We start from the raw sequence: 1148814 nt of genomic DNA, 5'->3' as shown, positions 1-1148814 counted from the left end.
CATTAAGCTCCTACAGTCTGTATCTAAGAATATACTTAAATGAAATTTTTGTTCTAGTAAAGTCTTTAAAATGTAATTAAAATATCAATGATATGTTTTTGCTTTTTTTAATCAACTATTTTTTCCAAAGAAGCCTTTTCTAATGGAAATATCTTTTAAGTTTGAAAAAGGTTACACTGTGTTCTTGCATTCTTTTGCTCTATGGATGAGAGTTTGGTGGGAAAGGATGTAGTTGTAAATATACTTCTGAGTATACTTCTAAATATGTTGAAAGTATACATTATACATTAGGCCCTTGATTATCTCAAACTCCTTAGCCAGCACCCTGTTTTGTGAAATGCGGTCATTACTTCTTCTTATGTTGGAGTTTTAACACATTTTAGAATATAATCTGTCATTTGGAAAAAGAAAGCGAAATACTGAACATCCAGCTTGGTACTAGGTTCTTGAATGGGCGTGCTTTTCTCATAAACTGGGGACTTCTGTATCACCACATGTAACTTTATACATCTCAAAACCAATAGGATTATTTAACTGAAATGTTGATGTTTTCAGATGCAAGCAAATTACCCCCCCACACACACACACACATACACATAAACACAGAAAACAACAGTAAAAGAATGTTAATATTGTAAGATAAAGCACCCAAAAGTTAGGAAATGCCAGAATTAAGGTTGCCCATGTAACCTTAATTTGTCCCCTTGTGTGTATGCATTTTGATACAGTCTTTAACTGCATGATCACAGACTATATTTTCAGCAGAACCTCATTCATTGCACAGGATGTGAATACTCAGCACTTATGCAAATCATAGACCAGCTGTCTCAAGTTGGGCATGCAGAAATGAGGAACATAGAGTTAATAGCATTTGTAAAAAGTCTGGTTGAAGTGAGTTGCCCAGCATCACATAGGAACTCTGTGGCAGAGGTAGGGCTAGAATCCAGTTCTGTAGGGTGGCATTCAATCTCCAACCCTGCCCTCCTCTCATTAGCTGTATATCCCAGTCTCCCCCTTTTCATCCTCCAGGCCTTGCTTCTGATTCCTCTATATTCCAGTCAAGTTGACTCATTTCTTCTCCATGCTGCCTGGACACCAGGAGCACTGAGAACACAGGGGGGATAGTTCATGTGCCTTAGCTGCAAGAGAAGCAATGCAGCTTGGATGGAGCATGCTCAGTACAGACGGACTCTTCAGAGAATTTTGCTGCCAAACTCTAACGTCTCTACTGAGACAGCGATTTCCAGAGGCTTATAATTTAGCCAAATTTGGGCAGAGTTTCATGGGAACAGCAAAAAGCACTTATCTGGCACAGAGTGAGGTCCTTGCTCCAAAACCTGCAGGCATCAAAGCTTATCAATGAATCAGTGTAAGAAATTTTAAGAAACTTCCCCCAACCTTGTGCTGAGAAACAGCTGAACCGTTTTTACTATAATTTAAAAAAATATATATGTAAACCTGAGGCAGACATCTGGCATAGAAAATTCAGACTGAGCAGTTATGTATGTTAAAATAAGCCTTTTTTCAATTGCTTATAATGAAAAGTGTTGGCAACCCTTATCTACAGGCTTCACTGTGTATGTCGCCTATATTGACCTGGCTAGCAATGTCAGATTTGTAAGCGCAGCTGTAATTTATGACAAGTGATTATTTTATGTGTCAGAGCAGCACAAGTTTATTTCTGTATGTATCTGATCAAGTAAGAGAGTTGTTAGAAGAACCGTTGAAATGGCTTCTGTGGCTGTGGACTGATCAGAGGATAGAGATGTTAAGATGGGAAAAGCATTAAAAACAGAATGAATGATGAGAGAGTGGAGGTGTTTAAAACAGAACAATGATGGGCTCACTTTTAAACAGATTTATCTTTGCTTTTCTGGAAGGAAATGACTCTGAGGGATTTGTGAATATTCAGGCTGAAACAAGTTGCTGAGTTAGGAGTATTGAAATAGTAGGTCTGCAACGTAAAATGTGTTGAAATAAAATATAATGTGATCACTTTGGGCTTTGGTGAAGTGCACATTTCAACACTTTTTACGTCATTGCTAAAATAATGGGATTCATCAAGAGGAAATTTATACACTCTGATGGGGTGTGTGTAATATGAACACATACAGACTATCAACATCTGTTTTATAGATTTTGAGATATAAAATAGAGAGTTGAAGGGAGAGAAAGCGCTTGTATTATCTTGTTTACAGAAAAGTCCTTAATAAGAACACCCTGAAATATTAACCTGTGATGAGTAAATGTGTGGTGGTATTGCTCATAGAAACCAAATCATTTTACTTCTGATTTACAAGGGATTTGTATGTAAATGACCCTTACTGAACTATAAGCTTAATACAGTTTTGTGTAAGAAAAGAGATGTGTGCACAGGGACTGAGCCAAGTCTTGATTTAGCATATTGCCCTTTTTTTTATTCTCTCTGCTAAGTCCTGCGAAGCCTGCAGACTTTATTTACTAGCATATCATTAAGCATCATTTCCCACAGAGCATACTTAAAAAGTCAGGTGGAAATAAAATAATAATTAAAGCATCTTTCAGCCCACTGATAAAAATTCATTGTGACGGATGTGAAATCCTGGCTCCATTTGAAGTCCATGTCAAAGCTCCCTTTGACTTTAACAGCATCAGGATTTCAATCAATGGGTCCTGCAGCAGATAATGGTTTGTCTGTCATCTTCATCATGTTTGCTGTGACTATCTTGGGCTGTTTCAGTTTTGCCATTCCTTGATGTGTTTATTGTTCTGAATGCAGTGCTCGGTGAAGCCCATTGAAGCATGCAATCTTCTCTGTTAGCTCGGTGGAGAGCTGGTTGTTGTACCCATGAGTTTGTTCTCAAATAGCTGGTTGTTGTATTTGAGCCTCAGTCTGGAAGGGAGTAATGGCTTAACACAATGCCACTGAATGGCAAAACAGTTGTTTTCATGCAGTACTGGTGAATAGCATGAATCCCAACACACTGAACATGGGACATTTGTTCAAAAATGGGACACAATAGACAGAGACGTGCACAACTCTGTGAAAATAATTTAGGAGACTGACAAACTTTTTCAGTGGTTTATAAACTGCTGTTAGCTGAATGTTCCCAATGTATCTATCTGTGTCCATTATTTCTGATCAGGTACTTTGTATGAGAATAAAATAGCTTTAGTGTTCATTCCAGTGCTCTTTTACCCTGCCAGTCTTAATCTCTCATCACCGTTGCTTGTTCCTCTCTTCTTTAAAAGAAAGGTGAAACAAATGCCTATTGACAGCTGAAAATCCCTGTTCACAGAGAATTAACCTCTGACAGTAAAGCCAAAAGGACACCCAGATTTGTGTCATTTGCATTTGTTAATGGGAGAAAAGAACTTTGTGGCTCAAGAAGTGAAGCCTGTCTGTGCACCATCAATGACAAAGCAGACAGTTGTAAATAGCCAGAGACTGATCACAACATTGTAAATCCATTAGGTGAAAACCTGGCTTTACTGAAGTCAATGGGAGCTTTGACTTTGATTTTAATGGGGCTGGATTTCACTCACTGACTTCAATAGAATAACTCCTGACTTACCTCATGGTAACTGTGATGTGAATCAGACCCAGTGCATCTATGAATGCAATGAAAATGATATTTTCTGTGTAGCCCATACAACCTCCCACCCTGGTATTAGAAGAATATTAGAGCTGCAAAGTAAAACACACAAGTCAGGAGACAGTGTTTTAGGCTGAAATTTTCAAAGGCTCTCAAGGCATTAGATACCCTAATCTTACTGAAACAATGGGAGCTGGGCATCTGTCTCCTTTAGGCTCCCAATCCTAAAACCTAGATCCTACATCAAACACCCCACGATGGGCCTCCAGCTCCATGCAAAGTCTGATTGACTTAACAGAGCACCTTGCAGGAGCCAGGGTCCACTTGTATGGAGTCAATTACAGGAACAGAGTCTTAGGTTGCCTTGCCTTATCTCTTCCCCAGTGCACCCGCATTGTGATACAGGCCATGATTCTTAGCTACACTCTGCCTGCTTTGCACCTCTCCATGGGTACAAAATGACCGAGGATTTCACCTGCATAGGGAGATCTGTTGGTGGCACAGAGCTGCCGTGGCTAGCATGGCTTTGGCTCCCCTGAGCTCTACAAGTACCGAGCTTCCATTGGCAATGGGGCTAGGTTAAAGCCCCCCAGGGTAGAGGAAAGATGCTCTTAGCAGGCAGGAAAGAGTCCACTTGATTTTCAGATCCCGAGTTGAGTTTACAGGGTGGGCATCTTTTTGCTGGTAAGCTGAGCCGATGTGATATGCACATGCCATTGTTCGGTTACCACTCACTGTTCATCATCATGCTGCATTTCATTGTAAAGGCCACACCTTGAACTGGATATGTAATTCCAGCAAGGGGACTTGTGAGTGGACCCCACTTCCCCACAAGGCAGAAATGCTACCGATAGCATGGCTGAGCAGACACTTCAGATTTGTTGCCATCCCAGTGGAGTACCATGAGGAGTGCTTGAATGTGAAAAGGAATAAGCATGTAACTATTATAACTGTGAAGACATAATGAATGAGTGATGCCTATTTGTTGCTGTGCTAAGCTTGACTGAAGCCCTAAGTGACAGCTCCCTGTTAAATAGTGTAATGAAATTAGTCACAAATTGATTATGACTCAGGGAGATCAAACTTTTTGCTACATATTGTCAGACAGTTTCATTTACAGGATATGCCAAAAGTGGTGATTTTTTTTTTTTTTTTTTTTGTCAAACACAACTTAGCCAGCTCCTACCTGCACTTGTATAAGAGCACATTTCATTGAGGGAGGGGTGTCAGGAACCAGGGTCTGCAGCTGAGTCAGTCTGGAAGCAGGCCCTACAGAGCAAATCTCTGGGCCACCTAATGGGCGCAAACAGTAGTAGGCTGTTTGATTGGCAACACAGCCTGATTGGTTGGAAGAATCAGCCGACTGGCTCATAAGCCCAGCAGCAGCAGTAGTTCGGTAGCTGCTCAAAGCACTTGCCCAAGGCTGAGATAACGTCTGCTTCTGCTTGTTCCCAGCCCCGCTCCTGCCTTACCTCACTCCAGGAAATCTGCTCCTGACCCTCAGCTCCGATTCCAGACTTCAGCCTACGGCACCTGGCCCCCAACTCAAGCTCTGACCCTGGGCACTGATTCCTGGCTACTGACTCCTGCTCTAACCACTAGGCATGATGGCCTATGACCCACTCACTGACATGGGGAGACTCTCACTTTCTTACATGCTGTTACAAGTATCAGTCACGTGAGTGACATTTTTTATTATAATCTCTGAGCGTATCAATGCCCTTAACATCAAGCCGTGACACATTACTGCAGACTTCCAGGGAATTGCCCTTTAAAAAACAAAACAAACCCTATGTTTACCTTCTTTCACTAGGGCATGCTTCCACATAGTGAGCAGATTTCATACATTTGTTCTGTGTTTGACACATACCCTATGGTGACAATCGCCATATAAGCAGGCTTGGAAAGTTTACAGTTTTATTGGTCGATATAGGTAAATGTCGATTTCATCATACACACACGAACCGATGGGAAAACACTCCCATCAGTAATCTAAATTTAGATGGGGAAAGTAAGAAAATTGTTGCTTGAGAACTCACTAGAGTTTGACTTAAGGATATTTATAGAGACCCTGCATGGATACAAATGTATATTTGCAGATATACATCGGTATCTGCGGAACCGCAGGGCTCTCCCGGGAACCGCAATGGTGAAAGGAGCAGAACGTGGGGCTGCCGCTCCCAGGAGCCAGCGCCCCATGATGGCACCTTCTCTAGTACAGCTGTACCGCCCCCAGCCTGCCCCCGTCCCTTCCATGCAGCTGTCTGCATCTCCCGTTTGGGGGCAGTACAGCCATGCCGGAGGGGTGCTGGCTTCTGCTCCTTTCGTTGCTGTGGTTCCCAGGAGAGCCCTGCGGTTCCGCAGATACCGATTTATATCTGCAGATATCCGCATCCATGGATATAAATTTGTATCCCTGCAGGACTCTAGGTATTTACTCTATTACGACAATTTATGTCTGAACAGTTACAAAGCTTTAACTTTTTGAATCTCAGTGTCCATTGTCATTAACTAATTCTTATCTGGCCCCCTCCCTCAGAATTACCTGCAACTGTGAAAATTTAAATCAATAAAATTTGTGGAGAAAATGCTTAAAACCCAACTGTGAACTTTAGACAGATAAAACTGGGAAAACAGTGCTTAAAAATAAACATGAATATCTGTCAAAATTATAAAAAAAATAAAATAAAAATTGAATTCTGCCAAGCCTACAAGGAAGCATTTTGAGGGTGCTGGTGGGAGATCAATTAGAATTTATTTTGCCAAAGTGGCTTAGAAAAATAATTACACAGAACCTCTTCAAAATCCTTTCAGACAAACAATGAAAATGTCGCTGTGTTCTGGGGTACCACATTGAACAATACAATGAAGGTCTGAATCCAGCCTATGCAAGCTCCTGCCTAAATTGTAAGCAGGCAATTTTTATTCAGCAGATGTCCATGTGCTGTATACAAATTGCTGTTTTTGAGATGAGGCAGTTTGGCTCATAGTTTTAATGTGGAAGCAGGGGCCACCTTGTAACTCTTTATTAAAAGATCTCAGCAGATGTGATCATATGGGTACAGATTGTTAAAGAGCCCCACAGTCTCTATGGTAGCCCTTCGTTTTCCTTAATACCTGCAATTTTCTGCTGTGCACAGTAAAGTATTAAATTGCTACTGTTTCTACCCAGATTTAGATAATTGTTTTATATAGTACTTTACATATTAAGTTCTTTCAGTATAATGGTACAAAATGTCATTTTCTGGGAAATTAGCTACTCTATGTAATCAGCCTCCGGGGACAGCTACACGCTCATAAATAAGGAAATCATGGTTCATATTTTTAGTGATGTCTGGCTTTTTCTCCTCTGGGATTTGATCTCTTGTTCTTGAGCTTTTGTTTGGCCAAGTGGAAATGGGAGAGGTCTCGGGAAATAGCAAAGAGGACTTAGAAACATTTGCCATTCAAAGTAAGAGGAAAAGTAACAGTGGAGAGGAACAGCAAATACTGCTGGCTGAAGGGGACTGGTTTATGAGTAAAGGGATTACTTGTCTCACTTTGGCTGGGACACTCCCAGTTTTACAGATGATGTGCAAGGAGCTTCTTTGAGGACACCTGAAATGTCCCATTTTTTCATGTAATCAAAGCATTTGTTTCAACTACAAATTATTTGATTTAGATGTATTGCTATCACCAGTAGAATTGGAGTACTTGTGGCACCTTAGAGACTAACAAATTTATTAGAGCATAAGCTTTTGTGGGCTACACCACTTCTTCGGATGCATATAGAATGGAACATATATTGAGGAGATATATATACACACATACAGAGAGCATGAACAGGTGGGAGTTGTCTTACCAACTCTGAGAGGCCAATTAAGTAAGAGAAAAAAAACTTTTGAAGTGATAATCAAGATAGCCCAGTACAGACAGTTTGATAAGAAGTGTGAGAATACTTACAAGGGGAGATAGATTCAATGTTTGTAATGGCTCAGCCATTCCCAGTCCTTATTCAATCCTAAATTGATTGTATCTAGTTTGCATATCAATTCCAGCTCAGCAGTCTCTCGTTGGAGTCTGTTTTTTAAGTTTTTCTGTTGTAAAATAGCCACCCACATGTCTGACATCATCATAGGACCTAATCACATCAGCCATAACATCAGGGGCTCGTTCACCTGCACATCTACCAACATGTGATATATGCCATCATGTGCCAGCAATGCCCCTCTGCCATGTATATTGACCAAACCGAACAGTCTCTGTCAGGACTGAGATCCCCACTTTGAACTTTAGGGTACAAATGTAGGGGCCTGCATAAAAACTTCTAAGCTTAATTACCAGCTTAGCTCTGGTTCGGCTGCCACCATTTTCAATGGATTCCCTCCCTGGGAAACCTTGAAAAACCTTCACCAAATCCCTGGTGAAAACAAATCCAACCCCTTGGATTTAAAACAAGGGGAAATTAACCATTCCCCTCCTTCCTCCCACCAACTCCTGGTGAATCAAGATCCAAACCCCTTTGGATCTAAAACAAGGAAAAAATCAATCAGGTTCTTAAAAAGAAGGTTTTTAATTAAAGAAAAAGGTAAAAATCATCTCTGTAAAATCAGTATGGAAATCAACCTTACAGGGTAATCAAACTTAAAGAGCTCAGAGGACTCCCCTCTAGTCTCAGGTTCAAAGTACAGCAAACAAAGAGAAACACTCTAGTAAAAGGTACATTTACAAGTTGAGAAAACAAAGGAAAACTAACACGCCTTGCCTGGCTATTTACTTACAAGTTTGAAATAGGAGAGACTTGCTTAGAAAGATGTGGAGAACCTGGATTGATGTCTGGTCCCTCTCAGTCCCCGAGAACGAACACCATCCCAAAACAAAGAACACAAACAAAAGCCTTCCCCCCCCAAGATTTGAAAGTATCTTGTCCCCTTATTGGTCCTTTAGGTCAGATGCCAGCCAGGTACCTGAGCTTCTTAACCCTTTACAGGGAAAAGGATTTTGGAGTCTCTGGCCAGGAGGGATTTATAGTACTGTACACAGGACAGCTATTACCCTTCCCTTTATAGTTATGACAGTCTCTATGCAAAAGAATTAATGGACACAAATCTGACATCAGGAATCATAATACTCAAAAACCAGTGGGAGAACACTTTAACCTGTCTGGCCATTCAATGACAGACCCGCGGCCAGCACATCCTTCGGCCCGGGCCGCTTCCTGCTGCCCCCATTGGCCCGGGACGGCGAACTGCGGCGAGTGGGGGCCGCGATCGGCCGAACCTGCCGCGTCAGCAGGTAAATAAACTGGCCCTGCCCACTAGGGTGCTTACCCTGGCGAGCCGCGTGCCAAACGTTGCCGACCACTGATGTAGAGTTTGTCAAAATGTTAGCTATAGGATGAAGGACCATGATGAGCCAGATTCTCAATGCAAATTGATGTAATGCCATTGACTTCAAAAGAGCTCTGCCAATTTATACCAACTGAGGATCTATCCTGATAATTAACCAAACATGTTGACCTATTGGAGGACACTGGATTGTTATTCTTGCAATGCTTAACTAACTAGCTGGGGGTTGCTATTTTGGGGGGAAATGAATCTATCTTAAATGCTTCAAAGGGGACCATGAGCAACTAGACACCAAAGTCCCCAAGCAAGAAAATGTAAAAAAAACCCTTCAACTTTTAAATCCTTCTCTCTCTAATCACCAGTTTTCCTCTCACACGTTCACTTTATTCCAAATATGTCCCCTTTCTTTTTCTTTCTCCGCTGCGGTGGAATTATGTTTGTATCCATACGTAGATAAATGTGTACACCACATGTTCATGTTTGTTTTCTCAGTAGAGAAAGCAAATTCTTTTTAATCTACTTAAGAGATTTAACCAGCATATTAACATGAGCCAGAAGGGATAATGATATCATTCAATCATGGAATCCTTTAATATAAGGTAATAGGGTATACTTTATACCCCACCTTTGGTATATTTTATTATTTCCGTCTCTCACTTGTTCCTTTGCTTCCACTGTGGAAGACTATCCCCAATCTCTCTCTCTCTCTCTCTCTCTCTTCCCACATAGGATCAATAATTACATATGGAATGATAATATCATGCTATAATCCTGTTCCCCCAAACAGAAGGATAGATGGAACTAAAAACTCTATAACGCGGCCCCGAGTTCTTAGACTATAGACTACTTTTCAGCAAGGTATTTGAATGCATGTCTAACTCTACTCCCATGCTTAAAGGTAGACACATGCCTAAGTACCTTGATAAATTGAGGCCTTAATCCCCTCAAATTGGAGAGGCAGGAGATGAAGCTGGAGTCAACTTTCTTGGATAGCTGCCTCTCCATGCAGCTCAGCCAGTTTTCCTTTCCCCAGGCATTGCCACTCCACCATGAACCCCGGGTCAAGAACCCAGGCCCTACATAAGACTTGGGCCTGTCCACAGTGACACTGGCGTTCTGCACTAGGCTGATGATGTGCTGCTTAATTCTCTGAGGAAATGGTTAAACCATAGGCGTAAATTAGAGATTTGAAGGGAAAAAGGAGAGCTTCAGTATCCTGGCTACTCTCATATGTGTACGCATCCTAACGGCCAAGCCTGGGTCAGAGCAAATCACTCGTACTTCAGAGCTGCCCCATCTCCACATAGGTATACTCAGCTGTACTCTGCTGATAATAGGGATAGTGCCTTACAGGTATATATTCAGCTGTACTCTGAATATCCATTCATCACCTTGTAAAGTTCTTTGAAATACGCTGAGTGTGAAACCAGAGGAAATCTGCTGTATTCATGCCAATGTCTCTGAAAAATACTACCTATTATCCCATATGGCACTGGGCATACACACACACACACACACACACACACACAAAAGCTGGCATTTACTGTACCCATCCCCCAGCTCCCAAGACAAAATGGCAACCTTATTTTAGGCTGACTCTTTCTTGCCTCCTCTGAAAGTTTCTGCCCCAGGTGCAGCGTATGCACCTTGTGTGTTCTTATTTCTCTTTCCGCCGACGTTTCCTCCACTTACTTACCTTGTGCATTTCCAACCGATTACACTGTATGAGCCCTATTATGAAGTGCATCCTTTCATTTAGTTTTACTTTTGATTGCTCCACCTCACTTTTCCCCTCTCACCTTCTCTGTTACATTTCTGCACTATTTAAGAAGAGTTCTGTACAAGCTCAAAACCATGTCTCTCTCATCAAAAGAAGTTGGTCCAGTAAAAGACATTGCCTCACTCCTTTTGTCTCTCTAACCTTTATTGCAACCTTTTCCTGTTGGACTTTTTCTTTTCCCATTCACACTTCTAAAATTCCCTCTAGTCTTAGTATAGCTGCACCTCTTCATCACTCTCCGATATCCACCCAATTGTGCTTTTTTTTCACATTCCTCTGCATTCCATATTCATATTTATCTGGATAATATACGATAGGCATTGTGAGTTAGTATGGTATTATCCTTCTGCAGAGCAATAGCAGATGTGGAGAGCCTTACAGATCAGTTTTCTATTGGAAGAGAAATCAGTTACATTGTGTCTGGGTATGTTCTTAGGATAAATTGTTTTATTTACACCGATCCTGGAACAGAGGTGGTCAAAAACAGCACAGAGGCAATCCCCTCCCCCAATACTCAGCCCGAACACCAATGCCCAGTTTCCAGTTATTGTACCCCAAGAATTGACTCTAGATAGAGTCTTTAAGGCAGAAAGCAAACTCTCTTGTGTTGTCACAGCTTCCCGCAAAGGAAACCACATCACAAAACTAACATTTCTTCAAAGTTTTTCTTCAAAGACTGAACATTGCTCACCCCTCTCCATATGCTTCAGGACCTGAGCTGCAACTTCAAAGCACTGTCTATACAGCTATTTTTAGAGTGCTAGCGTGGGCCCTGCTAACCCGAGTCCAGCGACCTGAGCGGGGAGGCTCTCTCTTGCTCAATCCCAAACGCTGTGTAGACATACCCTGTGTCTCTCTCAGTAAACATATAAAGTTAGATAATCCTTGCTTTCTACCTTTTTTTTTTTTTCCAGGCTGCATTTTTTCCCTTTATAGCTCATCCCTGGAGAAGGATTCATGAGTGAAAAATCATTGCTAACTTCATTTTCTGCCTTCAGTGTGCATTTCTTTCCCAGTGCAATAATAAGGAGTAATAGGTAACACTATTTTGCAGAGCCCATAGTATGTAACAAATTGTCTCTTGTTGTTTTTAGTTATTGTTGCCATATTTAACTTATTTGAAGTGTATTACTTTTTCTCCTTGTCTTACCAAGTTGTGTTTACAGTTACTGGTCCTTTCAACCCTTTCTGTAATATTAGGAGCCAGAATTTCTCTAATGATACGAGCTGGGAAATGGGATTTGGGTCTTGAGTTTCTCCCACTGTTTTGCTATGTGACCTTCAAGTAGTTCTGAGGTTTCAAAAGTGGCTACTGGTTTGAGATTTTGGATGTCCAACTTGAAACACTGTTTGCCGGAGCTATCAGTGCAACTTCAAGTGCAGGTTCTCAGCACCTCTAAAAACCAAGCTCATTGTCTCACAAACTGAACCCCCCCAAATCTGTAGTCACTTTTGAAAATCTTGGCCTTAACCCGTCTTTGCCTCATGTCAGATCTCCCTTCCTCCCTCCCCGTAGTGCCCAGTCAGGTCTCCAAACATTACCTGTCGCTGGACAGGAACCTTTGTCCACTCCTTTCTGACTTGGAATTTTATAGCTGCACAGCTCCCTACACTGTGATATCCCCAGCAAACCAGTCTGCCTAACAGCTCTCTCTGAGGGCTATGAAGAGTGTGTTATCAACAGTTAAAAGTTACCACACACAGCTCTTTCTAAGGGCTACCGGGGTAAGTCAGCCTAAGATACACTAGTCCAACTACGTGAATAACGTAGCTGGAGTTGACGTAGTTTAGGTCTACTTACCCCAGTGTCTTCACTGTGCTGCATTGATGGGAGATGTTCTGTGGTCGACTTACCTTACTCTTTTTGTTCTGGTGGAGTACTGGAGTCGTCTGGAGATCGCTCTGCTGTCAATTTAGCAGGTCTTCGCTAGACTCACTAAATTGACCCCTGCTTCATCCATTGCAGCAGTGTTGATCTCCCTGTAGTGAAGATAAGCTGTAAGCAAGCACATTCATAAAGTAACAGCATTAGAGAGAAAACATACAAACCAATAGAAGTTGCTATTTGCGTGCTAAAAGCTTACCAGAGGTCACTTGGCATTATTACTAATGTATTAATATTATTACTACAGAACAACACCACAACACCAATTTAACCATACATTCCTTTTGTTAAATTCAAAGGCCAAATGGCATTTATACAGCTGCTCCAAACATGCCGTAAATGCCTAATTTTCTCTAGACCAATTTTGTCCTCAATAACGGCAGGGTATTGATTTTGCCACACCCAACGTGCCGTTATAAGTATGGATCAGGTGCTTACAAGAGGACTAGCTCTGGGGTTCTCGGAGCCTGGCTCCAACTTGGCCAGGCAGGTCCTAGTAATAAACCCTTCAGCCGTTCACTCTTTTATACCTTACCTGTTGGTCTCTACGTGACTGTTTGAGAATTTCTTTCTTTGCTTAAACCAATTGGAACAACCCTTGGGAATTGAGGCCTCTTCTTCAAGGCCTTTTCCTCCTATCTTACAGTTACCTTCCAGGTCCAGTCTTTCCAGTGAAGCCACATTCTTTGCAGCAACTGCTAACAAGGCCTGCACGTTACACAACCTGCAAAGCATTCTTTAGTCAACCTAATTTAACCCTTTATATACCTATCTAATCCTACTGTCACCCATCTGTCTTATGGGGTCCTAGGAAACCAAAGTCTTTCCAAGCCTGCTGCCAGGGTTGTGGCTCCCTTAGACAGAAGGCCCTGTCCATTTGTTGGAGCAGAAAGAAGGCCCAGAGTCTTTTTAAACACAGCCTTTTTATGTCAAAAGCCCTTTCTTTGCCTGTTGGTCTCTGGAAAATCCATGTGTTCATGAAAGTGTGGTTCTCCCCTCCAAAGGGACTCCGTAAATTGGGCACGGTGGAGGTTCTGTTACGGTGTGTGACAAAGTGTGAGCAGCCTAAGGCCGAGTCTCCACTCTGTGTACTTGGCAAGCGTCTTCACATGGGCCAAACTGAGAAGACAAGTAGTTAAGGACTGTGCAATTTACCAGTTAACAAGGTGATTCAGCTTGTCAGTGGAGGACAGTTAAAAGAGAGATACGAAGAGGGAGGAAGAGAGGGCAGACCTAGTGTTTGCTCTCAGTGCATGTGGATGAATTTCTTAGGCCTTGTCTACACTACGGGGGGAGATTGATCTAAATTATGCAACTTCAGCTACGTGAATAATGTAGCTGAAGTCAACATACTTAGATCTACTTACCATGGGGTCCACACTACGCTATGTCGACGAGATGCTTTCCCGTTGACTCCCCTTGCACTTCTCGTTCAGGTGGAGTACAGGAGTCGATGGGAGAGCGATCTGCAGTTGATTTAATGGGTCTTCACTAGACCTGCTAAATTGACTGCCGATGCATGGATCGCCACATGTCGATCCCCTGATAAGTGTAGACAAGCCCTTAGGCTACATCTACACTATGAGCTGGGGTGTGATTCCCCTGCTCAAATACACATATTCGTGGTAGCTGGATGAGAGCTAACCCAACTATAAATAGCTGCAGTAGCCCAGACAGCGGCAGCCTGGCTCAGCTGCATAGGTTTTTAGGAGTGTTTGTAATCAGCATGGCTAAGCCATGCCAGTGCTGTTGCTGCCCATGCTATTGCAGCTTCCCTATTTATGCTTGCACTAGCTCTCATCAAACTACAGCGAGTATGAGTATGGGAACTAGGGAATCACACCCCTCGCTCGTAGCCTTGGCGAGTCAGTGGGTGTAGAATGCTGATCTCTTCATTCACAGTTTGGTGACCTAACCAATGCACCAGGCTGCCACCAAGACAACCAGTTTTCCATACATAACCACTGTCCAATCAAACCTGTTCCCAGAGGTGCGTGAGCATCACCAATGACGGTGAACACAGGCATGGAAGTTAAGGAAAGGGCTATGTTGATTTCTGGTCCATGTCAAATGTGGAGGAAAATCAATACTCTGCAGTTATTGAGGACAAAATTAGTCTAGAGAAAATGATTGGGGGGGGGAAATGGAGAGTAAATAACACACATGAAAAAATGTGTTTAAAAGTTCATGTCAGTGTCTGTTTAGATCTAAGCAATATATGTCCACAGTCGTTCTCTAGGGTTGTTGTTGTTTTTTCTGCTCCTTCAGGTTGTTGAAAATATATGTCTGCTTGCTCAACAGAGATAATGAACTCTAAGGCAGGTGTTGTTCTTGATTATACTGCAAATAATCCAAGACCTTTTTTTCTCCCCCTGTGATGTCCTTGCAGGTTCACTTTTATATCTAGAAGCAGATTAACGGCTTGTATGCCTCATCCAACAAAGTGGCGTCTCCAGGGCTGTATGGATGTGGGAGGCAGAAGAGTCTCGGAGAGAGGGAGAATTCAGTTGAATTGAAGTCATCTAGTGGCCAGAGTTGGAAGGAGGAGCTGTGTATCTTGGATTCTATTTCTGCTGGGATATACAGTACTGAGATGCGGAAATGAAGGATGCTACATAAGTGCGAAACACTCTTATAATTATTATCTTAAAACTACAAAGGGACAAACATAATGAAGGATGGGTCTAGATTTGGAAGTGGATTTTTCAAAAAATCAAAGGATTTTGGAGGTGGTATTCCAGACTGGATCGTTCACGTCTTAAAACCTTACTGCATTGTACTTGAAATTTAGAACACTTTTGTACTTCATCCAGCAATGCCCAATAAAATAATGCCACTCCTTGGACACCGGGGTTTGAGGGCTTCATCTGGGCCACAGTATTTGATAAGGCTAGTCAATTGTATTTCTTGTGTAGTTCCCATGCTCAGCTGAAAAATACCATCTTCCCCCCCCATCCCCAGTCAGTTCAGGCAGTGTAGACTTTGACAGCAGTGCCTTATAATGAAAATAGAATATATAGCATTGACCTTATATGAACTCACTATTATATTTTATAATCCTCTCCATTTCTACATTTCTTTCCACAGCTGAGGAGCAATTTTCTTTCTTGGTGAGTATTAAACATGCATTTTACTGTATTGATATTAAAAGCCACTTGTTTCACTGGCAATGTAAACAAAGAATGGTTGCTTTAAAAAGTATGTTATTTGCAGTTGGTTTCCCTGGGTTTCAGCTACCAGTAATCTCTCTTCTAAACTGCAAAAATATTCATAATTATCTTCTAAAAAGTTACACGTCACCAATGTACATTTCTAAATATGATCTACATTTCTGCTGTTGCCTTGCTGATGGTTTGGCACACATAATCATTTTAGAACTTATAAAACCATATGTCTCAAGCCAACAAGCACACAGCTGTTTAAAGCAGGTTTTAAATTATGTTCCTGGCCTGTAGCTAACATCATCCTTACAATATATAACAGTAACAGTAAATAAAAGGAAAATAGCTAACTGGGAAATATAATCAAGAAACAAGAAGAAAATCTCCCTTAATAAAAAGGAGATTGCATTGCATAGTCATGACTGCAAGTGCCATTAAGATATCAGCACTCCATTATCTACAGTACCCTGACTATTTAATTTGCTGCTCTGAGCGATCTTTAATATGCAAAACAACAGGGCTCATGAAAAAGTAATTTAAATGTATTCCAAATCCTCAACTTTTAGCTTATTTATATTTTCTCATTTGTGATCACTCTAGTTGGGAATGTATTTTTCAACTGCCGGATTCTTCATTTATTTATTGTGTTCCTTCAACTACTGGTTCCCACACTTCCCCGCTCTCTCTGTGACTACACCAAACTCATTACTTGCGAGTTGCCGTTAAGGGGAGGATTGCCGCCTTGTAAACAAAACTATTGTGAAGTCAGGAACTCAGTCACAATACCTCAAAATGTAAAATCTGGAAATTCGAGTCAGTAACAAAATATCCTAGCATGTATATTAAGAGCATGATTTTTTTCAAAAGCTGACTCTGGCAAGCTCTTGGATTGCATGTATATTGGGGGTTGCACCTATAGAAGTGAAACTCTGAAATTCCAGCATATAGTATTAAAAATATACTAAATGGGAAAATATTAGGGCTGTCAATTAATTGCAGTTAACTCACGTGATTAACTCAAAAAATTAACCGTGATTAAAAAAATTAATCACACTTTTAATCGCACTGTTATACAATAGAATACCAATTGAAATTTATTAAATATATGTGGATGTTTTTCTACAAACAAAAAAAATCCACATTTGTAAGTTGCACTTTCATGATAGAGATTGCACTACAGTACTTATATTAGATGACTTGAAAAATACTATTTCTTTTTTTTTTACAGTGCAAATATTTGTAATAATAATAATAATATAAAGTGAGCACTGTACACTTTGTATTCTATGTTGTAATTGAAATCAACATATTTGAAAATGTAGAAAATATCCCAAACTATTTAATAAATGATATTCTATTATTAACAGCATGATTAATTGTGTGATTAATCATGATTAATTTTTTTAAATCACATGATTAATCGCTATTAATTTTTTTAATGGCTTGACAGCCCTAGAAAATATTGCTGTGAAGAGAAGAACGTTCCAATGATGAGCTGAAGTTTCCATTGTTGTACTGGTGGCTGGTATTTCATGAGTAAGTTCTGAGATATTCACCTCTTACAGGAATAAATAAGAAATGATAAGCAGATCATGAGTGGGCAAAGATAAAATAAGACTTTGTTACACCTTGAAAACAAGTAAAAATAACTTGATGCATAGAGATTTTCAATGTGGTATTAATTTTTAAGATCCATTGGCCTGTTCCTCAGCTGGCAATATGGCTGAACTTCATTATCTTTACTTAAGTTATGGTGACTTACACAAGTTGAAGATATGGCCCCATAATTCTAGGTCTATGGAGAGAGAACTTCCCCTTGTTGACTTTGAGCCAAAACAGAGTAGGCTTCTTGCAGTGGTGAACTGAATTAGACAGATGTGAAATGTATTGGCCAGATAATTTTTACACCAGAGCTTTGCTTAGCACAGGAGAGAGGTGGTGAGGACTTGGGGAATCCTAATCAGGCCCCTGATTCTATGTGCCAACACTAGCCCTAAGGCAACTTAGAGCTGCTTCCCACCAGCCAGACACCTGCAAAAGTATTTTCTGTAGTAACTCAGAGCTCTCCCCATTTAAGGTCCCATCTCCAGCCATTGGAGATATTTGTTTATAGTAGTCACAGATGGGCCATATGCCATTGTAGGCAATCTCATCATATCAACCCCTCCATTTCAAGATCAGCCTTGAAGCAAGTTAGGTTTTTTGCCCCCTCTACTCCCCTTGCAAGGCTATTTCAAAACTTCACTCCCCTGATGGTTAGAAAACTTCATCTAGTTTCAAGTCTAAACTTATTGAAGGCCAGTTTATATCCATTTGTTCTTGTGCCAATATTGGCCCTTAACTTAAATAACTCTTCTCTCACCCTGATGTTTATCCCTCTGATGTATTTATAGAGAGCAATCGTATCTCCCCTCACCTGTTGTTTGTTTAGGCTAAACAAGCTTATCTCCTTAAGTTTTCTTTCAGAAGGAGAGTTCTCCATTCCTCTGATCACCCTAGTCGCCCTTCTGTGCACCTCCTTCCAGTTTGAATTCATCTTTCTTAAATATGGGAGAGCTGAACTGCACACTGTATTCCAGATGAAGTCTCACCAGTGGCTTGTATAATAGAAATAACTCTTCTCTATCTCTACTGAAAATACTTCTTCTGTTGCATCCTAGGATTGCATTAGCCTTTTTCATGGCTGCATCACATTGGCAACTCATAGTCATCCTCTGATCAACCAATATAACCAAGTCTTTTCCCTCCTCTGTCGCTTCTAACTGATATGACCTCAGCTTATAGCAAACATTCTTGTTGTTAATCCTTCAGGGCATGATCTTGCCCTTTGGACTATTACATTTCATCTGATTTCTATTACTCCAATTTTTTAGGTCATCCAAATAATCTTGTACGATATTCCAGTCCTCTTCCATTTTGGCAGTACCTCCCAAATTGTGTCATCGGCAAATCCACACTTGTACTTTTTGTGCTATGGTCATTAATGAAAATGTTAAATAAGATTGGTCCAAGGACCAATCCCTGAGGAACTCCACTAGTAACCTTTCTCCAGCCTGACAGTTCACCTTTCAGTATGATCCATTGTAGTCTCCCCTTTCATTACTCATCTTTTGGTTCTTGTACTAAACCCTATCTTCTCCAATTTAGCTAATGATTTCCCATGTGGTACTGTATCAAATGCCTTACTGAAATCCACGTTGTTTAGATGCACTGCATTTCCTTTGTCTAGAAAATCTGTTTTCTTCTCAAGGAAAGCGATCAGGTTGGTTTGGTATGATCTACATTTTGTAAAACCATGTTGTATTTTATCCCAGTTACTGTTTACCTCTATGTCATTAACAGGGCCGGCTCCAGCATTTCTGCCGCCCCAAGGGCAAAAAAAAAAAAAAGCCGCGATCGGCGGCAATTGGGGGGAAAAAAAAAAGCTGTGATCGGCGGCGGCAGTTCAGCAGCCGGTCCTTCGCTCCCAGAGGGAGTGAGGGACCCGCCGCCCCCGAATTGCCGCAGGTGCCGCCCCGCTCCCTTGGCCGCCCCAAGCACCTGCTTGTTAAGCTTGGAGCCGGCCCTGCTCATTAAATAGTTTCTCTTTCCAAATTTGTTCTAAGTCTTTGCATACAATTGAGGTCAAACTAACAGACCTGTAGTTTCCCAGATCACGTTTTTTCCTTTCTTAAATATAGGTACTATAATTCTCCAGTCGTTGTGTATGACCCCTTAGCTTACGGATTAATTAAAAATCTTTGTTTTGGGGATTGCAATTTCATGTGCCAGTTCCTTTAATATTCTTGGATAGAGAGTATCCAGGCCCCTGATTTAGTCCCATTAAACTGAGTTTGACTTCCACCTTGGATATGGTAATTTTGACTTCCATATCCTTGTTTCCATTAGCCACCCTGCCACTGTCCCCAAGCTCCTCATGATTCCTATTAAAAAGTGAGACAAAGTATTAATTTAGGTTGTGGCCATGCCTAGATTGTCTTTAATCTCCAAATTTCAAATTATGAGAGAGCAAATAATAAAGGAGTTGAGATACTTTTCTTTGCGGGTGTTATGAGGCTAGAAAGAGGCTGCCGCATATCATAGAATCATGGAATCTCACGGTTGGAAGGGACCTCAGGAGGTCAGCTAGTCCACCTCCCTGCTCAAAGCAGGACCAATCTCCAACTAAATCATCCCAGCTAGGGCTTTGTCAAGCCTGACCTTAAAAACATCTAAGGAAGGAGATGCTCCCACCTCCCCAGGTAACCCATTCCAGTGCTTCACCACCCTCCTAGTGAAAAAGTTTTTCCTAATATCCAACCTAAACCTCCCCCACTACAACTTGAGACCATTACTCCTTGTTCTGTCATCTGGTATCACTGAGAACAGTCTAGAGCCATCCTCTTTGGAACCCCCTTTCAGGTAGCTGAAAGCAGCTATCAAATCCCCCCTCATTCTTCTCTTCTGCAGACTAAATAATCCCAGTTCCCTCAGCCTCTCCTTATAAATCATGTGCTCCAATCCCCTAGTCATTTTTGTTGCCTTTCGCTGGACTCTTTCCAATTTTTCCACATCCTTCTTGTAGTGTAGGGCCCAAAACTGGACACAGTACTCCAGATGAGGCCTCACCAATGCCGAATAGAGGGGAACGATCACATCCCTCGATCTGCTGGCAATGCCCCTACTTATACAGCCCAAAATGCCGTTAGCCTTCTTGGCAACAATGTTGCAACTTCCACACACAAAGATTTACATATGTACTTAACTTCAGGCACTGTGACTAGTGCCACTGACTGCACCCATGACCCAGTGCTCATTATTAATTAATTAGTATTTCCATAGCACCTGGATCCCTCGCCATGGACAAGAACCCCTTGTGCTAGGCACTGTACAAACTCAGAACCAAAAGATGCTCCCTGCCCCAGACAGCTTACAGTTTCAGTATAGGACAAGAGACAACAGGTGGATACAGACCGATGGAGAAGCACAAAGAAACAATGAGACAACACAGCTCAGCGTGTTAAGCAGTGGTCTCAGCACACCAGCAGCCTGTTGTCAGTAATTTTGTACATTTCACAGCAAAGGAGAGTTTTAAGAGGGCTTTGAAAAAGAATCATGACGTAGCTTTGCAGATGTTCATGGCGAGTCCAGTCCTCCCAACTGAGGGGCAGCCTGGGAGAAAGCATGAAGGTGCTTGTTCAAAGTGAGCAATGAAGGATGAAAGTTAAGCAGGCATGTACGTTTTTGCAGGATCAGAGTCTTAGTGCGTAGGGAGATTTTGCTTGTATTTCTAATTATTTCTTTGACTTGTACCAGGCCAAATCCAAAGTACTGTTTAAATAAAATTACAGATCAAAAGAAGGTATTCAAAAATCCTAATCGTGAAAAGGCAGAGTTTTTAAACTTGGGCAAGTGCTGAGTGTGCACACACAGGAGCAATGCTTGAAGAATTTCACAAAGATTTATTCTGCTCAAAGGAAACTGTAGGTTTCACTGTTTATAACCCTTCTCCCACCTTCTATCTACGCAGTGTCTTTGATTTTAAAAACATTTCCTGGTATTTTCTTGATTTTTTTTTTCTTCTCTCCCAGTCATTCTCTCTGAGGCACAGTTGAGGAATTGCTACCATTAATATTTCATAACCCCTAGAGTAGATGCTAAACACATGGAAATGTAGACACAAATCACATATTGGTGTTAATGTAATATTTTGGTGTGTGACTCTCAGGTCTCTGAGAAGGAAATTTAGAAGCTGTCTCTCTCTCTCGCGTGCTCCAAAAAAAAAAAAAAAAGAAAAAAAGAAAAAAAACTATCAGTAAAAATATGTCTGGCAAAAACACACTGAGAGTTTTCCAACAGTTTAAACAATTTTATCACATCCTGTAGTGACTTATTAGCAGTGTCTTCAACCTTTATATTTTCCAATAACAACCTGATGTCTTCATCATATCTTATGGAACTATAATTGGCTGAATCCAGATACCAGTGCCTGGAGGGCATACGTTCTTACAGACTTTAATGGCTCATTAGGTATTTATTCACTTTAACTTAAGCAGCTCAGCCATTTGTGGAAAATGAGCCTTTAAAATAGAATTAAGGATTTTTTCCTAAGCGTCGTGTGTTACCTGAACTGTCGCTGAATTTAAATGTCCAAACCTGCCGGTTTAATTTGGCTTTCCTGTCTTTCTTTTTCAACAGGAGTTATAGCTTTATAATAACCTCTTAGGCTTTAAGCTTAATGTCAGCTAAATCTGCTTGTATTACATAGAATTGTTTCTTTCTTGTAAAAAAACCCCACATTTTTGGTCCGTATTTTGATTGTTTTTGCTGACAGGTGTGTGTCGTTCATTTCTCGGCAGATGACCTACACAGGTCATGGCTGAACTCTTTAATCATCCAAGAAATAAGGAAGGCAGGATTGAGGCTCAAGGAAGATTAATCAATGTGAATTTTTGCTATGGTGCTGGGTGGTTTTGCATCACCATATAGAAGTAGGGCTCAAACCTCTATGCACATGGTGCATTTTAAATTGTTTCCAGCAACATATGTTTATTTAAACAATTGCTTGTGAGTGAGGGAGGCAGACAGAGCAGTGAGGATGGGGGGGGATGGGGCAAATATGAGCTGAATTGAATAGTGCCAGTTAAACTGTGCACTCTTCATTGGGACCAATTAGCGCACAATGAGGCAAATCCAGTTCCCTCTGCCCCTCACAGGCACAGAGGACCAGAGACAAAGCAGAAGTCGTATGTTTGAGTCCTGGCTTCACACCCCAGCCCAGTATGAGATTATAGCTAGAGCTGGGTGAGAAATGTTTTATCCATTCAGCAAAGATTTTCATGATTTCAAAACTTGTTTCCATTCTGCACCGAGATGAAACTGAGATCTGTCCATTTAGTTCTGTGTAAAAAAACCCAAACTCTCCTCTGTGATGTGGAAGACACGGGAAATTGAACCTGGGTTTCCCACATCCCACTAACCACTCTCTTTCTCTGGCCAGAAATAACCTCCTGGACCTTTTCAATGAAACTATCATCTAAACCGCTCCTTTCCCGCAAAAAGTTTAAATTTTGATTAAATGGTTCAAAACTCTTCTAATTATACTCCACAGGGGTCCATATGACTTAGCACTGGCAGGGACACAATTATGAAGATCCATCTGCTAAACCACATACCTCCTACCCCTGTTATAGGGAAACTGGGCTATACTGACTGGGGACTGTGCCCCTGTGGCTGAAATTGAGACTGTAGAGGAGTCTTGGTGGCTTGGAGGGGTATTGACTCTGTTGCAGCCTCAATCTCTCTCCTCTCCTGCATTTGCAGACCTCCTCCATGAACAGCCAAAGCTGCTAAGGCTGAGAGTTGGCCCTAACGTATATATATAATGTACATGTATGTTTGGGCGCATAGTAGCAAAAGTGTATTTGCGTTGTGCTGTTTACCTGTGTGATGTGTAACTGTGGAGACAATATTTGTATAAATATAATAAAGTTCGGCAGTTTCTTGAATTGTTTGTTTGGAAATTCAGCTTATAGTTCAGTAAAATTGTAATGTAGCCACGTCTTAATAATAGTATTTATTTGCTACAAATATTAATGCCTGTGAAAGCATGCATGCTTTAGGGATTCAAAGGAAGCTCATTTCCGTAATGTGGTTAGGTAATATGGTAAGGTTGTTGTAGTAATAATCAGTGGTCATTTCCTCACCCTCACCATTGTTGCAAATGCTTTACCACCCACATTGCCATACCAGCGACAGTGTCTATATGGACCTACACTGTGTGAAGGGAAGGTGTCAAATGAAAGTGGCTGTATAATTTATTGATGTCCTGGGGCAGCTATAATCATGCACCCTTTTTGTTTTTTAGATGATCAGGTTTTGTAGATGAGGAAGAATGTGTAAAGCATCTCCCACTTTAGCTCTGCTAGGTTAGTGGTAATGGCATGCATTGATTTTTGGAATGGTGGTTGATATGCACTATAGTTAAATTACAATTTTCCCTTCTGATAACACCTTACTTCCTTCAGGAGAAACCAATCCCTTGACATTTCACCTGGGGCATCTCAATCCAGGATACATTTCCAGCCCCCACCCCGAGAAGATTAGAAAATCTCTGAAAAGACATCTTACTCGTAGTGTTTTTGCTGTTTTAAGTTTCCCTATTGGTAACTTTTTGAAAAACGTACCTGACTTTATTGGCACATCTCATCTTGCTCATCACCAAAATGGCTTGGCCTAGAAACTTTGTTTCTTTTGTTCTGCTAGCCTTGTTGAGGAAACATGCCGTTTAGTAGGGGTTTTTTGTTTGTTTGGCTTTTTGGTTTTTTTGCAGGACTTGGAGGAGGAATTGAAGAGATGAATCAAATACAAACAGCTTACGATGGGGTGTATAAGGCAGGCAGGGAAAAGATTCAAGGGAGGCTCATTCGACCAGTGATAGAAAGAAGAGGCAGTGGAAGCTCAGGAAAAGGGAGTAGAAATGCTTGCCTTGCCCTGCCTTTAGGAGGCAAGGATCAGCTGGGATACTGAAGGACTCTACTGCTTATAAGATAAACAGTAAAGGTAAGTCACTCACGTTCACTTACATGTAAAGTGGTAAATGAACTAGTGATTGTTCCTGATTCTCCCCTGCTGGCTGAAGCAAACACTTTCCCTCTCTTCTCCTCCTTTTTCTCCCTGAGTCAGGTTGAAGGAAACTTTGCCCTAACTCCACTTATACTGGATGAGGGATGAAACTGCTTTGGCAGAGATGTATGTTATTTCCAGTGGCAAGATGCAGTATTTTATCTTTCCCTCTCTTTCCTGTTACCTGTATGTGTATAGAGAGCATTTTTTTCAATATTTATAAATAATACATGGACCAGCTACTGCTTCCAGGCATGAGCAGATGTCAGGACCCGATGGCTACCACCACTGCTCTTAGGAAAAAGTGCCACGAGCTATTTAATGATCACAAGCAGTTGGGAAGGACCTCAGATTTTTTTATCTCAGTTGAAAGACAGCATATCCAGTGCCAAATTAGGATATTGTTTCTTTAATGACTCAGGGAAGATTGCTACCTGCTGAACTGACAACACTACTTCTTAATGCACCTTGGTTTTCCTTGGAGGTCTTCAATCCAGGCCCAGCATGCTTAATTTGAGGTAACTGTGTTGCCGTAACATATGTAGACTTCTGCAATGCATTCAACTTAGAACTGCACAACATTACGATTAAAAACATTATCACTGTTCAATATAAATATAGAACATATTAAATGCATTCAAAATTGCCTAAGTGATAGTTTTCAAATGGTGAATCATCATCCAGAAGTGGAGCTTCTAGCCCACAGGGATCTGTTTGTCCCAATGCCAGTCAATAGCTTTATTAAAGATTTGCTGATTAAAATTTGCAAATGACACTCAATTGCTGGAGCGGAAAATAATGAAAAGTTCATGTCATTTCTACAGAGCAATCTGGATCGCTTAGTAAGCTGGGTTCATTTGAACAACATGTGTCGCAATGTAGCAAACAAGGTCATACATCTGGGGGGAAAAGAATGTAGGTCACATTTAGAGGAGAAGGGATTATATCCTGAAAGCAGTCACGCTGAAAAGGACTTGGGGTCATGGTGGATATCCAACGGAACGTGAGCTCCCAGAGCAATGCTGTAGCTAAGAGGGCTAATGTTTGGCTGTTTATGCAGGGGAATATCAAGTGGGAGTAGGGAGGTGGTGTTACCTCTGTAGTTGGTGGAACCAATATTGGAAAATACTTTTAGGGTCTCCACTTCAAAAATAATGTTGACAAACTGGAATGGGTTCAGAAACGAGCAAAAAAGAATGGTTCAATGTCTGGAAAACCTGCCTTGCAGTGAGACTAAAGAAGCACAATCTATTTAGCTCATGAAGAAGAAGGTTAAGAGGTGACTTGATCACAGCCTACAAGTACATACACGGGGAGAAGATTTCTAATAGAGCGCTCCTTAATCTAGCAGATAAAGGCAGAACAAGATCCAAAGGCTGAAAGCTGAAGCCAAATAACAGGTTAGATATAGGGTACTAATTTTTAACAGTCAGACTCAAGGTGATTAATCATCGGATCAACTTCCCACAGATCTGGTGGATTTTCTATCACTTTGAGCCTTTAAATCAAGAGTGGATGTCTTTCCGGGAAAAAAAAAGTTTTATCTCAACCTAGAACAGCCACTCCTCCATTATTAAACCAGACAGCCCCTTTTTTTTGAGAGGTTTGTCCTCCATCTGGTACTGGGACAAAACTGAGCATGGTTTTGTCTGGTATTGGATGGGGATGCCACTCTGCCCCTTACAATGGTGCCTCCCTGTGTGATGTGACCTCGCACACACCGTCACGCTGAAATGTCTTTATCTCAACCACAAGTTATGGGCTTGATGCAAGAATTACTAGGTGCCATTTTCTGGCCTTAGTTATACAAGAGGTCAGACCTGATGATCATAATGATCCCTTCTGAAATAAAAATCTATACGATGAGATCACAGCCCAAGATGTTATGGCTGATTGTTTCCCATGCATCACAAATGATTGAAAGCAGAACTATTATATTGGAACTTTCATGTGAGAGAACCATATTTTATGACTTATTCAAATCACATGATAGTGGAAGAAACTGAATGTGAACTATGAGTCAGAGCAGGCTGGGAACCTGCTTTTGGAGTGTCTTTCTGTGACACTGATTTAACTATAAGGCATTCTTGAAATACTTATACAGGTAACAATTTTCTTGCCAGTATGATCACCCAGAAACTGCACAGAACGTTCTACCAAGGTGAACATCTGAGATTCAGCTGAGGCCAGAACAGACCGATGGCCTAAATGTTACCATGGAACGTGCTCTTTTTGTAATGTTAATGAGGGTGGTAATGACTGATGATGAATACAGGGTGGCTGTTGTTTGACCAGGTTGCTGATCTCAGACAGCAGGTGTTCACATGGAAGTTGAATACTGTGTGCAGATGTGGTCGCTCCATCTCAAAAAAGATATATTAGAATTGGAAAAGATTCAGAAAAGGGCAACAAAAATGATTAGGGGTATGGAACGGCTTCCGTATGGGGAGAGATTAATAAGACTGGGACTTTTTAGCTTGGAAAAGAGATGGCTAAGGGGAGATATGATTGAGATCTATAAAAATCATGATTGGTGTAGAGAAAGTAGAGAAATGTTGTTTACTACTTCTCATAACACAAGAACTAGGGGTCACCAAATGAAATTAATAGGCAGCAGGTTTAAAACAAATAAAAGGAAGTATTTCTTCACAGAACACACAGTCAACCTGTGGAGCTCCTTGCCAGAAGAAGTTGTGAAGGCCAAGACCATAACAGGGCTCAAAAAAGAACTAGATAAATTTATGGAGGATAGGTCCATCAATGGCTATTCGCCAGGATGGGCAGGAATGGTGTCCCTCACCTCTGTTTGCCAGAAGCTGGGAATGAGCGACAGGGGATGGATCACTTGATGATTACCTGTTCTGTTCATTCCCTCTGGGGCACCTGGCACTGGCCACTGTTGGAAGACAGGATACTGGGCTAGATGGACCTTTGGTCTGACCAAGTAGGGCCGTTCTTACGTAAGCTTCAGCAGGCAGACCAAGCAATAAAAGACTCACTCATTAAAGAGACTATGTGGGTGAGGTAATATCTTTTATTGGACCAACTTCTGTGGGAGAGCGAGACAAGCTTTTGAGCTTACACAGAGCTCTTCTACAGGTCTGGGAAACTAACTCAGACTATCCCAGATGTGAAGAAGGGTTCTGTGTAAGCTTGAAAGCTTGTTTTTCACAGAAACAGAAGTTTGTGCAATAAAATATATTACTTCACTCACCTTATCTCTCTAATATCCTGGAGCACAACACTTACACCTTAAATACATTCTCACCTTCTCACTATCCAGATCAGTATTGAAGACCTAGGTGGGATAGGGCAAGGACTAAATTAACCTTGTCTTGTACATATGATGTAGTGACAAGCACAACCATTAACTTTCTATTGTTGCAATTGAATTTTTTAATGGGTACTACATTCACTTTAAAACGAGTTCCTTGTTAGTATGTAGCTTCGGTCAAATTAACCCACGAATATCACATCTTCAAAGGTTATGATGTTCTAATTAATGTAGCAATATAACATCTTCAATGGATGCATGATTTGCCCCTGGGTTCATAAAGAGCTAGCCAAGCAGTATTTCCAAATGTTTGATTACCTTGTTAAGTTAATTAATGGGCTGCATGTGATCTCCATTAATTAGACCACGCTCAAGTCTTGATAAAATGTATATTCTTATAGTATAGCATAATGACGGCAGAAATTCCCTACAAACAATGGTTAATTACAAGCTCGTTGTGATTTTGGGATTCAAGAGAAAAGATTAGACACTTTTTTTTTCTTTTTTTATGGCTGTAAAATGGTTCTGAAAAAGAATCTTCCATGAAGTGAAAGTGGAGATGGTGGTTTGAAGATGAAATGATTTGGCAGAAAAAAAAAAACAATTTCTTTATAGAGAAGATAAAATAAATATTTATTATTTTTATTTTTCTGTAACAGCATTATCTTGGGTGTCTATTTTATGTAATACAAAGTAAAAATAAATGAATACACGTTTCTCTAAAACTCTCTTCTATATTTCTGTATGTTTATTGACAACAAACTGAGATTAAAATTAAAAAAATAGGAAATGTTACTTGATAAAATATTTGGTTTCTGTTTCTGTAACGTTTATGGTTAGCTCTGTTCAGTGAACTTCAAAAACATTCATAATGGCACAAAATCTCCATCACATTTATTCACATTACAGAGCCCAGTCATGTACATGGGGCCCTGTTTCCACTCCTGCAATTTGCATTTCACACTACTCATTGTTGGCTTCAACACCTATAAGTGCTAAGCTCTCCTCTGGCTTTGAGATAAATGTTCATAGTTATTTTTGATGTGGTGGGAATACAGTGTACAGGCAGAGGACCACACCTGTTCACTCTGCTTGTCTACAGACACTAAAAGGGGCAACATCACAATTAAAATAGAATATTAAAGAAAATTATTCCACAACGGTGCATGCGAATGTACCTGATTAGTTATTTGTGTGTGTGCAGCTTAGGTGCATAAGTGGGTGCTTAAAGCTTCTGACAACCTGTAACAGAAAATCTAACTTTTTACCACTAATGCTGTTTATTTGCTTTACTTTGCTCTCCCCTTCACTTGAGCTGTGAAACTGATCGATCAGTTTCACTTCTGGACATAGTCCCCTGTGAATTTCTCTTTCTGTGCCTTAGCGCAAAGCTGTTGTGTTTGGTGTGGGATGCTGCAGGGGAATGTTCAAATGGGATAATAAGCAATTTTATCTGACTAGTTAAAAAAAATCCCAACCCTTTTCCGTGCACCTTGGGCCAAACCCTCCAGTACTTAGCCCTTATTCAGGCAAAATTCCCATTACATTCCATAGGGTGGTGACATGGTATTTAAGTTAAAGTTTCACTCTTATAATATTTTCCTCAGTAATACATTGCCCACAGTCAATCCGCAGTGTTAAATTATTCCAGATTTATACCTGAGCAACACAGCACTGTGTCCCCTCTCCACAGAATGATGGATTATTGCACCAAGAGACCAACACAGCAGTCATCTTAACATTAAAATATAACATCAAAGCAGATCTGAGAGGATTTTGTTCATTTGTTGTCTATCCAAGTGATTTTTACAGTACTTGAAAGGCAAACGGCTTCATTTCAGGAATGCGATTTCACTTACAAAACACTTTGATTAAGATATGTAGCAAGGTTTGTATTTGCATATATCTTTAAAATAGTGGCTGATCATAACCATTTTACTCTAACATCTGATCTACAATTACCAAGGGGAAATGTAATGGTTGGTGGATAATCAGCAGAAAACTACATCCCCAAAAGAAGGTATGCCTAGGTAGGCTATAGAAACAGTAAGATTTTTTTTTTTAAACTCAACAGGAGTTGAGGGTACACAGTATTTCTTCTAAGAAAGCAATGAGAATCATATTCAGCTTTCTCAAATCAAAACATCTTAACATAAATGTCAGTGTCTTGTAAAGATAAACAAGAGAAACTTTCCCTTTCTCTATAGAAACCAGCGACAGTGAGGCAACACAACAGATTTCGGATTATTTTTAACATATTGGAATGTGGCCAGTTGATGGACATAGACCTAACTACACCATCTGCCTACAAAAGACAAGGAATGTTTAGTATTAATGTAAACCAAGCATGCAACAGGGAATTATCTTCTGTTTCCCGTATTATAGGAAATACACAACAGCTAACAATAGTATGAGAAACAGGGTGTGCCTGCAGCTAGATACATGAAGGCCGACAACTAATATGAATAAGAAGGAAATGTTGAAGAGGACGGTGTGTGTGTGTGTGTGTGTGTGTGTGTGTGCGTGTGTGTGTGTGTGTTAAATTTGGGAGGTCTTTATGTGCAGGCTAAAGTTCTGTACCAAAACAAGCAAAAGGAACTAAATCCCCCCCCCGCCCCCTGTGATTTGGCCAGTAGATGTCTCTGTTACACACATAGCTACTCCTTCAGCTGTAACTTCCTTCCCCAGTTAAATCACATTTTGTCTCAAGTGAATCTTTCAGCATAAAAACATATGCACCCGTGCCTTTTTATTTTGGGGAGTAGTGTCAAACGAAGGGGGTCTTTTACTTTTTCTCTTTTTCCCCAGCCACCACATAGAATTAGGAAATTACCATGACAATATAGGAAACTTTTTCACATTTGACTTAGTACCTCCCAGCATATGGGATAAAGCAGCATTCGGTAAACTAATAAACTAGGTAATGCTTGTCAGATTGATGTAGAGAGTTCTGCTCAGTTATCAGTGGCAAATATCTATATCTAATTTATATCTATCTCAGAAGGCCAGTCAAAGCCTTATGTTGAATGTACCATAGATGGTATATTTCTGCTAACAGAACAATATGGTATTGATGAATCTTGTCATTTTTGCCTATAAAGAGAGGGTTTAAATGCTCACAAATGCCTGCCAAGTGCAGCAATTCTGTTCTACACCACAGACCTAGATTAGTTTTGTTCGAGTTATAAAATGCATTAATTTAAGAATATATCCCTGTATGCCGGGGAACATATGTAGGTACAGCACATAACTGACAATTTGTCAGGCCTCTTTCCCAGCCGTTTACGTGAAAAATGGGATCCAATCTGGATCAGTTACAACTGAATAAACATAATCAACTCAGAACTATGCCTCTGTTGCTTAACAGTGCAAATTATTTTTGTGCCGTTCTCTTGCCCTACGCCATTGAGCCGAGTGTGAGTTCTAACTCCATCTGGCCCTGACCCAAGGCCACTCCACATGTGGCTCTCAGGATCCTAATCTTTCCATTCTGGGGATCAAGGCCCGTTTTTATCCTTCAACGTCTTAAGTCTCCCCTATGCAAACACAAACATGGTTCAGGTTGTCAGTGGCCTTCTGCAAAGTCCAATGCTGATACCATTTCATTTGTCATGCAACAAAGGGTATTTGTTTTGTGAGTGGCTATATTCCTTTCCCAAGCATCTAAGATCCAAACCTATGTCTTCCACAGCTTGCTGCATGGTCATACTTCAGCAGGTCAAGTTGTTGTTTTGGATCTATAAAACCATTTATAGACTGAGGCCTGTGTACTCTGTATAGGTTCTTATAATGTGGTCATCCCTGTGGTATCTGAGTACCTTCCAGTAGTGTATTAACCAATGTGTCCAACATCCGTCACCAAGTAGTTATTCTCTCATCCTCTCCCCAGGAGGAGAAATGTGTGCAGGGGAGTGTATTGTTTTCGTTGGGGGTGTGTGCGTGTGTACATATGTTCTGTATGTATTTGCTAGGGAAAGACAGGTCAAAAAAATGCGCCTGGCACATGGAGCAGAAGGTGATGAAATTGATGATGGTCCTCAAGGCCGCCCAGAGGATTCAGGGGGTCTGGGGCAAAGCAGGGGAGCGGACTGGGCTGCGCTCACTGGGCGACTCACTGGGCGGCGCTCCGAGTCTGCGGGGGCGGTGGCGGCGGCGGGTCCTTCAGTCGCTCCGCATCTTCGGCAGCACTGAAGGACCCACCGCCAAAATGCCACCAAAGACCCAGAGCGACTGAAGGGCCCCCCGCCGCCAAAATGCCGCCGGAGATCCGGACCGCCACTGAGTAAGTAAAAAGGTGCCTCTAGCCAGGAAAGGGATTCTCAGCCAGGACTCGTGGGGCCCGGGGCCTGGGGCAAATTGCCCCACTTGCCCCCCCCCCCCCCCCCAGGTGGACCTGATGGTCCTTAGTTCCTGTGTGAGTTTTGTGACAGACATGGCAATTTCCTGCAATATCCTTGAAAGACCTAAGAGTATTAAGTGTATGTAGTATTGTGGGTCAGGAACAAAAAACATTGGGGGGTGATTAAGACAGATCAGCTAGATTGTAACACCCCGGAGAGGTACATGTATACTAGTTCATACTCGATTCTCTGGAAACCAACTGACAAAGAAAGGATTTTTGGATAAATAGGTCAAGTTTAAATTTACTCAGCGCCTCCTTTCTGATCCACCAAGCGGTCAGGATCTTCTGTCCAAGAGGGGGCCCCAGTCCTTACTGAGAGGGGTTGGAAGGACTTTGGGCTACTGGGGCTTTATAAGACGGATGGGTGACCTCTGGTAAGATTTTAGCATGCCTGTTGGAATGCTTATTGTTTTTCTCTCCAATGCTTTCACCTTAAGAATAAATGTGTTTGCTTTTAAAAGGCTTTGTCGTAACTTCTTGTTGCTGGCAATTACAGGTGTTCGTAGTCTTCAAAGAGAAAGCAAAGCACGGTTTGCTGGAGAATTCACAGTGTAAGCAGGGAACTGTGCAGCCTGGAAAAACCCCGGTCAGGCAGGAGAGAGATGTTAATATCTACCCAAGAGGGTGATGGCTTAGGAGCCTGGACTTAAGAATGGGTGCCCTCGAGGGACCATGGAGGAAGAATACTGGTGCAGTTGTCCTGAACTGTGACAAGTTCGTTTCACAGTCTCAGACCAGCCCTGGGGAAGCTCTGTCTCCTTCTCAGTTGTGCTTTATCCTTATGGTACAAAGTTCATAGTGCCAGAGGAGAGAAGCCGTTGACCAAGGTCTTCATTCTGGATTTTTAGGTATCATGCGCCCAGGCCACTGAGCACACTGAAGTTACGGACTGAGACCTTGAGCATCGCTTTCTCTGGGAAGTGAGTGTAGAGAGTGGCGGACATGTTTGATGTGCAGCGTTCTCTACTAGTTGGAATTTCCTAATGGTTCAAAGTGTCATGCCCAGGTATTAAAGACTAACTATCTCAGGACTCTGGACCAGCTGGAAAGTTCAGTTTGACAGACCTTAGATTTGATCAACTGGGGGCACAAGGTGGTGTTTGTGGAAGAGCCGTGACCTGGAAGTTCACTCTCCACTCTTTTCCATTGGCGTATGCTGCTTTTCCCAAGGGAGATGGCTCAAGAACAGAGGAGTTTGTGGTTGGGGGGGAAGTTCTTTGTTATTAATGAACTTTGGGATTTACTGTATTGTTTTTGTCTGTAGAGGTCACTATAGATGTAATCTTATTTAGCAAAGGTACAGGGATAGACACTACCTTCATATTGTTTCATTCTATCAACCTCTAGGGGCATACGGTTATGTACATTCCTTCCTCAGGAATAACTTGGGAAAGCTGCTCTACGGGCTACATCATAGAAACAATTGCTAAAATATGTAAATCAGGAAAACTAATGATGTGTAATACTATAATGTTTTAAATGTCTTAATTTAGTTTGTAGACTAGCACTCCAAAAGTCTCTTAAGGAGAAAAGCATCAATAACATGAACTCTTGTGTTAGCTGAGTAATTACTTCTCAGAGCTGGATTCTTAAATATTAATTTGCTATATGCCATTCATCATGTGGAAAACTGCATCTGTAAAGGCAAAGCAAAACTGGGGCTCCAACTCTGAAGATATTGGAGGAGAATGGCTTTTTGCGGCTAAGTCAGTGCTTGCTACATGCATCTTCTCAACTTCCTGATACATACGCATGTGACCCGTTTGCCTGTTGCCTTTTGCATGGCAAGTAGAAATGTTGCATTAGCCATGACAGATGCTATTCCACATACTGCAACGTGCTCTCTAAAAGCGTTGCTGTACTTAGTCACCCAGGCCGACGTGACTGCTGCGGGAAAAAGATGCTCTTTCCAGGGATCTGACATGGCCTTGAAATTATTGCAACACAGTTTTGGTTCCCAAATAACATGGCCAAAGAAATGCCATATGTTCTATTCTGACCTCAGCAAAGTGAGTGCTGCTCCAACTGACTTCAGTCACAGATAGGGTGACCAGATGTCCTGTTTTTAAAGGGACAGTCCCATTTGTGGGGACTTTTTCTTATATAGGTGCTTATTACTCCCCACCCCCGTCCCGTTTTTTCACAGTTGCTATCTGGTCACCCTAGTCACAGAGCTCAGTGAATGGCTTCAAGGAACAGCACCAACATAACTCAGGATTAGGGCTCACTTGCACCCTTAGATCCTGGGCCAAATATAGAAGTGACTCTAAATTACTATAATTCGCACCTTCTTCCAGTCCTCGCAGTCTGTAAATTACACCTGTTTAGACTTGGTTAGACTCCCTTAGTCGCTCCTGAATCAATTAGGAGAGCCTGACTGAGTGTAAAGGCGTTAAACCGAGTCCAAGGTGATGTAATTTACATGCTGTTAGGGGATGGCAGTAGAGACAAATTGTGCCAATGTGGAGAACTTGGCGCAGGCTACTATCTATTTACTGGAGTGGCTATATTTTTGCTTCACTTATACACTGTGTTGCTGTGTTTATATAGCTGTTGCTAGTTACAGTGGCCACTAATCTAACTGATTTTTGGGATGAGCCATGGCAAGCATCTGCCCCAATGGAACTCTCTAGTACCAAGGTCAAGGCCATCACTCGAGGAGAGTATTGCCTAGTGGTTAGCAGGTGACGTGTGAGGGGAGAGATTTAATTCCTACTTTTGCTACTGTGTGTGTGATTTTGGGCAAGTGATTTAACTCTGAACCTTCATGTCACCATCTGTAAACTAGGGATAATAGCACATGCCTCACGGGTATACTGTGAAGTTGCATTAGTAATCCTAACATATTTTGCAATCCCTGCAAAGTGTGATACTGAGCTTGTACGTGGATTTACAGTTCCACTTACCTATATTTGCAGCTGCCCCAAGAGGCTCTACACAGCAGTGCAAGATTACGATTCAGTGCCTCCACTGGAGATTGCAGATATTTTTTATCCTGTGAGAGTTCAAGGTTGTGTGTAAAATCCATGCAGAAGAAATGACTCAGCACTTGGGTTCACTTTAACACCTTGTCGTCTTTCAGTCAAGACCCAGAACATGTCCACCTCCCCTACCCGCACATCCCTTCCTATCCCATGCCAGCAAGAATACTCCTGGAACATGTACGTGCCAGGAATATACTCCTGCTTCCTGAGGAGGAGCTAGTTGTGTGGAAGTGGAGAACGGGATAAAGGGAATTTGAATGCAGATACCTTAGTTCCTAGAAAAAGAGCAAGAGTCGGGCTAACATGAACTCTGAAGTAACGCGAGACTGTAAGGCAGGGCCTGGGCGAGTGGGGGAAGAAAACTGTGAGAGGTTATTTTGACCGTGTGTTAGATAAAAATGGAACGCAGACTGTAGCAGGAACTGCTGAGGAAAGGGGGGGGTACGTCTATACTTACTTCCTGGTCTGGATGTAAGCGATCGATCTTCTGGGATCGATTTATCGCGTCTTGTCTAGACGCGATAAATCGATCCCAGAAGTGCTCGCCGTCGACGCCGGTACTCCAGCTCGGCGAGAGGAGTACGCGGCATCGACGGGGGAGCCTGCCTGCCGCGTCTGGACCTGCGGTAAGTTCAGACTAAGGTACTTCGAATTCAGCTACGTTATTCACGTAGCTGAATTTGCATACCTTAGTCCGAAGTGGGGGGTTAGTGTGGACCAGGCCTAAGATAGCAGGAAGGAATATGTATAAACAAGATGCGGCTGTTGATCATTATTGTATGCCACAAAAGGTATACATGCTTGCCCTAATTGTTTATCTGTCAGAGACCTGCCTAGGAAGGGGGAATCCCTGGCCGTGCGCACTCTCCCCCTTGCAATTGCTTGAGAATAAACTGTCTCTGACATGTTGCAAACAACCTAAGAGTGAAGACTGTGTTTTCTTCCACAGTTGACAAGCATGCACGTTCTCTCCCATCAGCTCTGCAACGAGCAGAGTCCCTCCGGAGGCTAGCCCGATAGCCTTGCAGCTGGATAAAAGCAGATCTGTTATTCTTACTGATTAGTATTAATGTGGCAACTAGGAGCCCTGGGTGTGGCCAGACCCCATGGTGTGAAGCGCTGTACAAATATATGGGCTGGTCCTTCAGCCATTACTGCTCTTCCCATTTTGGGAATTGTTTAGCTTTTAAAGTGAAATTTTAAATAAGACTTAATCGCACTAAAGAGCTTTCTTTTCCTCAAACAAATTATATATTTACACACAATTCTCTAATTGCTTACAGTATGTTGCCTTCCAAATGTAACACCTGCTTGGGGATGCTGTTAATTTAGATATAACAAGATAAATGCAAAAATTCTGTATTGTACAAGGCAGGAGAGGAGTAATTTCTTAAAAGTAACTCATTAACATTACAAATTAATAGGAATCAAAAGAATTTTTTTTTCATTCACATCAACTTTTATATCAAAGGATTTCAGAGCACTTCGCATTCACTTAATTCATCGTTGATTGGGGGGACTGTTCTAGCAGCATAGCTACACTGCATGATGGTTTCGGACAGGAAGTGAAGAAGAATCATGTACCGGATTTAAAGGCATGGAGATCTGCAAGAGACTGAGAGTCTTGGTTTAGACTTGCGCACGTGCCCCACAAAAGTGAACATACATGATTCATGTACACAAACCCAGGATGGTGCACCTGATTCTGGCAACAGCACATGCAAATTCAGTCCATACATTTTGTCTGTGTGCAATTCCACATTTGCATCTCTGAAAACTGAGGGGAGATGGCGTGCTGTGCCTCTAGGAAGCACAGCTCAGGGCTTTCAGCCCCGGGGGAGTGGAGGGTATGGTGGCTTGCAGCCACCGTTGTGCTCTGGGGCAGTTCTGAGGACTGGCAGAATCTCTGATTCAAACTCCATTGAAGTCAGTGGGAGTCTTTCCATTCACTGCAAAGGTTTTGGATCAGGCCCTAATTCCCTTTAAAAAAGATACTTCATTTAAATTGCAACAGAGACCAGAATCTCTATATCACTCTCAGCTCCGCCCCCAACCCCTATAGCACCATGTCTTGCATTCTCTTCAGCACTGGTTTTTTGTTTTTGCATATTTTTTTTCTCCTGCCCCTAGACATTTTTACTGTATTATTTTCTTGGGATCTTCAGCATAGTTACTGAAGTTAGCTCTGACAACTGGGTTCAGAGATTTCCTTCTCGTTTAGTACTTGTATTAAGACTGGTGAAAGGGGACATGAGAACAAGCCATCGCTTCTGTTTTTGGCTTGTGAGTCAAATATTAAAGAGCAAATGAAGATCGAATGGGGAAGCCACTCGAGAGAAGAATGACTCCAGCTTGAATTCTGATCCAAGTGAGCCTAAGAGGATTGATGAGTACAGACTGTGCTACAGCAAAGGAGCAGGCAGAACAAGAAAGCCAGGCTGAAAGCAAGGGAGAGGAAAAAAACCAAACAGCAATACAAACCAAAGCAGATAGGCAGGCAGAAAACACCCAGCAAGGCAGTCAAATTAATAAGGGCTTCGAACAATCATATTATCATTTGGTTGGAAACCCCATCAATGTATTTGGCAGGAGAGACTTATTTAGATATAACTTCAGAAATTCTCGCAAAGACCCAGTTTGACATGCAAATGCCTAACATTATCTGTGAATACACAGGTGGCTTTTGGATGCAACATGCTGTATAACAGATGCCACTGTGAGTGTCTCAGGAGCCCCTCTCTGTACATTCATTTTGAGCCAAAGTGCTCTTGCAATGCGGAAGATTTGGGAAAGGCTGCTTGGCTAATGCTCGTGTTGTGAAACAAGCCTTTAGAACAAAAAATCTGGATTTTTTTCATTGGTTATTAGAGGATCTTTTCAGTAGCATTCTGTCTACTGTTCTTAATCCCATAAATTACTTAATATAATTGTGGAAATTGAACCATTGCAAAATAACCCTTGTTCATATGTATATATATTGACATCAGTGTCCAATTTGGTCTTTGGTACAAGTTTCATTAGCGCAAAATGCATCAGCACAAGTCTCAAACAGCAATCAATACTTCACTAATATGCCATAAAGTGCTGTTCCACATTTCCATAAATGATAAAAAATCCTGCTCTGCTTATACATCCAAACGTGGTGCAGTGCAGATAAAAATGCTCCACATATGGTGTAGGCTAGCATTGTCTTTGGCATTATGGACTTCAGAGATAGGGTTCAGAGAACCATGTTAAAGTGCAACAGTAGAATGAGTGTGCTTCGCAGAGAATACTTCCATGAAATGCCAGAACACTGTTCAAAGAAAATAAATAATTTTCTCTTGTTTTAAGGAAAACAATAGCCGAGAAAGCATAAGCGAGTGAAAAAAGGTTGCTTCATTTCTGGACATTGTTGTGTTTAGTTATTTGCAGGGATTCTGTGGGAAGAAAGATATTGGTGCTATTTCAGTGATCCGCAGTTTGAAGATGCAGAGAAGAAAAGTTGAAGCTCTGTTAGAAGTGAAGGACTGTAATGCATGTCTTCATCGAAATTCCGCTTCTGGCCCATTGAGAGTCCTGCTCTGAATTCCAGTGACTTACACATTTATGGTTGTATTGACATAGACATGAGTAGTAGTGATTTATATTAGTTACTGTGCCTGCGTGGATGGTGGTGTAGATGCTAAGATGATGGAGACACTAGAGTTAGGTGGTCTGATAGACTAGATAGGCCTTCATGGTAGTCAAGGTGAATATGGCTCTGGAAGTTCTTCTCTAAGGCCCTATCCAAAGCCCATTGAAGTCTTTCTATCTATGTCTATCAGCTTTAGCTCAAACCACAAAAATAAAGGAATTTATCCATCTATTTATATCCAATCACCATAATACCGAGTAACTCTGCATCATTTAAAAATACATAGAGATGTCTATTGCTATTTTTCTTCCTCTCCGACCTATAGAAGAAATAGTTGGTTCATTTATACAGTGTTTGTTTTGCTTATTGATATTTTCTTGTTTTCCTGCACTGCAAGAAATCTTGTTGCGTAATACTATGGTCCATAAGACTCCTGAGTGCCAAATACCAAGTCAATTTAAACTTGAGACTCTTGGCTGTAATTGCCTTTGTGAAGATGGAAGGATGAATATGAGTTTCTGGCTCTGACTAAAATGTTGCTACAATACCAGTATAAAATACAGACTCTCCTCTCTGTCTGCCTTGCATTGCCACCCTGCTAAATAGAATGCAGTTAGGCTCGGCATTGTCAAAGATGTAAAACTGGTACATTCTCACATGGGACATGGTAATGTAGTAAATCAGGAGAGTTGCCCATATTTCTGTAACATATTCTAAGATGCCTTTGCTCAGGCCCCTTTAAACTAACAGCTGCAGAGATCATAAACCTCAGATAGGTATGTTTAAAGTTCATCTTATGATATGGCACAGGGCACATGCCAGAAGATGAAGGTGGAATTCTACCACTGTAAAACATCTGGATAGTTATTGTCTACTCTTCTGGCATGTTAACATAAAACAGCAATCTTCAGGAGGGCTAAGCAGGGGACACATTTTGTGTGATCTCCTGCATTAGAAATACTATGTGCCGAATGCTCTGTTGGTGTAAATTGATGCGTCTCCGTTGACTTAGGCTTATGACAAATGACTTAGAACAAATGACTAAGGGTTCTGATCCAAAGCCCACTGAAGTTCATAGAAAGGTTCCCATTGACCTCCAGGGGCTTTGGTTTCGGTGCTAAGCGTTGCTCCTCGCACCTGTCTTTGTGTAACTTTACCCTTATTATTAATTATTTTACTGCGCACGAAATAGCGCCGTAGTGAAACAGTACCTCGCACAATGTGTGCTACGGCTGATAAAACATCAGCAAACTGGTTAATGAAAAGGAAAATGTATTTATTTTCCCTGAAGAGGTGGGCTGAGATGAAAGCCCCATTGTCAGCCACCTCTTGGGGTAGGCAATTAACAACCAGCAGCATACTATTCACATTCGGAGCTTAATTCAGTAAATACATGCTGCATAGTCACATTCTACAATTAGTAATCACAAACCGATGCAATCAACAGGTCCTTTTCAACATCTTTCTAAATCTCCGTGAACTGCTGAGAGACCTCGAACGAGAGCTAATTCAAAGGTACACCCACGCCTCAAACACACTGTGCAGATGTACTGGCTTTTTCTTTTTTTAAAGTAAAGCCAAATCTAACAGAATTGGAAAAGGCCTAGAGATGGGAACAAGAGTGAGTGGAGGCATGTGGGCAGGGTGGATTTACATGTGAGGAGGAGAGAATTGAAAACCTCGGCTTATTCAGGTTGGACAGGAGCGGTGAAAGAAGAATCAAGGTCTATGAAATAAAGCATAGTCAAAAGTCCGTTGTCTCTCTCATGGTTTGAGCCATTAGCTTCCTGCTGAACCTGAGAGGCAACAGCTTTAGAGTGGGTAAAGCTAAATATCTGCTATGCTGTATATAAATGACCCATGAGGTTGGCTGCCCTGAGAAATCATGGAAAGCAAGTTAGAATATTTTACAAAGGCCTATGGGTGTCAGGCATCCAGTTCCCATAGGGTCCTTTGAAGATCCCTGCCTGGATGTTTGTATGAACACAAATAAGGTTTTCAGTTACATTCACAGAGACGTAAAACTCCTGGGGATTTCTTCTCCTGCAGAATGGATTTCCTGTAATAGACACTGCCTCCGTACCCAGCAATTGTGGGTACCAACTTTTAAGACACCTGGGGTCAGATTTTCACAAGTGCTCAGCCATCCCGCATGTCCCAGTGTGACACTTAACATCAACGACTGTGTTGCAGCTTGCCTAGGATGTGGTGATTCCTTGATGTGAAGGAGATAAACCAGGAGCCACCCCTGAAAGCTCTGTATGCAAAGCACTTGGGAAAGGAAATATAAAGGATGTGTGCATAACCATGCTGGTTTGCGTCTTCCTTCTCTTTGCTGTCATGTGCTACTCGGAGAGTACTTGCTTACTAGGTGTGGGGGGGAAAAATCCCACCTGAACCTCAATATTAATATTGTAAATTTTAACAGCTTCTGGAGCAGAGAGTGCTTGCAACCCAACTGCAGTTTCCTTTCTGCCTCCAAGGATGGCATCAGACATAAAGAAAGCACTTGCTTGATGTGATTACAACAGACTTTGCCTTTTGTGAGTGATGTAGCAATTTATGTCACAGGAGACAAGTGGCCTAATCTATGCGTGTGGGAGACTCTGGGGTGAATAACAAATGCTGAGTAGATTTACCTGATTTTTCAATGAATAAACCCAATGCATTATCTTAATTGACTGTATGTATTTAAAACATTAGAAGAACAGGAGTACTTGTGGCACCTTAGAGACTAACAAATTTATTAGAGCATAAGCTTTCGTGGACTACAGCCCACTTCTTCGGATGCATATAGAATGGAACATATATTGAGGAGATATATATACACACATACAGAGAGCATAAACAGGTGGGAGTTGTCTTACCAACTCTGAGAGGCCAATTAATTAAGAGGAAAAAAAAAAACTTTTGTTTTGTAATATAGCCTATATTACAACAGAAAAACTTCAAAAACAGACTCCAACGAGAGACTGCTGAGCTAGAATTGATATGCAAACTAGACACAATCAACTCCGGTTTGAATAAGGACTGGGAATGGCTGAGCCATTACAAACATTGAATCTATCTCCCCTTGTAAGTATTCTCACACTTCTTATCAAACTGTCTGTACTGGGCTAGCTTGATTATCACTTCAAAAGTTTTTTTTTTTCCTCTTAATTAATTGGCCTCTCAGAGTTGGTAAGACAACTCCCACCTGTTTATGCTCTCTGTATGTGTGTGTATATATATCTCCTCAATATATGTTCCATTCTATATGCATCCGAAGAAGTGGGCTGTAGTCCACGAAAGCTTATGCTCTAATAAATCTGTTAGTCTCTAAGGTGCCACAAGTACTCCTGTTCTTTTTGCGGATACAGACTAACACGGCTCCTACTCTAAAACATTAGACAAAGTTCTAAAATCCCCTTCTGTTTTCCTTCACAATGGTATCAATTTTAGTCTCTATTTATCACTCTTGATAAAATGCAAACACATATTCAGTTATGCCAGGTGAGCAGCATTTTGTTTTCCTGCATTTAAATTAGAAACAGATTGCACTATGCCCTAGAAACTGCAGAATCGCTGACCTAAGACCTCTGGTGGCCTAAGAAGAGAAGGATATTTTTCTTCCCGGTGCAACTTCCCTGTTTAAATAGTGAACAAAGGTTTTAATTGATAAAAGAGGCAGTGTAGGTCAGTGGATAAGGCATCAGCCTAGAATTCAAGAGAGCTGGAGTCCATTCCCAGTTCTGCCACTGACCTTGCTGTGAAACCCTGGCTTCCCGAGCCTCACTTTCTTCATGTGTCCCTTGGAAATCATGCTCACTTATCTGTGCAGAGTACTGTGTAATTGTAGTAGGTCCTAGCCGGGGCTCGACCCTTCCGGGCAGGAGGGGAGCCACACCGACTCACTACTATGGGAACAAGCAGTCAGTTAGTCCCGAATCTCCGGCTCTTTTGTGCAGAGTCGGAGCAAACACAGTAGGCTCAGGCCCTTGTTGCAGGGCTGAGCGAGCAAATAGTTCAGAGCCCAGGCCCTGGGTCAGGGCGGGGCAAACACAGTTAGCTCAGGCCCTTGGTTGCAGGGAGCTGAGTCAGCAAGCAGTTTAAAGCCCAGGCCCTGGATCAGGGCGGGGCAAACACAGTTAGCTCAGGCCCTTGGTTGCAGGGAGCTGAGTCAGTAAACAGTTTAAAGCCCAGGCCCTGGATCAGGGAGGGGCAAACACAGGTAGCTCAGGCCCTTGTTTGCAGGGAGCTGAGCGGGCAAATAGTTCAAAGCCCAGGCCCTGGATCAGGGCAGGGCAAACACAGTTAGCTCAGGCCCTTGGTGCAGGGCTGAGCGAGCAAATAGTTCAAAGCCCAGGCCCTGGATCAGGGCGGGGCAAACACAGTAGGCTCAGGCCCTTGTTGCAGGGGCTGAGCGAGCAAATAGTTCAGAGCCCAGCCCCTGGATCAGGGCGGGGCAAACACAGTAGGCTCAGGCCCTTGTTGCGGGGCTGAGCGAGCAAATAGTTCAGCGCCCAGGCCCTGGATCAGGGCGGGGCAAACACAGTAGGCTCAGGCCCTTGTTGCAGGGCTGAGCGAGCAAATAGTTCAGCGCCCAGGCCCTGGATCAGGGCGGGGCAAACACAGTTAGGCTCAGGCCCTTGTTGCAGGGCTGAGCGAGCAAATAGTTCAGAGCCCAGGCCCTGGATCAGGGCGGGGCAAACACAGTAGGCTCAGGCCCTTGTTGCAGGGCTGAGCGAGCAAATAGTTCAGATAAGGTACGCCTAGGCCTTCTGTAGCCGAGCGCTGGGTGAGGGGGAAGCCTGCCACCCGTGAGCGGAGGGTGGCAGGGGGGAACGCAGGCCCACCCACTCCACTGCGTTCCAGCCCGGGGCCCTAACAGCGGTTGCTGCCGGTCAGTGGGGTATCCAGACCGCAACACACTGACATAGGCTCACACTCAGTTGCAGCCGGACCAGGGTCGACTACCCCCGGGCTACTTCCGTGATCCCCCTCAAAGCCTACCTCGTTCGTAGCGCCGGGATCGGGCCAGTCCACCTGCATGGGCTCCTCTCTGCCCGGGCTCGGCGGCAAGTCTGGTAGCTCTGCTGGGAAGTCCGGCCAGTGGTCCTCAGGCGGCTCCTCTGGATAGCAGCAGGGGCGAAGGGGTTCGGGTCCAGTCTCACCCTCAGGGTTAGTGGGGTGCGGTTCCCAGGGATTCTCCCAGTAGCGGGCGTGAACGGGCTCCGGCGGCTCCTCCTCGTAGCGGGCCCGGGGTAGCTCGGGCCAGCTAGGGTCCAGGCCTTGGTCTTCCACGGTCTCCTGGCCGGGAGCTCCCGGCCGCACATCTGCTCCCTGTGGTGGCTGGCCGCAGACTGAGCTCTGGCGGCCGGCCTTTATACTTCCTGTCCCGCCCCTTGACTTCCGGGGGGCGGGGACAGGCGGTGGTGGTCCCGCCCACTCTGGTGCCTGCACGTGGGCTCCCTCTTCTGGGCAGGAGGGGAGCCACACCGACTCACTACAGTAATCAATGGATGAAAAGTGTCTATTAAGCCCCAGGCATTATGATTTGTATTCTCTGACCTAGCTAGTGGCTGTGTTATGCTGGATTACAGTAGAGTCACACATGTTAACTAAGGCAAAGAGAAAGAAGCTATCTTTGAGCAGTGTGGTCTAATGGATAGAGCACCAGACTGGGACTTGAGCACTGGGCTCTGCCACTGGCCTGCTGGGCGACCCTGGACAAGTCGTTTCACCCCCATGTGTGCCTCAGTTTCCCCAGCTGTAAAGTGGGGATAATGCTACTGACCCGCTTTGAGATCCACTGCTGAAAAGTGCTGCGTAAGAGCTAGCTGCTGTTATCACACAGCTGCACTCCAAATGCAAAGAAACATGATTCTGCAGATGAGTTACTGTGTGAAATGCAGATTTTTTTCATTACCCCTGGATATAAAGGAAGCATGTGGGGGGTGGGGGAGGTAAGGGAAGAGGAAGGGCAGCTGTGCCAATCACTCCCGAAAAACTCTGTTCCCACTGTCTTCCAGCGAATATCACCCTTCATCCCAAAGCGCTTTACAGTTTCTACACACATACAGGCACCACCTCCCGACACACAACCTCTCCTAGGATGGAACATGGCAACTGCTCCGCCATGAATAGCAACATTCTCGTGTGACTGGCAGAGGGCCAGGCAGGGCGTCCCTGAATCTCAGGCTCTGTTTACGCTGCAATTAGACACCTGCAGCTGGCGTGTGCCAGCTGACTCAGGGTCGGGGGGGCTCGGGCGAAGGGGCTGTGTAATTGAGGTGTAGCTGTTCGGGCTTGGGCTCCAGCCTGAGCCTGAATGTCTACCCTGCAGTTAAGCAGCCCCTTAATCCGAGCCCCGTGAACCAGTCAGCTGGCATGGGCCAGCCGGGGGGTTTTAATTGCCGTGTAGATTTACCACATGCTATTATTACAGGGGAGGAAGATCAAGCTCTCCTAGAAATAACTCGCGGCACAGTTCCCCCTACATTAAAACACAACCCACCAATGAAAAGGGGGTTTCTTCACTGTTTAATGGAAGTGACTGATGGGCACCTTTGGTTTACAGTGTGACATTCAGCAGGAGTGTTTCAGGCTCAGAATGATGAGGGAGTTTAGAGGGGAGATGCAGTGGTCGCTCTGGGTCAAAATTTAAGGAGGAGCACTACAGTTAATTGTCGCTGTAGGTTAAGCCAAACTCCCATTGACTTTAATGGTAGCAGGGTAGGCCCAAAGGTTCTCATTTTGTGTTCACCTTTTGCTGAGTTTTCTGCCTTCTGGAGCCACCTCTGGGTACGTAGCATTGACCCTAGAAGCTTTAATTTGCCACAGCTCATCTTTTCATGTTGGATCTGCATTTCCCACATCACATCGCATTTGATCCATTTTGTTTCCCTTAATGCAACCAGTTGTGTGTTCATACACCCTGGTTTACTCCAACAAGGAACCTCTTACCTGTGTGCTGCTACAGCATTCAGCAAGCCACAAGAAACAACGATTTTCTGCATTGCCACTTCCAACTCAGCTTCGTTGCTCGCCAGAGCTTGGGCCAATTTTTTATACCTTGAGGAGTGGTGGACTGCAGAAGGAAGGAAGGTGGCAGCAAGAGCAAACTAGATTGTTCCAGTTCCATCTGATTTTTTATTTTAAAATCTAAGCACAGTCTGCTGCTTTTCAGCTCTGAGAGTTAATAATTTCCTTCTCTATGTTGTCGCCAACAATCATGGGATGGTGAAAGTGAATATCTCCCTATACTGCCACGTGCCTGGCAAGCATAATAGAAGCCTTGCCTTATCGATGAAAGGGTGGATTGTGCATCTACTTATTTTCAGTCAATTTGCCACAAGGATTTTCTTTGGAAAACAAAAAAGCAGTAAAATTTGCATCTCTAGCATCCTTAGCAGCATACTCAATTCTTCTAAATCTAAAGTGTGTTATGCAAACTGCTTGTCATGGTACTTACAAAAGCCCCTTTAGTAGCTAATGTAGGCAGTTCTCTGAAACATTCACATACATGGGTCAAATGAAAGATTGAGCACAAGGACTTTTTTCATGTCCTAGCTGCACTGAGCGCTGGGTGGTAGTTTTCCTTATGTGGCGATGGTGGTTATGATATTAGAGGCGAGTTGGAGAAATTTCCTTCAAGTAATAAAGTGTGTGGTTTGGGCTGGAGGGAGCCGAGATTGGAAAGAGATTTAATTGTGTGTGTGGTGGATTAAAGGGGAATGAAATTTAGTGAAACCCTAAATAGTGTGTGAGGAATTCTGCCTCCCCACACTACAACTCGTCTACTCCACTGTGGTAGCACAGAAGAGCCATAAACACCCCACAAAAAGCCAAGGTATAATTCTTCATGCGCAGCTGGGTTGTGGCAGGTGGCAAAATGCAAGCCTTGGCATGGGGAGCATGCTAGGAGCAGCCTGGGATGAGGAATGTCCACAATCCATGGTGCTATGGGGACTCTGGGCAGCACCAGACTACAGAGCAGCCCATAGGCAAATCTCAGGAGATTCCTGCAAATTAGAGCAACCCAGAATCCTGAGAGCACAAAGATGGTTCAAAGCATCTTTACCCTCCTCTCTCTGAGCTGCACCTTCTGTGCTGGGGGCTTTCTGGAAAATGCCAGCCCATAACCAGATGGCTGCCAGGGGAAGAGAAAGAAAGACAGAAAGAGAAAGTCCCACACAGGACTGGAAGGGGTTACGGTGATCAGGTAGGCCTATTAACTCCATAGGCTGCACCTGGAGGGAAAGCCAGGAAGGTGGCAACAGACAGAGGCTGCTGCTGGGAAAAGAGCAGTCACTCCCTGGGAAGAGGGAGGAGCATTTGGAGCTGGTACACTCAGGGCAAGGAGGGAAACTAGGAGTTGTAGGAAGCAGTTCAGGGAAGGAGCATTTAGGGCTGGGAGAACTGCTGGGTTGAGGGTCCCTGGACTAGAACCGGAAGAGGATGGGCCTAGATTATTTTACTAGCCACCAAGGGCATGGCATAGACCGTCGGGGCAGTGACCGGGAAGACTGCCTGGGTCACTGTGGGAGTGACAGAGAATTGAAGGACAGTGCCCTGGGAAGGGGGAAACACTGAGTAACCTAGCTGGAAGGCTGTGTCATGAAGAGGACTCTGCAGTTCTGGGGATGAGAAAGGAACTGCAGACCTGAGAGAGAGACGGTGTGAGGGTAGGCAACCCTGAGAAGGGATGTCGCTCTAAGAGCTAATCCCCAGAGTGACCAGGAGAAGGCATCGACAAGCAGTGAGTGGAGAACCCCTGTCACAGCCCTTAATATTATGTGTTAGGGGCTTTCCATAAATTACATTACACAGCTTTGGGTGATTTTCAAGACCCACCCACTCCCTTGTAACACTTTGTAACATTGAAACAAACATGCAAAATTAAGGATCAACCCACCCCCTAATCCGTTATATAATTTATGGGCAGCCTTTTAGCGATACCTAACTACCAATAGAGGTTCTTTGCATGGTAGCATTTCTGAGTTTAATGATTAAAGATGCAAAAGTAGGTTTTTGTGAAAACCGGGCCCTCCGGAGAGTATGGATAAATGGCTAGATCTCCAGGACTGTAATTTGAGCTGGTTCCAGACCACTGACCAGAAGAAAATTCAACTCCTGAACACAAAGACACGTTTGCAGCCATGCACGCCATCTGACAAGGTAACTAGATTATGTCAGATTTTGCTTACAGGCAACCGAACGTAAATAAACCTGAAAGATTACTTCACAGTGTATGACTGTAGGTGGTGAAAAATACCACTCATGAAGAATTATGGCCTAAACTAGAATTACCTTTATGTTCCTAATCCGCTCTCAAGGCTTGCTTTGTGTCTTAAAAAAACAAAACACCACATATTTCTTATATGTCAGCTCAGACCCCCCCTTGGGTTAATACATTCCACAGTCTCGTTGTTTACTTCTCATTAAGCTAAATGTTTTATGCAAATCATCTGACATAAAGCCAGACGACCAATCTAGAAAGGCTGTAATTCCATTTGATGAGTTCATTCAACTGAAATCTGTACTTAATTTCCATAATTATACTACCCTATTCTCATAATGTGAACTGATTGCTGAGAAAACACAAAATAACTAAAATGCATTCAGATTTAAAATATGAAAATGATATGTCCCTTTGGGCATATGAATTATGTTTTACAAACAGTTTCTCTATTTTCTTATTTCTCCCCCCCTCAGATAATATTTCTTTATTTAAGACTGTGGCAGCCTAATTTAAAGACCATTAAAATAACACCCATTTCTGATGCACTTTTGTCTTAATGGGAAAACACACACACACACACACACACACACACACACAAAACACAAGCGCATTAGCAATGGTATTAATGTGTTATGCTCAGGAGTTTGAAGATTGCCATCTTCAGAGTCATGCAGCTTAAACCTAGAACAAACGGGCTGCATTGCTGCTGACAAGTCTAAGCATTTTCTTAATTATAGAATCAGCCAAATTAAGTCACCGCTGCACCAGTCAGTTTGCAAAAGAACTAGCATGGCTGCTTCCTACCCGGCTTGAAAAAACTGACATGGATCTAGGTTTCTTTTGAGAAACTTTGGTCATTTCAACTACATCTTTCTTGGTTCCCCAGAATTAACAGACTGCTGGCTTTCATTTTTGCATTGTGTATTCTATTGTTCAGAGGACTCTTACTATAATATTTGGTCATATTTATTCAGCATGCTTTATCCCAAAAGGATCCAGAAGTGTTCTACAATATGGACCTAATGTAGTTCCCATCAAAGCCAACTGATGGACATGACCAGGAAGGATCAAGCCTTTTGGCCCGGATCCTCAAAGGTTATTTAGCCGCATAACTGTCACAATGGCAGTTATGTATCTAAATAGCTTTGGGGATCTGGGCCTTTGTCTCTCTACATTTGGGGATTTCAATTTTCATTTTAAACCAAGACAAATTGATAAAGCAAAACCAGTTCTAATCTACCAGTGTCATTTCTAATGCCCACATCACCCTAGCAAAATTACAAATTGGGTTAAGTATGTCCATAAAGGACTCTGCTCTCAACCATTTCTTTATGCCTTGTAAATAGGAAAAGACTTCTGGCAACTATAAATTCCAGCAGTGCTCTGAAAATGTTCAGACTTGGGCTTGTTCCGAAAACATTTGCATGAGTTTTGCCCTGGGCTCCGCTATCCATAACATTCCTGTTGAGTACTGGGGTGCCTCATGAATGGAGAAGTGACCACTAAGGTAGCCATATCTTATCCCATTAAGTGCCTTTAAAGATAAGGCCCCAGACAATTACCTTGAGGAATTATTGCTGGTACAGTAGCATCTTTGGAGCGCCTTCTGATGGACTCATTACTTTTTCTTCTTCTTGCTTAAAACATGAGTTGTTGTGCGTTGCACATATTGGGCTCTCTCAGTTGGGATCCCACCTCAGTGATATTCCTTTAAAAGCAATAGCATCAGTCATTTTCTTCCTATGGAAATTCCCTGCTGCAAAAGGTTTGCTTTCTATGTACAGCAACATCATAGGAACCAGCACAGGAAGGGTTTTGGGTGCACAAGTACCTAGCCCCCAAAGAAACTAGGGCTAAAATTTTCAAGCCAGGGAACCTAACGTTAGACTTTGTAACCACATTTAGGCGCCTAAATATTGCCGCTGATTCCACAAGAGGGCGTCGCTCTGAGTGCGCCAGTAAACCAATCCTAGAAGTTTGGTAGCTTGCTGACATCCCATGTGCTCAGAGGCAAGTGCTGTAGATGCTCCAAGCTCCATGTCTGCCGGGCTGTAGCTTGCAGTGGGTTTCCATAATCACTCAGACACTCTGATGAATAACAAAGGATGCTTTGCTAGGGCTGCCAGAAATAAACCTTGCAATTACCCTGGGCATGATGGCTTAAAGTTGCGAACAAAAGCTGAACCAGGAGTTCTTGGGTCAGCCGCTAAGGGCAGTGCGGTAGAGGGGTAGTTAACCAGGATGTCTTAAGAAATAATGATAATTACGCTTTGCAATGTCTCATTATATACACGGGAATCATGCCACCCACCTATGAAGTGCAGCCACCTCTGGGATGAAGTGCAGCAATACTTAACAGCACATGGCAGTTGTATGCATTAGATCAGGACAGCAGGTGCCTGATTCTGAGATTGTCTGATCACCCACAACTTACCATTGACTGTAGCTTGGTGGAAGTTGTGGGTGCTCATTCTGACTCCGGATCTGGCTTGAAAGGGAAGAAGGAAGCAAAGGGGGAATTTAGGCTGGCACAATGTAATTAACTAAGCAGGGTTATCGATCCCTTTCCTTAGTGCACACTATCCATCATTAAGGTGAACAGCTCACCCACAGTGGTAGATGAGATCTTGTAGTTATTTCCTGTACTAAGTGTAGGGGGAAATAGGTTATCTCAGATACCACTGTATGATAACTGTTGGCAAATGGAGATGACAATGCAGATGACATGTAGACAAAAATAGACATAGAGCTCAATCTTGCAAAGAGTTGAGTGCTCTGGCTCCAATCCAGCAAAGCACATAAGTATATGTAAGCATTTGAGTGTTCCCTTTGATTTCAATGGGATTCCTCATTAGAGAAAGGTTAATTCCCTGGTTAGAAGCTTTGCTAGATCAGGGTTATAATAACCAAGAATCATCCCTTTCCATTTGACTACATAGAGCGTGATCACAAAGAAAGTTGGATCTGACAAATACAGCACATCCGACATTTGGAACCAGGCCTATTTTTATAGTTAATGCTGAGAACTTGTAATTTGTTTGTAATAGAAAGAATTGTATTTTTTCAGTCTCCTGATTAAACTAGAACACTTTCCCCCTCAGATGCTAAAAAATGGAGTCGCCACACTCGATAAAAGGCATTCGCTCCCACTCTCATGTTAAGGCAGTTTACCCATTAAGAGGAGGGCCCAAATTCTTCTCCACCATCCAGTATTGCCGAAGGGTTCTTCACTGTCTCGTAACTCTGTGACTGCCCATTTTGCTGTCACCCCTAAATGTATTACTAGGTCAAAGGTTTCTCGTGGGTACACATCCTTGATTTGTATCCCTGGAATAATCACGAGAGTATCAAGAAACAGTTCAACTCTGCTAACTGTGGCCACGATTCTGCCGTTTGAAACCCAGGCACTACCTTGAGGTTAGGAGTATTTTGTGTGTGTGTTTTACTCCTATTACATTTTTAAGCCCTCTAAGATGTTTTCTCTTCATTTAAACCTTCCCTTCATTTAAACCTTTTAGGATTCGCTGACCTCTACATGCTCTTAACTTACATGGAACTAAAAATTGTAGTTCACTTGTATGAATTCTTCCTGAGGCTTGAATGTGTGGTAGACACTTTTGTATGATTGACTGATGGTGAAGCTGGTTTAATATGCAATACCACGTTGAATCTATGCAGTAATATTGCTCCAGGAATTCTATACAATGCAGTCACCACTGCAGTTACCAAGATGTCCTTTCCAGAAAAAAAGGAGCAGAATCTCATTACAGTTTTTTAATAAAAGTAAGAAATAATCCTGTTAAAAATTCAAACATTCAAATAAATCAATGTAGAAACTTTCTCACATATCCTACTTCAAACATGCTAGTCTTTCTTCCTTGAAATGACAAATAGCACAACTGAGAACCATGCAAATGGCATAGTCTCGGTGTGTTTGGCAACAAGAATTCCTGCTCAGTTAGGGCCTGGTCAAACTCTTATTTGAAGCCTCTGGGAGTCTTTCAAATTCGATTTCAAAACCAATTAGATCAGGCCAATGCTTGGCAGGAATGGGTGAATCTGAAGAAGTTCAGGTTCCACTTTTGGCCACGAAGTTCAACAAACTCAAACTTCAACCTTCCAGGAGTGGAGTCCCACTCTAGTGTCCACTTCAGGGTCAGCCACATGGAAGCTACCATCCCTTTTTTGCCACAGCACTCTGAGAATCAGACCATAGGGCATGGACTCTTCCAAATCACCTTTTAGTCTCATACATCATGGGCCCAATCCATAGCTGATGTATCTGTGCCTTGCTCCATAATGTAGCAGTGCCAAATTCAACCAGCCTCAGGATCTGGCCCCAGCAGTATAGTTTTGCAAAAAACTCCTCCTTTACCCTCCAAATCACAACCAAAATCTCTTCCCCCCTGCCCCTCTCTGCTTCCCCAGTCACCCTGACTTTCCTCCTCAACGTATCCCATCTTCCTTCTTTGCTCTGCCTGCCTCAGCCACCCATTACTTCAACTCACTTCTCTCAGCCTCTTTCATCCCTACTCCGCCAATCATGGTGAAACTCCTTGCTCCGTTCAAGTAAAGGTGAAAATTCCAAGGATATTAAGACCTTTTTAACAGGATTGTAAAGTCTCCTTTGGCATTTTTTGGTTTATTTGTCTGATTTACTAAATTGACATAATTTGTGGGCTTTATTGTATATATCAAATGTTTCATGTAGTTCATAATTGTGCCCTACACTGATATAATGTAGCACCTTGAAATCCAAAAGATTCTAAAGCACTTTATATAATCAGGGATCTAATCCCCATGTGGACAGGTGGCCTGAATTCTGCACCACAACAATACTGACTTGAACCCAGTCACATTTTTGGGTTTGGAAGATGGAGGGAGAATTTACATATGCACCATGTAATTGCTGGACTTGGCATGTGGCCAACGCATTGGGGTAAATACTCCTAACTTTGTGAAACAGTGGTCACAGGAGACACATGCAGCAGGAAAATTCCCTGCTGCATATTGGAAAACTGGCTCAATACTGATTCAGAAGAAAGAGTGTCACTTACTGAATCATCAGCTCACTTCCTGTAGCAACTAGTTATTCCAGAAGAATGAATTCTCACTAATTCAATTAAAGTAATGGACGGAAAGAGTTTAAAAGCTAAATTCTCATTCATGTTAGTTGAAAAGAGTTATTCAGCAAGTGAATACAAAGGTTGTTCGCAGGATTATAGATTATTAACTTCATACTCTGTAATCAGAACCCTGAACAAAATATTGTCCTATAACCAAAGTCTTATGAATTTTACAGCTGAAAGAAGTCCCTTTAAGAAAGTAAATCACCTTTTACTTGAATGTAGCTTACAACTATCAAGCTCCATTGAATTAATGTCTCACGGCAATGGAAGGGCTAATGAAACCTATTTGAGAGAAATGTCATTTGTTCTGAAAACTGACGGTCGCTGTGGCTTTCTTCATCTGAGTGAGAGAATGACCTCATTTTACAGAAGATGAGTCTGGTTGGGGAATCAGCTGCTTGTATTTGCATAAACCAAAAGAAGTTGCTTTTTACTGTGCTTATTTGCACGAAGCACTTTAGATGCAGTTTGGTGATCAAAAGGCTCGTCTCTGAGTTTCAGTGGGTCTTTCTGAAAAGTAAAACACAGCAATTACTTAATGGGAAATATAAGAATATTGTTCGACGTCTATAACTTCCTTGAATTGATACCAGCTGGCTAATTTAATGGCTTTGGATCACTGAACATATTTCTAATGCCTCCCTCCACCTCCAATTCCAAATAGATCTCTTAAGTTTATCTAATTTTAGCTCACTTGAAATGTCCAAGGTTGACAGAGTTGATTTACATACCAGCTGAACAATATAAACAGTTAATACCATTTTTTATTAAGTGGCTATATAGCTGCTGAGGACTATCATTTTCACTGCTGTATGAATGCCACAGCTGTTTGAAAAATCTCATATTATATTTTAATGAGATACATTAAATGCAGAAATAGAACTTGGTGTCACAAGTATTTTGCTAAGAAGCTCTCTTATCTATATACAATGTATTGGGCACGTTTGTATTAATCATGGCAAATGTCCTCCTGTGTGCATACTGTACTTCTTATTATTTGTTCCGTTAATTAATTTGCTGGGTATCCAGACAAAATAGACACAGAAAATACAATAATTAAACATTGGGTCTTATGGTCCAGCTATGGATCCCCTAATAGCTTTGGAAATGGAGCATTCCACATGGTAGTGGGCAATTAGATCCTTGATTATACAAGTGCTCATGGACAATACAGCCCAAAGCAGGATTTATGGTAAATTCTGAAAACCTCTGAGCGATTTTGTTGGACACTGTGAGGGGTGTTTCGCCCACACTTGCCCTGAAAGGGTTAATGAAGACTGAGAAGGGGGCTCGATAACCCAACAGGACACAGCAGAGACAATCAGGTGGCTAAGCAATCCCCAGATTGAATGAGGGAGCCCAGCTGAGGAGGACTGAGCTGGGCTGGGACTATAACGGCAGGAAATTGGCAGCAGAAAGGGGCTGCTAGGAAAGTCTGTCGTCACTCCCTGAGAGAAGGGAGGTGTGTCTGTGAAAACGCAGAGAGGGGAGGTGCCAGGAGGGTAGGATGGGGCTCAGGGAAAGGCTTTAAGGCCTAGAAGGGAACAGACCCTTGACCGCTGGCAGCCAGAACCTGGAGCAGAGGAGGAGGGCTTGGGTTCTTTCCCATTCTTGAATGATATGGGAAAGACTTGAATGAGTGACTACCGCAGACTTTCACCTCGGGCAAGTCACTGAATTTCTCTAGCCCCCAATCCAGCAAATCACTTCAGCCTATGCTTAACTTTTAAGCATGTGCTCCAGTCCCTTTGGAATTCAACGGTGCTTACATGCATCCCTTTAAATAAAAGGGTTATATTAAACCTTTAAACAAACCTGTGCTTAAGTCCCATTGGCATCAAATGGACTAGAGTGCCGTCAGAGGGATATCAACAACTACAGACAGATTGTGAAGGGTTAGTGGGACACACAAGGAAGGGAGAAAAAAGTTTAAAGCAAAAATAACTATTATGTGCAAATATAATTGTAGCAGCATTTATGGGGCATCACTTGTTGTTGCTTAACATTTTTTCCAGCTAGAGAGAAATTTAATACAGAGCATAGTTTTAGCTGAGCTAGCTAGCTTTTAGGGAAGAAACAATGGAATCATCTTGTGGGGAAGAAAGGAAGCTAAATTTCAGGGGTCAGGAACTAGTGGAGTTTCCAGACCTCATAATTAGTTCAAGAGATTCAGGAGACCTTCAGCTCCTGGAGAGACTCATCCCTGATTAAAAGTTTAGTGGAACTACACTTGCTGAATACTAGATGAGTAATCAGAGATCACACCTTGGCTACTAATTGGGTAGCTAATTAAAATACTGCAGTTCCTCCCAGAAAGAGAGATGCTCTGGTGGTGATTCAACCCAAGTTACCTACCGTGTTCACAGATTCTAATCGGCAAAGAAAGAATTGTGCGGTGCAAATATTGACATGGCATGTACATAGCATGTTGCAGTCTCCTCTGCTCTGTCTTTAATATTAAATATTCTGAATAAATTTGACTTTAATTTTCTCAATCTAATTTGGGAATCCAGGAATATTTACCACATTAAAGGGGAATTCTAGCTGGGGGTTTTATAATTAAGTTCCAGTGTAGAATGGACATATTGGGTCAAAATTTCAGGCAGCAGATTTCTAATTTTTCACTCAACATTTCTTGTGACCCTAGGCAGTATCCTTATTTGCAACAAGCAAAAAGGCATTTAAGTGCCAGCTAGATTAGTGCACTTTTGACTAACAAATTTAATAATATTATGATAGAAGGTGTAATATAAATGCAAGGTACTATTTGAATAAGAGTAATGAGTTTAGCCTCACAAATCCCTGTGAGTTATGAGATAATTGAGGGGCAAGGATTTTCAGTGGGGTCAGTCTGGCTGGAGTTAGGGTCATAAAAAGGACCCTGCACACATCCTTTTGTAACACTTTCACCTGCATGTGCAGATGAAAGCTTCTAACATCTGCACATAAGGATGATGGAATTTTCAGTTGTAGAAGGTATGGTGATGGGTATTCATTATTATTGTTGTTGATAAAATATCTTTTATATATCACTCTTCATCTGTAAGATCACAAAGCTCTTTACAAAGGAAGGAAGTATCATTATTCCCAGAGAGGCAAAGGGATATGCCCAAGGTCACCCAATAGGTCACTGGAAGAACCAAGATTGGGACTGGGTCTCTTGACTCCCATGCTAATGCCAGTTGTATGCTCAGGCAGAGTAAAGGCTGGGTTTTGAGTATTAGGCGCCTCAGAATAGATCCTCAAAGATATTTAGGTACATAAGCTCTGTTGAAATCATAATTACCTTTGAGGATCTAGGCCCTAATGACTCCCTTAAAGCTGCACAGGAAGTCTGTAGCCGAAGCAGGAACACATTCCAGGTTTCCCGATTTCCCACCTCATCTGCTTTCACCAAAAAAACATCCTACTTCGCCATGCCTGTTTTGATGCACAAATGTGGGTTTTGCATACACAGATGGCCCACACACAAACAAAGAAATGTACGCCACTTATGTAAAAATGCTGTTAAATACTTTGAAAAAGTCATGTGGACACTTCGTAACACTGTATGTTGCAGGAGACCATGTTCCTGTCAACTCACCCCCTTGATTTATGGCAAGAATGATCGAATTATTCCTGACAGATCAGTGTCAAGTATTACTCGGGGTAGCTCCAGTGATGGCCAATTCCACTCCTCCTCTCCGCAACTTCTTATATTGCTGAGCTGTTCTTCTAGATCAAAAGATTTTCCTAATATACAAACGTTCTAGTCTGAAGCTTAAGTCCATTATTTCTTGTTCGGTACTGACTGATTAATGAGAACATTTGATCCCTGTCCTCTTTATGTAATCGTGTCTCCTCCTTGTTCTAGGACAGGGGTCGGCAACGTTCGGCAACGTTCGGCACGCGGCTCGCCAGGGTAAGCACCCTGGTGGGCCGGGCCAGTTTATTTACCTGCTGACGCGGCAGGTTCGGCCGAGCCAAACGTTGCCGATCCCTGTTCTAGGACAACTTTCACATCTCTTAAAGGTGCCTGCAAGGGGTTTAAAACAATTGGTTTGGCTCTTTCTTTCTTGATGGTGTATAAAGAAAGTCCAAATATCCCCGCCCCCCATACACACTTTTCTTGCTGCTTTTTACCTTAGAATTAACTCACAAATATTGTAATGTACAGGGAGAAGACACTATCAGGTTAGATAACTGGTGAATCCTCCAGCGGTGGTCACCATGTTCCATGCATCAAGGACCTTCTGCAATTAGCCAGAGCAGCAGGATGTAGATAGCTAGGCCGTATATGTTTATGTATGGTTAGTAAATGTGGTTGTCTGGAACCCAGCTGGGCTGCTGGGTTTCTTATAATTTTTCTTAAGTAGAGAGCAAAAGACACAAATCTGATCTGTAACTTATCTATTAAAAAATCCTAGCTCTTTCTCATGGTGGTTGGTACTCTTTATGGACTCAAGCCAAACTCCATTAAACTCAATGGGAGTCTTTGTATAGTTTTCAATGAGAGTTGGAATGGGCCATCTGCAAATGGTAGCTGTAGTGGGGGGAAATGCACCTTCCTTTTAATTGCTTGTTTCTGCAGATTTGGCAGTTATGCTTTGTAGGCTCACTGTCTGGTTCCACAAAGTTAAAACAAGGACATATTACCAAGTTTTAGCCAATACCCAAATTACCTTTGATATGGTTCTTAATGATGCTTCATTCATTTGTCAAAGAACATTCAGCTATGAGACTCAGATGAGCAGGGTATTAGAAGCCAGAAATATTCCATTCTGATTTTCAGAAAGGTGACAAGCCGCAGGAGGGCTGCGGGTGGCCAGCATGCACTGGTTAGGTACCAAATTGCAGTCAGGGAGATGTGTGGTGGAATCAGGTTCAAGCCAGGTCAGGATACCAGGAAGTCAGGGTCAGGCACTGAGTTGCAGGCTGGAGGCTAGTAGCAGTCAGGGACAAACTGGGGTCAGGAGCTGGAATCAAAGGTTCACAGTAAGAGGTGGTCTGCAGAAACAAGCAAGCAGTCTTCATCATTGCTCAGACAGCTCCCTTTAAAAGCTTCATGGTTTATATACATGGGGGAGGGGCAATCAGTGGGCTCCAGGAGGCCACCACTCAGGCCCCACTGGATGGTACTTCCTGCAGTGTCTAGTTTCACAGGGTCCCCCAGTGGAAGCCCAGACTGCGCTACCAGTGGTGATGCAACAGCGTTAGCAGCCCTGCACCTCCATGGTCCCATGTTTCACTCTGGCAGGTGCTTATATCCCTTGTATAATCTGAATGACTGAAGCAATAAGCCTCTACAGCAGCCTATATTCTAGCTCTAGCCCATTGACAGTCTTTAAAATATCTTCACTGTAATTTGGCTCAAAACATTCTTTTTAATATCTTGTATTGATTTTACATTACAGCTCCTGTGGAAAGAAACTTAATGCAAGCTTATGCCTACGTTACCTATATACAAATAAATTAAACATATTCTTTTAATTCCCCTTTTTTCTTTATTGCCCATCATGTCTGGATGCCAATCATATATATATAATGAATTGCATTACTGCTTAGGATATTTGCAGTTGCTTGATTGCATCACTGATTTCTATTTATTAAAATATAATAAAGATGAATATTGAAAAAGATACTTCCACACTTTTTTTTCTAGTTGGGAGGCGCAATCAAACAGAGTACACTGATTGCTGCATCAGTGGCTATAGAGATTTATTGTTGGCGTTAGCTTGTGGAAGAGGAGACAGTGATTGTATTGAGATTGTTTTGGTTGGTAGCTGTCATCTCGGGAATAGATAACATGATGATTTCCTATGCAGAGGGAAGGTGCATGGGTCTCTCTGAGGGGTCAGGCACCCAGCCTCCCTGTGCTAGTCTCTGCTAAAGAGAAACAGCCAACCACATCCACCTGGGGATGATTAATTGGATAAGTAGCTGGATGGCAATTAATTTTTATACGGAACCCCTGGCCTTATAAAGAGTTATGAGTGCTCAGCAAGAGAGGAAACTGCAGAGGAGAGAGACTACGAAGCTCTCCAGGCAGGGAGGCCTGCATGACCCCCTGATTCAGCAGGGGAGAGACTGCAGAGCTCCCAGGCAATGGAACAGCCTGCTGACTTACAGCAGAAGGAGAAGGTTTGTTTACACAAACATTTGGCGGTTGAGTAAATAAACTAGACCCCTGTAGGGGCATTGTTCACTTGTGTACAAGCCTCATTAAACTTACTGAAAACCCACTAAGGGAAACCGAGGGAGGGATGTAACCACAGTTCCACACTAGGCCACCAGGGGGTGTTCCAGGAGTGAGTGCCCACCATTACAAAAGGATTATGAGCCTCTTAGGCCTTGGTTTAGAAAAGAACTTAAGTCCACACATAAGCACATGAGGCCTCCCATTGACTTTGATGGCTCTATTGCATGTGTAAAGTTAGACACATGCTTAACTATCCTGCTTAATCGGGAGTTCATCCCTGGCTGTCACAGACAAGCTTTTCTCATGCTAAGGGCAAGTAGTAGGAAGGTGACTCACAGCCTTGGTACCCCTGGGAAGCGCCACAAGTGGTATGGGTAGCACAGGGGTCGGCAACGTTCGGCACACGGCTCGCCATGGTAAGCAACCTGGCAGGCCGGGCCAGTTTATTTACCTGCTGACGCGGCAGGTTCGGCCGATCGCGGCACCCACTCGCCGCGGTTCACCGTCCTGGGCCAATGGGGGCGGCGGGAAGCCGCGGCAATCACATCCCTCAGCCCGCGCCGCTTCTCGCCGCCTCCATTGGCCCGGGACAGCTAACCGCGGCGAGTGGGTACCGCGATCGGCCGAACCTGCCGCGTCAGCAGGTAAATAAACTGTCCCGGCCCACCAGGGTGCTTACCCTGGCGAGCCACATGCCGAACGTTGCCGACCCCTGGTGTAGCAGAACATATGCCACCTCCCCTCCCATGGCTCACATAGGGGATGTGGCTGAGGGAAAAGGAATGTGGCTAGATCTTCCCTGCAACCCAGTGATCTCTAGCTGCCATCGTAGTCCATAGGGACTATTGGAAGCTGGCATAATGTAGAACAGCTCTAGGGATGCTAAAACTGGTGCTGGCCACTTGTGTGGGCACATAGCCAGTCCAGGTTCAAGGAAGGACAAAGCTGACTTAAAGCCACATTGGCCCACCTCTTGCAGTGCTGGGCTGTGTGCTCCTCGGCTGTAGCTGAGGATCAGGTTGTGGTGTCAGTTAGGGTATGTCTACACTACGAGAGTAGTTCGATTTTACTTAAAGCGAATTTGTGGAACCGATATTACAAAGTCAAACGTGTGTATCCACACTAAGGACAGTAATTCGACTTTGTGAGTCCACACCAACGGGGCAAGAGTCGACATCGGAAGCGGTGCTCTGTGGGCAGCTCTCCCACAGTTCCCGCAGGCCCCGCTGCCCATTGGAATTCTGGGTCGAGCTCCCAATGCCTGCTGGGGCAAAAAATGTGTCAAGGGTGGTTTTGGGTAATTGTCATCATTCAACCCTCACTCCCACCCTCCCTCCGTGAAAGCGCCGGCGGGCAATCAGTTCGCGCACTTTTCTGGTGATTGACAGCATGGACGCCACAGCACCGCGAGCATGGAGCCCGCTGCAATCATGGCTGCAGTTATGGCCGTTGTCAACACCTCACACCTTATCATCCACCTTTTTCAGAGGCAGATGCTGAGAAATCGGGCGAGGAGGCTACGGCAGCGTGGTGAGGACATTAAGTCTGAGGGGGCACAGACCTCTCACAAAGCACGGGACCCCGCGCCGTGAACATCATGGTGGCAATGGGTCATGTTGATGCTGTGGAACGGTGATTCTGGGCCCGGGAAACAAGCACAGACTGGTGGGACCGCATAGTGCTGCAGGTCTGGGATGAATCACAGTGGCTGCGAAACTTTCGGATGCGTAAGGGAACTTTCCTGGAACTTTGTGAGTTGCTGTCCCCTGCCCTGAAGCGCAAGGATACCCGGATGCGAGCAGCCCTGACTGTCCAGAAGCGAGTGGCCATAGCCCTCTGGAAGCTTTCAACTCCAGACAGCTACCGGTCAGTCGCGAATCACTTTGGAGTGGGCAAATTGACCGTGGGGGTTGCTGTGATGCAAGTAGCCAACGCAATCGTTGAGCTACTGCTCTCAAAGGTAGTGACCCTGGGAAATGTGCAGGTGATCATAGATGGCTTCGCTGCGATGGGATTCCCAAACTGCGGTGGGGCTATAGATGGAACTCACATCCCTATCCTGGGACCGGCCCACCAGGCCAGCCAGTACATTAACCGAAAGGGCTACTTTTCAATGGTGCTGCAAGCACTGGTGGACCATAGGGGACGTTTTACCAACATCAACGTCGGATGGCCGGGCAAGGTTCATGATGCTCGCGTTTTCAGGAACTCTGGTCTGTTTAGATGGCTGCAGGAAGGTATTTACTTCCCGGACCACAAAATAATTGTTGGGGATGTGGAGATGCCTATAGTGATCCTTGGGGACCCAGCCTACCCACTAATGCCCGGGCTCATGAAGCCCTATACAGGCACCCTGGACAGTGAAAAAGAACTCTTCAACTACCGGCTGAGCAAGTGCAGAATGGTGGTGGAGTGTGCTTTTGGACGTCTGACGGGGAGATGGAGAAGCTTACTGACTCGCTCTGATCTCAGCGAAACCAATATCCCCATTGTTATTGCAGCTTGCTGTGTGCTCCACAATCTCTGTGAGAGCAAGGGGGAGACCTTTATGGTGGGGTGGGAGGTTGAGGCAAATCGCCTGGCTGCTGATTACGCCCAGCCAGACAGCTGGGCGATTAGAAGAACCCAGCGGGACGCGCTGTGCATCCGGGAAGCTTTGAAAGCTAGGTTCCAGAGTGAGCAGGGTAACCTGTGACTATTAAGTTTATTTAAACAGAAGCTGAACCTGCCCCCGTTTCTTTACCCAGTTAATGTTGACTATCCTCTCCAATTACCAACCCCCTTCCCCCCCTTCCAACACACCTTTAAAAATAAAATAAATGAAACTTTGTTCATTAACACCGTTTTCTTTATTAAGGATTTTGTGGTAAAGTGTTGAAACTGGGACGCAGACTGTGGTGGGGAGTGGGTGTAGTGATGGAAAGGATGCTTCTAAACTCGAGGAATGACAGGCTTCTGCTCCTAGAGCGGTCCGCAGTGGTGGACTGGTTGTTTCAACGGAGCCTGCCACCCCTCCTTTTTGGGACTCTGTGTGTGGGGGTTATGTGACTTTGTGGCGGGGGAGGGCGGTTACAGATCCCCTGCTGTGTGGCTCTGTCATCCAGGCTAAGGACCGCTGCATAAGATCTGTAACCGCCCTCCCCCGCCACAAACTCACATAGCCCTGACACAGAACATGAAAGCCACCTCCCAGACTGACCAGGGTGCCTAGTGACTGCAATGTGTGTGTGACCTTCTGCTGAACCTGCCCCCTTGTCTGTACCCTGGTAAAGGTGACTGTCCTCTCCAATTACCAACCCCTTTCCCCCCCCTTCAAACACACTCTTCTCTAAAAGAACATGATGGAAACAGTAATTAACAGAAACATATTTTTTATTAACAACTACACAGTTAGGGGATGAAACTGGGACGGGGGCTTGGGTGAGGTGCTTTTGGAGTGAAGGAAAGGACTTAGCAAATCTTTGGGAATGAGAGTCTTCTGTTACTTGAGCAGTCTGCAGGGGTGGAGTGACTGTTTTCACAGCCCCTGCCGCCCCTCCTTCTTGGGACTTTGGGTGAGGGGGGGATGGGACTTTGTGGCGGGGGAGGGCGGTTAGAGATAGAATGCAGCAGGGCTCTGTCATTCTGCCTCCGGTCCTGCAGAACGCTGGAGCGTGTCCCTTTGCTCCCTCATTAGTCCAAGCAGCGTTTGAGTCACCTGCTGGTCTTCCTGCCGCCACCTGTCCTCCCGTTCGCTGGTATTGCAACATGTTCTCCCTCCACTGGGTCTGCTGTGCCACCTCGGCTCGGGAGCAGCCCATAAGTTCTGAGAACATCTCGTCCCGTGTCCTTCTGATCTGCGCCAGCCTTTGGGAGGGGGATGCCGGGGTAGCTCGGGAGACACTTGCAGCTGTGGGATGGGAAAAAGGGAGTGAATTCCTCACAAAGATACAGTTTTGTGAACAATGAATATAGTCTTTCTCTGTGAACAAGACCATGCACAGCATCTATCACATGCGCACTCAGTACAAGGTTGAATTTTCGGCCTTCCCATTAAGTGCTTGGGGTCTTGCAGATCACACAAGCGGGGCCGGACAACGGAATTCGGCTAGCAGGTGGACATGGTAAGCCGTAGACTTTTGGCTGCTTAAAGCTTAATTTATAGCAGTGCCCTCCTTTCACGTTTCAAGCAATGCTCCTAGCGTTGGCCAGTTCCTGCTGCCGGCAACCCGGCCAGCATGAACTCTGCCCCTGTCCCAGCCCCCTCGCGGCTGTCCCCGGGAAAGATCCCTGCATGCTGCCCCTGTCACACCTCCACCGCGTGGCTGTAAACGGCCGGTTACAGTTATGTAAAGGAACAGGCAATCAGTCCCAATATTAACATTCCCCTAATTCAAAGCAGGTCACCATGAGTGATATCACTCTGATGAGGATTTCGGAGACAGAGAAAGACCGCATGCTGCGTGAATGCCAGCAAGCACCAGGGCCGTATGCCGCCATGCTTTGCGAGGCAATGATCCCGGAGTACTTGCTGCTAGCCTGGCGTGGAAAAGTTTCCTACCATGGAGGATGCAATAAGGCCACTCTCCTCAGGAACCTAATGGAAAGGCTTTCACAATACCTCCAGGAGACCTTTGTGGAGATGTCCCAGGAGGATTTCTGCTCTATCCCCGGACATATTGACAGAATTTTCCAGTAGCTGCACTGGCAAGGACTAAAAACTAAAGCGCCTAGGGCAAACTCATCATGAAAAACCCATTGTTAAGATACCATTCCTATTCTGTTCAAAATAAATGTTTAAAACACTTACCTACTGATCCTTCCCCTGATTCACGGTCTGGGTTACCACCTTGGGAGGGTTGGTAGGGGATCTCCGTGAGGGTGATGAAGAGATCCTGGCTGTCGGGGAAATCAGCGTTGAAAGCGCTGTCGACTGCCTCGTCCTCCTCATCTCCTTCCTCATCTTCCCCGTCCGCGAACATCTCAGAGGAATTGGCCATCGACAATACCCCATCGTCAGAGTCCACGGACAGTGGTGGGGTAGTGGTGGCGGCCGCACCTAGAATAGAATTCACTGCCTCGTAGAAACGGCATGTCTGGGGCTGGAATCCGGAGTGTCCGTTTGACTCTTTGGTCTTCTGGTACCCTTGACTCAGCTCCTTGATTTTCACGCGGCACTGCGTTGCATCCCAGCTGTATCCTCTCTCCGTCATGGCTTTTGAGATCTTCCCGTAGATCTTCGCATTCTGTTTTTTCGATTGCAGCTCCAAAAGCACGGACTCATCGCCCCACACAGCGATCAGATCCAAGACTTCCCGATCAGTGCATGTTGGGGCCTTCTTTCTATTCTGCGATTGCATGGCCATCTCTGCTGGAGAGCTCTGCATCGTTGCCAGTGCTGCTGAGCTTGCCACGATGTCCAAACAGGAAATGAGATTCAAACTGCCCAGACAGGAAAAGGCATTCAAATTTTCCCGGGGCTTTTCCTGTGTGGCTGGTCAGAGCATCCGAGCTCGGACTGCTGTCCAGAGCGTCAACAGAGTGGTGCACTGTGGGATAGTTCCCAGAGCTATTAGCGTCGAATTCCATCCACACCTACCCTAATTCGACATGGCCATGTTGAATTTAGCGCTACTCCCCTCGTCGGGGAGGAGTACAGAAATCGATTTAAAGAGACCTCTATGTCGAAATAAATAGCTTCGTTGTGTGGACGGGTGCAGGGTTAATTCGAGTTAACGCTGCTAAATTCGACATAACCTCCTAGTGTAGACCAAGCCTTAGTTTCTAGCAGTGGACCCTTTGATCCAAACGGATTGTCCTCAATTCCTGAAACAGTCCTAGAATTATAGCCCAACCTCATTATGTCATTCCTGCTTGGCAGTACCCAATCAAAAACTGGACAACCTTCCATCTGTTGTTCATCTCCTCTACAGTACAGTGCAATGCATCTAATCCTAATACATCTTCTGAATGGGCTCACACAACACATACCTTAACAGGAAAAATGCATTTCAAAGATGGGCTGAAATGCCGGATCTCTGAAATGTATTTTTCTCCTCTAATGTCGTTCAATAAAAAAACAGTCTCCAAGAATATCTTGTCCTGCTGGTATTTATACCCTACAGTCATCACACTTATCCCTTTCCCTGACCTCATTATTTGGATGGCAGCACTATAGAATTTAATTTTCAGTCTTACAGAAGCAGATTCTCCTTCTATCACTGTAGGTTTCTATTCAAGGAAACTGCTAAATAGGTCCTCTTTTGGTAGCAGCAGACAAAATTAGCTCGTGCACAACCTGATGTTATTCCATCTAGTTGGCTTGACATACACTGTGTATTTCAAAGGATCACGCCTCTACAAGACGAACCCTGTTTAATAAGGACCATAAAAATCTGAGGTCAAACAGTGCCGTGAATTCAGCAACACAATGTCGTATCACAGCACCCGCGGTTGCAGACAGGGGACAGCGTGCAGCAAGAAAACCCCACAGACCTTTTTTGAAATTGCATAGAGGGCATGCCTGGTGATTTAATAATCATATAAAAGTGAAAGAAAGTCCCGGAAAGATAAAAGGTAGAGACAATCCAGACCTGTATGGAAAAAGCTGTTTCCCCAATCCCTTAACACTAATAGAAAAGCAGATTTTCTGTGAGTGGAGAAAAGTGATTGTCTTGACTCCCTTTTAAGGGAAGCAAATTGAAAGAAAGAATTCAGAGGAGCCCATTATAGTCCACGAAGGGGCCCAAGACCGAATTTGGAATAGCCTACGAAGGAGGAAGGATTCTTGTCTTCCCGGACTTTAGCCCTGCCATTCAGTCAAAAAGCAAAGATCTGAGAGCAGTTAACATTTCACTGCAGAAAAGGAGAAGAAACAAGTTTATTATAGCAGCCAAGCACTGAGGAAACCTTTAACTGAAAAACATAGTGTCTCTGAGAGGAGGAGGTTGTGGAAGAGCCTATGTACATAGGGTACACTGGATAAGTAAAAGATGAAGAATTACACTTTTTGATATTGAAATGGCTGTTTTAATTGACTGAACACTTTGTTCCTGGAGCTGCATGGCATGGTAGTACTGAAGTAACGTGCTTGTTAAGGACTCCCTTTTCCTATGAAGAAATTTCAGAAAAAAATACTTTTGAAGTATCTGGAGACTGATATTCTCTTGGACTTGTTATAGCACACAGCATGATGGTGAAAGACAACAGATACCGGCTGTATAAATTCTTCAAATGATTTTCATAGAGTTTAAAGCCAGAAGGGACCATTAGATCTCGTCTGACCTCCTGTATACCAGAGGACATAACATTTTACCCAGTTTCCCTGTATTGAGCTCAATAACTTGGGTTTAACTAAAGCATTGTACCAGAAAGATATCCAGTGTTGATAAGAGATGGAGAATCCACCTCTTCCCTTGGTAGTTATTCCAGTGGCTAATCACTGTCACGGCTCAAAATTTGTGCAGAATTTCTGTTTTGAATTTGTCTGCCTTTAGTTTGCAGCCATTGGTTCTCATTATGCCTTTCACTGCTAGATTAAAGAGCCTTTTAGTACACGGTATTTTTCTCCACCTTAAGGTACTTGTACATTGTTGTCAAGTCACCTCTCAACATCTTTTAGATTAGCTAGATGGAGAGAGCTCTCCATGTCTCTCGCTGTACGGCATTTTCTCCAGCCCTTTAATCATCTTTGTGGTGCCTTACTGTACCCTCTGTAATATTTCAACATCCTTCTTAAATGTGGCCTCCAGAACTGGACATAGTATTACAGTACTGGTCTCACCAGTGCTGTATACAGAGGTAAATGACCAACTCGTACTCATTTCTCCTGTGTTTATTCATCCCAGGATCACATTAGCATTTTTTGCCCAGCTTCGCACTGGGAGCACATATTTAGCTCCTTGTTCAATATGACCCCTAGATCCTTTTCAGAATCACGTCTTTTCAGGAGATAGCCCCCCTTTCTGTAGGTATGGCCTGCATTCCTTGCTTCTAGATGAATAACGTTGGCTGTATTAAAATGCATTTTGTTTGACTGGGCCAGTGTATCGAGTGATCCAGGTCATTTTATATTACTGCCCTTCATCATTATTTACCACTCTGCCAATCTTTGTGTCCTCTGCAAATGTTAGCAGCAGCTGTTTTATATTTACTTCCAAGTCATCGATGAAAAGGTTGAATAACATCAGGCCTAGTAATCTCTGCAGAACCCTCTAGAAATACCCTCCCCCCCCATTCAGTGACGATCCCCCATTGTCAACTCCTTTCTGAGATCTATCAGTTGGCCAATTCTTAATCCATTTAATGTGTTTTATTGATATAGTATAGTGCTCATTTTTTAATCAGAAGGTTGTGTGGCACCTGACAAAAGTTTAAGTATAATATATCCATGCAGTTACCTTTATGAACCCAATTTGTAATCTCATCGAAGGATGAAATCAAATTTGATTGACAAGACCTATTTTTGATAAAACCATGTTGAGTGGCATTAATGATATAGTCCTATCCTTTAATCCTTTGTCAGTTGAATCCCATTTCTGCTTTTCCATTGCTTTGCCAGGGAATGATGACAGGCTAACCCAGAGGGGTGCACTAGGAGACTCTGCAGAGGGGCGCGTCTCAAAGATGCAACTAGCCCTGCAGCTGTGACAGTACAAGGTGAACATCCCATAAATCAATTGGGCGTTCCCAGTATATAGGGACCTTCTCCAAAGCGGACTGAAGCCAATGGGAGTCTATTTACTTCACTGGGCTTTGGATCAGGTCCTCAATATAAGATATTATTGTTATCACGTGGTTTATACTATTCCTTGAATTCAGACCGATGGCACCTCGGCTTCTGGGATTTCACAGGAAGAGCTCCAGGGCAAAGGTTAATGGCTTTTAGCAAAAAATCTCTTTTAAACTGAAGAGATCTCTACCTGGTCTGCCCTGGGAGCATTTATGGAAAGGAAAGGAGGCTCCTGAAGTGATGCATCATAATTGGTTTTGTTGCTGCATAGTGCTTCTGAAAGCTTTAAAATGTGCAGAGACTGTTTTCTGGATTTGGTGACAGCTGTCAACAGTCTCTCCATTAGCAAAGAGGTGACAAACACACGACCCTTATAAGACCAGTTAATGTAAATGTCTTTAGCTATCTTCCGGCATATTATCTTTATTGAAATTCCAGATGTGCTCTCATTTCATAGATCGTATTACCGGCATCACCTGTAGGGCTTGCACCACTGGGTCAAATAACGCACTATATTGGGTGGTCACACTTCAAGTGGCAAGATATGGAGGCGGGCTTGGTGGGTTTAATAGTCATCTCTAATAAGCAAATACGAACCTGTAAAAGGGCCCCATTTCTTCCCAAAGGTAACTACAGCCTCATCGTGAACATCTTCGTTACATTTCAACTTGCATGACAATCCTGCTGAGGTTTAATACAGGACTGGAATTGGAAGGAAAACAATGTTTGCTTTCTAATTGCCCTGCTCATTTCTAGTTTCATCTCATTTATAAAGCATTAAAATGAAATCTTCCCCAAGCAACTGCTTCATAAACCAACATGACAGCACTTAACACTGCTCTAGCACATATGTCTGTCACTCAAATAGACAGCACTGTGAAAACCTGTGTAAGCAACTTCACTCTTCCATCAAAAACCTCGCTGTTCCCCAGTCAAAACAGAAACATGGGTAGAATTTAATTGTTATGAGAACCCATTCCATTGTCTCCATGCTGCAATGCTGGACTAATTTCACTGGGGAAGAGTGGTGTTTTTATGGGGCTAAGGGAACCAGTGTTCAAAAATTACTTGTGATTTATATGTACCAAACAGTACTTCTGGCAGCCTAATTATTCCTTGTTTCATTATCCCTGGATTCCTGGTAGCTGACTGATTCACAGCTTTTACTTTCCCTTGCTCTAAGATAATAGTGGGAGAGGTAAAGCAGCCGCTGTTTTCAGCAATAGCTGTCATGAGGGAAAATTCTGAGTACTGCCTAAGGGAGTTCTTTTGAAGAAAGTCTATTTGATATGCCAGGTTCTTTTGAGGAGTTGGAGAATACTTTGAAAGTCGGTTTAATGATGCTTACTGTTTAGTGGGAGTGAGTCACTGAAAAATGCAGTAGTGGGGGTGTCTAATTCCCGTGCGTCTGGGAAATAGGGACTGCTGGTGAAAGGCTAAATATATGGGGCACTGTTGCAAACAGAGACTTACAATTTCAATGGCTGTCTCTGTAATAAGGTGAACATATAGCAATATCTATCATATTGGCTGAATTCTGCTCTGGGGTCTGTATCCATATTCACGGTACAGCTCTTAGCTATGTATTTTATACATCTGAAGGTTGAGGTACAAACATCAGTCTCATCTTCATTTGTTCTCTTGTGTGTCTACACTCGTGCTTTACTTGGAGTGCAAGTGCCAAGTGGATAAAGTCCAATGAACTAATTTTAAAAGGAAAGACCCATCATGCACCAAACAGGTGTGTGCTTCATGGAAATTGAAGGTGAGGAGAATGAGAATTTGCAGGGAGAATGAGACACTTGAACCATGTGTTCTATTCAGAATCCAGTGGGGTGTTATTGGAAAGAGAATTCAAGTCAAGGACTCCAAAGCCCAAGGAGTGCAGAGTTCATGACTGCTTTGCATATGATGAGGATCTGGGAAGAGGAGGTTAGGAATGAGTAGGCTTTGGAGCTGCATGGTATAAGTAGTACAGTGAGGTTGGGAACTGCATGATAACCAATCATGGTATACGGTGAATGTAAGTTATAGGTCTCATGCTGGAATTTTTGGATGAGGTTCTCTAGTCTGTGTCATGTAGGAGTTCAGACTAGATTATCATAATGGTCCCTTCTGGCCTTAAAATCTATTAGTGTGGTGTTGTGCTGTTTTGAAGTTGTATAAGTAAGTTTGGAAGATTGGTTAGATTTCTGTCATATATATGAAACTTTCATTCGTGGCTGTCAGAACTCATTTCTGCTTGACTTGAACAAGCACCTAATTTAGAAAGATTAATCAGGATTGGCATAGTGGTGATGTCAATTTTTGACGAATGCTTCTTTTTCTCCGTCTTCCACTCTTTTTAAATCACTCCACTTTCTTTGCCAAACTGAGTTGAAAGGGGTTCAGAGTGGGATTCTTCTGTTTCTGGGGGTTTCATCTCTTCATGGGTTTCTCAGTGTTGCTTTCCATTTGTTCATCATGGGATAGCTGTAGTAGCTAAATTAGATTTCTAATGATCAAAGACAGGTTTCTTTTTTAGTATCTTGACTTGTCGGTAAAGTGGCAATAAGAACTGGTTGATAATTTTCCATCAAATCATTTTTATATGGAAAATGCCTTTAAAAAAAAGATGTTAGCAAAAACATCATTTTTTCTTGAATGTTTTCTGTTTTCTTAAAACTAATTTTTGCAGGGTTTTTTTGACAAAACTCCCCCAAAATTCAAGTAAAAATGTTGACAAAACAACAAAAAAAGTGGTTGTCATGTACATTTTGTGCATGGGGAATTTTTTTTCCCCTCAACCAACTCTAATAACAATATTTCCCCAGTTCAGTAAAGGACTTTGAGATCCTCCAATGAAAGGTGTTACTAAAGGGCAATTTATAACCTTATGGACTTCATATTTTACATAGTATTAATCCACCAAGCACGGCTGGTGATCTACCATGAGAGAGGCTACATGTGTGCTGAACAGTAAACACAGAAATTTAGAACTGAGCCCCTTAGTTCTCCCAATGTTTTGGGGTCTATCTGATTCCAACCATCACAAAAAAAATTTTTTTGTGTGCCAAACCTGTGCCTCTTCATACATTAAGGATTCTCAAATTCAGATGAGGTACATCTTCCCACACAGATTTTATCATTCTACTTTTTTTGGTTCTTGTGTAGCAAATAACATCACTTAAAAAGGTAATGGGGTCAGCTGGACCCCCTCAATGTTAGCTAATGGGAAAAATGAAGCAACTGCATTTCCAGTGTCTATGGGGGTCTCTTGGACCCCAACCTTTTACAAATATTTAAATAAAACATGATAGGCAAACCACAGTCTGTTCTTTCTTTAAGTATTCTCAAATTATGCTAACCTGTTAGCATTGGTTTTTGTCTGCATACCTGTTGTGGTTTTAGTAAAGCAAAAAAATCAAAGTAGAGGGTGTCAGACCCCAAATTCCAGCATTGGATTATTTTTATTTTGAGGCAGCAGCTATATGGTTAAATGAATTTTTTAGCATTGTTTTTATCCTCATAGCTCCAGTTTTTGTTTTTGTTTTTTTTTTAAATGCACTTCTAGGGTCTTCAGGGGGGAGGTGTCTTTGAGACCCTGGATAACATTTGCCTCAAGTATCATCACAATTGTCCAGCAAATTGAGTTTCTTTGAAGATAACTGTCAAACTGATTTTCTGGGAACCCGACACTTGCTAGCAAGAGTTTCTGGTAGGGTTCCCAGTTCTCCAGGATTGTCCTGGAGTCTCCAGGAATTAAAGATTATGCCATGTGATGAAACCTCCAGGAATACGTCCAACCAAAATTGCAACTCTAGTATCTGGGGAAACCACAACTGTCAGATACATTTTCTAGCATGCCCACGTTTGACAGAGGATGCTGTTGGGGCAAAGACTTGCTGTTGCATTTCACGTGCACATTGCACATCTGAATGCATATGTGGTTTGGATTTTGTTGACTGGCACTTGGGATAGTAAATCTTTCTGAGGGACCTGGGCACAAAAATGGTGCAGGAAAGGAACACTACAGCCACACCTCAGGCTTCTAGGGAAGTAAGGTCTAGTGTGCTGGGTACTGATCCTGAGCCTAAGAACCGGGGAAGATGTTACGTCTGTTCCAGAGAACAAGACAGAAAAACACATAAAAAATGTGGGAAGTGTAAAAACGTTGTTTGCCCAGAACACGAGTCTTGTATTTGCTCTGTTTGTTCAAAGTAGTAGGCCATTTGCTGCCACTTTGCTGTATTTGTGCTTTCTATATAATTGCTGTTGCTATCTATTTTCATTGTCTAAACATGGGGTCAGTTAGACTTTGACCACCTGTATAGCGTTTAATCATGGGAGTCAGTTAGACCCCAACACGAGTATTGTGTAGCGTGCTTTAGAATCTTGGAAAATTTTAACCTGTTCAGAGCGTTATGGGTCACCGATTACAATCAAGTCAGTTTTAAATGCACCCCAGGTGTCCCCCCCAATTTTGACATAATGGGGGTCTCCAAGACCCCAATACGGAAATAGTTGGGTGATTTTTGGTCCAGTTCAAGGGTTGCACTCTTTGTAGATTACACTGTGATTCATTAGTTAAATCCAGACTCTAGCATTTATTTTTCAATCCCATTTTATGCATATCAAGACTGTTAATTCTCAGTATATACAGGTGTGTCATCTTTTAATTACCAGAGAGTGTCATGCAGCTTCTTTGTTCCATACTTGGTTTTTTTGTTGCAATCTTTGGAGCAATGTAATGTGATTTACATTACAGAGATTTTTTTTTCACCCTGTAGTCAAAATGCTCTCATTGCTGATCAATAGGTAATAGCAAGGACAAAACATCCCAGGTATTCTGCAAGTTCATTTAGAAGTCATACGTGATTTCGGCCTCCTCCTTCGCCTCCTTTCCACCCCCCCCCTTAAATGGGCACCTCATTTGTTCTCTTTCAATCTGTATATTTTTGCTCCAACTTGTGGAGAAGTGTGTTCCCTTCCTCCCCCAACTTTGCACATTGTTATCTGCATATCACCTGTAAATAATTTATTCATACTTGGATGGTTCTATTTATAGCCAGGTAAAGCTTCTCTATCACATTGTGCATCTTCTTTTTAAGCAGAAGGAAATTTTACATTTCACAAAACCCAGAGACTATATTATGGATGTGCGACCTGATGAAAATAAAATAAGAATCAATAAGAGCCTCTGTTTGAAATTTGAAGATGAACCTGGAATGAACTTTTCAGGAGATTCAGATATGTTCAGAGACCTCTTGTCTCCAATATTCTCCACCGTGTGCCCCTGAACTACCTGCTTCTGGAAAGGACAAAGGGCATGATCCTTAGAGCGGCTGAGCACTTCCAAGCATTTCTGGCTTTATTGGAAGTTGCCAGTGTTCAGCTATTCTTAAAATTAAGCCCTGAGGCTAAAGTTCACAATTCTGCAGACAGACAGCACAATCCAATGCACTACTTATATTTCACTTAGACCCTCAAAATTGGACTTATATGAGACATAAGCGGTGGTCTTCTGCTCAGCAGTGATATCTACCCTAAAAGCAGAAATGCCACAAGGAAAGCTTTCTCCCTGCATCGCTAGCCCAAACAGATTAGGCATTTTGAACGTTTATGAGATTTCCAGCCAAGTTTTGTTTCCCCAAGAGATCTGGGTAGTTTGGATAAAGAGCTGCACTTTTATGAACAATGATACTAATTGATTTCAATACACAATGCCATTGATGTGCATAGTACTTTACAGAAACATAAGGAGACAACGCCCCCATGACAATGAGTTTACAGCCCAAATTAAATACACCTCTACCCCGATAGAACATGACCCGATAGAACATGAATTCAGATATAACGCAGTAAAGCAGTGCTCCGGAGGGGCGGGGCTGCTCACTCCGGCGGATCAAAGCAAGTTCGATATAACGCGGTTTCACCTATAACGCCATAAGATTTTTTGGCTCCCGAGCACAGCGTTATATCGGGGTAGAGGTGTATAGTAACAACAGAACTCCCAGAACCTTTGGGTGCCTCTGCAAACTGACCTCCCCCCGAAATTCTATGAGGTTCACCCATCACTAGGCCACATACAGTTCTTGTATCTGATCCTTGTCTTGAATGGTCTATCAAACTGACACCCACCAAACTTGTCATTGTTGTTTATTGTTACGGCTTGTTTAATTTGTATTGATTTTGGGCTTGATCCTGCAACCCTTATTCATTTGAGTAGTCTTCCTTTTACCTAGATGTAATCCCAATAGTTCCGCTGCTCTGACAGAGTAAAGTTGCAGGCTCGGACCTGAGACTGCTAGAATATGCCAGAGATCCCTTCTGTGCAATGACAGTTTTCCCCAGAACGTCCTCTTGCAAAAGCAAAACACAAAGACGTGTCATTTTAACTTGCTGCTTAAATTACTTTTTACAAATTTCATTGAGACGGTTTTAAAAGGGCGTAAAAATGTAATCAAGAATTGTCAACCTGCTCTAAATCATTCAAACTTCTGCTTAGAAAGGGGAGGGGAGAGGGAAGGGAAAGGATCTGCTAATGTTTCTGGTTTGTCTTGTCTCGCTGTGGAAATTATACTTTCAAATATGATGTGCAAGGACCGTGTGCATAATTGATTGATTGGTGAATCGGAGAATGAGGTACCTGTGCTTCACTAGTTAGGTTCTTGGAGTGTTACACAGCTAGAGAGAAGGTTTCAGAATGGAACCCAGGGCTGACAGACACAGGGTGATCTTGGAACACCCCTGGCTCTGAGGGGAGATCTCCGAGAGCAAAGGGAAATGACCACTCCTTTCAGTTCCTTCCCGAGAAGCAGTTGACGGGGAGCCAACTCCTTCTGTTAAACAGTTTTTTATTTTGAAGGAGGAGAAGCTTCTGTTTGCTTTTCTTTTTTACTTTAGCAAACTGCGCTCACCTTAAACCGCACAGATCACACAACAGCCAAGCAAAAAAAAAAAAAAAAGCATTGTCTAGGACAAAGGCTTTCCAGCACATAGATCGAAAGCCTGACCTAAGTCAGTTCTGGGGTCACTAGAGTGGTGTCAGATACCTCTCCAGAAGGGGAAGCGATGTGGAGACAGCTGGATCAGTTGCTAAGCTTAGGAAAGCAGGAAACAGCCAGCTACAGCTGGAAAAGTGGACCGGCTTAGGAATGCATGGGCAGCTTTGTTATCTGGGGTTTGATTCTTTTAGAAAGATTTGCTACAAATCCACATGTGCGCTGCACTCAACTCTTTCTTCTCCTTCTCTGAGCTTAGGGGCAATGGTTGGCCAATGTTGGAGCATCTGCCTTCCTTTTCCCCACTAACCAATTACCACACAAGCCCAGCTCGCTCTGTAGACTTATACAAAAGAAAGCCCCACTGCATGCGTCATTTAAAAGGAAACTTCACAAAACATTGATAAAGATCCTATATGGAACAATCCCCCTAGCTTGGTCAGGGTGTGGAGGTAGAACATATGATGTAATACAGTGGGTTTGTCCCATCTCCATTTGCTAGGACTGTAGAGATGAATCACAAGGAGTGGTCCCATAATTCTCTGTCCCAGCTAATCTATGCATTTAGGAGGGCATTTTCAAAGGTGTCTAACAGAGTTAGGCACTCAGCTCTCGCTGAATTTCAGTGGGAGATTCACCCTTGTTGGACAGCACTGTCAAAGTTGTCCAGCCCAATCTGCCCCAATTCCCTCGCTCCATGCCGTTAACCCCTGGGAAGGTTTGTCTCTTGTGGCCTGTGTTATAGACAGTCACGGGAAGCAGAGAGTGTTGGCTTGAGCACCTGATAGGCAATGAGCCAAAATCGGCCCTGGTGCAAGTGGGTGCAATCCTGCTAACTGCAAAGGAGTTAAATTTGCCGACACTAGGAGTGAATTTAGCTTGATATCTCTTCCCCTTCGGGACTGATCACATCCTGCCTTTCATTCTACTTTGATAGATTTATTTCTTGCTCTGGAAAGTAAGAGGCAGGGCTAGGTTATAATGAATATAAAAGGGTTTATATATTAAGTCTGCTGGACACAGATAGACCCTGTGCTTCCACATGGCTTTCTATGCTGCTAGAAGGACTGCACCCAGCCCGTGCTGCTTTGTGAAAACATGCAGAATCTCCCTGCATCTTGGCCAGGAGTTAGCAGTCGTAGAAGGGACTACATATTTTTCTGACTGCCCTTGCTTCTGTGATTGACGTGTGGCTAGCCCCTTATAATTGTTTGTAATGTCTCTTTGGGGATTTAATATATAATATTACATTGAGTGTTTTCCTTTCCTCCAACTGCCAAAGATCCTATTTCTTGGCAGCAATGGAAAATTAATTTCCACTTCAGAAATTGCTTTGAAACAGACAATACAGTACAATATGATTTTTGGTAGAGCACTTTTCCTACAAACTGCGTCCCAAAGCACTTTAGTGGGTTAAATAACACAAGACAATGGATAGTATAATTTATCACTCCCCTCCTTCCCACAATTCTTTCAAAAGTTAGAAATAGCCCAGGGAGTTGATTCTTCTGACCCATCATTTAGGGTCATTATCATTGCATCTTCTGCAAAGCTTGTAAAAAAAAAGGGCATTATCCTGTCTTAGCACCACTTAGAGAGATATAAACCACTAGGGGGTTAATAACATAGAGGAGGATCTTGACTAGCGCAGACTTGACGTTTTCGAGGTTACGGACAGAATAGTTAAATGACTCAGTTATAGTCTCATCTCCATAAAAAGGGATTTTCATGCATTACTCCCAGCTCTCTGAGATCTCAATGTACCTCAGTCTCCATTTTAAGATGTCCTTGATAAAGTTTCCAATGACAGCATGTTTCGATCTAAATGCAACAGAAATCCATTATTCATATATAACTACATCTAATTAAGGGTAACGGTTGTTGTCCCTCCAAGTTGATGAATATATTTTATGTATTGAGATGGCAGATCCAGAAAATGAAAACTCACAGGTAGCATCACTGTTGTCTCATGGTTAGAGTAGAGGAGCAGATATGCTGGGTTCCATTCTCTGACGCTGACTTACTTTGAAAACTTGGCCATGTCACTTAACCTCTCTGCCTCAGTTTCTCCATCTGTTCAAATGGCAGCAATTCTACTTGCTTAACTCACAGGCATGCTGGGATGTGTAACTGATGACTTATCATGCCCTTTAAGATCCTCTAACAATATCTGGGTGGGAAGCACTGTTATTAACATTTCAGTCCATAGCTGTTGCAAATTAAATTAAAGGAGTAAGAAAAACAGAGAGAAAGATATTGAAGAATTTGCAACTGTGCATATAGCACAAAAGTGAGAATTAAGGTGCAAATCTATGGGTAGGGGGAGACATAGAGGTGTCCTGTGAGGGGAAAATCCCAACAGTGCAATTTTTTCCATGATGCTAAAAATTTAATGTAAAAGAATATCCCAAAATTGGAGCCAGAATGGTATCAGACATGTAGAAAAGGAGCGATCTCTTAATATGCGTATTCAAAGTGGGGAGGTAATTAAAAGAACAAATAAAATGTTTGGTGAAGAGCGGGGGAATTATTATAGTCTGGATGGCTGAGGTTGCACCGCGCTCTGGCAGCCCGCAATCGAAGCGATAAGTTCCAGTCACTGCATTGCAAAACACATTACAGCACTTGAAAAAAAACCCAAACCCCATAACAACAGAGGAAGGCACTGGCATTGTTGCCTCTAGCTTTAAAGGAATGAGTTATGAGGACAAGTTAAAAAAACCTTAACCTTAGAAAAAAGTCAACTAAGGGGATCTAATTAAAGAGCTCAAACTCTATAATGGTTGAGCTAATGTCAGCATTATTCATAACTCCATGCAGAAAATTTGACAAAAGAGCACAAATGGAATTTAAATTAAAATAAAGACACAAGGGAGCATCTTCTCTGTTTGAAAGTAATAAATGTTTGGAACGAACTACCTGGCAAGGTTTTGGAGGTGATGACACCAAGGGCATACTCAAGAAGCACCTAGATTTTGCTCTGTGGAAACAAGGTATTAATATGGATGATCTCAGATGAGCCAAATGCTAATTCTCATCCTGGCCAATGCTGAGAATGCCAACAGCTGCTCGATCTCTAATGAGCACCTGAATGGCAATGGCAAAGACAAACTGCTTCCCATTTTAGGATGGTGACATGAACCATCCAAGGGACAAAGGACTGTTTACCTTGGATTCAGGGCCGGCTCCAGGCACCAGCTTAACAAGCAGGTACTAGGGGCGGCCAAGGGAGAGCGGCAGCACCTGCGGCAATTCGGGGGCAGCAGGTCCCTCACTCCCTCCAGGAGCGAAGGACCTGCCGCTGAACTGCTGCCGCCGATCGCGGCTTTTTTTTTTTTCCTCAATTGCCGCGGATCGCGATTGCGGCTTATTTTGTTTTGTTTTGCTCGGGGCGGCAGAAATGCTGGAGCCGGCGCTGCTTGGATTGGCACTTGATGACTAATTTATTGTGATCTTTATGCAACCCTCTGGGCCAGCGGTTCTCAAACTGTGGGTCAGGACCGCAAAGTGGGTCGTAACCCCCTTTTAATGGGGTTGCCAGGGCTGGCTTAGACTTGCTGGGGCCCAGAGCCTGAGCCTCACTGTCCAGGGCCAAAGCTGAAGCCCTGGGCCGAAGCCAAAGTCCTAGGGTGTCAGCCCTGGGTGTCAGGGCTCAGGTTAAAGGCTCCCTGCTTAAGGCTGAAGCCCTTGGGCTTTGGCCCCCGCCACCCAGGGCTTGGGCGGCCTCAGGCTTTGGTCCTCCCTCCTGGGGTCGTGTAGTATTTTTTTTTTGTCAGAAGGGAGTTGTGGGGCAATGAAGTTTGAGGACCCCTGCTCTATGCATTTGCCCCCCTCATTGGGAGAGGTTTTCCAGACCATTTTCCAAACTCCTGCACATGGTCCTGAAATATTTAGTGCTAGGGCAAAGAATTAGTTTCTTCCATTTACTGAATAGCTGAAAATAAACAATTCACTGTTATTTATTGATAAAACAACAGGGGGGATGGCTTTGAGTGAGGTTTGCTGAAAGGCATTTTAAACTAATCAGTTTTTACCTTCTGTTCACCCTCACTGCGATCTGATCTTGCACATCAGAGTTCATCATCAGTCCCAAATGAAGCTTTGCCCGGATTGGCATTTGGTCTGTCTCTTAAAATGAACACTTCTCTCATTCTTCACTGGTTTCTGGCTGTCTCTGAACTGATGGATCCTGTTCTATTTTTGAACATCCAGCCATTATTTTTTCCATAGGAGGCCAGTACTAAAGTTTTAGGAGGCTTGCAGAAGGAATTTAATTTAATACCATGTCAGAATAGTAGTTGTTTTGACAACCTTTTGACGAAAAATGTAAATCCAGTAATTCTGTGGGAAATCACACGAAGCTTCATTCTCATCCAAACAAAGTAGTGAAAATTCACAATTGTTAACCAATAATCTAGGAGCCATTGCTAGCCCCTCATTAAAGGAACCCATGGCCCACAAACTGGATACCCAATGTGTTTTCGCTGCCCTGGATTCCCTAAATAGTCATCTTACCAATTTTTAAATCAAGACTGGATTTTTTTTTAAAAGATCTTTTTCAGGAATTATTTTGGAGGAAGTTCTAGGGCTTGTGGTATACAGGAGGTCAGACTAAATGAACACTATGGTCCCTTCTGGCCTTGGAATCTATGAAATAATTACAGTAGCGATACAATACTACACAGATAATGTGCATCATGGGTACAAGCTTTCAAACTGGATCCATGACTTTTGGTTGCCTCCTTTTTTTGCAATTGCAGATGCTTTAAAGGGAGCTGATTTTCAGAATGTGCATGCTCTGTGACCCCTTTATGTGTCTCATGCTGGGCACCCAGACACTGAGGCATCTGCCTGATTGTTGAGAACATAGATACGCTTAGAGTCTGCCTGGGTCTAACGGTTTGGCAGCCTAGGCCTGGTCTACACTGGGTGGGGGGGGATCGACCTAAGATACGCAACTTCAACTATGAGAATAGCGTAGCTGAAGTCGACGTATCTTAGTTCGACTTACTTCACATCCTCATGGCATGGGATCGATTACCGTGGCTCTCCCGTCGACTTTGCTTCCGCCTCTCGCCGAGCTGGAGTTCAGCAGTTGATGGGAGAGCCATCGGGGATCGATTTATCGCCTCTACACTACTCGTGATAAATTGATCTCCGATAGATCGATCACTACCTGCCGATCCGGCGGGTAGTATAGACATACCCTTAGTAAAAGGAGAATTGTGCATGTGTACGAAAATTCAAGTAATCATATCTGTGAAGAAAGCAGAAGATACAAGTAACCACAAAGCCAGACAAGTCTGGGCTGAACTTGCACAAAACCTGAGCTGACAGGGAGGAGAGCAAATAGGAAAATTAGAAGTTAATAAAAACGTATAAGGAAAGATAATATAAAGTTATATGGAGTCAGCATAACAAAGGATCTCGGAAGCTGTGAATTGACCGGTCTTGGAGGCAAGTATGGTGGCATTGTCCCAATGTGCTTCCCACTTGTAAATGATTTAATTAAGATTTGTTGGTCTTCTCTGCTGAGTGCGAATTTCTGTCCAACAATGATGATTCACTTTTGAAACTCTTGGCCCAACTCTTTGTCAGTTCCAATAGAACTGCCTCTAAAAGTCACATTTTGCTGATGCACTGAGGTCTACTAATTGGGAAGAAGTGTTGTCTAATAATTAGAGCAAGGGGCCATGAAACAGATCTCCTGGATTCAGTCCCTGAATCTGCCACTGATTTATTATATAACTTTGAGTAAGCCACTGATTCAGGGCCTGCACCAAAGCCCACTGAAATTAATCAATGTCTTTTCATTGACTTCAATGGGCTTTGAATCAGCTTTTTAATGTCTCTGGATTTGATGATGATCTCTCACACAGTTTCATACCACTGTAACATCATTGACTGCACTGCAGTTACTCTTGATTTACCCCAGGGTAAATGAGATAAAAATCAAGAGTTCAGTGTCTTGCAGAGGCATTTGTGATAATTGATGTTTGGGATCATCGTATACAAGTTCGGATGAAAGGGTAAAGTTTAATCATTACACTGGAAGTTGTACTTTCAGTGGATACTTCTTGTGAGAATTTTGGCATTAACAATGGGGGCTGGCCCTGAGGTGAACATGCAGGTACTCTACCTGGGAGTAGATGCTCAGCAGGTGTTCATTGTCATAGCTCCACTGAAATCAAAGGTGTAAATTGCTCTAGTACTATCCGAGGAGCTATTTCTTGATGCCTCTCTGAGTCGCCAGATCCCACCGTGTTCAGATGCCCCCACAATTCTGCCAAATGTTAATGGAGTGAAAGGGAAGCTATATAACTTCATCACATCACTTTGCTATTGTGCTCTCCTACCATGTCCTACAACTCTATTTTCATTAGCAAAAGTCCTCCCCCCAGCCCTGGACTTTAAGTTAAATTGTACCTTTGTCAGTTGGCCGCTTCAATTGTGCAATACCGCCGCTTTCGTAAATTTGGTCCTTAATGAAATCCTTTGGAGCAATCACCAGAGTTGGGGAAAGCCAGTGAGGGTAAGAATCAGCTATTAAAAAAAATCAACCTTTAAAAATAATTAATTCCCTGAATGCCATATTCATTGGGCTACTAAAGAACTCTGCCTCTTTTGCACTAATAAAGGCCTCTTTAACAATGAAGACTTGCTAAACGAAGCTGTTAACACCTTGAAAGAACAACTTTCTTGATCTGGAGTTCTGTTTTTAACAAACTTCTACTTCCAGTGTGCAGGACTGGAACTGTACCAGCAGAACTGGAGTTATGCTTTAAATTAAGCCAATTCAGTCATGCTAATGTATTGACATTGACCTCAGCCAAAAGTACGGAGCTCTTTAATTAAATGATAATCTCACAGAATGAAAAGAACATCTTATTCACAAAGGATGCTGACTATGATTATTATTATTATTATTATTATTTTATTTTATCATCATCTTTTATTTCATTCATGAGAGAGATTTTCAAAGCCACTAGAGTCACTTATGGGCCTTTCACACTGAGTAATTATCCTAATTACTCTTCAGGGACTGCAGAGCACCATTTAAACTGTGTGTTTGTGGTGGTGGGGGGAGGAGGGAATACCATATATACTTGTTCATTAGCCCGTTAGTTTATAAGCCGACCCCACAAGATGGTTAGGTAAAAATAGCAAAACCTGTATGACCCTTTCATAAGCCGACCCTATATTTAAGGGGCTGGCAAACTTTGGCTCCTGGCCCATTAGAGTAAGCTGCTAGCAGGCCTGGACATTTTGTTTACCTGGAGCGTTCACAGGCACGGAGTCCCTCAGCTCCCTCTTCCCGCAGCTCCCATTGGCTGAGAACGGTGAACCACGGCTACAGGGAGCTGAGGGGCTCCATGCCCGCAGTCTCTCCAGGTAAACAGAACAACAATGTAGTAGATATTCAATTCAATTCAATGATTCCATAGAGTTTAAAATCATCAAATTTTGGTGTAGAACCATTTATAAGCCAACCCCCGCTCTTTGATGCATCACTTTTTTATCAAAAATATTCGGCTTATGAACAAGTATATACGGCATATTTGTCCTCGCTAGCTCATGAGTCCCTACCACCACCCCCTCCACAAAAGACTGTATCCACAAAAACAACAAGGAGTCCGGTGGCACCTTAAAGACTAACCGATTTATTTGGGCATAAGCTTTCGTGGGTAAAAAACCTCACTTCTGAAGTGAATGCCCAAATAAATCGGTTAGTCTTTAAGGTGCCACCGGACTCCTCATAAATAGTGATAAGTGTGTCCCTTTAGCCCCACTGTAACACAGGTCCCTGGTTAATTCAGAGTGTCATACCAACTTGTTCTGTGATTTTATCACATAAACTAAACAGGGTCGAGCTAGCTCAATATTTGGATGGGAACTTGTCGGCCACCACGCTGAGTGCCTTAGGATAGGTCTACACGGCAATAAAACCCCTGCAGCATTGAGTCTCAGAGCTCGGGCTCTGCTGACTCGGGATCACAGGGCTTAGGCTGCAGGGCTAAAAATTGAAGTGTAGACGTTCAGACCTGGGCTGTGACCTCCGCAAGAGGGGCGAGTCTCAGAGCCTGAACGTCCACACTGCGATTTTTAGCCTCGCAGCCCAAGCCCCATGAGACTCGGTGCCACTCTGAGACTCGGTGCCATGGGTTTTTCATCGCAGTGTAGACATACCCTTAGAATTACCGTAGGTAGGCTACATAGAAACAGCTGGGCAGGAGGTGTTCAGATACAACGGAAGTGCTGGAGGAAGTGATGGTGGTTATTCAGTAGGGGGCAGGCCATATTACGTTTCCAATAAAAGCAAGAAGGCACCCTCTGGATCTGCCTGCCCTGAGCCCTGTGTAGATCTCTGCTCACAGAACTCTCCAGGCCCCCAGGAAAGAACATAGACAGTTATAAATTGTGGTCTAGAACAGCAGTTCCCAAACTTGTTCCGCCGCTTCTGCAGGGAAAGCCCCAGGCAGGCCGGGCCGGTTTGTTTACCTGCCGCGTCCGCAGGTCCGGCCAATCACGGCTCCCATTGGGCGCGGTTCGCTGCTCCAGGCCAATGGGAGCTGCTGGAAGCAGCGGCCAGTACGTCCCTCAGCCCGCGCCGCTTCCAGCAGCTCCCATTGGCCTGGAGCAGCGAACCGCGGCCAGTGGGAGCCACGATCGGCCGGACCTGCGGACGCGGCAGGTAAACAAACCGGCCCGGCCCGCCAGGGGCTTTCCCTACACAAGCAGCGGAACAAGTCTGGAAACCACTGCTCTAGTGGATTGAATTTGGAAATTAAGAGAGCCAAGAAGTCAGTCAAGTTCTATCTCTGGCTTTTCCACAGACTCACTGTGTGATTTTTAAGCAATCACTAAGGTCCAGATCCTCAGAGATTTCAAGGGTTTGGGTTTTAATCCCTTTGGCCTTCAGTTTCCCCATCTATTACATGGGATTAAGTGACACCTTGGAAGAAAAGCGCCATATACAGACAGAGCATTATTGAAATTAACATATGGGAAGAGTGAACTAGCCTGTGTGTCAGCTTACACATTTTATTTCTGGGTGGTGCCCTACAAAAATATCATGTCCAACAGGCAATTTATCTCCAGGAGTCACAAATTACTTCTCATAGAACGGATTATAAATCTCAAGTAAAGCTAGTCAATTCTACGAATGATGTATTTCTATCATTACTGACCCTTTTATTGATGTTCTCTGATTCATATCTATCTTTTTCCTTGGGCAGAGGCAGTGTCATAGTGCATCAATATATTAATCTCAACAGCTAGGCTAACATTCCCCATTGTCTTTCCTTTTTGCATGCAGATACTTGAATCTAAACTTTTTTGTCAATATTAGTTTACCTAGGTATTTAATAACATGATTCAGTGACCTTAAAGATATTTAGCAGGACAGGTTCAACATTTTTGAATGAAACATTTTCCCATAGGAACATGAGCTTTCATTCAAAACTGAAATCTTCCTCCAGAAAACATCAATTTCAGTGGAATTTTCCACCAGGAAAATCAAAGCAAAACATTTCAGTTCAGGAACATCAAGATGCTTTGTTTAGATTGAAAATGCCAAAACAGAGTGGTTTGATATTTCCAAATCAGTTTTTTTTAGAAGCGTCTCATTCCACGAAAAGTTTTGTTCTTTCAAGTTTTTATCCTTACTCAGGATGAAAACAAATGCCAAAAGAGTGGAACTTCCTACAGCACAGAAATGTTGTTTTTTCAATCAGCGGCAATATTTACACAGCAATTTGTGACCAAACCAATCAGCTGCAGCTGGAGGGACAGCTTTTCCAGGCGTGATCAGTGTGTGCAGGTCAGGCCAATCCGTGCTTTTTTTTTTTTTTTTTGCATATGTCCATGTCCAGTGACAATTTCAGAGGCACATAGTAAGTGCAAACCATAGGACAACTGATCCTGATGATGCATGTAGAGAACAGAGGTAACTTTACAGACACAAAGTGTTCATTACATTGTGTGTGCACAAAAACAAAAAAAATACACACCTCTAAGTGGTTTGTATGTGTCACTTTAACAACCTGGTTGGCTCTTTGGCCCTGAACAATCTGAAGCTCACTGTACATAGATCAAAGGAGGCATTGAAACAATAGAAAGAACCCAAACTTTGCCAAGCAGCATCATCGCTAAAGAAGGAAAAAGCCAAGATTTTAGTTCCAGGGTGTTCAGCCACTGCATGGCTTCTGCGTCATGGAAGACGACTCTGAGCCCTCCCTGGTGACAGGCAGTAAAGTCCTGTAAGGTACTAATTCAGTTCTTACTGTTTTGATGTTGGAATAGAAAAATGTCTAGAAACAAATATCTGAAGCATGCTACGCTGGAGAGAGACAAATCTCTCCTATACCCTCAGGGACTGAATGCAACTTACAACTGCTGAGTGAATAATTAGTTGTAATTAGCACTAGAAATTGATGCCTTTGGAGATAGTCTGCCAAGTTTTTAAGCACTTTAATACTAATGGATTTTTTTTTTCTCAGGAATAAATCTTTATAGAGGAAGCAAGCGCAAATTGATTTTTAAAGAGCCTGTCCAATGCTGAATTTATCTTTCAAAAACATTAGGTTTAAAAACAATTACATTTACCTTTACTGTGTTTTAATGTTTTTTCAATAGGCTCATTTTTCTTTAAATATTTTTTTCTGTCACTTTTTGTCCATTTTCTTGGAAAACGAACATATGGAATGCATATACAGCTATAGAAGGTATTAGGATAAAATATGACACATACTACAGCCATTTAGTTTCTAAATCATTTTTCATTTATGAAAAAGTAGCATACTTTAGCAATAATGGAAGTATACTGACACTTTGAAGTATATGAGTTAAGTTCACTTCCTTTTTATAAAAGAGTTTTAAGTAGGGAAAAGGCAAAGGTGTAAATATTAAGACAATTGTCTACGCAATTTCCTACTTACTCTGTATTTGTATCTTTCAGATCCATGCAAACGTAGAGGCAAGGCAACGGGAGTTTGAACAATGACTTGGGGAAAGACCTCAGAGTTTAGTCCTATTCAATTGCATGTGCAATTGCAGCAATTGTGCAGGCAAATGACCAGTTGTACCAAGTAGACAAACTTTGCCACAGCTGGTGAACTGGTACATTTGCAGGACAAAGAGCGACTCAGGTTCTGATCTTGCAATTGGCTTTGCATAGAGATGGTGGTATGCCGACACTGAGCCAATTGCAGGGTTTGGCTTTGAGTGCTAGACTGGAAGTTCAGAGGGAAATACAAAAGGCTGATTTTTCAGGAGTGATGAGCACTCTCAAATCACAACTGAAGTGATTGGGGGAAGGAGGTGTTCGAGGCTTCAGAACATCAGACCCCAAAAGGTGAAGATACCGTGTTTTGATTTAAAATAAATTGTTTATTTTTTTGTATTGTGGTAGTAGCTAGATGCACCACTCAGGAACCAGGGCCCCATTATGCAAAGCACTGTACAAAAATAACAAAAATATGGTCCCTGCCCCAAAGAGTTTCCAGTCCAAGTAGGTTGATGGGTGATGTGGCTACCGCTAACATAGAGACCATAGCAAGAGATACTGTACGGTAGCTAGAAGTCAGTGCACTAAATCAGTGCAGCAGCTACTTTGTTGTTACTACCAGCAATAAAATGAAGATAAAATAATAGCCATTACTGGAAAATCAGAGCTAAAAAAAAGTTTGAAACGTACAAACATTTCAATATTAAATGCATTAACTACAACAAAATGATATATCTTTTACAACAGGTGGTGTGGACATTAGGCTTATAGAAGCAGTCTGTTGTGGCTTTTAACTCTGAATCATGTCATGCAGACATCATACAAATCAATTTAATTTCCTGCAGCAAGAAGGTGAATTTCCTGCAGCAAGAGAGTGGTCCTTTTTCACTGCCAGCTTGAGTGCCCAAGCATTTGTTCACGGCAGTGTAAACAGGAGTGTGACATAATGTACAAAGGTAGAAAGCAGACTCCCTCCATCCCTTTGGAGTAAATATGTTTTCTTATAGGATCACGTTGAAGTCAGCGAAAAAGCTCTCATTGATTTCAGTTGGCTTTGGATCAAGCCCTGTTCTAAGACTGTCTACTCACCTCACTCTGAATCATCTAAATTCCAGGTACCTACTAACGGGCCTAGTTTTGTGCTGACATGTTACCAGTGCAATTTCTGTTAATACCAATGGAGCTTTCATGTGTAAAGTGTATAAACAGGAGGACAGACCCCAAAATTTACATCATGGACCATAAAAACCTCAGATTAAATTAAATTTGCAAGAAAAAAATGAAGACTTCATCAAAGCAATCCTCTTTCAAAGGACCCTGATTGAATACGCTAGTGTCGTTCTGACAAATACACATTTTGGTTATGTGCAACCAGTAGGTGAATAGCCCGTGTAGTGCAACTTCAGATTACATCAGTAATATCAGCAGTCTAAAACGTCATATGCGAGAATGATGGCACAGAGAAGTAATATGACCAACAAATATGTGACGTGGTGTGCAGGTTTGCTAATGGCTGCTCTGGTCTATGTGCTATTATTAGCCAATGGCTTATCGACAATTACATTAACATCTCTAGGCCCAAATTTTCATTAAGAAATTCAAACATTTCCCAGGTGCTGTGGGACCCGCCAAATGTCTGAGATTTTCACCCATAGGATGGAGGGAGCTTTCATATATTTCTGACATATGAAACGTGCAAAATCTTCATTAAGTTTTGAGTTTTAAACATCTTGCATGGGAACATAGGACTGGAGGGATCCACTTGAGTCATTGATTCCCGTCTCCTACTATCAGGGTCGGCTCCAGGAACCAGCGTAGCAAGCAGGTGCCTGGGGCGGCCAATGAAGAGAGGGGCGGCACGTCTGGCCGTTCGGCGGCAATTCGTCGGTGGGGCCATCACTCCCTCTTGGAGCGAAGGACCTGCCACCGAATTGCCGCCGAAGAATGAAGCGGCGGTAGAGCTGCCGCCGATTGCAATTGTGGCTTTTTTTTTTTTTTTTTTTGCTGCTTAGGGCAGCAAAAACGCTAGAGCCGGCCCTGCCTACTATCACATGAAACCACATCATATGTTCTCAGATAATGGTTCCTACCTATGTTTTATTTATAAGAAAGAAAGAGTGTGTGAAGTGTAAATTAATTATAAAAGAATTTTTAGCTGGCTATTCCTCCACCCAAACAGTTCATGAACAGAAGAGATGCTACTGCGTAAGTACTTAGTGTCTCTTCACTATTCATTATTAGATGGTTCAGACACTTGTAGACAAATTACCAAGGTATAGTAGATGCATGCATGCTCCTTGCTTTGCCTTGTGGTCTGGAAGGAACTTGTGTTTACAGCTGCTAACATCAAAGGTTAACTGGGGATCATCAAGCCTTTGCCTGTAACTCTGAGGGCACCAGACCTTGTGTTGCAATGTCAGCTGTTCTTAGTCGTTCCTTCTTCCTAGTCAAAAGGAACATTTGTGCTCATTGCCTTCTTCCACACCGAATTCCTCTTTTTCACTTCAAACACTGCTCCACAGTGGCCTTTGCTTTATGGAAACAATGAGTACAGCATGTTTAGTTTGGAGGTTACTTTCTCTTTCTGATTGTGTATGGTGCAGTATCACTCTTCATTAGGGTATCTTTAACTCGACCTCCGTTACTCCAGGATTCAATGCCGGCTTGAGGAAAAAAGCAAGGTTTCTTTCCTTTTCTTTCTATTGGCTTTTGAATTATTGGCTTTAGTTGATTTCTGAGAAAGCAAACAAGTCCGCTTTTTGAGATAAAGAAGCATTTAATTTGTGCGTTTTCTTGAAGGAAGTTGTTTATGGGTCTGAACTTGGTAGCGTGTTTTTCATCCTGACTATAAAGTAACTCACATCTATTTTGGGAAAGTACCAGTGTGAGCGAGATTTCAGGAGAAGAAAAGAACATGTTTTACTTTCTACTTTCTACTTTCAACCTAGGTTCAATCCCAAAAAAGTCCCCACAATAGCTAGTGAAGGTACCAGGAAGGTGACAATATCCACTGGTGTTATGACGCTGAGCCAACCAGCAGGCTGAGTGACCGATAAACAATCTTTAAGGACATATTAGAAGAATATTGAAATGGTAAACAGGGCCAATCCTTGTAGATAGTTAGCAAAGCCCTGTTAAATAGACTAGAGTCCTTAAAATATAGGCCTATATTGTCAGAGAATCAGAATAGATACTAATTGTATTTGTTTGTTAAACTTCTAACAAGATATAGGTACACAATGTGATCTAATTAGCTTGTAGATGCTAAACTTCTGTTCCTGCCTATAATGTTTTATTACTGTAATCTATTGATTCAGAGATCAAATGGGGATATTGCCATTTAGATGTGGTGTAATAATATTATTGTCTTCATTTCTCTTTGAAACATGTAGGATACTACTTGTGAACTGTTACCCTATGCTAATGAATGCAACTAGCTACTAGTGTATGCTTAGGAAATAGATAAGCTTCAAAGCAACAATATACATGACCTATTCTGCAGCTCAGGAGGACCTTCTCTGACCACAGCTGAACTACACCTATAAAGAAAGTTTCAGGCCTGGTCCTTGCTATCTCAGATCTGCTTAAGCTTGGACAGGGAAAGTCTAAGTCCGTAAGACTGAGGTCTCCGGTCTATTCTGGATTAACCCCTGCAATTTCTCATAGAAGAAACTCTGCACGTGGACTCCCTTTGGTCTTAAATTGATTCCAAAAGGATTTCTACAAATCAGCTGACCTATGAACTTTAATGATATCCGTCTGTATCATGATCTTTTAACCATAGCAACTTTCTTTTCTTTTAAAATAAATCTTAGATTTAGTTAAGCTGTAACTAAAACTGTAGGCTATAAGTGTGTATTTGGGTAAGATCTGAAATATTCATTGACTTGGTGGGTAATGTAGCCAATCTCTTGGGATTGCTAGAACTTTATATATGGCAAATAAGGTTTTTAGTAACCCTCGCTATATTAGACTTGGCTGTCTGGGTGGGAGCCAAAGGGTGGATTGCTTAAAGCAATTAGGGTGCCCAGATGTCCCGATTTTATAGGGACAGTCCTGATTTTTGGGTCTCTTTCTTATATAGGTTCCTATTACGCCCCCAACCCCATCCCGATTTTTCACACTTGCTGTCTGGTCACCCTAAAAGCAATGGTTCTCAACTTGTTTATCATTGTGGGTTGCAGGCTGAGAACCACAGGGACCCCCACCTAATCCCCCCCATAAACCGCTCTGCCCAGAGACCCCTCCACAAAGTGGGGCCAGGAGCCAGACCCGCACAACGGGTGCAGGGGGCAACCTGGACCCTGCCACAACCCCAGACCATGAGCCCGCTGTGTGAGGTCAGGTGGCAGCCAGGACCCCACAGCCTAACCCTGCCGGGCAGCAGCTGAAACCCCGCAGCCCAACCCTGGACCACGACCTCGCTGCACGACCCTGCCACATGACTGCCAGAACCTGTGGCCGTTAGCACACAGCTGAGGTGGGTCACAGCTGTGTGCTAATTGGGCTGCATGTGGCCCGTGGGCCGCGAGTTGAGAACTGCTGCTTAAAGGGAACTGTATTTTGGCTTCTTGATAACCAGTCGGGTATTACAGAAGCTGTTTGGTTACTGGCTTGGTGAAATCTAATTATAGACTAAACCCCCAGTTTTTGGGATCGTCTGCCCTATTATTTGCAGTTTGCCCTGATTGAGCATTCTCAAAATAGCCCCTCCAGTGACCCCGGTCACAAGTGTTTTAACCATCGTGTCACGTAGACCTTCCCTATGCAGGGCTAAAGAACATGATGCTGAAAATGCCTGTAGTCCTATGGCTCTCCGTACGCTGGCACTCCCATCATTGCTATCGGCCATGGAGCTGCACTGACAATAGGAATGGAAGACTTTCTTTAGGAAGAAGGCTGTGGGATAGACACAAGCTTGGTGTGAGCAAGACTTCTGAATCTGAATGTGTGAAATGTTGGTGAAGCACAGAAAACAGAACTTAAAGAGAAATGCTGCAAAGAGACAGCCCTGAAGAGATGGAGAGCCTCAAATGAGAGTGTCCATTGGATAGCACGTGTCAGTGAAAACTTGAGAATATACTGTAGGGAAGTGCTTCCGGATGGGTTCAGGAAGCAATGATGGCTCGCAAAGCTAAGATCTTGTCATCATATCTGTGCCATAAAGAAGTGAGTGTACCTAGGATGCCTGGCTGACATCTTAGGGGAACCCAGGCTTATTCCTTGGATAGCCATCCCGCTTGTTCTCTCTCTTTAGAACCTAGGGGGCGGATCTGGAGGCAGGGGCAATTTGTATAGTGGGGGTGCTGAGAGCCATTGAACCAAACTGTAAATCCTGGATATAATGAAAACTGCTTCAAGCCAGGGGGTGCAGCAGCACCTGTACGGCCAGCACCTGTGTCTGTAGGCAGAGCGCTCACATACCCCCAGCCACTCCAAAATCTATGGGGATGAGACCTGGTCCTCCCATGCCTACCTCCCATCTAGTTTCTAGGTAGTGTGTGTGGGATCTAGGGCAGTAGAATTGTCAATAAAGTGCCAACAGCCCTGAAACCGAGTACAGGAGAAGGAGAAAGCAAAGAGAAAAGTCTCGTAGCAGTTTCAGGAAAGGGACAGTGAAAAGAGAGGGGGGAGGGGAAATCAGTTATAAACAGCTTAAGAAAAGTCAGCTGGCTGACATCTGAGACAGGAGCCCAACAACAAGGAGCAGACAAAAGCACAGGAGGTCGACCTGTCTAGAAACCGGAAGGAGTGGGAGGGCCAAGTTTCAAGTTCACTGTGAAAACTTAGGCCACGTCTACACTACCCGCCGGATTAGCAGGTAGTAATCGATCTATCAGGGATCAATTTATCGTGTCTCATCTAGATGCGATAAATCGATCCCCGAATCGATGCCCGTAGTCCACCTCGGCAGGAGGAGTAAGCAGAGTAGATGGGGGAGCCACGGTGGTCGACTTGCCGCCATGAGAACGGCCAGGTAAGTCAAACTAAGATACTTCGACTAAGATACTACGCTATTCGCGTAGGTGAAGTTGCGTATCTTAGATCGATCCCCCCTCCCAGTGTAGACCAGCCCTTAGAAAGAGCTGTGTGTAACCTTGTAACTGCTGGCCATGCACTGTTCATAGCCCGTGGAGAGAAAGCAGTGCAAGCCTTTCGGCAGACAGGCTTCCTGGGAATATCACAGTGTAAGTCAGGGAGCTGTACAGCCTTAAAATCTCCCGGTCGGAGGGAGTAGGATAAGGGCTCCTGCCCAAAGATGTGTGATGGGTGGAGACCTGAAACCTGATTGGGCACTCCTGGGATGGACCCTGGAGGTGGGGAAGGGGATATAGGTGCAGTTACCCCAAAACTGTGCCCCACATATCAGCCAATGTCCATGCCCTGCCATTCTGTGAAACTGGGATATGGAGCAGGACAGACACCACTGCAAGTGCAAGATGGCCTAACTGAATGGGAGAGGAGAGCGGTGGCAGAGGCGTGGAGCCCTGCAGCTCATCACAAATGCAGGGATAGGCAGCCAGCGTGGAGTACTTGACATGGAAGCCTGAAGTATCAATGCTACCGTTGCACATTTACTGAGTGTTCTACAGAACAGCCCCACACTTCCGAGGGGATGGACTAGATCAGGGGTCGGCAACGTTTGGCACATGGCTCGCCAGGGTAAGCACCCTAGTGGGCCGGACCAGTTTATTTACCTGCTGACACGGCAGGTTCAGCCGATCGCGGCCCCCGCTGGCTGTGGTTCGCCGTCCCGGGCCAATGGCGGCGGCGGGAAGCGGCGTGGGCGAGGGATGTGCTGGCCGCGGCTTCCCGCTGCCCCCATTGGCCCGGGACGGTGAACCGCGGCCAGTGGGGGCCGCGATTGGCTGAACCTGCCACGTCAGCAGGTAAATAAACTGGCCCGGCCCGCTAGCGTGCTTACCCTGGCGAGCCGCGTGCCAAACGTTGCCGACCCCTGGACTAGATGAACTAACAGGTGTTTTCCATTTCCCTGGTTCTATGTATGTTACCTCTGTAGCCCAAAGAAAGAAGACACACCAAGAGACGCCAGATCCACAGCCCAGTGAAGTCCATTGAAAAATTGCCATTGACTTCAGCAGGTTTTGGGTCAGGCCTGAATTAAAGCATCTATTACTCTTTCTATTTGCAACTCTCCTATTATGCCCCTTAGCTCTTCACATGTGAAGGAAGTTATAATTCTCTCCAGGATGCACTCTGAAGGGGCAGAAAAAGAGAATCTGGCCACAGCCATGTTCCCCAAGTCACAGTGGAACATTAGAGTTGTAACCCGCTGCCTGTTGATCTTTTCACTTCTCAATAACAAAGGTATATGACTATTTTAGTTGTTTTATAGTTTTCTTTTTTTCCTTGAGAGGCGGAGAAAGAGACCAAGAATCCAAACAAGGCAGCCATTGTGCAAGCAACCTGGTTTCCTTAGCAACAGAAATTCTGGGAGAAGTTGCACATTTATATCTTTCCATTTGTGCTACGGGCCTTACTTTGGGGGTGGGTCACGCACACTTAGATGGACAATCTCTATTCAGAGACCTAGAAGGGAATTTTCAGAGCCTTACATAGAGCATATCTAACCCACGCACACAACCTGTCCTTTGATGACTACATTCGGATGTTCCTTACTTTGTGTGAGGCAAACCGGCAGCTCGCTCATCTCCAGAACTTCGATAAGTGTACTGACTCACCCTGTAACCACAGTCTGCAGTGACTTAGCTCTCAGGCATGCTGCAGCAGCCTATCACGGGGCAAGGCCTAGGGCCAGATGATTCCCAAGCACAGGTATTTCACTGATCTCACAAGAGCTGCAAGCTAATCTATGCAACAGTGCTATCCGGCCAGGAACTCTTCTGCTGCCTTGCAGTGTTACAGACTCCCTAGGCTTCCAGCCAGTCCCATGATCCAGTTCCTGTTCCTGCCCCAGCCTTGCCGAGCCCTCTTCCAACCTGCTTCAGCCTTGTTCGTACCCTACTCCGACCTTGCTCCAGCGCTGAAGCCTTCTTGTGACCCCCAGACCCTTGGACTGACTCCATTTTGGCTTCGACCTGACTCCAGTCCTGATTTGGCTTGTCTGTGGATGCTGACCTCAGTTCTGACCCCCAACCTGTCTGCTGGACATTGGTTTCAGCTCTGACTTCAGTTCAGTTCTGACTACATGGCTGACTCCAGCCACCAGGCCTGACTGCCTACAACCCAGAGCCTGACACTGTCCTATTTTAAAGATTCACACACCTACACAGAATGTAATTTTCAGAAGAGCTGAGCATGCAGAATTCTACCTGGTGCTAGTGGAGGCTGCAGATGCTTAGCACCTCTGAAAATCCGGCTCCTACAGCTAGTTCCCAATAGGAACACAACCCAGCTTCCTTTTGTACAGGCACAGTTCTGTGCATGGAGAAAGCTGTATTTGCACTTTTCAAGCACTAGCACCTGGATGTAGAGTGGATAGATTCTGTCCATGCAAGTCTTAGGACTTGAAAAGGTTATATTTGCATGTAGGAAGTTGTATATGCACAAGAAGCATTATTTACCCTGTGCTATATATATAAAAAACTGCTGTTACCCAATTACCATACATTTTGGACAAAGTGCATCATGTAAGGTGTCAATGGAAAAGTTACAGTCTATCAAGTATTATTATTATCCTGGTTAAATCCACGTATCGTCTTTGTATCTAAAGTACCTCAAACATGTGTTTTGTTCCTGGGTGAAACCCCCATTTACATCAGGGATAGATGGCTCTGTGTTGATGGCCTGTTAAGGACACTGTCACAATGGGCCATAGAAGAAACTCATCCCACCCAGATAGCTTTTCCTGTGGATGCCTTAGACAGCAAGGAGCCAATGGCCACCCTTGTGATTCAGTAAATGATGTAAGGACATGTGATGAGGACATGTGACCTAAGACTCCATCTTTTACCAGTAACTTTCCATGCTCATGTGACCCTGGACTCCATCTTGGGCCAGTAATTTTCCATGCATGTGGCAGAGGGTCTAAAAAGACACCTGAGCTATCTCCATTTTGCCTCTTTCCTGCTCTAATTCTCTGGACTGTGGATTTACAACTAAAAGGAGCATCTTGAAAGATGGACTGAGGACCTTCCAATCATTTGGAAGTTACCACAGAAACTTTTGAAAACCAGCAGTCTATTCCACCATTGCTACAAACCTGATATAAAGACTTAGCAATCATTTGTATGTATATGATCTATTAACCATTTATAACTCTCTTCTTTTTTATTAATAAATCTTTAGTTAGTTTACTAAGGATTGGCTGACAGAGTGGTATTTGGGTATGATCTGAGATACATATTGATCTGAGGGTACATGTCTAATCCTTTGGGATTAGTAAGAACCTCACACATAGTGAAATGGGTTTTCAGTAACCTCTCACTATATTAGACCTGTTTGTCTGGATGGGAGCCAAGGGCTGGGATGCCTAAAGAGGACTGTGTTTGGCTTCTGGTTCACCAGTGTGGTACTGCAGAAGCTCTTTCGTTACTGCCTTGGTGAGTCTAATTATAGATTAAACCCCCAGTTTGGGGGACTTTCTGTGCTATTTCTTGCAGTTTGCCCTGAGTATGGCATTTTCCATGTGATCCATCCAGGGACCCGGTCACATATCCTTTCCCACAACACAAAATTAAAAGCAGTCTCCCAATGGAATTAACAGGCAGCAGGTTTAATACAAACAAGAGAAAGTACTTTTTCCACACAGCACTCAATTAACCTGTGGAACACATAGCCATGGGATGTTGTGATGGCCAAAGGTACAAATGGGTTTAAAAAAGAACTAGATACTTTCATGGAGGACAGCTGCATCAATGGCTATTAGCCAAGATGGCAACCCCATGCTTGGCGAGACCCTAAAGCTCTGAATACCAGAAACCAGGAGTGGAAGACAGGGTGAATCCCTCAGAATTACCCTGTTCTATACATTCTCCCTGAAGCTCTGGTCCTGGCCACTGTCAGAGACAGGATACTGGGCTAGATGGACCACTGGTCTGACCCACTACGGCAGCTCCTATGTAAAGGAAAACTGTTTTTGAATAGCAAATCCATAGTATACCGTCTAATTTGACCAACCAATATAGGGGAACAAAAGAAGTGTGAGAATTGTTTGAACCCAGTAAGCATCTCCTGTACAGCAAGGTCCAAAAATGACAGTATTTTAAATCTTATAGTAAACATCCAGATGCACTGTAAACACTTTTCTATTGAGGATACACTTGTTTTCCAGGCACTATAAGACCTGGAAAACAAGTAAAGAGATCAGGATTTTAATTTGTTGTCTCAACTCTTTGACCGATTTGGTCTGTATGTATCTCTGTCCAAAAAATATGGGAAGAGTTGATACAAAATAATTCCATCCTTGGTCAATTGCCCCCAATATTGATTATATATATATATATGAAAGGCTCTTGAGAGATTTTCCTCACAACTGCCCATTCATAATACTTACAGCTGGATGGGAAATGGTTTTCCTGTCCAGCGCACATTTTTGAGATTTTGAAAATTTTCCCCATCTCTCACTGGGACAAAGAGATCATTTTTCTGAACTGAAAATTGGGGGTGAAAGCCATTTTGAACTGGAAAACTGGAGCTTTTTGTTTCTAAAAGGTCTAAACAAAATGTATTGACAATGTCAACACTTTTTATTCAGAAGTATTTGCATAATGAAAAGTTCACTGAAAGCAACCCTTTCCTGCTAAAAGTTTAAGTTTAAATAGATAGACTTTTTCCTATGAAAAAAAACATTTCATCAAAAAATCCCTGACCCACTCTAATAATAATAACATCTCATGGGGAATTAGTCACAAAACAGCAGGGGTACATTCAAGCTAACGCTATGTCAATATTTCTATCATAAACCTCTTATTTCCAAGGGCCATAAAACTTCACTCTGAGCTAAAGTACAGCACAGAAGGTCATAACTTGAAAAAGAATTTTATTTTTAAAGAAAAGTTGATACACACTGAACTGATAGTTTTCAAGTTAGAGTGGGGCAAAGGACAAGGTTTTTTATTTTCTATTTCAAATGCATTTCTGTCCTAATCTAGCTCGATAACTGTATTGGTTTTTCTTGAAGAAAAAGTGAATTTTTCTAGCTTGTAACTCACTAACGCGGATGGCTCTTTTAGAAGGATTTTAAAGAGTAAAGGGAAGAGATCTCCATGTTTGTGGATGTGAGTATTATTAAGCATGATATTATTCAAAGAATAAAGTTTAGCAATGGAAGAGTTACTTATGTTTAAACATAGCTATGCAGCAAGTTGTTTGCCAGGATAAATGTCCAAAAGAGTCTGTGACACCTCAGGAATGAATTTCAGAGAATCCTATTTCTTTTGGAGTCTTCAATTCCCACACTCTAGCTTCACGGAAAAGCAAAGTTCATTTATTAGACTTTTACTGTAGCAGGCCTATTTGCATGACATTAACTTTGGCGTTGTAGCTACACGATGCAAGGGAAATGATACAAGCCTGCTAGTCAGGGTTATGATTATCAATGCAGTAGAGACCAAGAAGATGTGGCCATGAGCACTTTATTAGCAAGCAACTATTAAAAAAAAACCCTTATGTATATTTCATAGCTACTCATCTAGCTGTGGGTTTGTCCATTATAATCATTGACATGATCATTTTTGTATTAGTTTTTAGCAAACTGATGAGCTCCGTACTGAATCATGTCATGAAGTGTATATTTATGTGCTTTCAATTATGATCACATTAGGATTTATGACAATGGGACCAGATGACATGATGACAAGTTGATTTTTTTTTTTAAAGAGTGAAACCAATGACGTTGCTTCAGAGTGAAACTAGCGTGTTTCATGCAGCTGGGGCATGCAGCTCGCTATCTGAATGCATGAGAAAGGCAGGCACTTTTATAGTTATTGTAATGCCATTTTTCTTGGTTTGTTTTTCAGTTGAGAAATTTGGGCCTAATCTCCAGCCTGTTAAACTCAGGGGAGCAGCATTTCCTGTGTCATATGCTAAAATATCAGACTGTCAAGAGGACAGCTGTCTGTTTCCTAATGACTCTTTTGTTGTATTTTATTTGCAGTGCACCTCACTGATTTGTTTTAATTGCAATATATTCTTTGTAATTAGCCACCGTGATTAGAACATATTTAACGTTACACTGCAGTTTTTCTTGTCATAACAATGTGAAATCCCAGCCCCCCTGAATTTTTGCCTTTCACCAGGTCCAGGATTTCCTGCAAGGTTGTTTTTTTTTATTTAACACCATCCCTAGAGAAACAGTGGGCCATGCATGCTAAATTGAAACAATGGTGAGCAACAACTATCTGGAGCATGTTAAAGTCAAAGCCCTACATTCTCCAGTGTCGCTAGCAGTGTTCCAGGTTAGACAGTGGATATACCATGCAGCTAATTACAGAATCTGCAAGTTGAAGGGAATTGCAGCTTTGTGTCATGGGGGGAAGAATATGATACATGCAAAAAATTAAACACATTGGGGGGAGGGGTGAAGACAAAAGAAAAATACTGAATAAGATATACCAGAGAAGTACAATTACATTTGTATTGTTCAGAAATTTCCAGGCAGGGAGTCCTTTGTTATAGAGAGATGTGCTAGCTGAATTCTTTACAGTTTGAGGATTTTGCTGTGGGTTTGTCACCTGACAGTTTTTGGAAATCCCTGTGAAAGCTATTTCCGGTGTTATGTGGTTTCTCTGACACTTTCTACTGGTAAATAATATCCTGATGTGCTTCTTGTTTGTGTTAACATTTAAAGACTTATGCATGGACTAGCTCAGGGGTCGGCAACGTTCGGCACGCGGCTCGCCAGGGTAAGCACCCTAGTGGGCCGGGCCAGTTTATTTACCTGCTGACGCGGCAGGTTAGGCCGATCGCGGCCCCCACTGGCTGCGGTTCACTGTCCCGGGCCAATGGGGGCGGCAGGAAGCCGCGGCCAGCACATCCCTCAGCCCGCGCCTCTTCCCGCCGCCACCATTGGCCCGGGATGGTGAACCACGGCAAGTGGGGACCGCAGTCGGCCGAACCTGCCGCGTCAGCAGGTAAATAAACTGGCCCGGCCCGCTAGGGTGCTTACCTTGGCAAGCCGCGTGCCGAACGTGCCAACCCCTGATCTAGGCCCTGATCCTCAAAGGTATTTATGTGCCCAACAGTCATTGAAATCAACAAGCAACTGTCAACTAGTAATGGGGGTGAAAGAGAAAAGGCCCAGGTTAAGTAAAGATAAGCGGTTGAAAGTATGCTTAGCTGAACTACACCATGATATCCAGATCTTGCAAAATAGGATTGGAAATTTCAGGAAAATAAGCTCCTTAGTTACAGTCCAGAGATCCGACTACTGGCAATAACCTGAGATCCTCAGTGCCTAATGAAAAGCTAAGTGATCATTCGACCTGCAAACACAGTGTTGAGCTGAGACAATATAATTATATAATTTTCTCACGCTATTCACTGCAGTGATCATAGCATGCTGATGCTTTCCCAATACAAGTGATTATGGCAAACTACATTCATTGTTACCAGAACAATCATCCATATTATATTCCAATTCATAACAGGCATCGACAGATTTCCTGCAGGCTTTCTTTTCTTTTCCCCTGGTTATAATCAAAATCGGCAATTCATCCCCCAAATTTTGTTATGGCTGGTAACACCAACGCAGCACAATACCCACCTCTGCTTATTCCGATGTGCTCTTTAAAAGATGGTTATATCCCCTTTTCTCCCTCCTCCTTTGATCATAGCAGGAAACAAGAAACAAGCCCTCCAGTGCTGAAGTATAGTTGTGACAATTCCTCAGTCTATTGCCTCTACTGGTTGAGAGCCTGATCCAAAGCCCATTGAAGTCAGCTGGAGTCTTGCCACTGATATTATGAGATTTGGATCAGGCCCTGACTTTTTTTAGATTATGTCCCTAAACTCTCCCTGGTGAGTAGACAGGCCCAAGATTTAATCCTGCATTAACCATATTGTTTGTAGGATTTAATATTTTCCCCTACATTTTGATATGTCGGGAGTGTTTATCACACAAACAGACAAATTAAATTTTATCAGTCTCTCAAATGCCAAGACCTTTTGTGTTCTCTCTGCATGCGTATCCAGAATAACAGTGCTGCAAGGAGCAATGCTAGGAGACTAGCCAGAACACAGCTTTGATTAATACTATAAATCCATTCCTAGATTAAATATATTGAAAACATTTAATAATAACCTTTTTCCTGGATGAGATGATGTGCTTAGCATTTGATTCTTCTGTGTTTGGAGGCTACAGTTTTGATTTCTGAAGGTTACATTGGAAATGCTGCATTTCTCAAGCCACACAGATGTGGGTGTTATTTCAGTTGATGAGCTGTAGAAATATCTATTTGCAGCTTTATTACGGAACAGCTATAGCTGCAACACAAGTTATTATTCACATAGTCAGGTGGGGATGTGGTAAACATGACCATAAGTTACAGTTACAGAAATCCTTTGTGCATATGCAGTTAGCTTGGGGACATTAAATAGCCTCTGCAAAAATAATATGTAGCATTTCACAGCAACTAATCTAACTTGCATAACTTGTATCATCACTGCAGTTCATTGCTGGCTTTCTCTCCAGTTGAAATACTCAGGAATATTACTTAGGTGACTAACAGAAATAAGCTCTTCTATTGTGTGCTTTTGCATGCAGCATGTGGTTGAGCCTTGGAACTCCCTGATGCAGGGAATCAAGTCAAATAATATGGCTGGATTTGTCAAAAAGACTGGTTAATTTTATGACCAGAAGCAATTTTTCAGTAAATGTAGTAAAGTGAATATGAGAGGGTTAACTGGGTTACTCAGAGTATTATGGGATGGAGCCAGGCACCACCCTTCCTTTATTTCCTGTTTAGTCATTGGGAGTTTTCTCCCTCGCTTTCTGTGATGCCGTTAAATAAAGCAGCAAGTTCTCAGCCTGCAGTACTGTGAGTAGATTTATTTTTGTGGCACTGAGTGGTCCCTTTCCAAAGTAAGCATGGTAAAATCGTCTGCCTTCTGATGTAAGTAGCATACATGAAGATAAGGAATTTTCTTCCTTGAACTGCAGCGCAATGATGGATAGGTGCCTTTATAATGTGAGGGACAGGATGCATGTGGAGAGCAGAGACCTATGACACTGACCTAGGTGAATGAAAGGCTGGCTTTATTTCCTATTACCTTCTAACCTCCTGTCTGTATCCCCACTAAACATTCACAATTAATGGGATGCATTGTCTTCCTCTGAATCGTGAGTTAGGGCCCACTTTCAGAGCCAGCCTACTGGACTTTAGGCCCATATTCTGATTCGGTAATGGCACATCAATGGGAATATACGATTGGAAGTCAGGCTGTTCCATTTATTAAATATTCTGGCTAGGCAATGTTGCTATTTCCTTTTTTAAGTATTCTGGTTAATTTCAGATAGATGGGGGTGTTTGTGTGTAATTCTGTGCTTCTAGACAATAACTCAAGAGACTCTGCTGCTGATTCCAAATCCAGGTAGCACATGAACTTTATCATTTCCATTCCCAAAACTTTTTCAAAATTTAAAATATTAGACAAGCCTAAACAAAGCAAGGAGTTCACGGATTTGAAGTGAAGACTAGAACACTTGCTGGAAAGAAACCTGAACAATATTATTTCTTCACTGATAAGATCCCCAAATCCCTTGCAGTTGAAAAATTACAGAGGATTTAAAAGACTTCATGCTCTAGGTTATAAACCGACAGTGAGCCAGTCACTCTGAGGAGTTCTGTCTTCCAGGGACATTGAACCACTATTTCTTCAAGCTTTCTAATTCTCTGCAACCTGAACTTTGACAGATGACTGCAAAGAGAAGGCAGAAATGTCACTTGTTCCACCCCCTATCAGGTTTAATTATTTACTTAACTGCTTCCCACACCATCCTCCAGGAGAGAGGAAAGTAGAATAAAGAACTAAAGGAAATCTGTCTTGAAAGCAAACTGAACACCTTCCGAGAAGCTGCATCAGTGCACAATAGGGATAGTGTCTTAGGGGGGAAAAATCACCCAGATATTGTAGTGATGGGGAAGCCGCAAAAGATGGAGATTCTAATTTTTCCTCTTGCTCTGTACCTTGTGCAGTTATTTACTTTGGTGCAAAATGGTGGCAGAGCAGCTATGTGGACTCCTAGTATGATACAGCCCCTCTGTGTGCCCTCCTTTGCAAACCTTGCCTTCAAAGCTACAATCTGGCCCTAATTAATTACAAAAAATGCTATTTAAATATAGAATTTGTGGTAACCAGGTACTACTGATGTGTCAACAGTTCTTACTGATCAGTGTTGTCTAGTGATTAGAGTAGGACCTAGGCGTTGGAATTCTTGGGGTTCGGGTTCTGATTCTGGCACTCATTTGCTTGGTGTCCTAGGTGAATCACTAGAATTTAAAGGTGTGATGTTAGCATGCTTTAGCTCATATGTACAAACTAGAATGTTTGAAAAGTCCAGTGCAGAAAAGGTCACATAGACTTAGGCTTTAAATCAACCAGTTCTGCACACATTAAAGGTAGCATGCTTTGTCTACGCTAGACTATTAAAACCTGCTATTTGGCACGTGCTAGCTAACATGCCAGCATCCCAGCTTAATTTCTAATCTAGACACGACCTTGGGGCCTGACTTTCAAAAAAACATGTGTGCAATTTTGTGCTAATTGGTATGCATAATTGCATGGCTGCATGCACAGCTCCGTATTTGTGCACACAATTGGTTTAGTTCCGTTTCTAACTGGCCATATATATGTGCTGCCTAATTTGTACAAGGCAATCATTATAAATGCCTGTGTAATTGCAAACACATGCACTTTTATATGCCTGTGACCAGGGTTCTAGAGAGCCACACGGAGGTTACTTAATTAGGGTAAACTGCAAAGAATGGGGCAGGCAATCCCCAAAGCTGTAGGATATTCCAATACTTAGATTTACTAAGCCAGCACAAACCAACTTCTATAATACTTTAGTGGTTACCCAGAAGCCAACAACACAGTTCCCTTAAAGCAACCCAGCCTTAGGCCTCCATCCAGACATCCAAGTCAAATATCATGGGGATTAACGAAAATCGTATTCATCATATAAGAAAGTTCTATGTCTCCCAAAGGATTGGATACATTACCTGCCAGGTTAATGAATATTCCAGATCTTACCCAAATACACGCGTACAGCCAATTCTTATTAACCAAACTAAAATTTATTAAAAAAGAAAAGAGAGAGAGTTGGTTAAAAGATCAGTATACATACAGACTTGAGTACAGTTCTGAGATAGCAGAGATGGTGAGCTTTGTAGTTGAAAAGAGTTCTTTCAGAATTAGTTCGTAGGTTATAGTCCAATGTTCATATTCAGGGTGATCCAGATGGGACTGGAGATCTCTGTCTTACAACTCAAGCTTCCCCTGCATGAAGCATCAAGCAGATCTGAGATAAAAAGGATCAGGACTCAAGGGGTTTTTTATACAGTTCCAGGCCTTCTCTTGACAGCGCAGAGTTCTTAGGCGAACAATAGGCAATCATTGAGACTTTGAAGTAGATCTATTTCCTAAACATCACCGGTAATTAGCTACAAGGATTAACATAAGGCGATTGCCTGTTTTCCACCATTCGCAAGTGATTTGCTATACATTTCAACGAGAAACGAATACAGTGATAGCACTACGTTTACAGTTCATTTAAATATTAAGATCTTCTTTTGATTAACAGAAATACAGCATAGACAGGGACTATTTGATTACATTGTTAACCTCTAGCAATAAACACACAAAACACAAACATTATCTACCAATATGTCCTGAAAGGTTGAATCTGGGTCAATTAGCCAGCAACCTGCTTAACCCTTTCTGGCCATGTGTCACAGTACCCAATAAAAAAAAATAGCCTTAACCACTTTGGGCTCCCATTTCCCTATCTGTATAAAGGGGATAATAAAACTTTCCTACCTCTCTGAAACCTTAATTAATTAGTAATCTGAAAGGGCAGAATTCTCTGCTCCATGCTGGTTAAAGGGACTCTTAAAGCCCCATGTGATGCTAAGGGAGAGTTTCCTTAGTGCAGGAACTGAGGAAAACAGCCCCTCACAAACTGCAGTGTAAGGAGTATGCCAGGACGGGAGTGGAATTTTCGGGCGAGGCTGCAGCATGTAACATTGCAACAATTTTGGACAGTGCTGTCCTCATAGACAACCGGAGACAGGATGCCATTTGCCACAGTACACTTTGGCCCGCAGATCACTCCAGAAATATGGTTTAGAGACACCTTAAAACCCCTTTCCCCCCCCCCCCCCCCCCCCCCGGCCCGCTACAGTGTGAGTTCTCTGCTGTGCTTCTTAGCAGCATAGCACAGAATCTCATCCAAAGTATTTTGGGCTCCTCAGATGAAAGCTAATCTATTAAATAAAGTATTATCATTTTTAATGGGCAACTGTCCTAGTAAATGCAGATGAAATTCACAGCTAAGTGGATTTACAATAGTTATTTTAAAGTGTTGCACAAATCTCCCTAAAGGTTCTTTCCTTTCAGATCCCAATAGCATTGATAATGGAGCAAAATGGCTGGAAGAATCTTCCCAGATGTGAGGATGTTTTAAGATGATTTCTGGAGCCCCTGTTTCTCCTAGGAAAAATAACAGCCCAGAGCTAGAATAACTAGATCCATCCTGCCTAAAAGAGGTCCCCACCGATGCGGGTTTTTGATCAGTTGCTGACTGTAAACCAGATCCTCTGCAGGTGTCAGTTGACATTCCCTTGAAGCGAATGGAGTTGTGTTGATTGACGCCAGCTGAGAATCAAGCCAGATATGTACCAGTGATTCCTTTAATCAAAACAGTGTCTGGTACAGAGGAGGAATGTGCTTTCTCTGGAGACGCTAGGCCTAGAAATGCCCAGTATGCTCATGTCTTGCTGCAAGCGTAGGGAACTATCTCATACTGCATCTGAATAGCAGTCTCGGAAGCACAGTGAGATCTTCAAGCGAGGCCTCCAGAGTGTTGAATCAACACATCAGGACCCCCGGGGACACTATTAATACTGTGCAAGATAGCAGAATTTAATGATGCAAAACTGCAGAGTTTTGCATCTATGAAAATGAGCGATACTAATTTAATGAACGCATGTGCTTCCAGATAGTTATGGTTCCCTCCCTGGCTATTCCTGTTGATATTAGCTACACTCTTAGATTGTTTTCTTAAGCTTATAATTATTATTATAAGTCTATCAGGACAATTTTATTCATCATTATTTTGAACTTAACAATTTCATGTGTCTATAGGAGGCAAGTTTAGACCTCCCTAAGGACAATGAATCAAGGCATTATTTTTCTTTTATCTAAAATACTCTTTTTTCCACATGAATTACCATCTAGCCCTAATCAGTTATCAGCAACTCAACTAACTCATAGCCTCAGTACTTCAGCAAATGAATTCAACACAATGTGCTAGCACTTTTCAAGCCTTAATCAAGCCCGACTGAGAATGTGTTTTCCCCTAGCAGGGGTGTTTGGAAATGCTTGGATCAACCAGGGCCACCCAGAGGATTCAGGGGGCCTGGGGCAAATCAATTTCGGGGGCCCCTTCCATAAAAAAAAAGTTGCAATACCATAGAATACTATATTCTCGTGGGGGCCCCTGAGGATCCCGGGGCCTGGGGCAAATTGCCCCACTTGCCCCCCACCCGGGCAGCCCTGGGATCAACTAGTTCAAATACTATTAATAACCTTCACGTCGTCTGTGGAGAATACACTCTATGGCAGGGTTCTCACAACAAATAAATTGGTGGCCTCAGGGTGCAGCAACCAACTCTTGCTACTGGCCGCTCTGACAATTTTTCCTACCATGCTTAATTAACTTTAGAAAAAAACAAATAAATATGCATATATTCAGGTCCAAATCAGTGTCATTTATTTATGTAGCGTTTTTTTGCAGACCTAATAATAAAAATAATGTACAGTTGTCTGTATTCTTTACTGGATCTAAACAGAATAGAAACACCAACAAGGTACTTTGCAGGTTCTTTTGTTCTTTTTTGGTTGCTTTTTTATGACTTGCTAGCTAGTAAGTCTGCTTCAGTGAAAAGTGGGATGTGTATGTTTGTTACTATCACTTTTCACAGCAGCAGACTGGAGAGCTAGAGGACAGGGAAAAGTGATAGAAACAAACATACACATACCACTTTTCACAACAGACTTACTCAGCCCTGGCAAGCCGGAGGACAAATTAAGCCCTGGATGGGGAGGTGGGTAGGGAGACAGAAGGGGGGACAAGGGAGGCAGCAGGATCCAGGGGCTATGGGGTGGTGAGCCCGGGGCTGGGACCAGAGGCTGAAGCTTCGTAGTTGTAATGGAGCCTGCTGCCGGGTGGCCGGAGGACAGAGCCCGCCATCCCAGAGATGAAGCCAGAAGCCTGAACCCCACAGCCCCTGGGAAGGTGGGAAACTCACACTGGCTGCCTGCTTCTCTGGAGTTTGCGGCTCCACTGCTTCCCCACCCCCAATCACATGGGTGGAGAGTATAATAGGCCAAGGGAGGCTCTCTGCGGCCGCTGGACCCCAGGTTGCAGGGTTTGGCTGTGAAGTTTTTGCTTTATTATGCTCCATGCAGGTTCCAGGGCAGCTGAGGCGGCACATACAGTACCATACCACCGCCTCAGCCGCCCTAGAACTTGCATGGGCCATATCAAAAGCATCTTCTAACAGATGCTTTTCCCCTGGGCGGGTTGGGTCCGGGGAGGGGAGGCAGGGTGCAGCTGCGGCCAGCCCCAGGCTTCTCCAGGCATGGAGGGGGGATGTTTGCCAGGAGGGTGGCCCTTGTGGCTCTGGCCACGGGGCCGGGGCGGGCAGGGGGTCTTGGGGCTCCGGCCATGGGAGCGTGCGGGAGGAAGGGGTGGACCCAGGGGCAAGCCTCCCCAAAGGGGGCTCCACCCGCCGTCCATACCCCATCACTGCCCAAGAGACTGTGTCCACAACAAAAGCCCCTGGTGGCCACATGTGGCCATGGTGGCCGCATTTGAGAAACACTGCTCTATAGGGTTAATGAAGTAGATTCACAAGCTAAGTTATGGCCCTTTGCACCCGTAGGTGGTGCAAAGAGGCCATAACGCAGTTGCAAATGCCCAACAGAGAATTATCCTGCCAGAGGGGAACTCCCGATGTTGCATCTATGCTGCAGTTGGACCCTGTGTCTCCCTCTTCCACTTCCAAACATTAGGGGAGGTGTCAGGGGAGGGAGGGAGGCTGCTGAGTGTGGAGCTCCTCCATAGCAATTCACTGCTGATTTTGAGTCCATTCGGATTAGGCTAGACCCTAATCCTAGAAGATTAGGGTTGGAAGAGACTTCAGGAGGTCATCTAGTCCAACCCCCTGCTCAAAGCAGGACCAACCCCAACTAAATCATCCCAGTCAAGGCTTTGTCAAGCCAGGCCATAAAAACCTCTCAGAATGGAGATTCCACCTCCTCCCTAAATAACCCATCCAGTGCTTCACCACCCTCCTAGTGAAATAGTTTTTCCTAATATCTGACCCAGACCTCCCACAATGCAACTTGAGACCATTGCTCCTTGTTCTGTCATCTGCCACCCCTGAGAACAGCCGAGCTCCATCCTCTTTGGAACCCCCCTTCAGGTAGTTGAAGGCTGCTATCAAATTCCCCCCTCACTCTTCTCTTCTGCATACTAAACAAGCCTAGTTCCCTCAGCCTCTCCTCATAAGTCATGTGCCCCAGCTCCCCTAATCATTTTTGTTGCTCTTAGCTGGACTCTCTTCAATTTGTCCACATCCTTTCTATAGTAGGGGGCCCAAAACTGGACCCAGTACTTCAGATGTGGCCTCACCAGTGCTGAATAAAGGGGAATAATCACTTCCCTCGATCTGCTGGCGATGCTTCTAGTCATGTAGTGGGAGAACTGAAAGCTGTTTAGCAGCAGCTTCAAATTATGCCTGGGTTGGGGTTACCCCAAGATTCACAGAGATGAAACAGGAAAAAAAAACAACCTACTAGCCAAACCTCTTTCAGTGTGAATCTCTTTGTCCATTCTCTACCAGCCTTTCCTGAAGGTTTCTATTTGGAAGAGCACAAGATAAAGTTGCTCATGGATAATTCATGAACTAAAGCTAACCACTGAATATTCAGATTAAAGGTTTAAGATTTTGCAAAACAATTTAATGAACTGAACAAATACTGAAGACATAGGTGGTTCCCCCCCCCATGCCAATCATGCTCAAACTATGCTTAATTAAATTTGTATTTTACATTTTAATGGCATCTCATTATTCCATTAATGGTCTGCAGCAGGATTATCTGTGTTTATTTTCCACTAGCATTTATACATCATGGCATGACTCAACAAGTATTAAAAAGCTGATCTTTGCCTGGAAACATGGAAGACTTGGGTACATTCTGCTGAATTCTTTTCAACATGCATATTTAAATGGTAAGCTCTCATTTACATCTGCTTTCTGCTTCTTTGGACTTCACTCTTTTAACCTTAGGCATCAATTTAGTGTTTGTGGCATTGCAATTTGTTTATTTCTGGGATATTAGGATGAAGAGAAACGGTGTTAATTACAACTATTACCATACAACAGGCTACATCGTCAACTATTATAAAACAAATGTATCTCCATTGATGTCAGTGGAGTTATATTTTTTTACTCCAGCTAAGGATCTGTTCCTACAACTCTAGGGCTGCTTCAGTTGCCCCACATGGGTTTGGAATCCCCCATACGTGAAGGTACTTGATCCCTGGATAAGGAAATTTCCATTTGTGATGGGTGAATAAGCTCAGGTTTGGTTTGGATAAGCACTTAAAAATAGAACATTTTTTGAGTACTGATTCCCAGGGAAGCTCACCACAGCAGTACTTTTTGCAACTCTCTGGATTTTGACTTGCAGGCTCCCAAGCAAGTGCTGACCCAATTTAGTTTATGAGAACCAATAAGTTCACCAAAAGGCTGCCCGAAAAGGTACATGGATTCAAGTTAAAGTGTGATACACTTGAAAATGTTTCCCAAGGGTGAATTCCCCTTTAGAAAGCATTTATGCTGACACATTTCGCCGAGAGGAGTGGAGGAATGAATGTATCATGTGTGACCATTTCAACTCAGCAATGCTAATAGTTGTTTAAAGGTTGTCATGCTGTGAGACTTAAACCAGCCGGCGACCTTATCTGCTTCATTGTCGTCAGACAAAAATAACTTGTCATTTTACAAAATAAGGGGCTGTGGCTTTTTCAGAACTGGAAAGTAGTAATGAAATATGACATTTGATAAATGGGTTTTATGCTGCATGCAATTCCTGTTTTCTCCACATCTTTTTCGGTATCATTTACTGTTCCTTTTTTTCTTTATCTATTTCTCCTACTGTTTGGAATGTGCATTTTGGCCAATTGTTAAACTTCTTCTGGGCAATTAGGAAGCTGAGACTTAGTCACAAAGCTCTCTGGGGCATGGAATATCTTCTTTGCTATTACTTGTTTGTTCATACAAGATTATTGCAATGTACTCTTTGTGGGGCTGCAGCATAGGTCAATGTGGAACTTATGTTGGTGCAGAATGCAGAAGCCAACCTATTAAGCAGTGCTTCTCAGTGGCAGCATGTGCATCCAGTGCTCCATGATCTGTTTTGAATGTATGGTCTCTGGATTGAATTTAAGCTGCTGGTTTTCACCAATAAAGCTCTACATGAGTTGGGACCGTGCTACTTGAGAGACGACCTCTCTCCTTGTGCCATACTGCCATGGTTGGGACTGATGTAGGCATTTGAGCTGCTTCTCCATTAGTTTAAATAATCAGGGACATTTTCCATATAGGACCTTCAACTCTGGAACAGGCTTCCACCCTGGTTTGAAAAAGCCCAAGTCTACTGATCTTCAGGGAATGCGGCAAGATGTGTCTATTTATATGAGCAGATAGCTGGGGGGATTTTGAGAGAAAGCTAATCTGTGGGGGAAAGGGGAGCCTGGTGTTCTGCCAGTAAGCTAAATTGTTTTGTAGTTTATGGCAGGAATGCCTAGAGTCTTGAGTAGGGGGTCCCTTTATATTTTTTGTATGACTCTAACCGGAATAATTTCTCTGTGCAGCTCCTACACAATGGAGTTCTGGTCCCTTATGGGGATTCCCAGGTTCAACTGTAATGAATGATTATACTTTGCTTTATGATCTCACTCATGAACTTGTTTTAAAAAAAATTCTCAGCCACATCAGCCCATATCATCTCGCCTTGATGTTGTTGAAAGCAAAAGGAGGACTTTGAAAGACTGGAGGGCCAACTTTTCAGCCAGCTTCTGAGTTTTCATGCCCATGTTTGTGCACGTGCCAGGAAATGTGGGTTCTTGCCAGAGCTGGTTGAATAACCGAAACAAAATATTTGCAAATATCTCACAAATACGAAGGCTTTGGTTCTACTGAGCCACATTTATGCTCTTTAGTATTCATGGAGCTTTGAAACTGGTCTGCATGATTCAGTTGAATACATTCACCATTGAATACATGTGTGTGACCCACTGGTTGTCAGGGTTGAGCACCTTCAGCTGAGTCTGATACTAGCCAGCCCAGCCTCCAGGCAGATTAATGAGCTCAGCTGGGTGCGGGAGGGCTGCCTAACTGGCTGAAGGGAGCCGGCAGGCTTGCTTTTAAGCTTAGCAACAGCAGTGGGTCGCTGGCTGCTCAATACTTCTAGCCGCAGCTGCAATCAGTCTTGTCCCTGCTCTGCTCCAGACTTGCTCTGGTCCAGCTCCAGCCCTACATTTCCTTCCTAGTTCCTGGCTCCTGACTCTGGCTCTGACCCTTGCTTCTGGTTCCTGGTTTCAGACTCCCATTCCTGGCCCCCTCAGACTGGTTCTAACCACTAAGTCGAATGGGCAGTGCCTGGGATCTCCTGAGTTTCTGACTCTGGATTGGCGCTGGTTCCTGATTTCTGGCTCCTGGCCCCCTTCATACAGTTCTAACCATTAAGCGGGGCTGCTGGCACCTGGGATCCTGACACTAGTCACTTGGGTGACCCATTTTGAAGCTGAAGTGCTAATATTAGGTACTTCACGATTAACCCGCTGGCTGCCACTTATTTGTGTATGACATTGATCGATGATTTTGCGCGCCACATTGAAAAAAAATTACAATATGGGATTAATCTTTGCATGCAGTGACTAGTCTTCCAACAGCCCTATTGCGTAGTCATTTTGCAATCAATGTGGACAGTTGGGTGCTCACTTCTATGGTTGTTCATAAACAGGGCATACCTATTTAGCTAGCAAAATCAGCTGCATGTGCAAAATTAGAGGCAAAAAAAAGACAGTTCTCTTAACAGGTACCATCAAGTAGTTAAGCCCCAGAGATGAATTTTCCATAAAGGACTTCAGAAAACCTTGTAAGACTAGATATTTTTCCTTTTTGAAAATTTGGATGAAAAGTCCATTGATTGTTCCCTTAAAGTACTGGAAACCCCAAACCCAGCAGTAATATGCAAATATATGAGAAACAGAAAGTGAAACTGACCAGTCGAGTTTCATTATGTAAGCTGAGTATTGTAGAAAAATAAACAGAATAAAAGATGAAAAGTGAATTTGATTCTTTCACTCCTACTAGCCTGAAGGCAAGGATGTGGGGCCAAAGTTAGTTGTATTCTCTAGCTGCTTAGTGTCACGCTGATGAACTTGGCTCAACCATCCATCTAACCCAGGCATCGGGCCAATTTACACCACCAGCGTGGAACAAAGATTGCAAACCCTGATGATGAATCTGTCTCTTGGTTTTTACCTTAGTAACATATTTATTAGCAAATGACCTGTAAAATATTTGCACCAGTTTTTCCTCCTGACTGTTCACAGTTGTATCCTATAGTATTTTGTTGTCCTGATATGTCTAAATCCAGTTTAAAACTATTGATACTTTTCACCTCTGTGGCTTCTAACTAGCTTTTGGTAAAGAAATTCCATTGGGGCCTGGCCTTCCATCATCTCTGCTCTTCTGGCTGAGAGCACCTTAAAGTGCTTGATCAATTCTGTACTCCTGAGGTGTATCTCAGAGGACGTAAGTTGGACAGTTCAGCTAAGAAAGTATAAAGTAATGTATTGATAATGGTTACCAGTAGTTAACGCCTCGCTTGCTCTTTGTTCAGTTCAGCTATTTCCAAAAGAATACACGAAGCACACCGGATAACCAGGTAATGGGTACTGGATGCTACATTGTTTATGACACCAAATAAAAATAATGGGACGTTTTACAATTTTGTGTATATATTCGTGTCACACAGACAAAATAGCCTGATGTGCACTTCAAAAATGAACTTGCTTTCCCTTTCCCTGGCACAGAAAAAAAACTCAGAAAAAGTTTTCTGTGCAGGGTAAAACTCTTGTATATCTTTACCTTGTTTCCTCTAAGGATACCTCTACACTGCAAACTCCTTATGGTGGCATAGAATCATAGAATATCAGGGTTGGAAGGGACCTCAGGAGGTCATCTAGGCCAACCCCCTGCTCAAAGCAGGACCAATCCCCAGAGAGATTTTTGCCCCAGATCTCTAAATGGCCCCCTCAAGGATTGAACTCACAACCCTGGGTTTAGTAGGCCAATGCTCAAACCACTGAGCTATCCCTCTCCCCATGTAGAGTACATTCACTGCATGCTTCCCTAGCGTGGGTATAAATAGCAGTGTCAATGGTGAGGCACTGCTTAGGGGAGTAAAGACACACCTGAACCCTCTGGGTGTGCCCCTGCATGGCTCTCTACGTGTCCAACCACTGCCTCCCACGTCTGCAATGCTATTTTTAGCAGGGTAGTGTCCCTCTGCCTTCCCATTTCTAGAGTCTTTCCTTGTAGACTTTCCCTGTCACCAGAACATTTCACTGACACATGTAGCTACATACCTCAGTGTGGATGCAGCTGCTTTTCCCTGCACTGTGTAGCTACAGATAGCCTACATGCCACCACCAGTGATGTGCAATGTAGACAGACATACCCCAAGACTGTCCCATTAACTCTCCCTTTTCTTCCTTTCTATCACCCCTTCTTTCCTTTTTATCTCCATGCCCTTCCTCTTCTCCTTCTTTTCCCTTGCTTCCCATCATTCCTCCCCATCTCTATGGCAACCAGAACAAGGATTGGCCCAAAGACTTATTTCTCTTGCTTCTAGGGTTATGATCATTCATCGGGTTCTTTCAGTCCAAATGGTCAAGTGCTTTAGAACACTGAGTTTGAGGGAGGGGCAGGATTGGGATTAGCATTGGATAAATACTTCTTGGGCTAGAGAAAGCAAGGATGACTCTATCACCTGGCTGTTAGCACATTCACCCGGGAGCCCCAGGTAGGTTCTAGTCCCTGCTCCAATGAATATTTAAGTAGTTGTACAACGTGAAACAGCTCCTGAAGTAGAGATTGAGTGACCCACCCCGAATACTCTAAAACCTCATGAGCAGGGCACTCACCTGGCAGGCAGGAGAGCTGGGTTCAAGTCCCTGCCCCAAATCAGGGATGCAAACCTTGGCCTCCCACATCCCAGACAAGTGCTCTAACCATGGGGACTCACCTCTTCCTCATGTTGTGTGGGTTAGGCATGATGCCTATTGGATTGCCCCTCCCAGGCAATATAGGTGGGGGAACACCTAATTTGTGACTCCTGCTGGGGCTTAGGTGTGAGTTAGGTGCAGAGAGTCTCAGCCGTGTCAGGAGTTAGGTAGCTATGTATATCTGCACCAACAGGAGTTTAGGTACCTTTAAGATTCGGCAGCAGCTGAGCTGGAGTTGTAAGGATCTAAATTGTGGACTTTGTGGCTAGTAGGCACCTAACTCCCTATGTGCATCTAGCCATCAGTCTGCTTGACTGGCTCCTAAATCATTTGGGCACATTTGAAAAAATGTATCCCTTATCTCTTATGAACATCTTCATATGGGGCCTGATCCAAAGCCATAGAAGTTGATGAAAAGCCTTCCAGAGGATCTCAGTGAGCTTTGCACCAGGCCCATCATGTCCTTTTATGGGTTGACCAGAGCAGGTTTCATAGGTTTTTTAAAGCCAGAAGAGACCATTGTGGTTATAACACAGGCCATATTCCAGTCCAACCATCCCATAATACTGTGGTGGAATGACTTCTCCAATCTCCCATTTAATGTGTGAATGCAACTTAGCGTTTTGTTGACTTTCATATTAACTGCTATGAAGGATTTTTTAGGGTTTTATCTGCTTCCGCTCCCAAAGCGCTCTCCCTCCCAGCACTTGACCATTTGAATGATCTTCTCTTCCTCTGAATTGTCTTGCTCATGCATTTCTCCAAGGCGTCAAACCACCTTCTGAAGGGCTTTGATAAAGAAAGAATATATCTGAGACAGAGAGAGACTATTCTGGGATGGGAAGGGGACTGGGGTGGGAGATGAGTTAGAGAGACAGAGAATGAGAAAAAGGGGTGAAAAAGCACTTGATGATTAAGTACAAAAACTTCATTGCATATTCTGAAGGAGTGGATATACAGTAGTTGATGGGTTGGATCAGAGGACTTGAGTTGAGGACTCCTGGCTTCTGTCCCTGGTTCTGACGCTGACTTGCTGTGTGGCTTTATAGTATGCAGTTGAGGCAGTCCCAGGAGAGCAAAGTCAAACAGACTCTTAGACAGCTCTGTTAAGTGATTCTTCTCCTTTGTAGAATTGTTTTGTTTTACAATATTTCTGAGATTATTTAGAGAGGATCCAGAAGGCCTTTGCACAGCTGCGACTCAGTTGTAATAAGCAGCAGGAAACCGCTAGAGAGGTAACTACAGCAGACACCATGAGGAATATCATGCAAATTACATTCATGCATAATTCCTATTGATTTTCATGGTAGTTCCTCACACAGAATTATGGTAGCATTTGGCCCAATGGCCTGTTTATATTAGCTTTGGTGGTTATGGAATCCACATTTGATAGTTTCTATAGTTACTCAAGCCATAACACACTCGTGGGTCACTCATGGCTTCATTCATTCCTTCTCCAGGGTTTTTTGATGGGCTAAAGAAGGTTCTCATCAGCTTTCTGTGTAACCCCACACTGACATCAGAATCTTAGCTGACAAAGTTAGTGTCCTTTCTGGTATCAGTCAATCTCCCAGCAGTGTTTGGAGATGCTATGATGAAGTGGGGGATTTTCTTAGTTTTTCTTGTTTTTTTTTTAATGGTTTGCATGCCGAAGGGGTGGGACGCAGTTTCCCTGGGTGTTACTGGTTTAACAAGGTGATGGGAGAGGGATTTTGTTGTTACAGAGGACCAGTGATGGATCTTGGGACCCCAGCCAATGGCTTGGAGAATGGATACCCCAGCGACTGGTGACCAGGAGGCCCAGCTCAGGAGTCGCAGCCAGTTCTGGCCAGTGGGAGGACAATGGGCTGCAAAGAGAGGACCCTGGTGATCTGACCAGCCAGTTACAGCCAGAGGGGAACAAAGGATGGCTGAGAGGAGAGGAGACCCAGGCGACCCTGTTTACCTGGATAGAAGACAATGGACAGAGGTGGGGCTTGGGGGGGAAGGTGATATCAGATGTCCAGCTGGAAAGCACAGGGGCTCAGGACTCTCAGAGAGAGAGCAGGCAGAGTCTGCTGGATGCAGGAGAGACTTAGATCTGCTGTGCTGAGGGAGGCCAGGACTGAGGGCCCCGGGAGTTTCCTGTGCTGCGTTCAGATGCTCAATAAACCCTCCTGTTTTACGCTGGCTAAGAGACACTCTGGTCTAGAGAATAGAGTTGCATTATTCCCTCTGGGAGTGGAGGCCCCATGGGTCCAGAGCGAGTGGATTCCATGAGGGGGCCCACGGTGAGAGACAGGCGTGCTAAGGCTCAGAGAGGTGCAGTTCCAGGAGGCGGCGGGGCTTAACCCCCGAGAGAGAGTGGGCCCCTGAGAAGGGCTGTCGCACTGAAGGGACCGTACTGGGCCAAGAGTGGGCATGACCTGTGAGTCCGTGACAGATGCTATGATGTCAACTTGCCCAGAAAGGAAGACAATGTGTTAGTAGAGCTTCTGGGAAATTTTCTGATGAAAACCAGTCAGGCAGAATGGCCAGAGTACCCACATGGATTCCTGCCAACATAGGCTCCTCTGGGCACTTGCCTTTCCAGGCTACCCAACTTTCCAGGGAGCTGGTAGCATGGCTGTGCAAAGAGGACACCGCCCAAGGAGTCAGGCAGCCAGAAGCAAGCTGAAGAATTCTGTATTGGGTACCCTGAAATGAAATTCATCAGAATTTTCCTCCCGGGAAAAATTTTAAGTTTTCATCATGATTCAGGATGAAGAGTTAAAAAAAACCCATTTTCCACCCAGCTCTACATGTTAGTGTCACAGACAACTTATTTCCAATGCAATAAGTCAGACTATACCTGCATGACAAGATTATCTGGAATGTTTTCTTGCCTTTTAGTGATAAGCCAGAAATAAACATGCATTTGTTATAGACATTAAGAAAGGATAGATCCCTCATGGAAACTTTTCAGCTCTGACACATTTGGACACAGTCATCAGCCAAGCCACTCTATTCTCCATAGCAGTGGTTCTCAAACTTTTTTGTGTGTGGACCACTTGAAATTTGCTGAGGGTCTCGGCAGACCACTTAATGATCTTTCCAAATGTTGTTTGTACCATTAGCTAACTATTGTAAAGCGTTTTGGATAAAAGTGCTATATAAAAAAAAACTTTAATTATTAATTACAAATAAAAGCACACAACTCATATTTTAATATCAGTTCAGTAGTCTTATGTTTCGAATAAATGCGATGGATGTGCCCTCTCTCCCCCGCCACGGCAGCCCCCGAGCTGGGGCTGGGAAGGAGGTGGGGAGAGTCTCTCTCCTGCCATGGCAGCCCCTGAAGTGGGGCTGGGAAGGTGGGGGGTCTCTCCCCGGCAGCCGCAGCCCTGGAGCTGGGGAAAGTCAACTCTTTCTCTGGCTGCCACAGCCCTGCATATCCCAAATTCTCCCCAACCCCCTCTTCTCACCCTATTGCCCCCTACCACCTACCCCCTATTCTCCCCACGGCCACCACCTCACCTTACATGTGTGTCTTCTCCAGGGTCCAGGCACCTAATTAGTGAAGCCGTGCTTGTGTGGCTTCACTAATTAGGTGGGTGGCCCTTCATTCTTTTGTGTGGCCACCCAGGTGGCACCTTAGAGAGAACTATCTGCGGACCACCTGAATGGAGCTCGCGGACCACTGGTGGTCCACAGACCACAGTTTGAGAACCTCTGCTCTATAGCAAGAGTATCTAAAGCATAAGAATATTAGCTCTCCCTTGTTTCAACTGCTTTTGCAATGCGGATACACTCGGTTCCCTTCTTCCTTACCCCAAGAAGTGCACAGCAAAATATACGACTTGAACCCTATTCTCCTGATGCAACATACAGATAACCCTCTGAAGGCTGGTGGACAGCCTTTGTCAGCAGCCTAAGACAAAATTGGCCATGTCCAGTTTAGTTTGTAGCCTTTACCTCAGGGCTGTGTATTCCTCAACACACACACAAATGTGGAGCAATAATACGAAGCATCAGTCCTGTTCTCCCCTGAGGGTGAGGTGACCCCTGGCCTCTGGTAGCTTAACAATCTCGCCCTTCCCGAGCCTGGGGGGAAGAGGGGGTTGGGATTGGGGGCACAGTCCACAGCGTCAATTGGTCTGCCTTCTCATAGCATTCTGCTGCATTCACTGAAGAGTGTATTGCCCGCCCTTTCTTGGAGCTGGGGGCGGGAGGGTAGGGGGCTGCTATTCATAGCTGGAAATCATCCCACCCAATCACTAGATGCTGTCCAGCTGAGTCAGACAGTTCACAATACCTCCTGCTGGGCTCCTCTCCAGAACGGGGTTGGCTGCGCCCCGGTCCCCTTGAATCGCCAGACACCCTGTAATGCCCTCATTGATTCCAATGGAGACTAAACCCTGCTGTACAGACTGTCCGATCCCAGCTTTATCAATTTAATTCTTCCTCAACCAATCCTGCTGCAAACTTTAGCAGCCCCAGTCCACCTTTCCATTTCTTTGGCTGTGTTTTAAAGGACTGTCTTGCGTTCACTGAGAGGTTATTTTTACCCATCAATTTGCCGAAGGTCCTAGAGAAGCCATAAGTAAAGAGCATACCATGGGGCATTGTAGGATAATTCTACCCTTACATCCTGAGTAAAGAAGTCAACCTAATTAATGACTTCCCTCCAACTGGCCGTGTGCGGAATAGTAATTTGGGGACTGGCAAACCAGGACTACTGTCAATTCACAAATGCCAGCACTGCAGTTCTCTACATCTCAACTTACAACAGGGATCAATACTGCACTCACAGCAAGCCCTTGTATATTTTATTTATGGCGAACATATTTTGAAACTTTTTTCCCCTCGGTTGTTTTTAAGAATTATTGCAGCCACCACACTTGATTTACACCCACCCAATTTTAGTCTCTTCTCTCCTGCAGCCAGAACCACAGGTGATGATGTGTGTTTGTGTGCATTCATGTGTGCGCACATTTTTGTGTCTATTGGGGGTGGGAGGGGGTGCGCAGATATATGTGTAATGGCATATGTAAATCTGTGGTTCTTATTCTCAATTAAACTAAGGCCTCTTTACACTGCTCGGGCAGTATTTTTGTAATTTAAAGCCACATTTACACTACCAGAGTAATGTAAAATAACCTTAGAGCAAATGAGAATTGGCCCTTTTACATAGGTGTGTGTGCACATTTCTACATGTGTGTCAGAATACAATCTATGGAACAGGGATAGGTTGCAACCAAAACCCCATTTCTGACCTCCCCCAAACTTTAAGGGAGGTCAATTCCATGTCCATATCCTAACATTATAACTCTGCCCTGCCTCCACCCTTGTGCTCTTACAAGTTACACTTGCTTTTTTCTTTCATGGAGATTGACATATATTTACTCAATAAAATGAACAGAGCAACTTCCCAATCCTACAACCTGTTATATATTTATTTCTTTGGTAGATTCCAAGAAAAAATACTTTGGTTAGATAACAGAGGTTTCTGGGTTCACTGCACATTTTGAGTTAGTGCTACATTATCACAACAAAATGATAAAGCACTTAACTTTAGCAGGTGAAGGAACAAGATAAAACACATTTATTTTAAAGTCTAACATAAAAATCCCTGGCTAAATATGTACGAGAAAAACAGGGAATTTTAATATAGAAGCTGAATTATATAAAGTAACATGCACATTCAGGCAGGAAAATAACAGTGTTATAAAACTCTTCAAAAATAACATTTATTAACCAAAAAGATCACTAGTCTTTACCTAGATCTCTTTTGTATAAGATGTGTGGCCACTAGCATTCTATAAAGAGCTCACTCCGGAGTCATCATTTGGGTGTCTGTTTATGGGACTCTCAAAGCCCATCCCTCTATTTCCTCAGGCTGGTGAAGTTTAGTTCAAGACTTCCCTTTTTAGTAGACTATTGAGGTTGGGCCAGTTTAACCCTATCACACCTTCTGCCACCCCAGTGAGTCACAGCAGCCAAATATCCTCTTTTGGTGGCTTCCATCTAGAACATGAAACTTAGAATTGGCCCATCCCTAGATCAATGATATGTACATCAATCAGTTGCCATATGGACATCTTTTACGGTTCTGAAGAACCTGGCTGTAACCCTGTGACACCACGTTGTGCCCTCCATCAGGAAATGGACTTTAACCACCCAACCAGTCTGCTAGTGAACACACATCAGAGGATAAACAATATGGGATGGATTTGACGCTGTGCCATAGTAATGAAAGGCTCTGTAGCCCAGTATCGATCCCCTCAGCTACCCAGTCCCCCACAAAATAGGTACCTCTAATCATTACTGTCTGAATTCTTCAGTACCTTATTAGTTTACTTCTCAATCTTAACTTTGCATGAACAATGTGGTGGTGGTGGTGTTTTGTGCAGGGAAGATAATTGCATTACTGTTGTCTGGATGGGAAGGACCATTGTTATGGCCTTCCATTAAATATCTGTGAAATCTCTTTCTGCACCCTGGAAAGAAAAATAACAGCTGAACCAAATGCAAATCAGGCACAGTTGTACTTACTCTGCATTCTTTATAATTAATACACATTCGTTCTCCAGGCCACTTGCTTAAATGGTGATAATAACTGTGTTTGTATCAGGCTGCAACATCCCTGGATTCCACGGAGCACTGTATTTATATACTGGTACTTCATACTTGTTTAAAGAGACCGTTTTTAAAAACTGAACTAAGCAAGGTTTTTTGGGGTAGGAAACTGTTCCTCAGCTTTCAATATTCTATAAACCATGGAGCATCAGTTTAACCGTTACCTAAAAGGTAATGTGATGGACGATTCACTATAGATTTGATATATTGCAGGAAGACTGCAGTCATGAATTCTGAATAAGAGCAACAATTTTTCAAATATATATTGTCAAAGCTATTTTCTCTCCAATAACATTTCACATAAAATGTTACAAGTGTAATGGCTATTTTACTTGCAGTTAAAAAGTGCATACCATTGTAATATATCAGCTGTTGTTAAGATGACATCAGTGAATATATGAAGGTTGTTTTTTTTTCTTATCCTATTTGAGCCTTCTTTACTACCAGTGTTTCCCATTAAATAGACTAGTATTAAAGAATTACTAGAGAAAGTATACTGCCTATATATTACTTTTTTGTTCTCAGTAGATTTTGGTACCTACATTTAACATACATTACTATATATCGAAGGGCATAGTGGCATCTCTCTATAGCAGGGGTCGGCAACATTTGGCACGCGGCTTGCCAGGGTAAGCACCCTGGCGGGCCGGGCCAGTTTATTTACCTGCTGACGTGACAGGTTCGGCCGATCGCAGCCTCCACTGGCTGCGGTTCGCCGTCCCGGGCCAATGGGGGCGGCGGGAAGCCGCGGCCAGCTCATCCCTCGCCCACGCCACTTCCCGCCGCCCCCATTGGCCCGGGATGGCGAACTGCGGCAAGTGGGGGCTGCGATCGGCCGAACCTGCCGTGTCAGCAGGTAAATAAACTGGCCCGGCCCGCTAGGGTGCTTACCCTGGCGAGCCACGTGCCAAACGTTGCCGACCCCTGCTCTATAGACTGCATATCTGAGCTTATTCTAGGATTTCACTCACATCTGTCAAATAATTAATTTCTTAATCAGCCTACGGTTGTTTTGAATGGTGGCTTGTTCCCAAATTATATTTAATTGGAGGGTTGATCTAAGCTGCCAATCCAAAGATCACAAAAGTAGGATGATCATCATAGTTCAGTACACCTGGGTGTTAACAAGCAGTCTGTCGGAATAAAATTACAGCCCTTAAACAGTATGTGTTCAAAATTGTTGTAGAATTAAATTAAAAAAATGTTAGAGTTCTAAGGGGCTAGCAAAGAAATCCAGAGTTACACAGAGATAGGTAAAGCTGCATATTTATAAACACTTAGGGTGAAATTCTGGTTCCATTGAAGTCAATGGCAAAACTCCCATTGCTTTGGATAGAGACAGGATTTCACCCAGGGTGTGGGGTTTTTCAAAACTGCTCAGCAGGGAATGGGTGTTTTTCCACGGACTTCAGTGGGAACAGAGTTAGGCGAAAGCTGAATGCTTTCGAACATCCCACTTATAGCTGTACTATTAAGCAGAGCATATAACAAACCTGTGTGGCATTATGATGTTCCCTTCCCCCATCTCCCCATTGGTTGTTGCTTTCACTCATTGCATCAGCATTACAGTTCAGCCTTGATCTTGCATTGGAATGTGTTAGAATGGAGTCTGGGCACGGGGCCAGATTAGCAGATCCCTGATCAGGATCATGACCTTAGAAGTAAGCTCTTCAGCACAAGGGATAATGGTGTCTATTTCTTTACCTCACTTTGGGTGCTGTGCATTTATTAAACAACTCTAACAAGAATTTCAATATATCTGGAGGTTGGGTTCAATTTACATAAGCACCGAAAAGATGAGGAGTCCGGTGGCACCTTAAAGACTAACAGATTTATTTGGGCATAAGCTTTCATGGGTAAAAACCCACTTCTACAGATACATGGAGTGAAAATTACAGATACAGGCATAGATACACGGGGAAATGAAGAGGAAGGAGTTACTTTACAAGTGGAGAACCAGTGATAACAAGGCCAGTTCAGTCAGGATGGATGTGGTCCACTCCCAATAATTAATGAGGAGGTGTCAATACCAAGAGAGGGAAAATTGCTTTTGTAGTCAGCCAGCCACTCCCAGTCCCTATTCAAGCCCAAATCAATGATGTTAAGTTTTCAAATGAATTGTAGCTCTGCAGTTTCTCTTTGAAGTCTGTTTTTGAAGTTTTTGTTGTTGAAGTAGGGCTACTTCTAAATCTGTTATTGAATGTCCAGGGAGATTGAAGTGTTCTCCTTCTGGCTTTTGTATGTTACCATTCCTGATGTCTGATTTGTGTCCATTTATTCTTTGACGTAGAGACTGTCCAGTTTGGCCAATGTACATGGCAGAGGAGCATTGCTAGCACATGATGGCATATATCACATTAGTAGATGTGCAGATGAATGTGCCCCTGATGGTGTGGCTGACCTGATGGGGTAGCTGATGTGGTTGGGTCCTATGATGGTGTCACTAGAGTTGATATGGGGACAGAGTAGGCAACAGGGTTTGTTACAGGGATTGGTTCCTGGGTTAGTGTTTCTGTGGTGTGGTGTGTAGTTGCTAGTGAGTATTTTCATCAGGTTGGGGTGCTATCTGTAAGCGAGGACTGGCCTGCCCCCCAAGGTCTGTGAGAGAGGGATCGTTTTCCAGGATAGGATGTAGATCGTTGATGATGTGCTGGAGAGGTTTTAACTGGGACCAGTGGTATTCTGTTATTTCCCTTGTTGGGCCTGTCCTGTAGTAGGTGACTTTTGGGTACCCGTCTCGCTCTGTCAATCTGTTTCCTCACTTCCCCAGGTGAGTATTGTAGTTTTAAGAATGCTTGATAAAAATCTTTTAGGTGTTTGTCCCTGAGGGATTGGAGCAAATGCGGTTGAATCTTAGGCCTTGGCTGTAGACAATGGATCATGTGATGTCTCCTGGATGGTTCGGTAAGAATAGTGGTCAGTAGGTTTCCGGTATAGGGTGGTGTTTATGTGACCATCACTTATTTGCATTGTAATGTCCAGGAAGTGGATCTCTTGTGTGGACTGGTCCAGGCTGAGGTTGATGGTGGGGTGGAAATTGTTGAAATCCAGGTGGAATTCTTCAAGGGCCTCCTTCCTGCGGGTCAAGTTGTACTCAGATCTGAAATGGTTGTGGGTGAAGACAAAGTTACTTGAAAAGATGCTTCTCCAATCCTCATCTGCTAAGGATCACACATGCAGGTTTTCTCATGAGTTACAAGTCAAAGTCCATATCTGGCCCCAGCTGGAAATGTTGTTAGAAGACTCTCTCGTATGGTAATCCAGCCACAACAGTTCCATCCCTGGACAGAAACTAGAAGGAAAAAAAAAGTCAAAGAGGTTCAGGTTGAGAGTAAAAATAGATGAAGGTTCTTATTATTTTGAAATTATTTTGAAATTAATGGAGATATCCCATCTCCTAGAACTGGAAGGGACCTTGAAAGGTCATTGAGTCCAGCCCCCTGCCTTCACTAGCAGAACCAAGTACTGATTTTGCCCCAGGTTCCCAAGTGGCCCCCTCAAGGATTGAACTCACAACCCTGGGTTTAGCAGGCCAGTGCTCAAACCACTGAGCTATCCCTCCCCCCCAAGTTTGCTCTTAACTCATGCCATTGTGCCTGGGTGTTGTACCTTGTAATATATCACCTGCTGTTCTGAGATCTCTGGAACTAGTCACTCTGGGGTTGGTTAAGTATTTAATTCAGACCTGTAATATATCTGAAAAGCTTCTGTATTTGATTTCTTTAGACTTTCAGTAGTGGTTTGACAAAATTTCTAAATGATTTGAAATATAAGAAAAAATATATAATGACAATCTCTAAAATCAGCAATGACCAAATATCTTAAATTTTATTATTATTATTATTATTATTTATGATTAATGATTTATTTTGTCTGACACATTTGCATTGGAATTGATGATTATATGTCAAAATGCATCACGTTCTTATTTTTCTAGCATAATGGCTGAAGGCAGATCACAGACGAGGCATTTGTACTCTTACCCCCAAATAGATTGTAAAAATGCCTTTTCTTGTCATGCTTAGTCAAAGCAGTTGACTTTTATAGCTTCAAATCCTGCTAAGATAGAAAAGCAGACGGAGGTTGAGGTAATGTTGAGTCAGGTATGTGCCACTAGACAATAGTTTATCACTGACAGCATCCCACTGCTTGAGGTTTAATTGCTCCTCATTTTATCATGCACTCGTCTTCTTCAAAATAATTTAATAACACCAGCCGTTGCCATTAAAATCACACTCAAAATATGGTAGAAAGCAGCGCAGCTGCCATCAAAGGCTTGTGGGGTTTATTGTCTTTTGTTTTCCCTGAGCACAATCTAGGCTACATTTGATAATAAAATTGTGCGCACGGCAGTCAATATGAAGAAGCTGCTCTTGTTTCTGTATCACAGTGTTTTTCAAGGTGTCATTTAAGAATCAAAGTGTGTTTTGCAAGGCTAGCTTTGAATAATGTTTCCTGCCTCTCAGAATGTCTGCAGGTGACGTACCTCTTCCAGAGCAATCCAAATTAACCTTGAGCGGTACATTTTTAAGCAGTGAATGGCAAGCTCTTGAAGGGGCTGAAAGAACGATGCCATAAATCTGACCACAATAAAAGCGAATGTGGGACGGTGCCAACCAGCATGCTTGGTGGCATGGAAATTGTGGAAGCTTATGGTTTGTGGGGAGATGTTCCTACGCTCTTGCTTGCCGCAGTGAGCAGAAAGCCAGCTCCACCTGGAGGGACTGAAGATAGCATGCCTGATTTGGTCTCACTGAATAGCTTTTGGCAGAACCTGATGCTGTGCCATCTTTAATGAACGTGGTGGTGCTTTAGAGGACAGAGTAATGAAACAGTGTAACTAATTTGACTATCCCATAAGGTCAGGGAGTACTAGGGCAGCAAACACGATAACCCTTTTCTGATGCCGTTACCTTTCAGCAAGTGTCGAGCAGCCTTTTCTCTCTCAGTCACGTCATCAGTCAGTCTAGTCTGCATAGTCTTGTTCATTGCTGCCACTCATACTCATGAGGAGTTGTGCCTTACTCTTCGGACAGCCCAACAGAAATCACTGGCGCTCACCGAGCCGTTAAATAAAGAGGAGTAAAAGTAGCAGCATCTGGCCCCTTGCTGGCTATCTTGGATCTTGGCATGTGCATTAATAAAATAGACAAACACTACTAGCTTAGAATATTTAAGTCTTTGCCAAGGACTAAAATATATTGTGTGGTGTTGAGAGAGTCAATGGCAGAGAAAGAAAATCTATAAAGTAATAAGCATTTTAAAAGGTCGTTATTATATCACTTAAATAAAAATGAGGCCTGGATTCATCCTCTAAGAAATCCTTTTATTAAAGAAAGTGTAATTGACACTCATTCCTGAGCAACTGGAAAGCAATAAATCATTCTTATTTGGGACTAAATAGAGAGGATTCAGAAGGAGCTAAGCAAAAGGTCTGTTCCAAGCACAGCTCGGTTTGTTCATAGATGCTCCAGGAACAGGGGATCTGTGGGATGGGGGGACACAGATGGAGACACTGAGATGTTTAGTGGTTCAGAAATCCTGGATAACATTTTGTCTCCCTGATCATTTCCAGGCATCTCATATCCTGCAATTTCCTCCACAAACAAGCCCCAGTCAATACCGTATTTTCTTGGAACCTTAATGCGTCCTGCCTTTGTTGATGAAGGTGCTGTGTGTCTGGCAGACTCTGTGTTGTGTCCTAATATTTCTGAAGTCAAACATCACATGTCCTGGGGCTCTATCAGTTGCTAGCGAACAGGAGCAGCTAACGGGGGAGTTTGGCAAGGGACTTCTCCAGGTGAAGGAAGAGCGAGTGTGGGACCCTTGGGGTAAATTTGTTGTCTGTAGTGTTTGTGGTGTGCTTGCTGCTTGACTGAACTATACCGTGTGGTCTGTTTGTTTGGGGGACCAGGTGCTGACCATGTGTGTGCTGAGCCTAGCAGCCTGCTAGGCGAGGCTGAGAGCTAGGAGCTTCTTGACGAGGCATCCAATCAACCCTTAACCAGGGGGAAGGGTTACTCAGGCAGAGCAGGGCTTTAAAAAGCATGCTCCTACACAACCAGAGGAGCTAGCAACCGGGAGCGGCTAACAGGGGAGTTTGGCAAGGGAGTTTACAGGGGGAGTGTGACCAGGCTCTAGATACACCTAACATTCTTTGCACTTAAAGGTTAAAACACCACTTGATAAAAACAAAGCACCAACAGGGGAACAAGCTTCAGGAGTAAAAAGAGAATGCAAGCAGCAGTCCAGCAACAGAGTGGAAGCTACCCAGTTTATTACACCTAATGCAGCATGTATGGGCTGGTGTGTATGTATGCATTCGATGCAAGGAGCTCCTGGCCCTCAGAGACCGTGTACAGACTTTGGAGACCAGGGTGGCTGACCTGGAGGAACTAAGAGAGACAGAGAGGTACATAGATGAGACTTTCCGGGACACAGTAGAACGGTCCCACCCCCAGTCTGACAGCCTCTGTGCTGTTGAGGAGGATGAAGGCCTCAGGGAAGGAGAATATCTAACTGGAGCAGAGGGAAACGATCCCATAGTTGGGACCCTCCTCCCAGATGGTGTGGTATCCTGTCGCACTGAGGATACTTCTCCGGGAGACGCAACTCCAGTTATTAGGAAGAGATAGGTATTAGTAATGGGCAATTCGATCATTAGAAACATAGAGAGCTGGGTTTACGATGACTGGGAGAACCGCATGGTGACTCGTCTGCCTGGTGTGAAGGTTGCGGATCTCTCGAGACATCTAGATAGGTTTATGTGTAGTGCTGGGGAGGAGCTGGTGGTCATGGTACATGTAGGTACCAACGACATGGGGAAGGATAGGAGAGAGGTCCTGGAGGCCAAATGTAGGCTGCTAGGTCAGAGATTGAAATCCAGGACCTCCATGGTAGCATTTTCTGAAATGCTCCCAGTTCCACGCGCAGGGCCAGTTAGACAGGCAGAACTGCAGGGTCTCAATGCGTGGATGAGATGATGGTGTAGGGAGGAGGCATTTAGATTTATTAGGAACCGGGGAAGCTTTTGGGAGAGGGGAAGCCTATACAGGAAGGATGGGCTCCACCTAAACCAAAACAGAACCAGATTGCTGGCGCTTAACATTAAAAAATGTTGTAGAACAGTTTTTAAACTAAGGGCTGGGGGAGAGCTGATGGGTGTGGAGGAGCATGTGGTTTGGTCATTCCTTAGGGGAGAATCTATAAATGGTGATTCCCTATGTCCTAATAAGGAGGAGAGGATGGAAAATGATAAAATACAGGGAGGATCTGATGAGAAACAGTCAAATGAAAAAAAGTCCCATTCAATTACATCATGCAATAGGGGACAGCCAAAAATGACAAGTTTTTTAAATGCTTATGTAACAATGCTAGAAGTCTAAATAATAAGATGGGTGAACTAGAGTGCCTAGTATTAAATGAGGATATTGATATAATAGGCATCACAGAAACCTGGTGGAATGAGGATAATCAATGGGACACAGTAATACCAGGGTACAAAATATATCGGAAGGACAGAACAGGTCGTGTTGGTTGGGGAGTGGCACTATATGTGAAAGAAAGCATAGAATCAAATGAAGTACAAATCTTAAATAATCTAAATTGTACTACAGAATCTCTATGGATAGTAATTTCATGCTTGAAAAATAAGAATATAGCAGTAGGTCTATATTACAGACCACCTGACTAGGATGATGTTAGTGACTCTGAAATGCTCAGGGAGATTAGAGAGGCTATTAAAATAAAATACTCAAAAATAATAATGGGGGATTTCAACTATCCCCATATTGACTGGGTACATATCACCTCAGGAAGGGATGCTGAGATAAAGTTTCTTGACACCTTAAATGGCTGCTTCTTTGAGCAGCTGGTCCTGGAACCCACAAGAGGAGAGGCAATTCTTGATTTAGTCCTAAGTGGAGCACAGGATCAGATCCAAGAGGTGAATATAGCTGGACCGCTTGGTAATACTAATCATAATATAATAAAATTTAACATCCCTGGGGTGGGGAAAACTCCACAGTGGCCCAACACTGTAGCATTTAATTTCAGAAAGGGGAACTACACAAAAATGAGGAGGTTAGTGAAACAGAAATTAAAAGGTACAGTATCAAAAGTAAAAACCCTGCAAGCTGTGTGGAAACTTTTTAAAGACACCATAACAGAGGCTCAATTTAAATGTATACCCCAATTTAAAAAACATAGTAGGAGAACCAAAAAAGAGCCACTGTGGTTAAAAAACAAAGTAAAAGAAGCAGTGAGAGGCAAAAAGGCATCCTTTATAAAGTGGAAGATAAATCCTAATGAGGAAAATAGAAAAGAGCATAAACTCTGGCAAATGAAATGTAAAAATATAATTAGAAAGATCAAAAAAGAATTTGAAGAACAGCTAGCCAAAGACTCCAAAAGTAATAGCAATTTTTTTTTAATACATCAGAAGCAGAAGCCTGCTAAACAACCAGTGGGGCCACTGGACAATGGAGATGCTAAAGGAGCACTCAAAGATGATAAGACCATTGCGGAGAAACCAAATGAATTCTTTGCCTTGGTCTTCACTGTTGAGGATGTGAGGGAGATTCTCAAACTTGAGCCATTCTTTTTGGGTGACAGATCTGAGGAACTGTCCCAAATTGAGGTGTCATTAGAGGAGGTTTTGGAACAAATTGATAAGCTAAACAGTAATAAGTCTCCAGGACCTGATGGTATTCACCCAAGAGTTCTGAAGGAACTCAAATGTGAAATTGCAGGACTACTAACTGTCATCTGTAACCTATCATTTAAACCAGCTTCTGTACCAAATGACTGGAGGATAGCTAATGTGACACCAATTTTTAAAAAGGGCTCCAGAGGTGACCCTGGCAACTACAGGCCAGTAAGCCTCACTTCAGTACTGGGCAAATTGGTTGAAACTATCGTAAAGAACAAAATTGTCAGACACATAGATGAACATAATTTGTTGGGAAATAGTCAACATGGTTTTTGTAAAGGGAAATCATGCCTCACCAATCTACTAGAACTCTTTGAGGGGGTCAACAAGCATGCGGACAAAGGAGATCCAGTGGATATAGTGTATTTAGATTTTTCAGAAAGCCTTTGACAAGGTCCCTCACCAAAGGCTCTTAAGCAAAATAGCATTCATGGGATAAGAGGGAAGGTTCTCTCATGGATTAGTAACTGGTTAAAAGGTAGGAAACAAAGGATAGGAATAAATGGTCAGTTTTCAGAATGGAGAGAGGTAAATAGTGGTGTCCCCCAGGGATCTGTACTGGGCCCAGTCCTATTTAACATATTCATAAACGATCTGGAAAAAGGGGTAAACAGTGAGGTGGCAAAATTTGCAGATGATACAAAACTACTCAAGATAGTTAAGTCCCAGGCAGATTGCGAAGAGCTACAAAAGGATTTCACAAAACTGGGTAATTGGGCAACTAAATGGCAGATGAAATTTAATGTTGATAAATGCAAAGTAATGCAAATTGGAAAACATAACCTAATTATACATATACAATGATGGGGTCTAACTTAGCTGTTACCACTCAAGAAAGAGATCTTGGAGTCATTGTGGATAGTTCTCTGAAATCATCTACTCAATGTGCAGCGGTAGTCAAAAAAGCGAACAGAATGTTGGGAATCATCAAGAAAGAGATAGATAATAAGACAGAAAATATCATATTGCCTCTATATAAATCCCTGGTACGCCCACACCTTGAATACTGCATGCAGATGTGGTTGCCCCATCTCAAAAAAGATATATTGGAATTGGAAAAGGTTCAGAAAAGGGCAACAAAAATGATTAGGGGTATAGAAAAGCTTCCGTATGAGGAGAGGTTAATAAGGCTGGGACTTTTCAGCTTGGAAAAGAGGCGACTAAGGGGGGATATGATAGAGGTCTATAAAATCATGAGTGGTGTGGAGAAAGTAAATAAGGAAGTGTTATTTACTCCTTCTCATAATACAAGAACAAGGGGCCACCAAATGAAATTAATAGGTAGCAGGTTGAAAACAAACACAAGAAAATATTTTTTCACGCAATGCACTGTCAACCTCTGGAACGCCTTGCTAGAGGGTGTTGTCAAGGCCAATACTATAATGGGGTTCAAAAGGGAGTTAGATAGATTCATGGAAGATAGGTCCATCAATGGCTATTAGCCAGGATGGGCAGGAATGGTGTCCCTACCTGTTTGCCAGAAGCTGGGATTGGGTGACAGGGCATGAATCACTTGATGATAACCTGTCTGTTCATTCCCTTTGGGGCACCTGCCATTGGCCACTGTCAGAGGACTCGTTACTGGGCTTGATGGACCTTTGGTCTGACCCAGTATGGCCATTCTTATGTTATCCCAGAGTGCATTGCGTGTCTGAATGCCCGCTCAGGAATATGTAGGGGCTGTCAGATATGTCCTATGAACTGTCACACTATCAACAAATGTAGGCAGAACTGAGGGGAGCAGAGAGAGATTCTTTTATTAGCAACAGTTTAAAAAACAGTTCAAGTTTGGTTCAAATCAGGGAGCAAGCTGTGGTTCAGACTGCAGTGAGACAGCATCCCGGCACCTCTTAAGGGCTGTTACTCTCCAGAATTTCATCTTTCTTTCTTTCAATTCTCTAGCTGTTATGGTTGTAAGGAAACCTCTGAAATGTGAACTCCTCATTCCTCTCTGTGAGGGATGACCTCAGATGTGCATATACATTTCATCACGGTTAACTCAGTATTCCTCATATAAGGAGATGGGGATGGTAGATTTGCAAAATTTATCTCATTTTGCTGCCACAAATGGGTGATGTTTATTTCCCTTCTCCTCCCCTTACAAGGGACCAACCCAAGGAGTGTCACAGTTCCTCTGGGCATATTCAAACCCCACTGACAAGGGGACAATCTCGGGGAGCATGCACGGTCACATTTAGAACATCTACACCAGGGGTCGGCAATGTTTGGCACGCGGCTCGCCAGGGTAAGCACCCTGGCGGGCCAGGCCAGTTTATTTACCTGCTGATGCGGCAGGTTCAGCCGATCGCGGCCCCCACTGGCCGTGGTTCGCCATCCTGGGCCAATGGGGGCGGTGGGAAGCCGCAGCCAGCACATCCCTCGGCCCGCGCCGCTTCCCGCCGCCCCCATTGGCCCGGGATGGCGAACCGCGGTGAGTGGGGGCCGCGATCGGCTGAACCTGCCACGTCAGCAGGTAAATAAATTGGCCGGGCCCGCTAGGGTGCTTACCCTGGTGAGCCGCGTGCCAAACGTTGCCGACCCCTGATCTACACCATCGACTCTGAGTGGAGTTCCATTTTGATGATTCACAGGGATGGGTCTTATTTTGTGGGTGGAGCTTGGAAGAGTATGGCCTCCCCCCTCTGCCCCAATTCTACCCTGGTTTAGACCTGGTCTGCCCTTGACCCCTTCTTTAATTCTGACTGACATTATTTGTGTAAGCGGAGAGCCCCAAAAAATGATTCTAGCATCCTTTTTAATAACTCACCATTCATTGGCATCAAATTACTACAATATGGATATACAGGGCAGGGGAAGCGGGGAAACTAAAGACACAATTGTGCCTTCTCTTTCCAGCAGAAGAAAGATGTTTTAGTTTTACAAGAACTAACCAGCTTCAGAGAAAAGAGAAAAAAAAATTCAAGTTGCTAAAGGACTTAAAATTATGCTATCTATCACTAGGAGGTAAAGCAGAGATGAGCAGGACATTTCCACAGGGAATCCTTGCAACAGCAACTTGTATTGCCAGGAAAAATAGCCACAACAAATCTGAAAGTAGGTTCTGGTCAAAACGGAGTAAACACATACTTATGATTGAATACACATCCCGTGGGAAGACATGCTTGGGAAAGCATATGAATTACAGACAAACACTAGGAGAGCCTGCGAGGCGTGTGCAGAAATTGTGATGCTGAGCTAGTAGAAAGAAGATACTGCTAAATCTAACTGGGGACAAATGTCAAGTTGGCAATTTTCCTTTGCATAGTCTACAGACACTGCCTCGGTCAATAAAATGCAAGGAGATAGGGGATTGGTCCTGCTTTTAGCAGGGAGTTGGACTAGATGACCTCCTGAGGTCCCTTCCAACCCTGATATTCTATGATTCTATGCTTCTACCTGCAGGCTTCTGTAGCTGACTGGGGGTTCAGGTTCTGCCACTCTTATGTTACCGAGCACTTACTCACACCAGTAGTCCTGTTGGAGTCAGTGGGTGAGTAAGTGCTATGCAATGTGAGTAAGGGCTTGTGGAATGTAGCCGCTGGGAATGAAACTCATTGGCTCAGAAGTAATTGCTGGATAATCTACACTCTGGTTCAGTAGTGAGATGGTTGATTGACAATTTTCAGATAAAAGAGAAACTTCCCCTTTACCTTCACTTGACAGAAATCAGATTCAAGCCTTTTCAGAGATTCAGAAACCTAAGGCTGTGTCAACAGTAGAAAGGCAGCAGCGGCACAGCTGCTCCACTGTAGCGCTTCGGTGTAGACACTTATTACAGCAATTGAAAGGGTTCTTCTGTCACTGTAGTAAGTAAGCCCACCTCTCTGAGAGGTAGTAGTTAGGTGGACGGAAGAATACTTCCATCAACCTAGCGCTGTTTACACTGGTGCGTAGGTCAGTTTAGCTACTTCTCTCAGGGGGGTGATTTTTTCCACACCCCTGAGCAATGTAACTGGGTCAACCTAACTTTCTAGAGTTGACCAGTCCTAAGTTGTCATCTTATATGTTTTTTTTAATGATTGTATGAGCTGCTGGGCCAAATTCCTCTCTCTCCTATATTCACTCAACCCCAGTGACTTAAACTGGGGTGCCTGGATGTAGGAGAGTGCAGCATGTGGCCCACTGCCATTTCAAGATAAATTCTTCAGTGAGGTTTGCAACCCCTGCATTCCCTTTGCCTGTTTATTCTGGAATTGTACCGCAGAAATGTGAATTGAATGTGTGGCACGATTTGTTCGTCAGAATCCACGCAGCTTCTTAGCAAGCATATGGCATGGACCCGATTCCGCCCTTTGCACTGCCAGAGGAGTTTTAAAGCTACCCTGAAATGGGTAGCAGAGCATTCCCTCAGGACTGAGAGGGAGCTGAAAGGCATCTTCAAGCTGCCTTCGCATACCCCCACCTTCAGCTGCACCAAGGTCAGTTTTAAGCACTGCTGGGGTTTGAGCCCTGAGTGCCTACTTCACTTATCCCATTGGGATCCAAAAATGGCATGTGCATCACATCCAGTGGAAACTGGAGAAAGCAGGCAGGGCAGCAGTTCTTTTTGCTCTTTTATGTACTTCTTGGAGTGAGTTTGCCTCCTTCAGGAGCAGTTAAATTTTTAAATTTTTTTTTCTAATTGAGGACGTGGAACAGCTTTGATCTGAAACAGCTCCAGGCTGGCTCTGTGATTTTCTGCCCACTAGTAATGCAGCAGAAGGAGTGGGAAGTTTACAGGAGAGCTTTGGTTATGGAAGAGGAGAGGCCTCCTCTGAAGTGCTGTTGTCGGGGGTGGGGGGCGGGGAAGGACCTCAGAGAGCTGAAGGGAGTTTTGTAGCTGTGTAGAAGTCTGTGACAGCAGAACAGTGTGAGGGCTTTTGCCACAGAAGGAAGGTAATCTGGGTCCCAGCCTCCGGTGTGATTATGGAGTGCTTTCTGACTGATATAAGAATTTGCCTGATATTGGTCAAAGAAGCTGCCAATATCACTCACAGCAGGCTGGATAAGCATGGTGCAGGGGATGCTCTGTCTGCTGCCTTCTCACCATTTTGTTTTTCTTCCCCAGGTTGCTTCAGGGTTTCCTGGGCAGTCAGGTAGAAAGTTCAGATCCTTGGCAGCAGTGTGACACTGTGACAGTAATGCAGACAGACACGAGTCTGCAGTTTGAACATTCTTATTCAGTAGCTTAGGAAGCAATGCACGGCTCTCACGGGTGAATCGAGACTAGAGAGAACTTCACACAATAGCCAGCTGCTGGAATCATACCACTGTCATCTACTCCCTGTTCCTAACACCAACCTGGGGGGCATAGCTGGCCCCAGAGACCCAAGGTTCATCTTCTGGCCCTGGGTCCTGAACAGCCCAGCAAGTGGCTGGTTGGTAGCAAAGAGCTATACACTTTGCTGTCTCCTGCGAGTTATTTCAGCATCAGGGTCACTTCTAACTACTTGTGGCTCAAATTCCAAGATTCTTCCTTATTCCTTTCCAGTATCACTCTTGGCTACAAGCGATTGACTAATAGTCAGTCTGCTAGAGACTCAGATTAATAGATCCACACTGTTAGGAAGTTATAGTGCTCTCTAGAGGCTGAATGGCTGTCTCAACAGCTTTCTGGCACTTTGTAACATACAGAAATATAGATTGAGCCTATGGATTTTACAGGTTAGGACTAATTTTGCTTTTCACCTTGAATTGTTCCCTTTATTGACACTAGACGCTAGTGTGGAGTACATACATTTCAAGATAAATTCTTCAGTGAGGTTCCTTTGGAGTTCTGGCTTGATTGGAACTGTGTGGGTGAAAGGAACCAGGAAGGTGAGTGAAAGCATCTGAATGTGACTGAAATTGCTGTTGATGTGCAAAAGAAAGGAGTGCCAAAAAGGGCTCCCTGTGAAGGTGGCCTGTGATCTGAAACTTTATAATAAGAGCCAAAAAAGCAATTCTGTCAAGCCAGCCTTAAGGAACTGAACAAAGAGGGACACAAACATCTGTTGATTGGTGATCTCATGGGTGACTTAAGGGGAAATGGGGCCAACCATAACTGTGCCATAATTAATTAGTTGCTTCCCAGCCTGCAGGAGATGGGATTGATGAGAGCCAGATGATAGCGTAATGGACACCTGGGCCTAATAAAAATGCTGAGTCAGTGAGAACAGTCTGAGAGTGGGAATTGGGGAGTCAGTAGGTTCTCATGGAATGCCCTGAGCCCAGGTCTGCAGAATGCTTTAGGGGAGCAGTCTAAGGCCCAGTTCTCCATACCAGCACTGGGAAGGATTCAAGGAACAGAGCCCAGCAGGGGCTCAGAACAAGACCCCAGGGGAACCGGCCTGAGAGCTGAGTGCTTGATCCTGGAGCCATTATGAATCTCAAAGGTAGTTCAGGAAGGGGCGGGAATAGGGCCTACAGGGTGGGCTGAAGAGAAGCCTGGAGGGGCAGGGGGAACCTTCTGGTTTGGGACTCTTTAGGTGGACATTTAACCTCTTCTGAGATAGCAAGTTTATTTGTGACTTTGCTGGAAGGCTAAGCCACATCTCCAGCATTGGCTTGTGTGGAGAGCTCAGGAGACCCAGCTCAGGGGGGGAAACTGAGGCAGGTACTGCCAGCCATACCATGCTTGGCCAGCCGAAGCTATGGGGTAGCCACACCCCCTCACAGGTGACATAAGAAAATGTTCCATTAACTCAAAGCTTTTTCTGTTCTTAGTGACCTAGTATGTTACTAGAATTCTCCCATTCAGTACTTGGTAATTCAAACACTTCGCTTATCCTTCAGAGTTGATATTTTTGAGTAGTCAAATACTTGAATGAACCCCCTAAACTTATAAATTACTCCCATTGTATTTGTTTTAAAAATATTGTCTGTGTTGATTCTCTCCACAAGTGATAATATTTACAAACAGGATGTGCAAACAAACAAAATACATCTTGTGACAGTTGGGTGTACATGGATTATATCACCAGGTGATTATGCAAGAACAATTGGATGGCTAACAGGGCATCCATTATATGCAAATACTAGTTGCTTTAGAATAGGGCAAAAGCTCCGTGCCAAAGGTGTTTTTCCATTTCATTTAGATTGATACCAGTTGGAGCAAAGCCACTATAATGAGAAATCTGGTAAAGATAAACTGATAGTCACTAGATCCCATATTCTGTCGGTTTCTACTTTCCAATTCCCTTTTAATGGCTCCTTTCACTCAAGAGCACCAGGAGTCCAACCTCCTAGGCCGTCCTTCAAACAGGGTAGGCTGACAGCTGACTCAGAGATTTATAGGTTTGCCTTAACTCATTGGGCTGACAGGTAGCAAGGCTGAGAATTATGGGCATCATTCTGACTGCAGGAACTGGTTAAGGAGGGGACTTGTTTGGAGTGGGAGCTGATCACACTGGAGACAGGTCCTCTGACAAGTAAAGTGTTATAAAATATGTGCAGATCCATTTGGGTGTGGCCTCTTAGGACAGGAAGTATTTGGATAAAGGTGAGCCCTTGTATAGTTTCCCCTGGGAATAAAGAACCAGTTATACAGGAGCACAAGCTGGAGGTATTCTTCTGATGCCTCCAGGCACTGTGCTGGCTCCACGTCTGGTAGTGGATCTGGTTTAAAGAACTGGTCTTGCTCTTCAAGGCCATGAATCCCCAAAGCCCTGACTATCACAGGAATTGCCTCTCTCTTTCTCACCGATCATGCCATCTCCTCGGACGCTGGAATTGACAGTGCCAGAAATATGTACCTGGAGAGAAACAGCCAGCTTGCAGATTTTCAGGTTCCTTCTAAAAGACCTTAAAATGACCACTTTCAGCCTGCAATACAATATCCATCTTGGGTGGTATTTTTAAAGGTGCCTAATGAAGTTAGATGTCTGAATCCCAGTGACATTTAATGGGAGTTGGGTGCATAACCTCCATAGGAAATACTTCTAGCCATTCTAGTTTTCTCAGTGCACCAGGAGACTATTGGGAGAATTAGCCCCGGGGTATATGGATGTTTTCATAGTTCTGGTAACATTCAGTGATGGCTCTGTTATGAACAGAGAGAAACCAAGACATTCTGTCTTCAACCTAGTAGGAGCTTGGGGTCAGGAACTGTTTTGGAACATGATAAGCACATTGTTGGCGTATAACAGATAATAATTAGTGAATAACTAAAAAAAATAGAAAAACTGCTCAATTTTTTTCATTCAAAAAAACTTTTATTTGGACAGGAGCCTTTTTGTCCAATGACTTTCTATAGAAAATTTTCATTTCATTCACAATTTTCTGGATTTTTGATGAAAAAATAAAAAATAATCTGTTCAGCTTTTGATTTTCATTTTTCTTTCTCTCTCCCCTTTCTTTTCTTTCCCCACTTGAAAAGGAGGAAAGAGCAGGAAAAACAAAAGATGATTTTCATTTTTTGATTAAAAAAGAATCCACACAAAATATTCTCATGAAAGTCAAAAATGTCCATGAAACACAATGACACAATGACATGAATAACGTAGCTGAAGTCGACTTATTGCAGTCTCTACACTGCGCTGGCCCGTTGGCTTACCTTATGCTTCTCGTTCCGATGGAATTCTGGAGTTGACGGGAGAGCGATCGACGGTCGATTTAGTGGGTCTTCCTTAGACCCGCTAAATCGACGTCCGGTGGATCAATCGCTGCAGCATCGATCCATGCTCTGAATGACTAGCAAACCCAGCGCCTCGTCACTCCCTGCTTACAGCAGATGCCAGGAGATCAGGAGCTTATGTTTCCCCTTTATTCCTGGGAAGAGTGGCAACTTCTCCTTACCGTTTTCCTCTGTTCAGCTAGGGCAGTAGGGAGCAGTAAGGAATGGGATAATCTCCTTGGAAGGCAGCATTTGGCACCTGTCTGCTAGGCGATAATTGCTTCATTCCAAGGGGATTAGCACAGTGGAACTTTATTATAGTGGAGTGAAACTGCACCGGCTATCACTCACCAGATGGATGTCAGACTGTTTGTCACAGTAGACACCGAGCACAGAATGGAAGACATGAGGATGAGCTGCATCTCTGCAGATGAAATGTGGCCTAAGCTACCCTCTCTGCTTCAGAACTAGGTGCAGACTTTCTCACTCACCTGCTGCCTTACTTCAGAACTTTTTCTAGGAATACTCATGTATAACTACGTTTCTTGAGGCTCAATCCCAGGCCCACTGAAGTCACTGGGCGTCTTTCCACTGACTTCATTGTATTTTGGCTATGGCCCTTCCTGCCTCGCGGCTCTACCAACTTTCAGTTAAATTCAGTGAGAATTAAAAAAAACAAAATCCATCCACTGAAAAATTGAAGCTTCCCTATGAGAGTGGTGAAAGCCTGTTGAAATGAACTATGCAAATGAGGACATTTTGTCCAGTTCACTGCAATTACAGTTTCCCTGTGGTTGGGTTCAGTATTGTATTGTGCCTATCTATAGATTTAGATCTAATGTATGTAGAGAAAGGAAGGTAGAAATTTAGGAAACAGAAATGCAGAGAGGAATATGCTCTGCATGGCACAAATATGCTCCGCTAGTCAGATTCCTTATGGATCACCAATTCAGTATCTCTAACTGTGAGTGAAAGAGCAAGCTGACAGTTAGTACCATTGCAAGCCAAGTGTGTTCTGCAACAGAAAAATAAAGTGGTGCATTCTCCTTGCTATAGGTCCAAAGGCAGAATCAAGCCATATAAAGCTGAATCTCGTTCAGATGATCACTTACCTGTACTGAATGGGTTAGCAATGTAATGGAAAATATCCTCCAACTTTGTTCTTCTATGACCTGTCTGTCTTAAATTGGGATGAGCCACATGTGGCAGAAATTAGAAACTATTTAAAGCCTTGCCTGGCAGTTTTATATTATACTGGTGTTAAAAGTGGTGTGTTGGCATTTAAATCACACAGTGTGAACCTTGATTTAGATCATGTTTCCTGCTGTAGGACAGTCTTTTGCTAAATATAAGTGTGTGTTGGGTTTGGGGCTATTGTTAGAACCTCAAGCAGTGAAAGTTCATGGTAGCAAAAGAGTTCTACTAAAAAAAAGTAAACATTCTTTCCCAGTGTTTGGTTTTGTGAAGAAGAAAGTTGATATTCATATTCAATATGCAACCCAGTCATTTCAGTAATGGGATGGCGACATTTCTCTAGGTTGTTTTATGACTTTTCTACTTTAGTTACTGCTTCCCTACCAGTACAGAGCTCCAATAATACTCAGAGGGCAAAATTGTGTCTTGATTTACAGCCCACTGAAAGGATGTAGATCAGGCGAGGACTTCCCCCAAAATTTCTAAATTGACTGAAGACTTTTGTCTGATTGTGGTGAAAGGCTGCAATTTTGTTGTCGTGTGTGCTATCCTGCATTTGGTACAGTACACATTGATTGTATTGAGTTTGAGGCTGTATGCATGGTTTGGGCAGTTTACATGCAGCATGCCCATTATTTACACAGTGCACACCGTTTGTAAGCTGCACACTATTTCGTCTTAGATGTAAGAGCACTCTTTCAATTCCCGGACTGTTTTGTGAAGCAGCTTAAAAGTCTGGTTGTTTCAGCACAGCTCAGAACTTTACCGAACAAAATTGTTGCTTGCTCTAGTTAACTGTAGGGAGGCAGAGTGCTGTAGTGGCTAGAGCATGGCACTGGGGCTCAAGAAACCTGTGTCCTACTCCTGGGTCTGCTGCTGGACGACTGGCTGACATGTCACCTCTCTCTGCCTGCTCCCCTCATTTGTACAGTGTTTTGAGATCGACTCATGAAAAGTGCTAAGAACTGGGTATTACTGTCTCTTTGAAGGCTAGCCTCTGGTAGCTTTGGACAGTCCTGGTTCAAAGACCTAGAATTCACAGCCCTGGAAGAATCAGGGATCTAATTATTACTGCTATTTGTATTACAGTAGTATCAAGAGCCCCATTGACCTAGGCACTATAGGTACAATTAGGAAGAGACAATCCCTGCCCTGGAGACCTTTCCCCTCCCATTCTTTGTCAGTAAGCAGGCACCGAAAGATCTGTCTCAAGTCACACAGCAGGTCAGTGGTAGAGGAGCGGAGTAGGACTCAGAGTGAGAGTCATCTCAGTGCCTTAAGCACTGGACAACTTTGCCTCAAGTTAGTACGCCATAAAAGATACAGTTTATCAAACACCTAATACGTTGAGGCTGATGTGAAATCTGGAGCCCCCATACTGAGTCTGAAGACAGACCTGTATTGGGGAGCAGAGGGGATAGCGCCCCTGAAATGGAGGCCCGGCTATGTTTCCATCCCTGCCTGGGGCCAGCGGAGGTGAGAGCGGGTCCCAGAGGATGGGCTGTAGTGGCCTTCATAGCTCAGGAGTGGCTGCCGGGAAACAGGTAGCCTTTCCTCTCCCAGACACCACAGGTCCCAGTAAAGAGACGCGGCCTGGGCCAGAAAGTATGTGCCCGAGCTGCTGGGGTGGGGGACAGGGCATTGGCGCCTGGGGGGAAGACAGGTTGCCAGAGTCCAAAATGGGGGAGCACTGGGCAGCAGCCAGCAATATGGGAACTGCCCGGATGCCCCTTCCCAGCCTAGAGCCTGCTGCCTTCCCCGTCTCCACCCGCCAAGTCTCAGTAGCTTCCCTCCTATTGATTCCCTTCCTCCGACCCCTGCACTCTTCACCTCCCCAGCAGCAGTGAGACACTGTGTGTGAGAGTGAGGGAAACACATAGAGCAGAGCAAAAGTATACCCAGTACTTCTGAAAATGGAAACTGTCCTAAATCAGTAATATAGCAGTTAACATAAATACTTGACAAGCCTACTTACAGTAGAGAACACAGTGATTGCCATGACAAAGTTGTTAATTAGTAGTTAATGAATAATTATTGTTACTGCAGTATTGTAGGTATTTCTTATACCCTGACAACCCTAATTGGGATTGGTAATGGTACCCGCTCTTATTCTGTCATGCAGATATACATGTTGATGGTTTTGAATACTCTGTCCCCCACACCCATAGCCTAGAAGACACTTTTACTTCTACTTTTATTCGGGCTCACTGTGAATGTATTTCATTTTCATGATTTACCACGGTTGTCTGGAGACATCCGTCTCATGGAATCTCCTAATAAAAGACTGGAGTGATGTTGGCTCCTGGTATTGGAAACGAACATCTGTAGGTCAGACAACTGCCCTTTTTTCCAGCATTTCTTGTTGATCTTGAAGGAGAGACTGTCTCTCTGTTCCCTCCTATATTATAAGGACCAGAAGAGCGTAACTAATGCATATTGCTAGAGAGAATTAAACCTATAATAAGTTTGTGACACCTCCAATATCTAACAGTTCTACTTAAGCAACATGTAAAAACAGAATCTATTACTGTGAGAATATTAAATGCTAAGTGCTTCAAATATGAAGCAGGTGAACAAGGTTTAGAAGAAAAATAATTTGATCTCTTTCTAATATGTGTACTCTGCCTGTTACCTAAAGATGGAACATGTCAAGAATCTATAGCATTCCAGATACTTTTGAAATCAAAGAACAATAGAAAAAGGAAATAAATAATAATAATAAAAAAATTAAAGCAAGATGCCTGCATGAAATGATTGTACCTATGTAATAGTTCTCTGTGGGCCTGATGTTTGCCTCCACTACCTACAGTAAGTAGTAACTTACCACAAGCAGTTTCAATGGTTTCTAGGGGACTGTTCAGGGACTAAGGTATTACTCAATGTAAGTAGAAGAGGTGGCATCAATGTGATCAACTGGTGAACTTAAAAGGCAATTCTCTTAAAAAAATTGCAGTTGGAGATACTTTGTTATCTTGTTTTGTACTGCTAGAATTAGTTCAAAGGCTGCGCATCGGTAAGAGGAATGGTGTTTTGGTAGCCTACGTCTAGCTGCTGTTGTAATGCTTGTGGAAGTATTATACTGCTGCTACAGTAGAAATGCTTAAGGAGTAAGTCTCCGGGGAACAGCTGGCAAAAATCCACAAGATTTATTGTATCTTAAATGGAATCGGCTGCTTGGTTGAAAATCAGAGGTAGTACAATTGTTGCTGACTCTGGGAACTTGAATGCAAAGATCTAGTCTCTCTCTTTCCTCATCTTATCCTGAAAGAATCTGATCAGACAAACCCAAAGAAGGGACAAGACAGATTTACATGATTTTGTATCACCCCTGCCAGAAGATAGGGTGTGGGTAGGTAGTGGTGTCTTTGATGTATCATAGCACATACGTTGAGCTGTGTAATTACAGCAGTAGATGAAAAATTTAGTTAGTGCTCTGGATATAAATAGTAAAATATGTCATTCTTAGAGTCTTCTAAAGTGAAGTTATTTCTTGATATGACTAACCTTGTCTAGGAGGATGCAGCATCTTGAGGCTTGTCTACATGGTACCACAGTCTGGACTATGGAGGTGTGAAGTGCAGAGGGCTTAATGTCTTGCATTCTAACTGGTCCATGTAGACCCTGCTGGTGCAGACTAAAAGGTACTTAATTCTTGTTAACATAGCCCTGGTTCTAAACAAGATGACGTCAAGATGAACTAGGTAACTTTTAGTTTGCACCTGCAGGGGCTACACAGGCCACTTAGACGCAATCCGTTGAGTGCTCTACACTTCACACCATAGGTGCCAACTCCGTGGGTGCTCCAGGGCTAGAGCACCCACGGGAAAAAATTGGTGAGTGCGCTGCACCCACTGGCAGCCAAGCTCCCCTCCCCACCCTCCCTGCCTCACCTCACCTCTGCCTCCGCCTCCTCCCCTGAGTGCGCCGTGTCCCCGCTTCTCCCCCTAGCTCCCAGCGCTTGTCCCCACGAAACAGCTGTTTTGCGGCATACCAAGCTCCGTGAGGGAGGGGGGAGGAGCAGGAATGCAACTCGCTCAGGGGAAGAGGTGGGGCCGGGGCTGGGATTTGGGGAAGGAGTCCAATAGGGGGAGGGAGGAGGCGGAGTTGGGGCTGGGACTTTGGGGAAGGGGTTGGAATAGGGGCAGGGCAGGGGCAGGAGGGGTGGGGCAAGGCTGTAGTCGGGGTGGGGCTGGGGGCAGAGGTGGGTTGAGCACCCACTGGCACCAGCAGAAGTTGGCGCCTATGCTTCACAGCACTATAGTTCAGATGGTGGCATGATGTAGACAAGCCCCGGTACAGAAAAATGGTTCTCAACCTCTTTCATAGTGGGACCCCTGAGATTCCCCTCTCATCTAGCTAATGTCCTTCTGGGAATCCCCTCCCATTTAGCAATATGGAAAATCTAGGGTAATCACAACCCCCACACCTGTTCATGACCTGAGAACCCGCCTTATGTCACAGGTTGTCTCTGCAGTTTTGTGTGACGTGTAGAATTTGACTTCACCTTTTCCTTTAATGTAGAGCATGGTTGGTTTTGCCAAAGATTGCTCTTGCCATAGGCTCTACCCTTTCTCCATTGTGCATAATGGCTGATGCACAATTACTGCTAGTCACTGGAATACCCTTTAGGCATGGTTCAGGTATGTAGACAATTAACTTCATACCATACGTGGCTAAATGTCTACAGCACCATTCCACCATATCCATATGAACCCAAACAACTGGAAAATAGTGGATGAGCTAGTCATCGGAATCAGCAAGTAGAGCTTAGCTCTTTTATCCATGGAGTGCTTGCCAATGCACTCATGTAGAGCTTTCTGCTGTTCCAAGAGCCATTTGTGCATATAATAATTAAAGTACCAATGATCTGGAACAGCTTGATTCAGCTACTCTTTTGGCAGGTGGTTGACCCACTGAAGCATATTCAAACTGTGTTAGCCTTGATAAAGTAGCCACAGATTATATGCATGCCTGAAATTTTGGTATTGTTACAAGAAGTGAGAAATCAAGGGTGAATCCATCAGCTATGTATATGTAGCTATTGTTGACGCCACATATATTACTTGCAAGAATGAGTGATAGGGTAAGGGGGTGTGAAATACGGTATTCTGCATTTAATTTATTATAGCAGTGGGATATTTAATCTTTCCTCTATATATGTTGACATGTAATATACCTCGCATTATCCACAAGCCTGATTACCTGTGGGATTGCTTTGTACATGAGTCTAGATGTAAACACACCAAAAAAATGAAACAATATCTTTCTACACAGAGCCCAGGTATACCTAGCCCTAAAGACCTTCCTTATTTCTTTGATTGAATGTTCTGGGCCTGGATTTGCAAAGTTCCATGTATGGGAAACGTCATGTTCGCCACTGGATGCCAATTAAGAACCAAGGAACTACACTGAGGTCTTAGGTCGCTTGCTAAATATTGTGGCCACTCTTATCAGAGCAACTAAAGTTCCCATCTGGAAAGTTTGGGGGCTTTGATAAACTTGCCTTGAGCGGGTCAAGTTTTTCTGCTGGGCTGCATAAGTGCTGAACGCATCCTGCAGTCCCTTACCCAAGCAAACCTCCCCAAGGCCAATGTGAGTTTTGGCTAGCTAAGGTCTGCCAGCTCTGACCTGCCTGAATTCCAGACCTATTCCAGGAGAGCTATAGATATGAACATAAAAATGACTTTCTGGTGGGGAACCCACAAGCATGGCCAAGTGCCCCTCCCCAGCAGTGTGGGTGCGTGGTCGCAGCCAGTAGAGAGGTAAATCATTGCGAGAGGGTGAGGGGGTGGAATAGGGCTAAGGATGCCCCAGTCCATCCACCCCCCATACATCTGGACCCTCCATACCCAGACCCCCCTCCCATGGAGCTCCTGCACCAGGACCCTCCCTGCTGAACCTTACCTCCTGCACCTGCACTGGGTGGGACTGGGGATGCCCTGGCAAGTGACTCCTACCCTGTGCCAGGCTCAGCTGCTAGTCCCCGAGACCCACCCCATAAACTTCTCCCGGCTCTGCATCCCCCCTACTTCTTGCCCCCATCACTCGTTCTCTGTGGAGGGAGGAGTCACTATATGGGAGCTGCTCCCCTGTTCACCCAGCCCCCATGCATCTGGACCCCCACCCCCATATCCAGACCCAACCCCCATGCACCCGGTTCTCTCCAATGAGCCCCACCCTCCTGCATCTGGACCCTCACCCCTGCACCCAGACAACCCCCCACTGAGCCCTCTGCACTGGACAAGGCCCATCCCCTATGCACCTCTACGACCCCAACAAACCACCCAGCACCTCCTGGCTCACCACCCCACTGAACCCCAAGCAGCTGTACACAGATCCTGCACCCCACCAAAACCCACTCCTCCAGGAACCAGACCCCCCCCTGCAGAGCCCCATCCTCCCACACCCAGAACCCCATGCTGAGCCCCAACCAACTTCACCTGGACCCCCTATCCTCACACCTGGAACCTTCGTGCATCCACATCCCCCACTGAGCTGCCCGCACCCAGATAGCCCCACACAGAACCCTCTCACCCCACATCTGGATCTCCCCACACTAAGTCCCTCCACACTTGGCTCCTGCCTGCCCACACCTAGTGCTCCTGGTGCAGAGGGGCAGGGCTTGGGGGGGGGTTCTGTGGCAGGCCCAGACCGTGTGCTGTGTCAGGATCGGGTGCAGCCTCACCACCAAGTCCATGTCCTGGAGAGGGTGGGGCTGCAGGGTGATCTCCCACCTCTGTCCAAATAAAACATGCAGAATTTTAAACTATTGTGCGGAGAATTTTTATTTTTTTGGTGCAGAATTCCCTCAGGAGTTCTTTCTAATGTCTCACGGGAAGGCTGTGATGGAGCAGGGACTTGAATTCTGGTCTCCCAAGTCCTGGGGTAGTGTCTTGACCACTGAATCATGCTTACGTTCCAACACTCTTTAAATAGAGCTCTTTTAGTGATGATTACTGATTGCTGCTGATGGTGATTAGTCAAGTGGGCTGCAACTTATTTACAGATGCCCTTTGGTCAGTCTTGCCTTGCTAGTATCAAGATGGCTTCCTACAGAACACGGATTGGAAATGCCAATGGTCATTAGAGTCTTTAAATGACATTTCCTGCTTTTAACCAGGATGACAAGTGTTTCTTATTCTGCAAACTTGGGTAGGGCCGGGCAGAGAAAAACAAGTGGAGATTTCCAGTAAGTCTGTTTGCCGTCTGAAAATAATAAAAATATAGTTACAGAAAGGATTATCCATCTTCTGAAATTACTATACTGCTTAACAAGGTCAGTCACATCTTGGCGTGCAACTTACAAGATAAACACAACTCATTTTACGGCTTCTTCTTCACATTAAAGGAAGTCCCAAGCAAGTAGGGCATTCCCCGTGAAAAGAATGCGTGCACAAGCCTCTTCGACCTTCACAACATGAACCGTGTCTGAGTCATAAATCATGGAGAAAGGGCAGAGAGACAAAAGCAGCTATGCCGTTCGGCAAAATAATTTCTGTACTTTTTTAAGAGGTTCGAGCCACCGTGAGCCTTGTCAACACAAATATGACACAAAGGGCAGCTGATGTTAGCAAGGCACAGAGCAGAAAAAAAGAGAAAATGATGTCCAGTGGGCAGTAGCTGTGCATTGCTGCTTGATTGTCCTCTTGTGAATGTACACTATCTGTGGTCCTGCAATTAACTTCCTGGCCTGGCGCCTAGTCTACACGTTGATGCATTTAGTCACATATTCTTATTTATGCCAAAATACTTTGATGATGCTATTTGGAACTCAAATAGTGCCACTCTGCTTGCTGAAATCAAGTGATACCATGAAAGAGAAGAGAGATCAGTCCAAAGTTATTATTCCTCCTGGTGCCTTGCTTGACCAGTGTGCAGTTGGATGATGTTAGTTGCACTTGGTTACTCTTTGCAATGCTGCTTGTATGGCTATCTGCTTTTGATACACTGTTGGCATTTAGAAAGGTCAATAGGGCAAAAGTGAACAAACTGTGTTTTTGACACTGAGGAGAGCTGACACTCAGTATAGGGACTACCTGCTAGACAGACAGGTGAACATAGTGCACCCATGCAGATCTGCTTGAGAAATTTCAGTGGGAACATACTGCCTTTGTTCACATGGATATAGTGGAGCCTTCCTTTAATATTAGGACCAAATCTTAGAGCTAGATCCTTGAGCCTGCTGAACTCCGCTTTGTGTAGGACCAGAGGCAGGGGCAGCTCTATGTATTTTGCCGCCCCAAGCACGGCAGTCAGGCGGCTTTCGGTGGTGTGCCTGCGGGAGGTCCGCTGGTAACGCGGATTCGGCGGCATGCCTGAGGAAGGTACGCCAGTCCCGCGACTTCGGCAGCAATTCGGCAGCGGGACCGGCGGACCTCCCGCAGGCATGCCGCTGAAGGCTCCCTGACTGCTGCCCCTACAGCGACCAGCAGGCCGCCCCCGCTGCTTGCCACCCCTGACCAGAGGAGAGGGGAGGAAAAGGTATTTTTGAGCTACTCTCCTGATTCTGGGACCATTTTTCACCTGGCACAATTTAGAGCAACCCCCATTGGGTACCTAAAGGGGAACTGGCCTCTTTAGAAAATCTAGCTGCAAGCTGTGGGTACTGAGCATTAGAAAATCTGACCCTTAACTCTTGTAAAATCTAGTACTGGTCAAACATTTTCCTCTGGAATGTTTTTCCATTGGAAAATGCCATTTTGTCGAAATCAGAAGTTTCCTCAGGAACATGTAGATTTTGAAGAAAAAATATTAAAAAAAAAATCAAAACAAAGCACTTTGACATTGTCAAAATGGTCCGTATCCACATTTTCAAAATGGAATGTTTCAATGTTTTGTTTTAGAAATAACTTTTCTTTTCAAATTGTATTAAATTTTATATTTAAAAAAATTGAAATGAAAATGAAATGTTTTGATTTTTATTAAAACAAACTGAGCCAAAATACAATTCTTTTGGAAATTAAATTTAATGGGAAATTTTGTCTTTTCCTTCCAACTCAAAATGAAGAAAAAGAAAACAAAATTAGAGATGTTGGAATTTTTCCACAGGATGGAAATTCTGATTCCCAACTAGCTCGCATAAAATCCTTTTTAACACAAAATCTGAGCACGGGGCTTTAAAACTAGTTGCAGGTTTCTTCTTTAATATGGATGGATTTTTATGATCAAGGATAGATAGTCAATATTGTTTTGCTAACTGATACAATATTTTGGAAGCTGCAGATTTTTCTTTAAACCATAGCAAGTATACATACGGTCCTTATGCTTTTCAAAGCAGGATTCTAACTATTCATTTTTGATGCAAGGGCTGGCCTTGCTTTTGTTGAAATGCCCATTGGTGGAGTCCCCGGAGTGCTTTGTCTGTCTTTTGTCAGCACTTGTTTTACAAAATCTAGCTACTACGTGACCAAGATGATTTGGGCTAAGGCTGTGGAAATTTCATCCCCAAAGAAGTGGTAATCAGAGAAGTTCTCGCTTTATCCTAGGCATATGTATTTGCTATACATGGCTGCACATGGATAAACCCTTCTACCTTCCCTAAGGCTTCTGGCCAAAGAACTTGGTTCCTCACCAGGGACATAATTAGTAACTGCAGGGGATAATGGTAGTATCCTCTGTACTACACACATTTAATTTCTATTAAATTGCTACTTTCTTGTCCTCCTTTTATTCTGCCACAGGCACCTGCCTCATCTCGGTGTCAGAACCATCCCTGTCATGCTTAGCTACCACTGCTGTCATTTCTCTTATAATCACCTAAGGAAGGAAGATGAAGTTTAGGAAGCTAAAAAAATCAGAAGCATACAGTGAATCTCCCTGTATTGCCAGTGAACAGGCAATCAGCAGGTAGCTTGGCTGGGTTGTTTGTTGCTTAATGGAAACCGCTCCTCCCTGCTCTTTCTGTGTTTTATATCACTAGTTGCTGTGCTGAAACATCACTTAGTGCCTCTGTAGCTTCTAGTAAGGCAGTTTTCATTTTAAGATAGGGTTCTGGGGCAGAACAAAAAAAAAACAAAAGCCCCACTACCAACTCGTTTCTCCTTTGATGATGCATCAGAGGAATTTTCATCAGAGAGTGAATTCTATTTTCGTTCGCTTGCTCATCCTACATTCCCTAGAGTGGGTTATGCCTCACTTGCACTGTGTACAAATTTCTTCCTCAAACGGAAGAGAGAAATCAACTTTATTTGGGGAAATTTACTTCACACAAAACCAGTACTTCATCCCAAAGCCACGGTCAGAGCATGGATTTGATTGTGATTTAAAGAAAAAAAATATGCTTTAGAAATATCAGAGAGGAACGGCTGTTAGGACTCTCAGAAATATGTTGCTGCAATTCCTTTTTTCCGTTTTCATGCCCACAATAAAGAGGAAAGAGGAATAGAGTTCTATCTCTGTGACAAGTGCAGAAGCCTAAAAAAAAGATGCAAATTTAAATTCACAAAATTCAAAAACATGAAAAAATTAAAGGCTTCATTGCAACATTAACTTGCTCACAAAGCTCCCACTGAGAAACTAAAATGCAATAGAACTTGAGCCCGTAACTCCTTCCAGCTCCTTGGAAAATCCCAGTGTAAAAATACTACATCTGTACAATGCAAGTGAATTAATTTTGGATTGAACAACCATAACCTTTCAGGGCCAAATTCACAGCGTATGTAAGCAGGTGAAACTTCTGTTAGAGGTGATGGAGCCTGATTCTGTGGGGCTAAGTTGGTGTAAGTGGACATGAGTCTAATGGAGATAAAGTTGGTGTAATGTTAGGGGCACAGTCACATGTACCACTTACTGTTAAGAACCTGTGTCACCTCTGAACTTTGCCCACCTTTTGGTTGAAACTCAGAGAAGAAAGTTAATACTAAAAAATTGAACGAAAAAAACCCACTGAGTTATAAGGAAATTCAATTTACAAGCTCTATCATAGTATTCTCACTATGGATGCTAGCGGGAAACACCCATGTGCTACAGGTACTTCTTAGTTTGTGATAGTTTGCTCCTTTGAATATGTAGGACCACGAAGAATGAGGCCATCTTTCAGTTGTTGGTGTTCATTTACGTTCAACACAGTGATGTCCTTAGTCTAGAAGTGTGTTTAAAAGTGTTAAACTGAATATTTTTTCAAAGATAATTGGGAGGCATAGTTCTAAATTGGACAGATTACGGGCATCTGTTCTGACCGACTAGCACCACCACTCTGGGAAGTATGAGAGTTTGCATGCGGGGATAAGGTGTGAGACAACGGGTATGTCAACACAACATAGAAAAACCTATGGCTGGCCCGTGCCTGCTGACTCAGGCTTGCGGGACTTGGGCCGAGGGGCTGTTTTATTGCTGTGTAGATTTCTAAGCTCAGTTCTGGGACCCTCCCACCTTGCAGGGTCCTAGAGTTTGGGCTCCAACTGGAGTCCAGATGCCTACACAACAATGAAAGAACCTGCAGCCCAAGCCCCACAAGACCAAATCGGCTGGCATGGGCCAGCTGCGGGTGTCTAATTGTTGTGTAGACATAGCCAAAGGGGTTTGGTGAGATACGGGGAGAGGATTGGTCTTTTCACTATGACTGGGAGTGTGTGGGGCTTTTCCCCTTTATGGGGAAAATTGCTGGAGAATCAGAGAAACCCAGTGCAAAAGGGATTCAGAACACATCAAGACTAGGGAGAGCACTGCCGAGAAAGGAGAGAGTCCTGCTCAGGGAAATTAACAACATCCCTGGAAAAAATTACTGTAGGCGGCAGTTTTGGTCTGTCTTACTTATTTTGTTCAGCTGCTGAGGTTGTACAGCATTTCAATCCCTTCTTTCTGTTAAGAGCGAGACACTTTCTTTTAGGATAATAATGTGCAGCTTTATGGAAATTTTATGTGTCTTTACCGAAGTCTAACTGAGGCTTTGCTAGTGAAAGAGACAAAGATGTTCAACAATTACCTTTAAACCCCCTAATGAACTACTTTTGCCAAGCCAGGATTGCAAGCCAGGGATGAGCTTTCATTGTTGAGACTAGCTTCTACAGCCGAGGAAGAAATGGGTGATTATATATACAGTTAAGAATTCAATCACGAAGAATAACAATTCTAGGAATTATTGTCTAGGTTCTCCGTAGACCATAATTATACCCTTTAATGCATGATCGTGCAGACCTTATGCAAGCAAATTTCCCATTAAAGTCAATGTGATATTTGCTTGCTCGAGAACTGTGACACTGGGCCATTAGCATGCATTGATTTACAGGCTTCATTTTGCACGTATTAGATACACATGTGATGCACAGCATTTAGAAATGGTAGTTTTGAGCTTTCAGTGTCCAAGTTTGCCTCTTCTCCAGAGGGCTATCATTTTGGGGTAAGGAAGGGCAATGCTGCCTTGTTCTCCAGACCATTAAGATGAGTCTGGGCACTCAGTTCCTTGGCTCAGTTCACGCACCCCTGCTTTTGAATGATCATCTTCAGAACCTGCTCCAAAGGAATGTGACTTTCCTGGGATAGGAAAGATCACCATAATGCAAGGTCCTAAAAAGGGAGAAAAGAAAGCAAATGTAGGAGAAAAAGTGGTGGGGTTCCTGGGAGTCTCTCTGGGTGAACGGGAGCGATTGGGATGACTAATAGCAAGATGGATCAGATAATAGAGGCTGAACAGGAAGAGCATTGTTGAGTTGTCCTGAATCTTTATACTCAGGCTTCAGCAGTTATTAAAGGTTTTTACTACACTTGATACAGGAAGTGGATAGTAGTGGAATAGCAGAGGGGAAGTGAATAGGAGAGGTAAGTTTTTGGCAAATATTCATTGATTCACAAGTACTTTTCAGTTCTTCTGGGTTTGCCACTCTCTCCATGAATATCTGAGTAGGGATGATAAAAAAATTTCCATCAGAATTTTTTTTCAACAGAAAATTGGGGTTTCCATAAAACACATTTCAGTGGAGAAGTCTGCTTTCTTCAACACTTTTTTCATCGGAAAACTGAAAAATGGAACATTTGGGGGCTTTTGGTAGTTTCTCTTTTTTTGATGAAAAGTTGAAATTTTATGTTAAAGGTTGTTAAAAAAAAAGAAAGAAACAAACAAACAAAAGTTATTTGTCCCCAAAAATTCCATGGGGGGAGGGGAGGATGCAGGGGTGGGGATGAAGATATTTTCTGACACGTTCTATATCTGAGTGCTGAAGCTTTGCTAGCATGAATACTCAGGGCAACACCCATTTTTAGATTGAACGTTCAAATATTCACTGAAAATGAATTTCAAATTTGTGTATTAAGTTGTTAAAAGTGCAAGTTATGCAGTGCTGAATTTGTGCCAGGGCTGTACCCTGACACCTCTAGGCCTGGCAGTTCATAGCCCCGGCACTTCTGGGCCTGGCAGTACAGAGCCCCGGCACCTCTGGGCTTGCTGCATCAGTTATGAGAGTAAAAAAATTGCTTGAGCCCCGGCACGTCTTTCATTACAAATCAAGCACTTGAACTCATGATTCATACTGAGTCTGTGCAGATGGGTCACATGGACTGTTTCTGTTCCCTGACTGGATGATGTATATAACTAACCAACATATCACAACTTTCAGCTGATTAAAATGAACGTATAATTCAAAATGTGGGCTGTGCTGGTTAAAATTCATTATATAAGTTACAAAGGGAACTGTGTGTTTCCCTGTAATATTTGCAACTTGCAATTCAAATGATCTGCAGAGCCAAATTATTCATGCAAGTAACTTCCAAATAATTGTGAATAATGAATATATTCAACAAATTTGTGGTCAAAGCCTGGATTGTTAGCAAAGGGGAAGGAGTAGGCAGAATGCTAGAATCATGCATGGGGGATGTTCACACCTGGGGCTTCTTTTGTGCTGTTATGGGAGTTGTGAGGAGGAGGCAAAGAAGGTGTAAAACTTGGCTGGTGGATGGACAAATATATAGATTCACTGGCCACTTCCTCCAGCAGAATGTGGAAACAAACCAAACGGAGGCTGTTTTAGTCTGGATGCTTTTGCTCCATAGCTTGAGGGTAGTGGAGCCATCCTGCCCCCTTACTGTTGCTGAGTTCTCAGGGATCAATCCCTGTATTTGAGCTTGGCACAAGCTTTACCTAGGGCCTTGTTTTTACTCAGAACTAAACCCGATTCAGCAATCTGTGGCCACCAGCTAGTATAGCTACACAGGCTCTGACCTCTAACCATAGACAGCCACAGGCTGGGGTTAGCAATGATTGAACTTCCTGGGGTTTGTTCCACCAGTGCAGCTACACTTCTGTTGGTTACTGATTGCTGAACCAGTGTTATCCTCCATCATAGACAGGGCCTTATTAGAAGAGTTTATGAATCAATCATTCCCATCAAACGTGCTATCTTGAATCACGTCGCTTGGTTGCTAACCATTCTATTGTCTCCACTTTTATGAAAAACGTGCTTTCACAATAACAAAAACCAATAAAAAGTAATTTAAAAAGTAAAATACACAGAATATATATCTGTCTGTGCAGCAATATTGGCACGTTTAGCTGTCTTGACTTTGCAGTTCCCCCAAATGTATTATAGCTTAACTCGACTGAGCCAACCTCCTCTGAGAGCAAAAAGATCTTATTAAGGAATGCAAAGTTCTTGTGTTCAAATTGGTTTTAGTTTTAGCCCCTGGAGAAAAACAGGCCTAATGTTCCCAGCTACCAATAAGGGAATATTTTCCAGTTCTACAACAATGCCAAACCTTGAGGAGGCAAATAAAAATCAAAGCATTTTCTAGAAAACAGAGAGTTTCTTTTCCTTTTCTTACATTGCTTTGGTTGATGACCTTGACAGAGAAGGTGTTCACCAATCACTTCACCAGGTCAGGATCAACAACTGCTGCTATTACACAGCGAAAGACAAATCTTAGGGCTTGGCTACATGGTGCTTTTGGGCACACCATGAGGGGTGTACAGTCTAATTTGAACGGTATGTTGTGCACTTACTGGCCCATGTACATCCTGCTGGCACGCACTAAGAGTTCCCTAGTGTTTATTATTGTAGTAGTTTTGAAAGAAGGGCTGCATTAGCTCACATTAAGGAACTTTTAGGGTGTGCCCGCAGGATCCACATGGGCCAATTAGGGCTCCAGGCACTGTGTGCATTAGAATTTATATCCCTGTAGTGTGGACTAAAACAACGTGTAGACAAACCATTAGTATTACTCTTAACTCTCTGTCTCTCACGCACACACCAATGATGCAGACACACACCACACAGGTGCACACCATATGTGTAGAGATTGACACACATATTTAGTGCACACCATAGCACAGAGCATATGGGCATACAGCCACCATAATCATTGACACAAGCATGAGCACATACCCACCGATGTACAGCCCTGTGCACAATGTGGAACAAATAAAGGCCTGTGTTCTGTGGTGCAACCCCTTGATGCCTCAAGGACAAGAGAGTTTGGCCCATCTAACACAGGATACATAGCTGTGACTTTCCATTTTACAGAAGACTTTCATATTGAACGTGCCTGGGACTGTCCTGCAGCTTGTTCTGTCTGTTAAGTGGTAACGTTTTCAAAGCCTTCTCAGGCTTGGTTACTGTGCTATAAAAGGCACTGCACAGAGGATGTACTCCCCATGCATAGCATCCCTGGATGCAACCGCTCCACCATCCATCTGCTGCCAAGGGCTACAGAGGAAGGCTCTGAAAATCCACTAGTCTCATTATTGATTTGTATTGCGGGAGCACTTAGGGGTTCCAATCGGGAATCGGGTCCTATAATAAAAAGACAGGGCCTGCCTCAAGGAGCTTACAAGCCATGTATAAGCAGATGTCTATATTGCAATCCATGGGTGTGACTGCAGCTCGAGGAGACATACCCCAGGTAGCTGGCTCAGGCCCTGGATCACTGAAGCATGGCAATACAAGCATGGCAATACAAGCTTGTCCAGACAGCAAGTGTGAAAAATCGGGACGGGGGTAGGGGATAATAGGTGCCTATATCAGACAAAGCCTCAAATATCGGGACTGTCCCTATAAAATCGGGACATCTAATCACAGTACAAGCTGCCCTGTGAGTAATTATCCAGGGTTCTGGATGGGTTTCTACAGCCTGGGCTGATGTTCATGCTGCTATGGCTTCAATGTTCTGGCCCAGGCTAGTGAGATTAAAGCTATCTAGGGTATGCCAGCACAAACTTCAATCACACACCCTGACTGTGGTATAGACACACCCTAAGATGGCAGGCGGATACAACAGACACACAGGGGAGTGCAAGGTACCAGTGAGATGATGATAACAGAATGATAAGTCATCATAGTACACCAGCCCCTGTCCTGAACAACAACTTTAAAGCATCCACAAGCTTCCCACTGCTATTCTGATTAACCTTCAATTAAAAGCAACCTCAATAAGTTGTCAAGTATCAGAGGGGTAGCCGTGTTAGTCTGGATCTGTAAAAAGCAAGAGAGTCCTGTGGCACCTTTAAGACTAACAGATGTATTGGAGCATAAGCTTTCGTGGGTGAATGCCCACTTCGTCGGATGCAATAAGTTGGTTGATTTTTGTGAGTCCTTCTTATGGTCACTTACTGGCCTAATGTTTTCTTAACCTTCTATAGAATTTTAGTTCCAGTTCTGAGTAAAGGCACTTGTTCACATCAGGTCTAAGGTCCAGATTCTGCAAAAAGATCTGCCCTGGCAGATCTACTGTAATTATGATTCTAGTTAGTGGCAATTACAACTTTTCAGAAGCATGATTAAAGTGTTAATAGATAAGGGAAAGATAATTTTTAGCATGTCAAATTGGCCCATTATATCTGTGTGTGTTAAGAACATAAACATAAGAGTGGCAATACTGGGTCAGATCAATGGTCCATCTAGCCCAGTATCCTGTCTTTAGACAGTGGGCCGTGTGAGATGTTTCAGAGGGAATGAACAGAATAGTGATCCATCCCTTGTCTTCACACCCAGCTTCTAGCAGTCAGAGGTTTAGGGACACCCAGAACATGGGGTTGTGTCCCTGATGCTCTTGGCTAATAGCCATTGATGGACCTGTCCGCCATGAACTTATCTAATTCAGTGATACTTTTGGCCTTTACAACATCCCATGGCAATGAGTTCCACAGGCTGGCTGTGAGTTGTGTGAAGAAGTACTTCCTTTTGTTTATTTTAAACCTACTGCCTATTAATTTCATTGGGTGATCCTAGTACTTCTGTTATGTGAAGGGGTAAATAACACTTCCTCATTCACTTCCTCCACATCATTCATGATTTTATAGATCTCTATCATATCCCCCCTTAGTCCTCTGTTTTGTAAACTGAACAGTCCCACTCTTTTTCATCTCTGTACTTTTCCAATTCTAATATATCTTTTTGAGATGAGGTGACCAAAACTGCATGCATTCTTCAAGGTGTGGGGGTACCATGGATTTATATAGTGCAATTATATTTTCTATCATATTATTTTTTTCTTTCTTAGTCAATCCTACCATTGTTAGCTTTTTTGACTGCCACGCATAGTGAGTAGATGATTTCTGCGAATTATCCACAATGAATCCAAGCTCCATGTCTCGTATGGTAACTGTAGTGAGGAGGTGTGGTTCTCTGCCACCCCGGAGAGAGACGAGTCCCTCCGGACACCAGAGTGGGTGGAGCCAGGGAGCTCTGAGCCCGCCCCCCAGACGGTCAGGCGTTGCCCCGGAAGTATCAAGGCCCAACTTCAGAGCTCACGGAGGGAGCAGCTGCGGGAGAGGCCAGACGCCTCTGGCCTAGCTCGCGATTGGGAAACCCCAGCAGCCAATGGTAAACCTGAGGACTGGCCCGACCTGCCCCGCGCCAGCTACCCGGAGCAGTTGCCGAACCTGCCCTGAGCCAGCTACCAGAGGGAGTTGCCAAGTCTACCCCTTGCCAGCTATCCCGAGGAGCCCATGGTGCTGGACCCCCCCTGAGGACACCACCCCGACCCAGGTACCTTAAGAGGGGGAGTCTGGAAGTAGCCTGGGGGCAGCTGACCCCAGTCTGGCTGCAGCACTGCCAGAGCTGATGTCAGTGTGTTGCGGCCAGGATCCCCACTGATGCAGCAGCGGGTCTTCTGCCGCTGCTAGGGCCCCAGGCTGGGACGCAGTGGAGTGGGAGGGCCTACGTCCCCCCTGCCACCCAACTCACGGGTGGCCGTCTCCCCCTCTCCCAGGCCCTTTGGAACCTAAGGCCTGGGCCTACTGTGTATATACTGTTATTGTTCAGCCCCTGCCTGAGGGCCTGAGCGCCTGACTTACCATTACCCCGCCTTGATCTAGGGTCTGGGCTCAATGTGTTTATTTCTATCTTCACAAAGGCCCCAGAGGAAGAATCCTGCAGCTGGACTAATTCCCCACAAGAACTATTCCCAAGTTTAGTGAGGTGGTGTGGTTCCCCGCCGCCCCGGATAGAGATGAGCCCCGGCTAACCTCTCTACAGTAACAGATAATTTAGACCCATTATTTTGTGTATATATTGCAGGGGTCGGCAACGTTCAGCACGCGGCTCGCCAGGGAAAGCACCCTGGCGGGCCGGGCCAGTTTATTTACCTGCTGGTTCGGCCGATTGCGGCCCCCACTCGCCGCGGTTCGCCGTCCCGGGCCAATGGGGGTGGCAAGAAGCAGCGCGGGCCGAGGGATGAGCTGGCCGCGGGTTCCCACCGCCCCCATTGGCCCGAGATGGCGAACCGCGGCGAGTGGGGGCCGCAATCGGCCGAACCTGCTGCGTCAGCAGGTAAATAAACTGGCCCGGCCCGCCAGGGTGCTTTCCCTGGCAAGCTGTGTGCCGAACGTTGCCGACCCCTGATATATTGTTTTCCAATGTGCATTTATTAACACTGAATTTCATCTGCCATTTTCTTGCTTAAGACAGACAAGGTGGTCACACAGTTTTGTGAGATCTCTTTGTAACTCTTTGCGGTCAGCTTTGGACTTGCCTATCTGGAGTGCTTTTGTGTCTTCTGCAACCTTTGAGACCTCACTGTTTACCCCCTTTTCTAGATCATTTATGAATATGTTGACCAGCACTGGTCCCAGTACGGATCACTGGGGGACCCCACTAATTACCTCTGTCCACTTTGAAAACTGATCATTTATCCCTATCCTTTGTTTCCTATCTTTTAACCAATTACTAATTCCTGAGAGAATCTCCCCTCTTATCCCATGACTGCTTACTTTGATTAAGAGTCTTTGGTGAGGGACCTTGTCAAAGGTTTTCTGAAAGTCCAAGTACACTATATCCACTAGATCATCGTTGTCCACATGTTTGTTGACCCTTCAAAGATTGGCAAGGAATGATTTCCCTTTACAATTGCCATGTTGACTCTTCCCCAATATATCATGTTCACCTATGTGTGTGATAATTCTGTTCTTTACTATAATTTCAACTGATTTGCCTGGTACTGAAGTAAGGCTTACTGGCCTGCAATTGCCGGGATAACCCCTGCAGCCTTTTTATAAAAAATCAGTGTTACATTAGCTATCTGCTAGTCATCTGCTACAGAGACTAGTTTAAATGACAAATTACATACCACAGTTAGTAGTTCTGGAATTTCATATTTGACTTCCTTCAGCACTCTTGGGTGAATACCATCTGGTCCTGGTGACTTCTCGCTGTTTAATTTATCAACACCTCAATCTGGGACAGTTCCTCAAATATGTCGCCTAAAAAGAATGGCTCAGGTGTGGGAATCTCCCTCACAACCTCTGCAGTGAAGATGGATGCAAAGAATTCACTTAGCTTCTCCACAGAGGTCTTCTCTTTCTTGACTGCTCCTTTAGCACTCGATCATCCAGTGGCCCCACTGATTGTTTGGCAGCCTTCCTGCTTCTGATGTCCTTAAAATTTTGTTGTTGTTAGTTTTTGTCTTTTGCTAGTTGCTCTTCAAATTATTTTTTGGCCTGCCTAATTATACATTTACACTAGTTGTACCTGTAATTGCAAAGATCCAATTATCATACATTTTGTGAATGGAGCGATAAGGTTTCTGGACTGGAAAGTGATAAGAGATAATAATTGCCTAATTTCTCTTAAAAGCTATCTACGCCAAATGTATGATTCTGATAAAAACCAGAGGCAGATGACTTTAAATCCTGATATCTCCAAGTAAACAACATGAAGAGAGAGCAGAAGGAGAAATGCCAGCATTTGGTGGAGATGTTTTAAACATATAAGACTGTTACTCCTGACAATCTACCCACACTCCTCCTATACAGTGCTGTATCAGTGACAGTACAACAATGACATTCAAGACCCAGGATACAAGAGAAATAACGTTTATAGAAATCATGCATTAGAAAACCAAGACTTTAACCTACTTTAAAATTCTTATTTTCCATTGGTGAACTGTCTTTCAGATTGTAATTATCCTACTGAGATTATCACCTCCATAGGAATGGTTATTATGTATACTGAAAATGTTGAAATCTTCTGTAAGTTCTTTTACAAAAAACTTTGGGGCAAGACTGAGATTTGGTCAAACCACAGAACAGTGGAAATGCAGTCTTAGGCCTTGTCTTCACTACAGGGGTAAGTCGACCTGAGTTATGCTAGTCCAGCTATGTTATTAATGTAGCTGGAGTCGACGTACCTTAGGTCGACTTACCCCGGTGTCGTCACTGCACTGCGTTGATGGGAGACACTCTTCAGTTGACTTCCCTTACTCTTCTCGGAGAGCTGGAGTACCGGGGTCAACTGGAGAGCGCTCTGCCATCGATTTAGCGGGTCTTCATTAGACCCACTAAATTGATCCCTGCTGTATCGATTGCAGCAGCATCGATCTCCCCGTAGTTTAAGCACTGGCTGGAGTTGGTTCTCTGGGATGGGGGTAAGGGGAGTCGCCCATGTTGCTGCTGTAGTTCACAAATATAGGTGTATCGTCTAATATTGCCATTCTTTTTCATCTAAATCTTAAAAGCAAGAGCTGGAGAGGCTTTAGAAAGCTTGGAATTCAATTTGCAGAGGAGTGTAAAGGTGAGAGAGTGTGTGTGGGACCAATAATTTTGAGACATACATAAAAGAAATAAAAGGGCAGCCTTAAGAACAGGAAAGATAAAAGGATTGCTGTTATTAAGCAGAACTTACTTCACAGAAAAACAATATTGAATTGCCTGCTATTAGCGAGAAGGGGAAAAAAAAGGGAATATTTTTTTCCTAAGAACCCAAGAGGTTTTATCCATTTTAAAACCAATTCAGTGCAAAATAAAGGCAAGCGAGCATATGTATTCTAAATAGCACTTCAACCTCCCTCCAAAGAAGTCATCAGTGTTACAATAGGAGTCGTTACTGTGTTCTTGCAGTCCGTGGATTGCAAATGACAAGCCTGCTTTCTAATTGGTTTTAGAACTGTGCGCACAAAGTCTTGCATGTAAAGTGAAGGAAGCCAAATGTGGCTGGTTGCATGCAATAAAATACATTTAAAAAAGAAAGAAAGAAAGAAATCAATTTTGCACCCATTGTAGTTTTCACAAATTTGGCCAGAGACTAAGAAATAGTTTTTGGTGACTGAGACCAAAGTAAAAGACTTTTGGCTTCAAGAAATTAAAACGTGAGTCACAACCAAGGGAAGGCTGAAGGTCAAGGAGTTATAACTGCATCTGCTCTAATGAGTTCTTGAGTTAAATTGTATCCAGGTGGTCAGCGGTATTCACATGTTGAGTTGGAAGTGCTCAGAGAGAGATGGGATGGCCAATTGCCAGTGAAGAGAAATCAGTCGAATAATAGATACAGTAGTAAAACTTCATTGTAGTTGTTTTGCTTTTCCTCTCATGCATCTTCTGGATACATATTTGCAGCTTTTTAACTTTGCAATGAGAGTCAGTGAAGAGGAAAAAGGTGATTGCAGCATAGTGTGAAAGGTCAAGGGAGGCCGGGGACAGGTGTGCATTTGTGACAATGTAAGATGGTGGCATATGGCACAGTCATGACAACAGGTGAGCCATTTATTTCAGTCTTTAGTTCAGGAAAGACTTAGGGATTTTTAGAATAATGTATTTACTTAACTAACAGTGAATAATGTAAGTCTCAGTCCTGGAATTGCATCTGTACCGATGTAGGGGGTCTGCCTGGGCAGATCTACTTGTAGGATCAAGGCATTATAAAGTCAACACTGCTCTGATGCTTCAATAATCAAACCTAGGTGCAGCTTCTGTCTCTGATTATGTCTATATAGCCTGGCCTAGCCTAACCAAGCTAGCTTGAATCCAGCCAGCATGAGTAACATGGCAGTGATGACAGCACGTTGCAGGTTGCAGTGAGGGTAGGCACAGGCTATGAGTAAGTATTTGGCTCACTATCCCTGTATGAAACCTGTGCTGCACAATCTTCTCTACTACTGATGCCTGCACAAGCTGGATTCAAGCTAGCTCGGGTAGGCAAGCCTGTCACAGCTTTTGCTGTTTAGACATACCCTCAATCTCTATGTGGAATCTCCATCTCTGGAAATATTTAAGGGTAGATTAGATAAATGTCTATCAGGGATGGTTTAGACAGTATTTGGTCCTGCCATGAGGGCAGGGGACTGGACTCGATGACCTCGCGAGGTCCCTTCCAGTCCTAGAATCTATGAATCTATGATTGGTTCCTTTCTCGGCATGTGTGTGTCTGTGAGGTTCAACTGGATGTGTGGCACTGCCCAGCATCCTGCAGGATGCGAGGCAAAAAGGAAAAAAGGGTGAACCCCACACTGAGCAGAGGTCTGTAGTGACAGTCATAACAAACCCTCTGCTGGGAATTGTTTGCCCATCTCTGAACCTCATGGTGGCAAGATCTGTGATTTTTGCCATCACTACACAGGTGCGTATGAAAATGTGAGCAGATCAAAGAGGAAAAGGAGGTGATTAAAGCATTCTTTAGCGTTGCTAGGGAATCAGAGTCCTGATGTCAGTTGAAATAACTCTGGCGCATGTCAGGACATTACAAAGGCACCGTCATGAAGAAAAATAGTCCAGCATCACAATTTTCTCACCACAGGTTGGTACCTCAATGGCAGTGCTTCTAAAATTATAGTCCAATGGGCATAATGTTTTTCTGCTTTGTTCTTGCAAACGTATGTCCACTTATCAAAGGTTAAAGTTAATAAGGGATAAATCCTATTATTTTTAGTAGACGTAAACCACAAGGCCCAAAACTTCATTATATTATTTAGCTAAGGAGCCGGAAGATCTGTCCAAATTGGCCTACAACCTTATCAGCTATATGGAGGCAGCAACTTGCAAAGTGGGTGCATGGGGCATTTTGCAAAAATAGGTGAATTCACACCGATATCTGGCACAACTTTTACTTTGGGTAAATAGATTCTGCCTACCCAAATCTCCTATACAATTTCCACTGGATTTGGTACTCTTCTTTGTTCTTTGCCCTAAACAGAGCCACAATACTGCAAACACACATGAGTAAAGATATATACCTGTTTAAGTATTTTCATGACCAGGGCCATGGTGTGTCATGTTACTGTATGCTGTTAATCAGCAATCTTATTCTGCTCTAGAAGTAGCTGCACTTCAGCTCTGGTGAAGTGATTTGTGTATTTGCAAAATACTGGGGGATCCTGGGGAGGGAGTGTGAAATATAAGATGTTAGTAATACTAATAATCCATGCTCAGTTACAAGCATCATCTGGAACTTGGGTCTGATCGTTAACAAAAGTCTTTTAAATCTGGAGAAGACAAAACAGTCTGCAGTGACAGCCATAAGAAACATGCTGCCAGAGAAGACAAAAAAGTTTGAAATGACAGTCATAACAAACACGGCGCTGTAGAATAAAACAATCTTTCCTAAGCAATTTTCAAATTAAAAAAAAAAAGTTTATATTAAAGCCATGCACTTTGGCTGCACATTTTGTAAACACTTTTTTTTTTTCCGGGGGAAGTGAAGGATGACTTTTGATCACATAAACAGCACAGGCGAGAGGGATCTGCAGGGAAATCAAACATTCTTGCAAGAATACAAAATCCTTTCCCCGAGTTGCAGCGGCAAAAGGAGGGCTTCAGAATTCTGTGTCATGTTAAATGTTCACAGCAGGAAGAGATCCAGGCACTTGAATTGACATGATGGATTTCCTTCACACCTGCTGCCTCTATCTCATTAAACTGAAGTGATTAAAGAGTTATCAAAATTTGATACTTCAAAATGACTGCACAAAGCAACTTCTTTTTTATGAGAAGGCATCCTTACAATGACACACACACACACACACACACACACTTTTCCAATTGGTTGGAAAAAGTAGTAAAAACTTTTTTACCCTTGAAAGCAAACAAGGGCTCTAAATTCTTGTGAGCCCACCAGGCATTTTTGATATTAAGCCTCATCTGGTGGAAGAGGGCAGATGGATGAGCTGTGTCACCCCCAGCTATATTAATTGCATGCTAAAGATTTTCATTTTTTTCAGATAGAAAATATGGATCGGAATTAGCTCAGACTTATTCAGATGGCTCTGACAAGCTGCAGCTTTAGAGATTTATTGAAGCAAATTAGTAGTAGCTTAGTTTGATCGGATATTGAACTCTGTCACCCTGCTAGTTTTTAACATTCTGCTATGCAGGGTCTTCATGCTTGCAAATTGCACACACAGAATGTGCACAGCAAATTCAAATACATCTGCAGGTGTGGCCCTGTGTATGTGGTTGTGTCATGTATTATACCTAGCTCTTATGTTTCACTTTGTGGCAGTAGATCTCAAAGCATTTCACAAAGGAGGTCAGTATCATTATCTGCTTTTTACAGATTGGGAAACTGAGGCACAAAGAGGTGAGGTGACTTGCCCCAGTTACCCAGCCAGCCCATGGAAAAGTCAGGAGTCAAACCCAGGTCTCTGGAGTCCCAGTTGTCCATCCACTAGGCTGCACTGCCTCCCCATATATAACCCATCAGCCGGAGAATGGAATACCTTAGGAGAAACATAATATATTGAACTGTGTCTGAGTCCTGGTAAGTATCATCTCAAAGGAATTAGCAACCTAGAAAAGGGGTGAGTTAGCATTGACTCATCACAGCAGCTTGCAACTGGAATCTAGAGCCTGTACTGTGAAACCATTGTCGGACAATGGCTACTTTGAAGAGCCAATGTCACCACTGGGGAATAGAGGTGGGGCTAGAGAGTGGAGCGCTTGAAAACATGAATAGCTGGGAGAAGACAGATCCACTGGGGAGCAGGTGGCTGGGATGGAAATTAAATTGGAGGCTTTTTCTTAAATCCCCCAAATTCATAAAACAAATACTTACTGTACCAGATACTTGGCTTCCCTTAAATTCCTCCTGTGTTGTTTGAGTGGGGCCATAATTCTGCTTTGGGGTAGCAGCTGAGGGTTATTCTAGTGCAGGAGAATCGTGAGCTGGCATAAGGCTCCCATAGGCAGTTCTACGCTGGTCTCTCTTGTTCCCCTTCTATCTGGCATATGGAGTGGGAATGGGGCATATCAGGGAGTGGAGCTGGAGTGCAATAGTTCTCTGGAGATCTTAACCAATAAAGTAGCCCCTTGAGGACTATTATTCACTGGCACATGTTAGAGTAGCCCTGAATTTGCCCCCTGGTAGGCTTGAAGACCAGGGGGACAGAAAGGTGGGAGAAAGTCACCAATACCTTCCCATTCCCCAGGTGTGCCTAAGGTCTGCTGGGAAATAACAGTACTGTGTTTTCCCTCTAGGGTCCATAATTGTGACATATGGGCTGGTGTGTTTTCATTTAGAAATGTAGGCTCCGTAGCCTTATAATTAATTTGGGATGCAAAATGCTCTTGTCACTAATATCAGGTTTGTTCTTTGGTGGCTACTTAGAGACTAATTAAGACGACGATTGGTGAGACACACAGAGACTTGGAGTTTTATTTCTATCATGATTAATGTAAGCAAAATCAGATAACTAGAAAAACCAGACAAGAATAACAGCAGAATTCACATCATGCATACTTACAAATCTGCAGGACTGTGGAGGGCCCCTTAAAGTGACATTAAGTATTAAGGTTTTCACCATCCTGCTATCCTGATGTCCCGGTGAGGGTGGTGTTTGAGTCCCTTTTAACACATCTAGTGCTTACCCCTCCCTATTGTGCTGAGACCATATTTGATTAAGTCTTGGTCTCTTGTTCCTGCCTGTTATTCCTGCTACCCATTTGTCTACATTCCTGCTACAGCAATTGTCGTAAGCATTTGCGCAGAGAGAAGATTCTTTATACAATGTGGTTAAGGAAGTCTGACTAAATAAAGCTAGGGTTGCCAGGCATCTGGTTTTCGACTGGAATGCCCGGTTGAAAACGGACCCTGGTGGCTCCAGTCAGCACTGCTGACCGGGCCGCTAAAAGTCCAGTCGGCAGTGCAGCAGGCCTAAGGCAGGCTGCCTGCGGCTCCCGGAAATGGTCGGCATGTCCCTCTGGCCCCTAGGCGCAGGGGCGGCCAGGGAGGCTCTGTGTACTGCCCCCACCCCAGGCGCCAGCTCTGCAGCTACCATGGGCCAGGAACTGTGGACAATGGGAGCTGCGGGGCTGGTGCCTGCAGGCAGGGGTAGTGTGCAGAGCCAACTGGCCGTCCCTAACCCTAACCCCGAACCTTCTCTCTCACCCTAACTCTCTGCCACAGCTCAGAACCCCCTCCCAAACCCAAACTCCTTTCCGGAACCCACACCATGCACCACCTCCAACACCTCAACCCTTCAGGCCAACTCCTGAGCCTCCCCCCCCGGCATCCCAAACCCCTCATCCCAAGCTCCACCCCAGAGCCCACACTCCCAGCCAGAGCCCGCACCCCCCTCTTACACCTCACACCCCTGCCCCAGTCAGAGCCTCCTCTGCACCCTGAACCCCTCATTTCTGGCCCTACCCCTGAGCCCGCACCACCAGCCAGAGCCCCCACTCCCTCCCGCACCCCAACCTCCTGCCTCAGCCCAGTGAAAGTGAGTGAGGGTGGGGGAGAGCAAGTGACGGAGGGAGGGGATATGGAGTGAGTGGGTGGGCGGGGGCCTCAGGGAAGGGTGGGGCAGGGCCTCTGGGAAGGGGCAGGGGCGGGGCAAGGGTGTTTGGTTTTGTGTGATTAGAAAGTTGGTTACCCTATATAAAGCCTTTACAGTCTAGAGAGTTTATCACAAGATATATATATATTTACTAAATCTTCTAACTCAAGGTTACTTACTAATGCTAACTTTTATTAGACCTGATGTGGACTTATGCTAACTATTACTACCAATAGGCCTCAAGGCTAGACGTTCAGCTTACTGCAAAGCCTATTTTAAAATAATATTTAATGTTCTTTCTTTATTTCTACTTGCATTATAGCTCTAGTTTCATTTGCACTAATTTCGCAAGGACCTGAACTCTTTCTAAGATATACACGATTATTTGCCTGATCACCTGGGTTCAAGTCATGGGTCAGAGGTCAAAAAGTCCAATCCAGCATCACTGATGTCAATAAAATCTTTGCCATTGACTTCAGTGGAAGCAGGATTCCTCCCTTAAACTACTATTTGCGCATTGATCCGTTCTGTCCAGTCACCCCAGATAACTTGGGACTGGCTGCTTTGTGTATAATATTTTTCCATTAACCACAGAGGATTTCCCAGAGGCTAATAATAAGAGAAAACCACAGGGATCAGAAGAGGTGAAAACCTCCTCCATAAAAAAACAATCTTACTGAAGCCTGCAGCTCTGCTTTCATAAGCCACAGCAGCATCAGCATTCAGTAATTCACATCAGTGGATATCAGAGTAGAAATTCAGGGAAATAATTTAAGGCAAAATAGCTAGCGTTTTAGCCTGGAATGTTGCACGGTATTCACCGGTTTAAAAAGCAATTTTGAAAATTAGTACTATCTAGCCCATTTATCATCATTAACTATTAATTATTATTATTATTTATTTGTATTGGGGTAATGTTTAGGAGCACAGACCCAAAAGACAGTCACTGTCCCCAAACCTATACAATCGAACTATAAGGCGAGAGACAATAGGTGGATACGGACAGATGGTGGAGCACAAAGAAACAATGAGAGAGTATCCATCAGCATGATGGACAGTGATGTCAGCAAAAAGGGAGGATTCCCAACCCAATCTGATGCAAATATATAGAAACGTTCACTTCCGAGGTTCCCCTCAAGTGCATTAGCAAGTCCCATTGACTGTCATAGGTGCCAAGATGTTACACTTTTATTTATCCTGGCTGTCTGTGAAGGAGATACAATAAATACCGTGGCCCAAAGACCTCATCAGGCAGTGCTGAGGCAAAACACTTGTACCGTTATTCAAGCTATGAGGAAAGCATGTCAAAAGTCAAAGTAATTAAATTTACTGAGTCAGACAGAGACAGCAAGGGGTAGTCATGCTGATGGATATCTTTTGGACATGGCCACAATGGAACAAAGTTGGTCATGTGATATTTTTTTACCTGATAGAGTAAAGGAAGGAAGAATGAGACCTCTGCTTTGTATAGAAAACATTTTACTGATTAACCCTAATCGCCATATGTCAATCTGCTCACATTAGGAAGGCCAAATGATGGGGTTGATACCAATAGCAGGAGCAGCGTGCATTCTACAATAATCTTTTCTGTATAAATATCTTCAGTCAAAAAACATGGGAGTATTAGTAGGTAGTGGGCGATGAAAAAATATGGGGAAGACATGATTAAAAACAGGCACAACACAACCATGACCGGGGATTTGTGCACATGTTCAGTCAGGGGACAGAAACTTTTTCCTGACCCTGTGATCTGGTGGGTGAGCAAATCGTTTTTGTTGACATTATTAGCTTTGTTCACTGAGTGCATGTAGTACCAATGATGTATGTGGATTTTTATAGACAAAATCCCCGTCGGCATGGCACTTAGAGTTTAAGGGCTTGATCCTGTGAGGTGCTGAGGACCTGCAACTCTTATTGATATCAACACTCTGCCCCTATTAGGATTTCACACTAACTACAGAAATGAAGGGCTTGATTCTCATTTATATGAACATCCCTTAGCATCATTTTGGTAGTGTAATGGGATCTTGAACACCATGTAAATTACCTTGTACAACTCATTAAATGTACGCCGACCTTAAAGCCCCTTTATATTGCCAGAGCAGTGGGCCTTACTAGCTGCAAAGACTAATACGGACCCACAAAAAAAGTTATCTATCCATTATATTTTGGATGAGGGGGAATTACAAATGGTAGCCAAGAAGATCAGGTGGCCACATAAAGAAGGTTCTCACAGTTTGCTGAGGTTGTGGTCCTGGCATGACATAGCAAGGCACCCATTTGCCCTTCTTTGTTTGCTTCACTCTAACTGAAAATGAGAATTCTCTACTGCTAGCTGGAGACCCCAGTGCACTCAGAGCCATTGACTTTAAATATATGAGAGCTGTAGCCCTTGTGCACAATAAGGAACTGTACAGAAGCAGGGAGAATAACGATGACATGAATATGCAAGTAGCTCTCAATGCCAACATCATAATCACAGATGTTGTTGCCATGCATCTGGGGTCCATCCCTGAGTCATTCATTTTGCACATGTTCCAACTCCACCAGCTACTCCAAATATTTTCACCCAATAGGGGATGGCTGATTGTTCAGCCTTTATCATATTTTTCTGAAGTTTACTTTGCTAACATCTGTGTACAGTCATTATGGAGCTGGCACTGGTTCTGAGACACTGCTAATTTTCTCTATTTTGGTGACAGGGAATGCTGTCCCTTTCTATCTCTTTGAATAAAGATATATTATAAAGCGGTCAGAATCCGTCATGTGCTAGAGTTACTCCATGGTGGCTGGAAGTGTTGAAAGCCACCTACAGCAGTTGTTCTCCTGGGGGCCAAAGTGACCACAGTTGGCTCAAGTGGGTAGGGTTGGCCCCAGAGGGGCTGGGGCTAGGCCACCTTGTACTCAACATTGCACTGACTCACAGCATCGTCTGGGCAACACATGTAAACAGAATTTACAGCCCTCCTCCCACACTGGTACACCCCGAGAGGAGAAACGTAGCAGCACTACTGCCATTACATTTCTCCAGGGGTGAATCCGCTTTGGCGCATTTGCCACATAGGCAAAAAGAACAAGGTGTTGAATTCCGCTGTTTGTGCAGATGAGGGTTGTCACAGTTTTGGGGTTAACTACCTCTGTCACCCTGCTCTTGATCTTCCTCAAGGGCACCTGCTTAAGGGTTCAGGCTTCCAGCCATTCCTTCCTTTGGGTAGAGACCTGCAGCTCTCTCTCCCTCCAGAGTGGGGGTGTGTAGGCTTGAAGTCCCTTTGTACTGATTTCCCCAGCCAGTCTGACCAGGGTCCAGCACCTGTGGTTAGCCTTTCTCCAAAGGTACAACCAGCCTTCACAGAACAAAATACATGTATTCTTAGGGTAAAAGCATTACAGAGAACACACATAAAAACAATTGAAGTTACACTATGTATGCTAAAACCTTACTAGAGGTCACCCATCAATTCTAGAGAGTCCAAGTAAGCCAAAGTCGTTCCAGTCCTTTCCCTCCTTCCCACGCTGGACAGAAGGTCCTCTCTGTTTGCTGAATCAAACGAAGGTCCAGTGGGAGTTCAAAGTCAGCCTTTTTATAATCAAATGCCCTTGCTTTGTGCGAGTCTCTGGAAAACCCAGTTTGAACTAGTATTAGCCCTTGCAAACCTCTCCAGGGGCTGGTACCTCTCTAGAGTTGTTTAGTCTCAGTGACTCAGCTCAATCACTTCCCATGTTTTTAGTTCCATGGAGCAGAACACAATCATACATGAACCATTCACAAATTTACTAAAATGGTCCCCAAAGATACTGCATGGGTTTGTAAAATGTGTCACAAGGGTAAATTTAACATGAGTATAAATATGTGTTGCTATATGTGAGGCTACTCTTAAATGGACAAGGCCATTGTCTTGCATCTGGAAGGCCAGCCTGAGAAGGCAGCTGCAAATATTTGCAGTTTGAAGGAAATTGTTCTATCTGTTGTTCTTAAGGGTAATACTGGGTGGTCTTTTTTTTTTTTTTACATTTTTTGAACCAGTGGCAGGAGGGGATAGCTTCTGAGGGCTGCGATGGTCTTCAAAATGTTGATCTTGCTGAATTAGAAGTGTTAATTGACCCATTATATAGAAGTATATTGAACACTAAGTTATTAATCATTGTGACTAAAGCTATCACAATCTGGTCCATAGTAGTTATCCAAGTATTTGCTGGGGAGTAGTTTTGCAGTCTGGAAAGGAGGCAAAATACTTGGCTTGTTTGTTGTTATGTTTTATTATTTTTTCCTCATGAGTGATAACTAGTACTAAACTTCTTTCTCTGGAGGGTGAGTCATTTATTTTATAGTAAATTGATATCTGTTGATATATGAACATTAGTTATATATTATTTATATGTAGATCTGCATCCTTGAGCTGAAAAATGTAATTCTTTATTCTGTAATTTACTGTTTAAAATTTAATGAAATGTTAATTATATATATATACACACACACACACACACACACACAAAAAGATTTATGTAGCACAAAACAAGTGCCGTATATTACTGCGAATTGTTCATGCTGAACAAATTGTGTCACAAAGGGAACAGGAATAAATTAGTGAGCACAAAACAAAAGCATCTGCAGTTGGCCTATTAATCCTATGTAATATGGCAAGTGTCATTTAGAAAGATGCACCTGAAGACAGTGTTACTGCACTTGGAGATGGCAAAGCCAGAGGAATTGGTATCTTTCTCTGCCTCTGAATAGGGCCCAGTAGCAATGGGTTTCTGGACTCTCCAGCGTGCTCTACTAGTCTGGCATTACATTGTTTCATATCCCTTTGTTGTTAAAATTGGGAATTTTTGGTTTCCACGATGCGGTTATATTATTTGGCAGTGTCCCGATGACTTCAGGCGGACAAAGTAATTGGCCTGAAGGCCCATGTTGTGACAATGTACCCGAGGCACCAACTGTAGTCTACAAAAGACCAGCAAAGGCTTTGAATTAAGTGATACAGGGAGAGACCATTTTGTTTCATATACTTTTACTAGCAATAGTAAAATGCTGTGTTAACAACTGATTGCACTGTGAGGCCTCAAGTCACAGTCATCGCTTGATTCTATATTAATGTCTATGTTGAACCTTGATATCTCCTGAAATTTTGTATCCTGAACTGAATGACATTTCAGACAAATAACTGTATTTCCGTAGACAGATAAATCACCTTATGGCAATAGCTACAATAATTTGCTGCCACAATTTCTTAAGGTAACTTATTTGAAGAATTGTGTTTACGCTCCCAAACTGAAACCTAGATGATTTTTCACATTTCTATAAAAAAAAATGGAAAAAAAAAACCTCTTGCTTGTTAATTTTGAATAGTTTTGGTCAAGCTGTTTTTTTTTCTTAGAAAACATTTTCACCGCACTGCGCTTTAGCCTTCACAAAACTGGTGCCATTAGGCTTTCATAGCTTCCAACACAAGAATGGTAGTTCTATTTCTAATGTGCTCTGTGGCTTTATAAATGGCAAGGTCATGTCTTTGTAGGATTTGTGACAAAGATGAAAGTTCTCTCAGAGCCTCTTCCCTGAGAACTAAATCCACCATAAATCCAGGGCTTTCAAGATTTTTCTAAGCTGGGAAATGTTGAGCATTCTGATAAAGATCATACTTTTATCACTGCAGCAAATGCAAAGAGGAATATATATGTAGAGAATCTATGAATGAAATACTGCTGGGATTGTCCTGTAACTATTGCCTTCTTTCTGCAATCACTTTAATAGGCGGCTAATCTTACATAGCACTAGTGATCCTTCCTATGCACGCTACATGTTCCTGCCAGCTGTTCGTTGACTGAGTAATAATGAATACTCTGTATCTCAGAGCTGATGATTCTTGCAACATCCTTGAGTGCTTTTGATTCTTAACTGTCAGTTCAAGTTGGTGTGCAGTAGGCAATTGTAAAATTTATGGAAGGAGGACAGATAATTCTGGACTGTATCAAACAACTTTTTAACAATACTCTCCAAAACATTACAAGCAGATGTTCATCATGTGTCATGTGTCATTGCTCTTCCACCTTGTTAGAGCCAAAGCTCCTTCTAGTATTATATATATTGCTGCATGTACCAACAGGTCCAAGGTAAAATGATTGTTTTGGGACATTCCATCTACCATGTAACAGGAAAATTCTAGCATGGTGCCTCGTAATAATTCAGGATGATTCTCATTTATTAGATATTTGAAAATATGAAGATAATTTATCTATATTTCCTCTGTTTCTGTGAACATCCAAGAAGAGTGATAAATGCCACTTTATTAAAAAATATCCTGTCATCTAGCAGCACAAATAAAAAAAGCGTTAGATGAATTGAGCGTTATGTTCTTTTGTATTTCACCAGCAACATACTAAATGTGTTTAATACTGAAAGAGCTTCTGCTCTACCCACCACACCAGTTTTAATAGTGAGTCCGATTCAGTGTCTGTAACTACAGCAGGTAGCTCTGGCAATAACAAACACTGTCCGAATGTAGAGTCTCTGCAGATGGAAGCAGGAATTCTTTCATTTGGGCATGCACTGTCATGAACATGTTAAATTAATGTATGCCTTTGAATGAAGATGTACAGATATTTTCTCATAGGAATGCTTTTGGGATTCTATGTGGTTGTCGTAACATTGATCCAAGCAGTCTACTCCAATGAATTTGTTAAACAGGTTTTTACATCAGCACATAAAATCAGGAATTTACGGTTTGCCATAAGGCTTGCAAAGTGAGATTTCAACTCCCTGTGGTGCACAGCACATCGCGCATCAGGAATGTCACTATTCCTTGTAGCAGCTATTGCTATGACCTGCTGCTAAAATGCAATTCTAAGCTGTACTTGGTGTATCTCGGGAGCTGGAATAGACAGAGAGATGGATACATTGCCTTGGGAAGATGGCATAAGGGTGGCAAAGCTCATCACATTCCCAGTTTTCCCCCCCTAACATGGCTATTTCTAAAACCACTTGTAAAAAGCGTAATTGCTCGGATATGCATAAACAGAACAAGCTACGCTGAGGGACCGGAGAAAAGGCCCAAGATACGGATCTGAAATGATAAAAAACACATTTGTATGTATTCTCATTAGCATAAAATGGAAACCATAAAACTGATCACCAGGCTAAAATACAATGTTTTCTCTTTTAGATGCTGTTATACTATGTCTTCCAACTGCCGTAAACTCTACTGACAATGCCGTCCATACAACAGCAATCTCACTCTAACGTGGAAAGTGTTTGTCTTTCAGAGGAAAGTCAAGTAGAAACAACCTTGGATACAAATGAGAGTGGTGGAAATACTTCATATGTATTGCAATCAGTACAGAAAGGTCAAATGAAAATATCTCAGTGCACCGATGGAGAATCCACCCAGCTCCAAAGAAAAGCTACGCACTCATAGACTCAACGTGTCGCCTTTCCTTGGGTCTGGTTTTATTAACAAAAAGGTAACACTAAATGAACCTCAGCCTAAGCCTTCTTCTCAGGCTTGGCTGCTCCTAGGTTCCTTCCTGCAAGATGCCTCTGTTCCCAGGCCCTAACTCCCACTGGTGAAGAGCTATTGCCACTTTCTTTTCTATTCAGTGAGAAAGCTAATGACCCCCACTTGCCTTAGAGAATGTAGCCCCGAGAAACAGTCTGCAACTCAGGAGAGCTGTGTTCAGGTCCCACCTCCCCGTTAGGTCATCTTGGGCAAATCATGTCCCTGCTGTGTGCCTCAGTTCCCCCACCTCATATAAAATGGGGATAAAGATAGTAACCTCCTTTGTAAAGTGCTTTGAGAGCTGTTGAGAGGAAGCACGGTATAAGAGCTAGGTGGTATTATTATTATTTATTAGAATGTCAGCAGTAATTCACTGGCAGCTCCCTGCTGGATTCCAACACTTTCTAACAGGGTTTGGCAACAGGAGACTTATTCCACCTTGTTGCAATGTCACATACTAAAGATTTGACAAGCATTAATAAATATCCCTATATTACTACTTTTTTAAAAGACAGAGAAAAATGTATTTCACATCTCAATAGCATAATATGGCATAACTCTTAATTATTTGTATGGTGGTAGCCAAAATTCAAGGTCCCATTGTATTAGGCACTGCAAATGCACTTAACAGGAAACTAGCCACTGACCCAAAGAGTTCACAATCTAAGTATGGGGCTGTCTGCTGCATGTTTTGTACTCTTTAAATATGTGAAAATTCTATTGATGGTTTTGCTTGGGAATCCGGTGCTCTATACTGAGTCCTGGAAGTTTTAATTAGCTTTGATCTACATTTTCTCCAGAAGTCAAGGTACCATACCCATCTTCAAGAGTGTTAAACTCCCCTAAAATAAACAAGATTTAAAATTATTCACAACTTCTGTACCTCTCTCTTCACTGACCTGAAAGTACTGGTCTCCCAGTCTAGTTGACACTGCTACCTGTGCAAAGGTACCATGGGCATACGAACAAACAAATAAACGAGGAAAAAAGAAAAAAATAATAAATGGACACAAATTGGACATTAGTGGGTAACATACAAAAGCCAGTAGGTGAACACTTCAACCTCCCTGGACATTCTATAACAGATTTAAAAGTAACTATTCTTGAACAAAAAAATTTCAGAAACAGATTTCAAAGAGAAACAGCAGAACTAAAATTCATTTGCAAATTTAACACCATTAATTTGGGCTTGAATAGGGACTAGGAGTGGCTGGTTCATTACAGAAGCAGCTTTGCCTCTCCTGGAATTGATACTGCTTCATCTATTATTGGGAGTGGACTACATCCACCCTGATTGAATTGGCCCTGTCAACACTGGTTCTCCACTTGTGAGGTACTCCCTTCTCTTCATGTGTCAGTATATAATGCCTGCATCTGTAACTTTCACTCCATGCATCTGAAGAAGTGAGTTTTTTTACCCATGAAAGCTTATGCCCAAATAAATCTGTTAGGGTATGTCTACACTATGAAATTAGGTTGATTTAATAGAAGTCAATTTTTTAGAAATCAATTTGATACAGTCGATTGTGTGTGTCCCCACTAAGGGCATTAAGTCGGCGGTGTGTGTCCACAGTACCGAGGCTAGCGTCGACTTTCGGAGCGTTGCACTGTGTTAGCTATCCCACAGTTCCCGCAGTCTCTGCCACCCATTGGAATTCTGGGTTGAGCTCCCAATGCCTGATGGGGCAAAAACATTGTTGCGGGTGGTTCTGGGTACATGTCGTCAGGCCCCCCTCCCTCCGTGAAAGCAACGGCAAAAAATCGTTTCTCGCCTTTTTTCCTGGGTTACCCGTGCAGACGACATACCACAGCAAGCATGGAGCCCACTCAGCTCACTGTCACCATATGTCTCCTTGGTGCTGCTGGCAGACGCAGTACTGCAGTGCTACACAGCAGCATCCCCTTGCCTTGCCTTGCGGATGGCAGACAATACAATACGACTGCTAGCCATCGTTGTCGTCCTGTGGGTGCTCGTGGCAGACCTCAGTTAGGTTGGTCGGGGGGGCGCCTGGGCAGACATGGGTGCTCCCGGCCGGCCTCGGTTAGGTTGGTCGGGGGGGGGAGAAGCGCCTGGGCAGACATCGGTGCTCCTGGCTGGCCTCGGTGAGGTCGGACCGGGGCGCCTGGACAAAAATGGGAATGACTCCAGGTCATTCTCTTCTTTAAGTTACGTCTAATGGAGATTCAGTCCTGCCTGGAATATCATGCCAGCTGGAGGCTTCTGCCTCAGGCTGCTCTCCCAGTCGGCAGCACCGCACGGTTCCACCTACCCCATTCCTCCCCTTGCTCCCATGGCTCATGAAGCCTGGACAGTAGTAAGGAGCAGTTCAACTATAGGCTGAGCAAGTGCAGAATGGTGGTAGAATGTGCCTTTGGACATTTAAAAGCTCGCTGGCACAGTTTACTGACTCGGTTAGACCTCAGCGAAACCAATATTCCCATAGTTATTACTGCTCGCTGTGTGCTCCACAATATCTGTGAGAGTAAGGGGGAGACGTTTATGGCGGGGTGGGAGGTTGAGGCAAATCGCCTGGCTGCTGATTATGTGCAGCCAGACACCAGGGTGGTTAGAAGAGCACAGCAGAGCGTGCTGCGCATCAGAGAAACTTTGAAAACCAGTTCCATGACTGGCCAGGCTATGGTGTGAAAGTTCTGTTTGTTTCTCGCTGATGAAAACCTGCCCCCTTGGTTCACTCTACTTCCCTGTAAGCCAACCGCCCTCCCCTCCCCCCTTTGATTTCCGCTTGCAGAGGCAATAAAGCCATTGTTGTTTCAAATTCATGCATTCTTTATTAATTCATCACACAAATGGGGGGATAACTGCCAAGGTAGCCCAGGAGGGGTGGGGAAGGAGGAAAGCACAGGGGTGGGGTAGTTGTAGGGGCACCCCCTAGAATGGCATGCAGCTCATCATAGAAGCGACATGTCTGCGGCTCTGACCCGGAGCGGCCGTTTCCCTCGCTGTTTTTTTGGTAGGCTTCACACGGCACTGCTGCGGGTCCCTGTTATAACCTCTGTCCTTCATGCCCTTGGAGATTTTTTCAAATATGCCAGCATTTCGTCTTTTGGAACGGAATTCGGATAGCATGGATTCGTCTCCCCATACAGCGATCAGATGCAGTACCTCCTGTTCGGTCCATGCTGGAGCTTTTTTGCGATTCTGGGACTCCATGGTCACCTGTACTGATGAGCTCTGCATGGTCACCTGTGCTGATCAGCTCGCTACGCTGGCCAAACAGGAAATGAAATTCAAAAGTTCGCGGGGCTTTTCCTATCTACCTGGCCAGTGCATCTGAGATGAGAGTGCTGTCCAGAGTGGTCACAATGGAGCACTCTGGGATAGCTCCCGGAGGCCAATAAAGTCGAATTGCATCCACACTAACCCAAATTCGACCCAGCAAGGTCGATTTCAGCTCTAATCCCCTCGTCAGGGAGGAGTACAGAAATCGATTTTAAGAGCCCTTTAAGTCGACAAAAATGGCTTAGTCGTGAGGACGGGTGCAGGGTTAAATAGATCTAATGTTGCTAAATTCGACCTAAACTCGTAGTGTAGACCAGGGCTTAGTCTTTAAGGTGCCACCAGACTCCTTGTTGTTTTTGTGGATACAGACTAACACTAAACGAGTCTTGTGTCTTTCTGAGTTGTGTGTGCTCATCTGCTAGTTTCCCCAGGCTACAAGGGCTAGTTTTGCCATGGCAGAAGGGAAGCTGTGTTGATATAGGAGAAAAAATAAATGAAATAAAATTGGGGAGAGTGTTTGTAACCAAAGCCGCTCAGAGCAAGTCATTGTTACCTACATTTGTACAGTGCTGTATGCATGCATGGCACTTTTGTACAAGCAGAAAGTACCTAACAAAGAGCAGGATCTCTGCCTTGAAGAACTATGGCTTCAGTCCAGCAAAGCACTTAACACTAAGTACTTGAGTGGTCCCAGCTTTGCTGGATCAGGTCCTACAAGCACAGATGTATTCAGCGCAGTGCAAAGCAATCTAGACAAGAAAAGCAAAGGAAAACATGAGTCTCTATCCTAGCATTTACAGCAGGAGTCCACATAAAAGTGGTGGGGTCTAGGAACTATGTTCCAGTCAGTGGATGCACTCTGGCTGACTCAAGGTATGTCTACACTGCAAAAAATAATCTACAGCGGTGAATCTCAGAGTCTGCGTCAACTGACTCAGCCTTATGTGGCTTGTGCTACAGGGCTAAAAGTAGCAGTATAAATGTTCCCGCCTAGGCTCTGAAACCTGGTGAGGGGGAAGGGTCTCAGAGTCCAGGGCTCCAGGGACTGTCTACACTGCTATTTTCACACTGATAGCAAGAGTCCCCCAAGTCAGTTGACCTGGGCTCTGAGACTTGCTGGGTTTATTTTGTAAATGTGCCCTCAGCCAAGGAGACTGCTGAGACCTTGGTTTCACTAGAGCAGGATTTCTCAAACTGGGTCTGTAGACCCCAGGGGGTCTGTAAGGGAATCCAGGTGGTCCACGGGCCCTGCTGATCAACTCCTACCTCAACTTCTCCCCCTCCCTGTCAGTGCCTCCTGCATGCCGGGGAACAGCTGTTCAGCGGTGTGCAAGAAGCAATGGGAGGGAGGGGGAAGAGTGGGGTGGGGGCGTTCTCGGGGGGAGGAGGCGGAAAGAGGCGGGGAAAAGGAGTGGCAAGGCTGGACTGGAGGGCGTGGCCTGGGGCCAAGTGGGGGGCTTGTGGTCTGTAAAAAAATTTAGATCAAAATGGGGGTCCTCGGGTTGTTAAAGTTTGAGAACCGCTGCACGAGAGAAAAAGGTGAGTTTTTACCCTGAGTTCGCTAAATCAAGCACACTAACGAGGTAAAATAAGGCAGGCTGAAGTTTTCACATGTTAGCAGGTTGAGTTAAAAGCCAGCGTACATGTGAGAAAATGACAAATTGTCTTCCCCAGGATTTTCCCTCAGGTTAGTTACCTCACGTTAAGAACACAGCTTTTTTCCCTAGAGAAGACACTGTCTGAGAGGACTGCAGGACTGTGGCTTTGAATACTAAGCATCTGATACACCCATCTATATAGGCCTTCCCTTTGAGGGTCAGTGTCTGTTACCCAGCTGCAGACTGTAAACACACACTCACACTAGCTTGGAGCAGAACTGCAAGGAACACCCAGCTTTGAATCTTGGGCTCAGGGTACAGTAGCCAGACATCCTGATTTTATAGGGATCGTCCCGATATATTCGGGAATGTGCTGATTTTCCTTTTCACTAGTCACAATAGTCTTCCAAGGCCGATACACCCACCTTCCCAAGGGCCAATCCAGAGACCGCAGTAGGGAAAGGCGTAGAAAGAAAGCTCAGATGCTCCCTGTGTTTATTGTTTCATTGTCATTGCCTCAGGCTGAGCGATGCCAGCAGTCAGGGCTGGCGCTTCCACTAGGCGACCTTAGGCGGTCGCCTAGGGCAGCAGGATTTGGGGGGGGGGCGGCATTTTGCCACCCTTGATGGAAATTTGGCAGCAGGGGGTCCTTCCGCTCCGGGTCTTCAGCGGAAATGCGATGGCGGGTCCTACACTCGCTCCGGGACCCGCCGCCGAAGTGCCCCGAAGACACGTAGCGGAAGGACCCCCGCCGCCCAATGCTTAGAGGAGGAGCGCCGCTGCCTATGGCGGCAAAAACTCCTGCCAGCAGTCACATGTGGCTGGAACCTTCCCCCCCAGATTAGGCTCCTGCTCCCATAGGGGGAACTGCTGCAGGTTGGGAGCTGCTGATCTAGCCCTGAGAGTGGGGTGTGGTTATGGGAGCTGGAATGCCTCATGGAACAGGCATCTAAATGAAGCCTAGTTACAACAGTACTAAAACCTGTGTTTGTAGTGTCCTGGAAAGGAACACCCTGGGGCTCCTGACAAATCCAGGCAGTGTTTTATACAAGGCCCACTCGAAGCGGAAACAAGAAGCAATCAGTCACTCGATGGCCTAAATCTCAGCAGTACAGTTGCCGGTTCTTTCCCCCCAATGCAGTTTGTGGCCACTGAAGGGGCCCGCTGAGACACAACAATAGTCTGAACAAAATACAAACTCACAGACAGTGGAATATTGGGCCAGATTAATCCCCAGTCTAACTCCAGCTATGAATGTGAGGTGGGGGGACTCCACTTGCTGGTAGTTAATTCCAAACTCCCATCCCTTGCCTTGGGGTAGAGACCACTCCGACAGCTGGTGGGGAGGCAGGAATTCACCCAGAAATCACCCAGCAAACAGTCCCAGTTCACAACCTATCCCACCCTCAGTACCAGCTCCTCAGTTCCTGATCAGGGCACCTCTTTCCCACTGGCTGTCTCTCACATGTGGTGCAGGCTCACTGTGACCACACAGACAGGCTGCTTGCTGAACCTGTCCTCTGACCCTTAGCCTGCTGTGTCCCTTGGGAGCATACACACTCCACTGGCAAGCCTATCCTCCAATCAGAAGAGACCTGGACATAGGGGCAAGGTTCCTGCCAGCTCTCTCGCCAACCAGGGCTCTGGCAGGGTGGAGCAACCAGCTTCCCTATCTCATTGCCACACAATCTCAGGTCACCGGGAGAAAGGCCAGCCTGCACCTCCATAAATGGTGTTATGAGTGGAATGAACATGGCACATTATATATGTCCTCTTCTTGATGGCATTCAATCACAAGGGACGAAGCATCCTAGCTCACATGCAGATTTGCCCTCAGGGAGCACAGATTCCAGTGTCACAAGTTAGCAGTGACGAGGAAAAAGTTTCCCTACTGTCTACTATTATATAGAGTCTCTCTTGCTCATTTATTTTGGCATTGACAAAGCCGGTGGAGAGACCGGTATATCACAGTTTTATTATTTGGATTGGTTTCCAAGAGAAACATAATGGATTGAGGTTTTCTGGTAAGGGCAGCTGGTGTGTGTTATTGCAAGGGGATTTCAAATAGTTTCTGTAGTGGAACAGCATTCTGCTGCTCACGCAGCTGGGGACAGCTTCTGAGCGGTGGCTGAGGAAAGTTCAGGAAAAGCAGTGATAGGGCAGGTGCAAAGGTGCCTTTGTACTGCCCTGCTTCAGGGACTGTTCTGCCTTGAAGGCTGCTTTAGCTTGCGCCTTCTCCTGATATCCCTACAATACGGAGCTGCTCTCAAAACCAGTTGCACTTGATTTTGTTGCCCTACGGCAGTTTAGCAGTACAAAGTGCCCAAAAAAACCCAGGATCAGGTCCATTTCATATCCTGACTGAAATTCTAATCATGCTCATATGTAAATGTTACTGCACAACATAATCTCTTTACTGGATACATGAATTTGGGAATGATATGGCCACCCACCCTTCAATGGGGGTATAGAGGGCAACCATCAGACCAAGCACATTCATTGACTCTTGGATTCATAGTAAAATCCACTAGGTTTATACTGTGAATTAGTGCGCTTGCAAATTCACCGCCAGCCTCGAGGCCGCACAAGATCATTGCTTTGGGAGAGGTTTGACATCTGGATGGTAGAAAGAGTCTGACGAATGGCTTGGCAACTTCTGCGGAGAACAATGACAAGTTCCCAGTCAGGTGAAGGCTGCAGAGTGGGTTTTTTTCCAGGAGTCTGTAAACAGAACTCTTTCATTTGAGCAAGCTTCTATAAACACACACAAAGAGCAGACATCTTCCCTGAGGAATGGAAAGCTTGCAATGTGTTAATCAGTCAGCCACAGATATAAAATCCTCTGTGCAAGTGCAAGGGATGAGTGGGCCAATTTAGACACAATAAGAACCAATCTGAGCCGTCATCTGCAGCTCAGTTCTCTTTTTCTTTTTGCTTGGAGGCAAGGGGGTTGAGAAAGTTTAGTTAACTCCCTTTTATGTCTGTTTTTGTGTGTGTATCTAGTGAATATCCAGAAATCAAAACTGGGACTCAGTTACAGTAAAGTGGGGGCAGGAGGAGCAATGGACTTGAGAAGCATTATGCTTTAGAGGCTGGGTGCATCTCCAGGGATGGTCTGGGAGTGTGCTCACAGGGCCTCAGTTCCTCAGGACAAGGACAAGAAACTCACTGCTGTGTGTTTGCCCAGCAAAGTCGCATCTCCTCTAATGTTCCACTTTGTTCTGGTGATGCCACTATGATGGTGCGTGTGACTTTGTGTCCTGGGCAATGGCACCTCCTGATGCTTTGTTCAGCACCTGTTTGCAGAGTGGGGTAGAGGGTCTTATAACACTGTGCCATTTAAAATTGGCCCTTTCAGCAGGCATTTCCTCAACAATGCAATCAAATTCTCCCTTGCTTGCGCTGCAACACATGAGGCTTTTTAACGATCACTTTCGTCTACACCATTGAATAACTGGGGCTAATATAGCCAGCTATTAGTATTCTGCTAATAGGATTTAGAGCTCACTCTAACAGAAAATGATGTGGGGTTGCTAATGATGATGTGCCAATGTTCCCCAGTTTGCTGCTCAAGCAGTTTGCTATTTGCAAAGGTTCGGCTTTAGTAGAAAACACATCCTTGAAAATAAATAAGACAGATCCATGCTGAGTATAACAATTGAGTCCTTGTTATAAGAGCAGGGGGAGAAAGAGTGAGGTTTTTTTGGATGCTGTTTCAGACATTATTATTCTTGAAACCCTGCACACATCAAACTAGGCATCAGCTCCTAGACAGCCTGCAGACCATGCAAGCAGGAGTGCCAACTCCTTCTGAAACCCAGGTCTTTCACGCAGCAAACAGATGTGCTGCCTGCAGTGCTGAGCTGCTGGGTACAAAGGTTGGATCTATTTCTAGGAAATTAACATTGCGTAGCCTGGTGCAGCAAAATGCCAGCCCTTGTATTCTTTTAGTAATTTGCCTAGTGGCCTCTACTTCATTTGAATGTCTGCCCCAATCTAATTTATATATCTGTGCCGGATCCGTTGAGAAGAACAAACAGAAGCTGAAAATATGAACATAAGAACATTGGTGATATGGCAGCCAACTGCAATCCTCTTACTCTATTGACTACTGTCATGTGCACAACAAAGAAAATGCAATACGGTAACTCTGTAAGAAGCCTATTCAAACTAATGGTGGACAAGCCTCAAAAGACCCCAAGATTCTGTTTGGCTTAGATAAGCTTCAGAAAGCATCTGAGTGTTGAGATGATTATCTGAACCTCTTTGGTCTGCCAGGTTGGGCTAGAAAGTTCACTAGAGCTGACTTTCTTCTGAGATTTCTAGTGCTCACTGGGTTGGGCCGGATGTACTGCACGAAGGTGCTTAGGTACAGTGGTGATAGGCACAATTTAAAGAACAAGATCAGACAGAAGCACCAATTCTCATAAAGGAATTTGACACATCTGCTCCTGATCCCAGTTGGGACCCAGAGGTGCTGAGGAGTTGAAAACAGAAGAGAATGAGGTAAAGGGGGTGGGGAGAATAGCATAGTTTTCAGATAATAATAGGAAAAGAATTGTTCCCTTCAATTTATGGGTGAAAGTTAGTTGGAAATCTTCTTATATCTGGGCCAGTTTCCCCATTCCTAATCGAAACCAACACAGAGTATAAATTCTTCTGCCATCTATCAATGTGTTTGTACAGCACCTGGCACAGTAGGTGCTCCTAAGTGCTACTGAACTACAAACAATAACATAAAATAATAATATTTACCTACTGACTTAGATGGCCCAGCCACCTTAGTATTTGAGCTCCAGAGATGTGTCCTGCTGGCGTTGTTCCCTGCTTTTGCTAGCTGCCATCATCCTTCTCCCTCGCAATCATTCAGTGAAACCCAGTAAGAAAATTAGGGTTATATGCTGGAGAGGCCTGCAAATATTGCTGCTTGTTGCACAAGTCATTTGTGGACATCCTTTTGGGGAAACATTCAAAAGTCTTTCTTTTTTTATCTTGCAATGACAGATCAGATCTATATAGGCTATCTGTAGTATGATAGTTGCACGAAAGAAGTACAGATTTTTAAATAGGCTGCAAGAAGAGAAAGTATTCTACAAAAAAATTAAAAAAAGAATGAAAAGTATTATGTATATTACAAGGCTTTTGCATTCGGTGAGCTCCAATATAGCTTTTCATTTAGTTACATTCATCATTAGGCTTTCCAGCTCAATGAATCTAGGGACCTTAAAAAAAATAGTGAGTTGTCCTTTCTGTTGTTTTGTTATATCTCTGTGCTTTATGAAACAGTTCTGATGACTGAGCTGTTCTGATCTAATAGGTAGCATATCATGGGGACAGTTCCACATTTCTGTAGTTGCTAGGCTACCAAGAGTAATTCCTGGTATTCTACAGCACAACTCAGTAAATACAATGGTCACGTCAAACTTGTCTGAGGGCCTCATCCTGCTCTCACCAGAGTCGATGGCAAAATTCAGATTGATTGAAGTGATGCAGATTCAAGTCCTTAGTTACCCTTTCCAGATCTGGCCCATTCTGGCCTATAATGGGCCCCCATTCTTGCTTTTAAGAACTTCCACAACATCTAAATTCTAGGCCTAAAAGTCGTTGGCAGTGCCCCTTTAAACATGGACAAACACCCAGTATGTGGAAAGTTCAGGCCCCATCAATATTCAAAAGTAAATCTCTGAAGTCTTAGTATCCGTTAGTGGGAAAATCCTTGAGTTATAAATGGGATAGAGAAATTCATTGCAATCATTAACCTTTAGTAAATCTGATGCCAAAGCTAAAACATTTTGATTAAAAAGAAATTAATCAGCTATTAACAGATTACATTTTCTTTGGTGAAAGTCCAAGACAGCGTATATTATGGAAAGAGTTTAATTACGTTCAGATGCTGTTTCTGAAGTAGATGACCTTTTATTTGGGGATCTATCTGCCTTTGCCCTCTGAGGACCTGATCCCAGAGCTAACCTTAGCATTTTATGGAAAAACATCCTGCCACCCAGAACCCTGAAACATAACTGACTCCTGTCCCCTTTTACTACACCTCTGTGCACAGGAACAATGTGAGGATTTGGAGAGGGCTAATGAGATGATTAAGTGGACACACTTTAATTTTGCATTAAAATATCTGTGTGTGTATGTGTTTGTGTTTCAGGGATTTTAGGGTTTCCTCAACTTCTTGAGCCCCAGTCCATGTAGTTAATGTTAGACACATGTGTAGTCCCATTGCCTGCTCCTTCCTTTCAGTTGGAGTGATTGGGGCCAGATCCTCAGCTGGTAGGAACTGTCATAGCTCTGTTGATCTCGAAATATTGCCTATTACAATATACGCAAATTGTGGTTTTGGCCCTGGATTCCATCTAGTTAACTTTTTTCAAGTCTATCTCTGCAAGGAAAAACCCTTCAAACGTACCTTGATTTAAAATGAGACCTGTTATTATCCTTTGTATTTCTATTTCTCCTAGATCAGAGGGGCCATTGGCCACTGGCTTCATCCTTGTGCTTTCCACGTAACCCACAGATGCCAATCAAGTCAATGAGAAGACTGGACATGCAAAGAATGCCAGAGAAGATACCACACCTAGTATAACGAGGGCAATTAACTAGAAAGCTTGAACATTAATGCTTAACTTTCAGGCTTCTCTTGGTTTCAGCTAGCCCGCAATCACTATTTAAATGTATTTTTGCGTGCATGGTATCAATAAATTATTCTCTCTGGTGATCTGTGATAATGTGTTGCATTGTGTGAAAAGGAACATTTCGAAAGAAATTTCATGACACTATTGCTTCAGAGCTCACTCGCTCCCTCTCTCCACACACACACACACACACACACACACACACACACACACACACACACACACACACACACAGCTTATTAATACTTAATGCTGCTAATGAAAACATTGCCTGCTACTCACAAGGGAAGGAAAAAACAAAGGCCTGTTTGTTTGTTTTTGAAATACTTGCAGCAGATATCTACAATAGTTCATATTTGCCAGTGGTTACCATGCACTGGTATCTGAACCACTGCATTGATTTCCTCTTCTACATAAAGGGAAAAGTTGCATCCAGCTCAGGTAACACTGTGTTGCAAATATGATGATTAATTAACATTTATATGGCAGTAGCACCTGGAGAACAGGCCTTCACTCTACTGCGCACTGTACTAACACATGGCAAATGACAGTCCCTGACTCAGAGAGCTTAATAGTCTAAGACTCCCATAACGGGTGGATTAGATAAACAAGCTGGCCACCGTGGATGAAATGAAGTAACAAAAATAATAGGATGGGCACAAATCTCAGCCATTCAGGAGCAGGAATCACAAGGCTGGCAACGCTGTAAACCTTGGCAACTGCTGACTTTTTAACAATAACCATGGGCCATTGTAAGAGAGAGAGAAATGAAAGGGGTTTGAGATTTCAGCACAATCTGTAGCGATGCAGGGGTTAAAAAAAATCAGTTTAGGGATTTTGTGTTAGCTCTCTCACAAGGCCTGACTCCTTCACCCCCATGGCACATCCTCTATCAACCCAGAGTGAAACTAAACTGCCAGATATAAAATTCTAATTTAGATTCTTAATTAGCTGCCCTCAGGTAGGCTCCTGGTTCACCACAGGCCAAGGAACATCTGCAAAGGATGTATAATTTTTTTGGCTTGGCAGTAAATTAAACAAATGTATCAAGTCAAAGAGTTTCCTTGTAGCCACTACCTTGGGGGCAAACTTTCTCCCAAGCGCCCATCGCTGTGTCTGACCTAAAGGCAGCGGAACTGATGGCAGGGTTGCTATGCGGTATGGGCATGAGGCAAACATGTGTTCATGTGTGTGGGAGTGGGGATGGTGCTGAAACTTTGGTAGACACAATCTGAAAGGCAGTGCTCTGTCCTCCTCCTGCATTAGTGCAGGGGAGTGTTTTGAAGGCAGGCAGGGCATGACCTGTTCGTCTGAAGCTATGTCTATCCACCAGCCAGACCCGCCCACTCACTTTGCTATTGTTTGCAAGCTAGTGGACTGCATTCTGTCACCCTCACTGAGCTAAGGTCATTTAAACCTGTGCACAGGGGATGTGATTTTAGGGCCAAATCATCCTCATTTTACTCATGCAACTGGTCCCATTGCCTTCAGCAGGACTACTCCTGTGAATAAAGCATGCCGGATTTACCCAGGGGCATTAGAAAGGTAGTAACAACTGCTCAAACCATGCATCACTCACTTGGCTAGAGCAGCATAACTGACTTTTTCCTCCATTTTACTAGCAAAATCTTGTTTGATACATTTAGTCAACATTATTGGTTATGCTAATTCTAATCAATTAATTTCAACCATCCAGGAATACAAATGAATCCAGAAGGTCTCAAATCAACAGCTGCAAACTAACTAAGAAATGCAAGTCAGCTAGAAACAGGCTCAAATAGTCTGACAGCAATTGCTGCATGAGTGACATTTACAATTGCAGAACATTTCTTTCTTCAGCCCAGTGAATTCCATCATTCCCCCTCCCACCTCTACCTGTCCTCCTCCTCCTCCTCCCCCCATTTCCAATCAGATTCAGTAGATGATATTGGACAATGGATTTTTTTTTAATCTTGTCATTGTCAACCACAGTACTTTTCACTCTAGGCAACTGAATTTTTGTCTCCAGACTCATTGGCATGAGAAATTTCATGTTGATCTTGCTAATCATTAACTAATAGAACCATGCTTTTACACTGCCATATTCAGAGTTGTGTTTAACCATCAATTTAAATGGAAGGCTAGGGTCCAAGTTGTCTTTGTCAAAAAGTAAATGTAGCTGCGTTGAGGTGGGTTACTCTTTTTTCCTGTATTTTACACTGTCTGCAAGAACTATTTGATTAGTGCGTGTCAATGAAGACTTTAGTGCAAAAGGTTCATCCCTGGTATATTCGTCGTGCAGAGCTTTATAAACCAGCAAGTGCAAAACATGATAAACATTTTATGTTATGTCATAGCAGCGGGTATTGAACAAAAGGACCCTTCTGAAATGTTTTTAAAGGAAATATATTGCTGTAGTTTTTGGTGTCAATATTAGGGCAAAATTCTACCCTTACTGACCTCTGCACAAAAGGGGCAGGGGGGGAAGAGGGTATTGCTGGCTGTGACTCCTCTGGCTGGAAAAGGCCATATAGCAGAGGGCGGATGGAGTGTCCTCTTAAGTGAACCTTGTTGCTGTCCCCCCTGCTGCCCCTGCCCCAAAAAAGGCAGCATATAGGCCCCCTTTCACATGTTTAACTTGCACCCATATACACGCAGGGAGTGGTACCGGTCATGCTCACCAGATGGCAGACCACAACTCTTCGGGCCCAGTGGCAGCAAAGGGTGTGTTAACTGGGTCTGCTGTAGGGCTCCCGAGAGTGTCAGGAGGGACTCATGCTCTGCTGAGGACTGGGGGATGAAGCGTCTCCCTGAACCCCCACACAAGAGTGAAAATTTGTTCATAACCTTATGCTGTAGCTCTAGACATGCAGGTGTGTGATGATCACTTTAGAATCTTGCACTCACATTTGTAGGAATATCCAGGCAGAAACAAAAACAGGTTAGAAAGGAGCTGTTTGCTAAGGGACCTGGCATTGGTCACGGTCGGAAGACCGGATACTGGGCAAGATGGATCTTTGGTCAGATCCAATATGGCTGTTCTTATGATGTCAGCTACCTACCGAACTGATTTGGGTTCCATTAAAATAGCTAAGGCAGAGTCTTGTTTGAGACAGGCCAAAATCAGGGCCGGCTCCAGGCACGAGCCGAGCAAGCTCACACTTGGGGCGGCAGATTCTACGGGGCGGCATTCCGCCCAATCCTAAGGTGGCATGGCTGCTTTTTTTTTGTTTGTTTGTTTTGTTTGCCGATCCGGCAGCGTGGAGGAGGGGAGCGCCCTGCTGGGAGCGGGCTGCGCACTCCGTCTGCCCCAGCCGGTGCCGGGTCTGTAGCAAGCCCGGCAGGGCAGCCCGCGTCCTTCCCTGCCTGCTGACCGGAGCGGAGTGGAGCCCTCCTGGCAGGCGGCGTGGCAGTGGGGGCCACATGGCGAGCGCCCCGCTGAAGCCCTGGCCGCCCCCCTTCTCTCTCTGCCCGCTCCCTCCCACTACCCCCCACTAGCCGGGGCACATCTGCAGTGCAGGGAGTCCCCCAGCACTCTGGTTCCAGCTGCCCCGCAGGTTGTTTTTTTTGCTTTGCCATTCTGGCCACTCTGATTTTTTTTGCTTGGGGTGGCAAAAAAGCCAGAGCCGGCCCTGGCCAAAACACACTGAAAAGGAACAAGGACTAAAGTGAAGGCGATACAGTCTGCATAGGTGAGGAGTCTAGGGCTTGTCTACATGACAAAGTTGCATCAGTTTCATTTAAATAGGTTTAAAAATCAATTTAGTTTAATGAGTGTAAAATCTGTATAAACATTCTTATTTTGGCCTGAGAGTGGCTTATTGCAGCTGAGCTTAAGAATCGACAGAAGCTAAATTGGTATAAGCCATTTTAAACTGAAATAGGCGTCTACACAGGGTTTTGCACTGGTTTGATCAAATCAGTTTTACAACATGCAACTAGATAAACCAATGCAAGTTTGTGAGAAGATAAGGCCCTAGCGTTGTTTTGGGTAGTGCTATTAGTTGTCAATCAAATAAAATACAGTCTGAAAAGACATTGGAGTATGTCTGATCTTTCTTTAGCCAATCCAGAAAAAAAACAGTACTGGGAAAACTATGCAGTCGGTGCCAGATTCCCTGCCTAGCATCTCTTATTCACTATTGAGAGGTCAATTTCCACCTACCATTGGCCCATGATGTCAGTTTCCATCTTGGTACATTTTCAAAGGAGTGCCTTTGTGTTTTCTCTCATGCTTGGGAGGATCAACCTGTGAACAGGGCCAGCTTTAAGCCGATTCGGCCGATTCCCCGGAATGGAAACCCGCGCCTAAGAGGGCCCTGCAACGTCCGGGGCTGCCGGCGGAGTGGAAAAAAGAAAAAAAAAAAAGCCGCGTCCTGCTTCTCGCCCCTCCCTCCAGCGCTTGCGCCGCCATACAGCTGATCAACGCAAGCCTGGGAGGGAGGGGTGAGGAGGAGGAATGCGGCATGCTTGGGGAAGAGGCGGGGATTTGGGGAGGGATCCAATGGGGCAATGAGGGGACGGGGCTGGGGGCGGGATCAGGGTGGGGATTTGGGGAGAGATCCAATGGGGCAGGGAGGGGGCGGGGCCAGGGCGGGGATTTGGGGAGGATCCAATGGGGCAGGGCGGGGGCGGAGTCAGGGTGGGGCCGGGGCGGAGTTGGGGCGGGGGGTGCGAGACAATTTGCGTCCTGGTGTGGGGCCCCGCACCTGCTAAAGCCGGCCCTGCCTGTGAACATCTGCAAAGCCACCTCATAGATTTCCTTCAAATCCCACCTTAAAACTCTCCTTTGTTATGGCACCTTCAAAACACTGGTCAACAGCTAGGCCAATATTGTCTCATTGTTTCCCTGTACTTCTATGTGTGTCTGTCTGTATGCAACTGTTGTCTCTTGGCTTATACTTTGTTTGTAAGGTCCTTGGGGTAGAGGCTGTCTTTTTGGTCTGTTTGTACAGCTCCTAGCACAGTTGGTTACTGATCCATGAATGGAACTTCTAGGTGTACTACAATACAAATAATCAATCATAATATGGAATATTATTTTCCACCACAAGTGCTTCAATTGAAATCAGTGGGGCTACTCGCTATTCAGTGAGTAAGGATAGGAGAGTCTGTCTGTCAGATATCAAATGGAGCATAGAAACATCAACTGCAGTTTAAACTTACAGTGTACACCACTACCCCAATTTCCCTCAGGTGTCAAGAATAGATCTGTGTGAGACTTTCCTCTTGAAACACATAACCAGGTGAGTCAGCCCAGGTTTGCTTTGGTACCAAAGGGTTCAGTAAAGTCCCCAAAGCTGGGCTGAGTTTCATGTGAAACCTGAGGGATGAAATGAGCCAACACTTTGCTATTTTCATGAGTTCCGCTTTGAATTCTGAAGCTTGGGGTACGTGAACAAACATGAAACTAAGAAAAAGTTCACAGCTCAAGCTGAACCCACTGTTTAATACCCAGCTCTAATCAGAAGTAACCTTAAAGCAGAATCACCTAATTTAGAGCCCGATTTCAAATCCCACTGGAGTCAGTGAGAGTCTTTCCATTGACTTCAACAGGCTTTGTTTTATAATTTAATCAGAGAATGGGTTTCCATGGAACAGGCCATGTTTGCTAGTACACTCCAAGTAGTATTTTAGATGATTACATTGCTAATATAATGAAACTTTCCATTTCACAGTTGTTTAATTTAATTGAGTGAGAATCAGATAATCTGCACATGCTTAATGGGGTATATGTGTAAGGCAGGTGCAAAAAATACCCCTATGGTAAATTAAACTAACTCAACAGTCAACAAAATAATGAGATGCTGTGGGAGTTGCATTTCAACTAAAGCCCACACGGATATAGCCATCTTAACAGAGGTTATTCATTAGCTTTCCTTGCCTTCAGTAGGAAGAGAAGACAGTTTGGGGTTCTATAAACGCATGACTGAGTTTGATGTGAAAAGTGAAAAATTTGTTTTAATGAAAAAGAAACAATTTCTCTTGAGTGATTTCCATAGAAACTGCCATCAGTTATCCCAGCTCTTAGCAACTTGTCTGGCCCTGACTCACATTCCACAGACAGCAACTTAGATTTTCACATCACTTTTTATGAAGGGACCCCCCTGTGGAGAGTGATCTGTTTAAACCTCGACTCATTACAGGCATATCAGAAGCTATCAATGTCTAAGAAATCCATATAGGGTATGTCTACACTGGAAAAAAAACCCAAACTGACCCTGCCAGCAGTGAGTCTCAGAGCCGGGGTCAAGTAACTTGGGCTTGTGGGGCTCATGCTACAGAACTAAAAATAGCGGTGTAGATGTTCCTGCTTAGGCAGGATCCCAGGCTCTGAGAGACTCTCCAGCCCAAGCAGGAACTTCTACACTGCTATTTTTAGCCTTGCAGCATGAGCCCGATGAGACTGAGTCAGTTGACTGGGCTCTGAGACTAGCTGCAGCATGGTTTAGTTGTTGGGTTGGTTTTTTTTTCTCAGTGTGGAGAAAAGTCTAAGTCTAAGCCCACAGACCCAAAGTATGGGCTGCTCCTGCTGTGCTTGCAGTGGGTGAAGGGGATTGATCTCTAATGGTTTATCAGGCATGCCATGAATCATTCAGCAGTGACGGAGCCACAGAGGCTGCAGGCAAAGCAGAGCTGTAGGACCACACAGCTAGGAGGAGACTTATGTTTCAGCTTTGCCGGGGTCCAATGAGACTTTAGATGATGGCATTTTTCAAAGTAATCTGTTACAAGTGGGGCCACCAAAGACAGAATAAAAACAACAGGGGAAAGATGCACTTATAGTTCCATTAACATAGCTTTTATGGGCCAAAGTCCGTTGAAGTCAATGGGAAGCTTTCCACTGAATTCAGGGCCAATCATCTCTTTGGATCTGACCCCATAGCTCTTTCCCTTGGTGATAATGTTCAGTCTTGGAAGTTTAGATTACCATATATCCCCCATAGATAGCTTGAGTCCAGTAGTAATTCTCTCGTCATCAATGTAATGTTCTCTGAGTCTGTAATGTTGTGTAATGAACTTCTTCACTACTGTCTCCCTCTTTCTTAGATAATGATGAAACTCAATTATTTTATGTTGGTTTTTGGTGGCTGCATTCAAATACTGATCCCACACCTGCAAAGGTCTCTTGATCCATAACTGCAGAGACCCTTTTATGCGTCTCTGTGTTACTAGTGTACCTCCCAAGTAGATAGCATAGTGTAAGTCTTTGCACCTCTTCACTAAGGTTTCTCTCCACTGGTTAGCTGTGTTCCAGTAGGGACTCTTTATCCCTCTTCTATTGCTCCATTACTAGGCAGGCTTCTACTGTGTCTTTCACGCTATGGTTTTGTCCAGAACATCTTCATACATAGATTGTTTCCCTGTTGAGTTTACCACAGTGGTTCTTATGGCATTGGTCAGTAATCTCTCATGGTATTGCTCAAAATTTGTTTTTATGGAGACTGATTACCCCTGGCCTTTCAAACATTAGCTAATGTAGACCTATGTTATTGCATTGACCTAGGATAAAATCCTAGTCCTACTGAAGTCAATGGTAAAGTCACTGACTTCAGTGGGGCCAGGATTTCACCACTAGTGGCCATGGTCTGTTTCCATGAGTAAACTTGTCATGTAGTACTCTGAATGTAGTTCAGTTCTGCATCTCTTTTCATTGTAGACAGAGCTAGATTAGAACTGTAAAACTTTATTAATAACAACAAGTAGGAAGAGGAAGCGGAATGGATGGATGATCTTCTGGTTAAGGCACTGTACTGATACCCCCAAGATCTGAGTTCAATTCCTGGTTCTTCCTCTAACCTTGGGCAAGACAGAATTTCTCTGTGCTTCAGTTCTGTAAAGGAGGATAATAATACTGACTTGTCTATTAAGATCTCTGGGATAGGACTTGCTTCATATGTGTTCAAATAGCACATAGGCTAATGGGATCCTCATCTTGGTTGGGGGCTCTAAGCAGTACCAAAATATAACTAATATTAATAAATAATGACAGTTACCAGTTATCTCCTTTACCAGCTAGAGAGTTTTTTCCTATGTATACTCAATAAAGAACCAGCCAAACCTTACATTACCTGTCAGATTTCTGATTCCTGGAATGCAAAATTTCTCCAGGGTTAACATATCCCTGAATACTTTATCAAAATGATGTTACTGGGTGCTCTTTCCACCTTACACGTGACTCCATAAATCAAAATTGTAAGTGAATTATTTATTATAAATCTCTCCCTGCAATAAAGTAAAATTGATCCTCTTACACGGGCCACAGTGAGACTCTGCCACCAAAGGGTTACACATGTACATTGTCTTCTAACCCAATAAAATGAGAGAAGGATTGCTTTGCACCAGAGAGCTAAATTGCCAATCAACTTATTATGGAGCTTGGAGTCTGCTGTTATTTTGTCAGCCTTAATGCTTATACATGTCAATTTACATAGGATTATTCTTGACAATGTGACCTGTTATTTAGTTTATCAGTCTTTTTTGTTATAGAAATTATACTATACACCATAAAACAATTATTTCTCATAGCTGACATGCCATTGTATAAAGTCTTTTGAAGGCTGCCCAGAACAGATGCTAACCAAACACCTTATGGCATTACAGTTCAATATTGTAGTATACAAAATACTAAGTTGCAAGCTTATACCTTGGAAAAATATTGTACTTTCTTTGACTGTACATGATTCTTAACTCCAAGTTATGCACAGGCCTATTCCAAAACCTACTGAAATCAATGAAAAAAATTCCCATTGATGTCATTGGGCTTTGGATCAGGCCGCTTATCCCTTTTTCAAAATAGCAGATGAAATCCTGTCTCCATTGAAGTCAATGGCAAACTCCAGTTGACTTCAATGAGGCTTAGATTTCACTCACAGTTTTTAAAAGGTTCCATTTTCAGTCTGTAGATAGGTACAAATTCACCAAGGAATGGGGATTTCTGTAGATAGATAAAAAGAACAGGAGTACTTGTGGCACCTTAGAGACTAACAAAGTTATTTGAGCATAAGCTTTCGTGGGCTACAGCCCACTTCTTCAGATGCTGTAGCCCAGGGGTCGGCAACGTTTGGCACATGGCTCGCCAGGGTAAGTACCCTGGCGGGCTGGGCCAGTTTATTTACCTCTGACATGGCAGGTTCAGCCAATCGCGGCCCCCACTGGCCGCAGTTCGCCGTCCCGGGCCAATGGGGGTGGCGGGAAGCCGCGGCCAGCACATCCCTCGCCCGCGCCGCTTCCCGCCGCCCCCATTGGCCCGGGACGGCAAACCGCGGCGAGTGGGGGCCGTGATCGGCCAAACCTGCCGCGTCAGCAGGTAAATAAACTGGCCTGGCCCAGGGTGCTTACCCTGGCGAACTGCGTGCCAAACGTTGCCGACCCCTGGTGTAGCCCACGAAAGCTTATGCTCAAATAAATTTGTTAGTCTCTAAGGTGCCACAAGTACTCCTGTTCTTTTTGTGGATCCAGACTAACACGGCTGCTACTCTGAAACCTGTAGATAGGTACAAATTCACCAAGGAATGGGGATTTCTTATGTCCTAATCATTACATGGGATTCACACTCCTTCTTTAAAGGTACTTTTTTTTTTTTATTAAACCTCAGGCTTTTGTTATTTTACAAGTGGAACTATTAATCTCAGCAATTTTGGTGTGTGGTGTGGTAGACAGAGCTTTTGTGGTAGGTGTTGCTTCCTTTCTCAAAAGACATTAAGGCTATGGTACTTACTATGTTAATAACAGACTCTCTTAATAGATGGCAGAAATAGACTTTAAAATATTGATCTAGTCTTGTGCTGTCAATGAGGCAAAATATTTTCCAGATACTCCCAGAGAGTTCAGGAAAACAGGTGTTTCAGAGCAAGCATATCTCTCTTTGATGAAATGCTTATTTTAAAGCAAAGACATTATCTGTATTACATCCTTGTACGTGTTGGGGTTTGCATAATTTCTAGCAATCTCAGTGTCTGAATTCCTCTCCATTATGCATTCTGCTGGTTAATTTATGAAGTGTAAAGAATAAAGCTGGTTAAAAAATAAATTGACTTTGGTGATACTTAATCTTTTTCTCACACTGTGTGTGGTAATTAACATATTAATCTGTACCAAAACCTAAAAGTTTCCTCCTTATCACCCTTCCATAAATTACATTTGACATCTCAGTTATTTTCAGTTATATTTCACTGGCTTCTCCTGGGTGTATGAAGTGATGAAAACTTGCAATGAAATCTGACACTTTAGTACTAAGGGTCTGATTTTTTTTAAAGAAAAAGATTAATTTGATTTTTGTAAAAATAACAGTTGAAAAGAATGTGTTTTACATGAATTAACATGGATAAAAATACCATTTGCCGAATGCCACCGGTAGGGAATAAAATTTGAACTTTGAAAATGATTATGTAACAGTTTAGCTACACTGAGCTATCTCAGCATGAGTTAAGTGTAAAACACTGCACAGGCACATTAAATTGCATCTTTATAGGGTACAAAAGGCTTACAAATCACAAAACCTGCCATAGTTTGAAAATGAATGAATAAATATGCTGGCTTAATACAACACTCCGGGTCAAATTCCTCTCTCAGTTACATCGGCCCTGATCAGCTTAGTTTACATGATGGTTTGAGGAGATCTTGTAAGATTGATTGATTGACCGTTTTCTTACAAAGACAGCAATGTTTTTGGATTTAAACTTTCTCCTAAAATGTTGTGAACTCAATGACAACAGCATTGTGCTAACACATGAGCACTACAGAGTGAAAGAGAGTACAAAATACCTTGTCTAGTTTCATTGTTCAAGCTGTGTGTTATCCTGTACCAGTCCCAGGGCCTTTTTCGTTATTTTGGATGCCTCTGAGTTTTTGGTAGACAAATACCAGTTCATTGACACTGCAAGGAGGACTAGTTTCTTTTAAGCGATATGTCCTAGTGCACAATTGCCAAAAATAATATCATGGTTCTTGCCATTAAGTCAGGGGCATTTAAAAGGAGTTTGGGAGGCAGGATGCTACCCTCGGGGGCAATTAGGAGCCCAAGAAAGTCATTCATTTCTACCACCTTCTTTTAAATAAAACAGCATATTTATGACTAACAGAAAGCTAAAATAATATATTTGAGAATAGATATCCTTTTCTACATTCAAATATATACTTTTTTCAATAGGCAATGGAGCAACTGGGCACTCGGATGCATTTATTTATTACAAAGAAACTTTACGGTCAATGTTCAAATGAGCTCCGGAGGCAAAAGCATCACATCATGTTTAGGGAAGTGACAGTCCCTGCGGGAAGAAGGAGCCTAGTATACTGCATACACTTCTGGATGCTTCAGTCCCATGGAGAAGTGAACAAAGCAGTGTGGAATTTGGTGGAGAGGAACAAAAATGAACAAGGGGTAGGAAATTGATCATGGAAAATAATCAAAAGAGTCAAGGGAGCAATTTTTTAAATGATTTAGGAACAGAAATTCCATTTACTTTTAATGGAACTTGTGCTCCTAACTCATTTAGGTGCTTTTGAAAATCCACCCTTAGTACAGCTAGTCCGACTAAACAATGACAAAGGAATAATTGTCTTCAAGGATGTTAGTGCCAAGGAGGAAGTGAAATATATTCAGGGTGGGCTAAGAAGTGAAATGGACATAATTTGGAGGAATGGGAGGAAATTAAGCAAAGAATAATTTAGGCTAAGTGTAAGTAAACATTTCCTAACAGTGACATCACTCTATATATGAAGATTCCTTTATGGCCTCCAACACCATAATATCTGAATACTCTTAGACTGGAATCGTCCCCAAAGTTTGTAGTGATACATCAAGATCAGGATGTTTATGAAAGAGTCGCTACAATTTGTTGAGTCTGAACTGATACAACAATTACCACATTATTAAGTGGCTTGACATAATCGACTGTAAAGACTCCTGCTGCTCTTTCAATGAGCTTTTTCTGTATTAAAAGTAAACTGGAAAGATTAAAAAGAGAAACTGTTTGTAAGACAAAAATAGGAAAATAATCAGAGTACAGACATTGAAGGCCTGGTATAGAATGCAAAGGAAGGGATTATTTCATTTTGTCTTTTTTAAAATAAGTGGGAAGAATCAAGAAAGCAGAGGTAACTTGAGTCCAGTTTGTGCGCCTGTATATTGAAAGTATGCAAGCCCAAGTCACAAGCACACAGTACTCATGCGAGATAATCTGGGCCTAAATTACTGCATTTGCTAGATCTGCATGTTCAAATTAGGATCTAATGATTTTCCATTAGAGTATAGCTGAGAACACAAACTTAAATCAGGGACAGTAACAAGAGAAACAAAAGAGCAATTTCCAGATGAGGCAAACTTAGCACAGCTTTTCGGCCATGTTAGAGCAGCTGTCTTCACACTATGGTGGACCCAGATCTTCCCTGTAGTAAGAATATAATAATATACAAGATGGCCAACATTCCATTTGTGACCTGTACTGTTTTATCCTGTTGCCATACTAACCTTCACACAAATACAACACAATAGTGTTGTGTTGTAACCTGTAACTTTGTTGTTATATAGTGGAGCCCATAAGATATGTTCTTTTGATCATAAAAGAGGCAGTTTTCTTGCCATGGTATGGACAGTATCAGACAGTGCTTGAACCCTAGAGTTCTCCTGAACCTATTTGTATCTTTCATGTGACATACCTCTGGCTAAGATCAATGTTAACTTTGCCTATGTTGTAGATTATATATCACCTAGTTTTATAATCCTCCAGCAGTGTGAAAAATGTACCTCTGAAAAATACAGATCTGGGGATCCATGTTTCAGTGTCAAACTTCCTGCGCCCTTCCAGAGGTATTTCCCAGAGTGAAGTCTTCTTTCTGTGAAGTCAAATCTTCCTACAGGTAGAAATACAAGCATCCATAGGCACGGGAACTAGGTGTGTGTGTGTGTGTGGGGGGGGGGTGATGCAGTACCCCAGGCTTTAGCCGGGGCTCTGCTGCTGGCCCCCCACACCTGGGTCTCAGCTGCTCGCCCCTCCACAACCCGGCCCACCAGCCCCCAATATCCCCAGCTCCCAGCTTCTGGCTCCAGAGGGGGAGGGCAGACGGGGTAAAGGGGCTGGTTTTCAGCACTCCCACTATTTGAAGTGTTGCCATGCCACTGAAGCATCCCATGTTTGGCTTGCAGTTACAGCAGTTGCTTGACTGGCATCGGGTTCTCTGCTTCTCTGGATATTAGCATTTGAAAGACACAGCAGCAACTACCACCTCTCCTTTCATGGTTAATATTTAAGTAATGACTGGACCAGAAAAGACAGAGATGTCCAGGATTAGAGTGATTATAATTAAAGAAGAACAAAGTAACTGAGAACAAAGTTTAAAAAAAAAAAAAAAAGACCTAGAAGTGGATCTCTCGACTTTATTCATCAACTTGGTTTTTACATTATTTTTGACTTTGGGTGTCTCATGGTTTATTTATTTATTTCTCTTCCCCCCCCATTCCTTTAGGAACAGAAGACAGAAGTTCTGCTCCATTTTGTCACAGAGAAAAATGTACTGGGATTTCCTTGTTATCAGCCCACCAGTCGTGAGAGATGTTGTATGTTTTTTAAAAGTTTTAATCACCTTGCTGGCATTGTTACGCCCTCCACTTGTTGGTAGCTACTAGGAAAACTGATTTCATTTGTAAAATTGACTGTGTGACAACCTGCACATCAGATTCCAATGTGCTTCGATAACAGTTTAGCTACTGAAAGGAAAACATGTTAATAGTTAGTATTAGATATTTGGTTTAAACCTTGCATATCATCTGTTGTTACTGATCTCCTGTAATATCCTTGTGATAAGATGGCTGCCAAGAGCCTGGCCCATTGTATAGGACACCAAATTGGGGGTTAGACAGTTCTAATCTAGGTTCTAGTCCACCATCTGCTACCTCAATTACATCACTTAACTCTCTGTACTTCAGTTTCTTCAGTAAACCGGTAGTGCATTTTCACTTTGGACAGCGCTTCAAGATCCATGGGTGAAAATCATTCTGTAAGTGCCGTGTACTATGTTATTCTTACAGATATTCCAACTGTAATTTAAATAAAGACATTCAACTGAATTCACAATGAGATGCTTCCTGGCTTTTAAACTCTTAGGTTGCTGGATGGAGTTTTCTTATATCTCTTTTGCTAGAATTAAATTAACAGCAGTAATAGCCAGACTGGGTATTTGAACAGATTTTCACTACAGATCAAATAGATTGGCTCATCCTTCTAAAACATACACTTGTTGCTTAGCATCTATACAAATCAAGACACTTCACTTCTAACCTCTCTTTAATTTACAATATGTCCTGCATATATCAGTCGAAGGCCACTTGTTCTTATGGCTGAAATCCCCATGAAACAAAGAAGTGGGTGACTTTCAGGAAGCACAGCCTGGGAGTTGGGAGGAGGAGAGAAAAAAATATAAAAATCACCCACTTATTCTTATGTGTACTTTCATTGATTTTTGCTTTAACTCTGAGGGGGATAATTTTCCTACTTTGTTTGATGGTTTCTGTTTTTCTAGTTAACGACATCAAGGTTGGTATCCTTTTGCTGTGGGCTGTCTAGAGGAACACCCACCTGGCCCCCAAAGTTGCTTTCGAAATACATTGCACATCTTTGAAACATAGCCTTTCAAAGAACATCAGAGACCTGCACTGCCTGAACTCTGGTCTCTCATTTGCATGAGGCTTCTGGCTTAACTGAGGAAATATTTTTGTCACGCTAATAATAAACCCTTTCATGAACTGCAGAACTGATCCTTGATGACAGATAGTTCAGCAGTATTGGTGGTGACATGATTGATCTGAGGTGGACCTGTGAAGTGGAGACGCTGTGTCACCGAAATATGTCTCCGGAGATAAATGCACTGAGAGCAGAGCAAGATAATAGCAGGGATGGAATTGGGTAAAGTGGGATGAAGGCCAAAAAGTCACAAAAGGAGCAGCCGTCAGGTATGCAGTGTAAAATGCCTCCTCCCTTTTCTAAGCAAAGAAAACAAGAGAAACTTCCCATTTGGGTTTTGCCATGCAATTTGCAAGAACAACAACCACCAACTCTAATTACCTCTTGCATAGAACAGGACACTAAATTAGGAAATGACATAGCTAATGAAAGATGAATGTGCCAGCCAATTGCCCTGAGAGGATAAAGAAAGAAATCTCATTCCACAGGTCCCCTTATCTACCTCCTTTTCAAAAAAATATGAACAGAAAATAAGTCTTTTATGGCTACCCCTCTAATTGAACCACAATCTGGGAAGCTTCTCCCCATATTAAGCAAGAAAAAGGAGAGACTCCTCAATATGCCTTCAGCAGAGTTGAAAGCATGGCACTCAAGCAGACATGAGAGAGAGGAAAAAAAGATCAGCCTACAATAAAAGCAGAGAGATAATGGCAGAATGTCTGGCAGCGGGCGCAGATATGAATACTGACCTTCTGGCCATAAAGAACAGCAATAACTTGGAAGTTGGAAGGGCAGATGCTCATTTGGCAAAAATCAGCATAGTGCCAGTGACTTCAATGTAGCTATGCCAATTTACACCAGCTGAAGATCTGAGCCCAATGTCTTCAGGATGGAGACCAGTGCAGGCTAAAACTGGGGAGTTTGCGCTGATTTACAGAAAAGAGTGAGAGTTATGGAAGCTATAGAAATCCAGTGAAAATTGGATGGCATTGAAGACAAGGATGGGAGGAATAACAAGTATCTGAATCCTCTGAAAAAATGTTTCCTATTGGATTTATCCAACAGCTATTAAAAGAAATACTAGATGTTCAAAGTACAGATGAGTAAACTATTGTAGTACATACTGTCCTCCAAATGCTGGTCAAAGACCAGAAGACTTTACAATAAGGCTCCCCTATTATCAGCCAAAAGAAGCTATAATAAAAAGGACAGCAAAATGAGTGGATAATCTTTTAAGGAAATTGGTACAACTCATTTTGAATGAGAAGAGAATGAAATGGAGAAACAGTTCCTGTGGGGAAACAGAGACTGTTGAAACATGGTCTACATTTTTCTTCAATATGCGCTGTGCAGTGCCTGTGTCATTAGGCAACATTATCAGCAGGGTTTTGGCATGTCAATAGTTGTCCTCATAATTCTTGTCTCGAAGGCTTTCCAGAAACCTGGCTATTGTAGGAACATTCCTACAACGTGGGAGATTTGAAACAAGTGTGGTGGTGGTGAAACCTAAAGATAGGGGTCTGAATATGAAGAATGAAGATAAACTGCAGGAATTGCTAAAAGATAACTCTGAAATTGAATCAATAGTTTAAAACTGGTAACTAACAAAACCAAAATAAAGAAAGCTGGACAAAGAAATACTAGTACTAATAAGGACCAGGGTTCCCAGGATAAAAAGGAATCAGATAAGGAAGAAGAGTTGGATGCAGGCGTGCGCTCGCATGTGAACTTTGAAAAGCTTTTTCCAACAAAATAAAGTTGGATTTAAATTGCTGTTGCATTGATGGGTTTAGCATTTGTACATATGTAAAGAGGTTGTTTTAAAGTTAAGGCGGAAACAGTTCTATGTGATAAGCGTATCAAAGTAAATATATAGAAAATGCTGTATTTAATAAAAAAGAATTGCATCAGTAATCTGAGTGGTTAAAATGGGAAGGGAATGGCACTCATGGGAGGTGTGAGCTAAATTGCTCATAATGTTTGAAAAAGAAAAGTATGGGAATAAAAATAACTAAAAACATTTGTATTAGAGGAAGGTCTCAATGATGAAGAAAGGAAAGTCCTTCAGGGAAGACCTTCATCTGAGGTAAATTATAGCTCCATTGCCTTCCATGGAGCTAAGACAATTTATACCAGTTAGGGATTTGTTCTCAAAGGTACCATGTAAGGGGGGAAAGAAACCTTTGCATCACTACATGCTCCAAATCAGGGATAATTGTAATAGAATGGTAAAATGTACCAAACTTGAATCTGTTAAGGAGGGTGGTATAAACAATACTGCTGGATGAAAAACAGAAAAACTCTTTCACAGGAAATTTCAAAATGGCTTTTGTTTTGTAGACTTTGAAATGGACCCATTTCCTATTTTTTCGTAAAAATTTCTGCAACATGTTTACTGACATTTTAAATCAAAACTTTCATCAAAACCATGTTCAACATCTTTATCAAATATTTTTGTTGACCAAAAAATGTATTTTCAGAAAAACCATCATGTTCATATTGTCATCAAACAATTTCAATTACTGAAACCTACGTAAGCATTCAGTAATTATGTGGAACAAGTTTTTTTTAAAAACTTTACAAAGATCTCCTGTGCTCAGGGAATTCTTTGCAGGGTATTTGTAGTTTCCGGTCCCAAAGGAAATTGATCTCAGTAGAGAATTTGAGCCTGTAGGTCCGATACACTCAGTGGCTGTTACTGTGAAAAATTCCCATTGCACGTGCTTAGCAATGAGATGTTTTGCCCTCAAATTTGGAGACAACTAGTTAATTAAAAGATAGAGAGGTGGCCAATGTTTACCATATGCTAGTCCTTTGTGCACGAGACCTCCATTGCTGTTTGTGCCAGAGTGAAAAGGGCTGTTAAACAAGAGATTAAAAGCTCCAGGTTTGCAGAAGTAGGGACTGACTTGCTACTTGTTGCTGCAGCATGGGGAGAATGCAATTTCCTTTATCCCAGAATACCCTTCTGGATGGGAAGAGATATAACGCTGTCTGATGACCTTGGCCCAGGAGTCAAACATCAGCCTTCCATCTGGCAAAGAACAGAGTCAGAGGCTCTGGTCCTTTTCCACCAAGAAGACAACATCTATTGAAGCAATAGGAAGTTATGTTGCAAGGCCTGTTGGCGAGAGGTGATATGATGAGACAGCTGGCCTGAGGCATGTTGCGAAGTCAATAGCTTCAAATGTCAGAGGTTTTTATGTATAGTTTTACTGTGTTGACGCTGACGTATTGAGTTCTTTGCTATGCAGCTCTGCTCAAGTGAGACTGGTTCACTGTATGGGCTGAGTCTAGTTTGGCTGTGTTAATAATGGTGGGACTTGCATGCTCTTTTAATTTTGATCCACTCCCAAACATAGAAGCAGGGCACCCATTATTTAGATCCACAAAGGAGAGAGATTGCTTCAGCAAACTGTGGCCATTGGGAGCTGCGGGCAGCTGTGCTTGTGGACGGTCAATGTAAACACTGTCTCTCAGCCTGCCAGCAGATTACCCTGAAGGGCTGTGTGCGGCCCGTGGGCCACAGGTTGCCCACCACTGGTGTATATTCAATGAAGAGCAAGTGTTCTCTGTAGCATCTACCCATATAATACATTCAGCACTACTCTCACCATATATTTACAATAGTGGGGGATAGCTGGGTGGGGGATAAAGACATTGGAATGCATGGCTCATCACTTCTCCTATGCTGGGCTGTGTACATTGCAACGCTTACCTAATGCTTAGGGTGAACTATGGGTTTTCTCTGGGAGCCTGGCTTACTTAGGTGCCACTGGTGATGAAAATGCAGGTCTGTGTAGCAACTGTGGAGATAAAAATTTAGGCAGTCTAAAACTGTGCAAAAAGTTACTGCAACTACATGGGGATTTCATATGCAGATGACCAGTTACGTAGCTAATGGTAAAGGAAAAAAATAACCCTTTGTCAGGCCCATAGGGCACACTAGAACTTCCCCAATCTAGCTCAGCTGTCCTGTATGCAGCTAGAACTCCTGCTGTTGCTGTCTTGTGAGTATAGTCTAATTTGTTTGAAATGGCATCTGCCATTTTTCATGCTAAAACTCCATCTCCTCAGTTTGCAACACCTCCAAGAATTGTTGAGTTAGATGCATTTTACCTCCCATTAATCACTGTTAGAAAATATCACACTTTATTCACCCTGAACCCACGGTCTGATCTCCATCATTAACTGCCATCTGCTACTCTGGGATACAGTTGTCCTCAGTCTTCCGCCATCTGAGTCAGGTAAGAATGCCAGAATAGCATTACTAAAATCAGAGAGGACTGTATGAGGGGAAGCATTGTTGGAAGCACAAAGAATGGATTTTAAATTGTGGGCTAGGCTGTTTACATTTTGCAGCTTGGCTTTGTTTGCCAGTGGCTGGTAATGCTAACATCCATCATGTCTGGCCTGTCATGTAGTCAGAAGCAGGCCCTGCCACTACTGTGCAGGCCCCGTCAGGACATAGAGGGACCCCATCTGGTGAGAATAGGCAAGTCTGGGAGCTAGAGAGAAGCCAAGGATCTGTCTATGTCCAGCAGACTCAATAAATCCCTTAAAACTGAGCACTGCCTCCTCCCTATCATGAACAGCGGTCCTGAGATGGACTTTCCAAGGTGCTGAATACTTCCAGTGAAGTTCTCAAGTACTCTCAACTCCCGCTGGAGTTGAGGGTGCTCAGCTGCTCACAGGATCAGACAGCATCAGTAAACATCCCAGTGAACATACAGAGCAATTATATCCAGTGCTTCGGGCTTTTTAATATTAATGCCATCCCCAGAGCAGCACCCCCTAAGAGTTAATGGAGATTAGATCTCATCTAGAAATATAGCTCCAATTCACTGAAACTTCCTTAATAAATTTTAGCATAGACTTTAGTGCGGAATTACAGTGTAGGTCTCTAGCTATTAAAAAATGACTTATTGCCACTGGTGTAACTCAGCAGCAGTGCTCTCTGACAGAAATGGCCTGAGCTAATTCCCTCAAAGATTACTCTCTGTTCCTGGAAGATAAGTGCTTTTGCCTTGTTTCCTTATGTTGGATTTTATATAGTAACTTGACTAGCACTGCACCATTTTCATTTGCATGTACTGTATTGTCAATAGCAGAGCAGGTGTTACATCACATCAGATTTGAGAAGACTTAGTGAAGGTTCTCTCAGCCTACCCAGTACACTGGGCCAGGTATAGAGCTGTGAGAATAATTTGTAATGAATAATGTATATAGAAAATTTCACCTCTTTTTTTCTCTGTTCATTAATTGCTTGGGAACTGCTCTCAGCTTTCCCCAATTAAATCAGTGTTTGAAGTTATTTGTTGAGAAATTTCTGCCAGTTACTTTTGAACTGTAGGTCACTGGCGAGCTGTTTGCTGTATGTATTTGACGTTCCGAATTCAACTTGTTTTAATTAGACACACAGGCACATATGCTACTATGTCTACTCCCACAAGTGACCGAGGGCAGATCTACACTACTGCTTAAGTCGATCTGACGTGCATCACTCAGAGGTGTGAAAAAGATACCCCCTGAGCGACGCAAGTTACAAAGATCTAAGCGCTGTCCACACCAGCGCTATGTCGGCAGGAGATTCTCTCTCACTGACATAGCTTCTGCCTCTTGCCGAGGCGGAGTAATTATGCTGATGAGAGAGTGCTCGCCCTTTGGCATAGAGCAGGGGTAGGCAACCTATGGCACGCGTGCCGAAGGCGTCACACGAGCTGATTTTCAGTGGCACTCGCACTGCCCGGGTCCTGGCCACCGGTCTAGGGGGCTCTGCATTTTAATTTAATTTTAAATGAAGCTTCTTAAACATTTTAAAAACCTTATTTACTTTACATACAACAATACTTTAGTTATATATTATAGACTTATAGAAAGAGACCTTCTAAAAACGTTAAAATGTATTACTGGCACGCGAAACCTTAACTTAGAGTGAATAAACAAAGACTCGGCACACCACTTCTGAAAGGTTGCCGACCCCTGGCATAGAGCATCTTCACCAGACGTGCTACAGCAGCACAGCTGTGCTGATGTAGCACTTTTAGTGTAGACTTGTCCTGAGTCTACACTGCCAAATGTTTAGAAAATCATTGGGTTTAGAGGAAATACTGATGATTAGGAATTTGAAATGCAGTTTACACATCTAAATATGGTGAACAGTAAACTCCTCTTCTAAAATATTTGCAGAAACAAAAACACAAATGGGGCAAAAGATGAATTATTTAAAAAAATATGAATAGGTATTTGTGGATAATTCTTTGTAGCATTCGCCTAAATCTAACCAGGAGGAAATAGTGGGGTTGCACATGCTCTTAGAGAGAAAATATGTACGGAATATGCTCATCAGCAGTCTCTGTGCAAACATTCCAGCAGCGGAAGGTGCATGACATATACTACTGCATACTAGCAGTTTTGTCAGAGTAGTTAGAAAGCTAATATTATGATGTTCCCTTTCCATTACAATCTCCCCTTCCCCAGCTTCCAGGCCCAGAGCCTAATTCTGCGCTCACTGACACAGGTGCAGCCCAGACAATGGCATTTCCTACGTGTCAAGTAAGGGTAGAACTGGTTGGAAAATGAGGGAATTTTTATGAAAAACATTTCCAGTGTTTCATCTCATTTGTCAAAATTTGCCAACCAAGGCAGAATGTGGACTGCTGAATCTTTATTGCTGGAGATGAGGCTGCACACACTGGAAAGCACACAGCTTGACTTTCAGATGCCAAGATGAGATTGCAGGAATGACAGTTTTTTACTTAGAAATTGGAAAAAAAAAAACTATGAGGGAGAAAAATAACTTAGAATCCTCCAATGCTGCTTTTACAGAGTTATCTTCAGAGCCAAGCTGCCTTTAATGATTTAGTCCATTTCTGGTTGAATTGCCTTTGTTTCCACGCTAAAGTTTAATAATTTCCCTTTTTTAGCAATTTTTCCATGTGGTGGTACTGATGTTGCAATTGCCTGTGATTTTATCATAAGGATCATGATATTTGGTGTTTTTCTTCAAGCCCCAGCTCCTGAACTCAAGTGATTTTGAGAAAATCTCAGCTTTCATATTTTTTTAAAAGTAAGTTTCTAGCCATCTTGGTGCAAAGAAAAGCTTGAAAATATGACTGGCACTCAGCCTAAAGGCTCAGAAACCCAAAGGCAAATAAAAAGAGCCCCACATTTATTATTTGTTAAAATCTCATGATTTTAAATAAATCACGTGATTTTTTGGGAGGTGGGGCTGCTCATGATTGTTGAATGCTTGAGGTTGGCCATACAGTACCTTGAGTTATCCTGCACCCAGAAGACTTTGAAGAATTAGACTATTGTTATGTGACCTGTGGTCTCCTGATTGACGGTCATGCGGAGTCCTTGGTGTAATGACTCTGGCACGAGATCAGTTTAACCACAGAACAGAATCTGGTACTTGCTGTTGGTGCAACTGGTACAGCTTTCCTCTCCTTAAAACATGAAGCACACACCAGAACGTCCGTGCTAAGAAAGTGGTACTTTTCTTCTGGGAGTTTCCAGAGTGGAGTTGCTCTTCACTCTAGAGGCTGCTTGTGGATGTGCCAACATACACTCACTCACTTAGCTAGCACAACAACTGTGACATTGTTCATTGATGATGCTGTGAAGTGCTCAATCGTCCCAAATAAGCATTTTTGGTATATTTGCACTTTAGACACAATCTTCTAGGACATGGTTCACTGGAGTTGTTCTGTGGTATATATATATATATATATATAATAGGCTTGCTTGTGTTACCAAATTTTGTAAAGCTCCTTCGGAAATAGCAATAGATCATTGATGCCAAGTTGCTGTAATTTCACGGCAGAGACTATACTAAGGTATCTTTCTTCAAACAGGGAAGTAAAGATGTGTTGATGTATTCTTCTCATGCTAGGCAGCTACACCTTTATTTTAGTAGCAGCAGTTTCCTAGCAACCTCTCCCCATTTAGGATTTGGGGGATTTGGGGGATTTTTTCCTTTGGTTAAATCAGGTTTAAAGTTGTAAGTTGTAAGTATGCTGCGATGCATATGGTATACTTCAGAAAAATGAGATTAATTAATTAACATAACCTCCAGACAAAGCTCTTAATGTTTGAGTCTGTTTCACTGAGGGAATACACAACACAACCTCCATCATTTTAAGTAAACAGGAACAACAGTCATTTGTACTTTAAATTAAAAGGGATGATTTGTAGCCAAATGGTATCTAATGCACAACTTAGTGGAACATCAAGCTAAGCTTCACTTAGGGCCAGGTTCTGCCATCCTTTTCCCATGAGTAGTACCATCTTGGCAAGAAGTCTCACTGATTTCACAGATCTCAAAAATAAAACCAATCCCCATCAGTACCATATATATCCTTAACTAGATGATCTGGGGAAACAGATTGAATATCATACAGTCTCCTGGGGTCCTGGGGGACAATTAAATAATGCAGCCTCGCTACCCGGTATCTGCAGAATTTGACAGGACTTGAAATCTTTGCTCTATTTGGGTATGGCAGTAGCTTTTATAAATATTTTTCTTCATTCAGCTAACTACACTTGTGCTGCTGAATTGCAGGAAAGATCATCTCTGCTGAAAAGAAAGATCTCTGACAAACAACTACGAAGCTAATAAACAACAGCTATTGTACAGAATAGAGGTTCCCAAATTGCACTCCATGGATTACTGGTGAGCTGCAGAGTACTGGCTGTGTGTATGGTGCTGATTCTCTCCCTTATTTCCAGCTGATAAATTTTCACTAAAAGACAGCTAAAAAAGCCATTACATGTTTTCCTAATAATGCCAGAGAAAAAAATACAATCAACTGCAAACAGCTAAGCTGCTAATACTAAGCATGTTCTCTCGTAGATATTCCCCTCCCCATTGTATAAAACTCTGTTTTGATATGGTCTCACTCTCTCTGTCCTAGATTTAGTGCTAAGCTGCATTCAGTCACAATATAGTCACTTTTTGCTACAACCACATACTTTCCCCATTAAAATTAGTAGGAGCAAGGGAGGTGATTTTGCCTCCATATATGGCATCGGTGAGACTGATACTGGAATACTGTGTTCAGTTCTGGTGAGCACATTTTTAAAAGGATGTAGAACAATTGGAGTGGGTGCAGAAAATAGCCATAAAAATCATTCAAGGGCTGGAAAAAATTCCTTCCTTTGAGAGACTTAACAAACTCAATCTGTTTAGTTTCTCAAAAAGAAGACTGACAGCTAACTTGACTAAGCATGCGTAGCTTCATGGGGAGAAAATACCAGGTACTAAAGACCTCTATAACCTCGCAGAAAAAGACATACTAAAAATAATATCTGGAAGTTAAAGCCAGACAAATTCAAATTAGATATAAAGGTGCAATTTGTTAATCGTGAGCGTGATTAACCACTGGAATAAACTACCAAGGGAAGTGGTGGATTTTCCCTATCTTGAGATATTCAAGTCAAGCCTGTCTGCCTTTTAGGCTGCTGGTGTACTGTGACCATTGTCATAACATGACATATCATATTGTGCATTGCTATTACCGGCCTGTCACAATATGATAGTCACAATATTCTATTAATTTATTTTATACTATTTTATTTTTAAATTATTTTTAAAACCATCAGGGACAGCTGTTATTTAGCATTGATTGAAACATCTTATCTTATTTTATGTCTCTTGTTTGCATTGTAATGGAACAGTTTGACATTTTGTCTCCATGAACAAGAAAAGAAGATAAGCCCTCAGCCCCAGGTGAGAATTAGATGCCCAAGTACCTTTGATGATCATTGAATCATAGAAATGTAGGCTGCCAGGTCAGGCCAGCAGATGGATGCCTCCATCCCCCTTAGAAGGGAGTCACCAACTGCCACCAGTCTTCGTTTCCTCTTGAGAGTGGTGACCGTGATCCTCCCAGCCTCGGAGATATGTGGCTTCTCCCCCTCCACCTTTGTGGGAGAGTCCTCAGCCCCATTGGCAGGGCAGCATACTGGATGGACGGTGTGCTGGGACAAAGATGGAACACTGCATGGTGCCAGAAGTAATCAGCAGCCAGCTTTCTCCCTGTGAAGGAGCTGTTCTCCCCTCCCGTGGTGGTGCTAGTGCAGTCCTCTCCAGCTGGATGGTTTCCTCACCCTTGGAGGTCTCTGTATGCATGTTTTCAATGAATTGCTGACGTGAACTGATGCTCCTCCGCCTAGCCACCTCCCCCTGTAGCTCTCCAACCTGCTTCCTGAGAGCAGCGTCTACAAGTGGACACTTCTCACATTGGATGGTCTTCTCAGCCTGGCTTTCTATGACAGGAAATGAAAGCCACAGTCTCTGAAAAGCCACACCAGGACATGAGTAGAGACATCCATGGTTAGGTTTTCGGTCTAGACGCAGGTGCAGCTGGAAGAGCCAGTGGTGGTGCTGGCATTGGTGATGTGGCCTTTCCATATCATGCTGACAAACTCCCTCTCAGACTTTCCTGTTTGCTAACTCCCCTTGATCACTTAACATCTGACTTCTAAGCCCTTCTTTCCTAGGCAAGCCCTGACCCCTCCTCAACCCACAGGGGAAGGATGAGCACAAGGGCGATCAAGGATCAAAGGACAGGGGGCTAGAGCCTTCCCAGTGTCCATTCAGCAAGCAGAAAGTAGGCCTCAGACCCTCACTGTCACACAGTCCACACTGCAAATGTTAAGCAAGCCAAAAGAAAAAAACAAGCAGACAAACAAGCTTGCTCCCTCACTCCAAGGATTAGTGCCCGTACCTTCTTCAGCAGGGGAGATCCCTCTTAAACTCCCCGGTTTGCCTTGGTCACTGAGTATCTGGCTTTTAAGCCCTTCTCTCCTAGGTCAGCCCTTCTCCCTCATTAACACTGGGCCTCAAAGTACTAATGAGATGAGCAGCTGTTTTCAATGTCCTTCTGTTAGCATGGAATCATTTTTCTAGGATACTAAAAACAGTTGGTCCTTAAACTAGTGTACTGAGCGCTTATCTTCTTTTCCAGATCCAAGTGTCAAAATGCCAAACCATTTCCTTACACCACAAACGGTAAACATATTGTTTTTGAATATAGGATAAGTAGTTGTCATGTGTCATGAAATAATGGAAAAAAAAAGTAATCTAATATAAAAATTCCAGCACCAAAAAAGGCATTTGGAAACAAAGTTTCAATTGTTTTCTGAATTGAAATTACTCAAAATGAAAAAAAAAATTGTTTGATTTTTTTTCCCATGGGAAATTTTGTAAAAATCCATTCAATTGCACAAAAAACAATTGGTTTAATCCAATTGGCATTTTCTATGTTAAACTCTTCCAATGAAAAATTTCCAACCAACTCTGGACCTTACCTGTTCCCACCTCTGAAGGAGAGAGGATGGTTCAGTTTTCATGTTTATTCAAATTTAATTCTCTCTGCTGACACTGCCAACAAAGGTATAAATGACAGCATTGGTTCTGTGATGCAGACTGGGTCCATCAACTTACCTTACATACCCCACTTTACAACTATCATACAGTAATGACTTTTGGCTTATCACCCAGCTGTGTTAGATGCTAACCAGCAATCTCAGTTGAATGGTTCAATATCCTTGAGCCATCCAGTGCCTTGCAATCATAGTCTATTCTTTTATCTTCAAAAAGAAGTTTAATATTGTGGCAGGTTTCTTTTTAACACAAACATCAGAGAAGAATCTATCCCAGCTGCTTCGCGGTTTCATTTACTCTTCAGAAATGTTCTCTTTGAAGGTTTAATCTAACAGCTTTCAGAAATGTTGCAATAAACTTGTTCATTTGTAGATTCACAAAAAAAAATCTCTTTTGTTTTTTGCATTTCAGTTGACGTTCTGTGCTTGTGGAACATCAACTAATTAGTTTTTAGGCAAATTAATCTTCAAGTAACACTAGGAGGTGAGAAGTTAATTCTCTTGTATTTCTAATTTCTTTATGACTATCTAATTATTCATGAATGTTTCTTGGGCACAGTTATAGAAATGGAACTCAACATGGGGTCAAGCAGTGCCCCAATGGAGGGAGAAGGGTAAAAGCTTTGCAAATTTACATGCATGTGGGTTACTTTGAGATTGGCATTTACCGCCCGTCAATACCATCTTTTGTTTGGTAATTGTAAAGTATTAATCATTAACTACAATTTTCTTTATAGCCCTGTACATTTCCAAAGAGTGTTACAAATACAAAAGAAGACTCATTTACTTGCCCAGAAGAATTTACAATCTAAAGGACAAATTTTGCTCTGGCTTAAATCAGTGCAAACATGCTGCTGAATCAAGGCGAGCAAAGAGGTTGGGAAAATGCTGTCAACAGAAATGAGAAAGGAGATGCCAGTAATGCAAGATTTTCTAGGCACTTGTAGGTGGGGATGATTAAATTTCAGGTGGTAAGAGATAAGAAGCCATTGGAGGGATTCCAGGAGGGGATGCTATGTGATCAAAGAAGTGAAAGAGGAAGATGAGTTTAGAAGCAACATTTGAAAGTGAAAGAGGATGATGAGTTTAGCAGGAATATTTGTACAGTCTGAAAAGCAGAAAGACAAGGAAACAGGATAGGTAAAAACTTATGCTCCATCAACTGTTTGTTGTATCCAGCTGTTTGCTCTCATGTTGTACTAGGTTGTAAACTCTTTGACACAGAGACCATCTTTTTCTGTGCTTGTGTGTAAGTTACATACATAGGTTTTAACTAGGACTAGTCAAAAAATCCAAATTATTTTTTGTGAAAAATTTAGGTTTTTGTTTCCTTGATTTTTTTGATAAATGTTTGAGTTTTTAAGAACAAAAAATAAAACACAGATGCATTCCAATTTTAGAAACTACTTGGGGACTAAGTTCATCAACTAACGTTCTAAAACTGAATATTTCAAAATTACGCTAAGCACATCAGTACAATGCACTGCATTAATTTTTTCTTCTCCTTCAAACTACTGCGAAGTGATTCCCAATGCATTGAAGACATCAGGTGAAAGCTCATTTGACTTGCTCTTAATCAACATCACTTTTATTATGTGATTTTTTTTGTCTTCTGGTGAGGAAAAATGGTTCCTGTGACTGAGATTGGTGTTAGGAAAATGGAGGTTCTATGGTAAAGCCAAACAAATGATTTTACTTCATTTTGTTTTATTTCAAATTTTTGTTGCATTTAGGTTTTTGAAAACTAAAAAAAGTTTTTTTAATCTTTGTTTTGTTTTCTTGGTTTTTATTCTCTCTTTTCAGTGGAAAAACATTAAAAAGGGAGAGAAAGTGAGGCAACCCCCCCCCCCCAACATTTTTCATTTTTCCCATTGGCCCACCCAAGTCTCATTAAAGCCAATAGAAAGATCCTTGTTAATGTCATTGGCAATTAGATCAGGCCATAGATATGAAGGGAGATCAAGAGCAAAGAGAACGGGATGGAGAGCCCAATTGACAATGGAGACAAAGAAAAGCAGAGGATGGTACTGGAGAAGTAGTAGAAACCCAAAGTAGGTGCTAAATTCATTACCCATAAAACTCTTCACTATCATTGAGAAAGGCAGAGGGGCTACAAAGCAGAAACAGCAGGCAAAGAAAAGCCCTGTACCATTCCAATAAGGCCCATCCATGTTGAATTTATTTTTCAAACAATGCGTATCCAACCAATTGCATCACCTACTTCTCCTCTAGACAAAATCAAAGCAATATAGATTTACAAAAAAGCCTAATATCTCAATGGTTTCTTCAGAGATTTCTTCACACAGTTATAGGTGTCATAGACAGGGAATTGATATATCTTGCTTTCTTCTTTGCATGTTCTTTGTACCACAAGCTGTGCGCAGCATGCTTTCAATTAATTTAAACTAACTTTCCATCTGCTCCAACAAATGTAGGATTTGAGTGAAAGACAGTATGATGGAGTGACATGAAATACGCAAATAGCAAGCACTAATGTGAAAGGCAGTCTTCTGTGGAAAATGTAATAACCATGGTGCATTCTTTCTACTCCATGTTAAAGGCTCACTTTAGTGAAAAATGATTATTGTTCTCAATATTTTCCTAACCAACACAAGAGACAAAAGCTTTCATGAAGGAGATGGAGATTTAACTTTTTTACATAGCATTGTAATTTTAAGAACAGGATGCGTCAGATCAATTTCTTGTTAATTACCACTTTAATCAAGCTTTATGTTATGGAATTATTTCATTACCTTTCTGCTGTTAAAACAAAACAACACAAATGCCAAATGTGCTTAGAACTCTGAAAGCTTGGGGCTTGTTATCAACTTGATTAGAATACCAGTTTGAAGAAATACTATGCTCGCTCAGCAAATAAAAGTTCCAACAAAGGGATTTAAATTTCACAAGCAAAGGCCACAGTGAAACAGCTACAATTCAATTACACTCAAGTAATGACACAGACTAAATGACTGCAAGTACATATAACAAAAGCCTTTTGCTAGCAGATGTACACACTTTTCAGGCATTACTGTAGTCCTTTGTGTCTTCTTAGTATAAAACAGCAACCTAACATTGATTCTGACACTGGCCTTTGAAACAATTACTATTTAAAAGCTTGCGCTAAATAAATTCCACTGGGGCCCTGCTCCTGCTCCCACTAAACTCCATGGCAGTAAAACTGCACACTCGACTTCCAACTTTTATATAGTATGAGAATTTGCATAGCAACTTCCTTTCAAATTCTGGTGCCTTCTCCTTAAATGGCTAGCTTTAAGATCTGTACTTTTAGCCTTGCTTTGACCACAGTAGCTGTTGGCACAGTTATCAAATACAACTCAAATCAAAATTCTAGGCCTGGCAAGGTGGTAAGGGTGAAGATGGTTCTAGCATTAATAGATAGGAAAGGTGGTGAAAAAAGAAGGCTCTGATTCACATGTAGGCCCAGAACCTCAAAAGTATTTAGGCACCCAACTGATATGGAGCTAGGCTTTAGTTCTTCATAAAATTAACCTATATTTATACACACTCTTTCCAACTATGCATATATGGAAGTTAATTATATAGAACATAGGGAATACCATACTGAATCAGACCAGTTGACCATCTAGACCAGGGGTCAGCAACGTTTGGCACGCGGCTCGCCAGGGTAAGCACTCTGGCGGGCCGGGCCAGTTTATTTACCTGCTGACGCGGCAGGTTTGGCCAATCGCAGCCCCCACTGGCCGCGGTTCGCCGTCCTGGGCCAATGGGGGTGGCGGGAAGCAGCGCGGGCGAGGGATGTGCTGGCTGTGGATTCCCGCCGCCCCCATTGGCCTGGGACGGCAAACCGTGGCCAGTGGTGGCAGCGATCGGCTGAACTTGCCGCGTCAGCAGGTAAATAAACTGGCCCGGCCCGCTAGGGTGCGTACCCTGGCGAGCCGCGTGCCGAACGTTGCCGACCCCTGATCTAGACCCATATTCAGTCTCCAATACTAGCTGCTTCAGAAGAAAAAATCCTGCACTTATGGAGTAACCTACCCCCAGGGAAAGCTGCCTCCTCACACAATAGTTAGGGGTTGGCTTATACCCCAAATCTTGAGGATTTCCTATCTCTTCCCAAACTCCTGGTGTTTTGTAATATTTACTATTATAAATCTGAATGTTCTTGTTATCCATAAAGGTGCACAATCCTTTTTTACAATTCTGCTAAGCTCTTCAATGATATCTTGTGACAATGAATTCCACAGGTTATTTTTACATTTTGCATGAAAAAGTGTTGCCTGTTATCAGTTTTGAATTTAACACCTTTTAATTTCATTGATTGTCTCCTGCTTCTTGTATTAAGAGAAATTCCTGATTGCGTATATTCTATATGGTGGGGGTATTCTGAATGTATGTGAGTGTGGCAGGACTTCAATTCCCCCTAGACCATTAGATGTCATAGGTCATGACATTTCTATTCAACAGGTAATATTCCCTTGTTTAGATATAAATTCTGGGATTTGACCTCTGACCTAAGTGTCGTGAAGTATTAGTAATTAGAATTTTCTGACAGCGTCACTAGATCGCTTGCTAATGTCCACTTAAAATGAAAGAGCTCTCTAGCAAGGTATTTTCCTATAGAATACATCAGATCTTGTGCAGATCTCTGGCTTCCTTGATTAGACTCATTCAGCAGACACCGTTAAAAAAACCAACATTTGACAACAGTTATCACATGGCCCATAGCCTGGAAACTAACTTCTGACTGTACCGTTTAAAAGTCAAGATTTGCCAGGACACTTATCACAGAGTAATTATTGTGGAGTACTGCAATACTTGTTATCTGGATGTGATGGTGATAGCTGCTTTAGACATGGAAGAACAGAGATGGAAAGAGTCTCTGAAGGCCAGTTGCTCAAAGCCTTTCGTGCCTAACTCCCAATCAGTGGAAGTTTAGGTGCCTAAATACCTTTAAGGATCAGAGCTTCAGACAGTCATTAAAGGAGCAATTCTTAATTCCCAGCAGTCAACTCATAGTACACTTTCTTCAGTCTCCTCAATTCCCTTTCTAGTCTCAGTCTTTTTCCTTAATCTTCCAGATTCCCAGTTCCTCAAACTCCCCAAGAGGTTCCTCAGGATCTCCTGAGCCAAGGTGGCCCTTTTCTACCTTGCCTCAGAGCAAATGATCATACCCCTCATTAAGTATATTCTTGTAGACAAATATCCTGGCAGCAGTGGTGTGAAATAATTTAGTTTTCTTGTGACTTAAAGATGATTTTTCCCCCTACTCTCCAGAAACAAAATATTGGCACATTTTGGATCACCTGTATCACCTACTCCTTTTCCCTGTTATCTTTGTATTAACAACCATTTTTAATTTCATTTTCCTATTCCTTATTTTCCTGCATCTCATGTGTTATATCCACTCTCTGAATTCATTACTGGGAAGCCGTTTTTCTTGTGCTCAAACAATTTGCTGTTAATGATAAACATTTTAGCGCTCGCAATTCAGAACGAAGTCATGTGTATCAGCCACAACATTAATATTATACATTTTATACTCTGCTTGTGTTTAATAATTTCACTTACTGCTACAAACAGATCCAATCAGGGTTGTGAAGTCTCTTTGGTCAATTTTCAGTTAAAACTGTTACCTTTATTTTTAAATGGATCATGCTGTGAATGTTTTACAGGACACTTACACAGATACAGCAAATAATTTCTTAGAGAATTTATATGCTCACCCTGAAATCCTTGTCAGAGACGTGATTAGACAAGCTTAATTATAGGCAGCATGACAAAGTATGTGTCAGGGAAACTCAGCTCTTCTGCCTGCATAAGCAGTTTCAAAGGACGAAGGATGCCCTGCCAATCACACTGATGTTTCAGGTATCGCTTGCTGGTATTTTTTAACCTGCATGAAAAGTGTTTACAAATGGGACCGTTTCATGCACAAGTTTAACATTTAATCAAGATGTGTTGAATTTAGATACAAATTGAAGCTATGGCAGAGAGGGGGAAAAAAAGAATAAAAATGCATTGCCACATCAAGAAAGCAAATGCGAAAGTGCCAGATTAAGTAATTTAAAATGAAGGTAATTGAGGATGAATACGGGGGATATTTTATTTTATGCCTGAGCTGGATCATTGGTTGAAAATAATCACTTAGTGCAACAAAGACAATAATCCAGAAAGGAGATGGAACAGTAAGTTAAAAGGGAAGGCAATAGGATGAGTAATAGAGTTAAGAGACCAAGAATGCAGCGATGCAGGGATGGTAATGCAACTTATTTAATACTGGGAACAATGGCAACTAATGGTAATTAGCACTAATGTGAACACATTTTCTCCTCATAAATCCATTCTTGATGTCAATGAGGGTTGCCTGCGTGTAGATTCCGGGAAGAACATGGCCCTAATCCGCTAGCAAGAAAGAAGGGAAGAGCGCCATTGAAAGAAGAGGGCAGAAAGAGAAGGGAACCAAAAGGAAGGGGAAAGGTTTCAGGGGGGCAAATCAAGAAGGATGTGTAACTTACTGGGTAGTGTATGTTTCAGGTCTCCGCTGGGCCCAATTTGCAGAATATGTGAGTCTATCACAGACCCTCTTAGAGAGCTTGAATTGCAGCCGCTTGTGCATTTAGCTCTGGAGGCTCCTGGTTCAATCCCTGTGTGTTAGCCAAGATGGCGGTTGTCATAGATGCTCCTTGTAATATGAAGGGTGTTATAGCTGCAGCACCTTCACCCCTGCCTGGTCTCACTAAGGGCACCCCACTCAGGTGTTAGGCCCCTGGCCTTCAGCGCCCTCAGGGGGGAAATCCGACTATTCTACCATTCTTAGACCAAGCCCTGGGCTATAGTATCTGTGTACCACTCCTTCAGCACCTGCAAATCTTGCCATCAGGAACTGTGACCAGTGGTTAAAACAGGTGACCAGAAAGTTTTCTTAAAACAAAGTGTTGTTTTCTTTTAAAAGTAGGAACACAGCAAAGCACATCAGAAAAAGGATTTTAACTCAATAAAATATCTATCTTACCTAAAGCTTACCATACATAGACTCACAGACTCATAGACTCTAAGGTCAGAAGGGACCATGATGATCATCTAGTCTGACCTCCCGCATGATGCGGGCCACAAAAGCTGACCCACCCACTCCCGGAAGAATTCTCTCTCTTGACTCAGCTGTTGAAGTCCCTAAATCATGATTTAAAGACTTCAAATCGCTGAGAATCCTCCAGCAAGCGACCCCTGCCCCATGGTGCGGAGGAAGGCGAAAAACCTCCAGGGCCTCTGCCAATCTACCTTAGGAAGGCTTAACTACTTCAGATGCTCCCACAGGATCTGGGTCAGTTTGTTCCTCATGAACAACTCCCTGACAACTACTCCCCACATCTGGACAGAGAGAGAGGGGTTTTTTTAACCATATACAGACCTTTTGATCTGGGTGTTCTCAGCATTGGCAAAACAGCTGTTAGCCTGGAAGTAGCATCTTCCTATCTACTAGACCAGGTATTCTTTCTTAACCTCCTGACCCATTTGCCAGTTGTTGTTTTTTCTGGTGCCATTGTGTTGACTCTCTCCTTGTTTCATATTAAACTAAACCACATATGCGTGCAGTAAACATGCCTGTTACCCAATATAGTTATACACTAATATAGCCAGCTCATATGCAGTATTCATAAATTATTGTAGATCATTCCCATGTCCTTCACACAGGACAATGAGCAGTCACATACCTAGAAGACAGGAAAGGTTATTCTGAAGTTTGCAGATGTAGCTTATTCTGTGTTACTCACTCATTAACTCACATTTGTTTGGAGGGGACCCCCTCAAAAATTACTCGTGTCACCTCCTCCCACTCACCCAAATTAGATATGTGTACCAGTCCCAAAGAGGCGTGGAATGGAGGGCAAAGCCACATAGGTGAGCAAAGCTTGAGAATGGCTCAATTCAAAAGTAAAAGTCTTCTAGTTTAATCGTAAGATACAAATATACTAAGCCCCTGTTAGGGTAGATTCTGGAAACCAGATAGTTAACTGCTTAAAAGAGCTGAGATGACAAAAGGCGGATAAAAAAGTCAGTGCAATTTGGCTCGGAGTGTGTGTGTGTGGAAAGTACAACTTTTGAGTGAGCGCTGTCTGAAAGCCAGCTGCGATAAGGCTGTGAATTTATCAGTCATTCAGGAAAACAAACAACAAACTAAGCTTCCAGCTAGGGTGACCAGATAGCAAGTGTGAAAAATCAGGATGGGGGTGGGGGGTAATAGGAGCCTATATAGGAAAAAGACCCAAATATCAGGACTGTCCCTATAAAATCGGGACAGCTGGTCACCCTACTTCCAGCACACATGCCAGACATACGAGTGTATGGTGAACGAGCGAGCTTCTGGTTGATAACCCCAAATATGAACACGTTTACCTGCAGTCTCTGAGGTTCATTCACACACACAGGTTCAGGTCTGCTTAGCCTGGCAGCCATCTCTAGACACTAGTGGGTCATTGTAATGGCTGTTTCCTCTCCACTTGGCAGAGCTACACCACGTTCTTCGTAAAGGGCAATACTCTTCAGCCTGGGAGAGTTACCGGAGACCCATGGAGCTGCTGAACATTTACATGAAATTTTAATTGGAGCTTCAAATTTGCTGCAGCTCAAGCATTATGCCCTTAATCACTACATGAAAGCTCCCCCCAAAAGGAAAAAATAATTGCTGCATCTCAGTACATTCTAAAGAACTTGTTCTCCAAAGGACTCATTCCATTAAAATTCCCAAGTAATTATTTAAATCCTGTCACGTTTGGTTAAAACCCCCACACAGAGACAGACACCCGCCCCACCCCCAAACCTTTTGTAAAGCTCTTAATGGTTCCCAGGTCTAAAAATGTTGGCCATACATGTTAAATCTTCACTGCTATGAGGTCTTTTTTTCCTAGCACTATTTATTGTTTCCTTTGGTTCAGCTTAGTTTCTTTCCAGTTTCTTATTTTAAAAAAAGCTATTCAAACCTTTTCTACAAAATTATAAAATCTCCAGATCATTATTCAGATTGAGAACCTGAATAAATAATAATGTGACTGCAAAATATTTTGTTTTTAAGTAGCAAGAGGGTCTGAGTTGAGAGTCAAATGCTTAACTTTTTCCTTTTCATATAATTGAGGGTCTTCTGAGATCCTGACTTTTAAATGCTAAGCCATTCAGATTCTCTCTTTTTCGTTATTGGTAATTTTGCCTTGCCTTGAGAAAATTGGTTTTAAATTAGTAAACTGTTTAGCAGCCCCTGTGATATGTCTTGGATGATGTGCAAGGAATCACGCTGTTCTATAAGAGCTGCAAATTGAGTGTCACTTTAAGACTATTGCATTTCATTGTACAGGTGCCTTGGAAAAATACTTGTTATTTTCTGTGAACTTGATGTTATTGTTAACAGACTGTTAACAGGCCCCCAGGAGCTTTCACACAGTTCAGTTCACACCTGGACTTTGCAATAGTTGCAAAAATTTACAGAGTTCAAAAATGTCTAGGAGACTTTGACAGCCACACAAAATGTTAATGAGGAGAACAGAACAGAAATCTGAGCCAGGTTTAGAGTGTTGCCAGACTTTAATACTACATAATGTTGTCGTGAAATAACCAGGACTTTCATCAGTCACAGTCCAACTAGGATTTTATTTATTTATTTATTAAAACAAAAGTGGCAGACTGAAATACAAGGGAAGGTTTGGAAGAAACCCATTGTTTTAGGCTGATGGCATATGTCTTTCAAATTAACTGGTGTCCACCAATGGGTTTTGCTTCACATAAAGAACTTTCATGACGTAATGATCCACCAGTAAGATTTGGAGCCTGATTCTCCATTGCCCTGTAGTCATTTACATCCATGCAAAATGAGAGTAAAATGCTAGCAAATCAGAATGGTTGTGGCTTGCACTCACTTTGCATTGGCGTGGATGACTACACAAGGGGCAAGGCAGTGGAGAATCGACCTTCGGTCTTCCAAAACTTGAAAAACCTCTGGCCAGCCAAACCTCAGATCCAAAGAAGAATTTAGACTTCAGAAGCATTCAGCTTCAGTACCTTGGATTTGAACTCACCCGTACAACTTTGGCTTCTGATTCAAATACCTAACCATAAGGTGCCATTTTCTGGTTCCAATCTGGCCTGCAATGGCAGAAATCTCATTAAAAACTGGGGAAGCCCATGAGGTTCCCATCATTCAAGATGGCAGACATCTCACATGATTAAAATTTTTGTGAAAATAGTGCACAAGCACCAACAGTGCCATCAAATCGGATACAGAGCTCTGAACCAGAATCTCCATCCTTAGAGGTTTTTAAGGCTCAGTTTGACAAAGCCCTGGGTGGGATGATTTAGTTGGTGTTGGTCCTGCTTTGAGCAGAGGGTTGGACAAGATGACCTCCTGAGGTGTCTTCCAACCGTAATCTTCTATGATTCTATGAACCCAAATAGTTCATCCTAGTTTAAGCCTATGTTGGACCTGGCTGGGATCCTTGTCTTTGTAGCCAATCTCTGGTTGGAATACTACCCTTCTGCTACTTAACATTTTGTGTGATGCTTTTACAGGATGAAATGAATGGAGGAAGCTCATGCTCTCAATTCCTGATATGGCACCTTTCTTCTAGCAGGTTGACTTTTGGATTAAGCAGTTTTGGAGACAGTATGTGAGACTGGAATTCCATCTCTTTGGAGCTTTGACAAGTTCTTTTTCCTCACAACTATCAGAAATATATGTTTCATAAAAGTCTGGATTGTAATCAACAAACATTTTCTGAATCAGAAGAAATTGGCCAGCTTGTAAGACATCTTCTTGAATCAGCACTGAGAACAAACAGGGATCTCCCAAAGCTACAAGTTGTACACAAACTGAGCAAGGGCCCAGAGACTAGGCAGGCTGAGAGCCTCAGATTATTCTTCCTATTCCTAATGTTTCAACTTTATTGGAGGGATGAAGAGAAGCAGGAAGCCAAGAGATGGTCTTTTACAAATCCAAAACTGAACAGAGACTTGGGTTTAGTTCAGTGGGATGAGTAAGAGTTTGAGCCACTTTGCCCATCTCTCATTAAAACCCCCTAACAAACAAATAAAACAAAATGACCCCTCCAAAAAACAAAATCAACCCCACAATCTGGGGTGTCCAGCACTTCATTTAGAACCAAAGAACCAAGCCCATTGTGTGATTTTCTTACGTAACGACTTGCTGGGCCAAAGTGTGATTCTCTTATGTAATGACTTGCTGCCAGCAATCCCTGCTTCCATCCCAGTGTATATCTATGAAGCTTCCTCACATCGCCCAATTCCCATATTAATTAGTGTGCAATGCAAATTAATTCCATTGTATTACTTTTTATTTTCCTAATGAATTGAGGTCTTAATGAGCACTTGCTATTTAACACGAAAGTAACAAGAGCCTCACATTATCCTTTTTGTGAAATTGAAGGGTATGACTTTTATCTAAAACTGTCTTCTTTGATTTGAATTACAATTAATTTTAATTCATTTATTTACCCTTGTTATAGATTAGTGATAGCTCAGTCAGAAGAGAGCATTTAAAATGCACATACTCCTCTCATTTAGAGTCGAAGCAAGAGAGGAGGGCACTTTTTGATTGTCCCATTAAAAAAAAAAATCTTGGATTGCCCCAAAGGATGGAGCTATGTGCAGCAAAATGTTTTATTAGCTTCCTGTTCTCAGTGTTTATTTTACTAAAGAACAACGCGCAGAGTGCCAAGGAACATGAATTAAGAGACTAGGAAAGGGATGAAGACCAGGAGCTGTGTAAATGGTCACAAAAAGCTACAATTAAAAGTAGGTTTATTATTGAATTGATACAATAGCAAAATTCTGATGGCTCTTTAATGCGAAGGAATACAAGAAAAATTACTAGAAATCAAAGCACATGAATTAAATGATAGGGTGCCTTAATGGAGAGGGAGATGGAAAAATCAGATAATTCTGTATTTCTTTTGGTGGAAAATATATAAACATATATTCAGCTCCAAGCTATATTGATTGCTCACTAGCTCAGTGATATGTCAGGGATGGAATACCTATCAGAGCTAATAATCAGCAAGGTGGGGCAAAATTAGGCCATTTTTTTCCTGCTGTGCCTTAAGGAAAACATAGAAATTAGGGACTGAAAAGATTGATGCGGCCCAACTGGAGAATACAGTGTAGGAAAAATCCTATATTAACTGGAGGATAGACAGGATGATCCAACAGGTTATTCCCTTTACCATCTCTATGGGCTGTACCCAAAGAGTCTAATTTGTCAAATGTTTATAAAGAATAGAAGGAAATGATCAACCCCGGGGTGGGGTGGGGAGGTTCAAAAAGCGCCTAAAGGGTGTGAGAGCACAAGTCACATTGACTTTTCCAAGGGACAAAGTCAGTGGAACTTGTGCTCTTAAATCACTTAGGAGCCCAGGCTGAAGCCCGGTAAATGGGCCAGGGACTCAGATCCCAACCTCCAGCCTGAGCGGGAACATCTACACAGTTATTCTTAGCCTGGCAACTCAAGCCCCACGAGCCCAAGTCAATTGACCTGGGCTCTATGACTTGGTGCCGTGAGTTTTTCTTTGGAGTGTTGACATACCTGTAGGTGGTTTGGAAACAACACAAATATTTTTTAAAATTCTTCATCTTTCCCTTTCTTACTGTGGATATCTGTGTTGCACCTCTACCCCCATCATTGATACCTGGCACATCAGCATCTAATGTAGGCCAAGTCTGATGACAACTCAGATGGGTCAACAGTTATGGGCCCCAATCCTGGAAAAGGTCAGCATTTAGATGCTGCCCAAAGCCTCATTTATTGGGACAGGCAGACATCTATGCAGAGCTGATTGCAAGACCGGGGCTTTGGTTTTCAATTGGTTCAAGAGATTTCTTTACGTCGCTTCTTTTGCCTGGTTGGAGACTGAGCCCTTTTCAAATTGACTAAAGCATTTGGTGGTACCTGGGATGAAGTCCTGGCTCTCCTGAAGGCAATGGCAAAACTCAAGTTGACATTACTGGAGTCACGATTTCAGCCTTGATCTAGTTATTACAGTATGTATCTAATAAGTATCAAATTGTGACATATGACTCTCATGTAAATGAACATATTGAGGCCTGTTGTGCTGTAACAGCATGACCTCCCCTGGGCTTTGTTCCCAGATTCTAAATATTTCCTTTAGGTTTTTTATTTCCAGTAATATGAGTTATTCTAATTACTATAGTACCTTTTTTCTACTTTGCCTTGTTATTGGACTCTGCCACATTCCTCAAGATGCTGGTATTTTGGCAGAAGACAAAAACTGAATATAGCACATAATTTTTTCTGCTGCAAGCCAGTACATCAAAGATAGCATGTTGGTTAATTGGGACATCGGCTCGCTAGGGATTTCTCTATTTTTCCCAATATAAAAGCTGATGGCAAGAAGTTACCTTGTAGTTACTGCCAAAAAAAATCAGCTTATATTTTGGCTCATCACATTCTTCAAATAAAATAAAACATTTGTGGTTATTTAATAATTTTACCACCTAGGAAAATCTTTAGCTTTGGCTCTTAAACTGACATTTGCAGAGCAGTCTAATGGAGTTAGATGCGCAAATCCCATGGACAGTCTTATTGTCGTGATTTGTACTATCAAAATCATTAATGTGTACTGTGATTCCGAGATTGATTATAATGCCCTGTCTTATGGATGCGTGGCAGAGATTACAACTGCTATAACAGTTGATGTTATGCTACAGCTGATCAAATAGTAAACACAAAAACACACACCCAGAATAATTGATATTTTTGTGAATACATGTGATGAGTTTGATCTTCTGTCATTTGTGAGTATTTGGACAAGCCAATAGTTTAGCACATTATGTTATTCACATGCAATTTTAAGAACATAAGACTGGCCATATTGGGTCAGCCGTATGGTCTAGCTAGCCCAGTATCCTGTCTTCCAACAGTGGCCAATGCCCAATAGTTCAGCGGGAATGAACAGAACCGGGCAATTCTTGAACGATTCACCCCATCATCTACCCTCAGTTTCTGGCAACCAAAGTTTTATGGACACCCAGAGCATGGCTTTGCATCCCTGACCATCTTTGTCTAATAGTCATTGATGGACCTATTGTTCATGAACTTATTTAATTCTTTTTTGAACCCAGTTATATTTTTGAGCGTCACAACAGACCCTAGTAATGAGGTCGACAGATTGACTGTGCATTGTGTGAAGAAATACTTTCTTACGTTTGTTTAAAATCTGCTGCCTATTAATTTCATTAGGTTCTTTTGTCACGTGAAGCATTAAATAGTACTTCCCTATTCAAATTCTCGACACTATTCATGATTTTAGAGCTATCATATCCCCTACTTAGTTGTCTCTTTTCTAAGATGAACATTTCCAGTTGTTTTAATCCCTCCTCATATGTAAGCTGTTCCAAACCCCTAGTCATTTTTGTTATCCTTCTCTGTACCTTTTCCAATTCTAATATATGTTTTTTGAGATGAGGTGACCAGAACAGCTTGCTATAGTCAAGATGTGGGTGGACCCTGTAGTTGTATGGTGGCATTGTGATATTTTCTGTTTTATCATCTATCCTTTTCCCAATGGCTCTTAACATTACATTAGCATTTTTGACTGCCATTGTACACTGAGCAGATGTTTTCAGCGAACTATCCATGATGACTCCAAGTCTATGTCTAAACTTAATATGCTAGACTGGCACAGCTGTGCTGCTGTAGCACTTCAGTGTAGACACTCACTACAGCAATGGTAGTGATCCTCCCATAGCTGTAGTTAATTCACCACCCGAAGAGGCTGGAGTGGGTAGATTGATGGAAGAATTCTTCCATCAACCTAGCGCTGTCTACAATGGGGATTAGGTCGGCATAGCTACATCTCTGAGGAGATGTGGATGTTTTACACCCATGGAGACGTAGAAATGCAATGTAAGTTTCCAGTGTAGATCAGCCCCAAGATCTCATTCTTCAGTTGTAGTAGGTAATTTAGATCCCCATCATTTTGTATGTATAGTTGGTATTATATTTTCCATTTTGCATTACTTTGTACTTATTGACACTGAATGTCACCCGCCATTTAGTTGTCTAGTCACCCCATTTTGTGACATCCCTTTGTAAATCTTCACAGTCAGCTTTGGACTTAACTCTCTTGAGTAATTTTGAACCATTTGCCAACTTTGCCACCTCACTATTTACCTCCTTTTCCAAATCATTTATGACCACTTTGAACAGGATAGGTCCCAATACACATCCTCAGGGCCCCCAACTATTTGCCATTTAATAGTGTGAAAACTAACAATTTAGTCCTACCATTTGTTTCCTATCTGTGTCCTATTTTAGGCCAGCTGCGTTTTATTGGCTACTCATTATTCATCAGTCACAAACCTACGTGAATTAGGTGAACTACTACACAAAACCAATAGCAGTTCATGAACAACCTATAGTCTGAACATTATTCAGACAAATTATTCAACAGATGCTTAAGAATAACAATAATAACTTAGAAGAAAATTGGGAATAGTTTGCAAGTGATTCATTAACTGAAACAAGGGGCCAGCTCTAGTTTTCATGCTAACCAGGCAGTTTCAGCATGCCTTGCAATGATGGAGCAACTTAGATTTGACCTTCTTGTTTGGAAATGGCACTAATCCCAGATCTAATCCATGAAAAGTGCGACCAGATGCCATGATTAGGGGTGCCCTACAACTGCATGTGATAATAGTGAAACACATAATAAGTAATAAATCACAGCACAAAGTAATGCTGAAAGCTCTGGGATATGGTGACTACTTCCCTTTTGTGCTTACAGAAGCATTGCAGGTCAGAGCATTTGGGGAAAAGGCTGTGTGTCGTTCATCCAGAGACGTCATAGTTGAGGAAGACCATCCTGGTAGTGCTGCAGGAGGAGCAATGTCCCTTGTCTTATGTCTGCAGAGAAGGACTTTGTTCTGAAGCCAGAAGACATTGTACTTATTTATTATCGAAGGAGAAATCTGTAACTAGCATGAGTTGTGCAAAGTTACACAGTAAAAAATAACACCTCGGATTAGAACTTCTAGATGGTGCCTTTGAAGGTTGGTAGGGCAAGGAAATTGTTTAGCCTGATTAAAAAACTCTCAACATCCTCTACTCTCATTGTCATCCTTGTCCTGGCTTGTGGATTAACCTTGCACTGTTTCAAATTGCTCTTTTAAGATACAGTATGCAGCATCAGCTTAGGTCAATCATATCCTCATTATGGGACCAAATGAAGTCACGGGCAGGAGCCCTTTGTGGTGGCTTCCAGGTAATGGCCTTTTACTAAATTTAACTTCAGTTTCCATGTGTTTTATCTTTTGTTATTTGTAAAGAGCCACGTGCAAAGGTCCTTACTCATTTTATACTCAGTCTGCTCAAGCTCAGGTAGAACAAATATTGAGCGTGAAAAAGCCCATGGGAGCAGGCCCATGTGGGGAGAAAAACCACAGCAAGAGGAGTCCTATGGAATACACTTGAATGCTTCTTTTTGGAGGTGGGGTTAAATAGTTTTGCCCATCCCCGTAGGATAAGAAGCAGTTCCTGACGTTCTCTGAGATCTCTTGGAGGCAAAAGATTACTCGTGTGGTGACCTTGAGACTTCACCATCTCTACCTACAGGGTATAGAGTCAAATGCTTCCTCAAGCAGCAACATTCCAGGGAATTCCACACAGGCAGCTGCTTCTGGATTCCTCCTGGAAGAGAGGATTCCCCAGCATGGAGAGCTTTGATGCAGAATGAAATACAGCCTGGTGACCTTTTGGATGGATTCAATGTGGTACTTTGGCAGGAGAAGATGTACATTCCTCCTGACCCTTCCACTCCTGCTCTTGACCTCCAGCCTATTGTATTATTACTATTATTTGTATTACTGGTCTTGGAGCGGGCCCATCACCATGGTCTCAGAGCACGGTTAGAAACCGTGGTGATTCAAGTCAGGAAAAAGCAACAGAGGGTCCTGTGGCACCTTCAAGACTAAGAGAAGTATTGGGAGCATACGCTTTCGTGGGTAAGAACCTCACTTCTTCAGATGCAAGTAATGGAAATCTCCAGAGGCAGGTATAAATCAGTATGGAGATAACGAGGTTAGTTCAATCAGGGAGGGTGAGGTGCTCTGCTAGCAGTTGAGGTGTGAACACCAAGGGAGGAGAAACTGCTTCTGTAGTTGGATAGCCATTCACAGTCTTTGTTTAATCCTGATCTGATGGTGTCAAATTTGCAAATTTGAGCCTCTGTACACAAACATCCCACACACAGATGGAATACAAGCTGTCAGGAACAGTATCCCTGATGATGACACAGCACAACTTATTGCTGAGCTCTGTGACTTTATCCTCATGCACAATTATTTCAAATTTGGTGACAATTTATACCTCCAGACCAGTGGCACCGCTATGGGCACCCGCATGGCCCCACAATATGCCAACATTTTTCTGGCTGACCTGGAACAACGCTTCCTCAGCTCTCGTCCACTCATGCCCCTTCTCTACCTACGCTATATTGATGACATCTTCATCATCTGGACCCATGGGAAGGAGACCCTGGAAGAAATTCCACCATGATTTCAACAGCTTCCACCCCACCATCAACCTCAGCCTGGACCAATCTACACAGGAGGGCCACTTCCTAGACACCACCGTACAAATAAGCGATGGCCACATTAACACCACCCTATACCGAAAACCCACCGACCGCTACGCCTACCTTCATGCCTCCAGCTTCCACCCCGGTCACACCACATGATCCATCGTCTACAGCCAAGCACTGAGGTACAATCGCATCTGCTCCAACCCCTCAGACAGAGACCAATACCTACAAGATCTTCACCAAGCATTCTCAAAACTACGATACCCACACAAGGAAATAAAGAAACAAATCAACAGAGCCAGACGTGTACCCAGAAGCCTCCTGCTACAAGACAGGCCCAAAAAAGAAACCAACAGAACTCCACTGGCCATCACCTACAGTCCTCAGCTTAAACCTCTCCAATGCAACATCAGTGATCTACAACCCATCCTGGACAATGATCCCTCACTTTCACAGATCTTGGGAGGCAGGCCAGTCCTCGACCACAGACAACCTGCCAACCTTAAGCATATTCTCACCAGCAACCATGCACCGCACCATAACAACTCTAACCCAGGAACCAACCCATGCAACAAACCTTGATGCCAACTCTGCCCACATATCTACACTAGCAACACCATCACAGGACCTAACCAGATCAGCTACAACATCACTGGCTCATTCACCTGCACGTCCACCAATGTTATATATGCCATCACATGCCAGCAATGCCCCTCTGCTATGTACATTGGCCAAACTGGACAGTCACTACGCAAGAGGATAAATGGACACAAGTCAGATATCAGGAATGGCAATATACAAAAACCTGTAGGAGAACACTTCAACCTCCCTGGCCACACAATAGCAGATGTAAAGGTAGCCATCTTACAGCAAAAAAACTTCAGGACCAAACTCCAAAGAGAAACTGCTGAGCTCCAGTTCATTTGCAAATTTGACACCATCAGATCAAGATTAAACAAAGACTGTGAATGGGTATCCAACTACAGAAGCAGTTTCTCCTCCCTTGGTGTTCACACCTCAACTGCTAGCAGAGCACCTCACCCTCCCTGATTGAACTAACCTCGTTATCTCCATACTGATTTGTACCTGCCTCTGGAGATTTCCATTACTTGCATCTGAAGAAGTGAGGTTCTTACCCACAAAAGCTTATGCTCCCAATACTTCTGTTAGTCTTAAAGGTGCCACAGGACCCTCTGTTGCTTTTTACAGATTCAAACTAACACGGCTACCCCTCTGATACAAGTCAGGAAAGTTTCCTCTTTATTCCACCCCCACAGAGGAGTAAGTTGCATGAGAATTTTTTTTTATGTGAGTGTTCCAGAGCTGTTTCTGGGTTATGAGTTGCTTTGTGGGAAATCAAAGTTACAGAATAGAAGTGGCGAGGATTGTGAATCTTAATGTCTGGGGAAAACCTGTTGTCAAGCTCACGTGCGCTTCACCAGTAATGTGGACAGTTCCATTGTTCCTCCCGTGTAGAGCGGTCAAGTTAAAATCCCAGTGGGGGTCCTGGGCCCAGAACATTTAAGGCCTAGAAAATCAGGAATTTAAATTTGGGGATATGATTTTTGAGAGTCTCTGCAATGGCATCATGGAGTTCTGGGGTGCAGGAGCTCATGCTGCTATTCTGACCAAACTCTCCTTCCAGGCAGTCCAAGAAGATCTATGGGATGGAGAGTCCACCCTGTGCATGGATCAAGGGGAATGATCTGGCTCTGAGAAAGGTCCTCAGAAATGACCCAATACTAACAATCTGAACTTTAATTCTCTTGAAGCTTTGGTAGGAATGATTCAGCAGAATTGCAGCAGGTTGAGCCCAGCACCTTAGCATTATCGTTTAAATATATCAGGCTAAGAAAAGACTGTGACTGAGCAATCAATCCACATGGTGGGAGAGAACATTTAAGGGTTAGAATCACTGTAAGGTAATCCCAGTATGGTAACTTTATTGGTAAACCCCTTCCCTGAACCTCCCATTAAGCTCCCCAGGAGAACAAGAGGTTAAACCATCAATAAGATGCACACAGCAGAGTGAGTCTGAGCCCATCTCTTGCCAACTGTATTATAGAAACAAAGGCATGGGCAATTTTACCTTGGGTGAGAATTCCCTTAGTTTTCTGGGTCATTTTTGGAGCTCAAGAGAAGCTACCAGTACTTGCTGGAGGATGTCATCTTGGTATGCAAGTGGACCAGGGAAGCACTGCTGACATACAGCACTGCACAGTGGCAGGAATCTAGTACTGCAGCTTCCCGTAGCGTTCCTGGTGAATCTGCAGGAAGCTGACTTGTTGAACTTTTGTTCAGCATTTGATTTTATCATGGATGGCTTCTCTTGGTGGCCCTTAACTGCCTGCTGATAGAAGAAGGTGATGAGGGCTAGTTGGCTGAAGCCAAAGGGCGGTGAAGCCAAAGACCGATGAAGTTTCTTTGCAGCACGTAGCCATGAAATTTGCTCAGAGTGATGTAACAAAATTGGGGCTTTGGCAGGCATAATCCTTAACTGAGCTGGTGTATGCAAAGTAATCCACTCTCCCCGTCTTATGAAGTCTGGTGAATGATCTGTAGCCTTCTTCCATTCACTACACCCACCCACTCGATGGCCATTGTATGACAACAAACAGCTCAATTAATTGCCTTAATGGGGTGAATTGGGGGAGGATCTTCAGGGGCAATGCCAGCCTCTTCCTGGTTGGGGGCCTGAGGTGGGCCAGACCTAAAATTGGGTGGGCTGCGCCCCCCCACTCACCATGAGGTCCACCCCCTCCATGGCCCCTCCCCATGGCCAGGTTGGAGGCTGGAGCCGGGTAGTGTGGGGCACGGGCTACTCACAGCCAGTAAGAGCTGCCCAAGTGGGGCAACCTGGCTCTGGGGCCAGCAGAGCCCTTGGGGAGTAGTGACCATCGGGGGTGGGGGCCTGGACCCCAGTCTGGGTGGAATGTCCCACCTGGCCAGTAGCCACCACTCTCTCCACTCTGCCTTCACAGCTGGGCAGCTGGAGAGCAGCAGCTGCTACGGGGTGGCTATGGCAAATTTTGGGGTGGCTATAGCCCTTGCAAGCCTCCCCCAGCACTGCCCCTGAGGCTCTTGCTTCTATTTTAGCATGGGGTGGGTTCAGACCCCTGTGTCAGCCACAGCGGGGTGATTATACAGCCCCCTTCGTTCATGCAATGTTGTTTCAGGAAGATCTAAGCCCAGACAGAAGGATAAAAGCCCAGACATCCTTTATTTGAGCATTTCACAAATAAATTACAAGTTTCTTTGCAACCACATCATAAATCAAAACGTTTATTTACACCTCAGAAACAGCAAGCAATTCAGCAACTAGGGCCTAAAGGAACCATTAACTGGAAAAGTAGCTGAATAAAATATTCAAATCCAAAGAAAAATTCCTGGTGATGATTGAAGGAGACAGAGTTCATTATGGGGCAAACGTGACGCTACAGGAGGTTACCATTGGACGTTTCAATTAATCACACAGCATATCTGTACTGAATTCGCCACCATACACACTTTCATTTTACAATCCTAGTTCATGGGCAGGGCGCGTATGCATGCCCACGCATGCACTGTCCCTTTAGACTACATTCATTTAACCTCAAAACATCAAATACAGTCACTTATTAATGCAGAGGAGAAGCCTAACTTTCAGAGGATGGGTATAACTCCATATAGTCATCCTGTTAATATTGAAGAAAATTAGGATTCTTTCTGTATCCTCCTTCACACTGCTACTGACTTGCTGGTACATAGACAACTAAAACAAAAGGAGTCAGTAAACAAGTATGCATATCTTCAAATTATGTAAATCAATATAAAGAGAGAGAGAGAGCGCGCGCCGAGTGAGGCTTAAATCAATACAACATCAGAGGTGGGAATAAACTATTTATTTTCAGCAGTTTGGGTTGACCATGCATAACCCATGCCCCTGCTTGAGTTGTGTGTTCATCTGTAATTCATAGAATTAAACTGCTTATTCCAAATCCCCATGCTGTGTAGTCTCGCTCTCCCCCTCTACATATCTTATATATAGCTCTATATATGTATGTGTATATCTCTATATATCTACATATATACACACACATAGCAATTGTGCAACTAGTAACTTTCACTGAGAATGTATGTGTGTATTCATTTCATTTGGACATTGAGAAGTTAGCGGTCATCATAACTTGTGGTTAGGTAAAGTGTGGATAGTAACAGCAATGGGCTGTAAGTTTTACACAGTAAAATAGTTATCTGTATCTGCCTTATGTGGACTCTAGTTTGTTTTCTGAAATAATTTGCATGTGAACTTCAAGGTTACAAATCACCGAGAACTAAATGGGAAAGAATTATTGTTGGTTTTTTGGTTTTGTTTTTTTGCTACCTTTGGGAGACGTAGCACTTGGGACAACAATAGTTTCTACAGATACTGTAAGGGGAATACATAATCCTATATTTTCCCTTGGACCTGCTATTCTCGTGCCAGTGTCATTTTTTTATTACCATTCATCTTTTATTCAACTTTTTTACATGAAATGAGATAAACACATTTGTTAAGAATTTGGCTTCCGGACATACAATAATATGATCTGTGTACAAAACTCTGCTGTGTGATCAAATGGCTAAATGTATTGGTAGAAACAAAGGGGGGAAATTAGCAATCACCATGCTTTAGCAAACTACTGATGCAAAGGAATGACTAGTGGTAAAACAAACATAACCATAACACACTAGGAGGGTGGTGAAACACTGGAATGCGTTACCTAGGGAGGTGGTGGAGTCTCCTTCCTTGGAGGTTTTTAAGGCCCGGCTTGACAAAGCCCTGGCTGGGATGATTTAGCTGGGAATTGGTCCTGCTTTGAGCAGGGGGTTGGACTAGATGACCTCTTGAGGTCCCTTCCAACTCTGATATTCTATGATTCTATGATTCACACATGCTTCTCTTTTTCTGTAATGATAAAATAAAGCCTTTAAACTGGGTCACCTATCAACTGACTGGAAATCCTTAATTTAATAAATGAGATTGTATTACAGTTCAAATGATCACCCCAGAGACCAACCAGACTTACTTGACTAGAAGTGTGGTCATTCTAAATAAAAGTTAAACAAAATTGTACTGGGGATCTTTGGGATACTTTAAAGGGGTTAGTGAAGGAAGTGAGTCATCTAGAGTGTAGGTTTCCCTAAGTTCAAGCCAGACCTACAATAATAGATAAATGATTTCCTAGTGTCTTATGACAAGTTATGTTATTTTACTATTTACAGCAGACTGATAAAAGCAATGTATTGAGAAATTAGATGAAATATCTCAAGATATAGGGTCTTACAGACATCAGGGCGGATTTTCAGTTTTTTAAATCCTGAATAACTCTGGTCAATGGAGTTACTCTTGATTTATCTAGGTGGAAATGTGATGAGAATCTGGCTCCACGTTTATATTACCAAAACATTGTTCCACTGTGATCTAAATCTTATTTGACACCCACCATGAAATTCAGCTGGTTTTCTTTTGTTTTGATCTTCAGACCTACAGTTACTGAACATAATGTACATTAATATATGCACATAGGCATAATGCGAGCACACTCATGAGGTGTATTGACAGCGTTTCAGTTAGCAAGTACACTGAAAATGACACATTCACCCTGCTAATCAACACCATTCTTTGATTAACTTGATAACTGTCATATTGGATTCGTGTTTTACCAGAAAATACAGGGTTTTGAAATGAAATGATTTATACCAGTGCTGTTTTGCGTATGCTTCAAAATGAAAATGATTAAATTCAGTGTCTTTCAAAATACAGACAACTTTGCATGTATTACACACACACACACACACACACACAGAGAAATAACTGTTGTAGCAACTAAAATAGCTAAATTAAAATAATTGATGGATTATGAAAACAGCAAGGATTACCTGAACAAATTTTAAACTTAATCCAACATAAAAAGGAAGAGCAAAAGTTATGAAGTTTTTCTTTTTGATCTTTTCTAATTTTGCATGACATGAAATCCTTCCAAATTCTGCTAGTTCCTGAGTTTCAGGAAATAACATCATCTTGGGCCTTTTCCCTCATGTAAGGAAACCCATAAATGTTAATGTGGCTTCCCACTTGAATAAGGCTGTAAGATTTGGCCTATTGGGTTTCTTGATAGATGTTCTTTCTCAAATATGGGGAATTGGGAAATGAGGAAAAATATTAAGATGGCAGCTATGTCTCCTCTTTTCGTGCCTAGGATGCCCAGAAGTTAACTCAAGATGGAGCCCTTGGGCATATGAACAGGAGAGGTTGGGGATTGAGGTTTCAGAAACGCCCCCAATTTTGGATGAGAAAGTCAGGGAGGTATTGGTACCTCTGTGATCCAGAGCCTCCACTGGGGGAATATTCTCATTTATAACTACCCCTTGTATAGGTCATTTTTTTTGCAATATTATTTGGGCTGTTATGCTGCACTGTGGACTCTTATTGCACAGTAAAAGGGTAGGCAACTGGCTTTACCCAGCAGCTTGTCGCTAGGACAGATTCAAACAGAAAAGTTTTATTCCCGGATTTGGGCCCTCTTAGGAGGATCCATAATGTGCTAGGTTTTGAACAAGAAGCAGGGATAGCTTCTCATAATGACTCACACAAAGCGCAGCCAAATCAATGGGAATCTTTTCACTGGCAGACTTTGAATGATGCCCATATGCAGGGGGGAGGAAGCATCCCATTAGAAAAATATATTATGTGGAAGGATAGTTGTCGTTTCCATTACATTCAAGTGAAGAGTTTAGTAGATCAAGGCATGGGATGCAATTCCTCTTTGGGAAAGATCCACAATGTATTTCGCATTCATCTATTTTCATTTTGCAAACTTTGCATTTAACACTTGTTTATATGTATAAGTGATTGGTGATTATAAAGCAGCAGCATTTGCTTACCACAATGCCTGGGGCAGAAGATGTGGAATGGAAGCATGCCCATGTTCAGGTCAGAGTAACATTTGAGATCAGGCACTTCCTGCTTAAAGGCCTGCAGTGGCCTAATGAACCTTTCTGAAATTCTTCTCAAAAGAACCTCCCATTGACCTCTAAGTACTACTGTGGTAACTCAGACACCTGTGATATGCTGTGAAAGAAGCAAGGTCAGTGGGAGTTTTTCCTGGGTGAGGACTTCAAGAGTTAAGCTCTCAGAGAAAAAAACAGCTTTTTGTATCAAGGCAGTTTATATCTTATCAAAAAAACTAAAAATTGAGGGACGTCCACAACATAAACTAACTTTTTTGCTGTCACCATTATTAATAATTATTATTATTACTTTAGTTTAAAAGGACCTGTTGTAATATTTGGTATAATACAGGAAGTCAGAGAAAAGCTATTGTACAGCAATTTTTCACCACCAATACACATTTAATATCTAGTGTAACATCATGAAAAACTAAATGTGTGTTTGGAATTTATTTTTTATACTTCCAAAAAGCTTTAATATTGAAACATATACATGATGTGGAAGGTATGTGTATAATCTCACTGTAGTAATGACAACATACAGAATGACCCATAAGTACTGTAAAAATGCTAACCCAAAAATGCAGCTGGGAAGTTCTATTGCATAAGAAAGCATTGTTATTTAAACTTTAAATAAGCAAGTTTATTAAAATATTCTAAGACACTTACCTCACCCTAGTTACTGGCAAGCTCTAGTAAAAGCCACAGTCTGTCACTAGTATATTTTTGTGTGTGTGTGTGTTAATTTTATAAAAAATTTGGTGTGAGCTTTGATGGATCATTTACAATTTATTAACAGGATCGTCATCTTGATACAGTTAGAAGTTTTTGTTTACCTTACATGCTCACAGAATAAAAAAAGGATTAATATTCATACATAATGAACACCTTTTAATTCAATGTTTGCAAACAAGTGTGGTTATTTCACACACACACAGAAGTGATCTTGTTACTTTTAATTGAAAACTGTGTGTACATGTATATGTATGTGTGTGTATATATGAATATATTTATACAATAGGGCATCTATTTTCCTCACTGTGCTCAGGGATATCAATGAGAGCTGAGAACAGGCCTTTGTGGTTAGGGAGTCGAAAGAGAGATGATCAATGCATCTGAGAAATCCCTTTACTCCTACTATTCGCATAGGCCTTCTGACATGTAAACATCTTCCTACCTGATTGCCCCTGCAGATCAGGCACTAAGAAGTTTAAAATGTCCTCAACTGCGCCAGCAAATAATTATCGGCAGGAGCAAAAAGAGAGGCTGGGTTAAAGCCCCTTTAAATTCAGGCCCAGAGTGTCCCAATATTCTAGATAATGACCCACAGTGCATTTGACTGCTTTCAGCCCCCTTGCAAATCACAGCCTCCTTATCTCCCAGGGCTGCTGTCATTGTAATGTGGTGTGAAAAGCTGCTTTCACTGCTGCCTCATCAGTACCACCTGTGGCGGAAGGAAAGAAATCGTGATCGGCAATAAAGTGTTGGGAATTTGCGTCTCTTGTACAGAGCCTGAGGTAAAAAGTGACATTGCAGAGGACTGGCCCTGGCATAGCTGGCATCACTGACGCGGCAATTTTAATGGTATAGTCGCAGTTGCTCTTGCCTTTTGTGTTACACCATTGTATAAACAGCATATACAATGGGTTTAGCTATGATAGGACAATTATAACTCACCTGTGGCTCTGTTACTCTGCCCTGTTCCTCCCAAACTTCAGGCAACTGTCTCATAAAAGCTAACCCTATTGTGTATCTCTTCTCTGCATATAAATATATATACACACATACATTCATACATATACAAATACCAACCCACAGACAAAATATTTGTTTTTGAACAGTTGAATAGCAACAAGTCAACAGATAGAAAAAAATGGAGTCATTCTATATTCAGCTCCCAGAAGGTCAAGTTGAGATGTCATGGTCTTTTAACATTCAGTGAAAATTCGCATAAACCTTGCATCTTGCAAGAGAAATCCATTATTGAACAACAGTAAGGGCAGAGGTTGTCAAACACTGACGTACAGTCGGATAGACTAAGTGAGGTTGCAAATTAAATTGAATCTGGAGCAACTGAGGCCTAGTAGTGAAGAACGGTAACTGTAAACTGCGATCTTCGGATTTGATGTTTTCCTTTTCTTGTTGCCATGGCAACTCGGTAGGACAGCTTCAAATGTCAGGAGTTCTCACAGACCTAGGTGATGGGAAATGTGTGTGGTTATTACTGAGCAGGATCACAGCATTCTTTAACTATTCCTTAGGGGAAAAATACATCGAATTACTCATTGGGTTGCATGCATATTATTAAGCAATTGCAGCTAAATCATTCTGGTTCAGAAGCAATTATTTGAAGACAGAAATCTATGGGAGAAATGCCACTTCTGGCATTTAAGGATCTTTAGCAGTGTATAGTCAAGAGATCTGAGCTCAAAACAGGAGACAGGACCTGTGACCTGATCCTCTTGTACCTTGCCCCTTAGTCAATTACACCTGTGTAAAGTGAGATTAAAATACCAACCAATAATCTTTTTTTAACCAATGATCAGTGCAGGAAAAACAGGCAACTTTTTAAAGAATATGCACTTTTAAAAATTATAGTTCTATTGGCACTTTATGCTCCCTGCAAGCTATGGTTTGGAATAGCTGCTCTATTGATTACGTGGTAGGACAATGGAAACCAAGGATACAGACAAATACAAAGTATACTTCTTATTTTTCCTTTTAGCCAATTTAAAAACACAAATGTTTGCAGGTGTTACACCTTGATGCATAACTCTGCCTTTTTTAGATTGTCACCCTTTACATTGTATCAGAGAGGTGACTGCAAAAGACCCAAAGAAGCAGAAGCAATTAGGATCTGCTCTAACACCCACTGGAGTTAATGGGAGTCTTTCCATTGACTCCATCAGGCATTGGATGGGACCTTCACTGAATTGAAAATACTGTGTTTGAATTGAGAATGAAAGCACAAGGCTGTTGAAAGGATTCACGTCAAATCACGCAGGGTCTTGATCCTACAATAGTTGGACCCAATCTCAACAGGGCTCCAGGCAGATGGAAGGATCTGCTTGTGTGGAGATCACTGCATGCTTGGGCCATGAAGACACATGTCATACACCCATATCAAAAGAGACGAATGTGTTTACTGAATATGCTTGTCTAATCTATGTTAAATTTCTATTCCTTGATCACCTATTTATCATTTTGCCAGTTAACGATAAACACCTGCAGCCTATTCAGGACACAATGGGTATTATTTGGATGCTGGATTGCTATTTCTGTTTACTCATTTTTGAGTATTTGTTTTGTTCCTTTCAGACAAACTGACTTTCATATCAGTTTTGATAAAATTGATTTTGTTCTAATTATTTGCTTGTTGTTATTACTTTTGCATTATTTGAATGGAATTTAATGTTAAATTTCACTAACTAGGGAATTACATGCAGCACAACAAAGCAACCCGAGGAAACCTATAACAGCCTACCATACCCTATGGCAAAATATAAATTACGCAACATATGTTCCTCTAATAAAAATAAGTGGAGGGAAATGAAACAAGAATAAGAACCTGGAGAGAGGCTTTTGAGAACATGCACAATCTCTAGAGCTGAAGAACAGAGTTCAGCCACTGGCTATCTTCTACTTGCTTTTGTATTCACCTTCCCCACTACTTTCTCCTGAGTTTGCTTAGCTATCATCCATACTTGCTTATATTCTTTCCCAATTTTGAGAACATGCTGCTTTGTGATGTCTACTAGGACTTCATCTACCATTGAACTTCAGTCATTTTTGGGGTGGAATTTAACTAAAGAGAATACAGTAATGCTATATACTAATACAGTGTGGAAAGGAAGATACCATATATCCATTTTAACAATAGAGTGAATCTTATTAGGAAGGATGCAATCACCTGAAGTGGAAAATTCTCTGGATGGTAGGGCTAATGCCATCCCAATTTCAAACTGCCACAACATTTGGGATGGTTTGGTTTGGGTGTTCAGGTATGGTTATTAAAGGCAGAGATGCTAATCACAAAATTCTGATCCATGTTTGGATATGGATACTCCCTGAGCACCACCACCATTGTGTAGATGTGTTTGGATGAGGGGTTCAGATTTGGGCCAGTCTTTCATAAATGCCTCTGGTGATAGTGAAAAATAAATTTCACGTCTCTGAAAGGCAATACGATGCCTCTCAGCATCATGAAGGGGCTTTTATTCAACCATGACTCACACGAAGTTGTGCTGCCTTTTGAATCAAAAATCTACTCTGAGTTTCTAGGAGTCTCTTGGAGGTCTCCAGCTAAGGACAGCCAGTCACACATGGCAAATAAACAATAATCATAACACTCAATATCTGGATAATCCATAGGCTGAAATTTCTTCAGAAAATAAAATTTCAGGACACAATTATGAATCCCAACACAGTCAGGAAATTCCTAGTTGGTTCATCAGCAGCTTGTGAACAAGAAATAGGGGCTACATGTGTTGCATTAATCATTCATTCTAAATAGGTTGCCCAGCTCTAGTTTTGAGCATGATTTTTTCCATGCTAGTTTCTTCTCGACTGGATTCTAATATAACTGTAACATAATATATATTTCAAACCCCTGCTTCATGCAGTATTGACAGTTCCTACTGTGCAGTGCTCATGGAGAATAAAATATATTTTTATGATGTAATGGTCACATTTTGAAATTTTTCTCCACCTGCAAACAATCGCACAACTCCCCCCCCCCCCAAAAAAAACAAAATCCCATGCCCCTCACCTTCTATCTCTGAGTGCGAATTCCCAGTGGACTCACCCATTTACCAACTAGAATTTAGTTCCTCTGCTCAGCGACTCATGCAATATTCCCAGTGCAATTTCAACCAAATAAAAGAAATGCATTTAAATGTGCCTTGAAAAGTTGCATCAGCTGCTCTTCCTAATTGGAATGTCACCAAACTGATAACGAGAGGAAGAGCCAACGAAAGATGAGATCCTGAACATATTCAACTCCCATTGAAGTCGACTGGAGACCCTGGTGCTCCGCAACTCTTATGATCAGGCTTACTGGGTTACTGGAATGGTAAAATGGGCCATAGAGATTATTAGAGAGTGCACATTGGCTGAGAAGCTAATTGCACTGGGCTGCAATTTAAGTGAGGGTTTTAGCTGACGGCTAAGGTTCTGCTGTGTAGGGTTATGGAATTTAAGCTTTGAGTTTGTGCATGCATACACACAATCACAGACATACACACTTTTAAGAAACATTAGGGGGAAAAAACCCTGCCGTTTTTCATCTAACTGTAGCAGGTGGAGATTCCATCTGTACTGGTTTTCTTGAGGAAAAAATAGACTTATTTTTTATCAAGAGAAAGCTGTCAAGATTTTCAGTGGGAGTTAAGGTTATTTCTTTATGAGCCATGTAGTCTATCAAATGAAACCCTGGCAACAGTGAGACAAAGAAAACTGTTCATTCCATAGGTTCCAGGGACAGCACAAATGATGTACTGCTTCATTCTTCTGGATTTTGATGTGACCAGAAGCCCTTGATGGAACTCTTTCTTTTTATCTTTTTTTTTTTTTTTTTTTTTGCAGGCTGTACACTTCCTCTTCATTTTCTGATCTGGCCTTCAACACAGCCCTGTAGCCATCCTTAGCTTCAGGTGTGCAGATGACAAGGACAATCCTATTCTAAGCATTGTTGGTTAGAGCGGCATCAGCCATGCACTATGATTAATTGATTGGCTTAATTTTGCTGCTTCTTCTGCATGTAAATTGCCTGTGAGCTGCTTTCAGTTCTCTGAGATATATGTTTTTCCAAATTATGTGCCAAATAATTGCTGCAAATAATTCTCTTCTGTATCTTGAGAGCAAGTACTCAATATTTGAGTGTCAGTTAATTTTGATGGCACACAGAGGTAACATGATACAGTTTATGTTCCCTGATCGAATTCACCCAACTTTTCTATTCCAGTGTGAATATCAAAGTTTGCCAACTCAAAATTTGCTTTCCAAGAATATTCTCAAACAGTCACTTAAAATGTAGCATTTTCACAAACACTCTGGAATATTTGCAGAAATTAAGAAGAGCCAAAGTAGTGGGCAAGATGCTCACGTGGGATAAATGAGTGTAGCCTCACTGAAATCAATAATGCGATGCTAATTGAAATCAGCTCCCTTGCTGCAGATTAAGCCAACTACTTGTAGTCCTACTTTTAGTGGACATAGAGAACAATTGATCACCGTCCTCTTCATAACAGCCTTAACATAGTTGAAGACTGTTATCACGTCCATCCTCCGTCTTCTTTTGTCAAGTCTAAACATGCCCAGTTTTTTTAACCTTTCCTCATAGGTCAGGTTTTCTAAACCTTTTAGCATTTTTGTTGCTCTCCTCTGGACTCACTCCAATTTTTCCACATCTTCCCTAAATTGTCGCATCCAGAATTGGACACAGTACTCCAGCTGAGCCCTCCCCAGTGCCGAATAGAGTGGGACAATTACCCCCTATGTCTTACATACAATACTTCTGTTAATACAGCACAGAGGAGACCAGTCCTCTGAGGCCTGCCAATTCCTTCAGCTCTTAAGCGGCTGAACACCTTCAAACTCACACTGGACCTCAATGAGAATTGAAGTTGGACTATTCTATTTAGGTACTCACACCATGCCCATTACCCTAGTATTTGAACACCCCCAGTCCGTTGCATAACCAGACCAATACACCTATGAAGTTATGCCTCAAGATTAAAGGCTAACATCTCTGTTTTCTTGGCCACTGAATGTTAATGTGCTCTGCTTACAAGGCCTTGGCATTGACACTAGAAAAAAGCGTCATTCCTTGTCACAAAAGAGGTACGTTTTCTGATCTGAGAGCCATCAGCTGTAATGGCTGTAATTCAGGAGATCCAACACTTGCTCACAAAAGAAAGACATTATTTAAAATAATATTGACCAGTTTTTCGGTGCTGCTCAAGGTATGGGTCAGACTTCCTAATTTATGAGATTCTTTGGTATTCTTATAAGAAAAAATAACCTGACAAACTTCCAACAGGTTTCACTTTCAATTTTGGTGGGAAAATAAATTTCAAAGAAGGAGGGACAATCAAGCCCTTCTGATTTGGACAGAGAAGAATGAAAATGGAAAGATAGGAGAGGGATGAATTTCAACAGTATTGTTTCAACAAAGCTTTCTAAGAACAGTTATTAAGGAACCAATTCAACAGAAATTCAAGTCAATGGAATGCCTTCCAAGGGCTGTTCTAAGTGACACTGGGTAGAGCAGTCTCTTACAGACCATTCCACTGGTCAAGAACTGTCAGAATATGGGGTGCCCCCAATTTGCCCACTCCCACTGCAGGATGGGCAGGAACTCCCCTTATGCCTAGCTATGCCAAACTGATTGTTTAATATATGTTCCAGTATTTTTCCAGGTATTGAAGTTAGGCTGACCATCATTCCCCAGGTCCTCTTGATCCTCCTTTTTAAAGATAGGCAATATATTTGCCCTTCTGCAGTCCTTTGGAACCTCATCCATCCCCAACTTCTTTCTCCCAGATGCAGAACCGCCCTAATAGAGCAGCTGGGGAATCAAGATATGTAAGGGGAATCTGTAGTGACAAAAAGCAAAAAGGGGATAGAGGAGGAGGAGGAAGTATCTGGTACACAAACTAGCTTTACAGAGTCATGTGAGAATGGAACGTGTAGATCCTCTGCTTATTGTGCAAGGAGAGCTAATAACTGATGATATCAAGAAGGCTGAGGTGTTTAATGCCTACTTTGCTTCAGTCTTCACTAAAAAGATTAATGGTGACAAGATACTCAACACAATTTATATTAACAACAAAGAAAAAGGAACACAAGCCAAAATAGGAAAAGATCAGGTTAAATAATATTTAAATAAGATAGATGTATTCAAGTTGGTAGGGCCTGATAAATTCATCCTAGGGTACTTAAAGAACTATCTGAAGCAATCTCAGAACCATTAGCAATTATCTTGGAGAACTCATGGAGGATGGATCAGGTCCCAAAGGACTGCAGAAGGGCAAATATATTATCTATCTTTAAAAAGCGGGATCAAGAGGACCCAGGGAATGATAGACTGGTCAGCCTAACTTCAATACCTGGAAAAATACTGGAACATATATTGAACAATCAGTTTGTAAGCAGCTAGATGATAATAGAGTTATAGGGAAAAGTCAACATGGATTTGTCAAGAACAAACCAACCAACCTAATTTCTTTCTTTGACAGCGTTATTGGCCTAGTGGATAGTGGGGAAGCAGTAGATGTAATATATCTTGATTTTAGTACGGCTTTTGTCACAGACCCACTTGATATTTTCATAAGCAAACAAGTGAAAGGGGTCGAGATGCAATTTCAATAGGTGAATGCACAACTGATTGAAAAGCCATATTCAAAGAGTAGTTACCAGTGGTTCACTGTCAAACTGTATCTAATGGGGTCTTGCGGGGTTAATTTCTGGGTCTGGTACTATTCAAAATGTTGATTAATTACTCAGATTATGGAGTGGAAAGTATGTTTATAAAATCTGTGGATGACACCAAGCTGGGAGAGGGTAGCAGCACTTAGGAGGACAAGATTAGAATTCAAAATGACTGACAAATTAGAGAGTTGGTTTGAAATCAACAAGATGAAAATCAGTAAAACTAAGTGCAAAGTGTTACACTTAGGGAGGAAAACTCAAATGCAAAACTATAAAATGGGAAATAAATAGCTAGATGAAAGTACTAGTACTGCTGAAAAGGATCTGGGGGATATAGTGGATTACAAATCAAATACGAGTCAACAATGTGATGCGGTTGCGAAAAAGAAAAATCATTATCCAATCATAAGGGTTTGTCTAATGGATAGTTTTTAAAAACGAACTTGCAGAAAGTAACAATCCATTTTAAACAGCCTGCTTAAGTGTCTGTGTTATGGATTTATACAATGGTAGTAGCCACCTGTCTATTCCTAGAGGGCGAATCTAATGTTCACTCTCTATTCGAGGGTGTGTGATGGAAGAAAATGGCGAAAGAACACACATGCCATTCTTGAAGCCCAATATTTCAACCTGCCTTACCTTACCAAAAAAGCCCTATAGTTCATACCCTTGCCTAAGGGCCTGATTTCCAAGAGCTCATTGTCCAACAACTCCCATCTAGGTACCTCCAGCTTGTAGTGGAGGTACCTAGATGGCACTGACCATTCTCATATCTTGGCGGTTTTCTGATGCCATTTCCTATTTGTTTCGAAGAAACAGAACAGAACAGTAAAACTAAATTCCAGAACGTGGACCCATTTGCTAAACAGCCCTTGAATGCTTTGTTCCTCCCAAGAGACAAAGATCAGCCCTGTGCAGAGGGACAGTACATGCCCTATACACCACTTAAGTCCCACTGAAACCCTCCTGGGAATTAATGGTGCATAAGCTTTGTGCTGACTCTCTGCATGGAGATGAACTTTATCTAAGATGTGTGTTTGTACCAATTCTAATTTAACATACAGTAGGACAGCTAATAAAACTGGATTCTACAGTTCACTGCTTGCATGTGCCATTTTCTTCAGAGGAAAAACTTCAATTACCCTCTCATCGGAAACACTGAATTTAATCTTTGCATAATTAAAAAACCACATTTACAACATGGGGTTTGTTGAAACCTCAATACTGTTGCAGAGTTAGTAGGGAAATGGTATATAACATCATAACCACAGTCACCTCACCAACATTCAGATAATTATTTCCTGGGCTTACCCTCTAGAAAAGGGCACGGATTAGATACATAGTCACTGCTGTAGCCTAAATGTAAATTATAACAACAAAAACACACCACAGAAGTTTTCAAATAAATTATTTGGTTTTTGCCAGTGTCCCAGTGTGTGTGAGTTTTCCAAATATCCAGAACTATGCTCTCTTTGAGCCTTCTCCAAATCTATTTCCATGGACTTCAATAGGACTTGGATAACGCCCTTGGAAATTACTAATATTTCTTTGGGCATATAGAAAATAATCATTTAATAGCCACTTCCCAATGAGACCTAGGTCAAATCTCAGTGTAGCAAGATGTTCTATAAGCTTTACTGCAGGTGTCAGAAGATATAGGTTCCTGATCTTTGCCAAACAGGCATTTGCTTTTCTTAGGAAAGAAGGGAAATTTATTCCCCAAATTCCCACTAGACTTGGAAAGATGAAACATCTGCCCCAGTTAGAAAATGTGTTTGCTCATCTCAGCAACCAAGAAACCTATTTTTTGCATGAGCCAGGAGGTGTGCCTGTGGCCAGGGAGAATCCGTCATCTAACTGAACATACATACAAGGGTGAAGGGTCTAGAAGAAAGAAAAAGTAAATGATTTTCCAATGGAAAATATTCAGTTCACAGGTTCACCCATGTAGTTCATTGTCATTTGCTTTAGTAAAATGACTTCTAGACTCTTAATGATAAGAAAAATGCAGCATGTAGTAATTCTGTATGTCTGAAGTGAATCTGTCGTACCTACAACTCCACTAAAATCTTAAACACCAATGTCAATATTTAATTTCATGAATTAAAATGACAGAAGTGCTATACAAACGGTTGAGACCAAGCCTGGCAAGGAAGTGGAGAAACATGTCAGTTCAGGCAGATCAGCTACTAAAGGGCACACCAGGTCTTCCGGAGGCTGAAATAATTTCCAAAGGGAAGTCTCTTTGGTACTGCCAGCCTACTTTAAAGATGTTTTCACTTGCGCTATCAAGTAATTTGTTAATTAAAAATATAAATTGGCCAGAACTTCCATTGGAGTAACACTACTTTACACTGGCTGATGATCTGGCCTTCATCTTTTTAACTCATCAAGTTCCTCCTCCTTCGTTGAACCCTTTTTTCTTGATTTGTTTATTTGTTTGCTTTTATACAATGGGCAATTCTTAGTGTAAAATATGCATGTGACCTCCACTTATAGCAAAGCACATCAGTCCTATATGGATTAGTAGTGATGCTTCTTTTGTGGTTGAGGGAAACTTTGAAAGCTAGCCTACAACTTTTTATTACCCAGTGCTCAATGTGATTATGCAGCTACCTAATAAAGCAGCTTCCATAAACATTCCTGCTTATTATTTGTTTCGAGTATATTAATTTGGGGACTATACTTCCTACAGTAAAGCGCAAACATATTACAGGCCTTGGATATATTTTTTTTCTTTAAGTAATACAGTCACATCACCACAGCTTTGATAGACAATAAATATAAAGCTGCACTCTCTTTCAGTTAAAGTGGGAAATAGGAGGGAAGGGGAAGATGTCCAGTAAAATAAGTATGTAGGAAAGAATTCTCTCAAGCACTGAGCTGTTAAATCCCACTGAATGGCTGAAAATATTCATTTAATAAAACAGACAAGTAAATGTTTGAAGCAGACCGACTGAGTAGTCCTCTTTAAGTTTTCACACATATAGTACTAAAGTAAATGAAATACATCAAAGATGAGAGCCAGCCAACCTTTTAAAACAATGGAGAACTACTTAAGCAGTCTGCTCTCATCTTCTAAAGCAATACAGCTCAGTTTGCGAGCAGTCTTGCAAAAGTAGAGCATGAACATAATTAGTCCAGGGACACTTAGGTCTCTAGGTAAACTATATCCCAACATGAAATATTGAGAGAATCCCTAAAAACTCGTTATTAAAATAGAATGCAAATGAGAGGAAAGTAATTTGCTCAGCAGCCATGGAAGAAAGTGAAATCAATTAGAAATTTGTCAGATTTGGCTGTGCTGATGCTATATATAGATAAATATCACTTTAAACTGCCCCTGAATTTTCATTTCAACCCTAAATCTTCAAAGCACTTTTGTACATGCCCCGTCTGTGCGTGCATAACCCATGTATGCACAGATCTTATGGTGGACATGAATGATTCAAAGCCCCAGTGGCTTCTTCAAACATTCCTCTGGCTAATAAGAGTTATCTTCATCCAATCAAGCAACACAAGCAACACCATGTGACATTTGTGGCCAATCAAAACCCACCAACTCATCTTGAATTTCAGAAATCACATATTGACTACCAGTAGCAAGTTGTTTAGGATCAGTCTCTATAAAAAAATATAATTCACCAAGATATGTGTTAGTAATTTTGAGGTACTCAGATACTACAGTGATTGAGAGAGAGAGAAAAGCATAGCTAGATAAAATAGCTAAGCTAGAGAAAACAGAATCATGATTTGTTGTGGACATTTTGTGAGCAGGAAAACAGCCTAAATTTGTCCAGTAAATTATTTTCTGTGAATCATTTGCTCAGTCCTCGTTTTTAGGCATAGTCTATTTTAGAACAATTCAGAAAACTGTCTGAAGTTACACACCTGATGTTACAATGTTATCCAGAAAACAAACACAGTACTTTATATTACTACCATTTACCTCTGCCAAATAAAAAAAAATGGAAAAAGAAAATGTTCTTCTGAATGCACACCACAGAAAGGGCTCCTAGTTTAATCTCTTCAAATGTCTGTTTCACCTCTATGGAATGCTGGTGTTACCACCACCACAGATTTTAAGGAACTAGTTGTTTTTGTATTATCAAGTATTTATTTATTTTACATTCCCAATACATATCTATCTATCTCTATCAATCTATATTTTCTAAACCGTCACATGTTTTTCAACATTTATTTTTCTGGAATCTTTAGTTTAAATATACTGATCCAAATAACTGTACTGATTCACTGACATTTAGGCCAATGACTTACATTTTCATTAAGGTTAAGTATAAACTGTGGGTGGGGCTTTGGTCTTATCTATATAGCGAGGTATTAGGTACTGAACCTGCAATTCATTGTGCGTGGGCAGATTTCTGTGCTGTGCCCTCTGACTTCATGTGTGCTCAGCCATCAGTCAGCCTTCTCACAATAAGGTGTAAGACCCAGGTGTTACATTGTCATTATTATCAGAGTATCTGAGCATCTCATAAACATTACTGAGTTAATGATGTCTCCGAGAAGTTGGAAAAGACGGTGGGCTAAGACAGACCCGGAGAGATTAGATTTGCCCAAGATGTGTAAAGTAGAGCTGAATCCACATCTTCTGGCTCCCAGTCCAGTGCCTTAAACATAAGAGCACTATTCTTCTACTAGAGGTTGGTCAATCAAAAATGTTAAGGGGCTCACAATAAAGCTATTGTTCTCACAATACAGGTGGGCCTGTGTCTCCTCGCATTTCAAATCTAGGTATAATTATTAAGTACGTTTCATAGCACTGTATGTCTATTGTCTTCAATGGAGATATTTCTGATTTACGCCAGTGTCAGAAGAGAATCAGGCCCTAACCAGCACTATTAAAAGCTCCTTTCATGCATACAGTATGCATCCTGGACTACCAGAAAAGAGCCTTTGACTACAGCAGTGCAAAACTACTAATTTTCACATCAGAAGCATTCATAAATTTCATACATAGTGAAATTTTGCTAATATGTACAGCTCTATGTGATGTCAATACTGAAATTATATTTTTCTTAAAAAAATGAGTACTTGTTCTGGTAGAAATTCGCTACTTTTACTAAGAAATTTTGGCTTTTGTTTTCATTTAACCAGCAAAATGTTGGTTCTCCTATCTGTAAAAACTACTTATTAAAATAAAACCAGCCACAACACATCCTAAAAGCACTGAGATGGGAATGATATATATTTATTTTTTGGCAACCCCACTAAAATGAAATGTTTTCCACGTAATTTTTTCCTCTGACCGCTCAGAACAGAGCCAGATGTTTGCTCTTTTTGAAAAAAAATATCCTCTAAAAATGAAACAAAAGTTAAACGATGAAAAGCTGTATTACTTGCCTGATTCAACCTAAGCAAAGCAAAGAAATTCAGAGATAAGACTCAAAACTGTATACCTGCAGGTAAAAGTCCTGCACTGGCAAAGGAAAAGACGAGACAACCTCATAGGTCTTTTCCATCTGTAACTTCTATCGTTTGTCTTTGGTTCACACTAGATCGCATAGACTGAATCTTCAGATGTTAGGTGTTCTTGCATAAAGTAGAATTTATATGCTGCAATTCCTTTGTACAATGAGGTGGGTTAAAGGTGACATTTCAGTTTTAATTCTGGCTCTCCACACTCAGGCAAGTTTAAATCTGCCAGTTAATATAATTTGAAGATTTTTTTATTGGTTTAATATCCAACATTTGAAATCCAGGGGAAAAATAAGATGATGGGTTTATTAGCCCTGTAGATGCATTCCTAAATGGGGATGGTGGGCAGCAAAGAGGAAAAACTATAGAGGTGGTGGTTACCATTTCAAAAGGAAGGATAGAGGAAATTAATAGGAAGTTAAATTCAAGGATCTCTCTCAGGCTTATCTGCAATCACAATACAGGCATCAGTGCACTACTCTTGTTTCTCAACACACTGAAGGCTTTTCACACTTTAGTTTGACAAATTAATTTCAACACAGAGACCACAAACTCATTTCATTTCTTCACAGCCACCTTATGTTTGGTTTCTATTTCTTTCTGTTCATGATAATGGAGTACTTTAGTTACGTGGGCTGAAGTCATCTTTACAACTTTGTAGCCCACTTCCCAGACTGAATCAAAAAGAGAAAGGTTTCTATCATTTGTCTACCGTCAACTAAGACTTAAAATGTTTAACAGAAGTTTTCAGTTTCACCTCTTTCTCATAAGTAAATTAAAGCAAAATATTGTTCCTGCTGTAATTAATTGAAAGCATCACTGCGCATGCTATTTGTTCTGGTTTTGACTATTGTGCTTTGAGGCCTCGTTTTTAATCTCTTGTTTTTGGTGGGCTTAGCTCTGACTTAGTCTTTTATGTTGATTTAACATAAATTAAAATGTGACAAGCAATCCCCAGTTTGAGAAGATGTACAATTATTTCAAAATCAAGTCTAAATATTTAAATAATAATATTCTGAATAATGTCCATCTGGTCTGAAATCTAGATCTGATCATTCAGGATAGCTATAATAATTCACGGAGAGCCCGGCTTTTGCTGTTGAGCTCACTGTGACTGTGAACACAGGTATGTTTTCTTCCTGATCCTCCTTTAAGCCAATGGCAAATAGCCTGATGGAGCTGGAGAGCATTTATACTTTGCCCACTCTGTTGTGCATATATCCAGCCCTGAACGTTCTTTGATGCATATCTGTGAGTGGGCTTGTTTTGATTAAGTTCATTGTGGAAACTCATTCTACCATGGCAGCGCTACAGGGGAATGAGAACAATATTTCTATCAGGCGCAAAGTATCCTGAAAAACTAATAGTCTGGTGGTTAAAAGCTTGTTAACATTTATGTACACTGTCATTTGTTGTGAAATTAATGGTATTTAAAGTGTAATTTGTACAGTCAACTATGCTCCTTTTACTATCCACCCAACACCTGTGGAAAGTGATCTGCCAGACTGTCAAATGGTACGTTGCCATAATGGGCTAATGCTTCTTTTTTTAAATCAGTAGGCCACTTTGTGGAGATCCTCTTAGTGGAAAGGCTGGGAGGTTTCAGTTAAAATGGTGAACATGTCCATCATGAAATACAAAATGCTAAAAAATGTTTTGATCCCCTTCAGAATACCCCTCACTTGGGCTACATCAGCTCCTGAATTCAGATATTTTTACTGCGTGACATTAAAATGATCATTTTCCATCTGAGGTAAATCTACCTAGCATACGTGAGGGATACCTCCAATATAACTTATTTTGGCGTGGCTGGTAAATTAACATGCTGCGTCTCTTTCCTGAAAGAAACAAATAGTTGACTGTAACTGCCCGGTCACCACAGACCTCACATCAGAGCCCCGAGAGACAATATTGTACCTTAAAACTGAGGCTTATGCACAGATGTGTCAATAGTGCACTCCTCCCTAGTCCTGTCTCCTTGTCCCAAGGCATTACTCTGTGTGACTGACATCCAACAGGCTTATCCCTGTTCTCTCTGGCAGGCAGCTGAGAGCTATTTCTCTGATCAGCCCCATCTCTTCACGCTACTACCCAGAAGCTTCCTTTGTCCCACTCTCACTCAGCAATGCCCTTTTGACAGGCACCCTATTTCTGTTCTCCCTGATATCACAGGGCCACAAGGAGACAGGAATGGCCAGCCTGGATCAGACCCATAGTGGATCTTGTCTAGTATCCTGTCTCTAACAGGGGCCAGCACCAGATGCTTCAGAGGAAGGTGTAAGGACACTGCAAAAGGCAGATTAGAAACAATGGGCCCCAACTTTAGGTCTCATCCTGGTCTCTAATAGTTAGAGATTGGTTTAAGCCCTGAAGCATGAGATTTAATATCCCTTCCAAAATTTGTTAGCATTAACTATTGTAACTCTGGATGTTCTTGTTATCCAGATAGGTGTCCAATCCCTCATTAATCTTACTAAGTTCTTGGCCTCAATGACTTCCTGTGGAAATGAGTTCCATAGATTAATTATGCATTGCACAAAAAAGTATTTTGTTTTAGCACTTTTGAAATGCCACTTTTCCATTCCATGGAATGGCCTTTGTTCTTGTTTTATGAACAACACACAAACCGGCAATCCCTGCTTTCCTTTTCTTGCACCAACCACACAACTACTTATCCCAGGCTTCTGGGCAATTGTATATTTCTTAGCCTGCCATTACTGAATGTACTCAGCAGCAGCTGAATATGCTGAACTGTTTCCTTTTGCTTGTCTTGAAGTTTTAATCAGGTTCTTCAGTTCTGCATTCATTTCATTCAGAAATGTGCCACATATCACTTCTCCTGTGACTTACAGAACAAGTATATTTTCTAAGTTTAGTTAATAATTGTCCTATTTAAAGATGTTTTGCACTGGCCGGAGATTCACACCGGGCATTTTTATACTGAAAAGCTCTTTCATGGGGTTATCCATCCTCACGCCAGATGTCAATTACAAAAATGAAAGATTTTGCCATGAACAGCAAAGTTCACTTGATTGAGGAATTTACCTCTTAGGAATAAGAGCCTCATAAAACATAAGCGCCAGGAGCAAAGTGAGCTACGTAAGGGGTTTTGCAAAAATTAAACCCATAACTTGACACTAGCAATGGGATATTTCATCTGTTCAATAAGCATTAAAGTTATCTTAGTTTTTATGGCACCATAATCTTTGATTACTCTGATAAACATTTGGACTATGCAAGACATTGTGATAGAACTAATGGCAGCTATAAAAAGAAAACCTACTTGTGGACATGAGTAGGAACCACCCTCGGCCCCCCCCGCATCGCTCCCCGGACATGACACCAGCACATTTTGCAAAAGTTCTGAGCCAGAGCCAAACTTCTCAGCTACCTCTTAGGCTTCATTCTCTACTGCCTTGTGTGGTCATGCACACCTGTGGAAAGTGATTTTAAAATGCTACCGGTCTGATCTAACAATGGTTTTCAATCACTTTGCACAAGTATTAATGACTGTACGAGATACAAGCCATTGGAAAATCAGGGTCCTCTCTCTCCACAATGGATTGAATTCGATTGAGCATCACTGGATTTTAGGAAAAAGTCTAAATATGATCTGAACACGGGAGGTCAGGCCTATCTTTGCCTGAATGTGCTTAACCCTATTTGTTGAATTCATGCTCACATTCACAACAGTGGATAAAATCACCTACATCTGGCAAAAGGTGGTCTTTCCATGTGTGTTTTCCAATACAGCTGGTGTTTACTTGGCTTTTCATCAGTTGCCAGGACAAAAGAAAGAATATCTTTTCCTACCCAAACAAACCACACCTGCAAATCATGCACAAATACATCATTTGTGCTGCTGTTTTGCAAAATTAGAGACCAGGATCCATTTGTAAATTTGACCCTTAATAATTTTTTGACAGGCAGCTTTTTTTTAAAAAACAAACAAACAAACAAACAAACATACAGTAATGGGCTTGCTTGTGGCTTTTATGCCTCAAGCCCACGTAGGATGTGGTACAGAGCTGCGCTACTCCAGGAAGAGTGCCAGAGAGAGTGAGTGTCTTAGATGGGTACTGTCTCTCCGGCGCTGCACCTTGCACATAATGATGGAGCAATATGCTCCCTCCTCAGTATGCTGGCCTTGTTCTATGGCTTAGTATCGAGTGTTGGCAGGATCAAGCAGCTACTATCTCCTACCCCTTCTCATTATATTGCTCCCTAGTGGGTGTTGGGGTGGGTGAGAAAGAACCAGCAGTCCCTGTCTTTCCCAGAATGCAAGGACTGTCAGTGTGAATGGTTCTTTTGCAGCCACACAATGAAGGGGAATCTCATTGTGCAATCCTTCTGTTCCTGTGCACATAGGCCATTTCTCACAATCTGGGCCTATATATGGCTCACATTTTAACTAGTTACGGTTGTGGGGAAATATACTCAGTGATGATCTGGATCCAACAGGTAGAATGTAGATAAACCTACTTCCCAGGGTTCATTCCCAGGAAAAATGTGTTGACTTCTTAACCTGCTAGATAACAACCAAGTGGGTATATTCAAAACCAAAACACTTAACCAAAGGATATTAAAACAATATAACCCCTTCCTGTAATCACATCCTGTACAGACAAACCAAAAAGAAGAAAGTTTCAGAAGGAAAACTGAAATCTCATCTACAGATGCAAAGAGGTTATTATAATGGGCCTGACTTATGCCTGGTATAATGCCATTAACTTCCATGTAGTTGCATCCGAAATGAATCTGACCCAATGAGCTGCATATTAATACACATGGATATGATTTTTTAATGTCCTGCAGAATAGTTCTAGCAAACATAATAACTACTTAGGGCTGAATTCAGGGTGCAGGGTAACTGGACTGACACAAGTGCAGTCACTCCAGATGTCACCCAATGGAATCGAAAACAGGAATTCGCACTTAGCATTTGTACAGCTCTTTTGATCTTCAAAGAGCTTCACAACATCAGCTAATTCTAAACTTCCCACAGTGACTTTTATGCCAACCTTTTGGGATAAAAGCAATATACTTGAATAAAAAAGAAACCAATATGATGTATACTATATAACTTAAGCAGCCCCAAAATGCCATATGTGCAAAACTCTGCTACTCAGTCCTTTATCTCAGCATAATGTCATATTTTACTTTACCCAGACTCTAAGCCCTTTGGTCGTGCTGAGGTATTAAGTCCACCTATACAATACCATGCATATATATGGTGTACTGTACAAATCTTACACAATCCTTAAATCATAGGTGAATTGTTATTATTATCTCCATTGTATAGATGAGGAAACTGATGTAAGAGATTTGTCCAAGATTAGAGGTGGGCAAATATTTTTGGATAAATAGTTTATTTGTCAAAAAATGCAATTTTGGGTTGACAAAACTATTCGTGAATTTTGGTTGCATTCGTAAAATAGTTTTGGCCAAAAATCCTCCCCCAGATTTTTTTTTTAATTCAAAGTATTTTGTTACAACATGCTCAAACTGAAACATTTTGACCTTTCATTTCAAAATTATGTTTTGGGTTTTTTTTTGAAAATTTGCTTCATTTATTTAAACAAAACAAAACAAGCGAAAACACACTCAAAACCAAAACAAAAAATAGGTGGGGGAAGGGTTTGGATTGAATAAAATATTTTGTTTGACCTGAATGAATTGAGGGGAGAAAGGGAAATGGAAATGAAAACTTCCATTTCAGGTTGATATGAAATTAATTTTATTTCCAGATTTTTTTGGCTCAACCACTGAACTGAAAAATCAATTATTTTCTCAGCTCTGCCCAAGATCATTAGAGCAAGCCAAGGGCAGAGCCAGCATTAGAACTCGGAAGTCCTGGTCCCCCTAGTCACATCACCTTTCAAGCATTAGTTTTGACTCTTGACCCTCCAAAATTAAATTATGCATTCGTAAGGTTTATTTTTCTTTTTAGAAAGGCTACTCGGAAGCATCAAAGGAGAGACAATCCATTGAAAGTTATCCCAAGTCATCAACTCCTGTTCTCTCTTTTTGACTTGCAGTTCTCCAGACTATCAAACTTAGATGTCTATAAACTCAGATTCTTGAATAAATTCCCTGTGTACGGTTGCTGACGTACTTTATGTGGGGGAATAGATTGAAGCAGACACTACTCATTTTCATAGTGACCCACAACAGCTATTGTTACAAGAACACCTTTAATCTCCTGTTTCTGTTTTTGAATTGAATTCAGGTGGGGAGAGATGAAGGAAAATGAGTCACAAAACTGTTACTACTGCCCATGCTTCTCAGTTTATAACAGGGGTCGGCAACGTTTGGCACGCGGCTCGCCAGGGTAAGCACCCTAACGGGCCGGGCCAGTTTATTTACCTGTTGACGCGGCAGGTTCGGCTAATCGCGGCCCCCACTCGCCACGGTTCGCCGTCCCGGGCCAATGGGGGCGGCGGGAAGCGGCGCGGGTTGAGGGATGTGCTGGCCGCGGCTTCCCGCCGCCCCCATTGGCCCGGGACGGCGAACCGCGGCCAGTGGGGGCCACGATCGGCCGAACCTGCCTTGTCAGCAGGTAAATAAACTGGCCCGGCCCGCTAGGGTGCTTACCCTGGTGAGCCGCGTGCCGAATGTTGCCGACCCCTGGTTTATAATATCTCAGCTTTGATTTTCTTTGATTCTACTCAAAACTTTTCCTATATTTGTAATCATCTGCTAATTTGACAACCTGGCTTTCCTACCCTTTTTCTGCCTATAGAATTTTTGTTCCCCATTCACATACTTTCTCAAAATATTCAAATGTCACACTGTGGACTTTTAGATCACCGTACAAATTAACTTCTTCTCCCTTGGGTAGGTTTTCTTATGAAGAAGAACAAAAGATTCACTTCCAAGAACCTAGATAAATAATGCTTCACTGTTACTACTTGGAGTTTAGGAAAACTTACAAAATAAACTGACGAGTGAAAAGAGAAGGATTAGGATCATGCTGATATGAAGGGCATCGGCTGCACTGCAGTCCATTTTGGATTTCTTGCAGGAACACACTTGTACTTTCAGTTCGGTATTGTTAGTCAGAGGCGGTTTTCCGGAATCTGTCACCAAGATTGGGATGTTGTAATTGGCCTTCTTCAGGTTTTGAAGCAGGCTGACCTGGGCATGAGTGTCTGCAAAGAATAAGGAGGTAACGATTAGGCAGCCATGGGTGGCGGGGGAGAGGGAGGAATAAAAAGGCACCAGTATGCCACACCACATATGCCACATGAAAATATAGGGGGAAACGAGAGCACTCTACATAACTAGGCTGGAAGAATTTGTTGGTAAACGTCCATTTCACAAACCCACAAAAAACAATTTCCATCAATAATAATAAAAATTCACAGATAGGCACAGTAAGGAAGTGCTTCTTGAGAATTTCTGAGAGTTTAATACAGGGATCGGCAACCTTTGGCATGCGGCCCGCCAGGGTAAGCCCCCGGGTGCGTTGGGCCGGTTTGTTTACCTGCGCCGCGTCGCTTCCCGCAGCCCTCAACCCCCATTGGCCTGGAGCGGCAAACCGCGGCCAGTGGGAGCCGCGATCGGCCGAACTTGCGGACGCGGCAGGTAAACAAACCATCCCGGCCTGCCAGGGTGCTTACCCTGGCAGCCCGCAGGCCAAAGGTTGCTGATCCCTGGTTTAATCTAAGGATATTTACTTTGTACATTTTGACATGTGATGTGTTTTAACTATTATAAAAAGCTTTATTAATTTTTTTAATCTCAACATCTACTGTCATTAAATAACCTTTGTCTGACCCACTCCCCTTAATTTTGTGCAACTGTGAAAATTTAAATTGATAAAAGTAAAATAAAAGTGCTTAAAATTAAACATGATATCAGTCAGAATTCTAAAAAAATAGAAATGGAATACTTCCACGCCTATATAACTGATTACAAAATGGCATTCAATCAACAACTTGATCAAGGAATTCTTCCTCTTTGGCATGAGTATATTTTCCCCCGGCTCCTTCTGCAATCCCATAAAAAAAAAAGGATTTTCAAGAGTTTTTTTAGTTTAAAACTATGATTTGTCCAATTGAAGCTAGTCAACTGGCAAATTCCAATAGAAACACACCAATTAAGGAGTAGATTGTGGCTGACCCACAGTGAGAGGGGAAAGGGGAAGACGGATGCGGAGGTGTTGTAACTTATGAATACTCTATGTGACCTGGTTTGCGGCACAGTTACTGTATGGCTATAACAACAAGGAGTACTTGTGGCACCTTAGAGACTAACAAATTTATTAGGGCACAAGCTTTCGTGAGCTAAAACCCACTTCATCAGATGCATGGAGTGGAAAATACAGTAGGAAGATATATATACATAGTACATGAAAAGAGGGGGGTTGCCTTACCAATTCTAACGAGACAATTCAATTAAAGTGGGCTATTATCAACAGGAGGAAAAATCACTTTTGCAGTGGTAATCAGAGTGGCCTATTTCAAACAGTTGACAAGAAGGTGTGAGTAACAGTAGGGAGAAAATAGCATGGGGAAATTAGTTTTTAGTTTTTGTAATGACCCATTCACTCCCAGTCTTTATTCAGGCCTAATTTGATGGTGTCCAGTTTGCAAATTAGTTCCAGTTTTACAGTTTCTCGTTGGAGTCTGTTGAGTGTCCCGGGAGGTTGAAGTGTTCTCTGACTGGTTTTTGAATGTTATAATTCTTGATGTCTGATTTGTGTCCATTTATTCTTTTGCATAGAGACTGTCCATTTTGGCCAATGTACATGGCAGAGGGGCATTGCTGACACATGATGGCATATATCACATTGGTAGATGTGCAGGTGAATGTGCCCCGATGGTGTGGCTGATGTGGTTAGGTCCCATGATGGTGTCTCTTGAATAGATATGTGGACAGAGTTGGCAACGAGGTTTGCTGCAGGGATAGGTTCCTGAGTTAGTATTTTTGTTGTGTTGTGTGTAGTTGCTGGTGAGAATTTGCTTCAGGTTGGGGGGCTGTCTGTAAGCAAGGACTCGCCTGTCTCCCAAGGTCTGTGAGTGAAGGGTTGTTAGTCTCTAAGGTGCCACAAGTACTCCTCGTTGTTTTTGCTGATACAGACTAACACGACTACCACTCTGAAACCTGTATGGCTATATTGAATCATTGTGATGTTTCCTGTAAGCATATGTTGGTTTAGTTTAATAGTAAGGCTGTTAGGAAGCAAGCAGGAAGACCACACAATGACTCCAGATAAACAACCTTCTAATAAACACATCAGCAGGCATGAAGAAACATTGACTGAACTATTAGTTGTGAAGATACTGCTTCCAGGCTTCAGCCAAGTTACAGGACTTGTTTTGCCAATGCTGGAAGCCAATAGTCCAAAACGATTTTAAAAAGCAGTTGAGAGTGGGGGCAGTTGTCAGGGAGCTGTTCCTGGAGAACAGACAGTCACAGACAACCCGCTAGGAGATCTGAAGAAGCTAGGCCTTCTTCCAGGGGGATGGTAAGCCTTGGGGAAGATAGACATACATTAGACCTCTTATCATTTTAAAATCCTTTTTCTCTTATGTTACACTTTGTTCCAGCTATATTAATCACTGGCCACAGGCTCCCAAAGGGCAGAATCACAGGTATCCGAGCCTGTTGGTACCTGCTGGAGGTAAGACCGAGACTTGGTGCAAAAGTGGGAGAATCGCGGGATTCCACCCTTTGGAAAGATAAGGGCACAACGCCTAACACCTGCTGATCTTCATTCAGACAGGGCAGAGAAGGGATCAGAGGAGCAGCTAGTCTGTAACCATGAAGGCCTACTAACTAAAATAATAGCACTTAAGCTCAGAAGAGCACACAGGGAGGTCCATGAGGGGATTCCCTCACCCTACTTAACTGATTTGTTAAAAAGGGGCTATGGGGAAGTAGAGAATAGGCAGGTCCATGGCTCTGTACATCCTAAGCAGTGGCCAACGGAGCTGCCCACTGGTATGTGGGGGAGTGTGCTGAAACCTCTTATGGTGTACTGAGTGCAAGGCAATTGGGCTCTGAATGCTCCCCACCAGGGTGGGAATGAGCAGGAGGGAAAAAGAATGGTCCCACACCACCCATCACAGTAGGTTGTGCATTAAGAGTCACTGCAGTTTGTTATTCAGTTCAACTGGCTTTGGATCAGGCCTTAAAGACATAATCTACACATAAGTGATCTGTTCTAATCATCCAAAGCACATAGGAGTACATGTGTGATAGTACGCCTATCATATTACTTTGCTCCTTGATCTCAGAGGGCACTTATAGGAAGACTGAAAGAATGAAGGTATAAGAAAAACAAATTCAAAGACTTACTGTTGATCTTGGCGATTTTCCACACTTTATCTGGGCCAGACTGTTTACTCAGTTCAAACTTGAATGGATCCGTGTTAGGGTGAAGGTCCTTATCTGATGCCCCCAAGACCACTACCCTGAGATCTTTTGCGTCATCACAGACTTTTGCCAACGTTGGATAAATGGCGGGGGCATTGTCATTGACGTCTTCCAGAGTTATCTGTAAGGTTCCCGTGCCGGTTGCAGGAGGGTTGCCTATGTGACAAATAAGCAAGTATTTATAAACTTGAGCTTTCATAATACACACTAATCTCTAACAGGCACACCTGAATGCTCACAAAAGGAGATCAGCATCATTGACATAGTTCCCACTGCTGACCATCGTAGGTCGACCTTTGCCATTTTTTTTTAGACTTAAGGGTTGCTTTCGCAAAGTTTTGATTTAGACACTATATTTTCCAAAATCCAGTAAGTATTATTCTCTACAGTAAGGAGAGTAAATCTAAGCAAACCTCTGTTCTGGTACAAACTCTGTGAGGTACAAAATGGGGTCAAAATATATTAGAGTCCAAGTCTAAGTCTAGGGAGCAACTTGCTGTACACAAACATACAATAACAGATAGTCCCTGCCCCAAAGACTCTAAATAAACACAACAATCAAAGAGTGAGAGGAGAAGTGGAGTCACAGAAAAGTAATCTGCCCAAGGTCACACATTAGGTCAGTGGCCAAGGTGGGAATAGCACCGAGGTCTCCTGAAACCCTTGTCACTGGATGACTTTAGTTAATGTAGTGGAGATTAAATCTGCCAGATTGAGTTTGGGAGAATGAGCTCTTTTATTCATCCAGAGATGTATAGAATGAGCAATAGCAGTTCAAACTTCCACAAATTATCTGCATGAGCCTTGACCTAGAGGAATCAACTTTAGGGGTGAGAGTATTGTTTATTCAACATAACACCAGTATTAGCCTCTATTCCAAGGGTCGGCAACGTTTGGCACGTGGCTCGCATGGGAGAGACCTGTGCTGTGGTGATGAATATGTAACCCACACCTCCTGGGTGTGGTGTTCTGTCCCATCTAGTGGCGACGAGAGAGAGAGAGAGAGACAGAGAGAGACACTCACTCTCTGCTTTATGGCCTAAGCCAGGGGTCGGCAACGTTCGCCACGCGGCTCGCCAGAGTAAGCAGCCTAGCGGGCTGGGCCAGTTTATTTACCTGCTGACGTGGCAGGTTCAGCCGATCGTGGCCCCCACTGGCTGCGGTTTGCCATCCCGGGCCAATGGGGGTGGTGGGAAGCCGCAGCCAGCACATCCCTCGGCTCGCGCCACTTCCCGCCACCCCCATTGGCCCGGGACAGCAAACCGCAGCCAGTGGGGGCCACGATCGGCCGAACCTGCCACATCAGCAGATAAATAAACTGGCCCGGCCCGCCAGGGTGCTTACCCTGGCGAGCCACGTGACAAACGTTGCCGACCCCTGCTCTATTCTGTGACTGATGTACACCTATGGTGATGGAAGCGTTTGCAATGTAGACATCTGCCCACAGGGATCAGGACTGAGCCCACCATCTCATTTTACAGAGGTCAATGAATAGCTGACAGATGGTAATACGTTTCAGTCACTACTGATTGTGTGCCAAGGCTGAACTAGTGACTTACTGTCCTGGTTAAAAGTTCAGTATCTCCATACCAACCCCTTTGCCATCCCGTTCTCCATGATAACGGTCACAAAGGTTTTTAAAAGTACATCTCTTCTTTCATAGGCTGTTATACCTAATAATAATTTCCCCATCTAAATGAAACACTTCTTGAGATCCAGGTTTTCTTATTCATATCAGAGATCTACCATCCCCTTAGTATAAAATAATCTGAGATTCCTAAGCTCCAGTCATCTCAGAACCCTCTGGATATAAAAAGGAAGCAAGAGGGTATGTTTAGCCTCTGACCTGCTAGTGTGGTTCAGCAGGAAAAGTGGTCCTCTAATGTATAATTAATCTGCATACAATAGCTCAATCAACTTGGGAATCACTGATAGATTGGGACACTGCATTCTAAAGAAGAAAGTATTCACCCCATGGTCTGGATCTGACAGAATTGTAACTGTAACATAATGTGATTAGTCGTTATAAGGACAAATGTTACTAATAATGACACTTCATCTGTTTCAGACACATAAATGCATAACAAAGGCAGAATTTTCATAGTTCCCTTAGGTTTTTTTTCCCTCGCTCTTTTGTCATGACGAGGGTTAGGGTTGAGTTCTTTTTAATGAAAAAGAAATTATTTTTCGTTTTTTATTGGACTAATTGAATTTGCAGAAATATTCCAATACATTTTTTGTTCTTGATATATTATTAAGTAAAGTCATATGGCAGAATGGATGAAAAGAGATTTGAGTATTTGAAATATGATCATAAAAGTCAGGCTTTCATGCACTTAATTAAACTGCTGTCTTTAATTTTGAATGCATTATTTCCACACTGGACTGATAATGTCTTGTGCATTGCCCTGCTTATCTTCCTCTGAAGTCAGTAATATTAAAATCTTTCTTTTGAAATTAAGAACCCAACGGCATTATGACTATACTGTTAATTGTTGAATGCAGATATGGCTACATTTGCTCTGCTTAGCTAGTTCTTCACTATCTTCCTGTGGCTTATGGATGAGTCAACAATACACACACAAAGAGAAAAAGAAAATTGCTTCTGTCCATTTCAATGATTTATTCTCAGACTGTTTTACTTATAACTACTGCGACAAAATGTTTTGCTGATTTATAAAGACTTTCGAAAGAAGAATAGGCAAATGTCAAGGTCATAAATTGAAGCTTGTTAACAAGCATGCCATAAAAATGCAACAAAAAGTGAGTCAAAGTAAAATGGCTACAACAGATCCATCGGGAATAAACAGCTTTTATAAATTTGACACTATTATGCCTTGGAAATAAGAACCATTCAAAACCCCATGATCTTTATTTGGCAATGAGTTTGAACTAAAAGTCTCTCACGAGCATATTTTAATTCTAAAATAAGCTTTCCCTCAATCTGTATTGTAAAATTTTGTAGCTAGAGGAAGAATTAATGCATAATACAGATTATAAAGGGCCAGTCCTACAAACCCTGCGGCAAGATTTGAAAAGAAACTCAGCTTCCATTTAGGCATCTAAGTGAAATAGCCTGTCCCACTGGGTGCTGAAAGCTTTGAACCTTTAGGTGTTTGATTGGGAGCTGTTGGCTACGGAGATTTTTTGACAATCCTGTTCTGAATTACACAAGCTATATAACCGGATGTAATGGCACTATTCCATAAGTAATGGCTACTAGTGTGTAAGAGTTTGTGGATCGGGCTACAAAAGTTAGTTTAATTGTATATGAAAGTGAAGAGACTAGCTATCAGATAGGGACATTACTAATTAAGGCCAAATCCTGAAGCCCTCATGAGTAATCTTCAATGAGACTAAAGATTATCCAAATTGAGTAAGGTTCATGTGACTGGACCCTTCATCAGTAATAATATAAAGGTGCAGGAGAATATCAGATCATGCAGCAATGGGACGTGTATGATGTACATTAGAAGCAGTAATGTCTTCATATCCTAACATTAGTTTACATCAGAAGGTTCTGACAGCAAGTTGTCACTTAAGCAATAGCTACTGCTGTTGTTGTGAGATGCACCAGTCAGAAAATGGAATAGGTTGAGTAGTTATGCATCATACCTTGAGGAGATAGATAATATAGTGTATGACTAGGTCCCTGCCTGAGAGCTAGAGCCTACAATGAAAGGGGCTATTACTATAAGCAAACAGTGTAAAAGGGTATTCTGAAAGAAAGTAAGTGATTTGAAAACGAACGATCAGGGAATATGTTTTTTGGACCTATTTTTGCTATATATTGGTACTGTATTCTAATTTAATACCATGCAGTATCATATTAGTGCTTCTAGTCTAAAGCTGATTTTAATAAAAGTTATATTCAGCTACAGAAACCTTTTAAAGTAAAACTCAGCAAATAAGAGTTTAGGTTTTAAAGATGTAGGCATGAATTTGGAATCCGGCTTCCAATTTTAAAGCCAGTCAAGTAGTCGGATACCTACCAGACATCAGGTATGCCTGAAAGAAAATCATGGACATAGAATGGGAAGATATTTTAATATCAGGTCATATATAAAACGGCACATTCACCCCCAGCCACTATCTTCAAATTGCTGGATGGCTGAACAATGTATTAATAAGATTGCAGAGTATTTTTTTGTAAAGTTATTTTAGGGAAAACCTGGTCTCTGATTGGCTGAAGTACACAATAGCTCAGCTCACAAAACCACTGTGATGGCAGCAGGGAATAAATAACGATATTGTCAGCAACCGTCACTCAACTGTGCCAACATCCATCAAAAATAGTAAATCTACATAAATCATTTTCTCTAATTGGAATGATGTTATTGTAATGCACCATTGTCACATGATCAGGGTCTCCAGCTTGGAAGACAAATGTTTTGACTTGGCTTTGGTATTTATGTAGCAGCAGGGAATCATTATCCCATGATGAGACACTATTCTTTTCATGGAATCATTTAAAGGGATACTGACAGAACAGAAATCCTATCATAAAATAAAATCCCTTTACTGTCAATAAACCGAAAGGATTTTAAAATTCCAACGTATTTTTTCACACTTCTGCCTTTATTTTACTTTTTGCTCTTTGTTCATTTGTCGTTTAGCCAGCAAGACAGTTTCAGTTTCTTGTTGTTTGCGCTCTCTGGTTCTCATGCAGACATGCAATGCTGTTGCGTCTGGGCTTCCAACATGGCAGGCTATGCTCAGATCGGTGAGAGCAGATGTTTGTTTGAAATGTCATAAAAATTAATAAAAACATTTCTATTCTGATTTGGATTCTGTTATCCTTGCACTTATTTACTTTAAAAAACAACAACAACAACAACAAAGCCTAAGTCTGGGACCTAAGCACAGTATATGGGAATTTCAAAAGTGCCTAAGACAGTTAGAAGCCCATCTCCCACTTAAAGTCAATGAGAGTTAAGTACCTAATTACCTAAGGAACTATAGCCCAGACCCTCGAAGATATTTAAACGTCTTTGAGGATCTATGACCCCAATGTCTGTATGAGAGCTCGGGCTGATTTATGGTTCTATATACTAGAGTGTAATGGCTCCCATTATCAGCAGGTTACATAAGCATGTGTAATTCTGTTTCTTATCATTTCAACTGTGACATTGACTGAGTTCATTTTGAATTCTGGGGTTTGTTTCAAGCAGAAACTAAAAGGAACCCCAAGGAACATACTACTGTGTCTGTGCTAAGCCTGTAGTTTTTAGTTCTCTGAAAGTGTTTGCACCAATGGCTGGAGGTGGACCAACCCCTACAAGTATGACTGAATCTATAAAGACTTGATTGCATGAAGACTTTCCCATTACAATTTTCCACTATTGCTAGCCCTAGGTGAGGTTCACTTGTAGCAATAGTGGGAGAACTGGTTTAGGCAAAGTGCTACTGACTTTTTAATTTCCATGATGTCTAGACCTGATAAGAGTAGGGCTGGACAACATGGTGGTCAAAAAGCCTGTAGCCACCTGCACCCCTGCCTACCACAGAATTGCCAACGTTGCTTTTAGCAATGAACCAGAGTCAATGGTTCACTGATGGAGCATTTTCAACCAAAAGGAAAATACTTCACAATACTTTACTCTCTTCCTTCCAGGCATCCCTTCCCCATCATTTGCTAAGCCCTGGGACAAGCCCAAGGCAGCTGAGGGCTGCAGAGAAAGTTTCCAGATGTGCAAATAATCCCAGAGTATGTCTGCCAAAGTTTCACAAGCATATCCAGAGCTTTGTGAATAAACTTTGAAATTTGAACTTAAAGCCAAGTTGTAGTAAGTGTGAAGTTCAACATGCATCTCTTATAGGCTGGGCTCTCTGGCTGGACTACATCTCCCATGAGGAACACAGTCTCCCCTTTGACCAGGTGGCGTGGTTCATCATGGGAGTCACTTGTTTGTAGTGCATCATGGGAGATATAGCTCAGACCCCGGCTCAAATGGGAGAATGGGAGCCTCAGGTACCTGAACTACAAATCGCACGAGGCAATGTACCACTATAGGAAAATGCAGCTTAATGTTGTACAGACTTGAAATGAAACACTTCAGAATCAACTTTTTTCAGAACTTTTTACTCCAAGAAAAATTACAATATTTCATTTTTTGTCCCAATTTGGGATGAAAACAAATGTTGAAATTTCAGAATTTCCCAAGGTTTGGAAATTCCAATTTTTGCTCAGCTCCAGCGTAACCAAATGAGACAAAAGCCAGGAAATTCAAATATCAGGGGGTAGCCGTGTTAGTCTGTATCTACAAAAACAACAAGGAGTCTGGTGGCACCTTAAAGACTAACAGATTTATTTGGGCATAAGCTTTCGTGAGTAAAAACCTCACATGCATCCGAAGAAGTGAGGTTTTTACTCACGAAAGCTTATGCCCAAATAAATCTGTTAGTCTTTAAGGTGCCACCAGACTCCTTGTTGTTTTAGGAAATTCAAAGTTATCGCTGAGAATGTGTTCTTTGCTAATTTGATATTGTCATCTTAACTTTGACCTTGCTGAGTTTTGATGGTTTTTAACACACTTTGAGTGAAATTTAAATGCATTTTTTCCTGTTTGGAATTAGGCATTTACACAATTTTTTTAACTAGAGGATTTCAAAGCACTTTACTAAACTAACCAAACCAGTTTGGATAAAATAAGAACCTTTGCTCAGTTAACAAAGTGAACCAAACACAAACATTTTTCGTATTTCTGAAAACCAGTGGGGAAAAATAGAAAGAAGGAAACTAAATACATTTTATTTCCTTTTTATTTTAATTTGTCCTGTGGTTTTTTACGTCTAAGTTTTGATCAAGACAAGCAGTGGAAATACGACATAAATAATGGGAAGAGCTAGTCTCATAGTACTTCTGATTCAACAAGCCCAAGAAGACTTCAATCTCCGTGAGGCCTAATTTCCAAGCTCAAAAGATGCAGGTAATTTACATAAGGTTCAAGTCAAAATTGCTCATTCAAATTGCTTAAATGTTTTGACTTTGGAGATTTGCTTGTCATTACTAACTAACAAAGACCATATTAAAAGGAGGCAATAGAGTCCTATGGGAAGGGCAGTAGGCTCTGATCCAGGAGACATGAGTTCCAGTCCCAGCTCTGCCAGTCGCTTACTGTATGACTTTGGATAGATCACTCACCCTCTCTGTGACTCAATTTTCCCCATCTGAAAAATGGGGATAATAACGCGCACTCATCCTTTTAAACTCCATTAAAATATACATGTGAAAAATACTCAGTAATTATTATTAATCATTACTGTCTTCTTATAATGTTGTGCTGTATGGGCATTGGGCCAGATCCCAGGTGGTGTAACCATCAATGGGATTGATATACTGGATATGGCCCAGAGAGTCTATGTTAGGCAATAGTATTGGGAATTAAAAGCGGAAATAATTGAAAATTAAATAAAAGGGAAATATGTATATTTATCAATACTTGATTTCACATGAGAGGAGCAAGTTGTGCAGTGAAGACATCGGTACTGTACAATGCAAAATGTATTTGACCACGTTACCATAGGCTTTGAATGTTGGATGCACCTGTAAATAATATTATTTGTTTAGTGGGACAGCTGAGGAACAAAGAACAGATAATCAAGACATAACCAATTAACGAGGAAAAAAACAGACACACAAATCAGAAAATGTTAAGACTTGGAGACAAGTTAATGAATGAGACTGCATATTTTTGCTTAGATTTAAAAACTTGTGACATCAAAGCACCAAATATATCAAATCTTCATTATTAGAGACATACATTTTATAGTCTACATTTTTGTCATTATAGGTATGGAACATTTATTTAAGTCCCTTCAAAAAACAATTTCTTATCAGTGACAATTAGAAAAAAAAGAGAACTTTATTGCAGAATTGTATTTCAAGCCCATCTCAGACATATGCTCTGGAACTGCTTATCAAATTCCCAAAGAAGAAACTTCAGCCACTTTGTACGATCTGACTATTATACAGGTCTCTAAGCCATAGAGTTGCTTGAAGCCAGAACCATATCAGGAACAACAGAGCAGAAAGTGTCTCACGTCACGCTGACATTACAAAAGGTAGAAAGACTTGTGACGTTATTTCTTTTGATTGCATTACATTTACAGGCCTATCAAGTGAATCCATTAGCTATGTCCTTTTGTGCCACCATGCAGAAATTACAAAGCCATTTAATTCTTAGGACAAAATTCTCTCCTCCCATTGCAATCAGTGAGAGCTATTAACACGCATCTGAGGGCAGAATTTGGCCTTTAAACACAGATTTTCTTTCAAGCCAACAGTCTGAAAACTCAGCCACTCATTTAAGTTTCACCAACAGTGATTTCTTTCTCAGAAATTAGAGTATTGCTATCACTTCCTTTAAAAAGTCTTTTTGACCCACAATTTGCTTTAAGCTATCACACAAAACCCAATTCTGGACTCTGTTACACTGGTTTAATGCTGATATAATTCTACTGAAGTCAAAAGTTGTACTGATGTAAAACAGAGTGTAGAATCAAACGCCCAGTGTTTGTTTATTTGTAATAGTAAGAATTAACATTCTTCACATGTAAGCAGTAAAAATCGTTGTGATTTTGGAGTCAATAATTCTCGGCACAATTAACTTTCCATCACCCTGTCATGAATAAAGTTACTGAAAGCTGAAGCATACCTCTTTAAACGTCTATGGACAAGATTCTCATCTCAGTTATATCTCTTATATGTAGAACTTAAGGCAGTAGGGTTATTTGGATTTACACCCACGTAACTAAGAGCACAATATGAGCCTGAGTGCGGCTCTTTGACTTTGGGCTTTGACTTGGACTTTTCACCAACTGACTTGTGTATTCTTAGCTTCAGCTTTGCCTCAAACAGAGGGCTATGCAAGGACTTACAAGCAACACAATATAAGCTCACTGTCTTGCTTTAATATATTCCTCTTGTTGCACTTAATATTTTCTAGACGGGAAGAGAAGAGAAGAATGAAAGGAACACTTCAAAAGTCCCAGAAGTGTTCGGAGCGAGCTATGCAGTCACACAGTGTAATCTTTGGATGGGCTAAGAAGCACATTTTCTCTGGAAATATGATGCTGCAAATTCTATTTTTGAAAATAACATTTGGAAACCTGCTGTAGGACTAAATGACTTTAAAAGTTTACGGCAAATGTTCTAACTTTTCTCTTGTTGCAAAAATCTTTAACCGCCTCTCTCTCATCAATATTCAGCTAAACCTCGCACGATACGAACAAGAAATTCTCTGCAAGCTGTTTCTCTAAATAGGAAATGTGTGCATGTCAGGTGTTTTGGCACTGACCTACCTGATCTGCAGGCACAAATCCAGTTCACAGGCAAATTCTGTTATTGTCATATGCGGGCTCATGTCTACAAATAACCCACTGAAGTCAAGAGGACTTTCTGAGAAGCAACTCTTCACAAATAAAGGTATCAAATCTGGCCACATTGGAAAGTCTGGCCCATAAATGCAATCCTCTGTCATTTTGCAAAGAACAGCTCCCAAGGTCTCAATGAACAATAATTCATTTCTATTTTTTTTGTTACAGTTCTCTGGTACACAGATATCTCCTTTCATGATATATGGAAATAAACAGCCCATAAAAGTTATAATCCTTTATTCATTCCAATATTCTACGCAGATCATATTTTGAGTAATTATATTTCAAAAGAGCAAAGCTCTGTCAGCATATCAAATTGCTACTGACATATGCATCCATCTTAAATACTGTTTTCAGCTATTTAATTTCTTTTTCTAATCACCAGTCCATGGTGACAAATTTAAACAATATTTTCTGTGCAATTTATATTTTATTGAAATTTAAAATGGCAAGAAAAGGATGAGTATTCAATTTATTTTCCCTTCTCAATTAATACAGCAATTAAGATAAGAGGTGTAAAACTGGCTTAATTGGGTTGCCATAGCAACTAATAGTCTTATTTCTTCCAAAATAGCATGTTTTAGGTGGAATCAATCGGTGGTAATTTAATTATATATATCATGAAGCTAGAAGACAGGTTAAGATACATGTAAAGAGAAATTTTAATTGCAAATTGTTGTGCATCTCTTTGTTTCTCCAGTTTTTCCTCTCTTCTGGTTGTTGTCTGTTTCTGTTTATCATCAGACACAACACTAAATAATAATTTTTCTTTTTAATGAATGGAAATGTTGGCCCCCTGCATGTATTTGACTGGGGTTCATTCAATCTGGCCACTGAAAATATTGAAAAAGTTGTAATTAAAACCTTCTTAATCATTTCTTATTCATTTTAGTTTGGAATGGTCAATGAAGAAATTGAAACTGTGCCAGTTTTTTTTGCTGTTCTCCTCTGGACTCTTCCCAATTTGTCCATATCTTGCCTAAAGTGTGGCACCCAGAATTGGACACAGTACTCCAATTAATGCCCCATCGGTACCAAGTCGAGTGGGACAATTACCTCATGTGTTTTACATATGACACTCTTGTTAACACACCACAGAATTATATTAGCCATTTTCGCAACTGCATCATGTTATTGACTCATATTCAATTTGCAATCCACTAGAGCTCCTAGAACCCTTTCAGCAGTACTATCACCTAGCCATTTATTCACTGCTTTGTAGTGGTGCATTTGATTTTTCCTTCCTAAGCATAGTATTTTTCACTTAGTTGTATTGAATTTCATCTTGTTGATTTCAGACCTATTCTCCAATTTGTTAAGGTCATTTTGAATTCTAATCCTGTCCTCCAAAGTGCTTGCAATCCATCCAAGCATATTTTCCACTCCATTATTCAAGTCATTAATGAAGATATTGAATAGTACTGGACCCAAGACTGACCTCTGCGGGACCTCACTAGACACACCCTCTCAGTATGACAGTGAACTACTGATAATGACTCTGAGTACGGTCTTTCAACCAGCGGTGCACCTACCTTACAGTAGTTTCACCCAGACCACATTTCCCTAGTTTTCTTATGAGAATGTCACGTGGGATTGCATCAAAAGTCTTAATAAAATTAAGAAATATTTTGTTTATTGCTTCCTCCCTATCCACTAGGCCAGTAATCCTGTCAAAGAAAAAAATTAGGTTTGCTTGGAATGATTTATTTTTGACAAATTGTTGCAGGCTATTCTTTATAAACCTATAGTTTTAGTTTGGAGAAGAGAAGACTGAGAGGGGACATGATAGCAGTTTTCAGGTATCTAAAAGGGTGTCATGAGGAGGAGGGAGAGAACTTGTTCACCTTAGCCTCTAAGGATAGAACCAGAAACAATGGGTTTAAACTGCAGCAAGGGAGGTCTAGGTTGGACATTAGGAAAAAGTTCCTAACTGTCAGGGTGGTTAAACACTGGAACAAATTGCCTAGGGAGGTTGTGGAATCTCCGTCTCTGGAGATATTTAAGAGTAGGTTAGATAAATGTCTATCAGGGATGGTCTAGACAGTATTTGGTCCTGCCATGTGGGCAGGGGACTGGACTCGATGACCTCTCGAGGTCCCTTCCAGTCCTATAATCTATGATTCTATGATTCTATGATTCTATTATTCTCTATAAACTGATTGTTCATTTGTTCCAGTATCTTCCCAGGTATCGAATAATTCCCTGCTATAATTCTCTGGGTCCTCTTTTCCCCCCTTTTTAAAGATAGATACTATGTTTGCCCTTCTCCAGTCTTCTGGGACCTCATCAATCCTCCATGAGTTCTCAAAGATAATTGCTAATGGTTCTGAGTTTTCTTCAACTAATTCCTTAAGTACCCAAGGATGAATTTTATCAGGCCCTTCCATACTTCTACATTCTCTAAATATCCTTTAACCTGTTCTTTCCCCATTGTGTCTTGTATTCTTGCCCCTTTGTTGTTAATATTAAATTGTGTTGAATATTTGGTCACATTAACCGTTTTAGTGAAGACTGAAGGAAATAGGCCTTAAACCTCAGCCATCTTGATGTCAACAGTTATTAGCTCTCCTTCCCCACTAATTAGAGGACCCACATTTTCTTTGCCTTTCTCTTCTCCTAATATATTTCTAGAACCACTTATTATTGCCCTTCATGTCCCTGGCTAGATGTAACTCACTTTGTGCCTTAGTCTTTCTGATTTTGTCCCAACATGCTTATCTTACTCTTTTGAGCTCCTCTTTAGTAGTTCATCCACGCTTCCACTTTTTGTAGGATTTCTTTTTGATTTTGAGGCCATTAAAGAGCTCCTGATGCAGCCATATTGGCCACTTACTATTCTTCCTGTCTTGCCTTCACATCAGGATAGTTTGCAATTGTGCCTTTAATATTGTGGCTTTGAGAAAGTCAACTTTCCTGAACTCCCTTTTCCCTTAAATGTTCTTCCTATAAGACTTTACCTCTATCAGTTCTCCGAGTTTGCTGAAATGTGCATTTTTAAAGTCCATTTTCCATATTTCTTCTGCTTTTATGCCTTCCTTTCCTTAGAATCATGAAATCTATCATTTCATGGTCACTTCCACCCAAATTTTCTTCCACCATCTGATTTGCTACCAATTCCTCTGTCTTGGTCAGAATCAAGTCTAAAATGGCTGCCCTGATTACTTCTTCCACCTTCTGAAATGAAGTTGTCCCCAACAATTCCAAAAACTTAATGGATATTTTGTGTTTTGCCATATTATTTTTCCAATAGATGTCTGTGTAGTTAAAGCTCCTTGTTACTTCTATCTCTTTTGTTTTGGATTTGTTCTAGAAATGCCTCATCCACCTCCTCTTCCTGATTTTGTGTTCTATAGTAGACACTTATCATGACATCATTCCTGGGTTTTTATGCCTTTTATTTTTACCCAGGGACTTTCAACTGGTCTGCCTCTTCAGCTCCTCCTGGATCTCAGAACAAATGGATAAATTCTTGATGTATAATGCAACAACTCTATTTTTAGCCTGCCTCTTCTTCCTGAACAAGCTGTACATGTCTATACCAATATTCCAGTCATGAGATTTATCCCATTAAGTCTCTATGATGCCAATTAAATCACAATTTAGCGTATGTACTTATAGTCCGAGTTCTTCATGTTTATTCCCCATACTCATTACATGTGTAATTTGTCACAATGTAAATACTGAAATCACTTTGCATTTAGAGACTGTTCTACACAGTCCTACATGTTCTTTTCCCCTTACCATTGCTTAAGGATATTTACATAAAAACAGGGGTGTTCCAGCTTGTTCCATTGATTCAGGGTTCTCAATCGACCCTATCCTAGTTATGTATTGGTTTAACGTAGCCCATCCCCAATATGCCTCCTACCATGAGGAGAGAAGGGACAGGAACTGGTACACTTTTCTCTCCAATGGGGGAATTCTCTGCTGGACATTTGTGGGCAGTGTTCAGCCCCTTTGGTCCTCCTAAATATCACTTCATGAGTAATGCCAAGGGGCTGAAGCTTATTACAGAATCAGCTCAAATCAGAAGTGATGACTATCTGAGTTCTGTGAGCCTCATCATGGCACCTACCGCGTACATCCCTGAGTAACAAAAGGGATATTCCACATGATATTATACTGACACATGGTAACTAGAAGCCACATTTTTAAAAGAGACAACAAAAATCTCCATACTTGAAAATTCATAGCACAAAGTAAGGGAACTTTTTCATTCCACAATCACACTGATAATGTCCTGCTTGTTTTCTGGGCTGTGAATGGAAATTTCAAAATCCAGTGAGAAAGATTGTACTTCCAGTTTTCAGCTTGAGCTAAAACAGCCAGCTGCTCTATTTTCTGGCCAGAATACTCCAGTTAGTAATAATGGCTTTGGGATATTGAAGGATACTGCAGCATATTCAAACAGGAAATACTAATATTTTCTTGAAAGTTTGTTTCAGCCCAGTTTTGCAAACCCACTAGGCTTTTTGCCCTTACAAAAATAAATAAAGAAAAAAATCCTACATTCATGGTGCAAACAACCACATTCTATAACAGTGATATTGCAGTGTTTAGAGTGATTACTGGAGCATTTATTTCAATAAGGGGCATCAGGAAGAAGCCTAAGATGTTTTCCAGGTTTACCTAAATCTGTATATTTCCCATTATCAACCTGCTCTCAGATTAAACACAGTTCATTCCACTTATGTTAACTCTGCTCCATGATCTTTTCCACCAGCATGTAATTTCTCCTTTAATAGACCAGAGTCTCTATGTCCACACAAGCCCTTAATAAAGAGTTCTCAGACTCTAAAGACACGGTCTTGACCTTTACGGAAATCAAAAGAGTACAAAGGAAATTAGGATGTTCATTCCAAAAAGTGAAATTTCTTCCACATAAAAGGTCATATTTTTTAATCTATAAAATTAAATACTATGATCATCAAATTCATTATTATCTATGTTGTTTCAATAAGTCCTGGCAGAGATCAGAAGGGCTGTTTACAACTGGAAGAAATCATTTCACACTTAACCAAATTTTCCCTTCATCTAAAGTTCTAATGTTGAAGAAGAATATCACCAAGATATCTGACATAACTATTAATTATTTTTTTCCTGCGTTGAGAATGGCAGCCATAGCTCCAACTACTAACGTCCTGTTGTTAAGAGCATCTTTGTGGTGGGCTGAAGAGAAGTGATGCAGGTGGAGGTGTGGCTGACCGGTTTATGCACAGAACTGCCAATGAGAAATTCCTGAGTTATATTCCCAGTTTGCGACACACTCTATTTTACAGATTGGGAAAAGTGCCCTTGTACTAATCATTTGTATTGTCAAATGACAATGGGAGATTTTCTATTGACTTCAATGGGCACAGCTAAGAAGAGCAAAACAAAACAAACCTATCTCTGTGGATTTGATTCCTGTCATTGTGAATTTGATTCCTATTTCACCCCACCTTCTTATCCATAATTTACACAACAGATAGTGAAAGAATGTGCTGGAATAACTGTAACACATTCTGTAGCTAAATATATCCCAAGCACTGTGGCTAGCAATGGGAATGTTTAGGCTTCTCACCCCTTTATTGTATGACTAACTCTGACATGCAGCATATTAAGGTCAGGCTTGAGGACTCCAATTCTGGAGTCGAAGCACTACGACTGCCTTCTAACTGAATGCCTTAGTCATTAGTTTTTAATAAGGAAAAAAAACCTTGCTAGAGACTGAATAGCTGTAACCCAGGTTTATTAAACTCCAACACTATTAAAATCCGAGGAAAAATCTACAGGTGCCTTCCCAAGGCATGTATTCAATTTCTCAGACTTATTTTTATGAGCTTAAGTTTATGACTTAAAGCAAAGTCTGCAGCAGTTCAAGCTTCCCCAAGTGGCTCAAACTTGACTTGGAGGTGAGAAGATAGTTCAAGTTCCACCCAATACTTAGTCAAAGCTAGAATTAAACAGATGCTACTTTTTAGGCCATATCAATCACAGAATAAAGACTCCTATGATGTGTTATTAATAGATAGAGAACATGTTTGCATTGGCCAAGACCAAATCCACATTTAATGAAGATCAAATAAATATCTGCTCTCTTTTCCTGGCTAGTGGCCACATGTGATGGCTGGAGAAAAAACCTACAGTGTATGCCAGAACACAGCCTTTGAATAAAAGACTCTGTGGTTGAGTGTCTTTTGCCTCCCCTCTCTCCTTGCTCCAAGACCCTTGGTCACATGCATAATTTGAACTGGCTGAAATAACCCTGTTTTCAATTTACCACCCAATCTGTTTGGACCGCTTTTAATCTTCCAAGAACAGCCACTATCACACATCATTCTAACCTTTTTCACTGAGTTAAACTAGAATATATTCAGTAAACTGAAAAAATGACCTTTCCCTTTGGAGTTTATGGATACTGAAGCTCTCAAAAAGAATGTATGCAAGGTATTTTCATTTGATTTTCATTCAGTTAATTTAACCCTCTTTTAAAGTCCTGGAAGAATTTTATATTCATTTTAGATTATTCTACCACCAAGCTACATATATTATTTAGCTGTAGGAAATGTAATAAACCTTTTCAAACTGGGCATTAAAGTTAACTGACTAGAAAAATCGAGCAAAATCCATCATGGCTGGTTAGCACTTTTTGGTGACCCATCAGTAGGGGAAGGAGGGGTGTAGGATGTGCCTCACTCTGCTTGGAGGTGTCCTATAATGTCGAAGTTGATTGACTACCATGTTAACAGTACCTTAGAACTACTTCAGATAGACACATAACAGACTTCCTTAATGATGTGCTGCCATTGAATATGGCTTCCCAAGTACACTGAGAAAGTTCTTTGTACCAGTCCTCTGTGAAACCTGCTCCTCTTGTTTTTCTGAGCAGTGCACAGGTGCCTTTCCCTCTTCTTGTCCATCCGTTCTGCCCAATATCTGGCAAAGAATCCTGGCAGCAGTGAGCTGAGATTCTCCGGTCAGAATGCATGTTGTCATGGAGGTATTCAGGTGCTTCATAGCTGGGTGACCTCGCTCTGTACTGAGGTGCCCAATTCCAACTGCCTCCTAGCATCTCTTATTACCTGCACCTGTTTGAATGATGCTACAGATGACGTTAACTACAAAAAAACAACCATGCTGCGGTCTGTACAATTCCTTTTGCATACAGCCATGATGCTCAGATACTGTGACATGAAAACCTACATACTTATAGAACAGGAAAAAACAATCATTGTGACTGTGCCTGCACTGGCTGGTGTCTGCACCTGAACATATTCAAATGTTTTGCTCCCTCATTTCTCTCTCTCTCTCTGATAATTGGTGGGACAATTTCCCCCCTGCTCCTGCATACAATTCTAAGCCTCTGCTTTCTGCCTCTTGAGTGTCTACAGCTTTGCCCTTGATGCAGACACAGCGGCAAAATGAGGACAGACACATGGATGGATTTTTAAGAAGCAGGCTGCAACTGCTATTAAATTTAAATAGAGGGGAGGGGCATTACCTGCCCATCATCCATACTCTCCTATACCAGCCATTTAATTGGTTCCAGTTTGGGGGTTACAGAGCTCTTACCATATGGCCCCCACTCCAGGTTAAATCCTGGGAACTGAGGAATGCTGGCCAATCAGAACCCCTCCCCTCCAATTGTGAGTGAAAGAGACTCCAAGGGGAGAGGGAAGGAGCTATCTGGTGTCTTCCTCCCTTGCTGAAGGGTTGTTCCCGTTCACTGCTGGCCCCAACAAGCTCCCCTACCGACTGAAAATTAAGCCGTAAGTAATTTGATCCCAGTTTTCCTATTTGCTCAATATACGATTACAAGGGGTCCCCGGTATCCATCTCCCACTTATCCGTCGTTTAGTATCAACAGGGGTCTGTGTTCTGATTCGCATCAATCTCGATCCACATATCCATTGCTTCACCTTTTGCGTGGCTTTTCTTTGGGTGCTTCCTCCCGTATTCAGGAGGTGCTGGGAAGGTGGGGGAGGAGCAGGAATGGGATGCGCTCAGAGGAAGAGGCAGAACTGGGTGGGAAGAGACGGGGCAGGGTGGAGAGGGGGTGGGAAGAGGTGGGGTGGGCCACTATTTTTTATTGGGAAAAATTCACCAGTATCCGTCATTTCAGTATCCATTGCCCTTTTCAAGAGCACAACCCTGACATATACTGGGGACCCCCTGTACCTTTCTGATGCTATTATAATTAAGATACATTTTTGAAAAATGATTAGCCAGCAAACAAAGGTAAAGGGGTAGGTTTAGTGCCACATTTCTTCTATGGAAATTACACTAAGAAAGAAACACATTTATGAATATACAAGTAAATCATGTCTGCAGAGGCTTCTGTTTTCTTTTTGCATTGAAGGAGATGATTCCCTTTTCTTGTCAGGCCTAGCAAACGTTTCCTGAGCCAAGCCATGTGATTCAAAAAATGTGAAATTACCCTCCTAAAAAGAACATTTTACAATTCACCACCAGGGCTAAAGCAACTGCAGCTGTGGGAAACGGTTAGCATATTAGCTGTTATATTACATACAAAGGCTCTCTTTATTTTGTGCTTTCAGCTCTGGAGATTTGCAGGAATGTTCAGGCTTTTCTCTACATTTTTATGTGCTACAAAAGTCACTTGAAGTGAATTTTTGCAACATACTTTAATTTAGATTATGCTCGACAGAAGAAACGTTAATACACATAATATGTAAAAATATTGCATTTTAACAAGCGGTTTTAATTATGTTTTTATTGTCACTGTCATTATGTGTTAAATAGGATAGAATTCACCATATCCAGGATGAGTTTGTTATTGGTGCCTTAGGCTTAATAACAGCTCAAATATTATGAAGAAATTAACTCCGATAAAGATGATTTATTACTACCCAAGTACATTCATCACATGCATTGTTTACTATTAGCAGTGAGGGCTCTGTAGGATTAAATGTCTCTAGCCTAGCCCCCAAACCTATGCCATTCTAAGTCTGAAGTCTAACTTCCTCCCCACTTACTTTTTGTCTCTATTTGTCTAGAAATATCTTAGACACTTAGGTGCCGATTTAGCAAATTACTTAAGCCTGTGCTTAACTTTATGCATGTGCTTTTTTGAAAAGTGGCCTTCAAATACATTTTCAATCCAGTAATGTTATCAGCAACCCTTACTCACCACTGTCAATTGCCAGAAACAGTGCTGTATAGACGTTGTTGTGGACATAGGGTGATTCACGATCCAGGACAGCAGTGGTGAAAATGGTACCATTTGTAGGATTAATTTCCAGCCATCCTGCTGGATCCTTGTAAACAGAATACCTAGGCAAAAAGATAAAAGCCATCAACTGATCACATATCTAAACTTGAACTGATTATGTTATTACAAAAGGAGAGCCCTTTGCACGGACTGCCTTGCTTAGGAGAATCTCTTAAGCACTTTCACAAACAGTTTCTTAAGCCTCACGACACTCCTTTGAAATAGGTGATTATAATCAGACTCATTTTACAGATGGACAGACAGAGAGAGGTGAAGGCCAACATTTTCAAACATAGAGTTAGGCACCTAAATCAATATTTAAAACACAGGCAACCTGGTTCTCATGGGTGCTGACTGCCTTCTGCTGTCTATCTGAGGACTTTAATACTACTGTCCATCACTGTAGTATCAGACCGCTTTCCACATACAACCAATAGCAATAGTGAAGCCTGGAGTGAACTTCATCGAGTCACTAGCATTGTTCCCTTGTCAGGGTCAGAACTCTGTGGGGGGGATCGTGCTTATTTTGTTGTTGTCTTTTTCTTGGATAATTTGGATTTTATTTTATTGGTTGCTAAGGGGTTTGGGATTAGAAGGGAATTAAAAGGATGTTTTAAATGCCATTCTTATAGTGGAAAGGATTTTTTGAAGAGCAAGGTTTTGCAGTGTTTCCCAAAGACGGTCAAATGCTGGATCTGCTTGGTCTCCTCGAAATGTTTGTTCCATATCCAGCTACGGCCTCCTCCGCCCCCCCCCCCCCCGCATCCAAGGATACTTTGTCTTCAGCTCTCACATGCTTCCTTCTGGCCTTTGTGATCTGCATTGTTCTGCTTCCACAGACTTCAAGCTGCAGGTGCTCAGACTCTGAACAATCAGGCCACTTCCAGAGTCACTTAAATATGGATATCAACCGTTGCCTTCTGGGAGCCCTGACACCTACTCCACTACTGTAGACTATGCTTCTTCCTTATCATGATCATTTAGGTTCTAATCCTGGAAAGACTTAGGCCAGTGCTTAACTTTATGCACTATGAGTAGCATAACTGAAATCAAATTAAATGTATAACTCTTCGTAGGATCAGGGCCTAATTCTGTATGCAGTTAAATACATTGAAATAATCTAACCATAATGAGTTGAAATAACGGACACAAGTTTCCTTTTTAATTAAATATTTTAATGCCTCAAGTCTCCAATTGAAGTGCCTATTGCACAATCAATACGCACGTTAGCGAGAGGCTTATCTGCTTGAAATGGATTGCTTTATAGGTCATCACAGTCAGCAAGTCTACCATCGGTATTCTGAATCATCATCAATTGACATGAAGCCTGTTTATTGTTTTATGAGTATCAGTGAAAAACCAGGAGTTTAGAGTGGCCTCCATTTAAAAGGTGCACTAGGCAGGTATTGCTGCCAAAAACCATCCACCCACTGAAGGAAACAATCAAAATCAGTGGATTGTCAAGAAGAAAATAGTGCCAGAAAAGAAAAAAATAAATGAATTGAGGGTCAGCAACGTAAAGAAGCGAGCACACTGAATGCTGATTTCAGAGGCTTGCCTTGGTTTCATGTAGCTGAGACATTCTATTTATTTCAGGTACTTATATGGAAACCATTACTACAGCATTTGAGCACCTCACAATCTTTAACATATTTATCGCCACAGTGAAATCCATTAACTTCAACTGACTTTGGACCAGGCAAAGGTCTCAGAATAAATCCTATTAAAGTCAATGGAAAGATCATCATTGACTTTCACAAGAGATGGATAATGCCCTAAATTCTGTCTTCCCAGCCTATACGAGTAAGGCCAGATTCTAATCTCATTTACCCCTGGTTAGCTGCATTAGCAACAAGGAAAGTGGTTCTCATTTGCACTGGTGTAAGTGAGATCTGACTCAAACCTTTATTCTGATGGCACAGGAAAATGAATTTGCTTTTTGATCTCCAGCTCCCAGCCCTACTAAGCTGTAGCCTGATCCTACTCCCATTGAAGTCAACACATTTTCACCCTTGACTTCTCTTGGAGCAGAGTGAGTCCAGGAGGGAAAATGCAAACAAAGAAATGGAAGCAAACACTAATGAACAGTGAGTGGTACAGTCTATCAAACGTGTATGCACTTCCACTTTAATAACCATTTAAACATTAATCAATAGTTGAGCTTTATCTCCCATAAAAATGAATTGCTAGAATAGTAACAAGACTGATAATTATTTCATTGTACTCCTTTGTTTTCTCTTTTATTGTTGTTTTTATAATATTGCAACAAAGGTATGAACCTATATATATATATATATATGGAACCAGGGCAGTCTAAACAATTCCCAGTCTATTGTAAGGCAGCAAATTCTCAATTAACCCTGAAACAATTTAAGGAGATTCAACACTTTTAAGGTAATGAGGATTTAAAATGGATTATATTATCTTCCCTGATTGCTCTACAAAGCACTGTTGAATGTACAAATAAAAAAAAAAAAAAGAATTGTATAACCGTGATTTGGCTCAGGATATTGTAAAAGCAGTACTTTGTCTTTCCCACCAGATTTTTTACATATTGTACGAGTATACTGCGGTGTAGTTCAGATGATTGTTCTTTGTTCCTTTTTCAAAGTGAGGGTTCTACTACCAAAAGGCTTAAAATAGACACTCATTAAGAAAAGCATTATATAAAACCATAAAAATACAGAATACAAAGACTGACTTTCTCCCCATCTACTGACTTCAAGGGGACCCGCTGGGCATTAAATAGTGTTGAAAATCATGCCATATATTCAGGTGCCTAAGTGTTGGCTTCGCAGCCTAACTTTAATCACCGAATTTTGTAAGTCAGAGGCATGTGTATGTCGACACATTTACTCACCTACATATAAATGTAGGCCCATATTCCACGCTGTGTCAAAGACCTGATTGCAGCTTGTTCTGGGGCCAGTTCTACATCAGCACTAGTGAAACTTAGAACAGCCTCAGTTTGTTCTAATCGGTGCCAGCAGACTGTGCCCCCCCAAGCATGTTTGTCAATGGGGATCACCAGAGTATACCCTGTTTGGCTGTGCCTCTTCTCCTAGTGACATGCCCCTCTATACCAAGAGCTGCGGGGAAGTGGGAGAGGAGACAGCTACACCACTTCCCTTAGCTGGAAAATCCTCAGCTGAGAAGGGCTTCGAGTTTTATGGCATTGATGTAGAGGTGTAGCAGGGTTACAGCATGGGAGAGAATCTGACTTAATATGTCTGTGTGATGGGGTGCCTGCCCCACACTGGGCTCTAAGGAGTTAATAGAGCCCTTGGGAGGCAGCATAGGAGGCAGCCAATCAGAGGGGTGCTGCGAGGAGTAGCCAATCAGGGCCAGGCTGGCCCATAAAAGAAAGGCTGCAGAACAGAGCAGCTTCAGTCACTCCCTGGAGCTTGAGGAGGGAGGTGCACTGGCTGCAGGGCTGGTGCAACCACTAGGTGGACTAGGCGGCCGCTTAGGGAGCCAAGTGGTTGGGGATGCCAAAAAGCGGTGCCCAAACATTTTTTTTTCCAACAGCAGAGCACAAGGCTGCTACTGCTCCCTGCCTCCCGGCTCCAGAGGGGCTGCCCATAGCGCGGCCAGTTCCTCCCCCTGGGAGAGCAGCCGGCGGCGGAGTGGGGAAGGGGAGGGTGTTGGGCTAGCAGCTGCGCCTTCTTCCTCGTGCCGCAGGCCAAGCTGGGCTCCCCGCCACCCCTGGAGTCTCAGCGGTGGCGGCAGCAGGCTCAGGGCGGCTGGCTGCCTGTGCCGCCGCTGAGAGCCCCGGGGGCAGCAGGAAGCCCCCGGGGAAGAAGGTGCAGCTGCGCTCTGCTCTTTGGGCAGAGAAGCTGGGTGTCTACTCCGCCTGCAAGGTACCTAGCTGGGCCGCAGGGAGCCGCACAGGCCCACAGAGCACCGGGGGGTGGGCAGGTCCAGTCCCTGGCCTAGGGAATGGTGTATGTGGGAGCAACCCCTCCCCCAGTCAGCGCCACCCCCTCCAACACCCACCAACGAGCTACCTTCTCCCCTGTGCACCCCCTGCCCCAACAACCCACCCTGTCCTGCCACTTTTGCCTCTGGGCAACCTCCACCCAGCAATCCCCTCCCCAGCCACCACGGTCACCTTCACCCCTGCATCAACCTCGGGACCCCCCCCCACCTGCCATCTCCCTTCTGCCCACTCCTCCCTTGTGCAAACCCCTCTGTGCCACCTTCACCCCCCTGCAACAACCCTGGGCACAGACACCCCCCCGTCTGCCAGCCCCTTGCAACAACCCCCTCCTGCCCACTCCTCCCTTGTGCCACTCCCTCCCTGCCACTGCACCCCCTGCAACGAGCCCCTTTTGCCTCTGTGCAATCTCTTTCCTGCCACTACACCCCCGACCCCTCCACCTCTTGGCCACCTCCACCCCCTGGAACAATCCCATGCACCCCCCTCTCTGCCACCTTCCCCCGGAAGAGCCCCCATACAACCCCCCTCTTTGCAGCCCCCCCATGCTCCCTGCACTTTGTGAACATCTGGGTCCCTGGGGAGAACTTGGCTGAAGGAAGGTGGGGGCTGGACGTCGGAGGGGGGGCGCAAAGTGGAAGTTTCACCTAGGGAGCAAAATATCCTTGCACCAGCCCTGACTGGCTGCCTCACAGGTTCCCTCCCTGCCCCAACTCACCACTGAGGAAGTGGCTGGACTAAGTGACTGTGACATTCCCCCAGAAGAGGGCGGGGCACAGAGTGCAGCACAGCCAGAGGGCTGTGTCATGAAAAGGATGCCACAGTCCTAGGAGTAACGTGGGTCCTGGGAGCAGAAGTGACGGCGGCAAGATGCCACCAGAAGTGGGCACACTGGCTAGCAGAGCTGATCCCCGGAACATCCAGCAGGGGGCGCCACGGTGGTGAGTCCCACCCGCCCACAAGGTGCAATTGGCTTACATGGCTAAAAAAACAAGTTAAAACGGCTTCATCTTTAAAGCAGTGTGGGTGTATGTATGTGTATTTATATACATATTTTCTGGGAAATATTTGAAGTCTTCCAAAGAAGATCTCCTGAGGATGTTTAGCACACACACATAATGTCTGTGGCTGGCAGCCGATTAGTGGGGAAGCTCATTATACTGAACAGTGGAGACAATATGGACATGGAAATCTAATCAGTGTCACGACCCTGCACTTGCCACATAAAGAATTTCATAGCTAGCAGTGAAGTAGCCAAGGGGTTACAGAAGAGCAGCCAGGCATCTAGGCACAGACCCAGATACTGCTGCTGGCAAACCATTCCAGAGCTTGGTAGGTGCCAGACACATCCCATGGGAGTCGAGGGGTCTTGGCTTTGATGACTGAACAGAATGAGAAGGAAGGCAAAATGAAGCATATTGCGCATACTGAGCACCACCAGTGACAGAAGAAGGCCGTGCCAAATGAGCACTGAACTAACATATATGTGCCAATTTGATGTTGCAGCTCTTTTGCTATGGTACATTTGAGGTTAGCAATCTAAATAAGCATGCTGGGATATGCCTCTCTCTGTTACAGGAATCTGAAGTTACAACAGAGGTTACCCAGATTGTATTGCACAAAGACTGTATAACCAACAACATGCAATGGCTGTGAAGACACTGGAACAAGTATTGCAGTCTTGGGTAGCAAAATATCAGTCTGGCTGTGCAATTCAGCTCTACTATGACAGCATGTTCCTGAAGAACTGGGGAATTTAGACCCTGAAGCCCAGATTTTTAAAGGTATTTAGGTGTTGCTGTGTTCAGCATTGCAATGCAGAACTGATTTAGAAGCCTAAATCTCATTTTCAAAAGTGATTTAGGCTCTTAGGAGGTGCCTAAATCCCTTTAAAGTATGATTTATGCTCCTAAATCACTCGGGCATTGCAATGCTGAGCGCTGCAATGCTTAAATACCTTTAAAAATCTGGGCATGAGCCCACAATATGATGGGCTGGAATGGACCGGTGGCATTCTCTAATGGGGAGGAATGACGATCTAGTGCTTAAGTCACTGGACTGGGACTCCAAAGATTTGGGTTCAATTCCTCGCTTCACCACAGATTTCCTGTATGACATGAGCCATTTCATCTACACTGAGTCTCAGTTTCCAATCTGTAAAATGGGGAGATTAATCCCTACCTTGAAAAGGTGTTGCAAGGATAAAATCTATAAATGACTGAGAGACATTTAGATATTACAATGATGAGGGCCACAAATGTACCTATATAGATAGAATAAGGCAGAGCTAAAGACCCCCTGTTCTTTTAAGTTTCTTCTGAAGTGTCTACAACATTATAAAGTAACAATGATGCAAAATGGAAACATAATCTAGAAAATCACAAACGAATCACACAATATTTTAACAATAGCCTTTCATTGTTAGTACAAACTGAATTTGCCCCTGAAAGTATAGGGGCAGAAGTGCATGTGCATTCATCCAATTAGGTAACAGAACACATCCATGTGACTTATGTAAGCAATCAGCTAATCAATAATGAATCACACTGAGGTAGGGTGACCAGATGTCCTGATTTTGGGATCTTTTTCTAATATAGGCTCCTATTACCCCCGACTCTCGTCCCAATTTTTCACATTTGCTGTCTGGTGACCCTACACTGAGGGTAAATAATGGAAAAGATGCAGTCACACTGTTCTCAGGCCTGAGGAAAGCATTTTGGGGCAGATTTTTAAAGTTAAAAATGCAGATAGGTCCATAGTGAGAGTTTCAGAGGCACCCAAGTGCCCATGGGAGTTTTAAATACCTTTAAAATCTGTCCCTTTATAAAAAATAAGACTAAACACAGTTGGGTTAAATTTTCATTATTTTCCAGACATGAGATTATTGGTTCTAAAAGTGCCTACCATGGGTAAAAGGCATTTTTGCAATATTTCCAGCCTAAGTGGCAGCAAGAAATGTCACACGGAAGTCTATTCACACATTAGATTTCCACACTACATTTTCTGCCTTTGGGGTGAAATCTGGCTCACTGAAGACAATGGCAAACTTACCATTGACTTTAATGGGCCCAGGATTTTATCTTAGAAGTTCACTAAGTGTTCACCTTTTGGGGGGCTTATCCAAACCTCTTGCGGCTTCACCCATAGTTCGGTGAAATTCTGAAACAACTGTGTCTGTCCTCATCCCTGCTGGGCCTATATTACATAAAGGCAGCTTCAGAAATTCTTCTACGAACTTTTCATGAACTGTTCAAGCAAAAGGACCAGTGGGGAATGTAACTCCATATTTCCCGTGCTTAAGAATTCAGCATGAAAAGTTCCTTTTGTCCTTGAATGAAACATTCTCTAAACATGGATATTATATGATCCTTGAATTACACCAACATACATTTCATACTATTAGATGAAGTACCCTCAAACAAGAGAGCACAACTGCCTCTGAGAAACGCCTGTAGACACGTAAAAGGGATGTGTGTGGTAATTACAGCAGAGAGATATTTGTTCCTCACATTTGAAAAAATGCAAATAGGTCAAGACAATGAATACAAGATTAAATGTTTGGGCTGAAATGATAACTAATGTACATTGCGTTTCATGTGCTTTATCTTTGGGTTGCATAACCTAGAGCTTTTAAAATCGTAAGCTGTATGCCATCAGATTCTCTGCTTCCTACTGTGCCATCGACAGCATTAGTCTGTGCTGGTTACTGTCTTCTATCAGCAGCATAGTAGCCCTCAGTGTCCTGCAGCTAGTTCTAGATTTTCTAGAAGGTTCAGGGATGAGCAAATACAGTACAAGGAATAATTTATATGGTATTTCTGCCCACAGAATAATTGTGAATAGATAGCAAGTTAAATGAATTTCTTTGCTATCCAAAAGAATTTGACAAATTATTTTGCAACTTTTGTTTCTTTTTAAACTGATCAGCAAATATTTGCTGTTTGATCTGTGTTAGGGTTACCATATTTTGAGTGTCCAAAAAGAGGACACTCCACAGGGCCCCGGCCCTGCCCCCAGCCACGCCCACGCCCACACCCCAACTCCACCTCTTCCCCAAAATCCCCGCCCCAACTCCGCCCCCTCCCCTGCTTCCCGCAAACATTTGATTCGCGGGAAGCCTGAAGCAGGCAGCAGGTAAGCTGGGAGGGGGTTGGGGGGAGGAGGCGCAGCCCAGTCTGCCCCCCCCCAACCGAGCGGCTCCCTCCGGCGGCTGGCCCCGGCCCCAGCATCTGCAGCCTGGCTCGGCTCGGGCCCTGGGGTGCCGGCCCCAGGCCAGCCCCCGGCCGAGCACCCCCAGGCCAGCACCGCCAGCCCCCGGGCCAGCACTGCCGGCCCCGGCCCGGCCCCAGCCCCCAGCCCAGCACCGCCAGCCCCCGGCCCCGGGCTAGCACCCCCGGGCCAGCACTGCCGGCCCCGGCCTGGCCCCGGCCTGGCCCCGGCCCCCGGCCCAGCACTGCCGGCCCCACACCCCCGGGCCCTGGGCCAGCCCCCGGCCGAGCACCCCCGGCCCAGCACCGCCGGCCCCGGCCTGGCCCCCGGCCCAGCACCCAGCGGCGCCGGCCCCTCCCTATTTTCCCGGACATGTTCGGCTTTTGGGGATTTCCCCCTGGACGGGGATTTGAGGCCCAAAAAGCCGGACATGTCCGGGAAAATCCGGACGTATGGTAACTCTAATCTGTGTTGGCTAATGGTGACCAGTTATATAAGTTACATTGCACTTTTTCTGCTATCTGACTGGATGAAGGCACAAGCACTTCTGCCTGAATACAGTCTTAGATTGTAAGCTTTTTAGGGCAGAGACTGTCATTTGCTCTGTATTTGTACACTGGCTTGCACTAAGAGGTACCACAATTTAAGTCAGCGGTGGGCAACCTCCAGCCCACAGGCTGCATGCGGCCCATCAAGGTAATCAGATTGTGGGCCACGAGACATTTTGCTGACATTGACCATCCACAGGCACAGCCCCCCGCAGCTCTCAGTGGCCGCAGTTTGCCTTTCCTGGCCAATGGGAGCTGTGGGAAGCGATGGCCAGCATACCCTTGTGGCCCACTGCTTCCCGCGAACCGCGGCCATTGGGAGCTGCAGGGAGCTGTGCCTGCGGATGGTCAATGTCAGCAAAATGTCTCGTGGCCCGCAATCAGATTACCTTGATGGGCTGCCTGCGGCCCGCTGGTTGCCCACCATTGACCTAAATGATAACAACAACAATAGTTTTACATGAGAATTTGGCTTTTTTAGAATTCATCTTACATGAAGTTTTGACATTTGCACCTGTAAAATACGATTGTCAAAAAGTTTGTGGAAAACAGGGATGGTTGGAAAATTTCAATGAATAAATGGAAACAAACAGTTTCTCCATCTTTTCCAGCAAGCTTTGATGAATAAAGTGAACGTGTTTAAAAATATGAGTGAATAGACTGGTTGTATCGCATTACATGCCCAGATGTAAAGCCGCTGTAGTTTAATTCTCTATTGCAGTCCTTTAACTCCATACCTTGTCTGTGCCATACAGTTCACCGGCACAGCCGATTCTTGGTCCCTCAGTTTAGTATGATGCAGAGTGTGTGCTATACCAGTAGAGACGACACAATACTAACAATAATTGAATTCTCCATTTCAACAGAAATATTAGTGATGAAATATGGAAGCCACTGATAAGACCTGTATTGTAACTTTATCACATTAGTCGACAGGATACTACTAGTAAGCAGTTCTGGGGAAAATCAGTAATCCAAAAGGGCTTTCATATTGCCTTTCAAAACCACTGCCTGATGTGCCTTCCCATTAGGATACATAAAAGCCATAAAACCCCTAAGAAATAAAAAAGGGAATATATATATATATATATATATATATATATATATATATACACACTTTTTTCTTTATAACTCCTGAACAGCTCCATCTTTTATTCCTACATCCATACAGCAGGATGTTTTTACATCCTCTCCTATGGACTGAACTCAGAGGCTGGTAGCTTGCTGTTAAGTTTGATAATGCTTGGATATAAATCTGCATGTGACCACTACGGTGTTTCATACCCTGTTGCCTACCTCTTTCAGTACTCAGTGATGTTGCTCTGTAGTCAGAAAAAGTGTGTGAATGCCAACTGCTGGACTCTGATACAGCTTGTTTTCTCTGCTTCACTCTTCCATGCCTGCATTGGTCCCTTTTCTTTAAATGAGCACACGTAGTGGGAGCCGCAGTATTGTCAGAACTATCTAATTATATATTATGCTGTGTAATCTGATGACAGAATCATTTGAGGATAATTTATACTCTGCTATTGCTTAGGCTGTTTGCTAAGTACATGTCTGTGTGTGCAATAATTCCAAATTGAGTCTTTTTTCATAATTTATTAGCAATTCAAATAAAATTTGTCTGAAACAACAATACAATGTCAACAGTTAAGTGGCCATATGTTAGCAGAAATGAGGACAAAAATTGCATCAATATTGCCCTTTGTGCATTTACGTATAGCACTGCTGTCAGCAACTGGACGTGCACTGCTGACCTGCACTGGTTAAACCCAATAACCCAAATTTCTTTCAACAACACTCCTTCACCCCATCATACTTTATGGACCTCATGCTTTTCTGATGTGCTCACAGATGAATGTGGCAAAGGCAGATTTCGCTGTATTTATAGACATATTGGCTGCTCAGTGTACTGTTTGTACCAAATTCATGGACTTCATACAACACAACAGACTTAGTTACTAGTTAAATCACATATCCATGAGACATTTGGAGAACTGAAACTAAAATGTGGGTGTCCTTAAGCTCCATACACACAGCCTTCTTCCGCTGGAGCTAATGGAGATCTCTTCTGGATGGCATTAGTGGTAGGCCATTATCCACCTTGTAGGCCAACCACTGGAGGGACACCATTACAAGTACACACACAAAACCAGTAGATTGCATTATGTCTTTAACTACACAGTGTGCTCCATTTCAACCATGTAACATAAACCATATGAGAAAGCATTTGGATGACATGCAAGGGATGACAAGCAATCAGAAAATTTCACTTTATGGATGAAACTCAGATCAATTGCTTCAGCACACAACATTAATGAGTCAAAGCTTAGGCATTTTTTCTACTTGGCCCAAAAATCACAGTTCAAGTTAGGTTACCACGAGGAGTAGTAATGGTAAACATACTGGCATCCTTTTTAAAGCTTGTGCATATGGTCTGCTGCATAAAAGAACCACCACCTGGATTACTGATCCCTGAAGTCCGTAGAAGCTTTACTGTATAAATCTGAGCTTGTGATTTTTATGATAGTGTGACCTGGGGGATCATAAGACCCACTTGGAAACTTCACAGTATCTGGGATTTTTGACAGGAGCCTTTACATTCCATCATGTCAAAGCCCTCTTACAGGAATTGAAATTTGTGAATCAGTGGCAAGATTCTGCTGCTCCAAAAAAAGCAATTACAGCCCATCACGCTAATATATCTTTAAGTGCTTACACATAAAGCTTGGGTGCTAACTTCTTTCAACACATCTTTCATAAGAAATGTTATGTCTGAATGGTAACCAATTTTCTCAATAAAATATCCTACTTGCTTGTTGTTGTTTATTTAATTACATATTACGAGGAGGTTCGAGAAATAGCAATCCCACATATTCTCACCAATTTTCCTTACCCTTCTTGGCTAACTTTGAAACCTGGATCACAATAATACAATCCTTCAGCCAAGGAATTCTACATGCATGTTATTTCTGCTTGGATGCTGGCTGGGGAGAACCACTCAAAAAGAAGGTTCTTCTTTCCCCAGCATCTTCTAGTCTAGGGCTGGGCAAACTTTTTGGCCCGAGGGCCACATCGGGGAATAGAAATTGTATGGTCGGCCATGAATGCTCAGAAAATTGGGGTTGAGGTGCAGGAGCGGGTGCGGACTCTGGGGTGGGGCTGGAGATGAGGAATTTGGGGTGTAGGAGGGTGCTCTCGGATGGGACTGAGGGGTTTGGAGGGCGGGAGGGGGATCAGGGCTCGGGCAGGGGTTCCAGAATGGGTGCAGGTTCCTGCTGTGGGTGTGGGGTTCTGGGGTGGGGCTGGGGATGAGAGGTTTGGGGTGCAGGAGGGTGCTCCAGGCTGGGATCGAGGAGTTGGAGAGCGGAAGGGGGATGAGGGCTGGGGCAGGGGTTGGGGAGAGGCTCAGGGGGTGCAGGCTCTGAGCAGCATTTACCTTAAGCGGCTCCCGGAAGCAGTGGCATGTCCTTTCTCCGGCTCCTACATGGAGGGGCAGCCAGACAGCTCTGCGTGCTGCCCCGTCTGCAGGCACCGCCTCTGCAGCTCCCATTGGAGTGTGTAGGAGCCGGAGCGGGCTCCGACCCTGCACCCCAGCCAGAGCGGGGCCAAGCTGCGTGGTGCTTCTCGCAGGCCGGCTTAAAATGGCTTGCAGGCCAGCTTAAAACTGCCCGCGGGCCATAGTTTGCCCACCCCTGTTCTAGTCTATTGACCAAGATCAGGAGACAACTTGAACCCCTCATTTGGTTAAAAACACCAATAATCACCCTCAGCAGCTTTCAAAATATGCTGTTAAAAAGCCACGTTTGAATTACAGAAAGGAAGAAAAATCCTTGCTTCATTATATTTGCACTCTTCTCATATTTGACTTACGTTGTTCAGGTGGGGAACTAAGAGTGGTGGACAAGCTTTTTTAATTAAATGTTTGACGATACAAAATGCATAAGTATGTATTTGGCTGGAAATGCTGTTACCAAAGCAGTGATTATACGCTACCTGTGCTGCAGGCCGTAAAACACCTCCTGTAGTGCACACAGATTCTGAAGAGACAAGCTCAAGCTGTCATGCTCTGGTAGATTCTTTGTTAAATCCATAGCCTTAAAATGTAATTAGGAAATTTAACCTAACCTAAATACACTATACTTTAATAAGAACAAATATACTGGTAACAACAACAAAAAGCTTACTTAAATTGCCCTTTCTGGCTACCAAGGGACAATGTTGAGAGTGGCACTGGGTTAGTTGAATTTATAAATTGACTGGAGCATAATTGCATTATAGGTACAATATAAATTGTATCATGCTGATATTGCTTTTGGAACAGAGTGTGCTTTCGAGCCACAGGCCCGCGCTGAATAGAATAGAGTCCCCTCTGAGGAGGGCTGGGAAGCATTCAGCAGGACGTACAACCATCCTGGAGCCCTGGTTTGCCAGGGGAGATCACACATCGCTTAGGAGGGTACAGCAAGTGTTCACCTGTGTGGCCTGCCAGCTCTGCAATCATGGATCAGGACCACACTTTACTAGGGGCAGTATAAATACAGAATGACAAGATGTTCCTTGACCCTTAGATTTAGACACCTTGCTTCCACTTTTTCCTTTGAAAATCTCCTCTTTAGGCACCATTCCTGCTTGAGGCAGAAGGAACGGAAAATATAGATTAAAAACAAAAATCTGATCAATACCACATAGATTCATGTGCCTCGTGCCATGCTTTCCTGCTAGCATTTGTCAAGGCCATGATAACAAGGGTCACAGGTAAAGCTGGTTGAAAAGTGGATAAACAATTTCATAAAAATATTTGAAATTTTGAAGTTGTTTAAAAAAAATGGAACAATTCTTTTTATTAAAAAATAAATAAATAAAACACAGTGCTAACCAAATTCTGGAATAAAATTAAAAAACCTAGACAACACTACTGTTTCTGAATTCAAGGACAAGGAAACGGGGGAAAAAAACAAAAATCTGAAATTATGAATATTTTTCAGTTTTCAAAACCAAAAAGATAATTTGGGCTCAAATTCGACCAAAAAAAAGGTGTTTATTTTTGACATTTCAAGTAAAAATAGGGCGGGGGGGATCAAAATGACATTTTCCAACCAAAATTTCATTTTTGACAAAATCAATTTTTGGCAGGAAAAAATTCAAAGATTTTTGACCAGCCCTAATCACAAGGAAAATGTTCGATCCCCCTCTTGTCAAACTGATATATGAATTATACTGAGTCTTTCCGAAACCCCTCAAACAACCTCCCCCTCCCCCGAACCTTGTCAAGCCCATCAGAAGCAAGCCCCCCCACAGACCAGGACCCACCACCTCAAAGCGGCACCAGACCCTGCCAGAACAACAGATGCAAAACCTGCAGCCATATCTCCACTACTACAATGATCAATACCTCCTACAACATCACTGGGTCCTACACACGCCTATACCAACATGTGGGGTACCTCATCCAGTGCATTAAATGCCCTAATAACAATGACATCGTAAAACCAGACAGACAATCACTACACTCTCAAATGAACTCACAAAGAAAAATGATAAAAGACAATACTACTATGTCACCCATGGGCGAACCCTTTTCACAAAATGATCACTTTATATCTGACCTCTCGGTCCTCATAGGAAACCTGCACAACATCTTCAAAAGATGAGCCTGGGAGCTTAAATTCATAACTTTGCTAGACCCTAAAAACTATGGTCTTAATAAAGATGATGGATTTATGGCCTATTACAACAATCTGTAACCCATTAACTCTCAATTTTTGTCCTTTTACTGCAGGGGTGTTAATGGGCCACTTCACAGTCAATGGTCTACTATGTGTTAACTATTTATGCTAAACAACCTGTTCCACTTATGTTCTTCTATTTATGCATCCGAAGAAGTGGGCAGTAGCCCACGAAAGCTTATGCTCTAATACATTTGTTAGTCTCTAAGGTGCCACAAGTACTCCTGTTCTTTTTGCGGATACAGACTAACACGGCTGCTACTCTGAAACCTGTTCCACTTGGTATTTAGTTGTGACACTTTGAGTACCTTTCCTAGACCTGAAGAACTCTGTGTGGCTCAAAAGTTTGTCTCTTTTATCAACAGAAGCTGGTCTGATAAAGATATTACCTCACCCATTTTATCTCTTTATAAAACAGGCACTTCTTTTATGCAGAACAGATGGGATTATAAAATTCGAGGACTGTGATTAGGAATTCAAACCACTGTGGTAGCTGTCCTAACACAGGGTTCCCACTGGCTTAAGTGGTCTTTATTGCCAATGACAGATCAATAATATTCACCCAATATTTGCTCCATGCTTCTCATGAATGAGAGTGAACCAGGTACATCAATTATACACAGCTAGAGTGACCAGACAGCAAGTGTGAAAAATCGGGACAGGGGGTGGGGGGGTAATAGGAGCCTATATAAGAAAAAGACCCAAAAATCACAACTGTCCCTATAAAATCGGGGCATCTGGTCACCCTATACACAGCATAATGAAAAAAACATGTTAACACTGTTCTATATCATGCACTATAAGGGGAATTGGTCACTTCGCTTCTAAACTAGAGCATTACTTTTGGTGCTAAGGTGCCAGCCGTGAACTGCTGTGCTGATCCCTCTGCTTGCAGGGAGCAGTTTCCAGGCTTGGAGCTGACCTGGCTGCAGACACCTATTCTGTTCCTTTTGCCTTCAGATTCTGGGGACATCTTTTATTATGCTTGACATCATGCCATTAAAGTGGGGACATTTATTTGTTAGAGATTTACGATACTTGTCAGGTTAATGATTTAGAAAGCCTTCATCACAATGCTATATAATATGATCAAAACACAGCCTTTCCCCCGCCCCCCAAGTCAAAATTCAGCTTGCCAGCCCCTTGCTACTGAAAAATACAAGTCACTAATTAATTGCTTGTGTGCAAAAATAAGAAGGATAATAACTGATAAACGTCAGAGAAGAAACTGAAGAGTCTTTGCAGGAAATAGCTGCTAAGCAGAATAACAACATTGACTAATCAAATTAAAATAATAAAGTTGTACTCATCAGGTTGTTGAAGACTGCTCTAATAGTGCAGAATATTTTATATTAGCGTTATTATCTGGCTTTCCAAAAGTTTCTACATTCCAAAATGTAATTTACATTTAGAAGTAATTAGGGCTATGGTTAAATAGGCCCAGAGGCTGTGATGATTTGTATTATTCCTACAGCCAAAGAATAATACATCATATCTTGGAATAACACACTAGCATAATCAGGATGTTACTGTTGGAAGATTTGCCGACATATGCACATCAGTAAAAATGTTTGAACTGTAGCAATTGTGTGTCAGACGCTAATCAACACAGGAAAAGCTGGAGGTGCTTTTATGAAGCACTTAGAGGAGGTTCTGGCTGTAAAACTCAAACTTCTGCACATGCCAATATCCTTCCTTCCAGCTGGATCAGTTTTTCCTGCTACCTGTCCATTTGCTGGCTTTCCAGTCCTTTAGTCAGGAGCCATGCAGTCTTCAAAGATAGAGGAGTTTGGATAAGAGTCTAGCAGATTCACAACTACCGGTAGTCACTATAAAATAAATAATAAATGACAAATTCTAGGATTGAAAAGGGAGTTATGTTTTTTTTTCCCCCCAGGAGGCAGGCAGAAAAGAAATGAGAAGCGGCACACTACTGCAAAGTACTGTTCCATTTGGATCAATAGAACTTCAGCAGGTCAGCAGCACTTACTGCTAGAAATCCAGTTGGCACCAGCCGGAGATCCCTAAATTCTACCGCGGTCCCTTGGATGGTCCAATTCTGCTTCCACTGAAGTCAATGGCAAAATTTCCATTAACCTCAAGAACAGAGTCAGAGAGGCAAGAAGATTAGAAGGGAATTAATATATTTTTATGAGTCTATTTGGGAGATGAAAGGGTAACTACTAAATGTAAATAATCATTTAAGTGCAATTTGTGGATTGGGATATACATTATAATGCATATTTGAGATCTGTGCAATATGGTCTTCTTTCAGTAAAGATTAGGTGAAGTTAATACATGGTCCACACACACTCGGGGCATTTTTTTTCATTTGTTCCAGGCTTGCATTTTCCCTTTTATGTTATTTACCACTGCCCTTTTTGCCACAGAACTTTTCAAAATAATTACAGTCCGTCATACATTTCGGAGACAAGGAAACTATTTTATCTTAGAGATTGGTCAGTAACTACTTGACACACTGATAAAAAAAATCAAGTTTATAGCTATTCTAGATCTTTCCCCCCTAGTGTCAGAGAAGCAAACAAAATTGAGGACAACATTTTAAAAAGCAGTTCCTGAGGATTTAGCTGAATTATTTCCTCTGGCACTAAATGGAGTCTTGTGGCTTACATGAGTGCCACTTTGACAATTAACTTGAGATGTTCTTCGAGAGGTTAAGAACATTAGTGAATGAAACAAATGCGAAAGAAAGTGAAGTTTAAATCCTGTGAACGCTTTCACAGCATACATAGGCAGAATCACTGGTATTGCGTCGTCCAGATACTCTCAAGTTTCTTGGCATTCAGAAGTATTAAGGGCCTAATTTTCCTCCACCTTGCATCTTGGATAGTCATTCATTCCCATGAGAAGTGGATGTAAAATCCTACCAAATGTACAAAAGATAGTGCTGAAACTAAGACTATTAAACATGAATGAAGTCAAACTCAACTTTTTATTGCTTTATATGGTCTGAGTGTTACATGGGAAGCAAAATAATTTACCAGAAGTCTGAACTACTGTTATTCACGGGAAGAAAATTGTCTCAAATAGAAGTACAAATTATGATGTATATAACTGCAAAAGGTGTAGAGATGATGCCCCTGACAATTTTTAAATGAGATCAGGGGGAAATGGGAAGTTATTTCAGCTTCTTAATACCAAATACAAGTGTTTACATAAAGTGCACCCATCTGTTGAAGTATGAAACATGCAAAAAAGAGAATGAATTATAAAAGAAGTAGGAGAGTGAATGAAAGGAGAAAAGTCTATGAACTAAATGGTTGCACTCCAAAAAAACAAAACAAACCCCCCCTAAATCTTATAAATTTTTAATTCTGAACTGAAAGGGACTGTCAGCAGCGCTGAATGCAAACTGGTGAACATTACCTAAAATCACAGAGACCTTGGAAACTATAAGAAAGCAGCATTCATTTAGCAGTCCCATGAAGTCTATCAACTGGGATCATATCCAGGACAAGAAAAAATATTCACAAAATGGACCTTTCTTAGAAAGCATGTGATGGAATCACAACCTCTGTCCCCCACAACAACAGAAGACATTAGTTAAAGCTACAAAAGAGATCCTATGAAGATAATCTATGCTCAGTCTGTCAATTCAAGGTCAGCAAAGATGAAGTGAAGAAGTTCTTGAGAATGAAGAGTGAGCAGCTGAGGGCTAAACATGATTAAACTTGGATAAAGCAGAAACTACAGTTATCCCTTGAAGAGGAAATATGTTTGAAGCATCAGCCATGAATGATCAGTGTTTGACAACAGACAAGGACAACCAGAGTGATTATTGCCTACGGAAGGGATATCATAACAACCAGTGAGACCTCCATTTTCTATAAAGCTACTGCAGTTTGCTCCAAGGGCTAAATAAAGTATTTCAAGCTATTCCAGATAACTTGGAATTCCTAGATGATTCCATTAGACTTTTCTTAAGGAGGAAACACAATTTTAGGAATGCAATAAGTACAACAGCAATCTGCGCTGTTGATATAGATAGATATAGATATATATTTACTTAATTCAGTGAACCAGCACAAACACTTTGTTGTATTCACCTATTTTTCCTTGGCTTCGCAGACAAAAGAACAAGAATCAACAACAACAAAAAGCAACTGTAGAAAGCACAGAACTTAACGCACAAAAAGTAATAACTGAAAAGAAAAGTCTGTAAAGAAGCTGATGTTGCCAAAAATTGTAATAGAACTAGTTTCCAATGCTGACTGAACTGGAATACTACTAAGTTGTCTGAACTGACAAGGGACTCATTGCTAGGAATCAGTTATATATAAGGGAAACAGATAATAAAGTTGGAGGAGGTGGAATAGGTATGCTATTCTCTTGATTCAGAAAAAGATTCTACATAGCTCAGTTTTTCATTTATAGATTCCATGTAGGTGAATGCAACACATTAAGATGTAACACTAAGAATGCACCTGTGGCATGCCCCATTCCAGCTTGGTTTGCTGTTCTAATACTGAATTCAGTGGGAGTAGCATTAGGTCCCTGATTGGTGGTCTGGGGGGAGGGATAGCTCAGTGGTTTGAGCATTGGCCTGCTAAACCCAGCGTTGTGAGTTCAATCCTTGAGGGGGCCACTTAGGGATCTAGGGCAAAAATCAGTACTTGGTCCTGCCAGTGAAGGCAGGGGGCTGGACTCGATGACCTTTCAAGGTCCCTTCCAGTTCTAGGAGATAGGATATCTCCATAAATTTAAAAGAACCAAAACACTTGAAACCTGCTCATTGTGTGAATATAAAAAGTTTACATATGATATATGACTGGTGGAATTTCCCCCCAAGTTATATATTTTTGTTAAATGCTGAAAGGCACAATTCCGGAACCAATGTCTATAATTGCATTTTTATGTGTTGGTGCTACTCAGGCCCATGACTGCAAAGTTCCAAGTTAGAATCCAAACTTTCCCAAAGCATAAGGGGAACATTGGTTCGGAGTTCTGTAGAAATAGGTACACAAGTTGTGAAGTCTGGATTCGCCAAAGTTTAGTGCACAGGCAGGGGCAGAGTGGTGGTGGGTTTGTAGGGGTGGAGAGTGGAGCATGTTAGCTTATATCTGGAGACTCTGGCCTTCACTTGTGTGGGTACACATTCTTGCCCTGCAAAAGTATATTCACTCGCAGGGGATGGGGTTTACACAAAATCTATTTGTCCACTTGGGATATGTTCTTGGAGATTCTGTCACCTACCCTCATAGTGGATGGACTATCACTTGCTGGCATAAGTGTTAGTGCTGGAAAAGTGTGCATGCCGGTGTGTGGTACATGGACATTAGTGCTGGGTTGATGTCCTAATAAAAAACAGGCCCCAATATTTAAATTCATATCATTTGTGTGTGTGTGTGTTCTCTTGATTATCTTCTGGCACACAAATATGATAAAGTGGATTTCATGTCATCACTACACACAAGGTGCATGCCAAGTTTTCTGATGTTTGATTAATTGCCTGGCTTTATCCAGAGGAGTTGGTAATTTTCAAAGGGCTTCATGAATAAGTGGAAAGACAGCAAATGTATAAGATTGTTTCCATAGAAATAGATTCACTATCATGCCAACTCTTGAAAATATGTGCCAGCAATTAAGATAGTTTTTGGTTCTATTTGTTCATTTATTTTAAATTGTATTATTGGGGATTTTTAGCAGCAATACTCATGCTAGCTCTCCTTTTCTCTAAAATGACTTCCAGTTTCTTCAGAATGATGTATGACTGCCCAATGCACCCTTTAAAAGCATCAAGGGAATGAGAAAATCTGGTGGAAAACAAAGCCATCTTGATGCACTTCAGCATTTATGTAGCCCTGAGGAATACATTCTATCTCTGTAGCCAGCAATAACAGAAGGTAAGAGTAGGTGAGAAATTCAGTAAGACATACTGACATGATGATATATGGTTCTAGAAAAACCTCACACCAGAATTTAGTCCAAAATATAACAAAAATGGAAAAAATGTTCATTTGTATCTGATAACAAAAAGTGGGGAATACACAATGGAAGAAGCTGAATTATAGGTACTAATTTTGGGGATATTGTGCACCATATAGGCTGCACGTCTTGTGCCATAGACATCCAATGCTTGTTTTAACCAACTCTCTTCTCCTTTTTCTTATTGTGACGATAAGTAGGCAAAATCTATCAGATGTTTAGATGATCAAGTCCATCCCAACATTCTGTACAGAAAACTGCAGTAGGCTTCTATTCTAAATACTGTAGGTGCCCAAGGGTATAATGTCCTGCCATATCTTTTCTCTGACTTTAGACCAGTTGTCTTTGTTTGTCTAACTATCTTTTTTGGTGATGAAACTTGAAAAGGAAAATGTGATTTACCAATTCTGATCTGGGTGAGATTTGAAGATATTCAGACAATTCACGCACTCCCTAAAAGACAAGCACTTACCTACGTACCTGACTGGCCCTTATCACCTTTCAAGTTTGAGTGTGACTATGCCTTAGCTGTTTTATTTATGTTATCAAGTCTAGTTTGTTATATTTGTTATTGCTTGCTGTGCTGAAAAGATTGCTATTTCTGATTTTGCTGTCCCTTTTGGGCCTGTAGGAAAATTAAATATGCTTTCTCAGAAGTGGAACAAAAGTAGTAAGGGACAGATTTCTACTGGCAGTTACCTTGGTATAAATTTAGAGTGACTTCCATTACTTTGCTGGTTTATATACAAACTGAATTTGATACTGCATGTTTAAATATTAACGAAGAAGAATACTAATGTAATTCAATTTCTGTTAGATTTGCCAATTGGTAATGGGGCACAAGCTTTACCCATGGTGTGGTTGAGAAAATGCTGCTTTGTATATTCCACAGCTATATGATTTGATGATAATATACAGGCATTTCTGAACAAAAAAATGTGTTTTTTCAAAGAAAAAGGACAGGGTATTTTCATAAAGCAAATGATCCTTCTTTGCAAGTGAGTGGGTACTAAAGACTTTAAGCACTGGAATAAATTGCCAAGGGAGGTTGTGGAATCTCCATCATTGGAGATTTTTAAGAGCAAGTTAGACAAACACCTTTCAGGAATGGTCTAGATCAGGGGTCAGCAACGTTTGGCACGCGACTCGACAGGGTAAGCACCCTAGCGGGCCGGGCCAGTTTATTTACCTGCTGCTATGGCAGGTTTGGCCGATCGCGGCCCCCACTCGCCGCAGTTCGCCGTCCCGGGCCAATGGGGGTGGCAGGAAGCGGCGTGGGCCAAGGGATGTGCTGGCCGTGGCTTCCCACTGCCCCTATTCGCCTGGGACGGCGAACCGCTGCCAGTGGGGGCCACGATCGGCCGAACCTGCCGCGTCAGCAGGTAAATAAACTGGCCCGGCCCGCTAGGGTGCTTACCCTTGTGAGCTGCATGCTGAACGTTGCCGACCCCTGGAGCGGCGAACAGCAGAGGCTAACAGCGGGAGTTTGCCTGGGAGCTGTCCAAGAGGAGGTACGCTAAGTGCTGCATTAGGGGGGCTGTGTTGGTGAGTATCTGAGTGCCTGCTGCTGGGACAGTTGGTCAGTTTGACCGTGTGCTTGATTGCTTGCTTGTTTGTTTGAAAAGTGTGAATTGGGAGTGCTTTGTTCCAGGTGGGCCTTGAGTGGGCCTGACTGGTATATAAGGGCAGTCAGCAGCGAACCAGCTGAGCGGCGAACAGCAGAGGCTAACAGCGGGAGTTTGCCTGGGAGTTCACGTGGGGAGAGCGCACTGAGGCTTTTATCTGCAGGTTTCTCTGAGTAGTTCCTGCAACAGTTGAGGAAGCTCCTAAGAGGACGGTGATATGGAAGGTGAGCGAACAGCTGTTGTAACCTGCACAGGTTGTGCCATGTTTGTCTTTCTTCCACAGGACAGAAGCGACTTTGTCTGTACAAAGTGCAAGCTGGTCTCCATATTGGAAGAGAAGGTTCGAGGGCTGGAGAAACGAGTGTCGACTCTGCGTTGCATAAGGGAAAATGAAGATTTCCTGGACAGACGTCAGGAGATACTTCTATGGCCACAATGTTCTGAAGATCCAGAGCAGGCGCAGCAGGGACAGAAGGATTGTGAAGAGGTTTGGCAGCATGTGACCTCCAGAAGGAGAAAGAGGAGCATCCATGCACCAGCAATGGACATACAGGTGAGCAATCGTTTCCATGTTCTCTCTACGGTACTAATGCGGAGAGTGGACTAGATGACTCATCTGAGGGAAGGGAGCAGAAGGAGACTCCACCGATTGGAGGGCAAAAGATGCACTGTCCTAGGGATGGGGGTTCCACGACCACCACTCCCAAGAGGAGGAGGAGGGTGGTGGTGGTCGGGGACTCCCTCCTCAGGGGGACTGAGGCATCTATCTGCCGCCCCGACCGGGAAAACCGAGAGGTCTGCTGCTTGCCAGGAGCTAGGATTCAAGATGTGATGGAGAGACTGCCGAGACTCATCAAGCCCTCAGATCGCTACCCCTTCCTGCTTCTCCACGTGGGCACCAATGATACTGCCAAGAATGACCTTGAGCGGATCACTGCAGACTACGTGGCTCTGGGAAGAAGGATAAAGGAGTTTGAGGTGCAAGTGGTGTTCTCGTCCATCCTCCCTGTGCAAGGAAAAGGCCGGGTTAGAGACGTCGAATCGTGGAAGTCAACGAATGGCTACGCAGGTGGTGTCGGAGAGAAGGCTTTGGATTCTTCGACCATGGGATGGTGTTCCAAGAAGAAGGAGTGCTAGGCAGAGATGGGCTCCACCTAACGAAGAGAGGGAAGAGCATCTTCGCCAGCAGGCTGGCTAACCTAGTGAGGAGGGCTTTAAACTAGGTTCACCGGGGGAAGGAGACCAAAGCCCTGAGGTAAGTGGGGAAATGGGATCCTGGGAGGAAGCACAAGCAGGAGAGCGCAAGAGGGGAGGACTCCTGTCTCATACTGAGAAAGAGGGACGATCGATGAGTTATCTTAAGTGCCTATACACAAATGCAAGAAGCCTGGGAAACAAGCAGGGAGAACTGGAAGTCCTGGCACAGTCAGGGAACTATGATGTGATTGGAATAACAGAGACTTGGTGGGATAACTCACATGACTGGAGTACTGTCATGGATGGATATAAACTGTTCAGGAAGGACAGGCAGGGCAGAAAAGGTGGGGGAGTTGCGTTGTATGTAAGAGAGGAGTATGACTGCTCAGAGCTCCGGTATGAAACTGCAGAAAAACCTGAGAGTCTCTGGATAAAGTTGAGAAGTGTGAGCAACAAGGGTGATGTCGTGGTTGGAGTCTGCTATAGACCACCAGACCAGGGGGATGAGGTGGACGAGGCTTTCTTCTGGCAACTAGCAGAAGTTGCTAGATCGCAGGCCCTGGTTCTCATGGGAGACTTTAATCACCCTGATATCTGCTGGGAGAGCAATACAGCGGTGCACAGGCAATCCAGGAAATTTTTGGATAGTGTAGGGGACAATTTCCTGGTGCAAGTGCTGGAGGAACCAACTAGGGGCAAAGCTTTTCTTGACCTGCTGCTCACAAACAGGGAAGAACTAGTAGGGGAAGCAAAAGTGAATGGGAACCTGGGAGGCAGTGACCATGAGATGGTCGAGTTCAGGATCCTGACACAAGGAAGAAAGGAGGGCAGCAGAATACGGACCCTGGACTTCAGAAAAGCAGACTTTGACTCCCTCAGGGAACAGATGGGCAGGATCCCCTGGGAGAATAACATGAAGGGCAAAGGGGTCCAGGAGAGCTGGCTGTATTTTAAAGAATCCTTATTGAGGTTGCAGGAACAACCATCCCGATGTGTAGAAAGAATAGTAAATATGGCAGGCGACCAGCTTGGCTAAACAGTGAAATCCTTGCTGATCTTAAACGCAAAAAAGAAGCTTACAAGAAGTGGGAGTTTGGACAAATGACCAGGGAGGAGTATAAAAATATTGCTCATGCGTGCAGGAGTGAAATCAGGAAGGCCAAATCACACTTGGAGTTGCAGTTAGCAAGAGATGTTAAGAGTAACAAGAAGGGTTTCTTCAGGTATGTTAGCAACAAGAAAAAAATCAAGGAAAGTGTGGGCCCCTTACTGAATGAGGGAGGCAACCTAGTGACCGAGGATGTGGAAAAAGCTAATGTACTCAATGATTTTTTTGCCTCTGTCTTCATGCACAAGGTCAGCTCCCAGATTGCTGCACTGGGCAGTACAGCATGGGGAGAAGGTGACCAACCCTCTGTGGAGAAAGAAGTGGTTCGGGACTATTTAGAAAAACTGGACGTGCACAAGTCCATGGGGCCGGATGCGCTGCATTCGAGGGTGCTAAAGGAGTTGGCGGGTGAGATTGCAGAGCCATTAGCCATTATTTTTGAAAATTCATGGCGATCGGGGGAGGTCCCAGATGACTGGAAAAAGGCTAATGTAGTGCCCATCTTTAAAAAAGGGAAGAAGGAGGATCCGGGGAACTACAGGCCAGTCAGCCTCACCTCAGTCCCTGGAAAAATCATGGAGCAGGTCCTCAAGGAAACAATTATGAAACATTTAGAGGAGAGGAAAGTGATCAGGAACAGTCAGCATGGATTCACGAAGAGGAAGTCGTGCCTGACTAACCTAATTGCCTTCTATGATGAGATAACTGTCTCTGTGGATGAGGGGAAAGCAGTGGATGTGTTATTCCTTGACTTTAGCAAAGCTTTTGATACGGTCTCCCACAGTATTCTTGCAGCCAAGTTAAAGAAGTATGGGCTGGATGAATGGACTGTAAGGTGGATAGAAAGCTGGCTAGATCGTCGGGCTCAACGGGTAGTGATCAATGGCTCCATGTCTAGTTGGCAGCCGGTTTCAAGCGGAGTGCCCCAAGGGTCGGTCCTGGGGACGGTTTTGTTTAATATCTTTATTAATGATCTGGAGGATGGTGTGGACTGCACTCTCAGCAAGTTTGCAGATGACACTAAACTAGGAGGCGTGGTAGATACACTAGAGGGTAGGGATCGGATACAGAGGGACCTAGACAAATTAGAGGATTGGGCCGAAAAAAACCTGATGAGGTTCAACAAGGACAAGTGCAGAGTCCTGCACTTGGGACGGAAGAATCCCATGCACTGCTACAGACTAGGGACCGAATGGCTAGGTAGCAGTTCTGCAGAAAAGGACCTAGGGGTCACAGTGGACGAGAAGCTGGATATGAGTCAACAGTGTGCTCTTGTTGCCAAGAAGGCTAACGGCATTTTGGGCTGTATAAGTAGGGGCATTGCCAGCAGATCGAGGGACGTGATCGTTCCCCTTTATTCGACATTGGTGAGGCCTCATCTGGAATACTGTGTCCCGTTTTGGGCCCCACACTACAAGAAGGATGTGGAAAAATTGGAAAGAGTCCAGCGGAGGGCAACAAAAATGATTAGGGGTCTGGAGCACATGACTTATGAGGAGAGGCTGAGGGAACTGGGATTGTTTAGTCTCCAGAAGAGAAGAATGAGGGGGGATTTGATAGCAGCCTTCAACTACCTGAAGGGGGGTTCCAAAGAGGATGGAGCTCGGCTGTTCTCAGTGGTGGCAGATGACAGAACAAGGAGCAATGGTCTCAAGTTGCAGTGGGGGAGGTCCAGGTTGGATATCAGGAAAAACTATTTCACTAGGAGGGTGGTGAAACACTGGAATGCGTTACCTAGGGAGGTGGTGGAGTCTCCTTCCTTGGAGGTTTTTAAGGCCCGGCTTGACAAAGCCCTGGCTGGGATGATTTAGCTGGGAATTGGTCCTGCTTTGAGCAGGGGGTTGGACTAGATGACCTCTTGAGGTCCCTTCCAACTCTGATATTCTATGATTCTATGGTCTAGATAATTAGTCCTGTCACGAGTGCAGGAGACTGGATTAGATGACCTCTCGAGGTCCCTTCCAGTTCTATGATTCTAGCATCCTCCTAGCACTTACAAAGTTTGAGAGTGTCTCTCTTTTTAGCTTAAGAACACTGTGCAGTAATGAATAGGGATAGATTATCTCCATCGTGATGCCTACAAGAAATTAACTAAGCACTGACAGTTGAGTTGAAGGGGGTGGGTGGCAAAATTTGACACTAAGTTTATTTCTCTCTCTCTCGATATATATATATATATATATATATATATATATATATATATATATATATATATATATATATATATATATATATATATATATATATATATATAATTGCAAGCATATATTAGTATGCTACATACAAATGTACTATGTTAACAGAACATAGCAAAATCAGGCACTCAGATGATAGGAAATGAGTGAATTAAGACTGCCTGTTCAACTTTAATTTGTCACCTTTCTGCATGTGCCTTATGAAACAAGGTGAAATCCTGGTCCTATCTGAGTCAATTGCACAACTCCCATTGACTTCTATGGGGTTAGGATTTCACACAGTCTTTAATTACAGGACCTCATATTTTTTATTTCACATGAACCCTGCCTCATTCAGTGCACAGGATATATCGTCCTCACTGAATAGGTGACTACTCAATTCTATTTTTTTATCCTCATCATTAAATGTCCAGCCTTGTTTACTGCACATTAAACCCCGCACTGAATACAAAATTATTAATTTCCCCATGGGCTTTTCTATTCTGGTCTGAACATAGTACCTGATTGCTTCACTAATATTAATGAATTTATGCTCACAACACCGTCGATCCCGCGCTGTGTGGACCCCACGTAAGTCGATCTAAGATACTTAGACTTCAGCTACGTTATTCACGTAGCTGAAGTTGCGTGTCTTAGATCGATCCCTCCCCCAGTGTAGACCAGCCCCAAGACACCTAGAGCCTGAGTTTTCAGAGTAGGTAGTATTTTTCTAGCACTTTATATCTTCAAAGCACAGTTACAATTGCAAGATCAACCTCAATCCTGCCATTTTCTAACTTTTGAGTGCTTGACTTTGCAACTTTAATGTTATTCTGACCATTTTTAATGCAATTTGTTTTGATTTTTTTAAAAAGTATATTAAAAAATGGAAATACTATCAAGTGAAATTCTGCTGGCCACCACAGGGGTCATCTTCAGCGCTGGAACCATTAGATTCACAGCACAGTCCATTAGGTAGAGAGGAGTAAGAGGTAGCAAAAGACTTATTTTCTATGTGGTCCAGCCACTACAGGGAGATGAGACACAAACTTTGCCAGTGGGTTTCACAGCTATTTGTTAGACAGCAGAGGAATGTTGAGATGCTGGAATCCTGGGTTCAGTTTCTGTTCCGGAGAGGAGTCTGTTTTATAACCCTTCTCCCCTTATTCCCCCAGACCTTACCCTCTTCCCTTCTGCTTCTATCTACACTCCAGCTTGCTCCCTATCCAGCCCTTAATCACCTCCTGTCTCTGCCCCCATTTGTTCCTATCCTTCCCCTTCCTGCATCAGCTCCTCTCTCTTTCTTCCTTTGCTATTACTGTAACCCCCTTCAGGTCCTGTCCCAGAGCCCGCCTCCTGGTCCCTATGCCCTCCTCGCCTGTCCACAACCCCGACCACTTCTTGCTCCTGTCCTTAGCTCTGCTCATTCCTCTGCCGTTGAGGGAGGCTGTTTCCTTCTTTTCATCAAAACTGCCTGAGCACCAGCAGTAGGAGCATTCAAAACACAAGAGAGGCCATTGTCCCAATTGTAATTTCGGTGTCTGACACCACAGCAGGCCCAAGAAGCCTGGCGGAGCAATTGCAGGAAAAGGCCCGAACCTCTGCAGCGCTGGGATGGCCTATGCTCAGTTGCTCTGTAGATATACTGCATGCACAGTCCGTTGATACAGGAGCATACCCCATCCCCATACATCTCCTATGCACTGAGCATGCTCCATCCCCATACATCTCCTATGCACTGAGCATGCTCCATCCCCATACATCTCCTATGCTCAGTGCATATGGAATCTTTAGAGACTAATGCTTCCACACCTCTATTGACCATGTGCAAAATGCAATTTTCAGAGCCTTATAATTTGCCCAAATTTGGGTAGATTTTAACAGGGACACTGCATATGTCACATTTGTTACAGAAAACCTATTTTAGGAATGTTTTAAAGGGGTGTACTTATTGAATTGAATTTCTTTCTATATCCATTCCCCCATAAAGTCAAACACCATAGGTACCAGAGTCCAACTCCAACTTTACATGGCTCAGAGGAAGCTATGGAAAATTGTTAAAAGAACTTAAGATGTAACACAGATCCTTCCAGCGCCAGAAGCAAGTGCTGCGTGTTCCACTGTGAAGCCGAAAGCCTCCTGTTCCGATAGTATAAAGTTCCTGTTTATAGCCCTGCAGAGTCATGAGGTAAGAAACTTTAAATCTGCAACATTTTATGTATTAAAAAAAATCTATCACTAGCTCAGGACTGAATATCACCCAACCTGGGGTTTACACAGATAGAGTTATGTAGGGAATTTCATATTTGCAAGGGAAAGGATGAAGCATTTATCTGGTGAGTTGATTGAAAAAAATTGAATTTTTGAAATGGCCCCCGTGTTTAATAGGCCCTGAACACACACATTACTGGCCAGATGTGCATAATAGACACCATTATCATACGACTCTGCAAACAATGTACCACATGGATATTAATTACCTACCTGTTTGTGGAGTATGTCTCTGTGTGCATGGGTACACAGCACAAATTGGTCATAAACCCACAGAAAGTTTGATTCATGGGTGACGTCTGTTTGAGCCAAGTGTTGAAGTGCAGACTTGCCACTGCTTAACAAAGTGCATAATTTCACTTACACGCAAAAACTATTTACAGAAACTGGGCTCCTTATTACTCAGCTAATAGAAAAAATCCAATTCAACTCTGCAAGATTTTTTCTATTACAGTAACTTCACAGAGCTCTGTTTAGTGAAAAATGAGTGCTAAAACCTCCATTCTAAGAATAGCCACATGTGATTTTGAAAGAAGATGGGATGCTTAATTCCTAGAAATGCACAGATCAGGGTGATTCATGGCTGAACAGCACCTGGAACACTAGCAGCTACAGTACTATGTGCAGCACTGTGGAAGACCTGAGTATGGGAATGGCTCCTTTCTAGACACCAGAGACCCAGCCTCATGGGAATTTTGCCAGTGATTTCAAAGTGGCCAAAATGTCAGCCCTGACCTCATGGATACTAGATGTGAGCGAACCCACACTTATATGAAGTATATTGACACCATCTGAATCTCTTGGATCTTCAAACCAGGCCAAAGGGATCTGCAAGAATTCCAACATGCCCTTTGTGCACCCAGAACATGAATACCAGGAAAATAGCTACTCTTCTGTTATACAAATTCTGGTTCTGGATCTGGTCGAAAGAAGGAAGTTTAGAGGTACATAACAATGACAAAGGGCTTATTGCATTTTTCTCTGGCCAGTGTTGGAGACAGTATTCGGCATGAGACAGACCATTGGTCTCATTTGGCATGGATGTCCTACAGCAAGCTCTTGTTCAGGTTTTTGTTTTTACTATTACAGCCTGGCCTTTGCTTATAGAATAACAGTGGTCTCATGAGTTATCTTCTATACTTATTATCACACAAACACCTTTCCTTAAGAGCACAGTGGAAGTGTTTTAGAACTTTTCAAATATAATTTGGCTGTGTGGAACTCCGGAATTCCATGAAACATGAACTATTAACTGCATTTTTTACCACCAACTTCATAGTGACCCAACCACCTCACACAACATCCCTACATTTAATATCCAAATATATAATAACCAAGATGCTTCTCACTTCTTACAAGGGGTCGGTATCTTCTTATTCTGTAACTGGCATAAAATAATGACAAAGTGAGTTATTATCAGGATCTATCTTGCACTATGGGCATAACTTGTGACTTATATACCCCATTGTTTTAGTTCTCTAGAAGAACTGCAATATTGTTTAGTCAGTGACATGAAAAATGTGCCCTATAATTTTATGGTTCAGAGCAATTCATTCTCTGCACTGACATGGTTGAAAACATTATGTGAAATAATGCTGTTTTGCAGGGGGGAAAAAGAGGGTCTAATTAGACTCCCCTTAAAATGTTACATTCATCCTTGTTAATCAAGAATTTGGAGCTCTTAGGGAAATATCAGGGGAGGTTTATATTGGTTTTGATGGCTTTTCTGATTACATGAAAACAAACACATTCTCAAGTCTATCATCATGTGTAACTTTAACAACACATTAAATACGGTTTATAGACAGGGTAGGGCAGATTGCACATTTTAGGAATGTAACTGTTCTGTCAGGCGTTATTGGCAGCAACAAGGGCTGAGTTCAAATAAGCCAAGGGTCTCTTTTAAACCTAAGAAAAGATCAGCATCTTGAACTCCCCCCACCCACAGAATTTCTGGGATTACTGAACACTTTATGTGGGCATGCTTAATAGGCAATACTTCCCCCCTCACAAGCACTAAGTCTGCATATGAAACAAAGACAACTTTAGTAGAAAGGAAAACAGCATCAACCTGGGAAAACGCAGCAATGCTATATCTAAATGAATGCTAAGTAAAACACTCCTCCATTGTGACTTTGGCAATTGTCTGTTAGCTTGGTTCCTTGCCTACCCGTGTGAATGTCCAATAGGCAAATGTCTATTACCACATCACTTCTCCCCGCCCCATCTGCTAAACCCCACTCATAGTTTGGTGTCAGTGGATAGCATAGTCCCAGAGTCCTGAGGTGTGCTCAGGCAGGCCTGTCTCCAGTCCCTGGGGAAGTGCTGCCTGGTCCTGTCCTGAGGCTCTACCACCTAACCCAGCTATCAAGTTGTCAGCTTTATTTAGTAGCCGGTTACAAGGGTCCTCCCTAGAGTGCTACTATCCTCTGAGGCTTTAGTGAAGAAGTCTTCCTGCATTGCATCCCATCATGGAGCTGCCTCTGCATCACCTCCCATTGCACAGTCTACATCACTTCTCGCAGTGAAGTCCCTTCAACAGCATAGGATCCTCTGGAGATAAGAAACAGTAGCATATAGCACTCTTGAACAGAGTTCTTGCCATTATGGGTATACTCCTTGCCATGAGATAGGAATCTTTCCCCCTTTTCTCAGTTCAGTTCTATTACTCAACCAATTCTGAGCTATTGTACCATGATGGTGGCTCTAGAAGAATTCTGGGTTAGAAAGTTGATGCAAATGAAGCTCTCTGTAGCTGTATATCTCCCTGCTCACTCACAGATGGGAACAGATCGCTCCTTCCCCTCTGGAGCTTGTTCGTCCACCTAGAGTTCTGGGTATGTATCTTATGCAGATGAAGCAGCTCTGTGGCCGTTCTTCACACTGTTTCCCCAACAGATGGAAGCAGAGAACTCCCTCTACAGCGTCTAGCCACAGGGCTTACAGGAAAGGAGACTGAGCCAGATCTTCTGGTTCATTAAGCCAGCTTTGTGCTGCTATCCTGCTGGAAAACTGCCCTAAACCCAGTTTAACTACCACCAGAGGATTCCCCTCCAGCATTGAGTGATCCTTGGCTGACAAAGAGACACCATGGTAGCTTCTGCACCATAACGGTGCTCATTGCAGCAAGTGCATGGGGTGCGGCCAAGGTAAAAGGGGCATAACTGGGGAATCTTTGTGCCCATAAAGGCCTGGTGCCATATCAACTCCTCTGCTGCTGCTGCTGCTGTTTGGAGCCCGGGTAAGAGTGAAGACTGCTCTAATCAGCACACAGTGCAGAGCCCAGGATTAGGAAGCTCAAAGGTGCACCCCCACCGCACCCTGACTTGTGCTGAGAACTGGTCCATGGGATCCCAGGAATTGGCCCGCACTGCATTTTGGCCGGGGGCAATTTTTTCACTCATCTTTCTAATTCTTAGAGCAGCTGCTGTTCTCAATTCCTTCCATGCTACTCATGAGGTAATTTCAGAACTTCAAACCAGCTGTTTTTAAAGATACCCACCTGGCCTCTCTGTTTGTATCTGAGTCAGATCACCTCCTTCCATGGAGGAGAAACCAGCAAGGGTGGACCGGAGGGGCAGGATATCTCAGAAAGGAGATGTGAGGTCTCTTGCCAAATATTTCCACAAGGGACTTGAGGACCTGTGGAATTCAGACAACGTGAAGGTTCCCAGCCTATGAAAGAACTTTCCAGATCAATGAATCCTGCCTCTGCTGCTGTTCCTCACCACTGCCAATGTGGCTCCATCCACAACCATGGTACCATAGGCTGGTTCCCTTCATGATTTGTCAGAAGCATCCATGGAGGAGACCCAAAGCAGCATTTATTCCTGCTCTGGTTCTGCTTCATTAGAATCTGTACAGCAAGTGGCAGAGAGAAGCCTATCCCATGTTCATCATTTTTCCTTTATCCCTGGCTTAAAAGCCCACAGAACATCCATGAAGGAGTACCCAACAATGCTTCAGGGAGTGAGGAAGCACGGCTTCATTTTCAGGGCATGACCGTACATCAATAAACACAGGGCAATCTTCATTTCCGCAACAAATTCTTCATTCCCTTCTTGCAATGACTTAACCTACATAGTCTGGCTTCTTATTTGTCTGATCAGTTAAGACCGCTTGGCTTAATCCTTTATACTCATGCAGGAAAGAGACTCTCCTTTCCTCAGGGAACTTGCCTCATGCACTTGGGGTGAGATTCTTCTTTCCGGTGGAACTTATCTCTTTGTCCAGCTCTAAGGTTGAGGAGAATGTTTGGTGGTTGTGGTGGTGTGTGAGGTGCGGATGAGATGTCAGGGTTCCTCACCTGTGTGGTCATGTTCAGCCTCCTTTCATAGATTTGGTAGAACTTGGTTTCCAGATCTGGCAGATTTTTAAATTCTCTCCAGCCTAAGGATTTTACTCCAGCCATTGATTCTCTTCAGTCTCATTTCACTAGTTTGTTCCCACCAGAGAGATTCTCTTGCCAGCTGCTTCCTCACAGTTAATTCAATGTGTGTGATCTCTCCAGGTAGTGCCAGCCAAATGCCCTTTAGCTGCAAATAATTCTCAGAACAGGAGAAACACTGATAGATCTTGGACCCAATTTTCTTCTCACCCCTCTTAACCCCACTTGAGTTATACATGTAAAAGTGGTGTGTGAAGAGAATCAAGCATACCCATCCCTTTCTAGAAGCCCCTCCAATCACAATATCTTCACTCCTTTTCTCATTTTACTGTTAGTCTAAACAGTTTGTTACACAGGGGGAGAATTGTACATTTATCTCACCACTTAATAAATGAAAGACACGTCAGTTTGTTCAGATTACCAAGGAGCAATGTATGTGAATCTTTCATTCAAAGTTTCTTCTCTCTGAATATTAGTATTACAACTACACCACAATACAGCTCACACACCAATATACTTACACTGCTACTATAACCACATACAAAAAAAGGTTTTCAGTGAAAATGCTGTTCTGCAGGGTGGTCTGTAAGAATTCCCTCTAGAGCATGAAGGAATGGGCAGGACTGTTTCTTTCAGAATGAGGTGATTCAAGCCTCTTCCACTCCCCTGTCTCTGGATTCCACTGCTACAATTAGCATCTCAGGAGGCAATGCTTTGTGTTTCAAAGATTTTGGCAGGAAGGGGAGGATAGGAATGACCTGTACCTTAGGCCAAGTTCTCATGATTTCCCTCTCCATCTCCATTATTTTTAAAGCAGTTTGTACTCCCCAATATACATCATCTTCAGATTTAGAGATGCGCTCCAAATTCCCAGGGCGTGGATTTTGGACAGGCCATAAATACAGCTGCAGAGCTAACTCAAGATGCTCTTGGGTGTAACTTAAAATGAAAAACCCTGGTGCTGCATACTGAGAGTATGGCTCAGCCATTATTTTTTAAAAATAAGATCTATTTTTCTATCTGTATAAGGAAAACAATCTCCTGAGGTTAGGGGTCCAAAGACAACCCTTTCTGACTCGGGAAGACATATTTAACAAGGACTGCGTGTATTACTTCATAAGCATGCACTCTTACTTTGAGACTTGCTGTCCCTCTCTCATTATATAGTACTTCCTTAACATGATTGCAGTGCAACCTAAAGCAAGTTTATTGACCCATGCCTACAATAAAAGTGTGTCTTAAAAAAGACTCAGTATGCATTGGAGTATGCAAAATTAATCCCTTAACAGTTGGCGAGGAATGTTGTTTGAAGTCTCATCATTCTTGGACAGAGGGTGCTCAGATTTGCTTGAAAAAACCCAACTTGCAGCAGAGAATGAAATACATTTCTTGAATTAGTTTAATGATGCATAGCTTCTGATTTCACTACATATAAAACTAGGAACTGGCAGCACAAATGGGAATAACAGACGTAAACCATTTCTTTATTCCACTGAAATCTGCTTAGTTTCTCCAATGTTTGGAAGTCAGGATGAACTCACTGAGCTTGCAAATTTCACATTTAATGTAGTCTCAACACTACCTTACAGGTCGTTAGGAAACTGCTCCGTCTTTTCAAAGATGAAACATGGCAGTTTTCACTTATACCAGCAGAAATCTGCAGGATCTCCACTGACTTCAGTGGACTGCACTAAACACTGACTCTAGGTTCCTGAAGATGGACCAGAGCAAAATCTGGCTCACTTGTAAAAGTAACCACCAATGGACTTAGTAGACACTTTGCTGCCCGGTTGCACTTTGAGCAAAGATATTAAAAAATAAGTATCATTCTTTAACTCATGTCCTGAGAGACTCAGGGCTTGTCAACACTTACAACACTGCAGCGGTACACCCCTGAGTGACATAGTTATACCAACATAAGTTTGTAGTGTAGACCAGGGCTCAGCATTATTACTTTCACAGTCTGTTATTCAGGAAAGCAGCCCCATTAGAATGTGTCAGTGTTTTGCGCTAAGGCTCAAGTCCAATATAAGAAGTAAAACAAAGTCTGTTTTACATTTCAACATAGACAGCTGTAATTTGGACACCATGCTATGAAGAGCAAGAACTGATTCGATCTCATTGTCACTAGTATAAATGAGGAGCCATACCACCAAAGCCACTGGAGATATTCTGGTTTCATATTGGTGTATTTCCACTGACTTCAAACGCATTGTAAATGAGATCAGAATCAGACCTTAGGATTGTTAATGTGTCATATTTACTGTAAAATAACCACATTGGCTTTCAAAGTAATGCAGCTGAGACCTCATCAGTATTATTATTTATTAATTCATTTGTATTATTGTACTTAGGAGCCCAAGTTATGAATCAGGACCGCACTGCGCTAGGTGCTGTACAAACTACGACAGTGACCTTCAGCTATCTATTCAGACATCCTTGATATTATATGGCATCAACTGGGATTGACTACAGATGAGTTGCCAAAATTATTGCATATAATTTTGATAAAGTTTCCATTCCTATGAACCTCATTCTAGCATGGGTTCTATTTCTAAGCACTCCAGCTTCAAATACATCTTGTCAGATATGAATTAAGGCCATTTTAATTTTGTTATTTAATTAATTATACATGCTGTATTCCATAAACTATTTTTTTCCTGGAGATGTTTCCACAGCAACCAGTCACATCACTTACCAAGAATGAAAGTTGCAATAATATACTTACATAAATAATTAAAAATCCTAGAGCAGAGTAGGTAATAAAAATATATTGCCATGATAAAACATGAAGCCAGAGAGCATTGCTTTAATTAAAAATTATAAGCACACTGCAGTAAACAACTTAGTTACACTTAGTTTGAAGTCTAACTATTGTGTATCCTGTACTTGTTGAATCCAAAGAGCAAAGAAATGACAAAACTGATCTCTCCATGCAGACAAATTATTGAGGCCGGTAACTATGTTTAATTAAGATCTATTGTTAATAATGGATTTCAGAAACCAAGGCTCTTCTTTTAATTTCCCAAGGTAGAAATGTTATTAAATTTGGCCTTTAACTTCTCATTGACACATACCCTTGAAACTTCTGATTAAAATTTCAGAGGTGGGAAAGAGGCACCCAAAATTAAACTCTTAAATCTGGCACAAAAATAACAGTGATCCTGGATTAAGAAATCAAATTTGAGAAACTTCATTATCAGTCTATTAATAAATTGTTGGATTATAATTAATAAGGGGGCTTCTGGATTTATTATTATTTATTATTATTATAATAAAAAGTTGGGAGCTGTAGAAGGAACTGAATACTTCTGAAAAAAATATAGGTTAATATAGATTAATCAGTCTTAAAATTGCAATTGTACGTTAACTGGTTCCATTGCTTTCTCCCTGTGGACACAGAGGGACAAAATTTTGCTCTCAGTTACATTAGTGTAAATTGGGAGAATTTTGGTTTTATCTACAGGTTCTTGTTTTGAAGGCTTGATTCAAATTCCACTGTACTCAAGGAGAGCCTTTCCATTGACTACAGATCAGGACAGGATTGTCCAAGGCCTGGCTTGAAATTAAGATTACTCTAGATTTAAACAGATGTAACTAAAGTCACAATTGGACTTGGCTCTTGCAGTGTATGGTTGTGCGTTTTCGTTCCCAGTATGATGCTTATAACTCTAATAACATCCCTTGAATGTTAATGCAGGTGCACTGCTAACCATATGCAGACCCATATCTAGACCTACAGGATCATGGGTTTTGATTCTTGCAAATACTTGGAGTCTTTGAATACTTCAAGTTGAAGAACTAGAAGGAAAATTGTCTCAAAAATACAGATGCCTATAGGATCTTTATAAGGCAAGCTATGTTTTCCAAAGAGACAAGTCATTTAAATCAGATTCAGATATTTGGTGCTCAAAGAATAGATTCAGTTTGATTTGGAACCATGGTACAGAAATGTTTCTTTGTGTTATATTCATGGTTTTTAAAGTGTAGTTGTTGCAGTGAACACAGTAGATTAATCTATGTTGGTAGTAATTACTAATAGCTACCAGCACCTCCTAGTTGTAGGTACAGCAAATTGAAAATACCTTTTTTGCACTGAATGGTCTCATACATTAGCTGCAATATGCTGAAAACAAAGGTGAGTGACATGAACAAAACCCCTCAGACCTCTATCTGTACAGACATACATTTTGCAACTGACATATGTATTTTGTTGGGAATAATGGATGCATAGATCAGGGACCTGGGCATGCGGTTCACACAGATGCATGGATCAGGGATGTGGGCATGCACCCACAAACCATGACTTGCACTTGCCCATTAAGGCTTAGTGAATGTGCACTTTGTATTATGCCTGCTTGAAAATTTGATCTTACTATACCGGTACATCCACTGGTGAGAACTACAGAGCATTTTTCCACAATACATGCAATTTTACCCTAGCTAAATTGCAAATGCTTTTCCCTTTCATATAAATGTCTAATCCTTTATTGACTCTTCATAAGCTATTTGCTTCAATAATACCCAGCAGCAGCGAGTTCCACTGCTTAATTACATTGCATTGCATGAAAAATCCTTCCTTTTCTCTATTATTTATTTTGTTCAGTGTTTTCTATATCTTGTATCAAAAAGTAGATATATACAGCCTGATTAGTCTATTCTGAGTCACACACTATTTTCCATACTCCTATTATATTCCCATTTGTTTTTCTCCTTATAAAATTAATAGTCCTTGTCTTGTAAAATACTTCCTTGTATATGATCACTATCCACTCTCAGCCCTCTATACCTCATTGTTTTGCTTTTTCTGGATGTTCAGCATGAGAGAGAAGAAAACCTCTCTTTTGGGTAAAAGAAAATTCCAATTTTTGGCAGTGCAGATATTATCCACATTAGGTTGTGAGCTCTGGGAACCTTTCGTTTAGCTTATGAGCTATTATTATTCAGAATTTCAGGAGTCTTTTGCAGCAGGTTGTGACTAGTGGTAGATTGCAAAAGGATTTGTGCTGTTTGGCTGGCTATATATGCTATTTGAAAAGCAAACTAGAGTTCCCAGCGATCCACTAATACCACCTATAATTTGCATTCCCAACATAATCATTAAAAAAAAATGGCAAAATCAGCAAGTCTGATTGAGAAGTACAGATAGCAGATTCAGGATTATAAGAAAAACCTACTGCATGATTTTCTTAACCCATTTCACGTATACTCCCTATTCTCTTGGGGCTGCTCTCTTAGCAGAACAAGATCAAACATTGCAAATAATTAATGAGCCTTTTCTTATCAAATAGCTCCCATGAAAATACTTAAAACTATCAATAAATTTAGCCCTGTATATGCTAAACTCAATACCAACACCAAAGGGAATATGGGACTTTTTTTCTACATGAGTCAGGCTTTGAATAATGCACCTGAGGGTCATATTGCTGTATCTGACATGATAGAAATTCCACAGCTCTTTTCCATCCATCAACAGAAAGCTATGACAATAGTGAATGAAATAGGAATTCCCTGGAGCAAAGACTAAAATGAAACGAATGGCTAAAAATGCATTCAATAAATAAATACGTTTAAAAAACAGGGGAAATGACATCAGTTAAGATCCATCCTTCAGATAAACTGATTTTTAAGTGACAAAGTTTACAGGTACTCTTGATACAGAAAAACAAAATATTCATAGTCTATTAACTAGATGTTTTTGAGATGCAGGGAACTGAAATCTTTAATTATATGCAGTACCTTTTCCCCCTACATTAAATGTTGAGTACTCTTACCTGTTTAAATTCATCTTCACATCATTTTAATCCCCGCCCTAGTCCAGTCCTTCACAACACTATGCTGATACATGCTTATTTACATTGAATTTCATTAATGATCCATAGACTAATCTTCCGTAAGAAGTGGCTAGTCACTTCTAAACAATCCTTGTGATGATGGACAAATCCACACATCTGAGATGGATTGGCATTCTGGTCTCTACAGGTAGAGCCTTAGTGCCTGCCCTTCAATCACTGGGCACTCAAAGATTCAATTGATTTTGCCTGGAGTGTAGGGAAAACAAGGAATACAGGAGCAGGCCAACACCGTTTGAGCTACATAGCTTATCCATGGCCTTGTTGCTCCCTCTCATGGAAAAAAGGAAATACAGAAGGGTAAAAAATGACTTCTAAATCGCCATGCAGTTTATCATAAAGTCAAAACATCATTCTTCCTTCATGAAAATGGTGTTTGCAACCTCATGCAGTAGGGACTCGGGAGAAGGGGTCACAGACTGCACTGCCCAAGAGAATCCTTAGGGAAATCAGAGCACAATGTTTCTTAATCCCTTTTACATTATTCTATGGCACCTTTCTATCATTCATCTTCAATTCCCTGCAACAAGGCTCCATTTCTAACTGGAAACTCTCCTGGGAAGCACATTACAAAGAGTGGCTGCTCACTGACTTTTTTCCTCACATGCCCCCTCTCAATCTTTAATGACCGACAAGGCAGCTGATCTGTAGAGGGACTCCCCAGGCTACAGCCTCTGGTCCTCCCGTCTGCATTCTACATCCTCGCTCCACCCAGTTTTGCTTCCCTCGTCCAGGTCAAGTGTCTAAGCATCTGATTGAAATGCCTCCTTTGATACGCAGGAAGGTAGAGTTAACATCATTTCAAAGAAAATGCTTTTTTGAGACTAACATCATTGTATGACTTGTGTGTTTTCTAAATGTTCATCCAGTTCCCCAGAGACTCCAGGAACCATTTTTAACTGTAAAAATAATCTGCTTTTTTGGACTGGAAAAATTATTTTCCTCTTTCCACAGCAGCCTTCCCAGAACACTGGTAGATCATCATCATAAGCTGCCTAATATAGCCTGTGGTCTCAAGAGATTCACCCCAGGAACATAGCAATCATATGCCATAAAATAGCTTTAAAATTGATTCTCCATTTTTAAATATGAAAAGATGGCAGCACTTAATAATTGCCAACTTTGTTCCTCAGAGACAGTGTATATGGATGAATTATATTTCTATAGTACAGAAGACATCATCACATGGCTGATGAGAGGAAGACAGCTAAGGGAGCTAGCCAGCTGCTGAATATCTCTGGGGTTTTCTGCCTTCCTGCTATTGATTAACTTTGGCGGGCAAAAAATTAGCACTTCTCTGAGCTAGGATCTTGTCATCCAGGTTAGTAGGACTCTGGGTTAATTTACTGGTTTGCTGTGTGGTATGGTGTGGTTGAAATCTAGGCTCAGTTGCTGACTGTCTGGGCTAGATCGCCCTGCAGTTAGGTGGGTTAACACCTGTATTCAAGTGGGGCTCTTTGAAGTGAGGGCAGTGTAATTTTTTTTAACTAGGCCAGCAATTAGAGGTGGCTGAGTGAGAGAGGGTGAGTCACCCATTCCAGAATGCTGTGCTGGCAACAAGAGAGGAGTAGACCCCAATGGCTGAGGAAGAGAAGTCACCTGCCCCTCCCCCAAGGCTGGGGGACTCATGGCCACCACCCCTGAGAGGAGAAGACATAAGATAGTGGTGGTCAGGGACTCCCTTCTGAGGGGGACAGAAGCATCCATCTGTTAACGTGACACAGGAGGAGTATTGCCTGCCTGGAACCTGCACCTGAGATGTTACAGAAAGCTTGCCAACGCTCATCCGTCCTTCTGACCACTATCCCATGCTGCTCATCCACTTGGGCACTAATGATACTGCCAGGTCTGACCCATAACACATGATCACTGACTACAGGGCTCTGAGAGCAAGGCTGAAGGAGGTGGGGGTGCAGGTGAGATTCTCTTCCATCCTCCTAGTTGAGGATAAGGGCCTAGGCGGAGACACATGCACCCTGGAGATGAGTGCAAAGCTGTACAGATAGTGTTGACAGGACATCTTTGGCTTCCTCGACCATGGGGTGCTATTCCGAAAAGGAGGACTGTTGGGAAGAGATCAGGTCCACCTGACCAAGAAGAGGAAGTGTATTTTTGGACACCGACTAGCCAACCTAGAGAAGATGGCTTTAAATTAGGCTCAAAAGGGGGCAAGTGACAAAAGCCCACTGGTAGATATAAAAAGGTGACCTTGATAGAGGACTAGAAGATGTGGGTGGAGGGAATGAAAAATGACAATAGTGTCATAGAAGCAACAAAATGGAAAAGAGTGGGGAAATCTGCTTAACATCTTAAAAGTCTATATGTAACTGCAAGGGGTATGGGGAATAAACAGGAAGAACTGGAAGGCTTAGTACACAAGTTAAATTGTAACTTAATTGGCATCACTGAGACTTGAAGGGGGTAAACCTCATAAGTGGAATATTTCTATAGAGCAGTATTGCTTGGTCAGGAAGGACAGGAAGGGGAAAAAAGAGGAAGTGTTGCTTTATACATCAAGAATATATACAGTTGTTCTGAGGTCCAGAGGAGGTGAAAGGCCGACCAGTTAAATATCTCTGGGTGAAGATTAATGGGGAAACGAAACATGGTAGGGATCTATTTGAGACCATCAAATCAGGAGGAGGAGGTAGATGCGGCATTTCTAGAACAAATAACAAACAACCAAATTTGGTAAGTAATGAGGGGTGGGGGCATTAACTACTCAGACATCTGTTGGATAAGTAATACAGCAAAACACAAAATCTTCAGTAAGTTCTTGGAAAGTATTGGGGACAACTTATTGTTTCAGAAGGTGGAGGAAGTAACCAAGGACAGCCTTTTAAGACTTGATTCTGACAAACAGGGATACTGGCTGTGAATCTGATCATGGAAGGCCGTTTAAATGAAAGTGATCATGAAATGATAGATTTCACGATTTTGAGGAAAGGAAGAAGTAAGAACAGCACAATAAGGAAAATGGACTTCAAAAAAGCAGACTTGAACAAACTCAGAGAACATGTAGGTAAGTCCCATATCTAAGGGAGCATATCTAAGGGGAAAAAATAGTTCAGTTTTGCAAAGAGACAATATTGAAGGCAGAACAGGAAACAATCTTCATGTGAAGGAAAGGCAGGAAGAATAGGAAGAAATGAATATTGCTCGATCAGGAGCTTTTGAATAACTTGAAAATCAAAAAGAAATCTTACAAAAAGTGGAAATATGGACAATTTACTTTGGATGAATACAAAAGAATAGCACAAGCATGTAGGGAAAAAATCAGAAAGGCCAAGACACAAAATGAGTTACATCTAACAAGGGACATAAAAAGCAATAAGAATTTGTTCTAGAAATACACTAGGAGCAAGAAAAAGACAAAGAAAAGTGTAGGTCCACTACTTAGGGGGAAGAAGAGCTAATAACAAGTAAAGGCTGAGGTGCCTAAGGCCTATTGTGCTTCAGTCTTCATTAAAAAAGTTAATTGTGACCAGATGCTCAACATAATTAATATTAACAACAAGAGGGAAGGAATGCAAGCCAAAATAGGGAAACAGCAGGTTAAAGAGTATTTAGATAAGTCAGATGTATTCAAGTCGGCAGGGCCTGACGAAATTCACCCTGGGATGCATTAAGGAACTAATTGAAGCATTCTTGCAACCATTATAAATTATCTTCAGGAAGCCATGGAGGACAGGTGAGGTCCCAGAGGACTGGAGAAGAGCAAATATAGTACCCATCTTTTAAAAAGGGAACACAGAGGACCCGAGGAATTGTAGATTAGTGTTGATTGGTTCACTGTCAAACTGGGACAGCAAATCTTGTGGGCTCCCTTGGGTGTCTGTCCTGGGTCTGGTACTATTTAATATTTTAATTAATGACTTGGATAATTGAGTGGAGAGTGTGCTTACAAAATTTATGGATGACACCAAGCTGGGAGGAGTTGCAAGCACTTTGGATGATAGGATAAGAATGAAAATGGACGTTGGTAAACTGGACAATTGGTATGAATGAAATTCAGTCAATACAAGTGCAAAGTACTGCATTTAGGAAGGAAAAATCAAATGCACAACTACAAAATGGAGAATAACTGGATAGGTGATATTACTGCTGAAAAGGATCTTGGGGGTTATAGAGAATCACAAATTGAATATGAATCAACAATGTGATGCAGTTGCAAAGAAGGTTAATATAATTCTGGGGTGTATTAACAGGAGTGTTGTATGTAAGACAAGGAAGGTAGTTGTCCCATTCTACTCAGCACTGCTTAGGTCTCACATGGAGTATTGTGTCCAATTCTGGGTGCCACACTTTAGGCAAGATATGGACAAATTGGAGAGAATCCAGAGGAAAGCAACAAAACTGATAAAAAGTTTAGAAAACCTAACCTATGAGAAAAGTTAAAGGCTGTTATAAAGAGGACGGTGACCAGTTGTTCTCCATGTCCACCAAAGGTAAGACAAGAAGTCATGATCTCAATCTGCAGCAAGAGAGGTTTAGACTGGATATTGAGAAAAACTTTCTAACTTTAAAGATAGTTAAGTCTTGGGATAGGCTTCCTGGCAGGTTGTGGGATTCCTGTCATTGAAAATTTTCAAGAACAATTTAGGCAAACACCCGTTGGGGTAGTTTAGGTTTATTTGGTCCTGTGTCAGTGCGGAGGGCTAGACTAGATGACCTCTCAAGTTCCCTTCCAGCCCCCCATTTCTGTGAGTCTATGATCCTTGCATTTCTCTTAGTTGGCCTTTATCCAGAAGTAAGTTTATTATTAGATGCCATTGCTTAGTTGAGGAGCATTTATTATCCCTGTAGCCCTTGAATCTCAGTGGGTAATAATTACTTCATTAAAGACGTTAGAAATAAATATAAGCCTGGTTCATCCATCTGAAAAACAGAGAAATTATTCTCATAAACTAGTTTAAAATTAAAAACAACAACAACAGTTTTCTTGTGATCTCCTGGGCAGGGGTGGGGTGAGGAGGGGGGGAAGGAATTAGAAGCAGGTTACAAATCATTCTAAGAACTCTGTATCGTAACTATTTCACTCCACCGCTTGTGGCACTGAATTGTTCTATTGCAGTAACTTATAACATGGAAAACTATTGTCACCTGCCTCATGTAGTTCTTTGTCTTCCTGATAATGAAGCTCTTTATTATGAAAAAGAAAATCCTCACTCCTTATAATCCAGATCCCAAATGAATTTAATTGAATGTGGTACAAAGAGCCAAGCTCTACAGGCACAACAGACATTTGTATTCACTTTTTGGTAGACTTAGAGTAAAGAATATTTCACTCACCCAATAGTCTGGTGTTGCAAGATATCTGGATCTGTGGCGCTTACTGTTAACACAACACTGCCTATGGGGATGTTTTCTTGTTTGGTCACTGTCATTGGGTCTGGGTGGAAAACAGGGCCTTCGTTTACATCCAGAACAGTGATCTGAACTGTTGCTGTAGAACTGCGCCCGTAGGCTATGTCTGGAACCAGCGGGTCTTCATTTTCTACTTTGATCAGCAGTGTGTGGAATGCTGAGATCTCGTAGTCTAAAGGCTGGAAGACATGTCAAGAAATCAGAGTACCAGATGCAAAGAGCACGTATAACATTCACCCAAGCTTGTAAGTGACAGAATTAGCCACAAAGGGACAGCGCCTCCATCACCATCATTGGCTACATCCTGCTGGCTGGTCCAAGTTCAGCACCAGACAAGCTGTGTTGTCTCCGTCTCATTCTCTGTGTATATATAGCCCCACGACAAAACCACACCATGTACTCTAGCATAGTAGCAGGGTTACTAGCTTCCAGTAAGCAGGATCCAGCAGGGTTATTGTAACACAAAAGGAATGACATGTATTCCCTAAACTGAACTGCAAGCCAACAAAATACTTTCGACTAGCTAATTTCAGTACTTGGTCCTTTTCATGTGTAATGCACCTCACAGTAATCATCAATTATACAAAAGCAAATTGTCCTTACTTTGACAACAGAGAGCATTCCCTCATTTGTCTTTGGATTGGTATGGATTTCAAAACTCTGTCCTGGGTTTCCATTGATAACAGTATACACAGCTCTCCAGGCGCCTGTTGCTGGATCATCGCGGTCTTCAACAGATAAATTCACCATCACTCCTGTGACTCCTTCCTTTACTGTGGCGTGGAACTAAAACAATAATTGTTATTAGTATTATTAACAATAATAATAGTTACTATTTTCTAGTAATGACCACACACATGTTTTTTTGTTCAAGCCAGCATTAATTATTTACATCAGGAGAAAGATGTAATACTTGAGTGAAACTGAATTTCATAGTCCATAAATAATACATTCCCAGAGCATGAAGAGTAAGGTACTGTATTACTACTGCACTGCCTCTGTTCTTGATAGATTGTAGATAAGTAACAATGTGATAGAAAACATCCTTTGAAAGCACTTGACTGAGAAGAAAAGAAAATCATCTAGTAACTTCAGTTAATGCCCTACAGATAACACACAGAGGTGCGGAAGTGCACAACTACTGGAAAAAGAAATATTCAGAACTGAGAAAGCAAAAGGGTGGATGGAACACGATTCATTCTTCTTTTAAGATTCTTGCCTTTTGATTTTTTACAAAGTTCCCCTCTTTTAACTGCTCATTACAGTGTCATAAATAAATAAAATATTTGACTTGTGTCCCAGTCCTGCTTTTTCCCTGATGAGTTTCTCTGGGATAGAATAATTGTGGTTCATTTTACTACGTAGTTCCCATAACTATCATGCATTACATTCTCTTTTCAGAGGGAAGAACTGTCATTATGGGAAGTTTGCAGCCATTTTACAGGTCAATTAACCAAATCTTACCTGGGTAATCTACAACTTGATTATGGTCCAGTCAAACTGTATATGAACGCTATACTCACTTAGCAGGAGTATATTAGGTAAACATTGCAGATGAACATGAATTTCAGACACAATAACATTTCTCACTTCTAAAGCACTGGCAGCTGAAGCACTTTATATTAATTAATGTAATGAATACATCTCTCCATGATCTTGTGGTGGGGAAGAATTTTGATATATCCATTTTATGGATGGATAAACTGAGGCTCAGAGAGACTCAAGGCCCAATCTTGAGAAGTACAGATCACCTGCAGTTCAAATTTAGATCATTAGGAGCTGGGAGATCTCAGCATCTCTCCCGGGACGGCGAACCGTGGCCAGTGGGGGCCGCGATCGGCCGAACCTGCCGTGTCAGCAGGTAAATAAACTGGCCCGGGCCGCTAGGGTGCTTACCCTGGCGAGCCGTGTGCCAAATGTTGCCAACCCCTGCCCTAACTGGTTTGCCTGTGGCTGCTTTGTCAGTGGCAATACTGTTTTTTATTCCCAGGTACAAAATTCATCCATTATGCCACTCTAGCAGTGTCAATACTTTTGCCCAAGGAGTAGTGATGAGGAGTCCTTTGCTCTATCTTATCAACCTCACCCCCCCATAATAACAGAACACTTTGAGAGGTTACAGGGATTTCCAAATATTACCCAAGACAGAAGATCTAAACTATAATCTTATTACAATATAGACTTTGCAATCTGGTTACTTGTAGGTACAATTTGATCCCCAATACTAAAATATAGGGGAGGCAACTGTGTCTTTTTCTGTCTTCAGTGTCTTCTTTTTCATTTTTTTCCAACAGACTTGACTTAGGTTCTCAAGCCCTTTTTGAATTTATCTGGAGAATCTGAGTGCATGCATTAAAATTCATTTATTTCAAGCTCTTCAGCTTCAGACTTGATTTTCTAAGAAGGGCAACATTATTGATTGTCTGTTTCTATCGTCTTCAATACAGTTGGCAAGAAATTTAAAGGTTCTTTTGATTTTGGGAGTTAATACATAGCTTGTTATTGAGCTTCGGTTCAGGCAGATCATTAAGCTCATTTACAGCTTAATTAACCTGAAATAATATTTTAACAATATGTTAACTTGACTTCAAATGGATCAAAAGAAAATACAATATTTTTAAGAACCTCAGATATAATGGAGCAATGGTTATCAAGAAGCTGCTCCACTCCACATAGAAAAGTGCTGTAACTTATAAAGCACACTTGTTCGGGTCTCATGTTTTGAATGAATCCACCATTTCTTGTAGCATTTAGGGCCTGAATCTCAGAGGTGCTAAGCACCTGTAACTTCTGTTAAAATCAGCTTTCCAAGTTCAGTCGCATGACTGATTTGTTGAATTAGCAAATTCAGTAGTGAGCCCTCTCCAGTCTGTTAACAGTTTAAGTTCTGCAGCCCTGCAAAGTTTATCGGATGTTGACCCAGGAACAATGAGAAACATACCCTACAGTATGGTTAAATGTGGAGGTCTGAACTTTATTTACAACTATTAACAAACTGGGTAGCCACAACCTCACACTACCCAGTGGAGTTGTTCCAGTACAGACCTCAACTAGCACACCAATGGCCCCAGGGGCAGCAAACATGAGGGTGAGTGCGACGGCCATGCCCCCTCTACACCCTCAGGCCTACCCAGGGATCCTGACTGGAAGCAAGAGTCCTGCCCAGCCTCCCTCCTCCACACCAGAGATAAGATGAAGCCAGCAATAGGCTATGCAAGACATGGAGGCATACCCTCTCACCATGCATAGTTGTACTCAGGATCAATGCCCAGGCAGTCTATTGCTTCACAGGGACCTAAACCAGACCATTTTCTAACCTAATATCACACTGCCTCATGATTTCTTAGAGGTGGGTCTCAACTGGCACCAGACTATAAACCTGAGGGTGTGTGTCAACACCATGGGCCCATTACACACTCAGGACTGTCAGGGCACCCTGCCTGAAAACCAGCATCCCAGCCCACTTCCTTCCTTCATGCTGGAGATAGCACAGATAACATGAGGGTGCTCTAAGGTGTGCAAGACATTGGTGCAGATGCCCTCACCATGGATGGCGGTGCCCATGGCCACTGTACTGGGAAGCCAAAAATAGCTACTTGCCTAGGCAGCAAACAGCAGCCACCTTCCTTCCCCTTCAGTTTCCCCCTCCTATTATCATCCACCACTGACCAATGGCAGCAGCAGTGAGCAAGAGAGTCTCCAGTGCCAGCATACAATAGCTTTTCCCTTCCTTGAGTCCTGCAGTATAGAGGGTGGGGAGAAGAGAAAGGGAAAGAAGCAACCGCCCCATACACATATTGAAGGCAAGGGGGGGAGGAGGGGGAGAAGAAGAGGATGCATGTGGCACACGGCCCTAATTGTTCCTAGTTGGGTTTTCATGCCCCCGCTCCCACTCTCAAGGTGCTTCCACTTCTTCCAGCCCCACTGCAGCCACAACTCAGGAGCAAGATGAGCATTTACTATTATTGACATTTTTTACTTAAAAAAAAAGATCAGCAGATTCCATATTTTAAGCTTTTTCTCAGTCTTGGCTCTGTACAATTACTAGACATGCACTGCAAAGACCAGATGTTCAAAGGTGTTCAGGACCCAACACCTCCCATTTAGACACCTAAATAGGGGGCTAAATTTCAGGAGAGCTCAGCTCCTATTTAAGCCCCTAGGCCATGATCCTGCACCATTAAAATCAATGGGAGCTTTGCCATTGACAACAACAAAGGCAGGGTCAAGGCCCAATGGAGGGATTGGGACTCATGCTCCTAATTCACATAGGTGTTTTTGAAAATGCCACCCCTCAATCAAGTGGACAGATTTTTCATATGCACTCAGTACTCCCCTGCAGCTCCCATCAAGAATACCAAGAGCTGCCGGGTGCTGAGCAATTTGAAAACGTGGTCACGTTTCATTAGGTGCCTAATTCGGAGCTGAGTCCTTTTGAAGATCTAGCCCTTAAGGTAAATAAAGAAGAACAACCCAGTTATGATGCTGGACTCTGATGGAAAAGCTGGCGGAGATTCTTAGGTTTTTCAGCCAGTTCACAGAACACGGAAGTCGGTTTAAGGACATTTGATTTAACAATATCTTAACTGAGAATGGTTCTCTTATGTACTCGGCAGTCTTGCCTACTCCTTTTTCAGGCAGAACTCCCAGTGGCTTCAATGACAGTGAGTTAGCAATTCAGAAAAGGGCACTTAGACCTGGTGTGGCCAGAAACCTTCAGAGCTTATGATACCAGCCGGTCAAGTAACTGAAACTCCTCTGGGAAAGACAACAATGTAAACCTGATAACGCCAACCTTCAAGTTACATTAACCTAGGTGTCCTGCAGTTTACAAGCACTTCAGATGACCATCAAAGCAAGTGACTATTTGAAGCTGCTTAGAGTTTGGAATGTTAGGGCTTGTCTACATGGGGAAGTTAAGACACAGTAAGCTAGGGTGTGAATTTAAAGCACTTTAGCTGCTCCAGACTCACTCCCTGTTAGGACACTGACTGTGCACTAAAATGTTCCTCTAGGCAAATTAGTTTAGCACACTTCCAAAGTGCACTAAGCTAATGTGCTCAAAGGTACTCTTAGTGCGCAGTAAGAGTGTTCACATGGGGTGTTAGTGCGGAGTAGCTACATGCACCAGCTAGTGCCCATCAGCTGCTGTGGGTTTTTCCCCATGTAAAAGAGCTCTTAGGCCTGGTCTACACTGGGGGAGGGGGGAGATCGATCTAAGTTACGCAACTTCAGCTACGTGAATAATGTAGCTGAAGTCGACATACTTAGATCTACTTACCACGGTGTCTTCACTACAGTGAATCAACTGCTGCCGCTCCCCCGTCAACTCTGCTTGCACCTCTTGCTGAGCTGGAGTTCAGGAGTCGACAGGAGAGCGCTCGGGGATCGAATTATGGCATCTAGACTAGACATCATAAATCAATCCCCGCTGGATCGATCGCTGCCCGCCAATCCGGCTGGTAGTGAAGACATACTCTTAGAATAAATCCAGGGGAGATGGATTAGGAAGCAAAGTGATCAAATGTGCATGATAAATGATCACATTGGCTCTGCAAGTTAGTACATGGATAATATGAAAAAACTCTTATCACTCATATGAAAGTGTGAAAGAAGGAGAAGAGAGAGAGAGAGAGAGAAATTCTTACTATGGACAAAAAATACAGTATATGTTATATGGAGGACAACCTCTGGTGTCATTCTAGTCTGGAGGGCCCTTTTATACACAGAACAGACTCCCCAGTAACTAGAAAAACATGTTGTAGTAAGTATCAGAGGGGTAGCCGTGTTAGTCTGAATCTGTAAAAAGCAACAGAGGGTCCTGTGGCACCTTTGAGACTAACAGAAGTATTGGGAGCATAAGCTTTCGCGGGTAAGAACCTCACTTCTTCAGATGCAAGAAGTCTTACCCACGAAAGCTTATGCTCCCAATACTTCTGTTAGTCTCAAAGGTGCCACAGGACCCTCTGTTGCTTTTTACATGTTGTAGTAACAATGGCTCCCCCTTAAAAACCAAAAGCAAAAAAAGAAGAGTTAAAAAAAAATAAACTCAGAACTCAAGCTAGTTTTGAAAATGGGGAAAGAGAGTGATAAGTTCATCATCTCTCAAAATGCAAGATTTACACTCTTACGACAGGGTGCTGAATAGGGAAAAGCTACCGCCGTGCTCTAAACCCCCCCACAGTGGCTAACACATATAATTAGATCGTGAGTTAATTGATTTTACTCATTTTAAATATCCGCATATCCCCAAAGCACCACTATAAATTAAGAACAAAATTGATGAGTTCAGAACTTTATTTAAACTGCTGCCATCAGCACCCACATTAAAAAAAAAACATCTATAAATCGAACACCTTGAGACAGATGCTTAGCTGGTGTAAGTTGCCATAGGAAGTCAATGGAGCGATCTAGGCTCATTTATTACAGATGAGGATTTGGCTCTGAAAGTTTAACTCATTCAAAAGCGTTATATGCCTTATTTCTTAGAGATGGGCTCAAACCAAACATTCAAATCTAACCCCCTTGCCCTGGAACTGGGAAGGCAGTTCTAAATTATTATAAAGGATAATGAAACAATACAATTTAAAGTTTTGGTTCCAAAGGGGAAAGGGCCTAATTTTACTGATTCGGTGCAGTTCAAGATGGGAAAAATATCAGAGGAACAACAGACCTTAGGGGAGTTTCACCATTTGGAGCTGAAATCTTAAGAGATCAGCTAATGGGACTGCAGCATCAGCAAATTTAAACACTAGCCCTTGATCAAAACTCCACCCTCTACCTTAAACGATCTGAAAATTGCCTTCTTGGCCAAAACTGTAACTTAAAGTTACTGTAATAGGTGAGATTTTATTTATGATGTGTCCATATGGTGCATAATAATAAATGCACTGGGGTACCATGGGTGACTAGCATCCAGCAATGAGTATGAGCATGAAGATATGCCCTTTGTAAGGCCGTTGAGCAAATTCTGCTTAAGACTGGGACACCAACCCAGCCCGAAGTAAAGAACTGCAATGAACAGCAAATGCAATGTGAGAAAAACGTGCTTGAATTGATGATCTGTATATTAAGGCTCATTAGGATTCCACACACTGTCGGCCCCACTCAAGAACAACCAAATTAAAACTGCAAGTCAGTTTTCATTAATCAGAGCACCATTCCAGTTGAAGGTGTTGTGTGGGTTATCGTCATGGTATTTGTTTTCCTGTCTAGATCTCATGAATGATGAAAGATGATGAGATATATTAATACACACAGCTCCATAAGAGGATGTAGAGAAAGCTCCTAGAGGGAGATCAATCCGCTATATTCCCCACCACCACCCTTTAGAACCACCTCACATCTATTCTTTCCCACAATCCCTTGTATTTAAACCACGAGTTCTAGATACGCAGGTTTTTGCAAATTAGGTTTATTAGAGTACCATATTTTATATTTTTTGTATATTTTATCTTTTTGTGTTGCTATTCAGCAGAAGCTGTGAGATGTGCATATATCGTATTTATGCATTTGTTTGTTAAGACGCTAGCAGGTTTTCTATGGCATTATGCCTAAAATACTTCCCAGAACACATGGATCTTTGGTGTGATCACACAGGTTTGCTATGTCAAAGAACCCAGCAGAGAGAATCTCATGAATGTCCATTGCTGACATTTATAGTGGAATTCACTTGGAGAGACAAGCCAGACTTTCTGGCCAATGATAATCCAAAACACCTGGCATTATGATCCCATCAGACATCCCAAGTTTGCCAGATTAGGGCCTAGATAGAAATGTTCAATTAACATATGGGTGCTTCACAAAGTGATGTCGGTGATCCATTTGATCACTTTCCCTGCTGAGTCCAATAGTGATCAAATGCCCTGGCATGGTGTTAGGGGGCACAGTGTTCAATGTAAAACAGAGGACATGACCCGCTATGACCATTAAAGATTTATTGAACTTTTCATATGAATAAGGCTGTTGTTAACCCTGTGACCTTGCCAAATTGCATCTTGGAAAATTATATTCTCCCCTCAGAACTCTCTCCTGTGTTTTTTTTTAATGACATTTACTGTCTTTAAGTGGTGTTTCAGAGTAGCAGCCGTGTTAGTCTGTATCCGCAAAAAGAACAGGAGTACTTGTGGCACCTTAGAGACTAACAAATTCATTAGAGCATAAGCTTTCGTGGGCTACAGCCCACTTCTTTGGATGCATATAGAGTGGAACATATATTGAGGAGATATATATACACACACACAGACAGCATGAACAGGTGGGAGTTGTCTTACCAACTCTGAGAGGCCAATTAAGTAAGAGAAAAAAACTTTTGAAGTGATAATCAAGATAGCCCAGTACAGACAGTTTGATAAGTGTGAGAATACTTACAAGGGAGATAGATTCAATGTTTGTAATGGCTCAGCCATTCCCAGTCCTTATTCAATCCTGAGTTGATTGTATCTAGTTTGCATATCAATTCCAGCTCAGCAGTCTCTCCTTGGAGTCTGTTTTTTTTTCTCTTACTTAATTGGCCTCTCAGAGTTGGTAAGACAACTCCCACCTGTTCATGCTCTCTGTATGTGTGTATATATATCTCCTCAATATATGTTCCACTCTATATGCATCCGAAGAAGTGGACTGTAGCCCACGAAAGCTTATGCTCTAATAAATTTGTTAGTCTCTAAGGTGCCACAAGTACTCCTGTTCTTTTTAAGAGGTGTGTAGCCTTGATTGTGCTCACACAGACAGTTGCTGTTCTTCACTCTAGACGTAGCTGTATTACCATAGTGTATTTAAAGTTCTCCTTGCAGAATTTGTACATTAATATATGAAGCACGTCGGGAACCATTTAGATGAGAGGTGCTATGAAAATGTAAGCTATTATTATAACATGACCAGGATTTGACGACGTAAACTAGATGCAATATCCTGTTAAAGAGCAGAGTGCAAAATGTAAATCACTTCAGTAGCCTTCAGTAATTTTCACTGTTTTACTGTAATAGTTCAGGCTATTGGGTACTTTATTTCTTATAAACTGATGATATTTCTTCTAGCTGCTTCCTTATTTTCTTCTTAATACAGAATATTCTCAAGGGGGATGGAAGTGATCATAGAAAATAACTGAATTGTACATTAGGAAAGATCTTCTTGAAGATATGAAATTGACCATCATCACTTTGAATGCATTTGTACTTTTTTTTTTTTTGTGCTATTAAATGGTTACAATTCCTATTGACGGCAGTAGGAATTGCAGTGCAGAATTTGTTCCCCTTTATGGAGAAACTCTGAGGCATTTTAATATTGCTGGTACCGCATATTTGAATGATGATTTAAAAGAAAAAGGAGGCTAAGATTGTAGTCTGCAAATTGTAGCAGAGGAAGGTCGATTTAATGGAAGGACTGGAGATTTAGGGGATTAAGAGAGAATGTGTCCTTGGTCGATGATCTCCTCCTGGCTATGGTAAAGGAAATGCATCCATGCTGATTTTATTGATTATGTGGAAAGTGGGCAGTGCGGGCATTTGCTGTGGACTTAGGTGATGTAATGCAATTTTTTGTTGTTGTGAAGATTATGTTTTGGAAGGAATGCCCAGAGCTTGTAAAGGGAACATCTAATGGCTGTTTTTATATACATACCAATACATATAATAACAAATCAATGAAAGAAAGAACAAACAAAAGAATATTTCTGAATGTGACCAGGGAGCAAACTTTGCCAGCTAAAATTCTAGTGTAATAAAGGTCATGTGTAAAACTACTGCCACAGTCAGTAGTTAATGTTCTGTGAACTCATAATTTCTGAATGGATTAAATTGCATCTGTTGCTTTTTAAAAACATAAATCAGCTCACCACCCCTATTTGATTTGAGCTTTGAATGGTAAGTATTGTACTTCTGAATCTATTAATAAGTATGTTGCTAGACTTAAAATGTATTAGGGCTGAGTACAGATTTGAACAGAAAATAAAATGTCAAGAAATGCACTCTTCCAAACATAGGAGATGTAATAATTTCAACATGGCTGATAAAGAACTTCAAGCTGATGATCATTCAGAACTGAAAAGGAAATTATTACTTGATGAAAGGATAATTTGCTGCTATTTTCTTTAACTCTTCACTGTGGAGTCCCAAACACAGTCACATAGTACATGTACTTGCTGCTAACACATTGATAACAAAAATAAAGTACAGGGCATTCTTGGTCTGATTCTCCTATGTGACTCCATTCCTAGAAATCAAACAGGAAAAATATTCATATCTATTATGCTAAGTATTGAGAAATATCTGTCTAGGCCATATACATTGGGTCAAATTATTCTTAAACTCTGAGCCCAGAAGAGACAATTAGGATAATCTAGTCTGACCTCCTGGCCTTTAGAACTCCACCAGCATTGAGCCACACAATTTATGGTTGAACTAGTGCATATTTTGAAAAACATCCAATTGTGAGACCTTCTCCAAGGCAGAATCCTTGGGATAGATGAGAAAAAGAAACTGAATAGTAAGATAAGAAGCCTAAGCATCCTATCTAATATCGTGTCACTTTTTGCACTGACAGTACCTCTGAACTGTTAAAGAACCAATTTCCCCGTGAAGATGGTTATTCACAGTGCCAACTTGCAGCTGATCACAATCCGTGCTGCCAACAGCAGATGTTTCAACAGTGGTTAAGCCTCTTCCTGTGGTCCTTGGCGAGCACCATACATGCATCAGAACATCTTGTATCTCTAGAATATTTTAGCAATGAAACGTAATCAATTCCCCAAACTTCTGGCATTTCAGAGTGTGCCAGCTCGTGGGTGAGATGCCCTAGATTTACAAGCTCCTCCAGCAGAGATATGTATGAAGTTGGCCCATTCTGAAAACTCTTTTTTGGAGTCAGTTAAGAACTATGGAAAGTTTCATAGTGTGCCAGGAGGTACAGATGGAAGGAGGTAGCTTTATGTGCAATAATACAAAATCTGTTTGAATTTTGAAACAAACTTCTAGCCAGTATCCATTTTCTAGGGGAAGTGGGAGGTAAAAGGGAGGGAAATTCTGGCCAGAGGTACAGTATTTCACACTGTCTGCACATAACAACTCTTCCAGGCAAGCCGAAGACTCTCTTTTCTCAAACTGATGAATAAAGTCTATCATATGCAGAATCTCAGAGAGGAAGTACATGAGTTTCCATCAAACTATCTGTCATATCTCCTGTTTGTGCAGCATTCACTGAATGGAAATTGCAGTGGTATATCAAAGTGCCGTAATATAAGGAGAATCATTTAAGGATTACAGTAGGAGAACTTTCATGATTAGTTATTTCTTTCTTTTTCTATTCTTTTCCTCTTATGGGAAGGTACTTTTTATCATATTGCCAACATTCTGAAGAACGCAGTGCTATCATTACATTAATAGGGACAATTGGACTATGGGTTTGCAACTCTATCAGCACAAAAAGACTCCCTTCCCAAGGTCAAAAAGGAGAAGCAATAATAGATGTAATGGAATCTCACCGACCTTGTGACTTCAGAATGATGCGAGCCTTCTTGTATGGCATTGTGAAGGCAGTGTTCAAAGCAGAGTTTGCAAGGAGTTCTCTTGCAGATGGTGCATGCACAAGGTGAAAGTGTGTGTGAATTAAATGTCGACTGGGAAGTGCTGTGATGGGGAGTGACTGAAGCATGGAGTGAATGGATGTACTATCTGAGGTTGAGTAAAAGAGAGGTAGGTCAGGAAGAAAGTAAAGATATGCTAAATGGAGTCTCTCTTTTCTGTTTTAAGGGAACCTATATTCTCCATACCCCGTTGTCCAGCTCCTTTCTTAGATGCTCATTTCATCTGTACTTGAAAGAAAAGTATATAGTGAAAAAGGAAAACTAAACATCTGCTTTCAGAGTGACTTTTGTGGTACTGTTTCTTCTTTGCAATGTCTGTAGAGGGAGCATTCAATGCACTTTCATCTTCTTGCCTGTAATTTACATTTTCTTAACAGTGCGTTCAGAAGGCACACAGCCTAATAGAACACAATCATTCCTTTTTCCATCACTTATCCTGCACACGTTTTGATGTGGATGGAGAAATAATCACTTGAGTGCTTATAAATAAATATGAACAAAGAGCATATATCCAGAATGACATAATGTCTTACATAATTTCATGTCAAAATCTATCTAAAACTATCCACCATACTACAGATACTTGTAGACCTAAGTACCAAAGCACTGACGAGGCTCCTTATCTCTCTCAGTTTAATACGATAGCCAATATCTACACATTGCTGAGAATAAAAGGGGATGTTATACTTGTAGGTCAGGGTGACAAGCATTAGAAAGACCCTGAGGCCTAGCCAAAACCTATTTGCATCAATGAGGGTGGTGGGTGTGGGTGTGTCCTCTGTTCACAGGCCTCAATGTACATTAGGTCTAGTTTTGGGTTTAGCGTGCGGGTGGTGTCGGTGGCCTGTGATACACAGGAGGTTAAGCTAGATAATCTGGTGGTCATTTCTGGCCTTAAACTCTATGACACTGGATCAGGACTTGTATGAAGAAAACTTGCTTACTAAACAGTTATACTAGTCCTCCTTTTGAATGGTTCTTCCCTTTCTTCATCTGTAAATCTCTCTTTATTCTTAGTATTTATGTAAACTATTAATAACAAACACATCCCCACAGGTAAGTACATTCTGAACCTTTCCCAAGCAAAACCATGCAAGTAACCCCATTAATAAATATTTTGTATCCTAAGGCACAGATCCATATGAAGCACTTCCAACTGAGCCTGCCAGTTCTATGGCAAATAATGTTAAGGCACAATAAACATCACTTAATTTCTGTATGTAGCTATATGACACGCTGCAGCCAGCAGTTCTTTCTCCCTTTGGAAGTGAGAATACTGCTGCATTAGCAGGTAGGCAGAAAACGATGCCAGTTCTTGCCTCCGAATAAGCTCATAACGAGAGAGGTGAAACACGAGGAATGATTTCAATGGAGCTACAAACCCCAATAGGAAAATCCAAATCTATTTGACGTTAGAACAAAATCTTTTTTAATCTGGCTAATGCGGCTTTTGTGCTGATGCTGATCGGTACATTTATTACTGAACAGTGGGATGTTTGAAAGCACAGACACCTGACTCCAACTCTTCCTAAGAAAGCAATAATTTTCAGGTGTTCGGCTTGGTGGTTAATACATAGATATATAATTTTCAGCAAATTAAGCAGTGTTTTATCAGTCTTGTGATCTTTAGGATTTATAATCAAACCTTGATGACATCCTGATTAATGCTGGTGTAGGCTCTCTGAACCCTACAGTGTTGCTGATCATTTGGAGCTTAGCTCGTGCCAAGATAATTAGCCTCCTGATTATTCTAAGTAACCAGGGGTCAAAGGTTAGCTAGCACCACAGAGCACATTTAATTCAATCAATTTACTTAGTGAAGCAGTTAGAGAAATGTATTTCTACCACTGCATTAGGAATTTTTTTTTCTGAATTCCTATGCTTTGGCTGATGAGCATTTTAGCTTAATTTCTAATTTGATATTCTAGTGGGGTTTTCAGCTTCAATTACGCATGATATTTTCACTCATAAAACCAGGAGCTTCTGTGTGGGGAGGAGAAGGAACTGTCTCACTGAGAGACAAAAAAGCAATTGCTATTAAGGTTGTGTTTTTTCTGCTAGCACATTCTAGAATGGGCTTGGAAAGAATCCTGCTGGACATTGTATGTGAGTGTGTTTCATTGTTTGTTGAGTCTAATTTTAGATGTCTCTCAAGCCAAGGGCGTTTGACCAATAACCTAGGGACACATGCTATTCCATGGCAGCAGGTTTCAGAAATCTTGGCAGTTTAGTTCATGTTCAGAGGTGGGCTTGGGTAGTTTACTAACTGCTCCGGTATTGTAGTGCTAAGTGAACATCTTTTATCCCAACTTTTTTTTCACAGAGAAATACAGATTTGGGCCAGCCAAAATATTTAGCTAATCTGTATTGATATTGGAGAATTATTTTGGTCAAAAGGAAAACATCACTGGGAAATGTCAAACATTTTGACATGTCTATTTTTAGGAATAGATTCAGGTATCATTCACAAAACCAGTCAGTGACCTTTTACCCAATATTCTAGTGGTTACGATACTTACCTAGGATGCAGGAGACCCAAGTTCAAATCCCCACCCTGGATCAGGACCCTGAACGCAGGTCTCCACCTCCCAGGTGAGTGCCCTAACAACCAGACTAGTGGGGGATGGGCCTCCCTCAGTCTCCTCTTTGTACGAATAAGTAAGTGTCCATCGGACTAGCGACTGGAGCCCAGGTCTCCCCTCCAACAGGTGAATGCCCTAACTACCAGGCTAGAGGGTTATTCTCACTCAATGGCTCATGCCCAATGATTATTTCATCCACACTTTTGTTTGATTTGTTGTTGTTGTTTTTTGATTTTTCAGAATTGCCAGAGAACTGAAAAATCAAGTTCATCACTCAGCTCTACAGCAAGGTGATTGGGAGTGCCATGTTGCAGCAAGTTCTATGTTTGGGATGAAATGTAGAACACATCCCCTGACTACTTCTGGTCCACAAGGGTTCCATGGCACTTCTTATAAGAATAGGAAGCAGTTTTGCTCAATTCTATCTGGATAATTTTCCATTTTGACTAGACAAAATTCACATCCGTCAATGTATCAGGTATTCTCCATTTCTTGTTCCTTAACTGTTGGAGAGTATTGCTTCTGTCATTACACCAACCTGTTACTGCCACCCCTGAGATGGACTGAATTTTAGTCGTGAGAGATGAGTATCTATAATAAATAGATATCACAGATAGCAAGAAAGATGTAGGACCTAATTTTCCCCAACTGATGCTGGCTTCTTCCCCCATGAATCAAGGTACAGGGACCCTGACATGTAAAATCGCACCATTTGGGATGCTCAGTGTATCTGTAATGTCCTCTGTCTGCTAAGAGGGCCTAACAGTTTCAGTACTGCCCTGAAAAGGGTACTTCTGGTTGGGGATCTGTTGTGGCCAGGACAACTTGGAGATGTTCTCAATAGGGAATGTCCTTAGAAGCCTCTACTAGCAAGACTCCTATGGAAATTAAAACTACCGCCCTTGGTGGAACCCCAAAGGTTGGGGGGCAGTGGAATCATTGTCCCCCTCCTTGGAAATAAATTCCTCTCTTCCTCCAGTTGCAGAGTTGTAATTTACACTACCTTACGTCAATGAAAATTAATCTGGCACACAATCTGTACACTGCTTTGGGGTCCATTGGGATGAAAAGTGCTATCTATATATGTGTAAAATATTCTTCTAATGAAGGTCACCCTGAAGTGACTATTTGTTTGATGGGTCTCAACCTAGACGCCTGTGGGTATCTTCCCTCAGTACAAAATTTGACACAGATGTCAGATTCTCTCAGCTCAAGAGAAGTCCAGAACAGGAACTGCAGGGTAACTCCAGGTCAGGAGTTAGGTGCATTAGAAGCAATATGTGAAGAACACTGCCAAGGCTGCCGAGTGCCTGCCTATGCTATGTAGGTCACTAGCCAGTGCTAACAGTCTCACGCTTTCATGAACATGAAATTCCCTCAGCCTGTTTATAGAACGAAAACCAAGAAAACCACCTATACATAATATCATTAAACACTGAGTGTTATCTACAGAAGAAAAAAACACAAGACCAACAAAAACCCTACAAAAACAGAAAGCTACTGCACATACAATTCTCCTCCAGGAGAGATGAGAGAAAGAAAAACCATACTTGATAGATGTTAGTTATGTCACAATGTACAACTGCAAGGCACTCCGGTATTGTGGCAATGGTACCCACAATATAAGAACATATACAAACTAGAATAGGACCCCATAATAATAAACCTTTTCACAATTGTATAGCATCGTTCACAAGGTTCGACTTTATGAATGATCATCGGTGTATTGTCTTTAATTAAGCTTGTAGCTTGAACGCTGAGAAAGAAAAAGGCTCCATGCCAATGAATAAATAAATAGAACTGAACCACAAAATGTGGATCCAGGTTTCAGGTCCTCCTCCCCCGCCCCCAGTTCAGCAGTGTTCTGACCTGGGGTTTTGGTTCTGTCCATTATAGAAATAGGGATCGACTGCAAAAAGCACATTTGCTTTTCCAGCTGCAGAAGAAAGATGACATATAAGAAAGTTATATTTTCAACATTTCCTTTCTTAGCTGAAAGTATACTTTACTGCCATGACAATGCAAAGGGCAAAAAACATGTCAAGCATGGATTGAAAGGGAGTGGGCGTGAGATAGTCAAACAATCATGCTGGGACAGACTATGAGGGGCCACTGCAATGGGGGGGGGGGGGGAAGAAGTAGCTTGTGTCTCTGACACATAATTCAGCCACAGTTACAGTCCCTATGTTCTAGCCAAGAAATAGGTTATTTTTATCCCTTTGTTGCTAAGATTTATGAAGTTCTGAATACCTCTATTTGTTTATCTCATACATACAAGACACCCACCACTATGGTGTCTGGGTGCATTTATACACTCACTCTGGATGAATTAATATTTCAAAATACAAGGAGTAGATGATTTATCTTCTCTTGTAGACCAGAACTCTAAATAGAACACATAAAGAGAGACTTGGCCATTTAACGGAGTGTCCAGAATTTCATATATTGCATGGCTGGGTTTTTTTTTTTTTCAGCAAAGCACTTACACATGTGCATCACTTTTAGCACATGCTTAGCCCCACTGACTTTAATGGGCTTATGTTTAAACAGATGGATCAAGGCCTATCTTATGGGACAGACTGCCGCACTGTCTCCATTATCCACAGACTACCAATCAACTGAAAGGGAATTCTGGATGGAAAGTGATTATTGCACATGTGTAAAATTCATTTTCTCAAGGAAATTGTGCTCATTTTTATGTGTTCCTTTAAAAACAACAAAAACCACTAGGTGATGTTCCTAACCTCTCCTGCAAAGCTGTGTTTAAATTACAGAACAGTTACAAAGTGAACAAAGCAGATTGTTTCACATTCTGTACTCCTTTGGCCTTGCCAAAATGATTTTTATAAAATTAAAAAAAAAAATGTTCACAGGCCGAGAACTCTGATATAACTTGCAGCCTGTAGCACATTTTTACTGCTCTCTTGCAACATAAACCCTTAGAAATAGGATTTGCAATGGAAATGCGGCCAGAACCTCAGGGGCACATTGTGAACAAGTACAAAATGTTGCCTGCAAACCTTGCCAAACAAGTAAGACTGATGATATATTGATAGTAAATGGTCTGGAATTTTTATACTAATTTTTCCCATGGCAATGGATTTGTTTAATGCTCTTCATGACTATGATTTTTAGTTCTTGAATCTGTGCGTCATCTTGTTTTGTTTGTTTATTGCTTCAGTGAAGCACCTACAATGGCAGTGCAATCTGGTGCTATATAAATAACAAGCATCATTAATTGTTGAGGCCAATCAAAAATGCTCCTATTAATCGCAAATTTAGTTACAAAGATTAATATCTATGCCATCACCACATTATGGTACATCATTTGCCTCTTCCTGAGTTTCCCCAAAATTGGCCTCTATGGAAACAAACTTGCCATTAATTGTATACCCTTTGCTGTCATTACAGGTGTCAAAAGTTTAAATGCAGTTGTGTACCACCTCATTCTGTCAGAGAGAACATAATCTCATATGACTCAACTTCTCAGCCTTGAACATGGGTGGCAGGGAGATTTCCAGTTGGATCCTGGGTGTTCTGTTGCCTGGCTTTTGCTGAATAGCCTTGAAGAGATGGGGTTTAAACTATGTCAAGGATATTAGTCTGAAGTGAATGAAGTGAAGAGTACACTCCTCGTTTATATCCCCAGAGTGATAAATGCGAGAGCATAATTTTTTTTCTAAAGCAAAGAAAATGGGAAACCAACAAGGATTTTAGACACATGAGAAATAGCTTATGAATTTAGATGATAGTTCAGCAGAAATAAATTGTACATCTGTTCATTCGTTTTAATAAAGTGGGGGAATGACATGCTGCTGCAGCCCTTTGCAATTTTTAAATTATGATCCTATAATAGTACCATTAACATTTGTAATGCAGCCCATACGCTATGAATTTTAGAAAAAAAAATAAATTCATGGAAGAAGAGAGCATCCATCTACAGTTTGGCCTTTTGGCAATTAGAAGGGAAAACTCAGTGTCTTTTGACCTATTGCAAATGAGTCCAAAAAGGATCTTATAACATCTTGACCATGTAACCTATAACTCTCTGTGTAAGTCTGTTGACAAAAAATACTGCACCGTTCTCAAATAAATAATACAGGTGTGCAACATTCAGCTGACTGGATTCATTGCTACTGACTAAAGCCTAGTCTTTTTTGTACTCACCAACAATTGCAGATTACTGCTGTTATTTGAAGTGAATCTTCAATGTAACAAACAAGGTGCTCTTTCACAGCTGCATTTGTGGATAGAAGCGTATATCAAATTTTGCTACGATCAGGGAGGAACATGTCATATTAGCCTGGTCTCCCATGCACTGATAATCCAAATGAGAGACATGCAAAGCGTTCGGAGTATGGCACAATTAGATCATTGCTTTTGTGATATTATTATACTGTACAGAGATGATAATGGCATGTGAATTTAAGATATAACCACGCTGGGCTGCAGCAAACACCTTTTAAATCCAGTGTTTTGTTTTTCAAAACTGATGTCCCATGGGAAACGATAAATTAACGTTTCAATAGTAGATGTCATGCTTGCTTAAAAAGCCCAGTTGGAGGTATCATTGCATTTTCCCTTAATTACTAGAAGAAGTGTTGTTAAGCATACAACTGTTACTGGGGGGGGGGGGGGGGAAGGGACAGGGAGATGGAGGGGGAGAAAGGAATAGGGAAGGAGCTTTTAAAATTGGTTAGTTGTTCGTGTATTGTTCCATTGATCAACTGATATAGTCTACATGTGGGAAAAGGGAAAGAGAAAACACTGACAGTCCTACAACCATGTGAAAAAAAGCCAGAGCTGTGAGCTGTTTCTGTAATCCATCCTGCCTTGCCTCCTACTACCACAGCAAATGAATCTAGACTGCATGCTTAAGTGTTTAATCTTCCAAAAGCAAAGATTTTTCTAGTGGCTATGTCTGATCCCAATATTGGAAGACAGTTGCCTCACTGCCTTACATTTTGCATTAGCCATATACATATACTTTTAAACATACATATATATTTCTCACCACAGCTCCAGCAGGTTGTCTGAAAACAATCTCAACAGGTAGTCTAGGTAAACAAGACTTACTGTAACTGGTGAATTCCCCAATGGACACTGAAGAATAGAAGAAAAGAAATACCTCTGGGGCACAAGACCTCTAGGCAAACACTTACCATTGACAGAAAGCATATGGATGTATTGATCGGAGCTGCATTTTAATCATATGGCTGGAGGAAAGAAAACAGTTCCTAGAGTCTACCAGACAGCCCAGCATGGGGTATGATAAAACAGTTTCTACCACTAATATCAGGCAGCAGATGTAAAAGGACTTAGGAGAGTCCAACATCTGCAAGACAAGCTGGATTTATTTACTCACGACTTCAATTATTATTTAAGCTAGAAACTTTGAAAAGGTCAGAACTGCTAACTTAGTAAACATGCCCTTCATTTGTCTTCAAATAAGCACTTTCCCCCCCTAGCTGGGAGTACAATAATCAATTAGCCAAGTACAGTGCTCTCTCTCTCTCTGTTAGGATGCTTGTTTGGTTACCAACAAACAAAGAAAACACCCCAAAACTAAACCTCGAAATTTCAATTCAAGCTGCAGAAGAAAATGTAATTTAAGGGGACATTTTAAGATTAAAAGGCATGGGCGTCAGTTTTAGGTAGGCACACACCTGTGAGCATGTACATCTATAAGAATGCCTACACAAAACCCAGATTTGAATATGCACATGCCTAAACTGTTACTTGCAAATATGATCTCACAAACACTTATGCACAGGAGTTGTCCCATTGGACTGATCCCACAGAAATGTTTTCTTTGATTTTTGGGGGGATAATATTTTAATAAAAACAATTACATATTTGGATGAATACATTCATCTGCAGTGTTAATTTCTCTTATGCACATTGCGGTAGAATCAGAAAATGAAATTGACTGTAGACAAAAGTGAAATTGATTGGTCTATTTTCATTATCCACCCTGAATGAAGTGGAAAAAGTAAACAGAAATCATAAATAGCACAAAAAATATAAGGGTTTGTACAGTTATATCATTTATTATTATCTGAGGTGCTATTAGTAACACAGAAAGGAACTATGTACTAATGTAACTATGTGCATATGCAAGTTAGGGACTGGACATATGCATGTAAATTAGGTGAGCATTCCATGCCTGAGTGAATGGGAGTGGCCAGTGCAGATGGACAAAATGTGGAGGAGAGATGGTTTAGGAGGAAAGATGAGAAGTTTTATTTTTGACATGTTTAAATTTAAGGAAACAGTGAGCTACGTGGGGAGACCGGCAGTGATGTGAGCCTGGACAGAGAGGGAGAGGTAGAGAGAGTAACTGGGGTTCTGAGAACTATCAGCATACAGATGGCAATCGAAGCCATAACAACTGTTCTTGGAGATAAGTTGACAGTGAGGAAAGGAGGATATGAATAATGGTCACCCAGGAGACATCAGCAGGGAGAGGAAAGACGATACTCCACCAAAGGTAACAATGACGTAGTGGTCAGTGAAGCAGAAGAAGGAACGTAGGTCTTTAGGAGAACAGGGTGGATGAGGGGAATAAAGACAACAGAGATCTTGATAAGAATAAAGATGGAGGCCCTTAAGCTTAAGCAGGAAGAGATCATTAGCTATTTTGGAGAAGTGAGATTGGATGGAGTAGAGAGGACGGAAACTGGAATGGAGGGGGCTCTAAGGGAAGCTGGAAAATATGTAGGTCCTGGGAGCAGATGACACATTCAGGGTCTTGCAGATGAAGAAAAAGAATTAGAAAGTAGGTCGGGTTCAGAAAAGGTTTTATATAGTGTGGAGTAAAAAGCATGCTTGAAGGTGGAGGGACAAGAGCCAGGGAGGTGTTATTTAATGATGCGGGAGTTAGGAGGAACCCTCCTCCATGAAGATGGGAGACCTCAGATTCAGACACATGGGAAAAGGAGGGCAAGATACCAAGAAGATGGTAACATGTGATGCTGCATGATTGAAATATGACCATTCATATCATTAATATTGCCACTGTGAGCTTTGTTTTGGAACAGTGAAATTCCAAGCACCTGGAAGATGGTATAAAAGACTCTTGAATCATCTCCATGTTGCCTCTTTCCTGCTCTGATTCTCTGGACTACGGACTCACAACTAAAGGGAGCATTTCCTAATCTATGGACTGAGGATCTTCCAATCTTTTGGAAGTTACCAGAGACTTTACAAGCCAGCAGTTTATTTAATCACTGCTACAAACCTGATATAAGAACATATACATATAATCATTGCAGTCATCTATGAACCATTTTTAACTCTCTTCATCTTTTCTTCCATAAATAAACCTTTAGATTTTAGTTCGTAAAGGACTGGCAATAGTGTGATTGTTGGGTAAGATCTGAGTTATATATTGACCTGGCAGTGTGGCTGATCTCTTGAGATCAGAAGAACCATTTGTTTGATAAAATTGGTATTCAATAATCACTCATCATAAATTCTAGTGTCTAGCTAGTGAAATAAGGGCTGGGATGCCTAAGAAGTCTGCATTTTTTACTTCTTGTTAAATCAGTAAGGCGAGACAGAAATTTGTTTTTGTTACTGGCTTGGTATAATCTAATGATAGAATAACCACCAGTCTCGGATGAGTCTGTCCTATTTCTCAGCAGTTGGTCCTGAATCTGGTATCTTCAGCTGTGACTCACTGAAGCATGGTGACATTTGGCGTAGTTGGCAGGATCCACAGAACCAGGTCAATTACGTTTTGGATCCGAGCCCCATGCTATTTAAAATTTGAATCCTAACACACCCACAAGGACGATATGGATGTGTTTCATCTGTATTACCTGTTAGCACCTTGGAGAATAGTGGAAAGGAGGGGAATATTCCCAAGCCTTTATCTATCCCATTCTCCATGTATTTGTATGTACTCAGCGGTGAGTGCCGGGACAAGGTAAAGGATATCTCCAATTGTTTGTCTGTTGTGAGGGGCAACTTGCCTGTTAAGGAAGCTGTCCCTCTCTCCCAGTTGTCTGTTAGAAAAGACAGCCTGACTGGTGACAGTAAGGGAGCCTGTGAACAAACAGGGAGTGTCTCTCAGCTTATGCCAGCTGAGAATTTGTCGGAGATGGCTCTGAAATTGAATGAAACACAGGAAAAAATTGTTGCGATGCAGCAAAATGTTGTTTCATTAGATAAGGCTAGGGTTGATCCTTACAATCAAGTCCCAACTGGGGAGGGCAGAGGCACATTTTGTATGCAAGATGAATTGTTGTCCAGAAAAGCTCCTGAAAAGGGAAAACAGCCTCATGGTGGATTTTGCAAGCAGCTTGCTGCAACTGAGGGGTGTGGAAGTGATTTGATTGCATTAGTTCAGTATGAATCACTGTCTGTAGAAAGCAACAGTTTATTTGTTGAGAGACTTTTCAGTTTCTAACTACCAAAGTCTTTCAGATGTGTATGGATCCACTGACCTTGCTTTAGAAAGATCCAGTGTGGATAGCTTAAAGGAGGTTTCAGTTGGAGTGAAAATTGTTAGGGAGTTTGAACAACCCTATAACCAACTGGATGTGCTTACTCTTAGCCAGCATTTTGGAGAGACAATCTTGTTGGAACATGAATATCTCTATGCTGATTCTTTTAAGTGAACAGTTTGTGTCTCAGGTTCAGAGGGGAGATTGGGTAGTTGAATCTGCAGAGCAGAACAACTGTGCAGTTGATGTCTTGAGAATGCAGGGGGTGGCAGGTAAACTCTCACCCCTAGACACTTTGGATATGTCTTGTAGTCTTTTAATGGATTAGAGTACATCTGATTCCATCTGGAAGCAGAGATTGGTAATGGAAGGACATCAGAACCCTGGTTCTGACATGCTAGTGAAAAGGGATGGTCTTTAAGACAGAGTCCAGCCTTGGAATTGGTAACATATGAGAAAATGAATTTGAAAACTAGTAAACAAACTAGTGTCTGTGTTGATGCAAATTACCTGGCTAACAGGAGGGAGCATAGCTGTTCGTCCAGAGGACACACTTGGCCAACCAAAGGAATCTGTTAAACAAGAGAGCTCAGATTTCAACCCTCCAGGAAAGGGAGGAGGATAAAGTCTTGATCCTGCAAATGGAAGCCTCACAGGTTAATCCTAAAATACTAAAACCCCAAAGATGAGAGGAGGAAGGAAGTGATGGAGCAGAAACAGCATCACTCAGCCTTAGGTCGGGAGGGTAATGACATTTCAGAATGCAGGGAGCCAAAGCCTGGGATGGGAGGGTGAACATGGGTGCACAGTACTGTAAAGTCTGGGCTGTGCACTGCATGGGATTACACTCTTTCCCCATGACATATGGACTGGGAGCATAGGGAAAACATTTGTACAAACAAATAAGTATTAAGTGACTCAGACAGCTGGTTAGAGAAAGGACTACCCTTTAAGAAATAAGCATCTGGGACTCAAAGGCAAACAAGACATGGAAATAACATACAAGGATCTGAATAAATTACTTTGCTGAATCATCTTTCTCAAAAAGATACCATAATTGCAAAGAATTCTTGATGTAACTCCAAACCTGCTTTTTTTTTGTTTGTTAAACCAATCGACATTTTCATTCCAGTAAGTTCAATAGATGATCAGCCGTATAGAACTTTATTGCCTTCCAAATGGGATTGTTTCTTAGACATTTACCAACAGTTTTGCTTGAGTAAATGTATGGCTCTTTTTAGCATGTTGATTTTTATCGGTTCACTATTTTAATGTTCCAGAGCAGACGGAAAAAAGATATTTTGTCTAAATAATCCTGACACTTTCATTCACATGCACAGCTGCTTAGCAAATTTTGCAGTAGCCCAATCAGTTTTTGTGTTGCTGATTGACTTGTCAGTGAAGAAACTGAAAAACTGATCACAAAAATACATTTAAAAAAATCTCTCTGGAGCAATGACCTAAGCAGTCAGATAACTGTTATTTTTGTATGAATGTTCTGCAGTTTCATAACCCCTTTCTGGTCATATAAACTATAAGTACTACGCTAACTAGCACATATTGCTATTAAATAGGGTTTTGTCTGGTGCAAATTGAATATGTTAAGATCTATAGTGGTTTATCTTGTTTAATCCCACTTATAAAGAGAAATTCTTACAGATGCTGGAAGCTTTTAGGCTGTATGGGTTTCTTAACTCATGGGATTAGTGTGATATTTTGCCACATATCTAACAATTCCACTATGTATTACTAATAAAATCAGCCATGCCAGTGTCAAATAAAGATAGAGTTCTTAGCATTTTTGTTTAGTGCAGATTCCATATTTCGGAGATGCACTTAGAGATAAGGAATCATAACCTTTTCAGCACATCAGTGTATAACAAGTGTTTCCATTAAGCTAGAAAATAGTTTTGCAGGCAATATCTCAAAGCCAATACTTAACAATTTACCTTTGCCACCTATTCCACTTATTGATCCCATAGTCCTTACTCCCAGTTATAAGAATAACATAATAAACACTTAGGCCCCAAACATACAATGACCTCTGCATAGAAAAACTTCTGCCCCTGCACACTGAACCATTGACTTTAACAGGGCTGTGTGCAGGACCATGTCTCTCTCCACAGAGAGGTCACTGCAGTTTATGGGCCTCAAAATATCGTACTTTCCATTTGTCAATCTCAAATATGCAACAGGCAGAGACAATCAGATTTTTTCCTCCCTCTTTTTAATTTTGATATTTTTTTTGGCAAAAATTAGAATACTGAAATACTGGCCGAAAACCTAAATATTTCAATTCCGAAATGAGGCTGTGGTGCCTTGTTGGAGTTGGAGTTTGGGTGTCTCATGCTTTCATTGTCCTCTATAAGCCGCGTCAGGCTACATCCGCTCAGACTCCAGCTTCCATCATGAACCACATCCTCCACTTTTGGAGAACAGAGGAGGTGCATCATGTGAGATGTTGTCTGGTCAGAGAGCCCAGAAAATAGCAGAGAATGGGGGACATAAAGCAACTGAATTGTAACTCCCAGCAGGCATTGCAGCAGTATGTTCAAAATGAAATACAGTAGAACCTCATAATTACGAACACTAGAGTTACAAAACTGACCAGTCAACCACACACTTCATTTGGAACTGCAAGTACATAATCAGGCAGTAGCAGATACCCCGGAAAAAAAAAAGTCCAGTACAATCCTGTGTTAAATGTAAACTACTAAAAAATAAAAGGAAAGTTTAAAAAAATAAAAGATTTGACAAGGTAAGGAAACTTTCTGTGCTTGTTTCATTTAAATTAAGACAGTTAAAACAGCATTTTCCTTCTGTATAGTAAAGTTTCAAAGCTGTATTAATATTAAGTCAATGTTAATTTGTAAACTTTTGAAAGCATATCCATAACATTTTGTTCAGAACTATGAATATTTCAGAGTTACAAACAACTTCCAATCCCGAGGTGTTCATAACTCTGAGGTTCGACTGTATTTTGGTTTTCCGCCAAAATACTTCCGTTTTCAGGTGTTCAGTTTTTCAACTGAAAATCAACATTTCCCACAGAAAGCAGACAGTTTTTATGAAAATTTTGAATTTAATGAAAAATCCAAAATTCAATTGGCAAAATGTTTTAATGGAATTTTTTTGACCAGCCCTAATAATGAGCGCTAAATATAAGATTTTATTGAATCAGAGATGCAGGGGCAGCCCTGGACTCTGGCCAGTCCCTTTAGTTAGCTTGCGCTTGTCTGGTTGGCTGTTTTTAATTTCCTTTTCTTTTCTTTTCTTTTTAAAATCTGCTCTCAAATTACCTTCCCAAATATATTTCTGCTGATATTTTCAAAACTGATACTGCTAACTGTTTGCTTTCTAATTCCAAATTTAATATTTATGGCAAAGTTCACACTTCACAGACCATGTTGAGGAAGCATATGAAGCTTCAGTTCTTGGAGAAAAGAGCAATAAATTATGGGTTTATGGCTTTTTGTTGCTTTCATTGTTTGGATATTTGCTCTTAGTTGAAGCAGATGGAAGAAGTCTTCAGGGGATACTCAGCATTGGAATGGTTTAGTGGCGAGAACTACCAGCTGTAGTGAGAATTTCTGTTATTACCACTGAGTTGTTGTTGACCTCCCGAGCATAACCAAATGGTTAGCAAAGACAAGGACTCAGACATTCATATCAAGACTACTCAAATCAGCTGAACATGACTAATGAAGGAAACTAGACAAAGGACAGGAAGGGAAAATAGGTCTTTTGAAAAAGGACTCACAAGAATATAAGGTTTTTATGTGCACTGACTAAGAAGTGCAGGGAAAGAAACACATCTGGAGAAGCAGTGAAGTGCTTTTGTATTCGCTCTCCCCTCCCAATTTCATACGGGTTGAACAATCATTTCTATTCATAAAGTCTTTCCTGTATTTATACAAGTGTTTTTTGGCTGCTTTCAGATAATAAAGCATGCACTGTGTTGGTTCATGTACCACTGAAATGAGTTTATCTGTAGATTAAATAGACAACTTCCTGTATTTCATGACCTTGGCGGAGAGAAACAAAGCAATGAACTCACCCTTCAAAAGCGGAGATAAATGTAAAACTCTGCTGCCTACTGCGATGCAGTATATTCTACTCTAATTATGTGATAAGTGGATGGACTCTGTGTTGTACATATTTTGCAGAAGTTCCTGAACAAAGTGCTCATACTGGTTTCACAGATAGCTAATGGAAAGCCACATGAATACAAATTATTATGTGCACATATGAATTTGGAGGAATACGAGAAGCACTGATCTTCCAAATGCTATTTTACCCTACGTTCCTCTTTGTTTTACTCAATGCAGAGAACAAGTATAGCCTGGTCCCATTACATTTTACCAGTCCCACTTGGACCACTATAGCTGAATGTTTGTCACTGTACTCATTATGGGCTCAATCCTGCATGGCACTGAGCATTCCTTGTAGGTAGGGATCATCTTCAACTCCTCCTGACTCCAAAGGGAATTCAACACCTAGGTGCTCTTGAAAACCCCACTAGGCCCCCATCTGCATAGGTAGGTGCCTAAAGACCTTTGGAAATCTGGCTGTAAGTGCCGAAGTCACTTTTGAAAATGAGAGTTAGACTCCTAAGTCATGTAGATGCTTTTGAAAATTTTACCCAGTGGCTTGTAAATTGCACTAAAGATCGGATTGCAAATTAGGAAAACCCTTAATTGTTTGGACTTTAATACCTACTCCACAGAAAAGGCTAAATATTAAACATGACAGCAAATAGTATAGTTTGAATCAGACCATTAACATTAATTGAAATAATGTAGGATTTTCTTCTTTTTGTTTTGCAGTGAGTTTATAATGCATGCATACTTAATTTAGAGAAAATATAATAATCACAATTTCCTCACAGGGATCTGATAAACAGCCCTCAATGTGACTAATAGACACTTTGTAAACTAAACTAATAGGAACTTTGTAAATGGAATCTAGCTACAAGAACACGTATGCATCTGCAGCTTTGCCCCAGGCACAGACATGAAAGAACACAAATAAACCAATTATGGGACTACCTAATCTCTTTTGTGTTCGACAAATTTGTTGCACAAAGGGCTGTGTAAAAATATTTGCAGCACAGGTAAAATCAGCAAAAAATTATGAAAAGAAAAAGAAAAGGTATTACATTCTGAGCTATCACTATGCCTGCCCCATCAATGATCCTGCCTCCTCATGGCAGCCAGATCAAAATTTGACAATTTTACCTATATTTTTCCTTCCAACAGATTATAATTATTAAATCTCAGGGACTAAAGCATAAACATAAAAGCAGATTCTTAGGTAGGCCATGACAGTCTAGGAGGAGGGATATCCTGCCATGCCCAGTTCCTTCCCTTGTGCTCACAAGGATCGCCAGAAGTCATGGAGCTCAAGGTAGAATAAAAATGGTAGACATGTACCTTTCCCTTGTCCCTTTTTGGTCCTACTTTGAGTGTGGCTTGGCTGGACCCAAAGATGGGAGCCAAGGTGGAATTACATTATGAAAAGTAACTGAGGGTCCTGTGGCACCTTTAAGACTAACAGAAATAAGTGTGTAATGTAGATCTCCTGTCTTATTTTAGTAAAGTCCTTTTGTGTGGACACATTTGTGACACACAAATGGACTTTACTAAAATAAGACAGGAGATCTACATTACACACTTACTTCTGTTAGTCTTAAAGGTGCCACAGGACCCTCTGTTACTGTTTACAGATTCAGACTAACACGGCTATCCCCCTGATTATGAAAAGTGACTGTGTAAAAATGGCACCTACTTACTCCACTGACTTGCTTCATATGTGTTTTCAGAGCCTCACCTGATTGTTTTTTATACTTCTGCAATCCCTGAGGGAGAAGGTCCTGGAGTCCATTCCATCTCCCTTATCACCCACAGAATTGCTAGTTTCCAAATACAAGGCCTTACTTATCAGCACAACCTTCCCCTCCTTCTCTCCCCTCCCTTTCTCCCCCCACCCCGAAGAGAATGGGTTTGCCTGGGTGTAATTAAAGGCAGAATTTGACCTGCAGAATCTTTATTACTGTTGACAACGTGCCAGGAGGAAAGCACCAGGCTTGATTTTTAGATCTGAACTGCGTTTTGCAAAGTGGTGCTTTTTTCATTTGTCAACTGAGCAAATCTGATCAAAGTCACAGAGACCCAACAGACCTGGAACCCGATAATGCCATGGTTCAGAGTATTTTTTTTCGAACGAAAGCATTTTATGATACCATAGTCTGTTGAGAGTTTAATTATAATCCATTATCTCTATCATATTATTGTTCCTGCAGTGTTAATAAATAATAATGATAGTGAGATATTTCATTTAACCTCATCTTTTACTTGAAATGCTATTCTATCCATTTAACTGATGAGTAAATGGAGACCAGAGAAATATATTGACTTGGTTTATCCTGAACTGTGTAAAAAACCCAAGATTCCCAACTCCCTGTCCATTGTTCTAACCGCTAGATGGAGTTTTCAATCCATTCTGAGCAGACAACTAAACTAGTTAGCAAGATACCAAGGGACCATCTCATGAATCCATTCTGAGCTCTACGACATTTATCCAGCAAAACGGGATATAAGGAGACTTGAGACACCATACAGAAGGTTATTTTGTGCTTTATTTGATATCTATGTTTGAAGAATCAGTCACATTTTATATTAAGGTTCCACTTATAAATGGTTTATTAAAAGGTTAATACATGATTTATGGATGCCATAAGCATGTTATAGAGATGAGTCGTATGTGTCACAACAGGTTATAAGTGTGATGGCCACCATTTTGGCTGACATCAGGGACTGAGCCAGAAACTTCCAGAGTTGAAAGCATGAATATCTAAAGCTTGAGCCAAAGAACCAGGCTCTCTAAGTAGGGCTCTACAAGATTCATATTCTTTGTGGATAAGTGAAGGAGGGAGACATGTATCACATCCTCACCAGTGAGTTACCATAAGCCCATAATTATAAATATGGTTGTAAATCATGGTTATAAGCAACTGATTGACTTAGTGGAGTCTATGACAATTGATAATCATTTATGAAAACATCAATTAATCATTTATTAACCCTTTATAACCTATTTATATATGGATCTTTAACGTAAAGTGTGACCAAATAATCTCTCTCTTGGAGGCACAGTTTAGTTAACAAGGATAAAATGTTGCTATTTTTCACAGTGGGAATGTTTCATTAAAACTAAGGAGAGATTTACTTTATTTGTGTTTGAGCGTGAGTCAGGGAGGGATACAGATATCTTTCTCTCTCTCTTTTTTTTAAACATGGACAATTTATTCTAAAGACAGTCACTTCTTAAGTACATAAATAAAAAAAGAAATTTCCCAAAGTTGAGTTCCCTGATGCCATAGAACTCTGAGTGTTTAAATGATTTAACATTCTGGAAATCAAGTAGATTGAAGGTGGGGTTGGAAGGGAGAGAGAGATAATATATGGAAGAGAGCAAAGAGAACTGATCCTCACTTGGCCAAAACTTCTATATAAATTATCCCCACAAGGTCTCTCTGTGGATTCTCCCTCGGCCATGTGCAAGTGGCTGTGGGCGGTAACCTCACGGCAGATGCCACCGCTCCCCAAGGCCCTGCAGAAGGTACTTTGCTGGTTCCAGAACCCTGTTTCCCCCCCCTCGCCCCAGAGCTTATGAAGGAAAGCTAAGGCAGCCTTCCCATGCAGTGTCCTTCCTTTAAGAACGTGCCCGAGACAGCAGTAGCCAGAGGAAGGACTTGGCAATGTGTTCCAATGGAATCACACTACTGCAGAGGCACAGGGACATCTGTTGATTCCTTGGGGTGCATGGGAAGTGGCTCCTACACCCCATTTTCTTAGGGGAGGGAGAACAAACCCCTGACACCACTTCTGTGATGGAACCACCTGGGACAACACATCTTGATATTTCTTCTATTGACTCTTTGGGCAGCAGCATGCCGACCTCTTGCCAGAATCAATGGTGTTAGAACAAAGATATTATAGAGATGGATTAGCCTGCTTATAGCTTTGTAGCAGATGTTTCACCGCTAGCTCCTTATCACACTCTACCAACAGTGACATTAACCATAGGCTAGCATGCATGCATTGCAGGTGCACAACACTGCAGTGCTCTGTCACCAACTGTTACACAGTGGCTCAGAAAAAAATCATGTATTTTCTGAATGCACTGAGTATATAAATAACTCCCAGCACCATTAGCAATCACTCAGTCTAAGTAATGCATTGCCAAGCTGTTTGAATATCCTACAGTAGGCAAGGAAGTTGTCAGATTTTCCAAAAAGATCTATTACTGCACTTCCCTTTGGTTCATTATTTACTTTCTGACTGGCACTCCCTTAGTACTGTACAAAAGTTGAGCCCCATATCTTAACTTTCTTTGGAAAAAAGGCCAAATGTTCTTCATGACACAGAACTATATCTTTGTGTACAGTAATAACCCTCAAAATTCCATTAAAAATCCACTAACATTAAACAAGCCACAGTTTTTCAGAGCTCCCAGGAAGAAAATCACCACAAAATCTGCAAGCACTTCTATCTATATGCACTATTATTGTGCGTCTGGGCAATCACCTATGAAACTGGTGAGCCATTAAATGTCTTGTGTACACATCTGCTACCTTGTTTGAACATTTTTGGAGAAACTTCTGAAATTTTGTCCTTAAGTTTCCGGTCAAGACCAAATACCATATACCTGCAAAATGCTATATTTAGGCATTTAAATTGCAATTAGATAAACCTATGGAAAGTATGCGGTGGAGTTTGAGAGTTTGCTGTTGAGAAGCTACCTTTTGGGCCTACATTTCTTGAGTGTCTGCTACTTCTGCTCAGATACAATGGTGATCCGCGGGGTATAAGGACATGCATCAAATGGAATAGGTCACATATTTTAAGATAGCTATATTTTGATGCTGGATTAATAGTTCACAAGCATTTTCATTTTTGGCTTGATCTCACCAAGTGCTGAGTAGTCAGAACCCAATCCATCGAAGTATTTGGCACATGCTTAATTTCAAGGACTTGACTTGTCCTACTGAATTCAATGGGAGCGCTTTTCTGGATCAGGGCCACAATGTTCAGCACCTTGCATGACTGAGCCCTAAAAACATCATGAGGGCAAAGTGTTGCCTTTTCCCTCCATAAACATTAAGGTCATGTTCGCAGCAGAATGGCATAGTTCTCCGACACAGGGAAAGAGGCTGGAGACAGGCTTCTGTCTGAGGAATCAGCATCCACATCATAGGGAATTTAGGGAGGAGCCAGGGGAGGAGCTGAAAGAACTGCAGCTATCAGATTTACTGGCTAAAACACCCAGGAGCGAGGAGAAAATGACTATGGTGACTACTACAACACTGTGTGCACAGCAGAGGCTGAGGATGAAGAAGATAAAGAAGTATGGATTGGATGAATGGACTATAAGGTGGATAGAAAGCTGGCTAGATTGTCGGGCTCAACAGTAGTGATCAATGGCTCGATGTCTAGTTGGTAGTCGGTATCAAGTGGAGTGCCTCAGGGGTCAGTCCTGGGGCCAGTTTTGTTCAACATCTTCATTAATGATCTGGATGATAGGATAGATTGCACCCTCAGCAAGTTGGCAGATGACACTAAGCTTGGGGGAGAGGTAGATATGCTGGAGGGTAGGGGAAGGGTCCACAGTGACCTAGGCAAATTGAAGGATTGGGCCAAAAGAAATCTGAAGAGGTTCAACAAGGACAAGTGCAGAGTCCTGTACTTAGAATGGAAAAATCTCATGCACTGCTACAGGCTGGGGACTGACTGGCTAAGTGGCAGTTCTGCAGAAAAGAAATTGGGGATTACAGTGGATGAGAAGCTGGATATGAGTCAGCGGTGTGCCCTTGTTGCCAAGAAGGCTAACGGCATATTGGGCTGCATTAGTGGGAGAATTGCCAGCAGATTGAAGAAAGTGATTATTTGGCACTGGTGAAGCCACACCTGGGGTATTGCGTCCAGTTTTGGCCCCCTCACTACAGAAAGGATGTGGACAAATTGGAGAAAGTCCAATGGAGGGCAACAAAAATGATTAGGGGGCTGGGGAACATTATTTATGAGGAGAGGCTGAGGGAAATGGGCTTATTTAGTCTGAAGAAGAGAAGAGTGAGGGGGGAATTTGATAGCAGCCTTCAACTACCTGAAGGTGGATTCCAAAAAGGATGGAGCTCGGCTGTTCTCAGTGGTAGCAGATGAGAGAACAAGGAGTAATGGTCTCAAGTTGCAGTGGGGGAGGTCTAGGTTGGATACTAGGAAAAACTATTTCACTAGGAGGGTGGTGAAGCACTGGAGTGGGTTACCTAGGGAGGTAGTGGAATCTCTATCCTTAGAGGTTTTTAAGGCCTAGCTTGACAAAGCCCTGGCTGGGGTGATTTAGTCGGGGTTGGTCCTGCTTTGAGCAGGGGATTGGACTAGTTGACCTCCTGAGGTCTCTTCCAACCCTAATATTCTAGGATTCTATGACGATGATTCTGTCCAGCCAGCCTACAATAAGACCACTGAACAAAGCCCAGTTTAAATGTGATTTGAATAGGTGTCCAAAAATTTGGCCCTTAAGGATTAATTGCAAAAGTATGTAACTATTCAAGAATAGTTACAAAAACACTATTTGTGATATATACTGTAAAATCAGAGTTTATCAGGGGGCAGGCAGAAAGGGAAGAGATACCTCAGGCATCAAAACAAAAATCACCTTTAATGAACAGACAGGTTGCTTTGCACTGGGGATTTACAGAAAACATCTGTTAAGCAGTCTAGCACATCTCAGAAACAGAAATGTAAACACTGGTTTCCAACTTAGGAGAAAGCAATAAAAATCTCTGGACTTCCAGTGAGGCAGCAAGAAAATAGAAATTGAAAACATTTTAAGGAACATTGTACAATCTTCCACTTTGTAGCTACACTGGAGAACCTGACATTGCACTAATGCAGTGTCCAGATTTTTTTACTAGGTACACACCAAACAACATTCACAACCAGATACATCTGTGGTATAACTCCATTGACTTCCATTGTGTCAGACCAGCAATGAATCTGGCCCTCAGAATTCACCAACGGAAAGTGAACATTTGAAACATAGCTTAATAGAGCTACCTTCACAACACCATGAAAAATAAAAGCAAAAGCTATTTCAGTAGAAATTATATTGTCAGATGATAAAGCAGGCCACTAAATATGTATTTGCTTCATAAAAGAGAAAGGGGACCGTTAGAAAATATCTTTAAACAGAAGGGAGATAGTTGGAAAAAAAATACATCAGTACTAAAAGAACCCATATAAAGCAGCCAATCTCAAAGTAAATAAAAGATGATAGCACTTCTAAATCAAATCATTATATTTATTGTATTTGAGCTTTCTGCCTCAAAAGCTATCCTGTAGAAGCTGTCTTTTCTTTTTTCCTTTCTCTTCTTTTAAGCATTATTGTTGTCAGCTGTGAGGAAAGTCTACCTATAACTATCTGTACCAAAATTCAAATGCAGTAATTATGGCACCTTAAACTAGTAACTCAAAGTAAGAGGCTTTCTTTTAACCGTAGATTGCCATGATGGATTTTCGTCCCCTCCACATTTTTGAAGAAAAGGATATTTAATTATTGTAAAAGATGCCTGACTGGCAGTTCAGAGGTCGAAGCTCCACTTTTTTATACACTGAGTAAGTACACCACAGGCAGCAGCCATGCAAACATCTTCACACTACCCACCCCAAGCACTTGCAGAGGAATCACACAGGTGAGAAGTGCGGTTTGGTTTCTGGCTTAGATTTGCGAGAGCAGGCTTGGTGGGACTTGGGCAGGTACTTCAGTTCCACCATGTCTCAAGTCAACGAAAGTCCTGCACATCCGTAACAGCAAGCACATGCTTAAGTGCTTTCTGAACCAGGGCCTCTTTGCTGCCATTTCACGCCTGGTTTTTAAGACTGACTAGTCCAGGGGTCGGCAACGTTTGGCACATGGCTCGCCAGGGTAAGCACCCTAGCGGGCCAGGCCAGTTTATTTACCTGCTGACGCGGCAGGTTCGGCCGATCGTGGCCCTCACTAGCCACGGTTCGCCGTCCCGGGCCAATGGGGGCGGCGGGAAGCCGTGGCCTGCACATCCCTCACCCACGCTGCTTCCCGCCGCCCCCATTGGCCTGGGATGGCGAACCACAGCGAGTGGGGGCTGCGATCGGCCGAACCTGCCGCGTCAGCAGGTAAATAAACTGGCCCGGCCCGCTAGGGTGCTTACCCTGGCGAGCCGCGTGCCAAACGTTGCCGGCCCCTGGCCTAGTAGATCTAAATGCAGTGTTGCTTGATGGCATAGGACATTGCTAGAAACTGGAAAGAGACCACCAAAGGCCACCAAATTCAGAAGGAAAAAAATACTTTCAGGTACTATTAAACAGACTGCATCTGTGTAGTAAATCTGATCTAGAAATGAAAGGGTCTGATTTACGAATTACGAATATTTTTCTGAGCCATCCCGTCCACTGGCAACATTTACTTGAAATCCTGAAGGCGGCAGGTTGAAAAATCCCAGGCTTGTGCTTGTTTTCAGAACTCAGCTTTACCAGGGCAGAGGATTTTTATTAGAAACTACTATTTTAAACTGTAATGAAAGGGATCAAAACAGGATACACTGGGAAAAAAAAGAGGACAATAGGACTAAATAGGGAAACGAGGCAAAAGCATGTCAGATAAAGTGTAACAAACTTATGATCTAAAGCCAAACTTTTCAAACCTGGGTGACTAAAGTTTGCTGCCTAAATCCATAGTTATAAATGCAAATGATCGGGTTTTCATGGAGAACAGGTCCCACTGACTTATATGGAATTTGTAGGTGTTCAGAACTTCCCAGAAACAGACCGTTTTCATTCAGCTGAAAACGTTGGCCTAAACTACCAAAGATTATTAAAGCAAACCATAAGAAAGGTTTCAAGAAAGACATGTAGTTATTTCTGGAGAAGAGGAGGATTGAGGGAAATGGTAGAAATTCAGGAAAGCAGGCATGTGAAAGCCTAATTGGTAGCAACGTTGAATAGAATGGCTTCCTATTCTTAACATATTGAGTCTTCTTATGTACTTCTAACTAGCAATGGGGAGCCTATGGTTATACAACATTATATGCCTATTTTAACTAAAAGTCCTAATGAAATAGCTCTTACGGGGTTAAGGACCTGATCCAAAGAAATAATTATAACAGGATTAACAGCCTGATCAAAAGCCCCCTATAAATTAAAGGAAAAGCTCCTTTTCACTTCAATAAGTTTTGGATCAGGCCCTAGAAACTGTTTGTGGTATTGTTTAGTGGCGCTCCGGTAAAAGCACCCTGCTGAAAGCAGCTAGTGTTGTTGGCATTTAGCACCACATTTTTACTGCCAAGAAAAGCTGTTTTGAATCCTTCTTGTTTTTCAGTCTGGTCCCTCAATCTTCAGTTGCTGACAGAATAATTATTAGAGTGAAATTTCTATCACTCTTTTGAAAATGAAACACTGCCAAGTGGATAAAATTAAACAGGGGAAAAAACAAACAGCAGCAAGAAGAAAATAATAGTTTAATAATACAATTCCCCCCTCCCTTTCAAAATTATATTATATTCAGCATCTCTAGTGTTCACTTCCTACAATCTGGAAATATTCCTGTAAACTGCAGAAGTTTATGAAACTTTTATAGCCAAATCTGGTGGTTTTGGGTGTCAAACTGACTGGTGGAATTAGCCAGTGCTCCTAGGAGTCTTTTGCCCTTTTTGGACAACAGAGGTAGGAGGTAGAAAGGGAAGGATTTGGGAATGGCTTGTCTGAAGCCAGAGAGCTTTGTCATGACAGGGATAGAAGTTTAAAATGCCATCGTTCTACAGACAGGCGATGTCTTTTGTGTTTGTTTTTTTTCTTCCAGGCACTCAGTATTGTTCAATAGAATTCATCTTGCAGGGCAGAAAATTATCACACAGAACAGGTGAAATTTAAAAGGCATCAGGACCAGAGTTTCATTACCAAACTCTGAAAGCTGGCAGGTCTCAAAGGGAAAGTGCTGAAATTCATTGCCTTCCTGACAAAACATGTTGATTTCAGCTGTGTGTCGGATTATCATATGACCCAGAGCTAGGTTTACAGTGATGGGACTCCCCACTATGGGAGAAAGGAGGTAAATAGCTCTGTAGGCCTAATTTAGATATTATCTCATAACCCGCAGCCCATTTCTCTACAGTACTTTATGTTATAATGTTTGGGGTTTGGTTGTGTTCTGCTTTTGGAAATTATATTAAATGGTGTATGTAAGTGTACTGATGTAAGGGAGGGAGAATTCATTAGATATATCCCCAGGGAAATTATGTCAACCTGAGCCCAAAAGCAGTAGGGTACAATGAGCAAAATTTAAAAAGGGAGAAAATGCTGAAGGATTCAGAGACCAAGGACTCTGTCCAAAGACCCTGAACACTGTCCAAGGATCCTCCAGTGCTCTGAGTTTTGTTTCCTGTGTATCAGTTTCCTGAAATCCATGTAAGCCAGAAGTGACTGGTTTTGCATAAGCAAGGTGGGTTAGTTAATATCTTTTACTGGACCAACTTCTGCTTGTGAAAGAGACAAACTTTCAAGCTTACACAGAGCTCTTCTTCAGGTCAGGTTTTGCTTAAGAAGATATACAAGGTGAGAAAAAAAATGCTTTTAATCACCACTTTCCAAATAAAAGTTTGTCCTGGGCATGATGTTAAACTCCATCCTCCACTGCCTTGGGATACTTCTTGGTTGAAGAAAGGCTAAGGGATCTCACCCAGACAGAAAAGGTGGTCATACTGAAGTGATAGGCAGTTAGCAGCTCTATCTAGGTTGTTCTGTGGCAGAAACTACAACCTCTATGTCACTGAGCGTCCAAACTCGCTCTGACCTTTGGATTCTGGATCAGTAGTCTAAAGAGTGGACAACAGGTCTATGGTAGCCTTCGCTCCTCCATAACTTTGCCTAGGCATATGCGCCAAAAGTCTTGGCAAGACGGTCGTAGGGATCTGAGAGAGGTGCATGGGGCAACTACCAAGATTTCCAAGCAGCCCTGTATAGGAACGGCCTGCATGCGGCATGTGAGGGTGGCCCTAGAAAAGGTGGGTCAAAGTAGCTGAAATAAAGCTAACTATAGGTGTTCCCCTCCCTCATAAAATAATGCTATTTTATATTCAGAAAGAGAACTAAGTACAATTGGATGCAAAGATTAATAGAAGAAAACTGGCAAATTCTTACCTCTTTCTTGGTGAATTCTGGTGGGTGATCATTTTTGTCATCTATAACAATGGTAGCTGTCGCTGTGCCAGTTAATCCCACATCAAGACCAGCCATGTCCTTCGCTTCTATAATAAGCTCATACTTAGGGTTTTCCATCGTCTGAAAAAAAAATCGAGAGATCAAAAATTCAGTTTCCTCTCCTTCAGACATCAAGAGCAACAACGCCACAACACAATTTGGTCTGATACAATATAGGACAAAAATTTATTTGCGCTACTGGTTTACTGAGAGAGTGTGGCTCTCCCCTGGGCTCCAGGGACCGGGAGGGCAAATTTTATCTGAAATACAATATGAAGCAAGGTATAATGGGTTTATGTTTGTGAACAGTGTATAGGCTACACAATTATTCAACTGTATGGTGAAATGGGACAGAAATTAAAATATTCCCAGGTTTTATGCATTTCAATGCACCAGTATTTGGTCACATGATTCGTTAATGTTATGATAGTTACATAATTAAATCCTAAAGTCACATACTGAATATAAACTCACACTTTCTTGTATTAAGCCTTATGTACTCTGCACATGCTATTTTAAATGGTAATCCAAATATTCAGAAGTAACAGAAGTAGGAAAGCAATATCTAAAATATGTTATGGCTGGCACAAAAGAATTAGATATGGTGACATTAGCACATTAGATCTATCTAACCATCCGTGCATTCAGTTTTTATGCCATGCTCATCATCTGAGTACCTACCCATCAAAGAACTAGAGAGCACCAGGTCTCCATGCTGGTGCTGCAGCACAACCCATTCTCAATTCCCACCCCACCCCATCTTTCCAATGCTAGCCGTAACTTAAAAGCCAAAATTGGGCCCAGAGTGAATTCTGCATTGGGGGCAGCCATGGGGTTCTCAATTCACCTTTTGTGCTGGGCAGGAAGCATAGATGGTGGCCTGCCAGACAATAGGGTAATATTATATATTATCAAATGGAATTACTATTCGGTGCCCGAACCTGCTCCCATTGAACTCATAAACCATTTTGACAAGTTTCAGAGGGGTAGCGGTGTTAGTCTGTATCAGCAAAAAACAATGAGGAGTCCTTGTGGCACCTTAGAGACTAACAAATTTATTTGGGCATAAGCTTTCATGGGCTATAACCCACTTCATCAGACACATGGAGTGAAAAATACAGTAGGCAGGTATAAATAAACAGCACATGAAAACATGGGAGTTGCCTAACCAAGCGGGGGGTCACTGACTTCAATGGAGGCAGGAATGGGCCCTTCTTAAAATGAGTATTTTCCCCACTTGTATGATGGTCTCGTGTGGGACCATCTGTCTATCAACCATATGTGTTGCATTGTCCATGGAGAACAAAGATGGAGAGGTGCTGTAGTCATCTTTAATGTTATGTAGTAGGAATATCTTGCATGCTCAATAGCTGTTGTTCAAACATGTATCTGGAGTGCTGTCATAAAGGGAGCCAATTGGTTCTGAGTTCCATGCTGCAGAGAAAACAAATGCCTCCCCCATCTCCTCCAAATACCATCACTGCCTTGTGCAGCAGAAATATAGAGGCAGGGAGGAGACTTGCCCCCCATCAATTAGCCCCTTGCCATTTAGAATTTAAAAAGCCTCTTTTTGACTATTGTTTAGCAAGCCAAACTCCCAGGGCAGCCACTTTGCAGCTAAGAGCTCACTGCAGGGGTCCTCCAAATTATACATTGTGCAGCCCATTTAATACAAGATAGCCTTTCATGGGGATTTTCCCTTGCCAAACCCCAAGCCCCCATGTTGTGGCTCTCAAAACATCTGCAGGCCACCAGCAAAGGTTCCAAAGGCAACGTATCAATACCATGGCTTAGTAAGAAACTTGCCGTTCAGGCAGCCCAAACTAGAAGAGATGCTAAACACTGAAAACATAGTTTTGTAGAAAACCTTCAGCTATTGAGCCTTAAAATCCCACCTATCCTGCAAGAGGTGTGTGCCCTTTCAGATAGAAACTAAATGTTATGCTGGATGGCAGAAAACCCCCTACTGGGATTTTAAGGCTCCAGGATGGTATATAATTGTACATATAGCAATCTCACTTCAGTGGTGATGACTCAGTGAATGAGCTTGAACGTATAAGGCTGGGCAAAATTCACAGAATTTCATTTTAAAATGTTCTCTGTTTCTTTTCAAGTTGTATTGGAACCTTCCCCTCAAATTCAGCTTTCTTCATTATTTAAAAAAAAATGGCTATTATTGCGTAGAAAACTTGCAAAATCGTGTCTTATTGCATGTTTTATAAGCTGACTTAGCTGGAAAAAACAGGTCTATTTATGCTCAAAATGGGTCATCTTTTTTGTTTGAAAGCTGGCCCATTTTCCATTGAAAAGGAGTCCATTAGTGGTAGGAAATTGTGCATGTCTCAGCAGAAATTTCCACGACAAGAGTCCAGTTTTCAAGCTCACACTGAAATGTGTAAAACATTGAGCTTTGAGTCTCATTTCATATTATTATGAATACTTCACACTTCTTTGCAGTGCAGCAGTTTATACATCTAGTCCTGTCACCCAAATATGTACGGTGTTAGAAAAAAACCAACTCCTGGCATATCCTAACTGAGAGAAGAAGTGTGATCCAATTAGATTCCCTTTACACTAAAATATTGCTTTTGAGGTTCTTTTCAGCATTTCTCATATTTCTAGAATTTAATAGCTCAACTTACTAGTTCGTACTTATTAGCAGCTAACTGTGCCTATGTGATTGTAAAGTATATTTAAGAGACATCTTTTTTTTTCTCTCTCCAGTAAAAAGTCCCTTTGAAGTTGTTAAGGACATACAAACAAATAGTAATACTTAGCTTCTCTCTAATAGCTTTCATTTGATAAGTGCCTTGCAAACATTATCTAATTATAAACAGCCCACTAGCATAGGAGGATCCTCGGCTGGGAAATCCGGTTGATGTAAGACCTTTTACCCTATGGGAGTAAGCCACAGCATAGCTCTGAATCAGGACCTATATTTTATGCTGTTAAATAATATGAATATAAGCAACAGAAATTAACTCTGTGTGGGCTCTGGCAAGACAAGTAAGGGGAGGCCTTGCGAGCCAGTAATTTCCAGAGCATTACTCTCCTGGTTTCTGAAACTGTCAATGGTGATTTATAGGACATCTGCATAATTGAGGAGGAAGAATTGTTCCAGGTGCTACAGAGAGGACAAACTAGGAGCAGTTATATGAAGTTGTACAAGGAGTAATTCAGCCTCAGATGGGGGGAGCGGGGGAGGGAAACAAACAAAAAACCAAACCCAAAACACATTTTGCAGTACGACCTGTTTGACTCTGGAACAATCTTTTCATCTGTGAAACTCTGTTGCTGAAGATATTCAAAGATGGTCTAGGTAAAACATTTATGAATATCAGCAAGGACAATAATGCAGATTTGTGGGGGTGGATGGGATTATTATCCATTTGTGTGTGATTATATGGTTTAAAAGATATGACGCTCCTGATGGCTGCTTTAACGGGGAAAAATTAATTTTCTAACCCTTTTCCAGCCTTTATCCTAGAATGTTTATTCGTATTTCCTTTTGCTTTTTATAAGCACCAGTTATACCTTCACTCCCTGTATTGAATGGCTTCATTTGGCTGTGGGTATTGAACTCTGTCTCTGTTCCCTATGTTAGTCCTCATCAGCTAATAACAGGAGCTAATTAATCGAATACTATTGTTCTGGCAAAACAATGCACTTATGATTGAAAATTACAATTTGTAAACTGCAACTAAGTATTGTAGGCTTCATTAAGAGCCCAAAGACCACTTGAGAAAGACAAGCCGCTCAGTACACTTAGTAAACCCTAAGAATGTCATCATTTTGCCATTCTCTCCCCGTATGAACTGAACAATAGTTGAGGTACATCACTCTGAACAAATATTTACAAAAAAATTAGTACCTAGTATACATTTGCAGGAAGGTATCAAGATCAGGAATTCCAGAGATATTTGTTTTGGACAGATCAAGTTTTGCTCAGCACAATGTTTAAAAGCTGAGCATCCCATAATGATTAGATATGAAAATGTATTACATCAAATATTTGTTAGAAAAAAACATTCACCACATGTATGTTGCCTCATTCAGAATAAAATAATTGGATAGCAATGGCATTTATTGGAAAATATCTCATCCATATCAGGTACATGTAATTAGCAAAGTGATACTGAAGGTTAAAGATTTGAGCTTAAATGTTGTATTAAATACTTTCAAACAAAGGAAATGTAGAGGTCCCACTGGATCCAACCTTCTACAAAGTTTGGGCTTATAAGTGCATATATGTGAAAGGCAGGTTGCACTGATGATAACTGAATTTCAATAAGAGTAATAGAGGAAGAAGAAATTCAATACACCGGATAATTCCAAGATATGTATCAACTGGAAACATCTTAACCTATTGAAATAGGTCATTTTGTTTTAATGATTTGTGAAGCGAAGGTTGACTTTTAACAGCTTCAAATGCTGCACCGCAGCAGGTTCTATTTTGATGAGCTAGGAAAAGTTTACATTACATTCAGTTTACATTCAGATATTTATCTGAACCTTGGAGTCTGCCAAAATGGGCCTTGTAATCTAAAGAGAAAAGGTTCTCTTGTAAAATTTCTGCACTGAGACCAGTAAACACCATGACATTTTAAATATTCCAGTACTTATGCAGTTGGGTCTTTTTTAGAACCTGTATGTTAGGAGACATTGCAATGAATAATATTTTTGACACCCTTTTTTGAATCTGAGAAGATTTGGTTATTATTATTAATAAAATAAAATAATAAAATTGCTGGCACTGTAATTTTCAAGCTAGAATGAAACTTCTTGACTACACATAGAAAGATATGGACCAGCTGAAAATTTGGACCCAGATCCAAACCTTCCTCAAAAGAGTGTTAAGTGGCTTACTTAAAGTCACAAGGTAGGAGAAATGGGACATTTAGAGATCATCTTTTGTCCATACACAGTATGCAAAAATATATTTTAAAAATTCCTAGAATACTATGAATCAATGGTTCTCAACCTTTCCAGACTACTGTACTTCTTTCAGGTGTCTGATTTGTCTTGGGTACTCCAAATTTCACCTCACTTAAAAACTAGTTGCTTACAAAATCAGACCAGCTAGCTTAATTTCAGTACCCAGAAACATAATGGAACAAATAATTAAGCGTTCAATTTGCAAACACCTAGAAGATAATAAGGTGATAAGTAACAGTCAGCATGTATTTATTTGTCAAGAACAAATCATGTCAAACCAACCTAGTAGCTTTCTTTGACAGGGTAACAAGCCTTCTGGATCAACGGGAAGCTGTAGATGTGGTATATCTTGACTTTAGTTAGGCTTTGATACTGTCTTGCATGACCTTCTCATAAACAAACTAGGGAAATACAACCTAGATGAGGTGGGTACATAACTGGTTGGAAAACTGTTCCCAGAGAGTAGTTATCAGTGGATCACTCGAAGGGCATATCAGTTTTGGATCCGGTTCTATTCAATATCTTCATCAGTGATTTGGATAGTGGCATAGAGAGTACACTTGTGGATGATACCAAGCTGGGAGGGGTTTCAAGTGCTTTGGAGGATAGGATTAGGGTGACCAGATAGCAAGTGTAAAAAATCAGGATGGGCATGGGGGGGTAATAGGTGCCTATATAAGAAAAAGCCCCCCAAATTGGGACTGTCCCTATAAAATTGGGATGTCTGGTCACCCTAGATAGGATTAAAATTCAAAATGATCAGGACAAAACTGTAAATAGGATGAAATTCAATAAAGAAAAATGCAAAGTACTCCATTTAGGAAGGAACAATCAGTTGCACACATACAAAATAGGAAATGACTGCCTAGGAAGGAGTACTGCAAAAAGGGATCTGGGGATCATAGTGGATCAAAAGCTAAATATGAGTCAACAGTGTAACATGGATGCAAAAAAAGCAAACATCATTCTGGGATGAATAAGCAGGAGTGTTGTAAGCAAGACACGTGAAGTAATACTTTTGCTCTGCGCTGATTTGGCCTCAATTGGAGTATTGTGTCCAGTTTTGGGCACCATATTTCAGGAAAGATGTGGACAATTGGAGAAATACAGAGAAGAGCAACAAATATGATTAAAGGTCTAGAAAACATGACCTATAATGAAAGATTTTAAAAATTGGGTTTGTTTAGTCTGGAGAAGAGAAGACTGAGGGGAGACATGATAACAGTTTTCAAGTACATAAAAGATTGTTACAAGGAGGACTTGGAGGGATAAAAATTGTTCTTATTAACCTCTGAGGATAGGACAAGAAGCAATGGGCTTAAATTGCAGTAAGGGTGGTTTAGGTTGGCATCAGGAAAAACTTCCTACCTGTCAGGGTTGTTAAGCACCGGAATAAATTGTCTAGGGAGGCTCTGGAATCTACATCAATGGAGATTTTTAAGAGCAGGTTAGAAAAAGCATCTGCCAGGGATGGTTTAGATAATACTTATTCCTGCCAAGAGTGCAGGGGACTGGACTAGATGACCTCTCAAGGTCCCTTTCAGTCCAATGATTCTATGATAAAATACAAAAGTGTCACAGAACACTTACTGAAAAATTGCTGACTTTCTCATTTTGTCAGTATGAAATTTTAGTTTATACTGACTGTGCTAGTGTTTTGTATGTAGCCTGTTGTAAAAGTAGACAAATATCTACATGAGTTGATGCATCTCCTGTGGACCCCCAGGAATATGTGGACCCCTGGTTGAGAACCACTGCTATGAATGATTCTTAGGAAGTTCAATCCTGGGGATCAAATATCTGAAGTGGCCCTTAAATTTTACTTATATAGGATGCAAAAAGGAAACATGCCTATCTGTGCATCTCCCTCAGAACCTCCCACCCCCCAAAAGAGAAATAATTGTTGTTATTAATTATTTATATTACTGTAGTGCCTGGAAACTCCAACTGAGATCAGAACCCCATTATGTTAGGTACTGTACAAAAAACATAGTAAGACACAGTCCCCACACTGAAAGTATAAATCAAAATAATCAAGACAGACAAAGAGTAGTAGGGGGACACTGACGCACAGAGCCCAAGGTCACTGGCAGAACCAGGAATAGAATCCAGGTCTCCAGAATTTCTATTTAGTGACTTAGCCACTGGACCACTCTGCCTCTCCAAAATCCAATCACTATGCAGAGGGATAAGCTGGTAATGTAAACATGCAATGGTTTCAAACAACATTTATCCATAGCCAAAAGGGGTAATGATTTTAATTGATGAACATATAGTCGCTGTTTGTCTGGTGTTTCATTTATCAGTCCTGGCTATGTGCACCTTAGCACTGTTGAGAGACTTTGTACCATTACAGCAGGAAACCCATTTATTTCCCCATAAATTTGCACTTTAGTCATTTAGCCCACTGTGGGGGTGACACTGGCGAATGGTTTGGTCTGCAGTCAGGCTGACAAGTTTGCATTCTACAGTCCACTCAATGCCACTCTCTCCAACATGTGACATTAGTGTCAGATTTCCATCCCCTGCTCTCTCAGCATCACTGTTTCATCACTGGTAGGCAATGGGAGGTAAGAGAGCTCACTTTTTGAGATCATTGGCTTGCTGACAAAGCCAGCAGGATATAATAGCAGTAGAGGGAGACAAGTAGCTCAGTGCAGTTACATATGGTTAGAATAAACCCAGTGATAACGTCTAGGTAGGGGACAGATATGACAGTCCTGTTCTGAGGTTAATTCTTTTAATGTTTTCTTTATAGCTACAGTAAGAAAATTGTCAGGGGTATAGAAGCCACAAGAAAAGTGATCCCCACGATTTACACTTCACATCACAATCACTAACAGAGGCCTCCATTTTGCTAGATGCAGAGAGTAAAGCTCCCATAATATCCAGTGAAATCCAGGAGATGAGGATTCTCAGCACCTAAGACCCCAAATTCAGCAAGCATGAAGTCAATGGGACTACTCGCATGTTTAAATCTAGGCACACTTTTAAATATCTTGAAAAATCAAGGCCTAAGGGACTGATCCAAAGCAGAACAAAGCTAACAGGAAGACTTCAGTGGCTTTTGATGGAACCATAAATGATTTTTATTCCCCAATAATTACAAGTAGCAAGACATGCTTCATCAAAGATTCATGAACAGTAAATATAGGGAACAACCAGTTTTTTCTACCACTGGGTTTAAACTCCACTTTTATTCAGTGTTTAATATTTTTGGGACAGGCAAAAATTGTCAGAGGAAACCAAACTTTCCAGGAAAAGTTCATTCTCTGGACTCCCAAGCTAATTAGTAAATGTACAATGTTAGGTTGGTGTTGCAATCTTTCTAGAACGTTACTAAACTAGATAAGACTGAATAAGCAGTAGCTATCTAGAGGCTATAGTTAGAGGTCATTCTATTAGAGATATTCCCAGTTCTGGAGATATTGCCTAGAACTTAACATTTGGAATCCAGCCTGGCTCAGTGACATGGCTGACCTCAGAGCTAACTAATGATTGGCATTCTGCAGAAGGGAAATGCCTGAAAAATTCAAAGCAACTTGGGCTACGTTTTAGAGCTCTATGATTACTGCAGATCCTGAAGATAGATGTGTCTCTTCCCCTTCCCTCCAACCCTTTATCCTAAAACCTCTTTATTTACTTTGTGTATTATGATGAATCTGGTATATTTTTGATTATTTTTTCCAAACAAACAAATAAAAATTTGGAATCACTAGAATTAGGTTGAACATTTTAACAGTGTCCACTGTGTAAGGGTGAAATCTCATAAATGTGTGTGTGTACACATATTTAATATTTCAAACCAAAAGCATGCCACAATCCCATAGGCCAACTTTTTGTCCTCTGGACAGTCACATTTGGTGGACAGTCAAGTTTTCCCACACTGCCCCAAGAACAAAGGGCTAGAGTGGCCACATTTTGGAAGGGTGCTAGGAAGACTGGGATATGGGTGGTTGGACTCAGGCCCACAAAATGCAGTATACATGCTGGAACCCCAGGGTGGGATTCAGGGTTCAACAATTCCTAACCTGAGGTTACAAATGAGTGTATACCCTCAAGCCCTAGGTTAACAAAACCAGAGTCTGCTAATTTGAGTTCTACTAATCCTGTTCTCACATTGAGGTGTAGACATACCCCAAGAGTCCTGACTCCTTGTTTTACAAAATTATCCTATGACTGAATGATTAATAGATCTAGAATGGATAGACTGGGTAATTTTATTTTATTATTTGGGTGTGGGAGGGACTGTGCTAAATGCTAAATTATTTCATGGTGTTGCCCATTCCTAGAGTGTGAAATTCATGCTGTATGTCACTGAGAACACAGAGTCCAAATCTGCCACACTCAATCACCTGAAGCGAGGCACCTAAATCCATATGTAGGCACGTAAATAAAAAGGTTTAGAGCATTTGTGGCTCCCACTGACTTTGAATGAAATTGTGAGTGCTCAGTACCCATAAAAATGGGGGGGAGGGGGCACCCATTTAGGCGCGTAAATAGGAATTGAGGTTCCTAGTTTTAGAGGCTGAAAATTTTGCCCAGACAGATCATTTGAATATAAAACTAATTCCGAGCAAGCAATAAGAATTCACATGAAAGATGTGAATAATAAACCTCTTCATGAATAGGCTGTAACAAAGTCCCCTTTTTGTCATTGGCACCTGAATAGACTGTGGTTGTGACTAAAATGGGATAATCAATGAAGTTGACATATGGATTGCTGGCATATTCAAGGTGCCCACACACTTGACTAAACACTGAATCCTACTTGCTATTACAGTAAGTCAGATACAGTATGCAATTGGAAGTCTATTTCCTGGAATTATGCTTTCTGTTTTGTTTTTCAGATTCAACTGACTCTGAATTGCTTATTTTCTGGGGATTTTTTTCCCCAGAAAATGTTGATAAATTATTTCCTGGAAAGAGACACCGGTCAGTGTGAATACATGTTTGTTCTGCCCAATTAGGGCTGGGGGTTCTTTGAGATTCTCGGTGAAGGACTGAAATGAATGACCCGGGATGAGGAGAACTGAGTACAACTCAATTTTATTATAACTGGTAAGTATAACAATTATTAATACCACGACTCCTTACCAAACGAGTACAATGCTATATAACTAAATTTAAACAAGTAAGGCAAGGGAGAATACAACGGGGAGAGATAAGCAAAAACAACAACAACAAAAAGGAACAAGCAAACAGAAAATTTTTGTCTAGCTAGTTACTTACGACCAAGCAAACGACAGCCAGATGGGAGAGCATGTACATGGTGAATTCAGGCCGGCAACACGACACGTGCTCAGGCTGGATTCGGGAGTGGGAGGGTCAAGTCCTGGTTGATCAGAACTGGACTGGCAGTGACGTTGAGTCGTTTTGGGACACCTCTGATAGCTATACAGGGGCGACTAAGTATATAGTTCAAAAGGTAAGTGTGGCACGCATTGATTGGCTTCTTAGTGCCCTGTTTTCCCTTTATTAGGAAGAACAATACAATGTGGAAACTGCAGAAACGGTTTTCTGTGGTAAACACTATGGATATATCCCTCATAAGTTTCCTGTGATAAGCACTATGCCCTAATAAGGTCGTGAGAGGCGGCCTTGCCAAAACTGAATGGGGTGGGGGGTTAGGCTGTATTAACAATGTTATGTAACCGAGTTTGGATTATACAGAGTTTGGACTCCGATTCAAACTTCTTCAAAGTGTAGGAGTGGATGGAACCAGGACTTGGGGCTCATTTATAATTTGGGCTCTCTAATGCAAAATATCTTAAAAAGAGCTCACAGCATTTTCTTGTAGATACTTCTAATACCAGCTTTAATCCACTGGAAATAACCATATGTAGATGCATATTGCCCTTGCATATTTGCCCACATCAGCAACCTGCCACCCAACCCAGCTTGTTTGGCAGTTTCTCCTCTAGTAGCCTTGAGCAGGGAGATTTTCAAAGGCACAAAGGGCAGTCAGGCACCAGCTCCCACTGACATTCAAAGACACCTGACCCCCAAATATGCCTTTGAAAGTCTCCCGCTAGAAATGGAAAAGCAAAATCAGAAGAGGGGAGGTGCATTGGCATATATGCATCAGGGAAGGAGACATATTTTGGGGCCTCTGTGCTGCTATGATAGCAGCCTTCAACTACCTGAAGGGGGGTTCCAAAGAGGATGGAGCTCAGCTGTTTTCATTGGTGGCAGATAACAGAACAAGGGGCAATGGTCTCAAGTTGCAGTGGGGGAGGTCTAGGTTGGATATTGGGAAACACTATTTTCACTAGTTTCGTTGCTGTTGGTCCTGCTTTGAGCAGGGGGTTCGACTAGATGACCCCCTGAGGTCTCTACCAACCCTAAGATTCTATTATTCTACTCCCTCACTTTCATGTGTTGGATCAAATCTCCTGTCCTCAATTAATGTGTTGTGTCACCAATATGGTGCTATCTTGGTTCTGATCAACTAACTAAGGATTCTTAAGATGTAGTTCCAGTCTGAAAGGTGACTCTAAAAATGGCATTATGGGGTTCCTTGTTAAAAGCATGTCACTGACTTCTGGAGCAATTTCCTCAGTTTACTAGTAAAATATGTCTGTATGTTTTGCTACTGTCCCGCTAGAACTTGAGTCCCAAGCTAGTGCCCTAGCCACTAGGCTGCTCTAAAATAAATAACTATCACTTGGGATGCAAACAGACAATCACCACTACTGAGTAAGAAAGTCCCATCTTTCATCACTTCTCAGTGTTGAACTACAATCCAACAGTGAGAACTACAACCGTGTGAGAGGAAGACTGGTCCTGTAGTTAGTGTACTAGCTTGGGACTCAGGAGACTGGGTTCAATTCCTACTCCACAACATACTTCCTATGCGTCCTTTGGCAAGTCACTTAGTCTGTCTATGCTTCAGTTTCCCATCTGTAAAATGGGGATAATAGCATTTCCCAGCTTATCATGGATGCTATGAGGATAAATACATTAAAGATTGTGAGACGTTCAGATGCCGTGGTAAGGTGAGGACACAAAAATACCATAGATAGTTCAAATGAGGACAAACAGCTACTCAAAACTTTTAAGTGTTTTTTTAAAAGCATCCTCTCTGGTCCTATTAATTCTTCATCCACCAACATTTCACTTAATGTCAGAAGACAGAAAATATTATTTTGTAGAACTTTTAACAGTATTCTCTCTAAAAAACAAGATAACATCAGTGAGTTTATTTAAATTTCTGTTTATGAGCTATATATTTATAGTCCTATTCATAGTGTATTACCATATCACATTTTTTATTTACACAATTATAACATAAGGCTCAACAATAAGAAAATCTCTTAGGATGTGAATAGTTTCAGTTAGTACTAAATAAAGGCTCATGTTCATTTTTGAGGAAAACTGCTTGCACAAAGTATTGAATTTGTCCTATTAAAACTTGTTGAATCTTTTTGTTGATTAATGCTATCAGCATTCAGTCTATCAGTGTTCCAGGGTATGCTGCCAGAATTTTGACAAAGTTGGAATACAAAAACTGAAGCAATAGGATTATTAACACAGAAAACTTTTAAAAAAATTATAATAGCAATATTTTCATTAGTTCTAAATGCCGATTATGTCTGTGGGGAAGAGGATACAAAGGCAAGATTCATATTCAGAGCCTGAATTACAGTTTGTATTCACGAAAACAAAAATCAAAACAATTTAGTAATATAGATCCTTGATCTCATCAATTTCCAATTCTTATGTCTTAAAGGAAGGTTCTAGTTTAATCAAAGTAATAAGGTATTTCAGTTATGAAGAAAATCAATATCTATTTACTACCCACAGGAGAGAGATAGTTCATAGCTACAAGAGGGAGTAATAGTGAAACTAAAATTTCCCCCTCTGAGGCCAATGTAAGAGAAAAAATACGTGTCTCCAAGATGCCTGACACAAACTGCGTCTTGGATTGAAGGACTGAGAGCTCTGTAGTCCATTGAAAAGAGAACTGCAGGGCATAAAAGTTCAAGAACACAGGGCATAAAGGCTCAAAATTTTAATCGTCAAAAATGCTGGCACAATCGTATGCCTAATATGCATGTACACTTACTGAACTTTATATGCAAATACAATAATTGCATTTAAAAGACACTAATTAGATGCATTTGCACATACAATTACCAGATTTCACATAAAATGGTGATACTTGTGCATGCAAATTAGATCTGGGAGTTACAAACTGGCAGTCGGTATGGCCCTTCTTGGATTCAATTTCTGTGAACATTGAGAGATCAGAAGTGCCAATGCTCACAGAAAGGACAATATTTGCTTCAATATTCACGGAAAGAACATTTAAAATTGTATATCTGATAATAAAATGTGTCATTCATCCAATGTTGGTTAATTTGATCAATCAGAGAGGGTGAGATTCGGTGTTGTGCCCCTCTAGGGGCTTATCTGTATGGTACGTTAGTCTGTACCAGTGATGTGTAAAATTCTAGTCCTCACCAAGGTGTCGTGAGGCCAGTATGAACCATGCTGGTGTGCACTAAAAGTTACCTAGTGCTTGTTAATGTAGTCCCATATCAACAGTACTATATTAACACACATTAATGGACTTTTAGTCTGCAGGGTCCACATAGGCCAGTTAGTACATGACACACTGGTGTGGACTAGAATTTACATCTAGTTGTGGATTAATTTATCATGTAGACAAACTCCAAGAGGAACAGCACAGAACTCACAGCCCATGTGATGCGGGGGCAAAGGCAGCTTTAAATCACCTCTTGATTATGGGTTGATCTAGGGGTTGGATAGGCCCCAGGGACTACTTAGACAGTCATAGGGGACAGTCTAAACTATGACATCCTTCCCAGGCTGCCCTATAGGCTGCAACATGCCTGGAATCTCCATAGTGAAGCATGCTATAGTCCTGTCACAACACATCCCGCCCACACATGCCACATTGGTTTTTTACCATGGTACAAAGGGGCCAGAGTGAGTGATGGGGAGTGGTGAGGATTTGATTTTTGATATTATTTCTGTTCCCTGACTGGATGATTCATGGAACTACCAAACATGGCACAAACTGAGAATACTGAAACTGAATATAGAATTTGAACTTTACTGTGTGTATATTTATATGAGTCAGTTTCATACTCACATAAATACCAGCCTTAGTTGTATATAACAATCACAATTTGCAGTAATTATAACAATCACAATTTGCAGTTCAAACATTCCGCTGGCCTAGAATTATTTCCTGGAGTCATTTTAAAATAATTCTGAACAATTAATACTTTAAAGAGCTGTGCAATGTGCTTTCAGACAATCTGTGAAGAGAAAAGGAGGGCAAACTTCCTCTAATAAATTATTAGGTGCACATCATTCACTCATTTCTAGTCCCTGCCATGACAGGCACAGGTCTATTTAAATCCAAACATTTAAAAGGCGAGACATGTTTCTTCAGCACAGTAACCTATCATATGTATCAGTGAAGACAGCTTTTTCAAAGATGTGTATTAAAATAGGTCTGTCAGGAGAGTTTCTCAGGAATATGAAAGGTGTAAAGGTTATACAACGTAATGAGGAGCAGCACACAGACATGAGTGAAGGTGTTGGTGTGACATATATGAGAATTTTTCTTCAATATCCTGGACAAATCTTATTGAATGAAGTTAAACCTTACTGACAAAAGTTTAAGTATTTTGGAAGTTCATTGTATTAAAATGGAAAATGTTTATGTATTATTGTGGAATAGTATGTAAAATCTTTCGGGAGGAGACCTGACTAATAGAGACACTGGGAAATGTTATGAGTCTCAAAGGACTATTTGAAACAATAAAACATTTAAAATTAAGTGGGTTTCCTGAGAAATCTCTAGAAGGAGAGAAATGCAAATATGACTCCAGTTATGCAAGAACTCAGCCTTTTGAAGCTTTGCCTTGGGGAAGGGACCTTTGGTCGGACTGATTACCTAGTCATGGTCACTTCAAAGACCCAAACTGGTAAAGGAATGATTCATAGATTCATGAGGGTGCTTGTTCTGAGCAAAAGCTGTTACGAACTTGTGATCACAGAAAAAACTCTGGGTGAGGGTTGTCAGACTGATCATCTGACAAAGCCCTTACTGGAGCTGGGGTGACCTCTGGTAAGCTTATTAGCATATATGTAGGTTCTTTATTGGCTTAATGTGTTTTCTCTGTGATGTTTTTACCTTAGGCATAAATGTACTTGCTTAGAAAGAGCTGCATGGGAATATAACTGTGACAATTACACTGTTTACCATCTCTGAGGAGAAATCAGGCCTGTTAGGCAATCTGACTTGGCTGAAGTATAGGCAGGGAGCTGTGCAGGGAGGCAGTGTAGGCCAGGAGCTGTGCATCCTGGAAATACCCATCAGAAGGAAGATTGATGTGCCTCCACACAAGAGAGATAATGGCTGGGGAGCTGGAAGCCTGAGAGTTGGTGCCCATGCTAGACCATAGAGGGTGGATACAGGGGCAGTTGCCCTGAACTGTGGCAGTCTGTGTTGTAATTTTTTAAGAAAGCAAAACTTTGAGCGAAACCAAAAAGTTAAGGTAGAAAATACAATAGGCCAGATCCTCCAGCTGGCATAAATCAGCAGAGTGACTGACTTTAAAGGAGCTCCAGCAGTTCACACCAGCTGAAGTTATGCCCCAGGATGTGTATTGAAACAACACACATATATGCTTTCAGGCCACCATATAACCTGCTTTGTCTCTTGTACAGCTTAAGACAGGGGTGAGCAAACTTTTTGGCCCTAGGGCCACATCTGGGAGGGAAAATTGTATGCAGGGTCATGAATGTAGGGCTGGGGCAGGGGGTTGGGGTGTGGGAGGGAATGTGGAGTGTGGGAGGGGGTTTGGTGTGCGGAAAGGGGCTCAGGGCAGAGGGTTGGGGTGCGGGGTGCAGGAGGGGTTTGGGGTGCGGGCTCTGGTCCAGCACTGCTTACCTTGAGCGGCGCTGGGATGGCAGTGGTGCACAGGAGGGCTAAGGCAGGCTCCCTGCCTGCCCTGGCCCCATGCCGCTCCCAGAAGTGGCCAGCATTTCCAGTAGTGGCTCCTGAGGTTGGGGTGGAGCAGGCAGCTCCACCACACACTGCCCTCACCTGTGGGTACCACTCCCGAAGCTCCCATTGGCCGCGGTTCCCCGTTCCTGGCCAATGGGAGCTGCAGGGGGCAGTGCCTGCAGGCGAGGGCAGCGCACAGAGACCTCTGCCCCCCCCCCACCACCTAGGGGCCGCAGGGACAATCCCCCAGGCCGGATTGAAAGCCCTGACAGGTTAAGGGTTCTCCTCCATTTGCTTTCAAAACAATGTGAAACTAAATATTTCAACATCATCATAACTGTGTTTTCCACATAAAGAAGACACGAGGATCCAGGAAGGCAGTGTTTTAAACAGGTAATCTCGTACATTTTGCAAATGTGTCCCAAAATCTTTGTTTTAGCTTAGAATAGAAAGGCAGAAGCCATATTTCCTCTGATTATTGCAAAAGGCAGAAATCATTAGAACTAAAGTAAGTCTGGCCCATTCATAGTAATAATAGATTGTGCTTGGATACATTTAGAACAACAGTGATTCAGGATTGTGATCCTCCTTCCAGGCTGAATGTGGAAGCTCCAGGTACTTAGCCCATGCAAAATATCTGACATTTTTCAATACATGGACTAAAATACTCTGCACAAAAGGAGTAACCCCTAGCTGATCAGCTTCTTTTTGCTGTGTATGTGATACAAATTACCTGCCTTAACTGTATAGCAGCCAGTATCAAGTCATCACCAATAAACACACATTATCTGCAGCCCAACAGTATAGGAATCTTTCATCGAGTAAAGAAACAAAAGGTTCCGTCAAGCATTCCTATCAGCGCTTGAATCCACTCCACCTTAACCTGGCTTCAAGCTGCATTGAAGTATTCTCTGAAAACTGCAGGTGAGGATGGTGCACAGCAGGGAAAGCTGTAGATCTTATGGCAAACAGCCTGCTGGCCTCTCTCCCTTCACAAGAATGCAAACCTCCTGCATACAGCTGGGAGAAAATGTTCAGGCGAACCTCTAATGGGAAGGTATATCTCCCTTCCCTACCTCTCTTTCAAAGCAGGTAAAAGCAATACAGGCACCAGTACAACACAGACTCTTATTTCAAGATGCCATTGTCTCCTTTCATTGAGCTAACTCCTGCCTGTCATCATCATAATTTCCTTTGTTGTTATGACATCATGCTTTCTCTACACCCTCCAATACACCAGGGACACATTGTTCCATCTCCTCCCAGTTCAAATTGGGAAGAACTGTCTGAGGAAACAAAACAGACATAAACCAGATTCTAGATATCTAAGGCACTGTGCAGGACCACTACATAGGCATGGGTCAAAAGCAGACAGCACAAAGCAACACAAACTACAACTGTGTCCGATTTTCAGCCTAGATGTCAATATCATGGACATGACAACCCACTCACAGTCTTGGATAGACCATTAGTTTATTCAAGCGGTGGTCAGAGCTCTTCGTGCTACCAGGCAACAAGAATAACCCATGATCATAACTGGACTATGAAGACTGATGGACTCCATCAAATTCCAAAGCGTGGTAAAGAACAGCATTCTTCTCACAGGACAAGGAGTCAAAGACCTGGTGAATTGTTATCATTGTACAATAGCTTCAACCATGAACTCATTGGTCACCAAACAGCCCATTCCTCCCCATCGCCCAAACAGGTCTCCTTAATTTTCTGACATCCTGCACTGGATGAAGGGAGAAGGGCAGAAACTTGAGCACCATAGGAGGAAAACAAAGGCTGATACTGATAGGACAAAACACAACAAATTCCTCCACGTCTATGCCAAGGCTCTAGTACAGGCTGTGAAAATCTGTCAGCCTCCACTGAAGCTACCAAATCCTTCCCCAAGGAGCAATCCTGGGTGTTCACAGCACCAAACCCTGCAAAGAATTATCAACCTACTTTGCTGGAAACATCATGTGTGTTCAGGAAGGATTCCCAAAGAACCTGGATCTGCCTTGCCTGCACCCAATAACCAATAGCCTGCACTCCCAGAATTCAGTATATTCACTCATCCAGAATTTCTGGATACCCTGAAAGAGTCTTGACTGAAGACCTGTGAAGCCAACACATGCCCTTCCTGGCTTGTGAAACAGAATTGTAAACAACTGGTGTCACTCATGACAGAAATAGCCAATGCCTCATCCAGGGAAAGAATCTTTTCTTCCTCCTTCAAACACACAATAGTATGACCAACACTGAAGATACATCGATTCTAGTCAACTATCACCACACATCAAACCTCCCATTCCTGAGCAACCTGACAGAAAAGCTAGTCAAAGGCCAACTTCAAGATAAACTAATATCCTAGACCCAACACAATCTGCACTTAATCCAGGAAATGGAATTGAAACTGGTTTAGTAGAACTGATGGATGATGTCCTGCTGTCAATGGATTGAGGGCAAACATCCACTCTCATCCTTCTGAGTCTCTTTGCAACATTCAACAGTGTTGACCATAAGACATTGCTGTGTTGCTTGAGCCTTAACATTACTGATATTTCTAGGGTAAAAATACCCTAGAAATACCCTAGAAAAAAAAATGGGGGGAAAATAGTACAGGCCTTCTTCACACATCACAAAGAAGCCAAAGAAGGCACAAGTCCTTAATATATATATATTATATATATATATATTTGCAAGTCATCCTTAATGCTCTGCATGTTAATCACTTCAAAGGGCAACTGATGCATACAACTCCCATAACACACGATAGAGATAAATAGTTTATTCTGATGCCCAGATCAGTCGGACGAGTCTGACTGAGGCTGTCTGTTGATTGAGGCATGTGAGAATAGAGAAACTGATGCTCTTTCAGACCTCGCACACTTGCCGAAAATGAAAGTTTTCCTTGATTTGTTACATCTAAAACAATATTGTCTGCCTCAGTAATAAAAGAAAATATGTTTTAAGACAACCCCCTTATGCCAAGTCTTTACACAATCAGTTATCAAATGAAGCTGACTGGGTTAACGGCAGATAAACCATTTTTACAAAGTAGGTGCACTTGGGTTATATTTCCCCCCATATACATTCCTATTCCGCACCAGAAAGTAATGTTACAAAGGTCAGGATAGAGATTGTATTCTGCTATGTAGTCTGTTTTGCAAATCTGTACCAGTGGTGGTCAAAATGCTCAGGAAACTCAATTACTGACTTGCTATGACAACCATACATCAGCAGGCCAAGATGATAGAGGTTATTTCTAAAATTAGTCCCTTAATGCAGAAAACACAGTCTGCAATTCCGGTTTTACAACCTTTGCCTGATATTTATATTGTTAAAAATTAATGGGAGCATTGCCTATTATTTCAGGCATTTCATCAGGAACATAAAACTCCTGTTAAACAGGTTCAGTTTACGTTGCAGTTAAAAAACCCTTCATATCTGTTTGACCCTGTTACTGTGTAAACACAATATTCTAATCAAAGCAGCCATCAAATGTTAGTTTTAATCAGTATTATTATTTTCCCTTTAAGTTTAATTTTTTTATGCAAAGCTTATTTTAGTTTAGTGTTCTATTGCCAGTAATAATTCCAGGTAGCTTTTGAAATAAAGCACCCTGCAGAGAGTGTAATGAATCAGAAAATGATAGGAGCTTCGCCTATGGACAAAAACAATTCTAGTGGCTGCATTTATGCTCTCATTGGGTTATACTCCTGGAATATAAATTGATTTAGTTCCAAATCATCTGAGGAAAAATCATGTAAAATGGATTTCAATTATACCATTGCTGCTTTACAAAAAGGTTTAATACTCTATGGGGGGGAAATCAGCACCTCTATAGGATTCACTTTCTGATGAAAGAAAACAGAATTTTCCATTTAAATTTTCTCCAGTCACTGTTACATAACTCTAAATATCTTTTGATCAGCTTTTCTTCTGCCTTATTTTGATAAAAATAATTTGGGATTCCTGTATTTTCTGTACAGAGAAGCAAGTTTTGTTTCTCTTCCCCTTTTCTGTGCTACCTGAGCCTGCCCATAGAATCCGCTGATAATGCTGTTCAATCAGAAAATAACAAAGCAGAACCTTATAAATTCCTACTCCCAATTCCTGATGCTCAGTATTTCCCGTTAGGCTAGTCTCGCTTTCAAGCAGTAAGTCTGTAATACAGACAAGGGGCCTGATTTTCCCCTGCCTTGACTTTTTTGTGTTTTCATTTATGCCAGTGCAAATTTCTCTCGCCAAAACAAAGAATGTCAATCAGCTACAGGTTTCTCCTATCGTGCAAACTATTTTAGTCCATCTATTGCCAAATGTCAGTTTCTTTGCACAAGCTAATTTTTTAGAGGTTTTCACATTCACTGTGGAAGAAGGATTATAATCCTCAATCACTGTTATAAATGTACTTCCGCAACTTATTACAAGTCTGACAGGGAAGGGGATTATAAAGGGGAACACAAAACAAAACAAGTGGAACACAGAAAGTATTTTAGAATCTCTTTTTGCAAGAATTTTGCATCTCTAAATAAACCTATAGCTGTTGTGTTAGATGGCTAACCTCACTAAAGGCAACAGTATATTAACGTGGACTCAGATATTTGTCATCATCTAATTAAAGGTGCTCAAATAATAAGAAACAACAAAGGTAACAAACTTGAATTCCTTCCAAAACATTTCTGCATTTGTATTTTCTTTGACGTATTTAACACTACACAATTTTTTTCTGGCAACTACAAAAAAAAAAGTGTTACTCTATGCTTTGTCTCAGTAAGATAAACTGTGCTTTATTGGTGGTATGTTCTAATCTTTCCACTCCGATGCCGCTGCAGCACTTGTCAAAAATTTTGCTCAAACCAACAATGTTCCTACAGTGCAAAAATCTTTAGCTACTCTTCTCGCTTCGTCTGTTTTCCTCTATTCATTATTATCAAAAAGAATATTTGGTAGGTTACTGAGAGACCGTTAACCCAATAGCACATCGATCATGAGGTCTGACTAGATGAACACCAAGTGGTACCTCCTGTCTTGAGAATCTATGAATCTATTAATCAAGCCAGTGAAAGACCTATTCCACTAGGAGCACTGAGCTATGGTAAATAAAGAAGGAGCCCATTCAGTCAAGTCAATTGAAAGGCTAACTTTGGCTACAAAAGGTTTTGGATCAGGTGCTATCATAGGAGGCCAGATTAAATGAATATTTCCTCTTTGAACCAATGACTCCATTGGAAAAGATCAACTGATCTGTAGTTTTTCTTTGCTGTTACTGTGGCAGAATGGCTCCCGATGCTTAAGTCTACCTTATGGCAATAGATCACATCCTAACTCTTGTCCCAGATGTATGAATATCAGTCTTTCACTCCCTCAAGGCAGCTACTAAGTACATTGAGTCAGCTGAAGCAGCATCTGTAAGGTTTCTATACTCCTAACCCAGCTGAGACCCAATAGCCTCCCCTCATTCTGAAATGCTGGTCAACAACCAACTGCCAAGTAGGATGAAGATTCTCATTGGACATTGAGAACTTCTCAACCAGGACATTGCTAATCATAAACCAAAACAGCAAAGACCCTAAGCAGCCTCCTGGAACCAGGTTTCCTCTGGAATTAATTATTTAACCAACATTTGTAGTAATCTCTTAGTGCAATTTTTTGTATCATTTACAAAAAATTAGCTCTAAAGTTAGTACACTCTATATAAACCAATGCAAATAAGGCTATTATGAGCTTGGTCTGTCACGGCATCCTTTGTGTCCAGGGCCAGTATTTTATTATCTTTCCACCATGCTATGCAATATCAAAGTGTTTAGGGGCCACTTGTTACAATGCAAACCAGCTTTCAACAGCACTCCTTTATGAAAAGCTACCAAAAACACATTACAGAGAAATTCACTGTTAAGTCAGAGGGGCAGAGAAGGGCTTAAGACAAGAGTGAAAGGGTAAAGAGGGAGTCACAAGTTTAGAGTGAGGAAGAGAAAATTCCAGGCTGATGGAGAATTGCAGAGGAAAGAATGACTCCCAATCACGTCTCAGTAGAGGGACAATGAGGAGGTGATGCTATGAGGAATAGAATGAATGGGTGGGCGTGGGAGTGATCTGAGGTCAGAGAGGCAGGATGGAGTAAATCCACAGGGAGTTTTGAAAACTAGGAATAGATTTCTGGACAGTTCTTTGTAGATTAAAAGATAGCAAAGGTAACAAAGGATGGGGTGATGTTATGAGAGGTACACTTCTAAGAGTGAAAAAGCAGTCTGACGGCAGAATTCTGGGCTTCCTTGAAGATTAGAGAGCAGACATTTATGACAATATTAAAAGAAAAACTTCAAAGCAAGAAAGGGCTAGATTGTGACTCTAGCCACGGATCTGAGAAAGGGCACTACTAAAGCTGCACTACCCCAGGAGTAACCACGGGAGGCATTGTGCCACACATACACCTTTCTAAATCACAATTCCTCCCCTGATTTCTCCTTGCTTTGCCTATGCAGTTATGCTGCAAAACTTGGCCAAATCCCCAGCCATTTACTCTGGAGGGAATAAGTGAGCATGCAGCACCCGCTTACTCCTTCAGGCTCAGAGCCAAGGTCTAATTGCCCGAATGGAGGCGTAAAGCAGGTGTCACTCCTTATTTCCCTGCATGGATATTTAATCCAAGTCCCAGTCTAGCCCAAGGTCACTAAAGTCTGGTAAGGGCAAATTCTACAAGGTTCCAGTGCTGGTGATAAGAAAATTTACACACAAGTGAGGTGAGGTTTTAAAAGGAACATAAAACAGATTGGGCTAAAATACCTAGGTGTGATTCACTTTAGATGCACATAGGTGAACTGTCTTGAAACAGCATCTTGTCTCTCAGAACGGTTTCTGATAATGCCAAATAAATGATTAATGATCCTTTCAATTCTGCAAGAATCTCAGCCATTTGGATGAATTTAAATCTAAATCAGCAAGACCTTAATCAGATACTTAATACTGACCTTAATCAGATCAAGATCTAACTTTTCCCCCCCTGAGGTCAAGGACTAAAAACTCTTACTCACATAAGTAATTAATTTAGCCACACACTGGGTTTCCCACTGAAGCCAACACTGTAGTAAGTGTTGTAGCTTCAGGCTCGTGGCTTGGAACTAGTTATAGACAGATCTGTAAAAAGAAACAAAAAATGTGCATGCAACTGTGAGTATAATGGGGTTTGAATATATTTAACGGTGAACACTGAAAAAGAGGGTGTGTAATCAAAAATGACAAATCACGATTAGCAGACTGGTACAATAATGGAAGCATTACAAACTATCCCCTACTCTCATTCAACAAAAGGGTTTGGAAATCTGGTGCAGTACAAATCCACTATTTGAATTGAGATTAACAAATGTTAGTTTTATTATAAATTATAATGTTATTTGCATAAACTTTATTGAGATGAAGAAAAGGAACAGAGAAATTGTAAATTCAATAGCAATAAATATAAAATAGCATTGCATTTTGCACTACTTTGAAAACACCACTATCTAGGTCACTAAATGTAAAAGAAATCTCCAGATTTTTTTTTTAAAATGCTGAGCTAACATTATAACAACCAGAGCTCAAATGGAAGAGAAGCTGGGAGGCATAAATAATTATTTTATTAAATACACAGAGAAGACATACTGGAAAATGACTGCCTTTGTTAAATGTTTATCATCCTGTTCCTAATCCTGGTTATATCCTGCTTATCAAAACTGGAATCCAATTATTAATAGGAAAGTAAAATAAAATCAATAGCAGATATGTATTAATTTACTAAAGCAAAACTATTATACACAGATGAAAGTACAGTAGAAAAAAATAGCATCACTCTTTCTCTCTCAGAGAATTCAAAAGCTCGCAAAAGACTATCAAGGCAGCATTCAGTTATCTCCAAGTATTCTTCATCCCCCCGCCCAAGCTCTGCCATACCCTGCACCTACTTCATTTGAAAAATAATCCAAAGACACAGGGAATGAGAAATTCACATGTTCACTAGTGCTCCCTGTCAAAAGGGACATTGCAAGGGTTGGCTTGGGGGACAAAATTGAGCAAGGTTTTCTCCCTCCGGGGGAGTGAAAATGTCTTCAATTCTCAGGATGTAACATGGAAATGTTGAATGAAATGTGGGATTTTCAACTAATAATGTGTACAGTGAAGATCAAAAATTAGTAAGACCTGAATGTGAACTGGACCATCATATCCCCCAGAGGAATCTGAACCAAAATGTTTTCACTCTCCCTGGAGTGAGACATGCAGCTGAATTCTTTGGCTAAAAAAACTTTTTTGTAATTGAATCGAAGTTAACTTTGCAGTGTACCATGTTCATGCTGAAGGACTGCACATATGAGAACACAGGGGAAGTGCATATGAGGATTGCATTGCACACTCCCAGTGCTATCTTGAATGTCTATAAGCAGTTCTAATAAAAAATTCTGATTTTTCTTTTTAGGCCTTGTTTCTAGGAAAGGAAAAATACAAAGTCTTCAGACTGAAACAGGGTAAAGGGAGGTTTCAGAGTAGCAGCCGTGTTAGTCTGTATCCGCAAAAAGAAGAACAGGAGTACTTGTGGCACCTTAGAGACTAACAAATTTATTAGAGCATAAGCTTTCGTGGACTACATCCCACTTCTTCGGATGCATATGCGTCCGAAGAAGTGGGCTGTAGTCCACGAAAGCTTATGCTCTAATAAATTTGTTAGTCTCTAAGGTGCCACAAGTACTCCTGTTCTTCTTTTTGAGGGTAAAGGGAGATTCAGGAGGAGATGAGACAAGGACCACTATTTCTTTGCAACAATTTTTGAAAAGAAAAGGAAACCAAACTGCTGCTGTTTGTAAGTATAAGAAGTACAAATTAATTAAAAATTGGATGTGTGGGGTGTGTGCTTGCACACACATTGGCATGCTTCTGATTCTTACAACATTTTTCAGATTGTGTGTCTACAATGTGGATTAAACCCTATTGGCATTTTTCTGTTCTCAACATCCCCAGCAACAGTCTGAGTCTAGGACCCCAATTCAGGAAAGCGCTTAAGCATTTACTTTAAGTTCCACTGACTTCAGTAGTAGTTAAGCATGTGCTTAAGAGCACTTCCTGAATAAGGATATTTTCCTGAATCAGACCCTAGAAGAGCATATAACTTGCTCTCTAAGGTGAAATTCCCAAAGACAATGGGAGTTTTGCCATTGACTGTAATGGAGATAGGATTTCACCTTAAGTATCTGTATTATGGAGCTGGTATTATGGATTATGGATTCATGATATGCAAATTGATTACACAGCACATTCAGATCTTTCATTATGCTCAAGGGTTGCTCAAAACGAAGATTGGGCCCATAGTCCGATGATAAAAAAGCTACCCCCTTACTCTGTGGGCAAGCCGGGGCATAGCACACAATGGAAAATTTGTCAAAAACAGAGGTCATAGTACGCAGCATAGGCAGAGCCTCCGTTTTTAAGATGCAAGGAACCCTTTTTATCTACCTTGGAAGAATAAAGGGTTGTGTTAAAGTCATCAATATTTTAAGATTGTGGTTCCAGGGAATCTAAGCATTTCAAGTCTGAAGCTTGGACAGCCGAGCCACTCGCCAACTGATATTCAAATTAGGCAGCTGACCAAACCTGCTAGGAAGAACAACAATTTGTCCTAAACCTCCCCACGCAAACAGAAGAGCCAAATTCTGCCCTCACAATTCTGTTAAAAATGCCACACTTACGTGAGGGTAAAATCTGACCCTCACACCCTTCAGAATAGGATTTTATTGGACTACAACTTTTCTCCTCACCCTCACCTGTTCAGATAAATTGGAGGAGCCAAGAAGATACCAAAGTAGATTTGCTGCTTGTAAGCCAACAGATCACACCATTCCTCCACTAACTGCAATGATTATCCCCTAATAAGGATATCTCCCAGTCCCTCCCTCCCTTCTGGGGATACTATTGCAACCAACAATGACCGCTCAGATATAATTTTTATAGTGCATCTTAGTTATGTAGGGCAAAAGCCTCCAACGACTGTGCATGGAACCTGTGTGGTTGTGCTACAGGATATGGAGAGTTTGTATAAGAATCCACAACTGCTGCATGCGGGAATGCTGAGCTTTGATGAGGCTCCATTCACTCTAATGCAGAGGGTTGGCATGGTGTGAGGCCAATGAATACATAACTGGTTTTCCCCATTCCCATGCCCAGGGAACTGCAATACTGGCTAAGGTGTAACCCCATACCCAGAGTGCAGAAGGATTTCATCCCCACCACAGAAACTCCCTTTAACAAAGCTTGTTTATCCAGGCTTTGCACTGGCAAGAGGATTCAGCTCTTAGGCCTTGGCTACACTTACCAGCTAGTTCGACGGCTGGAAATCGAAGTTCTGGGTTCGACTTATCGCGTCTAGTCTGGACGCGATAAGTCAAACCCGGAAGTGCTCGCCGTCGACTGCAGTACTCCAGCTCGGCGCGAGGAGTACGCGGAGTCGACGGGGGAGCCTGCCTGCCCAGTGTGGACCAAGGTAAGTTCGAACTAAGGTACTTCGACTTCAGCTACGTTATTCACGTAGCTGAAGTTGCGTACCTTAGTTCGAATTAGGGGGGTAGTGTAGACCAAGCCTTAGAGGACAATAAATCCTTTATAGGCTCCGGTATACACACAGCCAGGGAGAAATGTGGAAAACTACAGACTGCACATTTCACAAGTACCATGATACCCTATTACAAAATAATGTATCATACTGATCAACATATTATTCAAAGCAGTGACACAGAAGCATATTTTATAGTAAATGCCACAAGCAACTTAAATGGCTTTTGCAGTCACCTCTCTTTAAGCACATACGTGTAATTTTAAGTAGTAAATTGAATACAATGTGCCTTTAAACAATTCTAGATGACCAGATTATTAATAATATTAATTTGCAATTATCTAGTGTCTTTCATATGAAGATCCTAAAGCCCATTACAAAGATTAATTGAGTCTAGCAACACACTGCGGGAGAGACAAATACCATTATACCCATTTAACAGATGGGCGAATTGAGCCAAAATGGCACGCCTGAGGTCATATGGAGAATCAGTCACAAAGCTAGGAATCAAGTATCAGGGGTAGCCGTGTTAGTCTGTATCCACAAAAACAATGAGGAATCCGGTGGCACCTTAAAGACTAACAGATTTATTTGGGCATAAAAACCCGCTTCTTCAAAAGCATGGAGTCATCTAGGAATAAATCACAGGAGTCCAAACTCCCAGTCCACTACTTTAACCACTTCTGCTTTTGTTAATTACAAATGAAAAATAAAACCTTACTGCAATTTTCTTAACCAATCTTTGTGTAACATTTGCTTGCTTCACAGGGTAGAGTTACAAATTCCCAGTATTCCTTCTCCATCATGCCTACTAGCCTGGCTGATGGCCTGCAGAAAATCTGCTTATGTGCTCCACAGCAGCAAAGTGAAATTCTACTTAGGGAATACAACACATTATCTTTGTATTTGGAAGGCATGATTTCTATGATTCAATGCCTCCCCCCCATTTTTCCTTAAAAACTTCAGTGTATCTTAGTTTTTTTAAAAAAGGACTTTGAATTTTTTGGGCTGAAGGAAGAGTATATTGTATTTTATTAGTGAGAGGATTCAGATGCAATATTTGGATCTGGATTTTGAACACAGAAAGTACTAGGGGATGTCTGCGCCCCCATTTTGGTTTAGTTGTATCTCTATTTACTACAGCTCCTGAGAAACCATCATTCATACGCTCATTTCTCTGATTCTCTGTTTGAAGTTCTGTACATGTTTGATGAGTATTTTGTTCTTGCCATTTAGTTGCCAGCTTTTATTTGCTATGACAGGATCTGTGATGTTCACATGAAGGGTGACATGTTCGTGTATTGACTGATGGATTCATGTCTCTTTTTGACCCACCTCTGTTTTCTGAAGGAAACTGCATGCCCTGGGTCTGAGCTTCCTTGAAAAATAACCGTGGAATCGCATGCAAAGTCAGTACTTAAGTCACTTGTATAGTAGCCCCATAAGTTCTCAATGGCTAAGTGATACATGACTTTTTCTGAAGGAAGCCATAAAAATTGTATTTAATGTTAAATAGATTGAGACTAAAGAATCACCCCATGAATTCTCGTTGAAAAATATTGTATGTGTCAACCTTTCAAGGCCTAAGGAAAGAACTCCATTATTCATGCTGTTGTAAGCTCTGTATACATTTCAGTTCTTTATATAGAAAGCTTAATGGCCATGGATTATTTGCCTCATTGGTCATGGTAGGAAATAAAACAATGGAAAGTATTGGTTATAACTTTCCTATATTTAAACTTCTAATGCATTGAACCATTAAAACAAACAATAAAGAAATCATTCTGAAAATTTAAAGCAAAATTGATCTTTTTGTGAATGGAATTGATAAAGCATGCCAGGCTCCTTAATGCCACTCTTTTTCTCCTGGTTGGTTGTTACATTACAAGTTTACAGGCATTTCTGGTTAGTCATCCACTTTTATTCAACAGTTTCTCATTCATCTTCATTGCTAGGAGGTAGAATATGACACAAATCTTGGAGAGAGAGAGAGAGAAAGAAAGAAAGAAAGACTAGTAAACTAAACTCATCAGCACATGCAGTAGCTTCAGGATATAGGAGAATGACATTGAGTAGTACATTTTCTGTGTGTAGTCTCATAACACTAAATTATATGCTTCTGTGTTTTATTATTAAAGTCAGTCTTTTAGGATTAGGTCAACTTCAGTCCAGCAAGTGGAGCTGGCAAATTTGAAGACAATAATTTGTAAATTCAGTATATGCTGACTAAAGGGCTAATTTCAGAAGAAAAAAGGGGGGCAGAAAGCTATGGCTTAGGCCTATCATGTTGAAACTTTGGTCTAAACTCTAGTTAACATAGATTGTGAATGGCAGTCACACCGCTAACTGCAGTGTAGACAAACTGTAAGAGTCACGCGATCTAACCCATATTATTCGTTTTTCTTTTTAAGCAACAAAACAGACACACTTAAAACATGTCTACAGCCAAGCTCTAAGATATAACCACATTTGCTCCAATCCCTCGGATAGAGACAAGCACCTACAAGATCTCTATCAAGCATTCTTAAAACGACAATACCCACCTGCTGAAGTGAAAAAACAGATTGACAGAGCCAGACGAGTACCCAGAAGTCACCTCCTACAAGACAGGCCCAACAAAGAAAATAACAGAACACCACTAGCTGTCACCTTCAGCCCCCAAAACCTCTCCAGTGCATCATCAGAGATCTACAACCTATCCTGAAAGATGATCCTTTACTCTCACAGATCTTGGGAGACAGACCTGTCCTCGCTTACAGACAACCCCCCAACCTAAAGCAAATACTCACCAGCAACCACACATCACTGAACAAAACCACTAACCCAGGAACCTATCCTTGTAACAAACCCCGATGCCAACTCTGTCCACATATCTATTCAAGTGACATCATCATAGGACCTAATCACATCAGCCATACCATCAGGGGCTCGTTCACCTGCACATCTACCAATGTGATATATGCCATCATGTGCCAGCAATGTGCCCCTCTGCCATGTACATTGGCCAAACCGGACAGTCTCTACGGAAAAGAATTAATGGACACAAATCTGACATCAGGAATCAAAATACTCAAAAACCAGTGGGAGAACACTTTAACCTGTCTGGTCATTCAGTGACAGACCTGCGGGTGGCTATATTACAACAGAAAAACTTCAAAAACAGACTCCAACGAGAGACTGCTGAGCTGGAATTGATATGCAAACTAGACACAATCAACTCCGGTTTGAATAAGGACTGGGAATGGCTGAGCCATTACAAACATTGAATCTATCTCCCCTTGTAAGTATGCTCACACTTCTTATCAAACTGTCTGTACTGGGCTATCTTGATTATCACTTCAAAAGTTTTTTTTTTCTTTTTCTCTTAATTAATTGGCCTCTCAGAGTTGGTAAGACAACTCCCACCTGTTTATGCTCTCTGTATGTGTGTATATATATCTCCTCAATATATGTTCCATTCTATATGCATCCGAAGAAGTGGGCTGTAGTCCACGAAAGCTTATGCTCTAATAAATTTGTTAGTCTCTAAGGTGCCACAAGTACTCCTGTTCTTTTTGCGGATACAGACTAACACGGCTGCTACTCTGAAACTTAAAACATACTACAATCAAAAGGTCAGAACTTGAAGGTAACACCAGGAGCACTTACCAAACACCAGGAGCACTTTAAAGACATAATTCCCTCCCTCATCAGCCAATGGGCTAAAGCTTGAGTAGGCAGATAAGTTTGACACCATTTCCTGATGGTTAGCAAACTTCGGGTTGTGGCCAGTCCAAAAATAAGCTAATTCCAAAATTGAGACCCTCCATGGAGGCACCGCATTTTAAAAAAAACGCACCCTCCAGTTCTGGGCACCGCATTTTAAAAAAGATGTGGAGAAATTGGAAAGGGTCCAGAGAAGAGCAACAAGAATGATTAAAGGTCTTGAGAACATGACCTATGAAGGAAGGCTGAAAGAATTGGGTTTGTTTAGTTTGGAAAAGAGAAGACTGAGAGGGGACATGATAGCAGTTTTCAAGTATTTAAAAGGGTGTCATAAGGAGGAGGGAGAAAACTTGTTCACCTTAGCCTCTAAGGATAGAACCAGAAGCAATGGGTTTAAACTGCAGCAAGGGAGGTCTAGGTTGGACATTAGGAAAAAGTTCCTAACTGTCAGGGTGGTTAAACACTGGAATAAATTGCCTAGGGAGGTTGTGGAATCTCCATCTCTTGAGATATTTAAGAGTAGGTTAGATAAATGTCTATCAGGGATGGTCTAGATGGTATTTGGTCCTGCCATGCGGGCAGGGGACTGGACTCGATGACCTCTCGAGGTCCCTTCCAGTCCTAGAATCTATGGTCTAGATGGTATTTGGTCCTGCCATGCGGGCAGGGGACTGGACTCGATGACCTCTCGAGGTCCCTTCCAGTCCTAGAATCTATGAATCTATGAATCTATGGAGAACTCCCCCCCAACAATAGATATTCAAACCTAGGAACCGCTATTGAGAGCACATCAGACAATCTCACTTGGCCAGGAAGTAGGATGCAAACCATATAGGGCTATATACAGCAATATCAATACACACCTTGAGCGGCACCTGGCGTAGAACATGAAGCCAGCATAGTTTATGGAGAACTGGTGTAGGTGCTCGCTGTAGCCAATCCCACTAAGCAGCAGGACTGCCATTTTCTGTACCAGCTGCAACTTCAGGATGTTCTCCATGGACAGCCCCTTTAGATTATGGCACAAAGCATTACAATAGTCGAATTGGTCAGCCACACAGGCATGAAGCTCCAAAAGAAATGGTCACAGTTGTCATGTAATATGCAGATAGAAAATAGGCACTTCTGGCTTCTGTAGTGACCTGGGATTGTAATAGCAGATGGTGATTAACAAAAGGAGGGTGAACCATTTCTCTACAGGAAGCAGTCACCATCACTGCTATGCTATCAAAAAGCTTCTGCCACCAACCAGCATCACCTCAGATTGATCTGTATGAAGTCGCAACCAGTTCACTCTCACATTTGCAATTTGGCCTGACCCTGGGAAAGCATTCGTACAGCAGCTAGTGGGTCCAAAGAGTTGTAAAGCTGCATCTCAGCAGTATACCGATGACTCCACACACACATCGAACAGAAGGGTGACCAGGAAAAAAATCCCCCCATATATTATCGCCATTAGAACTAAAATGGACCAGCCTTTTGTCCACAGATAGGAAGATATCATCAACCAATTGTCAAACAATGAAACCAGTGCAGTCCCTAGTTATAATGAGGCCTAAAACCAGACTCACAGTTATCAAAGAAATCTGAGAACTCCAGATGGTGCCACAGTTTCCTCACCACTGCTTTTTCTACACATTTCTCCCCCAACGGCTGGTTAGAGGACCGGCAATAATCTGCAAGTTAGCCAGTGTCAAATGGATTGCTTTCTTGTTGGAGCCAGGGTGTAGTGTCAGATCCTCAGCTGATGTAAATCCGTGTAGCTCTATTGACTTTACTGAAGCTACACGGATTTGCACCAGCTGAAGATCTGGCCCTTAGGTCCACAGATTTGTGAAATACAATATTCAGATTACCAGCTGATCATTTGAGAGGACTAAGGTAGGCACTTAGTGGGAAGTTGTTTACCTCCATTTCATAGGCACTGGATGGATTTAGTAGAACAATGATAAATGACATCTTTAAAAGTTAATCTAATATGAAGTAAACTTTTAAAATCTGCAAGGGGCCTTCATTATCCATCAGCTTTATTACATTAGCAAGTAAAGAACAGTGATTTTATTTTTTTTTTCTTTTCAGTTACAATACATTCCATTCCTGAGTGGATTTGCTCTCAGAATATGTAACTGTGGTAACAAAGAAAGCATAAATCCAGATATAATGAATTAAGAAATATAATTTACAATAGGAACATATTCCAAATATTTTGACAAATTACTGAAAAAAGATCAAGTTACTATTTCAAGTAGTATAAAATATTGGCATATGATCTTACATTATTTCGTAGTGGGGATTGTAAATTCACTAAGATACAGTGATTTGCTGCATGGAATTAATAGGAGAAAGCATGTATAGGGTGGTAATCAAAGCCTTATTTAGATAAAAATAGCCTTTTGGTGACTACTTGTGAAAAACACGCCCTAGATATAACTGGCCATTAACCAACTGTCAGCCAAATATTCATCAATTATATTTCTTTTATTGTCACAGGTAGTCCTACTTCCTGTCAATGCAACATTGCTGCTGTTGTCAAGCAATTCATACATACTGCCCTAAGTCAAAAGGGGAAGTGAATCTGCTTAAGTCAGTAAAACTGACAAATAAGGCACTGAAAATATACCACCTTAAACCTTGGTTAGTACATTTGATGACTGGCTCATTAATAACAAAGCAAAAACACCTCAGGGATTTATTATGTTTGGAAGACCGAGGATTACCTCCTTGCAATTCTTTTTTTAAATTTAAGGGTGGTAGGAAAGTGACATTCGAGATCTGGGAAGAATGATAGAGGTTTAGTCTAGCTTGCTCCTTCCTGAAGATAAGGTGACTTTTTTTCCCAGCATTCTGCCGTTCATCTTTAAAATAAATTAATATTTTTAAAGGCCAACTTGTGGTTTCATTTTTCATTTTGACAGCTTCTGAAATGCAGACAGATTTTGCATCAGATAGTGTTTTTTCTCTTGTTTTGGTTCACTTTCATTCTGCTCCAGCACTGTTCTACTATCCAAAGACTTTACAAATGACCCTGTAATAAGGGAGAAATCAGAAAATAAAGCTGGACACTCAGCCAAATGCTTTGCTTTCCTGCCTCTGGAATGTTGATATTTTCTTCAAACAGAGGCAGGTATTTGCAATATTTACTAGAGCAAGGTGAAAAATTCAGTGAAATCTGACTTCTGAGTAGCATAATGATTGTCATCTGGGCATCAACAGGGATTGAACTGTCAACTTCCGGAGCTAGAGCATTAATCTTTGCAGATTGAACTAAAAGACTAACCCCCCGTAGCTGGCTGCGGTAGCAGAGTCACACTCTCAAGAAACCTGGTACAGAGGACCACATATGGCCCACACTGAACAATGGGCTACAGCAGCACAGACACAAATACAGACCTTCAGCTGGTGAAAATCAACATAGATCCACTGAAGCCAGTGCTATTTCACACCCGCTGAGGGGCTGACTGCTGTCCATGTGCAATTTTATTGACATCACTCTAAGTGCAAAGTTGTTCTTGCTATTGTAAAACTGCTCTTCTTACTTCCTAAAACCCTGAAGTGTGAATAATTGGGATAACTGAAGGTCAAAGTTGACACACAGTTGGATGTGTTACCTTCCTCTCATTGTCCTAATGTCAGGGAAAGGAGGTTGTTGGGAGAGAAGAGAAAAACCTGTCAACGATACTGAGTACGGTTAATTAAAAGCAGATGAAACAGCTCTTTCTGCTTCTGAAGTTTTCCAGCGGTGTCACAGTACAGGGAATTCACTGAAGTAGTCGAGGAGGTGAAAGCCTGGTTCACTAAAGTCAATGGAGGTTTTGTGATTGACGTTAATGGGGAGAGTCCCCTCTCTCAAAAATGGCACAGGGCAGGGACGGGTATAGAAAGTAGGAGACAATTCTAGCACCCACAGTATTTCTTTTCTATTGGAAAAAGCAAGAGACCTCACCTTCTACCTCTCTATCTACTCATGGGCTGGATCTCATTGTGCTTCATCCTTTATAAAACACGTCTACAGAGAAGAGCAAAGAAAAACAGCAGCAGCAGGGGAAATGTAAGGAAAATAAAATGTCCTGTGAAAAGAAGGAATAGAGCTGCTGTGGTGAGTGATTTAGGGCTCAAACCTTCAACCGTTACTCAACCGTATGGCAATTTTTACTTCAATGGGCCTACATGCATGAGCAGGGACTGCTGGTCTCAATGAAGGATGGAGGATCTGGCCCTAAGAGATGGGGACAGAGACAAAGTTGGCAGGATCAGCCAGGCAAGCATTTTAACATGGTAACTCTTCCCCCGCCACCCCGACCAACTCAATACAGAAGGGGAAGCAGATGGAAAATGAGGTTGCATTTAGAAGATATTGGAATATTTGGGGGGTATTTTACACCCTTAAAGGCTGTCAAAGCAAAGAAAACCTAACTTGTTAGTTACAGAAGGGTCAGAGGAAAGCACATTTCAAACATCTCAGTGGGAGTACTGATTACAGAAGGAAATTGGGACTAAAGGAAAAGCTCTCCAAAGATAGATATAAGTAGCATTAGTGGTGAGGAAGGCACAGGAGACACATGTATCATTGGCACGGAGCTTGAAATAAAATCAACATCATTGATCTGTGGATTTTTTCTCTCTCTCCGGATCAAAAGCACAGTAATGCAGCCTACCTTTTATTGTAGGGGGAAAATAAACTCAGTAGAGGGAGGAAGGAAGGTCACACACAAACTACCTGCGTTAATAAGCCTTTTTCAGAAATAACCATTGCAGAGACATATGACCAGCATGCAGGAAACAACCAGCAGTGAAATGAAGGTAAGAAGGATGCTACAGGAGTGAGGAATCAAATCAAAACTTAAAGTACGTAGCATAAACCAGGTACTGAGTAAAACAGAGTTGGTCATTCAGAAAGGGGTGTCTTCCCATTTTATCTGGATGATGTTGGGGGGGGTGGTACTATGATGTCATACCTTCCATTCTTGGGCACTAGGATCTCTACACTAATTAAACAAATGAGGTGTTGGAAGCTGTGATGGAGCATCCACCCCACACTTGCCCTGAAGTTAAGAGGTTAAGGTAGGCCAGAGGGCCAATTAACCTCCTAGGAGGCAAGACTGAGAGAAAAGCCCTAATTAGAAGAAGCTCACCTGTGCAGGAACTGGTGTGACTTCCATAAAGCCAGGGAGCAGACAGCAGAAGAGGGCTGCTGGGAAAGTCTGCAGTCATTCCTTGTGGAAAGAGAGGTGCGTTTCGGCTGGCAAACTCAGAGATGGAGGAAGGCAGGAAAGGAATCAGGTCTAGAAGGGAACAAGCTTTCACTCCTTGAGCCAGAACTCAGAGTAAAGGCCAGGCCCGGGTTCCCCTGCTAGCCGCGGAAGGGGTGGCACTACAAGGCAGTGAATGGAAGGACTGCCTAGGATTGCTGAAGGAAGACCTTGATACCCTGGAAGGGGAAAAATGTGTAGAGTGACCTGGCCAGAGGACCTTGTCACAAAGAGGCAGCAGCAGCTCAGGGAGTAAAAGAAGTGCTGCAGACCCAGAGAGAGGTGGAGAGACGACCCTGCGAGCTATTCTCCAGAATGACCAGGAGGAGGTACCATTTTATCAGTGAGTGGAGCACCCCTTAGCTGCCTTAGACCCCTCAGCCCACAGAGAGACCAACTAAAGTCAACAGGGCCCCAATCGGGGCCACAGTCAAGACACTAATTAAAATCAAACACTGATGTTATTTTAAAGAGTAGCCATAATCAAACATAGCCTCAGTCAGTAGGCAACAGGCCAGACAAATGATGCATTATTGACTTCACCACCAGCTGTCGACTGGGACTTCACATGTGCTTAAAGTTAAGCATGTACTTAAGTGTTTTGCTGGATCAGGGCCTGAGCGCTCATCCCACACAGGATTGAGCACTAAACTCAGGTTTTTCCTTCATCGATTCCCTTTTGCAATTGGTTCTAGGTGAAGATATTGGCATGTTGGGCAAACAAATGAGGGAGATCTCTAATGCAGAGGTAGAGGCATCTCGTACAGGATATAATAATAATAATAATAATAATAATAATAATAAAAGAGATATCCCACCTCCTAGAACTGGAAGGGATCTTGAAAGGTCATGGAGTCCAGCCCCCTGCCTTCATTAGCAGGACCCAGTACTGATTTTGGCCCAGATACCTAAATGCCCCCCTCAAGGATTGAGCTTATAACCCTGGGTTTAGCAGGCCAATGCTCAAACCACTGAGCTATCCCTCCCCCCATAAGCAGGAGTTGCAAGAAGCAGAAAACAGATTGTTTAGTTTTGGGGCAGGAATCCTTCAGTTTCTTCAGAGCTTCAGCCACACATACATCTGTGCAGCAGAACGTTCACTGGAACTCAATTTAAACAACAACTCATTTATCTGAAGTTTGTTCTTTGGAGGAGGAATGAGCAGTGGGACTATCAATATTATTCAGTCAGATGAATGGTTTTCTCTAACTATGGTAATCAGCGAGAGTGCAGATACACCTTCTGGTAGATAGGAGTTGTGTGCCTATGTCAACCTGCGCTTACTCCACGCTTGTTGTGGCAGAACTTTTTTAATTGCAAAGGCAACAAATAACCTCAGATGCATCTTCATTAGCAAGCCTTGAGCCACCTACTGGATCATAACTTTAACATTTGAGAGCGATTTGGTTATTTACCACCACCATAGACAGCTGTTTTAACTTTTGAGGGCGCATAAAGTTTGAATAGCAATTGTTGCCTTACAGCTGTCTGGAAGTCACTTGAGTGTCCAATGGAAGCTCTGTACAAAGATGGAAGTCAACACAACCCTGCTGAGAGACAGAAATTACACATGGATTCTGTTGGTTCTTCATGAGTTTTATGCAACTGTCCTGCTGCATGAGAGATAAAATAAACAAAACAAAACAAAACAAACAAACCTGCATGTACAAGTGGACAGTAAAGCAGGCGAGAGCCCTGAAATGATGAAAAATACCATTATCGTAATTTTAAAGTCTGCAGTACTACAAATATGCTTGGGTATGCAGAATGTATATTTTCTTGCCTTTATAAACTATCAGGGACTGTTATATTTGCTCTTTACACCATAATTTTGGTTTTAAATTAGCTATTAAATTACAACATGTGGTTTGCTAAATGGCAATTAAATTTTAATTTTATTAATTTTGCTGATGTTAATCCACCACAAACTCATTTGTAGGAATTGGATGAAACAAACTATATAACAAGACTGCTTTGAAATCACTCTATTTTCCTGTTTCTTCCATGGGGAACTGGAAAAGGCCCCTGTATGTATCCAACAATTCTCAGCATGATTTATTTATGAGAAACTAACACCATATGGGCTCCAAGAGCATACTCCATAATGGTATTGGACACTGGCCTATTTGTCTGTGCTGTTGCTGCAGACATTGAGGACATGAGGTGAATGCAGACATCTGACTATAGGTATCAAAGTGATGGAGCATTACACAGTAAGATAGAATGCTTTTCATCAAATCCACGCTCACCTAAAGATGTATTTTTCTACAGAGATTTTAAACTACTATAGTGAAACCATAAGATGACGACACCGGAGGTTTAAACAAACTATAATGGTACAAAGAATGGGCCAGATCCTGCACCACTGAGAGCAATCGACGGTGTGTTGTTGACTTAAATGGAAACCAGAATTCAGCCGGATTCTGCAAATTTTGATTCACTTGAGTAAGATATACCAATGTGCCCCTCGCTCCACCCCAAGGCAATTCTCACAATGTAAATTAGTAATGCAGCAATATTTCCCAAGCATTGCATGTAGTTCCAATGTATTCTGAACTCCATGTTAAGAAACGTACATTATTTATTTATTTAAAATCAAGCTTACTGCTCATGTACCATTTCAAAATCCATACATTCATACTATGTAGCCCATTGATGCCAGATACAAACACACAAAATAGCTGGTCTGAAGATGGACATTGTAAGACACTTAGCTTTAGGCTTAGTAAAGAACAGATTTTTTTGGTTCACTGGGAATTCTAATAAAACTGAAAAAATCATTATGGATCAAACCAAAAACTTTCCCCTCTCTCCCGCCCTCCTCCGCCCTCCCCCGAAATGTTCAGCAAATTGGAAAAAAACAACCATCACCGTTTTGCTTTGGATTGAAACAAACCATTTGTTTGATCTGAAATGAACAGGGAGAACAGATAGCTCAGTGGTTTGAGCATTGGCCTGCTAAACCCAGGGTTATGAGGTCAATCCTTGAGGGAGCCATTTGGGGCAAAAATCTGTCTGGGGATTGGCTCTGCTTTGAGAAGGGGGTTGGACTAGATGACCTCCTGAGGTTCCTTCCAACCCTGATATTCTATGAAATGTTTAATTTCAATGTTGAGCATTTTCAAACATATTTTAATTGCATAAAATGGAAAGGAAATTTCAAAACACAAACTAATTTTGAATCACAATGGGAACAATTTCCATTAAAAATATCAAACAATATATTTTGATTTTTTTTTTCAGTTTTTTTGGCAATACTGACATGGATATATGAAGTGTTTTGGTGTTGCCAAATCTGAATTTTTTGCTGGAAAAAGTTGCAGCCAAAATGTTTTCCCAACTCTGCTTACATTACAGTAGGAGGAAAACGAAGCACAGAGTATGTTAAGTGTTTTGCCCCATGTCAGACAGCAAATCTGCGGCAGACCCAAGGTGATGACTCAAACGTCTGAAATCCCAGGATTATGCTCCCTCCGCTAGGATGGCTTCTGATCCCTGAGTCTGACATATAATGACTTCCTTTTGTTTTATAAAGAAGAATGTCTCATTTCCATTCAGTTCTATTAACTGCTCTGTTCATCACTTAGCTCTATGCCAGAAAAGAGGCATGAGGTAGGTAGCCTAGGTTTGGAAATAGGTGAATAGAAAAATACCCTATTTTCTCAGGTTAAACTACTCAAATTCCCCTTGTGAAAGCCTCAGACACTTCATGCAAACAGTTATTTTTTTCTCTTTTAAGCTATACAAGTAGAGTTACTTTAATACATTTGACCATTTGGCTATTAATTTAGGAATATCACCAGAGAGAAGAATGAGACTAGTTTTGTATCACTATTTGATGTGACTGATTACAAGAGATTGAACCTCGTGTTACATAAAGTGGCTACAGCGTATGGTGTTACAACCAGGAAGGCTAGGGGATTGTTCCCAAGACAAATGGTAATTCCCACATTGCAATCCTTGGCAGATAAACACATTCTTCCATTGATCCATGTCTACCCCCAAAGGAAATATGGCTTTCACGTGGCCTAGGAAAGTGAATCAAGCCAACACAGAGTTGTCTCTGTCAAACACTTCTTGTACTGTGTGCTCTAATAATAGCTAGAAAGATCTGACCTTTGCCACTACCACAGAAAAGTGTACATTGATTTTAAAAAAAGGAGGTGTCATTATCTTATCGCCTAACCTAGACTGTGACCACCAGTGACAAGTGGTGTCCCCATACTGTGGCAGTAGAAATGTGTGAACATGCAGCTCCATAGATCATGAGGATCATCTACTCTGATCTACTGCGTAACACATGCTATAGAATTATATCCACTTCAGACAGAGCCAGTTGAGTGTTTTGGATTATATTTGGTTTTAAAGATCCCAGCTTCATTGAGCATTAGCTGCCATTAGACATGTAATGATGTAACAAATGCTGGGTTTTCATCTTTGAGAAAAAAAATCCGTTGGCATAAAGTCAAATACGGAAAGCCACAGAGATGCAGGATATACACTGAATTTAAAAAGAATAAATTACGTTCCCTATGCTGTAAAAGATGGACATACTCTTCCGGTCTATTTCTTCTCCTGTGCATTCCCACATCCTGCCTCCTAATTCCAATCTATTTTCTTTATTTTGTTGCTATATGGTGGCTCTTCCCTACGCTAAGGTGCATTCTTTTCCCCTGAAACACTGAAATCTCTATGTTTAGTTTCTCTTTCTTACCACCCATTCACTTTTAAGAGAGTGAGCTGCCTGGGGGACACAATGCAATAATAGTCCTTTAAAAAGTCTAACTGGTGTTAATAGAATTCACTAGTGATGCTTACTGCAGCCAATGCTGAGAGAAGAATGGCAGAGACTGTTTTAATATGACAAAAAGAGTTTACTAGTTAAGGCAGGGATTAAATAAAAAAGGCCCCTGCATACAATGTTGGACACCTAAGCCTTTTATTTAGTTGAAGTTGTATATATTTAAAGTAAGGATTTAGTGATGCTGGTTTGGGAATATCCTTACAATTAATTATTGACTGTGTGTTTGTCATTCTACAACCTGGGGCCTAAATCTGCTCTCAAAGTGAACTGTACTTTTGCCATTAACTTCAAACTTAACTTTTGCTAGTAGAGTGAGAGAAGGCCAAAGGAGGGTCTAAAATACTTCAGACACACACAAACCTGTTTGGATGACAGCAGAGGACAGCTCCCACGGCAGGTCTTCTACCTATCATTCTGATTAAGATTTCATAATATACCACCTCAGTTACACAAGTATTAAGTTAATGTCAAACTAACCATAAAGATCTGCTGGCTGTGGTTCCTTCACAGCAGGTCCTGGTGGTCTTATTGAGTTCTGTCTGAATATTTTCCTGTTACTGCCAGTTTCAATGGCATGAATGGAATTGAATCTATAGGAGTGTACAGTATCTTACTTTAGCCTGTAGGTGTGTTTTGTTCTGTTTTTGTCCTATTTTCCTATTGATGCTCCTGATTCACCAAAATGCCCTACTAGAACTACACCAGAAAATAAACAAATGTAAGGGGGCAGATCTTCAGCTGGTATAAATTGCCAAGTCACACCAGCTGAGGATCTGGCCCATCTCTCCAATACTAGAAGTGTCTCCACTACTAGAAATGTCTCAATACACCGGCTGTTCAATTAGAATGGATACCTTAATAGTCCCTATAAATTCAGTCTCCTCTTCTTCTATGTTCTTGCCTTTCTAAACATCTTCAGCCTATGTGCATAGGCTTAGGGTGACCATACGTCCCATGTAGGCCAGAGCATTCCCTTTTTTGGTCCCTTTGATCATCAGTTGACAAGAGCAAACTGTACAAATGCCCAGTTTTGTCAAAAAAGTGGGGAGGGACCCCTAGCGGGGCATGGAGGAACATGCAGGGGGGAAGAAGGGAGTGGCAACACCAGCCTAGCTGGAGGGAGGGCTGTGGAGAGTGGCTCGGGCCTGCGGCCTGTCCTGCATGCAGTGGGGAGAGGGGGAGCCTCATGCAGCCCCACGTGTGGGGGAGAGATGGAGGGGCTCGGACCATCAGATACACAGGCAGCAGGGGGGCTTGGACCACCAGCCCCGCATACAGGGGTGAAGAAGGCTGTAGGGGGAGTAATGGTCAGTGGGGAGCTAAGAGGACCAACCCCCCCACACGCAGGCAGGCATAGACAAGCCCCATGCATGGGGGGAGGGAAGTGGTGGTGAATGGGGGGTGCCAGTGGGGAGGGGGACCTTAGTCTGGCCCCGTGCCAGCAGGAGGCAGGGAGGGCTTGGGCCAGCCCCGCGCGGAGGTGGGAGGGAGTTGGTGGAGGTGGTGGAGTCTCCTTCCTTGGAGGTTTTTAAGGCCCGGCTTGACAAAGCCCTGGCTGGGATGATTTAGCTGGGAATTGGTCCTGCTTTGAGCAGGGGGTTGGACTAGATGACCTCTTGAGGTCCCTTCCAACTCTGATATTCTATGATTCTATGATTCTATGAGGGGGCTTGGGCCAGCCCGGTGCAAGGACGCGGGGGGGGTGGGGGGGTGGAGGCGGCTTCAGCCAGCCTGGGGGTGTCCCATTTTCCCTTTGGGAAAATACAGTCACCATACTAGGCTAGCAAAGAGATGACCCAGAACAAGTTGATTTAAAATGAATAAAATCTTATTGAAACAGAAAAAAAAAAAGACATGGGTAAGAGCTTCCCAAAATCTTGACTACCCCTACAGCCTAGGGGTTCATCTCCTGAGGCTACTGCATAATACTGTCTTGTCTCAGATGGTCCTGCCTCACTGAACTGTCTAGCAGAAGTCAAGCTCAGGCTACTGCTTCAGGACATTTTATGCAACACAATTCCCCACCCTGCCTGAGCTCCTGCTGCATCTGACTCTGATGTAGAGAGCACAGCTTACCGCTACATCTATGACTCCCAAATTAGACACAGCTGGGCTGGCCAGTGCTAATGCCAGCTTTTGACAGGTAATGATTGATTGCTTAGCAAAACCAGAATTTCATGTTGAAGAAAAATCTATTGTCATATGTAATGCCGACACACCCTGGTTGTCAGTGGCTGGGATCAAATCTGAGACCTCTGGAGCTTAAAGCATGAGCTGCTACTGCCTGAGCTGAAAGGCGTCTCTCTTAAAGAAAGCAACAAAGAGTCCTGTGACACCTTTAAGACTAACAGAAGTATTGGGAGCATAAGCTTTCATGGGTGAATGACATGCATCCGATGAAGTGGGCATTCACCCACGAAAGCTTATGCTCCAATACATCTGTTAGTCTTAAAGGTGCCACAGGACCCTCTGTTGCTTTTTACAGATCCAGACTAACTCGGTTACCCCTCTGATACTCTCTTAAAGAAGGCTGTAGCAGGCTCATCAATCTCTAGCCTGTCTAGATGCCACTAGAGGGGGACAGAGTGCCACACCAAGCAGACCTGGGTTCCATGCTCTCCCTTGGCTGGGGAAGCACATCGTGAGCTTCAGAGACTTCCCAGTTGAAATCCCGGTTGAGCTCCCACTCGTAATGTCGACAGACCCTGGTTGTAGGTGGCTGGGATCAAACCTGGGACGTCTGGAGCTTAATGCATGAGCCTCTATGGTGGTTCTGGGATTTCAACTGAAAAGATATCGCTGGGCCCCTTAAAGGGCAAAGGGATGGTTTCTTCTCTGCTCAGGGGAAGAGCTGGAAAGATAGAATGCTTCAAAAATTCAGAAGACATACAGAGATGTATGCATGAATGCACACACTCACCTATGGCTCCTAGAATTGGGGAGATATTGTAAAACTCAATGGAAACATATCAGGAGACAGGGTGGGAAGAGGAGGATGGAGTGAGAAATTAAGGTGTCTCTCTCTCTCTCTTTCCCCCCTCCCTCTTCAGATGCTTCACTCTCTTGTTTGCAAGGAGATGGCAAGAAGAGCTGTTCTTTGCAAAGCAAGTTCCTGAAGAGCTCCCTTCCCTGAAGAAGGGGCCATAAAGGCTGGGTGCGCAGAGGGGCACAACATTCATTTCAAAAGGTAAAATACTGGAGGCGTCTGAGCACTCACAGAAACAGGAGAGAGTTCTGATTAATATGCAGACATGATGAAGGTTCTATCTGCTCCCGTACAGCTTTGTTGATATAACTCACCTGTAGCAATTCTGCTCTTTATCTCTGAGGCTCCTGTAAACAAGGACCGCAACCCATGCCATGCTGCTCCAATTTTGTGGCTTTATAATGTAGACAATATCCTGATAAATACTAGATTGCACCAAAATTATTTCAATTGCAGCTCAAGCCAAATCTGAAGCCCGGGTGGCAGAGGTAAAAAAAACAAACAAAAAGCCACCTAGTGCATTAATTTATTGATCTCCCCTACACTCACTCTTGCACGCCTCTATTTAAATGACTTTCTACCAAATAGCTCAGTAGCACATCTCCATTATGGTCTTCTGAATATGTATGGACACAGCAGGTGACTTAAAAATAGCGGCAAGTATCTCTGAGAAAGATGTGGAACGTAGTCAGCTTGTTTAGGGAGAATTTTAATGACACCCAAAGCAATTGACAGTAGACTTTTTATATTTCTAGAATGCAAAACTACCCAAAATGAATTATTTTGTTTATCATTGAGAAAAGGAGAGTAAGGAAACACACTAACTTAGCACAAAATTAAATTCCTGTCAAGGCAGTGTTCAAACAAGTACTATCTCACTTACATTTGTTACACCTATTAATTTTCTAATATTAAAGGCAGAACATAAGATGGGGATATCACAAGATGGTCAAATTAGACAAAATACAACGTACATTACACCATTAAAACACACCAGTTATAACCCACTTTGAGTGTATTAGCTTACATGCATTACATCTCACTGCATTTTCCCACTAAATAGTAGGACAAGTTTTCTTCACAGGACATCATACATAGCTATCACATTTAATACAAAAAAACACCCTCTACTTAAACCCGATTCCTAGTAATATTCAACAAACAGATTTCCTGTAATAAAAATTGCAGCTTCCTGAAATATAAATGTATGTTGATATAACATGAAAACTCTTCTAAAAACATATGTAATAAACTGTGACTCCCATTTTTAGAAGCTTATTGGACTCATTCCTGTCTCTAGACAGTTCCTGGGATGCTACAATACTATATATAAGTAAATAATAAAATCAGCATTACTGTAACTTCTGTCTCCAAGGTTCCTGCAGGGGACTGGCAGATATCCCATACATTTGAAATCTAAAGAGGACAAATCACCTCACCACAAAACTCATTTGTCAGTTCCTGCTGAGGTGGTAGAGTAGCCCTTACTGATACAGGGGTCTTAAGTGGTTCTAACCATCAGTTCCTGCCACTTCCACCAACTACTATTTCTAAATATTACTTCAAAACACACCCCCTGCTCTGCACAGATGGTGGGTGAGTGAGTGGGAATCTACTATACCAGGGGTCGGCAACGTTCGGCACACGGCTCGCCAGGGTAAGCACCCTAGCGGGCCAGTTTATTTACCTGCTGACGCGGCAGGTTTGGCCGATCGCGGCCCCCCCTCACCGCAGTTCGCCATACCGGGCCAATGGGGGCGGTAGGAAGCGACGCGGGCCGAGGGATGTGCTGGCCGCGGCTTCCAGCCGCCCCCATTGGCCCGGGACGGCGAACCGCGGCCAGTGGGGGCCGCGATCGGCCGAACCTGCCACGTCAGCAGGTAAATAAACTGGCCCGGCCCGCTAGGGTGCTTACCCTGTACTATACCAACAGGCCTCCAGAGAACAAGGGTTACGCTGTGTAATTTTTGTCTTCATAAGATATTATTCTAATACAGCCCCAATCATGGTGAATAAATAGCTCTAGTGACATCCCCATAAAAAGGCTAATGAGTTAGTAGCAAGAGATGCTTCTACAAGGCAAAGGACACAAGGCAAGAGTTTCAAAGTGGCAAAGATGGGGAAGAGCAGCAATAATTATAGAATTATATACATAATAAAATGTCTCTAGCATGAACCAACTAAGAAACTGTAGAGGTGTACAGAAAAACATGAATGATAAAATATCTAGTGTTGGTACCTTCCTAACTTCAAATGGAAATAGTGAAAAGTAAAACCAGAAAGGCCAGGCCAGAGTTCATGTGACAAGCGTGAGTCTGAGCAAGTAGCAACATTTCACGAAAGTAAGCGGAGACCTCCATGAGATAACCCATGATAGGAAAAATAAGGAAACTGTCCCACAGCGGATGAAATGAGCTGATAAAGTTGTAGGCCAACTACGAAAGAGCAATAAGAGATGTAATGAGATAGCCACTTAGACATGGCTCTCCTGAGGATGGAATTTAACCACAGTGGAGGTTTAGATTGGGAACTACAACTTGCTTTCATTGCTCATCAATTCAAGGGACCTTCTAAAAGTGCCCTTTAGTGCCCAGTTGGGACTGAATGTGAATCCAAATTCTTTCCAGGCTCTCAAAGATCACTTAGGGCATGAACAAGATTCTACAATTCCTGTCTATCCCAAGCCACACTCTGGATTTCCTCTGTGTTGTTAATTTCCATAATATATAATCCCTCTCCAAGTACAGTTTGAGGGAGGATTTCTTCCAGTTGGCCCCTGTCACGGGGTGCTCTACTCATGGCTGTAGTGCCTCCTTCTGGCTGCATCTGGGGATTAGCCCTGCCAAGCCAACCCCATTTCCTGTGGTTGCACTCTGTCACTCTCTCTCTCGGGACTCGAATGATCCCAGTTTGTGGTTTGGTCCTTGGTCAGGTAATTATAGTTTTGTGTGAGTGAGAGAGAGAGACACACACACACTCTCTCTCTCTCTCTCTCACACACACACACACACACACACACACACACACACACACACACACACACACGTTCTCTCGGGACCCACTGTCCCAGGCAATCTTCCCATTCACTGCTTCTTAATGGTGCCACTTCCCCAGTGGCTGGCAGGGGAACCCAAGTCCACCCTCTACACGGGGTTCCAGCCCAGGGACCTACAACACACAGCCAAGGTCTGCACAGTCTTCAACCTTACTGCTGTATCCATGGACCACTTCCTACCTTGTCTCCTCTCACCCTGAGAGTGACTACAGCCTCACTCTCTGTATCCCCTATCTGCCCCCCCCCCCAATGCTGGGCTTTATATGGGCCCCATCTGTTCCTGTCCAACTGAGTCTCGTCTCTAATTAGTCCTTGCTCCCTGGCTTCTCCCCCAGGTGCAGCCAAGGCAGTTAATTTGCCCAGCTAGCCACCTTAACCCCTTCAGGCCTTGTGTGGGGTGGACACCCCCATCACAGCCCCTTTTGCACATTCCTCCAGCTGCCCAATGGCACACCAGCCATGGCAGACATGCTGGCTTTACCCTTCACACATCTCAAACATTTCCACCTTCTTTTTGGGGGTCAGTTGGGTTTAGTGGGCTGATTAATTAAGTCTTCCTGCCGATGCTGCTTTGGAGCCCCTACAGGAACGTGCAGCTGAATACAATACAGTTGGGTGTGCTGGAGCAGATAGCTCCCTGCACTGATCTTCATTGAGAAGGGAAACTCCACAAAACAGCTGTGAATAGTGCATAGAATTAGGATGAATTAAAACCACAGCCAATGGGAGCTGAGGGGGGAGGCGGCAGTCCCTGTGGGTGAGAGCAGCGTGTGGAGACTCCTGGCCCCCACGCCTAGGAGCCAGACCTGCTGGCCACTTCCGGGGTGCAGTGCAGAGCCAGGACAAGCAGGGAGCCTGAAATAGCTCTGCTGTGCTGCTGACCAGGAGCCGCCTGAGATAATCCCACACCCCAACTCTCTGCCCCAGCCCAGAGCCCCCTCCCACACCTGAACCCCTCATCCTTGGCCCCACCACAGAGCCCGCACCCCCAGACTAGAGCCTGTACCCCCTCCTGCACCCCAATCTCCTGCCTCAACCCACAGCCTCCTCCTGCATCCCCAGCCCAGAGCCTGTACCGCCAGCTGGATCCATCATCCTCTCCCACACCCCAACTCCCTGCCGCAGCCCAGAGCCCTCTCCCACACTCTAAACCCCTCATTTCTGGCCCCACCCCAGAGCCTGCACCCCTAGTTAGAGCTCTCACCCCATACCGCACTCCAACCCCCTGCTCCAGCACAGTGGAAGTGAGTGAGGGTGAGGGAAAGCAAATCTCCGGGGGTGGGGGGGGAATGTAGTGAGCAGGAGGTGGGGCCTCAGGGGAGTGGCAGGGTGTTCGGTTTTCTGCGATTAAAAAGTTGGCAACCCTAACATACATGTGTTAGTGTCCCTGTGACTCATTGGACAGGGCGCTAGTGCCATGCTTTGCTGACAATAAACCTATCCAAGCACCTTCATCACTGAACTGAGCCAGTGATCCTTCTTTATGATCTGTTGAATCAATGTGCTGCTCTCTCTGCTAGTGCAGCTAACACCGAAGCTCCAAGAATAGCAGCACTAGCAGCATTAACAACTCTGCAGCATCACCAACTCTCTGTAGCACTAACAGCAACATCCTGTAATACAGCAGTAGGCAGTGTTAAAAACAGGGTCTAACTTCTTTGCTGGTGTATTCAGCAGAGCAGCAGCAAAATGCCAATGCTGTTGATGGCAGAGTGGACAGGTCCGCACTCCACTTTGATGTAACCAGCTTGCTGAGAATGTTGTTTCGCATGCTAACCTTGGCTTTCGTTTTCTCAATGTAGGCCCTAAAGGAGAGTGTGTAGTCAAAAGTAACACCAGGGCATAAGGGATCTGTAGAATAAGTAAGGTTTGTCCCAAGTTGGATGATGTTTTGAGTTTGCATTTGGCCTTTCAGTTTTTGAGATGGAATGCTCTGTCTTGCATTTTTGCTTGGTTTGCATGCAGTGGCTGGCTACATTGTACTTGTCTAGGGTGTTAAGTGCAAGCAGCAGAGCAATCTCTAATATGCCAAACTCCTTGTGCTGTGTGGAGACGCACAGATCATCTGAGAAGATAAAGCACTTTGGGCCAGAGTAGCTTGGCTTGTAGTTTGTGTAGATATTGAATAACAGGTGCTTAGACGCTGCCTTGTGGGAAGTTTCAGAGTAGCAGCCGTGTTAGTCTGTATCCGTAAAAAGAACAGGAGTACTTGTGGCACCTTAGAGACTAACAAATTTATTAGAGCATAAGCTTTCGTGGAAGTCATTCTTCTGTTGTTGCCATCAGCTCCATTTGACACAAAAGTTCATAAATCTTCTCTTCTCTAGTATGGTCTCTATTAACTACATATAGTGTTGGTTCTTTTTTAACATTAGTATCTTGGCAAGGCGGGCACAATGATTGACTGTATCATATGTGGCAGTGGGTCAAGAGAAGAGAGGTGTGCAGAGGGCCAATGTATATGTGACCCTTCAGGCAACGAGCAGGAGCGTATCTGATGTGGAAGGCAAACTGAATCCAGCAAAAGGATCTGAAAAGGAGATGGTCATGACTGATGGATCCAGGGCCAGATGCTCTTTGAAAATTGCTCACAAACAGGTGTGAGTATCAACAGCCATTCACATAAATTGGGAATGTTGGCAGGTGCAGAAGGAAAGAAAAAAGGGAAAGTGTCGGAATGAAGAATGAGGCTGACCAGGAGCCCTGGAGAGGCAGAGTGATGATGTTAGAGATATGTGAGACTCTGAAATATTATGTCCTTTATTAACCAGCTGTATTTTGCAAGTAGGACTGAAGAAGTAATTACTCCATTCACTTCAATAGACTTTTTCCTGCCTCCACTGCAGGAGATGGTTGTTACTGGGAACACAAGCAGAACTGTACCGAAAGTGTAAGAGAGCCAAGGTGGATGGACCCACCTTGTCTCTCTCATATCCTGGGATCAACGTGACTACAACAACACTCCAAAGTGTAAGTCAAGCATCTTGGTTCTAATGAAATTTATTTTGTTGTCATAGACCAATTATAATCACAGCTAGGGGAAAACACTGTATTCCAACAAACAGCCTTAAACCTCTCTCCCTATAACACACATGCCTACAATATGAAATCCCACACTTAGCCAACATAATGACAGGTGGAACCCATTTGTACAGTGCTTGGAAGACAAGGGTCTTCATTTCATGTGTGCATTGCCTCTTATTAGTTACAGGTCATTCAGTCACAAAATTTTTCTAACACCTAACACAAACCAATTATGACAGTGCTTGCTATGTGAGAATGAAAGTGTTGTAGTCTCTCTGTTGGGAGGCAAGCACTGGTAAAGAGATCTTGATTAATACGCAATTCGGCCTGATCTGATTTGTGCCCGGCAGAGCAGTCTTTGTTTTGGAGTTTGAAAAGTAGGCTGTAGAATCTCCAGAGCGGTTCTCATTTCTGAAAGTGACAGAAGTATATACTGTTCCTGAAAGGATGAATGCAGGAAGACTCTATTCTGTTTGATGTGCCATCTTATGTCTGTTTTTACTGCATTTAAAAATTCCATTTCATTATGTTCATAAAAGCCGAATCTATCACGCTGCGGAGCCTAACAGCTGTGTTGCATACAGATATTATACCCAGAGGCAAAACTCTTTTATGGGGTATCCCATGGGATCAGATAGAGAAGCTTCAAATGTTACAACTAAACAGTAGTTGGAATGACAAATATTTGTGACATAGACATGTATTCAGACTTTTCACTTTTTATTTATAAATGAAGTCTATAAAATATGTAGGTTGCTTAGACTCAAATGCTTTGTACTGCACAAACCAAAATGTATTACCTTCCTTTTATGGCAACATAATAATCTGTTAAAGCAGACAATTTAATCCAGGTTAGCATCAGAGTATCGTAAGGTTAGGTTAAATATTTATTATACTTCCTAACCTGAATCTAAAGTAACTGCAATTCCTGGTCCCTTAAACACTGGAAATTCACATGACATTTGGTTGAGATCCCTCGTGATTTGATTTTAAGATGGCCAGCCCAATTTGGATCGATCAAAAAAAAGTGATCTACATCTTTTCCCATCTCTTGAAAGGAGGTTTCCATTATCTTTTTTTCGTCTCTCCAAATTTGCTGGACTTAGACACAGCTGTTTGTGTGGCTTTCTAACCCAGCTAAAAACATGAAAATGCCTGAAATCTCACAAGAAAGTTTTTTTCTTATGGGAGTTTCAAGCCTGGTTTTCAGCTGGTTGCTGTGGTGGGTGCACAGTGGTTTATAGTATCAGAGGGGTAGCCGTGTTAGTCTGAATCTGTAAAAAGCAACAGAGGGTCCTGTGGCACCTTTGAGACTAACAGAAGTACTGGGAGCATAAGCTTTCGTGGGTAAGAACCTCACTTCTTCAGATGCATCTGAAGAAGTGAGGTTCTTACCCACGAAAGCTTATGCTCCCAGTACTTCTGTTAGTCTCAAAGGTGCCACAGGACCCTCTGTTGCTTTTTAGTGGTTTATAGTGACAGAGACAAATTTTCAAAATGGTGGCCTCAATTTTGCAGATGCAATTTGCACCATCAAATAGAGAAGTGAAAAATGTACCCCACAGTAGCTAGTTTTTCATTGCTGTTGGCTGCTTACATTGCTTAAAAACCATATTCAACAGTAGAAGTAAACATAGAGATCACTGATTTCTATCCATGTTAATTAGGCCATTAAACATCTGTAGTGCATTAAACAGAAAAAACTAAACATACACATATAATGACATGGAGGCTAATATAAAATGTTAAATAAATACATATATGCTTACTTATGTTTTTGCAATTTTTCCTTTTATTCTAATAATTATTTACAATTAAGTTGATGAATTCAGACAGACTTCTGATTTGACTTTGGCCAGATCCCGTCTGTAACATGGGTGTAAATAAATATTTACCTATCTGACAAAAGTGCTGTGAGGATAGATAGATAGATAGATAGATAGATAGATAGATAGATAGATAGCAATAGTGAGACCTAGTAGATAGAGTGGAGATCAAAGTCGGGCATAGGGTTGGGACTGAGAAAAGGGTAGTGCTGGAACTGAGATACGGGGACAGGCCAGGGTCAGAACCAAGATCAGAGTTGGTTGAAAAGCCAAAAACAACTCTGAGGCTGGGATACAGGTGCAGGCCAGAGGTCAAAGCTGTGTGGTCAGAAGCCACGAACAGACCAAATCAGCACCATAGTCAGAGTCCAGGTACAGGCCAAAGGTCGAAGCTGGGTGGTCAGAGTCCGAGAGAGTCAGGAGGCGGAGATAAGGCTGGAGCAGGTCAGTAATAGCGGTGGAGCAAGGTCAGAGTAGGGCAAGGACAAGACTGAAACAGGGTTTTGGCAAGGCTGGGGTAGGAAAAGGAACTGGACCTGGAGCAGGCTGGGAGTTGAGAGAATCCAATACACTGCAAGGCAGCAGGAGGGTTCCTGGCTGGGTAGTGCTGTTGCACAGACTGATCTGAAGCTCTGGCAAGGTTGGGGAAATAACTGAGCCTGAGGTTCATCTGAGTTCATCAACTAAATCATCCCAGCCAGGGCTTTGTCAAACCTGACCTTAAAAACCTGTAAGGAAGGAGATTCCACCACCTGCCTAGGTAACCCATTCCAGTGCTTCACCACCCTCCTAATGAAATAGTGGTTCCTAATATCCAACCAAGACTTCCCCCACTGCAACTTGAGACCATTGCTCCTTGTTCTGTCATCTGCCACCACTGAGAACAGCTGAGCTCCATCCTCTTTGGAACCCCCCTTCAGGTAGTTGAAGGCTGCTATCAAATCCCCCCTCACTCTTCTCTTCTGCAGACTAAATAAGCCCAGTTCCCTCAGCCTCGCTTCATAAATCATGTGCCCCAACCCCCTAATCATTTTTGTTGCCCTCCACTGGACTCTCTCCAATTTGTCCACATCATTTCTGTAGTGGGGGGCCGAAAACTCGACGCAATACTCCAGATGTGGCCTCACCAGTGCTGAATAGAGGGGAATAATCACTTCCCTCGATCCGCTGGCAATGCTCCTACTAATGCAGCCCAATATGCCGTTAGCCATCTTGGCAACAAGGGCACACTGTTGACTCATATCCAGCTTCTCATCTACTGTAATCCCCAGCTCCTTTTCTGCAGACCTTCCGCTTAGCAAGTCGGTCCTCAGCCTGTAGCAGTGCATGAGATTCTTTCGTCCTAAGTGCAGGACTCTTGTTGAACCTCATCAGATTTCTTTTGGCCCAATCCTCCAATTTGTGTAGGTCACTATGGATCCTTTCCCTACCCTCCAGCATATCTACGTCTCCCCCCATCTTAGTGTAATCCGCAAACTTGCTGAGGGCGCAATCCATCCCATCATCCAGATCATTAATGAAGATGTTGAACAAAACCAGCCCCGGGACAGACATCTGGGGCACTCCACTTGATACCGGCTGCCAACTAGACATCGAGCCGTTGATCACTACCCATTGAGCCTAACGATCTAGCCAACTTTCTATCCACCTTACAGTCCATTCATCCAATCCATACTTTTTTAACTTGCTGGCAAGCATACTGTGGGAGACCATATCAAAAGCTCTGCTAAAGTCAAGATATATCATGTCCACTGCTTTCCCCATATCCAGAGAGCCAGTTATCTCATCATAGAAGGCAGTCAGATTGGTCAGGCATGACTTGCCCTTGGTGAATCCATGTTAACTGTTCCTGATCACCTTCCTCTCCTCCAAGTGCTTAAAATGGATTCCTTGAGGACCTGCTCCATGATTTTTCTGGGGACTGAAGGCTGAGTCACTGTAGTCTTTGTGGGAAGGGTATGTTAGTGCAGCAGGGTTGTTGCTGCATGCCTGAGTAGTGATTCACCATAGCTCTGTTGGAGAGGCACCTATTGAGGCTCTGGGGATGTAAAGGGACCCCCCAGCCTAAGGGGAAGGGCCATTGGACCCAGACATCAAAAGATTCTGGGAGACAGCAAATGAAAAACAGGGGCGGGAGGGTCACAGGTTCAAAAGCAGAGATCCAGAGGGAGAAACCAAGCAGAGAACCCCAAATAGTACCTACTGCTCCCTGAAGGTGTCCAGGAAGCCAGTGGACACGGCCCAGAGGAACTCTGCCTGGTTCTGTTGGAGGGGCAGCTGAGCGAGCAGCCCTGATTTGGCTGCGGGTTTGCGTCACAGATAGATACTGAAAGTAATATCATAATTTTAGCTTAGCTACTCTTTCTGTCCCTTCCTGTTAGTTTCTTTGTTAATGGACCATTGCAAGAAAGGACTAGAAGTGAACAAATATCACTGAGCAGCTTAATTCCAATGAGGAGAGTACATATATGCTCACCGAAATGACAGTATTTCTCTAGTTAGTGCCAGCTAACAAGAAAGTGTCTCTCGACAAAAATCAAATGGTCTGGGAAATGCCTACAAATAATTTAAATCAGACTAGCAGTACCCAACGTAATGAAGTACGTGTTCCTCAGAGCTAAGAAAATGAACCACCCTCTGAGTTCCAGTATATCTACTTTGTACAGTCAATGTGAGTAAAGTTGGTATTGTAACCAATAGGTCAGCAGCATCTGAGTAGCAGCAGTTGAGGAATCAAGATCCAGAGAATCTTTTAAACTGAAGATACAGCACTTCTACTCAATATACGAAGGGTAAAAAAATCCTGTAGGAAAACATTGCGTAGAACATTTACCTTACCACAAAACTTGCCATTTGTTTATTAGGGTATATTATGCAATATTCTATGTTTAATTTTTGTATTAAAATGGCTGCATAAAAGCTTATGTTCTAAAGTCCTAATCTGCAGAAGCAGCCCTATAGTTTGCACCCACATCTGACAGCATTCAGAAATGTAAATACCTGACACTATCCATCAAAGTGCTAACAAAATACAGCTGCAATTATTTTCGGGAGCTAAACTGGAGACAAGCTGAGGTGCTATTGGAAATCAGAACCTTAATCCATAAAACATACATTTAACAAAGGAAATAGCTAATTATTTAATTGTAATCAGAAATTCAATAAGGACATTATTCAAATTAGGGATCAAACAAGTGCAATTTTAATAGTATAAATTAAAATATTTCTAGGGTCTTTGAACCAGATTCTGATTTCATCACACTAGTGTAAACCTGCAGTAATTCCACTGGTGTTAACAGGTTTACCAAAGGCTGACTATATATGACTATCAAAATAAGCACTAAATAATATTAAATAGTATGTGGAAAAACCTGTTATGGAGAATCTTCTCTAGGTGGAGCTAGTTAGCAATGTGCATGTAAATAGGCATTGGACTTTCAAAGGATGTTATCGGGTCTTGCTTTGAAAGCAGTCTCTTCCTAACCAAATTTAAATGAAGCACAAACAGACTATTTAGCCATCACTATGCATGTTACTTATATTCAGTATTACTCATCACTGCAAATAGAAGCAGAATAAAGATGATTTAAGTATTTCTACTTGCAAAGTGGATAAAAATCGTATCTTCTTCAACAAATCTGCTGTTTACCCCAATATTTGCTTCATGCCACTGACAAAAATAATTTTTAGCCCTCTTAGCATTGTACAGGCAACACAACAGGAATGCGTGTTGGAGACTTTTCCGGTTCATGCTTTTTTAATGGAGTCTAAGCTTCAAAGTTAATGAAGGCACAGATTACAGGCACAGATATTACCTCTAGTTACACTTGCGCAGCCTCACTAAATAATTGGAAAAATAGGCTTAATAACTGAAGGCAGAATTTAACCGCAAAATCTTTAGCACAGCTGCTGATGTACAAGCTGAAAAGAACCCAGCTTAACTCTCAGAACACAAAATGGGATTGCAGGGCTAGCAAATGTGAAAACCACTTGTCAGTTTAGCAGATTTAATCAGGAGTCACCGGGAAACAACATGGAAGGACCAAGATGCCATGTAAAGAGTGGCTTTTTGGAGTTTAAGTGTACTGTAAATGAAAAATTTTATTTTTATTATTGACTAGATGCACATATAATAGTTAAAAACCTGCACTTAATATTAATAAAAAATAGACTCCCCCTCCCCAAACAAGTAAAGTCTTTAACGTACATTTATGGCACTTCTAATTCTTGGACTTATTTTTCAAACGATAAAAGTGATGATGTCTCAACTGTTATTACTTCCTGTGCTAACAGTTGGCTCAAAAATGTTTTGATTGCTTTTTTGTTGTACGGGGTAAAATTAGTAGAAATCCACCTGCCCTAATCAAAATAAGACCAGATAGCAATCTTGATATTTTACCCAGATCTCTTTCTATGCAGTTAAATAAATCCTAGCGTATTTTTGTGAAGGGGAGAGTTTATCTCTACGCCATTACTATCCACATGAGAGTTTGCAGTTGTGTACACCCTCACCTCAACCTTGAGTATTTGTAACAACACTATAAATAAAGGATGCAGTGGCAGGCAACAGCAGGAGAAGATTGAAAATGTTTATCGTGGATTAGCTGCTTCATAACACACCATTTTCTATCACTTCATTTTCATGAATCAACATTTCTAATATTAATCATTAACAGAGAGAAACAGTAAAAACACAGCAGGGACAGAAGAACATTTATGTCTAAAATGAGTGATGTACAGTAGCTTATAAAGAAGTTTAGTTAACAAATATGGTGCACAGATGGTGCTCTGGAGACAAGAAAAACTATCATACACTGTGCGCACACACACACACACACACACACACACACACACACACACACACACACACTAGTCAGAAATGCCAAAAACTGTGGGCTAGATCCTGAAGCGTTCACTCCCGCTAGTCTGGCAAACTCCCATTGTCATCAGCGACTTTATAGTGTGAAACTTCTATCATCCTGCACATCAGTACACATATCAGCTGAGGCTGTGGGTAAAAATCGTGCCAGGTGATTTCTTATACATTTAAGAAAATTATTTAGATCGTCTTGAAAGCATTTCTTTCATTGATAATTTGTAACATAGGCCTTGTCTTCCCTTGGAACAAAAAGCTGTGTTCTTGAGTTAGTGAACTTCAGTTATTTCCCAGTAAAATCCTAGTGAAGACAAGGTGTACTGTAGTTTGTGCATGAGTTAGTAGATTGAGCTAAAGATTAGGCTCTCCCATAGTCTTGAACTTGACCTGAAAACTTGTGCATAAAGTACAAACTGCCTTGGCCACTCTATTTAGCCAACTCAAGGAAAAAACCTAGAGTTAAGAACATGGCTTTTTTTCCCTGTAAGGCCACAGACAAAGACTGGCACATGTTTATTTGAAGAACTCTTCATTCAATGTAAGATTTATTCAGAGTACACTCTACAATATCCATTTACATTTCTTCATTGCAGTCCTCTTTCACAAATCTGGAAGATGGCCAGAAAGTGGTAGGTACATATATTTCCTATACTTTATTTTATTATAACCCCACTAGTCCTCACTCCACAGATATATTCCTCTTTTCAATGTGTAAGGATTTGTGTACATAATTCCCATTACCATTAATTTGAGGCAAGCATGTGAAGCCCTGCACAGCCTGATGAATATACCTCTAAATTGATTTCTGGCATTTCATTGTCATTGGCTGAAGGGTTTGTTGATGTTGGGTGTATGTTGTTCTCTTACCTTGAAACCATTCTGACATCTCTGACAGGCTAACCAAATCCTATGGTTGAAAGAATATTCTAACTAGAGAAACTCCTACTCAAACTGAGAAGCACCTAATTTCTAGTCTCAAATATTGGGGTACTTCAAAATGATTCCTCTGCAATACAGCAGGAAGTCTTAATCCACTTGACCAGCAAGTGTAATAGTTAAACAGTTTAAGTGTGTTAAAATGAAGTGGGATTTCTGTATATATTATCAAACAACAGGAAATTCTTCAATTTTCCTCATTTTATATGCTACGAGTGTAGTTATGAAGCAACTTAATATCATTAACTCATTTCTAGATAAAAATAAAACCCAGTTTTGTTTGAGAAATTACAATCTAACTCATATTTTGCTATTCTTCAAGAAAAGAATCTCTGTTCAGGAAAGAACTTAAGCACACACTTAAATCCCATGGTCTTCACTGCAATTTAAGCATGTGCTTAAAGTTAAGCCTGTGATTAAGGGCTTTCTTTATCAGAACCTAACAGAAAATGCAGTTACCTTCCCATGCACTCAAGGACAACTCTCATCTGTTCTAATAGTTATAGACAATTGTTTACGTGTGTTTATAGAATTATATTTGTACAAGAACAGAGCTTGTTTTTTTTTAAATATCTGCTTTGCTATAAGCAAGTTATTTATTTTGTCTCACTTCTAGCCTCCACATTTTTACTGGGGATGTATGGGTAGATCATAATAGCGGTGACAGGTCCATTATAATCTATCATATAAATATGTATCCTGACACATTTTAAAATGTACATTAATTACTTGATGGCCAGTGTAAATCTCTCATGACATTTCATGATATAGAGTGTCATAAGGTTCAAATGAGATACATAATAATGAAGTTTTCATATGGAATATGCAGAAGACATAATGGTGTTAAAATGTAAATAACTCAGCTGGTTTGGAATGGTGAAAGGTTGCTCAAGGGGCCTAGTCTAAATTATAGCCAAGAATTCTGCAGTACTCCATTTTAAAAAATGTTTTGGAATTACAGGACCAGAAAAAATGGTCTGTAGCCAATGGATGTATATTTCTATACTGCCTTACAACAGACTCTCTATTGTGAAAGTAATTTTCATTTTAATATTTTATGTAACCCCTCTGAGAACAGCAGATTTGTATTCTGTCATACAACACCGAGGAAGACTTGAATACAGCCATGATAGCAAATTCCGAGCAATTTCACTAGTATCTCTACTACTTATGTGGATACAGTATCTTGAAAATGAAAGCACTGCAAGGAAGAAGGTCCCATTATCTAGTAGCTTTAGCAATAGACCAGGAATCAGAACTGGACTCAATCCCCAGCTCTCTCACTGATTCATTGTGGGCACAATCCAAAGCCCATTAAAGTCATTGGAAAGACTCCCATTGACATCAGTGAGCTTTGGATCAGGCCTTGAGTGACCACAGACAAGTCACAACCTCTCTGTGCCGCAATTTCTCCAACTGTAACATTGGAACGCCTCTCTCAGGAGTGTGCTATCTGAGGCATACTTCATATTTGTAAATTTCCATGAGATTCTTGGATGGGAGATGTGACAGAGGGTGCAAAGTATTCTCATTATTATTACAACCAAAGGTCTAGATTGTGAATCCCTTACTAACATTGGTGAGCAGTTTGTCACAGGAATAGCCCCAAGGAAGTCAAGCCAGAACTACGGATGTGAGTAATTGCTCACTCATGTATGTAAGGTATTTACAATCTGCTCCTAAGAATTTACCAGCTCATAATTATATTCCAGCTAAGTGGGTGAAAAAGATTTGAGTGCAAGGATGATTATTTTCACGATAATGTATACTGTATTCTACTCAAGATACCCAGTATATCTCATAAGATATTATCTAGTAAGAGCCACTTCAGATATATTTACATCTATATGAGAAGAACCATAAGGAGAAACATTAACAAGGGCCAAGGGGGAGACAAAGAGAATGTTGCAAGCTTGCTCAGCACTAACAGAAGTGGTTGACATTTCAGAGGCATCACTATGTATAAAAGGCATGATGTCAGGCATAGTGAGATGTTACCCCTATCTTGCGCTCCTATTAATTGTGTAGCTCCATGCATTTTGTATGGATTAAGTTTAAGAAAAGTCATCTAAACAGTCCCAAATCTGCTGTTTGTTAGGTATGCTTTTTAACATTTTTATTTAAATACCTCATGTGTTAAGAGAGTGTATTCTGTGCCTGAGGAAATTATTTTTACAGTATTGCAGGACTGAGGAGAGACTTCACTCACCCATTATTTCATCATTTATCTTTCTATTCTGATGGAATTTCTCATTCAAACATTCTTTCTCATTCTCTGTCTCTAGCATGTGTGTTTCCTGCTATTGATTCATCAAATACATTGTCAGGTAATATACATTGTTGGGTATAGTCTTTTCTGTCAATAAGAAGACATCACTTGCAAATTAATCTAATATACAGCTGGTTCTTGTTTCAGACTTTTTAAATGTGGAGGCGGGGGGACATGGACGTGCATGATTTAGACATTAAAGGAAAACTTCTCAAATTTAGGTGACTAAAATTAGGCGTCTAAATTCAATAGGCATAGACCCTACTGAGTTTAATGTGAAACTTAGATGGTCTACAGCTGTGAAGTTGAGGACACTTATTAAGAAGCATAAAACAAGGATTTAAGGAGCTATGGTAGACACCCAAGTTTGGAATTTTTGATCCCTTGACCTAATTCTACATCCACTGAAATCAATACATTTCAATCAGAAAGGGCTAAAGTGGTTTAGGTGAAGTTAGAACTGACTCAAACCTCACACGCAAACTCTAACTGAACTTTGCACATGAAGGTCAAAAAGGTTGCTTTCATTTGCATCTGAAATTCTGGGTCAGAAGAGGAAGAATCAAAATACTACACAAAAAGATCTTCTTGGGGTATTTCAGCCAGACAAGGAGGACATTACACAAATCTAATGTGAAAACCTAATATACAGACTAATGCTGTCTCAAGATGTTCAAATAAGTTTTGCTTAAGCATCCAAATTTCTAGGGTGGTCATCCAAACCACACCTTTTGAGGATCATCTATCAAAGTCTCAAGACTTCAGACACCACAGTTGATGGAGGTATTTAGGAAGGATCCGTGTGGGGCCCTGAATCTAAAGAAGACCAGTATGGCAGTGAGTCAGAGAGAAACCAAGCCTTTATGAGAGACCTCACTGGAGAAGACTAAGAACACCACTGAATGGGGAAAACTGGGAATAAGAGGGATGCAGGGCTGTAGATGAAGATCAAAGAGTGAAAGGAAGTGGGAATCTGTACAAAGGGCCCAACAATAGGGACTGTCTTTTTGTGTTGTGTTTGTACAATGCCTAGCAGAATGGAGTCCTAGCATGACCGGGGCTCATAGGCACCATTGTAATACAAATAAACAACAATAATGGAAGGAAGCACAATTTTGTTTGATCCTGGCCCCATTCGATCTTAATTGAACCCTATCGATTAAACACACTGGCCCTGGGGCAAAGAGGCAGAAAGAGAATGGGGCCATCCCTCCATGTCTCCTGCTGCACCAGCCAGGAGAGCTAACCCAGCCTGCATCAGGGAGGAGAGAATAACTCGCCCTCTTCAAGACACTATGCCAGCCTGAGGTCTTATGGAGGTCCCAAAGGGGTCCGTGTTCTGTAGTTTACTGCCAGGCTTAACCCCACAGTGACAAGTTTGAAATGATCGTCAAATTAACAGATCATCATATAAACTGTTTATTTGAGGCAGTAGTTCTGTGGATAGAGCGGCTACGATGAATAAAAAAAGCATCTTGAATGAGACCAGCAATTCTCTTTCCATGAATGCCACCTAAGTGCATAACTGAGTTAAATATGAAGACATGGAATCAGTCAGCAGCAGAGAGAGGCTTGAATGGCTTCAACATACACACTCAGTAAAAAGATTAAATACATGTTAACACTGAAGATGTAGCGTGCATCACTTTCTAGGTTAGAGACCTCCTGCTTATACTTTCTGGGCTACATTCACTTACACACTTAAACCATTAATGGCAGTGCTAACCAGAGCAGTGCTGCCTGGAGGTGAAATACCGACTGGAATGGGACAGTGGTTGTGAGGTAGCTGCAATATCCCGTCCATCGAGGAAACTGCCCAAGATCAGTGTGCAGCAAAGCACTTCCTAAAAGTTCTTTGTTTGGTTTTAGTCTTCCATTCAATCCCTTAAAAGCATGAAAGTTATTTCCCTGCTGGTTTTGCATATTTGAATTGAGCCAGCATGTATTCCACCCCCCAGCTCCTTTATTTCACCACACCATCCTCAATGCCTGCACCTCTCTAAGATCATAGAAAGGATGGGCACATTTTCTTGGATGAATTTCCAGCTCCATTGAAGTCAATGGGATTTCACCCCTTGTGTTGCCTCTGCACTGACATGTCAGCTGAGGGGGAAAAGAGGCACATAAGGAATGTCTCTATAAGTGCCAACTGGTGCTTGATGGGAGACCTGAATACAAACAAGCAGGAAATGACAGGACAACATATCCCACAGCAGCAAGAGAGAGGATCATCAAGGCTTACTCAGGTGTCAGAACTATCAGCTTTCAGATCCAGTTAGGTGGACAGAGATGAAGTGGAGACAAGGCCCACAGTGGGTCCACAGATTCAGGAAACCTGTTGATACTAGTGCAGAATGCACAGGCATGATTGTGCACAAACTGTAGTAGTAGAAGATTTTTTACTTATGAGCACGTGTTGAAATTTTCCCTTAAACTCCAGAAAACCCCCATCTTATTTTAAGAGATATGTTAAAATCTGAGGCTAAACTACCTGTTAGTGTCCCTTTAAAGTGAGCCAATGTGAACAAGCATATTAGTCTCTGAACAAATCTGGAAACGCAATTTTCTGAGCTAACTGCCTGGAGCAATTTCTGAGACAATTTTCTACAACCGAGCAGAAACTTGCATGACTCAAAAGATAAAACAATCTGGATAAACTAATGTTTCAAACTTTTTCTTGCTTTCATTCTTCTGCCATGCTTATGTTTGTCTACTTGCATTTTTTTTCTGAAGTAGCCAATTTATACCTTTGAAAAGACTTTAAAAAATCCAACAGTATCTGGAAAGGGGAAAAACATTTGCTCCAACACTTTTTAAGCTTAAAATAAAATTGCACCTCATTATCTGAACATCTGGGATACTCAAAAGTGAACTGCTTGGATTATTTAACAATAAAATTGTCAGATGACAGTTCTTCATTGAAGTCATCACAGACTGAACACATTTTTCCAGAAATAACTTTTTCTACATCAGTGAGTCTTCTCACCTGATTTATTTTTCCATCATATCAACTGATGAGCCCCACCGAACTGGTGGTCCATAATATATTGTTTGTTCCATATTCCAGATTTTTACCCGACTTTTCTTTCATTAATCAAAATCTCTCCGAAATGTTAAAAAAATAAATAAATATTTGAATATTTTTGAGTGGTTAACCTATGTGGCTTAAATTCAAATTAAAAAATTAAATAAAGCAAACATTGTTACTAAAAATACAAACCAATATATTTCTATTTTAATACTCATTTTAAGTTTTTCCTCTTAAGTTAAATGTGTCATTAAGAAACTCCTATAAAAGTAAAGTAATAGAAATGAAAGAGGGGGAGAAACTATTATTTTAACTTTGCCATCACCTGCCTATGCAGAATTGCCCTTAAAACTGGATGTTTTTCCCCACTCTACTATTAAATGTCTCAGCAGCCTTGGAGATTATTTCATTGTTTGTAGTCTTGATAGGAAATGTTCTCTGGTATTTTCTTTTGTTCAGTTTCATTTCATTACTCCTAGATACAGTACATTCACTTCAATGGCCAAAAAAATCCAACTCACCACCGGGCGTTTATTGGAATATGACTGTTTTCAAAATATTTCTCTCCTTCTGATTATCTGTGGTCCAGGTTGTTTTTCCTTACAGATTTTGTCCAATGTGTTACTGAGTTCTAAGCTAAATCCAATTCTGTTAATTGTTTCAGGATATTCCTAACCCCTCTCAGTTCCTTTGTTTTATTCCTCTAACCTCACTAATGTTTGAAACTTAAAAAAAAAGATATTATTTTCTTAAATTGTCCTTGGCTCCTTGAGAACGAGCAATCTGCCCTGAACTGAAAGAGCCACTGAAAAGATACCACAGGGTATTAGACTGGAAAGACAAAAAGGAACTAGTAAATAGAGACCGGGAAGAAACCATCTGCAAGATGAATACTCAAGAGCCCATCTCGCCTTTATTCTCTCACCATCCATCCAGTCATCTGTTCCCCTCTATGAATTTGTAATATGCTATCCACCATAGCATCTAGTTACCAAATACAAGGGTAAGTAGAAGCATAAATTGGTGTCCTATTAGAACAATATTCTTTTCCCCTCCCAATGAGACAGTTAGTTCTGAAATATTATTTGCAGAGATGGATTACACAGGAAAAGGTGGAATGGAAGAAGTGCCAACTGGCCATTTGGGATACTACTCAGGCCTGGGAGTAGTGTGAGAAAGGTGGTGTGTCCTGCATGTACCTATGAGTCTCTGTCAATTGCAGCATCTCTGGTGATTGTAGAATTTTGGGAGAGGCGTGGGGAGAAAGATGGCAGTCTAGGTCCTAGCCCACATCTTGAAGTAGGTCTTATCACGTAGAGAGAGAAGGCATAGAATGTGAACCTGCAGACAAATATGCTCTCCTTGGTTTGTGTTACTTAGGATTCAGGCTGCTACATGCAAAGTATCAGAGGGGTAGCCGTGTTAGTCTGAATCTGTAAAAAGCAACAGGACCCTCTGTTGCTTTTTACAGATTCAGACTAACACGGCTACCCCTCTGATACTTTACACCATGCCAGGCACTGCATTTAGCCGTATGGAATGGAAATCTATCAACCTCATGAAGAAACGTGCACAAATACAGACAGATAACATCTTCCTTTCCAAATGCAAACGGATGGACATCATACCAAATGGACTGAAGGTGAAAAATCCATTGCTATCTACATACTGCACAGACCACTGTGAGAGATTATGCCATACATTATCAAAGAAACTGAGGAACCACCTGATCAGCATCCTATACAGCAAACAGAAAAACATGGTGCCACAGGACCCTCTGTTGCTGCTACATGCAGTACAGATAAAACTTCCTTGAGGCCTTCACAGCCATCCAAAATAACAAAGCCATGGGCTATGTCCCTATGTGACTGATTGAAAATGGAAAGTCATTCCTGGCCACTGTTGCTTTCTTAGTGTCTGTGACCAATGTAGTCAATAGACAGTGAAATCTCTACACTATAGAAATGAAAACCTCAGTACTTTCCGAAGTTCTACACTTCCACTGAATCTAGGGATTAAAGGGAAGCAGGAAAAACCTGCTATCATTTAGAAATGTCACCTTGAAATAACGTGAGTGAGACTGGGGACACAGCTCAATTATAACTGCATACAGCTTTGCGAAGTGAGAGAACTGTTGTAGAGCAGCATCCCAGTGAACAGAAATGATATGCCAGATTATGTTTAGTCTGTTTGTTTATTTTACTTGCTCTTTTCTTTTGCCCTTTCTTCAGTGGCAGATGATAATAGCCTCCACTTCCCTCCTGGATGCAAGAGGAGACTTGTTGAGACAACTGAGTCCATAACTTTTGCCTGCTTGGGAATTAACCATAAGAAGTAGGTCAAATTATTTTCAATAACGAATGTTACAAACAGGTGTAAGAAAACTAGACAGAGAGAATGAATTAGTCCAAACAAAAAGGCCTACTGATATAGCTTAAGGATCTGTGCTGATGTTGGACTCAAAGAAACTCAGAGAACCCTTTGGCCTTATGGAAATGGTTTTAATTGGTGGATGAAATAATTAGGTGTGAACCTTAGACAGAGCTACTATAAGGTGAGTGCATAATTGGTTGGACCACTGTTCCCAGAAAGTAGTTATCAGTGGTTCACCATCAATCTGGAATGCCATAATGAGTGGGGTCCCACAGGGATCGCTCCTGGGTCCAATTCTGTTCAATACCTTCATCATTGATTTATATTATGGCATAGAGAGTACACCTATAAAGCTTGCAGACAATACAAAGCTAGGAGGGGTTGCAAGTGCTTTAGAGGATAGATTAAAATTCAAAATGATCTGGACAAACTGGAGAAATGGTCTGAAGTAAACAGATGAAATTCAATAAGGATAAATGCAACATATTCTACTTAGGAAGGAACAATCAGTTACACACATACAAAATGGGAAATGACTGCCTAGGAAGGAGTACTGCAAAAAGGGATCTGGGGGCCACAGTGGATCACAAGCTAAACATGAGTCAATGGTTCAACACTTTTGCAAAAAAAAAAAAAAAAAAAAGAAGCAGCAAACATCATTCTGGAATGTATTAGCAGTAGTGTTGTAAGCAAGATACAAGTAATTCTTCCACTCTTCTCTGAGTTGATTAGGCCTCAACTGGAGTATTGTGTCCAGTTCTGGGCACCACACTTCAGGAAAGATGTGAACAAATTGGAGAAAGTCCAGAGAAGAACAAAAAAAATGATTAAAGGTCTAGAAAACATGATCTATGAGAGAAGATTGAAAAAAAAATGGGTTTGTTTAGTCTGGAGAAGAGAAGATTGAGGGTGGACATATTAATAATTTTCAAGTACATAAAAGACAGTTAGAAGGAGGAGGGAGAAAAATTGTTCTCTTTAACCTCTGAGGATAGGACAAGAAGCAATGATCTTACATTGCAGCAAGGGAGGTTTAAGTTGGACATTAGGAAAAACTTCCTGTCAGGGTAGTTAATCACTGGAATAAACTGCCAGGGAGGTTATGGAATCTTAGTCATTGGAGATTTTTAAGAGCTGGTTAGACAAACACCTGTCAGGTATGATCTAGATCAGTGCTTCTCAAAGCCGATCCACCGCTTCTTCAGGGAAAGCCCCTGGCGGGCCGGGCCAGTTTGTTTACCTGCCACGTCCGCAGATGTGGACAATCGCGCTCCCACTGGCCGCGGTTCGCCGCTCCAGGCCAATGGGGGCTGCGGGAAGCAGTGTGGGCCGAGGGATGTGCTGGGCACCCTTCCCGCAGCCCCCATTGGCCTGGAGCGGTGAACTGCGGCCAGTGGGAGCCACGATCAGCCGAACTTGCGGATGCAGCAGGCAAACAAACCATCCTGGACCGCCAGGGGCTTTCCCTGAATAAGTGGCGGACCAGCTTTGAGAAGCACTTGTCTAGATAATACTTAGACGTGCCTTGAGTGCAGGGGATTAAACTAGAAGACCTCTTGAGGTCTCTTCTAGTCCTACCATTCTATGATTCTAACTATGCCATCCACTCCCCCCACCATTTTGAGGTCCTTAAAATTGAGACTTGGAAAAATCATCATGGCATCGCAGCTCAACTCACCTCAGTCCAGCTCAGCTCATCTTCCCTGATCCCACGACAGAAGGAGCAGAGCAAACCAAAGGATTTTCTTCCCAGAAGGAAGGCTGTCAGGATTTGCTCTTGTTTAAGGAACTTTGTTTTTCATTTGAGAGACCTGAAAGTCATGATATCATCATGACATCCAGCCTTCAGCCCACCAGTGGGGATACCTAACTGACAGTGACTCAGGGGCTCCAGTCAGATGCATGTAAGATTTTGTTCTGTCTCCCTTCACTTTTTGTGTTACTTTCTGCCAAACTATTCTTCCTCCTACCCTCTCTGTCACTCTCTCAGCTTTTACGGGATCCCAAAATCAACTACACTGCACGCATCAGCACAGCAAGACGAGACAGCCCAGATAGCCCTGACCTCTCTAAGGAGAAAGGATCCAACCAGATGACATCCCTGACTGGAATATGAGCCAGGGTCCAAGCAACAGGTGTCATGGCTGACCTGCCAGCCTGAAGCATGCATTCATGACTGATCAGCTGTCCAGTATTCCGGGAACACCAAATCAACAGTATTTCCACCACTTTTTCTATCCTCCACCTTGTGTCTGTTGAAAACAGGAGAAGTGAATACGCTTCACACATCAGGATAGAGTAAAATTAACTCCTTCCTTTCCTTCAAAGAAAGATTATTGGTGAAAGTAAGAGACACTGATAAAGGAGAGACTTTAACAGGTTTTGATTAAGTTAGTTTTGCACAGTTACTCAATTTCAGTTTTTGCTTGCTTCTGATTTCTTGTTTGTTCTTGTGTTCTGATCAGTCAACTTCCAACTTTAGAATGAGTGCTTTGGGGGTGTTTGCCAAGAAACCAAGTAAACCGGGGTCTCTGTGAATAAACCTCAAACCTTTGTACTACTGTTTCAACATTGGAGAGTGAAAGAGTTTAACAACTTAAACTTTTTTGGCCCTTGAGATCAATACAACAGGGTGCAGAGTATTGGTTGCATGTGTTGTTGTTAAGGAGGTTTTTTAAATGGAAATATGTCCTGGAAGGAGTGCTTGGGAAGAAGTCTGAAAAGGTGGAGTGAGCTCGAGTCAAAGGGAAGGAGGGAGTGGGCTTAAAACTGGTTTCTAGGCCACTGGAAAGTCAGTTAAAATGGAAACTTTAAGGTTCAGATCTCTTGAGCAAAGTTTTCACTAGGAGATCCACTGCTGATAATGCCTGAAATTATTAATGCTTATCACCTATTTGTTTGGATGAATAATGTTCAGTCCATGTGTTGATGATTATCTGTGGTTCAGTCCAGTCAATAGTCATTATTTATTGTACTTCTGGAGTGACTGATCCCCTGAATCACATGGTAACATTTCTGCTTGCTGTCTGAAGGCTGAATACTTTAAATGATGGATAACAAAATTCTGGTACAAAAATTTGTGAAAAGATAAATAGTTGTGTCCAAATACTCGCAAAAACCTAGTAATGGGAACTCATGAATCAGAGCAACACCAAAATTGTGTATTTATACTTGACTGTCTCTAACTGCGACACTCATTTTCTCTTTCTCCCCTCTCCTACCACTACCTTTTCCGTGAAATCCATAAGTGTCTGACTGCTCTTGTTTGTTTGTTGCCCTTCTCCATGTTCCATTTTCAACATAGGTTCTTTTTTCTACTTTCACATCTCAGAGAAGCTATCAGATCTTTGAGTGGTTGTTATTTTGTCACTATCTGAATAGGATAAATATTTGTATGTAAAGCGTTTCAAAATATTTCCCCTGACTTCTTCTAAATAAAAGAAAAAGTTATAACTGGGTGGAAAACATTGTCAAAAAAAATATATATATATAAATATTTTAATAGGTTTTTCCATATTATATCTTACAATTAGTTTTAAAGATACCATCTATTATTTTCCGAGATGTTTTGCACAGAAAAGGAGAAAGTGTTTAAAAAGTTACCTCTCTCATCACTGTTTACTGCAGCATGTAGAATATTCTATTTAATCCATTACACTTATCTATAATAGTTTAAATTATACCATATAATTTATCTGTACTGAAAAGGATTTGTAAAGATGGACTGTAGTCCAATCAAGGCACAAGGCATTGTATGCTTATCAGTTTCCTCAAAATACCATCTAAATTCATCATTTATATTCCAAAATCTGTGTTGGCTTTCTGTCTCCGTCTCATGAAACAAAGATAACATACTTCTTCCTATCATTTCAGGATGAAAAAGAGAAATATTTATCTGTTGGAAACACCCTCCCTGCAATTTAAATCCCATTTTAAATCTCAAGTAGGAATAACTTACCAAGTCACCTAAGATCAAACTCCTTTGCCACCCATAGATAATATTGACATGCTAGGTCATGTAACCAAATCCCATCTGCCTCATATGAAGTCTGATAAACTAAATATAATGTGTAAACTGGGAAAACACAGACTTTACTGTCGGATGAGCATGGAAAGAAGTTATCCAGGGGGAAGTGGCTTTTTAAACTTTTGGGCTTTGCTACTTGGCATTCTGTTTTAACCAACTCTAAAAGGAAGAAGCTGACTGGCTTGACAGTGGGACAAAAAAGATCTGCTGAATTTACACAGCCTTAAATGTTTACTTTGTTTTAAAACAATTACTTCCTCTCCTAACTTAAGTTGTTCCTGTCCCAATTTGTAGCTGCTTTATTAAAATCCTGGTTTAACTGAATCTACATCTTTGCAGTGTGATGCAATTGACCTTTTGACACTAAGGTTCTTGTAGAATTTCTGTCAGTCACAGCCACAAAACCAACATGCACAATTCTCTATGTGTTACCATTTCAAATTAAATGTTTGCTGGTCTATTTAATAAAATGTCATATAATGAAAACTCCATGCAGGATAAATATCCATCTTTCTATATATGGTTTGCAGTTATTTATTGAAGGACCTTTGAGATGAGATGTGTATTTCCTAGCTATTCCATGCCCCCCCCCCCCCGCCAACACACACGCACACACCCTTCTTGTGGTCAGAGGAATTGATTTGAAAGGATTCTTGTGATCTGCAGGTAGGCCCTAGGGATAAAAGCTCAGACCCCCTTAATGAATGAGGAGAAATACAGGGCAACTAAGTGTCTGGAGGTTTCAGTTAGTAGAAATTTTATCATGTAGGGACTGCAAATGCCTTTCCTTTTTCTCCAGGGAAGAAAGAGAGCACAACGTATTGAGGATGTTGACATACAGCTGAGAGCATTTTTTTCTTTAAAGTGCAGAATGCCTTTATCTGTTCCACTACATACATGCGAGAGAATCAGTTCACCTTAGAGGCAGCCATAGTTCTGTACATGAATTTAGAGTGGGTAGTCTGGGCAAAGCTGCATTACAACAACTACCTAGTCAGCTGCAAGTGTTTCACCGTTCATATAGGCTGTTCAGTTGTTATTTTCAATGGAGAATGCAAATGTTTGTGTATTGCTCCCTTTTGTAATAAAGCTGGACCAAATTTTTCAAAAATATGAACCTAAGTCTATATTTAGGCTCCTAAATAAGCCCCTGATCCTGCAACTACTCACATGCTTACCGTTATTCAATGAATAATCCTCCTGAAAAAAAAGCGGGGCTGCTGGTAGTAAAGCAGTGGTAGCGTTGGTAGTTAAGCACAAATGAAGGTAGGAGCGGATAATCAGCTGAACGTGATTTGCCAGTATGATGCTGTGTTCAAGAGGGAGAATGAAAGCCTTTGATGCATAAATAGAGGAATCTCAAGTAGGAGTAAAGAGATTATTTTACCTTTGTATTTGGCACTGATGCAATCGCTGCTGGAATACTGTGTCCAGTTCTGGTGTCTACAGTTCAAGAAGGATGTTGATAAATCCAAAAGGGTTCAGAGAGGAGCCATGAGAATGATTAAAGGATTAGAAATATGCCTTATAGTGACAGACTCAAGGAGATCAATCCATTTTGCTTAATGAAGAGAAGGTAAAAGCACGACTTGATTACAGTCCATAAGTATCTACATAGGGAATAAATATTTCATAATGGGCTCTTCAATCTAGCAGAGAAAGTATAACACAATCCAATGGCTGGAAGTTGTAGCTAGACAAATTTAGACTGGAAACAAGGCGTACATTTTTAATAGTGACAGTAATAAACCACTGGAACAATTTAGCAAGGGTTGTGGGTGGATTCTCCATCACTGACAATTTTTAAATGAAGATTGGATGTTTCTCTTAAATATATGATCTTGGAATTATTTTGGGGAAGTTCTATGGCCTGTGGCAGAGATCGGCAACCTTTGGCACGTGGCCCATCAGGGAAATCCACCGGCGGGCCTAGATGGTTTGTTTTTTAAATAAATATATTTTTTTAAATTAATGGAGATATCCTATCTCCTAGAACTGGAAGGGACCTTGAAAGGTCATTGAGTCCAGCCCCCTGCCTTCACTAGCAGGACCAAGTACTGATTTTGCACCAGATCCCTAAGTGGCCCCCTCAAGGATTGAACTTACAACCCTGGGTTTAGCAGACCAATGCTCAAACCACTGAGCTATCCTGCCCCCCTCCCTCAGTTTCCTGCAGCGTCTGCAGGTTGGGCCAATCGCAGCTCCCGCTGGCCACGGTTCATTGTTCCAGGCCAATGGGGGCTGCGGGAAGCGGCAGCCAGCACATCCCTTGCCCCGCGCCACTTCCTGCAGTCCCCATTGGCCTGGAACAGTGAACTGTGGCCAGTGGGAGCTGCGATTGGCCAAACCAGCGGATGCTGCAGTTAAACAAATCGTCCCAGCCTGCCAGTGGATTTCCCTGATGGGCTGCATGCTAAAGGTTGACGGTCCCTGGCCTGTGGTATAAAGGAGGTCAGACTAGATAATCATAATGGTCCCTTCTGGCCTTGGAATCTAGAAAGTCTTTGAAAGATCAGGAACTAAGTGTCTTAGTTTTCAAGGGTGTTGAGGACCCAGCAGTTTCCACTAACAATTCTTAAAGGCATCTAAGTGACTTGGGAGCAAAACTCATGTTGCCTTTCAATGGGACTTGTGCTACAAAGTCACTTTGGTGTTTCAGAAAATCCCTTTCACTGAGAACCGTGACCAGGTTTTCAACACTGTTTTCAATGGGAGTTACTGGGAGCTGAGCACTTTTGAAAATGTGGCCACTTATTTAGGGACCTAAAAGGGAGTTGTTGGGTTCTGATATTTTTTTTGAAAGTCTGTCCCAATGAGCACTTCTGAAAATCAAACCACTTATTTAGGAGCCAAAAATATGGACTTAGGAGTCTATCTTTGTGCTCTAATTTTGAAAAATAGTGGTTCTGCGCCTTTGATCTCCCTGGCAACGGTTACTAATATTTTGGGTAGAGTAAAGTTTTGGAGCAATGGAAATACCAGTATAACATTCAAGCTTCTTGAGTGACATAGGATGGAAAAGACTGGAGCAATTATATTTATACAATAATTATTCTCCACAAGTGATGGATTCTTTTAATCATCATACTAAAACACAGAATTAAGACAGTTTGCATGGTAATTGCTGTTTACAACAGACATCATTAAACACAGATAATTTTTTTTTGTTCCTCTGTACAAGAGCATCTATCTATAGGGGTTGATAAAACCATAAACATTGCCTTTGATTGCCAGTTTGAAAAACGTAAGGCTAAATTCTCTGAGGAACAGAGCACCACATGCAATTTCTACTGAAGTCAGTAAGAGATGCAGATATTCAGCACCCACCCTTTTGAGGAGACCAAGATGCAGCAGAAATTCCACAAACCTGATTCTCCGTGGCCTTGCATCTTGGGTAGCTATGTACACCTGGATAAAAATCAGTATATGGTGGGGGCAAACTGCATAATTGCATTTTAAAGACACTTTTCACAGGTGCAAATTATGACAAAAGGAGCAAAGTCCTGGAGAATCAGATCACATGATTTAGTCTTGGAAAGCTTTGGAAAATCTTTGTCCTGTAGTCAAGTGTTGCCACTGGATAGGAGAGTGTATCCGAGCCATTATTTACAAACTGCTAAATTCACCCAAGCATCATCCAGTTCACCCAGGCATCAAAAGTTAATGCATGCAGACAAGTCTCCATGCTGCAATATAGTTTTAGAAAACACACACACAAAACCACACAACCACCAAGAAACTAGCAACATGATTGTTATTCTGTTGCTGGAACTAGGATTAAAAAAAACTAATGTATTTCTAAATCAGCATCTAAAAGGGTTTTTGGTTTGTGTGTGTTTTGATTGAATCCTTTTCTAAGTCTTATAAAAACAATTTTGGAGAAAAAGAGGGGGGAAAAAACTATTCCAAATTGGTGAAAGTTTAATACTACACCTTCCGGTTTGTTTTTTAATGAGTGTGCTGCAGTTGTCTCTACTGTTGCTGCTAACCCTGGTCTTTGCTATGCTGGACACAATGCCTCCTGCCTATCAGCGTGAGAAAGCAGTACCTCTAGAAGTGACAAGCCAACATACTGAAGGACCTGGGGTTATCCAACTTTTTTATTGCAGGCCTGTGTCTTAATGGTATAATTTGGTCCTGGTGGGCAAGCCAGTAAAAAGTATGTGATAGCTAATTCTCATGCAAAGCCATGCTGTGTAAACCAGTTACTTCGGGTCTGACCCAACATCCACTGAAGTCAATGGAAATCGTTCCATTAATTTTAATAAGCTGTGAATCAGGCCCGTACTGCCTTCTCCCAGTGTATTTTACCTGAGTCTTTACCATTTACTATTTTTGTCTTTGGACTGTTGTATTTCTAATTAAGTTATTGGAGGAAGTCGGGCATTCAGACACCAAAGGTTCACACTTTATCTAATTCCCCCGAAAGATGTTCCTTATTTCAGTACTGAACATTCGTTATTTACAGTTGTTTTAAGCAGCAGAAATATTAAATGGAAACATTTCTGTGGCAGCTGCAGCTGACTTCAATTTGTAGCTCTCATAGGTTTTATATTTTAGCAAGAACACATTAGCCATAGCACCTGAGGGCTACTTGATGATTTGTAAAACATCAGAAATTGAAGGAAAAGGAAAAGAATACAGATAACAGGATCTCTATTGCTTTTCATTGATAAAGTGGTATTGGATTTAGCAGAGTGAAAATATCAGAACAACTCTTCCCCCTGCAGATGATTCCCCCCCCCCCTTTTCAGATAACAAGTGCCAGTCTAAATCCTCCCTTTGTTCTTGCCCATTTTATGGGAGCCTTTTGTTACTCCCCTGTCTACTCCGCTATCTACTGCTCTGCTGACTGGCTGATTTCCTAGTATTGCTCTTCTGGTATCTTCAACAGGTTGATTGTCAGGTGACGGCTGTGTACCTGGTTTGACTTAACTTTCAAAAGGACACCAAGCCACATTCAGAAATGATGCAAAGGGTCGTAGAAGTCAGACCCACTTTCACCCATTTTGATTCCTATACAGCTACTCGCACCCTTTCTAATGATGTGTACAGATGTCTCAGTGCTTGATCCAAAGCCGTTTGAAGTTAATGGAAAGATTGTCATTGACCTCAATAGGCTTTTTGATTAAGCTCTCAGTGGGAGAAACTCCCAGGGAGAAGGCCTGGAAGGTGTAAATTAGACTAGATTGGGGGTTACTTTAATTAATATCTTCTTTTAGCTCTCCAGATTGTAATTTAGACTCCCTTACGCATTTGTGGAATGGGTGAATAGGTCCAAAGGAGTCTGAGTGAGGGTAAGGTAATGAAATTTACATGAGGTTATGCAGTAGTTCAGAATTCGGCTCCCCAACTTTTCTCAAAGCTTTTCAGGGGAGGAGCTACATACACACACACACTCACTGAATCATGCAGTAAAGAATTTCACAATCACCCTAAATTGTAATGGCAAGTACATCTAAACTTCTGCCGTCTACTTGCTCCTGATGTCATATCTTTTGGTTTTTTCACAATTAGGTACCCATAACAACGAGCTAAACATGAGGTATATCTGAAGGTATTGAGTTATGGGGAGAAAACCCTTAGTGTTTACCTCTATTCTTTTAATTGTTTAGCCTTCCTTAAAATTGCCAGTGCAGCTGTCAACTATTTAAAATTTCTGCAAATGATTAATTTACTACAATATTATGAAGGCACTAAACAACTTCTGTACACACACATAGAAGAATCCAAATCCTCTCTGAAAACCGCAATCAAAAATAATTTCCAATTAAAATACTTTCTGTCAGAAGAAGAAAATTAATTTAAATTTTAGCTCTAGGACGAAAGGAGAATGAGCAACGTCATGTTTCATTTTCTTCAGTGCGTGAACTGTCACTTCAATTCTCTTTTGAGAAGGGCTTATTTTGAGATGTTATAATTAGAATCCTGAAATGGCAGTTTTAAATATACATGACAGATGTTTATTAAATTGCCATACATCCAGAATAAAATTTCCTGCCACCACCCCATTTAATTACAGCAACTATAGACAAATTCTGATCTCCAGATTTCTGTTGCACTGGCGTATATCTGGAGCAACTTTATTCATGGAGTTACTCCAGATTTTCACTGGTGAAACATGACCCAATAGACCACATTGCATCACTAATGTGAAGATGTAACCCTGACTGTTAAAGATAATCTAATATATATGCAAACTTCATGCAGATCAATATCCTAAATTACTTTCCATAAAGGAAAGTGAAAGTTGCAAAGAAGTTAAACTCAATGGGATGAACAAGGTCTCAGTAAGAACAGGATTTGGACCGTTATCATGTAATAAAGTCAGTAGTGTGAAGCGGTACCATGCAGTCATTGTGGGGTGCACATTAGGAGAAAAGTACATGCATAAATTGTGACATTAGTGTACCATTCATTTCAACAGGAATTTCAGCTTTTAAAATGATGGTGCAATATGGCCCTAATTTTACCTTATACAAAACACTTTTCTAAAAAATACCTTCCTGGACATAAGGATGGCCATACTGGTTCAGACAAATGGTTCGTCTAGCCTGGTATCCTGTCTTCCAATAGTGGCCAATGTCAGGTGCTTCAGAGGGAATGAACAGAACAGGAAATCATCAAGTAATCCATTTCCTGACATCTACTCCAAGCTTCTGGTAATAAGATGCTAGATACACCCAGAGCATGGGGTTGCATCCCTGGACCTCTTGGCAAATAGCCATTGATGGACCTGTAATAGCTACTTTATATATGGTCCTAAGGGCTTTAAATTTACAGTTTTGCTGGAAGGGGAATTCCTGCCCTATGACTTCCTATTGAATAACACTGAGATACTATTAAAAAAGTTACATACTTTCCAATCTGCAATCCAGGTAAAATGTAAAGGCTCCAGGAGTGTACTATAAAATGTAATCAGAAAACTGAATTATATGCATAAATAACTAGATCTTGACCACTGAGATACCACTCTGTGAGCTTCCAGAGGGTTGAAAAAACAATCATGTACAAAACATCGACACACACATCAAAACACAACACAATATTTATATAGAGAAAACACCAGCCTCTCAGTGGTAAGGCTAGTTGCTTTCACGCTTTAATGGTCACTTGTATTGTTATGTTACTGTTGGCTTGTTCATTTTATTGTTTAAAGTTTTAAGCTTTTAAAACCTCTGTGTATGCAAATTATGGTTTGGAATTGTTGGACTTATAAGTAAGTCCAGCAATTCCAAACCAAGAAGAGTTTGAGTTTTGCAGTCACATTTTAATTAAGACTCCAAAGCTATTCACTTTGCCTTGCATGTAACAGTGACAGGTACTGAAGTAAGCAAAAAGTTGCATTAATGTGTTATAAATAATTCCCTAGTCGATTTGATATATTTTGAGTAATTCATTGGTCCAAGAGCGAGAAGGGGGAGAATTTGATTGACATCCCGCATTGCTTTATGTTCATGAGGGTTTAATCCAGCAATTTATCTCTATCTAATTCTCTCCAAAGGGACACTTATCTGTCACAGATATCTCTGAATATTTAACTAAAGTAAGACGTATAGGGTATATTTAAGTAAAATACATATTGTGTTATATAAACAACTGCCTTTTTATTGATTTATCCAGTATATAAAAAAACAGGTACATGGAATTCAAACCAGCCCATACTCTCCAAAGAGGCTTTTTACTTTGAATACGTGCTGTGTGTTTCAACAGCAAAGAATTTTGGTGCTTCTAGATGTTGACATTATTAAATGAAAAAGTTGCTACATGAAGGTTCTTACATAAACTAACAGAACTCAATTAAATTCAGAGCAAAGGCTGCCACCATTCCTTTCTTAACTCATGTCACTGTGATTAAGTATTCCAGCACATGGGACAGGTACAATTGTGCAGTATTCAGAGTCTAGGAGGAATTTCTTGGCTGGACTTTAAGAGGAAGTCTTTTAAGGAATATTTTAGATGGTCTTTGTTGCATTGTTATGAGAACACTAAAAAATACAAGTCACAACAGGATGTGTTAAGAATGAAGGGCTGATCTCAGTAATACTTGTGTGAATCAAAAGAAAGTCTACTAAAATTAATGGGGTTATACCACTGCAGAATCAGTGTGAAATCTGAATAAATTCCCTTGATATTACCATATTAATTTAGAAGCAGGCCTATAACAGGTTTTTGTGTCCAGCTTTTTTTTTCCTTACTAGCAGTACACACAAATGAAAGAACAATGCTCTCTTTTTAACTTCCCATTGGGAGTTTATCTTACGCAGGGAAGCTGCATGAAATTATTTTTCATGGCACTGACTTGATCTCTCCCTTGATAAGATGACAGTACCAGACAAACACAACATATTTTTATTGTATTTTTAACTATTTAAAGGGACGTCATGGAAAAGTACATGGAAAGGCATCAGGAAGGAGGAGGATGCCTCAGTGAACTGAGTCCTGACAGCACAAGCCAATCCCCTCTCAAGAGCACATTCTGAACTATTCTGAGGTGGAGTCATTACTTTTCATACTCGCACAAGCATATCCTCTTTCAGCTGTGTATCTTCTGTGTGACTAACATGGGGGGTATACGTTACATATTAGTCTGCCCTTGGGACAATAAAAATGGATGGTCAGATACTGCTCTGGGTAGAGAAAACCCACAGATGCACAGAAGAGTAGGCCGACTAAATACATTCATGGAGATTCCCTTTTTTATGACTATATGAAGAAGCAACACAAAGCTCAGTGCACTGAGCATGCTGCACACTACCTAGTATTCTGTTACAAAGAAGCATGGTACCAGTTTCTTTAGCATTATCTATTGATGGCCATGTTCCTCATGCTTATAATTTCAGTCCTTGAAACTCTATGGTCACCAAATGATTTCCTTCTAGGTTCCAAGGACACTCTTGTGGGTCAGGACACTTCAGATCTTAATATTCCCAGGTGTTCATCGATTTAAAAACCAATCACAACTTTATACGTTGTTTATTTTTGTAATCCATTGCATAATATTAGGATAGTGTTGCCCTAGGCTTATAATCACTGCATGTACAGCACATAGAATTCTTCTCTCAAAAGGCATTAGCTATGCAGAAACTGGTCTCAGAATTACTCCCAATATTCCTATCCCAAACAAGAATTTATATAGTTACAAACTGGGGAAAAGATCACATACAACTAATAGCCTATAGGACATCAGAGGAGATGCCTATATAAGGGATTCCAATCTTACTATCCTGACTCCTAAATCTCTTTGTAGGTGGCACTCACTGGCGACTTCAGGACTACAAAACAACATTAGGAACTTTGTTACTGATACAGTCCCGTCTTTCTTCCAAGTGGAAGGCAAGTATACCAATGGCCAATAGGCTTCAGGAGAGGCCAAATACATGATGTCCAGTCCTTCCTTATAGAAAATGGAAAGGAAAAGTATTGAAAAAATAAGTAGATTGCATAAATATCATCAGTGTATATATATTTTATTTGGTTTGTAAGTTCCTTGGATCAAAGACCATGCCTTTCTCTGTGTTTTGTACAGTGCTTAAATAGGTTATATTGTATAAACATCTTCGGTGATCTGTAACATGTATGTTCAATTGCAAGCCTATGGGGTGTTTGGAGTTCAGTGGGCTGGCAGTACTTTGACCTTATTTCAACACTGTGGCAATTATCCATCACTCATATAATTGGAGGAGAGACATTTCAGGTCACCAGGCACTGTCAAATAATCAGCTGTCACTGTCAGAGAATATGTGGTTTTCTATTTAGATTGTATCTTGAGTCTAGCCAAGTCTTGCCAGTTAGTGTCTGGGAGTGGATTTTCTGAAGACTGGGTGGTCTGTGGGAAAGGAATTGTGCTTCATGGATGACTTAGCTGTGAAAACACTCAAAACTTTCTAACCTTTAAAAGCTGTGGAATCAAGGTTCTATAAACTCTGCCTCATGAGTTTTATTCTGTAACGTATATGCTTACTTTGAAGCATACTGATTGGGGCCAGAATGACCGTACCTTGCAGCTTTGATCCCTGCTTGAGGGAATTAGTAGTTATACTGGTTGCAAGCTGAATGCAATCATATTTTTCCTTTTAGCCTCTTAAAACCAGTGAGAGAACAACAACAAAAACAAGCAAGCAAGCAAAAACGCATGAATACCTTTTTTAGTTTGCAAAATTCAAGCACTTAACAAAACAGGAAAGTTTCTCCAGCAATCTTAATTCAGCCATATTTCACATATGTTGATTTTTATTCCTTTTTTTCCTCTTTAAATGCAATCTTTAATGTATTACAGTGTACGCAATTAATGCAGACCATACAATATAAAAGATGTGCAATATGCCCTAGTTAAAATTGCAAAAGAAATTTTAACTTTTGGGACTTCTTGACTTTGAGATCACAACCTTAAAACTGTATTAAAGCGGGTTTTGTTCTGTTTGGTTTTCTTCTCCCTGAATGTATTGCTCTCTTGAGAGCAAAAGGAAGATCTGTATCAAAAGACTCTTACAGTTGAGAAACCAGGGCAGTGTACTCTGAAAGGGAAGAGTTTCTCTGTTCATATTAATCTGATGTGACTTCAGCTATTGCTAAAGTCATACAAGGTGAAGTGTTGACTAGAACTGTGGATTTTGTGTTGGAGATTTTGTTTGACTTGCAATAAACTATAAATAAAGTAAACATCACAGAGAATCTTTCTTTAGTTCACTTGGGATTTCAAGTGGGTGTCTATCCAGTTACAGCCATATCACAAGCATGTTAAAAACACCCCCCACACACACACACGCACGCACAAAACCAGTCGGAGACCTGGGATTTTAAAAGGGGCCTAAGTGAGTTAGGCACCCAACTCCCATTGATATTTAATGAAAAATGGGTGTTTTACTCTGTTAGGCCTCTTTGAATGTCCCAGTCTAACTCCACAGGCAATTAGTCCAAACAGAGGAGGACCTGAAGTATTTTCAAGAAAGTCCAAAATGTGATAAGCCCATGTCCACTGCCAACTCATCATGAGAATCAGCCAGATCGTCTTCCACACTCCTTCTTGCATCAGCAAACCATGGCACCATCACAAAAGACTGTGAATAGAGGCTTCAGTTTATAATATTGTTCCCAGATATAAGTGCATTTGTTCTTTCGTCTGAGGCGGGCGGGGGAGTAATCAGGGCAAATGCCAAAGTGATTTTCACCCAGTAAACAAAAGGATTTTAAAAGTCTCGCTTCTCTTTTTTAGGCTTTTACCAGCATTGAGAATAGGAAAGAACTCACACACTTTTTTCAGCTGAAATTCTCCTTGCAGTACAGCAAGTGACTGAACTAGACCGGTAGACAAGGGTTACAATACCCTAACCACCACTTTTCAGCATTTTCAGGGAGACCCATTCACTTTAAGTTCTTAATATTAGCGCTTGGAAGGACTGAAGGGCACTCTGTGCCAACCTTTTCTAATTACATGCCAATCGAAGGCTAAATTGTTCTCCCTGAAGCACACAGAACTCTTCAAAGCTTCTTTGTTCTCCCTAGGGGCATGGGAGCCGCAATGATGTAATTAAGAGCACCTAGCTGACCAGACTTCCTATTCCTTTCCTTTCACACACATCTTGGACTCTATACGGTGCAATAAGCGGTACCTCATCTTGCTCAGCCTAAGAAACATGGCTGGGAACAGGAATCTCTGCAGAGGAAGGGATGGAATCAATCCTACTCTCAGAACATAGGCTGCATTGGGGCTGATGCACAGAGGCCTACTCTATCCTAGCAGTCAAAATAGCCTGTGTGGCTGAATTCCCCATATAGGAAGGAGATGTATGGATCCTGTGGAATCTTCCTTTCTTTTGCCCATTCAACCCCTCCCCTGAGGTGAAGCCCTGAGTGGGGCATCCCACATGCAGGGGGTACAAGCCCCCGTTGTAATAACTGGATCTACAAATTCATCCTAATTGTGAGTTCAGCTGTAAAAAGTGAATGGACATTCATAACATGTCACAATAACCTATAACAAATGCTGATGGGAAAAGGTATGAAAGGGAGACAGAAAGACTGAATTAATCCAAACCAAAAGGCTTACTGATAGAACTCAAGGACTGTGTTGAGGTCATACTTGGTAAACAAAAAAGAATGTATGACTGAAAGTCAATGGATTAAACTTGGTGTGTTGGAAATTAGGTCTAATGGGTGGACAAAGTAATAAGAGGATGGATTATTCCTCCTATCACCCCTCTTTTGGGGTCCTTAAAAAAAGAGACTTGAAGGGGAGTGTGTGCTGACTGAGGGATTCCTGAAGGAGCGGGGGAAGGCCTTCAGTCCTCCACTTTGCTCCAGGGACTTTGTCCTCCACTTGTGAACCTTGAGAGTCATTACATCATTGTGACACCCAGACCTCAGCATAAGAAGGGGGCGCGTGGCCATCACTGCCACACCAGCGGAGACTACAGCTGGAGATAGGAGAGACCCTACTGTGTCTTCCCTTCTCTTGTGTGTTCCTTTCCACACTATTTTTCCTCCTGTCCTCTCTCTCTCTGATTTTCATCTGATCCTGAGGTCAACTATACCACATGGCACCAACATGGCAGATGAGATGGCCCATCCAGCTCTTCCCAGCCTGAGAGAGACTGGTAAGGGAGACAGCTCAGGCCAGCCAGATGATGTCCCAGCCTAGGGAAGCAAGCCAAGAGCATCAGCTGCAGAGGCCAAACTGCCAACTGACAGCATCCATATGTGACTGCTCTGGGCCCACGCAGCCCAACCCGACTACCAAAAGAAGAACAAGCCAGCTCAGTAGGGCAGCAGACAGTGAAGGTGAATGGACCTACCTTCTGAACTCCTAAGAAGGAGACCTGCAAGAACACTAGCCAGGATGATGGACCTGATGCCTCACATCCATCTCTTTCTTTTAGACAATAGATATCTAGTAGATATCAAATACTGGGAACAGAGCTGGCCAAACATTTTTTGAGGTGTGTGTGAAAAATGCCGATTCAGTGTCACCAAAACATTTTGTGAATTCATGTCCGTTTTGCTGAATTATTTCAAGTGAAAACAAAAATATAACAAAACCCCCAGAATGCTTTGTTTTGACATTTTTCTAAGTGATATGTTTGTTTTTCACTTTAAATGACTTTGAGTTTCAATATTTTCTTTAGTTTTATTTAGAAAAAGCAATAAAAAGTGTGTGAAAATGTCCCGAATCTAAAGTTTTCATTTAGATACCGTTGAAATGAAATGTTTAATTTGACCCAAAAGATTTGTTTTACTTTTTAATTTGTCAAAAATCTTGAGAAAGAATCCTTTGACCCAAAACATTTTTAATTACCAGTAAATCCATTATTCATGCAGCTGTAATGGGAAGCTTTCCAATATTCAGCTGGACCCAGGGGTACTGGAACACTTTTTATAGTGGGGGTGCTGAGAGCCATTGAACCAAACTGTAAATCCTGGATATAATGGAAACCACTTCAAGCCAAGGGGTGTTCTCACACCCCCAGAACCTCTAATTCCAGCACCTATGGCTGGACCTGCCTAAATGATTCTGCTTCATACTTGGTGTTCATATCCTTCAAATACTTTGTATATAGCTATAATCTTCCCCTCCCCTTTCATGTAACCCCTTAGTTATCATGTAGCCAAGAAATATATGTTTGTTTTAGTAGTCTCTTGAAATACTATTGTGTGTGCATTTTCTAGGGTTTTGAAGCACAGGGTGGGGTGTCAGGAGATGTGGATTATATTCCTAGCTCTCTCAACAAATTTCCTGTGTGGCCTTTGGTAAAATCACTTAAACCCAGATTCTCAAAGGTATTTAGGCATCTAACTCCAACGGGAGTTAGACCTTTCAGGTCTGGGCCTTAATCTCTCTGTGCCTTGTTTCCCCCTTTGTAAATTGACACTTAATTACCTTAGAAGTGGGCAGTTCTGAGTTTAGTGATGGCATATTTAAGCACATACTTAAATGCTTTCCTGAACCAGTCCCTAAATGAAGCAATCCAAAAAAAAAAAAAAGCTGCCATTACAGTGTGTACCAAGAATTCCCAGTCTGTTTGCCATTGTGTTTCTGATAAGAAAATGTATAAGCCCATACTCATATTGCCAAAGAAACTTTTCCCGGAGGTGTAGAAAAGTAAAGGTGATGTGCCAAAACATAAGGGGTATCATTCAGCTTGGGAATAATAAAGGTTCCCATTGCAGAAATTCTTCATGGGGAAAAAAAAAACTAATTTGTATAACCATAAGCCGGCAAACCTCTTCCAATCCTTTTATGTTATCATCATCCTTTTTAGTTTCACATAATTCAACAGGTAACTTAATAGTCATTCTGTACATATATAAAAAAAGACTGACATTAATAGGAAGTAAATTTTCTATTCCATTAAAATCTTTGATGGCGGAACAATATAACACACCAGGAGCATCATAAATGGCTGTTCTACCTCAAGGACACTCACTGTTTCTGGACACAGCATACAATATAAAAATCACAAAGCATAATACATTGCTGAATGGATTCCTTTAAAAGCAACAACAAGAACAACAACAACATGTAAGATAATTACAGATGAGCAAAATGCAACAGGTGAGCGCAGATATTTGCTTCCTTTTTTAAATTAAAAAGTTCATCTACATCAATGCTAGAGCCAAATACTAGACTGTGATAAGCCTGCATTTGTTGGCTCCAATGGAGCGCTGACTGGCTATTGTGAACTTTTATTCGGAGAATCCTTGGACGGCATAGAGGTGTCTTATTGGCTCCTATAAACTACCTCTTGACTGCTGCGGTAGGGGGCAGGACCACGGACAATGAAACATGTAGTGGATGTTTGTCATTCTGCCAGTCCCATGCACCCACCGGCAACTGGTGTAAATGTAAATCGGGGCAGGACCAGTGGTTTGTTAGCCCCAGTGTCTGTAAAGAAGAAAGTACTCCTTTGTACTCTCATTCCTAACCCCACACATTGCTTGTTTGCAACTAAACATTTGGCCCCTATGGCCTGATTCTCCACTGACTTGAACTTTCTGTAGTTGTTTACCCCTGAGCAAATAGCTGGGAAAAGTGGGTGTCAAATGCTCCCAAATCAGTCTCTCAGACAGAAGGTAGCATTTTATACCCACTTCATATTCAATTTGCATAAAGGTATGACTGCACAAGCATTCAAAGCAATGGAGAGTCAGGCCCCAACTGCCTTAATATTCCACCTACCTTGCATATTCCATTGAATATCACTGAGTTCCTGTAAAACAAACAAAAAGACACTCCGCCAGCTGCAGAGCAGCTGGACTTTTTGAGGATTGAGACTAGTACTGGAGAACTCTCAAAAGCCAAGAGTTTAATGGCATCCACAAGACCACTGTCACTGATGTGTTGCTGAAAGATAAAACCCCAGTTATCTGCAAGGCACTGACAGAGAGCTACTCTAAGCATGATAACAGCTGTCTGTATATTCTGAATAAATGCTGATAGCTGAAATGTATTCTCTTTTGGGGCTACAGTTACTTTATTAAAAACAAAATGCAAGAAATATTAGCTCTGTGGCTTTGTGAACATTAAAAGTCCTCTGTGAAAAGTGGCTATCCTCAATCAATGAATAAGGAGTTTATAATAATCCCACCAAAATTTTCAGTGGCAGATTCATAGAATAAACCAGGTGTCTGGCTGCTAAATCCAGTTGCACCCTCTGCTAGTGCATAGAGTCCAGTAGCTAGTTCTGTTACACCAGCAGGCAATAGAATTGGATAGGCCACAGAGGGCATTGTATTAATTTCAATGGAATAATGGGCCCAAAAAGTCAAAGGTGTTAACATGATCCTGTCACTGCACAACATTAAACAGCCAAGCAGGATGCGGGGTTTGGTATCCGGAGACCTCAGTTTGCTTGGTTTAATGACAAACATACTAAAGAAGGAAAATGTATCAGTTGGGATATACACGGGGAAAGGAATCAAAACAAGGCATGAAGCACTTGAGTGATTATATAGGACAAACTTAACCAAAACCTATCAAAGTCCCTTTTGAGCGAGAGGATATCATTTAGAGTCTTATTTTGTCGAACAGCCTCTCTTGGCGGGGGAAGGAGATCACTCGCTGCAGGTGCCACTCAGTGGTTGGGCAGGGCATGTAAGGTTCTTTTTTTTTCCCGGCTCCCTCTGTTGACAGCTGCTCCAGTCCCATGGTGGTCTGCCTCTTCTGTGACTCAGCCCTCTAGCCAGTCACATATTAATGTCCATCCCTTCTGGGCTATACAAAGAATCCAGCAGTTGGTAAGTCCTCTAGGTAAAGTGAGGGGCTCCTGGGTCTCTATCTTTTTAGACTGATAGATAATGCAGTGTTTTCATTTTAAAAAATGGAGCTTAGGAAATGAGGTCCAGCTGTAATATTTACTATCTTGCAAACAAAATAAAGGGAGGGTGGGACTTTCAAGTGGTAGATAAGATAAAATGATACAGTCATTCTAAGTCAGAACTGAATCTAATTCAAGTTATAGCTTTCCCTAAAATCATTGTAAATATGAATATTCTAGAGTATAATACAAAGATCAAGTGTGAAATACATTTGCTGAAAACAGTAATTTTTTTCATTAAAAATGCGAGTATGCTGTCAGTTCAACATTTAGAACGAGAAGTAAGAAGTCTATTGACTGCTTAAAGATGCATATTGCCCAAAAAGAAAGAGAAGAATATAGAGGGTAGTGTCCATTTGCAAATGTTGTCAATAAAATAAAGCAAAAGCTTTGTATTATGTACTGTTGCCCTGTAGAATGGCAAAGTATTATCGACGAAGAATAATGTGATTCACTGTCAGAAAAAGAGCTGGCTGAAGATTTCAAAAGCCATGCATGCCAACATTTGTCCAAATGGCTAGTCCTTCCAAGCAGGCTTACACATCTTGGTACTGTAGAATATGCAAGAACATTTGGTTTGCATGACTCCTTGGGGAATAGCTTCTCTGAGTATGAATATCCACCAACACATGCATTAGCAAGAGTATTCACTAGTTAGCCATCATTCATCCTTCTCTTGTTTCAAATGTTTCAGTCATGCAATCGGTAAGAAGAAACAATAGTAGGTGACTTGGTGATTGATCCCACTTCACAAAAAGTCAAAGTGAACAGCAACTCAGTGGGCCGGAGTAACCTCATATTTATGCCACCTTAAGGCATAAATCCTTTAGCTCGCAGGTAGCAGGTACAGAATGAGGGACCAGGGTGCCGGGATACACAGCAGATGCAACCTCAATGATAGTGGAGGAGTGGGCAATAATAAGTCAGCACAGTTGACAATGTAGGGGACACTTGTTGGAAGTATGTAGTGGCTAGCCAGGGTGCCCTGGTGGTGAATTTCCAGAGTACAAGAAACTTAACTTTGCTGGACTTGGCCCAGTGTCATATATCTGCATTGATTTTCTTTACAGATGAATCCTTTAACTATATAGTATAATATAACAAAACATAACACCTATCTTTAAAAAGGGGAACAAAGAGGACCCAGGGAATAATAGACCAGTCAGCTTAATTTTGATACCTGGACAGATACTGGAACAAATGATTATACAAGGAATTTGTAAGCTCCTGAAAGATAACAGGGTTATAAGGAATAGCCAGCATGAATTTGTCAAAAACAGATCATGCCAAACCAACCTAATTTCCTTATTTTGACAGGGTTACTGGCTTAGTAGATGCTGGGGGGAGGGGAACTAGAAGTGATGTATCTTTTGATATACTCCCACATGACATTCTCATAAGTAAACTAGGGAAATGTGCTCTAGATGAAATTACCATATGGTGGGTGCACAACTGGTTGAAAAACTGCACTCATAGAGTAGTTATCAATTGTTGGTTGTCAAACGGGGAGGGTCTATCTAGCAGGGCCCTGCAAGAGTCAGTCCTGGGTCTGGTACTATTCAATATTTTCATCAATAACTTGGATAATGGAGTGGAGTGTGTGACGGGTTGGATCACAGAAACCCCCTTGGGAGCTGCCACCCGATGTGCAAAGACTACCCCTGCTTCTGTTTTTCCTGCCAGCTCAGGACTCCAGCACCCTGTCTTGCTGAGCCAGACACTTCCGTCTGGCTCCAGACACAGATTCAGGGTCTGAATCACTTGTCCCAAAGCTGCAAGTGTACCTGAAAACAGCTCACAGTAGTGTGCTTGTCTTTAGCACTCAGATGCCCAACTCCCAATGGGGTCTAAACCCAGATAAATCCGTTTTACCCTGCATAAAGCTTATGCAGGGCAAACTCATAAATTGTTCGCCCTCTATAACACTGATAGAGAGATATGCAATTAAGTACAGCAGTTCCTAGCAGGAACGAAAAGCAAATTATTTATTCATCAAACCATATTAGGAGTAGAGTGAACAGCATTTTACATGGATAGAGGTAGCATTAGTTTCTATATACCCCTCAAGTCACACAAGAACTGATATTTTCCTCCACAACGCTGATTCTGTAACACTTGCAAAAGAGCACAGTGGGTAATGGATAAAAATGATTAGTGTTTTATCAAAGAGGTTTATTCTATGACAGTACAGCTGCCTTTTCTAGTATTCACATAAGAAGCATTATTTCTTGCTCACTGCAGGCAAGTGTCACTTTGAAATGGATTTTTTGTCCCCTAAAATACAAAACTTCAGGCCATTTACACAACATCGGATTTTTACTTTTTTTTGGTAGGTGAAATTCTGCTATGTTCTATTTTGGGTCATTTAGACCGCACACTTTGGTACAGGGCATCTTTCTGCTCTGAATCTATGAATCAAAATGTATTCTCCAGTGGATGTTTGGAGGTATAATTTGCCCCCTTATGCTCTTCAATCTTCATCTCTGACACACTCAAGGATGCTCAAATCCCACAAGAAAAAAAATGAACATAAATCTTCAAAAATATGTCCTTACATGCCTTCTTAAAATGAAAATGGATGTTCTTCCATAAATTATTAGAGAGTTTGCTGCAAACTCTGAGGAACATACACTTTTGGAAACAATTTGGAAACTGAAAAATACATAAATAAAATAAACGTTGATAGATTTGGGGCATAATCATTTTTGAAATCGTTGAACACTTCCTCTGAGGTGCTAAGCACCTTCAACTCCCATCCCAGAAGTGAAAATACTCAGCAGGTTGCTGGATTGGGCCTTTCAGCTTACTGTATATGCCATATTTTTCCTGTAAACTGAAGAAAATAACTTTTTCTATCATTATATTTTGCATGTGGCCGTATGTTATAGAAACAGGTCCAAACTGAAACCTTGGGTCTAGACCAGTGGTTCTCAAACGAGGGCCACCGCTTGTGCAGGGAAAGCCCCTGGCGGGCCGGGCCGCTTTGTTTACCTGCCACGTCGCAGGTTCAGCTGATTGTGGCTCCCACTGACCGTGGTTCGCCGCCCCAGGACAATGGGGGCTGCGGGAAGGGCGGCCAGCATGTCCCTCAGCCCGCGCTGCTTCCTGCAGCCCCCATTGGCCTGGAGCAGCGAACCACGGCCAGTGGGAGCCGCAATCGGCCGAACCTGCGGATGCGGCAGGTAAACAAACCGGCCCGGCCCGCCAGGGGCTTTCCCTGAATAAGCCGTGGTGCTAGTTTGAGAACCACTGGTTTAGACACCCCTAATTTGCTTTGAACTTTGCAGTTAAAATTACACTGAAGTTCATATCAAGTGAGTGAATAGCTTTTTTTTTTTCAGCTCAGAGGTCAAGCCAAAAAATCTGAAAATATTTTTTTATTGTCATCCAGAAATGGAAAATTATTTTTTTCGCGCCATAAAAAAAAATGCATTGAACTCATCATTTTTTTCAACCTGAAGCAAAATGTTTTGTTTAGTTTTTGAGAGCTTATCTTTGTTTTTTAATAAATCTAATTACATTTCTAACCGAAACATCATTTACAAATGAAAAGTTAAAATGTTTAATTTAAAAAATGTCAGAATGAAACATTTTGACTTTTTAAAAAATCCTTTGCGGGAGAGGTTGCGGACATGAATCTATTGGCGTGAATTTGACGTGAATTCACAAACAGATTTGGCTGATCTGAAACTGCGGTTTTTGGCAAATAAATTATTTATCAAAAAAAATTGCCCAGCTCTAGTACATATCCAGGCCTGAACTTAGTGGCTGGGGTGTTATATTGCTATATTCTAACCCCCCCTCCAATGCAAAATAGAAAAAAAAATATCTGACAAACAGTATTTAGGCAAACTAGGCAGAAGCCCAGTCCAACTCCCACTGAAGTCAATGGGAAAAACTCCCACCAAGTACTAGAGGAGTTTGATCTGGCCCTAAATACTGGCATATGATACTGTTTAATACAGGGGTTCTCAAACTGGGGGTCAGGACCCCTCAGGGGGTTGTGAGGTTATTACCTGGGGGGGGGGGTCGCGAAACCCCGCTTTGCCTCCAGCATTTATAATGGTGTTAAATATATTTAAAAGTGTTTTTAAATTATAAGGAGGGGTTGCACTCAGGCACTTGCTATGTGAAAGGGATCACCAGTACAAAAGTTTGAGAATCACTGGTTTAATACTACAATATTTAGTTACTACTATGTCATATTTTCAATCTTTTCTGAAGATTGAGACTGAGATCATAGATGTAGACTTCCTCTCTATCCGGGGGAAGGGATGCTCAAACCCCCTCCGCCCCAGACCCACCTCCATTCCATCCCTTCCTCCAAGCCCCCACCCTGCCTCCTCCCCACCCTATTCTATCCCTTCCCCCAAGCCTCATCCGCCTTGCCTCCTCCTGCCCCTGCTCCACCTCTTCTCACCCCATCCCCCGAGCCCACCCCATCCCCACCCACCCACCCCCTGCCTCCCAGTGCATCCTGCATGACATGGAACAGCTGTGGGGAGGCATTGGGAGGAGGAAGAGCTTGGCTGCTGGCAGGTGCTAAGCACCCGCTAATTTTTGTTTCATGGGTGCTCAGCCCTGGAGCCCTCACAGAGTCGGCACCTTTGTAGCCAGCCTGCTGTTCTAAAAGCAGACAGGTAATGCAGGAAACCTAGGCTCGCAGTGGCTTCAGATCTCCTTTCCCTTCAGGTAGCAGAGTAAGGGAACACTTGACAACCATAATCTGAATGCCCAAATTCTTCCTGATAACTGATCCCAGAACTGCTCATCTTCAGAAGAGAACACTTAATGTTCCTTCTGACCTTTCTTTGTTCACAGTCTCATATAAGGGCAGGTTTTCCAGTTGTAAGATATTTAAAGGCAGTCCAAGGAATCAAGATTCTGAAGGGTCTTAGGAATTTATCTTAACTGGTCTTCATTTAGAGGCAAGTGTGATTGGACACAGAAAAACTGCTCAGTTGAGTGGGAGGAGCAGATGGTAGGCTGAGGCTCACAAAAAGCAAGTTACATATATTTTTTCCATCAAATAAATGTCCCTTTAAAGATTTCTTTTACTTCCTAGAGAGTTACCAGATATAACCCCAACATTTGTCTTGGCATTAGGAACAACCAATCCTTCACCCAGGTTTGTTTACTCATGTATAAAGTCTGAGCTACCTAGCTCTGATGATTTTGGTTGGTTGGGGGTTAGTACCTAGATCTTGAATTTCTGCATAGAAATGACTCCCAGAGCTGTCTCACAGCAGCTCCTCTTAAAATATAAAAGCATGAAAAAATAATATGGGTTGCTGCTTATGTTCAAAAGGGAAATCAAAAACTGCCAGATGCCTTGTACCTCTCCATCTCAATATCTCCCCTTGGGCAATATTTGCAGCTTCCCTATGATACACAAACATGAAAGAAACTAAACTCGAAATAAAAAAAATAGTAATTTACATTCTGTCAATTTAGCTCAAGTCCAGAGAAAGGCTTCATATAAGCATCTGTATCTACTCAATGACTAAAATTAATAAAAGAGCTAGAAAACATGGACTAACTTTGATCATCACTTTAACACAGTTGCTTTAAAAGCATTTATATCAACTTCCAGTGCATTCACAGTTGAATAGTGAGAGCCAGAATTTTTTGTCCTTCCATGTTTAGCCTACCTGATATGTTTAACCTTAAACTCAGCCACAGTTTCCTCAGTTGCTTTCATTGTTATTCAGTGAACGTACACAGAACAACTAAGGATAATACCAGTTTGATTGGCAATTGTTTTTGTGTTTCAAGAGAAAATATACAGTAATAAAAAAGGACTAGTACATGAGACAGACTGGGCTAACTGCAACTAAGGCTCAGGTGAAGCTGCTGGAATTTTGGTGATCAGAAACAGCTGGATCAATTTGTATGGTTTCATGGCTCACCTGAAGCTTGGAGGAGGTTGTGCCAACAAGAAGCTTCCCCACAGGACTTCCTTCTGTAAATTCTGGAGGTATCTTCTGAGACTACATCATATAGTCACTTGAAAACCCTGCCCCTCAGCACCCATAATCTTTGGAGAGGGGCTGGCTCAATTTCCTCTCCCTCATATCATCAATTCAGGGGATCTTTGACCCATTCTTCACGACTAGAATGACCAAATGTCCCGATTTTATAGGGACAGTCCCGATATTCACATTCACTATTTGGTCACCCTATTCACAACTGGCATCCACATAAGGGCAGCAAATAGGACTGCTTCCTGCCATCCCTCTCCAGCATCCTGGAAGACTTCCTGGGAGCAAGATGCATGTGCATGCCTCATCATTAAGCAGCAGTGGGACTGAGATATGCTACTCCAGTCTCACCCTGCCGCTGCTAATACCCCAGTCTGGAGCCTGAGACACCCCAAGACAGTATTGTGATGAGAGATAGGAATTCCTTTTACTGTGACTTGACATTATAGAAGGGGAAGCATTGGCATAACCGTGGCCACTTATAATTATTTGTATTATGATAGTGCCTAAAGGCCACCAGCACTCAGGATGGGGTCTCCACTGTGTTAGGAGCTGTATAAACACACAGGAAAATAGTACCTCTCTCGAAGCTAATTTTCCAGGGCTATCGCAAGCCTCTGCCTCTGAATGAGATTGCAGACAGACTCCCGAGTTCCTCTGATGAAGTGAATCCAGGCTATGGGGAGGCAGCAGGCCTGCTTGTTGGTCCCTAGAAGATGCTGGATATGAGCAGCAGAACTGCTGGCTGACTACAAAAGTGCCAGGTGGCATGATGGGTAAGTGGGATAGTTAACTGCCAGGAAGACTCTGGAAGGAAAGGCGAGATTGCAGGCCATTGTGTCGCCCCAAAAGACACATGAAGGCAAGTCAGTGGGGGTCAGAACCTACGAGAGAGGGAGAGCCTGGTATGGTAGAAATGGAAGGGACCCAGGCTAGCCCATATTCTCAGCTAAAAGTTAATTATAAACACACGTGAGCCCAGGTAACACTGGGTTTCAGTGCTAAAGGTCTGCATAGTTCCAATTATAGCATTATAATGCTTTCAACACACGCAGCAGCAACAAAAATCACTTTTGCAATTTTGGCGAGATTGGATGATGCCACCCTACTTTCCACACAAAGGTATCAAATCAGCAGTTAATAGGAAATCCTGGGGAGCTCAAGTCTTGCTTTCAGCATACACTGTGCAATAGCAATAACAGTTCAATCTTAGACAGATTTCTTGTATGTAAATAGCATCATTATTTCATGTATTACCACTGACCTTTGGCGCATACTAGGCAAGGTAGGGTTGTTCATCACCTTCCATTGATTTTTCAATTTCCAGTAAATTGGTTTTATCTTGAGGTTGTTTACGTATTAGGAATAAAAAATGCAGAAGCCTGACTTCAGAAAACAATAACAAGGTTTTGAACTGGAGACCCTGTGGTTAAAAAGGAACCTTTTGCAGATATTAACATTTGGTTCTGCGGACAAAGGATTCTGCTCTCAGCTATACCAGTATAAATGGATTGTCAGTGGAGATACTCCAGATCCACACTGATGTATCTGTCAGAAGAATTTGGGCTTTCACAATATTAAATGTCAGTTACACATTCCAAAATAAATATAGATTGCTGAATTGCTCTCCTTTACCAACAAATGTACAGACAGTCTGGCTCTTTAACATTCATTCTGGCTTGCAGGAAGGGACTGATTTTTGTTTTTTGATTATAAGAACTAAGTATTACTCAATGAAATTTGTCTCACAGGCTAGGAAATTCTCTTTAAGACCAGAGGGTATTTAAAGAGCCAGACTAACACCCAGCACAATTTCATAAAAGGTCAGACAGGAAATCACGTCTGCCTTTTGTTCCAAATCAGCAGACAGCTACTGTTTCAAGTTCTAAAAGTTTATTCATTTCTGTGATTTTATGTCCAGTGTTATGCAGTGAAACTTTCTACTGCATCCAATGCCAAATGCATTGTCTATCAACTCTGGTACCAGATTCACAAATGATGAGCATGGTATACAAACTCTGATACAGACATCAAATAGAAAGCTCTACAATATAGAGCTTTGTTGAGCAAATTTCAACATCTGAATATTTCTGAGCCTCTGTTCATATAACACAAAAATACTATCAAGAAGTATGCTCAGATGCTATGTTGAAGAGGCCCACATGGATGGAAGGACAGTACATATATTTAGATAGATAAATTATTCACTTACCTCACGGTCCAACAATGCAGGTGATACCACTGTGACAATGTCTCCTTTCTCTGGATCAATGAAGAACATATTTGGAGATGGTTTGTCAGGAGTCTGCTTAAGGATATTATACCTCAAAAGAGCATTGTCTGTAGCAGGGTCATCAGCGTCAAAGGCCATCATGCGCATCACAGTGCTTCCTAAAGAGAAGGTAGACAAACAATATAACATGGTTACCAATATAGACTATTATCAGAGGGGTAGCCATGTTAGTCTGGATCTGTAAAAAGCAACAAAGAGCCCTGTGGCACCTTTAAGACTAACAGATGTATTGGAGCATAAGCTTTCGTGGGTGAATATAGACTATGAGACAAGAATGCATAAAGCTCCTCTGGTTCCATGTATGAACATCACTAGGCTGCAATCCAACATCAGCTCAGGAAAACCAATAAAGAATTTCACCTGCTATTTAGTCTGTCAGTTTACTTTTCCTCAGGCTACCAATTTCTAGGTTGGTAACAACAGGCACATGTGTCTACCCTGCAGCAGACAAATGTATCTAAACCAAACATGGCATCTTCCCCATGTGGCTTTCATGGGTGATCACACCCACATGCTTGCATATAACTACTATTTCATTTTCACACCATGAAAATAAATAAATTAAAGAGTCTAAGATGTCTTCCAGCTAATAACAGATGAAAGAAAAATAGGAAAATGAAAAATGCAACACTTAAAATGAGAGAAGTGTTTCAAAACTCTTTAGTACTCAGGCTTCTGAGCGTATCAGAACTATTTGTGAATTTGACATTAAATTGCTGAATAATCCAACCCCACCACTCAATTTTTTACATTGCAGTGATTAGGGCACTATCCTGAACTATTCTGGGGTGAGGTTTTCTCAATCTCTCCTTTTGAAGCTGTTCTGCTGCTGTTCACAACAATTCCAAGTACAAATCCCTACTCCAAACCAGGCAGATTGGTGGCTTGAACCCAGGTGTCTTAGATCCCTAGTGAGTGTTCTGCCTACAAGGGGCCACCACCTCCTCCTGGTGTTCTGGGAATGGTCTTTCCTTTGGTTTTAATAAATACAAGCAGTTCAAAATACCTAAAATAGAACAAAACATTTTATTTCGGGTCAAACTAAATGTCTGACCCAAAACTTTTTTTGTTTCAATTTTTGGGTTTTACCAAGTAAACTGGAAAGTTTTCATTTCGGGGCAATCCAAAATGACATATTTTCTTTCAATATTTTGATTGAGCCAACAAATGGAAAAAAATCAATTATTTGCACTGTAGGCACATATAGTGATGTTCTGCAAATCGTGTTCTTGCTTTTGGACCAACAACTGGAGAAGCCTAATCTCAGAACTCTTTCTCAGTCCCATTGCTCCTTAATGATGAGATATGCACATATATCTCGCTCCCAAGAAGAGTCTTCCAGGATGCTGGAGAGCAATGGGCAGGAAGCTGTCTTGTTTCCTGCTCTGGTGTGGATGCCAGTTGTAAAGAATGGGCCAGTGGATTCCCACTGATGATTTGAAGGAGGGGAAATTATGTCAGCCTCTCTCCAAAGATTATAGGTGCTAAGGGGCAGGCTTTGCAAGTGACTATATGATGTAGCCTCAGAAGATACCTTCAGAATTTACAGAACAGGGTAATCCTTTCCCAAAAGATTCCCCAGTTCCTAATAAACCGAAATCCCTCCTCCCATCACCATTGTCTCATCCATGCATTGAGACTCTGCAGTTCTGCCTGTCTAACTGGTCCTGTACATGGAAGGAGAAGCATTATGGAGAATGCTACCATTGAGGTCCTGGATTTAATCTCTTACCTAGCAGCGTTAATTTGGCCCCCAGGACCTCTCTCCTGCCTTTCTCTATGTCACTGGTACCCACAGGTACCGCCAACACTGGTTCCTTCCCACTACTGCAACCTTTGCATGCAGCAGGCAATTTACCCTGTGGTTCTCCCGGGCATCGCAAACCCAACCACTAATAATCAAATCCCCCTATTGCATTTTGCAATACTGGGAAACATAGCAAGGCATCAAGGGATAAGTTTCTTCTCTCAGAGCTGTCTGACCTTTAATCACTGGTGAACAAAACCAACACGCTGTCAGATCTCTGTTATATTTCTCAAGGGGGGTAACTGCCTGAAGTGGCAATGAAGCAAAACCTTGGAGAGCTCATTTTCAAGGTCACTACAACAAAAGGCTCCGCTTTGTGCTCTGAGAAATACAACAAAAGAAAAGGGGGAGAAAAATGCACATTTGACCAAGAGAGTTGTAGTGCTTGTTTCACAGTGTGCTATAATGTTGTTACATCCACCCATAAATGCAGTAGCCTTTGTACTTTCTGTTTGATTTCTAAGGGCTTGTCTACATGGGGAGCTATTCTGGAATAGCTATTCCTGATTAACTCAATGTGTGGCACCGTTAGAATGGAATACAATTGCCTGATTTAGGTTAATCCACTTGGGATGTCGATTAAGGTAGGTTAGAATAACAGCATCCACAGAAGGGGTTAATCAGGAATAGTTAATCTGCTTTGAATTTACACCCTAGTCTGGATTCATTTTCATGGGTAGAATCAAGGCTTGTTCACATGGAGGTTTAGTGTGCAGCAAGCCAGGGTGTACATCTCAAGCTCACAAGCCTGCTGCATGCTTACAGGCCACATGGACCCTGCTACTGCACACTAAAAGTTTGTAGTGTGCTTTGATCTACTGCTATTTCAAACAGCAGCACATCAAAGCAAACTGAGCAACTTTTGGGATGCGATAGCAGAATCCAAATGGTTACTTAGTGTGTGGCAGACTAGTGAGCTGTACATTCACACCCTAGCTTGAAGTGCATTAAGTCTCCAGGTAGTCAAGCCCTCATCAAATCATAGAAATACAAGGCTGGAAGGGACCTCAATATTTTCAGTCAGAGTGGCATGAAACTTGTGTGATACTAAGGGTATGTCTACATTACCCACTGGATTAATTCATCGCGTCTAATCTAGACATGATAAATCAACCGCCGAGCGCTCTCCCATCGACTGGTACTCCACCAGGGCGAAAGGTGCAGGCAGAGTCGACAGGAGAACTCAGCCGTCGACTTACCACAGTGAAGACACCGCGGTAAGTAAATCTAAGTATGTCGACTTCAGCTATGTTATTCACATGGCTGAAGTTGTGTAATTTAGATTGATTTCCCTCCCCCCCCCCCCGTGTAGACCAGGCCCTAAGGAGTGATGGTACTCTAACCCTTTTTGTGAATACTGCTGTTTGCTACGCATGATCTTGAAAGGCATGGATAGAAACAATATATTGTGAAGTAATTTCCACTGTGCAAATGTTACTAATTCCAAATGGTAGCATTTTGCAGTCACTTTGTATAGGTGTGGATGCTTAATATAGGTGGAGAAGCAGGTCCATTTTTTTCTGTCTTAGTTATTTCTAAGGTGTCCATGCCTCACAAGTTACTTCACCTCTATGAGTCTCTGTAACCAAAGAGAAAATAAACGTAAACAGATGAGGTTTTCTGAGGTACAGTAATACACTGCTATCCCTATATAACGCCACCCGATATAACACGCATTCGGATATAATGCGGTAAAGCAGTGCTCCGGAGGGGCGGGGCTGTGCACTCCGGTGGATCAAAGCAAGTTTGATATAACGTGGTTTCACCTATAACTCGGTAAGATTTTTGGGCTCCTGAGGACAGCGTTATATCGAGGTAGAGGTGTATCTCATACTGCTTATATGTCATTACAAATCATCAGTGCCTGTACATTGTTGTGATACCTGTCACTTGTTCATACACATACACACACGCAGAATAGCAACTCTTTAGATCCAAGATCACCTGATACCCTCTGTCAGAGGAGCTGTGGAATCCCACTGCACAAAGGGAAGAGTAGCTCTTTCAATGGGACCAATCTGAGTGTTACAAAGGCTTGTCTATCAAATTAAAAATGGCCTGTGTTCAAATATATACCCAAACTAACATGAAAGCTCACTGCTGCACATTTCACACGTGCACACTAACAGCACAGTAGTAGCTAGTATATATTCAAGGCCATTTTTAAAAATGAAATCTAAACGTTTTACAAAAATAGCGGGCAAGTGGTTGCATTTCCTTCCTCCAACAACACTGCTGCTTTAAATTAAGAGTTAAACACAGTCACTGTTCTATATTAGTACTTTATAATAAATTAAAGATTGGACCCAAGTCAAAAAGATCAAATTCAGATCTGCATTTCCTAAAGATGCAAAGATGTGAAGATCAATGGTTCTGGTTTGGGCACACGTACTGCTGCTAGTATTTCAAAAGGATCTATAGCGTAGACTTCAGTGCCAACAAATTTAATTTAAGATGCATACATCTTTGGCATTACTCCTTCATCATAAAGTTTTATTCTTCATAAAAGATTCATTTCCCCAGACTCATAAACTGACTACTTCTAATTCAGTGTCATTTTATAAATACTTCCATTGCTGGCATCAATCAAATGCAGCTGGCTTCCAAACCACAAAACAACAGCTTGCAACATTATCATGTTAAACAATATATATTAACTTATCAAGCTGAGGAACAAATGTCTGCAAAATCAGCAACTTTATAGTTCTGCCAGTGATTTGGAGATATTCCCGTTAGGTTCTCTTCCTCAGCAAAGGTATAGGAGTTGCCATGCTATAGTTCAATGTTTGTTCCACCTTCTGGACAGTTTTGTTATTGTTATAATCACTGGAAACCTCTACTTGCACCTCCCAGAGTTGCTCATTGATTAGATACATATTTCACCAGCCAATTTATTGCTCCAAAGACTGTAGCTATCAATCTGCTGATTGTTGATTTGGCCTACAATTTGCTTTAGAAATATTAGTGAATAACTTCCCTGAGACACCAGAAAGCAAAACACAATGCTTGCACAATCTTGTGGCAAGAGGAACAGATGGTTTCTTGGGAAAAGCTCCTTGGCATTTTGTAATTTACCTTTCAATAACCTTTCTTTCTTTCTTTGTCAGATGCCAAGAGAGTATCTGATACATTTGAGCTGACAGAGAAAACGCCTATTAACACAGAATTATTTTAGGTTCAGCTATCAGATGGGTTGAGGGCCTTTTGCTTCATTACCTGTCATCTCCATTCGCAGTTACCTTGGGGGTCATTACTATACATCTTGCCCTAACTTAGATGTGCAGTTACTGTATTTTATCATGTATTAGTTAAGGTTACCACTAAGTAGTGCAGTCAAGTGAATAATGAAATTTAAAAGGCTTCCTGAGTGATATAGGCTTCAAAACATGAATTGTGCAATATCTGATTAAGGTGTTATTTACAAGTTCTTATTGCAAAATGTATGGAGATCGGTTAAAGTGTAAAGCATTACTTTTCAGGAATTATGGTTTTACTGTGAAGGCACAGGACCGGAAGGCTGTAGAAATGAAACCTCTTCCCAGCTCTGTCACAGACTTCTTGTAAAACCAAATCACTTCGGGCCACAGTTTCAAAAATAGCTTCTAACTTTGGATACCCAGTTTTAGAAATCTAGGACCTGATTTCAGAGGAACTGAGGTCAAAGGGAGTTGCAGTGCCTATCAAAAATAAATAAATAAATAAATAAATAAATCAGGCACAAGATATCTCAAGTAGGGCATCAGAAATGTTGAGACACCCAAAATCAAAGCTCGCTTTTGCAAATCTGGTCCTTACCCCCCTGATTCCCAGGTTTCCCCAGCCTGTAAAATAGGAATTGTATCAGTAATACATGCCATTAGGTTAATTCATAATGGAAAGAGTGTTATAATATTATTAACGTATCACAAAAATCTATATTTAAAAAATCCCATTTAAGGCCCCTTTACGCTACCAGAGTAGCATAAAGGGGCCTTAATGTAAATGAGAACCTAACCCACAATCCTTTGCTGATTTTGAGCCTGATCCTGCAAACACTTAAACATGTAAGCAGCTAACGAGATTACCTATGCAAGTGTCACCCACACACCTCCTGGGTATGGTGTTCTGTCCCATCTAGTGGCATCGAGACCACTTAGAGAGAGAGCTACAGCCTTAGCTAACAGCGAGTTGGCTTTTAACTCATGCAGTAGAGATTTATGCCCTAAGCTCCAGAGGGTCCCAGGTTTGATCCCGCCCGCCGACGATCAGGGTCTGGCAGCATTACACAAGCACAGTTGCATATGTGCTGCCTGTGCAGCATCTTTATTTGATACTGCTTAAAATAGTCTGAATTTTCATGTTCCTTGGCATATGTTGCCCTGTAGGTTATGGTATGGGGTAGTGAAGAGAAGTATATTTTAGTAATTAAAGAGTGGATAAGTGTTGAACTGCTTGCTGACAGTGAAAAAGGCTTCTTTTCACACTCTTTATCCTGCTCCTTGTAAATTAAGATAGGTGTCTCTATGTACCAACAACGACAGAAAACTGCCAAGAATTAGGGCTATTTCAAGAGAAAACTAGAACAAAGAAGAGAAGGAGATAGGACAATAAAGGAGAAAATCCAAAGAGTGACAAACATCTCCACTGTACGTCACATTTATCGCTATAGAAATAAAGCAACTCTTGGAAAACAGAACAGAGAAGGGTACTCTGCTGCCTGCTAAACTCATCATAACCAATTACATGTTTGACTGTCAATTTGTACTTTAAAGAAAACAAGCCCCAGGGAAGCAAAACAAATGTAAGAAGAAAGGTTTATTACGTCTCCAATCAAGTACATTTGAATTGCAACTGCAAATATTAACTTATGACTGTGATTAAACTTGGAGGCCTTACTCAATAGAGGAGAGGTTTAGTAAGAATTAATGAGTTCAGTCTTTTAGCATATTTTATATTTTTGTAGGTCAATCATTTCTAGCCCTTGCTTTACGTTGTCTATTTAAATGGCGGGCAAACACAGGACATTTTAAAATTCAGAGCATCTTGTCTCCACACTGCTAATCATCAGATTGGATCTGACAACAAAACAAAGCCAGTCAAAAAGGCTAGATGAATTGGTGAAGGTTCATTAGTGGGGTATGCTATAAAACAACTGCTCTTGCTCTGTGCGGGATCAGTGACAAAAGTAGATGATAGACATGAAGTGAACTCCTGGCTGCACTGAAGTCAATGGGAGTTTTGCCATTGCCATGGAACAAAATCAAGGATGGATGCTTTCGCATCACAGGATATTCAAGCAACTCTACTTTTGTTCACAGAAATAAATGACAGGTTTCGGAGAAATAAATGAGTGGCTGTTTTGTGCATTCAGAGTGAAATTCTCCGTTCAGAGGACCAGCACAGGTCCTATGCACCACTGAAATCTCACTTAAGCCCTGGACATCAGGTATGGCAACCAGCAAATCCACTCCCCGAACCAAGCACTGAAATTGACATATGCCCATCTGTAAGATTGATGCCATAGAGCAGGGGTCGGCAAAGTTCAGCACGCAGCTCGCCAGGGTAAGCACCCTGGCGAGCTGGGCCAGTTTATTTACCTGCTGACGCGACAGGTTTAGCCAATCGCGGCCCCCACTGGCCGCTGTTCACCATCCCGGGCCAATGGGGGCGGCGGGAAGCCGCGGCCAGCACATCCCTCGCCCGCACCGCTTCTCGCCGCCCCCATTGGCCCGGGACGGTGAACCGCGGCCAGTGGAGGCCGCGATCGGTCGAACCTGAGGCGTCAGCAGGTAAATAAACTGGCCCGGCCCGCTAGGGTGCTTACCGAACGCTGCCGACCCCTGCCATAGAGTATCACTTAGCCAAATAATCAAAGTCTGATTGCTCATGCCAATTGTTTCATAAACACAAGAAATGAGTGAGTTTTAAAATACATATGAAGCCCTGTTAAGAACAACTGGAACCTATGGAATGAGAACAATCAGTCAGAAATCTTTCATCAATGGAAGAGGAAATAACAGGACATTATTTTTGAATTGAAAGCTGTGATAAACTATGCACACAGTGAAGATTTACAATTGCAGACTTTAGTCATTCTGCTACTTAACCGTTTTTTTCTGGAAAGCATTATGGATGTTTGATTAGAAGATTATTTGTGCATTAGTTTACTTAAGAATGTGTTATGTACAGTATTGTCCATAGCAATATTGCAGGTGAGAGTGCTGTGAGGCTGAATATTAGAACACGTTAAATGCTTCCAAGTAATTGATGCTCCAGGCAAGGCAGTGGAATATGAAATGCCTAAGAGTTAGGATGTGAACTTGCATTGTTTGAAGGCATATGTCCCGGACACTACTCTGGTATATTGTTTTGTGTGCCTCTACTGGGATGAAGGCTTCTTCCTCTGGAAATGTTGATTGAACACTGGCTAAAAATGATGGGTTCAAACCACTTAGCGCGTGTATGCATGACCCAGATATGAGATACAGACCTGAGTCACACATATATGATGACTGCCTTGAAATCACACTGCTTATCAAAACAATACATTAGATTAATCAGTATTGCAGCAACGTTTTCATGTAAACAACTTGCATTCCATCTGATGCACGTACATGGCATTGTGAAACCAGTAAAGTGAAGATAAACACCATCATTATACCTAGTATACTATTCCTCTCTGACTCACATTACATACATGGATGAGTATAAGCTATTGGTCCAAACACCCAGAGAGTGCAGATTGTAAATATATATATATATAGTGTCCCAGATGTCTAGATTTAGACTTTAAATGAGCTTTATTGAAAAGTTAGCCAATTCTCTATTGCCACATACTTATGCAGGCTGAAAAGTAAAATCTATTTTTCAGCTAAGGGTGAGCAAAAATACTAGCACACTAATAGTCTGGGCTTTCACTAGCTAAAAAAATACTTATTATAGTTTTCAAGGAATCCATACACAAATGGACACAGAAACACACCCACATCTCTATGTAAGTGGAAATAATGATGGGGTCCAAATCCGAGGCTGTGCTTACATGGCTATTAAGGGCTCATGACCATCAAGAGAAGAGCTGGTTAAATGTTGACGATATTTTGAAATTTAAAAAAAGGAACATTTTTGGTGTTATTCTCCCTCCGTTTTACAGACAGCTGCAGAGCTGCTCCACATCTTTTGAATTTCAAAATAAAAACCTTGTGAATTTCAAAAATAAATGGGTGGAAACAAAGTTTATACATTTTCTTTCTCTTTCCCCAAGCAGCTTAGCTCCATAGTTTGCATAAATATGGTGCCTCCAGCCAGGGCTGCAGTACACCTCCCTCTATGGAGTTGCAGTAGGGAGGAGGACGAGACCACAACATAGTCCTGAACCATTTTTTATCTGCTTTTTAATCGGGGGAAGAGAGGACTGAGGGTTCGTGGGAAGGTAGAGTGGTGACTGCTGCTTTCCCTCATTGCCTTTGGAGATTTCATTGATCAAACGAAATCCCCACCATAGCCAGTCTAGAATTCTCTCTTCAAACTGAATGGTCCCTTTAAGTTGGCATTTGCTAGGCCAAGGATTTTGTCCTTAACTAAGAGTCTGCCTAAATTGTGGAACCACAGTGCAATATGCTTTACTGGAGTTCCACGTCTTTCCCTTTCTACCGGGAAAGTCTATTAAAAAAGTTATGAATTACTTCTTGAATCATGACCACAAGCTAAAAGATCCCACTGTTCTAGTATGTCAACTGAAAATTCATAACATAATGTGTCAGATAACATAATTTACAATATAATATAGCATGTTTCCTTGAAATAAATGTTTTAAAGTAAATGATTGAAGAGCTTGCAGTAGGTAAATATGATATAATATCAATCACCCTGCCTACTATACTTTAGGGAGTAGTCAACCAACACATATAGGGTGTGTCTACACTGCACAGTTGGCCTGGGTGATTGGCACTTGGTTTAGCCTCATTCTAGTATGAGTGTTCCCACAATAAATCCCACCCCGTGTCACCTGTGTCCTCACTATTTCTGCATTTGATCATGTGCATATCCCCTGGGTCTTTGTGCTGAGATGCTTTAGGAATCTTTCCCAGTCAACTGCTGGAGAACTTGTCTGTTACTCAGAGTGAATTGTGGGAAGGGCATTGGAGGACTCGCATGAGCTTACCTGCATCCTCACTGCATAGTGGGTGGATCCCAGTCTTAACTAAAGCACAGTTTGGTCTTTAACCCAGACCTCTAGCTGTGCAAACAAGTATGCGTTCAAAACACAAACAAGCATGTGCTTGAGTTTTGTATGGGTGGATAGTAGTTGGGGTTGGGGAAGGATGTATAGGAACATGGCTGGAGGTATAGTGTAGCATACCTTGCCCTGGGCACCCTCAGTTGGGTTACAGAGGGGCCACAGCCGATTCTCCCTACAGTAGTTCTGCCTGACTTGGCAAGAACTGATGCTGGGAGCTCTTGAGAAATTTGTGCTGCAGTGGTAGGTCCTCCCCTGCAAGAAGATAGCGCATGCTGCATCCAGCCAGCTATGGTGTCAGTGCAGAGGGTGAGATGTAGCAATGGCCCTGTTCCAGTTCAGGCAGGTAGTGAAAGTAAAAGTGTTGGTCAGTAGAAAATACTACACTCCCTAAGCAGATTCTGGCCAACAACTGACCGGGGGTGGGGGGGGGAGGGAGGGATCCGCATTGTGAGCCCTCCCCACATCACACACAATCCATATGGCAGGACAGAATCTGGCCTATGCCTTGATAAAATATATTCCCAGCTCTGCCTAGACTGAACAGTTCTCTCAATGTCTTTGAAGCTGAACTATTTTACAGCTAACACATTCTATCATAGGTGCTTCCACCTCCCAGGATTTGCCATGTTGTTTTCTCAGTTCTTGTGGCAAACTGGAATTACCCGCAGTAATTCAAATTTGATTACAGACCTTTCCAAGAGGGTTAAGTGCAGATGCAAACTTTATAGTCTAGAACCGCTAAGTGCACAGCTTGCTCAAAAAATACATGTTCTGCTAGGTTTTCACCTTAACACTGTTTAGCAATCCAAATGTTTTCTCCAGTTCTCCTTGGACTTTTGTTTAATATTTTCCCATTCTTTTTCTCTTTGCTTATTAACCAGGCATCACAGTTCCTGACCGCTGCAATCCAAATTACTAAGAGGAAGCAAATTTAAAATAATACCAAGATATAAGCCCTACTGTACGTTTCATATTCACAAATACCTGTGAGAAATTATCTTGTAAGTGTGGTGAGAAGAAAGATTCCCCCAAGCCTCAAGATAGAAAATAACAGGACAAAATTAGATTAATTTGTTAACTTGCTTTAAAAAAACAATCACCACCCAGAACGACAACAGCATTCCTCCGTTTCACTTGGTTTCTAAGCTGGGAAAAATCTTAAAGCAAATGGAGAAAAGAAAAATATTTTAAAGAGTTTAGGGCTCACAAAGCATGAGAGACAACAATTATGTCTCATAAAACTTGAGACACAATAATTAGGGCTCACAAAACATAAGAGTTGATAATTCTGTGCTTTTTTTTATAATTGCCTCACTCAATCATCTTTCATCCTCTTCCCACTCTAGTTCTATGATGAAGAGTTACCATTTTGCATATTTAGTGGATGAACAATAGGAACAGTGATGGGTTCTTTTTGTTTTTCCCCATTAAGCAAGCAAGTCGCCACATTTTCTCTGCGCTGAGTGACCCAGATGAGGGAAGACTAAGGCTGACTGGAAAACAAAAAATTCAGTTTCACATGAAAAGCTGAAGTTTTGACATTGGTTTCCTTTCTGTAACGTTAGACAAGCGTGACCACCTGGATTTTTTTTCTGAGGAGAGAGAATTACCCAGTGCCATCCAGTGGTTAGTGCACTCACCTAAGATGTAGACCCAGGTTTAAACCCTTGCTCTGAATCAGGCAAAGCAGGGATTTGAACTTGGGTGTCCCACATGAGTGCCCTAACCACTGGGACATTGGTGGCTTTATTCTCTAAGGCCCAGATCCTCAAAAGTATTTAGGCACCTCATTCCCATTGATACTTCTGAGGATCTGGACCTGAGAGTCTCAGAAGATCTGACCCTAATTTTCAATGCTGTGCACTACAAATCTGGCTCCCCACCCACCTGCCTATGACCCCCTACAGCCATTAAGACTGCCTGGGATCACAGCAGTGCTCTGGACACACTCTTTTACCCCAGGCTGGGGATTGGGAAAGGTCTGGCAGAGCGATGCTTTGCCAGGTCTTTGTCAGTCGGGTTTTTTCCTTACACAAGAGAAATCCCTAAGGAGGCTGACAAGCCAGCTTTGTGGCTGCGTTTCCAGAGACAGCCAAACTGGAAGTGAGGACCAGGACGTAATGAAATTCATGACAGTCATGGGCAAAAGGGGGGGGAGGGGGAGGATGTCAAATGTGCTTTTCATTTTTTTTTGTAGTTCTTTTATTTTCTTTAAAATATTTGAAAAGCAAAGAACAATGGAAAGAATAGTTCCTTTGAGCCCATCAACTCCTTGCTTGTAAAAAATAAAAATAAAAATCTAGGAAATGAATCTGTCGACTCTAACACTCAGATTATTGTATAAAACATGGTAAAATCCAATTTCTTGATGTTTTCAATATTGCTGTAGCCGTGTTGTTCCCAGGATATGAGAGAGACAAGGTGGGTGAGATAGTATCTTTTATAAGATGACTTTTGTTCATGAAAGAGAGAAACTTTTGAGCTCCACAGAGCTCCTCTTCAGGTCTGGGTTTTTTCACTTTCTTGGTAGTCTATTTTAGTAAGAATCCCAAGTTACACTATCCTGTATGTGCATACTTTGCACTAGAGCTGGGCATTTTTCAGGGCACCAAAACTACTTATTAATTCAGCAAATAGTTTTAGCAAAAAAAAAAAAAACATGTAAAGCAAATTTCAGAAATGTCACAATGGTTCAACATTTCATTTTGAGATGATTTTTTTTTTCATTTTCATGAGAGAGAAAAAAGAAAAAAGATCAGTTTGGGGTTAAACCTTTTTGTCTGGATTTTTCATTTCAGTAACTGAACTGAAAAATCAGTTATTTACTCAGCTCTACTCTGCACTCCAGATTTCTTTAGTATTTAGGACTAAACCTTGACATTTCTCCCTCTCCCCCCCACAAAAAAAACCCATTCTTTTTGGCAAAAAATGCAGATTGAAAAATGCAACACTGAAATGTTTTGTGATGGTTTGCACCAGCTACGAATCTGGCTGCCTGGAGCATAAGATGTTTTTTTGCCGATTTTAGCAGAGAGAGCATTACATTCTCATTGTTCTCCTCTTACCTTCCTGATCATTTGTTTGACCTCATCACTCATCTTATTTTCTTATGATTCTCTGGTTTGATACTTTTTTTCCACTTAGAGGTGCTAATCAGAAAAAAAATCCACAGAAGTCAATGGTGTAACTTGGTTTAAAATTAGTGTACTTCAAAGGGCAATCTGACCTCTTCATTTAGAGGTGAATCCTCTCCTCATATCTTCCAGTCCTGTTTCCTGAAATCTGGACTCTAATTTATCATTTCATCTTCCTATTGATTTCATAGTCAAGTCCTGTTAATCTGATCTGCAAAAGAACATCTAAAGTCCATGTGCTTGATAAGTGACAGCCACAATCCTTGAGGATGTCCTGGCTCTTTTCCAGTTGAACTATTTATTAGTCTTTTTGCTGTCTCCCAGCACCTGCCCTACTAAAATTGTTATAATTATTCAAAAAGCTAGTTAACCAGTTAATTTTCCATAGTTTTATTTTTTCTCATGTGCCTGTATTGTTTCAGTGACTTCACTGTCTTCCAGTGCTTTTGCATTTTACAAAGCCAGTTTAAGGTTCTTACTCTAGCATTTAAGCTCGGTTATGACATTTGGGCTGATAAATTTATCCTAATTGTGAGCTCAGTTGTAAAAGTATGTAAAAGATTATATGGTATAATAACCTGTAATAACAAATGTTGATAGAAAATAGGTCAAGTTGCTTTCAGTAATGAATGTTATGAACAGGTGCAAGAGAACCAGACAGACTATGATAGTCCAAGCAACAAAAAAAGGCCACATTGATATAATTCAAGGATCAGAGGGGTAGCCGTGTTAGTCTGGATCTGTAAAAAACGACTAAGAGTCCTGTGGCACCTTATAGACCAGGGGTCGGCAACGTTTGGCACGTGGCTCGCCAGGGTAAGCACCCTGGCGGGCTGGGCCAGTTTATTTACCTGTTGACGCGGCAGGTTCGCCTATTGCAGCCCCCACTGGCTGTGGTTCGCTGTTATGGGTGAATGGGGGTGGCGGGAAGCCGTGGCCAGCTCATCCCTCGCCCGCGCTGCTTCTCGCTGCCCCCATTGGCCCAGGACGGCGAACCGCGGCCAGTGGGGGCCGCGATCAGCCGAACCTGCCGCATCAGCAGGTAAATAAACTGGCCCGGCCTGCTAGGGTGCTTACCCTGGCGAGCCGCGTGCCAAACATTGCTGACCCCTGTTATAGACTAACAGACGTATTGGAGCGTAAGCTTTCGTGGGTGAATACCCACTTCATCAGATGAATGTAGTGGAAATTTCCAGAGGCAGATATAAATAGACTGATTCTTGCCTGCATATTTAAACCTGCCTCTGAAAATTTCCACTACATTCATCTGACGAAGTGGGTATTCACCCACGAAAGCTTATGCTTCAATACGTCTGTTAGTCTATAAGGTGCCACAGGACTCTCTGTCATAATGCAAAGAAATCATGCTTCGTTTCTCTATTTTTTATAAAAAATTTAAATTATTTTTAATCTTGTGTTTGCCATGGTGCTGAGCAGGCTGAGGTCTGTATGCCAAACCCTGAATCTTGCTAACAATGTTTAATGTTGGACTGTTAACACGTTTGACTCATTTGTTCCATCTAAATTAATATAAAGGCTCTTTCACTATAGTTTGCCATTTTACCTGAGGAACTTGGTGCCTATGAGAGTTACTTAGTTATATTTGCAATAAACTAAACCAATGGCTGGGCGAGAACCTAGTTATGCCTTTGTAAATTACCATGGGACAGATGGCTGCATCTGTTTCATTTAAAAAGAGTGAAGCTGGATGCAGGTTAAATTGAACAGGTGGAACTTTATTAGATCCTGTGCACTCAGCTATCCCCGTGGCTTTCACGCTAACTCCCTCCCCTCCCTCTTTTACTGGTGTTTCATCAATAACCCTCCTTCCAAGGAGCATGTGCCCTCTGACTCCTGTTCCACTGATCACGATACAGCAGGGGTCGGCAACGTTTGGCACGCGGCTCGCCAGGGTAAGCACCCTGGCGGGCCGGGCCAGTTTATTTACCTGCTGACATGGCAGGTTCGACAAATCGCAGCCCCCACTCACCGCAGTTCGCCGTCCCGAGCCAATGGGGGCGGCGTGAAGCCGCGGCCAGCACATCCCTCGCCTGCGCGGCTTCCCGTCGCCCCCATTGGCCCGGGACGGCGAACCGCGGCCAGTGGGGGCCGCGATTGGCCGAACCTGCCACATCAGCAGGTAAATAAACTGGTGCTTATCCTGGCGAGCCGCGTGCCAAACGTTGCCGACCCCCGCGATACAGCATCGGGACACAAACCAGCAGAGGGAAGGAGCAGACAATGTTGCCTGTTCCCTGCGCGGTCTAGAAATTCCACAGGTTGGTGGGGTAGGGGGCATAAGTCAGGCATGTCCACTGCACTTGCCCAGGTAAATCTGTCCAAAGAAGGCAGTAGTTCTTGCAACCGTTACTATATATTTACACCCAAAGGGTCCATTTTCATTTTGATGCATTAAGCTTAGTGAGAGAGACATGGTTACATTCTCACACATACTATTAGGGCAATTTATATGGAAATAGGACAAAATATTCACATGGCAGCTAGCCTAAAACCATCCCCAGATTCTTATGAATAAGGCTTAATAATTTCCCAGTTCAGAAGAGTTCATGGCAACAAGGAGAAACACAACCAGCCATTCTGAACATCTCTGGTTTGAACTGGTCTGCCTCTATATCAAAATCACAGCCCCAGCTCAATCCCTTAGAGTACTTTGGAGCAGCAGATGATAAAATGTTTTTCAAGCTATTTCTCAGTTGCATGACTGAGGTTCGTTTGGAGGAAATCTGCATGATGAAGTCTCGACAGCCCTGCTCAAGCTCCCTCGGCATTTTGGTGGATTTTTATTTTAAAACCGTTGACAGTTCAATCTCAGTAAATACTTCGGCTGTTTAAAAAAGATGCTGTATGATTTTTAAAATGAGTGTTTTTAAACTACTGTATGAAATGCAGGATTCAAATACACAAATGTATATATAAAATGGATGTAGTCTGGGAAGTGATATGAACGTCCATGAGAAGAGCCCTGATGTTCTATAGTGTATGTAATCACCCTACATAAAAACCCTCTGAACCCAGGTGACAATCCCCTGCAAAGATGTGCAACAGGGTCACAACAAGAACAGGAGTACTTGTGGCACCTTAGAGACTAACAAATTTATTTGAGCATAAGCTTTCGTGGGCTACAGCCCACTTCATCGGATGCATAGAATGAAACATATATTGAGGAGATATATACAGATACAGAGAGCATGAAAAGGTGGGAGTTGTCTTACCAACTCTGAGAGGCCAATTAAGTAAGAGAAAAAACTTTTGAAGTGATAATCAGGATAGCCCAGTACAGACAGTTTGATAAGAAGTGTGAGAATACTTACATGGGGAGATAGATTCAATGTTTGTAATGGCTCAGCCATTCCCAGTCTCTATTCAAGCCTAAGTTGATTGTATCTAGTTTGCATATCAATTGAAGTTCAGCAGTTTCTCCTTGGAGTCTGTTTTTGAAGCTTTTCTGTTGCAAAATTGCCACCCTCAGGTCTTTTACTGAGTGACCAGACAGGTTAAAGTGTTCTCCTACTGGTTTTTGAATGTTATGATTCCTGATGTCAGATTTGTGTCCATTTATTCTTTTGCGTAGAGACTGTCCGGTTTGGCCAATGTACATGGCAGAGGGACATTGCTGGCACATGATGGCATATATCACATTGGTAGGGTCACAATGAAATGCATCACCAACTGTGTTTCTTTCCCATGACCTGGTGTCAGAAGCAGTTCTTAGACTCAGATGATGGCAAGAATAGAGCTAACACGGTGCTATCTACCCTAAAGGAGTGGAGAGGAGGAGGGGCCATGGCCCACCCAATTCCTCACGCTTGCCATACTGCAGAGGGGAGCATAGACTGTATCCTGGTAAGAAGGGTTGCAGAGGCCACTGTGCTCTGCACTGATACTTGTCCCCATAGAGACACAATACAGCCCCTATGTGACACTGAGTAATGGCAGAACACAACAGCGGCGTTCTTACATCCTTGGAAGTGATGCATCTTGTGAGTTAGGGACCTTAAATAACAAATCAAGCTCCTTTAACTTAGCGGGGAATTGATTTACTCTTTATGTCCATGCAGAGAAAATATAGGCATTGGAAAGACTCTGCATGTCATAAAATATCTATGCTATTGACTGAGCAACTCCTTAAAATAAAATTAATAATTAAACACGGAACTGCACTCTCTCGCTCTCTCTGTATACGTTATCACTGAATGTTAGGATGCAGTAAGAGATCAAAGAGTTGTGTACAATTAACAATCATTAAAACATTGTCTGGTTTAAATACACACACACACACACACACACACACACACACACACACACACACAGTAACAGATTTTTGTCACAAATTTGCCTGAAGGTGTTAGTTGATTAGGCTGATGCCTTAGGATTTTTTTTTAGGGAGGAGATGACGAAGCACACCAACGGGTTTAAGATTTAAAGCTTTATTAATAAAATAATAAAACACAGCAGAGAGTGCTGGGAACGCTTCCACGTTACTCAGGGGAAGAAAGAAAGCATGAGAGCCCCAAGTCCTAACCCACTTTCATACTTATACATGCACTACCCAAGACTGGCCAGGCTTGGGTGTAACATAAGAAGATGGGGAGGGGTGGATGGGAGTTTTTGCCCTGGGCCCAGGTTGTTCGGGGAATTTGCTGTAATTTTTGAATTGCTTTAGATTTTGTTTTTTTGGGGGTGGGGAGGGTGTTGTTCTTTAGGGCTTTTTTTTTTTTTTTTTAACCAGTTTTAACTGGCTTGCTGTGGCTTTTTTGGCTGCCCAAAACACACCGGCTTTGGAGATTTTTTGTTTTGTTTTGATTGTTGTTTTATTTGCTTTGTTTTTGCTGCTATTTTTACAGCTTTGCTTTACTTAGGCTTTTTTTTTAAAAACATGACTAGGCAGCTGCAAATTTTTTGTTTATAGACTTTTTGTTGAGCCCATGACCTTGGGCCGGGGCCAGTGTTTTATTTTTACATGGAGCTAGCTAAAGTGCCGAGTTAACCCGTTTTTCCCGCCCCAACACCCTTTTTTTGGCCTTTTGTACTCCTGCAAAGGAATTTTTTATTTCCCACTTTGGCCCTCCCCAAAATGCTTTGCGATGCTTGCAACAGCACTACCCACATACAATGCTGATTTGCCTTCCCTGGGGACTCCCTGTTGCCTGCCTGCTTGTTTGGGCCCGATCCTGTTTTTTTTGTTGAACCGTTTTTTTCCATGGGCATAGGCTTTGTTCCACTACCAATTTAGCAAGGAGGGTGAGCTCCTTAACTACCCCCCTCCCTCCCCTCCTGGTCCCTTTCTTTTTCATAATTACCCCACGGGGTGGTTTTTTTGTAGCTGGGGATGCCGTACATACGACCTTCTTCCACTTCACCCGCTGGACCTCTCCTCAGTCTTAATGAGGGCCGCTATAGGGGTGCAACAAGGTTCTGCCCAAAATTGAGGATTCTCACAAAGGGAGAGACTAAAGCCTTTACAAGGGTCACCCGAATCATCCCCTGTGAGGCTCGCCACCTGGACCGAACGCACGGCCAAAGTGCTAAACTCGGCACTTTAGCTAGCTCCGTGTAAAAATAAAACACTGGCCCCGGCCCAAGGTCATGGGCTCAAACAAACTGTTTTTGTTTGTTTGTTTGTATGGCAAGCACACTGCCGTTGCGGTGTATGCTGAGCACGGATAGTTAAGTTTTTGACGAGTTCCTGAAGGACCAGTACCTGCTTAGCCAGTGCTTCCAGGCGGTTGCGTTCTGCCTTTTCTGCCTGGAAGTTCTGTTTTAAGACTTGCAACTTGTCCTGGGCATAGGCCTGGGTTGCCACCTGGTTAGTGATCTGCGCTTTCAGTTGCTCAATTTCTGCCCCCACCTCTTCCCTTTTTCCCAACTTTTTTTTTTGTCCTGACATTTGATACCACATGGCTGCTGCAGTCCAAATTAATTCCACAGCTGCCCCTAGGTTTTTGCCCTTTTGCTTTTTATACTCAGCATATAGATTTAACAAATTTTGCCAAGAATGCACACTGCTTGGAAGCTCCGTCACAGAAACCCAGGGATTGTATCCCACCTTGGGGAGAGCCCTTTTCAGCTGGGAGAGGTTTTTACTCCCCACTTTGAAAGAGGCGGCAGGGTCCCGACCCTCTTTGCTGCCTCTCCCGGGGCTCAGGGATCAGGTCCACCTGCTTCCCGTGACGCCAGCTGACCAAGCAGCCGGACTACCGCGTCCGTGCTTCCGAATGCCTGTACATCTAGGCTTGAACCCATTGCTGATGCCATCGCCCACGACTGTGGGACTTCCAAGTCCGCAGCTGTACCCCTCTGTTTCCCGAACATGATGTCACAATTCATTAATACAACTTTTTAAAGTCTGTTAATTACTTGAGATTTTACATTGCTTACACCAGCACCGGGGCTTCCAATGTTATCCCACTGAGCCAGAGGGAGAGACTGTAAGCCTCCTTCCGTACTGCTCGGCCTTCTACCACTGAGGGCCCATACACCAAATGCAAAAACCCTCCCGGGGCAGAGCGAGAAACCCTAAGTTCTCCTCTTTCACTCAGCCCTTCTACGACGGAGGGTGTACAGACCGAGGATTCTCTTCTGGAGTGAGGATCTTTAAGTCCTCCTCCTAGTACCCGGCACTTCTATGACTGCGGGTTGATCCACCAGCACCCTTCCACTGCCGACCGTGGTGGAGAGTGGAATGCTAAACCCCTCTCCAGTTCTCAGCTATGCTACAACTGAGGGTGGGGCACACCTGTAATTATAAATCCTCAACATGAAATACCAACAGTGCTGGGTGGAGCAAACATGAAATATCAAGGGCAGCACAGTTGGTGCGCTCCGCAGGGCTCCCCGCCTCTGCAATTCTCCACCAAAACTGTGACAGATTGTTAGCAATTTGCCTGAAGGTGTCAGTTGATCAGGCTGATGCCTTAGGATTTTTTTTTAGGGAGGAGATGGTGAAGCACACCAAAGGGTCTAAGTTTTAAAGCTTTATTAATAAAATAATAAAACACAGCAGAGAGTGCTGGGAACGCTTCCACATTACTCAGGGGAAGAAAGAAAGCATGAGAGCCCCAAGCCCTAACCCACTTTCATACTTACACACGCACTACCCAAGACTGGCCAGGCTTGGGTGTAAAGTAAGAAGAGGAGGAGGAGGGATGGACGGGAGTTCTTGCCCTGGGCCCAGGTTGTCCGGGGAATCCGCTGTAATCTCCAACCTGCTCCAGCTCTCGGGAGGGTTTTTAACTTCTGGGAGTTTTGGGGGGGTATCATTGTTTAGGGCCCTCTGTGCCTGGTGCTTTTTGTACCAGTCCCAATTGGCTTGCTGTGGCCTTTTCAGCTGCCCAAAACACACCGGCTCCGGAGAATTTGTTTTCCCTTTTGTTCGTTTTTACTGTTGCTGCCTTATTTGCTTTGTTTTTGCTGCTATTATTGCAGCTTTGCTTTACTTTTTTTTTTAAACAACTGGGCAGCTGTAAATTTTTTGTTTGTAAATTTTTTATTAAGCCCATAACCTTGGGCTGGGACCAGCATTTTATTTTTACACAAAACTAGCTAAAGTGCCCAGTTAATCCCTTTTTTGTTTCTCTTTCCCCAAGGAATCAATTTTGAAGCACTTAGGGATGGTCCACACTAACCCCCCACTTCGAACTAAGATACGCAACTTCAGCTATGGTATTCACGTAGCTGAAGTCAAACTATCTTAGTTCGAACTTACCGCGGGTCCACTTCCGGGATCAATCCCAGAAGATCGATTGCTTACCGCTGGACCCGGAGGTAAGTATAGACGTACCTTTAGAGGAGAAGAAAGTGATCAGGAACAGTCAGCATGGATTCACCAAGGTCAAGTCATACATGACTAATCTAATTGCCTTCTATGATGAGATAACTGGCTCTGTGGATGAGGGGAAAGCAGTGGACGTGCTATTCCTTCACTTTAGCAAAGCTTTTGATATGGTCTCCCACAGTATTCTTGCCAACAAGTTAAAGAAGTTTGGGCTCGATGAATGGGCTATAAGGTGAATAGAAAGCTGGCTAAATCATCAGGCTCAATGGGTAGTGATCAATGGCTCCATATCGAGTTGGCAGCTGGTATCAAGTGGAGTGCCCCAAGGGTCGGTCCTGGGGCTGGTTTTGTTCAATATCTTCATTAATGATCTGGAGGATGGCATGGATTGCACCCTCAGCAAGTTTGCAGATGACACTAAACTGGGAGGAGTGGTAGATATGCTGGAGGGTAGGAATAGGATACACAGGGACCTAGACAAATTGGAGGATTGGGCCAAAATAAATCTGATGAGGTTCAACAAGGACAAGTGCAGAGTCCTGCATTTAGGACGGAAGAATCCCATGCACTGCTACAGACTAGGGACTGAGTGGCTGGGCAGCAGTTCTGTAGAAAAGGACCTAGGGGTTACAGTGGATGAAAAGCTGGATATGAGTCAACAGTGTGCCCTTGTTGCCAAGAAGGCTAACAGCAATTTGGGCTGTATAAGTAGGAGCACTGCCAGCAAATCGAGGGATGTGATCGTTCCCCTCTATTTGGCATTGGTGAGGCCTCATCTGGAGTACTGTGTCCAGTTTTGGGCCCCACACTACAAGAAGGATGTGGAAAAATTGGAAAGAGTCCAGCGGATGGCAACAAAAATGATTAGGGGGCTGCAGCACAGGACTTATGAGGAGAGGCTGAGGGAACTGGGATTATTTAGTCTGCAGAAGAGAAGAATGAGAGGGGATTTGATAGCCGCTTTCAACTACCTGAAAGGGGGTTCCAAAGAAGATGGATCTAGACTGTTCTCAGTGGTACCAGTTTGTACCAGTTCTTGAGAACAAAGAATAATGGTCTCAAGTTGCAGTGGGGAGATTTAGATATTGGCGGGGGGGGGGGTGGAATCACTAGAATGGGTTACCTAGGGAGGTTGTGGAATCATAAAATCATAGAATATGAGGGTTGGAAGGGACCTCAGGAGGTCATCTAGTCCAACCCCCTGCTCTAAGGAATCTCCATCCTTAGAGGTTTTTAAGGTCAGGCTTAACAAAGCCCTGGCTGGGATGATTTAGTTGGGGATTGGTCCTGCTTTGAGCGGGGGGTTGGACTGGATGACCTCCTAAGGTCCCTTCCAACCCTCATATTCTATGATTCTATAAATTCAACTGTGTATGAGAAATCCCTATGTGCTATTCTCCTTTTCGTAGCCTCTGTCCACCAGCCAATCTGTCTTTAAACTGTACGTTCCTAATGGCAGGGACCATCTCTTCTTGAATGTCGAGAAAGCATCTAGGACATCATGGGGCAGATCCCCAACTGACGTTAACTGTCCTAGTTTCATTGACGGGGGTCCAGGAAGGATCTGACACACCGAAATTATGCCAGCTCTATCCGAGAATCAAGCCCCCAAACAAAAAACTGACTTCAATATAACTTACACCACCTGAGGATCTGTCCTGTGAAGCACAAAATAAATAGGCCTTAATCCTGCTTCCATTGAAGAGAAGGGAAAAATGGAGCAGAATCAGATCCATAATGAATAATAAACATTTTCATTTCCTCTTTCTCCTTTCAGACTTAAGGCAATGTGACATTCTTAGTAATATATGCAATAATTTTAAAGACAATATTTCGTACAATTTAAGTATTAAAATGTGCTAAAGCATTTCCTTTTAGGCTATATTTGCGCTCAACTATAGATCTGATGGCAGTCATATGAAACCTTGTATTCAAGCTTTAAAAGGTATCAAATTGCAGGATCAAATCCATAACCATTTGAAAAAGGATTTTTCCATGCAAGACCCTCAGCTAGAAAAAGCAAGGACGCTACATGGTCTTGTGATTTATTTGTTTCTTTCCCCACTGGCTTATTTGAAATCTTGCAGCTTGTGAATTTGAACTGTAAGCCTTCAAACTAATCATTCATGTAACTCAAGGTCAGTACTCAAGTATCTCTCTTTGCCTCTTAGATACTTGCTAGTAGCATCTTTCCTTGACACTGTCATGCAATTAGATGAGATTGTCTTTATACTTTTTGACATGAGATTTATATAATTCATGAGAAGAGGAAAGGAAGGTTTCCATCAGAACAATATTCTTTTGGTGTCTGACTTTTCTCACCATAACCTCCTTCAGAAAAATTGAACCCAGTAATTTTTAAAAGTTACTGACTTTGATAGACTTTTAAACACAATTATTTTATGTCTGTTTATCCACAAAGAAGAACCACTGACAGTTATGGTATAATAGTGAGTCACAATGATTTATATCTATGGATTAAAGTGTCACATTTGAAAAATAGTAGTTTAAATCATGTATTTATGTCAGACTTTGAAAACCAAGGTGGAGATATGCCAACTAAATGTACGAAAGTCAAATGAAGCTATCCATACATTTTTGCTATGTTACAAAAAAGCATGCACTAAATTGCTCTGTTCAGAAACTTTTCTGAATTTTATAATATTTTATTCAAATATACAGCTCTGACAAAGAGATGTAATAGGCCTAATTTTGATTTCCTTTGCACTGTGTATATCCACTGACATAAACTGAGTTACTTCTGATTTTTCAGCCATGTGAGATCAACATTAAGTCACACAGTTAATTTGCATTAGGAAGTACAGTAACTCCTCACTTAACATTGTAGTTATGTTCCTGAAAAATGCTACTTTAAGCAAAACGATATTAAGCAAATCCAATTTCCCCATAAGAATTAATGTAAATAGGGGGGCGTTAAGTTCCAGGGAAATTTTTTCGCCAGACAACATCTCTCTCTCTCTCTATATATATATATATATATATACACACACATACACATATATATACACACACACACACACACAAAATAAGTTTTAAACAAACTATTTAATACTGTACACAGCAATGATGAGTGTGAAGCTTGGTTGAGGTGGTGGAGTCAGAGGGTGGGATATTTCCCAGGGGCTGCCTTGCTGCTAAATGATGAACTAACACTCGGCTAAGCCCTCAAGGGTTAACACACTGTTGTTTATGTAGCCACACCCTCTAGAAGGCAGCACGAATGGAGGGAGGAGACACAACAGACACATGGCAGTGGCTGCAAACATTCCCTGCAGAAACTGAACGTGATGATGAACCCACATTATCCCACTGGAGTGCACCACTCCCTCCACTTTCCAAAGTGCCGTGTGTGCGTGTGTGTGTGTGTTTGTGTGTGAGAGAGAGACACACACGAGAGAGAGAGAGACACACACACACGTGCATTGCCCCTTTAAGTATGCTGACCCCGCTCTAAGTACACTATCTTTTAAAGTAGATCAGCAGTTTTAGACAGCAGCTGCTGCCAGCAAGCTCCCTCCGTCCTGAGCCCTGTCGTGTCCCCCCCCATGCTCTGTGGAGATGGGGTACAGGAGCCGGGGGCTGGAGTGGGGGTAGCAGGACACCCTGACATCAGCACCCCTCTACCTCCCACTGCCCCCTCACAGCAAGCAGGAGGCTCCCAGGAGCAGCTCCAAGGCAGAGGGCAGGAGCAACAGATAGCATTTGGGGGAGGGACACCTGAACTGCCTGGCAATTCATAGCCCGCTTGGCAGCTGCTGCACAGGGAACTTAGGGGAGCTAATAGGGGAACTGCCGGCCAACCCTGCTTCCAAGCCCCCACCAGCTGGCTCCAATGGGCTGCTTTTTCTGCAAGCAGTGGACAAAGCAGGTGGTTGCCAAACAACGTTATTAGGGAGCATTGCAAAACTTTAAATGAGCATGTTCCCTAATTGATCAGCAGTGTAACAACGAAACAACGTTAACCAGGACGACGTTAAGTGAGGAGTTACTGTAGAGGGCAGTAAATTTTAAAAGAATTTCTCAATGATTTTGAGCACGCTTTCCTGGCAGAAAAGCTCCCAATTAAGAAAGAGTAAAAACAAATGAAGGAAAATAAACCCAAGAAAGTGTCAGCAAGATGTGTTTATTCATAGTAGGAAGAGGTTTTTTTTTCCCAGTAGCCAATCAATGACGACGTGGTAATGTTGCCAAAAGGCAGAAAAAAGCAGCTGTCAACAATCCAGCTTGGTGTGACATATTACTGTGTGGTGTCATCGCCTAAAGTAAGCACTAAAGAAGATGCTGACCTCCTGATTTTCTGCTATGTGCATGATGCCAAACAAACACATTCCTCAATTCTAGTTTTCTGGCATGAGAATTTTAGTTAATAAAGCTCCACCCAACTTCCCTCAGGCCCCTGCAAACCTTATGGCTCTGTGGAGACTATCATATCTTGCTATGTTGAAGACTCAAGGACTAGGAACGGCTTAATTCCTTGAGAGGATTTCATTTGAGAGTGGGAAATGTCAGCTTCCACGGAAAAGTAATAGACGCACTATAATTTTACTAAGATATTTCAGTATGGAAAAGCAACTCGTGTGTTTCAGCTTGCATTTGCATTAAACAAATTAGGTTTAGGTTGGACGTTAGGAAAAAGTTCCTAACTGTCAGGGTGGTTAAACACTGGAATAAATTGCCTAGGGAGGTTGCGGAATCTCCATCTCTGGAGATATTTAAGAGTAGGTTAGATAAATATCTATCCGGGATGGTCTAGACAGTATTTGGTCCTGCCATGCGGGCAGGGGACTAGACTCGATGACCTCTCGAGGTCCCTTCCAGTCCTAGAATCTATGAATCTATGAAATAAGCAGCTTTTGCCAATAAGCAACATTAGCATTACATTACTGACCTCCATACAACACTAAGGTTATTCCCTCGGTCTCATGTACCATGAAATATCCCCATCTCCTAAGTCCATTCAGCTACGCTATTGAATCACTAACAGGAAATAAAATGGCTGCTCATAAATGATCTTAACTGGAAATTGAGATTGTGCAGCACCTCTCAGTTTCAGGCCCCAAACAAATAATAGCTTATTTTATTCCACTCACTGCCAAAGATTTTACTGTGCTTTAAAACGTTAAGCATCCTTCAGTCTTTCAGATCATGATGGAGCTTGTTTTTACTCATGATAAGTGATGATTACAAAATGATTACTGTTAAGATGGTGAACTATGATGCTAAAGCACTTGCATCTTTTGCATTGAACTTGTGCAAAGAAATATAACATGGCATGAGAGTTGCTAACAGAATATGTAAGTTGCCTATGTCAGCCTGAGTGGAATACATGCATCATGATGCCTACAGTACCGTGTCTGCCAAAATTCTCTTTTTCCACCACTTGGATAATGATTCTGCTGATGGCACTGAAGCCTGAAACAGAAATTAATGCTGGAAGCAACATTCACACCTAGCTTCTAAGCTAAACAAAATGAAAGTGCTGACATTCTTCTCTTAGTCACAGTCTATAAATTGGGACTTTCTTTTGTAAAATTAGCAGACAGTGGATGATACACATAGTGCTGCTAGACTTTCCCGTCTAATTTATCACTCCTAATGTCAGTTTGTAATATCACTTATTTGCAGCCCATTTATGAAACAACCCTGCTATGCTAATCCCAGCAGGGTGCTTAAAAGAATTAGAAGAAAAAATTCCAAATATTCTACCTGCATTTTACTTTATGGAATCTAGTGTATGAATCTGCATATTGTGCTTCCTCTACATAGAACCACACTTTTCTAGTTTTAACAACAATCCCCAAGAGAGCAGAAAAAAAGGTTGGACCATGAATAATTTAATAGGATTTGAAATATTATTATAGCTTCTTTTGAAAATACTGTTTTTATACAAGGTATTGTGCATTGGGCAAAACACGCCTCCGCACAATATCCTGTAGTAGGCACATGACATTCCATTGTGCCTTGATGGAAGTACAGTGAAACGGTATTGGTGCACAATGTGCTAGAATCTCAGTGAAAACAAACATGAAAACAAATATGTTCACAATTTGATCATATTTTACATAAAGGTTACATTTATACATAGTTTATAAAGGGTTAATGAGTGATTAATAGATGCTATAAACAGTAGTAGCATGTATTATAGCTGGCAATTAGCAAATTAGTTGAACATGTTATAGATGCTTATAACCTGGTGACCTCTTGTAGTCTATAATAAATAATAATTTATTTATTACTTATTTATTAACCATTTATAAGCTATTTATATATGGAACATTAATATAACCTTAATATAAAGTGTGACCCACAATTCTCTTCTCCTGCCCTAATTGTTCAGCCAACTCTGCTAAATTGATACTCAGATAAAAAACAAATATAGAGTGATCACCATTAGAAAGTCAGCATTTACTTGTTGTCTTTTGTTTTAAGTTCAACATAGAGAAACACCTGTCAGTATGTGAGATTATAAATGTTGATTTTAATGGGGACCACTGCAATGTGAATTGTGCTGTAATAACATTAAGTAATCACACCGGCAAATTAATAATTTATGGGTTACCATAGATGTGCAATTAAAGCAAAGATTTACTTGAATGTACCGTACTGAAGCAAAGATAAGCATATTTGAATAAGCTGTCCATGTATTATTCTGTGGCATGATTGCACTTTGTATAATGCAATGTCAAAGTGCATTGTAGGTAATTTCCAATTACAGGGATATGAATGATTGTATCTGATATATGTTTATCTTGGACCAGATTCTGATCTCACTTCCATAGATTGTCCAGTATCAGAGGGGTAGCCGTGTTAGTCTGGATCTGTAAAAAGCGACAAAGAGTGCTGTGGCACCTTATAGACTGCATCTGATGAAGTGGGCATTCACCCATGAAAGCTTATGCTCCAATACTTCTGTTGCCACAGGACTCTTTGTCGCTTTTTCCATAAATTGGTTTCACATAACTGTCAATCCATACACTACAGTGAAGTTAATTCTGATTTATACCAGCATAAATGAGATCAACATTAGGTCTTTTGTTCACACTGATATTTATACCTGCTTCAATTCCATGCTAGCAGTGCTTCCCCCATTTGTAATATGCTAACTAAAAACAACAATGGGAATAAAAAGGCGGTACATGGAATACAAAGCCTACATTGACCTCTTTCTGTTATAACCCATGTCAATACAGCTGCCCCTTCTTGCCTGTGCATCCTTTATACAACTTCCAGAGATGTGGTTTTATCATTGCATCCTCTACAAATTGCCATATAAATTTATGATTCTATAAAAATAAAAAAAAACCCTGCCCAAATGCTGGTATTTTCTGATAAGTCCAGTGGTTTTTTTTTTTTTTTTTTTTTTTTGCATTTAGTACTTTACAAATTTACTTTATTCTCAGTACTAAAAATGTAATTGTCTAGTGATGCAAAGAACAGTTACAGAAATAGACACTACCAATGTAAGTTGCTCTGTACTGGACAGTTAATTGTTCATTACTTACAACATATTTAACACCTGACCCCCTGCTACGGCTGCTAATTATGATAGTATGGTTGTTTTTTCTGAGGGGGATTCTGGGAACATATTTGAGACCACAAATTTATTTCACACAGGCTATCATCAATTCTCTGTGCCACTCAATCACCCTATAGTTTTGCTTCTAACTGTAAAGTGTACAACTTCGTCCCAACTGAAACACCACAAAATTTTTCATGGATCTACAGTACAGCATAGTAAGCATAAAACATTCAAAGAAATATTAAATACAGATACAGCACTCGTCCTATTCCTTTTATGCTGCACTAAAAGCAATTAGAACAACAACAAAAATGGTTCTGCTGAAAGATATCCCATAATTATTACACAAAAAGAGGAACAAAACATCATTTTCTCTGCAACTCTGAAAATAGAAAACAACTAAATTGTAAATACTGGATGCTGATACGTTATTGAAACATACAAACAAAACCGTTATGCTAAAATGGTGCAATATCACAACCATATTGTATAAAAGTAACTGCGTGGTTTCTTCACACCCTATTGAAGAGAGAGAGAGAGAGAGAGAGAATGGCAACAAGTAACTATAAAACATTAGATATCCAGGGTCCAAGCCATTACAACTAGTGTAACTAATATCTCCATTCTAAAATTTAACATGGAAATGTTTACAGAAAACTAACAGATACTGGAATTCAAAAAGGATTAGTTCATCTGATTTCACCAATTTATGTCAAGCAGGCAAACAAAGAAGATTTAAAGTCCTCTGCCCCCATGGAAAACTGCTTTATTCTTTATTTTGCATAATCCTGTACTGTTCTAGCATTGCCTTATGTTATCAAGGAATGTTTTCCTGATCAGTCAATTTCCTGTAGCTACATAGCATGTTATATCATTTTCAGTAATGAAACACTTTTTAAACCAGAAAATGAGAACTTCCAGCATAAGTATCTCTGCCACCCAGCAAAATGTGTTTTATTTGCTTTAAATGTTGTCTGCTACGTAAGTAATAAATTTATGTTTTTGTAATAGAACAAGTGAGACCTCCCAAAACAGATGGAGACACTTATTTATGTCCTTAAATTCCGCTTAGACTGTCCGGCTGAAACTGTAAAATAAATAGCCAGGGTGACTTATTTCCAATTTGCATGCTATATCGTCAAGACCCTCAAAGGTATTTAGGCTCCTAATTTCCACTGATTTCCATACCATGAGAATCTGGCCCAATGTCAGTATGAAAGAAACATATAGCCTCCAAAATGGGAGTTAAAGAAAAGAAGAAGGTAACTAACTGCATGCTTGTCCCATGCTAAACAACCCTGTCTATCACACGTGTAAAGTGTGTTTTGCACTGTACTTTACTGGCTGGTCCACATAGAAAATAACATTCTACTACTACTGCCAGCAAATGAAAGTATTCCTTTAGCTCAAGAGGGAGAGACCTGTGCTGTGGTGGTGAATATGTAACCCACACCTCCTGGGTGTGGTGTTCTGTCCCATCTAGTGGCGACGAGAGAGAGAGAGAGAGAGAGAGAGAGAGACATTCACTCTCTGCTCTATGGCCTAAGCCAGGGGTCGGCAACGTTCAGCACGCGGCTCGCCAGGGTAAACAGCCTAGCGGGCCGGGCCAGTTTATTTACCTGCTGACGCGGCAGGTTCGGCCGATCGCGGCCCCCACTGGCTATGGTTCGCTGTCCCGGGCCAATGGGGGCGGCGGGAAGCCGTGGCCAGCACATCCCTCGGCCCGCGCCACTTCCCGCCGCCCCCATTGGACCGGGACGGCGAACCGCGGCCAGTGGGGGCTGCGATCGGCCGAACCTGCCATGTCAGCAGGTAAATAAACTGGTCCCGCCCACTAGGGTGCTTACCCTGGCGAGCCGTGTGCCGAACGTTGCCGACCCCTGGCCTAAGCTAACAGCCAGTTGCGGTAGAGGCTCATGCACTAAGCTCCAGAGGTCCCCGGTTTGATCCTGCCCGCCGGTGACTGGGGTCTGTCAGTGTTACAAATACATATGGTGCTAATCTCCAGATGACTGACTAAACTTGCTGCTAGCAGCACACAGCTCTGCACTTATATAGAACTTGATTCTGCATGCTGAGTGGACCTTATTGCTTTGATGTCAATGGGAGTGTTCCTGTGAGTAAGGGCTACTCCATGGGAGAAATCCTAACTCCTTTGAAGCTAATAGGAATTGACTTCAATAGGGCCATGATTTCACCCAATGGCAGTAAGGATTGTAGAATTATGTCCACTAGAGGGGCCAACAAAGCAGGATTGCACTTGCTGGGTGGGTGTGGCAATGGTATTTCCTCCATCTGTAAATTATTTAGCAGTGGGGGAAAAAGAACAACCAGCATTGTGGCCCTGGGTGTTGGAGCATGCCCCATAACTCTGCATTTGGGGCAGAGTTATGTATCTGTGAGATACAGTCCTCAATAATCATGCAAACATGGTATTAATAAAACTACAGATGTGTTTTTGTTCGGTTATTACAAACCTGAGTCTTTAATGAATATTAAAATGTTGTAGCCAGGCTGCTTGAAAATGTATGGATACCTCTTAGCTAGTTATGTTACAAAAAGATAATCAAAGAAATTGCAGGAGGTTTTTGTTCTGTCACCATGGACAAGCAAATGTCAGGAACATAAATCTGCTTAGCAATAAAACTGTGTTTATGACCCCTAAGAGTATTCTACAAACTCAGAAAAGCTGCATTTACAACTTTACCTTGCTTTAACGTGTGGGCTATTTCCTTTGTGCTGTATTTAAAAGATATGTTGCTTATTGCAATTTGTACTTTGTACAAAATATTTAATAGAAGTTCAATTTCTGAAATAGACAGATTGTAGCTCTAAGGGTCTTGGGTCAAGAGACAAACCCCTAGGAGTGTCTTCTCTAGACTAGGACTTTTCTCTTTGTAGTCGAGGCAAGTCTAATTCAATTGTAATCCTTATATCAAGAAAACAAGCTATGTACACATTCTTGTTTTAGGAAAAGAGCTAATTGTGTAAAGGCGTATAGGGTGTGTTATCAAAAAGATAAACCTACATCAAAAAAATCTAGAAATATCCTTCCTGACATAACTTTTCCAATTACTCTGAAAACTTTGTTCAGAAAACCCGCTAGGAAATGTGTATAGTTGGAAATATTTAAACACTTTGTTTTTTTCTTAAAATCACTGATTCTCAAACTTTTTGTATTGGTGACCCTTTCACACAGCAAACCTCTGAGTGCGATCATCCCCCCTTATAAATTAAAAACAAGAGCTTTTAATTTAATGGGAGCTTGGGGCTTACAGCCCCCATTCATGGCAGGGTTCGCGACCCCCACATAACCACCTCAGGGTTGCAGCCCTCCAGTTTGAAACCCCTGCTTAAAATCTTGAAATGGCAAATGCCTTAGTAGAATGCATACTTGAAAATATGTTAGCTAAATGCAAACTTCCTAATAATATTGCTATGTAAATTGTAAAATGCATTAAATACCAACATGAAATCTAATGATCTTGCTAAACTAATTACTAATTTAAGAAGATATTTAAGTATAGAATATTTACATTAGTGGGTGGAATAAACTAATGATGGGCAGTGCTCAATAATGCCTCATCCAACTCAGGAAGACACACAGAATCATTCCTCCAAAAATTGTTATAGAGAATTCCCAACTTCTTTAATAAATATATAAGCTAAAGATTTTGTAAGAGTTATTTAATTTCAAGAGACTATTTTGAGAATTAAATGTATATATATATATATAATTTATATATATTTATATATATATAAAGAATAGGAATGTTTGGACTTTTTGAAAACATAATTTAATTTCCGGTTGAACTCTAATAAAATTGAAGGAATACCAAGGAAAATGAACTCAATAAATAAGGAGTAAAAACACAAAATGTAAAGATGTTCTAAGAATCTCCCACTACAAAGACAAAGGAACTATAACCATCAAGAAAGAATTACAACCCTAATGCACATATGTATTAACAAATTACATATTCATAACACAGAGATGGCTCCTAAGGACAACCCCAAAGTCATGGAGCCAATGAAAGGGCAACAACAACAAACTTTGAACCTAAACAAGCTGAAGAGGTGTTTTCTCCTATAATTTCATAGAAATAGGAAGGAGCAGACTAAAAATAAAACAACCCAACACCTCTGAAGTGAGCACCTCAGCACACACATTCTCTGCTACTCTACTTAAACCGTAAGCACTCATCAACTTTTCCTGTCCACCTCTACAAGCAAGCTGCCACAACAGTTAAGAAGAACAGAGAAGCTTCAAGAAACCAATCCAAGGAAATTTCCCCAAGACTTCAACATGGACTGGGGGGAGAAAGTTAACTAAAACACTGCCAAGGGATTAGATTTAAAACTCTAGTCAAGATTTTATTGGAAAATGAAAATGTTTTTGTAACTTGAAATATTAACAGCTTCTCTAGTTAATCATCAAGTGATTAGACTATGTATTCGTGGAGAAGAGGTAGAGCTAAACACTGGTAAACAGAGAAACAGTGGGATTTAATTGGATTTAAGATTCTTAATATCGGTTAATTGGTTTGTCTCAAGATAGAAGAAGCCATTGAAGAATTCAGTAACTGATTTAATGTTTTTTTCCAATTTCATTGGATACAGTTAAGATTGCTTACTTTGCCCAGTTATAAACTGGATGGCTATTAATAATAACCGACTGGATCCACCAGTCCTTAAAATTCTCTCGCCCATTTACAAACCTTCTTAGTTATCTAAAGATAGATTAGAACCGACTTTATGATAATTTGGGAAACAAGACCTTGATTGCAATTTAACCAGAGAAAAGTACCCCACCAAAAGTGGGCCTACTCTCAAAGGTGTAATCTCTGATAAAAGCTCTTTATTGAGAGATATAGAGAAGAAGCTATAACAGAAGTAATCAGTTTATCATTTGTGTACTGTTATTTGTTTCTATTTTTAATGTTTTCTTTCTCTTCCTTTAATAAGGAAGCAGCCATGGTTAATAACATCTTCTAAGGTAGGTAAAAAACACGTGTCTAAAATAGTTGGAGTCACATTCCTGCATTGATAGTAAGAGAAACAATTAGTAAGAAATGGCTTACTATAGCTTGTGTCTCTTTAAAATAAATTACTTAGCATTTAACCATCTAAAATTACTCTCTTTCTACCTTACAGAGTTCTCAATTTTTATATCTAAATTCCCCCATACAACCTCCAAGAAAACTGAAAATGGGAGTGTTCTCCTCATACCTTTAGAGTTAGGGTGAAGGATGAGATCTCCAAGTCTGGAGGGAATTCTTCTGGAGGTAGGGGTCTTTTCCCAAGCCCATAGAGAAAGTTGATGAGAAGGGGCTGTGCATGCACAGACTGAAAGTGTACTTATGGCAGAGAGAGTTGTTGAGAGTGAGGAATGCGAGCTGACTTACTAACAGAAAGCCACAGAGCATGCTCAAAGATGCTGATCCAGCAAATCACTTACTCATATGCCGTCAAAATCAACAGTGTCCGTATTCTGAGCAGAAAGGGCTATACGGTCCTGAGCCAAAGTCCCCTGGAGTCGAAGGGAGTGAGAAATACTGTGAAGACTGATGCAAGCGAAGTTACAAGCAGGGACACTGAAACTGACCCCCTTAAAAGAGCCAATGATTTTATTGTTGTTGGGTTGGTTTTTTTGACAGCCCAAACTATTTATCCTTGCTTAGGTTTTATAGGCTACTTCATCACATTAAAAAAGGAGTGAATGAAACATTGTTGATGTGATCAATTCAAGAGGCGTGCAAAGTCATACCGTACCATGAATCACTGCATTCTAATGTATCTTGTGATTGGGTATTGGTCTCTTAATCTAGAATGGCTGGAGCTGCACAAAATGAAAAATGTTCACTTCATTCTGTGCACCAGGCAGGGGGAGACAAGGTCAGAGGTTTTAGAAGGAAACAGAATCCTCTTCAAATCCATCAGCATAAAACCAACAGACAAATGAAACAGTTATGGTCTCTCTTACCTTTGAGCATATGGAGAAGGTTGTTGCTTAGGCAGGTTTCAACCTTTTCCTAATAAAGTAACTACAAAAACTATCTCACTTCCCTAAAATGCTCATAAGTATTGTTTTGTATTGGTGCCACCTCTCCTGACAAAGTAAATTTCTTTCATTGAAGGAAGGATGGAATGACAGATGGAGAGACTGAGGTTTCAGTTCTTTAAGGCAAGGGATGAAATGTTGTATATGTTCATACAATGCCTAGCATCATGAGGCCCAACCTGATTATAGTGTTTAAGGTGCTACTGGAATATAATTGGTAAATAAATACTGGTTTCAGAGTAGCAGCCGTGTTAGTCTGTATCCGCAAAAAACAGGAGTACTTGTGGCACCTTAGAGACTAACAAATTTATTAGAGCATAAGCTTTCGTGGACTACAGCCCACTTCTTCGGATGCATATAGAGTGGAATAAATATTGAGGAGATATATATACACATTGAGTGTATTATTGAGTGTATATATATCTCCTCAATATTTATTCCACTCTATATGCATCCGAAGAAGTGGGCTGTAGTCCACGAAAGCTTATGCTCTAATAAATTTGTTAGTCTCTAAGGTGCCACAAGTACTCCTGTTCTTTAAATAAATACTATCGCTATTAATAATAATGCCATACCCGTATAATTATTCTGATTAGTTTTTGATGAGGATATATAATATGATTTCATCAATTACTTTGTTCTTTTCTAATTTCCCTTTTATTCCACTGTTCATTAGAACTATGCACTCTTTAAAATGGTACTTAAAGATTGATAAGACTGATTAGATTATCAAGTTCAAGCCTGTGTTGTTACTAAATTATTCTCTTATTCTGTCCAGTATCAAATGATGGGAACTTGCAGTATTTCCTTTAATAGACATTTCCATCAGGACATTGCTGTTGCTATTCAGCCTACATTTTTTTTTTGCTTATTCTCACTTAAGTAATCAGTGTAAGGATCTGTGGGACTAGATCCCAGGTTTGCAGTGCCTGGGGCAACTGGCATTGCCACTGGGAGGCTCCAAGGAGCACTCGGGAGATTAGGCACTGCAGCAAGAGCTGTGTCCAGAGCCAAAGCATCCTGTGGTCTTCTGATTGGCCAATGATCACTATTTAGCCCTGGAGGATGCCCCAGGAAGTTGTCTAGGCAACCATGCAAACATCTGGCTTACTGCAATTCCAGCCCTCACCTTGCTTTCTGATCTCCACTCTCTGACTCCAGCCTGACTCTGACCCTTGCTCCTGATTCCAGCCTGGTAACTATCTCTGATCTCCCACCCTAACCTGACACTACTGATCCCAGCTCTAGCAATTACTCTGATCCCTGCTTGCAGACTACTACCATGTGGCCATCCTGATGTGTGGCTACCAGCCCAGCCATGACTGCTAAGCCAGATCGCCTACTTCCAGGTCCCTTACAGTGAGGAAGGTATTTCCGAGTAGCTAGTGACTGCCCCTGAAAGCTGAGGTCCCAAGGCACAACACAGGTTGCCATGTGAAACCACACTGTCTGCTTCTTTTTCCCCGCAGTTTTCTTTTTCAGGAAAATTGTAGTCACATGCACTTCAAGTATGCCATAAATACTTTATCTTTCTTCCACACATGAGGATTGTAATAACCGATCCCATTGAACCACACTCATTAGGTGCTTTAATTCTTTAACATTTGTTTACTGGGTTGGCCTTTGGGTATGTGTAGTTCTGTGCTGGAGGGGATGGCAAACAGCTCCATGGATCATATTTTCAATACTTAGAATATTGAGAACCAGGGGTCAACTCAGAACTTCGTCCAAACAATATAGATGCATTGGCCTCAATCCTCAGCTGCACCAAGCTGATGCTCAGGGCTGCAGAAGAGAGCGGGCATATGGATGGAGATAGAATGGAACTACAGCACCCACTCCAGCTCCCCCCGTGTAAGTTGCTGCAGTCACAGGGCTGCTCTAAAGCAACCCCACCTGCAGCCAGATGATGCATCAGAGGGTGTTCTGGAGCTCCACCTCACCCCACTACCACCTTTGACACATACCCTAGGCTGAGCAAAATGTAGGGGCAGGGAGCTGGCTACATCGACCTTGCACCACACAAGGATCCGCCTGCCCCAGAACAGAATCTTCAGCTTTCAGTCCAGGGGAGCATTGTGATTGCTTTGTGTTACTTCAGCCTCTGAGAGATTTTAATAGCCAACGTCCTCTCCAGCCTGTTTGGGAATGAAAGAACTTTTCAAAAACAGAAGACATTTGCGCCAAGGTGGTATTTAGCTAAATATGTCCCATCTCTTCATTTTGATGAAGTGTCTTGTCTGTTGCCTGTACACCTGGCCACTGCCCTCCATCCTAGAGGTTGCAACAGTATGGTAATTTCTGCATTTATCTAATTTGTAAATTGCTGTGATGTACTATAGTAAATAAACATAGGTTATTCTGCAGAGTTCCCTAAATATCTTTCAATAAATATCTTTCTGCCATAAGAAATACCTTATCTTCTGTTTCAGAGTAGCAGCCGTGTTAGTCTGTATCCGCAAAAAGAACAGGAGAACTTGTGGCACCAATTTGTTAGTCTCTAAGGTGCCACAAGTACTCCTGTTCTTTTTGCTTATCTTCTGTGGATCACAGGAAAACTTCAGAGTAACAGCAAATAAAATAGGCAATATAGAAGGACACAAATTGGTCAGCAGAGAAAATTGTACTCTCATGTCCCAGAAGAGGGACACACAGGACTAAATCCAGACACAGGGAAGAAAATTTGGACTTCAAGATTTTTGTCACCCAGCTCTCGATATATCCCTGTTAGCTATATATGCACAACACTGTTCTCTCTAAGCATGTCACCTACCATGTAATGGCATACCAAGAGGTGTTTGTTCTGGGCCAGCCAGAAGATACTGTCAAACTCTGGAGTTTCATTTCCTAGGAGCCATGGTGAAGAACATATCAGCACTGATATAAATATTATGCTTCCTATGCAGAGCCAGGGAAATCCTATGAAGGCTCTGTGGCTAAAACCACATAAATTACATTTTGATTTGAATATATAACCCAAATAGAGTAGAACACTTTGATTGACTGCTGGCTCTCTGTGCTCCTTGTGGCTAGCTGGCTATGAGATTTAATTTAGGGCACATCTACACTGCATCTAGGAGGGAGCCCGTGTTCACAGACTTGTGGTAGCAGGGCTTGCACTACCATGCTAAAAATAGCTTTGTAGGTGGTGCTTTGATATTGCAGATCAGGCTGGAGCTCGGGCTGTGACGCTCCCCCCAGCCAGGTTTCAGAGCCCAAGCTCTAACATCTACACAGCTATTTGTAGTGCACTCATGTGAGCCTCACCACCAGAAGCGGGTGGACCTTGGATCCAAGGCTCACTCCCAGATACAGTGCAGACATACCCTTAAAGATCAGGGGAGAAATAATTAATATTGTGCTCATCCAAGCCCTGGTTTCTTTGTTCCCATACAGAGAGAAGTCTGATGTTGGATGCTTGGGCGTGGCAGAACATCTAATGCCATATGCGATGAATTTCTGAAGATCCAAACAGGTGGATGCTTTTGTTACACTTCCTGCATTGTCTTGGGAAAAACTGTTTGCCTAAAAGAACTATATATATTTTTTCTAAGGTTGATTAACTAGCTTGTTTTCAGTAAAATGACTTCCCCTTGGGAGAAGATTTAACATTTCTTTAAGGCAATCTTCATCCATTATCATTGATTATGGCTTCATTAAATACGAAAACGAGCGTTTACTCTTTGCAACAGATATCACTTTTTTGCAGAAGTAACTAAACATTTGCCTCTGTGTGCTTTGCTCTGAGGGAGAAGCATGAATTAATAGATACTTTTATACAGTAGTTTGAAAGAAAAAAAATCGCATGTGGCAAAGGAACTATAGACACAAGTCACAGGAAAAATACACTCCAGTGACATGGCGAAGAAGCAGCAGGAACAAAAATTCTGACAGAAATCACTATGGCAATTTTCTTGCACCACGAGGTTAAATGCAATGAAGTATTCATTAACAAAATAAACTGATCAATCAGATGCAACCCTTACCTGTGCATGAATCAATAAGCTAAGAAAGGTGTGGTGGAAGACAAAAACACAATTCAGTATTAGAATACAGCTAACTAGCTAATAAGCCTTATGATGAAAATTGGTCCGTGGCTGATACAATGGTCTCATTTAGCGTGAAATAGCCATAATTGAGGGGGAAACAGCAAACAAAGTACATAAGAATGTATTAAGAGCACTTGAGCTGCAAGAAAGATTTTAAAAAATATGATTATTTTAGTGAGCTGTCTAAAACTGAGAAAACGTTAGAAAAAAAGATATTAGTTACCCTAATGAATATACGGGCCACTATCAATACTTAGCACATGAAGCTTTGAAATGTTAAGTTCCAGCTAACAATGGTAATAGCTCTACCTTGCTGGCTGGGTTGCCAGTTACCTGGTGAGCAGGTCTTGTACTGGCTTCTTCAAATAACTTCAAACCTTTCCTCACAGTGTAATGGGATATTTCAAAGATTACATTCAAGTTTTCACACGACAGCTTTTGCTCACACGGTAAATTGACAAACATACAGAAAACTTGCTGAAAGTGGCATTCCCAGCTTCCCCATTTATCAAGCAGATTTTTGTTAAAGGGCCATTCTATAACCTGAGGGATTGATTTGGGCAAAGCACATCAGATCAATAAGGTAAAGAAGAGAAAAGAGGGGGGAGGAAAGGCAGAGAGAGTGAAAAAGAGATAGTACATTTAACGGACTCTGCATATATTCCCCTTGAAAGCAAAAGCACTTCTTATGATTAGGAGATCTCACACTTGGCTTCACTACAAAACAATAAGCAGTTTTATTGTTGTTTATATATATATATATATGTAATACAAATGCAGCTTGTTATCTTTCCATCAAGGAGTCACACCCTGACTTGACCCATACGACTAAAAACAATTTCATTGGTACAAATTCGGATGCTGCTTGCAATTGATCAAAAGGGATGGGCCAAAAACGATCAGAAAATGTGTGTATGTCTAAGTAGGGCAGCAGTGTACATAAATACCTGAAAGAACTGTATAGCAATAATAAATGACTCTTACCACTAATGTGGTTTAAATAACTGTACTGCAGGCAATACAGTCATGGCATCACACAGGAGATTTCAGACTTGCATAATAGCACAGCAATTCATTTAGGGCAGAGGTGGGCAAACAATGGCCCGCAGGACTGCTTAAGGGACTGTCCTGCCCTGGCCTGGAGCTCCCGGCCGGGGAGGCTAGCCCCCCAGCCCCTCCCCTGCTGTTCCCCCTCCCAACGCAGCCTCAGCTCGCCGTGCCGCCAGCACTCTGGGCAGTGGGGCTGCAGCTGGGCAGTGTGGCAGCGTGGCTGGCTCCAGCCAGACGGTGCGGCTGCCAGTCCTGCTGCTCTGAGCAGCATGGTAAGGGGGTGGGGGGGTTGAATAAGGGTAGGGGATCCCGTGGGGCATTCAGGGTCCAGGGAGTGGTTGAATAGGCGTGGGAGTCCCGGGGGGGGGGGCTGTCAGGGGGCGGAGGTGTGGATAGTGGTCGGGGCAGTCAGGGGACTAGGAGCAGGGGGGATTGGATGGGTCAGAGGTTCTGAGGGGGGCAGTCAGGAGGCTGGAAGTGGGAGGGGGTGGATAGGGGTTGGGGCACTCAGGGGACAAGGAGCAGGGGGTTGGATGGGTCAGGGGTTCTGAGGAGGGAAGTCAGGGGGCAGGGGCCAGGCTGTTTGGGGAGGCACAGCCTTCCCTACCCGGCCCGCCATACAGTTTTGGAACCCCAATGTGGCTCTCAGGCCAAAAAGTTTGCCCACCCGATTTAGGGTCTGATCCAATTCTGACTGAAAACAATGGGAGTCTTTCCTTTGAACTCAAAAGAAGTTGGCTGAGGTCCTTAAGCAGCAGTAGAGGTATAAAGCATATTGTGCCCTCAAAGTACCGTGGACACATTCATCAACTAATCTGCACAAGTTCTAAGTAAGGCAGATAAGAAAGTGTATATTACCTTGCATTCTACCTATGATAACTACTGATGATTCAGTTAGCTGACTGCCCATTCAAAGAAGCATCAGTGGGGCTTAGAGAGTAAATAAAGGTTTTGCCTCTTGTCAAAAGTCACTCACATTGTCATGGGATCGCTCTTTGACTTTCTAGCACAGTCAGAAGACATTTCAGGCTCCCTCTAATGTGAGATAGGTGACATTTTGCCCTTGGTATGAGATGGGGGAAGAACAATTTGCAAATCTGGAAGCCTACAGCAAAAAAAGCTTTATTTCTTTTTTAAAAAGTCATTTCAATGTATCAGAATACTTCTTGCTTGCAAGGGAGGGAAGTCTCTCTTAAAAGAATCCAACTAGTTGATCCAAAGAGTAGCTCTTCTGAAAACATAATAGCATAACACTGCAGTAGAGAAATGCAGCAGAGAATCAGGCCCACAGCAGTTTTAATGACAAAGATAACTGAAAAGATTTAAAGGGTGACCACTGTAAGTACATCAGTAACCGGGCATGGCAGACATTTCTTCGGTTGAATGACCAGTAATCATTCTAATTCTTGAACTAATAGCCAACATAGATGGCTGACTATTAAATTTTGATTAAAGTACAATATTTTGATTAAAAAACTAAAACAATGTAAAATTAACATAGTGCGCATTAAATGGATTAATATCTGGCTAACTGATAGGCCTCAGAATGTAACTATGCATGGGGAATCATTATTGAGTTGTGTATTTCTAGTGGGTTCCTATAGGGATGAGTTCTTGGCCCTACACTATTTGCAATTTAATATTTTTATCAGTGACCCGGAAGAAAATATAAAATGACTGATAAAGTCTTCAGAAGACATAAAAATTGAGGGAGTGATAAACAGTGAAGAGCACTGATCAATGATACAGAGCAATTTGGATTGCTTGATAAGCTGGGTGCAAGCAAGCAATATGCATTATAATATGGCTAACTGCAAATGCATTCACTAGGAACAAAGAATGTAGGCCATACTTACATGATGGGGGACTCTCTCCTGGGAAGCAGTGACTCTGAAAAAGATTTGGGGCTCGTGGTAGATAATCAGATGAATATGAGTGCCTAATGTGGCACTGTGGCGAAAGGACTGGTGAGATCCCTGGATGTATAAAACAGGGGAATCTTGAGTAGGACTAGGAAGGTTATTTTACCTCTGTATTTGGCACTGGTGCAAACAGATCTGGTGTCCACAATCCAAGAAGGATGTTGATTAATTGGAGAGGGGTCAGAAAAGAGCCAGGAGAATGATTAAAGGATTAGAAAGCATGTTTTATAGTGATTGACTTGAGGAGCTCAATCTATTTAGCTTAGCAAAGAGAAAGTTAAGGAGTGACTTGATTGCAATCTATAAGTACCTACATGGGAACAAATATTTGGCAATGAACTCTTTAATCTAGCAGAGCAAGGTGTAACCCAATCCAATGGCTGGAAATTGAATCTAGACAAATTCAATTTGGACATAAAGTACAAATAAATGAGAGCAATTAGTTATTGGAACAATTTACCAAGGATTGTGGTGGATTCTCCATCACTTGAAAGTTCTAAAATCAAGGTTAGATGTTTTTCTAAAAGATCTGTTCTAGGAAGTTTTTGGGGGAAGTCCTACGGCCCATTTTATACAGGAGGTCAGTCTAGATTATCACAATGGTCTCTTCTGGCCTTGAAGTCCATGAATCTACAATGTTCTAGCTCCTTTTTATGCATTTTTTGTTTTGAGAGCTTTTAATACTCTCTGCATAAGTGTTGTTTTCAGCTGGTGTAAATCAACAGAGCATTCAATGGGAATACTCTGATTTACAATAAGTGAGGATTTGGCCCTGACATGGTAGATACGATACAAATACCTGTGATAAAATATACTGGATAAAATGCACAAAACAGACATCTCATTTCAGGAGAAATATCAATCGTATCATTGATGTACATCTCTAGGTAAAAGATTATTCTCATAAAGGAGCAATTCATTATGTCCCAACTTGTTTCATTATATCTGATCTTAGAATCAACATAATCTGAAATATTTGAATAAGGCCCAATTCAGCGACAAACACTTAAACACGTGCTTAATTTGTAATTGCTTTAGCAAGGTGTTGAAAGGAGGCCTCTTTAACTATTTAGTTGTTTATGAAGCATTTTAATACATTTGGTTTATTGCTATTGGGGATATCCTTTTCCAACTTCTCTACAGTGAATCAACAATGACTCATAATACAGTGTATCCAATATTTGTCACAACATGCACCAATTGCCTGAGGGAAGGTGTTAAGCGGGGGGGGGGGGGGGGGGGAGGGGAGACTTCATACTTCAAAATAGAAAACTTTGTTTTCTCTTTTAACAAAAATGGTGAGTAAAATGGATGCTTCTGAACTAGAGGAAATAACTGCATTGGATTGTGGTTAGACAGGGTGTAGGCAGATGCTGCACAAGATTTGGACCCTCAGCAATAAAGTATTCATAATGCCTCTCCAAACAGCTTTGCCAATGCATTTGAAACCTAACTTCAACCACAACACCCAATCTATTCCAGTTCCAGGCCTTTCCTGAGCAAAGAATGTTTATTGTGCAGTATAAAGAAATGGCTTTCACCTGAGATTGAATTTGAACTCAGACCCCTGTAGGAGAAAGGAGAGTACCCTATCCTACCATATAGGCCTCATAGTTTTTCCTTGTACACTCATACTGTATTGGATTTTCTTGTCTCTTCATATGTACGCACAGCAAGCAGCACAGCATATTAACTGCATAACTCTCTCCTTATTCAATCTCAGCAATGGTCAAGGGCTTTCTCATGTCCTTCATTTTTCACAAAGTGGTGCAGTGATTCCATAAAGTCTGGACATGGCCTTAACAGAAAGAAAAGAAAAAAGATAAATTCTTTATTCTTGCTATATCGCCCTGTGCCAATCTGGACTCTAGGGCCATCATTTCCTTCTGCCAGGGCAAGTGAGAAAAAAAAATACTCTCAGAGCTTTGATAGTGTCACTTATCCAGTACTTGAGGTAGTGTCTTGTCCTACCTCAATTCAGGTTTTTTTTTTTGGCTCACAGCAGGCAAGATCAGAACACACATTCTAGAACTACCTTTTCAATTAATTACTTTTGAGAAAGATAGCAATTTCCACTCTATTGCACAGTGCTGATAGGTCGTTATTGAAATGGGACAACTAACAACAGGAAATTTAAACACATACGCCCAAATAGCTTTTCCCACATTGTGCGTCTCTACGAGTGTCTCTGAAGTTCTTGGTAAAGAATAATGAGAAAAGTAAATGTAACCCCTTGTGATGGGGTTTACAGGCCCCACACTAAACCATGGAGCAATGCTATACCAGGGATGCTCCACCCCTATACAGCTACAGGGCATGCTCCAGGAGAAGGAACTGGTAGCCCACGGAAAGAGGAGAAAGAATTGCAGGCTGACCCAGGATGATGCCTGGCGCTGTGGGCAAAGTGACTGCAGCCTTGGCAAGACCACTCTGGGAGCAGTGATACATATTTCCCCATCTCCATCCCTCACTATTTTGGAGCTGAAAACCCACAAGAGGCACTGAAGAACAAGCCACTGTCCCACTGCGGTTGTAGCAGATTCTACTGAATGGAGGAGTCACAGCCCAGTAGGAAGTGTCTCACGGTGAATGTAACTTGGGGCAGACCAACAAGTGAAAAAGAAAACACTTTACAATCTGATTGGGTTTTCTATACTGAAGACTGAAACTGTTTTCAACAATGAGGTCTGAGAGGTAGACAAGGTTAACACAAATCAAAATGCAAGTAGAAAGGAGTACAGTATAAACCACATAACCTCTTGAATTAAAAGTAAAAAAATCAGTGCCTAACCAAGATAAAAACAAAACCAAAAATACCTACAGTAGACCATAGCATCTCATGTAGTACATACATTGAAATTGTTGTATGTACTTTATTATAGTAATAAGAGAGTACTCTTTTACTATCCTATATTACAGTAAATTATAAACACTTATATTTTTAAAGATCAAGGTCTAAGAGTGTTTGCTTTTTTCCTTTCTCTTTCAAATAAATCCAGAGGAAAAAAGGAAATTGTGATCAAACACACTGCAAGAATGTCATTATTCATCATCAGCACAAAAGCAGTACAAAGGTTTCAGTAAACATCACCTAAAAGATGGAGACATAAGAGATCAAGGTAATGAAGAATTTTGTAAGGAAAATTTGAAATCTCATTTGAGCCCTTCATTCTTACTGGAGTGTCAAAAGAAATATACATTTACATTAAATGATTCTTTTCCTTGGCAAACAACATACCCAGTTATTAATCCAGACAGATGTTGAGCAACCTTAATTCCCACTGAAATCAGGGTCTTCACAGGATTGGGCCTTAAAGCAACAAATAACTAAGGATTTGAAATGGTTCTAATGGCAAATGAAGAAGAATAAAGCATTTGGAGCATGGAGTATTTACCAGTGTTCTCAGGGCACACAGCTGTTAAAAATATGGAGGGTTCTAAAGGAAGATGAAAGTTCTGGTTTGGCTGCAACAATTGACAGACTATGGGACTGATCTTGCATGTAATGCTCACCCAAAGCTGTCAGACAAAGGAAGGGATAGCACTGGCTAAGTGTCTTATGAGCCTAAATCCCTTTTTCAAAGTTCCATTTTCTGACAGTGCACCTACAGAGATAACCAGAAAGATCATGAAAGTCAGTGTCTCTTAGGCCCCTAAATCACTGAGGCACTTGAACATTTTACCCAACGTCTCAGTCTTCCCCATAAAAAAAGTTTAAGTCCGACTCTCCTACTCCTATGTTTTTCCTTCTCCCTGTCCAACAAACAATGGGTACAGGTAAGGAAACGTGTGACTTTTCTGATTACCTCAAATAACCATTTTGACCTATCTATAGTCATAAGCCTTCATTAGATTATTTCTTGCATTTGGTGTAATTTTCCTGAGCACAAAACCCATAAATTAGCACATCTATCACAAAATGCAGCCATAGAAAGAGGAACTGAAAATGCCAGAGTATTTAAACACCTTGAATAAAGGAAGGGGAGAAAATGAGAAGAAAGTTAATGGAATGACTAAAAGCACGGTAGGTGTTATATTAAAAAAAAAAGTGCACTATAAAATGAGAAAAAAAAACAAACTAGTAGAAATGTATCCCTGGTGAATCATAAATTTTAAAACATTTGCAGAAACAAACAATGGAATTACAATCTAAAATACCCAATTATTTAGACCTGAGATAAGTATCCTCCTGCTGTATCTATTTAGAAAAAAAGTTATAGAGATGCCGAAAAAGCAGTTTAAAATATAGAGTAATAAGAAAAAATGTCTCTCTTGTCATAAAATCCTTGATGAACAAATTACCATTGCATGAAAAAAAAATATCACCCATTAAAGCTTCGTAAATGCCGAAAATTTCATACAAATCTCATGAAAGAGATGCTTTGGCTAACCTTGTATAGCACACACTTGTTATAGTTTGAGGCAGAAAGAAAGCACAGAAAAAAAGTCAAAATATCTAGATAGCCACAAGTTTTCTATCTAAAGCCCAATGTGATGCACATTAAATTCAATTGAGATTCTCCCACTGACTCCAATGGGAGCTAGATGAGGCCTTTAGAAAGAAGAGATATATTCTTGCAAAATAGAATTCTGAATTGCTAACATGCTGCCTGCATTATTTTATTTCACAAATGTTATTAAGAGAGGAGTGTTGGCCATCTCTGGCTGTGCCATACTGTTGGGCCAGAAGGACACCACAAGCCCAGAATAGTATTACAGCACCTGTAAACCAGCGGCAGTCCTATTGGCCAGTCTCAGTGCTTTTAAAAGACACTAAGATTGGCCACTAAGCTGTACATAAAAGGTGGTGCTAGGCACAAGTGGACTCCTTCATACTCTGTCCCCACCACCCCAAATGTTGTATATTGCCTCACTTATAGGTTGGCTAATTGGTGCATGGGTAGCATCAAGGTTCCATTGTTGTTTTTGTTTGTATGGGGTTATGTACTTTGCAGCAGGTTGTTGTGGTATTTGCTATGATCATCAGTTTGCAGCGAGCACCTCTGGATTTGCAGGATTTGTGTCAGCAGGCACAGTCTACATGCTGAATGAGTGCAGGTATCGTAATCCACTTGATTTTACTATTTGCTTCACAGTATCACAGCTTTAGGATGTATGTCCTGGTTGAAGGATTTACATTCTCTTTGGTGGGGTTACAATCATTTGAAAGTTGGGGTGTTGGCTCACCCAATGCTACATATGATGGGAAAATGAGAAAAATGGTCTTCCCTACAAAAAAGGGACTGACCATCCATTTTTGCTGAAGGAGGTCAAATGCACAAAGGTACCAAAGTTCTTGTGATGAGGTTCATGGCGCTGCAGGCCTTGGAACTGCCCAGGACATCATGGTTTAGGCGGGTTGGTTAAGACTTAGAGGGTTAGGTTCCTCAGGATCAGAGCATTGAAAGGAGAATGAGACAGTAACAACTCAGAGTGACTTTAGCATCCCTTCTTTTCATGGATGCCGGATGAGGCTGTCTTGTTTGTTTTTTAAAGTAATAATCAAGTTGCAGCTACTTGGCCAAAATTCTCATGTTTGCCTCTGTCCTCCATGGCCACTAGCAATCTGCCCATCAGTTTGCAAAACAATACTGCCCTATTGCACCATGTATGGTTATCAGCCATTAAGCGTTACTCTTGAATATACAACACTGGGATGTTCATTTGCCTTGTGGCTAACTGTCATTAGAAAGGAGGTTTAGTAATTGGCAGGTGTGAATGGCTGTAATTTATTCATTCCATATTTTATCTCTTAACTAATGTCAATCAAAAATAGATTCAACCTCAAATTTAAACTGTTAAAAATAACAAATATGTTCCACTAACTGAGGAGAAAACATTCCCCCCGCCCCAGGATTGGAGTCAGTAAAGACATTAAATCTTAAACAGCTTTATCCGGCTTTGCTGTTGATGTGATACTGAGAAATGGTTAGGAAAAATCTGAAGTGAAGCATCAATTGTCAAAGCAATGATGCCATCCACTGAACTTCATACATCACTAAAGGCCTGATTCTGCATTCCATGGAAACCCGAAACTGCCACTGACTTCAGAAGAATACAGGGATCCAAAGAATACAGTATCATTCCCTGAATAGCCAAAAGGAAGATTTTGTTATTTCAATGCTATGCAGCACGATACTTATGAAAACGAATTCTTTAAAATATCGGGAAACGCTGGACAGGAAAGTCTCTTGGCTGAACAATGCTGTTCACTTTATATTTAATCTTGATACCATCTTCTTCTTTGATTACTATGGGCCTGATTCTGTCTGGACCTTAGGGAAAGCACAATGAGGAGATACAAGGAGTTCTCCCTATACCCCTGCTGGCAGTTTGGGTGTGGTGGAGGGGGCAAGGAATCATCATTGCTACACTAAATACATATAAGAACACAAGAATGGCCGTTCTGGGTCAGACCAATAGTCCATCTGGTCCAGTGTGCGGTCTGCTAACAGCAGCCAGTGCCAGATACTTCAGAGGGAATGAACAGAACAGCGCAATTTCAAGTGACCATCCCCTGTCATCCAGTCCCAGCTTCTGACAGTCAGAGGTTTAGGAACACCCAGAGCGTGGCATTGCATCCCTGACCATCTTGGCTAATAGCCATATGATGAACCTATCCTCCATGAAATTATCTAATTCTTTTTTGAACCCACTTATACTTTTGGCCTTCACCACAGCCAATGGCAACAAGTTCCACAGATTTACTGTGTTTTGTGTGAAGAAATACTTCCTGATGTTTGTTTTAAACTTGCTGCCGTTTAATTGTATTGGGTGACCCCTAGTTCTTGTGTTATTTGACAGGGTAAATAACATTTCCCTATTCACTTTCTCCACATAATTCATGATTTTATACACCTCTATCATATTCCCCTCTTAGTCATCTATTTTCTAAACTCAGCAGTCTGTTAGTTTATTAATCTCTCCACATATGGAAGCTGTTCTATACCGCTAATCATTTTTGTTCCCCTTCTCTGCATCTTTTGCGATTTTAATATATCTTTTTTTAGATGGGGTGACCAGAACTGCATACAGTATTCAATGAGTGGGTGTACCATGGATTTATCAAGTACCATTATGATATTTTCTGTCTTATTATCTATCCCTTCCTAATGGATCCTATAATTTTTGAGGGTGTTTTTTTTTTGTTTGTTTGTTTTTTTACTGTCGCTGCACATTGAGTGGATATTTTCACAGAACTATCCATGATGATGCCAAGATCTCTTTCCTGAGTGGTAACAGCTAATTTAGACCCCATCATTTTGTATGTATAGTTACGATTATTTTTTACATTGTGCATTACTTTGCACATATCAGCGCTGAATTTCATCTGCTATTTTGTGGCCCAGTTTAGTGAGTTTCCTTTGTAACTCTTTGCAGTCAGCTTTGGACTTAACTATCTTGAGTAATTTTGTATCATCTGTAAATTTTGCCACGTCGCTGTTCATCACCTTTTCAAAATAATGTATGAATATGTTGAACAGCACCAGTCCCAACACAGGTCCTTGGGAGGGGAGACCCCACTATTTACCTCTCTTCATTGTGAAGACTGACCATATACCTCAACCCTTTGTTTCCCATCTTTTAACCAGTTACCAATCCACGAAAGGATCATCCCTCTTATCCCATGACTACTTAGTTTGCTTAAGAGTCTTTGGAGAGGGATCTTGTCAAAGGCTTTCTGAAGTCCGAGTACACTATATTGACTGGATCACCTTTGTGCATGTGGTTGCTGACACCCTCAAAGAATTCTAACAGATTGGTCAGGCATGATTTCTCTTTACAAAAGCCACGTTGACTCTTCCCCAACATATTGTGTTTATCTGTATCAGAGAAAGGATTGGATATGAAGCCCTGAATCTGTTCCCACAGCTCCAGTTTTGTTTAACGGTTGTGTTCTGGTTTCAGTTCAGGGGTGTCCAACATTCTCATGAGGTTTCAACCCTAACTAGTGCAAAAATCACCAGATTCCTTTATATTTCCACCATTCAAAAAGCAGATAGCAAGTGTCAGTGTCATCAAACCTAAACCCTTACCGTTATTTCACCTGGACTCCACAACTTAGACTAACCCACATTTAAATCATGCCAGCACTTCATTGACCCATTTCTGTTTTTCTCACGTTTAGCTGATTTCCTAACTCTGGGCTCAATACTGAGAGGAGCAAGGCACCTCCAGCCACGTGCAGGATATGACTCACATGTAGATGGCAGGAGAAAAGTGCAGTAAAATAAATTATTGGGATTTGAGCGCATAAAGCTTCCTCCACAGCAAAAGCAATGAATACATGACTTTAGACTGTCCTGATCATTTGGATACTGGTGAACTTTGTCTCTTTACAAATCCATGAAAGATACAGATACTAAAGTCCACTAACAGTTTGGCAGTTGGAGGTTTAGTTTCAGCTAGAAAAAGTGACGTGACAAGCAGAAGTTAAGCTCTTCAGTCATGCTACTTGCTAACAAGATTTGTATATGGGACCTTAAGGCACTCTCATGTCCTGTACTAGGTGTGGCCTGAAAACAGCTCTTCCAAACAGCATATAAAAGGGTCTCTCTACCCTTAAATATCTTTCAGCAGCATCGGTGTCTTATTCTGATGCATCAGAGCAACTTACAAAGGTAACCATACGTGTGTCAAAGCAAACATACTGTCTGCACAGCAGGACATACTTAAGTATATGCTAAGAGCCACATATCCCATCAGCACATGTGGAGAGAAAGCTGAGCTCAAGCCAGGCAACATCGTGTTATGCAGGAATGCTGAATGAAGGAAGGAAATAAATATCTTGTCTCTATATAAATAACAAAGGTAAGGCTCAAACTGTTTGGCAAATGATGCTCTGAGGTAAAAAACCCAGCAGAAGCCAGTTAAATCTTAATAAAATAGAGGGAAAGACCAATCTTCATTCTGTCCTTGAGAGGCTTTGATTTTTTGTTTGTTTGCTTACCCTCAAAAATGTCTTCATCTTTGTGCAACTGCTGTGTGTGCTTCACATTCATTCTTAAGAACTGGGAGAGGATAGAGTCACTATTTGACGCATGCAGCCACTAAAAATGATAGAAGATACATGTAGAGCTGAGCAAATAACTGATTTTTCAGTTTGCTGGCAGCTCCAAAAGAACATAAGAAAAAAAATTGGTTCAGATCAAACTGAATCTGATTTTTTTTCAGAATTTTCAATGAATCCAAAAAGCCTGGTTTCTATTCTAGAGCAAGGATTTGAACCTGGATCTCCCACATTTCCAGTGAGTGCCTTGACCATTAGGATAATGGTTATTGGGGGTGGGAGGTGGAGTGACAGCATCACCACCATGTTCCCTTCCTCGGGACATTTTGTGAATGGAGGAAACTATTCATGCCAAATTGGTGAATAGTTTTGTGTTGGCTAAAACTGCATTTTTTGGACAAAAACAATTTATCAAAAAAGTTTGCCCAGCTCTATTTACATATGGATCCATAAATAAAAAGCCCAATCTTGCATTTTCTCCAGGTGCAGCACTCCTGCTAAAATCCATGGGAGTACCATGCCGGAAGGATTTACCAGACTGGACTCTGAGAAAATAAGATAGATCCTATTGCTTTTTAACCACGGATTATAATCTTACCCAATGGGATAAATTTTATCCTGAGATACAGGCATAAAACTCACTAAAATCAATCAGGGATTCACCTCAGAACACAATTTAGCCAGTTGTACATTTTCAACATTTTATTATTAATTATGCCTTTGTCATTTTAATTAACTGTTAATTAATGTACTCAATATTTACTAATCTAGTGGCAGATGTAATAGTAAAAATGGTGGCACAGAGAATGGCAGCTGTTTCTGAATAAGAGCTTCAGTACAGTGATTCATAGCAGGGCAATTGAGGTCCACCTGTATATCGGGAATAATGGGCTGCCTAATGGATTGCAATGAGTATCATGTTTGCTGCAGCTGCTACAGGCAAATTTGGAGTAGTTTTCACTTCCAGTGCCATTAAGAATTTCATTAAAATGTGACTCTAATGAGTATGGTCTACTACCTCTTTTCAATGTTTTCCAAGTTGTTGTATTGTGCAACCAGTTTAAGGACTGGGTTTAAGCAAGTGCCATTTAAAAATATAATAATAAAGTAAATGGGAGATGCACATGCCTGGGAATTTAAGCCCAACAGGTTTAGGACAGTGGTAAAGTAATGCCAAAGTGTTATTAGGACTAAAGTCAACCACTACACTCATTTGACTTGCAAGGTTAATGAAATCTGGGGCCAAATGTAGCCCTAGAATAACCAGAGAAAATGCCCATTAAATTCAGTGGGGCCAATATTTGGACCACTGATTTCAATGAGAGTTAAAGCATTAGAGTTATTCTCCTCAGTCAAAGCTAACATAGAATGAAATTAGGGAAAGATCTATTACAGTGATGTTTGTTGTTTGACCACACTTATGTAAGGAACATTAAATGCACAACTCAGGAAGAGTGTGGTTACTGTAAAACACTATTTCACTGTAATCTCACTATTTCAGACTATCATTTCTAAGCAGTAGGTGGAAAATCACCATTGTGATATTAAAAATAAAACATTTCCCAAAGTGACTTGAGTGTGATGGATAGCAACGCCACTTTCAAAACAAAGATATATACTGAAAACTCAGCCTTACATTTTACAGGCTTTGACAAATAGCTTACTATTCAAACTAATTCTCACGAGTCTATAGGATGTCTTGATTTTTTCTAGTCTAGCTCTACCCCATGCCCAATTTCATGCCAAAACATTAACTAATGAAGAAACAATTACATCCCCACTCCTTCTGAGTTTCTCTTTCCTCCAAGAAATCTCTAAACATTAATCCAGTGCATAAACTCTCTGCTTGGCACACTGAGGCACTGGACCTGGCAGCTGTGCTTTTATTTTGTTATGAAACGCCTCAGAAGGAAGGTACAGTCTGTTCCACTCACAGCAGAGCTGAACGTGCTGACCTTCTGCTAACACTGAGGGCTGGTCTACACTACTGACCTATATCGGTATAAGTACGTCGCTGAGGGGGGTGAACAATCTGCACCCCTGAGCGACTTAGTTATACCTACCTAAAACCCCATAGACTGCGATATGTCAGCGGGACAGCTTCTCCCACTGACATAGCTACCACCTCTTGGGGAGGTGGATTAACTCTGCCGACAGGAGAGCTCTCTCTCATCAGCGTAGAGCGCCTTCATTAAAGTGCTATAGCAACACAAGGGCATCAGTGCAGCTGTGCAATGCAGCGTTCTAAGCGTAGATGTGCCCTCACTTGCTGTGTGACCTTTGGACATGCAGTGTAGTTGTCACCATGGTGGTCCCAGGATATTAGAGAGAGACAAGGTGGGTGAGGTAGTTTCTTTTATGGGACCAACTTTTGTCAGTAAGAGCTGGTCTACACTGGGGGGTGGGGGGTGATCGATCTAAGATACGCAACTTCAGCTATGAGAATAGCATAGCTGAAGTCGACGTATCTTAGATCGATTTACCTCGCATCCTCGATTGACAGCCACGGCTCCCCCATCGACTCCGCTTCCGCCTCTCGCTCTGGTGGAGGTCCAGAGTCGACGGGGAGCGCGTTTGGGGATCGATTTATCATGTCAAGACGACACGCGATAAATCGATCCCCAATAGATCAATTACTACCCGCCGATCCAGTGGGTAGTGAAGACGTACCATAAGAGAGACAAGCTTTTGAGCCAGGCGGAGCCACTCCTGTCTGTAACCCACTAACCCCCCTTTTTTTGTCCTGTGACTGCAGAGGTGTTAATGGGCCTACCTTGAATGGCCCTTACAAAATGCGCTAACTACTTACGCTAAACTCTCTGTTCCATCTTGCATTTTGCTGTGCAGTTGGGAGTCCCTTTCACAGAGCTGAAGAAAAGCTCTGTGTTGCTCAAAAGCTTGTCTCTCTCAACAGCAGAAGTTGGTCCAGTAAAAGATATGACCTCACCCCACCTTGACCTTTGGACAGTTATTAATTCTGGCCAGAAGAAGCACATCCAGGGTAACCATAAATGAGGAACAACATCTAGCAGCCAAAAAACAAAGGAAAGAGGGACAAAGATGTTTTTATGACATTTTTTTTCCATTTTTGTTTCCATAGGGCCCAGTTGTGTGTTTTATGGGTCACTTCATGACTCTCCAACCAACTGCGTTCTTAACATTGAATGGGGGAAAAGTTCTTTATTTCTTTTATTAAATGAAGTGGACCAGAGAATCCATCACGAGATATTTAACCCTTCCTGTCCCTCAGCTGATCCTTTACAAAAATGGGTATAGTAATATTGAGAAGGCTCAAACTTGACACCTTATTCAAACCCACTTTCTCCGCAACCCACCAAACCTTGTGGAAATTCAGATTTGGATATGAGTCCAGATCCCAACTTTCCACTCCTACCATCTCTAAACAATACCTGCCTATATGACAGGGCAATAGCAAAGACTGGCTAATTTTTTTACACCATCTTAGCAACGCTTGTTTGAAAAAAAGCTATGTGGGAGCAAATCATTATTACCAAGTTTTATTAATTTTTATTCTTCTGCAACTTGATAACATCAAATATAACACTCAGCAATTATCTGAATTTGTCTTCTCAGTAACGATCCCAAGGTCACCACTGACCACATGGAGAGCCAATACTTTTCCATAGCTTACATGTATCTCCTCTTAATTCATCTCACTCTTTTTTTTTTGAACACCACCACACTAAAATAGTCATCTCTTTCATGCATTTTACTTGATATCTTCTTAACTTTTACTTAATCACTTTCTAACTGACTTTTCAGTTACCATAGTGCCCTTTTTCATGTAATCAGAGACAGCAAGGGATGACAGGAAAGCTGCTCATTTCAAAAGGCTTACTGCAATTTGTTCTCCTGCAGACCTATTCCTTATGATAAAAGGAGCTGTATACATCTGCTCTGCAATAGAGAACTCATTATCTTTTTGAGCTTCTATTAACTACAAGCTGTGCAGCATATTTAAAAAATGGCTGGCCATTTGTAAGTGAAGTAGGAGACCTGTCATATATGTTTAGCTAGACATTTCAATTTTCAATTTTGTATTTGGGTACCCACCCCAATAGGTTAAAAACAAGAAGGGGTGGGGCAACAAAAAATAATATCCCTCTTGGACTTGTCTGAGATGAAATTGTTGTAACAGTACTGATCAATGACAGATTTTCCCCCCCCCCCTTTTTTTTAAGTGTAATTGTTCTGTGACAAAATAGCAGGACTGGGTCAATTATCATGATCATGGAAAATCATGCAACAGCATTCCCTTGAACTTTGTGGCCAGTGGATTGTGCTGTGTCAGCATATTTGAGAAAGAGAAACAGTCCTGTTGCATTATGCATTATGTCCCAAGTCCACATTATATTAACCAATGTATTCCAGCATCCAGAAGGCTCCTCTGCTAAACAAACACAGAATGTGCTGGATCCATAAAACAGAACAATTACAAAGCTTATAGAGAGCTTTCATTATCTGCAATTCACTGGCAGCCTTTAAAAAAGAATGTTAATGAGACATAGGAATTCAGAAAGGGATATGTGTACATATTCGGGAACCCCAAAATCATAAATGTATACATCTCCATCTGGTTTGCTGTTTTTCCACTTAAAGAGACACAACGTGCAAAGGTCATAGTAGCACTTGCTTATTTAATGCACTGAAATGATGCCAGTCCTTGACTATCACTACTAGGTTCCCCTTCCCCCCCCCCCCATTCTGGAGGACTATTTCACAAGATAATTAAATTTATTCCTAAACTATTCCTAAAAGTTATGAGCACATCAAAGCAATGAGAAGCCAATGAAGGGAAAAATCCTTTTTGTAGAAATCCTCAAATTCGTGTACTGTGCCTGTGTGATTATAATAAGGTACCATCTGTATAACAAAATTGTGAAAAGGAGGACACAAAGAAACAGTGATAGAGGCAGACCTCTTTCCCTGGCTCCTAAAATTCAATTACAATCAAAGTAAAGGTGTATTCAAAATCTCAGTGTTTTATAGATTGGCAATTGCAATCTAAGTTTTTCAAAGTGTGTGTTCATTCAAAACCAACATCAAACTGACTTGTTAGCTACAGGCTCAATCCTGATCCCATACAAATCAGTGGGTGGGGGAAAAAAGCTGGCATTGCAGAGTGAAGTTCTAAGAGAGAGAATGACATTGGTCTCTCTTCCTCCTCAATGCTCATTAAAGTTAATGGGCTAAATTCATGCCTGGTGCGATTCCACTGTCGTCAATGTAGAATTTAGCCCAACGAGAGTTCTGCACATGCCTTGGTGGGGGAATGTGGACCCTAATATTTTGGTTTTAAAAAGAGTCCTAGGATGAATAAGAATAACAACAATCAAGAAATGATACATGGACAATCCAGTGATAAAATGATTCCACTCCATGAAATACAGATCCCAATAACTTCACTCTCCCAGTGCCACAGCTGCAAGTCTTGTTAACAGATCTCAAGGAAAAAGAGTTCCAGATCATTGGGCCTTTTATGTCACTTTAATGTTTAGGGAGGCAGCTGGGGAAATATATTAGCTTATGCTCCAGTATTCATAGTGGATAGTTTATGGGCTAAATGAAGGACCAGGTTTCTTTTTTTAAATGGCTACCTGCAAAACTATTTCCGGAACTAGGGTATAATTAAATTAATTAAACTAAAATATTCATTAAATTATACATTGTAACACTAACTTGGCAGCAACCAATGAGGCACATTCGCAGACCTGTCTCTCCACGCTAACTGTCTGCAGGAAAGAACATTCACAAGGGAGACAGGCAGTGAAATAGATTCATTCCAGGACTTGTGGATTTTAAGATTAGACTGGTTGTTTCTTTTCATGAAAAATATAAACATATCTGCAATTGCTTCTAAGAGAAAACTAAGTGCTCATAAACTATGATCAATATGGCCCACTACAGTAGTAAGTAATTTCGTTATTTTTTCCTTTTAACCGACACTCAAATTACTCCACATCAAAGATTGTCACTGTTCATTTAATCTGAATGAACAGAGATAAGAAGGATTGGCAATTGCTTATTTTTACCATTATTCTTTTAAAGTAAAATAGAGAAGCTGACAAACTACAGTGTTTTTATCTTGCAACAAGAAAAGGGAGTTTGATGACTGATTTCTATTTTGCAGTCAAAGTTTTCAGTCTGATACACACTTTAATGAAATAATTTTGAGAGTTTAGGGTTTTTTTTATTCCAGAGTTGTTGATTGATAAGAATCTACAACAGCATCAACAAAATAATTACATCTTATAATATGCTTGTGAGACATACCAAGAGGTAATACTATCTGCATTAATAATAAAAAGACTCTGTACATCAACAGTTCATTTTACAGAGAGGATCTCAAAATGCCTTAAACATTAGTTAACTTCAATGAATTACTGTACTTCATAATACATAGATGGCTAAAACGAGGGACAGGGAAGTTAAGTAATTTACCAAGATGTCACAATAATGGGCCAGCTTCTCAGCTGGTGCAAACGTTCACAGTGAGCGTATACCTACACTGCAACTGGGAGGTGTGATTGCATCCCGTGTAGATTTAGCATAGGTGGCAACACTTGAGAATGTACCTAGGGTCCTGGGCAGCCGGGGCTAGGTCATGCAGCCATTCATACTGCTGAGGCTTCACTGCTATTGTTACTCCAGTGAGCTTTGGAAGACAGGATTAGAACTGAAAACAACCATGACAAATTGGAGAAATAGTCTAAATCTAACAAGATGAAACTCAGTAAAGACAAGTGCAAAGTACTTCACTAAGAAAGGAAAAATGAAGCACACAACTACAAAATGGAGAATAACTGTCTATATGGTAGTACTGTTAAAGGGATCTGGAGGTTATAGTAGATCATACATTGAATGAAAGTCAACAATGTAATGCATTTGTGAAAAAGGCTAATATCATTCTGGGCATATTAACAGGAGTGTTGTATGAAAGACACGGGAGATAATTGTCCCGGTCTTCTCGGCCCTGGTGATGTCTCAGCTGGGGTACTGTGTCCAGTCCTGGGTGCCACACTTGAGGAAAGATGGGGATAAATTAGAAAGAATCCATACGAGAGCAACAAAAACAATAAACTGTTTTGAAATCCTGACCTATGAAGAAAGGTTAAAAAAATGAATGTCTTTAGTCTTGAGAAAAGACGACTGGCTGGGATGTGGGGGGAAGGAACCCGGTAACGATCGTCAAATATGTAAGGGCTGTTATAAAGAGGACAGTGATCTATTGTTCTCCATGTCTACTGAGGTAGGACAAGACGTAATGGGCTTAATTTGCAGCAAGAGTTATTTAAATTAGATATTAGGAACATCTTTCTAACTATATGATAGTTAAGCTCTGGAATAGGCTTCTAAGTAAGGGAGGTTATAGAATCCCCGCCACTGAATGTTTTTAAAAACAGTTTGAACAAACACCCGTCAGAGAAGAACTAGGTAAGTTCATGGAAGATAAGGCCATCAATGCCTATTAGCCAGGATGGGCAGGGGTGGTGTCCCTAGCCTCTGTTTGTCAGAAGCTGGTAATGAGCAATAGGGAAAGGACCACTTGATCTGTTTTGTTCATTTCCTCTGGGGCACATGGCATTGGCCACTATTGTAATACAGGACACTGGGCTAGATGAACCTTTGGACTGACCCAGTATGGCTGTTCTTATGTTCAGAGATGATCTAGATTTGCTTGGTCCTGCTACAGTGCAGGGAACTGAACTTCTCAAGGTCCTTTCCATCCCTTCATGTCTATGATTCCAAACCTAGCAAATCTGCAGAGATCTGCGGTTAATCATATAGAGGCCCTCTCTCTCCACACCATCTCTCATCCCAGCCAGTCCTACCACCCCAGCTTCTTGGCAGTGGAACTTCACTACAGTTGTGCTATATAAGGGAATTCCTCTGTCCATGGTAGCCTCTAGGACTCCAATAGGATGCTGTTCTGTAGAAAAGATATTACACATTGTGACTACATTATCTTTTTTCATCTAATGTCTACAAGTCCAGAAGAGGAACAGCATGCACATCTTCTAGCTTGACCACTCTTACTAATAGCTTGCCCAATCCCCACCAGTCTGCCCCATTGAAGATATTCAGACTTGCAGTGAGATCTCTGTGGGATCTGAAACAGCAGAGCAGAAACACTATGTGTAGATTTAAGGAGGACAGGATCTGGATTATGTAATGTGCTACATACAGAGCCTGATCCTGGACTTCTAACTCATGCAAAAACACTATTGAACCTTATAACTGAATTGGGAGAGTAGGATCAAGTCTATAATGGTTTAGAAAAGAGACCAAATTAGATACATCAAAAAATGACCTTAAGAGTAATACACTGGCTTCATGGACTTTGTCCCTCATGGAACTTCTGAGTTGAAATGGAGTTAACTGAACACTCATTCTTAGCACAATTTTTTTTTTGAAGGGTAGAGGTTTCTAGGTCATTTGGTCTAAACTTGTTTATTCAACTATGCAGATAAAGATCTCATGTGGGAAAGTTAGATCATCTACCAGCTGCTGCAGGAATTTGTTTGAATACACAAATGAAAATGTGTTACTAAACAATCAATGTATTGTGGTGTTTGTTTAATGCTGTTGGTGGAGAAGTAAGAATTACCTACAAAACTTCTAAAAGCCAGAGAATATCTTTCCACAGAAAAATGCCAGGGAAGCCACACGGTCAAGAAACTCTGTATGGTGAACCTTGAACTTCCCTCAGGGAGGCTGGGACTCCTGGGAGTGTCACAGAGGAGACCATTTTTAATTCAATGTGAGCTATGTTGAGCTTTCTGTGGGTTGTAATTTTATTTATTTGTGGACTTTTGTTTCCCTTCCCCCTGCCTCACCCAACGTAAACTGCTTCCCAATACTCCCTCTGGAGTCTTGCAGCTTCACACTCCCCCCAAAGCAGGGCTGGGCCCAGAAGGGACCATACAACCCTACAGTAGGAGACTGAGAGCTAATGAATTACACCTCAAGAGATGCCTCACTGTGGAGGGTCGAGCTATGAGGACCAGCAGCACATCTGACTAACCAAACCTGTGCTAGTGTGGATGAGGCAAAGTAGATACATTAATAAAGGAAGCACTGACACTTTTACAGTGTTGCTGCAATTTGAAGATCCACACAGTGCTTAAGCAAGAGGTTTAACTTTACTCTACCTTGCGGCAACAGAAGCTGGTATGCACCACGCTCAGCACACATGACAGCCGTTTAACTTATTCTAATTACTACATTATGACTGAGCCCTTTCTGAATATCCAGATATTTGGGGGGGGGATTGTTTCCTACCCTGATCCGGAATTCCTTCCCGAGGTCTTCTGCTTAGATTTCTCAGATCCCTAAAGTATTCATAATAGATTACAATTTTCCCTGAGAGATTGTCTAGAGTTGCTAAATATGGCATGGGGTTTGAGATGTTACTATAATATATTTTTTAAAAGATAGGATCTATTGGGTTACATCCCCAGCTGGAAATAAATAAATAAAAGTGTAATTTTGGATACCGCGTCGGTATTCTGCTGAGGTTTCTCATAAGAGGAAACAGAAAAAAGCTATTTTCATAGAGCAGTTTGCCTTATTGTCCACTGAGCTCCCAAATACGGAAATTAACAGAAAAAGCATGTTCCTCAATGTAAACTAATTAGGCTAAGAATTCTTTGTTCTTTTATAATGCCTTTACAGTCCCTTCTCTATAGAATTATTATTTATAATCTGTTGTTTTGGTTACAGCGAGCAACTTGAGTCAGCATTCATAGGTTCCATTCCCAGCCTAACTCTGTTTATACTTTTGAGTAGGTCGCTCAGGTGTTGACCTTGCAAACATTTCCATCTGTACTTAACTTGAAGCAGGTGAGTAATGTCACACTTCATTGGGTCTAATCATCTTCTTAAAGTTAAGCATGAGTGTTTGTCTAAAAGATAGTACTATCCTTTCTTTTCCTGCAGTCTCCTGCCTCATTTGCTACACACTTTCCAACTTCTGCAGCAAATGCTGGACAAACAAACAGCCTCATCCACCACTCAACTCTTGATTCATTCCCTGAATACCCTCTATGCACAGATCTGTCATGTCCCCGGCAGTGCTTTGGCTAGTGGCTGATCCGTTGGGTTCAGGAAGGAATCTTCCCCACCCTGCAGGTTAGCATGAGCCATCAGGATTATTCCACCTTCCCCAAAGGGTCAGGGGTGGGGATTCCAAGTGCTATATTGGTTAGTTTCCTGCTACTTTGTGGAAGAGGTGTCCAGTACACAGTTTTTTGTGAGCCAGTGTATCGCTATTACACCCTTATAGAAGCCTTTGGTTTAGACCAACTGTGATGCATACGGATGAGCTTGGTGTTGACTTCAAATAGTTGCATAGATTGAAGTACCCTTCATCCAGACTCTCAACTTTTGCAGGAGGAAGAGGTGGACTAGGGTCTCTGGTCCTGCACTGAGTTCCACAGCCTAGAATGGACGGGTCGCTAAGGGTAACTTTCGTTATATGATGGGACCAATGCATACTGCTCTGGGCTGGGATACTGCTTGGTATCTATGTTATGTTCTAACCTTGTACAGCTATAGATGGTTATTTAAGCAGTTAAATAAAGTGCCTACCTGCCTTTAAGCTTACCAAATGTATGCTTCATTTGACTCCTCTGTAATGTCCACATCAAGTTCACATATCTTAGAAGTGAGTAGCAGAAACCCTACTGTGACAGGGGCTGGCCCTCTGGCCAGACCACCAGTTGAGTTTGCCCCCTTATGGGGTAAGAGTCCAACTATTTATATATAAAATCCAACTTCCCCACAGAAGAAAGGGTCTTCTGCCCACCTCCAGGGCTCTTGTGGGTGGCACACTCTTGATTCAGGTCTTGTCTCTATCCCCAAGTGTGGGAGGGGAAGAGGGTTTTGCACTCCATTCATGAAAGGGTGGTTTGTAGGAGAGCCAGGGCCTATCCCTTCCATCAAGTCCCAACCCAAGATCATAAAGGAGGCAGCGATAGCAAACACATTTGCATTCTGGGAAACTTCCTACCACTTACTTTCCCAGTCCCAGGCATGGTCAAAAACCTCACAAATGATCCACCAAAGTTAGAGAGAAGGGCTCCCTAGCCCCAGGGAAAGGGGCTAGTGCCTCTTCTAGGCCTGGGATAGCGGTTGCTTACAGACCTCTCCCTGCAGCCAGGACTTCTACTGTATCCTTACTCAGGAGCTCCCAGGATCGGTCTCTCCTCCTCTCCTGATTACCCCACTTCTGGGCTGTCTGGCTCTCTTTAAAGCTCCCCTCCTCCAGCTGAAGCAGGTTCTGCAGGTGCAGCATAGCAGTTACCTAGGCCCAGAACTGCTTCTTAACCCCTGTCTGGCCCAGGGTAGGGTTTATACAAGCCCACCACACATCTTTTCAACAATCGCTATACTGAATGTGGATTTACACTCGCACCATATAATGGGCATTAAAAATGTTTTAAACTAATTGCCAATTGTTACACAAATGCCTAATGGACCCAGTCTACCTAAAAAAAACCTAACAGCACATAGAGTTTCATTTTAAAAACACGAAGCTGTTCAGCGTGAAAAAGAAAACGGTGAGAAACGGATTGTAAGGGGCAACATTCTATTCTTGGATGTTCAGGGCAGAATTTGACACTAAATAACTTACTCTCTCCATTGAGTTCTGCATATATAGGGAGAGCTGGAATTCAGAGTCAAGTGAGAGTTGTGTGCATGGAGGGCGAAATTCACCCCTGTGCAGAAGAACAGTATAAGTATCATGCACCACCTGAGACTTACTTACTGTTATTTTGGGGACCATTTTAAGGTCTCATAGGGGACTTAGGTGGTGCGTGGAACTTTTGCTGGTCCTCTGCACAGGGGTGAATTTCTCCCGTATTAAACTGATTTCTATTTGAAAATGTGATTAATACAACTTTAGAATTTTACATGTTTAACTTCTGGGATTAGATCCTGATCTCACTGCAAGCAGTGGCAAACTTCCCATTGACTTAATGAAGTATAGATTTCACTCTGGAATGGATAGAAATTTTACAGCTAAAAGATAAACTGTAACACATCCCAGGTTTAGAACAGAGCTAAAATAAAACAAACCCTTAAATCTGAATGATACCACTATAATAATAATGGATACAAACATTGCTTCACTGTTTCTTACAATTTTAAAAATAACAAGCCTTAAAATTCATTCATCGATATATATAAAATTCCACCCACCTCCAATAATTAAGGGGAATGATAAACTAACGGTCTTCTTTCATAAATTACTTTATATATTATATAATACAAATTATGGAGATTGCATTTGGCTCCATGTCATTCAGCATTTAACAATATAATTTACATAGTGTAACTATTCAGTCAGGCTTTAGAATTTTAGGACAAAGGACTTTTAAACTTTAAGAGTTTATGACTTTGAACACAAAGGGTATTTATTTATTAATGCAGGTTTTCATAGTCTTGTGTATTTCTTAAGGTGCAATACATTAATAAAGTAAAATAAAATAGAACATGAAATGGTCCTATCAATTTTTTTTTAAAGCTTGGAATATTCTTCTAAAATTATTTAAGAATTCCAAGTGGGTCTATTTTATTATAGCAGTTTATAGTAGTTCCTTCTGTAGTTAAATTGAATAAACAGTCCCCTGTATAGATCCTTTTTACTCTCAAAAATGTTGAAAGAATTTTCCTCAGGGATGCAATTTTTCACACTTGTTCTGTGCTCATAAATGTATTTTGTTTTGGAAAAATTCAACCATTTATGAGTTATACTCCTAGAATAACTTGTGAAGAGAATCAACAAAATATTGCTTCCCTGAACTTAATGTCGAAATGCTCTTAGTTGACATTGTAGTGCCTTTGCTAAACATTAAACAAAAAAATCATTTGAGTTCATAAAGTTATGAATGATTAGAAATAAGATTTGGAGACAATATAGTGGAAACATTTTGTAACTCTGCAAGTCAACAGTTAGGCCTGGTCTATGCTTAAAATTTAAGTTGATATAGCTAAGACGGTCATGCATATGAAAAATGCATATCCCTTGTCCCGTAGCTCTGCCACCCTAACCTCCCATGTAGATGCAGTTAGATCGATAGAAGAATGCTTTAGTCAACCAAGCTACTGGTGCTCAGGAGGTGGTGTTCCTATAGTGACTGAAAAACTTCTGGTATTAGAATGCACATACATGCCTAGCTGTGTGAGCATACAATATACATGCATAACAATTACCTTGACATCAACCAAACTATTCAAATATTTGCAGGATTGGGATCTCTGACTATATATATAGCATGTGACTAGCAGAGCACAGTGGGATAAGGTTTTCCCATCCCGTGAAAATTTTCAACAATTTTAAAATATTTCCTATTCCAAATTGGGACAAAAAGTCAACATCTGGAAAAATGATCATGAACCAAACATGTAAAAAAATTCAGCTTGGCTCAGACAAAACATTTCATTGATATAATTTTGAAACATTAAGTTTGATTTGACCATTTTTTATTCTTAACATTATTTTATTATGATTAACTTGAATTAAACTGAAAGGCATTTGTAACGGAAAACCCAGAATTTTTCATTTCAACAATTTTGAAACTTTTAAAAATCATTTTCAAGTCAAAAATTCGCTGAAACTGACCATTTTCCATGAAAAGTTTCAGTTTTGACAATCTGGCATTTTCTGATGAAAAATTCTCAAACAGCATTAGAAAGTAGTATTTTAAGTCACATGTTATTGTTCCTGTTCTTGTATTGCCAGCCACAAACTTTCAAAAATTATTAGTTAGGCCCCCAAAATTATGAAAACCCGGACGTATTTTTTTTGGAAAAAAATAATACATTTGAATTTTTTTTGTAAATATCTTCTGATTTTTCAGTCCTCACAGTGCACTGAGGTCACATTTGCAAACCTTCCTCTGCAATCATAAGGGCTAGAAAATTTTTTTTTAATACATGAAAGGTGCGATTTTCACACAATCGTTTGCCTCCAGGAGGTGGAACTTTAAGTAAAACATCAAATATCTTGAGATTTGCAATAAAACATAACAGTTGACAGCACTAATATTCTCTCACCGGATAACAAACTTCTAAAATGAGAAAATAGCCAATTATTTCTGATGAGTAGCATCTAACAAATAGAGTCTTCTTGTTCAAATATAAATGTGCAGAATAGGTAAAAATCACCCTTGTGCAGAAAGTCAGCACAAGGACTGTGCACCACTTATGTCTCACTTAAGCCCCAGCACAGGATGTTCAGTGGTACATAGCCCCTTGTGCTAGTCCTCTGGATGAGGCACACATCCATGAAGAACACCTGTTTCCCAGACATTTATGCCAATCAAAACCAAAGCATTCATACTAATGTTTGTGAATAAAAGGGGGCATGAACATGATCAAACCAAACATCTGTTCAGAATTCAATAAATGATCATGGCATTTGACCAAATAGTCAAACTTCTCTAGGAAGGCTGCAAATTGTTTTATGAAAATGAAATATTAACGAGTTTTATTCTCTATAGTAGCAGTGAGGCCATACATTATGGACTTCTCAAGGGGAACCTGAGAGATAATCTGAAAGGTAATCTTTAATGAGGGATCAGTAGTGGATTGTTTCCATGTTCCAAAGACCTTATAAAACTTTTCCTTGTCATGCTTCAAATGGATTAATTCATTCTTTTACAGCGTATTATCTTAGTTAATGTCTCCAAGCTGCAAGCTTCTGCTTGACCTTCCTTATAACTCCTCCCCATGCACCTTCCCAAATCTATAATGGCAAGTAATGGTCTAAAAGACTATATATGACACTTCACTGAATAATGCATCTTTTATAAAATGGCCATGCTTCTTGCAGATTAATATGCATATCAAAAGTAACTCTATACTTTCTAAAAGCCATATTAGACTACAAGAGATATGCAGCCATGAATTATGGCTTTTTTCTAACATTCTGTTTTTAAATGATAGTATCTTAACTTCAGCTTACCTCAAGATACAAGTAATAATAATAAAAACTCTGATAAGGAACCACAAAACATATAGGTGGGAATCAGAAGATTCTTCATATCATATAACATGAAATACTCTCTAATTTATGATGAAGGCTGAATTTTCTTGACAGTTTCCTATTTAACTTATACACAGCTATTTCTCTTACTCAGTCATCTCTGTTATTATCCCAAATAGTAAATGCTTAGCAGCAACCTTCAAAATCTCCAGCAACGTAGAGCAATAACTTTTATAGTGTATAATATTATTAAAATCATGACAATAAACAGAGTACAACCCCAAATGGAAGCTTTATTCGGAAGACCACTTGCATATCTAACTTTTGTTTAAAAAAATGACCGCTATCTACAAATCAACCGTGTAACATAATTTTATCAATGTAAGGCAAGTAAATAAATATACATACTGCATGTGCAATATGAGTATGTATGAACATCCTCACTCTCCTTATGGCAGAGATCTTGGAAGTTGCCAGGGCATTTTGGAGTGTCCAGCAACAGCAGCCATTTCTGCGCAAACTCAGATCCAATACAAAATAAAAAGCAAGAACTGGTGGTATGCTAGGTATGCTTAGAAATACTCATGTTAAAAATTAAAGAGAATAATTGGCTCATAAATATGATTTATTATAAAACACAGCTATCAGAGGCACCCATCATAACTGCTGTGTAGAGGAGTTGCATATACAAATATGTAACGTTGTTCATCAGTATGTAGTAGCAATAAAGTTATTGTTGTTGAATCTTGCAAATGGCTTCCTAGTCAGACAGCTCCTAACAGGCCACTGAGAAGGCTAAAGACAGGTTTCAGAGAAGCAGCCGTGTTAGTCTGTATCCGCAAAAAGAACAGGAGTACTTGTGGCACCTTAGAGACTAACAAATTTATTAGAGCATAAGCTTTCGTGGACTACAGCCCACTTCTTCGGATGCATACAGAGTGGAATAAATCCGAAGAAGTGGGCTGTAGTCCACGAAAGCTTATGCTCTAATAAATTTGTTAGTCTCTAACGTGCCACAAGTACTCCTGTTCTTTTTGAGAAGGCTAAAGTTCACAATAATTACAGAACTCGCAGTAAAGCTGAGAATTTCAAAGTAGGTGGATGCTCAGTTTCTACAATCCCTTAGCTTAAAAAAGTTGAACCTGCTAATTATATTACCATATAAGAAATGAATGAAATAAAAACAAGCTAAAAATACATCTTCAGCCTCTTGTGATTTAGTGCATGGCAATATACACAACATTTGCAATGCAGGCAAGTTAACAGTGCTCTGAGGAATAATACTGTGGCCAAAGAGAACTAATGCGATCCTGGGATGCATAAACACAGGAATCTCAAGGAGTAGAAGAAAGGTTATTCTACTTCTATATTTGGCACTGGTGCAATCGTTGCTAGAATATTGTGTTCACTTCTGGAGCCCACAGTTCAAGAAGGATGTTGATAAATTGGAGAAGGTTCAGAGAAAAGCCATGAGAATGATTAAAGAATTAGAAGATATGCCTTCTAGTAACAGACCCAAAGAGTTCAATATATTTAGCTTAACAAAGAGGGTGGGAGTTGATTACAGTCTAAGTATCTACATGAGGAACAAATATTTAATAATGGGCTCTTCAATCTAGCAGGTCTAATACAATTTAATGGCTGGAAGCTGAAACTAGACAAATTCCGACTGAAATAAGGTGTAATTTTTTAACAGTAAGAGTAATTAGCCATTGGAACAATTTACCAATGGTTGAGGTGGATTCTCAATCACTGACAATTTTTAAATCAAGATTAAATATTTTCTAAAATATCTGTTCTAGGAATTATTTTGGGGAAGTTCTATGCCTATGTTGTAGAGGATGTCAGATTAGAGGATCACAATGGTTCCTTCTGCCTTGGAATCTATGAATATATGAATGCAAATACTTTAACTGTCAGGCTCCTACATTGGAGTTGGGGCAGAAAGGTTTTCAACCCTACTTTCCATCTATGCCTCCACAAAGGAGCCAAACACTATATCCATTAGTGTTTCTCTATAGCTGGTCAGGAAAAACTGAAAAAACAAAAGCAAAAATGTTTTTAATGGGAAAACAAAAACAAAACAATCCAACAAAAACAGAATTTATCCCTTTTGTCAGAAAGTCATTTCAATTGACAAAACATTTCAATAGAAAACTTTTGACCAAGAGTCATATGTGTTTTAAAGATACCTCTAGCTTTGTACTGAGATGCAAGTGTATCCCCTAAAGAAAGTCTTGTAGGCATTTAGCTTCTGCATTAGTTCAAAGGACTAATGAAATAAGGAAGATTGTATTAATTCTACTGGGCATGGTTCATAAAGGAATCTATAGATTGGACCCTGCTGTCTGGTTTGCAAACAGTGGAAGTGAGCAGGGGTGTCATAGCACCAGTAAAGTCTAGGTAAGCAGCATATTGGTGGTAAAGAAACCATCATGCAAATTATGCATCTACATAGAACCTAAGCCACTGAACTGAGCACTGAAAAGATGCCACTATTCGCTGCCCACAATTGATGACATCTTGCCAGAACTCTCCAAAGCCAGAATCTTTATGGTTTGTGAGGTGAAAAATGGATTTGGGCACATAAGCCTGGATAAAGAATCCAGCATGCTGACAAAGTTTGCAACACCATTTGGTCATTACGGAAGGCTATGCATGCCGATTGGCATAAGCCAAGAACCAGAGGTGTTCCAGAGAAGACTCACCAAAGCACTGGAAGGACTGCCTGGGGTGAAAATAACGGAAGATGATATCCGCATTTTAGGTGAAGGGAGCAATGAAACAGAAGGTGAATGAGACCATGAAAGAAAACGATACGTTTTCTACAGAAATACAGAGACGAGAATATAAAACTCAACCCCCCAAAAATGTGACTCAAACAGCTTGAAGTGACATACATTGGACATCTGTCCACAGCAGAGGGCCTGAAAGCAGATTCCCAACAAGATCAAGCTCTCGTGGATGTGACAGAGGCACAGTGCTTCACAGTAACGATACATTTTCTGTTCCAGTTCTGTCCACACTTGGCTGAAGTAGCATAACCCGTATGTTAGCTCACAAGGCAGAATGTTGGGTGAGATTGGGCAGGTCCTCAACAGCAAGCATTTGACATGCCGAAACAAATTATAATGGATACTCCTGTCCTGAAGTACTATGAGCCAGGAGAGCCACTGATATTCCAGTGTGATGCACTGTAGAGAGGAATAGGTGCAGCTATTTTCTGTTTTGCAAGAGCAGCTGGTCACTTATATTAGCAGAGCCCTGTCAGAGACCGACTGTGGCTGTGGTATTTGAAGAGAAGTAATTGCCTCAGTACACCTATGGCTACTCATTAATAGTGTAATCAGATTACGAACCTCTAGAGACAAGAATGGCAAAGCCCCTTTCTTATTGCTCCAAAGAGATTTCAGTGCTTGTTGATGTGCCTACAGCATTACCAGGTAGAGATCAGATATTGTCCAGGGTGGTTACTAGTGTTAGCTGACACCCTGAGCAGGGCATATATACCCAGCATGAGTGAGCTGGGGGAATCAACACTGAATCCATTAACATGCTGTGCTATCTCCCAGCTTCAACAGTGTAGAGGTTGGAAATCAAAGAGGCTACGGAAAAGGATGTCCAATCACAGGCAGCCAAGAGAGCAATAGTCGCAGGATGGCCGGAAGACAAAAGCCAAGTACCCGTAGAAGCAGAACCATATTTTCAAATTAAAGATGAGCTGAGCATGCAGGATGGAATCATATTTTGAGAAGAGAGGGCTACTGTCCCTGCCTCACTGCATGCAACAAAACACATACCCCTGGGCATTGACAGCTGTCTTAGATGGGCTCAAAAGTGTGTTTACTGACTGGGAATAGATACACAATTCCACTTCTTGATAAAAGGGTGTGACACCTGCCGGTCATGTGATAACTGCCAGCAGAAAAATACTGTTACCACAGTGGGTCTCAAACGTTTTTTTTTACTGGCGACCTCTTTCACACAGCAAGCCTCTGAGTGTGATCCCCCTAATAAATTAAACACACTTTTTAATATATTTAACATCATTATAAATGCTGGAGGCAAGCAGGGTTTGGGGTGGAGGTTGACAGCTCGTGATCCCCCATGTAATAACCTCGCAACCCCCTCAGGGGACCTGACCTCCTGTTTGAGAACCTCTGTGTTACCACATGAACTCCCCACCCAACCATGGGAAAAGGTGTACTTAACTACAGTAGAATACTAGTCACATTTTTGGGAGGCTGATGACCTGCCTGATACAAAAAGCAAGCCAGTGATTGGCACACTGCAGGCCCACTTTGTGAAATATGGTGTTCTGGACCATCTGTTCACTGACAACAGACTCCAATTTGCCTCAGAAGAATGCAAGGAATTTGCATACAAATGGGAGTTTGATCACCACACTACCTTGCCAGCATACCCTCAGAGATATGGCAAAGTGGAATCAGCTTTGAAAACAGTTAAGAGACTGTTGCACAAACCTCCTTCTTCTGGTTCAGACAACTTGTTAGCATTTCTGGAACACACGTATACCCTAAAACAGGGGTGCCAAAACAGTCCAACACAGGCATAGATGGGAAGAAGGACCAAAACCCTGCTACCAGTGAGGAGATATCTGCCTCAGCAAGAAGGATGGGGACATTGTCGAGAGAAGATGACCAACAATCAGAGAAAGCAGGCACTAGTGTGTGACAGGTCAGCCAAGGACTTACCAGCCCTGGAGACAGGCACACGTGTGAGGGTACAGCCATTAGAGAGACACCAGAGGAGTGGACTAAAGGATTCATGAGGGGTGCAGTGGTACTCAGGTCATATGAGGTGACTACTTAAGAGGAACAAGTGATCTGAAGGAACAGGCACTTACAAGCCAGCAGACGCAATCACAGAATGGAAAGACAGCAAATCATCCAGAGGCCAACCAATAGGCAGGGAGGAGTCTCCACAGACAGTTTGCTAGACTCTGAGACAGGTGACAGGGAGACAGAGATAGGTCACTCCGAGTGTGGTCACTTGCTGAGAAGATGAGACTATCATCAGTTGAATCTATGGTAAAGACAAGTTTCTCACTTGGCTATGTGCTAGCAACCTATGGCCAAAGGGGCACCAGGTGGGGCGGGGGAGTCTAGCCATAAATTATTTGTTCAAAATGTTTAAAGGTTTGTAAAATAGGAAAGGTTATCATGATTAGTGGAACTGCAGTCAGAAGACCCATGTTTCCTGGAGGGACTGTCACTGAAGGGAACACAAGTGGAACAGGTATCAGAGGGGTAGCCGTGTTAGTCTGAATCTGTAAAAAGTAACAGAGGGTCCTGTGGCACCTTTAAGACTAACAGAAGTATTGGGAGCATAAGCTTTCGTGGGTAAGAACCTCACTTCTTCAGATGCAAGTAATGGAAATCTCCAGAGGCAGGTATAAATCAGTATGGAGATAACGAGGTTAGTTCAATCAGGGAGGGTGAGGTGCTCTGCTAGCAGTTGAGGTGTGAACACCAAGGGAGGAGAAACTGCTTCTGTAGTTGGATAGCCATTCACAGTCTTTGTTTAATCCTGATCTGATGGTGTCAAATTTGCAAATGAACTGGAGCTCAGCAGTTTCTCTTTCGAGTCTGGTCCTGAAGTTTTTTTGCTGTAAGATGGCTACCTTTACATCTGCTATTGTGTGGCCAGGGAGGTTGAAGTGTTCTCCTACAGGTTTTTGTATATTGCCATTCCTGATATCTGACTTGTGTCCATTTATCCTCTTGTGTAGTGACTGTCCAGTTTGGCCAATGTACATAGCAGAGGGGCATTGCTGGCATATGATGGCATATATAACATTGGTGGACGTGCAGGTGAATGAGCCGGTGATGTTGTAGCTGAGTGGGACAGGGAATGTGACATAGTAGGCTAGAAGCATCTCAGCCACATGGACAGAGCAGCCCACAGGATTTAATAAAGTTCCACTTGTTCAACTTAACGTGCATTCATCTTCACTCTTTGCACATGAAACACTCAACACCAGGAGAACAACTTTTCAAAAAGTGTTAGATACTTTGCTTCCATTCACTAATAAAAAGAAGAAGAGAGAAGATTTGTGCAAGCTGTCAAGAAAGAAGAGACTCTAAGGCAGCGGTTCTCAAACTTAATTGCACTGTGATCCCCTTCTGACAACCAAAATTACTATACGAACCTGGGAGGGCTGGGGGGGCGGGTGGGGGCGGCAAAGCCCGAGCCTGCCCGAGCGCTGCCACCCCGGGTGGCGGGGCCAAAGCTGAAGCCCAAGAGCTTCTTCCCTGGGTTGGGGGCATATAATCTTAGCCCTGGAAAGCGGGACTCGGGCTTCAACATCAGGCCCAGGCATTGGGGCTTGGGGCCTGGACCCCAGCAAGTCTAACACCAGCTTTGATGACCCCATTAAAATGGGGTCACAACCCACTTTGGGGTCCTGACCCACAGTTTAAGAAACCTGCTCTAAGGGTATCTGCTGGCATTCACACTTCTGCAGCCAAGATCATATCAGACAGCTTTGGTCACTATCTCGTGTCATCCCAGGACTCATTAGAAAGGTTTGAGGGAGAGTATGCCTGGGCACAGACTTGGGGGGAAAACTAAACAAATCCCTGTCAGCAAATTTCTGCGAGAGATTTTATCTAGTGCCGGGCATCACTCTTCAGTATCAAGCCATTAAAACAGTTGGCAGCAGTGCATGCTACTGGCTCATTGATGACCCACTTTCGTGCAGCCTATTTTGTTTAGAAAAAGTTCAGAAAATCTTGAATATTAAGCCTCTTTTCAAGCTATAATGATCATGGAGATTAGCTCTGATCAGCAGTTTTAGGCCATATGTAAATTCTGTGTCCCAAGGCATAGTAGCTGACTATAAAACTTTTTTCTTTCTTTCTCTCTCTTGCCTTTTTTTTTTTTTGGGTTAGCTGTGATAAGGAGACTGCCTCATAGAACCTCATTACTATTGGTCCATACCATCTACTTAGCATTCAACAGGTCAGAATTCTTAGAGCATGTCAAGGACTAGCCTTCAGCTACGGTTTACTAGCTTTGAAAGAGCATATTATTTAAGCATTAAAAAAAAATCTAATTCTGGTTCCCTTAATTAATCCTTTTTTATGTGTTCCAGCTCTTTGGCTTCTGCAGCCTGAGCTAACTTAATAGCATTTAGATAGACTGTCCCCCTGTCCTTCCCCCACACTTGCTGATAAAAAAATCCAAAATGAGAACTTGAGACAGCAGGGGCTTGGAAGGGATGCCATCCCCCCCCCCTTTTTTTTTCTCATTCCCACTGCCAAGGAAATAATATTTAAGGCCCTCAAGACTGGCCTCAGCTACCTCAGATTCACCACTCATAACTCACTGAAAATAGCAATGTTCTTCTGTGGCAATACAGCTGCTATTTCTCAGAGTGAGCCTGAGTGAAGTCATTCTCTGTTGAGGGTGCTGTAATGTGGAACCTCCTACTGGATGAGGTGACACAGGTCTTTTTCAGAGCATACTGATTGACTCACCATTTTGGAAAAGCTTTCCCATAAAACCGAAGACATGAAAATTCAGTAATGAATACCACAGTAAACATAAGAACAGCAGTACTGGGTCAGACTAAAGGTCCATCTAGCCCAGTATCCTGTCTTCCAACAGTGGCCAATGCCAGGTGCTCTAGAGGGAATGAACAGAACAGGTAATTATCAAGTGATCCACCCTGTCACCCATTCCCAAACAAAAGCTCCTAACCTATTATGGGCATTTCTGCCTGAATTTTGGCACCTGTATATGGTGCTCAGATACTATGCTGAAGGGAGCTCCAGAAGTATAGTGGATAATTCCTAATATCACTGTTTTGGGAAAGGGCACCAAAATGAAACGTTTTCCCTAATGACTGTATTGACAAGTTAACAGTCAAAATGTAGGCAGAGAAATCAATTCTTAAATGTTGTGAATAAAAGGAAAAGTCACAAACTTAATTCTAAAAGTCTTCCTCACAAGAACAAACTGGAAGGAGATAGAGTTCTATTTAATAAGGATGAAGTCTGAGGTTGACCATCTCTGCCTTCACTTATTGGATGCAGCTGTGGCAATGAGAAAATAAGAGCTGAAGGGTGGATAAACTACATTATCTTAGCTACCAAGGACAAGACTTTAAAAATATAAAACGGGGGTGGAAAAGTGCTGATTCCTTGAAGATTTCTCTCTTGCTCTCTCTCTCTCTTTTTTTTTTTTTTTTTTTGCGTGCTAAGAGCATATGGTCAAATTCACAACCTGTGTAAACTGGTGTAGCTTCCATGAAGTCAACAGACCTGTGCCAGTTTACAGTAGCTGAGAATCGCTGAATGAGACTCAAACTATAAAATATGTCTGTGGTCACCTTTTATCATATCAAGGTTACAGATTTGTTAAAAAAAAAAAAGAAAGAAAGAAAAAAAAAAACCCCAGAAACCAAGATATATTTCAACTTGAAAGCAAAAAGGCAAAACTTTTTAAATTAAGAAAGCAAGAAGTTTGCAAAAAAATGTTTGCAAGCATGTCCAAATAGTAATTTATACAATTTCATGACCCATTACACTTTCTGCAAGAAATGCTGAGGGGCCAGTATTGCTTTTGCTGTCAGTAGCTGTGGTCCCACTGTTTCTCACACTTGGTAATTGAATGCTCATGGAAGACAGCTTTTCCCATCCCCCAAATCATCCCCCCTCATCACCAAGCAGGTCTTACTATAATCCCAAATGGCGTCAGACCTGTAGGGTATGTCTACACTGCCGCTGGGAGGTGTGATTCCCAACATGGGTAGAAAGACACACACTAGCGCTGCTCAAGCAAGCGCACTAAAATAGCAGCATGGATATGGTGGCATGGGTGTCAATTCAGGCTAGCCACAAGTCCAAGCTCACCTGATTCCCTAGGTCTAACCTTGCGTAGCTAGCTTGTGTTGCCACCCATTCAGTAACATCCACACTGCCATTTTTAGCACACTAGTTTGAGCACAGCTAGGGCAAGCATGGATACCTGTGCTGGAAACCACACCTCCCAGCTGCATTGCAGACATACCTATAGACTCGTTGAAGTCCACTAATGACTTTGCTTTGCCAATCGAACATGGAAGGTGCTCATGTAGAAGAGTGACGGGCAGCAATACAAACCCCTAAAACAGAGAGAGATTCTTGTTCATTCACACAAGTGGTCCAGCACAGTACTTTAGGCGCAAACTTCCCCATGACACCCCACTAATGTGCTTCAGCACTATAGCTAGTCAGGACTTTTTTACTACATATTTTTTCCATTTAAAAATGCAGATTTAGCTAAATCAAAACTTTTTGTGGGAAAGGGTCAGTTTCAAATATGTCTACTTGAAAAGTTTTTGCTTAAGTTTTGAAGTTGTCAAACCATCCCGTTTTGATATTTCTGAACATTTTGATTTTCAGTTCTCTGGTTTGGAATGATTTTTTCTGTAGAAATTTAAGCTAATTATTGTACATATTTTTAAAGCCAAAATATTTCAAATAACCTTTCACAAACTTCTTATATGGCTAAAAATTCTCTTAAAACACACACACACATAGAAGGATGAACATTTTTAAAATGTAAACTTTTCCACCTAATTCGCGACAGGAACATTTTCTAAAACCTTGAAAATTTTAGCGGGACAGTAAAACCATTTCCCACTCCGCTCAATTCAGTAATGTCCAGGAGACACAGTTATCTACAGAAGCTTGGTTTCTAAATGCTTATGTTTAGTTTGCCAACAAGAGCTCTGTTGTGGCTTTCAGATGTGGACATCTGCCTTATAGGAATTGGACAAGATCCATCAAACTAATTTCACGCAATGTACTGAGAAGTCATCAGATGGTAACACTTTTGTTCTTTCGCCAGTTTGAGATCAACAGGTGAACTAGATGGTGGTTTTTAATATGGCAACGACCATGCTGGTTTTTAGTTAAGAATTAGACTTTCAAAAGCCAGCCATTTAATTTGCTTTTTGCAAAAATGTCCTTAATGCTGAAGAAACTCTAGTGATCTAAATGTCCAATCCGGCTGGATACTGAATACTGAAAACAGGTGCTCAGTACCAGAGTTTCTAAGTATAATTAGATATAAAATAATTTAATAGGAAGTATTTTTCTCCCTTAAGGAAATGAACTGCTCTCTGTCAAGGGAGGAAACCAAAAGCAAGCACTGTTCACACAGCTCAGTTTCTCTTTTAAGGCTTATGCCAGCTTCAGTCCAATAAAAAATCCAATCCTGCCAATCCTGCAAACAATTACTACTGATTGTGGTGTTTACTACCTAACCTGAATAATCTGTACGATTATGGGCCTGATCTTACAAATGCTAACAACCACAGTGATTACGGTTGTAAGTAATCCCATAAACTACCAAACAATGCTGGACAGCAAGGACCCAATCTAATGTCCGGTGAAGCCAATGATTTTTATGGACGATGGATTTGGGAATAAGCATTTCCAGGATCAGGCACAAGTGCAATTTAGTCTTTGATTTGATACTTTACAGTATTGTACAGTGTTTTAATTGAAATACATGTCATTTCTGTGATTATATTTTAATAGCCTGCGCCGCACTTCAACAATGTTTGAGGAGGGGGAAAGTGATGTGGGAGCTTAGAGAGAGAACTGATTATGGGGGATTTGGGGGAATAAATCAATACTTTTATTCATCAAGCTCCCCAGGAAAGATGCTGTGGGCACTGCACAATTAACATTTGATTGAAGGAAAAGTATCATTAATTAAAGCTTTATGCAATACAGTATGAAAGGAAAGTACCATAAGTAAGGTAATTTCATAAGGAAAGCTCTGAACAGAAAACAGTCAAAGTCATGGAAACTTTGTGGACCCCGTGTATGACACCCTGGCACCACAATATTCACCACTGTCATGTAATTAGGATAGGTTTTGTACAAAGTATGCCTTGTGAGGTATCATTCTAAAAGTCTTGATCTAAAAGACATTAATATCTCATTGGATTGTATGTGCGATCGTCGTATGTGAAGTTATTAAAATTTGGCTATGTATGTGTTACTGAAACATTATGTGAGGTTGAAAACACTCACAAGCAGCCTTTCAGTTACAACAGTAAAAAGGCCAAAAAATGTTAATGTCTCACTGAGGAAATACACACATGCACAAGGATAACCACAGGAACTGTGTACAATAGAAACCTCTCAGAGATAGCAACTACACAATGGGAACTGTTTGACCCAGGTCACAGCAAAAGAGCTTTCCAGCAAGTGGGAAGAAGATATAAAAGGGGGAACATGATATCATGATATTACCTCTCTCTTCCTACAACACACCTGGAAACACCTGAGGGGCAAGGACTGAACTGTGGGAAGTGATGGTCCCAGGCTAGAAGGATTTTTAGCCTGTGTATGAAAACCCGGGAAAGCCAAGGCAACTTGTGTCTTAAGAATCCGCCAGCCTGTTTATCACTCAGCGTGAGAATTTGCTAATTCATATCCATCCTATCTAGTATGTTAAGCTCAGTTTGCGGTTTTGTTAATTTACTAAGGTAATCAGCTTTGATCTGTTTGTTATCACTTATAATCATTTAAATCGATCTTTTGTAGTTAATAAACTTGTTTTTGTTTTGTCTAAAACCGTGTGTGGAAATTATAACTTGGGATAGAAAGTTGTTGCATCTCTCTCTCCACATTGAGGGAGGGGGAAATTTTATGAGCTTACTCTATACAGTTCCCTGTGCAGTGCAAGACAGTATAATTTGGGTTTACACTCCAGAGGCAGATGCGTACCTTAGCAGCAGGGAGGTGCCTTAGCTGTATAGTCTAACCATGCAAGGACTGGTCAGAAAACCTGTTTGCATGTTACAACAGCTGGGTGTGTCCCCAGGGCCGGCTCTGGCTTTTTTGCCGCCCCAGGTGGGGGAGGGCGGCCGGAGCCCCGGGGGGAGGACGGTGAGCCCCGGCCGGGGCTCCGCTCTCCCCAGCGGCCAGAGCGCCGGGGGGAGGGCGGCGAGCCCCGACGGGGGCTCCGCTCTCCCCGGCCGGGGCTCCGCTCTACCCTGGCAGCCAGAGCGCCGGGGGGGGAGGGCGGCGAGCCCTGGCCGGGGCTCCGCTCTCCCCGGCGGCCGGAGCCGGAGTGCCGCACCGCGCCGCCCCCCTCCAGGTGCCGCCCCAAGCACAAGCTTGGTAGGCTGGTGCCTGGAGCCAGCCCTGTGTGTCCCTACCTGTGTGTGTATGCTGATTGTAAAAGCAAGCTTAGAGAGTTTAGCAACTTGTCACAGCAGCACAGTGTGAGAGGGAGTCCAGGCTGGTGGATCAGGCGAGCTCAGTGGTACCCTAGTTCCAAGTGGCACCCCAGGTGGAACCCAGCACACCATGCATGTTGTACAAATGGGTTTGAGGCAACTGGAGCTTTCTCCAAGACCTTCTCCATGCTAGGCCTCATCTTCAGTCTCAAAGATTACCCCTCCCTCCAACATAGATCCACTGCTACATGGAACTTCCTGGCTAGAACTCTCCTGCATGAATTTCACCAATAATTCAGCATAACTTTGTTTAATTGTACTCTACTCAGGTGGAAAAAGGACACCTGACAAGAATGCACTCCAGGATATCTGCTCTCCTGTTTATCACTAACCCTTTTAATCTGAATGTTTCAGATGCCTCCCAAACATTTTGGATACATGGATGGAGGGAAAGATATAGTTAGATAGACAAATTAAATAATACAGTAATAACATTTAAAGGATTACTTCCTCAACATTAATAGATGTTTAAAGTAAGAGAGCACAAGTGCCTTTGCTTTAATGAAAGCTAATGGAATGCTTGTTCAACAGACTTTTATAACCTACCATTATGGAATCCAGACTATAAAACTATACAGATATATTGAGCTCTGGCAACTGTTTTGAAGCCCAAGGTTTTTGTGTGGCATGATAAGATGATAGATTACTGCTTGAAGCAGCAAATCAATATATCTTTGAGTAAAGTTGAAAAATATGTAATCAAGAACGTTAGACAAACTGAATTCACCTTTTACCCCTCTCAGCAAAAATCAACCCCCAGTCTGAGGTCAAGTATAATCTGGTCTTCTAAAACCTAAAGTAGTGAAGCCAAGAAATACTGTTTGACTGTGTACTTGATAACATTATCCCCTAGAGTGCTCGCAAAGATTATCCACAATGTATGTTCAATGAAGGAGCAATCATATGACAGTATGGACAAAGTCTGTATTGTATATCAAATCATGTAATTAAATAGAACAATTTTGTTTTAAATACCTTTGATGATCCCATGCATTAGTACAATGCTGCAATGTTTGAGCTGCAAATACTGCAGGAGAATATTTACTTATTTAAAAAACAATTTCCACTGAATTACATTAAAAAAAATAAATTAAATGTTCTATTGATCTTAGGTTAGAAAAGGCAGTATTTATAAAAATCTAAATTTGGGGCCATGTCCCCTTTAAGAGTCCCATTAAGAAGCACATTCCTAGTCATGGTGGGAATCTCAAGGGGATCTTCAGGGCTAATATAACAAAATCACCACAACACCTGGCTGTTATGGCTGGTAGCACAAAGATGGTGCTTTCCATTTTCACTTTCCATTTTCGAAGTGTTTTACAAACACAGTGAGTAGGGCTGAGCAAAAATGTCCTGTTTACTTTTTTTTATTATTATTCAAAATGGAATTCTGGGATTTCCCCCCCCCCCCCAAAGTTTCTGCTTTCTGCAGAAAAAAAACCTGACCTTATCAAAAACTGAAAGGCAAAATCTTTCTAGCTGTTTCTTTATTGAACATTTTTAATGAAAACTCTTTTTTCATTTTTGTTGAAATTATCTATGAGGGAAGAAAAAAATAATATTTACCAACCAGCTTTAATAACAAGCCAGATCCTCAACTGGTGTCATATTTGCTCCACTGTAGGCAATGGAGGTTTTCCAATTTACACCAAATGAGCATTTGGCCCAAAGAATCTGACTTGGGGTGTCCCATGCACTGACCCGGCTATGGCAATGTCTGTGAGAACTGAAGTGCTTAGCACCACACGGATCATAAGCAATTAGACCTCAAAACACCCATCTGAAGTGGGTAAACAAGTGTTATCATTCCTGTTTGCATACATGAGACACTCATGCTCAGGAGCTAAATGCCTTTGCCATAAAGAAAACCCTTGTCTAAGAAAGAACTTAAGGGTTCCTGTCTACTAGTCTTGTGTTCAAGCCCACTTGTCTATAAATGACACAGACTTTTCATCTGTGATTTAATCTGAAAATCCCTTGAGAAGCAGACACCCCCGATGTAAAGCTCTAACGCCATGAATTAGTAAGATAAATTATTTTATTGCAGGTGTTCTGAAATCCCCAGAATGATATGCTACAGCTTGATTTAAGTAACTATTTGTCTACGGAGAACTGGATAGTCCATATATAATTTATTTGTCTCTTGTTTGGTAAACAGTCATTGAAATTAATCCATATAGAAACATTTGAAATTTGCATATGTTATCATAATTGCATGAGAAAAAAGGGTTGTTAGTTATGATTGTGCAATTGAATACTGATCCACCGATAAACTGTTTCAAAATCTAATGAGTGGCTGATGCTTTGAACAATACTACAATAATTCTGGGTCAAATTATCAGCTGATGTAAATAGGCATAGATCCACTGAAGTAAAGATTTACATCAGCTGAGAATCTGAGCCTTTATACATTCTCTGACTGGCTCTTATACATAAATGAGACTCGTAACGCTTTGTCTCATTATACTGACTTTGATATATACATCAAGGCTAGTAAATGTTAGACCTAAATAGACTAATATTGTCAATTCTAAACTCCCTTTAAAAGAGAGCTGCCAACCCATTAGGGAAATCCATGAGAATCAGAAATCATTAGCACTATAAAGACAACGCTGTGAAAAAAGTACATTTGTTGTTATGATTTCATGTACAATAAGGAGCCTGTTAAACAGAGTCATAGGCTGCTTCTGACCTAACTTACACTAATATAAAATCAAGAATAAATCCACTAAAGTCAATAGAGACTATAGGTGTAAATGAAATCAGAATCAAGCTAAATATCCCTGGTGGAGCTGGTTGGAGAAACTGTGATGGAACCCTAAAGTATGGGACTGTATAATTCCATTGAAAGTGAAATGCGTTGCAAAATCAGGTTGCTTCTTGCCAGAATGTTGTTTGCGAAGAAAATTGGAAAAAAAAAAGTTTCAGTGTCAAAATTCGCTGTTCCTTTTGCTTTGGAACGAAGCTTTTCATTTTTTGTTTTGACATGATTTTTCATATAGAAATTTTTAAATGTATTATATGATCATACAATACAAAATACAATAAAATAAAAATAAAATGTTTTGACAGAGTCTAAATGATTTTTTGTTCCTTCCTGGAGAATTTCCACATTTGGGGAGTTTGTTCCCATTCAGAATAAAGCCAAAATTTGAAATCATGCATACCTTTGTGAAACAGAACTACTGTCCTCTGTACAGCCCCAGTACTTAGTAAGAAAGAATTTGCTCAGAAAACTATACATAAGATAGGCTTTAAATGTTTTATTTGAGGCATCTGTTGATCTTTAATAATATATAAATTTGATGTCCAACAAAATAGTCTTTGCTCCTAACACAGAGGTAGCTGGAACAGATATATTATTTATAATATCACTACATTTGCCCTTATTTATCACTTTCCATTAAATATGTTATTGGAAGCCTACATTAAGTGGTAACATGAACAAATTGCTACGCAGGAGTACAAAAGAATGTAGGGACAAAATCAGAAAGTTTAAAGCACAAAATGAATTACTCCTAACAAGGCATTAAGAAGAGGTTCTTTAAATACATGACGAGCAAGAAAGGCAAAGGAAAGTATAGGTCCTCTACTTAATGGAGAAGGAGAGCTAATAACTGATGGCATCAAGAAGGCTGAGATGTTTAATGACTATTTTGCTTCATTCTTCACTAAAAGGGTTAATGGTGACCAATGAAAGTTTAATCAAAACTGGCACATTTCCATGAACAATTTCAGTTTTTCCAAAATGGCATTTTCTGACTAAAACACATTTAATCAAAAAACTCAGAAGCAGCTTTAATCACACCCTTATTTTACAGATGGGGAAATTGAGTCAGAGAAATTAAAGTGAGATCTCAAGGTGACACAGGTGAGTGAAAACCTAGATCTCCTGACTGTTAAGTTAAAACAAAAGGCTTTTCCTTCCGCTACAAGACATTTTAAACATAGTATAACTTGGAACTAATTAACAACTTGTAAGACTTCCTTTGGATATCAATCACAAAAGTGATCAGTGATAGAATATTTCATTGCTGTAAAGCGAATACATTGTATTAGATAACTATCAGTGTTTTATGTTGCCATAAAGCAGAATCATTGCATTAGGTAAGGTCCCTCTCTAGTCTTTCAAGTGCATCTTTAAAATGTACTTCTTACCAGCAGCTTTCAACAATTATTCACCAAAAACGGATAAAATCAAAAATTGCATCACTTTGAGATTCCACCGTCACGCCTTCTGTCCCGTGTCTTCTGAACTCTACGGCTGTGCTTGATTCAGAGCCTGATCCTGCATACTTTGCATATCCAGTACATACACGGACTTCAGTGTAAATGGTAGCTGTGCAAGGAATATAAGCTTAAGCCTTTAGTTTGTTTTGCAATATTCTTGAGGTAAGGAAGACATCTTCGTCGTGTTATGCAGTGTAAAGCTCAACTAGTGGTGCTCCCTTGGTAAGAAAGGACTTGATTTTCAAAAACACATACAAACAAGAGCATGCATATTTTATTTTCCATCTGTCTTTGATGGATAATTGTTGAAAGCCACCAGACAGAAGTGTGTTTGCACCTAGTTTGCAAACATAGTAGCCACAATTGTGTTCACAAATTGAATATTTTCATACACAAATGGACATTCACTACACCTAAATTGCACATGCAAATGAATACATTGCATGGACAAAATAAGCAATCCTTTTTGCACATGCATTTTCTCCCAAATCTGTTCCAATAGTTTTACAATACTGTAAACATTAAGGGATGAATACGACTACAAATGAACTAACCTAAACAAACTTGAAAAATCTACTTTTCCTTTTTTGGCTCATTTGTTTACTTTTTGCATATTACTCATTTCACCTTGTCAGTTACTTTCTTTTGCAGTCAGTTTCACTCTCCTGTTCTATGCCTAAATTCTGGACTGTTACCTGGATTCACTGTTCTGTAGGGGCTCATGTACAGCAAACCCCTATCTCATGAACATTTCAAAAATGTCTTGGGGAAAAGAAAGGAGGGTGGGGGAATCCCCAACCCCATTTAAAAAAAAATAGACATTCATAATTTTGGATCCTAAAAGTAGCTGACACTTTCTCTTTAAAACATTAGAAAATTCAGAGTAACCAGCACAGGAATAAATAATCCCGTCATTCTCAAACGATCCATTTTGTATTCAGGTAGACATGTTCTCTGATAATAAAGGTAGTGTGGATCTCTCTGTTGATTGATACTAGCACCCCATGCTAGGGCAAACTAATCCCACCTGCACTGGCAATTTATAGGCCTTTCTCAACCGAGCATTTTGAGTACTGACTGCACCATAGTATTACTGTCACAGGAAATGATGTTCTATTGTTATAATACTTGGCAACACAATAGTAGGATTTACACCCATTTGAGGGAGAGGACAGCACAGGGGCTAGACCCACACCTAATGTATCAAAGCTCAATCTCTGAATCAGATCATAAATTTATGGCACATGATTGCAAGCTGTTTGGATTTATCACCCTCCGTATGCACAGTAAAGGACTCAAAAGAAATATAGTTGGGTGGAAGCTGACAGTCGACTGACTTACAGTACAACTCACCAAGCAGCCTGCAGGGCTGGCATCTTGCAAACAGGAGATGGAAAGGTGAAATATAAAACCTGTAATTTACATCTATAGAAACAGGAAAAGAGTGAGATCTGGTAAAGCCAGTAGCATATCAAAAAAGGAACGAGATACCATCCTATTCTGGAATATGTCATGCATGTAAATATGTTTCTTCAGGTTCATTTTCGTTGACACTGTCTAAACTATGCTGAAGCACCTTTCAATTAACTGATTATATGGATGAATGATATCCCTTGTGTTCAAGTCATTTGAATCTTTTAAGCACACCCTGCCCCTCAGAGGGCATACAGACAGATGCATAAACAGATACATAAAATCCCTGCTAGCTGAGCTAATGCATAAATAAAATTCCCTGTGCAAAGAATTAGGTACAGAATTATACAAACAAACTTGAGCCCCTGATCTTCAATACCCAGAAGGGAGTCCACTACTTCCTTAAAAAGTCATTTGTTCTTTAATGAAGAAATATGCTTATTTCTAATTAATAAACCAATGGTATAATGTAAAGATATGCCAAGCAACTAAACATTGTTGCTTTGATAGTTCTATGCCTGGAAGTATATTACAGTGAAATTATTTTTCTACATGAAATGCAACAGCATAAAAAACGTCATGTGTTCTGTATCCTGGACAATTAACATTGTTCAAGTCAGGTGCCTATTACTGTTGGTATATTATTGTGTGGGGTAGAGTTGCAGGAGATGACAGGCCATTGTAATCTTAGGTGCAGTGCACAAACAAACCATTTATTCACAAAAAAAGTTAAACAACAAAGGGCATTTTGCAATTTCTTCAGTTCTTACACGTAGCTGATCTCTGCTCCTGAGGCAATCTGGAACTTTTCTCAATCTAACCTACTTCTGTGGAGAGCCAAGCATAACTGAACCCTGGAGTGAACCGCAGACTACTGCTTCCAGTCTTTTACATAGCAGTTCTTTTAGCTGCAAATTGCTACACTTGAGATTATTTAAATTTCCTCAAGATGGACTGGGCTCAACACAGTGGCTTGGCTGGGCATTTGTTAGGGACAGGATCCTCTAACAGGTCTTGCCCAACTCTAACGTCCAGATTAGAAAACAGGAATGGTCTCTGTATCTATACAGATATCACATCCACCTAGTTGCTGTTACACCACCCTATATTATTTATATGCACAAATACTTATTTTGACTTCATTGAAGATTTGGAATAAAGGGCGATGTTATTATATGACTGCTTCTAGGGACCCAGGACACAGACCAGGACCACAGACCATTGTTCTAGGCACTGTACAAATGCATCAAAAGACAGTCCCTGCCTTGAGGAATTTATCATCAAAGTAACATAAATAGATATATGTTACTAGGCACTACTGCAATACAAGTTAATTATTATTATTATGAATAGTAATAATAAAATAATTAGTGTTTGAAGATTAATGACTTCATGGCCTGTAGAAAGATAGCACAAAAGAGACACAGTGAGCCTAATTATGAGTGCACAAGAGCCATCCTTAAGGCTTAATTACATTCAAAACAAAACTGACAGACAGAACTGCTCCCTGAATGCAGACTGTGTTCCAAAAAGGACAGACAATGGAGCACGTGCTGAGCGCCTGCAGGAGCCTGGCTCGGAGAGAATATATGAACAGACACAATGAGGTCGCCAAGTGTCTGCATTGGAGCCTCTGTGGCAAGTATGGATTTAAATGCACCATGCGGGATTATGACCAGCAGATTAAAAGCGCTCTAGAGAATGAAGAGGCTAAGGTTATATGGGATCTGGCAATTGTCACAGACCAAATGGTGCAGGTCAACAGGCCTGATGTCGTTTTTGTAGGAAAGATGACAAATAAGACAATGTTAATTGATACTGCCATACCAGTAGACAGAAATATATATAAAAAAGAAACAAGAGGAGAAGATGGCGAAGTCTGACGAACTCTGCCACAAAGTGGAACAATCAAGGAAAACTAGATCAGAGATGAACCCAGTGCTTGTTGGAGCACTTGAAGTGATCCTTGAGGGTCTGAATAAGCAACTCAAGAACACACTAGGAGTTCAAGACATCATGAGCAATGACCTCCAGGAGACTCTTAGGCACTGTGAGAATTTTCAGCAAAGTCAAAGGAGAACAAGTACATTTGAGCATCTAAAATGCAGGAATTCTGCAGAGGGTTTAACAAAACTCCTGACTACCCAAACCTACAGAGTCAGTTTGTGATCGGGGTTTATTGGTGCCTCATAGGTATTTTAGACAGCAGCATTCCCCTTTTTTTTATGCTTAGAGACCTGGTATGTTGTAAAGGCTGTTTGTTTAAAAAAGGCATGATGTAATAATAATAATAAATATATACAATCTCTAATATCTCCTGAGAGATAGAGTCCTCCAACTATTGAAACAGTCCTCTGTGATTATTCTATTGGCTTCTGGTTGGCGCCTGTATTTGAAAACCAAAATATCAGCATTACAAATGTTTGGGGCGTGGACAGCTCTTATATTTGTCTGAGCAGATACTGACTGGCATCTGTTAAGATACCTTAGACATCTAAAACTGGTAAAGCCCCATATAAGAGAGATTCTACTGTAGGTTGCACTTTTTCAGAAATATTGTTAGTCCTAGGTGAAAACAAGCTGTCTGGTCCTGATAGCCTATCCGCTTTCCAAAATTTGTGCCCTCTTAAGAAGCTCTAGGACAGACAGATATATTATACAAGGCAAAATTGTGTTCTTTACAATCCTCATCTGGCAAAAAGAACAAATAAAATACAATTGTTGGGGCTTGGTGATTCTTTCACTTACCCCAGTATAAACCCAGGAGCAGCTCCACTGAAGTCATTAGGGTTAAATTAATGTGAAACAGGAAAAGTGAGAAGAGAATCACATTTTTCGCTTCTGGGTGTTGGCAGAACATGACCTTTTAAATTGGGACCAACATATGTAGATGGACAGAATCAATTATTCTATTTACAACATGGTTAGAATCTTACAAATGCAATTTATTTCCAAGAGCAATATTTTATTTTTCACTATCTCACTATATTTAGCAACAATCCTTCATCATACAATATATTCCTACAGTGGAATACCAAGGTGCAAACTTCTACATTACTTATGAAAATTAAATCTACCTTTTTGGAATCTTCCTTTGGAAATCCATTGGAAATACTCCTGTCATTTTCGTGAACCCCTACAAGTATTCATTGTGATTCACCGTATTGCAAGTCACATCAAAAGAATTCATAACGATTTGATTTGCATTATAAAGTGTTAAACACAGAAAATTGCTTTTGATGTTGTCTTCAACTTGTTCTTTAATTGTTTTAATATAAGACCATACTTAGTATCAGCAATACTTGCATTGTGTAATTTCCTTAAAATGACAGTTTAAGATGTACCAACAATGTTTCTTATTGCTTCATTTATATTTTCTTCAGTTCTTGATTCATCTGTTTCGTATTTTGTTCTCCCATTATGGTCAAGAACTATCTATTGTGAAGGTGTTGACTTACTGCTGGTGCCTCCCATGGCAAAGTATGGCATAGCAGCTCTCTCCTTGCTGGGTGTCTACTGACAATGGCTGCTCTGCCTCTGTGGTAACCTGCCTCTTTCTGCGATTTGACCCTCCACCCAGGTTACTTCAACGTCTGTCTCAGTCTGGGGTAGTTCATGAACAGAAAGCAAAGGGAATTAACACAAATAAATGGAGTTAAGAAGAAACAGAGGGGAATGATTCAGGGTGTGTCAGAATCTGGCCCTCACTTCTCTCAGGGAGGGGCCTTCAGGCAGTGGTTGACTGGGAAGCTCCTGCCTTCAGTCAGCTCTTTCTTCAGGAGCTGAGGGCTGAAGGTCTGTTCTCTCCCCTGATCTGCCAACAAGAGTGCTGTTCTGCTTCCTTTTAAGCTCCTTCTGCAGCCTGTTCATGCCTTGCAGGTGTGGCAGTGCAGAGTTGCCTGAGCCCAGACCTGAGCTCATTGACCCTTTGTTGTCCCACGTGGGGTTTAGTAAACCCCATCACACGCTATTCAAAATGGTTTTAAAATTACTGACACCAATGTACTTTGTTGTAGGCAATATTCTGTTCAGTGAAATGTTTTCACAGAGTAAATTTGCCTCTCACCAAAAATGACTGAATATTTTCCATAAATGTGTATCACAAAAAAATTGCAGATTTCCCGGTTTCATTTGGAGTGAAGTTATCCCCAAAGCAGAGAACCAGTATAAGAAGTATGTGCCACTTCATTCTCACTTGAGTCCTATTTTGTGGATTTAATAGTTGCACAGTCCTGTGCTTGGTGTGAATATCTCCCTCTTGTGCCGAGTTTGTGTGGTCTGGGGTCTGAAATCGAGAACCCTTCCATTATTTCAGTCTTCCAGGAGGAATTTACTTATTTTCAAAATAGAATGGAAATGCCGTAAAACTCTGCAATCCATTTGTGCAGAATGTTAGTAACTACTCTGATTGAAAGAATGCATGAAAGAAAAATGTGGTCTTGACACTGGTGGAAGAAGAATCAGAGGCCCTTAGAAAATACCTGATTCCACTTTTTCCTGGTTTCACCTAGTCGTAAAGAAACATAATCCTTGAATGTTCTCCTCTGCTGGAAGCTCTTTATTAAAATTGTGTCTTTTCTATCAGCTGTCTGCAGGAAAGCTCTTAAGAGAACCCCTGTAGTTTTTCCCCAGGTTGTTGGAATCACAAGTCACAGGCAAGAAGCAAGCCTGCGGAGCTCACCAAATTCAATGCAATTTTAGTCATTTTAAAGCTTAAGTCATCCTGGTTTTTTTCTGCACATCAGCAATGATCACAAAGTAAAAAGAAATACACTAGGGGGAAAATATTATTATAATCTTGAGACATACATCAAACAAAGATCGCTGCAATGTGTGTACGGGGGGGGGGGGGGAGAGGAATTGTATAACTTATTCTGCCAACTTCTCCGGATATATCTTCATGCAGTTTACTTTTGCAAATGTCTTTTGATTTTCATCTTCCATATGCAATCTCATTTATATTCATTTCTGCACCAGCTTTGTTGTTGTTATTAGGCTAACTGAAAAAAAGGCAGCCTTGCATGCTGTATTTGATAAGAGGAAACTATTTCTATAACCCAATTTTCATTTGTCTGAATGATATCAAGATACAATTATATAGCATGTGGCTATCAATAATACATGCTCAGTGATCTAAATCCTTCCTCATGCCTTATCCATTTTTACAAATTATTATTTTAAGATATTGAACTTTCCTCTGGGCTATTGTGCTTAATGTCGTTCTGTGTGCCACTTTAAATGTCCCTTTATTTCTAATAATTATTTACAGACATCTTCTATCAGTTCTGCTTTAGGGCTCCTCAGTTGGAATGCAATGTATTCAGGCTACTGTGCTTAATGGAAAACAAGTTGCTGTTTTTAATGCAATTCACAAGCAATTTCCCCCACCTCTGTGTTAGGCTTTTAACCCATTGGGCTTGTAACATATTGTTACAAGTTGCATAATCAAGTCAAATGTGTTCAGAATCATTTCTGCTAAATGCCTCCAGCGAATGAAATGAGATGTGAGCTAAGTTCATTTAACCAGCCCAAAGTGGAAAAAAAATAAATTTTTCATCAGCTGGAAATTGTCAGAAATTTCCAGATGACCACTCTCCTACAATCCATAAGGCTATTGACCTAGGTTTTGCCATAGCAAGTGGGTTCTCAATCTGGTGGCTTGTGACCAGGTCTAGGGTGGTAATGGACGTGCTCCTTTCTTAATGGGTGCATGGGGCAGGGTCTCATGGGAAGAGGACCTCAAAACTCTTCCCTGTTGTAACACAAGGTCGCAATATGAAAAAAGATTACTTTAGTATAAAGTACCCTATACTTTATAGCAGTATAAAGTATGCTGAGCTTGATCCAAAGCCTATTGAAGTCAGTGGAAAGACTCCCATTGATATCAGTGGATCAGGCCCATATATTGAATGCTAATGTTACATACACTCAGTCTTTTATGGGAACTAGGGGCAGTTCTGCAAGAACTAGAAATCAACATTAAAACAAAACAACTGAACAAAGATTATTTTTCAAGTACAGATTATCCTGAATAGGTGACCACCAAACTTCCAGTATGTCTAGGATTCGACACTTCTAATGGAAGCCAAGTTTGCTATGACTTTTAGAACTGTTTTTGTAAGATTTTGACAGTTGGCTAGTCCCAAGAAAATCACCACTCTGCACAACACCACAGGTATCTTATGTTACAAATTAATTCCATGCAAGAAAAATTCATAGGGAAATATACGTGTATAGCACCTTTCATCCAAAAGATCCTAATGCACATTACAAACTAAATTATAAACTCTGGCTCAGGTTTTCAGAAGTGGCTTCCATTTAATGTATGCACAATTTTGCATTCACAAATAACTGGACCCAATTTTTTGCTCCTTCAGTAAGATGAAGACATTAACATTGTAGAGGCCTAACCAGCTGTTTGTGTCCATAATGCACGGTGGGTTCAAAATAGAAAGTGCAATTATTAGTAAGGACAAAATTGCACGCCTTCTGCTCCACCAATCCCAAAAACATGGAGGCCAGATTGAGGGCCATTTGAAAATGTGGCCTTCATTACACAGGAATCACTTTATGCCCCACTAAAATTACAGCCACTTCTGGAATTAAGCATGGCAACTCTAACATAGAATCATAGAAACTCAGGAGGTCATCTAGTCCAAACCCCTGCTCAAAGCAGGACCAATCCCCAGACATTGTCAGTGCATAGTCATACTAAACAAATAAAAATACATATAAACTTCTAGCTTAAATATATCATACATGAAAGCCTTGTCTTGCCTTCAATTCAGGCACAGCATAACATGTGTTTGTCCTTATTATCACATAAAACCAACTATATTATACTACACTCCATAATAGATGCCAGTCTTCTCATTGTAAATCAACGTCCCCAGTCCTCCTTCACCAAGTCTTGTCCACATCTCTCGTCTCTACAGCATTTCAGTTGAGTATTTAATACACCTTTTTGTTTACTGAATTCCTCTTGTGATACGCAACAATAGTTTAACACATTGTGATTCCTTTTTCCTCTTGAATTGACCCATAACGTTGAAAATACAGATACAACTCTTATGTACTTTAAAACCAATTATACTAATCCTATTTCCACAACTGCTTTGATCTTTCAGAAACTTGCTATGCAAACTTTTGCAAATCAACTCAGCTATGTATGAGATTCATACTTCACATGACTTTTAAAACTTTTAAGCAATATAATATTTTTGCCTGACAGGTTGCATTTTTTATTTAACTCTTTCCTTTTCAGTATAAACTGTCAGCCTGGCACTTTCTCATCAATTCCCTTGACTCAGATTTCAGGATTGTGTCTGGGTGCAAGATATATTACTCAGCACATTATTTTTGCCTGTGCCTTGTTATGTGCTGGCATTCTGAGATCTCTGACCTTGTGGCTCCATCAACAGGTCTTCACCATTCATGCTCTCCAAATTTCTGGACCTAATAGTTCCATAGTTTGCCCTGAAGTAGTGTACAATAATATCCTTATAGCTCTTAAAGTGAGCTAATGGACCCTATTCAATTTTGATCTTCAACCTCCATTACCATCCTGGAGCAAAATGTGGTGTTCATCTTCTGTACACCAAGATGGTTGCATGCAGACTTCCTTCTTTCATTTTCTTTTGGTCTTATGTAAGGAGGACAAGTTCTATGGTTCTATCAGCTTTAGGATTCTAGCTTTGATTAAGCCCACCTGGATAAGTTCTAGTCTTCATCCTTTAATGCATAAGTGATCATCCCTAAGCCCTTCCTCTGTCAGCGCAACAAAAGAAAAATGGCAACCCCTTCCCCAATACATGGAATGTGTGACGGTTGGATGTACTGATCTGTTGATATAATTACCATAAAGGCATAGGAATTTTTTAAGTTAGACAGCAAGTTTAATTTAAGTTGAGGTACACAGTGTGTTTTGGTACCTGTTGGAGGTAGTACTAAAAAAGAAAGCCTTATGGAATATTGGAGCACACTCTTGTCATTCTGAAGGTGTCAAGGAATGCACAGATCTTTTCCTTTAACTTCATATTTCCATACTTTTCAGGTGGATTGGCCTGTCATGTAACAATGCAACCTTACCTGCTCCTAAACATTGCTTTTGTTTGCTAGTATAATAATGCTTGCATCCTTTCTTTTGAATATCTTTAGCATCTAAATGAGGGAGAGAGGCTGATCATTGAAATTTGCCAAGGAAATAAACCTCCCTGAGGAGAAATGCCTTGGAACACTTGGATGAAAACTGGCTTGGTTTTGACCGAATTAGCACTTGTGAAAAAGGCAGGTAATGAGTGCAGGTTCTTTTTTTTTTTTAAAGCAACATTAGTGGGGTAGGTGGTGGTTTGTCTCACCTGTACCCTAATGTTAAGATGGAACTGCTCATGTGCACGTGGCAAGTTTTGCTTCATATTCAAAAGTTTCTGAAGGTTTGTGTATTGAAAGAGGCAGGGTTCCAAGAGATTGCTAAAGCAACACGCTGAATTGAGGGGGTCTGCAGGAGCTCAGCCTAATTTGTTACAGTCTCTTAAAATGTGCATTTACTGAGTTGGGGCACCACAGGAATGCTGACTCATCTAATGTGGTCTCTGTTGGATACCTGCCTCACTCAGCACTTCGGCTGACAACCTCAAACTGTTTGGTTATATTTTAGTTTATTCTGGTAGTTTTCAACGACATCTAATGCTTCACAGCCTTCCACTTATATACATCTAGACTGAGCTGTGTTTTCTCATCGAGATGTGAGGTTTTGGCAAAGATAAGTTAAATCCACAGTGAATATAAGAATGTAAGAATGGCCATACTGGGTCAGATCAAAGGTCCATCTAGCCCAGTATCCTGTCTTCTGACAGTGGCCAATGCCATGTGCCCCAGAAGGAATGAACAGAACATGTAATCATCAAGTGACCCATCCTCTGTCACCCATTCCCAGCTTTTGGCAAACAGAGGCTAGGGACACCATCCCTGCCCATCCTGGCTAATAGCCATTGATGGACCTATACTCCATGAACTTTTCTAGTTCTTTTTTGAACCCTGTGATAGTCTTGGCCTTCACAACATCCTCTGGCAAGGAGTTCCAAAGGTTGACTGTGCATTGTGTGAAAAAATACTTACTTTTCTTTGTTTTAAACCTGCTGCCTGTTAATTTCATTTGGTGACCCCTAGTTCTTGTATTATGAGAAGGAGAAAATAACATTTCCTTATTTACTTTCTCCACACCAGTCATGATTTTATAGATCTCTATCATATCCCCTCCCCCTTAGTCATCTCTGGAGTCATCTCAAAGCTGAAAAGTCCCAATCTTATTAATCTCTCCTCATACAGAAGGCATTTCATACCCCTAATCATTTTTGTTGCCCTTTCCTGAACCTTTTCCAATTCCAATATATCTTTTTTGAGATGGGGCGACCACATCTGCACACAGTATTGAAGATGTGGGTGTACCTGGGATTTATATAGAAGAAATATGATATTTTCTGTCTTATAATCTATCCCTTTCTTAATGATTCCCAACATTCTGTTCGCTTTTTTTACTGCATATCGAGCGGATGTTTCAGAGAACTATCCGCAATGACTCCAAGATCTCTTTCTTCAGTGGTAACAGCTAATTTAGACCCCACCGTTTTATATGTACAGTTGGGAATATGTTTTCCAATGTGCATTACTTTGCATTTATCAACATTGAATTTCATCTGCCATTTTGTTGCCCAATCACCCAGCTTTGTGAGATCCCTTTGTAGCTCTTTGCAAGTAAGTTACCTTACTTTTCCTCTCTCTCTCTGAGATCTGAAAGATTTCTTGTTCAAATGCATTGCCATGGCTCTGAAGCTGCACTCAATGCTTATATTAGGGATTACTGCACAACCTATAAATAAAAGTAAATGCATTCTCTTGTCCTACATGACAAGACAAAATGCTAACAAGGCACGTCAGGACTTCAAATGGCTGGGGAAAGTAATTATAGAAACATGAGATTGGAGATGGATTGGCCATGGGGTTCTTCCACACCAAGTTTAATTCATGACCCTCAAGAAGCTTGACAGCAGTAAGGCATTGGCAGTGCAGAGACCACTGTCTATCCTGTCAACCAATATTGTATCCTTGTATTTCCACAGCCATATCCTTCTCTTGTCTTATACTTAGATTGTAAGCTTCTTAGGGTGGGGACCTTCTTTTTGTTCCATATTCGTACAGTGCTAAGCACAATGGGCTCCATTTCCTGTCAATATAAAACTGCCGCATGAGTGCATTGGCCATTCTAATTTAATGTAAATGTTGCAGACAAAAATGATTCAGTAATGTCCCACGGAAGACTATTCCACAGCCTAAGAGCTTTCAGGTTGTTTTCCTTGATGCCTAGCCAAAATTTTATCTCACTCAATTTCCTCCTAATAACCCAAGTTATAATCCCTTTCACCACACTCACTAAATATTTTGAAACCAACTAATATATATTTTCCATGTGGATTGTTCTTCTTCACTGTAGGAATTAATAGAAACCAGAACATGTCTCAGTTTTAGCACCGAGCAAGTATAAAGCAGTTATATCTTCCCCAAGTAAGCGTGTGATGGAGTGAAGCCCTATCACGGGCTGGAAGGGAGTTAATAATCAATTAAGTATGGCACAGTACAATAGATGTACCCAATTAGCTGATCCTGACCCAGAGGGTCAGGAGTTGGAGACATCAGATGATAACTTAATGGGCACCTGGGCCCTATGAAAGAGGAAAGAGTGCACTCTGAAGGGAGGAACCACAGAGAGAAGAGGGACTCCCGTAAAATTGCCAGAGCCAGAGTCTCCATGTGAGCAGAGACTTCAGCAAGACTCATTCTGAGAGGCCAGTGCTCAACATCAGAACTGGGGGATAAAAATCTGGAGTAGCTGAAGGAAATTGAAGATGAAAGGTAGATTTGTTAAGAGACTATGATTACCAGTTTGAGCTTTTGTTGTCCCCAAAGGGGTTGGACTTAGAAACGTCTCAGACAGAGGGCTAAACTGTACTCAGACAGATAACCTGCAGGGTGTGCTAGAGATACAGATTCCTAGAACATCACACCCTGATGCAAGCGAGCGCTTTAATGATGAGTGTGCACACTGAGAAAGAATAATTTTCAGACTGTTACCTGTGTAGTGGATAAAATTGTTTCTCCAGTACCAATTACTTTTTGTGTTTATTTTGGAAGTTAAAAAAATAAAATAAAAAATGATCCTATTTTCCCGTTGCTGAGGAACTCAGGGAAAAGAATCTTCAGGACTTATTTTTAAAGCTAGGAGTTGTTGTCCCCCCCCGAAAAAAAAAGAATACGATAAATATGGATTTGCAGAAATTTGCTTCCACTGGCTCTGGAGTCCTTGCCATCTGATCTATTTTCAGAATATTTACAGGCTTTGTTGGTTTGTATGTTTGAAATCAACTGTGAAGGATGTTGGGTTGTTGTTGTTGTTAACCCTGTGACTCCTAAATAGCACAGAGCTGTCTGTAGAAAGGAATGGAAGTCATTAGCAGGCATTGTGGATGATAGATTTAACTATGCATACTCAGAAACTGCTTACATTGCAGTTTAAATAAAAAAAAATGCATTGAAACCGGTCACTCGATCTCATTAGGTAGTCATACTCCGTTATGTACTATTGATTAGTTTGTACAAAGGAATTTCAGAGGAACTCTGACAGCTGTGCGTATGCAGTCAATAGCCATGAAACTCTTGTTTCATTAATTCCATTACAATGGAGTGCGGAAGGAGGGGAAAGTAAAGAGGGACTTTCGGGAAGATTTGTTTTGGATTCTTTACAGTTCACTACAAACTGAACTATACAGAAAACAATGTTAGAAAATAGTTGATTTTCCACTTGGATAACTATACTATACTTCTAAACAGGACTCTAATTTATCTCTGGTTCGAATGAAAATTTGGCCATTTTTTTAAATTGTCCTGTTGGTTCTTAGCCTGCTTTTAAATATTGCAATAATCAACATCACACATTTATCTTAATACCTCTCTGTGTTAATCTTATGGGATAGCAGCTTATAATGCAATTCAAGTCCAAAGCCAAGCAGAGAAGCATAACCATGTACTAGTACATAGAATTGCTGATATGGTCAGATGATTCCTAAAAGCTCCACCAATTATAAAGTTTGAACAAAGATTAATATATAGGCTTACCAAAGGTTTAATACATTAAAGAGGGAGTACAAAATGATTTTCCCAGTTCACACTAAACACAGCACACCCTATATAAAAGTGAAATTAATGTTAATTGTTCATAATGGTATAATATATTTGATTGCAGTCTTCATCCTGAAAGATTCTAGTGTGATTATAGCCAAATCTATTAAAACATAGGAGAATCCTGCAGTCTTCATCCAGCCACAGCTCCCAATACAGGATTTAGCTCTTTATTTGATATATCTACATATCTATAACAATACATACATACATACATACATACATAGATATAGACATACAGATGGATGGCCCAATCTTAATCTCACACCACTGTCACTCCAGTGATTTTAACAGGCATTTTCCCTAGCGGCACAGGTTTCAATGAGATCAGAATTAACTCGTTTATATTTTCTGATAATATAATTATCATTCACAATTGAAGTGGGAATACTTCTGCATTGGAATACAACAGCTGTTGAACAACTCACAGCAACTTTGCACAACATCTGAGGGCAGGAACTGAAGAGAAATATATTGAGTTGTAACTCCGTGAGGAATTTAGATAGAGAGTCTGGGTATCCAAGTTAGAACACATGTCCTTGCCAAATTCCAAGACCCCCTAGTTTTACAGAAAATGCCATGAGAAGCACACATGAGCATCATCAAATCTACATTAGAAATGATCAGAAAATGTTCATACTGGCTCTAGTCTACACCGGGTATTTTTATTTGAACTGTGTTCAAATATGTACAATGTTACAATATCTCAACAAGCCCTACAATATCAGCATATTTTTCAATACACATTCTATTTATTCTCATCATTTACCTACCACAGGCATTGCATATGCAAATAAATCCTGCCAGGAGCCAATCTGAATGTGAACAGGTAGAGTTCCCACCTGAACTCAGTCAATATGGGATGTATTCAATCCCAACCTTAATCCCATCCTGCAGTTTGTCTCTCTTGATAACTCAGATAAGAGCAACAAAACTTCAGACTGAGCATCCTTCTCAAACTATGTTGTTTCTAGGGTTTTCCTGCAGCATCCCAGAGACAATTACCCTCTGCCCAAAAGGCAGGGAGAAGTTAATGAGCCACACCCATCACACACAGTCAGCAAGTATCCTTCTGCAATGGAACAAATGTGCAGGTACACCTCTACCTCGATATTACGCTGTCCTCGGGAGCCAAAAAATCTTACCGCATTATAGGTGAAACCGTGTTTATATCGAACTTGCGTTAATCCGCTGGAGTGCACTGCCCCTCCCTTCCCCCTGAAGCGCTGCTTTACCGCGTTATATCCGAATTTGTGTTATATTGGGTCGTGTTATATCGGGGTAGAGGTGTATCAGAAAGCAGTATATGGCCTATAAAACATACAGTAGTTTACAGAAGCATGAATGACACAGACATACCTGTAGGTGACCCTTCCATGACATGTCCAACGTATGGTCCTTCCCTGAAGATGGGTCTGTTGTCATTCTGGTCAATAACAATGATATCTAGAAGGACTGGGCCTTCAATACTTTTGCCGCTGACATCAGTGATCTCAACTTGCAGCTGAATGAGCAAAGAGATAGGAATACATGAGTTAGTTCATTATCATGACATAAGCAAGGAGCAAGGAAAAGAAAAGCTTACATCAGCATTTTTGCTGGAACAAGCCACTGGCAAATTTAGTACTTCAGTCTCAAGGGAGATTCTCTAGGACTGGGCTAGAAGCAAAATGGTTTTGAATGCAAGCAAGAGAGATTCATATGGTGACCCTCATTGGGTAGTTTGCAACTGATTTGCTAAATTTGCTAAAGAACGCAGTGAAGGAGAGAAAAAAAGAAACATAATTTGATATTAATGAGGTGAATATTTGCTTAGAATCAGTCTATTTCCTTCAAAGGGAAACATACAGTACCAAAATAAATTACAAGATCCTTGTTAACTGAGTATTAGAAGATATAAATAGGATGTTATAAGAAAAAGGTAAGAGCAACCCTTTTGTAGAGTAAATAAATTCCCTCCTTGATGAGGGAGCAGAGTAAATCAGCACAAAATTTGATTCCATCTCTATGTATTTTGTCCTGAAACGAAAGGTCTGGAGGAAATAGCTGTAATGGTAATATTTCAATTATGTTACATCATGACTTTCATGACAAGTCACTGCTGCCTTCAACACTTCTTTATGTCTCCTCTTTATTTATTTATTTTTATGTAGCAGAAATGGGAAATTGTGAAATCAACAGCCACTAGTTCGTTGACATGTCAAATTCAACAGAACACACCTCCTCAAAGTCATGGTGCAGCAAAAACCTGAGGCATGTAATGCAAGAGACATTTCTTTCCCTTTCCGTGGCAGCTGGCTTTTGTTCCAGTGTTATGAATTGGTATCTCAGCCATGAACACAGAGACAGTAATAACAGAGATTCACTGCAATCAATGCCTATTTCTGCATCTGGGGTATAACAGTACTATAGTCTTTTGGCACAAAAAGCTGGGAAAGCAAAAGGAACCATTCAGATCTGGTTGGGATTTTGGCTAAGAGTGTCAGAAACAATGCAGTGTTAACTGATTAGAATTAAAACACAAAGCTTTTGAACTAAATGTTTGGGATTTCTATTGTAAATTTCTGAAACAGCTTAAATAGCCTCAGAAGCTAAACAACAAGTATTCTGCTGGGGAGGGGGGGGGGGGGAATCTAAAAAATTGGCCCACTATGACCATAGCCAATGGTTATTGAACAAAACAAGTGTTTTTTGTCAAAATGGAATGATGCATATATTATAATAGAAAACTACACGTCTGATGACCTTTACCTTGAAGGGCACTGTACGTTTATGAATGTGTTTGCTTAGCAGCTGAGGGTTGATACAGTGCGTACCATACATCATGTGGTAATGAATTGTGTCGTTTTGAAAGGCTCCACTCTTGAGTAATAAACATTCTTCACAAAACCTTAGCAACCTCCAGCACTCAACAAACCTACCATTCAGGTCCATTTTCAGGTTTTCCTTTCATATCAACCCTGCTTAACACACACAACAATCTATCAGCTGTTACTAGTATGGCAGTTCTCAGAAACCAGCTTGCCTGTGTTCATGTTGTGGTCTCTGGGATGCTAATTGGATTTTCAGTTCATCATAGAATCATAGAATATCAGGGTTGGAAGGGACCTCAGAAGGTCATCTAGTCCAACCCTCTGCTCAAAGCAGGACCAATCTCCAACTAAATCAACCCAGCCAGGGCTTTGTCAAGCCTAACCTTAAAAACCTCTAAGGAAGGAGATTCTACCACCTCCCTAGGTAACCCATTCCAATGTTTCACCATCCTCCTAGTGAAAAAGTTTTTCCTAATATCCAACATAAACCTCCCCCACTGCAACTTGAAACCATTACTCCTTGTTCTGTCATCTGCTACCACTGAGAACAGTCTAGATCCATCCTCTTTGGCACCCCCTTTCAGGTAGTTGAAAGCAGCTATCAAATCCCCCATCATTCTTCTCTTCTGCAGACTAAACAATCCCAGTTCCCTCAACCTCTCCTCATAAGTCATGTGCGCCAGCCCACTAATCATTTTTGTTGCCCTCCGCTGGACTCTTTACAAGAAAGATGTGGAAAAATTGGAGTGTGGGACCGAAAACTGGACACATTACTCCAGAGGAGGCCTCACCAATGTCTAATAGAGGGGAATGATCACATCCCTTGATCTGTTGGCAATGCCCCCTACTTATACAGCTCAAAATGTCGTTAGCATAACAAGGGCACACTTTAGACTCATATCCAGCTTCTCATCCACTGTAACCCCTAGGTCCTTTTCTTCAGAATTGCTGCCTAGCCATTCGGTCCCTAGGCTGTAGCAGTGCATGAGATTCTTCCGTCCTAAGTGCAGGACTCTGCACTTGTCCTTGTTGAACCTCATCAGATTTCTTTTGGCCCAATCCTCTAATTTCTCTAGGTCCCTCTGTATCCTATATCTACCCTCCAGCATATCTACCACTCCTCCCAGTTTAGTGTCATCTGCAAACTTGCTGTGGGTGCCGTCCACACCATCCTCTATATCATTAATGAAGATATTGAACAAAACTGGCCCCAGGACCGACCCTTGGGGCACTCCGCTTGAAACTGGCTGCCAACTAGACATGGAGCCATTGATCACTACCCATTGAGCCCGATAATCTAGCCAGCTTTCTGTCCACCTTATAGTCCATTTATCCAGTCCATACTTCTTTAACTTGCCGGCAAGAATACTGTGGGAGACCGTATCAAAAGCTTTGCTAAAGTCAAGGAATAACACATCCACTGCTTTCCCCTCATCCACAGAGCCAGTTATCTCATCATAGAAGGCAATTAGGTTAGTTAGACATTGCTTGCCCTTGGTGAAACCATGCTGACTGTTCCTGATCACTTTCCTCTCCTCTAAGTGCTTCAGAATTGATTCCTTGAGGACCTGGTCCATGATTTTTCCAGGGACTGAGGTGAGGCTGACTGGCCTGTAGTTCCCCGGATCCTTCTTCTTCCATTTTTTAAAGATGGGCACTACACTCGCCTTCTTCCAGGCTTTGAGAAGGTACAGTTAAAATAGACTGCTTCTTAGTGACATTTTTGATCATAAAGTGTTGCTGTCTTTTGGGAACAGACAGTTTGCAATAAAATTAAAAGAAAAGGATTGGGAATCTCTCTGGTATTATCAGCTATATTAGCTAAACTGTGAAGGATGGTAACTTTAAATGAATAGCTATTAATTTCATGGGTTGTCCCTGATCTGTTGTCACTTCCTAATACAATTTCAATGTGATGCTAAATTCAGCCCTTGATTATATCACTTTAACCAAGGGTGCAAAAGCTTCCACTGGCAAAAAAAAATATTTAGATTCTATATCATGCCTGGGGCATTGATCAGAATTGGGTTTGATGCAGCACAGTCTTCACTAATGAGTGTCCTATGGAGTCTTGTCCTGAAACTAAAGTTATCCTCCCCAGTCACAACCCCATTGCTTTGATAAGAATGGTACCCACTCTCCATTGGAGCTAAACCTCATTCCACTCCTTTGGATATTTCATCACAACCACCATCCTCTGAACTTTTAAAAAAATTATTTTCCAACATGCTGAAGATTTACCTAAAACAGATCAATGCCACACTTGTATCTGGTAAATTCATGTAGTATTTACATTGACAGAAGGAGCTGTTCTAGTTTATGAGTAAGTGAATATTGAGGATCTGATTTGTAGCAACTGCATGCATGCACAAGCAAATTTAGTAGTTGTCTGACAAAAAAAGTCAAGACTTGAGCTCCAATCCTGCAATATCTGTGCACTGTCAATGGGGCCCTGCATGGGAACAGCAGTCTACCTACCTGCAATCAAATGTAGGATCAGAGACTGAATGGAGGACTGTTTTATAGCATGCTCATTTTGAGCTGAAGCACTGATCTTGAAGTTCACCCATCACCTCATTGTTAACTATTAAAATAAACAATGGTCATTTTAACAATCTAGGAGTTGCTGCTATTATTAATACTAAACATGTAATGTTTTCAAAGCATTGTACACATATTACTTAGCTAAGCCTCTCAGATAGACTTAGCCAAAATTGCTGAAAAAGGTCACATGATGTTTTTCCATGAACTCACATCATAGGATTAATTTGTCTCTTCACAGATCCAGATCCGTTTCTAGCTTGAAAAAGCACATTTCATCCCTTGCTTCCTTCCATCCATCATTGCCAGTCTCCCAGGGCCAGCTCCAGGCACCAACCGACCAAGCACGTGCTTGGGGTGACACCTTGTAAGGGGCAGCCAATCTTCGGGTGGCGGGACAGCACTCGGGGTTTTTTTGTTTTGTTTTGTTTTGTTTGGCAGGGCGGCGCTCAAGGTTTTTTTGTTGTTGTTTGTTTCAGTGGCGCGGCGCTCAGGGGAGTGTTTCAGCAGGGCAGGGCAGCGCTCGGGGGGTTGTTGTTTTGGCGGGGCAGGGTGCTCGTGGGGGTTGTTACGGTGGAGCGGTGCTTTTTTTTTTTTTTTGGTTTGGGCGGCAAAAAAGTTAGAGCCAGTCCTGCAGTTTCCACAGCCTCTTCAATTCCTTCTCCCACCCTTGTTTTCATGCCTTCCACCTTGCTTCCGCCCCATGTGCAATCCCAATCTGTCTGCAAGGCCCTCAGACTCCAACCGAAGATTCACACCTTCTGTGATGCCCACAGAGTCTCTCCCAGATCAGTCAATCATCCTGTACCCTCCTAACATTTTAGAAGCAAAGCTATAAAGTGAACAAAAATACTAAGTTAACATCTGGTCTCTTTGGGCAGTCTATCTTATCCATCTCTGTCTTTTAGATTATAAACTCCACAGGTCAGGAATTGTCTATTGTGTGTGTTCTGTAATGCCCGAATGTATTGTCAGTGTTATTTGACATTCCTGCATGTACCCCAGAACTGGACAGTACTGCAGGGAGCCATTTAGTATGTTCAGCCACTGACAGCTGAAAACCAAGCATCACATAGCTAGGAAATCTTAGGCCTCTTTGAGACAAGGTCAGGCAGCTGCATACTTGCAGTTTGTTAATTAGAATGGGAAGATGGGTCAGAAAGTTATGGATGAGAGTGAATGAATAGCAACCTTGGTTTTAGGTACCCCTGACATATTGTTGTTTTGGCTAGAAATACTAGAAAAGTTTTGAGATAATGAGTAGTTTGAGAATTGGTGACTCAGTAGAGGTTATTATGCTGACCCACTAGTAGTCACTATAGATTATGTGCTTTGTTAGAGTTAGCTATAAAACATTAAGTAAAAGTAAATACCTCAGCCGTGCAAGGGAGCTTTTCCAAGGACAAGGAGCTGACATCTAAACTCCCCATCAGCTGGATGGAAAGAGGACCTCTGGAAGCCTCATTAGTGATCATGTGAAACCATCTCAGACTGTGGGTAACTATATCTGGGATGTCCTAAACCGTGTGTGTGTACACATAATATCTAATAAATAGTAGTTTTAGATAAGAGCATGCTTGCTGGTATCAAGCATTTATCAGACGGAAACACTTTTTTCCCATTGATTTATTCCTGACACCGCCTGCCAAAGGGGGAGATACTTTCTACTGGGTGGAAGAACCTTTCTACTGGGTGGAAGAAAATGGTTGTCCAGATTATGGCCACCTTCTACCTGTGCATGCATCAGCTGAGCCCTGACAAATTTCTCTCTCCCTCAACACGTCCAAAGTGAGAGATTAGAAACAGCAATGAGGACCCCAGAAAGCAAGCTACCATCTGCACCCACTCTACTTCTCCCTGCTTAACTCTTCTAGGAGATAAACCAGGAGGAACAAGAGCCTGAGTACAAAAGTTACCTTCACTCTCTCAGTTCCCTCCCAAGAGATAGCAATAGCAGCAGGGGCCCGAGAGTGCTTTAAGTGGTTTGTTTATTCTGTTAATTTATTCCTACTCATGGTGCCTGATATAAGTTATTTATAGGTTAGCGATGAAACCTATTGGGATAGGATTAGGTCAGAATTCTAATTCGTTTGTTAAGATGGATGGCTTATGATCTTATCGCAGCGCATTCTGCTATGCTTGTATGCACATTTCACTTTTATATAGTACTATGATGGGTGTGAGTGAGAGAAACACAATATTTATGCTCTGAATAGACTATTTGCTCCCACAAAATCTCTGAGCACTGCCTCAGTCCATTTTACGAGCCTCTGCTATCCCAGTCTTGATTTGGATGCCCTCTTGCTCGATGCCATTCTTGTAAAACCCTGCCCACTCTCCCTATGATCTACAATATATATTGTTTAAGGGTTGAGGAGCTAGCCAATAGCTCTGGCACGTATACATCTCCTGGCAGCTGGTGCTTCATAGGCTGAGTTGCCCAGCTGGCCTATGCAGAATGAGCTGTTTCATAGAGAACATTTGATCCTCACTTTCCAAGACTTGTTTAACATTAGTCCCTGAAGTCAATTTCATGTCACAGGATTATTAACATTTTCTATACCCTGACCCATATTGTCTTACGGGTGCCATGAATTAAAGTTCAGTCTTGTACCTGCAATGCTGTGTCACAATGCCACTGCACAGAGCTACCCTGAAAATGAAGAGTGAATGACATGTCCCTGGTTGTTTTGGAGCTTGACTCCTCTCCCCAGACTGATCCTGACTCTCAGCCATGTTATTTTCCTCCCCCACCCCTTTTTCATGTTTGGCAGTATTGGTAGCTTATTTTATTAGATTACAAATGTTTTGCAAGCCATTGCTGGTGGTAAGGCAATGTGAAGGTACAGCGGGCATGGGCAGTTATACTTCTGGAAAGGTGACAATAGGAGGAATCTGATAAAAAAATCACTTCCTAGGTGTGTAATTCCTTTAACATGATCCAATGGCTGGAATTTGAAGCTAGACAAATTTGGAATGGAAAGAAGGTGTAAATTTTTACCAGTAAGAGGAACCATTGGAACAATTTAACAAGGGTTGCGGTGGACTCTCCATCACTAACCATTTTTAAGCAACATTGAATTTTTTTTCTAAAAGATCTGCTCCAGAAATTATTTTTGGGAAGTTCACTGTGCTGTGTTACGTGAGATCTCAGACTAGATCATCGCAATAGTTCCTTATGGCATTGGAATCTATGAACCTTCAAAAGCAAGGTTCCAAATAGCTTTTAATATCAGATCTCACAGTGTCAAGAAAATAAATAAGTCAGTGGGAAAGGCAAGCATTAAACTAGGTTGATAAAGAACCAGACCTCAGCTGGTTTTATACAAGAGACCACCTCACCAACACAGAACGTGGTAAGCTGTCTAGTTCATGGTTGTTTAAACGTTGCATTCTTCATCAATTTTCAAAAAGTAAGGAGGGAAAGAGGGGGTTGTTATTTTTGTTTATAAACCACATCCATATGAAGGTAAAAGCAAGGGATTGAGATGGTTCATTTTAGTACAAGGATCCCAGACAGGTTGTGAGGTCTTGTTGGTCAACACGTATGCCCCATATCAAACCCACAGTTCTTATCTGACTTCTGCTTGATCTTGTGTACAGATTATGATGGATTTCTTTCCTCTCTTTGTACAGTACATATCTTGATCACCAACTGATCTGTTTCTTTTGTCCCCTCATCCCCTGAGATTGCTTTCTAAACTGCTAGCCTGTAGCACACTTCTTATGACCCATTATTACCATCACTCTGTACACATGGTGCGAGTGTTCCAGAGAGTTGGCTCTCTAACTGGTGCTTAAACCCTGCCTTGGCTGACAATGAAAATCATACACTGGCTATTAAGCAAATATAGAAGCCTTCTACTACATTCTTCATTCAGATCTCAGAGTGATAGGGTAAAAATGCCTAGAGAGAAAGACAGATATGCAGAATGCCAAGTTCCCAAAACTCCCACTGGAGTCAGTAGGAGTTGGGGGTGTCCAGTCAGAGCACCTTTGCCCAGAATACTCACCTCCCTCAAGACTGGAAACGCTTAAAGCTGTGGTTCAAGATATGTGTACAACACCTGACTTCCAACAGAATAATTCTTGGAACCAATGACCCTTGTTAAACAAATAGGCAGGCTTGCCCAAATCAGCCCTAGGGATCTCTAAAGCTATTTACATTATTACACGAAAAACTGGGAAGAACAACTACCCTTTAGATGTCTGAATATGAAAAGTCATTGAACAGTACCTTCATTGTGCGCACACTAGCAAGCTTCTTCTCTCATACTCTCAGGAAGAGTCAAGCCTAGTCCCGTGGTCTCAGTGTTAAGGAAGATACATGCAGACGACCTTCAGGGTGATATAAAGTTGGGAGTGTTTATTGGAAACACTATAGCTCACAGACTTAAGATACGGACCCCTTTTGGGGCTAATGTTCCCAGCCTGGGTGAGAAACACAGGGCAGAGTTTCGCAGACCGATAGAACAGGTAGAGGTTTAGAAGCAATAAAGAAGATGCAAATCTCAAGCAATAATGAATTTTAATCTGAATTTTACAAGACAATTACCTCTCAATACTTTCCATTCCAAACAGGACTGTTTAATTTGCTTTTTAGCTTCTCATCAAACTTCACTCACCATATCGGAAGTGAGAGTCTCTCAGGTTCAGAAGTAAAAAAGATACCCAGGACAGCATGTCAAAAAGATCCAGATCTCTTTTTAATAGTGAAATTAATATCTTTGTGAAAGTGCTGCCACTCATAGTCAATCCATCATCCTGATTTTAATAATTCCTGTATTACACAGGATTTATAAAAGATAGATACTCACATAACCTCCATGTTAATCTCATGAAACCCCACATCATCACCTTTCACAGAGTATAGGAAAAAGCTCCTGACTGTGGTGAGCAACTGTTTATATTTACATTTGCATCTAGGTTTTGGAGGAATCTAATTGACTTCACAGAATGTTGGTAGCACCCATCAAGTTTGCTCATTATCCTACTCTTCTTTATTTTGTGCTTGGAACTTTTAGTTGAGTACATCCAACAAAACAAGTCTATTCGTGCTTGTAAAGGAGATGGCTCAGGCCATGAGGCCTCTCTACTATACTTTTCATCTCACTCTCAGTCAACTGCAGTCCTGCTCCAGTAATTTACATAGTATGGCTGCGTACATTGGAAAGTCAACCAGTGAGGCAGTTTACATACCTCTTCTTGACCTTCCTCTTCAAAAACTCAGAGAAAAACTTAAATTCTTTAGTACCTGGATAATGTCCTCCCTACCATCGCCTTTTAAATCCAATATTAAGATCAATTTGCTTCAAAGAATCAGTCTGATAATTTGCCTTGGGTAGTTAAATCCCATTAAAATGGAAGTTTGCCTTCACTTACTAGACACATGCCAGCAGCTATGTACTAATGTAGCCCCCCAAAATATTATCAAAAAAGTAGCAGGTTTATATGACAGCAGCATAAACAATAGATCAGTCTTCAGTGTACTATTCTGTTCTATACTGTGACAGGGTTGGGACTCACCCCCTGGCGCCTCCTACTGGTTGTCTCGGTAATTAGCTCTGTCCAGTGGAGCACCCCCTCCTGGTGGTGTCCCTTCTGTCGTCTCGCCCTCGGTTGGCGTCTGAGCCCACATCGCTCACCAACTCATGGCGTCCTCTTCCGGACCACTGCCCTCCAGCAGTGCCCCTTAGTCCATCCACACCCCCTTCCGGGGGGGGTGGGGGGGGGGAGTTAACAGGAGTGTGTGCACTGGCCTCAGCGGCCTGCCACAACCCCCAAGTCTAGCCCCTCTTACGTCAGGGGGCAGGTTGCAGCCTGACTCGACCACTGCTCCACAGCCCGGTGCAGCACAAGGGGGAAAGGTGGGGGACCCAGGCCCACCCGCTACTCTGGGTCCCGACCCAGGGACCCTCTAACAGCAGTCATCCTACCCGCCTTCTCTCCCTCCATCTGTCCACGTCCCTGGGACGCTTCCCCTACAGCCCCTTGCACCCATTAGGCCCTTCCCTTCAGGGTCTGCAGCCTGGCAGGCCTCAGGCTAGAACTCCTTTCTGCTCCCTGAGCCTGGCCAGCACTGCGCTGTCCGCGGTGCTAGTCTCCCTCCCTGGAGACAGACCTTCCCCTGTCGAAGGCCTAGGACAGACTGCCTGCTCTCTTCCTGAGCAGCCTTTTATAGGGCTGAGCCTGGCCCTGATTGGCTGCCTCCCAGCCCCATGTTCATTCTTCTAGACAATGCTGTCCATCTTCACCCTTCAGTGAAAGGCAGCCATTTTTGAGTTGGAGTGCAAAAGCGGTTTACATCAACTGTAGATGGACTGTCATGCTAGATGGTGCAGAACAGCAATATATATCCATTGAAACTACAAAGGGAATTAAGTTGGCAGAATCTGACCAGGAAGATTTTTTTTTTTTAAGATGCAGTTAAGAATCTTAGTCCTGTAAAAAAGCAGCAAGGCATTTATAGGCCATAAGAGGCTACATCAGCACTTCCAGCAGCAGAGTGCACTCAAACATCTTAATGGAGTATTGTTTCCAATACTAATTTAGTACTGAAGAATGACCCCCACCAAATCAGTAACACCGCTACCTGCAACACCCTCCATTTCCTTGGAGAATGTGTATACTAATGCTGTATTTATTGAAAGTCTACATTGGAGATGTTTGTTAGTTTTATTTAAAATGACTTGCTAAGTGCAGGTTCAGAGTGGAGAAACTTTGTCAGACTAATCTTCAGACTGTTGGTATATAGTACTCCTCTACTAGGGAAAACCACTTAGCGACCACCGGGTTAGGAAAAAAAGTGATAAAGAACCACTCTAAACATTTTATGGCTCTATTTAGAAGGCGTCTGCATTATCTAAAGGAACAATTCAGGGAAAATAACAGCCTGGACACAAAGAAAGAAGTTGCTATAAATAACTTCTAACAAATAATTACTCCAGCTTTTCTACTCTACAAAAATACGAAGAAAATACTAGCTGTTTGTTATACAGTATCAAGAAAAAAAGAGGCTAAAAATCATGCTAGTAAGCAGCATATTTAGATAGGGTGGACCACATTTTCCCCTCAAGGACAACTGTGTCACTCCCTGACTGTTCTGTGGTTGCTCAGTTAATGTCAGAGGGGTGGCACAATTGTCCCCAAAGGGAGAATTTAGCCAAATTTTCAAAGCCCGCATTTAATGTACATCTACACTGCAGCTGGAGGACTAATTTCCAGCTTGGCTAGACATACACGCAGTAGCTCTGATCAAGCTAGCTGCAGGAGCATGGGCAGCAAGAGGGGCAAGCCACCAGAACACATATCTTGTGTCTCAGATGGGAGTGCATTAGGATGGCTAGCCCATGTTGTCACCCATGCCACCATGGCTTCGTTGCTATTTTTAGAGTGCTTAGCTCAATCAAAGCTAGCACATGTACATTTACACAAGCTGGAAACACACTTCCAGCTGCAATGTGGATGTACCCTTAAGTTGACATGAATAGGTGCAACTGGGACCAAATGTCTGTTGGTATGCCAAACCACCATTGTGAGCATCCTGATGTGGACTTTGGTCATCTTGCTAAGGCACCTATTTTCAAAAAATAGGTTCCCATTTATAAATGAATTACAAGGCTGCTGGCCTGTTTCCTCAGCCTAGGAAGACCTCACTGCCATACCCAAGTTTCTTTCCAAGCACAGTTTTATTATTCAAACATAAAACTTAGGCAAAATACACACAAACAAAAAAGCGGTTCCTCTGCCTACCAAGGATTATGGCTCCCAGAGGCTGTTCCCCTCTATGCCGAAATGAAAATGCACCCTTCCCTCCAATCCCCCTATTTCAAGTCCTACTGCAGGAGCTCATCTCCCACCTGCTGCTCCTCACTCAACTGAGCCACTTGCTGGCTTTTATAATTCCTTGTTCCCTTCCCATCTGGGCTTGCTAATTGACCAAGACTGGCAGTTGCTGGGACGCTGGCCCTTAAAGGGGAAGACCACCCTATTACATACATATTCGATTCATTTTTCTTCTAGTGAACACACACTTCATATATGATAACTTTTTGGTTCCAGTTCAAGCTACAGCCACATTATTGGTGCATTTCAAGTTCACAACATGTCACTCCTGGGGAAAGTGTTTGCAGTCAACCTGCAAGTTGTCAAGTGCCGGAATCAAAGGCTCTGAGCATTTCTTAGGGGGAACATAGTATCTGGCAGATATAGTCTACTTATGAGTTAATGTTTATTATGGAAATTAGAAGTTGTAAAGCAGAATATTGGTGCTAATTATAGATATTATTAAATTCCTCTTCTCTTTCCTGTACTCTTTCATACACATAAAGGCTCAAGATAAAAGAGTGTATTTGCTTTTATTTTTAGAAAGGTTTCTATCTTTATCATGCATGTTTTATCTCCAACATGTTTTGCTGGAAAGACATTATTGCAAGGAAATGTTAAGCACTAGAGAGTTATCTGAATGAAGACTTTTCTGAATGTCTCCTCTAAATTATAGATCATTTTTTCACAACATACAATTACTATAAATCTTCAATCTGTTCTCTTTCTGACAGTTCTGACACATCTATCTGAGATGTGAAAATTATCTTTCTTGCTGTCTTCAGGTTGTGAAATGCCAAAGAGGTCTTCTTAGAAGAAACACCTAACCGTTCTGATTAGTCATTTTATCAGTGAGGACAGAATACCTAATTTTAATTGTTACTAAAATTCTGCCCTGGATAATTAAATCACAAATGATAATATTTTTAATATACTTTTCTTCTTCCCTTTTTCTTGAGTAATACTAATCTTATACTGGCATAAATGGCTGATGGATTATCTCTCAAATAAACAATTTGAGAGCTACTATAACTAACAGAAAGAACAGGAAAAATAGGATAGTCTACAAATGGCGGATAAAAATTGTAGCCAGGCTTATGGAAAAACTAGTAAAGTTCTTAGGAAAATATATATAGAAAAATATATAAACATTTTATTTTAGCACATTCATATTATGACTGTTGTACGTTTTCATAGTATAAATATGTATAGCTGTCATCTTATGCAAAGATGCTTACATTTCCCTGTTGTAGGGAAAAAAGGGTTTAGAAACCTTAATATTTATCAACATGAATAAACAGAAACCTCTAAAGATTTCAAAACTCTACGGATTTCACAGAATTAGGAAAAACTAATTAAAATAACAGAATAACATTGAACCTGCTATAAAGGCTTCAGTTTAAAGGTTGGTCTCAAAAACACTATAAGTTGGATTTGCAGCCTACATGATGAAGAAGGGATTATTAAAGGCATTACAAATGAGAAAAGGTTCCATACTAATCATTCATTTAATAGCTTTTTTTTTTTTTTTTTGTATTTTTTTGGAGGGTTTTGATCTTTGTTAACAAAAGAAGCAAAAAATAAAAAACCGAAACAAAAAATCAGCACATAAAAAGTGTGGGGTTTGGAGAAAAAAGGTTGAGGTTCTTTGTGAGTGTTGAACATGCTATAATATTTGCAGTACAACTATTATTCAAAATATTCCATTCACTGAACGGGGCATAAGGTACTGAAACCTTGGCTGACTTCCATACTAGCATCGATATCCAATGTCTACAAGGCAAGTCTGAAGCATTCTAGTTCAAATTCAAATGGGAAGGTTGTATATTTAGAAAACAATGTGATGTGTGTGAGAAGCCCTCAGACCTCATCCGAAAACCAGAATATCATGTGCACACCCACCCTCTCACCACCGCTCACAAGTGCCTGCAATTGCTGGGCTACATGGCCCAACTTGCATGGTCCGGCACACGTGGCTCTGCCTTAGGTCCCTGCAGGTGTGGCTGGCGTCGGTCTATGTCCCCAGACATAGTGTGGACCGTATGGTCAGAAAATAATTGTGGATCAAATTTTACACCCTCTAGTCAAGCAAAACTCCTCAAGTGTGCCAATATCCTGTTTGCAATATTTGGCCCCATAATGCTTTATAAAGGATAAAACAATTTCTGAATGTCCTTTCTCTTAACACAACTACATTTTAACTGTGTGTGTAAATTAAGAAGAATTTCAAAAGAGACTGGTGACTCCCAGTAGAATTACACAGAAATTAATTCTTCATTAGGAAGAAATTGCTTCAACCTCTTTGAAACATCAGACACAAAGCATTGCTGACATGTTGATAAAAGTTCTGTGAGCAAAAGGAGGAATTTAACAAAGTCATCATATAAATAGCCATAGTCTCCAATTCTTCATCTGTTTTAATGCCCTCTCTTTTTAAAAATTTCAGATCATTATTCAAGTAAGGAGAATAAAAGGTCACAGCCAACATTAGAGGGTGTCTTGATTCCTGAAGTGATACTTAGCATGGACTCCCAAGAAACTAAGAGTAAATGTTAAAATGATGTTCGTTGCTCCCTCTAACTTCACTCATTGAAAGGGGGAGGGGGAATCTATATATACACATCTCTAAAGCCCCACTAGATTTCAAAAGTTTTTTATTAATTAATTTATTATTCTCCTCCTCTTTTGAATTGCTATGAAATGATTTTTTGGGTGGAGGTGGGGAGCTGGGATGGGGGGGCAATTAGAGTGGCTTCTTAGCAAGTGAAAAGCAAATAATGTGCATCTATTACAAGAAGTTGTGCTATCATATAGATTATATTTGAAGTTAGATGCCATTTGACAAAAAAAACCTATTGGGGGGAGAAGGGGAAATGAAGACAACAGGACAAAATAATACAACAGTTTGAAGGAACAGGAAATAATGGAGCCTTATCTGTGTTAAGTCAAATCCACTAATACTTCCAGAATTGATTTCACTCTGATTCCCTGGGGTTCAAACAAGAGACTGTTAACTTATTGCTGATAGGAGTGGTCTCAAAGTCCATTTAATATAAGTCTGTCTGGTTCCTCTACCTATGTTCTTTTCAGTTAGAGTTGCTATACAGCAGTGATCAGAGAGGGGAAAAAGAATCTATGCCCAATCCATTTTGAGGTTTTCATATTGTATTTATTATCCTAGCAACATTCAGCTGAAAGAAAATGAGTCGGGGGGGTCAAGCAGGAGACCTAGATGAACAACATAATTTTGTATGGCAGCCTGAATCCCATGTTTCATTATGATCAAACTTATATAAAAGCAAAAGATGATCAAATCCATTCAGATGCTTTGATTCTCTGTGGAGAAAGAAGTGGTTCGGGACTATTTAGAAAAACTGGACGAGCACCGAGGGTGCTAAAAGGAGTTGGCGGGTGAGATTGCAGAGCCATTAGCCATTATTTTTGAAAACTCATGGCGATCGGGGGAGGTCCCAGATGACTGGAAAAAGGCTAATGGAGTGCCCATCTTTAAAAAAGGGAAGAAGGAGGATCCGGGGAACTACAGGCCAGTCAGCCTCACCTCAGTCCCTGGAAAAATCATGGAGCAGGTCCTCAAGGAATCAATTATGAAATATTTAGAGGAGAGGAAAGTGATCAGGAACAGTCAGCATGGATTCACGAAGGGGAAGTCGTGCCTGACTAACCTAATTGCCTTCTATGATGAGATAACTGGCTCTGTGGATGAGGGGAAAGCAGTGGATGTGTTATTCCTTGACTTCAGCAAAGCTTTTGATACGGTCTCCCACAGTATTCTTGCCGCCAAGTTAAAGAAGTATGGGCTGGATGAATGGACTGTAAGGTGGATAGAAAGCTGGCTAGATCGTCGGGCTCAACAGGTAGTGATCAATGGCTCCATGTCTAGTTGGCAGCCGGTTTCAAGCGGAGTGCCCCAAGGGTCGGTCCTGGGGCCGGTTTTGTTTAATATCTTTATTAATGATCTGGAGGATGGTGTGGACTGCACTCTCAGCAAGCTTGCAGATGACACTAAACTAGGAGGTGTGGTAGATACACTAGAGGGTAGGGATCAGATACAGAGGGACCTAGACAAATTAGAGGATTGGGCCGAAAAAAACCTGATGAGGTTCAACAAGGACAAGTGCAGAGTCTTGCACTTAGGACGGAAGAATCCCATGCACTGCTACAGACTAGGGACCGAATGGCTAGGTAGAAGTTCTGCAGAAAAGGACCTAGGGGTCACAGTGGACGAGAAGCTGGATATGAGTCAACAGTGTGCTCTTGTTGCCAAGAAGGCTAACGGCATTTTGGGCTGTATAAGTAGGGGCATTGCCAGCAGATTGAGGGACGTGATCGTTCCCCTTTATTCGACATTGGTGAGGCCTCATCTGGAATACTGTGTCCAGTTTTGGGCCCCACACTACAAGAAGGATGTGGAAAAATTGGAAAGAGTCCAGCGGAGGGCAACAAAAATGATTAGGGGTCTGGAGCACATGACTTATGAGGAGAGGCTGAGGGAACTGGGATTGTTTAGTCTCCAGAAGAGAAGAATGAGGGGGGATTTGATAGCAGCCTTCAACTACCTGAAGGGGGGTTCCAAAGAGGATGGAGCTCGGCTGTTCTCAGTGGTGGCAGATGACAGAACAAGGAGCAATGGTCTCAAGTTGCAGTGGGGGAGGTCCAGGTTGGATATCAGGAAAAACTATTTCACTAGGAGGGTGGTGAAACACTGGAATGTGTTACCTAGGGAGGTGGTGGAGTCTTCTTCCTTGGAGGTTTTTAAGGCCCGGCTTGACAAAGCCCTGGCTGGGATGATTTAGCTGGGAATTGGTCCTGCTTTGAGCAGGGGGTTGGACTAGATGACCTCTTGAGGTCCCTTCCAACTCTGATATTCTATGATTCTATGATTCACTTATTTACTTATTTTACTGTTTATTTACCCCAATGATTTTTTACACAGCAAATAGCTTTACTCACAATGCAATACTACTTGGCCTTCCTTGAGGTGAGAACTCCAGGGATATTACCTAGCCAGTAGCTCTTGCATGTTTTATATTCTGTAATGGCCCATTTTACAGAAGTGCTGAGCACTTGCATCTCCTGTTGCCTTCAAGTAGAGTTACGAATGCTCAGTTCCTCTGAAAAATCAGGCCCCAGTTCTTTTTTGTGATAGGAGATCTCTGCAGCACCCAAAGGCAGCAACAAATTAAGGGACTGTTTGTTTTTCCTCTTTTCCAAGTGGTGGAAGTACACAAGTGCCAAAAAATGCTGTCCAAAATCACCTCCATAGTCCTTTCTACACTAATTAAAATGGTACTCTCAACCACAGCCAGTCCTGGAAACCTGAAAGTTCAAACAAACAAACAACAAAAACACCCTTAACAGAAATGCTCTAGTGTATCTGCTAGTTTGAAACCCACTTTTGCAAAGTGGGCATTTTTCTACCTGGTAATTATTATAAGAATTGCCAAAGAGACACTAAGTTCTGACATACTAATCTTCCTTACTGTTAGCATTAAAACAAATCTTTAATGATGGAATATAACTCTAACTATGGCCTGGAGAAATCCAGGTTGTTAGATGTCATAATGGGAACACAGAAGCATAAAACAGTAAATGTTCTAACCCACCAATGCCTACTCATTCTAATTTCAGGAACTCAGTTGTGGGAAATATGCCAACCTGACCCCTACAGGTAAAAGATGCTCAGTGCCATAGAGTAAGGCAAAAACTCTCAAGGTCCCTGCTAATATATTTGAATATGCTAAAATGTCTGCCTGACTCTACATTTGGTGATCAAGACTCTAAATACCTAATCTAATGTATATACGTCAATGCTATTGATGTCCTAGTAAAGGCATTTTTCACACCACCGTGGGAATACAAATGTTGGGGACGGACGAGAAATACCATTTTCCCTTGGAGCCCAATGTTGAAGATTTTTTTCTTTACTGTCAGCATGAAAAGGTTCTTTTCTGTGAACCAGATCACTGTGTAGAAAAGCATGTTAAAGAATTATAGAGAACAATGGCGTAAACTTCAGAGTACATTAAATATGAACAACTAACTCCTAGAAATCTTACACTTAAATGAACTCAGCTTATGCTACAAGACAAGACTGACCTCTTTTTTGGTTTGGTTGTGTTTTTTTGGAAAAATACATTTTCAGATCACAAAGAACCCAACTAATGCAGGGTTAGTCAAAGTTTGGTTGTTTCTTGGAGGGAGGGTTGTTTTGTTTTTTTTTTGAGTCAGTGGAAAAACTCAAGGTGGGAAACAATCTGATATTTCTATCAGTTATGCCTAGAGATATTTAAAGGTGTTGAAAGCAAAACTAGATTACTAAGTAATAAATGATATTTAGTCAATATAAAGCACATACAAAGATAGGCACTCGTATTCCATTTTGGAACAGGTAGAACTTTAACTGCAGTTATGTGGCTATGTTTGTAACACTGATCACATACAAAATATATCTAGCACTTGTAGCCCTAGCCTGTATTCCTTGCACACAACATATTCCCACTGATATCAATACCGAATCAAGTCTTTATACACAGGATTGGGACCTTGTACAAGTGGTGTTTCACATCTTCAGAGCATGTTACATACATTAACTAATTAATCCTCAAAGTCCCTATTAAGAAGGCATCCTCCCCATGTTCAGACAGAGAAGTAGAGGGAAAAGGAGATTCAATGAGTTGTGCAAGGTCACGCAATGAACAGCTGGAATTCTCTACTTTGCATTATTGGGACGCAGGGGGAACGCCAGAAGAATAGGCAACACATGTATGGTGGTGATAGTCTAAAGTTCTCTAGTTGAGAATGAAAGAGTATAAGTGCTGGCAGTCAGGATCAGTTGGCAGGCATCTAATCTGGTCTGTACATAGGTCTGGTTTTGGACTGTGCTAGGAGATAAGATGAGTATCTCTGATAGGTTTAGAAATATTTGATAAATCAGGCCCTCACAAGAGCCCTACGAAACAGACCGGTATCATCACCCCCATTTTACTGGTGGGGAAAATGAGGCACAGGGTAATTAATCATCTCCATCATTATTTTAATATTAGGGTAGTATCTCAGGGCCCCAATTGAAACTTCAGCCTCATTTTGCTAGGAACAGTGCACACAAGTAGTAGGATGGTTGTCACTGTCTGTATCCATATGTTCACCCTTTTTGCAAGACTATGATGGATTTTGTACAAAGTATGCCTTTTGAGGTATTATTTTAAAACTCATAGTTTGTTGATCATTATTGTACTGGTAAAATATGTGTGGCAACATTGTATGTAAAGTTATAAGATTCTACTGTATAAGATTACTGAGACATGTTCCAAGTTTAGAAAAGCAAGCACAAAGCAGTTCCTCAAAGACAAAAGGCAAACTAACCCCTCAGCCAGGTGTCAACAAAATCAAATGGAATATCCCTGGTTAAGAGGCCATTCTTCAACAGGAAAAATGGTGTGTGAAAGAAATCTATACCTCGGCAAGTGTCTTCTGAACCTCAGTTGGATATGATTTTCAAGGAAAGAGAACTATAAGAAAAGGAAGCAGAGACCCCAAAATACTCCTCCCTTTCTCTCTGCCCATGGCATCAATGACACCTGAAGGACAAGGAAACACTGACCAGGGAGAGGGGTCCTGGCTGAAAAGAAACCAGCCAGTTAGACTTCTTACCTTGTGGTGAGAGACACCTTTGCTTGAATTCATTTAGCTTGTTAAGTTAGATATTAATTGCATTTTACCTTTTATTTTCTTGTAACCAGTTCTGACTTTTATGCCTCATTACTTGTAATCACCTAAAAACTATCTTTCTGTAGTTAATAAACTTGTTTTATTGTTTTATCTACACCAGTGTGTGTCTGGATTGATGTGTTCAGGAAACTCCATTTGAGATAACAAGATTTATGCATATCATCTTCTATTATTAAAATGATGGACTTTATATGAGCGTTTATTGTCCAGGAGGGTGCTGGGCGGTACAAGACACACAATTCTGGGGGAAAGTCTGGGACTTCGAGTTTGCTGGTGTTGCCTGCTATGTAATTCATGAGTGGCTGGCTATAGCACTCATACAATATAGCTGGGATTGATTTACATGCTGGAGGCTGTGTGTGGGCACAGATCAGGAGTAATTGCTCTCACAGCAAAGCAGTATAAGAGGCATCCCAGGCTGGAGAATTGAGGAGACACAGCTGTTCATCTGTCCGGACTGTACCCTGGCTAATGTCACAATTGCAATTGCCCCCAGAGGTTTAAAATTAGAATAGACAAGACAAAGGCTGGGAGAGGACACAGAAATGAGATGACTGTTAAGACTCATATAGATGGTCAGAATCATAAACCAGGATTAGACCCTAAGTAGCTTGACTTTCTGGCCCCAGTCTGATAACTGAACCATACTACATGCCAACCAAGTCATTTGGGGTACCTCTACACAGCCCGTAGCAGCAAGCTTCCCAGCCTGGGTCAAAGATTTGAGCTTGAAGGGCTACTGTTAGCACTCTAAAAATAGCTGTGTAGACCATTGTGGCTCAGACTGAAACCCACCCACTTCCCTTGGCCTCAGATCTGTCTACACAGCTCTTTTCAGAGCATTAGCGTGAGCCCTGCAAGCACAAGTTGGGAGGCTCGGTGCCAGGGGCTGTGTAGCCATACCCCATGGGGTCATGTTTTCCAAGGTATTTAGGTGCCTAAAAAGCAGATAAGCATGTAGCGGGATTTTCAAAAGTCAAAAAGCAAGTTAGTCACCTAATTCCCATCCAAATCAAGCCCCTATATACCTTTGAATACATAAGAAGCAGCATATGACACATTGCAGTCTTTTCTGGGATCACTTTGTGCTGCCCTAATTTTATTATCCTTCCTCCTTTGGGCCTTTTCTGCAAAGAGTTCTCTCTCTCCCTTTCTCTAGCACATTGGGTGCCATGGTATTGTACTCTACCATGTCCTGTTTTTAGCCCTGTTACAATCAGCTTCAGTTATGGATCATGCTAGGTAATGTCCCAACTTTCTACTTTCCAAGGACACTAATCAGCACTCCTTATTTAGGAAAACCGTGTCTCGTTTTTCTCAATGTCTCTAAAGACAAGAAAGGGAACTGAAAACCATTTTTGTCATAGAAACCAGCACAATTCTAGGGACTGTCCTCACAAGCTACAAACAACAAAAACACTTTTAAAATCATGCATGTTTTTAAACGTTATCTAGGAGTTATGGACCTAGAGAAAATACGCTTCAGTGTCCAATCCCAAAATAAACCCAATGAGTATTTCAAATATAACTAAAAGGACAGCTTTCAAATCTGTATGGTTGTAGAGCCCTTCAATTGAAGCCATGTGTACTTTAGACAAACAGAAAGCATTATGGATGATCATATAAATACTAATTAAAATCTTCCCGTATCACAAGAGAACACATGTTGAGGCCCTCAAAAGAGAGGGAGAGAGGATATCAGGATACACCAAAGCAATCAAGTCTAATCACCACTAGAAAAACGTGAAATTAAAGCAAATCAAAAGAGGAGGAACTAGGACTGAAATAAAAGCATGAAAAACACAAGCTCTGCCAGCATTTTTAGGCTCCGTGCTGCACAACAAAAACAACAAACACACATGCATAACAACAGACGGAGAATGGCAATACACTTTTAAATCGCTCCAAAGAATGCTCAAGTCCTGCTCACTGTTCTTAACACTTGAAAAGACAGTGCAGTAATGAGTGTCATCAAGAGAGTGACAATAGCCTCAACAAGAGTTCCAACGCAGAGCAAGCTTCCCGTTAAGAGGCAGCAGGGTTGCAAATCTTAATCAGAAAAAAATAAAATAAAATCAAAAGTGCAGCAGAAACAAGACAACCCACGTTGGCAGAAGAAATAAAGGCCAATGAAAATGTTAGGGATCTATCCCCATGTGTGTATATCAGGGGTCGGCAACGTTTGGCATGCGGCTCGCCAGGGTAAGCACCCTGGTGGGCCAGGCCAGTTTATTTACCTGCTGACGTGGCAAGTTTGGCCGATCGCGCCCCCACTCGCCGCGGTTCGCTGTCCCAGGCCAATGGGGGCGGCAAGAAGCGGCGCGGGCGAGGGATGTGCTGGCCGCGGCTTCCCGCCGCCCCCATTGGCCCGGGACGGCGAACCGCGGCCAGTGGGGGCCGCAATCGGCCGAACCTGCCCCGTCAGCAGGTAAATAAACTGTCCCGGCCCGCCAGGGTGCTTATCCTGGTGAGCCGCGTGCCAAACGTTGCCGACCCCTGGTGTATATGTTTTACGTCATATTAGCATGTTGTTCAAAGTATCTGTTGGTACTAGTGGGAGGAAGGAAAAAAGGACTTCCTGAGACATATTCTAAGAAGTCACTGGTTACCCCAGTTTGAGCCCGTTTTGTATCAATGTTAATAGGTTGCTTGTTTCAATGGAGGGAAACAGCAGTAAAACCCAGAATTTTCTACACTTTGTTGGTTACAATGGATGCAACCACTCCTTTAAATACTGCCTTTTAAGCAATTATTTCATTAAAGTATATGAACAAACTTTGCTCCATTTTCTTCACTCTGTTCATGATAGTGACTGAGAACCTGGCTGAACTCAGATTCATGAGTGCTATATGTCCTTAGAAGTTCCATGGGACCAGCAGAAGCATCAAATGATGCAACTCTCTACTTTCCAAGGTCCCTGTTCAACACTTCTTATTCAGAAAAACTCCTATGGACTCAAGTGTACGTTTTGCCTGCACATGGAGCATCAATCAAATCTGAAGCATTACATCATTCCTAAATCTCTCTTGCAATATCCCTCTGAGCCTCCTCCCCCCTAAAAAAAGTGGTCACTCGATTCCTCACAAACATAATGCATCCTGACATGCCCACCCATCATCTGGGGTCTCTCCACACCTCTTGACCACCAGGTGTTCTACCTGACTGTGACCACAGGAATATCCTTCTTAAGCACGGTCGCTTCTAATAAACATTCTGTGCTGTTATTGAGACTATTCAGTAAGCCTAAGCAAACGTATTTTCAGTGTTCTCAGCAAAGATTGAGTTATTGTAGCTCCCATCTATATGATTTGCTGTGAAGCTGTGTGTTTAGTTATGTTTGTTATCCATAAAATACAAGAGCTCTTTTATTGATTTTCTCCAATATCCGCATTCACAAATAAGAGGTTGTCAGCTCTGTTATAGTGCCACGGTAAGATTTTGACATTTGATTGGCTAAAAATACCATAAAAGTTTCCACAGTTGTTCAAAGTTTTGATTTCATTTCCCTCCTGTATTCTTTCCCTGGCCCTAATGGTTACAAAGATGTATGGGAGAGGTGGTAATGGTGCACTTTTTTTTTTTTTGCCTTTTACTTTCAACTAAATGAGTTTCTACTGATTTTGTCTACTGTTAGCGTTATTGAATTTCCTGTTATGCCCAGTTGTTTTGCCAATAGAATATCTATGAGACGTATTTCACAATTCTATCAGCTGATCTTATTGGTCTTTAAACATATTAGTCCGTGTCAAGTCATAGGCATTCAGCTGCTTTTCCTCATACACAATGTGGAATGCTTTGAGTTTCTTTTTTTGGTAGTTTTTCTAATGAGAAGACTATATACAAAAGAGAATGTCTGACTTTAGCTCCACCTTTTATTTCAGGAAATATAGTTACTGAGGTAAATATAATGGAAGTGGATACAGAAAGCAGCCTGTTCCAGTGCCTCTAGTTTGAGTAAGATGTTCTTTCTGATTTCTGTTTTCTGTTTCCAAGATGGTTTTGGTACTTTTAACAATACTATGCCATCTCTGTCTATTGTCACAGAAGAATGCTTTAGTCAACAAGCCCTAAATTAGCTGAATCATCACATTAATGTTTAAATAAGTGTCCTTTCCGGCCCTACTGCTTCCCATCTATGCATTCCCCTCAATCCCTCCCACTTGAGACTACCCAAAATAAAGCTTCTTCAGTCATTATCTTCCCTTGATGATCGGACCATTTCTCCTCTTTCCACCCTCACTTCTTGAGCCCCATTGTTGGCTTCCTGCCTCTTATCACAAATTCCCCATCCTTGCAGTCAAGTTAATGTAGTTTTGTCCTCACTTACACCTCTACTTCTCTCTCACTCCCTATGCTCTTCTTAATGTTTGCTCCTCACTTTCTCCCTTAGGACTAAAACCTGGCCCCAATGAAATCCATAACAAGTTCCCAGGGACAATTTACTGCCTTGGTTTCAGTTTCATTCATGATTTCCCCTGTGCTTGGAACACTTATGTTTTGTAGCCAAGTTACTTCTCCTTCATACAAATTTCTCCTTAAAGCCCTCTTCCTTTAGGAATCCTTAGTAACAAAAGTCTGTCCATATTCTACCTTACTAGAAGTGTTGTTTGTTCCACTTGTTTGGTCTTTGTCTTGTCTATTTTAGTTGAAAGATCTCTGTGGCAGGAAGGTATGATTACTACTGTGTAAAAGTATTTTACTATAATAATTAATAGTAATAATTAGATAAGCTGGACACAATTTTTGGATGATAGTTTATTCAAACCCACAGCTCCCACATCCCAGACATGTGCCCTCAACATTAGATTAACAGACATGCATTTACGTTTTTGGCAGCTGATTGAAATGAAACATTTCATATGACCCACAATGGACTTTTCCAACTTTCTGACAAATTCCAAACATTTTCAAATCATTTTCCCCCAATTTTTCAGTTTGCTGGCCAAACTGGAAAACCAATAATTTCCCCAGCTCTAGAATTAATTTATTTTATGCAATGAACATGCTTATTATGTACAGATGTTGGGTTTTTTTCCCCAGCTCTCTACTTTGTTGCTGCTTACTCCAACCAAAAATAAGACTTAAAGAAGAAAAACAAAATTGTATAATTCAGCCAGAAAGGAGTTACCTGAATGTCAAAGTTAATTACAATGACCCGCAAAAAGTTAACCACAAAAATGTCTAATGCCACCTACCCCAATAATTACAAATGAAAAGAACAAATATGTTGGACTGAAAATTAATGAAACATTTCTTTCCAATAAATAACCTGTGCTCGCAAAAGAAACAAATCATAGAAGACATGAACTTCCCGATCATACCACAGGAAGCTACAGCAGTGAAACCTGCTATCCATATTGAAAAGCCACAACTGAAACAACAACAAAAAACCCTATCTTTGAAACCAGACAAGAAAAATCACTAAAAGAACAGGAGCAAATGACATATCAATAAAAAGAGGAAAGGAAATTATACCCTATTAGACATTAATAGCAATTAGGAAAAAGGTAACTAATTTCAAAGAAACAAGGTCACCACAACAAGACTTGATAATTAAAGTAAAACACAGTAGAGATAAACATACCCACAAAATAGAGGAAGCAGTTGAAGCCTTACAATGGCGAAGCACTGGACTGTTTTTATGCCCTATTTGATTAGAAAAAGAAAAATATTCAAGAAAAATCTCTTCACTTAAACTTTTAGACCTAAAAATGGCTAGTTTCAAGGGTGCTCCTATTCTTTTTTCTCCGTCTTGAGACACCTGATTTTCACAGAGTGCTTAACATTCCCAATGTGAAAATGAGGCCCCTTTAATCTGGCTCAAGTTGGACACGACAAAATTGAAGGATCCAGATTCACTAGTCATTTCTGAGTATTTAGACCTAAGCATGCTGAAATTTCTGATCATATTTCAAGTATAAAGTATGTGAACAATACACCACTGTTTAAATGAAGTGAGAGTTTAGTCACATCCACATAACTTCAGCCACTATCAACCTCAAACCAGTTGTCCCATCACTGACGAGCACTCATTCATACAAGTAGTCCCAATCCTGGTAGCACCAGCATTCCCTACTCCCCACCCGCAGCGAGGAAGTTGGAGTTGGACTGCATGTGCATTTCCACCGTGAGAAGCCTTGCATCATGGATTTGGGATCAGAAGATGGTGTTATCTAGAGCTGAATCTGTGTCTGGGTGTACAATATACTGTCCATATCTACTTGCAGTATGCAAAACATAATTCTATGCAATACAACACATGATGGGGATAAGTAAACTTAACCTTCATGTATAAAAGCATGATGAAAATTGTACAGAAGTTCTCAGTTCATTCAGTGTTGCTACATCACTGTAGCTCTTTTGAGTATCCTTTTGTTCTTTTGACTTTGCAAGGATAGTTTCCAGCAACATGCTTACAATGGATATGGAAACTTTCTTTTTTGGAGTTATCTATTTATCACCATTAAGTAACCTGCTGCTTATTGCAAAACACAGAAAGAAATTCAGATCCAATCAATACCTACAGTTTGATTCTTATGCTCCAATCAATAGCAACACATCGGTTATACAGACATTAACACACAGAGGAAAACTGTTCTATATAGAAATATTACTTGGGAAGGAGTTCTGCAAAACTGAATGCTCAGTACCCTAACAGTAAATAGATTCAATAGATTCAAATAGATTCAATACTGGATAAACAATTTAGGAATAAATTCAAGCTTGGGTAATGATTCTACTGACACTGTAATATATTTACAAGAGATACGATATTAGTAAAAAATGCAGAAGGACAAGTAATACATTACTGTAACATGAAGGCCAGAATGCATATACCATATACAATCTATTCAACAAACTCCAGGTTCCGATTTCTCCTATGGAGCCTATGCAAGTACCAAGTATAGTGAAGAAACTGCTATCAGAGATCAGAATCCCACATACAAACAGTGGGGGGAGTGGGATAAGGAAAAGAACAGTACATTGTGTATAGGACAAAGTAAACGTTAGGGGGCATCTCATGCCAACAACAAGATCAGCAAAGATTTTGTCAAATTTAAAAGGGATAAAGAACAGCCATTTTAAAGGCTCTCCATGTACCATCCCAGGAAGCCAAAACAAAGGAAAAAACATCTTCATGTCCATAGTAGGATGTGCTAATCATCTTGTACATATGGCTGTTTCATTTCATTCCATCAGAAGGTTGCAGGACCACAGAACTGTTCAATAGATGGCACTGTAGGTCCTCCTAGAGACACACTACATGCCATTAAATGGAGACAGCTGGGGTAGAGTTATGACGGAGTATATTTTATCATCTCCCCTAATTTTACTACACACTGGTTTTTAAAAGAAATCTACTTACTATCAGAAGGCAGATGGACTTAATACTGCACAATGTTTCAAAGGAACTGGAAGTTTCAACTGCAGGAAACATGGCTCATGAAAATGATTTTTTTGGTCACTTTTCAGCAATTTAGCCTGATTCTCCCATGATGAATCAACAGTTGCTGAATATTCACAGACACTCAAAAGGTTAAGTGAGCAGATATCTCATGTCTATGAATTGCCTCTGCAGGCAAGAACCAAAATGGTACAATAGTTAATAGTTCACTGAGGAAGAAGGGCTGTTAGAAAAGTACACATCTGCTGTTTAGTACTAAGGGTGGAATGACTTATAAAAATGCATAATAGTAGAAAAAACTTTCATAACTCATTAATTCCTGACATGTTCTTGGTTATGTCAGTGACAGACTGTGTTACTTCAAATGGGATTTGACAGCAGGTAAATTACATAGTCTAAGAGTTTAAGAAAGTTACTCAACAAAAAATGTCTTGGTCATGAATAGGATTTGCATAGTGGAAAACATTTTATTATTAACGAAATAACAAATTGGTAAACTGACATTAAGCTTATTTTGTTTGAGTCATGGTTCCATTGCTTTAACTCGTTGATTTTGCTAGCAGAAGATTGGTAGCAAATACAGTAGAACTGAGTGAACTATTTGTTGCATTTCATGGTTTAGCCTTTTTCTGGTTACCTGTGAAAAAAGTCTTCACATTTTAGAAAGGCATTTTTCATTGAGAATTGTTCAACGGTGATTATAAGTGAACATATTTCAGCCTTTAGATTGTTTGAAAACTGTGTGCTGTGACTCTTGCCTTGAGTAGTTGCTATTTGTGCTGTGTGATTGATCATTTCAGTCATATGGAGTTGTTTCTGCACTCTTACTGGACCATTTTTTATAAACAGGCGAATGACTCAAATAACTAATTTCCAGTTCAGCACTCTTTGCACAAGATTCTGAAAGACCTCTGCTTCCCTGAACATTCAGACAAATGAATACAAAATCCCTTATACTAACATTAGCAGAATTTGAATGTATGAATTGATGCATGCATGGCCATCAATACCATCAGAGCAAATATGTGGCTTTTATCCAAATTAATTATATATATTATAGAATTTCAGTATTCATTAGGATAATGCCATTTGGGGTGTTATCCACAGTTCCCTTTGCAGAGGGTCAATACAAAAGTGATAGATTATTTAGCTAGATAATTCCATAATCTGCCATAAAACAAGCTAAAAATGGGTTTGGACTGAAATATACAGCACACCAGCCTACCTATGGTAATTGGCAATTGCTGACAGCTGATATGACCCAGTTGCTACCCGAAAAATTGCCAATTAGATTACTTTGTTGTTGGAAATTATTGTAACATGCCAACTGCCAAACTAAATTGCCACTGAAATCAATAGGTGAAAAGAGACATCTGCTAAACCTCCCAAGTCCGCTGCTATAGTGTACCATACCTCTTACACCACACATCCCTTTTGCTTTTTGTTTCACCTTACAGCTCCTTATCCTCTTGTTACTTCTTCTCCTTTTTATTGTAGATGTCAGTTCTTTAAAAGGGACACTGTCAAGGCCAGTAGAGCCTAAAATCAGATCTTAATAGTTTTCTCTTTCTTTGGGGGGAATGCAAAGTGATTATGCTCATGTCATGTTGTCCTGCGCTGCTCCACCAGTCTGCTGCAGCTGTGTGGCCTGTTAGAGGAAGCAGGATTTTTGTATAATTAATAAGACCACCACCTAGTTTTCCTGTAGCACTTTTCATCAGTAGATCTCAAAGTGCTTTACAAAGTGATACTTGGCCAGCTCGTAGGAAGAGAGCAGCGAGGGAGGCTTAAGATTCAGTATCAATCACAAAGAAACCCAGTGTCAAATGTCTGTCCCTGACATGTCTCTTGGTAGAAGTTGATATTTTCTTTCCCTTGGTGTTGGGATCATAATTTTGGACAAATCGGTTAAGATCAAGAGGTCAGCTTAAAAAAACCCTCAGTTATAGAGCCTGAAAAATCTGGGGACACAATGAATATATTACAGCTATGGATGCCTCAAAATCCCTCTCTAATTTTCAACCGATCCTGGCAAATACACTCCTGGCTTGCAAATAATGTCACTCTCCCTCACCAAGGTAGATTTGTATATTTATTCATTCAAGCAAGTTTATCTACAAGTCTTTGTGCACTTCAGCATGTTATTTTATCAGTAGCATTTCTAGCATACATTTCCTGTTTCTTTAACCAACAACTACAGAAGCTCATTTACCTTATGGAGAAGGTAATTAGTAGGTATCGTAGCTTGCCATTTATTTGACAGCTTTCTCATTTTCTCAATTTTACGTAATTTGACAGGGACCATTATAGACCCATAACTAGTCTTTCAGAATGACTTTCACAAGGTTAGTTCACTTATTAATTGACCCTTAGTAATGGCAATTTAAGAAGCATATTAATCTCATCTGTCAGTTCTAACAAATAGTAGATGTGGAAAATAATTTATCTTTTGCAAGGAGCCTTGCAACAGAAATGAAGTGTCTGAATTTTTAATTATTATTCATATTCTTTCAACAAATGAGATTGCGGGGGGGAGGGGGGAGCGGACTTATTTTCAGTGGTTTTCCTTTATTGCCCCTTTAAAGTGTTTGCCATTTTCTTATTATGAAGATCAATGCTATTCCAATGATCAATAAATCCTATGACCAGGATAATCTTCTACAAAGGACACATTGGTGCTCTCAACAAGGATCCATAAAACCAACAAAAACATGAACAAAGCATTCAACAGTAATGTTATCATTACATATACAGAAGAAAAGTTTCTTGCATTCAGGAGGATTAATTGGTAAGAATATATTAGACAAAAGATTATTATTCATTGACTGAAAAAAAAACTAATATCAGACGCTTGACGCTGCAGCCTTTTAAAATCTGTCTCTATAGCTCTTCAGAAGCTTTGCAGAATGCAGATAGTTCAGTTTAAAGCAAGGGCTACCTCTACTGTATTTTTAATTCAAAACGCTGGTAGAGATTCAGCACCTGTTCTCCTCTTTTAGTTCTCTCATTAACTAAATAATGGAGAACAATTAATGACCAGGGGGAAAAGAACTCTGTTAAAAGAACTAATTCTTGACCTTGTGTAGTTGTATTAGCGTCTCCTTTGTCTGCAACTTACCTCACGCTGACAAAACCCCACAACCCCACACAAACAGATTAAGTGGTATATTCATCTATTGAGGAATTCACACAAAATTCCCATTAAGGTTAACACAGGCTTTGAGGGAGACTATAACCTCCTACAGTCTGAATTTAAATCCGCGAAGGCCAGGAAGTACAGAATTAAAGGCCGAGTTGCCCTCCTGCCTCCTGTCTTCCTATTGTGCCCAAATAATGAAGAAATATGGTAACAGTGTGATTTGAGACAGAACAGGTACTTAAGCCTGAGAACTATGGTATGTAAAGCAGGCTGCGTTAAGCACTATACAGAATGTTTGCCTTATTTCTACATACCTTTATTGACTGGGTATGTAGAATGGCTTTTTCTGGTTTTGTATCAGACTTTTACTAGTACCAGGTAGAATCCTATCTTGAATTGTCAACAGAGGCAAAACTCCCACTGACTCCATGTGCATGAGGATCATGCCTACAATATGTTAAGATGTAGTTCGCATTGCTCTTATTTTAACAGGTTAAAACATATCTCTCAGGTAACTGTAATAGAAAAGACACAAAGAATGATGTTACGGTCTCATATTTATTAGGAGCGAGCCCAAACCAAAACTCCAACCACCAAAATTTAGGTGAATCAAAATCTCAATGCAGCTCTGGATCCAAATGCCACAGCTCTGCTACTTACAGAATTTTTAATATGCATATCAATAACCACCTCCTTGCAGTCATTGTGCTGGATAATGTTAGCATGTATTTTAGACACTTAAATATGAACCATCTTATTTATTGGCTATCCTGTTACAACACCTTCCCAGCTGTTGCGGTTTGCTGCGTAAACAGGTATTCAGGCAATTTAAAAAAAAAAAAACACCACAAATTACATACTTGATAGAATGCAGTGTCTCCTTCAGAGTCATTAGTGTCAATCATGTGAATACAAGTTTTAAGCAATGTTTGAAATGCATGCTGTTTATACAATAGATCATAGTCTGGAACTACTGCAACAATAGTACAGGTATAAGCACTATCTCGGCATTAGTAACTCAGCCATTAAATGTTATTCATATTATGTTTCTCTATGATGATGTTTCATGGTACAAGAATAATTCTTATTTACTTATTTTTTAGAACTATTCAAAGCATCCTGTGTTTTCCTTTTTTTAAAAATGAAGATAACCATAATTTTAAAAAACACAGGTGATTGGATATAAGGAAGAGCGAACCTTTAAAAAGGTACAGAGTTCTTGTAACTTCATCACATTTGTCAATGTCCTCATCACTGAAAAGTAGGAGAGGTGGAGGCCAGGCAGAGCAGAATTCTGTTACCATATCGCCGCCTCTTTTTTCCTCCTCAAACAGGGCCTAATCCTCAAGATGATAAATTCCTTCAACACTTGTTGAAGTCAGCAGGAGTTCAAGTGACTCTTCCCTGGAGGGGGACAGCTGGCACGAGTCACCCAGGGAAGCCACATTGTACTGTACTGCATGAATGGGTTGTTGAGAAATTGCCAATAAAAGTAACCGATTTTATGTGGTTCCCGGAACTCAAGGCCAGATTCTTAGCCGGTGAATTTGGCACAGCTCCACTGCTGTCAATAGAGCGACACCAGTTTACACCAGCTAAGGATCTGACTGCCAGTATCTTATTCACAGATGCAAAAGTAAGAATGACGCTGGAGCCGTAACTAATATCAATGACCCAAGTACAGAGAGAAAAAGCTTTCCACTCTGTTGCACTATATAGTACTCTTAGCAGTTTATAATATAGCCACACAGATTAAAGATGACCTGAGCTACTGCATTACACTTTGCCACTGTTACAGTAAAGAAGGGTAAACCCCAGTGTAATCTGTGCCCCAGCAACATTGCTGCTGTTAAAACAGAATTATGGTCTGGAGTTGGCCGTTGCCAATCTATTGATCATTTTCAACAACTAATCAGAGGACATGAGACCAATTTCATCCTACTGAAGTATTCTCAAAGCTGTTTTATATTTTCAGGGTTATGTTCTAGTGTTCGTGACACTGATGTCAGCTCATTATCTTCAACGGAGTTATAGATTTACATTAGTGTCTATGAAATGGAAACCCATCCCACAGATGGAAGGCAGGCACATATTCAAAAAATGTATTCCCATTCAGACATTATAGGAAAGCCATAAAAAAAAACTAGGAATAAATGTTTCATTCCTTATATTTTGATTTCCTATTTTCTGGCGATTCTGACTACCACCTTCTGTAGGGAAGCTTTATTTTCAGACAACTTTCCTCCCCTCAAATGAATTCCTGCATGGTTTTGACTAGTTGCAACTTTCAATACTCACTTGCCAGCAGGAACAAAACAAAACACTAACAAAAGATTTAAGACAGCCAAAGAAAGGAGATGATCCAGTGTTTAATAGGGTTGCACAAGAGATAAAGTAAGCACTAGGCTGGTGCAAATAATGAATATTTTGGTTCAGTCACCAAACTGAAAAATAAAATAAAACTGGTTTCGGGTCAACATAAAATGATTTTTTTTTTTCAAAAAAATTCAGTGAACTAAAAAGAAGTGGTTTGGATTTTTTAAGGCCAAGGTTGAAGGAAACATTTCATTTGATCAAAAACAAAATGTTTCATTTTGTTTTCAAGATCTTTTACCTTTAAAAAAACCAAAATGAAGTAAAATTAAAAAGTCATCTCAAATTGAAAAGTCAAAACATTTCATTTTGAAAATGTCAAAATAAAATGTTTGCACTTTATTGGGATTTTTGTTTTTTTCGATTGAAACAATTCAGTGAATTTGACATATAATCACAAAATGTTTCCATTAACCCAAATCTGCATTTTTTTGGGAGGGGCTAGTCAAATATGATCCCCTTGAAAACAAATCTTTTCTGGGGTTCAAAAAAGGGTTGTGCACCTCAGCAGTTTTGATTTCCAGTTCACAGAAGAGCTAAAATACTAGCAGTAAGTCTGAGCTGACCGCATTTATCTCATTAGACTGACCTCACACTTGGTAAAACAACCCCCATCCTTTCATGTATTTATATCTGCTCCTGTATTTTTCACTTCATACATCTGATGAAGTGGGTTCTAGCCCATGAAAGCTTATGCCCAAATAAATTTGTTAGTCTCTAAGGTGCCACAAGGACTCCTCGTTTTTGCATAAATTATGTATTTTGCAGGAAAGTATGTTTTTAAGAGATTTCATGTCCAGTTTTGCAGACCCAAGAGGTCTGTGTTTTATGCAAGGCATGCTGGATATTCATCTGAGGTAATTCCATGCTTGTAAAATTAAAGTGGGTTTTTAGTATCAGAACTATTTACAGAGATGCTGCAGCTGCACCTAGAATTCAGCAACTGTGCACACAACACAAAGCCTATCCTTCACTGAGGACTGGTCTACACTGTGTGTGGGGGGATCGATCCAAGATACGCAACTTCAGCTAAGCGAATAGCGTAGCTGAAGTGAAGTATCTTGGATCGAATTACCTGGGGTCCAGATGGCGCGGGATCGATGGCCGTGGCTCCCCTGTCGACTGCGCTACCGCCGCTCGCTCTGGTGGAGTTCCGGAGTCAACGGTGAGCGTGTTCGGGGATCGATATATTGCGTCCTAACAAGACGCGATATATCGATCCCGGATAAATCATTGCTACCCGCCGATACGGCAGGTAGTGAAGACGTACCCTGAGATGAATACCCAATAGTTAATAGGCTGGTGTGCAGGGAAAGTTTAATTTATGCCTCCCTGAAACCAACAGGATGAAACGAGCCCCACAGAAGCACCTGAATGTTTGGGGGTTGATCTGTATGGAAACCAGACTCAAAGCTTTTGATGTTCACTCTTCACTTGCATTCCTGTATTAAAAACTGCCCAGAAAAAAAATAATTGAACACTTTTTCATACTGAATGTGCTTCCTGAATAGCCATTAGTCAAAGAAAATAATGGAAAAGAATGTAATCCAACTATGAAAATCTTTTTTGATGAGTATGGAGATTGCAGGAAGTTATAAAAATCAGTACAGAATACACCTAGATTAAATAGAATTCCCGTTTAGGTTGCTGGAAAACAAAGTAGATACCAGTTTGATATGCCTGCAGTCACAATATCATGGGTTGCTTGGTAACAGACTTTGACAAATATGTCAAGAAATCATTTTAATCCGTTGTAAAGTTTGTGGAATCAGGATACTTGGAAATGTTTATGTAATCAACAGTATAACAGTAATGTTACCATCCATTTGGTGCAGGGACAGAGTGTATGCCTGCAGGGATAAATGGAGCAAATTTCTGAAAATCCAGCTGTCTTTCTCTAATGAATCAAAGCCAGTTTTGCAAAATGACCTTTTAAAACATAAGCTTCCCCCTACCATCCAGCATTTAAATTGTCAGAATCTTCACAAAACACAAGGACTTACTTATCTCAAATGGCGGCTGCCGAAATTAATTGACATTATGGGTTTCCATTTTTTCATTATTTCTATTTCAGTAATGGTGAGAACCCCAAACAACTCAAGGCCCCATCGGGCTAGGCAATATGCAAATATTTGGTTATAGACAGTACCTACCACAAAGAACTCACAACCAAGTTTAAGACACACAAGTAAGAGTAACAAATATGCAGAGGGGGAATACAAACAATAATAATAATAGTAATTGATTCCTCAAAAGGAAGTCATGCTATTTTATCTGCATGCTGTTACAGGGCCATGATTTCGGGTGGAATGATATGCATGCCACAAACTTATATACCAATGGGATAACACTCCTCTAAAATTCACATAGATCTTGCTGTGTCTCGTTCAGTTTTTTTAACAAAATTATTCACCATCAACATGACAGTGCTAAATATAAGTTAGACAAATGAAAACTCCATCAAAAAAGTAGAGGTGGTGCAAGAGAGACCCCAGTGGCCTGTCTATATCTAATGCCACTTTGTCTATAGCTAATGCAGGCAGCTCTATCTTCCAGGTATCATAGTAACTGCCTGAAAGAAAAGAAGCACCTGGTTGAAAATTTGCAGGCTAAAGAGAAATTCAGATTAAATGGAAGTGATGCTGACAGAAAGAAGGAAACACTTTGGGTCCCTAACCACCACCACTATCATTGATATAGACTTCAGACTGTCAGGCAGGTTTGCCTAGACCTTTAAACTACAGCTCCATGAAAGCAGCCTGGAGGTATACCACCTCAGGCTCCAATTTCTTCAAATTTCCAAAGAAAAGCAGCATTCAGGCTTGAGTGGCCCCTGAATGGAAACATTCAAAGGGAAAAAAAGGCCACTGTGAGAAGAGATACTGGTGACTCAGCAAATGGAACTCTCTTCTTTGAATCAAAAACGAAACTATGCACCAGCGCTGTGTTATAAGGCAGTGTGTTTTGGGGGCTCATACCTCCTAGTGGAGATGCAAAGTAACTTTCTGTTCATTTGTCATCATTAAAGATCCCATTAAAGGCAGGGATCATCTGCCCTGATGTCTTGGCCATAATCGAATATGGGCAATTTCAATTTCCCTATCTTTGTCCTCTTGTTGAGTTAACAGAACAAAGGTACTGTAGTTTTCTTCATCTCCGAGGTATAGGCTCTTCGGTAGTGCTGAAGTGTCCTCTCACCCCAAATTTGGTTGAATTTCTGGTCTGTTTAATATGAGTTGATTTATTTGACAACACCACACAGAGAACTTTGTTAAAAAAAGAGTCAAAGTTGCTGAAGTGCAAATCCCATTAAGGAAATCTCTCAAAATAAAGGAAGGAAATTAACAGGTAAGGGCACGTCTTCACTACCCGCTGGATCGGCGGGTAGCAATCCATCTATCGGGGATCGACTTATCACGTCTAGTGAAGACGCGATAAAATCGATCCCTGATCATTCTGCCGTCGACTCTGGAAATCCACCACGGCAAGAGGCGGAAGCGGAGTCGATGATGGAGCGGCAGCGGTTGACTCGCCGCCGTCCTCACAGCCAGGTAAGTTGACCTAAAATACGCAACTTCAACTACGCTATTCACATAGCTGAAGTTGTGTATCTTAGGTCGACCCCCCCCCCCGTAGTGTAGATCTAGCCTAAGACACAAACAATGGCTGAAATCTTGGCCCCATTAAAGTCAATGGCAAAACTCCCTTTGACTTCGGCATGGCCAGGATCTTTAATCTACAAACATTAGACTTACTATAATTTGCTAGTGACCCATCTATCATACACAGAAATCTTCAGTCCCACTCCAATACACTCCAAACCAGAGTTGGTCATGAAATTTTGACTAAATGTTTCTTCATTGGAAAATGAAGATTTGTGAAAAATGAAACATTTTGCAGAAATGCATTGGTTTTGACAAAATTTTCATTGGGAAGATTTTGCTCGGGTCCAGGATGAAATTTTTGGTCAGAGAAAAAGAAAAAGAGTCCCAGAATAGATAACAGACTGGTGGTTAGGGCACTCGCAAGTAATATGGGAGATCCAGGCTCAAGTGCCTTCTCTGCTTGATTTGGCAGTCTATCTTTCTGGCCTAATTAGTATTAAATTAACAATAGAAATTAAGTGAGAGAGATTGACTATATAGTCTACTGGTTAGGCTACTGACCTGGAGAGTAGGGCATCTGGGTTCAAGTCCCTCTTCTGAATTAAGCAGAACAGGCATTGAACCTGAATATCCTACATCCAGTATTAGTGCCATTGTCAACAACTATGGGCTGTTCTGGGTTTAGTGAGCAGGAAGTATGGAATTTTCATAGACAACAAACACTGCCTGCCTGCCTAAATTCAGCGATTATCCATGTAGAGAATGCTTTCTGTGAATATGGTTCTTCAAATAATAAATGTATCAGTGTGTGATAATTATTGCTGCAATAACTATAACATCTAGTGCAGCACTCATTACTCCTTAACAATTGGCTCTCCTGTTTGTTTAGCGCTCTCAGTTCACTGGGGATACTTAATTACTAATGCAATCCATTATCTACCAGTAACAACCACCATATCAAGCATTATTACCTAATTAGTCAAATATGATTGAAAAAATCATGATTGATTGGCATTTTCAATGCACAGGATAACTATTCGTGTTTGTTCTAGAAACCAAACTGCATCAAGGTTTATGTCTATTCAAATATTCCGATGAAATCAGACAGTAAAATAGTAAGTAACTGATTAACCATGACATGAATTTTTCAATTCCATCTCACCTGGAAAAAAATTAAATGATTCGTATGCAAAAAACTGTTTTTAGATCTTTACGGTTATGACAGAGTGAAAAACCAAAGACATTCAAGGTTAAGACCAACACTCCCTGCTCCTTCCTTAATAAATATCTCTATATACTTAGGACCTAATCCAAAGACCACTGAAGTCAATGGAAACCTATTACGGGAGTCTGTATGACTGCTAGACCATCCTGTCTCACCGCAGTAAGGATTTGATCCAAAACCATCAAAAGTCTTTGGGATTCTTTCCAATGATTTCAATAGATTTTAGATTAGGTTCTTATTGTAGTGAGACTGTATGGTCTAGTGGTCATGTAGGCTATGAAAGATATTGCAATCCCATGCAGTATCTCTGGGGACCATTGTATTAAATTTGTGAATGGTTTATCCATGATAGTATTCTATTCCCTGGGCGAGGCTTGCCACAGCTCCTACAGGAACTAAAAACAGTAGGGATGGTTACCCTGGGGATTGTAAACAACTCTGAAGAAGCATCACCCGTTTTCCATCAAGGTTTTCCAGAGACTCAGACAAAGAAAGAGTTGTTGGTATAAAAAGCTGAGCTTGAACTGACATAGGGCCTTCTTTGTGATCCAGAAAATGGACCTTCTGTCCAAGGGGAGCCCCAACCCCTGTGGAAGGGATGTGGAAGACCTTGGCATACTGAGGACCATAAGACTGATGGGTGATCTCTGGTAAGCTTTTGTCATGTGTATAAGAACTTTTATTGTTTTTCATATGTTTTTGCCTTAAGAATAAATGTGCTCGCTTAGAAAGAGCTGTGGGGTAAATTGTAACTGCTGACAAGACACTGTTCAGAACTCTCAGTGAGAAAGCAACGCACAGGTGTTGGCCATTAGGCAGACTGGCTTGCGGGGGGTATCATGTACAAGGCAGGGAGCTGTGCAGCCTTAAATACCCCAGTCATAAGGGAGAGGGATATGGGTCCCTGCCCTGAGACAGATGGCGGCTATAGATATGACTGGGAACTCCTGGAGCGGACCTCGGGACAGAGGAGTGTGTGTGTGTGTGTTCGTTCAGGTGCAGTTACCCTCAAACTGTGACCCAGGGGTCTGAGAGTCAGAACTTGAGTTCTTCATGAAACTCTGCCATTGACATGCTGTTTGGTCTTAGACAGGTCACAATCTCTTATACATTTTCTCTTATCTTCTTTAAAAAGTCAATCATCATACAGACTCAGTATCATCATACCCTGATCTCAGTCCTGTAGAAAGGACATGTGAATGCCTAACTGACACAAGGCCAGATTCGGAAAGCCCCCTCTATATGGGTTCATTAGTACCTTTCTTAGTGACAAACTTCCACTGATTTGAATGAAACTGTTCAACCAGTAAGAGGCTTCTCAATGAGAGGAAATGTGGCAAACTCTGGCTTTTAAATGGGAGATGTGTGTGCAGAGGGATGCAGGAGTTGACCTCATCTGTATTTTTCAATACTATCTTCCCAATCGCAACAATGTAAAGAAGAGACCACACAAATGGCGGCACGAGACATGTAAAACTTTCCTTGAGTATATTTAAAGTTCTCTAATATTAGCTCAAACAGGTTGCTACAGCATGACACACATACACATACTCTTTTTTCAAAGTGAATGAAAGCAGGTCTTACTAAAACAAGCTACGAGACTCCTTGAGATCCTATTCATGGAAACATCTGTTCTATAGTCAGGACATACCTATTCCACATATTTTGTGTGTGTAAGATTCAGTCTTATTTACTGCATGCACAAGGGTGGTGGGGGGAGGGAAATCCTAGTAAAAATCAATATACGGCAGGCTTGGATCAGTGTTCCTCAACAGAAATAACAAAAATACTGCATTGTTGTCAAAAATACCACAGGGACACTTACGTTTTCTTTGAGAGATACCTCTTAATGAAGCACTATGGCCCATGAGCACCTGATAGCATATCACCTCCAGTCAATGGGCTCGTTTCAGGAGCACCAGACACTAGGTTTTTGTTGCTAAGAAATTGTACTCTGTTATGTTTGAAATATCTATTATGAAAAGGTGCAGCTTTTCTTTGTGAAATGAATATGTTGCCAGGTTGACAGCCCTGGAACCAGCCACAGTATTCATGTGTTCTTTCTTGCAAGGTCTCATCAGTATTTCCCAACCATGCTCTGGCAGGGGTCGGCAACGTTTGGCACGCGGCTCGCCAGGGTAAGCACCCTGGCGGGCTGGGCCAGTTTATTTACCTGCTGACGTGGCAGGTTCGGCCGAACCCCCACTGGCCACGGTTCGCAATCGGCCGAACTTGCCGCGTCAACAGGTAAATAAACTGGCCCGGCCCACCAGGGTGCTTACCCTGGCGAGCCGCGTGCCAAACGTTGCCGACCCCTGCCTGATGCCTATTCAATCATTGCCTTGTGCTGAGACTACCACTATGATCACATCAATTAGCTCCACATTGTTATATAGACACTTGTCCATTAGACTGATGCCCATAAAACAGTCTGTATAAGCAACCAGACAGATAACATATGGTATATACCACCGTTCTGTACCAGATTTAAACTAGAGACTGCAGGCCCATTGAAGCCAATGGCAGAATACCCTTTCACTTCAAAAAGGCCAAGATTTCATCCCTAAAGATAAAAAAATCTGAATCCCATTTCTATCTCCTGAGCATAGGGGAATTGCCCCTAAACTGCACCTTAAATTGTGGTGTTCAATACATAACTCCAGATGAATATGACAAAGTCAAAAAGGCACTTCGTTCCCCTAGATACGTAATGTTATTGTAAATTAAGGCTGTGTTAAATGCCTCTCTTGAACCTAACATTTTACAAATAAAATTCGAAGAGTAGGAGATATCTTAGTTTTCAATTGCTGCTGAGACAGGAGTGCTTTCTGACAGCGCATTAATGCTGTTCAGGAAAAAACAAAACAAGACACATTTGTAAAGGTTAATTAATCGTAATTTAAAAAAATATATATACAGTGCTCTCTTTTTAATACTGCTCCACCATATTAAACTGCTCCTCATTCAAATGCAATTGAAAAATACGACTGTTCCCTTTGGCTCCTAAATGTGTCGAATCCCTATAAAATTATTTTTAAGAGTATTCATCTTCCTTTGAATGATAAAATCTTTATCCCTTAGCTGTAATGAAAGTTGATAGGTCAATAGTCGTAATTTGCCATGTTGTGCCATTTCCTTAAGTACTGTATTAGCATTTATAAGAAGTCTTTCCAAATGAAAGTTCTTCAAATATTACCTCTTTAAATAATAATTAGAGTTGAATTGCCACCCTCCTGCACTGGTGATGTCTGGTGAATTGGAAGATATGATAACTCCAAGGCCCTATTATGTTGAATGTTGCTATTGTACTTGTGCACCTAATGTAGTTGAATTAGTATTCAGATCACAATAGGGGGTGATTAATGATATACTATGACAGAGCAGTGAGAGGCCTGTCACAGAGCTGCACATATTTAGGTATTTAAATCAGAAGCATTTACTCAAAATATACGGCATACCCTAAGGTTAAACTGCTTCTGATTTTGAATAGTGGTAGTTTGTTCAAACTGAGGCTAAGTCATGTTCTTTAATAAAATTGTATAGTTCCTTTTCTTTCCAAAGAACAGTGCAACTACCAAAAAAAAAAATGGACTGTGGGGATCTTGTTGCCAGAGGCAAATACTACCAAAACCAAAATAGAGAAATAAAGCGACTTTCTATTTTTAAGTGAAGCTGAGAGTTATTCTTTGTTTACTATCTGATAAATTTTCCCTTTGTCTTCATTACGAAGACACTATATCAAGGGTATAAAAATAATGATGAAAAATACACACTATTTACCTTGGTACCTGCGAGTCACATTTCTATAGAAACTCTGCCCTCCGAACTTGCTTTGCAATTTAATTGAATATAGTGCTGGTGAAAGATGCTGAGTTAAAGCCCTGGAGACTCAAATCTACTTATCCACAGATAGTGAACATCACAGGCAGTTTACAATTAAAGTGGTCATTTCATTTAGCACCTTCTACAGAAAAAAAAAAACCCACAACCCCTAAAGAGAAAAGTTACTGTTCTTCCCTGAGAGATTTGAGTTGAAACATTGTCATGAATTTTACAGACAAAAATGGAAGGGGGGTAAGGGGGGCAGAGAATAGGGAATGCAGAGTTTTTGGCCCTGATTCTTGTTTACATTAAGGCCCCTTTTTTACCACTTTGGGCGTGTAAAAGGGGCTTTAAATGGACATAACCATAATTTACATCCACTTTAAGCACTTTTTATATTGCCATGTGATGTAAAATACCCTTACTATAAAATGAATCAGGCATTAGGCTTTTTTTTAAAGTCCTCTACAGCTATATGATAGGATAAATGTCAGTGGTACTTAACACAGAAAAGCTTCTAAATATCATTTAAAATATATTTTAAAATATAAATCCTGTGCGTACACAGAAATTGCAAATTTGATACACCACAATAACTGTGCTATTGAGAACTCTCCTTTAGTGGTCAGCACAGAGCCACCCAAGGAGAGTAATGATACGTGATTAGAAAAAAGTTCCCATCAAACCTTTGCCTTAGTTAAGCTGGAGGCAACAGGACAATAGTCTGGAAGAAACTCACTGCAGCACTGAGCATGCCAGCTTTTGATTCTTTTAGCTATTCTGCTTAACACTGCTAGACACTTTGTACATGTGCATGAAAATAGAAAATTACTGTATTTGAAATTGTGCCCTTTTCTTTCTCTCTCTTTGTAGTCCAAGTCCAAATTTCTATGAAAACAATTAGCATTCATATCCCTGGAATAAAGACATGGACAAGTGAAAAGATTAGTAAGTAAAAGGTTAAAACATCTTTTATTTCATTGCTGCTAACTTTGGATCTTATCTCCTTTTCATTGAAGTCAGTGGCAGCTTTGTCTCTGTCCAAAATGAGAGCAGGTTTAAGCTTTCTATATCTATATCATAAATGTGCAAAACAAAACAAAAACACCCTAGCATGAATGAAACATTAAGGCTAAGAATTCAAACACTCAAAAGTTTGTGTTCATTATGGTTTAAAATATGGTTTTCTTTGCGTAGATTAAAAATTAGTGAATTACTATCAGAAGCCGGTCAGAAAATAGAATTTCCATCCCACAAAGAATCAGATGCACAATACTTATCATGAGTTAATCGAATATCTAACCACAGCTGGGGTGCTGATCAATATTTCAACTTTTTTTTTTGCGCTAATCAGGGTAAAAACAAAAAACAAAGCTAAAAAAAACCACCTCAGAGAATTTCGTTTGTAAACGTGGAAATGTCTAACTGAATTTTCAAGAGGAAGAAAACGTTTCGACATTTTTTTCAGAATAAAATTCTCTTCAAACCTAAACATTTTGTTTCAAAATGGAAATGTTCCTTTCATGGAGACTTTTCAACTTTTAAATGACATTAAAATGACATTTTAAGCTGAAGTGTAAGTTTGAAAGAAAATGTTTCATTTCAAAATGACAGCTGGAAATAAAATGGTTCATTTTGAAATGTCATTTCCAAAAATTTAAAAATGTTCTTGAAATCAACATTTTCCTGTGAAAAAATTCTATTTTGACAAATCATATTTTCCATTTAAAAAATTGTTTGTTGGAAATTTTCCCATGAATTCTAATTAACGTATGCATTCTGGAATTTCTGGTGTAACCTGTTTTTTACAATATGCTACAAAACAATGCACGGAGTCTATTCGTTTATGGTTTTCCAGACTTTATGAAATCCACTAAAATAATGCAAATTTGAAAGCAATCTTTTTGGGTAGTTTTACAGTTATGAATGTTTAAAGCTGAAAAACCAACTATCTATAACATTACTAGCCAACCTAATAATCTAACCACAACTGGGTGCTGATAATTATATTCACAGCCAGAAGAGTTATGACTAGAGAGAAAAATCAGCACTAAATTATTCAGAATCATTAAAAATTATCGAGCAAGAAAATCACACTCCATAAAAGGCACCAATTGGTCTCAAATGATTTGGTGATACATCATACGTAGTCTCTGCTTAAAGTCTGGTTTCAAACACTCCTACCTAGTAATCTGCCATTCACTGATGAAATCATTGCAGTCTGTTGGAAAGATCATTACATTGTATTGGTCAGGAAGCTATTTACATTCACATTCTCACACAAAGACGCTATCTTTCTCTTCATCAAGTTTTCTAGATCTTCTCATTAATAATATAAGACAGATGGATCAGAACTATTGATTTTTTTAACTCTACAACGAGGATCATAATCTTAGTCATTTGCTGATGATGATAGCAGAATCTAAATCATCCATTGAAATATATGAGGTCATATAGTTCTGTTTGCTCAAATATTATAAAATCTTAATTAAAACAAAAAAAACTGATTTAAAAAATGTGGAATAATGGATAATAGGCACTATTTGCACCAGATGGTTTCTTATTAAATAGGAGGGGTTCTAACTTCTGAAGGTTAAGCCGTAGAGGACTTTTTAGGCAGACTTCAAGGTAGGTAGGAAAAGTTGAGAAGAGGAGATTTCATTGACATGACAGATGTGTATTTCCAGCTCGACATGGACCCAAACTGCAAAGTTCAGATCTGGATCCAAACTTTGGATGTGTTTGGATCTGGAATTTTAGTTCAAGTCATTTCCAATACATAAACGGAGGAATTGATTCTCCACTATAATCAATGACAAATGCCTCCACTGATTTAATGATAAAGTACAGGCTTTATGGAAGAAGATGGAGTTGTACTGAGTCAAAAGAAGAGTAATTAAAAGTTTTAATTAGGACATTAAGAAGGAAAAATAGAACACTAAATATCAAGGAAAACTTCCAGACAGTCACTTATCGAATCTGCAGAACCAAAAATCCCACAGGAAACATGTACACCCCATAATTTGACGAAGTAGAGAACTAGAAGAAGTGTGAAGTGAAATATACAGCCTGGAATTATTTTATCACTAATTTATCTGATTCTACAGTATATCTGTAAATTTATAAGGCTTCCATCCCATGGTATCAGCTCCTCCCACTACTCAAGGTTTATCCTAGTAATATCACACTGAGGATATCCCTATTTTACAGACGTGGAAAAGAGGCACATAAAGAATAAGTAATTCAAGCAAAATCAGACAGGAGGTCAGGGGCAGAATTCAGGTCTCCTTAGCCCCAGCCCATGATCTTCACCTCAAGAACCAAAACAGCTAGTATGTACTATTGACATATGGCCAGCACAGGGTACTACACAGCTATATAGAACTGTGTTGAGGTATACAAACCACATTCTGTAGAAGAAGGGGTTAAGGAATAGCTCTGGGCCTAGGTGGCCCTGTCTTGCCACACCTGCCAATCCTGCCCAAGCTGGAGGTGGAACTTCAAAAGGGAAGCAGAGCAGTTCCATGGACAGGAGACAGAGTAGGGGAGCAAACCTATGCGCTGAGTACTTGGGAAGGAGTACCACAGGAAGGCTTGTTGCCAGGGGCATGGCAATACGGATCTGAACAAACCTTCAAAGGAGGGACTGGTGGTAGTGTTTGAAGGTTAGAAACTTTATTTTGTATTCAGTTATTTAATTTCCCATGTGGGGAAAAGGGGGATTCTGGTAAGAAGTGATCCAGGGAGGTAGCCGTTTAGCGCCTCAAGGTGCAGGACTTAGCCGCCCCACCATTGGGCTATGAATTAGAGCCAGGAGGAGAGGCTGGGCTCTGGCTCCCCTACTAATCTCTACAGAGGGGACAACATGACGAGCTTATCTCTCAGTGGGGAACCCAGATGGGGAAGGCCCTGAATGCACAAAGGTCTAGATCCCAAGTCCCTGACCAAAAGAGAAAGCCCCGAAGCCCTTGCAGGCATCTGAAAACTGTCCCATTACTGGACTCTTTGTGTGCCTTGAAAGGAGCGGACTGGGACTCATGGCCCATTTGGAGGGCTGAGTCGCAAAAAAAAAGGGACGAACCACCACATGACAGAGCTGTAGCGAAAAAGGATCTGTGAGGAAGAAAACTTGCCCTGACACAAGAACTGACAAATATCTGTTTCTAGGCACTCATTAAAGACAGCCAAACTAATTAAAAACATTGCAAAAAAGTTTTGTTTAAAAAAAAAAATAATCAATGGACTGAAGTCTGATTTCAGCCTGGAGCAACTTTCTAATGACTTAGTTTGGAACTACTGAAAATACTACGGAGTTTTATAAAGCATAAAACACAGACCTTTCAGCTTGTCAGCACTGGAAAGCTTTATGATCACATGGATTATTTTAGAGATCCTTATGCTGAGATGTACTGCCTAGTTTTGTTTTGAGGTTTTTTTTTGTTTTGGTTTGGTTTTTAGATGGCAGGAGTGGGTGGAAAAGTAATACAGAATATTGGAAACAGTTGCTAAGGCACTCCCATGTTTTGCCATCTGCTTCCACTAAGCAGTAACATTTTCCTTGTTGCTACATTTCTGGATTCCATGAGTTCCTGATGGTTTTCTATTCCCTTGACGCTCTCTTCCGTGACTCAGAAAATTTAGCAGAAAGCATTTCAAAGAGGTTTAGTTTCTTCAGATAGGTTGTTGTTTTCATCGGGCTGAAATGCAATGCGTTCTCTTATGGATCATTTAAGTTTCAGATTGTAAGAGAGGCTAATAGCCCCCTTTAGCAGGCAAGTCACTCCTGCTGTGACAGCTAAGCATCAGAATCCCTTGGTTTGGGAAATAGTTCTAATTTTTGATTTTATTTGTCCCCTTTAGCATTCCTATTTAGTTGTAACCTTAGCCATAAAAATCCTCTTCTTGCCATTTTGTGTATTATTCACTCAGTGAGTATTAAAGCAACATAAAGATATACAAAAAGAAAATAGGTTGGTACAGAGATGCTGGCTTTGAGTGTCGTTCTTCTTGACCTACTGGTTCCACCTATGTTAAAGTTCCTTGTATAAGCAATGCTAACAAAACAAATACAAGTAGTTTGCAGAGTTAAACTGAACTTAACTGCTGTGCTTATATGTCCTGTGGCCTCTTTTGTCAAGTGCTGAGGGGGAGACAAAAGTACATGCAGTTTATTTTGGATCTGACAGTACGCTGTGTACTTATAGTAGGCTCAAACTTGGCCATGATCAGGAAGGATTTCTTTCTGATAGTGATAGTTACAATTATCAAAAATCTTCCCATAAGGGACAAGGGAGTTACTGGCAGCATGAGTATCACTTCAAGCTTGTTGTAAACCAACTGGCCTAATCTTAATATCAAAGAGTCGGGATTTAATCTTTGAATTTTCTTGTTTTTAATTTTACTCAGTAGCTATATACACATCACAGCGACCTGTTTGTGTTCTTCTTTACTCCTCACAGCCAATATTCTGATAATAATGAAGTTAGCAGAAGCTGCAACCAGAAAAAGTGGCAAATGCAGATTATGGGAAATATGTAGATTAGAAGAGCTGTCATATCAGTCACAGAGCAAAAGCCAAGACCAAATCCTGGAGATCTGGTATAATCACCAGCCAACCTCGCTACAACTTAGAGCAGACAAATGCATCAGTTAAAATGGATAGGCCAAGTTTTGTGCTGATCTATATTCTGCGCAATCCTTTGAATTTCAATAAGACTGAAATGGTATAAAATGAGGGGGAAATTTAGCCCTAGAAGAATAAGATGATGATGCTTGGAGCACTTCTAGAATCAGAAAATCTATATCTTGAGGACCCAGCATAATCATTAAGGGTAGTGGATCCTTGGGAATTCTCTTCCTGGAAACATTATTTATCAAAGATTTTGCTTTTAAACATTAAAGAGAATCCTGTTTAAATTGAGAAGCTCTATCAGGTTGCATTGAAGGCCACACCTAAAGGTATTGAAAGGGCTGAAATACTCATATTATTGGAGGCTCACAACATGGACAGAATCATAGAAACTGTGGGCGAAGAGGGCAGAAGTGTTCTGTTAAACAGAAAGAAACTATTAACTATAAAAGTTTTAAAATATAAAATCCTGAAAAAAGGGTGGAGGTCATAGTACCATTCCCTGCAAGACTGAGGTTCAACGTATATTTTCTGGGATATAACAATAATCTAGAAAACATCGGTAAAAGATGGGCGTTAAAAGCTCAGGCCCTATTTTCAAACCTGTGTACCTAACGTTAAGTCAGCTGAGTTAAATTAGGTTAAGATAACTGAATTAAAACCACTTTGTATCTGAATGAGAGTGTCCATAGAGGGGTTTAATGCAGTTTAACTAGGTTAATCCAGGTTTAAATCACACCTGGTGATTTAAAGAAGGTAAGTAGGCTGAAGCGCAGAAATACAAGGATCCTATTAGAGCAGGGGTCAGCAACGTTCAGCACGCAGCTCACCAGGGTGAGCACCCTGGCGGGCCGGGCCAGTTTTATTTACCTGCTGACGCGGCAGGTTCGGCCGATCGCGGCCCCCACTGGCCGCGGTTTGCCGTCCCGGGCCAATGGGGGTGGCGAGAAGCGGCGCGGGCGAGCGATGTGCTGGCTGCGGCTTCCCGCCGCCCCCATTGTCCTGGGACGGCGAACCGCGGCCAGTGGGGGCCGCGATCGGCCGAACCTGCCGCGTCAGCAGGTAAATAAAACTGGCCCAGCCCGCCAGGTGCTTACCCTGGCGAGCCGCGTGCCGAACGTTGCCGACCCCTGTATTAGAGAGTTATACATAATATTGCCTCAGCACCATCTAATCTATTACAAATAGAACCCACTACCCACCATTGGCTGAGATAAGTCTTTATTCACCAAACAGGGGGAAAATATCGTACTATTTTACCTAATCCTTCGAGCACTGTATGTTACAGGCCCATTGGGAGATTCAATTCTTGATCATCCTAGAAGGAAAAAAGTAACCATGATATAGAAATGCTATTTGAACCAAGAATATACATGTAGATTATTAAGTATCAGAGGGGTAGCCGTGTTAGTCTGGATCTGTAAAAAGCAACAAAGAGTCCTGTGGCACCTTAAAGACTAACAGATGTATTGGAGCATAAGCTTTCGTGGGTGAATACCCACTTTGTCAGACGGGCATTCACCCACGAAAGCTTATGCTCCAATACATCTGTTAGTCTTTAAGGTGCCACAGAACTCTTTGTTGCTTTTTATGTAGATTGCTGTTGTCATTGGTATAGAAGTTTTGTGTATTAAAGTGAAAAATCAATACAAAGAAAATGAAAAAGGGTTTTTTATTATTCTTTGATGCTAAGAGACTATAATTATTAGTGTAAAATGGAAAAGATATACAAATTTATAGCAAAAGCTCTAAATATTACAGTATCCAATATATTCTGAGAAATATGTTAAATATACACAACATTGAAGCCCTCACAATGGACCTATGGGGCCAGATAAAACAAGATATTGTAAATTACAGCTTACTAGATTGCAGTTGTACAGCTAATAAAAGGCTATAGTTCTCAGAGGAGCTGACTGACAGTTAATTTTCACAAAGAATTTATTACAGAATTTTCTTATAATTATCAGGAGTGAACAATACTAGTCAAACAGTTCGGCGAAAGAGAGAAGAAATAAAAAGAGAAGTCCTTGTGAATATTGCTTGATTATAATAGCTGGATTCCAGCCCAAATATCATCAATTATTTCACTATTTTCACTGAGAATCAAGGAATAATATGATTCATGGCATTTTATGATCTTTGGTGGCGCATTATATCATCTTCTAGACAGTTACTTCCATTTGCAGCATTTTACAAACTGACATTAATGCTCTACAGTGTTGTAATGAGCCGCAAAATGGCAAACATACTTTCCTTTCCTTTGTCTGATGACTGACCTTCTACATTTTTTAAAATGGTACTCGCAACCTTTGGACACGCCTCTCTTTATAGCGAGATTTCTCAATGTCTTATGTGGTAATGGACTGCCACAAGGGTATCCAACTGCTATGCTTATTACAGTATTTTAGACAAACCTGAGATAAATAATCTAAAACTACAGTTCATGAAGTACAAGAACACTGACTATGGGGCAAAATCCTACATTAGCAGGAGGATGGACTAGCCCTTCCCATCCCTAATATCTATGATATGAGAATTAATCTCTCATATATGCATCTTAGGAACCATCAATAAAATTATTTGTCCCCTCATACTGAACTGCAGAATATTGTGAAGATGCACACTGCAATCTTGTTCAGTAGAATTTTAAACCTGCAGACCCTAGGAGCTTCTAGAATTCTAATCCCACCACTGCAGGCTCTTTAAGTCACACACAAGGCTTCATGATATGATCATAGTTCTTCCAAATGAGGAGAAGAGCATTGCTGCTCATGAATCAGCTGGAAAGGTTGTTTGCAGAGTGAGACTCTCCCTCTCACTGCCATGGATTCAACAGGTCACTTCAACAGTTTTTCTAGATGCTGATTTCTCTGAATTCTAGCTGCTGACGTCCATAGGTTCCCATGGTAGCACAACATGCTACTTTTCAACTACCAGCCTGGCCCAATATAATTTAATAATCATTTCAGAACATGTGTGTATCTTGTTCTTATAAAGTCAATGAACTGATAAAACAACTGATTATTGCAGCCATCTTTGGGTGGAGTTCAAAGTAAACTGGTGTTAAACCACTGCCTCTATACAATGATGTTTCAAGTCCAACTAAATGGGTTTTAAAAAACAAACAAACAAACAAAAAAACCCATCAGTAATGAACAAAGAAGGGAAACAAAAAACTGGAAATAGTGGCCTTCTACACCTAAATTTCACATTCTCATCATGACCCTAAATATCAGGTTGCCTAATGCCTTATCCACATACTTTAGAACTAAGAAAGGGACCTTTTGATCATGAACAGATTATAATAATTTTGTAAATGTTAATGACTCTTCCAAATACTGGATGAAGAATTGCATTCCCCTCTAAACTGATAGCTGAATTGCATTCATCGCTAGACTCATTCACCCCTTCCTAAGTAGATAGATGTTATTTATGTGCATACTTTGGGCCTGATCCTTAGGCTAAGATGCTCAGATGTAAGGTATCAATACCATTGTTTCCAATGTTTGGGGCACCAGATTAGGGGATAAAACACAATGGGAGAATCTGCACTGCTTTCTCAGAATGACTTTATGTGGTGGGCCTCTGCAGATTAGGAAATCCAGGAAAGCATCAAAGCATAACTTTGAGCCCATGACAATGTAACACTGACAGACCCCAGTCGTCGGCAGGTGGGGTTGAACCTGGGATCCCTGGAGCTAAATGTATGACCTAAAAGCCACATGGCCTTCAGCTAAGGCTGTAGCAGACTCATTAATCTCTCTGTAAGTGCTCTCGGTGCCACTAGATGGAACAGAACACCACACCCAGAAGGTGTGTGGGTTGCATACTTCCCCTAGCGGAGGAAGTGTGTCCCAAGCTACAGAGACTTCCCAGTTGAAATCCTGGACAAGCCCCCACTTGTAACACCAACAGACCCCAGTTGTCGGCAGATGGGATCGAACCTGGGACCTCTGGAGCTAAATGCATGAGCTGAAAGCCACATGGCCTTTAGCTAAGGGGTAGCAGACTCATTAATCGCTCTCTAAGTAGTCTCAGTGCCACTACATGGGACAGAGCACCACACCCAGGAGGTGTGTGGGTTACAAGTCAATGAGCACATAATGTGAATAGGGACTCAGTAGACATATCCACTTCTTATGCCCAGCAGGCAAGAAGCCCTTGGCCAGCTATCCTGGTACCCAGGTGGCAAAGCCCTATCATACTTTACTACTTTTCATGCTATTAAAACCTTTATAAACTTGGGCTTTGTTCATTTTTCTCAGGGTCGGGCCCACAATTTTAACAAATCATAGCACAAAAGGACATTTCGGCTTTAGGAAAGGAAGCAAATAGTTGTGTTATACTGTTTTTAATTACATGCTGCTTTCTTTTTTTTTAAGCTTATTACAATAGATTATGGCTCTGCTGTGTGATAGTATATAAAGACACAGCAGTAGATCTCACTGGTATATTATAGAAATAAAATTCCTGATACTACTCCCGTAATTAATTTCCACAGGGAAACCAGTTTAGTTTAGTAAAGAGATTAATGAAAATGTTGCCCAGGATACAATTCTCCTAGTGAGATGCAAAACATTATTATCTCTGATTGGAAACTATAGAACTATTTTAAATGAGCATGCCATCAACAGTGGGTATGTTTTGTCTTTTTTAGGTCACTGGCATTCTAAAATGGAGGATTTTTTGAGAGCTTCCCAGTCTGCAGCAAGTAAAGATAATGCTGATCATTTCACCTATATCATAGTTATGGTGCATGAATAAGAAAGCATTAACTTACTTAAAACTGGTAGACCAAGAGTGAATTGGTAACAGTGACCCTGTCACTGTCATGGCAATAGAATAAATTGCCTTTTCAGCCGCTGGCTCAGTGGACTATATTAAATGAGTTCTTAGCTCCTCCATTAACTAGATGGGTTGTCTTGTGCAAGTCATTTAGCATTTCTATGCCTTAGTTTGCCAATCTGTAAATTGGGGATAATACTAATCTGCCTTATATTCACTGGACATACAAATCAAGCATTTTAGTGTGTGAATCAGCAATCACAATACTTGTGAATGCACATTTTATCTGCTTAGCTGTGCTCAAACAAAAATAATAAAATAGAACTACTCCATATTTTGGCCTATGAGACGAACCAGTTTCTATTATACACTATGGGAAAACCACTTTTAAATCACTTCTGATACTACTTCTATTAACATTACATAACATCCTCTTTGACTTCAAAATCCTGGGTGGACTTTTTAGTTCTTGATTCAGGTGGGATTTGGTCCCATTTTCTACCTTGGTTAGAAGTGGTGCCTTATAATGGATATTAGGGTCCAGAGTTCTGGATCAAGTGCTACTTAGTGCATTTGATGATGGACAAGAAAATAAATCTGGGAACTGTCAAAAACTTGGGATACTAAGCAACAGACTATTCAGTCAAGTGAAAGTTTAGATTAATTTCCAAACATAATAAGAGAGAAATGTTCCATTTTTAAAAGGTGATAGATCATTTATATGTCTCCTATGGTAATAACTGACATTAGCTTTCTAGCTGCCTATTAGTGCTGCTATTCTTTCCCTAGACACAAATCATTCTTGTTAATGTCAATAGAAGTCTGGGCATGAATAGGGAGAGGAGAATAATGTGATGACTGGTAGTAAGACTCACCACGAGTCTAGACATAACAGTAACCTGAGTTCACCTATCTCAGTATGCCATGTCTGATATCCACTCAGATTTGTTCAAAGATGCCAAGATAGATAAAGAAGGACCCATATAGTTAGGAGAACTACCAAGCTAGTTGTCAGGCAGTAAGTGTCTCTGCCTCTTATATTACAGACTGGTAAACTCAACTACAAAGGAGAAAATCAGAGCCGGAAACATGTCTTCAGAAAAATTACATGTACAGTTACCTGACAGCAGCCATTTTGGTGCCTATCTAGTTTTACACTGTACCCATCACTAGAGTAGCTGAGCACCAAGTCACTTACACCTTTCCTAGGCTAAGGCCAACTCAGTTGAATAAGTGTTGTAGAATTGCTCAGTTGAATTCTTCCTCTTGTATCCCATTGACATTGCTGGCTCACATCAGTTAGTGAGTTCTATCTGGAACATTCCCCAACAGTCAATGAGATTAAAAAGTTAGTCCTAATCCATTGTGAAAACTGACAGTGTTCAATAATACCCAATAACTTCCCTCTTGAGATACAAAATCTCCTCCAGGTTTACTACTTTTTATACCAGTGGGATTTCTGTGAAACATGGAGACATGTGGTGATAATTTCTAACATTTTAAAATATTTTTTTGTAACATACTGACAATAAAATGCACTGCTGTATGCATGCCTCTTCATCTGGAAACACGTCTGGCATTCTGCATTTATCTCATATTCAGAAGAATGGGGAACAGTTATTATCTGTACTAGTGGGCCCCATTCATTTCAATGAAAGGTTTGTGCATAATTGGTTTGGCTAATGTCTCTCTGAGATCTCCCTGAATGGAGAGCTCTGTGGTCCCTTCTCCCTCCCTGGCTCAGCCCCTTTTCTAGCTCGGCCAACTAAGTCCCACACCTATACTCTAGTGTGGCACATTCAGTAATCAAGGTTGGCTAGCAGCATATAAGGGGCAAGCTACCCTGTTGCAAAGACATTGCTCATTGGATAATTATTATGACATCATAGAGGTGACTTCTGATGTGGGTTTTGAGGAGGAGAGGGCAGTGGCTTGTAGACTAGCCAAGAGGACATTCCACACACAAAGGAACAGCAAGGAAGAAAGCAAAGGGATGTTTGTGGGAGGCTGGAATAATGAGCAGAGAAGTGACGGCGAAGAGATAATGCAATAACATGAGAACACACAGGTGGGAGAGGCAGCATTGTGGAGAGGCTTGGAACTAAGGAGAAGAACTAGCACTTGATGCAATGGGAAACAAAGAAGCTAGTGGAGGGATTGAACTAGGCAGGAGTGGGATTTGTCAGTAACAGGCAAGGGAGATTATTTTAGCAGTTGCAATTTGTATGGGCTGGGGATGGGTGATATGTGTTTCCAGGAGACCTCAGAGGAGAAGACTGCAGTATTCAAGATGTGATAGGATGAGGACATGAATGAGAATTTTCGTAGTGTGGCCAAAAATAAAGGCAGGACAGTTCTTAGATGTTATGGAGGAAGACGTGCAAGATTTGGACCTGGCAGGAATGTTTGGAGCAAGCAAAGAAGGGAGATAATTCAGGCTGTCAATTTGAATGACAGGGAGAATGGTGGTGGTGTCAAAACTGAGAGAGAATTGGGGAAGCGGGGCGAGTTAGGGACGAAAGTTGCAGAGTTCTGCTCTGGCCTTGTTAAGTTTGAGTTGACAGCAAGACATCCAGGAGGAGATATCAAAGAGACAGCTTGACATGTGGGACCAGATAGAGGGAGAGGTCAGGATAGAAAGAGATTTGTGAGTCGTCAGGGTAGATATAGTTAGAAGCCATGCAACCAGACTAAAGTTACCCAAAGAAAGGACAGGAGGAGACAGCCAAGCAGAGAGCTTTCCGGGACTCCCAGAGAGAGCAGGAAAGGGGAGGACACTAACTCACTAGAAGAAATATTAATAGAACAGTTGAAGAGATAGAAGGAGAACCAGGAGAGGGTGGAGTTACAAAAGCCAAAGGAGGCAAAGTGTGATCGGCCATGTCAGAAATTTAATTCCATCTGTAAATATTTTTTCTTCATTTTGCCAATATTTTTTCCAGTAAAGTCAATTCTGGCTCTAGCAAGGTGCTCAGGCACATCATTTGTGATATTTACAGTGTGATATATTGCACAAACCTGAACTTTTTTAGTTGTTTTTTTTAAACAGATCAAATGTGTATACCTACCCCCCTCCCCAGACAAAAATCATTGATGTGAACAGCATTATGATACATTTCAAAAGTGCCACTGCGAGGCACAGTAATTGAAAGGACCATTTAAACAACAATAATATGGATTAAAATATGCACTCGTAGTTGATAACATGATGTACTCTATACCATTAACTTTTAATTAACTCCAATTTTGCCACAATTAAACTCAATTAGAGCAGAATGTCTGACATTGTAATTAGCTGTATATAAACGCCCCAGTTGGTGTCACATTGAATTAACATCTCCTGATGGTGGATTCTCTTTCTAAAGATAATGGATTTACCATCATAAGATTGTTAATGGGCCCTACACTTCATGTGTTATATGCATCTAAGACAGGTAACACCAAACAGTTAGTTTTCTACATAAACGATTGTCAAAACTAAACAGATTTAAAACACATGACCCTGGTTCTTCATTGCACTTCAAATTGTATATTTATTTACGCCAGTGTAAATTAGGTGTAAATGCTACATTTTGGGGTGGTGACTTTTTACACTCACTTTGCACTGGTGTCCACAACTATGCAAGGAGCAGGGTGGCACAGAATCAGTTTCATAATGTGTGTAAGAATAAACCATATCAGATACTCATGATACAGCAACCTACCTACTTTATTGGTACCATTTACTTTGAAAACCAATAATGATCCAAACCTATCACCCATATTCACCCTTACTCCATGAGTAGTCCTACTGGAACCAGAGGCCAAGATTGTGAACCTCTTACTCTCAATTGCAAGCAATTATATACATGACTAGCCCCATTTACATTAATGAAACCACTCATGTAGTTTATATGCCTGATATAAAGCCCTTTGAAGTCAGTAAGATGACTTTCCCCAATGCTTTCAATGGGGTTTGAATCAGACCCTAACTGCTCACTAATGTTGACTAAAAGGCACACAGTCTAAACCTAGTGGGCATGCTCACAGAGGAACGTACTGCTTGTGTAAGTAGGGCATTAGAATTTGACCCTTTCCTAGCAATACTCAAAGATTAAGGTATTATTCAGCATGAATAACAGTGGCAAAACTGAGCCCTACATCTTTATGAACAAGACTTTGTAAATACTTCAAATTCCCTGCTACATTAAGGGGTGTCTTTTGCTGTTGGGGGAAAAAAAAGTTTAACTAGAATAAAACAAATTAAAGTTGGTGTGATTGGAAAAAAAGGAAAAATGAGCATATACAGCCTCAGATAGATATTTTATTGTAACACTTATATGGAGCTCTTGCAAGCACAATGCAATATCACATGAGATACCATGGTAACTGGGAAGATAATGTGCGTCACTTTTTAAAAGCAGTACATGTGGATCTTCTTTTCAAATGTGCTGAGCACTTATAACTCCAACTGAAGTCAATAGATGTTATCGAATCACTCAAACCCTGAGTGTTTTACTATCTTTTGAATCTGGCACATTTCATCTTCAATTTATAAGGTATTCTGGCCTTTCCCATCATTTTTTGTTTGTTTTTGATAAATACATAGAAAGCAACCTATTCGGTAGTTGGTTACTACTGCATGCAGCCTCTCACCAACTGCAGAGCCTAGGTTTGGCTATACATTGCATCACATGTTTTGGGATTGGCTTGTTTACTTTGCAGGAACCAAGCCTTCTAAGCATGCTCTGTCCACATGCTGTCCAGGTACAACCTACACTTCACCTCCTCTTTACCTTGCTGGCTTATCTTGTCCACTGTTAACTTGATCTTTGTAAATGGCTCCCTGGGTGTACCATCTCTTATCTTAGCTAGTTCAGATATTCTGTCTCTTAGCTTATTGACCCACCTTAGTTAGCACAAACATTCCATTTTGAGCCTGCTGATATATTTACTTCCTAATCCTGTCTTCCAAGAAATGAGGCCTCCCCCATGTCCAGTTACTCGTGTCAAGCCAGGCCTACAAGCAGATGTAATGATTCTGGTGCCAGAGCTCAAACATAAGCTTTGTATGCATATTTTTGCCTTTGTGAACAGATAGAGAAGGACTGGATTGGAGAATCAAGGCCCAGCTCAAGAGTTTTGTGCTTTGTTGATCTTATACTATTTACAGGTGTAATGAAATCCAAAGGGATGCCCAAAGGGATAAAGTAAAGACTGTAAGGATTCAGCACCTTGTTGTTCATCTCATTCATAATGATGGTATCTCCAGCAGCACAGGACCCCTCAACAACAGGACCCCTCAAGAACAGCTGAGATTTTGATTCAATTAAGATGCCAAGGGAAGAGTGATATCTGTTAAATGATGGAAACTACTTCCTGCAATGCTTAGATATTCTCTTATTGTCTCCCATTCAATTACCAACCTGATTCGAATTTGCATACCCTGCAAGACTGGATGAAATCACAACACCAAGTTCTATAGCTAGTGGCCATGGAATTTCAGCCAAAAAGATTTGGAAGAACCACATTTGAAGATCAAATGGGATAAAATAAGGGAGAAAGAGATGCATAAAGAGATGAATGGAAGGTGCTCAGAGATATTAATTAGTGTTCAAGCGAAATCATTCTATCTACAGCTAAGTGCATTAGGAGTAAAAACAAGAAAACGAAGAAGGAAAAAAAACCTAAACCCAAAAATATTTATCACCTGAATGTTTGTACACATACATACACACAGTTAAACGGGAATGTAGCACAACGGTGATGATTGACAATTATAGGAATAAGTGCATGTATAAATTCCAGCAGTCCTTACCATGTTATTCTTTTATCGTGGAAAAGCAAATCCCTAGGTGCCTTCTGTTTAGTCTCAGATACAAATATATGTATGTCTGAGCTATATCCTTATACTGGCACAGTACAATGTAGGTCTGTGCACTGTACATATTCTAACTGCAATGGATAACTTCTGCACAAATCCATAGCTTGAGCATCAAAGTGTATTGGCAAAGTTAAATTAGGTCATTCATGTAGGCCTCACTGGAGCCCTAGGCATAACGAACAGTGTGAACCAGAGTAGACCTGGCCTTGGCAAAACAATGACACACCAGGTATTAGCTAACACCAAGTAAGCACATTCCTGACTGGAGAAGATAGTACAAATGCACACAGATCTCTCAAGTAACTATGTACAAGAACACATTGACCCCTCGCGAGGTAAAGAGGGAATGACAGAATAATGGATGAGAATGTTTTGTTCAAACTATCATGTAGAAGGGTGGTAACTAATAACATTTGTAATGTAATACGTAATTTGTTTGTATCAATGTATAAAAGAAGAAGTTATAGGAGGGGCATCTTTGTATCGGTCCAGGGGACAGGCTCTGAGTGTCCTGACTGAGCCTTGACCTTGTCACAGGCATAGACATGTTAGTGTCCCGGTGACGCACTGGACGGGTATCAGTCCCATGTTTCGTTGACTATAAACCTGGCCGAGCACCTTTGCCTCCGAACCGAGCCTGTGGTCTTTCTTTACTAATAATGTCAAGGTCTGAATTGACAAGCTGCACTCTCTGGTAGTGCAACTGACATTGGTGCTCAAGAAACGTCAGCACTTGGCAGCCTTATCAATGCAGCAAAAGTAAACAACCTACCACAGCACTAACAACAACTGATAGTATTTGTTTGTAATTATTTTCAATGAATCAAACTTTCAGTCTTTTCAATAACCAATGGAACTTCCCCTGCAAGCAGAAAAAATATATATTTCTATTCTTTGTTGCTACTGCTATGAGAATTTGCATAAACAGAAATAAATTATTGGATGAGTTTTATCCACAGCACAATCCTCTGTCAGAAGCCAATAATCTGACCACAATACTTGGGGGAGACGGTTTGCAGCTTTTCTAACAAATACAAATTCTCCTTTAATGGTAATGTTTATTCAGAATTCCACTGATCAATTCACTAATCCCACTGACCTGGATTTAGGAGTCAACTTGCCTTTTAGGTTTCACCCCAGGTAGATCTGCCAAGAAGAGACTAGGGAAATGATTTATATGCTTGCATTTAGAAGTTCAAAGTGTATTGTACTGGTAGTAAGCATAGTATTGATTAATAGCTACCACTAAAGAAAAACAATATGGAGAGAAGCGTGTCCTGGAATATCTTAGTTCCTTAGCTTTTGTCCCTTAATATACTATATTCTCTATACTCCATCTGCAAAAAGGTGTAAGACATAGTTTATACAGGAACTCAAAAGTATTCAATATTAGTATTATTAAATGATATTTGCATCTTTTACAATTCAATATTAACATTCAGTATTAATTTTTAATTTGAATCACAGTGCATTTTTCACATTGATGTACTGTTCATTTATTAAAGGTTACAACTGCAGTTACATTTTTCTTCTGGTTATGTATTGCCACAACTCTATTCTGCAATGATGAATGACTATTAAATTACATGTTTGGGTAATCAGCTTGCTGGCTTCTAAAGTCTATATACACAATGTATTGGTACTTAATTTACTGGTTCAATGTATAGCAGTTCCATGCATCAATAAGGTCATTGCCATTAGACGTACACCTCCAGAGAACAGCAAATGTAGTGTACAAATTGTTTCACTTCTAAAAACGTGAAGTTACACATAACTCAGATTGGTCTACTACTGAAATTGTTGCTTTTCCTCTAAGGCTCTGTTGGAAGCTCTAGATTTCTAACTGAGAGACCAATATTGCACTCTTTAGTGAGGTAAAACGCCATTTGATGGGATTAAACACTGTCGGATTTAGATCTTAAATCTTTTTGCTCTTAGGTTTACTACCTTTAGGAATGTTGGGTGAAAACCTGACCTCATTCCAGTCAGTGCCAAAATCCCGTAGACTGAAATGGAGCCAGGATTTCACCCATAATGGCTATGAGAGAATAGCCTGAGATCTTTCCATTCCAACTATTTTATCAATAATGATAATAAGAAAAGAAAAGAAAAGAAAAGAAAAGAAAAGAAAAGAAAAGAAAAGAAAGTATCTGTAGAGTTGGTTAATGTTTTTCAAATGATTTAATTTTGTCAATATATGGACTTCTCGTGTAATTGAAAAAAAATCACTTTTTTCAAAATATGTTTTTTTAGACTGGAAAATTATTTTTTGTTTATCATTTTTCCATCCCACCACTGATTTATATTCTTGTTTATTTTTTCCTTTAGTGTAAAAACAGAGAAAAGAGAGTAAAATAGGAGAGGAAATGGAAAAAACACTCGTTCTGAAACCTGCAAAACAGTTTTCTTTTTCATTTTTTTTTTCATTTTTCAAACAGCTCTAAGTAGCAGCATACTCTTCAAGAAAACCAACCCAAATCTATAAAACTAGTAGGAGAATACTTTTCATAAGTCTACACACACAAATCAAAAAAGAGTAACCTATAATTCATTTAAATTGTGTATACATAAATCTAGTCACACACATCTAAGCAAAAAAAATATATGTTTTTTTCTATTTAGATGTCAGCGAAGACTGGTATCAAGTTCTATATGGTACAGTATATTAACAGATGTATAATGATGATACAAATATGGTGCACCACAAAGACATTTGAATTGCAGCTATGTAAAAATAATACACTAATTACAAACCTCAGAGGAAAGTTGTGATTTTTGTCATGTTCATAACACAGTATAAGTATATTCCTTTTTAGTCCCCATATTATGAGGAAAGGTAGAAATTTACAAGTGGGTCCTGTGTCGGTAGCTACCCAAATATACACTATTCAAGACCTAGGCTTTGTAGGCAAAGACCAGAAAAAAATCCACCTCTTTCTATCTCTCTTTATATACATCTTCAGATGGAGGAGCTCTATTTATGGTCAATTTTTCAGTATTCCTCCAGATCTCATATTCATTCTCTATTTCAAAGTCCCTCAATCCCAGATGGACTTCTTTATGACAGCCTTCATGGTTAGATGAGCGGAGTAGAACTTCTAACAGGCTCTGCTTATGTCTGCAGTCTCTGAAACCTTATTTAAACAAATATTTTGAAAATAGTGCAAGTTATCTATGTTGAGAACTATCCTTCTGGAGGCTGATGTATGCAGCAAGTGAGCTGCAGAAGTTTAGGGAAAGAATGAGAGTATTCTAGATTCCTAAATCTCTCTCAAACCACGATCCTTAGCTTGGCAATAGCCACAAACACTTCCGTGTATTTATACATGAGAGAAACCAGTTCAAAAGATGTGTTTATATGATGAAATCATGATCACAGTGAAGTAAATGGCAAAACTGCCAATGGCTTTGATAGGGTCCCAAGATTTTGCCCACGCCATCTTACCTTACTTGACTTAATTCATATCTCCACCACAAGGAGCATTGGTGACGTCTGCAAGGATCTATCCCACTCTTCTACATCTCCGTGTTTAGCCCAAAAGCAAGCATATTCTAGGCACGGTTCTTACAAACAAAAAGACCCCTTCTATGAGTCCGAGCACCAGGAACCCTATCCGCTGAAAATTCTAAACTAATCTCCCACCTCTTGATTGCTGCAAGTTTCCCGTTAATGAGCTACTGGAAGAAAAGCAGTCTCACCAGACATAATTGCCTGGTTTTGAAGAGTGTAATTATGGTTTTGAAGAACGTGACTCTAATACAAAAGGGGAGGGGAAATAAATAATGACCAAAATAAACTGGGATAAACACCTTCAAACACAGCAAGGCTTCTGTCCTGGAAATATGAACAAAGTGACTCCAACAAAAGCATCTGTGATACTACATGAGTTCTCTCTATACCACGTTTTTTGCATGTTTATAGCTGTCACCTCCCTGACTCTCTCTCTGATTTGTTCACCTTCTATTCTAAAGAAAGAAAGTTTTACAGTGGTCAAGAATCATTCCTTTTCATGAGTGTTTTCACTATGAAAGATTTGTGAAGTGAAAATGCAAGAAATTCTCACAGCTCCCATTGCCACATGTACTGTTGCCAACTCTTGCAATTTTACCATGAGTTTCATGATATTACCAGTTTTTCTTAAAACCCCAGCTACTGCAGTCTTGTAATATGTGAGAATCTCCTTTGAAAAAGTAAGTTTCTAGCACTAATAATTGAAGAGAAAAGACTTAAAATCCTAGAAGCTCAAAACTGAGAAGTCAAATTACAAAAAAAAAGAAGTGTGTGTGTGTGTGTGTGTGTGTGTGTGTGTGTGTGTGTGTGTGTGTGTATGTATGTATGTATATGGCCAAAGAGAGGCATAGATATACAAAGAGTGTGTGTGTGTGTATATATATACACACACATATATATATATATATACACACACATATATATATATATATATACACACACATACACACAAAGAGTGTGTGTGTGTATATATATATATATATATGTGTGTGTATATATATATATATATATATGTGTGTGTATATATATACACACACACACACTCTTTGTATATCTATGCCTCTCTTTGGCCATAAATGAAAAAATGAAAAAGAAAACTGTATATACATATATACACGCACACACACACTTTGTATATCTATGCCTCTTTGGCCACCCCAACTATTGAAAACTTGTATATCAGGCTTCTGGGGGGTGAGGAACTTACAAGTTTGCAATAGTTGGGGTGGCCAAAGAGGCCTAGACTAGAGCTATGATGCGTAAATTCAATGTGACTGAGATGTCCTCCAAAGCAACTGGAAAGTGTGGTGACTATAAAGTGATGACAATGCACCATGGGTTTGATGCTGCTGAGAAGAGAGACCTGATTTCTATTTAACTAGAGTAGAAAGACAGATTCAAGGGGAATTTAAAATATTTGTCCAAATAGGCTTCACTCCTAAGTTATGTATAGACCTATTTGCATTTGCTGGGATTTAGAATGATTTTTTTTTTAAATAAAAATCAGGAAGTAGCAGCTAAAAACAGGCACCACATACAAATATATGTGCTGCAGCCCATCAAAACAGGAGTGCAGCCAGTGAGGATATTGCTGAGTTGCAGTTAGAGCAGACATTACCGGGGAAAGGAGAAGTCAGAAAGGACAGTAGCAGCAGATGAGATATCTAGGGAGCTAAACACATGAACTGCAGTTGTATTGTGAAAAGGGAATATGCAAACAGAGCACCTTCTTACTCAATGTATCTCCACTGTGTGTGTGTTCAGAGTCAGGTTTGTTACTTCTTTCACAAACATGTATTTGTTCCTACATTTGACTCCTAGTAGCACTGCAGAGCTCATACTGCTATGCAGAATAGAGATAGTTAAATCTATTGATGATCCATGAGAATAATAAATAGAAACTAAGTTCATGTGACAGGGGCAAATTAAAAGTAAAAAAATTAATTCAAATTTCAGGATATTTTGTAAGAGGTTCTAGGGGGAGATTGATATGCAAACAGGGCAATTCTTGGTTTAGATTCAGTGACACAGAATGTGATTGTTGCAAAGCTAGAAAAAAGTATCTAAGCAATAGTAAAACCATTCTACTTCAGTATTTAATTAGCACTAAAGTGATGCCTAGGAGGAGAATGATAAATACTTTGAATAGAAACAAACAATATTTGGAAGAGTATGGATCTATAAGGTACGTTTATTTAAACAAAGTAAAACAATGCAGACAAAGGAGGAAACAGTAGCTATGGAAAGTGTTTAAGGACAAATATATGTTCACATAAGGGTGATGAATGCCTCCAGCAGTGCAGTTGATAAAAGACATGAAACAGGCTAGCATGGCTGAATAGGGAAACACAGACAGAAAGAGTAGGAAAAATATCTACAAATGACATAAAACACATCAAGGATGACCAGAGAAGTAGAAAAGATAGAAACTGACATTAAGAAAGTGCAGAAAAAAGATAAGAAGAAAAAGTGGAGAATTAAAGGAAGATTGCATAATAGGATAAGATTGGTATTATGATTTTCTTCAAGTACATAAGAAACTAGAGGTCAGTCAAGGAGACAGCGGGGCCCAGAGGAGCTGAAAAGAGTAATTTATTGACCCAAAAATTTAATGAATTCATTGCCTCAGTTTTCACAAAAAAAGGATAAGGGTCGTGTATTTCACAGGGGAGGTTGAAGAAATATTAATGGAAATCAGGTCCCTGCAAAACAGGTGATTACAAAACTAGGTTGTCGGAAGTTTGACCAGACAGAATCCTTTCCAGAATTTTGATGGGAACAATAAAAGAGATAAGGGAGCCCTTAGCAGATATACTTAAAATCTCTTCAGCTACACTGGGAGTTACTACAGGGCTGAAGATATGTTAATTTTAAAAGGTTAACTCCAGACCTCTAAGACCTTGACTTGAGAAGCGGAGAAGGTACTGGAAGTACGAATCAAGGACAGCTTGAAAGATCTATTGCTTAATGAGGACCATCCACATGGGTTTATAGCAATCAGATCATACCTGTACATTTGATAGGCTATTTTAGGATGTAATTAAAACAAGTGCTGACTTGGGGAATTTGGGGCTATCATCTCTGGATCTTTAGGAAATCTTTTTTCTGTAAATTAATACAGTAATCTACAAGGTCAGAAGTATAGAATGGAGGGAAACTGCTTTCACAAACTGAAGAACAATGCAGCTAAAAGATTTTGGTGGGGTAGGGGAAAGAAGAGCAGAAAAATTGGATATTTTTCTTTTGAAATTTCATCCATGCAAACAGAAATGATTATGCATTCATGTCAGAGAGAGGTTCAGAAGCTGGGTGGAGTATACTGATGTCTTTCATTTGATCACTGAGAGACACAAGGTAGGTGAGGTAATACCTTTTATTGGATTAACTTCCGTTGGTGGGAGAGACAAGTTTTCGAACATACACAGAGCTCTTCTTCAGGTCTGGGAAATGTATGCAGAGTTTTTCCTAGACCTGAAGAAGAGCTCTGTGCAGCTCGAAAGCTTGTCTCTCTCACCAACAGAAGTTGGTCCAATAAAAGGTATTACCTCACTTACCTTGTCTTTCTAATATCCAGGCTTCAACAGCATTTGAGCTCTGAGACTGTTTCAGAGAAAGATTATTGTCAATGGATCAAAGGTGATATTCCCTGTCAGTCCATCCAAGAAAAAAACTAATGATCTCTAGACATAGTTAGTTGTCACAATGCCCATGTGTCAAAACAGGTACATCCAATGTGTGTGTCAAGTGGATTCAGCTGAAGAACATGTCCCAGCCAGGTTGTTTAACAAAGGTCAGACAGGAAGAGTAGTCTCACCCTAGTTCTAGATTTTCAATTCTTCGGAAAAAATCTGAGATTCTAAACACCTGCATTTATATGCACACCATCTCAAAGGTGCTGCAAATTTTACGGTAAATGGATGCACAGAATTTGTGTTTATAAGACTGCAGGCATCAAACCAGAGCCCACTTTTTGACACGTCTCTCAGAAACGTCCACCCAAAAGTAAAATTGCTATAAGGAGTTGGAATGCAATCAAGTACCTCTATCTACTTGATACAACTGGGTGCAATTTTTTTTCTAATAAACTGTAGATGGCTACTAGGAAAAAAGAAATTAACCACAAGGTAAACCATTCAGAAAGCTGCCCTTATCCTTAAAAGTAGTAGTAGATACTGAAGAGCGCAGGCAACATAATGTCGCTTGTACCTGCAACTGAGTGATGCAGGTTTAATAGGAATGGGCACTGTGTTCTTGCTCACCTTGATCCAGAGGTTATTGCACTGCTCAGAGAGACACCGAACCACAGAGACATCCATTAATGCACAATTCCTCAGCTGTGCACATCACATTTTGCAGGGAAGGGGAGTTCCCTTCTGCTACAACCATAGACAAAGCACAGCCTGATCCCTCGCCATGCTTTGAAGAACACAAGCTCGTCGGAGAAGGAGCCATGACTTCTTGTGTATTTATACAGCACCTAACACAATAAGATCACAGTCCCAATTGGATGCTTACAGTACTACCACAATTCAGATAAACAGCAATAATTATAGTATTAGAATCAATTAAGGCATGCAAAAGTATCATGAGGACATTTAAATGCTTAAGATACCAGTTAATATATAATGGCAAAAATAGCTTCACAGTCTATTAGCATGATATGACAAATATGTCATTAGCTCTAACTCACATTCACATTACTATTCTTTCCAGCATTGCTACTCCATTAAAAAAAATCAAAAATAGAATTATTCTCATTTCCTCCTGTCTGTGTGAGTAAGCTTTGATTGCTAGAATGGTAGTTTAACTGGAGGAGGGAGTTACCTCCTTCACAACCACCCCATTTTTATGAAAAACCACTGACTTCATTCTCCTACCATTTGTTTTTTTTTTTTTTTTAGTATAATGATTATTTTGGCACAAGAACCTAAGCCTGCTGCTCTGTCTGAGGAGGTAAGTTATAACCAAACAACTGGTCATCTCTCACCATAAGAAAACTTCACTCTATTTCTCTTAGCAATGACATGGACATACACCGGGCAACTATGACAAAGCCATGCCAGTGTTGAGATCTGAAAGCAAACCACACTAACCATTGACTTTATGTGCTTCCCAAATAGATGAGACCAGCATGTCAGTGGTTTGTGAAATGAAAGCACGGTATCCTGCTGATATCTCATAACATTAAGACCTACAGTATTCATCGAGGAGTCTATCTACAGTAAAAAATGAACAAGATATGCAAATTTATGGAGTTTATAAAATATCTATTTTGTATATACAGACAATAAAATTGATTCACTCATAGAAAGCCCATTATTTTAACCTCTAGTCTTCTGACGGTTTTTCATTTTCTCTCTCCAAAAAAATGCAGTGATACTGCACCTGTAGATACTGTTGGAGATCTGACACGCCATTGACTTCCTAGCTGTTATTAACTATTTCAGGCTCAATTTAAAAAAAGTGTCTGCAAGTCTAAGCTTATTGTACCTCTAATTAGCATGTGCAAATACGTGATTTGCATGCACAGTCATGGCAATTGCATACACAATTTGGTGTGTGTAACCAACACATACAGAATGGCTCTCTGTCCCCCTCTAGTGTTGGTGGAATTGTACGTATGCGTTATTGAAAATCAAGCACTTCATTTAAGAAGTGGTCATTTTTCTGGATTCATAAAGTAAGAACCCTTATTTTACAGGTTAGATGCATGCTATTTATCCCTATTTAATTAAGATAATTGACTTTTTTCATTGTAAAATTCAACTGACCATCTTAAAATTACAGGCCCAAGTGCTGGCACCACTCATATGAGTAAAGTGAACAGTTAAACCATAGTAAAGGAAGATAGTGGTTCATTAATGTGGTAGAGAATATATAAGCTTTCATTTCCAAGTCACTAGTTCAGCATGACAAATCTAATGGCTTTTTGCAACTATAGGAAATGAGTTGGTAGTCTCAGTTCACTTCCTGATGGACAGGTGTACGGACAGGAGGTTACCTAGGGAGGTGGTGGAATCTCCTTCCTTAGAGGTTTTTAAGGTCAGGCTTGACAAATCCCTGGCTGGGTTGATTTAGTTGGGAATTGGTCCTGCTTTGAGCCGAGGGGTGGACTAGATGACCTCCTGAGGTCCCTTCCAACCTATGATTCTATGACACACACACACCCACCTAACTAAACTGACAACTTTGCTGGCACTCATCACATAGACCAATGAATGAGTTGGGAGAGGGACTGCATGAATGGCTCTCCCATTCAAAGAGCTGGCTCCTTAGGAAGTAGATTAAAATAGAATGACAAGACAGAGTGGAGAAGCTTGAATATCTGATGCCTAAACCATACCTGTTCATGAGTAAACATAGGACTCTCGTCCTGAGAGTTGTCTGCATGATAACTTTCATCAGTTCAAGATTCACACACAAAGAAAAGGTATAAAGCACCGCGTCCCAGTGGGGGCCAGCTATGGTCAATCAATTAGGGTGAACTACAAAGAATGTGGCAGACAATCCCCCAAAAGCTGATGGATATTCCAAGATTTACCAAGCCAGCATAAAACAGCTTCTTTGTTACCTCACCGGTTACTCAGAAGTCCAAAGCTTCCCCTGTATGAAGCCTTAAGCAGATATGAGATGACAGAATCAGCGCCCAAGGATCTTTTATACAATTTCATGTCCTCTTTGACAAGTTGGGAGTTCCTCCAAGAACAAAAGATAATTAGGATGACTTTGAAGGAGGTCCATCATCAGTACTTAGCTATAGAATTAACATAAGGCAATTTGCTTGTTCCTCAACCATTCACAGTATATTTCAAAGAGAGATGTATACCAAGATATCCCATGTTTACAATTCATTTAAATGCTAGGATGTTCTTTTGATCTCTGAATTATCAGAATACAGCATAGAAAGGACTGTTGATTACATTGTCAACCCTACTCATACATATGTAAATATACAAAAATTGTCTCCCCACATGTCTTTTGAGGGTTATTTATTTTGCAGGATGTTTAACCCTCTCTGGCCATGTGTCACAGACATTCTACCTTAATTTTGGGGTTAGTAAAAGGTAAGCTCAGAAATAATGTGGAATCCTTATGTCAAGCATTTATTTGTCACTACTTCAAATATTACATCCAAATTCAATTAGCGGTGAACAATACGTAACTGTTACAAGCAACTGACATACTCTGAGCCATAATTAGATTGCATGAAATAGTATAGCACATGCAACATGAAGATGATCTCCAGTCTTATGTCACACAAAGGGGAAAAAACTAGACTGTTTGAAATCCCAGTTCACACAAAAAGAAAAGAAACAGAAAAAGACATCAGAGGGGAAAAACTGTTCCTTGCGTAGCTGTTAGACATGATTTTTAACATGTTAGAAGGTAAGATATTTAGGCAGCATATTTAGATAAACTGATTGAATAGCTGAAAATTCTGGTTCCAAAGAAGAGCTATAAAGCTTACAATAAAAATACATATTTGCAATAAATTATCCATATTTCAACATGCCAGGCAAATTCAAAGATAGCTCCTTTGAATTACTTCCCCTTGAGAAAAAGGACATGAAATCTATCTTCTGCCAGTGAGACAGAACTGGGTATTGAATCAAAGAGCACTGTGAGGTTGCCACAGGGCAATATTACATGAAATTTAGCTAACTCTACTACATGGGCTTTTCAGCATGGGGTCTGGTGATAACGTCTCTGGAAGAGGAAAACTAATCACTGGAAGAAAAGCATGAGTAGTAAAATGCAGGACCAGGCAAGAAAGTGAGCACCTCTTACATAGTGCTGAGGTCTTTCATCTCCCAGGGCAGTCCATGGAAAAGGAGGGTGCTCAGAATCTTGTAGCAGTCATAATATTCTCAGAGAAGAAGAGAGTCTTAGTTTCAGTGAAATGCATTGATTTGACTATTACAGCTGCAATGGAATGGATAAAGCCTGGGTCTCGCTCAGAAAGTCCCTAACTTCTGTGGGTCAGATCCTGGTAAAAATCAGCTTAGCTTCAGGCCTTGTATACCTTAGAAAGTTGTGTCACTTCAACCCCACCCATATACTTAAAGCGGAACAGCCTCCCTAGTGTGGACTCAATTACATTAATATAAAGGTGTGCTACTCCAATATAAATACTTCTATACAGGAAGGAGAATAAGCTATACTGGCATAAAGCACTTTTATAGCAGTAAAACTGTGTCCACACCCAGGCTTGCACTAGCATAAACTATAGAAGTTAAAATTCACACCCCAACCAAAATAGTTACAACAGTACAGCTTTCAAGTGTAGATCAGGATGAACTGCCTTCAACAGGGCTGTGCAGACTGAAATCAGAATCTAGCCCTGTATATCTCCATATCTCTCTAACCTGCTTCCTGTTGCCTCTGCGCTTCCTGATAAATACATATAGTGGCATTATGCGACAGTAAGCACCTGCCACCTTGCAGGATTGGGTTCTGGATTGTGATAGCATTAATTTGATATCAATACTGCTTCTGACTCAATTACCAATTACTTAATCTTGCTGCTACTTGCTCTCATCAATATGAGGAGGAAAATTAACTAGATGAATCTACAAAAAGAACAGGAGTACTTGTGGCACCTTAGAGACTAACAAATTTATTAGAGCATAAGCTTTCGTGGACTACAGCCCACTTCTTCGGATGCATATAGAGTGAAACATATTGAGGAGATATATATACACACAACCACACATCACTGAACAAAAACACTGACCCAGGAACCTATCCTTGTAACAAAGCCCGAACACGGCTGCTACTCTGAAACCTGTCATAGATTAATCTAGTCAGCTTAAGGACACAGAAATCTACCCTTTTAGGGCTGTTTTGCTTGATTTTTGTTGTGTTTTGATCTATCGTGAATCTTAGGGTATGTCTACACTAGAGCTGGAAGGTGTAAGATTCCTGCTTGAGGACACATACCTCCACTAGCTCTGATCTAACTAGAGTGCTAAAACTAGAAGCGTAACCACTGCAGAACAAGCAGATGGAGAGGCAAGGTGCCAAAAGTCCAATACCCTAGCCATGTGTTAGGGCAGCTAGCCCCTTCTGCTTCTCCTGTGACATCTAATTCATCAGAGCTAGCATAGGTACATCTAGCCATGCTGAGATGCAGTGTAGACATAACCTTCAGTCTGTAGTTTATGGGGAAGCAAGGTTTCTGTCCCCCACACAGCTCGTTTGCACAGAAGTCCCTTTACTCAGAGCTTTGCACAGAGGAGACGATTTGGGCCTCAGAAGATATGATTTCATAATTCTAAATATCTGTGTGTGGGGGATTCAAATATCAAGAGGCAATGCCATGGAGTGAATAATTTATGGCAGGCATTGTTCCAGCAGACATTTTCAAGGGTAAAAAGGTGCAGGTATCAACTACAGTACTAGTTAAGAAATATGGCAAACTCCCCCAGCTGCTGCTGTGGTTGTCTATGCATATATATCTGAAGACTGTAGATCACCAGAGCAATTCCTCATACCATACCGGATCCAATATTCTGAGTATGTAAAACTGTTCTGAACTGCACTGAACAGGTCTATATATAAAGGACAAGTTATTCCTCCTTTCATAACGATATAATTTACAGCTGGCACCTCAACAGGCTGCTGCTACATTAATACGTTCAAGGTCATTTTTGACTAGTAGTTTTCAACTTGCAATTTTAGCAAAAATAAGTAAGTAAATAAATAAAAGACAGAGGGGAGCAACTATCAGGCCCTGGTAATATTATTTATTGTATTGTAGCAGCACCCAAAGACTCCAATAAAGATGTGGGCCAATTGTGGGAGGTGCTGTACAAACACATATACCAGATTTAAAAAAACAAACAAACAAACAAAATGCATACCCAGGGAATTAAATATTTACTCCAACCTGTTTGTTTTTTTCTGTATTTGTTTTAGAACAGTGTGAAATGAAGACCTTATGCAGTAGAGGGCACACTTTTATAAACCTCTGATTTTGCACATATTAACATGTTCATGTGCAAATCACTTTCGTACAAGCAAAAACGGGCATAGACTTGCTTGTGTCAATGACCACGGCAAAGGTTTTCAAAAATAAGACACTAACGTTTGTACATCTGTCCTCAGGAAATAAACGTTCTCAGGACCCAGCAACTCCCATTGTTCTACGAGGGAGCCAAGAAGCATTTTTGGAAAATCTGGCCACTTCTTTTATTTGCTTAATTGAGAGCTTTGGAATATCTGATCCTTAAATTCTTTGGAATATCTGATCCTAAATAAAGTGATCTGAGCATCCAGCAGGTCTTATGGAAATCAATAGCATTCACTCCTCTAAGAGTCTAAATAAGGATTTGGGAGCCGAACAGTAGGTTCCTGTTTTTGAAATTCTTGGCCTGGGTGTGCAAGACTGCAGAGGTCCAAGCCGAGGCCAGGCTTGGGAATGCTGAATAGTTCAAGCAAATAATCATTGTGGTCTGCTCTCATTTATGTGAGGGACTGCAATAAGCACAAGCTAATCAAGAAACCTCTTGGAGCCCAATGTGTCTGGGTTGGTTTGGTAATTAAGTCTGGCTCAATTTCTAGATCTAAGATATCGAGGAACTCATATGACCTCCATCGCTCAAGTAGCTAAGCATGTCCCCAGTATTTTAAAACTGTAAAAGAATTAGAATCTCTCTCCTATTCCTCCTTCGCCTGTTGGGAGAAACAGTTTTATTAGTTTATAGATGTTATTGTTACTGTTGCTGCTTACTTATGTTGATTAATTAGTGGGTGTGTTATGTGCCCCGGTGTATAAGGAAACAGCTGTAGGAACACTAAGACAAAGACATGAGTTTTGCACTTCATTCCTACCAATAATTCTTCACACACCGAGAGCAGACAACACATCCACTAATTAATCAACATAAGTAAGAAGTATAATTTCTCATGGAGAAGACAGTCCATGAACTTTAAAACAAGTAATAAAGTTTAGTTAATATTTGGTTGGAGTTTTGGCCAGAGATTCACATTGTACAAACTAGTTCACTCCTCACTTATTGCTAAATGCAAATCCCACAGCACTGACAAGAAGCTCCGGATCTTTCATGTCTGAAGCATCAAGATTTTAAAAAATATTTAGGCACCTAACTTACAGTGATTTCAATGTGATTTAGAGGCCTATATGCCTTTAAAGATCTGGCCCCAAATGATAATGTGCCAGGTAGCCAATGGGTAGCCTCCAATTGAGTCTATCCAATCTTGTATTAGATACAGCAGTAAAAGTCCTTTCATAATTGCTTTACAAGTCTGACTAGATAATCAGACAGAAACTGATACTCTGGAAGTGCGAAACAAAAAAGCAAGATAAAGCTACTCAACAACAGATGCAAATTAGAGTGGTGACAAAAATTACCAAGGCAATTTGAACTGTTAATGAAAGAAAGTGAAGAGTTTGTTTTATTTATTTATTTTTGAAAAAGTGAAGGGCTTTATTTGTTTTAGAAAATGTTTAACATGTACAAGGTGTGAAATCAATTGTAGGAGCTTTCAGCTTGTTTTCTGCAGTGACAGATTGTCTCCCTGTACAAGGATGCCTAGCCTTTGATAATGACAAAACAAGAAAATTCAAACAAATTATATTGGCAGTACTGCAAAGGAAATCAGGAAGCACTGTTGCCTTTCTGGGTCAGATTTGTTGCTCGCGTTAATTGGGATATTAAGTAGAGCTGAGCAAACTGATTGGGTTAAAATAAAAATAAGTAACAAAATACTCAAACCAGAGATGGGCCTCAACAAAACGGCCATGTCCAAAAACCCCTAGAATGATGGGGAAGTTCAGATCCATTTCCAAACTCTTCAACTGGCCCCTATTCTCAATGGAACTGAAAATGCCACCCTTACTCACACAGAGTAATTGTGGAGTAAAGTACCATCCATCACGACTGTGGGTGACAGAATGAAGCCCAATATTAGCAGAATCAGACCCTTTGATCTGAACACCACCTTAAATATTAAGAAAGTTTAGATTTTGAATTTTACATCTGGCCACTATTTTCTACACTAGCTGAACCAAACTCCTGGGGTAAAATCTTGTCCTGAGTAAAGCCAATGGCAAAACTTCCATTGACTTCAGTGGGGTCAGGATTTCACCCATGGATCCTAACTATCAAAATACCAAACAGTACAACTCAAGCCCATCTCTAATTCAAAATGACCCTCAACTAGAAGATTTTTAAAAGCTAGAAAAATATTATTTAACTTATTCTTCCAATAGTATCATCTCATAGATCTGTATTTCTTTGTTCCAGCTGGGACAAATGCTAGACATGCCTTACTACCATGAAAAAAGACTGTTCTGTTCTAGCTTAATCAGCAGCACAAAGTAAGACTATCTAGTGAGAGAGATGTTTCCTGAGATTTATATTCCTCTTTTGCAGACATCATAACTCTGGAATTTTTGGGTACTCAACCACATTTATGATGCTTATCTGAAATGAAGGAGCTTCTGGGTTCATCCCTCAGAAATCAAAAGACCTTTCTTCTTCTTTTTTAAAGAGATTTGGTCTTAGACGTCATTGAAGCAAAACAGTTATGTCAAGGCCTGCCATATTATAGAGGTGGCCAAACCAGACCCTTATGACAGCCCCTTCACATTTAAATGCCCAGCTCTGACTACGTCCCTGTTGTGTCAGCTGTGTCTTGAATCCAGTTTGTGAGATCTCAGAGACATTAAATTCAAACCAAATTCCTAGCCACTATTTCACCTTGAAATCAAACTATCACCGCACTGTTGGGAAGAGCCCATGTCTTCATAAAGTGTACATGGGATGCCATGTCCTGACTAGGAAGTCTGGGCACTACTATTATATACATAACTATAATAAAGCTAATGTGGATCTAGATTGGAACTCCACCTCCTTAGTCAATCTTTAGTTATAATTAACACTCTTCAAACTGTTACATTCATTACCTGATGCCAAGTAGTGTTCAGAACAGGTCTGGCAGTTTTTCCTGCCTTTCAAGCTATCAGAGAACATGAAGACACTATTCCTGAGCAGATTCTTACAACCAAAGGCCTCCTGATCATAGTAAGTTAGAGGCAAACATGTCAACAGCTGCTGGAAATTTCCTTTGGTAAGAAAGATTTCATCAGTATAGCCCAGTACATGCTATAAACGGTGATTACTAAAAAACAAATTCCACTGCATTGGCTTTTGAACTTTGTTGTCACTCCAAACTTTAACTGTCATTTTCTCAAGAGAAACTATCATATTTGCAAATGTATTAGTGACTAACGGAATTAATCATTACTGACTAAAATTTTAGGTAGGATTTTACAAACGTGGCCATCACTTATCCAATTCCAATAAACAGCTCACAAATCAATCAGATAAGTAGCAATAAGGGTTTATGGGACCGAGGTCATTAAGGCATCAGCGTTTAAAAATACCATTAATCCTTTGCCTAAAACCAAATGAAAATGGGGTGGAAAAAAACCTTAAGGCAGCAAGGGATTGTGAATACTTTAAAACTGCTCTTGCAGTGAAACTTGCCCCTGTGCATTAGGCCAACACAAGATCTATGCATCACTGAGGCAGGGCACTGATGATGGAAACCATGTATTTGGTGTTTATTATTAGTACTTCAAGCCAGGGAGTGTGGCAGCACCCCCAGCATCCCTAGTTCCAGCTCCACTGCACTGAGATCATACGTTTAGCTCTTAGGGTAGATCCTAAATGTAAGGCTACAAAATATTGCAAATACCATGGATAAGTCAGATACAACTGAGGGCTTAAGTGGGGCATAGACTATGTACTCAGTCCGTGAGCAGGGGGCAATTTCATGCTAAGTCAATATTCTGCACAAGTATATTTGCAGCCAAGCAACTTGCACCAGCAAAATATTGACTTGAATTTTTGCACCTACACTTGGATTGCAGGTGCAAGTTTGGGTGCCTGTACCTTCAACTAACTGCAAGTGGGAACCAATTAGAAGGGAAAGTACCACAGATCGGCACCTGTAGAACATGAGATGTGACTCTGTCCGGATACATATATGCCCCCAGAAATATGCATCAAAACAGTGTCTGACTTGCCAATGGTATTTGCAGTGGTTTATGTATTTAAGAGTGAGAATTTCTAAAGTGCTCAGCATCACTATCTCTGCCCCCATCCAAGTCAATGGTTAAGGAGTACTTTTTAAAATCCCACTGTTAAATTTAGGAACTACTACACGCACTGCAGTAAATGTAACTGCTACAGAAGGTAAATGCAGATTTTCTTAATTGTTTGCAGTGTTGTTGATTAAGCCGTGTTAGGCTCTGGGTATAAGAGACACAAGGTGGGTGAGGTAATATCATTTATTGGACCAGCTTCTGTGGTGAGAGAGGCCAGCTTTTGAGCACCACAAAGCTGAAGAAGAGCTCTGTGGAGCTTGAAAGTTTGTTTCTTTCACCAGCAGAAGTTGGTCCAATAAAAGATAATACCTCACCCACCTTGTCTCCCTTGATTTGCTTAATAATTCCCACTCTCATGTTGGAGATCTGACACTTTAAACGTCTTTAATAATACTGTGCCATCCCCACTCCTGTTTTGGTTTTATTGTAGTTTATTTTTTTCCATTGAATGGGTTCTCAGGTAGAAACTTTTAGTTTAGGTGTATAGCATGTTTACATTTGGATACTTTAACAGGAGTCAAAACAGAATACAAGTATTTGAAATATATATTTGAATAATTACTGTGTTCATTCTGTTCTGCTAATACCATTGTACGATTATGTTTGTAAATGAGAAACAATAAAAATAAGATGGAAAACAAAATACTGTACAGCTAGGACTTCAGGGGGTCGGGGTTTATTAATTTCATTTGTCAAGGTTCTATTTGAGCAATTTTTCAGATTTGTGTGTGTTGGTTCATGGCTTTTCTTTTTATATACAGTAAAATGTAATGTATTGCAATAGTATATACTGTAATGAGTCATCTCATTGTAATGTTCCCTAGTGCGCTTTAAAATACAGCTGTTTCAAACACACCAGCTGGGTCTACAAAGACCAATCAATGTGCAACACATTAGTGCGCTTTAGAAATCACACCCACGTAGTCTGCATTACTGCTCTGTATAGACAAGTCCTTAGATACAAGTAACCATTTCCGGTGTTTTTTGGATAAACACCAATTTCATTTCTTTTTTACCAGGGTATTTTATAGGGTGTTTATCAGTTAAAATAAAAAATCAGAAGCCCCATGTACATGTTTTATCATTCTATTACATTAAAATCAGACTAGTATTTAAACTGATTTCTTAAAGGTTGGTGGGGGGGGGTGTTCATTTTCCTTTTTATTTTTCAGGCTGTACATTATTTTATCATAAGTTGTATTATTTTCCTGGTTTCTGAGCAGAAGTCTTTAGAATTCTGTATTCTCATTTCTCATTGGAGGAGACCTAGAAAACACTTTCCTAGTGTATTTACATGAACATTTTTTGCCATTTTATGTCCAGCTACATGCAACTTTTCTAAATATCTCCGGCCAAGCTAATTCTGAGTTGGCTGCTTCTCCCAGGCATTACTCCCACTGTCAAACATGCTAAAGAAGTTGTTGTGAAGGATTTCAGTAAAGCCACTCCAGTCAGCAAGGAGAGTCAAGTGCACAATCAGATTCAAAGTCCACCTAGAGTTGATTTATCTGAGATTTTCCAGGTAAAGACACCACCTCCTCCTAGTCACCACACATAGTTTTAAGAGAATCGGCTTGACAGGGCCCCCTCCCAACGATTCTGGTTGGGATATAGCAGCAGTAGCTATTTGCGTGGTCCTCCCATGTCAAATATGTATTTGAAGACCACATGAAAATGTTAATGGGAACATGAAGATTGCATTGGTTAACCATCCAAAAGTCAACAAATGCCATATTTTAGGTTGCACATATAACAGGTAATCTGAAAAAAAAATGTAGCTCAATTTTTCAAAAGTGGCTAGTGATTTTTGGCTGAATTTTTGGGTGCCAAATTTAAGATTCCTTTAAAAGGGCCAGATTTTCAGATACTGCTTAACACACACCTCTGAACAGCAAGACTCTCTAGCTGAACACCAAAAGAATAAGGCCTCCAACAGTCACTAGTCCCTTTTGAAAATCTTGGCCAGTGTGTCTTCCTTTCTTCTTTACAGTGCATAAAGGAGGGTGAAAAACATACTGATGGTTAGAAATATTAGGCATAGCAATTCCTAACCTCTCCTCGTCTTTGTCAGAGGACTCACTGGAAGTCTTAGATATAAGAACAGTGTTTTTTCAATGCTTGTTTAAAGGATCAGTGGAATGTTGAATCTTTAAGAAAGACATTATTTCGCAAGTGTGTCTCGTCCATTTGAGGTAAATAGGGGTTAACAAAAACAAATGAAGAACGAAGTGTTTAAAACTGAGTAGAATTCATTACTCTGTTTTTGTGAATCAGATTTCTCTTGCATTAATATCATACAGCTTTTTTCAGTAGTCCGTAGAATCTTCTAGAAACCCCAAAGTAAGGAAAACCTAAATTTCAAGTGTTAAAAAAGAAGCAAAAAATAAAACCTTCTTTATACATCATAAAGAAGGGAAAAAGGGCATGATCCTTTTTTTAAAGACCATGAATGTCCCCTTTAATTCTCCTTCCTTATGTATGTATGACACAGCTTTATCTTTGCTGCACCATTTTTATCTGCTATACTGTATGATGACCTGAAAAATATTTATACTTTTTTCATGGAAATTTCTTTTCTTATTTTCCATGTGCACTGTACTTTTTGAAATAATACAGAAAAAAACCTTGCCACAAACCTAAGAAGCTTTCAAGCCATTCATCTTTGAGCGTATCAAGAAAGTCACCGGGAAAACAAAAAACAAAAAAACGACCGCCTTCCTGACATAGTGATTCATCTACATTGAAACTAACTCATTGTTTTTCCAGACTGACTAATCAAGTTAAGAGCTCTCCTACAGAACTTTTCAACTACAGTTTGCACAACAGGATTTCAGTGAGCATGCTGAGCACATGAGTTTTATAACAGGTCAGATAGAAAGAGCTACAGTCCATTAAAATAAACATTTGCATTGCTCTGGATAATCTACTACACTGCACTATTTTTATGTGATTTGCATTGCTCTTCTAGGGAAATAAAGTTTGTCCATAATTTAACACATGCCCCTCTAGATTAGATAGGGACAACATTTGAGGTTTGATATTTAAATACGTTAGGCTGGAAAGATTGCTATGACATTCCAGCTGAAAATATTCAGGATTTATTTTGAATGAATTGAGGGGGGGAAAAGGTAACCCAGCAAAGGAAGAAACAGCTGCAAAAAAGATGAGAAACAGAGTCACAAGGTGAAATTGAAGGGGTTTGGGGGGGTTGTTGTTTTTTTGTTTGTTTGTTTTTGTTTTTTTGTTTGTTTTTTTAAGAAAAAAAATGTTTACCATAAATCCTTTATGACTTGGTAACATAAATCTGAAAAGTACCCCACCTGTGAACCAGGAGTCCATAGAGTGGCATTTACCTGGCAGAAACCAAAACCTGGTGCATTTGAAGCAGTGCTATTTAGCAAATATGGATATTCATATGATTGGGAAACCCCTTCCAAATGCCAAGAAACAGGGAAAGCTTCGAAACAACAGGTATTGATCACCACATGCTGGGAAACATAGTGTAACAGCTTGATGGTAATGACCAGAACTGTCAGCACAGAATGGGTACATCATGCTTTTGGAAAATGAGATTTTCACTCTGGATGAGGCACAGAAGGCAATTGCTCAGGCCTGCAACCAGAAGTGGCAATGTGCAAATCTGGTTGCCTCTTCAGGTTTTGATTCCAACTGTTAATCTATATTAACGTAACCAAATACTGGTTATAGTATTATATTAAAGTAACCAAATATAACCAAGTGCACAGTCAAAGTGGTAGAAAGAGCATGTGAAATGACAAATCCAGTATGACCCAACCACGTATGACAAAGAATTGCTGTAAAGCTGTTATTCAGATTTTTTTTAAAAGTCATGTGTTTGAATTTCCATAGGGAAATTATGGACCAAGTGGTGATTCTGAATTCCTTCTGAGTCTTTTCTGTCAAAATGATTACTTACACTTTTTTTAACTGTTGTTCTTCAAGATGTGAAGAGGAGGCCACACATGTGCCCTGGCTTCCCTCGTGCTCTGAGCAGAGCATATAAAGGGAGGAGTCTGGCTGCTCACCCTTCAGTCCTTCATAGAATCATAGAAGAGTAGGGTTGGAAGAGACCTCAGGAGGTCATCTAGTCCAAGCCCCTGCTCAAAGCAGGAACAATCCCAACATTCGTACTGGAACGTAATTGGGGAAGGTGAACATATGTAACAAATCTCAAGGATTAGTTAGTTACCAGAAGGTGAGTAACTGTTTTTTCTTCTTCAAGTGATTGCATATGTCCATTATATTGTAAGTGACTCCCAAGCTGTTATCAGTGGAGGTGAGGCTAGGAGTCTCATCAGAAGAGGGGACTGCTTTTCACACATTCACATCTTCCCTTGGTGTTTCAGTAATTGCATAGTACCTAGCGCACATACCAATGTCAACAATAGGGATGTTTCCTACAAAAGCAGTAGAGGTTGAATGCACCCAAGCTGAGTGAGCTGCCAACTGTTCAGGTGGTGTAATACCCTTAGCAGTACAGCACATAGCAATGTAGATGTCAATCCATTGAGAGAGCAGTTGTGCAGTAACAGGATGACCTCCCCTTCATTCTGCATAGGACACAAAGAGCTGTCAAGAAAACCAAGAAGGTTTTGTTCTATACTGTGGAGCACGTTGCTTTTGCGCGAGGGGGCGGAAGGACCTGTAAGAATATTGCCTGATTGAGGTGAAAATCAGATACTACTCTGGAAAGAAAAATAGGGTGTGGACTAAACTGCACCTTGTCCCTGTAGGATATTGTATTTGAAGGATCAGTTACTAGGGCATGCAACTCCCCCACTCTCCTCACAGGAGGGATGGCTACTAAAAAGGTTACATACAGCAAGAGGCTAAGGGCTTGAATGGAAGTCCCATACGAACTGACAGATCTAAATTCAGGTCCCAAAGAGGAGTTGGATCCCTGATAGATAGGAATAGACTACCTAAGACCTTTTATGAACATGTTTGTCAAAGGACTAGAGAAAACAGTCCTTTCAGTAACCAGGGGCATTTCCTGTTCTACTGAATTGTGAACAAATTCACTGGAGAAATTCCCCCTACTCAAAGCTATGATCTTAGAACAGCTGTATGGGAGACAGTCATGATCCACACTGAATATCTGCTTCAGCAGTCTGCCAGGCCATTCTGAACTCCCAGCAGGTGTGATGCTTTGAGAGTTTACTTATTCAGTATGCAGAAATTCCACTGCCTGGCTGCCTCGGGACACAGCCCATCTGAGCAGGCATCCCCACTGCTCGTTCACATAAAACACTGCTGTGGGGTGAGCACTTTCATGCTCCTGCCCTGGATGTGTGGCAGGAACTGCTGACACACTCTGGATAGTGCACATCACTCATGAACAGTTACGTGTAGTTTGCCCTCATGAGTAGACCACAGGCCCTGAGCTTGCAGATGGCCCAAATAACACTCCCACTCAATAGCAGAAGCAGTTGTCCCAAAGATCATAGAAGGGAGAGTTAGTGACCCTGCAAGTATTGTCTTGGTTCATCCACCAATCCATGCACAACAAGACCTTGGCTGGGATGCACACTAACTTGTCCAGATGATGCACCTGATCTGAGATAGAGATGGGGTGGGAGAGGTGGGTCTCATAAGTATGTGCCACCATGTGCCCCCAGAACCGGAGCCAGTTCCTTGCAGAGGTTTGGGGGTAGCTTTTGAATGTACAAAAGTCTCATAGGAAACCATAGGCCAAGGAGCTCCCTTGCACTAACTGAGCAAGCTCCAATGCTGGGGAAAAAGCCACTTCCCAGAGGCAGGGGCACCAGAATAGGGGGGGCAAAGGGGCCATGGACCCTCCCACTTTTTACCACCCATAAGGGTGAGCAACGGAGGGGAGGGGGCGGAGAGGAGTAAGCAGGAGGTGGAGCCTTGGGGAGAAGGGGTGGAGAGGAGTGAGGCAGAACTCCCACCACTCCTGATCTAAGGCACTCTTCTCTCTGCTTCTTCATTTTTGTTTTGAAGGCACAGCTGATCAGATACCTGTCTCTGACGTGACCCTCAAACAGAGAGAGTGAGGAGTACTAATGGGCATCGGCTTGCAACACCCCAAGCACAGCTTGAAGCCAGGGGACCTTGCTATAGGCTCCTATGGTACCAGGGGAAGCTCAGACATGCCGCCTATCCGAACAATAATAAAATACAATTACAACAAAGAAAAGGTTCTCAGAGAGACCAAACCAAGTACCACTAACTAACAACTAGATATCTAATTAACTTATATTAATTAGATGTTCACAGAGACATGAGGACTATAAAGCACAGTACATGCTCTGACCTCTGACAGCAAGAAGGAAATGTAGGATGGCTCCACCAGTTATAGTATCAGCTCAGAGTGCAAGGGAAGCCAGGTTGCATGTGTGACTGTCCATATGTGTACAGCTAGGGAAAACTCTCTGGAAGTGGTGCACAAGGTGGTGCACATAATATATATAAAATATTCTGAAGAATTCTATCTGCCAAACACACAGATATATGCTCATGTTAACAACATTTTTGATAGCTCATTGGACAGAACTCCAAGATTAGAAAGTAGAGCTAGATAATATATTGTTCCATGGGCAGCTTGAGAAAATAAGAAGAGAAGCATAGAACTGAAATTAATCTATGTAGCGTGAAGAAAGTTTAATTGGACAGAAGGTTGCAAAACAAGGGAGGATTTGATACTTCCACAGCAATGTTCTCAAAGGAGACCTCTTTTTGTCCAAGCAGAACTTTGCGTTCACAAATACACAGTTTTCCCAAATTGTCTCTAGGAGACACAAAAGATAGACTTTACGTATACAAAACACAAATATTTATGTGCTGGTCTGACTCACAGCTCAGAAACAGGAAAGAAAAAGCAAGCATTAGGAATCTGGATCCCCTCTCATTTAGAGGTAATAAATATGGTTGGTTTCCGTGTGTGGGTGGTTATGAGAGTGAGTGTGTCCAGAAATTGCATGTGCAAGTGTTTATGTTCTGAAAATTTTATAAATATAGTAACATGCAATATTAATCAAAACATCAAACCTGTTGTACTCTCAAAAAGCAGCAAACCTGAGCCACAGAAAAAAAGATACTTTGTGAAGACAAGGTTCAGGCCATAATGCTAAGACTACTCACTTGATAAGTGGGAATTGCTTCTCTATCAAGGGACCGTGTCACCGAGATTTCCCCAGTGTTCTCATTGATTTTGAACGCTCCTTTTGGCTCTTGATCCACTCCCTTTCCAGAAAGTCGAAACTTTGATCCCTCTGTTCCGTCGCTGTCGATAACCTGTTAGGTGAAAGTAACAAGTTAGGACCCAGCTCGACTGAACTGATCAAAAAACTCTTATAAAACATAGTAATTCAACAGAAACTATTTTAATGAGTTAAAATACCCTAATGAGAAACTATATAATGAATTTCTTGACATTAAAAATGAAGCTTTTAAAAAAATAAATAATCCCCCCCCCCCCACACACACACACTTTAAATCATCCAGAACACAGAGTTAAATTTTAGTATCTAATCCTGAAAAAAATGATGTCAATAGGATTAGATCAAAAGTCGGTTAGTTACTAGTCTATTCCTCCTGCCCCCTGCAAGAGGAACTCCAATTATCCAAGCTACTGTTATCCTACCTATCCTATCCACTACAGTACTTGCCCACCAGGTAGGGGTGGTTGTGATTTGATTTGAGTTTTCATTTAAAATGAAAAAAAACAACAACAGACATTCCATTTAAATGGGACAAAATTTGGAGACTTGATTCCACTCTAAATAGTTTAAAAAATATCTCTGTAACAACTGCCTACCACACAATGATTCCTAATTCATTTCTAAACAATTTAAAGTGAGACTGACATGCACATCCCTGTTTCATGCACATCCCTCCCCCAGTTTTAAAGCAAGGAAAACCCTCCTAATTAAATATTTGAGTGCCCTGCCCGGGACATCGCTTAGCCATACAGATGGAACTCCTGTTCTTTTCATGTGTCTATTCTTGATAACACTCCCTCTTTTCTCCATTTCAGAGAAAGCCTAAACATCCTTTTTCAGGTGTGTTCCACATTAGTGGAAGCAGCATGTATAAACTCCTAGAGCTACGTGAAGTTTCTTACAACCTAGATGCTTTGTAAACTTGTATTTACACACCAGAACCTAAAAGGATTATAAACTAATCTTGCCCTCTTATGCTGACAATCTTGCCAAATCATTCTTTCCTATTGCTGTTTTCATGTTATTTTTGTTTCTACCATTTCGTTAATGTTTCCACAGAAACATTAAGTCAAATATTTATGTGCTGGTCTGAATCACAGCTTAGGAAAAAGCAAAGGAAAAGTACTGGTATTAGGAATTCTGGATCCACTCCCATTTAGAGTTAATAAATGCACAATGTCCCTGAGGAAATCCATGTTTCTTGGCCTGTTACTGTGGGTTCAGCAATGCCAGTTTGCAGATTATTGGGCAGTATGATTTTTGGCTAACCCATACAATCATTATTCCATTTTTTTTTAATTATTTTAATTGAGAGAAAATTTGCCACAAGACAATACTCTGCAAGAAAAAGCATGTCAGAAATAAAGTTTCTCTGGGGGTGGAGAGGGCATAATTTCTGTGTTATAAATGTGTTCCACCTTCTTTGTCTTCTTCTCAAAACATAAATGGATTCCCCATCCTCATCCAATTCTGAATATGCCACAGCAAAACACAGAGTCAGGATAGGTCCATGCAGATCTCCCCTTCCAACCAACAATCAGTCAAAGCTCGCTTGGTGTCACGGTCCTTGCTCCCTAGCAGGGCCTTGGATCCCACTTTTGTCATTTTCTTAGGAGAGGGGAGAGCTGCTGGCCTTCTGGTCTCTACACCCTCTCTTCTGGGGCTTGATTCTGCCATCAGTTCAACACATGCAACTTACACTCAAACCTACAAAACCAGAAAGTCTTTTAACTGCCCTCCCACCCCTTTCCAAATGGTAGTCCCTCCTAGAGTGCACCACTGCAACAATCAATCCCTACTAACAAGACTACGGATCAAACTGCCCACATGCTATCTGTGCTATCTGTGCACAGCTAACCTGGAGGTGAGCGGTAACAGAACAGCAGAACATCTCTCAGAGGCTCATCCTTGATGTAGCGATGGAAAGCATGGATGACACGGAAGCCTGAAGTATCAGTTTCACCTGACTGCTATTATTTGGGACTGGCAGCGACAGGACTTTAAAAAAGTCATTTTTAAGAAGTTTTGGTTTTTTACTGTTTAATTAGCCACAAGAGGGAGCTACTACATGCTCCCAGGAATATAACAGGAACATTAACATCTTCTAATTAAGATGCTCATATAAAGCTTCCATAAATCAAAGAAAGTGCATTTCCCAGTTCACACTAAACTCAATACAGATGAAAAGTTTAATAAAAATCAGACTTAATTTGCCATATGTTTCAGAGCTTCAACAAGAATAAGGAGGAAAGAACAGGATGACTTTCTAACGTCGCGTCTCATAAACTAGTTACTAAGACTAGTGTCTTAAATAGTACCATTCATGCCAAGATCTCAACGTATATCACAAAGGTGGGTGTTATGATTCCCACTTTACAGATGGAGAAACCGAGGCACAGAAAAAGTCAAGGCTAAAATTTTCAATACTGGGTGCTCCCAAATAAGTGGCCTGATTTTCAGGGGAGCTGAGTGCCTGCAGCTAAGAATGGGCCAATCATATCAGGAGCTTGCATATGGATTTAGGAGGTCTGTAGGTACCGCAGGTTGAAAACAGCGGCTTAACATCAGGTCTCTTGATCATTAGTCTCCTATTTTATCTATTAGCTTACACTGCACTGTGTATTTAAGAGTACAAACATTATTTGAGTATAATGGAAACAGCATGTATTACACTCCAGAAATTAAAAACTTTCTTAGCAATAACTTATAAGAAGCCAAATAGAGCCAGGTTTTACAAGGTGCTGAGTTCCTCTTGTGAGGTGCAAGTCACCCTCAGCTGCCATTCATTTCAATGGGATTTGAGAGTTCCCAAAACCATGCAGAGGATCCAGATCTCAGTTAGTGATCATAGAATCATAGGACTGGAAGGGACCTCAAGACATCTGGTCCAGTCCCCTGCACTCATGGCAGGACTAAGTATTATCTAGACCATCCCTGACAGGTGTTTGTCTAATGTACTCTTAAAAATCTCCAAAGATGGAGATTCCACAGCCTCCCTAGGCAATTTATTCCATTACTCAACCACCCTGACAGTTAGGAAGTTTTTCCTATTGTCCAATCTAACCCTCCATTGCTGCAATTTAAGCCCATTGCTTCTTGTCCTATCCTCAGCGGTTAAGAACAACATTTTCCCCCCTTCTCCTTGTAAAAACCTTTTATGTACCTGAAAACTGTTATGTCCCTTCTCAGTCTTCTCTTTTCCAGACTAAACAAACCCAATTTTTTCAATCTTCCCTCATAGGTCATGTTTTCTAGACCTTTAGTCATTTTTGTTGCTCTTCTCTTTCTCCAACTTGTTCACATCTTTTCTGAAATGCGGTGCCCAGAACTGGACACAATACTCCAGTTGAGGCTAAATCAGCGCAGAGCAGAGCAGAGCAGAGCAGAGCAGAGCAGAAGAATTATTTCTTCTGTCTTTCTTACAACACTCCTGCTTATTCATCCCAGAATGATGTTTGGCTTTTTTGCAACAGTGTTACACTGTTGACTCATATTTAGCTCGTCATCCACTATGGCCACCAGATCCCTTTCCGCAGAACTCCTCCTAGGCCAGTGATGGGCAACCTGCGGCCCGAGGGCTGCAGGGACATGTTGGCTGTCGCTTCCCGCAGCTCCCATTGGCCGGCAACGGCGAACTGTGACCACTGGAAGCTGTGGGTGGCCATGCCTGTGGACAGTTTGTAAACAAACTGTCTGGTGGCCCACCAGTGGAGTACCCTGACGGGCCACGTGCCACAGGTTGCCCACCACTGTCCTTTGCAGTCATTTCCCATTTTGTATGTGTACAACTGATTGTTCCTTCCTAAGTGGAGTACTTCGCATTTGTGCTTATTGAATTTCATCACATTTACTTCAGACCATTTCTCCAGATCATTTTGAATTATAATCCTATCTTCCAAAGCACGTGCAACACCTCCCAGCTTAGTATCATCCACAAACTTTATAATTGTACTCTCTATGCCGTTATCTAAATCATTGATGAAGATATTAACAGAACAAGACCCAGAACTGATACCTGCGGGACCCCACTCATTATGTCCTTCCAGCATGACTGTGAACCACTGATAACTACTCTCTGTGAACAGTTATGCACCCACCTTTTAGTAGTTCCATCTAGGTTGCATATCCCCAATTTGTTTATGAGAATGTCATGCGAGACAGTATCAAAAGATTTACTGAAATCAAGATATACCACATCTACCACTTTCCCCCTATCCACAAGGCTTGTTACCTTGTCAAAGAAAGCTATCAGATTGGTTTGACACAATTTGTTCTTGACAAATCCATGTGGACTGTGACTTATTGCCTTATTATATTCTAGATGTTTGCAAATTGATTGCTTTATTATTTGCTCCATTATCTTTCCGGGTACAGAAGTTAAGATGAGTGGTCTGTAATTCCCCGGGTTGTCCTTATGTCCCTTTTTATAGATTTCAGAAGATTGGAAAGGGCAAATATAGTGCCAATCTCTCCTGTCTTCCATGACTTTTCAAAGATAATTGCTAATGGCTCAGATATCTCCTCAGTCGGCTCCTTGAGTATTCTAGGATTCATTTAATCAGGTCCTGGTGACTTGAAGACATCTAACTTGTCTAAGTAATTTTTAATTTGTTCTTTCCCTTTTTTAGCCTCTGATCCTACCTCATTTTCACTGGCATTCACTGTGTTAGACAGCCAATCGCTACCAACCTTCTTGTTGAAAAACGAAACAAAGAAGTCATTAAGCACCTCTGTCATTTCCACATTTTCTGTTATTGTCCCCTCCGCCCAAATTGAGTACGTACATACCAATAATGTTATAGTAACTTGTTCAGCTGGCCCTGAAATCCCAATGCCTTCTGCACACAGAAGACTCAAAATATGGCTATTAATTACACAGTGTACTCTGGTTTTATATTGTTTTAATGTTTAGAGGGAATTTCAATCCTTAAAACAAGGTATTGACAAAGCTGTATAAAGAGTATGACTAGCCTGAAGGGGAAGGATGGTCCAGTGGTTAGGGGACTATAGAGAAACCTGTGCTTTATTCCTAATTTCGCAACAAACTTTCTATGTGACCTTGGAAAAGCCACTTCTCTTCTCTTGCCTCAGTTCCCCATATGCAAAATGGGGATAAAAGCACTTCCCTACCTCACACAGGTGTTGTGAGAGTAAATACATTAAGGACTACCAGGTGCTATGATACTATCTTAAGGAGGTCATATAAGAAGTGCCTTACATAGACCAAAAGGAAAGACACTTAAGACAAAGTGCTTAGAATCATGATGACTCACACCATGAGTAGAAAATGGAATGTTCTTGAGTTGGTAAAAGCTGCCTCTTGGCTGAAACATATTTAACAAACATGATTTTTCAGCAGACTGTGTGTCCCATCCAGCTAAGCTCATTTCAACCCTGTGATCCCTCAGTTGTTACGGGCTTATCACAGTAATAAATCAGAGTATTCTCAAAAAAAGGGAGATAAAAGCAACAGCACCACCACATACCCCAAGAGAGAAATATTTTTACAGTTCTGCAACTTCAGCAATTCTGCCATCAACAACATTTATTCCATGTTAGGAAGCATGAAAGTGTCATTACTTAATAGTAGTTCACATGAAATATTTCCTGAATTTCTAAATCCTTACCACTGGCTATCTGTATTTCAGAGATGCATCATTTCAGCCCTGCAAAGGAGCTCTAGATCAGCTCCCAATGCGGTGCCCATGTAGGGGATGAGACTTTGAAAGCCATCTAAATTAACTAGACTGCTTTGAATATCTTGACTATAATGCTTGCACCAGTAACTCAACTAGGCTAAATTCTAATTTTTTGCTTGCAGTTTAATTAATTAGTTTAATTGCCTGCAGTTTAATGTAATTTTTGCCTGCAGATAACCCACAAAACAATGTGCTTGCTATTAAAGGGTGAGAAATTGTCCCAGAACATGAATACTTGATCCCAGACACCAAATCAACTCTTGTGAAAACCCAGGAATGAAAGAAAAGGAAAAGATCAAATTAATGTTTTTTCAGTAGCATGGCGGGAACTGGGGAACACTGTACTTTCTCCCTTTCTTGAATATCTGCATTGACTATAAATATTTTACCTGGCTTTATTGAAAGGCTTAGTAAACACTTCCCTGTATTTCAGAGAAAGGATAGTTTAGACAGTTAGTGAACAAACAGGCACATTTGAACTTTGCAAAGAAAACTGTAACTCAGTTATTTTAATTTTAAAACTACATTTCCCTTTGCAAGCTTAATTAGATTCTCAGCCTCTACTCAATGTCACATCCCTAAGGGTCAATTTTAATTGGGAGAAACATGTGACTGGAGCGTGTTTTAATTTCACACTTTCAAGTGTATAATAAAAAGGCAATGTCTATTGGGCAAAAGCTACTTTTCCAAGATTAGCCATTCCTTTTTGGACTTCTTTGGGCTACATTTTGTATTGGTTATTTTGGCACCTAATAACAAAAGTGACTATTGGGTAGTCTTTTCTTTGCAGCTTATAAATTAAAGATAACATGACACAAACTATTATATTGCATAATGCAGCTGAAAACATCTTTGGAAATTGAAGTCCACTTTACAGATATACAAAAGTGCTAAGATATGCCTATACATAAATAAATTGAACTTGGAAACTATTTTTTCTAGTGGTCATCACGAAATAGGAATGTATCTCTTTCTCCAATATTGCAATTATCTGTTCATAAATTTTGTATAAATAAAAGAAAATGAATTATGAAAATGAAAAGACAAACTTGTTCCCAATATTGTATTTACCCTCCTCTAAGTATAAACCTGTTTGGCATGGAAGACATCTTTGGAAACTAAGATGTAGTGCACATGCTCAGTGCCTCTTGAGCAAGCTGCATATGTGCTTGCAAATGTGATTGGGAGAGAACTTATAGCAACCTTATATAAACATCTCCAGCACCAGCCAGATCCAAATGGAGAATCTAATTCATAAAGGTAAATTATCATGTGTCTGATTTTAAGCCATGTGAAGTGCATCATGTGCCATATATCGACATCAAAGTGGCATTTGATTCAGTTGACGGATCAGCACTTTGGCTCACACTGAAAGGAGATGGAGTTCCAGACCCTCTGCTAACTCTGGTACACCTATCTTCACACTTGTATCAAATGAGAGTTGTGTTGGTTCATGGTTTTCAATGTGTTTTTACACAATCTCTGGTATGCAGCATGGTTGCATTCTCACCCTGGAACTATTCTGTCTAGCTAGCAGCTGGATATTAGGACTTGCCCTTCACACATCAGAATCCAGGTTGGTCAAGAAACATTCACCAACTAACACCATGCAGATGATGGTGCCCTGCTTGTGGAGAAGTCAGAGAATTTTAACCCTGCTCAGCAAGATCTCCAAAACACCACCCACACTATGGGGTTAAATGTCTCATGACAGTAGACCAAGGTCCAGAACCTCAGAGCTGGGCCACCAAAACCCCCAGTTCAGGTGAGGGTGAGAACTTGGAAAGCATTGATGAGTCCCTCTACCTAGGCTGCAAGCAGAGTTCAAACAGTTGCACCAAAACAGACAGACATTCTTTCACGAATAGGTCTCGCTGCCTCCTGCATTAATCCCATGCTTTTGCATCCGTAAGCATGATGTCTTTGTCTCTGTGCATATTTAGGACCCATCAAACTTGTGTATTACTATACAGAAACCTGGCGCCTATTACAGGCAGACATGGAGCAGTAGAGACATTCCATATGTCATGTCAGCATCACATCCTGAGACTAAAGTGGTTTGATTTTGTGCAAAATGTCATAATTTCACAGTGATTTGGCCTTCCTTCCATTAATCATTATATTCAAAAGCAGCATTGTATGATTTTTTGGCAATGTTACCCAGATGCATAATAACACCCCAGCACACCATGCTTTCAAACTTTCCATCAATGCACAAAGGGGTGCATGCCCTGACTATCTACCATCACCGACAGAGAGATTTGTGGCTTTGGAGGATTTAGCCAGATCTGGGAACTTTACTACACAACGCCTGGTGTGACACCTTCAACCATGGTCACGCTGGATGGCACAACAATAGTCAGTAAGCTACGTGTGTTTGATAATTTTAAGCACATGAATTCAAGGGGACTATACATATGCTCAGAATTAGTCACATGCTTAATTATGTTGCTGAATCAAACCCTGTAGCTGGAAAACAGGTCATTACAAACATTATACATTTTACCCTGAACAGGATTCATCCTCCTTTATGAATCAGAAATTTACCAAGGCAATTAAATTCCACAAACCTTTCAGCAAAATGACTTGGTTGGAGTCCCAAATCCCGAAGTAATCATTTTAACAAACTATGTTTCTAAACAACCAGGCCCTTGTTTTCAAGAGTGTCTTTTTGGTATAAATCATCCGAAGATCCTCTTTTGAAATGCAGCCAAAAAGTATCTTCTGAATGTAATGGCCATGAATTGCAACAGGAAAAATACCACAGCAGAGGTTTTAAACCAAGAAGAACTTTGAATCAAGTTTGAGTAAGAGATACAGGGTGTCACGATCTGTCCTTGGCAGAGTGCCCCTGTTAGGAGCTACATGGAGAACACAAGTCTGAGGATCCAAAATGGCCCCCCTCCAACAGCTCCTGCTGGCTGGGTTAGTCTAGCAAGGCTGGTGCTCTATCTTCTGGCTAAGGTCTGGTGACTGTTTTTCCCCCTTTCAGGGTACCAGGGGAAACAAATGAAACAGTCCGCAGTCAACAAAAGAGGTTAAATAAAACCAGTAAGGAAAAGAAAGAAAACCTGTAGGCAGCTCCAGTCAGGATATTGGCCTCTCTTATTGCAGAGAGCCTTGGAAGTGCCACAGAGTTCACCAGGTCTCCAGCATAAGTCTCAGCCTCTTTCTCCTTAGCCGAGGGGATCCAAGTTTTCCTCTCTGCAAGGGCAGAGGCTCTGTTGGCTGTCAGACCTCTCCCTGGGAGCTAGGGAACCCAACAGCCTGTTCCCTTGCCAAGGTTGCCCCCGCTCTGAGTGGAGTTCCCTCCTTTTAACTTTTCTTCCAGTCCTGGCATGATTTGGAGTGCAGAAGGGTGGGACCACTCTAGCCCAAAGCAGCTCCTTAACCCCTTCCATGCTGCAGTGGAGTTTGTCTATCCCACCACGCAAGGGTCCACACACACACACACACACACACAGTCTACTCATTCACACACCTACATGAAGGCTCTGAACCTGCAACTGACTCCTCATAGGTGGACCCCTTTAACTGGAAGTTTTTTAACGGGGCTCTTCATCAGTGCATGGGGTTTGCTTTCATAGAATCAATTGTAGGATTGAGGCTTACAGGTTTCTCCTGCAGTTACTGCAAATATCATGCAAACTGGGGATTTAAAGATACAAATTAGCATTTTGACACTGAATATTTGGATACACATGCAAATATGGTAACTGAATGCACAAGTGAATGTTGACTTTTTGCAGTCTCCTTTTGCCTTTAATTTATGAGAGGCAAGAAGAAGATTCCCTGATTGTAAGCAATGTTCACTTGGCCTGTGGTTTTAAGCAAACTCTGGAACTGAAACTCACAAATGCTGCAGTAGATTATTATTATTTCATTGGTCTAGATTTGCTACACTACAGGATATATATTGACTATTTTGACTGGTCAGAATTTATAGCCACAGAGTTTCATGATCTCAAACTAATACATTTGGAGTTATCATCAGTGCCTGGATTTTTCACTTGTTTCTTTGGCCTTTCAATTACCTCAATTACCATATTCTAATCATTGTCTAAGATACTAAACTAGGAAATATTCTGTTCACTGAAGGAAGATCACACTGCTTAAGAGAATTTGAGGATTGCCTGTTTGAGTGACAAGTGGCTAGAGTAGCTCCAAAATGTATAGTTAATTGTCAGGAAAATTTGATTGTGAGTGGCAAATAATTATTTTTTAAATCTCAAATGAACTCTTTTTAAAAAAAGGGGCTGGGGGCAGGGAGATTTTTCCATATAAGAAATTATATGGGATTTATAGAGGTGATTTATTAAAAACCTATAATTGTAATCTAAAAAGGCAATTATTCAGAAATAGCATTTAATGGTTTCTCATTGGAGCGATTCAGGATATGGACAGAACAGATAATATGCAATCATCATGCATGTACCTAACAAGTGTTTCTCAAACTGGGGTCGCCGCTTGTGTAGGGAAAGCCCCTGGTGGGCCAGGCCCGTCCGCAGGTCTGTCCGATCGCGGCTCCTACTGGCCACATTTTGCTGATCCGGGCCAATGGGAGCTGCTGGAAGTGGCACGGGCCGAGGGACTTACTGGCCACCACTTCCAGCAGCTCCCATTGGCCTGCAGTGGCGAACCGCAGCCAGTGGGAGCTGCGATTGGCCGGATCTGTGGATGGGGCAGGTAAACAAACCGGCCCGGACCGCCAGGGGCTTTCCCTACACAAGCTGTGACCCCAGTTTGAGAAACACTGACCTAAGAGATTGTAAAGTAAATAGTATTAAATATCTAGTTAATTATTGTTTTCCTAATATTATCTTAAGTATTATCTAGTCGAAATATGTTCCACTTTCTTTGTAATAATTCATAACCTAAGACTAAAAAATCCCTTCAATTACATTTATATTTTGACATTCAATAGCCAGAATGAACCATAAGTCTCTAGACTCCACATTCCTGATGTAACTCCAACAAAATCAATCCAGCAGTGAGTGTGGCTAGGGTTGCCAACCCTCCAGGATTGTCCTGGAGTCTCCTGGATGTATTCCAGGAAGTTTCATCACATGATGCAATTATTTCATTGGTCTGGATTTGCTACACTACAGGATATTACATCATGTGATGAAACTTCCAGGAATACATCCAACCAGAATTGGCAACCCTAGGTGTGGCCTGCTTCACACAAATGATAAACAAACTTTCCTGGCAGGTAATAATATACTGAAGACTGTACTCTGAAATATGCAAGTGTATAAACAAGTTATTGTGTATCCCAGAGCTCCTACTAGGGTGCTATGATTGCACTACCCCCCATATCTCGCTGTCATGAATACAAAAGGTAAAAGCTCTCCCCCTGTCCGACTATAAACACAGGAATTATTAAAACACAAAGGTAGAAAAAAATCTCTCCTCACCATTGTCTTTTAATGCTGTTTTCTTGTCAGTTTGATGTTTGTTTTCAGTCATTTTCACTTGATGCTTATGTAACCCACCATGGCAGCATTTTATACCCACTTTGCACACGTGTAAATGGCGTCACCAGGTGTGACGCAGTGGCGACTCGCCCCTAATATATTTAGCATTCTGCTGACTTTCCCCCAGAGGCACCTGCACAGCTTTAAACCTAAGTAGCAGCTTTTTCCCAGCTACAGCAATGTCTGATTCTTAAATGGTCCCTAGAAAACATCACTCTCCATTGGAAAGCAAAACCCAGCCTGGGGCTCAGAAGTGGCTACACTTGCAACCACAGCCCATTCACCACACCAACCAGTCTTTTGGGCAATGCCTCCAGGGGAAGCAAAAAAAAAAAAAAAGAATCCGGATTGGGATTAGGTGGAAACCTCCAATGGAAACAGAGTTTCTGGGATTATGGAATAAGGACTGTGGATAGAGGAATCCAATTTGGGATTGAGTAGGAGTGGCAAAGTGAGCACCACAGGGTACGTGAATGCAAGAGGAGTCAGACCTGGAAATGAATGTTCTGTTTGTATTTAGAGAAAGAAATGAAAGATTGTGCCTGGTTTTATTTTGATTTAACTAGCTGCCCAGCCCAAGTCTCTTTCTTTGAGACTACCGTGGAGTTGAGGGAAGACAGAGAAAAGACATGACCTGTACCAGAAAAATGTAGAAATATTTTTAACTGAACATTTTAAAAAACATTGTGTTGCTAACAAAGTACTGTGTACATTTGGTTTCAGAATATTAACTCTGAGACAATGCACTACTTCTGGATGTTTTTAGAACCAGTTTAGCACCCAATTCCCATATGTAGCATATAACCTACAGATCTAATTATAGATTTTTCTCAGTCACTAGTTCCCTAGGAAACAAATTCATGGCTCATGACTTGCACATGGAAGGTCATAGTAGGAAGATAAATATTTTTAAGGTGTATTGAAACTTATCTAGAGGTCACAGGTCTGCATCTCAGCAAGTGTTGGCACTTCTGTCAAGGACAGAAGGCTGTATATTTGATGGATATCTCAAGTATTTAATACCTTAAACATTTTAATCTGGTAAAGTACTTAATGCTTTAATTATCAACAATACTTCATTGTTTTTAATGCAATAAACAAAGAATTTCATGCTTTCTTTTTGCAAATGCATGTTACTGAGTATGGCTCACTTCTTGACTTAGAAATGAAAAACGATTCTCACACAACAATGAGAATCATCTGGAAAGTATCTGAAATACATCAGAAAAGTGAGGCAGAAAATGGAGTTTAACTTCAAAGTATGAATGATAAATAAAATGTAGTGTTTGTCCTGAAATTGGCTTCTAAAGTTAGCACAAAATGTCAGAACAAACTGATCCAACAACTTAATCAATAAGTTTGTAGCTGCACTACTAGAATGAAAAAAATGTGAGTAAATAGTGGTGCTTCATTTTCAATCAGCATCACAAAAGAAGTTAGAATGTAATTAATGCTGAAACCAACCCATGTGTAAATGAAGAACTAGAGGGGGATAGAGCTGATTTTGGGGGCAGTAGGGAGAAAACAAGGGGGGATTTAAACATAAATTCCTTGTGTCAGATCTGTCATCCCCATCCCCAACTTGGAATGGTTCGAGTTCTGGCCCATGTGTAGTGACAATAGGTAAAAAATCTCACTGTATGTAAGTAGACCAAAGTCCTAGCCACACTCCACATGACAATCATGGTTCAATGCGACTTAAATGATGTATAGATCCTATGATCGTCTCGGCAGAAGGGTGAATTTCAAAGTATGTAAGGATTCTAGGATTCAACTATTTATACTCATAGGGCATATTCTTTCTGTGTGTATGTGAATAGATAGATTAGACAGATAATCTAATTTTCAATATTTTCAGTTTCTCGACACTGCTTTTTTGGCTCTGCCAACTTGATCTTCTATTTTCACATTCTTTTCTCACCAGCTGTTTTTCCTCTCTCCCGTGTCTCTGTTCCTTTATTCACTCTCTCAAATGCCATCCACTTGTGCCAGCCTAGCTTTTGCCCTTTTGTCCCTAATTGATTGACTTCTCTTTAGCTAGAAAATAACAGAAAAAACAAACTCAACCAAAATGAATATTATCAAAAACTGAATCACTCCTGAAAGCAAAACTGTGGGTTTAAATTATTGCCCAGCTCTTATATTGTGCTTTACTTTCCTAACTCCATCTAATCTCTTCTTTATTTTTTCCCTGTCTGGATCCCACTGTTGGATCTTGTCGTCTCTGCTTGACCACTTTGTAACAGAGGAAACAAAAAGAATCAAAGACAATGTGTCTGACCTCTGGCCTACAGGGACCACATCTCCAGACTGGTGAGTAACCTAGTATCCCATCACATTCAATCCCTGTCCTGTCTACTGACCAATTACTGCCTGTGGCAGTGGTGGGTTTTGACCGAGACACACTTGTCTACTAGTAGCTGGGAACAATTTATTTCATGCTGGCTACTGAACCACATCTGGATGGCAATGAAATTCAGAAACAATCACCAGAGCAGGATAAGAACCAGTGACATAGCAGTGAAAGGCGCTGGGACTAACCCTGCTGCCACTGAAGTCAGTGCAGGATCCAACCCTATATCTATACTTCATTTCCAATCCCTGAGTCTTTCCGCTCTCCCTGAAAGATACTACCTGAATATATACATTTGCTATCTTAATGGACCAATATAACATTCTCATTATACATATGTAAACCAAATAATCACTCTCTCTATATGTATTATACCTTCACTCAGCCTCATTTTAAAGATAAATAAGTGTTTGTGCTGCTGCCCTTAAACCTAATTTAATTTACATAAGAGAAATATGCTAAATAAATGTTTCCTGGCCTAAAAAAAGCATTAAACCAGTAAACTCGTTTACTTCGCACATCAGACTGGCTTTAGTGAATATTAACACACATTTTGTGCTGACATTATGTCCAAAATATGCTTCTTGATTTTAATGCTATTATTTACTTACACTAATGGGAAAGATTATAATGTTTATTGTGTTGAATATTAAATAGGAGGAAATATAGGTCTTCCGTTAGAAAATGGGTGTAGACCGACTAACTCTAGTGGAAAATGGGACTTTTGTACACCAGTGCAATTTTACCATCCAATATGACAAATTTATTTTTTATGGCATCTTTTATACAAAGTGAATCATAAAATACTTTGGACACAATCTTGCTCCCAGGGAAGCACATGGCAAAATTCTCATGGATTTCAATGGGGGAAGGAAGGATTGGATGCTTTCTGTAGTTACAATGATACAGGACTTGCAGATGGAGAATCAATAATTCCATACAATCCAGGGGTTCTTAAACTTTGTGATAGTATGACTCACATCTTAATGGAGCGATTAGGCATCTACATTGGAAAATATTGGCCTAAATTATTTGTTCTTCAAAGCGTTTCAGTGAAGTGTGTGAACATCTTTAGAAACAGTTGAAATCAAGAAGGAGAGCCAATAGCATGCAACTTTCCATCAGCGAGTAATCTACAGGCTGCAACAACTCCACGGACCACAGGTTGGGAACTGCTGCTCTTGCCCACACACTGTAGGAAAAATTATTCTGTTTGCAAATACAATAAACTATTGTACTATTTTTTAAACTTCTTTCCCACTTCCCCTCATCTCTGTGAAAATGTACAGAGGAGCATATGTCCCTCCAAAGTTAACGCTACTCCTGTAAGTGAGAGCTCAACAATGCAAGCAAGGATTCCACAATTTAGACCCCACGTGTGTGTTAGATCGATTTTTTTTGCCAACAATTTGCATGCTATGCATTCATCCCCTGATATACTTCCACCACAGCCTCTCCTGAGAGAGAAACAGAAGATTGAAAAGAAAAGAGAAAAAGGTCATTTTTGAATGAGCAATAAATCTTACTCTTGTATGTTTAAGAGATTGCATTATCTGTGAAGGTATTTGCACATTTACCTATTCTTCACTGTTAATTTCCATACCTTCTCAGAGGGTTTGAGGGCTTTTTAATGGTGACATTCCTTGGTATGCCCATGTTTTAACAGTAGCAACATTAACTCAAAGTTAACGACTTTTGTTGTTGATTTGATATTTGACTTTCATCTCCCCTGATGAAGTTCAGCTTTCAATTTTATTCAGTATTTGGGCTGTGAAATTAACCTTTTTTCCAAGTGACAGAACTGCCAATAAGGTACACTGAGATGTACTGTCACTCTGTGTATGTCTGATTTTTGCCCAGACTGCTTTAAAAAACAACAACCCCTTTTATTTAAACTTGTTTTGAATTAATGAGAACTCTTAAAGTTCTACAGCATCCTCACATTAGGGATTGGAATAATTGCTCAGTGCAATAAACAGCTCACTCTCTCCTTTTCTTAATTCCTTTCTCCAACTTTCCCCAGAGATAAGGGTTCAAAATCCACAATAAATCTCAGGATTATTAGCAACTGTAACGTGAAGGTAAAATGTTGTTCTTTGCCATTGTTCGTCTTTGCTTTCACTCTTTAAAAAAATCAATATATTACCTTAATGAATGCTTTACTCTTGCTAGAAGTAGAAACGTAATGGCTCAAACTACATGTTCCAATGTGCAAAACATCTCTATAGCATAACAATTAGCAACAGAGTTACATTAGTCTCTCAAGAAGCTTTCAGATGACTAGATGATAATTGCAATGCAATTTTACATTCTTCTGTATATTACTCTTCATGCAGTCATACTAGGGAATTACAGACTCAATCAAAAGTTAAAATTAGCAGCAAAGCATATACAATTCCCAAACTAATCATTTTCAAAATACAAATCAGCAAGTCTAGGCTTGGTTTTTAAACCCCCAAAAGCTAGAAAGGTCTCCAGGTTCAACTAACAACTAGGCCACTATAATTTATAATGACTGACAGATTCCACCTTGACAGTGGCAGCAGTTGTGTATCAGTTTCATTGTTGATGGCATATAACACTTTGAGATCTAAGAATTTAAAGTGTTATGAAAATGTAATATTCATTCAGTAAGTTACAAAGCCCTACACCTGCATTTCTATAATCACATTACTTGTGATAACACGTGGAAATAAGAGGACCAATATTTGTCAATCCAAGATTATAAAGAGAACTGTTAAATCTATTAAAGGAGGAAATGGAAGGCAGTGAAATAATTTAGAAAATGGAAGAGCAATTTTATAGTCAAAAGCTGCTTAACAAAAAGCCAGCGAAGCAACAGTAGAGTGGGAGTAAAGTACTCTTGTAACTTAATGTACCTAAGTATTCTAGCCTAGCACTAGAGTTCTATACCTAATTAACTTGCCAAATCCTGCATAACCTAATCAAGAGAGCTAGTCAGCTTGCACAACTCTTTTAGAATCATGTCCACAAAGTATTTTACAACCAAGCCTTATTATTAAAAAAAAAAAAGGATTAAAGAAAAGTAAATATTAGCCTATATGCATCTGATTACAACTGGGCCCATTATTACATCCAAATTCCTGGGATTAACATATCATCATAGAAATCATATGGGAAAGACCGATTCTTAGATCTTCTCTATTCCCCTCCCAGTGTAGGATTGTTCCTATCATCATCAGTGCTACGTCTTCAGTCTACCACAATAAATTTCACTTTGAGGAATTTTTTCCTATTTTGATCTTAAGATTTTCTTTCTTTATTTTCCTCCCTTAACTGCTAATATAGTGTCTTGGACTATTTCCAAAAAATGGCTCTCCGTTGCAGTTTCTAACCTTCTAATACTTGTGTGCACATATATTGTACATCATCATTGTTTAGCAAAACTATACGTATTTAGGGACAGATATTCAGCTGGTATAAATCACCATCTGAAAAGCTGGTCCATAATAGTTACTTAAATCTTCCTTTACACTGTAAGTCAATCTCTCCATCCCATTCATATGTCCCCACCCTGCCTTTTGTATGTCCTACATTTTGTTCATATTCTTCTGATTGAGAGGAACTGAATTTAAACTGGGGAAGATTAAGCAAGGGGAACCAGATACAAAAATTTATTTCAAAACATTTGCCAAAACTCTAATACATAAGCTCTTTTTTGCATTAACACATAAGTCCTGATTTTTTAACTAATCAGCTAGAACCTTGAAAATAAATTGATCCTGACTTAAAAAAAAATTATCAGCACTTTAAGAGCTAGCTTCCCAGTAGGCTGGCTGGGGGAAGTCCATGGGTGAAATCCGGGCTCTACTGAAGTCAATAGCAACACTGCAGAATTTCCCCCCATATTCACTGTGACTTTCACAAATGCAAGAGGAAAATGCAGGGTGAATCCATGCTTCCCAAGAGATTGTTGGATTTTCCACTGTCCGGCAGATTATCTTGAACAATCGTGGAAAATGTAGCTACCCTATTATATGTCACTCAGTTTTGCAAAAATTCTCTTTGGGCCAAAGTCATTTTGTCAATTTGTTAAAGGATATTAAATGCTTCAACAAAGATACAAAATACAATTGCTATTACAGCTATATATTTATAGACAGATATGAAAAGAATAAATGAAGTTTTAAGAGGATGTAAACGGCTATGTACAAGGGAACCATAAAACCACAAAAAAATAAAGGCCCAGATAAGCCTCTAAATAATACAATTCTGTCCCTCTCTCCAATTCGTATGGTTTCATTAGAACATTAGGGAGCAAGGTATCTTTGGTACACCATAAACTACTGGATGCTGAAGAATTCCTTTGTTTACATCCCGTAGGGAGAAAAGATTGATGAATTTTTGTGACGCATCAGACTTGTGCTGAACATTGAAACTGGAATAATTAGGTGAGTTGACATTGTTCTATTTTGTAATATGTATGAGGGTGAAATCCTGGTCCCCTGAAGTAAATGGCAAAGCTCTCATTGACGTCAATGGAGTTAGAATTTCACCCAGGAAATTTGCATTATATCAAATACATCAAACAGAGAAACAATGCTGTAAACACGATTGTCTATTTTGTTTTAATGTGGAACATTAACGTTAATTTCAGCAAGCTGTTTTCAGTTTGGTATATTATACAATAGTGTACACATCTGTAATGGCCTGATCAAATGTCCATTGAAGTCAATGGAAAAATTCCTATTGACTTCTGTGAACTCTGGGTCATCTGAGGTCCTCACTGTTGATGATGTAGTCTGATAGTACATGTAGAGATGGAGTGGAAGCCAATGATAGATTGAGCAACATATTGTAATCAAACCTTGAAATATTTGTTTATATACCATGCCTAAAATGGCGGTTTCTGACATGAAAGAACAAAACCAGTTTACCAGAATTATAACATGAAATGATCAAGAAGGATGTGGAAAAATTGGAAAGAGTCCAGCGGAGGGCAACAAAAATGATTAGGGGTCTGGAGCACATGACTTATGAGGAGAGGCTGAGGGAACTGGGATTGTTTAGTCTCCAGAAGAGAAGAATGAGGGGGGATTTGATAGCAGCCTTCAACTTCCTGAAGGGGGGTTCCAAAGAGGATGGAGCTCGGCTGTTCTCAGTGGTGGCAGATGACAGAACAAGGAGCAATGGTCTCAAGTTGCAGTGGGGGAGGTACAGGTTGGATATTAGGAAAAACTTTTTCACTAGGAGGATGGTGAAGCACTGGAATGCGTTACCTAGGGAGGTGGTGGAGTCTGCTTCCTTGGAGGTTTTTAAGGCTCAGCTTGACAAAGCCCTGGCTGGGATGATTTAGTTGGGAATTGGTCCTGCTTTGAGCAGGGGGTTGGACTAGATGACCTCTTGAGGTCCCTTCCAAACCTGATATTCTATGATTCTTTGAAGATGACCCATCTAAATAATCAGTTTCACCAGAGTTGGATTATTCAGATAAGGTTTGGACAAGCATCCAAAAATTGCTGGCACTTTATTCAAAGTCAAACTCCATATGTTTCACCTAAAAAGTTCATTCTGTTTTTAGAGATATTATCAGTTCCAGTGATATTCACTATACTTACTACTAGAACCCTAACATTTCTAGAATTGGCATTTTAAAGTGCATCTACTGCACTATGCAAGTGCACACAAATACAACAAAACAGGTTGGTATGCCTCCAGAGCACTATTTAGCATCCTTATGGTGTAATATCTAAGTTGTGATTAAAAATGATTAAAACAATTAAACTTAGGGAGTTTTTCAAAAATGTTAACACAAGGAGTTAAAGTCTAGTGCAACAAACATTCATTATAAGATGAGAAGAGAAGGTTGTGTGTGCCAGGGAGAGCAGAAGTAAAATACCTGTCACGTTTTCTGCCAAGACTTCTCAGAGCAGCTAATGAGAAAATATGTTCATCTGAAACTTGCAGCTTAGCTCTTTATGGTGGTCAGTGATAATAAAGACACAGACATACTTTGTTCCACATTAACTCTGCACTTCTATTGTTTAGCTCTTTTCTATCCATAGCCATACATTTTGATTAGTGGTAAAGACATCCTAAAGTAGAATGGCCTGAAATAAGACAAAGTATTTGATCTATGCACAACCAATGATTAGTAAATGAAGTGTGCTACCTTAGAGGTCAACAAAGTCCAAAGGTGGATTCCTGGCTCTGATGGAGTCAGGGCGAGTTTTGTGTTTATTTCACCAGACCATGATTTCACCTGAAGAATTTTCAATACATGAATGATATGTATTAAATAGAGTCAAATACACTTATTCTACACAGCCTATAGTCTGTAGAAAAGGAGCCAGTGAATAAGGAACATGTGCTACATTCCACTCAGGTTCATTGGCTAATATATGAAGCTCTTTTGCTTTATTGAACTATAAAGAGTGACTATTTGTTAATACACACACACACACACACACACACACACACACACACACTAGACCAATATCCCTGGCATACGTGTCTATTGAAATAGGAAAGGTTACAACGAGGAAGCATTTGGGACAGCCTTTTCCTCTTATTACTCCAACTCTTGCTCGTTGAGTGACAACTTTTCTTGACTGATACATGGATTTATTTGAATCAACTTGATTTGCAGCTGCCAAGTGCCAAGAAATTTCCCAATATCATTTAGAACTGAAACATGATTTATTTTAAGCAAATTGCATCATTCGGGAAATTAAATGCAAAAATGGCTCAAAAATAATCTGTTTACTTTCCAAGTCTTCCAGAATTGTTGTCTGATAGGTTATTAATGAGCTTCTGAGAGTGTGTTATTTTAGAATGATAGATGATTTGACTCTAGAATTCAAGTCATGATTCACTGAGTTTGACAGACTTGCAGCAGATTTGAACTTGTTTGGAAAGCCATTTCCTCTGGAATTGATAAGGCTCTTCTCCACCCCTTGCAAATGGCTCTTACTGAGCTATCGTGAGACAAAATTCTTACAAGCAAATATCAGGAAAGTAAAATGGTCGCATTTTACTTGTATCCACCAGGAACATTCTTGCCTCATATTTGGGTTTATGTTGTATAACTAGTTTCACCTTCTGGTAGCAGCTAGCAGAACTTTTAGAATTTCGCTGTTGAAAATAATAAGAGAACTAAATATTATTTATGTTCATCTACGCTGGGATGGATGGATATGATCAACTCCTGATAATCAGAACTGGTGACACCAATGTTTCAATAGGAATTGTTTTCGGCCGAAACAGGGTTTGAATGAGTAGCTCTGAGCATATGGAGTCATTTGCCTCTAAAGTTTCATGATCTCACCCACTGGAGATAATGGATGGTGGACAACGTTCTCTAAAGAAGAACACCACCTTCCTCTTCCGTCTCACAACAAGTAGATTTACTTCTGATTGCTCTAGTTGAAGAATGCCTTGTTTACTATTTCCTTATACAGACACCAACCATTTGGGTCTATATTTATGTTACTCACTCTTTCAACTGTGCTATTCTGACCACAGGGTTAAGTTAGGGAGATGATATCTATTAATGTGAGGGCTTACAAAGATGAGAGGCCTGATCCTGTTCACTCTGAGTTCTTACTATAAGTCATTTCTGTAGGTTACTTATGCTAATTGTAACTGTAAACAAAATTATTAAAATATTAGGACAATAGAAAAGCAACTGAAATGCAGCTAAAATACTGAACTCCTTGCACACCTATGGAAAGGAATTAAATGGTTGAACGAAGAAATACAAGACAAAGATGTGTAAGTGTACACTTCTGGTCATAAGAGGCTTTGAGTTATTTAAAAAAAAGCCAAATACTTATTGTCCAGTTAGTGTTTCCTAACATAATAGACACCATTAAAATGACAATACCTACCAGCAGTTCTCTCAGATACCTTGGTGAGGTAACTGTTGAAAGATATGGATTGATTTTTAATGGTAACCAAATGTAATACTCCATGACTCACATCACTCAAGTATACAGGAACCACCCACTAACTTTAAAGAACACACTTAGAAGTTATCTTTAAAAATGGAAATATTTTGAAGTGGTGTGCACAGGATGGCCTGCCCCTTTAAGGGGCAAAGGCCTGGGGTCAGACAGCCCTGGTCAATTCTCAGACCCAGCTGGGAAGGAAGTGATAATAAAAGCCAGCAAGAGGTGCAACTGAGGGGAAGGGACCACAGGGAGAAGCTGCAGGAAGAGACAGTCTCTGGCAGTAATCCTTGAGGAAATAAAACTCCAGATAGAAAGCCCTGGGAATCATGGCTGGAAGTTTTGTTTGCCTCTTGAGAGTGTGTGGTCATTTGGACCATAAATGGAGCCCATTAAAAAGGGCTAAAGTCCAATTTGATCTGGTTGATAATTCCTCAGAGTGGTGAGGAAGCCAACACCTGACAGGATATATAAAGTCTATATTTTTGCCTCTTGTTTTAATACATTGCCTCCAGGGCCGGCTCCAGGCACCAGCTTAACAAGCAGGTGCTTGGGGCAGCCAAAGGAGAGGGGCAGCACCTGCGGCAATTTGGGTGCGGCAGGTCCCTCACTCCCTCTAGGAGCGAAGGACCTGCCGCTGAACTGCCGCCGCTGATCGCAGCTTTTTTTTTTTTGGCTTGGGGCGGCAGAAATGCTGGAGCCGGCCTTGATCACCTCCATTTGATTTATGAAAGAAATTTAAGGAACTCTGCTTCAGGATATATAATATAAAGTAGATCAGAGTATATATGCCTTGCCTAAACTGAAATCCCAATCCAAATATGATTTAGATGGAATATCAACTTTTATTTTAATCTCCACTGCTTGAATGTTTACATCATATCTTTGATTAACAAGCCTATATTCCTAGAGCCATTAATGTTTTCAAGACTCAATACCTTGTTCATTTTAACAGATTAAAAAGCCTATTATTTAAAAAACATGGAATGATCTTGAGTGGTCCAAAATCCAATAAGACATTCTGCTATTAATGCATTCTCTTGGAAATGGAATAGCCTGATTGCACTTTTAACCATTTGAAAAAGTTTGGATCCTGCAGATTGCTCAGACTCTCTTCTCCCCGTCTCCTAAGAACAACAGATTTTGTCCATGTCTCCTCTAGTTCTTCATCCTTCTAATTCTGGGTATGTATAAAGGTTTCTTCTTTTTTGTAGAATCACCATCTCAAACCCCAGCAAAATGCTCAGGATTTCAAAAGCAGCATGGTGCATCGATTGATGTACCTGAATGGTACACATTTGGCCCTATGCTAAGGCAGTCAAAATGCCCATGAAATTGTACCCAGTTACTTCAAGTCTGAATTTAGCCTATGTCATGAGGGTCTGAGGTCATACACATGCAACATTACATTTCTTTTTCTTAAGCTCCTTTTTAAAAAAAGGACACCTAGTGTTAACAACTGAACATCCTTTTGTCTCATCCTAATTGTAATATGTGAACCAATTTATAATAAAAGCAAGCTACAATTCCCATGATCTATTGTCCATTCTTTTGAATAACTATCACAAAAATGTAAAAATCTGACAAATCCTAATTTATTAAAAAACCAAAGTTTATCAAAGGGAACTATGCACTGGTGTTCTAGCCAAGTCGGTGTTAGGCTGTGAAAGCGACAAGGTGGGTAAGGAAACATCTTTTACTGGAAAATGAAGAAGAGCTTTGTGTAGCTCAAGAGCTTGGCTCTTTCTCCAAAAGAAGTTGATCCAATAAAAAGATAGCACCTCACCCACCTTGTCTCTCTATTCTCTTCTTTGGCAGCTATCACATTAGAGATGGGCCTGGACAAATTTTGGATTTGAATACAAGATCTCAAAGTTCAAAGAGATTCTGATACCATGTTCTGGGCTGAGCCCTTCGCTATAATACATATTCTTAAACTATTTTTTGTTTAGAAAAATAACTGTCTAAGTAACAGCACGTTTGTTACTGACACCACATTCATCATTATAAAGAAACATGATTCACCTCTTTCATCTGCTTCAAGAATGGTCTGTTTTATCATTTATCCTTGTTTTTGTCTTGTCTATCAATCAGATTTTTGAACTGCTATGAAGCCTAGTCCATCAATGTATATTTAAATCTTCTTTTATAACAAATACTCCTTTGAACAATGACAATATTTAATCACATGTAAGCCCACAGACAAAAACTAAAATAAAATCATGATCCAATAACAAAGGATCTGTTTTCAATTCACATAAGCCAGTAAATTCAGATTCAAATCCATTCTCAGCATAACCCATTGTATCTAGGTATTTCTGATATACAACAAGGCGTTGGAGCATATGATCAAACATTTTTGAAGCCTATTAACATTAGAAAAACATAACTAAATTATGGGCACGGGACAATTAATTAAAAATTGAGTTTCTCTGCAATTGACATCATCATCATCATATATAATTCTTTGTGATCCCTCAGTTTTATTTTTAACTACACAAAGGAAAAAAACCCAGGCATACCAGTAAGAATATGATATAGTTTAGACAATTACTAAATCTGGGTATGATTTCCATGGGAGAACACAAAGGCGTAAACTTTCTGCCACACTCCACAACTTTTATGTTACGCAAGTGATGGAGTGGAGACTGGCTGCATTACCTTACCTGAGGGTTCTCCTGGTTTAGGGATCTCTCCACTGTGTGTACAGCTCTCATAGCTGGCTCATACACCACCCTCTTAATAACCCCTTTTGCTGAGGAATGGTGAAGTGTGTTTCTGAGCAGGAGGGCAAGAAACAACAGGAACCAAGAAGTGGCTGCAATGCATAGCACTGCAGTGGGTAGATGGTGTGACAGGTTGAATCACAGAAACCCCTTTGGGGCTGCCAACTGACGTGCCAAGACTACTTCTGCCCCTGCTTTCCTGCCCTGGCAGCTTGGGACTTCAGTGCCCTGCCTGGTTTGAGCCAGACCTGTTAGCCTGCTGCAAACCCAGACCCAGGTCTGAACCACATCCCCTAACAGCTGTAGGCTTAATTGAAAGCAGCTTAAGAAGTGTTCCCGTCTTTAAAACTCAGATGCCCAACTCCCAATGGGGTCCAGACCCCAAATAAATCCATTTTACCCTGTATAAGCTTACAGGGTAAACTCAAATTGTTCTCCCTCTATAACACTAATAGAAAGATATGTACAGCTGTTTGCTCCCCCCCTACAAAAAGTGGAAACGAGGTCAAATTACAAAGGATGAATATAAACAAATAATGCAAGAATGAGGGGGGGAAAAACAATAAACAGAAAATGTGGAAATGGCAGAGGTGTTTTATGACATCTTTGTTTCGGTTTTCACCAAGAAGGTTGGTGGTGATTGGACATCTACCATAGTGAATGCCAGTGAAATGAGGTAGGATCAGAGGCTAAAATAGGGAAAGAACAAGTTAAAAATTACTTAGACCAGTGGTTCTCAAATTGTGGTCCGCAGATCACAAGTGGTCTGCCAAATCCATTCATGTGGTCTGCGGATAGTTCCCTCTAAGGTGCATGCCTGGGCTGCCACAGCCAAGAATGAAGGGCCACCCACTTAATTAGTGGAGCTGCGCAGGCGTGGGAGAAGATGCACATGTAAGGTGAGGTGGTTGAATAAGGGTAGATGGGAGGGGGCAATGGAGTGAGAAGAAGGGGTGGGGGGAATCTGAGACGTGCAGGGCTGAGGCGGCCAGAGAAAGAGGTGACTTTCCCCAGCTCCAGGGCTGCGGCTGACGGGGAGAGACAGCCCTACTTCCCAGCCCCAGATCGGGGGCTGCTGTGGTGGGGGAAGAGAGGGACAGACCCCCTTCCTTCCCAGCCCCAGCTCAGAGGCTGCCGCAGCAGGGGAGAGAGGGCACATCCATCCCATTAGAAAGGTAAGACTACTGAACTGATATTAAAATATGAGTTGTGTGCTTTTATTTTTAGAACAAAAAATGTTTATTATTACGTTTTTTTAATATTACGCTTTTATCCAAAGCGCTTTACAATAGTTAGCTAACAGTACCAACAACATTTGGAAAGATCATTAAGTGGTCCACCGAGATCCTCAGCAATTTTCAAGTGGTCTGTGGGAAAAAAAAAGTATGAGAACCACTGACGTAGATGTCTTCAAGTCACCAGGGCCTGATTAAATGCATCCTAGAATACTCAAGAAGCTGACTGAGGAGATATCTGAGCCATTAGCCATTATCTTTGAAAAGTCATGAAAGATGGGAGAGATTCCAGAAGACTGGAAAAGGGCAAATATAGTGTCAATCTATAAAAAGGGAAATAAGGATGACCCAGGGAATTACACACTAGTCAGCTTAACTTCCGTACCCTGACAGAAACAAATATGGAGCAAAAAATTAAGCAATCAATATGCAAACATCTAGAAGAAACTAAGGTGATAAATAACAATCAGCACTGATTTGTCAAGAACAAACTGTGTCAAACGAACCTGATAGCTTTCTTTGACAGGGTAACAAGCCTTGTGGATAGGGGAAAGATGTGGTATATCTTGACTTTATAAAGCTTTTGATACTGTCTCACATGACTCTATCATAAACAAGCTAGGGAAACACAACCTAGATGGAGCACTATAAGGTGGGTGCAAAACTGGTTGGAAAACCATTCCCAGAGAGTAGTTATCAGTGGTTCACAGTCAGGCTGGAAGAGCATAACGAGTGGGGTCCCACAGCAACAGGGATCCATTCTGGGTCCAGCTCTGTTCAATATCTTCATCAATGATTTAGATAATGGCATAGAGAGTATATTTATAAAGTTTGTGGATGATACCAAGCTGGGAGGGGTTGCAAGTGCTTTGGAGGATAGGATTCAAATTCAAAATGATCTGGACAAACTGGAGAAATGGTCTAAAGTAAACAGGATTAAATTCAATAAGGACAAATGCAAAGTACTCCACTTAGGAAGGAACAATCAGTTGCACACATACAAAATAGGAAATGACTGCCTAGGAAGGAGTACTGCCGAAAGGGATCTGGGAATCATAGTGCGTCACAAGCTAAACACGAGTCAACAGTGTAACACTGTTGCAAAAAAAGTGAACATCATTCTGGGATGTATTAAGCAAGACATGAGAAGTAATTCTTCTGCTCTACTCCCCTCTGTTTAGGCCTCACCTGGAGTATTGTGTCCAGTTCTGGGCGCCACATTTCAGGAAAGAGTGGACAAATTGGAGGAAGTCCAGAGAAGAGCAACAAAAATATTTAGAGGTCTAGAAAATATGACCTATGAGGGGAGATTGAAAAAAATGGATTTGTTTAGTCTAGAAAAGAGAAGACAGAGGGGACATGATAATAGTTTTCAAGTATATAAAAGGTTGTTACAAGAAGGAAGGAGAAGAATTGTTCTTAACCTCTGAGGATAGGACAAGAAGCAAGGGGCTTAAATTGCAGCAAGGGAGATTTAGGTTGAACATTAGGAAAAACTTCCTGTCAGGGTGGTTAAGCACTGGAATAAATTGCCTAGGGAGGTTGTGGAATCTCCATCATTAGAGATTTTTAAGAGCACGTTAGACAACCACCAGTCAGGGATGGTCAAGATAATACTTAGTCCTGCCATGAGTGCAGGGGACTAGATGACCTCTCAATGTTCTATGATTCACTTAGTTGTTCAGACAACTTTCTGTCTCTCTTTCTGATTTAAGTATTGTTTCCCAGCTAATCAGTGGGGCTGGACATCCCCCAAGTCAGGAACTTCATGGGAGGAGCCCTTCTGTGATCTAGAGCTTCACTAAGCCCTCTTCTCCACAGGGTCAGTCGAGCTGCTGGGGGTGGCCACCATATGCAGATTACCTGGGGACCTATTGGTACAGGTTTCAGGCCCATAGTCCCTCACAGGGGCTCAAAACCAAGTCACTGAAGCCCACCTCCTCTGCTTCACAAAGTTTATTTCTGGTGAAGCAGAGAACCTAACCCACGCGTCGGCAACGTTTGGCACGCGGCTCGCCAGGGTAAGCACCCTAGCGGGCCGGGCCAGTTTATTTACCTGCTGACGCAGCAGGTTCGGCCGATCGCGGCCCCCACTCGCCGCAGTTTGCCGTTCCGGTCCAATGGGGGTGGCAGGAAGCGGCGCGGGCCGAGGGATGTGCTGGCCACGGCTTCCCGCCACCCCCATTGGCCCAGGACGGCGAACCGTGGCCAGTGGGGGCTGCGATCGGCCGAACCTGCCGCGTCAGCAGGTAAACTGGCCCGGCCTGCTAGGGTGCTTACCCTGGCGAGCCGCGTGCCGAACATTGCTGACCCCTGACCTAACCCAATAACTTCCTACCATCTGCTATTAATTAAAATACTAGACACCAAAAATCATGGACTTAATAAAGACACTGGATTTACAGTTTATTACAACAATCTGTAACCCAGTAATCCCCTTTGTTTGTCCAATGACTACAGAAGTGTTATCTGGCCACTTCATCTTGAATGATGACAACTCTTACAATATATATCAACTACTTATGCTCATCTGTTCCACCTCACATTTAGCTGTGACATCCTTTCCCAGACCTGAAGAAGAGTTCTATGTAGCTCAATAGCTTGTCTCTTTAACCAACAGAAATTGGTCCAATAAAATACATTATCTCACCCAGATTGTGTCTCTAAAATATCAGCAAGCATTCAAGAGAGAACACATGATATGAAGAACATTTATGGAGAAGAACACAAATTCTGCTCCTGAGGCCTGAATATGGGGGGGCTGAGAAACTTTCAGAGGAGGGATCTGGAGAGTAAATACATAACAGTTCCTATAATAAAAGGCTAGGTTTTACCTAAAGTGTTTGTCCGAAAGCAAGAAGAAAAAACTATCCATTAAAAATAAGTAAGTACATATACATATTTGTCAAACTGCCCATTAGCATCAGCCTGTAAACTTATGCATTATCAATATGTAAAACTTAATTGTTATTGTTTTACAATTAACTACATTATTTTTCCAAAGAAACAAAAATAGTTGCAGGCTTTCTATTCCATTTAACAATAAATACAGGAAGCTTTCGCCTAAATGAGATAATTTCCAGTCACACACAGTTGCTTAACAAAACATTGTTCAATGTCAAAAACTACAATTTAAGGCAGTTAATGGTAAGATTTTATGAAAGTTTGAGCAGTTAAATTATTAAACTGTGAGATGCATAACTTTGCCGGAAAATGGCTGTGCATTCCCCAGCTTGCAGAATGTAAATGTAGCTATTAGTGTGGGAAAAACTCAGTTTAACACTTCAGCTAGTTTTAAAAAAATAAAATAAAGGCAGTCAAATAAGTATGGCTGAACAGACCTCAAACTTAAATGAAGAATACTTGTTTTAAGTAGGCCAAGATTTAGAAAGAAAATCTATCTACTGTAGCAATGTCAAGTCTGGCTTCTATTCCGCTTAGCGGGCTTTGGTCTCGCCGAGCTTCCTTTGTGCCACTGGAATAGGACAAAGGGACCCACTTCCAAGAAGAGGAGGAGGGTGGTGGTGGTCGGGGACTCCCTCCTCAGGGGGACTGAGTCATCTATCTGCCGCCCCGACCAGGAAAACCGAGAGGTCTGCTGCTTGCCAGGAGCTAGGATACACGATGTGACGGAGAGACTGCTGAGACTCATCAAACCCTCGGATCACTACCCTTTCCTGCTTCTCCACGTGGGCACCAATGATACTGCCAAGAATGACCTTGAGCGGATCACTGCAGACTACGTGGCTCTGGGAAGAAGGATAAAGGAGTTTGAGGCGCAAGTGGTGTTCTCGTCCATCCTCCCTGTGCAAGGAAAAGGCCTGGGTAGAGACCGTCGAATCGTGGAAGTCAACGAATGGCTACGCAGGTGGTGTCGGAGAGAAGGCTTTGGATTCTTTGACCATGGGATGGTGTTCCAAGAAGGAGGAGTGCTAGGCAGAGACGGGCTCCACCTAACGAAGAGAGGGAAGAGCATCTTCGCCAGCAGGCTGGCTAACCTAGTGAGGAGGGCTTTAAACTAGGTTCACCGGGGTAAGGAGACCAAAGCCCTGAGGTAAGTGGGGAAATGTGATCCTGGGAGGAAGCACAAGCAGGAGAGCGCAAGAGGGGAGGACTCCTGTCTCATACTGAGAAAGAGGGATGATCGATGAGTTATCTTAAGTGCCTATACACAAATGCAAGAAGCCTGGGAAACAAGCAGGGAGAACTGGAAGTCCTGGCACAGTCAGGAAACTATGATGCGATTGGAATAACAGAGACTTGGTGGGATAACTCACATGACTGGAGTACTGTCATGGATGGATATAAACTGTTCAGGAAGGACAGGCAGGGCAGAAAAGGTGGGGGAGTTGTGTTGTATGTAAGAGAGGAGTATGACTGCTCAGAGCTCCGGTATGAAACTGCAGAAAAACCTGAGAGTCTCTGGATAAAGTTGAGAAGTGTGAGCAACAAGGGTGATGTCGCGGTTGGAGTCTGCTATAGACCACCAGACCAGGGGGATGAGGTGGACAGTGCTTTCTTCTGGCAACTAACAGAAGTTGCTAGATCGCAGGTCCTGGTTCTCATGGGAGACTTTAATCACCCTGATATCTGCTGGGAGAGCAATACAGCAGTGCACAGACAATCCAGGAAGTTTTTGGAAAGTCTAGGGGACAATTTCCTGGTGCAACTGCTGGAGGAACCAACTAGGGGCAGAGCTTTTCTTGACCTGCTGCTCACAAACAGGGAAGAATTAGTAGGGGAAGCAAAAGTGGATGGGAACCTGGGAGGCAGTGACCATGAGATGGTCGAGTTCAGGATCCTGACACAAGGAAGAAAGGAGAGCAGCAGAATACGGACCCTGGACTTCAGAAAAGCAGACTTTGACTCCCTCAGGGAACAGATGGGCAGGATCCCCTGGGAGAACAACATGAAGGGCAAAGGGGTCCAGGAGAAGTGGCAGTATTTTAAAGAATCCTTATTGTGGTTGCAGGAACAAACCATCCCAATGTGTAGAAAGAATAGTAAATATGGCAGGCGACCAGCTTGGCTAAACAGTGAAATCCTTGCTGATCTTAAACGCAAAAAAGAAGCTTACAAGAAGTGGAAGATTGGACAAATGACCAGGGAGGAGTATAAAAATATTGCTCAGGCATACAGGAGTGAAATCAGGAAGGCCAAATCACACTTGGAGTTGCAGCTAGCAAGAGATGTTAAGAGTAACAAGAAGGGTTTCTTCAGGTATGTTAGCAACAAGAAGAAAGTCAAGGAAAGTGTGGGCCCCTTACTAAATGAGGGAGGTAATCTAGTGACCGAGGATGTGGAAAAAGCTAATGTACTCAATGCTTTTTTTGCTTCTATCACAAACAAGGTCAGCTCCCAGACTGCTGCACTGGGCAGCACAATATGGGGAGAAGGTGACCAGCCCTCTGTGGAGAAAGAAGTGGTTCGGGACTATTTAGAAAAACTGGACGTGCACAAGTCCATGGGGCCGGATGCGCTGCATCCGAGGGTGCTAAAGGAGTTGGCAGATGAGATTGCAGAGCCATTAGCCATTATTTTTGAAAACTCATGGTGATCGGGGGAGGTCCCAGATGACTGGAAAAAGGCTAATGTAGTGCCCAGCTTTAAAAAAGGGTAGAAGGAGGATCCGGGGAACTACAGGCCAGTCAGCCTCACCTCAGTCCCTGGAAAAATCATGGAGCAGGTCCTCAAGGAATCAATTATGAAACACTTAGAGGAGAGGAAAGAGATCAGGAACAGTCAGCATGGATTCACCAAGGGGAAGTCGTGCCTGACTAACCTAATTGCCTTCTATGATGAGATAACTGGCTCTGTGGACGAGGGGAAAGCAGTGGATGTGTTATTCCTTGACTTTAGCAAAGCTTTTGATACGGTCTCCCACAGTATTCTTGCCGCCAAATTAAAGACGTATGGGCTGGATGAATGGACTGTAAGATGGATAGAAAGCTGGCTAGATCGTCGGGCTCAACGGGTAGTGATCAATGGCTCCATGTCTAGTTGGCAGCCGGTTTCAAGCGGAGTGCCCCAAGGGTCGGTCCTGGGGCCGGTTTTGTTTAATATCTTTATTAATGATCTGGAGGATGGTGTGGACTGCACTCTCAGCAAGTTTGCAGATGACACTAAACTAGGAGGCGTGGTAGATACACTAGAGGGTAGGGATCGGATACAGAGGGACCTAGACAAATTAGAGGATTGGGCCAAAAAAAACCTGATGAGGTTTAACAAGGACAAGTGCAGAGTCCTGCAGTTAGGACGGAAGAATCCCATGCACTGCTACAGACTAGGGACCGAATGGCTAGGTAGCAGTTCTGCAGAAAAGGACCTAGGGGTCACAATGGACGAGAAGCTGGATATGAGTCAACAGTGTGCTCTTGTTGCCAAGAAGGCTAACGGCATTTTGGGCTGTATAAATAGGGGCATTGCCAGCAGATCGAGGAATGTGATCGTTCCCCTTTATTTGACATTGGTGAGGCCTCATCTGGAATACTGTGTCCAGTTTTGGGCCCCACACTACAAGAAGGATGTGGAAAAATTGGAAAGAGTCCAGCGGAGGGCAACAAAAATGATTAGGGGTCTGGAGCACATGACTTATGAGGAGAGGCTGAGGGAACTGGGATTGTTTAGTCTGCAGAAAAGAAGAATGAGGGGGGATTTGATAGCAGCCTTCAACTACCTGAAGTGGGGTTCCAAAGAGGATGGAGTTCGGCTGTTCTCAGTGGTGGCAGATGACAGAACAAGGAGCAATGGTCTCAAGTTGCAGTGGGGGAGGTCCAGGTTGGATATTAGGAAACACTATTTCACTAGAAGGGTGGTGAAGCACTGGAATGCATTACCTAGGGAGGTGGTGGAGTCTCCTTCCTTGGAGGTTTTTAAGGCCCGGCTTGACAGAGCCCTGGCTGGGATGATTTAATTGGGAATTGGTCCTGCTTTGAGCATGGGGTTGGACTAGATGACCTCTTGAGGTCCCTGCCAACCCTGATATTCTATGATTCTATGACCCCAAACCTGTCCTAGATGAGCTGTTCAGGAGTCTCTCTCTATGGGGTGACTCTTCATCTGGTATAATTTTGACTTCCTTGTCCCCCCACGCCCTTGCCATAAGGGATAGGGCCATAATACACTGTGCTCTGCCAATCCTCATTGGTACAATGGGTCCTATGGGGCCATTTCAATTTTACAGGCTGGGAACAGGCTGCAGCAAATCCTTAAACTTCTCTAATTTGCACCCAGAGCTGGGTCACCCCTGGGCTGGAAGGAGATAGATAGGTGGTTTTCAAGCACCTCTACACCTCCTTCCTCTACAGCTAAGGTCATTTTAGAGGTAACACAGTGACTACCATTAAAAAACAACCATTACCAAAGGATGCTCTCTCACATGCTGCACTAACAGTTGGAAACTGCTGAATTTTAATGGCAATTGTTGTAACTGATTTTTAATGGTGATCATTGTAACTGGACCACATTTTGTTGTCAGTTGCACCACTGTATGAGTTTACACCAGTGCTGAATAGCCCAACTAGGCCCAATGCCTTTGGGGAATTATTATTCATTCACGGCGCAACCGGAATATTTTCCAGTTGCCTTACAGATTCAAAAAAAAGGACATGAGCCCTGTTCCAAAGAGCTTGGAAGGTAAGAAGAGTCACGAGAACACAAGGGAAGGAAAAGAGTGAGGTGGGAGAGGAATGGAGGCTAAAGCTTACAAATACAAGACCATGAGTAGTGGTGTTACAATAATTAGGTTATTTGGATGGTAGGTGGTTTTTGTTTTTATTTTAAATATACATTTATGATGATCTATTAATTCACATTTTTGGCAATTTCATTGTGTTATACTTAAACCTGTAAATAATTATACCAATGGAATTATGATCAGTGTCCATTAAAAAAACAGAGTAACCAATTAAACTATAGGCAGGCAGCATACAAACGCCCAATGGAAGTTTAGCCAGAGTACTTACTGAAGGACCGTGTGCTGTGGCTGGCAGTTAGAAGCTGTGAGCTTCAAAGGAAGGTCTGAAAGCTAGAAGCCTCTGGTAATTGGCTGAGCCTTAATCAGTGGGCGGGGCATTCATACAGGCCAGGGCTTTATAAAGCAGCGCACAAGCGACCAGGGAGCTTTTGCGAACAGGGGGTGCTAACAGGGAGTTTCGCAAGGGAGTTTGGAAGGGAGCGAGCGTCCCTTGGTGGTTCTATCTGTTTTCCCTTTATTCCCCTTAAAACCTATAAACCAACTACATTCAAAACTTCTTGCTTAAACAACCCTTTCAGCAGACAGGGGGCTGCAGACAGGGGAGTTTGAGAGGGAGTTTGACAGAGGGAGGCTTACAATGGTTAGGAAGACCCGCAACACCTGTGCCAGCACTGCTTCTGTCTCCTCTACCTGAGCCTGTAGCCAGACAGAGTGCCTGAGCATGAATGCTTCTTCCCAGATCCTGGTGTGGTTTTGCAGAGACTGTAACTTGCAAATTCCACTTACTGATATCCAGGCTGGGGGGACCATCCAATGTGAAAGGTGCCTGCTGGTGGAATCTCTCAGGCAGCAGGTGGGAAAGCTACAGGAGGAGGTGGCTAGATTAAGGAGCATCCGAATCCACGAGCAATTCCTGGACAGTGTCCATGTGGAGACAGCTGAGGTAGCTGTCCCAGTACACAGGACTGCTGATACACTACTGGTGGAGGAGGAGATGGCTCAGGATGGACACTGGCAGCTTGTTACTTCTGGCAGCAGGCAGTGCTCCACCCCTGCTCCGAACCCTCCCGCCATGGTAACAGGTAACCGTTATGCTCTTCTTGATACAGGAGAGAAGGAATCACCTCCTACAGTAAAGGAGGAGAAGCCTCGTACCCCTAAGGCTGGGAGGTCTGCTGCCACCACTGAGAATAGGAAATGTAGGGTAGTGGTGGTCAGAGACTCTCTGCTGAGGGGGACGGAGGTGCCCATCTGTTGCCCTGACATTTCATCTCGGGAGGTATGCTGCCTGCTGGGGGCCCGTATCCGAAATGTTACGGAGGCATTGTCGAGGATTATCCAGCCCTCTGACTACTACCCCATGCTACTCATCCATATGGGCACAAATGATACTGCGAGGTGTGACACTGAGCGGATCAAGAGTGACTACAGGGCTCTGGGAGTACGGGTGAAGGAGTTTGGAGCACAGGTGGTATTCTCTTCGATTCTTCCTGTCAAAGGTAGGGGCCCAGGCAGAGACAGATGCATCATGGAGGTGAATGCCTGGCTGCGAAGATGGTGTCGCCAGGAGGGCGTTGGCTTCCTTGACCACGGGATGCTATTCGACGAAGGACTGCTAGGCAGAGATGGCATTCACCTTTCGAGGAGGGGAAAGACCCTATTTGGACACAGACTGGCTAACCTAGTGAGGAGAGCTTTAAACTAGGTTCGACGGGGACAGGTGAGCAAATCCCACAGGTAAGTGGGGAACATGGAGACCTGGGAGCTGGGTCGGAAACAAGAGGGAGTGTGGGGTATAATGGCAGAGAGAAAGGAGGGTCAGGGCAAAACTGGGGAGGCAAGATCGAACCAGTATCTTAGATGCCTATATACAAATGCGAGAAGTATGGGGAATAAGCAGGAAGAACTGGAAGTGCTAATAAATAAATACAACTATGACATTGTTGGCATCACTGAAACTTGGTGGGATAAAACACATGATTGGAATGTTGGTGTGGATGGGTACAGCTTGCTCAGGAAGGATAGACAGGGGAAAAACGGATGAGGTGTTGCCTTATATATTAAAAATGTACACACTTGGACTGAGGTGGAGATGGACATAGGAGACGGAAGTGTTGAGAGTCTCTGGGTTAGGCTAAAAGGGGTAAAAAACAAGGGTGATGTCATGATAGGAGTCTACAACAGTCCATCTAACCAGGTGGAAGAAGCTTTTTTTAAACAACTAACAAAATCATCCAAAGCCCAAGATTTGGTAGTGATGGGGGACTTCAACTATCCAAATATATGTTGGGAAAATAACACAGCGGGGCACAGACTATCCAACAAATTCTTGGACTGCATTGCAGACAACTTTTTATTTCAGAAGGTTGAAAAAGCTACTGGGGGGGAAGCTGTTTTAGACTTGATTTTAACAAGGGGGAGGATAGCTCAGTGGTTTGAGCATTGGCCTGCTAAACCCAGGGTTGTAAGTTCAATCCTTGAGGGGGCCAGTTGAGGATTTAGTTGGGGATTGATCCTGCTTTAAGCAGGGGGTTGGACTAGATGATCTCCTCAGGTCCCTTCCAACCCTAATAATCTATGATTCTATGAAATATGGTGAAACTCATTGAGAATTTGAAAGTAGAAGGCAGCTTGGGTGAAAGTGATCATGAAATCATAGAGTTTGAAATTCTAAGGAAGGGTAGAAGGGAGTACAGCAAAATAGAGACAATGGATTTCAGGAAGGCGGATTTTGGTAAGTTCAGAGAGCTGATAGGTAAGGTCCCATGGGAATCAAGACTGAGGGGAAAAACAACTGAGAGTTGGCAGTTTTTCAAAGGGACACTATTAAGGGCCCAAAAGCAAGCTATTCCGCTGGTTAGGAAAGATAGAAAATGTGGCAAAAGACCACCTTGGCTTAACCACGAGATCTTGCATGATCTAAAAAATAAAAAGGAGTCATATAAAAAATGGAAACTAGGACGGATTACAAAGGATGAATATAGGCAAACAACACAGGAATGCAGGGGCAAGATTAGAAAGGCAAAGGCACAAAATGAGCTCAAACTAGCTACGGGAATAAAGGGAAACAAGAAGACTTATCAATACATTAGAAGCAAGAGGAAGACCAAAGACAGGGTAGGCCCACTGCTCAGTGAAGAGGGAGAAACAGTAACAGGAAACTTGGAAATGGCAGAGATGCTTAACAACTTCGTTTCGGTCTTCACCGAGAAGTCTGAAGGAATGCCTAACATAGTGAATGCTAATGGGAAGAGGGTAGGTTTAGCAGATAAAATAAAAAAAGAACAAGTTAAAAATCACTTAGAAAAGTTAGATGCCTGCAAGTCACCAGGGCCTGATGAAATGCATTCTAGAATACTCAAGGAGCTAATAGAGGAGGTATCTGAGCCTCTAGCTATTATCTTTGGAAAATCATGGGAGACTAGAGAGATTCCAGAAGATTGGAAAAGGGCAAATATAGTGCCCATCTATAAAAAGGGAAATAAAAACAACCCAGGAAACTACAGACCAGTTAGTTTAACTTCTGTGCCAGGGAAGATAATGGAGCAAGTAATTAAGGAAATCATCTGCAAACACTTGGAAGGTGATAAGGTGATAGGGAATAGCCAGCATGGATTTGTAAAGAACAAATTGTGTCAAACCAATCTGATAGCTTTCTTTGATAGGATAACGAGCCTTGTGGATAAGGGAGAAGCTGTGGATGTGGTATACATAGACTTTAGTAAGACATTTGACACTGTCTCGCATGATATTCTTATCGATAAACTAGGCAAATGCAATTTAGATGGGGCTACTATAAGGTGGGTGTATAACTGGCTGGATAACCATACTCAGATAGTTGTTATTAATGGTTCCCAATCTTGCTGGAAAGGCATAACAAGTGGGGTTCCACAGGGGTCTGTTTTGGGACCGGCTCTGTTCAATATCTTCATTAATGACTTAGATATTGGCATAGAAAGTACGCTTATTAAGTTTGGGGATGATACCAAACTGGGAGGGATTGCAACTGCTTTGGAGGACAGGGTCATAATTCAAAATGATCTGGACAAATTGGAGAAATGGTCTGAGGTAAACAGGATGAAGTTTAACAAAGACAAATCCAAAGTGCGCCACTTAGGAAGGAACAATCAGTTTCACATATACAGAATGGGAAGAGACTGTCTAGGAAGGAGTACGGCAGAAAGGGATCTAGGGGTTATAGTTGACCACAAGGTAAATATGAGTCAACAGTGTGATGCTGTTGCAAAAAAAGCAAACATGATTCTGGGATGTATTAACAGGTGTGTTGTGAGCAAGACATGAGAAGTCATTCTTTCGCTCTACTCTGCGCTGGTTAGGCCTCAGCTGGAGTATTGTGTCCAGTTCTGGGCACTGCATTTCAAGAAAGATGTGGAGAAATTGGAGAGGGTCCAGAAAAGCGCAACAAGAATGATTAAAGGTCTTGAGAACATGACCTATGAAGGAAGGCTGAAAGAATTGGGGTTTGTTTAGTTTGGAAAAGAGAAGACTGAGAGGGGACATGATAGCAGTTTTCAGGTATCTAAAAGGGTGTCGTAAGGAGGAGGGAGAAAACTTGTTCACCTTAGCCTCTAAGGATAGAACAAGCAGCAATGGGCTTAAACTGCAGCAAGGGAGGTTTAGGTTGGACATTAGGAAAAAGTTCCTAACTGTCGGGGTGGTTAAACACTGGAATAAACTGCCTAGGGAGGTTGTGGAATCTCCATCTCTGGAGATATTTAAGAGTAGGTTAGATAAATGTTTATCAGGGATGGTCTAGACAGTATTTGGTCCTGCTCTGAGGGCACGGGACTGGACTCGATGACCTCTCGAGGTCCCTTCCAGTCCTAGAATCTATGAATCTACATTTGTAAAGAGTACAAGGGATCTATTGTTTATATGTAACACTACACAAAGCTTTTATTCTGTTTGATGTAATAATCGTGATACAATTATGAGCAAAATTAAAATGACCACAGCTGTTCTAGGCCTAGGTTTTATGTGTCATTCAAAAGATGGCTAGTCCTGAAGCATTGTGCCTATGCCCATAAAGAGACATTAGCTCACTATTGACTCAAAAAGAAGACAATCTACAACTTGGTGATATGGTTTTATTTCAGGGTGGGTAAATATTCAGGCCAATTTTTGTTTCATATTAAATAGTTAATGCTTCACTAGCCGAGACTACTGACTCATTTCATGAAGGCCAACGAACACCAGATTTGACCCCAGTTATGCAGGTGTAAATCTGAAGTATGTTAAATTTGTCTTCATTGGAATCACTCCAGATTAGGCACTTTAAAGGATAACAGTATCAGAACTTCATCACTTAACAATGTTTTTAGATTACTACCATATTGTGTGGATTAGAATTGGTGAAATGCTATATGAAATCATTGAAAGGGTCAGTAACCCATTTCCGATCTCATAAGCCATTGTGTCCCCGCTGTATTTACACAAAGTTCATAACTTCCAAAGCTAAAAAGTATAGTTTATATGTAACACTACACAAAGCTTTTATTCTGTTTGATGTAATAATCGTGATACAATTATGAGCAAAATTAAAATATGGTCTTAGGCCAACAATGGTAGGATCCAAATATGAACTTCCAAAAAGTTGAAGCTTTCAGATATAGGTTTGAGACTCCTGCAAAAATATAATCAAAATACTTTTGTGGTTCTAATTAATTTGTTAAAGGTTAACCTAATAATCAATAAAACCACAAAAACATACATAAAGTACTCAGCAATGTACCAAATGAATCTCTGATATTTTATATATAATTTAAGAGATCTGTGAGCAGGCTGACAACCGGACTCCGGAGATGAGCATTGGGATAAATCAAGCCTTTAGGTTAATGAAGCAAGCTAGCTTCGCCAGAATCAGACTTTGTTTTCTAATTTTTACTGAAATGTAAAAGCTGGAGGCATACTATTAAAAGTCTTATATAAAAAGAACAAACGACTTAATGACATTAGCAACACTACTTAGTTTATGGAAATGAGACAAATAACATATCTTAGCCTTTTTAAAAAACTTAACTAGATTTATTAACTTTATTAATAATGAAAATCATTTTAAAATGCGTTTCTATGGCTACAATTATTATGTCCATAAGGAAGATCTTAAGACATTCCCAGGATTACCAACGAATATGAGGAGCTCAGAGGGTTTTGAAACTGATATTTATAAAGAACAGTCAGATCTTTCCAATTACAAAGCACTCATTTCAATTTAGCTATAAGAGTCTATGGATGAGAAGACAGATCACTTGTCAATTAGGGTTACTTCTGTGAGTCTCCTTTCCCTCTCTGGAAGGTTTTGAGAATTTTACAATGATTATATCGTATATTCAACCCCTAATCTCAATGTACAGCCTAGTATATCAATTTTAACTATGATGACATGTACCCAATAATTAAGATTGGCTGCTCCTGTAAAAAAATAGCATCATTTTACAGTCAATTCAGTAGATGTGTTCCTATAACAACTGATTAGGATTTGTCATTTTAAAAAATAGTACCTTTGAAGTATCGGGCTATCACATGCTAATTAAAAGCAACTTGTTATTTACTCGATTTAACATTACAGTATATACGTACAATAAAAATGCCCAGACTGTTACTTTCAACTCTTTATCTATTATATCTGACAGTTTATTGACAGGTTCATTATTACAGTCTTCTCAATATTCTACATGCATACAGCATGTGCCTAATCCTATTACCATTGACTTCATGGTAGGAGAACTAGTCCTTACATATATCTATTGTGTATCCATTAGAAAACTAATCACTCAAATTCAGCCCCTCTCTCCTTTTATCCGGAAGATAGTCCAGCCAAGAAACAAATGGAAATGAAGCCTTGAGACACCCAACAGAATATCTCCACACCCATTCAACTTGTGTGATACGGTCTGTTTTGGTGCACTTCAAATGTAATGGACTCAGCTACTGTACCTCAACACAACCATATAACTTTAAAGCCACAGCTGTGAATACACATTTAATACCAATAAGCAGTTCATAAATATTGATTCTTTTCTGAAGAGCTAGCCAGCTGCTGCTGTCCACCGTGTCTTCTTTATGCTACAGCACGTTAATCAAAATTCAAAGTCAACACAAATCATTAGATGAGAACACAAAATACGTCAATACTTCAGATAGCTTCCATTATCAAGAAATATTGTTTTTTCTTCTCTCTCTCGTCTTTTTCATTACCCCTGTACATGAAAAGTTCCAAAATGAAAATGTGAAAGAGTTTGAATGAAAGGGAGTATATAAGTGCAAAGACATCAAAATGGTTTGAAACCCAAGATGAAATAAGTGTCACATCATCCCTATGAGCTAGGTAAGATTTATTATCTTTGACCTGTTTGACAGCTGGGTTACCTGAGCACAGCCGATTACTCCAAGACCTCACAGGGCTAGTTCCTATCCCCTACTCACATAGAGTACTAACTTACTATGTGAGCAGTGCAATTGAGCCAGATTCTAATATCTTTATATAGCTAGAGTAGCATCTGACGCCAAAAGATGTCTCATTAAAGTGATTAAACTTCTGATGGAGTAACTCTGAGGCATTATTCTGTCAGTAAGGGCATCACAATCTGTCTCACAGATTTTAACATGACAACTTAAGGAGTAAGGTACTACTCAGCATGTGAAAGGGTGGCCCATAGAGTGTCAGTGACAGAGCCGTGCGTCCTAATAGCTGGGCAATATTTCCCTGACTATCTCATGATTAGAGAAGATGGAGATTGACTGGAAGGTCGAAACTTCTCATGGTCTTACAACAGTAGTTGAATAAAAATAATGAATTGATTTTCATGATATTCTTCACCCTTTCTATGTGCTTCTGGGAATATTTGTATGAGATATTTTATTTGCAAAGATGTTAGTGGTCTTGCAAATACTCCTGTGAATATATGATTGCACAGGAAGTCTTTGTGTAGCCATCCTGAAATTATTTGATTTCCTTCCTCCTTGTAGGCTGCTGGCTTGTTTCTCCAACCCAGGAAGGGCTCACTGCCAGGCCTAAGGCTCTTTCAGGTCACAAGTTTATTCTTCAACATAAACACTTGGGCAAAACATCCAAACAACAACAACAAAAAAGCCTACCATGGGCTACAGCTCCCAGAGGCCCTGAAGGGAGGACATACTGTTCATTCCCCTGCTTCAGAACTTATTGCATGCAACTATTTGGTACCTTCAGCTCCTTCTCAACTAAGCCACTTTCTGGCTTTTATAATCACCTGCTTCCTTCACAGCGGGGTCCAATAACTCAACAAGGCTCGCTGGCCCGGGCCCCTAAGAGGGCAAACAACAAAGGTGATCAATAGCACACCATGAATGATAAATTGTTGAAAACATTCCTAAAGTCAAATGTTTGTGTAAAATGTTTGTTGACTAAGTATAAACAACAAAGTTGTAAAAATCGAAGTATGTTCACAATATATTTTCAGAAAACGAAGCTAAGCTCCTCTGATAAATTACGTGCTTTGAAATAATTCCCCCAGCTCTGCATCACGGCTCTTCCTCCTTTTCAAAATACTGTTACTGTATATGGGTCTACATAGTTCATTACACAATCAACAGGGAGTCATTCCCCAAGAGGATCAAGAACAAAAAAACGGCAATTTAGATGTAGTTTGCCTCCAGCTCTTGATTTAAAACCCTGATAGGAAAAAATCAGCCCTATCATAAAATAGAATTAACTCTGACAGTCAAATAAGAATTTTAGAAAATTGCTCTTTTGTGAGGGAAAAAAATCGTTTGCTCTTTTTCTCTGCATTGTAAAAAGTGACTATTGTACTGGAGCATGAATCAGAGCAGTATACAAGGTCTCCATCTGATAGCACAAACTCTGTCTGGAGTAGACACAGAATAAAGGTTTATGATGGGGAAGGTTATGGACATAACTAAATGTTATCCAAGCATATGTTCATGTCAACAAGATAAAAGATCAGCACATACTCAGCAACTAAAATGTGCAGAACTTTCATTAGGTGGTTGTTAACTGAATGTGAGTCCTTTTATCTGCAGTCTTTGAAATGCCAACCTTTAAAGAACCTTGGAAAAAAAACAACTATTTTTCCCTGCTTAATAAGAGCGCCCATCATCAGTTTGTATACATCTTTAACTTCTTCCCTACAGGAAATAATGTGCTTGCTTCTTAAGGTTTCGCAATAACAGATAATACTATTTAGTGGGTTTTGTGTCTCACTATTGTGTTCCACTCCTTTCAAAACATTAATTTAAGTTAACGGAATTCAATCGTATAACTGGATGCTTTTGTAAACAGCCCAAAATGAATTCAGACATGAATAGATTCTATTTATTAAAATTAATTTTCAAGTTCCAGTGACCCTTAGCAAACTCAAATTTAACAAACCTCAACAACACAGTAATATTGGATGTTGATTTATGATGTTTTCATATTTACTCAATTTCAGCATGTGCTGTATTGTTCATTAATTTTTATTATTTATAAAATTCACATAGATCTTTATACTTTTTCTTTATATGAAGGGTGAGTTCCCCTATTGCACATACTATTCTCTGAAAAGATTATCACTGGTACTTTGAATTTAATCAAGCAATAATTCCTCTGGTAATTTTGATGTATTTTGCTTTGCCTTATGGAAAATAAAATGAGTTAAGGAATTACTATTAAACTAAAATATTTTTTTCTATTATATCCTTAATCAGGTTTAAACATGAACCTCCCCTCAAAATAGTAAAGCCACTGACTTTAATTTTCCTCTTAGTTGTATCCATACTTCCTCAATTCTTTCAATTCTAATAAGTAAAAAAAATATTATGACATGTTATTGGATTATAAGGATCGCTACTGCTTTCAATTTCTGGACTTCATCGCTGTGCAGATTTTTATTATCAAAATCCATTCAAGTCTCTGGCAAGTACTGAGAAAGCTCAATTGAAAATGTAAGCTTAATAGTTTCTTGCATGTGTTACAAAAATGAAAGGCAAAACTTCTGAAGCAATGAAAAAAAAAACTCATCTAGTGAAACTAGGTAAATTTGAGGCTAGATGAAAAGCCCATTTTTGCCAGATGTACTTTCAAAAATTTTGCTCGAAGAAAAAGAAAAAACAAAAAAACCAGCTATGTACACATCAAGTGTATTTCACACTTGCTTCAAGTTAGCAACCCAAATTACATTCTGCTCCTACTACAACATCCAAGCAGTTGGGCCTGATCGAAAGCAAATTGAACTCAATAGGATTTTTTCCATTGGCTTCAGTAGGCTTTGGATCAGGTCCTTGGGCACTGAGTCAGCAAAGCATAGCCTCATCTGACTGACATTAATGGGACAGAAGTGTGTGCTTAATTTTAAACATATGCTTAGAAGCTTTGTTGGAGCACAACTAGTGCGGAGTGAAATTGGTGAAATAATGTTTTGGAAAATCTGTGCAATTTTTCCCCCCCCCAATTCATTTCATGCAGCTTTGCATCTCCAAAATATGAATTTTTCTATAAATGTTGGTCCTGTTCCACTTGTTTTTCAAGTCCATGCTATTCATTTGTTATGCAGAAGGATGAGAGAGAAAGGCAAGTGGATGATGAGAGGAAATGCAGTCATTGATGGTGAACTGTTTATTCTAAATCTAAAGGAGCAGCAATGTAAGTTGATAATTGTGGACATAAAAGTCAAGTAAGAACACCTGTGCTGTGAAAATATCCATACCAGTGGGAGTTCTACTAAAAGCAGTAAATATCTCTAAAAGAGTCCTATGCATTCAGTTGGAGGAGATACTAGGTAGAGTGGAGAAGAAAACCAGCAGTGTGGCAGAAATATAATAAAAGGAAGCTGTAGTTTAGATTAAATATGTTGCAATCTGATTGGATGATATGCCACATATATTAGTTATTTTAACTGACATAATCCTATTGTGTTGTAGACAAACTTGAAAATGTGGTGGTCCATTATATTCAATGTTCCTATTACTCCAACTATGGCAATAAACCACCACCCTTTAGAAGAAGTGTAAATCAGTCAGCCCTTTTACTAATCCAGGCTAAAGCACCCTGCAACCTAGATGAAATTCCTAACTCTTTTCTTCATGCTTAAGCAGCAACATGCTTGAACACAGTTCAATAATGACACTGAAATATTGCTTACGTATGATGGACAGCTGCTCGGTATCTGACTCTGGAAGATATTATACAGCACATTGATGTTGATGTCATTTCAGCGCATTGTTAAACATGCTGAAAGAGACCCTTAGGGTTATTAAATACATTGAAGGTAAGCGGAGCTTCCCTCTCTCATTACATTTTTACATCCTGGTCTGAAAGGCACCAAGATCATTTCCCTTCCATGTGGCAAAGCCTAAAGAGAACACTTGAGAGAGATTTTCATGGCTAAGGTTGCAAACTGTGTGGCACAGGTGATTAATGAGAATGTAATAATAAATGAGAAAGATAAGAGAACCTGGCCCTTTGTGGCCAGCTGGAAGAGACTGAGAAAGTTGTTGAAAAAATTTTTTTTAAAATGCTTATGAAAGAGAACCGCAACAGACAGCATGGAGGTTAGAATCATACTGTACATCCATCCCTTGATCAGATTATCACACAACGCTATAAAATAAAGAAGGGAAAGAAAATGTCTTTCACATGAGGGCAAGACTAAGAGTGAACACTGATATGATGCAAGTCAAAGAACCCTGGATGAACCCCGAGATGAAAAATAAAACCATATTAGATCACGCAGACCATCTTACTATCAGTGTAGCATGATTCCCTATTGCAAGTTTACTAGTGTCTTTGTCCACTCTAGTTTTAAATGTCCCAAGTGGGGCGACTCTTCCACAGTCCAATACAACTTACTGTGAGGAGATATTCAGCTTTTATTTTGTCTCTCTTAATTTTGTCCCATTACTCTCTGTTATATCACCTTTCATTATTCTAAATAATCCCTTCCTCTGCTTGGTATTCACATCCTTCTATAATGTAATCATGGCCTTCCTTAACCATTGCTTACCCCAGCTATGACCTCTGGGTGAGTATGTCCACAGAAGTTTCCCCAATCAACTGACAATGGGTTGCCAGAGAGGAAAGAACTGCAGACTTTAAGCACCAAAAGCACTGGCCTAGACCACTGAGCTCAAGGATTAACTGCCTTAGTTAGCAGCAATATTATATCCTTAATTTCAGCTACCAGAGAGACACAACACTGATAAAGTTTGTGGATAACACAAAGATTGGGGAGTGGTACGTAGCGAAGATGACAGATCACGGACGCAGAGTGATATGGATTGCTTGGCAAGCTAGGTGAAAGCAAACAATGTGTGTTTTAATATGGCCAAATATAAAGCCACACCTCTAGGAACAAAGAATGCATGCCACACTGACAAGACAGGGGACTCGATCCTGAAAAGCAGTGCTTCTGAAAAAGACTTGGGGTTCATGATGGATAATCAGCTGACCATAAGCTCCCAGTGTGATTCTATGACCAAAAGTGCTAATGAGAAGCAACAGGAATATTGAGGAGGAATAGAGAGGTTATAGTACCTCTGTACCTGGCACTGGTGTGACTGCTACTGAAATACTGTGTCCAGTTTTGGGTTCCACAATTCAAGAAGGATGTTGCAAAATTGGAGAGGGTTCAGAGAAGAGCTGCAAGAATGATTAACAGATTAGAAAGCGTGCCTTATAGTGATTGAGCTCCTTGACTCTGTTTAGTTTAACAAAGGGAAGGCTAAGGAGTGACTTGATCACAATCTAAAAGTACCTACCTGGGGAACAGAAAATTGGTAACAGAGAGCTCTTCAATCTAGCAGACAAAAGATACAACATGATCTAATGGCTGGTAGCTGAAGCTAGCTACATTCAGACTTGAAATAAGGCACAAGTTTTTAACTGCGAGAGTAATTAACCACTGGAACAGCTTACCAAAGGTTGTGTTGGATTCTCTATCACTGGACATTTTAAAATCAAGACTGGATATTTCTCCTGAAGATATGCTATACTTCAAATGGAATTAATTCATGGAAGTCTTGTGACTTCCATTATGCAGCAGGTCAGATTAGAAGATCGCAATGCTCTTCTCTCACCTTAGAATCTATGAAATATACTTGACAAGTGTGTTACAAACTGCTCCCATCACGAATGTTCAGTCTAACCATCTGAAGCTTGCAGAAGTTCAAATCTCGACCTAGGGGAGCTTTACAAATGGTAGTCTATTATAGGTCATGAGGAGTGATTGAACTCAGGAACGTAAGCACCAAAGCAAAGGTCATCTTTGACACTGGAGTTAAAATAAATAGCCAGCATTAGCAAATTCTTATCCTCTGGTCACTAGAGTGTGACATGACAACCTTACTTAGCGCTATATTTACAACAATGTAACGTTTTGCAATAAAAATGAAGCAAAAAATCAATCCTTAAAAATACCAATAAATGAGATTCTTCAATTGAATATTCTTTTAAATAATTAGATTTAAAAAGTCAAATTCAGCTCTCCGTTACATCAGTGCAAACCTAGAGTAACCGCATTGACTTCACTGAAGTTATTCTGGGTTTATAACTGCTCAAAGGAGATGAGAATTAGGGCTGGCCTGAAAATTGAATTTCTTTCCATGGAAAATGTCAAGGTTTGGGGAAAAAATTCACCACAATTCAAGATGAAAAGTAAAACCTTTGAAATTCTCCATGGGACAGAAATTTAAAAAGATTCCATTTTGGGAGAACCAGAACAGTATTTTTCAGCTCACTGTCTGACCACCTGGAAGGCTGTTGTCAATTTCACCTTTTCCCTGCATGCAGAAAATGAAATTGACAAGAACCTCCAGGTGGGCTACCGGGCCCCTTCCATTGGCCTCCCCACCTTATCCCCAACCTGGCTACCTCACTGCAGGACAGCTGAGTTGGCAGACAGCCAGGGCACTCATCCTCCCTGCCTCCTCCCCAGCCTGACCCTGGCTCCTTGGCCAAAAAAGGCAAACTTGAAGTTTTCCCACAGAAAATTTTGATTTTATGGAAAGGGCATTTTTCATTTAAAAAAAATAATCATTCTGATAGAAATTTCCCCGCCTGCTCTAATCAGAAGCCAGACCAAATGTAGTTTATCTGTATATACCAAGGTAGGTAATGTGCCCTATTTTACAACTGTGGAAAATGAAGCATGAATTATAGTAACTTTTTTAAGATGACATAACAAATCAGTGGCACATCTAGGAGTAGAACCCGGGACTCTCAATTAGGTATCTGCAGAAAGTAGCATTGCACTCTGATTAATGAATGTAAGGAATCCAAATGCGCAGATATGTTGTTCTACATATGGAATCTCTCTGCGTTAGATCAATTTCCACATTTTAACAAGCTATTAAAGGAATTATTTTTTCCCCTTCAGTTAATTATGCTCACATATTTAGTCTTGTTCAACTCATGAACAAATTTTCCCTCTTTAATATACGGTTATAAAAAAAGTCACCATTAATTACTTATGATTAAAAGAAGTTGGCGGTCAGTCAGAAGGAAAAAAAAAATCCATCAGATCCTGAATCATTGATATTTACATTACTTTTTAGATGACACATATGCAATATACATCATTCTCTTTCTTTTAGAAATAACCTACCAGTCACCTTTCCTTAATATCAATTTAACAAGTCATAGCTAATGAAAATGACTGTCTTAGGGCCAGTCCACATATACTGTCTTCCTCTCTACCTGCCTTAACAAAACCTGTCACCAAAATAAGTGCTCAGAGTGCCAACATGATTTGGCTTATAGATATGTGGGGATAAGTTAGTTTTCTTCTAAAGCACCATTCAGTCAAGCTTACTTTAAATCATGAATAGTTACTGCTGAAGAATTGTTTAGAGGGGTGGAAACCCAGAAATGGTGTAGCAGGAAATGGGATGGATGAAGATTGTGGAGATGATTGGGCAACAACAAGATCAAGTCTTCGACCATGCTGGGTCAGTCCATTTCTATTAGATAGTTACATGGATATAAAAGTGTGTTAGTACGGTCTCACCATGGGCCAGATAGAAAGCCCACTGAAATCAACGGGAGCCTTTCCATTGACTTCAATGCACTTCAAATCTGGCCTCTCATGCTTGTTATATTTCAGACTAGCTATACATATGGATCACAGAGTAGCTCCTTTTGCCTCTCACAATCCCACCTAAAGGAAGATATTACTTTAAATAGGTTTATGGGAGGCAATTTCACAAACAGCAGAGAGATGGGCCCAAACTGAAATCCTGAATCCAAACTTTTGGGAGGTTAGAACTGGAGGTGAACTCCCGATCAACAGTAAAAAAAGTTAGCTCCCAACAGCATAACAACTAAAAAGGAATTGTTAGCATTTTGCTCTATCGTGGTTATCTCACATGAACAATTTACTGCAAGAGTTGCAACATATCTATTAGAAATTCTTTCCCATAAAAGAGTTTAAGATTTCCTTAAATTCGAAGGTTAAATTAATACAAACAACACAATAGTTAATCTGTAATATGCTTTGTTGAATAGCTCCAGAGCATGGACAAGATTATATCTCTTTGGATCTACCTCTAAGGTCATTAACATGATTTATTATGAAGCTACAGGAAATTAGGTCCTGGATATTTCAATATTGGGCAGAAAATTTAATTCCATCATTGGCATAGAGCTACTGTATCTCCCACCAAACTTGTAACCATGGTAACTAGATTAGAAAGTATTCCTTAAATACTTAAATAGTCTTTTCTCCTTATTACTGTCACAAAATATTGAAAACTGGAGGTGAATTATTGTTAATTGTAACAATTAGTATTCCAAACTGTCTGATGCCAACTGCTCAACTTTGATTCTTCTGAAACATTTTAAGTAAACATAACTGTTTTAACAAGACTTTTCACCTGGACTCTCTTAGTTTAAACGGAATATATTTTATTGGAATTGTTTATGTGACTATCAATATTTTAAACAAGAAGAAAGTTTGAAGAGAGCCCTTCAGAAAACCAGATACGGCTGGAGTGCTGTTTTTGACTTAATGGGTTTGTTGGGACATCAAATATAAGTCCTTTATTGAAAACTAAAATGTCAGTTTAAAATGTAGTAGCATGGAAAGCCTTTATTTTATTGGAGGGCTGCTCACTTCATCAAGAGCTGAAGTGAATGGACACAATTTTATTCAAGTCAGTACAGTCAGTTGTCCCCTTATGCCATTAATGAATCTGATCTCAGATTTCAAACTACATCATCTTCAGCAAGTCATTTAGGCCCCAACTAAACTGTCCCAATGGCACTGCTCCTGTGCTAAAAGTTAGGCATGTGATGAAGAACCTTGATGTATCGGTGCTTTATTTATGTGTAAATAAGGTAATCATTCAATCAGTAAGCATTGAGTCCATGTTCTGGGTACCCTTAAAACAAAATACACATTCTCATAAGAAATTTTCCTAAAAATTCATATAACAACATTATGGACTCTCAATTTCCCCTTTAGTAAGTAGGATCAATAGCAAATGCCTAGATCCAGCCCAGATAAAATACTAATCTTCCAGAGTATTTCCTCTCCAAATGCCTAGCAGCATGTCTAGAAAACTGACCACTTGTGACTATCTTCTTTAGACCCTGAGCTCCTTATTAGTATAACAGTCACACCCCAAATAAAAGGATCATACAACGTAACACTATTGTTAAAGACTGACAAGAGGCAATCACTAAGTAAATAGAACCACCAATGTTAGTTTGTCATAGAATAAATATCCATCATTTTATGGAGCACTGACAAATAACCCATCAGTGTAATTAAAGCAGAATTGTATGTCCCGCTGCTTCGTACTTCATTTCACTTGATGTGGACAAATAAATTGGAAGAGTAACATATGGAGGGAGACCAAAAAATTGAATATAATATCCCTGCACTTGTATCATCAAGAGCAAGAAGAAACACATCAATAACAGTCAACATGTGTAGCCCAGACCATCTGGACACAGAGGCTTGTGTTGCCAAGAGTATTAAAATATTTTAATCTCATTGTATTCCCTTAGGAATGCAGGCTAGTGTGCACAAGCACAGGATCTGCCAAACCACCAGAATCCTCATCGTAAATGCACAGTATAGGTATGATCGTTATTTAATTAAGAGATACCAAGGAAGGGGTTCTCAGTTGAGAAGACAATAATCCTGTTCCTAAGTAGACAGAATAGGAGCTCAATAATGTTACAGAGCAGGACCTCTACATTTATTGCTTTGTTAGGCTACAAACTGAATTAAGATTTTTTGTTTAAAAAAATAACAAGTTTCCCTCCCCTCCCATGTAATATAGTTATCTCCTCCCTGTTTTAATGCCCAAAGTTTCACTGATGCTTAATGAATATTGTCCTCAAACCCTTGTAGTTCCCTATGTTATGATTTTTTAAAACTGAAATAAAATTATTTTCCCCTGACTCTCCTGTTTTGTGCTATTTGTCCTGCTCCCATCCAACATACAGCAAGGAGTTTGGCTGTTGGCTTCTGTCCTTATTCTCTCCCTGCAGCCATGTGCTTCTCTAGGAAGCACAGAATTAGAGTGGGCCAGAAATATAAACTGGCTAGTCAGGGCAGCCAAATAAACTAAACAGATGTGCTGATGGAGCAGTTGGAAGGAACAAGGGAGGGTCAGCGGTAGGAGTTTATAGCGAAACGTTCTTGTCAGTGTGATGAGCACCAAGAGCTAGGCGCATCTGAGATTACGACACTGTCCCAGCCATTTTACCGAGCCAAGAAAACACCACATAACTTGTAAACAGTATGAACAGAAAGATGAAAGCAAAACATTGTCATTGTGATCACTGATTGTCACATAGGGAAGGCCTCGGGTGTTTTGTTTTCTGATTTGCCCTTGTGATTCTGTACTTATGGGAGTATTCTTGGTTCTCGATTCCTTTTATTCATATACAGTATCATCAGCAGGAACGCTACACTCTTCAGTCAGAATGGACAGTCAAGTCAGCTGCAATCCTGGCTAATTAAAAAAACATTAGGTTGCTAGTGAGAGTTTGAATCAAGTGGTGATCCTGAATTTTGTTGGCACACAGATGTGGGATATGGACAAGGGCTACAAGAGAGGAAGGAGCATGACTGAATGAAGAAGCGGAAAAGTCTAAAAAAATAACAGTGGCCTTTTATTTTTCAGACTGTTTTCGATATCTGTTTTATTACATCCTCAGCAGTGTGTTATATGGGATGACAGCATTTTTATGAGGAATGGGCTTTTTTGTGTGAATAGCATATTCTCCTGATGAAGAAAATACAACAATATTCTATAGTAAATGACAACACAGTAACATCAGCATTGTAAACTGCAGATGAGAATATTGTTAATAAGAGCCTGCATACTATTCCTTGATCATCTTCATAATACAACATACGGTGCTTCTATACCCATCTATAGTTAATCAGGTTCCTTTCTTTTCTTAACTGTAGGTAAAGCCACATCAGACATTAAAACAACAGAAGCTAGAAACAACAGCATGGATAGCTCTAAGTGCAACCGCCTCACCAAAAGTATGGACTCTAATCATCTGGCAGGTAATTTGGGCAGCCCACGGCTGCCCCAAGTCACATTTGGATCACAGCCATAGCTGCAGTCACACAAACATTATAGTTTGTGACAAGAAGCTTTTCTTTCTTTGTTCCTTGTTTTCATAAACACCATTTGTTAACCACGCTTCTGTTTCAGGCACAAATCCTGCTAGTGACTTTCCAAAGTAGGAAGTGTTCTGAAAATGATTGCATAGAGTTAGAACTAATTCATTTTTTTCTTCTCAGGGCTCTGCACTATAATTCATTATAACATTTTATCGATTGAGTCAGCTGTGTTCATCCTTATAAGGAGCAAATTCAATAACATTCAATATTATGTTTTTATTACACCAGGCTGTACATGCTTGCTTTGAATTTTGTTGTTCTCCTTCCTTCTGAGATTTCTACCAGCAGAGAGACATATATAACAGGGTAGGGTTACCAAATGTAGTACATATGCAGCACCTATGCATCTATGGATCCTTTCTGTATCCTATAATATATATAAATAATGACCAATTTTGAAGAAAAGATGAAACATCCCAAACCACAAATCAAAAGTAGACAACTGTTGAAATCAGAAAACATTTATTTAAGTATTATTTTCTTTTTTTCTCATGCCTTGAACTTCAGGTTTATGTCTGGCCAAGAAAGGAGTATGTCTAGAAACAAGAAAGGAACAGAAATCTCACAAGAAAACATGTCCTTGTAACATTTCAGGCCCAGTTCTACAGGCCCAAGACATCCAGATAATTCAGAAAGATTTGGCCAAGTCCCCACATCATGGGGTGCTTGGGCAAACAGTTGGCCAAATTCAGTCCAGCATTTCTGGTGGATTTTGAGAGCAGAAAACCAGTTGCAGAAGATGGTGGCTGCAAAAGAAGTGTCCACAGCCTCCCTCTTACAACATTCTAGGACTAACCAAGGAGGACGAAGGGTCCAGATAGCTGTGGTTGTGCTGTCTGAGCCTACTGTAACTCTTTGGGGACTATATTAGATTTTAAAGCTACTCTCCTGTGTTGTGGAAACAAAAGAGAATATAGGTTCACTACTGGTTCTCGTGCAGTAGCAGATGCTACAGTCTCTCTCTCCTGGAACGTCTGAGCCTCAGAAGCAGCAGAAAGAATCAGAAATCTGAGAAAACTGCTTCTTGCGAAATTTGACGTTCCATTTTCAGAACTCATCAAGCTGATCACCATAAGCATTCGTAGCTTAATCAGAACACCAGGCTTCCTGAGGTTTGCCCATTACTTTTAACAGGAATGTAAATTCAAGTTCTCCATGATTTTGTGCCAGAAATGCTTCTCCGATGTTGACATTTTTCCAAAGAGCATAGCTAATGCAGATTTTTGAGCAAGGCATCCAAAAAGGAAATAAAATCAAATGTTTTCATTGTCAGCGTTGACTCTTATTGGATTTGGAAAAATATGAAAGGATACACATTTCCTTCCCCACCACCAGTACTTTAAGAATTAGAGCCTTTTTTTTAAATTTATCCTTTATTTACAATGTTTTATTAAGTACATTCTTGCAATTCACCTGCTGCTGCTCTGGAATATTTCATTCTCTTTATTTCAAACACTGCTGATATTTTTTTCTGCATCTTCAAAAAAACGTTCAACATCTATTTTGTTTTCAAATCAGACTGGGGCAAAATTTTCAGACCCGGGTACTTAAATTAGACACTGTCACCCTACAAGGGATAACTAGGCTAGTGGAAGCCAGGATGAGGCCTTATGCTTTTTGGCAGGCTGGAGATCTGAACCATCACTGCACCAAACCAAGGGTATATCTACACTACAGGGGGGAGTCGATTTAAGATACGCAAATTCAGCTACGTGAATAGCGTAGCTGAATTCGACGTATCGCAGCCGACTTACCCCGCTGTGAGGACGGCGGCAAAATCAACTTCTGCGGCTTTCTGTCGACGGCGCTTACTCCCACCTCCGCTGGTGGAGTAAGAGCGTCGATTCGGGGATCGATTGTTGCGTCCCGACGGGACGCGATAAATCGATCCCCGAGAGGTCGATTTCTACCCGCCGATTCAGGCGGGTAGTGTAGACCTAGCCCAAGGCACTCTGAAGCTACAGGGCAGGTGGTGACAGAACCCCTTAATGGCCTGGGTGGTCCCCAAAATATCACAGACTCAGTGGTGCTGGAACCCTTTTAATTGTGGGGGTGCTGAAAGCCAACCCTCTTACCCCATCCATAACAAACCCCCTAGCTGGGGATGGGAGCAGTGACATGTTTCCGAGGGGAGCAAGACCCATACAGGGGTAAAGGGGAAAGGCTGGGGGCAGGCACGGGGCCAGGAGTGGAGCCCCAGGCAAGGGGCCTGTGGTCAAGGAGCGGGGCCAGCACCCCAACAGCAGAGCCCCGAGTGTGGGGCCCCGGGCACAGGGCCAGCGGCCGGGAAGTGGACCAGCAGCCAGGAGGCCAGGACCCAAGCCCTCAGCTTGGGAGTGGAGGCCTGGGCATGGGGCCAGTGGCCCTGCATAAAACCTGGGTGTGCTGCAGCAACCCCCTTCCCCTGCACCCGTAGTTCCCACGCCTATGCATAGACTCCAACTGAAAACCTATATTTAAGTGTTTTTAGATAAGTGCTCCAGTATTCAAAGGTGCTGAGCACTTGTGGTTCTTACCACCTTACGTGGCAGGGGCAGATGCTTAGCACTGCTGAAAATCAGGGTAATATTTACTTGCCTTAGTATGGATTCCTGTTCTAAGTTTAGGCATCCACATTAGAACTGTTTAGCCATAACTATAGATAAGTGAATTTTTGCACAGAGCTGTGAAGTAATTTATCCCATTAACTTGAAATCACTCATTAGTGTTGATTCAAGACACAGAGCCGTACAATCAATATTGTTTCCAGTTATTGTTTCTAACACATTTTGCTCATTCAAAACACTCTTTAAACTCTCCTTTTCCATGATGCCTACAAAACACTTGACAACACCGAGGCTGCCGGCGTGCTGATACCACTGCTGATCATGTTAACCGATATTGTCTTATTGTTTCCTTGTACTCTCTTGCCTGTCTGTATCCATCTCTTGTCTTTATGTTCTAGCATAACAAGGTCCTGGTCAATGACCAGGGCTCTTAGGTGCTACAGTAATACAAATAATCTTCTTTCATATGGAGATAGTGGAGGAGATGAGAACCTTCTTGTGGTTTCCCCTGCTACATGCATAAACACAACGAATGTCATCAAATTGGCAACTAAATGTCCTGAAAAGGCCTCCCGGTCAACCAAGCGATAGTAATACAAATAATAATAAATACTATTATCAAGCTGCTGGGATATTATATGGATTGACAGCTTGGCAATAGGACAGAAACATTCTTACCTCTATCTCACTATTTTGAATGGTGGTATTATTTGGCAGTTGTTTGGAGACCTACCTAAGGTGAGATGGTGAATTTCAGACTAGTTTCTCATGATATGCAACTCAATACACGACAATCAGCTGGCCTTAATGGTATATTGGTGGAAAGGCCTGGGAATGAATGGAATAGTAAAATAAACCAAATTCTTATTCCCTAGATTTAAACACTCCAGATGAGAAGTTAGACTCTGTGAAGGTCAGTACAACAACCTTTGATCCAGCTTCCTTATGGTGTGCCTGTTCCATTCATGTTGCAGTTTACCTCTCCTCTAGGGTGTCCTGATTTTATAGGGACAGTCCCGATTTTTGGGTCTTTTTCTTATATAGACTCCTATTACCCCCCACCCCCTGTCCCGATTTTTCACACTGGTCACCCTATTCTCCTCTTCCTCTTTACCAAGAAGCCTCTGAGCCCCTACACTTACCCCCTCTAAATTTGAGGGGTACACAGGATCGCAGCACCACTGAACTTTGGCTAATACAAAGGCTGTGGGCCAGATGGCTATCCTGGCTCCAAGGCCTATGTATATACTGTAAACTGCCAGACAATTATAACAACTGAGCTTTTAAGGGCTCCTTCTGTTCCTAATACAGAGCACAGGCTTCCCTGTAAATGGGGGTCAGAAAAACTGGCAAAAATTTTGAATCGCCCTGGAAGAGAACATGGGCTTCAATTACAAGAATAGTTTGCAACTTAAACTAATTTTGGAACCTTGACCTAGACCATGGTCCACACGTGTTCCCTCCTTCCACTAGCTGTTCTCAAACACTCGGACATATTTTGCGGTAACGTGAGTCAGCAAAATAGGATTTGTTTTCCAACCAAGAGATTCTGCCAAGTATGATTAATGAATTAACATATGCTAGAAATTAGAATATAGTTAATTCAGGATTAAGACCCCCAATCTATTTTATGCAGTCATCATAAAAGGATGTTCTAGGGATTAGCATATTGAGGCGGGATGTGACGCAGCAGTAGTTCATTTGCTCATCCAGCTATTTATCTGGTAATGTTTATGTTTTACAATGATAAGTCTTGGTTACTATTTCTGCTCTAGAATAATTTGTCACTTATAATAACCTTTTGTGGCGATTCAAGGGGAAACATCACTGGCTTTTTCAGTGCTGGAATGGAGTTGCCAGTTAAAATTACATCATAACAATAGCAGAGATGGTTCTAACTCAAGCGCCTCCAAAAGAAGACGGGAGTCAGGATTGGAGCATGGATTCAGATCTGAATTTCAAGACTGGGCTCTATTTCTGTAAGTGCTGAATCAAATTCTCAGAGGATTGAAATCCAGATCAGCATCTGAATTTTGTGACTTGGGAACCATCTGTTGTTAGTGAAGACTGCAGTTTATGGAAAGGAATAAAGGGATCTCTTTAAAATATATTATTATTATTATTATTAGATAAAAAGGGTTTTGTGATGGATGCATGTACAGCCTATGCGAGACATCTCAAATGGCTTGCCCTTCATATTTAATATGAAAGTGAATTAATACATTTAGACAAAAACAAAAACAAACCTCTACCTACAAGATCTGTATATAAAATAACTTTCTTGTTTGTCTCAGTCACTCACATCTGAGAACTCTACAGTTGGTATCTTCTATTTGAAACAGCAATATGTTAAAGCACACTAGGGATCTTTTAGTGCACACCAGCAGGGTCTACATGGAACAATTTGCGCACTTTAAAAATCTCACATCCTTACTACACATCGCTGCACCATGTAGATATTAAGATATCAAATATTTATCATGCCCATGTTCAAAAACCGCTTACCAAGTTACTGGTTATCTAAATTCTTAATTCAGTATTTTAAACAAACAAAAAAAAGCTTAGTCATGGTGGATTTTTCACAATTAAACAAGACTTGTACTTAAAAAAAAAATTCAAGTCTGCCCCAAAAAGAGAGGAATACTTCTGGTGAGATCTGTTTTGTATCAGTGTGAGGGGTAAGGGCAGGGAGGAGGATAAAATGCTGGAGGTCTCAGGGTTCTGCCACACCCATCCCAGAAAAGGAGCAGTGGAGAGGTCCTCCAAGCAGCCTAGACTGGTTGTGAGGAAGCACCCAGAGGGGCCACTGGAACAGCCAATCAGGGGGCCAGGAGGCCCATATAAAAGGAGCTGCAGAATAGAGCAGCAGTTAGGTGCTGCTTGGAGCTGGAGAAAAAATGGCCTGGTTGGAAGAGCAGCAGGTCCAAAGACAGTCCGCTGGCAGGGACCGAGGGAGTGAGAGACTTCTGGCTGCCTGCTAGGACTGAGCCAAAGAGAGTTTGCTAGTAGGGACTGGGGGGGAGCATTGAGGGAGCTCCTGGCTGGCTGCAGAGACTGAGCAAGAACTGAGCCTGGGGAGGGCCACAGGAAGATAGTATCTCCATGGAGGAAGCCTGGAAAAAACTGCCTGAGAACCACCAAAAGGGGTCACCAGAACTGAAAGAACACAGACACACCAGACCAGAAGGGGGCGCTCGCGAGAGGTTGGTGCTGACCCCGTTACCGGCCCATATTTCAGAAATGCCCATGTGGAAAATATGCCCAGGCAATTACAATGACTCATTTGTATGTTTAATTATTGTGGCTGCATGAGCAATATTGCCAACTGGATATGCAAGTTATGTGTGCGCAGTTCAGAAAAATCTATGCATAAGAACTGCAGGGGTGTGAGTGTGTGTACGTGTGTCTACAGAGATAAACAAAATAGGGTCTTGTTTTTGACAGATCTATACAAAAAAAGCCACCAGCCACACATGGTCTTTGGGTACTGTTGATTGATTAAAGGAGTCCAAAAGCCTTGTGTGCATGTCAGTTTTTGGTTGCTATAGCCTCAGTTAAAAACAAAACCAGACACCAGATATCCCATCCTTTACTCCTGAGGGAATGTACTGTTCTCAAATGGAACTTTATGACTTGTCATGTGGACATCAATCCTGGACAAGCACATTTGTTAGGTGACTATTACTGTGAAGTTCGTGCCACGGTTAAAAACATATCGCTCTGATAAACCCATTTTACCAGAACTGATCGTGTTCAAGTAAAAATCCTATACACATCAAAATAATGCTCCTCTGTCCCAAGAGGAAAGAGAGAAAACACCTCTTTCTGTCTGGCTTCCATGCTCTTTAATTTTGCCCAGCATATATCTACCACTGTGATAGATGCTATATAAAAACCTAAGAGAAATGGATGAATTATTTAATATCGCAATTTGATGCTAAATTTTGTCAAGACTTACCCGGCCCACAGCTCTGGGGAATGGTGGTCTCTGATTTTCTGGAATTAATATTGGTGTTGCCACAATGGCCCTTTTTTGTCTTAGAATTCCAAGACTGCCATCTTCAATCTTAAAGATTTCCTAAAAAAGAGAAATGAGGGAAGTAATTATCCAAGACCTCCAGGACAGCATGAATTTATTATCCCCATTGCATAGATCTTAATTTCTGAATAAAAAATTCCACGTGCCAGGACCTTGCTAATACATTCTCTCAACCCTCATTAGCAGGAAGAGTATTGTTAGTTCAAGACTCGAACCAGTTTTGTGATTAATGAAGATTATCTTTAAACTATTCAGTCTGATCTTCAGGATCATTCCATTTATGATGATGCCAATAATGATTTATGCATGCACTGTTCATCTTGCATTCCTGTAGCCTAACTCAGCCTAAGTAGAAAAACCAGCCTAGCTTGAAAGCAACCACAATGGCTCTATAAATCTCCACCTCTGACTGCGCTACCTTCCCAGCTGATGAACCTGTTAAATCTTAAAAACTAAATGAGGTCTGGCCAGCTAAGTGCTTGGGTAGGAGACCTGCAGGTAAACAAACATACTGGTAGAGTTGGTGTTGGTTAATTCTACTAGTGTCACATTTCCATCCGAGTCAGGTAGAATCAATCCTCAAAACCTAGTGCTAAGCAATTTCCATGTATTTCAGATGTTGGTTGGGGGGATCAGTTGTGAAAGTGAAGTAGGTTTTGATAATTTATGGTCATTAAAGATCCCATGATAGTTTTGTGTGATCATAGTAGCTATATCCCTGAGGGAATCTAGGTAAATTTCAGCAGGGGTAATTACATTCTACATTTGCCCTCCCTTCTGGACCCAAACTGCTGTGTACAGGTGTGGTTATAATAACAGTTGCATTATACTCCAGAGGTGGATGCATTTCAATAGTGGTTGATGCAACCACTTTGTAATTCTGCAAATGAGCTTTCTAAAAGGCACGATTTGTAGGTGTCAACAAACAACAACGGGCTATTCTTGCTGCTATCTTGCTAAGTGCCTCCATCTAATATACAGTCTGCAGTAACTGAAAACTGTTGCCTCAATTGGTTTTAGTATCAGTTTTCAAATTTGACAATGAACAGAAAGCAGGGGAAACTCAGGCCTGCAACACTCAACTCTAATCCTGCTGAAGTCAAAGAGGAGGAAGAATGATCAAGAGAATCCGTTTTCAGCCTTCATTACTTTGAGGCCAAACCTAATAATATCATTTTCCCATCCATCCCTTGTGCCTTGCCACCTCTCTCTAGTCTTTCAATCTGCAAGACACTTGGGTCCGTGTTTTTGTTTTGTCTTTCAATTTCTCTCCCAAAAGAATTTTGCCTAATAAAAATTCATGAGAAAGTTGAAGACAAAAACATTGGAAGTGTCAAAATAAAAAAAAGCTGAATTCTACCCAAAGGCAAATGTACAATACAGTAAGCTTTCAAAGTCACTTCTGCTGTAAATACAGGCAGAAGTTTAGGCTGCCATGTATCTGTGTGACGTGGTTGAGGAGCGTGACAAGGAATGAACATTGATATGTCTAAAATGAAAAGGTTCCTTTACTCAGCTTAGCACAAATAGAACTACAGTGATGACAACTTTGATCCATGCTGACTCCTAGTCTCACAAACCCCTCTGAGCTCATGAAGGGCTACATTATATTGAAGAAGAATCTCCCAAAATGCCTTTGCAAATGAAGAAGGCAGCAAAAATTGATCCCTGCCTGTAGTATGGATCCCTGTGCGCTTGTTCAGTGGGAGGCATTTCCAGATGCACACCACTCAAAGGCATGATCAGCATTCAGCAACAGACAGGCAATATCTAGTGCCAGATTTCCATATGTACTGCTGTATCATGGTCTATTTTTGTTGCCAATACAAATTAGGACTAGCTCTACCTGGAACTCATTTCCATTAGTTCTGGAAGACTTGAGTCAGGAACAATTAAGCACCCTAGCGGGCTGGGCCAGTTTATTTACCTGCTGATGCGGCAGGTTCGGCCGATCGCGGCCCCCACTGATCGCGGTTCGCCGTCCCGGGCCAATGGGGGCGGCGGGAAGCCGCAGCCAGCGCATCCCTCGGCCCGCACTGCTTCCCGCCGCCCCCATTGGACCGGGACAGCGAACCGCAGCCAGTGGGGGCCGCGATCGGCCGAACCTGCCACGTCAGCAGGTAAATAAACTGGCCTGGCCCGCTAAGGTGCTTATCCTGGCGAGCCGCGTGCCGAACGTTGCCGACCCCTGATTATATATATATATAGGTGAAACTGCGTTATATCGAACTTGGGATATATATATACACACACACACACACACACACACACACACACACACACCCCTCTATCCCAATATAACGCGACCCAATATAAAACAAATTCAGATATAACGCGGTAAAGCAGTGCTCCAGGGTGGGGGGGGGGGCGGGACTGCACACTCCGGCGGATCAAAGCAAGTTCGATATAACGCAGTTTCACCTATAACGCGGTAAGATTCTTTGGCTCCCGAGGACAGCGTTATATTGGGGTAGAGGTGTGTGTGTGTGTGTATATATATATATATATATATAGCCCAGTTACCACAATGACTTCCTTTTCTAAGTAAAAGGGGAAATTATGGTGTGTCAGATAACACTGTGCAGTAGCAGTTGGCAAATGCTGACTTGTTAATGGTGATCAACATATAAACACGGAAGCTCAGAATTTGGGAATTCTGTGTTTACACACAGCCTGAATAAATGAAGTCACAGAAAAGATTTGCATTGACTTCAATGCATACTCAATCAGGCCTGTAGTTTGTAGATGTAATCACAGTAGCTAGGTTCACCCTTTTCATTTCCTGGAGCACAGTGCAAAGATTATGAAATCATTTCAAATGGCAAAAGTTACACCTTTTAATAACATTGTAAGCTACTGTCTCAATATCACTAATATTATTACTGTATTACATTATTATCATCTCTTAGTAGTCTGTGCCCAAAATAAAAATGCTGTCTCAGCAATAGGATTTTGTTATAGAAACTATAGAAGCAAAACCCTGCCACTGATAACTGGTGAGTAGTTACCAATTAAACAGTAGGACTCAAGCTTTCTTCATGCTGTTTGTGCAGAGTGCATTGCTAGGATTGGGCCAGGCAGCTCCAGTGATCCAATTCAACTTAATCAAGACAATGGAAAGCAGGGCCGGCTCCAGCTTTTTTGCTGCCCCAAGAGGTGAAAAAAAAAAAAAAAAGGAAAACCTGATTGAGGCCCACCGAAGACGAAGAGACTGAGTGAAGGACCCGCCACTGAATTGCCGCCGAATTCTAAAGTGGAGCACTGGAGCAGCCGCCAAAGTGCCGCCGAAGACCCAGACGTGCCACCCCAATACTGGACAGAGTGCCGCCCCTTTCTATTGGCCGCCCCAGGCACCTGCTTCCTTTGCTGGTGCCTGGAGCCGACCCTGATGGAAAGACTCCCACAATGTTAGTGCAAAGGAGTGAATCACAGGGAGCTGTTGAAAGGGTTCAACCTCAGATCTGCCATCCTATTGAAAAGGTGGCAATCTTAACTCCATTTACACTTAGCATGGAAATTGTGTTACAAAGTTTTTCTTTATTATGTTTCCCCTTTTCAATAAACAAGGGAGTAGGAGGTGGAATTAGCATTATTTATTTTTAACTTTTTGAAATAAATATTTTGCCTAGTCACTTACAAGGATATAACTACTGTCTCCCTAGACAATGGAGAATCGGGCCGGCATCCAACTCTCACTTGACTATCTGACTCACCACAAGCTTTGCACCAGCCCTTTCACTTTACTGAGTGCCATTTTTAGATACAATACCAGTAATTTAATTTAATTTCCTAGTCACATTAAGCAACCATCAAGCATGGAGTAGGTTCATTTTTCTAACATTTAGGCATGTGATAAAAAAAAGAAAAGAAAAGAAAAAAAAAGACTAATCCAAATAACTGCAATGACCTCGAGTTGACAGAGGTCAAGTCTACCTAATGTAGGATGTTACACAGGTTCAGACTTTCTTAGTTCCCTTGGGAATTCTCAACTCAGCTTTTTTTCCCCCCCCCAACCTGTGGTAAGGGTCCCTTTGAGGACTTAATACCGCTTGAAAATTTGAATAAATAGCCTAGCACTTTCCAGTAACAGGCACCATTACTCTTGGCAGAGAAAACTTCATTAGAACTTGTCAGGGGAATAAGTTCGATGGCTGAACACTCATCAATTTGTCACAATAAGGGTTGGAAATACCACTGGAGTGGCAATCTGTAACCCATTATTGGTGACCAGGAAAGCAGTTGCGTTTCTTGTCATTTAGTTGTTTTTTATAAATTAGGTTTGATGGTGTAAAGCTGGGTCAATAGCAGGTTCCATTACAAAAAAAATAAACAAAGTTAATTTTCTTTTTACTGCAAGCAACCTGCCCCCCTCCCGAAAATTACAATTTAATATGGCATTCTGTTGTGTAACATGGCTGTGTGATGTAAAAGAGCAGCTGGAGGTGGCTGCATATCAGTGTTGGGAGATATAGTCTCTCTTTATCCCTTATCTACTGTATTTCAACAAGGGCGTTTGATTTAATGTGTAGTAAGTGCTGCAAGTACAGATTATTATAATCATCATCACCTCCTGATGGTTACCATCAACAGTATTGATAGTAAATTTTCAAAATGTTTGCCAAAGCATCAAAACACTGGCATTGATTATTAATACTCTGGAAAGACCCAACAGTGTTCATGAGCTCTTCATAAGTGAGTTAAAGAACAGCTGTTTAAATAAATCATTAGCTCAATTAATAAAATTAAGAATTTGAGAGGCCAGTGATACACAGACACCTGCTCATAAATAGTCTCTCTCTTCATTCCCTGTAAATCCCACCATACAAATTGTATTGCATATTTTAAAAGCATAAATCTAACTAGAATTCAGTATACTAGGGAGAATCATCTATCTTTGAATATACAGGCTTCAAGGTTTCTGAAGTATGCACAATGGGGCAGCATCTGGAAATTGTTAGGGGGAAAGTGGATTTTATTGCCTGAGTGATTTTACTATTATAAGTGTTACATACATAGACCGATCTTCAGCTTGCGCAAGTTGATCGATTCATTGACTTCTCACCAATGCATGACATCTCTGACTGCAGATTTACTAATTGTTTATTTAATGAGCAGCTATCCTTATTTTTTTATGGGGTATTGGATTTTTTAGCCTTCTTGAAGGGTAACAAATATGTTTTATTTTACATTATTACAGTTCCATATTTTAGTACCCTTGTAAATAATAATTATTTTATAAATGCATTAAAAATAGCAAAAAGTACAGCTTCCTATTTTAACTGTATATATGAATACCCAAGACTATTCCAGAGAAAACCATTTCATTTCTGCATTGTAGAATTATTTGCTCTATTATTATCTTGGACTTATCCATTGTGAGGTATGATGTAAAAAAATCCTCTGTCTACATTCAAGTATAACTTTAATTTATCTGAAGGCTCACCTTATTCTATGTCAGCAAAAAGTATTTTTAAGTCAAAGCTGATAATGACTGAATGCCATTAACTTTCTCTTTCCGCACTCATTAACCACGGGAGTTACTTATTCTGGGACTAATCCAGAAATGACAAAGAAATGTTACTTTAAATGAACATTCTAGTTTTTTCCCCATCATTATTTACTGTAGTGGGTGTATTTTCATTTGAACCATATTGAATCACCCCCTAGCAAGAATGCTCACATTGGCTGCACATTGCTCATTAAATATAATGAGGTACCCCTTCATAGATAAACAACTGATTAGGCTCTAGCTGACTGCACATGTCAGATAACATTGCAAAATATGGGCTTTGGGAAAACTACTGTTTTGACCTTATGTCTCAAGTTTCACCTGGACACATTACTAACTCACATTACTCATCACTATGAAAAAAAAAATCTCCACTGGTGTGAAGCAGACAAAAACAAGTTGCTTTTATAGCAGAAGGCCGGAGCTCACCTCAATATAGTGTATTGATCTGATATCCTGGATAATTCAGTGCCACTAAGGATGCCCCAAAACCTTGAGATCCTCAGTGAGTTCAACTATATTGTAAATAAACAGAGTCATTTTCTTTATACTCACTGCCCTAATGCAATTTGTGCAATAAAGTATAACAATGCACAGATCATGAAGGTATTCGGCCTAATATAATGGAGATTTTTCTCCAGCACAGTTTCTCTTTACCATGGTATCAAAAGATTGTGGGGGTTTCTCAAACTGAAGTGTCTGGATCTGTAAGTAGCCCTAGAAAACGTGCACATAGTGATTTGTTTGCCCACTTTCTTGTCATCAGATGAGGCTGTTTGACTAAACTTTTTTCCTGCAACCCCAAAATTACCAATAAAGGATTATTTCTTCTCCATTGGAACTCCCTCCATGATGATGAAAAGGTGACATTGAATGCATTTTAGGAGACCTCTCCTCTTGTGCCATCTTCTAAATCAATGTTTCTCAACCTTTTTGATACCAGGAACCAGCTTGTAGCCTTTCTAAACAGTCTCAGGGACATCTCAGGTACCAGTTGTTGAGAAACACTGTTTTAAATTACTCAATTATCTTTTTTTTTTGTCTTCTTTATATTTTCAGTTACCTATTTCAACAGAGCTGAACAGAAAATGTAAATGTGTCTTTTAGAACCATCTGCTTTTCTACGTTTCTGCAATTATTTTTCAGACCTGTGTGTAGATTTCCCTAGGTTTGCCCAAGTCACTTCTGGTATGAAGGCAGTGTCATACTTTGGGAGATTTATAAAATCAGATCTTTAATAGGTGTATTGATGGGTAAGATTTTAAAATTATGTCATGTCTGAAATCTGAAAGTGCTGATATAAGTGAGTAAATATATTCTACTCCCAGGTGCCTATAATCTCAAAGGAAAATGCCAGAGGCTAAATTGGAGACACTAGGAAGTGTAGGGAGGAGAGGGCTCATTGACTTCCTATTTTTTTTTTTTTTTTTGTGCATTTTGAAATAATGATGGTGGTTTTGAGCCAGCAGTTTGTGTTTTAGTTTTTGTAATATTCGTAAGAGGCACTGATTTCAATGGCGTAGCTGGAAGGGCTGTCCCCCCGCCCCCCAATACCCAGCCCCCTTTCAGTCTGTTTGATATTTGAGATGAGCTACCTTTGGTGAAGTTTGGGAGAGTCACAGAAATATGTAAGGAAAACATCCTACCTTCAAAGGAGATCTGAAACATTCTGGGGAAATTGTCCAAGCCACTCTTGGTAAATGTATACAAAAAACCCATTTTCTGTTAATAATTCTTTACAAAAATCTACCCCTCTGTTAAAAGAATAAAAGGTCCTGGCACAATAGAGGAGTTCTAAAATGTATAATGTGTAAATATTTCCCATTAATTTCTAAGGTTCTTAAGGTGCCTAAATACTTTTAACGATCTGACTCTAAGTGATTTGCCCAGGGTTGCACAGGAAGCAATGTGCCAGAGTATGAAATTTCAACCTGCATACCCCATCTGCTGAGCCATCCTTCTTCCCTAAATACATTCTAAGGACTAAATCCTGCAGCTTCTGCTTAGCCCCACTGTAAATACCTCCATTTTCACTTTGGAAAGAGAGGGTGTTGCACAGAGAACTCCTCAGGTTCTTGTACACCAGAGAGCAACTCTTTCCATGGGAGAATGGGGTGTGTGTGGGGTCAGGGCAGTAGCATACAGGTAGGCCAATGGGTTCACAAACTGCATGGGAGCTATAACATTGGCCATGGACAAGTTGTTCTGGTGTTCCATCCCTGGGGAATAGGGACAATTCCTGATACAGAAAACTCTTTTCTATCTGAAAGACCATCTGACCTGGCATACTGTTCTATTTCCCTTTTTCATAGCATATGTGGTCCTGCATGGCTTGTAAAGCAGCTCTCCCTTTCCTGCAGGGCAGCTAGCATAGTTTTTTATCCCTGATCCTTAACACATTGGATAGGTATGTGCTATATTGCTCATCCACCACGGAACTCATTCCATTATGACTATGACACATAAAAGCAATTACACGGTACCCTAAAGCAATAATATTGTATGTACAAATCATGTATATAGCTTAATGGATCTAGTGTATGCAGCCCCAATCACATGTCTCTGTGCACACAGGTCCCCAGCAGTGCAAGTCCCCTCTTTTCCCTCCATCCTCCAAAAGGCTCAACATCCCTCTTTCCCCAAACATGTCTACCTCCCCCTCCTAACAAATGTTCAGTTTTTCCTCTCACTCCCCACAAGCCTCTCAACCTTCCCTTCCCTTTCCCTCCAAGCTCTTCACAAACAGCCTTAGGTCTCCCTACTGTCCCCTAAAATACCCCCATCCTCCTTGCCATCCCTCCCCAAACTCCCCACCTCTCTTTACCCTCTCCCCATAAACACTGCCTCTACTCCTTCAACTGAATCTCCCCCTTTCCCCCCACTTCATGTGAAAGCACCATGATCCCCCCACCCTTAACCTCAGTCTTTTCTCCCTCTGCTAATATCCTTCTGCGACAGATAATACAATAAGGTATTGCAGGGAATTGCCAAAAGTGTATGTATTATTGTGGGCTGGGACTGTGCGTAACCTCTCTATGAGGGAGATGTGATAGATGTGAGACCTGGGAGTTCAAAAGACTACCTTGAAAAGGTGCCAGACAAGTAGACTTTTGGGACATGTGTTAAATGGATTTCCTGGGGAATTCCTGGGAAGAGGTTAATGCAAATTCCTCAACTCTGGTTATACAAAATCCCAGCCTTTTGAAGCTATGGAGACAGTCATTGTCTGCCGATTACTTGGTACAGAAGGCCAAGATCAAAAGCCCAAATAGTGACTGGACTGCCCATCTTTCGTTCTGGATCTGGAACTAAAATGGATGAATTTGCAAGCACTGGAAAAACCCAGTTTGTGGGTTTTGAAGGACTAAAACCTAGTTTGGAGTTGGAGGAGACCGCTGTTCAGATTTTAGCATGCATACAGATTCTTTGGTAGTTTTAATAGGATTTCACTGGAATGCTTTTACTTTAAGAATAAACAGCCTTGCTGACAAGGAGTCATGTGGTAACTTGTCATTGCGGCAATACACTGGTCATAGCCTTTTCAGAGAGAGAAAGTGAAGTGCAAGTGCTGGCCATTAAGCAGACTGCCTTGCTGGGGTTATTGCACTGCAAGGCAGGGAGCTGTGCAGCCTTAAAACCCACAGTCAGGAGGGAGTGAGATGCAGGTCACCACCTAAAAGAGGTGATGGCTAAGAGCTGGAGCCAAAAGAGGGTGCCCTTGGTGGACCACAGACCAGGAATACAAATTCAGTTGCCTAGAACCTGTGACACCCCCTTCATTTTGCTCCTGCAAGGTCAGTGTCACTCAATATTGTTCAGCAGCCAAGGTCACTCTAAACTGATATCCTCTGCCCCCCAAGATGCCTACTTTTCTCTGTCAATCACCTTGGCACATGCTTCCTTTGCCCATCAACATACTTTCTTACTTTGCCTCTCCCCAGCTTCCCGATCTTCACCCTTCTTCTCTGTCTCCCCTTTTCACCTCCACTCCCCCAGTGCCAGTATTGGCAACACCAAACGTTCAACAATCCTGGTGGATTCTGACTTCATGAGCCAAGACTGAGGGAGGAACTCTTCCGGAACAGCCCTTCTGTAAGCCAGATAGAGAAATACCAATGGGAACTCTTCTTTGGCTTTTGGCAGATAAATAGGAGCTGTTTCCTCACATCCTTCCACCTCTAACCCCTGGTTTTCCAATTTGTATATGAGATCCACCGGGAACTGGACTGAGCTCCTGACATTGCTGACGTAAGCTACAGAATAGCCTTCAAACAGATAACGAACTAGAGATCAGAGATTCAGGGCTTCATTCTGTTGTCCTGTACCTTGGGCAGTCATTCATGCTAGTGCAACAGTGTGTGTATAATGCCACCCAATCAGAATAGTAGGATTTTAAGTCCACTTTACACAGTGCAAGTAGCTACCTAAGCAAGGCAGCAGAGGAGCAGGTTCCTTGTACCCTATTTCCAAGCTTTGAAGTATCCAATCTCCCAATTCTGTCATTTTGAATTTTGAATGTGCGTGGCCTGTTTTAAAATACAATGCTAATTCATATGCTCTTTCAACCGAAAACAGTTTTGGGCACACAGATCTGATTTCCAATCTCTCTTCTCCCATGCAATGGCTAACTAGGTACTCTTGTGCAAAATTCGCCAGTTATCCTGCACCAACAAAATGCATTGTGCAAAGTGGAGAGGGAAGGCGGCTCTTTCTCGGTGCTGTAACAACGTGCTGCATTAGACTCCAGGATAGATTGCACGGATTTGCTGTGGACTGCACAGCATGACACAGAGACAGGAGGCTTTCCAGTACTCTTTACTACGTATGAATGATGTTTTAAAGAGTTTAAGTTCCCCCTGCTATTACAGTTCTGTGCTTTTCCTAAGCAGAGGCTGCCAGTACTAACAAGTGACATGGTGGTCTGTGATGAAGACAAAATGCCCAGTTAAAACAAGGCTGAGGCCAAATTCCTCCTTTTCCAAGCCAGATTTGAACCGGGGCCTAAAGAGCTGAAATGCTAGTGTATAAATCTGCTTCACAACTTGGTCCTTATTTCTTCTACTCAGTCCAAAATTAATTAACTGGCATTATCAGCTTGATCCTAAGAGCTTAATTCAGTTGTGAGATACAAACAAGGATGAGTGTTGACAAATGCCCTGGGTACAGATTCCTCCTACACAGTCACAATGATACTAGAGCCAGACTGCATCTGTCAAATGTAAAAATACTGGACCTGATTCTCCATTGCATTACATCCGTTTTATACCAGTGACTCAGCTTACAAAGGTAAAGGACTCACATCGATATAATCATAGAATATCAGGGTTGGAAGAGACCTCAGGAGGTCATCTAGTCCAACCCCCTGCTCAAAGCAGGACCAACCCAAATAAATCATCCCAGACAGGACTTTGTCAAGCCATGCCTTAAAAACCTCTAAGGATGGAGATTCCACCACCACCCTAGGTAACCCATTCCAGTGTTTCACCACCCTTCTAGTGAAATAGTTTTTCCTAATATCCAACCTAGACCTCCCCCACTGCAACTTGAGACCATTGCTCCTTGTTCTGTCATCTGCCACCAGTGAAAACAGCCGAGCTCCATCCCCTTTGGAACTCCCCTTCAGGTAGTTGAAGGCTGCTATCAAATCCTCCCTCACTCTTCTCTTCTGCAGACTAAATAAACCCAGTTCCATCAGCCTCTCCTCATTGGAGTTCTGGGGAACATGACTTATTTTTGTTGCCCTCCGCTGGACTCTCTCCAAATTCTCCACATCCTTTCTGTTGTGGGGGGGCCCAAAACTGGACGCAATACTCCAGATGTGGCCTCACCAGTGCTGAATAGAGGGGAATAATCACCTCCCTCAATCTGCTGGCAATGCTCCTACTAAAGCAACCCAGTATGCCGTTAGCCTTCTTGGCAACAAGGGCACACCAACAGTAATGGTAATGTAGATGGTGAAGAATTAGGACTACTCTGTTTATAATCCATTTAGTAGACTACAGATGGAAAGTTCTCAGAGAGAATATCAAAAAGAACCATATAACTTTTCTGAATGCAAAATTATGTGGATCCTACTTTAGGTAAGAGATGGTGAATATTCATATGTACAAAGCCAACTCTCAGATTACTGCCATTGTTATACCTAACAGCATTTGATTCTATCCAAGATGAGCATTAATTTATATTCATTTTTACCTCAACATCTAACTTTTTCCTGTGTGTATGATAGAAGCTAGTGTTGTTTGGAGCTAGTTCCACCTATTTTGGGTCAAATCTCACCCCTTTTGGAAGAATCTTCCCATACAGACATGGAAGATGCAGATGAGAATAACCAGCCTTTTCTCTTAGTGTCTCTGTGCCTTGGTTTCCCATCTGTAAAATGGCGGTTGTGGTATCACAGGAGGGTTGGAAGGATAAATAGGCTAATGATTATAAGGTGCTCACATGCTCTGGTTCTGGGGGGCCAAATACTGGTGGTGGTATCCCATGAATAGATACATGCTCAGCAATTTTGAAAATAAGGCTATTTTATTTAGGGGCCCAAGTTAGGATTTAGGAATTCACCCCTTACTGAGCATGTGTCTTCACTGGGCTGTTCAAACATCTCCTAGATAATTTTTTTCTTGAAATGTAATAAGCAATTCAGGATCTATCAGTGTATATGAATAGTTTAAATTGTTCCTTTCAATGTGCATTATCTTTACTTTGTACTCGTCTATGGCAAATTTCATTTGCTATCATGTTGCCCAATTACCTAGTTTTGTAGGTCTTTCTGGATTAACTCTCAGTCTTCCCTGGCCTTGATCCACCTAAATAATTGGGTGTCAAAGGATTCTGACACCTTGAAACGTGTGAAAAGGATTATCCTTCATCTGTGTGGTGTACAGTATTTCACAAAGAGAATCTGTATGAGGGCATCATGCAATGCTAGCAGGATATGCAATTCTTTTTAAAGAAAAGTGTGTGTGATTATGTTATATGGTATGTAGCTCTTGTATGAAATAAATTATATACTCAAACTGTTGCCACAGTTATTATTAAAGATATTATTAAACTTGATGTCATTTTAAATCCTCAGACTTGGAAACACAACTAGATTTTAGAGGTCCTCTTCCCTAAATTTAGTTAACTAACCCTACCCAGCATCCCCTGGAGGCAAAGCAAATTTCAAGACAACCTGAGTAAGCATACAGATTTTAGAGCACTTTAGGGTAGGTCTACACTGGTGGTGTATGGGGTTGTCAGGGAAGGGTAGTACCACTTGACACCCAGCTCTCACCTGTGGCTCCAAGCAGCTGTCAGCATGCGACAGCGGCCACTCCCCAGAGACCGTCTCGACTGGCGGGCTAAACCAGGTGAGGGTAGCCTCAGTGAGTTAGGGCCTGTCTACCCATTGCATGCGAAGGCTGGATCCGGCTGACTGAGACAACCTGGTTCAATGGTCAGGAAGGCGGTGACAGCAGGTGTTGTGGAACGCTTAAGAGCACGACAAGACACGTAGGCATCCTAGTCATCAACTGCGCCCTGCCCTATCTCCAGCCGTCTCGACCTCTGTCCTGCCACTGGATACAGATAGGAACTGGGAAGAGAGAGTGAGGCTGACGTTGCACAACTCTCCCTCACTTTAATCCAATTTACATCATATCATATCATATTACACCATATCAAGTCCTGTAGCATTGGGCGAGCAATGGAGCAGCAGGTGTGATACACTGGGAGCTGTAGCCGAGGACCTGCACATAGGCGGCTTAGGCATAATGGTCGTTCCTCAGTGACCGAAGCAGCAGTGGAGCTCGGCATCTTCTTGAGCGACTGAGCAGCCCTATTCAGGATTTTTAAAAGAGGTCTTCATCGATAACCATGGACGAACATCATCATCACACTGCAATTAAAAGCTCGTGGCTGGCCCGTGCCAGCGACTCAGGCTCGTGGGACTTGGGCTAAGGGGCTGGTAAACTGTGGTGTAGACGTTCAGGCTTGGGCTGGAGCCTGGGCTTTAGGATCCTGCAAGGTGGGAGGGTCTCAGAGCTCAGACTACAGCCCCCAAGTCCAAAAGTCTACACTGCTGTAATGAGGGTAAGAATTATTATGAATTAGCTGTGGGATTCACATGCTTGTAAAAATGGCATATTAACAATACTCTTACATTTTTCTCTTCTTAATCTGAATTGTGTCATATTTAACACAGTAGTAAAGAGGAACACTGATATTGATTTGCACATCATCTTTTGCATCTCACTATGCTTCTCAGAAAGGAAGGGGTGTTGACAAGTTAATGAACTCCAGCTACAAAGACATGGATAAGCTGAGGGATAGGTTTAGCACCTGTCTTGTTCTAATCATTTGAAGTCTTCCTTAGGTGAACCTTTCTTGATCACTACACAAAAACTGAAACAGTCTGTTCTTATAGTAACCATGAGTGCCAACACTATCAGAAGAAGTCACAATGTGTTGCTGCTTGTAGACCTCCTATTAGGCTAAATGAATCAATCCTTGTCCTCCTAAACCTTTACTTTTTTAACATATGGGATGTAATAATCTGTGCCAAAAAGTCACCGGGTCCTACGGCTTCCGAAAATGTACTTTTCTAAGTAACTGTGTTGCTCTGTTTTCAAATGAAATTTCTTGTGCAAATAACTGTTAATGTCCAATAGCAGAGAACATGGTCAAGATAGCTGAACTACCTATTCATCAAATCCCTCACTTAAACCCTTGTTTGGGATCCTGCATAATACCAATGTACATTAATGTACTGTCAATGAATATATTTCTGGCTCAAAAGCCTCTTTGACCTCTGTCCTGTATGCATTTTATATCCACTTTATCAATTTTGTAAGACAGATACATTGACTATGTCATCTCTCACATCTTCCGCACTCAGCAGCCGTGATCGAGATCTATGGACTACATTTGCTCAGCACAAAAGAGAAGGTGAAGGTGTCAGGAGCCAGTTCTTGCTCCCTGAGTCTTCAGACCAGCCTTGACCTTCATGCAACTTGAAGCTGCTTCCAGAAAGGAAGAATGTGGTGGTAAATTGACTTACAAAAGTCCCATCCCATCTCCAATACTGGAAATGGGGGACAAAGGCATAAGGTCCAGCTATGGTGCAAATAACAGGCTAATCTCCTTTACCAAGAGAATTCTCTGCTGGGCGTTTGTTACTGGATCCCCAGTAGTACAAAGGTGCTGTAATCCAGTGAGAAAATCTGGCCATCTAAATCTTTGAATTAAGGAGTTGCCTTCAAATCTCTGCATTAGTTGGGCATGTTCCTTGGTGAGGAAGTATTCAGCTACTACCTAATAGGGGCTATGTGGGTGGTTAGAAGGACAGATTAGATATCTGGATAGGGGAACAGATGTAGTGCCCTTAAAAGGACTGGAAGTTGGAACAGTAGTTTTCATACTTTCCATCACAATATCTCCTTCCAGAAGTACAAGGTGGAGTCTGTAGTGGCATGCTGCCCTGAATTCCATATGCTACGCCTTGCCAGGCACTGCTGTGGCAATGAGAATAAACTATTGTCTCTATGGAATAAACCGATGCAATTCAGCCAACCAAGTGGCACAAACAAAAGTTTAAAAAAATGTGTTTTGTAAGCTATGCCTGCACTGTGTCAGGAACCTGTTATGCTGCGTTGTTGTGCTGACAACTCTGACATACAAAGTCTTTGCTCCCTGTTCTATGACCCTAATAGCAGGTACTGATGTTTCAGATCCACAGAGCTAGGTAAATGCTGCAAGCAGCAGTGGAAAACACACTACATATACCTAAAGAATAACGACATGAAAAAATACCATTTACTAGAATGATAAACAGAAAAGGCCTCTTCCTTTTCCAAAAGATGGGTAATTTATTTTCATATTCATAGGTCCCAGAATCCGCATGGGCAAACGTGATAGCAGGATTGGGCATCTTCGTTATTTTAGCATGATCATATTTTCCCAATGATATTATTTGAACCAATAAGTAGAGAGGAGAGAAGGAATAGTTGAAATAAAATAAAGATTGATCTGAGCCTCCATCCAAAACTTGAACTTTACTTTGAACCTTTTTTTAAGAGGTCTGAAAAATGCCCAAGTAAATTTGATGTGTTTTGTTTGTTAGTTAAACAGATTTCATTTCAGGACTATGACCGGGAGTTAAAATGTCCATATATCATAGGAATTTTCTGCTCACCATGTTTTCATTTGCATCACAATCAGCAGATGCCTCCCAAGATGACCCATCTAAATAATCAGGCTCACCAGAGTTGGATTATTCAGATAAGGTTTGGACAAGCATCCAAAAATCGGCGGCACTTTATTCAAAGTCAAACTCCATATGTTTCACCTAAAAAGTTCATTCTGTTTTTAGAGATATTATCAGTTCCAGTGATATTCACTATACTTACTACTAGAACCCTAACATTTCTAGAATTGGCATTTTAAAGTGCATCTACTGCACTATGCAAGTGCACACAAATACAACAAAACAGGTTGGTATGCCTCCAGAGCACTATTTATCATCCTTATGGCGTAATATCTAAGTTGTGGAGTTTGTGATTCAGAAAAGGGAAATGTTATCAAAAACTGACCTTTTATGTTTGTGATGGACAAAACAGCCTCTTAATTAGAGATCCAGAGGTCTTGGTTAACCCATTATTAAGACAGAGGCCAAATTCTGATCTAAGTTTGGGTTTAAAACACCTCCAAGATTTAAGGGTGTTCAGATCAGAAGTTTTGGCCCTGGTAACTACCTTTTTCTGCTTGTAACTACACTGAAAATTCCTAGAAAAACAACAAGGAGTCTGGTGGCACCTTAAAGACTAACAGATTTATTTGGGCATAAGCTTTTGTGGGTAAAAACGATGCATCTGAAGAAGTGAGGTTTTTACCCACGAAAGCTTATGCCCAAATAAATCGGTTAGTCTTTAAGGTGCCACCAGACTCCTTGTTGTTTTTGTAGATACAGACTAACACGGCTATCCCCAATACTTGAAAATTCCTAGTTTATTGCTAAACTCTTCTCTTTATATTAGAAATTCAAATCAAAGTTACTTGGGCTAGCTAGGTGGCTCATCAGAAGCTGCACTTAAGAAGCTTTGGATGAATTCCTGTCACTGCTCATCATTTCAAGGATCATAACCATAGTAGAAGCAGAGTTTCCAGAATGTAACAAGCCAATCAGTAAGGGCTACTCTTCAGAAAGATTTCCCAGGGGAGGAAGGAGAAGGAGGGGTTGTTGTAGTGAAGCGAAAATTGCTGTAGACAGATATCACTGAGAGAACAGGAATTAATAGGAAGAGAGGGACAAAAGAGGTGGGAAGTCAGGGGCCTGGGAAAAGGGAGATACATGATGTAAAACTGGAAGAAAAGGATAAGAAGAAGGATTCTTGCAAGGAGCGCCCCCCCTTTTTGTGTTTCTTTTTTTCAATGTGTAGTATGAGTCACATAAAACTTCGGAGATTATAATGCAATACCTTGGCACCAATCGCTCTTGTTTATGTGGCCATTAGTTCAAAGCCACAGACAAGCAATTTATTGGGTATGAAAAATGTCACCTATGGCACCCTAATTTGCATCTGAAAATTGATTTTTGTCACACTGGGATTTTAGGACAACCTCTTTTGGCAGCCAACACTGCCACAAAGCATAATAAAAATAATTATGTGGCCACAAAAGCATGTTGGGCTCACTGTAAATTTTAAGTCTCTAAAGGATTGTACTTGGCAAGGCATTACTGATGCGATTGTGAAAGAGTTACCTGCAGTAATCCTTCTTGATGATTTAATATTGACACCTACATTTAAAGCGTAACTGATGATTGCTAGCTAAGTGTATAACATCATAATGGCCCTTCATTATGCTTAGTCAAACACTCCTGCATGGTACTGGAATATTAGAAATGTCAGTCAAACAATTAATGAGATTTTTAAAAGTGATAATTGCTGAGCAACATCATGTTTCATGAAGAAACAACCACAAAATATATTTGGCTGATCACAGTTAAACCATGTCACCTATTAGAGCTTGGCAATTTTGCAAATATTAAATCTACCTATTCGTTTTTCACTTGGTAGCATATTGGGCTCTTAGAATCTGCCAATTTCTGTCCATTCAGTGGTGAGGCAGTTAATTTGTATGGAAGATGTCATCTGCCATCGTGGTTCTGAATAATCCTATTAATTATCAAAATGCAAAGTTGCTCAAACACTTTCATTAGTTATTTTGGCAAAATAGTTCCCCTGAGTAAGTTATATTTATACTGCAAATGCTTCTAAAACTGAATTGACTATATGTAATTATGCAGACAAGTTTCCTCCCTCGGAGATAAATTCTTTTAGATCAGTATTCTTTATAAGAAAGTTCTTGTCCTACCATTGTCTCTCTAACAGAATAATCTACGGCCTCAGTTTCAGTGGGGAAGAGACTTTGCTCTCTATTGTGAATACAATATTTAGTTTTGGCTCTGGATATTGTTTTCTTCCATTAAAAAGTCAGGTACAGGATGGTAATTAAGAAAAAAATATATACCTTTCATGCCAAGTTTTGGAGGGTAGGTGTTTGTGAGAGGGGAAAAGGTAATATTGAGAATGAGTTAACAGGTCCAGACAATATGATCTGACTCAAACTTTTCCTCAAAAAAATTAAAACTATTTTTTTTTTTGGTATGAAAGTAACTTACCCTGGTTTATAGAAGTGCAATTGGGGTTTGTTTTAGACTTGTGGGGAGAGTTTCTATGAGAACAGAATTCATCTTTCTAATGAAGTTCATATTTAACATCTTGTTGCAGTGTTAAAACTATTACAGCATTGTACTGCACTTGAGAAAATTACTACAAGAGTGTTACAATATTTGAGGCTACTTGTGGGAAATACTGAAGTCATATTTTTTAAAAGGGTAGCTGCTTTCAATGGGATTTATAGCTACGTTCTTACATGTTAATCAAGAATTGTGTATATATATATTTAGGTGTGAGCTGCTATGACGCAGTCTGGTTCTTCGCTTTTCACGTCCACTCAGCTCTGGTCTAGCTAGGAGAAGGATCTGACCCTGGTAAAGGGCTTGTCTACATTACCCACGGGATTGATGGGCAGCGATTGATCCAGAGGGGGGTCGATTTATCGTGTCTAGTCTAGACATGATAAATCGACTGCCGAGTGCTCTCCCGTCGACTCCGGTACTCCACTGGAGCGAGAGGTGCAGGCGGAGTCGACGGGGGAGCATCAGCAGTCTACTAACCACAGTGAAGACATCGCGGTGAGTAGATCTAAGTATATCGACTTCAGCTATGTTATTCACGTAGCTGAAGTTGCGTAACTTAGATCGACCCCCCCCCCCCCCCAGTGTAAACCAGACCTAAGAGTTCCAGGAACATTTGGCAATTGTTTGGCCAGAATTTTAAGTAACTATTGTGCTTGGCGACATACCTGGTGCTGACTACCTGAAGAGTTTCTTTCCTCTTGAAAGTTTCTATCAGTGTGCTGTTGCACTGTAGGTTTTTTCCCTGTTGCAATAATCACTATGCAACACACAAAGAAGCTGGACACCTGGTAGTTTCAGTTATCTGGGGATTCCTGAATAACATAGAGCTGGGGTAGCTGGCTTGGCACTATGCTCACTTGCAGCCCTCAGTTTAGGAGTTGTGCCTGGAATGCTCCTGTTCTCCAGCAGTCCCCAACTTGCCAAACGGCCTCTTGGGTGCCGGTGGAATTTAAAAAACAGCGCAGGACTTGATCTAAGTTACATCAGGCTGATCCAGCAACCAGAAGCTCTGGATAATTGGGGATATAAATCACAGAATCATAGAAGATGAGGGTTGGAAGAGACCTCAGGAGGGCATCTAGTCCAACCCCCTGCTCAAAGCAGGACCAACCCCAAATAAATTATCCCAGCCAGCACTTTGTTAAGCCAGGCCTTAAAAACCTCTAAAGATGGAGATTCCACCATCTCCCTAGGTAACCCATTCCAGTGTTTCACCACCCTTCAATTGAAATAGTTTTTACTAATATCCAATTGCAACTTGTGACCACTGCTCCTCCCACACTGCAACTTGAGACCATTGCTCCTCGTTCTCTCATCTGCCACCACTGAGAACAGCCGAGCTCCATCCTCTTTGGAAACCCCCTTCAGGTAGTTGAAGGCTGCTATCAAATTCACCCTCACTGCAGACTAAATAAGCCCAGTTCCCTCAGCCTCTCCTTATAATTCACGCGCCCCAGCCCCCTAATCATTTTTGTTGCCCTCCGCTGGACTCTCTCCAACTTGTCCACATCCTTTTTGTAGTGGGGGGCCCAAAACTGGATGCAAAACTCCAGATGTGACCTCACCAGTGCCAAACAGAAGGGAATAATCACTTCCCTTGATCTGCTGGCAATGCTCCTACTAATGTTGTCTAATATGCCTTTAGCCTTCTTAGCCACAAGGACACACTCCTTTTCTGCAGAACTGTTACTTAGCCAGTTGGTCCCAAGTCTGTAGCAGTGCATGGGATTCTTCCATCCTAAGTGTAGAACTCTGTAAAGATGGCTTAAAGACATTTTCTCTTCCACCCCTCCTCGGCTGGGCCAAGTTAAGCTTTGAGACGACAGAGTAGCAGACTCTGTTTCTATATTCTAGTATAGGACCCCAATCCTGGAAAGATGTATGTATGCACTTAACTTTACACACTGAGCCCCATTAGCCATAAACCTTTGCCAGGTCAGGTCCTAAATAATTAATAAAATAAAGCAAAGGTTTCATATTCTTTAAAAAACATTTTCTGGCTTCCTCCCAACAACATTTTTCAGCAATGCATTTTTTTTTAACCTTTTCTCTTTAGAATTTATGGATTTTGTATTTGGTCCACATAGCTTTGCCTATGCTCTGCATGTATGTTTCCACAAGCAGCCCAGACCATGGTTTTAGATTTTACTCAGTAACATACTTCGTCCATATTTGGCTCACTCGAGGTGAAAGCAGCAACATTTGCTAGTGGAACTCTATATTTAGTATTGAATGAGGATCTTGCATATATAAATCATTGCCTCCAACATAGGAGGAAATTATTTATAATCAATGCACCAACACTTAGGCAAATATGACTGCTCAACTTTCCTAACAATGCTTATATTGTTAAAGAAACAATTGACAAAAACATTTTTCACACTGTCAACACAAATGGGAAAAGGACTCCATCTGGTTTCCAGTTGTAGGTGTACAATCATATATAATCTATACTGCAGTATTGACCAAATCTGTCTCACCTTGCCTACATGACTAGTCCTATTGATTTGAGGGAGGTCTTGTTAACATGACTAAGATGAGCAAGATTTTTTGTTGCTGCTCTTCTGGGCTTATTTAACATTTCTGATCTGAAGCACATCATTATATTTTAGAAACAAAATCACATTCTATTAGCAGTGGAAGGCCAGGTCATTCTTTCACTGTAGAAAGCAAGCAAATAACCAGACCAGGCCCAGTGCCATTAGTAGGATTGTCACATGCCCAGAATATGGGGTTTATTCTTTCATAGCTTCATATTGCTGGGAGTGTTCTTTTCATCCAGAGAACCTCCCAAGGCCCATTTCCCCCACTACTTTTACATCATAGAACCATAGGGGTGGAAGGGCCCTCAGGAGGTCATCTAGTCCATCCCCCTGCTCAAAGCAGGACCAATCACCAGACAGATTTTTACCCCAGTTCCCTAAATGGCCCCCTCAAGGATTGAACTCACAACCCTGGGTTTAGCAAGCCAATGCTCAAACCACTGAGCTATCCCACTTCTTTCCCCCTTTGTAAATTTATGTCTCTGGTTTTCCAAGAGGCACAGGAATTATGTCCTCCCTTCTCAAATCAATTGGATCACGGAGATGACCTTTTTTGTTTTCACCTTCTTCTGTAAAATGTAATAAATCAAATACGTGCCAAAAGTAAATTTTAAGCTCAAATATTTACCAGAAGTAAATTCTAAATAGTATAGTCTGTTATAAAATTTGCATTTCATCCTCTGTTGGTTATTTATACAAGCCATGCAAATCTGGAAGCAGAAGTAATATCATGTAACTCACGTAACTAACACAGGTGGATGTTTTCTAGGAACTGTCTGGGAACAATCTGCAGATCAAAAATTACTCATCCAAGAATTTCACACATAGCTGTAAATAATTTGTACAGTCACAAATGCCAAAGTCTGTTCACAGGCAGTTTGTGAACAGAAACAAAGGCCAAATGTATCAAATATGCACTGCAAGTTATTTAACTGTCTCTGTTAAACAATCACAAATTCATCTAGTCTGAATTAAGACACCCTGCTACACTCAGATACTGTACTGTAGACAAACTAGTCCTCTCTCAAGTGCTCAAACAGTAGCAGCCGGTGTCACATAAACAGAAACAATCAGTGTAGTGTATTTGATTTTGTGGCAATGAAACCTGTGAAACCAGGACCAAATGAAGGATGCTAAAGGAATCTAAAATCAGAATAGTGTTGCGATTGCTCATTTATAATCATCAGTGTTCAGGGTAACTGCACCTGTACTCCCTCTTCATGGTCCATCAAATGCACCCAACTCTTAGCCTTCTGGTTTCTCAACTGTTACCTCCCTTGGGCACAGACCCACATCTCTTCCCCTTCAGCGAGGGGTATTCCCAGGCTGCATAGCTCCCTGCCTACACTGTGATACCCCGTAGCAAATTTCACTTGGGGCCAGCAGACCTAGTGGGCAGACTGCAGCTCAGTCTCCTGGGGTCTTGGGATGGCCTTGCCAGGCTGTCTGAGGGCCTGGCAGCAGAGTTACAATTCATGGTGCCCTGGTGCTCCCCAGGTTCTCTTAGTCAGATGAAGGAAAGGTAGGGAAACCCGAGACCTCCATCTCTACTGGGCCTCATCCCAGGGCCCATGGGGAAAGAGGTGAGGAGAGTCTCAGCCTTGGAAGTGATACTCCACACCAGCCTCCCCTGTTCTCTCTTCAGTTTGAGGTGTGGTCCCAGCACTCTGCTTCTCTTTTAGTCAGACAATCTCAACCATTCAGACAATCAGCTGGTGCTTCTAAGCTCACTTTGAGCATCCTGTTGTTTCCCCTTGTCAGGGAAAAGATGGGGGGGAGGAAAGAGATCAGGCCTTTCCCATCATCCAGACCCTTCCTCTGTAGGTGGTTCAGTCCCAGAAGCTACTGCCTGACTGCTTGCCTTCAGTCTCATCTCTCCTCCACACACACACCATCCCCTGCTGGACTATCAGAGTCCCCATTTAAGCAGGTCCTCCATTTGGAGCATGTCCTGCAGCTGCTGAGGGCCAGAGCCTTCTTGGCCCCATACTGTTCCTTCACTCCTTTAGCCTTAGTGTTGGGTCTGTAAATGGTATCACATACACCCAGCAAACCAGACGGCTTAGTGCCCAGCTTTGCTGTCTCTCCAGGTGCCATGCAGGGCTGCCAACACTCCCTTATTTTCTCCTCTCTCTACAACAAGATTGGGAGTTGATGAGTGCTGCAATACCCCTGGCATTCAGTAGGTGAGTACTGCTAAGTATTATTAATAAACAACAACATCAGGAGAAGGGGTGGGGCGGGAGTGCTAAGAAAACAGTCCCATATTTTTTAAATACAATGTTGGCAACCCTACTTTATTAAGCAAGCACATTTATTCTTCAGGTGAATACATTATTAAAGGAAACATTAAAAGCAAAATAAAACCATATACGGATGCTAGAAAGAAATTATCCCCAACTCCAGCCAAGGCTCTGGAAGATAATAAGTCCTTCAGACCTCTCACAGAGTTTTTTTTCTGTGGTTACAAGTTCATAACAGCTTAAGCTCAGAACAAGAACCACCATGAATAGTTCATTCTTTCCTTTATGCAGTTTGGGCCTTTGATCCTGTCATCATGTAACAGATGATCAGCAGACAATGCTTCTCTCCTCAGGGCACAGTTTCAAAAGGTTGGGTCTTTTTACAACCAAAGGAGGGATTTTGCATTCATCTCTCACCCAAGTACTTCCTCGGAAACCTACTTAACTTTTTTTTTGTCCCAGAAGTTCATTCTTATCTGGCACATTGTTCAAAATAGTCCTTTGAAGGTCCTCACACTTCCCAGGATTTGCTTTGGTCACATCTCTTCCCTAGAGAAGGTACATACAATTCCACAATACATAAATTGTGCATTTGTAATACAACGGACCCCAAAGCTACTTAAACTTAATTCACTAAGGTTTTTCAAGGGATTGCAGGAAATTGCCAGATCTGTCACAATGACGTTGCAAGTTCTCAACCATGTATTTTTGCTGGATCTGCCCTCCGCAGAGCCTCACATGTCAGGTCCCTGTTTTCTAATCATATCTTCACTTTCCATGTTCAATATAAATAGCTGAACAGAACACAATGGGCTTTTTCATTTTCCACTGGCCCCAGAGGCTCCCGCCCCTTGCAGAACGCAACACACTGCGTAGGAGCAGGGATGGTTCATGCCGAGTGCTGAAAGAACATAGAAGTTCAGGTTGGGATTTCAGGCTGCTGCCTCAGCAGCGTCCAGCTGAAGATCTCCTGAAGCCATCTGCATTAGAGGCACTATGAAGGAAGAGACGGAAAGCGGGAGGCTTACTCAGAGCCCTTCCAGGCACATATCAGCATTGGTGAGAGGGTGAATCCTGAGTCAGGGGGCTTTCCCAGTGCCTAAAGGTGAAGACTGGGCTTGCAATTAAGACACTAGACTGGGATTCAGGTGATGTGGGTTCAAGTCCCAGCTCTGCCACAGGCCTTAGGAAAATCAGTTCCCCCTATGTGAAACAGGGATAACAACACTTACTCCTACCCGATGTGTGTGTCTTCTCTATGTAGACTGTAAGCCCTTTGGAGCAGGGGTTGTCTTTTTTTAAACACATTGTACGTGTTTGTACAATGCCTAGGGAGCCTCAATCTTGCTACTGTAACAATAAATATTAATGCTGAATGCTCCTGCTCTCTCCCTTGGAGTTTTCTTGTATTAGTCTGGTCACCCCTTCCCTCTCCCTACACTGGAAATCACTGTGTTAATACTTACATAGCTCTGTGCATTTCATATGCAAGACCTTTATATACCCTTGAAAAATACCAATATTTATGTAAAATGTATTATTTTATAAATGCACATCACATGGATTAACACTGTGTTTAGCAATGGCTTCATACACACAGTTACATGTATAACTGAATAACGACCTATTATCTAGGGTCAAGATTAATCTCCCCCCTTGTTTTTCCCATTCTACACTTTTAAAGACAAAGGCTTAATCAAGTCACTCATCCAAATCACGATCATCCTGAAACACATTTTCAATTAATAAAATGATCCACAACGCAGCCTAATGCACTGAGTGCTGACTAAAAGAAAAAGGAACAATTATTACCAACAGCCAGTTTGATTCAAGTACGCCAATAGATTAAAAAAGAAAAGAAAGGCGGGGGGGGGGGGAAACAGACTGCCCCATATTTCTGGTTTATTAGGAGGTGAAGTGATTTTGTCCCGTCAGTAAAATCAGCTCCTTCTGTACCCAACAGGAAAATTATAAGGCCGCCTTTCCCACCCACACTACAGAGATACTTACCATTAATTTTGTCCTAATGCAATTTAATCTGATATTCTGAATCAGGAAGCATTTCTGTTTGGGGAACAGATTGACTGTTAACTTTTTTTTTTACTGGAGTTAATTTCCTTAAAGTTTGTAGACCTGGATAGGATATTTCTTAAGGTGTTTTTATATTTTAAATATTATGTCTATAGAATTATACCCAAGTATATTTTACAGCCATTGAATCAGGACCTAAAGAAAAAAAGTAGTATGAAATTATTTTCAGAGCCTTTCAAAATTTTCCTGATCAAAAGGCATTAATTTTTCAGGGAGGCTGCATAAGTCAAAACAATGCTTAATGACTGACGAAATTCACATTTTTGTGCTTTACTCACAGAATATAACTGATAACGGTATCTGCCTTTTAACATTATGCACCGTTAATATTATATACTTCAGAATGAATGTTCTGAATATATACTTCAGCTAAGAATGTTCAGTATGAAGTACTATTTATAACAAAATAGCCCTGCTGATACATTCAATTTTTTAAATTGTTTTTTGCCAACTGAACAACATAGGTCACCCTGAAACAAATTTTATTCTGAAGGATTTGTGACTGGATTCAAAGCTCATTAAAATCAATGGAATGAGTCCTAATGGAGTTAAACGGGGTTGGGATCCTCCCCCTTACAGAGACATTGGTGTCATTTTTAAGGGCTTTCCCCCCACCATAATTTACTATAGCTGATAAGTTAGTCAAACATTTGTCCATACCAGGGGTCGGCAACGTTTGGCATGCGGCTCGCCAGGGTAAGCACCCTAGCGGGCCAGGCCAGTTTATTTACCTGCTGACGTGGCAGGTTCGGCCGATCGCGGCCCCCACTGGCCACGGTTTGCCGTCCCGGGCCAATGGGGGGCGGTGGGAAGCGACGCGGGTGAGGGATGTGCTGGTCGCGGCTTCCCGCCAATCCCATTGTCCCAGGACGGGGGACCGCGGCCAGTGGGGGCCACGATCAGCCTTACCTGCCGCGTCAGCAGGTAAATAAACTGGCCCGGCCCGCTAGGGTGCTTACCCTGGCGAGCCGCGTGCCAAATGTTGCCGACCCCTGGTCCATACATTTGTTGCTAATCATACCAGAAGCCATCCAAAAACGTAAGGCTAAAATATTTACTTCAGATGTATATGTAAGTGTGTGTTACAGGTCACTCTCGATGTCCAATCCACAAAAGATTAAAGTCTGTTACAGCCTTGACTAGAGAACTGTGGAGCTTTATGCTTTTAGCTCTAGACAACCCCAGTTCAGTCTCTGGTGTGTCAGCCAAGATGGCGGCCATCACACTTTTGATTTCAGTTCTCTTACTGATTTGAAGCAGGTCAAGGCATGCAGACACAAATGTAGGATACAGTGGAAGCAACTGAAGAAATATAGACTGGTTGCAAGTGAAGTGGAAATTGGAGTAAGCAATATTATCCTGATTAAGGCCCTCTACCCTACATATCAACACAAGGAATTAAGGGGGCATAGTGTGGACTAACTGTATTGCCAGTCTCAAAATAAGGGGTAAAGGTATCAAGGAAGAGCAGGCTTGCAGGACTGAAAAAACCCCTTCTCACCCATGCAGATGGGCATTGGGTAGACAGAAAGGGACAGAGAATAGCCTTGATTCCCCCCCCCCATACACACACACACACACACAGTCCCAAGTTTGTTGGCCAACACTGTTCAATTCCTTCCCTGGTGTGCTTTACCTAAGCTCCACCCCTTACTGAGGGGCTAGGAAGAAAGTGACAATGTAGCCCTAATTTATTCACTGCTCTATAGAGGGTGCTTCTTTAATAACACTGGTCTACAATTTTTGAGAAGTCGTCTGCTTCAGAGATAAAATGTGCTATTTATTATGTATTTTTGATGTGCTGAATTCAAATATGACAATTAAAACAACTGATTGGCTACTGTTTCTAAGATATTTAAGTTTTTACATTTTATGTCTATGTATATTGTGTAGATAGTAGAGTTTTAATCATAAATTGTAAACCTAGGTCTTTTAATGTGTTTATGGTTGCTTTACATGATAATATTTCACCTGTCCTGTTTATGTAACACTTTAAAAATCAGCAAAAAGGGTTATATAAATAAAATGTATTATGAAACAAAGGCAAAAAACTATTATGTACATAGTTTAGTCCTATTCAGTGTATACTCGGCGCTTCTTGGCTTGTCTCGTGTATTCATTAAATGGAGCATCTCTTGTCACTGTCCAGCAATAGTCTGCAAGCATTGATGGGCTCCATTTGCCCTGATAGCATTTCTCCATTGTTGCAATGTCCTGGTGAAATCGCTCCCGCTCACTGCTCCGCAGTTCGGTGGAAAAAAATCTAGATGAGAGTGCAAAAAAATGTATCTTTAGTAACATGTTGCAACCAAGGCTTTTGTATGCCTTGAGGAGATTTTCCACCAACAACCTGTAGTTGTCTGCCTTGTTGTTTCCGAGAAAATGTATTGCCACTAACTGGAAGGCTTTCCATGCCGTCTTTTCCTTGCCACGCAGTGCATGGTCAAATGCATCATCTCGAAGAAGTTCACGAATCTGAGGACCAACAAAGACACCTTCCTTTATCGTAGCTTCACTTAACCTTGGAAATTTTCCACAGAGGTACTTGAAAGCTGTTTGTGTTTTGTCAATGGCCTTGACAAAGTTCTTCATCAGACCCAGCTTGATGTGTAAGGGTGGTAACAAAATCTTCCCTTGATTCAATAAGTGGTGGATGCTGAACACTTTTCCTCCCTGTCGGACTGGCCAATCTTTCTTGATGTAGTGGGAATCTCTTGCACGACTATCCCATTCGCAGAGAAAACAGCAGTACTTTGTGTATCCAGTCTGCAGACCAAGCAAGAGAGCAACAACCTTCAAATCACCACAAAGCTGCCACTGATGTTGGTCATAGTTTATGCACCTCAAAAGTTTTTCATGTTGTCATAGGTTTCCTTCGTATGGACTGCATGACCAACTGGAATTGATGGCAAAACATTGCCATTATGCAGTAAAACAGCTTTAAGACTAGTCTTCGATGAATCAATGAACAGTCTCCACTCATCTGGATCGTGAACGATGTTGAGGGCTGCCATCACACCATCGATGTTGTTGCAGGCTACAAGATCACCTTCCATGAAGAAGAATGGGACAAGATCCTTTTGACGGTCACAGAACATGGAAACCCTAACATCACCTGCCAGGAGATTCCACTGCTGTAGTCTGGAGCCCAACAGCTCTGCCTTACTCTTGGGTAGTTCCAAATCCCTGACAAGGTCATTCAGTTCACCTTGTGTTATGAGGTGGGGTTCAGAGGAGGAGGATGGGAGAAAATGTGGGTCCTGTGACATTGATGGTTCAGGACCAGAAGTTTCATCCTCTTCCTCGTCTGACTCAAGTGAGAATGATTCTGGTGCATCAGGAACCGGCAGTCCTTCTCCATGGGGTACTGGGCGTATAGCTGATGGAATGTTTGGATAATACACAATCCACTTTTTCTTCTTTGACACACCTTTCCCAACTGGAGGCACCATGCAGAAGTAACAATTGCTGGTATGATCTGTTGGCTCTCTCCAAATCATTGGCACTGCAAAAGGCATAGATTTCCTTTTCCTGTTCAACCACTGGCGAAGATTTGTTGCACAAGTGTTGCAGCATATGTGTGGAGCCCACCTCTTGTCCTGATCTCCAATTTTGCAGCCAAAATAAAGGTGATAGGCTTTCTTAACCATAGTGGTTATACTGCGCTTTTGTGATGCAAAAGTCACTTCACCACAAACATAGCAGAAGTTATCTGCACTGTTCACCAGGGCCGGCTCTAGGATTTTTGCCACCCCAAGCAAAAACAATTTTGGCCGCCCATCCCCCCCCATTTTTTAATTACCCCACCCCCGGCCCCGCCTCAACTCCGCCCCTTCCCCAAATCCCCAGCCCTGTCTTCTCCCCCCAGGCTCTCAAGCCTAGGAGGGAGGGGGAGCAGCAGTGCACAAATCAGCTGTTTCGCGTGCCGCGGCCGCTCGGGATCTCCCCCTCCCTCCCAGGTTTGAGAGCCTGGGAGGGAGGGGGAGATCCCGAGCGGCCCTGGCGCGCGAAACAGCTGATTCGCGCGCCGTTGCTCGCCCTCCCTCCCAGGTTTCAGAGCCTGGGAGGGAGGGCGAGTAGCGGCACGTGAATCAGCTGTTTTGCGCGCAAGCGGCAGCAGCAGCGGAGGTGAGCTAGGGTGGCCGGGGCACATTTTTAGGGGCAGCAGGGGAGGCATTCTGGCGCCGGCCATGCCGCCCCTAAAAATGTGCCACCCCAAGCACCAGCTTGTTTTGCTGGTGCCTAGAGCCGGCCCTGCTGTTCACACAAGTACGAGGCATCTCTGCTCACTTTGGCTAAACAGAAATGTGTTCCTTTGCAAAATCAAACACTGACAAATAAGAGAGCACGACACTGTATGATTTCTAGAGCGGATATAGGGCAATTTGTTCAGCAGAGTGACATAAGCTTCGTTATGACTGTATCATCCTTGACTTCTAGGAATAACATTATGCAATTCAAATCATGTATGACGCAATACCAGCTTCAGATTGCATCATTCATTGTTTTGCCTAAAAAGCAAGTACTGTCCAAACCCAGTCATAGATTTATTCATAGATCCAGTCAAAGATGTATTTTACTCATTTCTGGTTTAAATTGAGATCCCTTCCCTTTTATAACTCACTTATCCTCTGCCATTCCCAAGCCAAGGGTCGTGTATACTGACCCAATAGCATATCTTGAAAACTAGAGCCAATCAACAATTTTAAGCATCATTTTCGTTCTCAGTGACCCAGAATTAGTAAAGTTTGACGACATTTATTTCAGAAGCATTTTGGCTGTAGAGCAGTGTAACATGAGATGGAACAGTCTATTATTTAACAATAAGGCTTGGATACTCACTACCTAGCGGGAATATTTCTGCACTCAAAAAGTGCATCTAAAACTTTCTCTGCACTAGAAACTACCCATTTCTATGATGACAGCAGAATTTTCCTTCCCTGTATCTCTTCAGAAAGTCATTCTAGAGTAGTTAGGAGTTAGTGCCTGTAAAAACAACTAAAACACATACTTTTATTCTAGGCAGTGCTTCTGCTGCAAAAGATTGGTTGTACCAATGAGAGTTTCTGCCATTCCAAACCAAATATAGAATACCATGACACACTCTTCCTAATTTAAGCTAGGCATTTGATTATAACATTTCTTTGTAAAAAGCTGATCCTACAGGTGACATAGCTAGAAGGCAGAAAATAGAAATTCTATAAGCTTTCTCAATATTCACTCCCAGCAAAAACCCACACCCAACTGTAAAGGATACTGTATGCTGTTTTCAGTTCCTTTTTGGGAGATATCACATTAATGAAAGGTAATGGTTGAATGCAGATGGCCTGGATAGTGTCTCTGTTTAGACACAATGTCTCTTGTATTTCCAGCAAACACAAATGACTGCCTTTATGCTTCACATCAGTAGAAAGCTTTGAGAGTATCAGAATATTATTCCCACACGAAGAGAAAGCAGTGTCATTATATATGGACACTACCTTCACATTTAGTATTTATGATCCCAGTCGTGATCCTAGTGAAGTCACTGAGAGTTTTGCCATTGAGTTCAATGAGCACAGAATCAGGTTGATAATACCTCAAATGAGATCATTCAACTGCCTTACTTCATAAGGACAGATGCCATAATTCATAAGTACGCTGATGAGCTTGAAAGAAAGCCTTTATGTTTTGACATAGCCTTTTAAAATATTAATAAATGTTGTGCTTCCCCCCCCTCACAAAAAAGCAAGCTATTGGGACAGTTTCTGTTGACAGTCACACCAGTGTAAATCAGGAATTATTTTATTGAAGTCAGAAGAGTTTTACTGGCGGAACCAAGAGCGGAATTCAAACCCCTAGCCTTTTGGGTCATGAGTGTGTGTGGGATGGTGATGAGTGCTTCTTGGGCTGAAGGTGCATGCAGAGGGGCCCAGAACCTCCCAGGGCAAGCTCAGAACATCACAGGATCAAGCCCTTGAAGCTCATTGTCAGGAATCGGGGTCTGCAACATAGCCTAATGAGGGCAGCTGGTGACTAATAGGCTGACTAATTGGCTACACCACCTGATTGGTTGGAAGGATTAGCCCCGCAGCAGCAGCAGCTCAGTGGCTGCTCAAAGCATGTGCCCATGGCTGCAATAGCTCCTGTGCCTGCTTGTTCCCTGATCCTTGTCTCTCTCTAGGTAATTTGGTCCTGACCCTGGGCTCTAACTCCTGGCTCCTAACTCTGACTCTCACCCCTGGCTCTGGCATCTGACTTCTGACTCCAGCTTTGACCCCGGGCTCTGACTCCTGGCTACCAACTCCTGCTCCAACCATTAGGCCTAACTGCCCACATCCCAGTCACTGACACTCATGTAAAAAAGGGTGGGCTGATATTCCGAATAAAGGGACGGTGCAGTTTGTCGCTGATAAAGTACTACCACTGTCTCTTTCAGGTGATCTCATGGTAGATCTTTATGCAGCATATTAGCCTTGAACAGTTTAAAAAATAATAATAAAAAATGAATACATTTTCAACCAAGATGTTTACATACTATATCAAAGGCAGATTTGTGTTAGGAAAGTAAATAAATAAATTTTAAATTGCATGTAGGCTATCACTACTTAATCTTTTGCAAAATTTGTAAGTCCTTTCTCATTCGAAGGATTTGCTTGTGCATACCAGGCCTATCAACTAGCAAAAACTCCGGGGCGCATGCAAAATGCATGGTACTGCACTGATTCTTATTTGCAAAGTCCTTAAAGCTACGGAAAACCTTGCCATTTATATAGGGATATAAATAATTTGGTGATAGAGTTCACAAAATAACAACAGACTAACTATTTCCATCTGTGAATACACAGGTCACATTTGACTGAACACTCAAAAGTCTTCTTCATCAATAGCGCCTTGACACTAGCTGTAGAACTGGGTACTTGGCCACATAAAATATGCAATAGTTCTCTAGTGTGATTAGTGCCATTATTTAAAATGCATTTGTCTCTACAAAGTTAAACATTTAGCCCATTTTGACTAGTGATGCAAAGCATGACCCTTTTAAGTAGCAAGAACTATGGTATCATGCTGAGATCATAAAGTACAGTCCATGAGACGGCAATACACTGAGTGCAAGAGCCAAGTCTCATTTTAAAAGGATTATTTTCTAGCCTTTATCTGAAAAAGCTGCACGTCGTATATCTAATTCATTTCTCTCAGAACCACAAAAGTTTAAGTAATTCTAGAGACAGAAAAGAAATGAAAGACAAAATGATTTAAAGATCTAAGAGATGCCAAATGGTTCAACAAAAGTTGGACACCGCAAAATCCAAGTGTGCCTGCTGACTCACAGGCAGATTAATATATTTCCACCTACAGGAAGCTGAACATTTGCTGATGAAATGATTTGTGTTGCTAAAACATGAATCCAGCCATTTCATTATAGCTGGTAACAAATGAAATATTTTAGACAAATCTATTGTCATCAATGAGTTTCTTGTTTGTTACTATGCAGTAAAGTGTGGCATTCTTGAAACTTCACTGTGACAGCAGGAGTAGACCTCGTTCTCCCATGCCAACAACATGCGCTTTTAGCACTTGCGCTAAATGGAGATCTTTAGTTCTGAGCGGTAGAGATCATGTGACACACACATCTCACCATTTATTAATTCATTCAGTGGGGAGCCATAGAAGCTACGCACACTGTGCAGCTCGTTATTTAATGATAATAGAATATATTGAGGATTTTTGGTGGTGTCAAAAAAACCAATGGCAATAACGGACTCCTGACAAGGCAGGACTTTACAATGATCAGGTGTCCTTTTACTCCACTTGTACAGATTCATGGAATTCAGTTGCCTCATGGTTGATAAAATGGGAGGGCAAATATCTATATTATTAGTAGTAAAAGTCTTGTCCCTGATCAGACTGATTTATAAAATGCTTATTCAGTTTGATGTTGCACCTGGAATGCATTTGGGGTTCTTAATGTCTCATACAGTGAGAAGACAACATCCTTTCTGCAGCCCTATAAACCTTGTACAAGGGGCAGGTGGTGTGGTCACAGCAATGGGTGAAGTGAAGTGAAGATCTGGATAGTTAAGAACTCCAGGATTGTTGCATCCAGTAACTGAGGCATGTGATGCTTTTTGTGAGATTTCAAATCATATTGAATTTTTATTCTGCAACTCTTATGATGAAAAGGACCTTGCTGTTACAAGTAATCCCTCTGACTTCATAAGAATACATGTAGACTAAGGTACAGATGAATGCAAGTAATGGCGACAGAATCAGGTCATCACCATCTCCGGGTCATTGCCAAGATCCAGAATGAACTACCTGTCTTTGTGATAGCAGTATTCTTGGGTAAGGACAAATGCAGAGTATTCTTTGTTTGTGATGGTCACTGATGCTGGAGATGTCTACTAAGATAGGTGCTATTATTATAATTGTTCCTTTTGGCTGGTGAAAGCCAACACAGCGGTGTTGGGGGTAATTATTAGACATGATTATTGATACCTCCAAGGAGAGAAACTACTACACTCAAGAAATCATCTTTTGACATGAATAATTGCTCCAATTATTGCCCTGTTTCAAATCTCCACTATTTGAGGAGGTTTATGGAAGATACCGTGGTAAGACAATTCCAGCAACGTCAAGAATCCTCAGGATTCACTGATCTCAGAAAATTTTACTTTGGGTCAGAGTATAATCAATGCTGGGAGATCATCAACTAAAATTTCATTTATGAATGGCAGAAGTGATTGTAGACTATAAGAAGTAATCCTTCTTGTAGTCTACAATCACTTCTGCCATTCATGGGATCATTCTTGGATGGGATCATTCTTGAATGGCTTGGGTCCTTTCTGTCTGAAAAGATCAAGAGGAAAGTAGTGGACAATTCATCATCTATTCCAAGGTGCTCTCTTGGGTTCTGCAGGGTTCTGGTGTGTCATGTCTCTTGTTCAGTCTCTCTACGGGGCTACCTAAAAATATTTTTTCTGTATGGACATTAAAGATTTAATATTGAATAGGGGTCTCTGTGTCCTTTTCCAAAATCCCCACTATAAAAGCAACTACATTTCAGGGATGAAATAATCCATCACTCATACATTAATGTATACTAAACAGATCTACACAAATACTTTATATTATACAGATGTTTGTATATAGATAGACACTATCTACACTCTTATGGATATGCTTTAAGAATCTTAAAACATGAAAGCTGCTTTATAAATATGACATTATTACACATCTTAATGGACATCTTATCCTTTATGATCTCTTTTTACATTCTTGTAAATCATATTTAGCCAGTTGCTTTCCCTCCAACATCCCCCAGTTACTGGAATGAATTTTAAATGTAAGCTTTTCCCCCAATGATTCCTTTACATCTTCTCCACATCTCTGGAGCAGATTTCCCCACAACGTCATTATAAATCTTAGCAGCTCGACACATCATCCCAGATGTGCACTAAGACAGACAAGGTGTTAGGGATGGGGTTTAATTAGGCCGCAATTTTTATTAAATTAACTCATCAAGGAGCTCTCTCTGTCATTCATACAATGCAGACCACCATTCTGTAATCATTTCCACCTGGTGGGTGTCTGCCATCGGTCCACCATCCCAGCACATTGCTGGGACCCCACCACCTGCCCCTTGTACAAGGGCTTATGGGGCTGCAGAAAGGGTGTTGTCTCCTCGCTGTACGAGACATTAAGAGTCCCAAATGCATTCCAGCTGGGTAAGAAAAGAGGCTCGGGCTGCAGGGACAGGGTTTATATATCCTTCCCTGGGTGCACAGGGGCCAATGGTTACCTGAGCTCACTCACCTGCCCAGATGCTATCCTCTCCCCACTCCCTTCCTTGCAATCCCCAGGGGTGTGACCCTTAAAGGAGCCACTACTGATTTTCCTGCCAGTCCACAGAATGACAGCCCCCCTCCCCTTGAAGTAGCAAACGTTACATGAGGGTGATATAGTCTTCCTCATGTCAAAGGAATGCTTTCAGGTTGGACTCCTAGCAGTACTGCCCTGAGAAGGTTTATGTTTCAAAACAAAATAATTTATTACTATTCTACTAAATGTGAACCGTTGCCTTTTAAATAGTTTTAAACATGAAGAGGCTATTTATTATCCCAAATCATAAAGCGGGATTTCATCCCTGGCCAAAGAAGCAGCGCATGGCCTGTGCTCCCCTCAGATCCCAATACTGCCTCATGATAATGCTTCAGAGGGACATAACTGGAGCATGGGTATTTTCCAAGCCCTCTGCATGGGGGTGAATTTTACCCAAACAGTACAATCATTGAACAACCCTTGCTCCCACTGAAATAAATGCCAGCTAGGCACAGGATTGGCCTACATGCATTTAAACAATAAACAGAGCATTTGGTTACAGTGCAGGGGCTTAATTTTGGCTTTTGCATTTCACCTGTAAAGAAACCACATGTCCATACTAACAGCACAGCAAGCAGCTGCCCATCTTACAGTGAAACAGATGCACAGATGACATCTATTCTTCTTGCAAAACACAAAGTTCTATACTCAGGTCCTGGCTGGTGAGTAAAGGGAATTGTGATTCTTAAATATTTTATTATGGAATATGTTCTGTTGTAATCCTTCAGTCTACCCACTGGTCCTGGCTCTTAAATAATTATTTGTATTTATTTCTGAATGATTTCATTTCACCTTTAACACTTAAAACATTCTATGCTGCCTGGATTCTGTTTGCGAATGACAAGCACAAAGTCCCTCTCCTAGGATAAGTACTCTCTAGTTCATATAAAATCAGAACGTAGATTATTCACTAGGAAAGCACAGAACATGCAGTGCAGCCAACAGTTTATAATTTCAAAGCGAATTATTCATGTTTCCAGTCTATAAGACCATTTTTTTCTTTCCTTAAATAACTGACTACTTCTCATTTACATGCTGAAGTTGTGCACTGAGGGAAAAGGGAGCAAAGTTAGCAAACAAGATTGGTGCCAATTCCATTGGTGCTCCAGGGCCGGAGCACCCATGGAAAAAAAATAGTGGGTGCTCAGCACCCATCAGCCACAGCGATTCGGCGGCTGCTACTGATCAGCTGTTTGGCAGCTGGGGGAGGTTCTTGAGAGAGGGCAGAGAGATGGGAGTGGTGGGCGGATGGGGCCTTGGGGGAGAGGTTGGAACAGGGTGGGAAGAGGCAGAGAAAAGGTGGGGCCTCAGGGGAGGAGCAGAGTGGGAGCGGGGGCTTGGGGCGGAGCAACCCAGGAGAAAAAGAAACTCAGTGCTTATGGCTAACATTTGATCTAAGCATTTACACATACAATGAGAGATGTTACTAGAAATACTTTGCTCAAAGATGGAATGTAAGTTAATCAGAATCATCAGTGGATCATGTTCTTTACTCTGCCATTCAATACAAAAAGCAATTGTTTCTATAGCAACTGCTGCATCTCTTGGCACCATGATAATTCTTAGATAAATGGTACATTGTTAGGACATATTCCAGAACCAATGAATGTGAAATCTGGATTTGTTCAGCAGCAGGAATTTGCAGAGGAAATGCACTCAAGTGCTGAAGATCTACACCAGTGAGAGCTGATGCAGAGAGGTAGCTGAGTGGATGGAGAACTCAGGGATGGGATGTACACAGTGGAGTCTCTTTACTTCATGTACACTGCTAAGAGGCTGTCTCTGTCAGCCTTGAATGGCTTGCCAGGATGGGACTGTGAGCCAGGAGAGAAGCTCTCAGAACCACACTTATGTGTATCTAGTAGTTCAAACTCCTGCATAGAAGGTCTGATCCAAACCTGACTGAAGTCAGTGAAAAACTATTAACTTCAGTGGACTTTGAATTAGTCTCAGAGAGCAGAGGAACCGTGTTTGACTAGGGTTTTGGGTGCAAAATGGTTTGAGCGGCTAAGGAGGATTTAGAGAGGGCTCTGTGTTGTATAATGATTTCACAACACGCAGAGAGCTGCAATGGGACTTTAATACATTTAGACATAGAAATAAATAATTGGAACACATTATTGACTCATCCACTGATGGCAATGGGGTATTGCATTAATGGACCGAAAGTAAAATGTGATCATGTAGTTATAGGGGTTTTGAAGGTTATCTCAACTAAAAATGATTTTCACTTAAATCATTCAACGGTTGGCCATAAAAAGGAGAAAAGCTATTTACCAAAATACTATCCATATACCAACACTTATGGCTTCATGTGGATGAAGTTTAAAACATACAAACAAATCTCATACAGATTTGCACATTAGTGGAAGAATATGTCAAACATTCTGTTTCAGCAAATACAGAAATGTCATATTTCATCTAATCTTGGTGTTTGTGTCTAAACTTTCCAGTAAAATAGAAACAAAGACTTTTTTGGTTAGGGATTTAACACAGACTACGTGTTTTTGAAAACCTAATGGGCCCTTTTTATGTTGTAATATGAAATATCTCAAAGTTTTCTGAAAAGAAGCAATTTTCTACATCATATCTTTTTGATCAGCATAAGAACTCATAAGTATATTATCAATATTAATGGAGCACAGTGACTTTAGGAATATTTTTGTAGTCTCTTGAAATGATATGTAAAGTACTGCATTGTATGTACTCCTCTTTGAAGCAACTGCTGCTTGTAAAATCTAATAAGATGAAAATCAGCAATCCTATTTGTCAATCTCTCATATGAGAGTCCAATTCATACACTTGTACAGTCATTTTCAGGTCATTTGGAATTTCCCTCCAAACTGATATGATATTGAAAAAATGCTAATCTTCCTTGATAGGAACTATTACTGGTTATATCATAGAGGTTGGTACTTTATGATGTTTTCAAATAACCTACAGTAGTTGTACTGCAAAATGATCCTTTTTCATCAGTACTAAAATAGACAGTCACGTACCTAGGGTCTAGGGCCTCAGCATTTCTCCTCTGCTATAAACAAAATGTGCAACCTTTTGGTATTACATGGGCAGAGCAGACAGTGAAATCACAAAAAAAATGTGCTGCAATTTGAACATGGCATGATTATGTCAATCAGAGAAATGTGGGGGTGGAAGGGAACTTGAGAAGTCATCTAGTCCAGTTCCCCATGCTGAGGTAGGACCAAGCAAACCTAGACCAGCCCTCACAAGTGCTTGTCTAACATGTTCTTTAAAAAGCCCTCCAAGGATGGGGATTTTACAACTTCCCTTGGGAGTCTATTCCAGAGTTTAACTACCCATATAGTTAGAAAGCTTTTCCTAATTTCTAATCTAAATCTCCCCTGCTGCAAATTAAGCCCATTACTTCTTGTTCTACCATCAGTAGACATGGAGAACAACTGGTCACCATCCTTTTTATCAGAGGGGTAGCCGTGTTAGTCTGAATCTGTAAAAAGCAACAGAGGGTCCTGTGGCACCTTTAAGACTAACAGAAGTATTGGGAGCATAAGCTTTCGTGGGTAAGAACCTCACTTATTCAGATGCAAGAAGCTTTTTACTCTGTTGCTTTTTACATCCTTTTTATAACAGCCCTTACCACTTTTGAAGATTGCTGTCTGGCCCCACCCCCCTCAGTCTTATTTTCTCAAGACTACAATATGCTAACTTTTTAACCTTTCCTCATAAAAGACTTAGAAAACCTGATTTATCATTTTTGTTGCTCTTCTCTGGAGTTCCTCCAATTTTCCACAGCTTTTCTGAAGGCTAGGGGCCCAGAACTGGACACACTATTCCAGCTGAGACCTCACTAATGCTGGGTACAGCAGGACAGTTAACTCCCGTGTCTTACCTATGACACGCCTATTAATACACCCTATAATTATATTAGCTCCTTTTTCACAACTGCAATACATAGTTGACTCATATTCAGTTCGTGACCCACTACTGCCAGAATCGCTGGCTGAGGCAGAAGCAGATGCAGGCTGGAGCAGGGACTGGCTAGCGTGGAAGCAGGCAGGGGCTAGAGTTGAAGCAGGAACAAGACCCAGCTAGAGCAGAAGTACAAGCAGGAGCAAGGGCTGGCTAGAGATAAAGCAGGAGTACAGACACTGTGTCAGAACTACCAGGCAATGGGAACATTTCCAGCTAGGTAATGATGGTGAGCAGACTGGAGAAACTGCTCCCCTTAGGAGTCTATACATTTGCCTTGGGATCACATGAGCGGGTTCTGGCCTGAGGATTGGCTGAACCCTGCTTGTACGGCATGGGGCCTATCACAAGACCTGCAGGTAATTGCTGTGGATGACTCATCATACTCTCTGGCTCAGGGATGAGTAATCAGACTTGGGCAGGCTCAGAGGTAACTCAGGGATGACTCATGACAAATGTAACCTCCAGATTCTTTTCAGTAGTACTACTGCCTACCCAATGATTCCCCATTTTGTCTCATTTTTCTTCCTAACTGCAGTACTTTGCACTTGTCCAGTGAATTTCATCTTGGTGATTTCAGACCAAAATATAGCACTCTTTCATAATACCATCTAGTTCTGATATAGTACCTTTCAACCATAGGTCTCAATGTGCTTTACACAGGGCTAAGAATCATTATTCTCATTCTATTGAGGAACAAGATGGTCAGGGCCAGCTTTATGACCCGCGGGGCCCGATTCCAATACCCGGTGGCAGTCTGGGGCTTCAGCGGCACTTCGCGGTGGGGGGTCCGCTCCGGGTCTTCCGCGGCACTGAAGGACCCCCCGCCGCCGAAATGCTGCCGAAGACCTCCGGAGCGGGGCCCTCTTAGGCGCGGGGCTTGATTCCGGGGAATCGGGTGAATCAGCTTAAAGCCGGCCCTGAAGATGGTGAAGTAACTTGCCACAGGGCAAGTGCCAACAGCTGAGCCAGGAACAAAACCTAGCTCTCCTGAGTCTCAGTCTACTCTCCTCGACATTATATGTAACAGACATATATTACCATAATGTTGAAAACCAAAACTTTAAAATAGGGAAACTGCAGGCAGTGTAGAATACTGCAGGGCTAGTCAGTTAAAGTGGATGGTACAGGGCAGCTTGACTGCAACAAGTTCATTCCCTTCTTTCTGAGCTACTACCAGAAGCTATTTTAAGTTCTGCTCCTGTATTACATGCTGTCCAAGAGTGCTCTCCTCCCTCTTATCTCTTCTTTTATTTTCCCATCTGGTGCCTGAAAAGAGTCCTGAGGGGTTGACAGTTTCCATTTAATCATTTCATCCTTGTGGATGGAAGGATCCTGGGCACCACGCTGTACCGCTTTTCCTGGCTGGAATTTGTGAATATCAGCCTGTCCCCTTATCTGCTTTGGAACCAGTCTCTGGGTATCTGGCTTTTATTTTTTCAGTGTTTCTGTTTCTGCAAAGAAAAGTTCTAAATAACTCCTTTTGCTGTGAAAAGGGCAGAATTTGTCAACACACAGAAAAGTGCATTGCCATAACAAAATATTTTTTCCCTGTAGTTTCAGCCCAGTTCCTAGTGTACACATGGCATCCTTGCTAAAAGTATAACTAAAGTAGGTGAGGAAGGATAGTCTAGAGGAAGGACACTGTACTTAGACCTGGAAAATGTGGATTCAATTCCCGGCTCAGACAGTATCTTGTGTGACCTGAGGTGAGTCACTTAGTCTATGCTGTGCCTCAGGTTCCATCTATAAAATGGGGATAATGCCTTTCCTTCCCCCATGGATGTGTTATGATCAAAAAACCCACAGATGTCTGTGAGGTGTTCACATGTGACTGGTTCCAAAGCAGATAAGGGGACAGGCTGATATTTACAAACTATGGTGATGATGAGGGGCAGCTAAGTACAAAACAGATAGAAATTGGCATTCCTGTTGATAGTCTCATCAGTAGTATACTGCTGGATAGCATTCATCTCCATGTATTTTTGGCGGGTTTCCATGCCCCAAATAGGGCTTATGTCCTGCCCTCCATTCCCAGTGGTGTTGAGGTCTGGCCTTTTTGATTTTTTTTCCAATTATTTTTTATGTTTTAATAGGGGGAATGTTCCATGCTTGTGCTTTGATACATTTGGTTGATTGTTTAGAGGAAAAGGATGAAAGAATAGAGAGAGCTTAAAGATTAAAAAAAAAAGCTTTGGTTAGGTTTAGAAGTAAAAAGGAAAGAAAGGTTATTAAACAGAAGAAAGATTGTTTGGTTAGGTTTATTAAGGAGAGATGATTTTAAAGGAATAGTTTGGCATGTTATTAAAAATATTTTTTAAATAAATATAAAAGGTTTATTAAATATAAACTTAGGTTAAAAATAACATATGACAGAAAAAAGGGAATTTTATAAAGCGAAGACTATGTAGTAAGCACATGGTAAAATATAAATGTACATTAATAGAAAAGCATTTAAAAAATAAATATGAGGGTACGTTAAGAGAAGAGAAATAAAAGCTAGGTTAAAAGAGAGAACGTGGCAGAAAAAGGGAAAAGAAAGCCCTTTGCAAAGGGCAAAGATGGGCAGCACATAGTTGAGTCAGAGAGAGATATCTTATGCTTGCAACTGTTCCTGGAGCAAGAGGGAGCTCCCAAGGCTCATAACCATTCAGGCTAGCTATCTCTGCCTTTGGATCGGACCAATCAGATGCTGTTCTACACAGGGCCGGCTCTAGTTTTTTTGCCTCCCCAAGCAAAAAAATGTTTGGCTGCCCCCTACCCCAGCCCCGGGCTCCCCCCGGACCCCCATGCTGCCCCAGCGCTGGGCTCTTCCCCCCCCAACCCAGACCCCCTGCCACCCCAACCCTGGGCTTTCCCCCACACTCCCTGCTGCCCCAGACCTGGGCTTCCCCCCACTAGTGCTGACTCTGCCCACTCTCCCCTCGCCTCCAGCCTGTCCGGCGCTGGCAGGGTTGGGATAAGCAGCGGGGCTCCCGAGCTGCGCCTCAGCTCAGGGTCCCTCTAGCCAGGGCCTCCAGGACCGTCTGGGACCTGGGAGGGCAGAGCCGGGGGACCGCCCGGCAGAGGGCTGAGGAGCCTGGGCAGGGCAGCCCCAGAGGGAGCGGAGCCCCGGAGAGCAGGATGCAGGCCCCACATGACAGCGCCCCAGGCATCGGTCCCCACTATGGCCCCTGCTGCTCCTGACCGCCCTGCCGCAGTCCATGGGTGGCTTGGGCTGCTTCACCCAGCCCGGATGCGGTGCTGGGGGGCAGCCTCCCTGCGGCATCCGCAGGCAGCTCTGTGCTCCCCACGGGGTGGGCCCCAGCCCGAGTGTCCCACACTTGGAGCCTGCCCAGCCATAAGGTGCTGGCGCTGCTCCCCGACGCAAACCGCAGCAGCCCCAGGGCGCCCCCCATGCAGGACCCACTGCTGCTGCCAGGGCCAGCTCTAGACTTTTGTAGCCCCAAGCACGCAAAAAAAAAAAAAAAAAAAAAAAAAAAAAAGGCCGGTTGGAATGCCGCCCCTGAAAATGTGTCGCCCCAAGCCCATGCTTGGTTTGCTGGTGCCTGGAGCCGGCCCTGGTTCTATAGCTGCATCATAGAATACATTTTCCTGAACCGATCCTATAGTCCCAAGATTTTTAAACAAGAGCCATCTCCCTCCCCTTATTACCCCACCTCTCTTTAACTGCCTTATCTAAAAAAAACAGACCCCAATCATCTTTCCCGTCGGATAACACTTTTACATAGGTGATTTAATAAAGGTTAAAACCATACGCCCTTAGTAACAAACAGTTTTCAAAAGTTCTCCCCTATGCTTTTGGTGAGGACAATTTGAAGCTGCAGCAAAAGTAGTTTTGTTAGCCAGTGAATTAGAGATAAAGGCGGCGGTTAGATGTCCAGAATGTAGAGATAAGAAGTTTGTTTCTTTTTAAACTTTTGAACAAAAGCAAGTAAAAGTTATATTAAGTTTTGTAAAGGAATAAAGCTCTATTTTATAATCACTTGAAAAGACAAGCCTATTTGAAGAAACAGCCCTTTATTTATAGGTGTTTTAATAAAAAATGAGCATGCAGAAACACCCCAAGGTTAAAACCACAGACAACCAGTTTATCAAAGTAATTTATAGTAATAAAAAAGTTTTCCCCTATGCTATTGCTAACATTGGTTATTTTTAGTGAGGACAATTTGAAGCAGCCTTTCTAAATTAGTGGATTAGAAAAGAAGACCCCTTTGAAAGACAAGCCTATCCCTCCATTTAACACTTTTACATGTGAGTTTCAATAAAAAAACGAGCATGCAGAAACCATCCCATGGTTAAAATCAAGACAAACTGTTTATAAAAGTAATTTATAGTGATAAAAAAGTTCTCCCCCTAGGTTTTAGACTAACACTGGTCATTTTTAGTGAGGACAATTTGAAGCAGCTCGCTTTTGCAGCAAAGCCACTGTTAGCAAAAACAGCCTTTGTAAGCCAGTAGATCAGAGATAAGAAGGATGCTTCTTCCCCCACTTTTTAACAAATGCAAGTGAAAGTTATATTAACCTTTGTAAAGGAATAAACACGTTAAAAGACAAGCCTGTATGAAGACATCTCTTTATTTAACATTTTACAGGTGTGTTTCAATTAAAAAAAAAAAAAAAAAAAAAGAGTATGCAGAAACATCTCAGAGTTAAAACCACAGAACCTTAGTAACAGCTAGCTTATATTCCCCTTATTCTGTAACCCACTGGATCAGAGAGAAGTTTATTTTCCTCCCCACTTTTTAACAAATCATGTGAAAGTCATATTAAGCTTTCATTTTCTTAGGACTTTTAGATTTAACTATGAATTTTTCTGTTGCATTATCAGAATGTCTTTGTTTTCAAATGTTTGTAACCCGTGTGCTGAGACACAGATACAAGCTACTGTTTTTGTTTTGGGTCCATAGATTTTATTAAAATAATACATCACAGGCTGGAGCTATGGCTCTCTCTACATTTTAAAAACACATAAGACTAATTAGGCTAGCCAGTGATCCATGCATTATAGTCTGCCTTAGCAATGCTCTAGGGGTCACCCCTTCAGGTTTGCTTGATTTTTTACACAGACTTCTTTCCTAACTTTTTAAACGCTGTTCAAGTTTTAACAAAATGATGAGATTACATTGAAAGACACTTTGCGATAGTTATAACAAGTATTTTATTCCATTTACTGATTGTAAAAGATAAAAACCATCGCTCTGTGACTGCATGAAGCTCAGAGATCGCCTATCTGAAGAAAACCCCACCCCTTGACTTTCCCCCCATACTTTTAACACTTGCAAGACGAGGAGTGGGGTGCTCTTCACGTAGGCTCCCTCTGATCCACTATCTCACAGATGCTGTTTTTGCTAACTGTGGCTTTGTTGCAAAGGTTTGCTGCTTCAAATTGTCCTATCTAAAAATGACCAGTGTTAGTCTAAAACATAGGGAGAAAACTTTTCTCATCACTATAAATTACTTTTATAAACAGTTTGTCCTTGATTTTATCCCTGGGATGGTTTATGCATGCTAATTTTTTATTGAAACGCATATGTAAAAGTGCTAAATGAAGAGATGTTTCTTCAAATAGGCTTGTCTTTTAAAGTGTTTATTCCTTTACAAGACTTAATATAACTTTCACCTCTATCGGTTAAAAAGTGGGGGAAGAAGCAATCTTCTTATCTCTGATCCACTGGCTCAGAGACACGGTTTTTGCTGCAGCTTTAAAGTGTCCTCACCAAAAGCATAGGGAAAATATTTTTAAAACTGTTTGTTATTAAGGGCTTATGGTTTTAACCTTTATTAAAGCACCTATGTAAAAGTGTTACATGGCGGGAAAGATGATTGGAGTCTGGGTTTTTTTAGATAAGAATAAGGCAGTTAAAGAGAAGGCTGGGTAATGAGGGGAGGGAAGGGAGATGGCTCTTGTTTAAAAATCTTGGGACTATAGGATTGGTTCAGGAAAATGTATTCTGTGATGCAGCTGTAGAACAGCATCTGATTGATCCAATCCAAAGGTGGCGATAACTAGCGTGAGTGGTTGTGAGCCTTCGGAGATCCCTCTTTCCCCAGGAACAGTCGCATGGATAAGATCTCTCTCTCTCTCTCTCTCTCTCTGACTCAGCCATGTGCTGCCTATCTTTGCTCTTTGCAAAGGGCTTTCTTTTCCCTCTTTCTGCCATGTTCTCTCTTTTAACTTATCTTTTATTTAACTCTTTTTAAATGCTCTTTTCTTAACCTACCCTTATATCTAATATTTAAAATGCTTTTCTATTTATCTACTTTTATATTTTTTTACTATGTGCTTACTAAACTGTCTTCGCTTTATAAAATTCCCTTTTTCGGTCATGTGTTTTTAACCTGACTTTATATGTAATAAACCTTTTACATTTATTTTAAAAAGTTATTCTTTAACATTCAAAACTAGTCCTTTAAAATCATCTCTCCTTACAAAAGGTAACCAAACATTCTTTCCTTTTTCCCCCCTCTAAACCTAACCAAAGCTTTCTTTTTTTTTTTAAATCTTTAAGCTCTGACACTCTATTCTTTCAACCTTTTTCTCAAAACAATCAACCAAACGTATCAAATCACAAGCACAGAACATTCCCCCTATTCAAATATAAAACATAATTAAAAAAAAAATCTAAATGGCCAATGGCGCCAAACCTCAACACCAACGGAAATGGGAAGAGAGGGCAGGACATAAGTCCTAAATGGGACGTGGAAACCTGTCAAAAAATACATGGAGATGAATGCTATCGAGCTGTATACTACTTTTATCAGATGCCATGGATTGAATGAGACAATGTGGTCTTTTTTAAAGAATGACATTCCTTGCTATATTATGGGGGGGCGGGTTGTCTATTTGTTTCTGTTTTAAAATTATATAGGGTAGTGCATCACTTTCTTCAGTGTTTCCAGCTATACTCCTGCAATGTTGAGTTTAGAAGCAATGTATTTATTCCCAACTACTATTTAGTTACCACTAATACTCAGGACCTGACTGATCCACAATACCACTTGCCTGTAAAACTCAAGAGCTCCATATGGTCCAGAGAACCCTTTGAATTTTCTTGTTCTTAATAATTTTGGAGTGCCACAACTTCCCAGGGTTCCCATTCCTTGTGCTGCCTTACAGAGCTTATGCATAATGCTCAACAAGGGGTCCCATTTTTTCCTCCACTTCTCCTTGACGGATAGATTTTGAAAAGCATGCAGACTTTGCATAATGCCCATTGTGCAATGGAGATTTCATAAAGAACCGAGGAGTCTTTTCATTGACTTAAGTGGGCTTTTGATCTTCTAGGTCAAAGATCACATCTACTACTATGTCCAGCAATACAGCGGAATTTTGTAAATACCAGTAAGTCTGTTTTTGCTTTCAAAAGAAATTCTAGGGAACCCTGGGAGTAATCACAAAAATACTTTCCCTCCTCAAAGTTACATGGGAAGGTGAATACAAAGCATATAATGGATCTGCATTGCTCCACAGTCAGGGTAATTGTTAATACCAGTTACCCAAAAAAATCCTTGACCAATGTTTTTCATAGTTTACAGGTGGGGCAAAAAACAGCCAGGTGCCCATTGGGTAATGAGACCAATGCTACACAGAAACATAATTGCAAGATAAACCACACAAACCTGCAGAGTGGAGACTAGAACCCTAATCCTTTAGTTACAAACCATAGATTTCCACCTTTTGAGATAAGGGAAAACCTTAATTTCAATGGTGAAGTAGTAGAATGATCATTATATTCTTTCTATACTGTACATAGCAGGCTCCCAACTTCTTGGCTGCTCAGGTTCCCAGCTCCTCAGCCCTCTGCCTGAAGGGTGTAAAGGGGTATTCATTTTAAGCACCTCCAAGTGGTGGGGTGTGGTACATCACAGTCCTTTTCTGACCCCCAAAATGCCCACTGCAGGCTGACAGCCAACCTTCACGGGTCTTCAGAGGTTTGGCCCTCCAGCCAAGACACAAAGTCCAAATGAACCCTTTCTGGACTATTAAAGAGTGCAGTAAATAAACAAACAGTCTATCTGCCCCTGCTTAAGTCTTCAGCTATAGCTATGGGCCCTTTAAATTTAGCCATTTGTTAGGAATCCCAAAGAAGCCCTGTTCCCTTTGGGGTTTTATGCCATTTTACCAATGGGGGAACCTAGGCCAACCCAGGGACCCTCTATCAGGGCCACCCAGAGGAGGGGGCAAGTGGGGCAGTTTTCCCCAGGCCCCGGGCCCCACAGGGGCCCCGCAAGCCCTGGCCCGGCAGCAGTCCGGGTCTTTGGCAGCATTTCGGTGGCAGGGGGCCCTTCAGTGCTGCCGAAGACTCGGAGCGACTGAAGGGCCCTCCGCCACTGAAATGCCACGCGAGCCCTGGCCCCTGGTGGGGGCTCAACCCTGGGTGAGGGTGGTGCAGGGGCAGGAAGAGGTGGTGCAGGGGTGAGGCCTGAGGTGGGGGGGGAGGGTTGAGCCCCCACCGGGCAGAGGGGAAGTCGGTGCCTGTGCGTGCTATGACACTTTTGTATTTCTAGGACTGATTTTCTAAGCAAGTAGTTTTTAAGTGAGGTGAAACTTAGGGGTATGCAAGACAAATCAGACTCCTGAAAGGGATACAGTAGTCTGGAAAGGTTGAGAGCCACTGCTGTAGAACACCCTAAAACAGACAGAAACCAATGTTACTAGTCATAATTATGGGGGAGATGCTAACAACAGGACTTAAAATGGAATCTGGTTACAACTCCTGTCCCTCCATAATATGCAAATGTATGTATGTATGTATTACACAGACAGACACACAACCTCTGAAGAAAGTTTCAGAGGAAACTTGATCTGAAAATCAAAATATAATTTTTGCTTCTTCCACCTCTACTAGTCAATAAAAAGTCTAATCAGCATCTAATTGGCAATCTTCTTGATTATGCTGGAGGCAGAGTAGCATCCATCTTGCTAATATGAATCAGTTTCCTCTGGAGAGCTAACAAGAGTAAAAATGTTTTCTGATAGGAAAATAAGCAGATATGTCTCAAAGACACAACAAGCAGAACCGCTAAGAAAGAAGGCATTATCTTTGTAATCACTGGTGATGTTTTAGCTATGAACTGAATCACTTAATTAAATCACTCATTAATTGAATCACTTAGGACCTGATCCATCTCCCACTGAAGTCAGTTGGAGTCTTTCCACAGGCTTCAATGGGAGTTAGATCACTAGAATCCAAAAACTTTTATGTACTCTCCAAAGTCGTCCTCTAAATCTTTCCAGTGGTCATCTCTGGCCGGGAGCAATCACCCTTTCTAAGGTTTATAGTTTAGTCCGTCTCTTCAGGCTCACAGCTAAGGTTACCTAGACTGCCAGTCATTATATTAGTCGATTGTTGTCAGTCTTTTCTAAACATGTTGAGATTCTGTAATTAGAACCATTAACAATGGGATTTCACAGATGTAGGTTACAAGCTTTCAAAAGAGAAACTGCAGTCACAGGCAGTGGGGAAATATTTAATAACCACTTATCCTCTAATTAAACAAGGTACGGAACTCTAAGTACTGCATGCTAAGCACTGCTCTAGCGTATGCTTATCATAACCCTACAGAATTATACTAAAATGCGAAGGTTCCAATCTGAGCTAGTCTTCGCCAAGATTCATCTCACACACAGATGGAGCAGTTTTGCTGTTTCCATGCTGACACATGGAGATTGTAGCATGAAGGATTAAGTTCAAATTTATCATAAAATCACTTCAGATAGGACAATGTAATCTCCAAATTCTACTTCCATTTGACACACAGAAAGACAAAACAGACTGTGTTGGGCTTAAAATAGGCAAACAATAACTGAACTGTTTGCTTAAAAAAAATAGAACCCTCCTTAGAAAGACTTGGATTAATCCATCAGCTCTGGGACTGATTCTCTGACATCATTGGCGAATGCTCAATAAACACAAGATGGAGGGCTAGAAAAATTCTCTCCACTGTCATAAAATTCAGATGTTGCTCTACGCCAGGATAGTTTCCCAAGACAAGGTTAAGCAGCCACAAATTGCCAATGCCCTTACTACATGTGAAGATTATCATTTTGAATGGGGACCCTGGTCATAGCCCTTTCTCCCAGTCATGTCCCCTATACCAGCAGCTATAAAAAGGTTGATGGCTGCAGGTGAAGGAGACACTACAGGTAGCTCTACATCCTCTGAGAATCCACCTGTGCAGGGGAGATCAGCCAACAGTTGGATCTGCCAGATTTAGGCTAGTTTTCTTCCACTGGAGCAGTGAAAAGTGGCCAGGGCAGAGCTCAGGATCAGGGCCAGCATTCAGATCAAACTTTATTTATGAAAAGAGTGAAGTTGATGGCTTTTAAACCTGTCGTGAACATTAATCAGTACACTTGGGAGTCTTTGAGGAAGAGAGGCTCACCACCAGAATAGCAGTTGAGGACTAAGGTGCATTGATTGTATAATTAAGTGCAGGGCACAAACACACACAGAGATACCCCATGCCAGCAGTCTCTTTTCTGAGAAGAAAAACAATCTCCAGTTTCTCACAAAAATAGTGGTTCAGATTCTGAGGTCATACCTTTCACAGGAAAACTGCTATTGAAAACAATGGAAGGGCTGCCTCATTCAGGAAGACTGGATAAAAATTGAGTAAGAACTTCAGGATGTAGCTCAAAGAATAAGAGACTTTCACACAGGGACTAGGCCCTGACGATTGGCTCCAGATCTGTCAGCAGCATTCAGGGCTGTTTGGATCTGGGCCCATCCCTCATCTCACAATAAGAGCTGACTGAAGGCCACAACAGCATTTCATGGCAAACTTCCAGGTTTTGACATTTGTTTTTTGTTCCACACTGGAACAAAATGTTGTGAACGTTTTCACCAAAAATGGAAGAGAGAGAGAGAGTGTGTGTGTGTGTGTGTGTGTGTGTGTGTGTGTGTGTGTGTGTGTGTGAGAGAGAGAGAGAGAGAGAGAGAGAGAGTGTGAGAGAACCTGTACTGCGATGCTGGAGATTCAGATTCAAGCCCCTGCTTCAGACCAGGAAGTTTTCCTCCCACATCACACTGAATCAGGCAGAGCAAAAACTTAACTAGCCAGCTAAAGAGTATGAGAGAGAGAGTCACTCTTGCTCTTGAGGTGATTTAGGGTATGTCTACACGGCAACAGACGCTTGCAGCAGTGAATCTCAGAGCCTGGGTCTACTGATTCAGGCTGCCGAGCTTGTGCTACAGCACTAAAAATAGATGTGTAAAGATTTGGGCTTTGGCCGGAGCTTAGGCTCTGAATGTGTTCACAGCTATTTTAAGCATTGTAGCGCAAGCCTGAGTCTGTAGACCTGGGTTTCGAGACTCATTGCCACCGGTTTCTGCTTGCCGTGTAGACGTATCCTTAGTTGAAACGGAAAGGCTTTGACAAAATTTCATTCAGTTGAAAATGTTCCAACCACCTCTACTCATGCTATTATAACTTTCTGATGCTATTTGTTTTCCCCCGGCAATCTATATTCACATTCAATACAGCTTAAAATGCAACTCAAAACCTTTCCCTCGGCCATTGACTTTTAAAAGTTTGTTCAGCCTTTGTTAGCCCTACAGCTAACCCTTTTAAAAAATAAAAATTAAAAAAAGGAAGATTTAAGTTAAACTACTATAGCTATTGCCAGAAATATAATGAAAGTGCTCCCAGCCAAAAGCCTAAATACTGAAATAAGACATTGGATCAGTCACTCTTTCTAACCCTCCTTATTATGGCTTCTTTGAGTTCCTTTAAATTATAGGTTTGTAAAGGTACCAGGCTTAATTATCTTGTAAGTCACTGTCATGCCTGCCTACTTGCTGAATGCCATGGCACCGAAATGAAGGCTACATCAGTTTTTCTTTTGTTATTTTGTTGTGTATGAAGTAAACATTTCAATCAATTCCCCCGCCCTCCACCCCATCATTTTAGGATTATATTGAAATTTTATGTGAAAGAGGAAGGACACACTTTTCCATGGACAAAGTGGAACAAAAATCATTGGCATGTAAGGGAGACACTGCAAAATGTGGGGTAATAATTGGTAAAGGCATTGATGTACACTAGGACACAGGAGACCCATATTAAAAAATTAAAGAGCCATAGGCTGGAATTCATTCCCGGGTCACTCTTAGATTTTTAATGAAGGTTAAGGATTTGTAGGACCTAAATTAAATCTTTACAGTAAGTCTTCTCTCAGATCGTCAGTAAGGGCCATACTGTGGTTGTCTAGTCCCACTGGTTTGCACTAGTAAGGTTATTACAGTTCGGCCTCTTATGAGCTACCCTCAACAAAGCTGATCTGTGTCCTTGCAGAAGGACTGTTTTGTTTGAATGGTTCTTTTGTTACTATCTGGCCTTCATTGGCATTATCAATTCTCTGTTGGTGCCTAGGAAATATGCAGTGACTCAGTATCATACAACATCCCTGATTTCAAGAGTTCAGAATATTAAAATAATACTTGGATTACGGGTCAATTACCAGCTATTAGCCGGGATGGTCAGGCATGCAACACCATGCTCTGAGTGTCCCTAGCCTCTGCTTTCCAGAGGCTGGAAGTGAAGGACAGGAAATGGATCACTCAATGATTGCCTGTTCTGTTCATTCCCTCTGAAGCACCTGGCACTGGCCACTGTCAGAAGACAGGATCCTGGGCTAGATGGACCACTGGTCTGGCCCAGTATGGCTGTTCTTATGTCTGATGACATCTCTCTTTTAAAGAGGTAACGCTGTCTAGTGTTTAAGATGTTATAACAACCCTCCTTGACATTCTACTGTGAACTTTGGTCTTTTATTACCTTTAAAGAGCCATGATGGTCTTTCCCTCCGACAATTAGAACTTCTGCCATATCTTCAGCCTGGGCAGACCGAGCATGGATGAACAAAGCTCTGCCAGCTTCAGTTATATTTTTCAGTGCAACTAAAGATCCATTGGGTTCCACCTTAAAGTCTGGGTTAGAAACTTCAAAGTTCAACTTGTCATTCCCCTCGCAGTCATCAAACACCACTGGAAAAAGAAGAAACAACAAGAGCGTAAGTATTACACACAAGCTTCACACATTTGTACATGATTTGCTTCTCCAGAGATATCACACACTACTTGTTCCAAACTATGGAGCACATTTTCAAAGTGGTCTCCAATCAAGCGCTTTGTTGCATAACTTCGTGGACAAGCTTGTGCATGTGCAGTTTTGGAGGGATGCAAGATTTTGACCAGGCAAATTGGGTAACTAAGACATGAATTAATAATTTCAGTCTTGGACATTTTGGGATCACTCAAATCAAGATCACACAAAGAGCAAATACATACCTAATTGCATATATTAGGTAGTATCTACAGCAGGGGTAGGCAACCTATGGCACGCGTGCCGAAGGCGGCACGCGAGCTGATTTTCAGTGGCACTCACACTACCCGGGTCCTGGCCACCAGTCCAGGGGACTCTGCATTTTAATTTAATTTTAAATGAAGCTTCTTAAACATTTTAAAAACCTTATTTACTTTACATACAACAATAGTTTAGTTATATATTATAGACTTAGAGAAAGACCTTCTAAAAACGTTAAAATGTATTACTGGCACGTGAAACCTTAAATTACAGTGAATAAATGAAGACTCGGCACACACTTCTGAAAGGTTGCCGACCGCTGATCTACAGAGTACTTGTCATGGACTTGTTCATGTTACTGGACCTCTAGAGTCTTTAAGGCTAACAAAACAGTTAAAGGTAACCAGTATGTTGCCTTCATGACTGGAATTGGTTGTTTTTAAAATATCCTGCGTCATATTCTATTGTAAAAATGTTATATGATAGAAAAGTGTGGCAGAAAGAATACTATAGTTTACGTCACTATCAAGGCATCTGGCTAAATGTATGAATTCCACATTAAAACTATCCCTCCTTATTGTTTAAAGTTGTAAATAGAAGATAGACAGCCAACTTCCGTTGATTTGTCAATGGGAAGAGAACACCTACCTGCTCTTTTTGTTTTTTAAAAAAACTTCCCCATAATTGTAACAGTGTGACATGTAATTCAAAATACTGTAATTGTGAGTATGGATTTTTTGTTTGCAGAATGGTTTATCTTATTTATTGATTTGAGATCCTTTTATAAAGGGCTGATGATCTATGAAGGTGACTATTTTAGGTTACATAGAATTATAAGTGAGTACGATAGTTATATATATTAGCCACCATTTAAAACCCAGCTATCACCCAAATACAGGATCCCAGTTAACACTGTGTGGGCATTGTATTTAGCGGCAACCATCAATAGAGCAATATAGTTCTTTGTGTTTGTCAGATTTCCACCATTAATAAAACTATTGGGCAGATGCTCACCCTGGTGAAAATTATCATAGTGCCATCGATCCTCAGCCCTAGTATAAATTGTCATAGACCCACTGAGAGCACACCAGCTGGGGACAGGCCCCTAGATATCCATAGATAGAAACTGTTTATGCTACCAAGAAACTGTTTTAAGCCTTGTGAGAGTAGACAGTGTTGCTCAGATATACATGTTCTGCATACTTGCTATTGCTCTGCATCTTCAGTACTTTATTTTTAATATACTATCATCTTTACCAACAATTTGCTACAACACAATTGTCCTTTAAAGAGATCTCTCAAAAAAAAGCATACGAAAAGGAAACAAGAGATTGATGGTGATTAAGAAAGATACTGTGATGAATTACATTAATTTCAAGTGCACAACCAGCAAGCTACTGCAAGTTGATAAGTTATGGGGTAATACAAGTATCTATCCCCATTTCTTTTACCTTTCTTATTTAACAATACAGTGAAAATATATGCTAGATTTTGTGTGTGACATTTGGTAAATGATGAGTTAATTCAGATCACATAACCATTCTACATGCCCTGGACTTTTTCTTGAGCTGTGTTAGTCTCCTTAACCATTATAGATTTATACTATAGACAGTTTTGCCCCTAAAGACCTTGGAGATTTAGCAAGTGCTCCTAGTCTTTAAATACTGTGAATACCATTGCCTTCAGTAATTACATACTTCATTAAAATGGAATCTCAGTTACATCGTGTCAGCTTTAGACCTCATAATAAACCATGTGATTAAGAAGTCTTCACCACAAACTTGTAGTTGTGCCATAAATCTTTTAGGTTTCTCCATTTGAGAAAGATGGATTGCATGTGTTTGGTGTGTTGTTTTTTTCTAAAGGAGATCCATCCTAGACTCCCAGACAGCTTATTAAGCTAAACTTCTTTTAAGTTCATTGTGGGCTGCTTGCTATTTTGATCTTGTTTTCCCTTCTGTAGTGCATCTTTAAAAACTGTTGTGCTTTATGGATACGGACAGGCACCCAGAAATTATAGGAGATCAAAGGCATTAGACTTATTAAAAATAAAGCAGCTTCAAAATGGTTAATTGGTTAAAACCACTGTTGGGATTATCTTGTTAGGTGCAGTTGTTGTTTCTATAGTCAAGAAATTCCTAGATTCTATCACAGCTTGACCAATACTGGAACCAAAGCTGTGGTCTCAGATACAGAATAACCTTGTACTGTACCATGGCTGGACACACACTACAGAGACCATCTACAACTGACTGGCATAACAGACCTTCAGGTAAATTTCCCATACAACCGCACTCCACCAACACTAGTGGATTAAGCCTATATTCACAGCACTGCAGTTCTGGGATCTGGGCTGGCAGGAACTGTAGACCTAGTCAAATTTCCTCCTGGAAATCCACTACATTTGAACCCCACCACCAGAAAATTGCAGAGATGGGAAATCTGTGGCCCTTTGCTGATTCTTCAGTTTGAGTGAAGCTTGTTACCATGTGATGCATTATGGTGTGGCCTAAAATGCACACTAAGAGGCTGATTTTCAGAAGCAATGGTACCCACAACTCCAACTGATGTCAATGGGAGTGCAGGTGCTAAGCACCTCTGACAAATCAGAACCTCAGCTACAAAGGGCAATTGGTTACAGTATGTGGCTGGCTAAGCACTAAGGCAGCCAGACTGGTTAAGGAATCACAGCTTGGAATGGGGACAATACCAGCCCCTACCCTCTCAGCCAGCACTGTGTACTGGCAGGGCTGGTAGATAGCCATTTTAGATTCTGCCCAGCAGGGAAGAACTGGTAGCAAATCTGTAGGTAGAAGGAAATGTGAGTGAAAATGATCATGAAAAAGGAAGTAGTGAGAGCAGCGGAATAAGGATAATGGACTTCAAAATAGCAGACAAACTCAGAACTTGTATGTAAGGTTCCATGGGAAGAAAATCTAAGGGCAATAGGAGAGCAGGAGAATTAGCAGTTTCTCAAAGAGACAATATTAAAGGCACAACTACAAACTATCCTGATGCAAAAGATCAGAAGACTAGAAAGAAGCCAACATGGCTCCACCAGGAGATCTTTTCTGACCTAAAAGTCAAAAAGCAATCCCACAAAAAGTGGAAACAGACTAATTAGTAAGGAGGAGTACAAATAGCACAGGTATATTGGAACAAAATCAGAACTTGCTAAGGTACAAAATGAGTTACACCTAGCAAAGGACATAAAAGGCAATATGAAGAGGCTCTAGAAATACATTAGGAGCAAGAGAAAGATGAAGGAAAGCATAAGTTCTTTACTTAGCTGTGAAGGAGAACTAATGCATGCTCAGGTATTTAATGCCTATTTTTCTCCAGCCTTTACTATAAAGGTTTATGGTGACCAAATACTCAACACAATTAATGTTACCAACAAGAGGGAAGGAACACAAAGCAAAAAAGAGAAAGAACAGATTAAAGAACATTTAGACAAGTTAGATGTATTCAAGTCGGTAGGTCCGGATGAATTTCATCCTATCATACTTAAGGAACTGGTTGAAGCAATCTTGGAACCGGTAATAATTATCTTTGAGAACTCCTGGAGTATGGGTGAGGTCCCATAAGACTGGAAGAGAGCAAACATAGTGACTATCTTTAAAAAGGGGAGAAAAACCAGGTAATTATAGTCCAGTCAGCCTAACTTTGACACCTAGAAAGATACTGGAACAAACTTATTAAATAATCAATTTGTAAGTATTTAGAGGATGATCGGTTATAAGGAATAGCAGCATGGATTTGCCAAGAACAAATCATACTAAACCAACCTAATTTCCTTCTTTGACAGGGTGGCTTACCTAGTGGATGGGGGAAGCAGAAGACAGGATATATCTTGATTTTAGAAGGCTTTTGACACATCATGTGGTCTAGATGAATTTACAATAAAAGTGGGTGCATAACTGGTTGAAAGACCATACTCAGAGTAGTTATCAATGGTTTGCTGTCAAACTGGAAAGATATATATAGTAGGGTTCCACAGGGGGCAGGCCTGGATCTAGTACTATTCAATATTTTCATTAATGACTTGGATAATGGAGTGGAGAGTATGCTTATAAAATTTGTGGATGACACCAATATGGGAGGGGTTGCAAGCAATTTGGAGGACAAGATTAGAATTCAAAAACAACTTTGACAACTCAGAAGATTAGACTGAACTCAACAAAGATGAGTGCAACATACTACATGTAGGAAGGAAAAGTCAAATGCACAACTAGAAAATGGGGAATAAGTGATTAGGTGATATTACTGCTGAAAAGAATCTGTGTTATAGTGGACCCCAAATGGAATAGGAGTCAGCAATGTGCTGGAGTTGTCACAAAGGATATCATCATTCTGGGGTGTATTAACAGGAGGTAAGACCCCGGAGTTAATTGTCCCACTCTATTCAGCACTGCTGAGGCCTCCACTGGAGCACTGTGTCCAATTCTGGGACCCACACTATAGGAAAGATGGGAACAAATTGGAGAGAGTGCGGAGGAGAGCAACAACAATGATAAAAAGGTTAAGAAACCTGACCTGTAAGGAAAGGTTAAAAAAACTGGGCATGTTTAGTTCTGTGAAAAGACAACTGATGGGGGACCAGTTAACAGTCTTCAGATATGTTAAGGGCTGTAATAAAGATAACTATGATCAATTGTTTTCCATGTCCACTGAAGGAAGAATAAGTAGTAATGGTCTTAATCTGAAGGAAGGGAGATTTTAGGTTCGATATTAGGAAAAGCTTTCTAACTATATGGGTTGTTAAATGCTGGAATAGTCTTCCAAAGGAGATTGTGGAATCCCCTTCATGGAGGCTTTTAAAACAGGTTGGACAAACACTAGTCAGGGATGGTCTAGGTTTACAGGCCAGCCTTAGCACAAGAGGCTGGATTTGATGACTTTGAGGTCCCTTCCAGCCTTAGTTTTCTCTGATGCAGCACCATGAGGCAGTGGGTAAAAAGTGTCCATGTGCATGAGTAAATGGAGGAGTCAGGTTGAATAGGTGGGGGAATGGAAAGTGGAGCCTCAAAATGGGAAAAACTGCACAAATGAGCACAGGTGCTAGAATTAGTGGTGCTACAGCACCACCTGGATTGAAGTGGTTTCCATTATTTACAGGGTTTACTGTTTGGTTCAATGGCTCTCAGCACCGCCACTATAAAAACTGTTCCAGCACCACTGCAAGTGAGAGGAGAGAAAGAGGGACAGTGATGGGGTAGGGAAGAAAGGAAGGGGTGAGACTAAATTTTGGGAAGAGATACATTAAGGGGGAAGATAGAAATGAAAATATGAGGGAAGGAGAGAAAAAACACCACCGGGAAAGGAAGGCAGATAGAGGTGGCAGAAGAAAGGAGGAGAAATCAGACTCTCAAAAAGCGGCTAGAGGAAAGTAGGATACCACTTATTGGTGAAGGAATGGAAGGAAAAGAAAAGAGACAGAAAATCAAAAAGAAATGAGACATACTGGCCCAAATCCTGCTCCCATTTACTCCAAATTAGCATCACTATCCTCAGTGTAACCTTGGATTGACCGTTGGATAACAGAGCAGAATCGAGTCCAGCAGGTTCATTATTTCATTGAATAAAGGTTAATCCAAAATGGTACCATAAATAAGACAAAAGGCCCCTGTTGCCCTTGGGCATCCCACTCTCTCCAGATGAATTCTTCAGCCTCCCCCTACTCCTCCTTTTTTCCCCTCATCCTGCAGGCCCCTGCCAACCAAGTATTACACTGCAGCAGAGAAAACACACTGAACATGGGATGTGCTGCTTTAAACCACCTGACAATAATAAAGCCATATAACACATCAGAGCTAATGCTCTCAGAGCACTCTGTATGTTAATTGAGACCATGGAGCAGTGGTGGTAAGATTCATGTAATCGCAGTTAGATCCTTATGCAAGGCTCTGTATTAGCAGCCTGCCCTAGTACCAAAAGCACCAGCTGAATGCAGGTCCTGTCGATGATATAGGACAGGCATTTTAATAGCCACACAGAAATCTCATAGCACTGTCACAGCTTGCAAAAAAGGCAGCTCCCCACATACACAAAGTGTTGGGATTAAAAGCTGAAATTCTTCATTCAGGTGCATGATGTAGATCCCATCCTGATGGAGAGATTATAAGTGGATCCTTTTGCATAAAAGCAGCCCTCCAATAATAAAAAGCTTCAGGCGATTTACTAGTGTATTAATAGTTCACAGCTGGGAAAGTTTGGCAGCTGCCACTTTGGCAAGTTAAGTGTGTCAGAAGAGAGGAGTCTCCTAGTAACAGTTTTTTAAAAGAAAGCCAAACAAATAAGGAAAGCTTTCTCTTGAAAACAGAGATCACAGTTCAGACCTCTAACGTCACCAAGCACAGCACTGTTGGCTACATTAAAAAACGAAGTTACACTTCCCGGTGGTTCAAAAAAAAGAGGTTTTAGACTTTCTAGTAGTGCATTTCTCCAGCAGTGCTATTCAGCATTCGCCAATCTCTAGATTCCTGAATAGCCAACATCTGTGAGCATTGCAAAGAGACCCAAGAGCTCATGCTGGTTGGACACATGCAATCAAGAGAGATATTTGGGTGTATATTTTATATTCACTTGGGGTGTGAACCTGTCATTTTAATCCCCTTCATATTCTGCTCCTCCATCTCTCTGGATTTTATGAAACTGGCACTTTTTCCAACTGGTGGAAAAACAGGGCTCTATGAAAAGTGGAATGCTACTTCCTTGCCATGTTTCACCCAAAACACCAATCCCCTGAATTCCCAGTTCCACCACAGAATTTGGCTCTCCGACCTCAGGAACAAAAGGATGTGAAGATGACAGCGGCAAAGAAAGAGGGCAGGAAATCAAAAGTGTTTTGGGTAGGGATATGAAGGAGACGAGAGGAGCAGTGAGAGTCTGATTGTGTTTAGGAGTGAAACCAAGAGTGAATGGAAGGAGACAAAGGGAGCCATGTGAACACAATATGGAGGAATATAAGGGCCCAGCAGTGATAGAGAAGTAGGTTGAGCAAAACTGTAAAGAGAGTTGAAGATAAGTATGGTAAATCTGAATTTCAGAGGCATATCCAGCTTTTCACCAGAATCACTGCGATTTCTCTGTACAAAGGAAGGACGGGAATTTGGTTTTTGGGTCTTCCACAAGAGTTCTGCACCACCAGTTCTGCGCTCATATCATAGGGGACCCAGGACAGAGGATATTCTATTGTGCAGGCATTCCTGTCCTACCCTTCAGTCAGGGGATACTGGGCTATGGCAAGCTACGTTAGCTAATGCAGTCTACATGGAAGAGTCCTGCAGCTGCTCCACAGCTTTATGGTAAGGATTCCTTTCCCTGGCCCAGGTTGTATATTCCCACGCTGGCTGTACATTAGGTCCATGAATTTGGGCCTTAGTTAAGAAAGAGAAAGGAAAACACGGAAATGGCACACAATTCCTGCTGAGACATACTCAAAGGCTGATTCAGCTAGATCCAGGTAGGATATTAAAGGGGCTACAGTCTCTCTCTCTCAAGAACAAAGCAAACTTGGTATGAGACAGAGTCTTAGGAACAACCATACCTGGGTGGAAAGCTCAGGCTGAGGTTTCCGTTTGGTTGTTGTTATCTGCGTTACAAGTTCAGTCAAACTTCAAGCGATAAGATTGGATTTTCCTAGAAATGGGACATCTCTCATGCTTGCAACAGATTACTGTGAATGTGCAATTAGAAGAATCTACTCTTCTCAATTTTTTCGTCTAATTTGGCCCTAAAAGAAGTCCAAGTAAGTGAAAAAGATGCCAATGAATAACCTAAAATCAAAGTATGTCTGCAGGATAGTGCACGTTTTAGTCAAAGAAGGTTGTTGGAGGGGTTGGGTTGCCATGGGAGGAATGATTTAGTCATTGGACCAAATCTCTAGTAGTCCATTTACAGCAGAAGAGAATTTGGCCCTTATCTGAAGTTTAGGTGTTCAGCTGATATGTGATGAAACAGGTGATAAAAACAGACAGATGAGACACGTGGTGAATGTTACAAGAAATAAGAACAAAAGACTCAGTGCAACTGCTCTCACATAACAGACATGCATACTATATAGCAGGAACAGTATCCCTGATAATGTCACAGCTAACCTGGTGGCTGAACTTTGTGACTTTGTCCTCACCCACAACTATTTCACATTTGGGGACAACATATACCTTCAAGTCAGCGGCACTGCTATGGGTACCCGCATGGCCCCACAGTATGCCAACATTTTTATGGCTGACTTAGAACAACGCTTCCTTAGCTCTCGTCCCCTAACGCCCCTACTCTACTTGCGCTACATTGATGACATCTTCATCATCTGGACCCATGGAAAAGAAGCCCTTGAGGAATTCCACCATGATTTCAATAATTTCCATCCCACCATCAACCTCAGCCTAGGTCAATCCACACAAGCGGTCCATTTCCTGGACACTACTGTGCTAATAAGCGATGGTCACATAAATACCACCCTATACCGGAAACCTACTGACCGCTACACTTACTTACATGCCTCCAGCTTCCATCCAGGACACACCACACGATCCATTGTCTACAGCCAAGCTCTAACAGACTAACAAGGCTGCTACTCTGAAACCTGTCACTATATAGCAGAGATTTAACAGATCAAATAAATAGTAAGCTGCTTAAAAGAGAACTCTCACACTTGAACTTTAAAATAAAAGGTTCACAGGAGTAACTTTCAGTTAGTGCTTACGAAGTTTAATCAAATTAGATTGTAGAACTCCTTAGGGCAAAGACCATCTTTTTTTGTTCTCTCTTTGTATACCACCTCGCACAGCAGTCCATGACTGAGGATCAGAGGCGCGACTGCAATACAAATAATAATCAATCATCATCATTCAACTACCCTACAATCTACACTGCTGGAAACCACATACCAGTCATTATTATAAATGGCTGTGTCCAGATAAGAAGTTATCAGGGAATTAAAACATAATGATCTAACTTTTATTTACATGAAGGCAAAGTTATTCATTTATTGATGCCTACATAAGGCTTCTGATGTTCCTTGTCATGCCCCCACTGCCAAGTGAACATTTTTATTGTGTTTAATATGCCATATGGTAGGAAACAGTCTCCAAAAACCTGTGCAAGCCGAATGGAAGCACTGCCAACCATCTCCCAATGAAAAACAACGTGTATGTCACTTCTCTCTCTGATCATTTCTCAGCATTAGGCTCTCTAGCATTTATTTTTAAGAAATCTTTTCACTATATGTATTTGGTGAACTAGCTAAATTGATCAGAGAGAGAGAGTGAGAGAGAATGTATGTGTGTGGTTTTAATCATAGCCTTCCATCATCAGAGGCAACTTTGGCAACTGGAGGTTTCTTGCGTGGGATCCCATGCCCATTACTGTAATGATAGGGAATTGAAGATGTGACTGGCAACGTTACCTTTTATAGATCAGAACAAGAAATCTCAGGTTTGTGGGACTCTTTTCCAAGCCCCTTTCCTCCTATCCACCCACCCCACAATTATGATGGGTAACATATGTGAGGCTTTCACACCAGTGTGATATTGATGATAATGAACCACAGATGTTTTAATGAATCCAGTATTAAAACAGGAAATGTTTAACTCCTGGATCCTTCCTGTAAGTGGTACACTGAGAAAACACAAGCTGCAGCACAGTTCTTACATCCCAGAGTTTGTTATGCTGAGACGTTTCTATTTCAAAGCCCCGTTTTCAGGGTTTTAATACTCAAATGCTTCAATTTGCTTTGAGCTGAAGTACGAGATCCACGGTTCTGAGCCTGCCTGTTTATTATTCGTCTAAAATTGCTTGAGAACTATTTTCGACCGTTAAAAGAAATGTATGAAAAGTACAACATATATGTGCATATTCTGCAACTGCATGCATACATATAATTATGATAACTAGCCATCTAAACATACAGACTTAATATGGGTAAGAGCTTATATTTAGAAAAAGACCCTTGTAAACAATTTATGAAGGCATCACTTCACACAATCACTGGAGAGGGTCTGCCTCTTTGGTGGAGCATAACAGCTGGTTAAGGGTACCTAGCAACAGTTTATGATGGGGATTGAAGGATACTATATCTGATTGAAACTACTGGGGGAAATTTAGGCAGGCAGAAAGTAATTATCCAACTGGAATCTGGCCAGCAGACCAGAAGCTCACATGCCTTCTCATGCAAATATTGCCATCTTTAATATCCAAAAGTTTTGGAATCCCAGTTTTGCATCTCCTCTGAAAGACAGGTTTCAGAGTAGCAGCCGTGTTAGTCTGTATCCGCAAAAAGAAGAACAGGAGTAGAAGAAGAAGAAGTGGGCTGTAGTCCACGAAAGCTTATGCTCTAATAAATTTGTTAGTCTCTAAGGTGCCACAAGTACTCCTGTTCTTCTTTCTGAAAGACAAGCACCTCCAACACCATGCTAGGGGACTGACTCATTAATGGCAAGATCACAGCCTCTAGTGGTATAGCTGAAGGCTAAATAAATAAATAAATTTATTTAAGCCTGAAAAGTAGCTACAACCCATATGTACTTTCTGTTTAAGAAAACATTTTGTAATCAGAACCAAGGGATAGTTCTTTTCATACAGAAATAGTTTCTTTCTGTCCATTGGTGCAAAAGTGAAATACTCACACCTGCAATGCGTGACATACCCAGTTTCTTAAGATTGATTTTCACAAAAGTCACTTCAATTCACATTGTATTGTGCCCATGAGTCCAAGTCAGCAGATCAATTTCAAGCTTCCCCATTTACTTTGAAGTGAAAGGCTATGGGTCAACATACTAGTCAATAAAAAATTCTGACGTATTTAAATGTGGGTGTTATCAGCATTGGGTTCTATAGCATTCTGCCAACTTTAACAGCCCTGGAAGAGTTAAGCCTCATTTTGTGGATGCAATCTTAGCTCATTGAAGGCAATGGGAGTTTTGCCTCTGACTTCAGAGAGACCAGGATTTTAGCTTTTAGGTTTATTCATTCAGTCTAACAGTAAATTTTAGCTCATGTTTTAATTGTAACAGGGTTTGATCTCTCTTTCAGAGTTCAGTTGGATCGGGGTGGGGGTGTGAGGTGGGGGAGTCTGGTGATGAGAGATGAGGAAGCAGCAGCTACACACAGAAAGCGACTGTTAATAAACTCCCAGCTGGCACGGAACCTGTTGCTGTGAACAGAATCCAGCCCTGCTCAAACAATTCAGCAATACAGGCAGGGTGGGTAACCTGAGCCCTCCCCTGTTAGCTAAGCAGAGAAAAGGGAACAGCAGCAAATGCTACTGAGAGCTCTTATTTTAGTTTGAAATGATTCATAGAACACCACAACCCACCAAGTCTAGTAAGCACTAAAGAATGGAGCTGGGTGAGGACAAGGGACAAACAACTGGGGAGATGGCAACAGGCCAGATAGTGCATTCTGGAACCAGGCCCTGGGTGTGGATGGCAGCTGCTGTTGCAGGTAAAAGCAAGAGCAGCAAAGCAACAAAGACGACTCCGTTTAGATCTCTGCCCTTTCCACTAGACCAGCAACAGGAATGACAGACTCCTCTCCCTTCCTCTGCGCCTTCCCTCAATAGCAGCTCCGGGGCATTAGTTTGGTGGGGAGCCCAAGCCCAGGTCTGAAGTCCAAACCGGGCCCTCTCTCTAGCAATAGACAGCCGTTACCCTCCTTTTGACTGCCTCCCTTGGGAGCTGACCAGCCATCTTGTTTCTCTCAGACATGTAGAATTCAGTGATCATACTGTGCTTATGGTGCCTGCAAGAGCTCTGCTTTATGTGGTGTCTGATTCCAGCCCTTAATACCACAAGACACAGACTTGCTGAAGGGCTAGGAGGGATCTTGACCCTAACCGTCTCTTAACGTAACAGCTGTGTTTCTACTTCCTACCCACTTCTGACTGAAGAGATAACGACTCAGCCCTTTACTACCCAATAGTTGCTAAGACTCCGGAGTCCCTGCCTCCAAGCCCCTGCCATGGGTTTCTATTCTCTAGAGCAGTGGCTCCCAAACTGGGGTTCGTGAACCCCTGGGGGTTCACAAAATGTTACCAGGGGTTCTCAGGAAAAAATTCCCTAATGACGGACAGAGCTGTCCCTAGGAACCCCGGGCAGTACGGGCCCAGCAGCCCGGAGACCCTGGACTTCCAAGAGCTAAGCAGATCAAAGCAAGTGTATCTATTACACTGAGGAGATTTAAACTTCAAGACTCCTTATAAGAAATGGAAAGGGAGGTGGATTTTTTTTGCTCTTTTAAAAATTAAATAAATAGGCAGCTACTATTGTTTTTAAAATTATTATGAAGAACAAGTTTAAGCTTTGTTGTAACATGTGTTGTTTGCCTGGACTGCTCAAGACCTGAATGCTTGTGTAGGAGGAATTCTTTGAGTTGGCTTCTTAAATACCTTCATGCTGTTTCACATCTGATACTCCGTGAGGAAACATTGTCTTATAACAGGCTTATTCAAAGTGATACAAGCTACAAAAGTGAGATCTTGGAAGAGTGTTGCCATTTTCATAATGTAATACAAATACTGTAATGATAAATAATAATTAATAATAAATAGTGTGTAATAAGCATGTCATAAAAACAAATTTTATATTTCCGAGATCACTGCTTTTATAATTTATATTCAGGTAAAAGAGAAAATCCCTGGAAATATTCATTTGAGGAGGGGTTCCCGAGACTTGACATTTTGGTGAAAGGGGGTCACGGGTTGTTAAATTTTGGGAACCATTGCTCTAGAGCAGGCTCCCTGCATAGCAACAGAAACTTGCCTCTGTATATTTGCTCCTTGCGTCCTGCCCCTTTTATCATTAGCAAACTTCTAGAAAGAAGGCGAGATCACGTAACACCCGATATCAACGCTAAAAATTAACTCATAATAGGAATTGTGTCCTGACTCTCTAGGCAGAAAAATTGGCAGAGTTGCATTGGAGGTTGGGAAAGGTAATGCTAACAACTGACAGATCTAATGGCTTCTGAAGGTTAAACAGTTTTCCTTAAAAATATACACAGTACAAAAAAGTTATTAAAAAGCAATGTGTCTTGTAGAAATGATGATTTGTAGCCAGGGAAAACCGTAGGTGAGGCTGAGGGTTCCTTCATGGAAAAAACCCTATAGAGTTTAACAGAAAATGATAGTCTTCTTACAGAACAGGGGTTGGCAACGTTCGGCACGCGGCTCGCCAGGGTAAGCACCCTAGCAGGCCGGGCCAGTTTATTTACCTGCTGACTCGGCAGGTTCGGCCGATCACGGACCCCACTCACCGCGGTTCACCGTCCCGGGCCAATGGGGGCGGCGGGAAGCCGCGGCCAGCACATCCCTCAGCCTGCGCCGCTTCCCACCGCCCCCATTGGCCCGGGACGGTGAACCGCGGCAAGTGGGGGGCCGCGATCAGCCGAACCTGCTGCGTCAGCAGGTAAATAAACTGGCCTGGCCTGCTAGGGTGCTTACCCTGGCGAGCCGTGTGCTGAACGTTGCCGACCCCTGCTATAGAATTTAATGAAGAATTCTAGCTCTGCAGTGGATTTTCCTGAGGATGGATTAAAAAAAAAAAAACCCTATGGAAAGTTTATCATTCACTATTGTATTCTTTAGGTCTCTTCCATATGTATGTATGTAAATTCTTTATATAGCTCATAAAATAAATTATAAAAACTGCTTCTTAGCATATAGATATTCAAAGATTGAGGAAATGGGAGTGACAGCAGAATGTTCAGCAAAATACAACAGGGACAAATTAACAGAAAAAAAATAATCTATATTTAATTACTTTGGAAAAGCCAGGCCAAATTTCATACAAATTAGTCCTGGAATTTCATGTCCTTCTGAAGACCTAATCACTGCATACACTTGCAATGACTGCATGCACAAATTCAATAATTGCACAGGCAAATGTCTATGTCCAATTGGATGTGCATTCAACAAATTTGTGTGCGCAACCCTGTTAAATGCATCCACAAATCTTGCATGCAATTATGTGCTCATTTTGCACATTCAAGTGACTGAAATGCTGGCCCTCAAGAGAAAGCTTTCCACACTGTTACTGGTAGCTATTAATGTTAGCAGGTTTTTCTTCCATCTCACAAATAACTATATGAATAAAAATGCAGAGCCTAAGAGAGATGGGATAAGCTTACCATAAATAAGGAAAGAGAAGAGGTCATACAATGCTGCTTTACGGGGAATCCAACACAGCTGATCCAATGGGTGAAATTTCAGCTGTCTCCCTCTCCTGCTAGTCTTTCTATACTTTTTTCCATATTGCACCTCCAATGCCTGGAATATCATTTTTTATCCTGGGCATGTGTGTTCCTCAATCACACCTTCGGAGTGCTTCCTAGAAACTCACTTCTGCCAATAGCCTTTCACTACCAACCTCCATTTGTATCAAGTTACTGAAAAAACACAAGCACTACAATACAATTCAGTTTAACAAAGAGGAGGTTAAGGGATGACTTGATTACGGTCTCTAAGTATTTACATGGGAAACATTTAATAATGGGCTTTTCAAACTAGCAGAGAAAGGTATAACATGATCCAATGACTGGCAGTTGAAGCTAGACAATTTCAGACTAGAAATAAGGTATTTTTTAATAGTGAGAGTAATTAATCAGTGGAACAATTTACCAAGGCTCACAATGGATTCTTCAGCTTTGATAATTTTTAAATCAAGACTGGGTTTTTTTCCCCCCCACCTAAAAGATTTGCTCTAGGAATTATTTTGGAGAAGTTCTATGGCCTGTGTTATACAGGAGGTTATGTTGGATGATCACAATGCTACCATCTGGCCTTGGAATTTATGAATCTATGGGTTCAAAAAAGAAAAAACAAAACCATTTAAAAACACTTCAAGCCAAATTACATGATTTTGTCACACATCCTGTTTTGTCTATTGCTAAATTTATGGCTAGATCTAGCTTATAGTCAGATATAGCTGGAGGGGCTAGAAGGGGTGCTTTGCTACTTCAACCTTTTCCTTCCCCATAGTTCTCTCAGTGACTGAACCAGAATTCCTTCTGGAGCTCTTCTGAACCATAGGAGAGGATGCAGCATGCCCAATGCTGTGCACCCAACAGAATCTACTGTCTGGTCTAGGAGACAAAGTAGGACCAATGGCCTGCCCATTACCACTAACATACCCATTACTTTAAAGAAGCAGCCACCCACAGGAGTACTGGCATAGAACTTGGTTTGTGATCCCTAATGGAATAGTTGCTGTCCTTTGATAGGAAGTGCAAGATGGGGGAAGACCGGCTGGCCACAATTTGGCTCAAGGTCTCAGAGTAGCGTGTTCCAGAACCAGAACCCAGTTCTGACTCCCAATCCTGTATTCTAAATCACTCAAACCATGTTTCCTCTCAGAACCCAACCTCAAAGCCATGCTGATTCTCCTGGGCAGCAGGTATCATAGGTTGGGGGAAGCTGTGCCTCCCCAAACAGCCAGGCATGGCCCCGCCCATGCTCCACCCCAGCCCCTTCCTGTGCCGTTTCCCGCTCAGCATGGCTCCAGTCCCCCTGTGCGGTGGCCCCGGCTCAGGCTGGGGCCGCACCACCCGCACTTCTGGAGTTGGAGGGCTGCAGCCGCCCGCCCTTCTGGTGCGTCCCCAACCTGGTGGTTCACAAACCACCCATGATGTCTCTTCAAGTAACTGCTCTATGACATAAGATAAATGGAAGTCTCAAATCTTGTCAAATAGAAGGAGCTGTAATAAATTTTTCCCATCTTATATTATAACATAAACATGATTTCACTGAGCACTTAGTCCAGAAGTGGACTGTAAGGCATAGTAATATCAGAGGTGGTATTGTAACTCCTGGACATCAGATACAATTCCAATGAAAATGTGATGTCAGTAGAAGTATGTTAGGAACTTTCAATGACATTCTGTCATGGCCATTGATCTTTTGGCTACAACATACTGTACAATTTAAAAAGAACGGTTATGTGATTGGAAACGTAGAAGACACCTGCATTGATATTATGTTGAATTACATTGGAACCCTCATGTCAGTGGAAAAACAGAGATTTCCCTATTAATGTAGATTACAACCTAAATGATTCAAGTGACCCAAGAACCTAAAGCAGTGTCAAGAAAAGGATTTTTTTTTTTTTACTCTTTTGTTTCAGTGGAAGTATATGTTATTGAAATGCAAATGGTCAATATTTTTCCTTCTTATGGGTTTATGTGACCCTCATAGAACATACCATAAAAATTTTTTTTAAATGTTAACATGCTAAATATAAGCCACAAACTGATTGAATCAAGGGAATTTAAAATATCTTTATCATGTGGTATTTTGCAAATAACTCCAAAAAACTTCAGAACAGTGATCTTATACACACACACACACACACACACACCCTATAGCTGCAATACCTATATAAGGCAGGCCAACACCTTTAGTCGTGAAACAATTCCTATTTGAATGCATTGGGTGGAGGGATAGTTTCAACTGAGTAGGGGCTGAATAATGAATCTGTGCTGCATTGAAAACTGTTTTAAATTTGTGATCTATCACGTCAAATTTTCAGAGTAGAAGGCTTGGTAGGGAATTGAAGCATCAGAGTCAATCAGCAGCCAGACAGCCTAGGGTAAGATGGGGTGAGTTGAGCCTCTCGGTTTTAGGGAGCAGCCTGCTTTGTCTCTGTTTTTTGGTTTGGGTGGGTTAGAAATCAAGTAGTGTTATGTTGCAACCTTCCAGCAAGTGTATTTCATATTTTTTTAATCTTACTTCTCTGTATGGCGTGAAATAGAACAGAATACAAGATTTGGAGTAGGATTCTTGGTGCTGAATTTTCTTCTCAGTGTGGATGTCTACCTAAAAAATTATCCAAGACTACTCTTTATATCTGATTTATTAGAAACTGATCTGTTCAGTTACATTTGACAGAAGAAACCAGGGTCTCAGGAGGCTTAACTATGTAAATAAGTTGTTGTCTGTAATTATCAAAAAATAAAGACAAGCAATCACTCTCAAGAAATGGCTAGAGCCCAAACACACAAAAAAATGGTTCACGCCTGTATTTTTTTTTAAAGTGTCTCCAAGTAACAAATCAATTTAGAAAGGGTTTTCATTTAACCAGGCAATTAGCTGCAGGTCACAGGGTTTTTTTTTCCCCCTCCCTCAAGTTCACAATGAAAACTGTTTGTCTTCAAGGTCTGTTTGTTATAATTACAGTGATCTGTCATTTCTTAATGTGATCTGTCATAACTTTCTGTTGCTTTTTTTTTAAATGGCAGACATTTCTGTTAGTCCTCTCTAAATAAATAAATAAATAATAATAAAAAAGGCACTTGACAAATTCTAATTTCAAACAAACCTTAAATGAAATGATGTGAGAGCCCAGCTTACAGATAAGCAAGAAAGAAGTTTGCTAACCAAAAGGTGAGCATATTTCTGCTTGGCTGGACCCTGGGTCACTAGAAAGGAGCTCAAGACTATTGTCCATAGAAGCTGCCTATATGATAGAGATGAAACACTTGATCTCTTTAAGGCAGTGGACTATGGATCTGCTATTACAGCACGCCTGTCTTGTACATGGACTGCCCTGGGGGTTGTGTTTGACTTCCACTTGAGAGAGTAAATCTTACAGTGATGGGAGGCCGGGGAGGGTGAGGGAGAGACAGAGGGATTCCCATTATCTGAAACTATCCACCTAGAACTTTCATCTCATACCACTGTCAGTACAGTCATTCCCTACCCCTAACACCTTCAGACAGAGAACTTTTTCAAAAAGAGAAGGGGAAATTGGGTGGCATATTCTCTCTCACCACAAGAATACATTGAGACAAGAAGCCAAAGCCAGAAACTTAGTTATTTATGTGTCTGATAATACAACAGAGGAATGCAGATGCCTGGCTCCAACCTCGCCACCCCAACAAGAAGCAAAATTATTAGCTGGTATATGCCAGGAAATGCAAAAAAAAAGAAAAGAAAATCAATTGAAAAACTTTTTGCTTGAAGTGCAGTAAATTTACCCTTAAAAGGCATCACCAGAAATAAATCTTTTTTCTCTTCCCACCTTCAATGTGATACCAGCACATATTTCCAAAGTGCTTTTGAGTGGTATGAGCTTCTTTTGGAGATAGAGAATGATGCATTGGCTATATACATTAGAGGAAATTAGAGTGAGTAATAAGTCTACTATGTAATATTTTCCTTAGAATATAAATGTCCTTGCATCTTTAAAAATACTATTACAATTAAAAGACATTCTTTGTATCAGAGACAATCTAAGGACTCCAGAATACCTTTAGCAAACAACTTTTCATTTCAACACTGTGCAGTTTGTTGCTCATTCTGTTTTGCTTCATTTGAGGATCCCATCAATTTTATGTCACAGACACACGAATCACTCCCTAAACTGGGGGAAAGCAACCACTTAATTACAGTCTACCAAAGTGCAAAACATTTTGGAGATCGTAAGTAATGCCTCCTCTCCAAGCCTCTTAAAACTCTGCTGGCTTTTAAACCTGCTTAACTGTTATCTTGTTTAGACAATATCAGAGCCTGACTAATGGTTACAAAACTGAATAACCTTCATTTGAATATTGACTCTCATACTAAGATCAGACAAGTGGCACTGCCGAGAACAATATAATTAAAGCCACACCATGTAATCTTGCAGTACACAGCCATTCCCAAAGCAGTTACTGTTCACATCAAGCATAGCCCTTAATACTTCACATAAAGACAAGCTTTGGCAACTTCCACTAAACAACTGCCTTGGGGGCAAGTAAGTTGTTTCAATCAAGACCATTTAGAAAAAGCCTGAAATATTTGTTTGTACATGTAACACAGAGAAAGACTGTCAGACCAATAAAGTCGCCCCCGCCCCCCATTTATTAATGAGAAAGTAATGGGTCTAAGTAGACTAGCTAGCACAGAAGTCCATATTAAATAACCTTTGTAATTTTTACTGTTAAACAGCTGGATTTGCTATGACCGAGGCTTCCAGTTAAACAAGCAACATTAAAATAAAATCTTAAATTAATTACTTGACACATTCAACCTATCCAAGCTTTTAGCAAGTTGTGATCATTAGCAGTGTCATTCAGATATTCTACTGGTCTCTGAAAGCAGAATGGGATTGCATGCAATTTCATTTAACATGAAGCATGCAATGACAACTCCCATCGCTGAAACCAAAGCCAGCTGAAGTTGATGGGAGTCTTTCATTCCAAGTCTTTCCATTGATTTCAGTAGGCTTTAATCAGGCACATCATGACCAGGACCTGCAGACTCTTTCAACTAGCTGTGGTCCTATTGGCCAGAAGTAAGCACTTGTGGTATTAAATATGAGGCCCTATATGAAGATATTATAAAGATTGGCCTGAGCCAAAACCCCAGATCTGAATACCCACAAACATTTTTTGGAAAATTTGGCTCGAGTTCCAATTTTTGCATCTTGGAACCATTTCTCATACAAAATGAACGCTATTAAAATGAAAAAGCAGTCTTTGTATTACAGACCATCTAAGGGCTCCAGAATTTCTTTTGCAAACAACTTTTTATTTAAAAGCTCTTCACAGTTTGCCTCTGGCTTTTTTCCCTTCTCTTCTCATTTGAGGGTCACATTGGATACAGGATACACAAGACACTGGCACATTGGGCAATAATTATCATGCAGTGACATGGCAGTCAAGATGTAAGTAAAATATTATTGCACAGCTAAATACTCTTTGAAGGATAAATAAATTCTACAGTAATCCACACTCATGTGTAACTCCCATGTAGTGCTTTAGCTGCTACACTTGAAAATACTACCAACCCCAAAATGATCCTCAGTTGTTCAATGGCAAAGCTATTTCCACTGAGACTTCATTTAACTTATTTATTTTAGCATAACGTCTGCTATCCTTCCTGCATTCCAAGTCATACAGATGTAAAACTGGGACTTCTCACTAACCCTTAGATTCATTATAGATACCATTAGTTATAAATATTGCAATCATGTTGCTCTGGGGATTATCAATATAGATTTCTTGAGCTACTACCTGACCTTAGTTAGGGCATTAGACTATAGAACCCTAATCAGAGTAACTGTTTGAATAATATTCTCTTTTTTTCTCCTGCCTTAGAACAATCATCATGATTATTGTGCTTAAGAAGTTTAACGAGATAAGATAATAATCAGACTTTACTTTTCTCATAATTATAAAGTATAAATCACAAAATCTGTACATTTTCCCAGCTCATGTCCCTTTCCAAATCAGCAGTCTCTTATGGCACCATAAGTTGACAGCCCACTGTATATTGGTATCTCTCATTTGTGTTGCACTTTGCTACTGGCTAAAAAGGATAAACAGATTGACACCAAGTCATTTACCATGTGACTGTTTTCAAATGAAAACGTATAAATATATTTATATACATGGCCTCTTAGCAACTTTGTAGTCCCTTCTTCTTGGGATCAGTTTGAGCCATAAATTAATAATGACATCATTCTCACTTTTTTTTTTTTGGAGGGGTGAGGGGAAAAGAGTAAAACAGCATGCATGTTAGATGACTAGAGGTTTGAAAATAGAAACATGATCAAAGATGCCTGGCTCTATGCAAGAAATTGTAAACTCTCTTGCTGTTGCTGATTGGCAAGTTAAAGTTGCAATGATGCCTACAGATAATTAAAACTTTGTTGAGTGCTTTGGTAGGCTATAACTTCCCAGTTTATCCTAAAGCAGAGAATTGGAGTTCACCCATCAACAGATGAGTCAAGCTCAAAAGCTGACAGGAGTTCTAGGGAGATGACAATACAGAAATGCTGTGCACTTTCTTATGACTGCCAAGGAAAATTGAATCATTATACAATGCATATAAAAGCAAGGTATAGAAGGTGGGACTGAATACATGACAACAGCCACATAGACCTGGAAACCAACGTGGTTTTCACACTACAACTTCAGTGCTGGTTCCAATCAAACAAGTCTGACTCTCAATACACTGTCTTACACATCTCACAATGAGATCTAATTATTCACTGAAAGTGTTTAACAGCAGACTAGAACACATATCGACAAGTATAAACTAAACATAAAATTAGTTTTCAAATGGCACAGCATCCATCCAACAAGATTGCCAGATAATTCTCCTGAAAAAAATATTGTTTTGCATAAGTACCTCATAGACAATTCCTATTTTTGTCTAAAATTAACGCAACATGGCAGCACGCTGGCCAGTGCTCATTACTTCATTGCCTATAGAGCTATATATATGCAATATTAGCATAAGCAGTGTAGACCTTTTAGACTAGAATGTCTCTTCTTATTTTAAAAGAGCAAAAATATTACTCATCAGTGCTGAGACTTCTGCTCCTTGAACCTCATTATTAAGAATATTCCATACATATCTGGAGACTAAACAAAAAAGGACTGCAAAGAATCCCTGTCATAGGTCCATTAATTTAATTGGAGTTACCCTGGAGATGAATCTGGTCCAGATTGTTCACCTTAAAGGGGAGGGTGAAGGGAGGGGAAAAATAATCACACAAAGGGAAAATATATGTATAGGGCCAAATCTTCAGCTGGTGTGAATCATAGTAGCTCCACTGAAGGACTACTAGGTTCTGTGGGGTTCTCTAGATGTATTCCAGCCCCAACAGCTCCTTAAGTAAGATGGGAATGGTGGTCTTACAGAAATGGCAGTGGTGGGCCTGCTAATTCCAGTTTAAGCTAGAGATCTGTAGGAAAATCTGGCCCATATCTTGCAAATATACAGCCAGACACTAGGAATCCAATTTCCTCTGTTCAAGACCCTATTCCTCTATTAGGTTTGCCAGTTTATGTTATGTTCCATGCTACCACTGACTCGCACCATTATCAGTGTTCACTTCTACCCCATCCACAGGAGGTTACATAGGGGAAAGTTACTGTTGCTCTAATCACCAGGACACTATTCTGTTAGTCTTAGTGGCCTTTTCCAGGGCTCCTTCCCAGCTCTGCCCCTCTCAATAAGGCCAGCATAACAACAGAAGAGAGAATAACAACTAGAATTCCATTTTACTTTCACACTTGCTCTTCTAGGGGGAGATTCCCTATCTTTCTTCATTATTTTTTTTTAAGCAATTCTTCAATATTACATGAAATTAAATCAACTTGGTACTGGGTTTTTAGTAATGGTGTGACTTTATATATTAAAGTTTCCACTTCAAGAGATCTTGGTTCCAATAAAGGCAATGGATTATTGTTCTTATTAAGGGTTTATGTGGCATTTTTCCATCCATAGATCAAAACACTTACAAAGAAGTGTGAATATTGTTATCCTGACTTGATGTACTGGGAGTTTCAATGGTTTACTCAAGGTCATGTAACAAGTCAGTGGTAGAGAGCCAGGAACAGAACCCAGGAATCCTGCCTCCAGTCCAATGTCCTGTCCTGATCATGACCATTGGGCTTGGCTGCCTTACATCACAAGTGACATGAGTATCATGGTCTAAATCAGTCCCCCATACACTGCCTGTTTGGACAGAAGTTATCATTTTTCAAACTTTTTTTTAACCAGTTTGCATAGAAATTATTTCAGAAGAACAGCCATACTGGGTCAGACCAATGGTCCATCTAGCTCAGTATCCTGGCTTAAAAACAGTGACCAATGCCAGGTACTTCAGAGGGAATGAACAGAACAGGTCATCATCAAGTGATCCAACTCCTATTGTTCACTCACAGCTTCTGGCAAACAGAGGTTAGTGACACTCAGAGCATGGTCCCTGCCCATCCTGGATAATAGACATTGATGGACATATCCTCCATTAACTTATCCAGTTCTTTTTTGAACCTTGTTATAGTTTTGACCTTCACAACATCCTCTGGCAAAGAGTCCCACAGGTTGTCTTCGCATTGTGTGAAGAAATATTTGTTTTCAACCCGCTGTCTATTAATTTTATTGGGTGACTCCTAGTTCTTGTATTACATGAAGGGGTAAGTAACACTTCTTTATTGACTTTCTCCACGCCAGTCAAGATTTTATAGACCTCTATCATATTCCCCCTTAGGTGTGTCTTTTCCACACTGAAAAAGCCCAGTCTCTTTAATCTCTCCTCATATGGAAGCTGTTCCCTACCCCTAATATTTTTTCTTGCCCTTCTCTGTACCTTTTCCAATTCTAATATTTTTTTTTTCAGATGGGGTGACCAGATCTAGATGCAGTATTCAAGATGCGGGTGTAAAATGTATTTATATAGAGGCATTATGATATTTTCTGTCTTATTATCTATCCCTTTCCTGATGATTCCTAACATTGTTAGTTTTTTTGACTGCCACTGCACGTTGAGCTGATGTTTTCAGAGAACAATTCACAATGACTCCAAGATCTCTTTCTTGAGTGACAACAGCTAATTTAGACCCCATCCTTTTGTATGTATAGTTGGGATTATGTTTTCCACTGTGCATTACTTTGCACTTAACATTGCATTTCATCTGCCATTTTGTTGCCCATTCACCCAGTTTTGTCAGGTTTCAGAGTATGTATGTGTGTCTCCTCAATATTTATTCCACTCTATATGCATCCGAAGAAGTGGGCTGTAGTCCACGAAAGTTTATGCTCTCATAAATTTGTTTGTCTCTAAGGTGCCACAAGTACTCCTGTTCTTTTTCCAGTTTTGTCAGATACCTATGTAACTCTTTGCAGTCAGCTTTGGACTTAACTCTCTTGCATAATTTTGTATCATTTGCATATTTTGCCACCTCACGTTTACCCCTTTTTCTAGATTTATTAATATGTTGAACAGCCACTATTTATTTCTCTCCATTTGGAGAGCTGACCATTTATACCCTTTGTTTCTGGTCTTTTAAACAGTTACTGATCCATGAGAGGAACTTCTTTCTTATCCCATGAATGCTTACTTTGCTTAAGAGCCTTTGGTGAGGGACCCTGTCCAGTAACAGTTTAGAAAACTTTTTGGCTTCTACTCCTAAAAAGTCATATGCCTTCTTTAAAAGATGGATGCCATGAACTATGGAATGCAGATAGTGCTATAGAAAGCACATAAGGAGTAGTCATAAGGTGTCAAAAAACCCACATTTGGATGCTCAGAGTGGCTCTTAAACTCAGAAAAAGCCACTTCAGGTACACAGTTCCCAATGTGAGCATCCAAATCTAGAATGTGGACATTTTATCATTACTTCTATATTTGACAATTATGCTCCCAATATGTTAAACTGTATAAAATAAGCTAAGGATTAAAATCCACTCAAGTGCTTTGGATTTGTTGTTGGTGGTGGTTTACAGAGTTGTAGTTTGAAACATTTTCTCTAACACAGAGAATTATTTAGGACCAGAATGGAATTAGTCAGCCATGCATGCAAAGGAAAAAGCTTTCTGTAAACAGAACGTTGGTGGACTTTTTTCCAGCGTTGATTGTTCAAGAGATGTTTGAAGATATTCCATGGAAAAGCCATTGTTGCCAGACCACTCCCTCAGTTTGGGAATCCTCCGAGGCAGCTGCAGTTCCAGAAAATAACGGAAAATGCTGGTGTCCTTGGCTTTTTTTTTTAATCCATGAAAGTGTGTTTTTCTTTGCAAAGTTTTTGAAACAGTTTTAATGGTCTCCGAGCCTGATCACAATTACACCAGGGTAAAGCAGGAGCAACCCCAGTAATATTACATAGAGGTCTAATTAGTATAAGTGACATCAGAATCAGGCCCCTTTAATGATTCATCTTTAATAAACCATGGTGATGAGATGAAAGAATTATTGAGAGTATAAAAACAATGGTGCTTTGTTTCAAAAGCTCCAACGTTCCAATTGGAAAAACTATTTCATTTTTGTCTTTGAAATACTGTAGTATCATGTAGTCCAGATATACAATTTACAACTGTTACAGTTTCAGGCTGACCTGCTAACTGTATGAAGTGGAACATAAAAGTACTGGTGCTGTGTAATTTTCCCCCTGCTTATTAAAAAGGATATCACATTCCCCAAAGGCACAGTAGGAAATTGAGAATCTCTTTTCAGATGTTACCTACCCTATAAATCTTAAAGCTTTGCCCAATGCACCAACTTTGAATTAATTATGTATCACTCACCATTATACATAACATTTCTCATTAAAGCTACCCATTTTTTAATTGAAGTTGCCGCACGACAAATGTTAAGACCCTTTCATACACAGACATAAAACAACTTGTGTCTCAGATTCACATTGTTGTTTTTCTAATACCCAGACAACTCTCTGCTATTCAATAATTATCTTCACCATCAGCATTTAACTAAAAGTGACAAAAATATACTTCCTAGTAAACATCAGAGCTGAGAAAATGACTTGGAATGAATCATTTATTGGGTTTTGCCAAGTATTTTTCTATTCACAAGCAGATTGCTAAATTTTTAGATGTAAATTATTCATGCATTTCTGTCAATGTTTCCTCCTATTTGAATAACTGAAATTTGGTTGTGAATATTGAAATTTAAACATTGGCTCTGTCAATTATATGTGGCTTTGGTTCTGCTCCTGACTGGATGCAGTTTGGCAACCTAGAGTGCATTTCAAATGTTACTAGCAAGTATACAATTCAAAATTCACTTTCAGGCCAGATCCACACTAGAACATATTACATGGGGCATGGTTGTTGTTGTTTTTTAATGACATCTCCATGTGGCAAAAGCCCTAGCATAGATACCGTTTAAATCAGCATAAAATGTTTTTGCTGGTATACCTTATTTTCCTCAGGGAGTCAATATAGGCTATATTGACAAAAGCACTCTTATTGCTGGTATACCCTGCATCTACATTAGGAGAGTTTTGTCAGTATAACCACACTGACATATATAGGCCTCAGTGAATGTTTGAGCTCAGAAGCTTAAAATATCCTAGTCACACTAGAAAAGACCAACCACTCAAAATGCACAAAATAGAAAAACAATAGTCGGACATTCTTTTTCAATGCAACTGAACATTCTTGGAAAACCTGCCCAGTATTTATGCAGCTGCAAGAAACATTTCCAATGAAAGCTAAACTTCTGCTGATTGAACAAAAGCAACTGATTTAAAATGCAACCTTTATGGGAACTGAATAATGTTCAGGTTTAGAAGATTACAAGAAGATGAATTTTGTCACACAAGGAAAGGCAAAAAATTCACCAGGCAAAAGAGATCAGGTGTTCTAATCCTCAGTATGTAAGTTATTCTCAGCAGAAATGTAATTAAGATTGTAGCGACAAAGAGAAGTAACCTCAACCATTCTCTACCCACCAAGAGAGGGTTAAAGTTAAAGAAGTGGAGGCAAGTGCCACAATTCATTATTAAAGTTGGTGCAAAGTTCGGCTAATTTAAGGTGGTCTTTTTTGTTTTGTTTGGTCCCAGTTCTCATGGAGTGTCCTTGGTTTTATTGCGTGTGTCACAGGTTCACCTGAAAAAGTGGAATTCAGTCAAACCAAACAGCTACAACCTTAAGTGACAAACTCCTGGGTTTCATCCAAATCTTGGCCCAGGTTCCCTCAAAATATCTGTGAAGCTTTCTGAGAACCTAGACCCTGTATCAGATTTGTGAGAAACCTCACCTGGCATGGTCTATTTTTAGATGCTTTCACACCAAATGTGGCAATTCAGTGTGCTCTGGAAGTCAGATTCTGCTTTCAGCTCCATCAGTACAATATGACTTCACTTTCATAGGGCATCAGAAGTGTCTGAATGAGTGAGATCTAGACCATGGACAAGGAGGACACAAGAAGTTCTTCAATATTTCAGCTCAACATTATCTCAAACCTACAATAATGTACCTCTCCCAGAATTTTTCAGGACACCATTGGGCTGAGCTTTCTTGAAAAAGACTTATGGAGATGGAATTGCCTGACTCCAGCAGTAATGCATTTTGCATTAGGAATCCCGACTTTGCTTCACAAGGTTAAATAATGCTTCTAAACCAGCAAAACCACATTTTTTGCTGTAAGTAACACGTCCCTCTTTAATCAAAGCAATAAGCTCTGCCAGTAATGGAAAAGGTGCTCAATTGAAAACTTCCAAATAAGAAAGCACCATCACATGAAATACAGGAGCTAGATTATATATTGTGCTCAGATTGTTTATTTCTAGAATTAAGGTTTTGTAACTAATGCATGTTTGCTAACGATGTGTATGCTTCTACAATGGCACAGAGATAAAATGCTGTCAGAGACGCATCAGATTAATCCTCAGATTTACCTAAAACTACATTAGTGTATGTTGCTATGGAAGAAATGTATTGATTTATATGAAAAAAAAAAGACTAATATTCAATTTGTGATCCTCTTTAACCCCCAGATCCTTTTCAGCAGTACTACCACTTAGCCAGTTATTCCCTGTTTTGTAGTTGTACATTGAACTTTTCCTTCCTAAGTGAAGTTCTTTGCATTATCTTTATTGAATTTAATAATGTTGATTTCAGACCAATTCTCCAATTTGTCAAGGTCCTTTCGAATTCTGGTCCTTTTGAATTCTAGTGCTTTCCTCAAAAGTGCTTGCAACCCCTCCCAGCTTGGTGTCATCTGCAAATCTTATAAGCATACTCTCCACTCCATTATCCAAGTCATGAATGAAAACACTGAATAGTACCAGACCCAGGATTGACCCTGTTATATACGCATCCCCAGTTTAACCGCAAAGCATTGCTAACTACCTCCAAGTAAGGGTCTTTCAGCCAGTTGTGCACCCACCTTATCGTAATTTCATCTAGTCAGCATTTCCCTAGTTTACTTATGAGAATGTCCTATGGGACTGTATCAAAAGCCTTACTAAAATCAAGATATATCATGTCAACTGCTTCCACTAGACCAGTAATGCTGTCAATGAATCAAATTTAGTGAGTTTGGTATGATTTGTTCTTGACAAATGCATGCTGGCTATTCCTTATAACTCTTATCATCCAGGTGCTTACAAACTGTTTAATAATTTTAAACCTGGAAAGACACTGGAACAAAATTAGGCTGACTAGTCTATAATTTCCTGGGGCCTCTATGTTTCCAATTTTAAAGACAGGTACTATATTTGCCCTTCTCCAATCCTCTAGGACCTCACCCATCCTCTAGGGGTTCTCAAGAATAATTGCCAACAGTTCCGAGATTGCTTCAGCTAGTTCCTTAAGTACCGTGGGATGAATTTCATCAGAACCTGCCGACTTGAATACATCTAACTAATCTACATATTCTTTAACCTGTTCCTTCTGTATTTTGACTTGCATTGCTTCCCGCTTGTTGTTAATATTAATTGTATTGAGTATCAGCTCACCATAAACTTTTTTTAGTGAAGACTGAAACAAAATAGGCATTAAACACCTTAGCTTTCTTGATATCACCAGTTATTAGCGCTCCTTCCTCGCTAAGTATAGGACCTATAATTTCCTTTGTCTTTCTCATGCTCCTAATGTATTTATAGAACCTCTTCCTACTGCATTTTCTGTCTCTTGCTAGGTGGAACTCATTTTGCGCCTTCATCTTTCTGATGTTGTCCCTACATGCTTGTGCTATTCGTTTGCACTCCTCTTCATCCATGTTTCTACTTTTTTAAGGACTCCTTTTTTATTTTCAGGTCATAAAAGAGTTCCTGGAGCTCTATTGGTTTCTTACTATTCTTCCTATCTTTCCTCTGCATTACGATAGAAATCTGTAGCAATATGGTGTATGGTCCAGAGGTTTAGCAGGCCACATTGCCCAGTGCATGGTTGAATTACCCAGCTTGTTTTCCGCGGAGTGGGGGTAAAGAGCCTACTTATACCCCACTCTTCTGCCTTGCCCACCATTGCAGCAGAAGGCAGGATTTATGTGTAAAGATACCCCAAGAAAAACGTGCCTCCAGAGTTGCCTGATGCCATTCTCTCCAGGGGCATTGAGCTTTTCCATGATTATTTCAATAACACTTTGGAGAATCAACTTGAATGCTTTTGCAGCACAGAGGGCCAGCAATAAATCAGTTAAACTTAAAAAAAAATATCTTTGTATCATGGAAGTCTGTGCAAGCCACTGACGCTGCAGAAAATTGATTTTCTAACAGGTTTTGCGGCTTTGCACTGGCTTTTGAAGTATGGAAGCTAGATATATTTTGCTAAGTATATTTCTCTGAATTAGAGACCATAACTGTTTAGTATTTTGCTGCACATTTTCCATTGATTAATGTTATGTTTACAAAACTCTACATATGGAATGTTGCCTTGTTGTTGGAGAATTAATTTCACTTTTCTTCTGTATTTGTATTGTTTTTGCCATATAAATTTTTTTACCATAATATTCAAACACAAAATTATAAATAGATCCTTGAGCTATATCTTATGAGGATTGTCTCTGCTAATTTGCAGTATCAAAGGAGCTGTATCATTCTTCTTTTGTAAAAAGATTACTTAGATGATAACTATGTTCAGTGCACGTCTCAAGCTTCTCAACACAGCATTAACTATGCAATAACACACAAAATAATTGTGCCATTTAATTAGATGCCATAAGAAGAGGTTTTTAAATAGCCTTTGCAGCTTTGCTTCTCTGTGGCCTTACCGGGATATGTCTGCTTTAATTATCATTGTTAAAAAAAGGCATGCTGCTTTTGTTTGATTGTTTCAGTAGGTTAAAATTCAGGACACCTGGGTTCTATTCCCACCTTTGCCAGTGGCTCAGTTTGTTACCTTGAATATCTATGCCTCCATAAAATGAGGATAATTCTTACTCTCCTTGTAAATCCTCTGATCTCCTTTGATGAAAGCCACTATGAGTCAAATCCCAAGTCTATGAATATCAGGAGTCTTTCCACTGATCTACATAGGCTTTGGATCAGGCCCTACATACGTGCAAAATGTTACTGTTAAATAATTTGCAAAATTGCATCAGCAATATCAGTTTGCAGAAAGATACTGCTCCTTTTAACCCTTCTTCATTTTCTTAATCATACTATGGTAGCACCCACAGATCCCACTGAGAATAGAGTCTCATTGTGCCAGAGAGATGAAAAGACAGTCCGCTTTGGCCACAATGTCATGTCAATTCTTGAGTGGATTGTGAAGCCCAGTGGCACAACAAATGCCATTCTTCAAACTTCGAATAGAGCACTCTGGTGTAAGGAACTGTCTTTGCTAATGATTTTACTGATTCAAGCCATGGCTTCTTTCCAAAGCTTATTAAATAACAGCTAATTTCCCATATCTCATTTTGACATTTTCTACGTAGCTCAGTACTTTCCCCAGTGCTAAACATTCTGTATTGTGTGTTGTGTACGGCTTATAAACAATTGCAAAATTAATTTGTATCTCGTGCATTCAGCTTCACCACTGCTTAATCATGCTGCTGCGTGTTTACTTAGATAAATGCCTGCCGATGCTATTGACACTACAAAGGATATAAGCCATTTTCTTTATGCACATACATCAGCATTGCACATATGTACCAAAAAATGCAAAGAGGGATGAGATCAAAATAATCCTGGATTAATCCAAATTCTATTTCCCCAAATTTGCAAGCGTTGTTGTACGAATGTTTTACTAAATGATAGCGTTCAATGTTCCAAACAGCCAAGGGCAGTGGACAGAGGGCTGACTTTTTGTGTTTTGTACAGCACCTAGCACAATGGGGTCTCGGTCTGTGACAGTGCTACATAAATACAAATCATCATAATCATGGTTTGTTCAGGACCATTTCTGAAAGTCATTAGGATGAATTTCCAGACCTGTCCACGGTCCCATATTTGAGGATCTTCACTCGTTTGTTCCCAGTGTTATCTACGTTCCGCACAAGTGTGATGCTTTGATTGTTGACATTAATTTATATAAGAAATAAAGAATCTTGAAACTAAGATTATAGGTTTTGGGACTAAAGCAAGGGTCGGCAATGTTTGGCACGCAGCTCGCCAGGGTAAGCAACCTAGCGGGCCGGACCAGTTTATTTACCTGCTGATGCGGCAGGTTCAGCCGATCGCGGCCCCCACTCACCGCGGTTCGCCGTCCCGGTCCAATGGGGGCGGTGAGAAGCGGTGCGGGCTGAGGGTTGTGCTGGCCGCGGCTTCCCACCGCCCCCATTGGCCCAGGACCCCAAACCACGGCCAGTGAAGGTCGCGATCGGCCGAACCTGCCACGTCAGCAGGTAAATAAACTGGCCCGGCCTGCTAGGGTGCTTATCCTGGCGAGCCGCGTGCTGAACGTTGCCAACCCCTGGACTAAAGGAACAAATCCCTCTGCATCAGTATTGTGTATGTCCCACATTTAGACCTTAGATGATTGAGATTATTGAGGGATTCAAAGTTTCATAGGTCCCAAGGCCCAGTCCCTTGGGACTGTTGAGATCATCTTGTCTGACCTCTTCTATAAAAGACAGGCCATAGGACTTCCTTAAAAAATTCCTAGAGCAGATCTTTCAGAAAAGCATCCTATCTTGATTTGAAAATTGGCAGTAATGAAGGATCTATCATGACTTTTGGTAAATTGTTCCACTCGTTAATTACCCTTACTGTTAAAAATGTACATCTTGTTTTCCAATTCAATTTGTCTAGCTTCAACTTCCAGCCATTGGATTGTGTTATACCTTTTCCTGTTAGATGGAAGAGACCATTATCAAATATTTATTCATGTAGGTATGTACAGGCTAATCAAGTCACCCTTTAACCTTCTTTGTTAGGCTCAATGAGCTCAGTCTATTTAGTTGATCACTACAAGGCACGTTTTCTAATCCTTTAATCATTCTCATGGTTCTTCTCTGACCCCTCTCTAATTTATCAACATCCTTCTTGAATTGTTCAGACCAGAACTGGATACAGTATTCCAGTAGCATCTGCACCAGTGCCATACAGAGAGGTAAAGTAACCTTTTTACCCCTATTCAAGACTCCCCTGTTTATGCACCCAAGGATCACATTAAACTCCACTTCATTGTGTATCTTACACAAACCATAATTCCTTAATAGAACTAGTCAATTTTTTTTTTGACAGAACGTATCACTCCATCAAAATTTGAAAGTTTGAAATCTGTCAATTTCAAAACTACTCAAAATCAAAACAATATTTTGTTACGACTTTCTCATTTAATTTCAACTTTACTTGTTTCATTCCAACATCTTTGTTTCATTTAGACTTTTAAATGAGATTATAAAAGGTTATATTTAATATTTATGTATTTTTATATTAGGTTTCTAAATTATCTAAAGGAAACTTCTCAACATTAGCAAAATGAAATATTGAAAAGGTCATTTTGATGTTTCTGAAAGAAATATTTTACAGAATTTCCATTCTGTGAACATTTCAAAAATGTTGACTTTTCATCCCAATTCATAATGAGAACAAATGTCAGAATTTCCCACAGGACAGAAATTCTGTTATCTGACCAGCTCTACGCCTTACTAAGGATCGCTTTGGGACTGGGTAAGCCCCAGAGGGGAGATAAGGATAAGGACAAACAGAGAATCAGTCAGGAAGGAGCAATGGAAGTTGGTGTATTAATTTAAAAAAAAATTACAAAGTTGAGTGTTGAACAGTAACTAGCTACTCAGACTTCAAAGTTGACATCCTCAAAACCATTAGCAGCACTTACATAAGTGAGCAGCATGCAAAGGTAATTGTCTGACACTTATCTGACTATGTGAAGAAACAAACAGTTCCTATACAGCCAGTGCTGACTTATAGATGATACCTTTGCTGGAGTGTATTGAAATATGTGCAATCACTGCTAAGACATGCCTAGTTGTAATAGAGCTCTCCAATCCACATTTGAAATCCAGGTTATCTACTAAACATGGGATCACCTCAGCAATTACTAGAGGCTGGCAAGCAGCATAATGTTTTCTCTGATGTTGATGAAAATCAGCAATAGAACTGTGGAAGCTCTAATTACAGAAATGGTAAACTTAGGCAGAGAAGCTGGTGATTAAGTGGCATGCCCCCAGTTACACAGTAAAACAGAGGGAATTGCATTACCTGGAGGAAAATACATTCTATGCAATTCCAATGGCATGTGCTGAGTGGGACATAGAAGAACCAAGTATAGAATCCAGGTCTTCTATCAGCCTGCTTGGTGACCTTGGGCAAGTCATTTCACAACACAGTCTCAGTTCCCCTATCTGTAAAATAGGACAATGCTACTGATCTCCCTTGTAAAGCCCTTTGAGATCCACTGATAAAAAGCTCTATACAAGAGCAAGGTATCACAATTATTACTCCAGACCAGACACAATAGCCTGTGTCATTTACACCATATTCGGTGTTGCCAACTAACAATATTCGTTTAATGAGACTTGTGCCACTGTTTGTGATAAATCATTGTGCTTCTTGCAACATGAAAGGGCATGTTCTTTCACATGAGAGCAACCTCCTGGGATCTATACTCGGCTCCATAACTAAGGGCTGCAACTGACCTCTTCATCGGGGAAGAGACGCACTTGGGCAGATCCAGTTACAGAATCTAACCCAATTACACCTTGAGACATAGGGCAAATCACTGAAGGCTAAATTTTCCACTAATTCTGAGTGCTTCGATTTGTGGGTGGAATCTTGCCTTGAAGTCAATGGGAGTTTTGTCATTTACTTGAAAGGAGCCAGGATTTCACTTGAATTGTCACAACTTGATGGGTTCTTCTGAAAATATGACACTTAGTCTTAATAAGCCTAACTTTTCCCATCAGTAGATAATTAAAATTATACTCACTTACCTTACAAAAAGATACTGAGCCACAATTTGCAGTATGCTTATAAATGACTTTGAGATCCTAAGATGAAGCAATGATACTAGTGGAAAGAGTAAACAACAGCTGTGACTCCAGCTACCAGTTCTGCATAAGCAGATCACCACACCTATGTAAAGCCCCTTTAACTTCAGTGGGTCTCTGAATGAGGGCAGAGACCTCCATGTATGAAGGTCGTATGTGTTTTCACGTACATTGCTCTTGGAATCAGATCTTGCTCACCTTAATCCGGGGAGTAGTTTGAAAGTAAGGAGACTACGGACAAAGAAGAGCAGGATTTACCCTATGCAGTTATCACAATATACAGGGATATGGTAGGTGTAACTCACCCTGTAATACATTTAGAACATTTCTAAATTACTACCCCCTTTCCTTCTACTTGGACCACTTTCAAGACTATAAACTCTCATCTACATAGATTCTGAAATTTATAATTTGTTAAGCGATAGTATACAGTAGTTGCTCCATGATCTGTCACTAAAGTAGTATATAATGCAAGATAATTTTCCAACTCAAAATGTAACTGTTCAATAGAGCTAAAGTACAATGTCTAATATTATAGGCATTTCTGCAAAGATATTGCAATAAATATTAACACCATGTGCTTCACTCAAAACATATGCCATGTTTAATGTATTTTGGATGAACTGTTCACAAAGTTTGTGTGGATAAATTGTCAAGAGTGGCAGTCACAGTTCTAATCCCCTGATTAGGACCATGGACCAGTTAGACAAGTATCTGAATGAGTAAATATGAATTAGGTGTTTTCTGATTATCAGTGACAGAAGAGATGACTTTCCCAGTCAGGACTCTCTAAAAGATCTATGCCCTCCAAAGATTCCTTTATCACAGATATGAGAGTGGACACTATAGTTGAGGGAGTAATAAAATGATGCATCAGATTTATTTATGCTTAACTGTAAACACAGATTTTCAGAAATTTGCAGGAGCTTTTGATCACTTATGACCTACTCTAGCTGCCACTGAAGTCAATAGAAAGACTCCCATTGAATTCGAGGGAACCTGGATCGGGGCTTACCATGCATAAACAATGCTTGCAACTGGGCACTCATTTCCCACAATTGTAGGGACAAATGATCAGTTACATATCTAATTAGTTGTGTGCATCTACCACATCTGTAATGAACACATGAGAATTGCATTCACATCTATGCATGCAGTTCTGAGAATCTGGGCTTCAGTATTTGGGAGTCTTTAAAACTCTTCATTTTAAACCACAGACCTCCAATACAACAGGTTGGGAAACCATTGCACAGACGTGAGGCTTTTTTCCTCTCTCCCTATTTGAAATGCTGATGCCACACATGCTAAGTTGCCTGAATCTCAAATAAGGTTGAGGGTGCTTATCATTCAACAACACAGTTACACTGTTAATTTAGGACATTAAATGCAACATCAGCTTGTTACTCTTATGTAACACTGTCAACAAGCAATCATGTGCCAGTAAAGTCCAAAACAAGACAGACAATTCTGAATTTACAGAGCACTCCTAAAAGGTTTCTATACATTGAGCTAATTAATTGTAACTCAAAAGAACAAATCAAATCTTGTTGATGTCAATCTTACATTGCAAAGAAAAATGAGGAACAACATGTGCACATTTATCACAGGACTTTCTGATTAAGGAAGGACAAACTCTGAGCTGTCAATTAGTTGTCATGTTTTCCTATTGTGAGCTTTCCGTAAGCTTTGCATGAAGGAAATATATGTGGTATCTTTACAACCATACATTTGCACTGAGCTTGGCAGTTGCTTATAACATAGTGTTATTAACATGGATTTGCATTTAATATTATTTCCCCTTTTGTGGAGTGGTCTTATAGAGGAAAGGAGCTTAGGAGAAAAGTGTCTTGTGTTTGTAGTGGAAAAAAGACAGGGAGGGACTAATAAAAAGGGGCTGAGAAGCAAGGAAGGACAGAGTGGTGCCCAGATTACACAAAGCACCTAAGCATGTGATTAGACCTGTTGATCTCAAGGGTGACTACTCACATACTGAATGTTAAGCATATGGTTAAGTGCGTTGCTGGGTCTGGGCACAGGAGAGGAACAACCAGCTGAGCAGAGACAGGCTTGGAAAAGAGAGGCCGGGCCTGGGCGCGCTCTCTGAACCTTTTGTGACAAATCCGGTTGCCGTTTTTCCCCACTTACTCTGCCCCATTGACTCCCCTTCAAGTCCCCAGTCCTAGCTCCCTCTGAACCACTGAGATAGAGGTTTACTTAAAACCTACTGGCTGCAGATGGTGAGAGCCATCCTGGCAGCTTTCCATCTCCCTTTGTATATGAAATCAACTGAGGCCATTCATCAGTAGCCTTCTTCAGGGTGCAAAACCATTACCGGACACCCACTATGCAAGGGGCTAATTTCAGTTCAATTTCTTCCCATGGAAACACAAAAACTCGGTGCAAGCTTGGAATTCAGAGCGGAGAGAGGACTTTTGGGCAAGCACTACCCCAGGCCAGGGCTCATCAGGGGGAGTTGAACAGTTTTAAAGTAATTTACATTCTTGCTTTAAGCACTAATCCATGAGTGCCCATTGCTTGTTTTTTTGTGCTGAGTCATCCCACAAATTCATAGATTCATAGATTCACAGATTCTAGGAATGGAAGGGACCTCGAGGGGTCATCGAGTCCAGTCCCCTGCCTGCATGGCAGGACCAAATACTGTCTAGACCATCCCTGATAGACATTTATCTAACCTACTCTTAAATATCTCCAGAGATGGAGATTCCACAACCTCCCTAGGCAATTTATTCCAGTGTTTAACCACCCTGACAGTTAGGAACTTTTTCCTAATGTCCAACCTAGACCTCCCTTGCTGCAGTTTAAACCCATTGCTTCTGGTTCTATCCTTAGAGGCTAAGGTGAACAAGTTTTCTCCCTCCTCCTTATGACACCCTTTTAAATACCTGAAAACTGCTATCATGTCCCCTCTCAGTCTTCTCTTTTCCAAACTAAACAAACCCAATTCTTTCAGCCTTCCTTCATAGGTCATGTTTTCAAGACCTTTAATCATTCTTGTTGCTCTTCTCTGGACCCTTTCCAATTTCTCCACATCTTTTTTAAAATGCGGTGCCCAGAACTGGACAATACTCCAGCTGAGGCCTAACCAGAGCAGAGTAGAGCGGAAGAATGACTTCTCGTGTCTTGCTCACAACACACCTGTTAATACATCCCAGAATCATGTTTGCTTTTTTTGCAACAGCATCACACTGTTGACTCATATTTAGCTTGTGGTCCACTATAACCCCTAGATCCCTTTCTGCCGTACTCCTTCCTAGACAGTCTCTTCCCATTCTGTATGTGTGACACTGATTTTTCCTTCCTAAGTGGAGCACTTTGCATTTGTCTTTGTTAAACTTCATTCTGTTTAACTCAGACCATTTCTCCAATTTGTCCAGATCATTTTGAATTATGACTCTGTCCTCCAAAGCAGTTGCAATCCCTCCCAGTTTGGTATCATCCGCAAACTTATTAAGCGTACTTTCTATGCCAATATCTAAGTCGTTGATGAAGATATTGAACAGCGCCGGTCCCAAAACAGACCCCTGCGGTACCCCACTCGTTATGCCTTTCCAGCAGGATTGGGAACCATTAATAACAACTCTCTGAGTACGGTTATCCAGCCAGTTATGCACCCACCTTATAGTAGCCCCATCTAAATTGTATTTGCCTAGTTTATCAATAAGAATATCATGCGAGACCGTATCAAATGCCTTACTAAAGTCTAGGTATACCCACATCCACAGCTTCACCCTTATCCACAAGGCTCGTTATCCTATCAAAGAAAGCTATCAGATTGGTTTGACATGATTTGTTCTTCACAAATCCATGCTGGCTGTTCCCTATCACCTTACCACCTTCCAAGTGTTTGCAGATGATTTCTTTAATTACTTGCTCCATTATCTTCCCTGGCACAGAAGTTAAACTAACTGGTCTGTAGTTTCCTGGGTTGTTTTTATTTCCCTTTTTATAGATGGGCACTATATTTGCCCTTTTCCAGTCTTCTGGAATCTCTCCCGTCTCCCATGACTTTCCAAAGATAATAGCTAGAGGCTCAGATACCTCCTCTGTTAGCTCCTTGAGTATTCTAGGGTGCATTTCATCACGCCCTGGTGACCTGCATGCATCTAACTTTTCTAAGTGATTTTTAACTTGTTCTTTTTTTATTTTATCTGCTAAACCTACCCCCTTCCCATTAGCATTCACTATGTTAGGCATTCCTTCAGACTTCTCGGTGAAGACCGAAACAAAGAAGTCATTAAGCATCTCTGCCATTTCCAAGTTTCCTGTTACTGTTTCTCCCTTTTCACTAAGCAGTGGGCCTACCCTGTCTTTGGTCTTCCTCTTGCTTCTAATGTATTGATAAAAAGTCTTCTTGTTTCCTTTTATTCCCGTAGCTAGTTTGAGCTCATTTTGTGCCTTTGCCTTTCTAATCTTGCCCCTGCATTCCTGTGTTGTTTGCCTATATTCCTCCTTTGTAATCTGTCGTAGTTTCCATTTTTTATATGACTCCTTTTTATTTTTTAGATCATGCAAGATCTCGTGGTTAAGCCAAGGTGGTCTTTTGCCACATTTTCTATCTTTCCTAACCAGCGGAATAGCTTGCTTTTGGGCCCTTAATAGTGTCCCTTTGAAAAACTGCCAACTCTCCTCAGTTGTTTTTCCCCTCAGTCTTGATTCCCATGGGACCTTACCTATCAGCTCTCTGAGCTTCCCAAAATCTGCTTTCCTGAAATCCATTGTCTCTATTTTGCTGTTCTCCCTTCTACCCTTCCTCAGAATTGTATACATCCCTCCTGCATCTAAGTTTCAGTTCTCTTTTCAGACTGCTGCTGTCTACTGTCTTCCCTTCTTGGCCTACCTGACTCCTCAAAGCAAATGCCTCAGACTATCTCCTCTTCACAAACATTTGGATTCTTTGTGTCAAGGGCACAAGATACAAAACAAGTGTTTGCATTGTATTTGAAGGAGGTATATAGTGGTGTGTGTGTGTGTCTGTGTGTCTGTGTGTGTGTTCTGAAAGGAAAGAGGAAGAAGTAAATAATCCTGTGGGAAACACAGCCCTGCAATGAATTAGGACACATCAGTAGGATTCCAACTCTTGCTTAGATTGTAAATTACTTGGGGAAAAGCCTGTCTGTCTCTCTATACAGTGCCTAGCTGGCTGGGTTCCTTAGATATTAGCTTTATACATATAATAAAAACAAACTACTCTTCTGGGACTCAGCTCATCCAAAAGAGAGAGACTTTGATATTTGCTACTTTTATTTGTAATGCTTCAGGGTAGGAATTTTAAAGGAATTTAAGGGAGTTAGGCACAATAAGCACTGAAATTCCATGGGAGTAGTGTGGCTAACTGCTTTAGGCACTTTTGAAAGTTAAACTACAGTAATTGCCCTTGGAAAACATTACTGTTTTTCCAAGGATGTAAGACACTTCAGGGACACAGATTCCCCCTGATAAAATGCAGGGAGAAGAAAGATTGTAACAATCTCAATTTTGGATGCTTTTTTCTTACCATCATCACTTCGCTCATGGTTATGGTCCTGCTCTTACATAGTAATGTCATGCAGAGACTCAGTCTGCTTCAAGTGAGTTCGCATCAGTGTAAAGTGACTACCGAGCACACATAATGTCCAGATTCTACTGTTGTATTATCTCAGTCATTTAAATTTAGAAAAAAAAAAAATCAGGGATTAACTATTTTGCAAAGTGCAATAGCACTTTTAAACTTTAGCCACATTTAGAGATGGCCTCTGGCTGTTATCTGCATGTATTTGAGCCCATTGGTGTGAGAACAGAAGGTGTCCGGAACTTCCATTTAAGCTATTGGTTTTAGTTTATGCTTTAATTTACACAATTTCTAGAAAAGGGGCCTTTTTGGCCTTTTTATTGACTGCAAAATAGCAGGATAGTTTCAAAGTAATAGCAGCCATTAGGAGACAGAATAGGAAATAAAATAAACTTTTATTGCCTGAGCAGCAGCCTCAGGGTCCAATTCTTCTGTCCTTGCTCAGGCAACAATTTTCATTGAAGTCACTGAGGACAGGAAAATCAGGCTCCCTGTACCCTTTGCCTTCTCTTGCCTATAAAGATTTTGTTTGCTTGTTTGATTCCCTCAACTCCAATTTAAAAAAAAAAAACTGGATGGACAAATGCTTGAATTTTTCATCATTTAAGAATCCTTGATCTCTAAAAAGGTAACAGCATGCACTGTAAATTGGAGCAAAAAAACAAAACAAAAAAAACCACACACACACAAAGTGAAATTCTCTATCAGTTAATTTCATTCTGCCTACAGCAATTATCCCATAAAATATACTGCCACAGGAAAGCATAAAATGTCAATGTGCTCTTGCGAAAAGCAGTATAAGATGGCTATAAATGATCCAGCAACTGCTAAGGGGTCTGCATTCCCCCTTCCATTTTTATTTTTAGTGCAGATGCTTACGTTTTAAGTGCATTAATCAGAGGGTACTGCCAAACACAAAGAAAAATGTTGAAGAGCATAAAAGTACCATTTCCATTCACATTTGAGTAGGGAAAAACTGCTTATTAAGCTTTGGAAAATAGGGGCCTTCGAGACCAACTCACCTTTGAAGGGGAGCTATAAACAGATAATGGGCCTGTTTCTGTTCCCTTTTAATCAATGGGACTTTTTCCATTGACTTTGTGATCAGGCCCTACATCAGATTCACAAACAAAAGCATTTAATTCCCCTAGGGACCAGCACAGCATTTGGCCAACAATTTAGGGTCGGATTTGAAATGGTGCCTCACCTAGAGCCCCCCACCTGTGCACAAGCTTGTGTGTGTGCCTATTTGAGTACACAAAATTGACTACGTGGAACCCACCGCTGTGTCAGTTACAGCCCCAGCTACAGAACCTCTTTAGTTCCCAGTTTAAAAACGTGTTTTTAAACTCTGGAGGGCCCTGCATCAATTCCTGTTCACCAAGTTGGAAGCCATCACACATGCGCTACTAGCAACCAGCTTAAACAACAACAAAAAAAAAACAGGTCTCTATATTCCTATTTACACAATCTGCTTCCTTTCTCATTTACACTAATGCCATTACCTCCTACTCAGTTACTCCTCATTCACATTCCGTGATTAAAGTAGATTGAAAACAGGAGAGGGAGCTCTGACTGCATCTGGCAAGGAAGGGAAGCTGTAGAGGAGTGAAGCTAACCCAACCCAGGGAGCAGAATCAGAGTCGTGATAGAGCTTAGCTTTTCCAAACTGGAGGCGGAGCTCTCCCAGCAGCTATTATCACAAGAGGGAGGAGCTGTGCTTTCCTACCTCCTTTTTCATGCTCCCCTTTATTTAATATCTGTTTATACTGCTAGAAATCAGGCTGTTTTTCCATCAAGTTTGTTTCTCTATGGGGATCATGGAGCTAATGGACTTTTGTTTTAATTGAAGGTGAATCAATGTCAGTTCTCTGGTTTTTTGCTTTGCGGGAGGGCACAGTGCCAAGGTTGGTATTATGTTATTTCTCAGTGTAAAAATTGGGTGCATTTTCCTTGATAATAGCAACACGGAAATAATAAAAAGACCAATCTACTTACGCAATCAGCAGCCACAATACAGAAAAGTATCTTGGAACCACTTCTCTTTCCACCTGACAATGATGCATATCGATTTACAAAATGCAGCTTAAGTGCTGCTTTGTGCTGGCCCTCTATGCAGAAGTGGATCCTGGCCAAGGAGGACATCATGAAGGAGATCTTATTCCTCTTACAAATCATGGGACAATAAACGGATATTATACATTAACTGACCATTAAGAGTTTAAAAGAAATTGGTAAGAAACACTAGACCAGGGGTTGGCAACGTTTGGCACGCGGCTCGCCAGTCTAAGCACCCTGGCGGGCTGGGCCAGTTTATTTACCTGCTGACGCAGCAGGTTTGGCTGATTGTGGCCCCCCACTGGCTGCGGTTCACCATCCCGGGCCAATGGGGGCGGCGGGAATCCACGGCCAGCACATCCCTCATCTGCGCCGCTTCCCGCCGCCCCCATTGGCCCGGGACGGCGAACCGCGGCCAGTGGGGGCCGCGATCGGCCAAACCTGCCACGTCAGCAGGTAAATAAATTGGCCCGGCCTGCCAGGGTGCTTACCCTGGCGAGCCGCGTGCCAAACATTGCTGACCCCTGCACTAGACCAAGATTAGTACTTGGGCCCACTCTTTTTTCTTCCATTAAACATACTGGCAACCCAGTGTTGGAAACCTGTGTAACGGATTGTGTCAGTCAGATATATACGATTTCTGTATCTTACTTAGTAAAATCTTTGGTCTGTGTAAATAGCAGGATGTCTCAGATTTTAAAGGTCAGAAGGGACCATTCTGATCATTTAGTCTGACCTCCTGCACATTGCAGGACACAGAACCTCACCTACGCCCTCCTGTAATAGACCCCTGACCTGTGGCTGAAGTCTTCAAATCATGGTTTAAAGACTTCAATTCACCATTTACGCTAGTTTAAACCTGCGAGTGACCCGTGCTGCAGAGGAAGGCGAAAAAACCCAGGGTCTCAGCCAATCTGACCTGGGGGAAAATTCCTTCCTGACCTAAAATATGGCGATCAGTTAGACCCTGAGCATGTGGGCAAGACCCACCAGGCATATACCTGAGAAAAAATTCTCTGAAGTAACTCAGAGCCCTCCCCATGTAGTGTCCCATCTCCAGCAGTTTGGATTTTTGCTACTGGCAGTGGCTGATGGGCCAAATGCTACTGTAGGAAGTCTCATCAGACCAGCCCCTCAAATGTATCAAGCTCAGTCTTGAAGTCAGGTAGGTTTTTTGCCCCCAAGACAAGCTAGCAAGTAAAAACTCAAGGCCACAAAAACAGACTAGTAAAATAAAACAATTGGATGGAGCCAGTAGGATTAACAGCAGAGAACAGATAAAAGTAGACAGATAAAAGTATGTTTTAGTAGGATAAGCAAAAATAAGTTTAGGTTACTTATTGTGATTTATTTATTTATTGAGTTGGGTTTAGAATGGACAGGTACTCAGATGAGGTAACTGAATAACAGTCTGTGTGAAGCTACGGAACAGGGTATAAAAGATAGGTGATTAACAATATGAATGTGGAGAAGACAGGGGAAGAATATAGCTGTGACGTATGGCTAGAAAGGGTTAAACATCCTGCAAAATAAATAACCCTCAAGAGACACATAGGGAGATGATGTTTGCGTTTTGGTGTATTTACATATGTACGAGTAGGGTCCACAATATAATCAACAGTCCCTGTCTATGCTGAATTCTGATAATTCAGAGGTCAAAAGAAGTTCCTATCGTTTAAATTGTAATTGTAAACACGGGATATCTCGGTATTCATTTCTCTTTGAAATGTACTGTGAATGGTGGAGGATCAAGCAAATGGCCTTATGTTAATTCATATAGTTAAGTACTGGTGATGGACCCCCTTCGACGTCATCCTAATTATCTTTTGTTCCCCGAGGAAATCCCAACTTCTCAAAGAGGACTTGAAATTGTATAAAAGACCCTTGGGTCCTGATTTGGTCATCTCAGATCTGCTTAGGCTTAGTCAGGGGACGTTTGAGTCGCAAGACTGAGGTCCCAGTTATGCTGGTACACCCCGAATATGAGATTTGGACATTGGACTATAACCTATAAACTATTTCTAAAAGAACTCTTTGCAACTACAAAGCTCACCATCTCTGCTATGAATCTGCACCTCAATGAATTGAGCTCATGTCTGTATGTATATTGATCTTTTAACCATACTCTCTCTCTTCTGTTTTTTAATAAATTTTAGTTTAGTTAATAAGAATTGGCTGTAGCGTGTATTTGGGTAAGATCTGAAACACTCATTAACCTGGAAGGTAATGTGTCTGATCCTTTGCGATTGGTAGAAACTTTTCTTTTATATGATGGAATAAGAGTTAGAGAATTTTTCATCATATTTGACATGGGTACCTGGATGGAGGCCTGAGGCTGGATCATTTTAAAGGAACTCTGTTGTTTGGACTTCTGAGTAACCAGTAAGGGAATAAAGAAGCTGTTTTATGCTGGCTTAGTAAATCTAAGTATTGGAATATCCACCCGCTTTATGGGGATTGTCTGCCACATTCTTTGTAGTTCACCCTAATTGAGTGACCACAGCTGGCTCCCCACTAGGACCCTGGTCACAACAGCAGAGACCAGAGATTTGAAATAATAAAAAATAAATAACCTGTAGGAGAGGTAACAATGAATTCTTTTTCTTGCCTTATCTGTTTTTGCATGTATGTTAGAGAGACAAGGTGGGTGAGGTAGTATCTTCTATTGGACCAAGCTCTGCACCACTCTGTAAAGTTCTAAATAGCAGACATAGTACGTAAGTGTCTAGATGAGCAGCTCTTTCAGTGTAAGAAAGGCTGCTACATTCTCACATGAGTTAGGGACAGAGGTAAATGAAAAATGTTTAATTTATGCTACTCCGAGCACGATTGAGTCCTGGCCTGCACACCTTTTGTACCGATTTAACTCTTTCTGATAGGGGTGTGATTTTTCTACCAAAATAGTTAATAGTGCAGCCTGTCATGTGGAATGCTGGTATTAAAAAGGTGATTTATTCCTATAAAGTTACCAGACGACTGCATTACTTTCACTGTTCGGATTTCAAACCAGTACAGTTAAAAAGTATTACAAAAATCTATGTATAGACCAGTTTTGCTAAACTCCCTGACCAGGCCCTCAACATTCCCTGATTGACCCACCCTGTTTCCTGTGCCTTTTCATAGAGGGAGCCACCATGGAGCTCAGCTTCTCAATACTGAGGAAACCATGAAGTCTGTTTGTTGACCTTTCTGTGCCCACTCACCATGCAGTGACATAGTATTTTTGCCCTCCAACTGATGGGAAAAGAAAGTAAGATTTCATCCCTAGGGAAAATCCTGATCCCAATCTTCCTACTCTAGGAAGCTGAATTGGCAGTGGAAACTATGCATCTCCACTGTATGGGATGGCAGGAAGCAGGGAGTTTCCACACAACATGGCAGCAGGGAGGAGTGTTCTGGAGGCACAACAGGGATAGGACAATGGCATAACTAGGGATGCCGGGCTGAAGCCCTACATAAAAGCAGCATGGTGGCCATATAGCAGGATTGAATAATCAACCCTTAGCGAGTAGTTCCTGAGACACAGACGCCACCAAGAACTTCCACTTCCTTAAAACACTGACACAAAATTAAAAATATCCAGCAAGAAGAACTACTGCTGACTTAGAAAGAGCATTTACCCACCATAAGAAGTAAGAAGAACAGTGTTTAAAGCCTGCTAATAAGATATCACATAGATCACACTAAGAAGGCCTATCTTTAAATGATAGCCAGGATCAGAGCACATTGAGAAGTGTGCCCGAATTGTTGTGGCAGTGACTTTGGCTCAGTAACCTCACTCGTGGATTGGTGGTTCACAGCTGGGACCTAGCTCAAACTTCAGGCCTGCCTGTAATCCCTGAAGAACCAAAGTCAATACCAGCAGATTGTGAGAACTTCAGCACAGCAAGGTGAAAAAGCCATTAATCAGGAATAACAGTTAATCCATCTGTTCAGCCGTAGGCTTTTTTACCACCGAAAAGGGAGGGCTCTAAAGAAACCACAGGTGAGGCCTTAGCATGAACAAGATCTTTATTATGATACAAACAACTTACCAGGGTACATATTAATCAGCCTTTACAAGTACAGGGAGCTGATTAGACCAACAATGCCTCTCTGAGGCACCATGATTAAAACAGAATGAAAATATACACACATCCAGATACACGCAAGAGGATGCACTGTATAACATGTCAGCCGCAGTTTGGTTAAGACTGAACATTTGGCTCTCAGAAACTTTGCAGTAGTTTACTGGATTATTAATTATGAGGCTACAGTGGTGTCTCTTAAACACTGGCCAGTTGTGTTAGATAACTAAGTATTTGCAACATTCAAGATATTTCCTATGAAGGATACAAGGGGATGCAAGGGAATTCTGCAGATACTGGGATACAAAGGATCATAGGATCTGTCATAATAGTTCAGACCAAAGGTTCATCATGTCCAGTATGCTGAGGCCAGTATCAGATTTTTCAAATGAAAGGGTGTGTGTGTGTGTGTGTGTGTGTGTGTGAATATATATAAATATAAAGGACTATATTTACTGGGGACCACTGTATTGTACCTTGATGCTGCATCAGATGCTATCATCTGAAAGTAAGCAGAGGGCACCACAGAGCTGGTCTCAAGGCAGTGCTATCTGCCATTAGATGCACATAACTAGAGCTCCAAAGAGTTCTCATTCTTTGCTAATGTCTACCTCCCAAACTCATTTCCCCCAGCTCTCTTTCAGACCCTTATTCATGTAACCCCATGGGACCGGGTCTCATTAAGTAAAGTAATACAGCAGTTCTCAAGAGATGTGTTTCAGTCACTGCCTCGTGTCTTATACTTGGTCACCTTTAAAGACAAAATGCATTTTGAATATAAAAAAAATCCAAAGAGATTCAGTTCTAGGGTTCTTATAACTAGTTCCTGCGCACATTCCATATCTACCCAGAAGCCTCGTAACAGCAACACAAATAGTAACATTTAGTTTGACAGAATGCATCACTCCACTCCACTATTTGTCTTCTTTTGGTTTGTAATTTTTGCATCAAAATGAAACTTGGCAACAGCCTGTTCTTATCTATACAGTATTGCTCAGTTCCTCCCCCACCCCCTGCCTTCTTTCAATGAGGATATTAGCCAACCCTAATGGGCCACTTCAAGCAGTTTGACAAACTTGCTAGAGACTCTTCATTGGCCAAGCAGAGAGAGGGCAGGGCAAGACCAAAGAGAATATTTCTGCACCACTGTGAAATTTCAGAATTGATTTGACAGGTTTTCATGCCCCATGGGATTCGTGGTTCACCCAGTTTTATCTTGCACTCCCACTTTGCACGCTGGGTAGGTGTCTCAGCCCATAAACATGGTCTCTCTGATCTTCTCTTGCTCCTTCTCTGCAGTCTGCACGTACTCGGCTCTGATCCTTCCTCTATGGTTGGTTTCAGAGCCTTGTTCCCAGCAGTTGGAATAGACTTCATCCATCCCCCTGTTCTCTTCCCCTCATTGTCTTAACTTCCCTCCCCCCTCTTCATTTTTCCTCCCCCTTATCTGCTCCTTTAATTTCATTCTCCCACTGCTACCAGCCTGACTGAATTGTTTTAATTTATTCACTGTACAATGTCTTTAAATTATAAATTCCTTTACTTCTATAGCACCACATGCTTCCTTATATTTAATTCCATCGGGTGCCTGGGGATCAATAGAGGCATTCTACCAAATGAAGTGTATTTCTGTATTATGTGGTGAATGAACCTGGGAAGGGAATGCCAATTTTGCAAAAATGTAGATCAGAATGTTGTGTCAAACTATATTTACATTTAAATGAATGTAAATCAGATGAAGGTAGGTAGTGGATGTCCTAATATTAAGATCCCTTAGCTATTAGGATACTCACTCCCCCCACCAACTATAACACAATTGATGTGGACACAGCAGCAAAATGAGAACTGACATTTATGGAATTAAGCGACAGGCCACAACTTTTATTAAATGTTAATGCTGTTGAGGGGTGTACCCTCCCCCCATCACCCATACTCTCCTATACCAGGCATTTAGTTGGTTCAAGTGTTGGGGTTACAGAGCTCCTTACCATATAACCCATAATCCAGGGTGGATTTTCTCAGCCTACGTCTCAGTACTCAGCTCTCCGAGTCCTAGCACCCGTCTACCCCATGAGGGGGACAGAGTGCAGCAAGGTGACAATGGTTTGTCACATGAGCCCAAGGCCCATCACCAAAATCCCAGGTCTTACCTCTGGGAACTATTCATTTTATTTTCTTAACCACTCTGAAACTGGCCACAAGTGACAAATACCACCACCCCAGTTAGGTACGAAGCACTTTCCTACGTAACCAACTGTTGCTTGAAGATGCTGTGAGGAAGGCAAAAAACTCCTTGCTCCTCTGCCAATTGGCCCATGAGAAAAAATTCCTTCCTGACCTCTTCAACAGGTGATTAGCTAGATCTGCAATATCTGTCAGGCTGAGTTCTCATTCCCAGTTCAGCTGAGCTGGGTGGGTTGCTGGAACAGAGCTGAATGAGGATCCACAAGGTCCCTGCACTGGGGCAAATCCTGAGAACCGATGAATGCTGGCCAATCAGCGCCTCCCTCTCTCCCAGCTGGCCAATGGGTGCCAGAGACTCAGGGGGGGAGCTACCTATGGGACTGTCTCCCTTTCACTGCCGACTCCATCAATATCTGCCACTCATTGATGCAGATGGATGGCATTTGGAACACAACAAAAATGTAGGAGTTGTGTGTGTGGGGGGGGGGGGAGTCAGTTTATGGAATAAACTAACGCTCCAAATGTTTTGCCAACTCATTCTAGTTTCTAAAGTAAGACAGTTGCTCCTGGCTTGCCACAATACTGGGAAAGGAGCATTTCATGAGGAGTGGAAACTAAATTAGCCTTAACATCATGTACAAAATGTGCCTATTTTAAAGTGTTTTTCTTTCACAGGCTTTGGCTGCATAATCCTAGTAGGAAGAAATGCTTTAAAAAGGATCTGTGCTTTATAAGGTATTCCATCTGAGCTGTTTTTTACATCAGCACAATTTTGTGTTAAAAAAAAAGGGAGGACCTATGTAGGTGGAATTTATTTATTTTAACCCAAAAGTTTAACTGACCTGTGAGTTACAAAAAGTGCTGCCTCTTCACATGCCCCTCCAGAAAATTTAATTTCCAATAAAAGAACTGGTGCCATCAACCTGTTTGTCACTGTCTGTTATACAAGTGTAACCTGGCTGAAAATGAAAAATTGGCAGAGTTTCCAGTTTTCCCTGTATATCTCTACTTTGCAGTCCTTGAGCATCACAAAGTGTTTATTTGTCAAAACCTGTGCAGCAGAAAAAGTGCTGCAGTATGATCCTTTCACAAAATCAACGAAGTTCAAAGCCAGCTATGAAGCAAGCAGTAAATGGGGCAAAAGGACATTCCATTTCTTTCACGGGATGATGCAGTCTCTCAAGATCTTGGTGTAGGTCTGCAAAATTAAATCCTTCTTGTTTAAAAACCACATTTTCATATTTATTGTTTCACTTTGGAGACCTGAAATACTTTCAGGCACTGTTAGGGAGCTAGCAGTTATGTCTCCTGGCTCTGTTCCGAAGTTCTGTCCCTGAATTGCCGGGGACCGTGGACTTCACACTCTGTGCCTCTGTTTACCACGTTGCAGCTGGAAACGTTTATCTGAACCACAAGAGAGTTGAGGGGAGCAATGCAAGCCATTAACCCACTTGAATTGACCTTGGATGTCAACCGGGTGAGTCCAAATCTGTCTTCAAAACAATATACTCAAAAACCATAATGAAATGTCAACCTCAACTCAGATTCTTCCTTAAACTTGACTATCCCCCAGGGTCTTCCCTCCAGAACTCTCTCTTTCCTACTTCCCTAGCTCCCTTCCCCTTAAGGGCCACTCCCGCCTCTCTCCTACCCACAGCAGGATTGACAAACTACACATGTCACTATGAGTCAGTAGAACTTTAAACACTTATATGCAGAGTTCTGACCAGAGGAGTTAATATAAAAATCCTTCCATCCCATTGCTGAGTTGGGACACTACATTTTTTGAGCAAGAAGTTCATATGGCAAGGCTACAATTCAAGAGCCCTGCTCAAACATCCAGCTCCCAGCCAGCTGGCTGCCCTCTCCTGCAAGTCAAAATTTCTCCTTGATCCCGATCAATCCTACTCACTACTGACATCTTGACCGTGGACCAACAGCTTCCTTCTATTGACGTAATATTGAGAGATGGCTCTAGATAGGGATGGCTCTAGCTAGGGGTTTCCAGGAGCCTCATTGAGATCTGCCCTGATTTGTACAGTGTACAATTTGCCCCACTCTGTATTCTCTGCTTGGCACACGAAGAAGTTCTGCGAGTTGCCAAGCAGGACCCATGTGCGGATCAGTGATCTCCGGGTTCTCCCCACAAGATGAAAACCATGCATGATGCTGTTCCTGGAGTGCTGCTATTTGTCTCTGAAGGAGGCTGTAAACTCTGAATTTAACATCATCCTGTATGGACTAAACAATTCACATGAAAGAAAAAAAAATATCGATCAGCTCTGCTATTTCTCCCACTGCTGCCATAAGTTCGACTTCTGGTGCCAAAATTCTCAGCTCATGTAATTCCATTGCAGTGCAGGGAATTCAACCCCTTATGTCAGGGGTGAAGTCAAGAAGAAAAAAAAATGAAAAAAAGCACTTTAAATTGGAGATGCAGCCAAAGAAAACCCCAAACCAGGCACTCTAAATCCCGTGGAAATTGAAATCGGGCCTAGATCCCAACCATGCAATAAAAGTTAAAACGGAGGCAGAATCTTGAGTTTATTGCATCTTATGTCACTTATATCACAACTAGAGTCAGGTCTCTTTCCCAAGCTACTAGATTTGCATGATCTAGAAAACCTTCATTCCCATTTCTTTCTTATGGGTACAGGTTACAAGGTTAACATTTAACCACAATGGTCACCTAGATACCACATTTAAGGCCAGATCTTCATATGCTATAAATTGGTATAGCTCCTCAGATGATTGTATATTGGCATAGGACATCAGAGGGTCTGACCCTTAAATGCTAGTCTTCAGAAATGCTGTGTTATTTAAGATATTGTATAGTAACTGTGGATATTGCCTTTTTTTTTTATTAGTGACCACTCAATACAGTCTTATTTAAACACTTGCAACGAAGAAGTTGTGCTCATTCATTAGGAAGACAATGTAACTCAAGCATTAAGAGGATAATGTAGCTCCATAGTCCTGTCATCTGGGGATCCGGTTCAAATAGCAACCCAGAAAGTTTGCAGAAAACTCAGTTTAGATTTTGAAAAGTAGAATTTTGCCTAAAAATGGTATTGCTCAAGAAAAACATCAAGAGGAGGTTCTTAAATGCTCAAGCTCTGGCGTTCCTGTTGAATGAACTAGACATGAATCATTAAGAGAGGCAAACTTGTGGGGAGGGAGCAGGAGGACTTGAAAACCACTATGTTTTTCATTTTGCTTTAGCCAGAGATTCAGAGCTGGTTTTTAATATTTATGACTCGGACTATAGACACAAAAAAGGTATATTCAGTAAATACCTAGATTGACAGAAACTCCCTGTTGTACAGAGATTCACTTGGAACACAATTTTGGTCATCCAGTCATTCCCAGTACATCACAGGAACATAGTACTGGTAGATTTCTACAAAATCCCCCATTAGCCACCCAGGGAAAACAGCATTGACTATTTCTAATGACCGTGTTCCATTACCTCCCTTGGTAGGTATTCCACTATCTAATTGGCATAATGTTTCTAGAGGGCTAGACTATTTACCCTATAATCTTCCTTTTCTTGAACTTTAGGCTATTACTTCTTGTTAAATTTGCACCTACAGCTGGAAAAAAATAAACCCTCCCTGCCTCTGCTTTTGTACTAACTCCAGACTAGGCTTTTATATATATATTGGTATCCATTTGAAGCCATTAGAAAATAAGCACAAAGGTGCCTACACTCAAGCATCCCTTTAACAAAATACAAAGCTTTAAAAATCAGCAGGTGTGCTCAGAAAAGAATAACGCCTCTGCTACCCTGTGCCTGTAGTTTCTGCATCCATGCTTATGAATGCCACATTTCTAAACTGAGAGCTCAGCTGATAGACTTGCACACATTCTGTTCTTTGCTCAGCAGCGCTGGCCACAGACTGTAGGAAGCTCGCACCTCCCGAATGTTAATGTTTTTGCAGTGCATTGCAGTATTGTAGCGAGTCGGATAGGTTTCAAACACAATAGTGGAGGACTTGCTTATTCCAAGATCAGCGTTTCTTCTTAAAGGGTTTCACTATAAGCTGTTTGCCTCCAAAACTTTTTAAAATAAGAACATGGTACAATGTCAACCTTCTACAAAACTTCAAGAAGCTTAATTCTGAAAAATGGAGGTGTGGAAGTGTTTCAATGTATTTATACAAATAAAGCTGTAAGTGGAAAAATTCCAAAGAAAATCCATTTTAGTGTATAGATTTAGGACTAAGAATTCATTTACATTTAAAAAGAAAGGTCAATGGGGTCTATTGTGCTATTGATTTTTTTTACCAGAACTACCCATTTAATTCAACAAGGGAGTTCTGCTTGAAAAAACAACGCTACAATATGATCTACTGTATTTAGAACCAGGTCCTTAGCTGGCGTAAAATCAGTATAGCTTCATCTTTTTGACTAGCTCATGTGAAATCTTGTGTGTATGCTAGGAAATGGAAACAAATTTTGAGAATAAATTATTAAAATGTTAGTTGTGATACTGTCAATTTGTGAGCTGATATGCTTTTAAGCTTAATTAGTTGCAATTGAAAGTTTAATTTTATTTTCACTTCGCAAAACAGACTTTCCAAAAAAAAAAAAAAAAAAAAAAAAACCCCACACAATTTTAAACGTAACTAACTCCTGCTTTATCACATGATCATTCTCCCTATACATGTATGACATGTAATTTAACAAATCTTTCTGATAATACAATAAAGAATGTAGATTCAGCTTCTTATTTATCAGTTTTATCATATCTGCTGCTAATAAAATTCATGGGAAATTATGACAGAATTTCAAGTACATGTCAGATTTTAATCTAAGAAAAATAAACTAGCCTTAATTTACATGCACCTTTCATGGAAATCACTTTTTATTATTGATCTGTGTTTATCAAGTGCTTGGTTTCCTCTCTTAAAATAAGAATTGACAATTTTTGAATGAACAATTAAGGAAGCACCAAACGATTACATAGCATAGCCAAATATTGCTCACTAAGCTAATGGGCATCTTTCCCTTAACATTAGTCAGTGGGCTTTGGATCAAAACCTTACATTTATGTGAGCCAAATGGTCTACTCACATGAGTAAGAGCATCAGGATTTGGCCCTAGAAGAGATAGTGTCTGATTCCGATTCCACAAGGGCTACATCTACATTGCGAGTGAGGGATGTGACTCCAAGTTCCTGGACATATACTCATACTAGCTCTCATCGAGCTAGCGTGAGTATAAATACTACTATAGCCGTAGTAGCACGGGGAACAGCAGTGCAGCTTAGCCAATTTCGGGCGGGTTTGTACTCACCATGGCTCAACTATGCTACCATTGCCTGTGCTACTGCAGCTACCCTACTATTTATGCTTGTGCTACCTAAAGGAGAGCTAATGCGAGTACGTGCATACGATCTGGAAATCACACCCTTGCCTCAGTGTAGACAGACTTACTCTACACCAGCTTTAACTTCACTGGAGTTACTCCTGATTTCATCTGCAGTTAGGTCAGGATCATGCTTGCTGATCTCACATTACAGTGAAAGGTGCAACATACATTAGAAATGTTAATCCCAATAGATCTCCCAGTGCATGATGTTTAAAAAGAAATTGGCATCCCCTCATATGTGCATGGGCACACCCCCCGCCCCCAAATAATTTCCTTCAACTCGATATTTGCATATTGTGGCATATAAAGGCAGAAAAAGACAGATATTTCTGCCTTTATATGCCACAGTATGGAAATCTGGATGGGAACAACATTTTCATTTTAAGATAAAAGGCTGAACCTAGACCTGGAATTTCTATTTCCATGTAGTTCTGTTATATAATCCAATAAATAACTAGAGATTATAGTAGGGCATTGGAAAGAATCTACTCTCAGATTCAGCACAAAATATTTCAGCCTATGAGCTCCCCTTACCATTTTCAGGTTTTCTGGTAATAAGAGTAAATCAACAACAAAAGGACCAGCAAACTATTAGAACTAAATCACCCCCTTCATTAGAAAGTTGGATAAGAAACAAGTATGTGAATAACAGCATTTGAGAGAGAACTGGTATAAGAATTTTCAGACAGTAATTTCTGTGGCCCATTGTAAAAGTTTTCCAATAAAAAAATTCCAGCTAGGTCTAATTGAAATTTAAGTTATTTTAGCCATGATCTCATTGGTGCCTCACCTTTCAGACTTTCCATGAATTCAAATTACTTCATTTCAGCAAGAACAAGCATTACTCCTGAGAGGGTTTTGATAAACTGAAATCCATCTCTGGCATATGCCATAGTTTCAGAGAATGATTAGTCTCTGCTCTGGAGCACAACCGGCTTTGATAGATCGATCAAGAAGAAACAGTTGAACTCCGATGAAGAATCTACTTCCTACTGGTCAAGGCTGTCTGTCCCAATGACCTCTATCTCTGCCATGTCGCTGGGAGAAGTCTGATGGAGACTGAACTTTGAAAAGTCAGTAGGAGTTCATCGCATCTCAAATGATAAATGGTTGCCAAACATTGCCAATCTGTGCTGAGTCAACTGCTTGTAGTAAAATCCCATCCTCAGCGCAATTAAAATGTCTTCAGTGAAGCTCAGTAAGTATTCTAGCCTTAGGGTATTATTGAATATTAAGGTTTAATCTGCTATTGGATTTAAGGTAGCTTTTTCCAAAGGGCTCGTCATTGGTTTAACTCTGCTTCCTACTGAAGTCAATGGTAAACTTGAGCTGACTTCAAAGGTTGGTTAATACAATTCCTTTGAAAGTCTTGCTCTGGATTTCACAAGTTTAACTAAAAGCAGAATTTGGTCCTAAATGTATATTTTTTCCTTTTTCTAAATATGCTTTTACACAAACACACACCCCCAAACCCAATACAGAAAGAGGGATATACTATCATGTATCTATTACTGCATCACAAATTGATTATACATAATTCATGTGCAGTCAGAAGATTGTATATATGCATATATACTATACACATGTACACAAAACCATATATATGGTATATATTGCCTATAAATATGTCTCATTCATATTACAGAGTATGTATACACACACCCCAATATAAATTTAAATAGATTCATGCTTGTGTCCCTAAACTTCCTTTTCTAAATAAACCAAACCCTTTTAAGCGTATGGCTGTCCATTGTCTGCCTGAATAAGTGACATAAGAGATGCATATCTAATGAAGATATTTTGCGTGCTTCAGGATGGGGGGGCTATCTTTTCGTATGCTGTTGAATTGGATAAGGACAATTCCTTTCTGCTACAGAGGGATTTGTCCCAAAGGAAAACAAATAAGATATCTCACAGATCTCATTAATCTATATCAAGTTTGATTTCATAATCAACTCAACTTCTGTCAATAACTTTGAACCCCTATGGTGAAAGAACTCGGGTGCAAATGGAAACATAACTCAGTGTCTAAGTGGGCAGTTTCTTAAAATGATTGATCTAGGTTAAAAGGAAAAAATGGCCTTAGAATTAGCTTTCTAATTGGCCTGGAGAAATCCTCACAAGAGGCTTGAAAGTATTCTAATAACAGAAGTTTAAAAAAAAATTCTGTAATTTTACAAGTCTTTGTTTGAAAGGCACTCAAAATTCCTCCCTCAAGACTGAACTATGTTGTAGTACAACTTGTATTGATTTAGAAAGGAGTAGAATTGAATCAAGGAATGTTATGATTGGTTTTCACCTGTTTCTTTTTATTTTAATACTTAAACTTCACCATTTAGACCAAGGTTATCACATCTAGGATCTAAAATACATATACATGTCATTAAACTAGTTCAATTAAGAGAAAACCATGTTACATATTATATATTTGTCTGTACAAGACATTTAATATCAGCATGTCCCTATTCATTTTGTAGGAGCATAGGCAGTGTGAAAGACACATGCTTTGGGTCAGTAATGACAAAGCAGGTTTTCTGGGCACCTTGATGGGGGGGGGGATGGTTTGAAAAAAAAATTAGCAAAGAGGGGGGGGGAAATGACAACTAAAAAGTTTTGCACGTTTGATATTTTGCTTCCATGTTGTCGGTCCATTACTGTTTCTCTTTTGTGCAAGATACCCAAGCACAAACCTAACTTGAAGCATGGACTAGTTACACTGACTTCAACAAGAATACTCAATTGTTTAAAGTTAGGTGCATGCATAAATGCCTTGCTGAGTTGGAACTTTAGATTGTAAGTTCTTTGGAGCAGGGCTCTATTTTTGTGCAGGGCAGAAGTGGGCCTTGACCTTTGTTGGGTACTGTCTGTATTAAAAGTTAATAATAATTTGATCAATAATGCCAGAAAAAAACAGATGCATGCAGTTAACTGAAGACAACATTGCTGGTTTTACTGGAATTGGTCCACTAACTTATGATATCCTTCTGTTTATCTAGCTAGGTAAACAGAAGATTGTCATAGTTCATGACATGTCATTTTGGACATAATCATAGCAAACTAACTATCTGAACACTAACTTCCCACAGGGTAATTTAATAATCATTCTAACCTACTTATCGAGAACAGCTATCGATGTACCAAACCAAATGGCATCTAAAAGGGTGTACTTCCTGCTGAAAGCCATGTGGACTGCGGATAACTAGAAACTCCTCCTCTTCCATTCTGGGTGGTTTATAACAAAAGCCATTTTCTAGAGCTGAGTGCAAGGAACAAATTTCATCTGGTTGGGGCATTGTCATGAGGAGGAGACATGGTGGGGAAAAAAATCTTTAGGGAAATGCAGATATTTTTAAACTCTCATGGAGATGGTGTTTGACATATGGAACAATGGCAAAACATGTCCTTGTATAATTCACGGAAACTATAAAGCTTCTCCACAAGTTGCTGCCCAAAGAACAGGTTCTGTCATTCCTAGTAGATCAGTGGGATTTCGGTAAAGTCGTTTCCACTGTCATTTCCTTAACTGAATGCCCCTGGCTCTAGATTATACAGGCATTGGAAACCTTTAACTGAACTACAACAGACTCTACATTAACACCACTTTGGGAACTAGCCTACTTTATCACAGGTGTGGCAACCTTTTGTTTCACTGCCCATGTCAGTAGATGTGTCGAGTTCATACTCACCATTGGGAAAATTCCCAGAGATACTAAAGTCACTGGGGGCTCTGATGTCATCAACACCAGCTGTTATGTTGGTTTCTACAGAAACTAAGTCTGTTGTGCCCAAATTTCTACTCTTCTCTTGGGACTGACTGACCCCATACTAAACCTGCCCTGAAATTTCACAGCATAGAGAATACTCCAAGGAAAACAAACAAACATCTTGCCCAGCAATAAGCACAACAGGATAACAGGGAGTTGATTTTTCATAGCAGTCAAGTATGTTCTAATTGTTTTAATATAATCAGCTTGCCCATCACAGCCCTCCATCCCCCAGAATGTTGGTAATAAGTGATAAAATATTGCACTTTAAGGACAGCATGTGATCTTCAAGTCTTCTTCTGTTGGCTATATCAAAAACCAGTGTTCCCAGAACACTACAAAGCGTCTCGCACATTTCTCCAGAAAAAGGTGATTTGCTTACTAAAATTCAGCTTTCCACCGCTGATGTTACCTCCAGTAAGGCAAATTATCTTCTGCAGTTCCCATGATTTGCAATAGTTATTTCATTCCCCTGTGCTGTTGCAAGGCAATCTTATCTGTGCCCATGACCATCTCTGTGTTACAGCCATTCAGAAAAAGTTGCAAGATTTTTTTCTAGTGTGAGAAGTATATTTGTCTTTCCATTCTCCTTTTGTACTTAAAAGGCTGAACAGTTTTCCCCTCCCCCCAAATCTTACACACACACACACACACACACACACACACACACACACACACAATAAATAAAAGACTCCTTCAGACAGAAACCAAGTCTAGAAAGTTTGAGCCCAACCAAAGTGACAGTTCAAAAAGTTATGATTCAGTTGCTTGTATCAATGGAAATAGTCAATGTCAGCTATAGCATTCCAGTCAGACATCTAATATACACCTGTAAAAAGCCACAGGCCTTCAGCATTAGGGTCCTTTCCTTGTTCTGTCTTTTGAGTGTTTGAATCCCAAAAGCTACATATTTTTCTTTTGTTTCACATTTTCAGCACATGCTATAACAAATTCTGCCCACTTCACCTCAGGGTATTCTATATATAGCTATAATAGTTGTCTTTTAGGTAAACAGAATTTTATTTCATCCTCTAGCAATTCCCTTCTTGTTCCAAAACTCTGCTCTAATAAAATACTGCCTTTTCTTGGAGCATTTGGGAGATCTGAAGCAGAAAGGAGGAATTTCAGTTCAGAAATTACTGCAGCCGTTACACAGCAGCCATGCAGCAAGAGTGCCTGCCTCTTTATTTCAAGGTCATTAAGTTCTGTACTACATTTCTCAAAAATACAATTAATCATATTTATGACAATAAATTCTGCCTCTGAATTAATAGCTGCCTACTCCTAGCACCTTTACTCCTGTTACTTACTTGTGTCAATAGTCCTAGTGAAGCCAATGCAACTATTTGCATAAGTCAAGTTGCAAAATTGGGTCCTGTGTTATAAAAATTGAACATGAAATACACTCACCAGATTCTCAGCTGGTATTAACTGGACCAACTCCACTGACTGCAATGGGACTTTGTCAGTTTACACAACGGTGCTGCGGAGCATTTAAGCACATACTTATCCTACTTTGAAATCCATGGGGCTACTCGCATGTAAAGCATTAAGCACGTGTTTTGTTGCATTGGGGCTTGAACTTGCAAGTTATTAGTGAGCACTATTTCCCCAGTCCAGCAAAGCACTTAAGTCCATGCTTGACTTTAAGCAAGTGAGTGATCCTGCTAAAGTCCAAGGGTCTACTCTTGTCCTTAGAGTGAAGCACATGCTTGCACAGATACAGACAGACATCATCTTCCTCTCCAAATGCAAACAGATGGACATCATACCAGATGGACTGAAGGTAAAAAATCCATTGCAATCGACATACTACACTGACTATGGTGAGAGACTGTGCCACACACTCTCAAAGAAACTGAGGAACCACCTGATCAGCATCCTGTACAGCAGACAGGAGAAGATCAAGAATGAGCTCTCAGAACTGGAGACTCTCATACAATACCAACCTTCCACACAAACTTCCACGTGGCTGGACTTTACAAAAATGAGACAAGCCATTTACAATGCACACTTCACTTCTCTACAGAGGAAAAAGGACAGTAAGCTATCTAAACTCCTACCTGCCACAGGGGGCTACAACAGTGGTACCCTCAACTCATCTAACAACATTGTCAGTCTTTCCAACCACACACTTAGCCAGGCAGAAGAGTGTGTCCTATCTCAGGGACTCTCTTTCTGTCCCACCATCCCCACAAACACGATACAGTTCTGCGGTGATCTGGAAGCCTACTTTCGTTGTCTCCGTCTCAAGGAATATTTTCAATGCACCACTGAACAGTGCACTGACCCACAGGAACCCTCCTACCAACACTACAAGAAGAAGAACTCTGCGTGGACTCCTCCTGACGGTCGAAATGACAGACTGGACCTCTACATAGAGTGCTTCCGCAGACGTGCACAGGCTGAAATTGTGGACAAACAACATCACTTGTCCCATAACCTCAGCCGTATGGAACGCAATGCCATCCACAGCCTCAGAAACAACTCTGACATCATCATCAAAGGGGCTGACAAAGGAGGTGCTGTAGTCATAATGAACAGGTCGGATTATGAACAGGAGGCTGCCAGGCAACTCTCCAAGACCACATTCTACAGGCCACTATCCTCTGATCCCACTGAGGAATACCAAAAGAAACTACACCATCTGCTCAAGAAATTCCCAGCTACAGTATGGGAACAAATCTACATGGACACACCCCCAGAACCCTGACCAGGGGTATTCTATCTGCTACCCAAGATCCATAAACCTGCAAACCCTGGATGCCCCATCATCTCAGGCATTGGCACTCTTACAGCAGGATTATCTGGCTATTTGGACTCTCTCCTCAGACCCTACGCTACCAGCACTCCCAGCTATCTTCGAGACACCACCGACTTCCTGAGGAAACTACAATGCATTGGTGTTCTTCCTGAAAACACCATCCTGGCCACCATGGATGTAGAAGTACTTTACACCAATATTCCACATGAGGATGGACTACAAGCGGTCAGGAACAGTCTCCCTGATGAGGCCACAGCACGCCTGGTGGCTGAGCTTTGTGACTTTGTCCTCACCCACAACCACTTCAGATTTGGGGACAACTTATACCTTCAAGTCAGTGGCACTACTATGGGTACCCGCATGGTCCCACAGTATGTCAACATTTTTATGGCTGACTTAGAACAATGCTTCCTCAGCTCTCGTCCCCTAGTACCCCTCCTCTACTTGCACTACATTGATGACATCTTCATTATTGGACCCGTGGAAAGGAGGCCCTTGAAGAATTCCACCTGGACTTCAACAATTTCCACCCCACCATCAACCTCAGCCTGGACCAGTCCACACAAGAGATCCACTTCCTGGACACTACAGTGCAAATAAGTGATGGTCACATAAACACCACCCTATACCGGAAACCTACTGACCGCTATACGTACCTACATGCCTCCAGCTTCCATCCAAGACACATCACACAATCCATTGTCTACAGCCAAGCCCTGAGATACAACCGAATTTGCTCCAACCCCTCAGACAGACAAATACCTAAAAGATCTTTATCAAGCATTCGTAAAACTACAATACCCACCTGGGGAAGTGAGGAAACAGATTGACAGAGCAAGACGGGTACCCAGAAATCACCTACTACAGGACAGGCCCAACAAGGACAATAACAGAACACCACTGGCCATCACATACAGCCCCCAGCTAAAACCTCTCCAGAGCATTATCCATGATCTACAACCTATCCTGGAAAATGATCCTTCACTCTCACAGACCTTGGGAGGCAGGCCAGTCCTCGCTTACAGACAACCCCCCATCCTGAAGCAAATACTCACCAGCAACTACACACCACACCACAGAAACACCAACCCAGGAACCACTCCCTGTAGCAAACCTCGTTGCCTACTCTGTCCCCATATCTACTCTGGTGACACCATCAGAGGACCCAACCACATCAGCCACACCATTAAGGGCTCATTCACCTGCACATCCACTAATGTTATATATGCCATCATGTGCCAGCAACGCCCCTCTGCAATGTACATTGGCCAAACCGGACAGTCCCTCCGCAAAAGAATAAATGGACACAAATCGGACATCAGGAATGGTAACATACATAAGCCAGTAAGTGAACACTTCAATCTCCCTGGTCATTCTATTACAGATTTAAAAGTCACTATCATTGAACAAAAAAACTTCAGAAACAGACTTCAAAGAGAAACAGCAGAACTAAAATTCATTTGCAAATTTAACACCATTAATCTGGGCTCGAATAGGGACTGGGAGTGGCTGGCTCATTACAGAAGCAGTTTTTCCTCTCCTGGAATTGACACCTCCTCATCTATTATTGGGAGTGGACTACATCCACTCTGATTGAATTGGCCCTGTCAACACTGGTTCTCCACTTGCGAAGTAACTCCCTGCTCTCCATGTGTCAGTATATAATGCCTGCATCTGTAACTTTCACTCTATGCATCTGAAGAAGTGAGGTTTTTATCCACGAAAGCTTATGCCCAAATAAATCTGTTAGTCTTTAAGGGGCCACCAGACTCCTTGTTGTTTTTGTAGAAACAGACTAACACGGCTACCCCCTGGTGCTTAAGTGCTTTGCAGAACGTGTGTGTAATTGGGCATAGGTCCAGGATAGAATGTGCATTACCTTGCAGGACTGAGTCCTTGATGTATAGCTGAGCATATGGTCCTCTAATTTTATATTTTCCATTGCACATAATTTCTAGAAAATGAGGTAAACCTTACTTTTAAAAAAAAAAAAAAGAGTTCAAAAGATCAAAAGATCCACTATGAAAACTTTTTTCCATCTTATGAAGGGTAATCTTTTGAAATAGTTCTATCGTTTAAATTAATATTTAAAATGCAATACATTTAGCATATGAGGATTTTAGATTGGAGATATACTGTAGAATCACTGTAACTAACTCAATTCAACTCTCTTCCTAGTTCCTTCTAGATGTCATTAGACACATCTATTCCCAATAATAAACATTATCTAGCCATTGTTATATTTGGGTTAATTGATTAAATTCATGCAATCTCTAGGATGGCTGCAGTTGGATGGCAAATTTATTCCACCAAACACTCCTGCAAAAAGAGGAATACTGTTGCAATTGTTTTGACAGAAAAGGTCAAATTAATCCAATCGCTATTTCTGGAGGTGACTAATGGTCAACTCTTTGGTGATGAATCCAAAAACCATCTTTGAGAGAAAAAAAATAATGTTTTTTTAAATGACAAACCCCACATTTTATTAAATATTTCCCTCACTCTTGAACAAAGTTTCCTATGTCTTTGATCTTTGGAGAGCTCTAAAATAATGATTTGTTTTGTTTAGAAATAGTTCTTCCCCAAGGAAGAAGCATAAACTCATTTTTCAAATATTATGTTCAACAATGCACATAAAAGTCAAAGAAAATAGACAACTAATGTACATGCCATTTTTTTTTTTAAAATTTTACATGAACACCCGAAATGTCTGCCTTAATCGAAGATGAAACACCCGTACAGTGCTTAGTAGCATTAGAAAGTCAACATTTACAAACCAATGTCTGACAATATTATCTGAACTACCACAATGAGGGCCTTATTCAAGTTTTTCCATTGATTTCAGTAGGCTTTGTATCATGACTTTGATCTGTGTTCCAAATACCTGGTAAAATGATAGTATGAATATGGACTTTATAATGGTGACCAATATACACGCATGAAATACTTTTACAACACAGCTACTCAATGACAGGGAAGAATCCTGGGTGCATTAAAGCTAACAGAGATCAGGCAGAAAATGTACAGCAAATTAAATGAGAGTTTGCATTATGATATTGCACCCCCAAAAGGCAATACATTTTGTCTCCAGATACAGAAGACTTACGTCCTGATGCAGGGAGGTAATAATCCCACTCTTTACAGCTCTGATGCAGTGGCACCTGGAATATTGTATTCCACTATGGGTTTTCTACAAGGAAGATACTGACAAATGACTGAAGAGAAAAATGGGTAATCAAAAGGCTAGAAAGATTTATCAAAAGGGGATGATTGAGAGTACCAAATATGTCCAACTTGGGTAAAGGAATTATTTAGGATTGTATACAGGGGTATTACTAATAGCAGTAAAGTAGAAAAGGAAAGTTAATGCTAAATGACATGAAAATCTACCTGTCAGGAGGCCTGATCATGCCCTTTTCACAGGTAAATCCATCTGCTTTCATATCAATGGGAGCATCAGTTGCGCAGCAACTGGGAGAGGCGGGGGAAGAATCAGACCACTAGCTGATGGACTCAAAACCATCTAGCCATGTGCATTGTGGGCCTATACAAGTTTCTTCTCACCGCTGTTGCCCTCTCCCTTTTTTTTTTTGCTTGGCTTCCTTGGAGTCCTGAGAGTCCAGCAGAGCTCTACCCAACAGTTCAGAGATGTAGGATAGGGGAAGGAATCTGGGAATGGGTATGGAGGCACAGGCCCTCTGTGATACCCCACCAAGACTTTCCCATCTTTCATCTCACACGGTAAACATTTTATTTATAGCAAACTTTAAAACTTCAAAACCTAAACTGAACATGTGTTTTATTACTGTAACCAGTATCTATATCGGGAATCCACCTTGCTCATGCAAATTCACCTACAGTAAGAACATTTTTTTAATGAGAAGCAATAAAGGAAAAATATGTTCATTTATTAAAACTAGTCAAACTGCCTCCTTCGGGAAGCTCAACATTTTCCCCTGCATTTCTGGATTTTGACAGAAGATTAAGTTATGAAAGACTGGCTTTATTAAACGTTACGTGGCAAAGCTTTGCAGTGTCCATTAAGTAACACTTGCTACAGTAAATGGTAAATTATCATCTACAAAAATACATGCAAGATTTATACGAATGCCAAATTAACTAAATATGGTCAATGTTATTACAATAAATATGAGGAAATCAGAATGATGAGGCACTTAAAATGTCCTCTACCTCAATTGTCCTATCATGAATTCATTACTGGATAGTGATGCCCACTTATTTCAAAGCTTGTTTTTCAGCCATTTATGCTGAGAAATGGGATTTAATCATTAACGGAGAGGCCGAAACTTGGCAAACAAGGTGACAGGCAGGAAGTGAGCATTTTTCTGCTTGTGAAAAATATTGAAAACACATAATTTGTCCATTTAAAAATTATTCAGTAGAATAAATGGAATGGAAATAAAGATAGAGGTTAAGGTGTCTTTTGTGGTCCCGTAACGCAAAACAGGCTTTGATTTTGCAAAATCCTTCTACACAAGTTCTTCAAATGCTAGCTATTGAGCATCCTCACTTTTCACTGAAATCTATGAGGGCTCCCATCTCATTTCAAAGCCCTCTCAACATCACACGATCAGATCTAGTGATTAATCTAGACAGATTTTGCAAAGAGGAAACGTGTGCAGACAGAAGATATTTTCTGAATAAATTTTCAGTAGGCACCTTCCAATTTGAGCAAAAGACCCAGAGGCAACCTGGGTTCCAATTCCAGTTAAGACACTGACTCATCATTCTTTGAAATTCGGCCACTCATTTAATAATCTTGTACTTCAAATCAGCCTAAGTAAAAAAAAAAAAAGTAACCTTAATTGGAGGGGAGGAGGAAGAGATCCTGCATTTAAGCTGAATAAGCCGGTATTTAAAAACAAAAGAAGTCCAATACTCCCTTAATATAGCACCAACCCTTTGAGGGCTGCATGCCACCTGCAAGATCCTGTGTGCCCCCAAATCCTTGTGCTTAGATACCATACTAATTTGCACTCTAGAAATAGGAGACAGCTGGAAGTTGCAAAGAACTGTAGGTGTTCAGCATCTCACAGTGATCACTTAGTACAGAGGTCGGCAACGTTTGGCACGCGGCTTGCCAGGGTAAGCAACGTTTGGCACGCGGCTCGCCTAGCGGGCCGGGCCAGTTTATTTACCTGCTGATGCAGCAGGTTCAGCCGATCGCGGCCCCCACTGGCCGCGGTTCGCCGTCCCGGGCCAATGGGGACAGCGGGAAGCCGTGGCCAGCATATCACTCGCCCGCGCCGCTTCCCGCCGCCCCCCTTGGCCCTGGACGGCGAACCGCAGCCAGTGGGGGCTGCGATCGGCCGAACCTGCTGCTTCAGCAGGTAAATAAACTGGCCCAGCCTGTTAGGGTGCTTTCCCTGGCGAGCCACGTGCCAAATGTTGCCGACCCCTGACTTAGTACCGCACAGAATTAGGCCCCCCTGTTTTTGAAAACACAGGGCCAGATTCTCAGTTGGTGGAAATCAACTGGCTTCAATGGAGGCATGCTGATTTCCACCATAAAATCTGGCCCACATTCTGCTTTTAACTTGCTGATGATTAAAGACAAAAGAAAACAACAGTCTCCCATCTAAATGAAGTCCCAAAAGACAACATGATTCCCACACACTGAATATCATGATTTTCACTCATAGCAAAGACTTGTAGGTCTGAGTCAACCAAAGACATGCCCAGCTTCAATACACAGCCAGCTGTTGCTTTCATAGACTTGGTGCGTTTTCATCGTATGAAAGACATTTGCTTTCTGCAATAAATCAGGTCCTATGTGCTTCAGCTTGAAAGCCTGTTTTCTTGAGGTACAAGTAATAGAATTGAGTTTAGAAGAGTAAAGAATTGAGTTTAATTATACAAGGGAAGGATTTCAAGCAAAGCCCTGACAAATCAAACTTTATCCTCTTGCAAACAAAGCAGAATTCCTCATTGAGAAAATATTCAGCCTTATCCTTCTGTGCTGCCAGTGTTTTAACAGGGCTCTCATAGGCAGGGATTAGTCCTCCACTCCCATACCAAGGGCAAGTGGTTGATGAAAGGAGAGTTGGGTGAACACAGATTTTGCTAGAAAGGTTTATCCTTTGCTCCTGAAAAATACTTATACTGCAATTGAGTATTCAACTTGTGAGATTTAAAGTGAAAGGTGTTGACCTTCTTTGGTGGAGGAAATCTGGGGCTCTTTCCTATCAGGTGAGTTTGCATGTTTGAATCTCTTTACACTTGATTCAATCTGGTTTATTCCAAAGACCAAAAGCTCGCTCTGTACAAGTAAAGTTATCCACTGGAGGGATAACTCCTCTCGGGCAGGGATAACTCAGAAGCATCCAGAGAGAAAGTGACTCCACCCAATGCAGGGAAATCATCGTAGTTTCCCCTTCCGGTGTGGAGATGGCATTTTAACATGAGGCAACTGTTGAGAACCAGCATATCATTGGCTCTACATTTTTGTTTGTTTTTTATAACTGACTAGTGCCCCAAGTGGTGACAATGGAAAGTCTGAACTAGCAGCAAATGCTCCTGGGTCAAGAGAAAATGAGTTTCTCCCCTTCCCTGCTTTTACCTTGTGATGCACATTGATAATTAATAATCACTAATTCATAATATTCCATAATCCAAAACCAATCAGTATCCAATAATTGATGAAGATTCTTGGTTATGATTATCCATTTAGTCAGTAATTTTATTTGAATTCAAATTTGTTTAACAACAAGCCTCAGATAAGTCAGCTTTGATTGGACTTATTAATCACACAATTAGTAAAGGAAGCACATACACAGACACACATAATTACCAACAGCTGTGGAAAAACTTTCCTCTAGTTTCTAACAGTCTACATCCAGCCGGTGGATGGACTTACTTCCCTTATGATTAAGGAGTGTAACTGCACCCTTACTCTTACTGTACATCATTCTGGGCCTTACCTAGTTCCCCTTTGTACACGCTTCTCTTTATCTTAGGCCAGTGGTTCCCAAACTTGTTCTGCCACTTGTGTAGGGTCAGCACCCTGGCGGGCCGGGCCGGTTTGTTTACCTGCTGCGTCCGCAGGTTCGGCCAATCGCGGCTCCCACTGGCCGCGGTTCGCTGCTCCAGGCCAATGGGAGCTGCTGGAAGCAGTATGGGCCAAGGGACATACTGGCCGCCACTTCCAGCAGCTTCCATTGGCCTGGAGCAGCGAACCGCGGCCATTGGGAGCCACGATCGGCCGAACCTGCGGACGCGGCAAGTAAACAAACCAGCCCGGCCCGCCAGGGGCTTTCCCTGCACAAGCAGCAGAACAAGTTTGGGAACCACTGTCTTAGGCTATTGCCCAGGTTCCTGTTCCATTGCAACTTTCCAACTGTCTCAACATTGGGGAGTTAGTCAGAGTTTATGCCCCTTTTTGGATAATTTCATCCATTGTACATCTTGCAGTGTGTATACTATAAAAAAAAATCTTAAAACAGCTTTCAAAATAGGTTACAGGTGACTGCACAGTAAAACTCCATTCTTCATTAGATATCTTTATCTTAACTGCAAGGCATCATGGGAGCCGTGCTCCCAGGCAAGACTTAAAATCTTTCCTGGCCTATCTTAAGCGTGAACATATTGAATCTTTCTTTGTCTTATCATACAATAGGAGTAATCCTTGTAGCATTGCAATATGCTCACACCAAGATGCGCGAGTTATCAAATGCCTCAGCTTCATTCTGCAGTTGAACCACCTGCAGAAGTTGGTTATTGACTCATACACTCCTTTGCTATGAACAATTAAGTGACTATTTCAGATAGCGCACAGAGCATACAAAAACATAACGCTACACTGAGACTCAAAGAAAATAAGTAGGCACCTCTATTACAGATAGCCCCAAATGGAAGCTAAGCCAACTCAAGCTTTCATCTCATAAAATTACCGTTATACCATATAGCCGGATGGGTTGCTCTCTTTGTTTCCAGATAAAACAAAATTCAAGAGAGAGCAAGGCTTTCAAAACTTGGCGTAAAAGAGCATTGGTCTGCATGTTGTACAATAATCCTCTATTCATCATTGTTAAGCTATACAGAAAGAGATCTTTTGCAGCAAGAGAAGCTAGATACTGTATAGTAAGATAAAGTGCAATACTTCAGATAGGCTCACCACTCGTTCACTGTGCTGGGAAAAAGAAAGGTGAGGACTGTCATTGCCTCAGATATTAAGCATATTATCCTCCACTCTAATGACAGTAATGAATTAAATGCTGGCTAAGTAATGAATTTGCTTCATTCAGCGGCTAAGGGATCAGGAGAAAGAAAGCTTAATCACAAAACATCCAATCCAATAAATAGGCACGTCAAAGCTTCCATAAAGCAGCAGACACAAAGTTGCAGAAGCTTCAGAAAAATCGGGGAGTGGGGGAGGAGGAGTTGTTGCATCATGTGGAATTATTCTTATTTTTTTAAAAGAAAATCAAGTCCTTAATGTGCTGCTTGAGTGGTGCATACAGAGGTGAGAAGAGTAGCACCCTTTATACGGAGTCACTAGCTAAGAGGTTTACTGGGAGTCCAATACTGAATGCAATTGCTTTCTCCACAAGGCCAACTATTCCCTTGGCTTCAGTAAGGTTGCTCATATTCGCAAGGCCACAAAAGATTTGGCTCAGGATCAGTGAAGTTTGCCACCCAACCGTAGTTAAAAATAATAATAATAATAATAAATTACATCAGTCCCTAGCACGCTTACAGGAGATCACTGGTTTCACTTGAGTCTCTCTCAAAGTTGATGGAGCATAGATTCAAACTACAACAGCAGCTGAGCAGAATGGCCTCAGATGCATTAACTCGGCTACTTGCAATGCAAATAATCTCAAACTAATAACTTCTTTCGACTGTCTCAGTGCAATTTCCTAAGATAAGATGGCTGTGTTCAAGGCACTATGCTAATGAAATCATGATACAAAGAACCAATGGTTCCATGCCACACAGTACTACACAGCTCCTTTGGGGCACAGTCTTCCTCCCATTGAAGTCAACTGGACTTTTGCCATGTCTTCCATGGGAACAGGATCAGGCCCTTAGAAACAAGGCTACCAACCAAAGTGAGAAAAGAGAGGGCTAGCAAATCTAAGAATAGAGGGCTAGATATTTGCCAACTGTAGGTCAGCATGGGTCCACTGACTTGAACAGAGTTGCACCAGTTTGTACCAGCTGAGGATCTGACCCCTACTTATTACATTCTGATGGAAACAAACCCCTCCCCCGCTAATTTCATCCAAATCGACTATATTTTCCCCTTCCCCCAGGGATCTTTGGTTGCTGTCAATTTCAGTGAGTAAATATGAAAGAAAATATTCTAACCCTGATACTTTCTAGGGCTTATGTACCTAGAACAATATTTCCGCACCAATAAAAAAAAATTCAATGTCAATAACTACATGAAAAACATGCCTCTGAATTTACAGCTTGCTATGACTAAGTGTATGAATCAAACTACATAGTCCTCATCAATATTACTACATTTTGCATTTCCCCTGCAGTGCTTTGCCTCACAGTATAAACAAAAACTAAAAAAATGTTTTCTTCCACCTGGATTATACAGCTCCTCTACTACAATGGCACTGGAAAAAGGTAGTAAATATTTATGACAAGTTTATTATATTTTGCAATGGTTACATGAATACACATATATATATTAATGTCATCAAATGCTGGACTATTAAATCAAATCTATAATTACATCATTTAAAATAAATCTGTAAACAAGAGCTATAATTAAGTAGTTATGAACAACAAGAAATCATTTGAATATAGATCTAATATATTTAAGCAGTAAGTCTAAAATATATTCTTGTGCTAAGCTAGAAGGGATGAAAACATTTGGTGTCAGTAGTAGTAACTATTAGTAAGGTAGCCAGCAGCATGAAGAATATCAAAGAATTTAATCAAATTCGGAAGAGATTGATAAGATATTTGCTACAGTACAAACACGCATGAATCTCTGATGAGTTTAACTGACATTTTTAGATAATGCAAAGTTATGAAAATACGAGACCACATTTTGAATAGATACCTTTTTATCTTATCCCAGCCTGCGGAGTGATACAGGAGATAAGAAAACACAAATCTATCTTAGATTTCTTTAGAACTCTGGTTTAATTTAGGGCTGTAGAATTGAATGTTGTAGACAGACACTTGCAAAGTGTCACCAGTGAAATATAACAAAGAATGGTATAGCTTACAAAGGAGCTGTCAGTCAGAGCTTCCAATTTCCAACATTCTAAAAGGTTAAGGCACAAATTGAACAAGTCTCAAATAGCAATGTTTCATATGCTAATCTCATTAGACAGAATTATTCTGATTTCCGCAAGGTTTCATATGGAGCACAAATGAATGCTTTAAGCACAAAACACACTTCCTTGTCACTGGGAGGTGTGGAAAGAGATAGTCCGCTATGGTGACAGGAACCAGTGGAATAGAGTCCACTGGAATACAGCCACAGATTAATCACCCCGCCACCCAGATCAGTCATATAAAATATCCAGCTTTGCTGACTTGAAATAGAGCGGCTTGTGAAAGCCAAGACTCCCCATTTCTGTACCTCCCAGAGTTTGGCTCCACTACTCTTATGCTAGTTCAGGAGACTTGCGCATCAGCAGAGCCACATCAAACAAAATGACACCTCGTTCCCGATTCTGTGCATTACCATCATAGTAAAAATTGATCACCAATGCCCTTAAAAAAAAAAAAAAGTGTGTAGGGCTTGGGGGGAAATGAGTAACACCACATGATCACACTCAGCTCTTTATAAACAAAGGTTAAGATTAATCCCTGGTATAATTTGAGAACTTCAGGGGACCAGATGCAGTACTTAGAAGTTAGAATATATGTATGTAGTGTAAATTTATAGTGTATTTAGTATATTTAGGGTAACTGTGTGTTTTTAATAACTGGATGGTGTGCTGGGACTATACTTTCCTATGACCTGTCTCCAAGGTTTGGAATGGTGCTGAAGAGATCAGGAACATGCAGTGAGCAGGGTGTTGTCAGGAGGAGAGCTGGTAAGTAATTCATTTTTTGGAAAGAAAGAAGGAAAGAATCAGTTCAGGTCAAATGAAATCGGACTTTTTCCAGAATTGTCATTGAATCAGAAAAGTCTATTTTGGATCTGTTCCTGAGCAGGGATTTGAACCTGGGTCTACCATATCTCAGGTGAGTGCCCCAACCACTCAGCTAAATGGGGAGATGGGGTGGTGGCAGCAGCAGCTGCTGCCACAGTACCACCACCTCATTACTTCTTCCTTCTCTGGACATTTTGAGAATGTGAATTTTACAAGAGTAGTTTGGGCCAAACTGTTGATTCAATGAAAAAAGTAGGTTCAGTCACCCCAACTATTCATGCAAAAAAAAATGCACCTGGGGTTTGGTGGGGTGTTTATTCAACTTTTGTCATAATTAAAAAAAAAAAGTGACCCAGTACTATGGTGTGGAGATTTAACATTGTGACTGCTTACAGGGATGACCTTAGCCCAGTATCCAAAGGTGGGCTTAGAAATATCATACAACAGCAGAAAAGTTTATACTGTCCCAAATAAATATTAAAACCTAGGCTCCTATTTTGTTAACCATTTCCAAAAGATGTGTCTCTAAATAATCAGACAGAAACGAAATAATAATTAAGTTCCATTGATCCAAACCACCATATAGCACAAGGATCTGAAACATTTATAAGCATTGTCTGGGTGCGTGCGCCGGTCCCAGAGGCTGGTGTAACAATGGCTTCAGGATTCTAGGCTGTCAGGAAAAAACAAATTGCCAATGAGAAACTTATCCTGTAAAACACTGCTTCTGTAGTTTATTTAAATTTGAATCTGTATTTCTGTTGCTGGCATGTAGCATTAGTCATGACTTAAACTGTAGTCACAGAACAGTCCACCACCACCATTCAGAAAACAATAATAAATATGACTAGTGTACCAGCACAGAGCAGGGTTTTTATCAGTTCATTCTAAAATGTTATTTGTAAAGATAAATAAAAATCTCAAAAACTAAATAAAATCGGACGCAGTTGCCGGTCATTTATCTAGCTCATGGAGCGGCTACAGAAACCAGAGTATTAAAAGCTGAAGTGAATCTGTTGCATTGATCTTCATGCAAACACGCCTGGCGTGGGGCTACAGCTTCATGATATATGATACAGTACATGATAAATCACAATATGTTTGGGATGGCTTGAATTAAAGGGGTGAAAAGATTGAGGCCTGGTGGGTGTAAACCATGCCATTTTTAATGTCTTAGGGATAGTATGATCTAAGGTGCTCTAGCAGGCTTTGGTTTATATCTAGAGGCATCAGCGGTGTTCAATCTTATGCAGACTGATACTGAGTGGGGAGCAACCATAACTTTTAACGAAGTGAGCAGACGTTCGGAGCATTCAGAACCGTGCAGAAACAGGCTTAATCCATGTAATGGCATATTCAGTTTGAGAGGTGGTGGGAACAATGGATTGGCCACCGTAGGTGTGAATATTTTAATTGACCAGTATTTCCCTTACAGGAAGGGTCAAGTCCTTCCCATACTTTCAATACATTTCAGCTGTATGTGATGTGGAAACCAAGCATGCAAAGGGATGACAGCAGCTCTGAAGATGAAGTTACAACTGAATGCCATTGAGCCATTTTCCCCCCTTATTCATTTAGATTTTTAAAGCAAAAATATCACAAACTTTACTGAATTGACAATGATCATGAACAAAAAAGTCAATCAACTGGAATGAACGTGCTCTCCCTTACTGCACTGACAAAGCCTATTCTGGAGGAGGACCAAAGCTCATGTCAGCCAAAAAAAAAAAAAAAACCAACCACCCCACTTTAGTAGAGATATCAGTATGTGCATACATTTAACACTGTCTCTGTTCAGCAGATGTCTGGATCTGATAACTTGTCCCACAGCCATATGCACACACAGATCAGCAATAAATAAATAAAAGAACCAAAAACAGAATTTAGAACAAACTCTGCTATCAGTTAGTGCCCAGCGGTGGTTGAGTGAGGATGGACACATTCAAAAGGACAGATATGCTGTTTGCCCTGTCACGTTACACCCCTTTTTCTCCCTCCTGAGTGTATCCCTTTCGGGGACAGGCCTTGCTACCTTCCCGGGGGCGGGGGGTAAACCACACCTTTCAAGCACTTGGAGACTGGGTCTCTTGCTGGCAGCCCCTGTTTTCCAACCACGTTAACCTGAGAAACCCCACTGGTTTTGGCACCTGCAAGTTTCCCTTCCGGAGCCTGAAACAGCGTCCCAGAAACAGCATCTTCTGAACAAAGTATTCTTTATTCTTTCACCCAAAGGCAAAAAAGCAGAAGCAAGTTACCTCCCAGCTCTGGCCTGGGAGAAGTAGAGTGCTTGCTGCAGTGTGTGTCTGTGTCACTGACACTCCCTGGGAGCAGCTCTGAGCAACTCCTCCCATCCTCTTAACTCACCCCAAATACCCCTCACTTTTCTAGATGCCAGGGTCCTCTAATGGTTTACCATCCTCCTTTGATCTTAAGCTGAGCCTTGGTAAGACTAAACCATTCTTAGACTGCAGGGCCAGCGCAACCCATTAGGCGACCTAGGGCGCTACAATTTGGGGGGCGGCGACTGCGGCAGTATTTCGGTGGCGGGACCTTCCGCCGCCTCTGTGGAGGGTGGCATTTCGGGGCAGGACCTTCTGCCGCCTAGGGCAGCAGAAAAGCTGGTGGCGCTCCTGTTAGACTGGATGTAGCTAGGTAGGGGACACTCCTGGATAAACAGCTGCTCCTTTATTTCCTCAAGGACTTTTATTTATGTTATTGTATTCCCTTTACTGATTGGTTCCTTTAACAATGCCTTGGATTTAAAACTATATGCATTCAGGAAGGATAATATACAGGTAACCAGAGGGCCACATGATTTTTATATAAAAAAAATCATACTACATGTAGCGCCCTCATTCTCCACAAAGAGTTGGCTAGTGGTTAAGTTATTAAGCAATAAAAATTATCTAGTGCAGGAGTCGGCAACATTTGGCACGCGGCTCACCAGGGTAAGCACCCTAGCAGGCCAGGCCAGTTTATTTACCTGCTGACGCGGCAGGTTCAGCTGAACGCGGCCCCCACTGGCCGCGGTTCGCTGTCCCGGGCCAATGGGGGCGGCGGGAAGCCGTGGCGAGCACATCCCTCACCCGCGCCACTTCCTGCCGCCCCCATTGGCCCGGGACGGCGAACTGCAGCCAGTGGGGACCGCAATCGGCCGAACCTGCCGCGTCAACAGGTAAATAAACTGGCCCGGCCCGCTAGGGTGCTTACCCTGGCGATCCGCGTGCCAAACGTTGCCAACCCCTGATCTAGTGGTTAAGTTATTAAGCAATTTAAACAATAGAGATCCGTTAAGGAATTGCTGAAACTAGAAAATTCACCGGAAGAAAGAAAAATCACAGTATCAATAAGCAGATAAGTGAGAATGCAGAATTTGAATGACGACTATCTGGGATTTAGACAGAACAGATGTTCCAAACTTCAGATATCATCATCTCTAATCTCATTTGGAAAAACAATTTCCCACCTAAAGTGCAATAGACAGACATGATAAATAGTCTGCTGGAAGATAACAAGCAGAGGACAGTTTGTACACAAATTTGATCACAACAGACCTGTAAAGTTGAATGAACCCAAACATTCATTCTGGCATTTTAAAAACTGTGCCACTTGCCCCCTCCCCCCGCTTAACTTTAGATGTTCAATTAACTAAAACAAAAACAAAAAAACAACCCACATTCTGTGGGCAATAGCTATGTCACCTAATTTCCCCACACACACACCCATGTACCTTCTACTATGTTTATTACAATAATTACCAACCAATTATCTTTTACTGACTTCCATCTGCAGCTTTGAAGAAACATATCGCTTTAATACAGTATCAAAATGAAATGTGTTATCCAAAAGCAGTGATAATTATTTCAGGAACCCTGATCAATTTAAAACATGTAGATCTGCTTTGAACTATTAAGAGACACCTAAGCAGAACTATTAAGAGTGGGGTATAGATATTCAGCAAAGGTGACTGACAGAGAAAACCAGAGAAAGTTTCAAGAAGAGGGAAAAATCTTTAATTCTGTGAAAATGGGATTAAGGAACGAATCTATTAAAAAAAGAATTAAATTCTTAATCCAACAAAAATGAGTTTGAGCGATCGTGTTACACTATGTTCCCAATCTTAATGTTTTGACAAAGTACACATTGGGTTGATTGTTTTTAATAAACATGAAATTAAAATCCAACTGTTTTGTGCCAAGCAAGGTTTCAAAAATATTAATGTGATTGTTCCTGAAGTAGAAATGTGAAGCCTTGATTATGGATCAGATTAACAAGGTGGGAACCACAGATAAAAAATAAAAGACATACAGCTGTGAAGATTATGAACATGACTCACATTCAGATCAGCAGCCAATTACTCCAGTTAATTGTCTTTACATTGGGTCCCCATTAAGTTTCATAGTTTATAAACAGTGCATCGCTGACATTTAAAACTCCATGTGCATCAGTTTTTGATCATCTCAACTATCTTCATACTTATTATATACTATACCATTTTAGGCTCTTAGCGCAACAAAAAAAAAACAACCTAGATTTACTGGAGTTAAGTTTTCACCTTTTTTGTTGTCCTAAGTCCCGGGAACCTCCCCCCTGTTCGGTGTCAGAACAACAACATTTTCTAGTTTTAAGGGTTCAATGTGAGATTATATTTAATTTTAGTCAAAAGAGCAAACTGAAAAGCAGTGTGTGTGTGTGTGTGTCTTCAATCAAGTACAGAATGTTATTCATATTAGTTAGAGGAAATCCAGCTTTGATAGAAGACCAGAATAGGGACTAAAAAAGATCACCCAGATCCTCACCTGTTGTAACTCCAATGGAGCTATACCAGTGTACAGCCAAGTATCATCTTGATCAAAAGATCTGGTGTGTGTGTGTGTGTCCGTACACACATATTTAACTTAATACATAAGCTTTTGCTTTATAACAGTTTGCATTCCAGAGCCATCACAGCTAAAGGAGGGTGAGACGAAGTCTATTCATGCTCATACAACATAAGTCAAATGGTTAACTAAGTCCCAATGGGGAAAGTTATTACTGGTGAAGATGCAGGAGACAGAAAGAACAGAGCTTGACATTCAGGTTTTAGATAACAGCAGCTGCAGTTAGAACCTTCTTGTCACTTGTAAAGTGAGCAAGTTTGAGACAGGGACAGTCAGTCAATGTGGAACAGCCAATTTCATAGTCACTTGTTAGACTATAGTCACATTTTCAGATTAGATTTCTTTGTGCATCATAATATATATAATTATCTATTTTGATAACACTTATATAATACAGTAGTGATTGTTTCATGTACCACATGGCAGGGCATAATGAGAGGACTCCATGTTTCTAAAACAAAACTAGCTTTTTATTACGAGACCTATTTACCAAGGTGCTACAATCCCTAGCTTGCATTCCAACCACCTGCACATAGATAGGCTTTATGGTGCCTCCGCTAAAGTCTTCCCTCCTGCAATCTGTGATCCTCCCTCCAAGTTCCATGCAGGATGCTACAGTGACCACATAAGCATTCTCTTTCAGTAACCTGGGTGACAGTCTATGGTTTCATCACAAGAAACTGTTTGTTTTGACCATTTAGAGATGTGCTGTCAGCATGGCAGATGAATAAGACCTATTTGATATGCGGAGACAACAAATTTCATAAGTGCTACCACATACAGGTATTGTAGAGTCCGGTAATCTATCTGGAAGCATATGATCTGGGTTAACAATCCTGCATTTGTTTCATAAGCATAGTGAATCACTTAATTAGTATCAGAGGGGTAGCTGTGTTAGTCTGGATTTGTACAAAGCAACAGAGTTATTACCCTCTGCTCTTACTCCCTAGATTAGCCAACAATAGGAGGACAAGGGCGTTTCTGTAGATAAGACATCCTGTGACAATATGGCTTGGAATACACAGCCAACAAGATTTTGTTGAGCCTTCCAACTATTCCATTGGAAAAGATGCCTTTCAGTGACAGCGCTATGGCAAATTGCCTCTCTTGAGCCACAAAGGTCTGGGAAAAATTATGAGACCTTTACCCCCTGCTCTTGATCTCCTCTGTCCTATGAGCTTCTTGAGACATTTCAGCACAATTATTTTGAAATAAGTACTTTCCTGATAAATCATATGACTTTTCCTCCTAGAACCTTGTACAACACATCTTGTATATAAATGAATTTCATGGACTCTTACTCTTCTACCATTCACAAAATAGTACATGGTAGTTGAAAATTCCACCTATACCAAGAGTGGTAGAAACACAAATTGTGATCCTGTTATTTATAGACTTGTCACAGGGTACACTTACCACAAGGGTGCCTCCTCCAGGCTGCTCAGGGGATTAGCTCCTTCCAGGTCCTAGGCCTGTTTCTGTCATTTGTTCATGAGCCCCATAGCCTCCCTCTCTCTCTCTCTGCAACTTGGGGTGTTCTCTCTTCATGGCTTGGAACCTTCAGACACTATGTTCCCCTTCCAGGGTATCAAAGTCTCTCTCTCCCTTCACTACCCTGACTGTGCCACTTCTCCAGTGGTTTGTAGGGGAACCTGGACCACCCCTCTATTCTAGGTTCCAGTCCAGGGACCCCATATCTAGTAACTGTGGTCTGCTTTCTCCCAGACCTTGTCATTATTTCCCTGGACTTCTTCCCACATTTTCTGGGTCCCCACTCCTAGGGAGGGACTGTAAACTATTTAATTTCCTAGCCCCAAAACACCTCCCTTTTCTCAGGGAGTGACTACACACTACTTCCCCTAGCCCTTTTGTGTGCCCAACTTTCTGGCTTTATACCAGCCCTGCTTGTTCCTTCTCAGCTGGGCTCCATCATCAATCAACCTTTCAAGCCCTGGCTCTCACCCAGGTGCATCCTATCAAGTTAATTAACCTAATTTCACCTACTCTATGTTGTGGGTATGGAGACCCCATCACAAGCCCATACCTACAAGGAAGTAAAGCTGAGTTTATGCCTGCAACTTTAACTCTGGCTTGTTTTGAGTTCTGAAGTGTGCAAACCTTAACAGTCTCTTAACACATGGGACATTCCAGGAGTTTTTAAAAAAAATAGATTTTCCAGGGTTATTTATTTTTAAAAGAAAAAAAGAGTTAGTTTACAGCTTCTTTTCAGCTAGACACAACTTAAATGCCACGCCCCAGGCACGAGCAAAGCTCTGCCTAGAACATTGTCACTGAGTCTGCACTTTAACATTGAATGTTACCACCGACAATAAGTAAAAGTCACTGACCAAAGTTAGTCACACATGCATGCAAAGCATGCAAAGCACGCCCTGTCCGCCTTACAAGTGTTAATAAAAACACACTAATGTTGCTAAATATGTATTGCACATGAGCAAAGTGTGATTTGCTTTTTAACCAAAGTCTCCTAGCTAGGCCAAATCAAAAAAATTTTTCACCTCAATACTCAAACGTAATTCTCTCAAATGAGAAATATTTCTCTACTTTCTTCCTTCGCTATTTGAACCTCAGGTACAAGATTTCTTTATTTTTTATTGAAGAAAGGGTATTTTTATTGCTCAAGCTCACAAAAAGCTGAGCCATTTTTGCTGGAGCTTTCCAAAACAATTAAATAAAAATTCGGTTGCTGGCACAAACCAGAGCTGGGCAATTTAGCACAAAAGGTGAAAGTTTCAGAAAGTGATGGGATTGAAAACCTGACGTTAGAACAGAAATGCTTAGGCAACCTAAACTTTACCTATGGTTGATATATTAAGCTCTCCAAGGTACATTAAAACTAAAAATTACAAGTTTCAATCAGACAATTACAACAAGCTTAGGAACATTGTCCACAACTCCTTGCTAATGAAACCTTAACTGTTGAATGGTTACCTTTCTCAGAGCTGCTGTTCTCCAAATATGTCATATTCATTGTGCCCTCATAAATTCTGAAATACTGTTTAGCAACAGTCCACTATGTGTGAAAGACAGTTTTCTTCAGAAGGTAGAGTACATCTTAAAAGGTTAAAATGTTTTTTTCCTTAATACACTGTAATATCTTCTGTAACCAGCTGAGTATTTGAAATGAGAATAAATGGCTCTAAATCAGGGGTCGGCAACGTTCGGCACGCGGCTCTCTAGGGTAAGCACCCTGGCGGGCCAGGCCAGTTTATTTACCTGCTGATGCGGCAGGTTCGGCCCATCGCGGCCCCCACTGGCCGCGGTTCGCTGTCCCAGGCCAATGGGAGCAGCAGGAAGCCGCGGCCAGCACATCCCTCGCCTGCGCCGCTTCCCACCGCCCCCATTGGCCTGGGACGGCAAACCGCGGCTAGTGGGGGCCGCGATTGGCCGAACCTGCCACATCAGCAGGTAAATAAACTGGCCCGGCCCGCCAGGGTGCTTACCCTGGCGAGCCACATGCCAAACGTTGCTGACCCCTGGGCTAAATAATTAAGTAGTTGCACCGAAGAGAAACAAACCTATCAGTGCTGATCGGAAAAACCTTTAGACTATAAAAATATTTATGAATGTCTGCTTAGTGTAATTTTTCTCTCTGGAAACACCTTAGCACTCTAAACATTCAGCTTTAGAATAGGTCTTGGCCTCACACATAACAATGCTGCTTTCCTCAAAAATAAATGAAAGATGGATAAGAACATTCTTGGGGACTTTCAAATTTTATAACACATTCCATGGCTTCCAACAGTGTCAGCAGTTCTTTCCTACATACATTTTGAAATAAAAACAGCAAATTGGAAAGAAAAAAAGCCTCAGAATATCTCGATCTTCTATTTTGCTGACCTTGAGCTTGTAATTTCCCCTTTACAATAGCCCTGGTAGCACAGCTGGCATGCATCTATCAAGATTGATAAAACAAAGACATTTTGACACTCAGTTCTGCTTTTGCAAACCCCAAGCAGAGATTAACAAGTACCAGCATTCCATTACTCAGTTTGCAAATACAAGTACTGAGGATGCTCTTTGATTAAACATAGTTAAATCAGCAGCAGCAACTGAATCTGTCTTGGCCCCTCCATTCCAGAATCCATTTTATTAAAGATTCCATATGTAGATTCTCAAAAACAGAGAGGCAATCATTGCAGAAGGTGACCATTTCTTTTCCCAAGATTGCAAATTAAACTATAGCCTGGAGTTTGACTAAGGAAAGGAAAAGAGCTGCCATCTTCAACTAAGCAAAGTTAATGCTGGAGTAGTCTTCAAGTCAAGGTTGACCTTTGAAGATTTATGGGCCCGATTCTGCAAAGATAAGGATGTGGGTCATAGTGGCTGATCCAAAGTACACTGGAGTCAATGGCAGTCTTTCCACTGACTTCAGAGAGCATTGGATCAAGCACTTAATGCGGTATATTTTAATACTAAGGGTCTTTTTTCTTTCTTTCCAGGCTCAGGCTACAAGGAAGTCCTAAGTGGATTATTTGTAGCTAACAATATATTTCATTAATTTGAACCCATTTTCTGTTTTTCAATTATCCATGTATGGACCTTGCTTTTAACAAATGTGTCCTTTGAAATCATTCATCAAATGATTTCTGTGAACATATGTCAGCTTATGGACAAATCAAGGACTGTTTGCTCTGATAGTCATTCACTGTTCACACTTAGTGGTCAGCTATGACATTATATTGTTTCTACATTGCATCTAGCTCAAGCCCAAATCTATTTGCCACTTTGAAGTCTTAGAGACCCTGCCCAGAGGATGGTCTTTAAGGTTTTTTAATGGCCTCCGAGAAGCTCATCCTTGAGTCCTTGGGATCTGCTCCCATTTGGCTATTATTGTGAAAGAGATCTCTGGAAAACGGAACCATGTTTCCCATGTAGAACGGGGTGGCAATATGGTGGGGAATACCTTTGTAGTGGTGGTTTCCTAGACACTCTCTGGAACAATGGGTTCGATCCTGCAAGGTACTGTGTCCCTTCAACTCTCATTGAGTACAGTGGTTTCTGAATGATCTCATGCCTTGACTCCCCATTATAGCATTGTTTGGAGGTAGTAGGGAAAATAATAAAACACACAATCATCCTTATTATAACTCCATTGAAGTCAAAGGAATTGCACCAGGAATTACCCAATTACTTCTATTTATTGTAAATAAGTGCCATGGTTTAAGCAGTTTCTCTATTTTAATAAAGTTAACAGTCTAGAGCAGTGATTAATAGTCAATGAAAGCTTAGAACCCTTGCAACAATGGAGACACATTTTACAAATGAACTCTCTGATCCTCCGCATTCTGTGAAGTGAAAAGACGTTTTACAAATATTTTCAGCTAGAAGATAAAGACAAAGCTTTAGATCCTTTTGACTTGCCTGCTGTTTTTCTTTTTTCAATATCTCTAATTACGTTATAAATAATTAGCAACACCAAAGCGAGGTCTGATTGACAAACTACCAGAAAGCCCTTTGCATGCAGAGAAAACCATGGAAATTATATTGGCATTTCACATGTTCCTTTAACACTTAACATGCACAGAGCAGAATCTAGCATTATCAGCTCTGCTTTGGATATATGCCGGATGACGAGTATGACAATAAAAGCCGTGTTACTACTAGGAAGGCCTCAGTTCTGTCATCCAGTACATCGATGGAACTCCCATTAAGTCGAGCATCAGGATACATATTGCGGAGAATTTGCGGTCATTGCTCACCTCTAGGAGTACTAGACAATATTCAAACTGTATCTCATTGTAACTACTACATGAAGTCCAACTGGGCCCCCAGGTATATGGGCTTAAATTCCATAAAATATTGCCCAGAGAAATAGACAAAGGAAAATCCTTCCAGCACAGATTCAAAGCACCGAGGCATGCGTTTAATTTTAAGCACATGCTTAAATCACATGGAAATCAATGAGATTTAAGCATTTGCTTAAATGAAGCATATGCTTAAGTGCTTTGCTGAACTAGCACCTCAGTACTTAACTACCTGTTTAGTCTTGTGTTTACACTCTGGCATATGCCAAGATAAATACAGAGCAGAAATGGTCAACATTGTTCTAAATTAAATTAAAGATAATCAGGAAAAAAGTTACTCTCTCCATTCCTCCCAATCATAGCCCACATGTATCACCAATAAGACCTGCCTCAGAAGCAGCTGAGCACATCTGATTTAGATTCTCTCCGCATATCACACAAGAGCATTTTACAGTATTCTAGGGTTTTAAAGGTCAAGAGAGATTTCTGAACATAATCAAATACTTTTTCATAAACTCCACGGCACTCTTCTAGCCCTTCTGAACACATGGCTGTGATACGTGCATTGTAGAGGTGCAGACCCAAATACTGAGCTGATGCTACAATGGAGCTCCCAAAGTTCCATTTTTCTTGCTGCATAATATGCACTCGACAGGTACACCGTCTCGTCACTGTGCTAGAGAGCACACCTAGGGCTTGACCAGGAATACAGTCAACCACACACAGTGAATACGTTAGCACTGGAGTTGTTACACAGCCCGTGCTCTAACATATCCTCTGCAACCCTTGATCCCCACTCTGCCAGGGAGAAGGAAGGATTGGAGAATCCTTGCAATAAATCTCTCATCACCACCCTCTGCTCAGCCTACCATATAAAGTAACAAAGTAACCCAAATGCTCTAGGCTTTTTATTTAGGGTTTCTGTTAATACATCTACCTTCTCCGACCCCTGAGGCTGACAGAGGAGTGGAGTGGGCAGAGTCAGGCTTCAAGGAAAGCAGAAAAGGGGCAGGGTTTCACAGGACACCAACTCCATAGCCATGCATATTCCTGCCAGACAAATGGCAGAGCTCTTGCTCTGCGGGTCTTGGTCTGTCCCGGTACTGCTACTAATGAGTCACTGGGTGCAGCCTGTGACTCCAGTGGGGGAAGTCACACTGTGCATGGAGTTAGCAAATGTCACTCTGAGGCATACAAGCTGTTCTGGGGAACAGGCAGGGTGACCACCTTTTCAAAATGCAAAAACGGGACACATGAAGGAGCCCCGCCCCCTCGGTGGCCATGCCCCCTTCTCCTCCTCTTCCCACTGAGGCCCAGCCCCGTGGCCAGGCTGGAAGCTGGAGCTGGGCTGCTGTGGAGAGCCTTGGACCCTGCAAAGATAAGGATGTGGGTCATAGTGGCTGATCCAAGAGCAGTCCCTGGCCCATGACCCCAGAGCAGGTGGAGGGTCCAAGATCCTGGAGGTCCCTACGGTGGCCCAGGCTCCTCTTATTACTACCTGGCTCCAGCTTCTGCCCTGGCCAAGGGAAGGGATTCAGGGGGAAGAGGAGGAGCAAAGGGGGGGGGCTCATGGCAAGGGGATGCTAAGGCCCACCTCAGCTACCTCCTCGCCCCCGGGAAGAGGCTGGCACTGCCTCTGAGCCAGGGCTGGCTCCAGGCACCAGCCCACCAAGCTTGTGCTTGGGGCGGCACCTGGAGGGGGGCGGCGCGGTGCTCCGGCTCCGGCCTCCGGGAAGAGCGGAGCCCCGGCTGGGCTCTCCAGCCTCCCCCCGGCACTCTGGCCGCCGGGGAGAGCGGAGCCCCGGCCGGCACTCCGCCCTCCTCTGGCGCTCTGGCCGCCACTCCGCCCTCCCACCAGCGCACTGGCCACGGGGGAGAGCGGAGCCGCGGCGGGCTCTCCGCCCTCCCCCCAGCACTCTGGCCGCTGGGGAGAGCGGAGCCGCGGTGGGCTCGCCGCCCTCTCTCCAGCACTCTGGCCATCGGGGAGAGTGGAGCCCCGGCCAGCTTGCTGCCCTCCCCCCGGCGCTCTGGCCGCCGGGGAGAGCAGAGCCGCAGCCGGGCTCTCCGCCCTCCCCCCGGCACTATGGCCGGTCAGGGAGAGCGGCCTGCGGCTGGGCTCAGTGCCCTCCCCTGCCGCGCTGGGGGGGGGGGGGGGGGGGGCGGGAGGCTTTTTTGCCTGGGGCGGCAAAAAAGCCAGAACCGGTCCTGCTCTGAGCCTTGGGCAGGCATGGAGCGGTGCCACAGGGAATCCAGCACAAATGCTGTCCCAGAGTCATTCAGCCTGGGACCAGGACTTGAAATATATATTTTGGGACTGTGCCACCCAATTAGGGATGCATGGTCACCTTAGGAACATGCCATTTGGTATGGTTCCTCCCTTACTTCTCCCAACACTTCCTTGCTGTGGCCTGGATAGCATGGCTTGATTGCGTAGGGCACTAGGGCAAAGAACAAGGGGAAACATCATGTACAGCCACTTCTCTTGGAGCACGCCATTGTGGGTGTCTTCCCACTGGTTTCCTTCCCCTGTTTTAAATCACCGAGAGAACACTAGTATCTTGCCAAGACTACTTAGCAAGACAATAGGCAACCCAGGTGAGATTCGAACTCCCAACCTCTTTGCTCCCAGCCACACACTCAATCCTCTAGATTACATTACCGGCCACACACTACACAGTCAGTGTTGCACATAACAGATGACGGCTAAAGTAACAGTCATCAGAGCCAGCCCAAAAAAAAGTGAGCAAAACACAAAAATTAGTGCAAAGAATTTGAGTGGGCTCATGAGGTAACAATGTCTGAGCACCTCCACCACTTTGACAGCGGTCAGATTCAAATTTAACCTGCACCACCCATGCCAATCTCTATAAGATGGATCCAAAGCAGCAGACCAGTTCCCACTCTAACCTTAAGCTTTAGGGACCCTTGGAGCCAGATCCCAACTTTGCAGCAATGGCTTATCTCAATCGAAATAAAACCTTGAATTCACTATTAAATCATTTCATTCCAAAGATAGAAAATATTAGAATATTTTGAAATGGTGTTGTTCTTATCCAAGAAACCCAGATAATGCCTGGGAAATGTACTCTTCTCTATTTATTTCCATCAGTGATCTACTGAGATTCTTGCTAACAGAAAACAGATGGAAGGAGGGTATTCTATGCCTCAAAGGTCATATTATTTCTAGCAACTAACATTATTTATAGCCACTGCATGCTTCTGAGTGTTGTGTAAACGGGATGAAATTTAGATAATAAGCCAAAAAAAATAGCCTATCTTGCCACATATTCTGTATCATGCTAAATTTTAGAACAGAAGGGAAGTGCTGTTTGCTGAAACAGTTTGGCCAGATCTGAAACTACCTGGATGATTTTTTTTCTCCCTTCTTTTTTATCATTGAAACTGGGAAGGAGAATTTTGAGAGCTTTGGCTTCGGAAAGTTAGAGTCAAGGATCTAGCTTCATCATCTGTATTAATTTCAAAAGGCTGATGCACATGTGAAAGGTGTTCGGCTCATGAAGCTAGTTTAAAAAGCTCATGGAGGTAAAATCTTCATGGGTAGGAATAAAGGGGATCAATTAATAAAATACACCATACTTGTATCAGCTGTGTCAATGGGAGGTGATGGGGAGTCAGAAATGTTTTAGTTTCCCTGACTGAAAAGAAGGGGCAGATAGAAATGTATATAAGCTCTGAGGGTAGGGAAAAGCTGAGAGGGTAGGAATGAAACAGGTTAGCATGCCAAAGGCATAGACTTGGAGTAAAGTCAGCTAGCTGCCTGTAGAGGGAGGAATGTTTATGCCTGATAAACACAAGTGGTGTGACGGAAAAAGAGCAGGATATAACCGTTTACTGGCCATATCTTTCTGCCTTGGAGCAAATCACAGCCCTGCTGCATTCAGGGACCTAGCAATCACAGCCACCCGACACAATGGGGGATAATTCCTCAGTGAGAACTAGGGTTATCACCCTACGGTGAAAGCTGAAAAACGTAAAAAAAAAATTCTAGCACCTAGAACATAACGATTATGGGCCAAATTGTGCCCTCAGTTACTGGTGTGCTACCTTCCTGACTTTGAAGCAAGCAAGGAATACCATGAATCAGGGCAAGCAATTCCTCTAGAAAGGGATAAAATACCAATCTCTTAGTGGGCTTCTACAGCCCAGCTGATAATCAGTTTTTGTTGTTGTTGTTTTTTTAAACCAAGAAACAGGTCTTATTCTCCTCCCTTATAGCAAGGTAAATCAGGGCTAGGTCCACTGAAATGCATAAAGCTTGCATGTGCCAAATTTGTTAGCATTGTCACATACAGGGGTCAGTGAAATAAAGTGCACACACAACCAGTAACTGGGTCCAGGCCTCGCTACATTTCAGGCTCTTAACTGAAAAACAGTGCACAGTTTACTCAAAATAGCTATCTTGATGTGAAATCCTAGGGTTGACAAGCCACATGTTGTTTTTACCTCAATGTAGGTAGTCCAAGTCAAATCAATATCTTCACCTGGGGTTTACCTTGGCTAGCTTCAAAGAGGTAAAAACTACCTATGCTTTGTTTCCTGGAGGATTTTATATCAAGATAGCTTTCTTGATATACAATTTCCTCCTCCCCTCCACCCCCCTCAGGCAAATCACCTAGCAGTGGGTGTGTTAAAAAAAATCAAACTCTAATGATCAAATCCTCCTGGTTCACCTATTAGTTCATTCGCTCTAACATGCAGCTTAGCTAATTAATGCTTACCGGTAGTTACATGACAAGGTCACTTCATTCAAATATGCTTGAGAATAAACAAAGTAATGCTTTTCGTTCGAGGTGAGGATTATAGAACGTGTTACAACATTATTATTGAGAGAGTCAGAGAGTGCCCACAGACATTTCAAATGACATTTCTCAAAATCTTCCTTGGAACGGAGCATACAATTTACTAGGGCCTTTGTACCACTGATTAAAAAAAATATACATCAGGCACACACACGCATTCAAAAATATAATCAGGGATTTACAAAAAAAAAAAAAAAAAGAACACCCACCCACAGAGGAATGCGCTACAAAAAGGGTAAACAACCTTCAAGCACTAGCATGATTAAACAGAGAAAGTACTTTGTCCTGCTTCCTTCCTCAGCTGTGCCCATAAAGCCCTTGGCACATCTCTGGGTGTGGTGAGACACAAAGGTGTCCATTGTACTTCAATCCTCATGCTGCTCTGTGCCAAGCTATTCCCCCAGGTACAAGCTAGAACATCCTAAAGGCTGCTCCTTGTGATGGGTTGGATCACAGAAATCCCCTGGGAGCTGCCAAATGATGTGCCAAGACTACTTTTGCCCCTGCTTTCCCTGCCAGCTTGGGACTCCAGCACCCTGTCTTGTTGAGCCAGACATGCTCCAACACAGACCCAGGGTCTGAACCACGTGCCCCAAAGCTGCAGACTAAACTGAAAGCATTTTAAGATGTGTTCCTGTCATTAACACTCAGATGCCCAACTCCCAATGGGTCCAAACCCCAAATAAATTGTTTTACCCTATATAAAGCTTATACAGGGTAAACTCAAACTGTTCGCCCTCTATAACACTGATAGAGAGATATGCACAGCTGTTTGCACCCCCTCCCCCAGTATTAATACATAATCTGGATTAATTAATAAGTAAAAAGTGATGCTATTAAATACAGAAAGTAGGATTTAAGTGGTTCCAAGTAATAGCAGACAGAACAAAGTGAATTACCAAGCAAAATAAAATAAAACACGCAAGTCTAAGCCTAGTACGGTAATAAAACTGAATACAGATAAAATCTCACCCACAGAGATGTTTCAATAAGTTTCTTTCACAGACTGGACACCTTCCTAGTCTGGGCACAATCCTTTCCCCTAGTAAAGCCCTTGTTCCAGCTCAGGTAGTAGCTAGGGGATTTCTCATGATGGCCACCAGAGCCGGCTTTAGGCCAATTTCCCAGAATCGGGCCCTGCGCCTAAGAGGGCCCCATGCCTTAGGCGCCTTTTTAATTTTTTTTACTCACCCGGCGGCAGTCTGGGTCTTCAGCGGCACTTCGGCACCGGGGGGTCCTTCACTCATTCCGGGTCTTCCACCACCGAAGACCCGGAGCGAGTGAAGGTCCCCCCGCCACCGAAGGGCCGCCAAAGACCCGGACCGCTGCAGGGTATTCGAATGGGGCCGCGCAGTTCCTAAAGCTGGCCCTGATGGCCTCCCCCTTTGTTCTGTTTCACCCACTTATATATCTTTTGCATAAGGCAAGAATCTTTTGTCCCTCTGGGTTCCCACCCCTCCTTCTCAATGGAAAAGGACCAGGTTAAAGATGGATTCCAGTTCAGGTGACATGATCACATGTCACTGTAAGACTTCATTACCCACTTGCCAGCACACACATGTACAAGACGACTTACAAGTAAAACAGAGCCATCTACAGTCAATTGTCCTGGTTAATGGGAGCCATCAAGATTCCAAACCACCATTAAGCCCCACACTTTGCATAATTACAATAGGCCCTCAGAGTTATATTTCATATTTCTAGTTTCAGCTACAAGAATGATACATTCATACAAATAGGATGAACACATTCAGTAGATTATAAGCTTTGTAATGATACCTTACAAGAGACCCTTTGCGTGGAGCATATTTTAGTTACCGTATAGTCACACTCATCAGCATACTTTCCTAAAATCATATAGAATGCAACTGCACATTCCCAATTTGCATGATCTACCCTAGACCCGAAGAGCCTATCACAGCAGTTAAGTATCACAAATGCAAAGGGGGCCCCAGCTTCTCTCCCAGCCCCAGCCCCCCATCTGTGCCATGGGCTACAAGGGGTTTGGTATAAAAGCTGATGCAGCATGCTAAGGCCAGGACCTTGAACAGTGATGACTGATTTGGGTGCTCTAATTATTGGGAGCCTCCAACCTAGACTCCTAAAAGAGGCTAGATTTTCAGAAAGTGCTGTGCACCTGCCCTCTGAAAATCAGGCCCCCTATGAAGCACCTAAACTCACTAATCACCCAAGATTCCTCCTATGCTGCAGAGATCCTCCAGGCCAAGTAGAGAAGCACAAAGTGTCTGGAGCACAGTCTAGGCTCGGGGCCATTGTCTGATCATAAGAGCAAGAAGCAGATGCCAAATTAAAAAAAAAAAACAAGGGCAGAAATTCAGCAACCTCACAAGACTGAGGTTAAATGAGCAAAACACATGATATGTGAAATGGGTAAAAAAGACCCAAGAAATGGAATCAAAATGGGAATTAATCACAAAAATGTTGAGTCCTGGCATCTGCATAGATCAATTCACAGAAGTCTTTTTAATCGACTTCCAAAGGCCACTTTGTCCTATTCAGATTATCTTCAACAGGAGCCAGGATTTTTTACCTACTCATGTATATCTTGTTTACAAACGAACACACTGATTTTTTATTTATCTTAGGAAACAAAACTCCTGTTATTCTTCCTTCCTGATATTTTAATCCTTTGCTTTTGGCAATATAAATAATGAGAGAGACCCCAATTAAGCTGCAAGTCTCCTTCTAAGCAATGAAAAATGAACAACATAGGTGAGAGCACAGATACAGTTCAGATGACAATTTTAGACTTACTGCTATTACCAAGCAGGCTGTAAACTGTGACAGGCCCGGAGGAATTAAAGGTGAATTGGGGCAATCAAAAGTGTCAGCTTTAGTGAGACACTCTGCCCCTCTCCCACTCTGCTTTACTCCCTGTATAATAGCAGCCACTAAAAAGTCAGTGAATTCTGACCTCTGTCACGTGACAGAGTTATTAAACTTTGGAACTCTGGCCTAGGTCAGATGCCCGGGACCAGATAATCTTTCAGTTTCTTCCCAGTCCTCTGCTGTGTCACATGGTGTCAGAAATCAATTCAGTCTTACCTCCAAATAGTGTATTTTGAATCCTTCAGGCTGGAAGGGAACCTGGCAGAGAATTAGGGGGAAAGCGGCAGCTGGGCTTCCAAATTAGACCTGGTTGAAATTTCCACTTTTTGCACGTGGTATCGTCCATGCTGCTAGATGTGGCAGGCCTGCAGGCGCCGGAGAACTACAATACACCAGGACCATGAAAGGGATTGCAAATTGATTTGAAACCGCTATTACACTCCTGATAACAAGCCCGTAGCCTATACTGAGTCTCAGCCTGTTCTCAGTGAAGTCAAAGGGAGTTGTGTCATTGAAATCAAAGAAAGCATGATTGGGTCTTCACAGGAGCACATGCAATGCTGTCTTCAGAAGCATACAGGAGTTCTTTTTTCCCCCCCAGGATGACATTTAAAAGCCTATATTTTCTTTCAGGAATTCTGCAAGTAAGTTATTATACAACCTGGCATAGTGGAAGCATTATTATGGAGGATTATTAACACGATCTCAAAGAGTTTAGAAAGTGAGATTTTTTTAGCAGGTATAAATCACCATAGCACGCTTGAAGTCAATGGATTTATGCTAATTTACACCAGTTGAGAATCTGTTGCAGATCTTATACTTTCAAGAGGAGTTCCAACTTTTAATTACCTGGTCAGTTTTACATGGAATTCCTTAATCCATGACATCATTATTAATTTACAATATATTTTTAATTCTCAAAATTAATTGTGTTTTTTTTATGGTGAAGTCAATTCCTGCTTTACTTTTTCATGAAGTATTTTAGTAGAATGCAAAAAATAATAAAAATAAAAAAACAAAAACAAGCATCTCTGGATTTAGTTTGCTACAGTTACTTTAAGGAATGCACTTTACTTTAAGTTATTGATAGTATCCATCACAATCCACCACTCTTCCCAAAGGGCTGACAGAAATAGCAGATGGCTAAGTGTTGACTCACATACCATAGCACCTCCGTGTCAAAGTTAATCTGCAATAGATCTTAGTTTCCAAAGGTAAAATACAGCTGTTTGTAGTAAGTTATGACTGGCAAGTCTAAACTCCAGCAATCAATTTGCTATACTTTCATGACTCTCAAAAGATTTCATGACTACATAAGAAGAGTTTTCTACTGAATGTTCATAGAATCAAATCAAAATATATCCAATTATTTTTAAATCTTCTCTAAAGAGAATTAAATATATCACATTTTTCACTGTCTTTCAGATCCTACTTTAACTTAAGTAGGTTTCTAACTAAAAACCAGAGAAAAATATGCAGGAGGGTATATTTGCATTCATTGGCGAGCATCAAACTTTGGTATACTTGGATTTTGACAGGAGGGAAATTGATAAACACTGTTCACGTCCTAACACTGGTGCATTGGAAAAGAAACTATTCTTAATTCAGTTTATTCCTGAACAAGTAGGGTATTGTTAGTTTCTTTTGTGCTGTCTATTTTAATGCTTGGGTTTGTTGCCTTTAAAAAATAATAATAACCAAATTGTATCTGCTAGAGTTCATGGTGGTGGTGTTCTTCTTATGTGTCCAGGTAAAATAGTGATGGGACTAGTATAAGAACCTGGATAGAACAGGAATTCTATTTGAATGTTTTAGCCTTCTGATAGATTTGATTATTTTTATTAAGCTTTTATATAACATGTGTCATTACTTTGGTACTGCATACTCCCAATCAGTACCAATCCACTATGAATGTTTAGACTACAAAATGCAAAATTCTACAAATACATTAGAAGCAAGAGGAAGACCAAGGACAGGGTAGGCCCGTTACTCAATGAGGGGGGGGGGAAACAATAACAGGAAATGTGGAAATGGCAAAAGTGCTAAATGACATTTTTCTTTCAGTTTTCACCAAAAAGTTTAGTAGCAATTGGACATGTAACTTAATGAATGCCAGTGAAAATTAGCTAGAATCAGAGGCTAAAATAAAGAAAGAACAAGTTACAAATTACTTAGGCAAGTTAGATGTCTTCAAGTCACCAGGGCCTGATGAAATACATCCTTGAATACTTAAGGAGCTGACTGAGGAGATATCTGAGGCAGTAGCGATTATCTTCGAAAAGTCATGGTAGACAGGTGAGATTCCAGTGGACTGGAAAAGGGCAAATATAGTGACAGTCTATAAAAAGGGGAATAATGACAACCCAGCGAATTACAGACCAGTCAGCTTAACTTCAGGACCCGGAAAGATAACGGGGCATATAATTAATCAATTAATTTGCAGACACCCTACAAGACAATAAGGTGATAAGTAACAGTCAGCATGGGTTTGTCAGGAACAAATCGTGTCAGACCAAATTGCCTAGTGACGTTGTGGAATGTCCAACATTGGGGATTTTTAAGAGCAGATTAGACAAACACCTGTTAGAGATGGTCTAGATAATACTTAGTCCTGGCATGAGTGCAGGGGACTGGACTAGATGACCTCTCAAGGTCCCTTCCAGTCCTATGATTTAAATTCAAAATGATCTGAACAAACTGGAGAAGTGGTCTGAAGCAAATAGGATGAAATTCAATAAAGACAAATGCACTTCTACTTAGGAAGGAACAATCAGTTGCACACATACAAAATGGGAAATTGCTTAGGAAGGAGTACTACAAAAAGGGATCTCGGGGACCAAAGTGGATCACAAGCTAAATATGAGTAAGGCTAAGATTTAGTCATGGGTATTTTTAGTACAAGTCATGGCAATAAAAAAAAATGCAGGGCCTGTGACCTGTCCATGACTTGTACTATAAATACCCCTGACTAAATCTTAGGTGAAGCCCTCTTCATCTCAGTTTTCCCCATCTGTTAAATGGCTATAATACTTTACTTTGCTATCTCATAGGAGCACTGTGAGGGCTAATTAGTAAATTTTCACAGAGTGCTTTGAAGATGGAAAGAGCTTTGAAGATGCTTAAATAGTATGTGTTACAGGCACTAACACACTTCACTGTATAACCGCTGTTATACACTTTCTACTTCAAAGTGATAGTCATAATCAGCATACAGTAAAATGTACTTTGGCAAAAATCAATTTTATTTCAGTTAATATTCTTAAAATAAAAAACTGCAATCTAAAACTCAGTTTACTGTAAAGAACAAAACCTGCACTTTGTAATCATTTAATATTGCTTATGTGGCTTAACAATTACTATTTTTACAAGAAATCCTACACATTACCAATAGCACACTCTATGCAAATGTATCTACTCACACAAAATACATTCTTTCAGTGTACAGCATTCAGAAACTTGTTTATTTTTCATGATACAATTATGTCTCCAGGGACATTCATATTGCAGGAAAAATATTTATACATTTTCTTTTTCTACTGGTTCCAGTGGGATTCAATTTAAAATGATGTTATCTTGAAATGAATGTCTATATTGTGATCTTAAGTTTCCTTAACTCAATATCATCTTTCCCTAAACATTAATTGCTATCATGGTTGCTTATTTATTGTTGCAGGTTGCTCAATATTCATGCCACCAGAAGAGACAGCAGTTGCATACGTTGAAATTTTGACCTGTATGTAGTGTTCTGTATGCCTGCTTCTTCAGATACTTTCAGTAATGGGTAACATTTTAAATCAGAGAAACTTGGTCAACTTAGCCAGCTATTACATCCCCACTCCACTCAAAAAACAACTTAAATACTAATTTGAATACTAATTTAAATGCATCAAATACTTAACTCCAGTAAATAATCATTAATATCCAGTGTCTGAGGCCAAGACCAAGATTTTTTTTTAAATAATTTTTTAAACAAATACAGTTTTGCAATATTTCCCCCCCAAATGGACTGAGCCTTTTTATTTAATTTAATGTATTTATTTATTTAGGTAATCTGAAGATACAAAAATGGCTAAGATATTTCAGTTTGGGAAATAACTACTGAACATATGGCATGGATTTTGTCCCAGTAGGAAATCTTGTTAAAAGAACTGGGATGGTAAGTATAGATGGAACCCTTGTTAGAAAAGTGAAATCTCTTGGAATTAATTTTGTGATGACATTAACTCCCATCCAGATACATGGGAATGTCCCACCTTCATTTTATCGGATCTTGATGTGAGAAGAAACAACATACTATAAGTGTTCTTGCAATTAAGCTACATACCCAACCATATATGAGTCTAAGACATTTAATCTTTCAGAGAGCCAAATGCTGAAAGGTTCTGAGCACCTGAAACTCCTGATGAGGTCAAAGATGTTGCCGATGCTGAGCATTTCTCAGGATGTCCATCAATGCATCCATCCAAGTTTTTATGCTATAATCCAGCTCAGTAGGATCTGAGGTCTTCACAAAGAGTTCATAGCCAAAAAAGGGCAGGCAGACCTAATTTTCCTGCCTACTTCCCTTGACATAGTTAAATCTGTTTTTAGTTCTTTTGCAGTATTGTGAAATACAAGGAATTGCATCAGAATATTCAGTCTTTAACCTCAATAATGATGATTTGAATTCAGACTATGTTAATAATGATCAAAAGCCATTTGATCAAGCTAGTCTGAGGAATATGAGTTAGCTATCTCAGGTGCAGTGCCTAGCACACTAATGCATACATCAAAGACACCACCTCAAGTGGCACCCTTTTATGGAAATTGTGGAGTGTAGACGCTCTCAACAAGAGGTCAAGGATGGAATGAACCACAGAGATTGAACTAGCCCCGCACCTATGGATCTGGTCTCTCCCTATCAGGAAGTAAAACATATTGGTCAGATGTTGTGTGGAAACTTGCACACCTGCACCTTTCTGTGGCTGAATAAATAATCTCTGTTGGCAATGCTATCAATGAAAAGCATTTCATGGGGTCCATAAAGTGAAGACTTTACACAGGCAAACCTCACAGTGAAGCTAATGGGACTTAAGCATGTGCTTAAAAATAAGTACCTGCTTAAGGAATTTGTAAAGCAAAGGTAGACTTAAGCACATGCTTAAGTGTTTGCTGAATTGGGGCCAGGAAAAGTCAAGTCAAGGGTTAAGTCAGTGTAGGCGATTCCCTTTGCTTGTTCTCACAAGTAATTTTATTTCAATTAATTACCAGTGCAAACTATGGTTAGTATCACCCTATTCTGGGAAGTGATGTTGATGTATGAAAACAGTAGTCAATGGCCACTGTTTCCAGAAACATTAAGATTAATAGATTTATTATGCAAGTGTTAAAACTTCAATATTTCAGAATCCTTTTCTAGCTTTATTAGAGAACCCATCACAGACTGAGTGTCTCAGAGAATAAATGTAAAATCCCACACAGCAACAATCTCAGGATTGGTGAGCCTTTTTAACAAACGTTTTTGTAATTTATAAATTGCAAACTCCATTTCTTATTCCCTAAACCACTGCTCACCTGCATAAAATGTCAATAATATTTTCTTACAATAGATGCACCTAATTTACAGATAATATTTACATTTTACTTTTTCTTTGATTAGTATAGGAGACAAAACTGATCCATTACAAGGTTACTTGATTTAAAAGGATAGCTTTAGACAAGGTTATTTCTTAAGACACAAACGATCATTTTGAATATTCAGATGAACTGATCTTTTTATTTTCCTATAAGCTAGTGTTTCTATGTTTGAAGCTGTGACTATAAAATATACTGTAAGACCAGTACTGTATGCAAAAATATTGTATTTCTGCAAACTAAAAGGGTCCTAAATCCATATGTAGGCACCTAAACAAAGCAGCAATGTTGAGCACCCAGAAGCCCTCAAGGACCAAAAGTATTTTTAATAGAGATTTTCCAATTGTCTGTAGGAAGCTATTCTGCACTGCATGTGCTTCCATGGATAATTTAGCTCAGTTGTGAACATATCCTCACCCTCAAGCTGAGTTCTGGGCTGTGACTTTGACTACACACCTATAAGGAAGGAAGAACCCTCTTAAGATGCTGTCTGGGCTACCCACACCTTGTGTCCAGGTTTTCAAGGGAGTACAGCACAGCCATTTACTCCGAAGCAGAGCTGGTGGGTGTGGTGGTCAGTAGTCAGTCAGGTGTTTAAGTTGGTGTCTGGCTTCAGCTGGCTGCACCTAACAGAGCTTCACAGCACCCCACACAGCCTATATGAGAGGCTCAGCTCTTAACTGCATAGTCCCCAATATCACAGTGGACAGGGAATAGGTAGAGCACTTGCTCCACCCAGTCCCAATGCACTGGCCAGCAGCAAATTACTACACCCTCAGCCCCCATCAACCACTGGGGCAAGTAGAAAACAGGGTGAGACGTTTGCCTCAGAATCATGCAACCTCCCAGAAATACTTCCAGGATGGTACTGATTACAGAGTCCCTTGCTCAGGACAGAGCATTCCTAAATAGGTCAGCAATCCATAAGACTCTTTCTTCAGTCTTTGCACAGCAAATTGGTCTGAATGTCTTTCATTAAAAGTCCTGTAATCTTCCTTCCTAGGAGACATATTTGTACCTTCATTATTTTTGTAGTTGATCTGATACAAGCCAAAATTTAGAATAGAGGAAGGCACATCTTAATAGCATTGGTCAACTGTAATATAGCTTACTGTAAAAATAAGGAATGGAATTAAATGCAGATAGGTAAGACTGAAACTGAACAAATCTATCAAAAGAATGGCGTGATAAAGCATCCTAAGCAATGAAATGTGAAAAGACTTCCAGTCATATAAAGGTAACTTCTGGCCTTGGCATTCCTGAAATATCTTCTTCAAGTTGTACTTTTATTGTGGTCAGTAAACTTAAAAAAAAATAATCTCATCTGAAGTAGCCATTTGTTTACAACTTTAATTTAGTTTCACAAAAAAGGAGCTAAAATTGATTGCTTTGCAGATACTCAAGACAATGGAAACCTTGTATCAAAGGTTATTAACCTTTCAAGGCATCCTTTCTGTGACCACAAAACTACATTTTTTTAAATTCCTCCTGTAACATATCATAGAAATGTAGGGCTGGAAGTTCATCTCCTCCAGCTCCCTCTGCTGAGGCAGGACCATATACACCTAGACCATCCCTGTCAGGTGTTTGTCTGACCTGTTCTTAAAAACCTCCAATGAATAGGATTTCATAACCTCCCTTGGAAGCCTATTCCAGAGTTTAACTACCCTCATGGTTAGAAATCTTTTCCTAACGTCTAACCTAACTCTCCCTTACTGCAGATTAAGGCCATTACTTCTTGTCCAATCTTCAGTGGACATGGAGAAAAATTGATCACAGTCCTCTTTATAACTGCCGTTAACATATTTGAAGGCTATCAGGTCCCCCTCACTCTTCTTTTCCCAGGACTAAACATGCCCTGTTTTTTAAACCTTTCCTCATAGGTCAGGTTTTCTAATCTTATTATTTTTGTTCTCTCTTCTGGATTTCCTTCAATTTGTCCACCTCTTTCCTAAAGTGTGGCACCCAGAATTGGGCACAGCACTCCAACTGAGGCTGAATAGAGTGGGACAATTACTTCCCATGTCGTGTGTGTGTGTGTGTGTGTGTGTGTGTGTGTGTGTGTGTGTGTGTGTGTTATTATATATTATATACACATAATACTGTCCTCTAAAGTACTAGCAATCCCTCACAGCATGGTATCATCCACACATTTTATAAGCTCACTCTTTACTCCACTATGCCAGTCGTCAATGAAAATATTGACTAATACTGGACACAGGACAGACCCCTGCGGGACACCACTAGATACACCCTCACAGTCTGACAGTGAACCATAGATAGCTACACTTTAATTTCATCTAGACTACATTTTCCTAGTTTGTTCATGAGAATGTCCTGTGGGACTGTGTCAAAAACCTTACTAAAAATCAAGATATATCACATGTACAGCTTCTGTCCATCTACTAAACCAGTAACCCTTTGGAAGAAGGAAATTAGGTTGGTTTGGTATGATTTGTTCTTGTCAAATTCACGTTGGCTCTTACTTATAACCCTATTGTCTTCTAGGTGCTTACAAATTGATTGTTTAATAATTTGTTCTAGCATCTTTCCAGGTATAGAAGTTAGGCTGGTTGGTCTAGAATTTCCTGTGTCCTCTTTCTTCACATTTAAAACAAGATAGATTCTGTGTTTGCCCTTCTCCATTCCTCTGGACTTCACCCATCCTCCATTAGCTCTCAAAGATAATCTCTAACAGTTCCAAGATTGCATCAGCTTCTGCTAGTTCCTTAAGTATCCTAGGCCTCGGGTAAATTTCATCAGGGTTTACTGACTTGGATACTTCAGACTTACCTAAATATTCTTTAATCTGATCTTTGCCTATTTTGACTTGTGTTTCTTCTAGCTAGTTGTTAAGTATCTGGTCACAATTTAGCTTTTTTTTAAGTGACAACAGAAGCAAAATAGGCATTAAATAACTGTCTTCTTGATGTCATACGTTGCTAGTTCTCCTTCCCCACTAAGTAGAGGACCTTCTCTTGTCTTTGTCTTTCTCTGGCTCCTAATGTATTTATCATAATTTTTCTTATTGCCTTTCATGCCTTTGCTAAGTGTAACTCATTTTGTGTCTTAGCCTTTCTGCTTTTGTCCCTACATGATTGTGCTATTATTTTGTACTCATCTTTAGCAATCTGTTTGTGTTTCCACGTTTTTGTAGGATTCTTTTCTGATTTTCAGGTCATTAAAGAGCTCCTCATGGAGCCATATTGACCTCTTACCATTTTTTCTATCTTTCCTTCACATGGGGATAGTTTGCTGTTGCACTTTTAATATGGTTTCCTTGAGAAACTGCCAGGTCTCCTAAACTCCCTTTTCCCTTAGATTTTCTTCCCCTGGGACCTTACCTACGAGTGCTCTGAGTTTGTTAAAGTGTGCTTTTTTGAAGTTCGTTTTCCTTAATCTGCTGCTCTTACTCCTTCCTTTCCTCTGAATTATGAAATCTATCATTTCACGGTCACTTTCAACCCAAATTGCCATTAACCTTCAGATTTACAACCAATTCCTCCCTCTTAGTGAGCATGATGTCTAAAGTGGCCCCTTGGTTGCTTCCTTCATCTTCTGAAACAAAAAGGAGGGCGGGAGGGAGATCAGGGCTGGGGAAGGGGGTTGGGGCGTGGGGGAGGTGGGCAGGTTCCGGGAGGCACTTACCTCAGGCAGCTCCCGGAAGCAGCGGCATGTCCCCTCTCCGGCTCCTATGTGGAGGTGCGGCCAGGAGGCTCTGTGAGCTGCCCCATCCACAGGCACCGACCCCGCAGGTCCTATTGGCCATGGTTCATAGCCAATGGGAGCTACAGAGCTGGCTTTTGGGGCGGGAAAGTGTGAGGAGACCCCTGGTTGCCCCTATGCCTAGGAGGCAGATGGGGGACATGCCGCTACTTCCAGGAGCTGAGCGGAGCCACGGCAGGCAGGGAGCCTGCCTTAGTCCTGCTGCACCACCAACCGGACTTTTAACGGGCGTTCCGGTCAAAAACCAGACACCTGGAAACCCTAGTCACAGGTCAAAACAAGAAAACCAAAGGGAGACACTGAGCGTAGAACCATAGACAACAGCTGAAAGTTCCTGCACTGACAGCCCTGGAGACCTACATTCCTCTGTCTACAGAAACAAGCACCACATTCCATGCAGCAATATTCCCCACATGCTTCCTATGGTGTCCCTTAACCAGAAGAAAAGCAGTTAGAGCAAGAGGTGATTATCCAATCATCAGCCTCTCTGCCAACAAACGTACGAATTAGAGTCAACTGCAATGGTGGGGTTGTTTTTTAAATATGAGAACATTTTTTTCACTCAGAACTAACTGTGTGCTTTTATCATGTGTTTTCCAAAAAATTCATTTTCCATGCACATAATTGTTTTTCAGTTCTTCATAATTCCACGTGCATTCTGTACCGATCTCTCAATTTATTCATTTTCCAAAGGGTGAACTTTCTTTTTGTTTAATTTTTTTTATATTTTTTTTTATTGTGGCCAAGTTATAGTTCTCTCTCCCTACTGTGTTATTGTGAGAGTTCAGGAGAGAGCTGGCATTGTAATTAAAATGTAAACAAATAAAGCCTTCAGGAATTCCAGTTGCAACCATGGGGTTATTTGTTTCTGTATCAAACCATCGAGCATTTTCTACAGCCACTTGTTCACTGGTTCACAATAAAAGCTCACCTAAATGCTACCCACATGCCATGACGCATTCCATAAATACTCTCTGTTTCGCTCTGAATCTGTACAGAAGATAGAGAATGTAAATATCCTGCACTGAATGTTTGAAAAGTGCCAATACTGAACAATCCAACTGTCATTGTTTCAATGCAAATTGCTAAAAGAAAGGAGGACAAGAGCAAAATACGGTCTGACAAGCTCTGAGGTCCAGCTGAAATCCCAATGGCACAACTCAATATGATGGGGGGCGGGGGGGAATAAAGGTGGCATACAACTCACTTTTGAACAAACCAGTCCTGAACCCATTGTATGCAGGCTGCTTGCTAATGTAAATTAGAACATTATTATGCCACGCGCCAAATGCCAATTGTCAGCTGAGTTTCATTAGTGGGACTGTTCTGGCCATACCCGTTTACTTAATCCACATCTCCAAACCAGCACAGGAGTTGCTTTGGTGGTAATCAGCCCATTGCCAGTTCCATGGCTAGATTCTGTTAGAGATGTCTCACAAAGCTACTGCCCCCCTGTAGTATATCACACCCTGAGATTTGACAGATTATAATAATTCTAAAGTCTGAACAAACTTGTATGCAGGAGTGGCTGGAGGCTTTCAAGAAAGTTGTGAAATCTACCACCGCTGAAAGAAACAAAATAGGGCATATTGCAAACCCTGGTGTAAGTCTAGAAAGCACAGCTCAGAGAAAGATTTTAGGGTCAAAACATTATGTTGCTGTTACCTGTTGATATAAGGAAGAATGCTTTCTTCTAGATTAGTTATGTTTTAGTTAATTTTGCTAAGCTTTCCAGGTGGGCTCTTTGAAGGGCAATTTTTAGGCCTTCGCTGTAACTGTAAGATGCCCTTAACATGTTGACCTTGGTAGTGCTTTGTTTCCCACATTTTGAATTGATCAGTTCCTCTTCTTTTTTGGAAACCTTAAACCACTGGTACATCACATGAATGGCATGTACAGTAGACTGTAGTTATTGGCCAATGCGACCATTCCTGGGAATATTGCCTTTTTTTATATGGCACCTCAAAAATGTATATAGAAACAAGGCCCTAATACCCAAAGTTTTGCCTAAGAGGATTCCCCCTTTCCTGTCCCTGCCCACATACGCACACGCAACCAACCTGGCTGATAGAAGTAATAAAGGTGTGATGCGTAGGAATGCTGCTAAGAGAATTTACTTTATTCATTGGTCTCAGTCATTTGACTCCAAAGGTTAATACTCCATGTTGTGTCTTTGCTCTCCAACTCTTAGGCACTACATGAGGGCTATTCAAAATTTTCCCATAAAAATTGAATTCAATTAAATAAATTGTCATTGGATTCATTTATTTGTTATTTGGCAAAGTGTCGGTTTTCACAGAAAATTTTGAATTTGTCAAAACTTGTTGATTTTTCAGCTGAAAATTTTAGGGTCCCCCTCCTCCCCCCCCCCAAAAAAGTCAAAATTTCTCTCAAGATTTTTTTTTCCTGACAAGCTCTAGTTCATACCAATGTCACATAATAAGGCTCAGTATGGATTGCTTACTGCTACACTGGCCTACCTGCAGTAAAATATTGTACCTATTAAGTACAGATGGGTATAAGGGGTATGCTAGTATTAAGAATGGCATATCAAAGTGGCTCTGTTTTTGAAAAACAATCTATTAAATTCTGCCTGTTTACTCTTCCCTGCTTGTTACCAGATGGCAAGTTCAGAGGGGATGGATGAGGTGTAGTGTCTTACCTCCATTGTATGAATACTGGCTTGCAACAAGAAAAAAAAATAAGTGTTCAAGTTAGTAAATGTCAACAATGACCCTATGAAATTACTTTCCCAAACGAAAATCAGGAGAGACGGAAAGTCAGCTAATAGACGTGTATGTAAACAGGAATCCTGTTTCTGGATTGGAAAATGTATGCACTAAAGAGATAACAGATCTTTACGGACAAAGAGTGTCCTGTCCAGGAAAGCAGATGGTTGTGGTTGTTTTTAAATGTTTTGGCAAGCTGGAAAAGGAAAGATTATTTTAAAAGGAAGGGATATTTTCAAGTTATGTTATAGATTCATAGATTCTAGGACTGGAAGGGACCTCAAGAGGTCAGAGTCCAGTCCCCTGCCCGCATGGCAGGACCAAATACTGTCTAGACCATCCCTGATAGACATTTATCTAACCTACTCTTAAATATCTCCAGAGATGGAGATTCCACAACCTCCCTAGGCAATTTATTCCAGTGTTTAACCACCCTGACAGTTAGGAACCTTTTCCTAATGTCCAACCTAGACCTCCCTTGCTGCAGTTTAAACCCATTGCTTCTTGTTCTATCCTTAGAGGCTAAGGTGAATGAGTTTTCTCCCTCCTCCTTATGACACCCTTTTAAATACCTGAAAACTGCTATCATGTCCCCTCTCAGTCTTCTCTTTTTCAAACTAAACAAACCCAATTCTTTCAGCCTTCCTTCATAGGTCATGTTCTCAAGACCTTTAATCATTCTTGTTGCTCTTCTCTGGACCCTTTCCAATTTCTCCACATCTTTTTTAAAATGCGGTGCCCAGAACTGGACACAATACTCCAGCTGAGGCCTAACCAGAGCAGAGTAGAGTGGAATAATGACTTCTCGTGTCTTGCTCACAACACACCTGTTAATACATCCCAGAATCATGTTTGCTTTTTTTGCAACAGCATCACACTGTTGACTCATATTTAGCTTGTGGTCCACTATAACCCCTAGATCCCTTTCTGCCGTACTCCTTCCTAGACAGTCTCTTCCCATTCTGTATGTGTGAAACTGATTTTTTCTTCCTAAGTGGAGCACTTTGCATTTGTCTTTGTTAAACTTCATCCTGTTTAACTCAGACCATTTCTCCAATTTGTCCAGATCATTTTGAATTATGACCCTGTCCTCCAAAGCAGTTGCAATCCCTCCCAGTTTGGTATCATCCGCAAACTTAATAAGCGTACTTTCTATGCCAATATCTAAGTCGTTGATGAAGATATTGAACAGAGCCGGTCCCAAAACAGACCCCTGCGGTACCCCACTCATTATGCCTTTCCAGCAGGATTGGGAACCATTAATAACAACTCTCTGAGTACGGTTATCCAGCCAGTTATGTACCCACCTTATAGTAGCCCCATCTAAATTGTATTTGCCTAGTTTATCGATAAGAATATTGTGCGAGACCGTGTCAAATGCCTTACTAAAGTCTGGGTATACCACATCCACAGCTTCACCCTTATCCACAAGGCTCGTTATCCTATCAAAGAAAGCTATCAGATTGGTTTGACATGATTTGTTCTTCACAAATCCATGCTGGCTGTTCCCTATCACCTTACCCACCTTCCAAGTGTTTGCAGATGATTTCCTTAATTATACTTGCTCCATTATCTTCCCTGGCACAGAAGTTAAACTAACTGGGCTGTAGTTTCCTGGGTTGTTTTTATTTCCCTTTTTATAGATGGGCACTATATTTGCCCTTTTCCAGTCTTCTGGAATCTCTCCCGTCTCCCATGATTTTCCAAAGATAATAGCTAGAGGCTCAGATACCTCCTCTATTAGCTCCTTGAGTATTCTAGGATGCATTTCATCAGGCCCTGGTGACTTGCAGGCATCTAACTTTTCTAAGTGATTTTTAACTTGTTCTTTTTTTATTTTATCTGCTAAACCTACCCCCTTCCCATTAGCATTCACTATGTTAGGCATTCCTTCAGACTTCTCGGTGAAGACCGAAACAAAGAAGTCATTAAGCATCTCTCCCATTTCCAAGTTTCCTGTTACTGTTTCTCCCTCTTCACTAAGCAGTGGGCCTACCCTGTCTTTGGTCTTGCTTCTACATTTATACTTAAATGTAATCATCTTAGAAAAGCCAAGGATGATCTCAATAATTTGGTTTGGCTGAGCAGTGAGAGAGATCAGAAACAGAATAAACTAGATGATCAGTATTATTTCTGAGCACACCAATGTGCTTGAAAATATTGTTAACTTTAGATGAGGGATAATGAAAATTCCTATATTCAGCATCACGAACTCCCACTAACCCCTGTTAAATCTCTGCACACTGCTTTGAAAATGTAATGGAAAGTCCACTATCTATCCATTATCTATCCACTGGTTCCTTTGAAGGATGAATTTACAAAAATCCTAAAATTAAAATATCAAAAATATCATCTCCAGAAATACAAAAACTATGAGTTGTGGAGCTTCAAAAAAATGGCATCGCAGAGCCAAACAGTCTTTGCATCCCATAACTAATGTCTCGTATGGGGAACAATCATGTTATGGTTCATAGTACTTATGGGAAATACACCCGTCACCGTGAAATACCCAGCTTAGTCCAGGAGTATCCCAACATTACCTCCATCCTTGAAAGGAGTCAACATTTTCTGACTGTTTGGACCAGATTGTTGGTAGATGAATTCTTTGCAATTGCAGGAAGAGGCCTTCTTCCCTCCCAAACCTATTTTTTTAGGCTAGCCTCTGTCCCATGGTATAGTGCAGGGGTTGGCAATGTTTGGCACGCGGCTCGCCAGAGTAAGCACCCTGGCAGGCCGGGGCAGTTTATTTACCTGCTGACGCGGCAGGTTCGGCCAATCGTGGCCCCCAATGGGGGCGGCGGGAAGCCGCAGCCAGCACATGCCTCGCCGCTTCTCGCCGCCCCCATTGGCCCGGGACGGCGAACCGCGGCAAGTGGGGGCCGTGATCCGCCAAACCTGCCGTGTCAGCAGGTAAATAAACTGGCCCAGCAAGCCGCGTGCCAAACGTTGCTGACCCCTGGTATAGTGTCTCTTGGACAATCCCAGCGCTACTCAGTAGCCCTCACCAATAGATGCTCTCCTAACAAACAGGGGATGCCATTGGCTAGAAGGTAGCAGGACATCTGCACAGTGTAACCCAGCCTGAGGAACCCCGCCGTACGACCAGGCTGATGTCCCTTTTAATTAAGTTAGTTTTTAGGCTAATTGTGTCAGATAGTTTGCTGGTCAAATGAGAAACCACACACATTTCTACAAAGGCCACAAACAATTTGGCCTTTAGATATGTCCTATTTACCTAGAGAGGAAGAGCCTGCAAAATACTCTCGGATCCTATGCGGCAAATTGAGTTGATAACACTGGAAATCAGTTTGGGGGAATAACATAAATTAATCTGATATTCAATTTGGAAGTGCCAACTGGACATAAAAAAGAGAAATCTCCCATTAGAAGTACCTGAAACCATAATTAATATAAGGTTTCCACTGCACTGAGCAGCTGACATACCTGCTAATATGGAGCAGTTGGTCATTGATTTAGGCTATTAGAACAACAGCTGGCAAACTTCAACCAACCAAAGCCCTGAAATATTTCACAAAAGTGTTATCTACAAACGACGATGGTTCCTGCCAAGTCTATAGAAACAAACTTCATCTCAAACCAAGTAATTTGCTACCTTTCATTCATCTAAATTCATAACCTAAAGGTTAATGGAGCACTCTGTCCCAGTCAAATCACCTTTATTCATGCATGGGTTGTGGGGTAATTGAGAAACAGGTGATGCACACATTCTGGTTTATGTTTTGATTTTCTCCTCCTCGCAAGGATTATAAAACCCGATGAAGAAACGAAAAGATCTCATTTTACTACATACAGCTTTCTCTCAGTTCTTCAATTCAAGAGCTGTCTTGCTACTTCAGAAGAAAAAAAAAAAAAGACTATATCCCTTTGAGGTTTTGACTCAACCCCAGAGCTGTTTTTCCAGTAACTAATTAATTCTTTCACATTGTTCACAATAATATGCTACCTCCTTTTTGAACACTTTTTTTTAGTTAAATTAAATGTATATGCATAAAAAACAAAAAGTCTATATTAAAATTCATTTCCCCCTAGGCCCTGTTAATAAGCTGATATGCACAATTGGGTAGGCAACTGTCTGGCCACCTGGCAATCACTAGTCATATTATCTTTTGTTTTGATCATGTGTGAAACCAGCTTAGAAGATGATACAATATTTTTGTGCACTTAAATATAGATCAGTCTCCAGATACAGCTGTACATACATACAAAACACAGATTATTTCTATTTTACTATATAGAGATATACACACACACACACATTATCCTCATATACATTATCCACATATATACATTTGTTATACACCCCATGTCAAAAGAATATACTGTTCTTTCAAAGGCACACACATAGCAGTTAGGAACCTAATGCCCATTGAAAATCAATAGGAGTTAGGCAACACGTATGTAGACAATTTGGAAAAATATGGCATGGTCACTAGCGGGTGGGATGCTCTGTCGATATAGGCTACCAAATGTCCCATTATAGAACCTATATGGAGATAGCAGCCACATCTTACCCTATATAGTGAACATGCCATATTTTTCCATGTTTTTCACATATATATTCAGACTGTAATAAGTGAAACTAACGTTCGTAACAGTTTACATATAGAGTAAAAAAAAAAAAGGCTGTCATACAAGTCTAAAGTGAACTAAACACCTGTTATTTGGCATTCAGATGTAATTTACATATATTTGTTCCACCATGGCCTGATTAGTTGATGAATTTCTTGATCATGTACAACTCTGCAGACAGTTTGCTATGCATGAAATTGTTGGCCCAAATTGTTCTCTCATTTGCACCGGTTCCATTTCACTGAAAACCTCCTACTATAACTTCAATTGTTAGTTCTGGAAATCACTGGGAAATGTTTTGTGGTAGCATGAAATCAATACAAGCTGCATCTCCATACATGGAATTACTGCAATAACAGGGATGTTCGTCAGTGCTTTTCACTACCGTAGGCAATGAGAATGTCACTTGAAACGTGAACGACACATGGAACCTTGCTGAAAGAGGCAGCTTTGCTGAACTGCAGACACTCCTTTAAGCATCTATGATTAATTGGTGAATAAATCTCCCACCATATAAGTAAACAAAGCTAAGAGTGCCAATGCAGATGGAAAGGAAAGTTTCAGTTAGAATGAAAAAGTGCCCAAATACGGACAGACAAAGCCCTGATCCTGAAGTATCCAAGCTCTGAAAACATGCAATCCATCATGCAAGAGACAGAAGAGGTCAGCCATTAATTAACATCCAAATTAAATCTTTTCAAGTAAGGGTCAAAACTGCTTTTGTTTTGACATTTAAATCACTAGCAATGTATTTCCTAGTTTAGCATGCAAGACACATCACCCAAAGCCTCTTTCTTAATTGCCTTCATTTTTCATGTGTACTATTTGATTTATTGTCCATTAAAAATACCTCAAAAAAGCCACGAATCATGTATGTGTAGTATAAACATGATTAATGTAACACAATTACATTCCACATATGATGGGGCTGGTTAGGAATCTCTCCGCATGATGGAGCATTGTCACTGGCAGTGACCTGCCAGCTCAGCTTGACTAAAACAGAGACTGCAGAAGGGAAGCATTTGAAGGCCACAAATGATCCAGCAATGTCGAAATACTGTACTGAAAGTAAGTCACTTATCACCTGATCAAGGAAAATGCAATCTTGCCTGTTTGACAGCAGAGCATTGTTTTAGGACCTTGCAACTCTCCTGATGTTATCTGAAGAACAGGTTCACAAATCTACAAAGAAAAATATCAAGCGATGGTATTGCCCAGTAAGGTGAGCATCTGTCCACTCAGTTCAAAGTAAGACTAGCATTCTAGTGTAGGTTATGGGCAAAGGCAAATAACAATTGTTCAGTATTATATCTTCCGTCAACTATTGTTAACCATGTAGTATATTTGTGCTTTTGAAGGACTCAACTGTGGCTGAACCTACATAGCCACAGAGCGGGAGCAGAGGGAGTAAGTTATAAGCTCTCACAGTTACGACTTCTGAAGAAACTCACCAACGAGCGCTCAAGGTATAGGTGAAACTCTCCTACTCAGGCTGTGCCCTTTAAAGTGATTTAGCAATTTACTTTCCCTTCAGTGCAACACTTTGAAGGAGAAACTTCCTGTAATTCAACTGGTCTCCTCATGGGCATGCCACATGGGACCACACCTTAGCCTGAAATACGCACAGCGATTCCTCAAACAGAAGTATGAACAATGTGTCAGATGGTGAATTTTTAAAAACACAGCCAATGTGGACTTAAGAATTGCATTATAATATTCTCTTCCCCACTAAAGTAATTAAATAAACCATATTTCCTGCAATCAGAAAAAAAAATGAAAATGTGGCTAAATCAAACTCTGACTCAAAAATTCACTCTGAGGCTGCCTATGGAAAGTTTTAATCTGAAATAGCTATTTTTGCCAAAGTTATGACTATCTGAAAGGTATTTTTTCCATTATGCTACAGATGCTAAAATATGAGTCCCCTTGAATGCATGCTGAAGAGAAAGTTAGATGCAGTGTTTTGAATATGACAGCTTCTTAAAAAATGATCTTAAGAAAAAAAAGAAGGGAAAGAGGGGAATAGAATAAAGGGATATTTAGATATGAAGGAAGAGAGATTTAGGGTTTGATCAGATACAGTTCTATAGGAAGGCGTATTGAATAAAGAAAAAGGGGATTAGAAAAACAAAAAGGTGTCAGGAAGGGTGGAGGTGGCCATTAAGTGAAATGTAATGATACAAATCAATTAAAAAAAACACCAGCTCAGCTGGAGTACAAAGGATGAATGCTAAGAAACAACAATTGGATCTTAAGGAAATTAATGGAAAGGAGGTCATGAGTATGCAACAGAACATGTGTAGTAGTTATGGTCAATGAGCAAGAAGTTGAAAGCAAAACTGTTCAGGAAAAACAAGCTTGCTGCCTAATCCTAGGGGCAAATGGTAGTCTAGACACAAGTCCACCTGGTTTCTTCAGAATAGGAAACAAACTGATTTCTTTAGTGAACCTTAAACAGCAGCTTGAAATTGAGATAGCCATTAATAGGGAGGTAGGAAGCAATATCATTTTAGTAGGACTCTAGCTTGTGTGATCCAAGAGGTTGCTACAGCTACACTAATTGGCCCGTTGTGTCCAATTTTTACTTCTAAAATCATGAGTTTAGTCCATCCACCTACCCAAAATCATGAGATTAAAAAAAAAAAAAAGCAGTTTGGTTTCTTTTCATGTGTTTTTTGCGGGGTTTCTGAGCCTTAACAGTGAATTTGTTTTCCCACTTTTCTCCAACATGGAAGGCTATAAACATAATGTTTTTGTTTTTTTTTATGGAAGCTGAGAATTGGATGCAATCTCATGACTCCAGGAACCTGGGGTTAAAGAAAATCACTAAATATCACGAGGCTCACAATAAAATTATGAGAACTGACAGCACTAAACCTCCTTCCCAACCCCCCCTACTACGGAGAGGGGCGAGTGGATGGGTGCTATGCAACATGCTTCCAAAATCCTGCCTCCATTGAGGAATGGGAGGGAGATTGGAGATCAGCTATTAAGTTATTGTCAGCCAGTGGCTTCTTAGGCTACATCTATGCTATAAACTAGGCATGTGATTCCCAGCTCGCATAGGCCTACTCACGCTAGCTCTTATCAAGCTAGCATGCTATAAACAGTAATACCCAGGGTAACATGGACAGCGGCAAGCGGTGGCATGAACTAGCTGTGCAGAGTACAAACGCTCCTGAACCCCATGGTTATGTACGCAGCACACCTAGCCTGTTCCACTGCTCTCTCCTGCTAGTGCTACACCAATAGTCAGAGCAAGCTAACGCAATATGTCACACAATAGATTTTCACTCATAGGATCCAACGCATGTGGAACCCCTTTAAGGGCGAGAGAGGTTTGGAACAACTTCTTGAATGCTCTGAACTAGACCATGTTCTCTAATCTATTGTGATCACAAAACCCCAATTATTAACCATTTGCATTATAGAAGGATTACATCAAGGCTGAATTTGACCCTATAGATTTATATTCAAGTGGTCCTATACATTACAGCCACTGTCACATTTTCTGAGCATGCCATAACAAAAATGAACACTAAAAATATTAGTGTCTTTAACTGAACACTCACAAGTGACAACCAAAAAAAAAAAAAAGGTAGGATCTGCATTGATGGTAAAAGATTTCTAACTCGAGGCCTCGTTGAAGATGGAACAGAAGAGCTTGTACCCAGAAGTTGACCAAAGCCAGGCTTTGGTGAAACTCTGGAAGAAGCCGTTCCCAAGGCAAAAGCCCCGATGATCCTATTGACTTCAGTGGGGCTAGGGTTTTGTCCCTGCACTTTTCATGAAGCCTGGTTGCAACTGAGGAACTACTACCAAGAGTAACCCTTCAGATCTTATCTGCCACATTTCCAGCAAATCTCTGTCTTATTCCTGCCTTCCACATCTTCCTTCGAGTAGGGTATTTTCTAAACATTATTTTTGTTGAATTCATAATAAATTCTAAGTCTAGAATGGATTCACCTAGATTAGCTGCAGCACGACCTTAGAGCTCCTTGCCTAGCTCTGTTGAGCTCTCTATTCCATGTTGCTTTTCATTTGTCCTTGGTTCATCTTTTATGTATTCTGTACATAAATATACTTTCCTTTGTCAATTTCCTAAAATAGTTCCCACGTAGGTTAAAAGCTGCAGCGGCTCTTTTATTGTATATTATTTTCTTTGGAGTCCTATGCTTCAGCTCAATGTATTTCTTCTCTGAAGGTATTTAAAAGTTTGCTGAATATGTGAAATAACTTTTTTATTGCCAGAACGCATGCAAATAAAAAAGAAATAAATGCCTCTAGCTTTGGTCTCTTTTTTTCCAATAAGTTTCATGTATAATGAATATAGCTGCATTTATGGCCAACTAGTAAATACATAAGAAACAACTATAACCCATATTTAATTACTGGAGGAAACATTGGCAATGGAATATACAGTATGTTCTTGTTGAAATTAAAAAGATCAAAAAAACAAATATGATTGTTTCCCTGCTCTTCAGTGGAGAATTAAAAGCTGCTTGGTTTATTGAAGACTACAAAAGCAATCACCGTTATAGACCTGCTTTGCATACTGGCTCTATTAATTTACATACTCATGGTAGGCCTAAAATTCAGATACAACTGTTAAATTATACTGCTGTTGAGTAATGGGTATAAAAATAATGCAACAGCATGCAAAGTGTATTTAAACAGACACAATTAAAAATATTGATTCCACTGAAGACAAGACTGAAAAGACTATGCACAGATTTAATATTGTCACATCCAGGACACACTACTTATGAGTGATTGAGTTAGCTAGACTTGCACATTGACAATCTGTCTTTGTCGCATGTTATGTATTAGACTAATTTAGCATCTGATTATTAAAATAATTTAATTCCCAAGATTGTTTTGAGATATTTTCCCTCCTGCTCTTCGCCCTCTTAAAATTAATAATGTCTTAATTATTGTGTCAGTTTCACACCAGTGCAATTTGCTGGGTCACCACAATGTAGTCCAATCAACAATGTCTTAAACAGTTTGTCCTTTATACTGCTGAACAGACTGAGGACAAATCAGCAAGAGATTTGGACAGACGCGCTAAGGCATCAACGTACTCAGATACAGCCAAAGAGAGCGACAATAAAGGTTATTTGCATTTTACTAAATTTTAACATGCGGACATTTTTATCCTTTGAGGCCATGAAACCCCCAATATTATGTTGTTTGACTGCTATGTCTGTTCAACAAATTGCTGGTCTTCTTTTAAAGAAAGCGAACACCTGAACTCTATGGAATCCAGAAGGTGCTCAGCACCTCTGAAAATCTGGCAACTCATTTTAGTGCATAATGGCAACATTTTCAAAAATGCCTAAGTAACTTAGGATGTTATGTTCCAGCTTTAACTCAGGCACCTAGAAGCCCAAATCACATTGAAAGTGAATAAAATGTATTGCCTAAGTCACTTGTGGAGATGGAATTTAGGGACCTAAGTCTCTCAAGTGCTTTAGAAAAGTTTACCCTAAATTTGGATCCAATCCAAAGCTCACTGAAGTCAATGGGAGTCTTTCCTTTGACTTCAGTTGGCCCCTGGTGACAAAATTATAGTACATGTTGTAGTAGGAAGAGAGCCGGAGATACAAGATAAGCCCTTGTATTAGAGGCCTGGTATAAGGCAGGACCTGCTCACAAAATCTGGCAAGAATAGGACTGATATTGTAGAAATTGCTGAGAGGTGCTAAGTACAGAGTACTCACACAAACACATCCCAATATCAAGTGGTATCAGAACATCCTGATATCAAGGATGGTACAAAACATTCCCCAAGGATAACAGAAACACACTGATCCTTTCTAAAACATAAGGTCAGGATGACAGTATGTAACTTGTTTATATCAGGGTATAAAGATGCATCTCAGAGTGAGTATCTTTGGCCAGCCTAGGGGGCAGTGGAAAGTCCCACCACTGACCGAGCTGCATCCATTGTCATGGGCATACATGTCTTAATATCCTCATTGAGTCTGTCAGGTGCTATTACCATGTTTTGTTGACAATAAACCTGGCCGGGTGCCTTTGTACCTTAACGGCTCTTGTGGTTATTGGGCGGTTTGCTCGAGGTCTGCTGTGCCAACTGTCTGCACAGAGCTGGGACAGCACACAGGGAGAACACACACACACACAGACAGCCAAACATCTAACCACACATGTATCTGAGGTTTGATATAAACTGCAAAACAGAGCAAATACTTTCACTCACAATATAATCTTAAATAAGTAGGGGATGGAGAGGGAAAAGGTATTCCTTAAATAGAATGTTATTGCTTTTTATTTTTGATCCAAACTCTGAATCTTACTTTCACATAAATGTTATTACATATGAACTGTTAATTTCAGCTGTTGAACCAAATGTCATCAAATGAAAAGGCTACTAAATAACATGAATAATGGGAAAAATGCAGTTTTTTATCAATATTTAAAGCTCACATTAGGTACCATATTAGATTGACAGCCTTGAAGTCTCAAATCCTCAGAACAGGTCCCAATACAGAATGAACAACAGCAGTGCAAGCTTCACAACATTGCATCATTAATGTACCCTAGGGTTGAAAGAAGAGTTAAATCTCCATGGCCCGTTCAACCTTTGGCCTGTCTGGGTAGAGTGTACGGTGCCAACAATCAATGACAGCTCAGCTCTGGTGGTAGTTTTTGTGATGTGGACACCTGTCTGTTGGAAAAGGGACTGGACCACCAGATCAACTGCTTAGATCACAGAAGAGATGGTGATAACTTTTTGAAACTCAGGCCTGATCCAAAGCCTACTAAATTTTATGGAAAGTCTCTTATTGATGTCAATGGCCTTTGGGTCAGGCTCCCGGAATGGCTGCACACCAGGGAGGAAGAAGGAATTTATACTGAAATGCAAGTCAAGATCCTTGTCTACAGTCAAGTACTGATACAGCGGGAAAGGCAAAGAAATGCAGGAGGTGACTCATTCATAAAAATCAGAGGATGAGCCTAAGCTTCCATGTAAATATTCAAACCCCAACAGATAAATGTGCAGAATTTTGCCAACCCTAATTCATAGCAAAGTTCAAAATCTGTATAAATAAAGGATTTTAAGGGGAGGGGAGGAGCTATTGTAGTACCCAGGTGGAAGCTATGCCTGGAATCATGTTATAAGGAGGAAGATCTCGCTGATAAATTCACAGTGTGATATGAAAACACACAGACTGTGGTTAATACAGATTTTTGCAAAAATGACATATGAAAATTACACTTCTTACAGTTCAGAATTGGCTGGTCCTCTGTGAATTCAGATGGCTGTTCAATATGAAAAACCTTTTGCTGGAATCCGGGGATGCATTCTAAATCTTCTGCAAATACAAGCAACAGCACCTGAGGAAATAGAGGGAACGGACTTTTAATATCCACTTGCTCACCAATCTTCTTGGCTTTGGTGAATGGTAACAAGTTTGGACTCAATGTTCATTTAAAAAAAAAAAGCCACCCACACATCCAGCACATCACAGCTTCCCTTTAAAACTTTCTAACCATTGCTTTGCACGAGAAGTTTCAATCAGCATATACACAGGCAGATATCGAGAGCGCAAAAAAATAATATATGTAAAGATACAGCTACACTGCAGCTGGTGGGGTAATGCCCAGTTTGGTAAACAGACATGCACTAGCCCTGCTCAAGGTAGCATACTGAAAATAGCAGTGTGGCGGCATGGCCTAGCTGCCTGAATACAATACTGCCCAACCCCTGTGGTATATGCGTGGACAGTTACCCTGAGCCACCATCCACATTGCCCCAGGCAAACATTGTGCAGATGTACCCAAGATTAATAATGCTCAATTCAGAAATGCACCTGCTTAAAGTTAAGTGTGTTCTTAAGTCCTTCTGAAGTCATGGGACATAAACATGTATAAATAGGGCTGGAGTATGATTACGTTATTTGCTGACTCAAGGCCTATAAGCTTAGGTTAGTTTAGTAAATCTCTGAGCTAGTGAAGAAGTCTTTTGTTCAAGGGCAAAGTTTCATGTCACAAAAGTTTCCTTTGTATAAACTCTGGCAGCAGATGGAAAATGTCAATTCCCCACCCCCACAAAGCTATAATTTGTCCGGTTTCCCCATAATCAAAAAGTTGTTTACCCCAGTGGAAGATTGAAAATGGAATGTGTACATCGTTCTGTAGTTGGATCTGAAGGTTAAAGTTAAATACAGCTTGTGCCACTGTTAGTATCTGATCACCAAAGCCCACTGTCACCACAGGAACATCTGGGCAAGGGAGGGAGGTTAAAAGCAAAATAAAATTGGTTGGGAATAGGTACAATGCCAATCTCTGTTTCGGAAGATTTGTGTTCTATCATTGACTAGAGACAACAAGCTGAAAGACTATTTTCTTTGGTGGACTTTAAATGGCGGAGGAGCAGGTAGGAAATCACAGAAAGAGTGGAGAAGAAAAAAAGGCACAGAAAATTTAAGGGTTAAATGAAGCACAAAAAAAGATCCAAGGTAGCAGGGAGGACAAATTTACTTTTCCATACCCAAATATAAGCACCCAAATTTTCAAATGCATTTCCTTGTTTTGGGGCCTCATTTTGGGGGTTTCCTCTGGTCCTGATTTTCAGAGATGCAGATCACTTACAACTCTCATTAGTTTAAACCGACGCCTAAAATGTCTCCAGTTGGACACCCAAAGGAAGACCAGAGTAACCAAAGAGAAAATGATACGTTTGACTTCCATTAGTACAAAAAGGTAATGTTGACATGCAATCCCCACATGAAAGGGCCCTTATACTCAGTAGCTACCTACAATGCTTGACCTGCCAATGAGAGACGAGCTCATCATTTTCAGTGATGTAACACTATTCCAGCAAATAAACATCCTCCCTATAGACTAAGAACAGGGTCCTCCAGCATAGCGCTTTCAGTGCTACCTTTGTTAGATAAACCTCTTTGCCATGTTTCTCTGTTCAGAGGACAAGTGATTATTATGATCATTCTTAGGCTAGCATGCTCCCTGCGTAGCCATCCCTTGTTTGCTCTCGTCAAAGAATCAAAATGCTACCCAGGTTTTCTTTCCATACAGAAAATCCTGGTGCACTAGAGTGTCATTGTTTGCTTTATTTTACTCAGTCTTTCAAAGCACAGGGAGGACAGTATCCCACCTGCTCTTATATCAGTTGCTCTTATTGAAACTGATTCTCGGGCAGTCTATTTCACATAAACACTTGCTGTAAAAGGCCAGCTAGACATGAACAGACACTGTGTGCAATAGGCAGAATGTTTCGTGACAATCCAATTGGCAGAGTGCAAATGTGGCAGATGGGCACATTTCTCATCCTTAATGACATGCACCGCATTTGCCCCTTTGTTCAAGTAAGAAACCAAGAGAAAGAAAGAGAGCGCAAGCAAGCAGAGTCTAAGCCACTTTGCAAGATTGTCGCTTCACCAATTTACACAGCTAAGAAATTGACCCACAGTGCCTCACTCTGCCCTCCAATGTCCTTCTGTACCAAGAACTCCCACAGCAAAGTCCAGATTTTCTAAGCCTACACTCAAAATTGCAAATTAGTTATTTAATGCACAGAAGTGGCCAGATATGCATGTAACCAGCCATTTGCATGTGCAGCTACTCCATCTGGATGCAAATCCACAGTGATAGTGCATGAAAATGAAGCATGTAACCCATGCCAGCTTGATGCAGATAAAGTGTCACATGTAGTGGCACCTAGATCAACTAGAGATTGATAAACCTGCTACAGCCATGACTAATAGAAATATGTCTTTTAGCTCATGTAGAGACTTGTGCATTAAGCTGCAGAGGTCTCAGGTTTGATCCTGCCTGACGATCAGGGTCTGTTGGCATTATATATTTGCATATGCCTTTTCTGCACAGAGCTGCAACAGTGTATTTTTAAAGATTAGGCCCAGTTGACACATGATTCCAATGAATGAACTTGCACACAGCATAAATTAGTGCAGAATAAAATGTGCCATTCCTTCCTGTACTCCCGTGTCAAGACACAAACAGTGAACTACACAGTGTTGCAAAACCAGCCCAGTTTGGCAAATAGCCCATAAAGTACATACATTTCAACGATAAAGATAAAATTAATTACAAACATGACTTTGCTGCTAAAAAAATAATACATGGCGTTGGATATAAAAGAGGCAGTAAATCATAGCTTGATCGCCTAGCCTCTGGAATCTTGAATTCTAGTTTGTAGCCTTGGAAAACAGATTAGGATTGGAAAACTGATTTGGATATCATATAGGTCAGTAATTTCTGATAATGTGTGTTGGCTGTAAAATCAGGATGTTCTAAATATGCCATGAGTTCACTTCTGAAAGTCTAGGATACAGGACTCGTGTAATGTCAACTTAGCAAACAGAATGTGACCTTTACTCTCTGAAATAATTATAAAATGCAGGCCTGGTCTTGCTGTGAAATGGAACATTTTATTCTAGCTGTGCAATTCCAAACACTTTCTTCTCTTCCAGACATTAGACAAGATGTCAAGTTTGTCATCACATGGAAGGTTTTTATTAATTATCTTTTAGAAGCACAGTCCTTCTTGTAAATTTATTTTTTCACGCCAAGAAAATTTTTCTATTGAACTAAATGTCTATCTTCTTAAAATTTTGTCCGCTAAAGGTCTTCACTTTGAAAAGGCCTGGCAAAAAAATAAACCAAGTACAGATCTGTGTTGAAAGCAAAAGAGAATATTGTTTAAAGCAGAACATATTCTAAATTTCAGCAGCATATAGAATTCATAATTATGTGTGCGCTAAAAAAGAAAAAGTTTCCTGGATCATTAACTATTTAAAGAAAGTAGAACTGGGATCTGAATGCTTACAGGTATCTTCTCCCAAAGAAAATACTTTATTTTGCACTTAGGAGATTTTTAAACATTGTGAAGGTACACAAATGCTGTTCATACTTACAAATTAAAGGGCATATATGCCCCTAATTCAGCAAACCCATCCTGTTTAGCAAAGCACTTAAGCTGATTGAGAATTTTTTGGCAATATGTTTTTACCAAAATCATCAAAACCGAAAGTTTTTGCTGAAATACATCAGTTTCAATGAAACTTTCATTGGGAAAGTTTCTTAGGTCCAGGATGGAATTTCTGGTCAAAACAAGAGAGGCACCTACTCCCAAAACAGCCAACAGCACAGTTGTTAGGGCACTCACCTGGAATGAAAATTTCAAAACATGGTTTTGTCCCCATACTGAACTAATTAAATGTTGAAATCTCAAGATTTATGAAATGGAATTCTTCCTTTTTAATCCTCCCTTATTAAGCACGTGCTAAAATGCTTTTGACTTTATCCAATGAGCTTGTTGTAATTTTCAAGAAGCAAAGAGATAAGAATGTTCTAAAGCTAACAGAACACTGTTCTATAACTGAGAAGGGGTCAGTCTTCTGTCCTTTTACTGAGAAAAATAGTATCTGCAGCCTTCAATGATTGAACAATTCTGCACCAAGCACCATTTGCTCATAACCTAAATCAATTTGGAAGTGAACCGTTCCCTGCAAAGCAAACAGCAGGGTTCAATCACACAGCCCTAGAGATCCCATGGACTGACATACACAACCAAACCCTCTCACCTGGAGCAATTTACTTCTTAATAAAATGTGAAGACTGAAGAGGCAATTTTTAATATCCTGACAATTTGTCTATGCAAACTTACTACTGGTCTTTATAAGTAAATGTCACTGGTTCAGCTAGCTTCTATGTAAGCTTGGTCATAAGGTCAGTAGATAAAGCTGTGCTCCCAATGATGGTATTAGGCCTACTAAACATCTTAATAAAACAGCACACATTCTAGAGGTCATGGTTGATCTCAGTGCTTGCACTGAAAGTTGGTCACACAAGAACCATGGAATGGAAAGCAGAAGGGGATCTCACTTTTTTAATCAGCGCTGACCAGAGGATAACAATTCCATCTTGCAGCAGATTTTGAGGCTCTGAAATGAATGTCTATTCCACATTGGGGGGTGGGGGGGCACGAAACTTACCTTTCTAATGTTTTGGTGAACATGGTAGCTAGGGTACTGCCTTGGGACATTGGAGGCCCAGGTTTATGTCTATACTCTGCCAGATTCAGACTGAGTTAGGATGAAAAACTCCACTCTGGATCAGGGCCATCCCAGGCCATGGCTGTAACTGCTCGGTACAAAGTCTCTCAGACCCCAAAATCCTTCCCAGGGAAAGTGCTGTGGAAACTGATACATCCCCGTGAAACAACAAAACAGCATTTTTCACCAAAATTGCATTTAAGCAAAACTGTTCTGACAGTTTTTTATACCTCTCCCGCAGCAGATATTCATGAGAAACCTGAACTGAAACCCTTTGTACGTGACCCCATCTCAGAACAGGGTTTCTCTGCCTCTCTGCAATTGATGGAAAGTTAGCCTCTAAAACAAGCTCCCAAATAGAACATAAAATGAGATTTTCAAACCATCAGATCTCTCTGCTTGTTGTACAGGAATTCCATTCAGCTCAGATCAGCCATATTCCAGATTTGGAAGTGATGTTCTCCACCAGTTCTACTGTAATCCTTCTCGAATATTTGTCAGCCTGATGTGTAATAGATCAAGTCCCTATTATAAAAACCATAGCCCTCAGAATGCCAATTACATCTCACATTGTTCTTATGGGTTGAAATTCATCCTTATGCAGAAGACTCAGACAAGGCATATCCAAACACGGCGTAAGTGGGGTGTAGTCCGTGCATAGGCTAGGGTGAACTGTATCCAATATAAATACAAGAAATCTCAGATTATTAAGATTACAATATTCTAAAATTGGAGGTCCAAATTCTATCACTGCTTCCATGCGAGCAATTGTAACACTAAGAAATCACCATTAAACCCTATAAAGTTACAGGAAAAATTAACACGGAAAAGAGAATTGGGCGTAAGTGACAGTATTGCCAACCTTCAGAACTCAAAAATCAGGAGTTAGGCCCAAAGACATGTGATGTTTAGAAAATTATACAATTTTAGGTTTTATTTTCTTTTGCTGTTTGTTTGTTTTTAAGGTCTGAGGTTCACCCAGCTTGTCTTTTTCAGCATTTCCTCTGGAATCTTGAGAGCTAGAAACCTGTTGTGTTTTGTTTTTAAAAAATTAAAGCTGAGGTTCTTGCATATATTCCCTCATAATACTATGACCCTCGGGGCTGTGGAGTGAGAAAAAACCTCCAAACTGTGAGAGTTGGTAACACTGAGTTAATCTCAAGATGAAAAATCAGGGAAGAATAGGTTGTTACAGAAATTGAAATCCTGGCTAAATAGCTACTCCAAATCTAAAGACTCCTTCCTTCCACGGGTGCTTCAAAAATAGGACCTCAACATAAGAATGGCCATACTCGGTCAGACTAATGGTCCATCCAGCTCAGTATCCTGTCTTCTGACAGTGGCCAATGCCAGGTGCTTCAGGGGGAATGAACAGAACAGGTCATCAAGTGATCCATCCCCTGTTGTGCATTCCCAGCTTCTGGCAAACAGAGGCCCATTATTTCATTGGGTAACCCTTGGTTCTTGTGTTATGAATAACACTTATTTACTTTCTCTACACCAATATTGACTTCTATCATGTTCCCCCCTTAGCTGCCTCTTTTCCAAGCGGAAGAGTCACCGTTTTTTAATCTCTCCTCATATAGAAGCTGTTCCATACCCCTAATCATTTTTGTTGCCCTTCTCTGTACCTTTTCTATTTCAAATAGATCTTTTTTGAGATGGAGTGACCAGAATGGCATGCAGTATTCAAGGGGTGGGCAAACTATGGATTTATATAGTGACATTATGAATTTTTCTGTTTTATTACCTCTCCCTTTGCTGCAGCAATATTTAGTAAGAGGGTCGATTATTGGAGAAAAAAATGTAAGTATAATAGCAATAAGTAGCATCGCCTGACAGCATTCCTCAGCAGGAGGGTGAATCCTGGCCCCACTGAAGTCAGTGGGAATTTTTCCATTGACGTCAGGATTTCACCCATAGCATTTTGGATCAGGGAAATAGTTACATTAAATTGTCACAGATGGTTACCATAACGGAATAAGGGAAATATTCTTATGAATTAAGAGCCTTATTCTGAATCAGACTGTACAATGGGATTTTCGACACTGACTTCAAGTAGCAGATCCTCAAACAATTGTTTCACCTACCCATATATAGGCTACTTGACAGACATTTTTGTGTGTCCCCTGAGTGTTTTTACAGCAACGGACACAGAAGGAAATGATCTAAAAGGTTGCAGCATTCATCCTGAAATTGGTGTCATTAACAAAGGTATTATAATACTGTAAAACTATGCACGGATTTATACTTCATTATCACAGCACCACCAAACTCGCCTATGGAGGCTAAAAGAAATGCAATGCTGTTTTTCGGAATTCTATCCTATTGGTGGATTGTGTGTGGTATGTTTTTTTGTGGGTTTTTTTTAATATGGGAGGGGAGAAAGTGAGTGAGTGAGTCTGTGAGAAAGAAAAAAAATAGGAGTTAACCTCTTTTTTTAATCATGAGATGGTTCAGAAAAGCCTATTCACAACCTCTACAGCTCTACCTCTGAATCTGATAGTGAATTCAAGTCATTTTTGTAAGAAATGCTATTAAGATTTGGCAATAAGATTCTTCAAGGATGATAAATATCCTTTTAAAGGGCCTGCACATCCATTTACTGCATAGTTCTGTCCTAAAAATGAAAATCACACTTGGAGTACTGAAGGGTGGGTTATGAAAATGTAAATTAGAGTGACTTTATTGGCTCAAATGAATTCAGCTCTCTTGTCACAAAGAAGTATGACTGTGGTAGACGTCCATTAACTGGAATCAGAATATGACAAAGTCTTTAGGGGGACTATCTAACAAAGAGAACTTTCAAAAGGAAAGGCTCATAAAAGAAGGAGTGTTTATTATGAGAGTTGTATCACACATTGAATAAAATGTGTATCTTCCCCGATACGGGAAATCGTGTTCATTTGATTATTTAAGAAGTGATTTACTGGTAAGTATTTTTGAACAGGCAGGTGCTTTGCTTCTCAGGTTTAAGTAAATAAGACTGTTAAACCAGCATCAGAACCAGACTTTTCACATGGACCCTATATCCATGCAAGTCCCAATAGGACCCTGGAGTCCATGCTAGTAGATCGCTTATAACAAGACTGGAATTTTAGGTCAAAATTTACAAAATTAGGGGCCTAAGCATAGGCTCCTAAATAAATAGACTGATCTTCAAAAGTGCTGGGCACCTAAAAGCTGCCACTGAAGTCAACTGATGTTCAGCAGGCTGGTATAACTGAGGTCTTAGTTTGATACATAGGTATAGTTAAGAAACTCTGGCCATATTAATTAAATATCCTCAGAGGCTAGTAACAACGGGCAGGATTCTGGATACTCGTGATGAGTAGTACTTTTCTCCATAAGTAGTCCCATTAAAATAAATCAACTGCTACTAGTAATAATACCTAGCTCTTATATAGTGCTTTTCATCAGTACATCTCAAAGCACTTTAAAGGAGTCAGTCAGTATCATTATCCCCATTTTACAGATGGATCTGGTAAAGTGCCACTCATCATCAGCGAATGAGACTACTCAATGAGTAAAATACCACTCAACGTGTGGAGTCTGGCCCCAAATAATTTTATTTGTATTATGAAAGGTGGCAACACATTCTGTGACAAACCCATACACCAGAAATGAGATTGCAATTGGTTAGCCTATTTAGAGAAGGTTGCACAATAAATATAGCTTACAGGCAACAGAATAATGCAAATGAGCCATTCTGTAGCACGACTGCACCAGCGAAAGAGGCATAAATAAGACACACTGAAAGTCAAATTTTCCTTCTCATTAAATTGCAGCGTATGGAGCTATCCAAACCTAAACCGTATTGCGACAATCGCCTGTTCCAAGGTCTGTTTATATTGAACATTTTAGTTATTTATCATCTAATGAACCAAACAGTTTCATACTGTTTTCCAGTAGTTATGGCTCCATGAAGAACACTTGGATGAGTGAAAATTTTAATCTATATAAAAAAAATTAAGAAATTCTTAAACATAGGTATGCCACTTCATAATTACTTTCCCCCATGCAAGTGGATATTCCATACAGCAAAATATTGATGTGGCAGAACCTATTCTAGAAAAAAAAAATTAAAGTCATACTTCCTACACCAGATAGCACTTTCAGATGAAATTTTTTGCAACTATACTGAATATGATATATGTATAATTTCGCAACGACATGATCGTTATCAAAAAGGTATAACCTTCCATCTCTTGCTTTCTTTACATTCCACAATGATATAACACCCAGCAATTATAACTAGATCACAAAACTTAGCTTGGTATAACATTGTACATCTGTCTTTCGGGTATACTGCACCAGGAAGCTAAAACCAAAACCAACTTGCTAAAATATACTTTTAAAAAGAGCACATGGATTCATTTGCTATGGTAAAGACAAGAGTGGTATTGTGAGCCCCAAGCATTCAAAAAAAATCAGGAGTTGAGCCCCCAAAATATTTCATAAAGAATATTTCCCAAGGCCCAGTCCAAAACCTATTGAAATCCCTGGGGTAGATTCCATTCAATGGGGCTCATGAACTCTGTAGAATAACAAATATAGCTCATAATCTTCAGCATAAATGTGTGTGTTAATTTGAGCTCTGTTACAATAATTAGATTAAATTACCTGTATTATCTTGCCACAAATTATTCCCAGTAGAATTAATATAGTATCTTATGGTGGGGGAAAAATGTGACTTGCAATGATATCTGATGGCAAAAATAACCTGTTATAGTACAGGCATAAAAAGTGTTTAATGGTTTAATATTCATTTTCATAATTTCACTAAATACAAAAGCTGGGGTTCAACCAAAACATTAGACATCAGATGAAAGACAGGAAGGTGGTTTACTATTCAATCAAAAGAACCACCTTTTTTTTAGTTTACAAGTGCAATCAAAACACTTCTGTGAACTACTAGGACTCAAAATTTTTCATTTCATGACAATTGACAGGCCATTGGTTAACAAGTCATCTAGATCAACTAGGTTCTTTTTTGCTATTGAAAATATATAAATAAATAAAATGTTGTACATTGATGCCAATGCAAACATAGTAGCAATGTTCTATAATATTATACATTAACTACTGTACCCGGTATAATTGAAGTTGCAGTTCTCTTAATTACATAATTAGTGACACATTTTGTTCTGAACTCTCACTGGCTTTAGTGAGAGTCACATGTGAATGTGTCAGGGAAGAATTTGGCCCCTCAGGCATAATTTTAATTATATTTCCATAATATTGAGTCATTTAGAAGGCATTTTTAAATTGTATGATTAGACTTCTGGAGCATGCCAGCGTCTGTGAAGACACAGGGAATAAACCTACTCTCACTTAAATCAGTGGGACTTTTCTTATTGGCTTCATCAGGAGCAAGACCACAGCATGTTCCTTTAATCTGCAGCAGCAATCTTTTTATTGTCTTGGTCCAGTTTATGTGCTCATGATCAGTGCAGCTGCTTTATATATTATTCTTTAGCAAGGGTATGGTAAATCTTCAGACAAAAGGAATTACTCTCATATGAGGTGGACTGCGAAAAGCTTTGTTCTCTTTATCATCACCAAAAGATAAAGAAATGGATGAATGCACTAGCTATTGGGGGCTTGTTGGTCAAGGTAAGGGCATGAATCATATTTCAGCAAGCAAGCTGAGCCTAGGAAGTTTCTCATGCTAACTCAGTGGGAACTACAATGTACTATGCCCTTTATAGAGGAAGGGGAACTGAACTCTGAAATTAGCGAGGTATTGCTGAAAACATGTATCAGGGACTGCACAGTTCATGCTGACCTTAACTCACAAGATAGTGGGCGACCTCACAGTTAGCATGCAGATGGTACCTTTTCCAAACACTAGTTAACAGGCGCCTCTATTTGGGAATAATCTATCGAGGTAACTGGGATTAGAGCCAGGTATGCTAGACAGTACAATATACTTGGGCACATTATCTAGCTGCTGATCAACTCACAAAACATACAAGCTAAGTCATAGAAGGGAAAAGGAAAGTAGATTTGTTGTTACTTGTCTGCTCACCTTTATTTGAGGGACACATTTTTACAATTTCTTCTATAAAACGTGAAATCAACTCGCTGTGCTGGCCTGCATAATTACTCTGCAGTGATGATAAATTAATTGCAGTCCTTTTATGCTCCTTCTTTCTGCGTGTGTCTATCAAAAGAAGTAACTACTGACCCCAGTGAACCCAGATGAATGATCAAGAACTACATAAAGTTACCATAGTTTTAGTGAAAAATAAGATAATTGATCAACTCTGAAATAACCAGTGTAGAAAAACCAGGTGCTTAAAGAGAATGGGGGGGGGAGGGGGAAGAGAATTGCATCTCCTTAATTTGTAGAATCAGTATCTGGTAGATTCAGAAGACTCATGGTATAATTTATATTAGTCAAAAATCCAATTCCAAAACTGTTTATAAAGAAAAATGTTTAAATAATTTTAATATTGGTCAATACTGGGCCTTTTTTTAAAAAGTAAGTTTTTCCATTCACGAAAGATTGGTATCTTTAACTTATTATAGGTACCCTCAGCTGGTAATCAGCATATCTCCAATGACGTCAACAGACCTAGGCTGATTTATACCAGCTGAAAAATCTGCCCCTAAATAGATACACCTTATCACAGTTCATGGAACTAACCAGGCCTTGCACATGTATTCATAAAGCACAGTCCTTTTCAGGTGTTAGGCTTCATCAAGAAATGTGACCTTTTTGGAAATAAGACAAGAGAGAACAACTGAAAAAGCTAAATTATTTTTGCCAGTTCTTCTGTCTCTAGAAAAATTATGTCCTGGGGGAAAGACAGCAAGTAACAGAACATTTCTGTGCACATCACAACATAGCAAACTCTCTAAAGCTTACAGGCTTCCTCTGTTAACAGTGACATTACATCAAGAATGACCTTTACAAAGAAATAAAACCCATTAGTTCTAGGAACACGATAACTATTAAAGATCAACACTTAGGAGCCGAAGCAAAACCTATATCTGGTAAATTAATTAGAACACAAATTATATGAAACCAAGACCTTGGTCTATAACCTCTCTCTTCTAATTACTTGCCTTTTAAAAGCTGAATGAAATCTTTTATGTATGAAGATGCTACTATTGACCCTAAATGCATTAGGAGTCAGAAAGAAATTTTCCATATATTGAGAATGGGGTTTGACTGAATATTTGAACATGCTTTAGTGACATCCTATTGAAATCACTATTTGTTTTCACTCATTGGCAATAGATACAACCAGTGAATCTTAAAATTAGTTGGAAAATACCTTGAGGGTGTTTTCTTTTTAAAATAGAATATTACCACACGCACACACACATTTCCCTGACTTTCTGGTAAGTTTGAACACTTTTATGAATGTGGCAGTTTTTTAATATGATCAAATAAGGCCCCAGTGCTGCAAGACGTGTGTATCTTTACTTATGCACATATTCCAGTTCAAGTCAATGGAAGTACTCACATGAACATAAGCTTCAGGATTTGGTGATGAGGGCCCAAAGTCCAGGCTAGTCTGTCCATTGACTACCATGGGCTTTGACTCAGGCCTTTAATTTGTATTTCCTTGTGATTATACTGCAGAACACACTTCCACACGGGCAAACAGTGACTATATTCTTTCCTTAAATGTGTTCACTGTCATTTAAAACACTTTTTTTATTTTTTTTTTATTTGTGCGGGGGTAGAAATAAAGGAGGGAACAACCAGTGCTTAAAATGTCAACTGACACACAGCAGCTGTAGGAAAATCTGAGCCCTAGAGAGCTGATGCTTTGATTTTAAACATTTTATTCCCTGGCCAACTGAGGACCCAGGCAAGAGTTATTAATGCATTAGGGGGCAGATCCTCAGCTGGTTTAAATTGTCATTACATCATTAATTTACACCAGTTAAGGATGTGCCCCCAAAAGCTTAATGTTTGCATAGAAAAGGATAGTATTAAGCTAACAGAACACCTTAGCCCTTTTAACCCTGGCAGTTAGCCAATATTTAGGGTCTTGTGGTTCATTTCTGTTAGGTGGAGAAACTGATGATGGAATCAGGCTTTTCTTTGACATAATACTGAATCTACGCACATTCCTGGTTACCTTAAAACAGTAGGAATCCAACAAACAGTAGGCAGCTTCTCAGTTCTTAGTTCCAAGCCTCTTTCCAGGCAGCACGCTGCCCAAAAAGCTCTCTCTCTCGCTGGGTTCTCTCTCAGGGAAATGCCTTGGGTCCTTTTCTGGCTCTCTCCTTGGCTTTCTTGCTGCCTTCTCTGTCTGCTTTGGCTCAGGCACACATATAGCTCCATCAAACAACAACCAGTTAAACCCTTCCATCCACATAGCTCAGTTTTTGACTGGCCTTGCATGTGGGTTGTGTTTTGTATGGTGTCTCCTATTATTTCAGTTATCTTACTCCAAAAAGTAGCTTAATTCCTTCTTATGCCTTGTCCACACTTAAGTTAGGTCAACATAGCTACGGTACTGAGGGGAGGGAAAAATCCACAACTTTGAGTGTCATAGCTATGCCTACCTAACCTCTGGTGTAGATGCAGCTCGGTCAATGAGACAGAGTGTTTCATTGACATAGCTACTGAGGGAGGTGGCGCTCCTACAGAGACGAAAGACCCCCTTTTGTCACTATGGCACTGTAGCATCCATAGCATAGACATGACCTTAAATTTATCCTAAATAAATGCCCATCAGCTTCAACAAGGTTTAACCCAACCTCAATCGCCACATTACATTTCTTTTGGGAAATGATGGCTTAAATTAAAAGGCAGCAAAATGTTGTGGAACTTGAAAAATTGTTGTGAACCCCCATATTTAAAAAAACGCTCTACTATCCACAGAAGTTTTCTGGAATGTATCAGATTCCATCATCCCTCATATTTACCGAGTTTGCTTTATTTTTTTTAGAAAAAAGATGACCCCAAAAGCTGTGATCAAAACTGAAGATGTGAACAGCAGCAAAACGTATGGTTTGAATCTGAGTTTGCAGCCTGAACCTGTATCTAATATGGGTCTGAATGCTCAGAAGGATTGGGGGAGTTCAGATTCAGATCTGGATTTCAGACTCTCACTTTGAAAGCACTCGTAGTCATGCTTCTGTCCTGCCCATTACAGAGAAACAATGCTCAGATCAGATTCACTACTGGGGTTTTGTTTGGGGCCTCTCTTTAATCAGAGGCAAGGACAACAATTTTCCAGGCAATTTTCACCCATGGAAGACTGACTCTGTTTACTTTACCTGACCTCAATAAGAAGGCACAGTCTTCTTTTGGAATTCCTCCTGTTGGGTTTATATTTGCTCATGGGATGTCCTAACACAATTAAAAATAGTGATGATAATTTCATTTGTTCGTTGTGTTCAGTTTTTCAATTAGTTTGGTACATTCTGAATCGCAAGGCCAAGTAAATCTGCTCAACTTACTTGAACATAAAAAAAATTCTTATAGAACAAGTCCGAGTATCTAATAATTTAAAGGCACTTTTCCTTGTACATAGTAATTTAAAATTACTGGAGCACTTCATTTTTTTCATAAGCGCTTCAGTCTGGAAGTGATTGGGGTTCTGTGCTTGCACAGTGTAAAGCAATTTAAAATTATTCGAGTGCTTCAATTTTATAGGAGCTTCTATTTGAAAATGATTGGGGTTCTGATTATGTGCAGTATTGCACAATTTTAAAGTGTCCCCCTCCCCAAAAATTGTTTTTCTAATCAATGTTTCATGGTTGGGACTGAATTCTGGAATAATGTAATATATAACATAAGGCCTGATAAATTATACAAGTATTTTAAATTTAAGCAAACTTTCATCTCCTAAATAAGAATTTCAGTTTGGAAGAGTGAAGCCCTCTCATAAGCATGAAGAGTTACACTTTGAAATAAATCAGGATTATGCAAAATCAGAACATCAGTTTCAGTTTTTAAATGTTAGAACAGACCCTTTCTAAAATCAAGTTTCCATGTCTACTATTTACTGTAAAGTACCAGCAGTTCAGAAGCTGAACTTCTTTTTCTGCAGAAGACAAACGTGTGTGAAGGGAACAACGTTTTTTTTTAGTAGATTATGGTTTGAATCCCACAATAATTGAGCTTTACTGATAGATCTCACCCATTAAATGGCCAAGAATATCCATGCTCTTCTTAAATCACTCCCCATAGCAGGGAAGGGAAAATTGAGGACAAGTAGCTGATGGATAAAAATGGGCAAAATTATCCGTGTACCACTGGTGGTCTCAGAAGCACTTACTGGTGTTTGGGACAGAGATGGGTAGTCAAAATGGTGTCAGCCCCTCTATCTTATTTCCAGTTGCTAAATTCCATTATAAGGCTGCCAAATATACATAAATAAATACACCTCTACCCCAACAGAACGCTGTCCTCAGGAGCCAAAAAAATCTTACCGCATTATAGGTGAAGCCGCGGTATATCGAACTTGCTTTGATCCACCGGAGTGCACAGCCCCGCCCCCCGGAAGCGCTGTTTTACCATGTTATATCCGAATTTGTGTTATATCGGGTCGCATTATATTGGGGTAGAGGTGTACTCTACTAAATCTATTGTTTTTCCATGTAAGTAGTTGCTACAGAAGCCAAAAGGATGTTATGCAAGCATGAATAGCAAGTATCTAAAATAATCTTGGTATTAAAATGTGGTCCACAATCTTTAGGACTAAGCATGGCACCCTAAAAAGGAATAAATTAATAATGGCTAACCCTTAATTCTTCCCAAGAGTTTGAAGATATCATTTCTTTTTTCTTTGCTATTAAAATGAACCACACTGAAAACAAATTCAATTAACCAAAACAGTAAAGTAATTCAGTGTCATCATGTACAGTGAATTGAAATGATAGCGGCTAGTCCTGAAAGATATTTTACTGGCCTGGCCTGCCAATCAAGACCTTTGAATTCTGTCTCTCTGATTTCAATTAGTAAGTAAATACTAAAAAGAATGAGGCATACTTGTGACACCTTAGAGACTAACAAATTTATTTAGGCATGAGCTTTCATGGGCTAAAACCCACTTCATCGGACGCATGCCTGTAAATACTGACATCTTGAATTGCACTGTATAGAGCTACTTTTTATCCAGAGTTAATCTTGTTCACTGCATCTATTCCCTAGGCTGAGGCTTCAGAGTTCCCAGTTCCTGTAAATCCTTAGTATTACATCTTTTGATTCAGAAACAAAAATACTAACATATCTTATCATTCAGAAACACGTGTCTTGGGTTCAGGAAGGACTGCGTTCTTCTCTCTCCCCATAGTCATCTGCTGTGCTCGCTGCATACAATTAAATTGCAAAGCATCATTGAACTCATCTGAAATATTTTGCTTAAGCAAAACCTCAAATTATTGTAATTAAAGAAGCTGTGAAGAACCCCAATTAGACTGAGTGTCCAACAAATATTAATCAGTAAAGTAATATTCTATTATTAAGGAACAGCTATTCACAGTAGGTGCTTCTCTTACAAGAAACAAGATTAGAAATCAAGCCAAAAGCAAACCAGAATGCACAGCGAATGAGGTTATTTCGTGCCTAATTTTAACTAATCAATGCTTCTGCGTGGGTGGTATTGTGTGTTTTGTTTCTCTCTTCCCTCTCCTTCCCCCCACACCCACCCCCCGCTGCTCCCCCATAGCAACAGAAGTTATAGTGGTGAAGAAGTGACATTTTATAGCGCATAGGGCTGAGAACCAGACCTCAGGATGACATCCTGGCTCCACTGAAAGTCAATAGCAAAACTCCCATTGACATCAACGGGCCAAGATTTCTCCCCTAGGTTCTCTTCCCAGCTATATAACTGACTCACTGCAGTGGGCACCATGGGCAAGCCACTTAGCCTCTCTTCAGTTTAATCATCTGTAAAATGAAGGCAATACTACTAATGTACCTCAGAGAGGCTGTACAGCTTAATTAATCCAGTGTTTATAGAGTGCTTTGAGATCCTTGAATGAAAGGGGCTATAGGATGCAAACAACTCTTCTAAGAGAGTTGATGGAGAGCCCAGTCCTGCACCCTGATATCAACTGAAGGCTTGTTGAGCACACATGGGTACCGGGTTGTGTCCAAAAAGAGGACAAGCAGCCCTACAATTATGAACATGCTGCACCTCTCTTTTCAGCTTTTTCTCTACTTGTAGCTGTCGCCTACCCTGCCCCGCATGCCTGTTTAAAAACGATGACAGTAGGCTCATAATGAATCTCATCTTAGCTTCCTGAAACCAATCCCACCACAGCTTTCTTCCTCTCATTTACGTCCATTTGTCTCTGCTACAAGAAAATACTGTTGTGTATGAGCATGAGGCACAACACTTTTTCCGTTTACAATATAAAGGAATAAATGTCAGTGGTTTAAAGTAGGAAATATTCCTGTCTTTCAGTCAAGTACAGCATAGCTGCCAGAAACTAAGTGATTTATAAGCCACCTTGGCATACATTTGAAACACTTGGAGATTACAAGTTTACTTCTTCAGAGAAGGCTCTCTAATAGAATAGCTTATAGGGAATGAACTAAGATACCTTAAAAGCAGGTCTATAGACCAGTTAATCACAAATCTGTCCCTTCTCCTTAACAGTTACCTTATATAGATTTTAAGATGAAGCAGTAAATTGTGCTAATCCAGTTCTCTACTGCTGTCCAAAAGGAATTATTTTTGTTAACAGCACAGTAAATCAAAGACTTGTTAGCTGAGTTGTACAGAAAGTGAGTTTCAAAAACGAAAGCTATAATTTGTCAGATATCCAAAACTCTTATGGGAACCGGCAGTGCATCTATTACATATTTGTTAAATTGTATTCCTGTCACATTTACATTGCTTATGACAGGAGATTTTTAAGCAAGGGGAAAGAGAAATGTGTAAATCAAAAGTAAAAAAAATAATAATAATAACTGACTGACTGCAGAAAGGTAAGTTTTATATAATTACCTAGATATGTAATTCAAACAAAGGTAAAGGCAGATATTTTAGAAGTACAATGATATTTTAACTTATAAAGTGATATTTACAATTACAACCTAACCAAGTTCCAGCTCTCCAAAGTCCAGCATGAGAGCTTCATACCATAGAAAGCTCTGTAAGTACAACACACACATTGTCAAACAACTGTACTCAGTTTAAAATGGCTGTGTTAGCATTAGTTCTTATTTGTATTGTGGTAGCACAAACGCCCCCAATCAGGGATCAAGGTCCCTTGTACTAAATACATTACACATTTTAAAAAACAAAAAAAAGTAGTCAAGAGATTCTAAGGATGTTACACACTCAACTCCCTTTAACTTTCAGTGGGAGCAAGTTAGGTACTTAACTCCCTCAAGCACTTTTGAAAAACCCACCCTAAAGGGTTATGTCACTACAGACTTGTTAATACTCTGATATCAGCAAAGCTTTACTAGTGATTCACATCAAATCAATGTTTATTGAAGAACAGATGCAAGGGTTTTATACAGTATGTGATATGTTTATAATTCTCTTTGAGACAGTAAAAAAAGTCTTATTTAAAAAGACTGATCAATATTATACGAGAAATATGTGAAAAATAAAAAAATATACAATACTAATGAGAGTGTTATGTTCACTTCTGCCAGCAACAAAATTACAAATCCCTTATTGTACCCGGCAACCACAGAAATGAAAGTCAAGTGGAACAGGAATGAATATTAGATACAACAGATGGAGAATGACAAAGCATCTGACTGAATGGCAAGGAAACTGCTATATCATTACTTCTCAAGATCCTTCCAGATAAGATATTACTGGACAGCAGAAAAAAATAGTTCTGGTGGATCTGGCAATGGGTAAGAAATATTGGAGAAGTTCCTATGGAAGACAACATGAGTCTGTATTTTCTCTCTTATTCTTCTGTACCAAAGCTGGAAAGAGGTGAGAATCATATTTGCCAATGCACTGAAACTTCATCTTTGGCACTGGGGGACTATGCCCCATTTCAGCAAAGCATTTGAGCACATGATTAACCTAAACATATGCTTGAGTCCTACTGAAGTCAATAGAACGTAGTCACATGCTTCTCTGTTTTGCTTTGTTGAATCTTGACCCTAGATCTCTGTTTGCTCTAAAGCGCACATCAGCAGCTTTACTAAAAAAAGTGCTACCAAGTGGGAGTACCCCATATTGATCAAAGACAGCAAAGTGATCAGTGGCAAACACAGCCTTGACAAGGAAACTCTGAAGGAGAAGAGGACCAAAAAAAGTGCTGGTGTTTCTTTGGCAGGCTCTGAGAAAATGTTACATGACAGTCTCTATGGAATAATGAATGATAAAACATGAGGCTTGCACTATCTTCACCATTGCTATAGTGAAGGTCTATTAGTGCTATGACTTTCTTACTTTTTTCTTGCTTCAGTTGTATGTAATTTCTCTTTAGGAATTTAGTTGGTTTTGCTTTTTACTGTCTTAATTCTTCAAAATATCTTTTTAAAAAAAAAGGTAAGGAAGGAAAGAATCCTTGTCTTCACAACCTCCCTGTAATCAGCTGCAGACTCAGCCCTGCAGCGCCTCCTGCTGGTCGTCTTGGGAATTAGCTCACCAGTCGTCAGAGCACTCTCTGCAGGCCAGGTGTCCAGCCTGTTGTTGGCCCCTGTTTCCCTCCCGGACCCCAGTGCCTTTGGCTTGGGTGCTGCCCCCCCTGGCAGTACCCCATTCTCTCTCTGGGTCTCCCAGGGGAACCCTCACCCCTTATCCCCACCTTGCCTCAGTGTAAGGCTACTGCCAGTCACCAACTAGCCCCCGTTCCCTGGGGCAGACTGCTGTGTATGCCACTCATGACTGGCAAGGGGGGTTTGGCCTGCTGCCGTCTTCCATCCTCAGTACCTCTATGGGCCTAGAACCAGGCCCTACAGCCTGGGGAGTCACCAGCCTGGAGTTCCCCTGCTCCTCTGGCTTTTCTTAGCTATAACAAAGATTGAGGCATCCATTCCAGCTGCAAATGGTAAAAAGCAGGTGGTCTGCATGCTTGTTGTACAAGCTTCAGTGATGAACACATACTAATGTGTGCGTCACCAAACTTGTAAAATCAACTTTACAATATACAGGCTGTCTACCAGGCAATGAATCAAACCTGCTTTATGCCTCCCACTTTCACCCTAATACAGTGGTTCCCAAACTGGGGTTCGCAGAATGTTACAGGGGGTTCGCCAGAAAAATTTCACTAATGGCGGAAAGAGGACCCCGGGCATTGGAGACAGCAGGTGGGACCCGGTTGCAGGGCAGACACCCTGAGTCCCAGGGAGAGCGGGGCCGGGCAGTTGGGGCTGGCAGCCCGAGTCCCGGCATTCAGCGCAAGAGCCGGCAGCCCAAACCCCAGCGCTCCATGCAAGGCTGGCAGCCCGAGCCCCAGGGAGAGCGGGGCTGGGCAGTTGGGGCTGGCAGCCCGAGTCCTGCCCCTGTCAGCGGGGGAGCCGGCAGCTTGAACCACAGTGCTCTGCGGGGGGCTGACAGCCCAAGCCCCAGGGTGAGCGGAGCCAGGCAGTTGGGGCATCCATCACACTGAGGAAATTTAAACTTAAATCCCTGAAAATATTCATTTTTAGGAGGGGGTTCACAAGATTTCAAAATTTAGTGAAAAGGGTTTGCGGGCTGTTAAAGTTTGGGAACCACTGCCCTAGTATCAATGACACACATTACAGAAATCCAGTAAATCCAAAGAGTTAGACATTAATAATTGAATTATGATATTACTGAATGCCTATGTTGAAATAAAAAAACCCAGTGTAGACACAGAGAATCAAAATGTCGACAGCTCTTGCTTCAGTTAAAAGTATCAAGGGAAAACTGTCAGGGAGAAAATTTCTTTGAATAATTGATGTCCGTCTCACTCCCTGTGAAAAGTCCATGGAACAAACAATAAAGTCAATAACCTTAAGGCAGGTCAATATGAAAGCACTGTGAGGGGAGAGCAGAAGACCACCTGAGACTAACCAGAGTAAATTGGCAGTGGGATTTAAGCATGTCTTTCCCAAAGTCAAGCAGGAAGATGCAGATCAAAACACAAACTCCCCCCCCCCCCCCAACACCACCACACACCTACTTTAAACTACCCAATTGCTGTCAGTTTACACTTCTTTCCTAGACATGTATTTCTTTTGTGGTCTCATGCTGCATAACTTTTAGATCTAGATGTTTGATAAAGCTGGTTGAAAATGGGAATTTCCATCCTGTGGGAAATTCTAGTATTTTGGGGAGTCCCAAATTTGGACAATGTTTTTTTCAGGAGGGAAAGCACTGAAAAAATTTGGTTTTTAAATGTTGAAACATTTTGTTATGATATTTGCCATTGAAATGAAATGTTTGGACATTCCCAAATTGAAATATTTCATGTATTCAGTTTCTTTGAATAACTGATCTATGTCTCGCTGCCTTTGAAAAGTCCATGGAACAAACAATAAAGTCAATAATCTTAAGGCAGTTCAATATAAACTGACAGCAACTAGATAGTTTAATTTTTTTTTAAAGTTGTTTCATTTCAATTTGTGAAACCAAATCAAATTGTTTAATTTCACTTCGGTTCAACTGTATCTACACTGAACTGTATCTGCATCAACTGCTGCACCAAGGGGATTGTAGTTTGGCTGCCTAATGACTCCATTCTCTTCAGTGAGATGGGCGCCCTCGCTGGACTACATCTCCCATGATGCACCAAGATCATAATGATCCTATGATGCACCATGGCAGATCATCAGAGGGGATACCTTGGCATTTCATGGAAGATGTAATCTCACTCAGGAGCCTAGCCCATAGGGGAGAATGGGGCTACGAGTCACCTGAACTACAGCTCCATGGGGCCCCACAGCAGCTCAGGCATACACAGATTAATATCAAACTGACCCAACACACAACATTTCAATTTCATTTGGCAAAATACTTTGATTTCGGTCAACCCAAAACCAAAAATATTTCATTTATACATTGAACGAGACAGCTTAGTAAGAGACAGTCCTTGTCCTGAGGAGCTAACATGCAAACAGACAAGATGGATAAACAGTAGGAAGGGAAATTGAGGCACAAGAAGGTAAAGAGACTTGCCAAAAATTTCACAACAGGTCAGCGGTACGCATTAATCTTTGGCCTATAAAAGTATCTTGTCCCCAGGGACCCAAAACAGATATATTATGAGTTCTGGCAACTCTCACTGTCTTAAATGAATTTCAGGTTTTCAGCATGTCTCTGTATTGGATACCATGTTTGGTGAATGTTATATACTATTTATGAAATGGAGTTCTCATTAGTAAGACATATTTACTTAGCATTAGAATGAATTAAAATCTTGGGTCTTTTTATATCCAAATTCACCTTCAGAATTTCAGTCCAATTGCAAATATTACTAATAATATTTTCCCACTGTAGAAATTAGTATTTTATTAGTAATTTGGGGTTAAATCCTGAAGTCCTCATTCAATTTTTATTCACCTCATACCTCAGGCAAAATCTCCCATTGACTCAATAACAAACTACTAGAGAGTCCAGGATTTGGCCCTTTGTGTCTACAATTGTTCAGTCACAGTGTGGTTACAGCTTCCTCTTGATCCAGGAAGGAAGAAAGATGCAGCAGCCCTTTCCCTGGCATGGCTTACTTCCCCTTCTGTGCCAGCTCAAATGCACCGGCCAGTGAGTTGGGGTCGAGCCTTGGCTCCACCTCCAATCTCCACCCACCTACACAAGATGGGTAGCAGCAGCTGCTCTCCTTACCCCAAGTTGCTATCCACAATCCAGGTAGCAAGCAAAAGGGTGTAATGAGGCTCCTTATTCCCCAAGTCCCTCCACAAGCATGCTCACGCTCTGGGCCTATGAATAAGGATAACCCTATCAAGGAAGCACTTGGTCCATGTTCCGCAAGGGGCACTGTGCAAGCTGCCCACACAAATCTTCCAAAGCACATTGCGCCGGACATGCACCCTTCTTGCTGTTTGAGTCGGAGTAGAGCCATCCAAATAGCTTTTTTTGTTGAAAACCGCTAATTTCATTGAAATGGCAGAAACATTTTTTGCTGAAGCATTTTGGTTTCAAATAAACATTCATCAGGAAGGTTTCTCAGGTGATCAAGTTTCTGTTAAAAATCAGAAAGAGAGAGCAAGATCCACCCCACAAGACCGAACAGTCTGGTTGTTAGGGCACGAAACTGGGATATAGGAAATGTATGTTCAAGGCCCTGCTCTGTCTGATCTGGAGCAGGTACTTAAACTGGGTTTTCCACATCAGTGCCCTAATCAATGAGCTATTGGGTCTTCTGCAGTAAGAATCTCTCTCTCTTACACACACATTTTATTGCCCCCCCCCCCATCCCTCCAAAAAAGATTGTCTCATTTCAATGCAGAATGAAAACAAATTTCATAACTTCAAGATTTTTTGCAAAACCTAATTGTTCTTTTCCAGCCAGCCCCAGTCATGGTCACCAACAAACTAAACTTTTTACATTTGCTACTCAAATCCAGTATTGAACTCAGACCTACAGATGCAGAAGAGGGGAAAGGATAGAATACTAAGCCTCTGCATCACCTAGCCTCATTTCTGCATAGCTAAAGGTGCAAGCCACCCTTTGATTATGCTCAAATGGAAATGAATGCTCAACAAAGAATCCAGGCAAAATGGCTGTAATACATGAACTCCAAAGGCATTGCAGGATGCCGCCTCCCTTCTTTACAGTCTTGGTTAGTTTGTATTCCTAGTCATCTTTACAGTTCCCCACGGTGCCATAAAGAAAGGTGAATCTGTCTTAAACCTGAATTAATGTGTAGTGATATTACAGCAGCTTCTTGCTTTCCCCTCTGAATTCACTCGGCAGTACTTCCGTTTTAGTCATGCAGTAGTAGTTTTGCAGTTACCTGCTGGTATCAGAAAGAAAGTTTGAACTTGCCCTTTGTTCTCTTACATGGTATTTGCCTATGGCCAGAGGCACAAATATGCAACTCAATTAAATCCAGTCCTCTTGTGATAATATACATAGAAGTGCAGTGAGGGAAGCTTTGCCATGACACTCCTTGTTGCATTTGACAAGTTTATTCAAAAGCAAATATTTCAGTGGGGAGACCTGTCATTCGAGTCTTGTCCTGTATGTGAGATGAGCTAATGCAATGTCAGTTACCTGAATAGACGGGACCTTGCTTCCAGATGTTCCATTGTGCTCTGCAGATGACAAGTGGTGTAGGATTGGCACCAAAAGAGAGAGAGGGATTATGAATGGCTCTCATCACTAGCTTCCTATTAGCAGAGGTTTAAAATTTCATTGTTGATTCCTCTAAATTCAGATAGGCACAGTATAAGCCAGTATAATGCTACCCTTCTGTAGGTCTTTCATATAATAGCAATAAAAGGGGGCAATTGTAGCGAACAAGGTGGTAAACTTAAGTTACTCTCAAACTAGTGAGAGAATTGAAATGATGAAATAAGAGAAGTTGAATCAATGATTCAAGTCTGGGAGAAATTTGTAGACCATTTGTGGTTCCAGGGATCCAGACCTCAAATTGCAATGTCATCGACTGGTTTTGTTTATAGTGATTAGCGATATAGCAAAACTGCAGGAACATCGCTGTGGGAACCACAGGGACATCATTAATTTTTGAGAAACACAAGGAAGTTGAAGGATCCAAACAGGTGCAACTATTGCAGACAGCGGGAGGGAGGAAGCTGGAAAAAGACTCAACTAACTTTTGACGGCAGTATAACCCATGGTGGCGCATACCCACTGAAATATAGGGCTGGCATTTGCTGCCATAATGAAATCATAAATAAACTGAAAAATACAAAAAGTACCCATAAAGAGACTGTGGGCAAATAATATATGGGAACCAAACAATAAGCTGATTTATTTCACAAACAAATTACTTCTCCCGAATCAGAATATTGTGTTTTTATCCAGCCTTTTACAAATATTAAATAAGCCTCACAACTTCCCTGGGGACTATAATTATTAGTAGACCATATTTTCCAGAATGACAAACGGAGATGCAGACAAAGTTGCACAGCAAATGATGAAGTCAGAATAAGAACTCAGGAGTCTTTAAGTTCATATGAACAAATACTTTTAATAGAATTTGAATTTAAATTTGGCTTTACTCATTAATACCCGTGTTTAATTTCCTGATATGTTGCTTATGGTAGATAGCAACTGGTTTTCTGCACTTTCTTTGTATGTGTATACATGCAATATTTATCTAGATAGCATGCCTTTAACCATGGGCTTCTTCTAGGAAATAAAACACTTTCACTGCCATTTACATAGTGTGATTATAAATTGTTCAGAGTTGAAGGACCAGATTCAGACATGTGTTTAGTATCTGCTATTCTCTTTAAAGTCAATAGGAGTTTGGGGGCTCGGAACTTCTCAGTGGTTCAGGTTATTTCCTAGACCCATACATGGAGTGGACAGGAAACACCACCCCAAAAAGCAATTTCACGATCTCTTTTGCAAAAATGTCCCATCCTGCATTCACAGCAGTTGTGCTCAAAGCTGCTTACTATATATGCATTGAACTGGCTCAGGTGTGATATTCATACTACACTCATCCACTCCAACACATGAGCAAGCACTCCATTCTACCTTTGCTAGTACATCACTGGTTGCCAAAACTGGGAGAAATCAATCTTTTCCTTATCTTCCCCTTCACACAATGAACTGTTAAAACCCCAAGATCAAAATCTGATACAAGGACAAAAGGATTCCCCCTTCTTCTGAAAGAAAGACAAAAGTTATCGTTTCTGTCATGCTGGTTATCAAACTACGATGACCCATTCCTTCCACCCACACAAACTTATGTTATGATGGGCATACATGTCTGTTTGTGAATGTCACTTCTGAATCACGTGACATCCTCTTTCCTAGGCCTGGTCTACACTGGGGGGGAGGGGATTGATCTAAGATACGCAACTTCAGCTACGAGAATAGCATAGCTGAAGTCGACGTATCTTAGATCAAATTAAAATTACTTACTTCACATCCTCGCGGCGCTGGATCGACGGCCGCGGCTCCCCCCATCAACTTTGCTTCCGCCTCTCGCACTGCTGGAGTTCAGCAGTCGACGGGAGAGCGATCGGGGATCGATTTATCATGTCTACACTACACGTGATAAATCGATCCCCGATAGATCAATCGCTACCTACCGATCCAGTGGGTAATGTAGACATACCTTAGTGTTTGGGGATAGAAATCAATTAATGAAAGAAAATTCATAGCAGAAAAAGGAAGCAAACAAACAATAATAAGACGGGGCACTGGTAGCTAAATAGTAATAGAGATGTTCTTATACAGACTTAACTTTATTCTGCAATCCCTTGTTCAGGTTGCCAATGAATATAGACCAACTAACCACCTGCTCAGCACTGAAATTCCTTCTTAAACAATTCTCCAGAAAATCCTTTTGATGTTAATCCCTATTAAAAAAAAAAGAGCACTGCTTAAAAAAAGACAAAGGGAAATCTGCACAACCTTGAAATGTAATTGTCATCTGACAGTGATCTGGTGCTGTATTTGTATGAATGAATTATATTGTTCTCTAATTCAGACTGTGAAAGGAGGGACAGTCTTGAGGGTAAGACACTGTACTGTGATTCAGGAGAACTGGTTCAGTTCCCAGCAGACTCCCTTTCAACTTTATCCAAAGACTTTAGACGTCATTAGGAGACTTCCCATTGACTGCAGCAGGATTAATGTCAGGCTCTTAAGTGACTTTGGGCAAGTGACTTAGTATCTGCATCTGAAAATGGGGGGAAATTATTTCTTTCTTCTGTCCTTTGTCTTTTCTATTTAGATCCTAAACTCTTTGGGACGGGGATCATCTTTTATTGTGTCTTTGCAGCACATAGCGCCATAGGACCACCCATCTCAAAAGGGATGTCTAGGCACTAAGATAATAAGAAAATGAAGAAGAAAAGACAGGAAAAAGAAAAAGGAAAATAAATGTCTTGGGCCTGGGTCTGGGTGTCTCTCTGTTTTGTACAGCACAGAGCACACTGTTATGACACAAATTTTAATAAATAGTTTCCTGCATAAATGAAATGAGTGAAAATACTTAGCACAGTAGCGTATTTACAACAGATGTGAGCATAGGTCACTGGGAAAATTTTCAGAGCAAAGCAGATGGAGAATCAGTGAGGCAGAGTGATAGGAAGGTGTTTCTGGATTACAGGAGCCACAAAGAACCAACAGCTGTTATACCAACAGTGAAAAGATTGTGGAAGGGGATAGAGATTCAATGGGAGACCATCTATGGGGTGGTTAAGAGCTTTCCTTTCTACACTAGTAGGAAAGATTTTAGTAGGTCTTGTACTGAAAAAATCATAGGGTCTCTTCCAAAGCCCACTGGAATTGAAGGGAATCTTTCCAGGAACTAGAATTGGCTCTGGATCAGGCACATAGTAAAGAATTCCCTCATTTATTAAGAAGTTAGATCTATAAGAACATGAAGTGAGATAGTAATAAGCATTCTAACATCTGTCAACATTTGTCATGGGGCTTCATTACATACATGACTTGGGGTTTATACAATTCTATGCCAATGTGCAGTGGAATTAGGTATTTGCTTACATCATTTGCTTACTCATACAGTAGGAGACAGAGGAGAAATTATTATAAGGGATAAGAGACAGTAAGATTTGGTGGTGGGATATTAATTAAAACTGCTGTGTGATTTCAGAGGTGAGATGGCATAACAATATGAATCAAACAGCCAGTTTCTTGTACTAAATGCTTCTTTATATACTTTAACATATCTATATTCTTCGTATGAACATTCACAAGTAAATGTTTCCTACCGAAAATATTTCCTTTTGGTAGCTCATGCTCCATTCCACAGTAAGTCAGCTAGAGCTGAGCAAACATTTTTGGACAAAAAAAATTTTCACTGAAAGATACAGGTTCAAATCAACCAAAATTTTTCACAAATTTGTGCTGATTTGTTTCAGCTAAAAAAAAAAAAAAAAAAGTTGAAACATTTTGTTTAACCAATTTCTAAATGAAACATTTTGACTTTGATTCACAATGCTATTTTTAATTTCACTTGAAGTTTATTAATAAAAACTAAAAAGGTCAAAAAAATTATTTTTTTTACCCAAATTCTGTTATTCTCACAGCTCTGAAGTCAGCTAGCACACGGCAGAGAATTTACCTCTTTTGTGTTCTCTGCTTACCAAATGACACTTTGAGAACAAAGTAGGTGAGGTAATCTATTTTATTGGACCAACTTCTGTTGGAGAGACAAGCTTTCAAGCCACGCAGAGCTCATCTTCAGGTCTGGGAAAAGTAACTCCCAGTGTCACAAGTAAGTAGTTAACATATATTCTAATAGACCATTCAATGGGAAGTTGTCTGTTAACACCTCTGCAGTTCATAGGACAAAAATAAAGAGTCAGTGGGTAACAGATTGTTGTGAAGGCTCCTGTAACCCCCTAACTTCCACTCTGCCTTGCGATCGGCGGCAGCTCTACTGCGCCACTTTCTTCTTTGGTGGCAATTCAGTGGTAGGTCCTTCCCTCCGAGAGGGACAGGGACCCTCCGCCAAATTGCCACCGAAGAGCCCGATGTGCCGCCCCTTCACCTTGGCCACCCCAAGCACCTGCTTGCTTAGCTGGTGCCCGGAGCCGGCCCTGTCTCTAATATCCTAGTACCCACATGGCTACAGCTACACTGCATGCTTTGAGAACATGCATCTTGCAGAGAACGTTATTTTGTACTCTCTCTCTCTCTCGGCCTCACTATCTCTTGCCTTACCAAATAAATGGTGGATACTCCAAAACATTCTGATATAAAAGCATTTTACTTAATGGAACAATCCTGCAACAGACAGGGGAGAGAGGACAGGAGCGCCACCAGCTTTTTTGCCGCCCTAGGCGGTGGAAGGTCCCGCCCCCAAAATGCCGCCCCCGACCGAGGCGGCCGAGGATCCGGCCGCTGCGGTCACCGCCCCCCAAACGTTAGTGCCCTAGGCGACCGCCTAAGTCTTCTAATGGGTTGCGCCGGCCCTGAGAGAGGATGGGAACCATATGAACTAATTGATTTTTCCATCTCTAATTCCTGTGACTACACAATTATTTCCACTGCAGCTTTACACAAACAGTCAGTCAAGGCAACATTAACCTTATTTTCCCCTAAGAAGGAGCAGTTCTGTTCTTCGTACATGTAGTTATGCCATGAACAGTGACAACCATGGCATACTCTCTCTCTCTCTCTCTCATGCCCTCATCCAATGTCTAATGACTCCAGTGGACTTTGGATCAGGCCCTTAAATTTCCTGAGTGCAGAGGAGAATTCTATCTATCCTCTTGTCATCAGACTGTTCACATCCCATGGTTCCCACTTAAAGCCCCCTTCATCTCTCCCTCCGCCCAGTCTTCTTTCACAGTATTAAAAAAAGGACTTGGGGAAACATCTCTTCTTATTGCAAGCACCAGCAGCACCACAGTAATCTATACAAAAGGCAGAGAATATAAGGAATAGATCAATGATGCCAGAGGTGGCTCTGTTACTATATTTGGTGTAAAAATACTTATAGGATTTTGACTTCTAAATGATACAGCTCAGCAAGGGTTTCCAGAGCATGAGGACAGGCTGACATCAACATAAGAATAATCATTCAGGAGAACAGTCTTTGAAGCATGAGGCGCTGAACTCAATTGGATAATGAAACACTGGAATCTCCACAGGGAATATTTTTCACCTCGATAAAGAACATTAAATTAGATGACTTTTTCATTTAGACAGAGGGCATTTTTTTTTTATTAACAAAAGCAATGGATGTCATTTTGGCTCAGGGTCTAAACATTTTTCTTTTCCTCCCTTGCTACTACTTCCCTCTCCGTGTTCAATGATATGAAGACGTGCAGTATCAATGCAGTTTGATGGAAAATTTTCCTCCTTGCCTTAAAAATGGTCCCTGGACAGACACAAAGGCCACGCTGGTAAGAATCCAGCAGCTCAGAAATCCCTCTATTTCATTGAGAATTTCCTTAGTTTTACAATGTGGGAAATGTTGTCTTGCTGAGTTAAAGAATAAAACAAGAACTTTTGAGTGCATTAGACAGCCAGTGTCTTCAAATGTACCCAATCCCAACCACACTGCTAGACCTGTTTCCCAGACCAGCACCCCAGCTAGCTGTCTAGTTCCATGGCCCCTTCTCCAGTCCTAATGCATTGTAAAGTGAAAGGGATCACCCCTCTCTTCTCATTCACCTGCACAATCCTATCCCTATTTAAATATACCAATAGGGCTCCCATTTGGCAAAACACAGGAGAATCTGCCAAACGGGGGCTGGGGGGGACACACAGAGTTGCAAACTGCACATCTCAGGCACCACTGACTGCAGCCTTCTCTCTCTGAGTGTCCTGCTGGTAGCAGGGACTAGTATCTGGGGAAGAAGAGACTTGCATCCAGAATGGCTCTGAGGAGAGGAGCTGGCAGCTCCATTATGGAGACAGCTTCTCTGTCAGATGAGTTTCCTGTGGTTTCCCAAGAGGGAGCCCTATAATGCCTTCAAACTGGTGGGGATTGTGCTACTTTACCACAGCATGGTTAAGGTGGTACAACTTGTGCTTGCATCTAAGGCCTTGTCTAAACACACAATTAAGCCAATGGTGAACATGTCCTTAAACCCTGTGTAACATTTAAGGTGGAATCTTAAACAATGGTAGCAGTAAAGTCATACAAAGTAACAGCAGAAGGAAGTAGCAAATGGTAATCAAGTCTTCATGACACTATTACAGACAAGGCCATAACCAAATAAAAAGCAATACAATACATATGCAGTCACGCAGCTCTTACAAAGCAGGAGAGCCACTCGGTTACCCTTACCACTTTGGTTCTTCCAATCGCAACTTCAACTCCCTCCGACATTAGAAGTGGGGAACACATGTAGATCCACTGATGCCATTTCATTAACCTGATGCAAATGACAGCACCTGGGTGCTGCACCTTAGATCTGTATGATTTTTTTCCCCTTCCTCATTGTCATGCAGCACTGTAATGCATCTTACTCTGATGTGCCTGGCAGGAGACAGTGATATTAACTGTGAAGTCTGTAGGGTTCTGCCAAATTCACAAATGCTAGCAGCAGAGCCTATAGTAGGGGCAGACAGGGCTTGGAAAATGAGGAGTAATTTAATGCAAATATTCTGTGCCGCTCCCCAGGCTCCAAGATTAGGGATGTCAAAAAAACTTAAGTGCTCCTTCTGGTTAATAGTATAGAGAACTAATTATTACTTACTGTACATAAGGTTTTCTAAAATGACTGTATTCATCATTTTTCCCAAGCAAGGCTCTCGTTGTTTTGTGTGCTGAAGTGTATTTTGCCAGAGTGCTCAGTAGTTTCCCCCCCTCAAAGTGAAAGTTAATTGTTAAGTTTGATTTTTAACCATGATTTCCTTTCACTTAACTTATTTTTACTCCCCGGTGTAGTAGCTAATGGTATATGTTTAAAGAAAGAAAAGGTTTACATTTTCTAATGCAGGTAACCACACCTTATGCTAAGGGCTAGGACTGTGTCTAACACATACCCTCTAATTTTCTAAGAGAAACTCTTAAAAGCATGTTTACAGATTGCTTCTGAAGGTGAAAATTGCTTGCGTGTGAGGAGGGGGGAGGGCTTCTTTTCTATTTGCCCAGCTTCCCAAGTGCTGTAGAATATGCTTGTACTGGGTCACTTTGATTCACTGAGCTGGATACACCTTGCAGTCATGTTTCGGTAATATAAATAATCCTGATTAATTACTGAAAGTTTCTAGATTAACAGCTGTGCTTTCATGCACAGCTGAATAGTTCATTAGGGAATTTAACCTAGCTGCAATCTGTCTATCCCAAGAAGAGTAAAATAGTACTTTCTGGATCGTCTTAATGTATAATGAGATGAGCATGGTCAGCATTTATCTCTAAGCAAACGAAGCAGCCGTCTCCTTACTTATGAATTCATTTTGGTTTATGGGGGCTTTACTTATTTTCAAAGTATTTTATGGCAAAAATATGACTGATATTCATCAAAATCACAATCCTTTTGATTTACAAGATTTCAATAGTATGTCCAAATCAGTGATGCTTTAAATGGTAGCATCCAAAACCCTTCTCTAGGTCTCCTTAAAAATCATAATCTCCTGTCTTCTCAAAGACTGCATTTACTCATAAGAACATCCAAGCTGAACTCCCCCAGATATGACTTTGGTTTTGGTATTTAAGACATGTTCCGTGTTCAGACTGGTGTTTTGTTACCAGTAGACAGGGCCGGTGCAACCATTTAGGCAAACTAGGCGGCCGCCTAGGGCGCCTAGTGGTTGGGGGGATGGGTTAGCTGCCGTGGGGGGACAGGTTAGCTGGGTGAGGGGGGGCTCAAGGTGGAAGTTTCGCCTAGGACGTGAAACTTCCTTGCACTGGCCCTGCCAGTAGAAGTATCCTGATACCATTATAGCATTAACTACACTAGAAAGAAGATGTAATTTTAGTACGTGCCTATGCCAATGTGTTGAGCCTCTGAGTAAACCCAGCAGAGTTGGGTGAAATAATGGAATTTTTTTTTGTTCATTTGCAATTCTGAAAAATAAATGTTAACAAATAATTTTGGGTTGAACCAAAAAAATACAATATTTTCAGTGAATCAAAAAGATGTTATGGGTCAAACCAAACGTTTCATTTCAATTCATTCCAATAAGGTCTTGGACTGTATTGCAGACAACTTTTTATTTCAGAAGGTTGAAAAAGCTACTGGGGGGGAAGCTGTTCTAGACCTGATTTTAACAAATAGGGAGGAACTCATTGAGAATTTGAAAGTAGAAGGCAGCTTGGGTGAAAGTGATCATGAAATCATAGAGTGCGATTCTAAGGAAGGGTAGAAGGGAGTACAGCAAAATAGAGACAATGGATTTCAGGAAGGCGGATTTTGGTAAGCTCAGAGAGCTGATAGGTAAGGTCCCATGGGAATCAAGACTGAGGGGAAAAACAACTGAGGAGAGTTGGCAGTTTTTCAAAGGGACACTATTAAGGGCCCCAAAGCAAGCTATTCCGCTGGTTAGGAAAGATAGAAAATGTGGCAAAAGACCACCTTGGCTTAACCACGAGATCTTGCATGATCTAAAAAATAAAAAGGACTCATATAAAAAATGGAAACAAGGACAGATTACAAAGGATGAATATAGGCAAACAACACAGGAATGCAGGGGCAAGATTAGAAAGGCAAAGGCACAAAATGAGCTCAAACTAGCTACGGGAATAAAGGGAAACAAGAAGACTTTTTATCAATACATTAGAAGCAAGAGGAAGACCAAAGACAGGGTAGGCACACTGCTCAGAGAAGAGGGAGAATCAGTAACAGGAAACTTGGAAATGGCAGAGATGCTTAATGACTACTTTGTTTCGGTCTTCACCAGGAAGTCCGAAGGAATGCCTAACATAGTGAATGCTAATAGGAAGGGGGTAGGATTAGCACAGGGGTCGGCAATGTTCGGCACGCGGCTCACCAGGGTAAGCACCCTAGCGGGCCGGGCCAGGTTATTTACCTGCTGACGCGGCAGGTTCGGCCAATTGTGGCCCCCACTGGCTGCGGTTCGCTGTCCCGGGCCAATGGGGGCAGCAGGAAGCCGCGGCACGAAGCCGCGGCCAGCACATCCCTCGGTCCGCGCCGCTTCCCACCGCCCCCATTGGCCCGGGATGGCGAACCGCAGCGAGTGGGGGCCGCGATCGGCCGAACCTGCCGTGTCAGCAGGTAAATAAACTGGCCAGGCCGCTAGGGTGCTTACCTTAGCGAGCCGCATGCCAAACGTTGCTGACCCCTGGTCTAGGTAGTTATTGAAAACCCCTGGTCTAGGTAGTTATTGAAAACATTTAAGAAAGAATTGAAGTGTCATGGTAGTTATTGAAAATAACTACCATGACACTTCAATTCTTTCTTAAATGTTTTATTTCTAACTGCAACATAGCCAAAGGAAAGGATCTGCTGGAATGAAGTACTCATTATTCATTGGTATATGGGAGACATAAGTCTATATTTTGGCTGAAAAAGAGGTCATTTACTGTTGTTTGTTTTATTTCAAATCAATCCAAGTCCTGCACGTGACGTGGTGCATAGTAATTTGTTCCATTGCCAAGTTCTCTCTAACAAGATTAAAACTTTTTATATCAATTTGTGAGCAAAAGGGGGTTTGCTGATTACTGAAATTCTAGAATAGAATGTGAAATTAAAGACAAACAATTCACAAGACACAGACAGTTTATGTTATTAGAATCAAGAGTATGATTAATTAGTCACTTACTTTGAGTGATTTACTCTGTTCCTTTCTCCACTGGTGTTGCAATTGCCTGCTGTGGACATCAGGTGTACTGCTATGCTATGCATACTAATACAACCAATAGAATGATACACCAAAGTTGTCTCTGCACTGGAATTTTACAGCTCATAAGTTTTTAAATCAACAGAACACGGGAATCCAGTGAATAGGTCAAAAGTCAAATGTCACCAGACCCCACTGAAAAGCCACTAACCCAGCGGATGAGTTCAGCCATTTGATAGCTGAAGTTCTAGGGCATTTGCTGCACTTTGTTTTCCACAGGATTTTAAACTTGCAATACTGCACCCAGGCTCTGAATCATCAAAGCACACACGTCAGTGCTTAAGTCCCATTGAAGCACAGGCTTAAGTAACTTTACTGAATAAGGCTGAGCTTAGCACATGCTCAAGTACTTTGGTGAGCAAAGGCCAAAGAAAGGATTGTCAGTTAGAGCAGAATAGGAAATTGTTTGCCCACCCTGTGAATATTTTTGAGAGTTTGAAATGTATTCCTGTCTCCAACTGGGACAAAAAGTCAATCTCAAAAAATTGTTGTGAATCAAAAACAAAACTTTTTTTGCATTTGAGTCAATTAAAATGTTTCGTTTCAATTTTAATCTTTTTTTTTTAAATATCTTGTTTCAATATAATTAGCTAAAATGTTTAAACAAAAAGACCTTGAGAACTGGAAAACCAGAATTTTAGAAAATGTTAAAACACAAAAATATAGTGACAAATTCGAAAAACATTTTTCTCAGCTTTTGAATTGGGAAATTCATAGAACCCAACCAGTTCCATGAACTTTTTCAGTTTTGACTAATCAGCATTTTTTTACCAGAATGCAATTTGTCAAAAATTCCCAACCAGGTCTATTGCCTATACAATGTTGTGCCAAATAAAACCAACCAAACCAACAAAAACCTCACCAAGGAGCCTTCTAGAACTGAGATTTCTCTAAAGTTTCTTTGCCTTTAAAGAGTTTTAAAGGGGAGCAGCTCTTCCTATCATAAGAACGTAAGAGTGGCCATACTGGGTCAGACCAAAGGTCCAATTAGCCCAATATCCTGTCTTCCCACAGTGGCCAATGCCAGGTGCCCAAGAGAGAATGAACAGAACAGGTAATCATCAAGTGATCCATCCCCCTGTCGCCCATTCCCAGCTTCTGGCAAACATCCCTGCCCATCCTGGCTAATAGCCATTGATGGACCTATCCTCCATGAATTTATCTAATTCTTTGTTGAACCCTGTTATAACCTTGGCCTTCACAACATCCTCTGGCAAGGAGTTCCACGGGTTGACTGGGTGTTATGTGAAGAAATACTTCCTTTTGTTTTAAACTTGCTGCCTATTAATTTCATTTGGTGACCCCTAATCTTGTGTTATGAGGAGGAGTAACTAACACTTCCTTATTTAACTTTCTCCACACCAGCCATTATTTTATAGACCTCTAGCATATTCCTCTTAGTTGTCTCTTTTCCAAACTGAAAAGTCCCAGTCTTATTAATCTCTCCTCATATGGAAACTGCTCCCTACCCCTAATCATTTTTGTTGTCCTTTTCTGAACCTTTTCCAATTCCAATATATCTTTTTTTGAGACAGGGCGACCATATCTGCACGCAGTATTCAAGATGTGGGCATACCATGGATTTACATAGAGGCAATGTGATCTGTCCCTTTCCTAATGATTCCCAACATTCTGTTCGCTTTTTTGACTGCTGCTGCACATTGAGTGGATGTTTTCAGAGAACTATCCACAATGACTCCAAGATCTCTTTCTGGAGTGGAAACAGCTAATGTAGACCCCATCATTTTATAATGTATAGTTGGGATTATGTTTTCCGGTGTGCATTACTTTGCATTTATCAAAGTTGAATTTCATCTGCCATTTGGTTGCCCAGTCACCCAGAGTCAAATACAGAGGAAAGGCTGGGGGACAAAAGACTCCATTGAGAATTTTTTTCATACTCCATAAGCCACTTTGCTTCATTCAGGCTGGGAGAAAATTCACCTAATACAGCTGTGGAAGCGACTTTTAATTTTAATTAATCCAATTGGATCATTGACTGAAACAGCCATGTCACAGGATGGCTGATCCTGTAACTGAAGTTGGTCTAGTTCCCCTGTGCCAGACCAGGGGCTCCCACTTGGGCCCGGTAAGGAGGCAGGACAGAATTGAAGCCCCTAACATGGACTGACACCACCTAATTCAGGTGATTAAGGAAGATGGAGAAGGTGACAGCCCAGCAACAGGTGGTTGTGCAGCAGCAGAAGCAGCCAGCTACATTACAGCAGCAGCAGGAACAGCAGCAACAGACCCAGGCTATGCTCTTGAAATTGATGATGGAGAGCCTCCAGAAGCCACAAGAGGCACAATTCACCATTCAGCAGTGGTGTCAAGAAGCCCACCTCCAGCAATAGGAGCGAGTGCAGAAATCGGTTGGGCCAAGGGTCTCAGGGGAATGTGGTTGGTTCTGGAGGAGGAAGCTCGGGCTGGCTGGTCCCTGGCCTGGCAAAGCTAGGGTCAGATGATGGCCTTCCTTCCAGACCTTCGAGAGAGTGGCGAGTGCAACAGGCTGGGATAAAAATCTACTTGGGAAGCCTGTATAGCACTATTCCTGATGGGTGAGGCACAGGCAGCCTACTAACTAGTAAGCAACAAGCAGGCGGGCTCGTAATCTGTGGTGAAGGCTGCCATCTTAGATAGACTAGGACTGACTCCAGAGACATATAGGCACTGGTTTCAGGTCGCACCATTCTTGCAAAGGCACAACCCTGGATAGTAACTCAAAGATTAGGGGATTTCATTGCTTGGTGGCTATGCCCAACCAACTCAAGAGAGAAAATCACGAACCAACTTGTCCTGGAACAGTTTTTGAAGGTCCTGCTTATGGGAGCCCAGAGCTGGTAAGGCTATTTCAGCCTGCCTCAATGGGGGAAGCCTTCTTTCAGACTGAAGGGGACAGAGTGGCCTGAATGGTGTGGCCAAAGGAGAGTGACTCAACAGGGAATGTTACAAAACAAATTCTCACTGGGGAAAGACCCCGAATAGCCCAAAATGGTTACACAGGACCTATTAGCACCCTGGGAAGTCCCACAATCCAATGGTGGTACTTCTGAGGGAGTCCAGAGAAGTCTGGTGGTGTGCTTTAGATGAGGCAAGCCTGGTCATATTAGATGAGAATGCCTGCTAGACAACTCAGGTAATCACATTCACAGTCATTACATCTGGCTCTGTGGTCTAGGCTCCACTCTGAATGACTCTGAGGCTCAGTCTGTAATCATGGGGACAGAACGGCAGGGTTTCCCAGCCATAATGCAGGGGAAAGTAGAATAACAGCTTAAGACAGGAAGAGTCAACTTGGAGAGTAGGGTTGCCAACTTTCTACTCACAAAAAACCAAACACCCTTGCCCCGCCCCTACCCCCACCCCTCCTCTGAGGCCCTGCTCCCCACTCACTCCATCCCCCCCTCTGTCGCTTGCTCATTTTCACTGGGCTGGCTCAAGGGCTGGGGTGCGGGAGGGTTGAAGGCTCCAGCTGGGAGTGTGGGCTCTGCAGTGAGGCCAGAAATGAGGAGTTCAGAGTGCAAGAGGGGGCTCCAGGCTGAGGCAGTGGGTTGGGAGAAAGAGGGGGTGAGGGCTCTGTCTGGGGGTGCAGGCTCTGGGGTGGGGCCAGGGATGAGGGGTTTGGGGAGCAGGAGGGGTCTCCAGGTGGGGGTGGAGTGAGCGGTTCAGAGTATGGGAGGGGGCTTGAGGCTGAGTCAAGGGCTGGGGTGTGGGAGGAGGTATGGGCTCTGTGCTGGGGGTGGGGGTTCCAGGGAGTCCTGCGGGCTCCGCTAAAATGACATCAACAAGTAGTAGAGGACCTAAGCAGAAGATTGTTGGTAGAACTGGAAAAGAAATTTATCCAGAAATGAGGGGTTCAGGGTGTAGGAGGGGGATCTGGGCTGGGGCAGGGGGTTGGGGTGCAGGGGGGTGATGGTTCTGGCTGGGAGTGCAGGAGGGTGCTCCAGGCTGTGACCAAGGGGTTCAGAGGGTGGGAGGGGGATCAGGCCTGGGGCAGGGGTTTGGGGCATAGGAGGGGGCAGGATGCAGGCTCTAGGCAGTGCTTACCTCAAGCAGCTCCTGGAAGCAGCAGCATGTCTCCCCTCTGGCTCCCATGCAGAGGTACAGTCAGGCAGATCTACGCACTGCCCCATCCGCAGGTGCTGCCCCCACAGCTCCCATTGGCCGTGGTTCCTGGCTAATGGGAGCTCCGGGGGTGATGCTTGGGGTGGGAGGCAGCGTGCAGAGCCCCCTGGCTGCCCTTACGCATAGGAGCCAGAGGGGGGACATTCTGGCTGCTTCCTGGGAGCCGCGCTGCATGGAGGCTAGTAGGGAGTCTGCCAGCTCTGCTGCCCAACACCGCAAACCGGACAGTCAATGGCCCAGTCAGCCGTGATGACTGGAGCTGCCATGATCCCTTTTTGACCAGAGGAGTGGAGAGAGCTGGAAGCTCAAGTAAAAATGTGAAGTGGGATTGAGAGCAATGCCTTGACAATCTCCAGAGCCTGCGGGCTCAGCTAAAATGACATCTACACGTAGTAGAGGACCTAAGCAGAAGATTGTTGGTAGAACTGGAAAAGAAATTTGTCCAGGTTAGGGTGGAGGCAGAGAGTGGGAAACAGAAATGCTTAGTGCTAGAGCAGGAGTTGGCCAGGCTCCAGACAGAGAAGGGGCAGGGAACAGAAGCTGATGGTAAAGCCAGGTCAGGGTGCAGCAGGGACTGAGAGGGGTGCAGTGGGTCCCCAGACAGGACCTTGTGACTGAGCAGGGACCCAGACAAAGCCTCGTCAGTAGGCCAGAACCCAGATAAAAGGCCAGGGGCTAAAGCGCTGATCCTCTGTGGGAGGAGAGACAGAGGACACCTGTTTTAGGGCGTCCATCGCGAGACTGGGGGACTGCCAGAGTGACTTGCAGCTGCAGAATGTGAGCAGCTGGCTGAAGAACATCACGCCACTTAGGAAGAGAGGGGTCACCTGATCCTGATGGTCAGTGAACTTGAGGGAGAATTAGAGACTCTTTATGCAAATACCCTTGATGTCCCAGAGAAGAAGGAGAGATTCTATAGATTGACTGGTGAAGACATTAATTGTAAGACTAGCTTTAAGGACTGTGGGGAGCATGGATATATCTGAATGTACATGTATGGGTTTTTATGGAGTCTTCTGTCTTTTGGGTTGTGTGTGTGGGGGGGATCAGAACAGTCCAGATGGGGCTTCACAGGTCATGGAAACAACCTGCCTGTGAAAGAGGCATGTTTTTCTGTACAGGGGGGAGATATGCCATGGGATGGCTGGCCCTGTAACTGAACTAGGTCCAGCTCCCCTGGGCCAGAGCTTGATATGCTCCCAGGTGGGCCAATTAAAGGGGTGGGGCTTCACCTGGGATATGCAGAGTTACAGGGTTCCAGTGAGGGGCTGGCTGCGAGAAGAAAGTGGCTGAGGGAGAGTGAGCGAGAGAGCGGCAGGAAAGCAGGCCTGCCTGAGCCCCAGGGCGGGCTGACAGTGAAAGCCTGAGATGCAAAGGGTGAGCTGGGAAAACTGGTTGTGTTTGCTAAATCTGGTCAATAACAACTGCCTAAAAAAAGAGCCTGGTGACATGGCAGTGAGACCTTGGCAAGCTAGGGAGAAGCTCTGCTGTGCGACAATCCACTTAATCACAGTCACATAAACTCAGGTCCAGTCAGCTGGATGAATACACTCGGCAGGAAAATCCTACCCTCAAGAACATACTTCATGCACGTATCACTTGGCTGTCTATGCTCCTGTTTTCCTGGTAGAAAGGTATTGCATTTGCTCATAAAGTTGATCAAAACCATTGTGCCGGGTAACAATGGGCTTGGGTGGGGTAGCCCTGTATAACACGAGGGGTGGCATTCCTGACAGAGGAAGGGCCTGATCCTCAGCTGAGCTAAACCAGCATAGCTCTACTGAAGTCAATGAGTTACACACAGTCACACCAGCTGAGGATCTGGCCTGAAACATTGCTTCTATGCCAACGATGAAGTAATAGAACTACATGCTTCCTTATGCTTGATTACACCAGCTGTTGATAATCATCTGTTTAAGAAAAGAAAGGGGGGAAATGTAGCACATTATGAAAGAAAAACATGGACTACCAAAGGAACTTTTGGAAACCAACTGGTGTGGCTGAACTGCAATGGTGGATACTATGAGTCACAGTAGGAATGAATTGGAACTTCTCAGTGAAATCAGACCTGTAGTTGACCAGGAGACAAACTAAGCCCACAGATGCAATCCAGCCAGACTTCATATGGTTGCACTTACAAGTCTGCATAATCCTGATTCATCACCCACAATGCAGAAAATGTCCCTTTACATGTGGCTAAGGCATTTCAGTTTTGCTTGATTGACACCCTTGACCACCCAGGGACATAATCTGCATGGCGGAAGAACATGCAGAATAGGGCAGCTACCTTGCAACTATGTATAAATGTAGACGGATACAGAGGGTTATTGTGATCATCATGTGCCAGCATCCAGAGAGGCCTATTAGCAAGGAGCAGACAGGCATTCAGGTAGAAAAGTATATGTTTCCCTTTAAGGATGATAGACTCCAGCTGCTGCCAGTATGCCCCTGGAAGACCTGTTCTCCTTTGTGTAGAAATAAGTGCTCAGCTCACACACTGTAATAAGACTTGAACACCTTTCCTATCTGGACCATATAAGGAGGTAAAACTAGTCTGCCTCTTTTGTGCTAATCCAGGGAGATTTAACAAAGCTGAGAGTCAGATTTTCACTGCAGCTGTGCAGCAAAGAACTTTTGATTCCTGAAGTAAGCTCAGCAGACAAAACACTCGTTTTTGTGCTGTGCTGCCAAAACCACAAAATCCAGATTTGTGTCCAATTAGCACCCATCATAACATAATCACCAATCAGTCCAATTTAGAATAATGTCTGCAACAACTGATTACGGCTGAATGTTACCATTTGTTCTTTAAAATATGAAAACTAGTTCCATACCATCAAAGACAATACAGCTAATTCTGCTGGTATGTTGGTCTGGGGCACAGAAGCCAGTGACTCATGAGATGCCGTTGTCTTGCCTAAAATAAATGAAGTATATTTACAGCATACTATCAAAGGTCAGCAGTCATCCACTGCTCCTGCAAAACGTAAAGAGCAGTTGGAATCGGTACCCAGTTGCACTTTGGGATTTGTGGCTCTAAATCATCACTCCTAGATCACATGCTGTGACAATACAAAAAGATAATGTTTGTTACAGGGATTGCCAGTTACAGGTTACAAATTTTCAAACCTGCAAAAATAAAAGGAAAAATACTAACTGTGTGCTACGCAGCAGCAGGAACTACAGAAAGAAGGGTGTAATGCATTGTGAAACAGAACTGCATTTGTGCTTCGTCAGTGCAATGTGACACAAGAGCTGGCTAGATTCAATAAGAGGCTGAGTATAGCTGTGCAAGGTACTAATACAAAGATACATCAGTTTGTTCCTTCTCAGAAGACATAAACGTCAGCAGCTGTTCAGATTCAGAGGACCCTGAGAGATCCTCCTGTTTGAGAATACTTGGGTTTGGGGTGTGGTGGGGAATTACCATAGAAATTCCAGAGGTAAAATACGAACTATGAGACACCGAGGAAAGAGCCCAGCATCAGCATCATGAGAGAAAGCACATAGAACTAAGAGGTTCTCTATTCTCATTGTGAGGGTCCATATCCTTTATGAGATCATCACGGCAGAGAATCGTAAACAATCACGGGTGCCCAAGACAACAACAACAAAAATGGACCTGGCTAGAATCTGGGCAGGCACCAGCAACTGCAGCACATATGACAGCAGTACCAACCCTGCCTGATGTGTGCCCAGCCCCCTCAGCTCTATGCATGGTGTGCATTAAGTGAGTGTCCTCAGTGTGTCTGTCTTCTGCTATGAAGTCAGCAGCAGAGACTGAGCACCCGCACTTCTCTCAGTTTCTGTCTTCTTTCCTGCTGGGTTGGGGAATAAGGAACAGAAAGAGAAATTGGTTTTTTTCTTCTCCGCAAAAGGCTGAATGAAGAGCAAAGTACTTCCAAACTAGCACCAAAAATACTGAAGAATGACTGCAAGGCGTTGAGCCACACAGGTTACATGACAGAGTTGAAATACAGCCAGTGATTGGCTAGAATGCTCGCCCTATTACAGGTGAGCTCTAGAGAGGAAAAAAAAGAGACATAGGTCTGTATGTAAATAGTTAAAGTGCCAGTAGATGCTGCTCAAAAATATGCAGCATCATTTTCTGGGTTTTGGAGAACTAATAAGTCCTCTTGTCATCATGCCCGGCAAATGGCTTTTTGTGTGAAGTTCTTTATCTGCAATTCCTAACACTTGTAGACCCCTGACCAACTCCTAACCCCATTTGTTGTGTTCACTCCTGAACACCGATTCACAATAATCATCAATGTAGCAACCTGCATGGAACGTGGAGGGAATAGCATTGAAGGTGGGGAAGAGTTTGGAGGAAGCACCAGGAAGCCAGTCTGTGAGCACACATCTACAATGCTCACTGCAGTTGCAGCATCTCTATAAATAGTTTTCTTAATAAAGAGCCAGCCAGTTTAGTTTTACAGGCATGGAGTCTTCTCATATTATTATCCAGCACATGGTACATGAAACAATAATGATTTAGTTTTAATCTAGTTTTCATCTCAAAGCTGATTAAGCATTATCATTCCCATTTTACAGGTAGCAAAACAGAGGCAGAGAGATGTTACCATAACTTGCTTAAGAAGTACATAAGTGAATCAATGGTGGAATTACGAAAAGAACAAAGATCTCCTAATTCTAAGTCTAGGCCTTTATCAGATCTCCCAGGCTGCCTTTCTAGCATCTGAATATTTGCTGCATTCAGTCCCGGAAATCCAGCAGACTAATATTAAGAAACATTCACCTCCTTGAGTATGGTGATTTGTGCTATATGCCCAGTTCATTGTTTGATCCTCCTGTTCCTAACTGGAAACATAAGTGGAGGCTGCCATCCTTCCATATGTTTACTGCTACTCCAGAGTTTTGGGAGAAGGAAGGTTCCAGTTTCAATGGCTGTTCTTTGCAGGCCATGGCGCATTCTAGGAACACTGTATTAGGCAAATAATTCTACAATAGTATGGGGCAGAATTGCTCCCTCACTGAAATTTGAGCATTTTGCCATTGGTGTTCATGGGAGCAGGATTGAGCCCACACTAGTTTTCTCCCTGTGCAATGTTTTACTTTGTCTATCTGAAAATTAGAGCCAAATTCCACATGGTCCTTACACCAGAGGAGACACTTGACCAGCATTGCTGCACCAGCAAGGATTCCAGGTTTATACATGTGGGATCCTGCTCAGTCTTCCCTTCCCTCCTTTATACCTTTTCATCCCCCACTGTGTTCTTCCTATCTTTTTGCTCTCTCAGCTTTTCACTTGATCCTGAAATCAAATGCAGTGCATCACACCTGTGCAGCAAGATGAGATGGCCCATCCAGCACTGCTCACCTCAGAAGGACCAATGAAGGAGAGGGACCTGATCAGACCAAACAGATGGTGTCTCTGACCGGGAGGCCAGCTGGGCTCCAGAACAACAGCTGTCGTAGCTGACCTGCCAGACCAGAGCAACCATCCATGACTGTCAGCTGCTCCGTATTCTGAGATCAACAAAAACTGAATTTTCCCCTCTTTACTCTTCTTCCTCTTTTCGCTCTTCTGTGTCTGTTTGTTCTCTCAAAAGCAGGAAAGTGACTATCATTCACAACTCAAAACTGAACAGAACTAATGCTTTTTCCCCCACGAAGGACTTTGACAGAATAAGAGACTAATCAACATTCTCTCTCTCTCTCTCTCTCAAAAGAAACTTTGATAGGTTTTGATTGTTTGTTTTCCATAATCACTCAACTTCAGTTTCAATGCTTTTTTGTGTGTGCGGCTTGTTTTGATCTTTTCCTTCGGTGTGTTTCAATCAATACATTTCTAACCTTTGCAATGAAATTCCTGGTGTTTGCGCCATGGTGCTAAACAGGCTGACGTCTTTGTATAGCAAACTCCAACCTGGTTTAAAACTTTTTAATGTTGGACAGTTACTGGGTCACATTTCCAACTTTGACTCTTTGGGCTCATATATTCTGTCAAAATTAATACAACAGTGGGAGGAAAGTTTTTAATATCTTCACCACCTCCCCTTGTTCGGCCCACACAAAGGCCAGGCAGAATTGCAGACTTGGTTTCAGAGGGTCAGGGAGGGGATGAGAATATGACTTTTCCTTACCCCCAAGGTACAGGCCGGTGGAGCTGACCTTCAGCATAGGGGTAAAGAGGACTCCCCCCTCAATGAGGTATAGCAGCAGGCATGGAGCCTGTGTATGTATGCAAGCACAGGCAGATGGCTTTCTTCAGAGTGAGTCCCAGTAATCCTTCTGGAGTGGACCTATACTATTGTCTTTGCTAATTGGACTATCCAGCCTATAACTCTCTACATACACCCCACAGCACAGAAGCGTGACTGCATTGTTGCAGAAATATGGAGAGCCCAAGCAGTAGCGGTGAAGCACAGAAGGACTGTCCACAGCTATCTTCAAAGCCGGAGCCTGCTCCAGAAGAACCACCCTACTGAAAATGATCTTGGGACAGAGAAACTTGGGCAGCAGCTCTGATGCATCATATTTGCACATTTTCTCTGACTTTAGATCTGCAAGCCACTCCTACACCAAAGCCACTGTTACAGGCACTACAGAAATGAGGTAATGCATTGTTTTGCTAAATGGAAAAAAAATAGGCCAGAATATATATGGGTTATATTAAAGATACATCTATAAATATTTTGTAAAGGGTCCATAAATAAGAGATATTTTAATAAATATTTAATCCTTACTGATTGTTAGAATGCACAACAAATTGCTTATAACCATCTATAACTCCTTCTACTGAGGTGTTTATAACTATCAATAACACATAAAGTTCACATATTTAACATGCTTATAACTAGAGCTGGTCAGGAATTATTTTCACCCAAACAAAAAAATTATAAGAAAATGTTGATTCGTCAAAACTGAAACCTAGCTGGAAGTATAAGTTTTGACAAAACTTTCATCAAGAAGGTTTCTCGGGTCCAAGATTGAATTTCTGTCAAAACCAGAGAGATACTCATTCCAGAATAACTAATAGCCCCGTGGTTAATGTCTCAACCACCAAACTATTGGCTATTCTTGAGTACTCTTTGTCTCTGGTTGTTCATGAAAATTTTCAAAAGATATCAATTCCATCTCAATATGGAATGGGAAAATTTTTGAAATCTCAAAAATTTTCATGGAATGGGTTAATCATTTCCCACCCAGCTCCACTTATAATATCAATTAACCATTTATTTACCCTTTATAAACATTATAAACCTGTATGGGTATTGATAGCAGCCCAAACAGCTTTAAATAAATAGAATATATACCAAGAATATTACATTTTAATATAATATGATCTTATTTTTTTGAAGGAGGAGTCTCGTGAACTTTTATCATGTCTTCTGGTTGAAAACAGAACTGGCTTTCCTTATCAATAAATCAACCCTACAATGATGAATCTCGAGGTCCATTTTCTATTATTAAAATTAGTCTTTATTTTAAAAGAAAAATAAATATTAGAGGAAAATGTATGCCTCCAGGCGCAGATTCTGATCTCACCACTGATATATTAGCATATTGTGGCGTCAAGTTACTCCTGATTAACACCAGGGTAACAGAGAATAGAATCCATCACTGAGGTTGAGTTTTTAATCATCCCATTATTTTGTGATTTGGAATGAAAATGTCTGTTCACTGTACCACACAGCTGAAAATTTTGAGAGGAATCAGTGAAATAGATGGAAGTTGCAAATAATAGTGATTGTAGGAGTACAGTGTGATCTTTTTAATTATATGAGATCAGATTATATACCTACACAAAAATGACAGAACATACGAATGGCCATACTTGTTCAGACCAACGGTCCATCTAGTCCAGTATCCTCTCTTCCAACAAAGGCTGGTGCTAGATGCTTTAGAGGGAATGAACAGAAAAGGGCAATTATGAGGTGATCCATCCCCTGCCATCCAGTCCCATTTTCTGCACACCCAGAGCATGGGGTTGCATCCCTGACTATCTTGGTAATAGTAATTGATGAACCTATCCAACAATTTTTTTAACCCAGTTATGCTTTTGGTCTTCATAACATCTCCTGGCAACAGGTTCCACAGATTGACTGTGCATTATGTGAAAAAATACTTTCTTTTTTTTTTATTTTAAACCTGCTGCCTATTCATTTCATTGGGTGACTCCTGTTTTTTTGTTATGTGAAGAAGTAACTAACACTTCCCATTTATGATTTTATCGACTATCATCTCCTCCCTTAGTCATGACTTTGCTAAGCTCAACAGTCTGTCTTTTTAATATCTCCTCATATGGAAGCTGTTCCATACCCCTAATCATTTCAGTTGCCAGAGAGGAGCGCGATTAATGTAACTGGGGTTTGTTTGTGTTTGCAGATGAAATGCTGTAAGGAAGAAGCACTGCCTTATCTGATCTGCTGAGGAGACATCGTAATGAGATGTCTACATCACACTGGCTTGGCAGCTGAAACATGTATATCTGACTCCAGAATTAGCTAGGCTATTCTCCAGCCTTGTCATGCCATTTGATTTGTCTGTTGGCACTCAAGTATAAAATACAAACCTTTCGCCTCAAAAAAGCTGAATTTTAATAATGCCAAAGTTGTGACAGAAGACAACAAAGCCAGCGTTCCACATTAATGCCAGCACACCATCATTAATGCAAGCTGTTTTGAAATGAGGAGAGACAAAGTACAGAGCTGTAACTTAAGAAGAAGCGTTATTAATATTTCCATTGCAGCAGCATCAACAATATGCTTGGTACTGTGTGGACATGTAAAATGACACAGTCCCCGCCCTAAAGATCTTATCGTCAAAGGTCCTGATGATTCTTCAATCAAATCCACATGGGAGACACAAGGCTCCACATAGACGGTCTCATAAGAATGCTCTATGTCTGAACCTATGTAAATAGATAATGCATAAAATACCAGTAGGTAGCACTCAAGAATAGACAGTACAACCTCTTGGTGTGCACTGCAAATGGCTTCATCTGGCAAATCTTTACATCTGTTTATAACAGATCCAGCAATCCACCCATGTGGATCCCGCTGCCAGAAAAGGGACAAAATCAGGCTAAACAATGCTAGCTTTTACTCTGAATTAGCCAGGCTCAATGGTTTATGCCCCAGCTGTGTTTTATTAATCATTGTTTTGGCACAATGAGATACATACAGGAAGCTGTTAGTCTATGGTGGAGGGGGTACAGGATAAAGGGTCAATAATACAATAGGAAGAAAGCCATGCAGTGAACTTTAAGACAAGTGTACCACTGAAGAAATGCAGAGAAAGGCCAGGAGAAAAAAAAACATTCAACTCACACTTAAGAGGACCAGCTTCAGCACATCTTTCATTCATGTTTGCCATTATTCTTATTTGTTTTACTGCATCCACTAGTAAGCGAACTTAAAACAAAGATAATTAACCACTGGAACAACTTGCCAAGGGTTGTAATGTATTCTCTATCACTGGGATATTTTAAATCAAGATTGGATGTCTCTAAAATGAGATGCTCCGTTTCAAACAGGAATGAATTCAGGAAAGTCTTATGGCTTGTGTTATACATGAGGTCAGATGAGATGATCACAGTTGTCCCTTCTGGCTTTCTGATCTATGACCGTATAGGACATGGTCCCTGCCTCTAGGTCAGGGGTCGGCAACGTTTGGCACACGGCTCGCCAGGGTAAGCACCCTAGTGGGCCGGGCCAGTTTATTTACCTGCTGATGTGGCAGGTTCAGCCGATCGCGGCCCCCACTGGCTGTGGTTCGCCGTCCCGGGCCAATGGAGGCGGCGGGAAGATGCGGCCAGCACATCTCTCACCCACACTGCTTCCCGCCGCCCCCATTGGCCCGGGACAGCGAACCGCGGCAAGTGGGGGCCGCGATCAGCCGAACCTGCCGCGTCAGCAGGTAAATAAACTGGCCCAGCCCACTAGGGTGCTTACCCTGGCGAGCCACGTGCCAAACGTTGCCGACCCCTGCTCTAGATGCTTACAAAATAATTTCACTGTGCTTCGACATGGAGGCTTCAACACGGGATGGGGGAGCAATGCAATAGTAAAGAGATGCTGAAGCAAGGTTAAAGTAATAAGATTACATGGTTGACCAAAATAATAATAATAATTTTGATTCATATTTCCTCAGTGGGGAGTGTAATGCTGCTTCCCTGGGGGGAAGCCTAAACATATAGACCAGCATGTGACAGCAGTGAAATTCCCCAGTAAGCAAGTACTCCATCTCTTTTGACCACCAAGGTTCTCACCCTACAAGCAGCTGTGCTTGGGCAGACTCCTGGGCCCACGTCTCCCTTGGCAAAGATGCAGACACAGGGGTCCATGCATGTGGAACAGTTTGCAAATGCTTGCAGGGGCTACCAACTCCACCGCCAGGTTGCAAGTAATTTAATTAGTAAACTCTCCTGGGAAGGGAATGAAGCTTCTTGTGTGTTTGCAATGTACCTAGCACAACAGAGCCAGGAAGCTGATTGGGGCTTTTGCCCCACAAAAACAAACAAACAACAATACACAAAATTTGAATGGCAACTGGAAGGGTCTCTATGCACCGGCCTCCATCAATTAAAAAACACTACCACCCTCCTGCCAAGAAATGCTCTTTACAATGCAAGGACCCAAGAAAATGTGAGCTGAGGACAAATCACACTGAATAAACACAAATGATACACGGAAGCAACGCACAATCAGGGATGAAAACAGAATTCGCATGCGGATCAATATGTAGAAATTAAGAGCACAAAACCTATTCCCAGGACTAGTTCCACCAGGGTGGGCAGAACGGCAGGCTGAACAGAGCTTGCTGAGCCACTCGTCTAAAGCAGGAGCATTGCTGGCTTTTGTTTATTTATTTATTTATTTTAAACTGGCTGGCTGATCCTGTGGTGCTGGCTTCTCTTCCCTATTTCCAGCTGCTAAATTGCATTAATAGAGAGCTAAAAATACATGAAATGCTGTCCCAGTGTTACCTTCCCATACAATCAATTACTGTAGTTACAGCAGGGATGCTCTGTGATTGAATACTCAGAAAGGGGGGAGAGTTGACTGTGAATAGGGAGAGGAGATGCACACAAGATAATCTCTGTATTACAGTGTTGTTCACACAAGGAACATTTCTGGGAACCCCTGCCTGTGTCAATCCCCGTGTCAGTGTAGAATTATATAGCATGTGCCATATTTTCAAACATGGGTACACAACTGCATGACTTCTTTGTGCGTGCAGTTACCATGATCGGTCATGTAACCTGGGCAACCGGATGGGTCGGAGTACAATTCTGCCCATGGCAATTTACCAACTTGTACAGGCAAAAGAGCTCAGAAACTGCACGTACGAAGCATGCAGTTGTATGGCTAATTAACTTGAAAACCTGGCTTTGCCTGTAGTGACCTATCTGATCCTTTAAACAGTCCACATAGCCACGCTTCCACTATTTCTACAAGAATAATAAACCTTGCTGTTAGGGGGGGAAAATGAAAACCTCTCCTTAGACCGTGAACTAAGATTACAGAGACCATTCAACCACTGCTAGACCATAGCAACTTTCAGTCACCATGGATTTGTGTAGGACTCAAACCAGTGATCTACAGGTGAAAGGTTGTGAGTGCTCTTATCAGTTGTCTTGAAGAGAAGAAGCAGGGGTCTGCAACGTTTGGCACGCGGCTCGCCAGGGTAAGCATCCTGGCGGGCCAGGCCAGTTTATTCACCTGCTGACGCAGCAGGTTCGGCCGATCGTGGCCCCCACTGGCTGCGGTTCGCCGTCCTGGGCCAATGGGGGCGGCGAGAAGCCGCGGCCAGCACATTGCTCACCCGCGCCACTTCCCGCCGCCCCCATTGGCCCAGGACGGCGAACCGCGGCCAGTGGGGGCCGCGTTCGGCCGAACCTGTGGCGTCGGCAGGTAAATAAACTGGCCCGGCCCGCCAGGGTGCTTACCCTGGCGAGCCACATGCCAAACATTGCCGACCCCATAGAGAGTTGTGAGCATGTGTTTGCGTAAGTGTGTAAAACAGAGATTAAATGTGAAAGAGAGATGACAGTGTATTAGCCGCAGCGTTTCAAAACAATGTAATGTGATGTAAAGGAAACATAGGTGTATTGAACACAAGAGAACCCTGACATTTCATTAGGAGCTTGGATAGATTCTGTTTTAACACTTTTCAATGTTAAAAATGAGATTCAGTTATTCAAAGCATAGCACTTAATGTAACACAAACCAAGTATCTGGCATGTCTTTGAATCTATGTCAGGACTGACAATAGCACAAGTGAGCTACTATAGGGGTTTGAACACTGATGGAATTAATGCTTGAGGCTAGCCAGGTGGGAAGAGAGCCAAAGATAGAAGTAAATAGGGTCTTCAATTAAAGCTGCACTTACTCAATGTCAAAATCTAGATTTCTTCTTTTTCTGCAGATACATATTAGGGGCTGAGTTCAGCCTACAGTTTACTCTCCATCAACCCCAGTGTGGTATCAAAAGTGAAAGTGGATGTAGAATTTGTCCCCACAACATGGATTAGCCACTTGCCACTAGAGCTGGCCAAACAATGACAATTCCATTTCACGACAACTTTCGAGAATTCAAAATTTGTTTCATGCAAACGGAATCGTGTCAAAACATCTATTTTTGGATCAAACATGAAGGCATATGAGTGTCCCCCATCCTGGTGGTTTGGGGCACTGGTTGATTCAGAGGAAAGATGTTCATCCCAGGTCACTCTGAGTCAGGCAGAGCAGGGACTCGAAGCAGGATATTCTACATCCCAAGCCAGTACCCTAGACGCCAGACCATAGAATCAATCTTTGTCTGTCCATCTACCTACCCAGCCATCTCTTGCTCCCCCGCCTTCTTGACAAAAACTTAGTATAAACCAATACATTTAAACAAAACAGCATTGTAAACAGTTCCACTCACCACTGTAGCACCTCCTTTCATCAGGTCATGGCATTGCATGGGTCCTCATCTCTAACAACCCCTGTTGGCCACTTCCTTGGCTCTACAATGACTCATCTCCATTTTCCATAGCCTAGCCCTCCAGCGAGGCCACCTTTCAGTTCAGTCCCCTTCTGGGGTAACGAAAGTCAAGTTAACGAGCCAAACAAAATATGTTTTTGTCTCTTTTGGGCTATGCTTTAGTTCCGTGCTTTTCACCCCGCTCCTGGGGAATGCAGATTTCCTTCTCTGTTCCAGTGGCTTACAACTATTTCCCAGGGCTTTTCCCTTAAGACCCTTCTTCCTAGCAGATTTCCCCACTGCCTCCCCTCTGTGGAGGACTCTGGTGGCTTTTCCCAGAGACCTCCCTGCTTCTTGCAGGCCGCCCTATCTCCAGGCCTCCCATAAGATTGTAACCTGCTCCCTGTGGTTCTCTCCATTCTGCTTTCACCAGGCCTTTCCCAGGTCAAGGAACCCCCTTGCTCCTCTTTCCCAGGCCACCTTCCCTGACTGAGCGTTTCTCTCTCCCTATGTAGTCCTTGCTAACCCTTTTACAGTTGGGATCATCAGTGGTACTTAAGTCATCAGATCAGGATCAGCTGCCAGACAACTGCTAGGTCACAGGCAAGGCAGAGCTGACTCCCCTTAAAGGGCCAGACACTTGTGACAAGCATATTTCAAGGAAAATCTGTTTCAGCAAAAAATGTTCTGACCTTGCCACATCATTGGCATTATGGTCATACTTACAGGCCCCTAAGAGAGATGAGTGGTCCATTGTACTAGGCACTACCAATACATAGCAAGAGACTGTCTTTGCCCTGAAGATTTTACAGTCAAAATAGACCAAACAGACAAAGATGTAAGAAAGCAAGGATTATTAGGTCACCTTTTTCCCCAACATTTTTTTTCCAGGTCTGCAAATGGCAAAAAGGTGCTTGAATCTTTTTCTATTAAGAAAAAAAATGCAGGTAAATATTTGCGCTTTAAGTAAGCTTATGATTAAAGCAGGACTCATCTGCCTTGCACCTGCAACCTGCAATGTTAGGGGTTTGAACACTGATAGAATTAACTATGACAGCTCAGACATCCCATGAGTTATTTGCAGCACTGCCACAGTATAAAGAGCATTTTATATCCTTCCTTCATATCACATTTCTAGCTCAACAGCACAGGTAAAAAAAAAAAAAAGAAAGAAAGAAACCATCTCTCTCTGTCTTTTTTGCATGACCTCATTTACATTTCATTAATATAATAAATATTATATGGAAACCTCTCACAATATATTTCCGATTACTCCATTTAGCAATCTATAAACTAGGATATTGGGAGGCCATTTCAGGTATAAGCAAAGCTAAGGTCATTTCATAAGTCAACTAACGCTGGTGAAAATCATGTTTGCTGTGAAATGATAGATCACTCGAATCTCTACATGATTACATCATCTGCCAGTTATATTTTTGCACGAATAAAAGGGTTCAATAATTCAAAGGAGTATTATGATACTAATGAAAAAGATATCACCAAGGATGTAACAGGATGCTTTTAATCAAGTTTCTGCTTATGGTAACCCATGTTCACTTTATTACATGCCATTTAAAAACAGTTGCATTATTTTTTTCCCCAAAGGCTGCACTTTGCTCCAGAAATATAGCCGATAACCTTTCTGAAGTTACTTCTGCCATTATGTTGGCGAAATATATTTACTCCAAGCTGCAGAAAACTTAAATGGGTTTTGGCTCTTACAAAAACAAGGCAACGCAATGTCAGAATATTTTCACAGGTGCAGGGAACTGTTCTGATGTGAAGGCCATATATGAGCACGCTCACACACACACACACACCTCCCCCTACACAACTTGCAGATGGCACCCACATATTGAAATGTTTTGCTACCCTAAAACATGAATTCCTAAGAACAAGTTAACACAGCTCAAAGCAGAGCTAACTCTTTGGGACCAGATCCTCGGCTGATGTTAATCACTGAATCTCCACACTCTGGATCTGGTCCATTTTCAGTTATTTGTAGTGAACTTACATTGTTTTTTCTAGCACTTTCACTTAGTTGGGTCTCCTGCCACTGCCAGATTTCCTCACACTACCCCCACTTTTGAGGAGTTTGCAGAGGTTTTGACAGTTATCTTAATAGGAACATATGCTGCAAGTGGTTAGGGCAGCTGAGCAAGCAGAAGGTATCTAGAATTTTACATCAGTGGTAATTTGCTCATTGGCCCACAAACCAAAATTCAACCCATATATAGATGGCAGCCAGAGTGAAGTACAGGAGACCCATGGCAAAGACCTGACAGAGCAGCAGCCACAGAGAAATCATTAACATTTCACTTTGGTAGGGTGATGAAACTATATGGGTGTGAAGAGATACTAGAATTAACCAAGGGCAACAGCATTGGCAGCGATGTGATAATTTTGTAAGTCATTGCTTTCTGAATGGCCCTTTAAAAATGTCTGCTTTACTGAGAGATGTGCTCAGCTCGGTGAAATTGCCAAAACGTACTAATTTTAAAATGAAAGCCGCTTCCTTTTTGGATGGTGTTCAAATGACTTTGAAGTGAAAAACACAGTAAAGAAAAAATGGCATGGCACTCCTAAGAGGTACCTGCTGTCAACTGAAACACCTGTGCCACCCTGATAACCCTTCCAAGAAGGGAGAACAGTTACTGTACATCTCTGTTTACTGCTTTAGCCTGACAGACTAACTGAGGAGGTCTTTAGTGGGCATATTGTTATTGTAAAAGTCAGCCTGGCAGCTTTATCAGTAACACTGCATATCTGACTCCCTTCCTTCTATCAGCTTGTTCCCTTAGCAGGAGCAGGAGCACCAGGTGAAGTATTCTACTAGGAACCAGATTGTTGTCTGCACAACCGTTTTTAATAGTGTTGGAAGAGTTTAACTATGGGGGAAGGACTTGGTACATGCAGGGTCTATAACCTTAGAGGGGAAAGAGATATTGGGTATCACAAGGCAGGGTATAGCACCATGGCACCAGAGCCAAGATAATTTCTTGTCTTACGTATGTGAACTGGTTTAGTTGGGAGTCAATTTAGGCCATTAAAAATTATGGTTTGTAGTCTATTAAAGAACTTTTTTAAAATCACATTTGCTATGGATATATGTTTTTAGCTTTCATTGTTAGCTGGACTACTTAAAAACTGTATGCATTAAAGGACCATATTTGAGGTGAAAACAGGTTAAATTTAGTGCCAAAAAGAACACGGTAGAGCAATTTCCTCTGTCTGAACAGTAGATAATGTAGAGGCAATCAATTCTAACTCCATAGAGACCTCAAGAATCTCACTTCAGGATAACTGTGGCTGGAATAAGAAGCATCCCATTGCACATCAGACCAGCAGCTGCCAAACCAACCTGTTGGAGAATGAACTAATTTTTTTTCAAATATCACACATTTCTTGTTGTTCTCTGTTCTTCCCTCTGTCCAGAAGAGCAGACTATTTTCTAAAGTTTCTCATTAAGATTTTCTCATCCGAAATATATATAGGGTTTGTCTACATGGTGTGGTGAGCTGGTGCATTGCCTGGTCACACCTTGGCTTGCCTCACACTAACTCTCCGTGTAGATACATCCTTAGTTAGTATCTTATTTTTACTTTCACTGAGGCTTTAGTAATGTAAGGGGCCCATAAAACAAGAATAAATGTAATTTACTCCCAATTTAAGGTCCCGTTTCACTGCCAGAGTGGTGTAAAATATCCTTATGATAACTGAGAGCCTGTTCCTTAGGAAGGAAGAATGGTCTTGTGGTTAAGACACTAGAATGAAACTGAGGAGATCTGGGTTTAGTTTCCAGTTCTGAGACAGACTCACAGCGTGACCCTGAGCAAGTCACTTAGCCTCTCTGTGCCTGGGTTCCCTAGGGTAAAATGTCAGTTGACTATTTAGATTATCAGCTCTTTGGAGCAGGGCTGTCTCTCATTGTGCCCAAGAGCGGCGCCCGGACCATGTTCCCGTCCCCTGGAGCATGTAGCCCAGGGCATGTGAAGGGTCCAGGGCTTCCCACAGTGGCTTGGGCTCCCTGTGGGGCTGTTACTACTGACCAGTTATGGCTTCTCGCCTGGCCAGGGGCTGGGCCTCAGGGGGAAGAAGAGGAGGAGGGGGCAGGGCCACAGGGCCACCCAGAGGATTCAGGGGGCCTGGGGTCATCGATGGCAGGGGGCCCCCGCCGCCGAATTGCCGCCGAAGACCTGGCACTTCGGCGGTGGGTCCCAGGCGGAAGGACCCCACCCCGCGGGTCTTCAGGGCGGAAGACGCTCCAGGGGTCCGGGCCCCGCGAGAGTTTTCCGGGCCCCCTGGAGTGAGTGAAGGACCCCGCTCCAGGGGTCCAGGGCCTGGGGCAAATTGCCACACTTGCCCGCGCCCCCCCCCCCCCCCGGCAGCCCTGTAGGGCCATGGAGGGGGCGGGGCTCCTGCATGTGTCCCGTTTTTGCATTTTGAAAAGGTAGTCACCCTAGTTGGAACCTGCACATGGTCTCCATGCTTCAGTCACCCAGGTTTCTCTTAGGTCAGGTGTTTGTAGGCCTCCTTCTCCATCTCCCTTGGCCAGGAAGGCCGTGCTTGGTTCCTGGTGGCTGCCTCAGACAGCAGGCTAGGGCAGGGCTGCCCAGAGGGGGGTTCAACTGGGGCAATTTGCCCCAGGCCCCAGGCCCCGCAGGGGCCCCCACGAGAATATAGTATTCTAAAGTATTGCGATTTTTTTTATGGAAGAGGCCCCCGAAATTGCTTTGCCTCAGGCCCCCTGAATCCTCTGGGCGGCCCTGGGCTAGGAATCCTTCCCTCAAGTAGGGAGGCCGCTAGCTCCTGCCTCTTCACCAGTCAGCCCCAAACTGAGCCAGGCTCCTCCTTTTTTCTCCCCTCCAGGCCTCGCATTGGCGGCAGGTATAATGCAGTGGGGTTAGCTGGGCCCAAAAGCTAAGCTTAACCCCTTCTGTGCTGGTGGGTGGTTTCTGTGCATCACCACAATGCTACATTACAAATAAATAATCATCATTCAGGTGTCAAGTGTTCCTTTAAACAGCTTGATTTTCTGTTCCTAAAGTTTTAGGCTGACCTACATAGGTGTCCAGAGAAATGTGCAGTGTATTCTTGAGACATTCATAGTCTGCACCAGATTTTCAAGATTACACATACTGTCCCAGGGTAGTTTGCAAATGCATGCACTGCTAACTACAGATTACAGTGCATTCTCATTTCATTAGTGAGGTGATGCTCTTTAGATGCACAGAGGAGACTAAGTTAGTGCACATGACAGTGATCATTTCAGCTAATTAATTTTAGCTGAGCTGCTCAAACTGACAGTTGTTAGGTTTGTATATCTGTGGGCTGGGAGATACTCTCTCAGTGCAGGTCCCTTTACTCTGTATTGTCTTCCTTCACTTGCCTGACAGGCTGTATCCAGACTAGCCCATTTTTCTGAACAATTCCCCACCACTGCTAGCACTAGTGCAATTCCATTGAGGTGCACAAGGCACCAGTTGGCCTTTGGTGTTTAACAATCATGTCATCCAAGCCTCATCAGGGCACATGTGGGTGATAGGGTGCTAAATTGGCTGTGTTTGCAGATGTCTCATCTACACTAGTCAACCCAGCACTGCCACCCTGATGCAGCTGAACCTATGATAGAAAGAGTGATAAGTTATTTTAGGTGTAGACCAAGCCACATGGGCAGAGTTTGCTTCACAAGTTTATACATTATTATACTCGTGCTTTACCTACATATGGAAAATGGTTCAAGGGGCAAGGTCTCAGGTGAATGTGAGGCTTGGCAGAGGTGGGAAGGGTAGCTCTTGATGACATGTTGCTTGAGATTTTATTGTTTCATGTGTCTCACTTAGGATGACCAGACAGCAATCGGGACAGGGGGTGGGGGGTAATAGGTGCCTATATAAGAAAAAGCCCCAAAAATCGGGACTGTCCCTATAAAATCAGGACATCTGGTCACTCTAGTTCCACGTTTGTTTGGGGGTTTTTTTGGTATGTGTGGCTAGAGATAGTGGCACACTATAAACCAGGGGTCGGCAACGTTTGGCACGCGGCTCTCCAGGGTAAGCACGAGTGGGGGCCGCGATCGGCCAAACCTGCCGCGTCAGCAGGTAAATAAACTGGCCCCGCCCGCCAGGGTAAGCACCCTGGCGAGCCGCGTGCCAAATGTTGCCGACCCCTGCTGTAAACCAAAGTAAATAACTTTTTTAAAAAAGCCATTAGTAGAGTTGAATGAGGATTTCAGGTTTGCATGAATGGTTTATGGTGAATTATATTGTAGGAAATAAGTTAGTCGCCAGAAACAATTGCTCATTTTTAAATTCCAACATTACAAAACTCTGTTCAACCCAATTACTTTGCATTGGGCCTGGAAGCTAAAAGTGTTACTCCTTAGAAGCCCTTGAGGCAAGTACATGAACTGCTGGCAGGGTACTTTAGCTGTAACCAGTACTTGTCACTTACATCATTTGTGCTCTAAGGCTTCCTTATGGCCACCCATATGCTTTAGAGAATCTCCTGCTTTTCCCAGGATCTTTCTGTACACTACTGGAGAGCCTCTCTCTTCCTTCCCTGCTCCATATGCACCCTCCTACCAACCGACATAACTCCCAGAACATTTTTGGTTCATTTGGTTTTTGTTTAAGCTGGTATGTCTAAAAAAATGTTTGGAGCTAAAAAGTGAGAATGGGCACAAAAAAACGCTGATTGCAGAGATGGCTCTCCGAAAAATGAGAGGTCTATGAAAAAAATCATTTATGAACTTGGTACTGTGTATGTAGGAAAGCCCAAGTTCAGCAAGGTAATTAAGTTTCAAGCACTGGCTTGAAATCCATGGGACCACTGACATGCTTAAAATGAGGCACGTGCTTAGATACCTTGCTGTATGACTTAAGTCATTTTATTTAAATTGCTTTGTGTTGTTTAAGTAAAGAGTGTGGTGTTCTTCCAAACTGTTTATAGAAGCCGAAGAAAATGATCTGTTCAATCATTCATGGATACATAATGGAGACTATGTAAAGCGGAATTTAGTCTAGTCAATAACAACTTTTAGGTCCTTTGGCATACCACACCCTCCTCAATAAAATGGGCTGTAGCACTCTATAAAGACAAAGCAGAAAAAATATACCGTGCTAATATCAGAAGTTCAAGCCTATTAGTATTAACGTATCTGAATATGTTCAAAGACCTACAGTACAAACCAGTAGCTGATGCAATCTTAAATGTCATCCTCATTGATGAACGGCCACCAAATAAACTTCCCAAAAATGACGTTAAGCATCCAACACTTTGGACCCGTTATGTTCCATTATTCTCAGAAATGTCACTTGATGCACAGAATGAAAGGCTGATTTTTAAATTGGCAGTCTGCATTTGCATGCCTTATTTGTGCACAGAATTACAGTGATTGCATGCATAATTTGGGTAATTGTGCATGCACAACTGGCCAGCTGCATGCACAATTGCCTGATTTGCGCATGTAGCCTTAATTGCCACTTGAATCATGACATTTTACAATTATGTGCATGCAAATAGGAGCAGAAAAAGGGCTTGTTCTGTAAAGAAGGCATCTGTCACTGGTCTGCAGTCCCTCCTAGTTAATCAGAATACTTGAGGCCATTTCTGCTGGCACCTGTAACACTAGTTGTATCCTCAGTTTGATATACTGTACTACACTGAGGGATGTTCTCCTGAACTTTCATAAATAAGGTAAAGGCAATAGTGGGAAACTATAAATCAATGGAATATGAGTATCTATTTATAATTTAGGAGCAAATCACTTCCCGCTGCTTCACTCTGAAAAGCTTTGCTGTATTCTTTGCAGTCATTCTGCATGTTGAACCTCCACTGATGGCAATAACAACACATAATAGTTTGTACTTCTAGACTGTTTTACCAGGGATCTCAAAGTCCAACAGAAATACTAAAAGCCACATGACAGCAAAATTATGCAAGGAGGATCTACAGCGCAAACAAGCAAAGAGCAATTAGGACCTAATTCACCAAAGCTACCCAGGTGGGAGGACCTCCATCTTTGTGCAGATGGAAATATACAGAACTAGATCCTCAGTTGCACCAGAGACACAAACAGAAAATCTCAGGAGCAGGATGCAAGGACAGCATACAGTTTACCTTTAAACTCGCTTGACCCTGGGCCAGCAGTGTGCACAGCCAGTGATCCAGCATAACTTAGAACATCCTTAGGGCTATTTATTAAATATATTGTGACAAAGCTCTGTCCTTGTCTCTGTCGGTCTTGCATTTACTGGCAGATTTCGCTAGCCTCAGAGGCTCACTGTGACCCTCCATGTAGCCCTTCTCTCTCTCTAAAGGAAAGAGTCACAGCTTACTGAGCCATTTTCATCATAAGCCAGTAAGGGAGGTGAGGAGAAGCAACCCTCCCTCGCACAGTCTCTGTTGTCTCCCAGTTTCAGTGATTAATCGGGGAGGGGGGAGCCCAGGCCAGCCCTCTACTCTGGACTCCAGCCCAGGGACCCTAATAGTAGCAGCTATGGTAGCTGACTTTTTGGAAATAGGATGTGGACAAATCCCTGGGCCACTTCCCCACAGCAGCCCCCACTCAATATCTCCTTCACCATTATCTTCGGGCCTCCTTCCTTGCACCTGATATGGATTTGTACTGCTTGGTTCCTCCAACAGCGTGGCTTCCTCCTACAGCTCCTGATACGCACACCTCACCAACTAACTGGGAGGCTTTTAACTAGTTCCAGCCAGCTCTTGATTGGCTTCAGGTGTCCCAATCAATCTAGCTATCTCCACTGCCTTCTAGAAGGATCTTAATTGGCCTCAGGTGTCTTGATTAACCAGGAGCAACTGCCATTTGGTTACCATGGTACCAGGGATTTGTTTAGCTGGGGCTAACATACCTCTTCCTCACTACTTTACCATAGCCATCTGGCCTTGCCCCGTCACAATATATATCAAGACTCACCTTGTTCAGGAAAATTAGCACTAGCAAAAGGATATACTCCATTTGGGACAGGAAATCAATTTTAAAAGGTCTTGTAAACATATGAATGGCAGCCAATGGCCCCAAGGGACTGAAACATAAGGCATAAGAGAGCCTTAGCCATGGCCCTGAAACTGGCAGCAAGAAGGGGGCAGTGACATTAAATCTGCCACATGAGCTCAAATCCTTTAAAAGATTCCCTAACACTGGGGTGATTCTTCCTCGGCCAGCTGCGATCTGCCTCATGCAGGTAGCGCAGTGCAAAGCAGCCACAATGCAGAGGAGAATCTGCAGCAAAATATCTACCCAACCCTGACAACCAACATCCTCCTCCTCATCGCCACGAGTCAAGACTCTTTTATTACAAGCGCTGTCATTTGGCACTTAACACTCCAAGAGCACAACATCTAAGATCATGTGTCCTTCTGTCCCACATGCTGCACAGCAAGAACAGGAGGTATGGCATTAATATTAATTTTAGTCAGACCTTGACTAAATCTGTCATTTATTTAGGAGAGAATACAGTAAACAAATATCGTTTCCAGCTTGGTACTCGAGGGAATTAGTTATGCAATGCCTGATAAGAAAAACAAGAGCATCATGCACCTACGCTAGAGTGCCCTTCACTGCTCTTGTCTCCCCCTCCTCTGAGTACATCTAAGCTGAACTGAGAGCAAGCCCAACAGGCAGTGTTTTAAATGTGAAACTGAGTTTTCAAATGTATTCATTATACAAATATTGCTATACTCCGCTTTATTTGGAATGGCTGCTGTTTGAAATTGCTGGTTACTACATTGTCATTTCCTCCACGGTTCTTGTAGTTATCTGTATTTTATCAATAAGCCCACACAGGCCTGTTTCCCTTGTACAGAAACAGATCTGGGCAGCAATGCTCAGAGGCTCAAACATGTTGCTTTTCACAGCTGAACATTAATTTCTAAGAAGAGCAAAGCAGCACGTTAGTTTTGCATGTTATCAAAGAATCATAGAAGATTAGGGTTGGAAGAGCCGTCAGGAGGTCATCTAGTCCAACCCCTGCTCAAAGCAGAACCAACCCCAACTAAATCATCCCAGCCAGGGCTTTGTCAAGCCAGGCCTTAAAAACCTCTAAGGATGGAGATTCCACCACCTCCCTACGGCCATTCTGTTTGCCAAAAAAAGGAAATCTGAGTGCTTACAATGGAACCCACTGAGGGCAAACGTGGAGAAATGAAACTCCATCAATATAGAGGGATCTGCAACCCACATTCTCATGGCTGAACAAGACTCCCAATTGCATTCTGGGAAGACAATTCTGCATACCAGATCAAGGGGAGGATTCTCTACCCACTTTTGCACATTGCATCTGTGTTCCTCTCCAGCACCACATAGCCCACTATGCAAGGAAGGATTTAAATTATGGCCAGGGGATCGCGCTGATACTAATTACCTCCTTGGCAATGCAGCCTGGAATAGCATTTGTTGGGCTCCCTTCACTAATCCACACCTTGTCGGTGGGTTGGGAGCTGGGCTACAAGCCCATTGTAGATCCTTGCACAAGGGCTGTTTATTCAGGTTTTGTTTTAGGGAGTGAAGGCAAATCTCACACTCCTTGGGAAGCAGAATCAAAGTCCTGAATTATTTCCACATGTTTCAATTTGCATCCCTTGTTGTTGTGAGCCTCCCACTTACAGCGAAGCTCCTTCTGTGAAAATAAATGACTTCCTACTAAGCAGGTTGTAGTTGATTTGTAGAAGCATATTTTAAATGACAATACACTGGGGAAATATTGCAGGAAATATATCTGTCCCCTTCTGAGGTCAGTTCCTACCAGAACACCTGTTTATGAGTCATAAATTATTAACAATGTCTGAAGTGATGTGCAGATTACGTTTTGATTTTAATTTTCATGTCTGTCTAGGTACTTAAATCACTGCAATAACTGGGCACCTTGCACAATTAATGAAATGTGGTTGGGAAGTTTTATCCTTGTGGTATTCAGTGAGCTTCGCAGCACCCCACCCAGATTCTGTTTGGAAAGCTCAATCCTTAAAGGCACAGACCCCAATACCACAATCCTCATTTTAAAAATAGGTATCAGAGATACAGATAGAGTGACCAGACAGCAAGTGTGAAAAAATCAGGACAGGGGGTGGGTAATAGGAGCCTATATAAGAAAAAGATCCAAAAATCGGGACTGTCTCTATAAAATCAGGACATCTGGTCACCCTTGCATCCGAAGAAGTGAGGTTTTAACTCACGAAAGCTTATGCCCAAATAAATCTGTTAGTCTTTAAGGTGCCACCAGACTCCTTGTTGTTTTGGTCACCCTAGGTACAGAGAAACTAAGTGATTTGCCTGAGATCACACAGGAAGTTGGTGGCTCTGCTAGGATTTGAACGCAGATCTGAGCATCAGTCCAGCATTCTATACACAAAGCCACCTTTGAATACAGACCTGTAATATGAAAAACAAAAGCACTGTACTCAGACTCCTGCAATATTCACAGAGCTGAAGTTTTCCTTTCCATTCTGCTGAATCTCTTCTCATTTCAGTTATATCATCACTCCAATCACCTGCCTGTCATAAGCCGAAATAGCTATATATAAATCGTATCAGGAAATCTGCAGTCCTTTTTGCATACTCCTTTTCTGAATGACTCCATAAGTAAAAGAGGCATACGACTGGCTCGAATTGAATGAGATATTTAGAAAGGGAAGGTCTGACAGACCAAGGTTCCAATTGCTTCTTCATACATAATAATAATAATGCAAACTGCAACTCTTCAGTTTGACACAGGACAAAAAAAAAAGGAGGATAGGAAGGAAGAAACTTGCATTTTTACATCAATGAAATAGTCATTCTCTTGGGGGGAAAAGTAAGTTGTTTTTCTTATCTTCTACTATACCCACCCCAAAGGCAGCTGATGCAGTATTATCAGATTTAAGGAAATATGGAGGTTTTATTTATACAGTATATGGATGAGAGATTAACAGCTTTAGAGCTAGAGAACAGCGTAGTTTCCATTTGAGCTCACTCTGTTTATTTTTAGTTTCTTATGTGTTACACTCAGCTAGGAAAGGTCAATCACTAAAACACTTCATTTTGGATAGTTTTCTTCCAAAAATGGATGTTCAGACAAAAAGTCAGTGTGTGGTTCATGAAAACTGGGGGGGAGGGGGGGAATGGCCTTTCAGTTTCTGACAGTCAATATTTTCCACAAGGAAAAAGCCAAACCAACCAAACACCGTCAAACCAGCTCTACAAACTAAGTGGCGAAGGCCCAATTTGCTTCAGACAATTCTTGGGACTGCGTCATCCAAGCTGAGCCTGGTCTATCTCTTGTATTCCTTATGTTTTGTGTAAACACATTGTAATTGTAGGCTTTTCTCTGGTGAGTCATAGCATGCAAATGTATTTCCTTGCTGTTATTGTTAATAATCTGAATAAAGACCTTGCTTGTTTGTTGAATAAATCTGGGGCAGGGTGGTAGGAACAGCATATCAGTAAAGACATTAGGTTGGGTTTTCAATCCCGAAAATGTCTGCCGAGGTTCTCTAACCTGTATTTGTGTGTGACAAAAATGTGTAGCTCTATGGGCAGTCCTAGAAAATCTGTGTGTGATAACCTCTTGTAGCATAGGTAAGAAGGCTGATTCTTCCATCCACATTCAAACTTTCAAAGAGAAAATCTAGGCTGGTATAAGATGTGCCATCCTGTGAAATTTAAGGTGGATTAGTTTAGTTTTGAAGAAGTTTTTGGAAAATGGTGAAAAAAAATAGTCTTAGAACAGAAGTCTCTTCCATGTTTTCATATGTTTGAAAATCAACTTCTTCTGGCATGAGGAAAATGCAGAACTTCCATTGATCAGACATCCTTTGGATCTCTAGAAACTACATGCATCCGACGAAGTGGGTATTCACCCACGAAAGCTCATGCTCCAATACGTCTGTTAGTCTACAAGGTGCCACAGGACTCTTTGCTGCTTTTACAGATCCAGACTAACACGATTACCCCCTCTGATACAGCACCACTGTTAAACTCTGTCTTTAAGGGTATGTCTACACTGCAATTAAAAACTGTCCCATGCCAGATTATTCAGGTTCATGGGGCTTGAGCTAAGGGGCTGTATGATTGTGCTGTAGACATTTGGATTTGGGCTGCCGCCCAGGCTATAGGACCCTCTGAGGTGGAGGTCGGGAGCTCAGGCTGCAGCCCAAGCCTGAATGTCTACACTGCAATTAAACAGCTCCTTAGCCCAAGTCCTGCACGCTTGAGTCAACTGGCACGGGCCAGCCAGGGGTTTTTAATTGCAGTGTAGCGTACCTTAAGAGTTTTAGTGCCAGCTAAATGCTTTCAAATTGGGGTTTTTCTATTCAGAAACAGCAGAATGCTGGACAATTAGGCTAATCACAAGTATATAATCTCTGATGCCCCAGCATAATTTCCTACTTGAAATGGAGGGTAAATGCGAATGAGATCTCAGATATCCTCAGTGGTACTGAATGCATTTGTCAATAGTAATGTTAAGGACCCTAGACCTTCCCTTCCTAATTGCTAAGGTATCATTTAAATGCATTTGTAGCCACTCCAAACAAACATATTGATTTCATGAGAACACTTTATATTTAAGAGCGGGCCATATGGCACCGTCACCTGCTCTGTTCAAGTGGCTCGTGGACAAAGATTGGAGCTTTCTGCTTCCCTCAGTCACTCATAATGAAAACACACTATATTCACACAGGGAAATGCTTTAATGTATTTAATGGCAGAAATTAGGTTTCTCCAGTATCCTCCACATCTTTTTCTTCTTGAAGCAACCATCAGTGAATGGACCTAGGCACCCTGAGAGGACTCCCTCATCATGTTGATTGTATTGTCCATTGCTCTTTGTACCACACATCTAGTGTGAAAAATGGCCTGCACTAGCCATCTGAGCACCAAAAGAGCATGGGAAGTTACTTTGCAGGAGAGACAATTCCTCTTGGAGGTTGCAACTATACGCTTCTACTGATTTGGGGATGTATCTGAATGGCAAAATTCAACCCGTCATAGAATCATAGAATATCAGGGTTGGAAGGGACCTCAGGAGGTCATCTAGTCCAACCCCCTGCTCAAAGCAGGACCAGTCTCTCATTAATGAAAACCAAAAAGTAGGAATCAAGATGACTCATCCCATCTTTGAATCTCCATGTCATCTCTTTCCTTTGTTTTCCAACTGTCATTTATTCCAAATTTCCTCCGTATAGTTCTGACTTTCCCATTTCTGTAACACAGAGGAAGGTCATTAGTGTAGGAGTTTTTTAATTCTTTGTCACAAACTGCCATTGTGTCACTGAAACGGAGCAAACTTACTGGCCAGCCATGTCCCCTCATGGCTGGGCATAGTGGGGCACTCAGTTTCCTCCTAGACAACAGTTTGGGGCAGTGACAGTTGGTCTCTTCTCATAGCTCTAACTCTCTAGTCAGGTGATTCATCATCTCAGTCCTTCCAGAGAAGTACAGAATCCTACAGGCTAAAAGGTCCCATGACCTTGTATAAGCTTGTGAGCCCCAGCCTTTGTAGTCCCTCAGAGAGGGTTTCTATCCTGTTTTCCTGGGGATGGTAGGGGAATACAGGCCCAACCTCTCCTCTGGATTCCAGCCCAGGAACCATGTGTTTAAGCAAAACAAAAAGTCAGTTGATACAAAGCGGATACCTGCGGATTTGCAAGACTCTACTTATGCTTTTAGTGCTGGAAATCCTGGTGCTAGTTGCCACTGATAGACCATGGAGGTGTTTCTTACGGAAGTATTTTCATTCCTCAGAAGACCACCCAGGCCTGCTGCCCTACTGTCAATTTGTAGGAAAGAAACATCCTGCAAACCAAGCAGTGCCAATGTCGCCAGTGTTTCTCAGGATTCAGGAGTGTTTTCCCGTGAAACCCACCCCTATTGTATGTGGTGCTCTCGTATTATTTCTAGTCCCTAGGGTCCATATTCTGTTTTTACATCTGTGTCATTCCACTGCCTTCAATAGGAGTACACAGGTGTGACTGCACATATAAATAGGAAATGTGCCAACAATAATCAAAAGCAATCAGCAAAAAATACCTTGTTCTGAGCTTATACAGATGACAAAAATCAATAACAGAGGTCGCCAAGTTCTTCAAAGCCAGTTTGTTGAAAACATTATTTTTGCTTATTGGAAGCTACCCATGTAATGAGTCAGACCTTTAAAGTTGTGTACAAGAAAATGATTGAGGCATCCAATATGTGAAGCTTTTTACTGAATACAAAAATGCCACATGCACATAGACCAATGTGTGGGTAATGGAGAGTAGGGTGGAGGGCTTATTAAAAGGAGAAGAAACATCCATAGAAGGGGACGAAGAGGCATAGAACTTTGCTGGCAAGGTGGGATTGGTGTCAGGATAACGGTGGATCGATCATTTTAGGGTTGTATGGCGACAGAAGAATAAGTGAAACAGGAAGTAATCAAATACTGGTGGATAGGAAGGGCAGCCTTCCTCTTCCCCCACACCCCGCAAAATTAGAGCAAAACAAAGGGCTAAATTCAGATCTGCTGTAAAGGCATGCAACTCCATTTATTTCATTGGTCCTACATGTTTCTCTCCTTTAGTTCAACATAGAGTGACATGTACTCATCAACCCAGATGCACTGTGGGATTAAAAAACCTACACACACCCCTGTTGACATGTGTCAATCAAGGTTAATGTCGGTTTGATGAGTGCCACCTTTCTTCTGCTATCTCATACAATTTTGTACAAAAGGAAGTTTTGCTACCCTGTAGTAAGTCCTCATTTTAAAGTATAAAATATACATGTATATCTTTGAATTATATATGAAATGAAAAGAGTTTAATAACTGTTCCTTCCAATTTCTATTTTAGAAAGCCAATGTGAACTGTAGGTATATATGGGTTTCTTATCATTATCCCTTTATGCCACTTACGCACCTTGGGTTTCAGTGTTAAAATTTACTGTGCTGCTAGAAATCTGACATGCATAGAAATATAAATCTAATTTAAATAATATGCATTTTTACCATCATGATTTTAAATTTGATAACCGTTTGCTAAAGAGAAGGATTTATTCAAGATAAGAATATGAGTTGCTACTGATTATTTTGTATCATTATTGTCCACTGAACTTGCAATTATTAGCTTTATGCATTGGGAAAAAAGACTCTACATGTAACTGTCTCTTACAATTTATTACAATATGTCCTGAAATTAAGTCAATCAATTTATTTTTAATGGACTCCTACAAGAATTTTTAAGTACATTCCTCAGACTTATTGTAGTTCACTAACACTTTCTTTCAGCGCATGATGGATAGTTTCCATTTTAAAATATGGCATTTGTTGTAATCTAGTTTAAATTACTTTTCTTCCTGGAACATGTGTTATTCAGAGTTACCATTATGTGGTAGGAAATTGTACATTATGTTGCGGCTTTATCTCCTTTTATAGCTCACATTACAGTTACATCCATTCAGGTACAATTACATTGGGGAAAATAGGATTTAGCATTTATATTAAGAATAATCCTATTTAGTAAATTTATGTTAGCTTTTGGTTAATTACCAAAGTGGAGTGAGAACAACCCAAAACAGCCAGAGGATATGAACTTCATAATTAAGTAAGTAAAGCATATTTTCCCCAGGATAAGTACGCATAGTAAAACCGATTTATGGCAAAATATTTATAGACAAAGTTATATTAATTCTAGTTTATTATATAAATGTACTGTAATGTGAGAGCATCTTGCTTAAGAAAACTTTCTCCAGAAAAATAAAGGCTCAATTTTTCATATAACAACTTTATACATAAATTCACTTTTCACAAAATATTTATTTCTGTTATTTCCTCATCCCAGATGTAGTACATCTTTTAGCAGTAATTTCACTGGGCAAGCTGACACCCTCATAGTATATGTGCGTAACACCATAATTTGTGGTATATAACTATAAAATGTGCCGAGCTTCTCAGATTGTTAGAAGTTGTCATGTTGTTATATAGGAACTAGATCGTGGTGGTGAATATTCATTCTGAATTAAACCATTAGCTTCTTCTACATGCAATATAAATCCAGGAGAGGTTTTTTTTTCAGGCTTGACATCTAAGTTAATATAATATTAAATCTGTTGATATGAACACTAAAATATATGCTGTACATTAGAATATCAATTTTGCTCCTGTTGCTGGTAAGGGGTTGAAATGTGTATATATATTACACACACACACAGACACACACACACACAGAGTGTGTGTTGGACAAGTACAAAGACATTTTAATCAGGATATAATAAGTATTCTTATTCTGTTCATTAAGATAAAGAAATGTTTGGCAGGAAAATGTTTCATTAGGTTGTAATTTGCTTTGATATGCAAATTATGATGTAATTAGTTTTGAATTTCTGAAGAGGTAGAATCTATGTGCTAGACATATTTTCATGTGTGTTAAACAATGAAAGTTCAAGTATCATTTTTCTTTAAAAAAATAGAAAATTCATACTCGCTTTGTGTAAACACAGGTAAACATGGGAGTTTTTTGCACATTTACCTCACATCAGAGAAGATAGTTTTTGTCAATTTACTTATGAAACAAAAAAAAGTTACCTGGCAGGGCTGCATTTGAAATGATATTTTTTTCCTGTTTAATTCAATTCTCTTATGCGAGAAACTGTGGGACAGATTCACAACTACTGTAAATCAACATAGCTACAGTGACTTCGATGCAACTATACCAATTTAGAGTAGTTGAGGATCTCACCCAGCATAATGTAAATAGAGTTTGGGAATAAAGAGAGTAGCATATTAAAAATTTAATGATAAAATTAATCTTAGGTACTTAGCAACTTGTAACTCCTTTAGTTACTTTTATGTTTGCAGAGTTCAAGGTATTTTCTATGGTAAAATATAAGAAAGTACAAGGAAATACTGCAGATACCAAAATAACTATTTATCTTAAATAAAATTAGCACATTTTTCTATAACCCCACAGCAGATGAGTACGGACTAATATGTCCGAACTATGATAAATATCAGAGATAGCTCACAATAGAACAGATCCTTCAGGCTATTGGATACTCTAAATTGTCATCCTCAGCTCTCACTAAGGTGCTCAGCATATGGCAGGATTAGATCCTAAAGCACAAAGGACCGAATGCAATAATAATGATATCACCTGGTAGTCATGGTAGCAAGCAAGAACACGTGTAGTGCAGGCATAAACAATGCCCTTAATCAGATTAGAGGTTCAGTAAACTGTGCTGCTTGTTAAATTTGACCTTTGGCACTCCAGTTAGTATGAAGAACCATGGTGAAATCCATGGAAACATTTCATGTTATAAATGTGTGTCAGGAGTGGAATTCATGTGGGAAACAGCCGAGAGGCAAACATTCTGGACACCTGCTATTTACTCTTTTAATGCTGCAGGTTTTAAATGCAGTAACTCAACTATATTACAGCCACTTACTTATCTGTTTCAAAGGATTAACCCTTTGTGAACATTTTATAAACCCTTTTCGAAATATTCATTTGTCTGGAAGTCTAGAAATTACCAGATGGCAAAGGGCTAAAAATTTGTGTTTAAGTGCAATTATACTTTATTTGTAATTGTACTAATCCATTTGGAATAGCAGTTAGGCAGTTGTCATCACCAATGGCTATTTTGTTAGAGAATTAACTGCCTAAATCTATTTTCTTGGGAGAGTTTCTAAATAGACAGGTCATTAATTATTTGAGCAATTATCTGGGGAATTATTTCTAAATTAATGTAACTCCTGTGTTTTTATTGTAATACGCCTAGCCATTGTCAGGGTTCATCTTTTGGTGGGACAGACAACATGATTAGCAAAGTAAAGGCCTAATGTAGGAAAGAACGTGTCTCACGTTAAGCACATAAGTAGTCTCACTGAAGTCAATGGGGACTACTTATGTGTCCAAACGTGTGCTTAAGGTCTTTGCAGGACTGAGGTCCACATCTGTTAATTTCAAAAATCACTGTTGGAGTCAAAGCTGTATTTAAAATGCATTATAACAGCATGCTGGACATGGGGCCTGGATTTACATATTTTACTCCAATGGAAGCACTCAGCATTCCAGTTGCCTGTGCTGGTTGATTAGAAAGTGACGGCTGATTGCACAGTTATCCACAGGTAACAGCAGCAGTCACGCAATTAGCCACATCATCACCATTGCTTCCAGTTGGCAGATAGTTAAGCGACCTTGTCGTGTTGGTTCTATTTCATGGTAACGATGCACCAAATCACCCTGAATGCCTAGAGATTTGGTGTGGCTGAAAAGAGCCCAATCTAGCCAGCAAATATTGAAGAGGGGGGGAAAGCCTGTGGATAGAATCTTCGCCACCCCTTCAGCACTCTGTAAAAAGAACTATTGGCTAGGGCTCTGTATGTTTCTGGGAGGATCTGTAAGGCAAAGAATGGTGTGGGGTAAACCACAGTGGTACTCATTGAACATTAATTTTTCCCGGGAACTAAGGACCGTCACAAACCTCTCTACCGTCTCACTACAAGTGCAAGTCCCCTTCTTTGCCCGTCCTCCTCTAACATAAATACATAGCAACGGGTATATTTATATTCTATTTAAAGAAAGACACACTACCAAAGCAAGACACTCCACTAAACATGTTTCAGAGTAGCAGCTGTGTTAGTCTGTATCCACAAAAAGAACAGGAGTACTTGTGGCAACGTAGAGACTAACAAATTTATTTGAGCATAAGCTTTCATGGGCTACAGCCCACTTCATCGGATGCATAGAATGGAACATATAGTAAGGAGATATATATATACACATACAGAGAACATGAAAAGGTGGGTTGTTGCCCTACCAACTCTAACAGGCTAATTAATTAAGAGAAAAAAACATGTTTCTCCCTCTGGGGAGAGGATGAGAGAAGAAACAACACATGACGGTTGTGTCGTCACTTTGCTGCATGCACTACTGAAAGGTGCTCAGATTCCACAGTGATGAGTGCGGTATAAAGACCTATGTAGAATTGCATAGGACAGGATTAGGACTCTATCTAATGAGCCTGATTCGCACAAGAGCGGAACCCCTGATTTCCTGAATTCCAGTCTAATCAATCACCCACAAGAGCATTGTTCCACCCTTTAGCCTCCAAAGCTTCAACATTAACTGCAATCTCTTCCTCCTCATTTACTTTTTTGGCACATTAAAACCTGTTCATTTAGGGTGGGACATTCCAAAGCATTTAGAATTGGTCTAACAACCACTAAAGCAAATCGAGTTTTTCCAGTGATTTCAATGGGAACACCGTTAGGCCAATGCTGAGCACTTTTGACAATCTCACCCCTCAAGGTACTAATTTTAGCAGAAGTTTATCATGAAGTACTCTATTAAAATAGTCATTATCTGGTCTCTAGTTTTATACTTAAGGTTTCACAATGCTTAGATGACAGTCTAGCTTAAAGATTATTTAATTAGAGCAACGATCTGTATAACTATGTGATGGATTCTTATTTCCATGGCTAAAATATAGCATTACTGACAGTCATGGCAGAGCTATTTACAACCTCAGCAGCTGAGTTTTAGCTGTAGTGCACCTGTCAAGCCCATGAACTGGATATTTTGTGCTTTCATATGCAGAATCTTTTCAATACATACTTTCAAAAGAGAATGTCAAAGATATTTAATTGACTATGACATCTCTTTCCTTTTAGGAGGTTTCTGTAACTGAAGCAGAGCTGTGGAAATCTACAGTCAAGTGCTTGAAGTATAACTCAAACAAACACGATTAGTGATATGAAATGCGCAATTTATGTTACAAATGTGATCCACTGAGCCAGCAGAGAAACATTAATTGCTGCTATAATACAGGGGGCGGAGGGGGAGAGATAATATTAGCTTTTAATTTGGGCATGGATAATTTTCTTCTTATTTTTGTTATAGAACATGGAGTATAATACTTGCTAGAATAGAAAGAATGATTTAAACCAGTTTTTTTATACATTTGTTTTTTGTTTTTTTTATCTAGTCTAGTTTCTCACTTTCACTAGATGTTAATCTCTGAATGTTGTTTGTTTGATTGATAGTGAATAACGAGAGAGTAAAACCAAAACACAAACAACACATCTCAACAGGAGAGGGAGGAACATATTCAATAGCATACTCTAATCCACTTTTAATTTAGGTTACCAAAATAATTTGCAGCACAACATGATTCTGAAGGAAAACATGGGAATAGATCCAAAAATGCTTCTGACAGCCTGAATCAGTCAACGTGGGATGTACCAAGGGTTGCGGCGGATTTTACATCACTTGAAGTAATGGACTGAATGTCCTAAAGAATATTTTCTCAAGCCCAGCCACATGATATAGCCTTGATGCAGGAATTACAAAGAGAAATTCTGAGACCTGTGTTATTTCTTCATACGTTTCAAGGACAGAAAGAACCATTATGATCATTTAAGCTGACTTCCTATATACTGCAGGCCAGAGGATTTCATCCAGTAATGTAGGAGATCAGACTAGATCATAATGATCCCTGCTGGCCTTAAAACCAGTGATTAATTCAGCACCTGATCCTGCAAGTGCTTACTGGCAGGTGTGGTGGAGCAGTCCTGTTGAGTTCAAAAACTGTTTGCAAATTGCTTACACAATTGGGCCCTTAGTGCCCAATCCTGCAAGGTGCTGAGCATTTCCTAAGAGCTAGCGATCATGCTCAAATCAAGGGCTTTCAGCAACTCTCAAGCCTTGTGTGCATGGGAAACGCTATACACTAGGTGGTAATTTAAAATCACTATATCACACACACGCCCCATAAGAGTGCCTTTCTTAACTTAGTTCAGCGTTTCTCAAATACGGCCACCGGAGGGTTTCCCTGCAGCCACCACAGCTTCCTGAGCGGTGATGGTGGGGAGGGAGGCATCGACCCCTCCCCGCTCCCTCCCAGTTCCTCATGGATACACAGCCCTGCATGGCGCCTGGAGACAGGTGGCGCACCATACTGCCGGAGCACCGTGAGTTCTCTACCTGGAGGGAAGGGAGGCTATGAGGCTCGGGCCCTGGCTGTGCGGACCAGAGCTCCAGCCATGGGGCTCCAGGCGCCAACACCCGGCTCCTGCTGCAGGGTTTTGGGTGCTGAACCCCAGCCCTGGCCACGTGGCCCCGGCCTTCGGCCATGGGGATTCAGTTCAGGCTCCAACTCCTGGCCACGTGGCGCCAGGCTCCAATTCCCATCTCTGGCCATGTGGCACTGACCCCACACCTCAACCCTGTTGTCAGCCGCTGGCCCCGGGAACCAACCCCCAGCCCCAGGCACGAACCCCCAGTCGTGGCTGCTGACCCTGGGCACCGACCTGTAGTCCCAGCCACATGGCAGAGGGCACCGATCCCTGGCCCCAGGCACACAACAGTGGGTGTTGGCCCCGGGTGTTGATCCCCAGCCCCAGGTGCACGCCAAATCCCTGTCCCCGGGTGCACAGCAGTGGGTGCTGGCTTCGGCCTCATGGTAGCAGGCACTGACCCCAGTTCCAGCCACGCAGCCCAGGCTCCAGCACCCAGCTCCGGGCTCTGACTGCATGGCAGGTGGCACTGGCCCTGGGATCCAATTCCCTGCCCCAGCCATGCAGCTCCTCCTCTGGCCACAGGCACTGACCCCTGGCCACATGGCAGCGGGCGCCAACCCCCGGCTCCAGCCGCACAGCTGCGGGGCTCACCACACACACTCCTCTCTCTTGGCCCTACATCCATGTTCCCTCCCCATCACCCCTGGACCCCACTGACTTCCCGCCCCTGCATCCACCCCTCCATTGCCCCAGGCCCCCACTGCCTTCCCTGGCCCACATCCATCCCCAGGGCCGGCTCCAGGCACCAGCCCAGCAAGCAGGTGCTTGGGGCGGCCAACGGAGAGGGGCGGCACGTCCAGCTCTGCGGCGGTGGGTCCCTCACTCCTACTCAGAGGGAAGGACCTGCCACCGAATTGCCACCAAAGAGTGAAGTGGCGGCGGTAAGGCAGATCGCGACCGTGGCTTTTTTTTTTCTTTTTTTCTTTTTGTTGCTTGGGGCGGCAAAAACCCTGGAGCCAGCCCTGTCCATCCCACCATGTCCCCCCACTGCTTCCGCCTCCGTCCCCTGCATCCAGGGCTTAATTTGTCCTGGGACTTGCTGAGAAAAGTGATATTAACAAACATGCAAGTATCACTTTTCACAGCCTTCCAGATAACTATTAAGTGTCCTGTGAAAAGTGATTAATATGATCAAACGTACAAATATCACTTTTCACAGAAATATTTTTACTATTGAGTCTGCAAAAAAACCCAAAAACCCTACATAAATAAATTACAGTGATGTGTATCTGTGCTATTTATTTGTTTTTCCTACAGTTAATCAAGTATTTTAGGAAAAATGATCAGTCCCGTCACCAGCAAGAGTTGGTGGCCGCATTGTGAGGCCACCAAAAAATGTGTTGCGAGAACCCCTGGTTTAGTTTGTGTCACTTAGGAAGGGGTATAAAGCTAAACTGGAAAAAGCTACTCTTATCCTGGAATAAGAATGTTCACTTGGGGGATTATGCCTGTATAATTAAATTACAGTAGTATAATGATAAACCTTCCCATGTAGACAAGGCCTTAGGAAGCACTTAGTACTTTGGGATTAGGCCTTTCATTTTTACTTGATCTGATTTTTACTACATAATGCACTTCCAGGTCAAAACTGTCACTCTATTTGGAGACCAAAAAATACACTTCTCCCTACCAGTAATTCATGCATTTTGTCCCCTAACATGCTCCCTCCTTTTGCCTAGCCCCTACCTACTTCTCCCACTTCATTGCAGTCTCACTTCTGATGGTTTGAGGCCTTCTCCTCTACAGTTCCTGCTTCTTGGCATTAGCCTGATCCCTTAAAGTATATTTTATAGGAAAGATACTATATAAAATCAAGGACCTTGATCCCTTGTCAAAGGGACTATTCACTATGCAGAATGGGCTCTGATACTCTTTGTAATACCACCAATTCTAGCAGCATTTTTTTTTTAACATTAAGGGTCAGATTCTGATACCTTTACTCAAGTTTAGTAGCTCCTAAAGCCAGAAGCCCCAAGTAAGGATCAGCATATAGTTATGTTGGCCCAGAAGCAGACAACAAACCAGTCATATCTTGGTTCCCCTTTTGCTCCATGGAGGTAATAATCTGCACCAGTCACATGTCTGGCATAGAGTACTTCCGTGCAAAGGCTCTATCCCCACTCCTAGTATTGATCCTGCACTTCCCTACCCATCTAGGTAGGAAGAAGAGTAGCAACCCTACAGAGGTTTTGGTCCCTCCCAGAAATACAGAGAGAAGAGTGAACGGTGGGGTTTTCGAGTGAGATGCTATTAAATGTGAATAAAGGTATCTGGCCTTAAATAAAGTTTAACTATCTGTGCTAAACTTGTGCAGCATTGGGGCTCTGTTGCACATATGTACAGCAGTCACAAGATTCTAATGCCCACAATGTTTTCGGCTCACATGCTTAATGTATAATGAAAAAGAACGTTCAGCCATATTGATCTTCAGGCCATGGATAAATGCTATAATATTTGAAGAGGATTTTTTTTTTGGTACGTTATGATAACCTCTGCAAAGCGTTTTCCATTATTTGCCATGTTGGTAGGCTTTTCACCTTGAAATTGTTGACAGCAGAGCAGACTGCTACGTCTCGGCATTTTTTTAATCTCTACTCAAATATACATCTTGCTGTTTTTCACTCTGTCAAGTTAATCCCTTGAAAGTATCATAACATAGTAAGCGAGGTATAAAACTGTGGAGCTGCTCAGTATTGTGGGACAAAACTCAAACGTGCCATGCATCACGCTGAATGTTTTATCTCACCGAAAATGGCAAAAGAATTCCTTTCGGTTTTTGGTTGTTTGTTTTAAACAGAGAGCTGTATCAAGTATAAGGTGACCTGAAATAGAAAATCCTTGCAAATGTAACGTGTTGCCTTTGCAGTTCCTACAATCAAGTATAATTTTGCTGCATATTTCTGTCTCAGTTTCACAGGCTCTACTGGTTGGAATTTTAATTATAAAATGTATAAGGGTTTATTTAATGCTTCCACCCTTGTACTTCTTGTCACCTGTGTTCTGAAATGTTCATAACTCCCTTATTGTAAGAGAAATAAGATAAGAAAAAGCCTTTGAGAGTGTCTGCACATAAGACAGATTATATCACAGGACAATGATCAACTGTTCTATTCCCATGAGCCTACATTTGAGAGATCAAAAGAAGCTTTAAGATTATGGTCTCTCCATGGGTCCATAGAGAGGAACAGATGAAGGTCACTCACTGTTTCATATGAGAAAAGTACAGGACACTCATCTTAATTCATTCAAATCTCTCTCCCTCTCTCTCTTACACTTACACACACACACACACTCTCTCTCTCTCTCTCTCTCCATTGTCAGGACTTCCCTATTGCAAAGCAGTAAGATTTCCCCCCCCTACAATTTGTGATGGGCATCCTACCCTTTGATATATCAGATTTCAAGGGCACCTAACACAAACTCTGCGGGAGAAAAGTAAAAGTAATTGTAAAGGTTGCCATGGCTACTGTTGCTCAACTATAAAATATGGGGAGAATTTGGGTAGGAAATTGGCAAAAAAAGAATGTATTATTCAAAATATTTTAAATACAAGCAAAGACACACAGGGACTGTTTATCTGATTGTCTATGACTCATCACTACAGACCACTTTATTTGTTCGTTGTTTCAGTAAAGTTAGTCTAAGAAAAGGTGGAAACAGTTTATACCAAGATCTAGTCTATTCATTCAGAAGGACGTGCATGGAAAGAATGCGCTCGAATCTAACAGATACCCTTTTACAACTCTTTTTAATTATTACTGGCAATTGTGTGGGTCTTAGAATAACATACTGACTATCATTTCCAAGGCAGCTAATTCAGTCCTGTACGGATCTGGGAATCACACAATGGACGTTACAGAAGATCCGGGCATATTATCCTCCGAGTCTACGTCTGCAGAAAGACCACTGTAGGGGCAGGGCAGTAAAAGTAACTTGAAAGGGGACTCCCAGGATAACAAAGGAGAGCAAGTATGACATGAGATACCTATTACTGTACAGGAGAATACTGTTATGGCAGGAGTCAGCAGATGGTGCTGTTACACGTATAATTTTGAGCAGTGTTTAGTCTTTGAAGAAGTGTTGTATTGTTGTTAGTGTTTATGATTCAAGCTTCTTTGGGTGAGCTGTAGACAACAGCAAAAGAGTTGGCCCTCTGCCTTAATCTCTCTAACAAGAGTCAATTCTAAAGGCCAAGCAGATTCCTGGGTATCAGGCCTCAGTGTTGCAGTGGATTTTTCCTGAAAAAGATGATTACTTGTTGCTGTCTGTGACTGTGATCGGCATGGCAATTTCCTGCAATATCCTTGAAAATCCTGACTGAATTAAGATTAAGTATCTTTGGAGTCCATTGTATTAAATGGGCCTGGAGTGATCAAAGAACTATGTGGCAGATAAGAATGGTTTTGGGGACAATACATGTGAAGTGGATTTCCTGGGAAATACCTGGGGGGAGGTGAATGCAACTACCCTCTGCCCCTGTTATGCAAAAACACAGACTTTTGAAGCTACATCCTGAGGAGAGCGCCTTTGCCACGCGAGGCCAAAATGCAAGGCCCGAGCTATATAAAGGAAAGACTGAACTATTCATGGTTGTGCAAGTTCTGAGCTGTTATCAATCTGCAACCATAGAAAAATCCCTTTGTGGAACTTGAAGGACTGACTCCTATCAGAGCTCTTGTTGGAGCTGGGGGGTGATCTCTAGTAAGCTGATTAGCCCTGGACCCTGCACTGCCCTGGGCAGGAGGCTGGGGTGCCCAAGAGCAGACTCTAGCTCATGCCCTGCCGGGGCACGCTGCCCAGGGCAGGTGGAGGGTCTGGGGCTCCCCACAGCAGGTTGGGTTCCCTGGGTGGCTCTTACCATGGCCCAGATCCAACTTCCAGCTGGCCAGGGGGCAGGGTCTCAGGGGGAAGAGGAGGAGCAGGGGCAGGGCAATGGAGGGGGCAGGACCTTGTGTCCCCCCCCCCCGACACACACACACACTTCTAATGAGGTTCTGTCACTCCTGCATCAACCCATTTGCTAGAATGGGGGTTGACCTGTTAGCTAGTCAAACTTAGAATTTTTTTTCCATTTTCATGGGGTTGACCTGCCTCTTTAGGTAGTCTGGCTTGCTGGGAATATCACAGGGTAGGCAGGGAACTATGTAGCCTGGAAAAACCCAAGATCAGGAGGGAAGAAGACCTGGGTCTCTGCCCAAGAGAGGTAACAGCTGGGAGCCGGAAGCCTAAAAGTGGGTGTCCTTGGTGGAGCATGGAGGGGGATACAGGTACAGCTGCCCTGAACTGTGCCAGTGACCATTTCTGTTCTAGGACTGGTGTACATAGTTACACTATACTCCTTACACTAACCTAGATGCTGCCTCACTTCTCCAGTGGGAAACAGACCTGCAGGACTCCAACATATGCTATCATTCATTGGAGGGGCAACAATACCTACCTGAAGACCTGTGGCAAATTCTTAGACATGCTATTCATAGACAGGAAGGAGAGAAAGAGGGTGGATTCATTAGAAATACAAACTTTTGTTTTTAACTGTAATTGCACAGATGGGAGTCATCTAGAATAATAAAATTTGCTGAGTTTAAGAGAGAAGATATGTTGTACAGAGTGTTTCTTTTCTTTCAATCAGATTTTTCTCTCTCCCCGCTCTAAATAAATCTTGTGTTACAACCAGGTGGTTACAGACTCTTAGGGAATTTCATGCAGACTGCTCTAGAGAGGTGGGGAAAAAATTGTCAACCTCCAAGAATAGGAAAGGGAGTGAGCGTGGAACCCACCCCACTCTGGTTTCTCCAGCCTTAAAATTTAGGTCCACATAGCTATGGCACTCAGGGTTGTGAAACGTCCACCCCCTGAGCACCATAATGATGCTGACTTAACCCTTGACGTGGAGGCTGCTAGGTCAAGAGAAGAATCCTTCTGGTGACCTAGGTCCCATTGCTTGAGGAGATGGTGTCCCTAAAGTGGTGAAAAACCCCTTCCATCACTTTGGGTGGCATCTACGCTATGGGGCTAAATCAGCATCACTACAGTGCTGCTATAATCCCCATAGCATAGACCAGGGGTCGGCAACGTTTGGCACGCGGCTCGCCAGGGTAAGCACCCTAGCGGGCTGGGCCAGTTTATTTACCTGCTGACGCGGCAGGTTCGGCCGATCGCGGCCCCCACTCGCCGCGGTTCGCCGTCCCGGGCCAATGGGGGCGGCGGGAAGCAGCGCGGGCGAGAGATGTGCTGGGTGCTTACCCTGGCGAGCCGTGTGCCAAATGTTGCCGACCCCTGGCATAGACAGAGCCTCAATCAAAAGGGCACAGACTAAGGCCTTCTCTCCACAAGGCTTCATAGGGTTCTCAAAGCAGGACTGTGACCATGGAAGAGAACCACATTTATGAGGCATAAGGGGACAAAAGACAATAATCCACAATACTGTCTTGAACTATTATTTTTTCTCTTTTATCTGATTGACAAATAGTTTACGAGAAGAAAGCTTAAGTTTTTATTAGATGCACAAATAGTGTCTTGGAACCAGGGCCGGTGGAAGGATGTTTCGCGCCCTAGGCGAAACTTCCACCTTGCGCCTCCCCCATCCCCGAACCCACGCCCTGAGGCGCCCCCCCCAGCTCACCCCTGCTCCGCCTCCTCCCCGAGCACGCCGTGGCTACTTCACTTCTTCTGCCTCCCAAGCCTGCAGCGCCAATCAGATTAGATGCCGCAAGCCTGGGAGGCGGGAGAAGTGAAGCAGCCATGGCGTGCTTGGGGAGGAGGCAGGGCAGGGTTGAGCTGGGGCGGGGAGTTCCCTTGCGTGCCGCTCCCTCCCCCCCCCCCCCCCGCTGCAGACGGCCCTCCCCGCACTCCTCTGCCCCAGCTCCCTCCGCCTAAATGTCGGCGGCAACCAGGGCGGCCGAAGATCCTGCCGCCGCGGTCACTGCCGAAGAAAATGGCGCCCCCCAAATCCTAGCGCCCTAGGGGACCACCTAGGTCACCTAAATGGTTGCACCGGCCCTGCCTGGAACTAACCTAGCACTACTTAGAATCATAGAATATCAGGGTTAGAAGGGACCTCAGGAGGGCATCTAGTCCAACCCCCTGCTCAAAGCATGACTAATCCCCAGACAGATTTTTGCCCCAGATCCCTAAATGGCCCCTTCAAGGGCTGAACTCACAACACTGGGTTTGGCAGGACAATGCTCAAACCACTGAGCTATTCCTCCCCCTTAAATTCCTGTGTTTTAAAAATTATTTTCTGTTATGTTTAGGAAGCATGTTGGCATCTTCTTAAAGTGTGTCTCTTGATTTGCTGTGGCCACATCTTTTTTGCCATATTCATGCAGGGACTGATCTACTGACTTCAGTGCATTTTGGATCAGGCCCTTAAAAAGTAATAGTTTGGGAAACATAGATTCATAGATTCAAGGACTGGAAGGGACCTCAAGAGGTCATCGAGTCCAGTCCCCTGCCCGCATGGCAGGACCAAATACTGTCTAGACCAGGGATCGGCAACGTTCGGCAAGCGGCTCGCCAGGGTAAGCACCCTAGCGGGCCGGGACAGTTTATTTACCTGCTGATGCGGCAGGTTCAGCCGATCGCGGCCCCCACTGGCCACAGTTTGCCGTCCTGGGCCAATGGGGGTGGCGGGAAGCTGCGGCCAGCACATCCCTCGACTCGCGCCGCTTCCTGCCACCCCCATTGGCTCGGGACGGTGAACCGCGGCGAGTGGGGGCCACGATTGGCCAAACCTGCCGCATCAGCAGGTAAATAAACTGGCCTGGCCCGCTAGGGTGCTTATCCTGGCGAGCCGCGTGCCGAACGTTGCCGACCCCTGGTCTGGACCATCCCTGATAGACATTTATCTAACCTACTCTTAAATATCTCCAGAGATGGAGATTCCACAACCTCCCTAGGCAATTTATTCCAGTGTTTAATCACCCTGACAGTTAGGAACTTTTTCCTAATGTCCAACCTAAACCTCCCTTGCTGCAGTTTAAGCCCACTGCTTCTTGTTCTATCCTTAGAGGCTAAGGTGAACAAGTTTTCTTCTTCCTCCTTATGACACCCTTTTAGATACCTGAAAACTGCTATCATGTCCCCTCTCAGTCTTCTCTTTTCCAAACTAAACAAACCCAATTCTTTCACCCTTCCTTCATAGGTCATGTTCTCAAGACCTTTAATCATTCTTGTTGCTCTTCTCTGGACCCTCTCCAATTTCTCCACATCTTTCTTGAAATGCGGTGCCCAGAACTGGACACAATACTCCAGCTGAGGCCTAACCAGCGCAGAGTAGAGCAGAAGAATGACTTCTCGTGTCTTGCTCACAACACACCTGTTAATACATCCCAGAATCACGTTTGCTTTTTTTGCAATAGCATCACACTGTTGACTCATATTTAGCTTGTGGTCCACTATAACCCCTAGATCCCTTTCTGCTGTACTCCTTCCTAGACAGTCTCTTCCCATTCTGTATGTGTGAAACTGATTTTTCCTTCCTAAGCGGAGCACTTTGCATTTGTCTTTATTAAACTTCATCCTGTTTACCACAGACCATTTCTCCAATTTGTCCAGATCATTTTGAATTATGACTCTGTCCTCCAAAGCAGTTGCAATCCCTCCCAGTTTGGTATCATCTACAAACTTAATAAGCGTACTTTCTATGCCAATATCTAAGTCGTTAATGAAGATATTGAACAGAGCCGGTCCCCAAACAGACCCCTGCGGAACCCCACTTGTTATGCCTTTCCAGCAGGATTGGGAACCATTAATAACAACTCTCTGAGTACAGTTATCCAGACAGTTATGCACCCACCTTATAGTAGCCCCATCTAAATTGTATTTGCCTAGTTTATCGATAAGAATATCATGCGAGACCGTGTCAAATGCCTTACTAAAGTCTAGGTATACCACATCCACAGCTTCTCCCTTATCCACAAGACTCATTATCCTATCAAAGAAAGCTTTGGTTTGACATGATTTGTTCTTTACAAATCAAGGCTGGCTATTCCCTATTACCTTACCACCTTCCAAGTGTTTGCAGATGATTTCCTTAATTACTTGCTCCATTATCTTCCCTGGCACAGAAGTTAAACTAACTGGTCTGTAGTTTCCTGGGTTGTTTTTATTTCCCTTTTTATAGATAGGCACTATATTTGCCCTTTTCCAGTCTTCTGGAATCTCTTCTGTCTCCCATGATTTTCCAAAGATAATAGCTAGCGGCTCAGATACCTCCTCTATTAGCTCCTTGAGTATTCTAGGATGCATTTCATCAGGCCCTGGTGACTTGCAGGCATCTAACTTTTCTAAGTGATTTTTAACTTGTTCTTTTTTTATTTTATCTGCTAAACCTACCCCCTTCCCATTAGCATTCACTATGTTAGGCATTCCTTCAGACTTCTCAGTGAAGACCGAAACAAAGAAGTCATTAGGCATCTCTTCCATTTCCAAGTTTCCTGTTACTGTTTCTCCCTCTTCACTGAGCAGTGGGCCTACCACCCTGTCTTTGGTCTTCCTCTTGCTTCTAATGTATTGATAAAAAGTCTTCTTGTTTCCCTTTATTCCCATAGCTAGTTTGAGCTCATTTTGTGCCTTTGTCTTTCTAATCTTGCCCCTGCATTCCTGTGTTGTTTGCCTATATTCATCCTTCGTAATGCGTCCTAGTTTCCATTTTTTATATGACTCCTTTTTATTTTTTAGATCATGCAAGATCTCATGGTTAAGCCAAGGCGGTCTTTTGCCACATTTTCTATCTTTCCTAACCAGCGGAATAGCTTGCTTTTGGGCCCTTAATAGTGTCATATTTGTCTATGTTTAATTATTAGTCTAATTTAGAACAGTGTTTCGCAACCAATGAGTTGGGGCACCCATTGGGATCAAAAGAAGGCAACCATGCGGTCATGAGGTGTTGGAAATTGTATTACCATCTAAAGCAAAGAATCTCTTGCCCCCAACTCCCTGCAAACCTTTACCCTTCAAGGGCCAGCATTCTCTGTCAACCTCTCAAAATACACAAATTATATTAGGCTTATCAGGTAAATTAGCCTTGTGTGCCTTGACAACTCAACACAAATCATGTAATTAAACCGTTATAATAGACAACATATATTTTGGTTTTAATTATTTAAACTTCCTTATTCACATATGCATGACTAGAGTAAATTAAATGACTCTATAAATGAGGTTGAAGTACCAGTTAATATACAAAAAAGTCATTGTTAGACGTACAATCCACTCGATTTCACTCAGTTTCCAGAAGAGCGTGCTGCCAAATGAGTGACAGAAGCCAACAGTCTATTTTCTTTATGATTTATTCGCTTCTTATTTTTCAAAGATCTTTCATGTTTTTAGTATCCATTTCAGTTGCTATTGAAGAAACATTTGGGTTGTCTGCTCTTTATTATATTTGTATATTCACTTAAGCCCTCATACTGAACATGCCAAGACCAACAGGATTTCCTAAAATTCAATGTATCTTTATCACAGTAATAGATTTGAATTAATGTTCAGTTTATCACTTGCCCTCTGGTTTTGCAGAAGATTACTTGTGAGGATTAAGAGGCACCCTATATTGTATTAAAATAGAGTTGCTTTTGATATAGAGACTGAAAATAGCAAAAATCCTTGACTGACGGGGACTGTGACACTAGTAGACAATGATCTTAGCACTAACCTGAACAGGTTGTGTAACAATGAAATGTAATACATAGTGAGAGTGGAAAATTCAAGTTGAACATTTTCAAAACATGATCTGTTCACACTTGATCTTGATCAACAAAGGGCCTGACCCAAAACCCACTGAAATCAATAGGATACTTTTCACTGGCTTCAATGGGCTAGATTTTGGAACAGAGCAATGGTTCTTTTGGTCAAATGGTTATTTTCTCCATCTGAAACTGACAAGAGAATGCAAGAGAGATATGGAGCAAACGAATCCAATAGAGCCTCTGCTGACATTTTTACTAGGGAGGGTCAATGAATCCATCAAAGTATGAACATCAAAGTAAAAATGGAGTTAATCGCAGATTTGTGTACTCACATCACCACTACTGATGTTATGGGGAACACGGGGCACAAGAATAAAGTTTTATGTTAGCTTTTAACCCTTCCCCCACCCATCTTCTCTTAGAGTGTCACACTGCTGTCTATCACCAAAGTATTTGAGAGGCTTCCACATAAAATCAATATAAATAACCAAGTCCCTAGTAGACTTCATTGCATGTCTCGGAGTTCTCCCTTTTAGGCGTAAACATTCTCCTTGGGGGAGGGGTTTTGACATTTTAGATTTTATTAATTTAAGGAGGGGGTTGCTCACAGGTTTGTTTGTTTTTTGTTTTGGCAATTTTTTTAGCAAAAGGGGGTGTCAGTTTCTCCTCTCTGAAACATACTGGTACCTACTGGTTCACTTAAGATAGGAGAGAATGATGCATGCTTGCTCCAAGTTTTCTCTGATGCCTTTGGTGAGCCAAGTAGTACAAACATTTTTCCAATGCAGCTAAGGTGAAGGAAGAGATTTCTCAGAAGTACATTAAAGCTTATTCCTGTGACGTATGAAACTCATAGACTAGTTAATGCTGCATTCTGTCTTTGCTATGCACCCCAGTGCATCTAAGTACCTGTTCACATTCAGGAAAAAAAACAAAAAAAATTTGGGTTTAATCCCATTTTAACTTGAGCTTTATAGTTCTCCTTTGATTACCTATTTTAGTTTCTTTGCTGAACTGTGAGAGCTGGTATGTTTATCTCTGTTGGCCATCAGAAGACAAGCTGAAACCACAAAGCTTGTTTTACTTAAACCTTAAGGTTAAATGAGCACCATGAACCTAGAAATAGAAGCTCAGGACTCCATTTAAGCCTGCCATCATTTCTGTTTAAAAATAAAATAAAATATTCATGGCTGGTTTAGACAGATATAAAAACGTTGTTATCTTTCCAGTGTATGATCAAATATTTATGGTTCTACAAACTTCTTGTTGCACTGTCGGCTCCTTTTTGTGATATCAATCATGGAAGGTGAATCAGGCTATGGGATGAATATCAACAGAAATTAGAAGAAAAACAAAAATTTGGGAGATACAAAGAAATCAAACTGTAGGCAGAAATTCATTTAAAAAGGCGCTTAAAGACTTTTGCCACCAAATAAATATTTCAGTTAACACACACCATCAACACCAAAGACCTACAATCTCTCCAACAATTGAATCTTTAAAAGTTATCTTGAAATAGGGGTGTTCTTCCTAGGGCAAGTTTTGTTCTAGTTGTACATTATGTGAATTTCTTTCATCTTGGTACAGTATAGATACTCTAACAGAACATGTTAATTTCAGGTGTCTATATTGGAGATGATTCTTGAGATCATTTTCTAATGGAAGCATGCCTCGGAAAATTTCATCACAGAAGAACGTACTATTCTTGGCAAGATGTCATCCTGAATGGCACCTTCCCATTGTTAGACCTCTGAGGGACTCCTTGGAAGGATTCATCAGCAGAAAAGATGATGTTAGGGCATGGGAGAATTTCATGTGTTGAAGGGTCTTTAGAAGAGTTTCATACTGAGAAGAAAGCAATAAAAGAAAAAATCCGCCACAATCACCCTTTTTCATTGCACTAAGAATCAAAGTCACAAACAATCTCTACTTCTATGTAGATATGACAGACCGAGCAGAAACAGAGCATAAAAGAAGCTCTATGCCTGTACAATATTAATGGGATGGACAACGAATGTCCTCTTGCTCCTGCATTTGGTGAGGGGGTGATTTTGAAGACTGCAATATCATTAAACTTTTCCCCAGGTTATTGTCTGGTTTGCGTTACCCTGTTATTCCACTACCCTGCTGAGATGTTACAGTTTCTGTGAAAAAATGATAGAGTAAAAGGTTAGAACTAAGCTATGCAATGGAGAAAAAGTGCTATCATGACCTCAGTGCACCAGTTCCTATAGATATAGATCTATAGACAGAACTGACAAGATTCATTGTCCTCATTGTTCTGTATTTCCTACTCATTTTGGTCATTTCAGCGGCTTATGCTGAGATCTCTTTAGCTTATGCAGGGAAGTGTCAGTCTGCTAACTATATAAAGACCAAATTACAGATTGAAGGTAGGTCCCAGTTGTAGACAATAAGACTGCAACCCTGTCATAGGTGTTCTGCAACAACATAACAACATCATCACGGAGAAAGAGGCCATTGATTGAAAAGGCAAAGGAAAATGGATTGTGATTATGTAGAGGGGCATTCTCACGACCAGGCAGGGCTCTGAGTCTCCCATTCCCTTTGGGCTGTATAGCTGCTTTTCCCTTCGCTCTCTGTGGTTCTCCATGTTGGTCTCCCTTGACTTGTTCCCTGATGGAGAGCCCTCATGGGAGAGAAGTGTCGTTCATTACAGGCAGTGAATTTTGTCGCACCAGTAAGCAGACCCCATTTGCCCCTTGTGTTTCAAATTCCCTGTACCCTCTAGCTGGGAAGTTCATGACGTGATTTTTTTTGGTTATCAGGAAAAATGGGTTTGCTTGACTGGGATTTTGTAGCCCCTCCCCTCTTTATGATTACACACTACCAGCCCCAGCCTGCGGGATTAAATTACAAAATAGAAGGGTCACAATTAAGGGTCCCTAAATAAACTGATAATACAGGACCAGTTCTTTACCCTGACTAAATAACCCCTGTTCCCTCAGCCTCTCCTCATAAGTCATGTGCCCCAGCCCCCTAATAATTTCCGTTGCCCTCCACTTGACTCTCTCCAATTTGTCCACATCCTTTCTGTAGTGGGTGGCCCAAACCTGGATGCACTACTCCAGATGTGGCCTCACCAGTGCCAAATAGAGGGGAATAATCACTTCCCTTGATCTGCTGTCAATGTTCCTACGAATGCAGCCCAATATGCCATTAGTGTGCCCTTGTTGCCAAGAAGGCTATCAACTCATATCCAGCTTCTCATCCACTATAATCTCCAGGTCCTTTTCTTCAGAACTGCTGCTTAGCCAGTCGGTCCCCAGCCTGTAGCGGTGCATGGGATTCTTACATCCTAAGTGCAGGACTCTGCCCTTGTCCTTGTTGAACCTCATCAGATTTCTTTTGGCCCAATTCTCCAATGTGTCTAGGTCACTCTGGACCCTATCCCTCCGCTCCAGCATATCTACCTCTTCCCCCAGCTTAGTGTCATCTGCAAATTTGCTGAGGGTGCAATCCATCCCATCATCCAGATCATTACTAAAGATGTTGAACAAAACCAGCCCAGGACCGACTCCTGGACCACTCTGCTTGATACCAGCTGCTAACTAGACATCAAGCCATTGATCACTACCCATTGAGCCCTACAATCTAGCCAGCTTTCTATCCACCTTATAGTCCATTCATCCAATCCATACTTTTTTGACTTTCTGGCAAGAATACTGTGGGAGATCATATCAAAAGCTTTTCTAAAGTCAAGATATACCTCCTTCGGATCTAGTTCAGGGTTTATACACCCCATCACGGTGCTATATTCATGGAATACAGGCAGAAATTTAGAATTAAAAAAATGTATTCTCTTCTTGAAAGGTTGCAGTGTAACACTACTTTATTTCCTGAAATCCACAATTCTAACACAGCAACAACCAATTACAGAGAAAGAGAGACAAAGCAGGCCTCTCCCTAAGGTGGCGAAGCACAACTCAACTGCCAAAGAGCCAAATCACATGCTTCCTACAGAGCCTCTGAGCTTGCAAGAAGGACCAGGAAACCCCTTAAAAAAAGAACAGGAGGACTTGTGGCACCTTAGAGACTAACAAATTTATTAGAGCATAAGCTTTCGTGGACTACAGCCCACTTCTTCGGATGCATATAGAATGGAACATATATTGAGGAGATATATATACACACATACAGAGAGCATGAACAGGTGGGAGTTGTCTTACCACCTCTGAGAGGCCAATTAATTAAGAGAAAAAAAACTTTTGAAGTGATAATCAAGCTTGCCCAGTACAAACAGACAGTTAGATAACAAGTGTGAGAATACTTACAAGGGGAGACAGATTCAATGTCTGTAATGGCTCAGCCATTCCCAGTCCTTATTCAAACCGGAGTTGATTGTGTCTAGTTTGCATATCAATTCTAGCTCAGCAGGCACTTCAAGTCAGCGGCACTGCTATGGGTACCCGCATGGCCCCACAATATGCCAACATTTTTATGGCTGACTTAGAACAATGCTTCCTTAGCTCTCGTCCCCTAACGCCCCTACTCTACTTGCGCTACATTGATGACATCTTCATCATCTGGACCCATGGAAAAGAAGCCCTTGAGGAATTCCACCATGATTTCAATAATTTCCATCCCACCATCAACCTCAGCCTAGATCAATCCACACAAGCGGTCCATTTCCTGGACACTACTGTGATAATAAGCGATGGTCACATAAATACCACCCTATACCGGAAACCTACTGACCGCTACACTTACCTTCATGCCTCCAGCTTCCATCCAGGACACACCACACGATCCATTGTCTACAGCCAAGCTCTAAGATATAACCGCATTTGCTCCAATCCCTCGGATAGAGACAAGCACCTACAAGATCTCTATCAAGCATTCTTAAAACTACAATACCCACCTGCTGAAGTGAAAAAACAGATTGACAGAGCCAGACGAGTACCCAGAAGTCACCTCCTACAAGACAGGCCCAACAAAGAAAATAACGGAACACCACTAGCTGTCACCTTCAGCCCCCAACTAAAACCTCTCCAGCGCATCATCAGAGATCTACAACCTATCCTGAAAGATGATCCTTTACTCTCACAGATCTTGGGAGACAGACCTGTCCTCGCTTACAGACAACCCCCCAACCTAAAGCAAATACTCACCAGCAACCACACATCACTGAACAAAACCACTAACCCAGGAACCTATCCTTGTAACAAACCCCGATGTCAACTCTGTCCACATATCTATTCCAGTGACATCATCATAGGACCTAATCACATTAGCCATACCATCAGGGGCTCGTTCACCTGCACATCTACCAATGTGATATATGCCATCATGTGCCAGCAATGCCCCTCTGCCATGTACATTGGCCAAACCGGACAGTCTCTACGCAAAAGAATTAATGGACACAAATCTGACATCAGGAATCAAAATACTCAAAAACCAGTGGGAGAACACTTTAACCTGTCTGGTCATTCAGTGACAGACCTGCGGGTGGCTATATTACAACAGAAAAACTTCAAAAACAGACTCCAACGAGAAACTGCTGAGCTAGAATTGATATGCAAACTAGACACAATCAACTCCGGTTTGAATAAGGACTGGGAATGGCTGAGCCATTACAGACATTGAATCTGTCTCCCCTTGTAAGTATTCTCACACTTGTTATCTAACTGTCTGTTTGTACTGGGCAAGCTTGATTATCACTTCAAAAGTTTTTTTTCTCTTAATTAATTGGCCTCTCAGAGGTGGTAAGACAACTCCCACCTGTTCATGCTCTCTGTATGTGTGTATATATATCTCCTCAATATATGTTCCATTCTATATGCATCCGAAGAAGTGGGCTGTAGTCCACGAAAGCTTATGCTCTAATAAATTTGTTAGTCTCTAAGGTGCCACAAGTCCTCCTGTTCTTCTTTTTGCGGATACAGACTAACACGGCTGCTACTCTGAAACCTTTCAGGAAACCCCTTGTAACTTAAAGTGATAGCTTGTCATTTTAACAGTTTTCTACACACCAGAAGTTGCACCTTATTACACAAATAATCCCACTGAAATCATTGTAGCTATTTGCATTGTATTTGTAATGCACCACTCAGCACCAGTAAGGGTGGCAGAACTGTGCCTTTAATTATCACAATAAAGTACTGTTGTCAAGTGTTGCCAAAGTTAGACTTTCCAGTACAGTGTCTATGCATAGGACACATTTCACGATGGGTAAATGGGTTTTATACAAAATCTCCATCCTGCTTTTACTACCAATCTGTCCATTTCTGATTCAGCAAAGTGGAATGAATGTATGGAATAAAATTATATGAAGTTTCCTGGAAAAAGGACAAGAAAACAGCATGTTCCAGACAGTTATTTAGTTTTTAGTTAGGCAATTGCAATCCTAGATGAAGATACTAAAATGCAAACATAGAACCTAATATCTCCCTTTCCTTCCCCACAAGAAGCTTAGATAAATGCAAGACGTTAAACAAAATTAATTTATATTTAGTCCAGCATGTCCAATGCCTGGATGATATGATGCACACTTCAGTGACTTTAGATTCATGCACAAATTTCAAGAATATAAATAAATTCAAGCAAGGAAATATTCCATCATCTGAGAATGTTCTTCTAACTCCCAGTAACATTAAGAGGTTTTCACCTGCTCTAACTACAGAAAGGCTGGGAGAATGGAAAGAAATGAACAGCACACCATGAAAATGGAATTAGGAAAACTAGCTAAAGGGGAACCCCTCATTGCATAGGGTCTAAAAATCCTCAATGCGTAAGAAATTTATAGGACTAATTCCCACTGGCACTAATTGAATTTACACTCTCTAACTCCCATTAGCATTAATAGGAGTCATCGCCTTGCACTGACAGCAGAGTAGACCCTACAAAAGGAAGAGCAGGAAAGGGAAAAAAAGAGAGAGAGAGAGACAGAGACGGCAGGAAGACAAATTAAAATCAATCCCAAGATCAAAGGCTTCTGTAGAGGAAAAGCACAGCATAGTAGAGTAAAAACAATAGGCAGTACCTATAGAAATTTGATATCTGTAAGCAAGAATCCCATTATTTTTTCAGTGAACTGTCGGCAGGCTTTAGGGAAACAGGTTGGGTAGGTGTGAGTATGAGAATTGATGGCATTTATAATTGGGAAATAATCTCAAAAACATGCCAGTCAGTCACTTTGTTTCAGCAGAGGAATTGAAACATGCAATATCTATTCCAATCCTGAAAAACCATCAGACAAACAGCTTTATTATAAACAGAAATTCATAGCCTCAGCTCTCAGTTTAATGCCTGGTTAATTTTGCTAAGAGGATTATTGTTGTGTATTTGGCAAAATATCTTCGACAGTATGATTACAATAATGTATATACAATAACATATAATCTCTATTGTTAATATTTATAAAGCATCATTAATGCACATAGCTCCATAAGCATATGAAATTTCTATCCTGCTCCAAATAGAGCATATGCACTAGATATAGTCCAAACTTACCAGTTTTCTGGTTTTGTCTTTATTGTTAACATTATAAGGCTCAGCCTAAATTTCTTCTGGAGCTTGGATGTTCCTGATCACTTTTCCTTGCAGAACCACCTTATTCCCTGACTCTAATCCTATCTGCCTCAAAGAGACATTGAAACCTTTTAATACTATGTGTTGTAACTAGTAAGACACAGCTGATTTGATACCTGAGCAAGTCAGGAAAAATAACTCTGTATCTTCATGTGGCATTCCAGTATGGTGACTCATCAGAAAAACTGGCATTCCAGTGTAAGGTCCTGTAACCTGTACTACTTATTACAAGTGCTTTACAAAACAATTTCACCATACCTGTTCCAAGGGGCATACAGTAAGCAAATATGCTGCAACAGGTTAGGCACAGGAGGGGGTACAGACAGCATTGGTGAGGAGATCAGTGTAGGAAGTATTCAAAGAAGAAGTTGGTTTTGAGGAGATATTTGAAAGTGGAGAGAGAAGGTGTTTGATGGGCAAGTCAAAGACCATTCCAGTTACATGGGGCATTCAGCTTTGCGTGGTAGATGGACACAAAGGGAACAATCTAGAGGCCAGGGAATAGCATAGAGGGCAAGAGAAAGAGCAGATGGTAGCGAGAGAGAAATTCAGCAAGCTCTTGAAGGTGACTAGTAATATTACTGAATAAATATTTTAGCCAACGATTCCAACCCATGTGAGCAGAGGGCCAGACTGTAATTTAAAGCCCCCAGTTGCACTGGAGGCAGGGTGAAGAGAGAGCTATACAGATTAAGAGACCCCAGACAATCAGAGACAGTCTGCATTTCCCCAGAGACAATTTATCTGAGGTAATACCTATTTAAAAGAAAGGATGGCGTAGTGGCTAAAGCACTGGCTTGGAACATAGGTTCTATTCCATCCGCCACCACAGACTTCCTATGTGACCAGGGGCAAGTCATTGAGTCTTTGTGTGCCTCTCAGTTCCTCATTCACAAAATGGGGATAATAATATTTCCCTACCTCACAGGGGTTCTGGGGAGGAGACAGGTACCACCAGGATGAAAGCAACCACCCACTGGAACGTCATTAAACAGGATGCCCCTATGACCAACTCAGTCATGGGACACACAAACATAATACCTACTTGAACAGAAGCTGGGCCTCCGTGCGCACCCCCACACTACTCTGGTGGTACAGGGGGAAGGAGACAGAAGCATTGATTGCCCCCTCCCCTCTGCTCTTCTTGTCCACACTGGAGTGTCTAGCTAGGACCATGAGGTTAGTGCAGTTCCTGCATGCACACCCCATACTCAGGTTGTGGCTGTGCAAGACTACCTCAACGTCTCCTGTTGCCTGAAAATTATGCATCTCAGGAGCCTCATCAGATAGATCACTCCACCAAGACAATCTCTTTCAGAGACACTCATGCAGCATGCTGTCGGTGCACACAAACAGGTATTCAGGCCAAATGCCTCTTTGCGTGCACAATATGTTCAGCTTTCAGGTGTAATGGATTTAATTCAACAGAGAAACGCAAGCAACCAAATGCACATATATCTCTGGCCTCACTTAATGAAAATCTGGCCCACAGAAATCTCAGAGTGATAGCACAGCAGATGCACAGGGAGTCATTTATAAAAGCTGTAAACTAAATAGGGAAAACTGTACTCTTGCATTGGCAAAAAGCAATTTTAAACCTAGACAATGTAAGGTGTCACAATAAATCATGCTGTGTACAGTTCACATATCTATTTCTCATCTGACAGAACATGCCCCGATGTCCTGCTCTGCCTCTTGTAAGGTCAGGGATAACCTTCTGAGCAGGACTGCGAAGTTAGGCTTATGAGAGATTCAGTAGCCTGCCTAAAGTCACAGACAATTGCGCTATAAGCTATTGGTCACAATTTGAATAACCAAATACGTATTTTTATATTGTGACCAAATTAGACAGCACATGATGACATATTGGCCAAAACTAAAGTAACTCACGACTTGTCGAGTTGAAGAGACATTTATCATTTTTGGCACCTCCGTTTGGATTGATATTTAAAATACTATGTAGAATATGCGTCATCGTAAAATCATAGACATGTAGGGCTGGAAGAGACCTCAAGAGGTTGTCTATTCCATCACGCCATACTGCAGCAGGAACAAGTATCCCCAGACCATCCCTAACAGATGTTTGTCTAACCTGTTCTTAAAAACCTCCCATGACGGAGATCCCACAACCTCCCTAAGCAATCTGCTCCAGTGCTTAGCTATCCTTATAGTTAGAAAGTTTTTCCTAAAATCTAACCTAAATCTTCCCTTGTTGCATAGTAAGCTTGTTCTACCCTCCGTGGCCTAGGCGCCGACTACAAAAAAATAGTGGGCGCTTAGCACCCACCGGCAGCTAGCTCCCCTCCTCCACTCCAACACCTATCTGCTGGCAGCCCCACCAATCAATTCCTCCCCCTCCCTCTCAGCACCTCCCACCTGCAGTGGATCAGCTGTTCTGCGGTGTGCAGGAGGCGCTGGGGGTCAGGGAGGAGCGAGGATGGGATGCACTCATGGGAGGGGGTGGAACGGGGTGTGACGAGGGGGGACTGGGATGGAGTGGGGGTGGGAAGAGGGCGGGCATGGAGGCTTGGGAGAAGGGGTGGGATGGGGGCAAGGCCTGGGGCAGAGTGGGAAAAGGCGGGACAGGGCTGGGGGCTTGGGGAAAGGGGTTGGGTGGGGGCAGGGCCTGGGGCAGAGCTGGGATTTGAGCACCCCCGGGGCCAAGAGGAAGCTGGTGCTTGTGCTCTGTGGACATGGAGAACAACTTATCACCTTCACCTTTAGAAAATCTTTTACATATTTGAAGACTAATGACCCCTAGATGCATTTTTATATAAAACCATACCCGTTCAGCATGGTGCTCTGTCCCCCTCTAGTAGTAGCTGGGCCACATCGATTTTGAGGAACCTGCCACAGCCTTGTTTAACAGATCTGGTCTCTTAGCTCAGGTGGTGGATTCTCATGCCTTTAGAGACAGAGGTCTCAGTTTCCATCCTCACTGATAACCACCCACAGTCTCCTCTACTCAGAACCTTGCTTCATCTTATCTAGCCACATCTAGTTTCCCCCACAGTTGCCCATACCATGCTTCCTTGGTTTCAAAACTTCACCCACGTCTCTCCTTTAATATTTAAACATTCAGCAGAACCTCGTTTATCCGATCTAATTAAGACTGGGGCCTGATCGGATCATCAAAAATTCAGATAATCCGGAGAATGGGAAAGCGCGAGGCTGCAGTGCTGTCTAGTGGCCACAGGAGAGATCTCCTGCTTCTGGACCTGCGTGTACTGGTTGTTCGGTTAATACAGAGAGGCGGACAATGGAGGGTCGGATAAATAGGGTTCTACTGTACTTGGATCAATCCGATGTGTGCACAGAGGGAACTGTGCTAGTGTATCTGTGGGCAAATACACGTATATTTATCTCTGTTTAAACTTTTAAAGGAAATTTGTAAATACTGGTATCAATGCTTGCAGTTAAATTATTGCCAAACCACCAAAGTAGCTATCACAAGCAACAGCCCAGTTCAGAAGTGACCTCTTCTGTCTTGGCCAGCACAGATTTGACATCACATGGAGGTGGTTTGTCAGCTTCCTTGGAGCAGAGGCTCCCAAACTTTATACTAAGGTGACCCACCAACTGCTTTTTGTATTTTTGTGAACCACCCAGGGGGTTGGGAGCCCAAAATCATAGACCAGCACTCTTCTCCTCAGCTGCCACTGTCTCCTTCTCTTCACCCTGCTGAGTGGATACTGACCACTAGCCTCAGCACCCTCTGCCCCAGCACTGTAACCCTACATCCAGCCCACTGAGGGAGGAGACCTGGGGGAAGGAAGGTGATTAGGGAAGGAGCCCACAGTCACCCTGAAGCTCGTGTCCTTGCTCCCTACTCTAGGCATTGCGACTGGGCACGCGGGGTCACAGTGCCACTCAGGTTTGGCTCAGGCAACCCTCCATTGTGATATCAGAGTAAGTGCCACATGGACAAAGAGTGGAGTTGTACGCTTGCATGGATAAAAGCACGCAGAGCAAAATCGATCTGGCTTTCCACACAAGGGATCCATTTAGCACATTGCATCCAATTTTCATGTCTCAGAAAAGGCATCTCTCTCAATAGAGCATTGTCAAGGTATTTTGGCAGAAAAATTAACATACCTCAACAGCCGTCACTCGTCTAAAAGCTCTCGCCTTCTGGAATCCAAGGTATTATTTATTCTCCCAGCAGCTGTATGCTTCACCCTCCTACACTAGGCCTGGAATTAGTGAAAGTGAACTCACTTGCTTGTTGTTAAGCTGACAGAGTCAAGTGTCTTCTTTACACCTAAGTTAATTTAAGAGGAAGTATTGGTGCACTGGGAAATAAATACATCCTTGGATACTGGAAGACGAGGCTTTCTGCACAGGGCGGCTGTCAGGCATGGTCAGGTTTATGGCTTTAGTACCTGACAGCATCTCTTTAATCAGGCTGTAAGATACAACAAATACCTTTCTTCCATGCACAAAGGACCCAAATCCCTGGAAGCATCAATTCTTAGCCCTAAAAACTAATGTTAAAAATTACGGGAACAAATATTGGCCAGATCCTGAGGATCTTATTCAAGCAAAATCCCATTGACACTTTGTTAACAGTTTGACTCAGTAAAGACCTCCAGGAAGGGGTCTGGCTATATATGCAAGTGGTGGATAAAACTGCAGGGGGTTGAATCATGCATGAATATTTTAATCGAACTTTTTCATTACATTTATAAAAATGCACAAATATTTGTGAATCATTCTCTGGCCTGACTGAAAGCCCACCGAAATCAACGGAAGGACTCTCATTAAATTCACTGGGCACTGGATCAGGCCCCCAAAGCTGGAAGAATAATGCCAAGAAAATATTAAGAAAATACCTATTTTAAATAATATTATGAAATTCAGTGAATTATTCAACCTGTTATTTCTATCAGCTATTATCCATATGCATATCCATAACAATATCTGTATTTCTCTCACACACACTAAAGTCACCAATAATCATTACAATTTGTTACATTTGACTAAAGTCCACGGTTCCCATTTCAGACATTGCACATTTCAAGGTAACTAATGAAATATTATCCATCAGCTGCGAGGTCTTGTACATTCCGCTGACGTCTGGCAACTACTCTCCTTGCTGCATCTATCAGCAAGTTAGCACTCTGAATAAATTCTGTACTGTTGGAAAAACAGCTAAAGTGCACTTAAGAGCTAAGGGTGCTACAATAAACAGTCTGCTAATCCTCCAAATGCAAATAAAGACTCTCGTCCAAACAGCCTATGTCTGTGGACAGTTATATGGCAAAAGCATTTATAGGCCTTCCAAATGCTGACACTTACAACATGATTTGCATAACCATACCTTTCACTACTTTTTTTTCTTGCGTGACTACAATAGAGCTTGAAGTAGCTTAAACTGTATGATTTGAACTCCTGTGTGCCTGCCAAACCTGCCCATTTACTCATGTTTAAGCCCACTCAACGTTCATTTTTTCCAAGCCTACATCATTTCCCCAGTGTTCCATAATTGCAGTCATAAGGGGCTTGCCCATACCTGCAACAAAGCTATACATTATGGAAGTCAAATGTGGCAGTTTTGACAAGCTGTAATAAATTAAACAAAATTGATATAAATTTGAGACATCCAAGACATTAGCTTAATAACCAATCATGCATTTCACAGTTGTAAGCCAGTATTAAAAACTCTGATCTTGGTAATTTATACAAAGACATATGTTGCCCAAACCATCAAAAGACAAAACATGTTTCTTTTCTTTTCTTTTTTTAAAGATATGTGTAATTTCATTTATATTCTGGACGTTGCAGTTGGTTTGCTCAGTTTAGCTTCCATAGTTCTTACATGAAGGAGACAGAGGTCAGTCAAATGAACAGAAAAGCCATTCCAAAGAAAGAAACCTTTCTTCTGATACCTTAAGTGATTTCAAAGTTGTTGTAAGGAAAGCACTCCTGAGGTTTTTTTCCCTCCTTAAATCAATACAGTTCTTCATTAGCTCTGATAAATGAACGATGGTCCTGAAGCTAAAATAAAAACTTGGGAATTAAGAGAACTTGATTCTAATCCCAGCTCTTCCAGAAATATCACAGAACGACCTGGCTGAAGTTTTGCGGGACATGATCCAAAACCCATGGAAAATCAACAGAAAGATTCTCACTGACTTCAGCGAGTTTTGGATCATTCCTTGAAACTCCTTGAGCCAAATTCTGTTTTGACGCACACTGGAGTGAATCCCGAGCGATTCCATTGATGTCAGTACAGCTACACAGGATTTACACTGGTATAAATGAGAATAGAATTTGGCCCTCAGTGTCTCAGTCGCCATTGTGAAATAGTGGTAGTGATACTTCCCGATCTCCATTTAGGTGCTGCAAGACTTAACTCAATGAAGTTTGTAAAATGTGCTGTGATCTGCGGGTGGAAAGTGCTATAGAAAGTAACGTATTGTTATTAAACATATAGATGAATCTAGAGACAGGGCTGTCTCCAGGCACCAGCTGAGCAAGCTGGTGCTTGGGGCGGCAGATTGTTGGAGGCGGCATTCTGCCCAATTCTAGGGCGGCACGGCCGCCTTTTTTTGTTGTTATTGTTCTTGTTCCGCTCCGTCCGCCCTGAAGGGGGCGGCGGCGCGGAGAACCAGAGCGCCCTGCAGGGCAGTCCTCTTCCTTCCCTCCCCGCCAACCGGAGCGGAGCCCTCGCGGCAGGAGGCAGTGCAGCGGGAGGGGCGGCGTGGCAGCGCCCCTGCTGTAGCCCTGGCCGCCCCCTTCTCTCTCTCTCCCGCCCGCTCCCTCCCCCCTCCCCCCCCCAGCCGGTCCCCCTGTACCAGCACTCCGTCCGCGCCGCAGGTTTTTTTTTGGGGGGGGGGGGCGGCCAAAAAACCAGAGCTGGCCCTGTCTAGAGAGCCGAGGTGAGCGAGGTAATATCTTTTATGGGACCAGCTTGTGTTGGTGAGCGAGACAAGCTTTTGAGCTTCCACAGAGCTCTTCTTCAGGTCTATTCCACCAGCCTGCACAGAAATCTCTTGCCAGAAATAACAAAACACCATTTACCAAGTACTAACAGACCCTGGGGAAGAGGTGGGAAACAATTAATTTAATTTCATCCTCCCCTCCAAGTAACTCAAAAATGGGGAACTTCAGATTGCTAGCTCAGTTTTACCATATTCTACAGAGCTTTTCCACTTCCAGTTATTTTGTCGTTGAACTCTCAGCTTTAGGAAATAAATCCATATTTTAAACAGTTTAAAATCTGGAAGATTATTTTCATATGCTAAAACAATTATACACACACACACACACACACAAAACCAATATACAAAAAAAAGGTACAGTATATACTGCTAATTCATTATAGGTGGAAAGGAATTAATGGAGCCAAAACAGTGTTGAGAAAGGAAAGTGATGGCAAATAGCTGGATGCATTCTGCATCCAATCACACACCTCTGTCAAAAGTAAAATAAAAGTAGGGAGAGGAAAGGAAAAGCAATAATAAAAAAAAACAAAACACACTTTCACTCTATTACAGGCCCTCCTGTCACAAGTAACCTAGGTTTAAAATATTGTGATTAGCTAAGCAGGCAAAAATATTCACTTTGAAAATCATCGTTTCATTCTGATCTTTTTGAATTGATTCTCTGCTTCCTGTGCATGCTGTCTCCAGAAGTATTATTTTATTCTTAGGGGAGAGAAAGGTGAATAGCTCTGGCAATTAAAAGAGAGAGAGAGCCAAAGATGTAACATAACGGACCAAATCTTCAGCTGGTGCATGTTAACTTAACACCACTGACGACAGTGGAGCTACGTAGATTTACCCCTACATATTTCATTTCTCTAATTAGGATAGATCTAAAATAGTATGACTTTTTTTCTTTAATTGCAGCTCTAAAAATTCCACAGTTGTCTCTCTCTTGTGTATCCTTGCACAGCACTTTGTTTCTATGTTTGTATATCTCAGTTGGCCTGTTTGGTAAGGGATTCTCTTTGTTAGGTTCTCTCTTTACTTGGCTCATATTTAGCCTTTACATTATTCATCAAATAATCCTTTAGCAAGTTTCACATATTTTCATACCCTCATTGGATTCTCCAAAACAAATTCAGACCATTTCCTTTCGCTATGTGGCACGGGAAATTAATGTGCCACTACTAAAACATTTAAAAGATGTCTCTTAATGCGGTCTGGGATGGAACAAACCTTTTATGAATATAAAAAGAGAGCCATTCAAGCTGGGTCTACCTTCAAAAAATTCGTAAGAGCAGTCCATTTTTCAGAGATGTAAAATTCAAATGCCACCTGGTTGTTTTCATATAGACCATCCTAACAAGAGGTGTAGCCACAAGAAGCATAATATTGTGCGTAAGTGTGTATTTGCAATCCCTATTTTTACAATATTTGAGCATAATTACTTGCGGCCACAAACAATAACCTCTGGTGGTCTCAGTGCATAGAAAAAATCATACTCTTCTCAAAGATCTTTCTGTTTTTCTTTTGAAAATCTTCCATGTGGACATTCTATCACAGGCTCAGATCTTATTTTGGGGGGTGTTCTCACCTAATGATACCTCACATGATATGTGCATTTTTATCTCACTTACTGATTTCCTGCTTAGTTAACTGAATGTATTAGAATAAAATAATTTGGGTTAGACTGTCACGGCCACAGCAAGGAGTAAATGGAAGTAAGGCTTTCCCTTATTTGGCCTTGCTCACTCTGCAACTGTCTATGGCAGGGGAGGGGAAGGAAAGTCAAGCCGACTTGCCCAATACTCCCCTCTGTGATCAAATGGGTGGTGAAGGTCAGGAAATGGGAAAAGCCTGGGCTCTGCCCCTCTCCCTCACCAGCCAGAGGAGTCATTTACAACCTCCCCCCCAGAGTAAGGGGAAAGTGCGTAGGTATGGAGGGAAGCCAGGAAATCGAGATTCCCTGCATCATAATTGTTTCCCTGCCCCGCTCCTAGCTGGGCACAACTACAAGCCACCACTGAGTTAGGGCAGATAGCAAAGTTACAATCTAGCCTGTGTCCATCTCAAAACCTTTCCTCCCTGTAGACCTCACATTTTAAGTCCCAGGTGTATTAAACCAGTGTCACTTTAAGAAATAAATACTATGGTTACTTCACTCTGTTCCTTTGCTTAACAATTATAAATGCTCCAACTCCTAGGGGTTGGTAGGATATTATTTTGTCAGCACTAAGTTAAGAAAAATCTATAAAAAGCTGTCAAAGTACCATTTAAACCCCCATTGTTTCCTCCTACAGAGTTGGAATAGCAAAGCAGCTCATCTTAGACATCTAGGCACCCTGTACACCTGGGGCCTGATCTACAGCCCACTGAAGTCAATGGGAGTCTTTCCATGGCCCCCGAGGGCCAGCTATAACAGAGTTGAGAAAATTCGTGGTGTCCTGGGGAAATCCCTATGACTTGAAAACATCTGAAAATTACAGCAAGAACTCTGTCTCAAATATCGGAACATGTTCTATTTTACACTTCAAACAGCTCACGCACATTTAAAACTCAAAAGTTAACAAAGGCTGACAACACACTGAACTTTTTCCCCAGCTTGGACAGACGTGATCTATATGGGTTTAGGAGGAAATGAACCGTGGATTCTACAAAGCATAAAGAGGAAGTTATTAAAGGAGAAATATTAGATAATAGGATAAGAACAAACTGTTCAAACCAGGAAAGGCTAGGATATACACGTCACGCTAACTTGCCTGGCACTGAAGAAAAAACAAATTCTTCAGATAACTCTAGATCAAAGTACGCTTCCATCAAGGCTTTCTACAGCCTTGTTAGTCATCTATGGATTGACGAGTGATCTTTATCCATCCTTGAGCTTCTCTCCCTCATTAAACTAATTTCCTTAGAGTTATAAAATATCTTTCAAAGACCAAAAACACTAAGAATGTGCAAAAAATGATCAAATTGTGTTTCATTAAAAGAGACAATGAGAAAAAGGAGGGATATAGAAGTATTATGGCATCATCCTCATATAGGACGCTTTACAAAATAAATCCGGAGTCACAAACAATAGGGCCTGGTCCTAAGAGGTTCTGAGCCTTTGCAGTTCAGAGGGAGTTCCCGGTGCTCACCATTTATTAACTAGTCCCAGATTATCCCACAGGAGAGAAGCCAAGACCTTGAACTACAGAAATTCGTATTCCCCTTGAAATAAACTCTGATGGGTTTACCCAACCCATATACAAGGCACTTGGGAGTCATTTGGGGCATTCCCAATTCTATAATATTTGAGAGCCCATAAGACAATGAATTTCATAGGTGCATAGAGTTTAAGGCCAGAAGGGAAAATTAGATCACCTATGTTTATCATACGCCGTTTTCACCGAGATACTGCTATATTAAGTCCAGAGACTGCAGTTAGCATTTCAGTCCTCAGAAGACTAAACTGTGTGCCACAGGGAGAGAATTGGAAAAACCAGGTTGCCACCAATGCCCAAGACCCCTGCAATGGCAGGGAATTGATTAGGGGGGATATGCCCAGATGATTCCAGCTGATGATCCATGCCCTATGCTACAGAGGAAGGTGAAATGCCACCCAAAGTCCCTGCCAATCTGACTTGATCTGCCCTACCAAATCTGACCATCAGTACGACCCTGAGCATGTAAGCAAGACACACCAGCCAGGCATCCAGGAGGAGGATTCTCTGCACCACCTCAGAGCGCTGGGCCACTCCATTCCATGTCTCATCTTCATCCACAGCCAATCCCTGAAGCTTCAGAGGAAGGCAAAACATTACATCTAGTCAATTGTGCATCGGGACAATGCTGTCCCCGGCAGATGATTGGCTGAAGCACTGAAGCATGATATTTCATTACAGTCATGATCTTAACACAAAACTGCCAGGGTTAGGAGAACACTGAGCGCTATGTAGGCAATCTCAATCTTCCCATGGGCATGAAGGAAAGGGATGAACGGGGGAATCGGAGAATCACAGATTCCAAGGCCAGAAGGGACCTCCATGCTTGGTATTCACGATTTTCATAGCTGAATATGTACAGATAGCATGATTTGCAGCAGTTTTTACAGTAGAGTATGCATCAAGATATAAAAATTAACCCTTTATTGAGTAAGCATTACGTCATCCAAGCCAACAACTGTCACAATGACATATTCTGGAGTGTGGTATTCATTGTACAAGTGAGGTTAAAAAATATATAGTGCAATTTATGATACAATACAAATAAGGAGCACTGAATTTGGTCATCAAAATATTTAGATGTGTATACATTAATACACTGATCAACAGGGAACACAACATAGCATTCGGTTTCTGGAATGAGAACTGCATATTGGAGGCATCTTTCTCTGTTTCAGAAGGGCAAACAAAACAGAAAGCAGTAATTTCTCCTCCCTTGCTGTAATGCTCCCTTACTTTTCCTTCTATGACAGGCAAAATTATGCTAGCTTTGCTGCCATAGATTTACTGTAGCACACCCGCAGACACTTCACATCTGCTATCAAGCATTCAATCAATCATTTATTGATAGCAAATGCGTGGCAGACAGGTCAAAAGCCAAGTTCGTGTGGGTGTGACTTGATTTGGCACATGAACAAATACTTAGCAGGGATGCCAAGAAACCATTGAAATACATTGTCAAATAAGCATTCAGTGCCCCCTCCCCCTAAAAACAGCTATTAAACTTCTTGCTGGTGAGATCTTAGCAGAGCTGTGCTGATGGATTGCAGATTGCAGCGTGTTCCTAGGGTGGACATGAGAAAAAAGTGATTTGTAAAGCATGCGGACTGTCAATATTTGCTAACAGATGCTGCAGCGTTATCACCGGGACTGGGCAAATGACACCCCGCCTCCAATAAATAAATTGCATGTTTAGGGCTGGATTGTGCCTTGGGTTATATCAGGGGTTGGCAACATTCGGCACGCGGCTGGCCAGGGTAAGCACCTGGCGGGCCGGGCCAGTTAATTTACCTGCTGACGCGGCAGGTTCGACCGATCGCGACCCCCACTCACCGCGGTTCGCTGTCCTGGGCCAATGGGGGTGGTAGGAAGCAGCGCGGGCCGAGGGATGTGCTGGCCGCGGCTTCCCGCCGCCCCCATTGGCCTGGGATGGCGAACCGCGGCCAGTGGGGGCCACGATCATCCGAACCTGCCGCGTCAGCAGGTAAATAAACTGGCCCGACCCACTAGGGTGCTTACCCTGGCGAGCCGCGTGCCGAACGTTACCGACCCCTGGGTTATACCCTTCACACAGGAGTAAGAAGCCCCTTCTGGCCCTGCATGGAGTACCCAGAGCTTGGGTCCAAGAGTAAGTGGGCACTATGTTCCTTTGGAACAGGTGGGGGTGGCCACGCCCCTACTCTTCAACCAGTGTAGTAGAGCTGGCACAGGGGAGAGAGAAGAGAGACGGGGGGAGGGGGGCCAAAATCTACTTCAGGTAGAGGCCAGCTTTAATAAGACCACCCAAGGGGGTAAGGGTGAGAGAATCCAGCCCAGAGATTGCAGGGGCGAAGGCCTCAAACACCTGCACAGGCAGGTAAGCCACGGCCTAGGATGCTGGTGGAGATAAGGGTAGGCATCTCAGAACTGAGGGATCATCTCAAGCAGCCAGCTCTAAGCCCTGGTGCCACTAAGGTTGACCCAGTGCACTCTAAGGGGTATGTAATCAATGGCTCAGCCGCTGCTCTGCGTGTGGTCAGGGGACGCTCACACCATCACAGTTCTGCAAGGCACGTTGCATCCCAGCCTGCAACACTCAATGTAACTTCAACACAGCCTCTTTCCCCTGAAAAGATTGGCTTGATACTAGGGAGTAGCAGCAGTGGTAAGCTCTTGGAAACCCTCACCCTACACAGGGTAGAACTGGGACAGGTCACATGCTCAGCACGGTTGAATGGATGACATGTCTTAATAAGTACTAAAGCATTTTTGGCCCCTCTCAAAGCTCTCAGCAAGGCTCTGCTACATCGTCTGGGATCATATAACGTCTGTCACAACGAGCTGGAGCAGGGGGAGGGAGGGGACACTGCACTTGCCCTGACACATGGCCTGGCTGATTTGTGTTGAAAAAGGCTGCATCTCTATATGGGCCATGCTGCTGATCACACCCTTTTGCCCTTTGCTGCATACCACGCTGTGACATAGCTTTTTGCATCTGATGGGTGTCAAATCCTCATCTCACCATCCGCCAACATCTCAAACACGTCCCCTGGGGTCCAGCATGGCTGGCAAGTGGAAACGCCCATTATTTTGACCTTTGGCAGATGATAGCAGGTTCTGCCTTTTGTTTTCCTGCAGCTGCTGACAGGTTGCATCTCTAGTATCTCTAGAGGTAACGGCAGCCACTTTCAATGAACAGTAGCAACTTAGGCCCATATCCTCAGAGGTATTGACGCTCCTAACTTTTTGACCCTTAGTCCCTGCATGGGAAAAATCAGGCCTTTAGACCTCAGAGTTTATATATCACAGGATCTGGTTATTCCCTTGTATACAAGAAGTGCTGCCAAGCTGCTCCCTAAAGCATATCCTTGCGGCCTATTTATAGGGGTAGGGACACCATACTGCACATGACTCCTTATCATTTTCAAAACAGTTAAATTGATAAATGTTTTTGTTATATTAACAACCGTGCTAGGGATGAAACGATTCACACTGACTTAAATGCGGCTCCATGCAGGTACAAGCATTGTAAGTACCAGAAATTGTAGGATCTTAGTCTCAGGGAGTATAGGAATTCAAGTAGATGCAACAGGCTAAATACAGCCCAAGTGTTAATGGGGCTTCCCCAGTAAAGCTTTGCCAGCTCACACCTGGGCTGATTTTGACTCCCTGTATTTCGTGTTTGAAGTCCCTGATGGATAATGGCATTTGTGAGCAGGAAAGAGGGAGGCAGTGTAGCATAATGAATAGAGCACTGAACTGGAACTCAGGCGAGCTAGGTGGTTCTATTCCTAGCTCTCCCAATGACTTGCTAGGTGATGTTGGGCAACATGTCTCTCTCTGTGCCTCAGTTTCCCCATCTATAAAATTGGTTATAAAAGATAAGAGAGCACTATTGTTAAAGTGCTTTGAGATCTACTAATGAAAAGAGCTACCTAAGCAGCAGGTATTATTAAAAATCAGGGATTATGACTACTAGAAATTATAAAATACATACTTATACCCATTGTATATAAAGTATCAATAAACTCTTGATTTTAAAGGATGGATAGTCCATCGCATCATGACAAATTAGTTTTCTTTCTCTACAAAGCACATTGCTACCCCAAATCACAAATCTGAATTTAACTATTAAAAACAAACACGTAAGTGAAACGAGTAGACAAGTCTCCGGGATTCAGTGCTGTTTTGCAAACTGAAACGTTCTGCCTCTACATGGCGTTTTTAATGCCTCCACTTTGACCATATGTGATTAAGTTGCAAACGAATGGATGCACACAGCATTAAAAAGCAGGCTGACCTCTTTGATCTATTAGCTGGAAATGCATTTTGCATCATAAAAGCAGAATAATTGATCAGGTCTTTGAGAATGCAAAGGTAAAACTTGTAAATGGCAAAAAAAAAAAAGCCATTTTAGCTCAATTTTTTAAAATTTAAAGGTAAAACCGAATTGTTGACAGTACATGTTACTTTCTTACATAAGCCATAATAGAAAGGGACACAGGGTGGGAAAGAAACGAGAACACAGATGAGTTGAAGTATATGGGATTCACTAAGTTCATATAATGTTGTTATAAAAGTTACATCAATGATTAGGTGTTAATCAGAGAGACAAGTTGTTTGAGGTAATATCTCTTACTGAACCAACTTCTGCTGGTGAGAGAGACAAGCTTTTGAGCTACCCGGAACTCTTCTTCTGGTCTGGAATGATTGTTCCAGTGACCAATCTACCACCTCTTAAAGAGGTGGATTAACTACAATGATGGAACCCCCCTTCTGTTGATGTAGGCAGTGTCTACACTACAACGCTGCTGCAGCACAGCCGCAGCACCATCACCGTGCCACTGTAGTGCAGACGCAGCCTTAGGCCTGGTCTACACTGAGGGGCGGGGAGGGCAAATTGACCTAAGATACGCAACTTCAACTACGAGAATAGCATAGCTGAAGTTGACTCCACTTCTGCCTCTCGCCGCGGTGGAGTACAGGAGTTGACGGCAGAGCGATCGGGGATCGATTTATCGCATCTACACTAGACACGATAAATCGATCCCCAATAGATTGATCACTACCCGCCAATCTGGCGGGTAGTGTAGCCGTACCCTTAATATCTTAATTATTTCCTAAGCAGGAACAATATCCCTATAGCGAGAATTTGCTTTCCCCTCCCGCCTCCCGTACTGATGAAATGGGCTGTGGTACCGGAATTACTAGTGAGCGTATCAGTCTCTGATTAATTTCAATTAAGCAGAACATTTCTCATGCATCCTCACAGAAATTTGGGAATGTGAGGCAGGAGAGTCACACCCTCTTGCTTCGCTGAGGTCCATGCATGGAGTGGGCTCAAGGGCTGTCATTTTGTCCTGTGCTTGTTGACTGGGGCTTCTAAGCACTACTATAATGAAACAAAATAAACATACAGTTCTAACCCTGTCCCAAGATGCGGAAGAGCGTCATCCCCCTTCTTGACTCAGCAGCAGGACTGTCCTACTGAAAAGGCAATAGTCTAACCCCTAACTCCTGCCTTTTCATTGCAATTATGGAAAAACCCTGAGGCTGCAAGTGCAGGAGACATGCCTTAGTTCAGCCAGACCCCTGCCTCAGAATTAGCATGGCACATGCCATCGATATGCGCAAAACTGTCTGCCCCCATCACGTCATGTTCGCTAGCATCCTGGAAATTTTCTACAGCACATGCTCAGATTTGTTAAATTTTCCAGCACACGCCTTTGAAATTTCATTATTATTTGCCTGGATGTAGCATGTAAGGGCCCCAGTCCTGGATCAGGACCACAGTTGCCAACTTTCAACTTTTACGCGGGAAATAAGCACCCTGATTTTCACAATAAGCTAAAAATCAAGCTAATCCCATTCCAAAACGAGGCAAAAACAAGCCAATCCCTAAGAATCCTAACACTCCATGTGACTAGATCCCCCCAGTGTGCAGTCTGGGACTGCGGTGGGCCCGCTGTGCACCCCTAACTCTCTCCCCCACTTGCCCCTGCTTGCCGGGAGCCGATCAAAAAAAAAGAAGCTACAAGCCAAACAAGCAACAAGCCAAAAACTAGCCAACAAGCAACTCACAAGCCAATTAAGACAAAAACAAGCCCAATTTCTGCGGTTTTTCCGCAGGTTTGGCATGTCTGTACAGTGTCCAGTACAGAGGGGTCCCAGTCAAACACAGAACAAGATGACAGTCCCTGTCATAGGATGAGAGATAACAGGTGGATATAGACATGGAGAGCACAAGGAAACAGTGAGATAATACTGGTCTGCATGATAGGCAGCAATCTCAGCATTCGACCTGTCTGACAATTGTCAAAAGTTTTATTTTGGTATCACAGCCCAGGAGAGCTCTAAGGAGGGATTTAAGGAGGAGAATGATGAGGTGGCTTTGCAGATGTTTGTGGGGAGTTGCTTCCACATCTGAGGGGCAGCGTGGGAGAAAGTATGTTTGAAAATGTAACAGATGATGGAGGCTAGCATTGTTGGTAGAGCAGAGATGGGAGCTGACATCTCAGAATATGAGAGAGCAGAAGTAGGGTAGGAGGCAATGTATCTTAGGCCTAGTCTTCACTTACCGGCTGGTCCGGCGGCACGCCATCGATGTTCTGGGATCGGTTTATCGCGTCTGGTTAAGACGCGATAAATCGATCCCGGATCAATCCCGGAAGTGCTCACAATCGGCGCCGGTACTCCAGCTCGCCGAGAGGAGTACGCGGCGTCGACGGGGGGAGACTTCCGGCCGCGTCTGGACCGCGGTAAGTTCGGACTAAGGTACTTCGAATTCAGCTACGTTATTAACGTAGCTGAATTTGCGTACCTTAGTCCGAAGTCCGGACTAAGTGGGGACCAGCCCTTAGTAGATGGAGTACTAGACTGGGACTCAGAAGACTTGGGTTCTATTCCTGGCCCTACTACTGACTTGCTGGGTGACCCTGGGCAAATCACTTCTCTTCTCTGTGCCTCAGTTTTTCCAACTGTAAAATGGTGATAACATTCCTGGTAAAGCACTTTAAAATCTACTGCTGAAAAGCATTATACAAGAGAATCATTCCTCCTTGCCTTTAGCTGACAATATCAACATACAAATTTTTGTTTTATAACAATGCAATGATACTCACTCGCTAGCAACTTAAAAGGTGAACAATTTTTCTCTTTCCAGCTTTAAAATATATGATAAAATCCTGCAGCAAATTGTTTAGGTACTATACATTTATGGGGGTGGGGGACAGGCATGTGAGGGTGGTTCTTCAAAAAGGGCAATACGATCAACAAAAATGTTACCTTGGCACTGTTATGCAGTACAAGTTTCATGCAGCAGTATGAGCAATTACAGGTAACAGATTCAGCATAATTCTCCTCATTCAAATGACTTACTAGCCTACAAGAAGAGCTTTGATTTCTTCAGCTGAAATAGACTATGAAGCTGTTGGAAAGGAGAAATGCTCCCCACAGGATTGCACACAGCATTACAGGGGTTGTGTACAATACTGTATAGTAAAAGCACACGGTCAGCACTTTGCTGGCTTCCATCACAGATTCGAAATAAAACCAAGTCACGACAATGGGTAGTCATTACAGACTTATGGCTTTTCCTTTCAGCACGAGAAAGGGTTGTAAGTAGTCAGCTTCCTATGAGGGCAATACACATTTGGCTTACCTACCTACCCCCTGCAGTGGATAAAATAGGCTTCACTTCCCAAACTATTGGTTACTGTGTTTTGCTTGCTGTTAAAACAATTGCTACATCCCACCCCAGCAATAGCAATCGTTCAGCAGGGGGTGAATGTATTATGTATACTCACATAGCCACACATAAAATGATGCAAAGATCCTGCAAATACTTACTCACGTGAGTAACTTTATGCACGCAAGTATTTCCATTACGCTTGAAGTTTTATTCATGCGAGTAAGCAATTGCAGGATCTGAGCCATAGGTCGTATAGTACTTTGGGATCCTTCAGAATGAAAGATACAACGTAAATGTAAAATCTTTATATAATTAGGTAAGATGTCAGTAATAAAATAATTAAAATGTGGAAATCTTAATTACACACAAAGAGTGTAATCCTGGCCCCTCGGAAGTCAGAGGGATTTTTACCATCAATTTCAACAGAGCAAGGATTTCACCATCTGTTTGCAATATGACCAATATGAAATTGTTATTTAGCATCCTTCTGCCTGAATCTCTGGTTCCTGTAAAATATTTGCACTTGAACGCTATACTGCATTCAGCTTGGAAATCAACTTACAGGTAGATGGCTTGGATTTTCCATAAAAATGTAATTTCACAGTAATACAGAGTGAGAAAAAGCAGTGTTTCTAGTTAAACGTGCCCAAGATAAATCAGAAAGGGTGTCTGCCCAGCCATAGAACCACTTTCTCTGTGACAAATATATTTAGCTCATGGTGGGCACCGATCAGAATGCCGGGGGAGCGACTTTTAGTCATTGTTGGAAACAGACATCAAAAGGAAACGAGGGCTGCACCCCAGATATAGAAATAAACCTCATTGTACTCCCGGTTTCAAAAAGGGGCCTCTGGTTTCCTTATTAGGCATCAAAAATAGACATGGTCACAGCTGTCATCAAGATTCCTTATAGTAACTACAGAGTGAGGAAATTCTTTTCTATTCATGTGTCAAAAAGCATCAACTTTAATCCATCGTTGAAGTCAGATATTACTCAGTGCAGGCCTGGGCTGTTTAAACAGGAGCACATCACTTGATTGATAAATTATTGGCTCCCAACCAGAATTCATGCCCCGGAGGAATCCAGAAAGGGGTGTGGCAGGAGGGAGAAGAAGAGCTGTCCTCACAACACTTTGATTGTCAGTCCCCTTCTGCTCTGTTCCTGGTTCTGATTCTGCTCCCAACCGGGATTTTCTCCTTGATTCAGCATGCCCGGGATCTGCCATGAGTGAGCTCATCGAATGCCGTCAGCCCGTTTGGATCTCATCTCTATTCTTTGAAGTGACTCATTTAAGGAACTGGTTTTATACAAACACGTAAAGCAAAAACAGTTATTTTAACTTGCACCCCCAGCCCAACCCCCAAAGCATTTCATAGAATCATAGACTTTAAGGTCAGAAGGGACCATTATGATCATCTAGTCTGACCTCCTGCACAATGCAGGCCACAGAATCTCACCCACCCACTCCTGTAACAAACCTCTAACCTATGTCTGAGTTATTGAAGTCCTCAAATTGTGGTTTAAAGACCTCAAGACCATTTGCCATGGAATCTCTCAAATCCTGGGCCAGACCTTGGGATGGCCTAAAGGGAGTTTAGGGCTTCCTTAAGAAAGGAAGGAAGTGAGGAATCCCCTGTCAAAGAAGAACCCTCAGCAGGTGTAGCCAGCCCTAAGCCACCACCAGCATACATGGTGTTCTGGGGCAGGAAGGGCCAGAACACGAAGCTTTCCAGCCATGACCACTAGCAGAACAGGTATTTGAGCACCCCTGTCTGCTACAATGTAAGCTACGGCAGCCTGAGGGCTGATCTAATCTGTTCCCCTAGGATTTGGGACTGGAAAGGTGGGGTAAAAATCACGCATGTCCCCTCCTCCTCCCCAGGTGCTCTGGCTCACCTGCAGATCTAGCCCATGGTCTGTTTCACTTTTGGATATGAAGATGCTATAACATGAGAGCAACACACGTGTATGAACTGGAGAAACCATGATGCTATATCCTTTTTACTCATATTTGCTCCCCTCCCACACATAAAAGAGAGAAGCATGATTAAGGAATATCCCTTCTACACAGGCACCCCATCTATTTAGAGCACTGGGCTACATTACTTCTGAAGGGGAGGTGGGGGAAGGTGCGTACAAGTTTTATCGATCCTGAGCTGTATTGATAGGATGCACTTCAGTGCTTCAATCCCAAAGCACTGGTGTAGTCTAACCCTTTAAATATTATCGTCTGGAAATTCTTTTGTAAATATTTCTTTTTATGAATGAATGTACCATCACCAGCTCTATTAATTTCATCCACTCTTCTGTAGATCCGTTGTTTCTACTGCTTGAATGAGATGGATTTTATTTTAATTCTTTCTAATGACCAGATACATTTCCTAGTGCACCTATTCCAATAACATTGTACTTTCAGGAAAATTAACAGTGACAGCAATGGATAAAATCATGTTTTGTTTATATTTCAGGTACTAAACAGCTGCTGCTGGATATTGCTACCAGATGTTCTAGAATTATATGCAACATTATGCTCAATTTTAACTTTTACAAAATTACATGCTAATAAAAGATGACACAGCGATCGTCAATGATTTATTAAAGGAAAAGCCATTAAGTTCCTTTTAAGCTTCACACCCTACTACCTCAAATAACTTGCCATTCTATACCACTGAACAGATGCAATGTCTGTCCCATTTTGAGAATTCAGTGCTACCAATATACAAATTGTAGATCCATATGCCTTTTATTCTAGCAGCCTCATGCACATCTGTACCTCTTAACCTGAATACATGCAGACTGTTCATTACATGGTTAAATTACCGGCAAGACAAAGGAAGTCTATAGGTTTTAAATGGTTCTTGTAAGGTCCCTCTTTCCCTTCTCGCTAGCGAGTATGTACACAGCGAAGACATTTTATCGTTTTCAATCACATTAGCGGTGTTTGGAATCTAAACGCCAGGATGATTAAGTAACAGTATGTATAAAATATTGCTATATTACGTTCAATTCCACTTAGGCACCTCGCTTTGTGAATCATTTAGAATATTGGAGAGCTTGCTTTCTACAATGAAGCTGTGTACCCCAATGACAATCGTAAACTATTTTGTTCGATTCTCCCAATTAAAGTCACAAAGCACCAGACAGTGGCCAAGCTAGCAAACAGCCTTTCCCATACACAGGCACAATAAACATAACTAACATGAAATGGGAGTGACAGCCACTAATTATAGAACAAGAACGGTCTTGGATTTGTGTGTGCCGCCGAAGCCAGTCACAAACGTAGCAAAGAAGAATGGCTCCTTTCAAGCGTCTAACAAAGAAACATACATTAAAGGAGATGCACAATCATTTGAAAAAGTTCTGATAAATCTGTTGTCAGGAGAGCAAGTGAAATATTGATCCTGATTCTCCTCTCACTTACAGTGCCATAAGGTCCTCATTCCGCAACACACTTAAGCACATACAGCTTCAAGAATGGGAGTCATTTATTGGCATCAACAGGTCTACACGCTTGTTTAGGTAGCTTGCTGAATCAGTGCCTAAGCCAGGAATAACTCCAGGGAAGTTAATGGAGTTATGCTGTGTAAAACTGATGCAAGAGCGGCGCATCAAACCAATTATCTACTCAAGCCGGCTCCAACTTGATTTCATAGTAAATTCAGAAAATGCTTAGCTGCAAGAGTTAAAAATGTATTTGCGCCCTCTCACAAAGCTATGCTCCGCTGAGCAATCAACCCTCCACTTCCCCACCCCGCAACACACACACCTATCTACCAGATACAGTTATAAATAACTCCAAATCCGCAGTTGGTGTATATCAGCATAACTCCACTGGAGTAAGTAGTGCTATGGTAATTTACACAGGCCAAGGATCTGGCCATGGTTATTTAACTGTTCAGGATTCTAGTGGGCATCCTTGCACAGCACAGCTCTTCCAACTAATCATGCTAGAGGTAGCTGCATCTTAAGTGTGTGGTTTTAAATTGAATAATATTACCATTAATAACAGTGCCTAATTAAGACATCTATAATGTTTTTAATGAGAAAAATTGAAAGTCCTTCTGGAATTTTTCCAGTCAAATTAATTCTGAGGACTTTAGACATTATTACAAGTAATGTAACAGGAATTAAAATTAGGTCTAAATTAGAACGTGTCACTTTATTAAAAAAAAAAAAAAACTTTGCTCCGTAGATCGGTGTAGTGTATTTTCTCCTTTCTTCACACAGTTCTGTCTTGCAGTGCTCTACCACTGATCAGTGACAGTGAAAAAATTAGTTTTCTAGTCTGCTCTAAATTATGCTATGTACAGCTATATTGTATCCGATGCATCTCTTGGGTTTGCTGCTTCTTTGACACTTTGCTTTTTCTTTCCATCTGTTTTTAAACATTTTCTGATCAGTATCCTCCTGGGAATAGGGACTACCAGGATCTAAGATGTGACTTGCCATGTAGCTCATGTAGGCCCAGATCCTTTCAACTCTTTCTCACGTGACCAATGTCTCAAATGAGCAATCCCTTTGAGAGACTTCACACATAAGGGGAACTGCTCATGTGAGTAAGGATCACAAGATCTGGCTTGCAAAAAACTGTACACTAAAGCTAAGTACAGAAAAGCCAAGACACATGGTTCAGAATGGTGCTGTCTCTTGAATAACATCAAATAGCATCAAAGGCCAGCAGACCTGACAATGAACCTTAATTTGTATTTCTAAAACGCCAGTCCTGTAAACACCTTTCTCCAAGCACATACTCGATTTACTTTGCCGTGTTCCTTGTTCACAACATCAATGACACTTTGACTTTACTTTTCACGGGGCTCCCAAAACTTACAGCACTTGAATGCTGGAGGACAAAGCTGGTTACTTCAGAGACAGCTACATACTGCCATGAGGAGAAATTCCACCGCTGCATTTTGCAGGGGCTCATTTGAGCATTTTTTCCATCCCAAACCACATGAGTTTGTACCTGTCCCAAGAGACAAATTTAAATGGTTCCAAAATCTCAACATGAAAACTCAGTGCCAGGTTTCACTCGGTTATCATGTCAAAAGAGCGAGAACCTGACTTTCGTACAGTTTGGAAACAAAACCATAATTCAGCCCAAAACTCATCTGAAGGACTTGTGATGAATAATGTTTTGATGGATAATGTTTAAGTTTGAAGTTAGTAACAGAACAGGTGAGTTACATGCAACCTGCACTCTTTGGGTCAGATCCCCATCTGATGTAAGTTGTTTAAGGATCAACCCCTTTGTATCTGGCATATTAAGCTATGCCTGTCCTATATCGGAGGCAAATACAGTCTGGTCTTATCCTTCTGCTGTTAAATGCTTTTGACCACACCTTTATTTTTCAGTTGTGCCAATCAGCTATCAAAGCACAAATGCTTCCCTCCTCAAAATTCACTCCTCCTTCGAAACCCAGATATGAATCACCAACCCATCATGTCTTATAACAGAACCAATGTGTGTTTTGTGTGGGCTGGCCAATTAGATTGCAAGTCCTTGAAGACAGGGATAACTGTGCTTGTCAGTGCTTGAGAGAATATTTTGAATGAGGCTGCTGCTTATTACTATTAGAATTATAACAGCAAGGTCATCCAGACAGATGCATAGGCCCCTAAAGAGCTCTAGTAGACTTGCTCTCTTTCAGCTCTAAGTTGGCTTACAAAATGGGTTCTAGCTTAATTGAATCATAAGGACGCCTCAGATAATGGGATTTTATTTTATCTGCCATTAAGTGAATAAGCATAAAGAGCAGAAAGTGTAAATAAAATGCTTGAACGTATTACTACCATTTAACGCTAATATGCGTTTTGTGTTTATTTTTAAATAAACCATATTGCCATCACTGTTCTAAAAAACATTCTGTCAAACTAATGGCAAAGTTTAAAACTCCACCATTCCTATTCAAGGCCTTGCAGCTTTTTATGCTGCATGCTAGCTAATATAAAGAGGCCTAAGGACAAAAAATGCTAATATTGAACTAACATATGGATATGGTTGTCATTAATGCAAATGTATGCTTAAATTATGTAACTTTTTAATTGGACAATATTACTTTGTTCTTTACTCAGATACTTCACATGTATGAGTGTGATGGAATATATTCAAATGACTATAGCACTTTACTTAAACTACTAGGTTTAGCCTCTGGCGCGAACCGCGCTACAAACAATAATCTAGTTGCTCATTTAGCCATGTGGTCAACTACAGATTAATTATTTGATCTGAGATATAATATAGGAACATCTAATGGAGGAGAAATGGCATTCGGATACACATCAGCTAGTTTGACCAGATAATTTTCCTGTTATAGTAATACAATATTTTCACGGAACAGTCGTAGGGCACACCATATGGGAGAATAGCACTTGAGTGAGGGATACATGGCAGGGATGTGTGTGGCAGTAAAGGGAAGGATATGACTATAGCCAGGCAGAGGACAGCTATTCCATTTTGCAGAAGATTTTAAGAATTCAATGAACCGGTTTCACTCCAATTTGGAACCAAAACTAAATAGCTGAAAATTCTCTGCAAAACAGAATTGCCGTTCTCTGCAAAACAGAATTGCCGTTCTCTGCCCAGCTCTACTGGGAGCGTGGGTGCAGGCTGGCTAATGGGCTGCACCAGAGCCAGGGACCCTTGGAGTCCTGGGAGCCCCAACTCCATGGCAGTCTCCCAGATAAATGATTTGTGCCTCCTCAAGCTCCCCCCCTCACTCAAGAAAATTACTTTTCTAGATTAATGCCCTTTATAATAGTACTTTGTACTCTTTATGGGACTTCTCATTATTAGATTTCAAAGTACTTTATAGATGGGGAAATTGAGGCAAGAGAGTTATATTTATGGCTTGTCTATACAGAGCAGCAATGTGTGCACTAAAGGCAGGCCTAGATTAACCAATGTGCACTCAGTGCACTTGTACAGGGCCCCCCCACCTCAGGGGACCCCCCCGACTTCTGGAAACAAAAAATCTGAGTGGTGCTGCAGCTCCATGTAATGCCACTCACTCGCAACGCCGCTCACTCAAATTTGTTCTGGCCATCCCGCTGACAGCAGGCTGGCCAAGCCAAACCTGAGCAGCACTGCAATACTGTATACCGGGTTGCGATGACGCTCATGTGGCCGAGGGAAGGGGGAAAGGGAGTCAGGGCACAATTTCCATGGTGCCAAGGGGCTCAAAATTCTTTCATCCAGCAATGACTACAGGGGTGTGATTTCTAAAGCTCACAAATGTGTTGCACCTTAGTTGGTCTATGTAGACCCCGCTGGTGTGCACTAAAGGTTCCCTAGTGTGCTTTAATGTAGTATTGTTTGAAATAGCGCTAGGTTAAAGCACACTGGGGAATCTTTATTGTGCCCCAGCAGGATCTACAAAGACTAATTAATGTGCCAAATGTTAATTCACTCTAGAACTCACACTCATGTAAGGCACGTTACCCCACTGTGCAGACAAATTCTAAGATGTAAAACACCATGGGGGCAGAGGCCCTTTCATTCTGAGTTTGTACCACAGCTAGCAAAATGGGGTTCTGGTGCATGACGGGTCCACAAGACTATAGCTGCCCCTTTAAGAATCACACCATTAGCCTACAGTGTGCTAAGTCACATTGGTAAAAGGGGATGGTCCTAAGCAGCTCATGTAGGAGCCAATTATTTCTATGTGGCTCCTTATGTATTACTGTCACATTCTGTAACGTCAAGTAAGTAGTGAATATTCCTTATAGCCAAAGAGAGGCTAATTCTTTCAAAGCACAGTCAGTCTTTCAAGAGTCTGGATGAACTATTATTTGCTTATGTCTATGAATATTGCAGGGCACCTCCCATGGAATCTATGTTCAACACTTTATTGAATTGGCAGCCTTCGGCACTGTCACTGGCACATGATGTGAGCCAGGCAAGTTTCAAAACATTCCCATGACAGGCATAGCCGGCCTGAAAATATCTCTGCCACGCTAGGGAGATGAGTGATTCCTTTGGAAAAGATTTCTGGAACTGTAAGCTAATGAATCACTAACAGCTTTGAAGTAAACACTGTGTGTTGCAAAAGACTGTCTAGCGCTGTGACCCTGAAGAAAATATGTTGACAGTGCTTCGGTAAATACTCAAAAAAATCAAGCAGTTCAAGGCGAATGAGGTTATAAAGAGAGAAAAGAAGTTTAGGATGTTCTCATACTGGTTCTCTTTACAGTAACTCCTCACTTAACTTCCTCCCGCTTAATGTTGTTTCAAAGTTACGTCGCTGCTCAGTTAGGGAACATGCTCATTTAAAGTTGTGCAATGCTCCCTTATAACATCATTTGGCTGCCTGCTCTGACCACTGCTTGTAAGATTCTGTGGAAGAGCAGCGACTTTACAAGGGAGCATTGCACAAGTTCCTCTTCTCCGCCTCCTCTCCCTCCCTCCCAGAGCTTCCCCCACTACCACACAGCTGTTTGGTGGCGCTTAGGACTTTCTGGGAGGGAGGGGGAGGAATGGAGATGCAGCGCTTCCCCGCTGCTCCCCCTCTCTCCCAGAAAGTCCTAAGCGCAAAGCGCTGGGAGGGAGGGAGGGAGGGAGGGAGGGAGGGAGGGAGGGAGAAGAGTGGGGAAGTGCCGCGTCTCCGTTCCTGCCCCTCCCTCCCAGGGACTTTCCGGGGGAGAGGAGGAGGAGCGGGGATGCAGCGTGCTCCAGAGAGGAGGTGGAGTGAGGGTGGGAAGAGGTGGGCCTGGAGTGGAGCAGGGATGGGAAGAGGCGGGCCTGGAGCATCCCCGGGCAAAGTCGGCACCTGTTCTTCTCCGGGGAAGCTGCTGCTGCGAAGGTGCTTCCTAGCGTCCTTGTCCGCAGCGGGCTGTGCCTGTGTGGGGTAAGCCAGGGGCACTTCCCAACTACAGTACAGTACTGTACAGTATATAATGTCTTTTGTCAGCCTGAAAAAAATTTCCTTGGAACCTAACCCCCTGCATTTACATTAAATCTTATGGGAAAATTGGATTCGTTTAACATTGTTTCACTTAAAGTTGTTTGCAGAGGTGCTTCCTTCCTGGAGTACAGTGATCAGAATTGACTGCCTTCATATTTAAATCTCTTGGAAGCTTGCAGAGATTAATACACTGTAGGAATGTTTGGTCCCAATACACCAACCCTATCTGCCAGGAAGCCTGCACAGTCTTCACATTATAGCTGGTGACAAGGAATGGTTGACCCACAACCTGGAAATTCCAAGCAGCGGGGAAAACGTACATTGCCTTACGATTCAGATTCGTGGGGAAATGATGCAACTCAAGGAAACGCTGCATTCTGCTATCAAGTGAAAAAGGTCTTGGTCCAGGGGCGATCTCTTGAGTAAGATTGGGTGTTGTCGATGCTTGAGATGGTGGCGAGGTGAGAATCTCAGCTTTTAAAAACAGTTTCTGGGTAGTGATAGTTACAGAAAAGAGCTTGAAACCATGAACCCTAAAGATGCAAAACCCAGAAGGCAAAGAAAAGGACCCCATGTTAATTGTGGCTGAGTTTTTATTTGATCATGATTTTAAGCCAATCTCAGGATATTTGGGAGCTTGACTCGTGGTTTTGGGGCGGGGGGGTTTGATTGAATGGCGTTGGCAGTATCAATCCCATTTCTAAGGAGTCTAAACAGAATAAAAAGGATGGGGGATTAGTTTCTGGTCACTAATATTGCTACCTGCTCAAACTGTTGAGAAGCCACAAACTACTGGTAGGGGGAAATGAAAGGACACACGCTCCTTATTTAAGCCGACTGTTTCAGATTCGCTGTTGGTGAAATTCACTCACCTCTAGACACATAAGCAGACTAGCTGCCCCGGAGTTGGTGGGGCTCTTCTTTCCCTCTGCATTGACCTCGAATAGGCCAGCACACGGAGGGAAGACTGAGCCAAGGAGAGGCTAAGGATTCCCAATTACACAACTCCTGTACCTAAAACCTCAGAAGGGCAGCAGCCTCTCTTTCAGCACATAGCCTGGAACAGCGGCTGTGGAAGGGCGGAGGGACAGCCCGCATCCCCTTTGGACACAGGAAGCATGCTCTGGCTTTGTGCAGGGAGAGGGGAAAGTCACTCTATACACAGAGAGTTCACTGCATGACACTGCATCTAGCCTGGCACAAAATGCAGCGTGCAGCAAGCGACGTGCTGCGTGTACTTTTGCTGCTGCTTTCTAAGAGGTTAGAACAGGATGAAAGAGCTTGGAAAGAGACAAGTTTAGACTGGGGGGGAGGGGTGGATCTGTAGTTACATTTTGTGTCCTACCAACCCAAAACTCCTTTACATCCATTTAACACACAACCCTATAGGTGAAGTTAGCACACGCTCCATAGACAGAATAATCGCTACAGACAAGGCCTTTGCCTCTGTATTGACACTACTGATCCATGAAACCAGCTGCGGTAGAGATTATATTTGAGATTCAGACCCTCCCCAGTCCCCATCCATTAGCAAATGGACCAAGACCCACCACAAACACAACCATGAACTGGTAATGTCTCTTTGACACTGTGGTCCTGAACTACATTCCAACCAGTGACCTGGAGAAATCAGAGTCAGTGGACTTGATTCCTCCCCACCTTGTGGTTTGCTGGGTCATTTACACACAATGGGTGTAACACACAAATCTGAATGTTTGCATGATGATCCAAAGTGCAAAGCAGTGGAAGCAGGGCAGTGTTTCCTTATCACCAGTCCCCCGTGCTACCCAGTCTCTCGGGACAGAAATTCTAAGGAACGGCGCCTTGTTTGTAGATCGGGCTACAGGATAAACGGCGATGTAACTAACCAATATTTCAATTGTTTCTTGGCAATAGTAGAAAAGGTCAAATATATTTGAACTCTGCTGTGTTCTCTCTTTTTTATTGGCACTTAAACTCTAGCACGGCAAGATGAATCAGACGAGTCACAAGCAAATTCTGCAAAAACCCAGTCTCAAAAGCAAGTTAATAGTTTATAAGTTGCATGCCTTGACTGTAATTTGTTTTTAATACAGCTCAACTCCGGACAAACTAAAAGCTTTGAAGAGAGGCAGTCACAGTGCTCAGCTTGCCAAAAGCCAGATATCTTTTTCCGTTTCTCCTCTTTGAGCTTTAAGCTGGCCTTTCAGAAATGGCAACCAAGGAAGGGAAGAGGGTTAGGCGAAGGACTGATTTACGAGTGAAGTTACTGGGTCCAGGTCACACAAATGGGGCCTTCAGACCCAGATCCTCTACACAACCCTAAAATAATCTGCTTCCAATCTCAACCACCTTAAAATGCCCACTGTACCTGACACCACTCACTGGTAACCATTGGGTCTGCTCCTCTCTTGAGAGCCCACCTCCCAAAGACTATGATCTCCCAACTGGCTCTGGTCCTTTCCCCACCTTCTCACTTCCATCAGGGTTATATCTACTTATCATACATGCTGTGTGTGGTACAAAGCCTGCCACTGCCTGATAGTCTCTTGGGTGGGTTAGTGATGGTTTCACCACAGCAAGCCAGAGACCCCCTGGCTAGTGACTGACAGATGGGGGCACACAGCATTAAAGGAGCTGCAACCTCCACCACTCGTCTCAATGAAGTCTGATTTAGCTTCTTATTCTATCCCCAACCTGTCCCTTCCTGTTCTCTCCTCCACTCCCTGTGGCCCTGCCCTGCAGGGAGATTATTTCCTCTGCAGCTGCAACAAGTTCTCCGAAGCATTGCTAGGGTGAGATTTATGCCCATGCACACAAAGATTTCAAAGCAGCAGGCAGAGATAAATATTGTCCATTAATACATAGAGCAAATGATAATGAAAAACACCAAACCATAATATATAGAAGTGAAAAAAAGTACATTCCTTCACTGGGAAGTTAATAAACGTTGGAAGCCAGGGAACAGATAGTTTATAAGGGATAAAATTTCCTGCCTCTATCATCCCTCAGTGCAATGATGCTTGCACATAAAATTGCTGGGATAACGCACTGATGTTTCTTATTGCAAACTCTAGTTCAGATTTGGATCTAGTCCCAGCACAAGGGAAATGAATCTGTTCATGTAAACACATAGGTAGACTGCCTACTGGGATTTACCTGTATTCATTCACATGCATCAGGGCCAGACTATGTCCTGTACTCCCATCTCAATGTGGACCAGTGAGGTCCAGCAAGGATGAAAAGGGTTATTTTCCCACCTGCCAGTGGCCTCATCAAAATTACAGGGCATTCAATTCCACTTTGTTTTCTCCTTTCTGATCTGGTGCGTAAGAGTTTAATCTTCTTTCTCATATTCCCACGTCAGCACAAGAAAAGGAATGTATATTCAACAACTATGTCAACAAGAAAATTATTACTAAATCAGTATATTGGTCCTCTTGACTTTCCAGGAGCTCAAGAACTTTAAACCATTAATGGTATAGTCACAAGACTTAGCACAAAGTCTGGAGCTTGCTGCAAAATCCACTTTACTGTAGGTGCAGCCAAAATACTGGAATAGTTTGGTAGAAAATAAAAGAGGTGAGTTTGAGCCACAAGGCTCAGATCTGAACTTTCCAAAGTTCCTGGGTATTTGGACTCAGGCTTTAGTTGGGGACGCATCTCTAACATCTATACTTCCCAAAGAAAATGAGAGCGACTCCCATGAAATCTGCTATTCACTTTTCTCCTGGCAAAGCTGCTGGTATCTGTGGTAACAGGGGAAAAAAGTCTTCAGATAATAGTAAATAGCATTTTGATCACAGTTATAATGAAAAACAAAGCAGAAAAGCATGAGATTAAATCACTGTGATTTGTATTTGTGAACCAAAGGTCAGATTTGCCAGCCATATTAGCAAAATACTATTATTTGACACCGAAGGAATTCTACCAAATCTGCAGGTTAGATACCAAAAATAACTAATAGCTGTAGAAGGTACTAAGAGAATCTGACTTTCCTCAAATATATCTGTTTTTCTTGCTGTACGGAGAACTCATCTTCCAAGTAAAATAGCAATACATTCCAAACATAGGGTCTGAGCCAAAGCTCAAGGAAGTCAATGAAAGTCTTTCTACTGACTTCAATGGACTTTTGGTCAAGTCTATCCCCACCTGAGACATACACAGGATGAATTATTCCTTGCAAACAGGTCAGTTCTTCAGTTGTGAGGAGTGGTGGAGGTAGGTTTAGAGTTGATAAGCACACAGAAGAACTACCTGACCTTCCTGTGGCCTGCAAAATGAGGCAGAAAATGTAAAGATGATTTCTGATGCTTCTGGCTTCCAGTCAGGCTGGAGATAACACAAGGGCAGCTTCTCTTGTTGTATGTTGGCACATCCGCTTCAGATCCTGGCTGGAACCCATAAGTGCAGAGATACACAAAAATGAAAACTAGTGAAGAATAAAAGTCGAAAGAACAGCTTGGGTTCGGTTCAATCTGAGCTCTAGGCAAAGGATCAAGTCAGTCTCTACTTTATCCAAACTGGTTCAGCCATTCATAATTCATGTATGTGTTTAGCTCCCATTAACAGTCATTAAGAAACAGGTTATATGTATTTGGAAGGAGGAAAAAAGGCACAAAATAAAACTTTTGAGAAGCAAATGGAAGAAAACTGAATCCTCATCTGAAACACACAGCAGGCATAGGAAGAGATAATCATTTAAGGTGGCCTTTCTAAAATCTTTAGCTCTGAATTTTCCATGCCAGTCAACAAATTAACTACAAAAAGGCATAGTTAGGAGTCCTTGAATTTGAGTGCTAATCTCAGCTGTGACAGACTCCCTCAGTGGCCTAGGGCAACTCACTTAACCTAAATGATATCTGAGTGTATCACATGTGTTCACTTATACCTAGAACAGCAGATCTCTAGGGTATATGTGTGGTAATGACAATGAAGAGTTCCCTTGTTAATAGCTCCTACTGTACACCAAATGCAAAATGGCGTCAGCTGAATGGGTAATACTTTGGCCAATCAGGACTGATTATATTTTAAAAAAGCATAGCAGACTTTTAAAAAAATGTGTACCTTAACTAGCTTATGATCGACCTAGAAAAGGAATTTATTCTGGGCTTCAGCCAATCAGAAGTAATCTTTGGTCAGTATGACGAACTGTCGCTACTGAATCAACATCCAGAAGTAAAAACGACAGCAGCCTAGATCATTAGTCAACTAATATAATAGTGCTAAAGTCAATGGAACAGGCAGACGGCAAAGCCAGTCTCCCACTTCAAAATAATGTTGCCTGTCATCTCTCAGCATTTATTTTGGGGAAGTGAGGATACATTCATTGTTGTTTGCAAGGTGCTCAGATAGCATGGGAACAGGAGCCATATAAGTACTCCAATAGATGCATAATGGAAATATGGAATGTTGATAGTAATCACGCTTTGTAACCACAGTGGGCCAGCATCTCAGCTGGGGTCAATTGGTCTTGCTCCGTTAATTACAGTGTAGTCAATGGAGTGATCCCAAGTGACACCAGCTGAGAATCTGGCCCAGCATCATTAACAGAAATGGTTGTTGCTAAGTTTAAGAGACATGTGATGCAGAAAGTCACCTCCACTAAATAACAGCTTATTCGCAGATCATAGCTGTCTGCCCCCACCCTGTTCCAGATACAACGGGGGTGGCTATGAAAGTGACACCGGAAAGGCTGCCTCTCTTTGACACACTGCAATAATCAATATCCCTACTGTGCAGAATATGGAAATTCCTGTGTGGTTCGTCGACTGAACGCATCCCACAAATAGGGTAAGTGGATTTAAAACTAAAGATTGTTCTGCTCTTTTCTTTTATTAAAGTGTCACGATTAGAACAGTAGCATAAAATAAAGAGTCAGCACAGCAAACTGAGAGCATGTCAGACCACTATCCGTCTCATAACAGAAGCATTTCAAATATACATCCCCTCATTTATGATCATTATTAGGGTTCATTCTGACACCCTTGCTAACCCCGAGGAGTACCTTATTGCCTAGTAAGGTACTACTGAAAATGTGTATAGGGTGATAGAATCCAGCCCTGGGTGTTTTTGTATTCAAACCACCAAAATCTGTACATTGATAGGTTAATAAGGCTCTTGGTATTCAAAAAGCAGAGTTTATGGAGTTCAGAGCATCAGCTAGTTCCATCAGTTCATCAATTATGAGAACACAAGACATTTTAGGAAGAGGGAAAAGCCACTTGGCTCCAGCCCTCCTGTACTACTGTGATATAAACGTCCCCCTAGACAGACAGATGCCTGTTTCACAAATCTCATCCCTTTACTTTTAGCCACAGCCGTCAATCCTCCCTCACATATGTAAATTTCAAGGAGGACCTGTTTCAGCAGGTGCCACCTGTGTCTCTTTCAACACATGTAAGGCCACTGATTCTGTCTCTGCAAGCAGTTAACCTGTCCGTGGTTACATTTGGCTAGTAGTCTAGCCAAATCAATCAACATGACAGCTGAAAACTCAGACCCCACTGGGCAGAAGAGTCAAAAAGGTCCCCATTTCCCATTACATGGCTCCTCTGAAGGTCCAGGTTTTTGACTCAGCAAAACCCCAGCCATGAAAATAACAAATGTAATTTGATGGGAAATGCCTATCAAACCCTCATGGCTGAGCCTGTCTCATTGTGCTTAGACATAGGTGCTTAGGATTTCCTGCTTCATCAACGATGCAGCGGTGATACGTCCAGCTTTCAGAGCTCTGGACATAGTGGTGCATGGTTCAAAAGGATGTTAGTTCCCATCGTTTATTTTATCATTTGATAAAATGTGTTCCTCAGGGCCACCCAGAGGGATGTCTCTGGGGAGATTCATGCCTACATTCAGATCCAGGAAACCTGCCTGAGGAAAGACACAGGTCCTGCTGCAAACTGGCTTGAGAATGCTGTTCAAGAGCCCCATTTCTTCCCAGAAAACTGTTACTAATGCTAGACTCTGGGAGTATGTGTGCAACTATTGCATTTCAAAGATTGCCGCCGGACGCTGGGAGAGTTGAAATCACCAGTCTGCTGAGGGGGGGGGAAAGCAAGCTTGACAAACAGTGAGTCTTGAACTCTACGGCACGCCCCGTATGTGTTGTTTTAGCCAGCCATGTACATTTATATACAATGAGCCAGATTCTCAGCTGATGCACGATGGCATAGCGCCTCAGTGGATTTATGCCAATTTCACTAGCAGAGAATCTTGGCCCCATGAATGTGGACAGTGATTTTCATGGTAGTGAAAGCTCTAGTTAAGGTGACATCAGGAGACTGAATTTTCATGCACTCGTAACATTTGTAAAATTTTCCCTGGGGGCTCAATATCCTCCATCTCAGAGAGGTCTTTTCTATTCTGGAAGTTTGATCAAAATCCCTTCTGACATGTTTAAATTATGCAAAGGTGATGTAAAGCAAGGGGTAATTGTGTATAAAGTAGCTAGCCTGATATTTTCCACAATTTCAGTAAATGTTACAATGCCTTTTTACTCATGCATAATACAGACAGCTGGACATTACAATGGAAAGACCCCCAATCCTGCAAGTTGTTCCACAATGCCCAATCCTCTTGTGCAGGCCCCACATCCATGGGATTGATCTGTCTAGGAGAACTTGCAGGACTGGGGCCACTAGCTTCCAGCTTTCCAAGTCCTCACTAGAACTAGCATGATTGTTCTTTTGCACAATAAACAGCTAAAAGCTTTAAGAAATCCAATTTCTCTCTCTGCTCATGCTTGCCAGCAAGTCTCTCTCACATACCCTTAGAGTTATAAATAATTTCCCCATCCCCCACTGTAATGCCTCCCCCATTTGAAACCCCTTAAAGCTGTTCTGAGGACTGTTTCTAAGAAAATTAATAGTGCAAAATAGAATTGAATATTTGATATGGTAATGGGGGATACGAGTTCACTCCACAAGAAAAGGAATAAGGTTTTTGGAGCAATCAGATTCTTTTGCTAGAAGAGATAACACAATCCATACCACAAGTCTACACTATTATCTCAACAGTAGGCTAAAGTCTGATGACACTGTCAATCAATGGTGCTTCATGGAACAGAACAGAATTTGGTGCCTAGCAAGGGAACCAACAATCCTGTATTTTTACATTCTTTTCGTCTGGCATCTAATGTCCTATGACCTCTATCCACTAACAACATTATGGAGGAAGGACAACTAAAGTGACCTGAAATCAGACCACCGGACAGCTAGCTGTAGGCTTAGGAACAAGTTCCCCTCTTCGTTGCACAGGTGACACTCTGTGTTAACTGGAGTGCAGGGATGTAAATGAAAAGAGAATTTGGCCACTAGCATTTATCATGGTGAAGTGGGGGTGGAGGAATCGCCAAGTGGAAATCCGAAGAGGAAAGCTGTTATCCTTGCATTTCTGCTTCAAATCCTAGCCTAGAGGAAGAGCCCTTAAGAAAAGCACATATGTCTTACTCTGGCCTAACAGTTGTAAGGCCTGAAGCCAAAATCCTGACAGCAAGAGGGTTGCCTCCACCTGCTGAAGACAAGAAATGCATAAATGAAAAAAATAAGTCCCTTGACTGGGAGGGGGGAGAAGGGGGGGGGAATTATACCATCACAGCTCTGTTCTCTTCCTCTGTCTTCACATGTTAAAAGGAAGAGAACCAACTTGAGAGGTTGTAAAGTCACCTGTTTGCCACACCAAAAGCACTACGCACAACAGGACTTAGGTGAAAACTAATTTCATCGTCTTATCAATGCCACTAAACGCTTGAATAAACTAGATATGTCTCAAATATCTTGCAGAGAAGGAAAGTAAGATCCAGCAATATTTAACGTGCTCTGCTATAGCTGTACCATTTACGACACTACAGATAAAGTTGTAGCAGCATTTCCATTATCAACTGCCCCACCATCTCGGCCTGCGATTGTTTCAGATCTCACATGGCCAGAATTGTTGGGTCTGGCCAGATCCTGTGCAAGGGAAAACCCAGAGTTGCTGCAGGTAGCGACATTGATGATTCAGCGGGGGGCATGCTTCCTTCTGAGGCAGTATTAAACCAGTGCCACAGCATGATGCTACAAGGCACTGTATTATTTGGAGGTACCATCGTCAGAGTGAGATGTTAAAAATTCCTTGGCACTGTCCACAGAAGCAGGAGTGTTAGCCCCCTGGGTCATTTTCACACCACGTATAAGCAGATACAACTCCACTGATTTAAAAAAATAATCCAGGAAACATTTGGCATGGAAGAACAAGGCCTTTTTTTAAAGCGACATTTGAAGAACATTGTCCAATCATTACTGTGCTAGCGCATGCAAAAGTAAAGTACTCAACCAGTAAGTTCCGGGTTAAAAGGCTAAAGTCCCAAGTACGACTACATGATACATAACTTTCTCGATGTAGGCCTCTGAAATGATAAGTAACCCTAATTATGCCATCAAATCAGATGCAATAACAAGACAAGAAGGAAATGTTTGAGACTAGAACTTGAGCAAAATCTTTCAAGTTATTTCTACAGAGTTTCTGTTTGTGAATGAGATTCTTCTTTTTCCTGCAGCTGCTCAACTTCCAATGCTTTTCAGATATTACTTTTAACTTTCATGCTGTGCATGGAGCCCTCTTCTGGAGAAATTTGAAAAATAAAGGACAGCTGAATAATTCTTACAGCTGTGTTGGTGTGTACGTATGAAGGATGTGTTCTGGAACTAGCTATTCAAGATATATATTGATAACAATACATGTAGATATCACATGGATTCCTAGAATTCTCAGACACTGTAGCTTCCTTATATTGTAAGCTACAGCAGAACAATTATCTGTATAACCTACTGACAGCCATTTGATGATACTGTTGGTTTCAAATTGATGATAAAGTTGGATTCAATTGTCCATATTTCAATGTAGTACATAGACATGCCAAAGCAACCCCCTTGAAGAATTATATTTTCCTACAAATAAAACTTTTGTATGTAAATTTTAGCAAATGTTAGTTTTGGTGAAATTAAGTTTTCTATGTAGGGAGAATATTTAGCGATCTATAGGTATTTACTCCCGATTGTATTTTTTATGATTAAATGCACAGATACAAGTTACCAGCAAACCTTCCAAATGTTCACTGTAACCTTAGATTGATTAAATTGTACAGTGCACACATTCCTGCAAAATCTTAAAGATTACCATAAACCGACATATTCTTAGGAGCCCGTCCTCTTTAGCCACTTAGATAGAGATACTGAGAAACAGTCTTCCTCCATCAAATTAGGAGAGACATAAATGATAGTAAAACAATCCCATCAAGTAGACTGTCTTTTGGGTAGCAAATTAAAATCCAGTGATCAATCATCTTCCTAATATAGGTTAACCCTCACCAAACAAACCAACTCATAAAGTACACTTGGCCAATGAGGATGATGGTATAGTGTCTGGAAAATTGGCTCTTAGCCTGTACTTGTCAACCACTGACTATTTAAAAATGTCAATTTATGTTTTAAAAGACTGATTTTCTTTTATTAATTACTTTTGACCTGAAAAAATAAAAATATAAAACTTTCATCTCTGCACATTTAATATTCTCATGGCCGGGAATGTACTCTGCAGAGTATAGATTTGCTTTGTTTTCCCTCCCCCAAATGTATCCCTTGTTGTTTTGAAATTGAATTATGCTTTTCCTCCACTGTCCCCCAAAAGTATTGCATTTACTGATGTTTATTATTTAGAAATCAGCTTATCAGGATTGATTTTTGCTAGTTCCACTAGCATGAGGTTATAGAAGTAGCTGTTGTTACTGCTGTGAAGAAAAAAAAATACCTAACAAAAATGTGTTACAAACACTACCGGTGCCAGATGGCTACATTTGTTTAATATGTTGTTTCTCCCATTCTTCTGTTTACTCCTCCTGTCACATGAAAGTTCTGTGTGTGCGTTGAGTCTAAGAGGATATCTGAACAGCATTTTAATAATTCCCCTTTGCCCTCCCCTCCCACTGTCTATGTCTCATGTACCACCAACAATTAATATTTTACCCTGACTATATTCAACAGAACAGGTGTACACTTTCTTATTACCAATTGAACTGATTTCCTAATGAATTCACTTGCTGACATTATAGGTTTTTTTTTTTAATCAAGTACATTTTAAAAAGAAAAAAATCACTAGGTAGACTGCCTGCTAAACCTTCCCATCCTGATAGGAGAGGATGGATCACAGTTTGAACACCCTTCAACACTGGGTATTATTAAACACTAAGAACTCAATCCTGCATTATGCTCAACTCTCTGGCCTCAACTCAGCAAATCACTTAAGCAGCTACTTAACTTAAGCATGTGAGCAGCCCCAGTGACTTCAACGGGGCTACTTACATGCCTAAAGTTAAGCACGTGCTACAGTGGTTTGCAGGATCAGGTGTTCAGCACCTTGCAGGATTGGGCACTAATAGACTATGAAGTGCTCGGCCGACTCTAAAATGCAAGCTGCTTTCTCAACAGGCCATTGGTGGAGTGTTATTGAAAGGTGCCTTCCTGTTGCTTCTTGACAAAAGAGGAATGTTTGAATAAGAACGGAAGCCTGAGCTGACTAATTTGATGCATTAAAAAAACCACAGGATTGAAAAGCCTGAAGTCACAGAGAAAGCAGGGTGAAATGCAGTGGAGATGGCATCCTTGGGTGAGGGTGTCAGCTTAGTGCATGAGCCAGGTTCCCGCTGCAGCGTTGGGTGTTCCCAGACCGCACCCTCTCTGGTTAGCACCTGTTCTCTCCATGATTCAGCCTTTGCTGGCAGCTGACCTTGCCCAGCTGTCTGCACGTTCAGTCCCAGCCAGCCCTTGAATCTCAGCCCATTCTTGCAGCTTCTCCAACCTGACGCCCACGCGGGCACTGCCAGCCAGTCCCAGAGCCTCAGGCCATGCCAGTCGCAGGCAGCAGCAGGCCCGCTCTCCCATACGTGCAGCCTCAGCAAGCAGCTTAGCTCGCCTGACCCCCTGCCCATTTACATGCCCACCCAGGCAGCCCATAGAGCCTAGCATTGTGTATGTGGCCTCCCATATACACATCGCCAGCATGAGCATTCCTAATGCTTCCATCACCGCCATATCTTGGCCCCATGGACGTGACCTAGAACAGCAGCATTTACACACAACTTATAAAGAACCAGACTCTGCACCATCCCTCTTCTTCTGTTGTTCCCTTTAAGTGGGACTCCTCTTAGCGCACAGGCAGTCGAACCCACCCATCCGCTCCCTCAAGCAAATTCCCAGCAAGACACCAATTCTCACTTTGTACCGTAGTTTCACCAGCCACCCACATGGGCGCTCCCAGCTGCAGACAGGTTGCACTAGAAGCCAAGCATGCCCACCCTTGAGCCACAGCGTGCATGCACTCAGTTTATCCAGCTGCCTTCTGCTCACAGACCCTCGGCATGCCTCCCCTCAGCAGCAAAGCTTTCCCTGCAACGAGCCCTCACCATTCTCTCTCATTCTGTAAAAGGAAGCTTAAAATCCGTTTAGAGACTGCGGATGCACACACCGACTCAGCATCCCAAGCATGAGCAGTCCAGAACACGCCGGGCTCCTATGGGTTAACAAAGCCATTCAAGCCCCAAGTCAAAAAGGAATTAACTTTTAACTCAGGGGGAGCCGGCGATGCTTTCCCTCAATGGGAGTTTACAGAGCTACTAGGACAGAATATGTGTTTCACTCCGGACACCAATAAAGAAACCTCAAACATCACACGGTGCTTTCAAAACTAAACATATAAAAGGGGTATGGGGGGGGGGGGGAAGGGAAAAGAGGGAGAAAGAAACCAAAAGGTAGAGAGAAGAAAGAACTCAGCGAGTTCCTCTGCTTTGAGTGACAGAAGCAGCAGGGCTGGAGCAGCCCCCTGGGTTTCAAGGCTGGGAGTTTTTTCTGCTTTCTGGCAGAGGGGATCTATTACAGTTAATAAGGGGAAAGGCTGCATAGTAAGTCACTAACATCGAATACTATACATGTCAAGAGGTGGAGGGGGGAGCTTTTGCATGCTTTGATTTTTTTTCCATCCGCATCTTTTTTCTAGAAAGCAATAAATAAGGTGAGCTGTCTGTAACAGACTCTTCTAACCGGCACAAGCCACAGAGGAAAAAGGCATATCAAAGTTGCAGGATTTGATATGACAAAATATTGCTGCTGCTACCGAAACACTTGAAAGATCACACACACACACACACACACTCCCCCTGAAAGGAAAACATTATTACATATCGCAGAGCAAATTTGTTGTAATTGTAAATCAGGGAGATACGAGATTCTACATTCCTGGCAACTGCCTTATAACAGAGATCTTGCCTCCTTCAACAGTAATTCGAGCAACGTATAATTACTCAGAAATCAGACCTGAATCACAAATACTTCCAAATCCAAATGCAGAAGAGAGAAGATGAATGAAAGCAAGAAAAAAAAATCCCATTTCTTACCTGGGATAGTAGAAAGGGCAGAGTAAGTTGAGTTTTGTGCTGCATTTTGCCAGACTAGACGGTACCGGAGGCTTTTTCATTCATGCACTCGGCTGCACTGAGCATATTTTCACTGTGAAACAGCCTTTGAGAAGAGACTCTGCCTTGAGAGCCAGCCAACTTCCCAAATAGATCAGCAGCATCATCACTAAAGCATTGGATAGAGTCTGATGACCAGAACCAATAGCTTTACAAGGATGATTTCTTCACAAAGCATCCCCATTTTGCATCACACATATTGGACAAGCACCTCTCACAAACACAGCACCTTTAGAAATCATTTGGCTTTGGTGAATGTGTGTGTTTAGTTTCAGTCTTACAAATCATGCTTTATGGATTTCATTAGTATTTTGCTCTTTCGGAGAATGGAATTGCACAGGGGGAAATAACAGCAACTCAGAGCACCGGTGCAAAGAGATTCTCTTTATTAAAATGTTAATAAGGTGTGCTTTATTTTCAATAAATCAAAAAAATGACCACTGCAGCTTTAGTTACTTGCAAGCCCTGGAAAAGCAACATAGTGGAGTTTTTCAGTGCAGCAGAAATCCTGATTATATTTTGTGTTTTCCCTCCATCTCACAAATCACAACGAGGACAGATCAATTCTAGCCTGCAGGAAAAAAAAATCCATCATAGGGCGATAGATTTTATTAACTGCTCAGGTAATGGGCGGACTGGCTTTCGACTCAATGAACTTGAATCTAGGACTAAGTTTCTCAAGTCTGTGTCCTTCAATTATGGAAACTTTTCTTGTTTGGAAGGGGATCTGATGTTATGAGAATCAAATACAGGGGGGCTAGTTAAATGATGATGTTATAGTTAGCAGTGTAATACTATGCAGATGGGGTCCCAACCAGAAATTCAGTGTCCCCTTTGTACAATTTGCCCTCATTTCTGCCCCCTCAGATGTATCCAATTTCTTCATCCCCACCACGTAATCTCTGGGTGGTTTTGTACCTGTAATCCTGACACTCCTTCTTCCCCTCTCTTGTCTCACTGCCACCTCCCCACCACTAACTCCTCAATAGCTCTAAAAGTCTCAGTGTCCCTGGTGTTTCTGCTGCTAGCTATTTCCCATGTTCCTCAGCATCAGCTTCCTGCAGAGAGGGACGTGATTTTGCAGCATTCCCAATGCATGCTCTTACCCTAGCTGCTCTGAACACACTCCCTCTCCCCCGTGGACCATTCGGTGACTGGGGGAGGAGCTGTCCTAAGAGCCTGACCCTTCCCATGAAGTAGCAGCTTAGTGCCACCTGGACTCATAAGTACTCCAAATCGTGTCAGGGATATGTTTAGGCCCGTGTATGGATCAGAGCTCCAGCAGGAAACAGAACCAGCACTGGCAGTGTTCATTAAGGTCTTTACTGCCCTAGACAAACTGAAAAAATGTTCACCATCCCCAACTTCCAGGTGCTCTCCCTAATTCCAGATGGCTTGCTGCAGAAGGCCTCTACCTGCTCTGCCCTTTTGCTCCCAAACATGACTTCCCTTCTCGGAGGCACAAGGCTAGCTGTATGAATGTGGGGTGGAGGATTCAAAGCGCAACCTGAGATCATAGTGGGGCAGGAGTAAATCCTTGCATCCTCACTATGTGAACAGGATGCTTCTATTTTGGTCCCCACTAATTCCCACCAGCCAGACACAGAAGAAGATGGCACCTTCCTGGAAAAAGCAGGAATCAAAAACGTGTCTGCAATAACCATACATGCAGAAGAGACGGAGAACACAGATAATGGTGTGTGTTGGGGGAAGAACATTCATTGCATGGCCACCGGAACAGAAGACACAAGCAGAAAATGATGGCTGGTTTCTATTTGGGCCACATTTACCATGGGCACCATCTAGCCCAATCTCCTCATCAGCTCATTTTCATGGAAGATGGTTTTGCTGGAAGTGCCTCCAATGGCAGTTTAAGTAGCTGACCTCTGTGGGAAGGGCCTATTCTAGTAGGCAGAAGCAGGATCACATGCATGATAGCCATTTTACAGCACTATGCCTCTAAGGGAAATGCTTTCATTGGTATAAGACCCCATTGACAAGGTGGGGTTGAAGGGTGGACCTGCTGGTCAGGGCTGGCTCCAGGGTTTTAGCCGCCCCAAGCGGCGGGTTTGGGGGGGGGGAGCCGCATTCGTGATCGGCGGCAGCTCTGCGCAGCTTTCTTCTTCGCCAGCAATTCAGCGGCAGGTCCTTCCCTCCGAGAGGGACCGAGGGACCCGCCGCCGAATTGCCGACATGCCGAAGACCCCGACATGCCGCCCCTTCCCCTGGACCGCCCCAAGCACCTGCTTGCTGAGCTGGTTCTGGCTCTTTCCCATATTCTTGAACCTTGGAACCAATAGAAAGGATGGTTTAATCTCGGTAAGGTTTGCCATTGAACTTGCTGGCACATATTTCTGCAAAAGGTGAGAGTAGGATACAGTTCTTCTGCGTTGGTCATGTCAAGGCTTTGCAGCCAGACCTGTGAATAATTTCAGTTCTGGACAAGGGAACCTTGTGAGGAATCCCTCTGCCTTGGCTTTTAGGGTAGCTGACCAATAGCAGCATCTGGGACCACGGTCCCTGATATGGGTTTAGCCTTACAGGCCCTTTCTCTTACGCCCTCACCATGTATATGAGTATTTTGGTTATAGGAACAGGTGATCCAGTGGAAGGGTGGTCTTGTGGTTTTGGCACAGGACTGGGACTCAGAAAATTTGGGTTCTATTCCTGACCCTGCCACTGACTTCCTATGCGACACCGCCCAAATCACTACACTGCCCAGTGCCTCAATTTCCTCATCTGTGAAATGGGGATAATATCACCCAACCAACCGAGATGCTGTCAGACTAAGTTAATTAGAGTGTGCAATGTGCTTTGAAATCCTCTGATGGAAGGCACCATTCCTAGCACCATGGTTTTCCATTATAAAGCCTTAAATAGGCAGGCTACCTTGCAAACCATTTTTTCCTCTTGTTGATACCACAGCAGTGGAGGTCAATGCTAAGCTTGAGTTAATAGCACCCTGTTTGCACCCTAGTTGGCTGGATGCAGGGTGTTTTCAGTGAAGGACTCATTGGAGAAGGGGCAGCGGTGGTCCCTTCCCCTCTTAAGTTGCCAGTCACTAGGGACTTGTCTATGTGGTTGGGCGATGCACTCTATGGGCTGGGGGAGGAGAGTGATTTCTAAAGTGCACTAACATGTTGTGCATTAATTGGTCTGTGGAGACCCTCCTGGCACACTTTAACATGGTTTCTAAAATAGTTCTACGTTAAAGCATACTAGAGAACCTTTTGTGTATACCAGCAGGGTCTACACAGATCTGCGCTTTAGAAACCACACCCCCGTAGAGCATTACCCTACCATGTAGACAAGCCTGAGATCTGTTAACCTTCATGTCATGGTGTAGAGCTTAGCTGTTTTCCCAGGCAGTGGAGTAGGTGGAGAGACTGAGGGCTTGGCTACACTTGTGAGTTAGGGCGCATTAAAGCAACTAACTCACGATGCATCCACACTGGCACGTAGAGCGCCCTGACTCCGCGGCTGGAGCGCTCCTGGTAATCCACCTCCACGAGAGGTGTAACGCTTGGTGCACTCTGGCTGGAGCGCTGTGGCACCAGTGTGAATGCCCTGGTCTGTTACCGCGCTCTGATTGGCCTCCAGAAGTGTCCCACAATGCCTGTTCTAGCCACTCTGTTCATCACTTTGAACTCTACTGCTCTGCCCTTAGGTGACCAACTGTCAGGCCCACCCTTTAAATTCTCTGGGAATTCTGAAAGTCCCATTCCTGTTTGCTCAGCAAGGCGTGGAGTGCTCTCAGAGCATCTTTCCACGTGGCCATGCCTCCACACGCCAGGCGAGCCCCAGTATGGAGCAATGGCGAGGTGCTGGACCTCATCAGTGTTTGGCGGGAGGAAGCTATCCAGTCCCAGCTGCACTCAAGCCATAGGAATTACGATACCTTCGGGCAGATATCAAGGGACATGATGGAAAGGGGCCATGACCGGGATGCACTGCAGTGCAGAGTTAAAGTGAAGGAGCTGCGGAATGCCTACTGCAAAGTCCACGAGGCAAACCACCGCTCCAGTGCTGCCCCTACAACCTGCCGTTTCTACAAAGAGCTGGACGCGATATTTTGAGGCGACCCCAACTCCACTCCGAGGACCACCATGGACACTTCAGAGCCCAGTTCAACAAGGCAAGAGGAGGAGGAGGAGGAAAGCAGGAGTGAGGGTGCTAAGGAGGAAGACACCCCGGCATCCCTAGATGCACGCAGCCAGGAGCTGTTCTCAAGCCAGGAGGAAGGTAGCCAGTCACTGCGGACGTGCCCAGTAAGTGGCTTTTATTTGGGGAAGGAAGTTATTCGGTGTGGGCTCTTGGGGCGAGGAGGGCTAGGGCTGCATGCATGCCTAGATGCGGAATAGGGCGTTGATGTGCTCTCTCACATCGTGGTAATTGGCCTCAGTGATCTCTTCAAAGGTCTCATGCAGAAGCTGTGCAATGTGCTTGCGCAAGATCCTTGGGAGCGCTACTGTGCTCCTTGTCCCAGTCAGGCTAACATGTCCATGCCACTGTGCCGTGAGGGGTGGGAGGACCATTGCTGCACACAGGCAAGCTGCATATGGGCCAGGGCGGAAGCCGGATTGTAGTAGAAGACCCTCCCTTGCTTCCCAGGTCACCCTCAGCAGCGAGATATCGTCCAGGATGAACTCCTGTGGAAAATGTGGGGACAGTGTTCAGAATAGGGACCCCTGCAGCTGTTGGCTCTCCCCAAGGCACAGAACCCCAGAGGACAGTACGGCCGTGAAACAATCAGTCCCCCTCGACCCTGTGCTTACTCACCATTTTGGGGCTCCTGTGGGTTATGTGCACTCACTTTGGAACGGACAAATTCTGCTATTGTTTAGACTGTGCTTGTCTTTAAGATGGGCGAATCATTGCTCTGTCTGGTGTGAACAATGCTACCTCTGTTAAGTGTTGCATTTTGCCTTTACAGATGCAACCTTGAGATCTCAGCCGCCTGTGTTATCACCGGCCGAAAGGCTCCAAAGCATTCGGAAGAGGCCACGTAGAAGCAAAGAAGACGTGCTGCGTGACATAATGCAGCGGTCCCTTCATGAAAATCAAAAAGCGCAGGCGTGGAGGGAGAGCAAAAGGAGGATCCATTAGTAGAATGCGGAGCGCCAGCACCAAAGCACAGAGCGGCTGATAAGCATTATCGAGCGCCAACCAGACTCGATCCAGCAGAGCACTATCGCGCCTCCCCTCCCCCCCGCAGCCCTTGTCCCAAAACTTTTTCCCTTGTGCCCCCACGTCACCTCCAACCCACTATCCCCAACATCCTGGTTCTTATCGCCACCAGCTGCCTCCAACACCGGTAGCTTCACCACCCAGCCCTGCAAACTACGACCCTTACCCACTGCACTCAACCCCCATCACCATGCATTTTAGCCAGCCTGAAGTGCAGCACTCATTGCCCAGCACTCCAGACAGGAAGGCGGAGTATGAGAACATATGCAACTCTGTGATTGAACCGTTCCCCAGCCTACCCCCTTGCCCTTTCTGTTTCCCAAGCAGTTGTGTTTCTTTTCAATAAATGAATTTTCTTGTAAATAAATGGCTTTTCTGGCTTTGAAAACATTCTTTATTATTGCATTAAGTAAAAGATACCTTAGCCCAGGAAAGAAACAGGCACTGCAAATCAGCTTAGCAAACACAGATTCCTACTAACATTGGAACCACTGCACTTCACTCCCGTGCAGGGCACCAAACATTACTGGTGGCTTTCAGCCTCAAATTGCTCCCTCAAGGCATCCCTAATCTTTGCAGCCCTGCACTGGGCCCTTCTAATAGCCCTGCTCTCTGGCTGTTCAAATTCAGCCTCCAGGTGTTGAACCTCCGAGTTCCATGCCTGAGTGAATCTTTCATCCTTCCCTTCACAAATGTTATGGAGGGTACAGCACGCTTATATAACCACGGGGATGTTGTCATTGGCCAGGTCCAGCTTCCCATACAGAGAGCGCCAGCGGCCCTTTAAATGGCCAAAAGCACACTACACGGTCATTCTGCACTGACTCAGCCTGTTGTTGAACCGCTCCTTGCTGCTGTCAAGGCTCCCTGTGTAGGGTTTCATGAATCACGGCATTAAAGGTTAAGCGGGGTATCCAAGGATTACAATGGGCATTTCGACTTCCCCTACGGTGATCTTCTGGTCTGGGGAAAAACTCCCGACTTGCAGCTTCCTGAACAGGCCTGTGTTCTGAAAGATGCATGCATCATGCACCTTTCCAGGCCAGCCTGCGTTAATGTTAATGAAACGCCCACGGTGATCCACAAGCTCCTGGAGAACCATAGAGAAATACCCCTTCCGATTAACGTACTCGGAGGCTAGGTGGGCTTGTGCCAGAACTGGAATATGCGCCCCATCTATCGCCCCTCCAAAGTTAGAAAAACCCATTTGTGCAAAGCCAGCCACAATGTCATGCACATTACTCAGAGTCATGATTCTTCTGAGCAGGATGCAATTAGTGGCCCTGCAAACTTGCATCAACACAATTCCAACGGTTGACTTTACCACTCCAACTGGTTAGCGACTGATCGGTAGCTGTCTGGAGTTGCCAGCTTCCAGATTGCAATAGCTACCTGCTTCTCCACCAGCAGGGCAGCTCTCAGGGTGGGGGCAAGCTCACCACACAGTCCCATGAAAGTGGTTTTTCTCATCCGAATGTTCTGCAGCCACTGCTCAGACACACCAAAGCCCAGATTTTTAAGGGGAAGTAGGCACTGCCTTTAAAATGATTTAAAAATATGACTTGCTCAAGGTCAGACAAGGACCCTGTAGTGGAGCTGGGAACTGAGTCCTAGGTTAGTTCCCTAACCACTGAACTGTCCTTCCTTTACTGAGATCCCTGGTCAGAATGAGCCTCACCGGAGGACGTTGGAGTGCCTGCTGCGATTGCACAAGCCTGCAGCTAGGATATAGTTGACCATGACGAGGCCTTTTTGCCTGGCCTACCTGTATCCTCTGCCTCCAAACACACACCCTCAAATGGTGTTTCTGGATTAAATTCAGAGCTTTTGGAAGCAGATGCAACTCCACTGAAGGTCGTGGAGTTAAAGGGCTTATACCAGGGCAGAATACAACAATGTTCCTTACTTCCCTTTGGACCGCACCTTATCCTATACAAGTAAAATAAATTCCTTTTTTTGAGCAGGGGAAGTACACTCACCAAGCTCCCAGAATTCTGAATCGTGTTCATAACTTCAGACCAGAGTAATTAAATTAAATGAATAAATGCACAAAACATATCCTTATTCCCTACTTTTTTGTGGCAGCACTACCATGTCAGAGTCATCATTTGAAGATTCAGCTGACAAAGCTACTAAAAAAACGTAATATAGATTTATATATACATACCAAGATAATCATGAATCCACTGAAAACAGTTCAGAAAACACACAGAGAGAGCAGGTTTAATACAGTAGGAGGTTTTTGAAGACATATCCAAGAAAGATCAAGATATTCACCATGAGTTACAGCACAGTTAATATTGTGGAAACAAATTAAACACAGAATGTTGCATTTTAATGATGTTATGATTGTCTGACAGCTGCCAAAGTCCAACGAAACATCATCCAGGAAATTCAAATTTAAGGCTGAGATTTGGTCCTTAAGTTCCTGCAGTCATTTATGGGTTAAAACGGGGTGGGGAGGGAATCTCTTCTTGAGAGAGAGAGAGAGAGAGGGAGCATTTAAGTATTCCACCATGTATATGCTGCTTACTAATGGTGAACACACTTCACCACCTTTATCCAGCAACAATCCCACTTAACGTTTCATCTTTTCACAGAAGAACAGCAGATGCATAAGTATAGCTTGAGGTGAATAAAATATGAGACAGAGAAATAATGTGTCAGTCTGTGAATATCTAGGTGTAATGGGCTCCAGCTGGCACACAGGACCAGAACAGTTGTAGCATTTATAACACAGGGATGACTGGATTTGGGATACACACAAATATGCTTTCCGCGTCTACTCTTTTGTCTAATGCTAGTAAAGGATAGCCAGGGACGAAGCCTGTCTGAACTAGACAGTTAACTGTTTAGTGGCTGACAGTATATGAAGCCCACTGTTACTGGTGTAGTGTCTTCAGACATTAAAGCAGGAGGACCATGCTGTGGGAGAAGGGACCCCCAAAAAGTGCCCCTTTACATTTTATATAAACCTTTGTGGATACCCTCATCTGAGAGGGGAATATGTGCAAGCGCAACTCACCGGTGAGCATTTGTTACATGCCCCCCTCTGTGCTAATTCACAGAGGATATGAATTGCTACAGCTGAAAGACTTGGCGCTCAAGTGATAGCTCTGGAGGTCCCTGGTTCAGTCCACATTGCCACAGCCCAGATGGAGACCATCACACAAGCAGAACACCAAGAATGGACTGGGCATTGTGTGCACTAGAGACCCAATGCTAAAAGTTGAGGGTGCACAATGGGAGGGAAATCCTGGCTCAGTTGAACTCAGTGACAAAACTCCCACTGACTTCACAGGAGTGATTTCACCCTGGTCCTTATGTCCTTTCCACCCTATTTAAAAATCACAGTCTAGTCTCCATGTAACTATCAAGACTTTTAAGCAAATAAATCTCTTACGTGATCCTCACGGGTCTTGTTCGCTATTCAAGATCTTTCTGGTACAACTGCCTGTTATAGCAATGAAGTCCTTACTTTACATGTTTGGCTTCAAGAGGAGATCAAAGAAGAATTGATTTCAGGACACATCTTATCACCTGAGAATTTTCAGAATTATTTTCTCCCCAACAATCAGTTTCGAAATACATGACAGTTAAGAATGAAGTAAATTAAGTAAATAAATTAACGAAGGAAGTAAATTAAGGAATTTCCCTACCCTCTCAGAATTGTCTAGGTCCATGAGATACTGTGTGACAAAGCTGTCCACCCTTGGGTCATCTACCCTGATTAACATACAGGAAATTTACCTCTGTAAGCCCACTGTACTACACTATACACTAGAAATAAACACAGATACTTCCTTATCACAGGAAAAAAGAAATAAAATTTGGAGGAAGAAATGTCATGCTAATGACTTACATCCATGCAATTAACCCTCTTTTTTTCCTACTGCTTAAAGCACTTCAGGACTCCAATCAGTCTCATAACAACTCTTACTGGTCATGCTGGGTGACAACTAGTTATTCACCTCCTGTTCCCACGTCCCATAGTTCAATTATTCTAGAACCGAGCTACTGATATCTCTCAAAGAAGAGCCAAATTAAAAACTAGTTTTAAACATGTCATTAATAATCTTTACATCAGCCAAGTATGCAAATTTAACAGAGGAGGCAGGTATTTATAGAAAAACTATTAGATATAGTATTAACCTTAGCTATTAAAATAATCCTTCAGGAATGGAAGGATGCTACACAACTTTATATAAACCACTGGATCCATTCCATATTCTGTGACATATAAAGCTGAGAGATATTGTGCTCTGAAGCATAGCAAAATGGAATCTTTCTTCAGCCTTTGGATATCTCAAGCTGAATATCCCACTCAAAGCAAACATCTTGGGTATATACTGTAAGTATGTGATTCTTACTCCATTTTCTTTCATTAAATTTGAAATATTATTGTGCATTAATTCTTGGGTCATTGGATATCTTGGGATCTCTTCATATTTCTTTGTTTGTCTCCAACTTTATCTTCATTATGTAAAATTCATTAAGGCTTTTTAAACATTAGAAGAAACCTGTTCACTTTGCTTTGCCTTATAGAGTTCTAGGAGCTATCACTGTCTCTTTTGGGCCTAGATTTCCTAACATGCAAAGAAGTGGACTTACCCAAGTCTTCTGCTAGATTGTGCACAATCCCCTAAAGCAGAACTGAATTAGGTCCCAAAATACACTCTTGCTGTTCCAGCCTGGAATCTATGGGTCCGATTCCATCCCCCGAACTAGTACAGACAACACGAAGGGGCCAGAATCCAGCCACAGCTGGCCAGCTGCGAATTCCCCCATGGAAGGAACTCTCAGCTGACAAAGCTGGTGTCCTCAACCCTTATGCCAACTGCCTACAGTACAGGGAAGATGTCAGGCATCTGTGTTCCACCAAGCCTCAACTGGTGTGCAGAACCACAGCCCACCGGCATAAATTAGAGCAATCTAAGGCCTGTTCTGACTCAAGCTGAAGCCAGCACAGACTGGCTAACTGAATGAGGAAACTATAACCAGCTTCCCAATACTTCCCCCACCCCCACCTCCACACACAGCTACACTGAGCAGATCCTGGTGAAAGAGCAAATCTGGCCCCATTTCTTTTCTATAAGAAACACTATTTCTAGACACAGAGAACTAAACGAATGGCTTTTCTACTGCAAGCGTAGCGTATTGTGGCAGTTCTAGCCCGAGGAAACCACAGCCTCTCTTAGTGCCTTCTCACAGTGCCAAGCATCTGGTTGCAAAAGAGGAGGTCACTAGCTCCCCCCTGTGTTGTATGGGCAACAATCCTGAACATTGTGGAAGAGAGTTTCCATCCCTGAATATTTAACTCTGCAGCTAATGCATACAGATGGTGAGAGGTGCCAGCTTTCAACACTTCAGGGGCTTGCAGAGACTGAAGAGTCTAGTGGCAGGTACATCTGAATGGTCAGTAGAAACTTCAGGTAGGAACATCTTGGTTACTAGAACATTTTCTGGACACAAAGGGCTGGGAGAATGGAGCAGGGTTAGAAGAGGGAAATGTACTCACATGAAAGCAGGCCTTTGTACCAAGCCAAATTATCCTCCCTGGAAGGGAAGGGGAAGTTGGGGTACCTACAGATACGTTGTTTGATTGGCTCGGTCTCATCTATCCCTGTAGCTCAGAGAACATAAGCTGCTGTAGAACAGGGCAAGACTCCACATTAACTCCCACCGCTGTAGGGCAAGTAGCCAAATTCTGAAGGTCCAGGACCCTGTTTGGTCAGGAGCGGTGCTAAGATTTGCTATCGTGACAGGGAAGGGGGTGAGAAGGAGAAGGTGTTTTGTAGCCTCTCCACAACTTATTTGTATTTCTTTCCTTTAAAAGGAATGAAATGAGGCCTTTTAAAAAAAGGCCCATCCATAGAGGGGCTAAAATAAAACCCTGGACCATAATGTACATATGAAAACATTGCTTTATTTTTGGAACTAAGGCTCATGGGAAAGCTGGCTCAGCTATAAAAATCCCAGCTTCCCTGGTTAGCTTCACTTTGAGACTGGAATTCAGGCAGTAAAGTGCTAAAGTAAGATGTATTGAGCTGAATGGGTACAGCTGAGTTTTGTGGGCAGTGAGTTGCACCTGTGACAATGAAATCAGCGCAGTGAAAATAAGCAGTGTGATTAACCCTTTTAGTGCGCTGAACTGTTCATTTATCTATACATCAATTCATAAACTAGCTGAGATTACTAAGATCTAAACAGAAACAACAAGAGAAAGGATCCATAGATACCAACATCTATCCATAGATCCCAGTAGCTCTCTCTATGGATCCTTGTTCTTGTTGTTTCCATTTGGATCTTAGTAAAACTCTGCTGGTTTATGAAATACGTGTCAGAAAAGCAAATGAAACTGAGGGATCTTACTAATGATTAAAGTCACTTCACAGGCCTCTGTAGATTTACACAATGCTTTACAGACACAAAACATGCTCCCTGCACTGGAGAGCTTAAGAATTGAAGGGCCTAATCCTGCCTGTGAACAGTCTTACTGAACTAGTGAAGGAATTACCTCAGTCCCCAGTGCTGTAATTAGATCCACTGGTGCAGACCCCTCACTTAAGATACATGAAACAGCAGTTCAGGGAAGTAGATTATTAGTGAGGAACTGAAGAAAGGAATGATTGCTGGAAGAGTGGGATGTAAAATAATATCAATCAAATGTTATTACACATGCCAATTGGCTTCACAAATAGACCTATACAATCAAGTTACAATAATAAAATAGAAAAAAAAATTGACTTGTGATTAGATCTAAGTCAAAACAGATGCAAAAGAAACCAGTCAACTCAGCAGAAACAATTCTCCAGAAATCTACTCATGCCAGAATCTAATTAAGTTTGCATAATATGCAAATTGACTAACTCCAAAGTGAATGTCAATACAATCTGAAGCTAGCAATCAGATTGCCTGCTCTTGGGGAGACATAATCATGTTATACCTTTACATAGCACCTTTTATTCCATGGCATTTCAAAGCACTTTGCAACTATATTGTTCATGTGATAACAGATATCGACCACTGATGTGCAGTCACACCCTGGTGTGGAGGGCAATAGCCATTCCACAGCATACAGTAACAATGCACTACAATTTTTGAACATAGAAAGCAAAGAAGAAGAATACTGGCTCCATCTTAAACTACAGGTAATAATAATGCCGAGCATTTTTCATCAGTAGATCTCAAAGTGCTTTAAAATCTTTAATGTATTTATCCTCCCAACACCCTTGTGCTATTAGCCCCATTTTACGGTTGGGAAACTGAGGCACAGAGAAGCTAAATGATGTTTCTGTGGCAGAGCAAGGAATGGAATCGAGGTCTCCCAAGTCTTAAGCCAGTGCCCTAACCACTGGACCATCCTTCCATCAGCTCAGGTAGGCAGAAATGAATTAAACCAAACTAGAATCCAACCAGGGACTAGGAGAGGCTAACTCAGCTCCGCTTAGAAAATACCAAGGGAATATTTAATGGCCATACGTAGTTAGAACTTCAATGTCCCAGCTCATCTGAAAGATGGCACATTGTACACACAGAACCCATAATGCAATGGCAGGGCACTGGTTCACTGCTGACAGACAAATGAAACACCAATACTGTTCCCTTCTGTGACCAGGGTTCTTCTTGGTGACTGGTCATTTATAAGCCCTTTAGGCAGGGGCTATATCTGTGCATGGGAATGCAACTTAGCAAAATGGGGCTTGATCCTGTTTGGGGCATCTGGGTACTACTTCAATACACATAATAGTAATAAAACTACCTGTACTGACTAGCAAGGGCTCTGAGTTCAGATGAGCTTGCAGCTCGAAGAAGCTGCACTAGGAGAACAGAGCAGAAGAGAGCATTATGGCATTGAACAAAGGCCTAGTGAAACAGCCCATGAATTATCATGCACAGGCTCACAGGAAGGGGCCTTGATAATCTGGAGATGAAAGAGCACATGAAAAATGCTAGCTGTCTCTGAGTTCTGACTAAAGATTCCACCTGTTTTGGCTGCTTCTCTTCCTGCTTGCACTGGGTGGGGAGGGAGTAAAATGGGGCCCAGGTGGGGCTACCCCTCTCCCAACGTTGCACTGGACCCTAACCTATGGAAGTGAGATACACACACCCTTTATTATGACGGCATTAAGACTCAGGTGGTGTCTCCTCTCCATCTACCATGTGGCCTTGGTGGAAAACTGCAGAGAGAAACCAGCCATGAGGCAGAGAAGCAGGGACCTCTGCATATTCCCGTCAAAACCATGGAATGCTCTTTCTCTGCCCTGCGCTGATTGGCAATTTGCGCCAATCCTCGTTCACAGTCTCTTCACTTCTGTTGCCCTCCAAACCTGCCCCTCTGACTCTTTCCTCACCTGCCTTGTCCCCCCGTAACTCCCTTCTTTCTCCATTTAGCAGATTGCCTCCTAATTAAACCCACCCCAGCCCCCTAAAAATGTGGACCTAACATGCCATTTGCTGCCATCACACTGTTCACTCTGCTTGTGTGTTCCACCCCTTCCCCCACTCTGTGGTCTATTTCGATTGTAAGCTCTTTAGGGCAGGGACTGACTACTACTCTGTGCTTGTACAGTGCCTAGCACAATAGGGCCCTTGTCCATGATGGGAGCACCTAGGGCCTATTGTAATACAAATAATAATAACAACAGGATAAATAATATCATCCTTTCTTCCAACAGCAGTAACCTGTTTTGACTTCACTGTTGTCCCTTTGCAGGTCAGCTTCCTCAGTGGAGGAGAAATCAGTGACATGGAGGCTTTGAAGTAATCCAAGTGTAACATGCTTTATTTACACATCCACACCGGTCCTGCAATGAGGTGGTCAAACAGCATGCAGGGCAAGCCTTTCCCTCAGGAAGCTCAGCCCAACCCCAATATCTGATTCCTGGGGAGCAACTCCGCCTCAAGAATTGACTCTAAAAAGAGCCCAAAGCAGAAAGCAAACTCTCCTGCTGCTTGCACAGCTTCCTCTCTCCTCTTTCTGCCTTTACACAAAAACCTGGCAGAACCTAAAACTAAAAAGACCACAGTGTGTCTTTTCAAGGGTCAAGGCTTGCTTGCATATCAAGAAAAAGACCTTGGAAGTCTATGTGTAACAGCACCACCTGGTGACACTTGCCATAGCTACATTTACATTCACTAGTAAAGGGGAGATTAAAAGGGCCTATTATTGAAGTACATAGCAAATTATGAGAGAGCTAATCAGAGAAGTCAAATGCCGTAACGTTCTGGTGCCATGATTTGTTTGTTATGCATCAGTTTTTCTTGGTCTGTTTGTCTGGAGACTTCATGTGGATTCTGCTGGTGGAAGCGATTAGACATCCATCTCCAAAGTGAGTTGTGGTAAATACAATAGTCCAGGGGTCGGCAATGTTGGCACGCGGCTCGCCAGGGTAAGCACCCTGGCAGGCCAGGCCAGTTTATTTACCTGCTGATGCGGCAGGTTCGGCCGATCGTGGCCCCCACTGGCCGCGGTTCGCCGTCCCGGGCCAATGGGGGCGACGGGAAGCGGTGTGGGCGAGGGATGTGCTGGCCGCGGCTTCCCGCCGCCCCCATTGGCCCGGGACAGCAAACTGCAGCCAGCGGGGGCCACAATTGGCCGAACCTGCCACGTCAGCAGGTAAATAAACTGGGTGCTTACCCTGGCGAGCCGCGTGCCGAACGTTGCCGACCCCTGCAATAGTCTATGCCAAAGGGAACTGGGAAACATTAAGTTACATGCAGAGCCTAGGAGAGACATGTAAACCACTCGAAGCTGCTTTGCCTAGTTATGTAGTTAGTTACCAGAAAAAGAGTAACTGGAGAAATAGTGAAGAAAGAGACTCATCTTGCTGTGACTGCAGCTGCTTCTCTCTTTTCCAAGCACACTGTGATCAAAAATCTGGAATCTTCAAGCTGAGTAAAAGTTGCTGCAGAATTAAAGCCAGAGGCAACGGTTCTAGAGTTAGAGTAACAGTCCTGTAGCTGATGAGAAGTCACTGGAGAGTGAAGCCAGTAATTACAGGGCCATTATGCATCTCTTGGGTCCAAATGGATATCATTAATGCATTTTCCTTCTGCACATAGGTCTCAAAAGATTTCCATTGCTCTGTTTGAGTCAGCTTGGAGGTGAACTTGCCATTGTACCCTGAATTGCTCACGAAGGGCATTCAGGGCATTTATCATGGCTAGTAATGTCCTTCTCTTGTGTGCTTTGCTTTATTCAGGCCCAGAGTAGGATGCAAAGGTTGAGACCATGCCGTTGCAGAAGGCTTGTGTTTGGGCGTCTCTAATACTTGTAAACAAAAAGAAGATACATTAAAATGTTAAGAATAAATTATTTGTCTTTTTGAGTCTTTACAGACTCTTATCCTGCAATGAACTCCATGCAGGCAAGGCCCCCCCGGGATCTGGGTTTTATAGTGCAACATACACAGGCTAATTTTATTCACTAAGGGATGAATAGACCAGTATCCTACTATTTGTATTGTTATTTTTAATGGGGATGTAAATTAGAAGTCCCCAGAGCATGGGATGGGAGGTGTGACAGCATGCAAGTAGCCTTAGGCTGATTGACCACTCTGGTCATTTGGTAAGTATCCCCACCTGGGGAAAATCAGGGAGACAGTTGGTCTAGGACTGAATGATTAACCAGTTATCAAGGTGGTTCAGCTCATCAGCAGAGGAAAGCTCAAAGAGGGACAGGAAATGGAAGAGAGGTAGGTTAGAAGGATGTTCTAGAGATGCTCAGGATCTCAGGGAGGTGAGATCTCTCCCCCCTGTGCCTAGGGACAATGTAAGAACCACAAACTGCTGGGAACTTGTTCTGTTATATTCATACTGTAAATAAAATATTGGGTGTTGTTTGCCATGAGTGCTATGTGAAAACTGGTAGCAGTAAGGAATCCAGAGTGAGAGGACCCCACCTTGTAATAGGAGGCTATTGAGTGAATTCCAAACATCTTTCCAAAGTAAAATAAATAAAACCCTAACAATCCTTGTTGTGCCTAGCCCTCTGTAGCAAAGTTTGTTATATGATGATAAAAACAAACTGTTTTTTCCACAAATTGGTAGCTGCACACTATGGAACCTATAATGTTCCGCTTGTGATTGGTCTTTCACACCTACTTTTTGTCTCCGGGGGAATACAGCTCCTTCCAAAATGCAGTGGAAGGGGCTAGCAGCACATCGCTTGCATGATGGTTTCCAGGTTGATTGCAGTTGCTCTTCCTCATATGATTGTCAAGGGGTGGGTGTGTTTACACAAGAGGTTTTGCACATTGGCTCAGAGAGCTGAAAGTTCATTGTTGTACATCCTTTGAGGGCAGAGTAGACACAGAAGTGCCAGCTTTGATATTGTGCATTTCTTACTTTGCTGAGGAAGGTAGGGACAACAATTCTCGCACAGATGGAGAAGATTTCTTCAGGGAGAAAATACAATGTTTTGGTTCTTAATGCCATCCTCTGGTGAGCCCTTGGCTTCTTGTTTAGGGTTCCTGAGACATCATTTTGAATAGAGAGAGACACTTTAGGGTGATTTATTGCATGAAAACAATCAGCAGGAGCAGAGGAATTCATTGAGCATACCATCTTGTTCTGGTCCCACATGTTCCTGTCCCCAAGTATAAAAACTGTATTATTTAACCAAATGTAGTGGTTGCATATAAAACCTTATCACTTTTTCCTCTGATAAATAGAGGTTATTTGAACATTTGCAGCATTCCCTATTCTTACTCTAGACAACACTGGGAATACTGAGAGAATGTTATTTAGTTATTTGGAACAAATGGTGCATTTGTACTGGTGACTACTGTATTTACCAATACACATAATATACGTCAGTCATCCCCTCACCACTCTCTGATTCTTCCCGATTGTTTGTATTGCATCAATATAGAGAGAGGGGCTTGTTGTGTTAGAACAGTTATAAAGATCTAAAAAGCTATCAGATGCAGAATTCAATGTACACATGGCAATAGAGTTTGCAGTGGCTAGTTCTGCCGTCATTCTTCTCTCTTGTAGGCGTGAGTTCAATAGTCAAGAGGCCGGATTGGCAATGTACAGGGAGAGTTAGCCACATACGAATGGCATTCACAGAAGCCAGCACTCTGAGCAAGCAGCCACCTGAGTTAGCCAGTAAGAAGTGCCAAGGGAGTTAGGCACTTATGGCGAGGCTGGCGGGAGGCATCAATCTCTGCTTGGGATTCACAGCCAAGAAGCTCCCTCGTGGGTGAGGCACCTAAGCCAGATCAGACCCTTTTTCAAGAAGAACAAAGGAGACTGAGGAGGAAGTACTCCCCTAGGATGTGGGAAACCCAAGTTCAGATCTCCACTCTGCTTGATTCAGAGCCGTGACTTGAACCTGTGTGAGTGCCCTAACCGTGGGCTACAGGGTATTTGGAGACCAACTCTCCTGTTGAAGCTGTTCCACTTATATATTCATTGGGCCAGAGAGAATGTGAAAATGGCTCTACAGCCCACAGGCTAGCCCACCCGCCTGGGAGATCCAGGTTTGAGACCCTGCTCTAATGAAGATTTAAGTATTTGTATCTGGATGTGAGCTAGGCCCTATGCATCAAGTTTTCACAGCTGTGTGCAGGCCCACCAGCAGAAACTTCGGCACCTTGGGAATTGAGGTGCCTACAGGTTAGGTGGCAGCTGAGCTGAGGTTTTAGGATCTACATTTTGGACTTAAGCATCTAAAGTGGCAGTTAGGTATCTAAGTCCCTTTGTGAATCTAGTCTTACATGTCTGTCTGCATCTTTAGATGCCTAAATACCTTTGTAAATCTGACCCAAGGGTCCAGTTCCCATGAAAGTTTTGTCTCCTGTATTTCTGAAACTCCCCCTATGGGTTGTCGGTGTCAGTGATCCAGTGGTATGTAGCTGTCCTAGGATGAGCTCCTGATGGGAGACACAATTTCTTAGGTCGTGGCCAGTCTGTGGAGGGCTTGGAATATCAAGACACAAAACTTGCTTTGGAGTCTGTACTCAAAGGGGAACCAGTTCAGAGAGCAGAACACTAAGGTGCAGGGCCGGCTCCAGGCACCAGCTGACCAAGCAGGTGCTTGGGGCGGCACCTTGTAAGGGACGGCCAATCTTGGGGTGGCGGGGCGGCACTCGGGTTTTTTTGTTTGTTTGTTTGTTTTGTTTTGGCGGGGCAGCGCTCGCAGATATTTTTTTGTTGTTGTTTTTGGTTTGGCAGGGCGGCGCTCGTGGGGGGGTTGTTTTTGGTTCGGTGGAGCGGCGCTTGTGGGGGGTTGTTTTTGGTTTGGCGGGGCGGCACTCGGGGGATTGTTTTTGGTTCAGCGGGGCGGCACTGGGGGGGTTGGTTTTGGTTTTGCAGGGCGGCTCTCAAGGGGGGTTGTTTTTGCTTCGGCGGGGCAGCGCTGGAGGGTGGGGTTAGAATCATAGAATCATAGAATATCAGGGTTGGAAGCGACCTCAGGAGGTCATCTAGTCCAACCCCCTGCTCAAAGCAGGACCAATTCCCAACTAAATCATCCCAGCCAAGGCTTTGTAAAGCCGGGCCTTAAAAACCTCCAAGGAAGGAGATTCCACCACCTCCCTAGGTAACGCATTCCAGTGCTTCACCACCCTCTTAGTGAAATAGTGTTTCCTAATATCCAACCTAGACCTCCCCCACTGCAACTTGAGACCATTGCTCCTTGTTCTGTCATCTGCCACCACTGAGAACAGCCGAGCTCCATCCTCTTTGGAACCCCCCTTCAGGTAGTTGAAAGCAGCTATCAAACCCCCCTCATTCTTCTCTTCTGGAAACTAAACAATCCCAGTTCCCTCAGCCTCTCCTCATAAGTCATGTGCTCCAGACCCCTAATCATTTTTGTTGCCCTCTGCTGGACTCTTTCCAATTTTTCCACATCCTTCCTGTAGTGTGGAGCCCAAAACTGGACACAGTACTCCAGATGAGGCCTCACCAATGTTGTATAAAGGGGAACGATCACGTTCCTCGATCTGCAGGCAATGCCCCTACTTATACAGCCCAAAATGCCGTTAGCCTTCTTGGCAACAAAAGCACACTGTTGACTCATATCCAGCTTCTCATCCACTGTGACCCCTAGATCCTTTTCTGCAGAACTGCTACCTAGTCATTCGGTCCCTAGTCTGTAGCAGTGCATAGGATTCTTCCGTCCTAAGTGCAGGACTCTGTACTTGTCCTTGTTGAACCTCATCAGGTTTTTTTTGGCCCAATCCTCTAATTTGTCTAGGTCCCTCTGTATCCGATCCCTACCCTCCAGTGTATCTACCACGCCTCCCAGTTTAGTATCATCTGCAAACTTGCTGAGAGTGCAGTCCACACCATCCTCCAGATCATTAATAAAGATATTAAACAAAACCGGCCCCAGGACCGACCCTTGGGGCACTCCGCTTGAAACTGGCTGCCAACTAGACATGGAGCCATTGATCACTACCCGTTGAGCCCGACGATCTAGCCAGCTTTCTATCCACCTTACAGTCCATTCATCCAGCCCATATTTCTTTAACTTGGTGGCAAGAATACTGTGGGAGACCGTATCAAAAGCTTTGCTAAAGTTTGGTAAGGTGAGGTGTTCAGAGACCCATTTTATTGAGTAGACAGTGTGCCGCCATGCAAAGTGCACAAACCTGACCAAACGAGATGTTCCTATGACTCACAGAAGGTGTGACATCAAATGCTCATCGCAAGTGTTGATGCAGTCCTCACAAATATCTAATCACAGCCCTCCAAAGCAGTTCTTAGCACTGTACCGATTCATTTCTTCGTATTGATCAGAGCCCGCTTCTCAAACATGGATGCCTAACTTCATTCACCTAAATGCACATTTAAGCACCTACATGCCTGGTTTAGGCACACGAATTCTGGGGCTTGTAAATCAGCACTTGCTGATACTGGAATATGTATTTAGGTGTATTCAGACATTCAAACCGGAAAACTGGGCCCTCAGTTACTAGACATTTCTCTGTCTTATTTCTGGTTTATTTCCCTCTTTTAAAAAAATGGTCTTGTAACTGTTTTTTAATAAAAGAACAAAATCTGAACTAATGAAAAATCAAAACAAAGATCAGTTATGTTTTAGGTACAGTTTTCCTAACATGTCCTAAGCTCTTAAAAATGTGAGTTTTAAGTGTGGTCTGAAATCAGACCCACATCAAGCAGACAGTCTTTCAGGCTTAGCTGAATGTGAGCAATTCATTGAAAGGAAAAGTTTATGAAAGAGAGAGGCAGCATTTAAGGTTGCTTCCCCCAAAGTGTTATTAGCATCTGACTGACACTGATAATGGTTTCTGAGACATAACTGAAAGGTAGAGGAATATTTCAGCCATGAGACCCACTGATTTTTCTTTCTGATACAGCCTCTCATAAAAAATAATATCACATTGATAGATTTTTTTTCCAGGGTAAAATATTGTTTCCACATAAGAGAAGCAGAATATTTCCTACAATGTTTTAACATTGATCAAGAGTTTATGGGAGTGGGGTAGAAATCATTGTTCCACATTTGTGCTGGGATGCAAAGAAACAGTTAAGATCAAAGATCTGCACTTTATGCGTGGATGCACACATCTTTATTATTATCACAAATGGACAAAAGTTTGCTGACCTCAAACAAATGTTCAGAGCTGACTTATCAACACTATATTAATATACAAGGACTTCTCAGTGGAAAGGATTAGATGTATTAACTCCTGGAGTTTGTTTTAAAACGATCTTTTTCTCTTCCTATGTTTTAATACTGTTGTACTCAGCTTTCACTTAGCACTTTTCAACCATATATCTCAAGGTGCCTTACAAGTATCACCATCTCCATTTTACAGAGGGGAAACTGAGGCATGGGGACATGAAGTGATGTGCCGATGGTCTTACTCTAGTGGTAGATTGGGAATAGAATCCACGACTCTTAAGTCTCAGACCAGCAACATATTGCAAGGTGGCAATAACTTTAAATAGGACTGTATTCAATGATGTCTAGGGATCATAAATAGATCAGTCTTAGAACCATACTCACACTTCATCTCCTAGTGAAACTAAATAAACAAACATCTGGACACCTTTAATGGTAGCTTTCTTCCTCTCTTGCAAATATGCACAGAAGTCTTGGTAACCTGGGAACACAATCACTTTTATTTGGGAAAACACCAACTAACTAATTGGCTATCTGGTTAGGATTTCCCCTTCCCACAACCACTGGCTTTGAGCAGAAGTTCCTTCTAACCTTCGCCCACAAGTCCAGTCCAACCCCACCTCAGTCAGGTGGGCACCCTCCTCAAGTGTGGATTTGTTTCATCCTGCTGACATTGGGTCCATCTTGCCTGACTCTGCCCAACCAGATCTTCTTTGACTCATAGCTCACAGTTTCCATCCAACCTGCTGCTGCCACTTCATCAGTTCAGCTCCCTTGCATCCAGTTCACTGATGGAATCCAAAACAAAGATGGACCCTTCCCTCTAGAGACAAAATAAGACATGAAAATAAACCCCACATTCTCCCCATATAGTTTGAGCCTGATTACCCAACTGAGTCCCCTGTCTTTCAGATCACTTTTCCCCATTGAGTAACCCGCATGAATGTACACACTTGCCCATCCTTTCACATATATGCAGTTGCATAATGCAATTAACACAGTTCAGGGGAAACTCCATCTGATACAGCTTTTGATGCTTTATGGAAATCATCAGAAGCATGTGCAAGTTATACCTGCCACCCAGGAAGCCCCATAGTATTCTCTTTTGACCAACAGGAGGAGCCAGAAATCAGTAAATGCAAATTAGCCTAGCAGCAGGTAGGAACTCAATTCTCCCATTTCACCCACAAAGATCAGCCAAGGACTTATGTTCCCACAAACCTGCTAGCCCTGAGGCTTACCAATGTTTAGGAACATCCAGTGGCAGGGAGTAGTTCAGAGCCAGTGAGCCTGTACACAAAATCCCTGGAATCTGTGTGCTTTCCTTGCGCACTGCAGGAAGCTTTGAGTTGATACTGATGGAATTTCATACCAGTTGCAATGGCTTTTCATATGTGAGGAACAATGTGAACCTCGGGCTAAAAATCTAGCCTCTACATTTTTGTTGTTTAGGATCTTTTCTAGGTTTCTGTTGTGCTGATTACTCTTGTTTACTAAGGATTGGGGGGAAAGAATTCTGCTGAAACGGCTTCTCAATTACTATCTTCCTTGACTTTGATTCGGGGCCTCTTTCTTTTGAATCATTTTAGTATTGGAGATAACTTATTGGCATGAATCTGTCACCTTTGTCAAGAGTTTATCTACCATTTTCCTCCATGACAACCCCCATGAGTAGCTAATCTTTCCTTTTGACTCAGTCTCTGAACCTTGGAATATTTATTTTGTTGCTCTTGTTTAATCTCTACAGAGGGTTTCCTTCAATTCAGTGACCAAAACTGCCCACAAAATGCTAATGATAGTTCTCTCATTTCCCTATAATGCTGGAATAACTTTATTGCTCTATGTCCTTGCACGGCATCTCCTAGGGTGACTAAGAGGAAGGGTGGTCTGGTGGTTAAACACTAGACTGAAAGTAGGCTTCAGTTCTGGGCTGGGACCTTGCCCATGTCATTTAATCGGGGCAGGTTGAAAATTTTCCATCAAACCTTTTGTTTGATTGAAAATTCGGTTTTCAACAGCAAACTTCGTGAAAAGTGTCTCCTGTCCTTACAAAATAAATAGATTTTTCACCAATAAACAAAAAAATCCCACACCAAATTTTCAGTTTTCAGTTGCTGAAAACAAAAAAAAAATTCTCACAAAAACTCAAAATTTTCCTTAAACCCTTTGACAAAAAAATGAAACATTTTCATTGAAATTTTCTGCAACCCACATTTTCCAACCTGTTCTAAACTTGACCTCTGTGTGCCCGAGGTCCTCCTCAGTAAAATAGGGATAATACTTCCCTTCCCCTCCTCTGTCTCTCTTCTCTATTTAGATGATAATCTTCTCAGGCCATGGATAGTCTTAGAATATGTTTGTGCACTGCCTAACCAAATAGAGGCTTGATCTTAGGTAGGATATATAGTTGTTACCATAATACAAATCAAAATGAATATGTGAGCACCAAATTTCTGTCCTTTCCCCCGGCACAGTTGATATGCCCCTGAAAATCCTGTTGGACTTTTTTCCACTGCTGATAAAGAACACTAGATTTGAGTATATTCTCTATAATCATCTCCAAGTCCCCAACCTGATCTAGCATCTCCTGAGAGTATAGCCTTATAATTATTTTTCATCCCCAACTGCATTACCTGATACTTTCCAACATGAAAGTGCATCACACATTCGCCTGCACACAAACCTAATTAATCTCAAATTATTTTTAATTTGTTGGCTTTGTTCCACCACTTTTGCTGCTGTCCTTCCCTGATACCAACAAGTACACTTGCCTCCAGGTTTTTTTAAAATATAAAATAGATAAAGAGAAGCCCCCAAGCTACCCTTGGCCAAACCAGCCCAGTGGTCTCATTTACCCTCTTGAACCATCGCCTTTTTATTGGTCTCTTTTCCTTCTCACTAAACATGTTTTGGATCCACAGGAATATACTTCTCCCTACGTACCCCACACACTGACTTTGTAGATTAACCTTTTGTGCGGTACATTTTTTAAATTTGCATAATTTATATCATCTACTTCACCTTTGTCTGCTAGTTCATTAATGTATTCATCAATTTCACGCATATCATTCAACGGGGGGATCAAGCTGTGCACGGTACTCAGCTCCATTTGTAGAGTGATTGTCCTATGGGGAAGTTCCTAATTTCAGCTGAAACAGCTCCGCTGAAGATAACAAATGATATGAATGCTACTGTACCTCAGCATGGGAGGAAAGAGAAAGGCCAGAATACTAACAGGGGACTATTCAGAGGATGGGTATTTCTAGGAAGAGATGGAGGACGTACATATGGGAAGATTAACTGGGGATAGATGAACCAGATCAAATAAAATGAGAGATGACACAAAGCATTGATCCAAAATTGAACAGAATTTGGATGGAAGCATTTTTGAAGAGACGCTCGGAGGACTTTTGTTGTGATTCTTTCTCTCTTCTCTGCATTTGCTGCATGCTATGAAAGAGATTGTGTTTTCTATGCTTCTGGCCAGATCAGAACCAGGAAGAACCAGAAATCTCAGGAAGGAGACGGCTTTTCTGAGATTCAGAGGCTGGTTTTGCATCCGCAAGAGCTGAGCATCTGCTTCTCAGGTACATTTCCCAACTGGCCATATGAGCTTCTCCCAGCACAAATACAAACCTCCCAAGAAAGAAGAAGGGAAATTAAGATAGGGCATAAACACCAGACTGTAGCTTGTAGAAAGAGGGAATCAATTAATAAGCTTTCCTGGGTTTATTCCAAGACCAACTTAGCAGCAGCATCTTTGTAAGCAGCTCATAATTAAGTCATGGTCAAGACTCCCTAGACAATAACAGATTGTGGTGTGTGGGAATTATAGACTTCAGCATTGAGAATATAAATGATGGACTGGGGTAGTAGTGCAGATATAGACAATGGAAATCCCAGCTTCCAAGTTCTCTGCTTTATTATGGTGACACTATCAGCTAAATGGACCCGATTAGTCTCCGATGTAACTCCCTTTACATGGCCTAATTTCTAAAATGCATTTTCTTTCTGCAGGACCTTTATATTGTGGCCAGTATAAACATTGAATACTTACCATAGCATGTTGGTTTGTGGGTGTTAGGAAAGTGGAACAATCTATCTTGTGAGTGATGAGTCACTATGAGAAAATCCACTAGGCTACATTAGGAAAATACACTTCCCTGATCATATCCCTTAGAATTAAATTGAGACAGTGCATTGCACACTGAGAATGCAAAATCTGACCCTGCTGCTGAGGTATCTGTTGGTGAAGGATGACTTTTTAAACAGCAAACACTGCCCTCCAACTGAGATGCAACCAAATATCCTCAACTGCGAAACGTTTTTGCTTTAGGGACTGATTAGTTCAATCAGACTTCCAAGCTGTAATTAAAGGTAAGTACATGCATGAGTTCCTGTTTGCAGGAACAGAATTTGTCTGAACAGTACATGGGATGTACTTAAGGATTGTGACATGCTAGCAAATATGAGAACTGGCTTAGAAACCACAAATGATGTTCGAATAGCATTTTTGATGCAAGTGGTCAGCCAAGAATGTGGGGTCTTTGGGGTGGTTCCAGTTAGAAAGAGAAACTGATGATGGGAGTCAGGTATCTTTGATGCAATCCTGTTTACTTTCAAAGAATGCCCAAAACCATGTTTCCCTGAACACATGAGGAATCAAAACAGCAGAAGATAGTTTCTTTGCTGACATGTCTAAGCCCCTTTTAGCCAGCACTCTGCCCAAAAAGCTCTCTCTAAACTTCTTAGTACCATGCCCACGGTGCTTCTTCAGGCTGAATGTAGTGCTTTGTTCTCAGCTTCTCTGGTCCTTGTGCTGTTTCTCTCACAGACACACAAATCTTCACAAAACAATAGCTCATGAAACCCCTCCACCCTTGCATGTGTCTTTCCTTTGGGCAATAATCTGTGCCTGCATCTAGGTTGGAGGCCACTATTGTTTAAGCTATCCGTTTTCATAAAGGAGCTTAATGGCATCTTACAACTATGTTAAATGAAGGGTAGTTGTTACTCCTTACCCTCTCCCCATTTTAAAGTGATTTAACCCAGCCCATCACAATAGATTCTAAACAAAATCCTACAGATTTCCTATCAATATAGAACTGCAACCAAGTAGAGGGGGCTGCTTTATTCTGGTGCCACTGAGCACCTCCAGGATTTGCAAATATAAAATTCTGATTATTCCGCAGAAGTGTGCTCTGGAGCTGTAAAAAAAATATGTTGCTTAAGTGGTGGGGCTTGGGGACATGGTGCAGCAAATGGTGGGATTTTAATGATCCGTAAAAAAAGAAGAGCTTATACAAAGCTTCTTTTTTGCCCATCATGTCACACAGATCAGTAAAAGGAACCCTTTTCCCCCCAGTGTATTCCTACCCTAGCTGGAAAACTGAATCTAAGCCATAGACAGGTCTTGGACAGATATATAAATATATGCACACCTCCTCACACCAAGAATCCCTCATAGTACCATTTCTCTTTCTTAAATATCTGTAGCTGAACAATGACATCCTCTTGTGTAAATAATCTCATTATGGGATGATCTTGTTATGGGATGTCCCCTTGACAGGTTAATCTCCCCGGTAGCCTCCTGAAGATTTTTGTATCTTTTTAATCTGGAATATGATTGGATCCCATGTACAGATCAATATGTTCTTTGTAGTCCTGTTCCAGAGGCTGTGGATAGGTATTCTCCCATGCAGTTCAAATGCCTTATTAAAGTTTTCTCAAGCTAGAAAGTCCTTCCAGAAATATCATGCCTTCAGTTGCTATATATTTGCAATGCTGTTCCTTCATTCAGCAGAGTTTTAATGTGAGCCATAATCAGTTTTTCTTTCTCAAAGCAAATATATCTTCTTAAAATACCTTCAACTCACCGCAACTGAGCCCCTATAAATTGTAAACAAGTAGTATATTCATTTGCACAAGCTTTACCTGAGTTAGATACTGGACATTTTTTATGATGCTTTGTCACATTTACTGCACATTTTCAGCATTAATATGGTCTCTTCTCATTTGTTAGCCTTATGTCTCTAGAAATAAATTAAAATGATCTATCAATCTCTGATTTGCATGTTGTTGCATCTGACTTTTAACATCATTGTATTTTAAGGGGGGGGGAGGGGTTGGCTTGCCTGTTCTGTAATAGCATGACTCACACATATTAAGATCTTTGAAATTAAATTAAGAAAAATGTGATGTCGCATGTTGAGTGTGCTGTGATTTGTACACAGCATTAGTCATTAAGAAGATTTCTGAGGTATTCACAGAAACTATTCCACACATGCTGCCTATTTAGCAACATTGATAAGGGCATTAATGTATGCTAAGAGGCACATCAGCTACCGCTGCTCAATGCTGTTCTTCATAGTGATGAATTCTGCTTGCAAAGATACAGTGAGTAAGCCAAGGAGACATTTCCCTTTTGGAGGCAAACATCATAATGACAAAAACCAGAACAGACATCCTTAAGGTGATGTATGGAAAAGCCTGGCCAAAGATAGATGGAGGAATATGACTGATGCTGAATGAGTGTTTCACTCACAAAGCAGAACAAAATAATGATTTGCAGTCTCTCCCCTTTCAGAAGTAAACACCACATTCATTTACACAGCCAGGTGTCCAGTAGGTTTGCAGATACCACATGGACACAGTTGATTGGCTTCCCGACTGTGCTGTAACTATGTCACTAGATAGTTGTTGTTAGGGGTTCACTGGAAAGCTCTAGTTTTAATTTCTTCCTTTTGACAGTCATTTAATTATAGCACATCGAAACGGGTTAATTGCAATTAGAATATTTTTGCTTCCAACAAGCTGTATCTTCACACCATATACTAGATGGTGCAATAAAAAGGGCTCAGATGTACAGTATGGACAGGTAGGCAGTAAACCTTCTTCTATAGGTAGAAATATAACATATGCCGTATTGGTCATACCATTGCATTTGGTATTCTGCCTCCACCATTGTTTTATACCTGATGCTTTGGTGGAAGCTAGAGACAAAAAAAAAAACATCTCTAATTCACCTAGAATATCCAGTTATGAGCTCTCTCATACTAGACCAGATCCGAAGCCCACAGAATCCCCTGGAAAGAGTTCCCCTTGAGTTCAGTGGGCTTTTCTCTCTGCTCTGTATGTTAACTTTCACCACAGGGGGTAGTAGATCCACAGGCTACACTTAACGTGGATCGATGCTGCGGCAATCGATCCACTGGGGGTCGATTTAGCAGGTCTAGTGAAGACCTGCTAAATCGACTGCCGATTGCTCTCCTGTAAGCGTAAGGTAAGTTGATGGGAGAGTTTCTTCCATCAGCCCAGCACGGTGTAGAAACTACAATAAGTTGATCTAAGCTACATCAACTCCAGCTACATTATTCACGTAGCTGGAATTGCGTAACTTAGGTCAACTTAACCCCGTAGTGTAGACCTGCCCTGAGTCATAATAATAATTGAATCAACCTGGACATTGCTGGTATTAAACCACTAACCAATGGAATGAGCACAATCTCTGACTAAGAGCCAAAGGACACGAGAAGCTGTTGGATGATGCCGCAAGTGCATAATAAAGGGCATGGAGACAGGGTAATGGTTGGTGGGATGGTCAATATCTTCAACAGTGGCCTAATAAACATTTACTTGGTGCCTTGCTCTTCCATTCCCTAGGGACACTGGTGAGAAGTCATGCAATATAGGAAAATATTCCTAAAAAGCACCATTTAAAGACTACGCTTTAAAGTCTAATGAAATAGAGGACCTAGTCACACAGGGAGATTAAACCAGATTAAGTCAATTTAATCCGGTTTGAAAACATTTTCATAAACACCATCCAATCCATTATAGTTCACTAGACTAGACTCATAGACTTTAAGGTCAGAAGGGATCATTATGACCTTTAGTCTGACCTCCTGCAACGCAGGCCACAGAATCTCACCCACCCAGTCCTGTAACAAACCCCTGACATATGTCTGAGCTACTGAAGTCCTCAACTTGTGCACTGACTCTGCACTTATCATGAACTCTGGAGTCGTCTTTCCAAGTGACCTAACTTTGCTGTGGATGGAGTTAGTTCAGTGTATTGTTCCTGTGCACACAGTGCTGCTGCACGTTGCTTTGGCAGGCCTCCAATGGCTGCCCAACATTGCTTTGTGGGCAACCGTTACTGACCTGTCTGTGTTACAGACCTCCCTGATCTGGTAACCGGATGCCCCCACCCCCATTTAAAAGCTAGTATGGGACCAGATTTTGCCCATTTGCTCCTGAAATGGAGTAGGTCACAATTGCTGCAATATTACCGCAAAAGCCCTACAACATGCCTTAGGCAGTTGCTTGCAGTTGTGCTGGGACCCTGGATCTCATTGCTTCTCCCCAGATGGCATCGATGCAGGAAGCACTGGTGGCCGGCCATGGGAATAAAGATCAGTTTGTGCACATTGCTAAGCAGATGACCGCCGAAAGTCACAACTGGGATGCCGACCAATGTCAGACAAAGAGCAAACCACTCAGGAGGACCTACATTAAAACAAAGGATGCCAGGAAAACATCCAGGCATTTTTATGGAGAGCCGGACAGGATTTTGCACAGTTACATGACCACCAAACCCAGGAAAATTGTAGAGCCCGATGCCTGCTGTTTCTGCCCCTAAACCCCAGCAAGATTCATGGGCGGGGAGGGGGGAAGAGAAGGGACGACCATTATTAGTGAATAACTTCACAGCCTGTCTCACAGAGCTGCCCTTTTCCTTTTTGAATAAGGCTACTCTCTGCCTCCTAGTCATAGAATATCAGGGTTAGAAGATATCTCAGGAGGTCATCTAGTCGAACCCCCTACTCAAAAAATCATCCCAGCCAGGGCTTTGTCAAGCCTGACCTTAAATACCTCTAAGGAAGGAGATTCCACCACCACCCTAGGTAACCCATTCCAGTGCTTCACCACCCTCCTAGTGAAATAGTGTTTCCTAATATCCAACCTAAGCCTCCCCCACTGCAACTTGAGACCATTACTCCTTGTTCTGTCATCTGCTACCACTGAGAACAGTCTAGATCCATCCTCTTTGGAACCCCCTTTCAGGTAGTTGAAAGCAGCTATCAAATCCCCCCCTCATTCTTCTGTTCTGCAGACTAAATAATCCCAGTTCCCTCAGCCTCTCCTCATAAGTCATGTGCTCCAGCCCCCTAATCATTTTTGTTGCCCTCCGCTGGACTCTTTCCAGTTTTTCCACATCCTTCTTGTAGTGTGGGGCCCAAAACTGGACTGCAGATGAAGCCTCACCAATGCCGAATAGAGGGGAATGATCACGCCCCTCCATCTGCTGGCAATGTTCCTACTTATACAGCCCAAAATGCCATTAGCCTTCTTGGCAACAAGGGCACACTGTTGACTCATATCCAGTTTTTCGTCCACTGTAACCCCTAGGTCCTTTTCTGCAGATCTGCTGCCTGGTCACTTGGTCCCTAGTCTGTAGCAGTGCATGAGATTCTTCCGTCCTAAGTGCAGGACTCTGCACTTGTCCTTGTTGAACCTCATCAGATTTCTTTTGGCCCAATCCTCTAATTTGTCTAGTCACCTGCCTTAGTGTAACATCAAGAGTGAGAACAGCCTAAAGGGGATGTATCCAGCTTGCCCCCTGCTAACTCCTCTGACACCCATATAGGTACATCAAAACTGCAAAGCCAGAAGGGGAACAAAATTTTCCCCCTCCCCCACCAGGAACATAATTCCCAATACTCACAGCCTGCAAGGCACACAACCAACATCTTCTGCACTGACAAAAAGCCTAATGTCACCCTCCTGATGCACGCTCCACTTACCTGCTCAGAGTTCCCCCAAGTCTGGGAGGTGAAGTCAGAAATGTACATTTTTAAAATGCTATTGCAGCCTCTCTAGAAAGTGAACGTTAAAACAAATAGAAGTTATTACTCCCACAGTCCTGGCACTTGTAGCAGCCGGAATGCCAAGGATGGGGCCTTCATCATTGGTTGAGTGGCTGGCTAACCTAAGAAGGAGAAAATGAAAAAACTTTTGATGAAATGTTCAGGGACAGCAATGCAGAGGCCCTCTCCATCCTCCAGAAAGAAAATAAAGAGGAGAGTTGGAGGCTGTATTTAAGGATGGAGAGTGAACCAGACAGGGAGCTCTCCAGAGAGATCATGTCCTGGGCAACTGCCACACTGTCCTTTGCCACTGCCAGTATCATCATGGCCAAAGACTGACAGGAAGATGCCGAGGCCACTCCAAACCAAAATGCTCTGCTGACACATGTGTTGCTGTTAGGGAAGCAAGCGCTGCAGTGTTGTAAACCGGGACTCAACCAAGTTCAGCAGCCCTTGCTCAGTACAGGATACTGGGACCACCAGCAACTTCTCCACATGGTGCCCCCACAGCTGTACTCCCAGAGGCCTTTCCCTAGGCAGAGCTAAGCTCAGGGCACTGAGAACAATTGCTGGGAGTCCAGCTTTTTTGAGCCTTGCCACCCCTGGTAACTTCAATCCTGGTCACTCAATACCAGAAGGCCACTGCAACAGGGTGGCTCACTCTTTCATGGGTGGAGGGCCTGGGGCTAGCCAACCCTGATTACTGAAGGAGATTCACCTGTGAAAGAGCAGTAGGTGGCTTGAAGCAACAGCAGGGGCTGCTGCAGGGAGCAAGCCTGGCTCTTGCAGAAATGAACCGTGCCCAGCTTTGGGAAAGAAAGCTGGGTATCCCCCAACTCAGGGGGGAGAGACACGAAGGACTGAATATAAGTGGACCCTAGGTGAGGAAATATTTTAATTTCCTTTGAATTGTGCTGAGTTTGAGGAGCCCTGAAGAAGGGGGAAACAAAGGGAGGAGGCCATAGAGCAACCTCTGTTCACAAGGTGGCGCATGGATGATAACTGATCCCACTACAGACACCAACATGAAAAGCAAAGTCAAGGTGTACATACCTGTTACTTTTAGCTCCCCCCTTGTGTTATGCCCTGCATTGCATTGTTTCACTTTGAGGTTTTGCTTGATTGTTGTTTTAAATTAAAGTTTCTTTGCCGTTCGACAGTAGGTTGTTAAATGTATTGTTTCATAATTTAAAAATGTTGTTTCACGTAAAGGTTTATTCTTGCTTGTTACCTTGTTTAATAATAAAACATTGAAAAATTAGTTTGTGGGGAATCAATGCATTTAACATAGAAATTCATTAAGCTGTATATAATTCATAAGGTTTTATGAAAGTATGTAGGCAAAGGCATGAGGTAACATAAGATTTGCCACAAGGTTGCACCTTCACCACCCATAAACTTCACTGAACTGCTCAGGATTCATCCCACCACTGCTTTCCATCCAGGGACTAACACCTAGATGTACAGCTGCACAGTTCCAGGCCCAAGATTCAAAAATAAGAGGAGTAGATATCCCTGACAAGATTGCCCTGCCTGTTTCCATTTCATATTGGACACCTTGCTGGTTGCTGAAACTTCTGAGCTGGTCTCTGTACCTCAGCCTCCCACCCATTGTTAAGGTTTTATTCTCACAAATATTGAGAGAAATACAACCTGCTGCTATGGTCTTTGGCGTGTTGTTCTTTTCTGCTGCTCTCAACTTATTCCGCAAACGGCAACACCTTCCTTACACATGGCCAAATGTAAACTCCACTACCATGCTACAGCTACTGAGGTGGTAGTTAAACAGTTCCTTCATCTATCCAAGCAGCCTGTGAATGGCTTCATTAACCAGGGAAGTGGAGGATAAGCCAGCTTTCCCAGGATAAACAGAACCATGTCCAGACCATTAATAGCCACCGTGTTCCTGGGGGCAAACTTCCATTTCTCCATTAAGTAGATAAAGCTAAGTTCCAAAAGGTCCTAGCATGTGGACTCTTCCAGCCCACCCTGCATTTATGTTCATAAATCTGCCATGGTGGTCAACCAGCCCTTAGAACACTATGGAGAAATACCCTTTTCTGTTTATAAATTCTGATCCCTGACTGAGGGAGCCGAGGCAAATAACAGGCACATGGGTCTCATCAGTTGCGCCAATACAGTTTGGGAAGCTCATATTTGCAAAGCCATCAGTAATCTGATCACCGCGCTTTATGACCCAATGGCATCACATGGCAGCATGTGTGGCCCCAACAGTCAATCTCCCCATGCAAAGTTGATTAGATTCCAGACAGTGACCCACTTGTCAGCAGGTGAGGGGCACCATATGTTGGCACACAGTCACTACAGCTCCGGGGTTAGTTCAGCACATATCTCTGTAAAGGTTGCCTGTCCCATCCTGAAATTCTCCCACCACTACTGGTCATCCCAGGTCTGCAGAATGACCTTTTCCCACCAGACCACACTGACTTCCTTGGTATCCTCCTCTCCTTCCTCATCCCATTTTCTCTGCCACTGAAGTTCCTGCAGGAGCCATTGTTGCTGCCACATCATGTACTTGGTGGTGTGGCAGGTGTACTCCAAAGCCCATTTTTTCTGACTCTGAGTGCTGAAATATGACCCAAGCAGCAGCATTGTTGGGTACATGCTGGCAGGCAGCAATTTGAAAATGGCCCGAGCTCATCTAGAAGGCAAGTATGGGATGGAGCCAGAGGAAACATGGGAATTTTTAAAAAATTGAACTTGCCTGGCTTCTGCTATGGATCCCACAATGCCCAGGGAGAACAATCCCAGAATGTACAGTGCTCAGCCGTGAAGCAAAGGACTATGGGATACCCTCTGAGAACTCCACACTTAGTATGCAACAAGCAGTTGCTATGTGTACACAGTGATGCACACAGAAAGAGGGCACCCTGTCCTGAGCGCATGCTATTAGTACAGCTTACATATTGCGCTGTAGCTGACGCACATCAAAAAGCTGTGGATTGACCCTCCCCCCATGAAGATAAACCCTTAATTACTGCATTATCATCTGTAAAGATATTGATTAAACGGTGGAAAGCTAGAGTCACAGGAAACATCTCAGGAATTAACTCTGTGCTAACTTGTGCTAGTTCATACTGGTAGCTTTATTCCATCCACAATATGAGTGTTGTGTGAGCATGAAATTCATAGCAAAGGTGCCGTTTCAAGTTATTCCTAACAGTGCATTCGGCAGCGTTCAACCAGCTCAACATTTAAACTTAACACTGTAAATATGGCCCTCGAAGGGTCTTTAATTCTAAAGCATCCGACTGTTAACTTTACAATGTCGACCTAGTCACTCTTACACCCGTTTAATTAGTGAACAGCATACGATGTAAGAGTCAACATCACATGGGCAAGTACAATAATCATTGCTGGCTCCTAACTGGTGAACTTAGGAATGCTCTGTAGGTATTAACACAACCCCCTACACACTGCATGCACACACAGTCGCAGTCACAAACATACACAAACCTAGCAGAAAGAAGCCCTAACATTTGGAGGTTTTAATATGCAACTGCCGGGGTGAGCGTGACTGCATTTGCATGCCTTTATTGCCTTCGTTTTATTTTTCCCCCAAGGGCAAAATAAGAAAAAAAAAAGAAACCAGAAATGGATGAGAAGATGCTTTTGATGCCACAAGACAATTTTGGCAGTGTGTCCAAAACTAATCCAGACTTATTTCATACAAATGTACATAACAATATATCTTCTTCAATAAATAGGGATGGCCACTAAGTAATACATTAACATGCATGGAGAAGCAGCGGATTGCACTACAGCCCTGGCTTTTAGCCTTTCAGACAAGTTATCAGCCACGAAACCACAGGAGCAGCTTCAATGGTTCAAGCAGCAAAGAATCTTTTGCGCTTCCAATTAATCCAGGAAGGAGGAAAAATCTTTTGCATTTTGATATATGTAACAGCACAGTGTTAAAGCAAAATGGATAAGCGTGATAGTCCGCAAATGAAGACTTTAACATAGCCAGAGGAAAACCGCTTCTTCTGTCATTGATTTGGCTTCTAAAATTCTTTTTCTGCCCTAGGATTCCAAGGACATTAAATCCACTTGTTGGAAGCAATAAGATCTGTATTCCTGTTCTTTTCTTTCAGTTCAACTGGCATCCAAGACTCTGGACATCCTATGTCAGTGTCAGGATCCCAGCAAGGGTAGCCAGGGCCAAGGGTCAGAGCAGGAGCATAGCTGAGGCTAGGAGTAGCTGATGAGTTCACAGTCAGGTCCAGGCCAGGGTTGATATCAAGGATCAGAGTCTTCAGGTTTCAGAGTCAGAGTCAGGCAGTGAAATCCAAATCAAGTGAAAGGCAAGCTAGGCATTCAAGAGCAGGCGCAGTTCTGGCAGCTACAGAAGAGCTACACTGTTGCCTAGACACTTGGAATGCCCCTTGGGTTTATATAGGGCAGAGAGCCAATCAGGAACCATGGGGCTGCTGTCTGTCAAACCCTTGAGGTGGTCTGCGGATCATGGGAAGCGGGGTGCAAGTTAGTTATAGCTGCTGGGAGGAGTGGCCAGCTGCCTGGTAGCTCTACAGGCCTGGGTTGTTGAGCCTTGCATTCAACGGTTTTGCACAGTGGTAAAAAGGAGCCTGAAGGATCAAAATTATGAGATATCAACACTTCCTGAAAGAGGATGAGCACCCCCATCTCAATAAGTGTGTTCTTTGCAGAACTAGTACTTATCAGACAGGTTCTCTATCTTAAGTTCCAGCAGGTTGTAACCACCCTTTCTTTTTAATGGGCAGACAGGAAGTGGAATCCAACATTAAGTTTTTTTTATTGTAACATAAAGTCATGGTATGGAATCGTTGCCCTATAAGAATTTTCCATAGTCTGTCACTTCAGCTACATTCTTTTTCAGATCTCTCCTACAAAACCATGTTTAGTTCTGGTCATCCAGTCCCAAAAAGAATATATCAGTAACAGAAGGGATTCAAAGATAGGCAGTGAAAATGATTAGTGGTCTGGAGAAACTTCAGTTGAAAGCGAGGCTGAAAAAGAAGAGGCTGTTTAGTTTAGAGGGAAGACAAATAATATGGGACATGATACAGAGATATGTAACTCAATGGCATAGAGAAGATACATCCGGTGCTTCTGTTTTTCTTCTCATGCAACAAAGTGACAATGAATGGAACTGAAAGGCAACAAATTAAAAACTGATAAAAGAAAATGCTGCTTTTCTCACTGCCTGATACACCTGTGGAATTCACTGCAACAAGATATTGAGGACAAGAGTGTGACAGATATGTCAATTTCCTGCAATAGCTTTGTAGATCTTACTATATTAATGCTATGTATCATTGTGGGTCAGGGATTAGATTGTCGTGGAAAAACGACCACGCATTGTGTTTGGATCAGAATCGCCTGAGGTACCAGCGAACTGGCAGTCCCCCCGAATACAGATTTTTAACAGCTTATATAGCAAAGAAACACAATTAGTAATACATATTTCCTTGTTAACATTATTGCCATAATGGAATACATTTCCCATACAAGGGAAAACAGCACTGCCAGCTTTACTGTTATTCACAGTTTGCTCTTTGTGGTTACAAGCTTTCTCTAACACTAGCAGTGGGCAGTTATGTTTCGCAAGCCTAGTGATTTCTAATAATTTTGCTTTTGTACTTTTCCTTCACCCTGTCTCCAATAACCCTCCATATATGATTAACTTAACAATTGTTCAGGCCTGACAAAGTCCAGGTCTGAGCCAAAGTTTAGGCCTGAGCCAATTTTCTTCTACAGTATCAAGTATCAGAGGGGTAGCCGTGTTAGTCTGAATCTGTAAAAAGCAACAGAGGGTCCTGTGTCACCTTTGAGACTAACAGAAGTACTGGGAGCATAAGCTTTCGTGGGTAAGAACCTCACTTCTTCAGATGCATCTGAAGAAGTGAGGTTCTTACCCACGAAAGCTTATGCTCCCAGTACTTCTGTTAGTCTCAAAGGTGCCACAGGACCCTCTGTTGCCTTCTACAGTATGCAATTCCATGGGTGAGGGTAACCACAGCTCCTCTCATGGAATTAAGAACTGGGGATGGGGGGTGATTAGGTATATTCACTCCGGTTGTAATACCTCCAGAGAAGTACCACCATCTGGAGAGGCTCACATATACTAGTTCAAACTGGATTTTCCAGAGACTAAGAGACAAAGAAAGATGTTTGGATAAATAGGCTGAGTTTAAACTGACCCAGGGCCTTCTTTCTGATCCAGCAAAGGGATGGGATCGTTTGTCCATGGGAGGAAGGGGGCCCAGTCCTTCTTGGGAGGAGTTGGAAGGACTTTGGCCTAGAAAGGCCCCATAAGACTGATGGGTGACCTCTGGTAAGCTTTTAGCTTGCATATAGGAACTTGTATTGCTTTTATACATTCTCTCTCTGTAATGCTTTCAGGATAAATGTGCTTGCTTATAAAGAGCTGTGTGGTAACTTGTGACTGCTGGCAATTACAACTGTGCAGATCCTTCGAAGAGAAAAGAAAACATGGACTCTGGCCTGTTAAGGTGGTCTGGTTTTCTAGGAGTATCATACTGTAGGCAGGAAACTTTGCAGACTGAAAACACCCAGTCAGGAGAGAAAGAGACATGGGTGTCTGTCCAAGAGAGGTGATGGCTTAGGAGTTGAGATCCTAGAATGGGTGCCTGGGTGTTTCATGGAGGGAGAAATACAGGTGTCGTTGCCCTGAACTGTGACAAAGAGTTCGGTAGGATTCAAAACACGTGTATGGATAACAAACAAACTTTGATGGTTACATTCGATAGAAAAGAAACACTACAGTACTTATTTTATTCCTAAAAGGTAAAAATCCTCATGATAGAGTTTATAAGCTAGCTCAGCGGTTCTCAAACTGTGGGTTGGGAGTGCAAAGCGGGTCGTGACTCTGTTTTAATGGGGTCTCCAGGGTTGGCATTAGACTTGCTGGGGCCCAGGGCTGAATCACGAGCCCAACCACCCAGGCCAGAGCCCAAGCCCCACCACCTGGAGTCGAAGCCCCACCAGCCGAAGCCAGGGCTCAGGTTACAGGCTGGCGCCCTTGGGCTTGGGCTTTGACTTTGCCTCCCCAGCGCCACCCAGGGCTTTGGCCCCTGCAGCCCAGGGAAGTGGGACTCAGGCAGGCTCAGGCTTTGGTTCTCCCTCCTGGGGTCATGTAGCAATTTTTGTTGTCAAAAAGGGGTTGCTGGTGCAATGAAGTTTGAGAATCCCTGCCCCTGAGCTGGCTGCTAAGAGAGTTAGGAAGAAACTTCCCCTAAGGTCCTGTAGATAGTCTGGTATTGGCCACTATCAGGATACTGGACCAGATAGACTATTGGTCTGATCCAGCATAGCAATTCCTATATTTTTATTCCACCGGCCCCAGCTGTGATTTTCACATATATACATATATATTTCCAGGTACCATTGTATATGGCAGGGGTCGGCAACGTTTGGCACGTGGCTCACCAGGGTAAGCACCTTAGCGGGCCGGGCCAGTCTATTTACCTGCTGACGCAGCAGGTTCGGACGATCGTGGCCCCCACTGGCCGCGGTTCGCCGTCCCGGCCAATGGGGGCAGAGGGAAGTGGCGGGGGTCGAGGGATGTGCTGGCCGCGGCTTCCCGCCACCCCCATTGGCCCGGGACGGTGAACCGTGGCCAGTGGGGGCTGCGATCAGCTGAACCTGCCACGTCAGCAGGTAAATAAACTGGCCCGGCCCGCTAGGGTGCTTACCCTGGCGAGCCGCGTGCCTACCCTGGCGAGCCGCGTGCCGAACACTGCCGACCCCTGGTATATGGGATACGCACTTCAGCTTCTCTCCCCACCCCCTGCAAAATAATATAGAACAAATAACAGATTACAAACATCAGTCATGACTGCTCCAAATTTGTAATCATGCCTACTCTAAATTGCTGTCCATACAGCAATCATGTCTGCTCCAAATGGATAACAAAATGTCAGCAGTCATCATTTTGCTATTTAAAATTTGCGGCATGTGAAGTTTTGCACTATCACTGTAAACTGGTGGTATTTGAGTTTGTGTAGCAAGGCCAGTTTATCAATGGGAAGATTTGGAGTCGACAAAGACAGCAGCAGTTGAAATGTCCATTCTTTGCAACTTCCCAGTGTAATTAGGCTACTTTTTTTATTGGAAAATAATCTGGTTTTAATTCAGCTCAGTTATGTGTCTGAGACTACATTTAAGTGAATAACACTCAGGACCCAGCAAATATGTTTTCTTTCCTCCAGGCTTGCTTTCCGAGCATTTCTTAGATCAATGGAGTCAGGTTGGCGTGTCCTTACCCTCACCTCTGAAAGCACAGATGAGTCAAACCATAGCTGATCTAAGGGCGGCTGGTAATAGGGAAGGATTGTATTGTGGCACCATCTTTCTTCTCCTCCTCTTCCTATATTTTGTGTTGATATAATGATGTGATGTGATCACTGATGCTGTAGATGGATTAAGACCTGCCATAGTCAAGCTTTATGGTTTCACAGCTGGGAGTGAGAAATGTTCCAGAGCTGTCTTCCTGTATACATGGTACCAAGAGATAGTTTAATGGTTCAGATATTCTGAAGAGGTTGGATCTTTTTTCTTGTGTGTGTAAACAAAAGGAGGAGTGGAGCAGAACTGTAGTTGATCCTAAAGAATTTAAAGGATTACACAGTGCAAAATGTTTATAGAGTGGATGAAGAGTTTAAAATAGCACAGGTAATGGAAAGCACTGCCAGTCCTTGGAAAAGTTTCAGGCTTTTGCTCTTCAGTTTGGACTTTAAGCCAATTGATAATCAGACCTATTTATAAACCAGATGTCAAAAGGCATGTTAGAAGTATGGGAATTTTTTGCAGTCGGGAAAGTTGCTTGTTTTTTTTTTTTTCCCCCAATCTGGATTTTTTTAAACCTGTGTTCTAATGCCTCAGACATTTCGAAAGGCCAAGAACTGAAGAGCCAAGGCCACTCATCTACCCTCTGCCTCTAGCAGCTATCCCTTCAGAATAAGCCTGAGGTATTTTGGCATAGAATCACTGAGCAGTGTGTCCTGCTGCTGCCCAGACTGGATACATGAACGTACCTGTGTACTTTTGCAAAGCATTCTAGAGAGGATTCCAGTCTCTAGGGAGCTAGACTGGTCTATGAGCACCACATTCGTTTTTAAAAGAGATACTTGTCATGACATGTGTCGTTGGTGTTTTGAAGCCAGACAAGCCTAGAAGCCAAGACATACAGTATTTATAAGTAAGCACCGTTTCAATGGGCCAAATGCTTTGGTCTATACTGTCTGCTTGAACAAAGGATCTCAGTAATTGGCCTGGCATCTAATGAAAAAGTTTTCACAGCCTTCCCCCATTTCTGTACCACTCACTTATTAATCAATTGTAACCTCACACTGGGGGGGGAAAATAAGATTGGAGTTGGTCTGTCAGTCAGGATAAGAAACAGTCACTGCTGCTAGGTGAAGGGTTGAAACTCTGGCTACTTAATGTAGCTTGGAAAGGTAATGGTAAGAGCACAAGTAGCAGTATGTCTACACTGCAGACAGAGGTGTGGCTGCCATACAAGGAGACATACCCAAGCTAGCTAGTTCCAATTACAATAGCAGAACCATAGGTGGCAGCATGGGCTAGTCACTTGACTACATACCCAGAGTCTGGGCAGAGCAGTATATAGATGTATAGCAGCTAGACAGATCTGTACTGCCCCAGCTTCATTGCTATTTGAGCTAGCAAGGTCAAGGTAACTCAGATACATCATAGATCTGGTAATAAAGGCAGTAACTGAGAGACAGGGGAACTGGTAAGTAATTTATGAATTTCAGGCAAATGTGCAGTGCTGTTACAATAGAGAATGTTGTTGTCTCTGGAAGGAAATCCTGTTTCCAAGTCGAGACCCATCTGTTCTTGAATACAGATTAGAGGCAATGTTCTATTTCTACCTGGAAGGCAAGCCTAGGGATAGAAAATAATCATTTGTAATGAGATATTTAGATAACTATCAAAGACTCTCACTTTGATAATCAGCTACATCTTGAACTACTCATTCCTTCCACTTTAGTGGTTTGAATTCATGACAGAAGACTAATCTTTAAAAGGATAGATCAGTGCCTGATTGTGCAAGATTGATCAGCTCCAACTGTTACTCTGTTCTGTTCAGTTGTCCCTGTAGAACATACACTCCTTGAGTCAGCTGGTCTCATTTTTTCATTCAACTAAAGCAATGATTACCCTTGCTAGTCAGTTGAATTTACCCCTGCCTCTGTGATGTAAAGAGAAGTTGACTATTTATATTGTGTAAAGACATCAGACTCTGCCTAGCAATTGTACTGGAGAAAATGGTGGACTTCTGTTCCCTGGCATCCCGTTGAGCTCAACTGAAAAAAAAATGTACTGCCAACTGTTCTTATTTTTCAACATTGTAAATCTGAACTTCACGGCTCTAAATAATAATGAGGTTCATTCCCAGCTGAGTTATGGGAATGTAACAATAATATCAGGGTTTAGGAAGGGATGAAATAAAACTTTGTAATTCTATGCTGCCTTTCATAAAAGAATGTTACCAACTCACTAATTAAGCCACACACTATTCTTGTGAAAGCAGGTTTTGTTATAGCTATTCTTATAGAGGTCTAATATGAGGCATCCCAGTAGTGATATATCTGAGATCACACTTCTGTAGGTCAGGGTAATTGGTTGGGCTACAATTTAGGAGTCCTGGTTTCTAGTCTTTGGAGCTAACCACTAGACCATGCTATCTCCATCAGTGAAGATGTTGCTCTGGGTCTGTCCCTTCTGTCAGCAGGTCTCAATTTGTGGCCTTCAATTCCTTTAGTGGTGGTCAGCAGGATGAAAACTTTTGAGAACCAAGCAGGTGGTGGGGTGAATGGAGGGGAGACAGACCATCAGAAAAAATCTCCCCTTAACAGCTGACCAAAAAAGGAAGAGAACTTCTGTATTAGAGGGAGCTGCACCATGCTCCAGGGACCGAGCAATCTGCACCTTTCTCAGTAACCTACATCTCTGAAAGTTAGAGTCGTTTGTCACTGGCAATGTGCTCTCTGCAATGTAGTGTATTTACTGCTTATTAGATTTGCTCTGTCCCAATGCACCACTGCCGTTTGAGTTATCTGAGAGATATTACAAAGTTTAATTGCCCATGCCAATAACTATTTTGCCTGGAGGAAGAAGAGGGTCACTCTGTTTCATTCTTCTTCCCTTCAGATGACTGAGCAGGAGCTGGGACATCCCTGCCTGACTTCACAAATAATAGGAACCTAATTACAGATTCTTTCAAACTGGATTCCAGCGAGTTTAAGCGGAAGACAAAATATTTGGTTTCTACAAATTAATGAGTACAACAGTGCACGTTTCCTTTGTATATCAATTAGCAGCATATGGTGTAAGACTTGCAAACCACCCTGACAATAAAGAATGAAAAGATATTTCTTTTTCTTTCTTACCAGCTAAATATAGCACATGATGCTAATTTTACAGATTTTCCAAACAGATTGCTGGAACACCTGCAATCTTATGGGCTTCCCTTCTCTGTGTATACAGTGTGTATATTTCCCTATATAAACTGTTATGTCTAAACTCGTTTAAATATTTAGAGCCCTATTTATACAATAGAAAGTCAGGGAGTTTCCATTTTTTTCCATAAAAATTATATGGGGAGAATGAAACACATTTTTCTCTGTCTTTTATTACTCTCTTTTTATTAACACAGTTTTTCTGTATGTGTAATATCAGAGAACTTAGAGATGGGAGGGGGGAAATCCCTATTCATTTATCTAGTCTGGCTTGCTATGAATGCAGCCGTGTTTTGAACAGTACTGTATGTTTGCTAATGCTTTGCCCAGTCTAGTTTCAAATGTCCCATTCGGTACTGTGTCCACCACTTCCCTTGGGAGCCTGTTCTTCATCAGCTGGGAAGGCATTTCCTGTTCCTAGTCCTAGCAAGTGGGATAGGGCAGCAAGATGGCAGCTGTCTCTGGATCAGAAGCAGGGCTTCCAAGCTGTAGTTGGGAAGAGAGAGGAGCTCTCTCTCTCTCAGGGGTCTGTATGTATGGACTCTTGGAAGATGGACGTTCTAGGACTATAGAAGCAAAGGAAATAGCAGTGGCCGAGAGCCCTGGAAAATCACTGGAGACTGAAACAGGTGGTGGTGGGAGGAACTAGAGAGAAGGTTGTGGCAGAGATTGCTGAAGGAGCTGCTATGGTGGAAAGGAGATGCTGGAGCAGTGACATGGACTACAGAGTCTGTGACCAAACCGGAAGCTGCTGGATTGCAGCTCCCTTGGAATTTGCTTCCTCAGGTAAGCTGCTGATCGCCAGGGGAGGAAGCAAGAGAACTTTGTGTAAGGGTTTGCTGGGATCTGGCCATTCTGTGATACTGCAGCAGTTGCTGATGGCAGGGGAGGAGGTTTGAAGCCAGTAGCGTATGCAGAGTTGGGGAACCTGCTAATCAGTATATGTTATGATCCATAGAGGATATGAGCGTGGTACATGTCCTATCTCTAGAAGATGGCTGCTTTGCTCAAGCTATAGGGACTCATGTGTTTAGCCCAGGAGGTCCCTGGTTCATTCCTCAGAGCAGACCAAGATGGTGGCTGTTGCAGAAGCAGGCAGGGCGGGGAGTCTGGAGCAGGCAGTGACTCAGCTGGTTCCTGCAATGATTGAAGCCAGTCTGAGTTGTTTTGTTTGGCAGCTGCTCTGAGTGTAAGTGTATGTGTCTGCATTTAGTTAGTCCGTTGGCTGTTACTGCTAGCCTGAATTACTCAGATGTGGCTACACACTTCTTTCCTCTGTACCCATTTACTCTGCAGCTGACATGGGTTTGTTTCCATTATGTTTTTAGATATTCTCTTCTGTTTTGCTCCTATGGTGAGAATGGCTTTTCTTGGACTTCTTCAGAGAGAGTTTGATTTTGAAACCGGGTCTGTGTGCCAATGAAGCAGAATGCTGTGTATTGCTCACTCTGCAGGCTAATATCTATTCATGCTGCTGTCTTTAAATAGTATTCAGATTACTAGTGTATCCTTGTGGGGTATAGACTAAACACTCCCTTTAACATGTGGGGAATTTCCACACTGCTATACTCTAGTGAGAATACTTCGAATGTTATTTATAAGAGGAAAGAATAACCCCCTAGAGGTTGCTGGGTTTTGTCTCTAATCCACTTTTGACATATTTCTTCCCCTTTCTGCTGATCTGATTTAATTTTCCTACTTTCAGAATTCAAATTTAAACAAGTGCAATGAAGAGAAATTTGAGTCCACACACACGCAGCTTGTTGCAATGACACAAGAGCCTTGTCAGCACTGTTGGAATCGCACCTGCTTGGAGCAGGTGTCAGCACCACTGTGTTCTGCAGTGGGTCACTGGGTGCTGTTGCAGCGTTCATGTAAATGGGAAACACAAGTGTGCGGCTGTATTGGCTCTGCTGGGCTTCCCGTTGTGCTCCTGGCCACACTTCAGTGACAGATCTGACAATCTGTCTCTGTCAGCTGATCGCTCCACATGCACACAGACACACACCAATAGGAGCGATACATTGTGGCAGGCAGTGGGAACCTGTTACCATGGCTTCTGCAAAATGAGTGAAGGCCCCTTATGGCACATGCACAGATCCTTGTGCATGCCAGAGCAGTCCTGGAACAAACAAATAGCTGGTCTAGATTATAATTTGCCATAGAAATAGGCTCCAAGAACCATGGAGTAGGTGGAGGAATTGACAGTGGGGAGTGCTGTGTGTAGGTGCAGTGATGCTGAGGACCTGAAACAATATGATTAGTGTGGCTCAGTAGGCACCCGGTCAGTCATTCTGCTGCAAGTTGTGATGGTGCAGTTTGTTTAGTGCTGGCAAGCCTTAGTGGTGAGAAGTTAGTTCAGAATCCAGGGTCCATGCTGCCCCGTGCAATGCTGATAATGCTGCCAACAAGGCTATATCTGCACTGAAAAAACCAGGTGTGTTTCTTACACTGAGATACCTCAGAACATATGAAATCCTAGTGGAGAGGGAGCACAGGTTGTTTTTTTTACCTCCCATGTGGCATGTCCAGGTGAATCCCAGGTGAGGGGTGTGCAGTTGATCTCGACTGGCTGCATTGAAGTAAAAACAACCTGTGCCTTGTCTCCCCCTAGGATTTTACATCCACGTAGCTATCTCGATGTAAAAACATACCTATTATTTGCAGGGGAGCCCAAGTGGATTTCTGTGACTTGTCCATTAAAAACTAGCCCTAGCCCAATAACTTATTTACATAGGCCACCAACTACCCATTAAGCAGTAACAGCTTTTAGCCACCACTTTCCTGAGCTGGATTTGAATGAGTGATCAAGTGGAGATGGCTCTATCACTCATTGCCAATCCTCTGAATCACCCAGTCCAGCAATCTGATTGCTTTAGCCACACAAAAGACTAAATATTCCTATTTAAACATCATGGGTTTGGGGGGTGGGGAAGGGGCGTATTTTGTTTTGTTTCTTACAGAACCAGAAATAAAATTCCTTCCTTCTTTGTTGTACCATGAAATCTTTCTCTTTCTAATGAGTATATGAACCAGTCTTTTCCCTCTTAATAGGCCACTTACTGAATTTGATGGAGGAGATAATTAAATGTGACAGATATTCGCATACATCTATCTTAAATCTAGCACTCAACGATTATAAAAGCCATAACATTCCCTTTATGAAATATAGCTGAACATGAGCAAAACACATTACAATATATCTGAAAACAATTGCAAAACTGTAAGGATGAACATTAACACTTGATAATCTTGAAAGGGTTGATTTTCTACAGCAGTACTGCAGTAAATAAAGACCTGCTTTGAAATAGCTGATAGTTGGGGGTAAACTTCTTTGGCACCCAGCCAAGATAGTAATGGACATTTATGAGCCCATATTAATGTCCAGATTATGCCTATTAAAATGAGAGAGTCTTCATAACTTTCAAAAAAGATTTCACAACCAATCTATTTAGATGAACCCTTTAGAAAGCTCACTACTTACAAAGGCTTTCAAACTTGCATCTTAAGTGCCTGTGTCATCTTAACAGGTTTCAGAGTAGCAGCCGTGTGAGTCTGTATCCCCAAAAAGAACAGGAGTACTTGTGGCACCTTAGAGACTAACAGATTTATTAGAGCATAAGCTTTCGTGGACTACAGCCCACTTCTTCGGATGCATATAGAGTGGAATAAATATTGAGGAGATATATATACACACATACAGAGAGCATAAACAGGTGGGAGTTGTCTGACCAACTCTGAGAGGCCAATTAAGTAAGAGAAAAAAAAACTTTTGAAGTGATAATCAAGCTAGCCCAGTACAGACAGTTTGATAAGAAGTGTGTCATCTTAGGCAGTAATGTAAAGCATATAGGAAGACTAGCTGGATCCATACCTACTATCATTTTCTCCGTCCTCTCTCTGGTGCTGCTTTCTTTACCCAGCTGTGTTCTTTGCATGTATATGTAGTCCGTTTAAATAAAAAGGACAAATACATTTTGTGGATGGCAGTGAGATCATTATAAAAGGATGCTTAAGTCATACAAATGGGGACATTCAGAAAGCTCACATGAGACAATCAAGCGCATTGTCAAACCGCCATAGGTGTGCACCTATGATCAAGTGCCAATGTGATTGGGAAAGGAAATGTTGGATTGGTCTGTATTCAGAACTCTTCTCTCCTGGGAAGACCTGGAGCCTATGTTATATATTTAGGTATTTGTTTACCGTGAATTTTAGAAATACCTTGAGCAGTTCTACCTGTCTAGTGCTAAGGAATAGAGACTCAGCAGTAAAAACCCTCAAGATAATATCTGCTTAGAAGCAGAATTATAAAGTAAGGAATTGTGCATTCTCTTCCTTCTTTACGTGTCCTCCCTGTCTTCCACCTTGATCACCATTAAAAGTCAGCATTGGCTAAAATCTACCACAGAGCGTTGTCTGAGATACCACTGTCCTCCCGCTATGATCCAAATGTGACAGCGGTGGTCACTGTTTTCCTATGTTGACCACTGGACTAATCAGCATTCCTGCTGAATTGCCCCCTGGATACCCGATACCAATTTCACTTACCCTGCTCTAAATCAGAAACAACTGAAATGAAGTCAGTGACATTGCACTAGCATGAGATCAAAATGGGTCCCAAGAGGGTTTAGGATCCTACACTCATGCTGCTTTCTATTCCATTTAATTTAAAGGAATGTTTAAAAATGCAAACAGTAGTGGGGGGGAAACAAAGCTTTATTTGGTCCCTTCACATACAAGGAATTTTTTTCCCTGTTCAGCATACTGATACGAGGAGACTAATATGTCACTATAAAAGGAATGTGGCACTCTGCCGGTCTCTCACAGAATACATTACTTAAATTCACCGTATGAATTTACGTCCTTTTCCTGAAATGTAGTTTGGCACTTAGCGGGAAATGAATCTTCAATATTTTGAAAGTATAATTTGACATCTCAGCAAAATCCTGAATTGTGAATTGTGCTTTATAGAAGCTCTAAGGGATAGTTGAAGCCTACTTTAATAAGAATAGAGAATTATACCTTTACATGATACTTCAGCTACAGATGGGTCTCCCCTAGTCATTAGTTAGTCTGTTTATCCATTTGTAGCATACACTTTATAGATTTCATTTTGGATGACATGTTATTTTGCCTAATGTTTCATTCTTTAGTTTAAAAATATATAGATTTTTGTTACTGAATAATAATTTTGAACCAAATCAAAACAAATCCATGCAAACCTCCACCCCAAATATCAGCTTCGAAAGAGAGAAAGACATCTTTGTTTGTACACTTGATAATTTTTGGAGGCTCTTGTATTGCATGGAGATTTAACCCCTGTTAGAACTTTAATAGACATCATACTTCCCGTCTGACTCATCACACTCTGCTGCTCACAATAATTTCAGTTGGCATAGTTCTCCTTTCACTTACATCAGTTTCACATCAGTGTAATTCTATTGTCTTCAGTGGACTTGATCCTGATTTCTGCCAGGGTAAGTGGGAAAAAGAATCAGTCCCAGAATGTACAAGGTAGAAACCTGAAGGCTTCCTTTTGAGGTTGGAAGTAGACAACACCAGCTGTCATGTCACCATTCATGTTTACACTAATCCTATCCCATAATATGTATTGTATTTCCTCTGATATGGAAGCAATATGAGGATGTCCTGGGTGATTTACAACTTTTTGCAGACCTGAATGTTGTTGTTGTTGTTGTTTTTAAAAAAGAAGCCATTTTAAACATTTCAAAGTTCAAGAATAAGAGGATTCATTGGGGAACGTTTGATTTGAGCGATTTGTAATCTGTGGCAGAGTAGTATGCTCTCAGACACTTGGTGCTTGATATTAGGTGGGATCATTATGTTTCTTATTTTAGGGCCTGACCAATGTCTGTTAAATTAATGGGCACTGGATTGGGCCCTTCGAGAAGTGCATAGTTTAGATTCTGTGGTTTTAAAGCAGTATTTATAGCTATACTTTAACGAACTCTAGTTCAGTAATCTTTACAGTATACTAATCTATTATTTTCCTATGCAATTTGCTAACATCCTCTTACCAGTCATCTAGGCCTTGTTTGCAAAAGGTCTGAAAAACCCATCAGAGTGCTCATTTTGTGCAACTGTGAAATTGATCCTAGTTCTCATTCATACAAACGTGTTTTCCTCTTAAATCCAGTTAAGTATGTTCCACAGATTAATTATACATTATACAAAGAGCTAATTCTATTCATTCTGTTTTAATTTTGAGTGTCAGCTTTTTCTTCTGTCATGGGAAAGGGTAAACTGGAGTACTTGACTGGCCTTCTCTGTAGCATTCATTACTTGATAAGATGACTTCCTTTTGTTTTTTGTCTTTCTGAGGTGAATAGCTCTTGTAATCTCTTCATTTTATAAAAGCTCCACCTTCTTTAATGCTTCTAATCATTTTTGTTGCCCTTCTCTGGCCCTGTCTATTTTTGCTGTGCCTTTCTGAGATGAGATTTCCAAAATTAAATGCGTGGCATACAAAGGCCAGGAGAAGTCTTACACTTCTCTTTCGTAGTTCTGCCTCTGCTTCAGTCCCTCTGTGTTGGGTCATGAACTTTCCCTTTCAGGGGAAAGTTGAGCTTCTCTTTACTCTTTCGAAACAGCCAGTCAAGCATATGCTCTTCACGCTCCTGTCTGCTGGAGCTCTCTCCTCTATGGGATTGTTTTGGCTGCGTATTCGGTTTTAGATCTATGCTGATCACCCTTGAGTTTAAATCTGCTTTTTTGGCCTTTGTTTTTAATAGCGTGACTCCCACCCGTCCTTTCAGATGAGTCAGTGTCAGAGTTCTGTGATTTATTTTTATTTGTGTCGTCAATTTCTGTGAACAGAATGCCCTATTCAAGAGCATGGTCTCTTTTTCTTCCTCCAATACGAAAGGGAAAGTTCTGAGAGTTGACGTGGGATGACAGGGAGGGAGATATTCAAGAGTCCTCAGATCAAAAGAAAATATACACCCACTAATGAGATGAATTTCAGCTAGAGAATTATTTCTGCATCTCTCTTTTACAGCTAAAAAAGCAAAAAAGGATATGGGGAAGGGGAAAAAAGGAAGTAATGAGTGAAGTCTGGGAGAAAACGTCCTAGTAATTAGGATAGAATTTTGAGCTAATCTTCAGTGATAATTAGAAAGAAGCAATAGGCAACGTAAGAAAGGTGATTCAATACAAAGAAAATGTGAAGACTGATCTGAATTAATGGGTCCAGTGTTAAAATCAGAGCCAGATTCTTCACCTCCTTGGTCACACTGAGTAGAATTTACTGAGGTGAGTAGATAAATGCTGTTAAGCATGCGTACATGTTGCAAAATCTGGCCCTTAGCATGTAGGGTGCGGTATATGTAAAATGCTGCATGTTGGAAGGAAAAGTGGCATTTATAAATCCCAACAGACTTTTTAAAAATGATGTTCTAATATATTAATGCATTTTTAAAAATTTAAACATTCCCCTTTGGTGTCATGTACCATACATAGTGGTATGATGCCAGGGCATGAGAGCTAGCATGTGAAACTGAATACAGACTCCAAAGCCTCTAGGCGATGATCTACCAAAGATATGAGAGACGATTAAAATGAAAAGACTCAGCACCTCTTCCAGACTGGATTCATCGGTTTGTCTTTAATGTGTCTTGATCAGTATTGTCTGTGTCTGATTTAGGTCTTGATCCTGCAAGTTGGTCCATGTGGGCAAACATGCATACTGAAGTCAGGGACACCTTGTAGGTGTGTCCATCCATGTGGTGTTGGTGCAGAATTAATCTTAGGATCCTTGGTGCAGGTCTGGCTTGACATGAGTACTTGGACATGAGTGAGGTCTCATTTTAGGGAGAAAGGATTAGGGAGGGAAATGAATCCGCAGGCTGAAAACAGAACGTCTATACTAGCTAAGATAATGGAGAACCCCCAGGGAACCATTTACAATGGACAAGATAACAATGGATAAAATAAGCCTGGAACATAAGATGAGGTAACGAGTAAGTCATGCATGGACAAAGCATGCTGTACAGGGATTGTTTCCTACAAAGTGATCAAGCCAATTCCAAAACATGTGATGTGCCATATAGTAAATGCAAAATAATATGTACCAATATATAAAGGAAGAGGTTTGCTATGTAACTTTCAATGTGTGGTACTCCACCTATCCATGCCCTAGGCTTGAGGCTGATTAACTCAGCATGGCTTTGCTGTATGTCAGATAAAGGAAGCTGAGTGATTAGACTGGAGTTGCATTGACTTCTTGGGGAACCAAGTGGAAGAGGTCTCAGGGGAACCCCAACACTTGGTCCTTGTGTTCTTCTCTGTGACCTCCCCCTGATCAAAAACAAAAGCTAGTTTCACTGTACAGGCTGAATAAAAATGTAGGGGGGGGGTGGGGAATCACGCAGAATACAGTGGGTCAGTGTTAAAATGTCACTATCTGGTCCTGCATGTACATATCTCCTCCCCTTCATCCTGCCAGTGTATGGTACAAGCCTCACCGTGTATAAAAAATGGCCACAATGTGAAACACTTCTTTCTCTTAGCCCCCCCCCCCCCCCCATCCCACTTCCTCTCCGTTTCCCCCTTTGCCCTCTTATTCGCAAATCTCTCCGCTACTTTGGAACGTAGATGCATTTTCAATGTAGGCTTCATCAGGTTAAAGATGGTGTCGGTGGCAGCAGCAGCTGCTCGCAGCTCCTTTCTTGTGCCTGCCAGCATTAAAGTGGGTGTGGCTTGTGTACGGTGATCACGAGCATGCAGGGGTTGTGTCACATGCAGGCACTCCCTCCTTTACCCTCTTCCCTGCCAATTTGTGTCACCGCAAGCAGCATCGATGTGGAACACTGCCTCAGAAAGGCAGGACAGGGAGTCAGAATCCGCTCCCAGCCATGACAGGCTGTGAAATGTATGGTTGAGATATCTATATCTCCATATAGCAGGGGTGGCCAACCTGTGGCTCTAGAGCCACATGCAGCTCTTCAGAGGTTAATATGCGGCTCCTTGTATAGGCACCAACTCCGGGGCTGGAGCTACAGGTGCCAACTTTCCAATGTGCCGGGGGGTGCTCACTGCTCAACCCCTGGCTCTGCCACAGGCCCTGTCCCCACTCCATCTCTTCCCACCCCCTCCCCTGAACCTGCCATGCTCTCGCTCCCCCCCAGAGCCTCCTGCATGCCACGAAACAGCTGATTGGGAGGGAGGAGGAGTTGCTGATCGGTAGGGCTGCCGGTAGGTGGGAGGCACTGGGAGCGGGGTGGGGGAGCTAGTAGGGGGCTGCTGACGTATTATTGTGGCTCTTTGGCAATGCACATTGGTAAATTCTGGCTCCTTGTCAGGCTCAGGTTGACCACCCCTGCCATATAGCATGAATTAAATGCAGCCACCTCTGGGTTGGAACATGGCAATCAGCCAGCATGCTGCACAGCAGTGTGACAGAGAGGAAATTATGGCCAAATACACAGCATCCTTTCCAACACAATGGGATATTTAATGTTCAGACACAGCAGATAAAACTTCTTGTTTATAAAAGCCTCATCACTAGAAGCCACGTGCTGTTAAGTGCATGAAACTCCAATTTCATATGAAGGACTGTGTCAACACCATCTAGGATTTGAACAAGACGTTCTCCAGGATCTGCTTATTGTAAACCTCATGTTCCAGACCATTGAGGGTCTGTCTACACTGCAATTATAAACCCACAGCTGATTCGGGCTTGCAGGGTTTGGGCTAAGGGGCTGTTTAATTGCAGTGTAGACATTCGGGCTCAGGCTGCAGCCCAAGCTCTGGGACCCTCTTACCTCGTAAGGTCCTAGATCCCAGGCTCCAGTCCAACCCCAACATCTACACCATAGTTAAACAGCCCTGCAGTCCGAGACTTGTGAGCCCAAGTCAGCTATCACGGACCATCTCTGGGTTTTTAATGGCAGTGTAGCCATACCCTCAGGCATCCCTATCCAGCTCCTCGGGTCTTATGACTACAGTTGATCAGACTGAACCCTGGAACACCAAGGGGAAAGTTTTCAAAGATCAGGACTTTTTTTGCATCTGCAAAATATGCATAAGCGAATATGTATTTATGCATTTAACTACCCATATGCAAATACTGATTGTTCACATGCAGTGATTGTGAGAAAAACTTAGGTGCCCAGGTTGTCTCCAAATTTATAACAAACAAAGCTGCAGTTCAGTTAATCACAAGTAAAACAGAAAGGCCTTAATTGTGCATCCATTCCAGTGGAGAGTCTTTATGTAGGTTCCAGAGTGGTAGTCGTGTTAGTCTGTATCAGCAAAAAGAACGAGGAGTACTTGTGGCACTTTAGAGACTAACAGATTTATTTAAGCATAAGCTTTCGTGGGCTAAACCCACTTCATCGGATGCATGCAGTGGAAAATACAGTCGGAAGATATATATACACACAGAAGACATGAAAAATGGGTGTTGCCATACTAACTATAACGAGAGTAATCAGTTAAGGTGGGCTATTATCAGCAGGTTCTGTAACTGATGTCATTGATGAGTGGTCCCATGTAGGTAGTATGAGCAGAGGTTACACAGTTGGGCTCATAGAGAAGAAACCAATCAAAAAAGCTCTTTCCTTGCATGGTGTAATTCTAGGGTCCTGGATGTCCTACCTTCTGAAATTCATCACAACACGTCAGTTAAGTAACAAAAGGGGTGCACACTACCAACATGGGGGCTCGTTGCAGTGTCAACGAGATATAGTCTGGTTACATTAATAATCAGAAAGCCACACTTCTTTCACCCTTCAATATCCTTTTAACTAGGTTCAAAATATAAAATTCAAACATCTAGGGACAAATTTCCAAAAGAGCATAATGGAGACACCTACTAAAAGCATGCATGCCTGTTGTGTTTGTGCATGCAAATAGGTAATTGGACAATTGCCCATCTAATTTTCCAACTGTGCAGGCAAACCTAAGCTTTGCAGCAAACAGACACCTTGTTCTTACCTTTGAAAAGCTGGCCTTTTGAATGTTTGTTTCTCCTAAAGTGTGTTTGGTCAAATGGAGCCCATAAAATGAAGAAATTGCTAACACTCACACAATAACAAGAACCTACTCTCTTCAACAAATTCTCTGGCCTGTGTTATACAGGATGTCAGACTACATGATCTAACAATCCCTTCTGGCCTTAAATATCTATTAATCTAGGAACAAAAATATCACCATACGGTGGCAGCTGTTTGCCTGGTATTGGTTATGTAAAAGTAGCTCTGTTAGGGGGTGTGATTCCCAAACAGCACCTCTGTTGTAAGAAATAAAGATAATTCAATTCTGAAGCCCGTAACTGATAAAATACAATATAACAACAGTGGCATCCAGAATTGGCATAACAGTGAAGATTCTGAGAAGGCTTAATTCATAGCTGATTTATAACACAACCACAAAGACTCAAAAATTCATACACTGGGTCCCAGCCTAGGGAGCACTTTTTTTTCCTAAACATTAGATTTAGTTTATATTGTTTGGCCCACTCTAAAGTTATACATCAGCTAGGACAAAACAAAACAGAAGCTGATGTCTTGCTAGTTTTGTGCCACTTGCTGTTCTGCACATTGGCTGAGCAAAGGACATAAATTGTGTCCTACTGACAGGCTAAAGTTTAACTATCCTATCCTATACATGAAACGGAGAAGTCTTTTTTTTTTCTTTTCAAAGTGTTTTTTAATTAAAAAAATAGTTAAAATGAATCAGTTCTGCTTAAGTCTATTTTGAAGCTGCAAACCCGTCATTTAAGCACAGGCAATCATTTATAAAGCCATCTCACAATGTCCTCCCTCCCTTCCCTTCCCCCTAGAAACTAGCATCATAGCAGCAAATATCTCTCTGATGTACTTCCTGATGACTTTCATACACTAGGTGAACCCATGTACCTCTGAGAAATCCATTAGGGTATCAGCAGTAATATACAAGGTGACCCTATTGTATAAGCAGAAATACAGCACAACCCAACACACCATTTAGAGGGACTGGAAATATGTGGATCAACGGGGGTGTGAAAAAGTTAATGGGGATATAGGTAGAGTATTGACATGTAGAGCTTACTGCTGATATTGCTCCTAATTTGGGCATTTCCCTAGAGGGGGGAATAATATAATTGCACATTGTTATGGTCAATATGATTTGATAATAGACATTTTAAAAATAATGTCCATTCTATGTGGTTCTTTCCTATGTTATTAAAAGCGGAGCAGTCCTATGACCTAAACGTTTTAGAGTGTGTGCGTTTGCACTATTCTACTCCTCAGCAGTGCATGTTGCTCTGCTTTTATATTTATGGCCAACAGTTTACAGGTTTTTTTGAGGGGAGAAGGGGGTTAGATTAGTGCGAGCCGCAGCTGAAATGTCTGTTACTGACACAATCACTGGGCTCTTTGTGTTCAGCAAGCTGCAGAGATTAGAAGCTGGCGAGATAGCTTTTGGCATTTAGCATTTGTGAGGCTTTTCCATATTAAATGTTAGATTCAAGTGTATTTACAATCTTCCTCCCTTCCCCTTTACAGCCAATAGTTTTGGGGGGGGGTTAATTGCCATTTCTCTTAGCTTTGAATCTGTGGAGGGCCAGATATTTAGGACTGTCCTTATGAAAATCCATGCACTTAATATGCATGTGTGATTACCCCTATTCAATGTGTAAGAATAGTACAGTAATTATACCAACCAAGGATGAGTTAGATATCTGCCTGAACCTGGGACCAGGGACTGCTGGCTGGGGTAGGTAGGTGTATATCCACTTTAGTTAGCACAACTGCATGTGCACTTTTCTAAAGATGGGGCCCATAACTATGTGCAGTGTGGAAATGTATATAAATTAATATGGTTGACTGGACAGGTGGAATACCTCACGGAACATATATCTCATCATTTGTGAGATATCCTGGTATTACTGGCAGGGACATTCATTCCAAGGCACTGAATATTAGGTAGGTGTATCTCTTCCTTATGCAATCTTTCTTCCAGCCTATCCTCCTATACGCAAACTCTTATCTGCTGTGAATGAGGAGTGGGCAGACACGGGGGAGGAGGGAGCAGAGTCTAGGCAATGATCCCCCAATACAGTGGCCAGCCCAGCTTAGCTGGAATGGAGAGGAAAGTGAACTGCACCAGGTATAGGATTGGCATAGCTTCCTTGCTGTATTTATCAAGGGGAAAGCAGGAACGCTGAGTTGCAATTCAGCCCCTGCTCTGCTCTTTGGCTATGACCCTTACCCAGGGCGTGTGGTAACTGCACCTCCTGGGCGTTAGGAAAGCTGAGTGCATGTCCAGTACGGGTGCATAGATATCTTAGTTCCATTATAAAACTGCTTCTGACAATCGTCCTTCTTTGCAACTGTATCAAAGCCAAGTCTGCCAGACAGTTATACGACCTCGAGCACAGCCTTTTCCTTTGGGGTCAGTCCTAGAGATTAGGTACTACTGAGGTCATTAAGATCTTGACAGACACTGGAACACTTGGCAGACAAAGTACATAAATGATTTAGTAGCCTGGCCAATAAATAACTGGTTACTTTGTTTTGTTTTGCCCTCTGTGCAATGAATGTAAGAATGTACAGCTTCTTAGGGCTGCTTGCTTGATCCGGACTGTACAGTGGTGCTGGAACAATTTGTATAGTGGGGGTGCTGATAGCCACTGAACCAAATTCTAAACCCTGGATATAATGGAAACCACTTCAAGCCAGGGGGTGTTCTCACACCCCCAGAACCTCTAGTTCCAGCACCTATGGGACTATATGCCTAAAGATGCTGTCCTTGTCGGGTTACGGTATTAGAGGTTTATACACATATTGACTTTCACCCCTGCTGTCTCAGGGATCGCTTCCCCATGAAAGCCAATGTCTCGGACTAGAGCTGAGCTTTGGCTCCTTGATCTCCAAGAGTTTCAGAGTAAAAGTGATCAGACAACTCTAGAGGTTTTCAGCTCCTTTTGGATAGTGCACTTACGTTTCGAACCCACCTTAATATGTGGTTTTCATACATAATTCAAAGTCCAGATGCACCCAGTCTTCTTTTTATATATCTCTTCTTGTTTGCAAATGTTTCTTCAGCAGCTTTCATTGTCCCTGTGATGATAATAAAAGCTTTTTTATATGCATGGTAGGACCTCCCAAGCTGCATGTATTAAACAGAGAGGTTTTAGATCAGGTCAATTCTTTGTTAAAACAGGCATTGACATTTCCAAGTGGAAACCTTGCTCCCTTAGGAATTCATTGTTATTGGGCATTAATAAGAATCTAGATATAAATGCTTACTTATCTTGTAATACAGATGGGTTTTATGTAAGAGGGAAAGGGAAAAGTGGTTTTGTCTGGTTATTTTCATCCATATGGTAACCGGTAATTTTCTAACTTTAAAAAAAATTAAAATGGTGATTTACTAAGGTCTCGATCCAATGAAAAAAATGATGATTTACTAAGGGGCCTGATCCAGTAAAGCACACAAGCACACACTTCTTAACACAATGCCTACTTGCAGGCTTCAAACTGAGTGCATGCTTAAGTGATTTATTGGATCAGGGCCCAAGTGTAAATATTATACCAAAAGATTAATGACTGGAAGCTTCAGTTATTTTAACATGGGTCAAGATTTCCCACTCACTTGTCCTTATGTTGGCTAGGAGGTAATCATGGTACCGCAGATACCAGTGAGGGTAAATGTTTTTAAAGGTGATCGCTATATTTTATCCCACCTTGTCCAACACATGATGTAAATATCCTTTCTCCTCTTCTTGCCTACTCTTCACTTTATCTGGTTCATAAAGAAGTGCAGTCCTTGAGGTTTTGGAAACTAAAACCTCCACAATTAATATCTGTGCTAGGTGTGACAAGAAACAAACCAACCGTAGGAGCCAGATTCTGCACCAGCATAAATCAAAACCACACCATGGTATTCAACAGAGTTTCTCTGGATTTACACCACTGCAATTAAGAACAGAATTTGGCCTAATATACCGAAGTCAGTGGGAAGCATGTGCATCTGTAGGGAGGCAGGACGTGGCCCATTCAGCAGGCCTTCAGAATTCCTTGTGTGCACTCTCTTTACTTCGTTTGTTCTTTTCCTGCTGTCTTGCAATGATTGGTTGTTGTTGTTTTTTTCCCACCTGCAGCTTCTCTACTCTCTAGCACTTGGGGACTCTTGCATTTCAGGGTGTATACAGCATTCATTATAAGGCATTTACTTTAGGACCTGAGAAAATTTTTAATGTTAGTGCAATGCTGCCTGCAGTGACACAAGAGAATGAACATCTACTTCAGGGCAGACTGTTAAGAACCAGGGCACAAACCCCAAATTGATTGTGCATTCTATACACGGATTTCACCAACCAATGATCAAGTGTAAACTCCTCAGGTACTATAACAGCCTAAAAATGGAGTCACAAACAGCCCCCTCGGGTACTCCAATCTATCTTGCCACCCAGAGTGAGCGTACCTTTGTGATAGATGGTCCCTTACATCCAGGGGTGAAAGTAAGTCCAGAAGGGGTGGGGCCTAGGGCAGAAGGGGCGTGGCTGAGGGAGTCAGAGCCCTTTTAACTAGCCCCTGGAGCCCCCCCCCCCCCCCCCGCGCGCTACCCCTGGGCTCTGGGGGCTATTTAAAGGGCCCGGGGCTCCCCTGTTTCTACAGCCCCGGCCTTGTAAATAGCTGCCGGAGCCCTGGGGAAGTGGCGGGGCTCCCGCGGCTATTTAAAGGGCCCAGGGCCCCCTGCTTCTACTGCCCTAGCCCTTTAAATAGCTGCTGGAGCCCTGGAGTGGTGGCGGTGGAGCTCCAGCGGCTATTTAAAGGGCCGGGGCGGTAGAAGCACCGGGAGCCCCGGACTTTTTAAATAGCCCCCAGAGCCCCGCAGCCCTACTCCAGGGCTCCAGCAGTGGGGCTCTGGTGGCAATTTAAAGGGCCTGGGGCTCCAGCCCCTGCTGGGATCCCCAGGCCCTTTAAATTGCCCTCTGGGGAAGCCGGCCCTCCCTGGTATGGCAAACCAGCTCTTGCCGGTACACGGTACCGGGGCATACCAGCTTACTTTCACCTCTGCTTACATCAAGAATCACAGCACTATTCAGGTTATTGCCAGCCCCAAAGGCCAGCCACTTACCTCAGGTCAGTTGCACCTTAGATCTCACACCAAAGACAAAATTTGGAGTCAATCTTATAATAAACTATATAAAGAGTTATTAAATAGGAAAAGGAAATGAGAGTTATTTAAAAGGATAAAGCAAGTAAATATATATATATATATATATATACACAAATGAGTTACAATCTTAAGTTTCAAAAGGTAATAGAAGTGTCTATAATAAGCCAGCTCTATATGTTCTTTAGGGTTGACCTAGGCTAAGCAGCTGGGACTCTCTTGCTTATGCCTAGGAAGCCTTGCCCCCCAGAGTCCAAGCAGCACAGAGATAATCTGTTCCTTCAGTTTGGGGTTTTTATCCCCCTTCTGCCCAGTGCTTTGAGTTGCAAACTCAGCTGGTGGGAGGAATCAATTTGCATGACCTATCTTCATGGGGGGAGGGCAGAACAACCAACATCTTTTACCCTCTTTAATGTCCCACACAGGGCCAGCTCCAAGCACCAGCGAAGGAAGCAGGTGCTTGGGACAGCTACTGGAAAGGGGCGGCATGTCCGGGTCTTCGGCGGCAATTCGGTGGTGGGTCCCTCAGTCCCTCTCTTAGCTGCTGCCGAAGTGCCGCCGAAGAGGAAGAGAGGGAGCAAAGGATCCGCCGCCGCGATTCAGCTGCCGCCGAAGTGCCACCAAACGGCTTTATTTTATTTTTTTTCCTGCTTCGCCTCTTGGGGCGGCAAAAAAGCTGGAGCCGGCCCTGGTCCCACAATAGTCTATCTGGTATTGATGGACCTTTCCTGTTGGAGATCAGCACTTCATATTCGTTAATGTGTCTCACCTATCTGGTGATTCACATAGTCACAGAGGCTCACAATACAACCACTCAAATATTACCTTACAATATGGGATACAGAGCTTATAAGTGAGATCAATGCATGTAGAAACTCATAAGCATTCAATAAAGTCTAAACACATTTTTATAATTCTAATACCCGTTTTAACAATACCAACACACAGCTGAGCCAGGCTGATTCCAGTTCTGTATTTATCAGTGTTCAATTGAGACATGGGGACTTTGGCTTGAGCTGGCACCTGGTCTGCCAGCATCACAGTTAGATGTAAATATATAACCATGCTTATATACCGCATGTAAATGTCTAAACTAAATTATGAATGTTTCTGAAGTTTTTACAGTTAAAAGACCTAAAATCCCACTTCCCCAAACAAGGTCATATCCCCCAGTGTATATCGTATTTTTATTTCGGGGCTAGATTGATACTATCCAGAATACGGCCATGCAGGAGAATACGGAGGAATAATGATCCTCACGGCTGCTTGAGACTTGCCCATGCTGTCGTGTTGGTGCTCATGTAAACACAAGGTCTGCGTGCAGATGCTATCCCTACCCCAGGAGCACCTGGACGGGGAGAATGGTCCAGTGGTTATGGTGCTGGCCTGAGATTCAGGACATCTGGGCTTAATTCCTTGCTCTGCTACGGAGCCTCTGTCTGACGTAGTCTTACTGCACCTTCGTTCCTCATCTGTAGAATGGGGATAGTAGCACTGGCCTACCTCACAGGAGCCTTGTAAGGGTAAATCCATTAAAGATTATGAGGCACTCAGTACTACAGTAGTGGGAGCCATATACGTGTATAAAATAGATGGGCTAGAATTGAGAATAGGTGTAGTCAAGGCTCTGCCACACTCATCACCAGCCAGTAGAGTGAGCAGGATGTGCGGGGAGGGAAGGGAGGAAGGAAACTGTCCCCAGAGAAGATCTGTACACCTACTTTTCCCCCCTCCTCATAGTGCCCCAGGGGGAAATGTCTCTCTCTCTTTCTCTCCCACGGCCACCCACATGGCAGGGCAGCTATACATCACCCCTTGCTCAGGGCTGGTCCTAACATCTAGCTTTCATTTTTGATTTTAACATACAAGCATAGTGGGAATGCTCCAGATGGCCTGGACAGATCATTCAAAATACAATTTAGAGAGAAACAGTGCTAGAAAACCAACAACCTTCCTCTGTTCAAAGAATCCAAATCCCAAAAGCAAGAGCTCATACCCCAGCTCCCCCAAAACCTCCCAAATGGAAAATCTATCCTGCCCTATCCACATCCCTAGTACCACCCCAAAAGGACCAGCTTTTCAGCATGCAACAAATGTGAACTATTTGTCGCCAACAGGGGATACTTAGCTGATTATTAATTGTCTCAACAATTCTCTCCATTGTCCACCATACCAGTTTACCCAGATTACAGACCTCATTCACCTGGGAGGACCCTCAACTTCCTGTTAAGTCAATGTTCCACTGAGGTCAATAGCTGAGGGTGCTTAGCATCTCAAAAGAGGCAGGGCACCTTGCAGGAGCCTCTTAGTCATCTCCCACACCATTCAGGTAATCAGGGTCTGACTACAGTTATAACAGTTGTGTATTATGTGGTGGTTTTGTTCTGAATTATGTCAGGGGAATTCATTCTGTTTTAGAATGGCCGCAGTATCCCATTCCAGCTGATGTCATGTTTCCAGGCGTGTGAGTGCCCAAGTACAATACTACCTACGTTTCATTATTTATTAAAGCTGGAAAAAACAGAGTTATCTGCTCATAAATTCATGGGTAACGTCATTTAATACTGCAGTGCTTTTATCGCGAAAGGTGTAAGTACAAATAAATTGCTTCTGGGACCAAGAACGCATTTACAAACATGACAGGGACTACGGGCACTACTGAGATGAAGATGCAGTGTTTTTAGATCACGAAATAGAGTGATACTGAAGATAGTCTTGAAATAGGCAATATTATAGTCAGTGCAAGGTGCACTCAGAAGAAACAGTGTGGCACAGCCTGCACACAAAGCCGAGGATAAAAAATAAATGCAATGACAGAATTCTAATAGACAGCAAGCAAATAAAGGCAAATTAGTGTCTGAATATTCATAAGTCTCAAATCAGTAACACTTTGAATTAATACAAAATACGTTCACAATGAGGACAGTACTAGGCCTATCAATAAAATACAGTGCTAAATCAGTAGTTACCAACACATTTGTTGGTGTGTGTGGGGGTGTGTGTGTGTGGGGGGGTGTTTGTCTGCCCCCGGGTCTAGTTTGCTCGGTAGTAACACATTAGAGGTAATGAGTTGAATAGAGTTTCTACATTCCTGCCACACAATACTCTATACTTGCCTCCCATTGGGAATTGTTCTCCCAGCTCTTGGTTAGAAATGATACTCTCTTACTCTTAGAAGTGGTGATTTTTATCCTTCAATGTTGATTGTTGCACTGAACTTAAAAGTCCATTTCCTTCTCTGTAAACAGGTAATTAGGTTTGTCAGTGTAAGTGCGGAGACAAAGATTACTGTAGAATGAGTGAAAGCAAGAATAGACGAATGGATTGCATTTCCAGAAAACATTGCACAGTAGGCATATATTAGGGCATCACCTGTTATGCATGCAGCAGTGACATGCCATCTGTGCCCAGGACCGGCTGTGTCTAGGGGATGAATCTGTCCAACCCCAAAACACACATGGAGGATGCCATTTTGTAGAACAAAATGGTGTCCTCTGCACCGCGTGACCTCACAGGCACGGCACATGCGAGGTTACACTTTGCTTGCAGGTGTAGAATTGCATGCCTTACTGAAAATGTCATGGCATGCCACCAGGGCCGGCTCCAGGGTTTTGGCCGCCCCAAGCAGCCAAAACAAACAAACAAAAAAGCCGCGATCGTGATCTGCGGCGGCAATTCGGCGAGAGGTCCTTTGCTCCCAGGCGGAGTGGGGGCCCGTCCGCCAAATTACCGCCGAATACCTGGACGTGCTGCCCCTCTCCGGAGCGGCCGCCCCAAGCACCTGCTTGACAAGCTGGTGCCTGGAGCCAGCCCTGCATGCCACTTGTGTACAGAAAGTATGTACTGATGTATTTATTACCTGTCTGTTCCGGGGTGCATAATAGAGGGAAACAAGCTTTAAAAAACCTCCAGTTTCATTGTCTTGAATGCTCGTGGCATCGTTTTGTTTTATTTAGGAGCAAGAGATTGACACTAACATGCAGAGATGCGTCAGGTTCTCACAAACTAAAACAATACTCATCCCTTCCTTCGGATCACACACTAATCTGCTTGACTATTGTAATTATAGCAGACTTCTGAAGGTTTTCACCAATGAAAAGTCTCATTTTGGATGTCATCTATGGAGCTTTTGGGAGTGGTGTTCTCTCTCTGCAATATAGCAGCCGCACACAAAACAGATGGCACAGAGTCAATCTGGTTGAAATTAATGGAGTCAGACTATCCACACAATTCTTTTCAACCAAACAGGCAGATTTATTTTTCAGTGATTCGAACACCAAATGCATTTTGTTTCTCAAGAAACGTAGTTCAAGTTAGGGATAAAAAGTGGAAATCGGTGAAGAGCAAAGCCTGCTGTTTAAATCAAAGCCCAAGTTCACCTACGTTGGTAGCATTCAAGGCTTGTCACACAATTCTGGTGAATAGTGCTGCCCTCCCCCCATCTGTTTTCAGTTGGGCCACCTAGTCCAAACCACCTCTCTCTGTGTGATAATACTACATAGACCCCTCCTCCCCCATCTTTACCTACAGATTCATAATGAGTGTGTAACACATTTGAATCCACACATAGGATTGATGACACAGCTAAGCAGTCCTTACAAGCAGTCTCCCTGAAGTCAAATGGAATGAATATACGAGTAAGCATCTGTACAATGAAACCCTGGCTGACACATAATTTACAATGGTAAACAGAACCAGTTACAATCAAAATGTGGTTGACACCTGATTTACAACGGTATTTAGGTGCCTAAAGATGCAGTTAGGTGCCTAGCAGGACTTTCCAAAGGATATGTCCACTTAGAGTATGTCTACATTGTGATAAAAGATCCATGGTACAGCTGTGGCTGGCCTGGGTCAGTTGACTCAGGCTGGGGTTGTGGGGCTATAAAATGGCACTGTAGACACTGGGACATGGGTTGGAGCCCAGGCTCTGAGATCCTGCAAAAGGGGGAGGGTCTCAGAGCCCCCCGAACATCTACACTGCAATTTTTAGCCCCACAGCCTGAGCCCTCAGAGCCTGAGTCAGCTGACTTTGGCTCCGAGACGCTGCCGCATGTTTTTTATCACCGCTTAGAGGTAGTGTTAGATGCTTTTGTAAAGCCCACTAGGTGCCTAAACACCTTTGTAAATTTGGTCCATAGCCATAATATACTTTGTCCTTCCCTGTGAGTAACACAATTATCATCTAATCTATGGTACAGCTGCAAGAGACATCTAACCTGATGTCTCTTGCAGCTGTACCATACAGGTGAGACCATCTCCTTGTCTTTACCTGAGTTAGCCAGTTCTTCTCTCTCCATTGGCTCTGTTTGAAAAATGTCCCCAAGTGAATTGCACATATAAAGCAAGCACAATGCTCCAGTCCAGCATCTGTATCTGTGGCAGTATGAAATAGCTGCCCCGGTGTTACCCGGGGTTCTTCCAACCCAAAGCTCTTGGTGACTTTTACTCTGTGCGAGGTAGTGTCAGGAAATAAATCAGGGGAGACGTGGCCGTCTGACCGATAGATGGCTGGCACAAACAGTACAACACAAGAGTGCTTTTACTTAAAGTTAAACTTTACTTAGTCTCAAGCACTTACACATGTTCGCAACAGGTTAATAAAACAACCCCAATCCTTACCAAAGCTGAATGTGGCTTTCGAGTGACACAGCGGCAGGCTTCCGGTGGCCAAATCTTCTGACTGCCGGTGGGGACCGCAAGATGTATCCAGAGGGAGAGTCCAAAAAGAGTCCCCAAACAAGTCCAACTATCTCAAGCTTTTTCTCCTTATTTATACATTAGTACTAGAATGACATGTCCCTTAAAGAAAACTTGTTAAGCAAGCAGTTCCAATGGGCAAGCAAGAGGCTCCTTCTGATTATTGATTAACCAGGTGTGGGGTTTTCCAGAGTTTGCAGACTTGAGACCCCAATAGACATTCCTGGGGTACATCCTGCTCTTCTAAAATGCATGTATCAGCAACTTCAACACAATTCTTATCAGGAAGGACGCGGGGTCAAGCTGCCCTTTCTGTGGCACCCAAAACTCCCCCCGACCCTCCTGCCTTGGTCAAGCTGAGACTTCTGAATGGCCAATTTACAGCTTGCTGGCTAGGCTGTCTTTAACAATAAGCCATAGTGGTTTCAGGCACTTTACTGGTTTGCCAAAGTCTCCCCGTACACGGGCAGACACAAGGTTGTGCAATGTGGAAGATATAGACAGTTGACACATGGCTTTGTCTTAAACATGTCTGTATGGATGTGCGGAGAGTATCCATGACAAATGAAGATAGAGTCTGGTTACACAGCGGTTCTCAAACTTTTGTACTGGTGACCCCTTTCACATAGCAAGCCTCTGAGTGCAACCCGCCCCCCTTATAAATTAAAATCACTTTTTTATATATTTAACACCATTATAAATGCTGGAGGCAAAGTGGGGTTTGGGTTGGAGGCTGACAGCTCACAACCCCCCATGTAATAACCTTGCAACCCCCTGAGGGGTCCCGACCCCCAGTTTGAGAACCCCTGGATAGAGCCTTACATTGCTGTCACAATACTAGAGAAACAATGTGTGTATTCTTAGCAACAAATTATTATTAAATAATGTAACTGAGCATTGTTATTTCTATTCAAAACTACCAAGAAGGAGGGACAGGAAATATTAAATGTGGTAATTGTGAGGATGAAATTAGGAAAAACAATTTTAGTTGAATATCAGGAAATGCTTCTTAACCGTGAAGTATGGTAGAAAAAATAGAAACCCATTCGCTAGATACTTCTTAAATCTACAATTAACAACACAGTAGAAAACACACTGTAGGCCACAATCTTGTATGGGCAGAGAGAAACACTAGATAATCTAACAGGTCTTTTTCCACCTCTAACTTGTATAATTTGATGATTACCAGGTAAGGCCACTGACATCAAAACAGATGGCAATTATTGGCTTATGCGTTGACATTCCCATTTCTGAGAGACATCTAGTTATGTAATGTCATTTCAAGTGTGTGCATTGTCTGATTTTTTTTCTTCTCCCAGACAGAAGTTTCTAAAAACAAGCCCATTAACAGAAAACGAAACTACTTTTTGCTGATATTTAGGATGGAGTTTTATGATCACCCAACAAAAGCAGTGAGCATTATACCCATATGCTTTCAGGCTGAGAACATTTTTATGCTCGTACACTCCAAAACTGCAACCGCTGTGTGGGATTTATTGTGTTTATTTAAAAACAGCAAACATTTTCAATTATTTCCACACTCTTCAGGGAGCATAATTTACTTAATACTCTGAGCAATCACATTTCTTGGGGATTGGTGCGAACTGTCACATCTAAAAGATGACTCCCTCGTTGGCAACTGAGAGAGCCCCCGTTTCTATTTTTCATTTTTTATTTTGATTTAATTTTCAGACAATTCAACTTCTCCACCATGCATGAGTGACTAAATTCATTTCACTTGTCAGAAGAGAAAAATTTTCATAATTAAAATCTAAAACCAGGGTGGCCTTTCCTGAGGTGACCACATATTTCACATCTGTTCTATTTTATTTATTCCCTTTTGTGGTTTGTTTGGCTTTGGACGTATTGTGGTTTTAAGCTGCTTTCTGTTCTGAACAGACAAATGCAAACTTTGATTAGTTTGACTGGATTTTGGATGAACTTCAGGGGCCAGGCTGACAGCTCTGGAGATGGAAGTTCGCTCTTTATCCCCAGTAGGGAAATTCATGCCTTTGCAGAGAGCCAGCTTTTTGTGCGTTGAAGTGGGGCATAGGTCTTGAGTTAGACCTCTGGATAGGAGTGAATTTCATCCAGAACAAGCTGGCATGAACAATAGCAGTGCAAGCGTCCCCATCAGTCTGTCTCTAACCACCCATGCTGCAGCAGGGCAGGTCAGCCTCTATGACCCATTTCATCCTTGGTCAATCTACTGTGGTTGCCCATTACTGCCAATTGTGCTGGTGTTTTCTGTGTGCAATAGACATCTGTCCACTAATTGAACTGAGTCCATCAAGTCATTTTGCATAAGCCGCCAGCCAACCATTACATAGTAATAACTTTAGTTCTTTTTTATTGACTTGGACTGCAATCAAGCTGGCAAGCTTCAGGTGACAAACTCTGTATCCCGCCACCAGTCCAGTGAGCCATCAAGTTCTGCTTAATTTAGTTATTCTTTTAATTAGAGATGGGTCTGAACTGAGAGGTTTGGATCTGAATCTAAACTTTGGAGGTGTTCAGATTCAATGTTTCAGTTTGGTTTGTTATCGAGAGTGGCTCTGAGCATATATGTACTGTTTCTTTAAACCTGTAGTTGGGAAGCAGGCAATGTGGCTGGGAAAGGTGGTAGGTAGAGTGAAGCAGAGGCAGAGAGACTGCTTAGGGATAATAATGGCTTCCTTGTTATAATAAAGCTCCTTGCTCAATAATAGGAAACAGTGATTCTATGAAAACCTGAGGCAGGTGCTGCAAGGTTCTGCGTTAGGCACTTCTCTAGTTTTAATGTTCTCTTTACAGATCAGAAAATTCCTGTCTCTCAAACGTTCTGGCTCTTGTCTGGGAAAGCACATTGGCTCCTTTCCCAAAGGTTGGGCTGCTTTTCATTAGGAAACCATGAATTGTTCTCCTAACGCATCTGCCACAAAAACCTAAAGCAAATAATTATTACAGCTAAGCCCTGGTCATAATTTCCATTTCACCGAGGTCAGCTGCATTTCAATTTTAGCATTAGCTGCTGCTGATGGAACTGGCTTGTGTTCCTCTTGCACGGTGCAGGTTGTTAATTAAGCACTGATCTAGAATAGGTGTACCTGCTGTAGGCTTGCCAATAGCAAACATGCCTTCTTTAATCAAAATCCACTTCTTGAGATTTGGGGGTGGGGGGGGAAATAAACTTTAAATAGCTCCAGGGACAGTGTTCTGTCAAAGTAGAACTGATATGGCCATGTGCTACATGGTGTTTATGCTGCCTTTCTTCTGCCCTACTGAGATAAATGGTCCCTGGAAAGTGTAGCATGGGGCATGCCTGTAGGCACAGAATTTCAGAGGTTAATTAATCTTCAGACTTCTCCAAGCATAGCTTGAAAAGGATTATTTCTCCATTCTCCATCCAGCTGGTTGCGATTTGTCTTAACGCTACATACACCTTCCCTACAGAGGCAGTGTGGATGTGTGTGCCGTGCTACCATGGAACATGTGTTTTAAAACACCAGTATCACAAAGCCACCCACATCTATATTAAAGCATGTATGTTTCTCTTACAGGTATCTCAGGTTAAAGAACTGGAACCTGGGAGCCTTCAGCTGCAACTTAAAGGAAAAGTGAGGTTTAATTGTAAGATGGGCTGTACAGAGAGGGTTCAAAGCATGCGTTTAAGTGCAAGTGTATTGACTGATTACCGTCAGCTGCACAAACAGAGGAAAATATTATCCCTGCCCCAAGGGTCTATACCAGGGGTCAGCAACGTTCGGCACGCAGCTCGCCAGGGTAAGCACCCTAGCGGGCTAGGCCAGTTTATTTACCTGCTGACGTGGCAGGTTCAGACAATCGTGGCCCCCACTAGCCGCGGTTCGCCATCCTGGGCCAATGGGGGCGGCAGGAAGCCGTGGCCAGCACATCCCTCGGCCAGTGCCGCTTCCCGCCGCCCCCATTGGCCCGGGACGGCGAACCGCAGCCAGTGGGGGGTCACGATCGTCCGAACCTGCCGTGTCAGCAGGTAAATAAACTGGCCCGGCCTGCTAGGGTGCTTACCCTGGTGAGCCGCATGCCGAACGTTGCCGACCCCTGGTCTATACACAGTCTATAGGACTATCACAGCATGGTGGCACATAGTTTTCTCCCCGTCCATTATGTGACTGCAAGTGTTGAGTATTCCAAAGGGGCCCAATCCCCTGTGTGTGCAAACTGAGAGGCTGTTCTACGAAATATTGGTCCTCGTAGAAAATAATTACTAGAGCCCAGATTTTTTAAGGTATTTAGGCCTTGCTGTGCTCCACGTTGCAATGCCTAAGCCTCGTTTTTCAAAGGAATTTAGGAGCCAACGTCCCATTGACTGCCACTGGGATTTTGCCGCCTAAGTGCCTAATCATTTTGAAAATGAGATTTAGGCTCCTGAATCAGTGAAGCATTGCAACACTGAGAGCAGCAATGCCAAAATACCATTAAAAATCTGGGCCTTAATGCCTGGATCTACAGGTCGTTGGCTTTTTCTCCGTAAAGGGACATCCTTAGACATAGAATCATAGAACTGGAAGGGACCTCGAGAGGTCATCTAGTCCAGTCCTCCGCACTCAAGGCAGGACTAAGTATTATCTAGACCATCCCTGGCAGGTGTTTATCCAACCTGCTCTTAAAAATCCCCAATGATGGAGATTCCACAACCTCCCTAGGCGATTTATTCCAGTGTTTAACCACTCTGACAGTGAGGAAGTTTTTCCTCATGTCCAACCTAAACCGCCCTTGCTGCAATTTAAGCCCATTGCTTCTTGTCTTTTTTTGCAACAGTGTTACACTGTTGACTCATATTTAGCTTGTGATCCACTATGACCCCCAGATCCCTTTCTGCCGTACTCCTTCCTAGGCAGTCATTTCCCATTTTGTATGTGTGCAACTGATTGTTCCTTCCTAAGTGGAGTACTTTGCATTTGTTCTTATTGAATTTCATCCTATTTACTTCAGACCATTTCTCCAGTTTGTTCAGATCATTGTGAATTTTAATCCTATCCTCCAAAGCACTTCCAACCCCTCCCAGCTTGGTATGGTCCACAAACTTTATAAGTGTACTCTCTGCCATTATCTAAATAATTGATGAAGATATTGAACAGAACCTGACCCAGAACAGAGCCCTGCAGGACCCCACTCGTTATGTCCTTCCAGCATGATTGTGAACCACTGATAACTACTCTCTGGGAACGATTTTCCAACCAGTTATGCACCCACCTTATAGTAGCTCCATCTAGGTTGTATTTCCCTAGTTTGTTTATGAGAAGGTCATGTGAGACAGTATCAAAAGCTTGACTAAAATCAAGATATACCACATCTACCGCTTCCCCCCATCCACAAGGCTTGTTACCCCGTCAAAGAAAGCTATCAGGTTGGTTTGACAGATTTGTTCAGCAATGAATTGGCTTCATTAGTATGTTCCTCCAAAAACATTTCCTCGCCCCTTGTTGATCTTTTTCAGTGGTTTAAAAGTCCCTTTAGTGGATCATAATTTTTTCCACCTGAATTAATGAGCAAGGGCCTCTCCGACACAATAAGGTTCTGGGTGCATTCTCCCTGTATCAGATTGTGAAACTAAAGCAGGCTTTTTGTAACTGCCCATGGCAGGGCAGGGGTAAACCCCTTGAATGCCCTGCTAAAATGCTGGCTAAGCCCTGCTTTTTGGTAAGGCGGCCAAGTGCAGGGGCTCGGGCAGCCAGCAGAGGGCCCAGCTGCAGGCCCTAAGGAGGACTGACTCACAGCAATGACTTGAGTTAAATCCCAGCAGCTGGGCTGAGTAAAGGAGGGGCTATAAAAGCCCTGAGGAAAGTTCAGTCAGGACGCTAGCCTGGGAGGAGACAGGAGGGCTGTATCTGTGTCTCGCCACCCAAGGAAAGGAGCCTCATGGACCAGCAGACCCTGGGGCGGGTGTAAACGTGGATAACTGTTGGGGGAACAAAGTAGGGTCGCACTGTTAATAAAGACACAAAGGTGAAGCACTGAAGAAGGCGTGAGGACTATTTATTTAACCAGCCGGCACAGGCACGAGAGGGTGGACCCTGTGACACTGCCTCTTTGGAGAGGGAATGGAGGAATGGCCGGGCCCCTCACCGCACCCTTTTTGGAATGCAAGTGCTGGCATGAGTGCTAGTCAGGAATGTTTCTGGTGCCCGTGCAGGAGTGAGAAAAGGGGAGAAATCCTTGGACCGCTTCCAGCAGTTGCAATAGACTGAAACAAAAGAGGACCCCATCAGCCAAGAAAGAGTAGGGGAATCAGTGGTGGACCACTGCTACCCCAACCCAAGGAGAGGAGTGGGAGCTCTTCCTCTGCACTCCCACACACCCATGATTTCCATGAAGATTTCTTAGAAACAGGGTTGCCAACTTTGGTTGGATGAATTCCTGTAGGTTTCATCACGTGACATTATCGTTAATTAAAGATTAATCTTTAAATCCTGGAGACTCCAGGACAATCCTGGAAGGTGGCAACCCTACTTAGAAATAACAGAATGCTAATGTCCTGGCTCATTTGGTCCGAATCCGCTTTCGAACTCCCCTTTTTTTTTTTTTTTTGGTCATTCAGAATGCCAAATCCATTCTATACAGCATCTTCAACTAGAGGAAGTGTTACTCTCCTTAAGTAAACTGCCTCTCCAAAACATATAAACACCCTCATTTCTAAGTATCTTCCAGATCTGACTCAAACATATTTTGTATACTAAACCACTGAAAATTAAAATACGCGATGGCAAGAATAACAATCTTTAGCACTTACATAGCGCTTTTCATCTTCAAAGCTTAACAAACATCAGCTGATTAATAATTTAACTAATAAATGATGTATATTAAAGTGTAACTAGTGGGAATGCAGGCCCCACTAGGTAGTATATTTTGATTGGACTTCTCAGACTAAAGCACTGGGATTTCTTTTTCCTTCAAGTCTTGGTGTAAAGTAGATAATTATTTGAGCAGCTAAGCTAGCTTGTGATATTATTTAACTAATTTACTCTAAATTGCAAACATTAGTACGCTCCTAAATATTATAAAACCTAAATATTTAAAAATCAAGAATTGCATTTTTTTTCTTTTGTTTTTCTGTCTAGACCGGATGATCAATAAGCAGGATGGTTGAGAACTAACAAATTGTTACATAAATAAAAGGCTACTGGACTGTCATGCTCGCTATCAGACTAAACTGCATTTACAAATGGCATGATTTTCATTTGGTGCTTGTAAAACAAATTAGGCAGAAAAGAACTTTATTCTAAAATATGGTTAACCACTGGGCTCGTCAAGAGAAAATAGATGACACATACGATCTTTGAAGTAGCAAATGGTGCTACTAAAAAATCATTAATATGCACACGAGCAAAAATTTGACAGGCTCTTGTGGCTGTTCTTCCAGACATCTAACAAGGGTTTTTTCACAAAGCCAATCAGATTTTGCTAAAGCTCCCTTTGTTAATTATTTGTTACTTTGAGTGCAGTGATAAAAGCATGCTAATATGCAGTAGTAGCCTTTTTTCCCCTAGCCTAATTAAGGACAAATGCATTTAGTAACATACTAAAAAAAAAAAATTGTTTTAAGTTTGTAGGTGTCACCCGAGTTCCTTTCCCAGACACTCTCTAGGCTCTAAGTTGCACCACGGCACTCACCCAGGCCACTGTTCTGCAACATCCAGCTGGCTTTCCCACTCCAGTTCCACTCCAGCAGGGCCCCAGATAGTCCATCCCTGGGGGTTGTTAGTGAACAGAACAAAAGGGGACTTCACACCGAATGAATCATCCGAAAGCTGAGTTACGGCTCTCTTCCTTCAGAGGACTCTCAGCAGGTGGTGGCAGCCCCTAAGCTAAGTTCATAAGTTAATAAAGAATAGTTCCCTCCTAAGGTGAGTCAGCACTGGGCCCTCCCTTCCTTCAGGGAGGGATATCAAGCAGCAGCTCTCTCTGGTAGCTGAGGACTGAAGGTTTGCTCAGCTCCCTGGTTTACCACCAGCTGAGCGGGTTTCTCCCTTTTAAGCTTCTCCCTCCATTCCTGACATTTCTCACAGGTGCGATGGGGAGGAGCCATCTGATCCCATATTAGCCCTTTGACCCCATGTTGGCTTTGTATACCTGCCACACTAGGATTACTAGTTCTTTTGAATATGCTTCTGTGTTTCCTTTCATTATTAACAGGAATTGGACCATCTGCTGATTAGAGTTGGTTGAATATTATTGTCTAGCATATCAGTTAAATATATACTGCCATTCTTCTCCATGGCTAAGATGTTCAAAAATACAATGTTAGGCTCCTAAGTTAATATCTAGGGGTAAATAGGCATAGGCCCATTGACTTCACTTGGCCTTTGATAATTTATATCAGCTGAGGATTTGCCCCTCAGGCTCCTAAATAAGTGGACTGTGCAATCAATGGGAACTGCTGGGTAAGCATCATTTTTGCAAATCAGGTCACTTAAATATTTAGGAGCCTATAAATAGACTTAGCACTATAATTTAGGATTCCTATGTTTGAAAATCTTGGCCCTAATACTTTACTTGAGTCAAGATTTTTTTTTACCTTGACTCCTAAATAAGTGGATGGGGCACCCACTGAGTTTGAGATCCTATATATGGCTTCATTTCAGCAAAGCATTTAAACACGTGCTTAAGCTCCACTGAAGCAAATGCTTAGTATTAAAGATGTGATTAAGTACTTTGCTGAATCAAGACCTTTAAGTTGGTTGACAGTCTTCTCCTTGTTGGGTGTTTAAGAATTTTTAAAAATCCTCCTGTTTGTTGATCATCCCATTTTTCACATCCTTACTGTATCTCTTCCCAGTGGAGGAGGGGGGAAGGAGCAGTAACTACTAAACCACTCTCAGTGCCACAAGGATCTGTGCTGTTTTTCACTCCATTGTGCATTGAGCTATCTTGCCTTCTGGCCTATGTAGGCTGCTGATGCCTCTCCATGCTGCTCTAGAGTCCACCAATGGGGTGACCATAATGCAGTGCAAGAGTCTTCTCTCTCCAACCGCACTTCAACGGTGAGGGCGTGAAGGGTGTTTTTATTTGTTTTGCTCCCCAGCAATTTCCTTTTGGGGGACTTGAATAATGAGCTTTATTTCTACTGCAGTGAGTGAAGGTGGCAGCGAGCTTTCTCTTCTGCACTGCTGTCCTGCAAAATCATCGGGGGTTGTTGAATAGTCACAATCATTCCACATCAGCTCAGCGGCAGCCCTTTCCTTCCAGACCCCATCCCTTGTTTGACTAAGGACACAATAGCAATCTTCAGAGGTTCCATTCCTTGCTTTCACCTCCAAAACTGCTTGGTGACATCTCTGCTTGACTTCTTGTCAGCTGCTTCTTGTGAATAAGGAGGGAAAGATTTGTCCCTAGATAGACAATAACTATTGACAGTCATTAAGAGCTTGGGTGTTACTTAAGGCTGGAAAGTAAATAAAAATAAAACTAAAGTGATTCATGATTGTCCCTCAGTAAAACAGTCCTCAGTGTTTCTATGCAATCAGTCTCCTTCAGCGCATATGAAAAATTAATTCCCATTCTGTTTAAAAATAGCATTTTGTCAAAACCACAACAAGACTGCAACAATGTAAAAAATAGTCTAAATGGAAAGATTATATTAAATGTATGGAAATCTTCCGTACTGGCTATTTAGGTACTAGGAAGAGGAAAATAAGAGCAAGAATACAGTATTGGTATATAATAAGCAACAGCTTTAGAATCTAATGCTGCCTTGTGGAATTTGGATTTGAATGCGGAAGTGTCAATACCTGATTTAGATGAAAAGGGAAGTATGGGCTAGTAGTTAAAACAGAGGAATAGGAGTTCTCCATTCTATGCCGGGCTTGGCCACAGACTTGTGTGATTTTGGTCAAGCGACTTCACTAGTGTCCAAACCACTGGGCCAACTTTTCTTTCAGCATAAGTCCCATTGTAGTGGTATGAGTTGGTATAATGGGGGAATTTTGCATCTCCTAGATATGGCAGTGCAATGGTTTGGCCATTCCATCATGATTTGACCACATGATGAGGCAGAGTGTTTCTGTTCCTCCCCCAAACTGCATAGTGTAGTTTGCCATACAAAACCCATTTACTTAGGCTTTGTTCTGGTTGGGGCAAAGGGTATGGGTATGTCTAGGGAAGGAGGAAGAATTTCCCCTTAGCGTTTAAGAATCAGTTGAGAATCATATCTTCACTGCATGGCACCATAGAAGTACAAAGGATGATTCTTAATGAATTAACTAAATGATTAATTTAGTTTAAAAGCTAAATTATTTAATTATTCATTACAATAGCCCCAAAACTGACAGCAGTGACGAGACAAGAAATCCATCTGCAAAGCAATAACATAACTCACATTAAAGAGTGTTTCTCTATTATTGAATGAATTAGACCATAGGTTATAAACAAGTTGGCCAACAGCCTTTTTCAGGCATGCTAAGAATGATGCCTCTCTGGTGCATCGTTACAGATTATAGCAATGTGAGATTGAAGGCAAGATCAGGTCATCCCTAATGAAAAACAGTTTAAACTTTTAAAATGTGGTCTGTCTAAAACAAATGAATCCTTTCCTTAGAAACTCAAGCTTAGGTGAACCAAGGTCTGTAGTTTAGAGGAAACATCCCTTAGGAAGCAAGGGGGGATTTCTCAGTGCTAGAGAGGCTGTCCAGTACTTGTTCAAGTATTCCAAACAGCATCACATTTAAGAGAGAGATAATTGGCCAGAGTTATCCCTGGTGTATAGCTCCACTGAAATCACTGAAGTTACATCAGGGATGAATTTGACCTACTTGCTTTTAATGGTGCGACTGAGACAAATTTTAAATAGTTCCCATTGGCAATGGAGGGAAGATATTTAAAACAAGGAGTGGGGATACTTTTACTATGCACTTATTCGTTGTGTCTATAGGCCCCAAATGAAGTCAGGTCCCCACTGAGTTCGGCGCTGTACAGACACAGAGGGTATGTCTGTGCTGGCTCTGGATGGTTAATTTCCAGGGTGAGCAGACATACCCACACTAGCTCTGATTGTGCTACCATGCTAAAAATATAGGTGTAGCCAGAGAGGCATGAGCAGCGAGATGGGCGAGCCACCTGACTACATACCTAATGTATCAGATGGGATCAGGTGGCCAGCCCATCTCGCTATGGCTGTGCTGCTAGTTATAGAGCACTAGCTCAACTAGAGTTAGTGCAGGTATGTCGACCCAAGCTGGAAATCACTCCTCCTGCTCCAGTGTAGAGAGAGCCATAGTAAGAGCGAGCCCCTGCCCCAGGCAGTTGTTAACCCGAATAAACAAGGCAGACAAAGGGTGAGATGGAACCCCAAGGAGAAGTAACTTCCTAATCTCACCCAGTAGGTCAGTGGCAAAGATGGGAATAAATCTCCAGAATCCTAGTCTAGTGTCCTAGCCAAAGAGTTAAATACCTTCACTGTCTGCTATTCAGGAGTAGGTGGAAATGCCCATGACTATTTTGCAAAAGGCTCTTTAATCTATCTTTAGGCACTGCATTCCTTCAGTGGGAACTATAAAATCTATTCTGAGTCTACCTTATTCCCACGAGCAAGAATGGATGGAAAATCAGACTTCCAAATCATCACTAACTTGAGGTTTTCTAACAACCACCAAAAAAAAGCAACATCTTTATAAAAATAGAAAACGTGTTCTACTCCGCTCTGCCGTTCTTTGCCTTTCCAGTTCTCTTTTGCGGAAGCATGAATGCTACTTGGCACTGCCCTTATCATCTTACAAAGCAGAAGTCAAAAGTGTTTGGCACCAGATACTTGGCAAATACTACACACTCTGCTATTCTAGATGTCACATGAGACACTGGATCATAGGTCCTGATCTTGCAAAGTTTTAAGTACACGAGTAAATGTACATGCCTGAGTAGTTGTTCTATTGAAATCGGTAAGACTACTCGCACATGACTCGTTTAAGTCATTACAGGATTAGTGTCTTATTCTCTGTAAGAATTCAGATCGAATAGGATAAGACCAAAATGCTCTTTGAAGTTCATGGGATCTCCACATGCAAAGCAGCTGTGGGATTGGGTCCTGCATTTCTTGACTATTAATAATTCTAGTTTATTTGAGCTGCAGAAATATCTAAGAAGCTTCAGCATTTTTTTTTCCGGTTCCGTACTGAGATTCTTGAATTAGATTTTGAGACATCTTGTTTCACACATACTGCAGAGGCGGAGAATGGAGGCAAGTTGTCATGCATGAATGAAGATTCTGTGAAGTAGATAACAGTTCTTTTCCCACCTCCTAATAAAAGTCACAAATGACTCATCTGAAATGGGGGAGATTAGACATGGCCAATAATCTGAGTACTGCTTTGCTGATGGCAGATGTTCTGAACTCTTGTCAGAAGAATGACCCAAGATAAAGTTTGTGCTTCACCTAACAGCCCAGGAAACCTGCCAGTTTTGTGTGCGAAGAAGCTGTTATTCTAAAGCTTTGAAATGGTAGTTTGGGATCTCTCTATTTCTCTCTCATCTTCAAACCCACAGATTCTTAATTCTGAGAAGGAATTTAGAGCAATTATTTCAGAATCTGCTCCTAACACAGAGACTGACAACTTATAGGATATACATTTCACTAAATAAGAAAGAAAAATGGCTCAGTGTTAGTGTCCATTCACAAGTCACCTGGATAAATCAGAAGCCTTAAACTCAGAATCTTAATAATAAAAATTAATGAAGCCCACTTGCAACAATCACCAGTAGAGTGTTAGCTTCCAACTAGAACCAGGGGGACATTTTGAAAGCATTAATTCATAGAGTCACTTTAAAAGGCATTGCTTAAATGTATCTTTGTCATGAATTCTGGCAGACAAAGAGTTACTTTAAAATAATTTACACCATCCATCATAAAATATGTCACCAAAAGGAATTATTTAGATTTAACACAGGACCGTAAGTTCCCAAGGACTTTTGGACAGTGAACAATGAGCTCAACCACCCTCTTGAGAAGTCTGCCTGACGTGCAACCTAGAGAGTACTTGAGGCTAGAGGCTCTTGTATCTCACTATTTATAGCCTCTATGATAGCTCACATATCCGATGTGTTTGACAAGGTGTGGGTCTTCAAAAGCGAATTATATTGGACACGAACTTCTAGTTCCTGTAATATCCAGGACCCAAGGCAGAGGGGTTTGTGTTTTTGCAGAAATCCTTGAAAAGGGAAATTACGCTTGATAGCAGCATGGATTCTTCTGAATTTGTGAGACCCTGGCAGACTGCAATGCTTAAACTCTCATAGGTACACTGGGAATCACACCCTGTTTCATGTTTTTCTTAAAACCTCAGCAATTGCATGAGAATCGAAGCTTCCATTTTTAAAAAGTACATTTCTAACTCTCACAGTTGTGGAGAAAAACCTGACAATATGAAGGAAGTGCACCCCAAAGTCTCAGTAACCAGAATGCAAATGGAAAGAATGTAACATTTTTTTAAAAAATCATAATTTTAAACCAGTCTTGATGATTTTTTTCATGATTTTGACCACTTGCATTTCGCAATAATGAATCTGGCTTGTGGCCGGGAAATATATGGAAACTGAATTGGTCTCCCCATCGTGGGGAAATGTAAGATGTAAGTGTTGATTGTTCAGAGTTGTCAGTCCAGACTTTCTAGTGGGTTAGCCAGGAGATTTTTGTTGTTGTTGTTGAAGAATGTTCTCTTCTAGATGCAAGAAGACAATACCCAGGAGAGTAAAACACCTACCCCTCCTTATCAGGGAACATACTTTTCCCCCCAAAATCCCACTCTAATGCCTTTCCCTGGATCCTTTTAACACATCCGAAAAACCTTTTCACTTCCGAATCCCAAACCAACCGATTCTACTGTTGAGCTATTTTACAAACTTAAATCATCTGAGGTGGGGTTTCCACAAACAGATGTAAGCTTCATAGTATGTTTAATGGAAGCGATTGAAGTAGAGAAGTTGACATGACCAATATATTCGTGACACAATGAGTTATTTACTAGCTTTCCTGATTCTGAATCTTTACTCTGGAGAGACAGACAACACATATCCCCTTTGAAGACCTAAGGGCAAGATGTCACATCTGTGCCTTCATGAATATGTCGTAGCTTTTAACAGTAAGTTCTCTGTCCCCTGCAGATACATATTCACACATAAAGCAAAAGGCGAAGTATAGACTCTTCAGGGTTGGACATTTGTGGGTATTTAATTTTTATTATTTTTTTTACATTAAGAAATTGATTGAAATTGGGATGAGAATGGGAGACTAGAACATGCAGCGTGGTGATAATAGGGAGAGAAGATGGTATCAAGAGCCCAGCAATGTCTTCCTCTCGTTAGTCTCCTGGAAGAGGCAATCCCTTTAATGAGTTACTTTTTTAACAAACCGTTAGCTGCCTAGAAACTTCACAGCTGTTACTATACTTCACAAAATGGCCATTTCCAGCACCCTGCTGGCGGTGGGACAGAACTGAAACGTACTTCTCAAAAAGCACATGCCCCTACCACTTTGTGCTACTGGAGAATTGCTGTTCACACTTTGTCTATTGCAATGTTGTTATAGCCATGTTGGTCCCAGGATATTAAAGAGACAAGGTGGGTGAGGTCATATCTTCTATTGGACCAACTTCCATTGGTGAAAGACACAAGCTTTCGAGCTACACAAAACTCTTCTTCAGGTTTGTGTATCTCGAAAGCTTAAGAACATAAGAATGGACATACTGGCTCAGACCAATGGTCCATCTAGCCCAGAAACCTGTCTTTTGACAGTGGTCAGTGCCAGGTACTTCAAAGGAAATGGCCAGAACAGAGCAATTTTTGAGTGATCCATCTCCTGTAACCCAGTTCCAGCATCTGACAGTCAGAGTCTTAGGGACGCCCAGAGCATGGGATTGTCTTCCTGACCATCTTGGCTAATAGCCATTGATGGACCTATCCTCCATGAACTTATCTAATTCTTTTTTTGGCCTTCACAACAAATCATGGCAATGAGTTCCACAGGTTGACTACGTTGTGTGAAGAAGTATTTCCATGTGTTTGTTTTAAAGCTGCTGCCTATTAATGTCATTGGGTGACCTCTGGTTCTTGTGTTATGTGAAGGGGTAAATAACACTTCCTTATTCACTTTCTCCAAACCATTCATGATTTTATAGAGCTCTATCATATCCCCCCTTAGTCGTCTTTTTTCCAAGCTGAATAGTTCCAGACTTTTTTCATCTCTTCACATATGGAAGCTGTCCCATACCCTTAATCATTTTTGTTCTCTGTACCATTTCCAATTCTAATATATCTTTTCTGAGAGAGGTGACCAGAACTCCACACAATATTTAAGGTGTGAGCATAGCATGGATCTATATACTGGCATTATGATATTTTCTGTCTTATTATCTATCCCTTTTTAATGGTTCCTAACATTGTTAGCTTTGTTGACTGCTGCTGCACATTGAATGGATGTTTTCAGATAACTATCCAGTATGACTCCAAGATCTCTTTCTTGAGTGATAATAGCTAATTTAGACCCCATTATTTTGTATGGGATTATGTTTTCCAATATGGATTACTTTGCATTTATAAGCATTGGATTTCATTTGCCATTTTGTTGCCCAGTCTCCCAGTTTTGTGAGATCCCCTTTTAACTCTTCATAGTCATCTTTGGCTTTAACTATTTTGAGTAATTTTGTATCATCTGCAAAATTTGCCACCACACTATTTACCCTTTTTTTCCAAATCATTTATGAATATGTTGAATAGTGCTGGTCCCAGTACAGATCCCTGGAGAGACACCGTTATTTACCACTCGCCATTCTGAAACTGACCATTTATTCCTACCCTTTGTTTTCTGTCTTTTAACGAGTTACTTGTCCATAAGAGGACCTTCCCTCTTATCCCATACTTAAGAGCTTTTGGTGAGGGACTTTGTCAAATGCTTGCTGAAAGTTCTAGGATCCTATATCTATTGGATCACCCTTGTTCACATATTTGTTGTCTATTTCACCAATAGAAGTTGGTCCAATAAAAGTTATTGTATCACCTACCTTGTCTCACACAACTGAGCAGTTCTGATACAATAAAGCAGAAGGCAATGGTAACCAGAGCTGGGAGGGACATGAGTTTCCCATGCCAGGAGAATGGATGATATTTTGAAAATCCTATCCTGAATCTGGATGAAAAGTCAAAATCTCAAATACTTTTGTGAATCAAAATAGGTGTGCGTCGGGGGGAAATGGTTCAGGTCACTCAAAGTGCTTTCGTTCCCGTAACTTTAAAATACTTTCATTTTTATTTCAACCATCTCTTATTTTTTAACGTTTACTATAATTAGCTTACATTTCAAAACATTTTGAACTACAAAATGAATATATTGTTTTGAAAATGTCAAAATAAAAAAATGTTCACAACGTTTTTGAGTCACACTTTTTTTCCAAAACTAACCCTCTTCCATGAACAATCCGTTTCAACAAATTGGCACTTTCCAACAATTAAAAGTTTCAGTGGGAATTCTTAACCAACTTGTTGGGAACATAAAAACTAACTCACTATAATACTATTGTCTTTTTTGTCCAGGAATTTCAAATCCTGGCTGTTCCCCGGGAAGATATTGCAAATAAAAGAGCCAGAACCTTGGCAAATATTTTACATCTTATATAGTGCCCTTAATCTGTGGCAGAACCCCCAATTATATCATTGATGGTCCAGTGTGTCAGCTTTAAGCTTGGAGTTACTGGTAGTTGCTAGTGTTTTCATTGCGTAAAACATGGGTGTTTTTTCAGTAAAAGTGAAAAATTCATACAGTTTCTTCATATTAACTTAATGATGCCATTTCAACAAGCTTTCTTTCATTTCCCAAATTCTTACCTGCAACCACCTCCAAAAAATAACCGTAAGAACTTTTTTTTTTTTTTTTTAATTTGCGGGTAATGCAGTAGGAAACCAGTAGGCTGGCTCTGAAGAGTAAAATCTAAATGCTACATGTAGGATCTCGACACAAAATGACATTAACAATAATAGAAATTGTGTGTCTGATGCATTATGCAGAGCAACGAAAACGTACTCCTTGGGGCCTTACTCTGGAATGTTCAATAGCGTAATACACAAGAGAGAGGCAAGTAAAGACTGAGGGTACGTCTATACTGCAATTAGACACCCGTGGCCGGCCTGTACCAGCTGGCTCGGGCTAAGGGGCTGTTTCATTGCAGTTTAGACGTCCAGGCTCAGGCTGGAGCTCAGGCGCGAGGACCCTGTGAAGTGGGAGGGTCCCAGAGCTCGGGCTGCAGCCCGAGCCCGGGAGTCTATACCACAGGTAAACAGCCCTGCAAGCCCGAGTCAGCTGGCCCAGGCCAGCCATGAGTTTTTTAAGTGAGGTGTAGACATCCCCTAGAGGCCGGTTTCTTCTTTCAAAGAGGTGCTGATCCAGCATTTTTGAATAGAGGTGTCAAAACTCCTGGTCGTTACATGCCGACTAAAATCAGAATCATAAAATTAAAATGACAAGAATACAGCTGGTCCTTTAAGGGCAAGGTTTTGACCCCGACTGCAACTATATAGGAGAGTAAGAACCCTCCTTACTCCTCTGTCTAGGCTACACTGACAAGGGCTAGGGTTCTCCACACATGCTTGCTTCCCTTTTGGGAAGGGTGGGAAGGGAGAGAGACTTGACTTGACTCCTCCCTCTTTCCTTGTGTCAGCCAGCTGAGCTAAGTCAGCATTCGAACGGGTAGAAACATTTCCACTGAAATGTTTTTTGATGCAGGATTGCTATTTGGCCAAAACGGAAACTTCTGCAGGAAATGTCTTTTCAATTAAAGGTTTCAAATTTTCATTGCGAAACCAAAAATTTGAAAACAAAACATTTTGAAAATCATCGGTTTTTCAACAAAAAAAGTAAAAAAGGTAAACATTTTCCCCTCGTTTTTTTTCTTCCAGAAAAAAGGACATTTCTCAACCAGTTCGAGTCAGCATCCCTGCTGTAGTAGTTTGTGGCTTGTATAGGTCAGTAGTAATTGACAATCCTTCCTGAAGCAAAGGAGAGGCAGATAGCAAATTCCCCTTATGACAGGCTCCTGGGGTGGCGCAGCAATTATTTCCTCTTACTATAGTCTGGGTCTGTGTGACACAATTGAGATCAAAGTGGTTTGATAGGTTCATAGTTTTACGGCCACAATGGTCCATTAGATCATTCTATGGCCTGGTATAACACAGGCCACAACATTTTATCCAGGTCCTCCTGTATTGAGCCAAATGGTACTATTCAGATAGTACAAAGCAAAATTATTTCCATGAACATTGTTTTTAAAGTGTGGTTCTACTCTGAAAAGTGTTCTACCTCCTTACCCCCCGGATCTGTTCTTTGTATTCAAAGTCCTGTCTGTTCACTGCAGGGACAAAAATGGACTTGTACTGCTTTTGCTCCTCTGAGCTCTGCAAAGCAAATGCTAATGAGAAAGGGGAAGTTGCATTTTATGCCTTTTTGCACACAAAAGAAATGGGCTTGGAGGAGTGGCCCTGAGGGTCTAATCTGGCCTGTAGAACCTTAGTTATTAATAAGCGTAAAAAGAAAGGAAGAAAAGAAAAGAAACCAGTGTGTGCTTCCCATCCCAGGTTGCATTTGCAGGGCTGGTCATCAGAGAAACTTTGCCATTGACTGCAAAAATAAGTTAAACAAAGGAGAAATCTAAGGATAATTTTTGTCTCTAGCTCTCTTTAAGGTATTTCTGCAGTTTGGCGCTACCAAAGGTGTCCTTTTGGGGACATCTGTGCAGTGCAACAGCTAAGAGGGAATAAAACCAAGAGTCAGCACTGGGATGCCTACAGCAGAAGAGCTTTGGTTGGGTATATTAGGATAAGCTTCCTAACAATGAGGCTTGTTAAACTGTGGAATTATCTCCCAAAGGAAGTGGCAGATGCTCCATTGCTTGAGACACTGAGCAAAGCATTAAAAATTAATGTTCTGACAGTGGCCTGTGGTCTCTGGGAAGATCAGGAGCAAGGGATGGACAAGATGATCTAGTGGTTCTTTTCCAGCTGCAGTTCTTATGATTCTAGGATTCCCGATGCTTAAATAATTCACACTAACCTAGCAATCTCAATCAGTTCTCAACTCTCCCTTTCACACAATACACGTGTATCATATTGCTAAATAACAGTGTATTTGGCACATCACTCATGTACCTTCAGCTTGATCTCCTTCACTGAATTTTTATTTTTGTGGCAGGAAAAAGTCTTTTGGGATCTCTTGCTCAATCTTTTCTTTACGCATGTCCTAATATGTTGCAGCTGTACTAGGCAGTAGGAGGCTGATTTTTCTTAATGGCATGAATGCAAGAATGCATGTGCAATGAGGTACCTAATTTGTATAGGCAATTTCAGTGATTGTGCATGCAAATCATGTAATTTCACATGGTATTTGTCTGACTAGCTATCTGCATGTACAGTTGCAGTAATTGTACACATAATTGTGCATACACTGTTTAAGAAAAATAGGCTCTAAATGTTAATATGTTTACTTGTGAGATTCAAATTTATCTTTGAATATATAACACAGGCCACAAAATTTTATCCAGGTCCTCCTGTATTGAGCCAAATGGAACTATTCAGGTACTATTTACCCTTTTTGATCACTCTCTGATTGACATCTATTCAGAAAACTGTTTCTTTAGGCTGAGTTTATATTTTCCAGATAGAAGTGTATACTGTTTCTACTAAGACCTTGTGTTGTCTGTCACATCCACTTGCATTTTATTTAATAATGTACCTGTCATTTTGTCTAAAACATGACGCTGATTCTTTGGTTTTTTTCCCCCTAAACTCTTCCAAAATTAGACTTCCTTAAATCATAGCCCATGTTCTCAAACCAGCCTTTAAATCTCCACCAGCCATCAACTACATGGGCAATTTTGTGAGTGCAACAGATTGCATCTGGAAATTACAGAACTTAAACATCCAGCAGGTCCCTTATTTGTAAGCACAAACAGCAGTATGAATGAAATCAGTGGGAACTGTAAAGAGACAGCCCTTCTTGCTATCAGGTCTGCTGTTTGCCTCCACAAATTAGGTACTAAGAAATCAAATTCTACCATTTGTACCATCAATTGATTGCAGGAGCAATAATAGAGTCTAGGATAAAGTCCCTTTAAAAATAAAGCCCTTAAAGTTCTCTTGTGGTTTTCATATAAACATGGAATTTGTCATGCACAGTCAGATAACTAATCTGCCTCATCTACTGGCCTGCCTTCAGCCACAGACTGAAGCCCATGCTTCAGATGAAGGCAAAAAGAAAACATAATCTAATTTTAATCTACTGTGTATGTAATGCTAGATATGGGGAGGAAGCCACTATGGTCTTGTCTACTCGGTGCATTAGACCACACTAGAGGGTTTGTAATATTTGGTTGTACACAGGGAGGACTGAACTTTCTGTAAAACTCCTTCCCCCCTCCGCGCCCCGCCCTCCCCCCCCAAATTAACATCATGACAGCATACAAGACAAGAGCTTAGCAATTAGATATGGCTATGTCACCATCTACCAGTAGAGGTGCTGTCTACACTAAACATTACAGGGTGTAAATTCTAGTGCGCACTAGCGTAGACCTACTACCTGGCCCATGTTGACCCTGCTGGGGTACCCTAGCCATTTCCTAGATAACTTGTAATGCAGGCCAGCAGGATCCACACAGACTAGTTCGTGTGCGATTCATGGTGCAGTAAAATTCACACGCCTGTAGTGCAGACTAATTCACTTTGTAGACAAGCCCTGTACGTTTGTGCAACATCTAGTATGGGGGGCTTTGAGTCTGACTGAGGTTTCTATGAATTACAGTAATACGTATGATAACAAGCTGGGTTTTTTCTTATTATTTTGATTAGTTAAGACTATATGAGATGCACAAAAGAGGGATGGTGTTGTAGTTACAAAACTGAACCGGGGCTCAACATATCTGGGTTTAATACGCAGCTCTGTGGGGCCTCATGAAGGACCTGCATAAGGTCTGGAGCCAAAAGAAGGTGAAATTATATACAAAAGGACAGCTTTATCAAACCTGTGTGCTTTGAATCCTCTAATATAATCTGAAACATGGAGGTTGCTTAAATAAGGCATCAAGAGGCTGGATGCATTTCATATGCATTGCCAGCAGCAACTACTGGGCAGAAGATGGTTTGATTTGATTTATTGAGGGCTGGCCTTAAGAGGACTGAAGTAATCTTTGGTCACCGCCGGCTGGCACTTTTGGGTCATATAGCCTGCACATAGAGCCCTGAAGGTCAGACTTAGAAGAGAACATTGCCCAGCTATGGACTGGCAGCTGCCACACGGTCATCTGTGATTCACCCAGCTGCACCAGACCAGTAATTACCCGGTGAAGCTTTTAGATGTCTAGAAGAAAGCTGTGCAGTGGGGCCATGGACACATGGTGCTATGGACCTTTGCTGTTGAAGCTGCTTGTTGTTGTAGCGGTAGCCTCAGGCACGTAACTTCACCTATCTGTGCCTCAGTTCCCCATTTGTAAAATGGGGATAATAATCTTTCCTTTCTCCCACCTTTCGCCTGCCTATATATTTATATTTAGCTTTTAAACTCTTTGAGGCAAGAACTGTCTCCTACTATGTGTATGCACCATGTCTAAAACAATGAGGCCCCAATCTCAGTTGACCACTATGTGCTACTGTAAAATGAATAATAAACGGTACGTACTCTCTGTGCATGCTTGTTTTTCTTTCTCAAGTTGAATTTAGTCATTTTAAATGTCTTATTTAATCCCACCCCGGGTTGGCAAGGGAAAGTATTTTGTACCATTAAAGGCTCTTACAATTTGGTCTGAAAAGCAATCATTTTAATACTGAACTACCCAGAACTTTATATCTACATATATCTCGAGGGTTTCCTAATATATACTTAGTAGTTTGAACTCAACCATAATTACATCCTTATTATCTTCATAAGATTTACTTATCTCATTATCAACTCCTTTCTATGTTGGAGGTCAGTAGCATTTCCCTTTTATTAGCCATTTAATCCCTCTACCCAGTAGCTCAATTCTGATTGATTCACTTACCATACTTCTCTACAGCTAATATTTCTGACATTTAATACTAACCTCTCCCCTCGCCTTTCACTCTGTCCAAAATAATCTCTGCTTCTAACATGCTTGGTAATAAACTCAGGATCTATAAGAGTGCTGTTGGTCACCAATAAAATCTTTGATTTTGCCTTTGCAAGCACGTGTATATTGCTGCAGTAATATTAATTATTTGCAAAGCAGTTTGTAAAGACTGTAGTGGTAATGGTGGTAAGCTATAAAGACCAGTTCCTGCTATTGTTACAGAGGCTGGTCCTAACTTTGCAATCCTTATAACAGCACTTACCCATTTTCTTTCATTTTTCAAACATATTTTGCTCCTGCTACCTCTACCAGTTTGTTTAAAAGAGAAAACTTTTACTAGTTTTATTTTTTCTCTGTGTCTTTTAATGATTGCATCTGAGTTTTATGTTTCTTCTTTCCTTTCTCTTGTATTGTCATTCACAGATAGCTTCTTTCAGCTTCAGTTCTTGTTTACATTTTCTTCTAGGGTTCTCTTTGTAGATAGGAATTCTTCAATCCATCCAGCAGCGGGAGGAGAAAGCCTACCTCTGACAAACCTTTCAACTACTTTCCCAAAGAAATTGTTTCCTGTACATTATCTTGAAGTGGCATTAGAAAGTGAGTCTCCCCCCCCCCCCCTTATCTGGTTAAACGAACCATTTTTTTAAAAACAAGGTGACACTTATTTAATTCTGAATGTATTCCAGCTCTTGGAAGCCTTAAGCATATTACTGATTGCATACTAAGTTTAGCAAGGATAACTGCACCAGCTCTGATCTTTTAGAACATGTATGTGGACCAAAACAGTTTTCAGTCACTTCTGATTGACTCGGGTTTTACTTGGATTTACATTTTGTAAACTTCAAATATTAGGTCTTTGGTAGGATGGTTAAAGTCTCCTTCGCTATATATCATGTGCAGCCTTAATATCTGCTAGGTAGTTTCAGAATTAAAACAGTGTGTAGGGTTCTTTTTAAAAAACCTGGTGATTTGGGGTCAAGGTTTCTAGAAATTAACAGTAGTGTGGACCAAAGTGCTCATTGCAACCCTGAACAAACAAGAAAGAAAAAGCAAGCAATCACAGGAGTATGGGGTTCTGGTCCATGACTTGGGAGGAGGGGAATTTGGGAACTGGCAGAAGATGGGACCTCCATCTCAACTTTTCTCTGCCTTACTTTTTTCATCCAAGCCTCCAAATTCCCTCTCTGCATTAGTCGTGCCACTTTTGTTAAGACTTCCATCCATTCAGATCCTCTTCAGAGGCAGGTACAGTCCTCCCAGACACATACCTGGTCCGGTGTGTCTTTTTCCTACACTTGGCAACACTGGAAATAACTTGTCACACCAATGAAGTCTCACTGAATTGAACTGACTGCCATGAAACCACATTTACCGGTTCCTGAACTCTTATTTATGAGAGACAAAATCAATCCCTAGCAGAAGTCAAAGAATTCTCCAGACTCCTCACACATGAGTAGATTTCATTGTTCCCTTCCTTTGCACCATCCTACCTTCACAGTTTGCATCCTTTCCAGCACTGTCCTCTCACATAAAGTCCTGGCAGCCTCTGTCTCAGTTTCTTAATTCCACCTCATATTTAGGGCGCAGCCTGGCTCCCATCAAAGTCAATGCAAATATTTCATTGACTTCAATGGGAACAGGATACGGTTCCACCCCCTGTAACGCTTCTTATTACCTGTTTGTCGCTCAACTGGGTCATTGTGTTCTCTTAGTGCTTGGTCCTGTGATTGCTGAACATCGTCAACTCCCATTGAGGTCAGTGGGAGTGAAAGGCGCTCGGCCACTCAAAGGAGTGCTCTTCATCTGGCAGGGTTTAACCTTTAGGCCTACAAAACTACCGCCTTGGTTCACTATTCCCCCTTTGTCTCTTCTTGCTTTGCCCAAGTCCCTCCAAACGCAAAAGGTGCCAAGCAACTCTGGTGAGATAGCAGGTGTGTTCAGCTCCGAGGCACCTCAACATTTAAATTGTCTCAAATTGCTCCCAGAGAGTCTCCAAGGGGGCAGAATATTTGCTGGAATTGAAATTTCCAACAGTTCATCTCCACAGGCATGTTGCGAGCTCACCATTTTCTAGAGCACATTCCTCCTCTCACCCCTAATCAAACTCTCTTTGAGTGGAAAGTTATTAGGTCTCTATGAACAAAGGGGAATAATTGCTCCGTAGAGCAGTTGCACCGTACAATTAGAGAGAACACCACTACTCCTCACGCATCAGCCCAGCCCACGGTATCAAGGCTGATGGGGTGGTGCTTTGCATCCCTGGACTATAGTGGGGAAATGAACATTGAAAATACAAAGGAAGAAAATTAGGTGAAAATGCTCACTAATCAAGTATAAAATCAGCCTGAATCTTTCCAAATAATCCTTATCAAGCTGGCATCATAAATCAGTTTAACCTCTGTGATCATTCTCATTTTCTATTGCTAAATACGAAATAGCTCCCAATCATTTATAGAAAATACCCCCATCGTATCCTGGAACCAATCTCTATTTTATAACTACCCCACCACAGTCTACCATAGTAAATGCTATATGTTTGGCTCCACTCTACTATTAGGGACAGTTGTTCAATTAGGATGGTTTATCAGGAACAGATGTCATGCAATGTATTTAAGAGGATTTTTACTTCTGTTTTATAGGTACACCCCTGAGCCCTCATGGTGGATAATAGGATCAGTTGAAGTAGCATTGTGTTATTAATTATACCAAATGAGTGAGAGCTCAGCATGAATATTTTAAAGAGAGTGCATAGGAAAAATAATTTTAACACTTTAATTTTTATTTATAAATGCATCATTGTAATACAATGGCGAGGCCCATAAGGGGCATAGATAGATAGATAGATAGATATTATTTTCAGCTTTAACATTCTTTCTTTGCATTTTATAACCTCTGGTTTCTGCCCTGTGGGACATGCTGAAATGCCAGCAACTGCTATAAAAGACATTCAGTTAATCGGAGTGAGTTATTTTCCACCAACCAATTTCCCTATTAACCAAATAATAGTGAATCCCAGACAATAAAATTGTCATTATGGTGACAGAAAGGCACTTTTATTGATAAATCAAAGTAAATTAAATAAAGAAATACTTACAGACATGTAGCTTTAATACATTTCCAGGGAGAATAGTGGTAAGGAGGCTTTCAAAGAGATTTCCACTAGGAGAGTCCAATTTAGCATACTGTTTAGTTCCATGAATCATTACTACTACCCTCATTGGGAAGAAACTTACTCTGAAAGCAGTGAAAAGTTTTAAGTAAGTGCAGCTTTCATGAGCAATGGGAGACTTCCACAACTGGGCACAAAGGAGACAAGAGGCCTATGGAGGTGGTGTCATAGTTACAGGGCTAGCTGCACCTATGTCTCCTTCATGGTCTCTCTGAGTTCCCCACCCTCACCCATCCTGGAGTATTCTGCAATTCTCCCATTCTTGGACTGGGACCTGGGCTCCAGTGCCCTGTGTGTTTACCCTGTAGATCTGACTAGTTCAAGCACCTGTGGTTCTTCTTTTTGGAAGTCTGGGACCAGTTGCCTATAGAGTGACCAGATGGCCGCCTTAAACTGAAGTCTTGTTTTTGACAGTTGGAACAAAGCATTAGAGGAGAAGGATTTTAAAACATCAAACAGTCTCCATACATGTCTGTCTTTCCTAAAGACTTCCCATCCCCTCTCATGGTAACCTGGGCAGGACTAACTTCTTCAGACATCCCTAATAGGGAGCTTCTGTCTCAGCCCCAAACAACTGCCTGTCTTTTGAGAGAGGAACCCCTTTTATACCCAGCTATAGCTCTTTCGTGATCCTGGATTGTGACCCATGTGGTCACAACCAGGTGTGTAGGCTCAGAAGGAGATCAGGCCAGATTCCTCAGAGCCAATGTTTGTGGCATTGTCCCTTAACAACTCTCAAGGGTTTGCAGAGGGGTGGCTATCTTGAGCCATTCTTTTGCTTGCTGTCTGCTTTTCCAGACAGCCTCCTCACACGTTAAACCAACAGAGCCATGTAGAAAACACCCCAATAACCAGACCAACATACTGTATTCATAAATCATTACAGGGCAACTCTGAATCGTCACAGGTGGTATTTTCAAAAGCCCTCACTGTTGGCCTAGTTGTGCTCCCATAGAAGTCAGCAGGAGTTTTACCATTTCATTTCACTGGGAGCAGAGTTCAGCTGAGCACTCTTGTCAATCGCACCTTGACAGTACATATGGAATAATCATATTATTTTATAGGACATAATGAAAGCGAATATATGGGAGCTCAGAATGCATGTTCCACTGATGCCAGATTCATTATGCTTATAGGTTGTATGCTGTGTCTATAAATACAATGGACCAAATTCTTCCCTGGTGTAACAGCTCTAACCTTAATGCAGTGGCACAAGGATGAATTTGGAAGTTCATGGAACAGGACAAAAAGAGGGAGAGGTATGCACAGAAAGTATGTGAACAACATGGCACTCGCCCAGCTGTAAATGGCTTGCCCCAGCAGTGCTGTATGCAACCTAGTATCATATTCAAGGCTTTAGGCAAAACTACTACTAGCATTTAAAAAAATACCAAACAGTGAGGAACATGCCTGGTGTGTAGCAAACTGCTGCTGGAAACGCAAATGCAGGCAGGCGTAGACCCAGGAGATCTGCAGCACAAGGGCCAAAGGCTGTTTTGATTTAGGGACCTAATTCAGACTAGAGAGACTTTCCATTTAATAGCAATTTAAAAACATATTTTAGGCAATAAATGTGACTAATGCATGGTGAGGGAAGTCTGATTTCCCACCCCTCGCTGGGCAGAAACAGAGACGAGAGTCCAATAAGGTCACATGGAATAATCTATAAATTCAATAGTTCAGTGCAAAATTATCTCTGCATTGTCGGCTCACAGATCTGATTTTTTTTTTTAAATCTCTGCCTCTAGTCTTTGACTGGCAAAGCACCAGCAAAGCTATTAATAGGTAGCTGTCTGCAGCACGTGAACCGGCTAATTTTACGTGCTGCTTTCTTAGCAACTTCAGCCCAAGGACCTCAAAGCACTTTGCAAACCTAAGTGAGTTAGGCCTTCTAGCACCCTGTGAGGTCAGGTAAAAAGTATCCTCTCTATTTTACAGACAGGGAAACTGAGGCACAGCAGAGCCTGTTTAAGTGACTTACCAAAGGACACACAGGGAGAATGTGGCAGAGATGGGAGTAGAACCTAGTTCTATTGATTGTCACATAAACCACATGATTTTTCTTTCACCGATAGAATGATACACCCAATAGCCTCATCCCTGGAAGACTCCCATTGACTCCAGAAGAACCTGCATTGGGTTCCAAGATGCTATAGATATGAGTGTATCATCCTGCGAGATTCCCTAGCAGCCATGTGCTAGAGATTATGGAGTGTCTGCGCCTTGGAAATCATTCAGGGATGGTTCTTTTAGACTGTAAACTCCCTGGAGCAGGATTTTTGCTTTCTTGTTTGCTCGGGATGCACCTAGTACTTGTGCACTCCACTGGAGACAAATAATAAATCGCTATAGGAAAACTTCATTTATACTGAATCACAGTTCTGTTCATTCTGTCTCCTGAAACTCAGTCATTAAAAATCTGGCTGGTGTAAGTTGTACAGACTTGCGTTGACTCTATGAGACGCTATACGAGTACAGAATAGCTGCATCGCCGTGTTCTCCAGATCAGCTTTTGAGGGAGTGGGGGGGGTCACCCATAGCCATTATACAAAATCAGTACTCTGCAAAGACCCCTGACAGGTGTATTTGGCCGAGTCTGTCTGTGCCCTTCTTCTGCTGCTGGAATCGCATAAAGGGACTGCAGTGTGAGATAGGACTGAGTTGGAGTGCAGCTCCAGTGATACTGCATGAAAATATGGCATAAAAATCATGCACATCAACATCAGATGAGAAAAAAAGTAAGTGATGAGCTCTACAAGAGGGAAGTCCTGATGAGCTTGGGAATTCATGTCTGCTCTATACTCTACAGGATCATTAAAATTAAAATGCTTGGCCATTACAGACAGGCAAGGAGCCTAAAATACAAAGTCCCATTGGGCTTTGTGAGATACAGATGTGTTTATGAAAGGTTTCAGAGTAGCAGCCGTGTTAGTCTGTATCCGCAAAAAGAAGAACAGGAGGACTTGTGGCACCTTAGAGACTAACAAATTTATTAGAGCATAAGCTTTCGTGGACTATAGCCCACTTCTTCGGATGCATATAGTCCACGAAAGCTTATGCTCTAATAAATTTGTTAGTCTCTAAGGTGCCACAAGTCCTCCTGTTCTTCTTTTTGCAGATGTGTTTATGTGCAACATATTCTAATTTGAATTGGCAGAGCTAAATAGAGCAACACAATGTCACCATAACATCCAGGGTGGCTGCAGGTTTGCATTGATTTACCATAGGTTAGTGGTAGCCCTTCATTATTCAGTGCTATTGTAATATTTCTTCTTTGCAATCATTGTGGATAAATGGCTTTATTGATAGCTTGATGGACGTTCAGGCTCAGGAGATGTTTTGACTCACCCTGCACCTCCATTCTTTCCTTGCTTGTGTTGGACTACAGTTTACTTCAGTACCAGAGGCTGTATTTTAGAAAATGCATATCTAAATGTTGTTCCAAGGTTATATTTGGACATGCACAGAACAACTTCACTGAATTACACTAAGAACTCGGGAGACATTATTATTTAATATTTGCATTTGCAATAGCACCTAGAGGCCAACAAGACCAAGGGTATGTTGTGCTTAACACTGTCCAAACATAGAGTGAAGTGCAGTCCTTCCCCAAAGAGCATATCAGCTAATCTCCGATCCTTTAAAGACCTACTTACGTGCTTAACTTTATGCACTGTGAGTTGTCCCGTACGACTTCCATGAAACTGCTCTCCGTGCATAATGTTAAGCATGTGTGGAAGTCTTTGCAGGATTGGAACCCAAAAGACAAGATCTAATAAGAGGATGAGACAAACTAGTGGGCAGTAGGGTAACAAAAACAATAAGATGTGCTCAGTTCTTAGCTAGCAACATTACAGACGCATCTTAGGCTATGTCTACACTACGAGCTAAGGGTGTGATTCCCTGCTCATGTACACAACTTTGTGCTACTGCAATCAGAGCTAATTAGCTCCATGAGCACTAGCATGAGTATAAATAGCCATGTAGCTGTGGTAGCAGCAGCCTCAGTGGTATGGCTGAGCATAAACCCAACTGTAATGGGTGTGTATGTACTCGGCACTGCTGCTCCTCACGCTATGGTGCTTATACTCATGCTAGCTGGATGAGAGCTAGCACATGTATGTGCACACAAGCAAGAGAAGAACACCCCAGCTCATAGTCTAGACATGGCTTTAGAGTGACACATTGCGGATTGGCAAAGCCTGAGTCTTTTTGAACAAAGTGAGTCTGTCAGACAGTCTCTACGCAAAAGAATTAATGGACACAAATCTGACATCAGGAATCAAAATACTCAAAAACCAGTGGGAGAACACTTTAACCTGTCTGGCCATTCAATGACAGACCTGCGGGTGGCTATCTTACAACAGAAAAATTTCAAAAACAGACTCTAACGAGAGACTGCTGAGCTGGAAATGATATGCAAACTAGATACAATCAACTCAGGATTGAATAAGGACTGGGAATGGCTGAGCCATTACAAACATTGAATCTATCTCCCCTTGTAAGTATTCTCACACTTCTTATCAAACTGTCTGTACTGGGCTAGCTTGATTATCACTTCAAAAGTTTTTTTTCTCTTACTTAATTGGCCTCTCAGTGTTGGTAAGACAACTCCCACCTGTTCATGCTCTCGGTATGTGTGTATATATATCTCCTCAATATATATTCCACTCTATATGCATCCGATGAAGTAGGCTGTAGTCCACGAAAGCTTATGCTCTAATAAATTTGTTAGTCTCTAAGGTGCCACAAGTACTCCTGTTCTTTTTGCGGATACAGACTAACACGGCTGCTACTCTGAAACCTGTAAAAATAAGGACTAGGAAATAGCTTCAGATTTCAAGGATTGTGACTTGCAAAGAAGCTTTTTAAAAACTCCAGAATACTGTAACACAAAAAGTATTTTGTTTATTTCATGTATACTAGAAAGCAAAATGTAGGTAACTTAGTCAATTAATTAAATCTTAACCTTATGAGGCCTTACTTCAGCCCTTTATTAAATATTAGCTTAGGAGTGAGTGAGGCTGTTGGAGAGCAATTACTGAGTTTGCGAATGATCGAAGAGAGATTTTGCTGTAACTGCAAACCTGATCTAAAGTCCTTTGAAGTCATTAGGAATCTCTCCATTTATTTCACTGGGCTTTGGATCAGGCCCTGTGTGCACAATTTTGCTTGCTTCTTTGCATGTTTTGAGAGTGATATATTGTGCAGGTTTAAACTTCTACCCTACAAAAAGTAATACTATTCAATGGCTCCCTGTGAAAGGCAATGCTTCCCTTTGGAACATGGAGAATGTTAAGGTTCCATTATGGGAGGCGCAGCTTTTGGAAAGCTGATGGAGAACCTGAATTTAGTGGCTAGTTTATTGGAAAGGATACTCAGTACTTGATGGGTACATTTCTTTGGTTGCTCTGCTTGATCTTAGTTTGTATTTTTTTTCCAGTGTCCACCCATGGGACATTGTTGCTTTCAAATATATATCTTTCACAGCATGGAAATTCCATGCATGACAAAAACCACACAATAAGGGACATGTCATGGGCCAAGTCACACACCCAGGCAGGGACATAAGAGGAGTAAAGGCTGGTCTACACTACACACTTAGATCCATGTAAGCTGCCTTGCATCAACCTAGCTGTGGAAGTGTTTTCACTTATGTCAGCCAGAGCCAAATTTAAGTGCCTCTCTACGTCGATTTAGTAACATCACCTCACCTAGTGGCGTAAAGTAATGGTCAATGTAATTAGGTTAACACAGTGTCAGTGTAGACACTGTGTTGCTTACATGGCCTGTTACTGGCTCCAGGAGCTCTCCCACGATGCCCCACACTGACAACACAATCGATACAAGTGCTCCTAGTGCGGAAGCGCACCGCCGACACCAGGGACGAAGCGTGCACGCACACAAGTGATTTAATAACTGCGGTGGCTGAACGTCAGTTAGCTCGGCATAATTTTATAGTGTAGACATGGCCTAAGATATCTACTCACCCATGCTCCTGTGCAACCTCCTCGGTTCTCAGGTCCAGGCATGGAGGGTTAAAGGGCACCATGTGGTGCCCAACCTTCCACTGAGCAGGGTGGAAACGGGCATGGAAGGGTAAGGAGTAGACTCTTTCCCCAACTGCTTCTCAGTATGGCCACTTCACCTTGCATGGGGTGGATTATAAATGCACAGTCTTGAACTAAAATAAAAGGGAAATCAAAGCTAGGCCAATTCTCATCCTTTCTGTTTATCTGTAATAAATATTTCATTTTCTTGAGTGTTTAGGACAATGTCTGGCTGTACATATAATTTTCCCTGTATTTTATTTTTTTGAAGTCAGTTGATCTCCAGCCAGGCTAATGGATGAGGGATAGTTTGATTTTATCTGCCCCCGGTGTAGCAAATGTCACTGGCATGTCATGACAAATGTCACGGCTCTCTTGTTTCACAGGCAAAAGCATCAGTTGAACCTTGCCACTCATATGAAAACTAGCGATGTATATTAATGCATAAGTAAAACTGATTTTTACCCAGATCCACAGTAGTGAAAGAAAAAATGCCTGTGCATTCACTCGGTGGCAGAAATGAAACCCAAGATCAATGTCTTACTCTTTTTTAGGTCTGATGTGCAAGGTAAAACTATTCTTTCTCTCTGCAATAATGTCAAGCAGAGAGAAATATGCACCTAGATAGGTCACGGTCAGTTCAGAAACAAAACATTTTAAGAATAAAATGTCTCCATATATTTTGTGTATTTTTTAACAAAAAGAATGATTACGATATCTGGCTAAAATTTAAAGAGCAGGAGAATTTATGGTTTGTTTTTACTACTGAGATTTCTCTACTTGGCTGCCTGAATGTGCTAGCCTTTTGGTGAAGACAAATAATGTCTGCCTATCTGACACATTGATTTGCATGTCATTGCCAACTGTGTTTTGTGATATGGCCCTGTATGTTTCCTAATGTTTACAGGAAGAGAGTGAGAATGAAAAATTCCTGGACCAGCTATTGAGAAACTGGAAACCACAGGATACTGTACACATGGGGAGACCGTAACAGCTCAGACATCTGTTGGGTGATAAACACAACTAAACATAGATCATAAAAAAACATACTGATGTTACACAGAGGACAACTTCCTGATCCTGAAAGTTGAGAAGACCGCCTGGATTACGAGAGCAGGGCCCAAACTAAAACCTTTCAGGTCCAGAACTGGATCACAACTTTTGAGCATTCCTCCCATCTCTACCACTTAGCAATAGAGAATAACTGATGCAGAACAAGAGATCTAATGCTAAGAACCATGAGGTGTTTGAATTCAACACACTTGTGGCCAAATCCTGACTAGTCCTTGTGCCTTCCTGCCCGAATGAACTGAGTCAGTAGAATTGCTCTGGGTCTATGGAGATCCAATCAGGATTCTGGGAGCATGCACAGGGATTTGCACTTCCTCTGTACTCTGCTCCCTTGGAGCAAGAATCAAAGTCGTGCCTAGAACCACAAGCTACCACTGTCCCACCTCCAGCTGGGGGTGCAGGCTCTGGGGTGGGGCCGGGGATGAGGGGTTTGGGATGCAGGAGGGGGCTCTGGGCTGGGGCCAAGCAGTTAAGCGTGCAGGAGGGAATGTGGGCTCTGGCTCGGGGTGTGGACTCTGGGGTGGGGACAGGGATGAGGGGTTTGGGGTGCAGGAGGGGGCTCCAGGCTGGGGCAGGGGGCTGGGAAGTGAGGGGTATGGGCTCTGGGCTGGGGGTGCGGGTTCCGGGTGGGGTCAGAAATGAGGGGTTCAGTGTGCGGGAGAGGGCTCTGGGCTGGGGCAGGAGGTTGGGATGTGGGGAGAGGGGGCAGGACTCCATCTGGGGGTGCAGACTCTGGGGTGGGGCCGGGTATAAGGAGTTTGAGGTGCAGGAGGGGGCTCCAGGCTGGGGAAGGGGGTTGGGGTGCAGGGAGGTGAGGGCGCTGGCTGGGGGTGTGGACTCTAGGGTGGGGCTGGGATGAGGAGTTTGGGCTGAAGGAGGGGGCTGGGCCCTGGGGTTGGGGGGGATTTTTGGAGGGGACTCCAGGAGGGAGTTTGAGTGCAGGAAGGGACTCCGGGCTGGGGCAGGGAGTCGGGGTGAAGGAGAAGGTTTGGGGTGTGGGGTCCTAGTGGCGCTTACAGTGGCTCCCAGGAAGCGGCCGCCAGGTCCCTGCAGCCCCTAGACGCATGGGCAGTCAGGGAGGCTCCACACGCTGCCCTCACGCCTGCAGTCACCACCCCCGCAGCTCCCATTGGTCGTGCTTCCCGGACACTGGGAGCTGCGGAGCTGGCCCTCAGGGTGCGGGCAGCACGCAGAGCTTCCCTTCCCGCCCATGTGCCTAGGAGTTGCAGGGACCTAGAGGCTGCTTCCAGGACCCACGCGAAGCTAGGGCAGGCAGGGAGCCTCCCTGAGCCCCAGGCCCCCACAGCACTACCGACCAGACTTTTAACGGCCCGGTCAGCCGTGCCAACCGGACCAAAGCCGCCAGGGTCCCTTTTTGACCAGCTGTTCCTGTCTAAAACTGGATACCTGGCAACCCTAGATAGAAGAGTCCTTCTTCCAAACAACCCATTTGGAATGGACAATCAGGAGGTGATGCGGACTTTCTAAGTATGTTTATTGATAACAGGCAAGTGTAGGAATATTTTGAAAAATTGAATATATGAAGTTCTAGGTGATGTTCACTATGAAAATTTCTTTATGGTTAATTTACTGACCCACTGGTAAGGACTTTAAATCATGGAGACTGGGGAAATACAGAACAAATGCAGTAACAATCTTTTTAAAAGATCAAGAACGTTGTTCTGGAAATTATTAGCCAGTACGTCTAAATCTTCAGACCCTCGTGAAATAATGGAACAAATATTCACACACACAAAATCTGTGCACAAAAATCTGTAAAATAAATAAATAAATAATAAAAGAACTATGACGACACAAATTGCTTTTATACATTTCAGTATTCAAGGCTGAATTTCTATTGTTAGACCCCTAAATGTGCATTTAGTTTGTGCACCTAAATATTTAATTAAGACATTTAAATGAGCATTTACTTAGATAGTAAACTTTTCAGGGCAGGGATTTTTTTGTGTGCTGTGTTTGTACAGTGCCTAGCACAAGGGAGATCAAGTCCATGACTGGCACTGGCATAATACACCTAATAAATAATGTACAACTCCTATCACAGTGAGTTCCTGATCCGTGACTGGAGTTCCTGGGTCCAGATTTTTAAGGGCATTGCAGCACCTGAATACCTTTACATTCTGGTCCCTGGGCACTACTGCAGTATAAATGACAATAATAATAGATGCCTAAAATGAACATTTAGGTAGCTATATACAGATTAATTCACCCCTTTTCGGTGCCCAAATATGAAAATTGGATCCCTTCAAGGGGAAAACTACGCCAAACCATTGTCAGTTTGATTGCTCTTTTTTGTTCAAATTATAAAATAAGTAGTTGAAGGGAACGCAGTACATCTAATTTAGCTACATTTTCTCTACAGTACTGGCTCAAGTGCCTCACAAAATCCTACTTTGAAAAGTAATTCAAATTGAGCTGGCTATCAGCGTAGTCACATGGCTTGAAAATTGGCTGAAGGACAAGCAGCAGTGTATCAATTTGGAGGGAAGAGTCTACTAGGGTACTTCAGGGATTGGTGTTAGGCCTTAGTTTATTTAATGATCTGGAAGATGGGGTAAACTGCAGATTAATGAAAGATTATTCCAAATTAGGAAGTGTGGCAATCACTACTGAAGAGGGAAATAATAATAAAAAGGGAACTATAGAAGCAAGATCACAAAATATAATTCACTCTGCAATAATGTGTGCTAAAATATCTGGGAAAGAAATTATCCAAAATGTGGATATTCAGTGGGAGAAAGCAACTCGGAAGGCAGTAGTGACCTCAGCTAACAATGGACAGCAAACTGAGTCTGAGCTTGCAATCCGAAGTGGGGCACTGGGGGCCAGTGTGATTTTGTGACATATCTGAGAAGCATCAAGTCATGTTACAAGGAGATGCCTCCTAAATGGTACCAGCCCTAGAATACCCAGAGTTCTGAACTGGAATTTTCATAAGTGCTCCATACTCACCAAAGGCTGTTCCCATCAAGCTTCAGAGATTGAACACACCTTTCTTTGCAGGGTAGACTTACTCTATCTTGTCTATCTTGGCTGAGCCGATATGGGCTATGGTGAGTAGCTACATGTCTGAAGGGTGTAACCAACAAAGAAGGAGAGGGATCAAGTACAGTAGTCAACAGACATGGAATGAAGTGGGGTCAAGGGAAATTAAGGATAAATATCAGGAAGAATTTCAACTGAGGAATATTCTCCAAAGAGAAGTGGTAGGGTCCTTGTTTCTTGAGATATATTTACCTGCACTGGACAAAGCACATAAGAATATAATGCGCGGCACATTCCTGTATTGACATACCCTGATCAAGTTTCCCCCCCCCCCCCCCCATTTCTAACTTCAATTACTTTATGAACATTAATTGTAAGCTTCATTGGAACAGGCGTAGGAAGTTACTTTATGTTGGAGAATGAAAAGATGATGCAATCATTGTTTCCCCCTCAGAAACAAAGGAGCCATTTGCCATATTTTTTTCATTTCGAAATTATTGTTGTCACTTTGTCATGACAGTGGTTTAAGGGGACATTAGTGGTTACATTTCTTTTGCCAGTTAGATTGGCAATAAGTAAATATCTTAATCGTAAGGAGACAGGAGTGCAACTGTCACTTATTCTTTAAGTAATAAGGTCTCATCTGCTATTGTGAAGAGTAGTAGACTGGTGGCTGCGTGATGCTGTAATAAAGTGATTGGAAAGTTTAGAACTAACATTCATCTGTTGAATAATCTTTGAAAGTGACCTTATCCCTCATGATAAAGAATGACTAGTCATTTGACCAACACAGCAGAAAATGCAGATACTGAGCAGCTGTATTCAATTGTTTAATTTAGCCTTCACTAGGGTCTGCTAATCAGGGCCGGCCCACAACATTTTGGCACCTGAGGCGCGGAGCTCAAATGACGCCCCCATACCCCCTCGCTTGGGCCAAAACTTTGAAAGGTCTCAATTCTGCCTTCTTTCTGTTCTACTCCTCTCACAGTGCTGCTCTGCTATCTACCCCAATAAAGGAGAACTAACAACTTAAAATGCCTTGTTCAAAAATTTTAAGTAACAATTAACTTTCAAATGCCTGAACAGCAAATGTAACTTTTCTTGTCTGCATAGTAAACACTGGCATTTTTATCTGTTTGAATAATCAAAGTGGTGCTTTCCGTGCCTTGTTGGTTGCAAAGATTTGAACTGCTTCCTGAAGGTCCACAGTCTGGCCAGCTCATGCTCTATTGAGATGGTTGCAAGGCCGACCAACCTCTCCTGTGTCATTGTGGAGCATAGATGTGTTTTTATTAACTTCAGCTTGGAGAAGCTGCGTTCTCCATTAGCAGCTGTTACAGGAAGTGTTAGAAGTATGTGCAGAGCAACAAAAGCATTTGGAAAGAGGGTGGTCATTTTATTTGTGCACATGTATTCCAGAACAGCCTTTGGAGTTGATCCTGCTGAAATGTATCTTGAAAGGGCTTTCAGTTCATCACCTAAATCCCTCGCATCAATATCGTGCATGTCATCATGTGTCAACACTGTCTCTAGTGCCCTGCATTGCTGGTGTAGGTCTTCTTCAGGTATAGTGAGGAGTTTTGGAATATCATACAACATCCCAGATATACTGCTGTGTTCCTTGAGTGGCATGAAACGTTCTTCAACTGACTGTATTGCACAATCTAGCACCTGGTTAAAGAATAGCATATACATGTCTGTCGCATCTTAGGCGCATTTAACATGTGTGATTTCAGCTTTATGCAGTCGACAAAAAAAAAAAGAGAGAGAGAAATAACAATTTAAATACTGTTTCTGTAGTGTGGGTGATTCCGCCCACCATTACACTCAATGTAATTTTGACTATACGCGATTTTCGCTTTAGGTGCTGACTGCGGAACGTAACCCCAGCGTAAGATGAGACAGACCTGTACATGGAATGTTATATTTAATATATTCATGAACATTAAAGATGGTAAAAAAAAAAGATTTTGGGATGAACATTTTTATTGAAATTTTGAAAAATCAAAAATGTTCAACCAGATCGAATAGATATATATTTGAGTTTTAATGTATTTATTAAAGGTAGTGAAGTTATTCCAGTTATACACTGGTATAACTCAGATTAGAATCTCGCCCCCGTGGAAAAACTTGTTAAATCATTTGAAAAATGGGGGGCAGACAGGGAGATTTCACCATGAATAGTAAAAGATATAAAAGAAACAAGGCAAAGAATTCAAGAAAACTTCCCACAGACTATCACACTAATTAAGGAAGGAGGAATTCTAAATACAGTATCACATTCATTCAGAGAACATAAGAGTGGCCACAGTGGGTCAGACCAAGGTCCATCTAGCTCAGTATCCTATTTTCTGACAGTGGCCAATGCCAGGTGCCCCAGAGGGAATGAACAGAACAGGCAATCATCAAGTGATCCATTCCCTGTCACCCATTCCCAGCTTCTGGCAAACAGAGGTTAGGGGCAACACCATGCCTGTCCATCCTGGTTAATAGCCCTTTGTGGACCTAGCCTCCATGAATTTATCTAGTTCTTTTTTTAATCCTGTTATAGTTTTTGCCTTCACAACATCCTCTTGCAAAGAGTTCCACAGACTTACTGTGTGTTGTGTGAAAATATACTTCCTTTTGTTTGTTTTAAACCTGTTGCTTATTAATTTCATTTGGTGACCCCTAGTTCTTGTGTTATGAGGAGTAAATAACACTTTCATATTTACTTTCTCCACACCAGTCATCATTTTATAGACCTCTATCATATCCTCACCCTTAGTCATCTCTTTTCCAAGCTGAAAAGTCCCAGTCTTAATCTCTCCTCATGTGGAAGCCATTCCATACCCCTTATCAGCTCCCTAGTGATTCTCTCTGCAAGGGTTGGTTTCCAAGGCCCAGCTGAAATTTCTGTCCCTGAGATCTATAAAAAAAAGACTCAACTGTACTGAATGCAAAAGTTTAGCAAACTGTTAACTCGAAATGAGAATAAATACATCCAGTTTAAAAAAAATTTAAATTATGAGATGGATCTTGAGTCATAACATTTTTAAAAATAATACATTTGGGGAAGGGGCGGTATTTGCTTTTTGTCTTCTGGGGCTTTAGGATGCACTTGGTTCCCATTTTCAAGACTTTCTCTGCAGTCATGAAGGCTAGAAACTTACTTTTAGTTTTTAAATGAATGCTGAGATTCTCCCCTAATCACATGACTCTAGGATCTGGGGCTTTTGGAAAAACTCCAAATATCATGAGACTTGTGATAAAATCTTGAGAGTTGGCAATAGTATAGGTAATTCTCCTTTACTATGCTACCATATTGGCTCATTCTAAGCCCTAGCCTAACCTGCGCAATCACAAAAAAGTCATCTACATCTCAAAAATACTTCGTTTACAAATGTCTCAAAAATACGTCTACTGAAAATGGCTGGGAGATTCCAGTGCTTCCAATTGATCCCATAAAAAGTCCACCTATGATCCTTTAAAACAGGATGTATTTATTCTCATTTCGAGTTAACAGTTTGCTAAACTTTTGTATGTGTGTTCTGAATGCAGCCAGAAAATGGATTTATCAGAAATAATTAATATTTTTGTAGCACACACTGATTGCTGCAGCATCACATCTGAGTGTTGCCCCTATCATTGCAAATCATTTCCTAAAGGTGTCATGCAAAAGCAGAATATGCCTTTTTGAGTAGTGTAATGTCCACAGAATGTAAGATTAATGCTTGTATAGTACAAGGATACATGTTAAGATTTGCAACTTTTTTTTTTCTTACTAACCTTGTTGATGTCATGAATATCAATTTCCATCTTTTTTTTTCCAGATAATTTAACACTCCATTTAGTCATCCTTGGTAATGCAAATCATATCAATTCTGCTGCCAGAGTACAAGGTGATCTCCATTGTGTCTTGTTACAGGTGGGAGATCAATTTTTTTTTCTTTTTCCCCTTTTTTTTCTTTTCCTTTTTTAAAAATATTTTTGATCATCCAAAATTTGGGGCGTTTCAAATCAAAAAAGGGAATCTTTAACCATCTAGAAAGTATCATACTTTATTCATCAGTTTTTCTGCCTCTCACTCACCATTTTTTTTTCTCTTAGTCCATTTACATTTATTATCTGATTCCAGAAAAAACTAATCACATCTAGCAGCCAAAGAACATACAAATTAGATTGTTGCCTAGCTAACGTGGGAAACAACATTGCTGGTCTCTTACTGTGGCTTTTGCTATGTCTTTCTAATAGGCCAGTGAAAACCCTTCAGCTGTCCTGACTCTAATGTCCCAGTCGCCCCAAAATATTCCAACCCCGCCCCTCTTCTCTGCAAAATTAATCATCTCCAGGTCACAAATAGCTGAGTCCCCCTATTGCATAGCATTTACCTTGTTCCTCAGCTCACCATCAGAATCAATGCAAGCTCTCTCTCCTTTTCAGAGACAAGACAGCATCCACATTGTTTCATTCTATTGCAGCATATATCATTTTAACACAAACCAGCCCCCTTAATAGTTAGGATGAGGCAAACATTTTCAAAATAGAAATTGATGGAAAGACTAAAGAAGCTGTTTTGGTTTGCTTTGGGTTTTTGATCCTATGCTTTACCATAGTCTACCGTTCATGGTGATAACGTTAATTGCAGATAGATTGTTGTGTGTGCACAGTACATGCCTAAAGGCTATCTAAGCACATAATATGTTAGATCTGGGAAATTCATATATTGCATTATATTTCTGCCTACTATATTTCTGTTAATTCAATAATCACTATTGCTTAAAGCCTATAAGGCCCTTTCTAGACTCAAATAGAAATGGAACATTATCTTCAGATTATTATTTTGCCCATATTTTTTATTTGGCCTGTTTTCCCTCCTCTACCCACACCACTGTTCTTAAGGTAGCTATCGCAGGAAATTACTTCCAAATAAATTATTGGAAGGAGGCAATGTACTCTGGTAGTTAGAGCACCAGAATGAGACTCATGAGACCTGGTTTCTAGTCCCAACTCTGTCACTGGCTGGCTAGGTAAGTTAAACATTATGATCTACAATTTCCCCATCAATAAACTGGAGAAAATGCTCTTTACCCAACTCTGTAAAGGCCCAGGCCTGGAAAATGCTGCTTACTCTCAGCTCCCACTGACTCAGTGGAAACTGAGGTTTTTGGGTACTAAACAGGAGTTGTTTAGCACCCTCTCAGGATCAGGCCCTTTAATGGTTTGAGACATCTGAGTGACAAGTGATGAGTGCAAATATTGTTGTTGTGTATTTATAAACAGAAGTGGGGTAAACACGGCATGGTCTGCACTGGGGATTTGCCCTGGCTACAGCCAGCAGGAGCCAGGCAGCAATGTAATAGCTTAAAAGAAATCCAGGCATGTTAAGTTATGGCAATGGAGGGATAGCTCAGTGGTTTGAGCATTGGCCTACTAAGCCTGGGGTTGTGACTTCAATCCTTGAGGGGGCCATTTAGGGATCTCAGGCAAAAATCTGTCTGGGGGATTGGTCCTGCTTGGAGCAAGGGGTTGGACTAGATGACCTCTTGAGGTCCTTTCCAACCCTGATATTCTATGATTTAATGCCAAGTTAAAGCACCCAAACAACCTTAACTCTGCCTACTAGATGATGAATACATTTTGGTCCAAGTTTATATGAACCCTTCTTTTTCCGTGTGGAAATATAGGGCATAACAAAGAAGTTGAATCCCTTTTTAAATGCAAAACTCAGCTAACCCTTAACTATGGAGCTGTGACTGGCTACTCCGTTGTGTACCTTTGATAAAATGTACTGGATATAGGAAAAAATGCAATATACAGAAATCATATTTTTCCTCTTTTGTGTATACCAAAAAAACCAGAGTCCTATGTGCATTCAAAACATTTCAACTGTGCCCTCAGGCAGAATATAGATTATTTTGTTTCTTCTAGAAGAGATTTTCTTTTTTTTTTTTATTTGATTTGGAGGGTCTCAGACCCTGATGCACAATAGGTAAGGACACACATTTTTGCCTGATAACATATTGATATTTTTATTTAGCATGCAAGACTGTTTGCAGCACATCAGAGGGTACTCTGAATGTTTATAAAAAAGGATATCTGAAGGAAATTACTGCTCATCACAGCTGAATAATAAATGGCAAATAATAAACATTACCATGTTTTTGTGCAGAGGCACTATAAGCAGATGGTGAGCTCACCATGCTTTGAACACCGTGTACACATGAGTTAGAATCCAAATGTACCCTTAACCTGGGGTTTGTCTCCTTGTTTTATTTATTTCAGATTTATAGTTTTAAAGGATTTGAAGCCCATTGACCTGGATGGGAATCTTCCCATTGACTTCAGCAGGCTTTGAATCAGGCCTGAAGTTCTCATCCCTTTCTCTAAGCACTTTTGGTATTAGTTAAAAATACAATTGCATGAAAAACCAAACCACAAAGTCACGGCTGACCTTGTATCTTGGGTGGAGGAATAAAATATAACTAAACTATTTAATCAAAAACTGTACTGCTCAAAAATTATGACTAACTTGTCAGATTGCTGAACTTCTCTAGCATGTAGTTAAAATTCCCATTTTATACTCAATTCAATGGCAAAAGCTCCCATTGACTTTATTGGTATGGAGTCTGGACCAATCGAGTTGTTATACTTTTCTGCACAGTACTGTCAGAGGAATGAGACAATGCTATGTGCAGTTTGGATGGTAGGGTTATACGTTGTTTGTTTGTTCTTCTTTTGTTCAACCCATTTCTAGTAAAGAAACAGATCACACAGGGCACGAGGGGTTATCTAAAAAATGGTATATATTATATTTCTTTAGTTCCTCTCATCCCAAAGGTGTGAGCCCTCACTCACATGGGTTGGGTAGTCCAATTGGAGACGACATGGACTACACATATGCTTAATTGCAGAATCAGTTCTCTTTATAAATATAGTACCTCTGTATAGCAGCCGCCTCTGAAATTAGGGAGCAGCAAACAACTGGTGAGAGAATGTGGGTGGAACGGTGGAATTTTGGCCAAGGGCTGCTGTTATTAAAGGTGTCCTGGGACCGTCAAGGTCTGTTTACTTCAGTACTTTACACATGCAAAGTACTCCACTTAGGAAGGAACAATCAGTTGCATCCCCATACAAAATAGGAAATGACTGCCTAGGAAGGAGTACTGCAAAAAGGGATTTGGGGGTCAGAGTGGATCACAAGCTAAATATGAGTCAACAGTGTAACATTGTTGCAGAAAAAGCAAACATCATTCTGGGATGTATTAGCAAGAGTGTTGTGAGCAAGACACAAGAAGTTATTCTTTCGCTCCACTCTGTGCTGATTAGGCCTCAACTGGAGTATTGTGTCCAGTTCTGGGCGCCACATTTCAGGAAAGATGTGGACAAATTGGAGAAAATCCAGAGAAGAGCAACAAAAATGATTAAAAGTTGAGAAAACATGACCTCTGAGTAAAGATTGAAAAAAATTGGGTTTGTTTCATTTGGAGAAGAGAAGACTGAGAGGGGACATAACAGTTTTCAAATACATAAAAGGTTGTTACAAGGAGGAGGGAGAAAAATTGTTCTCAATGTTTGAGGATAGGACAAGGAGCAATGGGCTTAAATTGCAGCAAGGGCAGTTTAGGCTGGACATTAGGAAAAACTTCTTAACTGTCAGGGTGGTTAAGCACTGGAATAAATTGCCTAGTGACGTTGTGGAATGTCCATCATTGGGGATTTTTAAGAGCAGGTTAGACAAACACCTGTCAGGGATGGTCTAGATAATACTTAGTCCTGCCATGAGTGCAGGGGACTGGACTAGATGACCTCTCGAGGTCCCCTCCAGTCCTATGATTCTATGATTAGACTACTAAGCCATCCCTTCTAGCTAAAAACAAAAGCTCTAAGTGAATGTGACTTTTTTAACTACTTTAATCGTTTTTGTTGGTAACATTGTGATTTACTAATTTAGTATTATTATGTAAAAATAGGTTAATTTGTTGGGTGGTTATTAAATAAAATACCGGCAATGGAAAATTGTCTTTATTTGAGAATGAAAGTCCTTTGAGTCCTTTATATTGAATTATTTGTAAAATTCTTTGCGAAGGGCTCTGTATTTGTTTGTTTTCCTTTGAAGTGAATAAAGGTTTATGGGGACTTATACCTGGGAGCATGTTTATTCATAAGAAATAGGGTTTACACAGTAAGGGAGGCAGTTGACATGTCTGTTCTTATGGGAGATGAAACTGTCAACCTGAGGAGGAAATTCTGTCAGAACTTCAAATGAAAACATTATAGGTTGGGAGGGAGCAAATTTTTATCAGGACTGGGTAATTACATAACAGACCAGCTTTCTCTTTAGTTAAGAAAGGAAGAGATGCAAAGCTTGATGGACACCTGCCATGACACTACAGGCAAGTCTCATCTTACGAGGGGGTTCCATTCCGCAGTTAGCGCATATAGCGAAAACCGCGTATAGTCAAAATTACATTGAGTTCAATGGCGGGCGAAATCGCCCGCACTACAGGTACAATATTAAAATTGTTATTTTCTCTTTTTAGTTGTTTGGTTTTTTTTCTGCCAACCGCATAAAGCTGAGATTGCGCATGTTAAATGCGCGTAAGATGCGACAGACCTGTAGTTGAAATTGCCTTCTCTTGCCATTCCTGGGAATTCTGTTTGGGATGGGGTACAGCACAAGCTTTGTTTGTGTGACTGCTAACAGGAGTTGATCAGAAAAATGAGGGAAGGGGAAGTTCTTTCAGAAAAAAAATGTTGGGCTGGGAGTGATAGGGTGTCCACCTCTCACAAGGCCTGAAGGGCTAAATTAGGCCAATTAACTTATAGGTCACACCTGGAAGAGAGCCAGGGGGTTGTGAAGGGCTAATTTGCTGATAAAGTCCAGCTGCGGGAGGAGCTGGGCCGGGTTTATAAGGCCAGACAACAGAAGGGGGCTGTAGGGAAGTAGTCTGCAGTCGTGTGTGGGTGAGGGCTATAGAGAGTAGCCTATAGTTATTCCCTGGGAGGAGGGAGTTTGAGCTGGTATACCCAGAAAAGGTGCGGGGGACCAGAAGCTGTATGAAGGAGTCCAGGGAAGAAGCAACATGGCTTGAGGGAAAGCAGACCACAGTGGCAGTATAGGGTCCCTGGACTGGAACCTGGAGTAGTGGTCAGGCCTGGGTTCCCCTACCAGCCCCTTGGAAGTGGCCCTAACAGTGCCAGAGAAGACTGCCTGAGACTGTGTGGGAAGCCTTTGGGTAACCCTCAGAAGGGGAAACCACATAATGATCTGGCTGAATTATGGAGAGAAGGCTGCAGTTCCTGAAGCGAGGGGGGCTGCAGGGCAAGACAGGCTGGGTGAAGACACCACCAGAGGAGGATGCAACGTCTGGTAGAGCTAATCCCCAAGATGTCCCGGTGGAGGCGCCACCAGTGGTGAGTGCACCGTCACAGAAGGAAAGGGAAAAAATCATTATCATTTTCAGTGAAAAGTTTAGAATATTTGTCAAAAAGCAAAAAAGTGAAGTTCTGTTCCAGAAAACTGTTGAAAATCAGAAAAAATACAATTTAAAACTGAAAACTTAGTGTTCTGATGAAAAAGTTTTTAGCTGTAAACTATGTTTTTTCTGATTTTCAGCAGTTTTCTGCCAAAAACTTCAGTTTTCAGGAAAGGCAGATGTTTTCTGTGAAAATTCTTATTTAGTCAAAAACTCAGCTCTTTGTTGAAACAAATTATTCATGCAAATTGTTCAAACAGTCCTTGTACTAACTTACTTGCAGAGTCATGCTGTGATCTCCCCTTGACATTTGAGAGGTAAGCCTGCCGTCTTCCAATGATCACCTTAAAATATATCTTTCCATCTTAGATACTTATATGGCCACTACTGTCATAGTGCCTTAAGCTCTTTATCTTCACCATACCCCTGTGAAGTGCTATTAACCATATTTTCCAGATGAGGAACTGAGACTATGTGACTTGCCCAAGAACACACAGAAATCTGTGGCAGAGTGGGGAATTGAACCTGGTCTTTGAAGTCCTAGGCTAGTGCCCTAACCACTGGAATATCTTTCCAGCACGCCTGATGCGCCACAAGTCTGTACTCTTTGTAGTCATTACACTTCTGTGAAGCTGGGGCATTTTGTTCCCAGGTGTAATTGGAGAATGGAGAATAAGACCCAGCATGGACAATAAACAGAGAGAGAGAGAGATGCCAGAGGGATTCTTGTGTAATTCCTTGTTGCTCTAGTTAAAAGACGATAATTATTTTAAATGTTTTAATGGTAGCTTTAAATGCTATATAAATGCCTATTCACTCCAGTTTTCATTGTAATACTATCCTGGAGTTACAACATCTCTCTCTCTCTCTCTCTCTCTCTCTCTCTCTCTCTCTCTCTCTCACACACACACACACACACACACACACACACACACACACACACCTAAAATATATGTGCAATATAGCTACATATTTATATAGTGAGAATTTACGCCTCCTTGTGCCGTTTCAAATGTCTTACTGGCAACTGCAAATATCAAAGGAAGTCAACAGCTGAACTATTATAACATTATAATTTGACAGCAAATTTTGTGTTTATCAGACATTGCTTCTTTGCCCTACATTTTCTATGCACATTTCTTGTCCGTTGGGGTTCTGTTAAAGGGAAATTTGCACACTGGGTATTTCAAAAGTGATAAAACGTAAACATACATTCATTTGCCTTTTCTTCCTTGCCGTATATTCTGCAGCACTGCATTCTGATGTGCAGGAGGTATCCGTCATGCCATCCTCTCTCTTTTTTTTTTTTAATCCGATGATGTCTGTTCTGTGCTTCTTTCCTTGTATCTACTGTTTTTGAAGGAAGATGCAAATTTCAGTATAGAGAAATCATCTAAATGCTGTTGTTTGTTTCAGGTAGAGCGGGATTTATTGTGCTTGGTCAGTGCCATGTTGGTAATTTTACATTCATTTCATCTTTGCTGGAGGGCCTGTTCCTGAATAATAATGTCCCTGGATTTTAAAGCATAGCTACTGTACGTGAGGTGCTGCTGGGGAAAAAAAGGAATGATGGTTGAGGAATATCAGGTAGACGAGTCTTTCTTTTATGGAATGCTTCCCTTTTGCATCAGTCCCAACACAGTAAAAAAAAATTCTGTAATACTTTCCATTCTTCCATAGCGAGTCTCTACCATTCAAAATAATACCGAGTCCTGGTTTAGGGATTTGGACCCTAATCCTGCAATGCACTTAAGCATGTGCTTAGCTATAAACATGTGAATAGTCCACTGAGGTCATCGCGATTCATGCTTATGTGCTTTGCTTGATGGGGGGGCCTGGCTGGGGAAGGTGTAATTGCTCACTGTCCCTACATTTCGTGTGCCCTCTGTCTTTGTAGGTTTCAGAGTAGCAGCCGTGTTAGTCTGTATCCGCAAAAAGAACAGGAGTACTGGTGGCACCTTAGAGACTAACAAATTTATAAATTTGTTAGTCTCTAAGGTGCCACCAGTACTCCTGTTCTTTCTGTCTTTGTAGAATCTTCTATCCACTTGTGGAACCCTACATAATTGCTTCCTGGGCCAGTCTTTTCATTTTTAATAATGTGAATTATTACTTCGAGAGAGGTTCATTTAGTTCAGCAACTTCCCTGGTCTGTAGTTCAAGGTCAATGGTGGATCCTTGGGGTACTCCCATAAGAGGCCTCACTTGGGCTCAGAGGGAGTCAAGGATGGCTAATGCCATGTCAGCGCCACTGTCCTCTCATGATCTCGTAGACATCCAAATGAATTTTCTGTCCCTTTCTATTGCCTCTACTATTCTTTTTGGTAGACAGCCCAATAATAAGCAAACTTTCCTATGGTGAGGAGAATAGGCAGAGACTAAGGCTACGTCTATACTACCATTTTTGTCTGTATAACTTATGTCACTCAGGGGTGTGAAAAAACACCCCCACATGAGCGACAGAAATTACACTGACAGAAGCGCCCAGGTGGACAGTGCTGTGTCGGCAGCAGAACGTCTCCCGCTGACATAGCTCCCGCCACTCGTGGGGGGGGGGGGGTTAATTATGTTGATGGGAGAGCACTCTCACGTCCGCTGAGAGCGACTACCTGAGAGATCTTACAGCCGCTCAGCTGCATTGGCACAGCTGTAAACTCTCTAGTGCAGACATGGCCAAACACACTGTATATCTACTTGAAGCAGTATTCTTTTCATACCAAGTAGCTGTGAGCGTATTTTCGATGCTTTGTAAAATTCTGACATCCCAGAAAGGGAGTTCTAGATCTGTTTTATACTCTGTAGTAAAGGTGATCTTTGGAAATTGTTTGTTGAATAACTCCACAGTCTGCTGTACATCATTTTTATTGACAGTAAGGAAGATGTCATCTGTGTTGCTTGCCTTGTGAAGGAAGGTGGTGGGGTACTGAGTTGGCTGAAACATTACATTCCCCATTAACCCATAAAGATTTCAGTGGCTATTGCAAAAATAATCTACAAAAGTTCCCATTGAGAAGCCTGTGGATGGTCTGAAATATTTAGCATCCTCAAATACCATGTGGGCTGGTGACACGCAAATCTATGAGCTTGCTGAGGTCCCCTGTCCTTTTATCAGTATTTTTTCTCGGTGGCATTTATTGGTAGTTTGCTGTGAAAGTGGCTTCTGCTAGCAATCCAGCTATAGGGATGGAGGTGTATAGGCCTTCAAGCTCACTGCCTTGTAAATATGGTTAGGGTGTTTTTATGATAGCTGCAAATTGTCGGCTATTAGGGGAGAGAGATTGGTTTTATGAGCGAAAGCAGGATCTCTCTCATCTACTGTATGTGATAGGTCAGAAAGGGGTCGCATCTCTCTCTCTGCTCTGCGTGGGTTTTACGTGGGCAAGTGCCATTAATGCTACTGCGAGAGGAAAAACCATTAAAACGTATCATGTGAAGCAGTTTAGGGATTACATAGTGAAGCACATACTGCTAACAGCATGTAGTTTGCTAACTGCATCTCTCCTGAATCAGGTTGTCCATTCAAATCATGCAAAACAATTAAAACTAAATCGTTGCATCCTGCCAAATGCTTTTTTCCCCCCCTCCAGATAAAAGTATCCAAACCGCTCTTTAAATAGCTTGGATTGCTGGAATTTCACAGCTCAGAAGGGAGGGTGTTTTTTAAACCTAGGACTTCAGAGGCTGTCAGGGTTCTGGTCCTTCAACAGCACCGCTGTGGGGTGTTGAGGGGGTTGTCTGTCACTCTGGGTGTGGCCAATGTGATGGGGAATGGAGTCTCAGCCCTCCATATGAGTCCCTCTGGATGTTTTCCTCTTCCAGAGTCCCAGGAGAACAAACAAACAACTGAGGAGCAGGAAAGTAAATGAAGACAAAGGGAATACACAGTCAGTCTCAGCCAGACTGCCAACCTCTCTCCTTCAGAGGAGCCTGAGATGCACTGCAGTCCAGCTTAAAGTCTGCTGGCTCACGAGCAGAAGAATCTGGTAAAACCCCTTTCACCTCTGGGGACTTGGGCTTTCTTTCAGGCAAGGGAGTAGGCTCTGCCCTCAGCCTGGCCTTTGCCTGAGACCTGGGAAGGTCAGCACAGTGCTGTCCTCCCAGAGCAGCCTGCTTGGCCCACTCCAGCCCAGAGCAACTCCTTAACCCCTTCCTGCCTGGTGCCGGGTTTATTCCCCATCATAGGCAAATACAGATTTTGCCACATCATCACAGTCCGTTGGAGTTACCGCATGAACAGTGAGACTTATTCTCTTATCTTAGCTACTGTGGTTGAGCTGGTATGGGCTGAGAGCTGGGTTTGAACCCAGGACCTTCAACTTTAAAATCTGGCAGACAAAGGCATAACACAAGCCAGTGGCAGGAAGCTGAAGTTAGACAAAGGAATTGGAGAATCCCCCGGTTCATTCCCTCCCTTCATGGGTCATGGAGAGAACAGGAAGCTCTGTGCTGCCCTCACACTGCTCATAACACTTGCAGCTCTGCGTTAGAACAATCAAATATCCTGTTTCAGGGCTTCAGCCTGCAGGGATCAGGAAGGAAGGAATTTCTCTCTCCCCCTCCTCCCCCCCGCCAAGGCACAATTGGCCAGATGTATTTTGGGGGTTGGTTTTTTTGGCCTTCCTCTGGAGCATTAAGGATTGTCCACCGATTGAGATGGGACACTGGACATGGTGCACCAATTCTCTGAGGTGGAACAGAGAATCCTCTTTCTTAGATGCCTGGCTCATGTGTCTTGCTCACATGCTCAGGATTAATTGCCAGCTTTGGGGTTAAGATAAGAGTATAAGTCTCACTGTTCATGTGGTAACTCCAATGGACTGTGGTGATGTGGCAAAATCTGTATTTGCCTTTGTGATGGGGAACAAACCCTGCACCAGGCAGGAAGGGGTTAAGGAGTTGCTCTGGGCTGGAGTGGGCCGAGCAGGCTCTGGGAGGACAGCTCTGTGCTGACCTTCCCAGCTCACCTGCTAGGATCCTCTGAGCAGATCTCACCTAATCAATTCCCTGACATTGCAGGAGCCTCAGGCAGTTGTGGCCCCTCAGTCTCCCCATTCTCTGCCTGAGACAGGTTAGTCTCTGAGATAAAGAAGTAAACCGGTCATTAGAAACACTTAAGCATCTCTTATTTGGACTGACCACTGAATCTGAATCCTTCTGGAGCCAACAAATGTTGCTTAGGGCTCAAAGAAGGCTCTGCCATCCCTGTCTATCCTGGACTACTATTTACATGTCCTTTATGCTGCATCCTGTTAGTTTTTCCTCTCTGAAGACTGTTTGATGGAGGAATTCTTTCATCTGACTCCTCCAGCTGCCCAATGGCACACCTGCCATGGCAGATACTCTGGTTTCATTCTTAAGGCAGGTTCCAGATATTTCCATCTTCTTTTCAGGATAAGTTCAGAGATAGGAGTTGTTCAGCTCTCTGACAAATCTTGATATTTGTTATAAATTCATTCCATATAATACCTAGTACTTTCCTGAGGCTTTTAGAAGGCTTTTCCTCCATCTGTACCTATTGTGGATTACTAGCTTTCACCTCCAGACGTGGAGGTGGAAATAACATTCGAATTGAAGATTCGTAGTTTGGTCTGGAAGTTGCAGACTTTCAATGACCAAACCTTGTTTAAGCTGGTAAATGCAGCTGTTGCCTTGCCAGTTTGCCACATTTCCTTCTAGATATCCCCACTGACTTGAACTTTACTGCCAATGTATGTGAATTGACTCCCCTTTTGTATTCCTTTGTCTTCTAATGTAATACTGGAGTTGGGAGTTGCTGGGATTCTCATTTGATTTGTTTTTTCATAACTAATAATTAACCTAGTCTTTTTTGCAATGTTGACTGTCTTTTGATTTTCATTTGCCTTTTAGTTGAGCTGTCACTTAGCTTTTGCAGATGATAAGCTCTTCTAAGGCCTGGTCTAAACTGTGGTTGGCATAACTATGGCTCTCAGAAAAACCCACACCCCTGAGTACTGTAGCTATGTTGACCTAACCCCTGATGCAGACACAGAAGAATGCTTCTGTTGACCTAGTTACCGTCGCTTGTGGAGATGGAGTTCATATAGTGAGAGAAAAACCCTTTCCATCACGTTAGTCTGTGTCTATGCTACAGGTTACAGCAGCACAGCTACGACACTGTAGCCCCAATAATATAGAAGTGGCCTAAACCTTCTAGTGGACTGTTAAGTCATGTGATGCCTGAGTTGTACCAGGCTACTCTTTTTTCCATAATGAAGTCAATGGCAATGCCAAACGGGAGAGGTGTTTGACACCAATATCTATGTAAAAGCCCCATCCCTTCCTACTGTGGGTTACGCTGACATAGTTACACATTACTTTTGGTCATAAAATTATCCAGAACTTTTTTTTTATAAATACAGCCACAGTATTACTCCAGACAATGTATCTACCTGTTCTTCCCTCCCACTCAGGATCAACGAAGCCCATCGCTCTTCGTTTTTATGGGACAAAGTGTCAGAAGTTCAGAAAGAAGCTAGGAAACCAGTTCACCTATTCTTGTGAAGTTCAACATTTATTAAGTCCAGTTGTTTAACCACCCAAAAAGTGCTCCTGGCCGGTGCCCCGGCAAAATCCAGTGTTTGTGAGCCCTAGTTGAGTAGTAGCATGTGGAAATGCAGATTTGGGTGTGCAGTTACTATGGAGAGACAGATGGAATTTTGCTAGCCCAGTATTATGATGGTTGTGAGCACCATAAAAAGATCTTATAAATAAATAAGCAGCTGCACATGCATTTTGCATGGCTGACCAATCACATGGGACTTTGAAATGTTTTTGGCTCTAACCATTAGCCCACCTTTAAACTCAGTCTGCTTGTGAAAGGAACACAGCAGCAGGTGGACAGAATCCTTTTTACCACCCCCGATAACAATCAAGCATACTCCGCACCAGCTGGAGAGAGAGGCTCAGCTTCTTAGGAAACTCATTTGTACAGAACACAGCATTGCTGCATCCGTGATATCAAAAGGATGCCTCCTGATTACCAAGCTAGGTGATGAGAGGCAGGGGGTCTGGCATGTGCAATCTGGCTGATTTAAATGGGAGGCAGCTTTAGTAGGGCATTCTCCATTAAAGCCCCTGAAGTCTGGCACCAGTTCCTGTCCATCCACCACTCTTGCCTTTGGTCTGCCAGCGATCAGGTTTGTTCGCTTTCTGATGCTCCTCTGTGCACCTCCTTGGCCCTTTGAAACATCTCCTAAAAATAGGGATTCCTAAGCATTCTTTTACTCCTGTTGCACAAAGCAATAGGCGTCACTTCAGCTTTGCTGGGATTGACTGAGACATTTTCTCATCCTTTGACTCTGAATCTCCTCCATACCAACTGTTCAACCCTTGCTGATTTTCCCTCAGTGCCCAGAGAGAAGTAAGTATGCTGCCGTGTACAGTTTGAAAAGCAGTGATAGCCCAGGCAGGACTTCCAAATAATTCCACCCCAACCTGGCAGCATACAAGCACTGAAAGCAGAAATCTCAGGAGCATCGCATCCGAGTACAAGCTGATGGAAGTCCATCCTGTAGCACCAACTGGGCTGTTCAAGGAAGCATGCCCAGAATTCATTCATTGTCCTACTGGCCTGTCCCAAAACAGACAGCAAGGTCTTGTGATAACCCATGTCAAGAGCTGCAGATAGATCCATAGGTGCCACATGTGAGCAGCCTTTCCCTGTCCATTGCGAACAGCAGGTACCATGGTGCTGAGTGCAGTATGAATGCCCCAGCTATGCTGTTCCCCTCCCCACACACACACACACACACACACACACACACACACACACACACACACACACACACACACACACACACACACTGGTGTCCTACTCTAAAGTGGAGGAGTAGGGATAGTCCTGGTGGAGCTGTTCTCTCTGCCTCACTGGGATCCTGGTCTTGGATGAAGAAGGAGGATGGCCCCAGTTGGGCCATTCTCCACCACCATCTGACAGGGGTAACTGCTTGCTTGGAGACTTGCTTGACCCCAGGGAAAAGTTCTTTCTCCCTCATCCACACGGCTTGGACAGAAAGGACGTTAGGGCCTCTGAGAGGGGTACATCTTTCATCCATCTTTTCCCCTTGCTCTGTGATCCTATTATATTAATAAAATAGGCCATAATTCAGCAAGATCCTTCAGCAGCTGCCTAACTTCACGCATGTGTCGGTCTCTTGACTCTAATGGAGCTGCTTACATGCTTAATGTTGGGCGGGTACTGCAGTACCTTGCTGAATTGGGGCTACGATTCTTAGTCTCCCTCTTCAATTGTAAATTCCTCCAATCCTAGACAACCTGGTAGATCACCTGACACTGTCACCCTTGATTTAAAAAACTAAATACAAAGGGTTCTTCTGACTGCGCTTTAAAAGCCATTGACTGTTTGTTGGGTATATTAGAGGAGCTTGTTCGTGTGTGTGTGCGTGCAACATATGCATACGTAATGTTACATACTAAACCATGAGACATGTATCTAATAAATATAGATGTATTTATGTACCGCATTCTGTGGTATGAGGAGCAGCCTTTTTTGTAAACGAGACCACCTGTTCCTACTTTTCTGATTTGACAGGTTTTAGTCTCTTCACTGCAAGTGGGCGGACAGTTGGGTTTGATTTACTGGATAGTTTCCTCAAGTGTGACTGCAGAATAATTATACTGATAATCAGCTTTGGTCAAAATGTTTTCTACCCCAACCCATCCCTCAAAAGAGCTTACACTGTAACACTTTTCAGTGTGCCCCACATACAGATTTAGTTTACATTTAGCTTAGAGGTGTTAGGACATATGTTAAATATAAATTGACTTTTAAAAGCATGATGTGTGGGAGCTCACTTGGGTGAATATGTTATGTGGTAATTTTGTAACAATACATTGCAGGTATTTAGTGGAACCAACCCCTTCTGTTAAATTAAACATGACAGACAGCTGTATGATGTGCATATATTCTACATATCTTAAAGTACGGGCAGATGGCAACACTAGAAGGGTATAATGCATATAGAATTGTGAGCACTCTGTAAAGAATATAAACAATCTACCATCCATACACAAACAAAGGATAGCAAGTCTGCAAGAGAATACAAGACCAAGCAAAAAATGTAAACGATATTAAAGCAGCATCTTGTACATAGGTGTTCCTTCACTGTCATTTAGCAGCAGCATCATTCACTGGCATTTAACAGTCCAAAGCTTTCCTGTGGAATATAAATACAGATTTAGGTCCAGGTGCTTAAGCCATGGATAAAACTTATTACTGAAGTCAATAGAACTTCTCACTGTAGTAAGCACTACCCACAATAGTAACTTGACAACAGCCTGCTAGTGTACTAAAACCACTGCCTATTATGCTAAACCAGAGGTGGACAAACTAAGGCCTGTGGGCCACATCTGGCCCGCAGGACCATCCTGCCTGGCCCCTGAGCTCCTGGCCCGGGAGGCTACCTCTGGCCCCTCCCCTGCTGTCCCCTCTCCCCTGCAGCCTCAGCTCGCTCACTCCACTGCTGGCGCAATGCTCTAGGTGGTGGGGCTGTGAGCTCCTGGGGCAGCACAGCTGCAGAGCCCAGCCTGACCCGGTTTCTGTGCTGTGTGGTGGCAGCGGCTTGGCCCGGCTCCTGCCGGGTGGCGTGGCTGTAGCGCCGCCAGCTACCAGTGCTCCAGGCAGCACGGTAAGGGGTCAGGGAGCAGGGGGGGTTGGATAGAGGGCAGGGGAGTTCAGGAGGTAGTCAGGGGCGGGGGTGTGGATAGGAGTCGGGGCGGATGGGGGGGAACAGGGGGTTGAATGAGGGCAGGGGTCAGTCAGGAAGGAGTGGGGGTTGGATGGGGTGGCAGGGGACAGTCAGAGCAGGGGTTCCGGGAGCAGTCAGGGGACAGGGAGAAGGGGTGGTTGGATGGGGAAGGGGTTCCGGGGGGACCATCAGGAATGAGAGGAGGGGTTGGATGGGGCAGCGGAGGTCTGGGGGCGGTCAGGGGACAGGGAGCGGGGGGGGGTGGAAGGGGCAGGGGTCCTAGAGAGGCCATCAGGGAACGGCGGGGGAGGGGGGTTGGATGGAGCAGGAGTCCCTGGGGGGGCAGATAGGAGGTGGGGGCTGGGCCATGACCCCCTCCCTTAACCGGCCCTCCATACAATTTACAAAACCCGATGTGGCCCTCAGGCCAAAAAGTTTGCCCGCCCCTGTGCTAAACTGTCTCATTGTTTCTGTCTGTCTGTCTCCATCTGTTCTCTAGTCTTATACTAAAAAGATGGGCCAGGGACCATCTTTGTGTTCTGTGTGTGAACAGAACCTAACACAATGGGGTCCCGGTCCTTGACAGGGGCTCCTCTACACAATAATAATAATAATATAGGCTTGAGTCTTTAGGTAGGGCCACATTCAATAAAACACTTGCCTGCATTTCTTGGAGGTTGAAGCCCCTGCAAAGTTAAATATAGGTTCTTCCTAGGGCTTTCAGACAGAGGGCCACTTTCATTTTATAGAAACAATATTTACTGTGGGTTAGATTAAACCCTTTGGGCGCAGTGCATAGGTGGTGAGGCACCTTTGCAGCCAGAGGAAACACCAGGAGGCTTTCTGCTTCTAAGAGGGCAAGAGTTCGTGCCACCAAAACAACCCAGTGACAGCTGGCACTAATGATCATAATCTTGTTAACAGACTCAGCACAGAGGCCCAGAATTGAATGGGCCATGGAAAATGAGCTCTCATCGCATCCCTAGAGGTGGTCCCTGCCAGTCAGGATTGAGATACATTAGCAGAGCACTGTCTTTACCTGGATATATATTCGCAGCACAATACTCCCCTTCCCCTAAAGCTTTCTAAAATAACCCCGCCTTGCCGTTCCGATGTGTGCAAGCCAAAGGTTAACCTAGAGGCTGGATACCTCTCTGCTCTGTTTGATGCACTATCATCTCAGTCATCAGAGCAGTCCAGTAATAATTCTGGTTTTGACTGTGTAACGAGGAACAAAGTTATCAACTGAAATTAATCATTCTAGTAAACGTTCCCTCTGCCTTAAATTCTGCATTGCCTTTTCTGTTCATGATGAAGCGGGGAAAAGGGAGAGAGATGTTTACCAAGTCATAATGGAGAGATGCCACCATTCCTCTGCTTGATCCTGTTCTCTGGTTTGGAAGCCAGTAAAGGTTGTGGTGGTGATGATTATCATTATCATAGCACCTAGGAGCACTTTTTATGCACCATAATCTGACGGTGCTAGGTGCTGTGCAAACACAGGACAGACTAGGGAGTAAAACGAAACAATGCGACAATTACGATTATAGGCAGTGGTTGCAATGCTCTTTACTACTAGGATGAAGTAAAAAAGAGAAACCAGGAGAAAATGGTTGCCTGGTTTCTAATGACATTTTTTCAATGACTTAAATCCAGGAAAATGTTAAGAATTTCACTGAAAATACATGAGTTTGCCAGAGTCCTATACTATAAAAATATCTTACAGGTGAATCCACAAGAAAATTAAATTAAACCCAGATTTAATTTTGATCAGTCCTCATACCAAGCTGGGGCGACTATTCAGTACAGAAAAAAAGTTTTAACTAGCCTTTTTAAACACTGCTTTCACCCCCTCGGGAACACCACTTTGTATTTCATGGTTCCTTAAATACATCCCAATATGCACCATGCTGTGACATCACAGGCAGCATGGATGGCACGGGTCACAATGAGACTTCTGGTATTTGTGATGTCACACTATGGACTGTCTTCGGTAAACCACGTAGACCTGAGAGAATTTCCCAGAAGGAACCTTTTCAGAATTTAGTCCTGTGCTGAACAGATTGAACTATACAACGAATGGAATTATTTATTTTGCTCTGACCACTCTCTGAAAAACAGCTCTCTTCTGTGTATTAAAGAGAAGAACCAAAATGTTTCTGTGAATGGAGGAGCTGCTATCAGCATGCTCCCCATGCCAATAGGCACAATTCCTGCTGATGAAAATAGCAATGACCCTGTAACTGGATGTCAAGCAGTAGGCTCTTGTACATCAGTGGTTCTCAACCAGGGCTCTGGGGCCCCCTATGGGGCTGCGAGCAGGTTTTAGGGGGTCCGCCAAGCATGTCTAGCATTACACTCACTAGGACCCAGGGCAGAAAGCCGAAGCCTCATCATGAGGGACTGCAGTCCGGAGCCCTGAGCCCACCACCCAGGGCTGAAGCCAAAGCCTGAGCAATTTAGCTTTGCGATGCCCCCTGTGGAATGGGGCCCCGGGAAATTGCCCTGCTTGCCGGCCCTGGCTTTTATATGCAGAAAAACAGTTGTTGTGGCACAGCTGGGCCATGGAATTTTTATAGCATGTTGAGGGGGCCTCAAAAAAAAAAAAAAAGGTTGAGAACTCCTGCTGTACGTAATTATATGTTGGACTGTATAGGGAAGCAGAACTTTTCTACTGACTCACTGGTAGCCAGACCAGGGAGGGCCCATAAAGCAAGAAATAGCTAAAGGGGAAGCCAGGAGAGGAGATCCTGTAGGGAGAAATCCCAGTTATCCTGCTCAGGACTGAGCTTATGTCATAAGCACAGCCCTGATGTAGGGCCTTGTTATTGAAGGAATAAACACAAATCCTAGGAAGGGGAGGTGAGTTTGGGTGATATCCATGATGTGTATGTCCAAGGAGTGGAGTGGGGCCATTGCCCATTAACACACCCATTTAAGCCATCACTGAATTTGACCCTTGGCCGCCTCACGCTGTTTACAAGGCACGTTAGATTCCATTGCAGCCGTAATTGGTGAAGGGTGTGCATATTTGGTGGGAAGAACAGAAAATTGAGATTGGCATTTAAATCCCTCCTGATTTGATCTGTTTCTCCCTGATAACATTTGTATTGGTCTTTAGCGGCTCTCTTCTTGTTGTTTTCTCACTTTGGCTCCCATCTTATCTGCATGCTGAACAAATGGATTTATCTATTTTATGGACCTGTGCTGGAGAATTTATTTATTATGATAATTGGACCAGAAATAGAAAGAGCAAGAGGTTTTTTCCTCTAGACAATTGAACTTTAGTGAAACTTAAACTAAAATATGGGGAAATAACGGACTGTCTTCTTCCTGGTTTTTTCTTTGTTTTGTTTTATATGTGTTCTACCATTTTGTATGTGTGAGTTCTGTTGCAGTCAATGGGTTTTCGTCATGGGTGCAACTGAATGGGTATTGAGCACAGTTAAATTTCAAGCATAGACTGGAGCGAACCATCTTAAGCACCCTTTCATATAGCCATGGTAGCAAAAAACTTCCTTCTGCAACTGGCTGGAAAATTGTGCCCCATTGTCTTGAACACAGTCCTGGCCACGGTGATCTATGGATTCGCGACCTCCGCTCTTGATTATTGCAACCCATTCTATGTAGAAATGAAACCACATGCCCTGGGGAAAACTCTAGCTAGTAGAAAACATAGCAGCCCATCTACTTGGAAATACAAGTTGCTGTAAGAATGTCACCACCGTGCTTCATTCTTTGCACTGGATCCCCACTGAGTCCAGAGTCCAGTTTAAGCTGCCTGTGGGACTTGTTCTAGATACCTGAGAGATCACCTCTCCCTTTGAACAACTGATATTTTCCACTGAAACCAAGAAACTGTCAACCAGCTGTCACAGGAGCTGGGCCCTGATTATGGAGCTCATGCCTACAAGAGATAAGAATGACCATGGAGCACATTGTGTTCAGAACTGAATGCAAAACTCATTTCTTCCCTTACTTATACACATTACATTGACAAATTTCTTCACATATAGGCTGGGATGGAGGAAAGAGACATTATGATTGCTATTTGTAAATACTTGGGAGCATCTCAGGTACCACTCTGAGGAGGACACTATATGTACTTATGAGAGGCCAGCGTTTTAAAGCCATTTAGATGTCTACAGATGTATCTAGTCACAGAGTGAGATTTTCAGAAGCACCTCAGCACCTGACGCCCATTGATGTCAATGGGTGTTAGGCATCTAGGAGCTTTTGATAATCCCACTGGACCAAGATGGATTAGATAGAAGTATTTCCACAGACTCATTAGAATGTCCTACCCTTTCAGTTGCATCACAGTGTCTGCACCTGAGACTTCATAACACTGGTGCGCTATTATTCAATTCTACGAGGAAAATTCAAATAAGATTTAACTTCTAGCTAAAAACTGTAACTGGCAGACCCTGTCACTGCAGCTTTTCTCCTCTCCCTTCACGTAGTTATTGCTGCTGTCAGTATCCTGTTTAACAACAGTGGGTAATCTATTTTACATATTGTATCATCCAAGCTGTAAGATCTAAGCACAATGGGTTCAGTTAAGAAAAGAGCAGCAGTACCTTAATGTTTTTCTGTCACAGTTGCTTTAGGATGTTATATTGTTACTATTGTATTGCATACAAAGCATATCAACAGGGCAGACTATGGGGAAACTTTTTCCTCAATGGTATTCTTTCAGTTGCAACACAATGGACTAATTACAATGTACGACTCGTGCTCTGTGTCCTAGCTAACAGAGCATTTTTGGCAGGTTTACCAAGGAAGTGCAAATTTTAAGAGTATGGGGACACACTAGTGAATCGACTGTGCACTTTTTAGATGCACTAGGGCCATTGTACAGTAACTACAGATAAACAGGTATTTTCTTACTGAAGCTCCAAGCTTTGCCAAGAATGCGGAGCTGTGTCCTGTTCAAAGAATGAAAGAAACAAAACCATGGCATACACATTAAAGGAAATTAGGTTTCCATAGAAGATGAGCGGGGAAATTGTCTTGTTCGCTGCTAACGTTATAATTTTTCCATTTCTGTTTGTTTCTTATTCAACACTTTAAAAGATACATCCTTCCAATAAGGCCCTGACTCATGAACAAGTTGTGTACATGTCACCCACTGGTGAGTGTGTTCAAGGTCTCGCGCTCTCTCTCTGTTCAGTCTGAAGAGCATAGGAGTCTGTTACAGCCCCACCTAGGCAGCATTGGCTCTCTTGCTCAAGCTATAGCAGCTGATGTTCTGGAGGTTTCCAGTTCAATCCCCAGCCAAGGTGATGGCCCTCTCATAAGGATCAGCTGGGTCATTCTGAAGAACACCCCTCCCACAGGTAGGGACTGAACAAATGGCCTCTGCACAATTCCCCAGGCCTGACTCATCCTGTGCCAGTGCTGAGCCCAACATAGGGACTGAGAGGGGAGGACAGCAGGATTTCCCTTTTACTGGGCCTGTCAAGGGATGGTTCAGTCATTGGCACAGGACGTGGCAGCTTCAAGGCTTTGCCTAACTTGTACCAATGATACAACAGCACCACAGGCCATTCCAATAGCTTGGATCAGCCAGGGCATGGGAACACCCAAGCCCTAGCATCTCTCAGCCCAACTCAGTGTCTCCCCTGCATACCTCCTATTCAAGGTCTTTTATAGAGGCCAGCCCTGGCACAGAACCATCAACAGTGGCTCAGCTCCTTCAGGAAAACAATAAAAAGAACGTGTGGGAAAGATCTATCCCTGGTATTTCTATATCTAAGGGCCAAATATCTAAGCTATTGTAATTGGAAAGCAACAGAATATGCTTGTTGGGTCTGGTGAAATGTGAAGCTGTCTCATGGTCTGACTTCAGTGTCAGTCTCTGGACCTTCACCCTGTTGAGTACAAAATGAACAAAATCGCAGCTGGTGTGCTTCAGAAGAAAGCAATACAAGTGATATTTTCCCATTACTTAACAGACTTGAGACCACGCTATGTGCACGAGCACTTCACTCCCACAAATAGCAGATGGGATGGAGTGTCCATTTACTTCTCCTGAACAGAAATGATAATAGCTGAAAGAGAAGGGAGACGGCAATTTTTTACTTATTTTTTATAATGTGATTATTACAAAATTTGGCCTGATTCATACTGGTTGGATTAAACTGTGTTGCAGCTAGAGCTGCAGGAATAATTTATTCCTCTAATTCTTCCTCCTTTTCTGTCTGGGAATCGTCTGTGAGCAGTTTGCATATTTGTGAAATTAATTCATATTTAAAATCATTCTCTGAATAATTTCAGTGAACAGATCTTAATCTGTGGATGTGAACTCTGCTTCTCTAGCTCTTCTGATACTCGCTATCCTTGAGCTGGTGGAAACTTACGAAGCCCAACTCGAACCATTCACGTGCTAAAGTTATTGAGCAAGGGCAACTCCTCTAGTTTCCTTTATTTTTTTCCAAAAGATCCTAGTTCACCCCTGGATTCACACGCTACACAATATTCTAATCTTTGTACAACATATGCCTTGTGAGGTATCATTTGAAAACTAATAAACCACTGGTCAATAATATCATGGTGAAATGTACATAGCAACAGTATATGTGAATGCAATGTAACAATAATGTCTCTGACATTATTAGCACATGTTGAAAACCAGACAGCTCTGCAGGTCTAGCCTAAACAAAGGAATGTATGCTTACCTCAGTTGACATATAAGTACTAAACAGGGTCCTCAAGACAGCAGGGGGATGGCAGGAAACACAACAATTTGCATTTTAGCAAACACAATTGGGGAAGAAAGAGCATGGAGTCTCCTTCACCACCAAACTCCATGTCGCCATCCTTACTGCTTGAATAAACTTTACTTTCAAGGGTAACCCACAGAAGAATCCACTTCAAGGGCTCACTGGAATATAAAAGAAAGGGTCAGAGAACCCCAAGTTATGTCTACATTGCAATTAGACACCCGCAGCTGGCCCATGCCCGCTGACTCGGGCTTGTGGGGCCTCAGGCTAAGGGGCTGTTTAATTGCGGTGTAGACGTTTGGACTCAACCCGAGCTTTGAGACCCTTCCACCTCGCAAGTTCCTTGAGCCTAGGCTCCAGCCTGAGCCCAAACGTCCACACCACAATTAAACAGCCCATTAGCCCAAGCCCGAGTCAGCTGGCTTGGGCCAGCCCCAGGTGTTTAATTGTGTTGTAGACATACCCTATAACAACAAAAGCACCAGAACCTTTGGGAAGATCCTGACTGAGTAAAGGGTGACCGGTCACCATCTTGCTGAAAGCCTCTTTCACCCAGTCTATCGTGTACAAAAGCCTTGAACCAAAACTTGCTAGATTAAGTTTTAGACTTTTAAATGTGTGTTTTCACTTTTATTTGCTTTTAATCATTTCTAACTTTATTGCATATACTTAAATTCACTTAAACCCCGATCTTCTTTTGTTAATAAACTTGACCTACATTGAATTTAAACCAATCCAGTGCTGTGTTTAAACTGAACTGTTTGGTAACTCCAGTTAAAGTAACAAACTTTATAGGGGCAATGAACCTTAATATCTGAACTACCCAGGAGAGGGCAGGACAGTGCAGAACACAGGTTTCTGGGACAATCCAGGACTGGGAAGGTGTTGGGGTCATCCTGCAAGCAGTAACCAAGGCTGGTGGAAGCCAGAGTGGTTGTTTCTGGCAGGCTGCTGGATCAGGGCTGCAGCTATAAATGGACACTCGGAGAGTAACCTGCATGTTGGTAGGCTGGGTAGGTTGTGAGTGGTCCAGGTTGGGAGCTACCGCAGCAACACATTGTGAAGCACTCAGGGTTGCAGGGCAGGCAGTGACATAACCCCCCACTGGTCCGGATTGCACTGCACAATGTGACAGCTAGGTCCTTAGCATGACCAGTTACGTTAAAGTCAAAGGAACTGCTCACATGCTTCAGTTAAGCACGTGCTTTAAATACCTTGCCTGAATGCCGAAAACCGCATTTAGGCAACATATGTAAAATGTGGCCAAGTCAAACCATTTATCATCATCATAAGTTTTACATTTCCTAATTTTTGTATTTAAAACTATGCATCCTTAACGGTGTATTAACAGAAAAAGATACTGAGGTTCTCACTCGATTTTGACTCAGTTCCTACTCAGGCAAAATTCTCATTGATCTCAACTGGAGTTTTGTTAAAGTGTACACTGGCTAAGAACTTGAGGATTTAGCCCAGAGGATTTTTTCCCCTAGTGTAATTTTGGACAATACTGTGAATTTTGTAAAATAATGTAAGTAGCCTAGAATCACAGGAGATGGCACCATTCTAAATCAACAAGTTGAAGCTATAGTCATGCTATGCTATCCAATGCATCACAGTAGCTTCACCTTGCAATCCTGATATGAAAGCAATCTTGTGATGAATGCAACCATTGTTAAAGTAGCTATTACTCATGAGTAAGGCTACAATTTAGTCACGGTTATTTTTGGTAAAAGTCATAGACAGGTCATGGGCAGTAAACAAAAATTCACTGCCCGTGACCTGTCCATGACTTTTACTAAAAATACCCATGACTAAAACTTGTATGGGGGGGGCCCGCAGGTGCTCTGGGGGGCAGTCCAGGGGCACCGTGGGTGCTGAGGGGAGTGGCCCATGGCCTGTGGCCCAGGACCACCTTGGGTGCTGGGAGGGAGAGGTTGGTGGGGCTGGCAGGGGCTCCCTACCCAGCTCCACGTCCCTACAGCTCGTAGCTGTGGAGGGACAAGGGGGCTCCATGCGCTCCTCCCACCCCAAGCACCAGCTGCCTAAGCTCCCATTGGCTAAGAACCATAGCCAATGGGCACTGTGGGGGCGGGGCCAGCGGGCATGAGCAGCATACGGTGCAGAGCCCCGCCCCTCCGCTGCCTTGGAGCAGCAGGGCTATGCCAGTGGGTGGGAGCCGGGGAGCCCTCCACCCCAAGGTAAGCACCTCCCCTCACCCCCCAACCTCTTGCCCCTAGCACTGAGCCCCCACCTACACACCCAAACTGCTGCTGCCCAGCCCGGGCAGCCCCTGAGCCAGCACCAGCCGCTGCAGAAGTCACAGAATCTGTGTCCTCTGTGACAGACTCGCAGCCTTACTTATGAGCAGTGCTGTGCATCTTTCTCACAGTGCTGGCTGATCATTATGAGCCAGTAGTTTGCAAAATTCCATTCGTTCAAAAAATCAACTCCACTCCCATTTGTGTTTATGCTCTCATCTTCTCTGCTGCCTGGTCTCAGTCCATGACTCCTACTAATCAGCTCCTTTTGAATCCTTTCCTGTGCTCATCTTTGTCCTTGCTACTAAGCTGCCTTCTGCTCCTGGAACTCTAGCCACTGATGTGCCAAGCATCCTCCTCCTCTTTTGAAATCCCTCCTTACAACACATTGCTGCCAGGAAGCCTGTCAGCCTTACTCCATCAACCGATGGAGAACATAAGAATGGCCATACTTGGTCAGACCAAAGATCCATATAGCCTAGTATCCTGTATTCTGACAGTGGCCAATGCCAGGTGCTTCAAAGGGAATGAACTGAACAGGTATTCATCAAGTGATCTATCCCCTGTTGCTCATTCCCAGCATATTTGAGTTTTAATGTATATATTAAAGGTAGTGGAGTTATTCCAGTTATACACTGGTATAACTCAGATTAGAATCTCGCCCCCGTGGAAAAACTTGTTAAATCATTTGAAAAATGGGGGGCAGACAGGGAGATTTCACCATGAATAGTAAAAGATATAAAAGAAACAAGGCAAAGAATGCAAGGAAACTTCTCACAGACGATCACACTAATTAAGGAAGGAGGAATTCTAAATACAGTATCACATTCATTCAGAGAACATAAGAGAGGCCATAGTGGGTCAGACCAAGGTCCATCTAGCCCAGTATCCTGTCTTCCAACACATGGCCAATGCCAGGTGCTCCAGAAGGAATGAACTGAACAGATAATCATCAAGTGATCCATCCTGTCGCCCATTCCCAGCATCTGGCAAACAGAGGCTAGGGACACCATCCCTGTCCATCTTGGCTACTAGCCATTTATGGACCTATCCTTCATGAATTTATCTACTTTTTTTTTTTGAACCTATAGTCTTGGTCTTCACAGCATCATCTGGCAAAGAGTTCCACGGGCTGACTGCGTTGTGTGAAGAAATACTTCCTTTTGTTTGTTTTAAACCTGCTGCCTATTAATTTCATTTGGTGACCCCCTAGTTCTTGTGTTATGAGAAGGAGTAAATAACACTTCCTTATTTACTTTCGCCACACCAGTTATGATTTTTATAGACCTCTATCATATCTTCCTTTAGTCATCACTTTTGCAAGCTGAAAAGTGTTGTTATACTTTTGTTTCAAATCCCTGACCCCAAACCTACATTGCAGTGTGTTAAATGCATCTTCTGACACCCTGGGGCATTTTGTCCCCGATTTGTATTGTTTGTGTCCTTACGTTGTAAGCCCCTGTCTGAGCTATACCCACCAAGCATGCTGTTAGCACTCAGCTACTAATAGCTAACAGGAATAATAATTCCAGATGGCTCCTGCATCTGAAGCTACATACAAATCTTTTCTAGTTTGTTAACTGCTTTTTTTTTTTTAAACAGACAGTTTGGCTGAACCTTAATGCATTAACAAAAAGTTTGACTCTGGACTTAACAATCTCTATGCTATGATTCAGGTCTGTGCAACTTAAAGTGGCCAAACTATTAAAATAATCACTGTGGGTCATCAGTTCAGTTAATGTGCACTTTAAAATCTCATTGAATAGGTAAATGATAGACTCTAATGACTTTATACTCTTTGATAAGGAAGATTTGGGGTAATTAAATTCCATTAAAAGGGGAATTGAAATTAACACACTCATTCTACTTTTAAGGATAGCTATGGGTGTGCCAGAGATTGGTGAAGGGAAAGAATTATTGACTGAAGACACCCCTGTTTTGTTTAAGCATGTAGAAGTCTAGAGAGGCCGTGCAGTCCAGTGGCTAATGCAGAAAATGGTTAGTCTAGAGGCTTAGGTTCTATTTCCAACTCTATCACAGACCTGCTGTGTGCACTTGGACAAGTCACTTCACCTGTTTGCACTTTGCCTGCCTTGTTTATTGTAAACTCTTCCTGGCAGGGACTCTCTTACTATGTGTTTGTACACTGCCTAGCACAATAGGGCAATGACTGAACACGGGGCTTCTAGGTACTACTTAGAAAATAATATATAAGGTCTTGCGTCAGTGTATTGTCTATTTCAGAACTAGCTAGCCTAAAAAGACAATAATATATACAAAACGTTAATATTTCTATGACAAAGTCCTACATATTTGTTGACAGATGCAAGAACCGCTATACTCACAACTGACACATAGTCATTTCTGCGGAGTAATGAAGCTGCTATTGAACAGCATACAATAGTTTTGGACAGGATATAGCATCATAGCAATATAAGGAGGGAGGGAGGGAGGTATAGCTCAGTGGTTTGAGCATTGGCCTGCTAAACCCAGGGTTGTGAGTTCAATCCTTGAGGGGGCCACTTAGGAATCTGGGGCAAAATGGGTACTTGGTCCTGCTAGTGAAGGCAGGGGGCTGGACTTGATGACCTTTCAAGGTCCCTTCCAGTTCTAGGAGATAGGATATCTCCATTAATAATAATAATAATAGACCTCAAAGTCCTCAAGTCCAGCCCCCAGTACTGAAGCAGGACCAAATAAACCTGGACCACCCGGACAACAGGTTTGTCCACGCTGTTCTTAAAAACCTTCAGTGATAGGGATTCTACAACCTCCCTTGGAAGACTATTCCAGCATTTAACTAAAGTTTTTCCAAATACCTAACCTAAATTTCCCTTGCTTCAGATTAAGCCCATTACTACTTGTCCTACCTTCAGTGGACATGGAGAACAATTAGTTGCTGTCCTCTTTATAACAGCCCTTAACATATCTGGAGACTATCAGGTTCCTCCTCAGTCGTCTTTTCTCAAGACTAAACATGTCCAGTTTTTAAACCTCTCAGGTTTTCTTTTAAATCTTTTATCATATTTGTTGCCGTCCTCTGGACTCTCTGCAATTTGCCCATGTCTTTACTAAAGGATGGCACACCGAATTGGACACAATACTCTAGCTGAGGGATCACCAGGGCCCAGTTGAATGAGACAATTACCTTTTGCATATTACATACGACACTCCTGTTAATTCACCCTACAAAGCTATTAGCTATTTTTGCAATTGTATCACATTGTTGACTCATATTCAATTTGTGATCCACTATACTCCCCCCCCAGATCCTTTTCAGCAGCACTACTCCCTAGCCAGTTATTCTCCATTTTATATTTGTGCATTTGATTTTTCCTTCCTGAGTGTAGTATTTGGCACTTGTCTTTACTGAATTTCATCTTGTTGATTTTTCAGACCAATTCTCCAATTTGTCAGTCATTTTGAAGTCTAATTCTGTCCTCTGAAGTGCTTGCAACCCATCCCATTTTAGTGTCATCTGCAAATTTCATAAGCATACTCTCTGTTCTCCACTTCATTATCCAAGTTATTAATGAAAATGTTGAATCGTAATGGACCCAGGATGACCCCTCCAAGACCCCTCTAGATGTGCCCTTCCAGTTTTCCCATCAAACATTGATAACTACTCTTGGAGTAGAGTCTTTCAACCAGTTTTGCACCCATCTGATAGTAATATCCTCTAACCCCCATTTCCCTAGTTTCCTTATGAGAATGTCAAGCAGAACTGTGTCAAAAGCCTTACTACAATCAAGATATATCACCTCTACTGCTTCCCCCCCATCCACTAGATCAGTAAGAAGAAAATTGTATCTGACTGAAACTGCAGTTGCAGAATAGGTGGGCAGAATGTAAATACCCACACTGCAATTTGGCCAGAACCCCAAAACTATCTTGCACAAAAAGGTTGTCAATTAATTCCAACATCCAGGACTGGCACTGCCTTTGGGATCAGATGTTAGATACAATATCCCCTAATTCCACATGGAAGAGTGTAATCTAGTAAGTCTCCTACACCCTGTAACACCCTATGTCAGGGGTCGGCAACATTTGGCACGCGGCTCGCCAGGCTAAGCACCCTAGTGGGCTGGGCCAGTTTATTTACCTGCTGACGCGGCAGGTTCAGCCGATCACGGCCCCTACTGGCTGCGGTTCGCCATCCCGGGCCAATGGGGGTGGCAGGAAGCCACGGCCAGCATATCCCTCGCCTACGCCACTTCCCGCCAGCCCCATTGGCCCTGGACGGCGAACCACAGCCAGTGGGGGCCGTGATCAGCCGAACCTGCCACGTCAGCAGGTAAATAAACTGGCCCGGCCCGCCAAGGTGCTTACCGTGGCAAGCCGCGTGCCAAATGTTGCCGATTCCTGCCCTATGTTTTTCTTGGGATCATAGAATATCAGGGTTGGAAGGGATCTCAGGAGGTCATCTAGTCCAGCCCCCTGCTCAAAGCAGGAGCAATCCCCAGACAGATTTTTACCCCAGTTCCCTAAATGGCCCCCTCAAGGATTGAACTCACAACCCTGGATTTAGCAGGCCAATGCTCAAACCACTGAGCTATCCCTCCTTAAAGTGCTTCTAGCTACCAGCTGTCTAAACCCAATCTGCTTAGCTTGTGAGAACCAGCAAAGATCACAGCCCAAAGTGATATGGCTGCAGGGGCAAGTATCCTCTTTAAATTTGTGTAATACAAGTCGATGTTTGTGTTAAGTCTCACAGGCCCTGTCTCCTTATTCCATGAGATGGAAGCATGCTCCTCGAATGGACTAGGCCACAGAGGTTAGTAGTAACAATGTGCCTGTGTTAATTTTTATCAATGCCATACTAAGGAATGACTGTGGCAAGTAGCAGAACAACTGCTAAAACTTTGTTCTGAGTAGTAATTCTAGGAACAGATTCAATTATATATATGGTAGTAATTCAAAGATCTCAGTCCTGAGCCCATTAACTTTAATCAGAGCAGGATGATGCCCTGAATTAACACAATCATTTAAAAATAAATGTTAGCAGTTTTACAGTGATTTCTGATCTGATACTCATCACCCTGGGATTAGAATACTATACAGAATCCATACAAATGATCTACAATGGACTTGAGTCTTTTCAACCTTCCCTGAATCCAGGTACAATTGGGATTGCTTTCCTCTCTTATAATTTATATATATATATATAAGGACTTCTGAACCATCAGCCTTTCTGGAGCTTATTCTTTAGAACGCCTGTATTGATTGAAAAACCTTCTACCAGTCTTATTAATCTTGAGCGATATTGACAAGGATGTGATTGTATGTACCAGTTGTACACGTGTAGTACTTGCAGAATAACAATGCCTGTAATGTGTCTGCAACAGTAATAATCATTTTATAAATACTGAATGCAATATATTGAATTACAGATATTGGGAGGGGGGGCAATTCCTTAATTGCCTGGATCTGATTTCACAAACATTGGGATAAATAGGAAATAAATCCATTGAGTTAATTGGAGTTACACTGGTGTGAGATCCATATAAGAGAGCTTTAGAGAAAACACAGGCCAGATAGAAAAGTAAAATATGGTATCCGTATCATCGGTGGACTGTGATTCATAAGGCATGAATGCAGTAAAAACCAGTTGAATAAATACTAGCCTTTATGTTTTGTACTCTCAATGGACCTGCCTCCAGCACAGACCATGGTGTAAGACCAGTGTAGGTGAGGGGTGTGATGAGGTGTACCAGCCCTGCACTGGCCAAGAATGGGTTAACCCCATATTGTGAGCAGAGGAAGCTATGCCCCCTCACCACTGCTGGCCATGCTCCAACAGGAGTCTCAGTATAAAAAGGAGCAGCCCAGTTCCGTCAGCCCTGACCACTGATGAAGGAGGATGCACATTGCAGGCTCCCTCCTGAGAGCTGCCAGATCTCCAGACCCCAGAGGCCAAGTGCACTGAGGCCCAGGCAGATAGCCAGCTGCCCGCAGAAGTCCAAGAGGGAACAGAGTCATCGGGAACTTCGCAAGCTGCTGACCCCAGAGGCCCAGGAGACCTGTGGACAGCAATGTGGGGAAAACAGGGTAGTAAGTAACCCAGGAGAGCTAGACATTGATCCCACTGAGGAACTGGTACAAAGGCAGCATGTTACAGACAGATCCCCACTGACCTAGTGGCGAATCCATTCACCGCTATCAAGGCCCTGGATTGGAACCTGGTGGAGCAGGGAGGGCCCGAGTCCCCCTATCCCAGCCACTAGCCCATGCAGCTCCGAATAGGAAGGCAGCCATGTTGACTCTGGCCACTAGGCCACGCAGCCCTGCAAGGGAGGGCTGACACACTGACTCTAGCCACTAGGCCATACTGTTCTGAGGCTTAGTGTGGTCATTTGGACTCTGCCACCAGCCTATAATGCCCTTCTCCCCTCCCTTAGGGTGACGGGGTATACGAGCCCCGAGACAAAGAGATACAAAATTACTCAAGATAGTTAAGTCCCAGGCAGACTGCAAAGAGCTACAAAAGGATCTCACAAAACTGGGTGACTGGGCAACAAAACAGCAGATGAAATTTAATGTTGATAAATGCAAAGTAATGCACATTGGAAAACATAATCCTAACTATACATATACAATGATGGGATCTAAATTAGCTGTTACCACTCAAAAAAGTGATCTTGGAGTCATTGTGGATAGTTCTCTGAAATCATCCATTCAATGTGCAGCAGCAGTCAAAAAAGTGAACAGAATGTTGGGAATCATCAAGAAAGGGATAGATAATAAGACAGAAAATATCATATTGCCTCTATATAAATCCATGGTATGCCCACACCTTGAATACTGCGTGCAGATGTGGTCGCCCGATCTCAAAAAAGATATATTGGAATTGGAAAAGGTTCAGGAAAGGGCAACAAAAATGATTAGGGGAATAGAAGGTCTTCCGTATGAGGAGAAATTAATAAGACTGGGACTTTTCAGCTTGGAAAAGAGGCGATTAAGGGGGGACATGATAGAGGTCTATAAAATCATGAGTGGTATAGAGAAAGTAAATAAGGAAGTGTTGTTTACGCCTCCTCATAATACAAGAACAAGGGGCCACCAAATGAAATTAATAGGTAGCAGGTTTAAAACAAACACAAGAAAGTATTTTTTCACGCAACGCACTGTCAGCCTCTGGAACTCCTTGGCAGAGGGTGTTGTGAAGGCCAATACTATAACAGGGTTCAAAAGGGATCTAGATAGATACCTGGAAGATAGGTCCATCAATGGCTATTAACCAGGATGGGCAGGAATGGTGTCCCTAGCCTCTGTTTGCCAGAAGCTAGGATTGGGTGACAGGGCATGGATCACTTGATGATAACCTGTTTGTTCCCTTTGGGGTGAAGTGACTTGTCAAAGGTCACACAGGTGCTTTGATTTGGCCACTGTCAGAGGACAGGATACTGGGCTTGATGGACCTTTGGTCTGACCCAGTATGGGCGTTTTTATGTTCTTATGATATGAAAAAAAATTAGTCTGAATCCTAGAACTATGCGGAATTAATTCAGATCCAGCCTGGAAAAGTGTCAGACACCTGAAAAGTGCCACTTCTAAGTACAGTAGGTATTCAGCTACTGCCAGAAGGTGCATGACACAATAACCTAGATCGAGTGTGTCTTTAAAAAGCAACAGTTTTGAAGACCAAGAACTCCAGTTTGCAGTTGTTTCTGTGAGAAACAATGACATCTAGTGGCTAGTGCATATCCTAGGCATGCATTGCTTCTGGGAACCCACTGGGATGAATAGTGTACGCGGACTGCTGCAGGTAGAAGGGCAGTTAAGCTGGCCATCCGAATGGCTTCTGATAGCAATATTGGTAGAGTGATGACTATGCTATATAACTGTGTCTGTGTGAATAACTTCAGGCCCCTAAGGAGTCCAGAATGTCATGGGTGAGAGGTACTTGGTCTTCTGGGGTCAGCTGTCTTATTAGCTACCAGAATACTGCTGGCACCTTTTTGTAGCTGCAGGAGTTTTCTAGAGGTGAAGAGCACTGGGACTCATAATAATGTTGCAGAATGAAGGAGTAGGTGGGGGGGAAAAGCCAAGGAGCAGCATGACATCTTGACAGGGAAGTGAGCATCAACCTGGTACATGCACTTGGGTACCAGTAGCATTAGGTGGCTAAACATGAATCCATGCAGGGATGCTCAACCAGCAGTAGAAAGGGACTCATGTTGAATAGTGGACTGGGATATATCAATTACTGACAGTTCTTGGAACCCTTTCATCTTTTTACCTTGTACTCAAAATCTTCATAATTACGTATTAAATATCTAGATGTAGCTGCTTATGTTCCTATCATTTATAACCTCATCAAATATGACTTCCTCCAAAATGGAAAACAACAGAAAAGCAACAATTACTTTGTTACAATTACAAACACTAATAAGAAACATTTAGACAATTATTTTAAACAATAGGGAATCCTTCCTGTTGAAAGGTATAAATGTCAAGTTGTTGTTCTTGTTGTTATGGTAATGGCTAAAAGCCCTAATCCAGACTAGGGCTCCTATGTGCATACACAACAAGACACAGCCCCTGCTCCCAAGAGCTTACAATTTAATTAGACAAATCAGACAAAAGTGGAAAGGAAACTAGAGGCATAAATATGTGAAGTGACTTGTCAAAGGTCACACAGGTGCTTTGATTTGCAGGTCCCCAGGTCACACTGCTTCGCTAGACAATGATAGTTCTTCACACTCTGGTTATTAACTTCATCCCTGGGGTAATTACACTAACTTCAGTGGCGATATACCAGGATCTGAGTCATGCAAAGTGTAGGAGCATTTAGAAATTTTATGAAATTCCAAATCTCTACTACTGTATACAGTACATAATTGTCAATTCAGCCACATTCTTGTATGTATTCAGGTACAGTTTGAAGGACAAATGACGCTAAAATCATTACAAATGCACTAGCTTAATTATTTCAGTTTGTGATGGATTAGCTTTAACATTCATTTTAATTTGTAGTTGGATTTTATCAGCTGTAGACAAAGTTTGATCTCTTCTTATTTAATTAGCACAATCCTCTCAGGAGGGAGAAATGAGTACATAATAATAATTCTGTATGTTTTATGACATTTCCACACTGACAATATTAATGATCTCATTTGTGTCGTTTTTCAAGCATTTTTACTACATCTCATGTGTGTGTGAGAGAGAGAGTGAGCGGGTGAAATCACATACTAAGAAAAGTGTCCTTTATGTAAAAAGGCAACAGAACTCATAAACAGATTGAATAAATAACAGATCTTTCCTTAAAAAATGAGAGACGCCCGTCCAAAGTCTAAGTTCTTTTACACTCTTCTAAATCTGGAGTAACTCCAGGGATGTCAATGCAAGACTCTGGCTTTACAGTGGCATGAGGGAACTCTGAATCTGGCCCTTTATTTGCATGTATAACTAGGCATATTTTTTGTTGTTTTCTAGAGACGTGATTCTGTTCTCCAGCATTGGAGCCGTATTGTCTGCTGGCGTGAGTGAGCGGCACATTATTGTCTTCAGTGCAGTTTCACCCATTGGAGCCATGCCCATTTACAACAGCAGAGGAGTTGGCTTCTAATCTATAATAGTTTTACATCCCGGTTATAGGGTCTGCTTCACAACGGTGTAGGAGACTGACCCATCTCCTGTGGAAGTCAGTGGGACTCTTTCCACTGACTTGGGTGGGAGTTGAAATGAGCTCTGAATCTGTCATGTGTAAAGCTGGTGTGAGCAGAAATCAAGTCCACATAAGACACACCTGGGACCTGTTTCTGATCCCATTTTATCCTAGTGTGTGTCTACTGAGCTCAGCAGAATTACTACTAATTTAGATCAGAATTGGGCTCACTGGGCTAAATCATGCCTCTGAGACCCTAGATTGTGCAGGTATGTGCTGAGCACCCGTAGAGACTGAGCTGTGGCACAGGGAGGCATTGAGTATAACATAATGCCCAAAGCAGGCAGGACTGCCGGGGAGTGCGTGCACAGCGGTGACACCTGCTATACAGCCATTGAAAGATGCAGCATGCACGGCCCTTGCACTCACGTTGCTCAGGCAGCTGTGGCGTGACTGTCTTCTGCAGGAGTGTGCTGGGGAGCAAAACAGCTGCCTCTGTTCTGTCTCCTCCCCAACAGCACGCTCAGACGGAGGCAGCCAGAGGTTGGCAAGGGTGATTCAGTGGCTGTACTGGTGCCAGAGGGTCAGATCCTCAGCTGGTATGAGTCAACTCCGGTAGATTCTGCTCTCCCACTGATATAAATCAGAAGAAAGTCCACTGAAGTTAATGTGCTAGAAGTCCAGTGTTAAGTAAGAGCAGAATCCAGCTGATTATGTATGTAGACATATAACCATAGTAACCCGACATGAATATTTCAATGCACATATTATCACAGGGCTTTTTTGGTCATATTTTTAAAGAACTGGAAACACATTTTCTTCATTTATGCCCTACTTTGACTATTTTGTAAATCAAACTCCTTTCTATGGTGCTAGTGAGTTCTAATGACACCTCAACAGTTTCTGCTGTGCCTTGGGAAGGCAGCTAAATACCCACTGTTCCTGTTCTACCGAGAGACGTACTTCCAATCTACCTACCTTTCATATTTTTTTAAGCTGCTCCGTGATGTATTTGGTCCATTCACACCCTTTTGGGAGGCTAATGGCTCTTTCTCCCTTCCTGCCCCATGCTGCCCTGATTGTTTCAGAACTGGAATTGATATGTGCTATTCCATAAAGGCTAACTGTCTGAAACAGCACAGTTAGAGGTGTCGTTTTCAGGCATGCTTCCAGACTGCTTGGTCTGACCTTTAGGGGAAGCAACAATGCCTTGACATTTGTGTTTTGATATCACAGCAATCGCTTTCAAATTAAAACTCAACTCTGCACGACTCTCCTGGAGCGCCCTCCCTCTGTAATTTAGGATGAATTCTTGATAAACTGGTGCTAAATATAATGGATGGTACTTTCGCCAAGCTTCCCTGATTATTAGGAATCTCCTTGGTTTGACCCCCTTTGCATGTATTATTTTGTTCTGGGAAATCCCAGAGCTGCATTAAAAAGATGTGGTGTTGCAGATAGATGCTACATAGGGAATATTCAGGATGTCAGTGATGCAAAACAAGGGGGCTGCTATCCATGTTGATGAGAACCACTGGTGTTCCCCATAGGGAACTTGATTCTTAATGATGTGTGAGGCTGACTGCTGGATTGTGGAAGAGGTTTTGACAGCATTCAGTGTCACAGATGACTCCATCTTCCTTTCTACAGCATGATATGCTGTGTGACTGTGAGCTGCTTTACTGGAGATAATGGGAAGAAAAAAATTAATCCATTAAAAGTGGTTATCATATAATGACTGATTCACGCTGATGTGTCCCCACCTTCCCATTCCCTATTTTATTTTTGAAGTGACTTATTTAAAAAGTCACATTTTGTGTTACCAGACTCACTGGAGCACAGCATAGAACTTTGTAGACTCCTGTGTTCCCTGATTATTCTTTTCATAATAAATGCGTGTCTCTATTGTTGCATTTGCTTGCTTTCTCTCAGCAGGTGACTACTCTTGAAAACATCTTCAAGTAATTAATACTCTCCCCAGCAGTGATGCTGCCGGTGGAGGAGATGGCTTACCACATAGTTACATAGCAATCAAAAGGTGCTGAAATGCTGTTTTCTCTTTCGGGTAAAGGAACCTGTAAAATTACAGTAAAAGCCAGCATATAAAGAAACAGCTTGCTGAAGGCTCTGTGACCTCTTTCAGCCCATGACACTGCAGTTGCACTGAATTTAGAATCAGGACTGAGCCTAATAACTTAGGCTTTTGAAGTTGTGGTTGTACGGGTCCCAAATTTTTAGTGGAGATTACATGGAAAGGTATATAATCTTTAGGATTACTCTGGAAATGTTAGTCTAATGGAGAAGAAGAGCCACTGGATCACGAAAAAGGAATTGTTCTTCTTGCAGTAAGAGGAACAGTCATCCCTGCAGAAGGAGCAGTTCTGTCTGTGTTTGCATGAAGGACGCATCGTTATTCATTAAAGAGCCATTAGTGGCAATAAGTCCATCGCTCTGACCTCTGTTTCAGGGTTCTCTAAGTCTGACATGAATCATTTTCCACAATAACAGTGAAGGGGATGCCGGACTGGGCAGAATACAGGTAACTATGGGACTAAACTGAGTGACATCTCTCAAAATCACAGTTGGTTTGGGGCGATAGGAAAGCGGGCAAAAGTCACTCAATGATTCCTGCTATGCATATTAAATGGCAGCTTGGCTGCATTCAAATTGATTCCACAGCTCCTGGGTAGGCTGCACGTGTGTGGGCCCTGGGAGAGAGACTCCTAATCCACAGGCCTCAGTCATGGGTACTGTGTTAACTTTAATTCCCTTTGCCGTTTTGTCTCATCCCATCCCTGTCTCCTTTGCAGAAAGGGGCACAGGTAGCCCCTGCGCCTTTTTTCCATGCCCTTCAGAAAGCATTCTTTTCTGACTTCAGAGGTCCTGTGCACAGCAATTTACAAACATTGATTTGCCAAGAATCCCAATGCTCCTATGAGGCAGATTAATGTGGTTGTACAGTTGGGTAAACTGAGGCCCAAAGGGATTAAGTAACATACCGAACATGGCAAGTGAATCAGTAGCAAAGCCAGGAACTGAACCTAAGAGTCCTGTGCTTAGCAGGAGACCACACACTTTTCCTTTGACTACTAGAAATTTTTCTAAGCACCCTAGCAGTGTAACTAATTCATTGCAACCTAGGACTTGGCAGTCATCACTGTGCTACACAGCTCAGCCACTTGGGGTATGTTTACACTTCAGTGTAAACCCAGAGTTTGAACTCAGGCTCAAGCCTAAACCCCTTTCTGTCTACACACAAATTGCGCTAGCCCAGGACTCAGCCTCAGGATCCTCCAGGGGTAGAGGTTTCAAGCCTGTGTCAAGACGGGACCCAGGGTTCAACCTTTACTGCTTTGCAGTGTAAACGCAGCCCACCTGGACTCGTGCTCTCTGAGTCTGCCAAAAGTATACCGCAATCCCATGGGCTGACTTTCTTTGCTCTCTGGATACGCAAGGTTGGCACACAATCAAGTTTTCCCATGCTGCATCTCAAACAAAGGACTAGAGTGCCACATTTGGTGAGGGCACTAGCAAGTCTGGATACGGTTGGTAGGAGTTGGGTCTGCGTACTGCAGTGTGAACACTGAAGCCCTGGGTAAGAACATTCTTAACCTAGGGTTGACAATCAGTGTAGACGCTCAAGCCCTGGGTTTTCTAACCCAAGATCCACTGACTCAAGTTCTACTTAAGCCTAGGCTTAGATTGAAGTGTAGACATACCATTAAATCTTCTCAGACAGAACTCAGATCCTCCAGTTTCAAAAGCACAGGATCCTACCATATAAGCCAGACTCACCATTAAAACTTAGCAGTATAAGGCCTATACACACAGCTGAGCAGTTCTGATTCAATATAGTAGAAGGCAGTGGTACACACACACACACACACACACGCTAGTTTATTACCTGATGTCTCTGACCTGTTTCAAAAATAAATGACTGTACCTTTATCTAGCCCTTAAAGAGCACCTTATTTTCTGCACTACTGAATGATTCCGTTTCCTATGCCGGTATCAATCACCAGGCAGATTAAGAAATTTGCTGGTGTAGAAAAGTGTAGATCTTTAAAGCTACTGATCACCCTGACAATGGAAATTCTTTTCTTTTATTGGCTGTGGTTGCAGCTAGTGTGGAGTTTATGTTCAGCTGATGAACTGGAGCCAGCAGAGTTCTTGAAACAGTAACATGTTAAAGCTAAAACTTTTAATACATCCCTTTGTGTTGTATGAGTAATTGGTCAGGCGGCTATAACTACACTTGATTAGATTAATCAAAGGGCATGATTTATGCCTCCTTGACACTTACCTCAAATATTAGAAGCTTTGAAGAGAGTGTTTGTATTTTATTTTATTATTTCACCCATCAGGAAGTTTCTTGCTTTTTCCACCTATCATTAGAAACTCCACTGCCCATCACTGCACCTATAAAGATAGGGGAGAATTTCCCCAAGGGAGCAGAAGAGCAGTTGAAAACTCAAACAGAGAGCTGAGATAGAGCCTATCGGGGTATGCACAATTTGTATTAAATAAAACAGGAGTTCTCCATGACTGGGAACCTAGAACTCTTAGGAAAATAGGAGTTGCCAGACTGGATCAGACCTCAGGCCCAACCAGTCCAGCATCCTGTTTCCAGCAATGGCCAGTATCCAGTGCTTCAGAGAAAGGTGTTAGAACCCTGCAGCAGGCAGATATGGGATAATCTGTCCTCTTTGTTAGGTCTCACTCTGGGCAATAAGAGTAACTCCTGAGGCAATGAGTTCCACAGATATACCTTTCCCACATATTCTACTAAATATGTGGGAAAGGTATATCCTTTTATCCAGTTTTAATTTTGTACCTGTTAATTTCAGTGAATGTCCCCTAGTTCTTGTGGTATTAGGACTGGCAGAACAGAAGTTCCCAATCAACCGGCTCATTAGTCATTAGTTTTATATACTTTTATTATGTCCCTTCGTATTCATCCCCTTTCTAAAACAAACAAATTTCAGTGCTTTTTAATTTCTCTTTACTGTGAGGGCTTTTCCAGGCCCTTGGACATAGTTATCTCCCTTCTCTGAAAACTCCACCAAAAATACTTGAGATTCAGGGAAAGCAAGGGGTTGGCCGAAGACATCCTCACAGACCTCACTTTATGAGTAAGTCACTTATGGCCAGATTTTCAAGCAACTGAATCTGCATTTGTGCAGCCGAAAATACACACCTAAGTTGCATGCCGTATTACAGCAATGTCCTGTGCAGTCACAGTAGCACAGATAAACTAGGGACAAAAATACAAACACTTTTTTCCTGAAAATCTTCCCTTTTTATCTCTCTGTAGTTCTGTATTACCATGTGTAGAATGAGGTTTCTAAATCTCTGGTACTCTCATTTCCTTCTCACGAGGTAGATTTGTAATATTTGTGCTTTGAGATAAATAAATGGGCAGGCACTATGTATTGCAAAGATGTATTTTATAAATTGTTTATTGGAAGAGAAGGGGAACCATGGCCAAAAAAAAAAAAAGTTGGATATAGAGATAACCAAGCCTAAGAATCCAGGGAGATTATTACAGTATCTTGGGTGTGGGGGAGGGATGGAAGGGGGGAACTGCTGTGTGAAACTGATAATGACTCAACGTTGTGGCAGGAAGAGGCCACTCTTTTTCAAATATATGTGGCAAACCTTGAAGTTCAGTTTCCAAAAATCCTGTCTAGTCAGCAGGACCAGCTCTCGGCACCAGAAAAACAAGCACGTGCTTGGGGAAGCACAATTCTAGGGGCGGCATTCCGGCCATTTTGTTTTTGTTGTTTTTTTTTGCTTAGGCAGTTGCGCTCTCGGAGCTTGAGGCAGCAAATTTTTTGCTTGGGGCGGCAAAAACCCTAGAGCCGCTAGTCAGGGCGCTAGTCAGTCTCTTTCCAAGATTTGTCAGCCCCATATTTATCTTGATTCAGTATGGGAGATGTTTGTGTGTTTTTATATAGATCGGGGTTGGCAACGTTTGGCACGCAGCTCATCAGGGTAAGCACCCTAGCGGGCCAGGCCAGTTTATTTACCTGCTGACACGGCAGGTTCAGCCGATCGCGGCCCCCACTGGCCGCGGTTCGCCATCCCAGGCCAATGGGGGCGTCAGGAAGCCGCGGCCAGCACATCCCTCGCCCGCGCCGCTTCCCGCCGCCCCCATTGGCCCGGGATGGCGAACCGCAGCCAGTGGGGGCCGCGATCGTCTGAACCTGCCGCGTCAGCAAGTAAATAAACTGGCCCGGCCCGCTAGGGTGCTTACCCTGGCGAGCCGCGTGCCAAACGTTGCTGACCCCTGATATAGATTAAGTCCCCTTTTAAATTTGTGTCTAAAACTGCTGTAGATCACCTCACTGGAGTAGCAGAGAAGCAATGTTCATGTCTCAGATGCAAGTTTTGTTTTATTTTATTTTCCACTATGGGAGCACCTAAAGGTCCCAATTAAGATCAGGGCCCCATCGTTTGCTGTAAGCATGTGTAATAAGAGATGTTCCCTCCTCCAGAGTGCTCATAGTCTAAATAGACAAGATTGGGGCGGGGAGAAAGCACAGAGAGAGGAAGTGACTTGCTCAAGAGCACAAACCCTGTCAGTGACAAAGCTGGGAATAGCACCTAGGCCTCCGGACTCCCAGGCTGCTGCACTGTGCCCTTGATCAGGCTGCTTGTCTTTCAGAAAGGTGATGCATGAAGCAGCAACTCTTTATACTGAAATTCTTTTGAGCTGACTGACTGATACATAAAACACCAGCATGAAAGCAGGCATACTAGATCTTCCTTCAAAATCTTGATTGCTTGCTTTCTTAAGACCAACAGATGGTGATTATTTGATGGGTACCTGCCTTGCTGTCACCGAGACCACATGCAGTCTCCTCTAAAGACAGCCATGCCCGGCAAAAGTACAGCCACTGCAATGCACATTCAGACATAGGCTCTAGGAATGCCCTTCCCAAGCACCTTTTTCAGAGGGATCCATCAAAAGGATGGAATTTCACTGAAGCTGCTGTGGTATTGTTAGGAAATGCCAATCATCGCAGCAGCTGAGCTATTCTTAGGACCTAATCCAAAACCCATTAGAGACAATGGTAGTTTTTCCTATAGATTTTAATGGGCTTTAGTTCAGGCCTTCAGTGGACAACTTATCTGACTAATTTAGTCACTTTAAATTTTTATTTTATGTTACATTTTATTTTTGTGAAATTAGATGCAGGTAAAAAAATAAGAAAAATAGTTGTCCAATACAAGTTTTAGGATGTAATTTTTTTTTGACAGTCTGTGGAAGTTTCTCCATGGACAGAGGATCTCATGATCTATTAAGCCATTTATTAATTAAAAGCTTGGTGGGAGACTTCTGCTCAGTAGCAAAACAATTCTAGCAGCTAATGATAAATGTTCGGAAAGGATGTGAAAAGATTCATGATGAAGCTCTGTTTGTAAATTCTCCACGAATAGACTTTGTTTGTTACAAACATGTTTGTGGTTTAAATTTGATTGGCACGTTGAGCAAACATAATTCATATTAGTTTTTTGTGAACGACTCGTTTCAGTTATTCACTATTCATTAATCACGGTGTATGATTAGTCAGCAAAGACGCATGGTGTTGTTTCTGCTCCCTGACTGGCTGACTAAAATGTATATAAACAAGAAAAGGGAAATTAAAGAGATTTCAAGAATGCAGCACAAACATTTCTGGTCCAGACATTCCTACAAACATATATTAACATGAGTATTGTAAGACACATGCTTCTCACAAACTTTCTTGTGAACAAAATGTAATCGCTCATACAAATGTATCAGTAAGCACTGATTGAGTAGTCACCTAATCATGTGCTTAACTTTAAGCATGTGCTGAATCTATTCCTGTTAATCAAAAAAACCTTAAGCACAAGCTGAAAGGTCAGTATGTTCTTATGACTCCATAAACTTCCCATGACATTTCATGTATATGATTTTCCAAATTGGAGCCCAAATGAATAAAAAAGGAGTTGAGCAGCATCAAAGTGAGTTTGTGGCTTCTAGTCAAATAGACGCTTTTTCACAATATTGGCACAGTTCTACTAATCATCACATTCCTATAAGCATCAGGCTTAATTCTGTGTCTAAACTATTGATTTCAGTAGGAGCAGGCCCAGACTGCCTGAGAATTGTGTTGTAATGTATTGAAAAAGCAACCACGTGCTAGAAACACAGAGCTGGATTTCTGTCCTGCTGGACAAGGCTAAATAAAAGAGAATCCCTTTTGCATACCGCAGTTAATTGGCTACTTATGATGTAATCTGGACTACTCTATTCTGCAAGCAGTTCACATCTGGGCTGGTATTCTGCTGACTATGTTCAGGAAATTCTAACACAGATGATTGTGCTGGGAGTTTGGAATGAGCCCTTATTCCATTTTTCCTTTTTGTCCCCTCTCTATTCATTATTATTATTATTATTTCCCTTCTCCGTCCTCTTTTACCTAATTATAAATAGTCTAGTGGTCTCCTGTACTTTATTACTGATAAATACATACAAGGGTGTGGCAATTTCCTTGTAACTACAACATAGGTTCCCAAACTGTTGATCATCCGTGGCCTGTGGAGCCCTTGCTGTGATTCATAGAGAGCTGGCTGATCACTGGCTGGCTCCTTCTTGTTTCCAGCTGCCAACTTGTATTAAAGGGCATCAAAACGCACATTACTTGCTTCCTAACATTGCCTTCCCATGGAAGCAATTGCTGAAGTTTCCATGGCAGTATTATGGACTTATGAATGAATGGAAACGTCTCCATAAAACAATCTCTGAGTTAAAAAGTGGTGCAAACGATGAACAAGTTTACGAGCTCCTGAAACATCCCCTTGATGCTATCATGGTTGGTAAGTGCAGGCCCACTGTTACCTTTTCATGTAGATTATCCTTATAGTTGGGCTTCACTGGCATTAGTGTATATTCTAAATGGTCAAGTAACATTTGAAGGACTAAATAATCTCATACCATTGTTGTATTTTACACTGCTACTGCAGACATCAGTGCAACAGCTTCTTATTTGTTCAACAACTTTTTCTTGACTTCTTTAGAAGTCAGGCTGTATGCATGTCTAATCTGTGTTGCTCTACCATCGGTTCCATCAACTATGAGGTTAGGCCTCAGTGTCTGAGGCTACATCCTCACTACGGGGGGGAGGGGGGGCGATTTAAGATAAGCAAATTAAGCTACGCGAATGTCGTAGCTGAATTCGACGTATCAGAGCCGACTTACCCCGCTGTGAGGACGGCGGCAAATCGACTTCTGCGGCTGCCCCGTCGACGGTGCTTACTCCTTACCTCCGCTGGTGGAGTAGAAGCGTCGATTCGGGGATCGATTGTCGCATCCCAACGAGACATGATAATTCGATCCCCGAGAGATCGATTTCTACCCGCCGATTCAGGCGGGTAGTGTAGACCTGCCCTGAGTCCTTACTAGAGATGGAAAATAGTGGAGGGAATTTTCTGTGTCTCCAGTTGGGAAAGGTGTGTCAAAGAAGAAAAAGTGGACTGTGCATTATCCAAACATTCCATCAGCTATACGCCCAGTACCCCATGGAGAAGGACTGCTGGTTCCTGATGCACCAGAATCATTCTCACTTGAGTCAGACGAGGAAGAGGATGAAACTTCTGGTCCTGAACCATCAATGTCACAGAACCCACATTTTCTCCCATCCTCCTCCTCTGAACCACACCTCATAACACAAGGTGAATTGAATGACCTTGTCAGGGATTTCGAACTACACAAGAGTAAGGCAGAGCTGTTGGGCTCCAGACTACAGCAGTGGAATCTCCTGGCAGGTGATGTTAGGGTTTCCATGTTCCATGACCGTCAAAAGGATCTTGTCCCATTCTTCTTCATGGAAGGTGATCTTGTAGCCTGCAACAACATCGATGGTGTGATGGCAGCCCTCAACATCGTTCACGATCCAGATGAGTGGAGACTGTTCACTGATTCATCGAAGACAAGTCTTAAAGCTGTTTTACTGCATAATGGCAATGTTTTGCCATCAATTCCAGTTGGTCATGCAGTCCATATGAAGGAAACCTATGACAACATGAAACAACTTTTGAGGTGCATAAACTATGACCAACATCAGTGGCAGCTTTGTGGCGATTTAAAGGTTGTTGCTCTCTTGCTTGGTCTGCAGACTAGATACACAAAGTACTGCTGTTTTCTCTGCGAATGGGATAGTCGTGCAAGAGATTCCCACTACATCAAGAAAGATTGGCCACTCCGACAGTCATTGGAGTCTGGGAGGAAAAGTGTTCAGCATCCACCACTTGTTGAATCAAGGGAAGATTTTGTTACCACCCTGACACATCAAGCTGGGTCTGATGAAGAACTTTGTCAAGGCCATTGACAAAACACAAGCAGCTTTCAAGTACTTCCATGGAAAATTTCCAAGGTTAAGTGAAGCTAAGATAAAGGAAGGTGTCTTTGTTGGTCCTCAGATTCGTTAACTTCTTCGAGATGATGCATTTGACCATGCACTGCGTGGCAAGGAAAAGACGGCATGGAAAGCCTTCCAGTTACTGGCAATAAATTTTCTTGGAAACAACAAGGCAGACAACTACAGGTTGTATGCCTCAAGGCATACAAAAGCCTTGGTTGCAACATGTCGCTAAAGATACATTTTTTGCACTCTCATCTAGATTTTTTTCCACCGAACTGCGGAGCAGTGAGCGACGAGCACGGCGAGCGATTTCACCAGGACATTGCAACAATGGAGAAACGCTATCAGGGCAAATGGAGCCCATCAATGCTTGCAGACTATTGCTGGACAGTGACAAGAGATGCTCCATTTAATGAATACAAGAGACAAGCCAAGAAGCGCCGAGTAGACACTGAATAGGACTAAACTATGTACATAATAGTTTTTTTGCCTTTTGTTTCATAATAAATTTTATTTCTATAACCCTTTTGCTGATTTTTAAAGTGTTACATAAACAGGACAGGTGAAATATTATCATGTAAAGCAACCATAAACACATGAAAAGACCTAGGTTTACAATTTATGATTAAAACTCTACTATCTACACAATATACATAGACATAAAATGTAAAAACTTAAATATCTTAGAAACAGTAGCCAATCAGTTGTTTTAATTGTCATATTTGAATACAGCACATCAAAATACATAATAAATAGCACATTTTATCTCTGAAGCAGACGACTTCTCAAAAATTGTAGACCAGTGTAATCCCTTTGATCTTCTTTGTCTGCTGCTTGGCAGAGTGCCGTGAGGTGAGTACTGCCTTTAATCTTTCTTGCTACAGATCAGTAATAACTCTTGTCCGCTTCTTTACCCTGGTTCCTTTGCTGAAATTGCCGCTTTATCCCTTTTCCCTCTTATGGATGAAGCATCTATAACAAAGTTCTTCCTCTATCTTGGTGGGTCCTGCGCTTATTGGTGGATTTTCTTGCCTCAGAGATTCACCATGTGGGTTGGGGAACAGCCCAGAGACCTTCCCCTCTGGAAGAACCCACAGTCCAGGTCAATTGGGAGGTTTGGGGGGTTCCAGCCCAGGGTCCTGTGGACTGCAGCTGTCTATAGTGCCTCCTGCAACAGCTGCATGACAGCTACAACTCCCTGGGCTACTTCCCCATGGCCTCCTCCAAACACCTTCCTTATTCTCACCACAGGACCTTCCTCCTGGTGTCTGATAACGCTTGTGCTCCTCAGTCCTCCAGCAGCATACCCTCTCACTCTCAGCTCCTTGCGCCTCTTGCTCCCAGCTCCTCACACTCGCACCACAAACTGAAGTGAGCTCCTTTTAAAACCCAGGTGCCCTGATTAGCCTGCCTTAATTGATTCTAGCAGCTTCTTCTTAATTGGCTCCAGGTGTCCTAATTAGCCTGCCTGCCTTAACTGGTTCTATCAGGTTCCTGATTACTCTAGTACAGCCCCTGCTCTGGTCACTCAGGGAACAGAAAACTACTCATCCAGTGACCAGTATATTTGCCCTCTACCAGACTTCTGTACCCCACTGGTCTGGGTCTGTCACAGTCATAATATGAGATTTCAGGGTCATGAATGTTAACATGGCTAAAATATTTCGAGATAATATTTTATATGAAGGCTGATAGAGCTAAAAATATTTAACGTTAAATACTGTGTTATGGAGTATTTCTAATTATGGAAAGTTGTTAGAGTCTGGGCTGTTCATTTTTTAATCTAAACATTCTGCTTTCTGGTCCTCCAGTCTATTCCTCCTGCCTGGCTTTAAAGTGCTCTGAAAAGGAGTTCTGTAAACATTATGAGCTTCCGTATTTATTCCCTCTCAATGGCTACTGGCCAAAGTTTGTTCAGTTTACAAGTCAAAATATGATGCCTCCAAGACAAAATCCTCGCAAATTCAACCTGAGACCTCAGAAACAGTGTTCGTTCTCCCTCTCGCAGTAAGTCATTGCCAGCACTAAGCAGCACTGGCTGCTGTGATATTGGTAACAACATGTGATGCTGAGGAGAATCTAGCTTTCTCTCTAGCTGCATTGACTTGGCGATGCTAACAATAATAGAAAACTTGGTCAGCAAAGCCAGCAGGTATGACTCAGACACACAGATTAGATGTCTGTATTAAGAAGGCACCTTTCATATATAGTCATTATTCTGGCAATAGGTGCACTTAAATGCAAATATAAGGAACACCATTTTGGATCCATATTTTAAACCCTCTACATTTTGTCGGGGAAGATTGAGGTGGACTTACAGTTTTGATTTGGCCCATTATAAGGAATGGGAGCATTCGGATCAGGGAGCAGATCTGAGTCAAGATTTTGAGCATCCCCAAATCAGCCACAGTTGTAGGTATTTATAAAAGAATGATTTTTTGGAGTCTGTGCTATGACAGTTTGACAAATGGTTTCCAGCTTGTCTGAGTTCTTAAGAGTTGGCCTCAGTGGGTCAGTGAATTCTGCTCATATCTAGTTACCGTGTCAGGATGGGGATCAGAGAAAAAAATCTGCTATGTCGGAGACACACTTTAGATGGGACAAGGAAAGTTTGAGATTAATTTCTCTCTTAAGCAGTTCCAAATACCAAGGGTATGTTAGTCTGGGGTGTAGCTTGATTATTTTGTAGAGCTGATCTCAGCTGGGTGAGAGAAGAAGCTGATTGTTCCAACCGTGCCTAGGCTATGCATTTGTGTGGTGCTGAAAATGAAGTGAACCCAATATTTTAGTTTGGCTGCCTGAAAGAATTCAATGAAGCTTGGGAGGGCCAATCCCCTGTTTCCATGGCATCCTGATTCTGCTCTTATCCCTTCCCCAAATGAAGTTAGTAAGATGAGTGACCAGGAGCCCAAAGAAACATGTTGGGAGCACCAGAGAGATATATAAGAATCTCAAGAGATCATTCATTTATAACACTTGCAATTCTACTTGCTAAGGTTAGAGGTAGCGCTGACCACCTGTCTAGCCCCTTTTTTAAAAAAAAAATTGATTAGCTAATGAGGTAATTTTTGTCATCTACTGACTTTACATCTGGGTAGGTTCCCAAGCTATCAGGAATCAGATCTGCTCCAGTTACAGTACTCAAGGCCCCATATTCCCATCATAGCCTTTCTTCTGGACTTATTTTATAACCAGAAGCTGAGCTGAAAGACACTGCTGGTGCTGAAGTGTCAGCTTTGTGATGTATAGCAGAATGTCATCTGCACAAAGAGAAATTCTGCTGTCCACTCCCTCTATATTTATATCTTATATCTGTGAGTTATTACGTATTTTGTTGGCCAAGGTCTTGATTGCCAGAGCAAAGAGTAATGGGGATAAAGAGAATTCTTGTCTGGCTTTTCTCTGGAGCCTGAAAGGTGCTGCATTTAAGGCATTCACCCAGGCTGTGCAGGACAGAGCTGAATATAGGGCCTTATCCATTATATTAATTTGTCTGATCCCATGTGATGCAACAGCGCAAAGATGTAAATCCATTTCACCCTTTCTCCAGCTTAATATGTTGTTGTTATATATAATACAGTAGTGCCCACAGTCCCCAAATAAGATCAGGAGCTCCATTTTGCTAAGCGCTCTACCGACATTAGTAAGACCATCCCTGCCCTGAAAATCTTAGTCTAAATAGATAAGAGACATAGGGTGAGAAGGGAAACAGAGGTGAAGTGGCCAAGGTCAGACTAGTGAACAGTGGCAGAGCTGGAACAAAACACAGATTCCCTGGCTCCCAGTCCAGTGTCCTAGCCACCATACCAGGCTGCCTCTGCTCTTAATTGGGGTATATTCTTCACATATTAAGCTCTGGATTAATTCACAGTGCTTGTCTGGGTGCAGTGCTCATGCAAGATGGTGTTTATACTTAAGCATAAGAGGGATGCCACCACAAACATTTACCCTGTTCCTTAGAACCCACTTTCCCCCAGAAAAATAAATGAAGGGGAGCAATTACAGTCCAGTCCTACTGAGCTGTGTTTCATAGAATCATAGAAGATTAAGGTTGGAAGAGACCTCAGGAAGTCATCTAGTCCAACCCCCTTGCTGATTTAGTTGGGGATTGGTCCTGCGTTGAGCAGGGGGTTGGACTAGATGACCTCCTGAGGTCCTTTCCAACCTTGATATTCTATGATTCTATGATTAAGGTGACCTCTTCAGATCCTTGATCACATCTTTGCTACCCCAGAACCCCTGCAAAATGCTGCTTTAAGCTATGCGTGGGGCAGTTCCAGGAACTAGGGATCACAAGGGTATAGGGACAACTTGGCCGTGGCTCCTTTACTCAGGATATGCCCCATGTACAAGGCACTGGGAGTGGAGGTGGTGTCAGAGCAGCTACAGCATGTCTGCCACCTGCAAGTTCCCCAGCTCAGGGATAGTCACCTAGGGGTTCCTTAAGCTGGCTTTAGGGCAGCCAGAGAAAGACACAGATGTGTCCTGAGAAGTGCTATCTAACTGTACTTATGGACTGGAGCCTGGCTATCCTAGATATCACCTCTCCATCTGCAGCCCACCAGGTCAGCTGCATGTGAGTGGTAGGCTGGGGCAAAAGCTGCAATAAAACTCGTGGGTTCAAGTTGCTCACTTGCCGTCCCCCTGAGTGTGACTCTCTTCCATATTCTCTTAATGGGTTAGGATTGAATCACTTGTTTTCTGGAGCTAGACAGCTCAAGTCTAGCCTGTGTTGAACTATTTATAGCTGTTATCCTCTACCCGAAACAGGCATTGCTGCTGTGTCCTGTATCCAGATGACTCTGCAATACACAGTAACGGCCAGATTCTAACTTTAGATACAGCTCTACATATGCCTAAAATCCAAACTTCCTGCATGTCAGCCCTGATCCTTCTCCTATTGAAGTCAATGGCAAAAGGACTATTGCCTTTGATAGTGCAGGATTAGGCCTTTAGCGCTGAGTCCTGCTCCCTGTTCTATAGGTATAAAGGGCCCTGTGAGAGTGGAGATGTACACGCTTTTCTATGCAGGTGAGTACAAGATTCCTGGAGTCTGCCTGGGAGTGAGGTGCAGGATGGAACCCAGTGTGGGGGACCTCCTTACCCAGCTGTGCACCACCAGGGTGGGGTCAGGGCAGTGGACAGGATGGGTGATGGTTAGTACTGGAGAATTCACTACAGCACTCTCATCCATCCGCTCCTCCCACTTATACACAGAGAAGTGCTAGTCCAGCCTTTGGCACTGAGCAGCAGCTGCAGATGTGTTTCTGCAGCCTGTTGTGTGGATAGATTCCTCCCCCTCTGCAGTTTTCCCAGTGACCAGAATCTAATCAACTTCTAGAGTTGCCACTTGGCTGGTTTTTAACCAACCTGGGCAGTTAAAAGATTCAGTGTTCCGGGGGGTGAGGGTTCACTCAGGACACATTAGAACACTCTGTAATTCACACCCCTGATGGGTACACTCACATTGTCAAATACCTCCTAGGGTAATGCCAGCTGACAAGCCTGAATGATGAGTCAAAGGGAACCTACATTTCTGAAGCCATCTGCCCTTTACCTGAGAATCAGCTCTCCAGGGTCATGCACATGGCAGGGTAGAACAAGTCAGCTGAGGTCCTCAAAGCCTCTGCTTACTTGGGTCACATTTTAATATTATGGGTTGTTTTTAATTAATTAACTGACTTGTCATGAATATGTGCATGTAGCAGTGCGCCAGTTGTTTTCATTGCATAAAACAGTCATGGAGGTGGGAGGATCACATTTTTATTCCCCTATGATGATGGTATTATTATGACTCAGCATCATTTTATTTGTGAAGCACCCCATGCCAACGCGTTCAGATGCCACATGTCTTGGCTCTCGGAGCAATGCAATGTGCTTAACGACATTGGAGATGAGTCTGAGTCTGTAATTACTGTACGGTGCATTTATTAATAATAAAAATCAGTGTGGGTAACTCTTTAGCTGAACTGCTTCCACTGTCTCTCAGCAGGTATTCCCATCCCAGCCAGCAGTACTCTAATTAACTGTTGTCGTGTGATTGGTTGAATCTAGCAATGCAGAATGATCTAGAGGTACCTATAGATCTGCCATACAGAACCTGAAAAATGGGTTCCTATGCGGCACAAGGAGAGAAAAATGACTTATAATGCAAAAATTATAGGTACAGTTTTGGTAGTTTGGCCTCACATAATAATCACATGAACTTCAGCATACTGTCTTCATAAGCACACAAACAGGTATTTTAGTAGATTGTGAAGACAGACACCTAATTTTTCAGTTTACACATGAAAAAATTATAAGTACAGCTTTGGATGCTGCCAATTTTAAGTTGCCTAAAAAATTGGCCCATAAAATACTATTGTGAGTAGAGAGGTTTAGACAGTATTTTTTACAACTATGTAATACATTTTCATTGCTGATAATGCCATATGCCTGATTTTGATATATTCCAAATGTAAAATTAGAGAATTAAAATCTGTTTGCTGTTCTGAAAGTGTACCAGTAAAAAAGCATGAAGATATTCTTCTACTATGGGATGGTACTTCATGGGCAGTTTAGTACAAGTCTCTTTGGCCTTGGCTTTAGTTGCTTCCCATTTAATTTAAATTTTAGTCCTTGTATGATATTTCAGGAATCATTGTCTGCTTTCGAACTGTAATGCTCAGTGGATCATAATATTAATTTCCATAAACCTGTGTCATCTCCAATTTTGCAGTTCGTCATTTAATTTTGACTGAATGAATCATGCCACAGATTGTGAATTGTCCCCGGTTTCTTGAATGCAAAAATGCTTATTACTGTCACACGTCAGTGCAGCCTCCTATTTAAAGTGGTTATTTCTTAGGGTGGAGCAGACTCGTGAAGCCATTTCTAGAAGCTTGTGACAGTTGCTACATTTTGGAAATTAACTCTTATATGAGTTTCACATGCTTCACATAATTACCTGCTCTCTGTCACCATGTGCAAGTTGCATAGATTTGTTGCACCTGATCCTATTTCTTGTTCATATTCTAATATTTTCTTTTTACATCCCCTGCCTTCAGATGTTCTCAGAGTGCTTTATAAACTTGATGAACTCAAATTCACACCGCTCCCGCAAAATCGAGGTTGTTCTTTCCGTCTCATGTAGAAGGAAAGCGCAGCCCAAAGTCGTTACAGACTGAGTGTAACTTTTGAAGAAATTAGATTTGTCTGAGATCACCCAGCAAGTCCACAGTAAAGTTGGGACTAGGACACAGGCCCACCAGCTTCAGTGTTTTAACAAAAAAAGTCTTCCTCAGATATACGGTAGGACAATACAGTATCTCTCTGAGGTATCAGAGTAGCAGCCGTGTTAGTCTGTATCCGCAAAAAGAACAGGAGTACTTGTGGCACCTTAGAGACTAACAAATTTATTAGAGCATAAGCTTTCGTGGGCTACAGCCCACTTCTTCGGATGCATATAGAGTGGAACATATATTGAGGAGATATATATACACACATACAGAGAGCATGAACAGGTGGGAGTTGTCTTACCAACTCTGAGAGGCCAATTAAGTAAGAGAAAAAAAACTTTTGAAGTGATAATCAAGCTAGCCCAGTACAGACAGTTTGATAAGAAGTGTGAGAATACTTAAAAGGGGAGATAGATTCAATGTTTGTAATGGCTCAGCAATTCCCAGTCCTTATTCAATCCTGAGTTGATTGTATCTAGTTTGCATATCAATTCCAGCTCAGCAGTCTCTCGTTGGAGTCTGTTTTTGAAGTTTTCCTGTTGTAATATAGCCACCCGCAGGTCTGTCATTGAATGGCCAGACAGGTTAAAGTGTTCTCCCACTGGTTTTTGAGTATTATGATTCCTGATGTCAGATTTGTGTCCATTAATTCTTTTGCGTAGAGACTATCCAGTTTGGCCAATGTACATGGCAGAGGGGCATTGCTGGCACATGATGGCATATATCACATTGGTAGATGTGCAGGTGAATGAGCCCCTGATGGTATGGCTGATGTGATTAGGTCCTATGATGATGTCACTTGAATAGATATGTGGACAGAGTTGGCATTGGGCTTTGTTACAAGGATAGGTTCCTGGGTCAGTGTTTTTGTTCAGTGATGTGTGGTTGCTGGTGAGTATTTGCTTTAGGTTGGGGGGTTGTCTGTAAGCGAGGACAGGTCTGTCTCCCAAGATCTCTGAGGTATGTATACTTGCAAGCTTCTATCCTGCCATAGCTCCCACTGGCTGTTTTACAGCTGTGGTACAAAGCAGAAAACAAAGAAGGAATTTTTAAAAAACTTGGTATTGATGCTGGTTGCTAACGCAAGCTTTTCTCCCTCTACTTCCCTCTTCACTGGTGGAGCTGAAATGCTTCCAGAAGTTGAATGGAAAGGAGATTCAGAATTTCTATCCATTTTCCTTAGAAGTCCCTGTAAGTGTTTAATTTCCTGAGAAGTGACCTCTGCCTCTTTGCCTGGAGAACACAGATCTCAGAGCTCCCCACTGATGTGCTGATGCTGTGATTTCCACATTGGCTACCAGAGCACATAGGAATCAAGAGTCTCTTCTGAGTGGTGAACCTGCCAGATGACCAACTTTACCCTTTTTTTATCCTCTGCTTTGCAGAAAGCTCACATGTTGATTGGTGGGTGAGCCTGAGATATGTCATGTGGCTAAGGTAGGCTAATTTGTCACCTCAAGGACTGATTTTTCCATAAAACCATGGCTCAGGCCTGTTATCATTATTTAATGTCAGTGTTACCACAATGTTATACCAAAGCTTTTTATAAAGTATACTGTTGCTCTGAACTTCATTGTTAGCAATGCAAAACAGAAATAACAGTATGTCGGGTTCCAAAATTGCGATCAGCCATCAATATAGATGATGTATTATCACTCAAATCCATAAAGCTTTTAAGCTGTCTTGTTTTAAATTAAGGTTTACAAAGCTTATTATTACAATGGGATATTTAAAATTATGTTTGCATCTTATCAATTCTTCATGATTACTTCAGTGCTTTCTGGTTGGTGACCCCAAAAACCCTTTCTGATCCGACTACCATAGGTATTTCCATTCACTGAAATGGAAGTTACTCCTGATTATATTTTGGTAGAAGCGAGAGGAGAATTAGGCCTCAGGCCTTCATCAGGGCTGGAATGAAAGTCCAAAGTGAATGGAAACTGAGTTTGGCATAGCATGGCATGGTAGCACTACTGGAGTTAAAGGTCTATCAGCATATTAAGAAGCCTTTTGGTAGGAGGTGGCTTTAGAGAATTTTGTCACAGTGATGGGAAGATTATGCAAGTTTTAGTTGCAACACTGAATATATTGTTGCCATTTAGTATTTACATGGTGGTAGCATCTAGATGTCCCAAATGAGATCCCTTTGGGCTAAGTGCTGCACACACTGATAGGAAAGATAGACCTTTGCCTAAAGAGTTTATAGTCTAAATAGACATCATCATCATCATGGTCCTATTACACCTTGGGCGTTTAGGGCAGCAATGAAGCTCCTCCACTCCTGTCTGTTTCTGGCAAGTCTTTCAATGGTTCCCCAGCTGTGCTCCAAGTTTTTCAGCTCAGCTTCCAATGCTCTTCACCATTTTGTTTTTGGGCAGCCTCATTTTTATTTGCCTTCAGGTGTCCATCTTATTGCTACTCTGGTAATGGAATCAGTTTCCATCTGAAGCACATGGCCAATCCATCTCCAACGCCTCCTGGCAGTGACGGTGCTCATATCCTCTTGGCTGCACTGTGCCAATAGATCTTGGCTTGAAATTGCTCTGGGCCAAAGAAAGGGAGGATTTTTCTGAGGCAGGTTATATGGAATGAAGACAGTTTGGACATGCCATACTTTCTCATTCCCCAGCATTCTGCACTATAAAGTAATGTTGCAAGTACACAGCTCTGATAAATCTTGGGTTTGGTTTTGGTGTTGTATTTTGATGATTTCCAGACTGTATTTAAGCTCATGAAGGTGTTCTTGGCTTTATTGATTTCGTTCTGGATGTCCTAACTTGTTCCACCATCCTGGCTGATTGTGCTGCCCAAGTATGTGAATGTTTCTACATAGACAAGACACGGACCTATTGCTTCAACTTCCCCTACTTCATATGAGCACGTCTCGATCTCCTTCCAGGTATCTGGGCACCTCCAACCTATAACATGGCTAGAGTTATAGTTCTGAGTAAGAGTGATTGGTATGTTTGCTTGACTGTTATTATTTCATATTTATGTGTGTATTTTATTAAACAATTGAGTAAACAATCATTTTTATGTCTCTTTCTGATTTGTCCTAATGTTCTTTTGGGCAGCTGTTATATAGATATCTGCCAATTTTTTTACCATAGATACCAATAGATAGGACACTCAAATTTAGCAGTATTATCAACGAAGATAATGGAGTGTATCAGGACTTTTAAGTATAGCGCCAGGTAGTCTGCTAGTGTAAATTAATGTAGCTTCATTGAAGACAATACAGTTCTGCTATATAACACCAGCTGAGGATATGGCCCATAAATTTTAACCTGACACTGTTAAAAAAAAATCATTTTGGTCCTTTTAGTTAACCTGGATCAACCTCACCCAAATTTCTTTGTTAGAAAATAGATTGTATCCACAGCATAAACCCTGTCTCGTGTCAAAAATGTAATCGTTTCTGATCTTTCCCTTTTTTAAAAAAAAAAATAAACATTTTATTTTCCCATCTCCCAAAATGGTAAAATAAGGGACCGCTAACTCTGGGAGCTAGCTAAAAATATTAACAAGCCTCAATAATTTATTGCTTACAGGGTGGCCAAGTTGAATGCTTGTAGTTTCATGATTCTAGGTTGCCAAATGCAATGGATAATAATTGTCTGAATTCACAGGATGAACTGTTAGACAAAAACAAAATGAGCTTCTAACATTCAAATTCAGCCCACATTATATTAACTGTTATTTGAGTCATATCCACATTCTGCATAACAGCCGGAGAAATCAGAGGCACAGATCAAAGGTGCAGATCAAACCTACATTGCCTCTATCGTCACAATCTTAATAAAGGTTGCGGTCAAGACTGGAGCTGGGTTTTAACTGTAAGTTTATATGACTGACACCTAAGTGAATGGGAAATGAAAAGCCAGTGATTAATTGCCTGTTGTTATTGTCAAACCAACCGGATAATTAAATATTTATTGTTTACTGGTTTCACGCATACACTTGGCATTTTGAGATACTATGTAATCAGGTGATCGCAGATTTCCGAGGGAGCAAAATAGTAACCTTGCACAAGCCTGTTGTGAGGATCAGCTGGCTAATGGGCTTGACTCACTCCCACGAGCACAGAGGGTTCAATATGCAACTGCAATCCAGTTCCCAGCTGGATGGGCTTCCAATGCACTTCCCACCCGTGGGGAGCAACTGTAAGCTCCGACCTGGCTTCTGCCAGTGGCGATTGCCCAAGTGCTCTGATGGACTAGCACAATTCCAGTGAGCGCTGGCCCTGTCCCCCCTCTCTGGATTGCCCCCATCCCATCTCTGGGCTGGGCTGGGCTGGGCTGGACTGGTTGGCTCTCCTAGTGAAGTGTGAGTTGTAAATGGCTTGTTGGGGCAGACTTTTCACTATACGGCCCCTCCTGAGGCTCCATCCCAGACCATCCCTGTGCTTATTCAGACTGCTTTCTCCATCCCTAGCAAGAGAGAAAACATACAGAGTCTTGCCAAGGCCTTAATGAATGGTGGTTCTGTGTGGTGCAGAGAGAAGATGCCTGATAGAACAGTGGATAATTAGTGTCCTGCAATGCAGGGGACCTGAAATCTTGAGTCATTCATGTCCCAGCTGCAGCCAAAGTGTCACCAGGATGATGTTTTCAGTCTTCGGAGGAAGGAGCATCTGCACCACCATCATATTCCCTAGCATCAGGCTATGAGCTAGTGTCCTAATCTCAAAGATGCTCTCCCATTACCCACTTGATGGATCCAATGTTAGTAGCAGGTCTGAAGAAAGAAAAACATGATCATAAATTACACTGGGAAGAAAGCAGTTCGTACCAAAACCATTAATGGAGAAAGGGTTGATAGCCCCCTGCCCCCAACATCTGCTTCAGCAACCTATCGGCTTCCTTGGCACATGTCCTAGTAGGGGGAAGGAGAGAGGAGGAAAGGTCAGTAGGGCAGCGACAGGACACTCTGTGAGAGCAGAACCACCCATTCTAAGTAGGCAAATGTTGCAAAGGAAAATTGCCAAGCCCAGTGCAGGCAAAGCCTTGCAAAAATATTTAAATGTCTTCATTGGGATGAAGATGCAGAATCCAGTCAAGCAAAACAAGGAGGGGAAGGTTGCAAAAATGGAAATGGGTCTTTTGCAGAGAGCTCCTTTCGGAGCCTTTCCATCAGCACCCGGGCCCCTGTTCACAATAATAATAATGAAAGATAAAACTAGCATTTGCAATTTCTCAATTAAATTGTAATTTAGACCCAACACTGTGTCTCAGATAAAATACATGCCTTGCTCATCCAAGTGCAAAACAGTATTTACAGAAACGTTTAATTGTTTAATATGGTTGGCAGTTACAGGCATTCACACACACACACACACACACACACACACACACACACACACACACACACACACACACACACACACCGATTAATGTTAGTTAAATAAATCTCACCTTTTATAGTTTTGGATCGTGCTTGAGTGAAGTGAGCACGTGGTTACTAGGTATCTCTGTCATCTTGCTCTTCAGAATGTATTTTGGGTGGCGAGCAGCTATGGGGACCTTCCTCCCCTCGTATATTTTCAGCGATTTTATCATACACATTTCAAATGTTTAAATAGCGTAGTGGAGGCAGTGTTGTAAAGTGTGCACTACAGTTTCCCATAGTGTTCATTTGATCAGTGGAGGATTTCATTCACCAGTGCTGTCAATCTGGGAAGCTTTGGCGAGCTTAGTGCTTTTAATGTATGAAAAAAAAATGACTGAAATTGTTGAGTCCAGGTTTTTGGTATGCGATTGAGGCATTAGAATGAGATGATTTAGTCTCACTTACAGATTTAAATATAGATAATCCTTACAGTAGCTTCACTAGAGCTGTAGTAGTCTCTCCCTTCTCACAAATGCCCACATGGTACATGCTCAGTGCGAAGAACAAGAATTTAGCCCCAAATCCCTATAAAAATTAATGGGTCTCCTGTGACAAACACCACCGCTTAATTAATTTAGGCCCAAATTCAGTAAAGTATTTACTCACATGCTTAACCTTCAGCACATGAATAGTCCAATTCAACACACTGGGTCTGGTCCAAAGTCCAGTGAAATCTTTTGACTTTGCATCAGTCCAATAGGAGTACTCTCATGTTAAAACTAAGCATGTCCTTATTTGATTTGTTGGACTGAGGCCTTATTTAGATGATTTCCTTAAAGCACCTATTACAAATCATTTATCCCATCAATATTTATAATCAATAAAAATAGGGATAAATATACCACAAACACCCCATAAAATGTATCTAATGCCCAGAGCAAATACTTACCCAGCACATAAATAGAAGCCTCACATATGTCCACTCAGATCCCTAACCCACATCTCAAGAAAAATACAAGGAAATAGACAGCAGGCTTAAAACAAACACTTGGCCACACAACGCACAGTCAGCCTGTGGAACTTGTTGCCAGGGAATGCTGTGAAGGCCAAAAGTATAACTGGGTTCAAAAAAAGAATTAGATAAATTCATGGAGGATATTAGCCGAAAT

The 1148814-nt window shown here is 41.7% G+C and overlaps 1 protein-coding gene and 1 long non-coding RNA gene across 3 annotated transcripts; one reads left to right on the top strand and one right to left on the bottom strand.

Moving 5' to 3' along the window:
- Positions 1-132914: 132914 nt before the first annotated feature.
- On the top strand, positions 132915-184318 carry LOC135975705 (uncharacterized). Its single transcript, XR_010592700.1, has 3 exons — positions 132915-133072; positions 172485-172782; positions 184124-184318. It is a non-coding gene; the product is annotated as an uncharacterized LOC135975705 (long non-coding RNA).
- Positions 184319-235337: 51019 nt separating this feature from the next.
- CDH13 (cadherin 13) lies at positions 235338-987799 on the bottom strand. 2 transcript variants are annotated; one of them, XM_005292303.5, is made up of 14 exons: positions 987495-987799; positions 855902-856013; positions 742653-742861; positions 690848-690967; positions 632521-632673; positions 550331-550475; positions 453150-453328; positions 359937-360077; positions 322700-322882; positions 322022-322275; positions 277666-277808; positions 259077-259310; positions 255704-255922; positions 235338-237096 (listed from the first exon to the last, which is right to left on the bottom strand). In XM_005292303.5, exons 1-14 carry the CDS (start codon positions 987537-987539, stop codon positions 237089-237091), a joined length of 2145 nt encoding a protein of 714 aa, XP_005292360.1. In that variant the 5' UTR covers positions 987540-987799; the 3' UTR covers positions 235338-237088. The 2 variants fall into 2 exon arrangements, with proteins under 2 accessions (XP_005292360.1, XP_042708058.1); XM_042852124.2 differs by lacking the exons at positions 235338-237096; positions 255704-255922; positions 259077-259310; ... (3 more) ...; positions 359937-360077; positions 453150-453328 and adding an exon at positions 510012-510857 and having other exon boundaries at positions 987495-987654.
- Between the last annotated feature and the right edge of the window lie 161015 nt (positions 987800-1148814).

This window comes from Chrysemys picta, chromosome 14, assembly GCF_011386835.1.
Source record: "Chrysemys picta bellii isolate R12L10 chromosome 14, ASM1138683v2, whole genome shotgun sequence".
Taxonomy (NCBI): Eukaryota; Metazoa; Chordata; order Testudines; family Emydidae; genus Chrysemys; species Chrysemys picta.
This window is presented reverse-complemented; position numbering and strand designations above follow the sequence as displayed.

Excerpts from the sequence above, each read along its gene's own strand:
- CDH13 (XM_005292303.5), bottom strand. The coding sequence starts at position 987,539 with ATGCAGCACAAAACTCAACTTACTCTGCCCTTTCTACTATCCCAG. Across the intron at positions 856,014-987,494 it reads TGCCCTTTCTACTATCCCAG|GTGCTGTTGCTTGTATTTGC; the intron begins GTAAGAAATGGG and ends CTATTTCCTCAG. Across the intron at positions 322,276-322,699 it reads GAATGCTCTCTGTTGTCAAA|CCTTTAGACTACGAGATCTC; the intron begins GTAAGGACAATT and ends CATGTCTTCCAG.